Source organism: Eschrichtius robustus, chromosome 14 (genome assembly GCF_028021215.1).
Source record: "Eschrichtius robustus isolate mEscRob2 chromosome 14, mEscRob2.pri, whole genome shotgun sequence".
NCBI classification, from domain to species: domain Eukaryota; kingdom Metazoa; phylum Chordata; class Mammalia; order Artiodactyla; family Eschrichtiidae; genus Eschrichtius; species Eschrichtius robustus.
The window spans coordinates 2,727,968-3,730,671 of record NC_090837.1 but is presented as its reverse complement, the minus strand read 5'-3'; the positions used below and the strand labels follow the sequence as shown (position 1 = coordinate 3,730,671).

The following is a 1,002,704-nucleotide window of genomic DNA, read 5'->3' as shown; positions in this document are numbered from 1 at the left end:
ATAAAAAGACAAGTAATCATCTGTTTATATTTCTAATAAAGGAGCAAAATATATTAAAACTAGGGCCTGCTAAGAGACATTTTCCGTTTTAATTCAATATTCCTTTTCCGAGGACAGCCTTGGACTGTCACCCTGGGCTTGGGGAGGAGACGTTTCTGAATATTGGTTGCCTCTTGGGATAGACCTGAGGATTTTTACATTTCTACTTAATAATCTTTTCTTTTTCCACGTTCTCTTTTTTCCCCTCCTTTGTTTCTTTCTGTGTCTTAGACTTCCATTTGATTTATATTTAATGTTTATTCCTGAGGATCCAATAGTATATTTTCCTAAATTAAACAAATTATATTCCTATACATCAGATGAATGTTTAGAAACGATGTCATTTAATCCACTCTTTAAGTATTACGTTTGATGCTTTTCTGTATCCCTCCAGCCTTGATATTTGCTGGGTTTTCTACAATCAGGGGGAGTTCTCAGAGCCTTTGGGGGGATGGGGGAAGATGCCTTCACCCATCACCACTACACCCACCACAGGGCCAAAGCCAGCGGGTGGGACATTGGCAGAGGCTGGACCAGTGGGACACAGCCAGCAGCACAGAGCCCAGCCTGGTTCCCCTGACCCCTCCAGGACTCCATCACTGGTGTCGTGCGGATGCTTCTCCCAGGGGAAGATGAGGTCAGGTCCACAAGAGAGAAACCAGACCCAAGAGTAATCAGCACCAACCTCACAGGGTAGATCTATCCCGAGACATGCTGATATTGCCAAATGAACAAGGATTAAAAAAAACTGTCTGAGGGTTTTTCAGTTGTTTTCCTTACCTCGTTAGGCAGGGTATACCAGCATAAACGGAAAGCACGAAAATCTACGTTAGATTGTCAATCAACTGTGCTTTTTGGTACCAGCCTAATCGTGTAGCAGCACATTGCAAAATGCACTCATCCAAAGTGAAGTGTACGAGGCAGAGGAGACCACGAGGTAGGGACACAAAGCCCAAGACTCCTTTCTGTCCGCAGCTGCTGGGGACAAAGCCGCCCGGCTGTCAAGTGATGCTCTCAGTGGGGCGGCGCCCGCAGATACCGGGAATGCTTCCAGTTTTTATTTTTTTAATTACTAAAATCGATAGCTAAGAAAGGGTCCTCGAAGCCTCATAACCTTAGCCGGACCTTTTAAAAAGATATTTCTAGCACATATTAGAGACGGGAAAAAGGAGCTATTTATTTATACCTGTGATGCCAATTGTCATTAAAACATTTTCCATGGCTTGACAAGTCAGTATCTTGTGGGCTGTCTCTTATTTCACTTAACTCCTATTACTTCTTCTCCCCGCCAAATGTGCAACTTGTTAAAGATATAAACCGTCTGCTAGTCTAGAAGGAAAACTATACACTGTTGGCTTGTTTTCCTCTTGGTTTCTTGGCTGATCCAGAGTAATTCCTAACAAGGGAAACTTTCAATCACCTGTCAACTGTCATCTACATCAGCAGTTCTCAAACGTGAGCATGCTCAGGGTCACCAGGAGAAAATGTGCATTCCTGACGAGTTCCAGGGTGATGCCAATGCTGTTTGCCCCCCACCCCCACCCCCACCCAGTGAACTTCCAATTCACATCGAAGGAGAAGGAGAGCCTTGACATTGAATGGAAAACTGTGTTGATATCTCTCATCTGGGGAAAAGGTGTACTTTTATTCTGATTATTTTTGCATTTGTTGTTGTTTGAAGTTCCAGTGGGATTGTGGTTCCTTTGGCTAGTTGAGGGAAGAGAATCTTTTGGTTGAAGACAAGAGAGTGATTTTTTAAAATAAGTTTTATGTTTTTAATTTTTTAAAAAATTTATATAATTTTTAACAACTTTATTGGAGTATAATCGCTTTCCATTGTTGTGTTAGTTGCTGCTATATAACAAAGTGAATCAGCTATACATATACATATATCCCCATATCCCCTCCCTCTTGCGTCTCCCTCCCACCCTCCCTATCCCACCCCTCTAGGTGGTCACAAAGCACCGAGCTGATCTCCCTGGGCTATGCGGCTGCTTCCCACTAGCTACCTGTTTTACATTTGGTAGTGTATATATGTCCATGCCACTCTCTCACTTCGTCCCAGCTTGCACTTCCCACTCCCCCTGTCCTCAAGTCCGTTCTCTATGTTTGCGTCTTTATTCCTGTCCTGCCCCTAGGTTGTTCAGAACCTTTCTTTTTTTTTTTTCATTCCATATATATGGGTTAACATACAGTATTTGTTTTTCTCTTTCTAACTTACTTCACTCTGTATGACAGACTCTAGGTCCATCCACCTCACTACAAATAACTCAGTCTTGTTCCTTTTTATGGCTGAGTAATATTCCATTGTATATATGTGCCACATCTTCTTTATCCATTCATCTGTCGATGGACACTTAGGTTGCTTCCATGGCCTGGCTATTGTAAATAGTGCAGCAATGAACATTGTGGTTCATGACTCTATTTGAATTATGGTTTTCTCAGGGTATACGCCCAGTAGTGGGATTGCTGGGTTGTATGGTAGTTCTATTTTTAGTTTTTTGAGAAACTTCCCTACTAATAACAGCCTTATTGAGACATAATTCACGTAACATAAAATGGACCCATTTAGAGTGTACAGTTCAATGGTTTTTAGTATATTCAGAGTGGTACATCAATTTTAGAAAATTTTCATCATCCCAAGAAGAAACTCCATACTCATCAGATTCACTCCCCATTTCCCCACCCCCTCACCAAATTCCCAGCCCCAGGCAACCACGGATCTACTCTCTGTCTGCATGGATTTGCCTGGGGGCGGCGGGGGGCTAGTATCTATATCATTATGGGAGAGTCTGTGAGAAGCCGATGGGATTCATATTATTGTCACTGTTTTTTGTTTTTGGCCACGACACGTGGCCTTGTGGGATCCTAGTTCCCCAACCAGGGATTGAATCCGGGCCGTCAGCAGTGAAAGCACGGAGTCCTAACCACTGGACCGCCAGGGAAGTCCCTGTGAGTGTTTCTTAATCGAGGCACCAGGGGAGCTCTGTTCTCCCACAGCTTGGCTGCACGTGTGCAGTAAAACAGCCTGCAGTACCTCTTCTGGAGAAACCAGGTCCACTCCTAAATCGAACTCCCTACCTAGCCAGCTCATGTATTGCTTTAAAAGAATCAGGCTTCAGGGCTTCCCTGGTGGCGCAGTGGTTGAGAATCCGCCCGCCGACGCAGGGGACACGGGTTCGAGCCCTGGTCTGGGAAGATCCCACATGCCGCGGAGCAACTGGGCCCATGAGCCACAACTACTGAGCCTGCGCGTCTGGAGCCTGTGCCCCGCAACAAGAGAGGCCGCGATAGTGAGAGGCCCGCGCACCACGATGAAGAGTGGCCCCCGCTTGCCACAACTAGAGAAAGCCCGCGCACAGAAACAAAGACCCAACACAGCCAAAAATAAATAAATTAATTAATAAAATAAAGGAATTCCTTTAAAAAAAAAAAAAAAGGAATCAGGCTTCAAATCAAGAGAAAGAGGACTGTGGTTGGATCTAATGCTGGCTGCTTCATTTCTGCCCCAAGTTAAACTCCAAAAAGGCCAGCTGCTGCCCCTTGGGCAGATACCTCCGCGGTCCACTGGGGTCAACTGAGCTACGCCGGTTCTGAGAGCCTGAGACAATGAAGATGTCTGACAACTTCCTCCCTCAAGCAGCACCTGCCATGGTGTCAGTAGAGCTAAGAGGCCGTGTTGGGGGGGACCAACGGGTCCCATTTCCCCTGGGACTGTCCTGGTTTTAAAACTGGAATCCTCTCAGGATAAACAGGATGTTTGGCCACCCTGGTTGACATAAGTGCCTCCAACTATCATTAAAAACTTTCCGTTGGTCATTTCAGGCGATCAGGGTCTCGTGGTGTCAAAATGTCTCTTTTATTGTAAATGTAAGACTCGCATACGACCTCGCCTAGGGAGGGACACAGCTCCAGTATGGCCAGACCCTGAAACAAATTGGGAGGTTCCTCAAGGACGTCTGCTCTCCTTCCTGCACCAGCGCTGCCCTTCCTGCCAAGCCCGCCTACCCTTGGGATGTGAACCTGTGACCCCACTGGATGAGTCTGTAGGTGTCTGACCCCTGACTCCCTAGGATGGGTGTCAGCTCCATGCTGCAAATAAGGTCACAAGGGAGATGAGTGTGCACCATTTTAAATAAGGTGCTGCCTTTTTACAGTGATGTGAGCCTGTCAGACGGGCAGGTGGACAAAACAATAGCAAGGCTTTCCAGGCAGACAGTCTGTAGTTCTTCCTTCCTGCTAAAATGATCAAGTAGAACAAGGGCAGCTTGGCTCTTGGGTGCTGGTCCCATGATTCATGTCACACGCACTTATTGAGCACCTGCTGTGTGCCTGGTTTGGGGAACACACAAAGAATGGAGTAATTAACAAGACCTCAAGGTGCTGCCAGTCAGAGGGTGGAAACAGAGAAGGGGGCAGTTAGTTAAGCACAGAACGGCAGGGGATCAGGGGAGGTGGGCAGTGCCTTCACCCACCGTTGCCCTTATGTTCCCACCAGCTCGTCCACGGTCACCTGTAGACTCCAGCCAGACTGACGGCCTCTCAGAACACAAGGCTCTGAAAAGACAAACTGTCCTTTCTCGTAAGTGAGTAGGTCTTAACTAATATTACAGTTGACCCTGCACAACGCGGGGGTTAGGGCGCCGACCCTCCCTGCAGTGGAAAATCCAACTAGAGCTTATAGTCTACCCTTCTTATCCGTGATTCCCAATCAGTGGATTCAACCAACCCTGGATCTTGCAAGACTATAGTATTTACCTTGGAAAATAATCCGCGTATAAGTGGACCCTTGCAGTGCAAATACATGTTGTTGAAGGGTCAACTGTAATATTTATGAGCATTAATCTTTATTGTGATCAACAATAGTGTATTAACATTATTTTAATAATATTAACAATAACTACAAGAATAATAATAATGAGACTCCATTTAACAAGTCTGGGTCAGACTCAGTATTGAACATCCTTAGTGTGTGCTGTTATTCACTCACAACAACCCTGTGAGGCATGTGTGTTTCCCCCCCATATCAGAGGTGAGGAAACAGGCTCAGCGCATCCTTCTCAAGGTCAAGACTAGGAACTAGCAGAGCCAGACTCAAACCCATGACCGTATCTCCAAAAACTGTGGTCTTGATTATTACACTAATACAAGCTTCACATATATTTTCTTGTGTTAAAAATGTAATCAAACTGACCAGAAAGAAGCAATTCAGGCTCATGACACAAAATCTAGAAAAGTAGAAGAAATAAAGAAAAATAAGGCCTCTGGTTCCTCCTCCCAGAAATAAAAATTAATAACTCATCTTACACACGCTTCAGTGTTTTTTTTCAAATGGTAGACATAATTTTGCACGGTCCTATTCATAGTTTGAAAGTATACTGTTATAAACGTGACTTTTAAATTATTTTTCCACTTTTAAAAGCAGCCCAAGAGCATTGTAAACAATTTATAAAAACGACCGAATTCACCCCCATTGGAGCTTTGGTGATGTCCTTCTAGGTTTTTGCCCTCGGATGTCTTTTTTCTTCCGCGGTTGGGCTCAAAGTGCAAAAATTGCTTTTTAAGTATAATTAACAGGGGAAGTTCTGCAGCCTTCAGTCGGAGGTGATAGGGCTCCCATGGTGCATGGGACAGACGGTGGGCTGCATGAGGGGGCCCCTTGGGGCAGGGGGAAACTGGGGACTAAAATCCAGCCCAATCTTTGCTTGTCGATATACTTGCACCTGGAGGAGAAGCTTACGGCTCTCCTTTGAACAAGAATACCATCTGCCTGCCAAGCGGGCAGCCTGGGCTGCGCTTGCCAAGTGGAGGCTGCAGTTTACACCTTGCCCTCAAGGGCAAACGGAGCCCTGGAGGATGAGGTGAAAGGGATCGAGGTGATGGCCAGCCTGCGTCAGTGAGTAGCCTGCCTTCTGTGGCGGTGATGAAGGAGTCGCTCATACAGACGAACTCTTCCACGGCTAATAATGACACAAGCGGCCTAAAGGCCACAGAACAGCTGTTTCAAGGCACTGGAGTGCAACTGCAGTTGAGACAGGCTGGGACCTGGGAGCCGGGGCCTTTTGCTGCAGGGCTTGCATCTGGACACACGTCTCCTCCAGTAACAGAATACAAAGAAACTATAAGGGACTAAAGATAACTGCGTGCATGAGCAGTTGGGGCAAATTATGGACAACAAGACACAAAAAGACCAAAAAAAAAAAAAAAAAAAAACTCCAACTGCCACTTCTGAAGAGCCTGGAGCAAAAGCTGGGGGTCGGGAACCAACACAGGGCACTGTGCATGCCCCCTGCACCCAACACCACCAAAGGGGTGGGCAGACCACCTAAGCCACACCTCCAGCCAGACCCCTGGACACACCCCTACCCTCACCCCATATAAGGAGCCAGCTCGCTCCGCCTCGGGGAGTGAGCAAGCAGGGGAACCTGTTACTTGTTCTCGCTCCCCCCTGCTGCAGCAGGGGCCCAACAAAGCCTTGCCTGAATTTCTTGTCTGGCCTCTGATCAATTTCTAGTGATTAAGGAAGCCAAGAACCCTGGTTGGTACCACGGTGATGGAGACGGGAGGGCAAAGATCCCAGGGAGCGGGGACGGGCACAGAGGTGAGCCCCACATTGGCCACCAAGCTCTCTCCTTGGGGTGTTGTCCATGCACACGGTATTGCTCAGAGGCTGAACCAAACGTGACAGCCCAGAGCTTGCAATAGGCTCGCCGGGCTGGACAGACAAATACTATGTCCAGGACACTGGAGGCAACAGGGAACTGAGGGTCTGAAATTCCTGAGATAAGAGATTTGCAGGGAAGTGAGTCCAGTGAACAATTTCCTCTTCAGGAAATTGCCAGCTTCTCAACTGGACATGAAGCTAAGAAAACAAGATAGGGAGGTGTTAAAGGCTAAGCTGTTATGTGGGTGATCTCCTAGGACTCTTTTTGGTTTAGGGCTACCCTGGGAGGATGTAAATTCCCAGGCACTCCCTGGCGTCTGTGCAGGTCAGCAAAGTGGGATTTGGTAAGAAAAAGCCTCAGGTGCTGGATCTTGGAAAGGAAAGCAGGTGAAATTGGGCACACGCGGGATGGTACCCAGAGATAGGGATCCAGGCACTCTCCATTATAAGTATTAATCAAATCTTCACACAGAGCTTTGCAAAAGTTTCAACTATGGCAGAAGAGAGGTAGCTGGGGCAGGAACAGCTCTGATGACACACTCAAGGTGGCCAGGGACGTCAGAGAGGGCCACTCTGAGGACATGTGGCCTGGAGCATGGGATTCCTTAGGGGCATTAGGATGTGATCTAGATAAAACACCAGACAGAGGGAAGCACAGGTGCGAAGACCCTGCACAGAGAGGTGAGCGCACGGCAAGGACCAGCCATTGAAAAAACACGTGGCTGGAGAGATTGGTTTCCCAGCAGCACGAAAATGGGTTCACGCATATAAAAATTCACTCTCTCTTCCCTCACGACTGTGGAGGACACAGCTCTACTGGGGACAGAGGCCAGAGGCCCAGATAATATATTGGCTTTTTAAATGCACATGTTTTCCAAGTTCTTTATTCAAACCTTTGGCCAAATAATAATGTTTTGGATTGGTCTCTGCATCTCAAAATTTCCACCTGGAAGAAGCTAAAATTGGGTGGTTTTCCTAAGTAAGTCCTTCTACACACCGAACAGATAAACAAAAAGAAAACCCAAGGGCTGTGACAGTCAACTCCTGCTTTAGGAGTTCTCTGAGGTGGAGATGCTCACTTAAACATTTGGATCTGCAAATGAACTTACTTACAAAACAAACAGACTTACAGACAGAAAACAAACATATGGTTATCAAAGGGGAAAGGGGGGGAGGGATAAATTAGGAGTATGGGTTTAACGGATATACATTACTATATATAAAATAGATAACCGGGATTTCCCTGGTGGTGCAGTGGATAAGACTCTGTGCTCCTAATGCAGGGAGCCCAGGTTTGATCCCTGGTCAGAGAACTAGATCCCACATGCATGCCACAACTAAGAGTTCGCATGCCACATCTAAGGAGCCCGGATGCCACAACTGGCGAGCCGCAAGTAAGGAACCTGCCTGCCTCAACAAAGACCCAGCGCAACCAAATAAATAAATAAATAAATATTTTTTAAAAATAGATAACCAACAAGAATTTACTGTGTAGCACAGGGAACTACATTCAGTATCTTGTAATAACCTATAGTGGAAAATAATCTGAAAAAGAATATATGTGTGTGTGTATATATATATATATATATATATATATATATATATACCTGAATCACTTTGCTGTACACCTGAAACTAACACAATACTGTAAATCAACAATAGCTCAATAAATAAATAAATAAATAAATTTGGATCAAGAAGAGTTTACAAAGTAGAACTAGGAAGAAGAGGGAAGTCAGGTTATCCTGTTACCATTCTCTTTCAGACAGAACATTAGGTAATGTTTCAAAGAATGAAGCAAATTATGACTTTTTTTTCAATTTATATTCTACCGACCAAAATGTTCTGTCCAAAAAGCCTTTTTTTCCTCTGTCAAAGAGGGCATTTGGGTGGAAAGAAATTACCAGACTGTGAAATTTCATTGATTTAAAAACTTGAGGTTAAGTTCGGGGTCCAGATTTACATTTTCTCTCATTTATGTTGTCCTCTAAGTGAAGGGTGGGATTGGAAGAGCCAGGCCATGTTGAACGGTGAGATCTCAGGAAGCGGTGACTTTCAGAGCTTTGCTTCTTCCGTGGAAAGAGAGAGTCATTACATGAAATGACTGGATATAGTCAGGAAAACCGGGGCACAGACAGGATGAAATTCATTCATCTGTTCATTCAATAAATACTGAGAACTTTCTATGAATAAGACACTCGTCCGTGTACTTGGAATAGTAGACAAGAGGGTTTGGGTCTTTATCCACATGGAAAGTATATTCTTATAGGGAAACTAGACAAACATGAGCTAAATTAATGAGATGCTATCAGACTGTGAAAATACAGTGCCACGAAGGAAATAAACAGAGTGGTGAGGAATCATTGGACGCCATGCGTGGAAGGGGACTACTTCCCACAGGGTAGGTGTGAGACAACATTTACGCTGAGAATTTAGGAATAAACCCAGCTATCCCTGGGTAACAGGGTTCCAGACAAAGAGAACGGTAGGTGCAAAAGCCTGAAGCAAGAATGAGCGGATGGCTGTATTTGAGAACTAGAAAAGTGCCAGGGTGGCTGGAAGGCAGAGGTTGCGGGATGAAATGGTGGAGAAGGAGGCCAGCCCAGAATGGCATAGGAAGGGGAGCGGGCAACGTGGAGGCCTCTGGAGGGTTCTCAGCAGGAGAGTGAACGTCCCTGAATCGTGCTGAAAAGATTGGTAGCACCATCGTGAGAGGAGAGCTTTGGGGAGAGCATCCCATCAGGATGGGGCTCATTCCACCCTGTGCTGGCTTCCTTCTTTTTCTCCTCTCACTTCCCCAGGTCCATTTTGGTGCCTCCTCGGAATGAGCTATTGCAAAATTAATCACTCGCTCCCAAATCCTTGTCCCAGATTTTGCATCCGGAGGAACTCAATCTAAGATGTAAGACCAGCAGGATTTGCTAATAGATCACATCTCGGGTTAAGGAAAAGGAAAGATTCTGGGATTTTTAATTGTGCGATTGGCAGATAGTCTATCCATTTACTAAGATGATGGTTGAAAAATTAAAAAAAAAAAAAAAACCTCCAACAAATGACATCTGTAGAAATTCTGTGGAGTTTTGAAGCCCAATCATAGCAGAATGCCGGTTCTATGTGGGATCAGAATCAGAGTATCAGGGCTGTGAAATCAGGGTAAGCAGCCATCATCCCTCTTCAACGTGTCGGTGTTTGTGTTGTGTGTTTTGTCTGGTTTTTGAATGAGTAGTACTCTTCTTTCTCCACATCCCCTTGGATCTTTTTACCTGGTATAAATGAAGTGCCTTACCCTAGTGGAATCCACAGTCAGTTTCACACCCAGGAAAACAAACACAAATTGCTGCAGACCCTGCATTAAATTAATTAATTAACTTTATTAATTACATAAAAATTTTAGGACTAGGACGACTCGGATGCAAAGCAGTGTTTCAACACCTACGAGGCATCTACCAATAAAGGACGATCAGTTACATGAAAAAGAACATTGTAGGGGGACTTCCCTGGTGGTGCAGTGGTTAAGAATCCGCCTGCCAATGCAGGGACACGGGTTCGAGCCCTGGTCCGGGAAGATCCCACATGCCACGGAGCAACTAAGCTTGTGCGCCACAACTACTGAGCCCGTGCTCTACAGCCCATGAGCCACAACTACTGAAGCCCGTGCACCTAGAGCCTGAGCACCACAACTACTGAGCCCATGCGCCACTACTATTGAAGCCCACACACTCTAGGGCCCGTGCTCCGCAACAAGAGAAGCCACCGCAATGAGAAGCCTGCGCACTTCAACGAAGAGTAGCCCCTGCTCACCGCAACTAGAGAAAGCCTATGTGCAGCAACAAAGACCAAACGCAGCCAAAAAAAAAAAGAAAAAGAAACAAACAAAAAGAAAACAAGTAAAAAAAAAAAAAAGTTGTAATCACCCAGAGTCCAAGTTCATAAGTAGCAAATAAGATGATGTTCCTCATTTCTACCCAAAATTACTCTCCCCTGTTTGTATCAAGGACACTCGTGGTCTCAGGGGGACATGGAAAGTTCTAGAATCTTCTACTTCTTAATAACTGATTTAAATAATAAATAAACGACTTTATGTAGTAAAAGCAAATGGGCTTCCAATTTAAACAACCTCAAGATATGAAAACTTATTTCTGGTGGAATGGCTTTTAGGCCACAAACTCAGGTCTGTAAAAAAATATCATTTTCTTGTTTATTTTCTGTAACTGAAATTAATTTTTCTTATGAAGTCTTTTACCTTTAGGGACAAGAGTTTAATTTCGAGCAATTCGGATTCTCCTCCTTGCTCCCCAAGGATACATCTAAGTTCCAATAGGCTTAAGTAGTGCCATGAAATTATCCTGGGAGTGGGGCATGGGGACCATATCTAGTAGGGCCCCCTGTCCATGCAGGGGTCATTCCAACACAACCTTCCTCTAGGTCCAGCTCACATTCAACTTACTCCCACACTGCTCTAGAATTCCCCAGGATCATTCTAGGGCCCCTACTCCTTACCAGGTCTGAGGAAAACCTGGTGGGGCTATGAAGACCACTCCCCACTTCCACACCACTCCTGCATGCATCAAAATCCTTTGCAACAAACCACTCTGGGGGGGGGGTAAGGGAAGTCTTTGATGTAGGTGTTTAGGTATGTCTGCCTTAACAGAAATTAAATGATGGTAGAAAAGCTAAGATGCGTGTCTCACAGACTTGAGTTGAAATATTGAAATCTGTATTTGCTACATTTAATTTTTTAACATGGCATTAATCAGTCTCCTTCCTCAAAGCTTTGCTCTACAAAAAAACGCACCAGAAGAGCCTTTAATGAGGAAACATACGTGCCATGTTTCGATCTTGCCCTACACACAATATTCAGGAACGCCTCAGTATACAGAGCAAAGTACACAGAGTTACAGCAGGCAGGTGGAAGGACAAGGTGGATTCTAGATAGCCAATGCACGTTGGCACGTTTACGCTTAGCTCGACGCTTAACATATGAGATGCCTTGGGAGACCTCACCTGAATGAATGGGCAAAAGGCAAAATGAGCACCAGTCTAGGTAAGCTGTTGGCCCCCGATTAATGTTTTTGTTCAACATTTGTGTGACTCTGATACAATACATCCCTTCTTCTCGCAGATGGTGGTCAAGGCAAAGATTCAAGAATCAGACAGACCTGGTGCAAATCTGATTCTACCACTTGCACGGGTTAGAATGTACAACTCAATCCTGAAAGATATCATTGTTTTGCACAAACTTGTAAATGCCACCATTACGTTTGATTTGTAATTTCAGTTGGGTATGGCCCAAATCAACCTTCCTTGTTATTTTTAAGGAAGACATACTGATGTCTCAGGTATAATGATGATGGTGATGATGATGATGATAATTAATAATAATAATAACGACTTCTGGCTGTCTGAATAACGGCTCCCCAAAGATGTTGACATCCTAATACTTAGAAGCTGTGAAAACTTTAACTTACTTGACAAAACGGACTTTGCAAATGTGATTAAGGATCTTGAGATGGAGTTGAAACAGGAGGGAAGGGGGCAGGGCACAACCTTTAAAAGAATGATATAGCCATAGGACACGGCATAAACTGGTTAGAACCAACTAGGTCCAAGATGGCAGAAGATTCGACTTCCAGTGGACTTTGAGCCTCATTGTAATTCATCAGCATCTATATGACACACCCACCAGCACCAAGACAGTTCTGAGGCCGACCATAAAAGGCCAAAAAGTGGGCAGTGGCCAAATTCTTGGAAATCCCCACCCCTTCCCCCAAAATACTTGGAATAATCCTCCCACTCATTGGCCTATGAAACTACCCAGCCCATGAAAACTAACCACCCCGTATTTTGGAACCTCTCGCCTTCTGAGATGGCCCACACTCTGTGCTTCTCCCGAGGCCATTCTTGCCTTTTGAGACCGACTGCATTCTGTCTATGGAATGTGTACCTCTCTAAATAAATCCACTTCTTACCTAACACTTTGTCTCTCACTGAATTCTTTCTGCGATGAGACTTAAAGAACCTGAGCTTCATTAAGTCCTGAGACCAGGTGTGTGATCTCAATTAAAAGACTGTGGGTTCAAGTCCCAATCTGAGTTTGCGCGGTTTTAGAAAGTACTACCGAGGATTATCCAAGTGGGTTCAATGTCATTGCAAGGGTCCTTCTAAGGGAAAGAGGGAGACGGGAGGGAGACAGAGAAAAGGATGTGACAGGGAAGCAGAGGTCAGAGCAATCCAAACAAAAGGTCATGAGCTAAGGAATGCAAGGCTTCCTCTAGAAGGCAAAAGAAGCAAGAAAACGATTCTCTCCTGCAGTCTCCAGAAGGAACACAGCCCTGCCTACACCTTGACTTGAGGACTTCTGAGCTCCAGAAATATAAAAAACAAAAACAAAACATTTGCATTGTTTTAAGCCACAAAGTGTGTCACTTGTTACAGCAGCAAGAGGAAACTCATACGTTGCTTCATAGGGTTGTTATGAAGATTCGATGCTAAAAGTAGCAAAGAACATTGAAAGAACTATGTATGTACTGGGTCTGTTCCAAGTGCTTTAAAAATATTAACTCATTTATCCCCTACAACAAACCTATGGGGTAATAGCATTATTAGTGCCACCCGTTTGCATATGAGAAAAGTGGATCACCAAGAGGCCTAGCTGTTTAGCGAGAGTCATCTGTCTATTTAGGGGGTAAAGTCAGCACCGGAACTGGGCATCCTGGATCCAGTGCCAAGCACCCCCCCCCAACCACTGCACCGCACTGCCCCTCACATAGAGCAGCATGCAAGCCAACTACTTAGCACCGTGTGCCTGATGAGTGTTAAATAAATGTGAGCTATTCATGAGTTTGATCTGATGTCCCTGAAATACTCTGTAGAAACCAGGCGTGCCACTCGAGCTCCCTGGAAGTCCACCTGGCGACAGCCCCAGCTGCTAGGATCATTGAGCCCATCGTTTGGGAAAGATTTCAATTCTGAAATAAAAGGTCAGAACCAAAGAGTCAGCCACAGAGAGGCTAAACCTGATCCCGGTGTGAATCTCCACGTAATTGCAAACCTGCCCTGTGGGTCCCCTCCCATCTTCCCTCCCTCCCCTAATCTGACACCCTGCGTCATCTTCATGAATCTATTTTCTCTCTTTGGTTAATTGAAGACAAGCAGATTGTAGGAAGAGTCCTGCTTCTTCTTGAGCGACCAATGAGATGACCACCCCTCTTAGCCAACAAACAACCTCTCCTGCCCCCCAGGGCTGCTAAGGACCCCAGGCTGCTCTGGCCAGGTGGGCAGGTACTGGGTCACCAGATGGTGAGGGAGTGAGAAAAGGATTGGAGAAGCTGAGGGTTCTGTTTTCTAGACAGAACCTAGGTTCCCCCTCTGTGTGTGTGTCTGAGACAATTCTGTGTGTCCAGAGCTTGGAAGGCCACATATATGCTACATTGCCAATCATGCCTGCCCTGACACGTGCATGATAATAACACAGATCCACCTGTGCTTGCTTCCTGCTCCAACATGCTAAGGACAGACTATTTGTTGGGAAAGTACAGATGCTGGATTGGAGAAGGTATGACTGTCCCAATGGCACGGAGAAGACGTGGAATTCTAACCATAGATCAAGGAGAGGGTTGTGGTGGGGGGACCCCGTACAGCTCAAAAGTCTGACACTCCTGGATTTAAAGCCTGGATCAGTCATTTCCTAATTCGGGGGACCCTTGGCAAGGGAGACAGAGATTCTGTCCTTATTCCCTCTCGGGTATCCTGTGCTTTGCACATAGCAGTTTCTCAATAAATATGTTGCCTGTATGAATAGATAAGAGACATTTCACAGTGCTCTTAGACCAGCACTGTCTATTAAAAGCAAAACGTAAGTCATATATGTAAGTTAAAATTTTCTAGAAGCCACATTTTGAAAAGTAAAAAAAAAAAAAAAAAAAAAAAAATCAATTTAAATATTTTATTTAAGCCAATTTACCTAAATTACTATCCTTTTGACATGTAATCAAATGAAAATTTGTTAGTGGATATTTTGTACTTTTGCAGCAAATCTTCCAAATCCAGTCAGTCCTGTGTAAATACAGTAAATCCCTAGTAAAATACTGAGAGCACATCTCAGTTTGGACTCGCCGCATGCAATGTGCTCGGTAGTATTTGAAGGGGTTCAGAGTATGCCACTCCAATCATTTTGAGGCGAAGACAATTAAAAAGAAGCAAACACAAGCAAAACTCTCTGCCCTCTCCCTCTCTACCAGGAAGGGCGGGAAGATTCTGAATCACTGGACACAACTCTAGATAGAATCTTATCAGCCCAGAGACAGCACCAGGGAAATCTACATAACAAACCTTACTAACTAGCCCTTTCCTCCCATTAATTTCCTCCTTAAATTCACCTTCGAACAATGTGCCGCCTTTAGAAGCTCAAAGTCCCTTTCCTTTGTCTTGTCACTTCTATGCAAAACGACTGTGCTTTTATTAAGGTGCTTTATAAGCCCAAGTTCTAACCACCCTTTTGAATTACTCATCACTGAGTTCTTCCCTGTGTGTGTGCAACGCGCACATGAATAAACTTCTGTTTGTTTTTCTCTTATTACTCTTTCTTCTCTTGGTCTAGTTTGCAAGGCTCCTGACAAGGAACCGAGGCATCTGCAGTCACGTCCCGTTTGCTCCTGACCCCAATCTGTGCACACAGGTCTGAATTTTTTAAGCGTGCCCACATAATGAGGGCTTTTTGTCTGATTCAACCTGTGCCTGCATTTCTAAAGAGCTGGCTTTATGACTTCCAAAGAGGAGCCTCTGTAGCTTGGTGATTTCTCCTCATTTGGAGCAATTTAATGAAAAAGGTAGAAATTCCTAATGCAACCGCGAGAATAGATCAGAGAAGATAAAGGAGACCGGTAGCCAAAAGGTCTGTTTTCTCATTAGCCAAGCATATTCTGCAGCTTTAGAGAAGGCATTCTCTCCTACTTGGTCTTGACTAGTTTATCTCTCTTCCCAGTTGAATAAAGTAACTCGTCTTACTTACTTAGTATTACTTTTCATTGAGCGGAAGTGAGAAGGGAAAATGCCAGGCCATTCAGACTTGTGGAGAAGAGAAAGGATGGTATTGAATGAGAACTCAGGGATGCCGAAGAATTTCTCTCCCAGCCATCTCTTCCCTGCTTCCTTGCTGTTTTTATTTGTTGACCAGTTACTAACTGGCAAAAGAAGACATATAAAAAATCAATAAACATCTCAGAAATGGTCAAATGATTGCAAACGAAAGCAGTCCATCATCTGTCCTCTTCCAAACTGGCAATGATTAGCGTTGCAATTGTTTTACTGAAGTCACTCCAAATAGAGGGTGGGGGGGTTGTGGAGAGAGAGGAATGTCACCAAACAGGATGGTGGGTGGTTAAATGTTATAAAATATCTGGAGAGCAACTGGCCAATTTTTTAAATGTGGATAAGCTGTTCCCAAACATGGATCGACTGCCAAAGAGAAGCAGACATACAAAGAAAAGCAAAGACTCGGGCCTCCCTGGTGGCGCAGTGGTTAAGAATCCGCCTGCCAATGCAGGGGACACGGGTTCGAGCCCTGGTCCGGGAAGATCCCACATGCCGCGGAGCAACTAAGCCCGTGCGCCACAACTACTGAGCCTGCGCTCTAGAGCCCACGAGCCATAACTACTGAGTCCGCGTGCCGCAATACTGAAGCCCGCACGCCCAGAGCCCGTGCTCCGCAACAAGAGAAGCCACGGTAATGAGAAGCCCGCACCTGCTCACGGCAACTAGAGGAAGCCCACACGCAGCAACTAAGACCCAACGCAGCCAAAAATAAATGAATAAAATAAATAAATTTATAAAAAAACAAAAAAGAAAGAAAGAAAAGCAAAGACTAATAAAAGCAAGCAGATGAATTGACCAGGAAGGAAACCAAGATAATTCAGAGAACAGAAGAGAGCTTAAAAAAATCCTAATTATCATTTTCAAATCAACTACCCGGAAAACAAGAATGTGATAAAGAAGCAATCAGGGAACAACAACCAAAAAAGTGCTCTTGGAAATTTAAAAGAACGTTACTGAAACTAAACTAAAAATTAAGTTGGATGGCTGGAAGAGGAACTGGAGGAATTTTCCCAGAATATACAGCAAGGCAGCAGCTATGAAGAGCTCAAGAGACACTAGACCTAGTGGAAGGGAGAAAAATATCAAAGAAATAATAAAACTTTCCAGAGCAATAGAAAGACATGAATCTTAGAATAAGAGAATTTGTCTCATGGAAACACAACACGTTTTTAAAACACCCACATCTAACACATCCTCGTGAGATTTAAGAACTTTCAAGATAAAGAGAATATACTAAGAGCTCCAAGAGAGAAAGAATTCACCTATAAAGGAATTCAGAATCAAGCTTGCATCAAACTTATCATGAATGGTGCTCAATGCTACACAAATGTGGAATAATTCTTTCAAAGTCTAAGTAACTATATATAAAATAGATAACCAACAAGGACCTCCTGTATAGCACAGGGAACTATACTCAATATCTTGTAATAACCTATCACGGAAAAGAATCTGAAAAAGAATAAATATATATGTATGTATAACTGAATCACTTTGCTGTACACTTGAAACTAACACAGGGAATTCCCTGGTGGTCCAGTGGTTAGGACTCGGCACTGTCACTGCCAGGGGCCTGAGTTTGATCCCTGGTTGGGAAACTAAGATCCCACAAGCCATGCCACATGGCCAAAAAAAAAAAAAAAAAAAGAAACTAACACAACATTGTAAATCAACTATATTTCAATAAAACTTTTTTTTTAAAGTCTAAGTAAAAATCTCTTTGAACCTAGATATTTAAGCCTTGCCAAACTATCGTGTAAAGGTGAGGACAAAGTAAGTTCGTTTTCAGATACAAAAAGACTCCCAAACCGAGCACATTATTGAAGATGTAAGTTGTGGATGAAAATGAGGGTGAAAAACCCAAAGATGTGGGACCCAAGAAATGGGAGAACCAACCAAGGCGTCCACTGCAAAGAAAACTGCAGAATCTCTGCAGTAGCGGGAGGGAGCATTCATTCAAATTAAGCAAGAGGTCAGTGCCTCACTGGGGAATTTCTTCAAGAAGAAAAATGGAGGAATTTATTTCAGGAGATGGAATGAGGGGAAAACTGGAAGATCTTTGCAACATGATGTACATGTACAGCTTTTTACATGTCAATCATAGCTCAATAAAGTAGTGTTTTTTTTTAAAAAAGAAGGAGGACTTCCCTGGTGGCGCGGTGGTTAAGAATCTGCCTGCCAATGCAGGGGACACGGGTTCGAGCCCTGGTCCGGGAAGATCCCACATGCCGCGGAGCAACTAAGCCCATGTGCCACAACTACTGAGCCTGCGCTCTAGAGCCTGCGAGCCACAACTACTGAGCCCACGTGCCACAACTACTGAAGCCCGCGCACCTAGAGCCCACGCTCCGCAACAAGAGAAGCCACCACAATGAGAAGCCCGCGCACCGCAACGAAGAGCACCCCCACTCACCACAACTAGAGAAAGCCCGTGCGCGGCAGCAAAGACCCAACGCAGCCAAAAAAAAAAAAGGAAAACAGGTATTCACACCAAAACTTGTATATGAATGTTCATATCATCACTATTTACAATAGCTAAAAGATACAAGCAACCCAAATGTCCATCAGCAGATCAATAGATGAACAAAATGTCCACACAATGGAATATTAAACAGCCATGAAAAGAAATCCAATTCTGATACATGCTACAACATGGATGAACCTTGAAACTATGCTGCCAATTGAAAGAAGGCAGACTCACAAGGACTTATATTGTATGATTCCATTTATAGGAAGTCAAGAATAAGCAAAACCGTAGAGACAGAAAGTAAGTAGTTGTTGCTTGGGGCTGAGGAGAATGGGGACAAGAAAGCCAAAGGGTATGGGGTTTCTTTGGGGGGGGGGGGGTGATGAAAATGTTCTAAAATTGATTGTGGTGATGGTTGCCCAACTCTGTGGATATAGTGAAAACCACTGAATTGTACACTTTAAAAAAAGAAGAAAAGCTGACTGACTCAGGGCACGTACTAGCTGAGTGGCCGTTAGCAAATTCCTCAATGACTTTTATCCTCAGTTTGCTCAGCTGTAAAATGGGAGGATGCCTGACTTCAGTGTCACTGAGAAGATTTTTCTCATTTCATGCAGGCAAAACACTTAGCCCAGCGCTCAGTTCTTCTAAGTGAGTCAGTGGAGAGTGATGCTGAAACAGAGCAGGACCCTACGATCCTTCCCCCCACCCATGTCCTCCGCCTGCCTTTCGTCTGTGCAAAAACTTCAGCCAAAGAATAAGGTTGATCAGAGAAGTGAGAAAATGCAGAAACAAAGGAAAACAGTCCAACAAGACTAAATTATAATAGTTTAGTCACTAAGCATAGTCAAGGACCTTTAGCTCCTCCTCAAGGGCTATAGATCATATTCTGAGCCGTGTCCTGGGAGCCGTCTTGTAGACACTGAAACCCACACCAGGTGGAAGAAGTTAACTACACGATGACCAGACTGTAGCCATGACATAAGCTGCCACAATTCCAGAACTGGCATCAAAGGAATGGAGACAAACCGACCCTGGAACTGAAGATTAACTGTACCTAAAACAATCAAGATGACACTGGTCAGACCACCGATGACCAGTTTCAAGACGCCTGTCGGAGCTGCCTGTGCTGGTTCTGCACGGAGCCCCCTCCCTCCGTCTATAAAAGCACTTGCCCACCGATTGGGCTGGGGTGGGTCGGCCTTTGGGCAGGCATCCGGCCTTCTCCCCGCCCCCCATCCAAAATAAAGCAAACTTTCCTTTCCACCAACCTGGCCTCTTTATTGGCTTTTGAGCAGCGAGCAGGACCCCACTTTCGGTTACAATGTTATTAGTAAAATTCCTAATTTCAACAAGTAGGAATCACTGGTTTGTTCTTTTTTCTTTATTGTGTTGAGACTCAATCAGAAGATGCAAAGGTGGGTCCCAGGAATATAGGCATGTCTATGGGCTGGGAATTTTCTTTGAGCATCCGTGTTCAGCAAATCCTACCATTTTGTCTTTGTTCTTGGGAAGAAAGATTGAAGGAGAGGTACCTCCTGCGGGACTTGTCAGACGCCGGGGCCCGGCTGGTGCAGGTTGACAAGTTGAAGCACGTGTCTGCTGTACTAGTTTCCACTTTGCTGGGAGCCTGCAAATGGGAATCCGCTGTTTGCTAAGGTTTCAGTTTTCGCAAATGATCAAACTCGGTTCTCCCTCAAGAGCAGAAAAATCAACTTCAGTTCAGCGCACCCTTGGCCCAAATTGTCAACTCTGGATCTTTTGATCCATCAGAAAGAGCTTTTCCATCAGAAACGACAGTTTTCTGCTTCTCCCTTGTGAAGAGACCTATACCCTCTTTGGGAAACTGCTGCTTTTCCCATCAATAGCACAGGCCGATTTTCTCCCCCTTTCTTTAGCTCTGCAGATGATTAATCCGGCAACAGATGCGGTGGTTTTCTATGAGCTGACCACCTTCGATTGGACCGACAGCCCATGAATTTTGGCAAACTGCCACTGCTTCCCAGACATGCTCATCACTGAATGAGTGTGACAGGCAGATACGATCATGTTCTAGGTCAAGGAGGATCTGAGAATAGCATTTAAATGACCCAGCTGTGAGAAGAGGTCTCCAAAACCACCAGGGGACCAGACCATTAGCTTTAGCGGTGAGCAAACAGAAAGCCCAGCTGTACCCTCACACCTAGGCAAGGTAGGCCCCACACTGCACAGGTCGCCGGTCTGGCTCTCCTCCGCCTGTGTAGTTTTACAGACCTGCGTCCCTCCCAGGGAAGGAGGCTATTATGGGATGAATTGTATCCTCCCCCAGATTCATATGTTGAAGCCCTAACTCCCAATCTCTCAGAATGTGTTTGTATTCAAAGATAGGACCTTTAAAGAGAAGATTGAGTTAAATGAGGCTCTTAGGTTGGGCCCTCCTCCAACGTGACTGGTGTCCTTATAGGGAGAGACAATTTGGTCAAAGAGACACCAGGCGTGGGCACACACAGAGGGAAGACCACATGAAGACCGGGCAAGAAAGAGGCTGTCTGCAAACCAAGGAGAGAGGGCTCAGAGGAAACCAAACCTGTCAAGACCTTGATCTTGGACTTCCAGCCTCCAGAACGGTGAAGAGATTAAGTTTTTTGGTTTTTTTTTGCCGCACGACGCGGCATGTGGGATCTTACTTCTCCAACCAGGGATTGAACCCGTGCCCCCTGCAGTGGAAGTGTGGAAAAATCAACCTCAGTTCAGTGCACCGTTGGCCCAAACTGTCAACTCCGGAGATTTTGATCAATCAAAAAGAGCTTTTCTATCAGAAACGACGGTTTTCTGCTTCTCCCTTGTGAAGAGAACTATACCCTCTTTGGGAAACCGCTGCTTTTCCCATCAAAGCAGCGTCCTAACCACTGGACAACCAGGGAACTCCCAAGAAATTAATTTTTGTGGTTTAACCCAGCCAGCCTTTGGTATTTTGTTATGGCAGCCTGAGGAAATTAATGCCAATGGGACATGCCCACTAGGAGTTCTGGGCTCCCCTCTGGACCATATTCCAGGTATGTGGACCACAGGATCCCTTGCACAATGGCCCCAGGCTCACTTCCAGGCCAGCAAGGGCCTCTACTTGAGGCCAACCTCTGAAGGGAAGACCAGAAAGCCTGTGTGCCCAGCCCTGAGCCTGGGGGCCGCTGTCTGCAGAGGGTCTAAGGAAAGGATGCTTCTGCAGGACAGGTGACCATGTGTGTGCAGGTAAGTCTCTGTAAGTTTGGGAGAGGGATGTGTGAAGGAAGAGGTCGGGGAGGACCGTGGGCCAGGTGTCAGGGGCTGAATTTCCCGGTTCAGACATTTTCTGCACGTGACTACGAAGAATCTTAAGCCTATTCAGTCAAGCCTGGCTGTCTGGGTTGTTTTGAAGTGTCAAAGCTGGGGGATGGCACACATTTCATTTGATAATTAGCATGATCAGTAACTTTTAAACATTTATACATGGTATGTGGACCACCATGAACGTCGCTTTGGGGCCCTGCAAATGTTGGGGTCAGGCCGATAGCATCCAACCAACACGGGAGTTGAGCTGGGGACCCCCTGGCCTTGGGCAGCCCCATTCTCATCCTTCTGATACTTAGGGAGGGTCAGTGGCGTGTGGGTTCTCTCAAGCCGCCTTTCCCGTCCTCTTAAACAGAGAGTCAGCCCAACACACCCAACTCTGGGGAGTTACAAGTGATATCTGCTGAAGTCATTTTTGAAAATACGAACCAGGGATGGCCATTCAGGAGCAGGGCACAAAAGCAGGATTTCAGTCAAGGAGGTGGGTCTCGTTGGAAAGAGCTGGCCTCTCATTTGTGATTGTCCGCGGTTTGCGCTCTTAGCCAAGCGGGGTTGCCATGGAAACCCTTTTTCAGGCCCCGTGGCCTGTATTCAGGTCCTTGTCACCCATGATGTCCCAATGTTTATTTGATAAAAATTTTAATGTGTTCTAAGTATTCGGAGGCTGCTGCCTGCATAATTGCTGCCTGTGTAAAAGAGCCCAGCGTTCTCTGTGTTTCCGGTTCAAAGCGTAACTGTGCCTTTCTCAGGAGCAAGTGCAGCAAGTTCAGAGACATGGCCCCGAAACAGACGGTCAAAGCCCTTTTTCCTCTGCTTCTGGGTATTGTTCAGCTGGCCTCTGGAGTGAGGCCCTGGCTTCCGTGGGCTTTATTCAAGGTTTCCTTCTGGGAGAAGGGAGGACAGATTATAAAATGAGGGGTTTTTTTCCCAGCGGAAATATTTACCGCACATATGTCAGGGATCATACTGGAATCTGTTCAGTCCCAAGTGCAGGCTTCAGGATCGTTTTTGTAAGCATCATAGAAACCGAGAGAGGAAATAATGACTCCCCCTTGGAAGCACAAACTTGAGTGTAAATATTAAACTTCTGGTGAACTGGCAAAAATAAAATGAATTCTCAGATTGTACAGGGCCCTTCAGTCCATACCCCTGTGTGTGGGAAACCAGCTCTCAGAGGAGATATATGAGCTTGAAAAAAGAAGCCAAATGTGGCTTTGGACCCGGGACAGCTTTGCCCAAGGTCAAGTCCAGGTATGTCTTCATTTGGATGCTGTTTAATGACACCAGTGCCTGATTCATTCATTATAATCTGAAAGAAACTTGACGATGTTACTAGCAGAGAGCTGGAAAACTGAGTGGAAGAGAACACACCTAAGAACAACAGAATTTCAAAATTTGAGGGTCAAACAAGATAAAAAAGGAGACAAGGAGGGGAACAAAGAATGGGAAGTATGGCATGATTTCTGTGGCAGGAAAGACTCTTTTGGTTTCGAGCAATAGGAAATCCAACACAAAATGGTTTAAGAGAGAAAAGGAGGGGTATGGCTAGATAAAATTAAAAGTCCAGGAAGCTTCAGGTATAGCTGAATCCAGGTACTCCAATTGTTGTCACTCTCTCGGGCTCTCAGTTCTGCCTTTCTCTGTGTGAACTCCATGCCCAGGCAGGCAGAATGATGGCCACCAGGAGCGTCAGACTTGATCTTTAGCCTCTCAGTACCTCCAGTGAAAAGAACCATTCTTTTTGCTAACCATTCAGACAAAATACGCCTAATTGAATCTCTTTAGACCATTGTGTTACATATATATTTATCAAGCTACCACTGTGTCTAAGACTATTCAATGCCCTAGTTGCCTGGGTCAAATGCTTACCTCCAGAGCCAAGGAAAACTCATAGACTAAAAGTGGACTCAGTTCCCCGCACCCCCAGATTATCTGGCTTTGTTAACAGAAGAAGAAGGAATAGATGCAGGGCTGGGAAAAGGCAAGATGAAGACGGCCCAGCTTTACCAAACAACTTAGCGCTCAGAGAATCAGTGCCCTACAGGGGCCACGACCTTGCTTACCCGTGAACCCAGCACTGGTCATAAATGACTCCTGATGTGTTCGCTTCCTCTGCCCGACCAGCACCTGGAGAACGGACACCATTTTGAACAACTGCATCTCATTCACTGCTGGCCCTGTACTCCACACACAGGCATTAAGAAAACGCTTGTGTGTCTGGAGAGAGGATTCAGAAGTTGCTGAACAGAAGCGAACATATATTTTGCCATTTCTTCTTGCCTTAGCTAACATGTTTGTGGTTTTGATATCTTGTCTTTAAGAAAGTGGCAAATCCCTCTTGCCACTTTCCTTCTCTTCACCCCCACCACTCCGCTAGCCAAAGGTGCTAGAAAAAGATAACAAGATCTTGGATATGATATAAATGCACGGGGTTTGGGGTGGACGGCTCTGAGATGTTGTTGGATCCGTCAAGTGGAAGTTCTGCACATCCTTGCTGGGGCAGCACTGAAAAAGCTGATAAAGTTGCGTTCAGCCTTCATTGGAGCAAATAACAACCTCTCCAAACAGAAAGTAAATCAATAGCAGCTGAAGGCTGGGTTTTCCTGGTTCAGAGGCAGAAAATGTGAATCATGTTCTCCTCTCTGCTTCCCTTTTATGTCTCTGCAGACATCGGTGCAGAAGAGCCAGCAAAGGAAACGGTGCATTTGGAGAGCAATCCTCCTGCCCCGTGGAGATGAGTATGTTTAAGGAGATAATGTCACTTACTGAACCAGCAGGACCCTGAGACACATTTTATACCGTGTTTCTGCAGGAATCAAGATGGTATAAAATCGGGCTAACTTCTCAGGGTTTTCCTTTGCTAAATTTACACACACACACACACACACACACACACACCCCAGCTTCCCAGATAGCACAGCCTCTACAGTGCCACACAGTAACAAGTAAGCAAAAGAAGAGACAACAGTCCAGCAGCCAAAAGTAATACTTTAAGAGTAGCTTTCGTTGGGGACTTCCCTGGCCGTCCAGTGGTCGAGACTGTGCTTCCACTGCAGGGGTTCGATCCCTGGTTGGGGAACTAAGATCCCATATTTGGCACAGAGCTGCAAAAAAAAAAAAAAAAAAGAAAAGAAAAAAGAGTAGCTTTCCTTAAGGTCAAGTTCCTTGGTCACAAGTATCAGAAGTTGGCTCCAGCTACTGAGCTCAGAAAGGCATCCTGCAAGGCTGTTGGGGAGCTCACAGAACCCTGGGCAGGCAAGAGAAGCAGCGCGGAAGCTAAGACTCCAAGCACCACGTCCAACATCACACGGCAGACCCAGCCAGACGCAGAAACTGACACTGCTATTGCTGGCCCGCCGAGCCCCAGAGAAGACCCTCAGCTGGTGCAGACCTCCCCCTCCCCTCAGGGATTCCACCTCTGCCCCAGGAACATGTCCCTACATCACTGAGAAAGGACTGGTGCTACTCACACCGCCAACAGCTAAACCTCGCTTCAGGCGAAAGGACCAGCAAGAATGGCAGAGCTAGGCTGAGCTGTGTTCACGATGCCCACACTGGAACTCAAGTTGCATCTGGGTGAATCTCATTGACTCAGCTCAAGTGCATGTCCACATGGGCGGCGCCTGGAGCCCTGGAGCATCTCTGTGTGTCCTTGCTGCAAGGATTACCATTCCCTGATTCTGAGCACTCTCGGTAGCTAGTCACATAGGCAACTGAGAGGGTCAGGGTGCCCATGGAGGGACCAATGGGCAGCTGCTCACGCCCCGTGTATGCTACCGAAGGCACCGTGGGCACCCGGCTGCAGTGTAACCCACTGTGTGTGCAGCTTCCAGCTTTGTGGGATTTGGGCAGTAAACCCGGTACTCTGAGGCAGACACTCCTATTGCTCCCCATGCTGTGATTGGGCAATTCCTTGCCGTCGTCCATTACTCCGGAACCATTAAGTCTTTTTTTCTTCCAGTTTTATTGAGATATAATTGACATACAGCCCCGTGTAAATTTAAGGTGTACAGCAAAATGTTGTTACATCCATCATGAAATGATTATCTCAAGTTCAGTGAACATCCGTTATCTCATATCGATACAAAATTACAGAAACAGAAGAAAATGTTTCCTTAGATGAGAACTCTTAGGGTTTGCTCTCTTAGCAGCTTTCATATGTAACATACAGCCGTGTGCGTTATAATTATCATGTTGCGTATTACATCCCTAGTGCTTATTTCCAACTCCCCCTCCCCCCAACCCCTGCCTCTGGTGACCTGATCTCTTTCTCTGTGAGTTTCTTTGCTTTTGACCATTAAGCCTTGTCGTCTACTTTTGGTGACCTCGGAGTTGTGGGAAACCAACCTGCTTTCCTGCCTCATCATCAGCTTCAGGGTCTTGGTTCTGCTTATTCTCTGTGAGGTTGGGGCTCTTCCCTGACAGTCGGCACCCTGCAACAAGACGGGAGGTGGAGGGCTTCGAGGCTCGGACTCTGACTTCTCAAATGGGAAAATGAGACTCATAATATGAGAATTTCTCTGTGAGAGACAGATTAAAGACATCCCCATCCTAAACCCTGGAACTTGAGAATGTGTTACCTTCATGGCAAAAGGAGCTTTGCAGATGTGATTCAGTTGAGGACCTTGAGATGGGATGAGTATCCTGGATTATCCAGGTGGACCCAGTGTAATCACAGGGGTCCTTAACAGTAGAAGAGGGAGACAGATGTCACTCAGAGGAAGATGTGACTGCTGTCACAAGGCACAGAGAGATGCAACATTGCTGGCTTAGAAGGCGGAGGAGGGGCCAGAAACCAAGGAATGCCTCAGCCTCCCAAAGCTGGAAAAGAAGAAAACGGACCCTGCCCAGAGCTTCCAGAAGGAACAAGCCCGGCTGACACCTTGGTTTCTTAGCTCAGCAAAAGTCATTTCAGACTTCTGACCTACTGAACTGTAAAATAATGAATTTGTGTTTGTTTCAAGCCACTTTCATTTGTGGTAATTTGTTACAGCAGCGATAGGAAACTAATACATTCCCTAAATGTAAAAAGACTGTTCAAAAGATAACGAGCACCAAAAAAAAAAAAAAAAAGACAGGAAAGAGGAGACACAGGACAATGCTGTGCAGGGTCTGAGGTGGACAGGACAGGACAGTGACATTTTGGAAGGTGTCCTTGCCTTGTGTCCACTGAAAACAAATACAAAACGTGAGAGCTGTGAGTTAAGTTTTATTGGGGGCAACATGAGGGTGATAGCCCAGGAGACAGCCTCTCAGGAGCTCTGAGGAACTGCTCCGCAGAGGTTGGGGGCCGGGGGTCAGCATACATGTGACTTTGGTGAAGGGGTGCGTGTAGTCAAGCACACATCTTGGCAGAAGGTGGCCGCTGGTCTCGAGGAGCAGATGTCACCATTCATGACGTTAGTGCTTTTCTAGACATGAGGAAACACTAGAATTGGGCTCTTAACGTCTTCCCCTGAAAATCTCTAAGTATCTGAAGGCCTGTTCTGCCAGTTTTTCCCAGAGCACAGAGGGCCTCCTTCCTGATCTCCACCCAGAACTCCTTTCAGGGGGTGTTGAAGGTCAGCGGCTGCAGTGGCCAGTGACTTCATCCTTGTAGAGCCAGAGGGCGAGTGACCGTTTTCGGTCACTTGCTGCAAAGGGAAATGTAAGCACAGACCCAGGCAATGAGGACTCAGCTCCTCAAAACTCAGTCCGGGCTCTCCTCTCTGCTCCATCTCTGTATCCTTCTCCTTGGTAAAGCTCCTCTACGACCTCACGATGATGTAAATGGTTGTCTCTCTGCCGCAGCCCTCTCCTCTGAGCCCCAGAAACTAAAGTCCCCTCCACCTGGCCCCGTTCCTTTCCAACCATCCTGGGAACTTGGCTGGAAAAAGTAGAACTCTCCTGAAATGGAAGATGATGGGGGTGAAAAACAACAAAAATGCCTTATTCGGAGGTATGGGCGAGAGTTGTTATCTGAAAGCTTTGAAATACATTTTGCCTTTGCTTTATGGAATTGAAAAAAGTGGTAAAAAACAAATTATTACTCTATGGTTATCGGGTTAGTCAGGGTTGTCCAGAGAAACAGAACCAATAGGACCCATAAAGAGAGAGACACTAGGAGATTTGTTACAGGAACTGACTCCGGTGATGACAGAAGCTGAGAAGTCCCACAATCTGCCGTCTGCAGGCTGGAGATCCGGGAAAGCCGGTGGCGAAATTGGGTGCAGATCCAAAGGCCTGAGAATCAGGAGGCGGGTGGTGTTAAGTCCTCAGTCCGGGGGCACAGACCTGAGAACCCGGAGGCCGATGTGTCAGGGCAGGAGAAGATGGATGTCTCAGCCCTGCAGGGAGAGGGAATTTACACTTCCTCTGCCTTTTTGTCCTATTTAAGCCCTCGGCGTATGGGATGGCGCCTCCCCACGTGGTGCGGGCGATCTTAGCCTACAGATTCAGTCGCCCGTCTGCTCCAGCGACGCCCTCACAGACACACCCAGAAGTAATGTTAACCAGCTACCCGGGCATCCCTCAGCTTAGACAGTTAACACATAAAATTAACTATCACGTTGGAATGCCCTGGTGGTCCAGTGGTTAAGACTCCAAGCTTCCACTGCAGGGGGCACAGGTTCGATCCCTGGTTGGGGAACTAAGATCCCGCATGCCGCGCAGCCGAAATAAATTAATTAATTAAATAAAATTAACCATCACAGTTATGAGACCCACACGTCTAAGTAAGATCAAGGTGGAGATACTTGACTGTGTTTTCAGGTATGGATATAATTGCTGAAAAATACGTCTAAAATCTGAGGTGTGATTACAGATATTATACTGTTTCATTATGATTTTTTTCCTGAGAATGGACATTCCCCAGCTCCAAAGTGCACTTATACATAAGTCTGCTGTTTGACAATTTTCAGGAATTGGGCAGGGAAATGAGGGGGGCTGCCTGAGATGGGATGATGGAAAGTTTTGGACTCCAACAGGTCTGTGCTTCCATCTGGCTCCCCACTCTCTAGTTACATTAAGAGAACTTAGAGTTTGGGTTGCAATTAACATGAATTTGAAATATGTGAAAATGAAAAAAAAACAACAACCATGGGGCAACCTTAAAATATCAATAAAATCTCAATTATCAGCAAAATTTAAAACAACATGAATCTCATAAATGTATCAAAAGTCATATAAATGTAAAGCTGTCAGATAAAGTCAGCTGTGACCTGTGTGCTGTTTACTGACACATTTTGTTACCATTTTTTACCAGGTAAACAGAATTAGCCGCCAACATCTGTTAGGAATGTCTTGAACTAAATGTCAAGGTACCCCAGGCCTTCAGAAATGCATGTCTCCCCAAAGAGTAGTTTTCCTAAATTCTAATGCTTGTAAAGTCTCCAATGCAGAAATACCAGTGGCTATTCAACATTTGAAAAGATTCTCAACAGCACTGAAGTTGGGGAAAATATACAAATTAAAACAAAGTATTTTTGGCTTCTCAGATTGTCAAAGATGACAACATGATGATATGGCAGGTATAGCCCCTACACTGTTTGTGCTCATGTAAAAGCACAAGTTTTTGCTTGTCCAAAGGGATCGGACCCACTTGGAGGGCAACTTAGGAACAGCTCCAAGGGTGAAAGGGCAGGGGCTTTCTTTCCGGGGTGTTGAAAATGTGCATTGACTATGGCAATGATTGCACAATTCTGTGAATATACCAAAAACTGTATTGACTCTCAGTTCTACTCTAAAAAGTATAAAAAGGTATTTGAACATGTGTAGCCCTCCTCCACTCTTCTGTACCACAGAACACAGAATATAGTTTGGCTACTTCATCAGTGTTCCCAAGAGTGGGATATACACTAACATCATTTTCAGTGCATGGGAGAAAAGTTGATTTATTACATACAATGGGTGCCTTAGGCCAGGCATAAGGTGTAATTCTCATGGAAACCCTAGTTGAGAAAGTGGTGGGTATCTGAAATGCTGGAAAACTGGAGATGGCCTAAAAGTTTCACCAAAGGGATAATGGTTGAATCAATCCATTTGTCTAATGCACTAGCCTGCAGCTATTAAACAGAATAACATAGATGCAGATACACTGATATACAGATATTTCCATGATCAACAGCTAAATTTAAAAGAAAATTGCACCATAATGTGATACCGCTTCACACCCACTAGAATGACATTTATTTAAAAAGACAGATTAAAACAAGTGTTGGCAAGGAGGTAGAGAGATTGGAACTCATACACTGCTAGTAGGAATGTAAAATCTGACAGCCGCTTTGGAAAACAGTCTGACAGTTCCTCAAAAGCTCAAACGTAGAGCTACCATATGACCCAGAAATTCTACTCCTAGGTATACACCCAACGGAAAGGGAAACATATGTCCTCTTAAAAATGTGTACATGAATGTTCATAGCAAATGTTTTTCATAATAGCCAAATGTGTTTACAAAGTGTAAATAACCCAAGTGTCCATCCACTGATGAAGGAACAACAAGTGGTATAACCATACAATGGAATATTACTCACCCATAAAAAAGGAATGAAGGGCCGAAACCTGCTAGCACACGTGTGAATCTTGAAAACATGGTGCTGAGGAAAAGAAACCAGGAACGGGGACTTCCCTGGATGTCCAGTGGTTAGAACTGTGCACTTCCACTGCAGGGGGCAAGGGTTCGATCCCTGGTCGGGGAACTAAGATCCTTCATGCCACTCAGTGCGGCCAAAAAATTAAAAATAGTAAAAAAAAAAGAAACCAGGTGCAAGAGGTCACACAGGGTGTGATTCCATTTACATGAAATGTCCCGCATAGGCAAATCCATAGAGACAGAGAGTAGGTTAGTAGTCGGCAGGGACTTGGGAGAGGGGCGCAGGGAGTGGCTGTTGATGATTACAAGATGTCTTTCCTGGGTGGTGAAAATGGGCATGGATTACGGTGATGGCTGCACGACTCTGTAAACATACTAAAAGCGTCAAATTGTACTCTTTAAATGGATTCACTGTATGATATATGAAGTATATCTCAATAAAGCAAGCAAGCAAGCAAGAAAATTGCAGGTGAGGGACTTCCCTGGCAGTCCAGTGGTTAGGACTCTGTGCTTCCACCACAGGCAGGGGGCACGGGTTCCATCCCTGGTGGGGAACTAAGGTCTTCCATGCTGTGCGGCCAAAAAAAAAAAAATAGTTGCAGGTGAAATAGATGATGCCCAGGAAATGAAAGCTCAGAGGCAGGGCTGGGGTTTGCTCTGTGCTGAAAAAAACGCTGGAGTTGGGTAAGGAATACGTGAGGGCTCACATGTCTCTCTACCTTGCATATAAAAATGGCCAACATATACCTTTTTTAAGTGAAGTTTGTTAGATCAAACCAGCCTGACAGAGTGCTGGTTCCTGGAAACTGAATGATGAACGTGTGAAAATCACTGTACTCCTCTCTCTACCTTTGGGCAGGTGTAAAAAATTCAGTTATAGAAAGATTTTTTTTTATTGAAGTATAGTTGATTTACAATGTTTCAGGTGTACAGCAAAGTGATTCAGTTATATATATATATAGGTTATTCCCTTATAGGTTATTACAAGATATTGGATATAGTTCCCTCTGTGATACAGTAGGTCCTTGTTGTTTATCTATTTTGTATATAGTGGTGTGTTTCTGCTAATCCCAAACTCCTAATTCATCCCTCCCCGCTTTCCCCTTTGGTAACCATAAGTTTGTTTTCCATGTCTGTGAGTCTGTTTCTGTTTTGTAAATAAGTCCATTTGTATCAGTTTTTAAGATTTCACATATAAGTGATATCATATTTGTCTTTCTCTGTCTGACTTACTTCACTTAGTTTGATAATTTCTAGGTCCATCCATGTTGCTGCAAGTGGCAAAATTTCACTCTTTTTTATGGCTGAGTAGTATTCCATTGTGTGTGTATATACATACACACACACACACACACACACACACACAGACACACACACACCCCACATTTTCTTTATCCATTCATCTGTCGATGGACATTTAGTTTGCTTCCATGTCTTGGTTATGGTAAATAGCACTGCAGTGAACAGTGGGGTGCATGTGTCTTTTCGAATTAGAGTTTAGGTCTTTTCCAGATGTATGCCCAGGAGAGGGATTGCTGGATTATATGGTAGCTCTATTTTTAGATCTTTAAAGGAACCTCCATACTGTTTAAAAAGATTTTTTAAAAGTAAGACAAATAACATCAAGATTATAATTTAATCTTAGCCAAAGGAATCGTAATAATCTGTATATAGCTAAAGCATGCAAAGAAGGTTATAATCTATACTAGTCATTATCTCTTGGTGGGCTAGGGTGAGACATGGCAAGGTACTCTCATTTTCTACTTTATATATTTTTTCATTGTTTGAATTTTTACAGCAAGCAGGTACTGAGAACAAAAAATTGAGATAGGGGATTTTTTTCATTTAATTTTTATTTTATATTGAAGTATAGTTGATTTACAATGTTGCGTTGTTCTAGGTGTCCAGCAAAGTGATTCAGTTATATATATACTTACATCCATTCTTTTTCACATTCTTTTCCCATATAAGCTATTACGGGATACTGAGTAGACTTCCTTGTGCTATACAGTAGGTTCTTGTTTGTTATCTATTTATATATATAGTAGTGTGTATCTGTGTGTATCTGTTAATCCCAAATTCCTAATTTATCCCTCTCACCCACCTTTCCGATAGGGGATGTTTTTAATTGCACAGGTAAAACCAATAGCATGCCAGCTGTTGGTCTTCCTGTGCTCTGTGTCCTCAGCTGGGCCGCACGTGTCCGAAGCACCTTGCAGAGCTCTTGCGAGGTTGAGAGGGACTAACCCACCCAGGCACTCCGCCAAGAGCAGCCCGAACCATCTCCGCACCGCCCCCCCCCAACTTCCTTCACAGTGGCGTCGATCCTGAACAGAATTTTGATTTTGGTGAATCGTCCGCCGTTCGCCCAAATACCGCATCACCGTCTTTCTTCTTTGCGCATCACCGTGTTTCTTCTTTGCAACGTGTCCTTTTTGCCCTAGCCCCTAAAAGTCCTTCTCAGAGGTATGAACCAGGCGCCTCCGTTATAAATTCATCTGGCAAGTCACAGCACAGGTGACCCGTCAGCACCTGAACACCAAATGGCTCTCCAGGGGTCTGAAAATTATGATTCTCTCCACGTGTCCGCCCTTCAACAAACCAGCATCCGTACAGACAGGCTCTGACCTTCACAAGTTTGCTGAATGCCAGGGAGGGTCGGGAGTATTCCTCGGGCTGACACAGAGCCCAGGGCCCCGATGCTGGCTCAGACGTGATTACATCCTGCAACCAGCATCTTATCCAGGTGATTTGCAGCTGGACCTCTTCCTCTTCCCCAACCTGATAGAACGATGACGATAAAGCCTTTTCCAGTCCCACGGAGGAAAACAGATCTCAGCTGGACCCACCACCGACAGCGAGTTTTGAAAATGAAGCACATTTTTTTCCTTTAAATGAAAGACTTTGTCAAGGTTTATGGTGAAGCAGGTCTAAATAACCTTGTAATTCATTCTCATCAGGGCCCTGGAGTTAAAGTCAATGTGTGAGTAGCCAGGGAGGAATGTGGTCTCCATCATTCCCAGGAATGTACATTTAGAAGGAAAGTGGTAGGCGGGCTGGGGAACATTTTGCACCCAAGGCAAAAGTAGTCTCATTACCAGGTAAGGAAATTTCCCTTGTCTTCCACTGTCAATTTTGTCAGTGTTGCCAGAAGCAAGAGAAGAGATTTTTTTTGTGGTTCTTATCCAACCCTAAAAAGCACATTGCTCTGTTGAAGACTGGAACCGAAAGGGATGAGGCTTGAGGGGGAAACAGCTGCCCATTGGGTTTGGTGGGACGGGCAGGGGTGGCCTAATCGGGATCGAGGTCCTTCCTCTGCCACCATGTGACGACGACATCCTGAGATGGGGCCTGGCTCGGACAAGCTTATCACTCAGCGCTCTCCCCAGCCCTTTAAATATTCACTCAACATTTTAAAAACTTCCCTATTAATCCATGCACTCATTTAAGGACCGCTCTGTGGGCGAAGCTCATTTCTAGGCAACGAGGGCGCTACAACTAATAAGACAAGCAAACCCCCTGAAGTCATGCATCTTACATTTTCCTGGAGAAAGACAGCTGATAAAGAAGCAACTAAGTAATACTCTTAATAAAAAGTTATATTGTTAGCTGTGCTAACAATATGCAAGAAGTTTGAAAACATTATGTCAAGTGAAAGAAGCCAGGCACAGAAAGCCATGCACTGAATGACTCCACTTACATGAAATGTCCCAGAAGAGGCAAATCCATAGACACAGAAAGTAAATTGTGCATGCCAGGGGCTGGGGGAGGGGAAATGGGGGGACCGCTAGGGGGTACTGGCTGTCCTTCTTTGATGATGAAAATGCTCTAAAGTTGACGTGGGGATGGATGCACACGTCTGTGAATATACGGAAAACCATTGAGCTGTGTATTTTCAAAAGGTAACGTGGAATATATGTGAATGATGCCTGCTGTATGTTTTTGCTGAGTAAATGCTGCCCCAGGACGATGTGACTTAGTAACTGCTTATTGCTGATCCTGAGTTTATGGGTCAGCTGGGGAGGGGGGGGATTTGGCTGATCTTGGCTGGTTGCTCGTGGGTCTGTGGTCAGCTGGAAAGACGGCTGAGGACTGGTGATGGCCTCACTCACGTGACTGGTCATTGGCTTACTGTCGGCTGGGCAAGGGGACATGAGTGGACCCTGCGTCACCTCCCACCGGACTGGTCTGGGCTTGTGCACATGGTGCCCGCAGGATCCTGAGGAATGGTGTGTGAAGCTTCTGACACAGCCTCACTTCTGCTACATCCTTTGAACCAAGGCAAGTCCCCACAACAGCCCCGAATCAAGAGGCTAGACTCTTTTTTTTAACAGCTCTGGTAAGATATAATTTACACACCAACTAATTCACTCATGTGAAGCGTATATTTCAATGGCTTTTAGTGTATTCACAGTTCCGCATCCATCACCTGATCCCTTTTAGGACATCCTTACTACCCGCAAAAGAAACTCTTCAAGGAACACGGATGCAGGATGGGGGAGAACGGAGCCCATTTTTGCAAATAATCTACCCAGCAGCATAAATCAGTCCACATAATTTGGAGAGTGACTCGGCTGAATCTGTGTGAAGTCCGTGTTCCCTTTGTGGCAGACATGGGTTCCCCTCTCAGCAGGTAGTCCTGCTTTTTGGCTTGCATCGATTTTGTACAAGTGACAATAAGCCCAGTCTCAGGGGATGAATCATGATTGATCCAAGCCAAGCATGGCAATCCCATTCCTTTTGTCAAAAACTAGTCCAAGGTAGACACGTGACACCCTTCTGGCCAATGGCAATTAAGTGGAGTCCGCTGGGGGTCTCAGAGAAAGAGTTTCTTCCCTCATAAAGCAAGAGCTCACCACAAGACCTCTTTGCCTATTTCCCAAAGATTTTTAAGGGTGATTTTGACCCTGTGTGATTTTTGCCCTTTGCACTATCTACAGAACTCTCATCACGTGTACTGGATTGAATATCACGCCTCCCCCCCAATTCATGTCCACCTGGAACCTGAAAATGTGACCTTATTTGGAAATGGGATCTTAGAGATGGAATCACAACAGGATGAGGTCATACTAGATTGGGGTGATCACTAATCCAGTGACTGATGTCCTTATAAGAAGAGGGAAATTCAGACACAGAGGGACACGGGAGAACACCGCGGAATGAGGACATGGAGATTAGAGTGATGTGTCTACACACCAAGGACGGCCAGCATCAGGTTGCTAGGAGCCAACCCTGCCACCACATTGACTCTGGACGTTTAGCCTCCAGACTGAGAGGGAGTGAATTTCTGTTGTTTTAAGCCACTCCGCTGTGATACTTTGTTACGGCAGCCCTACAAAAGTCATGCACCACGAGTTCCAGAATTTTAAAAAAATTGACAAATTCCTTACAGCCAATCACAGGCACAGGAAATGGGAGCCTGTCTGGGGACTAGAGGTGGGGCGGGAGAGGAGATGGCACTCAGGGCTCCGGCGGAGGCTTGCATCACACACTCCCATCCTCACTTTCAGGCCCTCCGCGCCCAGAGCATTCCTTGCTCCCAAGCTCAGCTCACCTGTGACGGGGCAGGGTGTTTCTCTGCCAGCAAACAAGTGACCTTCGTCGTGATGACTAGAGTAAAAGCCTCCGGCATGCTCCACGCCCCTCCTCTTCATCGTAGGAAAGAAAATACACGGTTTCTCATTTTAAAGGATTATGGGCCGTGGATGCCCGCTTTCCATGTGTTAGGAGCACATAAAAATGTTGGAGCAATGAAAGTGAATAACTTGAGGTCTGCATACAATAAAGTAATTTTATTTTCTATTATAAAGCAGTTTGGCTTGAGGTGACAAAAAGATGTTGATATTTGGGAGGGCTGGAGTTTCTCCTTCGGTCAAGGACAAGGGTTGGTCTCTGGGAGGTCATTTAATTACCTACGATTGAGGCTTTGGACTGATTCTTCAAGTAAGAACTTGGACGAGTTTGGACATCCCAGGGAATGGAATCTGTGTGTCATTATTATCACATGATACCCTGAGATTGTGTCTCCAAGGTTGCCACTTAGTTGATCTGTGCACATGTACACGCACACACACACACACCTCACAGACACGCCTCCCCACATGCACATGCATACACACAAACACATGCATGTGAATTCACATGCACACACAGAGACATGCAAAGACACACGTGCACACATACACATAAATACATGTGCACATGCATATATACACAAATACACATGCACACACGCAGAGACACACACACAAACCTGACAGTCATGGTCCTTGCACACACACACATAGATGCACAGACACACATGCACACGTATACACATACACACATGTGAACAGTCATGAACACACTCAGATACACACACTGACACGTATGCATACATACACATAGACACACACAGAGCTCTCCCTACCTGACCACAGTTCCCCCCATCTCAGCCCCAGTAGGCGTGTTCAGTCTGCTGTGCTGTGGCGGTCTCCTTGGGGTCCGATACTGGGGATCCCAGGAAAACGTGGACCTCCTGAGGCCCTGCTGCCTCCCTGCTGACTGTGTGGACCACCTCTCAGGGAAGGATCATGAGACGAAATTCCTAGATCCTGACACATCATGTGGATTCTGCCCCCACCCCTTGCCCTTCTTCCCCGAGCCCTGTCACCCAGGGAACTGCTGCAGGCAGGGACCCTGATTGCGCGGCTGGTACTCTGAAGAACAAAGGAATCACCATGACAGCAGTCACTGCCCAGAGGGGCCCAGAGGTCCGCGGAGAATGTGCTGTGCTGCTTCCCATCAGAGTGGGCCTTGGAGAGGGAGCCCTTCACCTCCCGGGGTAATCAATGCTCTCTTTTCCACTACTGTCTCTTCCTACCACGAGGGGTCCCTCAAAACACTGCCTTCTTCTGTTGAGGTGATGCTCGCATTGTAACATGACAACGCAGTGATGTTCAGTACATTCACATCCTTGGGCCACCATCACCTCCATCAAGTCCAGAGCCATTCCATCCCCTAAAAGAGAAACCCTGTGCCCACCAGCCCTCACTCCCTATTCCTCCCCTCTCAGCCCCTGGCACCCATCAGCCTGCTTTCTGTCTCTATTCCAGACCTTTCACGTAAATGGAGTCTTACAGTTTGTGGCCTTCCGTGTCTGGCTTCTTTCACTTAACATCATATTTTTGAAGTTCATCCATGTCGAAGCTTGTATCCGTACTTCAATCCTTTTTATGGCTGAACACTATTCCAGTGTGTGGATAGATCACATTGTATCCATTCATGCATTGATGGACATTTCGGCTCTTTTCACCTTTTGGCTGTTGTGAATAGAGCTGTCATGAATATCTGTGTCAAAGTTTTTTGTTTGAACACCTGTTTTCCATTCTTTTAGGTAGGAACTCAGGAATGGAATTGGTGGGTCATATGGTCATTCCGTTTAACTGTTTGAGGGCCTGACAAACTGTTTCAGCCTTTTTATTTAGCTTAAACTTTTAAAATAATTAAATCTAATGCAAATGCAGAAAGCTAAAAAGACAGAAAATTTTCAATTTATTATTATTAAATTATATTATATAAGTTATTATATTAATAAGTAATTAATACACAATTATAAGATGAACACCCTGGTAACTAGCACCTATACCATCCAACCCAGAAGCCCCCGTGTATGCCCCCCACAATTATAATTCCATCTGTTCCTTAAGAGTAGCTACTATCTTGACATTTATGCATCATTTTTAAAGTCAGTGAACACTATAGCTTGGTGATCTTTTCAATCACAAACATAAAGTTCATTCCATTGAGCAGCTGCCTAACATTACACTGTGAAGATGAGCTATCGTTTATCTAACCAATCTCTGTCCTTGAACATGGGGACTGTCTCCAGGGCTTTGCTATGACCTTCAGAGGACTCCTCATCCCTCTAAGACCCTTGGCTCCTCTTCTGTGAAATAAGAGATGGGGAAGTGAGGAAAAGCATTTGGCAAAGTGTACAGCACCATGCAAACACAGGACCAGGGCCTATGCTAGACCCTGGTAGCACCCTAGGTGTCCAGGGAATGAACGTAGAGTGGAACACAGTCATTCGGGAGCATCTTGCTAAGTCTGTGCAGCAAAAGCTGAATTTTCCTAAATAACCACACTAGTCTCCCCATCCCACCTGTTCTCAGAATGTGACCGAGGCTCCTTTCCCGGGGAGGCGGTCTAAGTTCCTCCTCTTGTGTCTTGGTGGGACCCAATGGCTGCTCCACCGATAGCATATGGCAGAAGTCATGCTACGTGACTTCCAAATCGAGGTCTTAAAAAGAACACAGTTCCTGCCTGGCTCTCTCTGGGAAATGCTCACTCCAGGGGAAGACAATCGCTTTGCCATGCTGTAAGGAAGCCCAAATTGATGCACGTGGATGGACCCAAGCAAGAGATTTACACGGAGACACCACATAGAAAGACCACACGATACACCCACGTGGAGAGATCCACATGGAGCCTTACTTGACTTCCCTCTCGCTGGAATGGTTTCATATTCTCATTCCCAAACCAACCCTGTAAAGCAAAACGGGATTCTCATGACTGGTTTAGGGAGGCATACAGCTCTGTGGAGGGATGGGCATTAACCCAGCCATGACAGGTTCTTTTTGCAAGAAGGAAGGCAGGTGAATGCTTTAAGGAGGCTCCTTCAGTGTCTGCTGGAGGGGAGCGGAGGGGTGGCCAAGTGCAGGTAGAGCTGAGCTGGTCTTTGAAGGATAAGATGAAAGATGGAGAAAAGAAAACATCCCAGGAGAACTATGTAGTAGTGGGTTCTGCTGAGACTTTTTAAGCCTAAAAACTCCTAAACCTTCCTTCCAGAGTTGTGAGCTTCAATTCTTTTCCCTGACCAGCAGCATTTTAAGATATTTGTCCGTGTTCAGCATTTTGCCACTTGGATCGGAGGTCCGCTGACTTCTCAGCTGTTTAACTTAAGTACCCAAAGAGTGGCACTTTCTTTTTCTTTTTTTAAATTTGATTTTTTTAAAAATTAATTTATTTTTGGCTGTGTTGGGTCTTCGCTGCTGCGCGCGGGCTTTCTCTAGTTGCGGCGAGCGGGGGCTACTCTTCCTTGTGGTGCGCAGGCTTCTCATTGCGGTGGCTTCTCTTGTTGCGGAGCACGGGCTCTAGGCACGCGGGCTTCAGTAGTTGTGGCACACAGGCTCAGTAGTTGTGGCTTGCGGGCTCTAGAGCACAGGCTCAGTAGTTATGGCACACGGGCTTAGTTGCTCCGTGGCATGTGGGATCTTCCCGGACCAGGGCTCGAACCCGTGTCCCCTGCATTGGCAGGAGGATTCTTAACAACTGTGCCGCCAGGGAAGTCCAAGAGTGGCACTTTCTTATCGATTAGCGCTCTCAGCAGGGCTGCGGAATGTGTGAGCCAGATTGAATTTCCCATCAGCCTTAAGCATCCCCTTAGTGGTAACCCGCTCCCAGGGAGAGAAATCGATGGAGAGGTAATTAAGGATCGTGTAGTATCAGGGAAATAATTATGGGGGGGAGGAGGACCCCAGACATTAGTTCTCAGATGTTGTGTCTTGCCAGGTAATTCATTAGCAAACAAAGATGTGAAGATTCCTTTGTGGGAAGAAAGAAAAGTGCTCTCGATATGGCAATCAAAGGAATTAGAGGTGGCAATGGAGGTGTCATTATTCCAGGACAGAAACTGCCCTTCTTCACAGAAGGTGCTCAGGAAACCTCACGGGCTTCACTTGCTGTGAGTGTGGCAGCGTGGGGTGGGATTTAGAAATATCGAACATTGGTAGAAAACAATCTGCTCTGTGTTAAGCACATTTCACATGGAATCCAGGGAGCAGCTGAGCCACCGTCCTCCAGAACGAAGGTTAAATTTGACCCCAATCCTTTTTTATAACCATAAAAGTTTTATCCATCATTTCAGCAAGTTCTTCATCCGTCAGCCCCCAGCATCCCTGACATGCAGCTCTGGCTCTTCCCTCGAGCAGGCCACTCACGATGAACATCCTGGATCCCAGCCATGCCTGAACAATTTACTCTTCTAGTAGCAAATCTCCAGGTCCTGGCGGCTTAGTGCAGCTCAGATTGGTTTCTTACTCACATTGTCATCCAAGGCAGGACGGGAAGCCTCCCGTGGACATACTCTACAGCGCACGTGACCTCCAAGATCATCACGGCAAAAGATGACTGTGGTCACCTGGATAAGGGACCCCCAGGGATGGAGACATCGAATCCCAGAAACCCCTGAATACGTTTCTCTACATGGCAAAAAGGACTCTGCAGATGTGACTGGATTTAGCATCATTCTTGGGGATATTATGCTGGATAATGAGGACAAATCTAACCACCGAGGTCCTTATAAAAGGGAGGCAGAGGAGACGGATGACCTGAGAGGGGTGTCAGAGAGGACGTGGACCACAGAAGCAGAGATTCCAATGAGGTGTCCATGAGCCAAGGAATGCCAGCAGCCTCTGGAGGCAAGGGACAGATTCTCCCCTGGGGCCCCCAGAAGGAACCAGCCCTTGCTGTCACCATGTATCAGTTTGTTATGGCTGCATACGTGTTACCACACACACACAGAGGGAAGACGATGTAAGGACACATGGAGAAGATGCCCGTCTACAAGCCAAGGAGAGAGGCCTGGGCAGACTCTCCCTCACAGCCCTCTGAAGACATCAGCCCTGCCGAGACGTTGATTTTGGACTTTGAGCCGCCAGAATTTCTAGCCCATAAGTTTCTGTAGTTTAAGCCACTCCATTTTTTGCCACTTCTATATTCTCTCATCAAGGAGACTTATTCCGAAACTAACCATTGATATTAGCCTTTAGAAATGTAATCCTTTAACCAAAGGTCTGGTAGTTGAAAAACCTTTAGGATTGTGGCCTCTGAACTGGGAACGGCTAGGCAGGTTTTCAGTCCGGGATCGCCGATCCCCAAAGAGGCCCTGCCAGAGAGAATCAAAATATGGGTTCCACTGACATTCAGTCATATGCGTCTTTCTTCTCTCTTCCCACTCGGGATACCTGGAGACTGTCTCTCCTTCTCCTGAAGGGGAAGAAACATAGAGGGCGCGCCACGCACAGAAATCCCACCAGGAAGGTTCAGACGCAGGGAGGTGTGAGGACTGTGCTGACACCCTGTGCCTCCGTTTCTCCAGCTGAAGATGAGTCTAATAAAAGCATGCACCGCATAGGGTTGCTCTGAGGATTCGCTGAGCTAATGCACGGCCAAGAGTTAACATCTGTGTCTGGCGCTTGGTGGGTATTCAACAGGTGAGAGCTTTGCAAGCAAGATTTGTGGGCATTTGGAGACCAGTCCATCAAAACAATATAGGAAGAAAAAAAAAAGCCGTGCAATTAATTGCAAAGTCGTAACAACATGGGTAAATTCCAGGTTTCTTTCGGAATGTGTACTCTGGACATACTTAAAAACTCTGTAATGAAGTTACCCATCTTTGGTTGATGAAACCAACCACACACACACACACACACACACACAAATAAATGAGAGCTTTGGTCATTTGCACTTAATCCCGCCTCCTTCGAAGCCCCTGCCCGGTGTCTGACGCTGGGCTGGGTGCGGGGGGTGCAGACGTGACTTCAGCCCAGACTCTGACCTCAGGCTGCTCACCACCCAGGTGGGGGGAGAAAGGTATGAGCCATCACCACACGGCCTGACACACACCACACGCACCTGGCTCGAGTACAGGCCAGTGCTTAACACGTGGCAAGTTCTGTAAAAACGAAAACCCTGACCCGGGGGTGTGGGAGGAAGGAATGGGACGATTCCAGGCAAGGCTGGGGTTCTGTTTAAAGCTTAAGCGGCGGCTTCAATCATCTCTCACTTTTACTAAACTCATTTTGCCAGTCCCCGTGTCCACACGCGACCCGAGGAATCTGATTGGAATGGAAACATCTCCATTTCTAGGACGTTTGGGATTCGGTCTCTGAATGCGGCCGAGGCAGTAGCTCCGGAGATGTCTGGGATGCTGTGCTGGGCCGATGCCTGGGTGACAGGTGGGGCTGCCGGGGAGCGAGAAGAGCGGGACTGCAGGGCACAAGCGAGCAGCGGACACACCTGTTCCCCAGCCGCACCGCCGCCCCCTGCAAGCCGGGCGCCCACAGGCCAGCCGCCATTTCCACACCCGGAGACTCAGTTTCCTCCCCTGCAAAAGGTCTCAACTACTAGGACTTACTCCATGTACCTGTTGTAATTCTTACATAAGGTACCAGAGACACGGTCAAATTCGACAGGGTGCTATTATTGTGTGAAATAACACACAGAATCGTGGCAGGAGTTACTCCCGTCATGGGAGTGGAGGCTTGGTGGAGGACCCCAGAAGCAGACCAGAAACAGTGGGACAGTGTGGGGTAAGGCCCAAGTTACACGCTGCCTCGGCACCTGGGACAAACCAGGAGGGCTTCGGATGGCCTCGTCGAAGGCTCCGATGTCTCCATTCTTGGCCTCTGGACATCTGTCTCTAAACGGGAATCACAAAGCTCCCCTCTACCTGCCACGAATCCGTGTACGGTGAGTCCCCTACATACGAACCTTCCAGTTTCAAACTTTCAAAGATGCGAACGTGCGTGCACGTGTCCAGTCAGGTAAGTTAGTTCACGTGCCTGGCGTACATGGTCACATGCGTGCATCCTCTACTAGTGGTTGTGCTTTTGTGTACTTTACTGTTTGTACAGCACAGTTTGTACAAACTAATAGTTTGTACAGCGCAACTGTACAATAGTTTGTACAGCGCAACTAAATAAACAAATAAATAAATAAATAAATGCACTATTGCCTGTAAAAATCTTGCACAAATTAGGCACTTGTGAACACTAGTTCCCCGACACCGGCTGGTCCTTGCTCGGCATCGGGATTTTTGTTGTTGTTTTGTCATTTCTCTGAGAGAAGCCGGTGCCTGCTGCAGCCTTTTCACCTAATTATTTCATCTTCTTCCCAGTTCATTTAAAGCCACCTGAATAGCAAGGGCTGGACTCGTGGGCGGTCTCCCCTCACCAACCCCTCCTGTTTATGGGGAATTCGGCCAGCCTCACTCTCCCAGGCTCCAAATCCACAGAGTAGCCACAAAAGAACCCTTTAGCACATCTCCTGTTTCTGTTTTCACTCTCCACATACTTCAGCAAAATATTTACTCTCTCCTTCCAGGAGTGATTGGAAAAAAAAATTCTGAAGGTTGATCCAGCGCCTGCTGCTTCCAGAGAGTCAATATTTAGATAACACCAAAGCAAAACAAAAATAACCCAACAACAATGCATCCGCTGCCCTGGAGAGAAGACGGAGGGGGCAGTGGGGAACTTCCCTCTGCTGGACTTGAAAACAGCCCGTCGTGAGGAGAGGCAGGCCGCCGGCAGGGCCTTCAAGCTCTGAGGCAGCCCATGCCTTGCAGTCAAGGTTCTCACCTAACGTCGGGTCTTTATAATCTAAAATAGGATCAAGCCGAAGATCTGGTTCCAAAGAAAGACGGTGGAAGGATGCTGATGATGTGGATATTTGTGTCATGCTTTCCTAGAATTCTTTCCCCCCTTTGCCAGGAGAAGGCACTGTTTTTGTCTGTGGACCCACCTCTGCCCTGTGCTTTGCAGGGACCACCTCTACCCTCCTCCTCCCTTCGTGGGGCGCAGCGCGGTGTCCACGCTTAAGGCAGCCAGCACGTGGCCTTGCTCTGGTTTCTGGGCTTGGTTCGAGGGTAAGCCTGCAATCTGAGTGTATCTCATGCCAGTGGATCTCAGAACCCTTGCAGGAGCAGCTGAAAGAAAGACGTTCACTCTCCCTGCTGCCCTTGGGGCTGGGAGGATGTGAAGAGTTGAGTTGCCATCTTGCCAACACTTAGAGCGTGAGAAAGATCACAGAAAACGCCATGTAAACCTCAAACCTTGAGTGGATCCAGGTTTTGTGGGACCTGAATGGAAGGAGCAACAGAGGAAAAATCGAGAAATGAAATGAGAGTTGCCACATCACTCAATGGCAATGCAACCTTATATGGATCTTGACTGAAACAAACTGTAAAAATGAATATGTACATAAAACATGGAGGAGTCCATTGAAAATCTGAGTAGCGACTGGGTCTTTTACGATGTGACAGAGCTACTGTTCCTTTTTTTAGGTATGATCATGGTATTGTGCAGTGTTTAACAGCTCTGATCTTTTAGAGATACATAAGATTTTTATGGACACCACGACATAGTAATGTCTGGGATTTGCTACAAAATAATACATGTATGAAGGAGGCAGGTGAGGTTATAAAATGAAACAAGAGTAACCACAAAATGATTATTGTTGACTCTGGGTGTGGAATACACGGGGTTTTATGCTTGACATTTTCCATACTAAAGAGTTTGAACAATTAGTAGTTCTTTAAATGTTCTCTTCCCAAGGTAGAGCTGCTTCACTGTGAAGTATGCCTTTTCTGTTAGATCAAATAACTGCTCTTCTCCATTTATCTTCTCCCTTAATCCCTTACTTTCCTTCATATGTTCAAACAGTGAACCAAAAGGTATTGGCTCCACTAGCAGAAGATGAAATTCTCAACAGATAAATGATGCTGATTTTATATCAGATGTTTTGAATAAAAATCAGTTGTTACAATAGCAGTTCAAGCTTTTTCATACAGTTCATGAAATCAAAGTGAAGTTTTTGGAAGTTTGTTCAGTTGAAGATGATATATCTGATGTGACTGTGAATGCTATTATAAACTCAGTGTAAAGTTCAACATTGAAGACAAAATAGTTACTTGTTTTCATAGGAATAATATGAGTACAAATTTTAGTGTAGTACAAAATCATGATTAAAAAAAAAAAAAAGCAATAGAAGCAACCTAACTGTCCATCGACAGATGAATGGATAAAGAAGATACGGTACAGGGAATTCCCTGGTGGTCCAGTGGTTAGGACTCAGTGCTTTCACTGGCGGGGCCCAGGTTCGATCCCTGGTCGGGGAACTACGGTCCCGCAAGCCACACAGTGTGACCAAAAAAAAAGATGCGGTATATATATATGGAATATCACTCAGCCATAAAAAAAGAATGGAATATTCCCATTTGCAGCAACATGGATGGACCTACAGATTATCGTAATAAGTGAAGTAAATCAGACAGAGAGAGACAAACATTATATGAGATCACTTATATATAGAATCTAAAAAATGACACTAGTCAACTTATTTACAAAACAAAAATAGACTCACAGACATCGTTATGGTTACCAAAGGGAAAGGGGGGAGATAAATTAGGAGTTTGGGATTAACATACACACACCACTCTATATAAAATAAACAAGGACCTACTGTATAGCACAGGGAACTATATTCAATATCTTGTTCTTTTGGTTTGGTTCTTTTTTTGGGGCGGGGGGGGGGGTGGGCGGGCGGGCATGCACCACGAGTCTTGTGGGATGTTAGTTCCCCGACCAGGGATTGAACCTGCGCCCTTGGCAGTGAGACCACGGAGTCCTAACCACTGGACCACCAGGAAATTCCCTCAATATCTTGTAATAATCTATAAGGGAAAAGAATCTGAAAAAGAATATAGAGATATGTACAACTGAACCACTTCATTGTGCAACTGAAACTAACACAACATTGTAAGTCAACTAGACTTCAATTTTTTTAAAGGGGGGAGAAAAGCAGAAGTGTACGAAATTTTAAAACCTTGGGAAGCAGAACGTGATGTGACGACAGTACATAAACAATCCACAGTTGTGTGCAATCCGGTTGCGATATCTACCAAGACAAGCAAAAGCCGCGGCAGGCGGCCTACTAAGTAGACCCTGACGCCCTCTGTAATTCTCTTCCCTGGGGTGTGGGCTTCATGGAGGGACTTCCACCTAACTGATGGCATGTAGCACAAGTGCCTCTTACAGGAAGAGTCTGGCTTCCATTTCCCACAGTCTGTTTCCCTATCTCTGCTCCATCTCTTTTCTGGGAGAAGCGAGCTGCCAGGTTGGGACACCCTACAGAGAAGCCAGGTGGCGAACGTCCGAAGTCCCGCCAAGAGCCGCGCAAGTGAGCTTAGAATTGGGTCATCCCCCCCCGTCCAACCCTGAGATGACGGTGGTCCCGGCCGACACCTTGATTTCCACCTTACGAGAGGACCCAGCTGAGCTCTGCCTGGATCGAAACTGTCTCGTAACAACGGTGTGTTGTTTTGAATGGTCAGGTTTGGGGGGTACTCTGTGACACAGCCCTAGATGACTACTACAAAGCTCTAGATGTAAACGTTTAGCTGTATTTCTACACATTCAGAGTAAGCGGACCTCAAAGTGTTCCTGTGACGTGAGCTGAGTATGAACAATTCACCGAAGCAGGACACACGGTCTGTTCGGTGCCACTATTTCATCCGATGTTAGGATGTCTTGAGTCTTTGGAGAACTGCTTTATAAATTCACCTGCCTGTCCTACAATGGCCTTGAACTGTTTTGTAAACTTTTGAGATTCTGTTCAAAACCAGACGCAACTCTGTAATCAGAGTACTCAAACAATAGAAGCATCACAAACTCTAGCTTTCAAAGCTTTTGGCAAATTGCAGTCACTGGGGGGGAAAAGCTGGGAAGCAGGAAGACAAAGTTTATCCCTATGGAGGCACGTGATTAGCAGAGCAAATTAAACAATAAGGGTGCAACCCCACAGGCAAGATTTAATTTTGAAACATCAGAGGATTGTGCTTTGAAATATCCTGACCTGGAAGAAGAATCTTGTGATAGAGTTCCTCTATTTAATTAGAGAAATTGATATTCTGTGTCAGAATGGAGTAAAATTGAGAACGCCTGCAATTTTGCAGGATCTAAATGTGGTGAAATATTAAAAGAAACCTTAAGGAGAGGTCATTTATTTGATAGGTTTTGTGCTGTAAAAGTATTTGTCAAAGAAAGGTCTTCTGAAGGAAGGAGAAAAGGACATGGCCTGTGAAAATATTTGGGCTGAATATTTTATTGTTAATTGCAATATTCAACATCTTAGTTTAAAAAAAAAAAAACCTTTATGTAGCAGCTTTGGTTCTGAGCTTAGATTATATTAAGAAAAATTTTTTCTTCTTTAGAAAAATAACTGGGGCATAGTATTAAGGACACACATGACTAAGAAATGAATGAAAGGATGTGAATATGTACTGTGATGGTTAATGTCATGTGTCAACTTGACTGGGATTCCCAGATACCTAGTTAAACACTGTTTCTGGGTGTGTCTGTGAGGGTGTTTCAGGAAGAGATTAACATTTGAATTGGTGAATTGAATAAGGCAGATGGTTCTCTCCAATGTGGGTAGGGATCACCCAATCCACAGAGGGCCTGAATAGAACAAAAATGCAGAAGAAGGGAGAATTCTCTCTCTCTCCCTCTCGCTTCCCCCCCCCCCCCCCTCTCTCCCCCTCCCTCTCTCTGCCTGACTGCTGACCTGGAACATCGATTTTATCCTGCCCTCAGAATGGGACTTACACCATCTGTTCTCCTGGTCCCCAGGCCTTTGAACTTGGACTGAATTACACCACCAGCTGTCCCGGGTCTCCGGCTTACAGATGGCAAATCATGGGACTTCTCAGCTTCCATAATCACATGAGCCAATTCCTCATAATCAATCAATCGTTCGTTCGTTGTTTCTCTGGAGAACCCTCATCAATACAGGCACCAAGAATAATTAGCCTGCTTCTGTTATTTGTAAGTTAATATAAAACATTTATACAAAATGTAGTAATATACATTTTTTAAATTAATGTAAAGAAGTTAACGTTTTTCCTGTCATGTACACAGACATCTGTTGTGTATGTTTTAGGTAGTGTTGTCGTTTTGAAAGTAATTTTTGAATAGATTTTAAAGGCCCATCAATACAATAAAGCCAATTTTTCAGTCCCTAAAAATACTTTTAAAAGTACAGAGTGCTCATTATGTTTTTTGTGTTTGTTTTTTTTGGCTGCGTTGGGTCTTTGTTGCTGCGCGCGGGCTTTCTCTAGTTGCGGCGAGCAGGGGCTACTCATCGTTGTGGTGCACGGGCTTCTCACTGCGGTGGCTTCTCTTGCTGTGGAGCATGGGCTCTAGGCGTGCGGGCTTCAGTAGTTGTGGCCTGCGGGCTCTAGGGCACAGGCTCAGTAGTTGTGGCGCACGGGCTTAGTTGCTCCGTGGCATGTGGGATCTTCCCGGACCAGGGCTCGAACCCGTGTCCCCAGCATTGGCAGGCAGATTCTTAACCACTGCGCCACCAGGGAGGTCCTGTTAATTATGTTTAAAGCCCTCACTCCCAAAGGTGTCTTGGTGTGGATGATACGTTGTTCCGTCACCCTTCCTGGGGAGAGGGATGGAAATTTCCTCTCTAGAAACAGGAGCGATGGGGAATAAGCATCCTTCCTGCTGGGTGGCTTCATTGGCTCATGTAATACTTTATTTCCTAGACCCTTTCCGGCTTCTGAGATTTCGCTGGTGGTGTCGCCTTCATCAGCAATGCGCTATTTCTCCCTTTTCCCATTAAATAGCTGACGACTGAAGTGCTATAAGGCAGGGTCCCCAACCCTGGTGCCAAAACGGTTGGGGACCGCTGCTTTAAGGCCAAAATGTGGGATGTGCAGCACGGAGGGTACTCGGGATGATTTACGGTGTGCGGGGCAGGGCATTAGAGTAACCTCATAAGCATCACGATAGACACGCTCCCGCTTCAATTCTCCTTCATGCTTCCTGGATTCCACCCTTCGCCCTTAGAACTTCTTCTCTATCCAGTGAACAGAGCGATTCTTAGATCTCAGCGATTCACAGACCTCACTGAGATCATATCACTCCCCTGCTGAAAGCTCCCCGATGGCCCGCCGGCTCCCTCAGAGGGACGTTCCAGGTCCTAAATCCCTGCTACATCCAGTCCTGCCCCCAGCTCTCTGCTTCAGCCACACTGGCCCATGGTGGTTCTTTCTGGGCTGCAAATAACTGACAGTTCCAGGAGCTGGCAGTGCCACCATTGGGAGCATAAATGATAAGGTGGTTAGAATGCATGTGTTCTCACCTCTTCCTTCCCCCTTCCCCCTTGCTATGGCTTCCCTGGGGGTGGAGTCTATTTTCTCCACCCCTGACACTGGGCTCAGCCATGGGATGGCTTTTGGCCAACTTGACCATGGGGGGGCTGTTTGTTGCCTGGCATTACCACAGCAGTAGCTAACTAATACAGACAGTACATAAGATATGGACATCACTTGTCCATTCACTGCCCCAATAAGTATGTATTGAGCGCCCACTCTGTGCCCAGGATGCAGCATAGAAGAAAGCAAAATCTCCTGGTGCTTACCTTCCAAGGGTGAAGACAGAAAACACCATGGAAAAGCAAATGCGTCTCAGGTGGTAATAAATGGTGTGATGAAGTGAAGGGAGCTGCAGGGATAGGAATTGATGAGGGTGTCCACAGAACCAGCAGGGAAGCCCACTCTGATGGGGAGACATTTGGTTGAGGACCCGTACATGTGTATCTGGGCAAAGCATTCCCAGAGGGAAGAGCCAGCACAGAGGCTCAGGGACGGGAGTGAGCTTGGAGTGTCCAAGGAGCAGCAGAAGTCCTGACGTGGCTGGAGAGGTGGGCAAGGGGCAGGGGTGGTGGAGGGCAACGAGGCCACAGGTAGATGACGCAGGGCCTTGGCAGGAGGCCAGGTAAAGATGTGGGGTTATGCTGCGAGTGATGAGATTTAACGGAGGTTTTAAAAGAATCACCTTGTGGGGTCCATGGAGAAGGGACTCTGGGCCCCAGGGTGGAGCCAGGAGAGCAGAGTAGGAGCCCGGGGGGGGGGGGGGGGGCTGGAGTGGGGGGCTGGACCAGGACAGCGACTGTGGGAGCGGGCATGGTTGGAGCTGGGGCGTATTTTGCACGTGATGGGATTTGATGATGGAGATCACGTGGGCTGTGGGAGGAATGACAGCGAACGCACAGCACTTGCCGTGTGCCCGATGCTGCTCTGATGCCCTCAATCCCAAGAACCCCAGGAGGTGGGTGCTCTGTCTGTCATCTCAGGCGACTTGCTCAAATGCAGTTTAGCAAGCGGCACCGTGGGACCTGAACTTCAGTGGTCCAGCTCCTAACTTTTAGCCTTTGTGCTATCGTGCTCCTCAAGAAGAAATCTGGGAGGTTCAAGTCCCCCAGGAGAGAAGTGACTGGTCTGCAGGACAAGACAAGAGGGCGACGCCCGGGGCCATGATAAACTGGTCCCTTGAGCTCCATGCCGCTGGCCAGCTGTGGGGCGCGGGGGACGGAGGGAGAGACAGAATCCAAAGGCTTCTCAGAAGAGACAACTGTGGATGGAGTCTTAGAGGTCGATCAGGTGCTCACCAGAGAGAAAAGGGAGGACACCCCGCCCCCGCCAATTCCGCCACCAGAGAGACACATGGGTAGGAGTTCTGTCCCAGCCTGTTCGTAGGCAGCTCCATCCACTCTTGTAAAACACTGGGACAACCCAAATGCCACTAGCCGGAGTCTGGATAAAGAAATCCTGGCAAATTCATATACAAGAATACTAAGTATACTGTAGAGCACAGGGAACTATATTCAATACCTTGTAATAACCTATAATGGAAAAGAATCTGAAAAAGAATATATACATATATGTATAACTGAATCACTTTGCTGCACGCTAGAAACACACACTGTAAATCAACTATACTTCAATTTTTTAAAAAAAAGAGGAAAAAAAGAATACTAAGTAGCGTGAAAATGAATGAACAGCTGCACCAACAGAGCTGGATCTCATGTATGAACTACTGAAGCACGTCGTCAAAGGATACATTCGGTTAAGTCCATTTATGCAAAACTTAAATGCATACGAAACTAAAAAACAATGTCTAGGGACACATACACATGCCGTAAAGCGATGCAGACAAGAGAGAGCGATAAATACAGAATTTACAGAGGAAGAGGACCGGGGAGGGGGGATGTGGGCACGCGGCCGGCTCTGAGGGTTTTGGTAAACTGCTATTTCCTTCACTGGACTGTGGGTACATGGAGGCTTATTTGATTCTTCTTTCTAGGCTAGCTATGTTTTGTATGTTATTTTTTAAGTATAGAATTTTGTATAATTTGTGTAATTAAAAGGGGAGGGGCCTTCCATGTAAAAGGACACGTGCACGCAGAGTTTAGGAACCCAAGGGGCGTGAGTTATTGGAGAACTGGGTAACATCACCTGAGACATGGAACCAGCGCCCAGCCCCACCCAGTCTTCACGCCTTGCCTTCCTTTACTTGCTCTTCTCCAAGCCCTTCCCACCAGATTCAGGAGGCGTGATCTTCATCTGCTCTCCTGCCCCGGCTCCAAGCATGGCTTCTGGAGAAGCTGGTGGGAGGGAGCCAGAGGCTAAAGCTGACCCGGGGTGTGTGTATGTGTGTGTGACTGTCTACGTGTGCATGTGTGTGCATGCATACATGAGTTGGGTGCATGTGTGTGAGCTTGTGTATTTATGTGCATGTATTTATGGCTGCATGCATGCGTGTATTCGTTCATGAACGTGTGCATGTGTGTGCATGCATGCACGAGTATATATGTGCATGTGTGTGAGCATACACGTTCACGTGTGTCGTGTGATTGTGTACGTGTGCATGTGTGTGGATGCACACGAGTATATATATGCACGTGTGTGAGCTTGTATATTTGTGTGCGTGTAGTTATGGCTGCATGCATGTGTATTCGTTCGTGAACGTGTGCATGTGTGTACAGGCGTACACGAGTATATATATGCACGTGTGTGAGCTTGTATATTTGTGTGCGTGTAGTTATGGCTGCATGCATGTGTATTCGTTCGTGAACGTGTGCATGTGTGTACAGGCGTACACGAGTATATATATGCACGTGTGTGAGCATACACGTTCATGTGTGTCGTGTGTGCGTGTATGTGTGAAGAGACAGTCGCTAAACTCTGCCACTGGCACGTCTTCCTCTCGATGCAGAATCTGGAGACAAAGGGGGCCTTTATTTTACAGGCTCCCACAGCTGACACTGCCAGGCCTGCTGTTGGGAGCTGAGGACCAAACACCACCCGCCCCCCAGGGTGAGTGAGGCCGCCCGTTCCCGCAGCAGCTGGACCATCTCCGGGGAGACGGCTGAGCAGGGCCTGGCATGCGGGCTGCTGGCCTGGCTTGGCTGCCACGAGGCTGCCCGGCAGACACCGTTCTCACAAGCCCCGGAATGAAGCGTGTGGAGGAGCCTCCCCGAGAGCCCCCGGCTCGCCACTGCCACAGTCCTGATGGTTGGAAACCGGAGGCTGAAGGAAGCATGAATCCGAGGTCTGGGGCCACGGCTGAGCTTGCAGACTGACGGCGTGAAACGACACTGACCCAGACGCCGAGAAAGGCACTGCCTCCTCAATCCTCCCTGGGCCCCGCAAGCAGCCTCAGCAGGGGCTGGCAGCGTTGACACTGCCCCAGCTTCAGCCCATTGCCCTGTTTTATCGACAGGCAACTGTGTGTAGCTGCGTTCCTGGAATTTGATGGTTCCTTTTCATTGTTGGGGCATGGCCGTGGTTTGCCGTTCCAGGCAATGATATCACTTCCTTTTACAATAAATCCTGTGATGACCACACTCGCCTCCCCTTTTCTGTCCCCTTGGAGTTTGCTCTCCAGCAGTCAAAGAAAGAGCATTTAAACCCGCACGCTACCGTTGCTCTCTGCCTTTGCCAAAAAAAGTGATCAAGGAAAAAACATACATTAAATAGTACCCGGTGTCGTGGGCTGGATTGTGTCCTCCAGAAAGATAAGCCCAAGTCCTCCCCGCTAGGACCTGAGAATGTGACCTTATTTGGAAACAGGGTCTTTGCAGATGCACTCAAGTTCAGATGAGGCCTTACTGGATTAGGGTGGGCAAATGTTTCCTGGGCTGAGCCTCTGTGTTGTGTCGTTTTAATTAAAAGACCTCATTTAGTTCAGATGACAACTTGTGAGATGGATGAGAGGTTCAGTTTGGGGAGATTTTGCTTAGAGAGTAAGATAAAGCAATCCAGGCAAGACTATCCATTAATAAAGTGGGTGAAGTCTTCTGTAGAGTATTGACTGCTGAGGGCCTTGAACTTGGACGAAGGGCTGAAGTCCTGAAAGAGTCCAAACAGGTAGAACGGGTAACAGAATACGTAATACGCATCGGTTAGTCAGCTAAGTTTGTTTCCCCTTCCTGTGGAGGCCGCGTCTCCCAGACTTCCCTTGGGGAGCCACACTCCCCCAGCCTTCATTTGTCTGGTTTGGGGGAGCTGAGTCTGACCCGTCTCCAGGGTGGCATGAAACCCAGTCCTAGGCAATCATAGTATTGCACCATCCTGGCCATGGTGATGGGCATGTGTCTGTAATCCTGCCAGTAGAGCCAATGAGATCAACTCCAAGCTGGTAGAATGAAAGCATATAGCTCCTAGGGATCAGGAGCTCTTGCAGTCTTGTGGGGAAAGACAGAGAGTGAAGCCAACACAGATAAAACCATATCCAAAAGATGGGAAATGCAGGAGTCCTGACAACATAATGTGAGCTGCTGGATCCAGCCATACCTGAAATCCATACCTGGGCTTTTCACTTACTTAAACCAATTAATTCTGTCACTCATAACTTCATGACAGTAACATATTTCTCCAGGACTGAACCTTTGCAGGATAATAGGCAACATGAGTCAGATTACTTCTTACCAAGGACAAAAAAGTAAGACTGCATAGAGTCTGTCTCTTGGATGGACTTTCCCTCTCCAGGAGGTAAGAGCGATCTGGCCTAAGGAGTGTGAGACGCAATGGCTTTACTTCATTAGAATGATATAAATTGCCTGCCCAAAACAGACAAATTCATCCAGGGGTGGTGTTCCAACCTGTGACCCACCGTTATGAAGGTTCTGAAGACAGGGGTGTGAAGAGTCTATTTTTCACGTGGATGAACTGTTCAAGAAAGGCAGTTTTGTTTCATTTTGGCCATAATGAACCATAATAGTCACTCTCTGCTGACTACTGAATACTCTCACATCAAGGGCCAGAAACGTAGAGCTTGCCTGACCCAGGCAGGTGATGTAAATGCGTTCACCAGCTTGGCCGAAAGTGTATGTGTGCCCCCCCCCGCCCCTTGGAGAGGCAGGTACTGTGACAAATCAGAAAGACATCCCTTCCCAAAGACGTGGCTCCAGCTTATGCCCCAGGGACTGGAATCCGTCTTGACCTATTTTCAGAAGTATGGATTTTTTAAAATACAAAATCTCCTCATTTTCCAATGTTGGATGTAGTGGTTTGAAGATCCCCCCAAAATTCACATCTACTTAGAACTACAGAATGTGACCTTATTTGGACATAGGGTCTTTGAAGATGGAAGTAAGGTAAGGATGGAGATGAGATCACACTGAATTGGGGTGACCCTAAATCCAATGAGTGTCTTTGTAAGAGACAGAAAAGGACATACAGAGACACACAAGAGAAGGCCCTTGGAAGATAGAGGCAGAGACTGGAGTGATGCAGCCATGAGCCAAAGAAAGCCAAGAGCCCCCAGGAGCTGGAAGAGGCAGGAAGGGTCCTCCCCTGGAGTCTCCGGAAGAAACGTGGCCCTGTGGACACCTTGATGCCGGGCTGGTAGCTTCCACAACAGTGAGAGCATTAATTCCACTTGATTTAAGCCACAAAGTTTGTAGCAATCTGCTACAGCAGCCCCAGGAAACTGATATACTGGGTGAATTTTTTAAAATACTCAGGACCTGGACCCATTCCAAGCTCCCTCCAGCCCTCAGTGAGGACCACCTCCACAAGGCCGGCAAGCGGATCTGGACACACAGCTCTAGGAACCTGCAGGGGTAAAACACTGGTCCCTCGAGAACCTCTTTCTTTAGGAAGTGTCTTCGCAGCTGGACGAGGAGAGGACACCCACACGGAACACTCCAGGGAAGGCTCCATTCCTTGTCACTGGGCACCTTCCATCCTGGGAAACGTCCAAATGCAGTTAAGAGGGGTTTGTCTGCTCCGGTGCCCGCGAGTGCAGGCTCTCTGCTTCTTCACCTGTGGGAGTCCCCTCGGTCCCCGAGATGTCTTTCTGGAAGACTCCTGGGCTAGCTGGCACCATCTCACAAGTGTCCTGGATGATACTCCCCATTTCAAAACCCTCCCAGCCCCACTGAGCGGGCCAGGGGGCTTCCAGCTTGTTGCCCTGGGTTTTTTCATTCATTCATTCATTCATTTTGGCTGTGCCGGGTCTTAGTTGCGGCATGCAGGATCTTCAGTTGCGGCGCGCTAACTCTGAGTTGCGGCATGCCTGCAGGATCTAGTTCCCCGACCAGGGATCGAACCCAGGCCCCCAGCATTGGGAGCGCGGCGTCTTACCCACTGGACCGCCAGGGGAGTCCCGCCCTGGGGCTTTTCTGTCTCCTCTGGGGCTGGGGGGCTGGGGGACGATGTGCAGCCCCGCTCAGCACTCAGCCTTGGCAGCCCAGAAACGATGAGGGAGCGGGTGCCGCACTGGACAAGGGGGGATGGCCCCCATGTCCGCAGGCAGGCAGCTCTGAGACGCGTCTCAGAAGGACCCACGGAAGCCAGTGCCAGGTACTCCAGTGGCAGCAACCAACTCGGTAACTTCTCTGTTACCTGCTCTCTCTCCTCCCCCGTTTCTCTTCCCCGTCCCCCTTTCCTGCTCTGGGATCCCACTGCAGGCTCTCCCCAGGGAGATGCAGCCTCACAGATGGGGCTGTGCTCTCAGACGGCATGTAAATCCCTCTGAGGCTAGAAATGAGATGTGCTTCATCTCACAGGCAATGAGGAAATGTGTTGGCTCATATTACAAGACAGGATCCCATGTGTGAGAAAGTGAAATAAAGCTAAAGACGGATGCAACCTATTATATTAGCTCTAATGAATTCTAAGTAGGTCTCGATACTACGTTGACCCTAAGAGGTTTTGGGAAAAATGACATTTTTTAAAAAAAAACTATTTAATAGCTTTTATTCTACACATTTATAAAAGTAACAGTTTTGCCAGGGAAATAGTTTTCACCCACCCACCATATACCTGAAAGTACTATGTTGAAGTATAAACTCAAAATGAGGCCAAGTAGGATCAGTAATACTGGGGCTCATAATGTAGGAGCGGAGACTTCCCACGTCCGGAGGAGTTCCATGACCCTAGAAGGGCAGGTTCTGTTTTCACTTGGAGCAAGAATGGTAGACAGAGGTCCTGCATCAGCTACACTTTTTAGTGTTGGTGAAAATGAAAACCGTCCATCTGTTTTGATGCCTGTTCAGTCCCACAAGAGAAAGCCATGAATGGTTCCCCACTTCGCACAGTCTGGTTTGCTTAGGGAGGACGTTTCCCCTGGGCATGTTGGAAAAACGGGGAAAACCATGATTTCATCTGTTACCCCTTTTTTTGCACACACTTTTCAGCCAAAACTGAATTTTGGTGGATTCCAACTGTATTTTTCTTCTCTACACAATTAAAAAAATATATATCCTTTTTAACCAAAATATAATTAACATATGACATTGTGTAAATTTAAAGTGTACATGTTGACTTGATACATTTATATACTGCACTATGATTACCCCAGTAGCGTTAGTTAAGCGTTAGTTACATAATTATCATTCCTTTTTGGTGGTTGGGAGCCATCAAGATCTAGTCTCTTACCAACTTTGAAGCTTATAATGTAGTACTGTTGACTATTATCACTATTCTGTGCATTCGATCTCCAGGACTTAATTTATCTTCTAGTTCCCAGTTTGTACCTTTAAACAAGGTGATTTTTTTTTAATTAATTAATTAATTTATTTATGTCTTCGTTTCTGTGCGAGGGCAAGTGGGGGCCACTCTTCATCGCGGTGCGTGGGCCTCTCACTGTCGCGGCCTCTCTTGTTGCGGAGCACAGGCTCCAGACGCGCAGGCTCAGTAGTTGTGGCTCACGGGCCCAGCTGCTCCGCGGCATGTGGGATCCTCCCAGACCAGGGCTCGAACCCGTGTCCCCTGCATTGGCAGGCGGATTCTCAACCACTGCGCCACCAGGGCAGCCCCAAACAAGGTGATTTTTGTATCAGAGGCATTCAAAAACTTTCTTGGCTCTTTTGGAAAACAGCCTGTAGTTCTAATTTCAGCCACTAGATGGCAGGGCAAACAAGACATGGCAGACAACTCACGGGCTTACTGATTGCTTGACCAGAGCCGGCAGGACGATCACCCTGAGAAGTGGTTTAAGCCCAAGTCTTGCTCTGCATCCAATTGCCTCACCACAGGGGATGATGCTACCCTATCATCTTACACTGTTCTCAGCATAATCCTTATGCTTTCTGCAATGTTATTGCTTGCTTACATGTTTACCGTCCATCTTGCTCATTAAGACGTGAGTTCCAGGAGACCTGAGACTTCACTGCTGCAGCCCCCAAGTTTAAAACAGAGCTAGCACACACTAGGTGGCTAAGGGGTGTTTGCCGAATGAATGAACGATAGGAGTGGAAGAATGAACGCGACCTCTGATCCACACGAACGGGCTGGATCTCCTTCTCTGACTTTGCTGTTTCCGACGGCACCGTGCCTCACTGTGAATGATGACCTGCACTTAACACGGTACCCAGGACGTTAGAAAACCGCTGAATTCCACGGTTTGACTTATGTCTTTGAAATATCTGAGCCCTGAAGAGCAGTAAGCAAGAAGTCCTCTGGGCCTAACTAGCTTGGTTTGGGTTTAAAATTTAAAATGGCAAGCATAAATCCACTCAGGGGCTTCTCCGATCATCCCTGAAGTGGGTCCATCCCCTTTCGGCTTCCCCAGGAACGACAAATGGCTCAGACAGGATGGAAGCTGTAAATTCTGGCACATCGAGGCTGCTTGAGATAAATCACCCATCTGCAATTAGTCAGAGCAGGCAGAGGTTTTGCTGGGAGCGTGAGGACCACCGGGGACGCCCCATCCTAGCAATGAACGAGCCATGGGCTGAGGGATGGAGTGAATTCACATGGCAGGGCCAGGATTAAGGGTGAGGAGAGTGAGGCTGAGTCTTGCAAGAGCAAGGGGCTTGTGGTCCCTCCCTCCATCTTCAAAGCCAGCGACCGGATCACTCGGCTTCCCCCCTTCCATCTTCACTTCTCTTGGCTTTCAATCTCCAGCCTCCTCCTCACTTATAAGGACCCCTGTGATTCCAAAAGCTCCCCCAGATAACCCAGGATACTCTCCATCTCAAGATCCTTAATCACATCCTCATCTTTTGCCACGTGAGAGAATACATCCTAAATTCTAGGGATTTGGATGTGGACATCTTTGGGGGAGGGCAGTACTCAGCCTAACACAATGCTGATCTGAGTTTTAACCTGCAGCTAATAGTGAATGAAGAAAAAGCTCATGGTCTAGGGGCCGCTTCCATGAAATACAGTTAGCTTTGCTGAATAGGCCACCTTGAGTGGAAGACTCCGTGTCCTGTTTCTAAGGGCAGGGTCCAACCTTGACTGCCCTGTTCCAGCCACTGGATGGCCACTCTCTGTGAACTTGTTCATCTCAAATGAGGGGCCCCGTAGGTGACAAATTCTTCCAGACCCAATGCCGATAGCACCCTCCAGGAATCACCGGGGATTGTATACACACAAGAAGGATGATGGGGTGAGCCCGCCTGGCCCAGGAAGGCTGGCCCTGTTTGAGACTGGAGACAAGAGTAGCTCCCAGGGGGTGGTGACTTCGCTTTGGTTTCCAGACACACTGACAATCACACCCGCAAAGAGCACGTGGGGATCAAAGACCTAAGTCCGAGGTGCGGCCCTGACGACTTCGTTATTCCTCAAGGAAGCACGCATGGGGTCTGAAGGTTTGGGGCGGCCTGGGCATGGGGTCTGTCAGGTCCGAGGAGCTCTCCTTTGCAGTCTGGGGCAGGAGAGAGGCTTTATCAACACTCAAGGGTCTAGGCATTCCCTGGCGGTCCAGTGTTTAGGACTCTGTGCTTTCACTGCCGAGGGCCCGGTGGGGTTCGATCCCTAGTTGTGGAACTAAGATTCCACCAGCCTCGTGGTGCAGCCAAAGACAAAAACAAAAACAACAAGAAAAAAAAAAAAAACACTCAAGGGTCTAAATGACAAATAAAATGGTAAGATATCTAGAGTGTACATCATGATGATATGCTATCCCTCAATGAAACTGAACAATCAAAACAGAAAATCAACTCGAGGCCCACCTACTCATCAGGAAAACCCCCTGGCCCCATCCCAGCGTGTCCTGGGCCTGCCCTGGGGCGTGTGGCAGGCAGGGCCCCTGCCTTAAAGCCTTTCACCATCAGCACATTTCTGCCTTGAAAGCATCACCTAGTGACAGCACCGGAGTTCCTCTTTCCTATTCCCTGATGGGTTTTAAATTGCGGCGTGAACGTGAGAAGCGGCTCAGATGTGCGTTCAGTCTGGCGGGGATGGGATTCAGAGCAACGTGGGTAATAAAGGGCTGCTTAATATGCCTTCATACAGAGAGTAAATGTTTAACTTTCTTCTTTTTTTTTTTTTTGCTGCACCGCGAGGCTTGCAGGATCTTAGTTCACCGATCAGGGGGTCGAACCTGGGCCCCCTGCAGTGGAAGCGTGGAGTCCTAACCACTGGACCGGCAGGGAAGTCCCGAACTCTCAATTGATATAAATGGCCTGTTGGAATTTTCTTGACTTCAGGAACATACTACTTTTGTGTTCGTTATGTAGAAAAACTAAAATCCTGGACCAAAAATGAAAAGGAGGGACTTCCCTGGCGGTCCAGTGGCTAGGACTCTGCACTTCCACTGCAGGGGCCCTGGGTTCAATCCCTGGTCGGGGAACTACGATCCCGTAGGTGTCGCCAAAAAAAAAAAAAAAAAAAAAAGAAAGAAAAAAGAAAAGGAAACAAGGTGACATGGCCATGGCCATCCTCATTTTCTGGCCAGCGTGCCCTGCTCGGCGGCGTGGATGGATGACCCAATGGGGGAATGTCCCACTCTTCCGAATTCTGTTTTCTACAACAAATGCTACTTTTGTTCATGTCCACATCTGTACCCATCAAGTGAATTTATGCAGTAATACAAAGTATAAACATTCATGTCTGGATCTGTCCCAAAAAATTCATTTTGTTGGCTATTAGCACTGCCAGGACAAGAGGGTGTGATTTTTAGCATTTTTACCAAGTATGCGTGGAAGGTAATTTTGATTTATGATGAGCTTCTCCTGTGAAAACATGCCAGGCCTCACGCAGTGGCTTCAACATTCTGGAATTTTGACTGATGGGCAGAAGAATGGCCCCCAAAGATGTCCACAGCCAAGCTCTCGGGACCTGTGGCTACGTGATCTCACCTGGCAAAGATAACTGTGTTTGCTTATTAGCCGACTTGAGATCAGCCCGGGTTATCTGCGTGGGCCCAGTATCATCACAAGTATCCTTGAAAGTGGAAAGAGGAGGCCGAGAAGGTCAGAGGGATGTGGGGTGACTCAGCATGCTGTTGCTGGCTTTGCAGAGGGAGGGAGGGGACCCCAGCCAACGGATGCGGGCAGCCTCCTGAGGCTGCAAAAGGCAAGAAAAGTAATCCCTGCAGAATTCCCTTGCAGTCCAGTGGTTACAACTTGGCACTTTCACTGCTGTGGGCCTGGGTTCAATCGCTGGTTGGGGAACTAAGATCCCGCAGGCTGCATGGCTCGGCCAAAAAAAAAAGAGTCATATCTGCAGCCCCCAGAAAGGAAGGCACCCCTGCCAAGACCTTGACTTTGGCCCAGTGAGACCTGCATTACATTCCTAGCCTGCAGAACTCTGGGAGAACACATTTCTATTGTTTTAAGCCCCAGTGCTAACGGCACTTGGTGAAGGCAGCCCTAGGAAACTGCTAATAGAAACGTCTCCCTTCCCACTTCTGGAGGCCAAAGTGTGGGCAGGGCCGTCCCTCTGAAGGGCCTGGGGAGCGGGGGACCCCCCCCTTGGCCTCTTCCAGCCCTGGTGTTCCGCATCCTTCTCGGTGCCCTCGGCCTGCGGAAGCATCACGCCGCTTTACGTCCGCGGTCACGTGGCCGTCTCCCTGGGCGCCCGTGAGTCCAGATTTCCCTCTTCTCGTAAGGACACCAGTCGTCCTGGATCCGTGGCCCAGCTTGATGACCTCATCTCATCTTGATTCCACCTGCAAAGATCCTATTTCCAAGTGAGGTCACACTCACAGGGTCGGGGTGGACACCATTCAACCCAGCACAGCAGCCGGCGTTTCTCTACCAGGACGGCTCCTGGGAAGCAGGTCTGTTACAAGGAGGGTCTGGCCTCTCGCGCCCTCTGGGGTGCTTCGAGTCTGGGCGCCCATGTGCCCACGCTGCAGAGAGTGGTGTTGGGTGCATGGCTTTTTCTGTGCCCTTTTTTTCTCTTTTTGCCCCCGAGTTTGTGGTCCCCTGCGTTTCTCCCTAAGGTTTGGCTAGCGGTGTGAGGACACTGGGAATGGGGTACCCCACACACCGGGGGCCCCTCTTGACAGGCTCGGGCCCCTGTGGGGAAGGGCCTTTGAAGACCTCCGCACCCCGTACCCCCTTTCTTGCTCTCTGGACTCAAGCCCAGCCCCCCACCTCCAGCCCTGGCAGGGAAAATCTCACGTTGGGATTCCACCACTTTCCCACGACCATAACGCTCACTTTATGCAGATGCTGGGATTTCGTAAAGCTGTCTCTTTTCTCCATTCTCAAAACCACAAGAGACTCCAAGACCTCCCCTGCCCCGCGTGGTCTCTGGCTACCACCCCACTTTCTGGTTCCCTTTAGGGCAAGGTTAGAGGGATTTTACGGGTGCCCAGCCCTCCCCTCTCTGTTGTCTGCAGACCCTCCCATCCAGCGCACCAGCCCTCGACGGTGGTCACCAGGGTCCCCATGTCTGACTCATCGCTCAGAAGGAGAGAGACTCGGTCTCCACTTCCTTCTGTAGAGACACCGCCACCCCTCACCCCTTCGACCTCGGAACATGGGAGTGGCCGTGTCACATCCCTTTCCTCTTGTGCCCTCACAAACGCAGGCTTCAAGCATCCTCTACCCAAACCGGAATCTCCTGCCCAAATACTGTAGTCGGTGGAGCAGAAACCCCTTTGGTCAAGATACTGATCTATTTTTAAGAACAACTGCTAATGACAGCAGCTCCAAGCGTCAGGGGAGAGTTGAGGAAGGATACGGAGAATTATGTGCAAGCGAGAGGTCCTGACTGGCCCGTCCACCTTCAACTCTGCCGCTGGAGTCCCAAGGTCAAGGTCAAGGGCTTCATCGTACATTTCTCCGAAGCTCCACATAGCTGGCCGCCTGCTCCTCCACTGCTATCCAACCCGTTTCGCTGGGACCCAGAGCCACTGGAAAATCAGCCTGGCAACTGTCGGGTCTTCACCACCAGGCAGCCAGGCTCCGGTGAAGTCACTTCCGTCTGGGTCCGCTCACCTGCCAGCCCCCTCTCCCCCGAGGCTCTGGTCTGGAGGAGACACCAACACAGGTAAGCCTGCAGGTGCAACTCCCCGGCACCAGCTCGGCTTCCTTTGTGAGGCACGTGCCTTTTAGTCCATGTGGAAGTTAGTAAATGCTGATCTTTCATGGTTACGCAGCCTTGCTGTGCTTTGGTTTTTCCCTTGCATTTTGTACTGTTCACTTATTTAATACGTCTTAGTTCCATAAAGCACTTTAAAATGTTATTTCTTCTAAAAGGCCTGATCTCCAAAAGAGCAAGGTGTTGCAAAGAACATTTAAAAACACCTGCTCAAATGACTTCATTCTACTTGAAAATGCCTGTGAACGATGTGGTTGGTTTTCGTAACAGCAAGTCACCGTGTGCCGTGTGGCGATTTCGGATTGTCACAGTACTCTGCTCTTCTCTAATGCGCTTTGATTTTCAAGCGGTGGGACTGTTTGGCACCAAGTGGAACAGTTTGAAAATACTGAAGACCGTCCATTTTTTATCACCTAGAATTTAGAAGTGATCAGCGTTTTGAAAAGAGGCCCAGTGTAATTTTGAAAGGACTTGCCGTTTTGAAGCTTTGCAGTGTTGTGCTTTCCCCACCTAGCGAGAAGGGGCCACCTCAGCATCCAGCTATAAAGGGGGCGAAGGGCTCCAGCGGCCCCTCGGAGGTGGGACCCCCGCCAGTGAAGCGGGACGTAAGGACGGCAGACAGACCGGAATGTCCCCGACGGCAGCCTGTGAGGTCTCTGTCCGAAACCGGGAGGCTCGTAAGCTCCGTCCTGTAGGAGCTCAGCCTTAAGCCAAACCTTCTCTTTAAAGCCACCCGCGATACCGTGCGGAGACGAGGCGCTCAGGTCCGTCCACCTTCAGGGAAGAGAGAGCAGGGATGAGTGTCTTCCAGTGGATGACATGGACACGTGCCTTCTGAGGCCAATAAAAACCGGCAAAAGACACACGTCCAAGTCTCCAGGGCCTGTACTTTTCTAATAAAATCCCTACAGCAGCATACTGGTTTTGTGTATTTGCTTCTTCAGCTGCTGTTCAGAGCCATGTGGTGACCACAATCGTACACTCTCTAAATTCAGGTGGAAAGTTAGGGGCTGTCAGTTCTGTGCCTGGCTGGCTTTCTGGACAGGCTCCCCTCGACAGCAGAGCGTGTACCTACCTGGCTCTCTCCCTGGGCTGATTCCCAGCCCCCTCCCCGGGGTGTAGGGCGGCGGCCCACGCTGCGCCCCACCTGCTGCCTTCACGCACCCCGGCCACGCGGAGCCCAGGGAAGGGCTGGCTCACCACACCTCCCTTTTCCCTTTCGTGCCTAATTCCCTACAGAGAAAGTGTGTTTTCTGACGGCACAGGTTAATGGTCTTCAGAATGCAATAGATCCTGAAGACAGAAACTGTACCTCTGGGGGATAATGTATTTCCTAGAGCAGTGCTTTCCCACCCTTCTTGTTTATTTTTTTAACCCAAACTCACACCTTCAGCCCCTCTGAGAACTGGTGTTACACTGAGTCATCGGTCCTCAATCTGTCTGAACCCCACCAGTCACGACCTCCTTGTGTTTTTCTGTACTTTGTATTAAAAACAACAACAACAAGATAAACCAAAACGAGCAGGGTGTTTGCGTTTGTTTTTCTGTTTTCCCCAAACATAAAATTATATTTTAATACAGAGCAGGCTCAAGAATCACTCTCCTAGAGAAATCAAAGGTCTGCATCAGGAACAGGTATTTTATTGTGACTTTTTGTCAGTTCCTGACCCAGGACCCTTTACCCTGTGACAGTCCAGGAACGCTCATGACGTCCACACGTAAACGCAAATACACGACGACTGTGGACAGACCACGCAGAGAAGGAGCCAGTGGGTCTCATATTCGAGGTGCTTTTTATAATAAAATTATACCAAAAATACAGCAACAAACAGACAACAGTTTATTAGACAAAATGAGAACCCCCATGTCGCGTACAACACAACCAGAGTCGGTGACTGCGGACAGCTCCGGTTCACAGTGAACACTCCCCACCGTCTCCAATCACACCAGTGCTGTTCAGAAGAGGGGTTTCCTTCCACCCACCGTGGTGGGTCTTTAGTCTCGACGGTACCAGAATGAAACTGTACACAAGGACTGACCAGGCAAGGTTTAAAACATGCGTTAGGCTGCTCTGCAGGTCGAGATGGAACACACGGTCTTAAATAGTTTTTAATGAAACATCATGCTCCTAAGGAGAGAGCAACAAGAAAGCAATGGCGACGGTTTAAGCGCTCAGCGTTACGTGAAGCGGCAGACGGAACACAGCCACCGGCCGCCTGTGCCGAGGACCCGCACGGGCAAGACCTGTGGCTCAGGAGACAAACCATCAACGGGACTCTCCTATAAACCCTCGGCAGCACCTGACCACACTTCTATTTCTTAACAAACCCTCCCCTTCCTCAACACAAACAGATGTTTATTCATCAGAGGAGAAGAAAGCGAGAGCGTGTCCTGTGGGAAGGAGAGGACGAGGTCTGTTTGACACACCGGGAAGCCAACCAGCACGGGCGTCGTCTCCCGAGACTTTAAGCCGCGGCAGCAGGTGTCTGTCAGAGGGCAAACCAGCTGCAGGGTGACCAGGGGCCTTTAGCAGGGCTCAACCACAGGAAGGCACTTACCTAGGCCGCCGGGGGGGAAAAGAAGGAACCAACCCCAGCACCATGCAAGTTTTAGGGAAGTCAGCTGTTTGCTCTCCGAGCCCCCAGAGCACCTTCCCACGGATCTGTCCGTCCATCTGTCCGTCCAACAGACCTGACGGGGGTGCAGGAGCATCAGGTCCTCCTGCTGGCGGGCGTGCCGTTTGCTCTAGACCGCTGCAGGTCGTATTTCACGGAAACAATAAGGAAGAGCAGGAGGGTAGCTCCTTGAATAGCAGCCAGAAGAAAAAAGTAATAGTTCAAATAGCAGCCGTTGATGTTGCCTAGAAAAAAGAAAAGAAAAAGCAGCACGGAAGCTGCACTTAGAGAGAGAGTTTAAAAGATTTTATGTATTTAACTTGGTTCCTACGAAGGTCAGGGTGACTTTTAACTGTGGTCATTAAAAAAGGAAAAAAAAGGCCTTCCCTGGTGGCACAGTGGTTACGAATCCGCCTGCCAACGCAGGGGACACGGGTTCAAGCCCTGGTCCAGGAAGATCCCACATGCCGCGGAGCAACTAAGCCCGTGCGCCACAACTACTGAGCCTGCGCTCTAGAGCCCGCGAGCCACAACTACTGAGCCCGCGTGCCACAACTACTGAAGCCCGCGCACCCTAGAGCCCGGGCTCCACAATAAGAGAAGCCACCGCAATGAGAAGCCTGCGCACCGCAACAAAGAGTAGCCCCTGCTCACCGCAACTAGAGAAAGCCCGCGCGCAGCAATGAAGACCCAACACAGCCAAAAATACAATAAAATAAAATAAAATAAAATAAAAAGAGAAAAAAGAGAGAAAAGAATCCTACCCCTAATTCAAAATACACAAGTGCTTTGTTTCCAAAGCCACTGAGAAGTCAGCTGCGTCTCAACACGGGCTCTGGGCTGGGGCCTCCTGCTCCCCACATGAGGAGGAGCCCCCCACGGTCTCCACGCCAGATCCTGCAGCGGATGGCCCTCCTCGCCTGGTTCTGCAGTCTGCACACGTGCCAAGACCGCGCGCGCATCGGGCCAGGACGCAGCCTGGACGTCACGTCAGGTGTGAGTGCTGGACTCCCGCGTCGTCACCCGACCTCAAACAAAGCACCGTCACAGGCCGGGACAGACGGCTGGACGCGCACTCCACGCGCCAGGGGGACGCACAGCTTGCTTTTCGCATTTCTCCTTAAAAACTTCAGGCTGCAGGCTGAGACACAGGCGCCTGCTTTCACCCTAAGAGCTGACACACCGAACGGCCGACTCTGCCCCGAGCACCACGCGAGGCGCGCTACGTGCGAGGCTCTGCTCGGTGCCCGACCAGTGCCGAGGCGGCGGAGGTTAGGGGCGCGGACCGCGGCGCTCCACCAGGGAGGCTCAGACCCCGGCGTCTGGGTCTCGGGGACCAGGTTCCCCGCCTGTCAAATGTGGAAACGGCACCCGGGCCACGCGGCCGCCTCCCCCTCACAGGCCCCGTTAGGAGCCCCAGTCCACACGTAGGTCCGGGGCCACCAGGGCTGTAAACCTGCCGTCTGTCCCCTGAGAAGCGGCCGCGCGGCGTGGAGACGCAGGGCTGTGTGTAAGGACACCAGAGCCGCACACAGCGTGCCACCCCGGCTCCCAACAGACGGCCGTCGCCACAGCCCTGGAACGGTGGACCGCTGACGCCGCTGGTCGGACACACTGCCGAACAGAGGAGCAGGGAGGGGCGTTTCGTCAGCAGCGCCTCTAGAGGATGCTGGCGTCTTAGGAAGAAAGCGGCTGTGCTCTCTGACCGGCTTCAAAAGCATCTCCCACTGGCTTATTTAAGATGCCAGACTTCCTCTCCTCTGAAGGTCTCTGTCAAGCTGGGTTATTCTGGAGCTTCCTTTTTCTGCCTGAACGTATACTCATTAAAATCAGATGCTTAACACTGCTTGTATTTAACAGAACTAATGAACAGATATAATACACATGTTTGTATAATAAGCACTCGCATGTTTTTAAAGAATTCTCACTCCTTCAGGCTGTAGAAGACAACGATTTCGTAAGTTTACTGCTTTGGGGGGAGATCCAGTAACACGAGAGTTTCTACCTGACCGTGCTGTTTATTCAGCAGGGGTCACAGAGCTGAGACAGCGGTTTGGTCCTCGTTGCGACCGGGCTCCACCCTGGTCACGGAGACCCCGGTCCACCCCGGACCCTGGTTTGCAGACGCCAGCGCTGCAGTGCTGGTTGGTGGCACCGCAGCAAGGCTGTCGTCACAACACCAATCACGCCGTTCTAAGCGCCAGCTCTGAAACATCCATCTTCCCAAACTAAAGAGTCATTTACAACTTGCAAAGCTCAAAGCGGGCAGGCCGAGCAAACCGTACACGGTGTTTTCCCTGCCAGGGCCGGTCGCAGTCTGGTGTTAGGAAGGGTATTCAGAACTGGGTCCACCACCTAGAAGTGATCACCCTGTACTCTCTTGGGCCTCTTCACAGGCAGAAGGTAACTGCATATAAAGACGGTAAATTTTGGGTGTTTCATATTTGATCAGACAGACTCCTGGACCCCAATAAACAAGCTTCATGTGTCCCCCAAACATATGCACAAGAACATTCCCAGCTGCTTTATTTGTGACAGCCTCAAACTGGAGACCCCACGAACACCCACACGCAGAACAGATAAATGAATTCTGACTTATTCGTACGACGGATACTCCGCAGAAATAACAAAGAACCAATCACTGGGATGACCCTGAGAACTCAGTGCTGAGTGAAAGGCCACGGTCACGGCAGAGGACGAGAGAGGCCACAGGACTCAGCAGGGCCGATGTCAGAACAGAGTTCATCTTGTTGGGGGCCGAGGGCTTAACTCAGAAAGGACAGAAGGAACCCTTCCGCGTCCTGCATTCTGATCTGGATGAAATGCACACCAAGCTGTGCACTTGAGACCAGTGCCCTTCACAGTACGGATGTGACCCCCCATCTGAATAATAATAATAATGAGGACAAGCAGGCCTGGGGAGGACAGGGAGAGCGGAAAACAACGAGGTGAGAATCTGGGGACGCTTCCTTCAGATGTGGTCCTGGAACCTGGCAGGAAGTTATCCACGTGTCAGTCAGGAAATGCTGAGCCAGCCCCACTGCCGCCTGAGCCCACCCCACTGCCGCCTGAGCCCTAATGCAGGCAGACCTGCCGAAGGGCAGAGCGGGGAGAGCCCAGGACACAGAGAAGCCGTGAAATCTGGGATCACACCTGCTGCTCCTCCGACAGGAACAAGGACTGGGGGGCAGGGGGAGGAGGTGTCACCTGTCCCAGTCTCTCTCCAAACCACCGCCCATGACAGCCACCTGCCCCTAACGAGCGGGAGCCGACCTGCCACGTCCTCTCACATCACTGGACACGGGGCTCCGGGCAGAAGGGACTGAGGGAAAACAAGGAGAGGCCACCTTGCACTCGTGTACAGGGCAGCCGATCCAGGACACACGACAAGGCGCTTCTCTCTCGTGAAAATAGCACAACAAACAGGATCCAAGTCCAGCATCTGGCCACGTGTGCCACGTGCATCAATACTGGACATAAACCTCACAATGAAAAGTTTTACAATTACCTGTCAGAAGTAAAGGATGAGTGACAGGTAAACTACCAGTTATTAAATTAGTAATGGCTGGAGGGGGGGGGATGGATTAAATCACTGGAAAGCAATGAGAATGACAAAAACCAATCGATCCTTTAAGATACACGTGAGAGTAAAAAAACAGAATCTGTATCTTAAGAACTACCGAGGTGTGGTCCCTATAACAAGTCTTTCTTTGAAGGAGGTCTGTCGCACGTACAAAACAGATTACGTGACAGCAAGAGCGCAGGAGAACTCCCAGAACCCTGTGTACCTGGACTTACCCTCCGAGGGGCAGGAGAAATGGGCACAGCCCCTCCTCAGCACAGCCAGGAAGGCCTGCCCCGCACACCAGTGGCTCTCACAGCCGCACCAGCTGGACACATCACCAATGGAGCCCGGGGGCGGCAGGGGCTCCAGTTCTGGAAGTTGCATCAGGGGTCTCTGGGCCGAAACGCCCCCCTCAAGACGGGAATTTTAACTGAATCATGGGAGGGCTTTTGGAATTCTGCAATTTCTGGAGAACAGCCTCTACGCTTTCGCCAGATTTTCAAGGGGATTTAGAACCTACAAGTGGCTCAGTACCCAGGGGGTACTGAGCACAGAGAAGCCACAGAATCTGGGATCACACCTGCCGCTCCTTCTACAGGGGACGGCAAACGCCACATGCCTATACAAGGAAAAGCAACATGGTGGTTTTTACTGGTAAAACATACAAAGAAGAAACACACCTCCATCTCCTGGGTCTGTTTAAAGGCTATCATAAATACGGAAACAGCAAAGCTTTCATCTCTCGGGAGTGATTTTGCTCAAGATGCCACCTACTGGTATTAGCTGCAAAATCCCATTATGATTGATAATGAGTAATACTTGTTTTTAACAAGGCAACTTATCTCTCTCTTTTTTTTTTTAACAGCAGGAAATTAAAAGGTACCATCAGGAAAAGAAAAAAAATACGAAAATAAGATACTGGGTTGGCCAAAAAGTTCGTTAGGTTAGTGAATACGTTGTTCAATAAAGTTCTTCATGAAAATGAAAAACGTGGCTTTACTTAAAACCGAACAAACTTTCTGGCCAACCCGATAAATGAAGGGAAGTTTGTGATACAGATTTTATTTGCCTCATATTAAAATAAAACTAGTGCTGGACCTGAAGGTGGGAGGGTCAGTCTACTCATCACCGACGCGCCGAGAAAGCACCAGCCACACGGCCGCTGGTGGAGGCCGACCTGGGGCAGGAGAGGCCCACCCGTGCCCAGGAGACCACCAGGGACGTGGGTAAACGAGGGGAGGCGGGCGGTCTGACGGGGCGCAGGGGGCAGGCCGGGGGCGCTGGTCACTGCCTACGATGGGGAGCGGGGCCGCGAGGGGGGCCTCACCGAAGTCCGTGTGGCTGCTCATCCACCCGATGGCCCTGAGGGACACCAGCGCCAACAGTCCCGAGCCCACGAAGGACCCGACGCCAGAGAAGAAGAAGAACAGGCCCATGATGGCGCTCTGCATGGACTTGGGGGCGGCCGAGTACGCGAATTCCAGGCCTGGGGAAGAAAAGGAGGGCGTTTTGGGAGAGGAGCGGGGTGCCCGTGCCGCTGCCCTCGGACCCCCGGGCTGTTGGGCGCGGCTCTGAGACCGCACCGGGCTGGCTGCTCGCCTCCTGCGGTCACAGCCCCTAGAGACTCCGGGAGGTGGCCAGTCACCTCCCGCCCTCACCCCTGAAGGCAGCATTTGACTTGTCAGCTCTTGGAATTTCTCATTCCTCATGGAAAGAGTCTGAAGAAGCAAAATTTGCCTACATTCTCAACTAACGGGAGTTTGCACACAAAGTACTTACACTAAAATGGGGAAATCTACTCAGGAATTCTATCTGAAAGGCAAGGAATCTGAGAACAGTTTCAGCAGGTGCATCTATAAACCGAATCACCGCTGTAATAAGCAGACATGGAGATTTGCACCGTGCTCTAAAGGAAGGGCCACCCCGTGCAACTTATTCCCTCCACAAGTTCATCAGCCAGCCCGCATGAGCTCTGCAGGAGGCAGGAGAGGTGAGAACCGCCGCCCTCCCAACCCCACCGCTCTGGGCGTCACTCATTTTCTCCTTCCCTCGCTCGCAGCAGCTGGGAACAGGCCTGCACAGGATTTACTTGTCCACATGTCACCACGTGATCTCACCAATAGGGAAGAGAGGCCTGTGAGAACAGGTTTTACAAACTAGGTTTGCTTCCTTATAAATCTGAACGAAGACACAGAGAGCCAGGCAGCGAGGGACCCCCGAGGCCCGGCCGTGGCGGCAGGCCTGCAGGGCTGCTCGGTTACTAGCAGGTGCCAGGCAGCCCCTACGGGGGGTCTTCCTTCTTCTAGCCTCTCTCCTGCGGACCCTCTACGGTAGGTGAACTGCACGTTGATGTCTTGGGGATCCTTTTACACCAAGAAAGGAGAGCCTCAGCCGTAGCACTGCTCTTTCCTCACCAATTCACATTCTGCACCACAAGTGCCCGCCAGCACCCACCAAGCACTGTGCTGTTTCTGTCTCGACGCAGCCTAACAAAGAAGGAAACAGCACGGGCTTCATCGTGCTGCGACAGGATTGGACGCGGACGCCCAGACAGGAAGGAAACCTCACCTGCGATGCTCGCAAATATCTCACTGACGCCAATCAGCACGTACTGAGGGACCTGCCACCAGATTGGCAAATCCGCAGCATAGTAAACGACATTTCCAATGGTCTGGTTAATGGTCTTCTCCTTCACGAGGTCCAGCCGTTTGCTTTCCAAAATTCCTACAATTCATAAGTAGGTTATGAGCATTTATTCATTAACATTTGCAATTAAACTCAAAAACTAGATGCTTGGTACAAGATGTCTGTTGATGATTCTGAGAAATACATGAAAGGATAATGCCCAATGACATAGCTTCCCCCAGAACCCCCCGACCTCAGGAATCTCCCTACTTTCAGCTTCCGAGGTAGGTTACTAAAAAACAGAGGTCACATAATCCATACTTCATGGGGACGCTCTGCGGTGCCTTATAAAACCAGTGTTCTACATGGTTAACGCAATCCTCACATCTCTGGATTGCTCACCTAAACACCTTTTATTTCTTTTAAAAGGAGGAGCAGGGGAAACCTAAACAGTCCTGCAATAAAAAGATTAATTGTGCTATTTACTTATCAGAAGGTAATAAATTTGGAGATGTTTTTCCCTTCAAGAGAAGGGACTTAAGCTGATTCACTGGTCGTCATCACTATTACAAACCACCACTACCACTACTAATGCCAGTTTCCTTGTGTAGACGGGCTTACCTTATCAGCAAAGTAGAGTCGTTCCCCCCTTATGCCTGAAACCCAGGACAGTTCCACATCCTACATATACTGTGTTTTTTCCTGCACACACATACCTCTGATAAAGTTTAATCTATAAATCAGGCACAGTAAGAGATTAACAACAGTAACTAATAATAAAATAGAACAATTATAACAATATACAGGAATAAAAGTTATGTGAAGGTGGTCTCCCCTCTCTCTAAATGTCTCATTGTACTGTGGGTATTTTCAGACCACTGTTGACCGTGGGGTCACTGAAACCACGGAAAGCAAAACCAGGGATAAGGGGGAGGACTGTAGCCCGGACTTTTCGAACCACCCTCTGCGCCCTCAGCAGCACCAAGACCTCACTGGATCATCGGTCATCTGTCTCGCGGGGCAGAAAGACGTGGGAAAATAAGCAAGATCAGAAACAGCGACTCTCCACAAAACAAAAGATAAGCAGATCAAAATAACGCTTAAAACAACAACGTGTAGGACCAATTTCTTAAGGTAAAGATGTCGCTAGGTTTTGTTTTTAAAGGGTTCTAATTGCAAATGAAATAACGGGCCATAATATCTAATGTATATGTAAAAATATACGTATTTAAAACCGTATGAGGAAGGACAGGAGTCTGGGTAGAGGACCACGGAGTATATTAAAAATATTCCTTTTAAAACCTGAGCATGGGGGCTTCCCTGGTGGCGCAGTGGTTAGGAATCCGCCTGCCAATGCAGGGGACACGGGTTCGAGCCCTGGTCTGGGAATATCCCACATGCCGCGGAGCAGCTGGGCCCGTGAGCCACAACTACTGAGCCTGCGCGCATGGAGCCCGTGCTCCGCAACAAGAGAGGCCGCGATAGTGAGAGGCCCGCGCACCGCGATGAAGAGTGGCCCCCGCTCGCCGCAACTAGAGAAAGCCCTCGCACAGAAACGAAGACCCAACATACCAATCAATCAATCAATAAAAAAAAAAACAAAAAAAACCCTGAGCATGAGAAAGGACCAGGCTATCACTGACCGGATGAAAGACAAACTTTGGAATCTGCAGCCCACAACACATCTCAAATGAAATGTCCAAACAAAGAGAAAACACATCAAAGGGCCAAGGGAAAGAGAGACCTCCCAGAGGTGAGTTGACCTTCACACCCGTCCTGCGACGGAGAAACACAGAGCGGGCCCAGGCGTGCAGAGCGCTCACGACAGAGCGCTTGCTGCTCCGGAAAGGGGCGCGTGCGGCTCGGCCCGGCGGTTCTCAGGACGCTGGTGGTGGCATCAGGGGCCCTGTCCACAGTGACAGCTCTGCTCCCTGGCAGGGCAGCGGGCAGCACCAAGGGGGCTGTGGCGCCAGCCTGGCTGGAGTGCCTTCAACACACAGGATAAAGCACTGTGGGCTTCCCTGGTGGGCTGAGCTCCAGCCAGCCCGGGGCCGCTGCCCTGAGACCGGAAGATCACTGCACCGTGTTGGCCACTGACCCTCTAGCTGGAAGGGCTCCGTCCAATCCAAGAGCAGAGAGGGAAGCACCCACTCAGCCTGTTTTAGGGGAATAGATACTGAAGCTGGAGAAGACTCTTGTCCTCCACAGGAAAGGCAAGAGAGGCTTAAGACAGTGCGTGTGTGTCTGTGTGCGTGCGTGTCTGTGTGTCTCTGTGTGGGTGCATCTCTGTGTGTGTGTGTGCGCGCGCGTGTGTGCGGCTGTCTCTGTGCGTGTGCATGTCTCTGTGTGTGCATGTCTCTGTGTGTGTGTCTGTGTGTGCACGTGTGTATGTGTGCGTGTCTCTGCATGTGTGTGCCTGTGTCTGTGTGCACGTGTGTCTGTGTGTGTGTCTCTGTCCGTGTGTGTGCGTGTGTTTGTGTGTGTGTGCGCACGTGAGCGTGTTGGGGCAGTACTGGTGGGGACGATACACGGATCTAGCACTTCTGCAAGGCCTGGCAGAGAACGGAAGTAAACTGTCGGACGGGATCTGCTCTGCGCTCTTATTAGTTAGGAAAGCATGACTCCGTGAGGACTGGGGGTGAACGGGTAACGGAAACGAAGGGGCGCTGGCAAGGGGGACACAAATAACGAGGGTCGAGGCCCAAGAGGCAAGGACGTGACAAATCACTGAAGCTCCTCTCTGGTGGGCCGGCCGGCCAGCGCAGAGAACAGAGGCCGAGGGAGAGCGCGAGCCCTCCAGACAACGCAGGGGCCGCGCAGCCGGGAGAGAGGCCGGCAGAGCTCCTGACGGACGGGACCAGGAGCACGGGACGGGGCCAGGAGTACGGGACGGGGCCAGGAGCATGGGACGGGGCCAGGAGCACGGGCACGGCCGACATAAGGGCAGATGCTGGGAGAGCCGGCAGAGCCATCGACGGGCCAAATTCTTCAGTTAAAGACACGGACTCACATCAGGTCAAAACGGAAGAAAACCCAACGCTGCGGGCGAGGCAGGAACTGAAGCGTAAAGCGGCAGAGGTCTGCGTGAGGGAGAGGCCGAGCAGAGCCACTGAGAAGGGAGGCGTGCCAACTGCAGCGCGCGGGCATCAGGAGAACACGCCGAAGGTCAGGCGCACGGCCCTGCACCCGGGCGCCGCCTCGTCCACGCTCGCCGCGAGCCCGGGAGAAGCAAGCCGGAGCCGGCAGCCGGGCAGAGACAGGGGCGCTGGTCTCAGCGACCGTCCGGGTGTGAGCTGGGCTTCCGCCGGGCCTGAGGGTCCCCGGGTGTGCCCCCCACCACAGCGCTACTGCCCGAGGACGGCACGTGCCCTCCCCAGGGACGACACAAGCCACAGACCCTCGTGAGCGAAACGCCGTCATCTGCTAGGAGTGCAGCGAGGCTCCGAGACACACGAGCCCTGCCGGTCCTCACCAGAGCGAGCAGGTGGGAAGACGAGGCTCTGCCGGGCAACTGGCGGCATCGGAGACCCAAGGGCAGACCCAGGTCCCGAACTTTAGGGACACTTAACACCTGTGCCCTCGCGGGGCCCCGTTCCAACCGGCCTGCGCTGCCGCGTTCACCAGACCCCGCCCAGACCACAGCATCCCTGCACACAGGCCGTCGCCGTGATCCCAGGCCCCTGGCAGCACTGGACTTCAGGGCTCCCGCTATAAGGGATCCGACCCACTCAGCGGATGGTAGGACAACCTGCGAGCCAACCTATGCAGCACCCCACGAACGTTTTTAGAAAGTAACACTGGCCAAAACGGAAGCCTTGAAGTCCACGGTACAGAATTATAAAGCCAGGATCTTTCCCAACTCCTCAATTAAAGCTTTTTCATTAACAAATGGATAAACAAAAGCATCAATATTATGAAATGAAAAAACTTCTCTAAAATTACTCTTGGATCAAAAAGAAAATAAAAACCATAGTTTCAATATTCGTAGCAAGAAAAAACACATTACAACAAATCAAAGCGCAAGAGACCTTGGTAAAGCAACAGTAACAGGCCAATTCATGCCATTATGTGGTTTTTACTGTTAAGCAAGAAAGAACAAATAGACGTGAAGAATTTAACTCAAGAAATGAGAAAAAAAAACCCCACAAAACAAACCAAAGGTAATAGAAATTAATATCTTAAATTCTTCACTTAGAAAACATGAAAACAATCAAATGATAAATTCAAGACAGACGTCTAAGGAAAAATTATAAAATACAGTCTTGGCAAGCCTAACAAAAAAAAGAGCACATAAAACAGGGAAACTAGACACGAGGAAGGAAACACAACAGATTTATTTAAAACACTATTTTTATCTCCACTCTAACAATTTTTCTAAAACTCAATAAATGATTTACTAGGGACCTTAAAAAAAATAAAAAGCTTAAGTGATTCAAGAAAAAACAAGATCTGCACAAAACTGAGAAAAAGGTAGAAAAGTTTTATTTCCTTTCAGAGAGGATGTACTCATATGATTTTCTAGGCAAAGACGTGGAACTTCCTGGGAGCAGACAGATAATTCTCATCCTGTTAAAATACTCCCTGCCTTCAGAAATAGGGAGTTTGGACTTCCCTGGTGGCACAGTGGTTAAGAATCCACCTGCCAATGCAGGGGACACAGGTTTCAGCCCTGGTCCGGGAAGATCCCACATGCCACGGAACAACTAAGCCCGTGCACCACAACTACTGAGCCTGCGCTCTAGAGCCCGCGAGCCACAACTACTGAAGCCCATGCACCTAGAGCCCACGAGCCGCACCTAGAGCCCACGAGCCACAACTACTGAGCCCAAGTGCCACAACTACTGAAGCCCGTGCGCCTAGAGCCCGTGCTCCGCAACAAGAGAAGCCACCGCAATGAGAAGCCCGCGCACCGCAATGAAGAGTAGCCCCCGCTCGTTGCAACTACAGAAAGCCCACGCACAGCAACGAAGACCCAACACAGCCAAAAATAAATAAATAAATTTATTCTTTAAAAAAAGAAAAGAAATAGGGAGTTTACCAACACCTTTTATGAAGCTGTATAACCCTGACACCAAACCAGACTGATGTTGGTTAGACAGAGACGCACAGTCGCTCAATAAAAGCAGATTATTGAGCAGATTGGAATTAGCAGATTCCAATCAGACCTTTTAACAAACAGGGTGTATTTTAGAAATTCAGGAACAGTTAAATACCAGATGTTAAAATAAATAAAAAACATGAGCAGCCAAAGGCAGGGAGGTGGGGTGGAGTAAGGAGGGCATGCGATCCTCCTGAAAACCAAACTAAGATATTTGAGAGAAACTCAACATTCATTTCTGCCAAAAACACAAACTTGAAATAAAGCTTAGATATTTAACATCGTCAGGAGTCCGTATGCAGACTAAGAGGCGAGAGTGAACTTTCCACGGTGAGGAGGTGAGGTGCTCTCAGCGAAGTCAGGGACACAGGGGGGGCGCCCATGACCACCAGCAGCCTTAGACAAGGCCGGGCCACCCTGCCAAACAAGGAGAGACACGGGGAGGCGTGGCAGGAAGGCAGGAAAACGGGACTCCCCGGTGGTCCAGGGGTTAGAACTCAGCGCTCTCACTGCCCAGGCCCGGGTTCAATCCCTGGTCGGGGAACTAAGGTCCCACAAGCCGTGCGGTGAGGCCTGAATAAACAAATAAATAAATACCTTCTTTTTATAAAGAAGGCAGGAAAAGAAACTATGTTAATTTCAAGACGAGCGACCGTCTGAAAATAATTCACTGAAACTCAGAATTTTAAAAAATCTCCTAGGTGAGAAACCAAAATACATAAAAGCAGTTAGGAATAAACTTAACATAAGATGTATAGGACCTAAATGAAGAAGCATATAAGACTTCACAAGATGTCATAAACAAAATTAAAGGGAAAATGAAAAAAAATGGGAAAAAAATATTCGTAAAATGAGATAAAATTCTGAGTAGTGACCATCTACACTCTATTACAAGAAAAACCCACTAGAAAACTGTTCACAACACATGAACTGTACACAGAATAGAATGTCTGACACATTTTGGGAAGAAGTCTTAAGATCACTCATAGTACACATTAAAGATATACAATGCTATAACCCTTCAGATAAGAGAAGATGAACAGAACACAATCATCAGTGTGACAAGGGCACGGTGAGATCAGACTCGCATCGGCACGCGGCTCTGGCCCTTTCATGCGACATGGGCACACGTGTGCAGACGTGTCAGGGTGTACACACAGCACTGCTTCAAGTAAGGACAGACTGGAATCAACCATCATGTTTAATAAGAGGACTGGTTTTAAAAACTGATAGTACGGCCCAAAATGGAGTATGATGTCGTTGTCAAAAACCATAATTTAAATTTGTAATTGACTTGGAAAAATGGTATGTATTATATATAGTACACAAAAATAGCTTATAAACTGTGAATAGTTTGTTCCATTTCTGTTGTTTAAAAAAGAACAATTTAGCTGTAATAAAATATTCTAGGAAGATATAAACACAGGTGTAGGTGTCATCACTGGATGGTGGGATCAGGGGTGAATTTAGGTCTCCTTGCACTTTTATCTATGTATTTTTAACGACCGTGGATTGACTCTAGGATAACAGCTTTTAAAAAAGTGCTGTACTGCGCGTCTGGAGCCTGTGCTCCGCAACAAGAGAGGCCGCGACAGTGAGAGGCCCACGCACCGCGATGAAGAGCGGCCCCCACTTGCCACAACTAGAGAAAGCCCTCGCACAGAAATGAAGACCCAACACAGCCATAAATAAAATAAATAAAAAAAAAAAAAAAAAAAAAAAAAGTGCTGTAGACCAGTGGTTCTGAACTCCTTCCTAACGAAAGCTATGACCCAGAAAAAGGCACTCAGATGATTCTGTCTCCATTCCAGGATGCTCTCCATGCCCTGAAGCCCGGGCACGGACTCCTGCCTAAAAACCGCTGTGGTAACAGGGCATCCACGGCACAGCTGAGAGGAAGAGCAGACCGTGAGGCACACAGATGGGTACCGCCAGCCTGGGAAGACGGAAGGTAACTCTGTCATGTACACACATCAAACAAGGATGCAGTGATTACACTTCCAGGGATTCAAGAAGTAAAGCAATTTCACTGCAGTGATTACCTAAACACCCAACAACAAAGGATTGCACGTGAATGTTTGACACGGAAGGATATTTTAGGTTTTTTTTTTTTAAAGCAGGTGACAAAGGAAGTATAAACACACACACATCACATCATACATAATTTTTCCCATGCACTTGCAGAATGGTGGTAGAGGATTTCCTTGGGTGGTGGAATTATGAGTGCTTTAATCTGTGTGTATGTGACAGAGAGAGAGAGGGAGAGAGAGAAGGAAAAGGAGGAGGAGGAGGAGGAGGGAAATGGGGGGAGGTGGCTCATCTGTATTTGGGGGATTTTTCTACCCCCCAATAGTAACAAGCATAGCTTTTATTACACTTTTATGGTTTCCTTACACTTAGTTTTCCTTCATCAGGCTCAAATCTGCTTACACATCAGGATCTCATTTTCGCAAACACAGAAGGTGTGTGTGTATGTATGCAGAGACACACAAACAGGATTAGACAGATACACACCATCCCAGGAATGAGCATCTCTGGGGAAATTACAGTTGATTTTTATTTTCTCCTTTATGTTTCTAAGGTTTCCTTTTCTCCAGTGAGCATCTATGATGTTAGTAAATTAAGAAGACACACAATTTTTAAGGGGAAAGGAAATATGACAAATTAACACACTTCTTTTTTTCTCAAGCAGACTAGAAGAAACCCCTTGGACATGCTTGATTCTCATCTAAGAAAATTTGAAGAAAGAATTATTACCAGCAGGGATGGTACTAAACGGAAGATCCTTATTTATTATGGTTGAATGTAGTAACTTAAAAGGCAAAATAGTCACTTTTCTATTAAAACTTTGGTTTGCTGCAATGATTTCAGGTCTCTATTCAAAGATCATTAATGTTCCAATTAAATAATATTCACTGGAGCTGGAAATGAAACGGCACGTAACACCGGTTACTGCTTACATTAAATTTAATAAATTGTGCTTAAGTCCAGTTGCCAGGTATTTAAACTCTTTAAACCGGTGACCAGGGGGCTTCCCTGGTGGCGCAGTGGTTGGGAGTCTGCCTGCCAATGCAGGGGACACGGGTTCGGGCCCTGGTCTGGGAGGATCCCACATGCCGCGGAGCAACTGGGCCCGTGAGCCACAACTACTGAGCCTGCGCGTCTGGAGCCCGTGCTCCGCAACAAGAGAGGCCGCGACAGTGAGAGGCCCACGCACCGCGATGAAGAGTGGCCCCCGCTCGCCGCAACTGGAGAAAGCCCTCGCACAGAAACGAAGACCCAACACAGCCAAAAATAAATTAAAAAAAAAAAAAAAAAAAGCCATGGAAAAAAAAAAAAACAAAAAAAAACCGGTGACCATTAAGCTCCTTCCCAACATCTAGCCACTCAGCAAAGAGAGCCTCTTTAGGACACCAGCCTCAGCGGTGTTTTCCGCGTGTAAGTGATCAATTCAGATGCTGAAGTTCAGAGCGGTCATGGTCACACGGTGCAGAGCACCTGCCTCTCTGCAGGCGCCCGTGGCCACCTGACGGCAGCCCGACCTGCTGAGCAGAAAGTCAACTGCCGGCACGGCCCGCACTTTTAAGACAGCACTGCCTGCCCCGCTGGACAACAGTCACCCGTCTGCTGTCGCTTCCCACGTAAACAGGCAAAGAAACCACCGGGAAGCCCCCGGGGTTCTCAGGGCAGCCCGGAGAAGCTATCCAGCCATAAATGAAACTGGAAGACGAGACGGTATTAGAGAAACCAAAGCCGGAGTCTGCTAGAAAATGCCTGGGGAACCAGCAACCTCCCCTTTCCCACAGGGAGAGGACAAGGACTCCCTTCCAAGGGGTGTGACTGGCTGGTCGGGGCACAGAGAGGGGGCTCCCCGGCCCAGGAAGAAGCCGGGCCCACGGCAGGCACTCAGGGCACCACCCCGGCACAGCGGCTCTGCCCATCACCGATTCTGCGGCATGAGACCTGCAATCAGAGCCCCGCTGTAATCCAGCTCTCGTTTGCTCTGGCTTTTACTTCCCCATGTGCACAGCACTGGAAGAGAAACGAATCACACAGCAGAAACGTCATTCAGACACGCCCTCCCTTTAACTACCTATTTGATAAAGAAAGAACATAACTGTCCCCTAAGATGTCCCAGTGTCTGCAATATAGAAGTCTTAAGCCTAGGGACTCATTTCTTCAAATCTACTGAGTACTGTATCAGTAGCTACTAGGCCTATACTGAGTGCCACGTTCGCCCTGGCGAGAGTGGATGAGGCCGCTGTGAAGCGCTGTCGGGAAGTATTAAACTCCATCTCAGCCGTGCTCACCATTACATTCCTCACAACAGAGATGATATAAGGGTGACTCAGGAACAGCAGCTTTGCTTGTCTTGTTATGTAACTAAGCTATTTCACGGTTCAATCATTTTCAAATATTAATGAAGGAAGAGCTCCAAAGCAAGGTGAGAAAGTCAGCAATACCTCAGTTTTATCAGCACACGATATGTCAGCTTATACTTCAGAATCTAAGAATTATGCAAACAGAATGGAGCCCCCAAGAGGTGCGAGAATACTCAGGCATTAGTTCTTAACCTCTTTCTTTTTTTCTGGAGGATGGAGGCTGGTTACAAACCTGTATTTGATTTAAAAACAAAACAAAACAAAAAAACCTTTTGCTCCAGGAAGATGTACGTGAAATTTTACATTTAAAAGTGCAAAGCGTTCAGGGCATATGGAGCTGATTAATGGACCTGACGTTAAGAATCATAGCTCTGAGGATTATTTAGCACCTCTAATTTATGACATTTCATCTACCCAGCAGTTAACAGTCGTCTGAAATCTAAGTCACTAGGAGCCAACAAGCCGCCTTCGATTCAACCCACAAGTCACTTTCCAGAGCGTTTCACCGGTTACAGTTCTAAAAACAACAGACAACAGACAAATCCTTAGGAAACAAATCTTACGCTTCACAAATGAAAAACTAGAAAGTGAACACCACGCAGGTTTAGAATAACCTGTATGTGTCCTCTTTTGAAGTACACACACTTCCTGAGTGCCACGCAGCGTGTGGCCACCTTCCGCATCACCCACAACCGGAGCCAGAAACGGCTTCTCACCTGCTGCGAAGGCCGAGCACATCACGAAGAACATGCCCACCGCGATCCTCTTCAAGGACGATGGCAGCAGCCCGTTTCTTCTCAAGATGGGATCCACCAGTTTGTCTTTCAAGGGGATTAACAGGAGGATGAGCACAGCATCGAACATGGTCAGCCAGGCTGCCGGAAACTGCAAGCGGGAGACACAGGAGACACCTGCTTATTTTTTTGCAGTGTCGGCAGTCACTCGTTTGACAACTAACACCTAAATGGGAAAAGCTTATTTCAAGAATAGTTCATTTGTACAAAGTATAACCTCCTAGGAAAATAGCCCGTCTCAAGACACTGGTTCTGAGAAAAGGATTCCATTTCTAAAGGGATTTGCATTTGTTCTTCTGTGCTTTCTCGGGGGAAAGAAGAATCAGGTGAAATATTAACGTCAGGAGTCAACTTAATCTAGCAAAGGACAGAACCGATGGGAAACAGTCTCAGAAATAAGTAAAAATTCCATTTCAATAGGAATGCTTTTGGTTCAAGCTAACTGCTGTCATTACAAAGTATCTACCATTGGTAGAAGAAAGCCATTTGTCACGTAAACCCCCAAAGACAATTTTCAGATCATTTCAACTGTTCTCACCGTATGAGGATTGGTAGTAATACTGGAAATTTCTGGAATCTTCAAATGAAGACTTTGCAAAACATACGTCGTCTGCATCTGGGTGTAAAAAGCAGCTGTCATTACACAAGCACGGCTGTCACTCACTCGCAGCGTGCGCCCTCCCCCACACTACACTGTGCTGAGACTTGCAACGCTCAGGTTTGAAAACACGGGTCAATTACTTGGTCACCATAAAAGTCGTCTGGAGATGAACTTTGAAAAAGAAGTAACCATTATCCCAATGAGAAACCATATTAAAAGGTGGGGTCTGGAAAAACAGAAGCATCCCCATTCTTAGCTTCGTTTTAAGGTTTTCAAAACATTTCAATCAGCAAAAATGAGTCCGTAACTAAAAACAAGATTCCAAGATCCTGAAGACTCATGACAAAGAAAGCCAGGAACCCTGCACCCTTCAGTGACGGCCAAAACGAGTGCCGGGGTAGCGTTCACGGGGAGATAGAGGAAATTAAACCTGAATGTCACCACTCACTTGAAAATACACTGTCCAGTAAGGTATCAAAGCCAAGAAAACGGGGACAATCTTGACAAGAGCTTTCACATCTTCCACTTTATCTTCCGGGAATGGCCCTCCATGAGACATCTTACATGAATCAAACAGACTGTGTTTAGAAGATTGCTGAAAGACTCCAATGCCTTCACTTTGGGAAATAAAATGAAGGAATTAGTTTTCTTCCACCCCCAGAAATCAATTATTTGGTAACAAATTAAGTTTGGAGGTAGGAAACCAGCTTGCTGTGCTGAATTTGCTTAAACTCCATTCTGTTACCTACTAACCGTCCCCACCCAATACAGCTACCTAGATTATTCCTCAACACTGGGACACATGGACACAGCCGGCAGGACTTCCTAGCCAGAGTGAGACTGTGGCCACCATCCTCTTCTTGAGACTAGGAGATACGGTAGGAGCGCCCCTCACCGTCTGACAGGTGGCTGACCTCATCCCCAGCGCTGTCACACTGGCCACCAGCCCCACTGTGTTGGGGAAGGCCCGCAGTTTCATCCGAAGCTGATGACAACTACATCAGCTGCATCGCTGGGTGAGCATTTGAAAAAATTACTGTGCCGGACTGTTTGGATTTTAAATTAGGTCATTTATCAAATGTCAAGACTTGACGACCACACCGACTTTGTTACAAGCCCGAGCTGCTTTACTGTTACACCAGTGTGACCGGGAGGGAGGCTCGCAGGGAAGCCACCAGCTCTTCGGCGACGGAAGAGCCGAGGGGGGAAGGGGCGACGCTCCTGGCGATGACGATAACGTGACGATGTGACCTCCCACGAAAGCGCCCTCATCAGCTAGCTACCGTTAACCGGGCTCTCACTAGCTTACTGAGGCCTCGCACTGACCCTATGAGAGGGGGCCTTTCCCACTGCACGAGAAGGAAAAGACGGCTTTACAAGGTCATTAACCTGCCCAAGGTCATACAGCCCTAACCTGTGCATAAGGAGAGCACAGCTGGAGAAGTCTCTAGACCACCAACTTTTCTGCAAGCTGGTCCTTTTCTAAGACTTCAAAAACCAACCTAAAGGGAAAACAGATTCCTAAGTCCAAATTGACTTCACCACACCATGTGTCCATGAAAACCCAAGTGTCCACAAAGCAATGGTGTTCTCTCGCAGAACTCTCTACCAGGTACCACCCACACAGACGCACTGAAAATTTAACGATATGTTTTGCTAATGGCATTCAATCTGTAGCCTAAACATCCAGGATCTGAAACCCTGCTTCTGCCTAATTAAAATGAGGCCCCGGTAAAGCACTACTGCTTGCTGCTGAGGCAATGAGGCTTCAACTGTTAAAAATTCTTCAGTGTGGTCCCACCAGCTGCAGTTCTGAATTATGAGTCTGAATGCCACACCGACCCACTAGAATTCCAGGGCACTGGGATGGTTAGATGTGCCGGAATTCCGCACGGGGACAGCTGAAGCAGCTAGAGACGTTTAGCCTGGAGCGAAGGGGCAGGGCCACAGAGCTGCTTTGGTACAGCTTCAAATCTACCACGTGGGAGGAACGTCAGACAGCTGTTATGGTTCCAAGGACATAAATTAGACACACGCAGACAAGCCATGAGGAGGCAGACAGATGCGGGGTCGGCCTGCAGAAAGAAGGTTCCTGCAGAATGTCAACCTCTGGCTCAGGGACTGAGCGCCCATCTCGACACCTGCCTTGATCAAAATATTCCGAGAGGCTCAACTCCAAAGGGTCCTGGGGACCTTTCTGGGGGGATGGACATACTCTGTATCCTGACTGCATTCTGGTTACACGATGGAATCTGTCACAATTCCCAGAACTGTATAGGTAAAAGGGACGTATTTTACTCCATGTAACTTATGCATCAAAAAGTAACAACAAAAAAATTCTGAGGTCTCTTTTTGAGCTAAGTTCTGGACTTTTCTTCATTAACCTGCATCTAGGGTGACAGACCTTCCGCCACAGTTTGCCCAGGACTCCCCGAGACCCGGGACTTTGCGCTTTAAGACCTCAGGTCGTGGGCAAACAGCGCTAAACCCGGGAAGTGCCCTGCAAAGGGGATGATGGAGTCACCCTACCTGCATCTCAGTTCTGCTCTCCTGCCCTTCTCAAAGAGCGGCTGCAGTGACCCCTGGGGGACGGGCCACGCTGACCCGCGCCGCAGCTTCCTGCTTAAGGAGCACAGACAGGCAGCGACCAAGTAAGCGACTGCTTGGTTTCTCACTCAAAGGAGTGCACCGAGTAGTACACTGGCTCTTCGATGCCCTCGGCAAGGCTCTGTCTTTATCACCTCACACGACTACGTCGCCGGGAGCCTCCATCTTACATCAGCAGTGAGAGGAAGGTCAACGTGCAGGTTAGAAATGAAAAGCACGAGCCCAGGAGGGAGGCCGCTGGTCTGTCTTTAAGATGGAGACAGAAGTACCTCACACCCGCCTCCTGGAGCTGGTGTGAGACATTTCAACCTCAGCCCCGTGTCCCCCTCCACGGTGAGCACAGGACAGACAAAAGGCAGCACTTTACTTATGACGGTTGGTAAGTCACGCGGAAAACTGAGCCTGTGATGAGAATAAAGTGCTCACCCACTAGGACTGCGTTCCCTGATTCCCTTTTGGGGGCAGCACGAATACACCAGGATCCTGAACACGTCAGTGAAGGCGCTGCCATCGGGCGGCTTGGTGATGAAGAAGGTCTGGCCGCAGAGGAAGACCACGAAAGCCACTCCGATGCAGACAGCGGGGATGATGTAGCCAGTGACAAAGCTCACGTTCTGCTGAATGTAGGCAATGCCCCCCAGAGAAACGATCGCTCCCAGGTTAATGCTCCAATAAAACCAATTAAAAAATCTTCTCGTGGCTTCTGGACCGCGATCTTTAACCTAAAATAACCGGGAGGAAAGAGACTTAAAAACGTGTGATCATCCTCAAGGATGCAAAACATATACGATGTTTTCATATATCACTATATCTTTATATCAATTACTGTTGTCCTCACAGCCTTTAAGAAATGCAGCACATGGGAATTCCCTGGCGGTCCAGTGGTTAGGACTCTGCACTTTCGCTGCCCGGGCCCAGGTTCGACCCCTGTTCGGGGAACTAAGATGCAGCCAAAAAAACCAGAAATGCAGCCAATCAATCAAAATGGTGTTTACAGATACAACTGAGGGTCCCCTGACCAAAAAAATGTATCTTACGCTTTTAATTACTACAGATGCTGGGTAGTGCTTCTCTTAACTCTACTTAAATCCAACAAATCCTAGAGAGTTTCTCCAAGTGTCTCCCGTGGACCACCTGCTTTGGAAACGCCTGGCATGCTCCTTAAAAATACAGACTCACAGGACCCACGTTCCAGGACTACCCACTCACCATCTCTGGGGTTGGGGCCCAGGAATCTGCATTTTAAACAACTTTCCAGAGGACTTCTACTCACAGCCATATAGCTCCACGCCTTGATAAATCTGGAACAAGGGGAAAATTACAGACAAACTAAAACTGCATGCTGTTTTTAGACCAGGAAGCCTCTCACTGGAATCAGGAGACGTTCTGATAAGGACAGAGATCCCTGGAAGGCGCAAAAATCACCGATTTCCTGAACGCAGACAAACACAAGCACCAGGTAACACAAGCAGGTTCTAGGCGTGCACTCTCCCCAAGACCTGCCCAGCCGGAGCCCGTCCTGGCGGGGACAGTCCGTGTGGGGTGGGCACCCCGTGACGTCCCTCCCTGAGGATGGCTTCTCACATCTGCGTGGACACCACGGGAATGTGCTCTGCGCCAGCCGGAGTCATTCCTAGCCAGTTTCACCTCATAAAATGTTTAAACAAACTTTATTAGCTAGAGGCTGACGCTGGATCATGTACAAAGACTGTCAGGTGTTGCTGTCTTGGGAACTTCTGTTGCCTCGTCCTTAAGTTACAGGTTACGAAAAGGCGGGACAATTCCTGGTCCAGTAACAGATCCGAATTCTGATCCACAGAGCAATCTCCTTTCCTAAGTGAGAGAGGAGGTTTTCAGTGGGGGCCTAAACAACCAGTTGTGACGCACAGAAACCACCTTTTCAGCCCTCATATTATGCAACATGACACTTTAACCTCTACTTTTTAAGATCAAACTACAGACGTAAATATACAGTCAAAATCGCTTGTCCCTCCAAAAAAATTTAATCCAAAATGACTAAACATGGATATTGTGATAACAAATAATATACTTGAAGTAATTATCTGGTAACCACCGTCTCAAACTGAAAATCTGAGTTTTAAATAAACCGCAGGAGGAGGAGGAGCTTAAACTTGACTCCCACCCACGTCAGAAGTGAACAGAGGTCCTAGACCAAATGCTGGCATGATTACTGAATAAATGATCTGTACGGAGGATGTCTTACTTTTCTAAGACAGACAGCTCTCCATGAGAACACAACACGTTTATTTTTTTATTGTTTTTGGCTGCGCCATGCAGCTTACAGGATCTCACTACCCCGACGAGGGATCGAACCCGGGCCCCCCGGCAGTGGAAGCGCGGAGTCCTAACCACTGGACCGCCAGGAAGTCCCCACAGTGCGTTTAAATGTCACTAAAATGGACTCAAATATTCATGCTATCCTGGAAACAGACCAGAGGGAAGAAAAAACTGTAAGCAGACACGGTTACAGAGAAAATGTAACTAAAGATATAAAAACAAGTAATTAGAGTGGAGGGCAAGCTTAAAAGGGGGCCAGTAAACATAATATCTAAAGTTAATGCAGGGGCTTCCCTGGTGGCGCAGTGGTTGAGAATCCGCTTGCCAATGCAGGGGACACGGGTTTGATCCCTGGTCCGGGAAGATCCCACATGCCGCGGAGCAACTAAGCCCGTGTGCCACAACTACTGAGCCTGCGCTCTAGAGCCCACAAGCCACAACTACTGAGCCCGTGCGCCACAACTACTGAGCCCGTGCTCCAGAACCTGCGAGCCACAACTACTGAGCCCGTGCGCCTAGAGCCCGTGCTCCACGACAAAAGAAGTCACCGCAATGAGAAGCCCGCGCACCGCAACGAAGAGTAGCCCCGGCTCGCCGCAGCTAGAGGAAGCCTGCGCGCAGCAACGAAGACCCAACGCAGACAAAAATAAATAAATTTTTTAAAAATTAAAAAAAAAAAAAAAAGCAGACAATATACGTATTAACTGAACTACATCTCGGCCCTTCCCAGTATCTACAGTGGCACGGCACACATCCTGGTAAACTTGGCAGTCGACTTATTTGAACTTCCCAGTGTAATTCACTAAAATTACTTCAGGAACCTAAGCCTATCACTAGACCCTAAATAACCACATAGCAGTGATTTTCTTGAACAAATGGGAAGCCGGCTCCTATAAACCGCAGGTCACATGCCTCCGTGCCCTGGACTGACACCCGCACTTCATGTGGGTCACGTTACGTCACCGTCCGTACACCTGCCTCCCGCCCCACACGAGCGACGGTAAACAGCACCATCATATGACCGGTCAAAAGACACCGCTGCAGCCAACTCAGAGAAGTGCAGCTAAAGGAACAGGATCCTGGGGAGTGAGTCAGACAGTCGGCTGATTTGGAAAAATTCCTTTAAACACACAACAGCGCAACTTTTCTTCTCCCTCTAGAAAAAATGTATCTTTGCTCTCTTTGTCTGTAAAAAAGAGTGCTTTCAGTTCACTCTTTCAACTACAGGAGCCATCCATTAAGAATGACTGTGACCTCTGAGGAAGGTTAATCACTCGGGGGAAAAGACAGGGCGGACGTGATTTACGTCAGCATCACCCCTGGACTGTGGTGTACATCTTCCTTCAAAAGTCAGCTAAGGCCTCCTTCTCAGGGCTGCACAGCATGACCCCATTCATCTCTCACTCAGAGGGTTTCCTAGAGGCCCTGTATCGCAGACAAAGGCATCAGTGATAGAGAAGCATAAAGGCACCTTCAAAGTATTACTCAGCCATAAAAAAGAATGAAGTAGTGCCATTTGCAGCAACATGGATGGACCTAGAGATGATCATACTAAGCGAAGTCAGTCAGTCAGAGAAAAACAAATACCATGCTATCACTTATATGTGGACTCTAAAATATGACACAAATGAACTTATTTCCAAAACAGACTCACATAGAAAACAATCTTATGGTTACCAAAGGGGAGAGCTGGGGGAGGGATAAATTGGGAACTTGGGATTAACAGGTAACACACTACTATATATAAAATAACCAACAAGGTCCTACTGTGTAGCACAGGGAACTATATTCAATATCTTGTATAACCTATAAAGGAAGAGAATCTGAAAAAGAATGTATATAAATGTATAACTGAGTCACTTTGCTGTACATATGAAACTAACACAACACTGTAAATCAACTATACTTCAGTTAAAGAAAAGAAATCCTGGGAGTTCCCTGGTAGCCTAGTGGTTAGGATTCCCTGGTGGCCTAGTGGTTAGGATTCGGCGCTTTCACTGTCGTGGCCCGGGTTCAATCCCTGGTCTGGGAACTGAGATGCCGCAAGCTGCGGCACCTCTGGGGGACGCCTCTCAAATCCCCTTCAAAGACCAGCCAGCACCTGGCACAGAGCAAGCACCTTGGCTGAGGGGTACTAACATTTTCCTTTTACATGTTTTTTTTCACTGAGATACAATTCTCATAATAAAAAATTCACCCTGTTGAAATGTACCACTCAGTGGTTTTCAGTCTATTCACAGATGTGCAACCATCACCTCTATCCAATTCCACATTTCTTGTCGCACCAACAAGAAACCTCCTTTTACAGTAGCTTCCCTTTCCCCTCTCCTGACTCCTGGCAACCACGCGCCTCCTCGTCTTTATGGATCTGTCTATTCTGGACGTTTCACATAAATGGAATCATATAACATGCCGTGTTCTGTGCCTGGCATCTTTCAGCGGCATGATGTTTTCAAGGTTCATCCACGTTGAAGCAAGTACTTCACCCCTTTTTACTGCTGAAGGATATTTCACTGTATGGAGAGACCACACGTGCTTTATCCACCCATCAGTTGATGGACATCCCCTTAACTTTTTAGTAAAAATATTTTTAAACATACAGAAAAGTTGAAGGAATAGTAAATCATACACTTCTATAACCTTCATTTACAGCCTTAGTTCTTTTTCTGTATATATATGAAATACTCTTTTGGCTGAACCCTTTAAAAGTAAGTTACGGCATCATCATTTCACTCCAAAGATTTCATCATGAATCTCCTAAAAATAAGGCCATTCTTCTACATAAACACAAACCATTATCACACCTAAGAAAATTAACACCAATGCAACTTTATCTAATATGTGGTCTATAATCAAGTTATCACAATCGTCCCAATAAATGGCTTTTAGAGAAGCTGGGCTCCAATCACGAAGCACATGTTGTGTTTGGCTGTCAAGTCTCTCTGATATACTTAAATATAGAGTGGTTCTCCTTTTTCCATGGCAGTGTCACGTTAGAGAAGATGAGGTCAGTTCTCTGGCAGAAGAGCACGTTTCTTTTTAAGGTCCACATCTAATTACACATCAAAAGAGCGCAAATTCTGTCGTGTCTTCTAGAGAACCTCTACAGAACCACTCATTCTTTTCAGGAATGTTAATCCCTTGTCTATTATCTGCTGGAGAGCAGGAATTTTTAAGTCAGACTTTCCGGGTTTAAACCCAGCTCCTCCACTCACTTGCTGTGGACCTGGGTAGGTCAGACCCCCTAAGCCTCCGTTTACTGTAAAACAGGGACAATTAGGGATATAAATTGTTGCGAGGTGTTAGATAAGATTGCATAGGAAGAGCACTCGGTACAGTAAGGGGCATAACCTGAACACTCAGGGCGCACTTTAGTCCTGTGGCCTGGTCTTTAAAGAAGGGTAACTCCCAGTCCTGTGCCTTCGCGGTTGGCCCGTGAGCTGCCGGCACCCCCAAGGCCAAAGCCACCGTCACAGAATGCCCATCTCAGTTAAAGGACACATTAAGAAATCAGACCTGCACCTAAACCCTGGCCTGACCACTCTCTACCTATAGGACAACAAAAGAAATCAATCTTTTTGCACCTCCATTTCCTCATTTAAAACATGGGTATAAGATTCACATGAGGTTCAAATGAGTTCAAGTATGGAAAGCACATTCCATGGTGCAGAGAAGGAGGTGAAAAATTCAGGACATTAGGCAACTATTATTTCCAACATTATAAGGCGTCGCCTTTCACAGGTGTGATTAAAGTTCAGATTCAGAGGCCAGGCTCTTGCACCCTGGCTCAGTCATGTACTAGCTCTGTATCACTGGGCAAATGATTTAACCTCTCAAGCCCCAGTTTCCTCATCTGTAAAATGGGCACGGTAACAGCAGAGGAGTCCTGTGAACTGACAGAGTACTCGGCACAGGGCCTGCTGCACAGTAAGCCCTCCGTAAATGTTCGCAATCACATGGCTACTCAGCGCAAAACCCCAGGAGTTATCTTCCCTGTTGCTTGCATAAGATCCGCCAGCAATCCCGGCCCCTCTACCTCCATAACTTATCCTGAATCCACCACTTCACTCCATGTCCACTGCCCCGTCCTACTGCAAATCTCTAACCTCTCACCTGGCCAGTGAAACAGACTCCTGCCTGATCTGCCTGCTGTCAGCACTTCCCATACAACCTAGTCTCTACAGCCGACGTCCGCAAACTTCTTCTGTGAAGGGGCAGGGTGTAAATAGTTTAAATTTTAAGTGACGTTCAGTCTGTCACAACTACTTGATTCTGCTACCATATTGTGAAAGCAGCCGCAGCGTATGTGACCAGGAAGGTGCAGGGCTGTGTTCCAATAAAGCTTTACGTGTAGAAGCTGAAATTTGAGTTTCCTATCATTTTCATTTGCCACAAAAATATTCTTTTTACTTTTTTCCTATCGTTCAAAAACCTAAGTACCAGTCTTATTCTTAGCTTGTGGGCCCTCCAAAAACAGGAAATAGACCAGATTTGGCTGGCAGGCCGCAGCTGCCAGGCCCACGCCCTACAGAAACTGAATTTTTTAGAAACAAATCAGATCACATTACCCCCTGCTCAAACCCCAAAAAAGGCTCCCTACTGTATTCAAAACAGACCTCAAACTCTTTACAAAGCTTCACATCACGAAGCACCTGCCTGCCACCCCTGTTCCCACTTCTTCTTTTGTTTGAAACATACTTGTCGCATAACCTTCCGTAAGTTTAAGGCGTACAGTACGTGTAGACTTGGTACACTGATGTGTTCTGTACTGCAACACGACTGCCACGGTAGCTGTAGCGTCCCTCTCTTCTGGCCCCAGGGCCTTTGCACTTGCAGAGGCCCAGTCCGAAAACTCCTCTGCTCTCCCCCAGGTCTCAACTCCTAAAGCTCCCCCCCCCCACTCCTAAAGGTCCCCTCCTAAAGGAAGGAGGCCCCTCGGTCTGCAGCCCCCGCGCGCCAGCGCCCACCCTGCGCGGTCCCCCGCGGTATTTGGGTTTCCCGGTCCGCGGGCGACCCCGCCCCCTCGCCCCGCACCTGCGCGGCCCTCACCTGGTCGGCGCCGAAGGGCGTGATGTTGGCTTTGACGGCGCCCACGCCCAGGCCCACGAGCGCGAGCGCGGACAGCGCTGCGGGCGCGCAGTAGCGGGCGGGCGCGTCGGCACACGGCGTTGCCGAGCAGTTGCGGACGCGCGTGGGGCGGGGGGCCCCGCAGAGCGCCGTGCGCGTGGCGGGCGCGGCCAGCAGCGGGAAGGCCAGCATGCCGAGCAGGTAGAGCGCCAGGCTGAGCAGGATGGCGCGCGCCCGGCCGAGCCGCGCGTCGGCGAGCCAGCCCCCGAACGGCGACACCAGGTAGGTGAGGCCCATGAAGAGCAGCAGCGCCTGGCTGGCCTGCGCGCCCTCCCAGCCGAACGCCGTGCCGTTGAGGAACAGCACCAGGTTGGCCGTGACGCCGTAGAAGGCGGCGCGCTCCAGCAGCTCCGTCAGCAGCACGGCCGCGCACGCCGCGCGCCGGCCCTCGAACGCCGCCCGCCGCGCGCCCAGCAGCGGCGTCCGCTCGTCGCCTGCGCCCGCCATGCGCCCCACCGCACGCCGGCAGCCCGCCCGGCCGGCAGCTCCGCTGCGCAGGGCTCAGCCCGGCTCTCCCGCCGCCGCCGCCGCCGCCGCCCTTCTCGCGAGACTGGCCCCGCCGGCCTTCTCGGCCCGCCCCGCGAGCGGCCCTATTGGGCGAGCCCGCAGCTCCGCCCGCCGGGACTTCCGGTTCCGCCCCGGAAGCCTGCCCGGGCGGGGGACCTGCTTCCGCTAGCGGTGGTTCCGGAGGGCTGGGGTGTGACCCCAGAGAGGGTTTTGAAAGTGAAATCAGAGGCAGGCCCTCCGAGGTTCCGAACCCAGACTTCTTACGGTGGCTTCAGCCTCTGCCTGCCCTCCAGGCTAGTTTGCTCAGGCTGGCCCCTGCTCCCGCGCCCGGCCTCCTGCCTCCCTGCCCTGGGACCAGGTTTCTCTGTGCTCTGTTGACATTGGGAGCAGAGAGTTCTTTGTGACATGCGTTCTGTGCATTGTAGGATGGGTAACGGCATCCCTGGCCTCTCCTGCACTTAGATGCCCGTGCCACCCCGCTCCCCAGTTGTGCCAACCAAATCTGTCTCCGGACGTTCCCAAATGACCCGCGGTGGAGCAAAGTCGCCTGCACTGAGAACCACCGCCTGAGAACAAGCTCAGAGCCTTGTTTCCTTGTCGCATGGCTGGCCTCCTGTTTTCCTTCAGCCCTCAACTGGAGTGGTGACTCCTTGTAAGCATTTCTTGACCAGCCCATCTAAAGTGGATCCCACGCCCATCCCCTTACCCTGTTTTAGTTCCCCCCATGGTAACTGCCACGTTTTTTGTTTATTCCTTTGTCCCCAGCTTGTACGTGGTCCCCACAATGATGAGCTCCATGGTGGCAGGGTTCTTGTGTGTCTTGTTCCTCACCATGCCCTCCGGCACCTACACCAGTGTGGGACATTACACCGGAGTGGAGCGGAAGGGTGTTCTCCAGAAACGGCCTCCAGCATGGCTTCAGAAATTGGGACCCAGGGCTGTCATAATTCAGCTCATGTGAGACCATTTCTTCTTCTTCCTCCACCCTTAACTCCAGCTAAAACCAGGATGGAGCAATTACCTGGGAAGTGGGCTTGCTGGTAGGTCATCTGGGTAAGTAGTCCTTCCTAAAAGGCTTGAAGTAGCATGTATTAACTTTTTTATTTTTCAAAATGTCTGATATCTTGACTGTTGCCTAGCAAGGTGCTGGCACACAGTGGGCAGTAGATACATATTTAATGAGAGAATAATCGGATGCCAAAATAGGACTTGTCCCACCCTATCCATTAGTGCTAATCACCTTCAGCTGTCAGCTCAAATGTCACTTTCCTGATCTTCCCAGATTAGACCAGATCCCCCTTTTATATGTCATTAGAGCACAGTATACGTTTTTCTTACACCGCACCCATTATAATTTATAATTATTTATTTTGTGAAGCTCTTTATTAGCTGTCTTAAAAGCTAGGAGGGATGAGATTTTGTTTGTTTTGTCCGCTACTATATTCCTAGAATCTTAGGACAGCACTCGCCAGTGATAGATATGTGTGGAATTAACTGAATAAGTGAATGACTGAATATTTGTTGAATTGTAAATGGTGCCGGAAGAGTGTCTTATGTTCACCTAATTTTTTTTGAGACTCCCGTGATGTTCCACAGCATGTATTAGTATCCTAATTTCGCTAGTGGAAAAAGCAAGCCCCTCAAGAGTCCGGTCTAGGATCACACATCTCGTAGGCATTAGAACTCAGACTTGAGTAAAAGGCTCAAAACTAATTGCTAGTCCAGTGCTTCTTCTACACCCCAGCTGGTACATAAGTCAAAAACCACGAGTATCTGTTTTAAGACTGACAGCATGATACGCTCAGGCAAAGAGCAGAATAACATTAAACATGGAATGAAAATAAAGCCATTCACCTTGAATCATGTGGTGACTTAGTGGTGAAGCTCTGCCCAAAACAGATGTGCCATTTTGGATGACAGCAAGCTAACCCAGTTGGGTTGTCTTATTTAAGAAGGATAAAGCCAGGTGAAAGGGGGGTGGGAGGTGGCAGTTACAGAGCTTAGGATGTGCACCCAGGATTCGGGAGCACTTGTTGCTGGTCCGCGGGAGGTCTGCTGTGCACCCCAATCTGTGTACCCAGAGGCTGCAAAACAAATCCAGCGGGCAGAAATGTTTTCATGTGGTTGCGATGTTTAAAAGAAGCGAACCAAGACCATATAATTCAAGATTCCATTTCTATGAAATGTCCAGAGTGGGCAACTGTATGGGGACAGAACGCAGACTGGTGTGTGATTGCCAGTGCTGGGGGAAAGGGAAGATTGGGGAGTGACCGCTAAAAGGTGGGGCGTTTCTTTTTGTAGTAATGAAACGTTCTGAAATCGTGGTGATAGTTGCACAACTCTGTGAATATACTAAAACCCACTGAATTGTATACTTTTTTTTTTAAGGAATTCCTTTTATTTTTAATTATTTATTTATTTATTTATTTATTTTTAGCTGTGTTGGGTCTTCGTTTCTGTGCAAGGGCTTTCTCTAGTTGCGGCAAGTGGGGGCCACTCTTCATCATGGCGCGCGGGCCTCTCACTATCGCGGCCTCTCTTGTTGCGGAGCACAGGCTCCAGATGCGCAGGCTCAGTAGTTGTGGCTCACGGGCCTAGTTGCTCCGTGGCATGTGGGATCTTCCCAGACCAGGGCTCGAACCCGCGTCCCCTGCATTGGCAGGCAGACTCCCAACCACTGTGCCACCAGGGAAGCCCCGAATTGTATACTTTAAATGGATGAACTGTGTGGTATGTGAATTACATTTCAATAATGCCGTTACCAAAAAAAAAAAAAAAAGTGAGCCAACAGTTAAAAATTGGGAGGTTTCACATATAAATTTGGATGCCCTGCTGCTCTTGAAAACACAGACGGGAGCCCTGGCAACACTGGGACGTGTGGCTGCCTGTGACACTAGTGACCACCTCCCGCTCCTGCTTGAACCACACCTCTGGTATTTGTGCCTTTGCGCATTCTTTGCAGGTCACAGTGCCAGAGGGCTGAGCCTGTGACCTGCTTTGGTGAAGAGACTGGCAGAAGCGTCCCTGAGCCAGGCCTGAGCGTAAACCTTAAGAATTTCTTTTGTGCCTTGGGAGCCCTGAACCAGCTACCTTGCTGGAGAGACCACGCGTTGGGGGAGATTCTGCAGCTACATGGAGAAGGGGTCCCGGTGCCTCAGCCTCCCAGCTCACCTTCCCGATGAAGGAAGACACACAAGTAACCACCAGCAAGACCAACAGGACAAGCTGCCCAGCTGAGCCTCCACCCAGAAGGCAGAATTAACAGATCGCAGGTGAACAAATTACATATTGTCATGTTAAGCTGCTAAGTTCTGGGGAGGTTAGGCAGCGTCAGGTAATGAAAACACACCTGCCTTCCCCCAGAGCCATGATCTGCTCACACCAGGTAGGCGCCCCTGCCTTTAGACGGGGCACCAGCTGTCTGGCTTACACAGATCCTCCCAACTCTCTGTTGTCTTATTTTTCTCCCAGTAGAGAAATCGTTCCCCACATCTGCACTGTCCACTGTCCAACTTAAATTCGCTCACATTTCATACAGTGAAATATTTTGTTTCTCAGTCATACCAGCCACATTTCAAGTGCTCAGTGGCCCCAGGTGACCAGTGGCTGCCACATTGGACAGCACAGTACTGGTCACTCCACCGTTACAAAAACTTCTGCTGGACAGCCCTGCTCTGTATTAATGTGCGGCGGGCCCAATTGGCTGCTTGTCACCAACATCCACACCCTCTTTCTCCCTGCTCCCCACCAGCTACCCATAGAGCTCAGAAGAAACCAGCTTCATCTTTGTTTCTGGATCTGACTAGTCAACACCAGTGCTAAGTCTCTAATGCGTCTTCACAGTGTTCAGAAACCCGGACTCTAGCCATTCTGGATGTGAATTTCCCCTGGGGCCCAGGAGAAGACAAGTGACACAGATGGGCCCAGTCAGGCTAAAGGAAAGGACTTTTACTCAGTGACTGCAAGAGAGATACACCCTTCCAGACCAGGCGTGAATTAGGACGCCCATAGCCCTAGTTGCCGGGGGGTGGGGGGCAGCTATTTCACAATCATGTGATAAGCCAGTGTAGGATGAAGCCAGCTGTGTGGATAGCACAGTAAAGAATCAGAGAGATGTCACATAACAAAAGATAGTAAACCTGATATTGTTTAAGCCACTGTGTTGGATTTTCTGTTACGTGTAGCCCCAAACCACCTATTGTGATTCGATCAAAAAGTGGGAAAATAAAAAATATAAGGGAGGGCAGCCTGATATTTCTCCCCCCACACACAGCCCAATTCGCTCTTAGAGTTTTCTCTCAGAAAACCGCTCGCGGGCTCTAGAGCGCAGGCTCAGTAGTTGTGGCTCATTGGCTTACTTGCTCCGCGGCATGTGGGATCTTCCCGAACCAGGGCTCGAACCCGCGTCCCCTGCATTGGCAGGCAGGTTCTTAACCACTGCGCCACCAGGGAAGTCCTTAGAGTTTTCTGCCTGGTCCCTGTGATCAGTGAGCTCGCAGCCTGTGTACTAAGCCCCAAAGATTGAATACCTAAAGAACTGATAATTGATGTACGTTGAGTCTCGCCACTTTGTTGGGTATACTTGTGATACACCCCCTGTTCCTGAAAGTAGTCGTATGAGTCTCTCCCATGCACCTAAAATAATCAAATAAATAAAAGACCTAACTCATACAGCAGGCGTCCAGGGATAGGTGACACCGTCTTATCAAGTTTTATGGGCGGCCTCTTTGCCTCCAGGGCCCTCTGGGAAAGAGGACCTTACCGCAAGTATGCTTGTGGTGTGGGCTGGAATTGGAAATGCGCTGTTTGCTCAAAACCCAGGGCCCTCCCTTCTCTGCCGTCACCCTGTCCCCTGTGCCTTTCTCGGAGCAGAACTCAGAGAAGATGCCCTCTGATGGGAGGTATTCAGAAACCACCCAAGGTGGAGGGCATTTCAGGGGCTGCCCAATTTCTCTGACTTCTTTCGTGATATTTCTGCTTCTCACTTCACATCTGCATGGCTCAGCCCTTGCGACCAGACAGTGGCATGTGCTTACGCACAGTTTCAGCTTCCTCAAAACGCTGGCTTACAAGTAGTCATCGTGGACTTTCTCCACCTCCACGCGTCGCTCACTCGGTCAACAAACTGCTGACCACCTTCCCCACGTGTCATGACGGCTCCTTGTCAACACTCACGGCCAGTGCTTCTGCTTTTCTGTTTCCCAGTTCCCTGCAGAGGGACTTAGGCCCAGCTCATCTTTGTGCATCAGGCCATGGCATAGGTCACTAGCTAAAGTCGCAGGCCATGTCATCGGTCTTTCGACTCTCCTCAGGTATGGAAAGTTGTCAGAAATTCTGTTTATTGCAGGGAGTCCCTGTTGCAACAGTTCTATCTGGCTGGGGATAATCTAGGTAGAAGCAGAAAATAGAAGGACTAAAAACAGAGCCAACCAATGGAATGGAATCAAGTCTTGTTTTCTGGAGCCCAAACCAGAGCCATACCAACCCGCCTTTGTGAGAATGAATTCAGCTTTCAGAATGACCTGTGTTTTATTTTTACAGAAGATGTGAGAGCATGTGACCAGGAAGATGGGTTTTGATTTGACTCTTTTGAAGCACTTGCTTTATTTGACCTTTGGAGTAGCAACCTCTGCTTCTTGGGTTCTTTCCCTCCTGGGTTTTAAAGACCCACAAGACATCTGCAAAAGTCGGGCATTCACAGATAGAAAGAGGGAGGTATAAGAGGGAATGAGAGAGTTAAGTGAAAGAAAGTGAACTTCTGTTTCTTCCTATTTGAAGTACAAGATGTGAACAAATGTGGGACCATGCCTAACCATTCTCTTTTAACTACCACTTTAAAAAAATTCCTTATAAATATCTTAATTTATGTTGCAATCATAAAATAGATACTTGGTAGTTATAAGTGTATTTATTTTGAAAATTAGGCCTTACAGGAAAGATCAATGGAGATGAATCCAAAGGATAAAAATTGAAGCACATACATGAAATAATTCATCATGTGATAATTAAAGGCATTTCCAATCCGTGGGGAAAAGAATGGATCATTCAATAAATTCTGTTGGAAGAAAGTAAATGTGGGGAAAATTGGCTTCACATATTGTACTGACATAAATTCCAGATGGATAAAATATTATCATGGACAAATTGAAAAGATAAAAGCGTTAAGAGAAAATTGGGCAAATATAAAATCTCAGGAGGGGAATGGTTTTCTAAGCCTAACACTAAAGCCATAAAGGAAAAGTTAATTGATTTGACTCCATAAAGATATAAAACTTATCTGTAAAAAAGAAAAGAACAATTGCAGTTAACAGCAAACAAACTGAAAAAAAATATTTGAAATACATATGACAAAGTTGCTGTCCTATTTTATAGAGTTCTTTGGAATCTTATGAAATGTATTGGATAAGCATCCAATAAATAAAATTGGCAAAGTGAATGTCCAGGCATCATGGGGAAGAGCTGTCCCGTGGGCCTAGTCAGCACCTATTCCTCCTCTGGTAAGAGAACCTGGATTTTCTAGGGAAATCAGTGCTCCCTGTGGTTCAGGTAGGACTGGCTGGTCCCCTAGGCTAGGAATGGTCATGTGACCTAAGCCCATCCAATCAGCAGTAGTCCATCTATTGCACTACAGCGGCGGGTTCAAAGATGGACATGCGACCCAAATTAGTTTAATCAGAGCTAACCCCATGACTTATTCTGGAGTAACCAGGAAAAAACATTCCTCTTTCTGCTAGATTTGGAATTATAAAGATGTGAGCTTGGAGTTGCTGGGAACCATCTTGTGAAACCCAAGAATTAAGCAACCCAGAAGAAGGTTGAAATGAAGTGAGAACGCCCTTGTTTAAAAATGACATTTTCTAGGTCTTGGTTCTGACCCTGGCTTAAAGTAGCTTCCCCCCCCCCACCCGGACATTTCAACTGTGAGCCCATAAATTCTCATTTTGATTAAGCAAGAGTGACTTTCTGTCATCTGCAATTGAAAAAGCCCCAACTAATACAAGCAATACATACACATGCCTGCACAGAGAGAGAAAAGAAAAAATACAATGCCCTTCAGGAAAAAAAAAAATCAAATTTCACCGATGATTACAAAATGCAAAAAGAGGGATGCTTTGTCACTTGAATGGAGAAATACCCAGTGTTGGCAATGTTTTGGTAGATGAGTGTGCATGTAAATGACCAATGCAGAGTTACATTGTACGACTGTTCTGGAGGACAATTAGTCACTTGTATGAAAACCACATTTGCCTACACTTTGAAAGTGCAATTCCATTTCTGGGAACTTAAGAATGTGTGCAGAGACTTAGCTATAAAATGTTCATTGCAGTGTTGCTTAAAATAGCAAAACGATTAGAAACAGCAAAGATACACGATAAGAAGGCACTGGTTAAATAAATTACAGTGCTTGCATACACTGGAATGTTATGTAGTCACTCGCATGTTACTGTAGAAGTAGGTTCTGAGAAGTATTGCTGATATGTCATTGTATTAGTTTTCTGTGCTGTGTAACAAATGACCCCAACCTTAGCGGCTCAAACAACCGGCACTTATTATCTGGCAGCTCTGCAGGTCGGGAGACTGGGCATGCCTAACTGGGTTCTCAGCTCAGGGTCTCACAAAGCTGACAGCGAGGTGTGGGTGGGGCTGAGATCTCACCTAGAGCTCTTTCCAGCTCCTGTGCTTGTGGCCGAGTGCAGTTCCTTGAGGTGGGGGCGTTAGGGGGGCCCATCTCCTGCTGGCTGGCAGTTGGGGGCTGCTCTCAGCCCCTCGTACCTGCCAGTACTCCTTGTCACACAGCCCCCTTTATCCCCAAAGCCAGCAATAGAGAATCTCCCTGACATCGTATCCTCTCTCATACTTTGCATCTTTCCAACATCAGGAAATGCCCAGTCCCTTTAAAGAAACAGCTGTTGGGTTTGACTCACCCTGCATATGGAGGGCAACTGATTTGGGAACTGAATCACTTCTGCAAATTCTCTTCACAGCACCACCTGGATGGGTGTTTGAACTGGAAGAAGGTGTAAAACAGGAGGTGGGAAATCTTGGGGGCCAAGTTAGAATTTTGCCTATCACAATTGCAAAAAGAGCAGTTACTCCCCCCCACCCCAAAGTGTAGAGTGTTCCTATTTTTTTGTAGCAATCACACACAAAAAACAGGATACAAGTCAACAACTGAGTCCAAAAGAGAGCCAAAGAATCATAGTAAAGAATTCACATTGCCTGTGTTACTTCGGGAGGTCTCCTGCTTTCTGTGTCTCAGTTTCCTCGTCTGCAAAGTGGTGAGAACCATAGTACCTACCGTCTAGGACTGGGGGGAGACTGAGGAGCATGGCAGAGTGCTTAGAACCTTGCCGAGCACAGGTGAGCGCCACTGTTACGATGATTATTTGTGCAGTCTGGAAAAACTTGAAACCAAAGTGTTCATAGCCTTTTTCTCAGATAGTGGGATGCTGTGTGATTTTAAAATTCTGTTTTGTTTATCTGTATGGCTATGTAACAAAACTTGGTTGTGTAATAAAAATAAATTGAAAATTTTAAAGGTTAACTATGGGCCTCTGCAAATAACAGGTTGTTCCTGGAAGCAGTTAGAACATCTTCCCTTTAGTACACCTCCAGTGTGGACAGAATTGGACTGTGTCTCTTCCGTAATTAGAAATAGGAAGCCTTATAGCTGCACCAAATGCTGTCAGACTCACTGTCTCATTCAGCAGTGCTGAGAATCTTTGGGGTGAGCGTCCTCCTGCTGAAAAGTTATGAAATGAGTCTGCCCAGCCATCAAAACAGCAGTGGGAATCATAGGCCTGCTTTCTTGCCCAAAGCTCACAGGGGAAATCACTTACTCCTGGTTGACTTCCATATGTTCATTAAACAACACTAGAAGGAACTAGTTACTTTCAGACCAACAGCTTTTTTTTTTTGCATTTGGTCACTTTCAAGTGCTGTCAGTGAAAGCCAGAAAAAGGAAACATAACCAGTGCACTTAAACCACAGTTCAGTTCTGCATGTATCTTTTTTTTTTTTTTTTTTTAATGAAGATCTCTCTCTCTGTTTCTGTCTCTGTCACACACACACAGCATTTGTAGTTCTCAGTACTATGGAGAGGAATGATGGTGCAAAGATGGAAAACTCTGATGGAAATAAAGAAGCAGAATGCCTCACTTATTAATATGAAGGGAAAAAAAAGAAAAAAAGATGTCAAGTGTTGCTTTTTTTTTTTTTTTTGGCTGCACCACGTGGATTGCAGGATCTTAGTTCCCGGATCAGGGATGGAACCCAGGCCCTCGGCAGTGAGAGCGCAGAATCTTAACCACTGGACCTACAGGGAATTCCCTTGAAGTGTTGATTTTTATTACAGACCCATTTCTAAAGTCAATATGCGCACAGTGCCCTCCCTTGAAAACGCTATCACTTTTATACAGGGTAGATAATTTTCCCTGGTGCTAGGAACTAAAGAGATGGTCTGAGCAAACACTATGATCAAAGAACAAACAAATTTTTCTCTACATATATTTTAAGACCCTTATGTTAGAAGCATCTGGATAAATCTCCTAAGAGATGCCAACAACCTTTTCTGTTCTACGCCCCCCCCCGGAATTATTTCTACATTATTCAATAATAACAGTTGTCTTCGTACTCTTTTATATTACCTACTTGGGAGAATCATAAAAGACTTCATCAAAATGAACTAATTAACTATGATACTGTTTATAGTTCTTATTTTCCAAATGGGTAAATGGAAGCCATGAAAGCGTAAGGTTACGGGCCCCCAAAGATATATCAGAATCTCTTACCTCATGGAACTGGTGTCTTCCAGAAAAATCGAATAAAAGCCAGCTTCAGCCTAGCAAATCCTATTGTGGCAGCACTGACTTTCACTAAAAAAAAATCAGGAATGTACTCTCATGGGAATAAAATCTCACAACAGAGCAAATTCAGTGGTTTTATTTAATCCAACAAACATCTATTGAGGGCCTTCCCAGTGCAGGACTTTGTCCCCAGCAAGCGGAGGTTAGAGTGGTGAGTGAGCTCAGGACCAGGGTGAGGGGTGGGCTGACCACTCCCTGATCATGAAACAGAATGGGGTCAGTACAGAAGGGACAGAGAGCATGGGGGGGGGGGGAGGCCTTCGTACATGCAGCCATCTGTGAAAGGCGCCTCTGAAGTGGATTGAATGGTAGCCCTGAAAAAGATAATGTCCACATCCTAGTACACCATTTTATTCAGGGTGGCAATGTACCCAGCTAACAGACTGTATTTCCCAGCTGCCTTGGGTGGAAGATGTGGTCATGTGCACAGTAAGATAAAGTCACAGACGCGGTGTGTAATTCCAGGAGGGGCCCTTAAAATGAAATGCACCATTTTGCCCTTCCTTCTTGCTGGCCTGTAATGTGAATGTGATGGGTGGAGCTCTGGCAGTCACATTGCACCTAGAGGCCATCTTAAGAATAAAGGCCAAGGACTTCCCTGGTGGCGCAATGGTTAAGAATCCGCCTGCCAATGCAGGGGACATGGGTTCAAGCCCTGGTCTGGGAAGATCCCACATGCCACGGAGCAACTAAGCCCGAGCACCACAACTACTGAGCCTGCACTCTAGAGCCTGTGAACCACAACTACTGAGCCCGTGTGCCACAACTACTGAAGCCTGCGCACCTAGAGCCCGTGCTCCACAACGAGAAGCCACCGCAATGAGAAGCCTGCACACTGCAACAAAGGGTAGCCTCCGCTCGCAGCAACTAGAGAAAGCCTGCGTGCAGCAACGAAGACCCAACGCAGCCAATAAATAAACAAATAAATGAATAAAAATTTTTTAAAAAGAAAGAATAAAGGCCAAACAAGACCATGCTGGAGAAGAAAGAGAGAGGTCTCTGTCCCTGGTGACTATGGAGCCAAGATATAAACTTCAACTTCTAACAACAGGAATACAGATTGAGCTCACAAAGGAACTGAAGTGCACCTACAACCACTGTGGTAAACTGGGGAGCTCAGGTCTCATCTGTTAAACAAGGAGGCCACCTGACTGAGGGGGCTTAAATGCCCAGGTTCTTCCTTAATCAAACCAAAACCTAAGCTGCAAATGCCTCAAGGTTACAGAATCGAAACCTAAAGACAACCAATCATGAAGAGCCAACTAGACTTCCAGCAGTAGCCAATTAATAATTTCCTTACTTCTGCCTTTTAGGTATGAAAGCCTCACCGCAGCTACTGTTTGTGGGCCCTCCTGGCCGCTTCCGGTTCTGTGCTACCCAACTGGAGTAAACTTTTGCTCTAACTAAAATTTTAAATAGCCCTCAGTTTCTCTCTTAACACTTCTGAAGGGGCGCCTGCTTCTTAGCTCTGTTTACTGTGGGAAAGATGGCTACTATTGCCCCATCTCTCATTTTCAAGAGACACCAGAAGTCCCTGGTGGTGGCCCCATGGAAGTGGACACCGCTCACCCTGGTCCCTGTGGGAGGGACTCGGCCATCACCCCTGGTGCCGGCCACCGTGGAAAGGGACCCGCGGACCCCTGGTCCCCATGGCAGCAGCGCGCAGCCAACCTGGTCCCTCTGAGTGTGTGTGTGTGTGTGTGTGTGTGTGTGTGTGTGTGGTGGGGAGCCTGTGGCCAACTCTGGTCCCTGTGGCAGGAGATTGTGGCCACCTACCCCTTATCTCTGTGCGAAGGGACCCGAAATCACCTCTGGTGACAGTCCCCATGGAAGCAGGCCTGCGGCCGCTCCGGGACCCCCGTGGGAGTCTCTTCTGGTTCCCTTGGGGACCCGAGGATCCCCTGCCGCTGGTCCCGTGGGAGGGGCCCCGCGCCCCGTCCCCCACCCCCCGGACACGCCCCCGCCGCTGCCCCGCGCGCCCCTGACCCCCGGCCCCGGAACCGGCGAGCGCGGGCGCGGCCTGGGGAGCGGCGGGCGGGCTGACGGACCCCGGCCGCCCCGGCCCGCGTCCCCGCCCCGCCCCGGGCCCGGCCTTGGCGGGCGGTGGACGGCCGGGCGGCGGCGGCGGCGGCGCCATGCGGCTCCTGTTCCTGGCGGTGCTCCGGCGGCACACGGGCAACGCCATCACGGCCCAGCGCGTCCGGTAGGTGCGGCGGCGGCGCGGGTCCCGGCGGGGGCACCGGCCGGGGGCGCGGGGGTCGGCCCGGCCTCCCCGAACCGCGCGCCCAAACGGACCGGCCGGAGGGCGCGGGGCCCGGGGGAGCGCGGGGCGGCGAGGGGCGCGTGTCCGGCTCCGGCGCGGGGGCCCGGGCCCCGCCCGGCGCTGCGGTCCTAACGCTCCCCCGAGGCCGCTCGGCCGGTGACGCCGCTGGTGCCCGGCGCCGGGGCGGCCCCGCGAGGCAGGCAGCGCGGCGGAGGCTGCTCGGCGTTGTGCGGGCGCATCTCGGCGCGGCCGTCGTCACGGACGCTCCGTATGGATCGTGAGCGCCCTAGGTTTGGGGAGGCGGCGACGGAACGCGAAGTCGGGGCTTCGGGACGCGGCACGTCGGCGGGGACGGGAGAGAAAGAATACAAACACATGGGTATAAATATGCAGTGAGACCTCTAGACCCGTGTACACGCACCCGCGAGGGCCGCTTGTGCGCGTGCGCTGTTTTAGGCGGGATGCTCTGGGGAGACCTCCGTGTTAGAGTGACATTTGCGCAGCATCCTGGGTGCCACGAGGGTCCCCTGAAGCTGGGGCGGCCTGGCGGGGCGGGGGTGGGAGTAGGGGTGGACCAGGATTCCCAGGCAGAAGGAGCAGCAAAAGCGCAAACCAGTGTTACTGGACCTGCCATACAAAGTAGCCTTTCCTTGGACTTCCCTGGTGGTCCAATGGTTAAGACTCTAAGCTTCCACTGCAGGGGGGCACGGGTTCAATCCCTGGTCGGGGAACTAAGATCCAGCGTGCCTGCGAAGTGTGGCGAAAAAACAAAACAAAAAACCCCACAAAGTAGCCTTCCCTCTTCTCCTCTGCCGTTTCCACCTTCCCCGTCTCCTTGCCTGGTTATCTTCTTAACACTTATCTTTTCCTGCAGTTATCTTGTTTTCTAGGTTTATTCCTCCACTTTTTCTCTTCTCCCTGCTGGAAGGTAAGTCCCCAGGGCAGGGAGGTTGCTGATTAGTGCCCGAAGTTTCATAGCAGCTTTTTTTTTTTTTTTTTTTTTAAAGCAAACTGACTTGCTTCATGAAATTTCTCAATTGACTTCCCCTCTGTGGGCCTTCTTCCTCATCATCCAAATGAGTGATTGGGGCTACACCTCCCCTTTCACATCCCTTTCTCCTCAAATATGTTAGTTCTCCTAAAGAGCAGCCGGGGCAGGATACATCAGTCTTCTGAAGTTTAGGGCTAGGTTTTTCCCATGAGGATTTTCACCGCACAGGTTTATCTTAAGTCAGTGGCACCGCCATCACTCATTTGGAAGGCAGCTATGCTCACCACTGTTTATTTATTTATCTTTTGGCCGTGCTGTGCGGCCTGTGGGATCTTAATTCCCCCACCAGGGATCGAACCCGTGCCCCCTGCCGTGGAAGTGCGGAGTCTTAACCACTGGACCGCCAGGGAAGTCCCAGCTGTCACCCATTTGGACATAAGCAGCCAGGAGGCACATGGTGGTCTCTGTCCTCATGGAGCAGAGTCCAGTGGGGGAGAGAGAGATTGCAGGGTTAACCAGAAATGAAGGAGGTGACTGGGGCTGCGGCTTCAGAGGAGGACTCTCTGAGGAGGTGACATTCAGGCCAAGACCCCAGTGACAGAAGGAGGCAGCCACTCAAGGATCTGGAAGGATGGATGGACTTGGGACAGGGTAATAGTACGGACACAGGTCCTGGGGCCAGAGCAAGCTTGACAGGCTTGAGAAGCAGAAAGAATCCATGCTGTCTGGACTAAGGGCAAGGAAAGGAGGTCAGAGAGAGAGAGGGGCCAGCCCAGCAGAGCCTGCACCCATAGTTTATGCTGTGGAAACTAGAGAGAACATCCATTATTTAACACCCCACTCCTCACTCGAGCTGTACACCGGAGCCCAAATCTTTCAAAGGCTTGCAGCCACCAAAGGCCCCTCAGGGGAGCCAGGCGGACACTTCCACGGACATTCAGCAGGGTGCAGGGCCCTTTAGTTACTTTGTTCTGTGTTTTCCTGGCTGTGCATGACGCGGAGTAAAGATTGTTCTTTGTGCTTTGCTCTCTCTTCAGAGCCAGGCTTTGGTCTCCCCTTCACTCAGGAAGGATAGCTGGGGGGTGGGGGGGAAGAAAAAGGGAAAAGCGGAAGTTGCTGGAAGACATCTTCTGTCTTGTGAAAGCCTAGGTTCCTTGAGGAAATGATGCTCGGTGTCCTGAAGGGGAGGGGAGGGAGGTTTCCATGGTGACAGACTTCCCTGGGAGCCAATTACCAGGAAGCAGTGAGAACCAGAGGAGCTCCTCAAACGTTCTCTGGGGAAGACCCCTGAGACCCTCCAGGGACCCTGGGCAGCAGCGGAGGGAACCCCCCCCCCTCCAATGAGTAAGATCAGGGTCCTCATCAGTCTAGCAGGGGAGGGTGTCTGAGTTAATTAAGAAGGGACTTAGAAAAAGAAGGAACGAGTCTATTCTTGCACACTCAAGCTTGTAGTTGTGAGTGAACACCCGATACGTAAATAGCGATGCTGACTTGTGATGGGCACATCCGTACAGGACTGGACGTGTAGGATGCTCTGGGGAACCACCCCAGGCTAGACGTGGGACGGTTCAGGCATCGCAAACTGATAGAAAGACACAAGCTCTGGAGCAGACCTCCTGCCTTCACAAGGCGGCTTCCCTGCTTAAAATCCCTAAGATCTAGGCCAGGTTACATAATGGCAGCTCAGACCTGCCACACAGGCTTGTTATGAGGATCAAATATGAGTTAATACATTTTCAGTGTTTTGAACCAGGCTTGGTGCTTAGTACACACTTAATAAACGTGGGCTATTCGTAAGAATATGAACCTGAGTTGGCGAGGCAGGGAAGGGTCAGTGTTGGGGGGTGTCTCAGGCAGAGGGGCAGCAGGTAGGATGTGGGCAAGAGCGGATCCCTTCCCAAACTGAGTTGTGCAATCTTAGCAGAATAGAATGTTCTAGGTCAGTGATTCTCCATGGGAGCAGAGGCCAAGAGAATGTGCAGAGGAGGAAGGAGTGATTTTGCCCCCAGGGGCATGGAGTAGTACGTGGAGGCATTTTTGTTGTCACAGCTGGGGGTGAGGGGCTCCTGGCATCCAGTGGGTAGAGGCCAGGCGTGCAGCTACACACCCTGCAATGCACGGAACAGCCCTACGACAGAGATTGAACGAGCTCAAAACGTCCGTGGTACCGAGGCTGACAAACCCCGCCCTCGGGGGAGTCTGCAGACGTGGCTGAGAGGCAGGTAGGATGCAGGTCGCACAGGACCTGCAGTTTTGTGCCAGGCACGGGATGCAACCATGAAACGCTATCAGATTTATATGTCGTCGAAGATGGTTTGGGCTGCAGCCTGAAGGGTAGATCAGGATGGTGGCAGAGGAGATGCCATTTGGAAGTGACATATTTGAGAAGTGAAACGCACAGGGCTTGACAATTGAATATGGAGAGTGTCAAACGACAAAACGAATACAAATTTAGTAATGACGCTGATTCCCCTTATTCAAGGGAAAACAGTCTATGGATTTGGGGGCACAATGCCTCCCAAGCAGCCTAGCCCTCTTCTGAGGGATTTTGGCTGAGAGCGAGTTTTATAGAGTCTCAGAAGCAACAACATGGAAACAGGGCATGACTGGCTAGGCCATCGGGGATTTCCTTACAAGGTAGCAGGCCCTATTTCTCTAGGGTCAGGGACCCCGCCAAAGATGAGTCAGAGCATCGTGACTGATGTGTATTGTTTCCTTGACCATGAGGCCTGTCCTATAACACAGACTGACTTACGCTGAGATTTGTGACATCAGCCGGGCCATGGGGTGGCCTCCACTTTGTGGGTCCTGATCTACAAATTAACTTCATCAGGAGTGAGAGGGAAAAAAAAAAAAAATCCACAACTTCCTTCGTTATAGAGGGAAAATACTGAGAGAAAACCAAGAAAAGCTGGGTATATTGGGGTCTTTGTAGTAACCTTGGGCCTCTGCTGTCTAGGAGTTTTTTAGAAGGTGTAGGTGATGGAGAAGGCATGTGGGGGGAATATTTGTCTGCGGATTGATAACTAGAGAGGGACTGTTTTATTGTCTATGTGGCACCTTACATATCCTTCGGTATAATCAGTCTGCCCTGGGTCAGGTAACTTTCCCTTCTAACCTAGGGGCTGTTTGCTAGAATTTTTAAAACCCTAATCAGGGCCTACTCTCTGGGGTTGTCTCCTAAGCACTTATAAATGTTAGAAACCTGCGTCAGAGGTGTTTTTTCACCTCTGAACAAAAAGGAGCTCTGTTTGGGGTATGCGGTTTGCTGGCACTGTTACATGGGCTCTTGTGTGGACGAGAATCAGGGAGCCTGGCCTGCCCAGCAGCGCTGCTGTCTGCGTCTCCATCTGGTCTGTGTCCCCATGGTGTCACCTGACTCAGCTAGAAGCCGGGTGCAGCGAGGGGACCCGCGGGTCCCCGTTCACCCCTAATCCCCTGGGGCTGCCAACAGTTTCCAGAAGAACCAGGCAATCTTGAGGATCCTCTAAATCAGGCGAAGGGGTTCAGATCAGTTGCTAACAGTAAAGGTCGAAGTTTAAATTGCACAAGTCATAGATGTAAAAAAACTAAAAACAAAACAGTCACACCGTTGCTTTAGTGAAGAGGTAGCAGGAGATCAGAGTTTCAAAGTGCGCCTCCTGCTAGGCTAAAATAAATAGCAGAGCTGAGCGGTTGGCCAGAGATCATCCACCTGCAAACCCAGAGGTATTTACTCTCTGACCATTTCCAGGGAAGGTATGCTGACCCCTTGCTCTAAACCGGACTATCAGAGACTTGCTAGACTACTGGGCCTCACACCTAGAGTTTGTCTGCAGCACTGCTGAGGGTTTAGGGAAATGCAGGAAGAGAGATGGAAAAGAAGGGAATTCCCTGCCAGTCCAGTGGTTAGGACTCTGCACTTTCAGTGCCAAGGGCCCAGGTTCAATCCCTGGTTGGGGAACTAAGAGCCCGCAAGCCGCAAGGTATGGCCAAAAAAATTTTAAAATAGAATACATACATACATACATACATACGAAATAAAAAAAGAGAGAGATGGAAAAGAAGAAAAGGTGAAGGATTGAGGCTTGCTAGGTCCAGAGTAGGGAGTCCTAGAAGTCAGTGCTTGGATGAGTGCCCTGGCACCCAAGTGAGTGCAGTGTCCCCGACTGAGAGCAGCACTTGTACAGTGGCTGTGACTTTGTGTTCTTCCTTCTGTGTTTCTTCCTCTGGAAAACGGTGTATAAAAGAGGTTTTATTTGAATGGGAAGCACTTTAGATAACAGAAGCAAACAAGACTTTCTGGAAACTCACTGGAAGGGAAAAAAAAAAAAAGGGAGAAAGGCAAACATCATGGCATCCAATGCAGCCCTGACCCTACTGCCCAGCTGCCTTCTGCTAGTCTAAGTTTGAATTCTGCTGTGAGTGCCGAGCATATGGGAAGGGAAAAAGCCTGAGCCTATTCAAGTTTTCTACTTTTTCTTTAGAAGATGCCAAGGAAATGATGCCGAAAACTTGACCTCTGTGCCCCGATGCCAAATCGAATCTCGGAAGCAGAGTTTTGGGTGAAGTAGAAAACAATAGCTTTATTGCTTTGCCAGGCAAAGGGGGTCACAGTGGGCTAGTGCCCTCAAAAACTGTGTGTCCCGACCTGGGAGGATTTGGTGAGGAGTTGCTTTGGTTTTTGTTTGTTTGGGCCGAGCCACGCGGCATTCGGGATCTTAGTTTCCCAACCAGGGGTTGAACCCATGCCGCTGCGGTGGAAGTGTGGAGTCTTAACCACTGGACCGCCAGGGAAGTCCCTGAGGAGTTTTACAGCAATGGGTCAAGGGCAGGGTTGCTGATAAGGATCAGGGTGTGTGCAGGGCCTACATTCCTTTAATCTGGCCTCAGGTGGTCTCCTGGTGAGCTTCTGTGGTTCTCGAGGTTATCAAACTGTGACCTTCTCTCTGGAATGAAAACTGCTTTATCAAGTAGTGAACATCTTCCATTTGTTGGGGGTTTTAGTTCTTCAGAAGAGCTCAAAGGTATTGTTCTGTGTATCCCTTGAGGTGGAACCAGGACCCTGCCCCAAGGTTTCTTTTTTATAGTTTTATAGTTCTTTTTATAGTTTCTTTTTTTTAATTAATTTTTATTGGAGTATAGTTGCTTTACAATGTTGTGTTAGTTTCTGCTATACAGCCATGTGAATCAGTTATACGTATACATATATCCCCTCTTCGTTAGATTTTCTTCCCATTTAGGTCACCACAGTGCATTGAGTAGAGTTCCCTGTGCTATAGAGTGGGTTCTCATTAGTTATCTATTTTATACATAGTAGTGTCTATATGTCAATCCCTATCTCCTAATTCATCCCATCCCCCTGCTCTGTTGTGTCCTGACTGCTCCTCCCTTGTCTCTGCATCCCCTCCCTCCGCTGATTAGCAACTGTTTGAACCTGCCCTTTGGGACTCAGGGAAGGTCATGGAGGCTGCAGCGTATTTCCTACAAACAAGAAATGGGGGACACAGAGGAGCTTCTGAGCCCAGTAGCCCCACAGGGTCCTGCTCAGTTTCAGAAACTGCAGAGGTACGTTAAGTCAGTGGGAAGAGGCTATTTCCTTTCCTCCCCCTGATGTAATCATTGTCGGTTATTGTTTTCATTTGGCGAATATTTATTATTGAGCATCTCTAGTGGGCACAGCACTGTGAAGACCCTGGGCGTGGAGCCAGGGAAGGACAGGTGAGCCCTGCGGAAGCCAGCAGCCATTCAACCAGAGAATTTTTAGCACATCAGCTCAGTGCTAAGCCCTGTCTTTCGAAAGAAGTTTCCAGCCTTCTAGCACGGACATACGATTACACAGATTATTTAATTACAATATGATCAGTGCTAGGAAGAAGTGCTGGGTGGTTAAGAGTATGTTCAAAGGACAGACCTAGTTCTAGGGGGGGTCTGGGAGGCTCCCCTGAGAAATAGTTTTTTCTTTCTCATACAGTTTTTTTTATTGAGCTATAATTCACATACCATAAAATTCACCCTTTTAAAAGCATCCAATTAATTGGTTTTTAGTATATTCATAAAGTCACACACCATTGCCACTATCTAATTTCAGAACATTTTCAGCCATCTCAAAAGGCACCCCAGACCCATTAGCAGTCACCCCCTTATCCCCCCCGCCCCAGCCCTGGGCAACCTCTAATCTTTCTGTCCCCATGGATTTGCCTATTCTGGACATCTCATATAAATGGAATCATACACTATGTGGTCCTTTCTGAGGACTTTACATAATGCATCAGTACTTAATTCTTTTATAGCTGAATAATACATTCCGTTGACGGACATATCACATTTTGCTTGTCCATACATCAGTTGAAGGACATTTGGGTTGTTTCCACTTACTGGCTACTATGAATAGTGCCGCTGTGAACATTTGCGTATGAGAAATAACTTTCTAAGCTGGGGTTTCAAACCTGTAGGTTAGCTGGGTGAAGAGGGAGAGAGGTTGGGAATAGCATTCCTGGCCAAAGGACCTGTATGTGCGGATGCCCTGAGAAAGGAAGGGGCTTGTGGAGTTGAGAAGCCGAGGCAGCTGAAGAGCCAGCAAGAGAGAGCAGCCGGCCTGGCAGGCGTGAGCCAAATCATTGCCACAGTGAAGGTTCTGGATTGAATGCTAACAGGATTACAGGGCGAGGGACTGAGGTGGCGCCATAGGGAGGGAGAGTATAGATTCGAAAATGATTTGGAAGGACCTGGGATGATGCAGCAGAGGAGAGACAAGATGTCAGAGATGCTCGTGCGGCTCTGGTGTGTGCTGCCGAGTGAGCAGTGGCCACTTCTCACTGTGTTACTCAAGCGAACCTTGGGTCCACTCGCCCGATGCACGGCAAAGCCAATCTACTGACACCAGGTTGTGGTGAAGGAAAGTACAGTGTTTATCGCAGGTGCCAAGTAAGGAGAATGGGTAGCTCGTGCTCCAAAGACCCGAACTCCCCAATGGTTTTCAGGGAAGTGTTTTTAAAGGCAACATTTGGGATGAGGGCTGCGGGGTGCATGCCTTTCTTTTGATTGGTTGGTGGGGAGGTAACGGAGTGATGTTCTGGGAATCTCAATCCTCAGCCTTCTGGTTCCACCCAGTCTGGGGTCCACTTGCTTACGTTCAGTGTGTAGTCACCATCCTCCACCTGGGTGAGGGGGTCTTAGTTCTTGCAGAACAACTCAAAGAGATGCATCAGATTGTTATCTGTATCACTTCAGGAGGATCTAGGACTCTGTTTTATCACTGAACCATTGTTTCTTTTTTTTTCTTCTTCTTTTTTTAAAAATTTTTTCCTTTTTTATTTATTTTTGTTTTTGTTGTTTTGAACTATTGTTTCTTGACTGCTGCTACTCTGTTTCTGTGTCCCCTTCCTTTCCCTAAGTAGTGACTGCTTGAGTCTGCTCTTTGGAATTCAGGGAGGGTCTAGGAGACTAAAGCCTTTTTTTCCAAACAAGAAACGGGAGACAGGGAGGGGCTTTGGGACCCTCTGAGGTCAGAGGACTGTTGCCATGGAAGGGATGGAGGGGCATGGGGGAAAGATAACCCGCTGTGGTCGGAGATTCTGATGGCTTACAAGGAGCTAGATGCAACAAGTGGATTTTATATCAGCGAACAAGAAAGGCTCTAAGCTGCTGGTCTGTGATCCTCGCAGAGATTTTCAGCCTCACGTCACTGAAAACCCAACCCCAATCGGCCTGGGCAAGGACTGGGATTTCACGGCTTATCCTATAAAAAGTCTGGAGGTGGGGCGGGCTTCAGGTGTGATTTTGCAGCTAAGATGACATGGACAGGAGTCAATGGCTCTCTGTGTCTTGGGTCCACTTCCCACTCCTGTCAGGTTTTCTTTTCCTAGCACCTCCCAACCCTACATCCATCCAGTTCAAGCCCAGCCAGAAACAGTGAGTTTGAGTGTCTGAAAGTGCAGCCCCCGGTCCCAGATTGCATACCCAGGGGTGAGAGTGTGCGTAGGTGGGGTGCTGTGGTTGGATCCGGGGGTTGGGTGCTTCCTGTTCAAATGAGTGACGGGGACATGGCAATGGATGCTCTGGAGGCCACACGTTTCAGAGTGAAGGCTTTACTGATTCTTATCCGTAAAGGAAAGGGGAAAAGCAGACCTGTGAACTTTTGAAGACTTAAGGGAATAACAAACATTGCTGGCTTTGAAGGAGCAGGAAATAACTTGCAGGGGAGGTGGTTAAAATTGGGAAGTTTTTCCACAGAAATTCAAATACCTGGCTTCTCTTGGCAAACTGGCAGAACTGGCCACCATGAGACGGTGTCTTCATGGTACCCGCTGTCTAGAGCTGAAGAGGATTTAATCCAGCGTGTTCACACATAAAGGGAGCCGCGTGTGTCATTTAAAACGTTCTAGTAGTCACTTTACACAAAGCAGAAAGAAGCAGATTAAACTAATTTTAATAATACATTCCCATGAACTCAGTGTATCCAAATATCATTGCAGCATGTCATCAGTACAGAAATTACGAATGAGCTGTATGTATATTTTACACTCAGCACCACTCTGTTCAGACTTGCCATGTCCGCAGTGCTCCGTTGGCCCACTTTGCCTTATTAGACAGTGCAGGACTGACCCCTGCAGATGGGACCTTTCTCTCCCGTTTGGGGGAGGGCTCCTCATGCCTTATGGTCCCCACCGCCCCCTGTCTCCCCATTCATTTATTTCAGCAGTCTGAGCTCAGCAGACATTTGGGTTTGAGACCTGATCTAGACGCTTTGCCTGTTTTTTGATTGTATTTTTGCTTCCTTTTAAAAAGAGTGATTTCCTAACAGTTATTCTCTTGAGTACAGGAATCCCAGTAGAATTGCATTAAAAAAGTAGATACACTTTACTGTTTACAAAACACACCCACAAAGATAACACGCATGGTAACACCATGTCCTGCAAATGTGTTATCATCTCACTTCATTTACGGAAAGGCAAGGGGGACAGTGCTCTGTGCAGTTTACCTTTCCGAACTGGGGCTCACGGGTTCATGCGGGCATTGCATCCACACAAAGACCTTCATCTCGCTGAGCTCCACCACGGATTCAAGACCAGCATTGTTTCTTTTAATGTATCAGACAGTCTTGAAGTATCGTCAGAGGGTAACATTTCACAGTTCAACACAGGTGACTTCGCCCCACCAGTGACATGACACTGTTTCCCCCCCAGGTGAGCCTTGGTGGACATCACTGGGCTGCCAGTAGGTGCTGTGTCCTGTGAGAAGCATTGGTCCCAGCCAGCTGTTCACGCTCAGAGGCCCACAGCGTGGGATGGCCTTAAGGAATATTAGACCCCTGTTTCCCATCTCAGGATCATGCAGGGGCTCATGGCTATGGAATGGAATGCAATTCGTGTTGCCTGCCCTATCTTTTTTTTGTTCTCTTGCTATCTTTTTTTTTTTTCTTTAATCAAGACATCATAGTTTATGGAAATTCACATAAGTTAAACACACAAATGATTAAGCTTTTTTGTGTACTCAGTTAAAGGGGATGGCTTTCAGCCAGGTGGAAGCAGGTAGGTTCCCACTGAATCTTTGAATCTTGGGTCAGGGGTGTGCAAGGAGCTTCAGTCAATTCCTGGAACATGCTCGAAGCCTCTTAATTTATTGGAGATGCTTTCATTCTCAAAAAAACAAATAAATAAAAAGCCTTCCTTAAGCCAAATAAGCCAGAACTCCTGGGACATAATAGGTGCTCAGGGAATTTATTAGTTGAATCAAGTTATCACTCACGGAAGTGATGCCAAAAGCTCGGCCTCTGTGCACCAGTGCCGAATCAAATCTCGGAGACAGAGTTTTGGGTGAAGTAGAAAAGAGTAGCTTTATTGCTTTGCCAGGCAAAGGGGGACACAGCGGGTTCCTGCCCTTGAAACTGTGTGTCCCAATCCAAACTTAAAACTGGGAAGTTTTTTCACAGAAACTCAAATACCTGGTGAGGAGTTTTATAGCAGTGGTTCAAGGACGGGGTTGCTGATAAGGATTCGGGTGTGTGCAGGGCCTGCACCCCTTTAATCTGGTCTCCAGATTAAAATCTCCAACCAGGACCCTGCCCCCAGGCTGCACTACTGTGTCTTGACTCCTCCTCCCCTGTCTCTGCATCCCCTCCCTTCCCTGATTAGCGACTGTTTGAACCTGCCCTTTGGAACTCAGGGAAGGTTGTGGAGGCTGAATGAAGCCTATTTCCTGCAAACAAGAAACGGGGGACACAGAAAGGATTTTGTGCCCAGGAGCCCCACAGGGTCCTGCTCAGTTTCAGAAGGAACCAGGACAGAGCAATTTAAAGGTGTTACAAGTCAACTGGAAAGAAGGCTCAAGTATCAGTCCATAGAGAATTAAGATTTAAAAAAAAAACTATTTTGGAATATTAATGAGATCATAAAGCTAGTGTTGGGCTTCCCTGGTGGCACAGTGGTTGAGAGTCTGCCTGCCCATGCAGGGGACACGGGTTCGAACCCTGGTCTGGGAAGATCCCACATGCTGCGGAGCAACTGGGCCCGTGAGCCACAACTACTGAGCCTGCGTGTCTGGAGCCTGTGCCCCGCAACAAGAGAGGCCGCGACGGTGAAAGGCCCGCACACCGCTTGAAGAGTGGCCCCCGCTCACCGCAACTAGAGAAAGCCCTCGCACAGAAACGAAGACCCGACACAGCCATAAAGAAAGAAAGAAAGAAAGAAAGAAAGAAAGAAAGAAAGAAAGAAAGCAAGCAAGCTAGTGTTGAAATGCCATTTGAAAATAGGTTTAATAAATCAAGAATGAGCCGTTATCTGTACCTAACCACCCCCATCCCATATGCCCTACCCTATAGATTCTGCATCAGCCAGAAATCTCTCAGGTATGGATTTCCTAAGTAGAATTCAAATTGTCTCTTTTCCATTTATCAACACCTTTTTATTTTTGGCTTCTCATTTTAAAGTTCTAAGAAGATGGAATAACAATTATTTCACCCATCCTCTGAAGCACGTTGCATCCTTAGTTTCGCACGATGTGTATTTTTAGGCTGAAGCGAGCCGATAGCTAGACTGCCTGCAGGCTTCTGTCCTGGCTCTGCTTAACAGTTGCCATCAGCATTTCCAGACGAGTTCGGGGGGGTGCGTGGGGCGGTGGCAGTGTTTGGATCAGCATTAACAGTGGAAATGATAAGATCAAGATACTCAGCATGCTTCAAGAGCAGAAGCCAACTCAAGTCTCCAGGCCTCTTAGTCTTTCTTTCTCGGCCCAGTGACAGCTGCAGTCTTGTGCATTTAATTTGCAACACAAAAGAGAAAACAGAGAGAGAAAATTTAGCATTCCCGTAGTAGAGTAGGTGATGATTCTCACCATATTCCCCAGAGTGGGTGCGGGCTTGAGGATTTGAATCTAACGTTTCTTCAGAGGTCCTGAGTTCCCCTGAGGCTCCCACAGTATAAGCAGGTTGGTCATTTTATGGTCATTTTGCTTAAAGATTCTAGATCCTTCATTCTTCTATGTTTACTCTTATTATTTGATACACTGTTGCCCCTAAGTGCAAGCCAGCTAATCCATCTGGTGTTCAGCTGAAGAGTAACAATCTTTATTATTGCTGGAGTTAGCGGGGGGAGGGGGGGATGGAATGGCTATATTGGGTTTAAACTTTGTACTATAGTATCTTCTGGATGATTTAAGAGATTTTCAAGGATAATTTTAAGTGTCCTTGATTGCCACCTATGTGCTGATTTTGTGGTTTTTTGTTTGTTTTTTCCAATTTTTTTTTTTTTTGGAGTATAGTTGATTTACAATGTTGCATTAGTTTCAGGTGTACCGTAAAGTGATTCAGTTCTCTACACACACACACACACACACACTCACACACATATTCTTTTTCAGATTCTTTTCCATTATAGGTTATTACAAGATATTGAGTATAGTTCCCAGTGCTATACAGTAGGTCCTTGTAGGTTATTGATTCTGTAATAGAAGCACTAAGTACGGTGTGACTGCCTTGTTCATATAACTGCATCCCAGAGTGATTGTGGTAACAGTGGGCTTGGAGAACAATGGAAACAGTGAGAGAGACGGCTGTGTTAGGAGCAGGAGAACAATGGAAACAGTGAGAGAGACGGCTGTGTTAGGAGCAGGGGCTGTCAGATTTCACCGAAGGGAGCTGGCATTGGGAAACGTTGGGACATGGTCATGGGGCTCAGAAGACATGATGCGTTGGGTGTCCTGCAAGTGGAAGGGCTGGACTGGAGCTAAGGGTGTCAAGAGTGGGATGCGCCTGGCTGTGCAGGGGATGCAAGCTATGAAGGGTGCTGTGTGCTAGGCTAGGGCGTTTGGACTTGATCCCAGAGACACATTCAGCCGTTAGTTTATTCAGTAAGCAAGACAGATCCAGGCCCCATTCTCATGGAGTTGACAGTTGGGCTGACTACCCCAAGCCATTTGAGGCTTTTTGTTTTGTTTTTTAAATTTTTTTTTGTCTGTGCCATGCAGCATGCAGAATCTTAGTTCCCCAACCAGGGATCAAACCCGCGTCCCCTGCAGTGGAAGCACAGAGTCTTAACCACTGGACCGCCAGGGGAGTCCCCATTTGAGGGTTTTAATGAACCTGGTTGGATTGGTTGTATACTCACGTGCACCTCAAACAATTTTAAAAGATAATATATGCACCTGGTCAAAGAATCCAGCCATGCAAAATGGTGTGTGATGAGAAGATAATCTCTCCCCCACCCTGGTCCCTGGTCCTCTTTAGACAGAATCATTATTATCTATTTCTTCTGTATCCTAGAGATGTTCCGTGCACACATACTATATATGCACAAAGTGTTCTTCACATTGTGAAGAACACTTCATTAACAATGTGTCCTCTTTTCATTAACAATGTGTCTTGGAGTTTATTCTAAATGACTTCACAGTGATCTGCACTCTTTTCATGGCATCAGACCTGAGTACCTCATATGCGCCATAATATAACTGGTCCCCTACTGATGCACACTGAGGTCAGTGTTAGCCTATTTGCTACTTCGGATATAGCCTCGGTGCTTATTCTTGGGTGCATGTTTTGTACTGATATCCAAGTGTGTCTTTGGAATCAGTTCTGAGAAGTGGAGTTGTTTGGTCACAGAGTTTGTGCATTTTAAATATATTAGCTGTTTCTACTTTGCCCACAGAAGAGGTTGTACCAGTTTACCCAGTATAGGAATGTTTATTTCATGAAGCCATAGGCAGACTTTTGATCTTTACACATTTTCTACATTAAAAGGATGACTGAAGTTGATCACCATTTCTCATATTTAAAAGCCCAGTTGTAGGGGGTTTTTTGTTTTTGTTTTGTTTTGTTTGGCATGGACTGAAATTTTATGGTGATACCTATTTTTCTATTGGGTTAAGTTTTTTTCTTATTGACTTATGAGAGTTCTTTATATATTAATGAAATTAGCTTCTTTCCTTCTGCAAGTGTTGTAAATAGTTGTTTTTTTCCCCCCGGTTTCTCATTTGCCCTTTGATTTTGCTCATGCTATTTCCGCCATTCAGGAAGTTTCTTTTTGGTTTAACGGATTTGTATTTTAGATTTCTGTTGCAAGGAACTGAACCGGGGTGAGAAGAAAAGAGACATATTTGAAAGATATTTTGGAGGTAGAATGGAAAGGCCACGGAGTATCTCTTGAAGCTAATGATAATGGGTGACTTTTGAATTCTTGATTAAAAACTGAGTCACAGATGCCTGAACACAAACTTTGAGAAACAGGAGAAAAAAGTGAAATCAAAGAATTAAAGAAGGGAGCTTTCTGATACAGCAAATGTTACTGGAAATGGCCGTGGGTGCCTTGTGTCTCAAGGCTGCCAAGCCTTCCTGAGTTAGCCCTTCATCCTGCTGGCCTTGGTCGCAGCCATGGCCCCAATCCCAATCCTGGTATCTGAGACTGGTGGATGAATGTATTTTAGGTGGATTGTCTCTAAAGGACAATTCAGAAAATATGTATTATTAACTTTTGATTTGATTAATCTTTGGATTGGTTTTCAGTTTTAACCACAGCAGCAACTTGTGTCCTTTTAATGTTTTTTTCTCCTGTCTTTTTCTTTCTCTGTGTGTTTTTTGATAAAGGGACCATCTAGAAGCTGCGGGTCACGTGTGTATTCTGAAAGATGCCTTGGACTTTGAAAGCCCATCCGAAATCTCCAACTTCATCAAGGCTGAGAGCTTGGAGGCAGCTATGGCTCTTCATCTATATAGAGGGGGTAGACTTTTGCCAGGTAACCCCCCTTCCCCAGAGGTGGGGCACTAGCAGTCAGGAGACCAGAGCGCCTGCGATTTCAACTTAAACATCCATGAAGCAGCTTATCCCCGCTCAGAAATGGAAGGGATACAATCTTCCTTTTGCTTTGCTCTTCTAAACGGAGTAATTTTCTAAAAACGATGTAACTACACCAATTGAGAATGGGTGCATATACACTGAAGCTGTTTTTACGGCATGAAGAGCCTTTTTTTAACAAGTTTTTTTTTAAAATATTTATTTATTTATTTATTTATTTATTTATTTTTGGCTGCGTAGGGTCTTCATTGCTGCACACGGGCTTCTCATTGCGGTGGCTTCTCTTGTTGCGGAGCACAGGCTCTAGGCACGCAGGGTTCAGTAGTTGTGGCTTGTGAGCTCAGTAGTTGTGGCTCACGGGCTCTAGAACACAGGCTCAGTAGTTGTGGCGCACGGGCTTAGTTGCTCCGCAGCATGTGAGATCTTCCCAGATCAGAGATTGAACCCATGTCCTCTGCACTGGCAGGCGGATTCTTAACCACTGCGCCACCAGGGAAGTCCCTACGGCATGAAGAGTTTTATCCTGAATGTTTTTGATGTGTATTTCTTAACTCAAAGTCTAATTTTCAAAAGTTAAAAATGGGACTCTTTCACCAAATATAGAAGTGAGCACATAGGAGAGAGTTTATTCAACTGATTTATTAATGAAGAAACTACTAAGATGCTAAAGCCAGTTTAAAGAGCATTTAAGGGAGTGAGATTTTTTTTTTTGAATTTTATTATTTTTTTTATACAGCAGGTTCTTATTAGTCATCCATTTTATACATATCAGTGTATACATGTCAATCCCAATCTCCCAATTCATCACACCACCACCCCCACTTTCCCCCCTTGGTGTCCATACGTTTGTTCTGTACATCTGTGTCTCTATTTCTGCCCTGCAAACCAGTTCATCTGTACCATTTTTCTAGGTTCCACATATATGCATTAATATACAATATTTGTTTTTCTCCTTCTGACTTACTTCACTCTGTATGACAGTCTCTAGATCCATCCACGGAGGGACTGAGATTTGAATAGGCTAGGATTAGGTTGGCTGCAGAACTGGTTATGTCCGGCAGGGCAATCAACCCATAAGCTTTGGGGCTTTCTTTTCTTTTTTTTTTTTTTTTTTTTTTGGCCGTGCTGCATGGCATGCGGGATCTTAGTTCCCCAACCAGGGATTGAACCCGTGCCCCCTGCAGTAGAAGCTCAAAGTCTTAACCACTGGACCACCAGGGAAGTCCCAAGGGTTGCGGGAGCTATCTTTTCTACTGGTGTATTAGTCAGGGTTTTCTAGAGAAACAGAGCCAAGAGGAGATATAGATATAGACATAGATACAGATGTAGGTATAGATACACACACACATATATGTACGTGAAAATTTATTATAGGGATCGGCTATGTGATTATAGAGGCTGAGAATTCCCACAGTCTGCCATCTGCAAGCTGGACACCCAGGAAAACCGGTGGTTTCATTCAACCCGAGTCTGAAAGCCTGAGAATTGGGGGGCTGATGGTGTAAGTCCCAGTCTGAGTCTAGAAGCCCAGGAACCAGGAGTGGTGATGTGCGAGGGCAGGAGAAGATGGATGTCCCAGTTTAAGCAGAGAGCATGAATTCACCCTTCCTTCCCCTTTTAGTTCTATTCAAGCCCTCAACGGATTGGGTGAGGCCCACCTGCATTGTTGAGGGAGATCTTCCTTCCTCAGGCTACAGATTCAAATGCTAATCTCTTCCAGAAACATCCTCCCAGACACATCCAGAAATCATGTTTTACCAGCTCTCTGGGCCTCCCTTAGCCCAGACAAATTGACTTCTAACATAAACCATTACAACTGCAGCAAAATGATTTGCATCTCTGCCTGCAAAGTATTGGATGCAACTTCACAGAGCATGAGCTCTTAATTAATAGTAAATACTGAGGTCAAACAACAGTACCTTCTCTTAGAAAACGAATCCACGGGGACCTTTAAACACTGCTTCCAGGCTTCCCTGGTGGCGCAGTGGTTAAGAATCCTCCTGCCAATGCAGGGGACACGGGTTCGAGCCCTGGTCCGGGAAGATCCCACATGCTGCAGAGCAACTAAGCCCGTGCGCCACAACTACTGAGCCTGCACTCTAGAGCCCGCGAGCCACAACTACTGAGTCCATGAGCCACAACTACCGAGCCCGCGAGCCACAACTACTGAAGCCCGCGCACCTAGAGCCCATGCTCCGCAACAAGAGAAGCCACCGCAGTGAGAAGCCCGCGCACCACGACGAAGAGTAGCCCCTGCTCGCCACAGCTAGAGAGAGCCCGCATGCAGCAACGAGGACCCAATGCAGCCAAAAATAAATAAATAAAAATAAAAACAAAAACAAAAAAACACTGCTTCCTTGGACCTCGAAAGGATGTGCATGCAGTCATCCTCTTGGCTTTAGCTACAATTTTTGGATATTTCTTCTTAACCCTCCCAAGGCCAATTTGACTTCACTGAGAGCCCAGCGGCCACTGAGTAGAGGCAGGACAGATAATTTTGTTGTTGAGCCGTGAGTGGCTTTTTCCAAATATGAATTAAATGACATGGCAGTGGCAGCTTTTCAGGAGATAGTATGTCACTTGAGGCCCCAAATTACCTACAGTAATCATCATACGGGGATAACACTTCACTCAGCAAAATGTGTCAGCTTCTGAAATTTTCAGACATTTCATTGCTAAAGGTGACTTCCTGTTTCCCTGCACTGTATCAAACCTTATTTAATCTTCCAGCTCTCTCTCCTGCTTCCCACACCATAGGAAATTGGACCCTCTCTTCATATACAGGCCTTACTTTGTATATTTAAGTGCATAACTTAGCGATCTTTCCGAATCAGTGCTTATGCTGAAAATCGGTCAGTCCCAGTAGTCGGCTGAGAAAAAAATCTCGTGGTTTCCTGAACCTGGCTTCTTAATCAGACACCTGATGCTGCCTGTTCCTTTAGGTTCAAGCCTAAAGCATGTTCTCAACAAGAAACAGAGGAAGAGATGAGTCAAAACCTTAATTTCCCTTTGCTGTGTAACATATTCATAGATTCCAGGAATTACAGGTGGACATCTTTGGAGGCCATTATTCTACCTACCACAGACCTTTCTCTGGTCCCCAAAGATTCAAGTCCATCCCACATGCTAAAATCATTCACCCTATCTCAGCATCCCCCAAAGTCTAAGCCCATGGCAGAAGAGGAATCATCTCTACCACACTCGCCTTTCCGTGTCTGCCTGGCTTTTTTGTATTTTTGGAAAAGGTCACACCGGTCCGTAGTAAGAAATGCAAACAGTATAAAATGTTATAGAGAGAAAAGAAGAAAGTTTCTCTCCTGTTCCAGATCTGTCGTCTTCCGGGTTCCTTCTTTTTTTTTTTTGGCGAGGCCGTGCAGCTTGTGGAATCTTAGTTCCCCAGCCAGGGCTCGAACCTGGCCCCTCAGTGAAAGCATTGAGCCCTAACCACTGGACTGCCAGGGTCCCTTCTATAGAGGCAACAGCAGCTAGGTTTTTTCTTTTTATCCTTTCACAGATGTTCTTCGTACAGAGAAATGTATGTTTATTGTTTTCCTATACATATATTGTGTTAATCAAAATGCACTTGATTTTTTTTTACTTAAAACAATTTTTTTTAAAGTTTTCATTTGAGTTTTTTACTTACAGCCTTTCTGTACCTCTTGTGTGTTATTGGTGTGCTTAGTAGCTAAAGGCTGAATTCTTCGCAGTGAAGTGAGAGGCACTTCACCAGAAAGAAAAAAGATAGAATCTGCTCATTTGCGTGACAAAAACACTTCTAAGGCAGATACAAGGAAAGATCTGTACCTTTTCCACTTACATATTGAATCTCAGTAGAGATGGCTTGTTTGAGAAACCCCAGTATGAACTCAAGTTAGATCTGGTCTGTTTAGTGGTTTGCCTTTGCTCTTTTGAAATTTTTATTGACCTCTGGAAGTCCCTCTGGGGAGCCCTGTTTGATGAGCACAGTTTAACTTGATCTGTGCACGCTTGGTGCCTTGTGAAATGACCAAGCCAGGGAATGTGCCTTCCATCAGCCCAGGGCCCTTCATTCAGAGTAAATACGCCCCCGGGGGGGAGTCCTTTTCCACTTGACACACGCAGCATCTCCAGTATTTTTGGTTCCCATATATTTGTGCCCTCCACGTTTTATCGTTGCTGTTGTACTGTGTGTGCCTGAAGATACAGTCTGTGTCTCTTTCCTCTCCCTCTTGTTTCCTTGCCAGCACGGTGACTGTTACTATGAACAGCAGGTCTAAATTTGAAGCCCTCTTTTTCTGTCATAAACACCAGTAGCTCCAGATTAACCCATTTCCGAACGATACGCTTGGCTTTGATAGATGGAGGCTAACGTTTTTCGTGTGTTAAAACTGAAAGCAAATTGGTTTAAAATCGTCTTGTCTCACATGATTAACCCCATGTCATGTTCATAACAGTGACACCTGTTCTATTCAGAAGAGCTGGGTAAAATTCAACAACCAACCAAATATGCTCCCTACGTTCTGGGAACTTCAGTTTTTGATATCGTTGCTTTGGGATGGTTAGCGAGGGGTGTTTCCAAAGGTGAACTGGGCTTTGTTAATTATCCTATTTTGCAGGTCATGGAATTCCTTTTGGAATCATCTTTGGTGGAACTGATTTAAATGAAGACGTTAAGCATGGAGAAAAAAACAAAGTGATGGGAAAAGTCCTAGAAGAAGCCAGGTAATACTTAAGAGAATTTCACAGGAGTTAAGCATCTAACCCTTTTGGATGAAATTCACTGACACAAAAAGACAGAGGAAACCAGTAGTTTGGGAGGTTTACATCTTACCATGTAGAATCAATTTCTTTCTTTTTGTTCATCTTTCATTTGGTGCCTGTTTATTTTGCCACAAATAGTCATTGTAAACAAGTTATTGCACTTGAATAGTTCTTTGACTACAGTTAATATTGGACTGTAGAATGTTCTTAGAACGTTCTGAGTGGTGGAAGAAACAGAATTCTTGCTAAGAGATGAGATGGATAAACTCAAGCTTTATTAGCACACAAATTGGGGTTGACTTTGCATCAGGTTTGCCCAAGCAGAATTTTTTTTCCAGTTTTCTTGAGATACGATTGACATGCAGCACTGTTTAAGTTTAAGCTGTACAACATAATGATTTGACTTGCGTACTTGAAACGATGATCACAGTAAGTTTACTGCACATTCAGCATCTTGTATGGATACAAATTTAAATAGAAAAAAAACCCCTTTTTTCCTTGTGGTGAGAACTCAGGATTTACTTGCTTAACTTTCACGTGTAACATACGGCAGGGTCAATTATATGTATCACGTTGTACGTGACATCCCTAGGACTTACTTATCTTATACCTGGAAGTTTGTACCTTTGGTTGCCTCCCTCGAATTGCCCCTTCCCCCCTCCCCGCCTCTGGTCACCACGAATTCAATCTCTTTTTCTCTGAGTTTGTTTGTTTGATTGGTTGGTTTTGAAGTATAATTGATCTACAACCCTATGTTAGTTCCTTTTACACAACATAGTGATTCAGTATGTGTCTACATTTGAAGATGATCCCCACGATAAGTCTAGTTTCCATCTGTCACCATACAAAGATGTTACATAGTTACGTACTGTATTTACTGTCTATCCATCTATGCGATTATTTTAACTTGCTGGTCTCTAAGTTCAAGCACATTTTAACAATGCTGCCTTTTTACTTCCCCACCCTGCTCCCCCCAACATTTACTGTTTTTTACGTCGTATTTTACATCTTTTAGTTTTGCATCTCCCTTAACTATGTAGATTGTGGTATACAGGTGATTTTCCTACTCTTTGTCTTTTTTTAAAATTTTATTTATTTATTTATTTTATTTATTTATGGCTGTGTTGGGTCTTCGTTTCTGTGCGAGGGCTTCCTCTAGTTGTGGCAAGTGGGGGCCACTCTTCATCGCGGTGCGCGGGCCTCTCACCATCGCGGCCTCTCCTGTTGCGGAGCACAGGCTCCAGACGCGCAGGCTCAGTAGCTGTGGCTTACGGGCTTAGTTGCTCCGCGGCATGTGGGATCCTCCCAGACCAGGGCTCGAACCCGTGTCCCCTGCATTAGCAGGCAGATTCTCAACCACTGCGCCACCAGGGAAGCCCCCTACTCTTTGTCTTTTAACCTTCCTGCTAGCTTTATACACGGCTGATTTACCACCTTTACTGTATATTTGCCTTCACCAACAAGATTTTTTCTGTGGTAATTTTCATGTTTCTAGTTGTGTCAAGTGGAATCTCTTTGACGTGACTCTTAACCTATACGGATTTCTGGGCTACATATAAACCGTTTGTGAGAGCGACCAGCGAGCGGGTTTCTCAGTGGGGTCAGTGTGGGTATTTTGGGCAGGATAGTTATGCATTGTGGGGCTGCCCCGCGTGTCCCTGACTCTGGACACTGCGTGTCCACAGGACCTGCTGGGTACTGCAGCAGTTAAACACACCTGCTCACATTGCTAGCCCCTGGGATGGGAGTAGTTATCGCTCCTGGCTGAGAACCCAGAGCTGTACTTCCCAACCTTTTTCGTGTCGAGGCATTCTTAGAAAATGATAATATCTGTACAGCATTCTGGAGCGAACTGGGAGGCTTGGTGGGGAAACAAAAACACCCCATTTTCTCTTTATAACAATCACAGTCATAATAACTAACATCATAATAACATACAAATCCTCTCTGTTCATATAAAAATTGTGAAAAAAAGAGCTAATGAAATCGAAAGAAGAAACATACATGCGTACCCAAAGCAAAGCAAAGCGCTCTTCTTGGCAGGCTTTCTGGGGTGATGCCACGGAAGGGTTGGTGTGGGTGGACGTGGTCTCCGCCCCCCCGTGCACCCACTGGCTGCTGATGAATCAGAGTCTCACCTGCCATCGAATCACCCTGAATTCAAAGCTTACCGAAAACCCAACCAGTACTGTTGAAGCATCCTTTCAACTCTAGTAAATTTTTGAATCATTGTGGAAAAAAAAAAAACAAACCAGGTGATGAATTTTTAAAACGTGGACACACTGCTTTATTAATTTTTTAACCACTTTACTGAGGAATGATTGCCATGCAAAAAGCTGTACGTAATCAACGCACACAACTTGATGAGTTTGGAGATCAGTATACACCCGTGAAACTATCATCACAATTTATGCTATAACCACGTCCATCACCTCCAAAAGTTTACTCCCACCTTCTTTATTTTTATTATTTTATTTTAATTTTTATGATAAGAACACTTAACAGAAAATCTACCCACTTAGCAAATTGTTTACATACAGTATTATTACCTGTAGGCTCTCTGCTGTACAGGCGAGCTCTAGGGCATATTCATCTTGTACAACTGAAACTTTGTGACCTTTGACTAATACCTCCCTGTTTTCCCCTCCCTCTGTTTCCCCCTCTCCCAACCCCTCCCATGCTTCCATGAGTTTGACTACTTTAGATTCCACGTGTCAGTGGAATCCTACCGTATTTGTCCTTCCGCATCTGGCTTGTTTCCCTGAGCATCAATGTGTCCCAGGTTCATCCATGTTCTTGCAGATGTCAGGATGTCCTCCTTTTTTAAGGCTGAAAAGTATTCTAGTGTATGTGCATGCCACATTTTCCTTATCCATTCGTCTGTTGATTGACATTGAGGTTGCTTCCATGTCCCCGGTAAGTGGCCAACCATGAATTTTCTTTTTTCTTTCTTTGTTTTTTAATTATTATTATTATTATTTAACATCCTTATTAGAGTATAATTGCTTTACAATGGTGTGTTAGTTTCTGCTGTATAACAAAGCTATACTAACCATGAATTTTCTGTGGCTCGTCTGTAACCCTCGCATGTCTGAGAAGCTGTGGGAATCCAGACTTCTTCAAGGGTATGTAACTGTCCCATTTCTGATCCACACCAAGGACAGAACCCCAGGTTCTATTTCGCAGCCTAATTTTTTGGTGGGGAAAGATAGGTGTCAATCTTGCCCCTTAAAACTAGGGTTACAAATAGATGGCATTGCATTTCAGGACCCTGCTTCTTCCTGAAGACTACCTGGACATAAATGTGGAAATGCAACCTTTTTAAAATAGAGGGTGCGCTCCGTGTATGTGTGTGTGTTTTACAATAAATGAAGGTATTAAAGCAGTGCTGGCTTACCTTGAAAGGTGATCTATCATTATAGGTTTTCTTCTTGTTGTTCTTACACTCTAAAAATTTATTGCCTTTAGATTCCTGCAGTTTGTAATGCACTGTCTCATAGAAGGAAAATCATTCTGCTTGGGAGAAACAACATGGAATGAATTCATCTTATGATATTATCATTAGCATTATTCATTGTGTTGTTATTAAAGCACACATTGATTTTTATTTGGGGATATTGATTGGAGTTAGTGGGCAGGGAAGTTGCATGAATCACAGATTTCTTGTCCGACACAATACAGCATACTTTTCTGTAGAACAAAGCATTGAACCTGTCTAGCTTTATAACAAGTGTTTCATTTAAATAGTTATATTTTCCCGATAAGGTATATTTTTCAGCTTTTTTAGTATTGAAAACTTTTCCTGTATGGTATAGTATGCGAACTTATTTTAGCATCCACTTGTTGGCTTATGAATATTATAATAAGTATTTGGTAGTTATAAACACCAAAATTAAATAAGGAGTATTTGAAATTTGTGGAAATTGTTTACTGAAGGCTTATCTAGGTGCATATTAGAAAAACTTAACATTGCCAAGCAAATGAGCAAAAGAGAGTTTGTATGAAATGAATTGCCACACAAATACCCTCATGATTACGGAATCAATGGCACGTGAAATTACTGTTTTGTAGGTCACAACTGGTTGAGTGTTGGTAATTTCATATGGTTTTTGAGCTACAGTGTTACTAAAGATGTTTTTGACAAACAGAATTCTATGTCAAAGTAAGTACGTTTTGAAATGGCAGTGTTCAAGCACAAGTGCAAAAGTAGTACTTTTATATTTTTCCTAAAAAATGCGTTATTTTATTTTTTATGTTACCTTAAATAGTATTTTATTGAAGTATAGTAGATTTACAGTATTGTGTTACTTTCTGCTGTACAGCAAAGTGATTTAGCTTTACATATATATATATACACTCTTTTTTAAATACTCTTTTCCATTATGGTTTATCACAAGATACTGAGTACAGTTCCCTGTGCTATATAGTAGGACCTTGTTGTTTATCCATTCTGTATATAATAGTTTACATCTGCTGACCCCAAACTCCCACTCCATCCCTCCCCCAACCCCCCTCCCCCTTAGCAACCACCAGTCTTTTCTCTTCGTCCGTGAGTCTGTTTCTGTTTCGTAGATAAGTTCATTTGTGTCCTATTTTAGATTCCACATATAAATGATATCATATGGTATTTGTCTTTCTCTGTCTGACTTACTTCACTTAGTATGATCATGTCTAGGTCCATCCATGTTGCTGCAAATGGCATTATTTCATTCTTTGTTACGGCTGAATAGTATTGCATTGTATATATGTACCACATCTTCTTTGTCCATTCATCTGTCGATGGACACTTAGGTTGTTTCCATGTCTTGGCTATTGCAAATGGTAGAAATGTGTTATTTTAAATATCTTTATCTTCCAAGGATCTTTGGGCTAGAAACTCTCTTAAAAGGTTATCTATTAGGTGGGTGTAAAGCCAGGCCCACTGTTTCTATATGAGGAGCCACAAGAAAGACCGTGTTATCTGTGGCCCTGGAATAAGTGGCATGTCTTTCAAGTTAGCTCCAGTTTTCACCCCTCTGACTCCGAAAACATTTTCACATGCACCTTTGAGGAGAACCTTCCCAAGACTCTCATCCTTCCCTGCCGTCTTAAACCGACGCTGTAGCTCCTACTGATGCCTCATCTCGGGTCCCGAAATGAGCAGGACGTGATGGTGGGGACGGTCACATGGGTGGGGGACAGTCACAGTCAGCCGCTGGGCTACCATGCACACAGAGTCTGCTCCGCACACCTGGGACATTTTCCTGCTCTTTCCTCCCCCTCTCCACCCATCCCTCCCCCTCACCTGCTTCCTGTTGGAATTTAAGGCAGAACTGTTCCTTCTCTTACTTATACACGTATACAGGCAGCAGGTATTTTTGCCCGTCTCCTGGGTGCCAGACACTCCAGGGGCTGGGGAGGCGGCCATGAACAGAGCAGCGTTCCAGCTCATGTGGAGCTGACATTCTCACCGAAAAGTAGAGCATCATGCTTGCCAAATGAGTGGCTTTAACATTCCACAAAACCCACCTTGAGAATTGCACTTGTGCATTTATTCATAAACGCTGTTATGGGGTAAAATGCTTGGTCTTTTGTGTTATTGACCTTATTCTTTGTTCGATGGCTCTTCTTGCTTTTGGGGCCTTTTTTTTTTTTTTTCTGAAAGTTTTAGGCTGTCAAATAATTTGTTCACTGGCCACATGGGGTGCCCTAATGTTTTGCACAAGTCCCAGTAGTGGTGTTAGTACTAGTAGAAAATAATAATAGCAGATGTTTGTCAGATGTTAAATGAATTAGGGACCAGGAACTGTGACAGGCAATTTACATGCATAGTTTGTTCTTTGTTTGATTCTTAAGTTTCTCATTTTTGCAGTTTTCCACAAAGGAAGGTTTCTGCACTCTCCTTGCAGTTGCTATTTAGTTGCTTTTCTCTCCTTTTTATCCCCGTTTCTTGGAGTATAGTTGATGCCCTCAGAATACAGTTTATTTGTGTTTCTTGCCAGTGTTCGGGGGGCATGGAGAGCATCTCGTAAGTGATGCCAGCAGTCCGATCCCTACTGGGCTCAGATGCAAGGTCTGATGTGGTCTGGTCCTGCTTGCTCACGTTTATTCTACCCAAAGGGAAGGATTCCGTATTTCTCCCTTAAGTAAGAGGCATGCAATTGGCTGTGTCTGCGATTGGTGGCTGGTTTTGGGAGAGTGGGGAGGGGGAAGAAGGAAGGCTTGGAGAAGACACAGGCAGGGGGACGTGAGCTCCCCTTTCCAGGTCATGCCAGTGGGGAAGAATCATCTATTAAGGGTTCTGGTTTTTTCTTTCTTTTTTTTTTGGCCACGCCAGGTGCCGCTTGCGGGACCTTAGTTCCCCGACCGGGGATAGAAAACGGGTCCCGGCTGTGAAAGCACTGAATCCTAACCACTCAACCTCCAGGGAATTCCCTATTAATGGTTCTTGGTCGCAACAATTTTTACTGCGCTGTTTGCGCACTGATGACTTTCTATTTCTACCACTCATACATTTGTTAATTGGAATTCTACTATAAGGAAGAGTTGTCTGTTTGACCCCATTTACTTATTCAGTTATTTAGTTACATCAACACGGACCCATGGCTATTTATTTTGTTTGACTCTATGGGTTACCCATCACTCCTATTACTTATTTTGGTGCCCAAATCACCCCAGCCATGGCCATTGGAGATATTTTGTTGACTCCTGCATCCTTTCGACAAGCCCTTGCCATGTTTTGAGCGCTTTCTACTTTCTGGCCCCATAAGATGTTCCTGGTTCATTCCACGTGTACCCAGTCCTGCTTCTGGAAACTGCCATTTCTCGATGAATGGGGACATTAACTTTCCTAACCCATGAACATTCAGTAAATCTTGAACACTTTCGCCTAGTTTTCCTTTGGCGAAGCCAGTGGACTGGATCACCTGCCCCTGAATTTTATCTAAGTTCCTTGCCTCTCTAGTGCATCTTGTTTTCTGTCTTTTTTTATTTTTAATAAATTTATTTATTTTATTTATTTTATTTTTGGCTGCGTTGGGTCTTCATTGCAGCGCGTGGGTTTCTCATTGTGGAGGCTTCTCTCCTTGCAGAACGTGGGCTCTAGGCACACGGGCTTCGGTAGTTGTGGCACATGGGCTCAGTAGTTGTGGCTCATGGGCTCAGTAGTTGTGGCTCACAGGTTCTAGAGCTCAGGCTCAATAGTTGTGGCGCACGGGCTTCTTTGCTCCGCGGCATGTGGGATCTTCCTAGACCAGGGCTGGCACCCGTGTCCCCTGCATTAGCAGGCGGATTCTTAACCACTGCACCACCAAGGAAGTCCCTCTTGTTTTCTGTCTTTATCTCTGCTTCTCTCACCTTCCATGAAGGAACAAGAAACATAGGAAGTTTTGAGCTTCATTTGTTCATTTTCTGCAGACAGAACTTTTTTTTTTGGATGTGAGTGGAGATGAAATCTAACAGCCAATGACCATGACTAATAAAGATTGATCGCCCTGTAAATTCAGCTACTTACCTGTCTCTCACAATTTGTTCCAAAGAGCTGTTTCACAGTTATGTTAATTAGATTCTGCCCTAATCATTTTCATTATTTTTGCTCACTTTCCTAGATTCGCTGTCGCTTTCACGGAGTCAATGAAGGAAACGGCACAAAGGCAGTGGGTACGTGTTCATTCTGCGTTTTGATTTGGGTTATGCTGGTGAAGTTGCAGGATCGGAGAACAGAAAAGCAGTTTTATTAGAGCTGACATGGTTCCCATCGGCACCGCCCATGGTGGCCACAGCAGTGTGTTGTGTTTCCCATATGCTGATGTTTTTTATTTGGGTAGATACTCTTAGACCTTCACTGATTTTTGTTGTTGTTCTTCTTGAAGTGCAAAAATAGCCCAATAGCCAGCTCTTTTCTTTTTTGTTTTTTTGTTTGTTTTTGCAAATCTCTCTCTCTTTTTTAAAATAATTATTTATTTATTTGGTTGCACTGGGTCTCAGTTGCGGCAGGCAGGCTCCTTAGTTGTGGCATGCGAACTCTTAGTTGCAGCGTGCAACTCTTAGTTGCAGCGTGCATCTCTTAGTTGCAGCGTGCAACTCTTAGTTGCAGCGTGCATGTGGGATCTGGTTCCCTGACCAGGGATCGAACCCGGGCCACCTGCATTGGGAACACAGGGTCTTAACCACTGCGCCACCAGGGAAGTCCCCACCGGATCTTTTCATGCTTTGTCTGTTTTCGTTTTATGTGCGCAGATGGGATGATTTATGGACTGTAAATGCTGCAGCACCCTTGTACACTTTGGGAGTAGCAATCCCTTAGGCGGCAGCTGGAGTTTCCTAGGCTGGACTCTTTATTTGAAGGGCTTTAATGAGTAGAGGGCCTTGTACCTCTACAAGTTAGTGCACTTATTGACTTTGAAAATTCACTGTGACTTGGCGGGGTGGGGTGAAATGAGCTGGCGGGAATCTGAATCCTCCGTGGGGAGTTCTGTAGAGGACTGGCGGGGCAGGTGTGTGCAAAACTAAAGAAGAAGCCAGCTGCAAGGTTGCTTTCCTCCGGTGGATCTTAGGCACGATGCTGTTTTCTCAGATGGTGACCCCTGCAGCGCCCTTGGGCCACCAGCGTTGCTGGTCCTTGTGCGTTACCAGCAAACCGTCGTGCACAGCACTTAGGCCCTTGTCATCTGGAGGCATTATTCCTGTTGGTGGCATTTTACAGGCTATGCACATTCTTTATCTATAGGCTTTCACTTTGTAAAATCTAACGCTTGGAAACGGCTGCAATGGGACAAGGGCAAATGCAGTCTTCTGTGGGGCTGGTCGACCTTTGCCAAAGCCCAGAGTACTGTGTGCACGTGAACGTGAAGATTCCCTGCAACCAGAGTGTGCATATTCTTATTTTTCACCTCAAACTCCCCAGGCAGAGAATCGAGGGTGCATTTTTCAGTGCAACGTAATGAATGAAAAACGGCAAGCTTCCTGGCTCCGAGTTTCGTGTTTGTATCAGTTTGACTGTCCATCTGCCTTACGGCAGTGATGTACCAGTGGTTCTCAAAGGGGGGGGGGGGTCCCTGGGACTCTTTCAGGATCTGCACAAAGTCAAACCTATTTTTGTCATAATGCTCAGACATTATTAAAGGCACGATGAAAGGCAAAAGCCTTTTTCACCATGTGAAGAGCAGTGCCGAGGAAAACGGCTGACGCCTTCATCGTCCTAAAAGCAGGGGTACCCATCTGCACCGATGGATTATTCACCACCACCCACTTATAGTTAAAAAAAAAAAAAGAGCCAGTTTTTCACTTAAGAATGTCCTCGATGAAGCATAAAAGTGATAAATTTTTATCAAATTTTAACCTCTGAATACATGTGTTTTTTTTAATGTTCTGTGTGATGAAACAGGAAGTATGTATCAGCTCTTTCTGCTGCCTCTGAATGACTGATGGGGGTTACCTTGAGCAAAGGCCCTGGTGCAACGTTGGGGTTGCAGACTGAACCAGCCATGTCTCAACACAACTTTTTATCTGAAGGAGTGGTAGCCAAACTATGGTTACTCAGACTTGGGCATTTGGCAGTCATTTTCTTAAAAATGACTCGATTGAGTGAGTCACTTCAAGAAAAACAACGGGCAGTATCTATTGCCAACGATATCATTTAAATTTTCAAGCAAAAATTAGAAGCTGGTAAGCCACCAGGAGGCGGACAGCTTCCCCTTACATCCTTCCCTGATGAGATCAGTGGTTGTGTTAACAAATGTGAATTTTTTTTTTTTTTTGGATGCTGTATAATGAAATGGTTCAACATTTGCGAGATCTGCATCACTCAGTGAACCAATAGTTTTCAAATGACTAATACGCGGCATCACAGAATCATGCATAGGTAACAGATCCATCAAAGTGCAAGATAGACCTGTGGATTCGAATATATCAGGGTATGATATAATTTCAGGTTCCATATTGCAACTAACCTTTAAGAAGCTACCGTTTGTTGAGTTTTGGTGTCATGTCCAAGAATAATACCTATAATGATCTGAAAAGGCCCCTTAAAGGCCCATATTAAAATACTCCTCCCCTTTCCAACTACGTATCAGCAAGAGGCAGGATTTTCTTTATACACTTCAGCCAAAGCAACATATGGACACAGATTGAATAGAGCAGCAAATATGAGACTCCAACTGCCCTCTGTTAAGCCAGACATAAAAGAAAGCTTTTCCCTGCTGAAGCAAGTTTATCCTCCATGATTTCCCCCCCCTTTCCCTAACTTCTCGGTTTTAAATGTCACCTTTGTCCGTAAAACCTATGGCCCTCCAAAACTGGTACAGATGTGTTCACTGCTGTATCAGTTATTTTTGCTACATAACAAATCACATCAGACACAGTGCCTTAAGACAGCCATTTATCATTTATTCTTTGTGTTGTCTGGGCGTTTCTGGCCGGGGTCAGCTCAGCGGGTCTGGGTGGTCCAGCGTGGCTTTGCTTACGTGCTGGGGCCTCGGCTGGCATGGCTGGGACAGTTGCTGTCTCTCTCCATGTGGTCTGTCACCCTTTATTAGGCTCAGCGGCAGGAGAGAGCAGGCATCAGTGTATGAACAGGCGGCAGGCTTCTGCCTGTGTGTTGTTTGCTACTGTCCTGTGGGCCAGAGCAAGTCAAGCATGGAGCTGTGGCCTCTACCTCATTATGGGACGATCTTCAAGGTGGCCTTAAAAAGCAGGGATGCAGGGAGGGGGCCGTTTATTAGGTCCATTTTAATAATCCGCCGCACTTAGTGCTTATTCCTCGAGATTGTAACACCTATTGATTGACTGATTGATTGACTGATTGATTTTTGGCTGCGTTGGGTCTTTGCTGCTGCGCACGGGCTTTCTCTAGCTGCCGTGAGCAGGGACTACTCTTCGTTGTGGTGCGCGGGCTTCTCATTGCAGTGGCTTCTCTTGTTGCAGAGCACGGGCTCTAGGCGCGCATGCTCAGTAGTTGTGGCTCACGGGCTTAGTTGCTCCGCAGCATGTGGGATCTTCCCAGGCCAGGGATCAAACCCGTGTCCCCTGCATTGGCAGGCGGATTCTAAACTACCGCGCCACCAGGGAAGTCTGGGATTAACTTTTCGTTGTAATGATGAGAAAACTGCGTTAAATGCATAGACCAGTTACGTTTTGGGCAGGCTTGCTAGCAGTGTCCTGTTGAAAGATCTTTTTTTTTTTTTTTTTTTTTGGCTGCGCCGCGTGGCACGTGGGATTTCAGTTCCGCGACCAGGGATTGAACCCGGGCCCTCAGCAGTGAGAGCGCCGAGTCCTAACCGCTGACTGCCGGGGAACTCCTGGAAGGATCATCTTGCATGTCAAGATTAAGTTGACCATTTGCCTGTCACCCAGGAGGTCAGCCACACCAAATCTACCCTAATCCTAGGTTAGCAGTCTTTGTTTTCAGACAGATGCTTTTCCAAATATAATAACAAGGCATTTGAAGAAAGAAATGGAGAAGTCAGCAAAAATTGTTTTGTCTTGGGTGATGATGTCACAGGCAGCATCAAAAAAGCTCATAAAAGAAAGGATGAATTTGTTTTTATTGTTTAAAGTGGTGGAGGTTAGTTATTAAATTCGAATGTGAACCTGTTTTTTAATACAGCTTTAGTACTTTTTTTTTTGGTGGATGATTTTTCAATAAAGTTCAGCTCAATACCTTTATTTGATTAGTTTTTGCAAATGGAAACTGTGTAGAAATAATATAAAGGTTCATTGTTCAGCCGTATCTATGTAATGCTTTGAGATGGATTTTTGTGGAGAGACTACTTGCAGTTACGTGTTTGGAACAGTGATGCAGTTTTTGAGTAGTTAAGTTTCATGCTGCATTATTGAACTGCCAGCTTTTGTTTTTAATTCTTTCTTCTTTATTTTGGTGAGCAGGCTTGGCTCAGGTACCAACTTAGTTAACCCTACATAATTATTATCAAACCAGAATCAAATTCCAATTATCCCAGATTAGAAAGATTTATGGTCTTTGCTTCTTACTGCTTTTGTGATTTCATGTAGAGTCTGTATAGATAAATATAGTTTTGAGCATAAAATCTGGCCTAAAACTTGTTATTTTCTCAGACTTCATTTTTATAAAAACACATGCTCACTCTTGATACCAATACTGTTAATAGAAATACAAAAATGCAACCTACAAAGGTGAGCCATGGATGTAATTTACAGTTTTCTGCGAGTCACATTTTTAAAAGTAAGTGGAAACAAGGAAAATCAGTTTTAGTAATCTGTTTTACTTAATCCACCTCCTGGAGTTAGCCAGCCTGCAAAGGATAAGGGTAAGGGTACTCTCCCCAAGACTGCCCTCACTTTTGACACCAACGGCAAGTTCAGGGGGTCCCCATAACCACCCTCAAGTTTGAGAAATGGCTTGAAGGACTCAGAACTCACCAAGAGTTACACTCGCTGTTATGGTTTATTACTGGGAAAGGATACAGACTAAAATCAGCCAAAGGAAGAGACGCAAGGGGCTGATCCTCCGTCGCCCTCTCCCTGGTGCAGTCAAGACATTTTACCCTCTGGCTGTTGATCTGTGATCATCTCAACCTCCAGTTATTGATCTGAGACATATGCATGGAGTTTTGCCAACCCGGGAAGCTCACTGAGTTTGGTGTCCAAAGTTTACCCCTGGGGCTTCATTGCATAGACTTGATTGATTGATTGCGCACATGGTTGAATCCAGTCTTCAGGCAGATTGATACCACTTGGCCCAAAGTGCCCAATTTCCATCACATGGGGGGTCTTTCCGGCATGGCCAGCCCCTACCTAAGACTGTTAGCTGTGGCTGTTCTCACCATGCCCCTTAGGAATCACATAGATTATTTCCTAGAAGCCCAGGGCAAAAGCCAGACCACCTCTTGGCCAAGGCCAAGTTCCTAACTGCTCAGCTACTGTATCCAAAATCTTATTATTTCAACACATGAGCAATATAAAAATGCCTAAGGTGCTATTTCACATTTTTTTGGTACTCCATGTTTGAAATTGAGTGTGCATTTTACTTTTCGGAGGCACGTTTCCATCCAGATCAGCTCCGCTTCAAGGACTCAGTAGCCTCACGGGCCCGGGGCTGCAGTATTGGACAGTGCAACATACCACAGACATGCACGTGGGGAGCATCCTGTTTCAAGATTTCCAAAACATATGCTCCGATGTGGTCGTGGGAGACATGTTAACAGGAAGGAGTGAAGGAGTTCAACATATTTTGCAAGCTGTGGGTTAATTTCAGCCCTCTGAGAAAGCTAGGATGCTCCTTTGGAAACATTATTTTGGGACCTACTGTATAGCACAGGGAACTGTCTCAATGTTTTGTAATAACCTAAAAGGGAAAAGAATCTGGGGAAAAAAATAGATACGTCTGTATGTATAACTGAATCACTTTGCTGTACACCTGAAAGTAACACAACGCTGCAAATCAGCTATACTTCAATTTTTTTAAAAAAAGGCAATGAGGGGAAAAAAAAAAAAGAAACATTATTTGGGAGGCTGTGTTGATGATCATCTGTCTCTGGCTGACTTTACACAAATTAGTTTGCTTGGATTTCGATAAAGAGAGCTTTATGTTATCTCTTTTAATTTGAAGTGCCGTTGTTTGGGCCCGTTGTTATTTTTTGTTTAGTGTTGTTTATATCAGCCTTAATTTGACAGCGTGCCTACTCTGTAAGGGGCACTGTCCCAGGGGGCTTTTCACTGGCGTCTGCCTGCTGTGTAGTTAGTACTTAATCATCCAGGTTCAACAACTGGCGTGTTTTGGGATGGTGCTGCTCTGTTGGTTTGTGATATTATAACCTTGATTTGGTGTTTCTAGGAATTTGATTCACCGCACATGTCTAACTGTGATATATGCATTGTGCAAATCTAAAACTAGTCTAAGTAGAGTTTTGATTTCTTGCTACAGTGTGTAATAGACACTCAGAATGCAAATTTGGGCACTTCTAATTCTAGCCCATGTTTAGAATACTTTCTCTAAATTCACCAGACTTTTACCAGAAAATGTAACTATTTCACCAGTATAATTAAAAGCAAATTAGGTATACACATACCTTAATCGAAGGCTTTTCTCTCTGCAGAAACAATGATTGTGGTTTAATTTGTCTCCACTGGGTTCAAAGCCCCACAGGTCTGTGTAAAGTTTAACTGCACTGTTCACATGCTTTTCCTAATAAGTACTCAGCTAAGAGGACTTTCTCTAAATTCAAATATTTATTTATGAACTATTTTAAAAAATCTTGAGCATGAGTAAATACTGTTTGACACAGTTACTGAATTCAGAAAAAGCGCAGTGATAACCAACATGGCACATGGATACACTTTGTTGAGGTTAGTGCTGAGCTAAGCTTCCTGGTATTGTTACTTTTTAGTGATTTTTTTTAATTTGGAAACTTTGAGTCCCTGCCTTCTGGGGCCTAATTTATCTACCCTGCCTTGGCACTCTTTAAAGAAAAATAACTTTCTGGAAGCAGTTAGGCAATACCTAAAGAGATATTTTACTTTCATTGTGTACACATACTCATCACAATTCTTTTGGAAATTGAAATACAGAAAGCAAGACAGATCTCATTGGCTCTCACTTGCCCGTTCATGGCACAGGGGAGCTCAAAAGGCTGATGTAGGTGATAGTTCTTTTCTAATCTGAATGAGCTGCCTCTCGCCTAATTGCTGAATTATGTTGTCCTTTGAATTACTTGTTACTTCTTCTTCTTCCTGCATGGCCCGTGGCTTTGTATTTGATCATCTCCAAAAATCACGTTGACAGGGCAGGAGCTACACAGACCACATCTTTTATTATAGTTTCTATTGTAATGTGAACTTAAAAACGTTCACCCCTCTGTTTCATCTTTGGAAACCCTAGTTTGTATGCTGGCCCTCCCCACAAATATCCTGTAAGGGAAACTCCAGGGATTGGTCATATCCTAGGAAGCTAATCATTTTTAATAACTTCTATTAAGATTGGCTTCCCTCAGAGATTTCTTGATAGAACTGCGAGTGTTTTTTGCATTTTTTTTTCACCATGTGAGATCCCTGGGAATTGAAAAGTTTTAAAGGAACTCAAAGGATGGAGAACTCATCAATTTCAGAGCATAGATTCTGAGTTAAACTTTCCCATGACCTGGGGCACAAACTTTTGGAATGATCAGAAGCATTGCTTTAATTCATCAGATTGCAAAGGCAGAGGACAGTAGGCGAAGCTTTTGAATAAAACCAGCAATGATTCCATGTTATTTACTCCATAGATTTAACTGTATTTTTTTTAAAATTTTATTTATTTATGGCTGTGTTGGGTCTTAGTTCCTGTGCTAGGGCTTTCTCCAGTTGCGGCAAGCGGGGGCCACTCTTCATCGCGGTGCGCGGGCCTCTCACTATTGCGGCCTCTCTTGTTGCGGAGCACAGGCTCCAGACGCGCAGGCTCAGTAGTTGTGGCGCACGGGCCTAGTTGCTCTGCGGCATGTGGGATCTTCCCAGACCAGGGCTCGAACCCGCGTCCCCCGCATTAGCAGGCAGACTCTCAACCACTGCGCCACCAGGGAAGCCCGATTTAACTGTATTTTATTTTTTAATCTTCCTGGGAATTTTCTTGCTGGCATTCCTATTTCTTGAGTTGCTGGGCTAGATTATGTGTTACACATGCATCCTTTGATTTTGCCCAGGGTTGTTTTAGTTGCATCTTTATTCATAGCCTGTTTCAAGTCAGATCCCATAAAACTGGATCCCAATTCAGTTCTCAGACTTCCTCCCCATCTCATTTGTGGATTTTTTCCTTTTCTTTTAAACAGAATTTTTTAAATTAATTAATTTATTTATTTATGGCTGTGTTGGGTTTTCGTTTCTGTGCGAGGGCTTTCTCTAGTTGTGGCAAGCGGGGACCACTCTTCTTTGCGGTGCGCGGGCCTCTCACCATCGTGGCCTCTCTTGTTGCGGAGCACAGGCTCCAGACGCGCAGGCTCAGTAATTGTGGCTCATGGGCCCAGCCGCTCCGCGGCATATGGCATCTTCCCAGACCAGGGCTCGAACCCGTGTCCCCTGCATTGGCAGGCAGACTCTCAACCACTGCGCCACCAGGGAAGCCCGATTTTTTCCTTTTCTTGAAAAATCTTTCCTTGTCTGGTTCAGTTGCAGGAATTTAGTGACAAGGTTGTCCCCCCTCCTTTTTATTTTGAACATTACTATTATTATTATTAATTTGCCACGCCATGTGGCTTGTGGGATCTTGGTTTCCCCGACCAGGGATTGAACCTGGGCCCTGGCAGTGAAAGCACTGAGTCTTAACCACTGGACCGCCAGGGAATTCCCTGAACATTATTTTCTTTCCTTACTTAAAAACAATTTCTAAGGAAAAAGAGAAGGGGGGGAAAAGAAGAGACCCATGTCCCCTGAAAAATGCCCAATTTCTGTGTTTTGTGATGTATTTTGAAAGCTATACACTTACAGGCCATGACTTCTTCTAAGTAATTTGTAGCTATTTTTAAATGACTTTTAACAAAGCCATCATCAGAAGTTGTAAATTAATATTTTTGCCACCTGGAGAGGATGAAATTGTGCATAGATTTTAAAAGTGATATTTATTGTGGTTTCCATTTGGTAGAAAGTTTAATTTCAGAAGGTTATATTAATAAAAGAATGGGAAATCTTTTTGTTGTTGCTGTCTGTCTGGTATTCCATTATAAAAAGGCATAAATGAGCATTTGGGTCTGTTACAATGTCACATGTATTTATAGGTATTTGTAGAGCACTGACTTTTTATATTTAGTAGTGGGTCAAATTAAGTAATGGTTTCTCATAGGCATTAAAAATGGAGAAAAAAATGGAAAATCTTCCCTCTCCACCCTTCCTACATACACACACACATAAACACACACACACACATAAACACATAAACACACACACACACACACACACACACACACACGAGTCTTCTTTTTCATTTTATGCATCAATGAGCTGATCTTCCAAGGGAAATGATATATATAAGGACTTCGACTCATGTTGTTTCAAGGCAAGTGAAACAACAATAAATACTGAGCAAAGAAAGCTAATTTGTATTTAGAGCATTTTAATATAGAAAATGATTTTCAAAATCAATATAAGCCAATTGGCTTTTGCCAGATCGCTTTTCTTACAATGATTAAAAATAACTCAAATGCAGATTTCCTTTATACTGTGCCTCTGTTTTCTAGATTTGCTTGGATAAGATCTTCAAATACCACTCATGACATGTTTTAAAAGTCTATATTGGACTTGATACTTACTTATTTTGGGGGGGAGTTCAGTAGATTTTGGGGACATAATCCTCAGAGATAGGTAAAATCAGCAGGTAAACCCAGACATTTCCATATAGAGTCAACTTATTCTGTTTATAGAGTTGAGATACCCTTTTAATTAATTAATTTTTGTTTGTGCCCAAAGGAACTTTCTTGAGAGGAGCATTTGGGGTTTACATATTTCTAATTGCACGGCACAGTTCTAATGAAAATAGTAGTAAGGCTGTAAGCTCCATTTTGCCTGACAGTCATGAATTGAATTTATATAGAATTATATTGAATCTGTCTTTGTCAAACACTTGTATTACCTTTAAAGTTAAAATGCTATCCGGGTATATTTTTGACAGTGCTTCAGTATCCTTCTTATGGATGTTATCTGAGCCAATGTTGTAGACTTAGGTCTGGTTAAAGAAGAGGAAACTCTTAGCCTGCACTCCATTCCAGTACAATTTTCTTCAGCTTTCTAGTGAAATTATAATTTAACAAAAAGAAATATTTTAGGGCTCTAAGCTAAACTCTGATTTCAAATGGCTGCTATCAGCCATTTTTTTTTTCCATTAAGGTTAATATCTTTTTTAACCAGTAGAGAAGAGATTTTTGAAGCTCTTTTTTTGCAGGCTCGCTATTTTAAGGGCATTTTAAAAGGGGCTGCATCCTGCTATGTGGTGTATTGAGGAGGATACTCGAAGACTTTTAGAGGTCTCAGGTACCTCTGATGGATAGATACAAAATGTAATGCTAAGGTCAAAAGCAAAACCAAACCAAGACTTGTATCTGTACCAACTTCCTTATTTTTTTTTTGGCCGTGCCATGCACGGCGTGTGGGATCTTAGTTCCCCGACCAGGGATTGAACCCGCACCCCCTGCATTGGAAGCCTGGAGTCTTAACCACTGGACCGCCGGGGAAGTCCCTCTGTACCAACTTCCGTTCAGCCGTCCTAGGATGGCCGGATGCTGCCTCTCCCAGAACCTTCCCATCCACCAGGCAGAGGGCAGGGTAACTCCCTCTTCTCCCCATTGATCGTCTCTCCCTTGTCGGGACTGCCTCACCTTTAGTTTGTTTCCCAAAACAGAAAGCTGATTTGAGGATGAAGGTCAAAGTGGGTCAGCAGACCACATGCAATACGCAGGATCCTGGTCACCTTGAGGACCACCCGGAGCCCTTCACACACATTTAGGTAGAGAGAGCACGAAGATGCAACTTCTGTGGTGGCCACTCTTTACCTAGTTTAGTCGTTTCATGCATGGAGCTGATAGTTAGGCCACATGGTAGAAAGATGCACCATTTTAGACTTTATCACCAAAATGACCATATCTTTGATCACTTACGAGAAACAGCCCTCTGTTTCTTGACTTACTTGACCCTGCTGCCCTTCAAAGTGGATTTCTCACTCTGCTCCTGTAACATCCACCTTTGGGTCTAAACCTGATTTTTAAAATATTTATGTCACTGTTTCAAAACGAGCTTGAGAAGTGGATTCTTTTTCTCTCTAGTAGTTTTGTGAAGTTCCGCCAGAAAACACCACCAGGGATAGTAAGTTTATATCTGGGGACATATATCTAGATCAGTCATGCAAGTGTCGTGGTGTCCCTTGATGTCAAAGAGGCTTTTGGGGAGGTCCTTACAGGGTCCTTGAGACCAGTCCATTCACATCCTGAAAGAATCTGCCCCCTGGTGCCTGTTCTCTTGTTTCCCAACATACTGGGTACCCCTCGTCCTCCATCCCCATCTCCTCCTCCATCTCCTCCTCCATCCCCATCTCCTCTTCCATCTTTATCTTCATGTCCTCCTCCATCCCCATCTCCTCCTCCATCCCCATCTTCTTCTCCATCTCTGTCTTCATCTTCTTCTCCTCACTCCCTCCTCCCCCTCCCCCTCCCCCTCCCCTTCCTCCTTTCCTCTCCAAAGGTGGGGAGTGTACTCTCTCTATTCAAGGATTTGTATCCACAAACCACATATCGCAAAACTTCTGTCTTCAACCTCAGCTCCTGATATGCACCTGATGGGCTGTATCCCTGGCATGTTCTCTGTCTGAGCTTCATAACTTTTCTACTAACATAGTAACTATAAATTTGTAATATTGCATTATGCCTGATTTAAGGGATATCTTTGTACTTCTTACCTTAGATAAGCTGTATTTTTAATGGGCTAACCCCCATTAAAAGCAGAGGGAACTCTTTGCTCTGATAAAGTAACTAGTCTGTGAGTGGCTGTGTAGATGATTCTTTGTGATGTTTTCCAAGAGGATATTTTTATGGCCTTCATTTTATTTCTAAACAGCAATGGGAATAGACTAGCAAACTTACTTTTTTTTCTTTCTCCCCTCTTTTCAAAAGCCACATGCTAAGGATAAGATCTATGTCCAGAGTCAAGGTAAGAAATCTTAAATATATATGTATTTGAAAAAAAAATGAGTCTTTTATCTTTTAGAGATACCTACTGAAATGAAATAACATGATGTCTGGGATTTACTTGAAAATAGTAGAATGGGTACACTTTTATTATTTTTAACATTAAGATAAAAATAGGAGTACGTTATAAGAGAATAATTTAAAATGTAGAAGAATGGATAAAGAAGATGTGGCACATATATACAGTGGAATATTACTCAGCCATTAAAAAGAATGAAGTAATGCCATTTGCAGCAACATGGATGGACCTAGAGATTGTCATACTGAGTGAAGTCAGACAGAGAAAGAGAAATATTGTATGATATGTGGAATCTAAAAAGAAATGATACAAATGAACTTATTTACAAAGGAGAAACAGACTCGCCGACTTAGAGAACGAACTTATGGTTACCAGAGGGGAAGGGTGGGAGCAAGGGCTGGTTAGGGAGTTTGGGATTGACATGTACACACTGCTATATTTAAAATAGATAAACAACAAGGACCTACTGTATAGCACAGGGAGCTCTGCTCAATATTATGTAACAACCTAAATGGGAAAAGAATTTGAAAAAGAATAGATACATGTATATGTAAAACTGAATCAGTTTGCTGTACACCTGAAACTATCACTACTTTTTTTTTTTTTAATAAATTTATTTATTTTTGGCTGTGTTAGGTCTTTGTTGCTGTGTGCGGGCTTTCTCTAGTTGCAGCGAACGGGGGCTCCTCTTTGTTGTGGTGTGTGGGCTTTTCATTGTGGTGGCTTCTCTTGTTGTGGAGCATGGACTCTAGGCACGTGAGCTCAGTAGTTGTGGCTAGCGACCTTCAGTAGTTGTGGCTCACGGGCTCTAGAGCGCAGGCTCAGTAGTTGTGGCGTACGGGCTTAGTTGGTCTGCGGCATGTGGGATATTCCTGGACCAGGGCTCGAACCCGTGTCCCCTGCATTGGCAGGTGGATTCTTAACCACCGCACCACCAGGGAAGTCCCTATCACAGCATTGTTAATTGGCTATACTCCAATATAAAATAAAAAGTTAAAAAAATAAAATTAAATTGAATTAAATACAGATCGCAGATCACTTAAAAGAAGTGCAAATACTCTATCAGTGGCTTGTTTACAAAAGGAAAAAGAAGAGCTTGTCCGTTTGAGTTGAGTTGAGTTGGGGCCCCGGAGCCCTCTGCCTCCATCTCCAGCCCTCCCTGCTCTCCCCAAGTCCTGCCCCTGTGGTGGTCTCTGACATCCTTTCCTGAGACCCTCAGTATCTCCTAAACACATCTAGTAAACCACTGACCCGCAAAATAGAGATCAGGGAAACAGTAGCTCCAAAGAACATGTAGCTGATTCTGAGCTTAGGTTTGAACCCGTGCTGAGCCCAGGGTCACGCGTACAAGTCCACCTTATAAACATTACATTATCAAGGCCCTAGTGGTTTCAGGAATACTTTTAGCAGCAGAATCACTCATCAAATGAACTCTTTCTTGGAGCCCCCATTTAAAAAACGATGCACCGACTCAGTGTGCATAAAAGGGATGTGTGAGTGTCAGGGCAGGCCTGGGGTTGGACCTTCCATTCCTCTGCCACGGCCCCTGGTTTATAGCCACGGAAGACGTTGGTGCTGCAGGAAAAACATGGGCTTTGATGCAGCGCGTGGGTTTGGACGCAGCCTCTGACACCTAACATTTTGTATCCCGATTAACCTCGATGAACCTCGGTTTCCAGCGGGATAAACTAGAGGACTCAACCTGCTTAACAGGGCTTAAGGGTTTCCAGGACCGGGTGGAACACGTCCACTCACAGTCTGTGCTGGGGCAGGCGTGGAGTGGACTTTACTACAAACTTTACGAACTGTCATTTGTACTAGTCAGTGTGAACGGCCAGCTTACAAGTGCCTTGGAGAGGCGGTTCGACGACTTAATTTACATTCCATAAAATTTCACATCTTTTCTGCTCTCGAGATAATCTGTTAAATGTTGCCTCTGGATTTTTGAAATCTTAAAATGTTCATTTTTTCAGAGGACTTTAAACTGAAAGCTGTCTGAAAAAGTGACACAGATAGCAGGAAATTATGTATGATTTAGAAGGTTGAGATGAGGAATTTTAAATACAGACATAATTTCTATGTAATTTCTTTTAGAGTTTAGTTGGGAATGTTTTGGATATCTGTCACCTATGTGCATTTTTTAGGAACTTAAGCTTTCTGTGACTTAGAGACAGTTTGGCCCAGGAATGGATGGTGGGGTTGAAAGTGATGGATCTTTTCTCCATGGGAACTGTGGGCGAATTTTATTTTATTTTTTATTTTTGTTTTTGGCCTCACTGCGTGGCACGCGGTATCTTACTTTCCCGACCCGGGATCGAACCCGGGCCCTCGGCAGTGAAAGCACGGAACCCTAACCACTGAACCGCCAGGGAAGTCCCCTGTGGGCTCATTTTAAACCTCACAGGCTTGGAGGGATTCATGGGAATTCAGCCAAGCCCTCAGAACTTTAGTTCTTTATAAGAACCGAGTATGACGGTTATTTGAATGTCAACACAAAATAACTGGTTATGTCTCAACAACATGAACTTTCTTTTGTTCTCTTTCCTTTGACCCAGGAATTGCAACAGTGCCGAACACCACCTTTAACTGGAACACCTTCCTTCAGCGTTCAGGTAAGAGATGAAATCTTCTGGTAGGATTTTGACTCAAGTGCATCTTGCCAACTTGTGTCAGTTCCTTGCTAGGTTCACATGGTTTTGAAGAAGAGGCTGTCAGGGTCAAAGAAATGGACTCTTTGGGTAGAACAAAGGAGGGAGCAAGGCACGATTAGAACAAACTTCGCTTCTCCCCGTTTGCCGAGGTGTCATCAGTGGTCCCATCCCGGTGAGGATGGGCATGCAGCTGAGATGCAGGAGGAAGAGTAATGCCAGCCTCTCTGACGCTGCTCTTCGGACAAACCTCCCAAACACCTAGTATCATGTGACATTTGTCCTTATTAAGGATGCCAACCTCCTGTGTTCATTCGGTGTTACTTTATTAGCTACACACATAAGAAGTGACTCTTGTGGGACTTCCCTGGCGACCCGGTGGTTAGGACTTGGCGCTATCACGGATGGGGCCGGCTTCGATCCCTGGTCGGGGAACTAAGATCTTGCAAGCCGCGTGGCATGGCCAAAAAAAAAAAAAAAAAATATGTGACCATTGTAAGATGGAGATCAGATTAAGAAACTTTTAAACCACTTGAAATCTCAGCACCAAAAAGGAACTGCTTTTGATATATCTTTCTCAACAGTTTTACATATCTATATTAATGCTTTTCATGCATTTATATATAATATTAAATTATAGCTGTATTAACCTATTACATATTTTTGTCTTTTAAAATCATGTAAATATATAAATATGTGATATTTGTATATTTATTGTAAATGCATAATATGTATGATACCTATATTATTTATATTATGTATAGATTATATATAAATTATATATAATTAGGTGTGACTTTATATTTTATGTTTAAATAATACATATGTATAAATAATCATATATATAATGATTTTTAAAAGACAAAAGTAGAGTCAAACTGTACTTACTGCTCTAACCTGCTTTATTTATTCATTATGTTAGTAACAATATGAGCTAACTTATTCATTTTTAAAAATTTCTAAACTAAAGTAAAATTTACGTGGCGTGAAAAACAGACTTCTAGGGTAAGATTAGATGAGTCCTGACAAATGTGTAAATACCCTAATCCAGACAGATCACACTTCCACTGCTCAAGAAAGTCCCCTCTTGTGCTTTTCCATATTTAATTCCCATCCCTCTGTAAGGGACCCCTATTCCAATTTCTGTCATCATCAGTTCGTTTTACCTGTTCTTGAACTTCATCTAAGTGGAATCATACAGTAAGTACTTTTTTGTGTCTGGCATCTTTTTTGCTCAGCATAATGTTTTTGAGATTCATGCATATTGTGTGTATCTGTAGCTCCTCCTTTTTTATTACCGAGTCCTATTCCATTGTATGGATGTGTCACACATTGCTTCTCTGTTCTCCTATTGATGGACTTTTGAATTGTTTTCCATTTTTACGTACTATAAATAAAACTGCTCTCCACATTCTTGTGCAAGGATTCTGGTGAATAGCTTGAGTGTAGGGTGGATACATGCTTAACTTTATAAAAGAAGAGCCAAACAGTTTTCGAAAGTGTTGTACCATTTTACAGTTCCACAGACGTTGATGAGAGACCTAGTTATGGCACATCCTTGCCAACAATTGGTGTGGACAGTCTATTTAATTGTAGTTATCCTAGGGGATCACGAAATGGTATTTGATTGTGGTGTTGGGCATTTATGTATCGGTATCTTCCTTGGTGAGGTGTCTAGCCAGGCCTTTTGCCCAAATGTTTTAGTGTGTTGTCTTTTAATTCTTGGTCTGCAGGAGGGTTTTGTGCTTTTTTTTTTCCCGCTGGGTACAAGCTTTTTGTCAGATACATATATTGTGAATGTTTTCTTCCATTCTCTGGTTTACCTTTTCATGTTCTTAACTATGTCTTTTGAAGAACAGAGGTTTTAAATTTTGTTCAAGTCTAGCTGATCAATTTTTTCTTTAATAGTTAGTCCTTTTGAGTCCTGCCTAAGAAATCTTTGCCTACCCTAAGGTCAAAAAGATATCTTCCTTGTTTTTTCCTCCAGAAGTTTAAGCTTTTCCATTAGGATTGTAATCCATCTGAAATTAAATTTTGTGTGTGATATTAGGAGGTAGGGATCGAAATTCATTTTTTTCTGTAAATTCCAGTATCATTGGAAAATGTTTTTCAATGAATTGCTCTGGTTCCTTTGCTGAGAATCAGTTTACTGTGTGTGTTCCTTTGTGTCTGTATAAATCTACCCTTATGCCAGTATCACGCTGTCTTGTTGTAGATTTATGGTACTTCTAGAAATCAGATAGGGTTAGCCTATGACTTTGTTTCAGAATTGTTTTAGCTCTTGTAGGTTTTTTGCATATCCATATACAAAATTTAGAATCATCTTGTCAATTTCTATACAATCTTGTTGCATTGAATCCACAGATCATTTTAGAGAGAATTGCTTTCTTAACAATAATTTGTCTTAAGATCTCTGAGCATGATGTATCTTTCCATTTGCCTGGGTCTTATTTATCTTCATAATGATTTGTACAGGTCTTTCATGTCTTTTAAAAATATTCTTAAGGATTTTATTATTCTTGATGTGCTATAAAAGTTTTCTTTTTAATTTCAGTTTTGAATTTTAGTTGCTAGTATATAGAGATACACTTGATTTTTGTAATACATTGGCATTATATCTTGAAATATAAATTTATTGGTTCTAATTACATCATGTTTTTAATTCCTTTATTGTATTTAAAATTCTATAAATGTATCCAAACAATCCTTTTGGTTGGGAATTTAGATTTTTTAAACACTTTTTGATATGCAGTGATGAAAGTGCTAGGATTTTAATCTTCATATGTTTGCCCAATTGTTTTCTTAGGAGCAATTCCTAAAAATAGAATTGCTGGATTAGACTATGCATTTAACCAGAGCTTTCATACATCTTACATGATGTGTAAGTGTGTCACCTTGGAAAGGTGACATCAGGGTGCATGTCCATCAGTGAAGCTATGAGGGTACCATTTTCTCTACATGTGGTGCCATTGTGTTTTCTGTGCATGGTATGATCGAAACATAATTACGGTGCTTAAGCAAAATTTTATTGTATTGTACAATATCTTTAAGTGTAAAAAGTTTAGTTGTCCACAAATGAAGCCCATAAGTGTATGCTATTTGGGATTATAACTGCCTTACAGGCTGATCAGCCCTGTAATTCTGGTAAAGGTACTAGAACAGCTAAAATTGTCTCAGCAAATGCAATTTGAGGCCTAAGAAGTCATCTCTTTTAACCTGAAATACTTCTCTCTAAAGACAACAATGCAGGGGTAAGATTAGGGGAGTTGAAGTTGCAGGTCCTGCTGTAAATCTCAGAGAAGAGAGTGAAAATGCAAAATCAGTGCCCTGCCCTCAGCAGACAGGAAGACACCCCAGGCCTGTTTTTACTCCGAAAACTTCAGACAAAACCTCCAACACATATTCCGTGTCAAGTGTTCGCTTCCCTTGAAAAGAAGAAATTTCCAAACATTTGATTAGAAATAATTTTCCAAGTGTTTTACATCAATCTCAGAAGAATGGCAGAACTCTTGTCAGCATTACAAATGAACCCACACCATCCAATTGCTTTATCATGTCAGGAAGTGTAAGCCGTTATTCAGAACCAGGAGGCCCATTTTAAATGGCCTGTTGTAAGGTTATTCCATCTTCTGTATATCAGAGGTCACTGTTGCGGTGTAACTAAGATTCATAATTTCCAAAAGGAGAGTGATTTGTCATCAAGGTCTGTACCCTGATGGTTGCTTGTTTCACCGGTCTTACTGTGGAGTGATTAACGGAACAGCCAGGAGATTTAAAATACTCCGCAGACAACATCCCCTCTTGGGAATGTTGGCTTCAGTTTACTCTTAATGTGTGCGATCAGAAGCTGTAAATGCATTCAGAATATATGGGCTCAGGGAAGCTCCGGCGGGGACTGTGGGAGCTGAATTCAGCGGCGTCTCAGGGTTTTATGATCAGGTGTCTGTTCTCATTTGTACAGTCATTCATCTTTGTCAACTTTCAGACTCCAGAGGTAGACCATCTTTCTCACCCGTCCTCTATCTCACCCTGGCCTCTGGAGCATTCTAAACCCATGATTGTGTTTTGTCACTTCTACTCTGGGCTGAGACAGTGAAAACAGAAGTTACAGTGAATTTGATGCAGACCGTTAGTGATCAAATACTCACCCTCTGGATTCCTATGAATTGTTAACCTTGAAATCAAAGGGAGTGGGTTGGGAAGGGCCTCACTGAACACTGAATATAAATAGGTGGGTAGCGGATTAGTCCCCAGGGTTTATAGTCACCTTCTTAAATACCTGATGTCAATTTCAGGGTTTATTTTCCTTTAAGGTATGTCTCGGGTTAGCTGAGAACGTTCAGTAATATCTCTAAGCCCAAGCTAACAAATTAACTAAGTCTCCTTAGTTTAAAACATGAAATCAGTTTTATGCCAACCAGATTCCATGATCAAACAGGTCAACTAGGAACAAATAAAGAATAAAATAGATTAAAGGCACTAAGTGGCATTGTTATAATTTTTCACGCGATGTTCTCATTAGCACTTCCGATCCGAAGGTATGTGTTTAGACATCAAGATAGTTATCTGGTCTTTGTGTTTTCAGGTACATCTTAAATGTTATGATTCAGTGATCCAGGATTTTTGCTTTTAAATGCCAGTAAGTAATGCATCTAGAGTAATGGTGCCTCTCAGGCCATCAAATCCCAAAACTGTGAAAGCTTAAACTTGACCCGGACACACCTTCTTGGTTTTTATTTTCATTTTATTTGTACTTTCATTGTTTATTTAATTTTCTCTCTCTCTTCCTTAAAACTCTATTTGTATTTCTATATGGAAACTCTCATATGCAAAACTCAGATGGTCATATTTTCCTTCCTCAGGCTATTCCTAGGAAAACTCACTTGTTTTTTCACGTGGAAAATTCATGTCATTAGATCCCTGTATGCGTTCACAACCCCCCAAATGAGATTTTTCAGCTAAAAGTCACTAAATCTAATCAACAGAAGTTCTTGAACTCTTTTCTCCTTATAATCACGCATGAAAAAAAAAAAACCAAAAAAGACAGAGCTGCTGGAATAGAAAACGGCAAAGAAAGTGCAAAAAGAAAGTGCAAAGAGAAAGTGCAAAAAGAAAACGGCAAAGAAAATGGCAAAGAAACGTGGATCGGGTTTCTATTCTAGAACCAGCAGACGGATGAGTCACTTAGAGGATTTGGGAGCGTGGTGCTTAGTCTGTTGGGACCGCTAGGGTGCCAGACCATGAAATCAACACGTTTCGTTGTGGAGATAAAAATACCATTCTCCAGGAAATGGTAATATCGGAAAGACACGTAAATGGTTGCATTTGTAAGGGATGAGTTCCAGCCCTGACTTGTGCGAATCCCGGATGTGAGAGGAAAAGTAAAGAGAAGAAAAATAAGCTTGGGGTTCAAATGAGGAAATGAAATCCACTAAAAGAATTAAGTAGGTACCTGCCTCACCTCCAAACCTCTAGAGGCCAGCACGTTTTAGTTCTTTTTTAAAATCTGAGAATGAACATGGTACATTTCCCTGAAGTTGGCCAAGGCCCTGGGAGAAGCTGAAATGGAATTACTTAGAGTTGATGCATCCATGAGGTCGGGCCTGAGACCTTAGTTGTTTGATCAGGATTTTTGAACTTCATTTCCTGAAAACGATATTGGTGTATGTGAAAAGTGCATGTAAGCTCTCAAACCCAAATGCTGTCTCTGCATTTAATTAAGAAAAAAAAATTTTTTTAATCCTAGAATAAGACAAAGACTTTGGTTCTTTGTTTGATCCTATTCTAATATAGGTTTCTAAATTCCCATGACATTTGATCTCCTGCCCAGGAAGAAGAGGGGGAAAGAGGCAAGAGAATATGGTATTAACTCCTTCTCCCTCTAGGGTCTGGTAGGTCGGGGGGGATCTCAAAATCAGTTCAGTGAACTGGGCAGCAGCACCTTTAAAAATTGAGATGAAATAGAATAGAAGATATCAGAGCGCCTTGTATGCAATAGGTCTAAATGATTCTTTGAAACTCTGCCGTGTCTGTGTGTGTCTGTGTGTCTATATGTATAAACACATATTTCATGTGTACAGGGTTGCAGTATAGTGTGTACATCTTACTGTAAGTCATAGTCAGAACATTCTGAAGATCAGTGTTGTAAATTATGGATTATTCTCTCTTGAGGTCGGCTTTCCTAGGGATCCTGGGGTGGGGTACGTAGAGGGCCACTTTTCTCCAGCTTTACCTCACCAGAAGGCCAGCAGGTCTTCCGAACCTGCTGTTCTGAGTAGCTAGCACGTGTCAAATCGAAGTCAAGGAACAAAGTAGGTTTCCAGCATCTACACTTGTCACAAAGTAAAAATAAAGAATTAGATGCAGCCTTTTTACCGAGACATCACATCGGTTCTTAAAATAGGGCTTTCTTTGGATGCCATCTCTGGATGCCGTCTTTGTGTTTGTTTTGTTTTTGTATTTACTTTTTTCCAATTTGGTAATATAGTTTCTCTGATTTCCCCCTCTTTTTGGTACTTCCGTGGTTCTCCTTCTACCTTCCTTTTTTTCACTCCTTTTATATAGTTGAATGGATATCCCATGTATTTACATGATGATGATGATGTAAGGGATGTTCTATCCTTCTCACTGTATCACACCTGGAGACATGTAACATCACCTTCTTCCATTACTGGCGATTTTTAAAAAAATATATCAACTCTGTGTGTGTGTGTGTGTGGGTGTGTGTAAATAAAGCCACGTGCGCTGGGTTAAGTTTTCCTCCGTTAGTTAAGTGGGTGTCTTTCTCGGTTTCCCCGTGTCCAGGTGTTATATTTCCTTTGTAATCAATACGTTATTTTTGAGGAGGCACTTGTAATTTCTGTCCTCATCAAACTTCCCCTCACCAGTTTTAGCATTCATTGATGGTTCTTGCCTAACTGTGTAGGTTTTGGCTGTTTTTCACACCTGACCTTCCTTTCCTTAATGGTATTCTTCAATTTGTATCATTTTAAAAAATTTATTTATTTTGTATTATTTTTATTTTTATTTTATTTTTTTATGGCCGTACTGCTCAGCACACAGGATCCTAGTTCCCTGACCAGGGATTGAACCTGTGCCCCCTGCAGTGGAAGCGTGGAGTCTTAACCACTGGACTGCCAGGGAAGTCCCCTGCATCATTTACTAAAGAAAAGAGCTTGTCTCCTGACCCCAGATTCAAATGCCTGACCTCAAATTCTTCTGATCTCAAATTCAAATTCTGGACATAGCCTCTAGCTTAAATGTTTGGTCAAAGAAGTATTCACTAAGGTCTGTTTGTCTAAGGTTAGTTTCAATACTGAAAATATAGGAAAAGTATATAACAAAAAAACCTCAAAACTCAACATATCTTAATGAAATTGTCAACAGTTAATTCAGAGACTGTAATAATGGTTTAAGGTTTTTCTAAGAGGACATCTGAATCTTAACATTTCGGTAAAGACTTTCTCCAGTGCTGGTTATGTATTATTATTATCATTAGCTTTTGTGATTGTGTCAGAGTGCTGTCAATATATCTTATTACATTCATTCTAATTATATTACTACTCAAGACTTAAAGCACAGAGGGAATGAAATTATTTGCATTAAGAATTGGATGAATGAAATGAATGAATGAAAACCTTCTCCTTGTGTGATTTTATGTCCAATTACATATGTTTGGAAATGGTGAAGTTGTAGGCTAGCTTGGGTTAATATTAATAATTTCTTTTTCTTTAATGAAATTTTATAAAGAAGGCAGGGTGGCTTCTTTTCTTTTCTTTTCCTTTTGTGGGGATCCATGCCATGTGGCTTGTGGGATCACAGTTCCCCGACCAGGGATTGAACCCAGGCCATGGCAGTGAGATCGCCGAATCTTAACCACTAGACCACCGGGGAACTCCCCGGTATTAATCATTTCTGTTGACTGCATGATCTATGGCTGCCGAACAGACCTCCTCAACACATGGTGACTTAAAACAACCGCCATGGATTTTCTCGTGATTTTGCGGATTGGCGGTTTGGACTTGGGTCACCCCTGCTTCCACTGTGTGTGCTGGGCTCACTTGTAAGTTGGGCTGAGGCCTGACGGGTCCTGCGTGGCTGGTTGGGTCTCTCTTCACCAAGTCTCATTCCTAAGGAGGCAACCAGGCCTGACTGTAAGGCCAGCAGCATCCCAGTGGGTGGGACGTTGGGCACCAGGCTTCCCATGGCCAAGAGTTGGAAGTCACTTCCGCTCTGTTATTGATGCCAGTCACCAGGTCAGCCCAGCATCTAGGGGTGGGGAAATGGGTTCCACCTCTTGCCGGGAGGGACCACAGAGAATGTGGCCACCTGCAACTCGCCATACACGACAACTTTCAATGTAGCAAACCTAAACCTTTTATTTTATGTATCTGTGGGCACGTATACATTACGCGTGTGTCCCTATATATAGACATATACAAACTCAGGAGGACATTCCTATATAAACCATCTTTCTAGTTTCACAAAGAAAAGATTCTTCCTAACTGGAATTGCATGGAAATATTTTCTAGGACCTGTGGCTGACATTTCAGTAATAACTCAGTCAGTTCTTATCACCTCATCCTTCTGCATTGCAGCAAAAGTACCTTTACTTTATTAGGCCAAGTTCAGCTCAGGTTGATTCATCAGGAGGAACAGTTAGTTCATGCAGTGAAATGAAGATAAAACTTAGGCGTGGGAGCAGCTGCCTGAGAGGTCAGAGCCCAGCAGCCTCTGAGCTGTGTCTGCAGGGCCATTGTCACCGGGTCATCGATCCGAGTCCTCTTAGTTGAAAATAGCCTGAACTCTTCTGTTGCAGAGATTAACCAAAGCGCTGACAATCTACACGTGTTTCTCCTCATCTGTGGACTCCGGCAAGTGAAAGACCCTCTCTATTTGGTGGATGCATTCTCGGGTATGTGTTCTCAGGTGATCCTTTGCCTGCGGAATTCCACCGGGGTCCCTGTCTTCACGTGTCTCTCCTTAGGACTTTGAGTTTTCTCATTTTTTTGGCCCATCAGCAGAACTGTTTCTAGATTGTTACTTTGGAAACAACCAGAAAAATAATCTTGCTGTGTAGTCATTTCAGTTGTTTCCTACTTTCCTGTGCCCTCAGCTTCTGAGGAAGTCATAAAACATAGCCAGTAATGATAAGTCTAAAATAATTTTATCTGGCAATATTTTACACATGCCAATTTGTATGATACATCTGGAGTTTTGTTGCATTGCTTAAGTTAATCTATAGACTCTTCAGTATATTCTAAAATCCATATTGAATTGTGATTGCATATCCATCCTAATTACCTAATAAATTAGATATCTGAATAATGTGCAACGTTCTAGAAAAAAATATTTTCCTTAAAACCATAAAATGTCAAATACTTACATTTAAAATAATTATAAGTTGACTAATATGAATGAAAGCAAAATGATATGAAATAATTTATATTGCAGCATAATTAATATTAAACTGATTTATGTTTTCAGCTGTGACTTAAAACCATTTTAAAAGTCTTTCTTTTTTTTTCTTTTTTTCTCCCCAAGAATGGCATCAAGAGGAGCCCAACATTTATATGGTTATCGTCGGTCCTGAAGTAAGTTGATTTGCCATAAGCATTGATCTCATCTCTGTTTCCTCTTTATTCTTCTTATGTATTTTCTAAAATTAGTTTCTGTTACTTTTCTAACCCAAGGTTTATTTCTTTCTTAAGTAAATAAAGTCTGTTTGCCTTTATAACAATGAACACCAGACCAAGGTTAAAGATTATGAGGCTTTATAAGTCTTTACAATTAACTTATTGCTGCAAAGGGTAAGAAATTCTTACGGGAATACAGAGGAGTCATATAAAGACAGTCCATGTAAGTCGGTGTATAAGGCAGACGTTCCATGTGGTCCAGATCGTCTTTGAAACTTCCTGGAAGTGCTCAACTGACAAACACAGAGCTGTTCCTTCACCCGAGCACTGGATTAAGCCATTAACTTGTATTCAAGAGCCGAGTGGGGTGGAAAAGCACAAGAAATACAGTCTGCACTGGGGCATGTCCTTGCCTGTCAGTGGCCATTGTCTGGGGAACAGAGACCAGTGGCAGGGCTTGGAGGTGCTGCTTCTCACTCCCCGGGACTCGGGATGTTCCCTCTCCCCTCCGGCAGATCCGGAGCAAGCATGTGCTCTGTCCCAGAGTCAATTCTAAGCGCTCAGGATGCAGAGAGTCTGGGTGCTGACACACTGGTCATCTCATGAAAGTGAACACTGATTTGCTCCAAGCAGTTTGGAAAATAAGATACGCATCCCGCCAGGTGGGATGTAACACCGCGGTAACAAGGCCTTTTCTTTTTTCGTGGGGCTTCTGTGCCAGGGCTGCACGGTGCCTCCCCTGCGCCCTACGACGGCTCACGCTTCCTTTCCCTTTTGCCCAGCGGGATGGCTGAGTCTTTGCATGTTAAATGCCTGCATGACCTCCCTGTTCTGTTCTGTAATTCCTCCTCTCGTGGTTTCCTAGTTCCCTAGGGACCCACCGAGCATGCAGGGGGTGGCAGGCTTTTCTTTCGAATACTAAAGACCTTTGGAAATACTACATTTACCTCAAAAAAGGCCCCCTAGCCTAAAAACATATCAAGGGCTAGAATCTGTGTAGCCACATTGGTTGTCACACGGAAGAAGAATCACCCCATCATCCATGTTCTTTGTTGGTATAACAGACACTCACACACACAGGCACGCACGTACCCAGGCCTGCACGCGCATACCCGCATCGCTCACGCTCAGGGCCAGCCTTTTGATGGTTAACAAGATAATCCCTAGTGCACTAATGAATGCATGTTGAGCAATGAATGTTAAGTCCCATAGTGGCAAAGTTGTTACTATTATTATTATTTTAATTCTCTTTCCATCCTCCTGTTCGAAGAGCATGATTGACTGAAAAAGTTTTAGTTTGATGCTAAATTCCTTGCTAACCAAGAGAGAAGGCCTGAGGTTAGAGCCATGGCAACAACAGTTATCCTGAAAGAATTTAGTAATGTGGCTTTCTTCTCCATTGTTTTTACTTTTATGGTTCTGTTCTACTTATGGTGTGTGATACTGGCTTTCCAACGCTGAAAATTTCCTTTAAAAATGAATTGATTTCACAAAAAGTAGTAAATAAGCAATAGTACAGCTGGGGCACAGATGTGACAAATTGTGAAAGTACGCAAATAGCCAAAGTTTGGGAAACAGTTTTTATCGAGAATCAATCGGTGTGCCCAGTGGAAGAAACACCGAAAGAACAACGCTTGGTGGAGGAAAATGTTCGCAAACATCGGGCTAATGATGATCTGATTTCTCTGTTTGACTTTTTCTGTCGTGTTTCCTTTTAAGGAAACCTAGAGGGAGGTGGCAAACTTCGAAGCACTAGTTTAGCATAAATATGTGCCAGAAACCCTTTTCCAGAGACATGAAGACCAAGGCAGCATTTGAGCTGATACAGAGGTCAGAGAAGAGGGAGTGACCAGGACACGTGGTGCTTTCCTGCATTTATTAAGCATCTTTATCTTTACCTCAGTTGCCTACAGGTGAAGGATGCCATTTGTTTCATAAAGGCTTTCTAAGTCATAGTCTTTTAGAAGAAACACTGTTGTATTGTTTTTTACATTAAACACTTAGGAAGGCTTTTCCCTTCTCAGGACAAAGATATTTATTCTGCCATTTGTTTTTGGAACATACAACATTCCCTCTAACTTTAGTTTGCCTAATTTTAAAAGAGCAGTGAGTGTAAAAAATGTGTCTCTTTCCTCCTAATTTCACTGCAGGGAAACTTATCCCTCAGGCTCCAGGTTGGGAGACGGTAGGGGAGGGTGGAGACTGTGGCCAACTGTGGAATGAATGGTGGGCAGGGCACGATTCAGCCACAGCAGGGTTTGCATTCAAAGATGCAGGCTCCCTTGTCAGCCTTGCAAGAGAAGCCACAATCCAGAGGCCTTTTTCTTTCTCTCTTTTGAAAAAATGCCTGTGTGTGTGAAATGTCTTATTTTTAACAGCTGGGAACTAATTAGACAAACGTACTTATGCTTGTGCATGCGTGCGCGCGCACACACACACACACACACACACACACACACACACACTCTCTCTCTCTCTCTTTCTCTCTTTCTCTCTGTTTGCCTTGTTGGCCCTACAAAATGCATCTCTGTATTTTCCCTTTTGTAACTTCCAGAGGGAGGCAATCCGAAGTGGTTTTGAGCAAAGGCTGTCATGACTTTGCCTGTTAAGGATCAGGGAGCAGAGGGTGACGTGAGCTGGGCGAGGCAAAGCGGATTTGCAGGGACCGTGGAAAGATGTGTCGTGGGAAGCTTAAGTGCTTCCGCAATTCCAGTGGCCCCTCCTCTCTTTTTCCAAACTAGTCTAATAAATCTCTGATATACCTGAGGACGGGATGCTTACTGGGCAAGTGCGGGTCTGGGACGAGTCTTGTAGAATGCCCCACCCCCAGGGCCCCCGTGGGACCGTTCTGAAGCTGCATCTTCAGCCACCGAGCTGGTTTGCTTGGTGCAACAGGGGAATGAATGAGAGAAAGAGGAGCCATGGAAGGGCACTCTTGAGTGAAGGGTGGCGAAGAGTTATGCCCTGAGAGTTGCTAGTCCTTAAGTTCATTGCCATGAATCAGTAACAGTTCGCAAGCACTTCTTCCACAAGGCACTCCACTATCTATAACTAAAAACCCTCTAGGAAACGGGGAAAGGCATCCTTGGGTTGCAGATTTGCTGCTTAGCGAAACCAGCCGTAAGCACCTGGCACTGGTCAGGCAGTCAGTGCAGAGCTTTACTGAGATTTGCTCACTTCTCCTCCACCGACGGGAGAGACTGGATCTTCCAGATCTAACTCTGCCTGCAGGGATGCAGCTGCCTTCTCAGCCTTGCACTGACCTGAACGCAGAAGCCAAGGCTTTGGACCCGACTAGTGTTGATCTGTCTTGGTCCATCCGGGCGGCTCTAACCAAGGACCGCAGATGGGGTGGTTGACAAACAGCGGCGATTTATTTCTGACGGTTCTGGAGGCTGCGAGTCCAAGACGAAAGTGCCAGCATGGTCATGTTGTCGTGAGGATGCTCTTCCTGTCTTGCTGCGTCCTCGTGGTGGAAGGGGCGACGGAGCTCTCCGGGGTCTTTTGTAAGGACACGAATTCCATTCATGAGGGCTCCAGCATCATGACCTAAGCACTTCCCAAAGACCGCACCCTCCACCCCAATACCATCACCTTGAGGGTTAAGATCTCAACGTATGAATTTTAGGGGGGACACAAGCATTCAGCCCCTAGCGATATCCCTGCCTTGTAAAAGGTCTTCATCAAATCTAAAGAGCCATTACAATAGCCATTACAGCAAACACCTTAGTGTCATCCTAGCAGACAGAATCATTTGAGTTTCTAAATTTCTAAGGCAGCACTTGGAATCCAGTTAGTCACAGACTCCTTCAAACCTCTTGTTTCCTTCTTGAGTCCCTCTTCCCTACAAAAGATTTTTTTTTTTTTTTTTTTTGGCCATGTCACACCGCTAGTGGGATCTTAGTTTCCCGACCAGGGATCGAACCCCGGCCCTCGGCACTGAAAACGCGGAGTCTTAACCACTGGACCGCCAGGGAATTGCCCAAAAGACTTAAAACCAATATATGTAGACACACATTTCAGATCCTCCAGTAATTCAGATAAGGCTAGTGTCTGTTAAGTTTTATGTTTGTTTGCTTTTTCTCCATAACCAGTGGTATGCTGGTCAATGTTTAAAAACAGTTCTGTTGGGGAGAGCGGGGCAGGACGCCCTGTTTTCTAACAACCCTGTTTGCCTATTTCTATAAAAAGCTTTTACCATGGCCAGACATCAAGTAAAGCCAACTCCTGCACATTTTACATAGTGACCCACTACACACACACACACACACACATACACACACACACACACACACACACACACACACACACCCCAGAAACAAGCTTTATTAAACAATACTCTTGCTTCATGTATTTCACACACTCTGATATTTTAAAAAAACCTGTTCCATGTCTCTGTTTTGCTATTCCATGTCATTAAAACAAAGGTTATTTTTATTCCAAAATTGATTTCATGATGTGCTCCCTGATCTGAAGTTTGGACAACACTGACTTGGGCCATGCTTGATGGTGTGTGTGTGTGTGTGTGTTTCTCTCCATCCACTAAACATATTCCCTCTTGAAAGCCAGTGCCTTGGCTGCTTCCTCAGTGGAAGATTCCCTCCCCACATACTGGGCTGGCTCAGATATGCTTCTCCTGACCCCTCAATTTAAACAAGCTCTTCCCCACCATCGTTGTAAGATTTCCAGGCATCTATCAGTTTTCAGCATCAAGAATTCAATTTAACATCACTTTTGAATTCAGAACTAGGAGGAGACTAAAAGGATTTTACACTTGAAATTGAATATCTGTTACAATGTTACGGGTTAATATGCTGATCTTTTGGAAATAGATTTGAGAAGTGGGTCAGAGGTCAAATCTTGGGACACATTAAGATTCATCTTTTAACCATTATCTCTTAGAGTAGCTCAAACACCCCGGGTATTACAATTATCTTTGACATCTACTGTGAGTACACTCTTCTTCCATTCATCTTTTTCTTTGTTAACTGCTAAGCTCAGTGACTGAATAAACTCTTTAAGTCTAAATTACACACTTTTGGAGGACTGTAGCCTTTCCAGGTCATGTGCAGGGTCTCTGAGTACAAAACTGCATTGACTCTGTTAGTTAATTATTATTAACTAACCTACTATTAGGGCCTATTATTAGGGAATAATCGCAGTGCATGCAGCAGTGATTCCCTCTCTCTCTGTCCACGTCTCTGCGCGGAGCCTGGTCAGATCCGAGACCCCAGTGAAGACCTGGCTACGCAGCTCAGCCAGTGCCCCCTTGGATGCCGCATCAGTCCAGCTTCAGCCCGAGGGACTTTATTAGGAGGTGACAAGGGCTACTAAGAGAATTGTTGGGGAGGCTGAAGACCAGGTTTGGCTGCATCCACTTCTTAGTCTCTGGATCATTCCCTTCAAGCTCCACGGTCCAGCGTGGGTTACCTCCGCCAGTTTGTAAGGAGGGGAGCAGGCACCCGATCCCACTTCCACCAGACCACATGCAGTGGGAGGAGGTGAGGAAGACGCCCAGACGAAGCAGCGGAAGAGGTGAAACGGATGCCAAAGAGTCGAAGCAAAAAATCGATGAGCACGGCGTATGCGGATTACCTGTTTGCTTTTATGAGTGATCAAACAAGAACTGAATACTTCCATAGGTCACTTAATGGAAATCAATGTGGCCATTATTTGTTCTTGTTTGTCGTCCTAACCAGACTGCATGCTCCCTGCGGAAAGGGGCCATGTCTATTCTAGTCACTGGGATATGTCCATGTGCCTGCAGCACAGTGGCACTCAGTAAGTATTTCTTGAAGGAACGAACAAGGAGGTAAATAAAATTATATATATATATATAGTGGGAGAGTGAAATTGTCCACCCCAAAATGTCTCTTTGGCGTGCGGATTATTATTTATTATTATTTCTAGCTGTAAACAATCAAGGCCCAAAAGACTCAGGAAGAACCTTTGACCCTCCCCCTAACTGCCCAGAGAATGTCGATGGAGGACCAGGAAGGGAGTGTCACCACAGGTAACCACAGTATCAACTAGGTGTGGAGACAGGGAGGAACCCAGCAAGGTCTGTTTGTTAAATTCCTCTCTGTGGCCCATTGTCTCTGCCTGCCCCAGCAAACATTTGTTCACCAAACATTTGCTTTTCCATCTCCATGTGAATTGCCTTCCTTCACTTTGAGGTCCCAAACCCCTACCCTCCACATCCTCTTCTGTCTTTAGCTGATAACTTAGTTTTCCTGGGTCTCTCCCATGCATACATGTAATTAAACTTGTGTTTGATTTTTCTCCTGTTCATCTGTCTCACGTCAATTTAATTCTTAGACCAGCCAGAAGAACCTCGAAGGGGAGAGGAAAATTTCTTCCTCCCAGACAATATACATACAATTATATGCATATGTGTATATGTATTCATACATATACATATGAAGGTACATATATACAACAATATACATACTGTTCATGTAAATGAACACGGAAGTAAATGAAGATATCCAAGGCTATTGAAGTTTTGCTCACAAACATCAGCATATGGCGTCAAAGGATGACGCAATAAGGGGTAATCGCTACATTGAATAACAGCTGAGCACCATTTTCACTGCCAAGAACACTCTTTCCCTGAGGGAAAATCACTGAGTAAACACCAGGGACCAAACATAATGGCCACATTGATTTCCATTAAGTGACCTATGGAAGTATTCAGTTCTTTGTTTGATCACTCATAAAAGCAAACAGGTAATCCGCATACGCCGTGCTCATCGATTTTTTGCTTCGACTCTTTGGCATCCGTTTCACCTCTTCCGCTGCTTCGTCTGGGCGTCTTCCTCACCTCCTCCCACTGCATGTGGTCTGGTGGAAGTGGGATCGGGTGCCTGCTCCCCTCCTTACAAACTGGCGGAGGTAACCCACGCTGGACCGTGGAGCTTGAAGGGAATGATCCAGAGACTAAGAAGTGGATGCAGCCAAACCTGGTCTTCAGCCTCCCCAACAATTCTCTTAGTAGCCCTTGTCACCTCCTAATAAAGTCCCTCGGGCTGAAGCTGGACTGATGCGGCATCCAAGGGGGCACTGGCTGAGCTGCGTAGCCAGGTCTTCACTGGGGTCTCGGATCTGACCAGGCTCCGCGCAGAGACGTGGACAGAGAGAGAGGGAATCACTGCTGCATGCACTGCGATTATTCCCTAATAATAGGCCCTAATAGTAGGTTAGTTAATAATAATTAACTAACAGAGTCAATGCAGGCTAGAGGTGTGTCTGCCAGGACAGGGGAGCCCAGGGCCTGGACTGCATACAGCATTCACATTGGTTCCTGCCGTGTCCAATGGCCGGGCTCAGAAGGCAATTATCAACTCTTCTTTGGAATAGTATTGCTCTGCTTTTTGAGTGGCATTACCTTTCTGCCAACGATTTATAAAATAGGAGAGTAAATGTTCTTGTGTGTGCTTTGTATTTTAGATGCGATACGTATGTTTCCTTCTGTGGTCATTCTTAGCAAGAACATTTCAAAAAGCGGGATCTCAGTCCCCTGTGAAATCTATCTAATCCTTCATTACTGTTTACTGCTGGCAAGTTAGTTAACACCTTTGGACCAAGATTGCATCATCTGTGTCAGGCAAATTGTAGTCTTGCATGGCTGTGTAGTAGAGTGGTTGTGTGCTAGCTGGGTGCACTTCACTGCTCCAGGCCTCAGTTTTCCCCATCTGTAAAGTGGGTGTGACTAAGAAACCGTAACCTGCCTCATCGTTTCTTAAGAGGCCAAAATGAGTGCATACTTGGCCCAGCGCCTGGTTTGTAGGCGGCATTGTACGGGCATTACATGAAAGAACTTTCTGTGCTGATGTTTCCTTTCTGTGTTGACATGCTAGAATTCTGTTTTAGCTGCAGAATGGTTTAAGGCATTGGTTTTCTCTTAAAGCTTCTTTGATCTCTTGGTCCAACCATCTCGGCAAAGCATGTGGTTTCTGCTCGTGGCGGGGGCGGGGGCCTGGAGTGGGTGCATTTTCTGATACTCTTTGGTAAGCAGTGTGGTAGGAACATTCAGCTCCAGCATGACAGCTTAATGACTTTCCACCATAATTTCGTATATCAAAGATGATTTTCCTTAAGCCTGGGAGTTGAGACAATATACTTTGCTGGAAAGTAAATAAGCTCAGAAGGAGGAAATGAGAATTTTCTTTGCTACTTGCAATGTTTTCACTTTTTAAAATTTCATAACATGTGCTTTCATTAAATAAAGATATCTACCCTTCTTTTTTCCTTGCCTTGTGTTTTGTTCCCCTTGGCTTCACTAAGAGATTTGAAAATGAACTGATGCGGAAGACACACCCAGAAAAGTTTAATGCAGTTTGTACTTTCAACTTGAAACTTGCCGTTGTTATACCTTCAAAATTTTAGTTAAAGGGTTAGGTATTTCAGCTGTCTTGTAAAAAAAATTTTTTTCCCTTCATGAATTCTTTTCCCCTAAATAGTTAATCACGAGAGCAGAAAAGTGTTAAAAAAAATTAAAAACAATGGGGCCTCCCTGGTGGCACAGTGGTTAAGAATCTGCCTGCCAATGCAGGGGACACGGGTTCAAGCCCTGGTCCGGGAAGATCCCACATGCTGCGGAGCAACTAAGCCTGTGAAACACAACTACCAAGCCTGCGAGCCACAACTGCTGAAGCCCGTGTGCCTAGAGCCCGTGCTCCGCGACAAGAGAAGCCACCGCAATGAGAAGTCCACGCGCCACGATGAAGAGCAGCCCCCGCTCACCGCAACTAGAGAAAGCCCGAGCGCAGCAACAAAGACCCAGTGCAGCCAAAAATAAATAAAATAAATTTATTTTAAAAAAATTAAAAATGAAGAATTTCTAACTAAAATTTATCACAAGTAAAACATGCATGTCAGAATTAATGTGTATTGCCAAAAGAAGCCTTTCATTGCACTGTTTATCTTTTCATGACAGGATGTTAGGATTATAATGCAATTCAGTGGTTTAGGATAATTTGAATGAAAAGGATCAGAAGTGGGAAATGGAAAGGTAGAGCCAGTATAGAACTAGCATGACCTTGGGAGGAAAATGAACATGTCTAAGGAGAAGAGATGGACAGGTACCCCAAAAAGTAGGCCCACTTTTGGTGGGAGTTTGGGAGGAGATGTTACTTCTGGTTTGGATAACCGGGCAAAGTTTCTCCGAAAGGTGACATTTTTCTGTGCCTTGGGGGATGAATGGGTTTTAGGGATGGAGGGTGGCATTCCTGGTGGAGAGGAAGACATGCAATTAGGAGAGAGGTGAGAAGTGGAGAGTAAAGGTTATGGAGTCCGTGCTCATACCGCTTGCCGCACGACAGGCCAGTAAATCAAGAAACGAGTAGCTGGGGCAAGGAACAGCAACTTTATTCGGAAAGCCAGCAGACCGAAAAGATGGCCTAGCGTCCCAAAGAACCATCTTACCTGAGTTAGAATTCAGGCTTCTTTTATACTAAAAGTGGAGGGGGTGTGGTTGACTGTCACAAACTTCTTGGAATCCTTTGTTCTTGCAGCTGTCCCTGAAAGTCAGATCAGGCTGTTCCTGTAAACTTCCAACAAGACAAATGTTATTCTCTGTTCTGCAGCTTTTTAGCTCCCTATGAATGGAAAAGTATTATAGCTTTAAGCATGGGCTCTTGTATATTTCAGGCTACAGGCAACATTCTTTTAGCAAAAGCAGTAGAATACAAAAGTTAAAATAAAAGAAACAGATCCAATATGGAGTCAGATTTGTTCTTCCCTGTTACATAAATAAGTAAGTAGGGAGGGGTTCCGTAACCCACATGTGCTTTGTATAAACTATATGATGAAAATCCTTTGAGTAGAAACCAGAGGGGCAGTGGAACTTGGGTAAGAGTGCCATCTCCAGAGTCAGACTGCCTGAGTTTGACTCCTGCCCCAGCACCTTCCTAGCTGTGTGATCCTGGCTAAGTTACACCAGCTCTCTGAGCTCCACTGTCCTCTCTCCTAAAGTGGGGAAAATGACTGCAGGATTGTTGGCAAGAAGTAATGCACACGTAGGACTTGGCGTAGCTTAGGCCCAGAGTAAGCAGCGAGTGAGTACTGACTGTTAACAACAGCAGTAAGCAATAAATCGTGCATGGCTTTGAGTTTATTCTTTAAAGATCTTTCTAGCAATAGCATTGTGTTTGTAGCTCCTTGTGTCCCTCTGTAACCCCACTGTTGCCCCTAGCTTGCAGAGCTCCAGCCAAAGGACAAGGGGGCTGAGTAAGGAGGCCTCTGTACAGTGGCTCCTGCAAAAATGACTGCCTGCAAGTCCACGGAGGGTGAAGCCCCCAGGAAGCAACTGACTACAAAAGCCTCTTGCGAGAGTTCTCCCTGAAGACCTAAAGAGACATTTCTCCGAAGAAGGCATACAGGTGGCCAACAGGTACATGAAAAGATGCTCAACATTGCTAACTATTAGAGAAATGCAAATCAAAACTACAATGAGGTACCACCTCACACTGGTCAGAATGGCCATCATCAAAAAGTCTACAAATCATAATGCTGGAGAAGGTGTGGAGAAAAGGGAGCCCTCCTACACAGTTGGTGGGAATGTAAGCTGGTGCAGCCACTACGGAGAACAGTATGTAGGTTTCTTAAAAAGCTAAAAATAGAGCTACCACATGATCCAGCAATCCCACTCCTGGGCATGTATCTGGAAAAAACTATAATTCAAAAAGGTACATGCACCCTTATGTTCATAGCAGCACTGTTCACAATAGCCAAGACATGGAAACAGCCTAAATGTCCATCGACAGATGAATGGATAAAGAAGATGTGGTACATATATATAATGGAATATTACACAGCCATAAAAAAGAATGAAATAATGCCATTTGCAGCAACATGGCTTATCATACTAAGTGAAGTAAGTCAGACAAAGACAGATAACATATGATATCCCTTATGTGTGAAATTAAAGTATAACACAAATGAACTTATTTTCAAAACAGAAATAAACTCAGACACAGAGAACAGACTTGTGGTTGCCGGGGAGGGCAGGGGCAGGGAGTTGGGGGGTGGAGGAGGGATGGAGTAGGAGGTTGGGATTAGCAGATGCAAACTATTACATATAGAAGGGATAAACAACAAGGTCCTACTGTAGAGCACAGGGAACTGTGTTCAGTATCTTGTGACAAACCATCATGGAAAAGAATATGAAGGTTACATATATATACATATACATATATATATATATATATATATATATAACTGGATCACTTTGCTATACAGCAGAAATTAACACAACATTGTAAATCAACAATACTTCAATAAAATAAAATAAAAAGAGTGCACCCTCTACTGGAGAGGTGAAGAAACTCATCGTTACAGGACTGTAGCAGCTTGCGGAAAAAAGACGTTATCACGTCCACTGAACTTCTGATTGGCAGGCGTTCCTTCCCGTGTCTGGTGCGAGAAATTGCTCAGAACTTCCAAACAGATCTGTACTTTCAGAGTGCAGCTACCCGTGCTTTGTGAGAGGCCAGCAAGGCCCGTCTGGTTGTCATTTTGGAAGACACCAGCCTGTATGCAATCCATGCCCAATGTGTAATAGTTACGCCAAAGGACATCCAGCCAGCATGCTGCTTACACCGAGAACATGCTTAAGACGACTCAGATGGGAAACCTTTCATTGTTTAAAAAAAATTCTCTTCTTGTTTGATAGTTCTGCACGTTAGATTTTTTTCCCCCCAATGGATGCAAAAGGTACCTAAGTGTATGATTGTTGAGTGGAAAAATAGAGGGCAGAAATCAGGGATTGGCAGTTTTTCCATTTTCATTTTGTATGTGAATTTTTTTTAAAAATTATTATTTATTTATTTATTTATGGCTGTGTTGGGTCTTCGTTTCTGTGCGAGGGCTTTCTCCAGTTGCGGCGAGCGGGGGCCACTCTTCATCGCGGTACGCGGGCCTCTCACTATCGCGGCCTCTCTTGTTGCGGAGCACAGGCTCCAGAGGCGCAGGCTCAGTAGTTGTGGCTCACGGGCCCAGCTGCTCCGCGGCATGTGGGATCTTCCCGGACCAGAGCTCGAACTCGCGTCCCCTGCATCGGCAGGCAGATTCTCAACCACTGTGCCACCAGGGAAGTCCTTGTATGTGAATTTTTAATGTAAAAGCAGAGACAGTAATTCAGGTCATAATGTTTCAGCAAACAAGTTTCAGAAGTTGAATTTTATAAAAATTATAAATAAACCTGTTAAAATATTCTGGATAATGCCAGCATTTGGATTTTCTTAAAGCAAGTAAATTTCTGTTTTTAAAAATTTTTATTGAAATATAGTTGATTTGCAATGTTGTGTTAGTTTCAGGTGTACAGCACAGTGGATCAGTTATACATATAAACATGCATGTATCTCTTTTAGATTCTTTCCCATTATAGATTATTACAAGATATTGAGTAGAGTTCCCCGTGCTATAAAGTAGGACCTTGTTGTTTACCTATTTTATATGTAGTAGTGTGTATCTATTAATACCAAACTCCTAATTTATCCCTCCCCTCCTCCCTTTCCCCTTTGGTAACCATAGTTTTGTTTTCTATGTCTGTGAGTCTATTTCTGTTTTGTAAATAAGTTCGTTTGTATCATTTTTTTAGATTCCATATAAAGCGATCTCATATGATATTTAAAACAAGTAAATTTCCAGCTGATGGCAACTAAATGGTCTTTGCAGCATTTTAATCGTATGGTAGATTCCATCCATTCACTACAGTTTTCTGAGTTGCTTTACATACATGTGTTTAGTGGTTTGTGTCTTCTGTACTGTTCCTGCAAGTTTGTTATTAAAATAAATTAAGCTATAAAAAAAGTCTAGGAATAATTTCAATTTCTTTAGGCATCCAGATTTGCTGTGTTCGCCGTCAAAGTGATGTCATGATCTCGGGGATGTAAGTGTGCTTTGCATTTCTGGTTCCTTGGGATACATCTCAGGCGTATGAGTAGTTTGAAGGATTTGGGGTTACACACACACACACAGCATTTCCTTGCCAAATGGAACTTAAATGAAGTTTCTGGAAAACACAAAATTATTCAGTTAGTATGATAAACTCTCTAGGGATATCATATTCATTAAACTGACTTGGTTTGTAATTCCTGGTACCTACTGGTGAAGTGTGAACGAGAATAGAAATTGAATCTGCTTTCACTTCTAAGCTCATCAGCAGTAACAGGACAAGCCGGCAGACACTGCATTCGTAAAATGTGTTTACACCCTCATCTGCCTCTGTCTTTGAAGACACGTTTAGAATTTTGTCTTACACGTGCATAAATTTAAGAATATTTTGTCAGTTATTTTAAAATTGTTTTCATTGTTAATAAAACCAGTGGAGGGGTGGTGCAGGGCAAAACCAGTCTATTGATTGTTTCATTGAAGAGTTTGCAGTTGGATGAACCAGATGTGATAAATATATTCTGCAGCTCCATCCTAACTAGGCTTATAGGAACGCTGTGACAGATGGAACCGTATCCCTTAAGATCCTCTTGGTACCTCAGTAAGTAAATTTACCTGAGAAGAGCTCATTGTGCACAAAGAGTATTATAGTTTGGCTTCTGATGGTTGGGAATAAGGTGTGCTCCTCCGTGGACACGATGCTTACCTTCAGGTGTTCGGGTGTCTTTCTCTTGCTGAGAAGTGTGGCAGTGTCACTGGGAACGTACGCATTTGAGATTAAGTGTATACATATTTTTGTATTAGTGGTGCAATCTGCAGCTTTCATTCTTATTCTTTTTAGAAGGGCTTTGATATTTAACTGTGTTCTTCTACTACTTGTATAGCAGTTACTATGTCTCAGAAATAGTTGTAAGCGCTGAACGTGTTTCTCATTTTACGAGATGAAGAACCCAAGGCCCAGACACGTCCAGTAATGTGTGCACGGCTGCGTGGCTAGTGGCTGGTTTTGGGGGGGACTTCACCCGGGCGATCTGTCTCCAGAGCCCCTCTCAGCCTGTACCGCCTCTCTCTCTGGCCTCTGGATATCTACATACAAGTTTGCTTAAAAACACATGGCGTCAAAAATGTTGGTATAGCGGATCAGCTTGAAAACACTGCTGTTAATTTTTGCATTAATTCAACAAACATATTGACCACCAGGGATGCAATAGGACAAAACACGGTGCCTGTCCCAAAGGACACATTTCCTCCAGATGTGAAATAGGAGTGAAATGCAGACTCAAGCATATTAGATTGTAACTAATTAAAAAGTTGGACTTGGTTTTTTAATTAATTTATTTATTTTTTATTTTTTGGCTGGGTTGTGTCTTCGTTGCCACGCGCGGGCTTTGCTCTAGTTGCGGCGAGCGGGGGCTACTCTTCGTTGCGGTGCGCGGGCTTCTCATTGCGGTGGCCTCTCTTGTTGCAGAGCATAGGTTCTAGGCACGTGGGCTTCAGTAGTTGTGGCTCGTGGGCTCCATAGTTGTGGCTCGCGGGCTCTAGAGCGCAAGCTCAGTAGTTGTGGTGCACGGGCTTAGTTGCTCCGCGGCATGTGGGATCTTCCTGGACCAGGGCTCGAACCCCTGTCCCCTGCATTGGCAGGCGGATTCTTAACCACTGTGCCACCAGGGAAGACCTGGACTTGGCTTTTTAAAACTTGAAATATAATTCATATGCCATAAAATGCGCCATTTTAAAGTATATAATCCATTGGTTTTTAGTATAGTCACAAAGTGTTGCTACCATCACTCCTATCTAATTCTGGAACATTTTCATTACCCCCTCAAAAATTCCACACTCATTAGCAGTCATTCCCCATTCTCCCCACCCCCCCGTCCCTAGCAACTACTACTCTACTTTCTTTCTCTATGGAATTGTCTATTCTGGACATTTCACGTAAAAAGAGCCACAATGTATGGCCTTCTGTGTCTGGCTTCTTTCACTTAGCATCATGTTTTCAAGGTTCATCCACGTTGTAGCATAAATCAGTCCTTCATTCCTTTTTGTGGCTGAATAACATTTCGTTGTATGGACAGACAACATTTTGTTTCCCATGTGTCAGCTCATGGATGTGCCCTTGGTTTAAAATTGTGTGTCTGGGAAGGCTCCCTGTTAGAAATAAAATTTTAATGTGGTCAGATCCTTTGTCTTAGAGGTACCAAGGGTTCCAACTCCTTCTGCCTCAAAGGTTTTATGACAAAATCCACCACTGTAATGAACCCGACAATCCTTTCAGTGAAGTGTTGTGTTGTCAGATTTTCCCTTGACTATAAGTGACTTCTGTTTCAAGACCTTGAGTTGGGTGGACGGCTCTTGCGCTTTTGTACCTGGGGCTTCACCAGGCTCTTATCTTACAGGCCAAACAGGAAACAGGAATACAGTTGGCCCCCTGTATCTGTGGGTTCTGCATTTGCGGATTCAACCAACCATGGATTGAAAATATTCAGAAAAAAAATTCCAGAAAGTTCCAAAAAGCAAAACTTGAATTTGCTGTGCATTGGCAACTATTCCATTGCATTTATATTTATATTCGTATTGTAAGTAATCTAGAGGGATTTAAAGTATACAGGAGGGTGTGCATAGGTTATATGCAAGTACTACACCATCTTATATAAGGGACTTGAGCATCCGCGGATTTTGGTATCTGAGGGGGTCCTGGCACCAACCCCCTGTGGATACTGAGGGACGACTCTATATGTATATTTCTTTAAACTTTCTCTCAAGTCCTTCTCTTTTCCTTATTACTTTGTAGTAGCTGGACTCAGGAGTATTATTTCCTGTTTGATTTGTTTTTTCCCTTTCTGAATTGTTACGTTTGGCTCTGTTGCCATAATCTGCAATTCTCTTGAGACTTAGATTCATTTCTGACTTTTCCTAAAATTCATCTTTGTCCCTTTTCAGGTTGATCCAGTGTTCACAAGGGAAGTAAAAGCCAAAGTAAAGAGGTAAGTGTAGGTGTTTTGCAGGAGAGGAAACCTAGTGACCGATAAATGATCCCAGTTGCCAGCCCTCGCCGTGTCCCAGGCTCTGTTCCCAGCAGTTTACTAATAATTCCTCCTTTAATCGCCTGTGCGATCAGGGTGATCCTGTGCCATCCTAGGCACTGTTATTTTCCCCATTTACAAGCCAGGAAGCTGATACCCTGGAAGCATCAGCAGTTCCCTAAGGGGCGGCAGCACGGACACACGTGTGAAGACGTGCAGCCTCACTAGGTCAGGAAATTCCCAGGAAACCCACTTTGAGGTTACAATTGTCACTGATCACATTGGCCAAAACTGAAAAGACTTAAAACCTCTGCTGGTGAGGGTGAAAATTGCTGCCACCCCTTTAGAGGGCAGTTTGTCAGAGTCTTTGTTATCAATTGCATTTGTCTGCCAGTAGCCCAATAACACTGGCTTACACACCCTGGGGCTTAACTGCTCACATAAAAAAAATCTGAGGTCGTTGGTCCAGGACCAAGTAAGACTTCAGCTCCTGTCTTGCCGTCCTGCAGTCCCTTCCTGTGACTTCCATCCCTAAGGTGACAGTGGCTGTAGAAATCACGTGTCACATTCCGAATTTTAAGTGGGGAGATGAGGAAGGACAAGAGCCAGAAGGGTTACCTCCCATTTGGGTCAGCCCCTTTTTATGTGAACTTACTCACACCCCCAGGATTCCAGCTCCTCTCACTGGCCACACCATCACCCCAGGGGACTGGAAAACTGATTTCATCCCCATATGCAATCAGGTGTCTTTATGTTGCTCATAGATACAGAATGCATGTATGTAAAAGTATAACCAATTATGTGAAAGGATAACCTCAAAATCCTGAGACTGGTGGAGAGGGGTAGGGGATGGGGAAGAATGTCTGTATTTTTGGGTGAAAAAAAAAAGAAAACAAGACAAAACCTATGTGACAAAGTGCTGGGAACCTGGGTATTGGTTGAGTTTCTCTATTTTACTATTTCTCTCTGTTTATGATACATCTATGATTCTCTTTCTGTGTATCTTTAAAAAAAGAATTTGAAGAAAGGTTGCATTATTAGGAAAGGTTTGTTTTCTAAATCATTCAGAGAAAAAATGGCAAGAGCTGTACCTCTGACGTCCAGTATCTGAGAAGCACGTGTCTCCTTGGTCAGAGGACTTCAGAATGACAGCGGGTGTGTTAACAGGTTTCCTCTCTCTCTTATCAGGGATGGATATAGAATAGATTCTCACTCCAGTATGGTTTTCTGTATTGAATCCTTTAGCAGTAATGCTTCCCTGTGGATCTAGGGTATTTCTCCAAAATTGTCGTCTCCCCTTCTCCCAGCCCCTCCCCGTAAGATTCCCAGCCGTAAGCTGTCTCTCTGCTCCATGTTGTTCCAGGACCGCTGGGGTACGATTGATCGGGGAGATGGCTCAGGAAGACCTCCACGCGGTCGTGAAGAATTGCTTCGCAGTGGTGAATAGCTCTGTCTCTGAAGGCATGTCAGCCGCAATCCTGGAGGTAATGATCTAACGGGTACTGAAAGTGGAAATATGAAATTGTCCATCACCCCTTTTCTCAGTTATGGAGGTGATGCCTTTGTCAATAAAGTTGTGCCCTTCTCAAAGCTAACAAAGTGAAACGGCATTTCCTCGGGATTTCTAAAGTCGTTTTTAAGTTCTGTCTGGGACTTAAGAATACTATTTTCTTTCTCCTTGCCATTTTTCCTTGCCAGCTACAAATTGAAATAAAACTAGGATAGTGTTGCCTCTCTGACTTGCCACTTAGCTTCAACAGGAAGGCGGCTGAGGCTATGAAGGGTCGGGACAGGATGTGGGGTGAAGGTGTGTTTTGTAGGGAGCCTCCTTTTGTCTTGATTTCTTCTCCCTCTTTTCAGTGTGTCCTGTGATCCCAGAATTTAGGGGATAAGAAAGGGTTGGGCTTGGATTTCCCTGGCGGTCCAGTGGTTAAGACTCTGTGCTTCCACTGCAGGGGGCACGAGTTCTATCCCTGGTCGGGGAACAAAAATCCTGCAGGCACTGGCACAGCCAAAGAAAAACAGAAAGAAAGGGTTGGGCTTGTGCACATGGCAGGGGGTGGGGCTTCCTACACGAAGGAGAGTAGTTGCAGATGCACAAGGCGGTGGGGATGAGGGTGGACCTCATCTCTCTGTCTGGTGTTCAGCTCTGAAAATCTCTTACGCTACTTGGGCTAAGTGTGCACAGCCCAGCACAGCCCTGCAGTCTGTTGCTGGAGTTATCTGTGTTTTGCAGGGAGAGGCTGAAATAAAAAGCCCCTGCTCTTGATCCTGGCAGCCTCTGGGTTGAGTGTATCAGCTCTTGGGTTAGAGGGACTTAATCCAACCTCACAGCCCTTTGCAATCTCTTCTCCTCACTGAGCGTTTTACGTGATGGGGTGTCTTACCAGGATATCTTAAACTGCTTCGTGCTGATGACCTGAGTAATCCCCAGCGTGCCTCTAATGCAAAAGGATTTTCCTTTCCCTTATTTTGCTGTCGGTTCACAGCACACTGGGTTCCTTTTCAAGAGTGATCTTAGCAAAGAGGAGACTCCGTCCCTCCCGTCATAACCAGCTTTCAGTGCTGGATTTTCTTCATATCATTAAATCACAAGCCATCCCTCGCATGGAATCTCCTTTAGTTCTCACACAATAGATGCCTTGTAAGTCCTCTTGGTTAGCGCATGATAAAACTTGCTGTAGAAACAGAAACGTTTGGCGATTGGTCCTCCAGGTCTTTAAATCGTGTTTCACATCCCCTTTCTCAGGACGCTGGTTTCTTACTTCAGGGTCTACTTAGAGCGCTGCTATTATTTCATCATAAGTATTTGTAACATCCATTTATTCCTTTGGATGCTAGTTGAATTTACCATCCAAAGTTACAATTTGTGAATTTCAGTGTTTCAGAGACCATGGTAAATAATTAAAGCTGGAAAAAAAATCACGCTCCCTAAATTTAAGAAATGACTGATGTCGCATGCCTAATATTTTCTGTGAATGTGGCATCATTTAAAAAAGCAAACAAAGAAAACCAAAAACAAAGTATTGTGGGCAGGGGTAGTATATACGGAACGCCTGTAATTCCAGTGTTCAGAAGCTTTCAAAGCACAGAGCTTGGATTTGTAACGTGTTCATCTTCAGCCAGATGTTGAATACCTCAATACCTCAGTCTAAGCCTAATGATTAGCATTAATCTCCGTTGTGGTTTAGAATCAGCTTTCGACTAGAGTCACTGGAGCGATACATTGTACTCTCCCTGTTAGCTTTAAACATGTACATTCTTACAGTACCACATCCTCAAGCCATTGCTGAATCGCTCCTTTGTATGTAAATACACATTTTTTTTCTCCCCCAACTTCTTAAGAAAAGGTAAAGTGGAATTTGGGAATGATTTTATAACCAGCACACACAGCAGTTCATTGCAGATGAATTGCTGTCAAATTCCATTTACTTCAAAGGAAAGGCAGCTGTTAGCAATTCTGTCTGCCTTCAAATGGCGACACTGTGTTCCTTTTGAAAATTCCAAAATAACCTTTGGGCTGAGGGTTTTGAATGAAACTGATTTTAGAGGAGTCCTGGAGGGTGGATTTCATTAGAATCAATTCAAAGAACCAAAGTGGTTAATCACAGAATAAGTGCGTATCACTTTTGAAGGAAGGGATGCTTTGACCTTTCAGAATTAGCTTTGTTTTGTCATGGAAGCATGTGAAAATCCATTTGCTATGACACACTTCTTTTGCTGATAAACTCCAAAAACCAAGCGTTAGCTGGATGCCCGGGCACTAGAGTAGACACCCCTACAAAGAATCTGTTGTTTCAAGTTTGGGCTTATTATGGAGTTGAACTCTACACAGAATTAGAAGAATACAAAAAATTATTATTATCATTAATTTTTGTTTTGTTTTGGCCATGTGACATGCGGGATCTTAGTTCCCCGACCAGGGATCGAACCTGGGCCCCCTGCAGTGGAAGCGCGGAGTCCTGACCACTGGACTGCCGGGGAAGTCCCAGAAAGTTATTTGCTTATCCCACTCTTCCTCCCTGGGCTCTCCTCCCTGCCCTGGAGCGCACACACACACACCCCTCAACCTCCAGGTCAAAGTTTTCACTGCCCAGAGGAGAGGAAGGCATCTTCTAAAGCAAAGAGCAGTAAGAAGGTAATTCTTGGGCTCTTAGCTTCCAGGCCCAGGACCTAGTGATGAAAGATTCATTTCAGGGCTTTTCAAGGATAACTGTGACCCTGTGTCATTTTGGCTAATTTCAAAAGTGTGTGGGGCAGAGCTGCGCCCTTCCCACTTGGAAAACGGGAGGACTTTTGGAGTTGTCACAACTAGGAGGCTGCTACTGGCATTTAGTTTGGCGGGGAGGGAGTGCAGACAGGCAAAGTAGTTTTCAACGTGCAGGACGGTCTTTGCGTCAAAGGTCTGTCCCCAAGATGCCACTGGCATCCCCGTCGAGAAACGCTCTAAACTCCGTGGTGTCAGATCCAAACGCACTGTGCATGCACATCAATGGAGCCCTCGGACCAGCCGCGTCCCCACGTGACAAGCAGTGATCATGGTGCTGGACATATGCCCAGTTAAGGCCACTGAAATGCACGCAGACCTCTCTGCAAGGAAATCTGGACCCCAGAGGTTTCAACCTCGGGTGTGCATCAGAATTCCCTCTGAAGCTTAAGAAACCATCGGTATGAGTGACGGCGCCCTGCAAAAGCTCTCTTGGCTGTGCTGACGCGGAGCCCTGGCGGCCGTGCTTCCAAAGGCTCTTCTGCGTGTAGACTGGGGGCCGTGTCTCTGGAAACCTCTGTTAGCCCCGCTGAAGACGGTGCACCAGCAACAAAGCTTTTTAAAAAGGTCAAACAGGAAGCTTCCACCTACCTGCTGGAAGGTTGAAGAGCTCATCGGGGGGCAAGAGAAATTCAGTAACTGCAAACTCGACCGGCTGTTAGGTGCCCCTTCAGCTCTGATGTTTCCTCTTTTTTGTCCCAAAACGGGGCCCCAGATTCCAGGTTTGAGCGACTCTCTGCTCCAAGCCCGACCCCCTCCACTGCCCCTTTCCCTCCACTGTCACGACCAGAAGGGGTTCAGAGGGCGAGCTCGCCCATCTCCAAACACCGTCTCGCCCAAGACGTTGCCAGGCCCGGTTCTCATCAGGACCAGCTTCACAGCACTGCTGTATTCTGGGACTTTGCCTTTCTTGCAGACACAGTTTGTTTTTAAAGAGGTGACTTCACACCTGAAGAAAGTGACTTGTGAATCAACCATCTGATTCCTTAATGCCATGTCTTGGCTCTATGAAAATAGCATTTCCATGTGCTTACTTATTCTTAAGATGCCTCCTTTCTTTGTTTTTCTTTTTTCTTTTATTGGAGTATAGTTGATTTACAATATTTTGTTCGTTTTAGGTGTACAGCAAAGTGATTCAGTTATACATATGTCTATCTATGTATCTATATTCTTTTTTTCTGATTCTTTTCTATTATACGTTATTACAAGATATTGAATATAGTTCCCTGTGCTATACGGTAAATCCTTGCTGTTTATCAAGACATCTCCTTTCTTAAAGACAGTTTATTTTTAAGAGGGGACTTTGAAATTAGTTTTCTCTGAATATACTGCTTTCAGAGTACATTTAAGTATCATCTTCCTCCACCCAACTCACAACTTCAAGACTCAGACTGTATTTCTCTCTTTCTTTTTGAGGAATAGTTGATGTACCTTATAAGTTTCAGATGTTCACCATAGTGATTCACAATTTTTAAAGGTTATACTCCATTAAGAGTTATTATAAAATATTGGCTATATGCCCTGTGCTGTACAATATATCCTAGTAGCTTATTTATTTTATATGTAGTAGTTTGTACCTCTTAACCCCCTCCCCCTATCTTTCCCCTCCCCCTTCCCTCTCCCCACTGGTAACCACTAGTTTGTTCTCTGTATCTGTGAGTCTGCTTCTTTTTTGTTTGTTTTTTTTTTTATGGGGGGGATTCCACATGTAAGTGATATCACACAGTATTTGTCTTTCTCTTTCTGACTTATTTTACTTAGCATCATGCCCTCCAAGTCCATCCATGTCATTGCAAATGGCAACATTTCCAGATTGAATTTCATCCTTTCTGCTGAACTGCAGTTTTCCTTGAAGGCAAGGAGCATATCCTCTGCAACCTTGAACCCTCCCCCAAAGTCTAGCTTTGTACCATCAATAATCAATAAATATTCATTGGATTGAGCAAAGCTAAACTACCATACGTTACCACCTCTTTGACTCGCCTTTAATCAACTGGTCTCATCACCCAAACCTCCTGTGTCTTGCCCTTTGCAGGTTGATGATTATTTGTTGAAAGAGGGACAAGGAATGGGTGATCTCACTGGCCCACGGCCTTACTTGTGTGTTGGGTGCTTGGCGTGCACTGGTTGATATACAAGTAAGTCTGTACTACGGGAGGGATGACAGGATCTTTCTTTTGTTTTGCTGAAACAGGGATAGAAACTCTGTCCTCCCTCAGGATCGGCCGGTTCTGAGATTCTCTGATGGCTACTTTTATAGACCTGCATTTACATCTTCATATCTGTATTTATAGAATCTCCTCTCAATCTGTGTGTCTGCCACAGTTTCTCCAGAATACACCGGTGCTTAACGACATCAGTGGATAAATGTACCATTTGGATTGGAAGATGCTTCAGGGCCCACCTGGGACAGAGAACGATGAGAACAGAGCTAGCCGTGTGCCCTGACACGTGTCATCAGCCTCTAGCGCGCCTCCCCTCTAAAATGAGACGGTGGGGTGAGATGAGACGGCCTGGAAGGTCTCATCTACGTGGAAGATTCTGCGGTCCCTTGACAGATGCCTGGAAATGGAATCACAGTGGGTCATGCCAGTTGGATGCGCTGATGACCTGAACAGGGCGACGAGCAGGGAGCGGAGCCATCAGGCATCATGTCGTCTCACTCACCGTGACTATATTACGACCCTGTAACTTACATGGTCAATGTCAGCTTAAGCCGTCAACCACCTAAGTGGTATTTGTGCAGAATGACATCTGAAATTTTCATTTACTCTGGAAAGTTTAGCCTCTCGTTCCCAAATGACAAAACTGGAGCCCAGGAAGAGGTCCGGTACCGGGTGTCGAACTTCGACTCCGTTTCCCCAGAATGACTGATGAGCAATGAATTTGAGACCCGCCGTGTTAGTCGAGGGCAAAGCCTCCACCAGGGCAAGACCAAGGTCTCACAAGTCCTGGCTTGTGCCCTTCTCCAAAATACCAGACTGCACCCACGGTATGTCAGAACCCAAGGTCCAACCAGTGGGTTCATAAAGCACCTGGGACCCTAATGTTGAGATGCGGCCGTTTGGGTCACTTTTTGCCTGTGCTGCTGAGTTTCCTTGTTTGTAGCTTCCTGAATGTAGTGACAGTGGAAGGTCCCAATTTTTACCCTGCACGATAAGAGCGGAATAGCACGACTCGGAGACTTTCTGTGACCATGAAAGGCCGCCAGGAGAGGCTGTTGCGGTGCTGGGGAGGGGGCTGTGCAGTGGGGGACGAGCAGGAGGGCTCCAGTCCGAGCAGCCGGCCAGCTCCACCGCCTTCCCCGATGGTGGGAACAGCATCGTCTCGGGGGGGCAGAAAGGAGGGCTGTCCTCTCTCCTCTGACCTCATCCAGGGCCTGGATCTCAAACCCAACGTATACTGGGAAGATACAGGCGACACAGAACCGGAAGACCAGGTGCGCTCACCAAGAAGGCTGCTGACAAGAAGACGATCATAGTGTGAACCATCGACGTATAATTAATTTACGTTCAGATGCTTCTGGAACATTTGATCCGCAAGCATTGGCTGAGCTCTTAACTATGTGTCACACATGGCTCTGGGCACTTGGGCGTTGGTGGCGTTTGTGCCACGTGAAGTCCTTGGTTTCAGAGCTTCCCATGGTAATATACTAAGCGGCTGAGATTGGGGAACTTTACCTTTCTGAAAACCGAATGTCACCCCTTTGTGACCAAATTGTTTATTACGTGAAATTAGACACCGCCTGCCGAATTGGAGTGCCTAAAACATCCTTGTGTACAGTAAGAGCCAGAATATTGGTTTGCGGATAGCATCCCCTCAGGGCTGCCTCTGGACACCAAGGTGTGAAGGGATGTCCCTCTCACCTGCTGAAAGGCACCGGTCACATGAAAGCTGGGCTGGCCCCTGTGAAAGTCACCATGGGAGAGTCAATGTAGAGAACTGAAATGGAGCTGGGAAGGGCTGGCCTAATCCTGTATGTTTCTAAGTGCCCCCCTACCGGGCAGGTGAGGCCAACACTGCATGCCGCGCTTCTGGGCATCTTTTTGAGGCCTCGATGCCGGGTTGTGCCAGACTATGGGGTGCCCCAGCCTGGCTGATCCCAGCCCTTTGGGACTGGAAAGGCTGCCTAGTGGATAATCGGAATGATAAATCGTGCTTCTCCTCACTGTTGTGCGCGTGCCAAAGGGACGTGTGCGGCCCTGGTGGCATTCGTATGGCTGGCGCTGGAAGAAAATTACTCATCGGGGAAAGTAACGATGGTGGTTAAAAAGGTATACTCCACGCTGCCGCCGAAGAAGTGTCGACTGAACATTTGGAGAGAGAGGGTTTCTTTGTGACATCGCGGTAACGATGTCAGACAGACCATTACAATATGTAGTTTCCCAAGACTCGCAAATACAGTCAGTCATTAAGATTCAGTATGTAGTTGGAAAATCTGGGGTTTGGATTGGGAAATCATTTTCGGCAAGCTTTTGGGGTACTTTTTGTGCGGTGCCAGAGGTCCAGTTAAGCTAAGACGTTATTCTCCCACAGACTGGCTCATCTGGCCACAGAAGCTCTTACATGATCGCCCACCTCTCCTTTGTTCTTTTCGTCCTTTTAGGCGATGGATTTGGAAGTCCCTGTGTTGGCAAGGAACATCCCTGGGAACGCGGCAGTGGTGAAGCACGAAGTTACAGGATTGCTGTTTTCCGACCCTCAGGTGAAGGAGAGCAACTTCCCCATGTTCACCTGGTCTGAGTAGCTTTCGTTTGTGTGCGGTGATCAAGAGTCTGTGATCTGCGTCTTTGTGATTAGCTCTTGGCGTTCCCTCTATAATCAGTAGAAGAGTGTGTGGGGGCAGTGTCACTGTTGTCACATGGGCAGCTGCCTGGACGTGTCCCTAAAAGAAACCTAGGGACTTTCAAGAAACCCGAGACTTGAGTTCTGTTTCTGAGGCCGCTGGTGATGATCACCGTGACCTTGAGCCAGTCCCTTCCCCTCTTACATGCTTGGGTTTCTGGCTTCTTTTTTTTTTTTTTTTTTTTTTTAATTTATTTTATTGAAGTATAGTTAATTTACAGTATTGTGTTAATTTCTGCTACACAGCACAGTGACAGTTATACATTATATACGTACTTTCTCATATTCTTTCCCATGATGGTTTATCACAGCGTACTGAATACAGTAGAACTTGTTTGTTTATCCGTCCTACAGATAGTATTGGGCTGGCCAAAAAGTTTGTTCAGGTTTTTCTGTAAGATGTTACTTTTTGGCCAACCCGATAGTTTGCATGTGCTAACCCCAAACTCCCAAACAGACTTCTGGTTTCTGAAGCAGGCACGCTTCAGATACCATCCAACACTTCCAGGACATCTCCTGGTGTTCGGAAGACTGCCAGATAGCTGATCCCTTGCAATCCTTCAAAGCAGTGTACGGAAGAGGCAGCGTAGTTGTGTTTATACATGTGTGCATCTGATACATGTGTATCTGAAATTAAAACAAAGGTGAATGCAGCTGACAGTGGGCACAGCTGGCGGACCCAATGTCACCTGGGGCACACCTGTGTGCCAGGACCTCCCAGGACATGTGTGAAGGGGTGCCGGTCACAAAGTCTGAGGTTCCAAGGATGTGCCTACACTTGAAGCCCTTTGGACCCTGTGCAGGGCGTGTAGCCTGAGTCTCCAAGCTCCGTCCTGTCCGCCGTACAATTACAAGAGCTAATGATGACTCTTGCTCTTAGAGGTGTGATGTGGGCTGAAGGGGTTGATATACAGGGCTGAGCCATGGGCACGGCACGCGGTCAGGGCTCTGGGTCCCCGTTATGACCAAAAGGAGAGCCCATTGCTGCTGCCTACGGCTCGTGTTCGGTGGCAGCAAAAAAAGAATCTTAGGCCCATCCTTTGCTCTTCAAGTCTTTGGATTTAGAAATTAGGTTCTACTCACTATCATCTTTATGAAGGCACATGTTATATGCAGAAATAAAGGGACTTATACTTAAAAGCTCGGGTCAACTCTGATATTTGAAAATTCCGTTTTTCAGCTTTCCTACCGCAGATATTGAATCCCAGATCGCTCCCCCTTCCCCGTAGTATAATTATGCGTCACCTAGTTTCACTGCCCTCTTATCACAGTCACACGAACAAGATGGAAGCCAGCTTCCCTGGGGGAGGGGCGGGATTGCAGGGAGTCGGGCATCACCAGGTGCTGTGTGGATGCAGCCGCTCACCTGGGAAACAACTGAAAGCGCAAAGGGCAGGCCCGGGGCTTATCAGTGATTATCTAACAAAAGGCACATCTAACACGAATGCCTCTCCTTTGAATAGCGACCCCTAAAAGCTAAAACAATACCAGCACATGAAGAGTGTGTAGCAGTTCCTTGCTGATCCTCCAGACAAAGGCATGTGGCTTTTTACCACGTCCTGCATCTCTCAACGTCGACGCCAGCCAAGCTGGAGGTCGCAGAATATTGTCTCCCCGTGGGCAAAGAGATTTTATTTTCATCTCCCCAAACCCAATGTCTATTTATTATATAGCTCAATTTCAGAGCACTATAATTTTATCAGTGAGTGTCTGAACAGCCATCACTTATAAATGGCTGTATCGGGTCCAGTGCTAGAACGAGAGCAGTTTGGCTATCCTGACTTCATTTCGCGTTCCTTGTAAGGCATTCCTTTCAATATTTGCAAATAACTGTCCTGTCTCTGACACGTCCAAGTTATTTCTGCTGGTTACCGGCTTCCTGTGAGTTATCAGACACAGTTCCGCAGCACTCATACAGTTAAGGCGTGGGCTTATTTTGTTTCCAGCGCTTCAATGTTACTTTTACAAAGGATGTTAAAAAAGAACAGAACGCTCTAGGTTTCATCTGAGGGGAGGCTGCGTTTTTTTAACACATTTTGAAAAGTGTGCTCGACGCGGATGTCACACGTGACTTTGTTTTATAGTCACGATCAGACTCGACCTAGCACGGAGTGGGAGCTGTTGCTTCAGAGCAGACATGCGTTTTCCATAAGTCAGTGGCCTTGGTTACGGTCATCTGGGCTCAGGAGCGCGGACGGAATCAGCCACTGGTTTGTTGCCAGTGTTTGCAAGGTTTATTCCAAGTGTGTATTCAAATAAGTATTCAAAGCTCCATTTCACTTATTAAGAAGGGACTTCCATGCCAGGGTGTCAGCCTCATAAAGTTAATGTAGATAGATGCATAGATAGATAGATACATAGATCCATACATAGATAGATACATAGATACAGACAGACAGACAGACATATCGAATGCAGAAAAATCATACTTTGGAGTTTCAACAAAATGATGATTAAAAGTATTCAGCTGTGGTAGGAACAAAATAATCTCTATTTTTATACACCTCAGCCCCGGAAAACCTTAATTTAAGTGAAGCTTTCCAAACCTACTAAACATTGATTTTTTTTTTTTTTTGGTTACTGCGACAGTCCCATTCTTTTTCTTTTTGAGAAGAAAACTGAGCTATTTTATGGCTACATTTTATAGCTTCGAAATTAAAATCCATTTGACATTTAATAGAAACTGTGAATCCATTTTCTCTCTCAAGGACAGACTTCTGAAGTGTGGCCCAAACTAATTTCGCTGGGAGGTTCTGTTTGTTTTTTAGGCAACTATAAAAAAAATCATAACTTTCGGAATAATGATGATGGTGACAGCTAACATTTATCGCGTGTGTGTTATGTTCCGGTATCTGTTCTTTGCCATCAGCATGGATTTACACTTTTATTAAGACTGTTTCATTTTAAATCTTTGACTTTTTTTTTTTTTTTTTTACTTTATTTAATAACTTCAACCTCAGGAAGCCAGTGTTCTTTTTTTTTTTTTAATTAATTAATTTATTTATTCATTTTATTTTTGTCTGTGTTGGGTCTTCGTTTCTGTGCAAGGGCTTTCTCTAGTTGCAGCAAGAAGGGGCCACTCTTCATCGCGGTGCGCGGGCCTCTCACTGTCGCGGCCTCTCTCGTTGCGGAGCACAGGCCCCAGACGTGCAGGCTCAGTAGTTGTGGCTCACGGGCCTAGTTGCTCCGCGGCATGTGGGATCCTCCCAGACCAGGGCTCGAACCCGTGTCCCCTGCATTGGCAGGCAGACTCTAAACCACTGCGCCACCAGGGAAGCCCTAAATCTTTGACTTTTGATGGTCAATCAACAGTTTTATGTTTGGAAGAAGCAAGGCATGTTGGAGACACATCAGCCTCCAAACTTTTGTTTGGGCAGAGCTGTGCTTGGGTCTTGAGTTTTCCCCCTCGAAGTCTGAGTGATCCTGGACATGTTTCTTCTTCCTGTGCTTGTTCCTTGATCCGTAAGATGCAGGTAACGATGCCCGTCTTTGGGGAATAGCAGAAAGCACGTGGGGTGGAGTCCCGTCCCTGGGCTCAGAGGAAAGCTGCGTGGACGCAGAGTTCATCATATTCACGGTGCACCGCTGGGTGAAGTTGTTGGCTGCCGCTCGGGAGCTGTACAGTCTGCTGAGCTCTTAGGCTTAAGCAGTGGAATTAAGCTCAGTACAGCGAGATGTTCTCCTTGTGAAATCTGGCCAGCATCATGCAAAATATCATTTCTCTCTTTCGTCTTTTTTTTTTTTTTACTTAAAACAACTTTTAACTTTTTAACCAAACATTTAGAGTTCTTAGATGTTAAATACAACTGTGATGTGTAAGCCCCCAACCAGTCCCTCTGAAATGTAAAAGCACAGATGCAGGCTTGTCCAGTGTTTGTTGGATTTCCATTTAAGCCCAAAGGAAACTCTGGGCAAACTCTGCGTGAACTAAAATGGAAGTCAGTCCAGCATTTTTTTTGCATGGATTTGTCCACAGGGTGACCATATTGTTCATTGTGAAAAACCCAGGTACCTTTGAGAGTGAAAGGGGTGTTATTGATAATTATGCTGGGATGACGGCCATGAACCTGAACCAAATGATGCAGGTAAGGACCGTCTGCTTGAAGAGCTGGGATCAGATGCATAGCTGGTATTTGTTAGGGATCAGGGGTGCGTCCAGCCACGTAGGAGAGTCACAGTTTTCTAATAGCCACGTTGAAAGAAAGTAAAAAGAAACAGATGAAATTCATATCAATAATATATTTTATTTAGCTTCATCTATCCAAACTTGCATCATCTCAACATGTAATCGATATAAACAATTCTTTTCCCCATCCCACCTGCCCATAGAACTGACCGTTGGTTTCAGTGCAATATAAACAATTTTTAATGATATCTTTACATTCTTTTTTTTTGGAGGCTCTGAAATCCTGCGTGTAGTTTACCCACCAGCTCATCTCAATCTGGAGATTAAATTTGTATCAAAATACTTGGTTTGCATTGAGACTCCGTACCATTTGCAGCTGAAAAAGTAGATTCACATGTCCAGGTTGTTGCAAGTAGACTTGTAAAGCTTTGTAATACCTGAATCAAGCGCCAGTGTTAAAATTTCAGTTTAAGTCCATTCAGGTGAATAATTAAAAATGCAGTTCCCGGGCACACTGGCCCCACTTCCAGAGCTCAAAGAGTGGGTGCTGGGCGGCACTGCTCCCAGGAGAGGGAGCAATGGGGCAGGTGGTCCCAGCCAGGCCTCCTCTGTGTGCCGGGCACCACGGTAGGGACCTTGCCCGTTTCTCTTACTAATCCTCACGGGAACCCCACGCATGTGTTACCGTGATGATCCCAGAGAGGATGAGGCATTTTACCTTCGAAGCTCAGCGGGAGATGACGGGGCTGGGACTCGAAGTCTCAGCCTGATGGCTGCTCGGCCACCCCTGAGAGCGTTTGCACGATTCCTCGTGTGGCTGTCTCTCCCTCTGTCTCTGTCTTTCCCTCTGTCTCTGTCTTTCCTTCTTTCTCTGTCTCTGTTTTTCCCTCTATCTCTGTATGTCTCTGTCTCTCCCTTTGTCTCTGTCTCTCCCTCTCTGACTCTCCCTCTCTCTGTCTTTGTGTCTCTCTCTCCTTCTTTCTCTGGCTCTGGCTCTGCCTGTGTCTCTGGCTCTCGCCCAGTTTTCTGTGCCTGTCTCTCCTCCTCTCTGTGTCTCTCTCCCATCTCCGTCTTTCCTTCTTTCTTTATCTCCGTCTGTTTCTGTCTTTGCCTTCTATTTCTTTCTCTCGCCCTCTATCTGTGTCTCTCTCTGTGTCTCTGTCTCTGTCTCCCTCACCATCTCTCTCTTTCTCCCTCCCTCCCCTCCTCTGTTGCCTGGGCAGAGAGGGGACACTTTTCCATGGGGCCGTCCTCTAAAAGGATTCTGCTCACCGTTTTGTCCGACTTCCTGGGGAGAACGGACCTCTTTCTAAGGCCCAGTCCTGCTTCGCTTCTCTGCCTGTGGCTGGTCCCTGGGGTCAGAATGACCCAGAGGGCTGGAGGTGGTGGGGGGAGAGGGACGCCTCGGGTGGGCACAGCGCTGAGCGGTGCTGCGCAGAGCCGGGCTTGGCCAGGTGAGGAGGACGGGGATGGAACCACCAGGTGAGGCTCGCCGCTCAGGAAAGGCCAGGCCGGGAGCCAGTGAGGGATGGAGCACAGGGCCCTTCCCGGCTCTGGTCCAGGCTTTTGCACTCCCGGCCGGCAGGCAAAGTCTGACAGTCTCTTAAAATAGGAGGACGAGAGGATAGTTTTTCTTCTGCTTGTGGACTCTCCACCCGCCTTTACGGGGCAGGAGGCTGCATCTCGGACCTGACCTTCCGGCCTGACCTCTGCCGGCCGCCCGTGTCTCACAGGCTACGTGTGCGACTCTCAGACCCGCCGGCTGTGCACACCCACTCTGCGTGTGAACAAGCACCTTGTGGTTTGGGGGCTTTCTTTTTTGAAAGTGAGAATTTTTAGCTACTTTATTAATACATTCAGTTTCAAGGCTCTCACTATCCATAATCGCCATGACGCAAAACATGTGTTCACGTGTAAAAAATACCCCTTCAACACGCTTTAAGAGGAATAACTGTGTGTTGCAATCTATGCGGCATGAAATAGAATTTGATATTTAGAAAACCAGCTAATTGTAGTTTGGGGGCTTGTGATTAGGAGAGCGGCCTGCCTGACGCAGCCTGACCACACCAAAGGGACCCTCGGCCCCAGCGCTGCCGGCCGATGCCCTGCCCATCACCCTGTGAGTTTGTCCCTCTTCCCGGGGGCCTGGTGGACTCTTCTGGTGACGAGATGTCAGGACAGCAAATGCGGTGCCCAGCCCGCTCCAGGAATCAGCCCTGTAGGTGCGTTTGCAGTTGATCCTGAAATTCAGAGTAAGGAGATGATGGTGACTTCTTGGCACTTGCAGAATTCAGGTGAGTGGGCTGTGCAGGATCCTCGGGGGCTGCAGCTGCCAGGGTGACGCTGTCGGAGAAGGCGCGGGACCCCGGCAGCCGGCCCAGGCCCCCTCCCCGCGGCCTCCCGGCCAGTGCGGCGGTGTGCGCACACGAGCAGCCCCGCACCACTGTCCTGGGCTCTGTAGCTACGTGCTGCTTCCATCTGTCTCCGCCTCTCAGGGGCTCTGCCCCCAGAACACTGCTGTATCCAGACCCTTACACCCTCCCCCCATTCCAAGGCACTACTGGGTCTTGTCTGGACGGTTAGAAGAGCTTTCTCTGCTCCATCCCGTGCACTCTCCTCCTAGCAGCCAAAGGGACCTTTATAAAATGCAGATGCCGTCCCATCCATCCCCGGTGCAAAACCCCTCTGTGACTTCCTGTGGCCGCAGAGAAAAGGCACGTCCCGGCTCAGCTTCCGGGGCTCCGCGCCTCTCTTCCTCTGCTCCCTGCCCACCCCTGCTTCTTCCCGCAGCCGGGCCGACAGGAGCCTCCTTCCCCCTCGGCTTCACTGTCTCTTTCTTGAGAGGCTTTGGTGGCCCCCAGTCTCCCTCCCCCATCTTCTCCATCCCCCCCCCACCCCATGCTTTTCCTTCGTAACCCTCTGCGCAGTTCATACACGCGCCCTTGCTTTTATCGTACGTGACCTCCCCGCCCGAATGAATGAATGCCCCCCGGGGTGGTGGTCATGCTGGCTTATTCACGTGGCCCCTCGTGGTGGTCCTGGCGCAAATGGGTGCTCCGTAACTGTCGGAAGAGGTACTTACCCCAGGGCGTTAAAGGGATGATCTTTCTTGGAAAATAACCAAACACCTTTGGTTATTTTACTTCGATGTGAATCTACACCGCATGCCACCCAGGTGTAGTTGAACTGCTTTCTTTTCCTGTTTTCTTTGCAAAGTAGCACATGACAGCCTCGGCCCCTGAACTCTGCCCGGACTCCGAGGTGTCCCTCCCTGGATGGTTCTTTCCACGGCCTCGCTGAAGTCAGCATTCCTTGGGTGACACTGCCAGTTGGTGTCATGTTCATGCCATCTCCCCCAAGTACGACCAGGATGACTTCATTGCATATTACCTCGCACGTTTCTTCTGGGTTTTGCTCTTTCCCTCTGACTTTCTGCCGCTGGCAACGTGCCCACCAGAGCCATCTCCCGGGTCCACCTCTTCTCTTCCAAGCCTTTCCTCACTTCCTTCCCTTTCCTTCCTGACGTCCTCCTCTTCCCTGCCTCCGAACCAGCCAGGGGAGCATGGGCAATTTTCTGCCAGCTCGTGTATTGAAATGACGCTCTGGTCGGAATCTGGGAAGCAAGAGAGTGGGAAACGCAGAGAATATTCACTATCCTTGCTTTTAGTTTAATCAGTAGTTCCCAAATCCCATGGATCTGTGCGGTATGCGGGTTTGCTCCATCCTCCCGTGAAGCAGCCAGGCCTGGTGGAAAAGGACCTCGACTCTGGGCTGCACTGTCTGAGCTTAATTCCCATTTCTGCCACTTACTGCTGTGTTACCTCGGGCAGGTTCCTGGACCTCTCTGTGCCCCCGTTTCTGTCTCTGTGAAAAGAGTCATAGTCATAGCACAGAGTCCTCGTTCCTTTTCTGCAATTCCAAAATCCAGAAAGCACTTGAAAAACAGTTTTATTTTTAGTAAGTTGGGTGCCAAAACTCAGTTGGCAGCAAACTCATATCTGAGCTGATGTGAAGTTATTCGTGGCTTTGTTTATCCTGCTTGGTGGGACGATTCTTAAGTGTGATTTGGAAGTTCCGGTGTGTTGTTTATGGGGCGCTGCGTCAGACCCCTGGAGGGCATATGTTACTAAAAGGGCACGTAGACCATTTTATTAAAAACCCCAAATCCTGGATTCTGAAACATGGCAGGTTGTTACCTGGGTATAAGCTCTTGATAACTGTTGACTGTTGTTATAAGTTCTGACCAGTTCTGGCCCCCGCGGGAGGCTCTTGGCCAGAGACCAGGTGTCACCGTTGAGAAGGTAGAGAACAGGTTGGCACCTCACCGAGGCTTTCTGCTTGACTCAGCCAGGCACAGAAGAGAACTGAAAGGCGGTTCGCTTTCTCACCAAGTGGTCCACGGTCGTTCACTACCGCTGCCTCTCACGGGGCACCCGAGAACAGTGGTCTAGATCACAGGCCAGAGCCTCCAGGGCTCTGCCCCATCACTCCTGGGTATCGCTGGGCTTGGGACCTGGCTGTGAGCTGGCTTGTTAGATGCGAGCTCAGGAATTGTCCTATTAAAGGGCCTGAGCTTGCAGTGTGAGTGAACAGGACGCATAGCCAGACTCTGCAGCCGCCAGTCTTGGAAGGGACGGGTGGGAAAGAGCCAGATCAGACTCCCAGCTGCCGCCATTCAACGGCCACGGTCAGGGGCCTGAGCCCCTGCCACCTTCTCCGGCTCTGCATCGGGCGGGCGGTGTGGATGGGGATGATCTACTGGGAAATTGCTTCTAAGCCTACCCAGGTTGGCTTCTGCTCCAACATCTGCCCAAGATTCTCACAGCTGTTGTTGATATTCGTTTTAAAGTCAGCCCCTCTCTCTAACCATTACGTTGTCATGTGAACAAGCAGCCCTCCCCAAACTCGGTTATCGCTGCTGCAAGTTTAAAACATAGGCTGGCCATGGAAAACAGTATGGAGGTTCCTTGAAAAACTGAAAGTAGAGTTGCCATATGATCCAGCAATCCCACCCCTGGGCAATATATCCAGAGAAAAGGATAATTTGAAAAGACACATGCACCCCAATGTTCATAGCAGCACTATTCACAATAGCCAAGACATGGAAACAGCCTAAATGTCCATCGACAGAGGAATGGATAAAGAAGATATGGTATATATATATATATATATATATATATATATATACACACACACATACACAGACACATACATACATACATATACACACAGTGGAATATTACTCAGCCATAAAAAAGAATGAAATAATGCCATTTGCAGCAACCTGGATGGACCTAGAGATGATCATATTAAGTGAAGTCAGAGAAAGACAAATGTCATATGACGTCACTTATATGTGGCATCTAAAATATGACACAAAGGAACTTACTTACAGAACAGAAACAGACTCACAGACATAGAGGACAAACGTATGGTTACCAGAGGGGAAGGTGGCACATAAATTAGGAGTTTAGGATTAACAGATACACACCACTATATACAAAATAGATAAACAACAAGGTCTTGCTGTATAACACAGGAAACTATATTCAATATCTTGAAATAAACCACAATGGAAAAGAATATGAAAAAGAATATATATATCTGAATCACCTTGCTGTACACCTGAAACTAACACAACATTGTAAATCAACTATACTTCAATTAAAAAAAAAAAAGACTGGGAATTCCCTGACGGTCCAATGGTTAGGACTCCATGCTGTCACTGTCGAGGGCCTGGGTTCGATTCCCCGGTCAGGGAACTAAAATCCCACAAGCCGTGCAGTGAGGTCAAAAAAAAAATAAGCTGAAGGTTTATGCTGAATAATTCCAAGGCTATTTGCACGTTCTTACAAGCGGTCCCCACTTTACCCAACGGCAGGAGTCATCGAGAGAACAGCTAATGGAATTATTATGTGGCCACGTGTACATATACATCATTGTGAACGATGGCATTTGGATGAAGCTTAACACTAGACCAGCGAATGCTGTTTTGTGTAAGAAAAACAAGACAGACACATGCATGTCACTTCTAGATGGATCTTGAAGTGTGATTCTCGCAACTTACAGTTGTCAATAAGATGAATCTGTTCTTTTTTTTTATATTGATTGATTGATTGATTGATTGATTGATTGATGGCTGCGTTGGGTCTTTGTTGCTGCATGCAGGCTTTCTCTAGTTGCGGTGAGCAGGGGCTGCTCTTCGTCACAGTGCCCGGACTTCTCATTGCGGTGGCTTCTGCTGTTGCGGAGCACGGGCTCTAGGCACGCGGGCTCAGTAGTTGTGGCTCGTGGGCTCAGTAGTTGTGGCTCGCGCGCTCTAGAGCGCAGGCTCAGTAGTTGTGGTGCACGGGCTTAGTTGCTCCTCGGCATGTGGGATCTTTCCGGACCAGGGCTTGAACCCGTGTCCCCGGCATTGGCAGGCGGATTCTTAACCACTGCGCCACCAGGGAGGTCCAAGATGAATCTGTTCTGTGGCCAAATAACTTGTGTAAAATAGTGTAGGCACAGTTGTCCGTCCTAGACTAGTGTTCTTCATAGTCTGACTCTCCAGAATCTCCTGGGGGGGGACTATTAGAAAACACGCATGTGTTATGGACGGAACGTTTGTGCCTCCACGCACTCACCCCCAAATTCACATGTTGAAATTCGAACCTCTCCTGTGATGGTATTAGGAAGCGGGGCCTCCGAGAGTCCATTAGGCCATGAAGGTGGAGCCCTCACGAATGGCATTAGAGCCCTAATATAAGGGACCCCACAAAGATCCCTCGTTCCTTCTGCCATGTGGGATTATAGGGAAAAGACGACCATCTCTGAACCAGGAAGCAGGTCCTCACCAGACACCGAATCTTCCAGCGCCTTGATCTTGGACCTCCGACGTCCAGAACTGTCTGCTGTTTATAAACCACCCCCTGTCTGTGGTATTTTGTTATAGCAGCTCACACAGACTAAGACACCATTCCTGGACCTTGCCCCTGACCTACCCAATCAGAATCTTAAAGCGAAGTCTGAGGACCAGAGGCACAGACTAAACCTTAATTAACTCCAGGGTTCCGAGGAAAACCACGATCCACGATCGAAACGACAGCACATCTGTCAGTCTTCAGAAACCTCCTTGTCAACATCTCCCATCAGTGAGCTGTCGTATTCGAAGCATCTGGAGAAGCAGCTTCGGGGTTGTCTAATTGAACATACCTTCCGAGCCTGAAATCCAGAGTTTTTATGCAATTGACTTTCGCTTCTCCTGGAAGAATACGTACGTATCCCTTACAGAAGGTGGTCGGAATGCAATGCTCTTTCAAACCATCCCGTGTTCAGTCTGCCAGCTCCCGTGTTCTCTGTGCATGAGGCGTTTGTTTCTCGTTGAGGGGCTCCCCCCTGCCCCGTGGCTTTCAGCTGACACGGTTATGAGAAGAATCCCAACAGGGGTCTAAATATACATCCTGTAAAACTGACACTGCTTCTCACGCCCTGGATCTGGCTGGTACCTCAGGGCGACAAGGCAGGTCGAAAGGATTTAGTGAGAAAAAAATTTTTAATTGAAATGTAGTTGATTTACAATATTATATTAGTCTCAGGTGTACAGCATAGTGATTCAATATTTTTGTACATTATACTCTATTTAAAATTACTGTAAAATATTGGCTGTATTTCCTGTGCTGTATAATATATCCTTGTAACTTATTTTATACGTAATGGTTGGTACCTGTTTGTACTTATATACCCCTACCGTGCCCCTCCCTCCTCCCCTCTCCCCACTGGTAACCGCTACTTTGGTCTCTGTAGCTGTAAGTCTCTTTGTGTTTTGTTATATTCATTCCTTCATTGTATTTTTTAGATTCCACCTATAAGTGATAACATACGGTATTTGTCTCTCTCTCTCTGCCTGACGTATTTCTCAGTGAGTTTTTTCCACCAGCAGGGACTACTCAGAAAGGAAGAAAACTCTGAAAACAGTCAACTGCTAATTGAATAATTATGAAAACAAACCATGGTGTTTAACGTGATTTTTTTTTTTTTTTTAACTTTAGAAATCTATAACCTAAGCCAGCGTTTGCACACCTGTGGTCCTGGGCTGGGTCTGGTCTGCACACTTGTTTTGTTTAGTTTGCTGTTTACTTAAAATTTTGAATTACTTGTTGGTATTTAGCATGGAGTGCTTTTACATAAATATGCCGAATTTCGACTTCTCTTGAAAAACACAGCAAACGTGGGAACAAGTGGAGGCCCCAACTCACTGAGGCAGCCGGGGTTCGGCACTGCAGGCCTTCCCCGCCGGGAGCCGGCGGGCACTTGAGTTTCCAAGTCTGATCTAGAGCAGTGCCTACGTCTGTCTTTGAACTCTCTTAAGATGTGGAATCCCAATACTTGGTTTCTATTTTCTTTTGTTTTAGTGTGTGTACCCTTTAATGCCTCATAACTTATTATCATGAATAATTTTCAAGAATAGATCATTACATCACATAAATGATGAACTCTCCCCTCCCCCAGTCAAGGCTTGGTGATCGGATACGATGGGTGTTCTGGCGCGTTCTGCAGCTGACAGTTATATAAAATCTTTTGGGCTTTGGCTGGGATGATGATGAATTGGCATTTGTACTTGTTTCCTGGAAGTTTTGCTACAGCTCTTATGACATGGTCCTTTGGTCCATCGGATGAGTGTCTGGTCGCTGGTATGGGTGGTTGCTGGGCATCTCGGTCCAAGTGGTCATTCATCCTCCAGCAGGCTACCTCAGGCTCCTTTATGGGGTGGCCTCAGGCTCCAAGAGGGCGAGAGTGGGAGCTGTTAGACCTTTTGGAGCTTTGCTTGGAAGTCAAACTACATCACTTCTGACCTATTCTGTTGGTCAAAGCAAATTCCAGGGCCAGCCCAGATTCAGGAGATGGGGAAACAGACCTCCTTCCCCCTTTATTGGAGGAGTGGGTGAGCCCTATTTCAAAGAGACGTCATGCAAGGATGGGGGACTGCGGCCACCATCTTGCACACAGCAAATGACAGTCTGTGTCAACGGGCTTTTCTCATTGTCCGCACGCGTGTGTTCAGAGTATTTATTGCCTTAGTATTTAGTTGCCTTAGGAGCTGTTTTAGCCCAGAAGAAAATAATCCCAGGGCCTCAGGGAGTGACTCTTACGATTCAAGAGTGAGATTTTTCTTTCCTTCTCTTTCTTTTCTTTCAGCCGCCCAGCCAGGGTTTTTTTGTGTTTTTTTTTTTGTTTGTTTGTTTTTTTATTTTTCCAGCCAGGGTTTTATGCCAACGGCCAAGATGTTTCCCACTCCTTACCCAACTCTCTCTTGCTTTGTTTAAGTCAGTGTTTTTTGTTCAGTCTTCCATGCAGAGAGGAAAAAAAAAAGCGCGCTTTTTCACATCCTATTCCTAGAAACTCTCATTCAGGATTCTGTTATAAAACGGTCATATATTCTACAGAAATCATAAGCAGGGGGCTGGGTTTTAGCCAAAGTGTCTGCATCAGATAAATCAAAGATATGACCAGCATCATAAAATAATGTACCAAAGCTGTAAGCCTCTCGAATAATTTTAATAAGAATGTTGTTCTCCTATGAGATGGGAATAAATAAGTTACATTTTTATTATGAAAAGAACACCAATTTACCATAAAGTGTATATATACTACATAAAAATATAACTCCACTCTATCGTAAATATTGCTCTTTATATTGCTAGCTATAAAAATCATCCAACTGTTAATTAACAATAATTTTGAGAATACGTGGGCGTTCCTTGTAAACGGCAAAGCACTGTGTATTAATCTTAGGCACTGTTGCCTGATTGGAATTTACACGGGTTGGGGAATCACAATAATAATGATAGCTAAGTCTGGGCTAGGCGCTGCCCTGAGTTCTTTGTATTAACGCATTGAATCCCGTCAACACGCTATAAAGCAGGTACTGTAATTATTCCTAATTTAAAGATGAAGAAACCGAGGCTCAGAGAGGTTACGAAACGCACCCAGCATCACTCCCGTGAAGGGTAGGGTGTGAATTTAAATGCAGGCCTCCTGGCTGGTGAGCCCTGCTTTGACTTATGTGCAAATATAATAAATAATGCGTGTTCCCCTCCCCCCCTCTGAATACTCTTTAGCAATCAAAAGAATTCTAGTTCTTTCCAATTATGAAGGGCTTTGATATTAAAAAGTGGCCATTTTTTAATTGCATCAGCGTCTGCAAGCATCAATAAACATAGAGCACAGCACACTTCCTCCCTCTGAAGCGACAGAAGGAAAGTGTAGAAAATCGAGGCCGGTTAAATCCCCTGTCCCCTCCTTCACCCGTGGAGTCTGGGGCAGGGCAGGGCTTACCCATCCAATGCCCACCGCCCCTTTGGAGATGACCACTGTGGGGCTCAGAGAGGTTAACTAGCTTGCCCAAAGCCACACAGCTAAGTTATGTGTCGAAGAAGGATTTGAACCCAGATCCGAACCAGTGGAAGCCTGGCCCTTTCCACTGCACCAGGTGATGTATCACGGTTTGAAGACACACTCCGTGCCCGGGAGAGATGAAAGGATCAACCCAATGGAGAACAAACGTGGCAGGGGTAGTGTTGTCTAGAATACAGGAGCTCAGATTCTGGAGTAAGACCTGACTTCCTATCTCAGCTGATACAAAGGAGGGAAGAAACTGTGGATCTAAGATTTACTGTCAGGACTCAGTGACTGTGAGAAGCAGCAGCTTTGAGCGATCTAGGGAAGAAAGATGGGGAAGCAAGATCGATGACGACAGTGTTTTTCCACGCTGTTCACCCTCGCACGTGTGTGTGTGTAATTTCTTACTCAGTCCCAATGTGTGTGCTAACTTGCATCCTTCCGAAAGGCCCTTTTCTCCAGAATACGGTTAGGTGGGCAAAGGAGGGACCAGGAGCGAAGGCAGACACGGGCTTTTGGATGAGTTTGCAACCCCCCTTCACCAGTTACTTATCTCTCTTTCTCCTCCACCTCCTTCTTTGCAGGAGTTTGTTCGGCTGGCAAAGAGACTGGGGGGCGATCCGGCGTTAGAAAAACAGATCGTGGCCAACGGAAGGGAGTATGTGAGAATGTATCATTCGTGGCAGGTGGAGAGAAACACCTATGGGCACCTGGTCAGGATGCTGGAGGGAAGCAGTGAGGACTAAGGGCGTGCCTGGTGCCATGAGCTGCTCAGCCCTGGGCAGGTACCCAGGGGCAGGGCTCTGGGCAGAGGGGCCATCCAATCCAAATCAAGCCGGGTTCACTGGAACCGTAGATTTATTTGTCCTAAGACGATTCATCCAGAACCTCTCTGTGCTTCCAGGTAACAGCCCAGATGTGTTTCCTGATCAGTCCTCATGGAGATGCAGTACTAATTGGGGCAGGGTAACTGGTTTTAAGGGGCATCAGGGAGGGAGTTTGATTAGCTGCTTTAGGACTTCTAGGGACAGTAGGGGCTTATTTGTAAGCCGTCACAGGGAAGGGTAGGCCCCTCTCCCCTGTCTTCTGATGACCTGTGACCCATCACTGTCTGTTCAAAGAGCAAAAGCAAAAATCAGACGTGTTGGCTGAGAGGCGTACTGGCAGTGATTATAATGTGGTACAGACCCCGAAGCCAGTCTGGGACCCCGGCAGTTGTGCGGCTGGGCCCCCAGGCTCTGCAGGTTTCCTTCTCTAAACGCTGGAAACAGTGCCGTGCATGAGTTGACCTAATCAGTCATGTAACTGAAAGAGCGGGGAGTGCTCTAAATAAGCAGGCAGACCCCCGCTCCCCCCATAGGCTCCACCCACCTCCTGGTTGAATTTGGGTTGAAAACCAGTTGGAACAAAGCCCATCTTGCCCATGGCCTGGAAAATACTGGAGCCTGGCTCTTTGGGTTCAGCATCAGGGACCCAGCATCAGGGATACAGCATCAGGGACCCAGCATCAGGGACCCAAGGATGAGTGTCGATCTGGTCACCAGCCTCCAGCCCATCGCAGGACCGGCACTCGGGTCCCCTTGACCTTATCCAACACAGGGCGAGCTTAACCAAGTGTCGTCATCACTGGAAGGACGTCCTGGCTGCACCAGTGCTGCATCCCCCAGACCCTGTGCTTGTTTTCCTTGGTGGCGGTATTTGCCTCTGTTGGATCCTGAAATCCCTGCTCTCTCATGGACGTTCCATGACAACAACTGGGGGTGAAATGCTCCGTTTCTCGTGGGAGGTGAGGAAACGACTGGGTCCAGAAGGAGGAGACGAAGCCGGCTCCAAGCCCATCAGAAGAAGTGTTTCCTTAGTGTTTGTTCCAATGCCTGCAGACCCTGGAGTGGGGAGGAGGGAGCCGCGTCATCTTTGCCTCAGACTTCACGACATCTTGGACTCTTTTCTTTCCAACCGTCCTATTTTTGTAAACGACCAAACCTACATCTTGTTTTTAAAAGAGTAAACCTCAGACCGAACATCTTAAACTCTAACGACTTGGGGATAAGAACAGCACGTTTATGGACTCTGTACCGTGTCACTGCCTGTGTCGTTCCGCGCCTCAGTCTCAGAACAGGACCCCTTCCCACAGGCAGTTACCTGGAACCCGAAGATACTCCTCGCAGCCAGGATTAGCTGTCCTGCTAACAATACCCCTCACAACCCCCCCTTTCTCGGCATCTGAGGGTCACTAGGGTCGGGGCTCCCCTGTGGCCATAGCGAAGAGAGGGAGGGAGAAGCAGAGCCCAAACTCCAGGCGGACAGCTCCATGTGAGTCTGGAGTCAGCGATGCCAGCCCAAGAAAAGGCCGCGTGTTGTCCCGGGTACCAACCAGCAATGCTGCTGTTGATAAAATGCTGGTCGTCGGGAAGCTCCGCTCTCGTCCTGGTTGAGTGACACGGTAGGTGCCTCGCTCCAGTGAACCTCAGAATCGTTCATTCGTGTCTTTATGGAAACACTCACACGTGCTGCGTGCCCTTTGGGGAAGGGCGTGTTGTTTTTAAATGAATAAAGTGTCACCATCCGCTCTAGAGAAAGAGCCCCTGTGTGTTTCTTTCGTGAGCCTTGTTCTGCAAGAAACAGACCCTCCACGCCCTGCAGTCCCCGCACGTTAAAGGAAGAATACACTGGGGCATCTCATGAAGAGGGCGTTAAAATGCAGTTGCGATTTTAATACCAAAGTATAGACGTAAAAAAAAAAAAGCTTTTCTATAAATGTTCTAGACGCTCTCAGTTTCATACTCAGTTAACTTTATGTTTAAACATTTTGTGTACAGTTTCCAATTTGCTGATGTACAGGTGTGGAGGACTCAGTCCATTTCCAGATAGAACTAAGATACTATAACCTTCACACGCGGAGGGAAGATGCATTTAATATAGCATGGTGTTACCTAGCAAAGAGGCACTGTTCACCCCTGGCGTACAGCTTCTGCCGGAAGAACCCTCCTCACCCTTCTCCCACACTCTCACAGCGAAGTTAAATACAACAGCATTGTTTTGATCTGAAAGGTTTATCAGGTATCTTCAGGTTTCCAAAAGCAGGCTCTCCGTGCACATGGGAACAGGCGGTCCAGCCTGTTGCCCGGTGCAGCCAGCAGACCTAGAATGTGCTGCTAGCTGGTCTCACCAATCAGTTACGGATGGGATGTGGAAATCGTTTGCACTCTCAGCCGGCATTGTGGCTTCAAGGGTTCATTGCATTTCTGTGCCATCCTCGGTAACAGTAGTTAGCACAGCTGCGTAAACTCTTCCCTTGAAGCTGCCTGGTACTTGACCTTGCATTTCGTTTACTGCAGCCCTCATGAGACGCTGAAAGCTAGCTCTTGTCTTCTTCCTCCTTCCCTCCCTTTTTCGCTTGGCTCTCCCCATGCCCCAGCCTCCCTTCCCCTTTATGACCCAGTCTCCCCTTGGAGAGTCAGGAGACTGATGTGGAATGAGACACAGGAAGTCCTCCCCACCCAGAGGCAACCCTCACCAGGGAGGCCACTTAGTAAAGCAGCAGTTCCCAGCCTCGGCTTTTAAAACTCCCGATGCTCGGGCTGCATCTCAGACCAATTACATCAGAGTCTTGGGGTCGGAGGTACCCAGACCTAAAGCTTCCCTGATCCGACGTACAGCCGCCATACACCGCTACTGGCTGGAAACCCCCCTCTTGAATACGGACCAGAATTTCATAGAAAACAAGGACCATCAAGGAAAAAGTTGGATTGTGACTCTGTATTCAGAAATGAATCCCAGCATTAAGAAAATAGGTTACATTGGTCTCATGTTTACTAAGATTCATTTCTGCAGGTAGAATTGAAACTCAAATCGCAGGGCCAAGAAATACTTTGCACCAACAAGTAAACAAAACCATCCACGGGGATCTCATCAGTATTCCCCAGAGCTGCTCTTCTTCCTTTGATGGTGAAGTTTTCTTTTGCAGCGTCTGCCCTGTCATCACCCTTTCAGTCACTCGTTACCTGGTTCCGTCCTGCCAGAGCCTCATTTGCCTGGGTTTCAAGTAATTCTCCAAAATCCTTTTCATCAATTTCAGGAAAATCCTGCATTTTCTGCAAGGTTTGCGATTTTACTTTTTAGTTGATTTACATTGTGTTGGCATTTAAACACTTTGAACATGGGACAGTCATTAAGAGGGGCCAACGCAACACTGGATGGGAGGGTATTAATTAGGATTAACACTTGGGTACGGCTGACAGAAAATCCAAAAGAACGGTGGCTGAAGCAGAAGATGAACACATCTTCTTCTTCTGTCAAGTAAAGAGATTAAGAAAGCACAGATGGTGTTTCCCGGGGTCAGGGACTCAGACCCCTCCATCCTCAGTATGTGGTCATCTCTACCTCATGGTGTAAGGTGGCTGCCCAAGCTCCACCACCATGCCTGAATTCCAGGCTGAAGGAAGTTGGAAGGCGGGAGCCAAGATTTATTTCCCCCCTTTCAGGACAATTCCTGTTTCTGAGTACATACCATGCCCACACCCAGTTGCAAGGGAAGCTTAGGATTGCAGGCTTTTCTCTCAGCAGCCATGTGCCTAGTTAAAAAACAAGGGTCTATTAACAAAAGAGAAGGGGATGAAAGACCAAAGCAGACCATCCTAGAACTATGGGACAGTTTCAAAAAGTATAGTGTGCATAATGAGAATACCAGAAGGAAAAGAAAGAGAGAAGGAAGCAGAAGAAATATTTGAAACAATAATGACTGAGAGTTCTCAAGATCAATGTCAGACACCAAACCACAGATTCAGGAAACTCAGAGATCACCAAGCAGGGTAAATGCCAGAAAAATATACACCGAGGGTTATCGTATTCAAACTACAGAAGGTCAAAGATAAAGAAAATTCCTGAAAGAAGTCAGAGGGAACAAAACCCACTTCACTTAAAGAGGAAAAAATATAAGGATTATATCTGACTTCTGTTATGGAACCATGCAAACAAGATGAGATTGGAGTGAAATATTTAAAGTATAAAAAAAAAAAAAAAAGAGAGAGAGAGAGAGAAAGGGAGAATGCCTATTTGGAACAGCTTGCAGTGCAGTAGCCACTGTGGAAAACTGGTTTTAGATTCTGTAGTCGTTACAGTCATTCTACGTTTTACTAATCACTGAAGACCTTTTAATGCCAAGAAAAGTGTCTTCCACCAGGTTTTCATTAAGCCTTGAAGGCCATCCCAACACAGCCCACCTTTTTCTCCCCAAGATCCCATTTGTATACAGGCCCTCAGCCAGGGCCATGTATCCATTATTACCTCAGCCCCTGCAGCTCCTCAATTAAAAATTCAAGAGTTAAAGAGTACAGGGGCTCCCATCTAAATCTCCTACAATGTTTCTCTGTGTTAGGTGAAACACATCCCTGGAAGACACAATAAAATGAAGTGTACTGACGCCATCTACGTAATCCTGGTCTCTCCACCGGGTGTTCTTCTGGTTACCCTGAATGAGTAAGCACAGCGCTGCTCATGTCGGAAGGTCTTGGGAAGTATTGTAGAAATCGTTTCTGAAATGATCCATGAGCCAGAGTTTGACTGAAACAAAGCAAGAATTTGCATTGAAAAACAAGATGCTGGGACTTCCCTGGCGGTCCGGTGGTTAGGACTCTGCACTTTCACTGCTGTGGCCCGGGTTCCATCCCTGTCTGGGAACTAAGATCCCGCATGCCGCGCGGTGCAGCCAAAAAAATAAATAAATAAATAAAATTTAATTTATAAAAATAAATAAATGTATATATATTAAAAAAAAACTCACACACACAAGATGTCATGAAGTTCCAACATGCATAGTGTTTCGGTTCAGTGTTTAGAACAAAAATCTTGCGTGGTCAAAATTATCTGCAAAGACTCCCCCCAAGTCTGGCATATTCGGTTGTGTATTTACAGCCCCGCCCATTAAGTCACATGCACAGGCAAGTGTTAGAACCAGGGAGGGAGGTTGAAGAACGTCACCCTCTGAATGTCTGCTTATCAGACGGTTCTCATTTTATATATAGAACTGAATCCCTAGAAGCACTCCCTGTTTCCCAGTGGGGTTGGTTCCATTCCCTTTTCATGTTATGTAACCATTCATCCATTCATTCAGCCAGTATTTCTTTTTTTTCCCCATTGAGGTATAGTTGACGTACAATATTATATAAGTTACAGGTATACAATAGAGTGATTCACAATTTTTAAAGGTTATTCTCCATTTATAGTTATTATAAAATATTGGCTATATTTCCTGTGCTGCACAATATATCCTCGTAGCTTATCTCATACCTAGTAGTTTGGACCTCTTCATCCCCTACCCCTATATTGCCCCTCCCCCCTTCCCTCTCCCCACTGGTACCCACTAGTTTGTTCTCTTTATCTGTGAGTCTGCTTCTTTTTGTTACATGCCCGAGGTTGTTGTATTTTTTAGATTCCACATATAAGTGATATCGTACAGTATTTGTCTTCGTCTGACTTATTTCACTTAGCGTAATGCCCTCCAAGTCCATCCATGTTGCTGCAAATGACAAAATTTCATTCTTTCTTACGGCTGAGTAGTATTCCGTCGTACACATGTACCACATCTTCTTTCTCCATTCATCTGTGGACGGTCACTCAGGTTGCTTCCATAGCTTTCGCCAGTATTTCTTGCAGTAGTTGAGGCAGGCACTGCTCCCTGGTGCAGATACAGCAGTGAACACTCTCTGCCCTCATGGGGGGGTCTCTTCCTAGTGGGCTTAACTCTTCCCACGGACATGGATGGATGCCTGCCACAAGCAGTCAGTGAGCGTGGAGCCAACCCTCAGGAAGGGGTCAGGATCAAAAGTCAGTGAGAACATGACCCACAGGGCAGTTACACCCCAAAAGTTGGAATGAAAACCGCATCCAAGGCGCTACAGCTAATTTCTAAGAGAATTTTATTAGACTCTAAAGGAACTTCTGGTAAAAATGAATACAAAAAAAGGTGTGTGTGTGTGTGGCAGGGGAATTTTAAAAAAAAACTTCATCTTTATCTGTGGCCACAATCTATTTTAAAGAGATTATTTTACAGTATACTTCTTTCTTCAAACTCATTAATAGTCCTTGAAAATCCAGTCTGAGAGAAATATCTTCCCCCAAAATTACACAATTCTGCTAAATTACAAAAGAAAAAAAAACTAACATCATGATACCTTTCTCAGTAGAAGCCCTTGAACTCATTCTACGACCTTCAGAAAGCCTCAGCTATAAGGAGAGTCATGCTTCATTTAAAGTGGATTTTCTTCTTTAGCATCTAATATAAAAATATGCTAAGTATTTCTCCCAAATCAGAAAGGTTAATAACCAGACATTTGCAAGAAGCCAGAGAGTGAGGAGCAAAGTAATAGTAGAAGACTAGCTTTCTGACTTGGTATTTGGTGCAAATTCCTCCATTTTAGAAATAGTTGGGAAGACAGCCCACAGAGTCTAAAGATCTGCTAGATTTCTGCTTGCTAAGAAGGGTTTCCTCTCTGTGTTACCGAGTCTAACCTCATACAGCTCGCTGTACAACGGGTCAATAAAGCAAGAGAGGAGGTGTAGGACAAGGAAAATCAGCTTTATTCGAAAAGCCAGCAGACGGAGAAGACGGTGGACTAGTGTCCCAAAGAACCATCTTCCCTGAGTTAGAATTCAGCCTTCTTTTACACTAAAAGGGGAGGGGTGTGGCTGGTCGTTGCTAACTTCTTGGTGCTGGAATCCTTTGTTCTTGCATCTGTCCTCCTAGGTCAGGTCACCGTGTTCCTATAAACCTCCAACAAGACAAATGTTATTCTTGTTGTGCAACTTTTTATCTCTATATGGGTGGAAAAGTGTTACACCTTTAAAGGTCAGAGCCTTGAGAATGAGCTCTCCTGTATATTTCAGGCTCTAGGCCACATTCTTTTACAGAAAGTGCAGAGCCAGCACGACTCAGCACAGGCAACAGGACACAGGGGTTAAAGCTAAAGGGATAGATCCAACATGAAGTCAGGTTTGCTCTTCTCTGTTACATCCTGTACTTTTCTATCCCGTCTCTCCCAATGTCTAAATGCATTTAGAGGCTCAGTGGGCATATAAACGATGAAAATACACAAAGTGCTTGAAAAAGCAGCAGCGTTTATGACTTAAAATGGTGTCATTACTCCAATTCTATCAGTAATCACAAACATTAATTGGACACTCTCTGTGTCCGGGGCACAGTGCACCACGCTGATGACCTTGAACTTCAGCCTTGAACTTCAGCCGAGCCCTGTGTTCCTGGAAAACAGCAAAAGTTAAGAAATGCTCCCACATGCTTATGTTCAGGGAAATGGTTTACTGCAAAGGACTTCCCTGCCCCACATGACTTAGATGAACTCAGGGATGCGCCCGTGTGTACCTCTCCTTCCCCGGGTTCTGGTCCAGCCTCAGCCTGAGCCAGCAGACAGCCCATCCATCAAAGCCACCAACCGCAATAGGCTGGCCTCAGGACACAGCCTTCTCCCACTCATCCCAGTTCCCCACACCCGGCTCTCTCTAGCCTTGTGTACTCTCCCTAGAAAATAAAAACCCACTTTGCCTAAACCTACGAGATGCTTGCAAATGTTATGGTCAGAGGGTCCTCTCTATTGCGAGAAATCCTCAAGAATCCTTTCCAATAAAATTCCTCTTTACTAAGTCAGGATTTGCTTCTTATTTGACAGTGCCTTATCTGCAATATCTCAATCCTCACACCAGCCCCGTGACTTAACAAGTGAGGAAACCGAGGCTATGAAACTGGTCCTGAGTCACGGGGCTGGAAAGGGATGGAGCCAGGAAGCATACTCAGCTGGGCTGCTTAGAGCATTTTCTCCTCTCTCTCTCTCTCTCTCTCTCCCTCATTCTCCTCTGCCCCCCATTCTCTTTCTCTCTTTCTCATTCTCCCCCCTCTTCTCTCTCTCATTCTCTCTCTCTCTCATTCTCTCTCCCTCTCTCTCTCTTTCTCTCTCTCTCTCCCCCCCCCCTTTCTCTCCTTGTCTCTCTCTCCAACACTACATGTTGGAGATATGGACTATCTCCATATTCCATGCAGTTAGTTGTCAGGTAGACTCTAAGGAATCTAGTTTGCACACGAGTTAGACAAGTGTTCAACCCAAGTCAAAGGGAACTGAAAAGGAGCAGAATATGCGACCCCTAAATGTGCCACTTTGGCATACGGATTATTTTGAGCTAAAGTCAGTACCAAGATGGGCCTGCACAAACAAACGTTACTAAATAACACTTATCTTCTATTCGTTTCCCCATCAATTTACCTTCCCACAATTTATTGCCCCTAGAATCTCAAAACCCTTTTCCTTTGTCTTGTCACTTCTCCACAAATATCTTGCCCTTTGTTGAAAGGGTATATAAGTCTCCAGGTCTGACCACCTCTGTAGGGTTTTCATTTCATTTCTGTGAGCCTCCATATGCATATGAAATAAACCTTTTCCTCCTGTTCATCTGTCTTTTGTCATTCAGATTTGCAGGACCCCAGCCACTGAACCAAAGGGGGAAGAGGAAAAAGGGTGTTTTTCCTCACTTAAGTTTTAATATCAGCGCGTTTATTTTGAATGAATTACATAGAAGAATCGTTCTTTGTTGATAAGTAGCACAGAGGTGGAATCTTGATCAGTAGGTCTTAAAACAAATAAGATGTTGTTGTTTTTAGAGTGTTTTTTCTAGTAGCCTGGAAACAGCTGTTCGCTGGATAACCTCATAAGCTATGATCCTGCCTTTATGCAAACTTTTTTCTATTTTTTGGAGGCAGAATAGTATACCAATATATTAACTAAGTATATATTTTTTGCACGCGCACACACAGATGTGCGTTAATTCTTTATGAAAATTAGACCATTTTGAGCTTATTGCATTTGGGTGTGGAGATGGCCATTGCCTGACCAAAATCAGATGCGAAAGTCAAATTCTTGGTGTTGAGTTGCTAAGAAGCCTTTTGAATTTCAGGAGAGAGAAAACAACCGTCTTGAAAACCAAGGCTTTTGAATTGCAAAGCAGGGGGTTTTGAGAGAGAGAAACGTTCTGCGGGTCAAAAGACAAGGTCTGGACAGTGTATCAGAAGCAAAGTCCCGAAGGACCTGAGGCATAGTGTCTGTGCTTTCATTATCAGATTGGAAAGAAAATAGCGGGGGAGTCAAGTCACCTGGGCCCGGGAGGTTGGCCCAGGCTAGGGCTTTGGGGGTTGCGGGGGAAGTGTTGGGAGGAAAGCCTGGAGCCTGGGTACGGGTGGAACAGGATGCGTCTGCCCTCCTTCCCCTCCTCCGCCCTGCCTGGGGATGAACTAAATGCAGGGACCTGGCAATCAGGGCACAGAAGACCCCTCCCCTCACGGAGCTTTGGCCGGGTGGTGGGCCCCAGAGCTGCATCCTGCCCCCAGTGGTCTCGGAGCTGGAGGGGAAGCCCCCTGTTCTAAAATACAGTGTACTGATGGAAAATTTGAGGTGTAGCAAAGCAACAAATCAGCTGCCATTTCACAGACAGTCTTTTTACTCACAGCTCCCAAGAGGAGGGGCACACTGTATGTTGAGGGCCACACAGGGAAGCACCAGGGTCCATCAGGAGGCAGAGGGAGCCTTTATTGTGGTTTCCACAGGCAGGAACGTGCTAAGCAGGGTGAGTGGCACTGGGGTGGGCTAGTGTGGACACTTTCAGGAGCTCTGGGGCATGGGGACTGCCTCTGGCTCTCAGGGACTTGGCCCTGGGGGATTAGGATGGGGATAGTGGCCCTGAGTGTGAGAACCCCACAGGAGAGGTGATTTGGATGTGGCTCTGGATTGGTTGGTTTGCATTTGAAATCATGCTTCTGGCCGAGGACTCCTCCCAAGGAGTGGGGAGCACGAGGAGGGGGGGGGGGGCAGGAGGTCGAGGCAAGGTGACTCAGGCACATCCCTGGGGTGTCCAGAACAAGGCATGTCCTGCACGTGCATGCAGGGCAGACGTGAAAGCATCACGTTTACAGAAGCAAGTGTAACAGGGAAGAGCTAAATCGGACTCCACGCTGGATCTGTCTCTTTCACTGTATCTTTTCATTGTAACCTTCCGTTGCTTTTACTATTTTAATCGTACATAATGGCCTGCCTCAGGGAACCCTGCCCCTCTGATGTTCAGCTCACGGGGAGACACCCTGACCTGCCCACCTGCGGATGGCTGCAGAAAAGAGAAAGCTAACACATCCCCTCCCAGAGGCTGGCCATTCCAGGAGATGTTTTGCAAGACTGGTGGCCCTTTTACTTTACTTCCTCACCGCCTCTCCCTCTCTGATTCTGTAGAAGAAACCGGCATCCAGACCCAGAGGAGATGGTTTTTCGGAGACACTAGTCTGCCGTCTTCTCGGTCTGCCGGCTTTCCGAATAAAGTCGTGTTCCCTGCCTCAGCACCTCGTCTCCGATTCATCAGCCTGTCGTGCGGTGCGCAGAGCGAGCTTGGACTCGGTAACACTAGAAGTATGGTTAAAATACCATATTTCAGTGTCAGGGCCCTGGGGGAGAAAGGAAGGGGAAAGGGGAACCCTGAAATAGTTGTGTTTAAACCTGATATGCAAGATAATAGTAATATTAATAATACCAAATGCTACGGAGAGCTCACCATGGGTCAGCCATGATTCTGAGTGCTTTCTGTGGACTTAATCTTCACAATAAGCCTAAGAAGCAAGTATATTTATGATTCACATTATACAAATGAGGAAAGAGAGGCATAAAGAGGCAGAGGATATCTTACGGCACCCAGTTTGTGGTGGTTTGTTATAGCAGCCATAGGAAACTAATACATCCATAAAACTCAACCTTAACTTGCCTGTGAACAGTACCCGTAATACTGTTCTAGATGCTGAGGATGAAAGAGAAAACAAACTTTTCTGTAAAGCTTCCCTGCTCCATCCTCCTTTATCAGGTGCAATTCTTATGTCTTCCTCTGTATTATCTCTGGTCCTTGTACTTAAGGACCATCGATCATTCCCTGAGAAGAAGACCAATTTTTCATTCACGTCTCTTTCCCTAGGACATTGCACAGTGTGTGGCTGAAAGCATGTGCTCAGAAACTACTTGGTGAATTAAATAAAATTGCAGATTTTTTTTTTTTCCTCTTTTTGGCCGTGGCACGCCGCACGCGGGATCTTAGTTCCCCCATCAGGGATTGAACCCACGCCGCCTACAGTGGAAGCGTGGAGCCTTAGCCACTGGACCGCCAGGGAAGTCCCTGAATTAGATTAAATTGAATTATAAAGTTTTAATAAAGCCTTTTCAAAAGAAAAAAAAAAAAAAAAGAAGAGGCAGAGGAAATGCTGACATGACAACTTTACCCGGAAGTGAGTGGTCGGGTCTTTCTTGTCCAGCAGAATGAGAGCCTGATGGCGTCTAAGTTAAGTTGCTACAGCAGATGCTGGGATATGTCCTTCATCCTCTCCATCAGGAGGGAGGACTTCTTGCTCTCAGCCCTGTCTGGTGATGGCCCAAGTTAGAGAGCTTCCTTCCTGGAGGGCCCCGAGTCCAGGGATCCGCTGACGTGGGTTGTGGAGGCCCAACCTCCTCGTCCCACCTTGGACGGCCCCGTGGGGATGAGTCCTTCTTTGGGTGAGCATTGCAGCTCTGTGTGTCCAGACGCTTCTTTTCCTTTTCTTCCACAACAGTCTCCATCTCACAGGGTCTGGTTCCTGGGGACCCCAACCTGTGACACTTCCAGAAAGCAGACGTCTGATCTTTCCCACACTTGAATACATGGCTTGAGAAAGTTGCATCGACCACGTACAACTTTCCACATTTAGTACCAACTGTTCTTGCTTGAGAGAATATAAAAGTCAGTATGATAATCTCAGGGTCCATCTATGTTGCTGCAAATGGCATTATTTCATTCTTTTTATGGCTGAGTAGTATTCCATTGCATATATGTACCACATCTTTATCCATTTATCTGTCAATGGACACTTCGGTTGTTTCCATGTCTTGGCTATTGTGAATAGTGCAAGTGACAATTTTTAGTTGTCCGGGTGAGGTCAGATCCCTGCTACTGGCCCACCTCTGCAGGAAATGAGAAAGAATTCCCCAGGTGCCCACCCCATCCTTTAACTCTCTTTGCTGGGGCTTCCTTCCCCACCTTTACTGTTGACAACCCAATACACGCAGGTGAATCTGTATTGAGATGGGTGTTTTGCAGTTACCCCCTCTCCCATTTCCACGACTCTCTAATAATCATACTAGTCTTGCGGCCCCAAATCCACGGGCATGGGTGATATCACGAATAGAATTTTCAAGGTGTTAAAAACATAATTCTACAAATGCGACTATGTCAGGCTTCATGTAACACATTAATGAGGGAATCGGTGGGAAATCAAAGCCAGTTTAAAGGACATGAGGAATTGATGTCTATGTAGTCAGTGAAATTCTAAGAATTGTAAAATAGGATCAGGTAAAACTGTAGTTATTGTGGTTGGCTTCTCTAAATCATTTGCATTGCAGTTTGACAAAAATTATTTTAAATATCTAATTGTTCAGATTTGTAACATGTCTGATTCCTAATCAATTACACACACACACGTACACACACACACACACAATCTCCTCCTCCGAACCCTTAACGCTGGCTACAATTAGTTGGTCCAGGAATGAACATTCAATCCAAGATAGGCAATCAGAATCTCTCCCTGAGAATTTTGAGATGGAAAGAGAGAAAAATGCAAGCAGACTGTGGAATGAGGAGAGAGAGACAGAGCGAGAAAGAGAGTTTCAGGCATTCATTTTCCAGAATCTGGTTGTTCCTGCTGTGTTTCTTGCCTTTGGTTTAAAGTGACACCCCCTATCTTTAAAATAGATTCTCTGTTTTGCTTCTGTCAGTTTGAGTTGGATTGCAGTGACATTCTTATAATTACCTGAGTGCTGCATGGTGAGCAAGGCTGCTTGGAAGTCTGGCGCGTCATTAATACAGGGCACCGAAAGGTCAAGTTTAAAAGCTCTAAGCTTGAGCCCAGCCTTCGTGGCTCCTGACGTTCCTTGGCTTATAGCAGCATCACGCCAATCTCTGCCTCCGTCTACCCAGGGTATTCTCTGTATGTTGAACTGAATTGTATCAAATTCGTATGTTGAAGCCCTGACTCTAAATGTGACTGTATATTGAAGGTAAGGCCTTTAGGGAGATAATCAAGAAAAAATAAAAGCATTAGAATGGGGCCCTGTTCCAATAGGACTGGTGTCCGTATAAGAAAAAGAAGAGCTACCAGAGACTTCTTTTGCTCCCCCCATGCCCAGAGGAAAGTCCACGTGAGGACACAGCAAGAAGGTGGCCGTCTGTAAGCCGGGAAGAGCGGTCTCCCTGGAGACCAACCCTGGTGGCTCCTTCACGTTGGACTCCCAGCCTCCAGAACCAAGAAGATAAAATGTCTGTGGTGTTAGCCACCCCGTCTGGTATTTTATTTTGGCAGCTTGAGCAGACTGATGTACTGTGTCTTCTTTTCTCTCTTCTAAAAGGACACTCGTTGGATTTCGGGCTCACCCTAATCCAGGGTGATCTCATCTTGGGAAGTCACCTTACTTACATTTGCAGAGATGCTTGGTCCAATAGGATCATGTTCCAGGGTTCCAGGTGGACATATCTTTGGGGGCCCAATTCAACCCACTCCACCATCATGCGTAATTTTTAGCCAATTTAAGACCACCCAGGTATAAGCCAATGCAGGGCCTCTGTTTTTATAGAGCGTAATGTGTGTGGCACGCTCCGGAGTTGTGCAGTGTACGTGGTCTCCTGCACAGACACAGGCGACCTTCTGGGAATGTGGGTGGAGGGCGGGGCATTTGACACCAGATCCCACGAGATCATGTGGAATCAGGAGGCTGGTCCCGTGGAAGAAGGGAGAGCATCAAAGCCCCCACTAAAGATGTGAGCACTTTAAAAAATCATCCAACTGTCATGTGCTTATCCTGGGAGTGGAATGGGTGTAAACTCTCTTTAGGACTATTTGGTTTTCTGTATGTGTGTGTATACCTATATATGTAGATAAATGTATACACACAGAGTACACAGAACAGCTTCTCACTGAAATAACACTGTACTGATTCCTTCCTGCAACTAGCACTAAATATATATTTTTTAATATATGTATACTTAAATCCATCCATAAATATATATTTAATGAATTTATTTTGACTTATAAATTAAATATTTTATAAATTTATAACTAGTTCTAAAATTACATGTATTTGTAAATATATAAATAAAATAATAAAAATTAAAATTATCTATAATTAAAAATAAAATTATCCTATTAATTTCATTAATTATAATTTATAATTATCTATAATTAAAGGTAAATTGTATCTATAATTTTTTTTTTTTTTTTTTTTGGCCGTGCCATGCGGCATGTGGGATCTTAGTTCCCCAACCAAGGATCGAACCCGCACCCCCTGCATTGGAAGCATGGAGTCTTAACCACTGGACTGCCAGGGAAGTCCTTGTATATCTAGAATTATTTGTATATAACCAAATACACAAATATAAATTATTATTTATGTATTTTATTAATTGTAATAAAGATTATCTATAGTTAAGAATAAAAACTTATCTACAATTGTACATACCATATATTGTATTTACAAAATACATGATGTTTTATATATATGTATATATAGAACAAAATATATACATATAACCTTTGACCTAGCCATTTCACCTTCAGACATTTATCCCAAAGACACGATCAGGGGTGATTAAAAGCTTGTATGAAAGGTAAATCCATCACGGTGTTAATTATAATGGCCAATGATTTCGAGCAATGCAAATATTCAGAAATAATGGATTGGTTAATTACGTTACTGTATAGTTTTCACGTGGAATAGTGTGCAGCCTTTAGAAATTATAGTACAAATGATATGACTTGACAAGGAAACATAGGCACCCTAGTGTGTGGACTATGATCTCAGTTTTATTAAAACTTACACACACATGTGCATAAACCAGAACCTGTAATGGTTCATGCACGTGTACTTGGGTGAGGGTAGGGTTAACATTTATTTTCTTAGGTGTTTTTCCTGTGGCCTTCAAGTTTCCCAAACTGACCATACGTTATTTTTGTAGGTTAAAAATGATATTTTGTAAATAATTAAAGAGGTGAAGCAGGAAAAGTAATCGCTAAGCCCTGACATCTCCATCCCTCAGTGACTATGTCTCGAGTTCCCATTAGATCCAAACCCTAATATGAGATGGTACCACGTGATTTCTGGAACAAACTAGCTGAGGCCACGACATAAAATGAAGGGCATCCGTTCCCTCTTTTTCTTAGATGTCTCGCTGGAGCCATCTCTTCAAGAAAGAGTCTTACAGATCTTCATCGAGAACAAAAACTGCGTTTCATTTAAGTATTTCATGGGCCTCTGACTTAAGGCTGTATTTCAGTCTTCTTGGAAGTAGTTAATAAAATAGTAGCGAAGGGGGAGTTGGACGCAGACAAGGACACACTTCAAATACGGTGCCCTAGGGCTGAAAGTGGAAATGTTTATTTCATACCCAGACCAGCACCTGACTTTAATCTGAGAAGGTTTTTTTTTTTTCCCTTTTTTTTGGTGGGTTTTTTTTTTTTAACATCTTTATTGGAGTTTAATCGCTTTACAACGGGTGTGCTAGCTTCTGCTCCACAACAAAGCGAATCAGTTATACATATACACATGTTCCCACGTCTCCTCTCTCTTGCATCTCCCTCCCTCCCACCCTCCCTATCCCACCCCTCTAGGTGGTCACAGAGCACCGAGCTGATCTCCCTGTGCTATGCGGCTGCTTCCCACTAGCTATCTATTTTACGTTTGGTAGTGTATATTTGTCCATGCCACTCTCTCACTTTGTCCCAGCTTACCCTTCCCCCTCCCCATATCCTCAAGTCCATTCTCTAGTAGGTCTTTGTCTTTATTCCCATCTTACCACTAGGTTCTTCATGACCTTTTTTTTTTTTTTTATCCTTAGATTCCATATATATGTGTTAGCATGCTGTATTTGTTTTTCTCTTTCTGACTTACTTCACTCTGTATGACAGACTCTAACTCCATCCACCTCACTACAAATAACTCAGTTTCGTTTCTTTTGATGGCTGAGTAATATTCCATTGTATATATGTGCCACATCTTCTTTATCCATTCATCCGATGATGGACACTTAGGTTGCTTCCATGTCCTGGCTATTGTAAATAGAGCTGCAATGAGCATTTTGGTACATGACTCTTTTTGAATTATGGTTTTCTCAGGGTGTATGCCCAGTAGTGGGATTGCTGGGTCGTATGCTAGTTCTATTTTTAGTTTTTTAAGGAACCTCCATACTGTTCTCCATAGTGGCTGTATCAATTTACGTTCTCACCAACAGTGTATGAGGGTTCCCTTTTCTCCACACCCTCTCCAGCATTTATTGTTGGTAGATTTTTTGATGATGGCCATTCTGACCGGTGTGAGATGATATCTCATTGTAGTTTTGATTTGCATTTCTCTAATGATTAATGATGTTGAGCATTCTTTCATGTGTTTGTTGGCAATCTGTATATCTTCTTTGGAGAAATGTCTATTTAGGTCTTCTGCCCGTTTTTGGATTGGGTTGTTTGTTTTTTTGTTATTGAGCTGCATGAGCTGCTTGTAAATTTTAGAGATTAATCCTTTGTCAGTTGCTTCATTTGCAAATATTTTCTCCCATTCTGAGGGTTATCTTTTGGTCTTGTTTATGGTTTCCTTTGCTGTGCAAAAGCTTTTAAGTTTCATTAGGTCCCATCTGTTTATTTTTGTTTTTATTTCCATTTCTCTAGGAGCTGGGTCAAAAAGAATCTTGCTGTGATTTATGTCATAGAGTGTTCTGCCTATGTTTTCCTCTAAGAGTTTGATAGTGTCTGGCCTTATATTTAGGTCTTTAATCCATTCTGAGTTTATTTTTGTGTATGGTGTTAGGGAGGGTTCTAATTTCATACTTTTACATGTAGCTGTCCAGTTTTCCCAGCACCACTTATTGAAGAGGCTGTCTTTTCTCCACTGTATATGCTTGCCTCCTTCATCAAAGATAAGGTGACCATATGTTCGTGGGTTTATCTCTGGGCTTTTTTTTTTTTTTGGCTGTGTTGGGTCTTCGTTGCTGCATGCGGGCTTCCTCTAGTTGCGGCGAGCGGGGGCTACTCTTCGTTGCGCAGGACAGGCTTCTCATTGTCGTGGCCTCTCTTGTTGCGGAGCACGGGCTCTAGGCACACACGCTTCAGTAGTTGTGGCACGTGGGCTCAGTAGTTGTGGCTCGCAGGCTCTAGAACTCAGGCTCAGTAGTTGTGGCGCACAGGCTTAGTTGCTCTGGGGCATGTGGGATCTTCCCAGGCCAGGGCTCGAACCCGTGTCCCTTGCATTGGTGGGCAGATTCTTAACCACTGTGCCACCAGGGAAGCCCCTGAGAAGGTTTAAGGAGGAGAATTGAAGTCAACTTTCCAGTTAATTCTGGGGTGGTGTGTAAAGGACCAGTATGGCCAATGTTGAAATTAACCTAATTGAAATTAACCGTTCTGTGACTGTCAGTTTGTCGGCGTGTCAAGTCCACCTAAGACCCTACCCTGTGAAATCTTGACATTTGGTAGCAAGTGTGCTCAGTGGATTCACTGCAGGCATTCAGGATGCCAGCTTCAATTCAAAGGTAGCCAGAGTCACCTCAAGATTTAATGACCAGCCCAGGAGCGACGAATTAGCCAAACGTGGATGATTTCTGAGCTCGCAGAGCTAATCTCTCATTATTTCATAACCTCAGTTATTAGAATCTGAAAACCTCCAAAGAAGGGGCTTTATTTTTCCTGGTAGAAGGCAGTGGTGGTGAACTACAGTGGAAGAAAGAAACTAGCCCTCTTTCTATATGAGCAGTTTATAGCACGAATTAACTCAGAAACACATAATTAATACGTCATTATCATTAGATGGGAAAGCATCATCCATCTTTGGACTTTCTTGTCCTGCCTCTGGCTGAGTCTTCACTGGTGAGCAGTGCAGCTCAAACAACAAAGCTGCAGTTGGGGAAAATCTTTTTGGTTAATCTCTATTGCCCATAACACTTCAATGAAAACATAAAGAAACAGTTTGTCAAGAGCTTGTCACAAGCCATGGAGGCTTCCATGTGGAAATGAACCATTTAATGCCTCAGTGGGAACCCAGGACTTTTCATTAAGTTGTCCAGTGTAATTTCATCATTCTGGAAAGTATTCCGCTTTCTTCTGTTCTTTTGGGTTGGATAAAAGCTAGTCGCTAGAAAGTCGACAGCTCTATTTAGGTGCCCAGCTGCATGGTCAGGGCAAAATTCTTGACGCACGCGCTTAAGAGCCATTATTTACCACTTCACTCTTAATTGATTTGTGAGTATGTCTTTTCATGATTTGTTCTTTCACGATGGACACTTGGTTATTATCTCCGCGCCTTCAACTACAGTCCATTCTGATCTCATCCAGGTTTGCCTCGGATGGGGTTCATGCATTTATCCATTATCTGTTCACTCAACAAATAACCTTTGACCATTTATTATGGATCAGACACTGTTGTAGACATTGGGGAGTTTGGCCGTGAACCAAGAAGGGCAAGCATCCTACTACCCTCACAGGGGGCTATCTTCTAGAGGGCCACATTCCTCACGTTCCCGGGCATAAGGACCTGTTTCTAGACCTACCAAGCCTTTAGGGAGATGGGAACCAATGTCATTTCTATCCCTTTACATGACACATCTTTGACTTGCGTAATCACCCTTCTAGATAAAGGTTATTTTATCGGTTAAGCTTAATTTAATCAAGCATTAGCTGACATCTGATGGGGTCTGAACCATTTTCAGAGATTACTTGTGCCACAGAAAGGCCCAAATTATTACCGGGGCCCTGGGGAAATAAAATGAGAAGCAGGCACTTTAATCGAACGTTAAGTGATCCATCAAAATTTATGTGTGAAAACATGCCCATACATGCACACACATGCACACGTATCTCTAAGACTTTCACAGAGAAATGTTTCCCATCGGCTTATAGAAGCTATCTTTCTTCCCCTCTCTTTGGATTCAATATGAAATGGAAATATGTTACATGGACAAAGGCTACTATGTCTTTTAAACGGACGTTTTAAAAATAGGTTTGAAGGGGGACTTACCTGGTGGTCCAGTGGTTAAGACTCCACGCTCCCAATGCAGGGGGCTCGGGTTTGATCCCTGGTCAGGGAACTAGATCCCACATGCCGCAACTAAGACCTGGTGCAGCCAAATAAATAAATAAATATTTTAAAATATGTGTTTGAAGTTCCCTAGGAATCAAGGCGTTTTTTTTTTTTTTTTTGGAATTTGTAACACTTTATCGAGGTCACACTGTTTATAACATTATATACGTTTCCCATGTACAACATTATATTTTCACTTCTGTATACACTGCAGAGTACTCACCACCGAAAGTTTAGTTTCCAGAAATTCCCTGGTGGTCCAGTGGTTAGGACTTGGTGCCTTCACTGCAGGGGGCCTGGGTTCAATCCCTGGTCGGGGAAATAAAATCCTGAAAAGAGAGAAACTGGGGAGTTACCCAATAGACCAAAAGTTTCGTTTCCGTCTGTCACCGTACCGTTGACCCCCTTTACCCATTTTGCCCTCCCCTCCCCCGCCCCTTCCCCTCTGATAACTACTACTGTCTTCTCTGTATCTGTGTGTTTGTTTTTGTTTGGTTTGTTTCTTTCCCTTTTCTTGTCTTTTTTCCTTTTCTTTTTTCTTTTCTTTTCTTTTCCTGTTATAGTCCACATATGAGTGAAATCATACGGTATTTTTCTTTCTCCATCTGACTTATTTCACTTAGCATAATGCCCTCAAGGTCCATCCATGTTGTCCCAAATGGTAAGATTTCATCTTTTTATGGTGGAGTAATATTCCATTGTGTGCGTGTGTGTGTGTGTGTGTGTCTCACACCTTCTTTACCTATGCATCTATCGATGGACACTTAGGTTGCTTGCATATCTTGGCTATTGTAAATAAAGCTGCAATAAACATGGGGGTGCATATATCATGGGGGGGGGGCTCATGGCCCCTCCCTCCATCTTCAAAGCCCACAGCATAATATCTTCAAATCTCACCCTCTGCCCTCTGCTTCTGTCCTCACATCTCTCACTATGACTCTTCTGTTTCCCTCTTGTAAGAATTTGTGATGACACTGAACCCACCTGGATGATCCAGGAGCTTCTCCCCATCTCAGGACCCTTAACTGAATCATACCTACAAAGTCTCCTTTGCTATAAAAGGTAACAAATCCACAGGCTTCACGGATTAGGATATGGACTTCTTTTGGTTGGGGGGGGGGTGGGTCATATTCCATTTACTACAACATCTAAATTGAGAGTTGGGGGAGGGGACAGAAACGTAGAGCTAATTTGATTAATCCGCATTCCTGGCTTCTGCAAATCCGTTTATTCCAGGTCCGTCCTATGAATGTGTCATTTTGAGAGTCAGGTGGCAAAGAGATCAGCTAACTACTACTCAGAGAACATTGATTAAATCCTACTGATACTGACCGGGGTTCTGGGCCTTCCCCAATCAATACAAATTGATCAGAGGCCAGAGAAGAAATTCAGGCAAGGCTTTGTTGGGGCCCCTGCTGCAGCAGGGGGGGGAGCGAGAACCAGTAACAGGTTCCTTTGCTGGCTCCCCGAGGCAGGGCGAGCTGGTTCCTTATATGGGGTGAGGGTAGGGGTGTGTCCAGGGGTCGGGCCAGAGGCGTGGCTTAAGTAGTCTGCCCACCCCTTTGTGGTGGTGTGCGCAGGGCGTATGCACAGCGCCCTGCTTTTGCTCCCAGCTCTTCAGAAGCAGCGGCTGGGTTTTTTTTTTTTTTTTTGGTCTTTTTGTATCTTGTTGTCCATAACTCCCACCAACTGTGCATGCACGCAGTTATTTTTAGTCCCTTATAACTTCTTTGTATTTTATTGCTTGAGGAGACATTTGTCTAGGTGCAAGCACTGCAGCAAAGTGTCCCAGCTCCCAGCCTGTCTCACTACAATGCACATTTGTGCCATCTTGCACTAAGTAGGTTCTTAGTGAGATTCTGTGGAATTTATGAGTGATAATAGTGATAGCTTGCACTTACGTAGTTCTTCCTTTGTTTCAGGTCCTGTTTTATTACATTAATATAAATCTACACATTCTAGGCAGAAGGTAGTAAAAGCTTTCTCTGGAGGGTTATGGTGTTAATACATTACTGAACTTTTATTTTAGTTAAACCTATTCAGTTTTTTCATTATTTTCAAGGAGTGCTATCTATAGAATTGACTCCCAATGGTGTTGGGCTTCTAATTTCAGCTTCCTTAGAAGACTGTTTCCCTGGGAATAGGAGCAAAGATTAAAATTGGGCCTGAACAGCTGGAATTTATCAGGTGTCAATAAACCATTTCACTTAATAGCTCTTCTTTTTTTAAATTTTTATTTATTTTTTATTTTTTGGCCGTACCACGCAGCATGCAGGATCTTAGTTCCCCAACCAGGGATTGAAGCCATGCCCCCTGCAGTGGAAGCTCAGAGTCTTAACCACTGGACCTCCAGGGAAGCCCCTTAATAGGCTACTTGTTGTTCTTCCACACTGTCTTTCATTAAAACAATCAGCAATGATTTAGGAGAGGAGCCCAGAAAGAGGAGGTGGGAGGGCTGCAAAGTTGACCCCAGTGTCTTGCCAATACTCATCGAGAGTCTATTTTCCTACTCCTGGGTGGGAGTCAGTCTGGCCTTTTGACTTGCTTTGGCCAATAGAATGCAACAGAACCAGTGTCTTATGAGTCCTGAGTCTGGACCCAAGAAGTGTTGCATGCTTCTGATCGTTTTCTTAGGAACCTGCAGAACCGCTACGTAAATAAGCCCAGGCTAGCCTGCTGGAGGATGAGAGCCTTGGTGGGACAGAGAAGAGCCATTCCAGCTGAGGCCACCCTAGACCATCCAGCCCACAGCTGACCACAGATACATGGGCGAGCCCAGCCACAGTCAGCGAGCGTGGCTTAGATCAGCAGGGCCACAGATTCCTGAGCAACAATTATAATAATTAGCAAATCATTACAATAAATTATAATTCATAAGCTGTATCGTATATTACAATTAATAATAACAATACATAATAGTAAAAAATAAGCCATCCATTTTCATTCCAAGTCACTGACATTTGGTGTGGTTTCTTTATGCAATAATAGATAAACAAAACAGAGTGAACTTGGGTGGGCTCTTCAGGCTGGATCTAAAAGAATCACAAAGATGCTGGCCACGTTAGGGTCAACCTTTTCAAGCATCATATTGTCTTAACTAGTTCTAACTCAGAGGTAGTAACGTGATCTCTACAGTTATTAAAGCCAAACTGAGTCAATACTTTAAGATTGGGAGATTTCATAAAGAAATCCCAATTTTGACCTCTTTCCAGAAAAATGAGACATCTGTTGCTGCTGAATGTGCCTTCCCCAAGGGCAGCAACGTGCTGCGGTGACTCTCGGCTGCTGCTTCTGGGGGATGGATGCACGCTTGCATCCTCGCCGCTTGGTTCTGACTCCTGTCGTCAGTTGCAGTGTTGAAAACCAAACCGGATCACGCTGGAATGTCAGGATTCTAGCTCCTGGCTGACTGCACACGTTTAAGGTCCTCTTTCTGCAGCCAGACTGCTTTGAGCTGAGCCCCGGATGTGCCATTTTCTAGCTGTAATAGCAGGTATACTTCTCAATCTCTTTATGCCTCGGTTTCCTCATCTGTAAAACGGGAATATGAAGGTAACTGACTCTACAGGTTTGTTGTGAGAATCCAGTAACTTATGACATGCAAAGTGATTTGTCCAGTGCTTGGCACCTTGAAAGCACTAGGTGAGTGTTTGCTATCCTTATCATTATGATCTTTATTAATTTCTGTTCCCTGTAGGTATGTGAGTTTTAAAACTTCTGCTCGACTTCCCTTTTACTGCTTTATCTCCCACCCTGTTCCTGTGCTGTGAATTTACACCGGTGAAAAGAAAGGACAGCGGTTTGGAATATAGATTGGGGACATTGTAAGATTCCTAGGATATCGATTTTCAATTCTGTGTGGAGGTTTTCCCTCGACTCCATGGTAGGAAACATCTCTAGGGCTATGTTGCCCTTAAGAAAATCCCACAGGTACAGCCACTTTGGAGTGCAGTTTGGCAGAAAATATTAAAAGTAAAGATGTGATACCTCGTGACTAGGAAATTCCTCTCCTTAAAGGGCACTCTAGCTTCCCTCTCATGGTGCATGGGTAGTCAGGGTAGCGTTTGTGCAAGAGTGATGATGTTGACAATAAATTTCATTCTTAAAAATGGACAAAAATAAAGTTGGCTTCCTTCCGTGTAGAGTTCCATGAATTTTAGCAATGTATGGATTCATGGAATTAGCACCAGGACCAGGATACAGAAAATTCCTTGTGCCTCCCTTTATTTATTTTTTTTTCAAGTCAAATAAATGGTTTTTTAATTTCTAAACCAAATTTCTTTTCTAGATCCTTGTTACCTCTTTTATTTTTCTAAAATTTTAAAAATTGGAGTACAGTTGACTTACAATGTTGTGTTCACTTCTGCTGTCCAGCAAAGTCAGTCATTTACATACATATATCCACTCTTTTTTAGATTCTTTTCCCATCTAGCTCACTACAGAGTATTGAATAGAGTTCCCTGTGCTATTCAGTAGGTTCCTTTTTCTTCTAATTAGTTAATTAATTAATTTATTTATTTATCTGTCTTTGGCTGCGTTGGGTCTTCGTTGCTGTGCGCGGGCTTTCTCTAGTTGTGGCAGGCGGGGGCTGCTCTTCGTTGTGGTGCGCGGACTTCTCATTGAGGTGGCTTCTCTTGTTGCAGAGCACGGGCTCTAGGCGTGTGGGCTTCAGCAGTTGTGGCTCGCAGGCTCAGCAGTAGTGGCTCGCAGGCTCAGCAGTAGTGGCTCGCAGGCTCTAGAGTGCAGGCTCAGTAGTTGTGGCGCATGGGCTTAGTGGCTCTGCGGCATGTGGGATCTTCCCGGAGCAGGGATCGAACCCGTGTTCCCTGCATTGGCAAGCGGATTCCTAACCACTGCGCCACCAGGGAAGCCCTAAGCAGTATTTTTCTGTTTTAAAATCTAACCCCTTAAATTAGCAATACATTTACATGGTATAAAAATAATATCCCTGTTCCCCTTCCTCCTTTCACCCCAAACAGTCATTATTTCATTAATTAATTGTATATTATTACAGAGCATCTTTATGCAAGCAGAAGCAAATACAAAATATATTCATACTTTTCCCGCTTTTTCATAAAAATAGTTGTCTGCTGTACATACTGTTCTATAACTTGCTTTTTTTTCCACTGAAATGTGTCTCTGACTACGTCAGTACACATTTTTCTCTTTCCTTTTTTTTTTTTTCAGATGCACGGTGTTCGATTATATACTTTATTGGATAGTATAATGTAATTTATCCAACCAGTTCCTTGTTGATAGACATATGGGCTGGTTTCAATCTTTTGCTATCACCATTCAGTCTTTTGCAATGCAGCAGTGAATACTCTTGTGTACATGTATTCCTGCATTTGCACATACATGGGTGGGATATATTCACAGCGATAGAGTAGATGGGTCAAAGGTATGTGCATTTGTAATTTTGATGAACATTGCCAAACTAATCCATATGGAGCTTGTATCAGTTTACGCTTTCACCATCTACGTAGGAGCGTCTGCTTTCCCTCAGCCTCACCAACACAGCGTGTTGCCATGCTTTGGGATTTGGGCCAACCTGCTAGGTTAAAACATAATATCTCAATCTGCTTCTAATCTATACTTGTGATACTACGGAGTCAAGTTGAACCTTTTCGCATATGTTTGAGAGTAATTTTTTTTCCCTGTGAACTTTCCGTTCACAAATGGCATTTTCAAGTCTCTAATGAAAGACCTGGTTTTCCCGTACCGGGTCTTTCATTAGAATACCTTTACCTCCCTGCAGTTTGGGGGGTTCCTCAAGACCACCCTCAAGTTCTTGATTCACTAGAAGAACTCCCAGAACTCATCAAAGCTGTTATGCTCATGGTTACAGTTTATTGCAATGAAAGGGTACAGAATAGAATTAGCAGGTGGAAGACGTGTGTAAGGTAGGAGTACATCATGTGTAGCTGGCTTAGCTTAGAGGAGTAGTACTTCAACATGGCCTCTTCAGGGGATTCCTGGATGACCCATTTGGAGACACCTAGAATTTGAGTAGGGGGAAACACTGGGTCAGGGCTCTTGTATTAGTCAGGCTGGGTTAACTGATATCAACAGTGGCTAACACGGTTTGTTTCTTGTTCATGTAATAGTGCGGGGCATGGGTATAGTGGGCATCCTTCCACATGGTGACTCAGGAACCCAGGTTCTTTCCATCTTGTGGCTCTGCCCTCCTGTAGGGCTTCTTCATTAGGCTGGTAGATGGGGAGAGAGCCTATCCAGAGGCTTTCTATGGTCCAGACCTTAATTGGCAGGTATCATTTCCACCCACATTGCATTGACCAAATCTCAGGCATTTGCTTTATTCCACTGCAAGGGACACTGGGAAATTCAGTTTAGCTGTGTTCCCAGGGGGAAAGGAAATTGGGTTTTGGTGAACGCTTAGCAGCATCTGCCACAGTCACTGAACTAAACAGCTTTATCTCCTTGCTTTTTCCTCACTGCTGGGTAGGACTGAGTTCACCTAAGCTCGCTAGCATCAGAAGCAGGGGTGTGAGGTCAAGGAGGGCCATGATACAGGAGGAAGGAAGGCACTTCAAAGGGGGAGACAGCCAAGCAGCCAGGAGGGTTCCCTGATGAATTAGTAAATGCCGGCTCCAGAATCTTTCCTGGATCACCTGTTAGTGCCTTCTTTGCCATGCAAACGTTGCTAAGTACTTTTAGCAAGACCAAAAGTTCCCTTAAGCACCATAATTATCTCCGTTGGAGATATCAGGAGAGTTTACGGTTAAAGCAGGAGTCGGCCTTCCGCCCTCATGATAATAAGGTACACTCTGTGCTGTGTTTATGGCTTTGGGACAGAACATTCCTGCAGCAGCCTTTTCATATGAACTGGGGACTCACTTGTCCTTTGGGGAGCCAAAGAGACATAATTTGTCATCAGTAGAGCAGGGTGAGCTATTCTGACCCACACAGCTCCCACCTCAGGAGGGAAGAAAATCAATCAGCACTCTGTGGAAAAGCTTCCCTTGTTAGACCCAGCTCTGATGAGACCCTGGGGGTCTTGCCGGTCTGAAGGCAGCACACAGGCTGGCTTCCGTGGAAATGAAAAAAAAAAAAAAAAAAAAAAGCTGAGGTCATGCAAGAGAGCTTTCTCAGAAACTGGGGGCTGTCTGAAGAGAAATCGAACCTGGGCATTTGGATCCCCCAGGGGAGAAGTCATCTGTCGGAATAAATGGCCTGAGAGAGAGGAGGTTGATTGTGAGGGTCAAGAGAGTACCGTTGGGGGTCAGATCCCCCAGATTTGAGGTCAGGCACCGCCAACGACCAGCTTTGAGGCTGTGGGCAGGTCCTCTGTTACCTCGTACGTGTGAAGCGGAGCCTGTCAAGTGAGTCCTCGACTGGCCAGCAGAGGCTGATTGTTTTCTAGTCACAAATGACCCTCAGATCTCAGAGACTGGCAACCACTGAGGTTCATTTCAGGCTCACATCGTACGTCTATCGCGATAGAATGGCTCCCAGCTGCGGTGCTGGCACTCTTGTGGCCGAAGAAAAAGAAAAAAGGTGAGGACCATTCAACGACACTTAGAACTTCTTCTGGGAAGTAACGAAGGGCACGTCCGCTCACATCCCATTGGCTAAAGCAAGTCAGTGGTTATGCTTGACGTCATGATTCTCCCACAGAGACTGGTCCTTAACGGAGAAGCAGGAGCGACTATTTTAAACAACTATACAACCTACCCCAGATCCACAGTTCTTCGTCCAGATCCTTCGGTGCTCAGCTGAGCTTCAAGATTTAGAAATTTCCGAGTTTCACACACACACACACACACACACACACACACACTCGGTCTTTATTATCTATCTATCTATCTATCATCTATTCTGTCTACCATCCTTCCATCTATATATCTATAGCCATCCATCTTTACCTGTCTATCTATTTGCCTACCTATCTGTGTATACAGATATACACTATATACACTCTCTAATATATAATATAGATATATAATACATAATATGGAATAATATATTATGTAAAATATTTATATAGAGAGAATATATAAATATAGAGAATATTTATGTTATATATTATGACTATATACATATATACTTATATATTTGTATATTTACTACATACACCCTTTTTCTCTCTCCCCTAATATAAATTAACATGCTCTCTATGTATGGTGTATACATTCCCTCTCTCTCTCTCTTTGTCTTTTTATTTATCGATACATAGAGAGGGAGAGTGTATATATATATATAGAGAGAGAGAGACAGACAGACAGAGGCAGAGAGAATGAGTGTAGTGTATATACAGTTAGATAGGTGTATATGTAGTAACATACTCAGTGTTGCCCACCCCTGGGGGAGCGCCCCATCATAAAATTGTTTAATACTTACGCAGCAAAACGCGTACAAGAGTTATGTAAATGTGCTAAATAAGCACTTTACAGAGGTCCTCATTATTTGACCAGCACAGAGTTTTGCTGCAAACCTATGAAAAACGTTTCTGGATTTTGAGATTTGTTTTTTGGATTTCGGAGTTGTGAGTGTGTGAGGACGAGGAGAACCCTTCGTACTCTCCCTGGCATGGAGAAGGACCTGAGTAAACGTCGACACTGTCCTACGATTTTAGGAACTGTAGGTTGTAGCGCATCCCTTTGGCAAAACCAACCACAGGAGACAGGAGGATTGAGGAGTGCCAGTGACCATTCAGGAGACACTTTATGGGCCGAACCAGGAGGAACTCAACCCAATGGCTCCCCGTCCTTGGAGGAAGCAGGGACCGCAGGTTAAGAAGATGATAAACTCATGTTTGAGTCCCAGCCTCAGCATCTCTTAGTGCCTGACCCGGGAAAGGTTACCTAACCTTTCTGTGCCTCACCGTCCTCATCTGTGCAATGGACATTCTAAATTATTTTGTCTGAGGTTTTTGAGATGATACAAGAGGTCGTTTCCCTCGATGGTAAGTCATTGCTTTCATCAGCAAGGAGTAGGTGGTGGAGAAAAGCTATAACCTTTGGGGGGAAAGCATGATATGCCCAGGAGACAGTTAGGAAAGGAAATCATTGTAGGGAACATTCTTAAGGTTACAATCAAAGAAGGCAAACTCCTCACTTGACTGACAGGCTCAGAGGGGTAAAGTGACTTGCCTGAGGTCACACAGGAAATCCTTCACACAGCCTGCCTTGGGGCTTCTATCTTCTGATATCTATTTTGTTTCTGAAATACAGAATCATATCCCTTTATTTTTCGAATACAGAAGCAAATAGTCCCAAGTTTCTTAGTATCAGCAACCAGTGTTGGTGTGAATTCAGGAAGAATGGAAAGTGATCTAATAAGTACGATAGATTGCGAACGCATTTACAAATCCGTGGTCAAGTGCAAGTCATACCCGTGAGAGCCAGGGCCCTAAAAGTTTCCTGCAAGACAGAAATGGCAAATTCATGTTCTGAAACACAAGCAGATCTGGAGTACTCAGCAAGCGTGCAGTCTCCAAGCCCTGGGTTAAAATTTAGAAAGGACTGTCCCAAAGTATTCTTTCCCTTTGAGATGTCACCACAACCGAAGGCTGCTGAAAACTGTTCAGGAAGAAGTTGTGCCATGTCTGCCTGGGGTGCCATCTGGGTGGGGAAATCTATAGACTGTGACAGATGTCAAGAGACAAGTATATACAGGTATAAACTGTGGCAACTGGATGCACCAAATGAGATCCTTCCAAGGAATATTTTTGGCTGCTCAGTCTTTGGACTTTATTATTCCTCCATTAAAAAAAAAAAAAAAGAAAAGAAAAAGCAGGGACTCCCCTGGTGGCGCAGTGGTTAAGAATGCACCTTCCAATGCAGGGGACACGGGTCCGGGAAGATCCCACATGCCGCAGAGCAACTAAGCCCGTGCGCCACAACTACTGAAGCCCGCGCGCCTAGAGCCCGTGCTCCCCAACAAGAGAAGCCACCACAGTGAGAAGCCCGCGCACCACAACGAAGAGTAGCCCCCGCTCACCGCAACTAGAGAAAGCCTGTGTGCAGCAACGAAGACCCAACGCAGCCAAAAATAAAATTAATTAATTAATTAATAATTTTTTCAAAAAGAAGCCCAAATTAGTTTCTGCTGCTTACACTAAAGAACTCTGAGTGAAAAAAATGGAGTCAAAACCATTCTTTTACAAAATTTTCATCTCATCTCATTCTGTTAACTTTTTAAAAATTGTGATAAAATATGCATAGCATAATATTTATTATTTAACCATTCATAAGTGCTCAACTTCATGCACTCCCTATACCCAAAACGTTTCATCGTTCCCAACAAAAACTCTGAACCCATGAAACAATAACTCTCCACTCCTCCCCCTGCATCCCCAGTAACTTTTATTCTACTTTCTGTCTCTATGAATTTGCCTATTCTAGGTACCTTGCGTAAGTGGAATGATACAATGTTTGTCCTTCTGTATCTGGCTTATTCTACCAAGCATAATGTTTTCAAGGTCCACCTATGTTGTAGCATGATATCAAATTTTCATTCCTTTTTTGTTTTGTTTGTTTGTTTTTGTTTTTTGGCTGTGCCACTTGGCTTGCAGGATCTTAGTTCCCCAGCCAGGGATTGAACCTGGGCCTTCAGCAGTGAAAGTGCCAAGTCCTAACCACTGGACCGCCAGGGAATTCCCCTTCATTCCTTTTGATGGCTGAATAATGTTCTGTTGTAGATACACACCATATTTGTTTATCCACTCATCTCTTGATGGACACTTGGGTTGTTTCTGCCTTTTGAATATTGTGAATAATGCTTCTAGGAATGTGGGTATATGAATAACCGAGTCTCTGCTTTCAGTTCTTCAAGATCATTCTTGCTGATCCCTTACAAAGGCACCATGCTGGAAAACTTCATCTCTCTCTCTCTCTCTCTCTCTCTCTCTCTCTCTCTCCTTCTCCCTCTCCCCTTCCCTCCCCCCTCTCTCTTTCTCTCTCTCTCTGTGGGAAAACCAGCACACACAACTTCTTATTTCTCTTACTGAACAAGTGTTGATGAATCTGAATTTAATTGTCTCTACTTTACTTTGGGGTTCTTCTAAATCATTAGTTTTTCAGCAAAGCTCTTTCATTATTTCCAGAACATTACATGCTCATTTGTAACTAGGGACCTCAGCAAAGCCATTCCCTTCCTGCTTCCTTCCGCATCCCCTGTGAAAACTTACCAGTCCTGTGTGCCACCTCTCCAAGGCTTGCAAAGTAATAACAGCCAATCTTACTGAATCATGTCAAAAATAATGGATTGACATCACTCTTCCCTGGGAACACATTTGCATCTGCTTAGGACCTAAAGCATCTTAACTTAAAGCAATGTCAACTGCAGGGATTTCTGGCATCCAGCTACCTAGATGGTGGGAAGGATAATTTGAGTTTGAGGACTTTTCTAGGTTAGGAAGCCCCCTCATCACAACAGCTGACCATCAATCTGGCTGTCAGCTTTGCACAAAGAAAGATGTGAGTCAGCCCCAAAAGCTGCCCCCGCCCCCAGCCCTGGCTAGCTGCTTGCATCTGCTTTGCCAGGGAACCCTGCCGATCCTGAGAGAGAGGCTATTTTTCACAGCCCATCTCTCCCACTAACAGCCAGAAAATCCACTCAAAGATCATTTTTGTTTTTGAGAGATGTGACATTTTTTCAGTCAATGACAAACTGGGTAATTGAAGTGTGTTGGTCTGTGATGATACTCAGATCAGGGGAAGACATATGGCTCATATTTGAACTTCAGACTTTGGGTGAAAGAGTAGGAATCTGCTTCTGCACACACACACACACACACACACACACACACACACTCTCTCTCTCTCTCTCTCTCTCTCTCCCTCTCCCCAGCTGGTCTCCACAAGTCACAGCTGGTAGCACATGGGTGCCAGCTGGTCCTTTCAGGTGGGTGTTTTGAAGTTTGTTTTAAGTTTTCTTTGTACCTTGTCTGGAGACCAGCACATTCCAGAAGCGCTGCTTGTATTCTTCACCTGTAAGGGGGGTGGAGGGGGGATGGGAAATGCCTCTTTCTCCCAGTGGTTCCGTGCTCGTTCGCCCCTCGCCAGCCCGCGCTGCACACAGCACTCAGAGCCAACTTGCGCACGTTGCAAACAAGATCCTGGCCCACCTAAGAGCTTCTCGTTGCTCTGAGAATCAAAACCTGCTTCCTGTATCACAGCCACCGAGGTCCCCGCCGTATGATCCCGCCCCTGACTCCAGTCTCACCTCCTGGCACTGCGCACTCAGGGTCCTCCCTGCCCTCTCTCCTTAGCCCCTCTGGCCTTCCTCCTGTCCCTCGGGCATGCTCCCCCTGGGCCCCTGTGGTCCCCTCTCCTGCGATAACCAGCCCCCCGCCCCGTGCTCAGAAGGCTGGCTCCAGGGTCACATCCTGTACAGAGACCTCGTGGTCCACCTTCTCCAAAGACCCACCTACTCAGGACTTGACTGTATCACCAGGTTTATCATCTTCACGGCACGGGTCAGTGTCTGAAATGACCCAGTCCATTTACTGCTTTCCTCGCTCACTCTTTGCCCCAATCTCCACCCCTTACAACGAACGAGAGCTCTGTGCGGGATCCCACACCGCTAACGCTGCCCGGCCAGCAGAGGACGCTCGAAGGAGACGTGGAAAATGAATGAATCCTTGTACACCTGTAATTGTATAACATCGTACATCAACTATACTTCAATGTAAAAAAACGTAGTTTATTAGTTGAAACCTCAACATTTAACTGAAAAAAAGATTAAGAATAAATAAAACGGTGAGTACGAATACAAACAAAAGGAATGAATGGATGGATAAGCCCCTTGTGGAGCTGCCAGAAAATTAAGTGACATAAGCTCGTAGCACCGGGGCTGGGCATGCAGTTGGTGCCACATTAATGTTGTCTGTCATTATTACAGTTGAGAAGTTTCATTGGAAGGTACAGCTCACATCCGGGCCACAGTTCAACTTGGTGCGGGTTTCGGAATGTTTTTTAAAACTGAGCCACTCATAAAATGCTGGAGGGTTTACGTTAAATCCTGATTTCTAGATTCTTTGCCACTCCCCCTCATCACCCCCCGCCCACATCAGAAAGTCTGGCGGCGACACCAGCCTCACATTTCTCATGGCAGCAGCTGGCTGAGGTGCTGCGTTTCCCTGGGGGTGTCTGGCCTGCCTCACCGCTGCTGGCACTGTTGGCCCGGCCCCCGGGAGCATCTGAGTTTGCAGGACGAATGGGCGCCTGGTGATCCTAGCAGGAGCCCTGATTCCTCAGGGTCTACCTCTCTGAAGCAACGGCAGGGCTGAGGCAGGGGAACTGCAGTAAATCTACGCTCTCTTTCCTGACACTCCAGAGCCCCAGACGCATCCTCGGGCCCCTCATGGCTGTGTGGTCTGGGCTGCAAAGCTGCGGTGCCTGGGTTTCCCTGAAGCAGACCCGGGTGGGGAGGGGTCCCGGATCTGGCTGACGCGTCTGTGGGTGATAACTTCTCCAGCCCCCAGCTCTGTGCACCCACGTGAGCAAGGGCGGCTTAACATCCCTGCGATAACTCAGCGAGGGGCCCTTCTGACGCAGGAGTGGTCCAGGGAGCGATTAGAATGGAAAAGTGGCCTGGCTGCTCCAGGCTAGGAAGCTTCCCACTCTGTCACCCTGGAAATATATGCCGCTGCGGGATGCTGGGCTCCGGTGGCTGGGGCGAGGGGCGCGCCCTGGGGCTCTTTGAAAGTGGCAGAGGGGACAGGAGAATGGTCCCACGCGTGCGCATTCTTTTCTGAAAGGCTCGTTGTTATAATTCGCCAGCATAACTAGGGTGTGTCTTTTCCAGATGCCTCCGGATAAAGTATTGATTGGTAAGGAGCTTTCTCTGGAGCAGAAAAAACTCTTCCCCAATCCTATTTGGTCTAAGACCACTCTTTTCTGAGGTTCACACTGGTCACAGTAAATATTTTATGTTCAGCAGGCTTTTTATAACATCTTAAGAGTCTCACGGTTACAGAATTTTCTTCCTAGTCGATGCTTCCTGACGACATATCAACAGGCCCTTTAATCTCATCAATAAAAAGCTTGTCTCCAAGCTATATTTTCAGGAAGATTTGCTTCAGGGAAGCATGCCTGCAGACAGCTAATTCCACCTGTGGAGTGTGACTTCTTGTTATAACCTCATGGATCGATTTATATCATCTCTAGAAGATTAGGGGACTCATTTTGGGGGGTTCATTCAGTATTCTTTGGTTGCTAGCGACAGAAATTAATTTTGACTAATTGTTTTCCCCTGGGTCAGCTTTCTTTCTTTTTTTTTTTTTTAATTTTTATTGCAGTATAGTTGATTTACAATGTTGTGTTAGTTTCAGGTGTACAGCAAAGTGATTCAGTCATACACACAAATATATCTCTATCTCTTTTGATTTTGACTAATTTAAAGAGAAACAGCCTTTATGGGGTATCTTACAAAATAAAAACTGGGGGGAGGGATAAATGAGGAGTTTGGGATTAACAGATACACACTACTATACATAAAATAGATAATCAACAAGGACCTACTGTAGAGCACAGGGAACTCTACTCAGTACTCTGTAATAACCTATATGGGGAAAGAATCTAAAGAAGAATGGGTATATGTATATTTATAACTGAAGCACTTTGCTGTACACTTGAAATTAACACAACATTGTAAATCATCTATACCCAGATATAAAATAAAAATTAAATTAAAAAATAATAAAGAAGATAATAATAGATTTTTAAAAAAGGAAATTAGGCTGAAAACTAGACTTTAAATGGACAGGAAAGGACCAAGGAATGAGAACATGCATAGGGTGCAGAAACTGGGGGCACCTGGGTGGACATCCTTTGAGTGGAGGAGATCCAGGCATCTTGACTGACAGCTCCACCAGACTGCATCTGTTAGGGGAAACGTAGCTCCTCCAAAGCAAATTTGCAATGCTGTCACTGGATTAAGGGTGATCCCAAAACAGCAAAACAACACATGACCACCATGCCCTCTTTTATTTTTTTTTTAATTTTTAAATTCTTTGGACATAATCCAATGCCTTTCAAAAGGCAACTTTTCAATACAAACTTTAAAATTAATAATACCAACTTTTTCTCTCTAAAACTTGCTGTAGCAAGTCGAGGCGCTTTATTCTGGCATTCACAATTTAGAAAAACGTTTTTTGCAAGCTTCATAGAAAAACATTGGAGCAAATTAAAAATCACTGCAGCAATGTACAGAGATCTCATATTCCTTTGATTTCGCCCTGCTTTTTTGATTTCTACATCTTTTATATTATGAGAAGACATTACCAAAGAAAAGACGATAAATTACTACAAAAGACAACATTGGTGCTTAGGGAGAAAGGATAGTGAAAATCAGCTCTTTTATGTGACCAAAGAATCTCTTTATTTAATGTCCTTATTAATGTGAACTGAACCTAAAAATGTGAACATCTAGGTATATATATATATATATATATATATATATATTGCTTAATTCCAGTTTCACCTGCATTAGATAAACTGTCTTGTAACTTCCTTCTTAAGGAATAATTGTTATATGTTCATTTCTTTTCCTCAGTTTCTCACTAATCTTCAAATCATTTTGGAGTAAATAGTACAGTAAGGTATTATACAAACATGAAACATGTAAGTACTACAGTAAGGCTTTATACTATATACCCTCATTTTAAATTTAATTTTATTTATTTTTTAATTGAAGTATAGTTGATTTACAGTGTTGTGTTAATTTCTGCTGTACATCAAAGTGACTCAGTTATACACCTATATACATTCTTTTTGTAATATTCTTTTCCATTATGGTTTCTCCCAGGAGATTGGATATAGTTCCTTGTGCCATACAGTAGGACCTTGTTGTTTATCTATTCTAAATGCAGTAGTTTGCATCTACTAACCCCAAACTCCCAGTCCAACCTTCTCCCTCCCCGCCCTCTTGGCAACCACAAGTCTGTTCTCTATGTCTGTGTGTTTGTTTCTGTTTCGGAGATAGGTTCATTTGCGTAGATAGGTTCATATTTTAGATTCCACATATAAGTGATATCATATGGTATTTGTCTTTCTCTTTCTGACTTACTTCACTTAGTACAATAATCTCCAGGTCCATCCGTGTTGCTGCAAATGGCATTATTTCATTCTCTTTTTTATGGCTGAGTAATATTCCACTGTATATATGTACCACCTCTTCTTTATCCATTCATCTGTCGATGGACATTTAGATTGTTTCCATGCTTTGGCTATTGTGAACAGTGATGCTATGAACATAGGCATGCATGTATCTTTTTGAATTATAGTTTTGTTTGAGTATATGCCCAGGAGTGGGATTGCTGGATCCCCTGGTAATTCTATTTTTAGTTTTCTGAGGAACCGCCATACTGTTTTCCATAGTGGCTGCACCAACTTACATTCCCACCAACAGTGTACAAGGGTTCCCTTTTCTCCACACCCTCTCTAACATTTGTAATTTGTAGACTTTTTTTTTTTAAATAGATCTTTATTGGAATATAATTGCTTCATAATACTGTGTTAGTTTCTGTTGCACAACAAAGTGAATCAGCCATATGCATACACATGTCCCCATATTCCCTCCCTCCTGAGCCTCCCTCCCATCCTCCCTACCCACCCCTCTAGGTCATCACAAAGCACCAAGCTGAGCTTCTTGTGCTATGCTGCTGCTTCCCACCAGCCAACTATTTTACATTCAGTAGTGTATATATGTCGATGCTACTCTCACTTCGCCCCAGATTCGCCCTCCCACCCCATGTCATCACGTCCATTCTCTATGTCTACCTCTTTATTCCTGCCCTGCAAATAAGTTCATCAGTACCATTTTTTTTTTTTTAGATTCCATATATATGTGTTGGCATACAATATTTGTTTTTCTCTTTCTGACTTACTTCACTCTGTATGACAGACTCTAGGTCCATCCACCTCACTACAAATAACTCAATTTCATTTCCTTTTATGGCTGAGTAATACTGCATTGTATATATGTGCCACATCTTCTTTATCCATTCATCTGTTGATGGACATTTAGGTTGGTTCCATGTCCTGGCTATTGTAAATAGTGCTGCAATGAACATTGTGGTACATGTCTCTTTTTGAATGATGGTTTTCTCAGGGTATATGCCCAGTAGTGGGATTGCTGGGTCATATGGTACTTCTATTTTTAGTTTTTTAAGGAACCTCCATACTGTTCTCCATAGTGTCTGTATCAATTAACATTCCCACCAACAGTGGAGAAGGGTTCCCTTTTCTCCACATCCTCTCCAGGATTTATTGTTTGTAGATTTTTTGATGATGGCCATTCTGACTGGTGTGAGGTGATACCTCATTGTAGTTTTGATTTGCATTGCTCTAATGATTAGTGATGTTGAGCATCCTTTCATCTGTTTGCTGGCAATCTGTATATCTTCTTTGGAGAAATGTCTATTTAGAGCTTCTGCACATTTTTGGATTGGGTTGTTGTTTTTTTTTTTGATATTGAGCTGCATGAACTGCTTGTATATTTTGGAGATTAATCCTTTGTCAGTTGCTTCATTTGCAAATATTTTCTCCCATTCTAAGGGTTGTCTTTTCATCTTGTTTATGGTTTCCTTTGCTGTGCAAAAGCTTTTGAGTTTCATTAGATCCCATTTGTTTACTTTTGTTCTTATTTCCATTTCTCTAGGAGGTGGGTGAAAAAGGATCTTGCTGTGATTTATGTTATAGAGTTTTCTGCCTATGTTTTCCTCTAGGAGTTTGATAGTGTCTGGCCTTACATTTAGGTCTTTAATCCATTTTGAGTTTATTTTTGTGTATGGTGTTAGGGAGGGTTCTAATTTCATCCTTTTACATGTAGCTGTCCAGTTTTCCCAGCACCACTTATTGAAGAGGCTGTTTTTTCTCCATTGTATATTCTTGCCTCCTTTATCAAAGATAAGGTGACCATGTGTGTGTGGGTTTATCTCTGGGCTTTCTATCCTGTCCCATTGATCTATATTTCTGTTTTTGTGCCAGTACCATACTGTCTTGATTACTGTAGCTTTGTAGTGTAGTCTGAAGTCCGGGAGCCTGATTCCTCCAGCTCCATTTTTCTTTCTCAAGATTGCTTTGGCTATTCGGGGTCTTTTGTGTTTCCATACAAATTGTGAAATTTTGTGTTCTAGCTCTGTGAAAAATGCCAGTGGTAGTTTGATAGGGATTGCACTGAATCTGTAGATTGCTTTGGGTAGTATAGTCATTTTCACAATGTTGATTCTTCCAATCCAAGAACATGGTATATCTCTCCATCTGTTTGTATCATCTTAAATATCTTTCATCAGTGTCTTATAGTTTTCTGCATACAGGTCTTTTGTCTCCTTAGGTAGGTTTATTGCTAGGTATTTTATTCTTTTTGTTGCAGTGGTAAATGGGAGTGTTTCCTTAATTTCTCTTTCAGATTTTTCATCATTAGTGTATAGGAATGCAAGAGATTTCTGTGCATTAATTTTGTATCCTGTTACTTTACAAAATTCATTGATTAGCTCTAGTAGTTTTCTGGTAGCATCTTTAGGATTCTCTATGTACAGTATCATGTCATCTGCAAACAGTGACAGCTTTACTTCTTCTTTTCCGATTTGGATTCCTTTTATTTCTTTTTTGTCTCTGATTGCTGTGGCTAAAACTTCCAAAAGTATGTTGAATAATAGTGGTGAGAGTGGGCAACCTTGTCTTGTTCCTGATCTTAGTGGAAATGGTTTCAGTTTTTCACCATTGAGGACGATGTTGGCTGTGGGATTGTCATATATGGCTTTTATTATGTTGAGGTAAGTTCCCTCTATGCCTACTCTCTGGAGGGTTTTTATCATAAATCAGTGTTGATCATATAGTTTTTCTCCTTCAGTTTGTTAATATGGTTTATCACATTGATTGATTTGCGTATATTGAAGAATCCTTGCATCCCTGGGATAAACCCCACTTGATCATGGTGTATGATCCTTTTAATGTGCTGTTGGATTCTGTTTGCTAGTATTTTGTTGAGGGGTTTTACATCTATGTTCGTCAGTGATATTGGCCTGTAGTTTTCTTTTTTTGTGACATCTTTGTCTGGTTTTGGTATCAGGGTGATGGTGACCTCATAGAATGAGTTTAGGATGTTCATCCCTCTGCTATATTTTGGAAGAGTTTGAGAAAGGTAGGTGTTAGCTCTTCTCTAAATGTTTGATAGAATTCGCCTGTGAAGCCATCTGGTCCTGGGCTTCTGTTTTTTGGAAGATTTTTAATCACAGTTTCAATTTCAGTGCTTGTGATTGGCCTGTTTATATTTTCTATTTCTTCCTGGTTCACTCTCAGAAGGTTGTGCTTTTCTAAGAATTTGTCCATTTCTTCATGCTTGTCCATTTTATTGGCATATAGTTGCTTGTAGTAATCTCTCATGATCCTTTGTCTTTCTGCAGTGTTAGTTGTTACTTCTTTTTCATTTCGAATTCTATTGATTTGAGTCTTCTCCCTTTTTTTCTTCATGAGTCTGGCTAATGGTTTATCAGTTTTGTTTATCTTCTCAAAGAACCAGCTTTTAGTTTTATTGATCTTTGCTATTGTTTCCTTCATTTCTTTTTCATTTATTTCTGATCTGATCTTTATGATTTCTTTCCTTCTGCTAACTTTGGGGTTTTTTTTTTTGTTCTTCTTTCTCTAATTGCAGTAGTTGTAAGGTTAGGTTGTTTATTTGAGATTTTTCTTGCTTCTTGAGGTAGAATTATATTGCTATAAACTTCCCGCTTAGAACCGCTTTCGCTGCATCCTGTAGGTTTTGGGTCATCATGTTTTCATTGTCATTTGTTTCTAGGTATTTGTTGATATCTCTGGGGCTCGTGTAGGTGATGCTCTGAATCCCCTCTCCTCGCACACCCCAAAACAATGGTCTCTTGCCTCTTTGGCAGCTCCAGACTTTTTCCCGGACTCCCTCCCGGCTAGCTGTGGCGCACTAGCCCCCTTCAGGCTGTGTTTATGCAGCCAACCCCAGTCCTCTCCCTGGGATCCGACCTCCAAAGCCCGAGCCTCAGCTCCCAGCCCCCGCCCGCCCCGGCGGGTGAGCAGACAAGCCTGGTGAGTGCTGGTCGGCACCTATCCTCTGTGCAGGAATCTCTCCGCTTTGCCCTCCTCACCCCTGTGGCTGTGCTATCCTCTGTGGCTCCAAAGCTTCCCCCCCGCCACCCCCCATCTCCGCCAGTGAAGGGGCTTCCTAGTGTGTGGAAACTTTTCCTCCTTCACAGCTCCTTCCCCGAGGTGCGGGTCCCATCCCTTTTCTTTTGCCTCTGTTTTTCCTTTTTTCTTTTGCCCTACCCAGGTATGTGGGGGAGTTTCTTGCCTTTTGGGAAGTCTGAGGTCTTCTGCCAGCACTCAGTAGGTGTTCTGTAGGAGTTGTTCCACATGTAGATGTATTTTTGATGTATTTGTGGGGAGGAAGGTGATCTCCATGTCTTTCTCCTCCGCCTTCTTGAAGGTCCTCCCTCAGTTAGTCTGTATCTTTTGGTTGGGGCATTTAATCCATTTACATTCAAGGTCATTATCAATATATATGTTCCTATTACCATTTTCTGAATTGCTTTGGGTTTGTTTTAATGGGTCTTTTTCTTCTCTTGTGTTTCCCACTTAGAGAAGTTCCTTTAGCATTTGTTGTAAAGCTGGTTTGGTGGTGCTGAATTCTCTTAGCTTTTGCTTGTCTGAAAAGCTTTTGACTTCTCCATCAAATCTGAATGAGATCCTTGCTGGGTAGAGTAATTTTGGTTGTAGGTTTTTCTCTTTCATCACTTTAAGTATATCCTGCCACTCACCTGCAGAGTTTCCACTGAAAAACCAGCTGATGTCCTTAAGGGGATTCCTTTGTATGTTATTTTTTGTTCTTCCCTTGCTGCTTTTAATATTGTTTCTTTGAATTTAATTTTTGTTAGTTTGATTAATACGTGTCTTGGTTTGTTTTTCCTAGGGTTTATCCTGTATGAGACTTGATTAACTCTTTCCTTTCCCATATTAGGGAAGTTTTCAAATATAATCTCTTCAAATATTTTCTCAGACCCTTTCTTTTTCTCTTCTTCTTCTGGGACCCCTATAATTCGAATGTTCGTGTGTTTAGTGTTGTCCCAGAGGTCTCTGAGATTGTCTTCAATTCTTTTCACTCTTTTTTCTTTATTCTGCTCCTCGGCAGTTATTTCCACCATTTTGTGTTCCAGCTCCCTTATTCATTCTTCTGCCTCAGTTATTCTGTTATTGATTCCTTCTAGTGTATTTTTCATTTCAGTTACTGTGCTGTTCATCTCTGTTTGTTTGTTCTTTAGTTCTTCGAGATCTTTCTTAAACATTTCTTGTATTTTCTCAATCCGTGCCTCCATTCTATTTCTGAGATTCTGGATCATCTTTACTATCATTACTCTGAATTCTTTTTCAGGTAGATTTCCTATTTCCTCTTCATTTATTTGGTCTTGTAGGTTTTTACCTTGCTCCTTCATCTGTGACACATTTTTTTGCTGTCTCTTTTTTTTTTTTTTTAAATGAGTGGGATTGTGTTCCTGTTTTACTGGTTGTTTGGCCTGAGGCTTCCAACACTGGAGTTTGTAGGCTATTTGGTAGAGCTGGGTCTTGGTGCTGAGATGAGAACCTCTGTGAGACCTCACCCTGATGAATATTCCCTGGGGTCTGAGGTTCTCTGTTAGTCCAGTGGTTTGGACTTGGAGCTCCCACTGCAGGAGCTTCCGCCCAACCCCGGGCTCTCGAACCAAGATCCCACAAAGCCACGTGGGTGGCAAAAAAAAAAAAAAAAAAAAAACCAGAAAAATAACAAAGTAAAAAATAAAATTAGACTAGGAAATTAACAGATATGTTAGAAAGAATGTAAAAATAAAAATATAGAAGAATCAACAACCGGAAGGTACATCGGTAGCACAATAGTAAAAAAGAGGAGGAGGGAAAAAAAAAAAAAAGGCAGAGGAAAAGGCCTTGGCTGTGGAGGGCGGGGCCTAAGCCAGGGTGAGGTTTGGGCGGTGGACAGGGCCAATGCGCAGGACCCACAGGGCTGGAAAAGGCCCTGGGAGCCGTGGGGGGGCGGGGCTTAGGCTCAAGGAACAGAAGGGGCCCAGGCGTACCCCCCACCTCTGGTCTCAGGGCGGGGACCTCACCTGGGAGCCCAGCAGGCTTCCTGGGCTCGAATGGGCGGGGCAAACGCCCTCCTCTCCTCTCCTGCTCCTCCGGTCTGGGAGGGCCTCTCGTGCCTGCCTCTCCTGTTCTCCGCTTGGCCTCCTTCCTGTGCCCCCAGGACCCACGCGGCCTGGAGGGGGCTTTGGAGGGCAGCAGATGGCCTGGGAGCTCAGCAGGCTCCCCGCCCCAGTGGGCCAGGCCATCGCCCTCCGCTCCTGTCCCGCTCCTTCTGGAGAGTCCCTCCCGTCTGCCTCTCCTGATCTCCCCGGCCTCAGGGGCACCGATCCTTTCTGGCCTCCACTTCTCCTCCCCCCTCAGTCCCTCCCCCCCGTCCTACCGGTTCACTCTGGGGTTCCTCCCATTTCCTTGGTGTCAGAATCTCCCACCAGCGGCTGGCAGGCTCCCTAGTTGTGGGGAGACACTAAGTCTGTGTCTTTCCACACCGCCATCTTGACTCTGCCCTCCGGAGACTTTTTAATGACGGCCATTCTGACCGGTGTGAGGCGGTACCTCACTGTAGTTTTGTTTGCATTTCTCTAATAATTAGTGATGTTGAGCATCTTTTCACTATGCCCTCTTTTAACTGATCCTCTCTTGATGGACGCAGTGGTTGTATTCAAAATATTTAATAACTAGTACTAACCCTGACCAATCAGAGTGGACCTGGCTCTGCACACCTGCAGGGGCACAGCAGTGAACATCAGCCCCGCTGCAGGTACACACAATTGCACTCTTACAGAACTTTCTCCCTCTCCTGAAAGCTGGAGAAGTAAAAATAAACACATCCTGGTTTCTTGTTTGCACTGTCTTCCTTCTCTGTAGATTCATCTCTGGATAATTTTGGAGCCCGTATGTCTAACAGGATGAGCATTGGGTTAGGAATTCTGACATTCTGTCATTTCGACTCATCTTCAATCAGGTCCTGTTGTTCTACCTGGGGTCTCAGGGTTCCCACTGTAAAACTGGGGCAAGGGACTTTTTTAAATCCAATTGAACTCAACAAGTTTCTTAAGGTCTGGTTCACCTAGCATCTCTCAGCAACGGGTAACCAAGTCATTAACCGTAAAAAAGCTATATGACCTGAATGAGCCGGCCACTCAGAATCCGGCTGTTTCCTTAGATTGAACAGCAAGATCGCCTAGAAGTTGAAGATTTCGGTCTCTCATGTGGATAAAAGTTAAAAGTACACGCACTAGTGCCTGTTTAGCATCTCTGCTGTCAGAGCTAGCTTTACACAGAGAAACCTTCCCCTCCAAAAAAAAAAAAAAAAAGAAAACAATGCCAAAATGGGGTCTCTTTTCATCTTGAAGAACAACAGCTTAATGTCTCAGCCATTTAGACACCAAATCACTGGTATGTTTACTAATGAAATGTTTCATGCTCTTTGGAACCTTTGAGGGGAGAAAAGACAAACGCTCAGGCCGATCTATAAATCACGTTAAATAATTTCTATTCCTTTCCAAGGAAACTTTTCACCCTCTGTGTGTTATATTATCTGTGTGAAACAGACCCTGGCAGAGGGAAAAATGACAGGACACTTTAAGCAAATTTAATGAAGTAGCTCTAAATATTGTCTCAAAATAAATGAAGTGAATAATGCAAGAGCGTATTCCTGGGTCTCTTTTCACAACAATAACCATTGTGTGAACCACACACCAGAGGCCGTTCAGATGGATAGCTGAGTGTAAAGGTGCCACTGTGATGTATTACATACCAGGAGACAATAGGCAGCTTCAATTGCTGTATTTGATTTCAGTAATTCTTTGCGTCCAGGAACTGAGAAGAAATAGGAGGGGAGGGGAGAATGAGAATTACAGCCCTTTTGAGCCCAAGTTTTTGCTTTAGATTCCATCAAATAGCCCAGACGGGTTCTTGGTTTTTTGTTTTTGGTTTTTTTGGTTTTTTAATTTTATTGAAGTATAGTTGATTACAATGTTGTGTTAATTTCTGCTGTACAGCATAGTGACTCTTATACATATATATTCTTTTTCATATTCTTTTCCTTTATGGTTTATCACAGGGTACTGAATATAGTTCCCTGTGCTATACAGTAGGACCTTGTTGTTTATCCATTCTGTATATACTAGTTTGCATCTGCTAATCCCAAATTCCCAATCCATCCCTCTCCCACCCCACCCCTCCTTGGCAACCACAAGTCTGTTCTCTATGTCTGTGAGTCTGTTTCTGTTTCGTAGATAAGTTCATTTGTGTCGTATTTTAGATTCCACATATGATATCATATGATATTTGTCTTTGTCTGACTTACTTCGCTTAGTATGATAATCTCTAGGTCCACCCATGTTACTGCATGGGTTCTTGGGTTTTAACTCTTCTGGATCTATTGGTGGGACCCCCTCTGTTTTCTGAGGGAACATTACTCAGAAATTAGCGGCTCCCATTGGGGTGGACCTTTGTCATCTTTTGATTGTGCAACACCAGTGATCCCTTTAGGGAAGCCCTCACTGTTCTCTGCTGTAGAAGCTGAAAAAGTAAGATTCTGTCTCTGACAGCGAGGGGTCAGCACATGGCCTGGACTTGGCCAACCTGATTCTTTCTCCAAGATTCTGATTCTTGAGTAACAGGTACAGGGAGGTAGGGGATATAGGAGGTCACACCTGTGGCCGGGACATTAAGTGGCTTTTGTCACCTTTGCCGTGGTTTCCAATATCTGGGTCTCTGTAGTCCCCTTGGTTCCTGCTCATTTCCCAGGTTTTTTATCCCTGTCTGTGGTATCTTTCCAATTATGGGTCAGTTTCCGTTGCTTGCCACCAAGAAAACTGACCATCTTAAATAAGCTTCTTATAAGAAAATGCCATTTTTTTGCCACAGGGAAAGAGAGGTGAGGTATTTTTAAAACATCCTGGGGCTGAAGATAAAAAGAATATGCCAAACACTCATTAAACTCTTGCTGTGTCGGAAATGGTTCTAAGTAGTTTGTATCTATTAACTCAGTGCTCACAATTATATTTTAAGGGAGTTCACTATTATTTCCATTTTACAGATTAGAAAATGAAAGGTGAGAGATGATCAATTAAGTGCATCAAAGTAAAAAGTGGAAGGGCCAGAAATTGAACCCAGGGAGTCTGGGTCTAGTTCTTGCCTTTTAAGGATATTCCATTGCCTCTCTTGAACGGTAAAACTGCCCACACTCAAGATAATGCCAAACAATGAGGCAGGTCGGGAAAGCCTATTACTGTGGTCACAAGAATAGTGACTTATTTGGTGGACAAGGTTTATTTTGATGCTCCTGTGGGTTCTCTCTGCATCCTCTCCAAACAAGGTACCTGAGAGCAATTTCCCATCACTATTGCCAGTTGTATCACATCATTTAGATAGCACAGTAGGCTAGAAATATTATTAATTTGGATATAATGAAGGTGGTATTTGCTGCTTTTGGCAATTATCTGGCAGCCGTGTGCCCTCTGTATAGGTCCTGGCTAAGCTTCCTGTACCTGGTCCCTCTCACACCTTGTAGAATTAAGATTCCTCTATCCAAGGACATCATTATGTAGTCACATCAAGGCCTTGCACACGTTACTTTGTCATTTTCATACCGTCAGTGGACAGACAGCATAGCAAAAATGCCTTGGGTTTCCCTGGTGGCGCAGTGGTTGAGAATCCACCTGCCAATGCAGGGGACACGGGTTCGAGCCCTGGTCTGGGAGGATCCCACATGCCACGGAGCAACTGGGCCCGTGAGCCACCACTACTGAGCCTGCGCATCTGGAGCCTGTGCTCCGCAACAAGAGAGGCCACAACAGTGAGAGGCCCGCGCACCGCGATGAAGAGTGGCCCCCGCTCGCCGCAACTAGAGAAAGCCCTCGCACAGAAACGAAGACCCGACACAGCCAAAAATAAATAAAATAAATAAATTTTTTAAAAAATGCCTAAAGTTTTAATCAAAATGGCATGTGAGAGTTAGGAGCTCTGGTTATTCAGAGTCATCTTTGAAATCAGGAAAGGTGGTTTTGGGGTAATTTCACAGTAGCACAGCTGGGGATGCAAGAGGCTTGGTAAGCTTTCCTTGGGGCTTCCTACAATGCTGACAGACCACTGCCACCATCTCTCTTGGGGAAGGAGGAGCCTTTATTGATTATCACCCAGCCCAGACCTCTGGAATCCGTTAATAAAGATTTATCCTTTGTGTTGACTGCAGAATTCGTAACTTGTGTAAGATTTATGCATCAAATTACTCCTTGCCCCTCCCACCCCAAGCTTCAGCCTCTGTTCTTCATGGGATTACTTAAGCTTTACCTGGCTACCTTTTCTCCAGGTATAGCTTTTCTGGCTTGGCCAACCTCCCTCTAATCTTGCAGATTTGGAAATACAACCCAATTACTCTCAATGTCTCCCAATTACTGTCCAGGTCTTGCATCTAGATGAGCACATATTTTTATTCTTCTTTATTCTCCACTGGGTTGATGAGCGTCACGGACAGGTCTACTTATCATTACCTTGTGGTAACGACCAAGTTGAGTGAGTTCTGGGCTCAGCCTTGGCGTCATAAATGCATGATCGCCAGCGCAGCCCCGTTAACAGATTGAGAAGCTGCAATTAATGTGATAACGTTTCACACAGGACATTTCATCTGCAGATATAAATCACAAGGAACATGCATTGTGTTCAGCTAAGGTGAATTCAGCTGAATCACTGAGAAGTTATGGTCTCACTGGGACAGCTGAATGCCTTGAAAACAAAAGTAAAAAATGAAGGAATTAAAGTGAGTCTTTGTTTTTTTTAACGATTTTTTTTGATGTGGACCATTTTTAAAGTCTTTATTGAATTTCTTGCAGTATTGTTTCTGTTTTATGTTCTTTTGGTTTTTTGGCCGTGAGGCATGTGGGATCTTAGCTCCCCAATCAGGGATCGAACCCGCACCCCCTGCATTGGAAGGTGAAGTCTTAACCACTGGACCGCCAGGGAGGTCCCCTAAAGTGAGTCTTATCTGTAGCAGACATACACAGATGTAAGTTGGGATTGTCACCTTGAGTTGCTGTGTGTATGTGTGTACATACATGCCGCATGTATCTATGGAACAGGGATTAAGAATGCAGGCTCTGGAGGTAGCCTGTCTAATTTCATATCCTGGGTCTGCTACTTATGAGATGTATGATCTTGGGCAAGTACCAGGGAACTCAGAATTTGAGCCCAGGCATTCTGGCCCCAAGTCCAGGCCTTAAGCCACCATGCTGTACTGCTTCTCTAGCATAAATAATAAGTCAAGAAGACAAAACAAATATCCTTCCCGCTCCACCTTTTGTCCTCTGATTCTTTCCAGAGTCAAACAGAGTTACTAGTTTCTTATTTTTTAAGATTTATTATTGTTTTTATTTTTTAATTGAAATATAGTTTCAGGTGTACTGTACAGTGATTTGATATTTGCATAATTATGAAATGATCACCACAATAAGTCTAGTAACCATCTGTCCCCATACAAAGTTATTACAATATTATTGACCGTATTCCTTATGCTGTATATTACATCCCCATGACTTATTTAATATATGAATACAGGTTTGTACCTCTTAATCCCCTTCACCTATTTTGCCCCCCACACTCTCCCCTCTGGCAACCACCTCTTTTTTCTCTGTTTCTACGCATCTGTTTTTTGTTTTGCTTTTTATTTTTTTATTTTTATTTATTTATTTATTTTTAGAGGTGATATTTTAAATTTATTTTATTTATTTTTTGGCTGTGTTGGGTCTTCGTTTCTGTGCGAGGGCTTTCTCTAGTTGTGGCAAGCAGGGGCCACTGTTCATCGCAGTGCGCGGGCCTCTCACTATCGCGGCCTCTCTTGTTGCGGAGCACAGGCTCCAGACGCGCAGGCTCAGCAGTTGTGGCTCACGGGCCCAGTTGCTCCGCGGCATGTGGGATCCTCCCAGACCACGGCTCGAACCTGTGTCCCCTGCATTAGCGGGCAGATTCTCAACCACTGTGCCACCAGGGAAGCCCCTGTTTTGCTTTTTAGATTCCACATATAAGTGAGATTGTGGTATTTGTTTTTCTCTGACTCATTTCACTCAGCATAATACCCTCTAGATTCATCCACGTTTTCACAAATGGCAATATTTCATTCTTTTTTATGGCTGAGTAATATTCCATTGTGTATATATAGTGTTTATTTTTGTATATGGTGTGAGGATGTAGTCCAGTTTGATTCTTTTGCATATAGCTATCCATTTTCCCCAACACCATTTATTAAAGAGGTTGTCCTTTTTCCACTGTATATTCTTGCCTCCTTTGACATAGATTAATTGACCATGTAAGTGTGGGTTTAGTTACTGGTTTCTTATGTATTGCTCCAGTAATAATAGATTTTGATTAAGCGTGACCTAGTCCTAGTCCTTATATCCACATGTTTGACTTAATGATAGAACACAGAGTGTTCCATATTATATAAAGACGTCCTTCATTCCTTTTAGTATGCTTTACATAACCTCCACGGCATAGAGCTGTCCCTGGTGTGAGACACGGTATGGGCACTCCTGCTAGAGTTGACATCATGCTGGTGAACAGGGGGGTGGGCAGCTCAGCCAACACCCAGGTTGACTTTTCCAGAGCCACCCACAGTGACAACACCCCCTTGATGGCTCTGGTGGCACTGTGGCCAACGTCTTCCCCAGAGACACCTATTTTGATGATGATAGAAGGGGGTTCCTGGGATCCTGTGGTGACTTCATATGTCCAGGGAAGACCCCACGGACCCTCTATAACCATGGAAACTATAGAATCCTATGTGGCAACAGGAAGCCACACTGACTCTGGAGACTAAAGAATCATCATGGCCTTACCAACATGTATCAGTTAGCTATCGCTGTGTAACATCCAAGCACAAAAATCCAGTTGCTTAAATTCATAAATATTTCTTTAGTTCCTGAGCCTGTGCATTGGCTGGACATTTCTTCTGATCTTGGTTGGGCTTACTGATGTTCCTATGTCAGTTGGTGAGTTGACTGTTAGATCGATTTTGCTGATTTTGGCTGGACTCTCGGGTGTCTTGGGGCCTTGACAGGATGACTGGATTTCCTTTACTGCTCTACATGACTCATTCTCTGGCAGGCTACCCCAGGCTTGTTGACAGGGAGGCAGCGAGCTCCAAAGAGTGAGGAGGAGCAGGCCTCTTGAGACCTAGGTGTGGAAAAGACACAGTGTCACTTCCACCATACTTTGTGGGCTAAAGCAAGTGACAAGACTAGCTCAAATCCAAAGGGTGGGGAAATACACTCTACCTCTTAATAGGAGGCACTTCAAAGTCATGTTGAAGATGGTGTGAAACACAGGGAAAAGAATTGGAGCCCCTTTTTGCAGTCAATGCATCACACCAGTAGAGTATACTGTCCCAGAAGCTTGGAGACACTTACGGGTTGAGAAGAGGCCTTGGAAGCCTGTACTGACCCCTTGGGGCCTGAGAGCTGGTTATAACTCAGAGACCCAGAGGAGCCCCATGGACTCTGTAGCCAGTTCCCTGTTTATGGACATTTAGATTGTTTCCAGGGTTCTGTCATTACAAAGAGCTCTGCAAGAAATATCCTTAGGCCTACATCTGTCTTTGTGCAAATGTGCAGGTCCAGTTGTGGGATAAATCGCCTAGTGTACTTTGGAGAGAGAATCTTTCTTTTTGGGGGGAGCGCTTGGCGAGGTATCTAAATAACTCCACACAGGCTCCATGCAAGAACGGATCTCCTTGAAGCCTGCTCCTAGAGGCTGATTCATCATCGGAGGCACCAGTGTCTGGGACCAGCGGCCATCCTCTGCACCCAACCTCTACTCATCACCCCTCCCCAGCATTCAGCATTGGTCTTCCCGACAGCATTCTACTGAGTGCTTCTCCTGAGGATCCCTCTGCCGGGCACGCTGAGCCAAGGGCTGCATTAAATCAGATCTCTGTTGAATGGCTCAGTAACGCAGACTATCCTGAATCCAGTGCTGCAAGCCAGGGCTATTGTTTAAGGAGAGCATTCTTTGCCCATCTCTGACCTCAGGAACCCACCCAGCACCTGCAGGTGAAAGCCAAATGCTAAGAGGAATGCTATTGATTAGCACTGGAAGGGAGAAGGACCGCAGAGTCTTAAATGCTTATTAATGGCTAGAAAAAGGACTGATGCTGGGATTTCTGGCATGACGATAAAAGGGCGGAGAGCGAAGTTAAAGAACTGGAATAAAAACTCTCAGCATTGAGCGGGCTGGTTCCCAAGCCTGGCTATACGTCAGAGTCAACTGGGGAAGCTTTTAAAAATACAAACTCCTAGGCCCTGCCCGAGCCCTACCAACTCAAAACTTCTTGGGGCGGGGGTCGGGGGAGGATCTTTCAAGCCATATTTTGTAAAAGCTCTCCAAGTGGATTTTAGGAACTGCTGACCTGGTCCAATGCTGAAATCCACTCCTCATCGCCCGTGAAAGATGAACCCAGTGATATTTACAACCATGATAAGTTCTGTTCATGAGGACTGACTGTAACCAGGCAAAGTGCATTATTTCATCATGTCTCCTCCCAACTCTCTCTAGACGTACAATTATTAGTCCCATTTCCCACGTAAAACAATTGAGGATTAGAGGGATGGACTGAACAAGTAGGCACACAGCTGGGGAGTGGCCGAGCACAGATTCAAATCAGAGACCGTCTGATCCCACAGCCTCTGCTCTCTTTATCCTGAGCCGCTTCTTCTGTAAAACGGGGTTAGCAGGGGCTGCAAGCTCAGACCCTCACCCATGATCCCAAAGCTTTTGCTCTCAACCCATGGACTTCACTGCAGCGCTAAGGAGAAGGCTTTTGCCCACTGAAGATAATGCCCACAGACTTTTCTAGGTCCCCCTGTCTCTGGGGAACATAATAAAAAGAGAATATATATATTATTTATATACATATATATGAAGTGTGTGTATGCGTATACACACAGATGTGTGTACAGGCATGTGTATATAGGTATATGTATGTATGTGCATAAACGTTTATGTATCTATATATGGACATGTCTGCATGTGTATATGTATGTATACATGTGCATAAAGGTATATGTATTTATATACGTATATACGTGCGTATGTGCATGTATGTCTATTTATCATCTCCACACATATGCAGCCAAGGAGACTGGAATCCACGGGCCTTCTTTGCACCACCTCTGGGAGAGCCTGTGAGATGGGCTCTAGGGCCTGTGACACAGCTTACCCATTGTCCCCAGAATCCATTCTTCTTGTCTTCCTTTTAATAAAAGGATTCCCCGCCCTTGGCCCTGGCACAGGGCAGCCCAGGTGGAGACATTTCCCAGCATCCCTTGCAGCTACGGGTAGACCCATGACAAGTTCAGGCTAACCGGATGTGAGTGGAAGACAGATGAGCAAAGTCAGGGTCACGGCCTTCCGAAAGGAGATTGCTCGCTCTCTCCTGCTTTTCTTTCCTTCTTTTTTTAAAATTTATTTATTTATGGCTGTGTTGGGTCTTCGTTTCTGTGCGCAGGCTTTCTGTAGTTGTGGCAAGCGGGGGCCACTCTTCATCGCGGTGCATGGGCCTCTCACTATCGCGGCCTCTCTTGTTGCAGAGCACAGGCTCCAGATGTGCAGGCTCAGTAGTTGTGGCTCACGGGCCCAGTTGCTCCGCGGCATGTGGGATCTTCCCGGGACAGGGCTCGAACCCGTGTCCCCTGCATTGGCAGGCAGATTCTCAGCCATTGCGCCACCAGGGAAGCCCTTCTCCTGCTTTTCATTTCTCCCTTTTCTCCCCGTGGGCTGGAATGAGGACACCGTGGTGGTGACACAGCTCTGAGCGGTTCTCAGCCAGAAGCACTTCTGCCCGCACCCACCATCAGGCACCTGGAAATATTTGGAGATGCTTTCCACTGGCACACGGGGGAGGGGTGCCTCCTGACACCTTGTGGGTAGAGACCAGGGGTGCTGTAAAACATCCTATGATACACAGGATCGCCCCCTCCCCCAAATAAATAATTATCCGGCATCAAAATGTCGATTGCATGGAGGTTGAGGAAGGATGTAATAAATGTCTCTATTTCCTTTTTCCTACAAGCTTAGCTTGTACCACAATAGGAGACTTTATTAAAACATAGGGCACCAGAGATACCCAAATGATTGTGACTTAGATGCCATCCTGGGAGACCAGAAATGCCCTTTTATTATCAGGAAGTATATAATAGAAAGACCAGTTTTTAATGATAAGATGTTTGATGGAAGGCAAGAGACTGACGCTCTCATTAATACAAGCAAAATATAATTTCCAGGAAGGCCACTGGGAGCTTTCAGAATCACGGGGGAGATTGGAAACAGGCAGGGAGCAGGGTAGCTTTGGAGACTGGGAAGCAGAAACTACAAAAATGGTTCCAAGCAGGAACAAACTGGATGAGTAACTCCTGATGGGATGGATGTATTTCATTTGCTTCTTCTGTCCTCGGGTCACTTGTTTGAGAGTTAACGGCCCTCGAGAGCATCTACCTGGTTAGCCAAGCTCAGACTCTGAGCCCACCTGCTGGCTGGGCACCCAGTACAGATCTGAAGGCTGTGATTCAGGGACTCTCCAGGTGACCTCTGACTTTTGTGACAGAAGATCAGCCACCTGCCTGTACTCTCCCACCAAGCATGCACACAACAGAGTAAGGTAATCGCCAAGGAATTTGGAGTGACAATAGGAGATGGGGTTGGATGCTCTTGTAGCCCAAACCAACGACGTATATTGGGAAGTCAGGAGGTGAGATTCAACCTCTGGCTTTGCCACTGTGACACCAAGCAAATTCCTTTGATATTTTGGGGGCCTGATTATCAAGACTAGAATCTCGGATGATCCACATCCTCCAACTCAAAGTTACTCAGATCCACTCAAGCAGGTGTAGAAGATGATTAGTAGCTGCTGGTAATAGATTACCCTCCTTGCCAAGATCTATATATTGACACATACAGCTCAGGCCGTTTTTCTGTCCAATTACACATCCGCCAAAAAAGGGAAAATTTTAATTGCACATGTTGATCTGTCTCAGTGGTTTGAGGGGCATCAAGACTGACTGGGAACTATCTTCAAAGCCTTCATATACTTGAAAGCATCTCAGAAGTTGGGAGGAAACAGAGCACAGTCTGCTGTGCTGTGAATAACCTGTCTAGCCATAGAAAGGCAGTGAGGGAATCTCATCATCCCATTCATCCCACTTGAAATCACCCGAGTTTGAACCACAGGTGCTCTTGTGTCTGGTGAGTGGGGAGCAGGGCCAGGAGTGGGCAGGCTGACCTGCTTAGTTCATCCCCTTCAGGGCCTTACACCTAACCTCAGAGCAGCTAATATTTCGTCTCTGTGGAGGTGCTCTAGGAGTGAATAAGCAGTGGGGACCCTTGGTTGATATTGGTTGATCTTTCCTGCTCTCTGTCCATTCCCCTTTCTTATGGAAATCAGAAAGCTCCCCTACATTTTCCATGAGGACTGTCCTTCCTTCAACCTCAGCCATGTGATTTGAAGGGGGATGATTCTACCCCCCTGCTGAGGAGGTGGGTATAGGATGTATGTCTGCCCCATCAAAGATTTCCATTATCCCCCAGTGATAAGGTGACTGGTTTGAGAATGGGCACCTAACTCAAGTCAGATCAGTGACTCCAGTTCTGGATTTTTCTTGGAGCCATTGGGAAAGATATGATCCCTTTCCTTAGTGGTTGTCTGAGCTGTTGGATATAAGCCAATCAATGTGGGGAAGGCATTTTTGTTGCTACTTGGAGAGAGCCTCCCTGAGAAGATTGGAGTAGCCAGTCTCCAAGATGGCCCCCCTGTGATTCTTAGCTCCTGCTATTAAGGGCCTTGTGTGGTTCCCTCCCAAACTGAACAGGACGAATCTGTGTTACCAACAGAATAGTGGAAATGATGACATGTGACTTCCAGAGTTGGGTCCTAAAGACACTATGGCTTCTTGTTGTCTCTTGGGTCCCTGGTTCTGGAAGCAGCTGCTGCCATGTTGGGAGGTCACTCAAGCAGCCATTAACAGAATTCTGTGTTCAAAGCGTCCTAACAACAAGCACGAACTTTGCAGAAGCATATCACCCAGCCCCAGTCGAACTGTCAGATGCCTGCAGCCCCAGCCGAGAGATCCTGAGCCAGAACCACCAGAAATGCCATTCCCAGACTTCTGACCCTCAGAAAGTGTGATGAGTAAAAAATGTTCATTGTCTTAAGCTGCTAAGTTTTGGGGTAATTCGTTCTGCAGCAATGGATAACGAAGACATATTGTCAGCCTGGGCTGTGTCTAATCTTACAGCCCTGAGAAATGTGGACTTTCTAATGCATCTTGACGACACCATTCTTCCAAATGGGATTGTCCCAAAGATGAACCTTGCGCCATCCGGTTTTCATTAAAACCCTTTCTTCTTGGCACTGTGGTTTGGGTTCTGTCTGGTTCCGTGAAGGAGTCAGTTCTGCAGTCCTGGAAACATCGCTGAGGGATTCTTTAGGCCACAGACTCATTATTTACGCTGTCTCTCTCTCCTCTCTCTCTCTCTCAACCACAGTTATTTTCAAACACCTTAAGGAGAACACTGAGTTTTGCATATTCCTCGAGGCGTTTTAAAACTGGGGCGATTGAGATTTTGTTGATTTATCCATGGAGGAAAATACAGTCAGGGAAGTCTTCTCATTTGTAGGTGCCTGAGCTCTGCTCCAGGGACCCTCCAGTTTCTGTGCCTCTCCTCCCTGCGGTAAATCGTACGTGACAGGCATGTCTGGGAGAATGGCCCTTGGGAACACAGAGATTCACACAGAGAGCAGCGAGAACTGCCTGGTGTGGCATCGGAGGCTCCCACGGCTGCCAGGGTGAGGGATGGCTGGGGAGGGTGACCAGGAAGGTGCCCCCTCAGGACAGAGGGGGGCCTAGGATCATCCTGAATAGTGGAAATGGATGGTTCCCTTTGGGGCAATGAAGATTTTGAAGACTTTGAAATATCAGTGGGATATTAAGTTTAACCTGGTGACTTGACAGATATTCTTGGGTTCACAGTTTCCTAAGATGATGGGAAAAAAGAAGGGGCAAAAGAAAAACAAGGGTCTCATCTTCTAGGACCTCCATCTATCTACTAGGAAATTATAAAACTCCACTTCCCCTGGGGTCTGATTCTCTCCTGGGGCGTAGCACTCCCTCACTGTTCTAAGGCTGAAAAACCCTGATCTGTTTTGGTAGATGGGCACAAGATTCAAATAGGTGGCTGGTTGGAGACAATGACTTTCAGTAACCCCGGCTCTCCATAGATCTAAGGCTAGAGCAGTCAAGGGACAAAAGAGAGGTAGTGACAAGCTCATGGCCAGAGGGTACGCCACCTAGCAGGGTCCCCAAGGATCCTCCATGACCAATTCAAGATGGCCACCTTCACTGAGGGCTGTTGATGGCTTAACGATTCTTTCTGCATCCACACCAAGAAGAGCTTGCTACTTAGTGAAGGTCCCATGGATATCCTTACAAGGTCACTCCAACCATCTTAAACAGGGCAGCTATGGTCTTCTCGTGTGATAACCTTGCTTGCTACGGCAAAGCTTTGCATCATGAAGAGGAAAGCACAGGAGAGGGTGTGGAGAAAAGGGAACCCTCCTACACTGTTGGTGGGAATGTAAATTGGTGCAGCCCCTATGGAGAACAGTATGGAGGTTCCTTAAAAAACTAAAAAGAGCTACCATATGATCCAGCAATCCCATACCTGGGTGTATATCCGGAGAAAACTCTAGTTCGAAAAGATGCCTGCACCTCAAAGTTCATAGCAGCATTATTCACAATAGCCAAGACATGGAAACAACCTAAATATCCATCAACAGATGCATGGATGAAGAAGATGTAGTACATATATACAAAGGAATATTACTCAGCCATTAAAAAGAATGAAATAATGTCACTTGCAGCAACGTGGATGGACCTAGAGATTATCATTCTAAGTGAAGTAAGTCACACAGAGAAAGACATATACCATATGATATCGCTTCTATGTGGAATCTAAAAAAATGATACAAATGAACTTATTTACAAAACAGAAACAGACTCACAGACATAAAAACAAACTTATGGTTACCAAACAGGAAAGGGAAGGGGGAGGGATAAATTAGGAGATTGGGATTAGCAAATACACACCACTATATATAAAATAGATAACCAACAAGGACCTACTGTATAGCACAGGATGCTCAATATCATGTAATAACCTCTAATGGAAAAGAATCTTTAAAAAGTTATATAACTATATCTATATCTGTATCTATCTGTATCTATCAATCTGTCTATATATAACTGAATCACTTTGCATCCATCTGAAACTAACAACATTGTAAATCAGCTAGATTTTAATAAAAATTTTAAAAAATGAAAAAATTAAAAAAAACAAAGCAGAAAGCATAGATGCCAACCAACCTAAGTGGGGCTTAGCTGGCGGCAACGAGCAGGAAGTGGCAGCCAGGGAAGTGAGAGTTTCTGTGGCTCAGTGGTGAAAAGGGTGGTGCCCTCAGAGAGCAGCAGTGGCCACCAAGCAAACCACAGGAGTGGGGTCCGTGGAGGCCCTTCCAGGCAGGGCCACTGCTATATTGTCAAAGATACAGTGGTACAGGTGAAGACATGTCACTCAGCCAGGTGACATTGTCTCCATGTTGCAGGTGATGAAGTTGAGGCTGGCTTGTGTTGGTTCCCCGGCTGCATTACAGAATCCAATCTTAGCACCACGAAACGCTTCAAACACCAACAAGGGAGGAGCTTCAAGGCGGCAGAAGAGTAAGACGCGGAGATCACCTTCCTCCCCACAGATACATCAGAAATACATCTACACATGGAACTGCTCCTACAGAACACCCACTGAACGCTGGCAGAAGACCTCAGACCTCCCAAAAGGCAAGAAACTACCCACGTACCTGGGTAGGGCAAAAGAAAAAAGAAAAAATAGAGACAAAGAATAGGGACGGGACCTGCACCAGTGGGAGGGAGCCGTGAAGGAGGAAAGGTTTCCACACACGAGGAAGCCCCTTCGCGGGCAGAGACTGCGGGTGGCGGAGGGGGGAAGCTTCGGAGCTGCGGAGGAGAGTGCAGCCACAGGGGTGCGGAGGGCAAAGCGGAGAGACTCCCGCACAGAGGATCGGTGCCAAGCAGCACTCACCAGCCCGAGAAGCTTCTCTGCTCACCCGCCGGGGTGGGCGGGGGCTGGGAGCTGAGGCTCGGGCTTCGGAGGTCAGATCCCAGGGAGAGGACTGGGGTTGGCTGCATGAACACAGCCTGAAGGGGGCTAGTGCGCCACAGCTAGCCGGGAGGGAGTCCGGGAAAAGGTCTGGAGCTGACTAAGAGGTAGAAGACCATTGTTTCCTGGTGCACGAGGAGAGGGGATTCAGAGCACCACCTAAACGAGCCCCAGAGATATCAAAAAATACCTAGAAACAAATGACAATGAAAACATGACGACCCAAAACCTACAGGATGCAGCAAAAGCAGTTCTAAGTGGGAAGTTTCTAGCAATATAATCCTACCTCAAGAAGCAAGAAAAATCTCAAATAAACAACCTAACCTTACAACTACTGCAATTAGAGAAAGAAGAACAAACAAACAAAAAAAAAACCCCAAAGTTAGCAGAAGGAAAGAAATCATAAAGATCAGATCAGAAATAAATGAAAAAGAAATGAAGGAAACAATAGCAAAGATCAATAAAACTAAAAGCTGGTTCTTTGAGAAGATAAACAAAATTGATAAACCATTAGCCAGACTCATCAAGAAAAAAAGGGAGAAGACGCAAATCAATAGAATTCGAAATGAAAAAGGAGAAGTAACAACTGACACTGCAGAAAGACAAAGGACCATGAGAGATTACTACAAGCAACTATATGCCAATAAAATGGACAAGCTTGAAGAAATGGACAAATTCTTAGAAATGCACAACCATCCAAGACTGAACCAGGAAGAAATAGAAAATATGAACAGACCAATCACAAGCACTGAAATTGAAACTGTGATTTAAAATCTTCCAACAAACAAAAGTCCAGGACCAGATGGCTTCACAGGCAAGTTCTATCAAACATTTAGAGAAAAGCTAACACCTACCCTTCTCAAACTCTTCCAAAATATAGCAGAGGGAGGAACACTCCCAAACTCATTCTACGAGACCACCATCACCCTGATACCAAACCAGACAAAGATGTCACAAAAAAAGAAAACTACAGACCAATATCACTGACGAACATAGATGCAAAAATCCTCAACAAAATACTAGCAAACAGAATCCAACAGCACATTAAAAGGATCATACACCATGATCAAGTGGGGTTTATCCCAGGAATGCAAGGATTCTTCAGTACATGCAAATAAATCAATGTGATACACCATATTAACAAACTGAAGGAGAAAAACTATATGATCAACACTGATTTATGATAAAAACCCTCCAGAGAGTAGGCATAGAGGGAACTTACCTCAACATAATAAAAGCCATATATGACAATCCCACAGCCAACATCGTCCTCAATGGTGAAAAACTGAAACCATTTCCACTAAGATCAGGAACAAGACAAGGTTGCCCACTCTCACCACTATTATTCAACATACTTTTGGAAGTTTTAGCCACAGCAATCAGAGAAGAAAAAGAAATAAAAGGAATCCAAATCGGAAAAGAAGAAGTAAAGCTGTCACTGTTTGCAGATGACACGATACTATACATAGAGAATCCTAAAGATGCTACCAGAAAACTACTAGAGCTAATCAATGAATTTGGGAAAGTAGGAAGATACAAAATTAATGCACAGAAATCTCTTGCATTCCTATACACTAATGATGAAAAATCTGAAAGTGAAATTAAGAAAACACTCCCATTTACCATTGCAACAAAAAGAATAAAATACCTAGGAATAAACCTACCTAAGGAGACAAAAGACCTGTATGCAGAAAATTATAAGACACTGATGAAAGAAATTAAAGATGATACAAACAGATGGAGAGATATACCATGTTATTGGATTGGAAGGATCAACATTGTGAAAATGACTACACTACCCAAAGCAATCTACAGATTCAGTGCAATCCCTATCAAACTACCAATGGCATTTTTCACAGAACTAGAACAAAAAATTTCACAATTTGTATGGAAACACAAAAGACCCCGAATAGCCAAAGCAATCTTGAGAAAGAAAAACGGAGCTGGAGGAATCGGGCTCCCGGACTTCAGAGTATACTACAAAGCTACAAGAATCAAGACAGTATGGTACTGGCACAAAAACAGAAATATAGATCAATGGAACAGGATAGAAAGCCCAGAGGTAAACCCACACACACATGGTCACCTTATCTTTGATAAAGGAGGCAAAGATATACAATGGAGAAAAACCAGCCTCTTCAATAAGTGGTGCTGGGAAAACTGGACAGCTACATGTACAAGGATGAAATTAGAACACTCCCTGACACCATACACAAAAATAAACTCAAAATGGATTAAAGACCTAAATGTAAGGCCAGACACTATCAAACTCTTAGAGGAAAACATAGGCAGAACACTCTATGACATAAATCACAGCAAGATCCTTTTTCACCCACCTCCTAGAGAAATGGAAATAAAAACAAAAATAAACAAATGGGACCTAATGAAACTTAAAAGCTTTTGCACAACAAAGGAAACCATAAACAAGACGAAAAGACAACCCTCAGAATGGGAGAAAATATTTGCAAATGAAGCAACTGACAAAGGATTAATTTCCAAAATTTACAAGCAGCTCATGCAGCTCAATATCAAATAAACAAACAACCCAATCCAAAGATGGGCAGAAGATCTAAATAGACATTTCTCCAAAGAAGATATACCGATTGCCAACAAACACATGAAAGAATGCTCAACATCATTTATTATTAGAGAAATGCAAATCAAAACTACAATGCGATATCATCTCATACCGGTCAGAATGGCCATCCTCAAAAAACCTACAAACAATAAATGCTGGAGAGGGTGTGGAGAAAAGGGAACCCTCATACACTGTTGGTGAGAATGTAAATTGATACAGTCACTATGGAGAACAGTATGGAGGTTCCTTAAAAAACTAAAAATAGAACTACCATATGACCCAGCAATCCCACTACTGGGCCTATACCCTGAGAAAACCATAATTCAAAAAGAGTCATGTACCAAAATGTTCATTGCAGGTCTATTTACAATAGCCAGGACATGGAAGCAACCTAAGTGTCCATCATCGGATGAATGGATAAAGAAGATGTGGCACATATATACAATGGAATATTACTCAGCCATAAAACGAAATGAAATTGAGTTATTTGTAGTGAGGTGGATGCACCTAGAGTCTGTCATACAGAGTGAAGTAAGTCAGAAAGAGAAAAACAAATACGTATGTTAACACATATATATGGAATCTAAAACAAAAAAAAGATTATGAAGAACCTAGGGCAAGATGGGAATAAAGACGCAGACCTACTGGAGTATGGACTTGAGGACACGGGGAGGGAGAAGGGTAAGCTGGGACAAAGTGAGAGAGTGGCATGGATATATATGCCCTACCAAATGTAAAATAGATAGCTAGTGGGAAGCAGCCGCATAGCACAGGGAGATCAGCTCAGTGCTTTGTGACCAGCTAGAAGGGTGGGATAGGGAGGGTGTGAGGGAGGGAGATGCAAGGGGGAAGAGATATGGGAATACATGCATATGAATAACTGATTCACTTTGTTATAAAGCAGAAACTAACACACCATTGTAAAGCAATTATACTCCAATAAAGATGTTATAAAAAAAAAGATATAAATGGTATCCATATTGGAAGGGAAGATGTAAAACTGTCACTATTTGCAGATGACTTGATAATTTATATAGATAATCCTAAAGTCTCCACCCCAAAACAAAAAGAACCAAAAACCAAAAACCAAAACAAAACAAAAAAACACGAACAAGGGAACACAGAGGACTTCAGGCAAGCTCAGCTTTCTTCCCAGCAGCTGAGGCCACACTGAGGTCCAAGCCCAGATTTCTGCCCACATCTGCCACTCACAGGAGTGGGAGTTGGAACCACGTTCAGTCCTGCTGTTTTCTGACCTTAAGCTGCCTGGTGGGTCAAGGGAGCCGGGACAGGAGCCAGGAAGCATGGCTGAGTGGAACTTGCCTCCTCGGAACTATGGCACCAGCATCTCTATGTGGATACACGTGCTTCAAAGGGTAGATTGGGAGCAGGGCTGCCAGTGGAGCTGGGAGGCCCAGCCAGCACAGAGGCCTTTGGGGAACGTCGGGCTCCTGGGCGACATAGCAAAGAGCAAAGCAGAGACGGTCCGTTCTCGGCTGCCTAATTGGCTCACACCAGCTATGAGGCACTGGCAAGAAAGTCCCCAGTCGTTTTCCTCAAGTTGGTAGTAAGAATCCCAATTAGACCTCAAGAGACCTCTTCCCTCTCAAGATGCTGTGTTTGTTCTGCTCCTTCAGGCCAAGCTGACATTGGCAACCAAGTCATGCAGATCCTTAAAGGGGAAAAAGAACCCAGTTTGGCATGAATCCGGTGCCCCCTCCCTCTGCGTTCCCATCTTTACAGGAAGGTTGGCTCTCAGGAGTCCAGCCACTCAATAAACCAAGCAGCTTCTACTGGACGACTAGTGTATTAATCAGGTGGGAGTAGGTACTGCTGTAAATAAACCAAAATAGCAGTTAATGAAACAGAATAAAGGTCTCTTTCTCGTCAAGAAGGGTCTGGGAGGGTCCGATCCTCTCCAGAGCCACGAGAGTCCTGCAGCCACTTAGGGACCATCCCAGACTCCCTCCAACTGGTGGTACTACATGCCCATGTGTGTCTTCCCCAAATACCATATGATATCACTTATATGTGGAATCTAAAATATGACACAATAAATAATAAAAAAAAATAAAATAAAATATGACAGAAATGAACCTATCTATGAAACAGAAACAGATTCATGGATGTAGAGAACAGACTTGTGGTTGCCAAGGGGGTGGGGTGAGAGAGGGACAGATTGGGAGTTTGGGGTTGGTAGATGCAAACTATTGCATTTAGGATGGATAAACAACAAGGTCCTACTGTAAAGCACACGGAACTATTATATTCAGTATCCTGGGATAAACCATAATGGAAAAGAATATAAAAGACGAATGTATATATGTACGTATAACTGGATCACTTTGCTGTACAGCAGAAATTAACGTTGTAAATCAACTATATTTTAATTAAAAAAAAAAACCCCAAAACAAAAACATACGTCTTCCCGGTCACGCAGGCAGGATAGGAGAGAGCGTGGGGCGCTCACTCACACTTGCTCCTGACCGCCCCTTCTGGGGGTGACCTGTCATCCCGGTTCACTCGCTGCCAGAACTAGTCACGTGGACCCAACTGAACCGCAAGGCCGGCTGGGAAATGTACCGAGAACGACTGTCTCTACCACAACTTCCATGTGTCAAAACACGTCCAAGTATTTGGGGGCTCTAGACAAAGAAGGGAAACCCGTCCCTTCCCTGGGGATCTGAAAAAGCCAGAGAAATGTCTATTTGTCAGTAGACTTTGGAGGTACTGATTGTATGGGGCACAGCTGGCAGGATTCTGACTAAAGTGAAGACGTCCACACAGTGAGGTTGATCGGGGAAGAGGGGGGATATTTAATTCTTACCATGCTTCACTCACAGACAGTAAGCCAGCAAGGTCTGTATAGAAAGAGATGAGAAGAGGTATTATCTTCTACGCCCCTCTTGAGGGCAGGAGTTGCATCGACCTATATTTGTTACCCCTGAAGTGACCAAATCTGAAGACTTGTCTACTGGCCCAGGGGAAGATGCTGGTGTCACATCTATGAGGCAGCATAACTACATTATAGTAGTTTCCTAAATTATTGTTCAGTTTCCTGGTTTCCACTAGGTGGCCAGCTTAATTTATCAGACTATGCCTTCGTCACTCATGCTCTGTAAACCATTCATTGTCTGTCTGCCCATCCATCCACTCACTCAAACATTCATCCATCCATCTATCCATCCAAACATTTGTCCATCCATTCAAGCATCTAATCATCCATCCGTCCATCCATCCATCCAAACATTTGCCCATCCATTCAAGCATCTAATCATCCATCCATCCATCCATCCATCCATCTGTCCATCCATCTAAACAGCCATCCATCCATCCATCCAAACATTTGTTCATCCATTCAGGTATCTATCATCCATTCGTCCATCCATCCATCCATCCATCCCTCCAGACAAATGTTTACTGAGTGCTGACTCTTGCTAGGCATGGCCCTAGTCATGGAGTACACAGCAGAGGGCAGGTAGGACTACATCCTTACTCTTCTGGAACTTACATTCTGCTAGGGAAGACACACAGCAAACAAGAAAGGCAGTACTTGGAAAGGACAATGCCAGAGTTGTCTACGAAGTCTGTAAAATGGGATGATAAGAGAAGGGGGACTTGAACGGGAGGGGGTGTGAGGCTACTCTGAGGTGGGCAGAGAAAGCCTCACTGAGGATGTGACATATGAGCTGAGTAACCTGAATGGTAAGGAGGGGTCAAGCCTGTGACAGTACGGGAGAACAGAGTTCCAGAAAGGAGAGGCAAAAAGGGCAAAAGCTCCGAGGTGGGGATAAGCGTCTTTTGTTAGAAGAATAGACAGAAGGAAACCAGTGGGGCTGGAGTTAGTGAGCAAGAGGGGCTGCAGTGGGAAATGAGGGTGGGGTGATGGGCACCGCTGCATCATGCTGGGCCTGTCGGCCACGATACAAAGTCCAGATTTCACTCTAGGATTTATGGGCATCTATTGGAGGGTTTTAACCTGGGGAGTGACATGATTTGAATTCTGTTTTTAAAAGGTTACCCTGTTAATTTTCATTTAGCAAGCATTGACTGTCTACTTAGTAGATTCATTTAAGAGCCATGAAATGCTCTAGAGGCAGGGGGAGCAAAGGAGAGCAAGACAGAAGCTTTTAAACTTATAAAACAAACGTTGGCCATCATGCTTTGAGTCTATTAGTGTAACTGGCGGATCTGACTAGATTGAACATCAGGGAAAAACCACCGTGAGAAATTCAAAGTCTGGCTGTCCTGGAAAGAGGAGGGGATACAGAGTCTGCTGGCCCATGGGACTCTTTCATGGGGATCCAGCCAGAGAGTGATGGGTGGGTTTCCAGGGTGGACCCACATAGTTTGTTTGTGAAGGGATTTGCTACCTCTTCTTCAGCATGAACCTCAATTTTCTGGGGCACTGTACATGCGGTTCCAGGGTCTTCCCGAACGTCCAGAAAGCAAAGCTCATGGGAATGGAATTGTGGGCAGAAGTGAGGAAGCCAGGAAGAGCCAGTAGGGGATCCATTGCTTTGTGGGACCAACATCCATTTTTACGGCAAAAATATCTTGATTCTCCCTTTGATGTTTGTCCTTTCTCACTCTGAGTCCCTACTTTTTTGTTTTTTACCCGAGATTTAACGTACATTTATTCTTAACGCGTGGACCATAGAGTATAATAATTTCATACTGAATAAAAGATATCCATTAAGTCAAAGAAGGAAAAAAGGAGGAATTTACATCAAGTTTTAGCTACATTGTTTGAAATACAAATATGTAGATTTTATCACTGAAAGAAATCTCAATTGTGTTTCTTCATCAGAAACTTCAGCTGAACCTAGAACTTTTCCACACCTCGATTAGAAAGAAAACAGAACAAAACAAAAACCCAGAAGAAAAATAAACTGTAAGTTGATTGGCTGCTGAGACAGCAAGGCACTAATCTCTCCCCCAGGCTCCAGCTGGAGGGAGATGTCTGTGATGGAGGCCTGAACATTACATTTTGCAGGTGACAGACTTGACTTATATTCAGCTTGTGACTGCAGTCAGCCAATAGGGGTCAATTGAGGGACTTTATCTGAAAGTGTCAGGACACTTACTGTCTTTACTCTGAGTTTCTTTGCTGTGAAACTGCCAAGGATAGGGCTTCCGGAGGCCACTGTATGGAAGAGCTTTCCCTGAGCCTCAAGTCAAACAGGCAAATACTAAGCCCAGAGTAAGAGAGGGAAAGAGATAGAACCCTGGGTCAAACCATTCCTGAAGCCAGCTTCACCTCCGCTTGTTCAGTCCTATGGAGCAATAAATTCTGTCCACCTCCCCTATTATTTTTCCTGAAGTCCAGTTAAAAAACAATTTTTAAAATCACTTGCAATGCAAACATCAGGATAGGACTTTTCCCCTCCTAAGGGGACTACTTCCTCCCTGGAGTGGGTAGAATTGTCTCCCTGAAAAGATGTGTTGAAATCGTAACCCTCAGAACCTGTGACTGTGGCCTTATTTGGAAAGAGGGTCTTTGGAAAGAGACAAAGGATTCCAAAGATTGCCAGCAACCAACAGAAGCCAGGGAAGAAGCATGGGACAGATTCTCTCCTTCACAGCCAAGGGAGGAACCAATTCTATTAACTCCTTGATTTTGGACTTCCGGCCTCCAGAACAGGGAGAGAATACATTCCTGTTGTTTTAAGACCCCTAGTTTGTGATATACCTCCCAAAAGACATGTAGCCTTTTTTTTTTTTTTTTTTAAATCTATTTATTTACTTATTGGCTGCGTTGGGTCTTCGTTGCTGCATGCGGGCTTTCTCTAGTTATGGTGAGCGGGGGCTACTCTTAGTTGCGGTGCGCGGCTTCTCATTGCGGTGGCTTCTCTTGTTGCGGAGCACGGGCTCTAGGCGCGCGGGCTTCCGTAGTTGTGGCTCACAGGCTCAGTAGTTGTGGCTCGCGGGCTCTAGAGCGCAGGCTCAGTAGTTGTGGCGCACGGGCTTAGCTGCGCCGCCGCATGTGGGATCTTCCCGGACCAGGGCTCGAACCCGTGTCCCCTGCATTGGCAGGCGGACTCTCAACCACTGCGCCACCAGGGAAGCCCCGAGACACGTAGCCTTAGCACTCTTCAATCCTCCTATCTACAGGAGGCTAGATTAGCACTCCGCCTGCCCCATCATGTGATACACACGTCAGCTGGGGCCAGATGTAGGCAAAATGTATGGTAGAGAACTTAACGGGAAGGCTTGTGGGGCCAGTCAGGGGTCAAACTTGCATCCGGATCTCTGGCCACAGCATCGTCTCCGCTCTGCCCCTGTCCATCACCCCTCAGGTCATCACTGATCGCTGGGCGGGAGGACCTGAGCCGCCCTGGGGGAGCGTGCCTGCTTCACCCGCATTCCTGCCGGAGCCTCCATGGCTGCAGCCACATTAAAAAGCGAGGGGGCGGGGGCATCCCCGGTGAGGCGCTAACGACTGCATCTTGGAAAATGACACACGGCGTAGTTAACCCGCAGTTCTGAGCTTCCCCAGAGGGAAACAGGCGAACCATTCTCTTGCTCTCCCAGGGTGTCCTCGCACAGCCTCATTTGTAAAGTGGGCGTGAAACCCAGGAGAAGGTGAGGCTTTTCTAGATAAGACACGTTCCTGGAAGCCCAGTGCCCTGGTGGGTCCGCGGAGCAGTCAGCTGCCCTGGGCCTGCACACAAGTTTAGCTGCCCTAGACCTCTGGCCAGAGGCCGGTGTTATGGCTTTAATTGTGTCCCCCAAATTCAGGTTTTGAAGTCCTGACCCCCCCGGTAACTAGATGTGACCTTGTTTGGAAATAGGGTCTTTGTGAATGCAGTTAGTTACGACGAGGTCTTCACGGAGAAGGGTGGGTTCTACTCCAACTTGCCTGGTGTTCATCTAAAAAGGGGAAATCTGGACATGCACACGGGCGCATCCTGTGGAAAACACCACGTGAACACGGAGACAGAGCCGGGGTGAAGCGGCTGCAGGACAAGAGACACCAAGGGTGGCCGGCCACCCCCGGGAGCCGGAGTGGGGCTCGACCAGAGTGTCCCTTAGAGCCTCAGAAGGAACCAGCGCTGTCGACACCTGATCTCAGACTTGTGGCCTCCAGACTGTGGGAGAGCACATTTCTGTCGTTCAAGCCGCCCAGCTTGCGGGACTTCGTCAAGGCAGCTGGTAACGGATTGCTCAAGTCTGGGGCACTAAAAGCCGCAGGAAGCCATGGCTCCCACTGGGGGGCGCTGATGATCCCGGTCTCCGTGGGCTTGGGGGTCTGGTCTTAGCCAACAGGACCTGAACTCACTGTCTCAGGGAGGGGGGCCGGGGGGTGGCGCGGGAGCTGGGAATGAGCAAGCAGGGCAGGCTAGGAGGAACCCAGCAGCATCACTTATTTTATTCACACCCCCAAAGACACCCTGTTGGAAAGTCAGTTCGTTAACGACGTTCATAGCATTTCTTTCTCAGGCTCTGGGCGCACAGAAGGCTGTGTGATCATCATAAGCTGTGTTCTCTAGGCGATGTTCCCTCTCTTCCCAGGAGACACAGGGGTGCGCTCTCTCTTTCATATAACGATACACTTCTCCTGATTCTGTCTGGAGAATACACAGCTCCCTCCCACCTATTTTTGTTTTCTGCACTTGTGGGTTAGAGACATGGCTCGGGAGAAGTATTCCCCTATTAGAAGAGAAACGGTGACATAGACGGCAAATGAAAGTTTGCCCTCTGGGTTGGGGAGAATGGGTGTGGAGAGGCCTGCAGGGACGTCTGTCTGCCAGGAGACGACAGCAGCAAATTCACCATGTCCAATTAGGGCCAAGCTGGATTGTTAAGCCCCATTTTTCCAGAGTGTCTGCATTTTCAAGAGAAGGCAGAGATCCAGATTTTTTAGGTGAAATGGCCAAAGTCTTAAATGTTGACTCCGTCTTCTTCTGTTCTGTAACCTGTTTTATTATCCTTCATACAGTTTATGACCATCTGAAAATTATTTCGTTTGCTGTTAATCCCCCCAGCCCCGGCTAGAGGTAAGGTCTTTGAGCGTCGGCCTGGGTCTGTTATATTTACCGCTCACCTCCTGTGTTTGCGCTAGTTCCTAGCACATAGGAGGTGCTCAATAAATGCCAGGTGAATGAGTGACTGATCCATCACTTGATACTGTTTGCACAAAGACAAGGATTTCACGCAACATCTTTTTCTGGGGAATCATCTCGGGACTGCATTTGATTACTAGAGGAATCTAAAACTCAACCTTTTTAAAAAAAAAAAAAAAAACCCCAGCCCAGTGTCACCACGGGCACATACGTGCCTCAGGAAACTGACCTCTGAATGTACGTGCGAGATCCAAAGACAAGGCAGAGCCCTTTTTGCTCCAGCCCAAAGGGAGGCTGGACTACACGCTTGCCTGCCGTGGTTCTCACTTACTGCCATCAGTCAGTCAGCAGGCTTTTAGCAGAGAATTGCACATGTGATTGATTTGCAAATCCTTTCAGGTCCTGAAGGAGAGATACTTAGTACACAATGTACTTTGTCATCACGTGTCAACATCGCCTCAATGCAGAGAGAGGCATTATGCTATGTAAGACTGTAATTAGATTGTTGCTGGGATCCTTCAATCTGCTTTTTCATTTCCCCAAAGCTCAGCTTTGGAGAGCCATTTGCCATGGATGCCAGCCGCTGGGAGGGGGTCAGTGTGTAGAAAGACAAAGGACAGCCATAAAAGCCGCGGAAGGCAAATTTTATATTTACAGTCGGTAAGTTTATAAATATATATTACATTCTTACTATCTACAATACATTCTGCACGCAGACGGATTCGAGAGGGGGCAGCGGCAGCGTTATGAAACGGAACATCACGCGGGAAAGAACGAAAGAAATAAGAGGGGGTTACTGAAAGCAAAGGATTATCCTTGAAAAGGGGTGACAGTTTAATCACCCAGCCAGACAACGTCAGTAAAGTAGGGGAGAGAAGCAGGTAGCTGATGGCTGCTGGAATCTCAGTCTTAGAGCAAACGGACAGCACCTTAGTTTGGGGGAGAGTGCTGAGGTCGAGAGGGTGAACTGGTGGAATTTACACACTTGATCTCAGGAGAATTCAATTATATGCATAGAGACAGAGAGAGAGAGAGAGAGAGAGAGAGGAAGCAGAGAGACAGGTTCAGAAAGACACAGGGACAGAGAGGCACACAGAGAAAGAGAAACTGACCTTAGAACCCAACGCTCGAATAACCCAGCTCTCTGCCCCATAGGTGGTTACCTCAGGTCCCTCCATCCCTCCAAGGTGGAGAAGAAGCCCCCCCATGCCCCCCCCACCCCGTGTGCGAATGGGCCAGGCTTCCTGCCCAACCCACCTCATCGCACACCCCGGGTCCCAACTCTCCCCGCCCTGTACCCTCCGTGTGGACATCCAGATTTATCTCATCAGCCTTGAGCAGCAGACTGGATGGCACCGTCCACAGACGCATCACAGAAGAGCCCTCCCTCCTCGCTTTCCAGAAAAGCAAGAGGAAGGCGCATCCCCGGGTGCTGAATTCCTTGTGAGCGCTGCCGACCCGCAAAGACCAGCCTCTTCAAAGAAGGACACGTGTGAAGTTCGCCCAGTGGGGCTTCAGTGTAGAATGTCCCCTGGTGGTTGGACACAGAGGCCACAGTGGAAGACAGGGAATGGTGACACTGCCCTCTACTGCCGAGTGACCAATGACTTTTGGAAAGGTGGCGCTGTGGGGCGTGGGGGGAGGAGGAGTACAAACGTGAACATAGTGAATTTGCTAAAAAAAAAAAAAAAAAAAATTTCTGGTTCTTCGAACCCAGTTGAAAGTCTACACCCAGGCTCCCTAGTTTACTAATAAAGGGATGCTCTGAACGGCTCAAGCGTTTTTGTTTGTTTGGGTGGTTGTTCTTGGCATCTAGTTACAAAGGTATTGGTGGCCCATTCACCCTCTTGTTCCCTTTCAATCCTTGTCAGCGATTGCCTTGCTTTGCCCCAGGCTTTGGGAGATAATAACTCGAAACTCGAAACTCTTGCTTCCCAAGAGCTGCCTCTAGATGGCGCTAGACTCCACCTCTGCTTATACTCACAGCCAGATGTGCTGCCCGAGGTCCAGTGACACGCTTCCTCCCACCCATCCCCTTAAGCCCAACCTGAGTCTCATTTTTCTCCTGTGGTCCACAACATTGAATATGTGAGCTGTGTGGCTTTGACAATATCCAAATTGCTTTGATTAAAGAAAGTGAGATGGCAAGAGAGGGATTGTTCTTTCCTGGAGGCTCTCTGAAGTTCAGTGATTCAGAACTCATCTTTCCTCCAATTTAAAAATCTTGCCATGCAGGATAAACCCCTTAACATTGACAGAAACATTGGACCCTGGAATGTGGACCTCAATTCCAAGTCGGGGCCGCCCCAGGGGAGCCAGGGTCATTTTCTGTGGCTCTGTGGATAGCGTCACCCTGATCTTGTCCTGTCTTTTTATCTCCCCACCGGGCACACCGTTGCCCCACATCCCCAAGTTGAAGGCCGAAAGGTGAGTGAGAACCAATGTCTGTGAAGGCCCGGCTTACACATCTTCACGTAATCCTTCCATGTAGCCGCGTGACTCCTGGCATCCCCCAGGGTCCAGATCCTGGCAGACCCAGTTCATGGCATCCTCACTGCTGGTCGCTATGGAGTTCACGGTGGGGCATCTATCATCCGTAGAGACGGTGCTGAAAGTGGTGAACTTCACTCTTTTCCTTTTTGAGGTAGGGGACGTTGGGGGCTCACTCTTCTGATCTGTCCCATCCATGAGTGTGGGTCCTGAAGGTTTGAACAGCTGTCCGTTGACGCTGTTTTGGGAGTTGGTGCTGAGGAGATACTTACTCTCTTCGAAATCCATGCCCCTGTCGATGGCAGTGATCTGCTCATCTTGGGAGGAAGCCAAGTTGATGTGATTCTCCAACAGTTCGGCCCGGTGGCTCAACCCGACCCAGTCATGGTACTGACTCATACCTTCTTGTTCTTCGAAGGGAACCTGTTTGTGCCTGTACTTCAATGCAAAGGTCACACAGTTTATTAGGAAGACCAAAATGGCCAGGCAGAAGACACCCAACAGGGCATACATCCCAATTTCCAAGTCGCTCAGCCCTTTGGAGGCCTGTGTGAGATCATTCTCATCCATTTCCCCATAGCTTCTGGGCAGGTCCACCTGGGCTGGGAAGCTGGTGAGGTCAATGGAGATGGTATGCAAATGGCTGTCATCATCCAAAAGGCTTTCCTGGCCATGGTTCTTCTGGAAGGTGGACCTTTCCGTTGTGGAGCCCCTTCCCTCCATGAGGCCCACGGAAGAACTGCCGTAGTACCGTCCCTCTTGACTCCGCCATTCTTGCGAGGGTTTTTTGGGTCTTCTGTCACTGACATTATTATCCAGGTGACCTCCTGCCCCCATGTGTCTGCTGTCACTGGTGTTGGGATTGGCATCGTTTTGGCCAAATTTAACTTTGATGTTGGCTGTCCCCACAGCCAACACACTCTTCCGCTTGGATTTCTGGCATGATTCACAAATAACCATTTCGACCTTCACCAGGGCACCCTGTCCTTCGGCTTCAGCGGTGATTATAGGCCACTTGAATTTGGGGTCTTGGTGGATAGAGACCACCTTCTCATCCAGTGATGTGGCCATCAGGGAGAAGTCTTTTGCATCGTAAATATCCAAGGGGGTGACAGAGCCATCACTGAATTGGACCCAGCAACTGATGGCCGCTTCCTGTTGAAGAAAATAAGTAAGTTCATCAAAATGGGCCCCAAAGCTCACTGAATACAAAGTCTTAGTAAAAATAGACACTCTGTCGCAAAGATAATACTACAAGAACAAAGGGAAACCTTTTATGCAGTGTAGAAATAAGAGGCAAGAAATACTAAGGGTATGAAAGAAAATGAATTCTTGTAAAGATGTAGAAGCCAAAGAAAACTACAACAGCAAAATGACAATGATGAAACAGGACCAGGAATAACACTCCCTAATAAGATTTGCTTTCTTTCCTCAGGTGTTGAGAGAAAGATGGCTTCTTTCTGCGGTGCAAGATCTACTTCTGCATAGTAATAAACTGCATATCAAAGGAGATTTACCGGTTAGTGGGGTCATTTACAAATGTGACACATTTAAACGAAGAATATTTATTACGTAATTTTTAAGTTGCTTTAATACTGAGTCTCTATGCATTACTCACAACACAGGTTAAAACCCCTAACCTAGACAAGGGTGCCCCAGAGGGGCTGCAGGCTTTGGTTGTGTTGGTCCTGCTACATCAGCATCTAAGCATGGGTTTGTATTGGCTTGTGGACAGTCTTGGCTTGGAGGTGAAGAGTAAAACCAACCAGCCAGAGAGAGGGTTAGGGCTAGGGTTAGGGCTGGGGTTAGGAAGGGTTAGGAAGCTTTCTGTTGGGAGAATCTTTGTCTTCCCATCCACTCTCCAACCCAACCAGTTGGGGGAAATTGGGAGACCCAAAAGTAGCCAGGGTCAAGACTTGTGTCCATCTCAGTCCCTTGTCTTTCTACTTTGTTGCTTTAGACCAGCTTTCCTTGGGACTAGTCTGTCCAGGGAGGTGATAATAGACAAGATAACCTCTAAGCCTTCAGTCTGAGTGAAGATGTCATTGGCCTTGACAGCGAACTGGGAGACCCATTGCTCCCTCCCTCCTCCTAGCTACCGGAGAAGCTGTTCCACCCCAAACCCAGAAGGATGCACAGCCCTAAGAGGCTTGTGTTCCTGCCCACCTGGCCACAGCTTATTGGACCCATAGGACGGCTGCTGTCAGAGCCACTCACCTCTGCAGCTCTGAGCCAGCCGGCATCTCCCCCTCCAATTTGAAATAAGCAAGATGGGAGTGAAGCACTTAGTGGTGGGAAGATGAGTGGGAGCTCATATAAAACTGGAGAATGAAGCTCCACTTTGGAGCAACCCACGATGGATCGGGTGTAGGCAAATGTCTGGGCACAGCATTTATTTAATGAGATAATGGACATGAGACCCCCCCGCCCCCAGTTTCCCCAAGTTCTTATAGCTGGGGTCTAAGAGGGTCCCACTATCCTTGTAATAAATCCTGTGTTATTTAAACTTGCTTGAGGGGATTTCTCTTTCTTGCAACCACAGAGCCACCGACCACGACAGAAGTTAAGTTTTCCTGGTGGAGTCTGGTCTCTGGAACTGAGAAGGGAGCTTCTCACATATGACTGGTGGTCTCTGCTCCTCCTTCAGCACAGCCAGTAAATACTGACCTTGTTAGCCATCGGCTTGGGCTGGCTGCTAAGTGGAAAATGCCTCCAAGACACAGGGCAGAAGCCACTGGATGTGACCTTGGTTTACCTGGGCCTTCTGAATGGCTGTGAAATTGCAGCAGGAAATTCAAATGCACATTGGATTTCTTGAAACTGAAATGTCGGAGCCAAGTTGCAGGCAGGGACTAAGCTCCATCCAAAGCAAGCACGGAGCAGACCTCAGGGTCACGTGCCTAGCTCTGTATGTCGGAAATGGATTAGCTCTGTGGCCTTATTCTGTCTTATCGCTTCCTTAACTCCTAACTGGCAGTCACCTGATTTGATCGCCCCAGGAAGACAGGAAGAAGCCTCGGGTTATTTCTCCTTTGCTATCTGTAACTTGCATCCTGGCTGGCATCATGCCCTGCGAAAAGGGAGGTTTGTCTTTGGCAAGAATTCGTATCCGTTATTGAGACCATCCACTTTCAAGTGCTTTCTAATCCAAACCCCTGCACACAAAGACCCCAGTGAAAGGGCAAGGGATTAGCTAACACCTGGCAGGGGAGCCTTCAGTGATGGGTTCAGGCTGGGAAAATGGTAAGGCTCTGTGTGTCCAGGGGCAGATCCAGCCTAGCCCACCTTCCTGCCCATAGTCACAGCCTCAGCAGGTGCAAGAGGGGGCCCAGATGGTAACGTACCTGCCGAGGGGAGAGCTTCCAGGAAGCGCTCCTGACCAATAAGAAAAGCTGCCCGAAAACCCCCTATGTGGGCTGGAGGCCTTCTGGCATCCCCACAGGAGGACAGTCCTGTCTCATGGGGCGCAGAGAATCAGTAGCCTGAGACCACCGTCCTTGGGCATTAAACAAGGCTCACCAAAGTCTCCATCCAATTTCTTTCTAAGAAATAAAGTTTCTCCATCTCGGATGAGGGAGGAGATCAGATGACATTTCCAAGTGCCCTTCCAACATTCCTCTGTTTGGAAACCATCGTATCAACACACAAACATGCACCACACGATACACACCACAACACGTACACATACACAACACACACTACACACTACACACATACATAACACAAACACACATATGCACAGCACACACACATACACACAACACACACACTCTATTAGCGCACACTGGTTTCCAACAAAGAGAAAGAAGGCCACGACTGATGTCACCACCGGCTTGTTACTTCTGCTTTGAGCTAAACGACAAATGTGGAAGCATCTCCTCCAATCTCCTTCCGACCCCCAGACCCGTTTCCCCATTTTTTTGAGCAGGGACTTAGCAGAAGGCTGTGGACCCCTCCTTGGAGTCTGTTCCCGCCCTCGCTTTCACGCCACTGCTCGGGGAGGTCAGCGGGGTCCAGAGCCAGGACCATCTTGGGGGGGAGAAGCAGCCCGCGTGACGCACGATGGGGCGCGAGGAGACCGCGTCCAGCCTCTCTGCTCCTGGTGCCTGTAATCCTTCACTCCTGGCAACCCTGTTGTCTGGCATCTCCCTCGGGGGGGCTAGGAGGCCTGAGGCTGAGCAGCTGCCCCTTCACAACACCTTTCCAGACTGCGGAGCACCCGATGTGCAAGCCCACTCTTCTGCGGGACCCCTCCACCCCAATTAGTGATTCCACCACACAGGCAACATGATCTACGCGTGACCTCACCCCACTGTGCGACCTCACCTGACGTGTGACCTGCTCAGGGCGGAAGCCCACCCAGTGAACGACCCCACTGACATGTGACCCAACCCACCACGTGACCCCAAGAGACGTGGGATTCCCCCGCTGGTGTGGGCCCCACCTGCTGTGTAACCGCACCTGGTGTGTGACCTCACCTGATGTGTGACCTCACCTGGTGTGTGACCTCACCTGGTGTGTGACCTCACCTGATGTGTGGCCTCACCTGGTGTGTGACCTCACCTGATGTGTGGCCTCACCTGATGTGTGGCCTCACCTGGTGTGTGACCTCACCTGGTGTGTGGCCTCACCTGGTGTGTGACCTCACCTGATGAGTGACCTTACCTGGTGTGTGACCCCCCCCCCCATGTGTAACCCCCCCTGGATATATCACCCCACCTGGTGTGTGACCTCACCTGGTGTGACCCGCCTGCTGTGTGACCCCCCTGACATGTGACCCCTTCCCACGGTGCCCCATCCCCACCCCACACCTGTCTGGGCCTTTGCAGAAGTTCTTGAGCCACCGCAGTGGCGAAGATGGCTCTGTTGCTCCCAGGGCTGAGCTGCAGGGAGAGGGACAGCCCTGCCACCAGCTGCACCCCGAGGTCTGTGATCGTCACCTTCTCATCCAGCACAGTGATGGTCTTCTCGGCCAAGATGGCATCTGACAGAGGCGACAGGATCTGAAAGGCAGAACCGACATAGGAAGGAAAAGCTCTCTGTGGCTCCAGAAATCCCCCCGATGGTGTAAACGATGCACTGCGCAAGGGGTGGATAGAGACAGACAGAGCCAGAGGAGCCGGAAAGAGCAAAAACGGGTCTTTCCCACTCATGCCTTCTTCTAAAAGATACAGCTTGCTTGTGAAAATATAGCGCATTCTTTAAGTAACAGCAAGGTGGTATCAAGGAGTGGATGGGGTAGGGCCTGGCATCCCACCTCCAGCATCAAATAAACTCCATTGCCTACCATGCACTGCCCTCAGACCTTGAGAGGAAGAATTAACATTTTCACTCATTTCAGCACTAACTTTACGATTCTTCTAACAGCATGGATCATTTCTACTATTACTTAGTGCATATTTTGTTTAAAATTATTTTATGTAAATAATTTGTTTAGTGCATACTACTTAGTGCATATCTTGTTTAAATTATTTTATGTAAATAATTTGTTTAAAAAAGCTTCATAGCGTCATAGAAAAACGGTTTCTATATGCTAGCTATATATTTCTATATTTCTCTCTTCTACACATGATCACCAATGACCAGTTACACTCAAAGAAGAGACGGTCGGTCCATGTACCACCTAAAGTATCCTGTGTGTCACCGGGAGCTTGCACTCCACACTTTGGGGAACACTGAGCAGTGACACTCAGTTGCATTTTGGAATATCAGCTTGCGTCCTCCGATAAACTCAGCTGCGAGTCCTACCCTTGACGCCGATGTCCCAAAGTCTCATTTGTCTCTGGACACCTGTGATGCCCTGGGGAATGAAGCTTCCATTCAATTTAGACCCTGAAGAGGAAATCCTGCTTTGGAAGATTGTCTGTGGAAGCACCTCTGCTCTCCCCGTCCCTCATCCAAGTTACAAAGAGCTGATTTAGACTTCCCTCTATGAATCCTTAACCTTCTGGGTGAAACAGGTTTCATTCTCCCTTCCCCAGCTTTTTTTGACGTATTTCTCTTTTCAAGTTGCTGGTGATATTTATGAAGATGTATCTCAAGATAGTTTTCCCTGGATTCATTAAATTCCTTTGTCAAAGCCCCATATTTCTATTCAAATACCTTCTTCAGTTTCTAAATCTGGTTAGGACAACTTGAATGGCGCTGGGTATGAAACATGAGTCCCCAGAAGAAAGTGGCCAAATGAATTTATAACTCAGGAGGACTCAGTGGGCATAAATAAGAGGGAAAAACGAAGGGTCTCAGGAGCAGATGCCCCACTAGGACAATTTTCATGTTTCACGCATGGGAAGCTGGCCCATTCACACTCATTGATTTTCACAGAAACACCTGATTTCTGAACAGTGTTTTATTGCGTCTTTGTATTTAAATGATCATTTTGAGTGGTCAGTGTCAAGTTGTCGTCTTGGTTCCAGTTTCCAGATATCAGCGTCACTTTAGCCCATGGATCAACTTTAATGTAGATCTTTCAAGCAAAAAAGTCAACTGTGAAGATTACAAGTGCTTGTCTATGGGGCAGATATATTTTGTTTGACATAACACTTCAAAATGGGATGAATGGCCATCCTTAAAAAACAGAGGATTTCGTAGGAAAGACAGATTTCTAGCTATTCTGGAAAAGTTGCATCATCTCTCCACACTGGGCTCCCATTTCCTCTTGGCACCTTTTGGAGATGAGTAGCAGCCTCCCTTTGCCACACTCCTCACCACTCCCTATTGTCCTCCTAACACTTAGGGCCCAAATCAGTCATCCTCTTTCACCCGATGCCCTGGCTGATTTCCTCACAGAGGGTACCTTCACAGCTTTTAGAGAGCATTGGAGCATGTGACTCCTGAGTCCCAGTTCAAAGTAATTTACTTTCCCCCTTGAATAAAATGATCTCTTTTACTTTTATTTTTTTCCAGTGGCTAAATTATTTTATTAAGTTAAGTACGTCATTTGCAAATGGTTTCATATGAAAACTTAAAAGCAAAGTTATAAAACATATTTAATAAACAGTACAGAATTAACAGCAAAATTACATTTTCTTGATTGTACAAATAAAAACATTTTGTTTCTGATAGACTGTCTGAAAATTTTATAATGTATTCTCCAACTGACAGCTGCAATATTCTATTTTAATGAGACGTCTCAGGGTTAATTCAATCATTTGATAATAATGGGTTCAAAAATGATCTCTCTTAAATATCAGCCCATTTTCCAGAATGTTTTAAATCTTCTGCAATCTAATATAGTTTCACTTTTAGCTGCTTTAGAAACCTCACTGTTTGGCTAATAGGATGATCACCTCTTCTGTAAATGGGGCAGTCACTGAGGAACAATATTTGCTCTCAGACAGGAGGTAAGTAACTCCCAAGTGACCTCCCAGAACCGTGTCTTGTGAAGGTGTTTGTTTCAAAGCTCCCATGTTGCATACTGGTTCACCCCATCCATTCCTAGCAGTAGCTGCTTACAAGACCAGTGGAATCATAATAACTCTGTTGCTTCCTTCAGTACATTTCTGAAATGCTCCAGGTTTCATCATGTGGCAGGCTGGGACCTGGTGGAGACAGCTGAGCTTCATGGCGGGATGGGAAGCTTTTCGGTGACCATGGTCAGTGAGGTGGAGTGACCAAGTGAGAAGCTGCTGGCCACACCCATGATTCTGATGAGCTCAGCCCACCCCAAGAGCTTTTTAAAAAATATTTTTAAATTACAAAAATTTTATTTTATATTGGGGTATGGTTGATTTACAATGTTGTGTTAGTTTCAGGTGTACAACAATGTGATTCAGCTATACATGTACATGTATCTGTTCTTTTTCAGATTCTTTTCCCATTGAGGTTATTACAGAGTAATGAGTAGAGTTCCCTGTGCTATACAGTAGGTCCTTGTTGGTATATGCTAATTTCAAACTCCTAATTTATCCCTCCCCAGACCTTTCCCCTTTAGCAACCATAAGTTTGTTTTCTATGTCTGTGAGGCTGTTTCTGTTTTTTTTTCTCTTCTGTTTCTGTTTTGTAACAGTTCATTTGTATCATATAAGGTTTATCATATGATATTTGTCTTTCTCTGTCTGGCTTACTTCACTTAGTATGATCATCTCTAGGTCCATCCATGTTGCTGCAAAGTATTTCATTCTTTTTTATGGCTGAGTAGTATTCCATTGTGTATATATACCACATCTTCTTCATCCATTCATCCATCAGTGGACATTCAGGTTGATTCCATGTCTCAGCTGTTGTAAATAGTGCTGCAGTGAACATTGGGGTGCAGGTATCTTTTTGAATTCGAGTTTTTGTCTTTTCCAGATATACGCCCAGGAGTGGGACTGCTGGATCATATAGTACCTTTATTTTTAGAGCTTTTGTCCCAAGATAGTAACATCCACCGTGTCTTAGAGACAAATAATGTCTTGGAGTTTCAAACATGACCCATCCTGAGAAGCCAGTCCATCATTATACCTCTTCTGGTGTTTATTTGACAGCTTCTTTTGGTCTGTTTACTCTGAAAATGGATACTGTGAAATAGAGCTACCGTATGATCCAGGGATACCACTCCTGGGCATACATCTAGACAAAACTCTAATTCAATACATGCACCCCAATGTTCATTGCAGCACTATGTACAACAGCCAAGACACGGAAGCAACCTGAATGTCCATCTACAGATGAATGGATAAAGAGGATGTGGTACAGATATACAATGGAATACTACTCAGCCATAAAAAAAAGAATGAAATAATGTCATTTGCAACAACAGAAATGGACCTAGATATTATCACACTAAGTAAAAAGTAAGCCAGACAGAGAAAGACAAATATCATATGATATCACTTACATGTGGAATCTAAGAAAATGATAAGGTGCACTTATTTACAAAACAGAAATAGACCCACGGACATAGAAAACAAACTTATGGTTACCAAAAGGGAAAGGGGGGGATAAATTAGGCGTTTGGGACTAACATATACACGCTACTATATATAAAATCGATAAACGACAAGGACCTACTGTATAGCACAGGGAACTATATTCAGTATCTTGTAATAACCTATAATGGAAAAGAATATGAAAAAGAAGAGATGTATACATATGTATAGCTGCATCACTTTTCTGTACACCTGAAACTAACACAACATTGTACATCGACTCTACTTCAATAAAAAAATAAATAAATAAAAATGGATATTGCTCTAAGTGACAACAAACAGCCGAGTTCTTGTCTGGGTAGAGACGTGACAGGAATACAGAGAGTCTTTGCCTTGGGGGGTTTCTTACCTGAATGGTGGTCATCCCGAGCTCCTGGCCAATCAGGACTTGTCCCCCTTGCAGCTTGGCAATCCGGGGCTCCTCCACCTGCATGAAGTCCTTTACCAGCTCCGTGATGTCCACCTGCCAATCTGAGCCCAGCAGGTGGGCCAGCTGCCCCCCGGGCTCAGCCACCTCGGCCACAAACTGAGTCAAGACCCGCACCATGGCGTGCTGGTACTGGAGAGCGCAGCCCCGGCCTTTCTTCTCGTCTTCGTCCTCTTCCTCGCTGTCCCGAGCTGGCCTGTCAAGGGGTCAGTTCGATTGAACAGATGCTGATTTGTTGGGTCAACGGTTGGGGGCGGGGGGTGAAGCATGGCAGGGGCTGCAGAGGTGAGTGGGCATGAGCCCTGCCTTCGGGGAGTTCACAGCCCGGGGTGGGGGGGCTCAGACAGATGTGCAGGGGTGTTGCTCAGGAGATCTGAGCACTGCTGTGGCCTGACCAGTACTGACCAGTCAGAATGGGCTGGTGTGGTCAGCAGAGTTCTAAGGTGTCCCCTCTGAGCCCCATATCTCCTGGTATTCACTTTGTGAAATCCCCTTCCCTTTGGGTGTGGGCTGGACCTAGTAAAAGTTTCTTCCAATGAAAGATTACAGCAGGACTTCCCTGGCGGTCCAGTGGTTAAGACTCCGCACTTCCGATGCAGGGGGCACGGGTTCAATCCCTAGTCGGGGAACTAAGATCCCACGTGCCACGCGGTGCGGTGAAAAAAAAAAAAAATTACAGCAAAAGTTATAGGATGTCACCTTCAAGATTAGGTTTTCAGAAACTATGACTTCTGTCTTGTTCAGCCCTCTTTCCTTGGTTCTTCTCTCTTGCCTGCCCTGATGAAGTCAGCTGCCATGCTGTGTGCGGCCCTATGGAGGCGTCTTACAGCTGGAAACAGCATCCTCTGGCCAACAGCCAGTGAGGAGCTAAGACCTCCCAACAACCACATGAGCTTGGACGTAGGTCCTTCCCCACCAGAGCCTTGTGATGAGACTGCAGCCCCAGCTGACAACTGGACTGCAGCTTACGAGAGACCCAGCTAAGCCTTGCCTGGATTCCGGATCCAGAGGAACTGTGAGATAATAGGTTTTTCTTTTAAGCCACCTGGTTTTGGGATAAGCCACTAAATTACGTAGCAATAGATAATTAATACAGTAAGGCCCTGGGTGACCAGTATAGCCCTACAAACCAGTACCCGAGGGAAGTGAGTGTTTAACTCAAGGTAAGGTATTTTGTGATAATAGATGCAGAAAGGACCAGGCAGGAGGCAGATGTTAGCAGATGTCAGCTGCTCCCTCGACATCTGATGCCTTATGTGCCGTCAGTCCTTCCCGGCACCATCACGGTCTCCATCAGAAGAGCCGCTCCCTCCTCGAAGTGGTTCTCTTGCCGTATCTGAGCTGGACAGTTGTGACAGCATCTGGACTGTTCACGATCACACTCGGCCAGTCCTTGGGTGAGTCTTTCCCTGCAACCACTTGCCCTCAGTAGCGTCAGTAATCACGCCGAACTCCATTCTCCCCACTCAACCTCAGAAACCCCCGTGGTTGAGGAAAGGGGCATTGCTGAAACCATCTTCCAACGGCACACAGGACCCAAGCCTTCATTCCTGAAGCCCTGCCCTCTCCCAGGTGCCGTAAGAACTCAAAGGGGTGGACTTCCAAGGGAAGGAATATAAAAGCTGTCCCTCACCTAAGTACCAGTTCACTCCTCCCTGCTGAGCACCCAGACTCCAGGAATATTTCCTTGTCTAATTCCGCACATGCTCACTTTTGACTTTCTACAAGTCCCTTGTATACGATTCCTTAAGCATGGGTTTCTCCAAGGTGACCAAGTCTCTGAACAAAACTCTCTTTGTACCCGATGCCTGTTTATTTGCCTGATGTGGGGGGTGCAGACTTATCAGTCCATCTAACACCATCAGAGTGATGCACCAGGCACACAGGTGACAAGCTTCGGACTTCATCTCCCCAAGGGAAAGTGATCTCAGTGTTTCTGGGCTGGAGGGACAAAGAGACTGCCCAGGTCAGCCAGCATCTGTTCAGACAGCTCTCTAGTGGACCTCTGTTGCTTGGGTCCTCCACGAATGAATTCTTCCCTCCTCCTGGTATTGACCTCTTGGTTCAGGCAGGGTTGACCTCTTTCCCTAGCTCCTCTGGCCCCAGCCAGGGGAATGTGGCTGCAGCCTAGCTGGCCAATCAGTGTATTCTGTCTCCTCCTCCTCCCCCTCCCCTCCCCCTCCCCTCCCCTCCCCCTCCTCCCCCTCCCCTCCCCCTCCCCTCCCCTCCCCCTCCTCCTCCTCCACTCCCCCTCCCCTCCCCTCCCCCTCCTCCCCCTCCCCTCCCCCTCCTCCCCCTCCCCCTCCCCTCCTCCTCCCCCTCCTCCTCCTTCTCCTCCTCGGCTACAGTGATTAGATCAGGAATGGACATATAACCCAAGTGAAGATAACACTGAACTCCAGGATTCTTGCATGAGTTATTGGGCAAGAGAGGATGTACTTTCTGCAGAGTCGCGGAGAAGGCAGAGTGAAAGTCTGGAACCTCATGAGAAAAGCCTGATGGGTGATGAAGCCAACACAAAGCAAGCAGGAGCCAAGAGGTGGAGAGAGAACCAGTCCTTAGGGTACCAAGGAACCCCTGGAACCAGACATGCCTGAAATCAGCTACCCTGTAAATTTCCGTCTTCAGCCTAAGCGCACTTGACTTGGGTTTCTGCTATGGCGCCTGACCTGCACACCCACCTCTTGTTGGAGACAATGGGGACTCTCCAGCCCTTGATCTGGTTGAGCTCGGTGTCCGAGACCTCGATCTGCAGGGGCAGACGGGGCACCCACACCATCATCTCCAGAGGACTGGTCAGGTGCTGGTAGGTGAAGTTCACCACCACATTCACCTTGCCCTTCATTTCCTTCCCGTTGACGAAGACGTAGTCACATCTGTCAGAAACCTGGGAAGAGTGGAGAGAAGGGTGGGGGACGCATGAGTTTTTAATCACATCCCAAAGGAAGAACAAGAGAAAGCGGCGGAGGAAAGCAGTGTCGTGACTCTTTTGGGGTCACAATCATGGGGAGTTAGTCCTAACGTGGACACTGGATTTTGCTTTCCGAGACAGCAGAGGCTGTGATGACAGATGCCACGGGGCCCCATCCGCCTCTCCTGGGAGCTCTTTAACTGGGTGGGTACACTCACCCCTGCCTGCTGCAGGTGCTTTGCTGCACCTCCTCTGACAGACTGCCCTTAGGTGCTGGAGCCGAACCTGCAGAATTACCTGGGTGCTCGGTACCACTCAGCCCACCTTTTTGCCCGATGATGACTTCCTGGTTTGCCTCAAGGAGGGACGAACCGTGTGTGCACAGTTCATGACCCGGAGCTCCCCTGGGGATGGGCCGAGGCTCGATCTCATCTGAAGCCATCCCGGCTCCGCTTCTCCCCTTTCTGCATCCGGCCTCCCTCACTCCCGTACGGACGTCTCCAGAGAACACCCTCGGCAAGTCACGTGCAGACAAGCTCCCATCTTAGCTGTGCGGGCAGATTCCTCGTGGTTCCTGGGAACGTCTCAGTGGGATTCTCCCCACCTGCCCGCCGTGGTAACTAGCTCAGTGATTCACTTCCCGTCGCTTCCATTTAGGTGTCCTGTCCTGCCCCCCACTCCCGCCTCCACGTCCTGGAGTCAGTCCCCAGATACACCCGCCGCCCTCGAGTCCGTGGCTCAGGCTCTGCTTTCCAGAGAATCCAGACACGTTAATCCAGGCCCCTGTTAGCTCATTTCATCCTCAGAACAACCCCAAGACAAGCATTCCCATTAGTCCCATATTCCAGATGAGGAAGCTGAGAGTTAAAGGAGCTTGACTGTGGTCCCACGATTCAGCCCTGGGGTCTGGCTGTGGAATGCACGTTCGCAGCTTGTGCTGGTGTACGAGACTGCTCCCCTCTGCACACGTCTGAGAGCAAAGCCAAGTTCAAAGAAAAGACCTTGTCTCCTTGTCTTTGTCTCCCAGCTCTCCAGGGGAGCTCGTGCTCATCCTAAACAAGACTTGGGGCAAAGCTTTGGGGTCGTGTGGTAGCATGAACGATGGCCCCCAAAGATACCAGGTCCTAATCCTCGGAACCGGTACGTTACCTTATTTGGCAAAAAGGACTTTGTGGGTGTGATTAAGTTAAGGATCTGGAGGTGAACAGATGACCCTAGATTATCCAGGTGGGCCCTAAATGTAATCCGAGTGTCCTTATAGGAGAGGAACAGAGGGACATTCAACCACCGTGACAGAGGAAGGACACGTGTCACCAAAGCCAGATGCTACACGGCCGGCTTTGAGGATGCAGGACAGGGCCAAGGAATCCAAGGAAGGCGTCTCTAGAAGCTGGAAGAGGCTGGGAATCATTCTCTCCTAGGGCCTCTGGGGGGAGTGCGGCCCTGCTGATACCTTGTGAAGCTGATGAAGGACTTCTGGCCTCCAGAACTGTGAGAGAATAAACGTGTGTGGTTCTCAAGTAACTTTTTTTTTTTTTTTGGCCACACTGCACAGCTTGTGGGATCTTAGTTCCCTGACCAGGGATCGAACTCGCGCCCCCTGCGGTGGAAGCGCAGAGTCCTAACCACTGGGCCGCCAGGGAAGTCCCTAAATGTGTGTGGTTTTAAGCCACCGGGCTTGTGGTCATTTGTCCCAGCAGGAGATGGCCACAGAGAGGGAGAGGAGGATGGGCAGAGGCCACGAGGGCTCCTTCCCTGCTCTGGGGCTTGGCTGGTTGAGCTTGGAGGGAGGATGGGCAGGAGCAAGGCCCCCCGTTTATTGAGCACTTAATACGTGCCCGGCCGAGCAGCTGAACACATCCCAGGTGTGGTCCCAGTTAGTGGTCACGAGAACCCAGGACGTGGGTGCCGTTGCTGTCAGTTCACGGGAGGTCAACCTGAGGTCCAAGACATTAGGTACCATTTCCCGAGGACGCACAGCTGGGAAGCGGAAAAGACCAGGCTCAGCCCAAGTCTGCCCCCAGCTGCCCTGCCTCCGGCACGGGCATCACTCTTGCCCGGACGCTCTCTCGCAGTCTGTTGTTTTTTAAAGGATGCAGGCCTTCCCCCCAGCACTTAGAGGGGTGTGAAGGAAAGCAAAGCAGGAATCACTAGGTTGTTCACACATCTTAGAAAGGATTGCTAATGACGGCCCCTTTGATCTTCCTGGTGAGGGAACAAGGGCACAGCACACGCATGGGGGCAGTGGGAGGCTCGGCCTCCAGGGGATGGTCAGTGATTCGGAGGGAAACACGGGCCCGGGTCCACTTATGAGCTGGAGCTGGCGGTCCTCCTATAGCGGAAGTACTTAAATCTGATTGAAAGGCAGAACGGAACCAGCCCAGGTGGCTCTATTGTAACTTGTGTCCTGGCCACGGCCCTTTCTTCTTCAGGGCTGGCGAGTCTTGAATCTTAGGCTTTCTCTTTTTACGCCTTTCAAGTCTGAATCAGGCTGAACTGCCACAGATGAGCCGACAGAGAGAGAGAGAGAGAGAGAGGAAATACTGACAAGACTTGGTTTCAGAAAAAGAAGCTGTTTCATGACCTTAATTTTCTGGGCCCTCTTGCCAAACCAGGGGTTCTAAGAAAAGACACGTGGAGATCATCGTGGGTGAAAGCCCATCCCCTCAATCCCCCTGTGGACGAGAGATGCAGACGCCTGGTGTGCTGGGCATAGTCATGAGCATAAAATTAAGTCTCCACGTGTTTTTGTTTCGATTTTAAAACTCTGTGTTTTTTCCTTGAGGAAATGAGAAAAAGTTGGGGCTAGACACGGGCAAAAAGGATGAAGAAGGTAAGCAGAGGGAAAGCAGGGCTTGACACCTAGGCAGTTACTCTTAGCAGACATGCGTGGAGGCAGCTGATGCCCAGGACTTGGAAGGGCAGTGCTGGGTCGGCGGGGCGGAGCGCTGAGGTAGAGATGGTGTGTGTGTGTGTGTGTGTGTGTGTGTGTGTGTGTGTGTGTGTGTGTGTGTGTGTGTGTGTGTGTGTGTGTGTGTGTGTGTGTGTGTGTGTTTACATCAAGTAATAAGAACAGCACCCACCTTTGATGGGAGGTTTGTAAATCTCTGCCCCCGGCCCCTCTGCTTTTCCGTGCCCGGCCCCTGTCCTTGCTCTGCGCGTGGAAGCATCACTAAAACTGTTTGCCAACCACACCTGGTTCTTCCTTGGTGGCATGGTGGGACTGTGCTTCTGGCTCACCTGTCTCACTCACCCGTCGACGATAAGCTGTGAGTGGAACCGACACGGGTCACCTCCTGCGGGAACATTTTAATTTCCCACGAGGGACCTTCCAGAGGTCCCCGTCCCTCCAGCTTGGGGCCCGGCGGGGGAGGAGGGGGGGACTGCCCCTCCAGCCCGGGCTCCTGAGAGTCTGTGACAGGGACAGCCCCCCACAAAGCCACAAGGGATAGGCGGCATGGGTGGCAGGTAACGCCTCTTGTTTGAAGTCACTGATATTTCAGATTATTTGTTACATCACATTGATGGAGCTTATTCTGACCACTGCAACATGCCTGGGCATAATCTGATTAATAAAAATAATCTATTTTAATAAAAAGAGAACCACAAGTCTGTTCTCTAGGTCCGTGATCCTGTTTCTGTTTCGTAGACAAGTTCATTGGTGCCATATTTTAGGTTCCACCTATAAGTGATATCATGATGTTTGTCTTTCTCTGTCTGACTTACTTAAGTATGAGCATCTCTAAGAAGTCCATCCACGTTGCTGCAAATGGCATTGTTTCATACTTCAATAAAATAAATTAAAAAAAAATAGAACGCACCAAATTAACGGATTGAGTAGGCTAGGGCTGGGTGAGTAAGATCTACGAAGACAGATAAGATAATGAGGTGGCGGCTGAGAGGATCCTAATTCTTGCAAACTCGAAACAAGCCAAGAACGTAATTGGGGTCTGCACCAGGGGCCAGAGGTCTTCGTCTTATACGGGCTACTCACGCCTCGTCCCTGAATGCCAGGGTACGGGACCTCCCCGCCTCAGGCTAATGACTTTCTCGTGGGGGCAAGGCGGGAATAAAGACACAGACCTACTAGAGAATGGACTTGAGGATATGGGGAGGGGGAAGGGTAAGATGTGACAAGGTGAGAGAGTGGCATGGACATATATACACTACCAAACATAAAATAGCTAGCTAGTGGGAAGCAGCCGCATAGCACAGGGAGATGAGCTCGGTGCTTTGTGACCACCTAGAGGGGTGGGATGGGGAGGGTGGGAGGGAGGGAGACGCAAGAGGGAACAGATATGGGAACATATGTATATGTATAACTGATTCACTTTGTTATACAGCAGAAACTAACAAACCATTGTAAAGCAATGCTACTCCAATAAAGGTGTTAAAAAAAAAAACTGCATGCAAACGAAGTAAGTAAAAGTCAGGGAGGAGCCACATGGGGCCTATTCAGGCTGCACCCTGGAGGAGGGTGTGTGTGAAGCTGCAGAAGGATTTGAGTAGACTATAAAGACTGAGGGCTCCTGGGGGAAAGACTTTGCGGGTAAGTGAGTGGGATTTACTCAGCCTGTGTGCTGGGGAGTTTGGGGGCATGACACCTGCCCCGGGGGGACGGATGCTCGTGAAAAAAGCGTGGCCGTGAGTCTGTGGTACCGCTGGGACCTGCTTGTTGTCGTCCTTGCATGGACGGGACTCCAGCCTAGGGGGCGTCAGAGATCTTTCATTTTTGGTAACGCTTGTGACTCAGCCCGGACGCTGCAAGTTATGGCTGTTACTGCCTTGCTGGCTCTCCTGGTCTCTTGCTGCTTCCAAAGATTTTCAAGTCTGTTCAGAGGAAGCAGCAAAGGAAGAGAAGGAGGAGGGGGAGGGGGAGAAGGAGGGAGGGACGGAGAGAGACTTAGAAGGGCTTCCTTTGACGTCCCTGGCCTCACTGGAGATGCCTGGTGGTGGTGAGGTCTTCCCACCCCTGCTCATCCCTGGGGCAGTCTGTGGGCAAACATCGGCCGTATGAGCACATCTTAGGACAACCTCTGCAGCCCCTCTCAAACTCCAGAGCCCGCCTGGGGAAGCAGGGTCTCCTGAACCCCATCTGTGGAAGGCTGGATAACGGCTCCCAAAGATGTCAGGTTCTGATCCCTGGAACCTGTAAATGTCACCTTCTATGGAAAAAGGGTCTTTGTGGATGTGACTAAATTCAAGGTTTTGAGATGAGAGCATCCTGGATTACGGGTCCTGAATGCAGTCCCAGTATCCATATCCAGGAGAGGCAGAGGAGGCTAGACATAGACGAACAGCAGCCCACGCGGAGAGAAGCAGCTGAGGCAGACGCTGGAGTGACGCGGCCACAAGCCAACGAATGCCGGCTGCTACGGGCAGCTGGAGCAGGTCCTCCCCTGGAGCCCCCAGAGGGAGCACGACTTCAGCCTCCTGGCCTCCGGACTGTGAGACAAGGCATTTCTGTGGTTTTAAGACCCCGAGTCTGTGGTCATTTGTGGCAGTGGCCACGGGAATCTAACACACCATCCTGGCCCACCTCTGCCCCTGTCCTGTTCTGCCCCCTCATCCCTCACCCCCTTACTTCCCGGGGGTCTTTCCTCAATGAGTCTCATGCACATGGTGCCTGAGCTCCGGGGAACCTGACCTAAGACTTGTTGACCTTCATTTGGGAAGACACCAGCCTGACGCCCCCAAAGGCAGACCTGGCCCCCGACTGCATCCTTGACGTCTGCCCAGGACAGACCAGCTGAGAAGTGTTCTTGCAAGAGCCGATGGGGCAGAACTGGTCCTTCCAGCCCGACATCCGTCTTTCTCTCCATCTACCTGGACGTTGCATTTGAGTGTTAAACATTACAAACTCCCCCTGGGAGCTGAACCAGAGAAACAGGATGGTCTAGGTGAGCTGACAAGACCTGTTCGTTCCTTCTTGTTTAAATACAAGTGACTGTACATGTCCAATAATTCATGGCAGTTAAGTTAAAATGAGGCCGTTCAGGTGAGAAGAGATTAGGACACACGGAGAGACGTCGGGGTGCTCACATGCTGAGGGAAGACCAGGTGAGGACACAGGGAGAAGGCAGCTGTCTAAATGCCCAGGAGAGAGGCCTCAGGAGAAACCAACCCTGCCAACACCTTGACCTTGGACCTCCAGCCTCCAGGACTGTGACACAATACACTTCTGTTGTTTAAGCTCCCCTGGTCCATGGTATCTTGTTATGGCAGCCTGAGCAGACTAATACAGCCTTCAATCCAATCCCTAGAGATTGTTTTCCTACTTCTGGAGGAAATGGCCAGCCTGAATGTAGGGGAGGCTGGCAGGCAGCTCAGGGGACAGCTGGTTCCTAAGGGGGCTTCATCTATCAGTGATGGTTAAAGCTAGCACTGAGGACTTCTATTACCCGGCACCTTTCCAAGGGCCTCCATGCAGGGACTTGTTTCATTCTGACAGTACCCCAACAAGGCAGGAAGTATTATGATACCCACTGTACAGATGAGCAAACTGAGTCACAATGAGGTTAGGGGAGTTTGCACAGCTAGGAAGTATTGGATCTGGGATTTGAATCCAGGCCATTCTGGCTTCACAGGCAGCCATCCTGTTCCTTAAATGAGACCGTGTGATTGTGGCGCTCTCTGGGAAGCAGATGCTGAGATGAATGGTTTATGAGGCAGTGACATCCGTGAAGGAATAAGGAAGGAATAAGGATGGGTAGGAGAGCTCTCAGATCAGATGCTGATGCTGATCTGACATTTCTTCCAGCTCAAACGAGTAGTTTGGAGCCAGGATTGGATGCCCAGTGGAGGAGCCCTGCTTTGGTGAAAAGGACCAGACCCTTGCACCACCGTCTTAGTGAGAAGCTGGGGCTGCCCCCAAGAAGAGTGTGAGCCAGCTCGAAACTGAGGGTCCCAAGGAGCTCACAGCTGGAGGACGTCAGCTGCCAGGGTTCCTTGAAGCAGAGGAGAGAGTGTAACTGAACCGAACCTGGGTCTGTTCACCCAACGCACAGCAGAGCCAGTCTACCGACACCTGGTTGTAGTGAAGAAAGTACAGCCTTTATTGCAGGGCGCCAAGCAAAGAGAATGGGCAGCTCATGCTCAAAAGACTCAAACTCTCTGATGGCTTTTAGGGAAGGGTTTTTGAAGGCAACAGTGGGGGTGAAGGTTGCAGGGGGTGAACACTGGTTGGTGGTGAGGTAACAGGGTGATGTTTCACGACTCTCCTTTATCAATTTTCTGGCTCCAACAGGTCTGGGCTCTATGTGCTGGTGGTCAGCATGCAGTCAACTTCCTCCACCTGATGGGGGTTTTAGTAAGGATATGACTCAAGGATATATGGCTCAGGATATTATCTACAGCCCCTGAGGAGGAACTAAAGGTCCTTGACTTTGTTTCATGGTTAAACCATTATTATTTTATCCTGCCTTACTACTTTCCTTTGTTTCTACATTTTCTCACTTCTCTGATTAAATTTGCTATTTGCAACTTGGGGAAGGCCTAGGAGGCTAAAGCTTTTCTACAGACAAGAGGCAGGGGACATGGTGGGGTCTGTCCCTGGGAAGGTCCCATAGGGTCCTATTTGGTTTCAAGAGCCGTTTTTGGAAGGAGCATCTGGGGCCCCTTCTGTGTCACCACAATGGGTCTTTTTTTATGACATTGAATAGGGACATTCTGGCATCTTTGGAATCATCTATATTAGGTAGCCTATTTGTTTCCTTCTAAAGCCCTAAATTTAAGTTCCCAAGAAACTCCATTATTTTAAAATCAAAACAGAACATTTTTACACAACCCTACACTCTCACTTTGTCTTTCCTGGGTCAGAAGGAATAACACATTCAGTGAACGTTCTCTTCTCTTTGTTCTCAAAATTATCCACCATGTGGCCTGTGTCACAGGGTCACCATTGTCTTCTCATGGTTGCCAATGAGTGCTCTGATAAAAAAGAATTTTTATTTATTTATTTATTTATTTATTTATTTATTTATTTATTTATGGCTGTGTTGGGTCTTTGTTTCTGTGCGAGGGCTTTCTCTAGTTGCGGCAAGCGGGGGCCACTCTTCATCGCGGTGCGCGGGCCTCTCACTATCGCGGCCTCTCTTGTTGCGGAGCACAGGCTCCAGACGCGCAGGCTCAGCAATTGTGGCTCACGGGCCTAGTCGCTCCGCGGCATGTGGGATCTCCCCAGACCAGGGCTTGAACCCGTGTCCCCTGCATTGGCAGGCAGATTCTCAACCACTGCGCCACCAGGGAAGCCCTAAAAAAGAATTTTAATAACAACCAACCCAAGTAACTCTTGCCCTGTGCCAGTCTCACACTGTCAACATTTGGGGATGGATATTTCTTTGCTACAAAGGGCATTGTAGGAGGTTTAGCAGCACCTCTGGTCTCCACCCACTACATGCCAGCAGCTACCTCCCATCCAGCTGTGACAACAAAAATGTCTCCAGACACTGTTAAACGTCCCCTGGGCTGAAAAGTCACCCTCCGTTGAGAACCATCATTTTGAGCACTTTTTCGGTTTTTTTTTTTTTTTAACATCTTTATTGGAGTATAATTGCTTTACAATGGTGTGTTAGTTTCTGCTGTATAGCAAAGTGAATCAGCTATACGTATACATATATCCCCTTCCTCTTGCGTCTCCCTCCCACCCTCCCTATCCCACCCCTCTAGGTGGTATGACAAATTTTAAGCAAAGAAAAATGGGAATCGTAGAGCAAACGTCCATACACCCACCACCTAGCTTCTGTAATGAATACATTCTGGATGGGCTTTATCACACATCTATCCACTTTTCAGCCCTCTGTCCTCCTTTTATGATTCATTTCAAAAGAAGTAGCGAACATCCATTTTCCCTAAATGCTCCAGCTCTCCCAACTAGAGTTCAAGGATCAATTCCTTTCCACTTAAAAAAAAAAAACTTGTACTATTGTCAGGGATGGAAAACTAATATCATTGTACATAAATACAATTAACTCCTCTTAAATAAGGACAATGAAAACACAGCAGGGTTAGAAGAAACCAGTAGCACTCGTTCAGAACTTTTTCACAGTGGCGGGTCTGTGTAAGTTTTTCCTTCTGGGTAAATCCCAAGGCAGTCTAGTGTCACTAAGCTCTGGATCCAGATGTTCCACGATGTTTTATATTATTCCAGCTCCTTCACTCACTGGCTGTGTGACCTTGGGCAAGTCACTTAACCTCTCTGTGCCTTGGTTTCCTCATCTGTAAAATGGGGGTGGTGATAATAGTTCCAGCTTCATGGGTTGTTTCAAGAGTAAATGAGTTAATACATGTGCAGTTCTGAGGCTTCTGCATGCAAACACTCAGTACAGCTATTGACCGCTCTATACCTTAGGGTCTAGTCTGACGAGGGTGGCAGGATAGATGCACAGCAGCTGTGGGGGGTGCTGCTCAGATCTCCCTTCAGCAGGAGCCCGCCATCAGGAGCGCCATTTGCTGGCATCCGAGCATGGTGATGGCACAGGGTGGCCATTTTGACCCAGTGTGAGCTTTCCAGGCCATCTGCACAACAGCCTGAGAATTCTGAGCTTTGCTGCAGGCAAACTCCTCCTCCTGATCTCTGTCCCCACCAATCTCCTTTCACAGGGATCAGACCCACATCATAGTTTGCTAACTCTCATTCCCTCTCCCCTTTATCCTCCCCTCTGATTAATCTCTTGCACCTGTAGCTCTGCTCGCTCCTGAAGATGTACACTGACCCTGAAGGTGACCCACATGCTGGGATCTGAGACCCAGAGCTGAGGGAGGAAACAGAAAACTCTATCACATCTTCCACCTTTCCACCCTCATTTAGAAAATTCACCATTAGTGATTCATTCCTTTGGCTATGAAGCTTTTTGGTCCCTACTAACCAGAGAGAGAGCCACACTTAAGTCTTTTTAAAAAATTCTACATCATTTTTTGTTTAGTTGTAAATATAACATATATACAGGTGAACATTAAACACATAAATAAGGTTGCATGAATAATTACAATGCAAACTCATATACCGCCAAGCCAAGAAGTAACTGTTTGCTACAGGAGCAACCCCAACACTTTCCCTTTCAGTCTTATCAGAGGTGCCTAAGTAAGAAGAGAAGAAGCAAAGAGATGCTGACAGGGGAATGGGAGGACCAGGGATGTGCTCTGCCTGCTCCCGGACTCTGCTCAGTATCTCACTGCTGGGGGGAGATACTGGGGGCCGCGCTGCCCGAGCCGGCCTGTGACCCTCCATCTGAATCACGCGGGTGCTAGCTGGTCCTGCATCTCGTTGGCTACACACATGACACAGGTATACAAGGGGCAGGCAGGTCCTCTGCTCACTGATGTGGAGGGAGCCAGGATAGACCCCGAAATGAGAAAAGCCAGTGCTGCTACACGTCAAGAGCCCACGCAGAGGCCAGACTGGCTGATAGGTCATCGAAATTCTCCTCGACTGGTTTCCAGAGCATCACTGCCCTCAGTCTCCAGGCAGCCCCCGCCACCCCCGGGACCCCCGGGGTATCTCCGTGGCAGAGCAAGGAAGGGGTTTCTCTGCCTTGGAAGGAGTCCTGAGGACCCAGCATATAGCAGCCCGCAGAGCAGGAGGAAGTAACAGCATCTTCATGTTTGAATAAAAGCTCCAGGAGGATATGTAAGGAAGCAGTGAAACCCACAGAGAGCAGGGGCAGATTAGGAGGCCCGGGCCATGGTCGGGGGTGGGGGGGGCGGCTGGGAGGCCTCGAGGGGCATCGCCCAGACCCTCCTTTCGGAGGGACTGCAGTCAGCACCCAGCCCTCGCTGTCTCCCCTTGGGCTCTGCCTCAGCTGCATAGGTCACCTCCTTGTGGCAGGTCACGCCTGGTGCATGAGACAGGAGGGGGCACCGCCCAGCGGTTCAGCCGGCAGGGGACAGAGCCCCTGCTGTGGCCCGATTTCTCCCTCTGCCTGATGCTCTCCCTCTTTCTCTTCACTGGGCTTGATCCCTAAGAGACATCTTGGGACTTCCCTGGCGTTCCAGTGGTTAAGACTCCACGCTTCCATTTCAGGGGGCACAGGTTCGATCCCTGGTGGGGGAACTATAAGACCTTACATGCTGAGCAGATAGGCCAACAAAGAAAAATAAAAAAAGACCCGAGACATCTTGGCCCCAAATTCCAGCTCAGCATCTGTTTCTGCAGAACTCGCCTGTCTTAGCTCAGGCTGCCATTAAAAAATGACCAGACGGGGTGGCTTATAAACATCAGACGTTTATTTCTGCCATTTCTGGGGGCTGGAAGGACAAGACGATGGCTCCATCAGATCTGGTACCCGCTACCTGCTGCATAGACGGATGTCTTCTCTTTGTCCTCACAGGGTGGAAGGAGTGAGGGAGCTCTCTGGGTCTCTTTTATAAGGGCACTAATCCCAAAGTGAGGGCTGCATCCTCCTCACCTAATCACCTCCCAAAGGACCCACCTCCTGCCACCGTCACATTGGGCACCAGGTTTCAACGTATGGATTCTGGGGGGACACAGACCCCTCAGTCGATAGCACCACCTATGACACGAGCTTCTTAGTATGTCCTTTCCTCAGGCAGCCCTCGATTTGTCTTGTGTTAGTGGAGAATGGTTCATGTCAGCAGGTTCCTCACCTTGAATGGTCATGGACCAAGGTCATGGTTCTGATGGCTGAGTTTCCACTAACAGGGTGCTACGCAAGATGAGGACTGACAACATTTCTCTGTTATTTGAAACCATGTGGAATATTGCCAAAGAAGGATAAAATCTAACAAATGCAGACCTCCGAGATCTTCTGCAGACCTACGATAGTGGATTGAATCCCCCCAGATTCCTGTCTAGCCAGCACCTCAGATGGTGACCTTATTTGGAAATAGGGTCTTTGCACATGGAATTAGTTAAGATGCGGTCAGACTCGATTAGGATGGATTCTAAATCCAATGAGAGTGTCCCTGTAAGAGACAGAAAAGGACACACAGAGACTGAGGGAAGAAGGCCAGTGATGACAGAGGCAGAGGTTGGAAGGATGCGGCCACAGCCAGAAGATGCCTGGAGCCCCCAGTAGCTGGAAGAGGCAGGAAGCCTCCTCCCCTAGAGCCTCCGGAAAGAGCGCGGTCCTGCCCATGCCTTGATTTTGGAATTCAGGCCTCCAGAACTGCGAGAGAATGAATGGAGTGACCCAGTTTGTGGCAATTTGTTACGGCAGCTCCAGAAAACGAGCGGACCTCCTAGGCGAGACCTCCCAATTAAGCCAGTAAATCTCCATTTTGACGGATGCCACGGCTGATTCTCATTTACACTGACAGTTCAGAGCTACTGACGGGGGGGGGGGGGGGGGGGGGGCGTCCCGCGCCCAGAAAAGGGGTAGTTCTATTACCCTCTCATTCCACAAAGAACAGGCTGATCTGAGTAGCTTCTTACAAAGATGAAATCCACCCGTCTGTTCTGAAAGGCTCTGGCTTTGATTTCATCTTCTAAGGTGAATGAGAACGGATGGTGAAGCCCCCTGTCCCTCTCAATCCTTCAACAAAAGCCCAGCTTTCCTGGCTGCTTTGCGCCGTAGGATTCTCTGCTTAATATCCAGCAATGCTGGACAGCAATCCTTACGAGGCCAAAACAAATGCCATCTAAAACACGCATCGCAAATGCAGCCTGATGGTGCCTGTGTCGACTCAGCGTTACCTACTGAACATGTTTATTCACCACCGCCATAAGTGACGTTACTGGTGGTACAGGGGTCCTGGACCAGCAGTTCAGGGGGTGCCCCTGCAGCACCTTTTGTTTGGTGGAGGTGGTGGGGTGGCAGTGCCATGGCTGGAAATGACTGCTACACTTCTGATATCCCTCCCTCCCTCCCTCCCTCCCCCTCCCTCCCTCCATGCATCCATCCCTCCCTCCCTCTCTCCCTCACTCCATCCATCCATCCACCCATCTATCCATCCATCCATCCTTCCTTCTTTCCCTCCCTCCTTCCTTCCTTCCTCCCTTTATTATTTAAATAATCTTATTATGACTTATTTTTCTGTCTAACTTTTTTATTACCTACAGATAGGTGTACACATCATGGCTGTTCTGCTCAGTGACATTTCACAGTGAACGAACTCGTAACCCGAACCCAGTTCAGAGCCAGAGCACTGCGGTTCACACCGGAAGCCCCTCATGCCCTTCCAGCCCTAGCCCCACCCCCGACCTGGGTAAGGGCTAACCTCTTTCCTGATATCTTTGCTTAGTCTTCCCTGTTTTCAGTCTTTGGTATAAATGGGATCACATCCCCTGTACTTGCGTTTGCGAGACTGATCTATGTGGTTCATTCCTTCTCATTGTGTGAATACACCACAGTTGATGTACCCATTCTCCTATCTGTGGACATTTGGGCGTTTCCAGTTTTTGGCTATGACACAAGTGCTGCCACGGACCATCATACACATGACTTTGGATGAACAGACATAGGCTTTTCTGTGGGTACATACGTGGGTCACAGAGTTTACATGCGCCCCACTTTTATTTGTACAAAAAGTGCACAGAGCATTCTTTAAAGATGCAAACTTATCATATTACTACCACATGACTCTCTGGACACTATTCTAAAAACTCATCCAAGGTTCTCCACTGCTTTAGGGTAATACAGTAGATTCTTCACATGAGCCGCCAGGTCTGACATGGTCTGGCTCCTGCTGGCTTCCTTGGTCTCATGCGACACAACACTTCTCCTTGACCCTGCATTTCACTGCCTTTCAGTTCCCTGGAGGTGGAAAGATGGGACAGGCTCCTTAATCGAGACTCCAGGATGTGATGGAATCCATGGACGAGTGGTTGGGTCTTGGACATCTAGAAGGGTGAGGATGGTGAGGAAAATCGGGCTCACCCACACCCGGGCATCATGGAACTCAACAGAACTGGCTGGAAATCACTTACTAAAGAGAGGTGAGGCCAGAACACATTCCTTTTCTATTAATAAGTAACACTCAGACTGTATGAAAGAGAAGACACGTATGCAAGCATAGTAGAGACATAGTTCAGATAATATGGAAGTGGAGAAATGAGTCAGGAATAGTGAGTCTGCTAGATGGACACCAGGAGCCTGCGGGCACCCTGGCCGTCAGGAAGGCTGAGCCCTGCCCCTAGGCTGGTGGAAGCCCGCGCCCAGGAGAGCCACGTCACAAGCACCAAGGTGGCACGTGATGTTACCTGGAGGAGTTCCTGCTACTTCCTGGCAGGACTGGCTGCAGGCTTTGGTGCAGGGGGCCCAGCAGATGGCAGGTGAGGGCAGCCATACCTCCCCTTGGCTGGACACACTCTTTTTGAGGGCATGGAGGAGGGTGTAAGCAAACCATCTTAGGGTCCCCCGTTTCCCTTCCCAAACGGGACAAAAGAAGCAGGGTAGCAACCTTGGGCAGAAACATCCGGCACAGATTTCTTTGGTTTTTGACTGAATTTTGCGGTGAAAATGCTTCTCCAGGCCACCTGCAGAGAAGTTCTCCCTCCCCGCCTCTTGGCAGGCACCACGAGGAACTCCTATCTCCAGCAAGGTCTCCCACAGGGAATCCCTTATCCAGTGAGACCCCAGATCTGTCCTCACCCACAGAGTCTTCCTCTGGTGCACCCCTGGCAGGCGAGTGCAGGAGAGGCTGGGTCAGTTAGGAGATGTGACGGGTCATGCTAAGCCCGAGGGCTTGGCACAGAGATGGAGAAAATATGCTGTCGCTTCTCACTTAAAAAATGACGCAAATGAACTAATTTACAAAACAGAAATAGACGCACAGACATAGAAAACAAACATGGTTACCAAATGGAAACGGGGTGAGAAAGGGATAAATTAGGAGTTTGGGATTAGCAGATACTCACTACTATATATAAAATAGATAACCAACAAGGACCTGCCGTGTAGCACAGGGAACTATACTCAGTACCTTGTAATAACCTGTAATGGAAAAGAATCTGAAAAGGAATATATATATATATATATATATATATATACACACACACACACACACACACACATATATATATACGGCTGAGTCACTTTGCTGTACAACTGAAACAAGCACAACATTGTAAATCAACTACACTTCAATCAAAAATAAAATGATAAAAAATTCTTCTTAGGTAAAGGAGCACCTAACCAACCCTTGTCATTTCTTAGCGAGAAAGGCACAAGAATACTGCAAATCTAAATTTACATGACTGATGGAGAATGACAGTAATAACAGCTAATGTTTAGACAAGCCACAGCCTGGGAGAAAATATCTGCATGCATCTGATAAGGACTGGCAACCAAAATATACAAAGGATTCTTAAAACTTAACAATAAGAAAAAATAAAATAAAATGGGTGAAAGATCTAAACAGATACCTTGCCCAAGAAGGTACAGAGATGGCAAATAAGCACGTGCAAAGATGTTCCACATGCCATCAGGGAACTGCGAATTAAAACAACAATGAGGGCTTCCCTGGTGGCGCAGTGGCTGAGAATCTGCCTGCCAATGCAGGGGACACGGGTTCGAGCCCTGGTCTGGGAGGATCCCACATGCCGCGGAGCAGCTGGGCCCGTGAGCCACAACTACTGAGCCTGCGCGTCTGGAGCCTGTGCTCCGCAGCAAGGGAGGCCGCGATGGTGAGAGGCCCGCGCACCGCGATGAAGAGTGGCCCCCGCTCGCCGCAACTAGAGAAAGCCCTCGCACAGAAACGAAGACCCAACACAGCCAAAAATAAATAAATAAAGTGTAAAATTAAAAAAAAAATGCTTCTATAAAAAAAAACAACAACAATGAGGTACCACCACACACCCACTAGAATGACTAAAATCCAGAACATTAACAACACCAAATGCTGGCGAGGATGCAGAAAAGGGACACTCTCCTTCATTGCTGGTGGGAATACAAAATGGTACACAGCCACCCTGGAAGACCGTTTGGCAGTGTCTTACAAAGCTGAGCATGTTCTCACAATATGATCCGGCAATTGTGCTCCTTGGTATTTACCCAAATGAGCTGAAAAACATATGTCTACATGAAATGTTTTTAGCAGTTTTATTCATAATTGCCAAAACGTGGAAGCAACCAGGATGTCCTTCAGCAGGTGAATGGATGAATAAACTGTGGTCCATCCAGACAAAGGAGTATTCAGTTCTCAAAAGAAATGAGCTATCAAGCCAGGCAAAGACGTGGAGGAACCTTAAACGCATGTTGCCGAGTGAAAGAAGCCGATCTGAAAAGGCTACACACTGTATGATTCCAACTCTATGACACTCTGGGAAAGGCAAAACTCTGGAGACAGGAAAAAGATCAGGGGCTAGGAAGGAGGGAGGGATGGATGAATAGGCAGAGCACAGAGGATTTTTAGGGCAGTGAAGCTATTCTGTATGATACTGCGATGGTGGATACATATCATTATGCTTTGGTCAAAAATCATAGAAGGTACAACATAGAAGTTTCACCCAGAGTGAACTCAAGAAAGTGAAATAATGCCGTTTGCAGTAACATGCATGGACCTAGAGATGATCATACGCAGTGAAGTTAAGTCGGAAAGAGAAAGACAAATATCATATGCTATCACTTATATGTGGAATCTGAAATATGGCACAAATGAACTTAGCGATGAAACAGAAAGAGACTCACAGACATAGAAAACAAATTTATGGTTACCAAAGGGGAAAAGGGATAGGAGAGGAATAAATCAGGAGTTTGGGGTTAACAGATACACACCACTATATATAAAATAGATAAACAATAAGGACCTACTCTGTAGCACAGGAAACTATATTCAATACCCTGTAATAAACCATAATGGAAAAGAATCTGAAAAAATATGTATACGTATGTATAACTGAATCACTTTGCTGTACACCAGAAACTAACAGAACGTTGTAAATCAACTCTACTTCACTAAAAACGAATGGAAACTATGAGCTTTAGTTATTAATAAAATATCAAAACTGGTTCAAAAAGCCCCCTAGTGTTTATTATAGTATTTTCTATACTCCAGAAACTGTTCTAAGTGCTTTTCGTGTTTTATTTAATCTTTATAATAACTCAGTGAGTTAAGTATTGTTATCATGACTATGTTTTTTGAGAGAGGAAACTAAGGCATCAAATGGCCCAGGTCACAGCTGTCAGGAATCTAAGCACCCTGGATCCTGGGGCTGCACTTCCAGGCTCTCTCCTATACTGAGCCTTGGACTTCAACCCAGAACACGCCAGTCAGCTCCGAAATGACAGTCTGATCTCAGACGGCATGGCCATGCAAAGAAATACTGCTGTCAATAAGTCCAGGTTTCCTTTCAATGATTTTTTTAAAATTCGTAAAGCTTTGTCATAGGTTGGAAGCGTTTTAGATTGGCTTTTCAAGTCTGAACACCTCCTTGGAGATTTTCTTTTCAACTGTTAATTATTTTTCGGTATAAGAAATGGAAGTTGATACGGGTTCATGGTTTAAAGTCACACAGAACAGGAAGAAGCACGTGCATTGAAATGTGAGCCCCTCCCCCTCCCAGCCTGAGCTCCCCGGGATCCCCACCCTGAAAGTAACTGTCATCATCAGTCTCTTGTGCCTCCTTCCAGAGGACTCTATGCAGCACAAGCATTTAAGTATATATTTTCTTATTTTTTTAGAAAACATGATGGCCAACATTCTATGTTCTGTGCTTTTTCCTTAAAAAATATAGCTTGTGGGTAGTTCTAAATCCTTCTCAGTCCATTTCAGGTTTCTAATATTCGAGAGTCTAAGAATCAAAGCCATACTTTTGAGTTGCCATATCCCACTCCTGGGCATATATCCAGACAAAACTATAATTCAAGAAGATACCTGCACCCCAATGTTCATTGCAGCACTATTCACAATAGCCAAGACATGGAAGCAACCTAAATGTCCACTGACAGACGAATGGATAAAGAAGATGTGGTGTATATACAAGGGAATAGTACTTAGCTATAAAAATGCACGAAATAATGCCATTTGCAGTTACATGGATGGACCTAGAGATTATCATACTAAGCGAAGTAAGTCAGAAAGAAAAAGACAAATATCATATGATATCACTTATATGGGGAACCTAAAATATGACACAAATGCACTTAGCGATGAAACAGAAACAGACCCACAGACATAGCAAACAAACTTATGTTACCAAAGGGGAAAGGGGGGTGGGGGAGGGATAAATTAGGAGTTTAGGATTAGTAGATACACACTACTGTATATAAAACAGATAAACAACAAGGTCCTGCTGCACAGCCCAGGGAACTATATTCACTATCCTGTGATAAACCATAATGGAGAAGAACCTGAAAAAGAATAGATATATCTGAATCACTTTGCTGTACACCTGAAACTAACACAACACTGTAAATCAACTCTACTTCAATTTTAAAAAAAAAGCAGGGGATGGTAGAGATTGTCTGATTTCAAGAAGCTGATGGTATCGTCGGGGGCAAAGACACACATTCAGATCATGGTGGGACTGAGAAAATGAAACAGAACCACTGCTAGGCTACAGAGGGTTGAGGGAGGGGCATGGAGACAGGGGAAGAAGGCGATATTTTAACTGAGACCTGAATCTTAAGTCATGGGTCAACCATGAGACGACATGAGCTGAGGGTATTTAGGAAGAGGAAAAAGCAAGTGTGAAAGTCAGACAGTAGAAATGACCATGAAATCTTGGAGAAATAAAACAAGTGCAGGACACGATGGCCGAAGCCCAGGGGAGAGAAGCAATGTGGGTGAGTGGAGGTTGGCAGGGCCAGATCATACACGGTTAAGGGGAGGAGGTTAGATTTTAGTAAAAGCACTGCGTAAGGCCATTAGGATGCTTTGTGCGTGGGCCTGGTTTACATGTTTAAGAAGCCACTTTGGCTACTTGGTGAGACGTAGATTGTGGGGAGCAAGGGCTGAAGGCAACGTCCCCAGGCGGGTGCTAATGTCGGTACGCGAATGTCTGAGGAGAAGCAGGATATTTGCACGGCAGCAGGGTACCACCCCGAGATTAACTGCAAAGGGGAAGAAGTAACTTCACAGTGGAGACACCTGGCCGACACCACCTCCGCCACGTCATCAAAGCGAACATCACCGGGGAGGAAACCACATGGATATCCCATCACATCACTTTGGGGCTGTGTTTGTCAGAAAAGCATAACCTCCATCTAATCAGGAGAAAATATCAGACAGACCCAAATCGGGAAACACTCTACAACGTATCTGACCGGGACTCTTCGAGAATGCCAAGGTCATGAAAAATAAGGAAGGACGGAGGGATTGTCCATGGGGCTCACCTGGCCCCAGGAGGACCAGTTGCACCCACGCCCCGGACCTCCAAGTCTCACCTGTAGGCACACGTACTTCTGTTTCTAAAAAATGTTGAGTTATAACTTACTACCCCAATGTGCACGCATCTTAACTGTACAACTCGGTGTCTGCTTGCACGTGTGTACACCTGTACAGCTCTCCCGACTCCAGACCCACCCGCAGCCCTCCCAAAGTATCCCTCATCCTTCTTTCCATCACTCCCCCACCCAATAACCCTTATTTTGGCTTTTCTTCCTATGGATTAGTTTCACGCGTTCTAGAACTTCTAGAAAAGAAATGATATTCCACGTCCTCCCTTCTTTCCGGCTTCCTTAGGTCACCTTTAGGCTTGTGAACTGTATCCACGCTCACTGCTCTTGTTGAGCAGCGTTTCATTTTTTTCTTTTTCTTTTTTTTTGTGAGAGCAGCATTTCATTGTACGAACCCACGACTCTATGTTTATCTATCCTCTTGGCTCATTTCCAGCTTTGGGCAATCACACATGCTGCTGCTGTGAACGTTCTCGTACACAGCTTTTTCTTTTTAATCTTTTCTTCTTAATTAAAAAAATTATTATTGGAGTAGAGTTGATTTACAATGTTGTGTTAGTTTCAGGTGTACAGCATAGTGACTCAGTTATACATATATATAATATATGCGTATATATGCATATATATATATATATATATATTCTTTTTCAGATTCTTTCCTCATATAGGTTATTACAAAATATTAAGTATAGTTCCCTGTGCTATACAGTAGGTCCTTGTCGTTTATCTATTTTGTACAGAGTAGCGTGTCTATGTTTATCCCAACCCCCTAATTTCTCCCTCCCCACGCCCTTTCCCCTCTGGTAACCGTAAGTTTGTTTTCTATGTCTGTGGGACCTGTTTCTGTTTTGTAAAGAAGTTCATTTGTATCATTTTTTTTTAAGATTCCATGGATAAGTGATGTCACATGGTATTTGTCTTTCTCTGACTCAGCCATAAAAAAGATGGAAATAATGCCATTTTCAGCAACATGGATGGACCTAGCCCACACTTCCTCTTCTTTCTTGGCGGATAAAGTCAGTTTCTGCTGAGCTCTTGATGTAATTACATTTCCGCATCCCGTTACAATGTAGTGGCTGCAGCTGTAACTAATCCCAGGAGGAAGACGAGAGGAGAATGGACCGTTTACCTTCGGGATGAAGTACATCCGAACAAGCCTGGGACGGCGGGGGAGATGCCTGAGGGTTATTAATGATGCTTCATGCTTTTCTGTCAGTTCCCACAGAGCCATGATGCGACCCGGATTAGAAATAATGGGACGTCTTCCTGGAAGTGCGCTTGTTGCTAGAGGGATTATGTGTGTTGACATTAGAAAAATCTAGACCCACCAGTAGGCACTCTTCTGGGATACTATCTCCTAACAGAAATTGTATCCGAGAGGTTGAGCGCGACATCCTGGAAACTCATCCCCTCCATCCTTCCAGAATTTAGCAAGAAACTAGCTCAGTGGGTCTGAGTTATGCCAACGTAAAACACAATTCTTCCAGCTCAGGGCTCCTTAATCTCTGTGTGATGGAGTAAACTATTTTTTTTTCCTTTAATTTCCATCTGGCACAGACTAACATTTTTGTAAAATACAATAAAAATGTGTTTGGAGGATGTGTCAACGGTGAGTTGCTATAAGCCTTTCTATCAATAGATGCTCACCCTTGGCTTCCGTACCTGGCTCACTGAGGATGTGTAGCAGAGAATATGTGGGTCTGGGCTCATCCACGGACCACCCTGAGCCCACAGCCATGAGACACGGTCCTCTCCCTGGCCAGAAGCTTCCTCTCGAGACATCATCAACACGGCATTCCTTGCCCCTCCCAATCTCTTGCTAATGTACACAGTGCACAGGGCCAGATCACCTTCTGGAGGAGATGCCCTGCTTGCCCAGCCGTGCCTGACCCAAGCATGCCTCTCTGTGAGGTAAGGGGAGCTCGGAGCATTGTGTGCTTCTTAATAAATTTCCCTTTACTTTTGCTCAATGTGAAGCGAGAAGTACATGGGCTTTAAAATTAGCCCAGGCCAGACATACAGACAGAATGTCGAAATGCACTGATAATAATATCTATAATCACTCTCTATATTTATATCTATGTGTCCATATTCATGTAAATATCTGTGGCATCTATTTCAGTGGCATTCCAGAGCCAATTAAAAATCTTTGCGGGCTTCCCTGGTGGCGCAGTGGTTGAGAGTCTGCCTGTCAATGCGGGGGACACAGGTTCGAGCCCTGGTCTGGGAGGATCCCACATGCCGCGGAGCAACTGGGCCCGTGAGCCACAACTACTGAGCCTCTGCTCCGCAACAAGAGAGGCCGCGATAGTGAGAGGCCCGCGCACCGCGATGAAGAGTGGCCCCCGCTCGCCACAACTAGAGAAAGCCCTCGCACAGAAACGAAGACCCAACACAGCCAAAAAATAAATAAATAAATAAATAAATAAATAAATAAATAAACCCAAAGTTAAAAAAAAAAAAATCTTTGCACTCAGCCATAAAAAAGAATGCAATAATGCCACTTACAGCAACGAGGATGGACCTAGAGATGATCATACCAAGTGAGTAAGTCAGACAAAGACAAATACCATGTGATGTGACTTCTATGTGGAATCTAAAAAAATGATACAAATGAACTTCTTTACAAAATAGAAACAGAGTCACAGACACAGAAAACAAATTTATGGTTATCAAAGGGGAAAGAGGGGGCAGGGATAAATTAAGAGCTTGGGATTAGCAGATACAAACTACTCTATATAAAATAGATAAACAACAAGGACCTACTGTATAGCACAGGGAACTCTATTCAACATCTTGTAATAACCTATAACGGAAAAGAATATGAAAAAGAATAGATTTATACATATGTATAGCTGAATCACTTTTCTGTACACCTGAAACTAACACAACATTGTAAATCAACTATACTTCAATTAAAAAAAAAAATCTTTGGGTGGTTTTGAGACCTGGGGGACATGGCTTTCTCTCTGTTGTCTCCATTTTTTCCTTTTCCAGCAAGATCTTGTTTGCAGTTTCTGGCCCCCAGACCTCTCCTCCAGCAGAGTTTCCGGAGCACTTTAATGTATATAAGGAAGGAACAGATGTCAGAAGCAGCGAGAAATGCTACAGTGGGTTTCTTCTATCTCAGGTTAATTAGCGTAGATAACATCTCGTGTACATGAGCTCACCCAAGGCTGCAAGCGTCCCATTCGTATCTAAGGAATTTGCCTAACTGAAGAACAAAGATATGACAGCACTAGGGGGTGGTGGGTGAATGGTATGGGAATAACTACATGAAAATACGTACACATTTGGCAGGAATTTATATTAGGGATTGAATTAGCATTCCTGGAATTAACACAGGGTTCTAGTTCAATACATTTTTCAAGAGTCTGATAAAATGAACGAGAACAGAGTTTTTTTCTATCTTAGTAGCACTAAAATTTTAAATTTAACAAAGAGCTTTTTTCTCCCTTATTAGCATCAGGCAGTTACAAGAGAGGGCTAAATTCTACATGAAAGGACGTGTCATGAGCGCTAACCGATTGGGACCCTGAGGTGCCAAGAGTCATGAGGAAGATGTCACAGATGCGGTGATTTTGGGTGTGGGATGCCCTGCAGTTGAAGATGACATCGGAGGGATGCAGTCCAAACTAACTCAGTGGTTTCAGGGAAACATTTAGAGGAAAAACATTTGGCGTCAAGGACCGACGGAAATGCCCATCAATCACAGAGGCCGAGAGAGAGGGACTCATAAAATGAATGAACACATTTGCGTCCAGGCTGTCCTATCATACTGAAGGTACCAAAGCACACATTTCCTTGTTTAAGTTTTTTATATTTCTAATCACTCACTTCCAAAGAGTGCTTTTTCTCCTCACCTTACGATCTTTTAAAGAAAAACTAACTCGTGGTGTGGAACAACGCACAGAGAAACCTTTCCTGCCCCCTCATGCCAAATGCCTCACTGGCCCCAAATCCAAACAACCCCGGAGCACCTGAGGCTAATTTCATGACAGCGGCTGAGATTCAACAATCATCAGACGTGGGGAGACTTGCCCAGGGCCTGCGGCTTCCAGGTCCGGAAGGTCTCCCAGGAGCCAAATGTTTGTCCTTACTCCTATACAAATGAAAGCAAATAAGCCAAATGCCCAAGAAAGTCGGCCATTCAAGAATATGTAAACAACCTATGCTCCAGGCCTTTGTTAAATATTGGGGCTTTTGAAAACGCTTCTATTTTACCCTAGAGTTTTGGCCAGGTTGAAAGCAGAAGGCCACAGAGACACTCCCTCAAGCCAAGAAAGAAGCAACTAATTCAACCACAGCAAAACAGATCTTTGCTTAACCGGTGTATCTAATTTTCTGAATGAAGATGTCTGGCTGATCCAGAGGAAGGGTGAAGATGACTGGCGTTTTGTGCCTCCTGTGTCTTGTCTCACACGCGCTCACCTGTGATGGTCCTACTGCAGTCAGCATCTGCAGGCGTAGCCCAGAAGATTGTCTCCGACTGCCACACTGACACCTGGAGGAACTGGTTCATGGGGTGACCAACCATCCCGGGTTGCCCAGGATGAAACAGCATCCTAGGAGGTGGGGCTTTCAGCACTCAGAGTGGGGCAGCCCTGGGCATATCGGGACAGCTGGTCCCCTCCTGTTGGCCGCCGGGATGCACGTGCACACTTGAAGTGCAAGGGCGCTAAGGGTCCTGGTCGCCCCTGGACCAGTGGGGGATGGGAGCTGGTAGGGGATTACTCCCCTTCGTGGTGTCGTGGGCAGATGATTCTCAGGTGCCCTCTGCATGCCTCCTACGAGGGTCCCGAGCAGGACTGAGCCCTGTGGCCCACAGCTCTCTGGTGGCTTTCCTCCTTCCCTGTGTCACTCTCCCCAGTCCTCCAAGGCTGCTCCTTGGGATAACTCTCCAAGATGAAGTACATGCATGCAAGCTCAAAAATCACAGCACTGCCTTTTGGGGGAAAAGCAGAAAGACACACTTTCTGAAATAATTTTGAGCACTGTGGTGCTTGCTGTGATGTGTCCCCCAGGTCCCCGTCTCTAGGAAGGAAGGGTGAGTTCCCCCAGCTGCCAGGAGTGCGGCTGGAAGGTGGTCCTCCGCTGTCAGCCCTCGGCAGATGGCTTCCGCTGAAGAAAGTCACCTCCCCCAAGGAGGCTCTCCTTCCAGGGAGGCCCGCACCTGGTGACTGATCAGTGGTCGGGGGGAGCGTGCAGAGGCCCAGCATCCTCGCACCAACTCCCGGCCCCAGGACCCCCTTGGGGCCTGCTGAGCCCTCCTGGGGGCTGCATTGCACTCAGCCTTTCCTCGCCCCACCGTGCTCTGTCCCCTCCCTTCTACACGTGTGGATCCCCAAGGAATATCCCGCAGGCTAACCTCCATCTCAGGGTCTGCTTCAGGGGAGCCCAGCCTGCTCCAAGCACTTTCTAGAATATGCTAGACACTTGAGATACAACAGTTAAAAAGTCCTGTGTTTGTGGAACTTTAGGAGGGGATTTGGACAATGACCAAGATACAGATTCAGGGCACAATGTCAGGGAGTGAGATGCCCTGTGAAGAGGCATAAGGCGCGATGGGGCACAGAGAGTCAGGGCTCCTCTTCCAGGTAAGGTGGGCAGGCGGCATGTCCTGGGGGAGGACCCATGCTCTAAAGAATCAGCCAGGGCTTCCCTGGTGGCGCGGTGGTTAAGAATCCACCTGCCAATGCAGGGAACACGGGCTCGAGCCCTGGGCTGGGAAGATCCCATATGCCGCGGACCAACTAAGCTCGTGCGCCACAACTACTGAGCCTGCGCTCTAGAGCCCGTGAGCCACGACTACTGAGCCCACGTGCCACAACTACTGAAGCCCGCACGCCTAGAGCCCGTGCTCCGCAACAAGAGAAGCCACTGCAATGAGAAGCCCGCACACCAAAACGAAGAGTAGCCCCCGCTCGCCGCATCTAGAGAAAGCCCGCGCGCAGCAATGAAGATCCAACGCAGCCAAAAATAAATAAATAAAAAAAAAAAAAAAAAAAGAATTAGCCAGTGTAGGGACTTCCCTGGTGGTCCAGTGGTTCAGACTCTGCGCGCCCAGTGCAGGGGGCCCGGGTTTGATCCCTGGTCAGGGAACTAGAGCCCAAGTGCCGTAACTAAGACCTAGCGCGGCCAAATAAATAAATATTAAAAAAAAAAGAAAAAAGCATCAGCCAGTGCTGATGGTCAGTGAACGACGGCACGCTACAGAACATCACACCTGCCGGTTATCCCGGATGTATACTTAGATGCTGCTGACCCACAAGACTGTGGGGCTGAGCCCACCAAGTGTGGTAGAATCATCATGCCCAGAGGCTCTCGTTCAACTGGACAAAGGTGAGGCCCAGGCATCAGCGTTGTAACAGCCCCCGAGGTGTTTTATGTGCAGGTGGGCTGACCCCACTCACCTAAGCACTCATTCAGTTGATGCACGTGGAAGAGCATGACACACGGATAACAAAAAGTACTCATGAGAAACCTAAACACACGTTGTCTTTTACATGCCATTACGTATGTACGTAGTCACATGTAGCATATACATGACTGCATAAGTATGTGTGCACTCACATACAGAGCACACTGGAGAGGTATTCCAGAACCCAGTGCATTTTCCAAAGATGCCCGCTTTGGGGTCCAAAGATGCCCGCTTTGGGAGAAAACTCGCGCCCGCGTACAAGAGATTCTTGCAGGTCACGAGCAGGTATCAGAATCCAGCATACTCCAAATATGTCTAGTGAAAAAATCATGAATAAGGACTTACCTAGCAATACTGACAACTTTATGCTTTAATACCAACCAATTCTATTTTCCTGAATTTTCGTGGAGCCTGTCAGACCCCAATAACCATTCTAATAATTAAATTCCTACTAAGAGCACACAATCTTTGCTCTTGGACCCTTTCAATGAACTAACCAAAATTAAAAGCAAACATTTTCTTAATATTTCCAAACTTTTGCAAGAGGACAGACACTGAACGTTTAGCTAGGCTTCACTTGAATGGTTTCACATTTAGTCATCCCAAATTGTTGAAATCAAGACTGCAGAGATTCATGGGCACAAAGCAATTATCCTCTGTTTACAAAAGAGTTGAATTCTAAGTTTTATCCTACCCTTCACTCTCATTTTTATTTGCAATGAGTAATTCAAAAAACATTTTTAAGGGAAAGAAAAGCTGGTACAATCAATTGCTCTTAAAGAAATGTCTTCCTTTAAATATTTTTGCCAGGAATCTGTTTGTAAAATAGGAGAAAAATATATATACAGGGCTTCCCTGGTGGCGCAGTGGTGGAGAATCTGCCTGCCAATGCAGGGGACACGGGTTCGAGCCCTGGTCTGGGAAGGTCCCACATGCCGCGGAGCAACTGGGCCCGTGAGCCACAATTACTGAGCCTGCGCGTCTGGAGCCTGTGCTCTGCAACAAGAGAGGCCACGATAGTGAGAAGCCCGCGCACCGCGATGAAGAGTGGTCCCCACTTGCCGTAACTAGAGAAAGCCCTCGCACAGAAACGAAGACCCAACACAGCCATAAATAAATAAATTAAAAAAATATATATATACACATATATATGTGACTATATACATGTACATATAAAATATATAATATAACATATACATGTAATATACATGTAATACAAATACATATAAAATACATATAATTAAATATTATAAATTATATATACTGTGTATATAATTATAATAATATATAATATATCCTATATATGATATGTATGTTCTGTATATCTTAAGTTCCTAAATTAAGAGTGTCTTAAGGAAATAGGAATGTAGTCCTCACACTTAGAATTTTTTAATAGTTAAATTATGAGTAATTGTTCCTCTGGTCAATTAAAAGCAACAATTTCCATGTTCAGAGACCTTTAATAAAGACACAAAGAAGAGATTTGCCCCAAGCACCGGTGGAGGTTGCAGGTAAACCAAAAGATCATTGGGAAATTAAGTGGGATGTCACTGATTCTAGGTTAGCTGTCCTAGGCAGCAGGGGCCCTGGAGACTCACACATCAGTTTTCCCGTCAAGAGAGCCAGCTGCAGGGTGAGTAGCTGACTGACAGCCTTCGGTTGCTACAACTTTGGACCTGACGCAGTGTGTTCATCTCTCCCATCTCTTGGCTCTGCTTCCCATATAAGTAACTATTTGTCGACAGTGTAAATGTCACTTCTTAGGTGTAGCTCCCTTGTGCAGTACACAACCTGAACAACCATACAGGGTGAACCTGAGAGCTGCTCAAATTTGGGCAAAGCATCTTACCTCTCTAAGTCTCTATTTCTTCTGTAAAAAGGGAATAATCTGAGAACCTCGGTCAGAGTGTTATCTGAGGATTCAATAAGTAAATGTTGTTGCTGTTACTATTATTTTCCCTCTTCCCCAGCTGCTTCTGGCTGATGGCTGAGCCTGCTGATGCTGCCCGACTGAGCACCCCATAAGGACAGCCTGTGCTCTGGGGACCCCGTGCGCTTGCTGGAACTTCTCAAACTGTGCTGAATTCGGGGCACCTCCTGCCCAGTCCCCCTTGCTTCCCACTCTCCTTTCTCAGGCAGCAGACGTGCATCTTTCTTTTTTTCGTAGTAAGAATGTGTAGCATGAGACTTACTCTCTTAAAAAATGCTCAAGTGCACAAAACTGTCTTGTTAACCGAGGGACAGTGTTTGCAGATCTCTAGAACTTATGCGTCTTGGAACTTTACACCTGCTGAACAACCCCTGCATATCCTCAAATATCCATCAGTTGATAAAGAAAATGTGGCATTTACAAACCATGGAGTATTATTCAGCCTTGAAACAGAGGTCCTGCCACATGCAAGGACAGGGGTGGATGTGGAGGGCACATGCACACGTGCATCTTGATCTGAAGACTTCTCTGTCTTTACCCTGCCCCGTGCCCTTTATCTCCATGGGTGTTTCTCCCAGTAAATCATATCAGTGTCCAATTCTGTCTTGGTGTCGGTTTTTTGTGGGACTTGAACAGACACATAGGCTGAGTCTGGTTATAACGATGCTGGTGGACATCAGGTGCTTTTGTCTCTCCAGCATTTATCCCCACTCTTCTTTTCAGGCCCTCCCCTTTGCCCCACCTAGACAGCGACACTGAAGTGAGGTGGACCCTCCATCTCCACGTGGGCACATGGCTCAGGACTTGCCAAGTAGAGCATCTCATTTCCTTGCAGTCTTCAGTTGGTTGAAGGTGCAATTGGCCGATACAAGTTCTATCCACAGCAGTTGTTGGAGCTATGGGAATATAGGCAGGTATGTATTTCCTCCAGGGTTACTAAGCTGGAAGAAGATAAACTTAAGAGCTGTTGGAAATCGTATTTGCCACCTCATGGAAGAGGCTGCCTGAGAACGAAGCTGGTACTTAGGGAAGTAGAGCCAAGAGATGGAGAGAGACAGGTCCTCGGGACATCTCTTGAGCTGCTGGATCCAGCAGTACCTGAAGCTCATAGGATTTTCAAGTTATAGGAACCAACACGGTATTGTGTATATATGTGTGTGTTTGTGTGTAAACTAGTTTGAGTTGGGTTTTGGTCACTTGCCAGAGAAAGAGTTCTGAAAACCCAAATTACTAACAACAGAGTCACGTATGACACTGCACTTTCTCCAACCAGTCTTGAAATGTTTGTTCTCATCAAGTACACAGAGACAAACAGCATGGAACTCTAGCGGGGGCATGATTTATTGCTCTCCCTCTGCCCACCCTGTGATTCAGGACTGGCTCCGTTTCCTCCTTCTGACAATAGCTTTAGCTCAACGTAATCCTTTTCCCTGATGCAGACAGGGGTTGGAAATGATTTAGAGCCTTTATTCTTTGCCAGACACTGTTCCAAGGACCCTGTGCACATTATCTCATAGAGGCCACATGACCGATGTGTGAGATAATTTGTATTATTATTCCCATTTAATAGTTAGAAAACTGAAAACTCCAAGAGGATAGCTTGTCCAGTGGTATTCAGTAAGTAACTGATGGAGTCCTATTTCAAGCCTAGGCCGCCCACCTCCTAGCTTGGGTTCTTCACTGTTACACGAGATACAGGATTGTGTTCTTGGCCCTTACAAGGCATATTTCCAAGGACTGAGGGAGACTCTGGGCTCAGCAGGTCAGAAAAAGGTTGTCTGTGGTTAATGGTCTGATCTTTGATGGTGGACAGACTAGCCCACTGTAACCACTCGTTATGGGGTGACGTTGGGCACTTAAGCAAAGACCTAAATGATTCCTCTCATGGCCATTCCTTTGATTATCCCACTTCTTCTGGGATAGACCTCATCTCGCAATTGGCACAGGTCTTGGCTGGACCCATCACAGCACCTGGCTACAGTGACTTGCCCAAGGATGTGCCCTCAACCCAAGCTGGACCAATCAGAGTCCTGCCCTGATATTTTGCTTCGAAGGAAAGTCTATGAAGAGACATTCTTTCATCCTCTCTGGTCATGGGTCTCCACGGTGGAAGAAATACATGAATTTCTCGTGACTGTGCTCCCATTGCCATGGGGAAAGCTTGCTGGGGGTAGGAGGAAATTATGTGAACACAGGCAGGAAAGACCAGCCAAGATGGAGAGATGAGAGACTGAGGACAGTTCCTCGGTCTTTTCTGATCACTCATGATCTTGACAGTTCAGGGAGTATCATTCAGTTATTTGGGAAAATGTCCCTTGATTTGGATATGTCTGGTATTTACTCATGATTCAATTGAGGTTATGCATTTTGGGGAACAGTGGTGTGTCTGTCTCAGGGGGACATTAGCACCACTTCAAAACTCTATTCAAATTTGAAAAAGAATAGATACATGTGTATGTATAACTGAATCACTTTGCTGTACACCTGAAACTAACACAACATTGTTAATCAACTCTACTCCAATATAAAATAAAAATTAAAAAAAGAAAGTTCTATAGCTTCCATGTATAAGTTCTAAATGAAAACCAATCATCATCATCATCATCATCATCACCTTTTATGATTGCCAACCCTGTGCCAGGTACTGTGTGAATTACTTCATAGTCACGAACTCATTAACTTTCACGAAAATCTGATATGATAGGTACTATCACTACCTCCATTTACCAAGTTAGAAACTGCGGGTCAGGGAGACTAAGTAACCTGCCCAAGGTCACACTGGTAGTAAGTGGTTAAGTTAGACCTTGAATCCAAGTCTTAGTGACTGTATGTCCCATATTATATTCACCCTTCCTCGAATCTGATATTCACCCCTTTCTGCCCATACAGTGTTCAGTGCTGCAATGTGTCTACTTTTCTAAATTCCCTTGAAGGTGCTTGGCTATGTGATACCTTTTGGACAATGGGAAATAAGCTAATGTGTTCTGGGAATATTTTGCTTTCCTGATATAGTTTGTACTCCTTTAGGTTTCATTCTTTGTCCTGTTTGGAATGTAGACCCATGGCTGGAGGTGAGGCAGCCATCTTGCAACCATGAGGCAACAAACCTGAGCAAGAAAACCAACCTGCTAAAGATGGTGCCGCAAAATGAAAGAAAAAGGCTGGCTCTCTGTTAGCATTGCTGAGCAGCTACAACAGCTCTGGACTCCAACCAGTGGACTCCTTGTCACAAGTCCAATCACAAAAATAGAATTTTGGTTTTGTTTTTGTGTATGTTGCTACTGTCAGATCCTTGTTATTTTTAGCCATGTGTGACCCTGACTGATCCCCAAACACAAATACAGCTTCCTTCTGTTTAAGGCATGCTAGTTTCTAAACATTTTTTGTAAAATTTTTAGTCAAATTTGGGGGTCACCAAAGTCAAATGGCTACAGAGGGTATATACCATAATATAAATAAATGAGTTAAGTGTGAACTAGAAAGCTCCCTCCCAGGCAGAAGAAGAGCAGCTGTTAGATTATCTCGCTGTTGCCTTGTGAAAGAGGGGGTCAGCTACCAGTTATTTCATTTTCTAAGAGAAGCTATAAATCCCATTTTAATGTAACTTCTAATGTAACAATTCCAGATTTTAAAATCTTGGCCACTATTCTAAAACTTTAAGGCCAAACACAATGTGTGTATTGGCTGCACATACCCAAGGACCTCGAACTGGCAACTTCCGACTTAGAATAAAAAGCTGGCATCATGATATTTATTTATTTTAGGGATATGGGAGAAGAAAAGTGCTTCAAGAAAGCAGGATGGAACTTTGTGATCTTTGAACCAGCCATAAAAACAAACAGCAGAAACACGTTGACAAATAGAATCTTCTCACATTGCCACTGTTCATCAACACAGAGGCTGGAAACCATGAAATATTGTGACGGGAAGCCCGTTCTTCCAGTCTCTGCTGTGTCTCTAATTGTAGCACCCACACCAATGACCCCACCTTCATTCTGATGACAAATGGTTGCCCCCAGACTTAGCCTTGGACACTGACTTTTAGAGCTGGAAACAGCAGCCCTGACTATCTTAGTAAGAGCACATTAAAATCCTCCCCTCACCCAAACACTGCCTTTTTTTTTTTTTTTTTTTGCAATATTAGTTGAAGCCTGCAAGGAGCAAGAAAGCTGAGTCCCAGTTTATAGTTAGAAAAACAGAGAGGGAAAAAAATTATCAATTCTCTAAGGTCCAGCAGGAGGAAGTTTGATGTTGCCTGGAGCAAATGACATGACTCTCAAATTTTTTCTCTTTCCAGTAGAGTTTCTGGCTCCAAAGAACGGTGTGTGTGTGTGTGTGTGTGTGTGTGTGTGTGTGTGTGTGTGTGTGTGTGTGTGTGTGTGTGTTGGGAGGTCTGAATGGTTTTTGAATTGCTGTTACTTGCAATGCTTGTTTTCAGAATCTTCGACTTCCATGGCTAGAATGGCCACCTAACCAATCAGATACCAGCTGTAAACTTTCGGTTCAGTCACAGAGTGGAATCCTGCTGAACGCCCACCTTGGTCACAGAGAAGACCCAAAGGGGTAAGGACAGATGGAGAGAAAGGAAGCCTATTTACCCAACTGATTCCACTTGCCACTGGTAAATAACGCCATAAAAACCCATTTGAAATCTTGTCTCTGCCGCAGAACTGTTGCCTGGTCAAATAAACAATTGGTTCTTCCAGAGGCTGTATGCACTTATTTTAGTGTATTTCAAAGTCTGTAGAAATACATGCGTTTTTCAAACCTGCCATGAACTTGTCCCTCTTTTTTGTTTATTAGGATATTATTCACATAACAATAATATTCAACAATATTAAGCATACAGTTTGATGGATTTTAGTATTTGCATACAATCGTCACAATCAAGATACGGAACAATCGTTCACCCTGTGAGTGTCCTCACATCCCTTCTTACGGGATTCCCTTCCCACACTCCTGACCGCAGGCAACTACTCATTTGTTTTCTGTAGTTACAGCTTTTTTTTCCCCCAGTATTTCATACAACTGGAATTCTACAGTATGGAATTTTTTATGTTTACTTCTTTCATGTAGCATCATGTTTTTGAGATTCATTCACTCCTTTTGATGGCTAAGAAGCATGCCCTCGTATGTGTATAACACAATTTGTTTATCCACTCACCACTCACTGGACATCTGGGCTGCTTCCAGGTTTTGGCTTTTATGAATAATATTGCAAGCCCTGAATTTTGCCTTGATTTTTAGCACTGCACATCACACTGATGGTCTTGCAGATCTTACTCAGAAATATGTAAAAATAGAGATGGAAATAACTTGGCTTTAAACAAGTTTGTCACTGGTTTCACTAAAACTATGAAAGCCACAAGAAAGTTGATGCCCTTGGTGTTTATGTTCCTTCTCAGGTTCAATGGCCAACACGATTAGATGGGAAATCATTCATTCAGCCAACAAATGTCAATTGAGCGCTTTTGATGTCAAGCCCTGTTCTAGTATTTGGGGACACAATTGTGAATTAGACGGAAAAGGTCTTGGTGCTTTTGGAGATTACAGTTTAAAATAGGGGTTGGGGCAGGAGGTACACAAAGCGAAAAAATAAATGAACAAGAGCATTTTGGGTATTTAAAGGGCCTGATGGTGAGCCCTTTTTTTGATTGAGTGATCAAGGAAGGCCTCTTTGAGGGGTGTCGATAGGAAAAAAATGTGGTCGTTTAGGGAACTCAATTGACAACTGTCTTCTTTAGGCTTAAGTGAAAGAGACCAGGCATAACCTAGGAAAAATTACTGAAAAATAGGCTTCTTTGGGGCTGCCCTCTGAAGACTCAAAACAAGCACCATTTTCATGGAAATGACAAGATTGTTTAAAGGTCAGACTAGCCGGAAGCAATAAATTGGACATTTTCTCATAAGTGGACAAAATGTACGTATGAGACAAACTGTGTCCCGCTTGCCACAGATTTGTGGTGCACCTTGAAAGGTGACCCCATGTCTCCTGCTCCAGTCCCGAAGGCAGAGACCATCACCTGCACGTACGTCTTCAACCTCAGCAGGTGGTGACCTTGGTCCTCTGCATGAGTGAAGAACATCATATGCCCCCAAAGAAACAATAACATGAATTAGAGATAATGAACACATTTACAACCATGGTATCAGTTTTCATTTATATCCAGTTTCTGTGTGGTTCAGTGGGTTGGTTTTATATTCTTTGTTTACTGTGTGTTCTGCCGAGTTTAAAGCATTTATGAAGATCTGACATATTAAACTTGTGATTTTAATTGAATGCTTGGAATTTTATAATTATGTTTATAATCAATATTTAAATCTCATTTCACCGCATCTGTAAAATTTGTTGAATTCAAAAGTTTTAAACTTGGAAATTGTCCATTTCCAATTGGATGTCCATTTAAAAGTTTTAAACTTTTGAATGGGAGTAATATATGACAACTTAGGGTGAGTTGACTGATTGGTTAAAGATTGATCAATCGGACAGGAGAGACAATACGAGGAGTTGTGAGCACTGTCTTCTGAGAGCAATGGTGCCAGTGGGAAATTCTCTCTCTCCATGGCTTTCCTTTGCGGCCCTCTAGTCATAAGTCTTCTCAGGCAAGCATGCCCCTTTGGGTGTATGACGTCTACTAGCAGTGCCAGGCAATTTTCCAATAATACACGCTAATTTCCAAGACTGACTTTCATTGGACCAAGCTGGGTCCCATGACCATCCCTCAACCAATCACTGCAATCAGAAGGATAAAATTTTCTATTCTGCAAGACTTGAGCCAGAGACGGTTGAGTTGGTCCATTCAAACCACAAGAACACATGGGATACTCCTCCTGCCCCTCCTCAAAAAACCTCAAGGGGAATGGCCAGGCAGAACCAACGTACCCTAGATTGATTAAAAACTGCAGAAATAAGGAGAAATAACAATTCTGAGTTCTTGGCAGCCCATGCAGATGAAAAGCTTTTTACTGAATTCCTGTGCTTCTATACTGTTCTTATTTTCCCCCTGAAAGCCAGTACAGTTTGAGAACTCAAATGATGCCCTTCAGAAGAGAGGTGAGCAGATCTGCTGACCAGCCTGGTGACCCCGCCCACTTTTGCAATCCCAGAGGAAATTCCCTAGATTTAAAAAAAAAAATAAATTTATTTATTTTATTTATTCATTTTTGGCTGTGTCGGGTCTTTGTTGCTGTGCACCGGCTTTCTGTAGTTGCGGCAAGCAGGGGATACTCTCCTTTGTGGTGTGCGGGCTTCTTACTGCGGTGGCTTCTCTTGTTGCGGAGCACGGGCTCCAGGTGCACGGGCTTCAGTAGTTGTGGCACACGGGCTCAGTAATTGTGGCTGGTGGGCTCTACAGCGCAGGCTCAGTAGTTGTGGCGCACAGGCTTAGTTGCTCCACGGCATGTGGGATCTTCCCGGACCAGGACTCGAACCCGTGTCCCCTGCATTGCAGGCAGATTCTTAACCACTGCGCCACCAGGGAAGTCCTGGATGTTTAATTTGGAGCTGTCTTGTGACAGCTGAGCGGCTGCCCTGATTCATTATTTCGCATTTCTCTTGCTGGACCCTTATCTACTCAAAGAGCTGATCAGTGGCCTGAGGGCTAAGATGATATCTTCTTACCTCTCCTGGTATCCTCCCGTACTCCTAGCATTGAGGCTTCCCTGCAAGAATCTCAATTAACGAAGAAGAAACGTGGCGAGAAAGGAAAAGAGGGATAAACCAGGGTGAAGGACTCAAGAACAAGCAGAGCATGGAAAAGACACAGCAGGAATCACGTGCTTGTCACTCTGTAGTAGAGGTTATGCAAATGGCCCCTGATCACTCATGACCCGCCCCCCCCCGACAGTGTCCAGATCCTTGGGGAGTCCCTTCCCACATCGGCTCTGGGCTTCGTGTCAAAATGATAATTTTTCAACTCACTTTGGCTAATGTAACATCAGTGAGCATGACACAAAGGCTTGCTGTGTGCCTACCTGTCCTTTAGGAGCCCAGGAAGCCCCAGCCAGCCAAGTGGAGAAGGCTGGTGCAGGAGAACCGAGGCCACCAGCTGACAGCCTAGCTGACCGCCAGACCCGTGAAAGGGTGTCTGAGATCATCCAGCCCTGGGTGGGCTTCCAGACGACTGTAACTACTTGTGAGGTCACTGCAGAGTAAGTCTAAATTGCAGTCATACATATATTTGCATATAACTGGTCGTTGTTTGAAGCCACTCTGGTTTTTCATGCAGTAATAGATAACTGATACACACTCCATTTGCAATCATCGAAGGCAGTATGTGTGTGTGTGTGTTTAAACACATATATGAATTATTTACATGCATGTATTATTTTATACATGCATAGGCTGAGACACAGTGTTCCTACAGAAGCACATATAACCAAAACGAAAGTTGTAAAAAGCAAGGCTTGCTTTTGCTACATCATGCATGTTATTTCCTTTCTTTTCATTCCATTCTTTCTCTTGTTCCCTCTCTTCTTCTTTCTCTAGTTCTGGTTAACCCACTAAATTGATTTCACAATCCACTAATGGCTCGTTACTCACAGTTTGAGACCCTGACCTAGAGAAGAGGCTTTTAACTTCAACGAGGAGGGAGGGGTTGGGGGGATGAGCTTCCAGTGGTCGTTCCTTAAGTTTATATGAAGATTTCTCAGTGTAAGTGGGCATGTGCGTTTTCCAGGAGAGAACCACAGATTTTGTCAGGTTTAAAGACCCTGCCACTCGTCCTGAGAGTCACCCTGTCTGGGTGACATCATCCACAATCACATGGTCACCAAGGTGACAGTGATACCCTTGAATCTCTGTCTCCAACCCTGAGCTCTGGGCTCACAGCCAACAGCCAATCGGACATTTCCAACTGGATGTCCATTAGTTTCCAAACTGTTTCAATTTTTTTATTGTGTGAAAAAGTTTTAAAATAATTTAATACATTTAATGCCTTTCTTTCAATTTACACTATGATACATTACAAAGTATTGTTCACTTCACAAAACAAAACCATTATTTCCAGATAATTTTTTGACAGTATCCAGAAGTACATAAGCTACAACCAACAAATCTGTGCAGTTGGGAGGAACGATAACAGCAGGGACCCAGCAGAAGCATTTTGACCCCTGTGGGCCAACAAAGTCCATCCACACGGTCCTTGGGATGTTCCAGGATGACAACTGCAAGTCCCCTCTGCCCCAAACCAGCTCCTCCTGCCGTTTTCCAAGCCAGAAGCCTGGGAAGGCATGCTTTTTTTTTTTTTTGATTGAAGCATAGTTGATTTACAATGTTGTGTTAATTTATGCTGTACAGCAAAGTGACTCAGTTTTATACATATATATATCTATATATATGCACATATATATTCTTTTCCATGATGGTTTATCACAGGATATTGAATATAGTTCCGTATGCTATACAGTAGGACCTTGTTGTTTATCCATTCTCTATATAATAGTTTGCACCTACTAACCCCAAACTCCCAATCCACCCCTCCCCCACCCCCTCCCCCTTGGCAACCACAAGTCTGTACTCTATGTCTGTGGGTCTGTTTCTGTTTCTTAGATAAGTTCATTTGTGTCGTATTTGAGATTCCACATATAAGTGGTCTCATATGGTATTTGTCTTTCTAACTTATTTCACTTATGATCATCTCTAGGTCCATCCATGTTGCTGCAAATGGCATTATTTCATTCTTTTCAATGGCTGAGTAGTATTCCATTGTATATATATGTACCACATCTTCTTTATCCATTCCTCTGTCGATGGACACTTTGGTTGTTTCCATGTCTTGGCTACTGTGAATAGTGCTGCTGTGAACATTGGGGTGCATGTATCTTTTTGAATTAGAGCTTCGCCTGAGTATATGCCCACGAGTGGGATTGCTGGATCATATGGCAACTCTATTTTTAGTTTTTTAAGGAACCTCCATACTGTTTTCCATAGCGACTGCACCAACTTACATTCCCCCCAACGGTGTAGGAGGGTTGGGAAGGCATTCTTGGTGTTTGCTCAACACCCACCAAATCAGTCACCCAAACTGTGTTGATTCTACCCATTTTACCTACTAGACACCTTCAAATCCTTTCCTCCCATCTAGACTTTCTGCAGTTTCCCTGGTTCCAATTCTCATTATCTGTTCCCTGGACTGTCACCGTCCCTATCCACTTGCTGGCACGTCGTTTTGATTTGTCAGGTCTAGTTTCTGCCACAGCTACCAGAGTGGTCTTTGAAAATTACCAATGTTATGCCATCACTCACCTGTTTGAATCTACATTAGTCACCCAAACACCATCCACACTACGGAACGACAAATAGTAACACTCCTTTGCAAGGAAGAACCACACGTCACCATCCGGCCCCTGCTCACCTGTCCAACTTATGCGACGTCCCACCTCTCACTATAGTTTTCAGCAACGTTTCCCTCAAATCGACAATGCTCTTACTCTGCATAGCCAGCTGGCAAACTTTTACACATCTTCCAAATCTCAGCTAAATATTGCCTTTTCTAGGAATAATAACAACACAGTAGTTCTGCTGAGCACAGAACCCCCTCTTCCAAGGGCTTCCTGTGAGTTAGTTCATCTGAGCTGCACACAGCCCGACCAGGGAGGTGCTGCTTGTATCCTTATTTTACAGATGGGGAAACAGGCACAGGCTGAAGTTCATAGAGCTAATGAGAGGGCACAGCCAAGACTCAACCCCGGGCAAGTCTGGCTTTGAACTCACACTTTGTTCACTAAAAAATGCTTTTTATTTGGAAATAATTTCAAACTTACGGAAAAGTTGCAAGAATAATACAAAGAGTGCCCTTGACCTACATTCATCTACTGTTAATATTTTACCCATTTGCCGTAGTTTGTTCTAACCATGAGTCTATTATCTATCTATCATCACTCTATCAATTTATCTATCTATCTACGTTTTCTTTTTGAACAATATGAGAGTGAGTTACATACATCGTGGCCATCTGCTCTTAGAGACTCAAGTATGTTATTTCTCGAGAACAAGGATATTCTTCTTGAGAAATACATACTTCAGTCTCTAAGAGCAAATGGCTGTGATTACCATGGTGCAGTTATCAAGTTCAGGAAACAACATTATATTTAAATTCATCTAATCTTCCTTCCATATTCCAATTTCCTCCATTGACCCAGGAATCATTTTTTTCTCTCCAGTACAAGAGCCAGTCTTAGACTGGGCATTGCATTAGGTGTCATGGTTTTCCTTTAATTTGGAACATTACACCATATGATATCGCTTATATGTGGAATCAAAAAAATGATACAAATGAACTTATTTACAAAACAAAAACAGACTCACAGACTTAGAGATCGAATTTATGGTTACGGGGGGTGGGGGGAAGAACAGATTGGGGAACTGGGATTGACATATACACACTACTATATATAAAATAGATAATCAATAAGGACCTATTGTATAGCACAGGGAACGCTGCTGAGTATTCTGTAATAACCCAAATGGGAAAAGAATTTGAAAAAGAATAGATAAAAAAATTTTGGAACATTTCCTTGACCTTTTGTTCTCTTTCACAATATTGACATTTTTGAGGGATATTGCCAACTTTTCAAAATAAGATGTTCTCCATTTGGGGTCAGTCTAACAGTTTCCACATGATTAGATAACTCTATGCCTTCCCAGCTGGGATGCTACCAAGGGGATATTGTATCCTTCTTGGGGGAATCTCATCCATAGGCACTAGATGTCCATCTGCCCCTCATTAGTGATGTTAACTGACGCCCTGGCCAAGGTGTTGTCTGATTTCTCCACCCTAGAGTTACTACTTTTTTCCTCCTCGCAACGAATAAGCTTTCTCTGGGAGACACTTAAGACCATGAGAACATCCTGTTCCATCAAACACCCCCTCCCACCCTAGATTTAGCATGACTGACGATTCTTGTCGGAATCAAATTCAGTATTATTGTTTCAAAATCATGACTTTCCATTTCTAGCACTCCACGTTTCCTGGCCAGCACCTGCGCATATCCTATGATTTCCTTCATTCTTCCAGATTTAGGCATCCCTCATCTATTTCCCCATGCTACTATAATAGTAATGTATTGCTTTGCAATTGTTTTGTTTACCTAGCTTTTTCCTCTATTAAGCCTACAAGCTAATTGAGGGCAAGCACCCCACCTTTTCCACTTTGTATCCACAGTGCTTATGAAGAGCTTGTCCTAAAATAAGCACTCAGTATTTGCTTTTGAATGAGATAAAATCTGTAGCCTAGTGGGGTAGACAAACTAATGGCCCCCCAAAGATGTCCACATCCTAATCCCTGGAATATGCTGCCTTACGTGGTAAAGGGAACTTTGCAGATGTGATTAAATCAAGGCTCTTGAGATGGAGACATTATCTCTTTGGCTACCCCAGACCCCTTCCTGGGACCCTCAAGACATGCCCATTATACAGCAATTAAAAAGGGAAGGGCAGGCTTCTGGCATTGACTCTGTGTCTGCTGCCTGCCTCTGCTCTGGTTTTTCTATGCCTCTGCTACCTTTGTTATATATTTGTATATCACCTGTCCAAAACCCCGCGCCTTTAATATTATTATTTAGTTACTCTGTACCTTTTATAAATTCCAGCTTGCTTGAAGTATAAAATTGTAAGATATTAAAAGTGCACATGGTGAAGATTTGATATATGTATACATTGTGAAAGGATTCTCCCCATTTAGTTAATTAACACATCCATCACCTCAGATATTTATTTTTTGTGTGTGTGAAGATTTAAGTTCTACTCTCTTAGCAAATTTCAATGATACGATACAGTGTTACCACCTATAGTCACCACAGTGTACCTTAAAACCTTACACCTCATTCACAGTATCTACCTTTGAATCAACTCTGTTTTAAAATCAATTCACTTTATGAATTATATGAAACATTTAAATAGCTACATAGTTTTTTTTTTTAAAGTTTTTTAATTTTTAATTTTTTTAGCTGCACCGCAAGGCTTGCAGGATCTTAGTTTCCTGACCAGGGATCGAACCCGTGCCCCCTGCAGTGGAAGTGCAGAGTCTTAACCACTGGACCCCCAGGGAATTTCCTAAATCAATTCACTTTAAAACAAACAAGCAACACATTCTGGCTTTCCGCGGCTGGGCTGGGACATTTTCCCTGTGGTCCTCCAGCCTCTGTTGCTAGGTGATAGGGTGTCGAAATAGAGCATTTTTCTATACTCCTGCCAACTTGAAAATTCCATCAGCCGAGGTCTTAATGCAGAGACTCCAACCCATCTCATCTTCAATCTGCATTTTGATCAGTGTCAGGGGAGGGAAAGCAGGGGCAGTTGGGCTTGTTAACTCTCCAGTCCTCTTAACTTTCTGCTCAGTGAGGCAGGCGCACCACGAATGTGCTTGAAAATCCCCCGGGGCGGGGGGGGGACCTGAGATAGGTCTGAGGTCTGCAGTAAGGAGCAGTTTGCCTTGGGCCGGCCGCCCTTTCAAGAATCTCCAGCCACTGCTGCAAGGGCGTTTTCTCACCCAGACAGAGAAGGATTCTGGAGCGTCCAGGGAGAGAATCAGCCTTCCTGGAGGCCGGCTCTCTCTCTCTTCTGTAACACAGAAGTTACGTCCTGTGTACCTGGCATTTCCTCCTGTAAATTTCACACCCCTCGCCGCACCCCCCACCCCCCCAGCCCCGTCGCCTTCCACTGCTCTGAATCACAGGTCTTTGCAAACCATTCCCAGGCTTCAATGTCAGCTGCCTTCCAGGTAGGTCAGGCCACCTGGAGGTTGGGGTGGGGATGGGTAGGAGTGGGGATGCCGGGGGATGTCCCCACTCTTTCTCTCTTGTGTTTTCCATAGTATCTCTGGTAGGGGCTGGGTCCCTCCGTGGTTCTGGAGAGACCGCCTCCTCCATTCATCCTTCCAGACCTACTGCTAATGGTACGTGCTGTTGCTAATCTCTCGATTCTTCCATGATCTCCCCTTTGCCCTTTCAGCTCCTTGACACCAGTCCCACATCTTAAGTTGCCTCTCTGGAGCTTTCTGACTTGGTTTCCAGTGTCCTGATTGGACTCTGCTTAACGCACTGACTTTGTATCCAGCCTGGCGCCAGGTATGGGGAGAGAAGACGGATTCAGACATGATGATGTATCAGGTGCAGGCCAGAGAGACATGTGTGAGGCACCCTTGGGAGAGTGGGTGCTCACCGATCACAGAGTTTAAATGTGGCATTGCCCACAGCATAGAGTCTGAATATGGTGAAATCAATGGGTTTCTGCCTACATAAATGGAAATAGATGCTCTGTAGCTTTTCTGGCTCTCCCCTGAGGCTGGATCTCAGCGTTCAGGTCCCAGTGAAATGTCACAACCTCCTAGGCTCTGTTGGGGAGACGGGAAGAAGAGCTGTACATATTAATCATTTCTACCTTCGACTTTTCTGTGCTTCCAGCTGACTTGGTGAGGCACTTTCATACTTCTAAACAAATATAATAAATATTCCATCTGACAAGTGAATCAGTGCTTTTCAAAACTGCCAAATCAGAAGGAAGCTGGCTTTTCAAAGAACCCCAGGCTCGGCTGGTTGTGGCCGCCACCAGCAAGACCAGGATTTCCTGGGGACCCCCTCGTTTTAACTGAGAATCAGGACAGAGGCAGAGTTACCAGGTGAAGTTTATTGGGGTGACTCTGGGGGTGGGTGGTGGTGCCCCAGCATCTTTGCCTGTGCACCTGGGATGATGTTGGCTCTGATTTCAGCTGGGAGTCATTTCATGGACCGGAACCTGACACGGGCAATGAATTTTGCAGGAGTGAAGCCCTTTAGAAGTCGGAAGGTGATACATCACAGCTGCCTGTTCCAGGCAAGACCATTCAGAACATTTACTAAGTTTCTGGTTATTCTTTCACTGTGACAATTTTCTTTGAAAATCATAATTCATCTTGTGTTTAAAATGCATGACATTATCACATTTCATCGTCTCTTTTTTGACAACTGAGAACAGCTTGATAGATTGCTGGGTGGTCCGCAGACCACCATTTGAGATGTTCTGGGGAGGCAGTGAGGGGGAGTGAGACAGAGACAGTGCGCTGGTGGGATTATAGTTCAGTAGGGTAGCAGAGACACAGGCAGGGACCAGCATCCAGAGGGACACCTGTATCATTCAGATTTGAGTGCTACCTTCCTGCACATTTTCAGAAACTGTGGAAAATATGCTTAAGTTTCCCCAATTTTGCAATTTATATTAGAGAGCCAGGCTGAGATGACACAGATTTCTTCAATAATTCAACAAATATTGACTCTTTTAGCATCCATGAGGATTCAAGATTTACAGAGTTGTGTAGAAGATGGATCTCGCTTTTGGGTACTGTTTCTTCAACGTTTGGCATCCTCAGATCATTTAATGAGGATTTGGATGCAAAACACAAATTTATAAATAAAAAATAATATCTTAAAATTTAATAACAATGATACTTATATTACTAAGAAGGGTTGCATTTCTGATAATTCCCTGTTACATCTCTGAGTCAATGACAGATAGCTTGCACCCTAAGCTGTTTTTCTCACTCACTTGGTTACTTTTCTCTCCCTTCCTTCCTTCCCTCCTCTCTTTTTCTCTCTTTCTTCCTTTCTCTCTTTCTTTCTTTTCTTTCTTCCTTCCTTTCTCTTTCTTTTTCTTTTCCTTTTCCTTCCTTCCTCCCCCCCTTCCTTTCTTTTGTTCAAGTTTTTTTTTTTTTAATGTGGACAATTTTTAAAGTCTTTATTGAATTTGTTACAATACTGCTTCCATTTTATGTTTTGGTTTTTTGGCTGCAAGGCATGTGGGATCTTGGCTCCCTGACCAGGGATCGAACCCACAGCCCCTGCATTGGAAGGCGAAGTCTTAACCACTGGACTGCCAGGGAAATCCCTCTTTCTTTCTTCCTTCCCTCCTTTTTCTTTCCCTCTTTCCCTCTTTCTTTCCCCCTTCCTTTCTTCCTTCCTTCATCTCTTTCTTTCTTTCTCTCTTTCTCTCCGTTTCATTCTTCCTCCCTTCCTTCCTTCCTTCCTCCCTCCCTCCCTCCCTTCCTTCCTTCCTTTCTCTCTCCCTCTCTCTTTCTTTCTCTCCCTTCCTTCTTTCCATTCTTCCTTTCTCCTAGCTCATCAGAGACAGCAGGTAGAATGCATTGGTTCTAACAGTTCCGTATGTCTGTAATGACCACAGACCCAGAGCTTTCGGTGTGGCTTTTAATTGTCAACTGTTTCCTTAGAATTATGTAATTCCTGCCCCTTTTGCTGCACACCCCCTAAAAGGACATACTCCCAGGACATCTTTGATCACATTTACACCTCTCTGGCATTACAGAGTCAAGATCAAGAAGCATATTGTTGACCACAAAATAATGAACAGGATATGAAGTCATCTAACATTTCTTTCTCACACACACAGGGAACAGCATACACACAGAACTGTTTTGTATGAAACACACGTTATCAGTGATTCCTTACATTTGTAAAATAAAATATTTGTGAGAATACACAAATACGAATGATTGCTTTTCCACATAGAAAGCCACCTGATAAAGGAACTTACCAATACCGTATTGCACTCTCTCTCCAAGCATCTCTCGCATTCAATTTGCACCTGACTTTGCAAGCTTCTTAGAACTAGTGTGTTATGTACTCATTTTATGGTACAAGGAATACATACATCTTTGTTGGTGATTATGTAATTTTGATTTCTTTACCTTTAACCATGATGCTAGTTTGGTACAAAAAGCATTATGTTGCTCTTGTTATAACAGTTGTATTAGAGAGGTACTTCTTTTGAAATGTTGCAAACATTTCCATGGCTTCCTGTCAGTTTAATAAAATCCAATTTTCAGGGAGTCATTATCATTCTTACTAGTTAGTCTTTTCTCTTTCATGAAAGCTCATCATATTTTCAGATTCACCGGCCTCAGTACATTCAGATCTACACTTGGGATTTGTCCACTCTTTATGTTAATATCATCATTCTAGATAAAATACTAATATTACTATTTTAATCACTCAGTTTGACACTTCGTTAGCCTGTGTGGAATCACTGACCTATTTTTATGAATTCGGAATATAACGACAACACGATAGAAGCAATCCACCTTGCATACTTAACAAATGTCAATGAAACCCACAAATTATATAAAAATACATTAGCTGATATTAATTCCACCCTGATCACTGAATGTTCGCTGCAAATAAAACCCCAGACCATCTGGTCTTTGCAGTGCCCACGTAACTTTAAAGTTGTAATGATTATTAAGAACAGAATGCGGTTTCTTTGATAATCATAGCTCGTCTTAGATTTACAATGTATGACATATCTAACTCCATTGCTTTTTCCTCTGCAGCTGTCAAAGCACTCGCTAGATGGCTAGATGTAATCTATTAGGAGAAGGGTGTGGAATTTATAGCACAGTGTGTTGGTGGAAGAGTAGCTCAGTTTGGCTGGAGAAATACATTTTGACAGGTGAGTGGGGGACAAGATGGGACTGGGGAGGAAAGCAGAGGCCAGATCGTGAAGTACCTTGGTACTGATGAGTGATAGGTCAGGTTTATATTTTAGTAGCTTGGAGAGGGTAAACTTGGGGACCCAAGGACGACGTTGGGAGTTGTTGTAGAAATCCGGTTGAGAGGTGATGGTGGCCTGGTTGAGGAAAGTCGTGACAGAGAAGGAGAGAAGAGGACAGCTTGAAAATATATATATTAAGGAAAATAAGTCTCAGATCCTGAGCAGACTGAAGTGGTAGACTCCCAGTTAACAAGCACATGTGTAAGTTGTGCAGGCAGGAGGAGGAAAATGAAGAAGAAGGAGCAATCCGGAATGACTCTCTGCTTCTGAAATAGAAAATACAGGTGGATAAGGAGGTTTCGGAGAAACAAATGCTGCTTCTGATTCTGGACATCTTGCGTTCAAGTGGTCCACGTGACAAGTGAGCTGGCACGTGGCACGGACGCCGGAGCTCAGGACAAGCAACTGAGTTGGAATTCATATTTGAGGATCATCAGTTGGTGTAGATTTGTATCCAGAAGTTAAGTGAAACCATGGAAATGGGTGGAATCCCTCAGAGTCACGAGTGACATCGTGAGCGATGAAGAGGCAGAGGACGGGACATCGGTGTGTAAGTTGCCAACTGAAGAATGTCGCCTGCCATCCAGGTCCACAGGATTGAGGCATTCGCCACTGTGGCCGCTGACCTTCAACGCCCCCTGAAAGGAGTTCAGGCTGGAGATGAGGAATGCGGTGCTCCGTGCTCTGGGAAAACTGGTGGAACAGACTTTCCGATAGATACTTTTGGGAGAAATTTTTTGTGAAGCTGGATTCTTGCATCTTCCCATACTTTGAAAAGCACCAAAACCATTGACTAAGACATCTGCCCCTCCTGACTGGCAGAAACCTTCTACCGAGATGTGTGCTTGGTTGCACGTACCCCCTTCGCCAAAATCACATACATACTAACCTCCCCCCTTATCTCTTCAGAACAGTTTCTCAGAGCCACCTGAGAGGCTGTCTCCCAAGCTATCGTCCTCAGTAAGATGCTGAATAAAGTCGACTCGCAGCTTTTATATTGTTGTTTGTTTTTTTTAAGTCAACAAAGTCTTAGCCAGAAGGATGAGTCATGTGAAGGAACAGGAGAAAAACTGGAAGAGTGTATCGTGGAATTTCAGGGAAGAGGGTTTTTCAAGGAAGAAAGAGTGGTCAATTTTGGCAAATGTTGCTGAGAGTTCAAGGAGGATGAGGATGGAAAAATGTATCTTTTTTTAACAGTGGTTCTGTGTGACCCTGGAAGGAGCATTTTTAACCAAGTGATAGGTAGATGACAGCAGGTTGGGGGTTGAGAGTGAATAGGGGATAGGAGAGGAACTCGTGGGTGCAGTTGATGCTTTCAAGACGTTTAGCTGTGAAAAAGCCCCAATCTGGTCACTAACTGGAGGGACACCTATATAGAAGGTCATTCCCTTTTTTTCCCTTTTATTATGGAAGGAACTTAAACATGTTGACGTCTGGGGAAGACACCTGTCAAGTGAGACACATGGGAAAGACAAATATCATATGACATAGCTTATACACAGGATCTAAAAACAAAATACAAATGAACTTATTTACAAAGCAGAAACAGACTCACAGACATTGAAAACAAACTTATGGTTACCAAAGGGGAAAGGGGGGGGAGGATAAACTAGGAGTTGGGATTAACAGATACATACTATTATATATAAAATAGATAAACAACAAGGACCTACTGTATAGCTCAGGGAACTAAACTCAATATTTTGTAATAACCTATAAGGGAAAAGAATCTGAAAAAGAATATATATATACATATATGTATATATACATATATGTATATATGTGCTGTACACCTGAAACTAACAGAATGTTGTAAATCAACTATACTGCAATAAAAATACATAAATAAAAAAGAGAGATAGATGGGATATGCAGAATAGAAAAGGGAAAATCGAGAAGACAGGGACAGTTGGGATTCAGAGAGAAACAGGTTCAGCTACTATTCTAAGCAGAGGAAGGCCACCTCGTCCCCTGTGACAAGAGGGAAGGAAGTTGGGGTGACTATAGATGCAGGTGAGTATATTGATCTGTTTCTGATTTCTCTGTGAACTAAGAACTGAGCTGTTGCCTGAGAGGAGAGAGGTGGTAGAGTTAAGCTACAAGAGCACGGGACGGGCTTCCCTGGTGGCGCAGTAGTTAAGAATCCACCTGCCAATGCAGCGGACACAGGTTCAAGCCCTGGTCCGGGAAGATCCCACATGCCACGGAGCAACTAAGCCCGTGTGCCACAACTACTGAGCCTGTGCTCTGGAGCCCATGAGCCACAACTACTGAGCCCGCGTGCCTAGAGCCCGTGCTCCGTAACAAGAGAAGCCACCGCAATGAGAAGCCCGTGCACCACAATGAAGAGGGGCCCCCACTCGCCCCAACTAGAGAAAGCCCATGTGCAGCATGAAGACCCAACACAGCCAAAAATAAATAGATAAAATAAATATTTTTTTTTTAAAAAGAAGAAGAGCATGGGGCACGTGTAAAATACCCACCGCTGAACGTGGAGTGAAGCACTTGTGGAGCTGAGATGAGCTCTGATTTGAGGAGTCCAGGACCGTCATCAATTACACAGTGTATCACGGCTGATTGTGTTTCTGAAGGAACCTACGCTTTGCTACAGCATCAATTCCTGGTGAATATTTGCTGGGCGTCTGTTGTTTCGGTCTGCATCACACCCACTGCATCCTCTGTTAGATACAGAATTCCTATTTTCCTTGGGGAAATCACCTCTCTCCCACTCACGGGCCAGGTGGTTCAAACAGCTCACTTCAGAAGTGGCATCACCCAGGTCTAGCCAGTCAATCAATTCCATTCTGCCTGGTCACATGGATTGGTTCAGAGATGGGCAAATAACCCCAAACTAGCAATCAGACTCAGCTCCAGGACACTAGTTTGAATTACTGGAGAAAAGAATGTCCCTTTCTATTGCGTTGCTGACAGCGTGGGTCATGTAACTCAATCTGCTGATGTCCACTTTGCTGAAGAATGAAGCCAACATGCAAGCACCAACATCCCCAACATGCAGGGATGGGTAGAGACTGGTCCTGATGACGGTGTTTGAACCCCTATACCTGAAACCAGAAGCACCCCTGGACTTTTCAGTTACATGGGCTAATAATTCCCTTGGGGATTAAATTTTCTGACCTTCCAAATGAAGGGTCCTGGCTACTACAGAAGGACATGGCCTGATAGATTTGGGCACGGAAAGAAAAGTTCTCAGAGGTAACTAAAAAGAAGAAAGCGACAGGACTTGACGACCGACTGAACATGAGAGATGGCGAGACAGGAGTTTTCCAGTGTGAGTGACTGAAAGGACGGTGGTGCTATTTAGAGCAAATGCAGGTCACGAGTGGAGGGAGGTAACAGATTTGGCTTTAGATGAACTGATCTGAGATGTGGTTGGATCACTGCGGGCAGAAAAATCTATACAAACAAGGCTTTGAGAATTCAGGGGATGTAGCGTTTAATGGAAAAACGTGGTTCATTTCTCTCAGAAATGAGAAGTGTAGCTGCAGGTGTGGATCAGTAACCTGAGGGTGAGAAACAGAGAAGGAATAAGGCTGAAGACAGGACCTTGTGAGATGCCCAATTTGCAGGATGAATGGATGGATGAAGAGAGAAGTCACAGAGGTAAATGGGAAACCAGGAGTCCTAGAAAGCGGGAGGATGTGAATGTAGGCAGATGTTATGAGAAAAATAAACATTTTACCAACAACACTCAGAAAGACGGGAGAAGACAGGTGGTTGGAGTGGTCTGAGGTGGGGACATGGCAAGGAATGGTCATTCAATGGTCAGGAGAGCGAGGGCTGAGGGAAGGGACCAAGCTCAGCTGAAGAGCAGAGGGCATGTGTTACGGGATCGGAGAGGTATGTGCAAGTCATCCTGAAGTTAAGGAGCTGAAAAGGGGTGCAGACTGAACAATAAACTCAACACGTGTACAGGTCATCTGCTGTTTCTTTTATTCCCCCAGCTTCATTGAGATAAAGTTGACTTGCAACATTGTGTAAGTTTAAGATGTACCATGTGATGGTTTGATACATGTTTATATTGCAAAATGATGACCACAGTAAGGTTAGTTAACAGCTCCAGCACCTCACATAGTTATCTTTTTCTTTTGTAATGAAGACTTTTAAGAACTATGTTCTTAGCCACTGACAAGTATATGATACATTATTGGTAACTACAGTCCCCATGCTGGACATTAGATCCCAGAACTTAACCATCCTATAACTAAAAGTTTGTACCCTTGGTCCAACATCTTCCCATGCATCCTCTACCCGACAGCTCCTTGCAACCATCATTCTACTCTTTGTTTCTATTCGTTCATTTTATTATTTTTTGATGTTTTTAAATTGTGGTCAAAGTCACATAATATAAAACATACTATTTTAACCATATTTAACTGTACAGTTCAGTGGCACTAAGTACATTCACATTGTTGTGCAACTCTCACCATCATCCGTCTCCCAGATTTTTCACCTTCCTGAACTGAAACTGTCCCCATTAAACACTAACTCCCCATTCCCCCTCCCCCTCAGCCCCTGCCCCCTGGCATCCACCAGTGTACTTTCTGACTCTATGAATTTGGCTATTCTAGGTACCTCGTATAAGTGGAATCAAACAGTATTAGTCTGCACCTAATGTATATTGGAATGCATTTTTAAGGTTATTAGTTTATTTTTAAAAGATTCTACATCTAAGTGATTTCATGCAGTATTTGTCTTTATCTGATTTATTTCACTTAAGATAATGCCCTCAACATTCATCCATATTGTCCTAAATGGCAGGATTTCCTTCCTTTTTATGACTGAATAATATTCCCTTGGATATATATACACCACATTTCTTTATCTTTTCATCCACCCATGGACACTTAGGTTATTTCCACACCTTAGCTATTGTGAAGAGTGCTGCTATGAACATGGGGGTGCAGATACATCTTCAAGACAGTGCTTTCCTTTCCTGAACACATTGTTAGATGCACGTTTATTCCTTGTGCTTAAAACAATACTGAAAACAACAACCAAAAAATCTGAGCAGAAGCACTTAACTGAACACTGTAGACTTTTAAAACAGGCTTCAACTATAAAAACCCAGAACTTTCTGGTTAGCAAAGCTTTCTGCAGACATTTAGCATGGTAACTGATTTATCTCAAGGAGCTATTTCAGAAAGCTGGGAAACATTTATAATAGATTCCTTCTACGTTAACAAAACAAAGGCAAGTATATACTATCTCACTTCTAAACCAATCCTTTCTGTGTTTCCAGTAATTTTACAATCTCTTATGTAACTGTTAATGTGTAAGAAGTTAGATCATAATCCCACTCTTTTCTTTCAGCTTCCAGTAAAGCATTACTTCCCAGAACTTGCTGGTTTTATGTCAAACTGCTAGGTTCTCCCTACATTTACCTTATCGTTTTGGACAATTCCAATTTTTTTCCTGACTTTTAATTTTTCACAGCCCCAGCAATGCCAAGATTTTTGTTAGGATCTTGTTTAAAAGCTAAAGCTTTGAGCAGATTCCGAGATGAAACTTTCTTCTTCCTCTATGTGCTCAAACCCACTTCTTTTTCACTGTTACCCTAAATCCCTGAGTCATAAATTTCTCTTTGCTTCTCTCTACAACCTGGATTGATTCTCACCTGGTGGGCACATTAACACGCTGGCTGGCTTCTGTTCCAATTATTTGGTACCTTGGCCATCTGGACCGTGAACTGTTTTGAGTACCAGTTCTCCTACGTAGGAAACAGCTAAACAACCCCCTGAATCCTCTGCCCTCTTCTCTCTCCTCAGGGCCTAGAACTTGGAACTTATACTCCCTTCTTGAAAAATAGTTGCAATAGACAGGAAAAACCTAAATGCCCCTCATTAAGAAACAGATTAAATAAATCATGGTACATCCACGCCACAGAATACTACAGAGCAGTTAAAGCAGAATGGTGCAATTCTATGTATGTGTGATATTGTGATTCATAATAAGAAATATATATTTGGTCTTCTCCAGGGTTCCTGGCTCACAGCTCCCCAAACCCTTGGAATTTCCTCAGCTATAAAAACAATGGGAGCATCTTTTGTTGTAATATTTGGTCTCTCATCCTCAGTTCCTGAAAAACTGTTTCAGAGCCATAAAGATGAAATGGGTGTCTTATTACTCATAACAAGCCTCTTTCCACCTCAACAGTGTTCATGCTAATGAGGTGACTTTTGGAAATCCTTTAAAGGTGGGGAAGCTGCCTGCCAGGGGAACTACCCTTGAATAGAGTGCTGGAACGTTCATTCCCACTCCCTGATTTTCTGGAGCAAAAGGGAGAGGGGCTGGAGGTTGAATCAATCACCAATGGCCATTGATTGAGTCAATTTTGCCTATGTAGTGAGGCCTCCATAAAAACCCCAAAAGGATGGGGTTCAGAGACCTTCCAGGTTGGGGTATCAGAACACATCCATGTGCCACTGTCTCAGGGCCCAAACTTCACTAGGACAGAAGCTCCTCTGTTTGGGACCCCACCTTATGCATCTCTCTCTCTGCCTGTTGATTTGTACCCTTTAATATCCTTTATAATAAACCAGTAATCTAGTGAGTAAACTGATTTCCTGAGTTCTGTGAGCCATTCTAGCAAACTAGATGAACCCAAGGAGTAGGTGTGGGAACCTCTGATTTATAGGCAGTTTATCAAAAGCACAGGTGATGACCTGGACTTGCAATTGGTGTCAGAAGTGGGATGGGGGTGTGTGTCTTGTAAGACTGAGCCCTTAACCTGTGGGATCTGATGCTGTCCCCAGGTAGAGAGTGTCAGAATTGAGTTGAATTGTAGGACACCCAGCTGGTGTTGGAGAATTGCTTGCTGGTGGGGAATTCCACCCCTCCCCCCAAACAGACACACATTTGAATTGATTCCTGAACTTTTAGTATGCTAATCTGACATGATCTCCGAGTTTTAGGGTTAAGTGGAAAAAGCAAGGAGCAAGACCCTACATATAGTGTGATACATTTTTGTATCAAAAAGGAGGGGGTTAGAACTGGATGGGCATTCACTGGGCATTTGAACTGGTTGCTAAGTAGAATGGGTAACTCACTTGGACGAGCTGGGCGCTGGGGTTCAGGTGTGCCTTTACATCATTTCACTGTCAAGACAGCATTAAAATTAATATATGAGTCCTATAACCAGACAGCCTGGGTGCCAATCCTGGCTTCTCCACTTACCATGAGTCACCATAGGGAAGTTATTTAACCCCACCGAGCCTCAGTTTTTCCATCTCTATAGTGGGGATAATAATAGTACTTACCTTATATGGTTGTTAGAAAGATTATGTGAATTAATATATGATTATTAATTGGCTCATACTAAGCACTATATGAGTGTTAAATTATTATATAATCCCTGGTTGGAACGCTTTACCATGGACATGTAAAGCCTTTGGTAAATTAGGGGAAAATGTGTGAAAAAAATAGATGAAGGTAAAAGAGTAAAACATTTCACACACAGACCCTGATCTGGACTCAAAAGACCTCTTGTCAAGCCCAGGAAATGAATGATCTTTTCTCTTCACTGCCTGCCACCTCAGCTCCCAGCATCACCAAAGATGAAAGCAGAGAGAAGCAAGGCTGCCTAGAGAAAAAGACAGTACTTTTGAAAAGGACTGAATAACAGTGTCCACATGCAATAAACACCAAAGGACATGGTACCAGAGGTTCTCAAGCTGGGGGGCTCCAGGCATCAACTTGAAAGTTGACTTGAAAATTCAAATGAACACTTGGAGCCTCCATCCCACCTTCTATGGTGAGACCTTTCCTGGCCTGAGAAACTGAAAATATCAAGAGCTTCACACTCTTCCTGTCAGTTCAGTTTAGAGCCCACTTCCTCTTTGCCTCTTGGTCATGACCCTGTGGTTCTCTTTGTACATCCCTGTGACCCCTGCATGGCCAACGCCAAATTCCCTTCCTCCCCCTCCCAGAGGTAGCAAACACACCAGACTTTCACTGATTGTTTCAGAGTAAGAGAGGGGTCTGCTGGGCAGAAGAGGACAGACAACAGTTCCCCCTGCATGCTGGACAGACTGCCAGCAGCACAGAGTTGCACGTCCGACCACTAGGGGGCGTCCCTTGACCATGGAGGTCCATCGTCTCTTCCTGGTCCCTTCTCTTTTCTTCCTTCCAAATGTCAGTCTCCAACTTCTAGGTTGTTTCTTCTGTTCTTGCAGCACTCGCTTCATATTCGTCCCCTCCTTCCAGATGATGCCTCGTCCTTAGGGTTAAAGACGGTGGCGGGGTGGAGACAGTGCCGGGTGGAGGGAGTAGTGGCTTACTTTCTGTCCTGCAACAGCTATCAAGGTGGCTTCCTAAATCTGTCAGCAGTTTCCCGAACCCAGGTTCTCTGATACAGCGTTGCCTCTCTCTCCATCCCTCTGCCAGGCAGAGGCGGGGTTGGAGGACCATTGAAACAGTCATCCAGGTTAGGCCACCTGTCTTATGCCGACAAGCGGTCGCCACAGGCCCCCTTGAGGATGACCTACTTTGCTGTGTCAGAATCTCATCATTCTAAAAATGGAGTGTTAGGAAGCATCTAATGTCCTGGAGAAAGGGGGCAGTAAAAACCTTGGGGGCTTCTAAAGCAGGGCCCTCCTAACACTCCTTTGGTTCTAGGAAGGAGGTAGATTTTTAAAATCATGTGAAGGTACTGAATGACCCCAAGTGGGGAATTCATCAGGAGTAAATGACTAGTCTGCCTTGGTGACTCAGGATTAGGACAAAAGCCTAATGGTTTTTTTTTTTTTTTTTTTTTTTTGCAGAGCATGTGGTTTCACCTTCTGGAGTGTCATGTTTTGGAGAAAAATGGTTTTCAGTTTTAGACTAAACTGTGTGTCTCTCCCCACCTCCAATTCATATGTTGAAGCCCAATACCCCACTCCTCCCCACCACCACCAAATGTCTTTGGAGACGGGTCCCTTAAGGAGGTAATTAGGGTCATAAGGGTGGGGCCCTAATCCAAGAGGACTGGTGTCTTTATAAGAGAAGGAAGAGACATCAGGGTCCTTCCCACTCCCCCGGCCCTCACCCATGCACAGAGGGAAAGCCATGTGGGAACACAGCAAGAAGGAGGCCATCTGCAATCCAGGAAGAGAAATGCTGGAAACCAACACCGATGGCACCTTGATCTTGCACATTCAGCCTTCAGCAGCGAGAAAATAAATTTCTGTGGCTTAAGCTGCCCAGTCTGTGGTACTTTGTAACAACAGCCCGAGTAGGCTAATGCAGTGAACGTGTGAAGTGAGTGTTGATCTTGGCATCTGTGCAGGCCTGTCTCAGACCTGGGTTAGCAAGGTCTCCACCTCCACGTCAATCACGTGGCCCCTGGACTCTGCAAACCCAGGTCTTGACAGTGCCGCCATGTGGCTGCTGGATGCAACAGCGGTTGTGAACCTACCACAGGGCGACCTGTATGGGTGGGAAAATTCCCACCCATGCCCCCTATCCTCCTTGTTCTCTGCAAGCCCCTGTAGTTCTTGGACAATGCACGAGTGGGTGGCCATGGAAAAGAAGATTCTAGACATCCTGATAATAAGGCAGGTGTGTGCTAAAGAAATCAGTTTGCAACAATACAAGAGGTAATTAATTGTATTTGTGTCCAAATTGGTGAAGCGTTTCATGAGATAACAATGCTAAAGCAGCTGCAGCAGTTATTGTTTTAAATAGCATTTTAATTTCTTCCTCCTACAGCCAAGCAACAGCTACTATGAATTCAGTGAGCTTTGGGACTGTACTGTGTGTGTGTGTTTTTTCCTCTTTCTGCTTCTTTGGGTACATTCTCTGCCCTTCCCTGTCCTCCCCCAGGAAGCCGACGTCCATGAATCAGATCAACAGATCTCCTTTTCCCACTTAGATTCTGGGCTGGGTTTGACCAAAGGAAGACATTGACAGGAAATCAGACGAGGAGCAGGGAAAGGCTGGGGTATTTATTTCTCCCTCAGCTCCGTGCAGGGGTGCTGACTGGCCCCTGGTGCCTCTAGTTCCTGTATACACGGGCACAGCTACTCAGGGGCAGTGTCTCTCCTGCTGTGACTTTTCCTGGGGTCCAGCACCAGCTCCTTCTCCCTGCCCCTCCCCACCCCAGGAGTTAATGGTTTCCCACTGTTACTGTTTCCCGGGTTCTCCATATTGTCTGCCCACACCTCTGAAAATGCCCTTCATTCAATTCTCTTCAGTTACCTCTTCCAGTTTCCTGCTCACCCTGAGTGGTATAGGATAACGGACTCCTTAGTCTACTCTCGTTCAATTGTCTTGACTCCTTAATCCACTTCACCCAAAATTACAATCTACTCTGTAGGAAAGAGGAACGTTTAGCTCTATCAGCTGGATGGAAATTGGTGCCTAATGACTGTCTGCTCTTTGTTCAAGTGTGTGATTTCTGTGACGCTGCATGGTCTCCTGTGGGACCGAGGACCCCAATACTGTGACCTTCTCCAGCAACTCAGCGAGTTTCCCCATAGGCAGCTTGATTGATGGATATGCAAAGTCTTCAGGAAAAACCCACAATGCATGCTTGGGCTCTGGAGGCTGGTGGGAGATCATTTCAGCTCCCGGCTTTGTGCCCACCAGGACCACGTTCCCCGGTCAGCTAGTGGCAAGAGCTGGATATGATCCACTGGCTCTGACCCAAGTCAAGCACTGACGTCCCTGGTACCCACAGTTCTACACTGGCCTGGCGGCTCCTTCACCACAATGAGATCTGACTGCGCACCCACTGGAGTGGCTGCAATGAAAAGGGCTAAAGGCATCATTTAAATATTGCTTGAATGCTGGCAAGAACGTGGAGCAACTGGAACTCAGACTTGGTGGGTGGGAAGTCTGGCTGTTTCTAATTATAGGAACTGTATCCCTAGCTTATGACCCAGAAATGTTACTCACGTTTACAGGAAAGCCATGAAAATACATGACCACGTAAAGCCTTATAAATGTTCACACCGGTATTCATATGAGCTAAAAACTGAAAACGTCAACAGGAAAACACACAAACAGTGGTATATTCACACAATGGAAAACTACTCAGCCATTAAAAGGAAAGAATTATCGATTCACGCAATATCATGAATGAGCCTCAGAAATATTGCACTAAATCAAAGAAGTCTCCCACACATACTGAATGATTCCACTTATGTGAGATTTTGAGACAGGCAAACTAATCTATTGAGAAAATCTCAGAAGAGGGCTAGGGTTGACTGGAAAGGGGGAATGAAGGAACTTTCTTGAACAGTGGTAATATTCTAGGTCTTGACAGGTGTTTAGGGTACACAGGTGTATGCTCTTCTCAAAACCCATCACTGGGGCTTCCCTGGTGGTGCAGTGGTTGAGAATCTGCCTGCTAATGCAGGGACACGGGTTCGAGCCCTGGTCTGGGAAGATCCCACATGCCACGGAGCAACTGGGCCCGTGAGCCACAACTACTGAGCCTGCGCGTCTGGAGCCCGTGCTCCGCAACAAGAGAGGCCGCGACAGTGAGAGGCCCGCGCACCGCGATGAAGAGTGCCCCCCGCTTGCCGCAACTAGAGAAAGCCCTCACACAGAAACCAAGACCCAACACAGCCAAAAGTAAATAAATAAATAAATAAAACCCATCACTGGGTACTGTTAAGATTAGTGCATTTCATGCCATGTAAATTTCAGCGAAATAAATGAACTGAAAACAAATATTGCACTCTAGTTAATGATAGGCATACTTAAGTGTTCAGAGGTGAAATGTACTGATGCCTGCAACGAACCTTGAAATATGCAAAGAAATAGATCAGTGGTTGTAGGTATGGATAGACAGAAGTGTAGTAAAGTAAGTACAGCAAAATATTAACTGCAAGAAAACTAGACCCTTCCTGACCTGGTTCCTCCAACACTATTCTCTATATGTATTCCTCCCACCCCCAGAATGGAAAATGACTGCCGTTACAAATGAAGATTTGGCCACGGGCAGGGCAGTGTCACATCTTTCTTCCTTTTTTCCCCTGCAGAAGATAAGCATGTTAAACACAAAGCATTAGAGAAAGTTAAATAGTGACCCCAAGAGTGCCATCCCAGGGAGCCTCGAATTCTTCTGGCTAGATTTTCCCTATGTTGTTGCTTTTGGTGTTAAGTACAGGAAAAACATAAATCAGAAAACCGACACCTGTGTGACCACTGGCAGAGGCAGGCACTGCCCTGGGATGCATAATTTATGATCTGATTCCCTTAGAAGAATCAGCTTACAGGGTCCCGGTGACTTGCCAACAGCTAAGACCAACACCAAAAACCAAACCATGATGTTCTGTATTAGGGATTGAACATCTGCATTCTTCCAAAATGCATATGTTGAAACTCCATTCCTTAATGTGCTGCTATTAGGAGGGGGAGGCTTTAGAAGGTTTACACGAGGTCATCAGCGTTAAGACCCCTGTGATGGCACTGGTGACCTTGTAAGTAAAGGAAGTGATGGGGGCACTCTCCCTCTCTCTCCCCACTGAGTGAGGACACAGAAAGATCGTCTGCTAGCCAGGAAGAGGGCTCTCACCAGGAACTGAGTCTTCCTGTGCTTTGATCTTGGACTTGCCAGCCTCCAGGATGGTGAGAAAGAAATGTCTGTTGTTTAAGCCCCCACCCCCACCCCACCCCCGTGTATAGTATTTTGTTATGGCAGCCAGAGCTGACTAAGACACTCATGACATTATTAATAGTGACCATCCATTTTATAGCTTACTAGGGGCTGGGCACTCATTTATCATATTTACATGTATTACCTTAATGCTCCCAGCCACCATTTGAAAGCGCAGCTATTATCACTATTTTATGGGTGATCAAAACTAGGTCCAGTGAGGTTATGTAAGTAGCCCAGTTACACAGTGAACAATTAGGGGCTGGGACCTGACAACTAGTCTTTAGGATTTTAAATCAGGCGTCAGAAACTCAAATGCCTGCAGGGCTCAGGGAGGAAAAAATAAGCGGTGGGCTCTGTGTAAATGGGAACACCTGACTGGACCGTTCACTCTCATTTGATTCAGTGCTGCGGTTGAATAGGGGCTGATGGAGACTGCAGCAAACTGGAACCCGACCCCCCGGGTCTGCTTAAAGGGCCAGATGGATTTCAGTTCCAGCTGACGTCTGATGGGCATGAACGTGGGCTGGGTGTTGCAAGTTTTTTGATATCTCAAGTGCAGGCCAAATCTAGATTCTGACTTGCAAGAGCTAAATATTTAAATATCAGCAACAGATTCAACATTAAAATGCTGTAATTAGCTAATGCTATGTGACTATTAAAATATAGTATTAGGGGACTTCTCTGGTGGTCCAGTGATTAAGACTCCGAGCTTCCACTGCAGGGGGCACGGGTTCAATCCCTGGTCGGGGAACTAAGATCCCACATGCCTCGCGGTATGGCAAAAAAAAAAAAAAAAGTATTAAAATATAGAAACAAACAATAACAAAAAACTAAAATATTTCTGAACAGAATAGGGAACCTCTGGTGTAAAACTCTGGATGTAACTATTACATAAACTGCCAGGCATTTCTGGTCCTAGGCAAAGGACCATTTTTGGGGGGGCGTGGTCAATGGCAGAGACATAAAAGGCACAGTGCTATTCCCTGGGATTGCTCAGCATCTGAGAAAACACACAGATGCCGAGGTGGGTAGCAAGCGGAATCTTCTTAAAGTGACCTCAGGAACTCTATATGTTCCTTGGTCAGCAGACTTGTTGGGGCCAGTGGCTCTAGCCATCACACAGTGGGAGGGATGCAGTAAACTCAGCATCGTATGAGATCAATGGCTTGCTCTCCCCTGCAGGAGGGGCGGCAAAGTCCCCAGCTACTAAGCAGCTAGCTTCCCTGACAACTCCTATAAACAGCTGGCATCTAACACCAGACTACCGGTGTCTAGGTCGTCTGCTGGTTTACCAGCTGATAGGGTTGCTTCACACCTGCCAGGTAAAAAGCAACAGCAGCAGCAAGGGTCAGGGCCCCTCTGCAGGTACCCTGCAGCCCTTGGTCTCAGCACATCTCTCCATGGGATGATGAAAGATCAGGGGAACTTGCCTTCTCTCACTGCTTCTTGACTCATAATTTTCCCCATGAAAGCCCACCCCTTCACACGTATTGTGTGACATTGTGGACTTTGCCTTAACTCACTTTGCACAAGAGGAGGCATAACGTGGGTCTATAGGATGTGCGTCTCTGGAACATTTAAATAATCTAATTTTAAAAAATATATTATTTATTTATTTAGGCTGCACTGGGTCTTTGTTGTGCCATGTGGGATCTTTAGTTGCGGCACGTGGGCTCATAGTTGTGGCATATGGACTCAGTTGCAGCATGCATGCGGGACCTAGTTCCCCAACCAGGGATTGAACCCAGGCCCCCCGGCACTGGGAGTGCGGAGTCTTACCCACTGGACCACTAGGGAAGTCCCTAAATAATTTAACTTTGAATTCAAAGGGCAGTTTGACAAGTTGGGAGCCAGCCCATGCCCCGCATTCAGAGTTTCTAAGATATGCGAGCTCAGGGAAGTGCAAAGAATTACCTTGACCCAGAATACTACAGAGGCTGCCCTGAGCACAGGGGCTCATGCACTCTGTAGCTGCTCAAGGAATGTGTGAGGAGGGTTGGCGGGAACCCTCCAGAAGAAGAAAGCTGTCGAAAATTAGTCTTATTCCTCTGATCTTCTCGTAGTGGTTTCCAAAACAATCAAGCCGTTTGCAAAAGGTAAAAATGATCGCCATATTCACAGAGATAAGATGACAAATTCAGAGTTAATAGAAGGAAAAGTACCAAGTCATGATGATTCTTGGAAAAATGTATTCTCTTTTGAAAAAAGTTATTAGCAGTGGGAAAATTGCAGCTTTTTCTGTGAGATAGAAGTGTGGTTTCTCAACAGAAAGAAAAGTTCCCACTGCAGGTAATGGTTTCACTAGAGTCTTCTGTTTAGGCTTTTCATTTCATCCCCTCATCCTTTTTCCCCCAATAATATAGTTCGCATACCATAAAAACAACCCTTTTTAAGGGTGCAATTAAGTCGTTTTGAGCATACTCACAGAGTTGTGTAACCATCACCACTTCCAATTTTCATCGCCAAAAACAGAAACCCTAGACCCATTAGTAGCCACTACTCTTTCCCCCTCCTGCCAGACCTGGGCAACCAATAATCTACTTTCTATCTCTATGGATTTGCCTCTTCCAGATATTTCATATAAATGGAGTCCTACAACATGTGGCTTTTTGTCTCTGGCATCCTTCACTTAACAGAATGTTTTCAAGGTTCACCTGTGTCGTTACATCCCTAGAGCCGTCTCGGGGCTCCCCAGCGTTGGCACTATTGACATTTGGGGCGGGATAATTCTTTGTTTTGTGGTGCCGTACTTTGTATTGTAGGCTGTTTAGCATCATTGCTGTGTGCCACCCACTAGATGCTAGTAACATCCCCTCTCATTCTGGTGGCAACCAAAAGCGTCTCCAGATATTGCCAAACGTCCACTGGCGGGGGGGAATCGCCCCCGGTTGAAAACCACCGATCACATCAAACCTCTTCCCAAACCTGTCCCCCAACTCCTATTACCATTTAAATAAATAACATCCGGGAGGTTAATTTACTTCCTGAAATCACACAGTTAGCTAGTGGCCGAGAGAAGGACCAGAACTCTAGCGCTTGATACCTACTTTATGTCTTTTTAGCATCTACCTTTCACATTTAACTTGACTGAAATCAGGCTGCTTTTTACCCAAAGAGCATTTTCCTAAAGCAGTGGCTTTTAAACTTCATCATGCAACTAAATCATCTGAAGGGCTTGTTAAAATATAGATTACTGGTCACCACCCTCAGGGTTTTTGATTTGGTTGTTCTGGGGTGGGGCCCAAGAATTTGCATCTCTATCCAGTTCCCAGGTGATGCAGCTGCTGCTGGTCTGGGGACCACACTTTGAGAACCAGCGGCTGAGAGGAAGCTCGTCCTACCCTTTATTACGGACTAAGACTCTCAAACACAAATATCTGCTGTGGCCAGGCAGGAAACATAACTATGAGACGTGGTGGTGTGAGGATGTTGTAGCTGGAGCTGTGGCAGCCATTCTGTGACAGTGAGTAAAAAGCCAAGAGAATCACTGGAAGCCAGGTTGGAGCCCTGATATCAGGGGCTGCTGACACAGCCACATCGGGAACTGGCAACCTCTGGGCATGTCGTCTTGTAGAATGGATTATAACTCCTATTAACCACTTTTAGTCTGTTGTTCTGTTATTTTTATCTGATAGCATCTTGAAAGATCCATTCCCATCTTAGAATGTAAATACGCTGAGGGAAGTTACTTCATCTGTTTTTAGTTTATCTCTGTATTTCCATTACCTGTTATCGAGGAGCGTCTGACATTCAGAGGGGTTTCAAGATGTACTTATTGAATGAATAAATGAATGAATGAATGAATGTACTGCTGACCCTTGTCAAGCTTCAGTCATCCATATATGCCATTTTCATTATTTTTGCCATGTATCTAAATACCGTTTCTACTATTACTTTTTTAACAAAAATACCCTTAACATTCTTCCAAGCAAAATATTTGCAATCCCAGTTTTGATATGTTACTCGTATTTTTCTAAGAGAGTAAATGAAATACACAAATACTGTGTCTCAAGAACATCCATCTATGTACCACCTAGAATCCTCATGCTTGCTATGAGTTGTAGTCATGTCCACACTTCAGGATGCCCTGCTGGACCACAGCCAGTCCCTAATTGGGTCCAGGGCAGTCTGACTCTTTCGTGAATAATGAGAAAGTCTCCAAATCCCTTTCTCATTTAGAGCCGCTCCTTCTAGGTCAGGGGTGAGGCAATGAGGGGGAAATTGTTCCTGAATGCTCTTATCAGATGCAAACTGTGAATAAATAAAAGATAATGACATCTGAGGCTGGTAGAAAAGATCCTCAAGGCAGTAACTAATTCACCAACAGATCTGGGGTACGGATTATAGTGAAGAGAGCAAGCAAATACGCCCAGTAAGTATTTGTTGCTCTAAAGATTAATATACCTTGTCTCCTCCAAAAGTCTGTAAAATGGACTCTATTTTTAGAAAAACTACTTTTGAGGTGAAGGACATGATGCTTTGTGCTCCTGGACATTTCTCTTACATCGCACCTAAAAACTGTAAAAAGGATGTTCCCTAATGAGACGTTATTTCTCAGGCCAGCTCAAGCAGCCTTTTTCTAGCTGCCTCTTTTTGTCCAAACCCCGATTATTTCTCACCAAAGATTTCCAGCCTGGGGGACTCTTCAGCCCATGAGTGGATGATCTTTTCAACACCGGCAGTTTCTGACTCTCATGTTGCATTAATCCAATCTTCTTTTGTGATATATTTATGCCGATGTTCAATTCTTCCACCTTTTCCTTCCCACAGCCTCAATTTCCTCTCCAATTCTTTTTGTCCTGATAATATCATTTTTGTAGCTAAGTCATGGGCTGTCACTTTACATTTATGAACGGAGCGAGAAATGTGCATGGTTATTTTTACGAATGTCCATAATGACTAATGCATCGATCGAATCTCTAGGAAGGGGTTTTAACTTCTACCTAATGGATTGTCCCCCGCCACTGCCCACCCCAAATGCTCAGCTTTTTAACAATCTGCCTGTGCGGGACTGTGTGATGAAAATCTGTCATTCTTTTTCAGATGTTCTTTTAGATATTGTGAAGAAAGCCAAACCTATCTTCCAATTGCTTGAATTTCAGAATAATTTTAAGTTGTGGTTCAAGACAAGAGGGAAAGGCACATCTATTTTAATAAAAATTGGACGAGAATGAACTTAGCCTGGCTATATAAATACTCCTCCAAAGTCATAATGAGGCCATCTGAAGAAACGATGTTCTGCTTTTGCAAGGGAGATGCAGCGTGGTGGGCTGAGATGACTCCAAGGGGGATATGCAGGGCCAGGTTCTGATGCCACCTCTTACTTGTTCATCTGATATCAAGCATGTCACTTCACATTACGTATTTCAGTTTCCTTATCTGCCTTACAAGTTTTTGTAAATGAGGGGAGTATAAGAAACTATTCAGAAACCTGTAAAGTGCTACATAAATAAAATCACCCTAATAAGGCTAGGCCAGCTTGACAAAATTTATTACTGTCGCAAACGCAATGGTGCTTTGTCTACCTACCTTCCTAGAATTAGTATCCTTAGCCTTCCAGGCTTGTTTTTGTCACACCCAGGGACCGTCTAGTTCTAGCAGAATGGAATCTCCTATAGGGGTTAGGATGTAAGGCAAAATATTTTGGAGAGCCCACACCCCCCTTTCAAACTCCTTAGAGCAGCATGGCGTTGGATCTGGAGACTGTCTCAGTAGTTCCAACACGGTCCCGCCTCCTCCCAGCACTTGACTTGGTCACCGTTTCTTTGGTTGGGCAGTGGATCCAGTGAGGGGCTTGTACCAGGGACCACGCTGTGTGGAACTAGGTATTTTCAAAAGCTAGTGCAGGAAGAAGCTCACATCCGGAGAAGCATCTGGGGAGGAAGATGGTCAGGGGAAGAGGAGATTCTGGCTCCCTTCTTGCCATTGCTCCCAGGGAGCTCCTCTGTGTGTGGAAAGTGGGTGAAATCTCCTTATTATTTGATTAAGACTTCTCTCTCTAAGCTCATGCACGTACTTGACTTTCCATGACCAATTCACACACGATGTGGCCCCACTGGGCTCAGAGGCAGCTGCCATTTATAGCTATGACTCCTGAACTTCAGAAAATCTTCCCACCACATGGCAAAGGCCATGGAGAAAGTGGGTCTCCAAGAGATGTCTGAATATTCAGATGCTTTTGTTCTCTACGCTAGAGAGACGACTCCTGGCCTTCTGGAACTTGCCATCCCCTAGCCGCTTTGCTTGGATGACTCTCTCTACAACCCAGCAGAAAATACACTTCTTTTAATTACATGCATTAAAATCCATTTTGAGGCTTTTGCTGTGGCCTCTGAGACAACGTGAAACATCTCACTGTCAGTAATTAGCTTTGCTGAAGGGCAGCCAATGATGGCAGGTCTGGCACTGCTCGTCACAGCTGTGAGGACCAAGTTCAGAGGTTAGCGTCTAAGAAATAAAACGACTTTCCTCGACACGCGCCGTGGGCACTGCCCAGGGCCAGCTGTGACGAAGCAAAGTGCCACGCGCAGAGGTGTATTCAGCCTGAGAAGAAAAGCTGCCATTTGGGAAACAGTCTGTCAAACACGTTGGAAGGGAAATATGCCAATACAGCCAAGGATCGCCTTCAGTGGTCTGACTCGAACTTCAGCTACTCTTCTCCTTAACATGGCGCATGGCTTGGAGATTCCTTACCAATGAAGGCACCCAGAGTCCTGAAAAGTCTGTTGGTAAAACCACAATGGGTGAGATTTAATTCTCAGGAAATGGGGAGTTGATGGAACTAAAGGAAAAAAGAATGACATGAGATACTTATAGGTGGAATCACAAGGAAGGGTTACACTCACTTGTAAGTTAGGTTCTAAGTCAATGAATTCATTCATTAAAACAAATGTTTATTGAGGGCCTAATGAGTGCCTGGTGAGAAATGTCCCCATATGGGCTCCATCAGTCAATACAACAAACAGAAATCCCTGTTCTTACGGGTCATGTATTCTACTGAGGGTAAAGAGACAATGAACAATCAATATGATAAATAAGTACGTTACATAGTAAGCTGGAAAGCGATACGTGATATGGAAAACTAGATCAGAGTTAAGAAGGATGGAGAGCCCGTGAGATTTTAAATAAGATGAGTAGCCTAGGCTTCCTTGAGGTGATATCTGAGCAGAGACTTAAAGAGGATGAAAAAATAAGAGTAGTCAAAATGATTATCAAAAGCCCTTAAATTGCTTTAAAAAAATTATAGAATACATGATATGGGTGAAAAAAAAAATGGCTGCATGTTCATCCCATGCACGTGCATTTGCTACTGGGCTTTGCTGAGGTCGCTACCATCATGAGATCTATGTCTTCACCCCTTGCACCTGGGTTTGCTCCTGTGGCTGCTTTGACCAACGGAACATTAGCAAACGTGAAACAAGCCGAGGTTTCCAAAGCACGCGTGCAGTGAGCTTCTTCCCTTGCTACCCCTGGAACCCTGGGACCACGGTGAGAATGGCAGGAACTAGCCTGCCCGAAGATAAAAGATGCATCGCAAGTCACACCCGCACCTGAGCGGGATGCCAGACCGTAGACCGTCCTGCCCCAGATGAGCAAGCCAGGTGACTGCAGCCCTGTAGATGTCAACTGAGCTGGCCTGGGGTGAGGGGTGGTTCAGAGAAGAGCTGCCCTTTGCCACACAGGTGGGGAGGGGCAAAATGTGGTCTCTGGAGGAGAATGGAAAAACCATTAGCAGGAGGGGTGGGATGGAAGAGGAACGAGCAAAAGGGGCCACAGTCCATACACAGTCCCAGCAATGACTCCCAGAAAACCCAAGCCCAAGCTGCCGTTTCCCAGTGCCAGGGAGGGGGCCCCTCTGGAGGCGGCTCTTTTGGAGAAGATAAAGGAGCTGGCTTCTCAAGCTGCAGAAGGACAGCTGTATAGAGTTTCCAGGTTCTCTCCAGTTTGGGAGCCAAGACACAGGGGTCGGGGGGGTGGGAATCCCTGGTGTCTTTCTCTGTGGCAGACAAGGAATCTGGTGTGATGTTCCCCAACTGTTTCAGGACCCAGAGGTGTCGGGGGACGTTGGTGCTGCTTCCTTTATTTCCATCCTACCAAGGCCATTGAGCGATCCAGGCTTGGAGAAACCATGCCTTCAGACCCACAACGAATTGTACAGTTTCTCACTGGCTATGCAGTGCTCACATAGGAACCTGCTGAACTGTGGTCTTATGAAACATGAACTTGGGTCTGATGAAGATGGGGCAGCTTTTATGTTGTCACCAGCTTCCAGGAAGTGACACCAGGGAGGTCAGAGCAGTGTCACAAATGGCAGAGTCTACACCTGCCATTCTCTCTGGACCACTGCCCAGTGAGCACCATTCAACAGGTGTGCAATTTATTCTCAAGCAGCACAATCAGGGAGGAGAGGGCAGGCTGTACTTAATTTTCTCCTCCCTCTGTATACGTTCCCCGGGCAATGAATCCATTCACATGGTTTCAACAGCTAACTTACATGAAAGCAACTGCAGCTGGACACAGCTAGCCCACAATTCTTTGATCAGCACCCTGAGTCATGCTGAGTGCCTGTATATGCATTTATCCACTTGTTCACATACTCATTCAGCCATTCATTTATGGATTTATTCAACACTGACATACTGAGCCGCTGTGTGCCCTGCACTATTCTAGGCATTCAGAAGATGCTGAAGCCAAGATAGTCAGGTCTTTGCTTTCATGGATCTTAGAGGGAAACTTTCAGATAGTGTTAAGCTCTGTGAAGGAAATGATGGGAAAGATTAAGTAGAGCAATGGGATGGCTTAAGATGGGGGTGGTCAGGAAAGGTCTTTGAGAAAGTGACATTTGAGGGTCGAGTGATGGGAAGGAGGTGGCCATCCCCGGATCTGGGAAAGAGCGTCACAGACAGGAAACAGAAAGGGCAGAGCCCCTAAGTCCCTTCTTTTGTCTCCTGGCTCATCAAGAATTGGCGTCCAAGAGAAAAGGAAAGAAGACCAGGGTAGTCATAACACGGTGAGTAGGGGTAACGCGGTCAGAGAGAGGGGCAGAGGCCAGAGGACATGAGGCCTTATAAACCACGGAGAAGAGTTTCGATTTTCTTTCCTGGTGGGATGAGAAGATACTGGAGGGCTTCAGCAGCGAGAGGACACGATCTGATGGAGTTTATGGGACCACAGAAGGAAATATGGAGACCCAGAAGAAGGATGGTGCAGTTATCCAGGTAAAGGGTGATGGTCGCTGGACTCAGGTCGTAGTAGTGCGGCTGGGGGGTGTGAGCAGGCAATACATACTCGTTATAAACCAACTGAGTTCAACCATTTTCCTGCACATCTGCATTTTCCTGCACATCTGTTCCTTCTCTTGCTTAAAGGTCAGGTACTGCCCTCCACCCAGAATGCTGGAAGCCCTCTGAAATTCCTCCTCCTCCTTCATTTCTGACACCCAGTCGGTCATCTAAGCCTGCAGACTGCATCGAAAGAGAGCCTCTACAATGCATCCTCTTCTCTTCAGCCCTGTTTTATCATGTCTCGCTCAGACTATTACAGTGACTTCCAAACTGATCTCTCTGCCTCCGATTCCTCACCTTGCTTTGACTGATTCTGCAACATGAGGGAGATTTTTCCGAAATGGAAATCTGAAGATGCCATTCCATTTCTGAAATCCACTCAATGGCTCCCATCCCTATAGGATAAAGCCTCAACCTTGGCAGGGCACACGTACTGCTCCCTAGAAGATGCTTTCCCACCTCTCCTGCCTTATTTCCCAGTGAGGTCCTAGCCCTAAATCTAAGCAAACCTGTCAGGCATAGAATCCAGGCTGTTTTCCCCTCTATGCCTTGTTTAAAGCCATTCCCTTTGCCTAGGATGCATTTCTTCTAAACCACATACTGGATGAGAGTCTGTTTGATCTCAGATGACCCAGCTTCAACGTCATCCTCTGACCATCCTCTTCCGCCGTGTAGCTGTGACTGTTCCCTCCTGTGTGTACCTGCTATACTCAGTTTATTTTTCTATCATCTCCCACGTAATTCTTTATTGCACTATTTCGAAAAACTGTTTTTCCTTTAGTGCAGACAGATTTCTCTGTTTCTTACTGCCACCATGTGTTTTATTCATCTCAGTGTCCCTAGCACCTAGTAGAGCATCTGAGACACATCAAACACAGAATATAGCCGGTGGAAGGCATAAGCGAAGGTAAGAAGGATTTCTCTGCCACCCACATGAATGAAATGTGGAGCAAAAGCAACTGACCTTCCTGTTGACTGGTGCATCCAGCAACCAGAACATAAGCAACACCAAAACCAACCACGCTTGCCTTGGTGGGAAGGTGTACTGGTCAGGGTTCTCTAGAGAAACAGAACCAGTGGGATGTATGAGTGTGTGTGTGGGTGTGTGTGTCTCTGCGTTTGTACACATATATTTATATATACATCTATAGATATCAGTGGATATCTGTATCAGATATCCATACCTGATATAGTGTCTATATCAGATACTTTGCTATATCTATGTATCTATTTATCTATCTACCTTTGTATCTATGTATCTATCTATCATCTATCTATGTATCTATCTTTGTATCTATTATCTATCTCTTTATCTCTCTACAGATCTCTGTTTTTGTACCTATGTATCTGTATGTATATTTGGCAAAGATATAGATATATTATAATATATAGAGAGATATTAGATATATAGATATGGCAAAGTGTCTGATGTAGGAACTATATCAGATGTATATATGATATAGATCTATATTTTTACAACTATGTATCTGTATGTATATTTGGCAAAGATAAAGATATATTATAATACATATAAAGATATCAGATATACAGATATGGCAAAGTGTCTGCTGTGGGAACTATATCAGATGTATATATCTGATATATAGATATAGATATATCAATTGATAGCTATTGATATTGATCTCTGTCTATGTTTCTATCTATCTACCCATGTACTTATGTCTCTGTCTATCTAGAGAGATTTTGAGGAATTGGCTCGTGAAATTGTGGAAGCTGGTAGAACCAGAGTCTGCAGGATAGACCGCCAGGCTGGAGAGCCAGGGGAGAGCTGACGCTGGGGGCTGAGTCCAAAGGCAGCCTGCTGGCAGGGTTCCCCCTTCCTTGGGGAAGGACAGCCTTTTTTCTATGAAGACCTTTACCTGTAGACGAGGCCCACCCACTTTACAAAGGGCAATCTGCTTTACTCAAAGTTTACTGATTTATAGGTTAACCTCACCTAAAAACTAACTTTACTGATGCATCTAGAACAACGTTTGATCAAATACTCAGGTACTGTGGCCTAGCCACTTCGACACCTCGACTTCACCGTCACACAAGGGAATGAGAGCAGCCAGCTGTTTGGCTCTGTGCTGCTGTGGAACAAACACATTGCCCCAAAGCTCAGTGGCTAAAGCAACAACCACCTTATTGTTTCTCGAGATCATGCGGGTTGGCTGGAGCCCATCTGGGTGGTCTCCTGCTGGCCTCCACTGGGATTTCTCATGCTGTTAGAGAGCAGCATGGCTTGGAGGGGATGGCTGGGAGGCTGAGACGCCCCTCTCTCTCCACAGGGCTAAATAAAGCTCCTTTATGACAGCTGGATTTAAGAACAAGTATTCCAGGAGCCAGCCCGTGTGTGCACTTATCAAGCCTCTGGTTGCATCACTCATTGGTTAAAATTGCCACACGGCTAAGGCCAGCATCAGTGTGGGAGAGGACAAGATGAGGGTGCCAACACCAGGGGGCCTGTTAACAGTCAACCACAGCAGTCAATGCCAGGCTGCATGGCAGTCTTTGATGCCAGAGGGCACGTTACAGGCGGAAGTGGTGCCCTTGAGGCTCCCTGAAAGGAGAAATTCCTGTCACTGTCTTCTCACCAGTGAGAAAGTTCTCTGGAGCCAAAGGCCATTTCCTGTCTTTGTTTTCATCACCGTGCATCTGTAAGAACTTACCTTTACCTGTGCCCCAGGTGCATTTCCATTTCCACAGCACCGGAGCTCTTAGATTACAGAACTTCTAGAAGGAACCTTGGTATATTTTAGGCCTGAGGTTACTTCACAATGGCCTTTCAGCCACATTTGGGTCATGGAATTTGTTTGTTTTTTTATTTTTAACATGTATCTGTTGCCACCATTTAAAAAAAAATGAGAGATTTTACTTTCAAATGATGAATATACAAACAAAATGTGGCAGCTCTATAGAACGGAATATTATTTGGTCATAAAAAGGAATGAAGTACTATCCATACATGGATGAACCTTGAAAACATGATGCTGAGTGAAAGAAGTCAGCCACAAAACACCACATATTTAATGATTCCATTTATATGAAATATTCAGAGTAGGCAAATCTATAGAGAAAGAAAGATCAGTGGCTTCTTGATGCTGGGGGGTGGGGATGGAGAAATGGGTAGGATGATAGCTAAAGGACATAGAGTTCTTTTGAGGGCAATGAAAATATTCTAAAATCAGTTGCGGTGATGGTTGCACAACCCTGTGACTCTACTTAAAAAGCTGAATTGGACCCTTTAAACGGGTGAATTGTATGGTATGTGAATTATATCTCAATAAAGCTGTTACCAAAAAAAAAAAAAAAGAGAGAGAGAGAGAATTTACCTAAAAATCTGGGTTTCTAGTTTCTCTTGAAGAGTTACTGGCTCTGGCAGCACTGGGGCTATGTCTGGTCACGGGGACGCTTATTTGGGGCTGACTGGTGGCTGGCCCCTTGAAGTGGGGACCTCCTCCCCAGTTTTACAGAAAGCCCACCACTCCCTGTTTTCCCTCCGAGATTAAGTTACATGCCGGATGCGATTTATCGTTGAGCGAATGTCATTTTTCTTTTCGCGGAGGCACGTTTCCCTGTGACCGTGGTTTTAACCCAAGAGAGACAAGAAAAGCTGGCCTGGGAGACTGATGTGCTCCTCAAACACCCCACCACCACCCACAGGACCCACTCGTGTCACTGCCCTGCTCCCTGCCACCACTGAGTCTACCGTCCTTGGCCAGACAGACTCTAACGGAGTCAGGCAACTGTGCATCCCCGTCAGCAACAGGGCAGGGAAGAGGGAAGGATCCGGACAGCCTCCAGGAGACGCGGGGATGCTCTCCTATCTCACGCCTCTCGCTGTCAGAATTCCTCACGTCCCACAGATGACCAGTACGGGACCCAGAAACTGGTCTCATTTCAGGAGCGCCGGTCTGCCTTTGCATTTCAATAGAGGACCAAGGTTTTCAGAGCTACGCTCCCCTGCGAGCTGTCCTTTGTATGAGCTCTAAGAAAAGCGTACTTGCTGATGGGCTTTTGTGGGGCAAAAATGCTCACAGGAATCGGGGGCTTAAGGGCTGTGTCACTCCTGGGCACATTCACGGCATCCCCATAACCTACAGAAGGGCTACACTGGATTTAGTCTCTTCATGGCTTTTATATGTGAAGTTCAAGACCACCCATCCTCAAGCACAATCCACTCTAAGAAGATGCACTTGTGATCACATCCTCAGGGCGGTTTTGTTTTTCCCCCCAGTGGCCTCTTCTTTTTGACCCTGTATTGTTCAGCGATAGTTCATTTAGCTGAGTCTGACTCAGAGAGGGCTTCGTGCTGCTACCCTTCCCGCACTTCCTCTTTCCTACAAAATCATCTTTGGTTGTTTCATCAGAAATGTGATACATTAAATTCTGGGGAAATCTACCCAAAAAAAGAATTCAGAGTAATGATAGTAAAGATGATCCAAGACCTCAGAAAAAGGATGGAGGCACAGATTGAGAAGATACAAGAAATGTTTAGCAAAGAGCTAGAAGATCTAAAGAACAAACAAACAGAGATGAACAATACAATGGCTGAAATTCTGGTGAAAAACAGGACAGGTGTTCAGGTGAAGGCAGGACATGGGCCTGTGTGTTTCTGCTTCAGGCGACCTGAGCTGACCCAAGCCTGAGCCTCACACGAGAAGAACGGGGACTAATTTGCTAAACAAAGCAAACAGAACCTGGGTAGAAATTATTTCATGGAATCTCAAGGCTAAAACCAATGCACATGAGCTGGGTTGAACCTGGGCTGAAAATGTTTATTTTCTAAAATTACGTAATCATCTTGGAATTGAACTTGAAGCTGATCTTACAGGTTAAAATTCCCACTTCTACCTCCAGGGAGAGAAGATGCAGGAGCTCGTTTACGCCACCCCAAGAAATGGACCAAAGGATACACAGGGCATCAGGAATACGGATGATCACCTACATATGAAAAAACATGTCTAAGGTTTCAAGAAAAGACGATTTCTGTTGTCTGTCAGCACTAGGACGAAGGGTGTGGCAGGACAGAAAAAAAAATCACATTTTCAATTCAAAAGAGCTTTTAAAACAAAACAAAAGAACAAGTTATCACATGGCAAGTTCCTGATTAATTTGTCCACCTAGAAAGTGATTTTTTCCCCCAAATATATCAACAGTTGGTGATTTAGTATGTCCAACATTCTAAGCTTGCTTCTCAAAATCAGTTGGTTTAAGATTTCCCATAGGAATGCTTAAAGTTTCTACCTATCTATCTATTTGCCTTTCCATCTGTCTATCCATCCATCATCTATCTATCACCTATCTATCCATCAATTCATCTATCTCTATCTATCTCTATCTACCATCCATCTATTATCTATGTCTATCTTTCTGTCTGTTTATAAACCTCTAACATAAGCATGAAGCCAGAACCTTTAATTTTTAAAATAGTAGTAACCTCAGCTGTGCAAAGTGGATGCTTCTTCTGTGTACGACTGCATCCTCACCGTTAGAAGTGATGGCTTGTAGCTCTCTGCCTTCTAAGAAGTGATAAATCATTGTGTGACACTGGAGCTTTACTTGTGTCTTTTCCTGTAGAGTCATACTTCTAATGAGTACAAAACAGAGCAATTGGGAATTTCCACAAAGAGGGATACCTGTGCTTATTGGGGTAGGTAACAATCTCTCCACTTTAATGCAGTCATATGTCCAAGCAGCATTGTCTGATCACTTGTGTAAAACCTTCACTGTTTGTCACTCTACGCATGTACCACCTGTCTTATCATTTACTAATATGTTTCTTTACATCTTCTTTATACTAACAACTTTTAAAATTTAGTCTGGTCCCAAGGAAGAATAACCATAAAATCACAGTTGGATGTCCCAGACATGTTATCCTAGTAAACATTAGAATAAATAGAAACTTACTAACATAGAAAAACGTTCTTCTCACCCTCTAGGAAAATGATGTATTCTACCTTAGAAAACACTGCATGAAAGGATCCAGGACATGAATTTTCCTTAAAAGCAAACTGCTCAGTGTGTGAACCCTGGAGGTCTTCCAAAATCACTACTGTGTCCTTTCAAAGTCTTACCTCAGGGGTGACTTTTCCTTTGGAAATGGCATTCAGTTGTAGGTTGTTATTCAGTGAGAGACTGTTTCTCAGTTCTGAACCGTGGAAAACACAACAGTACTCACTGTTCAATTTCTCTGAGCTCATAATTCTCGCCCTAAATATCAGATGCACCCCACCCAGTGAAACACATCCCCTTGGCCCATATTTGGGGTGACCACACATCCTAGTTGGCCCGGGTCAGCTTTATACCTGTCATCATGAATACTGTCTCTTTCCATTTTCAAAAGTGGCCCAGGGTGAGAAATATACTAAATTATATTCTACCCATAAGCTGTCCCGATGACACCATTCCCTCAGCATCTGAAATCTCAAACACAGCGTCTGTAACATTTGAACTTCATTTCTCCTCCCATCCCCCATGAACCTGCTTCTTCAGTATTTTGATGAATGGAACCACTGTCCCCAAATACGCTCAACCCACCCACGGCTGATCAACCAAAGGGGTCGGGATTGCAGGATAAGAGGTTGTTCTATTGGGGGAGGGTAGTGTTCCTGAGAGGAACTCTCTCTGGTCCTCAGTTCCCCATGAGAGAGGAGAGGAAAGTTCTTGAGAGGTTACTGTCCGTCAAATCATCATAAGGAAGCCCCCCCAAAATCACCTATAGCATTTGGAGGTGTCCAGATGATCCCCTCTCACAAAGTCAGAGGCTGATGACCCACGATCTGAAAGTTTGGGAGCCCATGGACCAATAAAATGCCTGATACTGCTTGGAGATAATGAAAGTGAGAATAAAAGGATGGTTTGATGTGAAAACTCTCAAGTTGCCAACTGAGAGAAGGAAGAGGGTTCCTGCTCAGGCTCTGGAATCGGGGCCAAGAGATTAGATAACGGTGGGGGTGAGGCATGCTCGCTGGAGGCAAGAGGGACACGCAGAGGAATGTGGAGCACAGCCCCACCCATTCCTGCAAAGTGCAGCTGGATATGAAGGGCTGTGCTGGCCTGGAGCCAGCAGTCCAGGCATCCCTACTGATGGATAAAACGTGTGATGTTCAATCTGGAAGATGTGCATGGCCGCGGCAAGCCACGGGAGACCACGTATGTGTGTGGCCACGGCAAAGCCACGGGAGACCACATATGTGCACGGCCACGGGAAACCACATATGTACGTGGCCACAGCAAAAGCCACGGGAGACCACGTATGTGCGTGGCCAAGCCACGGGGGAGGCCACCTATGTGTGTGGCCACGACAAAGCCACAGGAGACCATGTTGGGTTTTTCTTTCTCCTGTTGTGTCACCTCCAAGCCAGAGACATTTGTTCAGGAGAAAAGGGTGTCTGTGACACTTCTTCATCTAAATATCAAAAGAGGCACATCCAGTCGCTGAGAAGTTGGCAAGATGGCAGTGGTAAGCAGGGCAATGTGCCTCCAAGGAGGCCGACACCCTGGTTCCTGGAAGCTGTGCATAGGTTGGGTTACATGGCAAAGGGAAATGAGGTTGTAGATGGAATCAAGGCTGTGATCAGCTGACCGTGAGCCACGGAGATAGTCCTGGGTGATTCCAGTGGGCCCAGCGTAGCAGTGGAAAACAGAGGCAGAAAAAGAGAATCAGAGAGAGCTGCGACCTTGGAATAACAGACCAGTCAGAGACGCAAAGCTTTGCAGATGGAGGCAGGGGCCACAGACCAGGGGCTGAGGGGGGCCTTTATTTACTTACTTGCTTTTTAAAAAAATATTTATTTATTTATTTATTTATTTATTTGGCTGCACCAGGTCCTAGTTGCGGCATGCATGCAGGATCTAGTTCCCCGTCCAGGGATCTAACACGCGGCCCCTGCATCGGGAGCGCGGAGTCTTCACCACTGCACCACCAGGGAAGTCCCTATTTACTTTCTTAAAGGCAGATTTTAAATTTTAAGTGGGAACATCTTTGAAGTTTTAGCCAATACACCTCCTGCTTTGTGCATTCAGACAAACTTTCCCTAAGGATATTGAAAAGCAAAAAAATAAATACCTTTTTAAAAGCATTTGCCTAAAGCAGGCTTTACAAGCCTAGGATTCTGTCCCTAAAGGACGACTGAATTTCATCTATCCTAAGACTGCTCTTTTCTCCTTCCCGTTGTATAACATCTCTGAAACCAGGACGCACTTTACAATTAACAGTGTCAGCCTTGGGTCATGTTTTTAGCTGCAGCATTTTTCTTTCTTAGTGGTATTTGAAATCAATGTGAAAATCAATGATGGATTAAATCAGATGAAATATGAAAATTGATTTATTCTTTCATTTTTTATAAGTATTGTATTTTATTATTTTGTTATTATAGCTATTGTAATCCTTTCTGTTTTTACGAGTTTTGCTTTCACTCAGAGACAAAACTGGAATCACCACTGTTTCAATATTAAACCTATTTTTTCCTAGTTTTTTTCCCAGGTTTTTTCCCCCTTGCTTTATTGAGATATACTCGACATACAATATTGTGTAAATTTAAGGCGTACAATGTGATGGTTTGATACAAGTATATATTGTGAAATGATGACCATAATTAGGTTAGTTAACACCTCCACTACCTCACATGATACTGGTGATGATTTCATTTGTAGTGAGAACATTTAAAATCTGCTCTCCTAGCAGCTTTCAAGTATATAATACAGTATTATTATTTTTTTCTACATGATGTACAGCTTTATTTTTTGGGAGGGGGTACATTCTTTTCTAAAATTAAAAAAAATTTTTAAATTGAAGTGTAGTTGATCTACAATGTTTTAGGTGTACAGCAAAGTGATTCAGTTATATATATATATATATATATATACACACACACATTCTTTTTTAGATTCTTTTCCATTGCAGGCTATTACAAGATATTGAATATGGTTCCCTGTGCTATACAGTAGGTCCTGATTGTTCGTCTATTTTATGTATTGTAGTGTAGTATTATTAACTGTAATCACCAGGCTGTACGTTCGATCCCCAGAACTTACTCAACTTAAAACTGAAAGTTTGTATCCTTTGACCAACATCTTTAGAGGATGATGAAGTCAAGGAAAACAGATTTTCCCCTAGAAACATCCCGAAAGGAATGCAGCCCTACTGACCCTCTGATTTCAGCCCATATTGGCCTTCTAATCTACGAAACTGTAAGATAATGTGTGTTACTTTAAGTCAATACATTTGTGTATTTTTTTTACAGCTGCAATGGAAACTCATGCAGACTTCCAGGGGGTTCGAGCAGCCCTGTCACCAGCCATCTATCCTCTAAAGCAGCCGGAGACCTCCCGCCACCTTCAGATGGATGGCGGCCCCGCTCTGGTCCAGGCCTGCGGGTTCCCGGCCCCATCACCGTCAAGGCGCGGTTCTCGTCTCCCCACAAGCCTTCACCGACCTGCCCCTCTCACCGTTGCTCCCAGCTCTTCCCCGACCCTGTCTCTCACTCACTGCTCTCCACTGGTGCTGTTCTGGTTCCTCCCACACACTGAGGGGTTCCCACCTCCGGGCCCATCCTTGCCCGAAACCCTCCCGCCTCTGCTCTCACCAACGCACTCACTCAGCTTCTAGATCTGGACCCAGCGCCACTTTTTCAGGAGGCGTGGACATTTTATATACACATATATATGTGCACACACATACACCTTGCTGAAAAGGCACAGAGGAGGAAGATAGGAGATGTGTATGAAACTATTATATAGGATATAGGACTACACATATATAAAGGATAAATATAGAATATATATATGAAAAGAGGATATCTATATATGTGGAACTATTATATAAGATATAGGACATATACACTACACATGTATAGGATAAATATAGAATATATGTATGAAAATAGGATATTTATGTATGTGAAATTACTATATAGGATATAGGACATATATGCTACACATATATAGGATAAATATAGAATATATATATGAAAAATAGGATATTTATATATGTGAAACTATTATATAGGATATAGGATGTATATACTATACATATGATATATATATGAAAAGACTATGTAGGAAAATACGTATATATAGGACATATAGAAAAGTGAAACTATCTCTTCTTTTCCTCCCCTATAAAGGACACTATATAGATGAAACTTTCGGATATAGATAGATAGATAGATTATATATAATATACATACATATATGTAATATGTATATTAATATGTAAATAAATAATACACAAATAGGATATTTACTTAGATATCCTATTTTTTGCCTCCATGGAAGAAACTATATATGTGAAACTATATATAATATATATGAAAGTATACATATAAGATATATATCTGCCTATATATGAAACTATATATTATAGCTTTATAGGATATAATACATATAAGAAAATATCTCCTACTTTCCTCCTCTGTAAAGTATACATATGAAACAATATTTGTGAAGAAATATATGTAGGATAGGGGAGATATATATACATGAAAATAGGATTTTCTGTTTTCCTCTTCGAATCATGAGGGCAGGACTTTGTTTTGCTCACTGCTGAATCTACAGCACCTGAACCATGCCTTCTGTGCATCGAAAACTCAGTATTCGTTCAGTGGTTTATGTTTATAATTAAGCTTCTTCATTAGACTAGTTATAAGCATTTCAGTGCAATTTTAATTTTGAATACCATATGGGAGCCTCCACAATATTTTCTGAACTTTGGGCCTCTACAGTCTTAATCTGGCTCTGTAAAAAAAAAAGTATTTCCATGTACAGTGGTGGCCCAAATGCTCATCTCTGGTCTTCACCAATACCCGAGCATTACCTGGGCTGGGCCTCTGCTGTTTCTTACGGCCTGACTTGTGTTCAGGCCTGCTGGAGGCCTGGGATTTGGGATGGATCTCTGAACCCTCCATCCAGTTGCTCAGAGATTTGAGGGTCCAAAGAGGACCCTGATTTGCGATTTGAAACCACACTGATTCTCCTCCTTGACTGTGACCATTGCCTCCAAACGGAGAAATCTAACTCACTAGTTTTACTTGGAAGGGCCCTAAGCTGGGTTTTTATCTTGGTCACAAACACTCATTATGCTCCTGGCACTTTCTCTCCCTCTCTTCTTGGATCAAACATCACTCCCTCAGGGGAAAGCCAGCAGAAACTTCTGCAACTCACCCTAAAATTAAAATCAAGACTCTGTGTCAAGCTCTTGTGAGACAGAAACCCTCAGTGCCAGGCCCTGAAGGACAAATAATGAAAAAAAAAAAAAAAACCAACCTTTTGGCCAAGTATAATCTCAAATTTTGGATTCCACATGTACATTTTTGCCATACTTTTTCCCCCATTTAATTTTAACTCTGTAGAAGCAAGAAGATAAGGATGTGCTGCTGGGTTAGTACTAATTATTACTGCTATCTTCATTAATGAGAATTTCTGATGTAAGTTGGGGTTTGAATCACAGCAGGTGTGTTGTACACTCAGATACATTTTAAATGTGATGTGAGAGCTGGTAGCTGTGTGCCTCATTTTACCACCAATGGAAGTTTGACTCCTGAATCATCATGCAAAACACTACCATTCTTTTGTTAGGTTTCAAAAGAACAATGCAATGGCTTTGTGCCAATGACATGCATCCTGTGCATGATACAGTCTTTAAATGCCTGAGCACTGAGTCAGAGGATTTAAAAGGGCTTATGACTCATATCTCATGCCTTAATGCACCTGCTGTCAACATGTTTTCCTTCCTCATATAACAATGTCCTTGTAGTCACAGAATTATAAGTCAAAGAAATAATTTCCATCACAGAAATGGAGGGGAATTAGCTAGGCTCACCATTATAGGTGTGTTAGAATCCTGGAAGGTGCTGTGCCTGCAATTTGGGCTTCTGCCACCAGGAGGTGCCCATCAGGAATCCTTTGGCTGATAACGAGCATCTGGCTCCAGGTGTACAGAGATGATGCTTATTGGCATCTAGCAAACAATACATCCGAAATCCAAATTTCACAAAGTATGTGTGTTAACAAAAAATCAATGTAACGGAAAATACCATGGGAAGGGAATGGAAGATCTGATACTTTGTGCCCCGCTGGATGTTTATTAATGTTCAATACAAATCTGGGTTTATTCTACCATTGATTCATTCCACAAACATTTATTTATTAAGTAACTGCTATGTGCCAGGCCTTCAGTTAAGTCCAAGAACACAGAAATGAGTCTGACAAATACCCAGTCTAGAATGTCTCCGAAACTGGCAGTCGTGTCCACACGTAAATAACTGAGGATAACCACATTCCAAGCACAGTCACATCTTTACCTAAGAGTTAAGGTCTAAAGAAAGGTGCCTTCACCTCTAGTGAAATTACTCTTGAAAAATTTTTTAAATTGGGGCTTTGTGGACCATGAATGTACTGGTTTGACCTCTAAAGGCTGACTTTTGTCATTTTGATCTTTAGCATCTTGGAAGTAACAGTGTACAATCCTCCTGCATAGACTAATCGCCTACCCAGTGTCTGAGAAAGAAACACTCAGCCCCTGGCTTCTCGTTACCATTTAAGCTGCCAAAGAATCCTAATTAGCTGTCACAGTTCTTCCTCAATGTAGGAAACAGAAAATATGGAGGAGCAGCCATGGAGCTGGACCCCTTTCCTCCTGACCTTGCCTTTACGTCCAAGATATTATTACCTCTACAGCCCCCCTCATCAAATCTTTACTCTTTTTTGAACCAGACTAACAGAGCCATTTTAATACAATTCTGAATATTACCCAGCAACTCAATACCCATCATCAGTTGGAACTCCTGCATATTTTCTCTTGGTCGTGGAGGAAGTCCCACCCACCATCCTTGAAATGATCTTGCTTTTTTTTTATGACGGTTCAGGGAAATTCCACTGCACAATGAACATATAGATGTCTCCTCACCCCAAAGAGGAGAATGCTGAGCTGGGTTGTTTATTGACTTTTTTCCTACTGAAGGGAAGTTTCCCTTGAATATCAGCATCTTCCATGTCACAGCCAAGAGATGGAGCTCTTCTCCCTGGTCCACTTTATGACTTCACAGATAAGATCCTTCCTTTCAATAGCCATCGATGGAGTGGCTGCCATTGTTCTAGGCACCGGGAAATCAGCAATGGTCAAACCAACAAGGCCGTGGCCTCATAGGGGTAGACAGTGAACAGATAAACAAGGTCATGGTGATAAGTTCCAAGAAGAAACATAAACCAGGGAAGGGGGATGGGGAGTGACGGAGCTAGAGTGCTGCCATGTGGACTGGGGACTTTGGAGTTAAGACCTGAAGGAAGTGAGGGGGTGAGCTGTGTGTGCATCTGGCAGAAGAGACAGCAGATGTGTGGAGGTCTTGAGGCAGGAGCATGTCTGTGAGGTCCCGTGAATCTCCAGAAGGCAGTGTGGCTGGAGGGAAAGTCAGGAAATGAGGTCAGATGGTGAGGGTGCACAAGGGAGGACGGGGAGACTGGATGGTCTTAGTGGCAACTGTAAGGCATTTAGCTTTTACTCTGGGGGAGAGGAAGACGCCACAGGAAGATCTTGAGTGGAGAAGTGATATGATGTGACCCACATATCTAAAAGAATGCTTTCACTGATGGGTTGAGAATAGTTTTTGGGATGGAAGACAAAGCCAAGAGCAGTAACACCAGTGGGGAAGCTTGGGGAAAGTTCACTTTCTAACCTTGACCCCACTTATTCCGTTCTAAATTAAACTTGGAAAGATTTTGTGCAGATATTCCTGAAGTTAGGGATGTAGCTAAAAGGCAAATTGCTGCTCATAAAACAAGTATACAAGTGATCAAAGTGGCTCTGATCGATTGATTTCCCAACACAATGCAGAACCAAATTTGTCATAAGAATGTTATATCCATCTTACAACTGAAGAAACTGAGGAACAGAGAGTTTAAGTATCCAGGCCCGCTTCTCATTTGTAAACATCAGAGCCAGGATTTAAATCCAGGCAGTTTGGCATGACAGCCCAAACTCTTAAGCCCTGTGTGTGCTCTTTTTGTACAGCAATAGTCACGCAGGATGCGGCATTGGCTGCACCTTTAGGTCGGACGTATGCTGCTCAGTTTGCTGCTGTCCCCACTACTCCATATTTTCTTTACACATTTAAGTTATCATGTGGATCTTGTATTCTAGGGTTATGATCCCTGGCCTTAATGTTCTCCAAGATCCCTTATGTAAATTCTCTATAAGTGAGGTGGTATGGAGAGGTTATGTGGTTTCTTTCTAGGTCAAAGATGCCAAAGAGGTTTCATGTCTTATACCCATGACTGATGGTATTGAGAAGGACTGCCAGGAATGTCTGAGCATAATAGAAAGATGCGTTGTATATTCGACTGGTGATGCTGAGCATTTTGTGTGCGGTATGTTTGCTGACGCTACTCTTGGCTAACCCAGGATGGAAGGCAAGGTTGGCTTGCCCTCTCTGACACACTTTATCCCATTTTCCCAGTTTTCCTCATTTTCCCAGGAGGCAGAATCTCTGCTTGTCCTAATTTTGACTCTCAAAGAGGACACTGATCCAAGCAAGTTCATCCTGACAAAATTTTCAGGAATGGATATATACAGTCTCTCCCATAAGTACGTCCGATTTGACAAAGGAGTGCAGGGAGAATTAATGTTTAGCCCAATGGTATGATGTCTTGTTGGAGGGACTGCTAGCATCCATGCATGGAGGAGGTATTTTTGGCTGGGAGTGTGGGCTCTCCGTGTGCCACGGTAAATAATCACCCATGAAGGAAAGGCCTGCTCAGAGTCCTTGAACAGAGGTGGGCAAACATTTTCTGTAAAGAAATGGATGGTAAGCATTCTTGGCTTTGCTGGCTGTGGAGTCCCTCTCACAGCTACTCAGCTCTGCCACAGCATTGCTAAAGCAGCCATGGACACAGCATAAATAGATGGGTGTTCCTAACTTGTTACCATGGCAGCCGTAGTTTGCCAACCCCTGTCCTGAAGGACGAGTGATAGAAGCGAAAACAAAACAGGCCTTAGAAATGGGTATCATGAATCTTGGTTTCTAACGATGTGTCAAAACTCTGTGAGTTCATAGCAGCATTAGTCACAATAGCCAAAAGGTGGAAGCAACCCAAATGTCCATCGATGGATGAATAGATAAATAAAATGTGGTCTATCCATATAATGGAATATGATTCAGCCTTGAAAAGGAAGGAAATTCTGACCCATGCTCCAGCATGGCTGAACCTTGAGGACGTTACACTCGGTGAAATAAGCCCAACACAAAAGACAAATACTGCATGATCCCACTTATATGTGGTACCTAGAGCGGTCAAATTCATAGAGACAGAAAGTAGGATAGAGGCTACCAGGGGCAGGGAGAGGGGGGAATTAGGGTTTCATGGAGACTTAAGTGTTTAAATGGGTATCGAATTTCAGCTTTGCAGATGAAAGAGTTCTGCAGGTGAATGTTGCTGATGGTTGCACAACAATGTGAATGTACTTAATGCCACTGCCCTGTCCGCTTACAAATGGTTAAGATGGTAATCTTATGTTGTATGTATTTTGCCACACACGCACACACACACACACAAACAAACCTCTCAGTGCCTCAATTTCCTCATTTGAACTATAAGGATAAAAATAATACTATTTCTTGGGGTTGCTGTGAGGATTAAAGAAATGCTCACCTGCTGGGTAATCAGCACCCAACACTTATAGAATCACTGCTATTTCTATTATTATTACTGGTATAGTACTTCTATCTACATTTAACCTGTATCAGGAATCAAGACCTACTAACAATTCTGAAATGATGCTTTATATGTTAGAAACTGACAGGTGGATAGAGAAGAAGAGAATTAGGATCTAAAAGGTGGGTCTATATTTGAGGAAAAGAAATACTGTTTTCTCTAAACTAAAACATTTATTCTTAATCAAGCAACAAAAAATTCTGACACTAGTAAGTCAATTTCAGGGGAGGAACACTATTATTTGGTGTCCAAATAGGATGCTGTGGTAGGAAGAGACAGCACCAGATACATGGACAGAGTTAATGCCGTACAGCCTACAGGCTCTTTTTCTGCTTCTGAAGCTTCATTTGCATCCATTAGGGTCTCTCCACTGATGGTGAGGGGACAAATATGGGTCCAGTCCCTGCCTCCAGCACGTGGCTTCACCCCACTCTGTAGCTACAGATCCTATTCCTATAATGAGAGATTTATTTTAAAATAACCACCCATACAACCTAAATGTCCATCGACAGATGAATGGATAAAGATGTGGTGTGTGTGTGTATATATATATATATATATATATATATATATATATATATATATATATACACACACACACACACAATGGAATATTACTCTGCTGTAAAAAAGAATGAAATGATGCCACTTGTGGCAACATGGATGGACCGAGAGATGATCATACTAAGTGAAGTAAATCAGACAGAGAAAGACAAATATCATATGATATTGCTTATATGTGGAATCTAAAAAAAAAAAAAGATTCAAATGAACTTATATACAAAACCGAAACAGACTCATAGGCATAGAAAACAAACTTATGGTTACCAAAGAGGAAAGTGGGGGGAGAGGGATAAATTAGGAGTTTGGGAGTAGCAGATACAAACTACTATATATAAAATAGATAAACGACAAGGTCCTGATGTAGAGCACAGGGAACTTTGCTCAGTATCTTGTAATAAACTATAATGGGAAAGAATCTGAAAAAGAATATATAGATATATATTTCTGAATCACTTTGCTGAACAGCAGAAACTAGCTCAACACTGTAAATCAACTACACTTCAATTAAGAAAAAACCAACTCAGCAAGCGTTTCAGGAGTGATACGGGAGTCCAAATCCATCTTCTTTGCTGTGTGTGAAGTGCAGTTGGCTTTGCAATAGAGCAGCTGCCCCGCGGGCAGCTTTAGGGGCTCTTAAGTGTCCCTGAGCCCCACAGCTCTGCCAGTCCTAAGGGGCTGTAGGGGGTGTGTTTTGCTTCTGCTGCTGGGAGCCCACCAGCCCACTTGGTGCTAAGAGCACACAGAGCTCCCCTGGGGCACCCCTGCCCCCTTCCCCCCTCCCCCTCCTTTTTTCAGTTCATGTGCTTTGAGGTGAGGTAGGCTTTGGGCAATCAGTGTTAGGGCGCCTGGGCTTCAAGGATAAAGAGGTCCCATCAGAGCATATCCCAGAATTTATACAGGACTGGCCTAGAAGCCATATATTCTTTTCTCTTGGATTTGTGCCAGTCCTGAGGCATCCATTTTGCTCCCACAAGGGGCAGCCTCTGTGAGAATGAAACTCATACAGAAGAAAGTGTGGCTATAGGTGAGGGGGTGGGAGAGGGAGAGACAAGGAGAATATTCTCATGGTATCTCTTGAGGTTCTGAACAAAACCCCCCAAAACTAGCCCTGAATGAACTTTTCAATTACGTCAACCACACTTATTATTATTTTTTTATATAAACTTATGTCAGTGTGGGTGGGATTTCCTGTTATTTCCAACCCCTAAGAATCACAAAGGATAGTCTCATCAATATCTGAAATGCATCCATGAGGGATCCACTGCCTTCTTAAAAACCCAGCATCCTTGGGAGGCATAAGGTATCACGCCTTCACATAATTTACAGTTCAGCGTGAATAAGTCTTCCAGTGATTTCCTGAGAGGAGGTTTTGGTATGGATGGAGGAGAACACAGGAGCTTACTGGGCCTCTGGCTGGGGAAGGAAGAGAAAGCAAATAAAAATAAAAAGATGGGGGGCAGGGGAGATGGGCTTTAAAGACAGACCTGCTGCTCAGAGATTTCCCAGGAGCCGCTGAACAGGTGTTGAGATGCTTCTCCAAGGACCCCTTGGCTTTCTTTCTCAAGGGCCTCTAAATGACACCAAAACATTATCTACACCAAGTGATTCTCTTTCAACACCTGTGATTCACAGAGCAGCATGGTGACAGCAGTGTAGGTTGTGGATTTTGATTTTTAAGTTTTGCATCAGGTGGTGAGCCCTGTGGATGGATGTGAAATTGAATGCAGGGAGCTTCTCTACTTTCCTCGAGTCTCTGCATTTCTGACGGTGATTTCATGACTCCCAAGATGACTCAAGTCATTCGGAACTCCTTAGGGCACAAATATCAATGCAGACTTCTTTGATGACTGGTATGGTAAGACTAACACAAATTGCTTTCCACAAAAGGACTCCATTCGCTCTTATTTAGGAAGTGGTGTGGTGGGATTCACGTGTTTGAGCAGTGTCATAAGGAACTGACTTTTCTGCACAGCGGTTCTGGCTTCCTCTGTTGTTTTTAACTCCCTGGCAGGCTCTTTTCTCAAGATGGACCCTAATAACTCCAGCGTATCCTCTCAGGGATAAGGAATAAGAACAAAAGGAGATAAAATGCTTCTCTTGCAGGAGTTCCAGCCAAAGTCTCAGAACTGCATCTGATTGGCTGGGATTGGATACTGGGTCTCTCCCTTAGCCAATGACAGCGTCCAGAGGGATGCAGTGCTTTGATTGGCCACGACAGGTCACGTGGCCACTGAAAGCTGGGATGGACATACCATTTAAATTGCATGGATTTAAAATAAATGAGGGACTTCCCTGGTGGTGCAATGGTTAAGAATATGCCTGCCAATGTAGGGCACACAGGTTCGATCCCTGGTCCAGGAAGATCCCACATGCTGCGGAGCAACTAAGCCAGTGCGCCACAACTACTGAGCCTGCGCTCTAGAGTCTGTGAGCCACAACTACTGAGCCCGCATGCCACACCTACTGAAGCCTGTGTGCCTAGAGCCCATGCTCCGCAACAAGAGAAGCCACCGCAATGAAAGGCCCGCGCACCACAACAAAGAGTAGCCCCTGCTCGCTGCGACTAGAGAAAGCCCATGGAGCAATGAGGACCCAACACAGCCAAAAATAAAGAAATTAAATAAATAAATTTGTAAAATAAATTAAATGAGCCACAGGTATGAAATACACACTGTGGGAATACAGTCAATAACTATGTATAATATCTTTGTGTGGTGACAGATCATAACTAGACTTATCGTGGTGATCATTTTGAAATGTATAGACATATCAAATCACTAGGCTGTGTACCAGGAACTAACATAGCGTTGTAGGTCAATTATACTCCACAACCAACCAACCAACCAAACAAAAGAGATGAGATTTGTGGTTACCAGAGGCGAGAGATGAGGGGAGGGAAATTGGATGAAGACAACCATAGGTACAAACCCTTAGTTATAAGATAAACAGGTACTAGGGATGTAATAATGTACAACATAATAGACGGGAGTAACCCTGCTGTGTGTTATACATGAAAGTTAAGAGAGTAAATCCTAAGAGCTCTCATCACAAGAAAAAACACTTCTATTTCTTTAATTATGTATCTATAGGAAGTGATGGATGTTCACTAAACTTATTGTGATAATCATTTCGTGATGTATGTAAGTCAAGTCATTATGCTGCACACTTAAACTTACACAGTGCCGTATGTCAATTATATCCTAATAAAACTGGAAGAAAAAAATAAAATAATTAAAAAAAAAATTTTGAAAAAGAAAGAAAAAATTTGCCCAAATTTACTGCAAAGACATGGAGGAATTTTCTAGAGAAAAAAAAAATTTGCCCAAATTTACTGCAAAGACATGGAGGAATTTTCTAGAGAAAACCAGGTTATTGTTATCAGAAAAAGGGTAAATGAAGGCTGGAGAGACAAAGCACACATGTCCATGACAGGAATCAGCAGTGCTTCCTAAAAGCTGTGCAACCAAGAAGAAACGCACAATGGATGATATACCCAATTCATAATAAATAACCAACAAATAGACTTTCTGGAATATAAAATGACATGCAGAGTGTTGCAAACCGGAAGCTGATAAAAGTGTAGGTAATAGACCTCCCCAGGGGTATGTGTGGTTTCTGAGATCTTTCTCTTCCGCAGGTTCACCTTCATAGTTTCCTTAGTGCTTTCCTGGGGCCATGATGGAGAGGGTCCTCAATAAATGATAAACCAGATCGAACGGCATATGGTTTCAATGATAAGAAATAGCAACGTGGAGCAGATTTATCACAGACTTCGTGGAAGAAGCACATCTTCAACAGGACCTTAAAAAGTAGGAACAACTTGGATGGGTCAGAGCAAGCTGGTCAATGGTCTCTTGGTCGAACTTCCCGATCGTGGTTCAATAAATGCTCGTTGGAGGAAATAATAATAAAGTTAAGTAAACCACCCCTCTGCCTAAACTCTTGCAGTGATTATCTGACATCTACAGGACTCAAACCCCAGGACCCGGCTTCCGTGGCTCCCCCGCATCTGAGTTAGACTCTCTCTCCAACTACATGTCTTCACATATCAGCTTGTGATGTTTGACTAGTGAAATGAGACCCAGTTTCCTTATTTTTCAAATGAGGATCTTGCCCGTCTCTAGAAGTGAAGACCATCACAGTGCCTGGCACGTTGTAAACGCTTCAGAGAAGGGAGTTATTTTGATCATTATCATGAACAATCATCCTCCCACATTCAAGCCATGCTGAGCTCCAGTAGTTTTCCAAACATCCCATGATCGCTCACGCCTCTGTCCACTATGTTAGTGTGGAGTCTCCTTTTTAAAAAAAATTATTTAATTAGTCCATTTATTTTTGGCTGCGTTGGGTCTTCGTTGCTGTGCACAGGCTTTCTCTAGTTGCGGCGAGCGGGGGCTACTCTTCGTTGTGGTGCACGGGCTTCTCATTGCGGTGGCTTCTCTTGTTGCGGAGCACGGGCTCTAGGCGCGTGGGCTCAGTAGTTGTGGCACGTGGGCTCAGTAGTTGAGGCTCGCGGGCTCTAGAGCGCAGGCTCAGCAGTTGTGGCGCACGGGCTTAGTTGCTCCGTGGCATGTGGGATCTTCCCGGACCAAGGCTTGAACCTGTGTCCCCTGCATTGGCAGGTGGATTCTTAACCACTGTGCCACCTGGGAAGTCCCAGTTCGGAGTCTCCTGAAAGCAGAGCCTGAGACAAGGATTAGCTGTAGGCAGGAAAGTGGTTCATGGCAGCAGATGTGAGAAAGGTAAGGAAGACAAGAAGAGGAAGGAGGGAATGACAACAAAACATCTGTTTTTGATTTGGTTGCCCCTGGAGCACGTGGGACTCAGCCCTGCTGGGGGCTTCTGAGCAACTGCGTGGAAGGCACAGACGTTCAGAAGGATGGAGACGGCAGCTGCTCTATGGGTGTAGGGCTGCCCCTGGGGACGCTCACTCCCCAGAAGACTGAGAAAGCTCTCCCAGCTTTGGAAATATCCCTGAGACAGATAAGCTGAGAGGCTCACCAGGCTCTAGGGTGGGACACCGTCGGAGCATGTGCAACAACTTTCTACTTCAGTTACAGCTGAAATCACAGGGGGCCAAGGTAATACGGCCACACAGCACCAAGACCACCTCTGACCACCTTCCTTCATGCTGTTTCCTCTGCCTGCCATGTCCTTTCATGTCTTTTACAATCTAGCCAACTGGATGTATATTCATCCTTCAGGTCTTAATTGAAATATTTCCCCTGAGAACGCTTTCATGATTCAGTTATACATTTCCTCTTCAGCGTTCCTTGTTCATTACTGCACTGTTCATTCTTTCATTCCACAAACATCTGCTGAGTACCTACTACAGGCCTGGCATTGTTGTAAGCGACGGGGATACAGCAGCGAATGAAGGGGACCAAGGTAGCACTGCCCTCATGGAGTTTACATCTGGTGAGACAGTGTGACAATAAATAAAATGAAAATTTTGACTATATAATACAGTTGAAGACATATAAATATACGATGTACAATTATATAGACTAGACTATAAATAGATGACATATATGAAAAAATATGATGGATAAAGAGGAAGCAGGGATGGAGAAAGGCAGAGCTGTGTGAAAATTTTACAAACTTTGTTCAGGAAAGGCTTTGGCAGGAAGGTAAAGGAGGGAGCAGGCTGGGCAGCCATCGAGGGGAAGAGAGCGGAGGCGGGAGGAGAAAGGGTTTCTGAACTGTAAGAGGAACAGCAAAGTCTCCAGCATGGCTGGAACAGAGGTGGCGAGAGGGAACTTGGCAAGAGCGAGGTCGGAGTTGAGGCAGGCGTGGCCGGCTGGGCTGCACTTGCCCCGTCCTCGTAAACACTTTGACTTTTCCTTTGAGATGGGAGGAAGCCAGTGGATGGTTCCGAGCTGAGGAATGACATCACCAGGCTTGCACTTGGGTCATACCGGCTGCTGCATGCGGCCAAGGTGGCCCCTGGGAAACCAACCAGGAGGCCACCGCTTTGACCCAGGAGGGTTACGGTGGCTTGGAGTGGGGTGGTGGCGGGACACCACGGGGAAGGGTTGGCTCCTGGCTCCTCGGTGCGTTCAGATAGCACTGCCAGCAGGGTTTGCTGAAGGATTGAATGTGGGAGAGAGAGAGAACGAGAAATCCAGGCTGTGCCCTGCTGCTGCTCTGACCCACTCGAAGGATGGATGTGGCATGCCCTGACGTGAAGGGGCTTCTGGAATAAGTGGGCGGCGGCATGCCATGTAACGTGTCACAGGGCTCCGTCGTCTTCCCCCACCTCTGCCTTCTCTCCAAGCAACTAAGGACAGGTTATGTGCCTCTAACTTGTGGTCCTAACATCTGAAACGGGCCCCAGCGCTTAGCGGCGATTCAAAGCTGCGTTTGTCCACTGCCCTCTCGTGGGTGGAAACGCGCCCTGGGATTCTCGTGGGGGCAGAGAGGTCCTGCGGTCCCTGCGCAGAACAGGCAGGAAGGCCAGTGGGCTCTGCCTAGTCCCGGGACCCCAAGGATGGGAGTCCCCCTCCCCGGACCGCACCCTTCGCCAGCCTGGGGCGTTTGCTGGCATCTCACAGCATCAGAGGAGGTGCCGGGATGCCTTTGTGTCCACAGTGGGTGGTGGCAGCGTGACAAACCCCTCTCCCCTGCCGACTGGCATCGTGCTACAAGCTGCCTGGCAGAGCAAACTGAGTCTCCCGCCTGGCGCATCCCCCCGAGGGCCTTTGTTTTAGATCACTTCTGCGTTCAATTTAAAAGGAGAAAGAAGAAGCAGGAGGAAAGGAAAGAGTCTTCGGCACTTACACGAGGCCCGGCGGGAGCTGGTCACCCCGTCCCTAAGTCAAGGAGAATTCTGCGGGTTGGCCAGGGAAGCGGAGAACGGTTGTGAATCAAAGCTGGGGGTAATTGTATACTTTATACCCACACTGATTTTCCACAAACGCTTTGGGCACTGAAATCACCTCAGAGCGTGTCTGCATACGTGCTCATCTAGCTTCTGACGCCCCCTTCCCTCCCCGTCTCAGCCGGGCGGTCGGGGCACAGTCACCTCTGTTAGGATGGTGGTCCCTCACCCCTCGCGACCCCCCCAGGAGGTGGGGAAGAGGCCACAAGCGCTTGGAAACGCGGAAGGTCAGAGCATCACAGACCTAGACTTCTCCCCAGACCAGTCCTCGCCCTGTTCTATTCCTGGGCAGGGAATGCAAACGGCAGGATAACCAGAGCGGGATGGGGGGGGACCCCGGAGGGCCCCGTGGCCCCAGCGGGTCGACGAACACTTATGCCGACACGACAGCGCGTTTCTGCGGGGGCCGGGAGGCGTCCACTTGCCTTAATGACGTCTTCGTCGGAAGACCGGCACTCCACAGACTTGAGCTCTGTCACGGCGCCGTCCTCCTCCACGGAGACCACCTTCACCGGCACGGCCACCGTCTTCCCAGTGAGGATTGCTGTGTTCAGAATCTCCGCCTCCTGGAAGACCAAACACATCCCGCGGTCACAGCCCTGCACGCACGCGTGCGGCCCGCCTTCCCCAGCGGGAAGCGGGAATTATGGTAACCATAATTTGTTTTCTATGTCTGTGATTCTATTTGTTTGGAAAGAAGTTCATTTGTATCATTTTTTGTATCATTTTTTTAGATTCCACATATAAGTGATATCATATGATTATCTGTCTGCATGAGTCCCTTCTTCTTGGCACTGGGTACACAGGTGACTTTTCCCAGACACTGAGCAATAATCCTTACTCTGCACTTCTCTCCCCAGTGCGCCCATGCCTTCTTCGGCTACTCCTATACTGTTGTGGCTTGTGAACTGGCACAGTCCTGGGAGATCATATGAGCCCATTTCTCAGATGGAGAACACTGAGCCCTAGGAATCTCATTCTTCTCTGCAGGGATTGTCACTTCTAATCACGTGGAAATCAAAGTCCCTGCGTAACCCGAAATCTCTGTATAACAAGACTTCCGAGTTCTAGCCCATGGCATTCTCAGTTCAACCCCCGTTCATCACATGTCCATCGTGTTCTAAGAGGTTCTGTGTCAGCATGCACACCGAGTTTCCTCTGTCAGTCTGAACTTGACTGACCTAGCCTTGGTATAGCAGCAAGAAAACATCTGGACAGGCCCTAGGAGCTGTTTAGGGAGGCTTTTACATCTCTTAGAGACAGGCTTGCAGAGATTCTGGTTCATCTGGTTTTCATGTGAAATCACAAACGCCTGTTTAGCCGCACGCCAGAAGAAGGCGTAGAAGTTTATCATCTTAAAATTACATAACCGTTTTCCTTATGTTAACTTTCCATTTCTTATATAAGATCTTATTTTTCCTTTATAGGACTTGGTTCATTTTATACTTAGCTCATTTGGTTTAGCCTTTGGAAATGATAATATATATATATACACATATATGTATATAAATATATATTTTGTTCCTTTATTTTAATTCTAAAAGACAAGACGACAGTTTGTAATGTTCCTGAATTTCAACGACCATGCCTCAAACTGTCTGAATATGCATAGGCCTCCAAATGCCCCATTGCTTATGCACCTTTTTTTTCCTCCCCTGTGGGTTCCCAGCCAGATTTTGTTTTATTTTGGGTACAAACATAGTAAAAGAATAAAGGAGCCTAGTCAGAATGTGATGCTACTTTCCGTTGCCTCTGCGAAGGAAAAAGGCCGGGCGTATTTTTCTACTCTAAAGGGTAGAGATCCAAAGGAACTATTCTTCCTTTGGGAAGAAGTGGAAAAAAGCATTTTAACTCTCGGGCCCAAACTGGCCCACTTCACAGGGAAAAAACAGACTAGGGGAGCAGCATTAGGAGACCAGTATCAAAGGAAACAATTCTGCACATCAGTGGTGGAAAAGTAAACAGCATGTCTGCTCCAACTCAAAAGGCCTTTAATGCATTTGCAGTCAGGTCAGCATCATGAGAAACGACCCCGGGGTAATCAATGAGCAGCTGTGAGCCCGCACATCTGGGGTGTCTCCTTATCCTCTAAACAGAAAGCATATTCTGCCTGCAGGATCTCGGTGGGGATTAGGGACTGAGATTTCAGGCTTGGTATTCCCCTGCCTTCTCTGTGCAATTCTTTGACGTCGAGAACCTTCTCTTAACTCTGCTCAATATTCGGTAATAACCTAAATGGGAAAAGAATTTGAAAAAGAATAGGATATATATATATATATATATGTATATATATATGTGTACAGAGTATATATGTAACTGAATCACTTTGCTGTACACCTGAAACTAACACAACATTGTTAATCAACTCTACTCCAATATAACATAAAAATTAAAAAAAAAGAAACCTAGATCAAATCCACCCCATAATCCATGGACTTCATGGTTATACAAAGCAATATACTCCCTACTGCTTTTTTTTTTTTAAGTTGTTGCTGTGTTTTGTTTGAGTTAGTTGTTTGTTTCTTTCACTTGCATTAATAAAGTTTTGAGTAGTGCAAAAAATAAAATAAAAAATAAATAAGGTGAAAAGAAAAAAGAACCTTCTCTTGTGCATCACTGGCTTTCTCCAGGACGTGAATGGTGTGTGGATGGCTCACAAAAGTCTCTAGACAAGAGGGTGGTGGTGAAAGTGCCTGCTGAGCCCTGGCTTGGGCTGAGACGTGATCCCATAAAACCCTTGAACTCAGCTGCCGTATTGCCATGAGTTCGCCTTATCAGAGCCCCTGTGCCTAGGAAACAAAGGCAGCATCTCTTGAGAAAGCTCTGTGTCAGTTCTTACTGATAGTTCCATGCTCGCCTTCTGCCACCTGGACATCCTGTTCTTGCCAGTTAAGTCCTTCCTGGGAATCTGACAACACAGCTGCAGAACTTCAGGGTCACCAGAGGATAGGAGGGAGTGTGGGTGGGGAAAGAGAAGCTGACTGTGGCACCAGAAAAAGGGACAACCTCATGAGTGAGGCCACGCATCCTTTTCTTGGAATCTAACTAATTATCAGCTATTGTAAGGAAACAATAACCGTCCTCGTTTTGCTGGAGAAATGATGACTCGCATCTTGGTTTGGAAAGCCCCTAGAATAGATGCTGGGACGAGGACTCAAGGGCCATTTGTTTGGGAGGTTCAGGAAACTTCAGGAAGGGAGTGGGGAAGGGATACAGGGAGGAAGAGGCAGCCAATGAGGGTGTGTGTCCTGCCAGCGACCACAGTGGAGGCTGGAGCTTAGTCCTGCAGGGGTTGATCTCTTTTACGAAATATACCGTGCATTTTATATATTTCAATATGTTGAAATGGAATATGATCTATTTCCCTGCGGGGAAGTTATCTGAAATACACCCCTAAAAATAATTCCACGGAGGGGCAAGGGAGCTGGGGTATTTATACATTCGTCCAGCCTGCTGTGTGTGCAGGCAGACAGGCTTCGACAGTCCCAAGGAAAGGTCCTGGCAGACGGTGACACTGGGAATTGGTCTGGAAGGGTGTAAGGGAAATGCATACTGCATCGACAGTCTGCTGTGACTTAAGTGTGAAGTAATTTGTCATATGGAGGTCTAACGGACTGGAACCAACATTAGAGTGTTTGTTTGTTTTTTAAAAATTTCCTCCTGCTTCTAGGATTCCAATATTCTCTTTGTGTATGAGCACAGTCATTTGTTCATATGCACTCTTGAAAATTAATTTTAAAACAGAGGAGAAGATAATGGGTACAGGAAAACATTACAGGAGATGGGGAACAGTCTAAAACACGTCAAAAACAGAAATAGACTCACAGACATAGAAAACAAACGTATGGTTACCAAAGGGGAAAACAGGACAGAGGGATAAATTAGGAGTTTGGGATTAACAGAGACACACTACTATATATAAAATAGAGAACCAACAAAGACCTACTGCATAGCACAGGGAAAACTACACGCAATATCTTGTAATAACCTATAAGGGGAAAGAATCTAAAAAAGAATATATATGATGACTGAATCACTTTGCTGTACACCTGAAACTAACACAACATTGTAAACCAACTATATTTCAATAAAAAATTTTAAAACATACATCAAGAGATGGATCTGTGTGTTAGAGACAGTTTGTAACTCACCCAGTGTGCATTCTGCCTTCCTGCCTACTTACCAAAATGCCAATTTCGTTTGAGGCTGTAAAATGCCCAGCTAAAATTATTACATTTCTTTGGCTGCACTTAAGTTGTGACACAGTTCTGGTCTGTGACATATAAATGGCAGCCACTGGGTGAACCTTCCATGGAAGTTTTAAAAAAAAACAGATTCTGAAGGTTGTTTCGTGCTACCCCTTTCTTCCTTCCCACTGTGCACAGATGATGCCGGAGTTGGCGCTGTCTCTTGCACCCCCAAAGCTGGAGTTTGCTGTTAAGAGCCACAAGGTTCAGTGTAGTTGGTTAAGAGTGAGGAAGCTCATATGGGACCATTGGGCTCAAATCCCACCTTTGACACGATGCACTGGGTGACCTTGGCCAACTTAACTCTTCTTAAAAAAATTTTTTTTATTAAATATAATTTTTTTTTGACTTTTTGGCTTAGTTCCCCAAACCCGCGCTCCCTACATTGGAAGTGCAGAGTCTTAACCATTGGACTGCCAGGGAATCCAACTTACTTAACTCTTGGTGCCTAAATTTTCTCAACTATAAAATGGGGATAACAGTACCCACCTCTTGCGTTTGCCCTAGGTTTAGGTGAGTTTATAATTGCAGAGTGTTTACAACACTGCCTGGTGCCTAGGAAGTTCTAAGTGTTCGATAAATACAGTAAGTCCCTTACAGACGAACCTTCAAGTTGCGAACCTTCAAAGATGCAAACGTGCGTTCCATCAACGTCAGGCGTGAGTGAAATTGCAGCTCGCCCTCCGTCTCCTATTGCTGACGACCCTTCAGCTCTACCATCTCCCTCCTCCTCTCCCTCCTCCAGTCAGTAACTCTTCTTGCCTGTTCACTCGATGCCAGCCCCTGGATGCCAGCTGTTGTACTGGTACTACTGTACTTTTCAAGGGACTGTATAGTAAGATTAAAAATGTTTTATTTTTTGTGTTTGTTTTTTACGTATTATTTGTGTGAAAAGTATTATAAACCGATTACAGTACAGCACTATATAGCCGATTGTGTTAGCTGGGTACCTAGGCTAACTTGGTTGGACTTGAGAAGAAATTGGACCTACGCACCCGCTCTCAGAATGGACCTCAAAATGGACTTACTGGACCCAAAGGTGCATGATGACTGCAAAGGAGTAGTGTCCCCCAGAATTCCTGTCTGCTTGGAACCTCAGAATATGACCTGATTTGAACAGAGTCATTGCACATATAATTAGTTAAATGAGGTCATGCTGGGTTTGAGTGGGCCCTAATCCAATGACTGGTATTCCCCATAGGAAGAGAAAACACAGTCAGAGGCACAGGGAAGATGGTCCTGTGAAGATGCAGGTGGAGATGGGAGGGATGCAGGCACCAGCCTGTGAGTATCAAAGATGCTGGCCCCCACAGAAGCTGGAAGAGGCGGGAAGTGTCCTTCCCAAGAGCTCTCAGAGGAAGCATGTCCTGTTGACAGCTGGATTTTTGATTTGGAGATTCCTGAACTGTGAGAGAATAAATTTCTGTTTTTTTTTTTTAAATTGAAGCATAGTTGATTTACAATGTTGTGTTAATTTCTGCTGTATAGCAAAGTGATTCCGTTATACATATACATACATTCCTTTTCATCTTCTTTTCCATTGCGGTTTTATCACAGGATATTGAATATAGTTCCCTGTGCTCTACAGTAAGACTTGTTGTTTATCCATCCTATATGGAATATCTTACGTTTGCTAACCCCAGACCCCCAGCCCGTCCCTGTCCCCGCCCCCTTGGCAACCACCAGTCTGTTCTCTATGTCTGTGGGTCTGCTTCTGTTTTGTACATAAGTTCATTTGTATCATATTTTAGATTCCACCTATAAGTGATATCATATATTTATCTTTGTCTGACTTACTTCACTTAGTATGACCATCTCTAGGTCCATCCATGTTGCCGCAAATGGCATTATTTCATTCTTTTTTATGGCTGAGTAGTATTCCATTGTATACACGTACCACATCTTCTTTATCCATTCATCTGTTGGTGGACATTTAGGTTGTTTCCACGTACATTTCTGTAGTTTTAAGCCACCGCATTTGTGGTGCTTTGTTAGGGCAGCCCCGGGAAACTAGTACAATGACTGAGCCCCCAGGAGAAGCAGCCTGGATGCTAGATGCCCCGCAGCACTAAGCTGGGACTGCTTCCTCTGAACACATCTGGAGAGAAGACTAAAATCCTGCTTATTTCATCCTTCTGTGTTTGTGTGTCCTGTTACTCACAGATAATCACAATCCTATCTGACACACCCCGGAAGGAAGAAATCCTCATCAGTTTTCACAGGTCTTAGGCTGCAATAAGCAAGTTAAATTGCCTATTGTCCCGTAATGAGAAGAAAACAATGTTTGGACCTTCAACATTCCTGTGGCTTTTGGAGATCATTTTAACACGTGGTTTTGAAACGATCCCACGGATGTTAAACTGGACGAACACGGTTGGAATAGAATAAATGCGGTGTCAGCCGCATCCACTGCTTCCTCTCTGAACGAAAGCATCATAGATGAAGCTTCGGGCACCCCATTGGAGGAGCGCAGAGAAGGACAATCGTCCCATTAAACAAACAGAACGGAGAACAAATGGAAGCACCGCCTTCGGCTACGATGTGCGAAGCTTGGCTCCACGTCTGCATCTGGGAAAGCTGGAGGCTTATCTGATCAAAGCGGCACGAAGCCCCATCCCTTTACCTCCAAGCGGGGCGTTTCACATCTTTTAACTCAGTGAGAGAGAAATTTGAAAGATGGGCGTTATGAGGAGGTGGCAATAAAAGTTAACTGGCACACTCAGCTTGATTTTACTTAGATTTGCACAAAGATAGCATTTCCTCTGGGGGTTTATAAGGACAGAAGAAGAGGGTGTAAGCTCTCCAACAAACAAGATTTGAGTGAAATATCAAAGTAAATTTCCTTATAATATTTTTAAAGGAAAATAATGAGTTCCTGGGATGGACAGCTTTTGTTTTCACCTGCCCCAAGTCCTTCTGCGTAATAGGACTTCAGTTTTCCTTTGGGGAAACCATCCCTTCTTTTTAGGACTGAAAATCACCATAACCCTGTGTCGCTGGCCACAGAAGTCGGCAGACCTCTCTGAAGCTACGGCAGTCAGGTCCTCCTACCCTGGATTTGAACTTCATTCAAGGAGAGTGAGGGCCAAGGATGTTTCGATTTCGTTTGTCCCGTTGGCGGCACCTGGAAAAGTCTGTCATTTGTCCTCTTATCTGTATTTCCACTAAGGTCCTGGTTCCTGCCTTTTAAACTATTTTATCCACTCTCTGAGAGAGCCTGGATTCATTTGATAAATTCCTTTTTTAGAGGGTAGAACTTATGTTAAGTGTTCTCACCACATACACTAGTAATAATAATAATAAAGGGGAGGGAGGAAACTTTGGGAGGTGGTGGATATGTCCATGGCCTTGGTAGTGGTGCCGGTTTCACAGGTACAGTAAGTCCCCTACATACGAACGAGTTCCATTCTGAGAGCGCGTTCGTAAGCCCATTTTGTTCCTAAGTCCAACAAAGTTAGCTTAGGTACCCACCTAACATAATTGGCTATATAGTACTGTACTGTAATAGATTTATAGTACTTTCCATGCAACTAATACATAAAAAGAAACAACACAAAAAATAAGGAAAACATTTAAAATCTTACAGTACAGTCGCTTGAAAAGTACAGTAGTCCAGTACAACAGCTGGCATCCAGGGGCTGACATCGAGTGAACAGGCAGGAAGAGTTACTGACTGGAGGAGGGAGAGGAGGAGGGAGATGGTAGAGCTGAAGGAATGTCAGCAATAGGAGACGGAGGGCGAGCTGCAATTTCACTCACACCTGACGTTGATGGCGCAGGTGCTGGTTCTTTGCTGGATTCAAGTCTATCCACCCTCTTGAAAAAACGATCCAGTGATGTCTGGGTAGTAGCTCTTTTTTTCTCGTCGTAGATGACACGGTAGCACTGGATTGCATTCTGAATGGCAGCTGCAACCTTCGTGTACCGTTCTACATTCGGGTCCTGTGCCTCCAAAACTAACAGTGCCTCCTGAAGTAAGGAAAATCCCCTTGCCATTTCCTGCGTCGTGAATCTCTTCGGTTCTTCAGTTACTTCTTCTTCCTCTTGTTTCTCACGAAAGCACAACCACCTGTAGAGGATGCACGCACATGACAATGTACGCCAGACACGTGAACTAACTTATGTGATTGGACTTGCAAACGCACGTTCACGTCTTTGAAAGTTCGCAACTTGAAGGCTTGTATGTAGAGGACTTACTGCATATACTTATCCCCAAACTCATCGAGTTGTATACTTTAAATACGTACAGCTTTTTACATGTCAGTCATACCTCAAACGTGGTTAAAACAAACAAAAAACAGAATCATTTTCTTTTGCTTACAAAGAATCCTACTTGATAAAGTCAACCAAGAGACTTTAGATGAAAGCACATTGTTTTATAGGGTTTCCTTCTAATTCTTATTGAGAGGCAGACTTTTTATTCCTTTAACGATTATCTATTTGTTAGCCAATTTGCAAACTGGATACTGCATTAGTTTGAGTTTTCCCCCAAAGCAGAGCCTGAGACAAGGCTCTGGATTGAGTTAACTTATTTGCAGGGGGTGGGAGTGAGGGGCGAGGCATGGGAGCCAGAGAAGGAGGGAAAGCCAACAGTAGGGTGTGCGCAGGCTGGAAGTACTCATCCCCCAGGGTTGTAACCTCCACACTTGGGCACAGGCTCCCAGGATGTAAGAAAAGCCCTGGACCCACCTGTGGGAAGTTGTCTGAACGACTCAAGCTGGGACCAGGTCAGGGAACTGCCCAGAGGAGGGCTGAGGGCACGGGACAGGGTACCAGCGACAGCAGCTCCAGAAATGGCTCCAGGTGTTAGAAAGTTGCTCCCATGTCGGGTAAGAAATTATCCAGGATAAACTCTGGGACAAGTATTTTACTTAATTTTTTTTAAAAAGAAACACACCTGGACATTCCCGTTTGCATGGAAATATGTGGGCAGACATCACACTTATTTAAACAGCAGGTTCCAGAACTCATGCTTCTTTACTTGCCTGCTTATCATGCTTGGAGAGACTAAAATAACTTAGCACTGAATAGGACCATATCAAATGCTCCACTGAAGCAAAGACACAAACATGGTGGCATCCCTACAGGTCATCAGGAGATGAAGAATTCACACACCCTGAATCAAGGGTCTGCATTGAGGGTACCGGCACCATCGGGGGGGCCGACCTGGTGCCTTTGGGAGCACAGTTGAGATCTGCCTGCAATTTGCAACATTCTTATTCTTTTCCTGATACTTCTGCAACTTCCTGTATTGCTAATAGATTTGTTTTTTAAAAAAATAGGTACTCGGGCTTCCCTGGTGGCACAGAGGTTAAGAATCTGCCTGCCAATGCAGGGGATACGGGTTCGGGCCCTGGTCCGGGAAGATCCCACATGCCGCGGAGCAACTAAGCCCATGCGCCACAACTACTGAGCCCGCGTGCCACAACTACTGAAGCCTGCACGCCTAGAGCCCGTGCTCCGCAACAAGAGAAGCCACCGCAATGAGAAGCCCGTGCACCGCAACGAAGAGTAGCCCCCGCTCGCCGCAACTAGAGAAAGTCCGCACGCGGCAACGAAGACCCAACACAGCCATAAATAAATAAATAAAAATTAAAAAAAAACCAGGTACTCGATTTCTTACCATATTTACCCACTCTTCAAAATATCTTGGAACTAATGTGCAGTTTTGAGAAACACTTGTGAGTCAAGGATCTTAGTTGCAGACAACAGAATCCACCGTAGCTCATTTCAGCTGAAAGGGATTTGTCGAGTGTGGGCAGAGCCGTGCACTGCTGATGGACTTGAAGGAACATTCTCCAGCCCACCTCCCAAGATCAAGGCCTGGAGCCACAGAGTGGGCCCACCATGGGCTTGCCGCTTCTGCCACGATGAGGAAGCTGACAAATCAGGCAGTTTGTTCTAGAATCTCATTACCTCTCCCCAAATCTCAAGCAGCCCAATGGATGCCCACATACTTCCTTGCCCCAGCGTTGGAAACAAAGCATCACAGGTGCCTCCAACTGGCAGAAACCAAATCACAAGCCTAAACCCTCATAGACACTTTGCTCTCTCTCAGGAGAGGCTGCATAAAGTAGGCTTTTGGAATTTACCTGGAGAAGATGAGATTTACACTGTGGGGAGTTCTAAGAACGCCAAGACGATACCTCTGGGGCAGCTACAAATGACAGCTTTCCACTAATATATCAACACTACATGCGCTGGTATTTTCCTGATGTTAAAACACAAGAAGGCATATTCTGCTAAGTCTGTTAATTCCCTTAAATTCACATTTTATCATATTGGCATTATTCACCCTCTGATGTTGATGCCAACTCCAATGACACAACAAATAATACCTTATGATTCTTTGTCCACAGCAGACTGCATTCTAGGACCTCAAATGTCAAAGGGATATAAGAAGAAGCGAGAATTTAGGTTTCATACTAAAATAATACACTGCTGAGTTAAAGACGGACGCCCAGATCAGGCATAAAAATGATTTTTCCCCTTCTTGCCAAAATATATCATATTCAAACGTGACATTTAAAATATAGGTGAGGGGAGGGGCTTCCCTGGTGGCGCAGTGGTTGAGAGTTTGCCTGCCAATGCAGGGGACATGGGTTCGAGCCCTGGTCTGGGAAGGTCCCACATGCCACGGAGCAACTGGGCCCGTGAGCCACAATTACTGAGCCTGCGCGTCTGGAGCCTGTGCTCCGCAACAAGAGAGGCCGCGATAGTGAGAGGCCCGCGCACCGCGATGAAGAGTGGCCCCCGCTCGCTGCAACTAGAGAAAGCCCTCGCACAGAAATGAAGACCCAACACAGCCATAAATAAATAAAATTAAGAAAAAAATACCTAGCATATATATTTAAAAAAAATATATATATATATAGGTGAGGGGAAACCCTAAAATACCAGTATGGCGTGGGTACCCATCAATCAGAAGAGATGCCTGGCCAATCAGGCTAGATGTCGGTGGTTATGCCATGCAGTGAATTCCAGCTTACACCAGAGAAAGGAAGGCTCAGCAAATATGCCATTTGCGCCTCTGTATTTTCCACCCTTGCTGTTAGGTAGGGCCATGTAAACACTTATAGTCACTAAAATGTTATTAGGGTCAATGTTGTTTGCTACTTCTGGGTTGAGGCAGTAAAGCTTTCAAGCACAATTATCCATTCTTTCTCATCACCTGCCCTGACCGAAGAGGCTGCACATTCCAGGTGGCTCAGCTCCAAGATGGTAGAGCCTGTTAAACCCAAGTCAGTGTATGGAGAAGAGCTTCCAGCTGCCCCATGTAGGACATGAAGCAGGAGTAATAAAAATGCTTTCCTTGTCTTAAGGCAATGAGACATCAGAGCTACTTGTTACTGTAATATAACCTAATCCACCCTGACTAATACACATTTCCCAACTCCAGTTTCAAGAAGTATATATTCATTGAGTTCTGGACTGTGCCCCCAGCCAAAGTAGATGGCTCAGGTATGAAAACTCAACACTGCTAGGTGACTGGCCCTTCATCTCCTGGTTGACGGGCCTGATTCCTGTTGAAATGAGCTGGGGCAGACCCAGCCTAAGTCAGTGGGGGACCGAACATCTCTGCAGCCATGCTCTTCCTCAATGTGATTCCCTCACTGTGGTTAATTTCTTAAATCTTTTCAATGCACTTCCCAACAAAGATCAATAACCTAATAAATAGAATAGTGACTTATCACCCTGTCTTTGTCTCTTGCTTGTTTGGCCAAGCTCTGTTATTCCAGCGCCCCTGCCTGCACCCCTAATGAATACCAAACATGCCAATTCATACCACATTAAACAGAAGAGCCATTAGATGACCATGGAAATACTCCACCTCATTAGCGATAACGGTGCATCATGATAAATACTCTCTGTGCTTCTTTTAACAAGTGAAAGCATCAGTCAATTTGGCACCTGCATTGCAAACAAATTTATAAACCACTCTGTTTTTTTAAGGTACATCAGCCCTTGGGTTTAATGGCTGTCGTGTGGTATGGAGAATTATTTCAGCAGCCATACGGGGTAAAATAAAATTATTCTCCCTCTCGTGGGGAAGCAGGGAAATGTCATACCGCGGAGCCCAAAGGAGGCTGGCGGTCTGCTCATGCCTTTCACCAGTTAGGCTGTTTTTTGGACGCCACTGAACCACGAACCACAATGCACGGTGCGTTTACTTTTTTATGTGAATTTAAAAATCTTACCAAGGTTACACAACCTCGTTGTTGAAATATTACATTTGTGATAAAAGGTTTATCATAAGATACCAGGAAAAGCCATCCCACCCATTTTTGTTCTCAGGTAACCACTTTCAACTCTCCTACTATGTTATGAACACTTTTTTCCATGTATCTAAATATCTAAATAACATGCTCTGTTACAGTTTCTTGACGTAGTAGGTTCAAGTATTATCTACTGATTTTCTGGGGTGATGGATGAAATCTTCTCTCTCCCTGTGCAGTCTCTTCTGTCCCAGTTCATATGATTAGGTTCCTGTTTTGGTCCCTCTATTAGCTATCTTTTTCATTTTAAGCAAACATACCTCTCATCAAGAGATAATGTGTTGATTCCCGAGTGGCTTAAAAGTCTGTTTGCCCAGTTTTGACACTCTTGCTATGCAGAAGTGGAGTCTAGGGACCCTCCCCTGCAATACAGGCTGGCCTTAGTGACCCATGTCTGAAGCTTAGAATGCAGTGGAAGTGATGCCCTGTTACTTCTGAGGCTCGGTCATCCAAGGCAATACACCTTCCACCCGGTTTTCTCCCTGGGGACCCTTGTTCTTGGAACGCAGCCGCCATGCTGTGAGGAAGCCCAGGCCACTGTCATGTAAATGATCTGGTCCGCAGCTGAAATCGGCACTGACCCACCAGATACATCAGTGAGGAAGGCTTCGAGGGGATTCCCCCAGCTGAGCAAAAGCCAGCTGAGTCCTGTCAACTCCCAGAACCATGCCAGAAAACAATATAAATGACAATCGCCTTGGTTATGCCACAACATGCGCTTTCTTACGCAGCGAAAGGTAACTGAGACCCCACACACTTTATAAGATGAGAATATTAGCACCGCTTAAATGTGCCTTCGGCTCTTAATACCACATTGACCTCCCAACTTTTCTCATTTCTAACTTTTCCTTTTATCCTCTCAAGGTTGATAATATCTACATTGTGTCCTGAAGTATAATGAAGCCTCCGGTGCTTTGTACAAAGGTTGAATCTAAAAGTTGGAAGCCAGTAATGGATCCATTATACTCATACAAATGTCGTTCACTGGGGAGCAGAGGTTCTCCGTCTAGATGCTATTGATGTTTGGGGCCAGAAAACTCTTTGTTCTCGGTCTAGTCTCGGCACTTTACATATTTTGCAGCATCCCTGACTCAGCTCACGAAATGCCAGTATCATCCTCCTGTTGTGACGGCCAGACATGTCTCCAGACTTCACCCAATGCCACCTCAGTTGAGAACCACCGTGGTAGGACTAAATAGGGTACTAGGATCCATTTCTTTCCACTCTAATATTTACGGATGATGGTGTTACTGATCGCCTGTCTCTTCTACCTTCCTCAATTTATCATTTTCATAACCTTCATTGTTGTCAAGCTCTTTACCGACCTCTCCATTCTCCTGGGGGGTCTTCCCAGCAGAACTTTCCGTGCTTCTGTTCCAACAGATACATTCTCCAAGCAAACTGCATAGATGTAATTTGGGGACTTTCCTTTACTAGATTCAGGGTTTAATAAATATATGCACCAAAGGATGGAAAAAAATTTTAAATGCTAAAGCAGGAGGGAGGGAAATCCTTGATTTTCTTCATCAGCAGCAATTACAAACTCTACTGTCTACAGGGTTTTGTGCAAGCAGAACTGGCTGTCTGTAGTAGATGTGCCTTTGAAAACTGAATATAAAGAAATTTTAAAAATCTTTTTTTTTTTTTTTTGTGCCCGTGGAGCTCGCTGTTAAAAATGATCCTAAAATGGTAAGATCAAGGTCCAGCTCAAATGCTACATCCTTCTTAATCTCTCCAGGTAGAAACAATTGTGTAAATTTTATTATAGATATTATAGAAAATAAATTATATATGGAGACAGTAGAGCATAGAGTGAAGAATACTGACTCTGGAATAAGGCAGCCTGGCTTTGAACCCCAGTTTCTATACCTACTAGCTCTGTGACTCAGGCAAACCAGTGCCTGCACTGTGCCTCAGTTTGTCCATCTGTACAATGGGGGTTGTAAACGTTTCCATGTTATTGGGTAGATGTGAGGATTGTATGCATGAAAAGTACTTAGAACTGTGACTGGCTTGTGACAAGCAAAAATACATGCTAGTTATAACTGGACAAAACTAAAATTCAGAAAGATACACACACCCCTATGTTCATAGCAGCACTATTTACAATAGTCAAGACATGGAGACAACCGGGATGTCCATTGAGAGATGAATGGATAAAGCATATGTGATACACACACACACACACACACACACACACACACACCATGGAATATTACTCAGCCATAAAAAAGAATGAAATAATCCCATTTGCAGCAACATGGATGAACCTTGAGATTATCATACTAATTGAAGTCAGACAGAGAAAGACAAATATCACATGGTGTCACTTCTCTATGGAATCTAAGATACGACACAAATGAACTTATTTACGAGACAAAAACAGACTCACAGACGTAGAGAGCAGGCTTTGGGTTGCCAAGGGGGAAGTGGAGTGGAGGAGGGATGGATTGGGAGTTCGGGGTTAGTAGATGCAATCTATTACAAATAGAATGGATAAACAACAAGGTCCTACAGTATAGCACAGGGAAGTATATTCAATATCCTGTGATAAACTATAGCGGAAAAGAATAAAAAAATACATGCTAGCATTGCTATCACCATCCACTCTGCCTGACCTCAAGACCCCTTCCAGCCCTGCCTTGCACCCTGTGGGAGCAGGAGAAAGGGAGCCCAGTCTGAAGGATTTGAGCCCCAGCTTTACACAGCTAGGCGACCTTGGGCACATCGCGTATGCTCTCAGGGGCCAAGTTTTCTCATCTTAAAAAAAGATCTAAATGAGATATGGTAGAAGCCTCCCTCTGTGTTTCCTGCTCAGGCTCTGGACTCAGGCTGCCTGGGTTCAAAGCCCAGCTTTGCTACGTTCTAGTTCTATGACTTTGCAAGTTACTTAAACTCTCTGCCCCTTGTTTTTCTCATCTGGGAACAGAGTTCTAAATAGCATCTATCTCTGAGAGTTCTTTTGAGGAGCAAAGGAGCTAATGCATGGGAAGTGTAAAAACCGCGCGTGGCATTATTAAGTTTTTACTAAGGTTGCTTATCATCAGTAGAATCATGTGGTACACACCATGACGGATACGTATTCAGTATGTTCTTGGCAACTGGCATAGCGAGAGAGGGAAGGAGGGAGAAGTAGGGAGACGAAACCGTCACACCATTCAGTGAAATCCTGCTGTGTGCTGGGGGCAGGCGGGAATTCTCTGTTCCCTCAGTCACTCTCAGCAACAAAGCCCCTCCCACTGGGAGCCCCATACCGCACTGACAATCACTCCTGGATTAAGGATGTATTTTTCACACACAGCCTCCCCACCCAGAAGCCAACGACGTCACCTGGTGCTCAACTAAGGAACGCTAATCTGCTTCAACGCCACCGGAGGAAAAAACTGGAGGTTTTGAGGCTTCTAGACCATATCTTATCAGTGGTTAAAGGAATTTTCAAGGGCAAGGTGGACTGCGTGCTATTTTCACATCACGCATTCGCTTTGGAACCTGAAATCCCATAGAAGATAGGCCTCCACTCCCATGTGCAGTGCCTGGCACACAGCAGGCTTACAGAGACACGTGGTTGAATGAAATCTAAAATCATGAGTCCATGCAGATGGCCAGTAGGCACACAAAAAGATGCTCATCATCGATAATTATTAGGGAAATGCACGTCAAAACTACAAGGAGGTACCACCTCACACTGGTCAGAATGGCCATCACTAAAAAGTCTACAAATAATAAATGCTGGAGAGGGCGTGGAGAGAAGGGAACCCTCCCACACTGTTGGTGGGAATGTAAGTTGGTGCAGCCGCTATGGAGAACAGCATGGAGGTTCCTTAAAAAACTAAAAATAGAGCTACCATATGATCCAGCAATCCCAATCCTGGGCATATACCCTGAGAAACCTACAATTCGAAAAGATACATGCACCGCATTGTTCATAGGCACTATTTACAATAGCCACGACATGGAAACAACCTAAATGTCCATCGACAGATGAATGGATAAAGATGTGGTACATATGTACAATGGAATATTACTCAGCCATAAAAATAGAATGAAATAATGCCATTTGCAGCAACATGGACGGACCTAGAGATTATCATACTAAGTGAAGTGAGTCAGACAAAGAAAGACGAATATCATATGAGATCACTTATATGTGGAACCTAAAATACAACACAAATGAACATATCTATGAAACAGAAACCTACTCACAGACCTAGAAAACAGACTTGTGGTTGCCAAGGGGGAGGGAGAGTGGGGCAGGGAAGGATTGGGAGTCTGGGGTTAGCAGATGCAAACTATTATATCTAGAATGGATAAACAACAAAGTCATATTGTACAGTATAGGGAACTATATTCAATATCCTATGATAAACCGTAATGGAAAAGAATATGAAAAAGAATGTATATATGTGTGCGTGTATAACTGAATCACTTTGCTGTACAGCAGATATTAACACGACACTGTAAATCAAATATACTTCAATAAAATTTGTAAAAAAATTCATGAGTTCTTGGCCACATTCATTCTTCATACAAATCCACATCAGGTTTATCTCTGGAGGAAACATCTGGGCAACTGCAGGATGATGCAGCTCAGACCTGGAGCATTTCTATTCACATCCATGTTTCCTATGGAGGCTTTCAGAGCCTCCAGGTGAGGGCTCACATGGCATCTCAAGGGATGGGGCAATTCTCGTACAGTTTGCTCTTGCCTTGAGTGGCACCGTATCTCTTGGTGCAGACAAATGTGCCCGGACTTGGTGTCTCAGGACGAGGTATCAAAGCTTTGGTTTCAACCAGGGGCCTGGGAGGTGATGATGGTAATCTGGTGAACCTGGGTCTCGCCTCATCAAAAGTGGGCAGTTTTAACTCCAGCTAAGGGATGCCTTGTAGGAACGTGGACCTGGGGTTTGCACATTTCCAGATTTTTTGAGAGAAGCCAAGAATCAATATTTTTATGTAAGGTCTCCTGATTTTTTTTACATTTGGCTCACCTTTGGTGAAAGCCCCTTGGAAGCCCAAACAAAACACACTTACAGGTTGTGTTGGCCTGTGGGCTCCAATCTGTGACTTCTGTCCTAGTAGATAATAATCATCCCTAACAGTAAATAAAGTCCTTTTGGATAAAAACGGGAAGAGTTTGAACTCTACTTGTCTGCACTTCCCAGCTAGGTGAGGATTTTCCCAGGACCCCAATTCATCTCTTTGGGTCACCCCACGACCCCTGCTGGCTGGGAATAAGGTCCCCTTTATTCTGGGCCACCTGAAGAAATCCCCTGGTATCACAAAAGCACTGCTTACTTTTGCATTACTAATTTCAAATCTTATTTAGCATCAAGTTTCAGAATTAAGAAGCTAAGTGACAGCTGTTTAATTAGCTCCTTAAGCTGATTAGACAGCATTATTGAAATCCCCTGAAGGAAGAATGTGTAAGTGTAGGGAGAACCCAGGGCCATGCTTCTGCCACTGTTTAAATTTTGTAAGATGCTAAACCAATCAGCCAAGCAGTCTTGACATCTTCAAGGATGTGGTCAAATACAGATTTTTATTTATTACATTGACTGCTACAGAAGACTCCAAATGATAACAGTAACACGGACTTCTTTAGATCTGCTAAGCAAACGTGTCCTGCATTGAAAAAAAAAAAAAGAAAAGAGAAGAAAAAGGAATTTATTGGGGGTTTCTCAAAAAGCACTTTATGATGTGCAGAAATCCCAAGTGTTTAGTTGTGTTGTATTAGGAAAAGGGTTTGAATTAACCTTTGGTCCTCACATAATGGGCTGTAAATCCTCCTCCTAATTAATAAGACAAAGGCATATTAATGAGTTTAAGACTTTAAGCCAATTTTGTCTTCAACATTTCTGTTTTTAAAGTGGAATTTCTAAGGAAGAGAGGAAGCCACCATTTTTTGCCTGATTTTAAATGTGAGTCCGAGGTTGGCTGGACATCCCAGCACTGGAGAAAGAGTACAAAATGATGGATTTTTTTTTTATTTCCACTTTTTAATCCCTGTCTGGGCAACACTGAGCAGAAGAAGTGAAGAGAATGTCAAAGATCTCGCAGCAGAAAGAGAGGCTAGGAGAGTAAATTCCCATTTGCCTAAATGTTTTAGAAATGGAACATAAGTTTAACTTAAAAATTCTTTAAATTTCGTTTCTAATTGAAGTATAGTTGATTTACAATGTTGTGCTAGTTTCAGGTGTACAGCAAAGTGATTGAGTTATACAAATATATACATTCTTTTTCATACTCTTTTCCGTTATGGTTTATCACAGGATATTGAATATAGTTCCCTGTGCTCTACAGTAGGACCTTGTTGTTTATCCATCCTATAATGGTTTGCATCTGCTATAAGTTTAACTTTTGAATTGAGTTTTAGGGGGATGTTTTCAGGAGGCTGGGGAGGCATGGTGTGACACAGGTTTTGTGGGCTGGTTGTGTGTGCTGAAACTTTCACCTCCTTGCTCAAGGCACAGAGGTTTTTGTTGTTATCTATTTTCTGGACAGCTTATGGAGATGTTAACTCACATATTATACAGGTCACCCATTTAAAGTTTACTGTTTATTAGTTTTTTTAAAAAATAAATTTATTTATTTTATTTATTTATTTTTGGCTGTGTTGGGTCTTTGTTGCTGCGTGCGGGCTTTCTCTAGTTGCGGCGAGCGGGGGCTACTCTTCGTTGTGGTGCGCGGGCTTCTCACTGCAGTGGCCTCTCCTATTGTGGAGCATGGGCTCTAGGCACGCGGGCTTCAGTAGTTGTGGCACGCGGGCTCAGTAGTTGTGGCTCGCGGGCTCTAGAGCGCAGGCTCAGTAGTTGTGGTGCACGGGCTTAGTTGCTCCGTGGCATGTGGGATCTTCCTGGACCAGGGCTCGAACCCGTGTCGCCTGCATTGGCAGGTGGATTCTTAACCACCGCGCCACCAGGGAAGCCCTATTTATTAGTTTTTAATATATTCACAGGTACACGCCACCATCACCACAGTAAAGTTTAGAACATTTTTGTCACCTCAGAAAGAAACCCTGTATCCGTGGCTTTTCTTCCCCTCCAATCGCCACCCCTACTCTGACCCTAAGCGATTACTCATCTATCTCCTGTCCCTAAGGATTTATCTGTTTTGGATATTTGAAAGGAATTGAATTATGCAATATGTGTTTTTTTTTTAACTTCACTTTTTTTTTTTAATTAAAAAAATTGAGGTGTAATTGATGTATAATATTATATGTTACATGTATAAAATATAGTGATTCACAATTTTTAAAGGTTATACTCTATTTCTAGTTATTACAAAATATTGGCTATATTCCCCCATGCTGTACAATATATCCTGGTAGCTTATTTTATAACTAATAGTTTGTACCTCTTAATCTCCTACCCTTCCCTCCTCCGTCTCCCCACTGATAACCACTAGTGTGTGGTATTTTTTAGATTCCACATATAAGTGATATCATACAGTATTTGTCTTTCTCTGTCTGACTTATTTCACTTAGCATAATGCCCTCCAAGTCCATCCATGTTGCTGCAAATGGCAAAATTTCATTCTTTTTCATGATTGTGTAATAGTCCATTGTATATATATATACCACAACTTCTTTATCCATTCATCCATTGATGGATGGACACAGGTTGCTTCCATATTTTGGCAACTGCAAATAATGTTATGAACATTGGAGTGCATGTATCTTTTCAAATTAGTGTTTTTGTTTTTGTTTTTTGGATATATAACCAGGAGTAGAATTGCTGAGTCATAGGATAGTTCTATTTTTAGTTTTTTGAGGCGCCTCTGTACTGTCCTCCATAGGGGCAGCGCCAATTTACATTCCCACCCACAGCGTAGGAGGGTTCCCCTTTCTCCATATCTTTGCCAGCATTTGTTATTTGTGTTTTTTTTGGTGATAGCCATTCTGACTGGCTTCTTTTACAAAGAGTAACGCCGCCAAGGTTCATCTGTGGTGTGGTGTGTGTCAGCGCTTCATTCCTCTCATGGCTGAATAATATTCCTCAAGCCGTGGAGTTTTACTGTCTTCCATTTTGCAAAAGTCAATTCTAATGCTGTTCAAAACAGAGTTTGTAAATTAGGGCTCTGCAGACTGAATCCAGCCCACAGACATGCTTCGCTTGGATTATACAGATTTAATTCTTTTTAATGGGTCACAACATTTAAAAATTGGGACATATGCAAAAATCTGGATTTTTGGTTTGTCTTGAAAAATCAGAGGTGTAGGCGATTCTGGGGCATCATTCAGTGGGCATGGAGTAGTGACCTCTCTCCACTTCACCAAGTTCCACTTCTTTGTACAACATGGCCGGCCACAGGAGGCTTTGACTCTGGGGTCCGTTGTTTAGATCTTTGCAGACTGGCAACACGTGTAGAATTCAGCAATGCCAGGATGCAAACATTGCCCAGTCCCAACACTAAAGCTAAAATGTACAGGAAAGTATGAAAGACACAAGGGTAAGAACTCAACTTCCTTTATGACACTTTTTTTAAAGCAAATTTTAAATCCAGTGATTCACTGCCCTCCCTGATAAGAAAGTCTGACATATGACAAAAATACCATTGAGTGCACTTAACATATATCAATCATTGACAGCTCTGGATGTTGCTGAGGGTTCTTCTAAGAAACTTAAACTTCATTTATGGCCTCCAAAGAGCAATTCCATGAAACTCAGCATGAATAGTTAACTTATGTCTGTTGATAGAATCCTCTTGATATTGTAAAGTATTTGCTCTTTGAAAATGGGGGAGTTTTTGCCTATAGCCTTGAATGAAACCAGCTGTCAGGCCCTTTTCCCTATCACTACAGAAAAATGCACGTCAAATTGTCAAAGGCAACTGAATTTTCCATAGGCTGGGAGAAGTTTATTGGTTTTATGAAACCAAGGAATTAATTCAGTTGAGGTGGAAAGGACATACAAAATTAAGAAACATGAAAGGACTTCATTTAACTGAATGGGTGCACCTAAAAGTGGGTCTTGTTTAGCATCTCAACTCTCCAGGGGGACTGTAAGTGGTTCTCAGTGATTTTCTGACCTGCAAGCCACAGGGATCTCAGCAAGACTTATTGGTGGGGCTTGGAGCCCAGCCTTGATTATCTATGCTAATGAGGATTCAGTGGTACCGCTAATTTGAAATGGTGTAAAGTCCAAAAGTCATTTGCAATTTGGCCCCGGAATACATTATGTGCTTTTTCTTTTTTTCACCAGACAACTTCTTAATTATGTTTTTCTTAGGCTAATGTAAAAATGAATTTGCATGTCTTGAGCCCAAACTAATTAGGAAGAGAGGGGACACAATTAACATTATTCTGGGAGGCAGGGGAAAAGTCCATCTGGGATTTTAAATTGGCCATAGTCACCTGTGCATTGACTTCAGCCTCATAACGTCTCGGCCATGGAAATGCTTTTCAGGGCCCTCCTTCCCTTTCTTGGTGGTGGCAGTGGCCGCTGCTGCATTTCAGAGGGACAAAATCAGTCTTTTCTGCTGCTCCCCCGGCCTGAGCCTTTATGTCACCCAGTCTCTTCTCGGTATGCAAGCCTCTGATTCTGTGATTCCTGGGTGTGGCTTTCCTCAGACCAGAGAGATGCATGAGGATCACGGGGGCTTGAAGCAAATGAAGATGCTTTACGGACCCTATTTCCAAAGGAAGCTCTGCTGACCAAGCTCATGGAATCTGATCTTACTCCCAACCTGTCTGAAACTACAGAGAAACGTGTGCTGCAGCAAAGCAGCTGCATTTTCAGGGTGTTTCTGAGGCCACGTTGCCATGGAAGATGGTACCCTAGGAGGTGATGTCATTCAGTCCTGGGATACTGAAACCAAGCAGGACCCTGTGGGGCTCCTGGGCACAAAAGCCTTTCTGTGTCCCCTTCCCTGAGTTCCAAAGGGCAGGTTCAAGCAGTTGCTCATCAGGGAAGGGAGGGGATGCAGAGACAAGGGGGGGAGTAGTCAAGACACAATAGTGCAAGCTTGGGGCAGGGTCCTGGTTCCGCAGGAAGGGATATATGTAATAATAGCTTTGAGCTCTTTGGCAGAACTAAAACCCCACCAAATGGGGTTAAGATGTTAATTATTTGATGAAGAACTCTTCATTCCAGAGAAGGTCACGGTTCGCCCATCACCCCCTGACGCCAGATGATCTCTGGATTGATCAGCAACCCGCCCCTGGACCGTAAGACTCCTCACAACCAGCCCTCCTCCCCCGGGTCGGGACACACAGTTTTGAGGGCATTATTCCGCTGTGGCCGGCCCCCCTTTGCCTGGCAAAGCAATAAAGCTACTCTTGTCTACTTCGCCCAAAACTCTGTCTCTGAGATTCAATTCGGTACGAGTGTACAGAGGCCGAATTTTCAGCTACAATATTCACATTCTGTTCATTTCCAGAATACGTCTCCAGCTCTGACCTTTCCCATGAGCTCCAGACTAAAGACGCTCCCTACCTACTCGACCTCTCTGCCGGGGTGTCTCAAACTCTCTGGGTCCAAGATAGAACCCGTGAGAACCTCCCTCAAACCAGCTCCTTTTTTTTCAGCGCTCCGTGCCACTGGGCGGCTGGCTGCTGCAGCCAGAGCCTCAGGCACCATCATTCACTATCTTCTTTAGCTCATGCCCCACGTCACATCCATCCACGAGGTCCCGGCCGTGGGAATGGTCCTGTGAGCGTTGTTCCAATACGTTCTGTCAACCCAGCCACCTCCTTCCGCCTCCACTGCCATCACCTGAAATCAAGCCATCACGATGTGTAGAAGTCAGGGTTATGAAAAAGCCTGTGAAGCCACCCATCTTGTTTATTTTACTCCATAGGAGAGTACTTGACACTCTCAGAAATCATTTTTTCCCTCTGAATTTATTGCCTGTTTGACCACATCAGAATATAAGCTCCAGAAGGGCAGGGCTTTTGTGCGGCCCCTCACCAGCCCAGAGCTGACCCCAGGAGGCAAGTGGGACGCGCACGTCAGACTTCAGAGGGTCACGTGCTTAACGCGGGACTCATCAGTACTCCTTGAGTTGGTGTTGAAGTCCTTCCCATAAACGTCCCTCTTCAGCAGACACTCTGCATTATGGCCAGGTTCTCTTTGATATTTTGTTCCACAGTGAAAGCTAAATACATCCTTGGTGGATCCTCGTAGAAGTATCTCTAGCGCTCCACATTTCCTGGCTGGAATTGGGAAATCTTATCACATCCATTACAGCTCGAAGTGAAAAATGAGTCACACGTCTAAAGCGACCAGACTTCATTGGACTTTGTCCAATTCAGAGCAAGAACTTAAGGCAGTGTTGCTTCATTTGCTGGGATCGCCACGCTATGACCACCGTGTGTCACCATTATCGTCATTATTTTTTATTTAGTTCAGCTGGACTTTGGCAGGAGTGTTCCTACTGATGGGCAGCCAAGGCAGCATCTGCCGCTGATGAGTTCGGCTGGTGGCAGCACAGTGTTAATGAGCCCAAGGCCATGGGTCCACCCTACCTGGCTGTAGTTTTGCTCAGAATCAGCTGCTAATTTTTGGAATAAATATTCTAAGCAAAACAGAAAGACAATGACATTGAATATAAATGTATCTCATGCCTTTCAAACCAGATCTTTAACCCGAATTCTGGCCAGCAGCTTAACACGTACAAGAGGAAGCATGGACGTATCAGAGCCAAACCATCTTGTATTCCTAACACTCTGGGGCACTTGAGGTTGAGCCCAGAGCACTGGTTCTCCACCAAGGCTATGGAGGATAATCCCACAGGGAGGGCTGAAAAATACCAATGCCAGCGAACCCACCTCGAACCAGTTATATCAACATCTGCAGAGGGAGAGTCAGATACCAGTCTTTTTTTTATATCGTCACCAGTGATTCTAACCCAATGGTCCTCACACTTTGTTGCACATTAGAACCACCTGGGGAGATTAAACATACTGATGCCGGGTCCTGCACTCATGGAGTCTGATTTAATTGTTATGGGTTCCAGTCCGGATCTTGGGAGGTTTCAAATCTCCCCAAAGTTCTCACGAGAACCACTGAGAATCATCTCTGCCCATAAAGGACGGTCACTTTCCTTAGTGATTCAAAAGCACCCTCCACTCTGTCTGATGTATAAAACACCCGGCCCACGCACCAACATGGCCCAAGACAAATGACTAGACAGAGAGTGCAATCGGCAAAGCCGTGTGAAGCAAGAGATTTACTGCTCCGTGTTGAAGGAATATTAAAAGAGAGTGATGGTGCCGTAAAGGAAAAACAGAAGCAAGGGAAGTCGGCTGAGTGCAGAGCTAAATTCAGGAAGAACCACGTGGGCTCTGACTTGCCTGTTGGACCCGATCTGGTCCAGAGATTTCAAGCTGTAGCCCAGGCGAGGCAACTGCCTCATAGCTCCAGCTCTTCTTTCAGGTTTCCACTCCAATTATCATCGTCTCAGAAGGGCTTCTTCTCAACCTGATTTACTATTGTTTGTCCCAGGCCCCCACCTCACAGCCACCTCCCCACCCCTGCCCCATTACGATGCCTCCTTTTTCATCTTCAGTTGGAAATGATCTTATTTTTATATATATTTAGTTTTAAAATGCAATTTATGAAATATTATTACATGATGTAAACATGAAAATAATTAAAATGATTGAGTAATTAAGATGAATTATTTAAACTTTTAAGATGTCCACCTCCTATGCTAGACGTTAACATGTGTGAGCACGAGAAGGGTGTGTGTTTTGCTCACGACTCTGATCCCATCCCAGGATGTAATGATGCACAGTGCTGGCTTTCAATCATCCTTGAATGAATGGATGGATGAATGTTACCACGGTTTTTAGAAAAAAAGAATTCTTTTCTTTCCCAGACTTATTCTTCTTTTTCATACTCCAACCCCCCAAACGGTAATTTTTCTTTCAAAAATGATGTCCTGCTATAGTGGCTTTGAAAGCTCTTATATCCTAGCTCATTATAGGATATATTTTTGGTAAGAGCAGGATTGATTCTGTGAAATATGCTTCCTAGTATATTGGAGAAACTGAAGCACACAAGGTGATAAATACCAATGCAACTTGGGAGACTAGATTGAAATCACAAACTGATATTAATTTTTTTGTTTTACGTGATTGGGTCTCTATGTAGCCAAGGGTCAACGGATTAAAATAAAAACAGCAAAGTATATATTTTAAAAATCACTACTGGGCTAAATTTTGGAATAAATATTCTAAGCAAAACAGAAAGACAATGACATCGAATATAAATGTATCTCATGACTTTCAAATCACATCTTTAATGAGGGCTGTAAAGACTACTTTGTTTTCCTGAGCCATAAGTCAGATATGCGCATAAATACAGGATTTGAAATGTAAATTCTGCTCAGCCTGTGGCGAAACGTGACTTTAGGAGTTTGGCCATTGAGAAGAATTTGTAAAAGTGATTGTAGAAAAAAATTCAATCTAATCCGTATCTTCTTTATTGCAATGCAGGAAGGATGCTCAGAAATTAAAGAATGGAAATTAAAAAAAGGGAAAAGCAAGAAGATCATGCTGTTGGTCATTTGCAAATCTAGGGAGGTTTGGAAATGGGGAATTGAGAAGCCATTATGAAAAGACATGATTGGTCTTATAATAATATATTCTTAGAAAGTCCTGCAAGTGAAGGCTTCCAAGCCTTTCTCATTGTAGGCTCTGCAGCAACGGTTAAATAGCTAATCTTTTCTGACTGGTTCCAAGAGAATTTATGTTAATGCCCACTCTGTGCTCAAGAAAATAAATCTGAACCTGACTTTGGCTTTCAAAGCCTGTGCCTTGAAAAATCTACATTCCTCCAAAATCTGATTTATAATGACCTGTAGTCTTGTTCTCACCTGCCCCGAACACAAAACCCGTATTTCTTTGCTGCTTTTTTTTACCAGAATGAAGTACATTTCATGAAATTTCCTACTTTATCTAAATCTCTTTAAAATACCATAGGCACACAGACTCACAAATCCATAAAGAGTGCCAATAGTAATGACTTCTTGTGTTAATTGGATAGGTTTTTAATAACTGATACAGAAGTACTATTATTGTGGGTGAATATAATGATTTTTATTCACAAAGGCAATCTATGTGAGTGAAATCCATTATCTTAAAAGTATTTTGATAAGGATAAATCTGTGGAGAAAGGGCTATATATCTCGCCTGCTATTGTTAACTCCATTAAACATGCTGAATAATTAGTTGGCCGAAGACTCTCATAAGATGCACATTAAATGGGTATTTAAGGCATATCTGAGACACTTCATTAAGAGTGACACGGTAAGCTTTACTGCGTACCTTTAATAAACATTCTAGTTAAATTAAAACTTAAATTTATGTTCACTCTTACACTTTCTTTGACAACAGAGTATTGCCTTGAAGTCTATTCTAATTTTTTTCCTCCACAAGGACCAGTCCTGGCCATGTTCCGTATTTCATAACTGCTGTGTTTAGGTATAATTTACATACAATAAATTCAACCACTTTAAAGAATCTGACGTTTTAGTAAATGTATACAATTTTGCAACTACCACCACAATGCAGTTTTATTTAAAAAAAATTTTTTTAACATCTTTTAAAATGTATTTTATTTATGTATTTATTTTTGGCTGCGTTGGGTCTTCGTTGCTGCACATGGGCTTTCTCTAGTTGTGTCGACGGGCTTCTCATTGAGGTGGCTTCTCATGTTGCAGAGCACGGGCTCTAGGTGTACAGGCTCAGCAGTTGTGGCACACGGGCTCAGCAGTTGTGGCGCATGGGCTTAGTTGCTCCGTGGCATGTGCGATCTTCCCGGACCAGGGCTCGAACCGGTGTCCCCTGCATTGGCAGGCGGATTCTTAACCACTCGCCACCAGGGAAGCCCTTTTTTTCACATCTTTATTGGAGTATAATTCCTTGACCATGGTGTGTTAGTTTCTGCTGTATAACCAACACAATGCACTTTTAGAACATTCCATCACCCTTACAAAGTTCCTTCACATCCCTTGGTAGTCAGTCCTGACTCCCAATCCACAGCTGCTTTTTTCACTAGTTTTGTGTTTTCTGGAAATTTCATATATGTGTTGTCATACAATACAGCATCTTTTGTGACTGGTTTCTTTCACTTAGCATGATGTTTTAGAGATGAATCTATGTTGCTGTGTATATTAGTCATTTTCTTTTTCACTACAGAGTAATATTTCATTATGAGGATATAACACAACTTGTTCAGACATTTGCCAGTTAATAAATATTTGGGCTGCCTCATTTGGCTATGATGAATAATGCCTATTTGGATATTCACATACATGTCTCTGTGTGGACATATGTTTTCATTCCTTTTGGAGGGTGGAAACACTGGGTCACATGGAAGTTTATGTAACTTTGAAAATCTGCCAGCTGTTTTCCAACAAGGCTGTACCGTTTACCTTCCTGCCAGAAAAGTATGCAGGTTCCAGTTTCTCCACATCCGTTCCAACACTTGATCTTTCGTATGTTAGCCATTTTAGTGAGTTGTATAGCTGTATCTCATCGTGATTTTACTGCGCATTTACCTAATAACTAGTGCTGCTGAATATATATAGATTTTAGATTTTATTTATTATTTATTTATTTATTTATTTTTGGCTGCGTCGGGTCTTAGTTCTTTTGCGGCACGCAGGATCTTCGTTGAGGCATGGGGGGTCTTTTGTTGAGGCGTGAGGTCTTCTCTCTAGTTGTGGTATGCAGGGGTTCGTTTTTTGCGTTTTTTCTCTTCTCTAGTTGTGATGCGCAGGCTCCAGGGACACGGGCTCTGTACTTTGCTGCACGCAGGCTCTCTAGTTGAGGTGCACGAGCTCAGTAGTTGTGGCATGCGGGTTTAGTTGCCCCACGGCATGTGGGATCTTAGTTCCCCGACCAGGAATCGAACCCGTGTCCCCAGCATCGGAAGGCAGATTCTTTACCACTGGACCACCAGGGAAGACCCTTGAATATATTTTTAACGTGCTTATTTGCCATTTGTATATCTACTTTCATAAAGTGTTTATTCAAATAATTTGGCTACTTTTATAGGACTATGTGCTCTATATCCTGATTTATAGGATTGACATTGAATTATAAGTGTTTTTAATACACACTGGATACAAATCCTTTGGAAAAAAAGATGTTATTTTTTGAGTCCCTTTGGTGTCCTTGAGTGACTATTGTATTGGCATAATCCTGGCCTCATAAAATAAATTGGAAACTTGCTTCTAATTTAAAAGAGATTGTGCAGGTTTGGTATTGTTGAATTTTTAAAATTAAACACCTTTGTTGGTGTATATCTGTCATGCAATCAACCACACATATTTAAAAGTCCACGGCTAAGTGTTTTATGTATACCTGTGAAACCACCTTTACAATCAATACAATAAACATATCCATCAGCCTCAAAATTTCCTTGTGACCCTTGGTCATCCTTACTTACACCCCTGCTACCATCTCTCTTCCCCACCCCATCTCCTGGCAAGTATGCTCTGCTTTCTGTCACTGTAGATTGGTTTGAATTTTCTAGACGTTTATATAAATGGAATCATTAAATAAGTATTATTGTAACATACCACTAAGTTTGAGAAAACCTGTATTGAGGGTTGAACTGAGACCCCCCCAAAAAGATATATTCCAATCCTAATCCTCAGTATCTGTGAACCTTATTTGGAAATGGGGTCTTTGTACATGGGATCAAGGTGAATGAGGGTGGGTCCTAATCCAATGACTCGTATCCTTGTGATAAAAGGGAAATTTGGACACTGACACAGAAAAGGGGGAATGCTATGTGACCGCCATGGCAGAGGTTGGAGTAATGCATCTACAAGCTAAGGAATGCCAAAGATTGCAGCCACCAGGGTTAGGGTTAGGGTTAGGGTTAGAGAGGCAAGGAAGGATTCTCCCCTAGAACCTTCAGGGAGACAGCATGGCCCTGCTGACCCTTTGATTCAGACTTCTACCTCTAGAAGTGTGAGAGAGTAACTTCCTGCTGCTTTAAGCCATCCAAATGTGTGGGAATTTGCTAAGGCAGCCTTACGACACTAATACACTTTGTCTGGAACAATTGTGATTTCAGTCCCCTGGGTCTGGACCCAGATTTCGTGAACGTGCTCCCTCTCAACAGTTTAACAGAACTGGTCTTCTCTTAGCAAGGAAAAGGGAGAAATGGCCGCTAGGTCGGCAATCAATGATGTCCGTCTCCCTGTCCAAAAGGATGGATATCCATTCTTTCGCATTAGAGATAAAAGTGGACTCCGTGTTATCACAGAACATTTGGAAGCTACATCTAAGCATAAAGAAGAAAATAGACCTAAGCAGGAATCCTACCATCCAGACAGAACTACTGTTAAATTGTCATTGCATATCCTCCAGGACTTTTTCCAATATGTATGAATATTTGTTGGTTTTATGTATAAAATGACTGCCTAGTTTGCTTGTGTCATGTGGATGCCTCGCATTTCCTATTATATTGCTAATGTACACTTGTTCGATCCTGGTCCAGTAAACTGGCTGGAATTTCCCCCAAGATAGCAGTAATTATGATGCTCAAGTAGATGTTACATCACAGAGGGGCTGACATAGCAGGGTCATCGTCAATCCTTAGCAAGTTTGTGTTGAATGAATAAGAACTTTAGAATGATCCCAAATGAGCTTGTATCCACCTAGACAATATAATGTCTCTAAACGATAACATCAAGAGGCCGAAGAATGAGGCAAGTAATCAGAATCAGTGTGCAGAATAGCTTCTTGATTTGTGATTTAAAAAAGAAGGCTTTGTGATTTTCAAGTGTTGAATTCACCTCTGTCATCATTATATTTTTATGGATATTTTCTCCCTCAGACTGAACTCTTCAAGGCCGAGGCACTGGGCCTTGTTTATATTTGCACTAATGCCCGATTTCTAAGGTACTTACTTCAAGTTCAATATACGCATACCTAAGCCTATACTTCCCCCACAGACTTGGTTCGCTTCAGTTTTCCTCATCTTAGAGAAGGACATTACCTTCTCTCCAGGTGTTCAGGCTATCAGCCTGGGAAGTTCACAGACATCTCTTCGCTTCCCTGTGCATCACTGTGTTCTGCCTCTATTCAGCCTTCTGAATCTCCCCCTAGCCAATCCCCCTCTCTCCACATCCATCCCAATCCACAAGCACCCATCTCCAAGCCGCCATGCTCTCCTGCCTGTGTTCTGGCAACAGAAAGGACTCACTCATTGGCTCACGCACCTCTAAACATACTCCAGCCAGAAAACGCCTTGTAATCTCCTGGTACCCCATTCCGCTTGCCCTTCCCCACCCCTGGCCCCAAACCAACTTCAATACTTTCCATTGCTCTTGGAATAGCAAACCTTCCTTGACTGGCTCCCAGGCTCGGAGTGATACAAGCCATTTGCTACCTCTTCCTCCACCATTTATGACACTTTCCCTGCTCTCTGTTCTCCAGTCGGATTCCTGCTTCCTGCACCTCTGTGAGATGCGCCCTCCTGCCCCAGATTCTCTGCATGTGCTGTTTCCTCAACCTGGAACACCGTTCCATCCCCTGGGACCCTGGTTCCCTCCCATCCACCCTTTAGATCTCTAAGTATCACTTCCTGGGAGAAAGCTCCTCTGACTTCTCTTAATAAGCCAGTCTCTGTACTGTAGCTCTTCTAGCACGTCCTATCTCTCCTTCATAGTACTTGTCAGAGACAAATTTTTATATTTATTTGTGTAATTATTTGATTAAGATCTATCTTGCTCACCGGATTCTGTGCTCCCCAGGGGCAGAGACTGAACGGAGTGCTGGGAAAAGAGCAGAAGACCAAAGATATTTCCTGAATAGATGATGCAGAGAAGGTGCCAATAATTATGAAGAGGAATGCAAGAAGGGAGAAAACCAAACTTATTTAAGGAGAGAAAAAAATGCATTATTCCCCTCTGATCTCACTATTCTGAAGGAGAGAGAGAGAGACCCTGAAGACTGATCCACTGATCCTGGGTGTTTGGTCAAGGGGTGCTTTGTGACATCCATTCCTAGTGGTCAAATGGGTCTCAACTGGGACACTAGAGTCCATCAATCAAAATGTCATTGCAAAAGTGGCTGTCAGCCCTATTCTTTCCTGTCTCTGGCAAATGGGATTTTACAGCTTCTCCCATTGACTAGTTCTAGAGTTTAATCCTCCTCCATTCAAGAAAGGTTTCCTTATGTCTAAAAAATTCGCTTTTCATCTTAGGGGAGGAGTAAGGTTTCAGAAGCCTCTTATTTTTGGTGAAATATTTATGCATTTAGAAAGGGTATAGAATGTGTGTATATGGGTACACGGATAGATAGATCTATCTACGATAGATAGATAGATAAAGACCATTTTTATGTCCCTTATACTTTTTGCTTTAAAATCTATTTCACTTGATAGTTATATAGCCACAGTAACTTTCCTTTGGTTAGGATTTGTTTAGTATACGATTTTACAACCTTCTACTTTCTTTCTGTGTCCTCATTTTTTAGGGGTGTGTGTGTGTGTGTGTTTAACACAAACATACAACTGGTGTATTATATTTTTTAAGTTTAGTCTGACATTCTTGGTCTTTTAATTGCAGAGTTTAATTCATTTTCATTGGTTATCATTACCTATATGTTTGAATTCATTTCTTTTGTGATTTGTATATTTCGTGCTTCCTATTTGCCTAGGCTTTTAAAATGTGTGTGATTTCTTATTTCTCCTCTTCTTGTCTTTTTTTTTCTGATTTCTTTTTTGGTTTTTTTTTGATTGTTATTTTCTCCTGTCTTTCAATTTTTCTTCCTCTTCTATTTTCTATACCCTCATCTCCCCACTATTTTCAGTAATTACTCCAGAGATTTTATTTTTAATGGTCCATTGATTCATTCTTTAATCATTTAATTGTTACTGAACTGTGACAAAATGCCAGACCGTGGGAATGTGAAAATGAATAAAGCATCCTTGAGGACACTATAGTTCAGTGAGAGAGGCAATAGTTTTAAATTAGGGTCTAGAAGTATGGCCCAAAGCCTGGCTTTCCCATAGCTTGTGTATGGAAAACACTGTTAATGGAATGCAGAATCTGGACTTCGCTTCAAGATTCTGTTCAAAACCAATGGTTGGATTTAGCCCTCCAACACAGCAAGGCAAAGCAAAGCAAGCACACGTATGCATGCACCCACACATTCACACACGTGCTTTTGCCACCTCTGGTCAGAATAGATGAACCATCATACAAATCTCTAAATGCTTTTTTGAATGTAACGTAAGCATATGGAGCCTTATAGTTGCAGTAAAAGCACTTTTACTTGCTCACAGCTTTTCCTCGTGGTAGGTATTTCCTATTCAATTTTACAGATGAGGACTTGTGAGTTTAGTAGTCAGGAGAGTTGAACCCAAGATTTATGAACAAGTCTGGCCCTCTTTCTATTATACTGCAGTTGCTGGATAAGCATAATTTGCATACAGGACATATTTAGGTGATATCTGCCTTGCTGTTGGTAGGCTGTAAAAGTGTATATGGGTTAGAAGCCCTGGGGGCGGGGCATGCAAACCCCAGCTCAACCTAGTTCTACTCTTTGCATACACGTGCAGGTGCTGAAGCAATATAATTTTGCACCCCAGATTAGAACAGCTGCAAAGGGTGTGACCTTTGGCTGATCTCTTTGTCAACACAGGGCTTCATCTCCAGGTATTTTGTCTCATTGTTCTCATCAGGTGAGATGCGATTTCCATTCTTGTATAGGTGAGTTTAATGAACAGTAAATTAGATTCTTTAATGGGATTTCCTTTAGCATGAATGAGAAATATAAAATGTCAATATCAAACAGCAAATTATTCTTGACTAATTTTTTAATGGGTTTAGCTAACAGCCAATTGAATACATCTTAGATAATCACTTCTATGACCCCTGCATCTTGGAATCTTAATGAACTGTTGAAATGCTCTCGTTTTGATGGATTTCATTTTCTTGGGTAAATGAAACAGGTACTTGCCTTAGGTTTACATCTGGAATCTTAACACCCCTCAGGGGAGGAAGTGCTGGGGACTCCAATAGTCAACAGTCACTGTTCCCACAAGGATAGGGGCAGCAGTGAACAGTGAGGGGCGCCACGGACAGTGACTGCCACTGACCACAAAACAAAGGGCAAACATTAACTTGTCTACATGCATGTTGAGTCTACTGTGGAGAAATGAGAAAGGGGTGAGAAATGAAGTGGAAACTAGGAAAAGTGAAGAGGGTGGACTTAGAAAGACTGGTTTATTACACCAGAAAATAAAAATCTAAAGAGCAACTTAACAGCTCTCTCTTAAGCACTGAACAGTATTCCATTGTCTGGATGTGCCTCCGTTGGGTTATTCATCTGTTGAAGAACATCTTGGTTGCTACCAATCAGGGCTCAGTTATGAATAAAACTCCTCTAAACATTTATGTGCAGCTCATTTCTTATTATGTTAGTATATATTTCTGGATAAAGACAGGTTTTGCCCTTGGTCGATTTCTGATGTCAGCTGATAAATTAATAGCTGTCACCGCCCATATTTTTATGGGGTTGTGGTGTGTTTGTAAAGGGCAGTGACAGACAATATAGTAGGAGACAGGGTATTGCTATGGGCTGCAAAGCAAGTAGTGGGCAAAGTGGTAGAGAGAGAGGAAAATTGACACAATATAAAACAGAACGTGAGAACTGGCATCCCAGAAGGCAGACCTGGTCCACAGATGGGTTCTGCTTAGCCTGCCTAGTGTTAAAAAACAAAGACAAAAAACAGAGTTACTTGCCAGCCTTTAAAAATCAGGAAGTTTCACATAAAAATAAAGAATTAGGGATTTTATTGAAAAAACTGGAAAATCTGCCAACTCGAGGTGTTATTCTGGCAGACATCATTTGACTGAGTTGAGAGACAGCTGCTCCCCTTAGGCTAGAATATGAATCGGTTGATTTGTCATCTCTCCTGCCTGGCCCTTTTCATAGCATCCACTGACTTCTACAGGCATTTACGTTTTTCATCTCACAAAGAAGGGTACCATGTTCATAGAGAACTTAAGGCAACTTAAGTTCTTTTAGAGGAAAGATCACTAGAAAAGAAAGGAAGGATGGTGTATCATGGCAAGACGGCACCAAGCAGAAGCATCGAAGCTGCTTTTTCTTTTCAACATACGAACCTAAGGTGGTAGAAGAAGAGAGATGGAAATCAGTGGAAAGAGATGGAATAATAGCTCAACAAGGTCACAGAGGATACTGTACACAATAGGATCAAAAGTTCTCATACCCGAGGGGCTTCCCTGGTGGCACTGTGGTTAAGAATCCGCCTGCCAATGCAGGGGACACGGGTTCGATCTCTGGTCCAGGAAGATCCCACATGCCGCGGAGCTACTGAGCCCGTGCACCACAGCTACTGAGCCTGTGCTCTAGAGCCCATGAGCCACAACTACTGAGCCTGCATGCTGCAACTACTGAAGCCCGTGCACCTAGAGCCCGTGCTCCGCAACAAGAGAAGCCACCGCAATGAGAAGCCGGCGCTCTGCAGTGAAGAGCAGCCCTCGCTCGCAACTAGAGAATGCCCGCGTGCAGCAATGAAGACCCAACACAGCCAAAAAAAAAAAAGTTATACCTGAGACATGCCGAATACATTATTATTATTATTTTTTGTACAGCGGAAACTAACACAACATTGTAAAGCAACTATATCCCAATTAAAAGAAAACAAAAACAAAAACAAAATACATTATTATTTAGCGATAGGCCAGTTTCGTTCATTTACTGGAATGGGAGGGTCTTTTATGGTCCAGAATAAATTATATACTCATACAACCAATTTTTTTCTGCTCATTAAGTTGATAACAAAGGTATGAAAACTGTACACACTATAGTATGGATTTTTTTGTTTATGTCTCTTGTTCCTTAATCGAAAAGGTGTTTCAAAAGCCTTCTGAGTAGCTCATTTTATTTTCTAGAAAAATGTATGTCAGCAAATTGCTAAAGCTAAAAATCTGGAAGTCAAAGTACAGATTTTCTTTGGGAAGTGGACAAATTGTTATCAATTTATATTTCACTAATTCTTCAGATTTGGGCTTAGTCGTAGAGGTTTTTCTACATTTCAGGCCTCAGAACATAAACAGACGGACTTCACATGTGTGGAGGGCAAGGACTGGGATCAACATGTAAAATGATGACATTTACAAGGGATGTCTAGACCAGATTGCCAGTTTCTCCCCCTCTGGCTTTCAGAATTCTCAACACATATTAAGCTATCAGCCTCCTAAAATATTACTAAAATATGTCATGCTCTGGATTTGGCAACTAAATGATTATTTTCTGGTATATAGATGACCACAAAAACCAAATCCTGAACTGCTTTCTCTCCTGTAATATTGTTCTGTGGCTTCTCATTCTTTTTCACAGACAGGAAACAAAATATTAATGTAAATTGTCCTGATAAGATTCACAGGGACGTGGAACAAAGGATAGACACAATACTATCAAAAATAACTAGACACAATACTATCTAGAATAACTGGATATAATACTGTCTAGCATAATGAGGCAGAATACTATCTAAAATAACTGAAATAGTCACTAGCTCTCAGGAAAGTTCCCTCATAATGGGGGGGGGGGAATGTTCTTCCACACCATCTCAAGTCAAGGTGCAGGGTTGGCTAGTGTGGAAACAGAAAATGATTCTGCCTGGCTAGAAAGGTGTCACTGAAATTGGAGGCTTCCAGTCTCAAGGAGCAGTTTTTCATGATAAAACTTGAAAGAATAGGAAACTCTTTGTGTCTTGAAGCAACAAAGTTCCAAGCTAGCAATGACATTTTAATAGATAAATAAGATTGCATTGATTGAATATTTACATACGTATAACACAAAATTTAGGTCAAATCTATAATTATTCTCTATCTTGATATCATGGAGTGGAACATCTGCAAGTCTATTTGCAAAGAAGGGTAAAATGTTTTCATATCAAATTCAAATACCTAATAATTCGAATCACTTTTGACTTGTGATTTTGAGACAAAGGATGATTGTTGAAGAATCTACCCGTGTTGAAATGTTTGCTGAAGGAAACAGCATTTGTTCACTTAATGCTGAAACTGTCATAGATGGTTGATTTCCCCAACAACTTTGTGCTAGAATTCAATATAATCCTCTGATCTCACACTAATTAACTCAGCTATCATGAAAGGATGCTGTAGACACTCTTAATATTATAAAACAGTGAAGATATTCCTCCTCGCAAAATTCATTCTACAAGTAAAATGAAGATAACTCTGATGGATTAATTTTAAAATCGAATTCAGAATCTCATTGTGGTATAGCATAGAAATCACTGAAAGTGCTAAATGAGAACAAAATAAATGGTTATTTACTGCCACACCAAGGACTTAGAAGCTAATGAGAACAGAGGGGTTTTTTTAAATTAAAAATTGTTTTAAATTTTCTTTTCAGACAAGATTGGTTATTATAGAAGCTATCTCATCTCTAAAATCCCACGACACTATAAGACAGCTCATTAAGCATAATAAAATCACCTTACAATCATGTAGGTACTTAGTCATGTTTCAGAACACTGAATTAAATTGAAAAATCATGTTTATAATCAGTGCTTCCTGGGGAAGCCCTAAAATGCTTTCCAAATCTTTGACTACCTGAAGTACCCCGTCACATGCAGGCATCATACAGTTGCTTGAAGAAGGTCTTCTTAGCATTTAGAACTACCTGCAATTACTATGTCCATTTATTAGTTTATTCATTATCTGTCTTGCCCCCCCAGAGGAGGCACCACCAAGAAGGGGTTGGAGCATACACTTGGTTGTGGAGGGAGTGAAGGCAGCTGTTGTCCTCAGGAGGTCACTGTGTGACAGGTGAGTGGCTGTGCTCCTGGCCGCCTAGCCTCTGTCTAGCTGCCTCTGCTGGCCTTCTTCCATGTCTCCTTCCAGATGGAATCTCCCTCCCTTTGCCCCTGCTGGGTGGCCTGGGTGGTGACTGGCATGGAGTCCTTTTGCCCTACTGGCTTCTGGTTTGGTTCCTGGATGGGTTCAGCCAGTGGGAAGCACCACAGAAGTGGGAAGCTCTTGATGGAAGGAAGTTAGCACCTGGTCCTCCTCCTTGCAAGTTGTCCCCTGATGGCTCCATCCCTTTTACTGAAGGTCTCTGTAGCTATAAGTCAGCCTTAGCCACACAACCCTCTCTGTCTCCCACTTCTGATAATTACTTTCTCTTCTCACCCAGTCAGGTCTCAGGGGTCTGCTGTCACTATTCGTATCACATCCTGTGAACATCTCTGCTAAATTCTTTGTTAAAATTGCCTCATATCTCCTAATGTGAGTGAGTCATGTGTTTTCTACTGGGACCCTGAACGATCCACTGTCCATTTTCTAAATGTGGTTCTAGGGTTTCCCCTGTGATTCTTTAAGCCATTCAGTATCTTTTCACATATATTCCTTTTCTGTCTCTATCAGCCAAGGGAAATATCTGTTATTGCAACTGAGAGCCCCAGTGGACACAGCAATTGGTCACTCCACATGGGCAAGACCCTGGTCCAGCCATGGGGACTGGCACATAGTAGGAACTCAGTATATGTTTGTTGAATGACTGAATGAGTGTGGCTAATGAAAGAAGACTGATGATCCAACATATGTCACAATTATATGCAGTGGGGCTTCCCTGGTGGCGCAGTGGTTGAGAATCTGCCTGCCGATGCAGGGGACACGGGTTCGAGCCCTGGTCTGGGAAGATCCCACATGCCGCAGAGCAGCTGGGCCCGTGAGCCACAACTACTGAGCCTGCACGTCTGGAGCCTGTGCTCCGCAACGGGAGAGGCCGCGACAGTGAGAGGCCTGCGCACCGCGATGAAGAGTGGCCCCCGCTTGCCACAACTGGAGAAAGCCCTTGCACAGAAACCAAGACCCAACACAGCCAAAAATAAATAAATAAATAAATAATAATTAAAAAAAAAAAAGTCAAACACGGATGGCTTCTTTAAAAAAAAAAATTATATGCAATGAATTCTGGGACATTCAAAGTTGTTCCCCTGGAAAATCATCTATTTACTTCATTGCTCAAAATATTCTTGGAAAACGATGCGACCGACAAGGGCTTAATTTCCAATATATACGAACAGCTCATACAGCTCACAAACAAAAAACCAAATAACCCAATCAAAAAATGGGGAGAAGACCTAAACAGGTATTTCTCCAAGTAGACATCCAGATGGCCAATAGGCACATGAAAAGATGCTCAACATAACTAATTATCAGAAAAATGCAAATCAAAACTACAATGAGGTATCACCTCACACTGGTCAGAATGGCCATCATCAAAAGTCTACAGATAATAAATGCTGGAGAGGGTGTGGAGAAAAAGGAACCCTGCTATACTGCTGGTGGGAATGTAAATTGGTGCAGCCACTGTGGAAACACTATGGAGGTTCCTCAAAAAAACTAAAAATAGAGCTACCATATGATCCAGCAATCCCACTCCTGGGCATATATCCAGAAAAGATGAAAACTCTAATTCGAAAAGATAATGCACCCCAGTGTTCATAGCAGCACTATTTACAAATAGCCAAGACATGGAAACAACATAAATGTCCATCGACAGATGAATGGATAAAGAAGATGTGGTACATATATACAATGGAATATTACTCGGCCATAAAAAAAATGAAATAATGCCATTTGCAGCAACATGGCTGAACCTAGAGATTACCATACTAAGTGAGGTTAAGCCACACAGAGAAAGACAAATATTATATGATAGCATTTATATGTGGAATCTAAAAAATGATACAAATGAACTTATTTACAAAACAAAAACAAACTCACAGACATAGAAAACGAACTTATGGTTACCAAAGGGGAAAGGGGTAGAGGGAGGGACAAATTAGAAGTTTGGGATTAACAGAGATAAACAACAAAGTCTTATTATATAGGACAGGGAACCATATCAATATCCTGTAATAAACTATAATGGAAAAGAATCTGAAAAAGAATATATATAACACAACATTGTAAATCAACTATACTTCAGTTAAAAAAAATTCTTCAGAACTCTTCTTTTGGAATTACCTTTTTTTTTTAACATCTTTATTGGAGTATAATTGCTTTACAATGGTGTGTTAGTTTCTGCTTTATAACAAAGTGAATCAGTAATACATATACATATGTTCCCATATCTCTTCCCTCTTGCATCTCCCTCCCTCCTGCCCTCCCTATCCCACACCTCTAGGTGGTCACAAAGCACAGAGCTGATCTCCCTGTGCTATGTGGTTGCTTCCCACTAGCTATCTATTTTACGTTTGGTAGTGTATGTGACAGAGAGAGAGAGTGGCATGGACATATATACACTGGAATTACCTTTAGAGTAAAGCAGTTCATTATTTGTGTAAATTGCGTGGAGGCAAGCGCTTATTTCAATTTGCTTAGCAGCACGCATCCTTCTCAAGTCCAATCCTCTTGCACATCTAATGAGGGTCTGGGGCAGACAGAGGCACTTCTGCACAGGGTGAATTAAAAGAAGCCATGAAGGGCTTCCCTGGTGGCGCAGTGGTTAAGAATCCGCCTGCCAATGCAGGGGACACGGGCTCGAGCCCTGGTCAGGGAAGATCCCACATGCTGCGGAGCAACTAAGCCCGTGCGCCACAACTACTGAGCCTGCGTGCCACAACTACTGAAGCCCGTGCGCCTAGAGCCCGTGCTCCGCAACAGGAGAGGCCACCGCAATGAGAGGCCCGCGCACCTCAACGAAGAGTAGCCCCCGCTCGCCGCAGCTAGAGAAAGCCTGCGCGCAGCAACAAAGACCCAACGCAGCCAAAAATAAATAAATAAAATATATTTAAAAAAAAAAAAAAAAAAAAAAAAAAGAAGCCATGAAGTCCCCAGGCTGCTCTTAGTTCAATGGTCCCTCTGAGACCAAATGTCTACTTATGCTTAATACAGTGAGTGATTCATTCATTTTTCTCTATGGGGTGGTTTAAAATGATTTAATGATAGAGCTGCCCATTTTCCCCACGAACATACGGTGCTAGTGGCTGACCCTGGGGAGGATGACCAGATCCTCCAAAGACAAGAATACAAGCCCACCTGGAGTCAGGTTCTGGTCCTTTGGGGGAAGTTCATGTACCCCAGGCTCATGAGATGGGAGGAGAGTGGGAGTTCCTAATTCATACTACTTCTACCCCAGATTTCCTGGTGCAGAGGAGTCGTATTTTACATAAGAGGTAGTTTAGGTCAGCAGGTGCATAAGGTAAAACTCTGTGTCATCAAAAAGAGTTTTGAAAATCGGCTTAATTGCCCATAAATTTCAACTTCCATGGTTTCATGTGTGCGGCCCTGCCCAAACAATTCTCATGCACGATGAAGTTTGGAAGCACTGATCAAGATGAAAGGAAGGGGTGGGAAGGCAGCTCCCATGTGGACCCTAGGCCACTGAAACTCCTCCACCTTGAGGTTAACCATCAAATCCCTTACATGGATGAAGGATGGATAAATAATTCTCAAGCGTTCCTGCTCGTCTGCAGGAAGTCCTTCATTTTACTTGATAGTAAGCCTCTGACTTTCACATGTTCACATTCTCCTTGAAGACTCCATGAGATGGAGAGGCTGCATGCGGTGTTAAAGTGTTAAGGTCAGGGTTTTGGGCACAAACTCGAGCTATCACCTACCTTCACTCTCCCCTTTTTCCAGGACACAAGGCTGGACTACATTTCCCAGCTTCCCTTGCTGCCGGGTGTGGTCACGTGACTCAGAATGTCCAATGAATGGATTGAGATAGAATAACGAATGCTCCTTGGAGCATCTCCTTTAAGAGGGCAAGGGTGCCTGCTGCGTGTTCTTTATCGACTTGCGTGCCCGGACCTCAGATGTCACGCCTCTAGGGAGATGGCAGAGACACAGGATAGAAGGAACCCAGGCCCCTAGATCACTACTTGGATGAGAGCTCCTTGGTAACTGCAAGTGTCACCCTGTAGTTTTATGCGAGTGAGAAATACTTCTATTGTAGCTGGGCCATTGCACTGGGGGGCTTATTTGTTACAGCAGTTTAGTCTCCCTAACTAATAATACAAGGTAGTCAAACCATTCACCTATTTAATAAATATTTATGGATCTACATCCATGTGATGAATAGTATAGAGCCTCCCTGACTTGTATAATTCAAATTTCCAAAACCTGAGAAAATGAGAGGATTGTTTAGAAAATAAAAGGAGGGACATAGGCATAAGATCTCAGCCCAATAAAGAAAGAGAAGAACCAGAATATGGACAGAGTGTTTTGTCTAGAGCAGAGGACTGGTTGTGGGATTTGCTTGTCCCCCTGAGATGGAAGGGCTGTATCCCTGTGTGTGTGTGTGTGTGTGTGTGTGTCTGCAGGGGCAGGGGGCAGGGGGTACCAGGACAGAAGGTGATTTCTGACCTCAGGCTTCTCGCCATCACCGCTGGGGAAGCAGTGGGAACCCACAGAAACGACTGGTGGTGAAGCCAGGCAGAGCAGACCACGGGTTGCCTCCTGGAAAGATTCCAAGTTCCCAAGCCTTGCCTGGAACCCTCAGACACCTCCCAGTTCACGCGGCCAAGATTACCGAGGCAATGGCCCCCCAGCAGTGACCCGACTGGGTGGGCGATCCGAGGACCCGATGGGCCCACCCCACCCAAAGTCCCAGTACGCTGAGCTCATTCACCACACGTTTAAATGACCTCAGAAACAAACAAAATGACACCAGCGTTAATTTTCCAGCCAAACCATAAATAATGGGGTCTGGGAAAAGTAATTAAGTTGAGTGACAGCAAAACAAAGAAATATTTCTTGGTGAACTGAGCCTGTCCACTGAGATCTATATCCACTAGAGTCAGGCTTTGGGTGTTGAGAAAAACGGAGACCTCAGATCTCCTGGCCAGGAGTGGGTTTTCTGTTCCGTGCCTCAGCTGAGCCAAGGGTGGGCGTAGCAAGGCAAGTAGCCTTGGAAGGAAGTGCAGATTTAGCTGGCTCCTTTCTGGTGCCTTTTGGGGGATGCCTCTTTTGTTTTCACTTCACATTGTGGGAGGGAAAGGGACCTACTTTCCCGCAAACTCGAAGACTCCTAGCTGAGCATCTATGCTTCCAGGTGAGCTGGGATCTGGTGATTCTTCCCACGGTAAGAATTAGGAAGAGAAGTAAACGCACAGTTGTGAAAAATTAATCTCCTACCAAAGCCATTTGAATCGAAAAAGCTCTTTGAAAGGAACTGGGAGTGGGCAATAGAAAAACTCAAAACGAAACCCAACCTCGCAGACTCTCCCAGAAGGAATCGGACTTACGGATGCTGGCTTTCTTGGCTGAAGTGGAGGAACTGATGCAGCAATAAGGCCGATTACTGATATTATCCTACTGTGGGAGCGTCTGGTGCCAAAAAGAATTGAAGGCACAAATCCTCCAGCCAGGGCATCCCCATCAAGTGGGGTTTTGTGGGAAATTACCCAAAGGAGAAAACTGCGTGACAAAGCAAGACTCAAAATTGAAGAGGGCTTTGAAAATGGTGCCTGTGCCTCATGGCCTCCCTTTGAAGGGTGGGGAATCTAAGTGTGAGCATGGAGTGTTACGTGGCCTTGGTGCAGTCCCCAGCTCTGCCACTTACTGGATCTGGGACTTTGGCAAATCAATCTTCTCCAGTTAATCTCTCAGATCCTTCAGTAATCAAATGGAACTAAATAAGAGTATCTAAATTGTAGAGGTGCAGGGAGGATTCAATGAGATCGTGTCTGTAAGGAGCTTATGGCAGTGCTTGGAACATTCAAAGGACTCAACGAATGTTATGGAGTTTTGTTTCTCCTAAAAGGGCACGCCTGACAAGGACAAGGCTCTTATGACCACTTCTGGGAGGGGCCCTGCCCAGGGACACGTCTGTGAGTCTTCTCATCTCCCCCATCTCTTGCATCCCCTTAGGGTCTACACATGTCTTTATTTATGTTAAGCAGGTTGCAATCCAGTCTTTCTAGCCTTGAAGTCTCATCTCTCTCTCTACACTGTCCATGGGTAGTGGTCAGGACTCTTTGGTTGCAACCCACAGAGAACCCAACTCAAGCTTAAGCTGAAAGGGAATTTATTGCTTTGTAACGGATGAGTTCAGGCAAGGCTTGATCCAGGGGCTCAAACTGTGTCCCCCTGCAGGGACCTGATTACACCCCATCTCAAAGTGTCAGCTTTGCAAGAGTTAGCAAATAAAAATACTGAATTTCATATAAACAATTTTTCTTTAGTAAAATTATGTTCAAATATTGTATGGGACATACTTATACTAAAAATTATTTGTTGTGTTTTAGCTGGCAATCTTACGGCTTTATAAGTCCTCAGTTTCCACCTCTCTTTCACTGCACCCCCTAAGTGCAACCCATCTCTGTTCTCCAAGATCAGCACTCTTGCGAGTAAAATAGCCACAGTATTGCCAGACTCCAAGTCTTCAAATGATGTCCATAGAGGGAGAGGAAAATAATTTACAAAGGAGGGAGGTCTCTCTTTTTCAGAAGCACTAGCAAATATCTCCTGACTCCTCATTGGCTTTGATCGGGTTTAAGAGCCGTTCAGGAGCCAATCACTACGTCCTGTTGGGTGGAGCACCGTGAGTGGCTCACATCACTCCGGCGCCACCCCTGTAGCTGGGAGTGGAGTTAATCCCACCCAAGCCACGGCTGATAGAGGAAGATGGCACCGTCTGAAGGATTCTCCCATAACGAGGATGGCTAGGTGCTGGGGTCAGATGAAACGTGTCCATTTTCCCAAGTAGCTCTTCTCTGATATGACACATCTTGTTTTTATTGTTTAATCACCAGCAGGAATCCTAGCTTTGAGGCTTCCTGGGATTTTAGGCACCACCCATAGGCAATTATGTGAGCAGATTCTCCAAGAGCCCACTCTGATGTTCTAGGACCAGGTCAGAGATCCACCACGTGATACGCAGCGTCCTAGCTCACCTGGAGAGGCCACGTGTCCACACGTGACATGCCAAAGGGACTTGGGAAAAAAATGAGCTCAAGGAAGAGTGAACTTACCTGTGTTCGACAGGTAAACGGAGCTTGGCAGTAGAGGCAGTTCTAGTGGCACCCCCTTCCCCGTTTTGACCACCACCCGCCTTTCTCCTGCTCAGGCCACCCCATGATGTACTCCCAAGGAACCAAAGCCTCTTCCCATACCAGCCGAGTCCAGGGGTGAACATGTGACTCAGGTCTGGGCAATCAGAGCTTCGCATTCTTTCGGGCACAGCAATGGGTCTACATATGGCTATGTGACTTGTGCAGAGATAAGGCAGCAGAAGAATGTCACTGGGGTTTCTAAGAGATGCCACTGGATTTGAATCTAGGAGGATCGAACTTGAACTCGAACTACTGTGGGCATCCGGACACCACATGGCATTAAGCTGTCTGGGAATGGAGTGGGCTCAAGGGATGGAGAGAAAGCAGATCCCAGTGACCTTGTTTGAGCTCCTGGATCCAGCCACACCTGAAGTCAGTGCCCACTGACTGTCCTATTACCTGTTATTTACACGCGATGTAGAGTTACATGAGCCTTTTCTACCTAAGCCATTTTGGGTTAGGTGATCTATCTCTTGCAACTAATAGAGTCCTAACTGATGCAACAATGAAGAGAGGATGCACAGCCCTCACCCTCCACTGTTTAAATAGGACACACTTTTTTTTCTCCCCATAAAACTAGACACATGTGTCAGAATTCTATTCGAATCCCTTCTGGATGGCTAATCCTGGCCAAGTCATTTAAATTCTCTGAGCTTCAGTCTCCTCATTTATACAGCTGGGCTAGATCCCACCTAATTGACAGGGACTGAGGATTGCTTTTGAGGATTAAATGAAGTCATCTACGTAAATCAGAGAGTACATATATGAGCCAGTCAGAACACTCTATCAAAGGTAATTATTATTATCATCAACATCATGATTAACACTAATTGGAGTATCAAACATGCACGTATATAAAGTGACTCTATTCTGCAAAAACGGAAAAGGTGCATTCCATGCCTATAAATTGCTTATCCTCAAATTAAGGAATAAATCATTCCTAATATATATTGGCTTATAGTCGGCCAATGGGAGAAATCATTTCTGAATGGGAAGTTATGTGACAGTCCTAAATGAATTCCGATTGACATCTGCAAGGGGAAGGATAATGACCCGAGCCATGTGTTCACTTTTTGCCTTGGCGCCAGAAGCCAGTCAATTTGCTAGTCAGTCATGGAAGATAGGCTGCCTGCTTTGCATTCACTCATTTGTTCAATTTTTCATTTTCTTGTGTAATATTTCTAGGCACCCATTATCTGGGCTCGAATGGCACTGGACATGAATCACCTCCTTTCAAAGAACTTACAGTGAGAGAAACAGACAGAAAATAAGCAAACAAATAGATGGACTGGATAAATTTAGAAAACGATAAGTGCTATGAAGTAAATAAATAGGATAATGAGGTAATGTGCGTCCTTGGTCCAGTTTCGGGAAGCAGAGTCCGAGATGGGGTTTTGGGGTGTGTGACTTATTGAGGGAGTGGTCTTTAGGAAACACTATACAGTAATGAGGGAAGCAAGAATATGTCTCAAGCGGAGTCCGGGCTTGGTGGAGCCTCACGGGCTCCTAAGGGTATCAATCATACAGCATGAGTGTCCACAACTTAGATCCATACATCAACCAACCGTTGGCTCCGGGCCACCCTCAGGAGAGGGAAACGGGGGTATTAACATCAGTGGAGATGATGGGGTTAGAGTTTAGATCTGGGGTTCCCAGCTTAGCAGTGAAAGAAGGGTGCTGTGTGTGGAGGCTTGGGTCACTCTCAATTTGGGGAGTTGAGCAGAGCTATCCGAGGAGACCAAGAAGGAGTGGGCCATGAGGTGGAAGGAGAAAAAGCAGGAGAGCCTGAGAGAACAGCAAGTTGTCTGGAGGGAGGGAGGCATGCACTGTCTTAATTCCACCGGGGGTGGTGGTCAGATGAGAAGAGAGGGGCCACCACCTGACTGAGCAGCCTGGACTTCCTTGGTGGCTGTGAGAAGAGTGGTTTCAGCCAAGTGGCTGGGACCACAGCTGCCTCAGACCAGATGGAAAAAAAGTGAGAAGTGAGCCAGGCACTAAGACATGCAACTGAACAATGTTTCCAGGAAAGTGGCTTGTAGCTGGAGGAGGAGGGGAAGGTCTAAGGGAGAGTGTTTTTAAATTGAAGACTAGTTTCTGAACCATACTATATAAGTTACAGGTGTACAAGCTAGTGATTCGCAATTTTTCAAGGTCATACTCTTAAGTTATTACAGAATATTGGCTATGTTCCCCGTGTTGTACAACATATCCCTGTAGCTTATTTCATACCTAGTAGTTTGCACCTCTTAATCCCCTGACCCTATCTTGCCCCTCCCTCTGCCCTCTCCCCCCTGGTAACCACCAGTTTGTTCTTGATATCTGTGAGTCTGCTTCTTTTTTGTTCTATTCACCAGGTGGTTGTATTTTTTAAGATTCCACATATAAGTGATGTCATACACTATTTGTCTTTCTCTGTCTGACATTTCACTTCGCATAATGCCCTCCAAGTCCATCCATGTGGCTGCAAATGGCAAAATTTCATTCTTTTTTTTATGCCTGAGGAGTATTCCATTGTATATATACACCACATCTTCTTTAACATGCATCTGTTGATGGACACTTAGGTTGTTTCCGTATCTTGGCTGTTATAAATAATGCTGCGGTGAACACTGGGGTGCATGTGTCTTTTTGAATTAGTGTTTTCCTTTTCTTCAGATATATATCCAGGAGTGGAATTGCTGGGTCCTATGGTAGCTCTATTTTTAGTTTTTTGAAGACCCTCCATTCTGTTTTCCACAGTGGCTGCACCAATTTATACTCCCACCGACAGTGTAGGATGGTTCAAAGGGAGGGTTTGTATTCGTCTGTATTAGCGAAGCTCAGCCTTCGACAACAGAAATGTAACTTTCTCACAATTCTGGAGGCTAGAAGTCTGTGATCAGGGTGTCAGCGGGGTTGGTTTCTCCTGAGGCCTCTCCCTTTGGCGTGTAGATGGCTGTCTTCTCTCTGTGTCTTCACTTGGTCATCCCTCTATGTGTGTCTGTGTCCGAATCTCCTCTTCTTATAGGGATACCAGTCACTAGGGTCATTAACTTAACTTAATCACCTATTTAAAGACCCTATCTTCAGTTACATAATCTTCTGTGGTGCTGGGGTTAGGATTTCAACATATGAATTTGAGGACATTACATTACAGGATACTACAGCATATTTTCTTGATACAAATGGGAGAAATTGATGATGTAACAGAGAGGAAGAAATCTCAGGTGGCCACGTCCTTAGGTGGGTTAGAAGGGATGGGTCCAGCGGCACCAGCACAGGGACTGGTCTTTTCCCGGAAACCCCTGTAGCTGAAAAATTCCCTCCAGAACCTATACTTGTGTATTACTGCCTGTCACGGCTGCTCATGTACTATTTGTTAAAAGGATGTACCAATAAAGCAGAGTTTCAGCTAATTTCTTATGGTAATATCCTTGATCATGTCAAAAGACCTTAACTGTATAAGCAATTAGCTTTGAAAATATCAGTGCACACAAAGGCATAACAAACGAGTTTTCTAATTATTCTTCCCTGCCAGAAGCATCAGCTGTTTTGGTCTTTGACAGGAACCTTCTAACCCTTGTAGGTATGCCATTAACTTCTAGGTACGTACCGAGTTCTGGGCATGTTAAAGGTATAAGGCGGATGTCCCAAACTGAAGAGTCTGCTGGGTTGGGGAAGTTTATGATGGGTGAATGACTACAGAGGATCAGAGCCATGAGATTCTGGAAAGTACACACTGCATCTAAAGAAATAATTGTGGGAGAACGTGGGTTCAGGGCTGCCTGATGGGTCTTTCACAAAAAAGGCAGCAGGACCCAGGAAAAACTTGAGTGTATCCTCATCGATATGACCCTAGAGGCTCCAGTGTGCCACCTCTGGTCTGGGGTACCACCACCCCTTTCAGAGGTTCATGGTCCATGCGGGGGAAGGTGGGGAGGTTAGCAAAGTCCACGCCTGAGGTGTTCAGAGCACAGCTCAGGACAGCACCAAAAAATAACAATAACTTGTTAATAATTGTGTTCTAGGTACCTCATCCTCCAGAGTAGTCCTACCCTTCCCCACCCTGCTCAGTGACCTGGAGGTTGACCAGCATGGACTATCCATGGCTCCTTGGCCTTGGGTTTCCAGTTGGGTTAGTCCAATGGGGAGCTCCAGCAGCAGACCAGAGAGAAGGGAGAAAGTAAATCTCAGGATTCATTCCCCTGCTTGAGCACCTACTCTTCTCTGCAGGGTCACTGCTTGAGCACCTACTCTTCTCTGCAGGCTCACTGTGGGCTGGCTGTGTCCTCTGACGGAGGCCATTGCTCATGCTCAGCGGTCCTCTCCACCTAGCGTCCCTCTGGATTAGAGTAACTGCACCCTCTACTTGTTTCTTGAGATCTCCGGGTGGAAAAGCTTCCTTGCCGTTACTAATCCTGACACACGACACTGTGCCTTGTTGCTTCCCTGCATCCCTTTATTATACTCCTCTCGAATGCCTCCCATTTCAGTGTCCTTTCTTTTTTCTGATGGGATCTAGAAAACACCAACAATGTTGTTGACAATGTTCTAACTGGTTGGAACTCACTTCATCAAATACTATATTATTCCCATTTTGCAGGCAGTAAGACTGAGGTGTAGACTTGCCCAAGGTCGCACAAATGGTAAGTGGTGGAGCTGGGGTTTGAACCCAGGCAGTCTGTCTCCAGATGCTGTGCTCTTGACTGCCATACAGAGGGAAGCTCTTTACACCAAGGTAGGAGGAGGCCACATTGATCAGGACAGTCTTAAAGATGAGCTATTTTAACCGTGTCCTGAAGGATGGACATATGCAGAGAGGAGAAAAGGAAGAAGGAGGGAAGGACACACCAGATGTACGACTGCTGTGAGTAGAGGAGGGGATTCTGCAGATGTGCTGAGGGGCCGACGAGTCAACTGTTGTCACCCGAGAGTAAAGTACGAGTCCCAGGACAGGGGACAAGGAAGCAGAACGACACGGCAGGCAGGGTTCTTTAGAAGCAATACGGAGGGTCTGAATATAAGACAGGGAGTGTAAATAGTCAGTATGACATCAAACTCAAGTGACAGGAAACTAGTTGAAAATAGACTAAGAGAGAGAAAAAGGAACTTGTGGATTCATGTGAGTGGGAGTCCAGGGGTGGGTGTAGCTTCAGGGGCGCTGGAGTCTGTGACCTGAAGGAGACCATCGGTCCTTGCTCTCTCCATCTCTTGGCTCTGCTTGCCTCCATCATGGTGGTCACTTTTAGGCAGCCCGTCCCCCAAAGTCCAGGCTGCCATCATCCTGAAGGGTCCAGTCTTGGTGGGAAGAGAGCGGTCCTCTCACAATAGTTCCTACAGAATCCAGGACTTCACTCCGAGCTGCCTGGCTGGGGTCTCACGCTCACCCATGGACCAGTCACCAGGGCCAGAGGGATGACGTGCTTTCATTGGTCATTCCAGGACCAAATGACCACCCCTGGAGCTGGGAGGTGGGGGTCGGCCCCATCTGAATCATGAGGACTAAGAGTGGGGCAAGGATGGTTCAACAAAGAAAAACTGGGTTGAGCGTCAGGCCACTAAAAGAATGAACGTCCACTATAACGGTAGATGGCAAGCCACAGGAAGTTCTTGAAAATGAGGCGACACGGAAGATCTGTCTGAGAAATACGCTTTTGCTCGGCACGTGGCGTGTAGAGCTATCTACATGGCCAATAATCTACAGTGTTGTCTAAAACACCTGTACGCCCTTCCTCACCTTACCTGAGCCCCATCTCCCTCGGAGTCACACCCAGTGTTCTTCCTGTGACCTGCGTAGCCGTGCACGAGGGGTCGAGCTACTCGTGCATCCTCACTGCTTCTGTGAAACCATCTCTTCTCTCCTCCCCTTGGTACCTAAACTCCAGCCACCCTGGCCACCTCCGTGGGTCTGCATTACTCTCCCACGGCAGGTTTTTGTACTTGGTACCCTCTCTGCTTGCAGGGCTCTCCCCCAGAAATCCAGGCGCTCCATCGTTGTCTTCCTGCAAATGTCATGTTCTCAGTGGCGTCTTCTCAGACCACCCTAACCAAAATTTCTAACCTCTCCCCTCCCAGACACTGCTGTCGCTCTCACAGGCTTTATTTTATTCTCTTTAGCACCTAACAGAGCATGCATCTTACTTGTCTCAGTTATTATGTCTTCCCAACAGTGATGTAAAACAAAGATTTTTTGTTTGTTCATCGCCCAGCTTGGCACCTAGTAGGTGCCTAACAAATAAACACGTCGAGTTGATTGGATGAATTCCACCTCCGTCTGCTCCACTGGGGGTCTCTGTCTTGGCTACTAAGGTCACTGATGGCCTTTGTGTTGCCCTACTGGACGGACATTCCAACCTTCTTATCTTTGCAGAGGCAACATTAAGCACAGATGTCTTCCTGCCTCCTTGAAACACTTTGTCGTCCCGGCTAATGAGTGTCCAATGACCACCACTCAGTGCTCCCTCTTCAGCCTCCTGGGCTGGCTCCTCCCTCTGTGCTCAGTCTATCAGCAGCCAAGTGCCAACAGACTGGGACTTGACTCCCTCCTCCTTCCGTGTTCACCTCCCTCCATCTCCGCCATGACCACCCCACCTCACCCAGATAGACGAGTGTCCAAATGTTGCTCTATCTTATCTCTCTCTGGACCACCCCGCATCCCCATCCATTCTTTACCCAGCATCAGAATGAGCTTTAAAACAGCTATTCCCTCGCTGGTTTAAAAACCTCCAGTACCTTCTGATCACACCTTGGAGTCAAACCCAACTTCTCACAAGCCCTGAGCTATGGCGCCCCCCAACTCTCTGAGCTCCCCCGTTTCATTCTTTCTTTGGATCATCATATTCTATCCACAAGTGCCTTCTTTCACTCTTCAAACAGGCCTATCTGGTCCCCGTTTGGGTTTCTCCACTAGCTGTTCCCTCTTCTAATCACACTTTTTTCTGATCTTTGCGTAACCAGCCCTTTCATCTTACTCAGCTCTCAGACTTTGTCAGAGGGAAACTCCCAGATACCCCAGCCTAAGGGGGTCCTTCCTCTTGCATTACCTTATGTCCTTTCCTGAACAGTACTTATTCTGATATTTTCTCCCCACTCCTTTTTTTCCCCCTCCCCTCCTTCCTTCTTTTTTTTTTTTTTAAAGAAATTTCAGATTTTATTATCATATGTTGACACACCTAATGGGGAATACAGTATTTCTATCCTCTCTTTTAAGTACCTTAAATATCCTAAGTGAACATAATAAATACATAAATAAATCCTTAAAATGGAAGGAAGGAAGAAAATAGAATTTCCAGATTGAAGAATACTAACAAAGAGGATATCTCAAAGTCTAGAATTACGGTGGGGAACTGCAAAATATAGAAGTGACCTAGAAGTATACTTGCAGTGATCCTATTATTCTGAATTTTTACTTGGAAGCCTAGTTCTAATTTTATCATAGAAGAAATTTTACAGAAATTCCCTTTATAACCAATTCTACTGCAAACTTTAGCCTGGAAGGGACTGAAAATCCTATATGAAGTCTTTCCTTCCTTCCTGATGTCTGTTCCACTAGAATGTTCGTTACACAAAAGCAGGGATTTTGCCAACTTTGTGCTCCGCTACATTTCCCAGGCCTAAAATGGTGCTTCGCATGTAGCAGACGCTCAATAAATATTTGTAGAATGAATGAATGAATTCATTAACTGTTCATGGACAGCATGGCAGACAGAATTGAGAGGTGGGTTATCAGCACAGGATGACTGCAGAGGGGGAGGAGATAAGCCTGGTGACGTCGTACTTAGAATCCTCAGGGACCCTGGTTCTCAGCTCTGCTTCAGCTCCTTCCCCCTCAGTCCCACTGGCAGTCTGGTCCTTTGTGTCTCATTATTGGGTTAGAGTTAGACCCAGCTTCCTCCAAGCAGAGACTACATCTAATTTTCATGCTGTATGCAGAACCCAGCATCTTGTTAGTGAAAGTGCCAGAACAACGGGGCTTCAGCTCCTGCCACTTAGTGATGGATGGAACGTGACCAAGCTCCTCCGAAAGGGAAGGCAGAGGCGTGAATTCAAAGGGGTACCATCTGATGAGTGAGGGACACTGACAGCCGGACCAGAATGGGAAAACCCGGCTGAGGAAGAGAGGAAAGGGTCTCACAGGAATCTGGTACGCTCTGGCTTTTCAGAGCTGCAATTTGTTTTGATTCTGTTCTTGGTGCTGGTGTCCTGTAGGCAGAGGAGGTTATGCTGGTTCTTCCTCTGTTCTTTTCTCATTTTTCTTCCTGCAGTGATGTACCATCAGCACCTCTGCTAGAAAGGTAAGTGTTGTCAATAGCAGGTTCCTGCAACCAAAGCTAAATAGCAGCATCAGGATGAGAAACCCAGCCCCCGCCTGTCTGGCCTGGTTACCACAGAAACCGCCTAGAACACAGGGTACCACCTGAGTTTAAAATTCTCAGACTGAAGAGTCAAGGGTGACTTCTGGAAAATGAAGGTATTTAGACAATCTATTCAAGAACCGTCTGCATCATTAGGCAAGATGGTACTAGCCTGCATGTGGAATCTTGTATTTCTGTGAAAACAAAGCTTCGCGACATACCCTACTTAAATGCCATTAGAATCAAGTCTAGACAAATCTCCATCAAGTGACAGAATACGAAATGCAATCGCATATCTAGAGGGTTTCCCTCTGATCTCTGGAAGTGCCTTACATCCTTCACAGTCAAAATCCCACAGGGTTGGCCTGAGCGTGAGGGTGTGTGTCAAGGGAATGGGTGTGTGATAACAGCTTACGGCTCAAGTCGCAAAAATATGTGCTTTTTGTTTTACTAGGCAAGTGAGATTCTAAAGTGTTCCACCAACAAAAGGCTGAGTGCTTTCAAAGTGGTCCTCATCCTCCAAGTTGGTCACATGTCAAAATATCAGCCTCCCTTTGGAATTCATCACAGATAATTACAGTCATGACAAGGTTTAACTTGCATTTTAAAACTGGTTGTCATTGAGTATCTTCCAGGAGCATCTGTGGGCCTGGTTTTCTGAGACGCAGGGATACTTTTGCCATAGACAGTGGTTCCCCATGACTGTTGCCTCGAAGCCTTCATTGTTGAGAGCAAATAAAGGAATAAGGCTCATATTTTATAATGACACAATGGTTTTGTTGTTGTTTTTTGGTTTTTTTTTTTTTTTGGAGTATATTTTCCTTAAAGCTGTAGCTTTTAAGTCATGTTTGTGAAGCTGATTTGAAAAAAAAAAAAAAAAAAAAAAAAGACCAAGCCATGTTTTACTGAGACTGAGTGATGCCGTCAAGGGAAACAAGACAAAAAAACCACCTCCTAAAAAACCACCACCAACAAAAAAACAAAAATAACAACAACCCCCCCCCAGAAAAAAACCCCAAAAGCAAACAAACAAAAAAAACCCCAGACAATCCACTCTCAGAAAGAAGACTGGGGGCTCCCTTTAGTGGGTATTCAAGAAGACTGTTATTCTCAGCTTTGTAACATCACAGCTAAAAGCAGGGATAGTGAGTTTTCCTGTAATGTTCTGGCTCGAAAAATTATATCTCTTCTGTAGAAGGAGAGATCTCAGGAAGATTTTCCTTCTCCAAAGTTGGGGTGGTTGAATGTCAGGTACTAAAACATCTCAGGGGTGATAGGACCAGAAAGAAAAGGACACCCCAAGCCACATAGCACTTGGCTCTTCCAAAGAAGGTCCCTGGGGCACCAGAGATGACACCGGAGCTTGCTAGCAATGCAGAGTCCCAGGCTCAACTAGACCAACTCAATCAGTCTTCACTGTAACCAGATCGCCAGGGAATCTGTATGCAGAGCTGATCTGGGAGGTACTTTTCTATCAAGTCAGGGGATCAAGTCATCAATAACCCTTGACTGTAATACTGAAGGATCACCTACCAGCTTTTTTTTGTTTTTTAATTTTTATGGGGTATAGTTGATTTACAATGTTGTATTAGTTTCTGCTATACAATGAAGTTAATCAGTTATACATATACATATATCCACTCTTTTTTAGGTTCTTTCCCCACATAGGCCATTACAGAGTATTGAGTAGAGTTCCCTGTTATACAGTAGGTCCTTATTAGTTATCTATCATATATATAGTAGTGTGTATATGTCAATCCCAATCTCCCAATTTATCCCTCCTCCCCCACCATCCCCAGTAACCATAAGTTTATTTTCTACCTCTGTAACTCTATTTCTGTTTTGTAGACAAGTTCATTTGTAGCTGTTTTGTTTTTAGATTCCACATATAAGCGGTATCATATGATATTTGTCTTTCTCTGTCTGACTTACTTCACTCAGTATGATAATCTCTAGGTCCATCCATGTTGCTGCAAATGGCATTATTTCATTCTTTTTATGGCTAAGTAGTATTCCACTGTATATATGTACCACATCTTCTTTATCCATTCCTCTGTCGATGGACATTTAGGTTGCTTCCATGACCTGGCTATTGTAAATAGTGCTGCAGTGAACAATGGGGTGCATATATCTTTTCGAATTATGTGTTTTCTCTGGATATATGCCCAGGAGTGGGATTGCTGGGTCATATGATAATTCTATTTTTAGTTTTTTAAGGAACCTCCACACTGTTCTCCATAGTGGCTGTACCAGTTTACATTCCCACCAACAGTGTAAGAGGGTTCCCTTTTCTCCACACCCTCTCCAGCATGTACTGTTCGTAGATTTTTTGATGAATGGTCATTCTGACCAGTGTAAGGTGACACCTCATTGTAGTTTTGATTTACATTTCTCTAATAATTAGTGATGTTGAGCATTTTTTCATGTGCTTTTTGGCCATCTGTATATCTTCTTTGAAGAAATGTCTATTTAGATCTTCTGCCCATTTTTTGATTGGGTTATTTGATTTTTTTGATATTTTTTTTTTGATATTGAGCTGCATGAGCTGTTTGTATATTTTGGAGATTAATCCCTTGTCGGTTGCTTCATTTGCAAATACTTTCTCCCATTCTGAGGGTTGTCTTTTCGTTTTGTTTATCGTTTCCTTTGCTGATTCATGATTAATTTTGTAATTTGAAATCCCACAGATCTTAACATCTTAACACTTAAACTGATGAGCCTCTTTACAAATTGGATATTTCTTTACTTTTGAAACACAGTCTTGTCCTCAAGTGTGTTTGCACTTGACTTTTAATACAGGACTCACCATGTCTTTATTTTGCCAGTTATGGAGACTGAAAAACACACCTAACTTAGACACGTCCTGTACTTGCCATGGTTAAGAAGATACATTCTCTCTGCTGTGCGTCCCATCGTTGTGCAATAGAGAGGATGAACTTTAAAAGACCAGCTTTCCCCTAAAAATGGGGAGCTGGGCATGAATGTTAGAAAGAATGGTCGCTACTTTGTTCCCCCTGCCTCTCCCCCTACGGGAACACTTTTACTCAAAACTGCAGGTTCTTCAAGCTTATACAAAACAGGACAGAAAACTACAATGAGGTATCACCTCACACCAGTCAGAATGGCCATCACCAAAAAGTCTACAAACAATAAATGCTGGAGAGGGTGTGGAGAAGAGGGAACCCTCCTGCACTGTTGGTGGGAATTGGTACAGCCACTGTGGAGAACAGTAGGTCCTTGTTAGTTATCAATTTTATATACAGTAGCATGTATATGTTAATCCCTATCTCCTAATTTATCACTTCTCCCCACATTTCCCCTTTGGTAACCATAAGTTGGATTTCGAGATCTGTGAGTCTGTTTCTATTTTGTAAAAAAAAGTTCATTTTTATAAGTACAACCACTATGGAGAACAGTATGGAGGTTCCTTAAGAAACTAAAAACAGAGCTACCATAGGATCCAGCAATCCCATTCCTGGGCATATATCCAGAGAAAACCATGGTTTGAAAGGATCCATGCACCCCAATGTTCATTGCAGCACTGTTTACAATGGTCAAGACATGGAAGCATTGTATGCATGGAAGTATCTGTCAATGTCCATCGATGGATGAATGATAAAGGAGATGTGGTACATATATACAATGGAATACTACTCAGCCATAAAAAAGAATGAAATAATGCCATTTGCAGCAACATGGATGGACCTGGAGATTATCATACTAAGTGAAGTAAGTCAGAGAGAGAAAGATAAATATCATATGATATAACATATGCGGAATCTAAAAAAAGATACAAATGAACTTATTTACAAAACAGAAACAGACTCACAGACTTAGAAAACAAACTTATCGTTACTAAAGGGGAAAGGTGGGAGAAAGGGATAAACTGGGAGTCTGGGACTGACATACACACACTACTATATATAAAGTAGAAAAACAACAAGGATCAATGTATAGCACAGGGAACTCTGCTCAATATTCTATAACAACCTAAATGGGAAAAGAATTTGAAAACGAATAGACACATGTATAACTGAATCACTTTGCTGTGCCCCTGAAACTAAGACAACATTATTAATCAACTATACGCCAGTATAAAATACAAATTAAAAAAAAAAAAAAGAAAACAGGACAGAGTCTGCTCCAACAAAAGATGCCCCTGCAGTAGAATACTTGGGTCTGGAACTTCTCAGAGGATGGCACTGGGGGAGGTTTCAGTTAGTGCCTGCATATGGCGTGAAAGCAACACACAGTGAGATGCAGGGTCCCCACTTTATTCCTCCATCAATGGTTCTGAGGACGTTACAGGGTTTGATGCTGATGTGATTTGATCATCCTTCAAACACTGCCAACACCTCCACTTTCTTTTCCTTTTAACAAAGAGCAAGAAGCCTTCTCCTGGCAAGGAGATGCACTGGGATTGTTTGCTTTATAATGCTGTTATTTTTACAGTTACCTTATCGTAAGCAATCACAGCAATAAAGGCGATATAAAGTGTCTTTTAAAACATATTTATTAAAGGAAAAGTTGAGTCTGTTTGAAGAAGAGCATGGAGCTGTTTGCAGAAGTAGGAACACAGAACTGCCACGCAGGTTGTCCTCGCGTGACTAAAATTGGGCCAAGCCTGCTGTGATATAAACAATAACGTGTTTATTCATATTTAGTATCGGTCTATTTCTGTGCCACTTCCCAGCTTTGGAAAGATGCTAAAAACGCAAAACACGTGCTCAGAAAATGCAAACTCCTTGTAGAGTTGAGTTACCAAAACAAATCGTTCAAGAGGGACCCAGGGCAGCTCAAATACCTCACCCCAGGGGATGGGAGGACACAGAGATGAAGGTCAGAGGGATCTGTGTTCCATCTTTTTTCATTCTGCAGTCGTTTTCAGATCGCTTCCAGGTCCCAGGTCCCTTGTGAGTCACTAAAACTATTCTTGAGATCAGGGAACTTTCCTGCCCCCAAAGGAGCAACGTCTACAAGGGTGTGAGACTAACCGGGTCTTTCAGACTCTGTCCGTTTAGGAAAAGAATATCTACGTAACTCCCCGATCATTCTTGCATGCAAACTTTCTCTTTATATTGTTACCCAAAGATAAAATGTTTGCTACCCAAGGCACCATTTCGTTGAATAGCAGCTTTGATGGGAACTGAGTCATTGGCAACTCTGAAAACCATACTGTCGATCTGCGGGGAGCGTGCAAAAAAAAAAATTTTTTTTTTTTTTTTTGAGATAGCTTTCAGGGACACTGATGATAAATCTATGAAAAGAGAGCTACTTACAAGCCAGGGAATTTATGGAATCTGCCAGTTACTTGTGTCTTTGCTTTTGTCAATAGCACTACAATTTGCTGTTGGTGTGGAATTAACCACCGACCTAAATCCTAGCAAGCTATCAAAATCTGTTTCTCAGATAAAGTCGTGCAGGAGTGCAATACATTTATCAGTGCCAGGCACGAGGCCATCCCACAGAGGGGGCTGTTTGCGACTCCTTTCAGCGCCGGACAAAGTGGGGAATCAGAGATGAATCACAACCGACTTACACGGAGAGTTTTCAACCATCACTAAGCGCTCATTGTTTAAAAAGTACAATAACACGATCGCTGTCTCCTGGTTTCCTGCAAACTATTTAAGGATAATGACACCCAATTTGTTTACCTAATGCACAGCCCCAGGAATTACTGACAAGGCCAACATGATTTATTGTTCTTACATTATGCAAAGTGCTCCGGGGAGATCATGGCTCATTATGCAAAATCAAAACCATTGCTGTTCACTTGAATGAGTCCCAATGTGTCATTGCCAGGTACCCTCCTTGACTGACGACAGTGTTTGTTAGCGTGCCGCTGCCGAGGAGTTCAAGGCAAGACCGAAATGCAAGTACGCAGTCTTATGGGGGGAGATGCAAGTTTGGACCAAAGGCTGGGCTTCCATAGCCAGCATGAATAAAGCAGCACAGAAGGTGTTCAGTAATAAAAAGGTGAACTTCAGGGTCTTAAAACACAAATGGGAGAGAAAAAAGGTGGCTGTGTATAAAACAGAAACTTTAGAAACAAGCCTGCCTTTCTTCCTTTATTTTTCTGGCTAGACGGATTTGGACTTGTGTGCCTGTGAGTCTCTTTAAAAAAAGAGATTTATTCTTCTCAATCACCAGACTTAGCGGTATCTCTGTCAGATTAGACCTTCATCATTACTTTGAAATATTTGATATAAAAAAAGTTCATTTGATTAGCGATCTACTCAGATTATCACAAAAAATTTCAACGTTAAGTTTGTCAAGGAAAAATAAAGAGGTAGCTTCAACTGTTGTACATTTTTGAATGCTTGTAAAAAATGATTAAAAAGATTTTTAATCAACTACTCATCAATGCTATCAAGAATTTGAAAGGTTCATTAAAAAAAAGATTTGATGTGGCCATTTCAAGAATAAAACCAGATATTTAAAAGTTATGCTCAGGCATGCCAGGTAAAGTTTCTCATTAAGAAATTTAAAAGGTTGTATTTGGAAGTTATAAACAAATTTAGTATCTAACGTTTTTCTTAATTGCTTGTATTGTGTTTTTCCTATCATAATCATACCCTCATAAGAAATATACAACTTTTTCAGGGACCCCCATAGATGCTCTGAAGACCCTCTCAATCCCCCCAGGGTTGCTCAAGTGTATACAGATGATAAAGCTTGGGACATGCTGATACCGAGTATGATTTCATAGGGGTAAGAACCCCCCTCTCCTCATATCATCTTTGAAGACTCCCATCTCTCTGTAGAGACAAATGTCCAGGCCTTAGTTGAGTATCAGCTTTCTGGTCGACCCTCTGCCTTTTGCAATGAGCGAATCCAAGCCGGGGGAGAGATCAGAGAACTCAGGAACAAGGTGGTGCCAACAACAGGTCCTCCTCAAGACAGACCTGGTCCTAGGCTAGCTTGAGTCTTATTTTTTTTTTTAACTTTATTGAGGTATAGTTGATTTACAATGTTGTGTTAGTGTCAGGTGTACAGCAAAGTGATTCAGTTATACATGTATCCATATTCATTCTTTTTTAGATCCTTTTCTCATATAGGTTACCACAGAATACTGAGTAGAGTTCCCTGTGCTATACAGTAGGTCCTTGTTGGTTATCTATCTTATATATAGTAGCGTGTGAGTGTTCATCCCAAGCTCCTGATTTATTTCTCCCCGCACATTTCCCCTTTGGTAACCTTAAGTTTGTTTTCTATGACTGTAAGTCTGTTTCTGTTTTGTAAATAAGCTCATTTGTATCATTTTAAAAAAAATAGATTCCACATATGAGTGAAATCATATGATATTTGTCTTTCTCTGTCTGACTTGAATGTTAAGTTGGTAAACCATTATGGAGAACAGTATGGAGGTTCCTTAAAAAACTAAAAATAGAACTACCATATGACCCAGCAATCCCACTCCCGGGCATATACCCCGAGAAAACCATAAGTAGAAAAAATACATGCTCCCCAGTGTTCACTGCAGCAATATTCACAACAGCCAAGACATGGAAGCAACCTAAATGTCCATCGAAAGAGGAATGGATAAAGAAGATGTGGTACATATATACAATGGAATACTACTCAGCCATAAAAAAGAACGAAATAAGGCCATTTGCAGCAACAGGGATGGACGAGAGATTGTCACACCGAGTGACAAAAATCAGCTTGAGTCTTAACTGCTCTCTCTTTTACATACCACCCCCAAACCCTGCAAGCCCTCAAGTGCAATGCAAGCTTTCACAGCACATTTCCTTGAGGCCTCTATGAGTTCAGCACAGCAGCAAACTTCATATCACAGTGGTGGACATCAAATGAACGATGAACTCAGAGCTGGGGAAGGGGAATTCAGGGACTGTCATTCCTGGGAATGACCCAATGACAGCAACTGCACACACATGGCCCCGAACGCTCCTGGGTGATGCTATGTTACTGCTGGGTGACTAGAGAAGGTCAATGAAATACCTGGGGAGGAATTATTCAAAGAAGGGTAGGGATTAGTACAGAAGGGAGCAATAATGATTTCATTACAGACCAAACACTCCAAGACTCCATCCTAACCCCAGTCTTTCATCTGGGTCCCAGCCCCTCTTGGCTTTGAGACGAGAGGGCAACACCGTCAACTTTCTAGGGTCAAGTGACCATTTAACTGCATTTGGATTCCTCCTTAGGAAACAGGAGAACTACCGCTGTTTGAAAAAGTCACCTGTGGCACGAAGGGCTTCTGTGGACTTTGGGTCTGGGAGGAATAAAGAGAATTTGGCTTTAGAAAGAATCATGCTTTCCTTCCTTCAAAGAAATCTACTATGTAGTCTTAATAGCCAGCCCTGGATGGTCCAGAGGGTAAAAGCAATGCAGAGAAATGAGCAGAAGACAGGATAAACATCATGGGCGTCAACAACTTGCTCAATCTGGGACAATATTTATTTAGACATCATTTTGTTGTTGTTGCTATTTAGATCAGAGGTCTCCCACAAATGCCTAGATGGGGCCAAAAATGGAGGAGACTGGGTGGGTCCTGAGGTCAACTGGAAAATGCAGTGTCTGAATTGGACAAGCTCAGCTGGCTGTGACCAAGCTGATCTTGTCCAATTCAGACACCTGCAGTTTTTAGTTTTACAAGAGAACTCAGACATCCAGAATTGACATAAAATTTGCCGATGTTCAACTTAGCAGTGAAATTTAATTCCGTTTTCTTTTAGAAAAAAGCTCTGTGAGTAATCAAAATGCCCTTCAATAGGTGAATGGATAAATAAGCTGTGGCTATTGTTTGTAGATTTTTGGATGATGGCCATTCTGACCGGTGTGAGGTGATACCTCACTGTAGTTTTGATTTGCATTTCTCTAATAATTAGTGATGTTGAGCATCTTTTCATGTGCTTTTTGGCCATCTGTATATCTTCTTTGGAGAAATGTCTATTTAGATCTTCCACCCATTTTTTGATTGGGTTGTGGTTAATAATGAAGTATTCTTTAGGGCTAAAAAGAAATGAGTTATCAAGCCATGAAGAGACAAGGAGGAAGCTTAAATGCACATTCTTAAGTGAAAGAAGCCATCTGAAAAGGCTGCCTACTGCCCAATTCCAACTTACGACATGGAAAAGGCAAAACTGTGGAGACAATAGAAAGATCAGTGTTTGTCAGGGGTAGGGTGGGGGGATGAAGAGGGAGCACAGAGGATGCTGAGGGCAGTGGAAATACTCCATATGAGACCATTATAATGGATACATTTCATTACACATTTGTCCAAATCCATAGAAGGCACAACATACAAGTGAACCCTCACGTAAATTATGGACTTCCGGTGATAATGGATGTCAGCGTAGGTTCATCGCCTCTAACAAATGCACCACTTTGGCGGAGAGTGTTGACAAGGGGGTCATGCCTTTGTGGGAGCAGGGGGTGAAAGGGAAATCTCTGTACCTTCCCCTCAATTTTGCTGTGAACCTAGAACTGCTCTAAAAATATAAAGTCATAAAAAAAGGTCCTGAGTAGCCCAAGCCCAGCATATCTGACTCATGGAACACCAGTCTGCAGCTTTTGATTCAAAAGGAGAAGTTACTATCATCTAATTAGTGTGTAAGAAAGACACTTAGGGAAATAGGATTTTCTCTCGCAGGTTAATGGTCGGTACCTAAAACTCGGTGAAGCCAGTAGCACATTAAGTAAGTAACTCTAATGGACCTTGGCAAAATGGCAAAGGATTCTTTTTTCCACTTCCTTTGTTTCTTAAAGAAATTTTAGGAATGAGGACTTTGTACTCATTTAGGAGAGAACTTCCCGAGAGTTCCAGCAACTTGCGAAACATCATTGCTAAAACTGCAAACCTGGAGTAGAAATGGTAACCACACTTCACGCTGTTTGAAAAAACAGTCTGAGAATTCCCTAATGGCTACAATCTTTAATATATGATTTCTTTTTTTTGTTTTTGGTAGAAAAGCCCAAAACCTAGGCAATCTTTTAGCAAGAGATTAAATAATGAATTAGAGCCAATACTTTAAGGGTGTTAAGTCAATGGGAATCCTACCATCTCTAAAGGTGGAGCTTTTGGTCTCATGAGTGAAAACTGAGAAATCGTGCAAAAAATTTTCTGTCCACCCTTCCCCACGGCTCTGTCACACGACTTGGAAAATCGATAGCAGTACAAGTATCCTATGATGATCTCATTTTTTTTTTAAGGAGCTGCGTCCATTCCCTTCTAAATGACAGGACTTCATAAAGGACAGAATCAGATAATTCCATTGTATCTGAAGTCCAGTACGTTAATGTAGCCTGAATTAATTTTCTTGGTGTTAAAGTGCAAACTGGGCTAATAAAAGTGACACACTGACTTTTCTAGAGAATAATGTGTGGCTTATGAGGAACGACAGCAGAAATGAAAATTAGCCTCAAGACAATGTTAATTATCTTCTATCCATTAGCAGGAGGGGAACTGAATTACTCATTTTATAGCAAAGAAAACCCTGCTGGCTTCCCAAAGGGAAACTATAGTATTTAATGTTCTAATTAAGGCTAACAATGTAGCTGTACAGAGAGAAGAGAAAGTGAAACACACATAGTATATTCGAGATAGAAACTGTGAGTGCCATCTTGTTGAGTTCTTTTAACACCCTTATCATCCCTCTAATTTGTAAGGAGGTAAGTCATAAAAGGCATTCAAGACAGGTGCTACAATGGCAGTCATTTCTATGACACACACACTGACCCTGGGAACGCACAAAGCCGGTGTATTATTGCCGATATAATTTAAACCAATATAATTGTGTTTACAGTGGAGTCATAATACAGTGTTTGTTTTTTCCAAAACAAACAACAAAAAGTGAATATCAAATGATTGATTTTTTACAACCAACGGACATTTCCGTAGGTCTTTTACCGAGTCCAACTCCCTACTCCGCTGTGGATCTTCAGAAGCCGGCTGAGATGGGCTCATGCTAAGGCTGCTGGTGGATATGTACGGACTTCCCAGCGGTGTGAGCCTGAAATGTGGATGCAGAGGCATTTGTTTTGCAAAATTTGGAATACTGTGGCTAATCTAGATTGTCAACTCACTGAGAACGGAGAGAAACTCCTTGATGCCCAGTGTCAGAGTGTAGCGCTCAGATGTATCCAATTATCTTGTATGTCTAGATAAATGGGACCATTAAACCCCTATCCCAACTCTGAATCTGCTCTGGTGGTTGGATGCTAACAGTTCACAGCTCAGGAACCCCTGAGAACTGCCTTTGGCCAATGGGACCTGCCTCCCCTGGTATTATCTGGAAGGTTCTGCTCTTCTTGAAAACCACCCCAAACCACTGCCCAAGTCGGACTGATCGGGAAGACAAAAGACCGTCTTCTTGGCTTGAAGGGGGCTCATCTCAGTGATGCATTCACACCCTAGAGCTCTCCATGGGGTGAGGCTGAGGATGGGCTTCCCTGAACATCTGCCTGGCTTCTCACTCAGCTATCTGGTTCCCTTCCTTCTCTCCTTATAGGTTTCTCCTGAGAACGTTCCCTCAATTAATCACTTAGACGAGAAACTTCATCCCACTCCTAGAAAACCCAACCTGAGACAAGAGTCATAGCCGTGATATTCCTAACCCAGAAATAAGAGTGAAGAAAAAGCTAAGGGTTCCTGAGAGGGCAGCTGTAACCTGACTCCATCCTGGGCTGAATTCCAGAAGGAATAACGGCACCTTCAGGTAAGGTTGGGAATATGAGGGCAGAGGGAGCAGAGCCTTCCCCCCAATTCCATCCCAGAGCATAAACTGGGAGCTGACAAGGGGTAGCCCCTGAAGACAGCAGCTGAAGTATAAAAAGAATCTGCATGAACAGACTCACAGACTCAGAAAACAAACTTATGGTCACCAAAGGGGAAAGGCGGTGGAGCGGAGGGATAAATTAGGAGTTTGGGATGAACATATACACACTACTATATATAGAAGAGATAAACAACAAGGACTTACTGTATAGCACAGGGAACTCTACTCAATATTCTGTAATAACCTAAATGGGAAAAGAATTTGAAAAAAAAATAGCTACATGTATATATATAACTGAATCACTTTGCTGTACACCTGAAACTAACAGAACACTGTTAATTAACTCTACTCCAATACAAAATAGAAATTAAAAAAAATAATCTGCATGAAAATAAGGGTTGAGACAGACACGGACCTTGCTTCATCTTCCAGTGGCAGAGGTAGTAGAAAGGGCACAGTCGTGGCTCAGAAAGCTGGCGTGTCTGCAGAGGCCAGTGGTCCCGACGAAGACCAGTATCATCTGGGTTGACCCACAACCCCAGGTGGAAAGAAGGACTGACCCGGAAGTTCAGTGACCTTCTCTTGAACCCAATGCATGATGCGGCAATAAGAAAGTCCATGGAATTTGTACCGGATCCTGGAGAAAGTGTGAGTTCAGACTTTGGATCACCTGAGATATAGGTGGAATGCAGGAGTAAATGAAAATCAAGTTGAGAATTAGAAAATTACATACATTTACATTTCTTGCATGACTAAGTTACTGAGATAATGGTTGTACCCACTGGGCTTCAGAAGCATCTCAGGTCCTGATAATCTGTTGGATTGCTACGGCCCCAAAGCACATGTTATGAAAGGTTAAGTATCTAAACTGAAGCACGGGGCTGGTGGTGCTTTTCTCACTTGTGAGGCCAGATGAAGGCACCTTGGTCAGTCTTGTGGGTATAACATTAGCATTTCTGGGAACCTGTATCTGAATGTGTGAGTTACCTGGGCACAAGAAGAGAAAAAAATCTTTGATTCCCAGGTCTGCTCGGAGGCTCTATTTACACTGAGTAACAAAGGGGACTTGTCAGGCAGGAGCTGACAGACATAGATCTGTCATTCCTTTATTCGTTCACTCAGGTATTCATGAATCACACAACTATTTTCTGAGCGTCTACTATAAATTAGGCATTCTTCTTGGCTTTGGGCATTTAGCAGTGATGGCAGTAGAAAAGGACTCATTCTGATAGGATTACATTCTAGAGGAGAAGAAAGGCAATCCATAAATAAATTATCAATATAATTTTAGACAGTGATAAGCGCTCCAAAATGATAATCTCTTGTTTCCTACATGTCAGACCCTCTCATGAATGCTTCACAGGATTCACTCACTTAATCATGATAAAAACCTCACGAGATGCGTGAAATTGTTGTCCTAATTTGATAGAAGCAGAAACAGAGGGACAGAGGGTGGAGAGATACGCTCAAGGTCATGGCTAGGAAGTGGTGGGACATAGTTTGCAGCCTAGATAGTTCAGTTTCGGTGTCCATATGACTGTGGTTGACTGTCACCAGCCTGGCATTCTACTGCGGCCAAGTTATAGACCCGCCTCGCTGCATTGCTACACTGTTGCACACTCAGCAGGACAGGACAGCCTGGCAGAGGGGACTAAGTGCTGGGGTCAGACCGGGAGGGCTTCTTCAGATAAGATGCTTGGGAACAGCCTCTCCAAGGAGATGACCTGCAATCTGCAATCTAAACAATGGAAAGGAAACTTCTAGATATCAGCTAGATGTCCTCTAGGTGACATCTAGAGGAAAAATATTCCAGGCAGAGGAAATATCAAGTACAAAGCCCCTAATGTGGGAATGAGCTTGGCACCTTAGCAGGATGCAAAAAGAAAGCTTCACACCAATTGGTATCTACATAGGGGAAATTCTCAGCAAGGGACCCCATCCGCCTACAAACTATAGGAATCCCTTACTTTTACCATCTCGGACATGATGGGGGTTTATGTGGTTCGTATGTTTGACCCAAATCATGTACCTCGTGCACTTTAAAATTTTCTTGGTGTGCATTAGAAATCCTTCTAAATTATCCATGTTTTTTTTTCTCTCACTTCTTAAATGGGATTATTATGCTTGCATACATATTAGAATACCTTCGACTAGTTTTTTTCTAAAGTACTGAATGACTGTCAAAATATCTCTTTGAAAATGGAATTTCTCTCCATTCCACATGATGGACAGATAAGGCAAGCGGCCACAGAGGGTTAACTGGCTGGGCTTCGTACTCCAAGACTCTCAGGCCACTTAAGAAGATAAGCGTAGTAGTTCCTCTATGACGGAGACCAACTTGTCCAGACAATTTCTGTTCTCTCATTCAAGGAAATCATGCCTCGGCGGGTAGTGAGCCTGCAAGGGCAGCCCCCAACAATTCCTCATCTCTGTGTGGTGGAGGAGGAGCTAATTCACCCCCTTCTCCTGCCCACCTTGAATATGAACTTGCCCTGGGATGATTCGACCAACAGAACGTGCTGGAATGACATCTGAGGCCATCAGCAGATGGGCAGCTTCTGCTTCCTTATTCTTGAAACACAACCCTAAATGCTCCCACCCAGAACCCAGCCATGAAGCTGTGAGAAGCCCCCGTCGGGGGAGGGGTCACGAAGGAGAACCAAGGCTCTCCAACCCAGCCGTGACCCAGCTCACAGCTGATGGCCACATCTGGGCATGCAAGCGAGGCTGTGAGACCATCTGGGACATTTCAGTCTAATCCAGCACCCACATGACCAAAGTCCCCACCTACATTCCTTGGAGCAGAAAACTGCCCAGTTTGTCCCATAACCACGAGAGATCATAAAACAGCTGTTGTTTTAAGGCATTCAGTCATAGACAGCTAAAACAATCCCTTAATGTCAAATATTGTGCCTGAACAGACTGAAGGCTGAGGGTTCTTTGAGCTTGGAAGCCATGGCTCCCGTCATGCTGACATTCAGGTCAGAAGGGAATGCGACACAGAATTGACCCTGCAATTCCACTGCTATGTGGACACCCCAAAGAACTGAAAACAGGCAAACAAAAAAATATATGCACCTGTTCACGGCAGCATAATTCACAACAGCCAGAAGGCGGAAACTCCCCAAAAGCCCATCAACCGATGAATGGATTAGCAAGATATGGTCCATCCTTACATCGGAATCTGATTCAGCCATAAAAAAGGGATAAAGTGCTGACACATGCTACAAAATGGATGGACCTCAGAAACATTATACCAAGTGAAGGGAGTCGGACACGGAAGGTCACATATTGTATGATTCCATTTATATGAAATGACCAGAACAGACAAATCCATAGAAACAGCAGCATGCAGATCGGTGGTTGTCAGGGGCAGGGGGAAGGGAGCGGGAGGAACTATTTCATGGGTATGGGGTTTCCCTTTGGAATGACAGAAATGTTCTGGAACTCGAAGATGTGGTGGTTGCATAACTTTGTGACTGCAACCGAATTGTTCACTTAAATGGTTAATTTTATGTTATTTGAATTTCACCTCAATGAATTACATTTAAAAGCAATTATATTACCTTCATGCCGCTAAGACAGTATCCTTAAGTGGTGACGTTGTCCTTTGTGCAGGAGGGACCTGTTTAAATCTCAGATCGGGACCATAATGCAAGAACAGGTCAACAGTAAACCAGATAAAAGGTACCATGCTGATTCCAAGAACTGGGAAACCATCCCCAGGTCACTACTATTGATCGATGACATAACTAGAGAAAAATATGTCATCGTAAAAGGGAAGTGATTGAAATTTATTTTCACCTTTATTTTCTCAAGTAAGTTCCTATTTTGACACTTTTATATTTAAATCAAGTTGCCTAAAATATAGATGTGAAAAGTACCTACTTTCTCCTTCCATCATTAGAAAAAATATAATTTCAGTCCACCCCACTCTTCTCTTCCTACACCAGCTATATTCTTCCTTCTGTTTCTGCAGTTTATCTATCAGAATCTGCTTGTCAGAGAGACTGCTAATCTAGATTTTTCTTTAGCCATAGTTTGTGGTAGAAATGATGGAACTTTACTAACCACATCTCACAGTTTCATATTCTATTTATTCAGATCAATGCTTTTTAAAAACATGTTATGGAAGTCTATGATTTTCTTCTTGCTAACAAGAGAGGTTTTTTATTTTTTTAAATGAACAGTTTATAGAAGGCTGTGGCCACCAACCCCTGAGTCCAATTATGGAGAGAAGGTTTCTCTAGTTTTGGGTTCATTAGGGAAAAAAAACCAAACTAAAAATAAGATAACTAGAATCAGAGTTTCAGACATACCAGCTTGCTACAAGCCACTTTAGATCGTTATACAGGGAAACCAGCTGATGACAGACGCAGGAAGAGTGCAGAACCCAAAATATATGTGGGCCATGGTGTTTCACTTGTGGTGGCAACTAAAATTCAGAAAACATCACCATGGCCATATTTGAAGCTGTCCTGATCTTCTTATAGATCAGCTGAGATATATTTTAGTTGCAAGGAACATGGGTAATCTACTGGGAATGTGACCAAGGAGACAGGCTTGAAGGAGTACATCGTGGGGTTATTTTTAAGAGTGAAAAGTTGGAAGAACAGGACATGGGTAAATAAACCACCGAGGGCTCAGCACACTGAGTGCTACTGTAGTGGCAACAATGCTTTGTGCTCATCACGTTGCATCCTCTTCTGGGTACCAGAAACACAAGATTTCTCTGTCTCCCTGATTCTTAGGCTGGGAGCATGTGATGGAGAGCTGGCAACTGGGAATGAGAGCAGGGGACGAGGCATTGTGTCTGTTCAAAAGCGGTGAAGAGCAAGTGTATGCCCCTAGGACCCAGATCTTGGAGCCTAAATAACGTCTCCAATAAAAGGAATCAGGGATCCCTGGAGAAATGGCAGATTCCAGTCTGTGACATGAAAAGTACAAGGTGAGCCTGGGAACTCTTATGATGGCGGGAAATTTAAAAAGTGCTCAAAAAAAGGATGGTGACGTCCCCCAAAGACACAGGACCAACTGGAAGCGTTTTAAATGGACACATCTGGGATCATTTGACCCAGAAACTGTATCATGAGAGTGATGGATTATATGCCACAGAATAAAACAAATATCCATGGGCCCATAGCTGATATAAACACATAATGGAATACATAAATGAACTGCAATTAATAAATATAGAAGGAATGATGGAAATAGAAAATCAGCAGGGGCAAACTCCACAGTGATGATTGTTTCGGAGTAGAATCATCCAAAGATGCTACAATTCGTGGGCAAAGTATGACAATTAATAGGATATTTACATAGTCTCAAAGTATCTCTGCAGTTATTTAATACATAGGGGAAAACAGAAATGTCACAGTTGATAAATCTGGCAGATGCTATCTTAACCAAACGCTCCAAGCTAACCTCACCTGTAACAGGATATAATGACGTTATCCACCTGCCAATACAACACACCAAGAAAGGCACAGCATAATTTCCATGGTATTCAAGCCAAAAAAGGACATCCTGAATTTAATCACAAGGAGACATTAACCAAACCCCAACTGAGGCACATTTTACAAAATAATTGGCCAATATTCATTAAAAACGGCAAGGTCATGAAAAACTAAGACAGTATAAGGAATTACCCCAGAGTAAAAGTGTGTAGCCCTGGACTAGCTCAGTCATGCCAGGAAAGGGCATTAATGGGTGGAATTCAAACAGGTCTGTATTTAGTCACAGAGTTCCATATCAGTGTTTATTTCCTGGTTTTGATCATTGCACTGTGGTTATGTAACACGTTAACATTTAGGGAAGTTCAGTAAAGGGACTATGGGAACTCTTTCCATTATTTTTGCAACATATTTTTAAGCCTAAACCTATTTCAAAATGAAAAGGGAGCAGATACAGTCCATGTGTTTCCTTCACCCCTCTCTTTCCCTTCCATGGTATTCTTGGAAACCATGCATTGAGGTGGGGGCATCACAAAATGGAAAAAGCCTGGATCCCTGAGTCACCAGATGAAAAAGCTCCTTGCCAACCTGACGGTAACTCTACATGAGTGAGAAGTACATTTTTGTTGTGCTAGGACCCTGAGATTTCAAGGAACATTTGTTACTGTATTATAACCTACATTATTCTGGTTAACATAACTATGTGATAGTTAACGGGAATAGCTGGTTCTATGTGTAGAGACGTGGGTTGACCTCTAGAAATATTGCTGGTTAAAGAAAAAGGAAGTTGCAGGACAATAGTTTCAGAATGACACCTTTTATGTTGAAATAAAACTTCAAAAATTCAATATAGGTTTCACCTGTGCAAGAATGTGTACGTGTATGAGATGTGGATGAATGTGTAGGAAATGTGTATTTTTTACATGTGCATGAATGTGTATATAAAAGCCTAGGAAAAGGTCAAGAAGGATACACAATTGAAACAGTGGTCATTCCTGATGAGGCGAGAAGGCATCAGAATGTATATAGGATGGGAATTTTATCTGCATATTTAAAATATGATAATATATTCAGAAATCATTCTTGTAATTAAAATTCAGAATAAAAGCAGGCCGTCTGTTAACTTGTTGACCTCAACGAAGTGATTTGTAAACCCATGGCAAAGATGTATTTTCATAACAGACATCATTAGTCTGGTAGGGCCAGACTCTCTACTTACTGTATAATGAAGTTGCATTTCCCCAGAGGATAAAGTCTCAGAGTCAGAGCAAAAGGCAGAAACAGCAAAAAGTTCATTACTCTTAAAATTTTCCTTAAACTGTCCATAAAGTACAGTGTAGATGGTTTCATGTATCCAACGCAATACAGTGATTTTCATGGACTTGAATGTTAAGGAATCATTAGGCTAAAGAGAGAAGCCAGGCAAAATTCTAGTTGCAGATGTTTGGGCTAACTCCCTCCAACGTTAAGTATACAATCCCTAACAGTCAATGGCTGGAAAAACAGCCCTGCATGATTTCTTCTATTTTATTTTAATACTTTGTGTCTCTAGTATAAGGCATGCTAATAGATGTGTCCATTGTTGGAGAATTAAGTAAAATAATGAAGTTTCATCTTCCTGGGGTTCATTTCCAAAGATAGTTCGTAAGTTAAAGTAATTACAGCCCAACTTCACTTTACGAGGCTTTCTTTTTTCTTTCTTTCTTTTTTTTAAAAATTGGAGTATAGTTGATTTACAATGTTGTGTTAGTTTCAGGTGTACAGCAAAGTGAATCTGTTATACATATACATGTATCTACTCTTTTTTAGATTCTTTTCCCATACAGGGCATTACAAAGTACTGAGTAGAGTTCCCTGTGCTATACAGTAGGTCCTTATTAGTTATCTATTTTATATATAGTAGTGTGTACATGTCAACCTCAGTCTTCCAACTTATCCCTCCCCCATCTCTTACCCCCTGGTAACCACAAGGCTTTCTTAATGGGGACTACATCTTGTCTGTAGTCTTTGCATTTGGCTCTTCCTTACAATGATCTGGAATAATTACAATTCTCTTGCTTTCTTCTTGCTCACCCAGACGTTTTGTCTTGATCTGAGCTACTGAACTGCGACTCAGTCCCCCATCTCTCTCCCCCTACCCGCACCTGGATGGACCAACTTTTGAGACACTTATTCAATACTTTTACAACAGCAGGTAGGCAATGGACGAAGATGCCCAGTAAAAATTGGGGGCACAGGCCATGAAGTTGGAATTTGAGGTCTCTTCAGGGTTAGTTTTGACTTGACTGTTAAGATAGCCCATGGACCGCAGGGTTCCCTCCAGCCACTCCAGGGCTCCCTGGTTCCCTCTGGGGTCCTGTATCACTGGGAGAGGGAGGATGGTGAGGGAGAGAAGATGGTTGGGAGAAGGGCTCGGGAATGATTATAAGGCCGTTGCAGAGCAATGATTCCTGGCCTGAGCAGAGGCTGGGAAGCTGGGGAAAGTCAAAGTAAGCATCACATCCAAGGGAGAAGGCAAAAAGGTTTGCTGCAGGGAATCAGAAAGACAAAGTGAACGGGTTTGAAGAAGCCCACGTGAGAAAACCAGGAGGTTAGGGGAGATAGGGGAGAGAGCGCTTTAATGTGAGTCCACAGCGCAGCCTGTGGTGGGGAGGAAGTACTGCAGGCTGAGATGATTAGAGCATGCCTGTCACGTATGATGGGGTTTATAATCAAAAGAATATACATATATCAATGGAACAGGATAGAAAGCCCAGAGATAAGCCCACACACATATGGTCACCTTATCTTTGGTAAAGGAGGAAAGAATATACAATGGAGAAAAGATAAGTCTCTTCAATAAGTGGTGCTGGGAAAACTGGACAGGTACATGTAAAAGAATGAAATTAGAACACTCCCTAACACCATACACAAAAATAAACTCAAAATGGATTAAAGACCTAAGTGTAAGGCCAGACACTATCAAACTCTTAGAGGAAAACATAGGCAGACACTCTATGACATAAATCACAGCAAGATCCTTTTTGACCCACCTCCTAGAGAAATGGAAATAAAAACAAAAATAGACAAATGGGACCTAATGAAACCCAAAAGCTTTTGCACAGCAAAGGAAACCATAAACAAGACGAAAAGACAACCCTCAGAATGGGAGAAAATATTTGCAAACGAAGCAACTGACAAAGGATTAATCTCCAAAATATACAAGCAGCTCATGCAGCTCAATATCAAAAAAACAACCTAATCCAAAAATGGGCAGAAGACCTAAATAGACGTTTCTCCAAAGAAGATATACAGATTGCCAACAAACACATGAAAGATGCTCAACATCACTAATTATTAGAGAAATGCAAATCAAAACTACAATGAGGCATCACCTCACACCGGTCAGAATGGCCATCATCAAAAAATCTACAAACAATAAATGCTGGAGAGGGTGTGGAGAAAAGGGAACCCTCTTGCACTGTTGGTGGGAATGTAAATTGATACAGCCACTATGGAGAACAGTATGGAGGTTCCTGAAAAAACTAAAAACAGAACTACCATATGACCCAGCAATCCCGCTACTGGGCATATACCCTGAGAAAACCATAATTCAAAAAGAGTCATGTACCACAATGTTCACTGCAGCCCTATTTACAATAGCCAGGACATGGAAGCAACCTAAGTATCCATCGACAGATGAACGGATAAAGAAGATGTGGCACATATATACAATGGAATATTACTCAGCCATAAAAAGAAAGGAAATTGAGTTATTTGTAGTGAGGTGGATGGACCTAGAATCTGTCATACAGAGTGAAGTAAGTCAGAAAGAGAAAAACAAATACTGTAGGCTTACACATATATATGGAATCTTAAAAAAAAAAAAAATGGTTCTGAAGAACCTAGGGGCAGGACAGGAATAAAGACGCAGACATAGAGAATGGACTTGAGGACACAGGGAGGGGGAAGGGGAAGCTGGGACGAAGTGAGAGAGTGGCATGGACATATATACACTACCAAACGTAAAATAGATAGCTAGTGGGAAGCAGCCGCATAGCACAGGGAGATCAGCTCGGTGCTTTGTGACCACCTAGAGGGGTGGGATAGGGAGGGTGGGAGGGAGACGTAAGAGGGAGGAGATATGGGGATATATGTATAGGTATAGCTGATTCACTCTGTTATATAGCAACAACTAACACACCACTGTAAAGCAATTATACTCCAATAAAGATGTTTAAAAAAATCGAATATACATATATATGTATAACTGAGTCACAACATTGTAAATCAATTATACATCAATAAAATTTTAAAAAGAGAGATGGAAGGACATTACTAAAGGACAAACTTACGTCACCTGGTGCTATTCATATTCTTTGTATGATTCATTGAACAAATCCATTCTCATCAGTAAGAAAAGATACTGGTCCCTGTAATGATACTTCCTCTCCCATTTCCCAAACATAGCTCTGATGTGGTCAGTAGAGCAATAACGGACGAAATCTGTCGACTTCCTCCCCATTAGCCTGCCTGAGCGTAGCAAATACTAACACCTGAGCAGCCAAAGATCCTCATAAAAAAGAGGAAGCCACCCACATATGCCTCTTATCGCCAGTCAGATCACACCCACGAGAGCAAATGAGGTTGAGCCATCCTTTAAAGAGAATCCTTTAACTAGAGAAGGGCAGGGTTAATTACCAAAGGAAACAGACTAGCACACTTCAACCTATTCTCGGGCATCTCAATTCCAGCCTCAGATTTATAAACTTTACTTCTGGTTCCTTATATCCTGCCACCAATTGTCCTTGGTATAGAAGGACATGGATAAATGCAAGTAGAACCACCCAGAAAGTCCAGTTGGTATTACTGAGGATTATAAAGACATTATTTTTAATAATATTTGATGATGAATAATACAGACATACACATGATCAGTTATGCCATTGTGTGGGACAAGATGTGCGAATAAAAAAGTAGAGAAGAAAGCAAAAGGAGAGAAAAATATTTTCCTGGCTTTTAATTTCCAAAAGTCTACACTGGAATAGAAAAAAAAAATACAGCCAATGTTAAGATCTGAGGGACTACTCAGTGAGTAATAGCAAGGGTCCTTTAACTTCCTGAACTTGCTTCCTCAAGCTAAAAATAGGGGAAGATAGTCAGTTGGCGGGTTTCACATAGAGTCTTTGACTTCAAGCTAAGGAGAGATGGGATCTGAGGACAGAGAATCTATTCCATTACTTGCTCCCTGTGGCAAGTTCCCAGGTATGTGGAGAGTCTCCGGAGAGAGGAATTGCCTGAGATTTCACTAGGCTGCCAGAGCATCTTGGACATGTACCATGCCCTGGGTTGTAGAGAAGCACACAGTTCTTGTGTGCCCAGGAGTGGCTTGGAAGTAGCCAAGAGAGCTTCTGGACCTGAAAAGGTGCTTTACTATATAGATGAGGGTAAAACGCTTTTCCCAGTGGCTTGTGTGCACGGGAATTTTCATGGACCAATGCGTAAAAGCCAGATGGGAGAGCTGGCATCTCAGAAGATGCTCACACGAACAAATTATATGCACTCAGATGTCCCCGTCTCCATACGCTTTGGAAATACATTCTGGGACTTCCCAGGATGTAAACAACCCAAGAAGAAAAGGGGAGGTGGGGCTTCACAGTGACTGAGATTAGGTTTCTGACAACTAGCCTAGCAGAACTTGGAAACTTGAAACAAATCAAGTTATTGAAAAGTAATAAAAATATTTATCTTGCATCTTGAAGTTTATGGCTCAGGACACTATTCCCATGGATGGATCAAGAACATTTATGTAATCAGAACAGTGAGTGATACGGACCAAAGTTCAATGTTTCTTCCATGACTCAGAACACACTTCAAGATTTTCGGTGCCTCACATGCAAATTATGGGTACCGGGAAAATCACTGGCTGGCAGATCTTTATGTCTGTTTCCTAATCTGCAAAACAAGGTCATTGGCTGAAATATTTTATAAAGTGAAACAATGCAATGAAGCTTATCGTAAAATCATAAAGCTTGTCATAAAATTGCTTGCCCTGTGTTAGTGAATTGGGGCTCAAACAAGGAAGGCATCACGGGGAGGCATCTCACCATGGTGCGTGAAGATGTTTAGCAGAGCCCCCTGTTCAGGACAGAGCCTCTCATCAGGGCCAGAGCCTTTCTCACTAACCCTGTCCAGACAGCCAACCTTCCGTCTCACAGTGGGAGCTTGTTGGACAGGTGACACCAGCTAGGGCTGCAGGAGGGGCTCTGGGAAGGTTAAGTATTTCTTACATAGAGTTTCAGCTTGTCTTCCTGTTTTCAGTACCACTTCACACTGATTTCCAAGATAACTGGAACCTCCAAGTCCTGAGCTTTTTTATTCTCTCTCTCCCACACACACACACACTGCCTCTCTCTCTCTCAATCAATATATCCCCCAGACCTCTCTGCAGGTGCTTAGCTACCTCTGGTCTGCTAATTCAGTGACCACCTGAGAGTCTTCTTTCCACAATTTCAATATTTTGTTGAAATCTCTTATATGACTGTTTACTTTTTTCTTCAGGTTATGGGTGTTTTGAAAAAAAGATTCTTCACTGTTGCGATGGTTAATTTTATGCATCAGCTTGACTGGGCTATGGGGTGCCCAGACAGTTGCTTAAAACATTATCCTAGGTGTTTTTGTAAGGATGTTTTTGAACGAGATTAACATTTAAAGCAGATTGCTCTCCATAATGTGGTGGGCCTCATCCAATCAGTTGAAGGCCCGAGTAGAACAAAAAGAACGGCCCCTGCCAAGCAAGAGAGAATTCTCCTGCACACTGCCTTTTGGACTTCACTGCAACAGTGGCTCTTCCTGGCTCTGTAGAAGACGGCCTTTGGCCTCACACTGGAACATTAGCTGTTTGTGCCCTCAGTCTGCTAGTCTACTCTGCAGACTTCAGACTTGCCAGACTCCATAACTGTTCTTTGTAATAAATCTCTTCATATATATATATATGTATATATATATGTATATGTGTATATATATATATATAAAATTCTGTATATATACATATATAATATATACATACATTATATATACATATATAATGCATATATGTGTATATGTATATATACATACATATATAATGTATATATGTGTGTGTGTATATATATACATATATATGTAAAAGTAAAAAGTATAGATAGCAGACCTCATTTCATTGTGCTTTGCTTTATTGTGCTTTGCAGATACTGTGTTTTTTTTACAAATTGAAGGTTTGTGGCAACCTTGTATCAAGCAAGTCTGTGGATGCCCTTTTTTCCAATAGCATTTGCTCACTTTGTGTCTCTGGGTCCCATTTTGGTCATTCTCTCAATATTTCAAACTTTTTCAGTATTATTACATTTGTTACAGTGATCTGTGGTCAGTGATCTTTGATGTTACAACTATGACTTGCTCAAGGCCCAGATGATGGTTAGTATTTTTAATAATAAAGTATTTTTGAATTAAGGTATGTATAGTGTTATTTTAGACATAATGCTATTGCACACTAAATAGACCACAGTGGGGTGCAAACATAACTTTTATATGTACTGGGGAACCAAAAAATTCACGTGACTCACTTTATTGTGATATTTGTTTATTTGCAGTGGTCTGGAACCAAATCCACAGTATCTCTGAGATCCGCCTGTATATATACTATTGGTTCTGTTTCTCTGGATCACCCTAATACAATCATAAATATAAGTAAACAATCCACCACAGAAATCTAGGTTTGGCAACAATAAAGCCTTTTGATTGTGTTGTATGTATTGGGAGAATTTGAATGCATTATCCCATTTAAACCTCCCAAGGGTGTTGTAGAGAGATGCTTGGATTGAATAACAACTGGACTGTCAAAAGGAAAATGGCAGTACAGGTATTTTTTAATATTAAAAGTGTTTTCAGCTTTATTGAAGCATAATTGACAAATGAAATTATAAAATATATTTAAAGTGCAGAATATGATGATTTAATGTATGTATAATTGTGAAATGATTACCACAATCAAGCTAAATAACACATCTATCACCTCACCGTTACCTTTTTTTTGAAAGAACACTTACATCTACTCTCTTAGTAAATTTCAAGTAAAAAATACAGAATTATTAACTACAGTTACCATGCTGTATACTAGATCCCCAGAACTTATTCACCTTATAACTAGAAGAGTGCACCCTTGGGCCAACATCTCCCCATTTCCCCCACCGCCAGACACTGGTAACCACTATTCTACTCTCTTTCTATGAATTCAACTTTTCTTTATTTAGATTCCACATATAAATGATACCAGAGAGTGTCTGTGTTTCTCTGTCCAGCTTATTTCACAGTCTCATGTCTTGGAAGGAATGTAAGTTGGTGCAGCCATTATGGAAAGCAGAATGGAGGTTCCCCCCCACCACCACCACAATTTAAAATAGACCTACCATTTACTATCCAGTGATCCCATTTCTGGGTATATATCCAAAGGAAATGAAATCAGTATCTGGAAGAGAGATCTGCACCCCTGCGTTGCAATGATTGCAAACTTATTCACAATAGCCAAGATATGGAAACAACCTAAATGTCCACTGATGGATTAAAAAATGCACCATATGTATACAATGGAATATTATACAGCCATAAAAAAGTAGAGAATCCTGCCACTGGTGACAACAGAACAGATATTTTAATCTAACTACACTACACCAGAGTTACCTCTCTAATCACCTCTAAATCACCTTTACGTTCTGTTCTAGAAGCAACAAGATATTCTTTGGGAAGGATGAAAGAATCTCCTGTGTTACGTACTTTGCCTTCATGCTTTTCACAGCCATGCAGCATGATCAGTGGACAAGTGTTAGAAGCTTCCGAACCATGCTCTTGTTTCTATGGCTGAGTACTAAGTAAATCTGGATAAAACTCGTAATTCTGTTTTACTGAAGTCTATCTTCCTCCCCATAGTTCCATAATGTCCTAGGTGTGTGAGGTACTTTAAGGCATCTAAGAAAGAAAAGGCACCCACTTCTTCCAAATAAATCATAAATAGTCACTCAACCTGTGTTGTACAGAAAGCAGAGCCCGAGGCAGAGGTTATGTGCTATGAACGCACGAGGGGCGTGCCAGCCTTGGGGCAGGAGTGCCGGCAAAAAGGAGAGGGGCATGGAAGGAAGGAAACTGATGAACACACATGAAGGAGCTGGCCAGTGTTTGATATCAAGCATGACAAATTGCCCAAATTTGCCAGACTCTTTTCTGGGAGACCATACTAATGGATGCTTCTCAGATCCGTCCACCTGGGGAGGGATTTATCCACTAGTTTCCATCTTTTGTTGGTCAAAGGTGTGCCCTGCAGGATGCTAATTCCTCTTTGCTTCTGGGTAGCATGTGTGTACCTGTCCAGAAAATCTTGCACATTTCAGAGTGAACAAGAGAGCCCTAGGGTGGGACAGCAGAGGCCTAAGGTCAGGCACTGTTTTTTTGTGCCAAAGCAAATTCCCTGGTGTCATTAGGGAGTTTAGTGCTACAGCAGCTGAAAAAAACAGCCCAATGTCCCTGAACCAGGTAGACCTGGCCTTTAGAGAAGGTCTGAAATGGCACAAAGATGTGTAACTGATACAAATTCTTTAGTCCAGCTCTCTTACACTGCCCTCCAAAGGCCATGCTGATTAAATTTCACAGTGGGTACAGGGCAAGTATCTTGATGATAGTGTTTAAGCTCCTGGATCAAGCCATACCTGAACTCTATGTGCAGACTGTTTCTTATGGAAGTCAACCAATATCTCTCTTCTGTTTCACCTAGTTGAATTGGGTTTACAGTCACTTGCAACAAAGGGTTTTAACAGTTCCACATTAGATTGATGTTTCTCAAAAGCACATTTTGGTCCAAAATGATATAAAGAATCATTTACAGAAAGCTAGGGCAGCTCAGAAAATGTTTTATGTGTGACAACTCATGACAATCTCCACCATCCCACCTCTCATCAAACTGGACATTTTTAATGAACAATTGACATTTTTAAAAAACTCTTGGAACCTGCAGACACTATTAATAATCAGATATCATTTTCACATCTTCATTCGCACTAAATTTAATTCACTGCAGAGACAAGAGGGAAGGGTACACTACATCTTTCTCAGATGTCCTTCAGGATGTTCTCATAGTGGTGCTAAAGAAGAGGAAGCTATCACGTCTATGAACCTTTTGTGCTGTAAAGTTAAACCAGTTTCTTCAATGAACCATCCCGGCCTGACTGCTACCCAGTCGCGCTTCATTATTTTCATAGGCAAGCGTCAAACCTCAAGCCCTTTCCCTGTGCTTTCAAAATCTGAAATTAGTCAAACACAAAGATAACTTGAGCGCTTTAAAAGTTGACCAAAAAAGGTGCAAAAATGAAGAAAAAAATAAAACCTCACTTTTTTTTTTTTTTTTTTTTCCTTGCGAGTCTCTGCACATTTGGAGTTTGGGCACAAAGAAGATTCATAGAACAATGACTGTTTTAATGGGCCTTTCAAAATGTACAGGGAAGCCAACTAATCTTAGAGGCAATGGTGAATACTTGAGCAGCTACTTAATAAAGATGCAGGAGTGTGTGGTGTGAATGCAATACTCCCATTGGCCAATCAATGCTCAGAGAAGCTATTAACCCACAGAGCAAAAGGCACCTTGCCAGATAGCTATCCTGTAAAAGGAGAGAATTCCGAGAGTCACAAAAACGGGAATGTCATTGACCCGTTCAAGTAAAAAGACATTCGATGTTGTTTGGTAGCCAGGGCTAGGGATGGAAGAACTGGGTTACAGGTAACCACTGGGCACCTGCCCAACTTAAGAGCTCACACACATACAAGTACCTGTTAAGGACCTTGTGTTAGTTTCCTGTTGCTGCTGTTAACACATGACCACAAGCCTGGTGACTCAGAACAATGCAAATGGATTCTCTTTCACTTCTGCAGGTCAGAAGTATAAAAGCAAGGTGTCCACAGGGCATGTTCCTTCTGGAAGCTTCAGGGGAGAGTCTGTCCCCTTGCCTTTCCAAATATCCAGAGGTTGGGACTTCCCTGGTGGTCCAGTGGTTTAGAACCTGCCTTCCAATACAGGGGACGTGGGTTCAATCCCTGGTTGGGGAACTAAGATCCCACATGCCGCGGGGCAACTAAGCCCGTGCGCCACAACTACTGAGCCCACGCGCTCTGGAACCCGTGAGCCACAACTAGAGGAAAAAAAAAAGCCCTCGTGCCACAACTAGAGAGAAGCCCGCATGCTGCAACAAAAGATCCCACGTGCCACAACTAAGACCCAACACAGCCAAAAATAAATAAATAAATTTAAAAAACATATCCATATCCATACATATCCAGAGGCTGCCAGCATTCCATGGCTTGTGGCCCCTTCCAACATCACTCCAATCTGTTGCTTCCCTCCAGCCTCCTCTGAAAAATCCTCACGTGCGTGTCCTACTGTAGCCAATTCTCTGTTTCTCTCCTTTATCTAAGGACTTTTGTAATCACATCCATATGGATGACGAAGGCAACCTGCTCATGTAACACCCTTAACCACATCTGCAAAGCCCCTTTTGCCATGTAACTTAACATTCCCAGGTTCCAGAATTAAGGATGTGGACATCTTGGGGGGCATTATTTATCCCACACAGTCTTGAAAGCGGATGATTGAAATCAAAGCACAAACTCTCATTCTAGAAAGGACTGTCCCATTGGAGCAAGCCCTGGGTTTGGCTGTGTCACTTATTCAAGCTTCTTGCTAATGCTTGATTTTTTTCCAGAGTCTGGTTTCTCAGGTCCCTGTATTATAAATATCTGGATCCTCTTCTGGGTGTTGGTATAGGGCACATCCCACTACAGAGCTCGGGGCTGGGGTGAGGGCTCACGGCACTGTCCCACTCTCTTTCTCTGTCTCTTAACATTTATTCAGTAAATGTTGAGCAAAGACCTTTTGGGAGATGTTTAAAGGAAAGAGACTCATACAGGAGACTGAAGTGTCCATGGTAATTTACCTCCTCATCAAACTTGCCTCCAAAGCATAGACATTCTTCTTATTTTTCAGATTGGGAACCAAAGCACTTCTGTTGCATTAGGCACTGTTCTAGGACTTTTATGTATTATTTAATCACATCTACCCTCCTCCCCAAGCTGAGTGGGTGGGTATCACTGCCTCATTTAACAAATGAGGAAACTGAGGTTTAGGGAGATTAAATGAAATACCCAACACCAAGAGCAAATAGGTGGCAGATACAGAATTCACTCTCAGCCTTGTCTAATTTCCGGGCTCTGCCTTTTAAGCACCATATTCTATTGTCCCAAATGATGATGTCTCTGGGAGGGAACAGAATATTTTAGGCAGGTGCATTGTTTTTTGTTGTTGTTTGTTTGTTTAATTTTTATTTTATACTGGAGTATAGTAGATTAACAATGCTGTGTTAGTTTCGGGTGTACAGCAAAGTGATTCAGTTATACATATACTTGTACCAATTCTTCTTCAAATTCTTTTCCCATTTAGGTTATTACAGAATATTGAGCAGCGTTCCCTGTGCTATAGAGGAGGTCCTTGTTGGTTGTATATTTTAAACATAGCAGTGTGTATATGTCAATCCCAAACTCCCAGTCTATCCCTCCCCCCGACCCTTCCCCTCTGGTAACCGTAAGTTCGCAGGTGCGTTGTTAAAGACCTTCACAGCACCAAAAGGCCTGGAGAGCTATCAACTCTTTTTTCTCTTTTCTTTTCTTTTTTCTTTTCTTTTCTTATCTTCTATCTACAGCATTTATCTTAAGGACATACACTGTAGCTACTGTGAATCCTAGCAGATTCCCAGGCTCCAAAGACTTTGCTTATGAAGAGTCAGAACAGGGCTTATCCATATTCATAAGGCTTGTCTGCCACACTTCCTACGGCTGGGCTGGTGCCTCCAAAGGGCTCTGCCTCAGTTAGCCAGCGGCGTACCACACGGAGCATTTATTCTCAGCATCCCCGATCCGTGCATCAGCTGGTGATGCTCTGCTTCAGGCTGTGGGTCAGCTGGGCTCAGAAGGTCCACAGAACTTGGCTCCAGGCTCCACATGGGGTTCAGGTCTGCTCCACACGTCTCTCATTCTTCTGGGGCCGCCTGACTACGCGGCGTGTTTTTCTCATAACGATGCCAGAAGTACAAGAGGGCAGACCCGGCCACGTAAGCACATCTGCAGCACCTGCTCTGCTCACATCCACCAACATCACCTTGGCCAAAGCAAGTCGCGTGGCTAAGTTCAAAGTTAATGGGAAAGGAAGTGAACTCCATCCACCAGCAGGCAGGGACACAGCTATAAAATACGGGACGGAGAGATGGGGTCCCAGTGTAATCTACCACAGCCTGTTCATATCTGGTTTGTTTTCCCTCACTGATGGTGATCCCCTCACTTCTACATCTGCTTTGATGGAGGAAGAACCAAAAAGTAAAACCCAATGTATTCTACTCCACTTACAAGTTCTTACTCTTAATTCCATCCCCATATATTGAATCCACCCCCAAGCTCCAAGCATCAATGTTTCCACCTGATTCTTCATCTGCACTGTCTCACTGCAGCCCACCTCCAACATCACTGGATGCTCAGAGCCTCGAAGCAGTGCCCTTGACTCAATACATCCCCTCTGGTTTTCACACACTGGCCGGGGTGATCCTTTAAAGTGTAAACTCCCTACCTTTCAACTCTGCACTTACAATAAAATTCAAATTCCAGATCATGCCCTAAAAGACCCCATCTTCTCCAAGGCCCTGCCAACCTCTCTCATGTCATCTTATAACAGTCCCCAACTCTGACCTCGTGTCCCAAGCATACCTGGGTCTTTTTTTGGTTTTTTTCAGCTCATGAGTAAGTTATTTATTTAAGCCATCTCCTGCCATAAGCAAAGGGATGGAAGATCAGTATAATGGTCATCAAGTATAATGGTCGTCACTGGACACAAGAAGGTGAGCTTAAGGTCCCCTTTAGCAAAGGGACGGAAGATCAGTATAATGGTCATCAAGTTTAATGGTCATCACTAGATACAAGAAGGTGAGCTTAAGGTCCCCTTTAGCAAAGGGACGGAAGATCAGTATAATGGTCATCAAGTATAAGGGATGGAAAATCAGTATAATGGTCATCAAGTATAAGGGATGGAAAATCAGTGTAATGGTCATCAAGTATAATGGTCATCAAGTATAATGGTCATCACTGGACACAAGAAGGTGAGCTTAAGGTCCCCTTAAGCAAAGGGGCGGAAGATCAGTATAATGGTCATCAAGTATAAGGGATGGAAGATCAGTATAATGGTCATCAAGTATAATGGTCATCACTGGATACAAGAAGGTGAGCTTAAGGTCCCCTTTAGCAAAGAGACGGAAGATCAGTATAATGGTCATCAAGTATAAGGGATGGAAAATCAGTATAATGGTCATCAAGTATAATGGTCATCACCGGACACAAGAAGGTGAGCTTAAGGTCCCCTAACTTTTCTGGTCCATGTGTGCAGAGTAATGGCCCAAACTAGTGCTGTGGTCCCCACTGTAGTGGTCCAGGTTCTCTTTATTCATCTTCACAGCCAGTTGGAAGCAGATTCACATGAGGGTTCTGGACAAGGGTATGGTTACCATCTTCCCAGGGAAAGGGCTTGGACCTGATGCGGAGATGGGGGTAGTCGACCGACTCCCGTCTGCCCTCCTCTCCGGGGCGCGACTTCAGGAAGACGTCCAGCATGCTCACTCCCACCCTGGGGAGCGCCACGAGGCAGGTGAGGGCCTTCCACACGCGAGCTGAGCCCTGCTCGCTGTGGGCACCACTCGACATAGGCCGACTCAGCTGCAGCCGGGCACGACCTAGCGGCCCAGAAACCCGGGATCCAGCTGCTGCCACCATTTTCAACCGGGGTCACTGCCTACCTGGGTCTTCTCATTTGTTGTGAGAACTTGCTGTTCTCTTTGTCTGGTGCCCTGGGACCCCAGATCGTCACACTGCTAGCCCTTCTTGATATCCAGGTCTCTTAAAGGCTAACTATGCTTATAAAGAAGCCCGCACCTTCCACACCCACACTACGTGGACCCACCATGATCTAAACTGTTCTAAACTGTTCGTATTTTGGTATCACTTGGGCAGTGCCAGTTTCTTCCTTAGAAAGGAATTTAACTGACAGCAGAGACCTTATCAGCCCGATTCAGCATTGTACCCCAAATAGGAAGCACAGTGCGAGCTTATATTAACAGCTCTCTAAATATTGCACTGAATTCAAAAATGATCAAAGGCATCTGAACAAGAAACTCACACGTGCTCCAGAAAGTTGGAGAAAGCATGGCTTCATAGAGATTACCAGAAACTAAAGCAATATTGCTCTAAGTCCGAGCTGCTCGTCAACGTCAGCTGACGCCTACGCGCATCGCTGGTATTTGGGAAGTGGAAGCTCGATTTGAGTTTCACAGAGTCCAAGTGTCACTGTCTTCCTGAGGCTTGGCCAAGGGCCCCCAAAGAGTAGGACATTGAGTTCTGTGTTAGTTACAAAGTCAAGGTAAAGGGATTGGGCAGGAATGCATGTCTGAGGACAGAGAGTTATGCGATGTATTGCAAAGCTGATGAAAGACAGCATGATAGGAGTGTGAGCTTTGGAGCTACACCGTCTGAGTTAGAATTTGGTCAGTTTCTTAACCTCTCTTAACCTCAGTCTCACCATCATTAAAAGGAGGACAATAATAGCGCCCACCCCCTAGGTTATCATGAAGATTAAATGGGTTAGTTCATGCAAAGCCCTTGTGAGCACTGCTTGCTACATAGTGAGCAATCCATCTGGCTTGGCTATTATTAGTAGAAATAAATATTAATTTGGATCAAATTGTAGATACAAGCAGAGAGAGAGAGGGGAAAAAATAATAATTAGAGCTGTTAAATAACACTTGTTATAATTTTCTGTGGTGCCTTCTCAAAATAAGGTCTTCTGTAAATGCCACTTCAAATCTCAGAATTCAGCAACTCACCCACCAGCCAGCTGTCAGGGAATGGGTTTAACTCGTGGAAGTGGTTCTGTTCAGCCATTTCTTTTTCTCTGACAATGTTATCTCAGGGTTACCCAGTAGAAAAGTTACACTGCTTATTATAACCACAGTACAAACAAGGCCTGGGATTTATATAACACCTTGGATACCAAAAGCTAAAAAGCACATCTAAGTGATGCAGTCCGGCCTCTTTTCACAACATCCACGCAAAATCAAGAGTTTGATAATACTGTCCCCTGAGCAGATAAAGAGATTAAAAAGAAATCAAAGAACTTCTCCAGGGAGACCCAGTAGAGAAGTTCCGTAGCTGGAAAGAGGTCTGAAAACCAATGTCAGCATACCAAGCCTTCCGTAATTTACCCGCCTTTACATTTTCAATTTGTTTACTTATGTTTCATCTCTTTCCAAAGAAGGAATTGGAAATATATTTAATAGGTCAAGTAAGAGATGCCAAACTGCATTCCATGGAACAATTACAGATGATGGTCATTGTGACTTGGGAAAAATCCACTGGCAAATAGGATTCCACGGTGAAGAAAATCTGAATTCCCCTCGTGCAGAAAAGGATCGTTATTCACAGTTCTGGGTGGTCCTACCGTGGAGAATCCTGCTAACTTTGGTTAGCCCAGCATTTCACATCCCTGGCAAAGCACTTTTTAAAATACAAAATCAATACTACTCAGAGCACCAGTGTCCCATGGATCATTTGTTTGGGGCATGCTGACTTGAGGAAATCATGGTGCAGAGAACAATGAGGGTGATAATGAGAAATCCAGGGTCAGGGCAGTGCCTGTCAGTCCAGACCACCACCACCATCTTTGCGTCCAGTTGCTACAGGCGGGATGCAAACGTGGCCATCAGCATCCTACAGGCCAAGGAAAAGGTAGGAATATGAGCAGTCCTAAGGGTCAGCTTACGAACAACAGGTAAATCTGGAAACAGATAGTTTTGGGGGATTTGTTGAGCCTTTAACCCAGGCTTCTTCTTCAAATATTTCAAGATTTGAAATAAAGAAGCAACACAGGACAGCGGGCAAAGACTACCCTGGATGTTTTTCCCTAAGCAAATTTAGCAGTTCCAAATGCAACGCGTGACATTCATAGAGGTACTATTTAAACTTGTTTTAAAATTAGTGCTACTAGTTTGAAAATGGTAGTGTATATTAATGCAGAAAGATTTTAGAGTTTCTAGAAGTAGAGAGAAACTCAAAAACACCATGGAAAGGATATAATTTTTATAAATGACAGCAACTATAATGCACCTATCGTGCACCTAACAGAGTGGGCATTCAGCAAATGACTCCCTTGTTATTATTATTACTGCTATTTTTAAAAAAACCAAAAACCAAAAACACCAGTGGAAATACCACAGCTTAAGCTCCAATGTTGTGCTTAGTTGGTAACTCAAGCCTAGAGATTCTTTTCGGCAGTGAACATCTGATTTATATGAAGGTCATAACCTTAACTCTTCTTCCTATTTCCCAAGCATCCCCAAATTTACATATCGAAAACTAAACTTTTTTTGATTGCTCCTTGAAATCATGCCATCCCCTTCTTCACCTCTCCGGTTCGTAGCAAACACCTCCTTATTTCCATTTATTTGAAATCAGACACAGACTTATCAGGATCCTCTTCTTTCTCTCGATGCCCACATGACCATCCACCAGCAAGGCTCAACAGCTCTTTCTCGTTATTATACAGTTAGTCCCCTACATACGAACGAGTTCCGTTCCGAGATCGCGTTCTTAAGTCCTATTTGTCCATAAGTCCAACAAAGTCAGCTTAGGTGCCCAACTAACACAATCGGCTACACAGTACTGTACTGTAATAGGTTTATAATACATTTCACACAAATGATACATCAAAAACAAGCAAACAAAAAATAAATAAAACATTTTTAATCTTACAGTACAGTACCTTGGAAAGGACAGTAGTACCAGCTACATCACTGCTGCTTTTATGCTTGCTTCCGGACACCCTGGGCTTGAAATAAAGGTACTGTACTACTGTACTCTGTACAGTACCGTACAGTAAAGTACACAAAAGCACAACCACTTGCAGAGGATGAAAGCACATGACAATGTACGCCAGACACGTGAACTAACTTACCTGATTGGACACGCGCACGCACATTCGCATCTTTGAAAGTTCGCAACTTGAAGGTTCGCGTGTAGGGGACTCACTGTAACCTCAGGTATCTTGACTCCGCCCCCTTCTCGCTGCCCCTCCCTCTTCCATCGTTTCCCTGCGGGATGCAGTAAAGTAGTCCGCAAATTCTCCTGCTGCCTGCCTCGCTGCTCTCCTCCAATACAATCTCCACTCACAATGTATTTAAAATCCATAAAATATATATTTTAAAATTTTCTAATTGACACCCCCCCCCCCAAATTCTAACCGTTGCACTTGGAATAAAATCCAGATTCCCGCTTCAAGCTCATCTTGAGACACTTTTCTCTGACTCTTTGCCTTCTGGCCACCCTGGCCACTTTGAGCTGTTTTCTGCCTTAGAACCCACCTGTAGGAGGTTCCTTCTGTCTGCAGCGCCCACATCTCCTGCACTGTGTAGGACTGACATGTCTTTATCCCGCAAGCCTCAGTTTAAACACCACCTCCTTAAGGCTGACCTTCTCTGATTTTCCAAACTAACTGTCCCCCTTCTCCAATCCTTAATTCTCCATCACTATATTCTGTTTGATATTTTATAGCATGTTGTCTGATACGTGCAATGTTCACTTATTTATTTATTTACCTGTTCATTATCTGTTTCCTACATCTTTACCACTAACATCATGGGAGTGGGATTTATGTCTGCTTTATTTACCAAACCTTACACTTTACCTAATACATTCAAGACATGTGCACACACAGAGACATACATACATATTTGTAGAATATATGCATGATTGAACGAATGAGGAAAACTCCACAAAGGATTCTTTATGAAAAAGGAATATAATTTGATTTCATGGTACAGTATGTAAATAATTTGTAAAACATCCGTGAAAGGATGATTCACTAATTAATTCCCTTCCATTTTCTCTCTGTCACAAAACCCACTTTGGCCAACATATCAAAATACAAGCACGGCTTGCTGACTATCATTTCCCTTGAAAATAATCAATGACCCCTTGCCTGTTTAGAAATCATAAATTGATTGCAGCTGCAAAATAAAATAATTCTCCAGAAAGAGCAGAATACCTCTTAGTTAATTCTGAAATGAATAATAAAACACGATAAACAGCCCATGCCACTTAGATGGATTTATTAACTAGAGTTTAGGAAAAGAAAGGGCCGTCATAATTCAGCCATTCCTTCTGGGCCATTCCCAGCTACACGTGCGCAGAGAATATTCGATGGAATGAGAATGTCCTACGTAAGTGGTCTCTACCTGCCAGGACGGGGTCAATAGCAGACTCTAGGTGGATATTGATTAATTCTCCATTTTAGATGTTAATCTAAATGACATTCTTAGAGGTATTATAAGGGACGTAGGTAGTTGCTGGAAAGGAAGTAGGTAACTGTAGCTTTTGGTGAAAGTTTGTAAGGAAAAGTAAGTCAGGGTAAGTAGCTTATGTAAGAGGAGAGCCACAGAGTTAGTCTTTAGGATACGCGGGATGCTCTTCTGAGCCTCAGTTTACTCATTCATTGGAGGGCGGTCGACCCTTCCTCTCTTTATGTCACCTGTGTAACCTCCTGAACAAACACACTCAGAAGCCAGCTATGTAGTATGGCTGTCAAGAGCAAAATCCATCATCATTATCTTCTCTAAAGAGTGAACTCCAGGGCTTCCCTGGTGGCGCAGTGGTTAAGAATCCGCCTGCCAATGCAGGAGGCACAGGTTCGGGCCCTGGTCTGGGAAGATCCCACATGCCGCGGAGCAACTAAGCCCGTGCGCCACAACTACTGAGCCCGAGTGCCACAACTACTGAAGCCTGCGCGCCTAGGGCCCGTGCTCCGCAACAAGAGAAGCCACCGCAATGAGAAGCCCACGCACCGCAACGAAGACCCAACGCAGCCAAAAATAAAAAATAAATTAAAAAAAAAAAAAAAGGAGTGAGCTCCACCTGGGTCCCTACGTTCCCTCTGGTTCTCTGTGAAAGTTGAGTCTTAACGTTCTTTTTGTGGTTGCTGGTGACATGCTGCTGTTGTTAAACACAGAGGTTTAACAGGTGTTGTTAAACTGTCCAGTCACCTATTTAATTACTAGTTCAGCAATTACTTTACCACAATTAGGCACCAAATTATCTCAGTAGGTTTTGTTCCAAGATTTGTCTTTACAGCCCTCTGGGGTTTGTCTCCTTAATATAATTTTGGCTCTATCTCTCTCCACACATGAACGTGGGTGGCGTCCTTAGGGATGAAAGTAGGACTGGGATTGGGGTGTCACGTGGTTAGAGGTGCTCTGTAGGTGATTATCCAACCTGCAGTCTGGTTTCAGAAGGACTCCCCGCCTGACCGTCTAGAGCAGAGCTGGGCTTCGTGCAGGACCCGCGAAATCTGACCTCCATTGTCCCTATTCGCTAACTGGCCCCCGCACATTCGGAGGACTAGGCGTCTTACAGACTGAACCATTAAGATGTGCTCAGTGAAGCTCTTATTGGAAAAAGAAACACAGGGCACTCCAAGCTCACTGGAGGTTAAGAGGCGGTCCAATCACATAAAAGGGAATCCTGGGGAAAAAAAAAGAAAAGCGAAGCTAGAGCTCAGAAAACTCTAAGAAAGCGGCCTATAAAAGCTAGAACTGAGTCACTCTTTATACCTGGAACGTTCCCACGAGACACCTGGCTGAGTTGGAAGTGGTCAGTGGGAAAAGGTCACCTGTCACCAAGCAGGGTCACAGAAGGAAGCCAGATTTCTAACAGTTTTGAGAAAAGAAAAAGAAGTTCTATGGACAGAAAATCTAGATGAGGTCTGACCAAGGGGGAAAACTGAAATTCTGATTTCACAAAGGCAAATGATTGCTAGAGGAAGAAAAGCCAAGAACATCTGAAGGTCTAAGTTTGGCCAGGGAAGGGACAGCTGGGGGGCTTGTGGTGAGAAGTGGGTCTTTTTTTAAATTTAATTTTTACTGGAGTACGGTTGCTTTACAATGCATTAGTTTCTTGCTGTACAGCAAAGTGAATCAGTCATACGTATACATATATCCACTCTTTTTCCTTTTTGTTTAACTTTGTATTTTCTACTGGAGTGTAGCCGATGAACAATGTTGTGATAGTTTCAGGCGCACAGCAAAGCGACTCAGCCATACATGTACATGTATCCATTCTTCCCCAAACTCCCCTCCCATCCAGGCTGCCACATAACATTGAGCAGAGTTCCCTGTGCTCTACAGTAGGTTGTCATTAGTTGACTATTTTATACGTAGTGGTGCATATATGTCAGTCCCAGTCTCCTTGAGGGAGGATTACAGGAGGGCAGGTGCAGGAGTGTTAATTTAGGAAGGTGGCGACATAGAGGGACCACAGAGAAAGCATCAGTAACCTGGAGCCAGCACCTGCCCTGCTGTTGCCGACCCTTGGGGGAGGAGGGATGCCGTTGGGAGCAGCAGTGATGTTTGGCAGAGGGACCCGCCCCGCGCCCCCCGGAAGGCGCAGAGAGACAGCCAGCAGGGAAGAAGCTCCACCTCCCTCCACTCCTGCCCTCTGGGCTCCCGCTGGGGCTTCCAGAGGCTTCTCTCTGGCCAAATCTGGCTGCAATCCAGAGGCTCTTGAAGTCCTTTAAGGCAGAATAGGCAAGAGCATGGCAAAGCAGACGGGTCTGCCCAAGCAAAAAGAAGATTCCAGGCACAAACATCCAGGAAAAGGAAGGCTTTTGGAAAATGATATCAGCAACCAAAACACCTCATTTCCATTTCTGCTTCGATTCCATTGTCAGAAAGTCATCAGAGCAGAAGTGAGAGTGGTTAAGAAGGAATTAGACCCACATCGGGTGAATCATTTGCAAGCCATCACCGAGCCTTTTTAAGCGAGAGCAAGCCTCCAGAATTGGGTGTATCACTCCGAGGGACAGACAGACAGACTTCGTAGTGTTTTTACTGAACCTGTGAGGAACCACATACAGACAGAGAGGCCCCAGAATAATTTCCAATGAACAAAAATGGACAGGACAGAAAGTCGGTTATGAAAACTGCAGATCAGTAAGCCTGAAATCAACATAGACACCGGTGCTGAAAAGGTTGCTAAAAATATCATGAGTACTTTTAACAAAGAGCTACCAATCCCTAGAAGATGCTATGGCTTCATAAGGACATGTCATGCCTGAATAACCTCCGTTATTAATTGGTTGGGTCTTATATGCACCATCGTTTAATCATCCAACAAGTATCTTGAGCCCCTACTATATGTGCCAGTTAATGTTCTAGGTGTGTGGATACTGCATCCATCAAGGTGGACAAGCTCCCTGTGTTCAAGAAGTCTAAAGTCTAGTGGGGAAAAATAATTGCAAGGAAACGTAAAAATAAGGAGGATAAGTTCCGATAATTAAAGGTAAATCAAAGCAGGTGAGCCATGTGATGGAATAAACGTGTCTTGATGGCGGTGGGTACAACCCTGATTTCTTCACTGATTGAAGAAAACTTATACAGAAGGGCAGGACGAGTGACGAGTCAGCTGTGAGACATGCTTGTGGAAGAGACCTCCAGGCAGGGGAACAGCCAGTGCAAACACCCTGCGGCCAGGGCAAGGTTCAGGAACACCAAAGGATGGGAGTGTGAAGCTTACCAGCAAGGGAGTTGGTTTTAGGAAATGAGGTCAAAGAGGTAGGGAGGGACCAGACAATGAAGGGGTCTTTGAGTCTTAGTAAGAACTTTGAATTTTATTGTAAGTGTGGATGGAATTGGATGCAATGATCTTAGGCAGAAAGGATGGGTAGGTGTCTGGTGTTTCGAAAAGATCTCCCAGCTGCTATTGGGGAAAATGGATCAGGTGGGAATGGGGGTGTGGCAAAAGTAAAGGACAGGAGACCACGTCGTTAGGGCAAGAAATTAAAGTGTCTTGAACTTGGGGAATAGCAGAAGAGATCAAACTCAAGGATATACTTTGGAGACAAAACTAACAGGGTTATTGGTTGGCACGTAGGGTACGAAAAGTCAGTACCATGGACAACTCTTAGGTCATTGGTTTGAGAACAGATTTCAGGCTGAAAACATGAGAAGAAAAGGTTTAGGGAAAATTTTTTATTAATTTTTAGAATATGGTAGACATGCTGTATCTGGGATATTGGTCAGACAGTGATAGAATATCTTGCCATGTTATTGTGGGCAGTGAGAAGTGATACGAATCTGAATGAGGGGGCATCTATGATTTATTCATCTGAGACATTTTTGAACACTTACTGTGTACTACGAACTGTTTTAGATACTAAGAATAAACATGTAAGAAAACACACAAAAATTCCTGCCCCCATGGACTTACAGTTTGAGGAACAAAACAATAAACTGAAGATCAAGTGAAATAGATGGCGTGTCCGCTGATGCCTTGTACCGGAGTATTAGCCTGATATATGATCAGGTTCTGGATTTATTGTGAAGGTAGAACTATCAAGATCAACCAAGAGATTGGATGTGAGGTCTGAGAGTGAAGGATTCCACAGTTTGGGTCTGAGCAACTGGAACGATGGAATTACCATTGACTGAAATGGGGACATTTCCAGAAGGAATACGCTTGCAGGGTGAAGATCAGGGGTTTGGTTTAGGACATGCTAGTGTGAAACGCCTACTGAACAGCCAAGAGTAGTTGTGGCAACTGGAGTTCAGGGGAGAATTCCAGGCTAGAGACACACACTGTGGAATTATCAGTGACTAGATGATATTTAACATCACAAGAAGGGATGCAATCACCGAAGGATTAGATTAGGCAGAAAGGAACTCTTAAGGACTTCCCTGGAGCAGAACAGGTGGGTAGATGAGAAGGAATGAGAAAAGGGGTTCAAGAAAGTAGCCCATGAGTTAGGAAGAAAAAGCTGGCACGTGTGTTCATCTCAGAAGCTTTGGAATTCCACAGAAGGTGCTCTCCTCATCCACGTTCTGTTCAGAATTCCTAATGAATTGAATGAGGACACTGAGAGGGTGCTAATTACAGTTATACATGACATCAAGCTGAGATGTGTTATCAAAATGCTCCATCACAGATTCAGGATCCTAAAATATTTCAAGGAGCTGGAATGACGATGGACTGCATCCAACGAGATTATAGCTTCCTGGCCCCAAACCCTCCCTGAACCAGAACAATCATCGATAAGATACAGCTGAGGACCCTCGTGTGAAAAGAGCAGAGATCTATGTAACTGGGAGTCGACAATGCCACACAGCTTCCCAAGAAGGGTTGTGGCAAACTGGCCGGCGTTCAGGGGAATATGTGGCCCCAAATAAGATATTAAAGCCCAGCTCCATTCTCTGCTTTGTCAGTTCATGCCCTGAATACTATTTTCAGTTCCAGGACTACAAATTAAGTTTGGGATCAAAACTGAGACTCACGGACAATTGAATGCTGAAAAGAAGAGAAACTGTCATCTCCAAGGACACTAACAAACCCAAGGGTATTTAGGGAAGAAAGCCTGGCGTAGTTAGACAGTGATAACAGACGAAAGAACTGAGAGATATTTAAACTGGAGAGAAAGACTGGATTTGCCAAGTCCTCAGGCAGGGAAAACTACACTTTTCAGCTCTCTTGTAAAAGACGATGGTGCTAGAAGAGGCCGGAAAGGTAGGCAAGGGGTAGATCACAGACACTAAGTAGGCTTCACGTGCCATGTTAAGCATTCTGGTGTCTCTTCCCAGAGCAATAAGTCATGTCATTCACATGTTTCAAACAGAAGGTAGTGACATCATCAAAGCTGAATTTCTAAAAGATTACTGTCTGCAAAGTAGAGAGCGGAGTGCAGAGGGATTAAGAGTGGGTGAAACATATGTTATGACCGGAAATGAAGATAATTTGAACTACAACAGTGGCAGTGGATATGGAAGAGAAGGATGGGTTTGAGAATTAGGAGGTAAAATCAAAAGTTCTTGGTACTGGGTTGAATATAAGGATACGGGACAGAGGGGTATCAAAGATGACTTGAGTGGGTAGTGAAATGGCAGAGATGCCATCCACTAGATGTTGAACATTACAAATCTCTCTCTCTCTGTCTTTATGTATACGTCACCTATAGCTAAATTATCTCTATCATTCATATTCATATCCATATTTTACCCATATCTTTGCTTTTACCTATTATGTCTATGGTGTCGGTTTCCCTAAGAGGTAGTGCATTATTCTCTATACCCAGAGAAGATCAATAAGAGCCTGTACAGTTCCCTAGTGGGGAGTGCTGTAGAGGGAATTCCATCATAACATGGAAAATTCATAGGCTGTTGTGAAACATATCACCACTGATCTAACAAAATGTCAAGAATTCTATTCAGTGGATGGGCTCAATGCGGCAGTATTTCATAGATAAGAAAAGGGAGACACGAAGACAGAAACTCGCCAAAGTTACTGTGAGAAGAGGTGACAGCGACATGGGTTTTATTTCTTGGGAGTCTCGTTTATTTTCTCCTGTCATTCAGAAAGCTCCTATTACATCATCCATCTACCACTTAGTCATACCATAGCTCTGCTTTTCCGTCTTCCAGTTTGAAGATAAATGTATACAGGACCATTGCATGAAGTACACCTTTACCATCCATTCATGTGTGGGACTGATGTTTTATGTTTGCTCATCTTTAGGCACATAGATGTGCCTTATGTCCTGCATCTCTTCAGAGGGCAAGTGATGCTTCTGCATATTCTTACTGGCATAGTTCCACACTTGAACCCTGCTGGTTAACAAGTACCAGAGTCTTTCTAGCCGTGTGACTTTCAGTAACTTACTGTCTTTCCATGAGTCTCAGTTTTCCCATCTGAAAAATGGTCATGATGCCTCTCATGTTCTTGTGAAGCTTAAATAAGAAGTTCTATAAAGAGCCTACCTGGTGAGTCAGGCAACAAAACACAATAACTCCCTAGATACTCAATAAATGAGACAGTCTCTTTCTTTTGCAGGATTGAGCCCTTTTCTCAGTAATGGAATTGTATGCTTATTATGACTCCCCAACTTCATTACCACAAAGGGCATTTCTTTAAATTAAGGACAGAATTTTCTAGAAAGACATGGGCCCTGGGTTCCATCACTCTACCTGGATTCATAGACTGGGAGGTTAACTTTGCCACCTGTCTTGTATCTGGGAAATGAGTTCAAACTTTTCCTATTTTTTAAAAAGGTGAATCTGCTATACACAGTAAGAGGTAGGTAATACCTAACCTGCTTATATTCGTTAAAAGAATTAACTGGCTAGTCACACATATTTTCAAAATGGAGAAAGGCAAGATTTATGGATAGAACTCTCAGATCTCCGTTAACATGCTTAGCAAAATCCTTTTCTTAATTATTCCATTGCTTTTCCATATGTTATCTTATTATACTTGCATATAACTACAAATTCATAAGGACTGATAGCCTCCATTTCCATTTTAAAATTGTCAGGCAAACAGATCTGCATGAAACACAGCAAGCAGTTTAAATGCTTCCTGCCCCACAGTTTGTTGCTGACAGGTTTAAGAAAAATAAGTTCTGTTAAAAAAATCACTTTGAACTGTAAGTACTACATCCCTCAGGTAGTAATTCTGAGGAATTCTGCTGCAGGGCAGTCATTCTGCTGTTTTACGGTACAGCTGCCTTTTTAGACAAGGCATAAAAAAGTCCCTTCTTCCTGTTACTGTTAATATTTCTCATGTTTTTACAATTAAAAAAGCTTAAAGAGTAACTTCTTCCATCTTTTCTGATCTAGTCATGATATTCTCTGACACATACGATCATTCTATTAGTAGAAAAATGGACACACATGCACTTGCTATGGCCTTGGGGATGAACACCAAGCTTTGTGAACACATTCCAAACAGAGAAATAAACAGACAAACACAATCTAGCCTTAGATGAATTAATCAACCAAAGGCTCACCACCGGCGAGCCACAGAGAAATTAAACTGATTCTGAAGGAGAGTGCTGATTCTTTAGGAAAATGTGATTAGAATTAGTTTGGACTTGAGTTTCAGATTGTCCGATTACTCTGTTTCACGTTTGTTAAAATCCCTTTCGATGGGAAATTCACAGGTTATAAATAAACACATTTCAAGGCTTTAAACCTTGGCTGACGCTCAGTCTTCAGCTTTTAATATCACCAAGCATTTCAGATCAGCTACGGATGATGAGTTATAGCAGGACAAATATGTTTGCTTCAGTAAGGACCACGGTGCCGTTGGTGATTTTCCGAAGGTGGGAAGTAATCTGTTTCCTACTGTACACAGGTGTGTTTTGCTAATGAAGGATGGGTTCTTTCTTCACATGTCTATTATTTTGATTTTTCGATCACCTTTTCTATAGGAAGTTTTTCACTGTTTTTGTTGGAGGTTTCAAGGTTTGTTTTGTACGTGATATGGAAAGGTAATTAACTCCTTTCACCCAAAACCCTATGCAATCATATTTGTCCTGTATTTTCCTGCCAGGAATCTTCTAGGCAACTTTCATGTAATTTCATGCTTCCGTTCTTCCTTCCCTCCTTACTATCAGAAACCTGGTTTTATTCAAATATCCATCCTTACTTACAGCCTGTGGATTCAGAGAAGGCTGACGCTACCCGTCCTCTTAACCGAGCATATCAATACTATTCCCTTGGCTATGATGAGTTTAGGAAGCCAGCCTTAGACTTGTCAGAGTATCCGGTGACTGTTTAGGGGCAGGTGATGGCCTCATCTGGCATGAGCTGACCAAGAGGAAGGACTTCCGTTTGCTAGTTGGAGGACAGCTGTTCTGCTTTCTCTGGCTGAATCCCTTTGCTCCAGTGGTTTGGTGATAAGCATGAAGGGAGCGTGGAGGAGAGGATCAAGCAACAGCCTAGCAGGACTGAAGGAACTACAGTGAAACAGGGCTGGCACCTGCACTGGCCACCCCAGAGGCTGTCCCTCTCAGCTCCTTAGGGTGTGGCAAGAGAAGTTTGCTCGCTGTGTCTGCGTGTTTGAAGTGGGCCCCCTGTCTCTTGCGTTCTGAAAGTGTCTCAACTGATGACACACTGACAGCTGATAAATTCAATAATAAGAGGCTTAGGCATCCCACAATCTGCTGGCCACAAGCTAAAGGCCCAGGAGAGCTGGCAGTGTAAGTCCAGGCTGAGTCTGACGGTCTGAGAAACAGGGGAGCTGGTGGTACAAATCCCAGTCTGAAAGCAGGACAAGATGAGATGAGATGTCCCATCTCCAGGAGGGAGAAAAGGGACAAATTTCTTCCTTTTCTTAGTTTGTAATGTAATATTAATATAGTATAATATAGCATAATATTAAGAAAAGGAGAATAATAGTAGACAATTATATAATATATATCCCCTCTCATCTGTCTGGCTGTCTCTGTCTAGATATATATATAGATATAGAGATATAAATACATAGATATAGAGATAGATATAGCTATGTCCCTATCTATCTATCTATCTAACTCCTATTGATTCTGTTTCTCTGGAGAACCCTAATACAGGAGGAGAGAAATGAATAGGGGAGAGAGAATAGGAGGGGAGAAAAAGAGGAAATGATAGTCTCCTCCACCAAAGTAAGAGTAGGGAATTGATGTCTTCTGCACTTGCATTCATAACCTCCTCTTTGAAGCAAAAGAGAAATTGCATTTAAGGATAAATCAATCACTTTTGCTTAGGCTAAATTTAAGGGATAATTGAGCCACACAACTGAAAAGACTGGTTTATACAAACGGAAAAGGCAGATTTTTTTTTTTTTTTATTTGCCCACATGGTAAAGCTCTAACTCTGCATTTAACACTCGTCACACGAAGATTAATAAAGAACTTGTGGAATTGTTACTTAAAAAGGAGTTTTCTTTAATTCTACACCAACTCAAATTTCAGCATCTATTGAATTTCCACTTTTCTTAGCATCTGTCAAGAAAAGTTTTTTTGTTGATAACTTCCCAGAGTTAAAGAAGACTGGGAAAATATTTCAGTCCCATATGAGACAACGACTACTTTGTGAAAACACATACTTTAATGTGCTATTTGAAAAAATTTTTCAAAAATTTTAATATTTTTTTCTCATTATGACTGCCACATAATTACCAACATGTTTGTATTTAGATTTTTCATGTTTTGTATGAAATGAGATTTCTCTGTTTTCCCATATGCTTTACTGCCAACACTGGCGAATGCTGAATGGCTTCTTATCTAAGACAAACATCGTCTGAAAGAAAGAAAATAAGGTTCCCTGGAAACTCTCTTATTTGGGGCTGTTTTTCACATGCTGTTCTATTACATGACATCTGCATCTGCATTTTTTTTTATTTTTTATTTTTTAAACATCTTTAGTGGAGTATAATTGCTTTACAATGTTGTGTTAGTTTCTGCTGTATAACAAACTGAATCAGCTATACGTATACATATATCCCCATATCCCCTCCCTCTTGCGTCTCCCTCCCACCCTCCTCATCCCACCCCTCTAGGTGGTCACAAAGCACCGAGCTGATCTTCCTGTGCTATATGCAGCTGCTTCCCACTAGCTATCTATTTTACATTTGGTAGTATATATATGTCAATGCCACTCTCACTTCATCCCAGCTTACCCTTCCCTCTCCCCAGGTCCTCAAGTCCATTCTCTACATCTGCATCTTTATCCCTGTCCTGCCCCTAGGTTCTTCAAAAAGAATAAAATACCTAGGAATAAACCTACCTAAGGAGACAAAAGACCTGTATGCAGAAAACTATAAGACACTGATGAAAGAAATTAAAGATGATACAAACAGATGGAGAGATATACCATGCTCTTGGATTGGAAGAATCACCATTGTGAAAATGACTATACTACCCAAAGCAATCTACAGATTCAGTGCAATCCCTATCAAACCAGCAATGGCATTTTTCACAGAACTAGAACAAAAAAGTTCACAATTTGTATGGCAACACAAAAGACCCCGAATAGCCAAAGCAATCTTGAGAAAGAAAAATGGAGCTGTAGGAATCAGACTCCCTGACTTCAGACTATACTACAAAGCTACAGTAATCAAGATAGTATGGTACTGGCACAAAAACAGAAATACAGATCAATGGAACAGGATAGAAAGCCCAGAGATAAACCCATGCACATATGGTCACCTTATCTTTGATAAAGGAGGAAAGAATATACAATGGAGAAGAGACAGCCTCTTCAATAAGAAACTGGACAGCTACATGTAAAAGAACGAAATTAGAACACTTCCTGACACCATACACAAAAATAAACTGACAATGTATTAAAGACCTAAATGTAAGGCCAGACACTATCAAATTCTTAGAGGAAAACATAGGAAGAACATTCTATGGCATAAATCACAGCAAGATCCTTTTTGACCCACCTCCTAGAGTAATGGAAATAAAAACAAAAATAAACAAATGGGACCTAATGAAACTTAAAAGCTTTTGCACAGCAAAGGAAACCATCAAAAAGACAAAAAGACAACCCTCAGAATGGGAGAAAATATTTGCAAATGAAGCAACTGACAAAGGATTAATCTCCAAAATATACAAGCAGCTTATGCAGCTCAATATCAAAAAAACAAACATCCCAATCCAAAAATGGGCAGAAGACCTAAATAGACATTTCTCCAAAGAAGATATACAGACTGCCAACAAACACATGAAAGGATGCTCAACATCACTAATCATTAGAGAAATGCAAATCAAAACTACAATGAGGTATCACCTCACACCAGTCAGAATGGCCATCATCAAAAAAATCTACAAACAATAAATGCTGGAGAGGGTGTGGAGAAAAGGGAACCCTCTTGCACTGTTGGTGGGAATGTAAATTGATACAGCCACTACAGAGAACAGTATGGAGGTTCCTTAAAAAACTAAAAATAGTACTGCATCTGCATTTTAAAGTCTTGAGTTCTTATTAAAAAGACAACAAATGCTTCATTCATGTCTTGACAATACTTTTGGATAGTGAAGTCACCAGGTGTTGTAGAAGCTATGTAGCCAGATATCTGAATTCTCAGTCTTGTCTAATGGGTTTGCAGGCTTTGCAGAGCAAATCTGCAAAATCTATGAAAGTTCACCTCTACTGGGCAACATAAAGAGGCACAGTGGAATCCATTTGTGCCCCTTCCAGCATCCAGTTCTTTCCTCTCCCATTAACAGCCACAGATATTTCTTTGAGGAACCATTTCTCTCCCCCCTGGGTTTGGAAAAACGAAGATGTGCAATCTGTATAGTCTTCAGCATTTTGCTAACAAGAGGGAATCAGCCTGAAGATGAATCTGGCTCCTGGACGAGAATATGGATGAGAGAATTTCTGGGAAGCAGACTCAACTCCTTTGTGATATCATGTAACTTTTTGGAGTAAAATTGGTCAGAAGCCAGCCTTTGTTTGGACTTTGAGGTTATGCGTGTCTGGAAGACTTGGCTGGTTTCTATGGAAGATCTGATCTACCCATTTCCTCAGTACTACAGCCTCAATTTTATTTAGGTTCAGACTTGCCATATCGCACACCCTTGGAGTTGTTCAATGATGCAGGCTTCTTTTGGAGCCTCTACACTTAGCCCAAAGACTTCGTTTCCCACCATTCCCAGGTAGGACCGTGTGGTTACATTCTGACCAAGGAGATGTAAGCAGAAGTGGAGGGGGAGGGCTTCCCTGGTGGCGCAGTGGTTGAGAATCTGCCTGCCAATGCAGGGGACACGGGTTCGAGCCCTGGTCTGGGAAGATCCCACATACCGTGGAGCAACGAAGCCCATGAGCCACAACTACTGAGCCTGCGCGTCTGGAGCCTGTGCTCCGCAACAAGAGAGGCCACGACAGTGAGAGGCCCACACACCGCGATGAAGAGTGGCCCCCGCTTGCCGCAACTAGAGAAAGCCCTCGCACAGAAACGAAGATCCAACACAGCCATAAATAGAAATTAATTAATTAATTTTTTAAAAAATTCTAAAAAAAAAAAAAAAAAAAGAAGTGGAGGGGGAGGCTTCTTATAGGAAGCAGATTCTGGTATTAGGTGACTTTGTTGGTGCCTTTCCTCCTTCCTCTTTAAGTCTGTAACTCAGACTTGATGGCTGCAGATTCATTAGCCATTTTGGATAATAAGGTGATTTGAGAATGGAGTCCCATGGTAGAGAGACACACTCAGGTGGATCCTGGGCCCCTGGTGACCAGGAAGCCACCATATTTGTCTCAAAGTGTCTACCTCTGGACTTCTTTCCAATGCAAAAGAGGAAAAACTTCCACTGTTGTTAAAGCCATTGTATTTTGGGGTCTCTTTCATGTAGCCAAATGAATCCAATTTTACACAGTGAACCAATCAATTCTGATTTCTGCATAAACCAGTTTGGACTGAATTTGAAAATGTCCTAACAAATTCACTACTGTCATTCTGTGTCCACCTAAAAGGTCAGCTAAAGCTCTCCATACGGAACTTAGCCATTATTACTTACTATTTTTTATTCTTTAAATTGAAGTACGTTGATTTACAATGTTGTGTTAGTTTCAGGTGTACAGCAAAGTGATTCAGTTATACATATATACATATAACTTACTATTCAAAATGTCATAAGTTTACTGAGTCATTTCATACCTACAGGACATTCAAAGTTTATTTTTCATTTATTTCTTGGTAAAATTGTAGAAGAAAAATATTGAAAAAAATAATAAGTACTTCAATATTTTGTGCTAATATCCCAAAGCATAGCTTCTTTCTCATTGCTGTTGCTACTAATAGCAGCAAGAGTGTTTATAGTACAGCCACTAAGTGCCAGATCCTGTGCCAGATATTCTGACTCATTAAATTTTACATCACCCAATAAGGTAAAATACCATTATTATCCCCATTTTCCAGATAAGAAGAATGAGGTGAAGACAGGTAATTTAACTTGAACAGGGTCCACGCAGTTATAAACTCTCAAGCCTGGGATATTAATGCAGTTCCATCTGATTCTTTCTACACCACCAACATGTTTATGGAGCTTTTACTGTGGGCTGGACACTGGTCTAAGTGCTACAGATACAGCATGAACCCCACAGGCCATGTCCCAATTCCCCTGGTGTTTGTTAAGCTGAACAAAATCAATCTATGATATGTTAGGTATCAAGAAATACCATGACGAGAAAGAAAATGAAGATAAGGGGGTCAGAGTGATTGAACGTGCTCATTAGACAGGGTGGTCAGGGAAGGCTTTTCTGATGAGGTTGGATTTTACGGACCATGACCTTGACCACATGCTATGTAATGCCAAACTCTGACCCTGGCATATAAGCCAGGTGGAGCTGGATGGTCTCTCAAAATTATGTGGATCCTGAGATCTTCCGAAATTTTGAGTTGGGTTTAGGTGGTCTCTCTTGTGAGAAAGATAAATTTCACAGATAGGAGAGACAGCAGTGGCTTGGAAGTTGGCATAAATGTCTGAAAAGCCTATGGATCAACCATGCAATCCCATTTTCTGAGAGGTGTTTTCACCTTCTGGTAATTGCTGCCAAGATTTCAGAGGTCTTGGAGTGAGCCAGGCTTTGAGAAATAATTCAAGAGGCAAGGAATTGTTGGCTCTGAGATTCAGTGGCAAGTGTGCTCGTAAATCCGTTACCACCTCTCTCCTTCCTGTACCACCTTCAACTCTTTGATAATGAGGTTAATTGAAAGGTTAATGGAAGGTGTACGGCCAACAAATTTTGATATCATCCAGTGGATATCACCAAAGAGGAAGATGATGACGTTAACCAAACAGCATGAGGGATACTGAGGCAGATTTAAGAAGAATAAGGGTGGGGGTGAGTTTAAGTCTGAGGGTGGGGGACCTCCCAGGACTCTGAAAAGATGTGAGACATTCATTTGACTGTAAGTGTCAAGAAGGGTTTGGTCAAGAGGGGAATTAACAAGCATGGGGCTGAGTTGTCAAACCTGAGATGTTGATCAAGGCTCAGACTCTCTGCTCTATCTAGCCTGAATCTTGTGGAAACTCTCCACAGAGTGGAATACGATGGGAAATGCATCCCTCTTTACTGCAGAAAATACACGTTTCTCATGCTAATGTTACTTTTTAAATTTGTTTCTATTCTTAGGGAAGTCTTCAGGCAAGGAGGTCAAGTTTTATAGCACGACTGGACCCCATGGGAGGGATGTTCTCAACCTCCAGAAGGAGGAACTGAGACAAAGATAAGAAGAGGCTATGTCTACATTAGACCAGCGATGGGCAAATTATAGCCTGCGAGCTGTAGTTTTTGTACAGCCTGCAGCTAAGAGTGGTTTTTATATTTGGGAGAAAAAAAATAGTTTTTACATTTGGAAAAAAATCAAGAGAAGCAGACTTTTTTTGGTGACACATGTACATTACATAAAATTCAAATTTCAGCACCCAGAAATAGTTCTATTGGAACTCGGCCACACCCATGTGCTTCCGTGTTATGGCTGCTTTGGAGCTACAAGAGTGGGGTTGCCTTGCTGTAACAGAGACCGTATGGCCTGCAAACCTGAAAATATTTACTACCCGTGCCCTCACGGAAAACACTTGCCAACGCCATTGTTTCCAGCCCTATTTGAGCTATTGCTCCTTTTATATAACAAATGAAGTAGTGCTGACTTTATTATCCCAAAATAAGAACCATAATGATTATAATCTACCAACACACATGCTTAAAAAAATCAATATAATGTCTTAACTGAATTATAAAAGGAGAAATAAAAGCAAATCGTTTATAATAAAATAATATGTGTTTCAATGCATGCATTTGGGGGCAGGAACTATATAATAAGACATAATGGTGCATCAGATACTTTCACCTCATTGTAGAAGAAGTGTGAATAACACAACTATCAGTGCATATGGACACGGATGCTTGTATTTGCAACACAAACCCCACAACTTGTATTGACGCTGTTCCTTATCCAGAATGTTGATTGACAGGAGCTGATGCCATTGACAGAGCAACACAGCCATTGAGAGACTGTGGCCCATCAGGGAAGGAGGTAGGGGAAGCAAAACCCAACCTTTCTCTTCACCCAATATCTGATCTTCTTCCATTGTCTTCCATTGACTGGACCCAACCAGAATCCAGTGGACAAAGCAGCCCACTGGAGGCAATCCATACAGGAAAGACTCCAGGGGCAGAGCTCAGGGTGCAGAAGAGTGGAGTGTGGGTCCACAGACCACGGGGCGAACATGCAGACCACCACCTCAGAAAATAGCATGACAGCCCTCTCAGCTTCCCAAGCCAAAACCTTAGCACTGTACTGTCTAACCTGATAGCCACCAGCTCATATGGCTATATAAATTTTAATTAATTCGATTACATAAAAATTCAGTTCCTCCGAGATATTAGCCGCCCTTCCAGAGCTCAATAACCCCACGTGGCAATGGCCGCCATATTGGAAGGCTCAGATTTTAGAGCATTTGCATCACCTCAGAGAGTCCTATTGGACTGTACCATCTAGTCTAGGCTTTCATCTCTCCCATGCACACACGCTCCTTGTCTATAAGCAGGTTCTGATGGCTATACTTAGAAAGGACATCCCGAGACCTTCCATTTGTCTTCAGTATCACCATCATCCTAGCCTAAGTTCTCATCTCTTTCCACTTGGACCATTAAAGTAGCCTCCAATATGGTCTTTCCATTTCCACTGTTGCCCCCTGCCCCAATTTGTTCTTCCCTTAGTGTTCAGTGTGATATTTTAAAAATAGATCATGAATCAGATGAGATTTAAACACAGTAAATCAGAATCCTACTGCACACAGCATGGCTGATTAGGTACCTAATCCCGTGTCTCCCTGCTCTGACCTCATCTCCCCATCTCACTATTCCCCAGCTGCACTGGACGTTCTCCATTCTGAGGTACATCAAGCTGGCCCTGCTTTGGCATCCACTTCTCCTTCTGTCTGGAAAGCCAGCTCTTCTTGGATCTGCCCATGTTGGATCCTTCTTGGAAGCTCAAATGCCACCTCTGCAGAGATGACCCCATCTCAAAGAGCTCGCCCAGCCATTCCTCCTTCTTCTCAACATCCTGTTCTATCTTCCTCCAAGCATAAATCAGTTCTGAATCCATCTCGCTCAATTATTTTTTACTTATTTTTTAAATTAAACTATACTTGATTTACAAAGTTGTGTTAGTTTCAGGTGCGCAGCAACATGATTCAATTATACACATACATATATTCTTTTTTTTTTTTCATACATATATTCTTTTCCATTATAGGTTCTTACAAGATATGGAATATAGTTCCCTGTGCTATACAGTAGGTGCTGGTTGTTTATCTGTTTTATATGTAGTAGTGTGTATCTGTTAATCCCAAACTCCTAATTTATCCCCCTCCCTTTCCCCTTTGGTAACCATAAGTTTGTTTCCTATGTTTGTGAGTCTATTTCAGTTTTGTAAATAAGCTCATTTGTGTCATTTTTTTAGATTCCACATATCAGTGATATCATATGATATTTGTCTTTCTCTGTCTGACTTACTTCACTTAGTATGATAATCTCTAGGTCCATCCATGTTGCTGCAAATGGCATTATTTCATTCTTTTTATGGCTGAGTAATATTCCGTTGTATATATGTGCCACATCTTCTTTATCCATTCCTCTGTCGATGGACATTTAGGTTGCTTCCATGTCTTGGCTATTGTGAAGAGTGCTGGTATGAACACAGGGGTGCATGTATCTTTTCAAATTAGCGTTTTCTCTGGCTATATGCCCAGGAGTGGGATTGCTGGATCATATGGTACATTTTTACTTATTTACCAGCCACCTCCCCTGAGCGGGATGCGAGCTCTGTTATCCCCTCCACACAAAGGCCACTGCCTTTCTGTAGTGTCTACAAAATGAGTTACATTATAAGTATTTGTTCACTGAGAGCAGTTGGTTGTACAGTCTCTGGGGCTGTAATAACCACGCCACAGACAACAATAGCAGTAAGTGTCCTGATTTGTTTTGTATCATGTACCTTTAAAAGCCCTGAGGTGTAGCCACTACTGTCTCATTATAAATCACCTCTGGAGAGGACAGCTCATTAGGGAGCATCAAAGGCAGCAGAGCGAGCTGAAAAGAAAAGGCTGTGGCTTTATTCATAATAAATAATTCATTTTCAGATGACTTTTCCTATTTCAGTAAGACTTCTCAATTTCGTATTTTTATGAGTGTGCTTTCTTGCGTTCGCATTTTCCAAAGATCTTTTTGCATACTGAACTGATCAACAGCCTTAACTTTGTTTTCACTTAACTTTGTTTTCGCAGTGCAGTGCACAGGGTTGCGAGCACAGACTCTGGAGCTCATCAGTCTAGAATCTACTTCCAGCTCAGCTTCTCAGCTGAATCGCTTGGGGGCCATTCTTCAAACACAGTGTGCTTTCATCCATCTGTGAAATGGGGATAAGAGTAGTACCAGCATCAATGGGTCTCTGTTAGAACTGAATCAGTTAATCCCTATAAGGAGGTACCTAGAGCCATACCTGGTACCTAATAAACAGTAGGTACCTGGTGTCATTATTACTGATGCTGTTTGGAGGGGTCATGGTGACTCAACAGAAACACAAAGCAAGGGTGCGTCTTGGAGCAGAGATTCTTCTCAAGGCCTGCTGCAGCATCTTAATTTGCACTTGGTTGAGAAAGCGTAAAAATGAAAGCAGTGCTGTGCTATTCAGTGTGACTGAATTTTCAAAAAGTCTTGAGGAAAACAACAGAGGGTATCTGGCATATTAATTAAGAGGCTGACACAGGAAAAGGGTATCACGAAAAGTCAAATAAAAAGGAGCCAAGGGGCTTCCCCGGTGGCGCAGTGGTTGAGAGTCTGCCTGCCGATGCAGGGGACACGGGTTCGAGCCCTGGTCTGGGAAGATCCCACATGCCGCGGAGCAACTGGGTCCGTGAGCCACAACTACTGAGCCTGAGCGTCTGGAGCCTGTGCTCCGCGACGGGAGAGGCCGCGATGGTGAGAGGCCTGCGCACCGCGATGAGGAGTGGCCCCCGCTTGCCGCAACTAGAGAGCCCTCGCGCAGAAACGAAGACCCAACAGAGCCAAAAATAAATAAATAAATAAATAAATAAATAAATAAATAAATAAATAAATAAATAAATAAAAAAGGAGCCAAGAATCTGCTTTCATGCCAAAAATGAAAAAAAGAAACTTCATTATTGGAGCCAGAAAAGACAGTTTCCTTCCATAATTTGGGAGCCTTTTCTCAAGTTGTGATCTCAGAATGTGACTGCCATGGCACATGACCTGCGCTAAGTTCACAAGTGATGGGGGATGAAGCAGCCAGCGTGACCCTATTCCACAGACCCGTATATATTCCAGTGGGTGGTAAGACTGTTCTCTGGGCTTCTACTGTGAGTTGTGCCATGCCTTCTGCCAGGTGTACAAACGGGAAGGGGACATAGCTTGATAACAATCACAGAGTTGGCAGGAGATAATTCAGGGAAGGCGGATGTGCCAGAAGATTAAGTCCTGAGGGTTCTAAAGGTTAGGGGAGGGTGCAGTGGATGAAAAGGCAGTTCGTTTTATTTAACAAGAGAAATGTATTCAATTCAGGAAAGCTTATTGAAAATGCATTTATTTCATCAGAAGCTTTACAATAGTAAATTATATGGTTACGAACATGTGGGTGAATTTTGTCTGTGAGGTTTACAGGAATGGAATTTCTACTGAATCCTAGATTTAGGAGGACATGCCCTGATCAGCAAGATTTAAGAAGATGCAAATAAGATGAGAAGGGAAGAGGTTATTTGATGATTACTTTCTTGGAATCCCAAGAATTATAGAAGAAAGAACTCAAGATTCAATCAAGGAAGTGAAGGGTCTGGTGAAGTCTTAACTGCATGGCCCCTACCTGCCATTGCCTGGGTTACAGAGGCCCTTAGTGCAAGCTCATGAGGAGAAGGCATTTGAGTTGGAAATAAATGGAAAGTCAGGAGTGGTGCACTGGAGTCTAGCTGCTTCTACTTTGGAAGACGGACTTGGAGATCAGACGGGTTTAGGTGGGGTTCAAACAATAAGGTGACATAAGGAAGGACTTGGAAGGTCAAATGGACATCCTGAGTTTAGGTCTTCCCAAGCATCTTGGGTATGGCTCTTGCCCCTTTCGGCTTCCAATGGTGTGATCTCAACCAGCAAAAAGAACTCAAGAGTGTCTGAATTCCCCAACTTGACTACTGTCCTCGATGTGAGCAAGGAAATCACGCGGTAGACAGAGCAGAAGAGCCAACGAGAATCACGTCTGGCTGTAAGGATCCAGGAGGACCCCCTGGAGGAGGCGGCATGGGTGGCGGGCTATACAGAGAATTCTGAGTTGTATCTGGGCTCCCATGAGTGTCACGTTTGAGGAAAGGCTTGCAATATATCAAATTGCACCTCACAAAGAGCACATGGCATGTATGACTCTGATTCTGCTTAAAAAGCTCTGCTGGTCTTCTCCAAGCAGCTGCAGGCCTGGGTCTGGGAGACACACCTGTACTCTTATAGCATCTTATGTAGACACCATGAAAGGCTGCCACGGCCAAGTCACTTTAGGGTGAGAGTCCTCCTTTGATTTTTTTCAAGGATAATCTGTCTGTCCAGACTGTATCTCCTGATTATATTTCATCTAAAGTCACAACTCAAGTCTAATCACTAAAATTCAGTGGTCAAGGCTGAGACACAGCGAAATGAGAAACTCATCAGAAACCCAACACGGTAAAAGGGTGTGTCCTTACAATCCAGAGGAGAGCTGAGCCACACACGTCCATCCCACACTTAGAACAGCTACCACAGTTAGGGTACCTGAACAGCCACTGCCCAACAGGAATGAAAATAATGTTTGTTTTATTTTAAAATAAAGAGCACATGTTACTATGTTTGAAAGGATATTCCACTAGCTGGTATGGCATTCAAAGTGATGAATATCAGTATCATCGTGTCTGAATCCTGGCGGAAGCTCAAAACACTTATTTTAGCGGAAACTCAGGAGGCAGATAGGAGAGAAGAATAATGAAGAGCTTGAGAAACTGGGCACCCCCTGCCACCCCAGAAGGATAAGTGTTCCAACTCTTCTAAGAAATGCAAACATTGCTCTCCAGAATCTGACACTGACATGCAGTTAGGGATATGCACTAATTAGATCAATGGTGATGCAAACTTAATGACCTTTTCCTCAGAATTTTCTCCCAAAGGACCAAAAAAAAACCAAAAAAAAAAAAAAAAAACAACAACGAAGATTTACCCACGAGATAGTAAGGCATCATTTCCTGAACAGAAAAAAAGACTAATGTGATAAAAGTCCTAGAAATACATGAACGGATTTTAAGAAAAAAAAAAAAAAAAAGGTTTTAACGCCATAGACATCAGGAAAAAATATGCAAAATATCGAGGAAGAAATAAACATCTTTTGGAAAATGAGCTTTGAATGGAAGGGCTTAACTGCATCTCATCTCAAAGCTTTCCTGGAGATGGAATTATACATCCTACAAAGAATAGTGAGTCATGTGGTCACTCTCGAGTTGATCTCAAATCCTTAATAAGAGTACAAGGAGTCACAGCTGCATTTACTTTTAGCATTTTCTTCTGAAGATTATAGTTCTACCTATTCAAATATGCTGTGTGCGGGTATTTTAATATTTGGAGGTTTTACGAGAACACATGAAACAGGCATGTTTTTTCTTCTTGGTTATAATTAGGGGGAGAGGAAGGATGTCCATTATGGAAAAGATCAGTAGATCTGACTACATAAAAACTAAACGAATACCTCCCCCCCAAACTTCTGCATGCTATTATATATACGATCTGCGACATCAGAAGGCAAACGGTAAATTGGGAAGAATATTTTCAGTATGTCGATCAAAAGGCTGGTATCACTAATACATGGAAACTGAAAATAGAAGGTGGTTTCCAAGGGCTGTTAGTAGGAGGAGGGGGACTCGTGTTGAGTGAATACAGAGTTTCAGGGTTGCCAGATGAAAACATCCTGGAGATCTGTTGCACAACAAGGTGAAAATATTTAACAGTAATACAGTGTACAGTTAAAAGGGATCTAGATGGTAAATTTAATGTTTTGTGTTTTTAAACAACAATGAAAAAGATACTTTTTTTAATGACAAAATAAGAAGAAGTTGAATTTCCAATAGGAAAAGAAAGTTGGCTAAGAACACATGTTTAATAAGGAAACGTTTAAAATGTAAACAAAACAGGGCCAATCAAAGCCACACTGAGACATAAGTTTTGCTTAACAAATTGTCTACTTTATGATTTTAATATTCTGTGTTAGTGAAGTTGCAGGGAAATGGGTATCATTATATACAGCAGGTGGAATAGTAAATTGGTTAAACTTTATAGAAGGTAGTTTGGTGACAGTTATCAAAAAAATATTATAGTATTGCAAATCCTTTGATTCCCATCCTTTGATTCAAATGTATTTCTAAAGGTTTATCTCAGGGAATTAATCAGAGACGTGTACAAAGATTAGAGGGCAAAAATGTAAATCATAGGATATTTTATAATAGAAAATCCTTTAAACATTTTAAGTTTGTGTGTTGGTATCATGGAGATATACAGAACTTTGGGGTTGTGTCTAAAATTAGAACTTTTTTTTGCCAGTGCCAATAATTTTTAATATATTTTAAACAAGCTTAACATAATACATTGAAAAATGCACAGATCATAACTGTACATCTCCACGAATTCTCTCTTCTAAAGGTAGCCACTATCCTTAGCTTTATGGTTTAGTTTTGCCTGATTATTGAACTTTATGTAAATACAACCACACAGCTTCCCCCCGCCCCGCTTCTTTTGCTCCACGCTGTATTTTTTTAAATTGAAGTCTAGTTGATTTACAACGTTGTGTTAATTTCTGCTGTACAGCAAAGTGACTCAGTTATATATATATATACACATTCTTTTTAAAAATATTCTTTTCCATGATGGTTTATCACAGGATATTGAATAGAGTTCCCTGTGCTCTACAGTAGGAGCTTGTTGTTCATCCATCCTATATATACTAGTTTACATCTGCTAATCCCAAATTCACAATCCTTCCCTCCCTCACCCCCCTCCCCCTTGGCAACCACAAGTCTGTTCTCTATGTCTGTGAGTCTGTTTCTGTTTTGTAAATAAGTTCATTTGTGTCATATTTTAGAGTCCACATATAAGTGATATCATATGGTATTTGTCTTTCTCTGTCTGACTGACTTCACTTAGTATGATCATCTCTAGTTGCATCCATGTTGCTGCAAATGGCATTATTTCATTCTTTTTTATGGCTGAGTAATATTCCATTGTGTATATATGTACCACATCTTCTTTATCCATTCCTCTGTCCATGGACATTTAGGTCGTCCCTGTGTCTTGGCTATTGTGAATAGTGCTGCTAGGAACACAGGGGTGCCCTCCCAAATCTGTTCTCCACGTAGTACCCTTCTAAAAAGATAACACCAGTGCAGCAGCTGCTGTGCTGAAAACCTTCCAGTGGCTCCCCATCACATTTAAAGATTCACCTCATTCTAGCTTACAAGCCCCTGTGGGGCCCTGAGCTCAACTCAAAGTATTCTCTCCTCATGGATTTACCGTGGTCCAGGTGAGCTGGCCTTCCCTCTGCCTCTCTAACATTTCAAGAATGTGTAACACAGATGAGTAGATAAATAGATACAATGATATCAGATGTCTTTCAAAATCTCTCAGCGAATGTATAATGAACAAAAACAAAGTGAAGATGAAATGAAATGGCAAAAGCTCTGTTTATGGAAGGTAACCCTCCTAAAAATGGCAAAAGTCCTTTCACCAGTCACGTCAAAGGTGAAATGAAGCAGCTTTCTCTGGAAAAGGGACTCAGAACACTCCAAATACAAAAGACTGGGGGTCGGGACTCTGAAGACTTTACTCTGAGTTCCAGAGGAAGATGCTCAGATAGTATTAGTAAAAACTGATCAGACCAAACGTGTTTTAATGCAATTCGTTCATTTCAGTTCAAGAATCAGTGAGCATCCCCCAATGTTCCCAGCAGCATTATTTACAATAGCCAAGACACAGAAACAACCTAAGTGTTCATCAACAGATAAGTAGATAAAGAAGATGTGGTACATATACACAATGGAATACTACTCAGCCATAAAAAAGAACAAAATTTTGCCATTTGCAGCAACATGAATGGATGTGGAGGGCATCATGCTACATGAAATAAGTCAGACAGAGAAAGACAAATACTGTATGAAATCACTTATACGTGGAATCTAAAAAATACAACAAACTAGTGAATATAACAAAAAAGAAGCAGACGCACAGATATAGAGAACAACCTAGTGCTTGCCAGTGGGGAGAGGTGGGGGACAGGCGATATAGGAGAGGGGCAGTGGGAGGTACAAAATATTGGGTGTCAGACAGGCTCAAGGATGTACTGTACAACACCAGGATATAGCCAATACTTTGTAATAACTGTAAATGAAAAGTAACCTTTTAAAATTGTATAAAAAAATCAGTGAGCGTCTACACAGTTCCTAGCGCTCTTCTTATCTTAGGATCATTCCCCTCCCTGAAAGAATTTACAACATAATTGCCAAGGAATTATTTATCCTTTGCATTCTGTAACTAAGTGATCATAATAAAAGCAAACATTTATTGTATGTTTGACTGTACTCGGCACTCTTCCAAGCCCTCTTGAATTATCATTTTATCCTTACATCAACCTTATGAGTAAGTATTATCTCTCCCCCCTTTACAGATGAGGAAACTGAGCCACAGTGAAATTAAGCACCGTTGCATAGCTAGTAAGAGCAGACTAAGATACAGGTGTCTTATTTTGCTTCCCAGGAGGCTCATAAAGATGAATACAGAATGGAAAACACACAGGTGCCGGGATGAGGGACCTCTCTGAGCCTCAGTTTCCTCATGTGGAAATGGAGGAGGATTGTTTCAAATACTGCTCATCGCCTCAGAATATCTAATCTCCTCTTGTTCCCTTGTAACAAAACCTGAGCAATGTGCCATGCTAAAAAATCAATTTACAAGCCTTCCTTCCAACTAAGTATGTCCATATGACCAAGTTCTGGCTAATTGGATATACCCAGAAATATTATGTTGGATTCTTGTGAAGACTTCTTGCAAGGGAAAAGGAATTGACCCAGTTTGATTTGCATTCTTACTTTTTCTGGTAGGCAGAATATGGATATGCTGGCTGGCATTCCAGCAGCCATTTTGGACCATGAGTTAACCATGAGGATGGAATCTATACCCTTGACTGCTGAAGCAGAAATAAAGATGGAGCCTGAATCTCAGATAGCATGGGGAGCCATACCAGCCCTAGACCACCAACCTTAGGAGTTCTTTTACATGAAAGAAGAAACCTACTTGTATTAAAGCCACTATTGGTCTGGGTAGAGTGGAGTGAGTGGGGTTTGTTAGGGTTATGGTTAGGGCTTGTTCTCGGCCAAATGCAATTCCTCAACTGATAAAAGGGTCAGCTAGGTCTTAGCTGAGATTCTTTCTAGCTCTGCCATTACACACACGCTTCTGTGATTACACGTATCATAGCCAGAAAGGTTGATGTAAGGTGAGAACAGTTTCAGAGACCAGTGGCGGACAGAGAAAGGGGCTCTTGTGAGCATCGGGACTCCTGTGAGTTGTGAAGAACAAGGGGGTTTGGAACAGGTGGACAGTCCAGGTGGGAGAAATGCTGAGCGAGGGAACCAGGCACACCGCCCGATGCAGAGCCAAGCAATGGAAACCTCTCAGAGTATCGCTAAAAGCTCATCAGACCAAAGGTGCTGAAAGGGAGCAAATTCAAATAATTACTTATTTGAGACAAATGGTCTCGCCATCCCCAGTAATAGAACCACTAATAGCCTAAACGAAGGAGTGCTGCTGTCACACGTGAAATAATGTACCAGGGGAGGCTCAGTGCCTTTAAAATAAAAGAAATCGTTAATAAGAGCCCTGATCAACTGAAGGACCTCAACAACTTGCGTTTCCTAATGAACAGCATAATAACTAACTTATTGTCACTAGGCAACTGTCCGCGTCACCTTGTATTGAAAGACTGATTCCTGACGTCCTTTCACAACCACATAATAACACTTGTCAATAGTTCCTAATAGATGGTGAGGGGGAGACAGCAGGCTGTCAACGGATGCGTTGACCGATCCCTCACTTCCGACAGTGAAAAGTACTTTTGTAACAGGAGAAAGCTCAAATTACTGACCGCAGACTCACAATCTCAAGGCATTTGCACTGGGAAAATTCACATTAAGAAAATGTGTTATTCCTTTGCAGAGAGGCCCTGGGGAAAGGCGGGGCTAGAAAGGGCGTTAGTGTGCTTTGTTTAGGTGAACCTGGGTGATTAGTCTTCCCACAGACACTGTATTCCATTGCATAGCAGCCAGGGGGTGGGTCCTTTCAAGGATGAAAGCCCATCTCTGTTCCACAAATCCTAGGAAACACGTGGACAGACCTAGAGTCCTAAATCGTTTAGAGGTAGATGACAAGTTATACATAGATGGCCTGTGAATGAATTATAGTTAACTCTTTCTTAGATAGGCTTGATTAAAAAAAAAAATTAGCTCTAACAGGAACAAATTGGTGTTTTGCATTAAAACTATATTAACGGCTTCTCTTGCAAAGTCAGTAGATATTAAGAATTCAGAATCCGGCTTGGTTTTCCTTCATGGCAAACATGGCAGGGCCTTTTCACTGGGTAGGTGTTTGTCAAGTCACCTGCCACATTTCACTCAGACACTTGATCTGTTTGTTTGGTCTCTGCAGGTGTATGTGTTTGAGATCCTTGAACAGTCTCCAATGTATCATACAAACATCTTGATTAAATCATTAATACTCTTCATATAATGCAAGACCCAAATCTAATTCCTGGATTTTGATTATTTTCTAAAGGATATTCTAAAGATATTATTTAGAAAAACAGTTTTTCAGAATCGGCGATCTGCAGTAACTTCATCATTCAGTTTCCCCTCACCCTGGTTCTGAGCTCACTGGTATGTCCCCACTGTGTTTGGGTCATGGTGTGGTACCTTGCCTTTCCCTGAGGTCTGTATTAACAACCCAGGGCAGGGACATTCTTACCATGGCCAGTGGGATGACGCCAATCAAGTCCTTCTGGCTCACGTAGATCTTGGAGACGCCCAAGTCAGATGTGATGTCTCCTGGATATTCAACCTGCCAGGTAACAAGCTGTGTAGCTGGCAGGTCACTGGGCTCCTGGATTTCTACATCGATCTGCATGACTTCATAGGAGGCGCCATCCGCACTGGAGAGAAGGAGAGAACAACTTTGAGGACTGGGGTGGGCGCCCTCGGCAGGCAATGGACTATTTCAATGTGTGTTCACATCATCCCTGCAAAGAGCTTGTCAGAAATGCGATCCCCAATGCCCACTGACAGATGAATCGATAAAGAAGATGAGGTACATTTATACAATGGAATACTACTCAGCCATAAAATAGAGTGAAATAATGTCATTTGCAGCAACATGGATGGACCTAGAGATTATCATACCAAGCGAAGTAAGCCAGAGAAAGACAAATATCCTGTGATACCACTTATATGTGGAATCTAAAAAAATGATACAAATGAACTTGTTTACAAAAAACAGAAATAGACCCACAGACGTAGAAAACAAACTTATGGTTACCAAAGGGGAAAGCAGGCGTGGGAGTGGAGGAATAAATTAGGAGGTCGGGATTAAAAGACACACACTACTATGTATAAGATAGATAAGCAACATGGATTTACTGTTTAGCGCGGGGAACTATATTCAATATCCTGTAATAACCTATCACGGAAAAGAATCTGGAAAAGAATATATATGAATCACTTTGCTGTACACCTGAAACTAACCCAACATTGTAAGTCAACTATACTTCAATAAAAAAAAGAAAGAAAAAAAAGAAATTCGATCCCCAAAAGAACAAACAACCTTTAAGAAGATTCACAGCCTTGGCCTGGCCTTAGACACCATCACTCAAACTTCCCAACCCTTGTTTTTTGTGAACTTCTCAGAGTCCCCAGGACAGGTGTTTGTGGATAATTACGGGAAATGCTGATTGAATCTCCTAAATGCTTTCTTCCCCGGGGTCCTTCTAGGAGGATGGAGGATAGGATTCTTTCCCTCACTCCCAGAAATCTCTTTGCAGCCTATACTGGATTTTCCAAAGCCACGGTCCATTCAAGTTGGGTGCACAGAATTTTAAAGGACTTTGAGGGTGATGTGGCTTTGTTAGCCAGTGGGGGTGAGAGAGAATTGCAGAGAATCAGAGCTGAGGCATGAACAGGAGAATGGGACCGCAGGACCCACACGGATGAACAAGGAGAAGTAAGCCAGATGTTACCTGGCTATAGCAGTCATTCCGACAATGATTAGTTTTTAGACAGTCTGGGTTTTCTATAAACACGTATCCAGAAATGAATCCAAGTGAGAGTATCAGGATGATTTTTGCAGCTATTTTGGTTAGTTTAATTTACTGGCTACCCCTTCTTCTTTTTCATAGTCTGCTTTTATAAAATGTGTGCTCTTCTAAGTGACAGGTTAAAAAAAAAAGGCAGAGGTGGTGCCAGCCACTCCCTGAGGGAAGAAGTGAAGAAATACAGGTGAGAATTCACCTGGGAGGCAGCAAGGAGAGACACTTTTTAACCCTTCGTGACCAAAGCCACTTCCACCTATCAGATCCTTCTCTAGAGATTTGAATTTCACATAATTGCAAAATGACCACTGACTCTGACATCTAGGAGGACAAGGTTTGGCCTTTTATATATATATGACCAAGCTATTGAGACATCTTTATCACACCATCAAACCCATGCAAATGTTTCAATAAGAAGCTCAGAGATAAATGGTAGTGACTTCGGAGAGCCTCCTTCTTAAAGTCAGGGATGAGGTGGGATACTGGGATGTCAGGGGTGACTAGAATAAGAGGAGAGAGGGAGGGAGGAAGGAAACAAGAAGAGGAGGAGGAGGAACAAGAAGGGGAGGAGGAGGGCAAGAAACAGAGAAAGAATATCAGAAGTACTGCCCAAAGAGACAGCCCCCGTCAGAGAGGTTAAATTCCTGCATGAGCACTGATCTCTCACACAGAACAGGAGTAGCTACAGTTGTTAAGAATCCGCCTCCCAATGCAGGGGACACGGGTTCGAGCCCTGGTCCGGGAAGACCCCACACACCGCAGAGCAACTAAGCCCGTGAGCCACAACTACTGAGCCTGTGCTCTAGAGCCCCTGAGCCACAACTACTGAAGCCCACGAGCCTAGAGCCCATGCTCCGCAATAAGAGAAGCCACCGCAATGAGAAGCCTGCGCACCACAATGAAGAGTAGCCCCCACTCGCCGCAACTAGAGAAAGCATGTGCGCAGCAACGAAGACCCAACACAGGCAAAAATAAATAAATTAATTATTTTAAAAAAGTGATATCTATCTATCTATATATAGATAGATATACAATGGAATACTACTCAGCCATGAAAAAGAATGACACGCCATTGGCAGCAACATGGATTGAACTAGAGATTATCATAATAAGTGAAGTCAGTCAGAAAGAGAAAGACAAATATGATATGATGTCACTTATATGTGGAATCTAAAAAAAGGGTACAAATGAACTTATTTATAAAACAGAAATAGAGAGGCACCTGGTTTTTAAATCCTACAAGACTCACTCTCTCTTGGCTTCTGAAAGAAAGATGTTGAACTCTTTAAGAAACAGTGGTTGTGATAAGAATTAGAAACAAATTTGTGTCAGCCACAGTGGACTGATTCCCTCTCTAGGTTTCTTTTCCTAAGACACATGCCATTGCCTTTTTGGAACTTCAAACGAGGGTTTCCACAAGTACGGGAAACTTGGGATTGTGATGCTAGAATGCATCCTGGTTTTTATATTTGGGATTCGCAAGCTTGTTGGCATTCCTTTCCCGTTCATGAAATGGGACAATCTTTCTTTCGGCTGTTCTGAGCCTTGCCTTCTACGTTTAATCACAAAGACAAGGGAAAGTTGCAGAGCAGAACTGGTAAGAGTTGAATTCAGAAACTCAGCTCCACAACAGAGGTGTAGGGGAATTCCTTCAGAGCAGTAATTCCTCATATGCAGTAACGTGACCCTAGTCCATACTTTACACCGTTCCCTCCTGTTTTTTCCTTCCAGGTGCACTAACCTCAAGCAAACTGAACAATCCTGGCCTCCAGTGGAATATGGGGCTTTCTGTACCCCCATCTCCCCACCTTTTACTCATGGAGTTCACTTTATCAGAAATACCTTTAACAATCTCTCCGTATAGTCAAATTCTTCCCATTCCGCAAGACCCACCTAGAAGAACATCAGCAATAATTTTTAAAGTGCTCTATTTACTTCATCTAATTTTATTCCTTCAGTAACCTTGCATGGTTGTCCTATCAAGTTTGATTTTCTCTTTACCCTTAGATCCCTTGTCTGGCCAAGATGTAAAGGAAACACAGTTTCTTTTGAGCTAACTTTCCTCTATCTGACGTGCTGATGAAAACACCCTAAGTTGGGAATTCTCAACCTGGCGACCACAGCAAACTTTAGGAAGGCTGTGTATCCTGAAATTGTATGTTTTTCTTGAGTGATTCCTTAGCTTGCACGAGCTTCTCAATATTTCTGATGCAGGAGGGTGTGTACCAGGTTCCTGACAAGTTCCTCTGTAAATTCTGCATATGGTGATCTAGCTTTGAAATAGCTCATCATGTGTGTCTCGTCGAGTCAGTGGAAATTTGAATTTTAATAACTTTTTGTAAATATTTAGCACTTGAGAGCTTCCAGAACGCTTGCATATTTGGCAATATTTACCACTTCTTCATGCTTAACTGGAAAGCTAAGGGCTGTACCTTTGCAGTTGGAGTGTGCGTTTTAGCCTGAAGCATCCTGAAAAGAGTATCCACGCTTAGCCTGTGTGGCTAGCACAGAGGATAATGCCGGGTATCTGCTGTGTCACAGGAGATAAATAGAGTAGAATTTTATATAATGTGACTGCATATTTTACATGCGGTGGTTCTCCACGTTACCTAGGCATTAGCGTTGCCTGGGCAGGGGTAACTTTTCTCGTGGTCCAGTGTTTAAGACTCCCCACTTCCACTGCAGGGGGGCATGGTTTGATCCCTGGCCAGGGAACTAAGATCCCACGTGCCACACGGCAAAAAAAAAAAAAAAAAAAAAAAAAAATTGCCCAGGGGAATTTTACAAAGAAACCAATGGCCAGGCACCACTCAGATTTCTGATTGTTCCTGAGTGGCGCCAGGCACCAGTTATGTTTTATTTTCTCTTCTTTTCTTTTTTCTCTTCTCTGCTTTTCTTTTCTTTCTTCCCTTCCATTTTCCTTTCTTTCTTTCTTTCCTTCTTTGCCTCTTTCCCTCTTTCCTTCCTTCCTTCCTTTGTTCTTTTTTCCTTCTTTCCTTCTTCTTTCTCTCTCTCTCCCTTTCTTTTTTCTTTCCTTCTCTCTTTCTCTCTCCCTTTCTTTCTCTCTTTCTTTCTTTCTCTGTCTACTTCTTCTCCTCCTCCTTCTCTCTCTCTCTTCCCTCCCTCCCTTTCTTCCTTCCATCTTTCTGTCTGTTCTTTTATCCAGGTGATTCTATTATGCAACCAGGACCATGAACAACTGCATTAGAGGTTTATAAAGGTTTAATTATGTGGACATCCATGCTCTTGGACGTATTTTGTGTATAATGGTATTAGAAATAGAATGTCCTAAGAGAGTGGATTTGGGAAATATGGTCAGTAAAATCGTGAAGACACAGATGGAACCAAGAAGAAGAAACATTCAGGGTTTCTGATGTCCATGAGTATGAAAGTGAGGAGGGACAAGAACAGAGTTCCAGCCAAGGGGGGCAGGGGGGCTGGATAAGCATAAAGCGTTCAGATGCCACTTCTGGTGGCCCTACACCCAGCCCCACCCTCCCTACCTCCCTGCTGTCCAGCCCCCATGGGCGAGTCAAATAGCAACACGGATGGGCAACGCTCGATGTGTGAGCTCCATCTGGAAGGCGGTACTGCTGTTGAGTGTGGGCAGGGTTTGCTTGGAGAACACTGCAGTCACCCACGGAGAGGCTCAGGGCTGGACCACATATAGGCCTCAGAACACTGTGGGCATGGAGCTGCCTGCAGGTTTGGTTTCTCCCACTGGTGTAGCTGCTACCAGCACAGATAAGCTAAGAAGCCGCCTTCCTGCCCTGCCTTACTTGCAGCTGTCCTTTGTATGGAAGACAAGAGAAGTGGAAGCAAAGGAAGGAACGCGGGCTCTCATGGGCACCTCACATCCCTACTGGCTGGTTCCACATGTGTGAGTTTGGAGGGATCTTTTGGTAGTTTATCCTCTTTCACAGAGAAGATGAATAACATCTCCTCGATTTGAGGAACTCTTCTCATTTTCCAATAACGTTCCCCTACGTGGGCCCCTTGGTACCCTGGGTTCAAAATCTAAGCCTTTTAGATAAGCAACAAGGACTTACTATATAGCACAGGGAATCATGCCCATTATCTTGTAATAACCTACAATGGAATATAATCTACAAAGATACTGAAACACTACGCTGTACACCTGAAACTAACACAATATTGTAAATCAACTATACTTTAATAAAAATCTAAGGTTTTTTCACTAGGAAGGGCTCCCTTTGAATAAAGACACACGGTTGGTGACATAGCCTGAGGTCTCCCCAGGTTTAAGGAAAATAAAATGCCCTTTCAGGGAACAAGACTCTGGGTCAGCTCAGACACAGGCAATGACCACATCCTCCAGGGCCACGGCTCCAAACTCCAAGAAAGAAAACTAAACGTGAGGCTTTGCAGGACCACCTCAGTGCATCCCAAGGCCAAGAAAGGGCATCATTTTCAAACAAGAAGAAAAGCCTTGTTTTGGGATGGTCATGCTTCTTTTTCCAGAGTGATGGAACAACTAACCTTCATTGAGTACTTTTAATGTGATAAGCACTGTTTTAAGGGCTTTTTATGTCTTACGTCACGCAACCCTCAACGTATTCCAATAAATAACTGTTATCTACTCGCAGTCTGTAGACTAGAAACCTAGGCTCAAGAAGGGGAAAGTATTTGTCCAGGGTCACCCAGCTACTGCGTGCAGGAGCCAGGCGATCTGGTCACAGGACGCCCACTCCTGATCACTGGGTTCCAAGCCCCCCACCTCTTTTTCCAGTGCGAGGACAGGCATGCTTATTAGCAATGAGGATCACTAAAGCAACTTCTCACACCCCCAGTAGAAACACAGGTCAGGACATTACACAGGGCTTCTTCGAGATCCCCAAACTGGATGCTCTGAGTGAATTCTGCACAAGCAAAGCTGGGACATTTCTGTGACAAGATGCTTTGAGATGAACATGTCTTGATGGTCTTCTGGCAACTCTTTAAGTTCCGTGAAGTGTCGATAAGTCAAAGCAGAGATGTGGAAACAAGAGCTTTAGATACGGAAGCCTACCATTCATTTGGAGAGCTGAGAAACCGGGCAGACACAGACCTGCTAGCATTAGAACAGTTAAGAGCTAAGTGTTTGAGATGCAAGTCAATGCATCTTGAAGTTACCTGTATTTTTCTCCAGTTTAGAAAACCAACACATTATGGTAGGTCCTTACGAAAGCATACCAATGCAATGATCAGACCGTGTTCTGCCACTGGCTTCCACCGCAAGTGTGAGTGTCGCAGGTAAGCTCCTGGGGTGGGTGGGGGAAGAAGAGAGTGAAATTCCATTTCCAACTTAGGTTTTTCCAGATGGCTCTCTAAAAGATAAATGGGTGAAATTTCTGGAAACAAAAGTAAAGCCGGAGAGAGGGCGAATCTATATCCGAATGACCTTCAGATCACAGCCCTTAGGAAATAGTTGGAGATTTCTTCCCAGAACTTCAGGACACTTTCTAGAGGTCAAATGAATGAGAGCCACTTATGGTTGGGGAGCGATTTACGGTGGACAGTGTCAGGGTTTCCCCCAAATCTCCTCATATCCCTTCATCATTTCCACATGCCTTACCCCTGGCTTCCAAGTGCTTTCTCTTTTTATAATTTTAGGTTTTTTAGTCTTTATACAATTTTTAAAGGTTACTTTCCATTTACAGTTATTACAAAGTATCAGCTATATTCCCCATGTTGTACAATACATCCTTGAGCCAATAGTTTGTACCTCCCTGGCGCCCAGCCCTATATTGCCCCTCCCCCCCTCAGTGGTAACCACTAGTTTCCTCCTCTCTATATCTGTGATTCTGCTTCTTTTTAAAATTATATTCACTAGCTTGCTGTATTTTTTACATTTCACATGTAAGTGATATCATACAGTGTTTGTCTTTCTGTGTCTGACTTACTTCACTTAGTATAATACCTTCTAGGTCCATCCATGCTGCTGCAAATGGCAACATTTCATTCTCTTTTATGACTGAGTACTATTCCATTGTGTGTGTGTGTGTGTGTGTGTGTGTGTGTGTGTGTGCGCGTGTATACACACACATCACATCTTCTTTACCCATTCATTGGCTGATGGACACTAAGGTTGTTTCCATGGTGTAAATAATGTCGCTATGGAACACTGGGGTACACGTATCTTTTCGAATTAGTGTTTTTGCTTTTTTCAAATATATACCCAGGAGTGGGATTGCTGGATCATATGGTAGCTCTATTTTTAGTTTTTTAAGGAACTTCCATATTGTTCTCCACAGTGGCTGCGCTAGTTTACCTTCCCACCAACCGGGTAGGAGGGTTCCCTTTTCTCCACATCTCAGTGCTTTTGTTTTTCATGATATCTACCTGTGACTTTCCTTGGATGGCTCTTCTTGAGTTTCTGGAGCCATCTTGCCCACAAGTGCAAAGAGCTGCACGTGCCTCAGAGTTTCCTGCCCTGGGAGGTGGCCCTTGGCCAGAGTCTGATGATGCAGCAGGCAAGCCCAGCTCCCTGGCCTCCAGCCGGGTCAGTTGGGGGCACTGTGCATGCTCCAGAATCTCCCCATGAGATCAGGCTGAAGCCACCCTGCACGTAACTTCCGAAATGGCACTAGCGCTCGGGTTCTTCTCTTCTTCTTTTACTCTCTCTGCTCTCTTATTGGTTTCTCGGGAACTCTTCCTTCATAAATCACTTGCACACACATTCTTGTCTCAGGGTCTGCTTCTTGAGAAACTGAAGGAATTTTTCAAGTAAGGAGGACACCAAGGGCAACTGACAAATGCTACGTGAAAGATTCTGGCAATGAAAGAGAAACGAGGAATGCATGAAGGGGCGGAGGGGCCATTCTTCAAGGTACTAAGCTGTCCTAGCTCCACTTGGAGAAATCCTCCTGACCAAGCCAATATTTGTCTGCAATGGCATTCTGGAAGTCTGCATCAGACCCAGACACGGGCAACCAGATGTCTCCCAAATGCAGGAGCCGTGGTCCTCGTTTTCCTTCCCTTCACATCTCATTTTCAAGATTAAAATAAGGATATTACTCAAATTGTTTCTTCTAAGACATTATCACAGCATTAAAATTTTCCATTACTGACATCTTTTTTTCTAGCTTTTTCATTAGCATATTCAGAATAAAAACTTTTCATTATGAAGTAAAATATACTCAATCCCTTTAATGCATGTACTTTATAATGAGATTTTTGTCCCCACAAATTTGTCTTCTCACGTCCTCTTGTTTCTGCCTTATAATACTGAGGTCTGGTAACCAGAGTTATTCTAGAGAAGAAAAATGGAAAGGTTGCAGCTTGAAAGAAATCATGCTGCATTTCTTCCTTTTATTCTGTGCTTCATGGATCTCTGTTCCAATATTAACTTCATTCATTCATTCATTCATTCATTCAAATGATATTTCTGTAATTCTTCTTATTTACTGGACACTCTTCTGGGTGGTAGAGATACGGATCCAAAGTTAGCTTGAAAAGATGGAGATCCAGCGGTCGCCCAGACCAAGCTGATTCTCAGCATCTCTTTCCATCTCCACACGCAGTGACATCATTTTGGTAACTTGACATTGACTAGGGGGGCAATATTTTTTCTTTTTTTAAAAAAAATTTTTATTGGAGTAGAATGGATTTACAATGCTGTGTTAGTTTCTGCTGTACAGCAAAGTGAATCACTTATACATATACATCTATCCACTCTTTTTTAGATTCTTTTCCCATATAGGCCATTTCAGAGTACAGAGTAGAGTTCCCTGTGCTATACAGTTGGTCCTTATCAGTTATCTATTTTATATATAGTAGGTGTATATGTCAATCCCAATCTCCCAATTTATCCCTCCCCCCTCACCCCCTGGTAACCATAGGTTTGTTTTCTACATCTGTAACTGTATTTCTATTTTGTAGATAAGTTCATTTGTATCCTTTTTTTAAGATTGCACATATACGCGATATCATATGATATCTGTCTTTCTCTATCTGACTTATTTCACTCAGTATGACAATCTCTAGGTCCATTCATGTCACTGCAAATGGCATTATTTTGTTCTGTTTTATGGCTGAGTAATATTCCATTGTATATATGCACCACTTCTTCTTTATCCATCCCTCTGTTGATGGACATTTAGGTTGCTTCCCTGTCTTGGCTATTGCAAACAATGCTGCAATGAACAGTGGGGTGCACGTATCCTTTCAGACCATGTTTTTCTCCAGATATAGGCCCAGGAGTGGGATTGCTGGGTCATATGGTAGCTCTATTTTCACTTTTTAAAGGAACCTCCATACTGTTCTCCATAGTGGCTGCACCAATTTACATTCCCACCAACAGTGTAGGAGGGTTCTGGGGTGGGGGGGAATATTTACACCATGGAAATTGGCAAATGCCATAACTCAGGGCTCCCTCCAAACCCCCAAATAGCAGATGGCTGAAGACCCTTGCTCTTCTCAAGCATACAGTCTAGTGGGGAAGATGGTCACACAATAAGCTGTCACTTCAAAAAGCGTAAATTGGCCACTGTAAGGAAAGGTGAGAATCAGAGGTAGCTGGCGAGATACAAGCTATGTTAGAGGACCCTGGTGTAGTCAGGGAGACACGGACACGTTCCCTGGGGCAGCAGGGCTTGGGCTGTGATCTCTATACAGGATGGGTTCCAGGCAGAAGGAACTGCACATACAAATGCCCTGTGCTTGGGGGAGCAGGGTGGGTTGAAGAAAACAAACGAAACCGGTGTGGATGGAACACCCAGAGGCCTTGGAATTGAGGCATGAGATGCAGGGTGGGTAGAGGGAGACAGTCCTTGTAGTCACATTCAGAGCATCTTTTTTTTCCAGAGTCAGAAAACTACGGCTGGTCAGTCAATTCCAGCCATAGCTTGTCCATGCACAGATCTTAGGCTAAAAACACCTTTGACATTTTTAAACATTGTCAGAAAAGAAATAAGAATATGCAGGCTAAAATCCCATTGTAGTATTCCCCCACTGAATAAAGTCTTCCTTATTGTTAAAAAAAAAAAAAAAGAATATACAGGCTAGAAAGCATATGGCACACAAAGTGGAAAATATTTACTATCTCACCCCTTACGGGAAAAGTTTGCAAATCTCTGCTCTTTATCATGAGAAATGGGAAATTATTAAAACTTTAAAAAAATAATAAACTAACATTGATTTCAATATGTAAATGCTTGGAAAAAAATCACACTAGAAGAGATTAGGAGATGGGCAAATATTTATTCCCACTGATGAAAACTAAATTTGGGTTTAAGAGTTGATCTGAGACTGTTGTGAGTAAGAAAAATAGGAAATGAAAGAGCACGGGTACAGGCAGAACTCCTGGAATAAAAACTGCAGCTAGGATTAAGAATTCACAGACCAGACTTATTTGTATAAGATAAGAAAAAGTATAGAATGACACAGAGAACTCTACTCAAAATCCTGTGATAAACCATAATGGAAGAGAATATGAAAAAAAAGAACGTATATATATGTATAACTGACTCACTTTGTTGTACAGCAGAAATTAACGCAACATTGTAAATCGACTATACCTCAATTTTTAAAAAAAATTACAGAATGGTCTTAATTGAACTAGGAACAATAGGTCAAGCCAAATTATAGATCATTGTAATGGGAGAAAAAAATGGAAAAAAAAAAGTGACATTCTTTCAGATGAGTTATGAGTCCTACAAAAATGTCTGCAGAACATTAGCATTTGAAACAGAGTAAGGGACATTCTTCATTGTGTGGAACCATCTGTCATCCTGGGCCCTGCCCTACAGGTGCTGAAAGCAAACCCCAATTATTATGACAATTATTATTATGCTGAACCACACCCAACACTCTCTAAAGAGAAGCACAGACCTGCTGCGTGTCTAGGATCTTTAGTCTGATTTATCTGTCCTTAGGGAGTCCTTCTCTGAACGAGGTGGGGTTCAGAAGTGGTCATTTCCTTTCTTTTCTCCCAACTGCATGCCCTGTTTTGAACACCGCGATCTTCCATGTAAAAGTATAAGTGTAGGATCAATGGGGATGAAGGTGGGGGGATGGATAGAACAAGAGGAGGAATTCTTGCTGAGGCCTCTGGATGGGGGGAGAGGAGCAGGCAGTGATTACTTGCTCATTCCACAGCGCGGGGGTGGGTGGGACAGGCTCCCTTGAAACTTGAGACCACAGCTACCCTCCATCTGACCACCCAGTGAAGGTTCCTGACCAGGGCATGCTGGGTGGGTTTGCAGTGGGAATGCGGAAAGAGGGTTTTCCAGATCAGTCCACGGATAGGTGGGGGTCAGGAAAGGCTCCCACAAGGAAGTCAATCCAAGGAGAGGTGAGGTCTCCCCTGGAAACGTGGCCACCACCTTCTGGGCCAAGAAATTCCTGATCCCTCACCTGGATTCCTCCCGCTATGCAGTACGGCTTTTGCCTTCCTCGTTCTGACGACAAAGGTGGCTTGCAGAGTCTGCATTTCAGCCTATGGCTCCTTCCTGGATAGGCCCACTGCTGGGGTCTGATGGAGGGGACACTAGGGGTCAAGCAGTCAAACCACGTATGGGTTTGTCCTTGTCTAGAAACACAAATGAAGTTTAGTAGTCAGGGCATCCTGGGGTACACCAGGACACTGCCACCTGCCAAAGCAGCCCTAGAGCCCCACCGTCTAAATGGGAGTCCATCAAAAGGGAGAACGGTTTGAAAACATCATGATGGCTACAGGGTTGAGAAAGGATCAGAGGAGGACCGGAGAATACCCAGTAGAGATTCAAAAGAAATGAGGTTGTAGGAGAGACACACTTGAGCTTGGGTGGGCGGTAGGAATTTGCAGGACTGATGCTCATGGTGTACGTATATGAGCTTCTGTCTTGATTTTAAATTTTAAGCTCCTGCTGGTAGAGCCACTGTCTTCCTGCCCAATGACTGTCTCCACTGGGTACCACCTTCTACTGCAGATTTGCGAGAAAACAGACACACCACAAAGGTATTCACTGCTCCTGATAACCACAAAGACACTAAAGCATATAGACCAGCCTTCCCTGCAGCAAGGAAGGGTAAATGAAGAAACTGAAAGCAGGGAAGATACTCGAAGAAGTATAGGGGCTCCTTGTATCTGGACAAAGACTCTGTGATGTGCCATTGACAGAAACATAGACTTCATTCAATGATCTCTCCTCACTCAGCATCTGCATCCTAAATGTGCATCATAAACGTCACTGTTATGCAAACTATTATACAGAGAATGGCTAAACAACAAGGTCTTACTGTATAGTACAGGGAACTATATTCAATACCCTGTGGTAAACCCTAAGGGAAAAGAATCTGAAAAAGAATGTATATATATGTATAACTGAATCACTTTGCTGTACAGCAGAAACTAAATCAACTATACTTCCATTACAAAAATAGAAAAAAACAGATTGAAGTTAAAAAAATTAACTAAACGTCATTGTTGATTGTTATTTGTATATAGAAAGTAATCACATGCAAATACCATGCAAAGGGATATTTTTAATCTTTTAAAAGATGTCATATTTAATAAAATCCACCAATGGAATCTTGGATAGAATTGCTTGCATTACTTGATTCACACATGACATGATTGACAAACGGGGACATGGCAGACATGTTAGTGTTTGAGACAGAGAAAATCAACAAGGATGATGACAATTTAAGAACTTCAAAAACTTATGACGTGACTAACAAAAGCACGAGATAAGCCTTTGATAAAAGTTGACGAAGACCTAGATTACTTTTTCAAAATTGATCAAAACTGAAAGGGGGTTTTTTGTTTTTCCTTCTGAAAGATTACCTCTCCCACCCAATCAATACTGGTTTCAGTCTTTACCTGAGAATAAGGCCATAATGCTAATTATAACTTTTGTTTATTTAAGGTGAAATAACCTGATCTTCTCTGTCTTAAGCTTCATTTATAAATGGCAAGTTCCTAATCAAACTCATTTGTAACTACTTTTATTATGACATTTCAACCTCTACTTGACATAGATGGTTTTTTTTTTTAGAGTATAGTTGATTTATTGTTATATTGATACAATTTTGATACAATGTTGTATTAGTTTCAGGTGTACAGCAAAGTGAATCAGTTATACATATACATATATCCATTCTTTTTTAGATTCTTTTCCCATATAGGCTATTACAGAATATTGAGTAGAGTTCCCTATGCTATACACTAGGTCCTTATTAGTTAGGTATTTTATATACAGTAGTATGTATATGACATAGATGGACTTTAAATGATTTTTTTAAAGAGTATGTATTACCCTCAGTGAAAGAGGGTTTCCAACACTCACAGTAAAAGAGACACAGGGATGAAGTGGGAGGGATGGAGAGTCAGAAACCATGAAAGGTCTCCGCTCAGAAACAGGAAAGAAAGGCAAAATCCTATTTAAAAGTGAAATGTTCTTGGAGTGATCCTGGAAGTGCCCCCCCACACCCTCCCATCCCCATCAGGAAGTGTTTTCCACCTGTGAGTTGAAACTTCTGCTGCAGACAAATATAGAAAGAAAAATATAGTAAACTCTTTCCTCTCCATATCATGACATTTTCTTAAACATATTCACTTGGAGATGGAGAGATATTTTATTTTATGCATTTCTTTTCATTGGGAGTTTTTTTTTTTTATTATTTAAAAAATCCGATTTGTATGGCACAGACACATTAGCATCTTGCCAGGGCTGCGGACGGGTAACAGGAATGCCATCAACTCTGCTCAGCATCTCGATGAAACCCTAGATGTGCCTTGGGCAGAACGCACAAAATCAGAATACAGTGGCATTGGCAAGGAAGGGGAGCAACCTAATTATGTGCAATTAGCTCTGAATATCTCAATCTCTCCTCTTTGGGGATCAGCAAGAGGGTCTATCTTTGAAACACCAGCTCTGCGTGCAGGCTCCTTCACCCTTGTAACTCAGATTGACAATTGTACATGGCACGGCGTTTCCCCTTAGTCTTTGCTCTTGATAATTTTTAATGAAAAATATTTCCTCTGCGATTTACTGTATAGTACAGGGAACTATATTCAATACCTTGTAATAACCTATAATGGAAAAGAAAATGAAAAAGAATATGTATATAATACAAATATATATGTATAACTGAATCACTTTGCTGTACACCTGAAACTAACACAATATTGAAAATCAACTACAGTTTAATAAAAAAATTTTAAAAATTAGTATTTCACAACTTCAAAAAATGTTTCCTCTAATCCCTCCACTTTTATGTATTTATATTTTAAGAAGAACACACTAAGAGGAAACTCTATCTCAGCAGGCTATGTCAGCAGACGGGTCAAAGGAAGGCAGTTTGGAATGAAATTCTTTGCGTTTTGACAAGGGTTTTTAGTGCCTCGTCTTAGGGGAAGCGCCATAGCTCACAAGTGATGGCCAAAGACCTGTCTCCATCAGGAAAGCAAGGTAGGATTCCCCAAACGTGCGCCTCTGACAGCTAAATTGAATGTAAAATCTTAAGCACAAAAATCTAACACCGTCAGCTTGATCCTGAAAGAAACGACAAGCAAAGACGAATTTTCTTTACCTAGCTGTGATCACTTTAAGCACGCAGTTGAATTGCTGGAGTGGAAACAAAGGTTCTCCGTTCACGTGAAAATGCAAACAGGATTATAAATTGATAGAGATGATCATCCTAGCTCTCCCAATGGTTTTCTCAACTCCCATCTGATGCGACAAATGAAAGCACTGAGAGGCGCAGTTGTTTTATTCTTTCGCAATAAAAAACCAATTAAAATATGTATCTAGGGGCTTCCCTGGTGGCGCAGTGGTTGAGAATCTTCCTACCAATGCAGAGGACACGGGTTCGAGCCCTGGTCTGGGAAGATCCCACGTGCCGCGGAGCAACTAAGCCCGTGCGCCACAACTACTGAGCCTGCGTGTCTGGAGTCTGTGCTCCGCAACAAGAGAGGCCGCGACAGTGAGAGGCCCGCGCACCGCGATGAAGAGTGGCCCCCGCTCGCCGCAACTAGAGAAAGCCCTTGCACGGAAACGAAGACCCAACACAGCCATAAATAAAATAAATAAATAATTTTAAAAAAAATGTATCTAGTTAACTGCTCCTAGGAAAGCGAGCATTCTGTTTCTTTAGGCTTACCTGGTCCACTCCCACATGAACAAGCCACACCACAGCCCATGATCAATATGTAATTGTGCTTCAGCCCCTCACGTGCTCCAGGTCTGAGGTTGAAGAATTAATTTGCTGGTTGAGTTAATAGAATGTCAATGAATTTCTCGGTATAAATGTCAACACATTCACTTAAGCTTCATGATTTAAATATAATTAAAGATAAACTTTAAGTCAATGTTGACTTTATGGTTTGGAACATGATGGGTGATTTGCTGAAGTCTCACAAAGCTGCTGGGAAGGAGAATTTCATCAAGAAGTTTGTTTTTCTCATAGAAGCAGTTGTGTTTGTTGTCAGTTTCAAGTGAGGAAAGAGAAGTCACTCACATTATCTTATTGAAGGCTTCAAACATCCACCTATTAACCTTCACAGTTCAGGTCACTCCCAGAGAGATTTTACAGCGTGGAAGTTTATTTGGTCTTTGTGAATATTCTCTAAATGAGATAGTAGCTATAGGCAGGGAAATGTAGTGGTTGAGAGAAAGGACTTTGGACCGAATTACACTCAGAAGAGAATCCTATGTTACCAGTTATGTGATCTAATATTTAATCTCCTTCAGCTTCAGGTTTCTCAACTATAATATAGTCAATAATCACAACTACATCAGCACAAATGATCCCATTTAATCATCATCACCAGGGCAAGGACTCCCTCATACATCCGTGCAGGTCGTGCACTGCCCAAGTCAAAGATATACCGCACTGACTGTGTGAATGATGGCCCTAGAATTGTTCAGTGCACCACCCGCACACTGTACTCAGAGGGCTGACCACCACACCAAGAGATAGATGCGACTGTTGATTAATTACCCATTTTCATATCTGTTTCTCTTAGCAGAGAGTAAACATTTTGAGGACAGGAAATATTCCTTCCCTTTCTTCTCATTTCCTTCTTCCCACCTTCCCTCCCTCTGTCCCTCCTTTCTTTCACTTCTTTCCTTTCGACTGTTTCTTTTACTCAGACTTTATAGACCCTATATGTTCTAGGTTCTCAGATTAGTATTCCATAATGGAGTGATTCGATAACTGTGTGACCAATGTTGGATTTACTCAAAACCCATTCTCCCCTCCCTCTTTACCAACAGAGCCTGATTTGTTCAAGTTGAAAATACCTACCCCCCCAACAAAAATATAACTGACTGGGGAACTAGGTTATGTGTATATTTCTGGCCAATAAGATATAAGCAGAAATCTATTTTGTGGAGCTTCCAGGAAACAAGATTTTCCCCTGATAGAGAGGTGGAGTTTCAGAGGGCATATGATGTTCACCCACCCTCCTTTCTCTTTCTTTCCTGAAACACTGATGTGATGCCTGGAGGTGCAGCTGCCATCTTGTGACGGTGAGGTGGCACAGGAGGAAGGTAGAAGAAGGAGACCCCATTGCATCATTTAGCCATCATACCAGCCATGGAGTACCTACCTATATCTTTTTGTTGTTTGGGATACACAAACCCCAATGTTTTAATGGTAATTATGTTTGGGCTTTGGTTACGTGCAGCTGAATGCCATCCTAATAGTACAGAGAAGGTGTATACCTCTTGCTGTGTGTATCTGTGGTGTCTGTGTGAAGGTCTGCTGGGATACAGGAAACAAAGCCAGGAAAGGGAATGTTTGCTTTTCTGGACAGTATGTGACAAACAGAATGCTCATTGCCCATCTCCTTAATCAATAACCCACCTTTAAAAAATCTAACTTTATAAAAATGATCTGTTCCTCATGCTGTTTTTTTGTTTTGTTTTGTTTTTTTAAATTCAGGTATCAGTCTTGCTGTATTAGCAGTTCTATATCTGAGCCTTGTCAGGAGAATTAGGTAAGAAACTGACAGAATTCAGCTGACGGCACACTATACTAATCTGGAGAATACAATCACAAGGTTAACCCATCATGTTTAAATGCTCACAGGTAGCTGGATCTGATCCACAGGAGCCAGCACCCTCTCTGTCATTTATTCTTGAAACGTCCCGCCTCGCTGTTAAGAAGCAACTTGGGGCAGATCTAAATAGTTGGGTCTCTGTCTGCCAGAAAGCTAATTTGCAAAGATCGCTGCATGATGAAAGTGATATGAGACATGACAACTGAATTTTCCAGCAGCAAAGAGAATAGCCGAAGGCATGGACAGTCATCTTAAGCCACAAACAGGGAAAGGGAGGGGGAGAAGTTTCTCTTAAGAAGAGATTAAAGCCAGGTGAGATCAAGTCATTTTAGCGTGCTTGTAAGCTCTCTTTATCTTTGACACGTATAAGGATATAGGACTGGGAAAGAGAACTCCAATTTCAAACACTACAAAGGCCAACAGGTTACACAGTGAGGGGCGCAGCCAGCTGAAGGAAAACAGCAGTGGCAGACACTGTCATCAACTGGAGGAGGTTTCTGGAAAGAAATGCAGTATTGGCAGAACTTCTGATTCTTTTAAAAGGAAAATCCATCAACCCGCTTTTAAAAATTCAAAGCTCCTGATTATTAAACATTGAAAACGAATTCAAAAGTTCTTAAAACCCCATGTAGACCAAACAAATATGTCTTCAGACCAGGTTTGGCACAAATGGTTTGCAATGTCTTCAAGGAAACTTAGAGACTGGATGTTTCATCCTTTGTTGCCACAAAGCTGTGAAAGGGATAAAGGTTTCTGGAGAATCCTCCTAACTTTTGACATCCATGGTTTCCAAGCAGGGCTGGCCCGTACAGTGCTCGTGTGAATTAGTTCACTGCCCTTTCTCTCCATAGTGACAGCTCATGGCAAGAGGCATGAGGTTGGGGTTCAGAGCCTTTTGCCTGCAGAACAACTTGAATAATCAGCCTTGTCCATGAGGGGCCTCTGTTAGGTCTTAATCTCAGTATAGAGGGTATATTCTCTTCCCTCCACATTTGATAAGTCCACTTTTCTTAGTAAAGGTTTTACACAGTAAAGTAACACTAACTATATGATCTATAAAAAAGATGATTTTTATGATGATGACAAAGGTGGTGATGATAATAACGATGATGATGGTGGTGAAGGTGATGGTGATGGTTATGGTGATGATGGTGATTATTATGGTGGTGATGATGATGGTGATGATGATGATGATGGTGGTGATGGCGATGACGATGATGGTGATGGTGGTGGCGATGATGATGATAATGATGGTGATGGTGATGACGGTGGTGGTGATGTTGATGATGATGGATGGTGGTGATAGTGATGATTGTGATGATGGTGATGATGATGATGATGGTGATGGCAATGATGGTGATGGTGATGATGGTGATTATGATGGTGGTGGTGATGATAGTGGTGATGGTGATGATGGTTATAATGGTGATGGTGATGGTGGTGATGATGATGGTGGTGATTATTATGGTGGTGGTGGTGATGATGATGGTGATGATGGTGGTGATGGTGATGATGGTGATGATGGTGGTGATGGTGGTGATGGTGGTGGTGATGATGATGGTGGTGATGGTGAGATGGTGGGGCATTGATTAGACATGGAAAAATACTGAAGTCTATACATATCTATACTTATCTGCTAAACTTAGCTCAGTGTTGTGGGGTTATCAAAAGACACTTAAGAACTCATCTGCCCCACACTGTCTCACCATGCCACGTCATGACCATGAACAGCAGGGCACTTGCTGTTGGGCCAACATATGTTTTGCAGTCCAGATTCTGACTATACCAATATGCTGTTTGTGATGGTACTTAATGTGTGGGCCAGGCCGAGCATGTGATACAATTTATCCCTCAGTTGTTACAAAGAAAGAAGGGGCTGTTGCAGTCAGCCCCAGGCCGGGGAGGTTTGCTGCTGCCGTTGAATAGGTGGGTGTCATACAGCAGAACTGAGGGCTGTGGAGCAGGTAGAAAAAAATATGCATTCCTGCTTTTTTTTTTTTTCCTCTATCACGTCCCCAGTATTTCTTTCAACTAAGAACCAGTGTGGTCAGCTGAATAATGACCCCCAAAGACATCCACATCCTAATCCAAAGAACCTGCAAATGTTTCCTTATATGTCAAAAAAGACTTTGCAGCTGTGACTAAGATAAAGCTCTTGAGATGAAGAGATTATCCTGATTATTCAGCTGGGCCCTAAATGCCATTACAAGTGTCTTCGTAAGAGGGAGATTTGGAGATTTCACCACAGGAGAGGGAGAAGACCATGTGACAGGACACAAACAGAAACTGGAGGGGTGCGTTTTGAAGATGGGAGGAGAGGTTATAACCCAAGGAACACAGGTGGCCTCTAGCAGCTCAGAAAGACAAGGAAACAGATTCTCCAACAGACCCTCCAGAAAGCCCTAGCCCTGCTGACACCCAGTGAAACTGATTTCAGACTTCCAGATCTATGAAAGAATAAACTTACATTGCTTTAAGCTACACGTCTGTGATTATAGAGGTCACAGGAAACAAATACAACCAGGGACTCCCTCCGTGTTAGAAAAACCAACTTACTAGGGCAACGTGCTATTTCAAATATTTAGAAGGTCACATGCCAAGTGCTATAGACTGAATGTCTGCATCCCTCCAAAATTCATATGTTAAAACCTAACCCTGGGGACCTCCCTGGTGGTCCAGGGGTAAAGAATCCGCCTTCCAGTGCAGGGGACGCGTGTCCGATCCCTGGTTGGGGAGCTAAGATCCCACGTGCCACGGGGCAACTAAGCCCGCATGCCACAAACTACAGAGCCCACGCACTCTGGAGCCCACGTGCCACAACTAGAGAGAGAAAACCCGCACACCACAACTAGAGAGAAGCCCATGTGCCGCAAGGAAAGATCCTGCGTGCCGCAACTAAGACCCGATGCAGCCAATAAATAAATAAATAAATAAAATATATTTTTTTAAAAAACCCTATGATATAAAAAAAAAACCTAGCCCTTAATGTGATGGTTTTAGGAGATGGGAACTTTGGGAGGTGCTTAGGTCATGAGGGGGAGCCCCCATGAATGGGATTAATGTCCTTGTAAAAGAGACCCCATGGAGCTCCCTGGCCCCTCCCACTAGGTGAGGACACAGACAGAAGAAGCCATCCATGAACCAGGAAGAGGGTCCTCACCAGACAATGAATATACGGACGCCTTGATCTTAGACATCCCATCTCCAGAACTGTGAGAGATAAATGTTTGTTGTGTAAGCTTAGTCTATGGTATTTAGTTATAGCAGCCTGAGAGGACTAGGACCCCAAGTTTTTTTTACATAGATACATGCATCTGAATGCACTGTGGAAAGTGATTTCATCACTTCGGAAAGTGAAAGCCATCACTTACATGAACAAATCCTTCCAGCCTAATTTATTACCCCTCCACCACCCTATCTTTCAAACCTCATTCCAATAATAACTGTATTTAAGTGATAAAAGTTTGGGCCTCATAAAAATAGAGAAACAGAGCAGGACCTTACACTCAACATCATGATTTGTTAAAAAAAAAATTAGGTAGGAAACTTGTTGGCATGTAAATAAACACTTCCTATTTCCCATTGGTGTCATCTGGGTCACATTTATATTAACTCTAGAAGGCCAAGATCTGGTTAGTCCTTAAAGATTTCAAGATATAAAATTAAGCCAAGTCAACTGAGGATTATGGTAGGGTAATATTTTTGAAAAAAATTAACTGGATATTTTCCTTTTTCTTCCTTTCACCGCGTTCAGGCAGAGAGGATAGTTGGTGCTTAGTGTTTCTGGGAAACAAGAAAAAAATGGAGTTTACTTCCTGGCTGTTAAATTTCAAAAGTTTAGGGTCTTAGGGAAATACAAAAATAATAAATAAATAAAAGAAAGAAATGAAAATCTTGAAGAATGAAAAAGAATGTGTAAGAATGCGTTTCCCCCACTGCCCAGAGAATAGTCCAACATGCTTTCTTCATTGGTCGGGGCTGCTGTAGCAGAATATCACAGACTGGGTGGCCTAAACAATAGAAATTTATTTCTCACAGTTCTGGAGGCTAGAAGTCCCAGATCAGGACCGGTTCTGTTGAGAGCCCACTCCCAGGCTTGCAGACGGTCGCCTTCTTTCTGTGTCCTCACGTGGTGGAGAGAGAGCTCTCTCTTCCTCTTCCTATAAGGACACTAATCCTATCGGATTAGGGCTCCACTCTTATGACCTCATTTAACCTTAACTCCCTCTTAAAAGCCCTGTCTCCAAATACAGTCACTTTGGGGGTGACAGCTTCAACATGAATTTTGGAGAGGGGAGACACTACTTTGTCCATAGCAGATGCCTTGGGCTGTGAGTGGAAGGGGATTCAGAGATGGTAGGAAGAAGAGGTCTCTAGGTGAGACGTGAGGACCCGTGCTGAGGAGAACAGAGTCATGGAACAGACTCACAGCCAAGCCATCATCACCAGGACCCCAAGAGCTGTGCTGGGCATTTTCAGGTTGCCTGTGAGTATTGCCTTTTGGCCACTGCAGCACAAGTCCTGTCCTGAGCGACAGCAAGAAGGACACTCATTTTTGCCCCAAGACTACTTAATATAGTTTGGCTTACTTGATGTAAACAACCCACTGACCCAACAGTATTTCAAGAAGCATCAGAGAAGGAGGAGAGAAGTTGGTAGGGTAGCAGTAGAGTGGTGTATAATGCTTCAAAAACTCTACTTGGATGGGGCTTCAGGTCACCCCTGGGGAACCACCAAAATGTACCCCAGCTCCAGGAAACATCACAACGACCCCTACCTGGCACTCTCCCTACCTGGGCAGAGCAACAGTACTCCAGCCACTTAGAATAGCTATGCCTTTGCATGGTCGACCAGGCGAATTCTCAAAGTGACATAAATGTCAGCCGCAATGCAAAGCACGGGGAGCTTGGGTGCCCTCCAGCTTACTTTCTCTCTCATCATTTCTGCCACAACGAATCCAACGGTCATTTGCCACTTTAAGTAAAGGAGATAATAAACCAACATCAAATATATTATGCTCAACCTTATAATAATTCAATAACTTATTCACTACAGCAGTCAGTAAACACAGAGCAATTTACAAATAGCCCAGTCACAGGAGATTGTGATTCAGGCAAAACAAAACATCTGCAGTTGTGTCTACACTGCAGACTCAAAATCGGTGTCATTTTAGAACAGAGGTTTATGGTGCTGGCTGCATGTTGGGGATCACCTGGGTTGCCAGGTAATACTGATGCTGAGGTTCCGCCTCCCACAGAGTTTGATTTAACTGGTCTGGGGTGTGCTTTGGGCATGCCTTTGGGTTTTAAAAAAGTTGCCTTGCATGATTCAAATATAAAGCCATGATTGAGAACCACCATTTTTGAGTGCAAGGAAACTAAACTGTTTGGGGCAGTAATCCTATCAGATTTGGAGAGGAAGTGTGGAGAAGGGACCATTTAAATCAATGTCCTCACCTGGACAGCATATTAGAATCACCTGGATCAGTTGACGCCGCCGCTGAATTGGAGGTCAGCATCCCCTTCTCCCCATTCCTTCCTCCCCCACTTCCTAATAGTTGTATCTCCCCAAAGCCTCCCCAATAAAACTTCTGCACCCAACTCTTTTCCTTAAAGTCCATTTCCAGGGAACCCTACCTAAGAGAAAAGCTCTGCAGAATACATAACGAAGGGAAGGGATACAGATTCCACTTTTGATATGATAGGCATAGGAGATGTTACGGGCTGAATGATATCCCCCCAACATTCATATATTGAACTCCTATTCACCCCAGTACTTCAAAATGTGACTCTTTGGGGAGAGATGACTCCTTCAAAGAAGTCTTTAAGCTTAAATGAGGTCTATAGGGTGGGTCCTAATCCAAACCAATTGGTGTCCTTATAAAAAGAGAAGATTGGGAAACAGACACACACAGAGGACAGGCCATGTGAAGACGGAGAGAGAACATGGCCAGCTACAAACCAAGGAGAGAGGCCTCAGAAGAAATCAACCCTTGAGCTCAGATTTCTAGCCTCTAGAACTATGAGAAAATAAATTCCTGTTGTTTAAGCCACCCAGTCTGTCGTCCTCTGTTATGGTAGCCCAAGCAAACTAATACAGAAGGCTTCTCTGGGCATTGGGCATTTCAAACAAGTCATAATTCAAGAGCGATATGAACCATGGGGGCATCTTAGAGAACAGCATTCCAGAAAAGAGAAGAGCAAATTCATTAAGCTCTCAACCTACATTGAGAAATGTTGAAAGAAACAGTAGAATAAAAATGAAATATTCTTCCTAATTATTGAGATATTACCAAGGGCGTGGTCTGCCATATTCCATAGTGGCCCTTCTCTGAGGACCAATATAAAACATCTACTCAGGTCTTGTTACCAAGAGAAGTTGTGCATCTACTGAGTAACTAGTTTGGATACATTTTGTGGTCACTTTGAATCTTTTACTTGATTGCATTCTTTGGTCTGTAGATCACTAGGACTTTTAGAAAGAAACATCTGGTCTACCCCCTGCAACTGTGCAGAACCATGCGGTGTATATTTCCATTATGAATTCCCACTAGACTTTTCTGTCTCCATTCAAGTTTTCCTTTCCTTTCCTTTTCCCTAATTATTTATTTTTTAAATCTTTTCTATCATTAACTAGAGTCATCAACCACTTGAAATCATTTGTGGAATGAAGTAGGTATAATTACACCAACTATGAAGTATTCATATCGTCAGTATGTTTGAACTACGGTCACCATCTTCAAAGTCAACACATCACATTATTTTGTAATCTTATCAGTTTCTGCTATTGCTGGACAGTATCCTGAAATATTTGCGCGCATCTCTTTTAATGACATTTAATAATCACTACCGCCTCTTTTCTTTTTCAAGGTCACATCAAAATAATCACTTCCTCAAAGCGAAACGTCAAAATATAGTGGAGAACAATTAGGTGCCCTACACCTCAAAGGGTATTTTAATTAAAAGCTGTGAGGGTATTTTAAGGGTGAGAACACGTACATCATACATCCAGTTCTGTAGAGCCAGGCAAGTCCAGCCTTTGAGGCCGCCTTCCAAGTCTAAAGTGGATATTCCAAAGTTGATCAAAGCAACGTTACTTTCAGTTATCCAGTACTTTGGGGACAGTTCTGCCACTCAGCACTCGTAAAGCTAATTGAAAGCTGTGGTCGGGCTGTGTCCTGAAACACACACACTTTCAAAGTTGTCAATGGCTAGGAGTAGGTTTCTCAGGAGCTAATCAAAGGTTTTGGGGGGAACCTGAGGCAAATAACGTCAAAGCCAGCTGAAAGCTAAAGAGCTTTGGCTGAAACCAAAAATTAAATAATGGGGTCTCTCCATGCTTTGCTAGCTCCCTCTTAGGGCTGTCTGCCCTGAGCAGAACAGGCCAGCTCTAAATGGAAGAATGCTGCCTGGTTTTCCATTCAGCTACTTGCAGGATCCCATATCCTAGCTATCGGGACTCGGTGAACTGTGGCAGAGCTGAGCTATTTTCAAACCTAGCCATCAGCACCATTATTGCTGGCTGTACATTTTTAGCGAGGACTCGGATGCCTCTGGAAGGTTCAGTCAACACAAATGGCAGAGCTGACGGAGTAAATTTTGCAATAAATGTCTTAAGCAGATTCAGAGACAGAAACAAATATAAGCTCTGAGTGGTATTTTCAATCACGACATATGCCTTTGGATGCTGTAGGGAGTTAATTGCCCGGGAATACTGGTGTACTCAATCAGATAGGTCTGTTGAGAATAGGCCTTTAATTCAATCAATGGATTACATTTAATGAACCTGATTATGGGTAATAAACGATGAAAATGTGTTATCCTGGGGAGGGCTTTCATTCTAAGATGTGATTTAATGTTGTGGAAATACTCTTTCAGTTCTGTCTAGATTTGTTCACAGCCCTGCTGTCAATTACACACACACACACACACACACACACACACACACACACACACACACAGAGAGACAAGCATAGGTGGTTAAATTACATGCTTAATAGACTGTACTCAATAAGAATAGAAAGAAGGGAAGACATTCTGCACAGTTTTTAGAGTTGCACCTATTGTCTAGGTGGCAGCAATCACCAAAGGTCTATGAATGAATGCATAAATGAATGAATGAAACTGGGCTGAAGATGTCTCTTTCCACAACAAGACATTTGGATTAGTAAGTGGGAAATACATATAATTTAAAAAGATACATGCACCCCAATGCTCAGTGCAGCACTATTTATAATAGCCAAGAAATGGAAGCAACCTAAATGTTCATTGACAGATGCATGGATAAAGAAGATGTGGTATATATATACAATGGAATATTACTCAGGCATATAAAAGAATGAAATAATGCCATTTGCAGCAACATGGATGGGCCTAGAGATTATCATGCTAAGTGAAGTAAGTCAGACAGAGAAAGACAAATATCATATGATATCACTTATATGTGGAATCTAAAAAATGATACAAATGAGCTTATATATTGTACAAAACAGAAACAGACCTATAGACATAGAAAACAAACTTACAGTTACCAAAGGGGAAAGAGGGGGAGAGGGATAAATTAGGGGTATGGGAATAACATATACACACTACTATATATAAAATAGATAACCAACAAGGACCTACTGTATAGCACAGGGAACTCTACTCAATATTTTGTAATACCCTATAAGGAAAAAGAATCTGAAAAAGAATACACACACACACACACACACACATGCATGCATAACTGAATCACTTTGCTGTACATCAGAAATTAACACAACATTGTAAATCACCTATACTTTAATTAAAAAAAAAAGAAAACAAGTGGGAAATACAACTGTTGAACCTGAGATTTAATCACAAACCTACATTATCAGAAACACCCTTAGTAGTAGGAAAAAATGCCAGTATTCCTCTCCTGGCATAGTTGAGTTTTAATAGGAAAAAATATTCCACAAAAATACGTTTTATGAGAGGTGGCTGACAAGAAGCTTTCACACATAAATTGAGATGTTACAGAAGGAGAAATATGTGCTTACAGACATAGCCCACAGACCTTGCTGAGCTGTATAGTTTATTTTCTTGCAATGCCAGTGACAAACCAAAGTTGGCCTTACATTGCTTTATAATATCTCTCTGGTATTCCCTAGACCCTGAAACTTCTTCATTTCATCAGTTCTAAGATGACTTTTTCCCTTTTACATTTCCACCCCTTTGAAATTGGCATGATGGCGTTGTCTTTTTGCAAATGTGTGAACTTGGTTGTTTCACCGCTGGTGTACCTGAATAAATGCCACCCTTAGGTATTTTTTAGTCAACAATCCACTTCAAGGGACATTTGAGGGAGGAATATGAGTCCTGGCTGTGTTCCAAAAACCTTTCCTTGACATCGTCTGGAATATCAAGAAAGCGTCAAACTCTAGCATTGCTGCTAGAAGGGGTGGCAATGGTTTGGAGGGAATTCTGAAGACAACAGTTGAGAATCCTTTTAAGAGATAGATGCTTTCCTCTTGAAGGTGAGAGGGTATTACTGGGCTGGCCAAAAAGTTCGTTCGGGTTTTCCATACGATGTTACAGAAAAACCCAAACATACTTTTTGGCCAACCCATACATACTCTTCAAAAACAGGGTCACTGATAACTCAGAGCTGACGTGACTCAAAGAAGTTAGACTCGATAGGAGAGGGTTAGAAATGCCATAGCCAATTTATTTTGCTCTATATTCCTTTATGTGATAAAAACCTGAGTCTAAATAAGTGGAAAAGAGATCTTTCATTTAGCATAAACAATTATGAAGAAGAAAGATGGTGTCATAGTTTAAATGGCAGAGCTTTTTCTTATGGCAATCAACATATTGGTACATTTTATAACCTGTGGCACTTTAGCTCCAATAGAATACGGTAGTAACAACATCCACTTACACGAGAAGGCAATTAATAAGGTACGTTTCTAAAAACTCTAGACAAATATGTAATAAACTGCTAATTATCTTGAGGATTCACTTAGTAGGCAAACACATAATGCAGAAAAGAAAACTTTCCATTTCTTTACAGGAAATATTTTTAAATGATCAATACTCAAAGACTGCACATTTATGGTGTTAATTGAGTATTTTTAATTTAAATTTATATTGAGATAATTGTAGTTTCATGTACAGTTATAAGAAATAACAAAGATCTCCTTTACCCAGTTTCTCCCAATGGTAACATCTGTGCAATATCACAGTCAAAATACTGGCATCGATTTAATCCACTGATCTTATTCAATTTCTCTGGTTTTACTTGTACTCATTTGCGTGTGTGTGTGTGTGTATTTAATTCTACACAATCACAAGTATTGGTTTCTGTATCCATCACCACAATCAGAATACCGAAGAGTGCATCATGACAAGGATCTCTCATGTTGCCCTTTTATGGCTGCATCCATATCCCGCCCGTCTCCCTGCCCCCCATCCCTAATCCCTGGCAACCACTGTTCTGTTCCCCATATCTAAAATGTTATCATTTCAAAAATGTTATATAAATGGAATCATAAAATATGTAACCTTTCAGGACTGGATTTTTTTTCCCACCCAGCATAAGTTTCTGAAGATTCTTCCAAGTTATTGCATGTATTAATAATTCATTCCTTTTTATTGCTAAATCAGATGTTTTAAAGAAAGAAAATGGATACTGGATCTTTTTGAGTATTGTTTTGAGTGGGTATTCAGATAAGTGTATGAAGAATGTCATTTGTATGGTCTCCGTAAAGGATAGAGGTGATCCTTCGAGGCCAGTAGTAGCACATTTCATATAAATCTTTTAATCACGCCTGTGAGGTGATAAGAGGGCTGAAAGATACAGCTGAAACTCACCGGTAATTCTAGAAGCTTACTGTATCTGAAATCATCTTTTCAACACCTGTATTTTCTTTTAACAACAAAGTTACTGCTAAGAGCAACTATGCCTTTTGGTATGTGATTTCTTGTTTCTTTCCTCCTACAAACTCATAGATATACAAATAAACAGTGACAAAGTTGCCCAGAAAACCTAGCAAATGAGGAAGATTAGGCTCTGAATGACTCACAAAAGGATCATCTGCCTCTGAGAACACTGGAAATTACTTCTATCCTTTCAAACAATCACCCGACTTGGAATTACAGCTTTTCATTGCAGTTAGGTTTGGAACATTCTTTCTGGGTTTTTTTAGAATTTATTTAACAAATGCTTCTAGAGTGCCCGCTGCCATGTCTGAGGTAGATTTTCTTTTTATGATTTCCATTTTTCACGTGAGGAAATGTAAACCCAGTATGGTTACAAGAGTTTCCCCGGGTTCTGTGGCTCTAAAGGGAAAACCCAGTATTTGATTCCAGGCAGTCTGAGGCTAGTATTGCCTCTACCCCCTTTTCATTGTTTACACTTTTCACTGAAGTATGTGATACCTATGCCACGTGGCATAGGTGCAGACAATTTTTCACAAAATGAATTTGTTGGGTAATCAGCAACTGAATCAAGTAACAGGAAATTAACAAAGTCCCAGAAGTTCCTCTCCAGATACTGCCCTTTTGCCAAACAGTAACCACTTATCTGGCTTCTCAAAGCATAGATTTGTTTTGCCTGTTTTGGTACTTGAAGTAAATGAAATTACAGAGAGTGGACTCTCCTATGTCTGACTCATTTAATAAGACCTCATCCCTATTGCTGAGTACAATCTTAGATCATTTATTCTCAGAGCAATATAGTATTCCACTGTGTGACTGCATTGGAATTTATTTATTCATTCTACTCTTTTTTTTTTTTTTAATTTTTATTTATTTATTTATTTTTTATTTATTTATGGCTGTGTTGGGTCTTCGTTTCTGTGCGAGGGCCCTCTCCAGCCGTGGCAAGTGGGGACCACTCTTCATCGCGGTGCGCGGGCCTCTCACTGTCGCGGCCTCTCTTGTTGGCGGAGCACAGGCTCCAGACGCGCAGGCTCAGTAATTGTGGCTCACGGGCCTAGTTGCTCTGCGGCATGTGGGATCCTCCCAGACCAGGGCTCGAACCCGCGTCCCCTGCATTGGCAGGCAGACTCCCAACCACTGCGCCACCAGGGAAGCCCCATTCTACTCTTGAAGAGCATTTGAATAGTTTGCCATTTGGGGCCATGTTCTATGAATATTCTAGTACATTATCTTCTGGTAACGTACATGCACCCATTTCCTCTGGAGTATAATTCACTCAGGAGTGTAATTGTTGGGTCAGAATCCATAATCTGGGCTTCCCTGGTGGTGCAGTGGTTAAGAATCCACCTGCCAATGAGGGGACACGGGTTCGAGCCCTGGTCCGGGAAGATCCCACATGCCGCGGAGCAGCTAAGCCCGTGCATCACAAGAGAAGCCACCGCAATGAGAAGCCCGCGCACAGCAATGAAGAGTAGCCCCCAGTCGCCGCAACTAGAGAAAGCCCGTGCACAGCAACGAAGACCCAACACAGCCAAATAAATAAATAAATAAATAAATAAATTTATATTAAGAAAAAGAAGGTGCAGACAAAGAGTTGCATTGAAAGTATTTGGGGGGCAGTTGGATTAGCAAAACCTTAAAACCTTATGTATAAAAAAGATGAAAATGCAATATTCAGCTACCTAGTCAACTATGAAAATTTAAAAGAGCTTACTGAAACTTTGAGTGAATTCAACAAAACTGAACAAAGCAAAACAAATAATGAATAATAGTCAAAAGACAGCTGGCAACGAATTGCATCACAATAGGATGGGCTCCACAAAGCTGTCTGGGGGTAAATCTCCAAGAAACTAACATTAGGTAGGACTCCTGGGGATTTAGACCATGCTTTTATCTTTTCTGCAGATGAAAACATCTCAAAACTCAAGGTTATCCCTGGGTTCCTAGAAAACAAATGAAATGACAACACTTTGGTTTCCTGGCTCTATTTATGGAAAGAGGGTCTACACCAGGTTATCGTTCCACTTCTTCCTCAAGGACAAACCCTGGCTATTCAATATGTGCTCCATGGGCCAGCAGTTCTTAGAACTGGTTGAAAAGAACACTGTCACGCCTGCTCCAGACCTCCTGAAGCAGAATCTGCATTTGAACACAATCTCCAGGTGATTCATACGTACATGAATGACAGTTTTAGAAGCACTGGAAAAAAATGCCCTCTATTTCTTCCCATGTTAGGCTACAAGTGTTTTTGCTTCCGTTTTAAAGTATCATGTTCTATTTTAAATTTTTGGAAAATTCAAAAGAGGAAGCCAATCATCCCTCTCTCCCAAGACAGAATGTGTTGATAGACCCCCTCTTTTTTAAAAGTGGTGATGGATTTTATTTTATTTATTTATTTAAAAAAATATTTATTTAATTATTGGCTGCACTGGGTCTTAGTTGCAGCGTGTGGGATCTTTAGCTGCGGCATGTGGGATCTAGTTCCCTGATCAGGGATCAAACCCGGGCCCCCTGCATTGGGAGCACAGAGTCTTAACCACTGGACCACCAGGTAAGTCTGATAGACCCTTATAGAGCAAAACCGTTCCATTTATCTCAAATTGTCTATAATATACATACATCCTAGAAACTACAGTTTTGTCCCTCTCTGCATCCCAATAAGCATTTTAAACGGTTAAAGTACTTCTTAAACTTACTGGATTACAGATTTACTAGGATATTTGCAGAAAAATAGTTTTGTATCTTGGTTATTCCCAGTGACCTGAAAATAAACAAGTTATGCATTCATCTCCCGTCCACCACACTGGCTCAGTAATTGATCTGACTCTCTGGTTGGTTTTTAAGAGAACAAGACTGCAATTTCCCTCTTCTTTAAATATGCAGCAAGAATTAGTCAGAAACACAAATCAAATTTCCTATGCACTGACAGGAGAGTTAGGAGACAAGATTAACTGCTAAAAATGTCTCTCTGTCTTATCTTTAGGTTTAATAATTTAGAGCTTGAATTGTTTGCTCAGAAGGCAAACAATGTCTTCTGTTGCATATTTCATGACTGTGTATTACAGACAGCAGTGGGCGGACCCACTGGTGCCCACTTCACGGATCCCTCGGGGAGAGGAGCTTTATTAGGGAAGAGGAGGAAGAGGACGGGATCAACGCTGGCACGCCAGCGCAGAGGCTCGGAGAGAATCAACGCATCGCAGTGAGTTTAAGAACCTCTTAATTAATTTCCACCGGAGACAGGCCACTCTGTGGTGTATGCAGTTCCCAGGCTGTTTCTGCAACCTCCTGTTCCTGATGTTCTCTCTACACACTGGCCAATTAGGACAACACGTCCCGGATAATTCACTGTGCCTCAGTCCTGTGTAACCAACTGGTTCATGGGACGCACACAGCCCTAATCCCCTGTGACATCAGGCTATCTGATGCTGGGAATGGAACGAGCTCGGCCCAATTATGGAAACAGTAACAACAGCATAGAGTGATTGTCTGTTTCAGAGGGCTGAAGACACTAATACTAACACCAATACCAACACTAATACTAACCCTAATACCAACACTAATACTAACCCTGACCCCAAACCCAGCACTAACACGAATACTAATACTAACCCCGACCCCAAACCCAACACTAATACTAATACTAACCCCGACCCCAAACCCAACACTAACACAAATACTAATACTAACCCTGACCCCAAACCCAACAATAATACTGATACCGATACTAACCCCGACGCCAAACCCAACACTAATACTAATACTAACCCCGGACGCAAACCCAACACTAACATGAATACTAATACTAACCCTGACCCCAAACCCAACACTTATAACAGTAACACTAACACTGTTACAAATACTAACTCTGATACTAACACTTAACACAAGTAGTAACGCTAATAGTAACAGCAACACTAACGCTAACCCTAACCCCAACACTAACACAAATGCTAATACTAACCCTAACACTAATACTAACCCTAACACTAATACTAACCCTAACCCCAACACTAACACAAATGCTAATACTAACCCTAACACTAATACTAACCCTAACACTAACACTAACCCTAACACTAACCCTAACACTAACACTAACCCTAACACTAACCCTAACACTAATACTAACCCTAACACTAATACTAACCCTAACACTAATATTAACCCTAACACTAATACTAACCCTAACACTAATATTAACCCTAACACTAATACCAATACTATCCCTGACTTTAACCCCAACACTAATACTAATGCCAGTGTTGACGCTAATACTGTGTTTTGTTCATACTAATATGAATGCTAATACTGAAACGAATGATATTCTATAAATAAAATAATAAAAGCTAACATAGATTGAGCATTTACTATTTGCTCTAAGCTATTTAAAGTATTGGCTCATTTAATTCCTAAAAACCTCTCTGAAGTAGAGATATTCCCACTTCCAGGAACAGTTGAAGAAACCGAAGCAGAGAGTGGCTAGGTTACTTGCCCAAGGTCAAATGTCTGATGAAGACAGAAGATTTGAAGATGGGCCGTCTGATGACATAGCTGAGGCTTGTAATTCCCCTCCTACCTGGGGAAATTTCAGGTCTGAACCCCACAGATGGGTTTCTAGGACATGCCGTATAGGAACCACTGCTATCAGCCAGCATCGGGACCTCCTCTTTCAGCATCAGGATCCCACGTCGCAGCACCGAGAGCTCACCACCAGCCGGGATGCTGGAGGACCAGCTGGGGAGGAAGATGGTTGTGTGACAGGGATTATCACTGTTGTGGATGTGCGGGTGCTCCTGTACTTTCTAATATCAGTAAACCTTTCTAGAGTATAGTCTACACCAGAGGCTAACAAACTATAGCCTAGGGCAAACCAGGCCTCTCTCTGCTTTTGTACATAAAGTTCTATTGGAACACAGCACACCCACCTGTTTACAGATTATCTGTGGATCTTTAGTGTCACAACGACTGGGAATGAGTACTTGTGCCGTCAAAGCAAAGGTATTTACACCCCGACCATTTTCTGGTCTATAATTACCACCTGGACATCCTTACCCCTTCACCTCCCCCTGCCCCCATGACGATCTGGAGTCCACGCCACTGACCAGAAACAGGTTTCCAGTCCTTCTGAAGTTTCTAGAAAGCTGCAGATAAAAGGCACAGATGAGTCAACTCAAAGTGGTTTCAACCACAAAGAAAGCATTAAGTGCTTTTTGGAACTAAAAAGATCAGATTGACGCTGGCCTTAGATGCGGAAGGAGCCAGAGATTCCCGAGGTCCTCTGGTCTCTACGTGGTTGAGCCATGAGTCAGGGCAATTCTCCAGAGTAGAACCGAGGTGTTCTCACTGGCAGAGTGGGTACAAATGCCGGGAGGCAACTGATACGACTGTCCGTTATCACCTCCCATTTGCTGATTTCAAAGGACTGTTCTTGGCCCTCATGTTTCTTCTTGCTGGTGACCCTGTGATCACCAGTCCTCCTGAGCTTGTCACCTGACACCACCCGGGTCAACACTTTCTATCTCAGGCTATCTTATAGAGAGAGGGCATGGACTCAGGAGCCAGGCTGCGTTCTTAATCCCAGCTCCACACTCTGGGTGGGATGCTGGGAAAGTTACTTAAGTTCTGTTTGTCTTAATTTATTTATTTGTAAAATGTGGGTCTTAATATTACCTATCATAGGATTTGTGTGAATCTTAATTATTTAATACGTGCTAACACACATACATACATATGCACCATATATATATCTAGCACCCTGTAAGTTCTATGTATCTGTTAATTATTATATCTGCTGATTATTAAGATCATTATTCTTTCCATGGCTACCTTTCTCCCCTTAACCTAAGAAAGTCAATCCCAAGTTTCTGCCATTAGCATACTTCTTGTAATTTCACTATTTTCCTTAGGTGAACTCACTTCTACTTGAACGCTGACACAATAATGATGTAATAATAAGATTATTAGCAGATGATATGGTGTGCTTGCAATATGCCTGTTCTAAACATTTTGAATGTATTATTGTATCTGTTGAGAAAGCCCTCCCCTCAAAGGATACCGATAGGTTGTTGGTGCTCTAAATGAGATCCCGAGCCAGCTGCATAAGGATCACCATGAACTTGTTAGAAATACAAGTTCTTGGGCCCCCAACTATGTATACCAAATCAGAAACTCTGGGTGGGGCTCACAACCTTCGATGTAACACCCCCTCGCCCAATTTTCATCTCTTATGTGAATTTGACGCACATAAAATTTGAGGACCATTGTGATGTGATAACCCCATTTGAGAATATCTGCACTACACCAAATGTGACAAAATCAAACGCTTCTAAGGACCAGACAGGTAATTCAAGTGAATAGACTGGGCCAGTAGTAAGAAAAACAATAAGACAAGATGGATGGTAAATGACTCATGACAGTCCCCTTCATGTTGAAATAAGCATCAGAGGGAGGGACTTGGCTACCTGGAGCTGAGTCCCACCTTAAGACTCTACTCATCTCCAATCTATGTTACAGATGTTTTTGATTTTTCACGATGCTAGATGCCCAGATTTTCAGGTGAAAGCCCTTCATCTTTCAAACAAGGCATGCAATTAATTTTAATTTAAACACGATTCAAAACCACATCCCATGGTAGCAACCTAAATGTCCACTGACAGATGAATGAACAAAGAAGATATGGTATATAAATACAGTAGAATATTACTCAGACATAAAAAAGAATGAAATAATGCCATTTGCAGCAACATGCATGGACCTAGAGATGATCATACCAAGTGAAGTAAGTCAGAAAGAGAGAGACAAATACCATATGATATCACTTATATGTGGAATCTGAAACATGATACAAATGAACTTATATACAAAACAGAAACAGACACAGAAAAGAAACTTATGGCTACCAAAGGGGAAAGGAGGTGGGGGAGGGATAAGTTAGGAGTTTGGGATTAGCAGATACAAACTACTGTATATAAAACAGATAAACAACAACGTCCTATTGTATAGCACAAGGAACTATATTCAATATTCTGCGATAAACAATAATGGAAAAGAATATGAAAAAGAATATATTATATATTCTTATATATACATTTATCTTATATATATCTTTTATATATATATATATATACATATATATATATATTTGAATCACTTTGCTGTACACCAGAAACTCACACGACATTGTAAATTAACTATGCTTCAATTAAAAAACAATCCTATGGGACAACAGAAGACGTATCTGTGGAACAGACTGAGCCTGTGGCTCTGAGCTTCTGATTTCTGATCTAGACCGTGAAAGTTCCTGGAAGGAAGGGCTATGCTGGATGGACCATCTTTGCCCAGTGTGTGTGACTGCAGAGGCACAGAATGGTGTTTGCCGAATAAATGAGTGAATGCATGAATAAACCAAAACGGGCACTAGCCAGCTCTTTGTTAAAAACGTCAATCCACCCTGGTGTGCCAATCTGTTTAAATGGTCAAAATTTAGAGTCAGTGGCTTCTGGGGATTTTTCCCTTCTCTTTCCAGGAGAACAGTGGTTGTGTCTGAGGAGTGACTGAGAGTATGTTACGGGGTTTGCTGAAGACATACTTAACCTTCTTCCGTTTGGATGGCGCGGGGCCAGACTGCAGCCTTCATGTTCTCTTTTTGAGGGGAGCAAAGTTCACGTAATTGCCGTCGGCTGCTTCTCAGAAACTTGGCTACATTGAAGACTACTCTTTTTCCCCTATCCTGAACAACGTTTCAAAAGCCCCTCTGGAAAAGTCTTGAGTGGCTGTGCTCTCATGAAGATAAATAGACTCCAGCTGGCTTGAACACAGCCAGCAACTCATGGCAAACTGAAGTGGTTTCCCTCTTGCAGGTAACATCCATCACTCAAAAATGCCCATCACAACCCACAGTGGTGCATGTACACAGAAGGAGAGAAGCAGGGCTCGCCAAGTACCGACCCCGGGAAACATAAATATCACCCCAGAACTCAATCACTGATCTGTCAGCCGCCTCCAAAGACACATCCACCTCGCGACCAAATAGAAATATCTGCTTGACAGGCCCATCATTTAAAATTAATATGGAAATAAGGGACAAAGCTTTTCATCATCACCACTTCCTCGTTAACAAGGCAGAATTACAAATTGAATTAAACGGCCTCCATCTCAAAGCGGTTTTGTGGCATTGCACGTCTTTCGGTAACAAGCCAAGAATGCTAAACCATTGATCAAACTCTGCCATCTCAGAAAGATGGGCGGGGAAAAAATAAAACTGGCTTCTGAGCTGGGAGGTGTAGCTGTTACTGTCAATTACGATTTCTGCTGAGAAACATGAAGAGATTTTATCCTGGCTCGCTGGTGCTTCCTTCAATACGTTTTTGTAAGAACTGGGAATACAAACCCTGAACATGAAAGGAGGTCATTACAATTGCCTGCTAAGCTGAAATACTTACTCGGAAACTCGAGGGCTAGACCCAGTTGGTCGATAAAATTATTGACATCAGTTGGCTTAGAAATGACAGTAAGTGTTTTTCTCACTAATCACTAACTAAGGAAACAGCTAGATCTCTGGGGGCCTGCATTATTTCTTGGAAATTTTGCGGGAGGTTCTAGAAGTGATAAAGGACTCCCAAACCTGGGCCATCCCGGAGTTGGGGGAAGTCGGAAGACGTACCCCAGGGGGAAGGAGTTTAGAAGCAGGGGTACATCAGTGCAGCATCTGATGACATTCTGGGCTTGGTGGCTCTGATATGCTAAACTGTGCCCATAAGATGCCCCCAAACGTACTCAGTGACATGTCCAATCACACCTGCTGAAAACACAACAACATTGAAAAGACCACATATTATATGATTCCATTTATATGAAATGTCCAGAAAAGGCAAATCTCCAGACAGAAAGTAAGTGTGTAGTGGCCTGGGGCTGGTGGCAGGAAGGGAGATTGACTGCAAAGGCTCACGGTGATCTTTTTGGGGTGATGATGGTGTTTTAAAATTGGATCGTGGTGACGGTGACACAACTCTGCAAATATGTCAAAAGCCACTGAATTGCACACACAAAACAGGGGAACTTTATGAAATGTAAATTATACATCTACAGAGTTCTTAATGAAACATGACATTGAGGACTGTCGTCCATCCGTCGTGCTCTACATAAGCACCCCTCCAAGGGTATGAGCGCTCCAAACCATCTACGAGTTTCTACCACCAAGTCGAAGAGGAGACTCAAAATAGAAATTAACTTTTTTTCGATTTGAATTTTATTTAATTTATTTTTTATACAGCAGGTTCTTATTAGTTATCTACTTTATACATATTAGTGTATATATGTCAATCCCAATCTCCCAATTCATCTCCCCCCTGCTTCCCCCCTTGGAGAAATTAACTTTTATTATGAAATATTAGAGGTGCCTTTTTTAACCCATTAGCTGGGTGCCAATTATGATGTCTGACAGTGAGAAGGGGAGCAAGAATGAGGAAGTGGTATTCTAGTGTAAGACTGGTGGGGTGGTGAGTTGCTAAAGCCACTTTGGAGAGGAATTTGGCTGTACTTGGTAAAACAGAGAACATTCATAACCCAGAGTCCAGTAACTCTCTAGTATATACCCAAGAGAAACTCTTTTTTATGTACTCATGGGGATATGCACGAAGATGTTCATTGCAATAATGTTTATCCCGGTGAAAAAGAGACAACAACAAAAATGTCCAAGTCAGCAAATGAGCCAAAAAAGGATGCATTTATAGAGTGAAATACTATTTAATAGTTAAAATAATCTAGAAAAATGGTATAGATGATCTTATCTGCAAAGCAGAAATGGAGACACAGACGTAGAGAACAAATGTATGGATACCAAGGGGAAGAGGGGGTGGGTGGGAGAAATTGGGAGATTGGGATTGACACATATACACTGTTGATACTATGTATAAAATAGACAACTGATGGGAACCTACTGTAGAGCAGAGGGAACTCTACTTAATGCACCGTGGTGACCTAAATGGGAAGGAAATCCAAAAAAGAGGGGATATATGTATACGCATAGCTGATTCATTTTGCTGTACAGTAGAAACACAACATTGTAAAGCAACTATACTCCAATAAAACTAATTTAAAAATAGTTTAAATAACCTGATGCATATATATACTTATATACATGGTACGTTTCTATGTGTATATGTATATATATTCACACATATATGAATATGGGTATGGATTAATCTCAAAAAGCAAATTCAGCGAAAGAAAAAATTGCAAAATGATATGTTCAGTATCATTATTTATGTAAAATGAAAATAAATACACATCTGCATAAAATTTAAAGGTGCACACCAAACCAAGGGCAGAGGTGGGTCACGGGATGGTGGGGAAAGAGATGGGATTGGAGAAGGCAGTTGTGGAAGGAACTGCTGTCTCCAGTATTTCATTTCCCTTCCTCCTGCTAATAATAGGAACCTCTGATTTGTGAATTGAGCATATGGCCCGCTAACCTCATACCATATGCTTAGGTGTAGACATGCGACTAAGCTGTATCCACTGGAAGATGAGAAAAAATCATTTGTGCAACCCCAAGGTCACATCCATAAGTGGGATGTGCTTATCGGCCACCTGCCCTTTCCCTTTCCTACTAACTGAAAGAAGGAATTGATGGTGCTGGGCCATTTGTGTCCAGGTGGACGAGGGCACCATCCTGGAAAACAAGACAATACAAGGAGCCTGGGTCTTACAAGACGGTGTAGAGTGGACCTGCCTTCCTTCTCTGGGTGGCTCGGCAGCTTGGATTTCTGTGGGAGAGATGAACAAATCTTTTATCCTGTTCACATTGCTAGTGATTCTTTCTTAAAGCATCTAAACTCAACACCCTACATAAGGTCATATTTAAAGATGATGTTATATCTGGACATTTTTATTTCTTAACAAATCCAAGAGCAAATATGATAAAACCAAATTGTTTTTCATTTTTATGGAGGTAAGCTATGTCTACATAGTTATTTCTACATCTGTGTTAGTTTTTGTGCTTTCCTGAAACTTTCAAATGTACCCAAGAAAATATAAAGACAGTCACGTCACTTGTGCACCCGAAACTGTGATTTAAGATCTGTTTCCAGGGACTTCCCTGGCAGTCCAGTGGTTAAGAATCCACGCTTCCACTGCAGTGGACCTGGGTTCGATCCCTGGTCAGGGAACTAAGATCTCACGTGCCACGAGGCACAGCCAAAAAAAAAAAAAAAAAATTCTGTTTCCACAAGGGATCTATCCGTTTGTTTGGTTTGTGGGTAATTTGCTTAATGTCTCAGGCATTTATTTAATGCTTCTCCCAAGCCTTCAGCCGAAGAATAACCCAATTCTTAACCTTATAGGAATATTGTCAATATGCTCCCAGGTTTTTAGCGCCAAGGTCTATACAGAACCCATGGTCCATTTTGAGCATCTCACCACACACAGTGTATCTCAGCATAGAAAACACAGTGGATATTTATTAGCCTCTTCAAATAGCCTTTTATAAATTCCTCTTTGCCCTGTGAGCTTTCGGAAGAGTCTTGCTTCTCTGGGAGATGGAGTTTCCCATGCCCATCACTCACCAAGTGTGTGGTTGTCACTTAGGGTCAGAAACTAGACTTAACTGTGTTCTTGATGAACAGGGGTCTTTACAACTCCACCAGTCCTTAACCTTGTTATGCATTTAACCTTTGCAATGAACACCATAAGACTTCATGAAATATAGCCCCAGAAGGCAATCAGAGTGGTATCCATCAAAAACTTGATTGAACACTTTCTCGTTTCTTGATTCCATTAAGCCTATCCTGGGACTGAGGAAACAGAGAAAAGAATCTGGGAGTTGAGAATTCAGGAAAACTTTAGTGACAATATCTTCACTGCCTGGGAACGTGTCTGACATAATCAGTGATCATTATGGGTTGGTTGAATGATTTTCCAATCAACAAATAATTCTATTCTGTCTCTGCCAACATTTTTCTTTTCCAGAATGGTCTAGAATGGAAAGCAAAGCTTGATGGCAGCATCCACTCTTGAGAATTCACATCTGCTTTAGCTACACTACTTTGATTCATCTCAAGTTACAGAGCCAAGAAAGCAAAGGCAACCCGCAGACATGGAGTTGACAGACTTCTGCAACCAAGGCCTCATATTTAGGGCCAATACTTTGGTTCCTACATGGGAATGTACTGGGGAAATAGTGTATGTAGTACCTGAAAGTCACAAGAGATGAGGGGAGAGTGGATTGGGGAAACTTTTAACCCAGGAGTTACAAGGGAGATCCAGAATGCAGACTAGGTGATAAAGGCCAAGTTCAGGGTTGGTGGGAACAAACACATAAGGCCAAATCTCCAAAATTATTATCCAGATGAGGCAGGCTGGGACCTGGGACCTGGGCCCCTTTGCTGCAGGGCCTGCACCTGGACAAATGTCTCCTCCAGCAACAAAATACAAAGAAACTATAAGGGACTAAAAATAACTGCATGTATGCCTAGTTGGGGCAAATTATGGACAACAAGATACAAAAAGACCAAAAACCCAACTGCCACTTCTGAAGAGCTGGGAGCAAAAACAGGGTGTCAGAAGCAAAAGCAGGGCACTGTGCATGCCCCCTGCACACGAAACCACCAAAGGGGGTGGGCAGACCACCTAAGCCACGCCTCCAGCCCGACCCCTGGACACACCCCTACTCTCACCCCGTATAAGGAACCAGCTCGCCCCGCCTCGGGGAGCGATCAAGGGAACCTGTTGTTTGTTCTTGCTCCCCCACTGCTGCGGCAGGAGCCCCAATAAAGCCTTGCCTGAATTTCTTTTCCGGCCTCTTATCAATTTCTATTGATTAAGGAGGGCCAAGAACCCTGGTTGGTATCACAGATGCAGGCACATCAGTCAACAGAGAGTCCTTTCAGTTTGAACTTGTAATAGATGCTGGGAACTCTAGCCCTGCCAATGGGTGAAAATGGCCCACACCCCTCTTTATATGCAGAGCCATTTGGGCTACTCTGGCAGTGAAATTGATTCATTCTGCATCTCCAACATCCAATAAACGAACCTCAGGGTCCCATCCACTCAACACTGATGTTTTCATATCAGTATGATGGAAAGTGAGTTGTATAATTTGCACTTTCTGGAAGAAAAATTCTTGGGGAAAATATATAATGTGGAAGCCAAGTTGCATATATAATATTCTTTGCATTAACTCTCAGTTGTTCCATTTGAGTGGGAAAACTACTATGACCTTTGTGGGAAAACTGTGAGTCATAGCGTGTTGGTCATTTAGAGATTATTCAACAAAGGAAACACACAGCACAACTTATCGTGGTCTGACTTCCCAAACGTGAATAAAGTTCGGCACTCACGTCAAGTCCTCTTAGGACATTTCTCCATCTATAGACCTGGGGTGAAGCATCTCCTACTTCCATTCCACCCCTGCAGTTTTCACTGAACCCCACTGTCAGTTTAATTTTTCTGCACTGAGTTTGGCCATGATGAAACTGCATGATTTGGGGCTGCAGAATGAATGCCTATCATTCTGACCTGTCACTGCTCCACCACCACAGTCTATTTACGAGGAAATGGTGAAAGGGCTCTGGATTCTGCAGAGCCCCTAGAGGGAGTGTACACATAAAGGTGATGGTTATAGGACCACCCAAGGTGCCAGTATTAAAAGATGTGCTTTACACACACTAACCCATTTAACCCTCCTCCTGACCATATGAGGAAGGAATGCTATTCTCCACTTCACGGACGAGCAAGTGAAGGCACAGAGAGGTAGAGCAACCCCTCCTAGGTCACACAGGTGATGAGCAGGGATTGGAGCCCGGGCTTCTGGCTCGAGTCTGCGTGCCCTTCCCTCCACTCCTCTGTTCTCCGGCCTCCTCACCCTCCATGTCCAGCACAGTCTGGCACTCTCTAGACACGTGATCATGTTTAAGGATGTGAACAGACCCAGCAAGGTCAGCCTGCGGAACGACGCACTTCTTGATGCGTCCGCTGGCTCCGTGATGGTGGTGCCCGCGTCGCAGTACCACCAGGGGAAGTGGACAGAGGGGGATGAGTTCACAGGGAAGCCCAGCCACCAAGGCTCCACTTCCATCCATTTCCACAACCCAACGTCTCCAAGGACAGAAAACAACTACCCCAGGCAGTCTGGGGGGTAAATGTGCTTCTTGACTAGTCAGGTCCCATGTCTGCACTTAGCATCTACTTTTGGAATCTGTTGTTGTTGTTGTTTGTCTAGAGAATGGCAGAGAAAGATGGGAAACTCTTAGGGGAGTCTTGATGACCAACTTTTAACAGATTTCCTAGAAGTCTGCCCCTAAGGCTTCATGAAAGAAATCAAACTCATGTGGTATCTAGAATCCTACATTCGTTTGAGCCTGTACAGCTCCGGTCAATGACATTTTCGCTGGGGACCAAAAGGAAGATGGGCTGTAACAGTCCCTCTGAGTCCCTCTGAGAAGATGCCCAGGAGGCAGGGGTCAGTGCGTATCGCGCGGGTCTAGGAGATTTCCTCACTGGGGACTCACCGGGAATGTTAAATCTCAGCTAGTCAACACGCCTCAACCCTTTAGTTCAAGGACGGGACATGGTCCATCCACTTCATTTTTTAACTGATGGGATAGAGAAACTGTTTCTTTTGCATTGGCCACGAGGCTGAGAGGACGGACGGGGAGTCTGGTGGGACAGCTGGTGAAGAGCAGAGACACTAAAGGTCTAGACCTGGGGGTATTTCTCACAGAATCCAGAGTCAGCCTTATTTCTGAACGTCCGCTTACATACACCAACAAATTCTCCTTTGTTTAGTAGTTTGGATTTTGTTTCCAGCCATGGGTTGTCAAACAAGACCCATCCAACAGAATCGTTTACCAGGATTGTGGTAGGCTCTTTAAAAGTCCCAACTCAGGACTTCCCTGGTGGCACAGTGGTTAAGAATCCGCCTGCCAACACAGGGGACACGGGTTCGAACCCTGGTCCGGGAAGAACACACATGCCGCGGAGCAACTAAGCCCGTGTGCCACTACTGAGCCTGCATTCTAGGGCCCGTGAGCCACAACTACTGAGCCCACATGCCACAGCTACTGAAGCCCGCATGCCTAGAGCCCGTGCTCTGCAACAAGAGAAGCCACTGCAATGAGAAGCCCGTGCACCGCAACAAAGTAGCCCCCGCTCGACACAACTAGAGAAAGCCTGCGTGCAGCAACGGAGACCCAACACAGCCAACAATAAATAAATAAATTTATAAAAAAAAAAAAAAAGAAAGTCCAACTCAGTGTTAAATACAACTTATTAAAGGCCTTTAAACAATAGTCTTCATTAGAGGTCCTTCCTAGCCACCTCAATACCCAAAGGATAAAGTTCCCATGGCTTGAGTGATTCTCCTGCTTGTTATCAAAGACTTGTCAGGCAAGGCAACTGCTACAGTGAGCCTCAGAAAGATTAGAAGATTCGATCTAGAATGTTCAAAAGCAGCAAGTGGCTTTAGAAAACGCTCCCAGGCATGTCTCTCTTAGGAGAATCTAGACACATCCTTTAGAATACACACAAATCTCCCTAAAAAAAGACAGTGTAGCCAGGACTAAATTCACAAAACAGATGTTAGGAGTGATGGCAAAGCATTCACCTGAAGTGAGCAATCTCAAATAGAAAACCGCGTTAATCATTTTAAATAGATTTCGACCTGTGAAAATTCAGCTCACACATAACTTTTGAGGAACACATCTGGTGGGGAAAGTGCAATGCACTTGTAATGGGGAAAAAAATCAGACAAAAGCAAGGACCCCTCCTGAACAATGTTCATTTGAACAATGAACAATGTTGAACAATATTTGAACAAGGTTGAACAATGTTCAACAATGTCAATGTTCATTTATGTGTCCGATTACCATCTCTTGGGCATCTACTGTGTGTCAGGCAAGGTTGTAACAACTGCAGATACAGAGGAACATGAGAGGGAAAAAAGGTCCCTGCTATAGGCATTCTGTTAAGTGACACTGGGTTAGTTTTATTTTTTTTTAATTAAAACATTTTCTTTTATTTTAAATTTTAATTTTAAATAAATTTTTAATGTAAATATAATTGATTTACAATGTTGTTTTAGTTTCAGGTGTATAGCAAAGTGATTCAGATTTTTTTTTTACATTCTCTAAAAATCATAAATTCATGACAATGCTGTATAGTGGATGGAGAATAATGAGGACATTAATTAGAAAGGTTGGTCAGGAAAGGCTCTCTGCACAGGTCACGTTCAAGAAAAGAGCTGGATGAAGGGAGAGAGCCAGCCAACAGATATGAAACAGAAGCGTGTTGCAGGCACAGGGCAGGGCACGAGCAAAGGCCCTGAGGTTGGCGTGTGCTGGGTGTGCTCGAGGGATGGCAAGGGTGCAATGAGGTCAGAGAGAAAATGCGCCAGAAACCCTGCGGCCTTTCTCCTTGATAAACACTTTGGATTTTATTCTAAATGACACAGGAAGTCACTTGGAAGTTCTTTAGCAGAGAAGTTGTATTTTTTTGTATGTTAAAAAGAGCACTCATTTTTTTTTAAACATAAAAAATGGATGGACTATAAGAATAAAGGTATAACAATCTAGTCGTGGGACCGTGGTGTGGATGTGAATAAAACAGGACAAGTCTTCTCAATGTATATCCTTCCATATCATTTTGATTTTTGAGAAATTTAAAGGTTAGTTATTGAGAAAAACCATACATATGAGAATCTCCGTGGCTGCCGGGTGAAGGGTAGTCTGCGGGGCTGAGGGAAGAAGCAAGGAGGGATGTGGGAGAGGGGAGCTGGCAAGTGGCCCAATTAGGGTTTCTTTTGGAGAGCAGACCCAGCAGCATTTGCTGATGGATTCAGGGTGGGCCTTGGGTGACATAAGGAAGTCCAGGATGGCTCCTTCGAAGACTGCCATATTTCTTTACAAAGACAAATCCCTCTCTGCCGACCCTACCCTCCCACAGTTCATCACTTGTAGGGATACAGAGTAAGTAGAAGACTTCCTTTGAATCTTAAAAAAGAGGGGAAACAAGAGTTTATGAAAGATACCGGGTTTTTGTTTAGCATTCTTTTTTTTCTTCTGGAGGGGAAATCTTAATCAAGTTCTCTATTTTTAGATAATGGTGCATTAGACAAATTAATTAAAATGCCCAAACGTCCATAAAACTCAATTTGCTAATTCACTCAGAAACCCCATAGAAAGAGAAGTATCCTTCTTCATAAACATGCATACATTTTCATGATGGTTATATAAAAATGAAATTTCAGACTTGTCAAGACTTTAGTTAAGTATTTGTATTTTAGAGTAATTCAGCTTTAGCTTTACAACCTATACTTTTTAAAAACAGTGCCTTTTTATATAATTTAACTGAAAGTGATTTAGGAACAAAGAAAGTATTTTAAGCAGACTTCAATATATAGTTTTACAAAATACATTCACGTATACATATGTATACACCAATATTTATACATATACATACAAACGTATATACGTGCACCTGCATGTATGCACACATAAGCTTTGCATGTGTTAATGCATACATGCATATTTATGTATAAGCACACACATGTGCACACACCATATACACATGGTGCACACTGGGCATGCACATAAACTTTCAGTAATGAGATGACAGAGACCGGGCTGCTTCACAGGTCATGTGTTGTATAATTAGATTCTCGTGTGAATGGCAGCAAGCACCCCATTCACCCCAAACTGTGCAGTATGCCACCTATACTCCCAGGAGTAGCGCTCCCAGATACAGACACAGGAGATGTGAGTTCTGTTTCCAGCCTATTAATTTTTCTCCTTGCCTTGTTTCTCTCTGCCCCCAACACACCTTGCATATTGATGACAGATTAATTTTCTTTTATCAATGTCCCTATTAGATAAAGCAAAGGTCCCCTTGATCCAAGAAAAACTTCTACAAGAAAAGGCAACTCGAAGTGAATCTTCTTAAGCCAGGGTCCAACGTTTCAAAATCAACAATGAAAAAACATGTTAAGGCTTGATTAAGACTTAATTTAGGAAGCTAAAGTTATTAAAATCAGTTTGCTTCATATCACATCAGCAAAATTTAGGTCCTAATTGCAACTATAGACGGATTCTCAGGAAAAACAGAGAATGCAAGCCAAGTCATTCCCTAATTAACACAATTTTTACAGAGGTTAAAAATGTTAATTTGTTAAATATAAACCTTTAAAATGCAACACCACACTTGTAACTCTCTTTGCCATCTCTTCATCGGTAAGAATCACGGAATCCTTACAAATGGGAAGTGGCCCTACCCCTCTACCAGTCTCTAAGAAGTTCAGAGAAAAAGGCCTAAGGCTTTAATAAATTTATTAATAAATGATAAATAATTTAATAAAGTCATGTATTTGTTTTATTGGACACGAATATAAAAATATCTAAACCACCATGGTGGGATGATCTGAAATGTCATCATTAATAGATGCTAAATTATTAAAATACACAAGTTCGTTTCTGGATTTTAAAAGTCTGTGCCATTGACCTATCTTTTCCCGAGAAACCTTCCTTTCCTGGCAATCCAACCGAATATAGCGTCCTCCTGACCCTGGGCCATCATCCCTCACAACACACTGTTTTATTTTTACCATCACTCTTGTCTATAAGCATTTTCTCTTTGTCTCCACATATTACAACATAAGGGATCTTGCTTTCTTGCTTATCTTCAGCACTAGGACAGTGCCTGACATGATACATACTCGCTGAATATGAATTTTTTCCATTTCTGTATCAGCATTACGTAGTTACTAGCACGTAGATTTACAGTTTATTTGTAGGATGTGTCTTCCTTCGTTATGTCCTTTTTTATGAAATCTTTTGGCTCTTTTAAGCATTTGTTCTTCCAGATGAATTTGAGAATTCTTTTGTTATTGTTCTGAATACCCTGTTAGGGTTTCCGTGAGCGTAATATTGCATTTATAAATTAATTTGCTGTGAATCTACCACTTCTTGGTATCAGCTTTTTTTTAAAATCATCTAGGAATATGGAATGCTATTTCAATTACTTAAATCTGTTTCTTACCTCTTAGTTGAGTTTGGGAGTTTTTTCCATGTTGTTCCCAAACAACTGTTCTTGAGTTTATTATTGGATATTTGACATTTTTACACAAGGCCATTTAGTACCATTGAGAGATGTTCAGAGGAAAAATAACAAAGCATGCTCTGGGTCAGTGGCTCCAAACCTTTTTGGGTCATGGATTTCTTTGAGAATATGATGAAGTTTAATGACATTTATGAACCCTCTGTACATATGAAATGTATGTAGGTGTGTGTGTCTGAGTTTCATGGGTTCCACAACCACGGGTTGACCATAAGTTAGGTAAACCTTCTGTAATGACTTTTTAAGTACAGAAACTGACACACAATCAGAGAGAAATCCTCTTTGATTTAAAGAGATCATTATGTCCGCATGTCTGTACTCCAACTTATGTCTTTCTTGGGAAAGAAAAGAGTGAGGAATAGAGGTAAATTAAGGTAGAAGGCCTGTCCATCTGATACTCTTATACATACGCATGCACACGCACATGCACCTGTGTGCTCACAAGTTCAGGAGAGGACAAGCAAAGCAATATGAACATTTTTCTGGATCCTCCTGGAGAAATCATAAAAATTTTCTGTGCCTTTAATCATTTCTGTTCCAGCAACAAAAACACCATGGGAGAAAAATTTTCATCCTGTAGATGCTGAGAACCTGGTGGGTGAATCACTTGTAGGAACTGTAAATGACTGCGGTCAGCAGTTTGGGAGGTTATTTTGTCAGCAGAGTTCTGAAACGCCCCTGTATTGTTCTAACTTCCGTAAAATACACAGAAGCATTTCTTTACATATGGAGTGTGAAGGCACTGGGTATAATATAAATAGTAAATACACATATTTGAACAGTATTTTATTTCATATTTATATGTTACCGAACTCTGACTGTGGAGCTTAATAATGCATATAAGATAGTAAACATCGTTCACTCAATTTGATACACACACAGAAACACAACTCAAATGCCTGAATGGCCCAGAAAGTTGGGCATGTTTATAAACGGATAGACAAAAAACTAGAGGGTTGTAAAATCTGTTAACAGCATTTAATTGGGTAATTGAGCACCGCCCCATCGGTAATGCTCCAGGAAACTGATATGCTTTTAGAATAAATCTTTGTTTTTTTAAACATTTTAAAATACTTCTTTTATAATGACCATTCACATAATAAAAATCGTAATCATCATAAGCAATAAAGCTATTTCCACTCAGAGAGTAAAAGGCATACTATCACAATACAAAAATTCATTTGAATGATGAATCCTAGAAAAAAAATCTGTATCTAATGAGATCACTGGTCAATATTACACGAACAGAGCCCGATAAAACGGCATCACTATTGGTTTCTCAGGATACAGCCCTTAATTTAAGGAGGTTACCCACCACCCACGCAGAAGCCGACTCAGCAGCTGAGTGTACTGTGTATCCGGGTGCTATGAGTTCTTGGGCTCTCACCTTGACAGCTTTCTAGGGCTGTCACCCTGGGAATTGATGGACAACCGTAAAAAGGGCCCAGCAGCCCAAACCCAAGTCCAGTCTGAGTGAAACTGCATTTGGGAAGAACTGATGCTTTCATGGCTGCTTTTAAAATCACCCTTTCATGCACTCAGATACCTCGTTAAAAATACTGGGTCCTCGTAAAAAAGATGTTGGTGCATGTGTTGGGATTAAAGGGAAGATGTCTTGACATTTCCCAAGGACGGACCGTTCCTTTACAGGGATTTTACGTCCTCTAATACTTTCATCACCTGCTTGGATCACCTGGCATGCTTGTTTCCACACAGAGATACTGAGGTGCGGGGAGTCTATGTAACTCACCCCAAATACAAGTTGATTCTCTCATTTTTCCAAAGAGAATATTTCTCCAAGTTTCTTTTCACCCAATTGAATATATCTATATTTATATCTGTATCTCTATGATATACATAAAGCCTTTAGGGATATAAATGAACTCATCAAGTACCCAATTACACAATTTTAATATTTCAAAAATTATGTAATTGTGACATATTGATTTGGAAATATTTTTTTTCCCATGCTGAAATTTTATGATAATTTTGTACAAACTCTCCACATATCTTTTCAACATAACTTCACTTAATTGGATATACACACACACACACTCACACAATATATGTACATATATGATATAGAAGACTTTAGGGATATAAATGAACTCATCAAATACTCAGTTATACAAACGTCTTTAAAATTATACAATGTATACAGTGATATATTGACTTTGAAATGTTTATTTTTCTCATGCCGAAATTTTATAATTTTGTACAAACTTTCCACGTCTCTTCAACATAGCTGTCTTTGTCACAGACATAATTTTTTTAGTGATTCAAGATTTTTATAGATTATACTCCATTTCAAGTTATTATAAAATATTGACTATCTTCCCCGAGCTGTACAATATATCCTTGTAGCTCATTTATTTCATACACAGTAGGCTGGACCTCTTACCCCTATCGTGCTCCTCCCTCCTCCCTCTCCCCACTGGTAACCACTAGTTTTTTCTCTATAAGTATGTTTCTGTTTTGTTATATTCATTCCTTTGTTTCATTTTTTAGATTCCACATATACGTGATAATTTGTCTTTCTCTGTCTGACTTACTTCACTTAGCATAATACCCTCCAGGTCCATCCATATTGTTGCAAATGGCAAAATTTCATTCTTTTTTATGGCTGAGTAATATTCCATTGTGTGTATATATAATGTATATACCATATTATGTATATAATGCATATACCATATACCACCTCTCACAGACACCATTTTTCCATCACAGTTTTTCAGAACACACGGTTGTTACCCCCATAAAGGTTGTTTGAGGACATGTGTAACCACTTATGATATTAACACTGTCAGTTTTACTCCAAGTTGTGAGAACTCCTTCATGTAATATTTGGACAGTCGATTTTCTCATTTATTCTGTAGGTGTGTGCTCATGAGCCTTCAAAACTAACTGCTTACTGTATTGCTTTTTAGACTGAATCTTCTAAATCATGTTTGCAATCATGGTCATTTCCTCGGGAATAATAATTTGTTAAATTTCATCCCTCCCCCGTCCCTCTTATTTTGTTTAAAATCTGTCCTGTTAAGCTCTGTAAACTTCTAAAGCTAGCATTGGTTGAGTGAGGTTCAGCTGATGTGTCTTCCCCAAATGGCTATTACCAAGTAAATAAGATGGTTTCGGATGCTCCCTGCTTTCTAGAAATCTTGCTATGATCACACTAAGCAATGTTTCTTTTGACAATCTTTGTTTTCACCAGCACACAGGGCTACAACGTTTCTCCCATAAGCAATTATATTTAGCACAATGTAATCCTTGATTTTTACCCTTTACTGCTGTCTCAAAGTTATACGCTTTAAAAAATAATCACTTTGGTATGTGTTCAAAATCAAACGTCATCATGTAAGAAACTTCTTAAGAACTTCAATATAAGAATCCTCCCTCTTTTCTGAAGGATGACTTTTTGGGGAAACTCACCTTATATTTGTTCATGTAAATGTCAGACACCTGAATTAACCCTAGAATTTGACTCCAAAACACGTATGCTCTCCTCGTCACACACCCACTAGCCCCATGTGGCTATCCAGCCCTCGAAATGTGGCCAGTGAGACTGAAAGACAGAATTTTAAATTTTATTTCATTTTGATTTAAACAGCCACAGGTGGCCAGTGGTGTCCATACTGGACAGTATATTATGAGTTCACGTCCATGGAATAATAGTGAGAAGCAAGAAAACAAAGACCACATGGATTTAAAAATACCTGGTTTATTTATCCTGGTCCCAACAATGCCGTGGGATGAACAATGCTTGTGCCCAAGGTGCCCTCAAGCAAGCAGGCTCAGATATTCTCTTATTTACCTCCCAAGCCCTTCTTTATATGTTCTTACACTTTCTTTTTGCAAGCTCTCCCAACCCATCTCCTAATTCCTCTTCACAGGTGGTGCTTACAAAACAGGTGTCACTATCGCGAATTATTGTTGATGTCATTTGAATAGGATTCTATTGTTTGTGATGTAATTACAGGAGCAGGGACCAACAATTGAGCACACTGCAGTGGTACCCAAGCAGTTCAAATGTAGGCAGATCTCAGCTCCAGTGGTGAAACCCCACATATTTTTTACTATTACAGCCTTGCAAGAAATAGTCTTGTGCATATCCAGCTTTTCATATACTTGGCAGTGTACACCGGAGAGAGATCTCTTCACATGGAATTGCTGGTCAAAGAGCACATGCCTGTATAATCATTGGGATATTGTCAAATTCTCTTCCTTGCGCCATTTTTTATTCATCAGAAATGTAAGAGGGTCTCACTTCCTCACGGCTATGCCAACAGAGGATGCTGTGAAACTTTCGGTCTTTTATTAATTTGGGGGGTGAGATGTGGTAGCTCAAAATACTTTTCATTTGCATTTCTCTTTTCATGAGCAAGATGAGCATATTTTAATACATCTAAGGACCATGTGCTTTTACCTTCTGCAATCTGTTTGCATTTCTGACCAGTTTTCTATAGGGCCATTGATCTGTTTTCTCCTCTGGTTTTAAAATTTCTTACAGGGATATGGTCAGGTCTGTCTTACTATCTGGAGATATTTTCTAAAGCTTGTTATTTTCACCTTCTTATGAATTTTTCCCATGCATATCTTTGTTTATGTCATCCTATTTATCTTTTTCCTTCTGAATTTTGTGTCCTAGAAGACTTTTTTCTCAGTTTCAGATAATAGAGGAATTCATACATATTATCTACTAATACTTACATTTATTGTTTCAATTTGTTTTGTTTTTACATTTAAATCTCTGATTCATTTGTTATTCATCCTGGTATGATATGTGCAGAGCAGATCCAATTATGTCATTTTCATATGGCGTCTCCAGCTATTCCCATACCTCTTCTTAAAAACTCCATCTTTTCTCCACTGATTTGTGATGCTACTTTCTCTTATAATAAATTTCATTATGATAGAGGTTTTTTTTTTTTTAATTTTCTATGTTCTATAGATTTATCTTGCTACCCATGTAACATACTGCAAGGACCAATACTATAATCCTGCTTTAATTACAGAAGATCTCTGATGTGTTTTAAGATCTGATAGGTATACTGCACCTTATTCTTCTTGTTCAAGCTATTCCTGAATCTTTTTGTTTATTCTTCTAAATGAATTTTTAAAGCAACTTGTGTAGTTCCAGAAAAAAAATATATAATGGTAATTTTACTGGAAATGCATTGAATTTATTTATTACTTTAAGGAAAACTGACATCTTCATGATATAAAGACTTCTTTTTTTTTTTTATTAAAATATTTTTTATTTTTTTTTAACAGATTGATTGATCGATTGATCGATTGCTGTGTTGGGTCTTCGTTTCTGTGCTAGGGCTTTCTGTAGTTGCGGCAAGCGGGGGCCACTCTTCATCGCGGTGCGCGGGCCTCTCACTATCGCAGCCTCTCTTGTTGCGGAGCACAGGCTCCAGACGCGCAGGCTCAGCAGTTGTGGCTCACGGGCCCAGTCGCTCCGCGGCATGTGGGATCTTCCCGGACCGGGGCTCGAACCCGTGTCCCCTGCATTGGCAGGCAGACTCTCAACCACTGCGCCACCAGGGAAGCCCTAAAGACTTCTTATTCAAGGATATGGTATATCTTTCCATTTCAAATGTAGGTTATTTTTTTTTTTCTTTTGAACATTTAAGACAGTTTTATAGTTTCCTACATTTTGGTTTTGAAATTTTTTTTGCTGAGTTTGTGCTTCAGCACTTTAATTATGTATTTTTTTTTTTTTTTTTGCTATAACAAGAGGGATCTTGTTAACTGTTTTGTTGTTGTTGTTTGCATATATAATGGCTATTAATTTTTGTGCTGATTTTTATAAGTCCATTATTTCATTATTTTGTCTTACTCTTTTTCTTAGTTTTCCCATTGATTACTTGGAATTTTCTGGATACATAATTATATCATCTGCAAAGAGAGATGCCTTCACGTCTTCTTTTCCAATTCATATGCCTCTAATTGCTTTCATCTGTCCAATTAATGACCTGATATCACCAATGCAATGTTAAATGGTTGTGAAGAGAACGGACATCTTTATTTTGTTTATGGTTTTAGAGAATTCCTCTCCTTTTGTTAAATGGCTCTAACACTAGCTTTCTGCGAGACTTGAGATTTTCGAGTCCTAAGTTTTCTGAGGTTCCGAGGGGACACGCAGCCCTTCAGCTGTTCATTCCTACGCCCCTCCCCCAGCCCCCTCCGTCCACAGAGACCTCGACATCCCCTCCTCCCAGGTCCCCAGTCCCCGTCTTTCTCTGTTGTGTGTTCATAGCTTTTTCACTTCTTTCCTATATTTTATATGGTACCTTGGCAGGGAAGGATGTAATATGTGTGTATAATCCTCTCCTTAAACTAGATTTATCAAACGAGAAGCTGACTGAAATATAATCGTCTCGTCCACCACCTTTTTCTGTTCATTTGCTTTGAAAATTAGTTTCTTATCAATAATCTGCATTGGAACAATTAGCCAAAATACCAGAAAATCTCATTTCAAAGATAGTACAAATACACAGATATATATATAAAATATCAATATTATTTTAAGTTTATTTATATTTAAAAAAGAAATATATTTAATATACATAGAATATACATATATATGAGACTATCCTATATATAATATACATATCTATGACATATATATATATATTTATGAAAGACATATATAAGTGACAAACACTATGGTAAATGCTATAACAGAGGTTTTAGACGGTGAGTTAAAATGTACAAAAACACTCATTGCTTTTGCAGAGTCTAAATTCCTGTTTGGTTTTTTTCCCCAATTCGCGAATCACTTGGTTTATTCCACACAATTACCACACAGATTAGTCAAGTAGTGAAAATAGAAAAGAGGGGAACGAGCCTCTCCAAGAAGTCTGGGAAGGAGGAAAATTCCTGTTTTTAAGGAAATAAGATATGACTGCGCTCTCTCTCCAAAGCATGAACAGCTTGAATAAATTGACTTGTTTATTCAGGAACCCTGTGTGGACCACATTGCTAGTCATCTATCCAAAATCCAGTTCCCTTTTCTCCATTATTTATAAGAACCCCAATTTTGCTTGGGTTGGCAAAGATCCTAACCTTGATAAACCCAAACAATGACTCCCCTTGCCTATAGGGTGGCCGGGGCACAGTTTTGCCCAGCATTTAGGATGCAAGAGTCTGCTGGGGATTCTCAAAACACCTTGCTTTCCTGCTGCAAGTGTCACCCCTGCCTCGTTCTTTCTTCAGAGGAGGAAAGAGGGGGAGGAGCTTTCTGAAAACCAAGAGGGAGAAAGCCATGCTTTGGGGACAAAATAGTGGAAATGAGCCAATCTCGGACTTTCGATGCATCGAGCCTTGGGCCGCCTTCATCTGGACTAATTTTTTTTTTTTTTTTTGAGAAAAATATAATCCTCTTTTGGGTTAAATAGGTCAAATTACAGTAGTCCAGTTTTGGCCACACAGATTCAAACACTATCTAATCAATGCACATTTCTGGATATTTAATATTATTGGTTTGAGATCAAAAATTCCTATAGAAAGTAAGCTATGCTATTTCCTACAGTTTGGGCATAAAACTCATTTGGGAAGATGGGGTGATTTTTGCACCCTGAGAAATATAGGCTATATTAGAGAACGTTAGATAAATCCCTTTTTCAGCAAGCACTATTCTAGAACCTTTAGCCTTTGGAAGATGGTAATACATCCCCAAGGTTTTATGTTCCACAAATATTTATTACATGCCAGGTACTTCGGCTAAGTGCAACATGAATAGGAAACTCTTACCTTGACCTTGGAGAGATTATACTCTATCTATTCTAGGAGACAATCAAACAATATGCTAAATACTGTAATAGAGGTTTTGGACAGTGATTTATTGAAGTACAAACAAAGGAGTAATTATTCTTTCCATGAAGTCATATGAATTAAGTATTAGGAACATCTTAGCTGGCCATGAATTAACAATGTCTTACACTCAATAAGCACTCACAAGATACTTTGTAAATAAAGATGTTTAAAAAAAAGATACTTTGTAAATGGAATTAAAGCATTTCACCCTCCAGGGAGAACACAACCCACACATACCTTTGAGTGCTCTGGCCCTGTGATGCTTTATTTTAAAGAACCAAAATCAAGTCACTACAACTGAACTTGTGTGCCTAGCTGACTCCTGTTCAGTCTCCTAGATCTCTTCGTGTAAGCCGGGATGCCTTATTACTCTTTCTCCTGACACCAGACACTTTTTCTTCTTAGCGCTTATTACAATTTTAAGTCATGTGTTTGTTTTGTGTTTATTTTTAACGTCCGTTATTCAAACGATATTGGAACCTTTATGAGGGAAGGGAATGGATCTTTGGCTCGTTATTTTTTCCAAAGGTCCAGCACATAGTACACACTCAATAACCACGTTAGCTAAATGAATGAATTTCAGGGTTGCTGTGAATATGTGATAGCCATACTTGAACTTGATATTAATAAGTCATTTCTTCCTTTGCAAGTAGAAGGTCTGGTTTGACATAGAGACCATTTGTGATAGGGAAATGTCAAGACAGAAAGGAAGTTCTAGCTTTATAATTTGAAAAATATCTTATACAAGAAACACAGGTGAGTGGACATAGATAAATAATGTTTTCTGCCCGGGACTAGATTCACTTCCCAATACTGTCTCTGACACAGAGGAGTTGTGACTCAGGAGACATCTGCTGAATTACCTTTAAAATGTAAATGTCATTCAAGGGCAGTGGGGTCCACCTGTGGACCTCGCCTGCAGTCCCCACGTTAGTATCTAGGTGGCGCCATAGGATCCACGTCTTTTGCAATGATGCTCTCCATCCCACATCCTCCAGCAAACTCACAAGCGCATTTGGTTGCACAGAAAGCAAGCAGTGCCTGCCTTTAGGGACCATTCATGTCAGTAAATCTGGTGATCAGACAATAGGTGGAGGCTTTGAGATTTTCACTGAGATCAACGAGAGCCTGATTCTCCTTTGGGGATTTCAGACCTCTGCTATTCTTTGCTAATTTTTGGCCACTCTTGGTTTAGAGGTGGGTTCTGTTTGGCTTAAGAAAGTTAATACTTTCCCTTCTGTACTGGGTTGCATAGTAACCCTCAAATATCCATGTGTACAGACTTTATGATGATGCCAAAGCGATATGCATTCAATAGAAACTGTACTTCGAATTTTGAATTTTGATGTTATCTCAGGCTAGTGATACGCGGCACAATCCTCTCTTGGGATCCCGGGCGGCGGCAGCTGCATCTCCCATCAGCCACGCCATCACCAGGGTAAACAACTGACACACAACCATCCTGGGCCCAGACCACCATTCTGTTTTTCACTTTCACTACAGTATTTAACAAATTACATGAGACATTCAACACTATATTATAAAATAGGTTTTGTGCCAGGTGATTCTGTCCAACTGTAGGCTAATGTAAGTGTTCTGAGCATGTTTAAGGTGGGCCAGGCTAAGCTATGATGTTCAGGAGTTTAGATGTATTAAGTGCATTTTCGACTTATAGTATTTTCAACTTAAGATGGGTATATCGAGACATAAGCCCATGGTAAGTCCGGGAAATTGTGTACTTGGAACCTCAGGATGTGACCTTATTTGGAAGTAGGTTGTTATGGTTGTAATTAGTTAAAATGAGGTCATACTGTATTAGGGTGGAACTTATAAATCCAGCAGCTGGTGTCCCTAAATCCCAATGGCTTGTCACAAAGGCAGATAAGAAGGCCATGTAAAGATGCAGGGGCACAGATGCACGTGGGGAGAAGGCCATGTAATGATGGAGGTGGAAATTAGAGGGATACAGCTACATCCAAGGAACACCTAGGATTTCCGGTAACACCAGAAGTTGGAGGAAAAAAGGAAAAATCCTCCCCTAGAGCCTTCAGAGGGAGCATGGTCCTGCCTACACCTTGATTCCAGACTTCTAGCCCACAGAACTGTGAGAGAATAAATTCCCGTTATTTGAAGCCCCCCAGTTCGTGGTACTTTGTTCCAGCAAATTTGGTGCAGGAAACTAATACACCACCTCTTTTGTATTTTCCTTGGGGAGTCACCATTTCCCCAGTTTAACCCCCAGGTTCAGGTGGGGCTGATGCCATCACCGTGTTCCCATGGTGATCACAGGATCCAGACCTGGTCAATCAGCCTTGGCTGTGACGGGGTCAGGAAGAGGGATACGACCCAGTTTTGGTCAACGAGAGAGGAGTGAATCACAGAAATTCGGTGGAACCTACTGAAGAGTCTCTGTTTCCCCTGGATGCTCTGGGATAAAGATGTGAGTTCAGGCACTACGGCAAGTATTTTGTCACCATGAGGGAGACAGGTGCTGGCAGGAGACGTGTGTGCAGCTTAAAGATGAAGACTTCTACAGAAGACTATGGCAAAGGCTCCTGGTAACATCACTTAGGGTAATCAATGAAGCTTAGCCTGAAACCAGAACTAACACTCTACTTTTCAGTGGCTCGAGCTAATATTACCTTTCATGGGCAATCTACCTCAACTTGTACTTTCTGTTACTTACAACCAAGAAAATCCTAAATGTATATATACTTGAAAAAGTCTATACTATATATATAGTTTTCTTCACTGCATCTATGTTTAACCCTACCCCGCATAAATGTAAATTGCGAAGTCCATGGCCTTTTGTTTCAGAGGTAGCAAGTTATCTTTAGAGGTTATATATAGCCATGTCTTTCTGTAAAATGTAAACTTATCTGGGGGGACTAACATTTCTAGGGGGAGGGTTAATTTTTGGTTTTTCCTAGTTGACTATCCCTCACCATCTAACCAAAATGAACCTAGGATATTAAAACTGTTGTAAGTAAAAATTTAAGACAAGCTGGGCAAATTAGTTTCATCTTGAATGGCCATCCTTAGACCCTGGTAGTCATTTCCGGAGAACAGTGTGAAGCAGGATTCTGAGTTCATGACAGCTCAGGGGAAAAGTGTGCTGTGATCAATGAATGATGCCTGTTAGAGCAAGATGCTGTATATCTTTAACTATCACAAAGAATATTCTGAAGTTCATTTTAAAAGATTACACATTTTGGAGGGATTATCTGGGCCACTGCCATTTGCAAGAATAATTGTCAGTCATCTCCACCTCACACCAGTCAGAATGGCCATCATCAAAAAATCCACAAACAATAAATGCTGGAGAGGGTGTGGAGAAAAGGGAACCCTCTTGCACTGTTGGTGGGAATGTAAGTTGGTACAGCCACTACGGAGAACAGTATGGAGGTTCCTTAAAAAACTAAAAATAGAGCTACCATGTGGTCCTGCAATCCCACTCCTGGGCATATACCCAGGGAAAAACACTCCAAAAGGATACATGCACCCCAATGTTCACTGCAGCACTGTTTACAATAGCCAAGACATGCAAAGAACCTAAATGTCCATCGACAGAGGAATGGATAAAGAAGATGTGGTACATACATACAGTGGAATATTACTCAGCCATAAAAAAGAACGAAATAATGCCATTTGCAGCAACATGGACGGACCTAGAGATTGTCATACTGAGTGAAGTAAGTCAGACAGAGAAAGAGAAATGTCTCGTATGGTATTGCTTATATGTGGAATCTAAAAAGAAATGATACAAATGAACTTATTTACAAAACAGAAAAAGACTCACAGACTTAGAGAAGGAACTTATGGTTACCGGGGTTGAAGGGTCGGGGGGAGGGATGGACTGGGAGTTTGGGATTGACAGGTATACACTGCTGTATTTAAAGTAGATAACCAACAAGGCCTACTAGCACAGGGAACTCTGCTCAATACTCTGTAACAACCTAAATGGGAAAAGAATTTGAAAAAGCATAGCTATGTGTATATGTATAACTGAATCACTTTGCTGTACACTTGAAACTAACACAGCATTGTTAACCAACTATACTCCAATATAAAATAAAAAGTTTTAAAAATTGTCAATCATCTCCACACAAAACTGTCACTGACAGGCTCTGCTAGTTTTTACGTGAGTGCTGTTCCAAATCATGTCTAAAACAGCAGAGTGTAGTTTCCCGCGATCAGCATCATGGCAGACCTGTCCAATAAACGAAGAAAACAGCAGGGGGAAAAATGCAAGCCAACAGGACAGCCAGAACAACCGACAGGAAAGCTATTTTCTACACTTGATCTTAGCCAAAAGGCCGAGAAGCGATGGGAAAGCTATTTTCTTTTGCTGGCTTGTTTGTGTGCTTTGTCACGGAGCTCAGGTCCTGCAGGAAGTCACAAAGGCAGGTAATTATTCCTGCTGCTAAGAATCTGTCAGCCCAACTGACAAAACGGTGAGGGATAAAGCCCCCGGTAGACACCCTCATTTCTGTCTGCCTCTAAAATCTGTCTCCAACTAAACCAATACAAAGTAGGTGCAACCTCCAAATGTTTTTTGAGTACTGACATAGGATACCCAATATTAACCTATTAACTGGCGAAACATTCCAGGAATGTTTATATGTTTCCAGATTTAATCATTCCATATGGTGTCGGAAGTGGGTCTTTGGTAACTAGTCTTCATCCAGTTAAGAAAATGCTCACCAATTCCTACAATTTGAATTTGTGCATCTACTTTAAAAACCAAGAAATGGCATTACATTTTGAGACATTTTATTTAGACGTTTATGAGACATCCATTGAGATGAGCACATATGTGTTTTCGTTTATTCTGCTGATCAATGACATTAATCCAGTGATTCTCATCTAGGGGAGATTTTGCTGCCCAGGGGACACTTGGCAATTTCTGGAGATATTTTTGATGGTCATATCTGATGGTGGAGGGTGCTATGTATGACATCTAGTGGGTAGAGGTCAGAGATGCTACTAAATATCCCACAGTGCCCAGGACAATATCCCCCGACCCCTCGACAAAGAATTATCTACTCCAAAATGCCAACAGTGCTGAGACAAACACACCAGTCTGGAGAGATGGCTAATGCTGATCCCCCTGATGTCCTAATGTTGAATTCCTAATGAGCTACAATCCAACATAATCTCGACTTGGTCATATTTTTAATACATAGTTGGATTTGATTTACTAATATTTTATGTAGGATTTTTGCACCTATGCTCGTTAAGTGGTTGACATTTATTTTTCTTTGTTTTTCAACTCTTGTCAAATTTTGTGATCAGGGTAAAGCTAGACTCATAAAATAGTTGGGAATCTTTTCTCCTGTCAAATTTTATTTATTTATTTATTTATTTATTTATTTAGATTAACGTGTAGTACAATTCCCTCTTAGGGTGTGCATTTCTGTGAGTTTTGACAAGAGCATAGTTATGTGACCACCGCAACAGTAAAGATGCAGAAAAGTCCCATCAGCATTCCCCCCAACCCCAAGATGATTTCCTTGTCCTGCCTCTTCATGGTCAAATCCTCCCTTAACTTCCTTCCTTCCTTCCCTTTTCTCTCTCTCTCTCTCTCCCCTCCTCCTCCTTCTCCTATATTCTTAATTTTAAAATTAATTCATGCTCATTGCCATTAATCAAACCATACAGCAATGTCAAATAATGCTTTTCTATTTTTCTCGTATTCCCACACCTTACTGGCACTAATGTTAGTATTTAAGAGAATATTTACATACTTGGGGATTAGGAAATGTCCTCTACAAGAGACTACAATTCACATCCATATAATTTTAAAACTTTTGTTGGTGAAAGTCACCACCAGCAAAACCAAAAGAGGCATGTGTGGTTGCCATATCACCACACAGAAATGCTGCCTACTCGCCATAGGACGAGAGCGCCTACAGTGGATAAGATAAGACAAACAACGAGAAACAAAAACATTAGCAGAGGGTATCAACAGACAAGTCCCCAAAGAGAAGCTGCTAAAGGCCAGGAAACATCTGGAAAATGCTCTTCCTCATTAGTAGTCAATTCAATGCAAAATAGAACTACAAAGATAACACTTTTCCTTATCAGATTAGCGAGAAATAAGCGAACATCTAAGTCTGGGAAGCTCACTGGTAAATAAGAGCTTTTACAAAGCAATTCAGACAAATGAGTTGCTTCAACATTCTGATAATTAATCTAGCCAATGTCTATTTATCCTAAAAAACTCAACATATTCTTTGACCCATAAATCTCACTTGGGAATCTATCTACAGTAATAAAGCCACCAGTAGGTAAGGATGTGTGCAGAATTATTGATACTGACAAAAATACTGGGAAGAGATTTACCTGTCAGTAGGTGAATGGCTGAATCAATTATGGTTAAACTATTCTTTTGATTATCATGCAGATTTTTAAAAAGAGAAAGAGTTCATTCTATAGGTATTGCTCTGGAAGAACATACAGAACATACGTTTAAGTAAAAATATGTTAATCCCTTATGAAAAACATGCACACACATACAAACACTTATTTAGACAGGTGTGGCCGACAGTTTAAGTCTGAAATGAGATCCTTTCTTTCTTTTTCCTCTCCTGCATGGAAACATGAAGACGTGCTCCGCAGATTGGAATCAAACTAAGGATGGAGATCAGCCACAGTGTACTCACAGGACGGAGTGCATTGCACGTCTCTGCACTGGTGACGGTCCCTGCACCTGCCCTGTCTTGTCACACGAAACACACTCTCTTCTGTGACATTTTGGTGACATTCTCATTAGAGGCCTGATTCTTCCAGAGTTGGGGTGGCGAATGGATTTCAAGAGCCAAATTTGGTTGACTGGTCGTGGCAGCCTGAAGCCGCATCAGGGCTCGATGGGAAAGCATCATGATTGATCACCGATGCCTTCCACACATGGGAGAGGGGACCGGCGAACGAGAGTCTGCATGCTGCCAACCTAGTTCTAGATGCTGCTCAAGACAGGTGTTCTGGGATGGGAAACAGAAATCGCTGTGTCCATCAGTAGAAGACACTAGTACCAGATACCTTCAAAATGTCTCCATACATAAATAGTAACTCCTAATATTATCTATGGTAATATCTGTTGACTTGAAATAGAAAGATGTCACAACTTTGGACAAGGAAAGCCCACTGCATCCTAATTTTTTAAAATATATTGTCCAATCAGAGCCATTTAGGGCATGAAATTCAATTCATTAAAGCCAGACAGATCATAAGTCTGAAAGTCCTTCAATTTTTTTAAAGATTTTTTTTTTGATGTGGACCATTTTTAAAGTCTTTATTGTATTTGTTACAATATTGCTTCTGTTTTATGTTTTGGTTTTTTGGCCCCGAGGCATGTGGGATCTTAGCTCCCCAAGCAGGGATCGAACCCACACCCCCTGCATTGGAAGGTGAAGTCTTAACCACTGGACCACCAGGGAAGTCCATACTTCAATTTATAATAGCCTCCTTTTTTTAAAAACACTTTCTGGCCACATCCCGTGGCATGTGGGATCTTAGTTCCCTGACCAGCCTCATGGGAAAGTCTCCTGGGCAGCTTTGGCTGAGAAAATATTTAACACTTTTAGGAAATTACATAAAAATTTTCCAACATTTTAAAAAAATCACCTTCACAGAGATGTATTATTTTCTATGAGTATTATAACTGTCTGCTACTAATGACAGTTGGATGATGATGGTGATGATGATGATGATGATGGTGATGATGATGATGGTGATGATGGTGATGGTGATAGTGATGGTGATGGTGATGGTGATGGTGATGATGATGATGATGGTGATGATGGTGATGATGGTGATGGTGGTGATGATGGTGATGGTGGTGATGATGGTGGTGATGATGATGGTGATGATGATGATGATGATGATGATGGTGGTGATGATGGTGATGATAATAATGGTGATGATGATGGTGGTGATGATGGTGGTGATGGTGGTGATGATGATGATGATGGTGATGGTGGTGATGATGAAGACAATAATGATCATTGTGATGACGGAGACTGTGAAGAAGGCGATGATGGTGATAGTGATGGTGAGGGTGGCAACAGTGATAATGATGAAAGGACATGAGGATGGGGATGACATGATGATGGTGATGGTGATACTGGTGACGATGGTGATGGTGGTGGTGGTGATGATGATGAAATTTCGAAGCATCTCTGGGCATTCATGATTTACTTTCCAAAAAGCTACTTGTAAGTCTTTTCATTTGTGTCCAAGGGGAGTCTATGACAAAACTTCCATAAACAGGACTTCCACTGTTTTTACCATGAAGTTTCCCAAGAATGTCATACTTTTCTCCTCAATTCATACCAAGAATATAGGTGTTAAATATTGGGGCTGACTCTCCAATAAGACACTCACAGTTTTTTCCATCCCATCATCCTTCCCTTGCCTCGCCCTGATTTTTGGCTTAGCCAAGGCATTCCCACCTTTTATGTGATAATACTCTTTAGCCTTCAGAATTCTTCCTGTTTTCTGATGACTCCTAAACATGAAGAGTTCTTCACTGTGAAATGACTTTGGGGTTTTAAAAAACATGTATTGAAGTACATTTTAAATAGTATTTAATTCAACCATTGCTGGTGTACATTTCAATTATTTTAATTACATTTACCAAGTTGTGTGACCATCACCCTAGATCAATTTGAGGATATTTCCATCATCCTAGCAAGATCCCTCATGCCCATTTGCAGTTAATCTCCATTTCTACCCTAAGCCCCTGGCAACCACTAATCTACCTTCTGTCCCTGTAGATTTGCCTTCCCCGGATATTTCATATAAATGGAATCATGCAGCATGTGGCCTTGTGTCTGCTTTGTTCACTTAGGATCATGGTTTTGAGGTTCAGCCATGTTGCAGTATATATCCATAGACCATTCCTTTTTATTGCACAGTACTCCTTTGTACGACTATAACACATTGTGCTTATCCATTCATCAGCCGACAGGCATTTGCGTTGTTTCCAATTTTTGATTATTATTAATAATGGTGCTAAAATCATTCATGTGCAAGTCTTTGTGTGGATACATAATTTCATTTCTCTTGGGTAGATATCTAGCACTGAAATTGCTGGGTCACATGGTAAATTCATGTTTAACATTTTAAGACAAAGTCTTCCGAAGTTGCTGCACCATCTTCCATTCCCACCAGCAGGATAGGAGGGTTCCTGTTCTCCACATGCTTGTATTGTAGGTTTGTTTTTTAATCCCTATGTTTGTTCCATCGTAATGGAAGCTTTTATATCCCAGTTGACTTTAACCTAATTTACATTATAGGATTAAGATAGACCCAATGTTCACAGCAACACTACTGACAATAGCCAAGATGTGGAAGCAGCCCAAGTGCCCAACAACAGACAACTGAATTAAGAAGATGTGATACATATGCAATGGAACATTACTCAGCTATAAAAAAGAACGAAGCACTGCCATTTGCAGTAATGTGGATGGACCTAGAGAATATTATGCTTCGTGAAATAATTCTGACAGAGAAAGACAAATACCATATAATATCACTTACATGTGGAATCTAAAAAATTATACAAATGAATATATATACAAAACAGAAACAGACTCACAGACATAGAAAACAAACTTGTGCTTACCAAAGTGGAGAAGGAAGAGGGGATGGGTAAAGTAGGGGTATGGGATACAGATACAAACTTCTATACATAAAATAGATAAGCAACAGGGATTTACTGTACAGCACAGGGCATTACACCATTATCCTGTAATAACCTATAATGGAATCTAATCTGCAAAAATACTGAATCACTATGTTGTACACCTGAAACTAACAAAATATTGTAAAGCAACTATACTTCAATAAAAAATATTAATTTCTTTTGAAAAACACTTTGGAAGCACGACGACATGCAGATGACTAATGACCATGGTGGTCAAGAATAAAGTGACCACACACACACCCCCTGATATATTTTAATCCAGCCCTGCCCTCCTTTCTGAAAGTGGAACTTTGCTCCTATTTACATAGTCAACTAGATGTGATTCTGTGATACTGATGTGGCGAGCAGGATATGGTATTTGCAGCTGACATTCACCGAACGCTTTCCAAGAACAAGCATCTATTGAAGTAATTTCCAGCTTTATTGTGTGTAATCTAGAAAGACCCACTAAAGCAGCTTCAGCTGTCTCCACCCACAGGTTCATAGACTGATGTTTGGAAAAGTTCAGTGCATTCCTCAGGGCCACACAGGCCGTAGAGGACTGAGTAGACACATGAAGACCTGCTTGTTCCATCACGAGATCTTTGGGAGGAGAGTCTGACAATTGGTGCATGTTTGAGGAAGAATGGGACATTGCTGTGTGTGGCGCACAGATTTTCAGGGGCCCATGAAACTGGCAGCTGAGAGACAACCATCTCCCCATCTAGATCCACTGAAGGTCACCGTTTGTATTGGCTAGAAATTATGTTCAGGTGCTTGTAAGTGAAACCAGAGGAGCGATTCATTTTTCTCAAATGCCCACAAGTCCAGAAGTAGGCACTCCAGGCTTGCATAACATCTCCTTGTGTCTTCACGACCTAGTGCATGGCCTTCACCCTATGACTGTCTCATGGTCACAAGATGGCTGCACCATCTCAGTCCTTCTGTCAATAATTCAGGAAGGGAGATTATGAAGGAGAAAACAAGGAGAAAGGAGGCTCCCTGAGCAAAAAAGCAAAACCTTTCCAGAAACCTTTTGGGAGCTGTTTCATAGGACCTCGCCTATGAGCAGAGGACACTCAGAAATGTAATCTTATAGCTGAGACAATTAATTCCCCAGTGCAGAGTCAGGATTTTAAAATAAGAAGGAGGATGGGGAAGGCAATGAGCAGTAGTTGCCACCTTAATGTCCAAATGTCTCTCATCACGCTGAGATGCTGAACAATGTCCTCCCTCTTTGATCCTGTCTTAAACTGTTAAACTATTGGAAGAAGCATTTGCTAAGCATGAAGTTCTAAATAATAATAGCAGCAGCTGATACATGGTGCTTACTCTGGACCAGGTACTCTTCTCTAAGCTCTTTGCGTGTATTAATTAAATTTAAATCTCACAAACATCATGTGAGGGAAGCACTATCATCATCACCATTATTCAATGGGGACACGGAAGCACAGAGAGGTTGAGTAATTTGCCTCAAGCCACACAGTCTGGAAGTGGCAGAAGTGGGAGGGGCCACGAGGCAGCGTGGCTCCAACGTACATGTTTCATTCATCTGACTCACTGCCTCTCACAAGCAGAATGTGTGGTCTCGTTCAGAGACCTACAACCTCTTAAAAGATGCATGACCTTGACCAAGTCACTTTCCTCCTGCTGAAGCTTTCTTGCTCGTGTGAAACGGGGGTGATGACACAAACCTCAGGGGAAGTTTGTGAGGAATAAATAGGATCCCACACGTGAGGCACACACACCGAACGATCCTCGTATTATCAGTGCGTTTGCCGAACTGTTTATCATCTACTCGATTTGAATCTCCTTTAGGGTAAGAACAACGACATGTGGATGGTGAGAGGGAGACAGACGATCTAGGAGGTAAACTTGCAAGGTCTGGCCGAGAGATAAAGCTCCTCACTTCTTCTCGTGTTCAGAATACAGAGCCTAACATTACGGAAGCTCCCTCTGCTTTTAGTTCGATCCTGGTCATTTCCACTCCCTTTGCATCCCAGTTTTTGTAAGAAAAATGTAAAATTAAAATGTACTTTTACGAGAATGGGCTTGAGGACACAGGAAGGGGGAAGGGTAAGCTGGGACAAAGTGAGAGAGTGGCACTGACATATATACACTACCAAACGTAAAATAGATAGCTAGTGGGAAGCAGCCGCATAGCACAGGGAGATCAGCTCGGTGCTTTATGACCCTCTAGAGGGGTGGGATAGGGAGGGTGGGAGGGAGGGAGACGCAAGAGGGAGGAGATATGGGGATATATGTATATGTACAGCTGATTCACTTTGTTATACAGCGGAAACTAACACACCATTGTAAAGCAATTATACTCCAATAAAGATGTTAAAAAAAAAAAGAAAAGAAAAAAATGTACTTTTAAAAAACTGCATTTCTGCAAGAAAGTAAATTTTGTAAATTTCCTACAGGAGGAAAATAAAATAGTCGATCTTAGGATACCGCAATGCGATAAGTATTAAGACTTTGATTTTACTTCAAGGGTGATTTTCACTTTAATTGCTGTATTAACAGATTTTCCAGGTACTAAGTCCCACTGAGCTGATCCCAATCACCATTTCCCACCTTATCTCTGCTCTTATTGCTGTGTTTTCAAACCTCTCTAGGATTAATGGAAATTTCTGGATGGGTCATTTAAGCTTCTATAAAAATGTATATATGATAGTAAATGTTTTCACCTACCTGACAAACAAAAACACAAAATCCATGAAGAGTGGATACAGGGACAAAAAACAAAAACAGAAGCACAAAGAAGAGAAAACCAAGAACACGGTAAGTCAAATGTAACAGAACTGGGGGTAAGAAATCCGTTTCTTTTATGTGAATTTATAAATCAATTTGTAATTGGATAATTCAGCATCCAGGTGTACTTTACAAATATGTCACAACACAACAGCATTACGTTAACAGAACATCAAAACACCTTTCCTTTAAAACAAAAACAAAAGAAAAATAAAACCTTCAGGGCCCGAGTGTGAAATTTAAATGATGAAGACCAAAGAGGTGAAGGCTTCGAATTTGCATTTTTCTATTTTGTAACTTTGTGATTAATGCTATCCATGTTCAAGAATTCTTAACAAGTGTTATTACTTGGATGAGGGATTTCATTGCTTTTATTTGACATAGAGGGTTCAAACAGAAACTCTCATTTTTATTTATTTTTTTTAGCCCTAGGACAAAATCTAGCTTTCCTTGGTAGAGAAACAGATTAGCCATGGCCAGTTCTCAATTTTACATATTCATAGAGGCTGACATAAAACACTCTTTGGCAAAAAACACCCAAAACAAAACAAAACCCGGAAAACAATATTTGGCTTCCGGAGGCATTATGCTTTTTATGTAAATGAATGACTCGGACATTTTCTCAAGGGAAAAGCTATTAGGATTCATCACCTGGTCCTCACTCCTTAAGAAAGCACTCGATGAGAACAATGAATTCCTTTCACTACTGAGGGGGTGGGAAGAGAAACATGCCATCAGCGGTGGCTGGATGTTCTCATTTGGACACAGAAGACTCCTTGGGAGCAGCTGAAAAAGTGTGAATTTTGCCCCTTAATTGCATTCAACAGTTCAACATCACTCATCAGAAATGACCAGGTCTTCGGGAATCGCGCCCTAACTCTATGGGAAGATGGATTATATGAGCTGGGTCTGTCAGTCGGGGTTCAGCTGACACTCACAGAAACCCCCCTTGTGGTGGAGGAAGGGGGTTAAAGATGGGATGACTTTACAAAATCATTGTCAGCGCTGGAGAAACTGGCCCCAGGGTGGGATTCAGGAACCCACGGAGGAGGACCACCACAGAGCAGCTGCAGCCTTTACTAATTAGGAATCCAGAATTCAGGAAACATTGCCCCACCAGTGGCTCCTGGGACACACGTCAGTTCTCGTCGGGGAGGTTTTGCCAGAAATGCTGGATCCAGAACAGCGCTGGCCCTGCCAGATCCACACCAGGAAAAGGATGCCTGGCGCCTGCTGCTTTTCTTGTAAGGTAGTTTCACGTTTTGATTGTGTTTGAGAGCATCTGATGGACAGATCCTTAATCTGCAAGATCCTGGCTGCCAGGGAGTCTGGGAAGTAGAGTTTTTAGCTTTTCTGTCTTTAAAGTCTCAGAGGATGTTGACTGGGCCAGCTGACCATTTCTGCCGCATCTGGGTTTAAATCCAGCTCTGCACTTTGCCTGTGGAACAGCCCTAGATGCCACTCTGCCTCATTTTCCTCATCTGTAAACAGTGATAAGCGTCACCTTTCTCATAGGGTTGAATGCGAGAATTAAATAATCTCTATGAAGCCCATGACAATTTGCAAATGCACAAGAAACGCTGGTTACCCGTGACTTCCCTGACCTTTCCCGTGGGTACGATTCCCCAGCTGCCAACAAGAGCAGACTCTGAGATGGAGACTCACAGGAAGGAAAATGTTCTGGCTCCTTAAACTTGGGGAGGGAAGTGGGGAAATTGCTAAGGGGAGTGGAGGAGACCAGCATATTTCTCAGCCAATTTAGATTGAACACCGAGCTCATACTCTGGCTGGGCTTTGCGGATGCATACCTGGTGGAGGGAACCTGGCCTGAGATTAAGTGTTAATGCTGGTCAGCTTAGACCCACTGGGCATAGGTCCCAGGAGCTCAGGTTCATGTTCTTCTGCCTTATTCTGGGGAGCTTCCGAGGATGGGAGCTGGTCCCGCACATCCTTAACATAGTGAGTGGGATGGACGCCTCCCACCTGTATCTCATCAGGTCCTCACAACTTCCCCCCGCGGGGGCTACTGTCCTTAGCCCATATTTGTGACAAAGGACACTGAGTTTCACAGTGATTCAGTGACTCGACAATCCCAGCAGCTGAGTCTAGAGTCTGCGCTTTTCCAGTTCAACATGCTGCTCTCCTGGATTTCCCAAATGATTGTCCCTCTTGGCTACAGATGTTCCAGAAAGCCAACTTCTTTCCTGTTTACCTCTCACAGGATATGAAGGGCAAAGACACATCTGTCATGTCTGGGCTGAGAGCCTGAAAACCCAGCTGCCTGGGGTGTCTCTCATCTTCTCCAAAACGATGCAAAAACGGGATTCCTTTTGGGTACCGGATGCCAACCTGTGGGCCCCACTTTACAAACCAGATCCAGCTTCCAACCACACGTTCCCACCTTTATCACTCCTGCTCTGGTGCAAGCCATCCCGGATGATTACAGTAGCCTCACTGGCCCTCCTGCTCCACCGGGACCCCTACAATTTCTTGTTCACGCAGCAGCCAGAAAGGACTCAGAAGAGGCCCCCCCTCTCCACTGGTTTCCCATCTCACTCTGGACAGAACTCAACTGCTCGCCACCTGCCCAAGTCCCCGTATGATCTGGAACTGGGCTACTTGGTTGACTCACCTCCTATCGTACCCCGCCGCTGCTCTGCTCCGTCCCCACTGGCCTCCTTGCTTTCCTGAAGCACAGCACTCACAGTCCTGCCCCAGAGCCTTTGCACATGCGACTCCCTCTGTCTTTAGTGCCCTCTTCCCGCATACGTACAGGACAGTCAGGTCTCTGCTCAGATGTCACAACATCAGAGAGAACCTGCCCTGCCACTCAATACAAAATTCCACTGAACCCTACTCCATCACCTTGCTTTATCCATCTCCAAACACTTATCATTCCTCACAGGTTACGTACGTATGTGTGTTTGGATTTTACTTCCACCCACTAGAATGTAAGCTTCTTTTAATGCATATATAGGTCAGAAGTTTTTTTTTTACTTTTTTAAAAAAATTTTTATTGAAGTAGAGTTGATTTACAATGCTGTGTTAATTTCTACTGTGAGTAAAGTGATTCAGTTATACATACATATATATATATATATATATATATATATATATATATATATATATATATATATATATATACACATTCTTTTTCATATTCTCTTCCATTGTGGTTTATCACAGGATACTGAACACAGTTCCCTATTGGACCTTGTTATTTATCCATTCTATATATGGATAAATGCAAGTAGACTTTGCATCTACTAATCCCAAATTCCTAATCCATCCCTCCCCCTCCCCCTCGGCCACCACAAGTCTGATCTCTATGTCTGTAAGTCTGTTTCTGCTTTGTAGATAAGTTCATTTGTGGCCTATTTTAGATTCCACATATAAGTGATATCATATGGTATTTGTCTTTCTCTTTCTGACTGACTTCACTTAGTATGATCATCTCTAGGTCCATCCATGTTGCTGCAAATGGCTTTATTTCATTCTTTTTTTACGGCTGAGTAATAGTCCATTGTATATCTGTATCACATCTTCTTTATCCATTCATCTGTTGATGGATATTTAGGTTGTTTCCATGTCTTGGCTATTGTAAATAGTGCTGCTATGAACATAGGGGTGCATATATTTGTCTGAACTATAGTTTTCTCTGGATATATGCCCAGGAGTGGGATTGCAGGATCATATGGCAACTCTACTTCTAGTTTTTGGAGAAAACTCCATGCTGTTCTCCACAGTGGCTGCACCAATTTACATTCCCACCAACGGTGTAGGAGGGTTCCCTTTTCTCCACACTCTCTCCAACATTTGCCATTTGTAGACGTTTTAATGATGGCCATTCTGACCGGTGTGAGGTGGTACCTCATTGTAGTTTTGACTTAAAATGCGTAGGTCAGAATTTTTAAGTACAAGCAACAGAAATCAACACTGATGGACTTAGCCAGAGAAGGAAGATGAGGCAGCCCCAGCATCTCCCAGAGGAGGAAAGCCAGGCTCAGCATTAATCATCTGGAAGCAGAGGTAGACAGGATGCTGCAGACCTGGTAGCACACGGGCATGTGATGCGTCTAACAAGCAGAAAAAGCTGAGCTCACCTGGATGAAAGCTTAATACCTGCCATGGAGGTCGCTGTTGCTGCAGGGGCCACGTGCATCACACCTCACAGCCATCCCCACCTGACCTGCTTCACACCTGTACGTTACTCTCCTGGCCACTGCAGGCAACTGAATTTGATGGTCAAATCAACCCTAAAGTTTGGTTTCTCACCTCCTCGCTTTTCCCACACCACCTCTCTACCTCAAAAGTTCTCCTCTCCATTTTCCTTGGCGAACTCTCGATTCATCTTAGGGCTTAGCTCGCCAAGAGACTCCTGGAACCCCCTGGTTTGAGCACCTTAACTCAATGCTCAGATAAGGCACCTGTGCAGACCTGTATTCCTGCCCTTGCCCCATCACTCATCCCTCCTGCTAGGACCAAGAGCCAACATCTATGGTCTGGCACTGCTCTACGAATATTATATATAACCAGTCATTTATTCTTTACAACGATCCCACAAGGAAGTATGGTTTATACCATCTTCATTTACAGAAGAGGAAACTGAGGCACAGAGGGTTGAACAAGCTTGGCCAAGGATATTCACCCAGCACGTGGCCAAGTCAAGACTTAGTCTCAGGTTACCTGGCTCCAGAGTCCAGGTCTCTATTTACTATATGAGACTATCTCTCCTGTACACTAGAGTTTGTTTATTGAAATGTCTCCTTCATTAGTGAGAAAAGTCCTAGAAGGGAGGGGATTTGTCTCTTCCATCCTCTCCTTCTGTTGCTGCATCTTCTCTTCTGACCTAAGAAGGATATTTTCATTCTATGGTAACTCACATCTACTGTATATGAGACCCTAGAATGTCATTCGGGTCTGTATAACCCTGGAAAGAATACCAGGGATGGTGTTCCAGGTTGCTTCTCCACCAAAATATTCCCCTGGTGACACTTCTCTTGTTCCTTGGTTATTGGGTACAAATCTAGAATCATAAACTTAGGTGTGCAAGAAATATCAATGTCTCTGTTTTCTACAGCTCAACTCACTTTCTGATTCCACACCCAATCCGTCTGCCTGGTGGGACACTTAGCCTTTGTTATGCTCAAGGATTTTCCCCCAATCCTCTTGTTAAAGAGTTTTAAAAGAATGGAAACGTGATCATATTTGTATTTCCAAAAGATCAAAAAATTAAATTAAATTTAAAAAGACCTTTGACGACGTCAAGTGTTGGTGAGGATACGAAGTAACTGGAACGTTCCTACACTGCTGGGGGGAGGGGTGGAACCTGGCATGACCAGTTTGGGAAAGTGTTTGCCGGTGTTCTTGCTCAACATACCTACTCCTTGCAACATAGAAATCCCATTCCTGAGTATACACCCTAGGGGAATGAGTGCTCATGTTCACCAAAATGCACATGCAACGATGTTCAGAGGAGTATTCTTCATAACGGTCCCACACTGGAAACAACGCAATTACCCACCAATCAACAGAATGGATGAATCCTGTGCAGTAGACCCATGCAATGGCGACCACACAACAACAAAAGAAAACACTCGTCCTTACAATAGCATAGATCAATCTTGCTGCTATAATTCTGAGCAAAAGAAGCCAGACACAGAAGAGTGTCTACTCTATGACTTCATTTCTGTGAAGTTCAGTAACAGGGAACACTAGTGTATGGTGAGAGAGGTCCAAGTAACTCCTCTCCTCCAGTGGAGGCGGGTCCTGGCACAGAGAGACGAGAGCATCTGTTGGGATGATGGAAAACTTCTGTATTTAGACCTGGGGGGTGGGGACCTGACTGCATATATGACATTTCATCACGATTGACACTTAAGACTTTGCACATCTACTGTATATATTAGAACTTGATAATTTTAAAAATTATATTGTTCTATCACCAATTAGGAGTTGAACAGAAATAAATTGTAATTAAAGGGTAACTCAGACATAATATCACAGAGCAGTATGTGTTTTGAGAATCAATTTACTTGTCAGCTCCATGTATAGTATGCCATCTGCTTTGAAAGTTTTGTTGTTTTTTTTTTTTATTGCAATTCTCAATGGAATCGCTTTCACAATAGCTTCTTGGCCACTAATTCCTCATTCCAAATCCCCAGGTTTTATCCTGGCACAGGATTAAAAGTAGACCAATAGCTACAGGATTCACAACTCTTTTCCAGGGCTTTCCTCCTACAATCAACACTGCAGGAAGTTAGGGGGAAAGGACACTAAAGCAGGATTTGGGACTTTGGGAATGACTAAATACATGGGAATTAATATTAAATACCCCAAACTGGAAATGCACAAAGTTAATCAGGTTCACCTTTGGGAGCAGATTCATTTCTTTGGGGGCTCTGAAAAGCAGTATGAGAACTTCTGTTTGAAAAAAATATCCTCATCTGGTAACAGAAGAATCCCTGTAAGTATAAGGTCAGTTCAAACGCCTGATGGCCAATGCTCTGCTTGCATTTATGGTGAGACCATGTGGTTTTGTTTTTTTTTTTTTTTTTTTTTCATTTTAAAAATTGCACTACAGTTGATTTACAACGTTGTGTTAATTTCTGCTGTACAGCAAAGTGATTCAGTTATACATATATATACATTCTTTTTTTAATATTCTTTTCCATTATGGTTTATCATAGGATACTGAATACAGCTCCCTGTGCTATACAGTAGGACCTTGTTGTTTATCCATCCTATAAATAACAGTTTGCATCTGCCGACCCCAAACTCCCACTCCACCCCTCCCCCAACCCCCTCCCCCTTGGCAACCACAAATATGTTCTCTATGAGACCATGTTTTTTAACATTAGCTTAGGTCCTTCCCACTCTCTGGCTTTTTTCTCTTTACCCACTTTCTCTCCACCATTCACACATAGGCTTGTCTGTTCTGTTCTTAGTGTTCAGCATAAGGGCAGGCACAGAGTGTCTTCCAGGCACTGACATTTTTGAAAGTGTGGTAGATTATTCTACCGTTTCCAAATACGTGCTGGCGCTCCGTTTGGTAGGATTCTGCTTTCCTGCCTATTGACATCAGGTTTGGGCATTTGACTCGCTTTAACCCACGGAATATAAGCAGAAGTCACGGAGGGCACTTTGGGGCAGATTCCTGAAGATTTATGATGTGGCTCTAAGATCTCAGTTTTCCCCAAAACAAACCCGTCCTGAGAGCAGCAGCTTTACTCTTGTCCCAGAATGGAAAAGAGGAGGCCCATAGCTAAACATCACCAAGCAGAGGCTGGCAGTGAGAGCAAAAAGCAAGCTTCGGTTGGCATGAATGAGCCCCTGAGACTTTGGGTTCATCTGTTACCTAAGCTGACTTCTACAAAATATAGTTCTCCTAGGAAACAGGAAGGATGCAGGTGCATAGAAGAAGTAGTGGATTTTGGAGGATCTGTGATAATTTAAGAGTGAAACTTCCCGTTCTCAAGACAAAATGTCGTTTTTTTTCAAATAACTTTACAAGGTAGATATTTGAAAGGAAAGCAAGGAATGAGCAGAGATCGTGGATGTCTGATGAAAATGGCCAGGTTATCTCCCTAAGTCTCAGGGAGAGAAGGCCGTAGACGATGAAGAGATTTAGAGACTGCAGAGCCATGGAGATTGTGACTCATCTCTTAACTAGAAGCAAGAACCCAGAGAGGAAATGACTGTGGGGTGTGACGAGGCAAAGGACTCAAACAAGAGGGTAGAGTTTCTTCAGATTCAGCGATGTAAGAGCACGATGATAAACATCTCAAGTGTCCCACAGACGCACGGGGGCATCTAAGAGGCATCTCCATGCAAGTGACCTGTAGCAGGACAGATTCACGATGCAGAAACAACCTGGACAGACCCACACCTGAAGTCCAGGTAGACCTCAGACATCTCAGAAGATGTCAGGCGGCTAAACGATGGTCAAATCCGACCTCCCTTCACCTTCCTCTTGAATGCTTGGCAACTGCAGACCACTCAGAACGTAGACACAATTGTCCAAAGAGACTGGGAGCCTGGAGAGGCAGGGTGAGTGTGTGAAAGAACCTGAGTTGATTGAGATTGATGGGCCTTCTTCCAACAGAACGGAAGTTTGAAACAGACACTAAGATCAACTATAGAAAAATCATATTAAGTCTCCCTTATGCGAGTTTTTAGATTGGGATTTGTATCCATCACTATTCTATTTACCAATTATTTTTGAGGTCTTCATTTATCTAAGTTTGATTAGTAATTTTATGGATTTAGAGTCCAGTCAGGAAAACACCGACTTTGTCTGGAGTTTAACAGGGTGACTTTAATCCAGGGGATTAGTTTAGAAGATGCTGGATGTTCACAGAGATGTGAAAAATTACATGAACTTATCTGTATATATAATACATTTCAGCAAAAACTTCAAAAGGTATTGGAAGAACCAAAAACCATACGAGGAAATAGCGAGGCAACCCAGGGATCACTGATGGCAGGAAGCCACTCACCTCTCTAGGGAAGGCGGTAACCAGAAGGAGGTGGTCTTACCAGAGCCAGAAACTGAAGCCACCTGATAGGAGCTGGAGTCACGGCGGAGGATGTTTGGTGTTAGACGGGGCTACAGGGGAGGCATGACTGCTGCCCGAAGCAGAGACAAAGAGACAAAGAGACGTGGGGGTGGGGGGGAGAGGGAGTGGGAGAGAGAAGGGGGAGAGAGAAAGGGAGGGAGAGAGACAGGGAGGGAGAGAGACAGAGAGAGAGAAAGAGACAGAGAGGGGGGAAAGAGAGAAGGGGGGGAGGGAGGGGGAGGGAGGGGAGGGGGAGGGAGAGAGGAAGAGGGGGAATAGAGGGGAGAGAGAGTGGGAGAGAGGGAAGAGAAATCATCCTGAGTTCTCCTGTGTCTCTGCTCTCAAATCTCCTAAACTTGTCTTCCATTGGCCTAACCTTACCAGCATCCAGTGAGCAAGGGAGCCTGAAAAATGGAATTTGGAACAATCAACCCTTTGTGATCGGGAGTAGAGCAAGGAAAGTGTGAAGAAGGGATCTGTGAGCAATCTGCCAGAAATGCCTCGTTCTACATCTGCCCAGATAATTAGTGCAGCCATTCTTGGGAGCGAGCTCCGTGCCTCCGTTTTAAAGTAGAAATGATCCTGGACTTAAAAGTCTCAAGATTCTTCTCTTTCCCCACGTGTAACCCTGGGAAAGTCACTGAACAGCCCCCATGTACTGAGGGATACAAGCCAGGACTCACAAAGTTGTGAGGGGGTGGTGGAGTCTTTGGATTACCCACCCAATTCCCCTTCCATTCTGTCATGGCACCTCTTGAGTGGCACAGACGGAATTGGAACAGTGTGCTGGAAATGACCGGAGTCTCAAAGCACAGCAAAACACTGAACACATATTTATGGTTGATGGTGCTAGAATTCACACCCAACACAGCACAAGCTGCATTTGGATAAGACGGGGGAGGGGGACTTTCCTTCCACGAACACAGTCCAAGTAAGGACAAGGGAAAAGTCACATGCATTTTGTTCGACACCCAAAGTGTTTCTAATTCCTGACCTTTACTCATGTTGGTATATGACAAGGAACAGCCTCACGGATGCCATGGATCCCAGCTTCTGGATGAAGGCAACAATTCCCCAGCTGACTGGAGCACTGGGGGTGGACAACCTCTGGGAATTGCCCCCAGATAAAGAGAAGCACCTCCCCTGGGGTCATGCTCCCTCCCGGATAGAAGCTCCCATCAAAAGACTGGTCAAGGTGAATTGCAAAGACCTGGTACCCTGGCTTCACCCCAGCTCCAGAGCTCCCCTCGGGGTGGGCTGAGACCTTTGTAGAAACCACACTGAATATGCCCAATCCTGCTTTCTCCATAAGCTTTTCCCAAGGACACACTTCCAAACACACCCTGTACACACCAATCTCCATCTCAGAGCCATTTCCTGGGGACCCCGCCAGAGATAAGTGTGCATTTCAGCAATGGGATCCTCAAGGCTATCTGCCTCCTGCACCGTGTCCCACGCCTCAAGGTCCCTATAACTCCGTGGCACTGCAGAACTCTAGCATTTGAACTGTCACATCCCATTCTGATATCATCAAAAACTGCTTTACATGCCCTCTGATGGGAGGACAAATATGGGAAGATAAAAGCGAAGCTTGTTGAGCAATGACTCATCCTAAGATGGATGCCCAGGTGTCCTTGGACACCGTCTCCCATGGTCTCCCCCCACTTCCGCCTCTTCCCTTTCTCCCTATCTCTACACGCCCTCTCTTCCTGCCCCCTCCCCGCTTCCCAACTGCAGTTAACATGTTTAATTTCCACTCTCTTGCTCACAGCTTCTCTCCTTTCCTCTGGGGAGCCACCCTCCTCTGTTACTGGCCCATGTGATCCAGAAGCTGTGTACGCTTTCCTCCTCAGATCCAGAAATAAGCATCTAAACCAGGCCTGGTCGATAAACATATTTCATATTCTTTGTCCAAAGCCATCGCTTTCAGTTTGCCCATTTGATCCGAATGACTACAACGATCTAAATCCAGCATTTATTTTTCTCTGAACTGACAAGGGAAAGAGTTTCTTTCTTTCAGAATCCAGAGTACTAGGATCTAAGCCTTCAGTTTCTGGAGGCCATCTTTTCACTGCCTGAGGTGTCTGCCTGAGACTAAAGCCAACCCAGAGGAAAGAGGAGACAAAGGTGGAAAGAGCTTAAATGATGGCATCATCATATAAACCCCTGGATCCAGCTATACCTGACGCTCCCCCCACCCTGGATTTTTCAGTTTATGAGTCAATCAATTGCCTTCTAGGCTTAAGACGGCATGGGTTGGGTGTCTGTCCCTTGCAACTTAAAAGTCCTAGAGTTCATCCAAATAAATCAATCACAGCAAATCTCACAACACAGCCCTACATGGCACGTTTTTATTCTTAGGCGTTGCAGGTCAGGCTTCCCAGGAAGCTGACTCTGAGGTGGATTTACACGCAGAGAATTTATGGAGGAGTGTTACTGGGACAAACATCTGTAGGGGAAGGAAGGAAGGAAGCAGGAAGGAAGCAGGATAGGGCAGAGGGAAAAATCGAACTGTGATGCAGTCACTGGGAGCCTATCCCCAGGGAGGTATGGAGCTTGGGTGGCCCTTCAGGGCCGGAGGTTTTACACAGCTATGTCCTCCAGTCACTGGACATGGGCTGCCTCCTGGAAAGGAGCCAGACGCTCTGGGTGCTGCTCAGGGTAAATCCAGAAGAGGGGCTACATCGATATGTATTGGCTGTTCCCCTCACTCCCAACCCCAGTAGCCAGGGGGGGGAAGAACCTCAGGGCTGGAGCAGAAGATCTGCGGGGCGGGGGGCAGTGCACCAAGACCCCCACCACTGGGGCAGCGAGTCCTCGAGGGCAGAGAGAATGGGAGACGTTCGAGAGAATATGGTGTGACGTGGTCAGTCCTTCCATCCCTAATACCCAGGGCTGCACGACTGCTGCTTAAACGTGACACAGCCTGACTTCCAGGGGTGTGCAGAGCGCCCTCCAGAGCCGTGCACCTTAGCTGCCCCGCTGGTTCCTATGCAGAAATGACTTATCTATTCATTCGAAGCTACTTGCTGAGAATCCAGTGTGCCAGATGGAGGAGGTACAGCAGGGAATGAAGGGGACAAGATCAGGGCCGCCACACGGAATTAGACATTGAATCAGTACATGGATGAGCCTATGTATTTATTAATTGATGCTGAATGCCCACTTTTGACATGAACATTTCTCAGATCTCTGTCCTTAAAGAGCCCAGCCCTACCCTGCCTTCTGAGCAGTAAATATATCCACTGTTCCACATGCTACGGCCAAGGCAGGTGCATGAAACTCATTAAAGGGAGGGAATTAAAAGCTGCAGTCAACAATATCTTTCAGGCTTCGGTTTTTCTCCTTTTGTTACTTTAAGAAGGAAAAATGCTGTAAGGGGTGAGTTCTTTATCAGAAACAGCAACTGCGCCTGCCCACGTTTAATCAACTCTTCTGGCGTGAGACCAGGCTGGCATTAGCTGTCTTCTGGAAAGAAATGCCTCCGATTTTGAGCATACGATTAGCGTGGGGCAAAGTCCCCAAGTGGACACAGCATTATTTAACTATCATTTCGACTCTAAAATAGGCTAATCTGAGGCAATAAAAACCTACAGCTCTGGAATCCAAGATGCTGAGTTTGTCCTTCACAGACAGAAACTGACAATTTCTCTGTTTCTCTTTGCATCTCCCCTGACGCAGGGAAGTGACTTTTCGGCATAGAAGCCAGTGAACACACGCACAGTTCGCTTTTCCAACTACTATTCAAAGCTGCACTTTCTCCAATTTTATCTTTTCTTTAAAGAGTTATTTTTAGCTCAGTAAATAGCCTGGCTCAGGGATTTTCTACTTCAGTCATTCTGGAATCTGATGTTTGTTCCATATGCATGCAAATGGCATGCTTATGCAAACCTAATATTTTTATTAAATTGACTTGCTTTCTTGACTTAAATACATTCATTTGGAAGGGAAGTTTTATTGCACAACTGTTAAGTGAAAATGGTGTCATTTGCCATAAATAGAAGGCAGTCGTAAACATAGGCAAGGAGCAAATAAACAACATGATTAATTCTAAGTGTATACTGTTGCCTGCCAAAGGCTCTGCCTCTGACTTGTATTTCACTGTGAAAACTGAGGGAAGCGAATACTGGGGTTTAAAGACATCCTGGAATGAATGGATAAAAAAGATGTGGTATATACACATACAATGGAATATTACTCAGTCATAAAAAAGAATGAAACAATGCCATTTGCAGCAACATGGATGGACCTAGACATGATCATACTAAGTGAAGTAAGTCAGACAAAGACAAATATCATATGATATCACTTATATGTGGAATCTAAAAAACGATACAAATGAACTTATTTACAAAAAACAAAAACAGACTCACAGGCATAGAAGACACACTTATGGTTACCAAAGGGAAAGGAGGGGAAAGGGATAAATTAGGAGTTTGGGATTAACAAATACACACTACTATATATAAAACAGATAAACAACTAGGACCTACTGTATAGCACAGGGAACTATATTCAATATCTTGTAATAACCTGTAATGAAAAAGAATCTTAAAAAGAATATATATATGTATATATGTGTGTGTATACGTGTGTGTGTATAACTGAATCATTGTGTTCTACACCTGAAACTACCACAACATTGTACATCAACTACACTTCAATTAAAAAAATAAAAAAGGACACCCTAGTATCAAATAGAGCCTTTCTCTGTAAGGGAATCCGCATGGCTGGAAAAGAAAGGAAAAGAGGTTCACGTTCTTACCCTGTGAACCATCGTTATCTACTGCTGGGTCCACGTACCTGCATTGCAGCAGCTTCAGCTTTCCTAGATATACAATAATGTAAATATTATACACGGTCATTCATTTGGTGATGTGGAAACAACATCAGGATCAGGAGACCTTAGTTCCTTGTCTCTGCCACTAAACTAGCTGTGTGAAACTACCTGATCACTTCGCCCATCTGGGTACCACTCATCTGAGTTGTAATAATCTGTAAGTCTGGCTGCCAGCAAACCACGAGCTCCGGGAAGTCTAAAATTACATCTTATGCATTGCTATCTTCAGGACAGGCACAAAAAGAGATAAGGTCTGTAGAACTTTCAGCATGATGCTCGGTGCGTTGTAGGTCCTCAGTGAATTTATGTGTTGAATGTCTGTGCACCAGGCACTTTACATGTTAATCTCTTTACTCTTGACAATTATACAACACAGTGTTCATTCCGTGTGTTTTACAATTAAGGAAACTGAGGCTTACTTTGGTTAAATAACTTCTTCAAAGGATGTAACAATATATGAAGTGTATATATATATATATATATATATATTTTTAACTTTTTTATTTTGAAACACTTCAAGCCCACAGGGAAAATAGAGGCAAAGACATAATGAAAGCTTGCAAATCCTGCACCTGGATGTAAACGGCTGTCTGTGCTTTGCCATATTTGCTTCATCTCATACTGAAAGGCGGAAATACTTGAACGTAATATAGTAGTTTGTTATTAATTCCTACACTATACTTTCTGCTATAGACTGAATGTTTGTCATCTCCCCCCACCCCAAAATTCATATGTTGAAAGGCGATGGCCAATGTGATGGTGTCAGGAGGTGGGGGCTTTGGAAGGTGATGAGGTCATGAGGGTGGAGCCCCCATGAATGGGATTAGTGCCCTTATAAAAGAGGCTGGAGAGCTTGCTCTCCCCTCCTGCTATGTGAGGACCCAGCAAGAAGTTGGCCATCTGCAACCCTGAAGAGGGCTGTCACCAGAATTCACCCTCACTGCTCCCTGACCTTGGACTTCCAGCCTCTAGAACTGTGAGAACTAAATTTCTGTCCTTTACAAGCCACCCAGTCTGTGGTATTTTGCTATAGCAGCCCGAACAGACTAAGTTCCTATCTGACACAATGCCACTAACATATCACAAATCAAATATTTTCAAATGACCAAAAGTAATAAAAGACATGTTATGTACTCCAAATCTTCTAAAAGAAAGACAAGGTACCCAGGTATTCCACCTAGCTGTTAGTCACCAGTAAAGTGTGGTGAAGATTTTGCAGCTCTCTCTTACCCCCATCTGACTTGCCTGCTTTGTATCTTCTGGTAAGTGAGATTTTTTTTTTTTAATTTATTTATTTATTTTTGGCTGTGTTGGGTCTTCGTTTCTGTGCGAGGGCTTTCTCTAGTTGCGGCGAGTGGGAGCCACTCTTCATCGCTGTGCGCAGACCTCTCACTCTTCATCGCGGTGCGCGGGCCTCTCACTCTTCATCGCGGTGCGCGGGCCTCTCACTATTGTGGCCTCTCTTGTTGCAGAGCACAGGCTCCAGACGCGCAGGCTCAGTAGTTATGGCTCACTCAGTAGTTGTGGCTCACGGGCCTAGTTGCTCCGTGACATGTGGGATCTTCCCAGACCAGGGCTTGAACCCGTGTCCCCTGCATTGACAGGCAGATTCTCAACCACTGCGCCACCAGGGGAGCCCTGGTAAGTGAGATTTCACCATTCACAGTGGGAATAGAGTTTGATTGAGGGGATGGGGAGGGTGCGGGAAAGAGCATGACTATTGGTGTTGGGAGGTCCAAGGTTCAAATCCCAGGTCAGTCACTTCATCAGTCTTGGGCATTCATCTATTAAATAGTGACAACTAAAAAAATATCAACTTCATAAAAATGCTTTGCAAATAAGTTACTTGAGGACAATGTTTAACCCTGCCTAGTGTTCAATTAAGGAGCAGGGAACTGACCAGGTCAAGTTCTAATGAGCCTGCAGTGGGTGGTTAAGACTGCACTATAAGTTTCCACCACACCTACTGTGGCTTCTGAGGCTTAGGAGAAGGCTCTGAGGTGTAACACATCTTTATGTCTTGAGATTTTGTTGGGGAAGCAACCATTATATGACCCTACTCTCCTAATCCACACCCTAAGTGTGGAGCATTCCTGAGATGGAGGCCAGGTGATGAGCACTGTTTGGTCCAGATTCTTCTTCCATATTGGGAGAAACCTTTCCCACAGAATGAACTTCATAGTATTGGCCAAGAATGTGGTCATAAGGCACCTGGCACCAGCCCCACCAGTATATCTGCCCTCCATGGGGTAGAATTGAGTCTTCAGCTACAGCACGAGAGGGGTACCTGCAGCCCATTGTCTGATGTGGGCTTTTGGGAGGCGCCTGTCCCTTCTTCCTGTGAAGAAAGCATGCCAACCTGTGCCTCGTGTGTTGAGCCCTCCTTGGCATCTCCAAGCCTGGGGAAGATGCAATGGCCCTAGGTCTGTGGGCACCTACTTCCGGTGCTTGGCATCATTAGGAGCTTTGCCCTTCACACCATGGAAGGCCTCCCTTGGGGTTGGCAGGTGGATCTTCCTGACTCCCCCGGCCATGCTAGACACCAGCACAAGTCCTGTAGAATCTCAGCATATATGTGGTTGCTTATACAAATGCAGCTTCAAAACGACATTGACAACCAGGTTGGCTGTCCATCCAATTGGTCAGCACCTTGGAGAGGGATGCGATGGGCGACATGAATATGCTGTCTTCTAGAACCTCAGAGTGTGCAAAAAATCTCAGCACACGGAGTATGAGTCCAGGGTTTGAAAATTTACATTTTCCTGCAGTGTGGCCCTCGGTATCAGCCAGCCAGCGACTTCCTTGGGTACTCCAACAAGACAAAGCAAACCTCCTGAGACAGAAACCATGGTCTACTCCGTGCTGGGGGATAAACGGATATGTTTGATTAGTTTAAAGTGAGCGTATTGGTCTTGTGATGAAGGATTTTCAAAAATGATTTTGACTCTAAGTGATTTTCAATGATGCTTTGATTTCAGTCTGATCCTTATGTAAGTTAAGATACCAGGTATGACTTTTAAGTAGAAGTGAAATGCACTCCTATTAGAAAAGAAAAAAGCGAACTCTGCTATGTTTTGCAAAATTATTAACGATAATGTGCTGATAGTAGCATCAGCAGTGAAACTTGCGAATTCCTCTGCTTCTCTGCAACAAGCAGGTATTAGTGCTTATTAAATAAATCACTTGGCATCCAGACACGCATTTCGTCCCTGGGAAGTTTCCATAACTTCTTATCAAGGCTTCCTGGGCTCTCCAGCAAGTGTGTCTGACCTTTGCTTCCTGATGCAGTGAAATTTAAATTATGGTCCACAGATGCTCTGTCCTCTGTGAACGCTCACTTCATGAATTTCCCACAAAGTGACTGAAGCTCCTCAACGTTGTCAAGGAAGATAAAATACACAGATGCTGGCAAGGAGGTCTTCATACATATACATCACCAAAATCTGCTGGAATTTATCCAGCTGGCAACACGGAACTATGATAAACAGGCATTAATCATGCAGAAGCATCGTTAAAACTCAGATCTGCATTACTGCATAGGTGCACCCCTTTTATGCATCTTGTCTCCCTGTGTAAACTTTTTGCTGCGTATCTGGTGCCTGCAGACTGAACACTAGTTATAGCTCCTACGGAACTCACACAGAAGTCTGAGTGGCAATCGCAGGGTAATAAATCATGTAAATTAATGAAACATTCAGAAAGAAGGGAACCAGCATATGGGTAACCAAGCAAAACTATTATGCAAAAATCTGTAAAGCCAAAGAAAGAACTTTAAGAATGAAGCAGAGACAAAGTGAAGTCATTGAACATGTCAAAAATCAGACACCTGACTATAGAGGTTTGTCATTGTCTCAATGCGACCTGCCTAAATTGAGGTTTTTCTTGTGTAACAGGAAAGTCAGATAAAGGATGGCCAGGACTGAGTAGCAGCTTACTAAAGGCAATAGGAACCCAGGCAGGAGGGGAAACTGAAGATGTATGTCACTTAAGTATATTCTCCTAGAAGCTCCACCTGGAAAATTCCACCTGTGCTTATTACAAGAACCGTGTCACGTGCCTTCTTAGTGGCAAAGAAGTCTGGGAGGATGGTTTCACCTAGAACACTGCTCGCTCCCACTGTTAGTGAGGAGGGAGTGCAGAATTGATATTAGGTAGGGAGGGAAGGAAGGAAGGAGGGCAGGAGGGAGGGAGGGAGGGAAAGAAACCTGTTTTTTGCCTCTTTTGTTTTTAGATTCACTCATACCCCTCCATCCCCCATGCTGTGCAACAGTTTAACCAGGATACAGTGTAAAGATTCTTTTGCAACATTTTAGAATTATCTTTGTATTCTAGCTCTTAGCACAAACCCAGGCATATCGCAAATTATCTAAAAAATCTTTGCAGACGAAGTGAGCGTCCACACCTGTTTGTTTCTGCCTCTGGGCTTCTGCGTGTGGCAGTCCTTTGCCTAGAATTCCCTCCCACAATGTCCCATCCTTTCTAAACACCAGTTGTGTTCAAAGAAGGGGTTAAAGCTGCTTCCTCCAACTGGACAGGGCCCTTTCTAATAACAACACATGTTCATCTCGGTTGCAGATAAAAGAAACCTCAAACTAACTGAAGCCAACAATAATAATGTAAAAAAGGACTTATTTCACATGCAATGAAACAGTCTAGCAGTGGCTGGACCCAGGGCTTCAAACCAGGTGCAGGCTTAGCTGCTTCCTCTAGTCGTTTTTTTTTTTTCTTTTCTTGGCTGTTTTCTAGCTTTATTGGGGTGTAACTGACAAATAAAATTGTCATATTTCAAGTGTACAATGTGGTGATTCCTCTTGACTGGGTGATCTTCCCTGTGACTTCACTCCATCCCCTGGACAGGCCCTGAGAGCTCCAGGCTTCCGTGCTCAGTGCCATTAAACCCAGGGGATTGGAACTGTCTATCCTTTGATGTCTACCCAACAGTCCTAGAATTGAGTCCCATCATGTCTTGTTGACTTGGCTAGGGTTCTATACCCACTCTGGGGCTAATCCCTGTCCCTACTGTGTGTGCACGTCTGTGTATCTGTGTTTGTGTGTGTGCATGTGTGTCTGTGTGTATCTGTGTGTGTCTGCGTATATGTGTGTGTATCTGTGTAAGTGTCTGTGTGGGTCTCTCTGTGTATCTGTGTGTGTCTGTTTATATGTGTGTATCTGTGTGGGTATCTCTGTGTGTATCTGTGTGTGTGTATCTGGGTGTAACTTTGTGTGTATCTGGGTGTAACTGTGTGGGTCTGTGTATATGTGTGTATCTGTGTGGATATCTCCGTGTGTGTATCTGGGTGTATCAGTGTGTGTCTGTGTATATGTGTGTATCCCTGTGTGTGTATCTGGGTGTATCTGTGTGTGTCTGTGTATACGTGTGTGTATCTGTGTGTGTGTGTGTGTGTGTGATGCTCTGTTTGCTCTCCTCCTGTTCTCATATCCCCCCTGGAGCCAGTGTCCTGTCATTTACTCGACCACATGACAGGACGGTACAGGAGAGGTGGCTGGAGCTCTATTTCTCAAACAGACACTAAGCAGCAACTATAACCTTCAGTCTCTATCACCACTCATGCTACACCCTGTATTATAAACCTCTGTAGAGTCTGATTACCCCTCAGGCCGGAGCTCCTCGAGGTCACATGCTGTGTCTTTGGGCTCTGTTTCCTGCCAGTGCTAAACAGAGTGCGTGACTATCACGCGTTTCCTTGAATGACAGCTTTGAGCATCACTATTGCCATTGAACAAGGACATTTAACTCTTCCTGAACTGCTGCACGAGAGACACTAAATTACTATTAATATTGAAAATACACTATGGAATTTTGGAAAAGATGAGACTTCAGATGCAGGGCTTTGGGTGTAGGGCCCTCCCCCAGCAGTGATGGAGCGGTGGGTGTGATGCAAGGGACGGACTCAGGAAGCAAAGCCAACAGGGGCAGAAACATCTGGGAAACAACCAAGGCACGTTCTTGTGAAAGATTTTCCTTGTGAGAACATCATACAAGGGGCTGCCACTGACTTTAAGAGGTCTCCCATTTTGCTTCCAGCTGGGGGATGAAGGAGTTCTGAGATGGTTGATTTAAGGCACTCTAGACACAATGATACTTCACTAGCGATTGAAAAATGTCTTTACCAACATGAATAACCAAATGATCCTTCAGTTGGTGTATGAGACAAGCTTACGAAGCCTTGCATTTGCCCTTCAAAATGGAAAGAGCTGTCTCCCTAGAAATCACCTCTTCAGTCGTTGCATTAGCCAAGGATGATATGGTCTAACAAAGAGCTGATTCTCCTGCAAGAGGATGTACTTCTTGTCTCTCTCTGCCTCTCCTCTCCAGTTCACCAACACTTCCTTCTGAGCCATTGTCTATGACTATCATTGCAATCCAAGAACTCCATGTCTGCAAACACTGGGCGTGACCTCCCATCTTTAATGATGACAACCAAAGTTCAGTGCAAGAAATCCAGCTAATTAACTGCCAACCTTTAGAGAGTTTGAAAAGAGTCCAAAAGGCAAACAGCACTCATAATCCAGCTTGAATGCCTGGAACCACGGGCAAGATGTCTAAAGCAGACAGATGTAGGTATGGGAGCCCAAAAGCTCGCAGGGTTCATCAATTAATATAGTCAAGTGTCTGGGCTCTGGATGCTGATCCCAAGAGGGAAACTGAGTTTATCCAATAAACATGTATTTGGGTTCTATTACATTCTAGAATTATAAAAGTGTAAGGTAGTCAAAGACAAGTATAGAAAGCCACGGGGATACGACACACAGAGTGCTGAGGCATGAGTGATTCTAGAGAGTAGTTAAGAATGAGCAAAGCTTGGGGGCAGGGGGTGTTGACATCCTGGGTTCAAACCTGACAGCAGCACTTAAACGCTGTGCATCTTTGGGCAGAGTACTTAACCTTTCTGAGTCTCCATTTCCCCAACTTTAATTGAGAATAATCATACACTTGTCTCACCAGGCTTTTCTTTTTTAGTACTACAGGAGGTAATATGAATGACTTCGTTACTATTTTAAAGATTACAGATTTGAGGTGGAAGCTGACTTCAGCAATGCGATTACAACACACTGTGATGGCAAACACACAGAGTAGAAAGGGGAGAAAAGGAAGACAAACATCTTAGAAGGAGGAGACTGGGAAAGGCTTCCCAAGAGAGCATCATTTCCCTGGGTGCTGAATTATTACTAAGAATTCTCCATGGCAGAGGGGGTGGGGGGAGGAAGAAGGGAACTGCGGGCAGAAATCACAGCACATGCAAAGCCATCCTGTGTTCTGGAAGGGGTCTGATACGTGACCCCTTAAAGCTCTTAAGGGCAGGAAGCAGTGCCTCAGGAGAAGCTGCTGGTGAGATGGGTTTAGACCATCTTGTAAGCACCTTGCCTGATGCGAAAAGGAGATTGAACCTGTCCTCTGGGGAGCCAGAGGCTTTTAGTTCAGGGTGACACAATGGCTGTGTTTTTCCGGAAGGACAACCCTACTTTTCGTGTGTAGAAGGGACTCACAGGGAGGGACAGGGCAGGCAGGGAAACGATTTCAGGGCCCATTGCAATCACCCAGGCAAGACACAACGGTGGGAGGTGAAGGGCTCAAGAGACGCTTAGTAGATGGAACACCCAGAGCCACGTGATTGATTGGATGTGCAGAAGAAAGGATACTGCAGATGTTAAGAGAAAAACCTCCACACTCAAAAAGCACTTGCTTCAGATCTTCATTTTGCCACCTAACCACTCTGTCTGGATATATTATGATGCCTGCGGATACGGTTTCCTCATTTCTAAAGTGGAGATAATTTTAGTGGCTCTTTTTTAGGACCCTCATGAGGATTAAATAAAAGAACATATAAAAAGTTGTTAGCATAGAGCCAGATACATGGAAAGCATCCAGTAAATGTTAGCGGCTGTTATCACTGATTTTATTACTGTTGTCATGATAATGATCGTGGTGACACTGGGGAGAGGGGGTGGGAGGAAACACACCGAGTTCTGTGTTCTCCCCACTCCCGGCGAGCCTGTCTCAGGGGTCCCCTGGCTTAGATGACAACCCCAATATCTTCCCTTCTTTCCAATCACTGACTCCCTAGTGTCTTCAGATTCTCTCTGGAAGAAATGGAGCTGGCCTTCCAGATGGCCCTGCTGCTGCAGATATAACGCAAACAGTCCTTGTGCACAAAATCAAGAGTTTGTGTTTGTCCCTAAAAAATGAAGTGGCAGGGCTACCAACCATTTTCTTTTGAGCTGGAGATAACATAGGCCTCTTCATCTGCTCCCTTTATCAATAAATGATCTTTAGAGCTGGGTTTTCTCTATTTATATCACCCCTCCCACCAACCCATCTGCCACCCCAGATCCACCCCCCTTCCGTCTGCTCTGCCCTGGGACCCCCTATAGGCTGCATCTCCGAGATCCCTTACTTTCTGGCTTCTGGTTGGTTTTGGACAAAGGGCAGAAGAAGAGAGAGGAAGGGGTGTTTATACCCCAATTCTACCCTGATTTGCTGCCCAATTTCTGACAGGAGCTATGTCTCTCCGTGGTGAGAGCTCCTACCTCCCGGGGCCTTCCTCCAGGGGTCCAGCTCAACCTGCACTCTGATGATATCATTTTCTCCCTCTGTCCTGCAGACCCGGGGAAGTAAGAGCTTCCTGCTGCTGTTGGTCACTTACTGGGTCTTTCTTGCTGCCCACACCTCTGAATAATCTCTGCATAACTGTTCCTCTGCATACTCACTGTGGGTCTCTTCTGTTTCTTGGCGAGACCTCGGCTGTAACAACAACAAACGGGGCAAAAACTCAGCCGGGCTGGCTCATTTTTGGTATAAGTCCCCCCTCTCCACTGCAAAGGATATTAAAAAAATTAAAAGTAAAACAACGATATAATAGTGTTGCTATTTCACAAGCTGGTATTTGCCTTACAGCTGAGTAGGAAAGGAAGGGGATTGTGTTTTCCTTTGTTCTCTTTTTTTTTTTTTATTAAGATGGGATTTGAGTCCACTGATAACGGTATCACAAGACACAAGCTAAAATTCATTACAGTTTTCCGCCTTTTCTACTAAAAGATCTTCTGAAGTGGTTTAATCAGACGCATCTGATAAGGTTAATTACACAGTGAGCTTTGGGCATCACACAGAGAAAAAAATGGATTTGGAAGAACTGCTGATGAAACTCGGTCCTAAGGAGATTTGAACACACAGCCTTCCAAGCAGGAAGGAAGAGGTGACAGGCTAAACAACGGAGTTCCAAAGGAACACCGTGCAGGTGCTAAATTATTCCCCAGAGAGGCCCACGGTGGTTATGAAATTCATCAGATATGACCTACAGGAAGACTGGAATTGAACACACACACATAAATTGGCTCTCCACTTCTGACAGTTTCACCCAGCGAAGTGGAGACAGATGACATCCAGCTCCCGGCTGGTAGGTAAGACCCTACCTGGGAGGGTCCATGAGTCATGGACCTGGGAGCTGGAGGGCAGCTCAGAAACTGTGGACTCCACTGTCTCCCTTTAGACAGAAAAAGGAAAAATATTTTTCTCAATTATCAAGAAAGAGCCCAAGGCTAGCGTTTGCTGTCTGAGGCTTGGAACATCACAAGTTTCCTGAACGAGCGCATCAGGGCTCGGGGCTCAGCGGGTTGTAATGATACCAGAAACACCTCCTTGTGTGTTCCCTGAAGATCTCCGTAACTTTCCCGTCACCTTGGCTCCTGGTGACATTCTGCTGGATGGATATCCTGGGCCGCTCAGAGAACCACCCAGAAATGAGGACGGGCTGCAGACCGGCAGTCCTACTGGTGTCCGTGAAAGGATCCCTTCTGCAGTCAAAATCAAGAAAGTAGCCGTTGTGTTCAATGACCAGGATCAGAACACTCTTTCCTCATTTGCAATGCTTTGTTTTTGCACACTCTAAACGACGGGTCTCGCTAACTCAGTCATCGATCCATCAAATGTTTATTGAGCCCCCGTAACTTGCCAGGAGCTGTTCTTGGTGCTGAAGTTACGTGGTGGACAAGTTAGACAAGTTTCCATGATGGTGGGCCCTGCAGACCACGGCAAAATGATTTCCATTTGTCATGGAAGTATGTATTTTAGAAAATGTGAATTGCCTGGCTAGAAGTATTCTAGAACACTGGTTAAAAGCAAGACTGCATCCAGGCTGGTGTTACGAATTCTTGAGCGATATGAATATTTTGGGACTTGCAAAAGAGAAACTGAACGTCCCAGCAATTCTCAGAGGATTTTTGAAATCACAGGTTATTCTTACAATACTTCCAACACTCTTCACATCCTTTACTCATTATTATGGATAAATAAAGTGTGTCTAATAAGTACTACTTTTAGGTGCATTTACAAACAACGAGAGCCCATGGTGAATATTCCAACACTAGAAAACACCAGCGAACATTTTGGGGTAGCCTCTGAATAAATTTACATTAAGATTTCATATCAAGGTTAACAGCAATCACAGATTGGGGTGTTGAAATGGCTGATTTAAGGACTTATTTTGCTTCGAAGATGTGTTATTTCTTGATATGTCATCCCAAGTGTTGACATAAAGTATGCTGCGTATAAAAACATTTTGCCATTTCTTTTATTAGCAATAATGAAACTTACTGCTAGCAGAAGACAGGGCCTCCAGAAAACATCGTGAGGGACACAGTTACAAGCAAGACCCATTAGATCACAAGGGCTTCAGTCCTACGTGCTGTGGCCTCACTGTTCCCAAATGTCCGCCTTATCCCTCAGTGCCTCTCCCGGTGTCCCCTCTCTTGTTTTTCCCTTGACTTTGGTGGATTCTCCTGAAGCAGGACATCTCCGTGTGGTTTGTTAAGCTTTAAATACTTGTGTGAGAACTGTCATACTTTTTCTAGATTTCCCCACTCATTTTTCTCAGGATTCAAGATTTGGAAGAACAGATATGTTTCTTAAGACAGGCTGGGAAGAGATTCCTGCCTGGGAACACTAACTCATGCTGTCTGGGTCTGAGGAGCAGCTGTGCCATTCTCTGGCACAGGCCAGCTTTGTGACTTTGGATGTGTTTGCTAACCTTCTATAGGACTCCATTTCCTACTCTGAAAAGGGCATAAAAATTAGCACCTATGTCATGGAATTGCAGTGAGATTCGATTCCTGAAGGTGTAGAAAGCAGTGAAAACGGCGTTTGGCATGTCATTAGCACTGAATAAATGTTAGCTGTTGTTAAAAAGGTTACAGTGGGGGATTGCTAAAGACCACATACAGATGACGAGGGATTGCTGAACAGACTTACTATGTGTTTGCGTATGTGCGTGTGATCAGTGCCTATAGAATTCAGAGAGCTTGATCAGAAGGAGACACACCAGGAGAGGCACACACACACAGACCTATTAAGGTGATTATAAAGACCTTATTTCCCATTGAGGTGCTGATGACAGACACCCCCATTTCCAGATGCCTGTGGCTATAAAGGCAAACCCAGACTGCTGGAGACAGAGAAATGGAAGTGAAGTTGAGAAGCAGGTGTGTGAAGCATCTCACTGGATATCAAGTGTGCATTAAATGAGCTAAGGTAACGCGGGCTTGTCGGATGTGAACGGAGGTGGTCCTCGAAGAGGTTATGGGGCTCTCTGGCTGCCAAGCTCACCAGTGTGAGTTTAAGTTACGGCAGAGCTGGAAGTTTTAAGGCAACTCTGCTAAGCAAGGCTGAAGGTGATGGGGGTGTCCAGTCAATGTAACTATGAAGAGTAGAGGCTTAGAGGAAATCAGCTGGATGGAGGAGGGAAAGACAAGAAAGCACAGAGGCTTGAAGTTCAGGGTAGTTTTACTGGAAGGTTCCGTTCAGGAAGATGAAGCAAAAGCCAAGAGAAAGACCAAGAACCAGAAAGGGGACTCTGAGAGCAAAGCCACGTGTAACCGGCTAACCTGAGCTTTTCAGTGGATGCAGGGAAAGAGATTTGAACAGAAGCCCTTAGAGGGCAGGAGTAAAGATGTGGACTGAGAAACCAGACCCAAAGGGTCTGTTAGTCCTGAGAGGTGAGAGGGGTGTTTCGTTTGTAGATAGACACAGATGGACTCGTATGAAAAAAGTAAATAAACAAAACAAAACAAAACACCAAAAACCAAAGAGAAACCAGGAAAGTGAGATGAAGTCTTTATCCTTGTGTCTCATGAAAGGATCAATCTAAAATTCCATCTTCCTTCTGACTCATTCATTTGTCTTTTTGGGGGTCTTCACGTCAAACTGGAAAGGCTCGTGGGGGCTGAGCAGACGTGTAAGGTCTTCTGCAGAGACCAAGGAAAGAAGAGGAGAGAACCAAGTGATGGGTGATGGGTACAGATAGGCAGATACATACAAATGAACATGTTCTTCTCAAAGATGGAAGGTTCAGTTCAAGAAGACTAAGCAAGGAGGCATCACAGGATAGACGTTCCAGGAAACTCCAAGACCATATCTCATTGGATTCTCCAAAATTCCAGAAGGTAGGCATTGCTCTCTCGTGCCACAGATAAAACATTTGAGCAGGAAGAGTTAAGCGACTCACTCCAGGCTTCAGAGCCAATAGGTCGTGAGCTGGGAGTTGAGTCAGATCTGAATGACATCAAGACCCAGGGCATTTCTCCTAAGAGGAGTCCTCAGGCAGAAGAGGTAGGAGAGAACAGAAATTCACAAACTGAGGAGAAGTGAATCTTTGGTGTGAGATCACTGTAGGGGCATCTTGTTCTGAAAGTTTAAAGAGAGGGATGAGTGGGAGATGCTGTTTAAAGGCGAGCTTATGAAGTTCATTCCATAGAAGGAGAGAGAAACGGAGACAGAGACCAACAGAAGGTAGCGGAGGCAGAAAAACAGAGAGAGGGGACCATGGAGGAAACCTAAAAGGAAGGAGGGCGGTTAATTTTCATCTTAAGATGGACAAGGAATTTGAAACATTGAAATGGTATCACAGACCAGAAAAAAAAAAGTGTTACAATCTTAGTTGTAATTTTCCCATTTGTACGATGGAAATAAAATGATGCTTAGGGCAGGGTTTTATGGCTGCCTTTGCAAAGGAAATGATTATGAAATCTATGCGGTTAATAAACGCTATTCACATTACCACTCTCTCAGCCCTCTGACTATTGTGGAGGTTGAAGCATAACACACCCAATTAATTTCACAATGGCACTAAATATCCCTCTTTGTTAGACAGAAATTGCCTGCACAAACAAGGCTCCAGCAATTAAATTTTGGCTACCCTTGGGATATGGTAATGAAGAATTCTTTTGTCCAATTAACAATTTCAAATTGATTATAAACGGGACCTGGCGAATGGGAGGTCAAGGCAATAGAGAATTAACCCACTGAATTCCAAGCCTTCCATGGAATGAGACACGTACTCCATACCCTGTCCATCTTGTGTCTTTCACTGTTTTTATGAGAAGGGAGGTCTTGGCAAACAGAGAGGCAGGCTCCGTCGCCTTTGATTCAGGAAACCTAACCCAGGAATTCTCAGAGCCCACAGCAAACCCCAAAGATCTTGAACTGACAAACACCTGAAATTCTTATTTTAAGAATTCTGACCTAAGGGACACACAAAGGGACACTGGGTCCAGCCAACACCACTTGTTCCTCAGATACAGTGGATCAGATTGTTTTGGACAAGAGCTCACAATGGAGACAGTCCTTCCTGGGATCAAATTTTGGTTTTCTCTCCTACTAGCCTTGCACAAGCATATCCCCTTAACATCGAAAGAACTTGGTCAAGATGAACAGCATCCCCTAGCCCCGTTTCTCTCATTAAAGATAGGGATATTCATAGTTTCTGTATCGCTGGATTAACAACAACAGTGATTGACACAATGCAAGTAAATCGCTTAGCACAGAGAAAGCACTCCACAAATAACAAATCATTGCTATTTAAGAATATTTTTGTTGTTGTCATTTGCTACATGCCCAATCCAATTAAATGTCAAAGACTGTCATGTCTGGTCTCCCATTCAAAGTTGGTTTGGCAGGAAGGACTGGTGTGACACTGGTTGGTTGAGTAGACTTTAGGTTTCATATAAAAATTTACTTATCTGAGCCTCAATTAATCACTCCTTCTCATAGTAATAGCTGTTATGAATCTTCTACTACCTATAATAGCACTTGACAATGACATTCACTCATTAACTCACTCATTCAATGAACATTTGTTAAATACACTCCGTGGGGAAAGCACTGTTCTGTAGGTACTTCAGAGATCATTTGGGAACATTGGACAGTCTTCCTGCCACGATGAATTACGTGTATTGCCCCCAAATTCACTACGTGTGCCCTTATTTGTTCTCACACATTACTTCCTTAGCCTGGAATGCTTAGTCCCTGGTGGCCTGTGTAGGAAACTCCTACTCATTCTTCAACATGTAGCTTACATGTCACTACCTCCGGGAAGTCTTCTCAGATATATCCAGGGTTGCATGAACAAGGTAGATTCTCCAAAGTGTCTACTGAGCTACTTTGCAATGCTGTAATTATTTACGTCTCCCCCTTTAGTCATCAGCCCTTAAGAGGTAGAAATCTGACAAACAGGGAATCCGACAGATACTATGTACTTAATAAAGATGTATGTTAACTGAATAATTGAGAATAGAAATTTAAATATGCATTCATGATTATAATCCAGCCAAGAAAATAAGTAGTACTGCTTTTATAAGTACCTGAATGAAAAAGTCAGTAACACAACTCTGGCTTAGACCAAAAAATTAATAATAATTTATTGGATTATATTCCTGGGAAATTCAAATGGTGAGCCTTGATCCAAACCTGGCTGAATTTAGAGTTTAAACTCTTTTGTCTTCAGGACGTGCTTTTAGCCGTGCTTTTCTCTATCTCAATTTTATTCCCAAGCAGACTCTCAAAGATGGCGATTGAGCCCTTCCAAGATTAAGTGATATCAGCTCCATACCACCCGTGCAAAGAGAGCTGTTCTTCTAATAGCTCCAGCCGAAGTCCTGGGATGGGCTCTTATTGTCTACGCTTGAGTCACATGATCACCCCCAGGCACAACGTTGAGCAATTATAATGGGCTAAACATTTGGAAATACAGTTTAGAACCAGCTCAAACCAGAAAGAAGAATTTAGACAGGGAGACGGGACTCATGGGAAGAAGGCACAACGGCGTGATGCGTCCAGTTTTGCGTTTGAGCAACTATAATGGGCTAAACATTTGGAAATACAGTTTAGAACCAGCTCAAACCAGAAAGAAGAATTTAAGACAGGGAGACGGGACTCATGGGAAGAAGGCACAACGGCGTGATGCGTCCAGTTTTGCGTTTGAGCAACTATAATGGGCTAAACATTTGGAAATACAGTTTAGAACCAGCTCAAACCAGAAAGAAGAATTTAGACAGGGAGACGGGACTCATGGGAAGAAGGCACAACGTTGAGCAACTATAATGGGCTAAACATTTGGAAATACAGTTTAGAACCAGCTCAAACCAGAAAGAAGAATTTAGACAGGGAGACGGGACTCATGGGAAGAAGGCACAACGGCGTGATGCGTCCAGTTTTGCGTTTGAGCAATTATAATGGGCTAAACATTTGGAAATACAGTTTAGAACCAGCTCAAACCAGAAAGAAGAATTTAAGACAGGGAGACGGGACTCATGGGAAGAAGGCACAACGGCGTGATGCGTCCAGTTTTGCGTTTGAGCAACTATAATGGGCTAAACATTTGGAAATACAGTTTAGAACCAGCTCCCCAAAGGCCTTGAGTGCTGGGCTGCAGGCGCTGAATTTTATTTGGAAGCCAGTGGAAGACCACTGGAGCTTTTCACTTGGAAGGAAGAAGGCTGGACCCTATTCGTGCTTTAGAAAGATGAATCAGGCAGCTGCGCGTGCTATGCCCCGGGTGGGCGTGGAGAGAGCGTTTCAATCATCCAGGTAACAGATAACGAAGGCCTGGCGTTCTAAGAAAAGCACACGCGACAAGGTGATTGGGGAGCAGCTGGGTGGCGAAAGGTCGCTCCTGAGGTAGTTTTTCCACCCAGGCCAACTCCTCACTTCAGCCATTTGGCGTCTGGGGATGGCATTTATGAGAAAAGCAAAGATGTTTTCAAGCGCTAGCATTACGAGAGGCATCACGCACAGCTGCATTTTTTTTTTTTCTGGCTTCTGCTTCCCAGGGGTTGCTTTTTCTTTCTCTTGCAGAGAGAAGAGGGCGGTAAGCTAGGAAGGTGAGTTCCGTCACTCTCTGGGGCGCTCGGACCCTGAGCAAGGCCACTCGTGGCTGATTCCTCCCAACGGTGATGACCAGAGACACAGGAGGCAGAAAACCACATCCCTGGCTCCCTTCCTGGACACACGCACATCAGCATTTATTATTGCAAAAGACACGTGGATGATGCCGATGAAAATGTCACCCAGGCATCATTCCTGCATCCCCCAGAGGTTGGGGTGGGGGGACAATGAAACAAACAGAGTTCGTCCCCACCCCCGGCATCAGAGAAGCTCCGAGCATCTACCCAGCCTCCGGAGACCTTCCGTCAACAGCTTCTGGTCTTTGTTTTTCTTACCTTTTTGGCTTTCCAAAATGCAAATCATGAAGGCTTCATCAAAAATGCAACTAGATCCATAACTGTTTCCCCAGTTGTATCTTGGTGATTCCACTTCTCTCAAATCCTCCTCAGCAGCTCTCCGTGTCTCTCTTCACACTTCATGAAACAATATTTTCCACAAGATACTTTGCAAACTGCTCTCTCCCCCCGACAGCCGTATATTTCTAATCACGCCAAGCCAAGGGTGCGTGCCGCATGCTGCATTTTATTTCGCTTTATCTTTATGATTAGATAAGCCAGTTTTAATGTCACACCTTTAAAGTCTGGCTTCTTCCAGATGGAAACAGATGTTTTGCTTTCTTGAAGGTGCCTTAATGAGGCGCTCTCTGAAAGAGGCCCAAGTGGTTAAGACAGGCTACTTAAATTGTCCTCTCTTACGCTGTGCTCCAAACCTGCATGTCACCTAACAGGGCGGTCCCCAACCTTTTTGGCACCGGGGACCGGTTTCAGGGAAGACAGTTTTCCCACGGAAGGGGGTGGAGGGGGATGCTTCAGGTGGGACTGCGGGCGATGGGGAGCAAATGGGGAGTAGCAGGTGAAGCTTCGCTCGCTCGCCCGCCACTCACCTCCTCCTGGGCAGACTGGTACTGGCCCGCGGCCTCGGGGTTGGGGACCCCTGACCTAACACATTAAAACAGCAAGAAAACAAAACTTTTCCTCCCTGACTTAATGAAGACAATTGGCCCACAAACAACGGACCTTAAGATCAAAAAGAAAGAGTTTGGTTACATGCTCTAAAGATACAAGAGACTGTATCTTTTTAAAAAAAATTTTTTTAAATAAGGTTTTTTAAAATTATTTTCTTATTTCAAAGTAACATACGGTAATTGTAGAAAATTAGGAAAATGCAAATCAGTAAAAAGAAGGAACAAGAATCAGCCACAAATATACCGCTTGTATATAAGTTTTTTAATATAAAGCAATTTGGGTATTTTCTTTCTTTACTTTAAACTGTGTACCTTTGTAATCTATCTACCTACCTGTCTATCTATCATCTATCTCTTTTCAATGAGGTCAGACTATACATACTTTGGGCGGTTTCCTTTTTTTCCTTCAACAATATGTCATAGATAAGCTTCAACAGAATTACTTTCAAGTAGTTCTTTGCTTTTCCCCCATTCCCTTTCATAGAATGACCTGATAGCTCTTTAATACTGTACATTCATTTATTTTGAATTATTTGACATGGTTTTTTTAAAAGTGTTTTTGTGAACAGCCTCATAGTAAGTTCAACTGGTTTATGAAGAATTTTAACTGAGAAAGGGTCAAGGCAGGCAAAGAAAGCACAAGCAAAATGACCGGAACTAGAGAAGTGTTAACTAGAAACATAATATTCTGATCTTTAAATAAAAACAAACCACTCCAATTCCCAACTTGTCTCAGAGCTCTTGTGACTTATATTTCAATTCAACTTCCATTATTCATAAATTGCTATTGTAATTGTATTCCTATGAGTGACGAAAGGGCCTGTAGTCTCACAGAATGATTGCCTTTTAGACATTTACTGCATGTTTCACCCATGTGAGACCGTATCTTACGCAGTCATTCAGAGAGAGCAAGATTGCTACTTTTTTGTCTTCCGTTAGTACAACAGACATTTATTCATTGCCTCAAATCAAGAGGTTAAAAATGTCTGTCTTGGGCTTCCCTGGTGGGGCAGTGGTTGGGAATCCGCCTGCCAATGCAGGGGACGCAGGTTCGATCCCTGGCCCGGGAAGATCCCACATGACGTGGAGCGGCTAAGCCCGTGCGCCACAACTACTGAAGCCTGCGGGCCTGGAGCCCGTGCTCTGCAGCGGGAGGGGCCGCTGCAGCAAGAAGCCCACGCACCGCAACGAAGAGTGGTCCCCGCTCGCTGCAACTAGAGAAAGCCCGCGCACAGCAACGAAGACCCAAGGCAGCCACAAATAAAAATAAATAAAATAAATAAATTAATTAAAAAAAATAGTATCAGAACTATTGAAAATAAGGGGGAAAAGTCATCAGACAAAAAACGTTTTTCCATCTTTAAAAAAAAAAAATGTCTGTCTTGATGAATAGATAAAGAAGATGTGGTACATATGTACAATGGAATATGACTCAGTCATAAAAAAGAATGAAATAATGCCATTTGCAGCAACATGGATGGACCTAGAGATGATCATACTAAGTGAAGTAAGTTGGACAAAGACAAGTATCATATGATATCGCTTATATGTCAATTTAAAAGAAATGACATACAAATGAACTTATATACAAAACAGAAATAGACCCACAGACATAGAAAACAAACTTATGGTTACCAAAGGAGAAGAGGGGGGAAGGATAAATTAGGAGTTTGAGATTAACAGATACACACTAATATATAAAATAGATAAACAACAAGAACCTACTGTACAGCACAGGGAACTATACTCAATATTTTGTAATAACCTATAAGGGAAAAGAATCTGAAAAAGAATAGATATATATGTATATGTATAACTGAATCACGTTGCTGTACACCTGAAACTAACACAACACTGTAAATCAACTATACTTCAATAAAAAAAGTCTGTCTTTTCTAGTTTCTATGCATGCAAGACATTTTTGCTTTCGAGTCTACAGATGCTTAAAACAATTAACGGGGTGAAACGTGATAGGAGTTCTCAAAGTGTGTCCCCAGCACCAACTAGGACCTTGTTAGAAATGCAAATTCTCCAGACCTACTGAATCAGAAACTCTGCGAGCACCCCCCCAACGATCTGTGTTTCTACAAGCCCTCCAGGCGATTCTGATAAGTGTTAAAATTTGAGAACCACTCCTGTAGGGTAACTGAGAAATTAAAAATTAAAACAGTCTAATAAGAGAACAGAATGTTTATTCCATCCATCACTCAAGCAATCGCTGATCACCTGTTCTGTTCAAGATACCTGATGTTGACCATGCCACCGGGCACAGAGAGTGAGAATAATACTCATTATTGCTGCTGTAGTATAGCTCTTCCTTTCTTACAGAGCCAGACAGAATGACCCTTGTATGCTTCTGAAATTTACGCAACGCCTTCAGATTACAAAGGGCCAAACACTGTGGGTTTCCCGCTGGGGCAAATCTGTGTCAAGGGAAATAAGATTTTCCCCTCAGGAAGCTGAATGGATAAACTTCAGCTTCAGTCTTCACATCACTTCGGTTTTGTCATTTGTTGTCTCTGTTGAAGATCAAAACCCCAGAAGCACCTCTAAAGTGGAATCACAGAAAATGTTTGGCAAGCTGCAGCTAAGAAACTTGAAACTGAAATTCCCCAGCCCCTGTTGGACGCAAAGATAACCTCTATGAATTGCCTCCTCCCCTTCTCACTGGGGTCATATTCCCCTTCAAGCCTTTATAAGACACGCTGAGTGGAAAAGGTACTGACTACGTAATTTTGAAGAGGGATGGAGTGTGGCTGCCGGGTCTGTGTATAGTATGCGAATCAACCTGGAATCTATAGATGAGAAGATATTGGGCTGATCAATCTTTATTCCCATGCAATCAAGCAAAGTAGCGTCTTTGGCTCTCCCCATAGACAGCTCATAAAATGGGGGTATTGATCAAGGGGTCTAAATTTGTCATTTTGACTATAAAAGCAATTTGTTTTGTGGAATTGTCATAAAAGATGAATGCATTTGGGTGACGAACTTCAAAAACAATTCCTCTGGGTAACTTTGCAAGGCTTTGCCGCAGGTTTCTTTATGAAGTTACCAAGCAGTTTTCAAGTATTTTTATGGGTGTGTGCGTGTACATCATTTTAGGCGACTGAAGTGCCTACCAACACATCTGGAAGTGTAATTCATACCTTGCGATCCTCTGAATGACAGGATTAATAAACTAGCATTTATTAAGGACTCCCTATCTTGTGTCAGGTGTTTAATGGGGTTTTACTTATGATTCCTGATTGAATTTATCCTCCTGATAATTCTATGTGTGGGGTATTTACTTTTCGTCTTTATTTTTCGGGTGAGGAAATTATTGCTATAGCAGTGATGTCACGTGCCCAAGGACACATAGCTAGTAAGCCAAGAGTGGACTCAAGGCTGTTTGTCTCTAAATCCCGTATTTCTTAAGGGGGTTACAAATATTGCGGAAATTGTACAAGCCGGGTTCCAGGCCACATGACAACATGCAACGATGTGTACAAATCTAGAAACAGCTTCTTCCCTCAAAAACGGACATTTATGAAACGAGTTGCTCCTTCAAGGGGCTAAAACTAGCCCATACGTTGTCTTAGCACCTTTTGCCCCTAGGAAAGCAGAGGAAGGTTGCCATTTGTGGTGAGAGCCTGCAGGTAACCAGGGCTACATGTAAGTTAGTAAACGATCAGAGAACTAGTCCGCAGGGGAAGAAGAAAAAAGTAGAATGTAATAGAGATGAGGGATCCTGAGGACCCAGAGAGACAGAGAGAGATAAGAAAGTAGGTACCCGAGAATTCTGGGGACCTATGAAAGCTGACCATGTGTCTTCCACTAATCTGTAAGTATTTGGATCTTCAGCATGAATCCTTCATGACATAAGCAAGCATTTGTGACTTTCTCCTTGTGATCAAATATCCTCTTAACTAGGATATAAACTACAGTCTATGAGCTACAAGGAAGCAGATATTCAATCTTTCTTCTTCACTCTTGTTTCCACATGCCTAGCACAATACCGGGTACATCACAGGTACTCCACCAAACATTGACCAATGGGTGAATTAATTCCTTAAATACGTGTGGTTGGAAACCACGTTTCTGTACAAACAACACAAGCCAACTCTGAACCCCTGATCTGTGCCTTCTGGGTGGAACTCTGGAGACTTAAACAACAGGGCTTTCCAAAATGCAGACACTGGCAAAGTGGGTCAGTGCGTCCCCTTTGTTTTCCTTTCAAAGATCTGTCTTCTCCCCTTCTAACAGTTCCGATGCCTGTATTAATTCAGGTCAATGGGTGACAGAGTTATTTCTCAAAGCTAATCCTTCAAAGGCATCTGCATTATAATAGAGGATTCTGGGATACAACAGTCTTCCAAACTGTAGAAATACTATTAATAACTACATGTGTGCATAGATACGTTCTCTTCTAAAACACTACCCATTAATTTGTTGAGTGCTTGCTCTGGTCTAGGTCCAGTGATGCTTTAGGTAATTTATTATGTTTGATTCTCACATCAATCCATCAATCGGGTGAAGCAGGTGTGATTATTCTCTTGCTAGGGCTGTAGAAACTGAAGCTTAGAAGTGAGATCTTTTGTATAAGTTCACAGAAAATAAGTAGAATAATTGGTGCTCAAATGATGTCCATGGCACCAAAGTGTGTAGGGCTGACATCCAGCTCTCTGTCCTTTTGTTCAGACTAAACCAGTGTCTCTACTGACCCACTGTCTGGAGTGGAAGGGATCCAGTGACAGAAGGCTGGACAGATACACTTAACATTGCGCCACACCGGGAGGTGAAAATTTCATCAACTTGCATGGCTCACGTCGACCATCTCTAACCTACAGGCCATGGCAGGGGCAGTTACAGGCAAAGACTAAATCATAGGATATCTCTACCGGCTCAGTCTACTGGTCCATTTGTCCAACTCATGTATCTGACTGTCATGCCAGGAGATATTTCCGGGAATGTGTGACATTGACCTGTAGATGTTGGCACCATATTCTAGCTTCTAAATATCTGAGAGAGACAGAAAAAGAGAGAGGAGAAGACACATGGAAAGCTAAGGTTCTAGGTAGGCTGTGCTGGGGGGGAAGAAGCTTTCCTCTGCCCTTCTAGGTTCTTCTGGCTGGTCTAAGACTTGTGAAGCAGATAAAGAGGAAAAAGTCAAACAAATGTTTAATCCCTTGTATACCTGGAAGAGACCCAAGAAAACTGAATAACTCACCCAAATGGCTGAGACCCTCACCTTAAATACCATCTTCAGCTAAAGACAAAAGAGGATATTGGGGTAGAGGTTTGGGACCTCAAAGGGGAGGAAGGCAATTCACATGGAGATGGAAGAGCAAATGTTTGGTAAATAGATGTTTGCTGGGCCAGGCAGAGACAATGGAACACAGAGAGGAATTTAACAAACAGACCTTGCACATTCCCCCCTGTCTCCACGGCTAGTTCAAACTATGGTACAGGTCCTAGATCTACATTCTTTAGGCAACTAAGGGGAAAGGTAAAAACTTCCTGAGTCCTCTGTTTTTTTTTTTAAAGAATAAACCTAAATGAATCCTCATGCCAAACAGACACATTTTGGGTAGCATATTTTGCTCTCCTACAGTTTTTGGCCATAATCTGCTCGTTCACTGAATATTTCCTCTGTCCCTACTCTGCGCTAATATCACATAGTCACTCCTGAGCATGCAAAGGTGAATAAAAGACTTTAGGAAGCTTGTATGTTGGAAGAGTTAACAGGAAACACACAAGGGGTCAAGACCAATGTGTATAATTATAAACTGGGTCATTGCTATTAGCAGGCTGGGTCTTGAGAGTGCACCAGGGGGACCCATTCACTAGATGAACAAGAAAAGTGACATTAACTGAGACATAAAGAGTAAGCTGGACTCTGCCCCGTAAGTAGTGAGGGGCCAGCACAGATAAACATCCTGGTGTCGAAATAGCTTGGTGTTTCAGGAACCTCAGAGAAGGCCACTGTGGCTGGACTTTCCCAGATGTGGGGAAGGTGGGATGCTGAACTTAGGTAGGCAGCTCCCATCTCCCATTCCTGTGCTACTCATTCTGTGCACGTGACTCTTCATGCAGCCGGACCTGTAGAAACAGGCTTCCCTCCACAAACTGCTTCCTTGATTCAGGGAAGATAGAGGAGAACACACATAAGGCACAGAGAGGGAAAATAATGGGGTCAGACCTTCTTGAAAAGTAGATTTTGTCTTCAATCTGTCCAACACAGTATTTTCAATGCCCCCTCTTTATAACAAATGTTTTGTTTTGTCCTCTTTCATCTCTAAAGTGAAATTCATAGATAAGGGGATTATCTACATCCATAATTCGAAAGAAATATAATGACTTAACCATAAGGTAATGGATCAATGAAAGGAAGGTGATTTCTAATGAAATAATATGCATGTCAATGTGAAGATGTACCACCTGACTACTTTGAAAGGCTTTTGCCATTTGAAGACGTATCATGAATGTGATACCACGTAAAGTGATAGAATTCTCCGGAAAGCTATACAACTTTTGAAAAAGTTCTGAATTCAACGGAATGCAATCTTGTTTTGCCCAGTGATTGCATCCTCAAAATTTGGTGTACATTAAAATGATGCAAAATACATTGTGTTTATATATAAATAGCATCAAGCAGTAAGATCAAACACTTAAGAATAGGCTACCAATCTTTCATCACCATTGTCCTGTAGGGCATTTGAAAATTGTGTGTGCATGCAGGACTCGATTCTCTGTTGGATGGACAGTCCCCCGCACTGCAGGACATTAAACATCCCTGGTTTGTGTCCACTAAACACCAGTGGCACCTCCCAGTAAGTGTGTCAACCAAAAATAATGCCTCCTACACATTAACAAAATGTCCCCTAGGCACGTGTGTATGTGTGTGTGTATCCATGTGTACATGCAGTGGGAGAGATTGTTATGGAAATTTGTGGGGCTGTTGCTTTTGGTTGGGGAATCACCGTTCTGAGAAGTGATGCTGCTTGTGACCAGAATGACAAAGACACCAGGATGACTTCCCAAGTTTTACAAGACCAGGTGACCCACGGCCATATTGAAATATACTTACGTATTAATAAAGGAGAATGAAAGCAACATGATAAATGGAATGTCATATTCCTGAAAAGAAAAATTCATAATTTCAAAGGCGTCTGTCCCCCCGCCAATTAACCTATAAATTTGTTACAATTCCGATCCACATACCAATAGTAGTTATTAGGAGATTTTCCAAGACAATTTTTAAATCCACACGAAGGAGGGATCTGCAAGAATAATCACCACGATTTTGCAAATGGTGAACCATTACGAAGGAAATGTGGTACCCACGATTAAAGGCAGAAGTATAAAGTTCATACTATTAAAACAGTGTTATACGTGTTCAGTGGAGAGGGGAGCAAGGGATGAAACAGAATATTGAGTCCAGAAATAAATGGATTGGATTCACATATAGAGATTTAGTACACACCAAAATTGGGCACTTCAAATCAGCAGGAAAATAAGACTGTATATTTAGTAAATGGTCTCAGAACATTTTGGCTATCCATGGCAGAGTTGGCGGAGGGGAATCTTTAAGGTGCCTGTGAGTTCAAATAGAAAAATGAGAAAATGCAAACTGAAAGAGTACAGAAAAGTGGTTACTGCAAACAAAGTGAATCAGAAATGGTAGAATGTAACAGTAGATTCGATGTAAAGAATGACCCCTACCCCCCAAAATGAGCCAGTGTTGAAATTCAGGATGAAAAGCTGCATGATGGTTAAAGGTCGCAGTGCCCTGACTATTCATTTTTCAAGAAATATTTTAGTTTCTTCTAAAAAATAAAATAACGTAATTAATTAATTAAACTAATTAATTAACCTGTGGATCCCCTGCACAAAAACTAAATTAACTCCCAGAGCCTTGGCTCTCTGACTCTGGGTGTTCCACACTTTGCTTAGGTAACAGAGTTGCTCGGGTGTACAGAACCTGGCCCAGGTTACCCTGACCTTGATCGTCCCATCACCACCTGGGGCCAGTGACTGACACCTGCCACTCAGTTTGATGTGAAAGCTCACTTCTCTAAATTAATTAAGAGCACGTCTCTGAGCTTGCCATGATGGAATACTGTCAGGCACACTTTCTCAACCTGGGCATTTTGAGCCAAATAATTCTTTGTTTTGGGAAGTGACCCTGTGCATTGTAGGATGTTTAACAGCATCCCTGGCCTCTACCTACTAGATGCCTGTAGCAAACCCCTCTCCTGCCAAAAACGTCTCTAGAGTTTGCCAAATCTACCCACACTGAGAACCACTGATATGAGATGTGGTATTTGATTTCTCTTGGTAGTCACATGATAAGAACGTACACAAACTCTTCAGCTGTCTTAAGATTCCTCTGCGCTTTACAGGCTTAACATACTGAGATATTCTAGGCCAACTCTCATATATGCCCCGGGCCCAAATGGAGAGGCCAAGGGAGAGACAAAAAAAAACTAGATAATTTTTTAAAGTCTTGTCTTTTCTTCACCAGATTGTCATCTTCTATTCCAAAAGTATCTCCTCCTCTTAAACCTGGCCTCTTCTTCAAGGTCTAAGTTTGGAGAGAATCAGGTAAAAAATATATTTGACCAAACTGACAAGGCTAGGGTTTGAACGGGCCCTTCATCTGTGGGGCAGTTCAGAACTTGCAGGCCAGTATTTCATTTGGAACTAGACCGAGGCACCCAGCGGTGTCTCTCCAGCCCACACCCCAAACCTCCTTCAGTGTGCTGAGAGAATCTCCTCTTGGCTTCGAAACTGACTATGTATGTAGCTGTGTCCAAAATGTCTTGTATAACTGGCAAATCTCAGAGGCTGGGGAGTGTTCCTGGATCCCCACCCTAAACCCAAGAGCAGGGATGCAGGATGCTGACTTCAAATTTTAGAATCTGAGCTTCATGAAGAAGTTTTCTTTGAATGGGACTGAAGCTACAATAAAATGTGACTACCTGCCTCTTTTTTTTTTTTTTAGGATTTGGTATTATGCCCTCCAACCTCACAAAGACTTAAAATATGTTAGAAATACATTAAAAAAGAAACCTACACACATGGATGAGGACATATTCGCTGAGCACTGCTGGAGCCGAATTCACTGTCCCCTCCTCTCTGCTCCCTGCCTTCTGCGGGATTTCCAGCGCCCGCATCTTTATTTTACACCCAGTTGGTTGGGACCATCTCAAGAACTTGGTGTTGAGATGGAGCTCTTTCAGACCAGGGTGTTCTCTCAATCACCTTTGAATCTTCAGCACCCAACAAAGCACGTGAAATGACTTTGATTTTAGTTTGTTAACAAAGTATGCTGAAAACCAGCCCCTTATTATTAAGGGAAGTAGGAAGGGACTGGACCACATGATTAAGCCCTGGTCAAACAAAGCAAAACAAAACCCCCATTTTGCTGCAAATTTATAGACGCTGTAGCTAAGTCGCGAAGGAAGAGAATGATCTTCTTTACTGGTTGAATGTCTGGATTGGAGATCAACTCTGGAGTTTCTGGGAGGATGGAATCCTGATGGACACGACTGGCCTTCATCACCTCTTAAATATTTATGGAGCTCCCAGGATGTCCCAGGCACTGGGGATACATGAGTAAAATAGTAAAAAATAAAGTAAAATAAGATCCTGTAGCCATCCAGTGGAAGATGGTGCTCTGGGGACCAGCCAAATCCTCGGAGAGCCTCAAGCAGAGCTTTGAGAGGTGTTGCCCAATAGAACTTCCTGCAGCGATGGAAATGTTCTCTAATACACGATCATCTCATCCTGAGTCACATCTCTGAGACCCCACATTCAGACATTTCTTTAGGGTCAGCTGGAGGATTGCGGATTTCCAGGGTCTAGATAAATTTGTTGCCATATTTAGAAAGTAGGACAGTGCTAAGCGTTGGCAAGAACATGGGGAAAAAGGACTCATCCTGCAGGGCAAGCTGGAAGAACTTGCTGAAATGAAGTAGACACGTCCCCTCCTCCCCAGGGATTCCCTTCTGAGACGCACCCAGAACGAGTCTCACATGGGACCGTAAGGCACACGTGTGAGGGTACTGCCGCAGCACCGTCTGTGCAGCAGGGCTCTGGGGCCAACCTGGTGCCCTCGATGGGGATGGGCAAGCACAACGTGGTCCATGAGCTCTAAGGAATATTACACAGCAGTTAGAGGTGGCTCACTAGAGATATACACAGCCACACGGATGGACTGTATAATCACGGGGTCACATGATTAAAGTAGGAATCAGAAGAAGATCTAGGGCATATCAGAAGTCCAGAGATCTAGAACAGGTACACACAGCCACACACATGGACTGTATAATCACGGGGCCACATGATTAAAGTAGGAATCAGAAGAAGATCTATATCAGAAGTCCAGAGATCTAGAACAGGTGGTTCCTATTGAACTAGAACTTAGGGAAGAGATTCCTACACAAAAAGATCCCATAAAACTCTACAAGAGCCACCTTTATGTAAAAGGAGAAAAATATAAAACAATTTACAGAAGGGGAAATTCAGTGGACCAACAAATATATGAAAAGATTCTCAATCTTAGTCATGGCAAAGGAAACAGAAACTAAAAAGGTACCAGCTTTCACCTACAATATTGTCAAATTTAAAAAATTAACCTTTACTATGTGCACTGAGTTAGTAAATGAGCTCTCATATGTTACTCATGATAATGTTAAGGGCCACACCTTTTGGGAAGGTGATTTGGCAGTGTTTACTAAGATTAAAACTGCATATACCCTTTGACCAAGTAAAACTACTCTTGGGACTTCCCTGGCAGTCCAGCAGTTAAGACTCCAAGCTTCCACTGCAGGGGCAGGGGTTCGATCCCCGGTTGGGGAACTAAGATCCAGCAAGCCATGCGGGGCGGCCACAAAAAAAAAAGACTGCTCTTGGGTGGCCCCAGTGAGCCATTTCTCCCAGTATTCACACCATTCTGTACGCACCCACTGCAACACACCCACATAGATATTGGACTTGACCATGAAGTCCCACTTGCATTGGCCAATGGGACTTGAGGAAGTATGAGACATGAAGAGGTTCGGATCACTCCCTCCTGGAAACCTGAGACCACCATGTTGTTAGAAACTCCAGCCATATTGAGAGACCATCTGTTGGAGAAATAAGGGGCCCAGCTGACCAGCCAGAATGAGGTCCCAGACCTACGGCCTTTGCAGAGCTGTTTCAGCCAAACCTAGCCATTCAAGCAATCCCAGCTGAGACCTCAGATGTCACGGAGCAGAGCTGAACCATCTCCACCACGGCTGTACCATTACTCCAGTGAGTGGAGTGGTGAAAACTGGATGCAGCCAGGATGTCCACCAACAGGGGGATGATGGAAGGACTACATCCATCCTATAGACTCATGCGTGAGGACCACAGAAGGAAAAATCTTACACCCGCCCATCCAAACACATACCATCCTATCGTAAGTGAAAAAGCAAACGGCACCATCGTCAATAATCCCGATTTTGTAAAAATACATTCAAATCCTTAAATAAATGCAAAATAAATGTGTGTAGGAGCAGCAGAAAAGTGGAAGACTGCACTGGGTTGTTGACACGAGTTATTTCAGGAGGGTGGGAGGAGGGACATGGTGAGGTGGAGATTACTGACTTTTTAAATGTGTTTTTAAAGTAAGGCACTCATTACACGCACGACTCTGCTAATTAAAGAAAATCTAATGAGAAAAATGGGAGCGCAAAACCGGTTTTTAAAAAAGATCAGCCTCTGAAAAAAATCAACATCAGAAAACTCGGAGAGTAAAGCTGAAGGTGTCTGCAAGAAGTTTCTCTCACGAATTTTAAATGCAGCATTTTTTTTTTTTTTTTTTTTTTTTTTGGCCAGCCTTAAATTCAGATTAATTCTGTGAAAAGTTTCAGTAGCCTTTTTCCACCTGGGTTTTCAAGATTCATTGAATATGATTGTTTGGCACTTTTCCTAGCAAGTTCCACTGGAAAGGGCAAACATCTGGTTTTATCTCTGGGAACATATTTACTGCATGTCTGTGTGTTGCAAGAGGTGTACTAAATGATCAAACCTTCCAGAGCAAAAGGATTTTGATTCCTTTTGCTCAGGAATTCAAATGACCTGAAAGCTTAAAAGAAGATCTTGTTTTCTAAATACCATACTCACGAAACAAATGGCCCCAAAATGCTGCTGTCAGATAGGTCCCCGTCATTGTGTTTCTTTTTTTGTAGGAAACTTCTGCCTGTATAGTAGAATCTGGACAAATTCATGCCAATAAGCTTGACTTTTTCCTTCTTTTGTCTAATATGTTGTTCTCTACTTTGCCTTCCCATTGGACTCTTCCAGAAGGCTCTGGAAAAAATACAGATGCCTGGGACCCACCCAGAGATTTTGATCTAATTTGGATGAAGCCTGGATGTGAGGATTTGGGAAACAAACCTCAAGTGATTTTAATCTGTACCCAACATTAAGAGCCATTGGTGTTATGATGAATATAAGTCATAACTATTCTCAACGAACACTTAACATATTCTTATCTTGTTTTTTTCGAATCCATGACAAATTGAATTATATTTCACATAGTTTTAATATGAACTTCACTTTATGGAAGTTGAGTCGTTTGAAAATTGGTTAAAAGAAGTATCATTTAATTTAAAAATTCTGCTAACCAGGAACATAATTTAGAGTGAACACAAGCCTTGTGTGAATGCTAGAGGTTTTCAGAGGCCGGCATGTGTGTCTCCATGTCAAAATATCAATGCCTCACTTGAAACGGACACAAAATATAGTGTCCAGGACTCGGTGCTGTAATTAGGTGGCATTTCGTAGCTCTTTTGTAATATTTTATCAAGGTTGTAGCATTTCTTTCACAAAATTCCTTCCATAAGGTAACCCCTGGCAAAAAATATCTGCATTTCTCAATGATTTTTCTCTAATTTAGTTTGAACTTGCCAAAACATACGTGGACAAGCTCTCTTTAAAATTGTGAACTTTCCCTGAATTGATCTTTACTCAGTTCTTTATTTTTAAAAGTATGTTTCGAGCACTTGATTTACTGCCTCAAATTCCCCTAAACTCTTCCCCTGGACCATATACTTCTCCAGGGGACAGAAAGTTTGTATTCACAGTGCTAGGCACACGATAGGATAATTAAATGCCTGCTCCCCTGGTTAATATTTTTGCCTGGCAATGTTGTTTGCTATAAAATATCATCCCATGCACTAGAAAGGTCACAAATACTCTGGCTTATTTGAGGAAAGGTCATCAGCTCTCCGGGGACTTGACAAGTAGTGTATTTGCTCTGTGAGTGGTGAGACAGACTTCATCTTGTTGCTTTTCTCAAAAGGTCTGATGTGTTCTCTTGTGACTCCTGTGTCTTCATCAGCCCAGGATACTATAACAAAGTACCACAGACTGGGTGGCTTATAAAAAACAGACATACATTTCTCATAGTTCTGGAAGCTGGAAGTCCAAGATCTGGAAGCCAATGTGGTTGGGATCTGGTAAGAGTCTCCTTCTAGGTTGCAGCCTTCTTGCCTCCTCTTATAAGGGCACTAATACCATTTGTCGGGGCTCCACCCGCATGACCTATTCACCTCCCAAAGGCCCCACCTCCAAATACCATCACACTGGGCATTACCATCACACTGGGCATTATGACAATGACTTCTGGAGGGACACGGACATTCAGCCCATAGCATCTTGATCTGGGGAAAGAGTGGCATCCACTCTCCCCTCTCCTCTCTGTCCCCACTTCCTGGGAAAGTTAGAGGCAAGTTAGCATCCTTAGCTCATTTACCCAGTGCTCTCCACAGAAACTTCAAGGAAGTTTATTAACTGAAATCACCCCTAAACACAGCTTTCTTCCATTTATTAGAAATAGCTGGCACATATCAGAAAGAACGCCACATAAGAAATCCACCACCACAGTGAGAAGCCCGCGCACCGCAACGAAGAGTAGCCCCCGCTCACTGCAACTAGAGAAAGCCCGCGCACAGCAACAAAAGACCCAACACAGCCAAAAATAAATAAATAAATAAATAAATAAATCCAAAGATCTGGGTTTTTAGAATGTGACAATAATTACAATACAAATATCACTGACTGGGCTCTTACTAAGTGGCAGGCGGGGGTACTCCTGGCCCCAGACCCCATTTGTAAGGGACCCTGCTCGGTCACTCCTCCCCACGGGACCAAAGGGGCAGGGTCACCTAAAACTGTGACACGCTTCTAGACCATACTGTGAGGACCCAGGGGAGGTAAGAATGTGAGTGTAAGTGTTTAATTTGGAAGGTGATCTCTAGAGCGGCCACAGAGGAATGTGAACGTTGGGAGGGAAGGGAAGGACGCCAATACATGGTGTGTTACAGGGCATGTGAATCACTGTGGGCAACTGGGTTCAGTGTCTCTGGGGAGCCCCGTAGATCTCGCCCCAGATAACCCAACTGTGCATGGGTGAGGGAGCAGGTTGGGAGCAGCTCTGGGTGGCATGAACCCCTGACACATCCAGCCTGCCCCACAGATGAGCTGAATGCACTCCAGCCATCAAAACAAACAAACAAACAATGACAAAAAACCCAGGAAAGTCACAGGCGACTGCATTTGGCAGCTGTGAGGTGAGCTTTCAGGGCTATGGTGAGGGCAGCGGGGCCAGGAGTCAGGCAGTGTCAGTGTTCAACCTCCAGAGACCCTACAACGTGGTGTCCCAATGGACCAAACCCACTTCCACATCTGCACATCCTCTTCCCTGAAGATCCTCTAAAGGATGGACCCACCCTGCCCATGTGTTTACGGCCAGACCCAAGCGGTGGCCCGGGAGCAGCTCTTTGTAGAGGGCACCAAAAGGACTCTTCAAACGCCTGAATGTGTCCCTCGTGGTTACTGAGGCAGTAAGTGAGGGACGTGGTTGCAGCCTGCTTGTCCCACGGCAGGCAGACTCCAAGGCAGAATCTGAGGACTCACGTCCAAGAATCCTGAACACTAACGTGGCATCCCAGGTAGTTATGAAGGTAGATTTGTCATGGCGGGAGGACAGAGCATCTTTTAGTTATCAGTTTGTTCGCTTGACTTACAACTCTCGAGCATGGAGACCTATGTTGTGTGCAGCAGGTGCTGTGGGTGCCCCTCCTGTGGTCCTGGGCTTCCCCACTCAGGTGCACTCAGCCTGACTTCCAGCTGCCAAGTCGGCATCTCTGTGCCTCGGGGCTTCTGGTTACTGCTGGAGTCTGCTCTGCTGCCAGGACAGCAGGCCAACAGGCAGAGAGGAACGGGGCTCCCGGGAGCCACTTCCAACAAAAGCTTGACGGGCTTTGGGATAGAAGCAGCCCAGGTTCCTCACCCTGGGGTGGACGCTCTCCGAGCTTCCCTGTCAGGGGGAAGCTACAGTCATCCACAGGAGGGACGTGCTTGATGATGCCTTTTATTGGCTCTATTCCCTTCCTGGTGTTTTCCTTCGTGTGCACAAAAAATATCTGCACGTCGATGCTTGTCTCAGCACCTGCTCCGGGGAGAATCCAAACCAAGATGGCGCATGGGCCTCCATTGATGTGCTTGTCCCAGGCCTACAAATGTGAGGTATGGGCCTGGCGTGACCGCTCTGTCTCATGCGCAGTGGTTAAGAATCTCACTCACTACAGCCAAATGAACGAGGTTATGATGATCCCCATTCAAAAAGGCTTTGAGCGTCAAAGTCCTTTGTCCAGGGTCCCAAACTAAGACCTAAGATAATAATAAAAAATGCTTGTGATCTCAGCTCTGTCCCTTATTTGCTGTGCATCCTCATGCAGGTGTCACCTGATGCTCATGATGGGGATGATGGGGAGGTCGTATCCACCTGACCTATTTACTGGGCTGCTGCAAAGGTCCAGGGGGATGATGACACTGAGAGATCAGATACACTATAAACCACAACATGGATATCAGCATTATTATGTCCACGCTGCCCTAACCTCAGGAGCATGGAATTGGGCCCCATCTCTTCTCTACCTGTTTATCGTTTTCTTATTTCATCCTCCTTTTCCTCCCCTTCCTTCCTTCCTTTCTGAGGATTGAACGAAAAGAATGAGGATTTCTTATTCTATGAAAATCACTATTATTTCGAAGGAGGAATTTTTCTTCTAGAATCAAATTTTAAAAAAGATGAAATTTTCTCCTTGAATGTCCCTCTTTCTCAGTGTCACTTCAGCTGAACAAATACTAAGGTCTTTACTCTGGACTCAGTGCTCTGCTAGAACCATGGAAACATCAGACATCGGCATTCCTACTCAAAGAGCCTACCAGCTCTTGGGGATACATGTCATCTTTAATCAATGTTTATTGGGTCTCAAAAAGTGTTTGGGCATCGAAAGAAAACAACAATATACGATACTACCTTATTTATTTAAAATAAAATAAGGGATACTTGTAAATGTATATGTATCACTTGTATATGTTAAGTGACACACATTCACCGGCCCTATGGTGTTGACAACTGCAGCTGTAAATGTTATTTGGCTTTGGCTTTTTAAAGAACACCATTTTTTATGTGTTTTAGTCCTGTGAGATCATTCGAGGGAAATGGGAATCATTAGATTAGAATATAATTATCTCTTTTAAAACTTTTATTATTTTCTAAAACATGCAAGTAGTATTTCTGAACAGTAGACGAGTTCATAATTACAGACATGCAAGTGGATTTTTAAAATGATCATTATAAAATTCCACCATCCAGAGATAATCCCATGAGCATTTTGGTACAGATTTTCTGAAGTCTTTTAAAAAGTATCTATAATACAACAGTTGTCCACACGACTAGTTGACCCATCACTTCAGAACAGAGACTAAGCCCTCCTTCTTACTGGCCATCTGGTCAATGAGAGAAAGAGAGAGAGAGAGAGACAGAGAGAGAGACATAGTGTATCTAGGCAACCAGAGGCCCACAGGAACAGAGACTAAATTCATGTGCCTCCCGAAATTATAGTAAGCATGCTCTTTCTTAAAATGCTTTGGGCTTAACCTATATCAAGGACATCTTTCCAAATCTATGTCATCATATCTAATGGCCGCATGCTATTCTGTTTAAGGTAGCTACTATAATCCACTTGGCCAATTCCAAATGACTGTATTTTTGAGTTTTTCTAGTACTGATCTACTATATACAATACTCAGAAAAAAATAAGCTTCTACACTCATTTCAGTGCACTTGACATACTTTGCCAATCTATTTGCTGTAGGTCTCCAGATACCCACTTGGGTTTCTAAGACACACAAAAAAATCAGTTCCTCCAACTCTCAGCCAGAATTTGGAAACTGATGACCCACAGATGTATTCTGTTTGTCCTAGACAAACAATATTTCCAATATTTGAACATGCCATATGAATGTCTGAACGTCTTCCTCCTCAGAAAGATCTCTGGCCACCCTAGATTCACAGCTGCATCCAGCAACAACAAGCAGGGTCTGAGTTTCAGTGCCCTGTTAGTCTGCACCCCAGTTTCCACAACAACCCCCCTCCCCATACCCCACTCACAGTTTGTATGCTCATTTATATTTTCTGCCTGCCCTCACTCCTGAGTCATTTCAATGTGTGACCCTCTGTTGGCCGCCATGCATTTCTTTGTCATTGAATGGCAACAACCTATGTCATCCTACAAGCACTGTAATCTGGGCCAAAATATGAGGTCCCAGCAACTTCAAACAACTGAGTCTCCTTGAGGCTGAATCTTCCCTCTGACCCTATCACCTCGTTAGCTCGTGACATTTGTGAATATCAAATGTGATAACTCATGTTGAAATCCCTCTGAATACAGCACCATCCCCAACGAACGTGTGGTATAATCATCAGCCAGTGGAGAAAATCTTCCTGGTCTATTAATATGACCACTTTTGACTACTATATAAAAATGAGGGCAAGGGTAGGTCAAGAAGACCAGTTAGGCTACTGCCCCACCCTATAGCATAACAAAACACCAAATTTACAATATTTATGTAACCAATGCTCATTGGCTGTTCACCAAAGACCATTTCTTCTCATTTGTGGCACAGAGCTAGACTACATTTCCCAGGCTCCCTTGTTGCAGAGATGGTCATGTGACTGAGGTCAACAGAACGTGGACGGAAGTGATGTGCAGCCACTCAGAACAATCCCAACCACCTCTCCCATGATCCTCCCTGCTCTTTCCCTCCCTTCATTCCATCCTGATGACTTTGGTAACCTTGGAAACCATGTGCCAAAGACAATGGGACCAAAACTTGAAGGAGCCTGGATTTGTCAATTTTTGCTTAGTGGAGAACTATCTATTAGCAATACCTGTTTGGATTTTATATGCGTTGGAAGTGAACTTCACTTGTGTATGAGCCATTATCAATTTGGGTGTGTTTGTTAAAAGAAAAAAAAAGAACGTTCCTATTAAAGAGTGTCAATGGAAATAATCAATAAACCAATATATAATACGAAGAGAAAAGAATTTTATTCATGCCAAACTAAGGACTATAGACCAGGAGACACAGATTCAAGAAGCACCTGAATTCTGTTCTGTCGAACTACAAAATGGGGGAGGCTTAGAAAGGCAAAAACTGCAAAATTACATAAGTTGTTTGTCAAGAATTAGGACTGGAGCTGGCAAGAAGTAAAGGTGCTTGTTAAGCAAGGATTGGTTGGGGTCTGAGATGGCTGCTTAGTTACAAGGAGAGACCTTAAGACCATAAGGTTGCAGCTGGCAGATGCTAACAGATATTGTTTTGAGAATGGTTGGCGGTATCCTTGAGTCTGATACAGTTCAGAAAAATTCAAGTTCTCAGTAGTACAGGAACGTGTCTAAACCCAAGTCCACAATGGCCACCCAGCTCCATTTTTGATGTTTGAACCACAGTTACTACATTTTGAGTTTTTAAAGGCATTCTTTTATTTAATGGTTAAAGCTTAAGCACAATGCATGTTTAATAGGCCACAAAGAGGTTATTTTGGTTACCCTGAAGTTCAAGTGAGATCACGTAGAAGCCAGAACGACTTCCCCACACCTCAATATGTAAAAGTTTCTTCCATCAGTAGTTTGTAATGTCTGAAAGATTATCAGGTCGAAAAACTTCCCGGATTTAGTTATGAGTTTCTTTTCTTTTTCTGTCTTTTTTTTTTTTTTTTTTTTGAGTTAAAATTAGTAAGAAAAAATAGCAAATGTCAGTTCCAAGCCAATTAAGAATAGTTTTGGTTACAAATGCAGTACTTGGAAACTGACTATGAAATACTTCCTGGGAGACACATCTTCTTGCTCACAGAGTTTGCTGAAAAGCAATTAATTTTTATTTTAAGAAAACATGAGAGAAACAGACATTTCACCAAGGAAGACATACAGATGGCCAAGAGGCACATGAAAAGATGCTCAACATCACTAATTATTAGAGAAATGCAAATCAAAACTACAATGAGGTACCACCTCACAGCGGTCAGAATGGCCATTATCAAAAAATCTACAAACAATAAATGGTGGAAAGGGTGTGGTGAAAAGGGAACCCTCCTGCACTGCAGGTGGGAATGTAAATTGATACAGCCACTATGGAGAACAGTATGGAGGTTCCTTAAAAAACTAAAAATAGAACTACCATACGACCCAGCAATTCTACTACTGGGCAAATACCCTGAGAAAACCGTAATTCAAAAAGAGACATGTACCACAACATTCCTTACAGCACTATTTACAATAGCCAGGACATGGAAGCAACCTACATGTCCACTGACAGATGAATGGATAAAGAAGGTGTGGCACATATATACAATGGAATATTACTCAGCCATAAAATGAAACGAAATTGAGTTATTTGTAGTGAGGTGGATGGACCAAGAGTCTGTCATACAGAGTGAAGCAAGTCAGAAAGAGGAAAACAAATACCATATGCTAACGCATATATATGGAATCTAAAAAAACCTAGTTGCAGGGCAGGAATAAAGAGGTAGACATAGAGAATGGACTTGAGGACATGGGGTGGGAGGGTGAAGCTGGGGCAAACAAAGTGAGAGTAGCATCGACATATATACACTACCGAATGTAAAATAGTTGGCTGGTGGGAAGCAGCAGCATAGCACAGGGAGATCAGCTCGGTGCTTTGCGATGACCTAGGGGGTGGGATAGGGAGGATGGGAGGGAGGCTCAAGAGGCGGGGGATATGGGGACATGTGTGTGCATATGGCTGATTCGCTTTGTTGTGCAACAGAAACTAACACAGTATTGTGAAGTAATTATACTCCAATAAAGATCTTTTTTTAAAAAAAAGAAAACACGAGAGAGCTTTTCAGTACAAAGCAATCAAGAAAGAAATCTGTGTATAAAGTGCTAGAACATAAGTGCACTTAGATGGACAGCAGAGAACATCTAATTATATATCATATTATTAAATACACCATCACAGAATCCCAATTGGTGCACAAAATATAACTATATGCAGCCCCCGTTTTTCTATATCACCTTGCATATTCCACTCATTACCTAATCACATCTTACAATTTTCTTTTTGCCACGTTACTCATTAGAAGGTCTTTTTTCTCCTCAGACGTCCAAAGGAAATGCAGTGTACACACAAGACAAAGTTGACTTTGCCTTTCATGTGATGACAGCACCTTTTTCTTAGCAATGACACCCTAAATTTTGTGTGTAGGGGCATCTATTTCCCATTATTTAGAGTCACAAGAGGCTGCCCTACCCTCAAGTACCTAAGTCTGCCATGAACCAAGCCTGCACAGTGGGGCCTGTCCATACTCTAAGGTTCAGAGGGACACATGGCCCGAGGCAGATCAGAGAGTTACAGACCCGGAACTTTCGTCGGGATCGTTGTGAATTAGCAATCCTCCTTTTTCCTGACATTATTATCTACATGGTGGGCCCAAGCCACCACATGGAGTCTCCTGAGAATAATGAATAATAAAGCTGAGTCCAGCAGTGGAAAAACCATGCCCTCAAGACACCACCATCCGTGTCCACATATCCATCCAGCTGTACCTGAAGCTACGTACGCTGTGTACTTCCAGGTCCTTGAGCCAATACATGTGTGCTCTCTCATTTTTGTTTTTAATTCTGAGTTGGGATTCCATCACTTGCAATCAAAGAGCCCAAATTAATCCAACAGTGAATGGAAAAATATTTTCTCATAGCTACGATGATTAAGCATCTATTCTATGACAGGCATCAAACTTGGTAGTGCAGAAACCCACTCAAATGTCCAAAACAATATCGAAGGTGATGTCAGTTAACATTTATTAGGTGCTCGCTGTAGGCTGGACAGTACTCTTAAGTAATTTTTATGTTGAAACAGTAGTAGATACATATTGTTAAAAAATTCAAACAGTACAATTTAGTGTACAGTTAAAAGTCTCTTCACTTTCCCAGACCTCATTCCCCAGTTCTCTTCCTCAGAGTTAATACTATAGCCAGTTACTCTGTAATCTCTCGGGAATATTCTATGTAAATAAACATGCATAGTAATAATACGCACAGACACATGGAGGTGAGGGTGCGTTCATTTTTAACCCATACAACACCAGCTAACATTAATTGACTGGTTATCATGGCCTAGGTATAATTTTAAACACATTACACTTGTTATTTCATTCTCATGACACTCAGGACGTGAGTCATCTTATGAGGAAGATGAAACACGGATAAATCAGGGAAACCAACCAGGCAGTCGCCTTCCAGGCGTGAATTCTAGAAGCCACCCTGCTCGTGGACATGTTAGGAGATCGATAAATATAACATCCCAGTTATACACCGGAGTTTGCAAGAAATTGAGGGATGAAGTTCAACTCATGCTGTCTTGTGATCAGGGTTAGGTTGTAGGACGCGTCTCAGGAATCCCGTTGGGAGGGTGGAGGATTCTAAAACTTCTCCCTTCCATGTGAGGAAAAGGGAAGCCTCCTACACCGTCCGTGGGGATGTAAATTGGTGCAGCCACTATGGAAAACAGTATGGAGATTCCTTAAAAAACTAAAGATAGAGTTGCCATATGAGAGCTAGCAATCCCACTCCTGGGCATATACCCGGAGGAAACTCTAATTCGAAAAGATACATACACCCCAATGTTCCAAGCAGCATTATTTACAATAGACAAGACATGGAAACAACTCCAGTGCCCATCAACAGACTAATGGATTAAGAAGATGTGGTATGCATATACAATAAAAAAGAATGAAATTCTGCCATTCGCGGCAACATGGATGGACCTAGACAGTACCATGCTTAGTGAAATGTCAGACAGAGAGAGACAAAAATTATGTGATATCACTTATATGTGGATATATTTTTTAAAATTTTAAAAATACTACAAATGGATGTATATATAAAACAGAAAGAGACAGACATAGAAAACAAACTTGTGGTTACCAAAGGGGAGAGGGAAGGAGGGCTGGACGAATTAGGGGTATGGGGTTAACAGATACAAACTACTATGTATAAAATAAGCAACAAGGATTTAGTGTATAGCACAGGGAACTATACCCAGTATCTGGTAATAACCTATAATGGAATCTAATATGCAAAAATACTGAATCACTATGCTGTACACCTGAAGCTAACACAACACTGTAAATCAGCTATATTTCAATAAAATCTTTCCCTCTCTGTCTCACTCCCACCACCAAGTCTAGAGTTTGGGGCAGAAACACTGTTGGAAAGTTAGAATCAACAGATGCAAGCTCATCCAACATTCCTGCCTCACGCTGGTGGGGATGGAGAGGATAATTAAGAGACACAATCCCCATGGTTCAAGCATTTAATAGAAACTTGGATTTAGGTGGAAAATTAGGTGGATGCCACGTACCTAGTAAATAAGAGGCCAGAAATGCTTCTCTAGTGCCTGTATATGGACCCATGAAGAGTAACCTATTCGTGTTTTCTTCAGCATCCTTATTCAGTTTACGGGGAATTAAGGATCAGAGGAGTTAAGGAATATGCCTAAGGTCACACAGCTAAGTATCAGGATTGGAAAATCTCTGTCTCCAAAATGTGCACTCACTGTCATGAGCTGTCTCTCAGAGACATGCTGCATTGAAACACAGGGGCCGCCTACCTGCAGGCACACCTTTTCTTTTTGACATGACTCATGCATCTAATTTTCTTAACACCGTAAGCGTATGCCTGCCATGTGGACAGGATATGCAAATGACTTGTTTGCCTTGGCATATTAAGAAATGAACAAAGCAGTATAAATCAGCTTATATGTAATAGATTATTCAGCTTTAATCACTGGCATTGCCTCCAATTCTATTCCTGTGCCTCTGCTGGTTTTGATAATATTTTATTGTAGAATTATTACCCCTCCCCCTGAAAAGAAAAAACAAAAAACAAAAAACAAAGAAAGTCATATCCCTCCTCTAACCTCACCAGTATCTTCCCATCACTGAATCGAATCAGATGTCCGTATCCTGGCCTCGGTCCTCTCTCTCTTCCTCTCAGCTCTAAGCACCCTGGCCTCTTGTTGATCCCCAAACACTTGAGTGGTCTCCCCTGCCTTCAACAGTGGATGTCCAGTGTCTAGAACAGCGCTTGGCACGTGGTACATGCTTCGTAATTATCAGCTGAATAAATGGGCAAGCATTTCCAGGCAGGGCAATGAGCATATGAGGCCCAGCATTTGAGGCCAGCATGGTGAGTAGGAGGAGAGAGGCTTTGAATGACAGGGTACTGTAGGTCTGGAGAAGGGGAGCGGGCAGAGGCGGGCTTGGTTGTATTTTGAAAAACCTAATTTTCTCAACAAAGGGGTAAGGAATTTAGCCGTAAGATAATATGTGTTTCAACTGTCAAATCAGATTCACACCAACAACAGATCAAAGCCGTCATCAAGCTTTACCAACAGTTTCAAGGATACAAATGTCTGACAGACACAGGCAAAGCGGGAACAGCTTCAGGACAGTAGGCGTGGACATTCAGACTTTTCTCCTCACTTTGCACACAGCTGGCCCAGGTGAACATCTGAGGTCTCCAAGTGGTGCATGTACAGAGTGCATGTCACTTAGAAAAAGCTGGCAGTCATCAAGCATCTCGGTTTTATATGCAGGTGGTCACTAGCTGATGTGATTTTCCTACGAGCCATGACCAATAACTCCATCGATTCCAGTTTTGTTTATGTGGGCAAAGAACGTCTCATGCCCTTTCAGTAAAGAAAGGATGTTGTAGCCATCAAGCCACTGCAGCCGCCCCTGAAGATGCATGCAACCCTGAGGGGATTCAGGATGGAGAAAAGCAGGATAGTGACCCTAGATAGTTAAGGTTCATATCAAAGGAATCATTTCAATAAGCCCAGACTCTTACATCTTCCCATCCATAGAAAAGTGTTAAATTCATTAAATTGATATGTCTGGGTTTTGTGATTAGCAGTAATCTTTTGATGTTCCACTACATGTTTTTTTCCAGCAAAAACTTTTATATATCCTGGCTCCTCCCAGACCTCTTTGGAGTGGTCCCTCAGAGCTCTGGGAGAGGCTGCCATCTATCATAAGCAATCTTAGGCTAAAGTACTACCGAGATAAGGACACTTCTGCCAGCAAGTGCCAGGAGGTCTGTCACATTATGTTACTGAATTGGTCGACTGGACCCGTGCTGGGGTCCTAGCCCCAGCTGAGGCCCCCTGTCCCGGCCAGGGAGGTTCTTTTTCTGCTCGGATGAGCACAGCCAATAAGGAAACCAATGCTGAGACTGGAACAGCACAAGCTTTATTCAATGGCCAAAGAACAGAGAAGTTGGTTCGCAAATCAACTTCTCAAGCCAATTCGGGCAGAGACTCCATATATAAAACAGGGTCAAAGTAAAAGGGAGGGAATTGGAAAGAGTGGGGGGAATATTCATGACGTATCCAAGAACAGGGGGTGTGGTTCGGACCCAGGACTGATGCAACTCTCCTTTTCGGTCCTTGTCTGGTCTTCTCCGGTGGTTGTCATGGCAACTGGCAACTGTCATGGCACCAGGTGTGCATGTCATTTAGCTAATGCATTACAATGAGTGGATAATGAGGCTCAAGGTCCACTGGGAGTCAAGTCTTCTGCCATCTTGGACCTCGGTGGTTCTAACCAGTTCTTGTTTTTCTTTTTGCACCTTCCTCCTGAAACTGACAGTAATTGGCTTCCATTTGAGGGAGGGGCAGAGGGTATGATCCTGGGATGACCGCCTTGGTAACAATTAGTGAGCGGACGGGAGGTGAGACGGAATCACCCGGCTTCCTTCTTTCTGGTGGTGTCCCCACCACTGCCTCCTACACCGAGGGAGAGAATTGTGAGCCTGCTGGTTAATAAGCCCTTCCTTCCAAACCAAACACTCATGGAGAGCTTTGAAGGGTTTTAAAAAGGGAGCAACACATGACACAATTAGACTGTCTTTTTATTAAGGAGTTGCTTCTCATCACCCTCTAACGAGAGGGGCACTGCTTTAACATCCTTGGGGTGAGGACCACGGCTCGGGTTTTTTTTGACTCTCCTTCCACCCTGGGGTAAAAATGCCAACCTCTCAACAAATGTTTTTTGAAGGGATTACAAAATAATTAGGAGTTTCATTTTGACTTTTACAAATTCATTACAAAATAAGATATGATAAATAGAAAACACGGTAGGTAGGGGGTCTAGAAATTCACTATGAACACACAGAGAACAATACACATGCTTTTTCTGGCAAGAGATTTATATGGAAGCTCTATTAGTGGAGAGCTTAAATGTTTTCATTCATCACCGTACCCTTCACATTTAGTACAGTACATCCATACAATTAATATTTTCCTGAATGAATTTATTGAACGAACACCAGCAAAAAGAAATTCTAAGCTATTGAGAAGGAGAACTGCTATATTTAGAAGTGCACATAACGGATGGGGGTGGCCGGGTTGAGATTTAAGGTACACATGCACTCAGAGAAAATTACTAAGCCCTTTAGGAGACAATCTTAAAAATGAGGAGACATGCTCAACTGGTTTTAGCAGCAATGGAAAAAAAAATATCACGAATGATGACAAGGCTGGCTTGTTGAAGAAAGAAAATTGTTTGGCCGTGTCAGTCTGGACCCCCTGATGCTGAAAGAGTAAAGGCTTAAGCAGAGCACAAAGGGGGCAATTACACTAGTTAACGTGGGAAATGATGTTGGCATGGATAAGGGGCAGGGTAAGGATATATTTCGGACACGTTCCAAAGGTCGTAGTAGGCAACTCACCAGCCAGAGATATTCATGTGGGAAGAAAAACAATATGGATCTCAGTAGTAATAATATTATATTTCCCTATTGCAACTTAAGAGTGTGTGTTGGGGGGAGATGGGATGGGGAAGTCGTGAACCACCAGTACAAGGAGAGGAAGAAGAAAATCCCAAAGGTTTCAGTGGCTTTCGCGAAAGTAAACACTATGCATCGACCAAACCCAGAATGCAGAAGACTACTGAAAGTCACGGGGTACCAATTATTTCCTATTTGCCTCCCCTTCGCCCAAGATTCATGTTCCAGCTCCTGTGAACCCAGGGGCTGACTCAGATGGACCACATCCCCCAGGGGTTCAGATCAAGGTCTCCCTTGGCCTTCAGCTTCCAAATGGGTTTGCCAATGGGATTTCTGGCATGAGACTAGAAAAGAGGAGGATAGGTGTGGGTTTTCTTTGCCACTTCTCTGTTTTATTCTGGATTGCATATGGTGGCTGTATTCCTTCAAAACTCTAGCTTGTGACAGGTGGTCCTTCATCTGTGAGCCCACCACTTACTGGGCCCTGTAACTCTGTTCCCTTTCTCCCCTTGTCAAGCGAGAGTCATGGCTTACTACCCTTGGGAGTCTCTGGGGGCACCAGTACAGCCGTTATTTCCATTAATCCCGCTCTGCCCTCACTCTTTACTGAAGTCTCTTCCATTCGAACCATCTGGAGTTTGTTGCTGGAACCCTGGCTCATACGAAGTACTTCAGATTCTTTCACAAGGTATTTGAACACATCTAGAATTCCAGAATGACCTGGGAGTGTCGAGTGGCTAGAGCTGCAAGGCAGAAACCAACTGTCCATTGGCTTCCGGAAAGTATTAGAGAAATCCCATTATTTGAGGCTCTTTTTTTCTTACTTAGCTACAGGATACTGACAAATTTCCCAGGCTTGGTTGTTGTGTTTCCCCTTTGAGCAGTGAAAATTACATAGATAAAAAGAAATCACACTAACACCCTTCCCCCGTGGCTCACCTTTCCACGTGAACCCAGAGAGGAAAAAGGACATAGGAAGCCCAATAATAAAATGTTCCAGTGGTTTCTCAGAGAGTTAAGTATCTCCAGGCACCATTAGAATGAATATCTGCAGGGCTGTAACTTCAAGATGAGACACAGCCTACCAAGATCTTGATGACTAGAAACAATGCTAATTGCAATTTCCCAAATCCTTCTCCTTCTCAGAAATCTACTGGTTGGTTTGGGTCAGAATGCAGAGTTTTGGGTACAAAACAAGTCAAATACACTTTTAGACAAAATAAAATAATCTACTCAGTCTAGAATAATGTCTCTATTGAGCATCTCCTGTTTGCCTTTATCAGCTAAGCTTCTTTGGTGGCAAGAAAGAGAGTTTGATTCAAGGCTGTTTAAGAAGAAAGAAGTCTCATATGGGAATATAGGACCACCTTATGGAATCTAAGGCTGGGGATATACGAGGACTCAGACAAGATCCGAAGTTAGGGGTCCGTACGGTCAGGGCTCTCTCTCTCCTCACCTCTGCTACACCCCAAGCATCACCTCCATTCTTTCTCTATTTCTCTATCATCTTCTATTTCTCTTCCTTTGAAAAATATGCCTGCCAAATACAGTAAAGTGCCAGCTTGCCTCTATTCATTCATTCATTTAAAATATTTATAGATTCCTTATCACATGTACTGTATTATTCTAGGAGTTGGTGAAACCGTAGGGAGAAAAAAAGGAAGGTGACAAAGTTACTGCTCTCATGAAGTTTGCTTTCCAGTGGGAGATACAGGCCATACAAATAAATAAATAAATAAATAAATAAATAAATAAATAAATAAATGGTGTGCTACACGATTTATTTTATATTTTGTCTAATTATTTACTATCATATAACTACATAACATAATAAAATCACATCCTAGAATATGTAAGTTTGACCTTTAGAAGATGGCTTTACATTGTACATTATAAACCCTGGAGAGAGGACCTGGGTGACATTGATCAGAACAGATCACTGCACTAGAGAAGTGAACAGAGTACGGTCAGAAATTAGTGTGTAACATGAAAAGCCATGGATATGAGGTTAAGCATGCTTCAGATATTCTTTGTGTTCCTAGAGTAGAAATGCAATGTTCTACCAGTTGACCTTGGTCCGTGACATCAATGGCGAGGACAGAGGTATCGTAACAAGGATGCAGAGTTTTGACCTTCTTGGACCCACAAGGACACATAAACTGAGCACACCAGTGGAGTCTGGTCCCAATATAAGAATTGTTCCTAATGTTCAGATAAGGGGCTTCTTCTCCATGCTGGTGACATCATGAAGAAAACAAAATGAAGCAAAATGGATAGGAATGAGGCATTATGTGCTACTAGAAACGCAATTTGGGGACCTTCTCTGTAGGGGAATCTTTAGAGTAAGTTTGAGGAGGAATCTGAGTACGATCTCACCAAGAGTGAGATCATACATGGGAAGAGTTGTCTTGGTCATGGTGGTGTCACTTGATGTTTCCCCCATAGTGAGGTCCAAGTGGGGAAGCAACTCACATGACCTCATCTGTCCCCTTGTTTCCAGCGTGGCTTAGAGGAGCTCCCTGCGTGGAGGAAAGAGACCACCCCAGCCTCTCAATGGCTGTCGTGGGATGCCTGGACCACCAGCGGTTGTGAAGTCTGCATCTCTATCCTTGCTGCCGTTAGAAAAGGTAAAACACGCCCAGAGGACATGGGGTGGGGTCTTCCCAGACAGAGTGAGGCATTTAAGTATCTGCTCCAACACTTGATGAACAAAATATGTCATTGCGTGTACATACACTCAACTGCAGCCTCAATGTCCCACTTCCCCTCTCTCCCTGCTCCTGATGGACAAAGAGAAGTTCTGTCACGGGTTCCCAGGAACATGCCTACTGAAAGCAGCTCTTCTGCCTCTTCCCTGTTTGCCCATTTCTGTTCCCCTCTCACCTGAAAAGAACCTAATTATAGGAATGAGACCACTAAGCAATTTAACCGAATTCCTGACTTGTGCTCTCCTGAATGCACACCGTGCCTTGCCTAACCTGTTGATTCTTTCCTAGATTAAAAGAAGTCAGAATGAAGAAAGCAATTAAAGAATGACTAGATCTCTACCCCCAGGGGCCCCCTTAGCAATCCTGCAGGCAGATCACTGAGGCAAGATAACATCTGAAGAGTCAGCCAGTCTGCACACAATGGAGAAGGATGCAGAGACCACACCGCGGGAGGAATTCCCTGGTGGTCCAGTGGTTAGGACTCTGTGCTTTCACTGCTGAGGGCACAGGTTCAATCCCTGGTCGGGGAACTAAGATCCTGCAAACTGCGCAGTGTGGCAAAACCAACCAACCAACCAACCAACCAACCAACGAACAAACAAAAAAATCCAACCTCCTGCCTTGATGATTCACTGAGATTCTTCCCCCTTTTTTCCTTTAAAAACTGTCATGGCTGAGCACGATCTTCGGAGTTGGTCTCTGGACAGGAATCCACCTCCCCAGATTACTGGCTTTTCTGATTAAAACAACTTTCCTTTCTACTGACACTTGCGCCTTGAATTACTGGTTTTTGAGTGGTAAGCACCTGAACCTGAGTTCGGTAACACTACTCGCTCCCGAGCTGGATTCCTCTCTGGCAGGAAACTGGACGTTCAGCTCCTGAATGGCCACCACGACCCAAATGCTTAATTGTATTTGTGTTATTATGCATCTCATTTTCTACACCGATGACCCTGGTCCTTTATGGGCATCTGATTAAACATCACATGGGAGTGATAATAAGTGTTTTATGGCAATTCCAGTGGTTTACAAGAAAACTGGGCAGGTAAAATGAGTTTAGCTTCAAGACATTGTAATTTCAATTATGATAGCGTTTGCTTCTTTTCTGTTTTCTCCCTATAGTTTTCCCTGTAAATGAGGGTACAGTTTGAGCACCTTCTGTCTACCCCAAAGCACAATACCCTACATGAAGAACAGAACCTAGAAATTTCCGCATCAAAGTAAAATTAAATTTCAGGCTATAGAAAGAGGTGCAAAATGAAATAAAGCTTCCAGGATTAAGGGGAAATTCATACTTAAAATGACAACCAAAGTGAAAACCGTTTCACAGAGATTGAAAGACTCAAGATCCATCGCCTCAGATTAGAAAAATGAGGCAGGGGAGGAGAAATGGAGGTTTACTTAGACGATCCTAAAAAACAATCTCACGTCTCATGATTTCTGAGGCTGCTAAGAAAAGTAGCTTGGGGAACCACCCTGCAATTTCTCTCCCCCCCACCCCCACCAAAAAAAATCTGATTACATCAGACAGATGTGCTCATTTCTCATTTAAAAACTTTCTAAAACCTCCAGACTTCCAGAATATCCTCAAAGCAATACATGGAAAAAACTATCAAAAGTTTGCAGCAGATTCTAAATTCAACTAAGGCTAACTCCTAGATGGGAGTTGGTGATAACTGCCTTAAACATCCTGAGACCTGGATTCTAACAGTCCAGGCTCAGAACAATTTCTCCATCTGTGAAATATATGTCTTGGACCAAACAATCCCTACTCATAATTTCTGTGATTTTCTTAATTCAAGTGATGTTGGGGACCACCGGGGAGACAGTATCAAGTATTAGATAATGGCTTCTCAATTTGGCAAAAGATGCGAAATCACAGGATAACAAATGTTAATATATTCCCCACCTGCAGTCATAGATCAAATGGAGAGGCACTCAGAGGACACCCTCCCAAAGACTTAAAAATTTTGATATAAGCAGTACCCATATTTAGAAGCCTAGTGGTCCCAAGCTCTATATCTTTAGTCATTTAAAATAATTGCTTTTGCACACTGGCTGGAACCAGAAGTTCTTCTTCTTGTGCCATTTTTGCAATTCTGTGACATGTACTAGAAAATAAAATTTGACATTTTTATACTAATTAATGGTATATAGTCAGAACTGTAACCTGGTGTATAAGACAGGTCTGCAAAGGGCAGAAACCCAGCTTCAACTGGTTTTAGCAAATAGACATGATTGGCTCATGTTTGTGACAAGCCTAGGGAAAGTATGGACTTCAGGTAGAGCTAGATCTAGGTGTAAAACATGATTCCTATAAGGAATCTGGACCTCACCTTCAATTGGATGCTTTTCTCTGTGCATCTATTCTCAGGAAGAGTTATGCCACATTACTGGCAAATTAATTACCAGCCGCTCTAAGTTTGTATTCTACCATTCCATGTAGAAAGAGCAGAAAGAAAAAACAAAAAGCTTATTTCCTGCAAAAGTCATGGGAATGATACTCATTGAACCCACATACATATCTCTCACTCATCTACCTATACATGTGTCCAGGGGAATTAGCTAGATTTGGACCACGTTGCTGTCTCCCCTAGAGTTGGAGGATGGCGTTAGCTCTACTCCAAGCAAATGAACTGAGAATTGGGGAGGATTGGTCCCACTTTTATTTAGTTATGTGTTAGTCTGTCTTTTGCCCGTAGAATATAAGCTCCATGAGGGCAGGAAAGTTGTCTGTCTTATTTACTACTGTATCCCTAGTACCTATACTACTGAATATCACATAACAGGCACACAACAAATATTTCATGAATGAATGAAAAGAAGAATAAATGATGGTCAGCCAAAAGCAACAGAAGTCCAGTACCCAATTTATTTTGTAACCTTATAATAAGTATGGAGTATCTGGCTGCAGTCCACAAATCTGTAAATCACCAGAAATAGACTTACAGACATCAAAAGCAAACTTATGGTTACCAAAGGGGAAACATTGAGGGGGGGGGGATAAATCAGGAGCTTGGGATGAACACACACACACACTACTATATATAAGATAGATAACCAACAAGGACCTACTGTTATAGCACAGGGAACTCTATTCAATATTCTGTGATAATCTGTATGAGAAAAGAATCTAAAAAAGAATGAATGTATGTATATGGATAACTGAATCACTTTGCTGTACACCTGAAACTAATACAACACTGTAAATCAACTATACTCCAATAAAATTTAAAAAAATTAAAAACCCAAATCTGTAAATTGCCAAGACTTATTTTATATTGTTTAGTACTTTCCAATTGCCTTAATATGTATGTGTCACATGCAGAGTCTACAGAAGATTCCCCATCTGGAGAAGGAGATAAAAATCCCAAACAGTTACATATACACACTACTAAGTATAAAATAGGTAGATAACAAGGACCTGATTCTTTCCTATAATGGAAAGAATCTGAAAAAGAACATATATATAACTGAATCACTTTGCTGTACACCTGAAGCTAACACAACATTGTACATTAACTATACTTCAATTTAAAAAATGGTTTAAAAAATCCAAAACAGCAAATGAATTATGGACAGAGTGTTATGGGAGCAGAGAGAAGAGACAGATCCTTTAATCTTTGTTCAGGGGGCTAGGGATGGGCAATGCCCAGAAATGGGGACATTTAAGCTGAATTAATAAAGCATGCGTATATTTGGATAGGCAGAGAAAGGAGGGAAGGGCATTGCAGGCAACAGAAACAGCGTATGTAGATGCACAGAGAATTTTTTTAAAAAAACAATCTTAAATATTTTATTCGCATACTTTTAATCTACACACTGCAGCTGTTTTATAGATTGCATTTCACCACATCATCACTTAGCTCACACAGGCATTCACCTCCAAGTGGTAACCACCATCATCTGTACCATCAAGCTTTTTTAAACCTACTGAGTCAATCATAACAATAACCACGGAGGGGGTTGAGATGCAGGTAAAGAAGGATGAGAAACAGGCAAAAAGATGGACCCAAGTTTCTGGAATGTTTCTTCTCTCTGAAGTTGCAGCCGAGAGTCTAGTAGGTGTTCCTTCTTTTCCTTCTGTTTTGAAACATAATCGTCCAGATTCTTCCTTCTCCTCCTCCTCTTCTTCCTTCTCTTTCTCCCCCTCCTTCTCCTTCTCTTTTTGTTTTCCTTCCCTTTCTCCTTCTTCATAATCTGAGCCCTCGCTCGACTGTTCTCTTCTCTCTCTGGAACTCCAAAGCTTCCACGCCCCCTGCAAACTCATCTAAAGCCTATTAATTCCGACATCCAACACTTCATCACTGCGGACCTGTTCCTCTATGGCTCTTCCACATATTCTATTTGGTCCACTGCCAGTCAGCATCGTGGCCTTCACGCTGTCCCTCTTCTGTGTACTCTTGAGTATACAGTCCAATCCACCAGCTTCGTGAACGACGATTTTATCCTCTCCTCTGAGAGGATGGAAACAGCTGTGAGCTTCAACTTGAGGACGGCAAGTGGTGCTGGAGGCATCTATGGACCAGACGTGCTGAACAGACAGAGAGATTCTAGAATCTGAAGGGCTCAGGAGCGTGCTACAGAGTTTTGTTTATATTATACAATATTCTTTTCAGTTTTTAAAATGCTATATAATATGTGAAAGGTAGTGCTTTGGAACTCTTTTTTCAGGTGTTGGCATGGAGGGAATATTTGATTTTAAAAAATGAAACTGGGAATATTTGAGGAGAGAATCAATGGCAATGACGACAATTAAGCACTGACTGCATGCTGGTTGAAGCTACGGACAAACCAAGACATGAAAGTATAAAGGAAAAAAAAAGAAAAAAAAGACCCTGTGTCAGCAGTAATAGTAAAACTGACAGCAACCTCTAAAGAGTAGGGCAATAAGTAAAGTTTATAAGGAAAAAAAAAAAAAAAAAAGCAGACAGGAACTACATCTATTCATATGCATATCCCCATGGCTAGTATGACCTGGCTTATAGTTGATCTTCAATAAAGGTTGATTATATAAATAAAAAAAAAAAGAAAGAAAGTATAAAGGAAAAGGACATTAAATAAACCTTTATTTTAAAGTAATTTCTCGGGACTTCCCTGGTGGTGCAGTGGTTAAGAATCCACCTGCCAATGCAGGGGACACGGGTTCTAACCCTGGTCCAGGAAGATCCCGCATGCTGCAGAGCAACTAAGCTCGTGCACCACAACTACTAGAGCCTGCGCTCTAGAGCCCGCGAGCCACAACTACTGAGCCCGCATGCCACAACTACTGAAGCCCTTGCACCTAGAGCTCGTGCTCTGCAACAAGAGAAGCCACCGCAATGAGAAGCCCGTGCAGCGCAACGAAGACCCAATGTAGCCAAAAATTTTTTTAAAAATTAAAAAAAAATAATTTCTCTCCTTCTCCTCCCCAAACATCCTCTTCTTCATCCTCCTTTTCACTAATAGAAGTATTGTGTAAGAGAAAGAGACTGTTTGAATACTAGATCTGAAAATTCCTAGCTATGTGACCACGGGAAGATTACTTCATTTACGGACCTGATGTTTCCTCCAGTGTAAAAAGGAAGAGTATCTATCCTGGAAATTGTTATAGAAATTAAAGGAGATGCCACATGTATCAAAGTGCCTGTAAATGCATACCCCAAACCACGTATACCGGATAAACTAAGAGTTTTAAAAAATACCTTCAGGGAGTAATCAGGTACAGGCAGACCTCAGAGATATTGCAGGTTGCATTCCAAACCACCACAATAAAGCAAATATCACAATAAAGGTAGTCACAAGAATTTTTTGGTTTCCCAGTGCATATAAAAGTTATGTTTACACTATACGGTAGTCTATCAAGTGTGCAACAGCATTATGTCAAAAAAACAAGGTACACACCTTAATTTAAAAATACTTTATTGGGACTTCCCAGGCGGTCCAGTGGTTAAGACTCTGTGCTCCCAATGCAGGGGACGCGGGTTCAAGCCCTGGTCTGAGAACTAAGATCCCACATGCTGCACCGCGCAGCCAAAAAAATAAAAAAATAAAAGACTTTATTGTTAAAAAGTGCTAACCATTGTCTGACCCTTCAGCGAGTCGTAATCTTTTTGCAATCCTAACATCACAGATCACCGTTGCAAATATAATAGTAATGAAAAAGTTTTGAGATATTGTGAGGGTTACGAAAATGTAACATAGAGACACAAAGTGAGCAAATGTTGCAAAAATGGCGCCAATAGACTTGCTCAATGCAGGGTTGCCGCAAACCTTCAATTTGTAAAAAACGCAACATCTGCAAGATGCAAGAAAGTGAAGCACAATACAACGAGGTCTGCCTGGATTAAAAATGAGTGAAGGGTCCTGGTTCTCAGGACTGTGTCCTGATGCAAGCTGGACGGTGATTCCTCCAACAGAGGGTACCCACTCCACTCGCACTGATTGTAGCCACAGTCTGGCAGACCCAGATCTTGTCGATTTGCCTGAGAAGCAAAAGGCTACATTTGGATGTAAAGTTTCCCAAATTCTAAAAGCACAGGAGGAGGGAAATAAAATGTATATGTAGCCCTGATCTGGCCTGCAGTTCACCCTACTGCAACCCGATTATGCACGTAGTTTATTGAAGCTGCCATTTTGAGCAATCAAGCCAATTGCATGATTCAGAACCTCCCTCCCTTCCTGCTGTACGGAATGTCTAAACCTGTGCCAGCTCAATTTCTCTGAGGCCATTTTAGAGGACGCGGTTTCTTTTCCTTATCACCAGAAGGCTGTTTTAAACACTTGGAAGGTCAGATGAGGCCATATTTAAAAGTTAACTTACTTTTCAATGAAATTTATTGAAGTACAGTTTGCATACTATAAAGGCACCCACTTGAAGCATATAGTTGGATGAATTTTGACAAATGTATTCAGTCATGTAACCACAATCAAGTTATAGAACAGATCTATCAATGCAATAAGTCCCTTGTGAATCTGTGTAGTCAATTTCCAGCCTCTCCACTGCCCTAGGTAACCCCTAACATGCTTTCTGTCACTATTGTTTAGATTTGCCATTTATCGAATTTCGTATAAATGGAACAGTACACTATGCACTCATTTGTTTCTGGCTTCTTCTACTCAGCAAAATGTTTTTGGGATTCATCCATGTTGAATGGATGAAAGCATCAGTACTTTACTCCTTTCAATTTTCGAGTTTTATTCCATTTACGAGTATTTGGAAGTGTGTTCATAAATTCACCTGATGGGACACTGGGTTATTGTGAATAAAGCAGCTGTGAATAAATATGTAAGTATAAGTCTATCCATCTTTTTAATAACTAATAGTGTTGAATATTTTTTTCACGTGCTAATTTACCATCTGTATATGTTCTTTTGTGAAACCTCTGTTCAAATGTTTTGTCCATTTTTTAAATTGGGTCACATTTGTCTTTTCTCCTGGATGCCAGTCCTTTGTCAGCAATATGATTTGCAACTATTTTCTCCCAGTCTGTGAACTTGGTTTCAATACCAAAAACAATATTCTGTATTTTACAGAGTTTCCACATCCATCACCTCATTTTATCCTTAGAAAAAACTTGCCAGGGAGGGAGAAGACACGTTGTATGTTAATATTTCAGACGAAGAAAATAAGAGGAGAAAAAATGACTTATTTTATGTTACACAGCTGTTAACCGACAAATATCGGGCCATTAGTTAGATCTGCAGTGTTTTTAACCACCTCAGAATTCATTCACCGAAAGGTAAGCAATATGAAAAGGACATTTTTTTTCTTTCTTTCTTTTTTCTTCTTTTTTGTTCCCTGATGTATCTCCAGGGCTTAGAACTGTGCCTGGAACATAACAGTCGCTGAAATAATTGTTGACTAAATTCCTCTCTCTTTTCATAATAAAACTAAGGTCTGACTGATAGAAAACTGCCTCTAACCGGACCTCTTTCTGTGTTTCACTGACTGTTCCTCTCCATCATGTGACCTAAGTCCCAGCCACAGCGATTGGTCCAGAGAGAGGTGCATGACCAAGGCTGGTCCAATCAGAGTTAAGTCTCAGGATTTCTGGAGGAATTAATTAGAGAGACACTTTATCGTGTCTTTCCTACTGGATTGGAAACTGGGATGATTTGATGCTGGAGCAGCTGTACCCAATTTGCCATGAAGAGAGGTGACCTTTCTGAGAATGTAGTCAGTGCAGAGAAGAGCCAGATGACAGACAGAACTTCAGTAATGACGCCAGCTCCTAAACTACAAATCCAGATTGTGTAACAAAACAACAGTAAATATTTACCATCCTCATGTTCCTTGAGGTCAGAGATTTTGGAGCAGCTTAGTTGGGTTGTTTTGGCCCAGGGTCTCTCAGGAGGCTTCAGGCATCCAAAGGTTTGACTGGGCTGGAGGACGTGCTTCTGAGGAGACTCAGGCACAAGGCTGGTAAGTTGGCACTGGCTGTGGCAGGGATACTTCCGTGCATTCCCACATGGCCTTTCCATGGGCTGCTTGAGTGTCCACATGTCATGGCAGCTGGCTGGCTTGTCCCACAGTGAATGTTTCAACAAAGAGCAAAGCAGAAGTGGTGATGTCACTGACGATCTAGCTTCAAAAGTCACACATCGTCACTCTGCTATGCTTTATTCATTAGAGGCAAGCCACTAAGTCTGACCCACACATAAAGGGAGGGTTATTAGACTCCGCCTTTTGAAGGGAAGAATGTCAAAGAATTCCTAGACATTTAAAAAATTTATTTTATTGAAGTATAGTTGATTTACAATGTTGTGCTACTTTCTGCTGTACAGCAAAGTGTTTCAGTTATACATATATGTGCATCCTTTTTATAATCTCTTCCCTTATGGTTTATCACAGGATATTGAATTCCCTGTGCTATACAGTAGGACCTTGTTGTTTATCCATTCTATATATAAGAGTTTGCATCTGCTAATCCCAAACTCCCAATCCATCCCTCCCCCAACCTCCCTCCCCCTTGGCAACCACCAGGCTGTCTTTAGACATATTTTAAAGCCACCACACCAGCTATACTTGAAGCTCTACTTCAAGAGTTTTTTTGTTTCATGAGCCAATAATTCCACCACTACCACCTCCACCAAATCTCCTAGTTTATTCTTTTTTTGCACCTTGAGTAAACTAGCTGGACCTGGGTTTTCTGCCACTTTCACTAGAAAGAGAGAATCCTAGCTGATATAGAAATCAGAAATATGTCTTCTCATTCTAAATGTAGCATTCCTTCTGATACACCACAGCTGTCAAATTATGGTCTGATTTTCGACACTGAAAGGCTAGATTTTTATGTTGTGTATAGAACACTGGGGCTTCTTTAAAAAATCAGTAGTAATGCACACATCTCTCATCTTGCTTACCTCAGTGAAATGACATAATTTATCTGTGCACATGAGCTGCATGAACATGCAAGGCTGTGTTTTATTCTCTTTGCATCCCCAGTGCCTAGCAAAGTGTCAGTTGTAAATCAGATGTTTAATATACATTTGCTGAACAGGGCAGATTGAATTGCACTGCTTGAGATGAGTGTCAGTGTTTAAGATGGTTAGAATTCTGCTTCTATGATACATTCTTTTAATAGTTATGATTCGTTGGAAGCTGGAGCCCCTCCATCAGGAATGCAACCCTCCAACTGCAGCCCTGTTCTTACGGGAAAATATGGTCCAGTGTGAGACAGATATGCTCTACGATTAGCGATGTTCCAGAATGCCCGGTGATGGAAAACAAGAACTGCTTATAATAGAATTGCTCTTTAGTCATTCAGAGAGACTCATTTAATCAAAGCCTTCCAACACCAACTGCTGCTTTGTACCATGAGAGGCAGTTTTCAAAGAACATTAACTCTTACATCTCCCCAGAACCCCAATTCAGCATGTTTTTTAAAATTTTAAAAATTTATTTATTTATTTATGGCTGCGTTGGGTCTTAGTTGCGGCATGCAGGATGCTTTCGTTGCTTTTCGTTGTGGCTCGCGGGCTTCTCTCTAGTTGTGGCGCGTGGGCTCCAGAGCACGTAGGTTCTGTAGTTTGCAAGCACGAAGGCTCTCTCCTTGAGGCGCGTGGGCTTAGCTGCCCTGTGGCATGTGGGCTCTTAGTTCCCCAACCAGGGATCGAACCCACGGGTCCTGCATTGGAAGGCGGATGCTTTACCACTGGACCACCAGGGAAGTCCCTCAGCATGTCTGGAAATCAGGATTTACCTCCTAAGCACCGTGGATACAATACTACCCACTTTATTTTACTCATCTCTTAATCTAGATGCCTATCAATTTTCCCAGTAGGAAAGCACGCAACCACACACATAACTCTCCCCAAAAGTCAAAACTCTGTGTCTCATTACTATCAGTAAGTTGGTTTTCAGACTCTCCCTGCCTTTTAAACTCATTTCAGGAAAGACTTTTTGTACACACACCTCCCCTCACATACTAGTTATGAATAAAATGAATATGAATAAATGAATGAATGAATAAATAAATGAATGAAGAGCCTGAGAAACAATGAAATTTGACATTTGAAACTTTATTGGCCTTATAAAGTCTTGGAGGGGCACTGACAACGAGGCAAGAATCACGCCAAGTGCTTTTCAAGCATCGACCTCCTCCATCCTTAGGACCCCTGAAGGCATGTGTCACTATTCTGTCCATTTCACACATGTGGAGAGTGAGATTAGGAGGCCATATATCCTGGCCAATGGCACACAGCTGACAGGTGCCAGGGCAGGGACCCTGTGAATCCACATTACCGTTCACTTAACCACTAAGCTTTCATAACTCGGGGGACCTTACTTGAGTCAAACGATCTTTTAGTGCAGCACTGTGGCCGAGAGTTCAAGCTTGGAACCCGTCTCCTTGGGGTTTGAGACCTCGTTCTGCCAATACTGCAGGAGTGAACTAGGGAAGTGTCCTAGATTCCTTTTGCTGCTGCAACAAATTACCACAAACTTAGTGGCCTAAACCACACACATCTGCTCTCTTACAGTTCTGGAGGTCAGAAGTCTGAAATCAAGGGTCAGCTGGGCGGGTTCTTTCTGGAGACCTCAGGGGAGTATCCATTGCCTTGCCTTTTTCAGCTTTTAGAGGCGGCCTGCACTCCTTGGCCCCTTGGCCCTTTTTTGAATCCTTTAAACCTCTGATTCCACTGTAACCTCTCTATTTCTATAATCAAGCCTTCCTCTACTTCCCCCGTATAAGGACCACTGTAATCACATTAGGTCTACCAGGATAACTCACGATAATCTCCCCATCCCAGGATCCCTAATGTAACCACATCTGCAAAGACTTCTACCCGGTGAGGTAACATATTCACAGGTTCCAGGAATTAGAACATAGACAGTTTCTGGGGGGAGGGAAGGAGGCAGGCATTATTCAGCCTACACCAGGGAGTCACTTAGGTTACCTAAATTTTGCTGGATCTCCGTTTCATGATCCATAAAATGAGGATGGTATTTTTGCCTTTAGTGTTGAGAGAATGAATCAAATGAGCTCAGCGTAGAGTAGTTATAGGTAAAACACTCAGAAGATATTGGATCATACTCATCTCTTAATAAGTGGAAGATATTAGCAGTCGATTTACTGTTTGGAGGTGTCCCAAAATAGACATTATACTGTAATGAAAAGGGCTAATCTGAGGTTCTGGGAATATCTAAAGATGGAGGAGATGAGGGAGGGGATTAAAGACAGCAAAGCCATTGGGGCTGGAGGGACCACAACTGCCCACCCAGGGTGGGACAGAGCTGAGCTCCATCTTCAGTGGTGTCAAGCCATCTCATTGCCCTATGTTAAAATAGCCCTCGCCAATAAATACTAAATGAAATTTCCCTTCCATGCAAAATTCAATTCACATCTTCTCATAAACCCTGCCTAAGGCTTCTGCTACAATTTCTTAGGCTATAACCCCATCACAAGGTCACTCTGAAATTAGTTTGGAGGCAGTTTTCTCTGTGGCAGGCACGGGTGAATAAGGAATAAGGGAAAATTGTGCTTTTTTTTATATTTGGGCTTTAAAAATAAAATTCAACTTCTGATACTATCCATTGAATCAGAACTTGTTGATTTCCTTTATTTTATATGATTTTGATATATGTCCTAAGAGTATTATATAATGGATCAATTCCAATGTATCTTATTAAAAGATAAGGTACATTATATCTCATCAGCATTGCAAGTATTTTCATTAATCCAATCCAAAGTGAATTTAGCTATGTGTTCTTAAATGTAAACACACACAAAAATGTACAATGTATGTAATTACTAAGATAATCAGAAGGCAATCATTTTTCAAAGATAATTCTTTTTCCAAGGAGAGTAAACGATTTCATGAATACCTTGACAGCTCCCTTCAAGCCAACCCTGATTTCAGTCCTGAAGAAAATGTGTGTATTTCTCTATGGCAAGTTTAGAATAACAATAAAAGAATTAAACCTTCTGGATATTGTAGGTAATTAATAAAACTAATCTATGCTTATTGTAAAGACTGGCAAATGTCAACAAATGAAGGACAGACTTTAATATCCATGAGAACAGATATTCTGTTTTGTTTAGCATTGAACCCATGTACAATACAGTACCGAGCACATGCTAGGTTCTCAAAAAAAAAAAAAAGGGTGTATGGTCTGAATTGAAGAGAAAAAAAATATCACCCATAATCTCACTGTAATTAAAACTTTGTGATAGAAATTTCATTTCTAGCCTTTGGACTATGTTGTATGTATGTGTATACATATCAGTAAATTAAGAGCATTTTCTTGTACCAATAAATCTTGAAAATAGCATTTTATTGGCCCTGTCACATTCTGCTATGTGAATATGATCAATTTTTTTAATCATTCCCCTATCCTTAATGATTAGTGTATTCTAAAATTTTTACTAGTAATTAAAGTGTGAAGACCATGCTTAATATTTCTGATTAATTATTTAGGATAAGTTCCTAGAATATAGGACCAAAGGGTTAGTCAACATTTTAACAAATCTTGGCACATACAGATATATTGTTTTTCTGTGTGGGAACTTCTATGAAGATTTTCTGTTATTTACAATTATACTGATGTGAAGTTGTACTAAAATATACTTTTCTCAAATGCAGCATAGAGGGGTTTAGGCTTTAACACGTTACGGATATTTTGTCCTTGAAATATGTCTCGCCCCACTTTTTTTTTTTTTTTTTTGTAGATAGTGGCCACTTTAATTCACGCAATGATTGATACAAACCATTTGAAGGCAATAAAGCAGTTTGACACACAGAATTTTTTGGCATGAAAGTGGAGAGGGGGTGAAGAGAAGAGAAAGATACTAACATTTTGCCTCACCCCATTTTAAGACACCTAAACTTTAAGGAAGGGTTATTAATCTGGTGTCCATGGAGATGGAATTCAGGGATCTTGGATGGGAAAAATGCAGCTTTATATATGTATTTATCTATCTAGCCATGAACTGAAATCTGTCTATCTATCTATCTATCATCTATCTACCTATCAATCTATCTATAACTATCTGCCTTTCCATCCGTCTATCCATCCATCATCCATCTATCATCTGTCTATCCATCCATCCATCAACTCATCTATCAACTTTATCTATCAATCTATCTATCTATCTATCAATCTTCTATCTATCTAGCCTTGAACTGAAATTTAGCATATCCTTCAAAAATAAATGCAGTGGTGACGGTGACTTTTCAGCAATAGAAGTCACAGTGATCTTCCGATCACACTGCATTTGTAATAGAGATTTCAAAATATATTCCACCCTTTACGTATATTTAAAAGCGCAGTACTTATCACACGTGCTGCTAGTCTTCGTTCTTAGGGTTTTATTACGGAAGCACATATACCCCATCACAATGGAAAATATTTTGAAAGCTGTAAAAGAAAAATCTATGCACACAACCATGAAGCCGTGTATGCTGACACACATCTTCATTCCAACTTATTACTGGTACTTAACAATCATTCTCTCCACACAGCCCCTTCAGGAATCCATATTGTCTCATTTCTTTGCTAGGGCTTCACACAGGTTTCCTCTGTAAGGATTTGTTATAACAAGCACCTACACACCACACAAAATGCTGTTCTCATCCACGTTCCATTCAGCCTCAGGAGTGTGTAATCAAAACCACATTTAGCAAGTATCTCAGACTTCAAGAGTTTCACGAGGAAAACGGTGAGTGGTTATAGACAAACACAATACCCATGACAAAAAATGATGTCGACTGAACTGAAAGAATACCTTGGTATGTTTAAAGAGTCCCACGTGACTTCTGCACATTGTGAAATTGATCCTAACACAATTACATCCTTCCTCTATAGGTATTCTGTCCACAACTGAAAAAAACAACAACACTTTTTTCTTCTGAAATATTTCAGACTTCAGATTATAGGAAAGGGGTCACTGACCTTGCCATGTGAGTCATCCTAGGCATCTTATTTCTATGGTGTAAAAACTGGATCTACCTTTATGACAAAGATGAAAGAGCTCGAGTCCCCTGCATTTACTGACTGGCATCTTTTGTTTAAAGAAACAAAACCTCTTTAAAATAGTGAGATGAAAGCTTTTACTGCTGCCTGTAATTAGAGTGGCTGGTCAGCAGGTCATTTCTCCTCCTGATGACTACAGAACATTTAAACTGAAGTTAAGTTTTCCTCTGAGAGGAAGTTTTCTAAAACTTATAAAAGAGCAAGTTTATATAAAAAGAAAAGGAAAATAAATTTAGAAAGAATTCAGGTAACCTGGTGCCTGATAACTTAGTGGATCCCAGTGAAAAGCTGAAAATCAAGTAATTTAAAATGAGATCTAGAAATTGTATATACAGCCTCCCCTCAGTATCTTGGGGGATTAGTTCCCACCCTCACCTCCACAAATACCAGAATCTACGGATGCTCAAGTCGCTTATACACAATGGTGTCGTATTCGCGTATAATCTATGCACATCTTCCCATATACTTTAAATCATCTCTAGGTTACTCATAATACCTGATGCCATGTAAATGTTACATAAAGAGTTGTAAATACAATGTAAATGCTATGTAAACAGGTGCTGGTGCGAGCAAATTCAAGTTCTGCTTTTTGGAAAATGCTGAAATTTTTTAAAAAATATTTTTGATCTGCAGTTGGTTGAATCTGCGGATGTGGAACCTGTGGATAAGGAGGGCTTCCTGTACATGGACTCATAGGATATGTCATGTCATGTGACCGGCTCCTACCTCTCAGTATACTTCTGAGATTTATCCAGGTTTTTTTTTTTTTTTGGGGGGGGGGGGCGGTTTGCCATGCTGCACAGCTTGTGGGATTTTAGTTCCCCGACCAGGGATTGAACCTGGGCCCTCGGCAGTGAGAGTACAGAGTCCTAACCACTGGACCACCAGGGAATTCCTTATCCACGTTTTTTCATGCATCAGGAGATAGTTCCTTTTCATTGCCATGTAGTATTCCATTGCTAAAATGTAGCACAGTTTTTAATCCACTCACCAGCTGATACACATTTGGGTTATTTCCAGCTTGGGCTATTGTGGAAAAAGCAAAATTATGGATTCAGAAAAGAGACAAGTGGTTGTCTGGAATTAGGGAAGAAGTGGGGATTCATGGCAAATGGGTAAAAAGGGACTTTTTCCGCTGATGGAAGTGTTCTTAAACTAGATGGTATGATGGCTGGACGAAAAAATAAATTTTCTAAAACTCATTTAACTGCACACTTAAAATGGGTTAATTTTAAGGTATATGATTTATAACAAAATCTGTTTTTTTTAAAAAAAGAGCTCTAGGTAGGAATATAAAGTCCCATGCCCTTATTGCTAATTTTTCTAACTATGTCTCAGTTCAAGTACCATTCCTAAGAAGTGAAAGTCCACCAGGCTAACTGCTGACAAAATCAATCACCAGGGTTAAAAGACTAAAAAGTTACCAAAGAAACTCCTTGAACTGGCACACAGCACGGAAGAATGAGGGCTGTCAGAGAAAGGTGCATTTAGAAATGATAGCAAATCCAAAACATGGACACTTAGAATAAGACATCCCATCCAAGAGAACAATAATCAGAGTAAAATTTTTGGAACATAAGAAACAAGGTGATGCTTTTCACAGTTGGACAGTAAATAAAGCTTCTTTGGATGGATCCCATAATTTTTCTTCTGTTTCTTTTTTTAATGTTCCATGAAATACTATTATCTTTCTAAACTGCTCCCCAGGCCTTCAAGAAATAGATGATCCAATTTACAGCATTTGCTTCAGCAAGCTAAGCACACCAGGGAAACCTGGGGGTTTCGAGATGCTTGGTAGGGTGCTGACAGCAAAGGCCGGTTGTGGAGGGTGAGGGCACACATCAGAGACTGGAGGTCCGCACAGCTACACGATCAAAAAACTGACTCTCCCACAGAACTTGGCCCTCGCTCTCAAAAGTATCTAAGGTACGCGGAAATCTGTGCACCTTTTTTTTGCAGTGGAGACTTACCAAAACAAATATGACTACAAAAGCTCATGAGCCTTTTAAAATTAAAATAATTTTATATTTTGCATTATGCATATATATTATGCATACATATGTAATTATAAATATAGATATGGATAGGTAAGTTGTAGATATGGATATATATGTAAATACAGAGACAGAGATAAAGATACACAGATATACAGATACCGATTTATATAGATATAGACGTGTTTTTTCCTGTAGGACTTTTATTGATAATGTTTTCCATGTTTGGAAGGAAGGACCCTAAGGGCTATGTATCCATGGCTGTAAACACACACATACACACACACCTGTGCACACACACACATTCACTGAAGTTTCAAGTTCAGAAATTTGCATGAAGACAAATATTAGCCCATGGTTTTCTTGATGGGATGTTCACATGTCACATCAGATATTTCTGCTACTGCAGACATTTTTGGTCATTCCAATGAATGAAGATGCTTTGTGAAATCACAAGCCCAGGGCAACTCAACATTAGCCATGATCTGTGACCCTGGAGAGTGTTTATGAAGTATTCTGATGAACACCAGCAAGTGGCATCATACAATTACTGTTGCATAAATAGGTTATTATTTATACTGCATTGGTGTAGCTCTAGCAGAAAAAACAGTCGGTGTTTTTTATTACAGCGCCCTGGAGATCCTATCCAAAGCAAAGGCAATTTCCCCAGTAAAGATGTGCAGCGGTAACTCACTGCTGTTACCCGCTGAAAGTGGGTGTTAAATAATTTAATTCTAAATTTGGTAGTCTACTTGGAAATGGGAGATGTTAAATACCAAATATATGGATGTAATAAAAGTAAAGCAACACAAGGGTAAATTAAGGCAAACCTCACACTTCCCCGTGAGACTGCCTAATGGGATTGTATGCGTGTCAGGAAGTGGAAAATGAGTCAGCCCGAGGTATAATTTCATAGGGAACTAGACTCATAACTCTCCTTCACTGTAATGCCACGTGCTTGAATGATCACCGCCTCCTTTCCGAGTCTATATGTTTCTGATGGGAGTGATACAATGGGACACAACTCGAATGCTATGTCAGGAAGATCTTAAAGTGCTCTCTTCCAGGATGCCTGCCCGACATCCTTGCACACCTTCCTCTGGGTTGTCTTTCAAATGCTGGTCTCTTAAGTAGCAGCCCTGTCTCATCCCGTTTATATCTGTATTACTTCAGCATTTTTCTGTGGGTCTCTTTTTAGAATTACTAGAGTGGTATCATACTGTACATGCTATTATTCAAGTTTCCCACTCCCCTTAACATCACATTTTCAGGTCAAACTGAGACAGGCTGGGACCTGGGACCTGGGACCCTCTGCTGCAGTGCTTGCACCTGGACAAACCGCTCCTTCAGCAACAAAATACAAAGAAACTATAAGGGACTAAAAAGAACCGCTCGCATGAGCAGTTGGGGCAAATTATGGACAAAAAGATACAAAAAGACCAAAAACCCAACTGCCACTTCTGAAGGGCCAGGAGCAAAAACAGGGTGTTGGGAGAAAAACAAAGGTACTGTGCATGCCCCCTGCACTCAACACCACCAAAGCGGGGGGCAGACCACCTAAGCCACGCCTCTGCCCCCACCCCCGGACCTACGCCTACCCTCACCCCAGATAAGGAACCAGCTCGCCCCACCTCAAGGAGCGAACAAGGGAGCCTGTCCCTTGTCCTTGCTCCCCACTGCTGCAGCAGGGGCCCCAATAAAGCCTTTCCTGTATCTCTTATCAATTTCTATTCATTCAGGAAGGCTAAGCACCCTAGTTGGTAACAAAATTAATGTTGATAAACATTACTAACTACATGTAGGCAATTCTTCATAATTGCTGCATAAGTTTCAATTATATGAATGTATCATTTTTAAATCAATTCACCTTTTGATGGATATTCAGGTTGCTTTCAACAGTTAGCTGTTTTTCAAAAATGCAACAATCAACACTCTTGTGCACATCCCTCCATATCCATGGCTAAGCTTTCACCTGGAGGAGCGGTACCTAGACCTGTCATTTTACGGTCACGTGGATGCATGTTTTTTTGGGGTTTTTTTTACATTATTTATTTATTTATTTATTTATTTATTTATTTTTGGCTGTGTTGGGTCTTTGTTTCTGTGTGAGGGCTTTCTCCAGTTGCATCAAGCGGGGGCCACTCTTCATCGCGGTGTGTGGTCCTCTCACCACTGTGGCCTCTCTTGTTGCGGAGCACAGGCTCCAGACGCGCAGGCTCAGTAGTTGTGGCTCACGGGCCTAGTTGCTCCGCGGCATGTGGGATCTTCCCAGACCGGGGCTCGAACCCGTGTCCCCTGCATCGGCAGGCAGACTCTCAACCACTGTGCCACCAGGGAAGCCCCGATGCATGTTTTAAAAGTCAGTAGCCAGTAGGTCCTTGTTGGTTATCTATTTAATATATAGTAATGTGTATATTTTAATCCCAAACTCTTAATTTAACCCTCCCCCTCCCCTTTGGTAACTTTCTGCCAATACGATTAGGAGAAATGATATCTTGTTGTATTAGTAACAATACCTTTGTCTGTTGTATCCCTAATGCAGAAGTTATTAAAACAAACTTGAATGGAAATGCTTCTGACAACTTTCTAAATGTAAAGACAATCTTAAAAAATGACACAAATGAACTTATTTACAAAACAGAAACAGACTCACAGACTTAGAAAACAAAGGGGAAAGGTGGGGGAGGGATGAATTAGGAGTTTGGGACTAACGTATACACACTACTATGTATAAAATACATAACCAACAAGGACCTACTGTATAGCACAGGGAACTCTACTCAATATTCTGTAATGACCTATATGGGAAAACAATCTGAAAAAGAATAGATACATGTATATGTATAACTGAATCACTATGCTGTACACCTGAAACTAACACATTGTAAATCAACTATACTCCAATATAAAATATAAAAAAAAAATAAAGACAGTGGGGAACCTTTGTTCACACTTGATACAGACTCCATGTACAACTAATGTAATTCATCGGGTACTTTGAGAAATTGTCAGTTAGGCTGTGGAAATAAAGTATAATCTTTCATATCTAGGAGGACCTGGGTATGTGTGCTGCATATACTATGTAGTCATTTTAACAATTTAAGGACAATTAATAGATGGGTTTTCTTGAACTGATGTTCTTGATTGATTATTTCAAAGTGTGTCTGTTCACATGTAGGATTATATAAGAGTCTCACAATAGTCCAGCGAAGGCTGACATTGTTAGGGCCGATGGTACAGAACAGGGTGTTTTACCTCTTGTTCCCTCTCTGGTGAAATGTGAGACAGCTAGCATAAAGATGAGAAATGAATATTAGATTTCCTGAATCTTACACCCATTCTCTTCCTACTCTTTGTGAAGGAATTATCTTTCAGACGGTAATATGTATGACTATTATAATCCGTAAGAGCCAATGATAAGGATACTGAAAGCATTTAAGGCATCAAAAAAATCCCACTCACCACAGAAAAGACATAACATTTTGATAACTTTATACCATTGTCTCAGGTTTTGTTGTTATTAAACTCAGGTTCTGGATGTCAGTAGAGCTGAACTGTCTCGCCGAAGACAGATTGCTAGAAAATACCTCTAATCAAATTATTATATTAATAAAAAAACCTCAAGATCTTTTTTTTTCCATCACTTGATCTGTTATCCTGAAACAGTCAAGCAGCAGTAAATTGCAATCATTAAAACTGCTTTCTAAAGCAAAACCGAACATTTTTAAGCAATCTATAATATCTCCATTATGAGTAATTTTTGCCTGGAACCACCACCAAAAAAAGGCCAGATCTTCCTGGCTTCAAATTTGGACAAGTCAGCAGATGAATTAAGCATCCCAAAATTGTCAGTACGCCACTCAGCAATGACAAGGACAGATGTCCAGCCTCTATTAAACAATTTTCCCAGCCACGTTGCATTTTAACTTTATTTTTTGTTTGTTTTCCATATCTTATCTTTTCCTAATTAAAAAAAAAAATCTATGTTCACTATGGGACTTTTCAAAAATACATACTGAGTCAATGAAGGGGACATACTGAGTCAATAAATCACAAGTAATATCGCCATCATAGACAACAGCCTGATTGAATATCTTCTAAATTTTCCCTGTCCTATATTTATTGATAAACAAAATTGGTATTATCTCGTGGGCCCTTTTGTAATCTACTGATTTTCATAACAGATTTATCAAGATATAATTCATATGCTATAAAAGTCACCATTTTAATGTTTACCATCCAGTGGTTTTTAGTTGAACAACCATCAGCACTATTTAATTTTAGAATATTTTGTTACTCCCGAAAGAAACCTCATACCCATGACCAGAATCTCTCCATTTTCCCCTCCCCAGGCAACCACTAAGCTACTGTGTCTAAAAATTTGCCTCTCTGGACATCACGTATAAATGGAATCGTACAATGTATGGTCTTTTTTGTCTGGTTTATTTTACGTAGTACCATGTTTTCAAGGTTCATCTGTGTTGTAGCATCTATCAGCACTTCTCCCTTTTTTAATGCCAAATAATATTCTATTGCATGGATAGATCATGTGTTTGCCCACTCATCTATATATGTATATATATGACAAATGCTGCTGTGAACTTGTGCATTCACATGTGTGGACATTTGCTTTCAGTTCTCTTAGGTGTAGAACTAGTAGTGCCGAATCTTATGGTAACCAGGTAATCTCCAGCTGTTCCTGTGGTCATTCTATGCACTCTTGCTTGATTGGTTTTCAGGTGTTTTTCTTTCTTATTTTCACTTCTTTCTCATTCTCTCTTCTGAAGGTTCTCTTTCTCCTAAAGTTTTCTCTCAAGTTCACTGATTTCATTTTCTACAGTAGCAAATCCAATAGACATTGAGTTTCTCACCCCATCTTTATCTCACATGGCTTCTTCTCCTTGCTGGCTTCCTCTGTCTTTGATGATACCATGCTTATTTTGAATCTGAGACTACTGATCAATGCTTAAAATCATCTCTATTTCAAAATGCTTATGGTGATATTTTCATATGCCTATGGGTATTCTGCCTGTTTGGGTATCTGCTCCAAAGGTGTGCTCCTCACCCAGTAACGGCCTTTTACTGTTACTGGTCCAGAGAGGAAATCTTGCTGGTTTTGACATGTCCATGCTCACCTGTAGCAGCACCTACTGGCGATATTAGGAGATAGGCCTGATTTTTTTTTTTTATGCCTGGGTCTCCTCCTCCACTCACATTCCTGGTCCTTTTCTTTTTAGTGCACAATTAAGATTGGCGATCTTGGGCTTCCCTGGTGGCGCAGTGGTTGAGAGTCTGCCTGCCAATGCAGGGGACACGGGTTCAAGCCCTGGTCTGGGAAGATCCCACATGCCACGGAGCAACTGGGCCCGTGAGCCACAACTACTGAGCCTGCGCGTCTGGAGCCCGTGCTCCGCAACAAGAGAGGCCGCAATAGTGAGAGGCCGCGCACCGCGATGAAGAGTGGCCCCCGCTTGCCGCAACTAGAGAGAGCCCTCGCACAGAAACGAAGACCCAACACAGCCAAAAAAATAAAATATAAAAATAAATAAATAAATAATAAAAAGATTACTATTAAAAAAAAAAAAGACTGGCGATCTTTTCATCCTCCTTCAACCCAGTCCTGCAGTTTTCACAAACACTTCTCTATGTTTCTAACATACACATGATAACTTTTCTTATTTATTTATTTATTTAATGCGAGTATAGTGATTTATAATGGTGTGTTAGTTTCTGGTGTACAGCAAAGTGATTCAGATATATATGAATATGGTTTATTACAGGATATTTAATATATTAAATGTACTTAACAAGCACGGGCAACATCCTGATTGAATATCTTCTAAATTTTCCCTGTCCCATATTTATTGATAAACAAAATTGTTATTATCTCTTTTCCATTATGGTTTATTACAGGATTTAATATATTAATAGTTCCCTGTGCTATACAGTAGGACCTTGCTGTTTATCTATTTTAAATATAATAGTTTGTTTTATATATATTAGTTTGTAATCATAACTTTTCCAGTGCATTGCTAATGTGCATCTTCACACCCTTATTATATTTCACTGGAAATTTCCATGGGAACCTAGTAGAATGAAGGAGATAGTTAGGTACCATGCTCTTTCCATCATCCTATTGGAAATCCCACAACATTTATTCTTTATAGATTTCTGAGATCAAGGTTTCTGGTTCCCCAACCCATCCAGTTTGCTTTTCTCTTTGGAGCAGAAAACTGATTCTGAGTTAAGTATACTGCTGCCTGTAATACATGATGTTTCTCACTTCCCTCTGAAGTCTGGTGTGGCCATGTGATTAAGTCCTGACCAATGAGAGGCAGGAGAGTATTGGGGGTTGGCATGAGTTTCTAGAAAAGTTCCTTAAAAGGAATTGATCCAGTGGCAAAGGCTCTTTTCTGTCAGTTTTCTTTAGCCTGCAATGCAGATGTGATGACTGGCACTCCAGCAGCCATATTAATCTATGAGGATAAAAGCCATGCATTAATATGGTGTTAAGGAAAGACAGGTGCCTGGGACCCTGATAGTACTGAGGAGTTGCCATGCCAGCCATGGCCTGCCTACATCAGGGCTTCTTCTATGTGACAGAGAAATAAACTTTTACTTTGCTTAAGTCACTTTATTTTGTTAAGTCACTCTTATTAAATAATCAAACCTAATCCTCACAAATGTATTACGAGATGCATTTATCACGCCAGCATACATTTTTCTGAACATACATTCATGATTGTAATCTCATCTCTGTATACTTTAAATATCACTTTTTATTTATGGCACCTCATGTTACTACTTAAGCTATATTTGTTTTAAAATGAAACATGTTGTAATGGGGAAAAACAAATCTGAATCCATATTGTAACTCTTTCTTTTACTTTAACCTCTGTATTCTATTGCTTTTGCTACAAGTTAAGAATTTGCCTAGAGCCTGAAATATACAAGACAGCCTATTCTCAAGGCTCTGAGCTTTAAAGATATAACACTTTTCCATTCATATAGAGATAAAAAGTTGCAGAAGAGAGTGTAAGATTTACAGCAGCTGCAAGAACAAAGGATTCCAGCACCAAGAAGTGTGCAGCAACCAGCCACACCCTTCCCCTTTCAGTATAAAAGAAGCCTGAATTCTAACTCGGGTTAAGATGGTTCTTTGGGACACTAGTCCACTGTCTCCTCGGTCTGCTGGCTTTCCAAATAAAGTCACTATCCCTTTCCCCAACAACCCGTCTGTCAATTTACTGGCCTGCCGTGTGGCGAGCGGTCCAAGCTTGAACTCGGTAACAAAATTACCTATGAATAAATGGAAAAGCAGTATAGTGTGAAGGATTATAAACAGATAATTATGAAAAAGGATTAAATCGAACTATGTACTCTTGCTTGTCTACAATCTATTAACAAAAGATAGAGATTTTATAGACATATTAGCCCCTAAAAGAGAAGAATTTCTCTTCCATCAGTAGTCTTGCTGGAGAACTGGAAAGCACATATGTTTCTGTCATTCAAGTTTATTTGACCCCATTTCTTTGTACCACCTAAAGTCATTTAAATAGCAACTGTGGCAAACTCTGGAAAACACTTATCTGTGCAGAGAAGAGCAAAGAAATCAAAAGTATGTGACTTTTGTTACACATTTATCTAAGTTTACATAGTGCTCTAACAGTCAGCAAGACTCAGAAAATGTCAAATGGAATTTGATGGACAGAGCGTACTTAGTTATCCTGCTTCTGTTCCATAGTATTTCCTGGCAATGCTTAGTCAACACAGATCTGGCAGCTGTGGGTAACATTCATATGTTAGTACTGTGATGGTAAGGCTTTCAAAAACCAAAGTTCTTCAAAAAACAAAGGATGCATTTGAACTTAGGTAAGAATCTCCACTCACTCCTGTTGAGTTCATCACTAGCACAAGTGTCTCCTTAATCCATAAAATTACACCTGTCACAGGGACTTAACTTCCTTAAGGCAACTTCACAATCCATGGTGCATTATTAGCAATACACAATCCATGACTCTCAAGCTCATGAAGGCTCCCTTTTTTGCATTCCAATGATCTGATGCTGACTTTAAAGAATAACTGAACGTCAAAGAGAGTGGGAAGAAGGTATAAAGCAAAACAGCTTCTGAAGCAAAACCTACTAATGTGAAAACATCCACTCCGTAATACGTTCTCCGATTATCCTTCAAAGAAAAGAGAAACAGATCTTCTCCTGGTCCGTTCGCTATCCCAGAGAGTGGAGCATGCTTCTTCTGTATTTAATTCCATAAAGACAGAAGTGAAATAAAAAATTTTGAAGTGAGGATAAAAGTTGAACATAGAAATGAATATATCTGGCTTCCCTGGTGGTGCAGTTGTTGAGAATCTCCCTGCCAATGGAGGGGACACAGGTTCGAGCCCTGGTCTGGGAAGATCCCACATGCCGCGGAGCAACTAAGCCCGTGAGCCACAACTACTGAGCCTGCGCGTCTGGAGCCTGTGCTCCGCAACAAGAGAGGCCGCGATAGTGAGAGGCCCGCGCGCCGCGATGAAGAGTGGCCCCCGCTCGCCCCAACTAGAGAAAGCCCTTGCACAGAAACAAAGACCCAACACTGCCAAAAATTAATAAATATAAATAAATTAATTTATTTTTTAAAAAAAGGAAATGAATATATCGTATTCAAAGAGGTCTATTTTAACTGTATACATTATATTAAATGGTAATACATGCACATAGTAAAAAAAAAAAAAAAAAAAAAATCATAGTCCAAATGGCTCACAGTAAAAAGTAATTTACGTTCAGCATTCTCCCCCAACTTGCCAGCTCCTCCCCGTAGAAACCACTGTTAGCCCCTCTGCTCAGAAAGTATTCTTCTCTGGGCTTTCCCCAAATGGGGCATCAATATAGATGTTGTTGTGCACCTCACTTTTTTGAACAGGTGTATCAGAGGCCATTCAATACGTGTACGTACAGATTTGCATCATTATACATAGAGTAACAGAGATATAGTCTAACTCTAGAACATCACTAAACAAGTATTTATGGAGAGCCTCATGTGTCCCAGATGCTGCTGTAGGGACTGGAAACAGCTACCAACCAGACGAACACGGTTCCCCAACTAACAGAGCTTGCATTCCACGGCTTCCTCAGTAAGCAAAGCCTTCCTGGCTTCAGCGTAAGAACTGGATTCCGAAAAAAGAGAATAAACCTCTGTATCATCATAACATATGTGAGTACATAAATCGCATAAAAATGTACATGTGTATATAGGCACATATTTAAACAGCTATATCATATATATGTTCCGTATACACGAACTATGTAAACATATACTATATATATATATACACTATGTATACATATATGACGTATTACAAAGACACATAAAGTACTGTATATGCACATATAGTATTCTCTATATACACGCACACATATATTACATACATAGACATACACATGTGTGTTTGTGTATGTCTGTGTGTGTACATATGCTTCTTCCATCATCTAGACCCATAGCAGGAAAGAGAAAACTGACATCAGAATCTACAAAGGGATAAGGAATATTCTCCATAGTGAATGGCATGCTGATACCAGACCTTTGAAGGACTAGGTTGATAGTCCATTCAGGGAATTTGTTTCTTAAAGAAGATACTGTTACAGATGCAAGGGAAAAAACAATGGCAAGGACCACACCTATGTATGATTCGATATGTTCTAGAGCTGTTGATTTTTTGTTTCATTTAAGGAAGTGTTAAAACCCCTTGGGAGTGCCTGCCTTATGTGATCCATAAAAAGGCAGCTGCCACTTTATACCTTAATGGGGATCAGCCGTCCTGGGAAAGTTTCCTTATTTCTCCATACGCCCAAGACGACCTGAATGAATACTTAGCCAGAAATGTAATAAAACGTTTCAAAACGGTTCAGATCTCTCTGCATTTCATACGTTAACACTACAATCACTACTACTCCCACTAATCCGCAGAGTAAATGGCAAGAAGAAACAAGAGGGAAAATCAGCACATTGGTTGAGACTTCTCCCAAATCCCCCCACTCTTTCTGGTAAAGAATAGTAAAATATCAATCCATCTATCATCTACCTATCTATCAGTCTATATCCATCTCGTCTACCTATCTATCATTATCAATCTACTGAGCTACCTACCTATCTGCCTATCTATTCTCCCTAATTTTTGCCAACTTCGCAACACAAAGGAAACCCTTCATGGAGGTGGCATCTTATTTCCCAAATCATATCACTGGCACAGACACCTTTGGAAGTGAGCTTATTTGTAAGCTCATGAAGGTACTCCGTGTGGCACAGCATTACTATGTAAACATTTGAGGCAGAACTCAGATACAGACTTCTCCTTTTCCCCTCTCATCTGCTCTACAAGCAAATCTTCAAGAAAAAATCTTGAAACACTGGTCACAAAAGGAAAGTAACAGAGCTTGATAGTTGATAACCCGAATCCCAGAGCACCCACATGAAACAGAGGAGCACAGAGGGAAATCTACATCACATCACCCCCAAACTGGCATCCAATGCTCTTTGGAAATAAACACCCAAAAAGCAGAATAGCCGTCAGCTGAGATTCATGACCTCTATATTAGAATAAATAATGGAAAATAAATATTTTCCAAACATTGAGCTATAAAAAGTTCAAAAAGCTGACTCCTGAAATAATGCTACATACCTAGGATTGGTCCATTCATAATTATTTCAATTGCCAGCAACAGAAAGAGCAAAAATCAACCAACCTAAAAGTGGCAAAAACAGGTGACCAGATCAGAAATATCTTGGAGCCACAAACGAGGTTTCGGGAAACAGAAATAAATCAAAAACCAATGAGTTTCCAAGTCTCTGCCCAGCTGTGAATAGACTGTTTCTAACTTGGTGGGTATCCGAGACAGAGTCACAATTCCCTATAATTCCACAGCAGATCATTCACAGGTCCATCAGAAAATCCCAGCACAAAATGCAATCCACGCATTGTATTTAAATTGACACGGCAAATGTGGAAGGCACCTTTGTGTGCCACAAGATCGACAAGCTCTGGGTGTTCTGTTTTGTTTTGTTTTTACAACAAACTCTTGTTTGAAACACTTGCAAAATGGGCCATTTTATCAGAGCTGCCCAGACTTTTCGTTTTACCTAATCATATGGATTAGAAAGAGGCCGTGTTGCAGCGGAACATCATTTTGAGATAAATTCCATTTGCATGGAGTAATCCCTGCAGGTGACCCGGAGCTGTGCTGGGGATTGTAAGTAGGTCCACTGTGAATAATAGCCCACCTTTTTCCAAGTGAAGGATTCTATCCATCTCACCTGGAAGCACTAATAATACAGACGACGCACCCCAAGTGCAAACCGCGGTGAAAGTGGTTGTCAGCAAATTTGGGAAAAAGGAGGCCACCGCTGCAGCGAATCTGAATATATGGCAGGCCGCTGGGACTCACCTGTTTTCCGAGCCAGCCGATTTCTTCTGACAAACGATGACAGCTGGTGTGTACTTCCCAGCGTAATCCGTGCTCTTCTTAACCTCCCACACGGAAGGGCTGCTGGCTCTCACCCCAATGATGTTCATGCCTTTCATCACCTTTACCCTGTTGGAGACAGCAAATGCACAGCTGAGACGGCTCTGGGGCATCCCTGGGTTACCGCTGCTTCCGGGGACACAGTGCACTTAATGGCCCATTGTCGCCTGCCAGGTGTTAAGCTCATGTTTAATAGAATTTAATCACACATTGGCAATCCCCTTCCAATCCATCTGCCCTGATTTCCCCCCCCAGTCATTCCTTCCTTTAACAGAGGAGCTAGGAACAGTACACTGACATACGCAAGCATCAGTCACGTAAAGAAATAGAGCAACGCTGTGCTAGTGGAAGGCTTTACTTTTAAGAAAATTAACTGAATACCCTTAGACTGTTAAAACTAAATAGAAAAAAGAAATTCATTAACACTGCAAAAGTGGGATTAAAAATAACAATGCACATTTCACTGAATGCCTTTTCCATGCCAGGCACTGATGGACCGTTCCTCCGTATTATCTCATCTAATTTCCCAAGCAACGTTCCAAGCTCAAAGGTGGGGAGGGGCTGCAGCTCAGACAGGTTTGGGAATCATGATGGTTCATAGCAAAACACAGGTGCTGAGAGGTGCACAGATGTGCCTGACTTCTATGCTTGTGGTCCTCCCATGACATCACCATCATCACTGTCATCACCAGGACCATCATCCCATCATGATCACTGTCACAACAAACCAGGAGCTCTTCTGAGTTCATGGCAGTTTAATCTCATTTCACTCTCACACACGCCCTGTGAGGTCAGTACCATTTTCATTTTCACTGACCAGCTGAGCAACCGGGGGATCAGGCAGCAGGTGACCCAGGATTTGAAACGGCTCCCAACCACAGCACCGGTCCAACCAGGCTCGGTGCTTTCCGTGGCGTCACATGAAACGTCCTGGTGCCGAAGCCACTTATCTGACCTGCTCAAGTCCTTCGTTACCCAACACTGGCCAGTACCTGTCCTGAGACCTAACATCTGCTCAGACTTTAGAACAAATTTGCTAAAGCAGGTGTGCCCTCCATCACAGACTTGGCTTATTATTTCTTTCCTCCATTCACTTATTCCTTCCTTCCTTCATTCACGGAAAGGGACAGGTGATACGTTTATAGGTTGTTCTCTAGGATATCAGAGAAGCCGGATGAGAGAGGTAGAAGGATGGTTTCCTAGTATGCCCTAATGTTTCTGTAAGAGATTTCAAGTGAAAAAACATATATGGGACCCCCCCCCGCCCCCGCTCCCCGATTACCCAGAAGGAGGAGACAGTTTCTGGAGGTTGAATTAATCACCAATGCCTAAGGATTTAATCAACCATGGCTGTGTAGTGAGGCCACCATTAAAATCCAAAAGGAGGGGTTTCAGAGAGCCGCCAGGGTGGTGAAGAAGAATGCCCCCACGTGCCACCATGCTGGGCTCCAAACTCCAAGAGGACTGACGTTTCTTTGCTCTCGACCTCACCCTATGAATCTCTTCATCTGGCTGTTGGTTCCTGTGCTTTAATATCTTCGGTAATAAACCACTCATCTGCCATGTGGCTGACAGAGTCATGGTGCTCCGGCCTGGTGTCAGGCCTGAGCCTCAGAGGTGGGAGAGCTGAGTTCAGGATGTTGGACTACCAGAGACCTCCTAGCCCCATGGAATATCATTCAGTGAGAGCTCTCCCAGAGATCTCCGTCTCAACGCTAAGACCCAGCTCCATCCAACGATCAGCAAGCTCCAGTGCTGGACGCCCCATGCCAAACAACTAGCAAGACAGGAGCACAACCCCACCCGTTAGCAGAGAGGCTGCCTAAAATCATACTAAGTTCACAGACATCCCAAAACACACCACTGGATGCAGCCCTGCCAACCAGAAAGACATGATCCAGCCCCACCCACCAGAACACAGGCACCAGTCCCCTCCACCAGGAAGCCTACACAAGCCACTGAACCAACCTTATCCACTGGGGGCAGACACCAAAAACAACGGGAACTATGAACCTGCAGCCTGTGAAAAGGAGACCCCAAACAGAAAGTTAAGCAAAACGGAAAGACAGAGAAATACACAGCAGATGAAGGAGCAAGGTAAAAACCCACCAAACCAAACAAATGAAGAGGAAATAGGCAGTCTACCTGAAAAAGAATTCACAGTAATGATAGTAAAGATGATCCAAAATCTTGGAAGTAGAATGGAGAAAATACAAGAAACGTTTAACAAGGACCTAGAAAAACAAAGGAGCAAACAAACAGTGATGAACAACACAATAAATGAAATTTAAAATTCTCTAGAAGGAATCAATAGCAGAATAACTGAGGCAGAAGAATGGATAAGTGACCTGGAAGATAAAATAGTGGAAATAACTACTGCAGAGCAGAATAAAGAAAAAAGAATGAAAAGAATTGAGGACAGCCTCAGAGACCTCTGGGACAACATTAAACACACCACCATTCAAATTATAGGGCTCCCAGGAGAAGAAGAGAAAAAAGAAAGGGACTGAGAAAATACTTGAGAAGATTATAGTTGAAAACTTCCCTAATATGGGAAAGGAAATAGTCAATCAAGTCCAGGAAGTGCAGAGAGTCCCATACAGGATAAATCCAAGGAGAACCATGCCAAGACACATATTAATCAAACGATCAAAAATTAAATACAAAGAAAAAATATTAAAAGCAGCAAGGGAAAAGCAACAATTAACATACAAGGGAATCCCCATGAGGTTAACAGCTGTTTCAGCAGAAACTCTGCACGCCAGAAGGGAGTGGCAGGACATATTTAAAGTGATGAAAGGGAAAAACCTACAATCAAGATTACTCTACCCAGCAAGGATCTCATTTAGATTCGACGGAGAAATTAAAAGCTTTACAGACAAGCAAAAGCTAAGAGAATTCAGCACCACCAAACCAGCTTTACAACAAATGCTAAAGGAACTTCTCTAGGCAGGAAACACAAGAGAAGGAAAAGACATACAAAAACAAACCCAAAACAATTAAGAAAATGGGAATAGGAACATATATATCAATAATTACTTTAAATGTAAATGGATTAAATGCTCCAACCAAAAGACACAGACTGGCTGAATGGATACAAAAACAAGACCCGTAGATATGCTGTCTACAAGAGACCCACTTCAGACCTAGGGACACATACAGACTGAAAGTGAGGAGATGGAAAAAGATATTCCATGCAAATGGAAATCAAAAGAAAGCTGGAGTAGCAATTCTCGTATCAGACAAAATAGACTTCAAAATAAAGACTATTAGAAGAGACAAATAAGGACACCACACAATGACCAAGGGAACAATCCAAGAAGAAGATATAACAATTGTAAATATTTATGCACCCAACATAGGAGCACCTCTATACATAAAGCAAATACTAACAGCCATAAAAGAGGAAATCGACAGTAACACAGCCATAGCAAGGGGCTTTAACACCCCACTTTCACCAATGGACAGATCATCCAAAATGAAAATAAATACGGAAACACAAGTTTTAAATGACACATTAAACAAGATGGACTTAACTGATATTTATAGGACATTCCATCCAAAAACAACAGAATACACTTTCTTCTCAAGTGCTCATGGAACATTCACCAGGATAGATCATATCTTGGGTCACAAATCAAGCCTTGGTAAATTTAAGAAAATTGAAATCATATCAAGTGTCTTTTCCGACCACAGTACTATGAGACTAGATATCAATTACAGGAAAAAAAATGTTAAAAATACAAACATATGGAGGCTAAACAATATGTTACTAAATAACCAAGAGATCACTGAAGAAATCAAAGAGGAAATCAAAAAATACCTAGAAACAAATGACAATGAAAACACGACAACCCAAAGCCTATGGGATGCAGCAGTTCTAAGAGGGAAGTTTATACCAATACAATCCTGCCTCAAGAAACAAGAAAAATCTCAAATAAACAACCTATCCTTACACCTAAAACAATTAGAGAAAGAAGAACAAAAAAACCCCAAAGTTAGCAGAGGGAAAGAAATCATAAAGATCAGATCAGAAATAAATGAAAAAGAAATGAAGAAAACAATAGCAAAGATTAATAAAACTAAAAGCTGGTTCTTTAAGAAGATAAACAAAGTTGATAAACCATTAGCCAGACAAAAAAAGGGAGAAGACTCAAATCAACAGAATTAGAAATGAAAAAGGAAAAGCAACAACTGACCCTGCAGAAATACAAAGAATCTTGAGGGATTACTACAAGCAACTCTATATGCCAATAAAATGGACAACCTAGAAGAAATGGACAAATTCTTAGAAAAGCACAACCTTCCAAGACGGAACGAGGACGAAATAGAAAATATGAACAGATCAATCACAAGCACTGAAATTGAAACTGTGATTAAAAATCTTCCAACAAACATAAGCCCAGGACCAGATGGCTTCACAGGTGAATTCTATCAAACATTTACAGAAAAGCTAACACCTATCCTTCTCAAACTCTTCCAAAATATAGGAGAGGAAGGAACACTCCCAAACTCATTCTATGAGGCCACCATCACTGATACCAAAACCAGACAAAGATGTCACAAAGAAAGAAAACTACAGACCAGCATCACTGATGAACATAGATGCAAAAATCCTCAACAAAATACTAGCAAACAGAATCCAACAACACACTGAAACGATCATACACCCTGATCAAGTGGGGTTTATCCCAGGAATGCAAGGTTTCTTCAGTACACGCAAATCAATCAATGTGATAAACCGTATTAACAAACTGAAGGATAAAAACCATATGATCATCTCAACAGATGCAGAAAAGCTTTCGATAAAATTCAACATCCATTTATGATAACAGTTCTCCAGAAAGTAGACATAGAGGAAACTTACCTCAACATAATAAAGGCCATATATGACAAGCCAACATCGTTCTCAATGGTGAAAAACTGAAACCATTTCCTCTAAAATCAGGAACAAGACAAGGATGCCCACAAAACCACTATTATTCAACAAAGTTTTGGAAGTTTTAGTCACAGCAATCAGAGAAGAAAAAGAAATAAAAGGAATCCAAACCGGAAAAGAAGAAATAAAGCTGTCACTGTTTGCAGATGACATGATACTATACATAGAGAATACTAAAGATGCTACCAGAAAACTACTAGAGCTAGTCAGTGAATTTGGTAAAGTAGCAGGATACAAAATTAATGCACAGAAATCTCTTGCATACCTATACACGAATGATGAAAAAACCTGAAAGAGAAATTAAGGAAACACTCCCATTTACCACTGCAACAAAAAGAATAAAATACCTAGGAATAAACCTACCTAAGGAGACAAAAGACCTGTATGCAGAAAACTATAAGACACTGATGAAAGAAATTAAAGATGATACAAACAGATGGAGAGATATACCATGTTCTTGGATTGGAAGAATCAATATTGTGAAAATGACTATACTACCCAAAGCAATCTACAGATTCAATGCAATCTCTATCAAACTACCAAAGGCATTCTGCACAGAACTAGAACCAAAAATTTCACCATTTGTATGGAAACACAAAAGACCCCGAATAGCCAAAGCAACCTTGAGAAAGAAAAACAGAGCTGGAGGAATCAGGCTCCTGGACTTCAGACTATACTACAGAGTTACAGTAATCAAGAAAGTATGGTACTGGCACAAAAACAGAAATATAGATCAATGGAACAGGATAGAAAGCCCAGAGGTAAACCCACGCACATATGGTCACCTTATCTTTGATAAAGGAGGAAAGAATATACAACGGAGAAGAGACAGCCTCTTCAATAAGTGGTGCTGGGAAAACTGGACAGCTACACGTAAAAGAATGAAATTAGAACACTCCCTAACACCATACACAAAAATAAACTCAAAATGGATTAAAGACCTAAATGTAAGGCCAGACACTATCAAACTCTTAGAGGAATACATAGGAAGAACACTCTTTTACATAAATCACAACAAGATCCTTTTTGACCCACCTCCTAGAGAAATGGAAATAAAAACAAAAATAAACAAATGGGACCTAATGAAACTTAAAAGCTTTTGCACAGCAAAGGAAACCATAAACAAGACGAAAGACAACCCTCAGAATGGGAGAAAATATTTGCAAACGAAGCAACTGACAAAGGATTAATATACAAGCAGCTCATGCAGCTCAATATCAAAAAAACAACCCAATCCAAAAATGGGCAGAAGACCTAAATAGACATTTGTCCAAAGAAGATATACAGATTGCCAACAAACACATGAAAGGATGCTCAACATCACTAATCATTAGAGAAATGCAAATCAAAACTACAATGAGGTATCACCTCACGCAGGTCAAAATGGCCATCTTCAAAAAATCTACAAACAATGCTGGAGAGGGTGTGGAGAAAAGGGAACCCTCTTGCACTGTTGGTGGGAATGTAAATTGACACAGCCACTATAGAGAACAGTATGGAGATTCCTTAAGAAACTAAAAATAGAACTACCATATGACCCAGCAATCCCACTACTGGGCATATACCCTGAGAAAACCATAATTCAAAAAGACTCAGGTATCACAATGTTCACTGCAGCACTATTTACAATAGCCAGGACATGCAAGCAACCTAGGTGTCCATCACAGATGAATGGATAAAGAAGATGTGGCACATATATACAATGGAATATTACCCAGCCATAAAAAGAAACGAAATTGAGTTATTTGTAGTGAGGTGGATGGACCTAGAGTCTGTCATACAGAGTGAAGTAAGTCAGAAAGAGAAAAACAAATACCATATGCTAACACATGTATATGGAATCTACATTAGAAAAAGAAAAAAAGGTTCTGAAGAACCTAGGGGCAGGACAGGAATAAAGTCGTAGACGTAGAGAGTGGACTTGAGGACACGGGGAGGGGGAAGGGTATATGCTGGGACGAAGTGAGAGAGTGGCATGGACATATATACACTCCCAAATGTAAAATAGCTAGTGGGAAGCAGCCGCATAGCACAGGGAGATCAGCTCAGTGCTTTGCGACCACCTAGAGGGGTGGGATAGGGAGGGTGGGAGGGAGATGCAAGAGGGAGGAGATATGGGGATATATGTATACGTATAGCTGATTCGCACTCTTATACAGCAGAAACTAACACAACATTTTAAAGCAACTGTAGTCCAATAAAGATGTTAAAATAAAAACATATATGGAATGGAAGGGATATAGTAGAAGGACAATGCAATACATCGCAAACAGATGTATAAACTGCTGCAAAAAGTCATGTTTCCTGTTGTGTTTTCTTTTCTTAGTCCCTTGAGGAAAATAAAAAGGGTTTTGAAGCAAGAAAGCCAGGGGACAAATGGAGCAGGCTGATGGGTGACTGGGTCGGAGATGCTGCCAGCAGGGGCAGCCCTGGAGGAGGTACACTCCCCAGATTTACAACCGTGGTGCCTGTATGAACACAGAGGCAAGGAGGTGGGTCCTGAGTCCATCTCTTAAAACCTTGCTCTTATCATCAGGGGAGATGACCCAGGCCACCTCCTGTTATTAGGAGCAAAAGGCGGGAGGAAAAGATGATGTGTTTAGGACTGGCGCTTGGCGAGAAAAGGACATGCCTACTAGAACTAAGAACGCTCTCTCCCACAGAAACAACTTGAAGACATATTGTGCAGAAGAGTTAACATTGCAGCTCTGAGACCACCGTCCTAGGAAGGCCTACTGGCAAGGCTGGCCCCTGACTGGCATCTGGAAACTTGGATTTCAGGAGGGGTCCCCCAACTCCTTAATAAGAAGGTAACACTGAGCCTATGTTTTTTGTACAAACAATATAGTTGCTGCTGGACACCCGCTTTCTTTCTGGTGGTCTGGAGGTATGGTGCCTGCCAGGCAATGGTGCCCAGGGGACCCGCCCCCAGTAAAAATTCTTGGCCCCCAGGCTTGGGTGAGCTTTCCAGACAGACAACAGTTTACCCCTGTTGTCACAACTCATTGCTGGAGGGATGAAGGGCATCCTGTATGATTCCTTGGGAGTGGACTTTCCTGAGCTTGTGCCTGGTTCCCCCAGACTCCGCCCCATGTGCCTTTTTCCTTTGCTGAATTTGCTTTGTGTCCTTTTGCTGTAATAAATCTTAGCCATGATTATGACTCTACACTGAGTCCTGTTGAGTTTTCCTAGCAAGCCATCAAACACAGGGGTGGTCTTGGGGACCCCAAAACACATACTGATTTGACTGGTCTACAAAGACAAGAGGAATTGCTTCTCACATGTGGCCCCCAGGGCTAAAGCTAGCATTTTTAGAAGGTGAGTGCCATGTAAAAATGTTTTGTGTTGTAAATAATCCTTGTAGAAGCCAACGTTTTGAACGCAGTCATTTATAAATTGGGAATTGCGTGCACAGGCCAGAAAGCCATCTGACCTTTTGGTGACACATGCTATGATTCCTCATTTAAATTGTAAGCAACCAAGATGGGGTGGTGGAAAAAAGTTCAATTCACTATGGACAGCTGCTATTATATTAAGATGAATTCTAAGGGCTGTCCCAATTACTGTGTACTGGAATTTTACTGAATCAAATTTGCTTTAAATAAATAGGTCATCAACCTGGATTTGGCAATCTTTTTATTATACAGGAGCTATCAGTAGCTAGGCCTTTTCTGATATAGAATGGGCTCTTATTTTTCTTAAATTTTATTCACAGGTAGGTCACTTGGAATTCAGATAATGTTTCTCCAATGAATCATTTTTAAGTTCTTGGGAAAGAAGATGGTTGCATATTTAACCCAGAAGTACCCGATATCTGTTGCTAATAATTCTAGGGCAACCACACAAAGTTGTAATTTATAGCATTATTTCTAAGGGGAGATTCTGAAATTTAGTGAAGGGTAATAGGAAATTGTCTTTTGTAGACACAATGTTTTCATAAGAGAAGACACGTATCTACAGCATATTTCAGATGTTCTGAACTGGATAAGGGGTCCCTGATCAAGAGACATCACTGAATAGAGTATGTACAGCAAGAATGAATGTGTGCAAGAAATCGAGTGGTTATTTCTCAGAGACACATCTATGTTATACACTGAACACGGTTTATGTTGGGTTCATAATTTTGAAACACTTAGAGCTGAAAGTGGCAGCGTTTTGGAACTATTAAGATAATCCTTAGAGCATGCGAAATTCGGCTTCACTGGATCTGAACCAAATGCTAATTACTTCCTTTGTTTATGACAGCTGAGTTACGTTCATCAGTGGAAGTTTTATAACCTACTTGTGGTTCAATAAATACAGGTTACACTGACAGCTTCATTACACAGAGATAAACATAGCACTTGATTTCCAAAGACGTTTGTTATATATTTACACTTAATAATATATCTACTATAGTGATTTGGGGAAAAGCCATAATTTCCCCACCACAGAATGCACATGCACTGTGGACTGGAATAAACACTGCTTGGCTTAAGGGTATATTGTGTTTTTAAAACATAACAGAGCTATTGTGTGTGTGTGTCTGTGTATACATATATACGCAGACACACACACATATATATACACATACACATATACACACACAAATATATCCATACATAGACATATATACAAATGCAAACATAAAAACACACACATATATATGCACATAAATATAAACACAGAGATATACACATATATACACACAGACATACACACACATAGACATACACAGATATATATACACATACATGTATACACACAGACATATATACATGGACATATATACACACATATATACACATACATACATATACACACAAATATACACATACATACACATATACACAAATATACACATACATATACACACATATAGACATACATATATACACACACATAGACACACACACATGCACACACAAACACATACATATACACATACATAGATATATATACACGGACATATATACACACATATAGACACATACATGCATATATACACAAATATACACATATACACACATATATACATACATATATACACGCACATAGACACACACACATGCATACAGTGACATACACAATGCACACACATAAACACATACACACACGGACATATATGTAGGCACAATACATATATATACACATACACACATATATACACACATACATATATACACATATACACAACACATATACACAGAGATATACAGGCACTCACATAAACACACATTACGTATGCATATATACACATATGTATATACAGACACATGCCCATATATACACACACGTACACACACACATATATGTGTGCATGTGTGTGCTCCAAGCACAGTATCCAGCAACAATGGAAACAGCCAGCAGCGTGGGCCCCGAGCTGTGGTGTACACATTTTGTTTCTGCTCCACCACATCCCACCTCTCATGTGCTGGGTAACAGAAGGATGCAACACACTGCCAGGTGTTGTGGGTTTAGTTAGTGGCATCCTTTCCGATTAACTGACGGGAAACCTGTCTTTCCCCACTGGGAAATTATCGACATTTATGCACATATTCAGAGTATTAAAAATTGCTATTGGTAAATTATAAATATTTATACTATAAACCTGAAAATATGCAATAAATATGAATGAGATTTTTTTTTAATTTAAAAAAAAAGCCATTCTAGAGCTAAATGAGTCCTGTACATAATCCTCAGTTTTTCCAAGCATCTGGTTTTCCTCTAACTCTCAGTTCATTCATAAGAAGGTTCCAGGGACCCGTCTTTCCTAAGGGCACAAATTCAGAACAGATGTGGTGAGCAGAAATAGGACAGACGGGGCTGCACACCAAATGGGAAGCACACCCGCAGGATGAATATGGATACCAATGGTTAGAAGCTTTGGAGGATGTGATGGTCCCCCCCTACCAGCACCCCTCCCCCCACCAAAACTTAAGATATAAATGCCTAAAGCAGGTCATGAATATTATGAGTAACACTAGGTGAGTAAACCAAACCTGTCTTTTGTTTGCTTATTTGGTCATTGGTTCATTCAACAAACACTTTCTGAGTCCCACCTGTTTTCCAGGCATCATTCACAGTACTGGAAATTCATTAAGAATAAAACATACATGCTTTCTCTTGACATGGAACTAACATTCTAGTGGGAGAGATAGAACACACACACATGCACTCACACACACATTTATTATGTGGATAAGTTCTATGAAGAAAAGGAAAGTAAGACAGGGAGATGGAGAGCCCAGTATGGGGTGGCTATCTTAGAAGATTGATTTTATTTTATTATCCACATACCTGCAAAATGGTAAAGCCAGCAACCAAACCATGTGGGCAAGTAGAAGGGAAAAGGGTATACTTTGGGGGGAAATTTTGCCACCCCAAAATGTGGCATTCAGATTATTTCAAGCTGAAAACAAACACGACCCAAAAGACTTAGGAACAAACTTTGACCTTCCCCCTAACTGCCTGAAGAATTTTGATAGAGGGCCTGTTACAGGAACTGAGCTGTCACCAGAGATACCTGCAAAGAACATGGACCAGGTGTGGTGAGGGGAACTCATAGAGGTCAGAGACCTCGCTGTGTCCCACTGTCCCTGCCTGGCCCAGCAAACACTTGTTCACCAAACATTTGCTTTTCCATCTCCATGTCAGTTGCCTTCCTCCCCACTAAAGTACTAAAACTCCTACCCCCAACATCCTCTTTTGTCTTTAATCGAGGATGGTATTTAAGGTGATGGCTTTGGCCATACTGGCAACTTACTCAGCTTTTGTGGTCTCTCCCCTGTATACATGTGATTAAACTTTTGTTTGATTTTCTCCTGTTCATCTGTTTCATCTCAATTTAATTCTTAGACCAGCCAGAAGAATCTAGAAGGGGAGAGGAAACTCTCCTCCTCCCCAGCAATACACACTGGATATCTTCTAGATTTCATTTGATCTTTGCCTGGCATGTGAGCGGGGAGTACAATTCTCCTTGTTCCTATTGAAAATAGACCAACACCCAACAGTCAAGGATGCTATTTAAATATTCCACAGCTCATTATGTGAGAGTCCAGTTTACAAATTCCTTGGGAAAACCAAAGCCTTGATATAGACAAGGTCCCTCAACACAGCCTCCCAATAAATGATGGCTGAGTTGGGAGGAGGTGGAAAAGGAATGCAGAAGATGTTGCACGAGCACATCACATTTCTGGAAAGACAGGGCAAGTTATTTGCCTCATTGGTACCACAGCATTAAGTGACCACACTCTCTGAACTTCCCATATGTCCATGATTAGAATAGGGCCACCTCATTCTTTAAATGCTATTGAATCTCCCATCGTGGAGTCATCAAATAAATCAGCATACATGCAAGAAAAAACGTCCTATTCTTTGTCGAACATAATGAACTCTACAAGATACAGTGGGCCAAGTCCATAATGCCCCGTAAAAAATCATTTTTCTCATTATTATTATTATTTCCCTTGTTACACAGAAACCCGGACACCTATTTTGAATCAATTTTCACTCTCCTTCCATCTCATCCATACAAAAGTCACTACCCAAAGCCCCGGTTTTCCTAAAAAAGCAAAACAAAGTGAAAAAAATCCATCCGTGCATTCTCGTGGGAGGTGGAAGATGCAGACTTGAAGTTCACATTGGTCTTAGAAGTTCCATATTTCGCCAAGGCCATAATCTCAGCAGAGGAAGCAGGACGAGTATTTGCAGAAGAGCAAGTCTGGGTGGCCTTCCTCAGTAACTAGTGTTTAGGAACATTAGACCCCCTTCCCTGTTCCCAGGGCACCGAGAGGCGCTGGGGGCTGGGATGTGTCTGGTTCCCGGGTTTGGGCCAAGACCTAATTTTATTGTCTCTTATGAGCCCCAATCCTCTAACTTCACTACAGCACATAACAGAGCTGGACTGCTGTTTTCTCTAGCCTTCAAGGTTACCAGGGTTTTAGAGGGACTGTTTAAATATACTTCTTTAATTAAGGGAAACATTCTAAACTAAAACCAGAACTATGGTTAACTAACATATTTTCAGGGACCTTTTTCTGAGGGATGGTTACTTTTTTTTGTTTTAGAAATATTTTTATTATTTTTAAAAAATGTATTTATTTAATGTTTTTTGGCTGCACTGGGTCTTCGTTGCTGCGCACAGGCTTCAGTAGTTGTGGCACGTGGGCTCAGTAGTGGTGGCTCGCGGGCCCTAGAGCGCAGGCTCAGTAGTTGCGGCGCACAGGCTTAGTTGCTCTGCGGCATGTGGGATCTTCCCAGATCAGGGCTCAAACCCGTGTCCCCTGCATGGGCAGGCGGATTCTTAACCACTGCACCACCAGGGAAGTCCCAAGGGATGGTTACTTTTTAATTAACGTTTTTTTCATTGAAAATAATCATACAGGCATGTTGGTGATGTTCCAATATTACAAAGGGGGAAACACAAAAAGTTTCACTGCAGACTTCTATCCCCCTACTTCTCCCCAGTTTAGTGTCCATTTTCTGGGCGATCAACACATTGAGAAATGTAGATCTTTAAAAAATACCAATGGCAACACACTGTACGCACTTTTACGCATCTTATCTATACATATACTTAAAAATGTATCTTGTAGTACATCTATATCAGCATTTAAAGATCCACTTCCTTCTATGCACTACTCCAGTATGCAGATTTATTTGAACAAAATCTAATTGCCTGGTGTCATCTGATGGACCCATACGTGGCTTCCAATCTTTGCTACTACAATCTGTGCTTCAGAGAATTTCCATACACAACCAGCTTTGCATGCACACACAGCAGGTCTACAGTGTAAATTCCTAAAAAAAGAAACTGCCAAGTCCAAAGAGATGCCCTTGCACAATTTTGATAGAACTTGGTAAATTACCACTCAAAGAGATTCTACCAATTTGCACGTTCACTGAGAGTGTCTTAATGTGTCTTTTTGATCACTACAGATCTAATAAAAACAATATTTCATCAAGTCTGAGGGGCATTGAATATTTTTTCATATCCCTATAACCTTTTTTACTAAATGCCTGTTCACATCCTTTGTCCATTTTTCTATTGTTTTGTTGGTCTCATTTTTAATGTCTATTAGAAAACTGATTAGTAAGGAAATTAGTCCCTTGATCCATCTGGAATTCATTTCAGTGCGAGAAGTGAGTGAAAGAGGGATCCAGCTTTACTTTTTACCCATATAGTTTCTACCAGCACTATTTATTAAATGATTCACCCAGCATCTGTTGATTTAAAATGCCATCTTTAATATGCACTAAATTCGTCTTTTTTAGGCTTATTTTTGGCGTCTCCATTTGCTTTTATCGATCTGCCTTCTCATGCGCCAGTACCCAAATGTTTTACACACAATAGCTTATGACGTTTTAATATCTGGCCGGGCTATTTCCTTCTTATTCTTTCCTTTTCTTCAGGAGTATCTTGATGCATATTTCAATCGGAATCATTTCTGTTGGCACACTTTCAAAGGTGGCCTTTCAGTTTGCAAGAAAAAAGAAAAGAAAAATGTGCTCCTGTAACATCCCTCTCTGAAACTGAAGCTCGTACGTGTCAATCAATTGTGAGGGGTGATGGCCACAGCAGAAGTTATCTCTTCGAAGGGTAACAGGCAAGTGTGCTGCTGTTGGGCGCAGGGTGACTGCTGGATCCGAACACAACACCGGCTGCTTTCACACACAAGGTTCTTTACAACAGTGATAGCCTTCCAGGGATTTGTGGTTTGCCTTGAAAGTATTCCAGTTCTTTGGGGAACAGCCTTGGGTCCATGTGTCTGATGCAGCTACCCTTAGCCAATGAGCACTCTTCTTCCTTCTGGTCCGGTCCAATCAGCACTCTTCTTCCTTCTGGACACGGTGGTCCAGTCCAATCAGACTGATGGGCTCGGGAATTTTCCAGGATCTACAAGAAAAGAACCGCCTCCTGCCCCCCACCGGATTCTCACCCCTGACCTAACCAGAGCCTTGGGAAGGTGTGGAACTTGAGCTACTGTGCTGTGCAGGGACCGAGCTTGAAGTGACTCCAGGAGCCTGGAGGAGAGAGATGGAGTCTGGCTGGTCCTGGAGTCCTGACTCCAACGGTTAGAAAAGAACGGAGACCAGGCCTGAAGATTCCTCAAGCAGACAAAACCATTTACCCACATCAGCAAAACGAAGTGCAGCTTCTTTCATGAACGTAAGCGAAACTGAACTTAGCTTATGTCTTGTAAGTGCCTCTGATACTCACAAAAGAAACTTAAGTCATCTTCCTAAAAATGATGTAAGATCATCACTTTGAACCAATCCCCTGCCATCTGGAAACCCCCGTGGTAGTAACCTATGGTTGTAAAGGTTAAACCATCCTCATGTCCATGTTATAAGCCAACCCGTAACGTCATGCCTCTGAGCTTCACAGCCATTTTGAACTTGAAACCTCCCAGTTGGAGAACTGTTCTTATAAGCACGATAAATTCTTACTAAATACTATTCAATTGATCTGGTGGCCTTAACTTGCTGTTTCTGGATTTCTGACATAACCATGTCTGAAACAAGATCTACGCCTGCCTATTCGTTACCAATTCCCCATTAGCTATCACCCATCCAATTCCCCTCCCACGCCACGTTTTAAATTTTGTTTCAATCATTTTGAGTTTGGGCTTTTTTTTTTTTTTTCATTTTTACCTTTACTTTTTAAAAAAAATGTGATAAGAACACTTAATGTGAGATCTACTCCGTTAACACATTTTTAAGTGCACAACACCGTACTTTATTCATTATATCTGCAAAGACTGTATTTCCAAATACAGTATCTTCACAGGTACCGGGAGTTAGGAATTTAGGGGGACAGAACTCAAGTCACAGAAAGGTCAGTTCAGTGGGTTCTCTGAGAACTCTAGTGGACAGCCTTTTATTAATGCAATTCCACCCAAACGTGATAGACAATTAAAATTGGTTCTACCCGATATTCTCCAACTAAAAACTGACTAGAAAGCGTCCCGTGAATCAATTAGTGAATGTGTCTTTGCTTAAAACTTTAATGTTGGAATAACACTTTGTTTAAATTAATAAACTTTATTTTTTTAATAATATTCTTTTTTTTTTTTTTAAACCCCACATTTGTTTATTTATTTATTTTTGGCTGTGTTGGGTCTTCGTTTCTGTGCGAGGGCTTTCTCTAGCTGCGGCGAGCAGGGGCCACTCTTCATCGCGATGCGCGGGCCTCTCACTATCGCGGCCTCTCTTCTTGCAGAGCACAGGCTCCAGATGCGCAGGCTCAGTAGTGGTGGCTCACGGGCCTAGTTGCTCCGCGGCATGTGGGATCTTCCCAGGCCAGGGCTCGAACCCGTGTCCCCTGCATTGGCAGGCAGATTCTCAACCACTGCACCACCAGGGAAGCCCTAAATTTTATTTTTTAGAGCGTTTTAGGTCTACAGCAAAATTGAGCATAAGGAGAGAGATCCCCTGTGTACCCCGTGTACCCTGTGTACCCCTCTGCATACACACAACCTTCCCCCACCAACACCCCACGGCGCAGTGGGTGGACCTACAATGACACCTCACCATCACATCTTATACTGTGTTTCTGTAGAGGAAAATCAATACACCACATAAAAGAATCTTGTCCAACAAAGAGAAGAGATGTGTGGTTGCCAAGGGGGAGGGGGGTGGGGGAGGGATGCAGGGGGAGTTTGGGGTCAGCAGATGCCAACTGGCATATGGAAAATGGATAAACAGCAAGGTCCTACTGTAGAGCACAGGGAACGCTATTCATTATCCTGTGATAAACCAGAATGGAAAAGAATAGAAAAAAGAATGTATACATGTGTATCATTCAATCACTTTGCTGTACAGCAGAAACTAACACAACATTGTAAATCACGTGTACTTCAATTAAAAAAAAAAAAAAGAATCCTGTCCAGAAAATGGTATAATTTTGCAAGGGCAGTTATGGAGACAAGATGTAGCCTCATTTTACAGATGAAGAAACTGAGGCACAGAGAAGTTAAGCAAGTTGCTTAAAGTCACACAACTAATAAATGGTTAAGAGCCAGTTCCAGGAGCGCTACTCTTACCCACTATGTTCTACTGCGACTTTTCTCTCCCCGTAGGGTATCTTTTAGCCATCTTGACAGTCCGCGCCCTCAGCTATCTTCCCTGTCCCTCTAAGGACACATGGGGACTTGGCCCATGGATACCTCTATACCACACGATTACCATCAGGCTGACACAAATTTAGACCTCGCCTCACCAAACCCTGACGATCAGGTCGTTGAGTAACCAACCCTTCAGGCAATCTCCTCTCAGAACCCAAACGCTGCTTGCTAGCAGAGACCCTTCTGGCCTTGGAGTTCCTGATGACTTTTCTGGCAAATTCCTCTCTTCCTGATCAGGGTTTCTCTGCCCCACTGGTGCCAACAGAGACACACAGCTCACCGTGTTCCCACTACCTCTGGCCCCTTTCTTCTTTCCACAGTCCCTCAGGCCCACATTTATGTCCTCAGAGGTGGGATTTGGTCTTTCCACATCCTCTTCTCCCCCTCCAGGCCCCTGCAGTATAACACAATCTATTGTTTCATCTGTCAGGCCTCCCTCATGGCGTGCGACCAAGGCAGGCAGGGATCAGGAAGATTGCCAAGAGATTCTTCTCTCACTCCATAAACCTGACTTTCCAACGGATGGTCTCTCTGAGGACGAGAATCCCACTTTGGAAATTAGGACCTGAATATTGACCCTTTTTATTTCTCTCTTGGACTTCCAGCTGTACCATTCCCCGCCACGACGCCATGGGGTGGCTTCCACTCTTCAAGCTCCCCCCTGAATTCTACACCTGTCAGTTGCCCTCACACATTATTGGCCAAAGCAAGTCACGTGACTACACCTACCTTTAAGACGGGGGGTGGGAAAGGTGATCCTACCATCGGCCATTCCTAGGCAAGCAGATGCCTTGAACTAAGAAGAAAGTCGTTTACCCGCATGAAAGTATTTCCAAAAAATTATCAACTTTCTCATCTTACAAATGAGAAAATAAAGACTTAAAAGAGATTAGAAAAGACTGGCTGTTTCCTTAGAACACATGAGTGGCCTGTAAGACACACAAAGGAGAGGGGACACTTAGGACATGTACTGTCACTTGCTGAGCATGGCAGTTGGTAGGGCTTTACTCAGCTTTTCTTCCAGGTACGAGGTAGGATTTACTTCTCCACTCCCCTTTGAAGTGAGGTATGGGCTTGTGGTTCTGGCCAATAAAATGTGGGATAGAGGGGCATGCATCACATCTGGTGAGGCTGGAAGAGTTAAAGCATGGCCCCAGTGACTGTGAATGCTCCAGATGGTGGCTTTCCCATCATCTGGGACCCCGACTGAGGATACACCAAAGCAGAGGCACCAGCAGATGTGTAATGTGACAGAGAAATAAAACTGCGGTTTCAAAGCACCGAGGTCTGGGGGTTGTTTGTTACAGCAGCATAACCTAGACTATACTGTCTCTTAGAGAACTCCTTCTCTGACTCCTTTTCCTAGTAGCAGGTAAGCTGAAAGCCTGAGTAAAAATCTGTGAAGGTTTACTCAGGCTGGATTAGGTAAGAGGCAAACTGACCTGGTAGTCATTGGAAAGATTCATTCTTTGGGTAAAACAGAGAGAATTTTCCAGAATCTATGGCACTCACTGGGTGAAAAAGGACACATTCCATTTTTTAAAATGTATTTTATCGAAGTATAGTTGATTTACAGTGTTGTGTTAATTTCCGCAGTACAGCAAAGTTATGCATATATATATATTCTTTTTTGTATCCCAATAGTCCTATAGAATTTGGCAATATCTTTCTTTTGACGCAACTTCTTTTTATAAATTAAAAAAAATTTTTTTAATTTATTTTTTATTGAAGTATAGTTGATTTACAATATTGTGTTAATTTCTGCTGTGCAGCAAAGTATTTCAGTTATATTATACATATATATATTTTTACATTCTCTTTCATTATGGTTTATCACAGGATATTGAATATAGTTCCCTGTGCTATACAGTGGGACCTTGTTGTTTATCCATTTCTATATATAATAGTTTGCATCTGCTAACCCCAAACTCCCAATCCACCCTTCCCCCTTGCCCCCTCCCCCTTGGCAACCACGTCTGTTCTCTATGTCTGTGACTCTGTTTCTGTTTCATAGATAAGTTTATTTGTGTCATATTTTAGATTCCATATATAAGGGATACGTGCCGTTTTTGAAGCTAGTTATTATTCCACCGTGATGTGTTTTCCTGTATCTTTATATTTAAAACAATCCTGATAGAGAAACTTGATGCTGAAACCTTGGGAGCCAAAGATGAGGACTTAATCCCTCTGCTTTCACACCTGGAAAGGGGGGTTTATTCAACAAGGGAAGGCTCAGGATTCGTCCTCTCTGACTGCCCCTCGGAGACTGTTCTTTTGTGCTGTAACTCCTGAGACTCCTGAGCGACACTGAAGCAGAATCCTCAGCGGCACACCTGAACCAGCTCCTCTGCTGACACTGCGTGGAGGCCCTGCACAGCCCACATGCTGCAAGGCTGGTATTTGTCAGCAGCCGGCTGCTTCACTTTCTGCAACACTTAAGGAACAATTTCACAGCCATTACCACCCTGCAATCACGACACTGGCTGGAAGCTAAGTATTTAGCTGGTTGCAAACTACAAAGCAATCCAGGGGAGGTGAAGACAGACACTTTGATAAATAAGGAGGGACAGCTCGTACATTTTAATCAGTTGACTAAAATCTCCATTCAGCTTCACTTTCATCACCTCAGTCCACTTGGTGTCTAGCAGATACGGGAGATTGCCTTTTCCAAAGACGACCCCAAGAGCATCTATCTCTGGTCCTACATGCCCTTCCTACACTGTGAGCTTGTCTCTCCTTCCATGAAGGGGGAAGGCTTGCATGGAGGGTGAAAGAGATGCTATGAGACTGTGAATTAGGTCATAAACGATCCATCAGCTTCCACGGTCTTCCCATGATGCTGAGCACCCCCGAGCAGTCTGAGACTGCCATGCTGTAGGGCAGCCCCACCGCTGACGAGGCCATGTGCCAGGGTCCTGGCTGACAAGCCCAGCTGAGGTCCAGGAAGGAGCAGGCATCCAACATCAGGCATGTTCGCAGTGAGACTTCAGAGGATTCCCGCCATCAGTGGTCTTGTCTTGTCTGACCTCTCTGAAGCCTTCCTGGTTGAAGCCTCAATCATCATGAAGCAGAGACAGTTACTGTGTATGCAGCAGTCCCCAGTGCCTGACACACAGAATCCACGAACATAAGAAAATGATGGCTGTTACAGCATCAGGTTTGGGGTGCTTTGTCATGCAGCACAAGAAAGTACAACAGCGTTCTGATGCAAAACTGGAAAACCTTTGCCCGCCTGTCCTTGGTTTCCGTTGGAGGCTAGGCTCTACCCTGGGAAGGTGGGTCTCTCCCTCGGAAGTCATAAATGGCAGCCCATGGACTGAATTTAGCCTACAAGTCTCTTGTCTGACATCGTTTTATTCCATTTTGAAAATCTGAACCAGTTGTTTTAAAATTAAGACATTTCTGGGACTTCCCTGGGGGTCCAGTGGTAAAGAATCCACCTTCCAACGCAGGGGACGCGGGTTCGATCCCTGGTTGGGGAACTAAGATCCCACAAGCCGCGGGGCAACTAAGCCCATGCGCCACAACTACTGAGCTTGCACGCCTCAACTAGAGAGCCTGTGCCACAACTAAAGAGAGAAAAACCCTCACGCTACAACTAGAGAGAAGTCCACGCGCCTCAAGGAAAGAACCTGCATGCCTCAACGAAGATCCCACGTGCCGCAACTAAGACCTGATGCAGCCAAAAATCAATCAATCAATCAATAAATCTTTTTAAAAATAAATAAATAAAAATAAGACATTTCCTTTAAAAATCCACATCATTGGCTTGTCTTGAAACATAGTATTGATATAATAATACTTGATCTGCTGCCTTAAACACCAATCGGCTGAGACCGCCACCTGTGAACAGTACACGTGTTCTTCAGTTTTCCATGGTCTGCACCATCCCCTAGTGATCTCCAAACACAAACATCTTTCTTACGCCCAACCTGAATTAATTCACTCAATTTTATTACCTGCCCGTCCCCTGAAGGCAACTGAGTTTGGGACCCCTGCTTTTGCCCTTGGAATTAACAAAGGGTCCGATGTTGCTTTTGCATCAGCAACTATAGAGTCTAATGATTTAAGTACAGTCCTGTGACGTTATACAACAAGGGGAACTCAACATCCTCTGATATTTTGGTTGAGGTGATGAATATATTACTGCAAAGACAGAAGTAACATACATGGGCAGAAACAACAGTAAGTCCTCTTCTGACTGGAAAGTCCTTGTACAGAGATGAGTGAGGCTTCTCTCCTGCTCTAAATTCCTTCCTGTAAGATTGGAAAGGAGGATGTCTGTTGAGGCCTGAGAGTCAATGAATAAACTGTGTTCGGAAAGAAACATCACAAAGAAACGAGGAAGGTGAACCCATGTGTTACATGGACAACTTCCAGCCAAACCATTCTCCCCATTCCTGATGGAGCTCCAGTCACTTGAATTATTCTCTCCTCTAGCCCTACTGTGACTTAAAACATCCAGTCTTCCGAAGAGTGTATTCTCTCCAGCTATTTTACTGTCTCTCTGTGTCCTTCCAAGACACCAAATATCCCACAAGTTCTTAGGCTGCCAGTGAAAACAACGCCAATAGGAACTGCACCGTGTCACTAAACCCAACACAATGCCTTCTTGCTCAACTTGGAAAGAGAAGCCGATTATACAGAACTTAAACTCATTGTTTACTGGGGCTCAACAGCCCAGTGGCATTGATGTAGAGCTGGCTGGGTATCAGCCAGATTGAATGCATAAGAAAATATTTAACCTACAATAGAGCATATTTGAATTTGAGGATGCCCTAATGAAAAGGCAGGTTTGTTCCAGGCGTTACCTTTCAAAGAGCAAGCCTGCAGGTGGCATGACCTGGGTCTGCAGCCACAGAATTACCCTGCATTGATCCCCTGGCAAGATGGTAACTTGAGAAGAGTTGGATTGCCTACTGGGTAGAACAAGTGTCAGGCCTTGTGAAATACACTCACAAAAAAGCTAGGGAAACAAGAGACATGTATGGCAAAGGTATTGATCTATAAAAGGACATTAGATTGTCATCAGAAGGAAAAAGATTTTTGGGACTTTTGAAAATGTATTTTGTAGTTCATATTTTATTTCTATTTCAAATTAATTAGCAGAGGAAAGTGGATCTCATGATCTGACAGTGCCCATGACTTTTAAGGTTCTTAAATGTGATTCTGCTAATCTATGTCAAATCTCCCCTAGAATCTGAACAAAGTGAAAACGAAAAGGAAAGATAAAGAAAATAAACTTGCTTATGATATAGATTTAAGTGAATAGATTTTTTTCTGACATTATAGTTTTAATTGTTTATGCTCCTTCCTGTAGATAATATAGATGAAAATAAGAAAGCTGGGCATATATGTCAAAATTGGATAGTTACATCTTAGGCGACTGGGTCACAAGTGACTTACATATTTTGCTTTGTATTTTCTCCATCAAGACACCATTTTCTATCAGGAATATGCATGAATTATGTACGAAGGGAAAGTTTAGAAGATGTCACATGCAGTTTTACATTTCCTTTTTGCCTTCATTGCTTGCATATATAATTGGGCTTAATACAGCCTTGAGGAATGTGCAGGGCAAAGGGAAAAACATTCACTTGTTTTCTGAGCTGTTCATCCTCGAATGTAAACATCTGCAGCCGACCATCCCCCCATCAATTGTCCGCACTTCCATCCCCCCCATCACTTGTCCATGCATCAAAGTGGGAAGCAAAGGTATCTCTGTCTGGGCTACTACTTCTGCCAACACCTAACCACTTGGCATCTCGATCTGCATTGGGCTGAAAGAGGTCCCTGAAACTCTGCTCCATCGGTCCAAGCTCAGGCAAATCCCGACACATCCCTCATTACCACGGGGTGCCTCTCACATCTTCCTCTGGCAATGGACTGGGGCTTTATCTCTCAAAGGTGTTGAAGTGAGAAGTACAGGGTTGTCTCTGTAGTTGGTGAAAATTTGCTGGAAAGATCTCAAATGCTCCTTTCTATAGTAGGTTACCCTTCTTTTAAATCAGTGAATGGAAATAATACCACAATTTTACTTGGACCTTTTTTAACATCAGATGGCCCAGTAACCTAGTCGCCTGGCTTGCACAGATCCTGAAAATGCACTGCCCAAAAAGGTAGCCCCTGGTCATGTGACTCTATTTAAATTTAAAATAGTAAAGATAAAATAAAATAAATTCAGCTCTTCAATGGCATAGCCAGAATTCGAGAACGTGACAGCCACATGCATATAGAGGCTACTCTGTTAGATAGTACAGGTAGAGAACATGGAAAATTTCATGGGACAGCAATGCCCTTGAATAATTTTTACAAAACTAGGCACGCAAAAAAAAAAAAACAAACAACTAGGCACGCCCAGGCACATTTTAAAGTTGACATTTAAAGCTTTCCCCCCTCAGCAACAAAGGTTGAAATTTTCAGTATATTGTAACGATTGACATTTTAAAATTAAACTGTTGTATCATTCTTTTAAAAGTATTCACTGGAATCGAAATATCATGCTGATTTGATATCCACCATTATTTGTTTTTAAAAGGTACACAGACAACCCCTTCTTTACCAGGTTTGAATTTTCTATTTCTTCTCTTTTAGTTTGCATATCCATTTTATTTCTTTCAACAGAATTTTATCTTAATGTATTCTATTTTTGTGGCAAAGTCTTTTATTGATCACTCTGTCATACTTCTCTGCAACAAATATATGTATATAAATTCAAATTTATTTTTCCTGGTGTCCGGAAGTCTCTAAATGTGGTTTTTAAAGTTCTAGATTGAGACGCATTACAATTATGTTCAGCACATGCTTAGGAAAATATATATATATCTATAACTTTGAAAGAATAACTATTCAACATAAGACAGTGAAGGAGTAGTGGAAAGGCATTGATTAATAACAGGAATGGGGTTATATAGTCAGGAGAGTCTATCTTATGCTCAAGTAACAAACAACCCTGACTCTTACTGGTTTAAATTAACAGGTTTATTTTTTGCTCAGATTTGACATTCTATGTGGATAGGCGGGAATTCAGACTGATGGAACTCATACTGTGATGGTGGCATCATTGCACGGTGCTTTAGAATTTGCCAGCCAAAGGAAGAGAGAGCATAAAATATCACCATGTGTTTTATACATGCTTCTGCATGGAAGTGATGTACATTTTGGCCAAAGCAAGTCACATGACCGCAGCTTATTTCACGAGACCAGAGAAATGCAAGGCTCCTGTAGGGTCCCATCCGGATAGAAAAACTGAAGCAAGTCTAGAATGTTCCAAGTGGAAAGTATTTAATACTAGGAAGCAGAAACGATCGGCAAGCTGGAAATGAGGGCTGGGAAGCTCCTTCCAACTATCTCCATCATCTGCTGCATGAAAATGGATGATTTCCAGCACTATCTCCCAGATGCTGGGAATCTCCACCACCTCTGAGAAGCCACAGGAGAACCATGCCTATTCTTTTCTACTTTCCAAATCCTCATGCGTCTCCTTGGCAGACTCACCCAGAATGACGTGGGAAAAGGGCGTCTGGGAAGTGAAGGTGCAGGTTTCTGCTCCAAGATGCAGAGAAGGATATAGAAGGGGTATCAATTATGGTGAGTTGCTAAAAGATGCTCTAGGTTCAGGAACCTTCTTCCCCAGTTAGGACATATCAGTGGATCATAGGGCGCATTTCATGTAATGCAAGAATAAGACGGTCAACTTCTGTTACAGTCCTGCATCTCAGTGTCATAGGTGTGGTCCAACGCACTTTGTTACAGCGACATCACTCAGGGCTCTCAACTCCTTAGAGGAGAAAAACCGCATCGTGATCCATCCTCAAAAGGGATGTTTTAAGGTCTGACAATTCGATCAGGTTCCCCTCTTGCTTTGTTGAAAGCAAAGCATTAGAAATCACGTGGTTTACAAAGGGATGTGTCATCTAGCCATCAGAGTAATCTGCTTTCTCAAAGGCATGCACCGACATCACTAAACTGGCTACCGGTTGTCAGCTCATATGCTTTTACCCCGTAGGGCAATCCATCATAGGGAGATCCTACGTGGGTGAACAGAGCAAATACGAAGCTGACCACCTTGACGGGTACTTTCTTAGCAGATCAACTTTAGGAAAGAAGTAGAGAACTCAGAAAACAGATTCTCTTAAAAAGACCTATGTCTATATACTCCTTGAATGGCTTGGTATAACCCCAGGCATACACATGCCCCAGTTTAAAGACCTTTACAATTTAACAATTTCTTCAAAATTCCCAAAGAGGAATAGAGCTCAGGTAGATGAATAATCACAGCACAACCCGCCAACACCCAACTGAACACACCAGCTATTTTTCTTCCAGCAGCTACAAAGACTCTGAGTTTTCTGCACATGTAATATTTTGTACGTCTTGAGAGGTTACATGAGGTACTACCTGAGAGAATAGAGAGGAAATCTATTTTAATTTCATTCCTCTTCACCTAACATGCAGAGGTTAGGATTTAACCTTGAATGCTTCCTCCTCCCTAAATCAGAAGTGTTTATTGATAGTCTCTCTACCTTGGGCTCAGTGTTGGAAGATACCCCGCAAAAGTCGACTAGACAGATTCTTTGATATTAAACCCACTTTAAAAGACTTCAATATCTCTATAATATTTTTTGACGTAGAAAAGAACAAGCATACGTTGCTTTCTGTCGTGTGAATCTAATCTAAATCCGGAAGATACAAGGGAAGTTTTCATATTGAAAATCTGCTGGTAAAATAAGAAAAGACATGGGCATGGCTTCAAGTAAGAGGAGACGCGCGAAGTGGAATGGGGTGTGGGTGGGAAATGACCACCTGTAGGGGCCAGAGAAAAGTATAAACATTAAAAGAAGGCATATTTTGGTTCAATGTGGAAAGTGCCAGAGCACTCAAAACTAACTGAGGCTTAAGGAGGCAAACTCATGAAGTGCTGCAATCTGTAGATTTCCAAGAATGAGCCCGATTATCCATCGGTGAGATCCAAGGGTTTTACAGTAATTCCCCTACATATGAATGAGTTCCGTTCCGAGAGCGCGTTCGTAAGTCCAATTTGTTCATCAAGTCCAACAAAGTTAGCCTACCTACCCAACTAACACGATCGGCTCTACAGTACTGTACTATAATAGGTTTTTAATACTCTTCACACAAATAATGCATAAAAAACAAACACAAAAAATAAAACATTTTTAATCTTACAGTACGGTATCTTGAAAAGTACAGAAGTACGGTACCACAGCTTGGCATACACGGGCTGGCATCGAGTGAACAAGCAAGAACTAAAGATACTGTACTACTGCACTCTATACAGTACTGTAAAGTACACAAAAGAACAAACACTTGTAGAGGATGCACGCAGGTGACAATGTACACCAGACACGTGAACTAACTTACGTGATTAGACACGCGAACACATGTTCGCATCTTTGAAAGTTCTCAACCTGAAGGTTCACATGTAGGGGACTTGCTGTATTTGATAAATTAAAAACATTTAATATGCATCATCTGCGTACCTGGCACTTGCTAGGGATATAGCAGCACACAAAATAGTCCCAGTTCACACTCTCACGGAGCTTATCACCTAAGTGGAAATGCATCAGTCAGGTTAGGGCATGTGACGCTGCAGTAACAAATAACACCTCCAAAATAAACAACGCAGGTTTATTTCTCATTTGTGCACCTGCTCACCCAGGGTCAATGACTTCCTCCCTCAGGGGGGGGCCAAGAGAGGCTGTACCATCTGGAATGTTGCCAGACCACCACTGGAGAAGAAAAGATGGAAACTTTTTCACACCAGTTTTTACTTGCATCCACCTCAGAGGGACTTGTCACTTTCACTTATTTGTCCTTAGTCTGAGCAAATAATATAGCATGCCTAACTTCACGGTGATGGGGAAATATAACCCACTTCTCTTCCTAGAGAAGATATTAGTGGATGGTAGCAATGGCCAATAAACGGAGACAGATGATAAGTGACTGATGATAGATCATGGTGAGCGTTAATGGAGATGTCGTCTAAGACGCCATGGGAAAGTAAATAGGGGATCTAATTGAGGTTGAGAGATTCAGAGAATGCCTCTCCAAGGGGATGATGCTGAATTTGGGACGGAAAGGAGCTAGTAGGATAAGAACCTAAAAATCCCGTCCCACTTAGAGGGTCAATGACCTTATCATTCTGACTCTAACTAGACTATACCTATGCCTAATGCAGGATAAACACTCTGAATATCTCATCCAACCAGTGTCTGCGCACCTGTTATGTGAAGTTCTTTCCCGATGCCCTTGCATGAAAGCCTGTGTCCCTCTCTGCCTGTGTTGCTATTCACCAAGGACAGAAGGCAAGGCTAGTTTCTCCAGAACTAATCTCATTTATGGAACACTAGGCATGCAGTCAGTGCTGTTCTTCACAGAAAAACGCTCAGAGTTTCTTCATGTCACTCTAAGAGTTTCACTGATTGAAAATCCGCAGCCGACAAGAACCAGGAGTTCCCGAGGTACCGCAGGAGTTAGAATAAATTATGGAGAGCAGTCTAGCACAACATAAGCTATTTAGAGCTGCATAATATACCCGCAAACTCTTATCAAGGGCTGCGGTTTTCAACCCTATGAGACAGAAACTAGTTATCATTATGCATCACCATGAAAGCAGATTAAAATTAAATCAATTTGTTTATCTCTGGGTTCTGTGCCCAAATTAACAGTTCAGAAAGAAGAGCATTCTGTCCAGATAACAGGACAACCCTCATTCAAATCGAGATATTAAAAATATAAATCTCGGGAGGTTTCAGTGCTGAATTTAATTATCAAAAGAGCAGAAGACCAGCTTATGAATGGTTTACACTATGAGTTAGAGCTGGAATCCTTGGACACCATCCACTTGAATTAAAGGTAGGTAAAAATTTTCTGTATATGATAATTCCGATCATAAGTGGATTTCTCTCCAGAAACAGAAATGCCACTTTATTTTGATGGCTTTTGTATGTGTGTGTTGGTATATATACGTACACACATTTCTTTAAAAATGTTTTCCAGTGAAACATCGAAACTTTGGTAGAATACTCTATGTATGTAATACTCTATGTATTTATTTATACTCTACGTATTTATAAATTAATAAAATTTATGGAGGCCTTTGGCTTCAACTAACCAAGGATTTTCTCCAACTCCCAAGTATCTGGCTCAAAGGTACACGCCTCTGAGTGTGGATAATCTATTACAGCTGATTTCCACTGGACGGTCCACGCCCAGGTAATTCTTGGATTCCCAAATCATGTGTTTGACAAGTGACATTGAATTTAGCGATTTTTCCATAGTAGAATGTAACGCATTGGCAGCACAAACTACTCTCAGTCAGGAAGCTAATGTTGCTTCAGGACCAATTAGCCCAGTTTAAAGAGTCATCCTTACTAGCAAGCAACACTACTTTTCATCAAATCAGTTAGGAAATCATTCACAGACAGATAACCAGACAACAGAGAACAGATTAGAATAGAGAGACTGTGAGTAGCCCTGGGTCCCCCAAACCTCCTGGAATCTCAGGGAGTAGTAGAAATAGCCCCATCCTAGCAGAAGGAAGACCAGGAGTCCAGCTCAAGATCGGGCAATCACTAGCTCTTTTTTTCTTAGACAATGAGCCCGAAAATCTCCCTGAACCTCAATTCTCAAGAATCAGCAAAGCCTGTGTGAGTACAAGCCCTTAACCACTGCATCCTCTGCCATTCCCCGAATTATCCCCACGCTCCCATATGGGTGTTTAAGTGCCCATGTTCTTCCTTGGTCTAGGATGTACTATGACCTCTTCCTCACCAGGATGAATCTCATGCTTCCTTTGTGACTCCGTTTATAGAAAGTCCTCTAGTGAAGTCATCCCTGATTTATCCTTCTTTGACCAAGTTAGATAAACTTCCCCTGTTCTCCAGCAGTCCTTCTATTATGGCATCTACCACCTTGCATGTAATCAACATGCAATCAATGTGTAATTTATCATACTAAATAGCAAGCTCCTTTATCTGTGTACTTCTCATCAAGATCACCCTAGCCTCTAGCAGAGCCTTACGCATTATAGGTGCTCAATTAAAAGGGTGACATCACATGGGTTATTTTAGGGGGTGCTTTCATTTACTGCAGATACAAAACTGGGATGCTAAAATTATATAACAGAAGATAACTGCGAGATATAACTCCTCAAAATAACATTTAAACATACAGTATTTCTCTGTCCTCTCCATTCCTCTGTTCATCTCTGTACAACTTCCAAGACCTTGTTCAAGGACCATGGTGACATAAATGTCCACCTTCCGTAGGAAGGTGACATCAACGTCCACTTTTCCAGAATGCACGCAGCTTTGGTTTGCTCTTTTTATGTATTTTTGATCCTCAGTGCTTTGGTTCTGTACACAGGTGCACCATAGTTGCAGATATATACGGATGTTTTTCCCCATCTTTCTTTCTTCTATTCCTCTCTTTACCCTTCTTGAGGGATAGAAGGACCACAAACCAGTTCTTCTACAGAGACCCAGAATTGGTCAGCACAATAGAACAGTTAACCTATGTGAAAGCTTACGAGAGAGATGTTCATTTCTCCGGTAGATACTTAGTTCTCTAAAATCTGAAGGACGTAAAGCCTCCTCCCGCACTGAACATCAAAGATCAAATAAAGCTGTCCTTTCAGGAAGAATTCCTGGGGACCCTGGGGGAAGAACAGCCTGATTGGGAAAAGATATAAGATTGTCAGGGAGGAAAAAGAGAAGGTTGACGGAGAATGAAACCCTTACCTGAATGTCCATCTGAGATGGAGTTTTGTATCCGGGGGTAATAATCAAACGATTTTTAACAACTGGTACCTTACTAAAGCCAGTCAGGACAGCCATGTATTCTTATTTAGCTGCCTCTGATCTGGGACGGCGGGGGCAGGGGGCGCTAAAAGGAAATGGTACCGAAGAAAGCATCAAACCCTTGGCCGAGCTGATAGGAGGTAAGTGCTTATTTCTGAAGACAGAGGCCAGCTACTTTTACACACTGGCAGTATTTCAGGTAGACTGACAGAGTGAACAGACCAAGAGGAACATAATAACAACAGCATAAGGTGTTTCACAGGATTTTCACTTATTTCTCCCATAGAATCTGGTCTATGCAACAAATTTACTGATTATCTTGTCAACCTGCCTGATTTTTCAGATGAGAAGACAGACACAAGAAGTTGAATGACACACCCTTGGGACTTCCCTGGTGGTGCAGTGATTGAGAATCCGCCTGCCAATGCAGGGGACACGGGTTGGAGGCCTGGTCCGGGAGGATCCCACATGCCGCGGAGCAACTGAGCCCACGCGCCACAACTACTGAGCCTGCGTTCTAGAGCCCACGAGCCACAACTACTGAGCCCGCCTGCTGCAACTACTGAGCCCTCACACCGCAACAAGAGAAGCCACTGCAATGAGAAGTCCGCACACCGCGACGAAGAGTAGCCCCCGCTTGCCGCAACTAGAGGAAGCCCGTGCGCAGCAACAAAGACCCAACACAGCCAAAAATAAATAAATAATATAAATAAATTAAAAAAAAAAAAAAAGTTGAATGACACACCCAAAGTACAAATCACTGATCGGTGGCAGCACTGGCCTTAGAATCTGCTTCTCCTTGACTTGTTGAATTTATTGAAATAAAAGCAGGCATTTTTCTGATGGGTCATGTGACACAGTTGCAGTGTGGTCATAGGATCTGACAGGGTTAACAGACTAAAAGGAACTTGAAACAATAGCCTGGTGCCTTCTGGCGAGACAAGGCTTGAATCCTCTGGGCCAAGGTCATCTTCTTTGCTCCTCAATAACTTTGAGGACAAAGGGCCTCACGACCTCCTTGGACAGCTGTCTGGAGCACCTGCTATTTTGTCACTCACCTTTCTTTAACTCTTCTTTAGTTAAAACGGTGCATTTTTGTTTCTCCAGAGAACATTTCCCTCACCCACACCCCCAAGCCGTGCGGCTTGGGTGGAAATGACCCTTCTCTCAGTTGCAAGAGGGTTCTTGACGGCTTCTGTCAGTGATTCTCCAAGGATAGCCTGGGTACCCGCAGGGAATCCCCAAAACACTTTCAGGGGTTCTGCAAAGTCAAAGCTATTTTCATAATGAAACCGAGATGCTACCCACATATTTTACTATGCTGTCATTTGCACTAATAGTGCAAACGCAACCGTGGATAAAACTGTCACCTTAGCACGAATCAAGACAATGAAATCAACCTGCGCTCCTAATAATGATATTATTCATGGTATAACACACTCAAAGTAAAAAAATGCCAATTTTACTAAAGGATGTCCTCGATGGAACAGTAAAAATGATTATTTTTTATTAAGTGTGTCCTTGAATACATGTCTTTTTCATATTCTGTGTGAAAACTTTATGTATACACTTCTACTACATACCGAGTTCTTAGGGTTTTCTTGAGGAAACATATGCATGCTATTCTCTGAGCTGTGAGCTGAGCTAGCTACTTTTATTTTCATGGAACACCATTTTCATTAAAAAAATAACTAACAAACTATGGGTATTCAGTTTGCATATTTGACAAACAATAATGAACAAAGCGAGCCTGCCACTTCAAGAAAAACATCTGACAGTACTTATTACCAATGATCCAAGTACAGCTTTCATGCAAAAGGTGAATTTTGGAAAACTAATATCTGCCACTGTGATTTCTGAAAGATTTTCAATGGGTACAGGCTTCTTCTGATGAGATTGCTACTGATGTTTAAAAGAAGTGAATTTTTGATGCTGTGTAATAAATGGGCCACCATATGAAAGTTGTACTTAACCAGTGAGTCAGTATTTTCCAAATGACCAATGCATGATGTTATAAGTCATGTTTAGTTAAGGGAACCCAGTCAAAAGTTTTAGTATCCACATTGCCACTAACCTTTAAGAAGCTACATGACAAGTTTTGGTGTAGTATTAAAAAAAATACACACACACACAATCATCTCTTTTCCAACTACATCTACAGGTGAGGCCAAACTCAATCTATACATCAATAAAAACAATGTTATCACCACAGATTGAGTGTAGAAGCAGATATGAGAACCCAGCTCTCATCTGTTAAGCCAGACTAAAAACTCTGCAAAAATGATAACGAGTGCTACCTTTCTCATGAATTTTATTTCGGTTTGGAAAATAGAGTTGTATTTCATAAAAATATATCATTACGTTAATGTGCAGTGGCTTTACAGTTGTTTTTTATTTTTATTTATCTGTTTTATTTTTTGGGCTACGCCGTGCAGCTTGCAGGGTCTTAGTTCCCCAAACCAGGGATCGAACCCGCACTCCCTGCAGTGGAAGAGCAAAGTCTTAACCACTGGGCTGCCAGGGGATTCCCAGCTGTTTTTTTTAAAACAAATTCATAAATACACATTTTTTTTCCTTTCTGAGTTTTAATTTCTAATGTGGTAATAAGTATTGATAGGTACAATCTAAATAGACAAACATTTTTTGGAGTCCTCAATAATTTTAAAGAGTGTGAAGAGAGCCAGAGACCAAAAAGTTTGAGAACTTTAAGCCAATCAGTGCATCCCAACGTCTGGCCATCGTAGGTGGTTTCAGGGATGGACCTGTGACCTGAATAGAACAAAACTTAAGAAGATGTTCTCAGACCTCCGGAAGAGGAAAAATTAATTTTATCACCCACTAGGGCTTCCAGGAGGTGTGTGTTATGGGACCTTCAAGGCGAGAGCCGACAGCTGCTTGGGTCCGACAGCTCCACATAGGATATGATGGAACAGCCAAGTCCGAAAGCAAAGGTCTTGGGGATATTGTTTGAAAGGCTGAATTAAACCTCCCTAAAGGCACCTTGTACTTGGCATGTTCAGTTTCACAAGTATATATTCCCTTTGCTGTTAAGTCAGTTTGGGTGTTTTCCGTCACTTGCCACCAGAAACCTAACTTATACAATTGCCCCGGATGATAGCCTATCACCCGATAGTCAATAATTCATGGCACTGACACATCAAAATTCCCTTCCGCTAGAACTTGAGGAGAGTTTTATATCCTGGGAAGCAGACATATCCCCAGAGGACTCATGAATCATTATTTTATGATATAATTCTCCCTAGGACTGTTTCTTAGACATTAACTTTGATCATCTTGACACCATTATAGTTGAATGTATCTGTTGTATTTTAAAATCTCAAATCAAATTGTTCTCCTCCCTGAGAAGTCCCCCTGCACGTGTGCAGAAAGGCCGGTCATTTCCTTAAAAATTTGTTTCTTAAAAAAAAAAACCTTCAAACACGTGAAACGAACATAACATTGTAAATTAACTAGTCTTCAATTTTAAAAACCCCACAGATTAAACTAACAAAAAAGAACAGTGTTTGAAAATATTATGCGACTACCACACAGTAAGGAGAGCATAGAAAGTTTCTATTAAGCAATAAAAACTTCTTATGTTGTTTCATTATTTTATTGTATTTTATGTTATAGTAATAGATTATTATTTTTAATGTTATATTAGTATACCATTATGTTATTTTATTTGCATTTCTAATCCATTATCATATGTTTAAAGAGAATCTGAATGCTTTTTATTGTTCGGTTGATTCAACAGAAATGAAAACAAAGTAGGTACCTGTTTACCTGTGGACTTGTTTTTTTAAAATTTATTTTACTGAAGTATAGTTGATTTACAATGTTTTGTTAATTTCTGCTGTACAGCAAAGTGATTCAGTTATACATATATATATATATATTCTTTTCTTTCTTTTTCATATTCTTTCCATGATGGTTTATCACAGGATATTGAATATAGTTCCCTGGGCTATACAGTAGGACCTTGTTGTTTATCCATTCTCTACACAGTAGGTTGCATCTGCTAACCCCACTCTCGCATTCCTTCCCTCTCCCACCGACCTCCCCCTTGGCAAACCTGTGGACTTCTATAGTAGCTAGTTCCACAGGTCAGGAAGTTAAATATAGTACAAACAGGGACACACTACCCACTCCTAAAGCAGTGATTCTCAAACCCTGGCACACATCAGAATCACACTAAAGGCATCAAATCACAGGCTGCTGGGTCCCACTGCCAGAGTCTCTGACTCAGCAGGGCTGGAGAATTTGCATGTCTCCATTGCCAGGTGACCCTGAAGCTCTTGGGCCAGGGGCACACTTTGAGAACCACTGTCCTAGAGTAACTTAGAGCTACATGCCACAGGTAGTTGTTAGATATTAAAGCTTCAACCAGCTAGATTTGGAAACACTAGAGAAGCAAGAAGATTTGAGGTAGGAGAGCGTCTTCATTCAATAACCAGATCAGTAAGATTTGACATGGATGGTCTTCTCATTATAACACAGTAGAGATCCTCTGACCTTGGTCAATGTACCTATCATGCCAGCAGCATTAAAAGTACAAAAATTACCTACTGCATAGCACAGGGAATTATACTCAATATCTTGTAATCTATAATGGAAAAGAATCTGCAACAAGAATAGATATATATGCATAACTGAATCACTTTGCTGTACACATGAAGCTAACATAACATTGTAAATGAACCATACTTCAATTTTTAAAACCCCACAGATTAAACTAATAAAAAAAGAACAGTGTTTGAAAATACTACGTGACTACCACACAGTAAAAAGAGTATAGAAAATTACACCGGTTGGTAATTTTAATTGTATGATGGCATCTTTTTCTCTACCAAAATATTTTCTTTAATCTTCTTTTCTAAATTTTCATCCCAACTTTTCAGAAGTTTACTAAACTTTATATTGAACAAAGAAAAAAAAAAAAGTCCAAGGAAATCAGAGGTTGAAACAGAACTGGAGGTAAACTTGGACATCTGGGGACAGTTTCAGCACACAGGTACAAAAAATAGATAATGGTTTTTAGATCAGCATTATAGTAAGATGCTTGCCACCGGCCACAGCAATTATGCAAATGTTACCACCTTCTGGATTTGATCAGTGATTTCAATGCCCGCTAATACCCTCCTGTGTGCTCATTACTATAGCAAGTGCGGGGTGACAGAGAGGTGAATGAGAATAAAAGCATTTCTCCTCTGTATGACACTGCAGAGTGAAAATATTTCAGTATTCAAAATTTTAAATACAGGTTTATTTGACTTTTCAAAACTACGTTTGTAAAAGGTGTAAGCGCAAAATGAAAGTACTGCTCAAGGTTATACAACGTGCCAATTTCCAGAACACCCATCCAAGCTGATCCTCCGGGCTTTGCAAAGGAACCCAGAGGAGACAGCAGCTTCGTTTCACCAAGCTCCACTGTGAGGGGGCTGCCTGCTGGAAACGGACACCTGGCACCAAAACTCAGGATGAATTATCACCCAGTTGCTGCTACCATGTTGGGAAGAGGGAGCTTTCTATTTTCACTGCTGGGCTTTTGTGGGAGGTGGATGGAAACGTACTCTGAGCGTTTTTCATTAAAGTGGACATAGCTCATCAGCTCAGAATCCCTGTAAAGCAGCTGGTGTGTGATTCTTCCTGGACGGCAAATAAAGCCAGCTGTTTCTTCAACTCCAAAGAAAGGGGCTCTTAGTTAAAAAGAATGAAATAATGCCATTTGCAGGACCACGGATGGACCTGGAGATTATCAGACTAAGTGAATTAAGTCAGACGGAGAAAGACAAATATCATATGATATCGCTTTATGCGGAATCTTAAAAAAAAATGATACAAACGAACTTGTTTACAAAACAGAAACAGACTCAGAGACTTAGAGAATGAACTTACGGTTACTGGGGGAAAGAGAGGGGGAGGGATAGATTGGGAGTTTGGGATTGACATACACACGCTGCTATATTTAAAATAGATAACCAACTAGGACCTACTGTAGCACAGGGAACTCTGCTTGATACTCTGTTAATAACCTAAACGGGAAAAGAATTTGAAAAAGAATAGATATATGTACACGTATAACTGAATCACTTTGCTGTACACCTGAAACTAACGCAATGTTGTTAATCAACTCTACTCCTATATAAAATAAAAATTTTAAAGAAAAAGTATTAAAATGAAAAAAAAAAATAAAGGAAGGGGCTCTTAGTAGAGGAGCAGGATGACAGAATAAATTTTTAAATATTTCTCTGTTGGCTAAATAAGGCCACCCAGAAATGACTTAGTAGAGACAATGGTGGGATCAAAAGACCAAACAAACAGTGGGACATCAGTTAGGATGCTTTGGCTTAACGTAACAAAACACCATCTATAAGCTGCTTAAATAAATAAGGAGTTTATCATCTTACAAACCATTAAATCCAGAGGCAGAGCAGTATCAGGGTTGGTTAATTTTGCAGCCCATTAAAGACTCTTCTTTGCTGCTATCTAAGCCTGTGGGCTTCCTCTCCTCATGATTCCAAGATGGCTACGGTACTTCCAAGCTTCTCAAGGGGGTGCAACGACATCAGTCTTAATTTAGTTTTATCTAGAATTATACTCTGAGGCAGGACTCAAGTGCAAGGAGTTTATCTGAGAAGCGATTCCAAGAATCACCAGCAAAGACTAGAAGAAGACTTGGAAGGAAAGTCAACAAGTTACAGATTCATTATTAAGCCAGTTGCCACTACAGCTAACTTCTGGTTAATCCTGCTGGAAACTCTGATAGCCAGCGTGCAATACACAGACCAGCGTATACGCAACTGCCCTAGATATTGGAGGAGGGCTGCTCCTGGGGCTGCTAATTCCATGGCAGTTGTCCCCAGAGGGATGGGCAAAGTGAACAACAAAAACAGTCCCCAGAAGAAGAAGTGAGGATCCCGGCTGTTGATGTTGGATGGGAATGTACCAAAGTGATAGGAGCAAGGAGATGTGGTCCAGGCACCAACAGCACCTGTTAAAACATCCATCAAACAAGAAGGGGGTTCCCTCCCATATGCTTTACGGTTGGTGTTATTAGTGATTATAGCAGTGATACTGGGAAAGGGAAGATCGTTTCTCAAAAGTCCCTTGGGTCACATGCCCACAACTGAACCAATCATCGACATGCATAACCAGATCCCTGAGGCTGGCCTGGTAAACCATGACGGACCCTCCGGGGCTGGAAGGGCGTCTTATTCCTCCAGCCCAGGAAACATAGAGGATGAACACAGAAATGACCTGGGCTCTGCAGTCACCAAGGAGAAAGAGCGGAGGGGCTGGTGGAGGAAAGCAGTCCTGTTTGGGGGAATTAGCCTAGGTTAGAGAGAATTCCATTTATTTAAATGTAACTGGAAGAGAGGACCTCTTCTTCCCTGTCCCCAGATGGATACTGCTGAACAGAAATTTAATTCTTACTGCAAGGGGGCTAAAAATCCCTGTGAATGCTACAAGTTATTTGAAGATTACTCTTCACTCTCCATTCAAATATTAATTTAAAATTTAAAATGTGTGCGGGGAGTGGAGGTGGGGGGCACATATAACTTAGCAGTGGTTTGTAGAAGAACTTAGTGGTCATTTTGAAGCATGGGCATTCACAAAGCTTATCTCTGTAAATCTGGGGAGTGACCATTTGAAAGTAAACTGATCCCATTCTTAATCCGATATTCCGGATGGAAAGGGAAGAACGCTACCCACTACCTGAGAGAATGGAGAAAAAGGCAATAAGGAGAAACTTGAGAAAACACGTCATCCTTCATGACAGATTTTAGACAGTGCAAATCAAGAGAATGAATGCCTGCTCTTGGGAGATGAAGATAACAGCCAGTCAAGAAATACAACAGCTAAAAGCAATAAGGGGTCCCTGGGAATTACGCTGATGGGGATTGTTGAAAGGACTTCCCGGCCCAAGAAGGAGCCACTCAGCCCCGGGCGCCACGTCAGCAAACCAAAACTCATGTAACTTTCACGTCCCTATAAATGCTCCGTTTAACCAGAAACACAGTATATCCAGACAGCCAATCCGAAAGCGCCAAGCCAACTCTGGGCCTTCTCACCCCAAACAAGGTTGAGCCTGTGGCCCCAGAAATTGATGTTTTCTATTTTTCTCTGCCTTTCTCTTTAGCCTTTATCCTAGAACAGCTTCCTGCCTTCTGCCCCGTTTTGCAGTCCTCTGAAAGGAGACTGCCAGCTTCATGAAGCGTTAGTTTGCTTTGCATCGCCTTCTTTAATCATTAAACAGGGAATACGAGGAAGAGGTAGAAGAGGGGGCACACCCTAAGACCTGCTCCCTCAGGCTGCACAGAACCTAGAGCACTGAACTCTTGCTCTGCGGGAGATGGTGCTGGCCGTGGACCACAACCGGCTTCACTGCTCCTCCCAGTGAAGCCACACTTACATCCCAGAGTGTCATCCACACTGACTCAGACACGGGGACACACTTACATGGGACATGAACTTGAATTATGTAAATTCAGAACAGTGCAATATAAAACACATTTAAAAAAGCCTTGCTGTATGCACACTATTTGAAATAGCACTGAACTGACTTGACATTACACGTAAGTGATGCGGAGCAGGCAGGAATAAAGACCACTGCCCTGAACAAACAGGTGGAGCGTTGCAGACAGTGTCTGCAGACTAGAACGGGATGGTGGGTAGAATATGGGGAGACAGGTGTGGATTGAGGGCAGAGGGGTCTCCTTATGAACCGGAGGTACACCCACAGCAAGACTTCCTATTCGAAATAATCACTCCTTAGATACCGTTACTTGGATTCTGGGGAAAGCCAGTTCAGTGCGGTTGAAGTCTTTTCTTTCTTTAATTGAAGTATAGATGACTTACAGTGTTGTGTTAAATTTTTTCTGCTGTACAGCAAAGTGATTCACTTATACATATATACATTCATTGTGTGTGAATATACATAAATATATATACACAATCTTTTTTTATATTCTTTTCCATTACGGTTCATCATGGGCTATGAATATAGTTCCCTGTGCTCTACAGTAGGACCTTGTTGTTTATCCGTTCTCTATATAATAGTTTGCAACTGCTAACCCTAACTTTTCTCTTTTAAATTAGTCTGATGGCCACAAAAGAGCAAAGCAGCTTTGTGCGGGGGTCTTGGGACGACTGAATATCCAGGGTGGTAGCCTTGGAGACCCCATGCCTGTAAGGGGTGGCCAGTTCTTATAAGGGGATGACACTTCAGCCAGTGGACAAGATTCATTACCATGAGGAATGGTCCACAGCACGGCTGGAGAGAAAAGGAAAGAGCAGAGGACACTGAGGTGGGCAATTCTACAGAGACCTGAGCCCAAAGCTTCTGCTTTCCCATATGGACCAGAAGAGCCTGATCCGAGAAAAGGGAGGGGGATGATATTTTCACCGCTCCAGAAACATTTATCAAGTACCCAGTAGCTTCAACTTCTGGAGTCTCTGCCATGTGGAATTCAGAAGATGTCAGGTTAAGCAACATTATGTTTAATTTTCACAAGGACTCAGCCTAGTAATTATTACCTCCATCTGTATCTCAGGAAAGTTGGGACATCTGAGGTTCAATGACTAGCCCAGGTTAACTCCGTTAGTAAGTGGAAGAGGTGGCATTTCCCTGTAGGTCTCTCTGACACCCATGTCTAAAGTTGTTCACATTCTCCACCTAGGCTTTAAAAAATAAAACTACGGATCATGACAATTTGGAGGGTTTTCTTTGTTCACATATTCATAGTAGCTTTATTTCTAATAGCCCCAAATGGAAACAGCCCAGGTATTTACCAAGAGGAAAATGGATAAACAGTTGATGGCATTTTCAAACAATGAAAAATTACTTAGCAATGAAAGTACTGATACATACGACTACATGGATGAATCCCAAAATATTACTTTGAGCGAAGGACGCATTCATTACACAAAAGAGTATGTGTTGGGCTTCCCTGGTGGCGCAGTGGTTGAGAATCTGCCTGCCAATGCAGGGGACACGGGTTCGAGCCCTGGTCTGGGAAGATCCCACATGCCGCGGAGCAGCTGGGCGCGTGAGCCACAACTACTGAGCCTGCGCGTCTGGAGCCTGTGCTCCGCAACAAGAGAGGCCACGACAGTGAGAGGCCCGCGCACCGCGATGAAGAGTGGCCCCCCACTCGCCGCAACTGGAGAAAGCCCTCGCGCAGCAACGAAGACCCAACACAGCCGAAAATAAATAAATAAATACAAATTTTAAAAAAGAGTATGTGTTGTATGATTCTATTTATAAGAAGCTCTAGACAAGGCAAATGTGAGCTGTGAGGGAAAACAAAATAGAATAAGGATTGCATCTGGTGGGGGAGAGATGGGACTGACCAGGAAGGGGCATGAGGGAAATCTGTGGGGTGATGGTAATGATCTCTATCTTGAGAGGGTGATACCTTGGTTGGAATTCATCAACGAGTACATTTCAAGGGAATCACTGATTGGAACTCATCAACTACTGCATTTCATTGTATGTCAATTTTATAGTAGGAAGAACGATAAACAAATATTGAACTCTAGTTAATGATATGCATGCTGAAATATTTAGGTGAAGTGTATGGATGCTTGCGAATTATTTTGAAATGCATCAAAAATAAGATGGCTCAATAAATGCAAAGACAGATACATTGATAAATGTATGATAAAGCAGACATGATTAAAATGTTATTTGTAGAATCTAGACGATCGGCATGGGTGTCAAGTGTAAAACTTGATTAACGTGACGGCACGTTTAAAATTTTTTATAATAAAATGTTGGGGAACTATGTATGCCTGAACTCCATCCACTTTGAATCAGAATCTTTGGGGATATTAAAACCCAAAAACTGGGACTTCCCTGGTGGCGCAGTGGTTAAGAACCCGCCTGCCAATGCAGGGGAAATGGGTTCCATCCCTGGTCCGGGAAGATCCCACATGCCGCGGAGCAACTAAGCCCGTGCGCCACAACTACTGAGCCTGCGCTCTAGAGCCCGCGAGCCACAACTACTGAGCCCTCCTGCCACAACTACTGAAGCCCGCACACCTAGAGCCCGTGCTCCGCAACAAGAGAAGCCACCGCAACGAGAAGCCTGCGCACAGCAACGAAGACCCAACGCAGCCAAAACTAAATAAATAAATAAATTTAAAAAAAAAAAACCCAAAAACTTTACAAAAATTTAACACAAGCCCAAGCTGTTACACACACTGGAATTCGTATTTCTCTTTTTCTAGGGAATGGATGACGTTACATGAGCAGGAGAGGCAGTTGTGTGCAGAGCAAAACACATCGCAAAATACGCTGACGCCCGTTCACTTGTCTGCCAGTGCAGGGGTCAGATGTTATGGACGCCCTTTTGAGCAGGGAGGAAGCTGAAGTTCAGAGAAGGAAAGTGATGTGTCCTAGCTTACACAGCAACTCAGCATCCGAGTTATAAGGAACATCTAGGAATTGGGTCCACGGCTCTTCCCCGTACTGGGGAACCTAAGGTTTGCCGTATCCTTCAGGGTTCTCAGATATCAAATGACAGATGATGGCATACGAAATGAAGTAAATGAGAAAGACCTCCAGCTAAGGAAGCAGCAAGGTCAAAAGGATAGAAGCTACGAAGAAGCCTGACACCAGAGAAGAGGAGATGCAGATGCCAACCATTCCACCATGGAGATGGCTCCTCGTAGAGATGGAACCAGAGGAACAGTGCCGCCAGAAGTCTATAGGAGGGCAGATCATTTCCTCATCACGTCTGCTAGGAGGTACGTATCAAGTCTAAAGAGATCTTTCTGCCACCCAGAGTGTGTAAGGAAGTTTTTCAGAAGAACTGGTCATTGAAATGGAAATTCTCAGTTTCCCAGGTTATTTTCATCACATGAGCACGGTTGATGGTCCCTGCATTATTATGGCTTCCCAGCTGCTGTCTGTTGAAATTATTCAATGCTCTTTGCTTGCATGCAGGTGTTAGAAATCTCTCCAAAAATCAGTGAGTAAATAAATCTTTATGGTCAAAAGCGAAATGATTATAGGAGCTGGTTGGTAATATAAATGGGCTGGGTGTCAAACAGGAAATAGGAAGTGATGGCACCTGTCAGAATGGCCACCATCAAAAAGTCTACAAACAATAAATGCTAGAGATGGTGTGGAGAAAAGGGGACCCTCTTGCACTGTTGGTGGGAATGTAAATTGATACAGCCACTATGGAGAACAGTATGGAGGTTCCTTTAAAAACTAAAAATAGAACTACCATACCACCCAGCAATCCCACTACTGGGCATATACCCTGAGAAAACCATCATTCAAAAAGAGACGTGTACCACAACGTTCCTTACAGCACTATTTACAATAGCCAGGACATGGAAGCAACCTAAGTGTCCATCGACAGATGAATGGATAAAGAAGATGTGGCACATATATACAATGGAATACTACTCAGCCATAAAAAGAAACGAAATGAGGTGGATGGAGTTAGAGTCTGTCATACAGAGTGAAGTAAGTCAGAAAGAGAAAAACAAATACCGTATGCTAACACATATATATGGAATCTAAGAAAAAAAAAAAGGGTCATGAAGAACCTAGGGGTAAGACGCGAATAAAGACACAGACCTACTAGAGAATGGACTTGAGGATATGGGGAGGGGAAGGGTAAGCTGTGACAAAGTGAGAGAGTGTCATGGACATATATACACTACCAAACGTAAAATAGATAGCTAGTGGGAAGCAGCCGCATAGCACAGGGAGATGAGCTCGGTGCTTTGTGACCACCTAGAGGGGTGGGATGGGGAGGGTGGGAGGGAGGGAGATGCAAGAGGGAGGGGATACGGAAACATACGTATATGTATAACTGATTCACTTTGTTATAAAGCAGAAACTAACACACCATTGTAAAGCAATTATACTCCAATAAAGATGTTAAAAAAAAAAAAAGAACTCACTCTTTTACTTTTTTTAGACGAGGGGGAGATCCCTGCCAGTTCTTTTTTGTTTTCCTGATAAATTTATTTATTTTTATTTTTTATTTAATTTTTAATTGACGTATAGTTGATTTACAATGTGTGTTAGTTTCTGGTATACAGCAAAGTGATTCAGTTGTGTATATATATACACATATATATATATATATATATCTACACATATTTTTTTCATATTCTTTTCCATTATGGTTTATTACAGGATATTGAATATAGTTCCTGGTGCTATATAGTAAATGCTTGTTGGTTATCTATTTTATATATAGTAGTGTGTATATGTTAATCCCAAACTCCTAATTTATCCCTCCCCCTCCTTTCCCCTTTGGTAACCATAAATTTGTTTTCTACCTCTGTGAGTCTGTTTCTATTTTGTAAATAAGTTCATTTGTATCATTTCTTTAGATTCCACATGTAAGTGATATCATATGATATTTGTCTTTGTCTGACTAACTTCACTTAGTCTGATAATCTCTAGGTCCATCCATGTTGCTGCAAATGGCATTATTTCATTCTTTTTTTATGGCTGAGTAATATTCCATTGTGCATATGTACCACATCTTCTTTTTTTTTTTTTTAAACATCTTTATTGAAGTATAATTGCCTTACAATGGTGTGTTAGCTTCTGCTTTATAACAAAGTGAATCAGTTATACATATACAATATGTTCCCATTTCTCTTCCCTCTTGCATCTCCCTCCCTCCCACCCTCCCCATCCCACCCCTCTAGGTGGTCACAAAGCACCGAGCTCATCTCCCTGTGCTATGCGGCTGCTTCCCACTAGCTATCTATTTTACATTTGGTAGTGTATATATGTCCATGACACTCTCTTACCCTGTCACATCTCACCCCACCCCCTCCCCATATCCTCAAGTCCATTCTCTAGTAGGTCTGTGTCTTTATTCCCGTCTTGCCACTAGGTTCTTCATGGCCTTTTTTTTTTTTTTTCCTTAGATTCCGTATATATGTGTTAGCATACGGTATTTGTTTTTCTCTTTCTGACTTACTTCACTCTGTATGACAGACTCTAACTCCATCCACCTCATTACAAATACCTCCATTTCATTTCTTTTTATGGCTGAGTAATATTCCATTGTATATATGTGCCACATCTTCTTTATCCATTCATCTGTGGATGGACACTTAGGCTGTTTCCATGTCCTGGCTATTGTGAACAGTGCTGCTACGAACCTTGGGGTGCATTTTCATTTTGAATTAGAGTTTTCTCCAGAAGTTCTTTATCTTTGGGGAGGGTTGGGGAGGAATTGGTAACTGGCTACAGATACAAGAACAAGCGCTCCAAATATATAGATAAATATCTATGTCCAGATGACCTTTTTGCTATTTTCAACTCCAAGTCTAGATCCCCACACAGATTTTGACGATAAACTAGCACCGCAGGGGAAGGATACTGAAACAGGTAATACACATTCTTGAGGACAGCCGGTTGATTTTCACTTGGTTCTTCTGGGCCGGTGGAGCAGGTTGATCTTCACGGCTGGTTTAGTAAATTTACTGCCACAGTCCCGCAGTGAGCAGAGAATGACCACATCTCAACATAAAAACATTTATTCCAATCTCCCCAATAGGATTAAGTCCATTAGGCAGTGAATCTTCTGTTGCAAGACTGGTGTGATCAGACGGACTTCATTGCCTGGATTGTTCCCCGGACGTTTAGAGCACATTTCTCTCTTTTCGGAATTTCACCGTTTTTCATCATTTCCTCCTAAGACTACATTAAATGATTCCCTTCTGTCTTTCTGGCTTCAAATCTGTTACATTATGTTCCCTTTTAGTTACCACTAAAGATACATATTTAGTTGGTTTCATCTTCCTTCATAAATCAATTTCTTCAGTATCTTGGTTCACATGTTGTTCTTTTTATTTTTAATTTTTTTCCTCCTACAAACCCCTTCCGATTTGCGTGCATCTCTCTGATAATAAGATGCCTGCAATGAAATGCACTTTTCCAGGTTTCATCTCATTTGTGAGGCTGAGACGAGCAAACCCTTCCCATAGCTCTCTGCCACAGCTCCCGAGACATCAAGAAAAGCCAGATCAGCGTGGTCCCTTTCCTGACACAGTCACCGCTGAAACAGATCTTTTTAGCACACGGCCACCCCAAAGTCTCTCTTAAAACATGTGAGGCCCCAGTTCCCATCAATTACCCGTTTTTCATATCACAAGTTCACTTTAAGGTGCAAATTCTTCCAAATGCCATTTCACTTTTTGCCCCTCTTTCTCATCATGCCCAAAGAAGAGGACAAAGGATTTCACTCCCTTTCCTCTTGGCTGCCTGTGTGAAGGAGACATGAGGGCTGTATCACTTAGGGTAAAGATGCAGCGGCTGTAGCAGAGACCAAAAGTAAAAGCGTCTTCAATAAAATAGCAGTTCATTTTTTATTTTTTCTATTTTTTAATTGAAGCATAGCTGATTGACAATGTTGTGTTAGTTTCAGGTGTACAGCAAAGTGATTCAGTTATATTTTTTTTTAAGATTCTCTTCTCTTATAGATTATTGCAAAATATTGAGTATAGTTCCCTGTGCTATACAGTAGGTCCTTGTTTTTTATCTATTTTATATATAGTGGTGTGTACATGTTACTCCCAAACTCTTAATTTATCCCTCCCCCCCTACCTTGTCCCTTTTGTTTTCTATGGCGGTGAATCAGTTTCTGTTTTGTAAAGAAGTTTGTTTGTATCATTTTTTTTTAGATTCCACATATCAGTGATATCATATGATATTTGTCTTTCTCTTTCTGACTTATTTCACTTAGTATGATCATCTCTAGGCCCATCCATGTAGCTGCAAATAGCATTATTTCATTTTTTTTTATGGCTGAATAGTAATCCATTGTATACATGTACCACTTCTTTATCCACTCATCTGTCGATGGACATTTAAGTTGCTTCCAGGTCTTGGCTAATAGCAGCTTATTTATTATGCTGTGTAAGCAGCCCAGGGCTCATATGGTGGTTCAGTGGTGATGGGGTTGGAGCTCCTTCTGGCTTCTCTCTCCACACTGTCCTGTCCAGGAAGGCTCCCTTCCACATCCTCCTTCTAACCAGCATGGAGGAGGGAGGGAGACTTGAGGGCCTGCCGCCTTTCTATGGCACAAGTTGAAAACTGCACACATGGTCTTCATCACATGGCATATGGCGTAACCCAGCGCAAAGGGAGTTTAAATGTCCCGTCTTTATCATCAAGTGACCAGAAGAAGTTGTGGTTGTGTTATAATGAGGAGGAAAAAGGAGAAAAAAAGAAGAATATTAAGGACAACCAAGAATCCCAAGCATCCACAAGAGGGATGAAGGTAGAATACCGTCAGATCATTGGGAAGGGAGGAAGAGGTAAATAAACTCTGAATAACAGAAGAAAACCCTGGAATGAAGTTGAGGAAAAGAAAAGACATTGTGAAGGTCCGGGCAAAGGAGATTCTCTCCCTGGCTTTCTACAAGTTCCTGATTCACCCGTGAATGACAACATCACCTACCTACTACAGGTGTCTTCCCTCTGAGGATGGCTGTGGGGAGAAAGCCCTACAGCATGCACCCTCCAGGTCATAAAACGTTGTCATGTTTCAGTATCAACTAGAATATCATAATGTTTCAATATCAACTAGAATAGCACACTCTGGAAGAGGCTGAAACAGAAATGAACACATGGAGTGCTTTGTAGTGTTACGACACATGCCACTTTCTCTTATTGGAAACAGCATTCACAACAAATAGAATTAATTCCACCATTCAATCAACATTTAGAATGAGATTGGTTTTTGGTTTTGGTTTTGTGTTTTCAGAACTATGATGGGGCCATAAAGATATTTATCAAGTGTCTGCTATGAGACAGTCCCTGAAGGTAGAGTGCTAGATGATTTTTTTGTAAGTCATGCCCTCAGAGAAACTTTTTTTCAAGGGGCAAGCGTTGTTAGCCAAATAAATTTGTTCAGAATTCATTCCTACAGGAATGAGAAAACAGGAAACATGGAGGGTTTTGAGCTCAAGAGTGAATGATGTGATGCATATTTTGAATGGATCATTTTGATTGCTTAAGAGTTAATTGAAAAGATGAGTGAAAAAAATCATCTTTCCATAAGAAATTCAAGATGGATCCACCCTGACAGTGAAATTCAGCACCAACAACAAAAGTAGTCCTGAGTGAAGTGACCTACAGAATTTGCACTGATCAAGTTGAATATGGATCTAACATTTGAAAAAAAAAAAAACAAAAATGGCTTTCGTTGCTCTAAATCACATTATCTGTTCTAGTTTCCATTGTAAAAAGTAGCATATTTCCCTGACTCTAAGACACCACCTATTTGCAAGACGTGTGAGTGTTCATATATGACTAGGAAGGCAAAAACACTGCTGAATGTAATTGTAGGACACCACCGAGTGTAACACCCATCTGATTTCAGGAGTGAGGGAAGAGAGTGACTTGGAATTGGTAAAGAATGGTGTGATGCCTTGCTTTCCTGCCGCAGATGGTCTTCTATCCCCCGGTTCTACTGATCAGCTTTCTAGATGGAACAGTAGGCGGTGAGAACAACGAAAAGGCAACCCCAAATTACAGACTGTTGAAAGACTACTCTTGCCTCTCCTAAGCACTATGCAATTAGCTTTGCTTTGAAATCTCCCATTTCACAGGATAATCCAATAGTCCCATAGAATTTGGCAATACCTTTCCTTTGGCCCACAGTTTTTTTAAAGTTTATAAAAATTTTTTTAAATTTTATAAAAATTTTTTAAAATTTATTTATTTCCTTTAATTTATTTTATTTTTGGTTGCGTTGGGTCTTCGTTGCTGCGCACGGGCTTTCTCTAGTTGCGGCGAGCGGGGGCTACTCTTCATCGCGGTGCACGGGCTTCTCATTGCGGTGGCTTCTCTTGTTGCGGAGCACAGGCTCTAGGCACATGGGCTCAGTAGTTGTGGCACGTGGGCTCAGTAGTTGTGGCTCGTGGGCTCTAGAGCGCAGGCTCAGTGGTTGTGGCGCATGGGCTTAGTTGCTCCGCGGCATGTGGGATCTTCCCGGACCAGGGCTTGAACCCGTGTGTCCCCTGCATTGGCAGGCGGATTCTTAACCACTGTCCCACCAGGGAAGCCTCTATAAAATTTTTTTTAAATTTATTTTTTAATGAAATATAGTTGACTTACAATGTTGCATTAATTTCTGCCATGCAGCAAAGTGAGTCAGTTATACATATGTACACATTCTTTCTTATATTCTTTTTCATTGTGGTTTACCATAGGATATTGAATATAGTTCCTGGTGCTATACAGTAGGACCTTGTTGTTTATCCATTCTATATGTGACAGTTTGTGCCTACTAACCCCAAACTCCCAGTTCATCCCTCCCCCACCCCCCTCCCCCTTGGTAACCACAAGTTTATTCTCTATGCCTTTGACCCAACTTTTAAGTATTTATTAGGCAGCTATGTTTACAGACATCTGAAAGGATATAGGCGCAAGAATATTCTGCAGCACTACATGAAATGAAGACTGAAGACAAGCTAAATATCCAACAGTCGGTGACGGATGACATAATTCGTGGTACATTTACCCAACACAATACTACCCGCCTGTTAAAAAGAATGCGTTAGCTCTATATGTTCTGATATGGAACTTACGTGGAAATAGCACGTAAGATACATTGTTAGTGGACACAAAGCAAGATGCGGAACTGTGCTTTATTAATATGCGTGAGGACAGAACGCGGATTATACAATACAGTCGACCCTTGAACAATGCAGAGGTTGAGGCAGTGATCCTCTGTGCAGTCAGAAATCTGCAGATAACTCGGTGGGCCTCCGTATCCACGGTTCCTCCACAATCTCAGATCCAGCCAACTGCTGATGTAGTAATCACAGAACTTGTGGCTTAAACACGAACCAGGAAAGCCCAGAAGCAAGCCCCTTGTTGTTGGTAGGGCCTTGGAAAGCTGTCAAAATGGGACCTCTAAGGATTTCTCTTAGTCTGACATCAAATGATACGTAATAGGCGGTGGCTTAAGATCGGGGTGATAGGTGGAGAGGTAGGGGAAAGGAAAAGCGCTGGTGAACAGTAGCTGAAATCATGCAAGCTTTAAAAACCCTAGAAGCTTTAAGGAACTTAATATTTTAGAAAACTCCCTGCCAAGTGGAGGAGTTCCCTATGACATTTGATCACAGCTGCCCTTGCTTCTACCTCCCGAGGATTGAAGGTGAGAAGTATAGCCTTGAAATTCAGCACAATTCTTATTTATTTCAGCCTAAAATAGTGAATACTGAGCAACTAAGGAAAAACCTCTTCCACTCAGAAGTCGGTCTTCATTCTTTGAGAATTGCTGGTTTTCCCCCAAAGCCAAAACCATAATTTGGTAGTGTTTGGCATCAATATTTTTTCTCTTAACTCAGTCTCTACACTTTCCCTGCCTCTTGCTACCCATCCACTTTCCAGTACATTTAAAATCAGTCCAAGCCTTTCCTGGCTTTCAGGTGTCTGAGACCTGATTTATTTCATTGATACATTAAAACACACTTGAGTTCAGCCAATGTATGTGACCAGTTTTACTTGCCTTTCTCCCATGCTGGGTAATGGAATTTTTACGGCATCATAAAATATCTGGGGTCACATGGCGTTTTCATCTTCTGTTTCCTTGAGTTGGTATCGTTTTACCAGCGTGCCATAAAGGAAAGCTTCCTTCACCATCATTGTGCTGTCTGGGACCCTACCAGCTTGTACGTTGCAAGTCAGAACGAGAGACGTTTGAAGCATTTGACTTCCCTGACCCTAAATGTACGCTTGTCTCTCACCAGTTAACCTATTTTCGTAGTGATTGGTCTTACGAAATGTGTATTCTGACTGTTGAAAGAAACTTCACAAGACCCAGACCTCAAAGGGCTCTAGGTACTCCTGGACATGATTTCATGCCAACTGGGGAATGTATTCTGGCTTTCATCTCCCTGCTTCCCTTCCCATTCCTCCTCCTCCTCCTCATCATCATTGAGTAGGCAATATATATATACATGAAAAAATTACAAAGTACAAAGATATATGCTATCAGAATAATCCTCTATCTAACGTCTCCCAGTAATCCAGTTTCTGAGCTGTGTCCTTTTCCTTGGGTCTCTCCTTTCAGACATCTGCTTTTACCTACATATAATTCTTGTTATATATAAGGATTATAGAAGATTTGTAGTCGTATAGACAGTTGACCCTTGACCAGCATGGATTTGAACTGTACGGGTCCACTTATATGTGAACTCTTTTCGATCAGAAAGCTTTAAAGGTTCCATTTTGACAGATTTCCAAGGCCTCCTACCAAAAACAAGGGGCCCACTTCTTTGTTTGGGCTTTCACGGTTCATGTTTTAGTCAGAAGTTCTGTGATTACTACATCAGCAGTTGGCTGAATCTGAGATTGTGGAGGAACCGTGGATATGGAGGCCCACCGAGTTATCTGCAGATTTCTGACTGCACAGAGGATCATTGCCTCAACCTCTGCATTGTTCAAGGGTCGACTGTATTGTATAATCCGCGTTCTGTCCTCACGCATATTAATAAAGCACAGTTCCGCATCTTGCTTTGTGTCCACTAACAATGTATCTTACGTGGTATTTCCATGTAAGTTCCATATCAGAACATATAGAGCAGACTCTTTCTTTTTAACTTGTGGATAGTATTGTGTTGGGTAAATGTACCATGATTTATGTCATCCGTCACCGACTGTTGGATACTTAGCTTGTCTTCAGTCTTCATTTCATGTAGTGCTGCAGGATATTCTTGTGCCTATATCCTTTCAGACGTGCTATAGTTCACATATAGCTGCCTAATAAATACTTAAAGGTTGGGTCAAAGGTGTAGAGAATAAACTTGTGGTTACCAAGGGGGAGGGGGGTGGGGGAGGGATGAACTGGGAGTTTGGGGTTAGTAGATACAAACTATTACATACAGAATGGATAAACAACAAGGTCCTACTGGTATAGCACCGGGAACTATACTCAATATCCTATGATAAACCACAGTGAAAAAGAATATAAAAAAGAATGTGTATATGTGTATAACTAAATCACTTTGCTGCACGGCAGAAATTAATGCAAAATTGTAAATCAACTATACTTAAATACAAAAATAAATTTAAAAAAATTTTTAAAAAAAAAGGTGGGCCAAAGGAAAGATATTGCCAAATTCTATGGGACTACTGGATTATCCTGTGAAATGGGAGATTCCAAAGCAAAGCTAATTGCATAGTGCTTAGGATAGGCAAGAGTGGTCTTTCAACAGTCTGTAATTTGGGGTTGCCTTTTCGTTGTTCTCACCACCTACTGTTCCATCTAGAAAGCTGATCAGTAGAACCAGGGGATAGAAGACCATCTGCGGCAGGAAAGCAAGACATCTCACCATGTTTTACCAATTCCAAGTCACTCTCTTTCCTCACTCCTGAAATCAGATGGGTGTTACACTCGGTGGTGTCCTACAATTATATTCAGCAGTGTTTTTGCCTTCCTAGTCATATATGAACACTCACACATCTTGCAAATAGGTGGTGTCTTAGAGTCAGGGAAATATGCTACTTTTTACAATGGAAACTAGAACAGATCATGTGATTTAGAGCAACGAAAGCCATTTTTGTTTTTTTCAAATGTTAGATCCATATTCAACTTGATCAGTGCAAATTCTCTAGGTTACTCACTCAGGACTACTTTTGTTGTTGGTGCTGAATTTCACTGTCAGGGTGGATCCATCTCGAATTTCTTATGGAAAGATGATTTTTTCATTCACCTTTTCAATTGACTCTTAAGCAATCAAAATGATCCATTCAAAATATGCATCACATCATTCACCCTTGAGCTCAAAACCCTCCAAGTTTCCTGTTTTCTCATTCCTGTAGCATTCTGCACAAATTTATTTGGCTAACAACGCTTGCCCCTTGAAAAAAGTTTCTCTGAGGGCAGGACTTTCAAAATAATCATCTAGCACTCTACCTTCAGGGACTGGCTCATAGCAGACACTTGGTAAATATCTTTATGGCCCCATCATAGTTCTGAAAACACAAAACCAAAACCAAAAACCAATCTCATTCTAAATGTTGATTGAATGGTGGAATTAATTCTCTTTGTTGTGAATGCTGCTTTCAATAAGAGAGAGTGACACGTGTCGTAACACTACAAAGCACCCTATGTGTTCATCTCTGTTTAAGCCTCTTCCAGAGTGTGTTATTCTAGTTGATATTGAAACATTATGATATTCTAGTTGATACTGAAACATGACAGTGTTTTATGACCTGGAGGGTGCATGCTGTAGGGCTTTCTCCCCACAGCCATCCTCAGAGGGAAGACACCTGTAGTAAGTAAGTGATGTTGTCATTCACGGGTGAATCAGGAACTTGTAGAAAGCCAGGGAGAGGTCCTCCTTTGCCCGGACCTTCACAATGTCTCTTCTTTTCCTCAACTTCATTCCAGGGTTTTCTTCTGCTATTCAGAGTTTATTTACCTCTTCCTCCCTTCCCAATGATCTGAAGGTATTCTACCTTCATCCCTCTTGCGGATGCTTGGGATTCTTGGTTGTCCTTTACATTCTTTTTTTTTTTTTTTTCTTCTTCCTCCTCATTCTAACACAATCACAATGTCTTCTGGTCACTTGATGATAATTAACATTTAAACTTCCCTTTGCGCTGGGACATTTAAACTTCCCTTTGCGCTGGGTGACGCCATATGCCATGTGATGAAGACCATGTGTGTAGTTTTCAACTTGTGCCATAGAAAGGCGGCAGGCCCTCAAATCTCCCTCCCTCCTCCATGCTGGTTAGAAGGAGGATGTGGAAGGGAGCCTTCCAGGACAGGACAGTAAGGAGAGCGAAGCCAGAAGGGGCTCCAAGCCCATCACCACTGAACCACCATATGAGCCCTGGGCTGCTTACACAGCGTAATAAATAAGCTGCTATTAGCCAAGACCTGGAAGCAACTTAAATGTCCATCGACAGATGAGTGGATAAATAGGATGTGGTACATATATACAATGGAATACTACTCAGCCATAAAAAAGAATGAAATAATGCCATTTGCAGCAACATGGATGGACCTAGAGTTGATCATAATAATTGAAATAAGTCAGAGAGAGAGACAAGTATCATATGATATCACTTATATGTGGAACCAAAAAAAAAATACAAATAAACTTCTTTACAAAACAGAAACTGACTCACCGACTCACCGATAGAAAACAAAAGGGGAAAGGTGGGGGGCAGGGATAAATGAAGAATTTGGGAGTAACATATACACAGCGCTATATATAAAATAGATTAAAAAACAAGGACCTACTGTACAGCACAGGGGACTATACTCAATATTTTGCAATAACCTATATGAGAAGAGAATCTGAAAAAAATATATAACTGAATCACTCTGACCTGTGGATACACCAAAGAAACAGGAATTGCTTAACGCCAGAAACACAGAGCACTTCCTAGGGCTCCCCCCTCCATATTCAGAAATGGTTTTAAAAGCTTTCCTAAGCTGATGTAGGTTAGTAACCCCATAAGCCACATAGCCGCATTTGAGACAATAATTTGCCTCTGTGTGATTTGCGCATTTAAGATTCGTCAAGAGATTTTATTGACGGTTATCAGGTAGACTGCCAGCTAAGCCAACATTAATGGCCACGTCCAGGGGAAATTAATACGTTGTTTCCCTATCTGTCAGGAGCAGTGGTGGTCAAGAGAGATTCTCAGCGATGTACAGCAAGTTGCCTTCCGTTTTCATTGGAACAAACATAAAAAGGGATAGATTACAACACACTATACATTAAGCTAAACTATAGGGAATATTTGGAAGTATGGCATCCAATCAAAAATGGCTACAATAATTTTCCACTGAGATTAGCCAACGTGTGTGGCCAAAAACAATTTCAGTAATTATATTCACCATTGCACCAATATCTTCAGAGCTTTCCTAAGTCCTGTAGGAATCATCCCTCAGTACTGTACACTCTGCCTTTTCATACTGATGTTTCCCGTTTGCTAATCTTGTAAGTTCCTTGGAGCAAATTCCTTACCATCCAAGTATATCCTGTCTTCCACCTCAGACACGTTATGTGTACTTGGTATGAACATAACTGACACCTGCTGAAAAGCTTTCCATACCTGGGACTGCTGCCTGGATTGTGGACAGCTCACTTCCCATGGCTCTAAGAATGAAAGCAATGTAAATTTACCTTACTTAATAGACTCGGGGTCTATAATCAGAGACGGGGAGAGTGGAAAGCAAAGTACGAAGCCATACAAGTTAATAGCTTCTTTTTACACAGGAAGAAACGGAGGCTGGAGAGAATTAATTTGCTCCTAGACACAGATCATGTTCCAAGTGGACCCTGGGTGGGAAACCCGATCTCCTAATTAATTCTCAGTGAAATCAGATACTATGCACACATGAATGTGAATAGAAGCTGACATTTAAACCTGTCATTAATACAACAACACTATATCAAGTGCCTGCTTTGTACCTATGCTGTTTCAGATCGTGAGGGTAGATTTACGGATCTTATATTCTAGGGAGGTGGGAGGGACACAGGTAGTACATATGTAAACAAGGTAACTTTAGGAAATAAAATGCAGTGACGTAACCGGGTGCCCCTGGTTGAGGACAGAGATCACCTCCCTCCGAGGGGCATCTCCAATGAGTTAATAAGAAGCAGTCAGCCAAAATGGCAATGTGAATTACTGGACCCGATTCTTCACCCCTCCCTGGATTCACACCCTTTGCTATATGACTTCACAGTTCCTCCCATGAAAGGGGCAGGGACATTTCTCCACCCCTGACTCTGAATTCAGCCCATGGGACATGCTTTGGTTAATGGAATGAGGCAGGCAGGCCTTTGAGCCAGTTCTCAAGAAGTCTTGTGTATTTCCATCTGCGCTCCTGCACTTTGTCTGTGGCCATGACAACATCCTTAGGCTGGCCTGCTGAACCCGGGAGTGAGAAGAGAGGCACGTGGAAGACAGCCAGCCCCAGAAGAGCCAACCGGTTGCAGATGTGTGAGAGAGCCCAGTCGAGACCAGCAGAACCACTGAACTGGGCCCAGCCTGCATCAGCTGATCTCTAGCCAACCTCTGACTACCTGGTGACGTAGGACCTATAGAAAGGCTGACTCTTTCATTTCATGCTGCCTGTCTTTGGGGGCTGTCTGCTCTGCAGCCCTGTGCAGCCATAGCTGCATTGTATGTGCACACAGCTGCACTGATACGCGTGGGAAGAATGTTTCCAAAAATGGAACAATAATGTCGAACGTTCCAAGGCAAGTTCAGGTCAGACTTTGAGGAACAGAAAGGAGTCCAGTGTGACTGAGCAGCTCATTAAATGTGTGGAAGCCCATAGAACGTGGTTCCAAACAAGTAGAAAGGGGCTAGATAGAGTGTGGTCCCGTGGGACATGGTGGAGATTTTATCACAGCTACAATGGAAAGATATTGGAAAGTTGTAAGACTAGGAACTGACACGACCTGTTTATCTTGTTGATACATAACTGAATACTCCGCAGAGCATCAGATACAGGCCGGTGAGACGAGAAACAGGTAGATGAAAGCAGGCTATTTCAATAGTTGCCATGAGACAATATACTTCTTCATGTCCCTGAACAAGTGTATTATATACGTGTATGTATGTGTGTGTGTGTGAGAGCACATATATATAATACATATATACATGTATTATATACATACTATATTACATTTAATCAGTTTTACATATACATATATTTTATATATATATACTACATTACATATATAGTATATTATATATATTACATATATGATCAGCCTTATCATAGATGATATATACCGTACCTATATATTATATATCTGTATTTAATAGTGGATAATATTATCAAGATAGTGGGCCATAGTTGTGCTGATATCAACTGGGGGAATATTAAAAAGAATAGTGATATAAACCTGCTCGATTTATTTGCGTAAGTCGGTGACCAGAAAGTCATAAAATATTTTTCAGGTCCTGAAATAGGTACAGTTAGAAATAAGATATACCCCAGTCTTCTGTAATGAACACCCAGTATTTACATAAAACAGAGCTGTAGCATTTCCCAGGGTGATAAGTAAAATGATTTTATAAAGAGAAATGTTCCATCAGAATTCCCCAGAAGCAAATAACACACGCACACAGTCCAAGTAAGAGTGTGCCCTGAGAAAGCAGTATCATCTCTCAACCCATCCTATAAGCAGGTTCCCTCAGGCAGTCCAAGGATGAAAATGTCATTCCCCTTAGAGGACCATGGAAAAATTCTTTGAAAAATAAAAATGTATAGCCTGGAAATCCAAATATCATGTTTAGGTTCTCACCTGCCCTTTAACTATGACATAGCATTTAGAACTTGTAGGTATATTGGCTGAACCATTCTCTGCAGATCACTACATGTCCCAAAGGTGGCTCTGCCATTATCCATAGACCGACCATTTCCCATCTGGCTTGGACCACTGGTGGAGCTCAGACAATCCTAGAATTTCCCACAGAGTTCAAGCTGGGTCCTACATTAGATGCACTTTATTGGGGGGTGATGAGTCCATTCAAACATGTTTTCTAAAATGCCATTTGAGGGACTTCCCTGGTGGCCCAGCAGTTGAGACTCCACGCTCCCAGTGAAGGGGGCCCGGGTTCGATCTCTGGTCAGGAAACTAGATCCCATATGCTGCAACTTAGAGTTCGCATGCTGCAACAAAAGACCCCGCATGCTGCAGCTGAATGATACCGCATGCTGCAACTAAAAGATCCCACACGCTGCAACTAAGACCCGGCGCAGCCAATAAATAAATAAATATTTTATAAATAAATAAATAAAAATTTAAAATGCCATTTGAAAAAGAGCAGTGGCATATCAGAATTCAATCGAAAGTAGTAGGGAATACAAGAATTTCAAAGGTGGGAGCTCAGCCATGACGTTCTTTGCACACACAAAAAAAATCTACAATAAAATTCGAACACAAATATAAATTTTTGAGGGATAGAATCCTGGCACACTGTAAGCAAGATTCCTAGGACAGACTCCTAGGAAACGCAGGAGTGTTTTCACACATTTTATCTTCCATGAGAAAAACGCATCCTACGAAATGCTCTTTTTTTTAAAAATTCTATTTATTTATTTATTTGTTTGTTTGTTTGTTTGTTTATGGCTGTGTTGGGTCTTCGTTGCTGCGCGCGGGCTTTCTCTAGTTGCGGCGAGCAGGGACTACTCCTCGTTGCGGTGCGCGGGCTTCTCATTGCGGTGGCTTCTCTTGTTGTGGAGCACGGGCTCTAGGCGGGTGTGCGGGCTTCAGTAGTTGTGGCTTGTGGGCTCAGTAGTTGTGGCTCGCGGGCTCTAGAGCGCAGGCTCAGTGGTTGTGGCGCACAGGCTTAGTTGCTCCGCGGCATGTGGGATCTTCCCGGACCAGGGTTAGAACCCGTGTCCCCTGCATTGGATTCTCAACCATTGCGCCACCAGGGAAGCCCTGAACTGCTCTTTATTCCTTTCTGGGCTGCTGAGGAACACAGTGCAGCCTGGAATGACTCTCAGGCGTGGCTGCAAGGGGGCTGTAAAGACAGACGTGCTGCAGGTCAAGCCCCCACCCCCCAGCCATCTAAACTCATCAAACGAGACTGACATCTGAGCAAAGCATCCAGACTCTGGAGTTTCAGTGGTCTTTCTTCACCTCAAATACAGCCATCACTCTCCCCCTCTAAGCAGCACGTTCCTATCTCTATTGCAAAATTAAAGGTACATTTTTGTGTGTTTGTATTTTCTATAGTCACTACAGTTCTAGGTTTGTATTGGCCCTAATGGCAGAAAATAAGCAAAAAATGGTACAATCAAGGTAAATATAACTCAAAGGAATACCACCAAGAGAGGAAAAATAAAAGCAACAACAACCAAAAACAATGGACGGAAAAGTCATGTTTTACTGAAAAATTGCTTTGATTTCTATATTATATTGGTCATGGATACTGGATATCGATTTCCCTGCGTTCCAAGAATTTTTTCCCTCTTAATCTGATGCCACAAGCCATTATTTCCACCTCTTCCTCACCCAAAGTCCATGTGGATTGGTGGGTTGATTCTATCCCAAGCTGAGCTGGGCATCTGATCGAGGCCTGGACCATCATACCTTTTCATAGTATTGTATCATATTTGTCTCACAGATGGATATTTGATGTGATTAAACTAGCCACAGAAAATCCCTAGGCTTCTGAGGGATACTGGGGACTACGCTCTTTGCCCTGGGATTGTTCAGGAACAGAATGCACGCTTGAGGTTTCTGGAAGCCATATTTTCATCAAGGAGGGGAACCAATGGAGAGCAGAAAGCAGGGCTGAGAAGCAGAGAAGTACTTATTGCCACTGGCTGTGTTTTAATCCTAGAACCAGCCACACGTGAAAGCAGGGCCACCCTTGGAATTCCCAGTTTTATGAACCAATAAATCCCTCATTCTGCTTAATCTGGTTTCAGTAGCATTTCTGTCCCTTGCAATTCACACATTCACAACTGATATATTTTGGTGCATGTAGTTGTAATTCTTTGTGTATAATCTAAGGCAGAAGTAATAATAAATATGTGACTTGAAATTACAGAAGCTTTAAATACCCATGGTTATATATATAACCTTCATACAAAAAATTCCCTTCCAGTCAAATAAAAAAGAATTTGAAACCAACACACGACTACTCCTATCATATAATTTGTTTCGTCCATTAGAATGTATAATCGGTGCTTCCCTGGTGGCGCAGTGGTTAAGAATCGGCCTGCCAGTGCAGGGGACACGGGTTGGAGCCCTGGTCCGGGAAGATCCCACATGCCGCGGAGCAACTAAGCCCGTGAGCCACAACTACTGAGCCTGCGCTCCAGAGCCCGAGAGCCACAACTACTGAGCCTGCGCTCTAGAGCCCACGGACCACAACTACTCAGCCCACGTGCCTAGAGCCCGTGCTCTGCAACAAGAGAAGCCACCGCAGTGAGAAGCCCGCGCACCGCAACGAAGAGTAGCCCCCACTCGCCGCAACTAGAGATAACCCACGCACAGCAACGAAGACCCAACGCAGACAAAAATAAATAAATAAAATGAATAAATTTATATAAAAAAAAGAATGTATAATTGCTCAGAAGTTGTGACATTTTACATAAACTTAGAACCACAAAAAAGTTCACTGTCGTGAATCAGTAGAACTCATGTATTTTGTAATTCATGCATTTTAAATGTTCCATCCATATCTCATGAATGTTGTCATGATCGCTTGTACTGAATGGATTATGATTATTTATTTCCGTCTCTCTAGTTGGAGTCTATTCACGCTTGTAACTTCAGTACATAGGCAGCGTCTGGCAAAGAATCTGTGCTCCGTCAGAACATCTGTAAGGGCCAACTGATAACATTAAAAGCCATCAGGGGACACGGGGAGGGGGAAGGGTAAGCTGGGACGAAGTGAGAGAGTGGCATGGACACATATACACTACCAAATGTAAAATAGATAGCTAGTGGGAAGCAGCCGCATAGCACAGGGAGATCAGCTCGGTGCTCTGTGACCACCTAGAGGGGTGGGATGGGGAGGGTGGGAGGGAGGGAGATGCAAGAGGGAAAAGATATGGGAACATATGTGTATGTATAGCTGATTCACTTTGTTATAAAGCAGGAACTAACACACCATTGTAAAGCAATTATACTCCAATAAAGATGCTAAAAAAAAAAAAAAAGCCATCAGGGAAAAAGGTTAAAGGTGAAAGCTGGGCAGCCTGTCTCTGTTTATTACAACCACACTGTGAGTTAAGAATGTGCAAACATCTACCCATATCTCAATATCCTATCTTCCCCAAAAAGCGAATACTGATGCCAGGACGTATTAATGTAGCTATCAAGAATCTCTTTAAATTTTGCTTCTAAAAGCAGACAGCAGTAAGGCCTGGATGCAGCTGGCTTATTTAAACGTAGGGAGGAGACAATGACAAAATGAAAAGCACAAGAAAAAATAGTTGAAGAATAGAAAAAAGGAACACAGGAGGGGAGAGGGAAGTTGAGTTAATATTGGAAGTTTATACCAGTCACCTCCAACTCTCATGACGTCAGCTTTCTGGCCTAGTGACTGCATTTCTTTGGGCCCAGTATTGATTTCAGTCACAGGGACGTATGCTATTTTTGATGCAGAGCATCGCAGATATCATCATGTCCAGATCTGACCCAATCGCCTAGTCTCTGGTAACTGTTTTCAGTTGAACGAGGAAAGGAAAGATGCATTCAAATCACTATAATGCAACTAACCAATCGGAAGATGGCATAGATAGGAAAACTCCCTCCCTCATGCCTGAAGCATTATCATACTTAGATGCTGAAGCATGAGATTTAATTATCATTGTCGTTATCTAAGCTTGAGTAGCTGCAAATGAATTTCAAGTTCCAGGTACACATCCAAGGCACAAAATTAAGATGCTGTCAGCAGACTTAATATTAAACAATACAAATGCGTATCTTCCTAAGAAAATAGTTCTAATTAAAACAGCTTTGTGTGTGTGTGTGAAAGGAAAAAGAAAAAGAAAAAGAAAAAAAGGAAAAGAAGAAAAAAAAAGAGAAAAAAAAAAGAAGAAAAAAAAAAGAAGAAAAAAAAAAAGGAAAAAAAAAAAGGAAAAAAAATAAAAAAATAAAACAGCCTTGCCCTTGGGAGAGAGAAGGGGAGTGAACACTTGGAGACGTGAGATATCAGTTTCAGAACAAAGATTTTTCCCACTTGAGTGACCTATCCACATATTAATTTTAGAATTTTCCTCTGCATAGTGTAGATATTAATAAAAATGAATCACTTTTCCTTAAAATTTTCCTTATTTTAAGGAAAATCCAAGACAAACCCAAGATGACCTTGATGGGGCTTACCCTTAAAGGTTCACATCATTGGTCCTCTTTCAGATTTTTTTTCTCACATATTTTGTAGTTTGTGTTCTGTGTCACACACAAAAACACATCAAAACATGATGGGTGTGATTATAAAAGTGACGTACACTTGTGGGGGACATTACTGTGGATCTCCTCTCTTACAGATTCATCCCTAAATGTACATGTACAAAATACAAAGTAGGAGGCAACTGGAAAAGGACACAGATGCCCTCACTTTAAATCCTCAACATTCTATGAAGGTTCTAACCTCTCTCTCACCTCCAGGAAAAAAACGACCTTGTCGCATCTTATATTCTCTTGAACAGTCCTTGATTGACACTTGGATCTCAGGGCTAGAAAATTCTCTACTTTCTTTTGTAATAACTTCATACCTCCTACGCAGCTGTTCAATTATTAATGGGGCAATTAGGGCTCCAAATATAGTATTTGTATTTAGGGAGAAAATGTGCTGATTAGCAAACACTCATTTGGAAGCCTTGAGAGTCACGTTTCCCACTGTAAATTAATAACCAGGCAATGGAGTTTTTCATATATCCCTATTTTTACGGGTTGGAGTTCTCGGTTGCAGTCAACAGCAGCCATATTGAATCCGTGAAGGCCAGATAACCAGGCTTAGTTGCCTGGAAGCCAGAAACAAGGCAGCCAGGAAAAAGGCTCTGCTCTACCCCAGAACTGTTGTAGCAACAATATCACAGCAGATGTTACTCCTTCTGTGTAGCTGTACAGGCTACGGATTAGATGACACACAAACCAACAGAGCCGGCTGGGAAGGACCAGACCCTCAGCCGCCATGCTTCGTAATTTCTCTGCACAGGGTAACCTGAGCTTTTATGGTGCTCACTTCTCCCCCTCGGTCTTGTGAGCAGTGTCTCCTTGGGAGAGCAGGTTATAGACGGAATCCTAGCTACGAAGGCCTTTGGGAAATGTCATATTAGGTTTTTTTTCATCCTTCACAGTATAAAAGGAAAGTTGGAAGGGAGTCAGAGTGGGTATGGATGGAGACAAACTACAGATGCCTCTACAGACTTTCTTGAGTAAAACCTGGGGCAATTGGCAAGGAAGATGTAGAAAGATGAGCCACGTGGGGAAGCTGCTAAAATTCCCCTGTATCCATGAGGTGGTGTAGATTTTCTCAGTTACCAGCTTGCTTAGACAGAAGCCTGCAGAGAAACGGAGCAGGGACATAGCTTTGATGGGCGTGGATGACAGTTGAGGACCAGGCTTAACAAGATGGAACCCGTAAGCACACCAGCAGCGCCCTCCATCACTCCAACCCAAGACAGGTACCACCAAGCTGCCTGAAACTTAGAAGCAGCTTCCTGGAAAAAGGCAAAGAGAACTCCAAAAGAATTGACCAAAAGAACCACACTGAATTACCTACGACCGACTGAGATGACTTTTCTGCCGCTTGGGTAAAAAGAAGGGGGCAAGAAAGAGAAGTTACCTTAAATTTGGAGGAATACAACTGCATCTCTTACATACCTGAGTATATCATCTGATGTAAGCACCCTCTACAGAAATGCTTGGTGTAGAATGTAACTCTCAGAATGAAGCCTTATTCGAAAGCATGCGTTTGTCCATAGAAAGGGCAGTAAATGCAATTGTTCCTTTGCATTTCTAACGAGGCTTTATTATGCTCTTCCGCCGTGGTTGGTTTCCTTGTCTCTCTTGGCAATGAAGAAAGAGACTTTGTTCTCGTCTCTGTATCTCCAGCACTAACATAGTTCCTGGCTTTTTGAGCACAGGTGGTCCCCACGTTTATCCTGAACAAGAATCCACGGGAAGAACTCAGAGAACTCAATAAAGCTGTTACACTCACAGTTACGGTTTATTACAGACTGAAATCAGCAATGGGGAAAGATGCATGAGGGCAGGGTCCAGGAGAGACGAGATGTAGGGCTGCCTGTGGTCCTCTCCAGCAGAGCCATACAGACAGTGTGTATTTCTCCCATCAGTGATGTGTGATAATATGCATGGAATATCGCCAGCCAGGGAAGCCCACCTGAAGCTTGGTGTCCAGAGATTTTACTGGAGTTCGGTTCCATAGGCATGGCTGACCATCTGCATGGCTGACCTTAGTCTCCATGTCTTAGTCTCCATGTCTTAGAAACTTAGTCTCTAAGTCTCTCACCTTAGTCTTAGCTGCTCCAAAGATGGAGGTGATATCGTTCAGATGGATCAAAGGCTCCGCCATAAATCATACTGTTGGCACGGACTACCTGGCATGGCCCAAGGTCCCGAGGTAAACAAAGATTCTTATCAGGCAGCACATTCCAAGGGCTTGAAGGTTGCCCCCCAGGAGCTGGAGACTTAGGACCAAAACTGTCTTCTGACAAGGTTAATCTTTTACTGCACCATTCAGTGTTTGTTGAATAAACAGCATCTCTGACGAATGAATAAATGAATCAATGAATGAATGAATGACCAATTCCAAAGTAAATTAAATAGGGACTTCCCTGGTGGTCCAGTGGTTGGGACTTCGCCTTCCAATGCAGGGGGTGCGGGTTCGATCCCTGGTCGGGGAGCTAAGATCCCACATGCCTTGGGGTCAAAACAACCCCCAAAAAGCATAAAACAGAAGCCATATTGTAACACATTCAATAAAGACTTTAAAAATGGTCCACATCAAAACATCTTTAAAAAATAAAAATAAATTAAATACGTATTTTAAATGCCTCTTTCTGTATCTATGAGCACTTAGATTTCATACAGGCTTTCCTCTACAACTCTCAAAGATCTAGAGGTTGCTTGCTGAGTTGTTCATGGCATGAATTCATCTTTTAATTCCATCAATCAGCTTATAACATACTTTTCGAGATCGGCAACACCACCACCCAAGTGCACTGTACCAGATAATGATCCCGAGCCCCCAGTGGATGCGCTGGCCGGGGCGGAGGAGACTGACAGATGACGAGATGTTTCTTCTAGATTCTGTGAAATATTGATTGCTTTGGGGAAACCAGATAACACACTGCAAAAAGAACAGAATCACCACCCACAAATCCTCGGCTTTGAAGCGAAAATCACTGTGAAGGAACAGTGAAGTGTGTTTTAAGGAGTTTTAATTCAGCCCTCTTGACCCTGCAGCGGCAGAAATAAGAATGCTGATGTTTATTCATTCGAAACGCACCGGCTTTCCACTTAGCAGACTAGAGGAGTCTGCAAAGGCTAACGAAATGCCAACTTTTCCGCAGGGGGTGGGCTGTGATTCCAGCCGGGGAGACTAAAAGCTCTCTTTCAAAACCCATCTTTGTTCTATCCAGATCCAGAGTTGTTCTTCATCCGCAAAGATGAAGCCTATGTCGATGATGGATGCAGGTTCAAATGTCACAAGAAAAGGTAAGAAAGTCGTGAGGCAGGACAGCTCTTAGATAACCACAGCTCACAGCTGACAAATGACGGATACCATTAATAAGAGGCCAGTTCGTTCCCCGAATGGAAATGCAATTGATTATCTTTTTGAAACCTGTCCAGAGTCCCCTTTTTATTCACCTTGTTTCTGGGGAAAAAATGCTGAGTTTACAGATAAAGAACAAAACTATGCGCCCTGTAGAAAACTACGTCACTCCTGTTAACGGGTAAACCCAAAATATCAATTTATTGACCCATCAGCTCCTGTCTTTCTCTCTGTCTCTGCACCATCCTTATTCCTTCCCAGCCCCCAGTTTCCAGACAACTCTCGTCTTATGTTGGCTACAAAGAAACCTATCAGAGAAGGTGGCTCTCAAGGCTCAGGTGTACCCCCAACCGCCTGGTGGGCTTGTGAAAACACAGATGGCTGGACCCCACCCCCAAATCTTCCAGTTGCATCGCTCTGGAAATTTTTACTTCCAGTAAGCTCTCAGGTGATGCTGATGGTGTTGATTGGGGAACTACCCTTTGAGAAGCACTGTCTTAGAGATTCATCAATAATCACTCAAAAGAAAATTACAGGCGTCTTAAGCTAGGATAGGGAGGTTAAGTGGCAAGAGCACAGTGATAAGGGGCAGCAGGAAAGTGGACTTGTCTGACCTCTAAGGTCTTGTCAAAGATTCATGATTCATGCCTCTCTCCTCCCCTGGGCAGGAGTGGTCTCCCAGGAAATATGGTAGCCTCTTGCAAGGTTATAGGAAAACTGACAATGATGTGGGGCTTGAGGTAACTGATCATGGTTATTGACAAGCTTAGATTCTGTCTTCTGATCACACCAGGGAGGGGCTGGTGCTCCCGCAACCCAAATGCTGAGCTGGCAGGCTGGGCTCAAGATTCTGCCATACCATCCTCCTGTTTATGCACTGGTCCCAAATCCCGCTGGAGGGGGAGCCAGGGCTTTCTCCATCGAGCTCAAGAGCTGGGACCCCTCTCCTTTAACACTTTAACCCTGCTAGGTCTCCACGTGCTGCTCTAGACAGCAAGGCTAACAGGGACCCACACACCTGCCACGTCTCCTATTTCTGTGATTTTTTCCCCCCAAAAGCAGTGTTCCACGGTTTGGTGTATATGCCTCTTGCCCATCTGCCATTGTTTTCAAGACAACTAGAAAAAAAATGATGAACTTTTTTGCGGGGAACATGGACGTATGATCCAAAAGCCTTTGTAAGAGGCAGGAGAAAAATTTAACAGGTTTTCCTCCCTGGTCATTTTTTCCATATGCCTATTACTGCAACTGTATGCCTCTCTCCAAACAGATGGATTTTTTTAAGAGTAAAGATTATGTTCTCACTCAACATTTCTCAATGTTGTGGTTAAAGTGGAGATTCTGATTCTGTAGGTCTGGGTTGGGGTCAGAAATTTTGTCTCTAACCTGCTCCCAGGTGATGTGGTCCAAACTTACGTTTCGCATGGTCTTAGCTCACATTTTTCTTTTTTAACCTCATGAGTGTAGAAGAATAATTAGCACATAGTGGGCCCCAAATTTAATAAACACTTCTTTAATAGGAATATATAAGCACTCCACTTCTGAATCAGTCACAATTCTTAGTTGCAAGCAACAGAAACGAGCTCTGGTGAATTTCAGCTTTCTTGTTGAAATGAACAAGAATCAATTGCAAGGACATTGTCCACAGAATTGATGAGAGCTTTGGGGATGGGCAGGAGGTTAAAAACAGGAGTACTGATGGGGGTTTTGGAGCTGGAACAGTCTGGTTAGAACCTTGTCACTCAGAGGGAGAGGACCCTAACCATCACTTCTTTGTGCCTCTGTTTCATATTCACAGTTCGTGGAAGGGATGCCTGGTTGGCTTGGTTTGGGCTATGTGCCTGCTCCACACAGGAGATGAATGAGATCCATCTCTCTAGACTGTATCCAGTTGGTGAAAGTAATGCCACTGAAGGAGTCAGGGCTGCCCTGAGAAAAGGAAACTGTCTGATGGGTGTGGCAGAGGGCACCCATCCTCCTAATTCAAGAGAAGTTAATGGGATCAAGCTGAAGATCATCAGTACATGTCCTGGGTCACTGATTTAAATGAGTCTGTGTTGACCAGCCTTGAACTGCTATTATCATAAGAAGAGTTTGTCACCAGGAGTTTTATAGAAACATAGAAACCAGACCCCTTAAGTCAGAGTTTCGAAATCAACAGGTTTCTGATCTTGAGCAAGTTATTGAGTCTGAATAACTGAGTCTGAATAATAAGGATAATAATACAGGATTTAAATCTTGCTGATCAAGTGCCCATCGATGGATGAATGGATAAGCAAGATGTGGGATTTACAGACAATGGAATATTATTCAGCCTTAAAAAGGAAGGAAATTCTGACACAGGCTACAACACGGATGAATCTTAAAAACAGTATACTAGTGAAAGAAACCAGACACCGAAGGACAATCCTATGGTTCCACTCATGTGAAGTCCCCAGAGCAGTCACATTCATAGGGACAGAAAATAGAATGGTGGTTGCCAGGGGAAAGGGCAAATGAGGATTATTGTTTAATGGGTACGGAGTTTCACTTTTGGACGATGAAAATGTTCCGGAAATGGATAGTAGGGATGACTGCCCAACTATGTCAAAGTACTTAATGCCACTGAACTGTACATTTAAAAACGGTTAAAATGGTGAATTTTATGTAATGTATCTTTTATCACAATTAAAAATCTTGTTGAATTAAATGAGACAGTACGTGTGATGAGAAAACACTCAAAATGTAACAGGTAGCATTTAACGCCTATGTCCACTTATCCAATAGAGAGTTTTCCATGGTCTATATATCCTATGAACTGATCAGCATTAATTCACCCATTTATCCTATGTCTGCCCTGTGCCAGACAATGGATCTGGTAGCAAAAACGCAAACACAAATAAGACACAGTCGTGAGCTCAAGGAACCACTCTCTAGTGGGGCTTTACCCCTCGATTCCTGCCTGAGACAGGCGCTTCCGCTACAGCTCATGAAGACAAAGGCACATTGCTCTCCTTTAGAAACCAGATAAAGAGAGGGAAGGGGGGGGGCAGTACGTTATCACCTTGAACGGACACACGCGCTATACTTTTTTCCATCTTAAAACTGGTAACCCAATCCCTCTAAACAGCTCCAGCAACAATATTCCCTAACATATTAATGGATCCACTCCCTGTTCCAATTACAAAACCTTCACTTCTATTTCTTCCTTGTCACCCACTTCAATAACACATTTAAACAACTCAAAACACCTGAGATTCCTTTTCTAGAAGTCAGGCCATTTCCTGGAGGCTTGGGGATTCTGTTGGAGGTGCTCTGAGAAGCTATCATCCAGCCAAGCAGAAGGAAGAAAAGAGTTCTGATCGCTTCGGGCCCCACGTGCATGTCCAGCATCACTTAAAATTTCAAATGTATGAATTTGGGGGCCGTATTCCTCGGATTATAAGCAGGCAAGGAATGGATGACATTAACAGGAAAAAAAAAAAAACCGATTAGGAGGCAGCTCTGTTCGTCCATAAGTGAATTACAAATGTGTTCGTACGATGTGTTAGCAAGTAAACAGCACATAATCGGAGGGATTTACAGGGCTATTAGGTTAAGTACCGACAAAAGTGCATTAGTCAGACACTGCACTAATGTTCTTATAACAGACCTGAGAAGCACTGGTCCAAATTGCTCCCCAGGGAGAAACTCACATTCACCTAGATCCAGGAAGAAAGCAATGTCATTAATCCCCCCCACCTCAGGATTGCAACACCTCTGAGTTAGATACTATCACTATCTAGATTTCACTTAGGAGGAAACTGAGGCATGGAGAGGTAGAATGACCTGCTCAAGCATCACCATACTGCTGGGGTATTTTTAGGGTAATTAACATCAGCTGCCCTCACACTTTACACCCTGATTGCGCTGCCCTATCCAGGAGGGATTCTCTTGTCTGTAGTTTTGCTTCTGGATTTGCATCTTGGGGGGTTTTCCTCTCCGTTATTCCCCAAGTACATCTGAAATGAACATGGTGGAGGAAGTGGAGGGCTGCACAACTTTCACACCTGTTCCTTCTTCCTGGAAGCTGGGGGACCCAAGGTTTATTTTAAGCCTGACACAACAAAACTTTCATTCTCACTCACACCAGGTCCAATGTGTATTGTCTGGCACTCTCCTCCATCCACTGACTCAAGGAACCAGGCCCCCTCCATCCTGTGATGCCATCCTATCAACACAATACTTACTTCCAAGTTCATCCCATCCCGGGAAGAGAGAAATGGAGAAGGCACACTGATGCTGACTTTCCCTGGACTTGTGCCTGGGTTCTGAGGTGATGTACTAATTCTCTTCACATCCCTATGTGCCAGAACTCAGTCCCACGGTCCCACCTCAGACCACAAAGGTAGCTGGGGATGTAGGAAGGCCAGTGGACTGCAGGTAATCATGGTCATCTCAGCAACAACTGGGGTGCAGAAAAGCCAGCATGGATACCCAGGCAATGTGGCTCCAGAGACAATGCTCTTGGACATTAGTCAGTTAGCGGTGTACTTAGGTACAAATAACAAAAATATAACTAGAGCGGCTTAACCAAAGAGGCATTTATTCTTCTCACATAACAGAATGTCCAGAGGCAAGCTATCTCTATGATAGTTTTAATAGCTCCGTGATGTCAAGATCAGACAGAGTCATCTTAGTTGTAATGAGGCTGGAAAGGTGGGTGAAAGCTTTGTCATGAGTAGCCTGGATTAACCAGAGTTCGGATACAGAGGAAGAAGGTAAGGGGACAGTTGACAGCCAGTCGGGGCAGATCCAATCATTTTGCTCTACTCTCTCTTGGTTGGAATACTTCTATCCCTGGAGCTGAAATTCCAATCACATTCACCTAAAATATCTTGGCTGTTGTGAACTACAGTACTGAATTCTGCTAAAAGAGAGCTGAACTTCATTGAGGAGTTACAAACGGGAAGTGCCCACAGGGGCCAGGGAGATAGAAAAAGTGAGCGAAACAGACTGGGTGGGGACCGTGGAAAAGTGGGATCCACACGCACGCGCCCCAGGGAAACACGGCGGGTGGCAGCTCTCGACGTCAGCAAGTCATGGCCACACAAAGCAAGTCATCCCACGTCTCCTGGGACTGCAAATGATAGTACAAATGTGGATTTTGTGTGACATATCCTGATTCTAAAAGGTTGGCACTTGCTAATTAATTTGTAATTTGCCTTTCCGCCCCCAAACGTAGAATGGTTTCTGCATTCCTGAATCACAGCTGAGATGCTAACAGAATAGATTTGATCAAGCAGGAGCCACTGGGATTCAGAGAAGGATAAAAGTCCAGATGGACATGAATCCCTACCCCCGGTCCCACGATCGAGATCTGGTTAAGGGACGATGGGGACCAAACCTGCTTGATGACAGGGAACAAGGTAAGAACGAACTTGGGACTGGATTGAAACTAGGACCCAGGCTGAAGGACCTCCAGCAAATCTGCTGATGCCGAGTGACAGAGTTTGTGCAAAGAACACACAATACCACCTTGTCTAAGGTCTAAGGAGCGATTGAGCCCTGAGCTCCATGCTTGTGGACAAAGTTTATGTTTGGGAATGTCCCTGCCAACGAAGGACTTATTACCTAATTAAAAATGGAGTCACTTAGCCAATTTCCCCATGTTTAGCTAATGTCCCGAAGTGTTCCTATTCGTAGGTATTCATCTGTCCTGGGTTATCCCATCCTCTCTGCCGCTGTTTGATTTTTTCACTTTAGCCAAATTGCCTTCCTTTAAACTCAATTAACTTTTGCAAGGAAAGGTATCACCATATCCCCATTTGCTGCACTAAATTCTCTTAACGTTCCCATTACCAATTCCTGTTTTCAGTGTTTTAAATAGGAGGATCATCTGTCATTTGCTGTAAAGGTCGCCATCAGTAGTGTTAATGAAAATCGTTAAACTTGCTTTGATTCAAATTGAGCTTCAGTCATCATTTTCTTCTTAAACACCACCAAGAATTTTTTTTAAAGGACATTTCATTTTACCATCGAGTGCACTATCCTAACGGGAGAGGGACATTTAGGACATAAAAACCAAACTTTTCTCTAGAAAGATATCCAGAATTAGCTGTATTTGATTACAGAACCCTAAAATAGCCCAAAGTCACCCAATCCAAGTCAGCAGTATCTCCGTTCTATACATATCCATGTCTGCTTTTGTCTCGAAGCCTGTTCCACCTACGAGAGCCGTCTGCCAAATCTTTGGGGTCATCTTTGACTAGGCTCGCTCTTGCTAGCTCACAAGCAGCCCACCAGCAAATTCTGGCAACTCAACCTTTGAGACTGAGCCAACACCCAGCCACCTGTTACCACCCCCCCTGCCCCCACCAGGGAGAGCCACCATCTCCTCTGGTCCAGACTATCACTGTAACAGCCTCTTCTACTTGTTACCAAAGAAAAGTTTGTGTGCCCGACGCACAGTGAGGCCAAACAAACCCAAACGGCGGAGTCTGGAGCAGAGAAAGGTTAATTGCAGGGCCAAGTAAGGAGAACGGGTGGCTTGCACTCAAAACCCCAGAACTCTCCGATGGTTTTCAGGAAGAAGTTTTTACAGGCACAATTTGGGGTGAGGGCTGCTGGATGCATGACTTTCTTCTGATTGGTTGGTGGTGAGGTAGCAGGCGGTGCTCCAGGAAGCTTGTGCTCAGCCTGAAGTTACCCATCCTCCACCTGGGTTGGGGCCTGAGTTCCTGCAGAAGAACTCAAAGGTATCGTTAAGTATACCCCTCGAGGAGGACCCAGGATCCTGCTTTAATCACTGCACTATTGTCTCCTGACTGCTCCTCCTTTGCTTCTGCATGCCCTTGCTTCTCTGGTTAGCAACTCTCTGAATCTGCTCTTTGGTATTCAGGAAGGTCTAGGAGGCTGAATGAAGCCTATTTTCCACAAACAAGAAATGGGGGACACTTTCTAGGATTTGTACCCCAGAGACCCACAGGGTCCTGCTCAATTTCATATTCTGCACACAGAAGCCAGGGGCATCCTTTGAAAATACACCAGGCCACGTTATGGCCAGATCCAAGCCAACAATGGCCTCCCATATTGCTCAGAGTGAAGTCGAGGTCAAGGTCAAAGTCTCTCCTGCACCTTCACTGGCCCCCATGTTCCTGCCCATCCCCGCCCCTCTGACCACGTTCTTCCCTCTTGTTCTCACTCCAGCCACAACTGCCTCCTTGAGTTCTCCAAGCCAAGACATGCTGGTCTCCAAGCCATTGCCACAGCTGGTCCCTCTGCCCAGAGTGCTGTGACCCCACCTCTGCCAGCTCTGCCCATCAAGGAGGCCTTCCCTGTCCAAACAAGGAGCAGCCACTTCCCTCCCATCACCCCAACCCTCTTCTGCTGCTGTAGTTTTCTCCAGGGCACTTAGTACTGCCTTAACACGGAATGTGTCAGGGAGGAAGAGAGTCTCCCCGCCACTTTTATGTTCTTCTGGCTGGTCAAGTCCAGCAAGAAAATGATCCTTAGAACCAAGGACAGGAATATAAGGGAAAGGTGACATTTCAAAGGAGGATACCCTCATTACACTGAAACCTGAGATGATTGAACATGTCTTAGTACATGTTATCACCCTTCTGCTGATTTCAAGAAGCGCCATGACAGTCCTAGTTGGACCTCATAGGATCAAACACCCTCCTGCCCGACGTGAAGGAAGAGCTAGTGACGTAAGCCTGACGTCGACTCAAAGGAGGAGGAAGAAGGCGGTCTTTCCCCCCCTCCCCACTTTCCTTTGATTCTAACAATGCAGCCTGCTTAATTCTCGGGGCAAAGCCCCCTTGCCTACCCCCTTGTATCCCTCACAAGCATCCTGTATGAATAAATCTACTTCTTGCTTATCACTTTGTCTCTCGCTGAATTCCTTCTGTGCTGAGACACGAAGAACCTGAGCTTCAGTAAGTCCAGTACCAGGTGAGTGATTCTAATTAAGAGACGGTGGGTTCAAGTCCCAATCTGAGGTGCACAGTTTCACCAGGAAAATTGAGTAAGTTGTAATATGGCCAAAGGCGTCACCTTAAATACGATCCTCAGCTAAAGACAAAAGAGCGTGTGGGGATGGTGGTTTAGGATCTCAGAAGGGAGGAAGGCAATTGACACGGAGATGGAAGAGCAAGCATTTGGTGAACGAATGTGCTCTGGGCCAGGAAGAGACCATGGAACACAGAGTGGACCCCATCCCTCCCTCATCACACGAAGCCCGTGTTCTTTGCAGAGATCTGTGGTGGTCGCTCTGTTCCCAGCTACACCTCTCGATCTAAATTCTTTTAGGCACTTAAGCAGGGGGGTGTGGAAGTTTCTTCCTGAGTCTTTTGGGTCTTGATGGTTTTTAGCTGGAAATAATCCGCATGCCAAAGAGGCATTTGGGGCTGCCAAGTGTTGTTCCCCTGCAAATGCATTCACGTCTTTATTTTCTCTCTCTCTCCACTAAAAGGTACATTTCACGAGGCAGGGACTTTGCCTATCTCTTCACTATTGCATCCCCACTGGCCACAACTGCAGGCTTGGCACCGTGTCTGTACTCAACAAATGATGCACATGAACCAGGCCGCTGGTCCCCGGTTTTAGCATCCTATTAAAGTTAGCTGATGCTCGCGGGTACCAGGCACGGTCCCCAGTCTCTCAAACATTCGCACATTAAATCTTCCAACTACGTGAGGTAGGTTCATTATCCCATTTACCAACGAAGCGTCTGAGACCCAGAGAGGCAAGAAAACATGCCAGAGGGCACACAGCTGCTTGACAGAGGCAAGCTGTGAACCCAAGTGGTCTGGGTCCAGGGCGCCTGTGCCTACCTGCTCACAGCCACTCCTGCTGAGTGCTGTGATTTTGTTTATCTATTTATCATATTTGTCTATGCCCAGCACCCACTTGACTTTTTGCAAAAGTGAAGAAGGTTGTACTTTCTCTGACTTAAAACCCTGAAAGGTCATCCATCCTCAGCGAGGGAGGAGACTTCTCCTTTTCTCAGAAAGAGATGCACTGGGTCCATGGAGAATGATCTCGGTTTAGATACACGCGCTGAGCCCAGCGAAGGTGGAAATGTTGGGAAAGGGAGTCTGCTATACCCTGGGGGGACACCTGCCACCAAGGAAGGCAGGCTGTGCTCTCAGAGCTTCAGTCCTGGATGGGAGGCAAGGAACAAAAACCTGCAGATCCATTAAAAATGGCTGCGACCCTGGGAATCTGCAGAGCTGCCAGCACACAGGAGATGCTCTATATGCAAACGTAGGAGAGTCCTTGAAAATCTTAACATATCATGTGGGAAACTGAATGTGAATAAACTGGGGGGAAAGTAAACCTAGGAAAAGGTTCAAAGGTCAGACACTGAAATGGTTCTCTGACGTTCCACATCCTATATCCTGGGGCAGGTCCAGCTTTTCAAAATATAGAAAAAAAAAAACCCCAGCTCATCTCCCACCTCCCTCAGGTGGGAGAGGATGCATAACTGTACCAGCCAATAGCGCTTGCTTTCTTCTCTGCACTCCTCTACTAAATGTTATTATAAATATCATGAGCCACTGCCTATTTCTATAGTGGAGACATGCCTGCTTTATCTCCCCAGCACCCCTGTCTTATCTGTACGGTCCCAGTGGAGCTGTCAATCATGGTACCCTACTCGCTAGTTACAGGCATGACCATGTGACACAGGACGGCCAATTAGAATAACCCATTCTCATTGCCATGGTGCTTGGCTAGGGCATGGACAGATGACCCAGTCTAGGATGGTAAGAGCCCTCCTTCGGACTCTGTTACAGCCAGTGGGGTAAACCTGGCTTTGGGTGGGGGCACCGAGGAATAAAAGTTAAGGCTGGAGTAGGCATCTTTCCAGGATATATGGTGCAATATAAGTTCGTCAGCAATAGAGGAAAACAAAAATAACACACAGAGGAAATCAGAGTTGAAAGGAAGGTAAGAAGGAGAGAGAAAGAGAGAGAGAGAGAGGGAGAGAGAGAGAGAGAGAGAGGGAGAGAGAGAGAGAGAGAGAGAGAGAGAGAGAGAGAGAGAGAGAGAGAGAGAGAGAGGGAGAGGGAATCTAATGGGAGAACTTGACTAAGTGGATCCAGCTGTCCAGGAAGCCAGAAGCATGCTTTTTGCTTAAACCGGTTGGACTTGGGTTTTCTCTCTTATTTAACAACAACCAAAAAAAATCCCTAACTACAAATTTTAAGTAACATTTTCATGTTATTGTGTTGTCTTCCTTGCTGGATTCTCAGCTCCTTACAAAGCAAGAAACTCAAACAGACATTTGTCTATATCTCTCCACCTCAACCCTAGCACACAGCACAATTTCCTGCCTATAGGGTATCGTTAAATAAAATATTTGGTTGAATAATCCAATACATGAATGAGCTCATCCTATCCCCTTGCCTTTGTTTATCTTGCTTTCCTGGAAATCTATGCAGCAGAGAATATATAATCTTTAATTATAAAGCATATCAAAATTTATTTAATCATCGTCTCTTGATGGACATGTAGCTTGTTTATACTTTTTCAATGTTACAATCATGATTATCCTTCTCCATGTCTTTTAGGGGCTGATGCAAACATTTCTCTATAAAAATGAATTCTACGACCATGAGGGCTATAAGCCTTCAACTTTCCTTTAGGGTCCTGGCAGCAAAAAGCTGGAATACCCAAATGGAACATTGAAAAGCGTTTTATGAAGAGCCTATTCACAGAGACGTGGATAAGATTAAAAAAAAGCTATATGGGACAGCGAATCACTCTGGGACGAGGAGCTCTGTAGAGCCCAAAGGGACAAAGGGAGGGCACAATGACCAGGACTCCTCAAGACCAACATGAAATACCCACTGCAAACGCAGAGGCTGCCAGTAAGGAAAGCAACCACGGTCAACTCAGGGCCCATCGGGAGGATGACAAAGGAAAACGCCTTGGGCTCACCTTCTACCTGACCTCAGATCTCCTGCCAACGTACCCAGTGGCGGGCTCCCCAGAAACTAGAGGAAAAGTGAGCCCATTGGTTCACTGCATCCAGACGTCCTCTCCAGGCACAGAGCAGAGAGAAGGGAGGAGAAGGGGTGTGGCGAGGCTGAGGGGGATGCCCTTGCAACACTACTGGGAATCTTGTTATTTTCCCTAGTGACGTGGGGCAGCTCCTACCCTTCCATGCCTCACGGTACTCAGTCCCACTGCTGGTACTGGCAGACGTCTTAGCACTGGCCAACGCGATAGGTAAGGATATTGCCTCATTGGCTATTTCATTTCTCTGTTGACCATCTTTTCATAGTCTCATGAGCTATTCCAATATCCTCTTTGGATTTGCCCATTCATACCCTTTGCCCATGTGTCTTTTGGGTATTCATATATTTTCCATTGACTGTGAGGAGGTCTTTATATTTTCTAGATTCTACTGAGCCAGTCTGTTCAAGATCATCCAGTTCTGGCCCTGGTACCCAACGTTTTTTAACGTTTCAAGAGAAAGATACAGAAATATAATTTTCCCCAATCAAGTGACATTATTCTTTGGACCTGTTTTCACTCTTTACAAATTACTGTTCTACTCCACCCTAGGAACCTACACTCCAAAGGTTTGTTTTTGTCGTGTCGATACCCAGAGAGCTAGTGAAGGGTAAAAACAAAAGCAGAGAGGCCAGTTCTGTCTCTAGGATCAAAATGTTCGCACGACTCTGGTCTCCCCAGTAATGAGCACCTCCTCTGTTTCAGACTGATGTTATTCCTACAGTTTTTGCAGATTGCTTCAGCCTGCAGAACTGCAAAGCAATTACTGTCTCCAGCAGTTACGGTGTGGTTGAGATCCGCCACACTTTAGAAACACTAGTCAAACACGAGCTATTTCAAAGAGAGCCCTGCACAGTAGTTGCATTATGTAAAGACAGGATTTATTACCTACAACACAGTTAGTTACTGTACACCCACAGGAATTTCTAACCCCCTCTACTTGTGCGGTTGCATTTAAACAACACCTACTCAGATGGGGTATGTAAAGTCTCAATTTGGGATGTTTCAAGATGATTGCAAATTACATAAATACCCCTGTCTAACCTTAAACAACTTAACTTGGAGAACTGCTCTTCCTGTCGAAAATGATATAATTCACTGTAGTTGTAAGTGGTCCGTGGCTATTATAAACTTATCAACTTACAGTTGTTTTCCACTTGTGTTTCCTTGGAACACTAGCTTCGAATGGAATTTTAATCAGTATTAGGCTGAAAACAAAAAAGCTCCACGGTCTATTAACTTTGAGAAACACTGAGTTAAATAAAGCTAAACAGGTCTCTCCTCTGTGTGCCTTCTCAGAGGTCCTACTGGTGCAGGGCTTTGAGATGCTCGGGGGGGGTAGATCCAGGATGCAGTGTTCTCCAAACCTATTTCATGATAACCTGGGTTATGGGCTGTATATGTTCCCCTCAGATGATTTTAGAATACCAGCTTCCAGAAGTTTCAGGAATCTCTGGATCAGGAAAGAATTAGCCGTTGCTATTTATATTATGTTTCAAATTTTGCTGAGTTTCTGAAGGACAGGTCCAAGAGAGGGCAAAGTGATTTTGCAGGGGGCAGGAAGGGTGGATAGACAGAAAGTCTGCTCAGGCATGACCCCTGGATGCCACCGGATGTCTTACCAGTGGGTGGAATTGGTTGTATCACAGACAAAGTGGTTGTTAGGCTGAGAGCCTTGGCCAGTCATTCATACATTTTTCCTTCCTTCAAGAAATATATATTGAGCACCTACTACATGCGAGAAACTGTGCTCGGCTTTGGGGATTCAGCAGTAAACAAGAAGGACCTGATCTCCAGCTCTGTGGAACTTACTGTCTAACTGGGGAAGCATACAATAGGCAAGTAGATAAATAAGTGAACAAGGCAATTGCAGAAAGTGATTCGTGTCACTAAGGAAAATGCAGAATGAGGATATTGGGTGTGATCACCCTCTCGCCTCCCCTCTCTCATCTTCTAGTGAAACTTCTTCACTCGCTTCCTACCGTCTTTAGAAAAAAGGCAGAATTCCTTACGGTGGTCAACAGACCGCATGGGGTCTTGCTTCTACCACATGTCTGTTTTTATCAATTCCTCTCTCTCTCTCACACCTTCTCTGTCTCTCCCTCCATCCCTCCCCTTCTGCTCCAGCCAAACCCAAGCCCACCTACAATCCTCTGCTCCCTTCACAGTGCCTTTGCATGTGCTGTGCCCTCCATCCGGCATATTCTTCCCTCCTCTCTCCCCCTAAATAGGCTCCTTATCTTTCAGATCTTGCCTAGAGCATCTCTGCCCCCAGGGCAACTTCTCTTCACACTCCCGTGAACCTTCTCAGAGTATCAGGTAAGGCTCCTTGGTGGCACTTACCAGAATTATAATGGTGATTTCTATTTCCCATGTCCCTCATTCTACCCCTTGCGCCTAGAGCAGCGCACGATATAAAGTTATGCTGGACAAGTTTTTGATGAATGAATCCATCAAAGCTCAGTTCACCTGTCTTCTTCGACCCCCTTCTTCCACCTGGAAGACATCATCCTCAATCCCCTTAATTTATCTCCGCCTCTTCCATCGTATCCATCTGCCACCTTCTTGCCTACAGTTACTGAAGCTCATGTCTTATGTTTCGTATGACTTCACTTGTGCTCTTGTATTTTACTTAGGAGTTCGGTCCTCCAGTGAATGCATAAGAAAGAAAAATTGTACCATCAAAATCATCCTTGAAAATCCCTCCCCCCACAAGGTCAGTATTTATGACTTTGTACACAAACCTGTGACCATATATTGTCTCTCAGTGTGGCCACAGAGACGGGGCAGACTGCTGTATGTTGGTAGAGCACCAGATGGTACAGTGTGGCTCCTGTTGAGACAGTTTGTATAAGAATATGAGCACAAATAGTTGAATGTTTGAAGTTAGTTAACTGTGTATTTGGTAAAAGTGCAATGTATTCAAGGGGGAGGGGCACATGAGGGGTATGGAAATTCAGAGACACGGACTATGTATTTTATTAAACTACATATAAAATAGATAGCAACAAGGATATATCGTGCAGCACAGGGAATTACTGCCATTGTCTTGTAATACTTTTAATGGAATATAATCTATAAAAATACTGAATCACTACGCTTTACACCTGAAACTAATATAATACTGGAAATCAACAGTACTTCAATTTTTTAAAAGTGCACTGTATCCTTGAAGAGCAAGATTTGTTTCTGATTTACCTTTGGATTCAGACAGCAATTGAAAAAGAGCTTTGCACACAGCAGGCAGTTAATGCATATCTGCTGGGTGGCTGGTTAGTGTTTCAAAAGTGGGGTATTTTGATACATACCAAATACACAAAAAGCGTTTGCATGTGAGGTCGGCATGAAGCTTTTCCAGATGTCCCCGTTGGCCTGGGAGCTCAGGTTTATGCTTGTTGTCTAGATATAATAATGGGTACTGTCTATTTTCAATTGAAAAGTGCTCTGGTTTGGAATGTAAATTATATGTGGCATGTGTGTGTTCGAGAAAAACAGACAGATGGAAACAGTGCAGCTCAATGGTTTATGTTTGGAGTTCAGGGCAGTAGACATAGAGAAAGAAAGAAAAGAGGAAAACACACTGCCAAGGTTCAGAAGACATCCAGGAATCAGATGGGGAAACCAGGAATATGAGGACTGCAGAGGCTGTTCATTCTTTGTACAGGGATTGTCTTGGAATAAACAAAAGGGGTCAGAACATTTCCCGTGTCACAGAGTAATGAGGTCTCTTGGAACACTGCTGGAAGGAAGAACCTGAAACATTGAAAGAAAGCAAATAGAGACGGGGCTGTTAGCCAGACCCAGTGATTTCCACCTAATCTGTCGTCTAGTGATCACAGGAGTTCTCGATAAAAACTGACATTTACTGAAAGCTCATGACATGCCAAGCCACATGGTGAATCCACCCCAGGCCTATTCTTTTTTTTTTTTTTTTTTAATAAAGATAATTCCAATATTCCTCTTTTTAAATAAAATTAATTAATTAATTTATGGCTGTGCTGGGTCTTCGTTTTTCTGTGCGAGGGCTTTCTCTAGTTGCGGCAAGCGGGGGCCACCCTTCATCGCGGTGTGCGGGCCTCTCACTATCGCGGCCTCTCTTGTTGCGGAGCACAGGCTCCAGACGCGCAGGCTCAGTAGTTGTGGCGCACGGGCTTAGTTGCTCCGCGGCATGTGGGATCTTCCCAGACCAGGGCTCGAACCCGTGTCCCCTGCATTGGCAGGCAGATTCTCAACCACTGCGCCACCAGGGAAGCCCCCCAGGCCTATTCTTTTACAATGACTATATGGGGTACAGCACTATAGTTATGATTATACCCGTTTTACAGATGAGAACACTGGGGCTCAGAGATGTTCATCAACTTGCCCAAAGCCACCAGAGTAGGAGGTGGAAAAGCCGGGATTCAACCCAGGGCTGTGATGTCAGAACCTGCTTCCTTCAGGGCTCCTGTACACGTGCTCCTGGATAGAGGTTAAAAGCTCTGCACAAAAGCCCTGCACTGTTCAGACATCTCACCCAGTACCATCCCATGAGAAAGAACAGAAAGCAACAAAGTCCAACCTTAAGAGTAGAGGCTTCATCCGACCATCAAAAGGAGCAGAAAGGATTTTCAACATACCTCACAAACCTCCAAACCAACAGAAGCAATGGATTCAGATATGGCTTTTGAAACATGTTACCTATGAACAAACTTCATGTCATAATGACAACGAGTGAGGGAAATTCTGCACATCCAAACTGAGTGTTTAGAAGCACACACTTAGAAAAGCAAACAGGTTCTCGAGGAGTGAAGCAAAGGGGGTGGGGAGGAGATCACAGACCTGATGATCCCTGGTGAGGCATCTGACAAACTCTAGCTGGGAAAAGACCATCTGGAGACAAAATGAGACGTCAGGATTCCGCAAAGTCTTGCCTCCCGGACAGATGAACCTTCGTTAAGAGCTGCATTCAGATAGTTCATATCTTTCTGACTGACAATCAGAAGCAGGCAAACTTGGTGAGCAACGCCATCCTAAGGAAGAATCCCTTGTTAACAGTTGTGTCCGTGACTTGTGGACAAAGAATGTCACAGCCTGCCATTTTGGTAAACAAAACATGTTGTGGCCATAAAGCCAGTAGTCTTAGCAGCAATCCCCCCACCCGCCCCCGCACCATGGTGTGCCCAGAGGGGAATTCAAGATGAAGAAAAACAGGATAATGGCCCTACAGAATTAAGGTGCGTATCAAAGGAACAATTTCGACAAGCCCAGACTCTTGCATCTCCCCATTGTCGATGAAAAATTAATCAGTTGATCCAACGAAGAAACGGAAAATTTTATTCGAGCCAAACTGGAGGATTATAACCTGGGAAGAGCATCTCAGAAAGCTCCCAGAACTGTTCTGCCCAGAGGAAGTCAACGCACAGTTATTTAAGTTTTTTGAGACAGAGGGCTGTGCATTAAATGTTGTATCATTGACAGCTTACACGATCCAGACCTGAGCATCACTGTGACCCCTTGCAAGATGAAGAAGGAATGTCATCTTTTAAGGAGTCGTATTGCTGATGCTGGGAGAATGCTGCTCTCTACGGCCGAGCAGGTATTCGTGCCGATGGCAGAGGTTTGGTGGATGATGATGCAGATACACGATGCCCAGGGCGGGGACAGAGGAGGCCAAAGAACAGAGAAATTTTTCTTTCATTTGAGTTCTTCTTGTCTTGCCGTAAAATATAAATTTTATTTCACAATTTCCCCCTTTTGGTCATTACTTTTTTGGTAGAAAGCATTAGGTGATCAAATATTTAGTCCCTCGAAGCCAGGGTGTTTGCTATCCCAAACGTATCACACAGGAACCTTAGAATTTGACTATTAATTCACATATATGTAAAAACAGAAAGTATTTAAAGGAATTTTAAAAAGCCAAAGGAAACTATATGAAGGCATTGCTACAGCATTATTGACAAGCGGAGAACCAGACAACCATCATCAATGCACCGTGACTAGGAAGAGTCTGAAACCGAGTAGGACCCTGCGGGGGCTCCTGGGCATGGAAGCCTTTCCAGGTCCCCCGTTTCTTATCTGCAGGTCAAGGCATACACATAACAATATCTTTGAGCTCTTCTACAAAACTAAAACCCCCCAAAAATGGAAGATTATAACTATTTGATGAAGCATTTTTCAGAGAAGATCAGGAGACCCCCTGAGGCCAGATTAACGGAGCGCAGGGCTTGCACACACCCTGCTCCTTACCAGCAACCCCGCCCTTGATCCACTGCTGTAAAACTCCTCACCAAATCCTCCCGGGTTGGGACACACAGTCTTCCAGGGCAGGAGCCCGCTGTGTCCGCCTTTGCCTGGCAAAGCAGTAAGGCTCTTCTTTTCTACTTCACCCGAAACTCTGTCTCTGAGATTCGATTGGGCACCGGTGCACAGAGGCTGAGCTTTTGGGCATCAAATTTGCAAGTATTTTACTTCTTACTCGTGAAAGATTATTAAGGATACTGAAAATTATAATTAGGAAGTTAGTTTAGCACACTGGGAAACAGTTACATATAAATGGAAAAAGCTAGACCTGAACTGTGTCTGTATATAATTATGAGGAGGGAAAAATCCTGCCCATGTGGCCAAGGACTGAGTGAGAAAGAGAACACAGAACAAATGCAATGTTTGCTCAGTCTGAGTGGTAGGGATGGAGGTGTTATTTGTTTTGCCTTGATGCTTTTTAGGCAAAAGGGAGAGAGACAGAGACAGAGACAGAGGGAGGGAGGGAGGGAGAAAGGGATGGAGGAAGGAAGGAAAAAGTAGAAATACTATGCTCAGCTCTGATGAGATTAATCCTCAATTCGAAATTCATTTATAATCCTCTGTTTCTCCCCCGTCCTACAGAGTTGGATCCAATCTTGGAAGCCCAACCTTAGAGCCATTATAATAAGGAGCCAATCTCTCTCTCATTTTACCTCCTGTTTCCATCCTGTGTTTTACTTCCCCTGGATCAGCCTCCAGGCCACTAGATAAGGCTTTCGAGTCTGGGCACTTGGCCGGCCCCTCGTGGGAGGTCACCCCATCTGCTTTTTTCTCTATTCTAGCTATGAATCTTATGAAAGCAACCAAAATAATCTTAAGACTCTCTCTTATATGAACTCCTTCTCCTGTTAATCCCATCCTCCCACCTTTAGTTCCTGCCTTTGCAATAGCGAAGGTCACTAGTGATGACCTTAGTCTAGACACTGGGTGCGCTCATTCACACCCCCTGTAGCTTTCCCTGCACTTTGGCCCCCAACCCCTGCCAACACCCCTAAGTAGACTGCAAACCCCATGGTCACTTCTGATTAACTTCAAATCCCATGTGAATGAAAAATGCTGCCTGCCTTTTCAGTAAACAAAGAACGTTACAGCCATCAAGCCATCACATTACAGCCATCAAGCCATCACATTACAGAAGCCCAGACCCTGAGGAAACTCAGGATGGAAACAGGATGCCTGCCATCTAGCAGTCAACTGATGCAGACAGCAGTCCTCCACCGTCCCCCCCAACAATGCACCCTGAGGGGACTCAGGATGGGAAAGAACAGGATACTGGCCCCGGATAGCTGAGGGGCACATCAAAGGAATGGTTTCAGTGAGCCCAGACTCTTGCATCTTCCCAGACATAGAAAAGCACTACATTCCTCAACTTGAGATGCCTGGTTTTCTTTAACTAACAGTAATCTTTCGATGTTCTGACTACCTGGTCCTTTGTGGCAAAAAATCCTATAGATCCTGCCCCCCCCCCCCCGCGTCCTCAGAGCGGCCCCTCAGAGCATCTGAGAGGCTGTGCCCTGGGTGTAAGTCTTCAGTGTTGTCTGCCAAAGAAAACATAACTCTCAACTTTTAGGTTGTGCTTTTTTTTTTTTCCAGTCAACACCCACATAGGGATAAGTGTGGAGCCCGGCTTATAACAGAAGGCAATTCACATGGAGATGGAAAAGCAAATGTTCAATAAAGTTTGCTGGCTCAGGCAGAGACGACGGGACACAGACAGGATCCGATCTCTAGGGCCCGTTCCCTCCCACCACACCCAGCCCATTTTCTTTGCTAATATCTCTGATGATAGCTTTCTGGAAACAAACCCCCCATCTAAGTTTTTTTAGGCAGTTAGAGGGAAGGTCAACTTTTCTTCCGGATTCTTTTGGGGCTTTGCTTGTTGTCACCTTGAAATAATCCGCATGCCAAAGAGACGTTCTGGGGTGGCAAATTCTGCTCCCCTATGTCACCACATTACGAAGGAAGCAAAACCGGGTACCAGCTGAGATGAACATCTTCCCCACAGGCTTTGGCTGACTTGTGCCTTGTATTTTTTCTGAATGCGTCACGACACTTAACGCGTTAGGGGTCAACCATCCAGGGGTATTTTGAAACCAGGCAAATCTGAAGTTTTCAAAAGTCACATAGTTTCCAATTCTTATAAAGAGTTTTTAATCTGTTTAAAATTCAAGATACAATATAAACCCAATGATCTGACTTCAGTCCAAATTAGGGAAGTGCTGGAGGTTGCTGGGGGAATCTGATCTGTAGGACAAATTTCTGGCTAATACCTGGGCAGCAAGAAAACGCATGACATCTTTTGTATTTGTCACCTGAGAACAGAAGCATAAATACCTGAATTCCACAGGAAAGGGCGCCTACTAAGGGTTCACTAAGCACAGACTCTGTGGCTTGTATTCTTCATGGGTGTTAATCCCCTTTGAAGTTCAGGGGACCAGGATTAACGGCCTGAGCCTTCCCCAGTTGGATTCATTTTATCAGCTCTTTGGGAATCTAAATACCTCCGAATGACGTCTCGCGGTCTTGGTGGAAGTGTGATGGATGAGGGCAGAGGCACGGCAAGGAAGCCGCTCACACGCTGTCAGGGTCCATCACATTCAACATCCATCGCCCGTTTACCCCCGGGCCTGACAGCCTTCTTTCAAATTGGTTCATTTTCTTATTGCCACAGAACCACTAATGCGTTCTTCACGGGATACTCGGGAGGGAGAGAAACGTAAACACGACCGCTCTGGAGGTGTCTGCCACGAATCTTAAAAATAATCCGCCAATAACTTCTGAGCTTTGGGTTCCCATCGAAGTTAATAGAACAATATTAAAAAAAAAAAAAAAATCCTTCTCCCCTAAGATCTGTCTCTCTTACAGAGGAAGCAATGAACTCGTGCTGAACCTACTACGATTCTCAGAATATAGTCTATTCTGCCTGTTCTCCCTACAACCGCCCACCTCTCCCCGACCTGAGGTTGTCCAATCCTGGGGGGCCTCCTGGAGGTGCTACCCTTGGGCTCAGTTCAGTGCCTTGAACTGAGTAGGTGCTTATGACATTGTCCAGTGTGGACAATTTTTTAAAATTCTAAGTTTATTCATTCTCCTGTAGAACTTCAATTCTATTAGAATCTTGGGCGCAAACCTGATGCTTTTTACATCTCTTTCTTGGACTTCACTAAAGGGTTCATGGGACCAATCGTTTTGTATCTAAATGAAAATGTCAGACAAGGAAAACGAAATCTGGACGTGTCAGCATTGGAATACCTTATTTTTAAAAATTCATTTAAGGTAATTTGTTTTATAGAAAAAGCTGCATCATTCCTGCCCTCTTAGTATTTTCTGGGCTTGCACATTAAAGTGAAAACAAAGAGGTTTTTCCTTTTTTAAAACGTGCATTAGAGTTTCATTCACACCTAAGAGATTACAAAAATAAATAATTTCAAGCTGCCAATCTTCACTTTGTGATTTATTTATTTTAAAATGTTATGCTGCTTTGGGGAGCAGAAACCGTGTCTGGGTAAGGACTTGTACCTCCTGGGCATCTTGGGCTGCTCCTTTCTTGAAATCTTTGAGTTTCCAAGCCAAGTCTACAACTGTAATAAAAGGTCGCCCCATAATGTAGCTCTCTTGTTGCATTTACATATACATAAAGCAGACTGAATTACGAAAGAGAACATTTCTAAACCTTCTGTCTGATGGCAATCCTCACCTTCCCCCATGGTCCCAGCAACCACGTACCTGACTGTGGCATGGATATTATTTGCCTAAAAATGTTGGTGGTTGAGGTCTTGTGTCATTTCATCTCTGCGATATCTCTATAAGAGGAAGTCCTAAAAAAACCTAAACACATGCAAATGGAAAAGAGATTGCCCCACAGAGAGATGGAGGTGAACAGGGGCGAAGCAGCTTCAGAAAAAGGAGAAGTAATGCAGGTGAGTCACCTGTCTGTCCCCATGACCTGGGTTCCTGGCAAGCACCCTCTATCTCAGTAAATACCTTCCCTTCTCTGCCATCTTCACTCCAAGCAACAGCTAAAATTGAAACCATCGGTCAGAGACAAGTACTTTGTCTTCATTTGATGGCAGAGGGCTCTCATCGCTCGGAATCAAAGCAAGTTTTCATTGATTACGTTAGACAGAGATGACAATTAAATATTTGGAGAAGTAGTTTGTCAACACAGAGCTTTGTCCACATTCCCGATCTGGTTATTCCCTGGCGTTTGCCCAGGGGATGAACAAGTATCTTTGTACAGATGCAGGGTGAGTGTATGTGTGAGAGAGAGACAGAGTGAGACACAGACAGAAAGCAGGAGGAAAGCGCAGGGGGGAGATGGCCTGGATTCAAAAGTCAAACGTGTTAAAAAAGAAAACCACAAGCCCAAGATGGAGTCACATATGTGAGGCCACCAAACTGGGGCTTAATATCTAATTCACCTAATTGAAGCTTCAGCCTCCAAATATGCAGTCTTAACCGGTCGGTCAGGAAATTGCTGGTCAGCACCAGTGAGGTCACCTATCACAAGGGCCCTCTCCATCCCCTGAAGGAAGATAGAGTATCTGACACATAGACCCCTTCCTTCCCTCACAGGTAGGTTACCTAAGCCCCAAATAACCTTTCTTAAGACCTCTTTGTCTTGCCTTTAAAAGCCTCTCCCTTTCTGTAGCCCTCTGGAGATCCCCTCTCCTCGCTAGATGGGAGTCTGCCCCATTCATGAGTCGTTCAATAAAGCCAATTAGATCTTTAAAATGTACTTGGCTGAATTTTGTTTTTTAACAAAAGTGAGCTCTGAATCTCCTTTTCATTCAGGGTGAGCTTTTTCTCCACTTTTTGGCAATCGAAGACCACGTCAAGACTAAGGACAAATCCTCAGGATCAGACAGTTACAACAACACAGCTTTGCATTTATAAAGTACCCAAAATGAGAAGTGACTTAAAGATGCCATAGACATAAAACTGCTGGGTACCAAATCCCCCAACACTGACACACACACAATACTGCCACGTGTATTTCTCAGCACTAAATGGAAAAACACACACGGGTCAAATTTCCAAAGCAAAGATGACTCAGGTGTACATAAGCACTCTAACTGCTTTGTTTGTAAATTCCTCCCCACGTCATCCTACAATAGTTTTTTTTTCTCAAAAAGCTTTTATTTAACTAAAATAGACTTTTTGGTTAAGCTTATTCCTTCCCTACGCAAGTGACTCACCAATTTGTTCAGTTAGTTACACTGTATTCAAATCTAGACTTTTTCTCTAAACTTTACACTGAAAAATGAGTTTGTGAACCTGCTTTTCTCTTGGATTTTCATAAAGGGAATTATTTGAATACCTTGCAAAGATCATTATTAGGAAGTTTCCTAAGTTTTCTTTTTTTCTATAAAGAAACCATGGATTAAACTGATAATCACTCTTCATTTTCCTTTCCACACAGATCTAAAAATTCTAGGATCAGGTTTGCATATTTCGTGGCAGGCGTGGCCCTATGTCCATGACCCAGAGGGCTTCATGCCCGCCTCAGCTTGACTACACCTAAGCCAGGCTTCCCCGGCCTTCAGCCCTCACTGAATCTAGACAGCCTATCCATAGAGGCCCCTCCCTCCCTTTTTTAAAAAGAGCATTTATTCTAGAAACCTTGTCACCAGTAAGTTCTCTCTCTGCCCCTTTGTGGTGTTTTAAAATCTTTTAAAAAGCCTCTTGACAGTTTTGAAACCCAGGGATGTCTTTCTCAAGGAAGGACCTGGGAGCCAGCCCTTTGAAAAGTAACTTCAAGGGAGACAGTGCCCTCGGCCTCCCACTCTTCTAGGAAGGGAAGGAAGGTGGGTGAGAGCCGTGCTCTTAAGTTGTCAACCTCCCTCCGGTCGGGAAGACGTGAGAAAGTCTACTTTCCTTTGGACCAAGTTGATTAGCACACACAGCTGGCCTCAGATCTCACATCCCAGCTCTTGCAAACCCCTCTGCCCTTCTTCAGGGGAGCTGAGCTCAGACTGGGTCCTGGTCCCTCTCCTCTGTTGCAATAGCTTTGAATAAAGTCTTCTTGCTTGTTTAACTCTATCCAGTGCAACATTTTTGCTTTGATACCTGTTTTAATTCATTACTTGCTACAACAGAATTGTGATCTAAGTATTATCGTTTCTCCATTTTACAGGTAAGGGGTCGTGACGGGCCCCTGGTCCCACTGAGTGTAACTGCTGGTAGTCAAACTCAGGCTGAGACTCAAATTCCAGAGCAAACTTCTTACCCCACACAGAGTAAGGAGACATGCTTCCCTGGAAATATTTTACAGGTTACCTTTCTTAATTCTCACACTTAAGCCAACTCCTTCGCTGTGAGTGCTGATGGCCGCTTCTCTTCATTTGCAAAATTCGAGGTGAAAAAAAAAATCAATATGAGCTACGAATCTGCCATGCCTCTATTGAAAAGACCCTGAAACAGTTCTGTTGCTTTCTGGAGACTTTGAGAAAAGGGCTGAGTATGATGCTACTTCTCAAATAACTTCTCTGTACCCAAAATGACACAGGGGTCAGCCCGCCAGCCAGGTACCGGAGGACATTCTCTATGCACCCATAGACATTTCAAAGGGACACAATACACCTAAAAGAAGATGGCAGAATAGCTAGAACCTTGTGTCCTTACTTCTTTTATTAATTTGATCTTACACCATTATCTTGATTTCAGAACAGTGGAGAGCCCTGCATGAAACAGCTCCAGTAAGTGAGATTCAGAGTACAAAGCTACCTGCGTTTCCCAGTCCTCCTGTATCCCTGTTTGTAAATTCCATGAAGTTGTACATTGTTCTAGAGGAAAATGAATCATTTGACTTTGAGGATGATTTCTCCTGTGATAGCAAGGGAGCAAGAGTAAACTCCACGTTGCATGGGAAGCCCGGATTTGCTGCCTAATGGCTGATAAATAACCGCCAACCTTCACCCATAAATACTGGGACACATGCGGGGTAGGAAGGGCATTGTTCTAGGTTCAGCCCAACCACTTGGATGATTCTGTGAAAAAAGGTGATGCAAAGACCACACGTGGAATTTTGAAATTAAATTTCCTTTTTCACTGCCAAAAATTTAACAAAAAATATCGTTCCTGAATCACTGAAGGCATATGGAAAATGGAACTATCAAACCTTTTAACAGTTGTGGATACTATTAGCGCCTCTTTATAGAATGTATTCTCGGCTTTGGCAGGGGAATTTATCAACCACACAGGTGTGATGTTTGTGAGCGTCATTCCCGGGTCAGCATAATGTGACAAAGCGGTCTCTGCAGTTATGTGTCTAAAAGGTAATTAACGCCGAAGGCGTCCACATTGCTTCCTCATTTAGCATGGCAAGGGTGCAGGCACCTTAGATTAAGTGGAGATCCACGGAGCCCTGCGAAAACCAGGCGTTCCCAATGGCAAAAAACAAAACCCAGGGGTGATCTTTGCAAAAGAGGATGCATTTCTAATCATCCAATTCTTGGAGCAAAAAGTCCACCACAAATGGACTTCAATTTGAGTTGGCAGTTTCTAATACTGTATGAAAAGTAATAACTGTGAGAGATACTAGCCATAAGGAAACACTTATTTCTATTGTTTCAATATGTACCTGCACAGACTGTTCTTCTTGTAGTTCCTGCTGGTTTTTCCCACTTCATAGCCCTCTGCCCAGCTCACTGCCCCGGTAGCTTAGACTACTGGCAGAACATCCCACCTGGAGCCCACATTTGCACACCGGCTGCTCTAAAGAACATTTTCTACAGGGCAAGCAGCAAGCAACATCTTAAAAAATGTAAATCACAAAAAACTAAAAGTAGAGTTGCCATATGATCCAGCAATCCCACTCTTGGGAATGTATCTGGACAAAACTATAATTTGAAAAGATACATGCATGCCAATGTTCGCTGCAGCACTATTTACAATAGCCAAGACATGGAAGCAACCTAAACGTCCATCAACAGATGAATGGATAAAGAAGATGTGGTACATGTATACGATGGAATACTACTCAGTCATAAAAAAGAATGAAATAATGCCATTTGCAGCAACATGGATGGACCTAGAGATGATCATACTAAGTGAAGTAAGTCAGACAGAGAAAGACAAATACCATATGATATCACTTATATGTGGAATTTAGAATATGACACAAATGAACTTATCTACAGAACAGAAACAGAATCAAGGACATAGAGAACAGAATTGTGGTTGCCAAAGAGGAGGGGGTTGGGGGAGGGATGGATTGGGAGGCTGGGGTCAGCAGATGTAAGCTTTTATATATGGAATGGATAAACAGCAAGGTCCCACTGTATAGCACAGGGAACTATATTCAATATCCTGTGATAAACCATAATGGAAAAGAATATAAAAAAGTATGTGTATATATATATATATATGTATAACTGAGTCACTTTGCTGTACAGCAGAAATTAACACATTGTAATTCAACTATACTTCAATACAAAAATAAAGTAAAAAAAAAACGAATCCACATCGCCTCCTGCATTTCACGTGATTTCCAATGAAGCCTTCGAGAGCCATCAGGAAACTCTACAAAGCTCCACTGTGTCCTGGCTCAAGTGAGTTTCATCCCAATGAGCCTCATGCGGTCACAGACTCTCAGACCCCTCCCTCCCCTGCACTTGCTCCGCCTGGGCCCCAGTGGCACGGAACACTACAGCACCCCCCTGAGGAGCTATTGGCATAACATCTGGAGCCGAGTTGGGGGCTGTGGCATCTGAGATTCATTCCACTGCCCTTATCTTTCAGGTGAGTTCAAGCAGCTTGGAGTATGCTGTTCCTTGTACAATACCAAGTCCAGCAGCAGTGACTTTTGAGAGCCCATTATTCTACTTTCAGATTTTAACCGTGCAAATGTCTCATTGCAGCTCATTTTGTGGCTTACTGAGCTGCGTTACATCATGAACATTCTCCAAGTACAAACTGAACATGTCTCAGAGAACAATATTACAGCTCCATCCCATCTTAAACCAGGCAGAAAATCCAGTGGTTTAGAGGTGTGGGGATGGCAGGACTGCTAACAGACAGAGGAGATGATGGCCGGGAGGGCTAAGGCTACATGAGCTGAGATTAACTGGGCAGCTCTGAATGGAAGGGGTGTCTGTCGTCAGACAGAGAGAGAGAGAGAGAGAGAGAGAGAGGATGGAAACAGGTGAGATTTCATCATAGACGCTGAACAGTTACAACAGCAAATGCATTAGATCACCTTCTTTAACCAAAGAAAATACTCCCAAGTTCCACTTTCTGTGATTGCGAAAAACAAACCCATCAGATCCCAAGCAAGAGAGGGCAAAAGGCCCTCATACACAGCAAGTGTCGTTATGGATGTCAACCCTAGAAATGACACAGGGGCTGGTTCGTGTCCAGTGAGAAAGAATAGCCCCCGGGAGGAAGTACAGTAAATCAGTGACTGTAGCCAGAGTCACTGCTTTACAGATGCCCAGACCAACCAGATGAACTCTCTCACTCCATCCTTTGACTGTCTCCACTTCTGACCCCTGGGTCCAGCTTATATCCTGTATTCTCTAACCATCCAAACTCAGGCCAAGCTTCCAGGCCCCAGCTCAGCAACCAAAGCTCTCCCCGAGATGGATTTGTCCCCAACAGGCTCCATGGTTTGGGATCGGCTACCTTGCTCTGAGCTTCATTTTCTTCAACTACCAGAAAATGTAGAATTTGGACAAGAAATGTGTCTTTCATACCCCAGGTATTCAGGTAGACCCTTTGTGACTTTTTTTGGAATGCATATACCACCAATCTTGTTATAGACTAAGTACTGTCCTTTTTTTATAAATGTATTTTTTTTTTATTTATTTATTTTTGGCTGCATTGGGTCTTCGTTGCTGCACGCAGGCTTTCTCTAGTTGAGGCGAGAGGGGGCTACTCTTTGTTGCGGTGTGCAGGCTTCTCATTGCGGTGGCTTCTCTTGTTGTGGAGCACGGGCTCTAGGCACACGGGCTTCAGTAGTTGCGGTATGTGGGCTCAGTAGTTGTGGCTCGTGGGCTCTAGAGCGCAGGCTCAGTAGTTGTGGTGCACGGGCTTAGTTGCTCCGTGGCATGTGGGATCTTCCTGGACCAGGGCTCGAACCTGTGTCCCCTGCATTGGCAGGCGGTTTCTTAACCACTGCGCCACCAGGGAAGCCCTAAGTACTGTCCTTTAAATCAATTCACTTAAAAAACACATTTATTTTGAAAAGAAACCTCATGTTATTACTGTAAATTGAACCCCATTAGCACTCTAGAAAAAGTCTTAGTTTGGTAACGGTATGTCTTTGACACCTATCTTTGCTGAAATCAGAAATTTTCAAGAGTTAGAGACATGTTAAACACATTCTGACTACAACTGAGAATTTCTCCTTGACATCACCAAAAGGACTCACAAATAATTTGAAAAGGAATTTCTTTCTCAACTCTGGGCTCACATATAATGTGTGCTGAGTCACTGAACCACCTAAAATCATTTCACACACCCTGATGAAGGGGTTGGCAATCTACAGCCCATCCATCCAATCCTGCCCACCACCTGCTTTTGTAAAGAGTTTTATTGGAACACAGCCCAGGACAGTCATTTATGTATTTTTTGTGGCTGGTTCCTCTACACAGCAGAAACTTGAGTAGTGACAACAGAAACTGTAGGACCCACAAAGCCAAAAATATTGACTATCTGGCTTTTTACAGAATATGTTTGTCCACCCCTGCACTAGTGGATGTATGCAATTCTTAGAACATCACTGTATCTACGAAGTTTCTTCCCTGAGTGCATAAAGCTCCTTCCCTTTACTTCTCAAACACATTTCTGTTACAAACTCATCACTGCCTTAATTGTTTGTCCATGCATCTTGTGGCTTTAATTGACTATCAGCTCCATGAGGCAAGAAGGACTCAGAAAGAACGTTACTTTGGCATCAGAGAGCCTGAAGTTGTGAACACAGACAGGTGATTAACCCTCAGGAGATAAGGTCTGGTTCCTTATCACGAAAGGAGGAATTATAATACCTATTATGACAATTAAAGAATAATAAAGGTTCAGAGAAAACTCTAATTCAAAAAGATACATGCACCCCAATGTTCACTGCAGCACTATTCACATAGCCAAGACATAAAAGCAACTTAAGTGTCCACTGACAGATACTATGGATAAAGAAGGTGTGGTACATATATACAATGGAATACTACTCAGCCATAAAAAAGAATGAAATAATGCCATTTGCAGCAACGTGGATGGACCTAGAGATTACCACACTAAGCGAAGTAAGTCAGACAAAGACAAATATCATATGATATCACTTATAAGTGGAATCTAAAAAGTAATACAAATGAACTTCTTTACAAAACAGAAACAGACTCACAGACACAGAAAACAAACTTACAGTTACCAAAGGGGAAAGGGGGGGCGGGAGGCGGGGTAAATTAGGAGTTTGGGATTAATACACACACACTACTCTATATAAAATAGACAACCAACAAGGACCACTGTATAGAACAGGGAACTCTACGCAATATCTTGTAATAACCTATAGTGGAAAAGAATCTGACAAAGAATATATATAATTTATATATCACTGAATCACTTTGTGGTACACCCGAAACTAGCACAACACTGTAAATTAACTATAATTCGATTAAAACTGGTTTAAGAAAGAATGATATAGGTAAACCACCAAGCACGGCCTATCACACTCAATGCATATTTTGAGACTGAATGAATGAAAAAAAACCATCAATCAATGTATTTTTAACACACTGATTTTTCTCTTCATTCCAAGTTTAAAGCCCTTAGATCTATTAGTAATTATACCCAATCAACGTTAGTCTAGTCGTCTAGGGCTACAATGTCCAATAAGGTAGACGCTACTCAATGAGATACAGGCCTCTTCTTAACTGAGCTGTGCAGTGGGTGTAAAACCTGCACTGGATTTCAAAGCCAAGTACAAAACAGAAGACTGTATCATAAATATTTGTATGCTGACTATATGTGGAAATGACCATAATTTGTATTTCTTGGATTAGATAACCTGTTTTATTAAAATTCATTGATTCTGTTTGTTTTTATTTGTTTTTAGCATGGCTACTAGACATTTTTTTCTATTTATTGATGTATTTATGTATTTAATGGGAGTATATCTGATTTACAACATTGTGTGAGTTCCAGGTGTACAGCAGAGTGATTCAGTGATACATATACATGTATCTATTCTTTTTCAGATTCTTTTCCCATGTAGGTTACTACAGGGTATTGAGTAGCATTCCCTGTGCTGTACAGTAGGAAATTCTAAATTCTATACGTGACGCACACTTGTGGCTCACATTATATTTCTCGCGGCCACCACTCCTCCATAGTTGACAAAGCGCATTTCTCCTTCATTGTTCACCACTACCACTGAGCAGGAATGACCTTGCCCATCTTGCAGAGGAGGAGGCTGGGTGTCCAGGAGACTAAGTATTCTGTCTTGAGGGGGACTTGCTCATAACTGCCGGTGCCTGGACGCCCACTCCTAACCTGCCTACCACATAACCAAGCCTCTCTTGGTCATAATGGTCAGCTAGGGCTTCTGACATCTCTTCATACCCACATAAGGGAGGGGCAAAGGCTTTTGTATCAGGAAATATTTCAGGAACACAAAAGACGTTGCTGCATTAGAGTCAACATCCATGTGGACACCACCCAGTTTAAGAGGTAGACACTCTTCCCAGATCCCACGGGACTCTCTCCTTTCCTCAGAGGAACTACCACCATGAACTTGCATTTATCACCATGAACTTGTGTTCATCTTTCCTAGGTGTGTTTTTATACAAATATATGCATAGAAATATATTTATATTTATAGAAACATGTGCATATACACACATGCATATATGCACACAGATATATATACACATATATTACACGTAATATATATGCATATGTTTTTAATATATGTTTTTAATAAATATGTGTGTGTATTACACACGAGCCAAACAGAGTACTACTTTGCCTGTTTTTCAAATTGCTACAGGATCACATCATGACTCTTCAACAACTTGTTTTATTTGCTGACTGTTTGTTTGCAATTTGGGGGGAATTTGTCCATTTTGATGCATAAGCGCTACTTTTTAAACTCATGTCCATTGCACTATTGTATGCATAAGCTACATGGTTTGTATCCAATTCTTTCCCTGATGGAAGCTCAGATGGTTTCTAATCTTTCTCTATTGCAGTGAGTGGACATCTTTGTAGCTGCCTCGGGTTTCAGATGCAGAGACCTTCAAAGGTGTCTGTCTAGAAGAACTGCCAGGTCACAGAGGAAGACCCTCTACTTGGCTAGATATTGTCAAATTGCTCTCTTGAGTGGACACACCAATTTCCACGCCCACCGCCGGGGAACCAGTGTTCCCATTATCCCACCTCTCATCAGAATTTACCTTTCTGCCAATAGGATAAATGTGAAATGACATCGTATATTTTGCGCTTTCCTGGTTCCTGGAGACACAGAGCGTCTTATTGGCTGGTGACATTCTTTCCTCTGAGAACGGCTTATCCATGCTCCTTACTAGATTTTCTATTGTGTTGTTTAGCTTTTTCTCACTGATTTGCATGAGATCCTTAATTATTCTGATCTTGAGTTACCCTTTGTTGTTTCAGACTCAGCCTGCTTTATGATTCTCTTGTCATATACTTTACATAGTGTGCCAAGCACAGGGCCTTTGCTTGAAAAAAAAAAAAAGGATTAACGATGAATTGTTTTCACCCTTAAGGATGTATCTATTTATGTTCAATTGTGATACAAGTCGATTTTATCTGCAACAAATCCTCAACGCCTGTCTAAACAACTGTATTTTATTAACACAGAATTTGATTTCAATGAATAATGCATCACATAAATGGGAAATTCTGCTCTAAAATTTTCATATGATACACACTTTCACTCAAATAAAATTTATTAGAATAGTGTTATAAATTTGTTGGTATAATTGGTAAACTAAAACCTCAGAATGAATTAACAACAGACTGCCAAGCAAAATGGATGAGTCCTGCCAAACCTAATGGTAAACACACTTCATATGGCCTCACTGGGTATGCTGGGAGGGGAGAGAAAACCATCTACCGTGGGCGGGCATAACTCTGCAGGCCTTAGGTTCATTTTTTCATTTAATCCTCACAATAATCCTGTAAGGTAGTGTTGGAATAATCTGGGGTAGGCCGCCCCCAAATGTGCCTCATGGCATATTATTTTGAATTAAAGTTACTTAAGAAACAGCCAATGCAAGAGAGACACTCTAACCTTCCATTTCTGTCTCCCTGAAGCAGGAAATAAATCTCCCATGAGAGGGGATTTGCATCTGGAGGTAGAAGGACACCCTATCGCCAGAGATTGGGGAATTCAGGCCAAGAAGCCTATATAAACAAACCTTGCTACTGCTTTAACTGACTACCCCAAGCCCCAATTCTGTTTAGATTCTTCACCAACTGAGCACCAAAACCTAAGTTTCTTTGTCCTGTCAGTTCTTCACCAGTTGATCATTCTTTGTCTAAAAAGTATAAAAGCTGCCTGCCTGCTTTGGCCACTTCTTAGGTCGCATTTCTATGAAACTGAAACTGAGCAGGACCCAGTGGGGCTCCTGGGCACGGAAGCCTTTCTGTGTCCCCCATTTCTTGATTACAGGAAATAGGCTTCATTCAGCCTCCATGACCTTCCCTGAGATCCAAAGGACAGGTTCAAACAGTTGTTAATCAGGGAAGGGAGGGGATGCAGAGACAAGGGGGGAGCAGTCAAGACACAATAGTGCAGCCTTGGGGCAGGGTCCTGGTTCCCCCTCAAGGGATACACATAGCAATAAGATATTGAGCTGTTTTGCAGATACTGAAATTCCCACCAGGTGGGAGAAGTTAACTGCATGCTGCCCACAAGCCCTAAACCCCAGACCAATAGGAACCAGAAGGTTGATGATGCCGAATCCCACTTACCTCACCACCAACCAATCAGAAGAAGGTCCATGAGCTGACCACGCCCTCTTTGAGCCATTGCTATAAAAGTCCTCACTACCCACTCCAGGCTGGGGGACACAGTTTTGAGGGCATTAGCCCACTGTGGCCCCCTTTGCCTGGCAAAGCAATAAAGCTCTTCTTTTCTCCTTCACCCAAAACTCTGTCTACAAGATTTAATTCGGTACCGGGGTACAGAGGCCAGATTCGGCTTCAAGACCACCGTGTTGCAGGAGTAAAATTTTCTTCTTTTTCTCCCGTTCAACTGTCTTGCATCAATTTTACTATCACTCCACTCACAGCACTCAAGAGGGGTACAGGGGAAATTTTCCCCTCCCTGACAGTGGATATTATTTTCCCGTGTTTTCAAATGAAGAAACTAAATACTCAGGGAGGATCAGAAACTTCCCTAAAGTCACACCATGAGTGATGGGGTCAGGACTCACACCCACATCTTTTATTTCTTATTCAACAAGAATTTTCTTCTAGTGCACCAGGTACTGAGCTCCAACAAGACAGATAAATGAGGGATCATCACTGAACTGGCTTCCAAATGCTTTCTCTTATGGATCCATCCCCAGATGTTGAGGATGGTAGAGGGTAGCTTGGAGTTGCACTGTCAGCTGTAACACGCCCCCTGCCCGCCCCCTGCCCTCCCCCCAAAGTCATCAATTAGCTAAATACCAACATAAACATAAGAAAGCATTTCAAAAAGTAAGAGAGGGCACAGAATGAGATGGAAACCTTCTTTATCATTTGATTGTGAACTTGTTATCACCCATCACTCTATGATCTTTGCAAAAGAATTATGATGAATACAACTATTCTTCTCTAATCCCTAGAGAAACCTTAACTCTAAAAAATGTGGTTTCAGTTACATTCTTTATTAAATTTGCAAACTATTTCAGATGCACAGTAAGACATAGGTACCTCACACTCAGCTAAAGAAATGAAATATTACAAATCCACCTGAGGTCCCCATGTAACTTCCTTACTGTTTGCTTCACCATGGGCACCCCGTCACCCCTCCACCCAGCCACCAGGTATCTATCTCCTACCTTGTTCTTGGCGTTGCAGTTCGTATGTATATAATTACACTCTCAATACACACATAAATCTACATCTATGTTTATATGCAACTATTTTGCAAGTTTAGAGAAAGTATATCACACTGTCCAAGCCTACCTAGAATTTGATCTTTTTCCCTCACTATTGTGTATGTGACATTGACCCCACTGTACTGCGTTCATTCTCTCTGCTGTAGAATACATGTTGAATAAACATTTCCTAATTTATGTATGCATTACTTTTTGATAAACATGTATGTTGTTTCCTGTGTTTTTCTATTAAAAGCAATGCAGTTTTGAACAGTCTTCTATTTATCCTAGTTGAGATGAGCAAGAGCTTCCACAGAAATAGATAATTTTAAAAAAAGAAAACAAAACAGAATTACTGGGTCATTTGCCAGATCATGCATCTTCAAATCAACTCCACGTGGCCAAATCACTTTTCAAAATAGTTGTAACATTTGATCTCCTCACTGGCAACACGTTGGAATTCCCATTGTTTCATTTCATCCCCAACAGTTGGTCTTGTCACACTTTTTCATTTTTTCACTCTGACGGGTGTAAAACAAGTCCCTTGATGTGGTTTTAATTTTCCATTTCCATGACTTTATTTCATTTCTTTGTGAAATTGAGCATCTTTTCTATGGCCATTGACGATGCAGGTTTCCTCTCTTACGAATCACCTGTTCACGTGTTGTTTTTCCATTTTATTTTGAATATTCTCCATGATAGGGCAGCTGCTAATGACTTTTGCACCTTGAACACTTTATAAATAAGTTACTACTACTTTGTTTGAGCTTGAATATTGGCCGGCTCGTAGGTAAACAGGGAAATCAGAAGTTAGCATATATAAAGCCCCAGGGCGCCCCCAAAGCCACTTTATCTTTCTACTTCACTCGCTACTGAATCCAACCCAGCAAATCCCTACACATGTATCAGCACCTGGCCGTGGTGTTCCTTATGCAGTCCTTAATCCCAGGCAACGAATGAGTTTTTGCCTAGTTACCATATTCCTTTCTGGATGTGCCAGTATGCTTGTGATCATTTTGTTTTTTGTTTTTTTGTGTTCTTTTTTTTAGATTTTTTAAAAGGAAGCTTTATATTGCTGAAAATAACAGGAAACCAATATCAGGGGCTGCCAACAGAAGGTGTCTTCAAAAAGAAACACAATGGAAGGAAAACACCGTCATGAAAAACTGGCCTTGACGGTGTTCCTTGCCTGTTCTTTTTTGCTTGTTTGGTTGGTTTTTGTTTTTGTTTGTTTGCTTTCGGGGTTTTTTGTTTTTGTTTTTTATTTTTATTTTGTATTGGAGTAGAGTCGATTAACAATGTTGTGTTAGTTTCAGGTGCACAGCACAGTGATTCAGTTTTACATGTACGTGTATCTATTCTTTTTCAAATTCTTTTCCCATTTAGGTTATTACAGAGTATTGAGCAGAGTTCCCTGTGCTATACAGTAGGTCCTTGTTGGTTATCCATTTTAAATACAGCAGTGTGGACATGTCAATTCCAAACTCCCAATCTATCCCTCCCCCCACCTTCCCCCCTTGGTAATAAATTCGTTCTCTGAGTCTGTCCCTGCTCTGCAAACAAATTCATCTGTATCATTTTTCTTTAGATTCCACCTATAAGCAACATCCCATGATATTTGTCTTTCTCTGTCCAACCCACCCCACCCAGCATGACCATCTCCAGGTCCATCCATCCCTTATTCCCAGGCAATGAATGAGTTTTTGCCTGGTCACTGTATTCCTTTCTGGACGTGCCAGTATGCTTGTGATCATTTTGAACACTTAACCCTCTCTTCCAGCCAGGAGAGAGCCACTGTGATGCTGAAAACAAGGACTTAATCACTTTGATTTAAAGATGTAATACCCTGTGTTAGCTGAATCTATTCTCTTCCTTTGTGACTGAGCCTCATTAATGCTGTAAGGCAGGGGAGCTGTAGGGGGATAGTGCACACCTGTGGTTCCCAATTTATTTTTAATCTTGGTTCATTTACACAAAACAAAAGATCCATTTCTTAGGCTGTTTCCCCACCATTTCCTATTCCCCAGTGCAGGGGAGGAGGTGGATTGAACTAGCAAAAATAAGCACAGAATTGGGAAATACATACATTTTATATGTTTAATATAATAAATATTATTTATATAACATAAATATATTTAATGTAATATATATTATATACTTAAGATAATAGAATATATCATAAATTTCCCCAATTTGTACTTACTTATTTATATATATTGCACTTATATTTATAGAGATACCTGAAGCAAAGGGGATATGAAAACAGTTATATTTAAACCACAGCCTGTCTTTCAGTGCAGCTGATGGAAACTTCCAGGCTATGAAAGAAGTAGTCTCTTCAGCATCACAATCATTCTGAAGTTAAACAAACAACCCCAAACAAATGAAGTGGATAACGTTGAGGGTAAAATAAGCAGGGTCGTTCGTAACTGAGAAGCAAGAACAGCAACGACTGAAAACTGCAAACAACTCAGGACATCTTCTCACGGCCATTCTCTGGCCACACATGCACACAGTAGGGGCTTTGTATTATTGCAGGGGTTATGGGGCTATAGCCTCTTTAGTATAATAACAAGGTCTTCAGCAAATTGCAGTAAAGTACTGATTTTAGTCTTTGAATTCCAAATTTCTGTAACTTTGATAACTCAGCAGATTCCTAGGAGCAATCTTTAGCCACATGTAAAAATGAAATCTATGGCCTTGCAAACCATTTAAAGAATCACAGCAAGGGTGTGCAGCTTTAGATCAGTTGGCCTATAAGGGGGCTCTGCTTTGAAGCCCAGTTTAGGAATCACCAATGTAACACATTCTTTGAATCAAGGTAACCCATTGGAATCCCTGCCTGGTTCTCTCCGCTGAGAAGAGAATCATCTATTTCTGATAAAGTTCAGCAGGAGACTGCGGGGCCCGCCTCTGTCTAAGAAATTTTGATGGAGAACACTCATCCATTCATTCATTCACTTATTCATTCATTCAACAATTATTAATACATTTTGAGCACTGCTGGTAAGCAGAAAAATAGCCCCCAAAGATATCCATGTCCTGCTCCCAGGAACCTAAGACAATGTTATACTACGACGCAAGGTGGAGTAAGGCTGCAAATGGAATTGGTTGCTAACCAGTTGGCCTTAATGTCAGATGATCTTGGATTATCTGGGCAGCCTGATATAATCAGAAGGGTCCTTTTTATGTAGAAGAGGGAGGCAGAAGGTCAGAGTCGGAGAGAGATTTAAAGATGTTACGCTGCTGGGTTTCAAGATGAAGGAAGGGGCTACAAGCCAAGGAAGGTAGGCGGCCTTTGAGGAGCAAAGAAACAAATTCTTCCCTGGAGCCTCTAGGAAAAAATGCATCCTGGCCCACACCTTGACCTTAGCCCAGGGAGATCCATCCACTTCTGACCTACACAGAATATAAAATTAGTTGTTTCAAGCCACCACGTGTGTGGTCATTTGTTACAGCAGCTACACGACGCTAACACAAGCACCACTGTTTGCCAGGCATGTGCGAGGGGCTGGGTGCAGAGTGATAAGCCCAACAGGTCTGTTCACACATCTCTGCCCATGACCCCACCGTCGGCCCACAGTCCAAGACAGTAATTAAGAAAACAAACCATAATATATTTTAAATTGCCTTAAGTCCTCGAAAGAAGTTAATGTGATGTTAAGGAATAAATTAAGTCGACACATTTTAAGTAAGATGGTAAAGGAAGCTCCCTCAGACAAGGTGGCCTTTAAGGCAGCCAGATGAAGAAAAGAGAGATGAGAGCCCAGTTGGAGGTCATGATGGTTCGACATACAAGAGGAGAAATGGCCGGAATAGGGCTGGAGAGGTAGGCAGGGCCCAGATCATGCCAGGGCTGTTTGGTCTGATTTCAGTCTAATGCAATGAAGCCACTGGGACAACTTAGCCTGACTGCCAGCTTGTAACCGAAAGTGGGGTCCGGCTGCTCGCCCCTCAAAAGCCAATAAAGAGGCCAGGTTGGTGGAAAGGAAAGTTTGCTTTATTTTGGATGCCAGCAACCTGGGGAGGGGGACGCCTGTCCAAAGGCCGACTCCCCCCTACTGACAATCGGGGGCAAGAGCTTTTATAGACGGAGGGAGGGGCCTACATGCAGAACCAGCACATGCAGCTCTGACAGGCATCTTGAACTTGGTCATGCCATGGTCTGATCAGCGTCATCTTGATTGTTCTAAGTACAGTTAATCTTCAGTTCCAGGGTCGGTTTGTTCCCATTTCCTTGAGTCCAGTTCTCGGAATTGTGGCAGCTTATGTCATGGCTACAGCCTGGTCATCATGTAGTTAACTTCTTCCACTTGGTAGGGGTTTCAGTGTCTACAAGACAGCTCCCAGGACACGGCTCAGGATGTGATCTATAGCCCTTGAAGAGGAACTAAAGGGCCCTGACTTCACCTACTGACCAAACTGTTATATTATTATTTAGTCTTGTTGGATGGTTTTCCTTTGTTTCTGCATTTTTCTCACTTCTCTGATTAAACTTATACTTTGGCTAAAGTATTTCCACAGACAAAAGGCAGGCGGAGGACATGGGTGGGGGGAAGGACCATAGGGTCCTGCTCTGGATTTCAAGCTTACGGTGCAAAAACAGGCACGCAAGTGCATCGTGAAAGATAGCTCTCCTTGGAAGAAGCCTCAAGTTACCTTGCATTTCATTCTATTTTGCTACTTTTACTCTAAAACTAACTGAATCAAGGGAGAAAACTGAGAGTAGGTAATCTTGGATAAGATTAATTCGGATCAGAAAAAGCCAGCAGTCACTTCAGGACTGGAATTGAGCCGCCCACCAACTGTAACCCGCTGCATTTCTGGATCAGTGTTTTTCAGCCCTTAATTCTTTCATTATGGCTCCCTAGGGAGACTTTTTTAAAATAAACTTTTAAAAATTTTAGAACCGTTTTAGAAAAATGGCTAAGAGAGTACAGATCTAATCTGTAGAGCTAATCTACCCCACACTCAGCATCTTCTATTCCTATGGTACATTTGCTGCAATTCGTGAACCAATATTGGTACATGATTAACTAAAGTCCATAAGGCATTCAATTTTTTACCTACTGTTTTTTAGGGATTTCCAGGATCCTATCGGGGTATCACGTGACATTTTTTCATCAAATCTCCTTGGGCTCCTCTTGGCTCTGACTGTTCCTCAGACTTTCCCTCTTTTTGATGACCTTGCCAGTCTTGAGAAGTACTCACAGGTATTTTGTAGAATGTTCCTTAATTGAAATTTGATTTTTGTTTCCTGATTAGACTGGGGTGAAGTACCTTTGGGAGGAAGTCAATACATGTAAAATGGCATTTCCCTTATATCACGTCAAAGGTACGTGCCCAGCTGTGGCTATGGGGAGCTTTTTTCAGGTGGCTTCTGTGTCTCTGGCATATTGGGGTGTGTGTGTGTGTGTGTGTGTGCGCGCGTGCGTGTGTGCGCGTGCCGGCACTTCCATTACAAGATGTTCCAGCTCTCAGAAGCTTTGTTACACATATATTTCCTAATCACTTTTCCCTATGAAATTTTAAGACCACAGATGCACTGTATATCTGTTAAGTACTTTAAATATATCTGTATTTTCTACATAATAAGGGAAATATTCTTTTTGTCCCCCACCCCGCCCCCGGCAAAGAACCAATTATATGCCTTTGGGGGGCAGTTCTAACTGCACTGAAAGTGCATGATCTATACCTATATTTACCACTTCAAAAAAAGCCATCACCATGATGGTGCCAGGTCACCATATATAGTTTCCAGCCTGCTCCTTGCTAGAGAGAACAATTGGATAAATGATTGACTCCTGTCTAATTTAGAATTGCTCTTTCTCTTAAGAGCTGCTCAAAGACTCAGGGTGTTTGACATCTGCTGGAGGGGGAAATGCATCTATTTGAGAGAAATGAAAAGGGTATATACCATTGAAACGGAGGGAGAGATTCTAAAAACCAAAGAAACCAACAAACCACAGCCTTTCATACCTAGAACACTTTCCTTCCAATTCTGTCTCCTCTCATTCCCTCGAATTCCTCTCCTACAGTGTTGGATGACTCTGAGTTTTCAAACTTCATGTAAGGACACCGATAGCTGACTTCACAAACCGTGGGCAGCCGTGTTCATCACCCCAGCATGGTCTCAAAGCCCTTCATTTGTGCTGTAATTGGCTAGAGCCGAAAATGAGCTGCCGGTAGCTGAATCAGAAAACAGCAACATCTTAAAAGAGCCATTTCTGGGATGGGGCTGCATTTTGTCTCTCTTTGGATAATGCAATATTATGAAAAGAATGCAAACACACAGAAGCAAATGTGGTGACTTTCTGCGTGCTGAACCGTTTGGATACAGGCGAAAAAGTAGCCATGCAGTTACAGTGTTAAGTGAACAAACTTCTCATTCGGTTTCTCTAGCCTGCAAGCGGGCTCCCGTGAACCCAGGCTCCCAGGATGCCCCAGCGCCAAGCCAGCCCCCGAAAGAGCGGGCTCTGATCCCTTAGGTAACAATGAGGAAGGACAGAGCTGACCCCAATCTTTCCACCATCAGTAGGGATGGTGGAAACAAAGTCTCCAAGCAGCCCTATAACCACCACTCAAATATATTTTTGCAATTAAATTCCGAAGGTCATCATTTCAGAGGGCAGTCTCCCCTTCGAAGCAGCAAGGGCTTGAGGTCTATAAAACTGCGTGGGTAAGTGAATGGCAATGAATGCAATGGGCCATTTGCCTTTCTCTCATGTGCAAAGCACTTGGCATCCAGTCACAGGTGGTGATGGTCTGCAGGAAAACAGCTGTGGTTAAAGGAAGGAAAACCTGAAACTGAGATGCTGAGGGGTGAACACGGGTTGCTGATAACAGACAATTTCCTGAGCTTGCAGACAAATCACATGGGCTTCTGAAAAGGAGGCTTGGTACCTGGCATTTTCCTTTGTGTATTTGACTATTAATTCAGAACACCCTCAGGCCATCGCCACCCCGGACTGAGCACAGAGGTGGGTGGTAGATGTGAACCAACCAACCAATTCTCCTACTGGAACCTGCCCTTCCAGCACCTTGGGACAGTGAACCATTGAAATCAAACAATACAAGGGGACTTCCCTGGTGGTCCAGTGGTTCAGACTCCATGCATCCACTGCAGGGGGCACGGGTTCCATCCCTGGTTGGGGAACCAAGATCCCACATGCCACATAGTGTGGCCAAAAAAAATACATGTAAATAATGCAATTTTAGGTAATGATACGTGCTGGAGAGAATTGCCCTGGAAAGTATCTCTGAGGAGCTGACATTTGGAATAGACCTGCTCCCTGACAAAGCACAAACTATGCAAAGATGACAGGGAGGGACTTCCCTGGTGGCGCAGTGGTTAACAATCCGCCTGCCAATGCAGGGGACACGGGTTCGAGCCCTGGTCTGGGAAGATCCCACATGCCGCGGAGCAACTGGGCCCGTGAGCCACAACTACTGAGCCTGCGCGTCTGGAGCCTGTGCTCCGCAACGAGAGGCCGTGATAGTGAGAGGCCCGTGCACCATGATGAAGAGTGGCCCCCGCTCGCCGCAACTAGAGAAAGCCCTCGCACAGAAACGAAGACCCAACACAGCCAAAAATAAATATAAAAATAAATAAATAAATAAGACCTGGTGCAACCAAATTAAAAAAAAAAAAAAAAAAAGAAACTCCCTGAAGAGCTGATTTTCGCAGATTGCAAAACACATTTCGAAAATGAAGAATAAGGTGGAAAGGTTATTTGGTGCTCTGAAAACACAGCACTCTGGCGATGTGCTAAGCTATTAGTCTCTGAAGCCCCATTAGCCACGAGAGTGGACCTCAGCCTCATACCTCCATAAGGGCCAAACTGTAGTCCACAGCACCACAGCTGAAGGACCATTTGATGAATCTGATATTCACCTCAGGTCGTAGGTGGGAGCACAGTTACATGTGCCTTTAAAACATCCTCTCCAGCTGCGTCTCTCTGTTCCCACCTGTTTTACCTCTGGACGCGGCAGTACTGCTAAATGAGCAAAGGAATCAAAGCAAATGCTTACTTGCATATCTATCGGTATATACACATTCGGTTAGTTGACAGGTGACCGAAGCATTTCACTACGCTTTGGCCAAATACATGCTCCCCTATGAATTACATGCTCCTTGTCATCAGGGGTAAAGAAAAAGAGAAATAAAATAGCAATGCAGCAAAGACGGAGCTGGTATTTTCTCTTTTCTGCTTCATAAGTATGCCCCCATTGAATTCATCAAATGACACAATTTGACAGAGTCCACAAATCAGTACAGGGCTAGATGTGCCCTATGGGATACTCGAGTCATATAAAAAGTCTATGATGGGGGCTTCCCTGGTGGCGCAGTGGTTGAGAATCTGCCTGCCAATGCAGGGTACACAGGTTCGAGCCCTGGTCTGGGAAGATCCCACAGGCCGCGGAGCAACTAGGCCCGTGCGCCACAACTACTGAGCCTGCACTCTAGAGCCTGCTAGCCACAACTACTGAGCCCACGTGCCACAACTACTGAAGCCTGTGCACGTAGAGCCCGTGCTCCACAACAAGAGAAGCCACCGCAATGAGAAGCCTGCTCGCCATAACTAGAGAAAGCCCACTTGCAGCAACAAAGACCCAACACAGCCAAAAATAAAATAAATAAGATAAATAAATTTATTTTTTTAAAAAAACAATTAGGACTACATTGGGCTGCAGGTAATAGATTTAATCACAGCAGTTTAAAAAAAAAAAAAAAAGGGAGATCTTTTTCCCGTGTAAAAGAAATCCAGATGCAGATGAAAGGCAGAGCTGGAGCTGTGAACTGAAGAAGTTATCAAGGACTCAGGCTCCTTCTAGCTTCCTGCTACCATATCTAGATCATGACACTCTGTCTCCTGGTCTCAAGTTTTATCCTCTACACCCATCCTTATGTACCAGGAAGGAAGAAGGGTGAAAGGCAGACAGTGTGCCCTGGTTACCTCTGCCCTCTTTTATCAAGACAAGAATAGTGTCCCAACAAGTCTCTTCCAAAGCTCTCCAGTTAGATCTCACCAGAACATACTGGATCACTCCAGGGTCTCAGAGTGTGTGGGATTTTCTGTGGGCACTTTAAGAGCAGACTCTGCTTCCGACAGCTCTCCAGCTCTCCCGCACGCAAGCTCCCCTGACCTTCAAAGCCAGATGTTCTGGGGCCTTGTCTTCCTGGTTCAGGACCCCTGGGCTGGGGAGCCTGATGTGGGTCTTGGATCCCTCACGCCTTGGGGAAAACCTCTGGGACTGTAATTATCCTCCTGTTTGTGCGTCGCCTACCAGAGGTGAGGGTCTTGACTACACTGCATCCCTGCTCCTCCTACTTATCTCATGTGGTTCCTTCTTTATATCTATAGCTGCGAAAAATCTTTTCTGCTAGTCTTCAGGTCATTCTCTTCAACAGTTGCTCTGTAGAATAGATGTGTAGTTGCCAAGGGGGAGGGGGGTGAGGGAGGGATGGATTAGGAGTTTGGGATTAGCAGATGCAAACTATTATATAGAGAATGGATAAACAAGGTCCTACTGTAGAGCACAGGGAACTATATTCAATAGCCTGTGATAAACCATCATGGGAAAGAATATGAAAAAGAATGCACATATACGTATAACTGAATCACTTTGCTGTACAGCGGGAATTAACACAAGATTGTAAATCAACTAGACTTCAATAAAATTTAAAAATAAATAAATAAAAAATACTTGCTCTGGAAGTTGTTGTAATTTTGGTGTGCCGGGGGGACAGGTGAGCTCGGGGTCTTCCTATTCTGCCATCTTGGCCACACCGGAAACTGAAGATTTTAACTGGACGCTTGGCCCCACCCTGAATTACATGAGTAGTTTATTAGCAAGAAATAAGGGGGAAATGGATGTTGGCTAGGCAACTAGCAGCTTTTGGCAGACTGACCACGAATTAATTCTACATAATTGATACCAAATCAACGTGTAGTCCATCTGTGACCATCCAAGTAAAGGAACAAAAGGAGAAGAGAGACTTTTAATCCATGGCAATGAATATATCCCCCTCCCCAAATATTTATATTTGTATTATGAGATTCCCTTGGGGGAAACTCTCCTCCATGTGATCATGTAGTGCTTTTTACTTTCTGTTCTCATAGGCACAAATCATATGGGATTAAGTGACTTCGAAAATTATTCTCAAATTAGGAAAAATCACTCTTTGGGGGCCTTTTTCAAAAGTCAGCCTACAGTATTTGTCTTTGTCTGACTTACTTCACTTAGCATAATGCCCTCCAAGTCCATCCGTGTTGCTGCAAATGGCAACATTTCGTTCTTTACTATGGCTGAGTAGTAGCCATAAAAATGGCAAATACTCTATGATATCACTTATATGTGGAATCTAAAATACGGCACAAATGAACCCGTCTACAAAACAGAAACAGTCTCACAAACATAGAGAACAGACTTGTGGTTGCCAAGGGGTGGGGGAGGGAGAGGGATGGAGTGGGAGTCAGGGGTTGGCAAATACAGACTATTACATTTAGGATGGATAAACACCAAGGTCCTACTGTAGAGCACAGGGAACAATATCCAATCTCCTGGGATAAACCATCATGGAGAAGAATGTCTATATGTGCGTAACTGAGCCACTCTGCTGTACGGCAGAGATTGGCATGACATTGTAAATCAACTATACTTCGCTAAGAAAAAAAGAAAAGAAATACAGTTAGCACTTGCTACCTGCAAAGACTCCCGCAGCTTCTGTGTAAGAACAGGCACGGGGTAGGTCCCAAACGCTACCCTCTTTCACACTTACCAGTGGTGCCTCCAGCTTGGCTGATGGGCAATCCTAGGCGTGGAGATTTCCTACGACCACACAATAGCAGTGATGACCGAAATCTAACCCAGATGGAAAACTAAGAACCAGAGGGATGTGTAGATCTATCAGCCTTGGGAGATACTTCTGTCTTTCATGGAATGTGCAGTCCTCAGAGTGATGCAAGCAGGGCTCAGTATCTGCCTGATAGATATGAGAGAAAGGCAGGAAACCAGAGCACATGCAAGATGAAACAGGGCAAAAGGCAGCAAAACGTGGTTCTCATGGAAAATTAGAAGCAGAAAGCAGAGGGATTCATAAAGGGACTTGTGTTACATTTTTTGTTTGTTTGTTTTGGTATTTTTAATTTTTATTTTACATTGGAGTATAGGTGATTAACAATATCTTATTAGTTTCAGGTGTACAGCAAAGTGATTCACTTATACATACACATGTACCTATTCTTTTTCAAGTTCTTTTCCCCTTTAGGTTATTACAAAATATTGAGCAGAGTTCCCTGTGCTATACAGTAGGTCCTTGTCGGTTACCTATTAAATACAGCAGTGTGTATATGTCAATCCCAAACTCCTTACGTTTTAATATTCTATTTAAAATATTGACCTCTTTCAGACACAGAATAACTGAACACGTCATCATTTGCCAAGTCATCTGCAAACAGTTTCATGGGGGTTTGTAGACTTTCTAACTAAGATATGAGCATCTCTATGGGTAGAGATTATTTTTATTACCATTTTTTCTGTATAACATGTATATATATATATATATATATATATATATATTAGACCACCTTTTATACCTATAACATGTATTTTTCATGCTGTGATAGGCATATAGGAAACATTCGAATACATTTTGATTTATTGCCTAATAATTAAGAACTTCAAGGCACTAATCTGTTTTAGCACATTTTGAAAAAATCTGCAAAACCCATATTCGATGCCTTTCTTCTGTGTTTGAGAACCACCCAGATTGAACTTGGGAAGTCTTGAGGGGCCTTCAATCACTCTCTCTTTTTATATGAAGTATATTCTATTTTAATTCTTCTTCCAAAGGAAAAAAAAACCCTCATTTCTCTCTTAGGCACACTATGGAAACAATGGCTCAGAAATCCTCCCCGGGGTGCCACCAAAAATCTGAACTGGGGTTTGAGCCGGCGGGGAGCCAAGAGCTCGGGGAATATTGGGAAGACACACGTGTTGACATTTGGCAGGAGTCTGTACAATATTTCTTCCTCATTTGCCAAAGCAAAAGAAACAAAAAATGGAATTTGGAAGCTTTTGTTAAAAAATCTTGGAACTATTTCTGATGTTTCCTTCTCATTGGAGTGAGGAAGTACTAAAAATTTCTTTTGGCAAAAGAGAGAGGAAACGAAAACAAGGAAAACATTGAGATATAAAAACTATTGTTTCAGAATATCCCAAGCAGAGGCAAAAGGAGAGTAAACACTGACAGCCAGAGGAAAGAAGCCACGTGGGTAACACTTTTCATATGCAGGAACTTGTATTACTTTGGGGGGAAGACAAGCAACTTAAGATCACTGGTGGATCTCAATTTGTGCAACAGATGTGCTCCAATCCCTGGTGAAACAGTTGTTTCCAATAGGTTTCCAATGTCAAATCAAGAATGAGTTTCCACTATATTCAATATCCTGTAATAAACCATAATGGAAAAGAAAATTATATATATATATATATATATATGTTTATACTGAATCACTTTGCTGTACACCTGAAACTAACATAACATTGTAAATCAACTACTCTTCAATTTAAAAAAAAGTTTCCATGAAAAAAAATGCACCCCAATAAATTAAGGTGAGTGCATTCTTGGATAAGAAGAGGCAAATATGTCTAGGACCCTGGCCAGGGAAGGCTTTATCATCACTGTCAGAAATCACAAGACCAGCTGTTTAAGTTAATTAAAGAATGTAGCATATTGGTTAAATACCAATGGGAGTGTGAGAAAGTGAGAAAACAGAGCTGGCTGAAGTGGTAAGGGAAGGCTATATGGAAAAGATACGATAGGGGGGCTGAAGTGCTTAAACAATCTGGAGCAAGGCTAGGGAACCAAGCATGATCACAGGAATAACTGGGTAAGGTCACGGGGGAGAGGAAATCCCCAAGGAAACAAAGACACAATTCTTAGTGGAGGTACTGATGGATCAAAAGGGCAGTCCACGGTGTAGGGTACGGGGTTAGGCACCCTTAACTACTGAAACAAATACAAAGAGTTCATTTGTAAATTCAGGAGAGACCGTAGCTCATCTGACCTGGAAGAAAAGAGATGGAAAAGCAAGGTAGCAAAACAACAGCGCTGCATGGCTTGCATTCCTCTCAATCACCAGCCTAAGAGTAGACAACAGAACCAGTGGGGATCAGACCACAGAAGATGAAGGGTTAAAGTAAAAGGAAATGTAAAGCATTTTCAACGTCAGGATGTACTTCCCAACTCCAGGTTGCTCAAGTGATAGAATTCCTACCTCATAGCAATGACATGATAATCGGGGGAAAATGCAAAAGAGGTAGACAGTGATTAAGGGGAAAGTGCTGTGTTATTTACCTTTGAAGACCAAGAATAAAATCATGAGGGATGTGAGAGAGACGGCCATGGACCAAACCAGCATCATCTGAGCACATGGCCAGGTCTCATGTTTTCATGGCCTTTGAGTGATGTTAACCAAGTGACCAGTGGCATCTGGCCAACAGCATCTGGGCAAAATGGCGTCCATTTCCAGGATGGCCCAAACTCCCTACACGACCCTGCACACTCACTTCCTACCTACTGGCTGGAAGTGAAGGACTTCAAGTCCTATAGGATGGCAGAGCCTCAGGGGAGCCTCAGTTCCCCCATCCTCCATGGAAGCTCCCTAATGAACACTGAACTCTGTGTGAGCAAGATACACACATGCATCTGAGATGTAGCGGTTGGCTTGTTACAGCATCTGGAGATACCTACGCTAACTAACACGAAGAGAAAGACCATGATTTAGGTAACCAAAGCTAACCAGAGCCTGTATACTTGAGAAGAAACAAAAAGAGACCATCTGGGTTGAGGCTGACAGCAGCAAGGTTAGTGCTAAATTAACAAGAAATATGGAGTTAAAGACTGATAGTGTTTCATACAATTAAATTCATCCATTTGACATGTTTGTTGAGTTCTGACAATCTGATAGAGCCATGTGATCATGCAATCTACATGCATGTATATCTGTATGTCTGTATATATGTATAAATATTTTGCTGTCTGTTTCTATGAGTTTTCAGACCTGTACTGATTCAGGTAACCACCCACACAATCAAGAAACAGAAGTTTCCTCACCCTCCAAACCTCCCTTGTGTTTCCTTTTGTAGTCAAGACATCTCTCCTCTCAATCCCTAGCAACCACTGACCAATTTTCCATCCCCAAGACATCTCTCCTCTCAAACCCTAGCAACCACTGACCAATTTTCCATCCCCATACTTTGCCTTTTCCAGAATATCACAGCAATGGAAGCGCACAATATGTGGCCTTTTGTGGCTGGCTTCTTTCACTTAGCATACTGTCTTTAAAGCCGATTCTTAAGAAATGTTGGTGAGAGGGAAAAATGACACAAAAGTGGTGAAAGTTGGTCACTGATGGATCTGGGCAACTGGTTCATGGAGGTTCATTATTTCATGCTTTCTACTTTCATACATGTTTGGAAATTTCAATAATAAAACGGTTTTAAATTTTGAAAAAAATAATGTCTGTTTCCTCTGGTCGTATATAAGCACTGCTGCTTAAAAGGACTCTAAAGACGGGACTTCCCTGGCCGTCCAGTGGTCACGACTCCGAGCTTCCACTGCAGGGGGCACAGGTTTGACACCTGGTCGGGGAACTAAGATCCCACAAGCCGTGCAGCGCAGCCACAAAATAAAGAATCAATTAGTATCTCTTTAAAAAAAAATTTTAAAGAAACCAAAGACCCTGGACTGAGAAAAAGCCTGGACTCATTCAGTCCAGGCCACCTGGTATTGGAATTATGCTGGAATCCCTGCAAGAGGCAGGGAGTAAACAACTGACAGTTTCTAAGTCTGCAATTTTAGGATCTGACTGCTTCCAGCATCTAACGAAGCCAAGAGGCAATGTCCTATTGCAAAAACCAATATTAAACCTTTGCTCCAGCAAAAACCAATATTAAACCTTTGCTCTTTTCCAGTCTGAGAATCCCTTAAGTTTCTGATTCAAAGGCTCAATAGAGCAGAAATAGGCCGGTTCCTTCTCTAAGACGAAACTTACCTAAAATGAGGGAACCTACTGTAAACAATGGATTTTGCCCCTTTTCCAAGGTGACACAGGTCTGTAAGGAGAAAAGACCTAATTTTAGGCCTGAGTACCGTCACCCCATCACCCCAGCACAGAGAAAACTCCTGCTGGCAGACTGCGGATGACAGGAGAAGCCTCAAATCTGTGCATCCGAGATCCTCTCCATTTGTACTTGTCTGAAAGATAAGCCCCCCTGAGTTTTCTTTGCTGTTAATATAGTCAAGAGTCTGAGAAGCAGAATTAAAATAAATCTTCCTCAAACCAATGGAAAAGGGCATCAGGTGCTAATTTTGAAGGCATCAAGGAATTGAAATCAGCTTTGGAAAGGGCACATTTTCTGAGCAGCATGTTGGAAATCCTGGCAGCCCTGCCATGTGTTGTCCCTTCTGGCGAAGAAAATGGATAGATCCGCCTTAAGAAAAGGTGGCTTTTCATGCACTTCGATTTTACTTAGGTAGAGAATGTCAGAAACTTTACTTTCTTCTGAGAATGTGTATTCAGTTTCACCAAAGTAACCGATTTTCAGACATCTTTTCCCAACACATCATGTCTGTAGTAGCACAGCGATTCTCTTGTTTGATTAATTCTTGGTTTAAAAGATACTCCCAGACTGAATTCTTAACTCCACATTTATTTTACATTTTAATCCTAAACCCCATCCATTCTGGAGGAATTTTCCACATAGAATGAATGTGGTGCTGGATTTTATGACACCAGAATCAATATTACTCTCTTATATTCTGGTTGCTTTTAACATTTTGGCCCTCAACAAATAGTTTCCTCCGCTTCTTTTGTTTTCTTTCAACAGTATCTAGAAAGTGGTAATATACTCGTCTTCAGAGCCAAATGAGATTGTCTACCAATAAGTAACGAGAAATGCCTAGAAAACACCAGGTGATTATGGCTGAAGAATGTAAATCCTGACGAGTCAAAGAATCAGTGAGAGGATGGCTATAAACTTCTTTGAAGATTATTGTGTAGGTGAGAAAGGCAGTCTGGAATTCAACTGATATGTCATTCCATGATAAACAAGAAGGAAAAGTTTCCTTAGGGTAGTAATAATAGTCTCAGCCAAGGATGATCTGCGCCGTGAGGAGACATTCGGCAAGGGCTGGAGACATCCGTAGATCACAACTGAAGGAGGAGGAGGGCTGCCAGTTGGTAGAGGCCAGGGGTGCTGCTCGAAATCCCTCACTCCCCACTCAGAGACACAGCAAAGAAGTATCCAGTCCAGTCAGTGGCACTGGGGTTGAGAAACCCTGCCTTAGACTAAGAGCTGGTTAAAACTTAACCACAGAGTCTGAGATGCAGGACCAGAGGTAACAGGTCGTCCCGTTTCCACATCAGCAAAGCTGGGCTCTACCAACACACAGAGAATCTTTTAGCGCTTTTAAGTTCATCATGGTCTTTGGCTTTACATGAATCAAAGCGCTCGATCCCCAGAGACATATGGGGATCGACTATGTGTCAGACACTGCACTGGGGTTTTGAGCATGAGCAAGAAAGGAAAGAGGTCTGCTCACGTGGAGCTCAAAGAGGGAGGAGACCAAAACAGTCAAAGCACAATGACCCAAACAGCTGAATTCCAGGCAGTGGTAAGTTCTATTAAAGAACATAGTAAAGCAAGATGATGGCGGGAAGGGAGGGACCCTGCTTGAGATGCAATAGTTAAGGAAGACCTACCAATATCTATGTATCTATGTATCGATAGCCGTCAGTCATCCACCCATCCACCCATCCAGGTAACCACTTATTCATGTATCTTTGTATCTGTGTATCTACCTACCTACCTATCCATCCTTCCATCCATCCATCCATCCATCCATCCTCTGTATCTATTTATCTATCTATCTATCTTCATCATCATCATCATCATCTACCAATCATCTATCTATCTGCCTTTCTATCCATCTACACTATCCCTTCTTTTGCCCTCACTTTTCTCACCTAATGTTTTGGAAAACTTTCATATCACAAAAGCTATATAGTTTCCTGTGAATAGTATTATGCTAATGTAAAATAACCAATATCCCTTTAACGAGCACTTCAGTGATCTGCAGATATTGTTCTATTATCTTCTGCATTGAACGGCGTGGAATGTTACTGCGGAAAAGTCTACAAACAGCCTGAATTTCTTCCCCTGGTAAATGACAAGTGACTCACTTTTTCCTTAAAAGCACTTTGAAATCTGGCATGTATCACTCACATACACACACATGTACGTAAGTATACATAAAGCATTAATTGAAATTAGATGTATGTAGTATAAAGCAAAGAATATATATCACAAATGAACAGTTTAAAAGACAATAGTAAACACTCTTGTACTAGCGCCCAGGTTACGAACTAGAATATACCCAGGGGCTTCCCTGGTGGCGCAGTGGTTGAGAATCTGCCTGCCAATGCAGGGGACACAGGTTCGTGCCCTGGTCTGGGAAGATCCCACATGCCGCGGAGCAACAAAGCCCGTGAGCCACAACTACTGAGCCTGCGCGTCTGGAGCTTGTGCTCCGCAATAAGAGAGGCCGCGATAGTGAGAGGCCCGCGCACCGCGATGAAGAGTGGCCCCTGCTTGCTGCAACTAGAGAAAGCCCTCGCACAGAAACGAAGACCCAACACAGCTAAATATAATAAATAAATAAATAAATAAATAAAAAAAAAAGAATATACCCAGTATCTTTGAAGCCCCCTGCATGTCTCTCTCCATTAATACCCTCATTCTCCCCACTGAGACCTATTATTCTAAATTTTGTGTTCATCTCCTTGTCATTTTTTATAGTTTTACCTAAATGAATGTATATATCCATCATCCATGAATACTTTGTTAATGTATGCCTAATTTTTAATCTCTGCAAAAATGTATTTTTCTGAATCTTTCAATTAAATATTTTATATCAGAGATTACCCATAGGGATGTAACTGAATCATTTTCATGAATGTATAGGAGTCCATTGTAGGAGTATGTCAACATTTATTTATCCAGTATCCTCTCAACGGTCATTTGGGACATTTCCAGTTTTTTGCTATTACAACAGCACTGCTATGAATACCTATGTATGCCTTCTGGTAAACAAACACAAGAGTTTCTCTAGATTCTATACTTTAGAAGTGGAAATTTCGGGTCATAGTGTATGCATATCTTTGACATTGCTGGGTGTATTTCCTAAAAAGGCGGCACCAATTTTGCCCACCAGGAATAAATGAAGGTTTCCTTTGCTCCACATTCTCTACAGCTTGTGGTATTATCAGGCTGCCTGACTTCTGGCAACCTGGTGGATATGAAATTGAAATGTATAGTAGTTTTAATTTGTTCTTCTCTGATTTCTAATGAGATGGAGTATCTTTTCTATTTATTGGCTACTTTGTGTTTTTTCTTCTGTGAAATGTCTGCTCATTATTTTACCCATTTTTCTTTTTGGTTATTTTTCTTAATGAATTATAGGCATTCTTTATATATTCTGCATCCTAATTCTTTGTTGGTCTTGATGTGTTATAAATACCTTCCCCCAAATTATGGTTTTTGATATAAAAAAGTACTTCTTTTAAAATATAGTCAACTGTATTAATTTTTCCTTTGTGGTCAGTGTTTTGGTGTCTTGTTTAAAGAAACCTTTTCCTCCCAGAGCTTGTAAAGATATCTTTTAGTATTTTCTTCCACATTGATTTTTTTTTCCTTTGAATAACAAATTGATCTGAAATTGATGTCTAAGAGATCTGATTCCTTTTTTTTCTCATTTGGATAATCAATGTCTCAGTGTCATTTCTGGAAAATGCATCCCTTCTCACTGATCTGCAATTGTAGTTCCCTTACACAAAATCTCCTTTTTCTGTTCATTATTCTATATACCTATTGTGTTCTGCTATCACACTGTTTGAATATCTATGACTTTCAAATAACCCATCTATATTTTTCTTCTCTTTAGTGAGCCACCTATTCTTGACCGTTTGATCTTCATATAAATTTAAAAATCAACTTGTCAAGAAGTTGATTTGCATTGGATTGGAATTGCAATGACTCTACAGATTAATATGGGGAGAACTGTACACTTATCTATCTCTGAACATGGCATATCCTATTTCTTCAGTTTTTTGTGAATAATTGTTCTACCTGAATGATTAGCTGATTAGCAATATGATTGAAATTTCAAAATTAGGATATGTCTTGGCATTGATTTTCGTTACTCATTTTTTTCTGTAACACAGAATACCTTCAGATCTACAGATTTAACTATTCCTTAATTTTAGGAAAAAATGTATTTGTGAATAAATTTTTTTGGTTCATTTTGTGGAATTCTTAGCTCTAGGACAGTAATCATCCTTATATTGGATTAAGTTTCTTCTTCTCTTCTTCCAAATTCTTTTTTTTATATAAATTTATTTTATTTATTTATTTTTGGTTGTGTTGGGTCTTCGTTGCTGCACGCGGGTTTTCTCTAGTTGTGGCGAGCGGGGGCAACTCTTCGTTGCGGTGCGTGGGCTTCTCATTGTGGTGGCTTCTCTTGCTACAGAGCACGGGCTCTAGGCGCGCGGGCTTCAGTAGTTGTGGCTCGTGGGCTCTAGAGCACAGGCTCAGTAGTTGTGGTGCACGGGCTTAGTTGCTCCGTGGCATGTGGGATCTTCCCAGACCAGGGCTCGAACCTGTGTCCCCTGTGTTGGCACGTGGGTTCTTAACCACTGAACCACCAGGGAAGCCCCCAATTTTTTTTAATCTTTGCATTTCCCAAGCACTCACCAAGATTATCTCCATCTTTTCTATATATGCCAATAATTCCTCTTTAAACTATGTCTATTCTGTTCCTTGTTTTTAATTTCTATTTTGCACAGTTTGGATCTTCAATTCATGTATTAGCTCTTTGATCTACCTTATTATCTTTGTCATTATTTCCTTTTTATATTTTAACTCATTTATTAAGTTCATGTTCTTTTAAAAAAATTTTCTACCCATTTAAAACTCACAGAAAAAAATTACTTTTGGTTTATATTTCTTCCCAAATAAATTCTCCCTCTCTCTTATATCATTGTATTTCCTTCCTTCCTTCCTTCCTCCCTCCCTTCCTTCCTTTTCTTCTTCCTTCCTTCTTCCCTTCCCTTCTGCAATATAGTTACATAGATGGACTGCCATTTCTCTTGTAATCTGATTCATGCCCAACTTGGACGACTCTGGTCCACACCCAGGCCTTCTATTTGTGTGGATAGAACATGGATGAGTTTTACTCAACATGCATTATCTTACAAAATATACACCAACACCTGAGTTTTCAACAGCCTGGGGTCATGGAGAGAGAAGGAGAGTTCAGGCAGGGCTTTGATGGATGGAATTAGGACCTGTTCCCCCTTTATGCAGTTTTTCAGATGCTCCGTGCCTGAGTCCACTCAACGCTTTGTGTGTGTGTGTGTGTGTGTGTGCGTGCGCGCACGTGTGTGCGTGCGTGTGTGTGTGTGTTGAGATGGGAAAACGGAAAGGGAGAGAGGGTCAGTATTGTATTTCTTCCATCTGCTTGCAATAACCTTGGCCTTCAGATTACATCGCCGATTCATCTCTGGGTCTGGGATCCTTGCTTTCGATAAAGACAAGCATCCCTGGATGATCTCTTTTTATCATCAACAATCCTTCCACTGCCCAAAATGAGAACAGAAAAGAAATACGAACACTGATTTTTCACCTTTGCATAAGGAGTTCACAGCCTGAAGAGGAAAAAATATTGTCTTGCCCCTCTGTGTTCTCTTTCTTCTGCCTTTGGCTCTTTCCAAACTTGTTATCATACTTACGATGTTTTCTGTTTGGGTAAATTCATTTCTGCATTGCTTACGACCCTTCTGCCTTTGCTCCCAGTTGGGGTTGATACAACTGACAAACCTTCATGATTGTCTCTGCTTCTGGTACAATATGGAGTTGACCGGAAAAGATATTCTGCTTTCATAAAAATTATCTTTTCAAACAGCTACACCCACAGGGTCAAGTCAGGGAACAGAAACCACAGCAGATAACTGACCGGAAGTACTTTAATACAGAGGACTAGTTACAGAGGGGCTGAAATTGCTGACAGAACAACTAGATGACGGTGATGCAGCCCTGATATAAATAACTGCAGGAAGTCTTTTCTCCTAGGTTCAGAAGGACAAAGCAAGGAGGGGGGACCATAAGAGGTCAACGGCAAAGTCTCCCTGTAGGATTTGGAGCCATGGTACAGGGTGCCTGGCGGGAGCTGGAACCACAGATGGACGAGCTTTCTGGCCTGAACAGGGACCAGGGAGCAAGAGAGAAAACTACCCCAACTTCTCCCATCTTCCCGGCCTCAAGATTCCTGCCATTGGGTCCCATTGGCAGAACCCATCAGAAGCCAGATCTGGGTAGTGTAGGGCATCTGGGAAATGCAGGTTACAGAGGTGGACCTACTGAGAGTCACAGCAGAGCAGGAGAAGGGTGAGCAGTAAACTGCAGAGCAAGCAGCCCCAGTGCATCACCTCTGTCCTCTCGCAAGTAGAGCTTACTGGCGAAATTTTCTATGATTGCTGATTACTTACTACTGCAGCTAACAAGCTACCGTAAAACTTAGTGCTTTAGAACACCACCATTCTGTTATACATCACTTTTTACATACCAGAAATCTAAGCAGGGCTCAGCTGTGAGGTGTGTCTGCCCCACCTGGAATTGGTGCGGTCCCCTGGTGGTACTAAGCTGTCGGCTGGCTGGCCTACGGCAGCCAAGACAGCTTCACGCACGTGTCTGGGGCCTGGGCAGGAACGGCTAGAAGATGGGGATCACCAGGTCCCCCCTCTCTCCATGCAGCGTCAGAGCTTCTCATGGGATCTCCCAGAGACGAGCTGGACTTCTTACAAGCGGCTCTGGGCTCTAAAAGCAAGTGTTCCTGGAAACCCAGGTGGAAAGTCACAGCTTCGTAGAGTGTCAGAAGTTCCAGATCCTCACTTCTGCTATATTCTACTTGGAAAGCAATACACTGAGGCCAGATTCAAGGGGCGAGGGGTAGGGAAGAGCATCTAAGTATATAAGCCATGTTCAGGTGTCATCTCTCTTCAAAGAGGCTTTGAAGGAGGGGAAACTGCACACTTGCGGTCAGATGCACTACGTTCATTTTTGAACCTACATCACTCAGCTGATTTCTGTCTTACTCTTGAGCTGATGCCTTCCCCAGGCCTCTGTGTGTTGATGCCGTAATTTTTTTTGCTGGATTTTTAAAAATCAATTTACTTGCATACCTTCAAAACTGGGAGAGAGAATTCTGACAACTGGGTCCGCTCTCCTGTCTCCTACCAGCAGGTGCTGAGTCAGTCGCTTTCCTAAGAGATCCAAGAAAATGCCTCTTCGGCAGCTTTGAACACGCTCCTTCGTTTGTTTCTTCTTCATCGTTTAAGTCGGAGGTGACCTGCCCCTTGCGTTAACATGGCCCTCTTTCAGAATGAATTGACACTGCTCAGTGTGAAGTGACCTGAAGTCATCTGTTTGCGTTTCAGCTGATACCTGATGCATCCCTTGGTTGACTGGTTATTTCCTAAATGCCTGATCTGGGGCCATGCAATCTGCTCAAGGCTCACCTGTCGCCTTTCGTTTACACCGTCAACACCTGGAAAGGTAAGAGCCCAGAGACTGAGGCTCAGTGACCTTCGATGACCTTCCCAAGGGTGCACAGGCAGTGAGGATGCCAAGATAGGTGCCCGTGGTCCTGGCTCCATGCCCTGTGCTCTTCCTCATGAACCCATGTGGTCTCCAATAGGTCTGCCCCCTGGATCTGAAATTGCCATTCCTCGTGGTAATGATCAGTGTCTGAAGTGCCTGGAAGGGCCCACAATAATCCACCTACCATCCTTTGGAGCTCTTTACTCTGCAGCGACTGGTAAGCCTGACAGATGCTCATGATGGTGGACACACCTTCATCTGTCTATGCTCCAAAGCACTGTCTTAAGTTGGCATCTTATCCTGCCAAACAGACCCCCCATGGTCTCTCTCACAGCACCGACTACTCAGTACAGGGTTGGGTCCGTGTCTCTTATTTGCTGTTACATCCCTGGCACCAAGCTTCACACTCAAGAAACGTCTGCTCAATAAGGGAAATGTTTCAGGTAATTCATTCACTTAAGTGCTTTTAAAAAGAATGAGATTTAGGAGTATCGGTGTCTACCTTCCTGCCTCGCGTTGATGAAGAGCGATTTTCCAAAACATGGGTTCTGGGATATAGATCAGCGAGGGCGAGTTCTCCGGACCTCAAAGGAAATGTGTTATGAGCTCTAGGGCGTCTGTCAAGTTATTCACCTCTTGTGTTTCTGTGTCCAGTTCTGGAAAACACAGGTGATAAAAGCACCTACTCCGTGGGGTTGTTCTGAGGATTAAATGTGTGAAAAATATTTTAAGCACTGAGAAGAGTGTCAGACACAAATACTTAATAACTGCTGGCTATTATTATTACCATTATTATTATATTCAGCTATCTCCCCAAACTTCCTGGACCCAGCACATCATTCCTGTGTTCCCACGAGTAACCCAGAAGAGGTACAGAGAAATCTCATCTGAAGGTGCTGGGAGAAGGATATGAAGACATTCCCTCAACAGCCTCTGTGGCCAGCCGACCAAAGACCACCTTGGAAATGGAATCTCCATGGATACCAAATGAATGAACAGATGACACCGAAGACCAAAACCCATCCCCAACTCCTCGCCACCTGGCGTTGTATAATCCTCTACCATCTCCCCACTCCTTACCACCCCAGAACACAGAAATGTGCTTGGGGGCAGGGAGAGGCCGAAACACTCTGAAATGGCTGAGTGTTCTCACCCAACATGTATCTACTTTTGCTCACCCAGATTTGCAGACCCAAATTCACACCAGCCGTCAGAGCAATCAGCCGGGTACAGCCGTGATACACTAATGAACCCAGCCTTTTCCCTCCAGTGGCTTTCAGCCTGGTTGAAAAGGAGACTGTCAGGTGGGTCTACCATGCAGGGGATGTGATAAGGTCCTTACACGGAGATGAAGGTCAGCTCAAGGTTACAGAGTATAAACAGCAATGACCAGAAGCTGGCACAGCCAAAGAAGATCACAGAGAGCTTTGGTTGCAAGACTTCGATCCCTAGAACCTCTTCATCTTAAAACTGCAAGTTGGTACCCTTGGATCAACATCTTCCCTTTCCCCCCTCCCCCCAAGCCTCTGGCAGCCATCCATCTCTTCTCTGTATCTGCGAGCTTTTGTGAGGTTCCACATATAAGCGATAGTATACAGAATCTGTCTTCTCTGACTTACCTCACGGAACATAATGCCCTTGAGGTTCATCCATGTTGTTGCAGAAAAGATAGAAATCACTATCTCAGAGAGGTATCTGCTCCCTGCTGTTCACTGCAGCGTTATTCGCGATGGTCAAGACATGGAAACAACCTGAGTGTCCACAGTGGATGAATGGATAAAGAAAATGTGATGTATATCCACAATGGAATATTATCCAGCCATCAAAAAGAAGGAAATCCTTCCATGATCTTCTAGAACTCCCAGCCCTGCCAAGTTGGCCAAAGTCAAGTTCTCTTGCTCATGAGATAAGCCTCCCACTAGAACATGGGCAAGAGATTCAGTGAAACCTCAGGCAACTTGCCCAGCACCAATTTGGGAGCACAGCTGGTGCCACCGTTGGTACCTTCCTCCTTTCTTCTCTTCCCCCAAGAGGATCAGAGCCGTCAACCTTGGTCAAAAAAAGTATCGCTAGAAAGGAACCATAGCTGTCAGGTGATGGAGGGATTCTTGAGTTGGAGGCCACTATGGATTAACATCTTGAAATGTGTGAAGCCCGTGAAGTTGTGTGCAGAAAGGCTGTGTGTACTGTTACACAGTGGAGTTTGCACATACATGCATTAAACAATGTGAGCCAATTATACAGGGTGGGGGGCACAGGGGACTGAGAGAGACAGAGAGAGAGAGAGAGAGAGAGAAGGCGGTTTAAATAGTTAAATTACTAACTTGACCATTCTACTCAATAAGCATAGCCCAGGAGAGCAAGAAGGATGACACGAACCCAATGGCTCCCAACTCCAGCTGCACGTCCAAATCTCCTGGACACCTTTTTCAAAAGACTAACACCAGACACAATATTGTAAACCAACTATACATCAATTAAAAGCAACAATAATAAAAGAGATAATGAAAAAGATTGAAGAACCATTTTTTTTTAGTCTGTTCACAGTATAGCTTTAGATTTCCTTTACCTTAAGGTATATGAACTGTAATAATAGACTGATAAATTACTTAAAGAAACCCATGTGCAGGCATTTAGTTTCATGGGTATTTTTGTTACTAAACGAAATACTAACACCAAGGCTTCACCCCAGACCGGTGCTGGGGCCAGAGGATCTTAGGAGCAATCACCACTGGAAGCAGTGGTCTCAGCTCATCTCAGCTCCTGGTCCCTCTTACAGCACAAGGACCCTAATACGGCTGCCCCTGACCCTTGTTATTTTGTATACATGACATGGCTTTGAAATAGACCAACTCTCTCACCTCAAGTCTAACAGAAGAACCTGCTCTCTGGCCCCTCCCTTAACAGAAGGTACATGGAGTTGACTCATGGAACCAGTGACAGCCATTCGATCCCCCAGTAGCTGACGGGTGTCCAGGGCGGGCCAGGTAGCGTATGAGAAAGGAGGAAAGGGCAGAGAGCAGACCGAAGTTTCTGCCCTCCTGCAGCACGCATTCAAGCGGAAGTAAAAACGTGTGGCAGGTACAACTTAAGGGATTTTCCAGAAACGTTGGACTCTACCCAGTGCTACCTTCATTCTAAACTGGGAACCTCCCTCTGCGTAAGAGCTGAGTTTTTTCCCGACAACCACAATCATAGTTTTTCACTTGCAGGGGCGATTTTATCCCCGAGGGGACATTAGGAAAGAGCTGGACCCATCTTGGGGTATCAGAATTCGGGGCTGTGTATACAGTGGGTTGAGGCCAGGGGTGCTGCTGACCGTCCCACAATGTACAGACCGGACTGCCCCTCACAGCAAAATATCATCTGATCCAAACGTCAACAGCCAAAGGCTGAGAAATGTCTACTCCTTTGGATTATAACCCAAACCGTAAAGTAAATATCCAGATGCCCTTACTGAAATAAATGAATGATTGAATAAATAAATACATGAGGGAGAATAAACACATTTCACCTGCAGGATTCCAAAACAATTTACGTAAATATACCACCCACAAGGAGGCAGAGTGGAATTCCGTAATTGTGAGCAGCAGATCATCACTTCCTTCTGGAAAATACAGTATAGGGAGTGCAGAAAAAAGCAACTTTACAGACGAAAAACTCGAGAAATACCACCCCAGCCAGCGACCAAATTTCACAGCAACAGTGATTAAGTCAGGTTGGGAGTACGTGTTCTTGATACAATGCAATGAAAATGGCATTTTCTGTTTGTTTGTTGGTTCTTGAAAATCCCAATTGGCTTTTATTTCAAGATGATAGGGGAATAAAAAAGAGCACAGAGATACACCTGATGTCTTTGTGCCTTTACCTGTGCTGTCCCCTTTGCCTGAAATCCCTTTTTTTGGCCCATAAAACCACTACATAATCAACAAGGACCTACTGTACAGCACAGGGAACTCCACTCAATATTCTGCAACAACGCATATGGGAAAAGAATCCAAGAAAGAACAGACACATGCATATGCACAACTGACCACCCCACTGCACACCCGAAACCAAGACAACACCGCAAGCCAACTACACTCCAATCAATACAAAACAAAAATCAAATTAAAAACAAAAACAAAAAAACCCCCACTACATACTCTCCACTCCCCCAGGGCCAGGTCTCACTCTATCATGCTCCTGTCCCTCAAATAGGACTTATTTCTCCTTTTACTCATCTGTATATTTCCTGACATCCTCAATAAATGCTTCTTCAGCAGGAAGGTGAAAGAGGATAAAGGGGATGATTTTAAGCTCCTGTGGTTTGCAGACGAATACAGAAATAACACTTTATCTCTGTGCTGTTTTACCCCCAAACCCATTACTTCGGTCTAATCACGAGGAAAACATCAGATAATACCAACAGAGGGACATTCTTCAAAAAGTCTGAACCGGAAGTCTCAAAGCTATCAAGATCAACAGAAACAAAGCAAGTCTGAGAAATAGTCACAGTCAAGAGTAGTTAAAGACATGATGACTAAATGTACATGATATCCTGGGTGGGAGCCTGGAACAAAAAAGGGGTCATCAGGCAAAGACTAACGGAATGTGAATGAGTGTGGACTTCAGTGAATAATAATATTGGTGCACTGATTGTGACAAATGAATCACGCTAATGAAAGACGTTAATTACAAGGGGAAACTAGCCATCAGGCACTTGGCATTGTCCTGTACTGATTTCACAACTTTTTTTGTAAATCTAAACATATTGTCAAACAGGAGGTTTATTGAAAAAAGATGGAATGCCCTCCTTTCTCTGTCTGCCTCTCAACTCCACTCTGCTCCAGAAGCAACTCCCTTAATTTCTACCTTAATTAATTCCAACTCCCTTAACTCCCTTAATGACAAACGGAGACGCAGTGCCAGGCACAGATGTCACAGACCTGTGCAGGGTTTCGAGATACCCAACTTCATCCTCTTCTTTTTTTTTATTATCTATCTATCTATCTATCTATCTATCTATCTATCTATCTATCCATCCATGGCTGTGTTGGGTCTTCGTTTCTGTGCGAGGGCTTTCTCTAGTTGCGGCAAGCGGGGGCCAGTCTTCATCGCGGTGCGCGGGCCTCTCACTATCGCAGCCTCTCTTGTTGTGGAGCACAAGCTCCAGACACGCAGGCTCAGTAGTTGTGGCTCACGGGCCCAGTTGCTCCGCGGCATGTGGGATCCTCCCAGACCAGGGCTCGAACCCGTGTCCCCTGCATTGGCAGGCAGATTCTCAACCACTGCGCCACCAGGGAAGCCCATCCTCTTCTTAAAAGCACCCAGTTTTCTCGGAGGGAAATACTGCCTCCCCGGGATATGCTCTTAGTGAAAGATGATTCCAGGAGCCCACCTCTCATTCTGGAAACCACACCAGCTCCCTCTCCTACCCAGGGCACAGACAGCAAGTAGGTATGTGAGCCACTGGGAGCTTCCCAAGAGTCTTTGCACCTTTGGTTACAGTAAGAACAACAGAAGGAACTTTTGAAGGAATTCGTTGTGCTGGGCCGGGGAGGGGTGCTGGGCAAGAAGGCTGTTGCATCTACACCAAGGGTATCCTCTCCCTCCCACCCTGTGCATTGCCAAGGCTAGTGCCCCCGTGCCTTATTAATTCTTGAGATCCAAAATACACATCCAACTAACCTTTCATGTATTTATTTTCTTAAATTAGCAGGCTGGGATTTATGGTCTACAGCTAAGAATATTATTGGCTACACCAGGGCATAGTTTACCTAAAATAGAATAAGGAGAGATCTTTTCTTGGTCCAAGGCAGGTTCAAAAGCTACATCATTCAAGTGAATCAAGTTCAGGGCCAAACCACCTCAAACCACCACATATTATTTCTAACAATTGAGATTCCCAAACCACCAAAGAATATCTTTTGAGGCTTATCAACCCCAGGCCCACTTTGTCCCCTTGTCAAATATTCTTACTTTATTCTTTTTCTCTTTTGTTTACAACTCTTATCTTTGCAAGAATATCTACTTGGTAATAATGCCTTATTCGAAGATGGCCTTAGATCTGACCACAGTCTGGGCACGAGATTCTTAACAAACTCTTGAATATTTAGCATGTAAAACTGTAAAGACTTCAGCAAAGTATATGTATTGGTTAATAATTAACAATATGTCCATTCATTCATTCATTTAACCAATCTAAGCATATCTCTGACTTTGAGAAAAGCACCCAGGCATCTGAGTGCCATGCCTCTGTTCTGGACCTTTCCACCTGCATTTCCTGGAGTATCAGGGAACCAAGCTAATGCTATGCAAATATTTGGCTCCAGGCTCAAATTCAGATCTGACAACCAGACTCCTTTGAAATTGACTTCCTGTGGGAAGAAGCAACCAAAAAATAGGTGGGAAAGATGAGCAAGAAAGAGCTTTTGAGGCCTTTGATTCTCCAGACACATAATCAGGTGATGAGAGACCTAGGATGCTTCTGACAGCAGCTCTCTTTCAAGGAAGGAAAGGAGATGGGGTGGTGAGAACACGCAAGAAAGGGTCCAAGTGTTCTGGGATGCTTCTGTTGTCCACTGGAAGGAAAACATTTACTGAAATTAAAAGGGATCCTTAGACGTCTAAAGAACAAAAGCGTTTTGCTTTTCTTCCTTTGTGGAGGTCTGCTTTGGAAGACTCGAGCTCCAGGAGAGAACAGAACTTCTAAGATGACAAAGAGTCCCATCCCGGTTTTCCTCTGTGCAATGGTTAATGCACACGCGTGCACACTCCCAGCTATTTTTGTAAATTGCCCTTACGGATAATTTGCACGACAAATCTTGTTTCCCAGGATGGAAGCCGAGCCCCTGTGTGTAGCCACAGAGTCACCCAGAGATCACAGGCGCAGAAGTGACAGGAAGGTGGCAGTAGTTGGTCAAACACTGCCTGCAGCATGAGTCCTGTTGGAGGCAGGTACTTTGGTCCCCCCTCCACCCTGGCCATCCTTAAGTGGTGAGGGAAGTCCTGCTGACAGCGGATCTATGAAACATTAGCCCAGCTCTGGACCTCGTTAGCATTGTCACCGCTGAGTCTAGAAACAAGTCACCATTGCTGAGGAAAGCACCCAAGGATACTTGGCTGGATCCTTCAGGGTTATTTACAGCAGATGGCCAGATAGAGCAGGCCCCGTGCTAATTCTAAATATTTGGAAGCTATGCTGAACGAGTGTCAAATTGGCTTCACTAAAAAAGATACACAGTTTCATTATTTTCTAATTAGGAGAATTCCGACTAAAGGCTAAAGACATTACCAGATCCAGGTTTCCCATCAGCTGTTTTCATAAACAGATAAGACTCATTCCTAATTAGAGCATGTTAAGTATTCAACAGGCACATTATTAATGCCAGCCTTTAACAAGACGGAAAGTGTGTCACTTTACCAACTTAAACACACATTCATGAAATATTTACTGATTTACTATTGTCTTAACTGGAAAACTGATTTTTTAAAACGCCTTTCTAATTGATGGCCTCTGAACACATACACTTTGGCTCTACATCCAAAATTTTCCAATCTTTTGACTTGTAAGTGGAGCCACCCAATCTAGATGCTTCAAAGGTGCTTCTTCCTGAATCTGCAAAGACTTGGATCCTTTAGATTATGTAGCCCAGGAGCAAATTTCTCTTGGCCGTGTCACAGCTTGCCGATGACAAGGCAGCCCTCAGGACCCAGAGGAACACCTTAGTGGGCAGTGGATTGTGGTTGGATGCACAGCTTTTTGTGAAATTTAATTCTACATATACAACCGATTCCCAAAAAAACCGATGTGGATATCATCTCCTGGAGAGTTAAAACTTTAAGAGATTCTGGTTCGTAAACCTGGGTCCAGGAAATCAACCATCAGTAGTTGGCAAACAGAAAAAATGTCGGAATATATGAAATCGTGTGATTTCCCCTTATTCAAAACCTTGAGTTTCCATCAGCAAAATATTTCTCTATATAAACAGCCATCTCCACGAAGAATACTGTATAAGAGCACTGAGCCTGGGAAAACCAAGCACAGAGCTAGCACCCCAGCCAGAGGGCCCATGACCAGCTCAATCTAGGTCTGATTTCTGAAGAGCAGAAGGGAGAGATCATGGGGGCTCAGACCCACAGATGTGTTTATGTGCCCTAAATCTCTGTGCTTAATCCCCAGATGCACCTCCAACCCCAGCCAAAGGTTTTACCTTCCAACCATCAGCCAAGTTCAGTCATGAGGTTAATGCTGTCTATTGGTTTCTGGTTCTTCAGTTGAGATTAAAAGGGAATTCCCAGCACTAGGTCACAATCAACAAAACTGAAATGTGCAAAGTATAAGCAAAAGAATGACTCTTTTCTTAAACTCACCCACCCCTTAACAAACACAGAAAGACAGACGTTTTTTAAAAAACAGAAAGAAAGAACGGGAGAGGGAAAAGAGGGCTGATCATTACTGGATGAACTTTAAAAACCAACATATAAATGTGTGCCATGTCCACGAACACTCCTATGTTCAGAGGTCGTAAACAAATCTGATTAGATGGCACTTCAGATCAAGTTTCTGGAGTATGCAGCAATGTCAGGACATATTTAGTGACCTCACAACACTGATACCAAATAGCTGTTACAATCAGACTCATCTGTGTTTAAAACAAACGAACCAAAAAACTGTTACGAAAATCCAGTCAAGCCAAGGCAAGTAGCCTCCCTCCCATACTACATTCCAAAGAGAAAACGCACTCAATTCTTCTTCCCAAAGCTCACAGTACTCATGTTAAATGCCTCGTCTTTGGTATATTCTTATACAAGACACTCGACGGATTCTACGGGACAGCCTTCACACTTTTTGCTCTTTTATATTTTGGACACTAAGCTCTATCTCCAGAGAGAAACAAAATGATTACTTTGAGGTTGGTACCATAGAGCGCACTTAGAACTCACAGGTTCGGAAGAGATTTTGAGTTGGCACAGCTGCATCCCCTATTCTTGCCGACAACTGTTGCCATCCCATTTGCAGGCTCATTTCAACTGTGAGCCATTTATCCTAAAACTTGCTGAGAACCGCCTGAGCCAGGGCAAGGGCAGAACCTCAGCCTCCCGGGCTTTTCTGGGATGGCCCGGAAAACCTATGAATAAGAAGGTCTTCGCCGCCCCGCTGCCAACCCGGAGAGATCCAGCTGGTCTCTCGATCTGACAGTGAACACGGAGTCTGTAAAAACTGCAAGGACGCTTCTACCCCAGACAGCGCTAACACAGCTCTCCGGATCAAACAGACGGGGTTCCCAGAAGCACCCTCTGACCTTGGAGATGCTACAGGGAGATACTCCCAATGAACTCACCTCAGTGTGAAGCGGTCCTCGGTGGAGTTTTTGGAGATGGAGACGGGAAACGTCAGCACATCTCCCTGCCTGACCGTCTTGGGCACGTACTGCACGGCCACGTGGTTGTCCAAACGCAGCTCTCTCAGGGGCGGCCGGCTCAGGGTCTGGTAAAGAAAAACGCTCCCGATCCTCTGCAAGGGAGGCCCCGACTCATCGAGGTCGCTGCGGCCCGTCCGCATCCCTCCGGCTCTCCTGGCACAGTCTCCGCGCTCGTCCCCGGGCTGCAGGGCGTAGTAGAGCTCCACGGGGCTGCCCTCGGGGGGCCCGGGAGACTTCTTCCTCCCGGCCACCACCGTGGGGGGGCCGAACCAGCCGGCCGGGAGCTCCAGCTGCACCACGCACAGCCCCAGGGCCCCCTGCAGCCGGCAGCTGCCCCTCACCTCCCGGGTCTCCCGGAAGGCGAACACGCGCAGGCAGGGCAGCCTCTGCGCGGGGCCGGCGTCGTCCCAGTCCCTGCCCACCACGTGGAACAGCACCTGCACGCGGGGCCGGCTCAGGGAGACCTTGTCCCGCAGGATGTGCGCTTTCAGCTTCCAATTCAGGGAAAACGTGCTGGTGAATCCGAACGGGCTGGAGGGCAGCATCAAGTCCTGGGGTACCACCTGCTCGATGGCGAAAGGCCCATAGCTGGCATTCAGGACGGGGAACCTCTTGGATTTGTAAATCAGAAAGGACTCCACGCGCGACTGCAGACTGGAGTTTCTCATGATGTCCTGGTTGGCTTCCTTCAGGAAGAAGGACACGTCCGCATGGTGGATGTGGTAGGTCACTGGGAGGTAGGTGGGCAGCAAGGAGAACCTCTGGATGCTTTCCAGGATGCCTTGGCTCGCCACCACTGTCGGAAGGAATCGGGGTTCAGGGGTTAGAAACTCCAGGGCAAGGGTACCAATATTTCACACCTCTTCGCACCTCCCCCCCTTTATAAGGACTGCCTTGTCTTTGCACTAATTACGCAATTCTTTATCCAAAAGGTCTTACTTAAATCAACTCATCTTATAGGAAATATATTTCTTTAAAAAAATTGATGCCACTGGAGTAGACAACAGGCATCATTGGCCATGCATAGAAGCTAAGTGTGCACGTAAGTAAATTTCATATCACGCCTTTAATTTTCAGCTAGCGGTCTTGGTGCCTTTAGGAGGCGATGGGTTATGCCTAAGACTTGTTCTCTTTTCATTAAAGGGAGAGATCCTCATGAGAAAGGTCTTAAGAATGTGCTGGCATCCAAGAGAGAAGGGCATTCCCGTTAACTCAACCAGATGGACCAAGATTGGAAACGAGAATGACTTTCTCAGCATGTGGTTTGAGGCTGTGTCCATATCCTACCCAATACTATTTTATGTTCCACCAGATACACATGCTGCAGGTAAGGACACACTGACCATCGGGAAATGATAAAGGACGTTAAGGTGGGCAATCACATATCACTTGGACATCACACACTTTCCTGGGGGTTAAGCTGAGAGATGGAGAGAAAAGACCTCGGAAGGATAATGCTAGGAGGAAACCTCCAGAAACAGATGAGATGGGCTGACCACGTCATGTCGGGTCCACGTGTCCCTAGAACCCAAGAACCAAGGGAAGCCCATCACTCATCCTTCGTGAAAGCTATGTTGACCCCAATGCACAGAAAGCATTCTTTCCCCCCCCCCCTTACTAAGCATATCCCTCCCTCAGGGGGAACATTCCAAAATGTTATTTTTACATTGTGCCTTATATTCTGGAAGAAAAACACAGACACAGAAATTACATAATTCAAGAACCAACTTAACAGGCTTTAGAAATGGAAATTATTGGCTCTGGGATCACTGACTTTCTAGGCAAAGCTCCACAAGTTATCTGAAGCCCTTCTCATTAGTCACCCTGTAATTATCACTGGTTCTTTTGCAGTAGAAGCAACTCAAGCCCTGACATTCATCGGGCCAAACTGTTTCAGAGCACACTTTCCGATGCACGTGAGCACACTTTCCGATGCACGACGCCTACATGAGCCTGGACCCCTCTTGGCTGTTGTCTGTGAACAGAGGAGAAAGCAAAGGACTCAGAGAAAGGGGTCTTGACTGTGGCTTTGCTGCACAGATCTCGAGAGAGAACAGGCAAGTCACTGAGCCTCTCCGCCTCTCCTGGACTGGTCTGAAGTAGGAGGGCACCAACCAAAGTATGGCGGCCCCCATCCAGTTCTAACAGGGCAGGGCACTCAGCTGCGGTCCATCCTGCTTCTGGACAAGAAGCCAGCTTGACATACACTCATCCTGAGTTGATGGACAGCCCCGAGGGAAGGGCTCCCTCAATTCCACGACATCACCCAACTCAGGCCAGGCTGAGCACCCCAGTTCAGCAACCAAGGTGTCTATGGCCCTGAACCATTTGAAACTTCCAGTATCTGAGCAGTTTCGATTCACCCAAGAAGCGATTTCATATGATTCAACCTAATACCTCAGAATTTCTTTTTCAAACATCAGAATATCATAGACCTCACAAGAGACCTCATTCCTTTATCAGGACTACATTTTTCTTAACGTTCTGGAAATCCCTCAGGATTTATATTTTCCATAAACGTGTATTGTCACGTGAGTTTTTCGTGAAAGTGAAGCACAGGCAGTGAGTTTCGTGCTCATGTTCAGGGTTGAAGCTTTCTCCTTCATCCCATCTCTGGGTACCACCTACCCTCCCCCACTTTGCTGGCTACACTCCTGTGACCGCTCAGGCTGTGTCATAAATGTCACTTCTCTGGAATGCCTCCTTTGACTGCATGATTCTGTGTTTATATGCACCATCGATGTCCTTCTGTAGATCTCATACTTCCCTATCATAGGACTTCATGCTGTTCTGTAATTCCCTTCATGCCCCAGTGGGTTATATGCAAGTGAGCTGAGATGACATATGAGCCTTTTCTCTGCTTTATTCATACTCCTTAGAAGAGCACCCGACAAATACTAGCTTCTCAGTAAATATTTGAGAAATGAATGAATCAACAAATGAATTATGCTTCCAATATTACAAAAAGCAGATTATATTTTCACAGCAGGATTTTATATGCTGTCTCCTCCGTTGCCATCACTCTATAATTAGAATCCTCCATCCTTTTATCCCATGAAGAGCTCCACATAATCTTGGTGATAAAAGACCTACATCCATCACACAGTGCCCCCTGATCCTTTTTTTTCTTTTTTAATGTCACTGGAGTAGAGTTGACTTACAGTGTTGGGTTAGGTTCAGGTGTACTGCAAAGTCATTCAGTTATACATATACATGTATCCATCCTTTTTCAGATTCTTTTCCCATTTAGGTTATCACAGAATACTGAGTAGAATTCCCTGTGCTACACAGTAGGTCCTTGTTGGTTATCTGTCTTATATATAGTAGTGTGTAGATGTGCATTCCAAGCTCCCAATTTATCCCTCTCCCCACCCCACGTTTCCCCTTTGGTAACTGTAAGTTTGTTTTCGAGATCTGTAAATCTGTTTCGGTTTTGTATATACCTTTTAAAAAACGATACAAATGAACTTATTTACAAAACAGACACAGACTCACAGACGCCCTGATTCTTATAAATGCATCTTGGCACCACTCGGGTTGTCATCACACCAGCCTGTCATTCACTGTAGACACTGCTGAAGCCAAATAGCCAGGTTATAGATAGTTAAACATTAATACCAGACACCGAGGCTCCGTGAACTTTCCTGTTGAACATCTGACCCCTATTTGAGTACACCAAACTTAACTGTGCAACTAATTACATATTCCAAGGGCAATGGTTGTGGGTCCTCTGACTTTATTTGGGAAAGCAACCAGGGGAACACCATGGGCATCATTCAAAGGGAAGTCATTTCTAAGCTTCATTCCATGAACAGCCTATTTGTCTTTTCGCCTGGTATCTGACCTACATGTTTATTGCTTAACAAGTTGACCTAAAGCTAGTGTTATTTCCTTTTTCTGACTTTTTTTTTAAACAAAATTCAAAAAATAATGTTCCACCATGCACAGAATAGATTAAGAAGTAAAACTCATTATCCTCAAAACCCCACGGGGGTGGCTATTAGAACCTACGAACACCAATTCCACATAAAAAAAAGAGCAAGGTATCAAATAACAAAGAAGTTGCACGTGGTAAATCTCACTTAATAACCCATTAAGAAAAAAAATTACATTTGATTTTGGTGCTGTGACTTTATATGCTTATTTGAAAGAAAGTGACATGTTCCCATCGTTAAGCAACGCAGTGACCTCATAGAGATTTTCTATTAATTTACCATTTTGAAAAAATAATTTCCCCTAAATAAGACTTTTACGAAATCTGAGAAAGACGGTGATTTGAGCACAGACCTTTAAAATTTCCCCTGAGTGGACTCAAAAGCAGTTAACTAAGGGAATATGGTAATAAGTAAAAATCTGCGTCTGTGTTGAATATTCAGTGCAAACTGCACGCCGTGGCCTGGGAGAATTCCTGAGAAATTACATGGGATACCAATGTTTCATGCAGAAAATACAGCATGGTGAGGGTTGCCAGATACAACATACAGGAAACCCAGTTATGTTTCCATTTCTAATTGACAGAAATGTTGCATGGGGCATGCTTATAATTAAACACAAAAACCAAATTTGTTGTTTATCTGAAATCCAAATGTTACTGGGCACCCTGAATTGTTGTTGGCTAAATCTAGCATCTCTAAGCATGACATCATAAAAGAAGACGATAGCCTGGTGGAACTATCCTGATATTTCTAAGAGCAAAGGCCACTGTATCCCAGGGATGCCCTGCACTAGGTAACGTTCCTGACGCTGGCTGCTGACAACATTTGTAATCAGCTGAATTGAAAGACTCAGGAGTGAGTCGGACCACACTGGGCAGAAAACCCCAGAATCAGGGCCTCTTGCTGATTTGGAGCAGGAGGTATGACACGGCCTCACTGTGGACTGAGTCCAAGCCAAAGCAAAACGACTTACAGGAAACTGGTCCCCAGTGTAGCAGCTGTACCAAACTGAGAGAAGGGACATTACAACAATGGTCTGGGAATACCAGGAAAGCCAAAGCATCCCCATGCTACTCAGGCTGCTGCACCACCGATATGGGAACGTAGGGCCAGCACCCTTCCAGGTGGACGTTTCATGTGCAGCTCTAACAAGAGCAAGTGGAAACCAAATGGAAAGAAGCGGAACCCACTCCACTGTGTCAGGGAAATTCCAATGCACTAGAGGCTACCCTCATTCAAGGGCAGCTAGAGAGAAGGCAAATACAGACGAAAAACACAAGGAGAATAAAATGTTTGTTTCATAAATAAAAACTGCAAAATCAAAGAAGGGCATTTGAAAGGGCACTGAAGAGATAGAGGAACAACAAAGCTTTGAAGGGTAGTTACCACAGAATACTGATGTATATTTTACACAGAATAACTTCTACGCTCTCACTAATCAAGAAAATGCAGGACCCCTATTATTTTATAATGAAATAAGACTAAGATGGAAGAAGATATGGCAGTATTAAAAGTAAGGGATTTAAAATGGTTTCAGAAGCAATAAAAAAGATATGAAAAAGCAGAAAATTGAATTTATCCTGTGAAAAAGAGAATTTGTGAAGCTTTCCCTAAAGCTAAATGGAAAAGACAAGAAATGAAAATGAGGATCAGTGGCAGGCTGCAAACATGAGACACATCAGATGTATATACAGATAATAGGGCTTCTAAGAAAAATAGCAGAAAAATGCAAAAGAAGCATCATTAAAAGACAAGAGAGAAAGGAAAACAGTCCTGGGGTTAAAAATAAATAAATATTTCACTGAATTCCAAGGAAAACTGGAAACACCACCTTTTAGGTATTTCCTAAAGCCATTTCTTAATGTCAAGGATAAATAATTCTATAAGTGCTTATTTAAAAATAAAACAAAAAGAAAAAACTCAAACTGGCCTCAGTTGTATCTACTGTACAAAATTAAGTCTTAAAAATGATAAATATTTCCATAAATCTGATGGAGAATGTTCAAATTGAACAATTCTCTAACCTAGAGGTTTTCCTGATAACATGTGAGGACAGTAGAAAGATGCAAGGTTACATCCTATCTATCCCTCCTTAAGAAAAAAACAAAACAAAACACTGAAGCCTATTACTCAGGCAGCCAGGAGGTGGTTAAAGTGTAATATTCAGGAACAGGAAAGTCATGACATAAACATGAAAACATTTAAGCATCGAATAAATTCAAATACAGTTTTAAATGTAGGCAAAACCAACAAGGTCAAAATAGTTATTGATCAAAGAAAAACCATAATCCAAACATTATATTATTTAAAAATCATAAACTTGGTAAAAATGCCAAAAGAAACATGAAAAGAAAAAAAGTAAAAGGGTACTAATTTTGTATATCCATAGAAGTGGCTTTATTTTTGTCAATGATAACCAAATAAATATATATTTAACTATAATTTTTTGTTTGTTTGTTAATTTTTTTTTATGCTGCCAGTTTTTTTTTTAAGAATTTCACTTTATTTATTTTTTTATTTATTTTATTTTGTCTGTGTTGGGTCTTCGTTTCTGTGCGAGGGCTTTCTCCAGTTGCGGTGAGCGGGGGCCGCTCTTCATCGCGGTGCACGGGCCTCTCACTATCGTGGCCTCTCTTGTTGCGGAGCACAGGCTCCAGACGCGCAGGCTCAGTAGTTGTGACACACGGGCTTAGTTGCTCCGTGGCATGTGGGATCTTCCCAGACCAGGGCTCGAACCCGTGTCCCCTGCATTGGCAGGCAGATTCTCAACCACTGCGCCACCAGGGAAACCCCAACTATAATTTTTTACAAGTGTAAAATAAGGCTGTTTGGCTTACAAATTGGGAAGGGAGAGAGAGAAAGAGAGAAAACAGAAACAGCTCATTGAGTGATACATTGAAAACACAGAACATAGATCATCAAGAAAGAAAAATGATAAAAAGCATAAAATGTGATGAAAGGAGTAAGAACAAATTTGTTAATTATGACACTAAATATAAATGAGTTAAACTCTCCTGTGAAAAGACAAACACTGTCAGGATGACTCAAAAATTATAGGACAATGAGTTTAAATTGTCTGCAAGAGAACTCCTAAATACAGTGACTGAGAGATTTAAAAAAATAAAAATCTGAGCATAGACATTCCATAGTGGGTAAAAAAAAAAAAATAGCACAACTTTAGTATCAGAGGATAAAGTAAATTCAAGAGAAAAAATAACTACCTGGGTTAAAGGTCTTAATTTTTATTGAAAGATACAATTCACAATGCATGTATAGTAATAAATATTTTAAGCAAAAATATATCTCCAAAATTAATATAACAAATCTCTTAAAGTTACAATTGAAAAATTGATAGTAACAATTTTTTTGGAAAATATTATATACCTCCTTTCCCAATCTCTGACTTATGAAGTATGGAAAAGTTAAGTAAGGCTAGGAAGTTATAAATTATAATATAAATTATGAGGTTGTAATTTCTACAAAGGATACTCTTATTTATACTGTTCATGGACTCTTGCTAAACCTCATATACAAAGCCACAAGAAAACCTTTAAAAAAAATCACAAAAATAACTTAAATTGTATTCCATGATTCCATGAGCATATGTAATACAAATATATGGCGCAGTGGTTGAGAATCTGCCTGCTAATGCAGGGGACACAGGTTCGAGCCCTGGTCTAGGAAGATCCCACATGCCGCAGAGCAACTAGGCCCGTGAGCCACAACTACTGAGCCTGCGCATCTGGAGCTTGTGCTCCGCAACAAGAGAGGCCACGATAGTGAGAGGCCCACGCACCGCGATGAAGAGTGGCCCCCGCTTGCCGCAACTGGAGAAAGCCCTCGCACAGAAACAAAGACCCAACACAGCCAAAAATAAATAAATAAATTTTAAAAAAAATAAAAAATAAAATTTATATTTGAAATCAACAAAATCTTAACATAAAGAAAAGAAGACTTTCTATCTCCAGTAAAGTAGGAATAAGAATGCAGACCAAAACTCAAAACCGAAACAATATCCAACTTAATATGAATTGGATAGCTTTCCCCAAGAGTGAATGAAGGTCTCTTCATGGACCAGAAGGGTCTAAACATGCTTAGAATGGCAAGACCTAAGGATGTAGCAGACCCCACAATAGCTGTGGTTGATGGGGAAACCTTGGCACTTCCCTGTTTCCTGTGACCTTGCCTGGTCCCAGGTGAATGTGTCAGAGATAAGAAGGAAAGCAGATGGCTTTACTCAGAGCTGGGACACACTAGGTATTCTGTGAGCTTCACTACGTTCCTGAAAGCCCCAGACTGAGATGAGAGGTATGCCTCTAGGAACTTGGATTAGAGGTTGTTCAAGACACAAAGCCAAATCAAAGTTCCTAACTGGCTCAGCTCACCCCCCTTGCTCCTTCTTACTCCTGGGTACCGGGGCTGCCCTATGCAGAGATGAATAATCAACTGTCCCACCCAACACCTAACACATGCTCAGCTGATGCCTTGCACTTTGGAATCCACCAGAAAGGAACTCTCTCATCTTCCCTCCAGCAAATCTGACAGCAACTTAGAATTTGCTACCCATCTTTACCTATGATGAAAAGCATCTCCTTTTCCTTCAAAAATCAGTCTTTAAGGTCCAGCAACTTTTCCCTCTCAAGAGGGAATTCCACATCATCTATTTCTCCCTCTCAACTGGATAGCTCATGGCAGTATAAAAACCTAGTATACTCAAACTTCAGAAACAAACAAAACTGGCCTTTGACTCTGAATCCTTTTTTCTCTACCACCTCATCTCTCTGCTTCTCTGTATACACATAGGTAGGTATAGAGTCACTATTATAAATATGCTTTGTACCTGTTTATATTTATATGATCAATAATCATATAAACAGGTCAATGATTGTAGACAGCTCCGTAAACATGCATGCACACACAGACATACGCACAGACATACACACAGTGTTGTCTACGGTCACTGTCATGGGCCATATAATGCCTCCCGCCAAAGATATCCACAACCTAACCCTCACCTGTGAATACATGACCTTCATGGCCAAAGGGACTTTGCTGGTGTGATTAAGTTAAATGTTTTGAGATGGGACATGATCCTGGTTTATCCAGTAGGACCAATGTCATCACAAAGGTTTTATAACAGAATGTCAGGAGGTCAGAGAGGAAGAAGATGCTTCTTTCTGGCTTTGAAGATGGAGGAAGGAGCCATGAACTAAGGCATGGAGGCAGCCTCTAGAAGCTGGAAAGGCAGGGAAACGATTGTCTTCTGGAACCTCTGGAAGGAATGCTGCCTGGGGAATAATTTTAGACTACTGACCATTGCCTTTCTCTTTTAATGACTGGAAGTGTCATTTACGTTGTTTTATATTATTTTCCCCCTTTTGCAGATAAGGTAATCGAGAGTCAAAGGGACGGACAACTTGACCAAGGTCACACAACTAGTCAGCGCCCAGGGGTACTGGAGAAGGTAGGTCTAGGGCAATGGTGTCTGGACCTGGCAGGCAGGTGCAGACTCGCAAGAGCTGATTCTATGCATCTCCTTCCAGCTCCACATCCAGTAACTTCAGGTGGGTAGATGCCAATCGCCCATGGTGGGAGTGTTTACACTACGGACATTGGCAAACCCTACAGACCAGGTGTCCATCCTCCCTCCCATCAGAGCCAGTGATTAAACACTGATCCTGTTGGTCTGCTGCCTGGGCTTGAATTCGCCACATTCCACTGTGATCCTATCACTTTTTCCGTTATCATTAAAAAGATTTCCTTGGCTCTCCAACGACTCCCATGTGAAATGTACATTCTGTAGCTCAATGTTCAAAATCTCTGGGTGTTCACAGCCATCCTCCCTTCCCAGCTTCGGGATCTTGCTATCTGCCGCATCTAACCTACGATCCGACCAGACTGAGCGGTCATTCATCAAGTGCAACCCTAGGTTCCCTCTTCTGCCGTTCTCACCCTCTGGGTTGCCATGCTCTCTCCCTAAAGCAAACTTCTAACAGGAAAATGGCCATCTGTTCTAGAACACTGCATATGAGGGCCTCCAGATCTAAGAAGCCCTCCCCATACACCCCAGCCAAATGGGGTCTATGTCTATGCAGTATTTTGATTTCTCCTTGGATGTGTAGCAAATTCTGCTTTGTATCACAGTTAAGGGAGCTTGTTTCCCCCACTAAATTATTTATTTAATGATAACACTTACTTCGTTCCGGACATTGTTCTATACCCTCTAGAATGATCAAAGAATGTCATACTCCCAGCACCCCCAGGCGCTAGGTGCTTTTTAGCATTCTCATATCACAGTGAGGAAACTGAGATCCAGAGAGGTCAAGGGACTTGCCTAAAAGTCACACAGCTGGTAAACGGCAGAGACAGAATTTCAACCCAACAGCCTGGCTCCTTTAGCACTAAGCAATATGACCCTCAAGGAGCGATTCAAGGACCCAGCCCTGTTGCGTCCATCTTTCCATATTAAATCATGCTTTTGCCAGAAGGTGGCTTGAGTTTCAATGGCACTATGCTTGATTAATTCCCAGTGGTACACAGAAAAACGTATTTTTAAAAAATTGTAATTAGCCATGCACCTCTCTTAATGAATAGTAGAAAAATATAATTCGTACGTTAAGCCCAAGAGTCATGATTGTTACAGCTGAGGTTGACACAAAAATAGGTACTTTTTGGTGATTGGTCTACAGCGGCTGCTTGAATTTCAGGTCCAGGGCTTTCAGGACCTGCCGTTGCAGCAAAAGCTGGGAGATGACACGTGTGATGCCCCCAGAACCCAGCACAGAGTTGAACACATCTGGGGGGGCTTGTCATGTATTCTTTAAGTGAGAAAATGTTAGATCCGGGGAAAGACACAGGTTGTCCCTTGGGATCTGTGTCAGGAAAGGGACACTTTTTGAAGACCTTGAAAAGAATTGTATCCCTTTTACCCCTTCCCCCCAGAACACTACGGGGGGAGGAGGAAGGGGTAAAAGTACAGGAGAAAGGTCCGTTTACAGAGATGAACACATTTACTTGATACACATGCTTAATTTGCTTCTAAAACATTGAATTCGTTGCTTCCGGTATTTCAGAAGGGAATCTGTCTTCGTTTCTCAAGCACATTTTCATACTTTGAATGATTGAGGAAACTGGTATCTGACTGCAGCTTCCCAAAGGAGCCTGACAGCTAAAGAACGTAGCCAGCGGCAAATGCAGCAGATTTAAGTGTAGATTTAAGTGTGAGAAGCTTAAAGAATAATTTGTTACGAGAAATGTGTTTGGAGGCTGTGGAGTTCTTTTAAAAGCAAGACACGTTTCTGTCTTTATTCGTCCCGTCATTCGTGGCACGAATAATTGTGCCAGGAGCTGTCCGAGGTGCTGGAGAGACGGGATTAAACAGAAGGAATGAGATCCCTATCCTCGCGAGGCTGACATCCTAGTGAAGAGGGCAGATTCAAAAACACAAGTAAAGAAATAAACTCATGTAATGTAATTTCACGTGGCAGGAAGAGCCATGAAGAAAAATAAACGAGGGGGCACAGATGGGAGCATGGCCAGTCAAGTAGGCCTGTAACCTGAAATAGAGAGGCTGTAAGGAGAGTTATACGTTCCCATATATATTAATCATTTTTAGTCCCTGTCACCCTTTACATTTCTCTAGCTAAATGCAAAAGCCTGGAAATCGAATGGAAATTCAGGCAGCCTTAACCAGAGGCTTTCCACCCCAGGACTACTGAGGATTCTTTATTGCAGGAGGTTGTTTTGTGCATCGTTGAATATTTATCAGCACCCTTGACCTCAACTCACTAGATGCCAGTAGAACTCCCCTGCCCCGTTGTGACAACCATAAACGTCTCCAGACATTGCCAAATGCCCCTCAGGGTAAAGTTGCCAGATAAACACACAGGGCATCCATTTATATTTGAATTTCAGAATAATAATGAATACTTTTCTTAGTGTAAGTACCAAATATTGCATGGGACATTCATAGTTTATGTGAAAATCAAATTTAACTGGACATTTTGTATGTTTATTTGCTATATCTGGCAACCCTAATTGGGAAGCAAAACCATTCCTATTAGAGAACCATCACTCCAGTTTTACAATTTAGGAAATTGTACGTATATATGCCACGTACGTATGTAAGCATGCACGCATGTCAGTCATGGATATATATGTTGAAAGGGCACATCAAATGCTCTGACCATCCAAAGTAGCGAAGGCATAACTGCAATGACCTTCCAGACAAAGTGAGTGTAGGAGACCCACTTAGATGAGATTCTATTACCAGAGTCTGAAAATAGAGATAAAATTCATGTCACACTCAACATGATATCTTTTTCCTTACAGACTTGACACAGAGTTTTTAATATCGCAATGAACAAGGCTGCCCAGAGTTCAGTCATAGCTACACTCTCATACAGGGCTCATGCGAAAGCGTAATTAGGGTCATATTTCCAGGAGATGAATACCTGGAAATACCTAATACCTTCTCAATACCTCAGAGAAGCTGGAGTTCCCTTTCTCTCTGCCCCATTCATTGCATGCCTTGGAATCTATTCCTAGACTTAAAAAAAATAAAGAAATGCTCAGAAAAGGTTATATTGTTAGAATGTTCAGCGCAATGTCAGGCTTAAAGTGAAAAATCAGCAACAAACTAAATATCCAGCAAAAAGTCTACATAACCACTACACATCTATTAAAACAGCCAGAATCCAAACACTGACAACACCAAAAGCTGGTGCGTATGTGGAGCAACAGGAACTCTCATTCAGCGCTGGTGGGAATGCAAAATGGTGCAGCCACTTTCAAAGACAGTTTGGCGATTTCTTATAAACCTAAACATACTTTTTCCATACCATCCAGCAATCATACTCCTTCATATTTACCCAGAGGAGTGGAAAATTTATGTCCACACAAAAGCCTGCCCAGGAGCATTTACAGCAGATTTATTCATAATTGCCAACCTTGGAAGCGACCAAGAGGTCCTTCAATAGATTAATGGATAAACAAATGTATCCATTAGTGCATGCAAAAGTGAGGAGGAATCACATGTTAGAAAAGGGACAAGAGAGAAGGGGTCCGATTCCTAGGTGACCCCAGTGCTGCCACATTAGCTCGGATGTTTACGCAGGAGAGAATCGATTTCTAGTTTGTTTCAGCCACTGTTACATTGTAGCGTCTGTTACTCACAGCTGAACCTAATCGTAGCTTTAAGACAGAGTCACATTTTTCTGAACTCTGTGTTGCAGCAATGGGCTCTCCATGTATGGCCCCCACACTGGAAACATCAATATCACCTAAGACTTTGTTAGAGATGCAAATTCTCAGGCGCCACTGCAGACCTACTGATTCAGACACTCTGGTTGGGACTCAGTAATCTTTGCTTGCACAATCCCCCAAGGGATTCTGATACTTGCTACAGTTTGAGAACCACTATTCTAGTCAATTTCCATAAACTGCTTCTGCTATATAATGTGCAAACATGCATGCATGACTGCAAACATACATAAAAATCCATCTGCAGAAGGATTTTTTGTGGTTGTTCAAATGGAGATCCCTCTTATCCCAGAGAATTTTTTTTCCTAATTAAAAATTGCAAGTAAGCAGCATTTTTCTCAGTAAGTTCTACCAGATGAAAGTGAACTAAAGTATCTGGCTCACCCAAAACCTGGTGACTCTCAGAACAGCTATCATCGTAGGGGCAGAGGCAGGGAGAGGTGCTAGAATCAGGGTAGCATTCATCATTCCCATTTCTACCCAGGGAGAAATTGAGCTCTGAGCAAATCAATAAAGTGACGTGTAGCCAGGTGCTGTACGTTCTATAAGCACATGAATCAGTACAATTCTACTTGTAATTTACAAAGATAGCAGTCGTTCTTGGTGATCATTGACCCTAGCTGACTCTCTTGCCAGCAAAAAAAATAAAACTATGACTGAGAGGGAGGTGTGTGAGTTCTGGCCATAATTTTTGAGGTTGCAAAGAATCAAATGCAGAGAAAAAAAAAAAAAAAACCTCCTGCTGTCACTGGGTGCAGGGCTTCTCACCCTCTGGCCGTCATCGGAATCACTCGAAGGGCTTGCCATGCTGGGGCTTCACTGCAGAGCTTCTGATTCAGGAGGTCTGGGGTGGGACCCAAGAATTTGCATTCCAACAAGTGATACTGACGCAGCTGGTCCAGGGGCCACACTTTGAGAACCACATACTTCCTGCATCCTAGGCGTGGAAACTCACCTGAGAACTGTCCATATGGGTGGACAAAAAAGATACCTTGAGATGCCTTGTAAGGCCATGTACAATGTCCTGCTTGACAAGGCTGTGGCCTCTGTCTCCGGCTGTGGCATTCCCCCCCCGGTCCACGTCCCTCCATGCACACTGCCCTTCATGCCCTTTCTCAAATGCACTAAGCTAACTCGTGCCTCAGGGTCTTTGCACTGGCCCCTTCTTCTGCCTGAAAGGCTATTCCTTTTACGTGGCTAACTCTTTCTCCTCGTCCAGGTCTCAGCATTAGAAGCACCTCCAAGTGGCCTAAAGTAGCCCTACCTGGTCACTGCCTCATGCCCTGCTTAGTTTCTTCCCATCTTAAATTGTCTTTCCTATTTGTTTTCTTGATTATACCTGAAGACCCCTCCTTCTTCGTTGGGTCCTTGGAGCAGAGATCTGACTCGACTTGTTCACGGCTATGGGTTCAGGACCCAGAACAATACCAGGGAACAGAAGGACATTAATTAAATGTATGAGTGAAAGAATAAACAAATGGATAAATGAAAGGATACTAGGCAAACAAGTCAAAGCCAATCTCTCTGTCTCAGGGTCAGCAGCTCATTACCCCCAGATCTGCCCTTGAGATGGTCGTCACTGCTGAACCTTCCTGAAAGCCCGATGAGATAAACCCTAGTGAGGAAGATGCCACCTGAATACAGAGCATTGACTTCATTTCTCATATCTGACCTCATGACAACGCCTAAACACCCCCGACAGCCGGATACACACGCTGAGTATGTAGGGAGAGTTCATTAAGTTGCTTATATTAAAACTGGCAGAGTGTCACATCTCATAATTTTTAAAAAGTGTTTTTATATTAACATTTAATTACTTCAGGGATTAAAAGCCCCACAAACAACTTTTTTCTCCCTCTCTGTTTTCTGAGGGCCAAGTCGGTTTGAGCGATTTAATCAATATACCAAATTCTCTGAAAAAGGGTAAGAGATAGAGAGGGAATGAAAAGGCAAGATGGAAGAGAAGGAGGGGGAGGAGGAGACGGGGATGGAGGAGGAGGAGAGAACAACAGGGAAAGAAAAATAATACCAACAGGAAATGGCAACCAACTGCCATCTCCTCCCTGAAGTTCACTGGAGCCCAAAGGCAGATCTACAATCAAAGACAAGTCAAAAATGCCAACAGCAGTACAGGATGCTTGGAGGAGAGTTTATCTAGTAGAAATGGGGGCAGAGAAAAAAAATCTGTGCTTCAGTGGAAACTATGCACACTATTCCAGGTTTTCAGATTCTGATTCTATGGGAGCTATTTTACAAGGCTGTAGAGAACGGATAGTAATTCAAAATAATTCTTGTCTATAGCTATGCAAATCAGCTCTCTCTGGAGGAGGGACCACCCTTCCTCCACTGCTGGAAAAGTCAGGTTTGTGTCTGCACACATGCATTTCGACATTCCTCCTGTGTTTCTTTGCCTTCTCCTTTGGATCGCCTATCACATCTACTGGGTGTCCTCATTTCATTAATGAGTTAAATAAAAATTTAACACATGTTCATTTTATATCTGTAGGAGAGTCATGGCTTTACCTCTTTCTGAAAATTATCTTTTAACAGGGAAGAAGAAAAGAGACTGTAGGCGTCTTCCAGGTCCCATGCCTGTGAGGATATGAAATTTTCAGATTCGCTCCGCTCACTCCTGCCAAACACATCTGCACTCTCCCGAAATTGCTCTCATCGGTACCATCGGGATGTCCCACGAAGACCCAGCACAGCATCAAAGAAAGAAAGAGAATCACAAAGTATACCCCGTGTAGGAAGCCGTCATGATCATCCCAGAAAAAAAGGGAAAGGGCTTCCCTGGTGGCGCAGTGGTTAAGAATCCACCTGCCAATGCAGGGGACATGGGTTCGAGCCCTGGTCCGGGAAGATTCCACATGCCGCGGAGCAGCTAAGCCCGTGCGCCACAACTACTGAGCCCATGTGCCACAACTACTGAGCCCGCGCTCCGCAACAAGAGAAGCCCCCGCTCACCGCAACTAGAGGAAGCCCACGCACGGCAACGAAGACCCAACGCAGCCAAAAATAAATAAATTTAAAAATAATAATAATAAATTTTAAAAAAAAAGAAAGAAAAAAGTGAAAACCTCGTCTGATGAACGGGACTAATACATTTCCAAGCAGAAAATGATCATTATGTCTCACGTTTTAATGTCCAAGTTCCCAGAGGTAAGAGTTCCTAATTCCCAAAGGGGAGATACAGCAAGGTGACCCAGAAAGATTGAACTCGGGTGGCCTCAGCCTGCAGCTGCTTGAAGCAGGGTTTCGGTTCCCGGCCAGTGATTGAAGTCAGGTCGCGGTGGTGACAGCACCGAATCCTGGCCACTAGACCAGTGGCTAGTGACACAGGCCTGGCCCTACGGCTTTGCAGAAAAAGAATTCCCACAAAGACGGAAAGTAGTGAAGTAAGTAAAGTGTTTATTAGGAGAAAAAAAGAGTATAGCACGTGTGGATAGACACACGGGCGGCTCAGAGAAAGAGTCACACACCCTCGTGGTAGTTTCAATCACTTACATGGGGCATTTCTTCTGGGTTTCCTTTGGCCAATCATTTTGATTTGCCTGGTTCAAAGTCCGTATTTGGTCTAGCTCAGGATTTTCCCACGCGTGCGCGCACATCTCTCAGCCAAGATGGATTCCAGCGAAGAGGCCTCTGGGTAAGTGAGCATTAGTCGGCATCACTGCCCCTTCGACCTCCAAGGAGCCTTCCTGTGCCTGTGTAGTCGGGGAGGCCTCCTGACTTCGAGAATGAGGGATATGTGGTCTCTTATCTTCTGTCTGGCAGGACCCAGCCTCCTCTCTCAATTGTCCTGTTATACCCGGCTCGGAGTATCGGCTCGGAGTATCGGTTCACAAGGAACTCAAACCATTTGCCCTGAGGGCCCATCCGTCTCCTGCCTCAAGATGCCATCCCCGGGAAGATTTGGGAATCACTTCTCTATTCTGAGCAGCTTCAGATTGGCAGTCTCAAGTGTGATTTGAATGCAATTGTAAAAAACATGAAATTTGTACAGTCTGAAAATAATGCAGCTAGCAAAAGGGCCATCCCCTGATTCAAAGGGCCACCGGATGATAAATGAGGTCCTCCAAAACAGGTGTTGTGACTCAGTTACCTGGAAAGGTAGATGAGCTCTGATTGGCCAGCTGCATAGAAAAAGCATTTCAGAAGTCAAGTGAGGAAGGGGGTGCTTCCTGTGAGGGTAACGGCGACCCTCCCTGAACAGTGAGTTAACTAACTAGTTAAACAGGAGCATACGTCTGTTTGGAAACAAGGTCCATTGAATTTAGCTCAGAAATTAAAAATCTTAAAACGAGTGGTAACGTAACTGACCAAATTTTCTAAAAAGCGTAGCAGGTAAAAGAATGTCCCCCCAGAGGTGCTCACCTCCTGCCCCAGCACCTGTGAACATGTACCTGACACAGCAGAAGGAACTCTGCAAACGTAATGATGGTAAGTACCAGGAGATGGGAGGTCATCTTGGAACATCTGCGTGGGCTCAATGCCATCACAGGGGTCCTTCGAAGTGCAAGAAGTATGCTCTGTCCATCGATGTAAGAGGGGTATTAAAGTCCCCTACCATTATTGTGTTCCTCCTTTCACGTCCTTTAATATCTGCCTTATATATTTAGGTGATTGCCAAGACACAGAAGCAACCTAACTGTCCATTCGCAGGTGAATAGATAAAGATGTGGTGTATATATACAATGGAATACTACTCAGCCATAAAAAAAAGAATGAAATTTTGCCACTTGCAGCAACATGGATGGACTTTGAGGGCATGATGCTACGTGAAATAAGTCAGAGAGAGAAAGATAAATACTGTGTGATATCACTTGTACGTGGAATCTAAAAACTACAACAAACTAGTGAATAGAGCAAAAAAGAAGCAGACTCACAGATACAGAGAACAACCTAGTGCTTACCAGTGGAGGAGAGGGGCAATAAAGTGGTGGGGGGAAAGAGGTACAAACTATTAGGTATAAAATAAGCTACAAGGATATATTGTACAACATGGGGAATATGGCCAATATTTTATAACTACAGAGTATAACTTTTAAGAATTGTGAATCACTATATGGTACACCTGTACCTTATATTTTATTGTACATCAACTGTACTTCAATTTAAAAAAAGTGGAAGAGTGAGGCAGAAGTGGAGGTCGGAATGATGGGATAGGAAAGACTCAACCCACTGTCACGGATGTTGAAGAAGGCGGCAGTGAGCCAGGAGCCCAGGAATGCAGGCGGCTTCTAGAAGCTGGAAAAATCAAGGAAACAGATTCTCCCTGAAAACTTCCAGAAAGGAATGCAGCCCCAATGACATCTTGCTTTTAGCTCAGTGAGACCCGTGTCAGACATCACAAATTTGTGTTATTTCAAGCCACTAAGTGTGTGGTGATTTGTTACAGAAGCACTAGAAAAGTAACACAGCTGCCAATGATGAATTAACAGGGGTACCAATCCGCATGACCATAGCATCTGTTTTTCAGGGACATTCAGCATCCGGAGCTAGGAATGGAGCAGGTAAACACTTAGGTGGAATTCTGCTAGGCCTGCAACTAACATGCAAGACATCTTTGCGTTAATTAGAAACGTGTCCCTCTTTCCAGGCCAGTGGTCTCATGGCAGCCAGCACAGCTCACAGAGTGCAACACAGACTGGCCTTTAGCTCCACGAGTCCTCTAGCACGGGAGCACTTGTGCAGTGCACAACCTGAACAACCACACATGGCGGCCCGGAGAAGGGATCATGCCGCCCACCTTCATCACAGAAATCTATTTCTCTCCATGCAGATGAAGAAACTTAATCTGCATTCTAGAGAAGAGGGGCACTTGGTTTCTTATGTGCTGTGCAAGGGACACGAGTTCGAGCCCTGCTCCGGGAAGATCTCACATGCCGCGGAGCAACTAAGCCCGTGCACCACAACTACTGAGCCCATGTGCCACAACTACTGAAGCCCATGCACCCAGAGCCCATGCTCCACAATGAGAAGCCACCACAATGAGAAGCCCACGCACCGCAACGAAGAGTAGCCCCCGCTCGCAATAACTAGAGAAAACCTGCGTGCAGCAACAAAGACCCAACGCAGCCAAAATAAATAAATTAAAAAAAAAAAAAAAGTGTCTCTGCACATAAATGGGTCAGGACGCATATGCCCAAGTGTTCGGTAAGTGTTGCTTGCTTGCTTGTCTGTTTTTTTGAAAGCTGTCAGAAAATCCAAATCTAAGCAACTTAAGCAAGTAAGCAATTTCTTTTACCCTAAAATCTAAAGGCCCCAGAGGCATCCGAAGTGAGAGTCCAGGTACACTAGCATCACCATCTCTCGTGTCTGTCTCCTCCAAAATGAATGGACCTATTTTCAGGGTGGCTCACTGACGCCAGCAACCCCTAGCAGCTCCTGGTTTGTCTTCTCCCAGGGTCCAACCCAGTGAAAATAGTAGCTTCTCTTCCTTAAACAGTTTAAAATCCCAGGCCTGATGATCATTGGCCCAAGGTGGGTCATGTGCTCGTGACTCAGCCAAACACAGTGGCCAGGGAAATGGAATATGCTACTTGGCCAGGCCTGGGCCACATTTCTGCCCTGACATGGGTGGAGTCATCCCCACGTGTGTCCCTAGACTGAGGCGCTTGGGCAGGGGTATAGGAGGTTCCCCAGAGGATGTCAAGGAGCTAATAAAAACATTAGTGTCTGCTACATCATGTTGCTGTGAAAGTTTTATTCCCAGTTCAAGTACCTAAAACTGGAACAGGCCTGGTGTCCTTATTTTATCCATTCTGATATTCACACTTTTGCACTTCGGTTTCTCTGAAATCAGTTTACTTATAAAGGTATTTTTTTACAGGAAAAGTAAGGAAGAGAAGGAAAAGAGAGAAAGTAATATCTTTTGTGTGTTTGCGAAGCGTCAGGCACTTTTTATTTCTGATATTGTTCGGCGCTCATGTAGTACGAGAGTAAGGAGTTTATTATCTCCATTGAGCAGTTAGGAAAATTAAGGCTGAGAGAATTGAAGATGTGCAGCCCACTGAGCTTGAAAGTGCCCGAGCCTGGATTTGAAGGAGGCTGTCTGATTCCAGAATGTGAGCTCTTTACCTCTAATATGCCCAGCTTCACAGCAAAATGGGGATTGATTTATTATCGAAGTACTAGTTAGGGTATTAGAAAGAAGTAATTTCCTTTCTACTCATCTCTGAGGATAAATATAAGTTAGAGAAACCACCACACCCCAACACACACAAATTGTTAATTTATTTTCCTCCTAATTTATGTCCTTTTAATAAGACAAGGAATAAACAGCCAATAATTAACTCATTTTCTACCACCATTTTAAGAAAAAAAAAAAATAGAACATGAAAATCAGGCAGTGAAGGGAAAGTTAAGAAAACAGGCTTGGGGCTTCCCTGGTGGCGCAGCGGTTGAGAATCTGCCTGCCAATGCAGGGGACACGGGTTCGAGCCCTGGTCTGGGAAAATCCCACATGCCGCGGAGCAACTAGGCCCGTGAGCCACAACTACTGAGCCTGCGCGTCTGGAGCCTGTGCTCCGCAACAAGAGAGGCCGCGATAGTGAGGCCCACGCACCGCGATGAAGAGTGGCCCCTGCTCACCGCAACTGCAGAAAGCCCTCGCACAGAAACGAAGACCCAACACAGCCATAAATAAATAAATTAAAAAAAAAAAAAAAATAGAAAACAGGCTCTAGGTCAGGCAGCCCGGGCTTCCGCCCAGTATAACCATATGCTAGCTTTCTGTCTTGCTCGCTGTGTAACTTTGGGAAATCATTTAATCATTTAATCATTTAATTAAATTTAATTTAATCATTTAAGAAACTCTTATCCTCAGTTTCTTTATCCCTAAAATGGGGATAATAACAGCATGTGCCTCATACAGTTGTTGAGAAAATTCCATGAGTTATTTCATGTAAGTGCTCAATACACATAAGCTAGTATATTATAAATATGACTGTTTTCAGAAATGGTAATCTGGCCATTCTGTTGAAAAACCCACCAGAAGGTACAGACATATTCAAGACATAGCCTAAAAGAATAAAGAGGTGAAACTTTGTTAGATCCAGCTCAGTTCCATAATAGAAAAATGTATTTCCTAGAATGGAAAAGATGCTCGAGTCTAAAAACAAGACTAGAGGCATACCATGAGTTACAACACAATTACAAAGTATTTTTCAGTAGTTCTCCCTCGAAAGGTCGGAATCCAAATGAATGACAGACACAGGGAAAACCTTAATGGTTTATTTATTTATTTATTCATTTATAAATTCATTTATTTTTGGTTGCGTTGGGTCTTCATTGCTGCGTACGGGCTTTCTCTAGTTGCGGCGAGCAGGGGCTACTCTTCATTGCGGTGTGCAGACTTCTCATTGCGGTGGCTTCTCTTGTTGCGGAGCACGGGCTCTAGGCACGCGGGCTTCAGTAGTTGTGGCGCGCGGGCTTAGTAGTTGTGGCTTGTGGGCTCTAGAGCACAGGCTCAGTAGTTGTGGCGCATGGGCTTAACTGCTCCGCGGCATGTGGGATCTTCCCAGACCAGGGCTGAAACCTGGGGCCCCTGCATTGGCAGGCGGATTCTTAACCACTGCGCCACCAGGGAAGCCCAACGGTTTATTTTTACCATCAGATATTTCTTCATATAGGACACGTTTCTGTGTGCCTCAAGAAACATACAGTGTTCCCCATAAGGGAAAAAGTGCTTTTTAAAGCACCGAGTTCTATAAACATCGGGTAGCTGAGATGCTCTGAAAATGATTCCGTTAAGTTATTTATTCTACCAGAAAGTGCTTATTTGAGAGCCCTGGGTCCTTCTGTGAAGTATTTGCCTAAAACACTACCCACCATCATTTCAAACCTTTGATTAAATGTTATGCCTCTCGGTGACAAGTTTATTTCACGCTGACAGAGGAAATACCTGGTTCTAAACGTACGTCAGTATTTTTTAAACAGGGCTTTGGAGACTGACTTGCTTGTTTACTGCCTTCTTCAAAGCTATTTAATGGCTGGAATTTCCAATCAAATTTTATAACCAGTGGTCTAGACCCATTATTCACCGCCCCACCCCCCGACACACACACACACACACACAAGTTTCAAGTGGTCCATTAAGGATACATAATCAAGAATACAGTAAGTGTTCTAATAGGACTAGATTTTGGAGTCATCCTCAGCGTGGAATGGATCCATGTTAGATGTGTGATACACCATGAGATAAAGACAACGTTTTCGTAAAACGTTGCACACGTGAGTGATGTCAGGCTAATCTCAACAATTTTCTAACTTAAAGTGTTGACATGACTCTGTGATGGTCCTGGTAACTGAGATGTGTAAAGAACAGAACCACACCTAGGACTGTCCTACTCGCTGAAGAATCCAATCACAAGAGGGCTACATCCGCATAGTGCTTTGCGTGGAATTTGATAGGAAACAAAAGGAGGGCAGGATGCCCTGATGCTGTCATGTGACAGGAAAAAACAAATCTCCCTCCATATTGGATCTGTTTCTTTTACTTTAACCTTTGTATACTATTGCTTTTGCTATAAGAATGTTGCTTATAGCCTGAAATATACAGGAGAACCCATTCTCAAGGCTCTGACCTTTAAGAGTATAACAATTTTCCATTCATACAGAGATAAAAAGTTACAGAACAGAGAATAATATTTGCCTTGGAGATTTACCTGAACATGGTGGCCTGACCTACATGCACAGCTGCAAGAACAAAGGATTCCAGCACCAAGAAGTTTGCAACAAACAACCATGCCCCTCCCTCACCTGGCCTTTAAAAATGCTTTGTTGAAACCCTTTAGGGAGTTCAGGGTTTGGGGGCACAAGCCACCCATCTCCTTGCTTGGCCCTGCAATAAACCGTTCTCTGCTCCTAACTCCAACCTTGCTGTTTGTTTGGCTTCACTGTGCGTTGGGTGCACAAACTTGCATTTGCTAACAGTCACCTTCTCTTGGTGCCCAGAAATAATCCATGTCACTGTGTTTCTAAAAACAAGAACCTAATTAGGGTCCTGCCCAGAGAGGAGAGGGCCATTCTAGTGGGTCCTTGAACCTTACTATTGGAATCGAACTGGGAGGGGGCACTCCTTGGCCAGGGGGTACTCTGCTGATGTTCCTAGATGAATCTCCTAATCCCTCCCCAGTTGATCACTGAGAACTGGGTCCCGGGTTTGCCAGCTGGGATGCTTCAGTGACAGATGACTATATAGGATGGGAGTGAGATGTGCAGAACCTCGGACCCATCGTGCATCCTGCATGTATAGACCCTCAGAATAAAGTCCTGATGGTGACACGGATGTGAACAACCATCGTAAATGCATCGCATGAGAGGGTGCATTAGTGAGAACCTCCCACCAGGAGGGTCTTCCCACTGGGCTTTCCAGTGGGCCATGCTTCTTACGCAGAAGGTATAAACTTATGTCACAAACCTGGGTCCCGGGAAATCTAATTTTCTTAATTTGTCTATTAACACAATTTCATTGCTTTTGTAGCTCCTCATTCTACTGCGTGGTGTAAACTGAATTCCAGTCCATCTGTAATTTCCCAATGTTGTGTCCAATTTCCCTTGTGTGTTCAGGTGATAAATCCCCAAGAACCCAGACGACTAATCATCTATTTTGATCCCAGGCTGCTTTTCATATGTTGACGAATCTGATTGATTTCTCCCTCTCCCGTATCAATAAGCCATTAGTTTCCTAATTCCTCCCTTCCAGGGAGAAATGACGGGGTCCCTGAAGAGCAAGCTGCAGCTGAAAACACACAATTGGCTTGAGAATCCATCCAGACCAGGCAGAGAGCACCACTGGCTCATGGCTTAGCATTCGGTGAAAACTGAAATGCCAAATGCTTGTCGTTCTTCCCCCAGCTGGTGCCACACCCACCTGAGACCACCCCCCCAACTACATGCACCTGTCCCATTAGTGACAAACTCCATGTATTAGTTTGTTTCCTGCAAAAGGCTTTTCCATGTCTCCTTCACCACCAGAATATCAGACTGTAAGAAGGTAACATCCTGAATATCTCAGGGGTGATTTAAGAAATGTGTGGTCCTCCATTTCTTAATCTGGATGACCAACACCCCTGACACAGCTTCCCCGAGTAGGGAACATTTAAATAGAGGCCCAAATGAAGGTAGGAAGTGGCCACACAAATGCTGCTGGAGATGCTTTCCAGGCTAGGGAGACAGCAAGTGCAAAGGCCCTGAGGCAGGAGCAGCCCCACCCAGCTCATCAAAGGCACATTAAAAAAGTGAGGGTGTCTGGATGGAGATGCAGGAGGTACAGAGAGAGGAGGATGAGGTCAGACACAGCCATGGGCCAGACCAGGCAAGTACCATGAAGACGCTGAACTTTATTCCATGACTGACTAAAGCCCTTGAAGTATTTGGAGCCAAACTAAAGCGATGGAATTTATGACTGAAAGGGTCTCTTGCTGGGCAGGCAGCTGGGTTAGGAAGCAACAGCAACAACAAATTCCAGGGGTTCAGTGTGGATGGCGGAGGTGATAAGATGTCGTTAAATATGCCTAATTCAGCAAATTCAGGGAGGAGGTCTGGGGATCCTTCCTTAGCTGAATACATTTGCCCAAAGAACGGGAGCTCCATTCCCATCTCCAACCCTCGCTATCAGCATCCCTGACTCTTAACAACAGGGCTGAGTCATAGCAGGATTCTCAATCCTGGCAGCAGGTCTGGCCATTTTAAAGAAATACAAATGAACTTACAAAACAGAAACAGACTCACAGACTGACAGAAAGAACTTATGGGTACCAGGCCAGAAGGGTGCGGGGAAAGGGATAGACTGGGAGTTTGGGATTGACATGGACACACAGCTGTATATAAAATAGGTAACCAACGCGGACCTACTGTATAGCACAGGGAACTCTGCTCAATACTCTGTAATAACCTAAATGGGAAAAGAATTTGAAAAAGAATAGATACATGTATATGTATAACTGGATCACTTTTCTGTACACCTGAAACTAACACAACATTGTTAAGCAACTATGCTCCGATATAAAGTAAAAAGTAAAAAAAATAATAAAACATATGGGAGAAAAAAAAATAGACATACTAATACCCACTCCCACGCCCATACTGATTTCTTTGTATGGATGTAGCCCAAATATAGAATTTTTAAATATTTCCAGTTGATCCTTAAGTGCAGCTGAGATGAGCAGCCCACGACCAGATGGTCTCCAAGGTTCCCTTTTCGATCTCTTAGGACAACAATGTGATTGTCCCCATTTTAGTGACTCAAAGACCAAGACTGAAAACAAAACAAAGCAGAACAAAATAACAGGGATATGTATGTCCAGGTCAGAGAGAGAGTAAGAGGGCTGGCTGCAACCCTGTGGGTCTCTCCACTATCCCTCCACGCCACCCACGGTTTATGTCACTAAGATCTGGTTACTCAGCACAAGCCATTTTTTTTTCTAAAGTGACTTGTTATCAAATTAAGTTAACAACTCAAACGTGGAACGTTAAGTGTGGAAGGATTGATAGGTTATCACTGGAAGAAATTTTGAAACTGCAACCTTAAAAGCCTGACATATTTTTTGAACTGATGGGGGGGAAAAAAAAAGAGCAAGGAGACCCCTATTAGCATTGCAGACAGCTAACCCTGCCCTGGTTTATGCAATCTTCTTACTCTCCCTCACCCATCCTTTTCAATCAGGAAATTATATTCTTTTTTGATCACAGGCTGTATCCAGCTTGTCAGCATTTCTCTACCAGGACCATTATGCTGCCTCTATTTCTGCATCTCTTTTGTAGAGCATGTTAAAAAAGTTTTTTTGAAAGAATGGGTAAGAAACCAAAAGGATGGCAGCCCGTTGAGAGCACTGTCAGGGCTGGGGGCGGGTGGAGAGGGGTCTCCTAAGAGTCCCCCACTTCATTCCATCATAAAAGAAGAATACAGACGCAGAAAGTAAAGAATGCAATATGACATGATGCCTGGGGAATCCATCAGTCCAGAAGCTTTGCTAAAACCAGAACAGAAATAAAATATTCCCTGTTTTCTTGAAAGCGTTATCAAAGACATTCACATCTAAGAGTATTTTTTCTTGTTTCTCAATTCATTTGCCCACAAGTTTTGTTTCTGAGTGAGCACAGCTCAGAGTTTTACTCTTTAATAGGAGTAATTATAATTAATGTGCAGTCCACTCAGTTTTGCCCAGAAATTCTTTCTCTCCAGCAATCAGCTGCTTTCTCTTGGGAGAACTCTGGAACGTGGACAGCACAGAGTGAGTAGTCATGACCTGGGAAAACTTAGCAGGACCAGCATAGCCTGCAAGACTTGGTCCTCGTAAGCATATCAGATGCCTGGGAAGCAATGGCACTTTTGACTTGGGAGTAAATTCTGTTTCCCTGAGTTCAGGTTCTGGCCCCTTGGAAAGGAAAAGAGGCAGTTTCAAATCCCCTTTTTAAAATTCTACTTATTAGAAGTAGAAGAAGACCTAAATAGACATTTCTCCAAAGAAGACATACAGATGGCTAATAGGCACAAGCAAAGATGCTCAACATTGTTAATTATTAGAGAAATGCAAATTAAAAGTACAATGAGGTACCACCTCACACTGGTCAGAATGGACATCATTAAAAAGTCTACAAAATAATGAATGCTGGAGAGGGTGTGGAAAAAAAGGGAACCCTCCTACACTGTTGGTGGGAATGTAAATTGGTGCAGCTACTGTGGAGAACAGAATGAAGGTTTCTCAAAAAAACTAAAAATAGAGTTGCCATATGATCCAGTAATCCCACTTCTGGGCATATATCCAGAGAAAACTCTAATTCAAAAAGATACATGCATGCCTATGTTCATAGCAGCACTATTTATAATAGCTAAGACATGGAAACAATCTAAGTGTCCATCAACAGATGAATGGATAAAAAAGATGTGGTACGTATATACAATGGAATACTACTTAGCCATAAAAAGAAATAATGCCATTTGCAGCAACATGGATAGACCCAGAGATGATCATACTAAGTGAAGTAAATCAGACAGAGAAAGACAAATATCATATGATATTGCTTATATGTGCAATCTTAAAAAATCATCCAAATGAACTTACTTACAAAACAGAAATAGACTCACAGACATAGAAAACAAACTTATGGTTACCAAAGGGGAAACTGGGTAGTGGAGGGATAAATTAGGAGTTTGGGATTAATATATACACACTACTATATATAAAATAGACAACCAACAAGGACCACTGTATAGAACAGGGAACTCTACTCAATATCTTGTAATAACCCATAATGGAAAAGAATCTGAAAAAGAATATATATATATGTATCTCTGAATCATTTCTCTGTACACCTGAAAATAACACAACACTGTAAATCAACTATACTTCAATAAAAAGTTGTTTTGAAAAAATTCTACTTATTAAATTCCAAGGTTGCCTTCACCTGGCAAAGGAGCAGCTGCAGTTGTGAAGAGTTACATAGTGGGCACTGGTTCTACAGTATTCCAAGAGGAAACTGTCATTTCCCCAAACTCATGCATGCTGAGGAGGAAGCCCACGTAGATGGTGGCAGAATGTCACCCTCACAGGTCTTTCTGTTACTTCTTTTTTTAAAACTCTCCCCACTGCCCACAGCAGATGCTGTAACCTGGGCTGAATCTGGCTCCAGAGACTGTTTTACTTGATTCTGCATGGTGTTACTGAAATTCACAATTAGCTCTTAAAGCCAATACTGATAAAACAGAAGATTTCAAATAAAAATTTTGATTTTACATTTTTTCTTTAAAACACTGCATGATGTGAGAAATCTGTGACTCCCTCACCATACTGCAACAAGCCACAGAGCTGTGCCCTTTAGATGGGGCACAAATTCACTACTTGGCCACAGTCCACACCCAGCCCTTATGCCTCATTTATGTCACATACTTACTCCGACGGGCATTTGATTTTTTAATCTCTAGGCTGTAAGATCATTCACAAACCCCCCAGATGTTTAAAATGATCATTCTGGCTACTACAAGGAGACTAGGTAGGGTGGAGGGAGGAAGGATGAAGAAGAAGGACCTGACGGGGGAAGTGGCAGTAATCCAGGTGAGAGAGGATGGTGGCTTGGGCCAGGGTGGCAGCAGTGTTGGTGATGAGAGGTGGCCATGATATGGATATGGTTTAAGGCAGATGTTCTGTTGACGGATTAGACACGGCGAGAAGGACACACAGTGCACTTAGCCCAGCCAATCTTGCCTATTTTACCTCCCATCCCATCCTCCCCAGTTTTCTTCCCCCATCGCAAAGCACAGTGGAAGAATCAGAAGATAGAAATGGAGCAGCTGGCCATCTAATGTCAGAGATGACGACTCCCAACAGCTTGGCACTGAGAACATCAGTCATTCATGACGGAACAAGAACAGTACTGGCCAGCAAGGGGAGACCCAATGCCAGCTCCCCTTGAAGAATAAAAAATCACAATACTTAATTACCCTTAATTAGGTATCATGCTTGTTCTATTCATGCCACCTTTGTATTTGGACCTAATGAAAATGTAAGATGTCATGGATAAAGACAATATATTTACAAAAGCCACAAATGATGTCCAAAAAAACCCTTCACCTATTGTTTTAGGGTGTTTCAGCCACCTGAAATGAGTTTCTGCCCCTTTCACCAAAATTCTCTTCAGAATATAAAGAATCGGGTCATATTCCACCTCTTCAGTGAAGCTTTCTTTCTGATCAACCTCATTTGATCCCATTTCTCTCTGAACTTCTACAGCAATTATTATTTGTTCAGTTCATTGTGCAAGTAGCCGCAGAGTTCCAGGCAACATTCCCTCTATTATTCTGGAACTGCTACTTAGATTATTAATTGTTATAAACAACAGAATACTTTATCAAATCCATAACCCTATAAACTCAATTAAAATGAAGTTTACCCAAAATGAGATCTTATATTCTTTGGGCACACTGATATGACAAAAGAAAAACACTTCCATATTTTAACAAAAAATGGAAATGACTTGTTTAATTTAGAATTTAATTCCCAGCAAATTCTCCGTTCCCATCCACCCGCAGTGTTCTTAGGGCTTTAAAAAAAAAAAAAAAAAAAAAAAAAGGATAAAGTTCTAAAGTGTTGGAGAATTTGGTTTCTCTACTCACAGAAATGTAGCTTCATGTGGAGACATCATAACTAAAATTTCCAAATACATCTAAACAAATATACTAGTTCTCAGTGGTAATATAGTACAGAGACCAGGAGACAATCAAATAGCAAAGAAAGTGCATATACAAAAGACAGGGACTTTAATCCTCATAGATAAAAAATATCATCAATCAATGTTATTTCCACAGTTGCTAAGATATTAGATGCTAGAATAAATCTGAGTCACCCATGTGACAGTATGACAACAAAATATTAAAAGTTAAAGGTTACAAGGATTTGAAAGTGACACATCCCAAATATTATAATTCAGAAAAAAAATACTCAAAATTAGCCACAATTGTTTGCCCACCACCTAATTACATGGCAACAGGAACTGTTTAATGAAACTGTTAGCATTCCCTATCCTAGTTTTTTACCACATTTTGCATTCTTGCTTATTTAATTGTCTGTGAAGGGCAAGAACTTTATCCTGCTCACCATTTATCCCCAGATTGTCACACAATATCTGGCATTTAGAGAGACTTTATCCAGTACGTTAATTGTGGAGTAAAGCACAATGGTTATATAAATTAGGCAGCTGCTCAAATGACACATCGGAATAAAAACATGTAATGGTCTGGGGATATTTTCATCATACATGTATGTACCAACATACATTGATATTACATATTTGGAAACAGAAACGCAGAGCCCGGTATACTTATGCATATAAACAAGGCTGAAAGAACAAAAGAGTAACAAAATAGAAAACCCAATAATAAGTTAGGCAAAAGACTGGAACAGACACAACCACCAACAGAAAACTCATGAACATCATGTAGCGTGTAAGAAGCCATACACAAACAGCTACAGAGTACAGGATGCTATTTGCATAAAATCCAAGAACAGGCGAAACCAAAGTATGTTCAGGATGATGGTTACTTTGAGAAAAGGGTAACGGGAAGTTGTAGGGTCCCAAGGAAGTTCTCTTTTTTCCCTTTTCCAGACTGATGGAGGTATAATCCACAGATAAAATTGTAAGATATTTAAAGGGTACCTCATGATGATTCGATACACTTATACATGGTGAAAGGATTCCTTCCACCTAGCTAACATCCATCACTTCACACACTTATTTATTTACATATAAATAAGAAATGTATGTATATATAAGTAAAAAGAAACGTTTGAACATTTAAATCCTACTCTCAGCAAATTTCAATTACATAATATAATGTTATCATCCTTAGTCACCATTGCATTAGAACCTCCGATTACTGTTTTACATTAGTTCCTCAGACGTTATTCATCTTATAGTTGAAAGTCTGTACCCTTTTCCCAACCTCTTCCTATTTCCCCAGCCCCCAGCGACTACTTCTATCTCTTCAATATGTTAATTATTTATAATGATTCATTTGTTCCATTTTCTTTATAGACGTTATACTTCAATAAACAACATTTATTGTTAAATATTGATACGGCTTCTCACTGGGTATCGAATTGATGATTGATTTGCTGATTTTCTTATTTTTGCTCATCTGTGTTGTTTTCTATTTTCCACAGTGATCAAGTATTACTTTTTCTTCAATCTACTTTTATTTATGGGACATAAATATTCTATATCAGTATATATCAATCACATTTTGCACTATAATGTTCTACTACATTGAACTCACCAACCCTGTATTGGTAGACTTTTGGACTATTTCCAGTTTTTTCTTTATAACATTGTTTGTAACGAACATCCCTATGTAGGTATCTTTGTATACTTGTGTTATTGTTTTCCACAGGAAAGGATTACTTTTAGAATAATACTTCCATAATATCAAGAAGTATTTTTATTTTGGTTAGAACGTTTTGGACTCCTATTAAAGTCCCACAGGTCGTTGTATCAGGGAAGCTGCAGCACACAAGGAATGGAGTTATTGTGGCGCTTTCAATGCAGCAAAACCCACCGGGGGAGTTGCAGTACTCCAGGTCAGCACCAGAGGGAGCCACCACTGCCCCGGCAGAGAGCCCAACTGTGCTGCCTGAAGGAATAAACCTGAGCCTCCTGCAAACCCCAAAGATCGTCCTCCTGGGACACCAGGCTGATGGAGAAGGCAGGAGGGTGAATATGACGCAGCAAACCGAACGTGATCATTCCCACTATGTGGAGTCCCTGCCCTGCTCCATAATCGCATCCTCTCTGGGTCCTCCTAACTCATGAACGGCGGGTGCAACCCCCCATCTCTCCTTCTATCTCTCCTCTCTTTCCTTGGAATGTTATCTCACCCTCCTCTGGATTTCCACTCTTACAAGCACATTGTTCTTTTGCATCCGCTATTTTCTTCCGTTTAGGTAACAGACCACCTTGAAGACAAACTGTATTTATTGCTGTTTCTCTAAAGAAGTTACGTGCCCAGCAGAAGTCACCCTCTTCATAGACTGCTCGTTTATAACAGTGTGACCCTTCTTTTTTAGGGCACATCTAGTTTCCCTAGATGTGGGTTTTGCAGAAGCAGGAATAAATATTCTTTTACTAGCTGTAGCGATACGACTCACTTGGAGAAAAATGTATTTCGTATCTGAAATACTGCTCTCCCCAAGTATTTTCATAAGCACTTTACACATAACATAAAACATCGGGTAATTCTGAAACAAATATACTATATTCCAGGGGTAGCAAAGAGAACGGCAGGAAAAGGGATCAGAGAGGAAGAAGGTTGGCAGCGGTGATGGAGTGACAGGCTTCCTGAGGAACTACTGTTCCAACGGAGAACGATAGTAAGTGTTTATAGTGAAAAAACTTAAATTTGCCACATAGAAACCCCAAGATTAAAAAATGCTCCAAGACAGACGAAAATGGACTTACTTTATATAAAAATGGATTTGTACTTCTTAAAAGAGAAAGAAAGTCTGAGACATAGATATTTTGAGAAACATTGATGGGTTGGGTGGCTTTTGCTCGAAATCAACCTAAGACGTAGTTTCTCAACCCAACGCGACTGACATTTAGGGCTGAATGTTTTTGTCAGGGGCCTGTTCTGTGAAGTGGGATGTTTAACAGCATCTCCGGCTTCCACCCGGGGCCAGCAGCATCTTTTCCAGGTGTGACAACCAAAAACGTCTCCGCACATTACCAAATACCCTTTTCGTATTTTCCAACTAGCTGCCAACGCTGACCACTTGGGCTATTTCAGGAGGAAATCTTAATTTCTTCTATCTCTTATCAGAAGATAAGGAATCTCTGAACTTGGCTTCCACTGTTGGGCTACCTGGTTTGACACAGCTCGCAGCCCCTTTAGAGGGTACCCCAATCTCTCACTTACCCACAGTCCTCACCACTCGCTATAGTTCTCCAGCGACGGTGTCCATTGCCACGTGCCATGTGGTCGACACTATTCTTTCCATCTTACTCTTGTTAGTTTCACTCAGATGGATTTCATCTTTGGCCCCTATGGAATCTGAATTTGCAGCACCTCCTCCAAACACAAAGGATCTAGAAATTTCTGCTATGAACAAAATAACTGATTTTTGGCAGATGAAATACAAATAGCAGTAAAGGGAGTTACCTAAACATCAACCTTAAAAATAGTCACCGTGGTCTCACCGAGACACAGAGCAGCTGCCCATTATCTGATCTGCTGGGGGAAAACTAGCTCTACACTCTTGTTCATCTCTTCAGTTCGTAGCCCTCGCGGCAATGTCACCGAGGCTCATCTGCAACCAAAACTGAAATTTAAAAAAAAAAAAAAAGGTTGCCCCCCGATAATCTACAGGGCCATCCATCATGCGACAGAGTCTGCAGCAACTCTATAGCCAATAATGCACCGTATCGATCGGCCATTACTGAACAAGCAGATTAAATGACTCCTCCGTTCGTTTATCAAAATCTTATTTAAATCGTCTCAGCTATCATATCCTACCAAATACCAAGAAGAGGCAATGAGATTAGAGATCTCGCCGCTAAACCTAAGTAGCCGCATTCGTCCTTGCTGCGTAATGGATAGACTTAAAATAACCATTGTCGGCGGCTACAGTCCCACCAGACACAGGGACAGAATAGATGCTTTTGCAGGAGAAAAGAAGGAAGAACGGAAAGGAGGGGAAGGGGAAGGGATGGAGGGAGGGCGGGAGGCTGTGTGGACACAACAAGTACCAAGCATTTGATATACAGCCTCATACTAAAAACTCCAGAGATAAAGAAGAAAAGAAAAAAATCCCAACACATTACAGCAAGACATGGGAACACCCATGCGGCAGGGTAAGCTATTCACCATCTACTGGGGGACGAGTTCTCCTTGGAGATGGTACCACCCATCCTAAATGATCCAGTCAGACCCACGCTCCCTGATTCTCTGCCTTTTATCACAAAAGCAGACCCACGTCAAAAGCAAATTCTTCTGAGCACAGTCATACCAGGGATTTTAATTCCCAAAAGAATAGGGTCAATGCCATCTGAAGAGTAGAACCCAATTTCCTTCTGCAAGAAAACTCTGTTAGAAGACAGTGAACCCTCATCCCACTGGGTTCTGTTCACCCTATGTGACCCAGGAGGAGGGAAGGGGGGACCCAGAGCTGGTAGGAATGCTAGCTTGTCCTAGTCTTCCCTCAGGTGATGGGGCCAGAGACCACTCCATCCTTCTGCTGGAAGGGGCACCTCATTCCTGCCCAGTCCCAGGAGGTGTGAGGGGATGCGTGGGTCATCCACACACGCACACAAGTCCCAGCCCCGCGCACCTGCCCTGTTCTGCTTCAGAGGCTTACCTGGCCTTTCAGAAAAAGAACGGCTTCAACGACATCTGAATTCCCACTACGGGGGACAGGTGAGGGGGGATGCCCAGGAGGGAAGACCTCCCGCCTCCCAAAGAACTGATGAGCCCCCAGCCAAGATAAGGTGTGTGTGGAGGGGGGGCAGGCACAGGGAACAGCAAGAGGGAAGAGGCACTAGCCCTCCACCCACCCCACGGCCCCCGCTGTGAAAGCCAGAGAAAAAGAAGACATGCCCACAAAGCCAGTCTCCTTGGAGTTCCCTCTAATACAACAGAGGGAGAATAACCCTCTCCTGGGGGCAGAGAGGGGATCTCCCAGGCTGTCTGGGTCACATGCATCATGGCCCACTGAAATCCACATACAGCAAGCTCTACTTAGGATACAGCGTCAGGAAACTACACGGGGTAAACCATCGCAATGAACACCGAGATGGATGCTTTGCTTCCTCGCTCGCATTTGTGCCGCACTTGTCTGCTCTGTGTGGACGGCATCCACTGGGCATCACGTCTGCTTCAGCTGAGTTCAGGCAGCGGAAGGGACCAGCAGGAGATGCGGGGAAGCAAAGGAAGAAGTGGGGAGTCTCCTCCGTGCTCGTTCCCCTCTGTGCCTCAGCTTCGGTGGAATGATCCCTCCTCTCCTGAAGGCACGTCTCTCCGGGTCCCAGTCTCAAATTTCCCTTTCCCCGCCCCCAGGCCAGGCGTCCGTGAGTCCGCCCCACTTGTGCTGCCCCAGGGTTCGGTCCCTTAACTCTGATCACACCTCCGTCACTAACCCCATCAACACACTCTCTGCAAACATCCATCTGGAGTTTGTTGCCCATTTCCTTCTACAATTTTGACTCACGCACTAATGCAGAAGAATTTTGTGCCTTTCAGAGTTTCAGCTTTTAAGATATTCACATATCTTATCAACACTTCTATAATACATTCGGCAAACGTTCACACCTTTAGTGGTTATTATATAGCAGGCATCATTGCTGGGCCTGGGCAATTCAAATGAATAAGGCGGGGTATCTACCCAAAGCCGGTTGTTTTCAATGCTGGAAATCCCTGTCTTTTCTGGTATGTCTATTTCTACCCCAGCAGCTACAGAAGTTTTCATCACTCCAGGTGTCAGCACCCTTGTTACGCTTACACGTACTGATTCTACTGATTGACACCTAATTATTGATGACTGGAAAAAATATTCTAGGGCTCTCGAAGATCTCACATCCCCGACACAACAGAGCATAAATGAAAGCATGGTGGAAAAATACATTATTTTGTGGCTTGTGCTACAAAGTCTTTTTTGTACCCACCGAAAAATCATTTTAAAACCACTCAATTCCTTTAAAAAAATAGTGAGGTGGTTCTATTATAAGATGAATAGACGGTTCACTCTGGAAAAGTAAATTGATGGGATGGGAATATATTTGTACTTTTCTGCCACTTTCTGTTAGCACAATGATTCATTCTATACACCATTCAGGTACCCTCAGATCTTCCGATTTAATTATGACATTAAAGATGGATGCCATTTTCATATTTGCGGGTCCTGACATGTCCAACATACAGCCTTGTTGAAGAGCTTTGGAAAAAGTATGGTTTGTATCAGTGCCATCTCCCAGTGAATTTCTACCCTGGCTTTGATGTAAAGTGTCTCCCAGGTGGAACAGCACAAATTCTTGAAGTACTGATGGATATTACTTCATATTCCACAAACAGAAACATACAGGGCAGGTGTAGCAGGATAATATTTGAAATATGAAGTCGATCTCCCCGCCCAATGCCTGAATACCCTTGGTACAGTCGGCCCCCATTTTCTGACGGGAGATACACCATTTCTTGCTGTTGTCTCAGATGAAGACAGAGCCCAGGAAGTTCTTCCTTGTTTTTTGGGTTCTTTTTTGTTTGTTTTTAATTTTTTGGCCGCGCTGCACGGCATGTGGGATCTTAGTTCCCTGACCAGGGATCAAACCCACGTCCCCTTCATTGGAAGCACAGAGTCTTAACCACTGGACCACCAGGGAAGTCCCTCTTCCTTGTTTTTGATTGTTAAAATGGAAGTCCTATAAAAGACGGGGAAGGATTCATGGTGTAGGCCATAGATGATGAGTTTCAGTGAGGTTCCCGGGGGCAGAGATGGGTAGCAACACAGACATTGACGGAGCCTCTCTGGAAGGGATCTGGCCCCTGCCCCATGGAGTAAGCCAGGCCTGTGCTTTTTTTCTTTTTTCTTTTTACATGTTTTTAATTGAAGTATCGTTGATTTACAATGTTATGTTAATTTCTGCTGTACAGCAAAGTGTCTCAGTTATACATATATATGCATTCCTTTTCATATTCTTTTCCATGATGGTTTATCACAGGATACTGAATATAGTTCCCTGTGCTCTACAGTAGGACCTCGTTGTTTATCCATCCTATGTATAAAAGCTTACGTCTGCTGACCTCAACCTCTTACTCCTTGCCTTCCCCACCCTCCTCCCCCTTGGCAACCCCAGGTCTCTCCTCTATGTCCGTGACTATCTTTCTGTTTCATACACAGGTTCATTTGTATCATATTTTAGATTCCACATATAAGTGATATATGATATTTACCTTTCTCTTTCTGATTTACTTCACTGAGTCTAATAACCTCTAGTTGCATCCATGTTGCTGCAAATGGCATTATTTCATTCTTTTTTATGGCTGAGTAGTATTCCATTGTATATATGTACCACATCATCTTTATCCATTTGTCTGTCGATGGACATTTAGGTTGTTTCCATGTCCTGGCTGTTGTAAATAGTGCTGCAGTGAACATAGGGGTGCATGTTATCTTTTTGAATTAGAGTTTTGTCTGGGCAGGCCTGTGCTTTGAATCAGGGTAGACGCCAGGGAGAGAAGGAGCCAAAGACTCAGAGAGCCAAAGGCAGCCAGTGCTTGGAGAACCTCTTAGAATACCCCGTGCCTAAAGCAAGGATCCGGCTGAGAAAGGCACTAGATCTGAAAGAGCCTCATGCACACGAGGGGAACCTCCACGGATGGATGTGCAAGGATGAGGGAGGATGACGAACATTTCAGAAGATGCAAATGTAGGCAAATGACACGAGGAACCCAGACGGCCACCCCAGACACTCCTGGGCACAATGCATGTTCCCCGGAACTAGGACAAAGCCTTGGCACTGGGCCAGCTGGGGGCCCGCTTCTCCCCCCACCCCCGCCCCCATGCAATGAGTTCAGAACAGAAGCTGACTCAAGTTACAAGGACGGAGTCTCTGGGGCGTTCAGATCCTGACCTCAAATCTTCACATCTCATCTCCATCTTCTGTTCATTCTGTGACTTCAGGGACCTGTCTTGACCTCTCTAAGTAGTTTTCTCCTCTGTCAGCTACGGGGATTAGCAGCAACCATATCCTAGGGTTGATGGATTTAATGTGTTGATCCATGAAAACTAGTGTCCGGCACTTTGTTAGGCCTCAATAAATAGAAGCCATTGTTACAGAACAATAAAGACACATTCCTTTACCAGCTACTCCTCATGTGAGAAAGAATAACCAGGTCTCAAAAGACTCTTTAAGTCACCAATAAGACATTGACAAAGATCAATAAGTAAATGCACGACAGCAGCAAGTGTAGAGAAGATCATTCTTATCTCTCAGGATGGCAGGAAAACTAAGACGAGGAAGCACTTCAGCTGTGACTCAACTTGTAAGTTCTGCAAAATGGCGGCCCTGCTGGAGGACCACTGAGGCCATCAGGATTGGGTCTTTTTGCACAGGCCGCTGAATTAGAAATTAGGCAATATGATTTGAAGTCCTGACTCTGTCACTTTGGATGAGCCATGCAAGGTCCCAGGGACTTCCGTAGCTTACCTACAAAATGAGCACAGTCTTCAAGGTGCTGTTTTAGCTTTGAATGTCTGAGATATTGACACACTGGGCAGCGTCTTGAGGTTTTCATCTTTGAAAGAAAATGGCAAATCACCACAGCTGACCTCAGAGACTTTTAAAGAAAGCCGATTCCAGGCCCGTGACTGGGATCGTTATTTGCTCCTGAACTAATAACATCTGTATCTTTAACGTATCACACGGTATATACAAAGTGAGGAGCTGAGGGTACTAGTCAGGGCTTTTCAGAGAAGAGAACCAACAGGAGATGACAGATAGATAGATAGATAGATAGATAGATAGATAGATAGATAGATAGATAGATAGACAGACAGACAGACAGACAGACAGACAGACAGACAGACAGATGATAGATAGATTGATAAACAATAAATAGATGGATAGATAGAAAAATGATAGATAACAGATGATGGATGGATGGGTGGGTAGATAGATAAATGACAGATGAATAGATAGATAGATGATGGATGGACAGCTAAATGATAAATAGATGGACAGATATGTAGATAAATGATGGATAATAGATGATGGACGGATGGGTGGGTAGACAGATAATTGACAGATGAATAAGATAGATGATGGATGGATAAATGATAAATAGGTGGACAGATAGGTAGATAAATGATAGATAATAGATGATTGATGGATGGACGGATAAATGATAAATATGTCGGTAGATAGATAGATAAACAATAAATAGATGGATAGATAGAAAAATGATAGATAACAGATGATGGATGGATGGGTGGGTAGATAGATAAATGACAGATGAATAGATAGATGATGGATGGACAGCTAAATGATAAACAGATGGACAGATAGGTAGATAAATGATAGATAATAGATGATGGATGAATGGGTGGGTAAATAGACAAATGATTCATGAATAGATAGATGATGGATGGACAGCTAAATGATAAATAGATGGACAGATAGGTAGATAAATGATAGATAATAGATGACTGACGGATGGATGGATAAATGATAAATATGTCGGTAGATACATAGATAGATAGATACAGACATAGATGAGAGAGAGATTGATTATAGGAATTGGCTCATGCTGTTAGAAGTCCCATGAGGGACCTCTGCAAGCTGGAGACCCAGGAAAGCAGGTGGTGTTATTCATTCTGAGTCAGAACCTCTGAGAGCCAGGAGCGCTGATGGTTGAGGGCAGGAGAAGATGGATGTCTCAACTCAACTCGAGGGAGAAAGGGTTTGTTCTTCCTCCGTCTTTTTCTTCCATTCAGGCCATCGAAGGATGGGATGATACCCTCCCGTGTGGGTAAGGGTGATCTTCTTTACTCAGTTCCCCAATTCAAATGTTAGTCTCTTCCAGAAACACCCTCCCAGACACACCCAGGAATCATGTTTTACCAGCTCTTCGGACATCCCTCAGCCCAGACGAGTTGACACCTAAAACTGACCATCACACTGGGTAAAGAATATTAAATGCTTTTGTGGTGGGCTCTCCTGACAAAGGGAAGTGCCTTGTGGCAGGTACATGAGAATGACTTCCAACCAAAAAACGTTTTTAGGTTCAAATACTGAAAAGTTTCAAGGACAGCCTTCTGAGAAAAGGCGGCTATAGAGAAAATACATTCCTTCTGTGTTCTTAAACAATTAAGATTTGCTCCTTGTACAGCTGCAGAAAACACATTCCATTCCAACAAAACCAGCCATGTGTTCCACGAGAAGTCAGTTTCCCTGGGGTGCCTGTGATCTTCCGTCCCTCAGAATCCTTTAAAACAAACTGTCAGGTGGAGGCACGCGTTGGTGCAGCCCCCCGTCCTCCAGCTCTGGTGACTCTGCTTCAGTCTTCATCCCAGAGACTGAAATTGATGAAAGCCCTGTTCTTTGAAGCGCTGGAATGCAAGAATCTCATCAATTTCAACTGCCTTCTGGCTTCCAGAAGAGAAACCTGCTGGGAAGTTAGACCAAGGACTCTGACCCCCGCACAACTGAGAAAATGAACACACCGCCTTCGTTTAAAGTGATTGAGGATCCACCGGGGGAATCACGCTGTGAAAGCATCCCCGAGAAGGCTTTCAGGAAGCTCTGTCCAATCCCGGGGTAAAAATCCAACCTCTTGTCCTGAGTCTTTGATCACAACCACCTCGGCTCACCTTGGTTCAGGCACCTGCTTTCCGTGTCTCTGCACATGGTAAGAAAACCTTCCCACGTCCATGTCACCTCCCTCCTGTGTCAGAAAATTCCTAATCTGTTCTTAGGGTTTATAGTAGACAGAAGAATGCCTTCCCTCCCCTCCACCAAAGAAATCCACATTCGAATCCTCAGAGCTTGTGAATATGTTACCTAACAGGGCAAAAGGGGTTTTATAGATATGATTGGGTCAAAAATCTTGAGATGGGAGATTATTCTGGATTATCAGGGCGGGCTCTACATGATCCCAAGGGTCCTTAAGAGAGGGAGGCAACAGGAGACACAATGGTCATAAGGAGTTGGACCAGGAAGACAGAGAAGGGCCGGGAGCGGGAGGGCAGCCTCTAAAAGCTGGAAAAGGCAAGGAAACTCCCCTGGAGCCTCCAGAAGCACTACAGCCTTGCGGATACCATGATTTTTAGCTCACTGAGACCCATTTCAGACTTCCGACATCCAGAAATGCAAGAGAAAAGAAAAAAGTGTGTGTTTAAAGCCACTAAATCTGTGGAAATTTGTTACTGCCACAATAGGTAATTAATCCAGGTATTTGTCAGGTCGTAAACTGCCTGAGGGCTATGGAGCCAGAATGTGAGGGTAACTAACTTTATCTTTGGTGTATATATATATATATATATATATATATATATATATATGTATTACTCAGTCATAAAAAAACAATGAAATAACGCCATTTGCAGCAACATGGATGGACCTAGAGATTCTCATACCCAGTGAATTAAGTCAGAGAAAGACATCATATGATACCACTTATACATGGAATCTTTAAAAAATGACACAAATGAACTTAGTTACAAAACAGAAATAGACTCACAGACATAGAAAACAAACTTATGGTTACCAAAGGGGAAAGGGTGGGTAAATAAATTAGGAGTTTGGGATTAACAGATACACACTGCTATATATAAAACAGATAAACAACAAGGTCCTACAGTATAGCACAGGGAACTATACTCAGTATCTTGTAATAGTCTGTAATGGAAAAGAATCTGAAAAAGAAAAAAATACATATATATATATATACACACACACACACACGTATAACTGAATCACTGCGCTGTACACCTGAAACTAACATAACGTTGTAAATCAACTACACTTCAATTAAAAAAAAAATTCATCTTCCTCATCTGTGCAATGGGGGTACTAGCTCACAGGTTATTTTAAAGATTATTACTCTTCAAACAATGCCCAGCACATATCAAGCACGAAATCAATGTTGGCTTTCACTATCCTATTGAATGTTAATTTTTAACTGTTTACTATTGCAAATGCTACAAAGTTAAGATAGCTCCCAGGGAGGTACTTTCCTTAAATCTGTGTGGAAAGCATTATTGTTACATTTAAAGATTCTACTCCAGAGTCTCCTGGAAAATTCCTATTTAATTATTAAAAGTAGGTGGGGAAGGAGATTTTTCTTGCCTACAGCAAGAGGAGACAGGCTGAAACGGAGCCCATGACAAATACATATGCCTGTGGGTAAGTGGAAAAAGCAGCGCTAAGTGTAAAGATTATGGATTTTGCAGCCCCGCATATATCCCAGAGTCTTAACGCTCTCCAGGCTTTCAGGGCTGGAGGAGGGTGAGGCAAGGGAGGGGCCCAGAGCTCAAAACACAAGGAGGCGTTCACTCTCCAGCACAATCCCTGGACTGCAGAGCTGGACTGAGTGCCCAGGGCACCCCATCCAACTCACCCCGGTTCCACCCTGAGCAGACCCCAGTGAGGAGGAAATGCTCAAACTGGAGACTCGTAAAGACCTGGGGGAAACATGGAATGGCACTGAGGCAGGGAAGTTGGATTCATCTACACAACATCACCTTCAAAACCAATCAGGAGGATTGGCTGGAAAGGCTGGGTAGGCAAAGTTCTACCCCATAGCATTTGTTCATCTTTAGACCATTTCCTTGCAAGAGTGACGCTTCCAGATGGATGACAGATACATAGATAGACAGATGCATATAGATAGATAGATGATAGATAGATAGATAGATAGATGATAGGTAGATAGATGATGGATGGATGGATGGATAGATGGACAGATGGATGGATGGAAAGGCAGATAGATGATAGATGGATACATGGATGGATAGATAGATGATAGATGGACAGATGGAAGATGATAGGTAGATAGACAGACACAGATAGATAGATAGATGGTGGATGGACTGACAGCTAGATGACAGATAGGTAGATAGAAAGAAAGGTAGATAGATGATGGAGAGATGGAGAGATGGATGGACAGATAGAGTCAACACCCACGAACGCAGACCTAGTCATCGTTCCAAGACCCGAGGTGGTCCTGCTCAGGGACCTGGGAGTGTCTCCTCGGCTGTGTGGCAGTTGCCACCTTCTCACAACCAGCCCACATGGACAGTCGTCTCACTCCACCCACCCCCAGCATCTCCTGGTCCTGCTACTCTAAACTGAGAGCTGGAGCCCCAGACTGCATGGGTCCAAACCCTCCACCTCTCTCACTAATCTCCCCGTTGCTCATTTTCTGCATTTCAAAATGGAAACCGTAACAGTGGCAAGAGGACACCACACAAGTTGATGTCTGTGTCGGGTCTTAAGAGTCGGGTCTGGCACGTAAATGACGGCTGGAAAGTGTCAGCTATTGGCATCATCATAAAGAATAGCATGTGTGCTGCTCCTATCTGTAGGTCCCTCAGGACACAGAACACACAGAACATGGCACACACTCAAGAGGACATTTGTTAAATAAATAAAACAAGAAGCAAATTAATGAGCTTGTGGGGCAACTTCCAAAGATAAGGATGACGTAAATAGTTCTTCTGTGTAGAACAAAGGTCTTTGATTCTACGTTTAGCCCATAAACCGTTCTTCCCCACTTCCAAACAGAACCACCCGGCCCTACTGAGTGAGTATACTGGGGAAGCTCTCAGGTGGGCCAGGTGTGGACACAGCTCTTAGGGGGCGGTGCGTCCGTCAGTCAGGCACCTGCCCCAGAAGAGTGAGCCAGGCCAAGGAACGAGCGTTCCAAGACCGAGAACAACATCTACAGATGAATGACAAAAAGTCAACTGATCAACTTTCCAGCTCGAGGAGTGACACTTACAAGGGCCTTGGGGAAACAAGAGGTTTGAACAATCCGGTCAGAGAAGCCAGGGTGACTGCAGCACAGCAAAAGACAGGCTGGTTCCAGGTCATGCACAACCTTGCAGGTCAAGAACCTGCGTCTTATGTCCACACTGCTATACGTAAAACGGATAACCAGCAAGGACCTACTGTACAGCACGGGGAACTCTGTTCAACGTTATGTGGCAGCCTGGATGGGAGGGGAGTCTGGGGGAGAATGGATACGTGTATACGTATGGCAGAGTCACTTTGCTGTGCACCTGAAACTACCACAACATTGTGAATCGGCTATACCCCAATAGAAAATAAAAAGTTTTTTAAAAAAAGAACCTGCGTCTTCTCTTGACCGCAATGAAGATATCAAACGATTTTAAGCTGGAGAGGGATTTGATTTCATTTGCACTCGGAGGGGGATGGCTTCTAAGGAGCCAGGAGTGGAACTGGGGGAGACCGGTGGAGACATGAACAAGGAAAAGAGATGTCATTGTCCTGGACCAGCATATAGTGAAATAGGAGATGCGGAAACGTCAGGGGACTCAAGATACATTAAGGGGAACTCAGGACTTGAAAAGAACCATAAAGCTTGGGGGTGGGCAGTGGGTTGAGGTGCTCTGTAATATTGAAAAAGAATGTTTTATTTTTTTCTCTCTCAATAAAGAAACACTATTTCTCATATATACACCCAAGCCATCCTTGCTGGGAGGAAAGAGATTTCATCATTTATGTAATCCTTTACTGAGGACCTCCCAAGGCTTCAGTATTTGGTGGCGAGGGTAAAATGCTTTATACCCTAAAGAAGCCCCAGTGCAGTGGGAGAGACACAGGGTTCACGGAATTTCAGAGTACAGCCCTGGTCTCCCCGTTCCAGAACCCGCTTCTCCTGCAGCCTCCCCTTCTCCGTGGACAGAAGCCTAGCCTTCCCTTGCTCAGTACCCTCAAAGCCTCTTCATCTCAGGCTCCACGTAAAATCTATCATCCAACTCTGTTGGCTCCATCTTTAAAAGATGTACCAATGCCACTACTTCTTCCCACCTCCAGGGCTGCCTCTCTTACCTGGTTTCCTAACTGTTCCCACCACCCCCACTCCTGCCCGTTCCTCCCTAGAAATCCGTTCTCCACCCAGCAGCCAGGGAGCCAGCTATGTTGGAATTCAGCTGAGGGAAGCCCAGAGGCCCTCCAATCCCTTCCGAGGAAGTGGCACTGCCTCTACAACAGCCTTCCGGGGCCCAAGCCACTCTCTTTCCGCTCCCTCCATCCAGCCACACTGTCCTCTGCCCACTGACCAGATCTGGCCAGCTGCCCTCCCCACCCGGGCCTTTGCATCTGCCTTTGCTCTGCCTGGAGTGAGCTTTGCCCAGGCATCCGCATGATTCATCCCCTTGCCTCTTCCAAGGCGATACCCAACTGGTACTTTCTCACTTCCACACGTTTTAAAGTCACACAGACACACTTTAACTCACCTCTTTGCTCTACTGTTCTACCTAGCACTATCACCATATATGGAGAGAGATATAGATAAGGATATAGATGATATAGATACAGTAAATATGAGTTTAAACATGGGTTTGAACTGTGAGGGTCCATTAACACCGATTTTTTTCAATACTAGATACTACAAGACTACAAGATCCTTGGTTGGTTGAATCCATGGAGGCAGAACAGCAGATAAAAAGGGCGGCCGACTATAGCTATTTAATTTATATGTGGATTTCCAGCTTCGAGGACGGTGGGCACCCCTGACCCCCTCCACCGCATTGCTCAAGGGTCAGCTATATATGCATGTATGTTATATAGTTATTTATCTGTGTATTGTCTGGTCCCCATGATTAGGATGTAATCTCCACCACCAACCGCAAGAATGTGCTTCCTGTGCAACTAGTACAGGGCTTGGACATGGCACATGCTCGATAAATACTTGTAGAATAAATGGGTCACGATTTAGAACAAAGTAAGCAACAAAACAGAGGGTTGTAAATCAGTATAGGCACAGAGCACAGCAGCTCTCTCTGCCTGTTAAAATGAAACAATGTTGCAAAAGACAATTGAGTCTAAAAGCATCTCACTGTAGTTTTGATTTGCATTTCCCTGATGATTAGTGATGTTGAGCATCTTTTCATGGACCTGTTGGCCATTTGGCTGTCTCCTGGTTAACTTTTAAAAACCAGGAGTTTTTCATTTATAAATTGTGTCGGGGCCATGTTCCCATTCAGCCATGATTGGACACCTGCTACCGTCATGAGATGAAGGGCGTATTCTCCCATCCTTCACCTGTCCCATCACTTCCTGTCTTTCCCAACTTCCCAGCACTCATCAGCTTCCTCATAGCCATGGATTCAGGATCCTGCCTTTAAAATGCTGGCTGAGGGACTTGGCTGGCGGTCCAGTAGTTAAGACTCCGAGGCGGTCCAGTAGTTAAGACTCCAAGTTTCCACTGCAGAGGGCATGGGTTCGATCCCTGGTCCAGGAACTAAGATCCCGCATGCTGCACAGCACAGCCAAAAACATTAAATATTAAAAATAAAAAAATAAAATAAAATGCTAGTTGATACACGAAGGTAACTTTGGAAGTCGTTTGCTTTCGGACCACCTCAGCCAAGGCTACAGACAGCACCATTATCACACTCAATAGGACATCAATAGGACATTATCACTATGATAAACTGCACAGAAAAAACTGCTTGTATTTTGTGCATTACACGTGGATTGTCTGACAAGGCCACATGTGCATCTATCGACAAGGATTTGCAACTTCCCTACTAACATGGTGATGACTTTGTATTCTGTTGAAGAGTTTTCCTTAGAAAGCTTAAAGCCATTTCCAAATGGCTTTGCTGGAAAGGAAGCTGGTTTTAGCATAATTTCACTCTTTCACTTTGGCTGTCCTCACTCTGCTTTGTGATCTTAATTAAAACCAGCCTCATCAGAGACTAAGTCATACATTAATTTTGCATAATGTGTCACCAAACTTCAACTATTATTTGCTTAACAAAATCCTGATTCTTTAAAATGACAAGGAGAGAAACATCAATTTGCAACTGTTCTGCCCCCCTCTCCCCGACACACACTACCGTGAAGATTTTTTTAAGTGAATTATAGTCCCACCTTCTCAGATGTGGGGAAATAAAACGAGACGACTTCAGTATTTTTTGAATGTTAAAAAGGGGTTAAATTTTATTTATTTTAAAGGCTCATGATTACAATTTTACACCCCTACACACACACACACACACACACACAATGTGTATGTTTCATCACTGGAAGACAACACAAATGTAAGAAATGCTAAGGGGGCTTCCCTGGTGGTGCAGTGGTTAAGAATCCGCCTGCCAATGCAGGGGACATGGGTTCGAGCCCTGGTCCGGGAATATCCCACATGCCACAGAGCCACTACGCCCAAGAGCCACAACTACTGAGCCCGCGTGCCTAGAGCCCATGCTCTGCAACAAGAGAAGCCACCGCAATGAGAAGCCCGTGCACCGCAACGAAGACCCAACGCAGCCAAAAATAAATAAAATAAATAAATTTAAAAAAGAAGAAATGCTAAGAATGTGGGACGTAGGTCCAGTAGCACTTGGTATATACTCTTCTCTTACATCCTAAGAAAAGGCTCTGATTCTGTCAAGTATCTTGATAGCAGGAATTTCTGAAAGAAGAGCCAGCAAATCAAACTTTCATGCATCAGAACACTGGGAAAAATAAGCCTTAAATTATTCGTGGCTAGAAACCTCTATCAAATTATCCTTTGACACTATTTGGAAATTTCAAGACCCTAACATTGCATCCAGAGGGTTTTGCCTGCTAATACACAACTCAGGACTCTCGAGCTGCAAGCAGAAGCAGCAGGGTGGCTAAACTGCAACCCAGGGAGACTTAAGAAGGCTCTAGGGGTTGATCACTGCGATACTGCTATTTGTAAGAAGAAATACACATCTGGTCTTTGTCCCCATTTCTGGCATAGAGCTCCCCAAACCCCTGGAATTTCCTGTTAGGAGAGCTGGAAAGGTATCTTTGGTGATGTTAATGAGGTGACTTCTGGACCACATCTAAGGGTGAGGGCTGGCTGGTAGTGGAGCCAACCATCTGATTAGAGGGTTTGGGACTTTGTCACTCCCAATCCCACCCCATCCCCAGCTCCACGCTGACCACAGGGAAGGGGAGACGGGCTGCAGGCTGAATCCATCGTCAGTGGCCAATGATGTAATCAGTCATGCCTCTGTAAAGAAGCCTCCATAAAAACCCAAGGGGACTAGATTGGGAGAACTTCGGGGTTGATGAACGGGTGGAGATTTGGGGAGAGCAGTGCCTGGAGCTCCATAACCTTTCCCCATGCCTTGCCCTGTGCATCTCTTCCATCTGGCTGTTCCCTGAGTTATAGCCTTTTATAATAAACTGGTAATCTAGTGAGTAAAACGTTTCTCTGGATCTGTGAGCCACTCTAGCAAATTAATCGAAGCCAAGGAGGGGGGTCATTGGAACCTACAATCCACAGCCGGTCAGTCAGAGGCACAGGTGACAACCTGCACTTCTGACTGGAGCCTGAAGCTGGGGGCGGTCTTGTGGGACTGAGCCCTTAGCCGGTGGAAGCTGATGCCGTCTCCAGGTAGACAGAGTCAGAGCCGAGTTGAACTGCAGGGCACCCCGCCGGTGTGGGAGCCCTCCTACTCCACCCCCAACACACACTCCTTGGAACTGGTCCCAGAGCAGCAGCCACTGAAACAAAACCCGACCTGGCAAGGACAGAGCCCTGAGCACCTTTGGGGATTCAGGTGTGAGAACCGGAAGAAATCACCTCCAAGATGCCCCAGCTGCGGTAAAATAAATCCCCACCATTTCTGGGTTTTGTGCCACGCCACTGGGAAATAGCATCTGATTGGTCCAGTAGTGGCAGGACCACATGCTCCTGGCCAGGAGCGGGGAGGTGTCTTAACTGATATGTCTACCGAGCCCGCATCCAACGGAGGAAGTATGGTACCCAAAGCAACTTTGGCAGGAGGCTGCTGGAGGAATGGGACATGCATGCTCAACAGGCAAAAGCCACAGATCTCCATCAACCTGTATGTTACATGCAACTTTCAGGACCAAAGGGCATGGCTGCTTGCTCCTGAGGAGGATTTGCTTAGGGCAAGCAGAGTGAAACTTCTCTCTCAAAAAAGCTGGAGATGGTTGTCTAAACACAGGCTTCTCTGTAAACCCAGATTTACTGGAAACATTTCTATCACTGCAGCCACCCTCAGAACTTAAGGATAAGAGTCTTCCAAAATCCCTTTTGATTTGCACCTCGCATTAACAGCAGGACCTCCCAGACTGAACACCCCACGGGCATCCTTTCTTGGCGCTCTTGTCCGGGAAGTGCCAAAAGCGCTGCGATATCGAAAAATTCAAGAAACACAATGTAATGTATAAAGTCCTTTAACGCCAGTAGCTCTTGCATTATTCAGATCTGAAAGAAATCAGAAAGACTCTTTTCCCCTAAACTTCATCCGCTTGATTAAAAAAAAAGAATTATTTCTTTATAGGCCTTCCAAAGGTTCTCCAAATTACAAAGAGATTCCGGTAAAAACACTGCAGACCAAATCCTGGATTTTCACAAATCAGTAAGCACATTTATTTAAACAACTTAGAATAACTTGAAATGCTTTCTTTTCCTGAAAAATAAGGGTAGACTGACAAGTTAATTGAAAAAAGATACGCACACTCATATACAATCACACAATATTCAGCAAGTACTGGAAATGACACGCTTAAGATTCATCAATTTCAACAAAAGGAAATTAAAATAGCACATTTCCTGTGTTGTTTTCTATTATATAAGGCGCATTTGTCCACTTGATGACTATATATGACTCTCTACTGATGAAAGGCACTGTGCTAAGCGTAGTGGGAAAATATCTTTAACTACTACTTGATGTATGCCTCCCTGTAATTCTTTTCTAATCTTCGTCGTAACATTTTCCTTTATTCCTTCTCTTGGTGCCTCCCTCCCCCCACCCCCCCAACATCCCTCCACCAGGCCCTGATACTCCCAGGTTTCAAATTCCCCTTTCTGTTATAGCATAAATGCAAAGAATAAAAGCAAACTCTTTGAGTGTGAATAACCAAGGGCCACCCAGCCCTATACAATAGATTCTGAAGAATAATGTGCTTTATTCAAACTCTTAGAAGATAATTTTCTGGTTTGAGGAAGGGGAACAGATACGAAGAAAAGAAGAAGAAAATAGATGTCGGAAAGAGAGTCTATGAAATGGTACTTTACTCTGCCTGCTCCTCAGAACCGCCTCCAAGGGAAGCTGGGGTGAGGTGAGATAGAACCCCTCCCCTTCCAGATATACTGGGGGGTCCCAGAGCAGAGGCAATCTGTGCCCTCAATTTCCACATAGAATCTTGGGCGGCATCCAGACCTATCAGAGTCCCCTGCTTCCTCCACGGCAAGAAAAACCAGAGAGCTGATATGAATGGCTGTTAAGTCAGGATGCTTGAGAAACTGAGGCAACACCACTAACAGTCTGGTGACCCCAAAGAAGAAGAGGAGATCTATTCTCCCCGGGTCCACGCTCTGTGGAAATCATGGGTCTGGCCCTATGGTAGAACTAGATCTGGACCAGCCAGCCAGGGAGCAGACGAGAAGATGTTCTCAGAAGATGCCAATACAGATGCAAAGGTGGAAAAGGCTGGAATCCGGATGGGATAACGTGCATCTAGCTGAAGCCCCGTGACCTGGGACTCAGATCCCGCCCAAAGGAAAAAAGAGGTGGCCAGAAAATCCTCAAAGATTACATTTAAACCGCGGTGCTTTTCCACTTGATTAAGTAGCCTGAAAAATCACCTCCACTGGGGCAGGGGGTTGTGTAACATAAAGAATAAAGAGACAGCAATTCCGTCTTCAGTAGCGTGTCGTCCGGACAAAGACTTGGCCCTTAAAATCGAGAAACATTCCAACTTACACTTACGTGGGGACTGAAGGCATCTTGTGATGTCTTAAGTAAATCGAGCAGAAATGGGTTTGGGAAATCTGCTGCGTTTTTCATCAGGACAACACAGAGACAGGTGGGCATTTTCCTACGGCAATAACGTTCTGTTGAGAAATACTGTCCAAAACTTGGAAACAAGGCAAGAGTGTGACTTCTGTCCTTCCATTATCATTGGTTAACAGGCTTGACCAAGGGCTGTTTAATTATCTAGAAGGCATCCATGTTCAGCTTGGTTATTTACTACTGGCCTGGGGTCTGTACACAGTGAAGCTATACATTAATTTGGGGTTACGGCTTAATGCCCTGTGGGACATAAACCAGCCTTGCAGCTAACTCGGCAAGCTCAATGTAACATCACTTTATCAAGCTGCCCATAAATACCCAGCTCCTCCAAGGTGCTCAGAGCCAACCGTGCCATCTACCAGGTTTCCTCATTTACAAACTAGGGGTGTCACGCTCATGGTAATGTTGACATGTGTTCATGATATATTTTTATGAGAAGTGTTAGTACATTTTTGACAATTGCATTGAGACACTAAAAACAGGGGATGAAGTACCGTATTAGTCCTAGAACTTGAGCCCCCGGGATCAATCATACTCATTCACATACTGGGATTTTGGAGGTAAACAAAGCAAGTGAGTGTCACCCACACTCATGTTTGCCTCTAGGGATGAGTTATCTGTTTCTGCCTCTTCTGTGTTCTGTCAGGTGAATAAAAAAGGGGAGTTTCTCCGGCACCCTACAGTAGCTAATGACTCTGAATCTGGAAAGAAAGGGAAGAGAATTCAGGGGGAGACTTGAGGGCAGCGTGCTCTTTCTCGGATAAGGTAAGAAGATGACAGAACCCTACTTCCCACCCATACCTGCCACAAGTACAAGGTCAAGCCTACCTTCTATGAACGCCCGTCTCTCCTCCAATAGCCTGGTTTTCTCAGGCCCCAGTTCTGGTCACCCCATGCAGACAACCGTGGGGGAGATTCTCTAGGATAGCTGGGCCACCCAGGTACTTCCCGTAATACCCATGACCTTATTTTTGCCTGGGCCACATGATATACACATCCGAATAAAATCAAGAACACAAGTCCTATCTGTCCTTCTGCAACCAGTTTATTTCACTTAGCATAGTGACAAGGAAAAATACTGTGTGATTCCACTTCTGTGAGGCACCTAAAATAATCAGGCTCATAGAAGCAGAGAAGCAATGATGGTTTCTAGGAGGGGAGGGGAGGGGGGAGGGGGGCATCTAATCAGTGGGTATAAAGTTTCAGCTCTGCAAGATGAACAGGTTCTAGAGGTCTTCTGGAAACAGTGCCCACAGCTAACAATACCACGTTGCACACTTAAAATGTTAAGTGGGTAGATCTCACGTGACATGTCCTTATCACAAGAAAAACCGAAGCAAAACGTGGTATGCACCCACAATGGAATATGATTCTGCCTTCAAGAAAGAAAGAAATTCTGACACGTGTTACAACATGGATGAACCCTGAGGACATCAGATTACATGAAATAAGCCAGACACCAGAAGACACGTACTGTGTGATTCCACTTACGTTAGGCGCTCAGAGTCATCAGATTCACGGGAACAGAAAGTAGATGGTGGGTACCAGGGCCTGGGGGCGGGTGGGATGAGGACTCAGTGTTTAATGGGTGCAGAGACTCACTTTTACAAAATGAAAAGAGTTCTGAAGATGATGGATGGTGGTGATGGTTGTCCAACACTGGGAAGGTACCACTGTTGTGCTCACTTAAAAAGGGTTGAGATGGTATATTTTATGCGACACATATTTTACTACAATTAAAAATAAAATTTTTAGAAGAAAACAGAACCAGAGTTCTAAGGAATGATTTTATTCAGTGCCAGAATAATTCAAATCAAGTTTGTTTATCACTTGCCCAGCGGCCCAGCATGACAGCTTGTCACAAGGCTCCACCCTCAGCAGCTGGCATCCCACCCTGCCTCCTTCAGGGCCTGAAAGGTTGGGAGGGCTCTGACACTTCCTTCCCCAGTGGAAACCATTGTCTCTCACCCTCCCTGGGCATCTCTCCCTCTCTGCCTCTCTCAACCTCTCCCCACCCCTTTTCCAGTGGATGGCTATTCCTTAGAAGACACTAGGTCTTATCATTACAGATATGTGGGTTCAACACACACAAAAATTACTTTTTTTGGCAGATTCCTTTTTTTTAATTTAATATTTATTTTATATTGAAGTATAGTTGATTTACAATGTTGTGTTACTTTCAGATGTACACCTAAGTGATTCAGTTATACATATACATATATCCATTCTTTTTCAGATTCTTTTTCCATTTAGGTTATTACAGAATATTGAGTAGAGTTCCCTGTGCTGTACAGTAGGTCCTTATTGGGTATCTATTCTATATATAGTAGTGTGTATCTGTTCAGCCCAAACTCCTAATTTATCCCTCCTCCCCTTTCCCCTTTGGTCACCATAAATTTGTTTTCCAAGTCTGTTTTGGAAATAAGTTCATTGGTATTTTTTTTAGATTCCACATATAAGTGATATCATATATTTGTCTTTCTCTGACTTACTTCACTTAGTATGATAATCTCCAGTTGTATACATGTTGCTGCAAATGGCATTATTTTGTTCTTTTTTATGACTGAGTAAGATTCCGCTGTATATATATATATATATATATATATATATATATATATATATATATATACGACATCTTCTTTATCCATTCCTCTGTTGATAGACATTTAGGTTACTTACATGTCTTGGCTACTGTAAATACTGCTGCAATGAACATTGGGGTGCAGGCATCTTTTCACAACACACACAAACATTCTGTTGCAATAATTATGAAAATGAAAACAAGCTAAAGTCAGAGCCAAGGGAAAAGGGAGAAGACCACTATCCAATTGTGTAATCTAACTCATCACTCCCCTAAGATGTGCTGAAGAGTTCTAACATCAAAAATGAGATTTAAAAGCAGCCCCCATTTACTAGCAGGCAGACTTTGCCATTATTTAAAAGATTAATAGCACCTGTGGGATGATGGGATCCCGGCATCAAGGAATAATCCAGTATGAGATGTCTTCTTTTTTTCATTTCATGCTTTGTGGCAGAGGGTCACTGCTAAAGGTTGCCAATTTAGTTTGTTCTGACTATGTATCTGTGGTTTCAAATACCACCTATAGGCCGATGACTCAAAAATTCATTTTCTCAGCCAAAATCCTGCCACTGAGCTCCAGACCCCTGTGTCTAGCTGCCTACTCACCAGCTTCATCTGGATGTCTTGCCGGCATCCCGAATGCAACTTGTCCAAAGCCAGCCTCAGGATCACTCCTGCCCCCATGTGCTTCTTGCCCACAGTCTGTTGTCTAAGCAGAGGGTGGGAATCCCGGGGACCCCCTTGTCACTTGCTTTTCCTTCATTCTCAAAGTACTCGTCTGCCAAGTCCTCTTAAATCCACCCACTTTTCCCCACTGCTATCACCCTAACCCGTGTCACCTCCTAAGCCAACCCCGTGGTCCTTCTTGAAACCACTCAATGCAGCGAGAGTCAATTGCTCTTTGTTCCTCTTTAACGCAAACACGATCGTGCCTCAGCTTTGCAGAAAAGCTTCCAAGAGCATCCACAGCTTAGGGAAAATCCAATATGCGTCCACCCAGGACCTTCGTGTGCCTCCCTCTCTTCATCCTCACCACTGGCTCCCCCTGCCCTCACTGTGTTATCCACACGGGGCTTCGTTATTTTATTGTTTTGTTAATGACACTGGCCTCCTTCCTGCCTCAAAGTATTTGCTGATGTTATTACTCCCTCTGCCTCGCGTGACTTCCCTTCCTCCTGTGTGATCCCTACTCCTTCCTTATGATCTGGTCTCCCTGGCATGTACTCGGGAAATCCTCAGGAACAGAGCAAATGCCACTGCTGGAAATTCTTATAACACTTCCGACCTTAATTGTGCTACCACTGAGATTCATTATCTGGAGAAAACCATAATTCGAAAAGAGTCGTGTACCACAATGTTCACTGCAGCACTATTCACAATGGCCAGGACATGGAAGCAACCTAAGTGTCCATCGACAGAGGAATGGATAAAGGAAACATGGTACAGATATACAATGGAATATTCCTCAGCCACAAAAAAGAATGAAATAATGTCATTTGCAGCAACATGGATGGACCTAGAGATTATCATACTAAGTGAAATAAGTCAGAGAAAGACAGATACCATATGATATCACTTACATGTGGAATCTAAAAAAAAATGATACAAATGAACTTATTTACAAAACAGAAATAGACTCATAGACATAGAAAACAAACATGGTTACCAAAGGGGAAAGGGGGGGGGATTAAATTAGGAATTTGAAATTAACATATACACACTACTATATATAAAATAGATAATCAACAAGGACCTACTGTATGGCACAGGGAACTCAACTCATCATTCCATAATAACCTAAATGGGAAAAGAATCTGAAAAAGAATAGGTGTGTGTGTGTGTGTGTGTATATATAAAACCAAAAAAAAGAAATTCATTATGAATGTGACTTGTTTTTACTCGGTGTCTGCTTTCTGCACTAGGATAAGCACTGAGTGAGGGGTTACTCTTATTTAAGTCACCTCTGTATCCCTAGAACATCCAAATGCCTGGCAACAGGCAGCCACAGTATATATATTTTTTGTATGAGTGAGCAAAGGAATGCATGATTATAATGTGTATCCAAGGTGGTGCCAATCCCTCTAATAACAGATATGAAATTTAACTCATTTGGCAGCTTTTGTACTTGTTTCAAAATCCTTCCAACCTAAGTATTTTCTGAAGGACCCAGAATTGGAAATATTGGAACTTTCATGCCTTGGAACTTTCTGTTTCTAATTATTGTTTTGGGAAGACATGTTTGGAACTTCTAAGCATTCCTAGCCTCAAATCTTTTAAGGTTATCTACTAATTTATAGATGTATAAACTAAAGCTCTAGAAGGGCAGTGACGGTTAAGTAAATCTCAGCCTTGCAGCACTTGTTTCATTTCTTATCCACTGAGCTATGTTCCCACACTGAGACTATCCATTTGGACAAAATTTAAAGAAAACATTTGTTGGAATTGCGCCTTCGGTCATTTTCATATGCTGCTGAAAAAGTGTAAATTAATATAATCTTTCTGAAAGAGAAACTGGCTCTTAAGTCCAAAGACCCTTTGAACCAGCACTGAGAGTGGAAGCCTGGCCCTCAGGAGACAAGAGCTCGAAGTCTGCACCACTCATCTGTAAAATGGAGATTATTCTAATGACTTGCTCATTAAATGAGAGAGTATCCAAAACTTACAGTGCCAGACACACCTAAGAATTAAATTTCTGTTATTATTTTATCACTCCTACATGTAGGGATTTATCCAAAAGGAAAAATCAAAGATAAGCAACAGTTGACGCGTATCAACGTCGTTACTGACACACCATTGACAATAGTGAAACATCAGACAAAATGTTGCTTTTAGGTAAATAAACCAGTGAGAGAAGACAGGATAAAACACTAAAATCAAACTCCCCAGAGACCATTAAATGTGACTGTGGACCACGACCTTTCCTCTCTCTGGATACACAGGAAGTCCACCCTGAGATTCAGAGAGGGTCACATGTCTGAGATTTAGCCCATGGAATGGACAGACGTGATTAAGCCAGTTCCAGATCTGGTCCTTAAAATCACGCCCTTTTGTTCCTCAAAAAAAACTAGAGTTACCATAGGATCCAATAATCTCACTCCTGGGCATACATCTGGACAAAACTCTACTTCGAAAAGATACACGCACCCTTATGTTCATAGCAGCACTATTCACAATAGCCAAGACATGGGAGCAACCTAAATGTCCATCAACAGATGAAGATGTGGTATATATATACAATGGAACACTACTCAGCCATAAAAAAGAATGAAACAATGCCATTTGCAGCTACATGGATGGACCTAGAGATTATCATACTAAGTGAAATAAGTCAGAAAGAGAAAGACAAATATCATATGATATCGCTTATATGTGGAATCTAAAATACGATACAAATCAATATATCTATGAAACAGAAACAGACTCACAGACATAGAGAACAGACTTGTGGTTGCCAAGGGGGAGGGAGTGGGGGAGGGATGGATTGGGAGTTTGGGATTAGCAGATGCAAATTATTATATATAGGATGGATAAACAACAAGGTCCTACTGCAGGGAACTATATTCAATATCCTGTGATAAACCACAGTGGAAAAGAATATGAAAATGAAAAATAGTATATGTATAACTGGATCACCTTGCTGTACGCCAGAAGCTAACACAACATGGTAAATCAACTATTCTTCAATAAAATATCAACTAGAAAAAAAATCACGCCTTTTTAGATGTCCAACACTTTCTCTCCTTTTCACATTGATCTTGGAAGCCCTATGTTCCAGAAGAATCACTGTATGATTCAAGCAGCCCAGATACCTGGGTCAGAGCATGGAGGAGTTCCTCAATAGAGAACCTCCAACCAGAAACTTTATATAAAGGAGACTTTTCATGATGAAGAAATATATTTGCTGTATGAAACTACTAATAGTCACGATTTATGTGTTACCACAACCGAAACTTGTCCTATCTTGACTAATAGTTATGCCAAAATACATACATAAAATGGAAAGTAACTGTTTATGATCCCAGATAAATAAAAGTCCATAAATATGCATAGAAAGAAAGGAAGGATATTCACCAAAATGTCAACAGTTGCTCTATCTGAATTTAATACATACTAAGTGACTTTTATTTTCTTTTTTACTTCTATATTATAATACTTGTCCTATGGATACTTTCATAAACCATATTTAGTTTCAAAATAAATTTTAAAATAATAAAAACACATATCATCACACAGCCAAATTCACTCCAGGAGTTAAACTTTCGGCATTGAATTCATCCAGATCATTATGATATTAGAACACGTTGAGAGCAATTATCCTCCAATAAAGATGTTAAAAAAAAAAAAAGAATACTTTGAGAGAAATGATGCTTGTGGCTAGGATTATGTGGTGGGGAGGAATAGGTGCTTTAAATATAGGAATTTAAGTAACAAAATAAGCACACCCAGCCTGAGCCCATTTGTATTATAAGTGTATTTAATAGCACCTGGCATAGTGCATGGCACACTGAAGGCCTTTAGGAAACCCTAATTATCCTACGGTTTATGCATCTGCACTCTTCTGGTCTATTAGGAGATAAATGCCTTAAAAATGGTAAGAACAACTCAGTAAACATGGGTTGAAGGATCCAATTGTAACATCTAAATAATGCTTTATATGTGGTACACATCTGCTGTAACATTAGCAGAAAGAGTGAGCTTTATTCTGGAGCAGACACTCCCACTGTCCAGCACTGGGTTGGTTGCCTCCCATACAAGGCCAAGTTCACGTACCCTCCTCCCCATCCTCAGATTGAATCCACAAGCCTGAACTCTGTGCTCGGCTGCCCCCTCCCATCTCAGGTCCCAGAATGAGCCCCTGGGCTGGACCAACCCCCGTGAACCTAGAGGATACAGTTTCCCCCAGCACCTCGGAACTCACCTGTAGCACCACAATGGATCTGGCTTCCCAGGCGTCTGCCCCGGAAGAGCTGGTAACAGCCTGGAATTGCAGGGGCACTTCATCCAGTGATATTTGGGAGTCACTAAGGAACTGACAGATAGATTCACTTCCATCCACCCTGCTGGACTGCCCCCCCTCTCCCACGCGCACAAAAAAGTGATAGCACGCAAGCTTTGCCTCAGAGTCTGCTTTTTAGGAAAGCTGGGCTGACAACCCCCAGCATCCATGTCTCTCCAGGTCCGCTTTTAACTTCCACCAGCTTCTGTCTGCAGCTACGACAGGTTCCTGGAAGCTGAGTCCACACCCCCTCCCCAGAAACGAACTTGCAGACCTGGGCTAAGTCGTGAGACTATTGCATTTTCCTGCCAACCGTGATGGGTGCACACGTGAGCCCACAGCCAACATGGATCCCAACAGGTGAACATCAAGATACACTATTCAAATGCTGGACTAATATGCTCGCTTCCCCTCTGGACTGGGGTCAACGCAGCGATTTTTCTGCCGTGAGAAACACCAGCCTGAGGATGAAGCTGGTCACCTGGGCCAGGACAGAACTGGGACAATCAGAGAGAAGTGAAGCCAGAGCTTCCTATATACTGTTAAACCCCTGGATCAATCTGCACCTGATGCCAACTATCCCTAAATGTTTCAATTACGTGTGCCAATAAATTCTTCTCATTGTTTAGGCCAGTTTGATTTGTCTTCTCTGTTATTGCAAACTGAACATGCTCAGTGAGGGTAGGGATGGATATTTGATTATCTGAAATAGTTCAAATCTAATCTTCTATTCCCACTGATAACATGAGCTGACAACCTCTGTCTGCTTAAGGTGGGCAGACTTGAGTTTTTTTTTAAAATCACCCAATGCTTCTCCAAAAGGGTTTGTTGTTTTTTTTTTAAATCCCAGAATCAGGCTCTATTACAATAGTCTCATGACTTAGCCCTGGTCTGCAGGTTTATTTCCAGCAAAAGGATGTGGGCTCAGCTTCTATTAGAGACTATTCCGTCAGAATACAGAGAAGTATTCCAACTCTGCCCAAAGTCCCTGTTCTGTGCAGGTATTCGTACTCTGTCTCCTTCCCACCCTCCTGAAGTTGCTGGCAGTTATGCTGATTTTAAGTGCAGCGTTTGCATTCTGCCTTCAGAAGCAAGTAGCTGAGACAGACAATGCTAATGGCTGAAGATGCCTCCTCAAAGCTGCAAACTCCGGGGGCTTCCTGTCACGCCTATTTTCTCCTGACTTAGAGCCTGGCCCAATTCACAAGAGCTAGGCAGTCCCGTTTCTGGAGTCTTTAGCCATTTATCGTGCAAATCAACTGGTTTATCCCAGTTTGGGGAGATGGATTGAAAAGCTATTGTCGTCACTCTCACAGCCCCATGCATCAAGATGCTGAAAAAGCATCCAATGTTTTGTGCCACCCATGCAAATACACGAGGGTGGGCGGAAATACATCTACTGAACTCCTACAGTGGTTGTTTTTCCTACACCTTGCTTGGAAAGTACAAAAGGATCTATTCTGTGCAGATAGAATTAACAGCCCACTAACTCACAACTCCAAGGCGCAGTTTTTAACAATTAAATTTATAAGAAGAAACACGACTCATAGTTACCGCACTAAAGGTTGCAACCAGGGCTAAAGCTGACCTATATGAATGTATTTTTTAAATTGTACTAGAACTCAACTTTTTAAATGAGAAATTCCATGTGAAAAATCTAGATTTCTGGCTTTTTTTCTGAATTATCAAAACATCAGCTGCCCTGGGTGTGGCATCTGGAATGTCAATCATCAGCTTCTCATTGTCTTATACCAGCCTGCTTTACACATATGTGTCACCTAAAACTGTTCCCTCCTGTTATGTGAGTCTTTTAAAGCGTATCCTTAGAGTACAGACTTGTGGTTGCCAAGGAGGAGGGGGGTGAGGGAGGACTGGATTGGGAGTTTGGGATTAGCAGATGCAAACTATTATATATAGAATGGATCAACAACAAGGTCCTACTGTATAGCAGGAACTATATTCAATATCCTGTGATAAACCATCATGGAAAAGAATATGAAAAAGAAACGTATATATATATATATAGATAACCGAATCACTTTGCTGTACAGCAGAAATTAATACATTGTAAATCAACTATACTTCAATACAAAAATTTTTAAATAAAGCATGTCCTGTTTTTGTTATTGTTTTCAGATTGACATCTGACTGCCCATGAAAATCTTCCCAGTAAGACATGACAGTGTTGAGAAAGGCTTTGAATAACAGAAACTCTCTGTGTTTACAGTGTAAACTGTGATTATCTCATCATATTCATTTTTTTTCTTTTTTTTGCCTCCTAAGAATTAGAAGCATGTAATACATATTAATACAACGTTTATGGAAAATCAGGAAAGGAAAATAGGAAACCAAAGTCTCTTCTCTCCTCCTGAATTTCCACCCCAAATCCAAACTCTAATAAAATAGTAGGGTCAACAAAGGTGAAAAAGGAAAATTACTTCCACACAACAGGAAAATAATTTGAAAAAGAACTTCACAAATTATAGGCTTTTCTCACCAGTGGTCTTTTCCCTGGATATAAACAGGTTACAGATGTTCCAGCAACAATCAGATTCTGAGAAATCAGTAGCATATTCCTTGTAGAGAAAATACTAACACACACACACACACATGTATTCACATGTGCGTGTATGTATGTGATGAAGTAACATGGCAGACTTTATTCATTGCCTGCTAATAATCAACCTCCACCAATTCCTTGAAAATAAACTATCTGTTCAGGTAGTAAAGAAATACGGGTTCCTCTCGGGCAGCAAGAGAACCCATTCTTGGCCTGGGACTGGTCTAAAAGCAGGCATATGATCTGGTTCTGGCTATAGGAAAACATGTGTGTGCTTCAGTGCTGAAGTGTGTATTATCTAGATTCTAGAGGGAACCCCTGGGGTCATCTGATTCTAGGGAAGCTACTTTACAACTGTAGGTTTTAAATAACCTATCCTCACTAATATCCACACCCATTCCCCAATAAAATGGCAAAGCCATTTTAGGAGAATGCCCTGTGTGTGTGTGTGTGTGTGTGCTTCTTTATTTCTGTGTTTTGTTTTTATCTTTAACTGTGGTGTAATACACAATACACACACTAGAAAAGTTACCGTCTCCACCATTTTGAACTGTACAATCCAATGGCATGAAGTGCATTCACATTGCTGTGCAACCCTCACCACCATCCCTCTCCAGAAGTCTTTTCATCTTGCAGAACTGAAGCTCTGTTCCCATCAAAGCCTAACTCCCCATGGTCCCTCCCACCCTCAGCCCCCACCACTCTTCTCTGTGTTTCTCTGAACTGGACCACCCCTGAGAACCTCACGCAAGTATCTGTCCTCATGCAGCATCTGTCCTTTGTCTCTGGTTTATTTCTCTTAACATAATGTCCTCAAGGTTCATCTATACTATAGCATGTGTCAGAATTTCCTTCCTTTTTAAGGCTGAATACTACTCCATTGTATGTATATACATTTTTTAATCCATTCGTCTGTCATTGAACACTTGGGTTGCTTCTACATTTTAGCTATTATGAATAGGGTGTTCAGGTATCTCTTTGTGTCCCTGATTTTGATTATTTGGGGTATTTGCCCAGCAGTGGGATTGCTGGTTCTTGTGGTAGTTCCATATCTAGTTCTTTGAGGCACCTCCATACTCTCTTCCGTAGCGGCTGCACCAATTTACATTCCCACCAAGAGTGCACAAGGGCTCTGTTTCCTTCCATCCTCCCAACACCTGCTGTCTCATTTTTTTCAGCAATGCTCATCCTGATGGGTGTGAGGTGGTCTCTCCTTGTCACCAGGTTTTTCTGCCTGGAAGTGCATCAGTCACTTTGCGATCGCCAAGTGACAAGGATGAGGAAGAAGCCAACACAAGGGTAGAGCTTGGGACCTGATGGCCCGTCAGCAGCTACCATGATGCTAGTAATCACCTCCCTCCAGACTTCTGTGAAGATGGAAAAATCTACTTCTGTTTACTTACGACACCCATAAACAGGGCTCTCTGGTTTTCTAGCCAAAAGCATTCATCATGTGATAGCAATCTATTATGGAATTTCAGCAAACTTTTAGGACATGTTGGGGTTACATCTCATGTTGGCAGTTTGGTTCTGAAGTCACCAGCCAAGGAGAAAATCACATTTGTTTCCAATTATCTTTGAATATCTCCTCCACATAAAATACAGTTAACATGGTGGACGTAAGCAAAGCTCTATAGACTTGGCGGTTGCAGAGGAAAAGATTATATACTTGGGGTTTGAAAAAAAGACTATTTCATCTTATGAGAACTGTGCTGATGGGATGGAAGAGGAGATGTTTATCAGCCAGAAGCTGGTGCCCCCGCCCCTGGCTTCCTGACACAGCCCAATTTCAGGCTGCGTGAGGACACAAGACGCCCCCCTCCAAAAACTGCCTTGACTGCAGAGGGAAGCAAGACCTCCTGACACTCAGGTAGAGAAGATGAGGTCTTGGGAAGGACTCCCTTGGAAGTTAACCAATCCTGGGAAGGCCATTACAAAGGGGTGCTGACCACATGCATCTGAAGGAAGGCCGAGTACTCGTCCAAGAGGAGTTTTGGGTTCTATAAAGGGGTATTTATCCAGGGGAGTAAATACTGAAGGTTGTAAAGAATTCATACAGTTGTCCAGGAAAACAAACCATTAAGGATACATTAAGTGAGTTAGGATACACAAAATGGAACTCTACTGGTGATGGGAGGGGCCGATTTCCTTATTTCGGTCACATTTATGTACCATCTTGGAGACAGGAATTCTCTCAGTGACGTGAGAACGTGACATGAGAACATGTCACTGAGAACCAGCTGCGGTAGGTGTCTTATGTTTAACTGAATACTTGCATCTCACTAAGATCTGAGAGGCACACGGCACTGAAGGCCCCTGAGGACTGTAAAGTTTATTGTTTTGGTTTGGTTTGGTTTGGTTTTAATGTTTTGGATTCCAGACACTTGGAATGATTCGATTTTGGAATTCCAAATGATTTAATGCTTTGGATTCCATTACTTGGAACGATTTGGATTTAGAATTCTGGATGATTTAATGATTTGGATTCCATATACTTGGGAATCGCTTGAGCCATTTAATTTGAAAAAAGAGTCAGAGGATCAAAGATGGGGACAAGTTAAGTATTTCAAAGAAAGCAAATGTATCAAATATCTAAATCCTGCCCACCACTTGCAGAAAGGGCTTCACATCAACATAACAGTTGCATCCAATTTCCTGCAGGAAATAAATAAATCCAGAGGCACTGTCTACAATGCACCCTTGAAAACTCAGCTCTCAGGCAGCACACATGTGGATAAATCATGAGTTATTTTCTCTTCCCACTTTTTTTTCATTTGCACGTAAACAGAATCTAGATGTTTCTAAAAGGAACAGGAAGTCCTATCAGAGCCCGAAAGGGACTATTTAAGGTAGCAGAAGCCCAGGACTGTGTAACTGTGTTGCTGAAAATTCCGAGGGCTGGGTGAGCCCAGGCCCCTGGACCTGTAAGAACAGAAGGGCCGTGCTCTTAAGCCAGTTGGAGCTGGGACTTCTCCCCCATCATTTATCTTCCTTAGCATCTTTGAGGAAAGGAGGAGACGTAGATGCTGACAGAGTGCACAAGATTCATTGCTGTGCCACTGAGAAAAAGAAGTAAGAGGAAACAGAACTCTTTTCATCTCTGGGGCAGAACGGCATGGGGGAAGAGGCAGGGGATTGTTCGAGGGAACTGGGAGGGAACACAGGCTGCTTTTTTTGTGCATTGGCCATGCTGGGTGCCTGGAGATTTTGGGCACAAATGTCCTCTGGGCAGAATAATCCCATTCCTGGGGGATTCATTCTGATGAAATAATTGCATAAAAATCCAGAAAGGTATAGTCAAGCAATCACGAGTTCAACGTGGAAAGCCTACTGTGTGTTATGTACTGTACCAGGTGCCAGGGCTGCAAAAGTGAACAGACAGATGTACTGCAGTGGAGGGAGTGAGATGGAAAAGAAGGAGAAAGCAGCAAACAGAGAATGATCAGAGCTAAGAAGACAATAGAAGATGACAGATGTGCAGTAGCAGATAAGGGCATCCAGTTTCGATGAACTCAGGAAAGCCTTGACTGAAGAGGTGGAATTTGAGCGGAGGGCTGGCTATCAAGAAAGAGTTGGGTGAGTGAAGATGTGGAAGTAGCAGAATATTACAGGCAAGGGAACAGCTAGTGCAAAGGCCCTGAGGTGGAGGTAAGTTTGCCTTCTCTCAAGAACAGAAAGAAGGCTTGAGAGACTGAAGGGTGTAGGTTAAAGATATCTTTGTACACCCCAAAGATGTTCAGACTAGGATCATCCAGACTAAGGAAGAATGGAAACAATCTACATGTCTGTGAATGCAAGAAAGTTTAAACAAATAGTAGCACATCACTGGATAAAATATGCCTGTGTTAGCTGGGACGCCAATGTCAGGTGGATGGGGTGGAAATTCCAGCTCTACCACTTGCAATCCATGGAAACTTGGGCAAATTCCTCAACATCTCCATTTTCTCAGCAGTTAAATGGGGATAATAATGTAGCTCTGTGGGTTATCGTGAGTCTTTAATGCTTATAAAGATTGTGCATGGTGCTGGGAACATTGTACACCCTTAGTAAATGTCTGGTATCATTATGAGGTGGAGGTTGGTGATACCATGGTGAACAAAAAGCAGGAGAAGAGTATCAATCAAATAATCACACAAATCAATGGAAAATTGCATCTGTCCTAATCTCTAGGGTTGAGATTTTCTGGGTGCTGTGACAGCATCAAGAGGAGCATTGATCCCATCAGGGAGTGTGAAAGCAAAGTATCCCCAAGGAAGTGACACTTTACCATGCTTTCATGGGGACACATTACATGTGTCCACGGGCTCCATTTCCTGTCATTCATCTCTACTTCTTTGGAACTCATTTCTTTCTTCTTTTCTTCTTTTATAGCCCACGTCCCTCTTCTTCACAGGCCCACCCTATAGCTCTTAAGAAAATCCTCCTTGGGTCCAAACTCACGAACAGTGACTGCCCATGGGTCTAGGTCCCAAGTCTGTGTTTGTCAGGAAGGGATTTTCATGGATGCTTCCTAAATCAGGGGTTATCCCAAGGTGAGGTCCATCTTAGACAAGCAGGTGGGATGTCACTGTATTTGCTGCATTGTGGTTGAAATCACTTTTGGATGGGGTGGAGAATAAGCTGGGATGGAAAACCCAAAACTGGTGGTAAAAGTTAGGGAGTGAAGGGTAACCTGGGCAGACACTCTAAACACATGATCACTGTAGTGACACAGTGATTATAGTAAGAACAGAAATGTAGAGTTTCTGATAACGTGGGAAGGGAAACAAAAGCACAAAGCAAACTCACATACACAAGGGTTGTGGCTACAATAAAATATGCGCTTATGTGGGCAAAGACTGGGACGGAACTGGCAGAAATCAGAGACACGGTATTACACTGAATTTGTTACTGGCTCAGCCTCCAGAATCAACTGGATTCCAACCAGTCCCTGCCATTTCCCGCAGGATGGCCTTGGACAAGCTGAGTGATCCCTGGGCCTCAGTTTCCCCATCTGCGAAAGTGGTGGTAATGACAGCTCGTACTTCACAGAACTCAGAGGATCAAGCTGATGAATAGGATAAATAAGCGACACAATGCCGGCATTCATCTGGAAAGCACTGAGTCAATGTTAGCCATGACTGTCAGAGCCGTGGCATTAATTGGACTGCAGCTTCCTTTCCTTACGTTTTTTTTTTCTTTAAAAACAGAAAAAAAAAACCACTCTCCATAAGTGCTTAACCTTAATCCCCACAGAAGTTAAATCATCCAAAGAGGAAAAGACCTGTATTCTGCAGCTGGTGACTAGTTAGAGAGTTGTTGCTGTAATTCTGATTTATATCCTGTCTTTATTCAAAGCATCCCTCCTTTTCTCACGCACTCTTTCCTACCCCGCACCTCCATCCTTCTGCAACCAGGGCTCTGTATAACCAGCACCCCCCAAAATCAAACATTTGGCCTCAACTTATCTGATGGCACTCCAGCTGCACACTCCACGCGTCAACCTTGCAAAGTATCTTGCTGGAGGGAATGTCCTAATTCGCCAAAGAATCAGGCTTCTGAAACCCAGCTGGGCTGCACAGAGGGATCTCTCTCAGGCTACTGGAGAGAAGTACAAATCGCCTCTGTTCCCAGCTCAGTGCTACTAACGGATTCTCCGGGCTGTCGCGTTTCTGCCGCCGTTAGCATTTCTGGGACAGAAACTGAGGCCAATTAACCAAGTGATGGAAAGCAACCCGTGTCTGTAGAAGAGACGTGGGTAGATAAATACACAAAGTACAAACGCTGGGGAAAATCAAGGAAGTGAGGATAAAGCCACATAGATGACATCAAGTCATATGTGCACTCTGTTAAAAGTGACTTCATTCTCGTCCCCAAGGACACCCCTCCCTTTGCACTCTTGCCATATAGCAGCTACTAGAGGCATTAAATCTGTTGCATAAACACACACACACCAGTCATAATTATGGTAAAAAATATATACACACACAAAAATATATATATATACACATGTATATGCATACATATGTGTATATATATATATATGTGTGTGTCCGTATATATGTGCATATGTATGTGTCTATGTGTATATATATACACACATATATGCATATTTTTTGATACTGAGTATTCTATGCTACCTTGCTTCAACAATAAGAAAAAAAAAATTCTCTTCTGTCTTGGTGAGAAACCAAGATCCAACAACTAATGAGCCTCGAAACGGAGTTGTAATGAATTTTGTATTTGTACTGTGATTTGAAAAAAAATCATTCCAGGAAGGTTGAAAAGAGGGTATATATCTTTAAACCCTTTGCTCCATAAAAGTAAAATCTTGGGAACGAAGAACGAAAAGATGATATTCCTGTGCTGGGATGCTTTGAATCTTGTTCAAGATGCCAAATACTCCAATAATGCCTTGACTTCAATCCCAGGAACCATGAAACACCCAGGAGGGGGCCGCAAACTCTGCCCCCGGGGCACCTGCTGTAACACATCTGATGCTTGAGAGTTCAAAGGGCTACTACCAAAGAGATTTTAGGACTACTGTTTGGGAAGTCTTTTCAGAAGCTGAGATGGAAAAGCTCAGCCCCTTCCAACAATTTTGTTCTTTCGTTATTTTCAAATACTAGTGACCGCCCACCCCCAATGTCCCAGTCTCTCTCTTTTGGTTCTTTCTCAGGGGCCAGTGGTTGACAGTGGAGTGAGCCCAGCCCTACTCGGAACACTTCCTGGCTATTAGCTACTAGTTAAAGAAGCAGGATGTCAACCCGTCATACCTTATACATCACAGAAAAATGGAAGCCTTACCTTGCTGCTTCTGTTTTGTTAGCTGTTTTGTAAAAATTGCTCAATTCATTTTTTCAAGCATACTTGTTGATAAACATATTTCAATTGGATACTTAAGAAGGAAAAGACTGAGTTCCTTCATGATTTATGCAAGTTCTTGCTCCTTAACCAGGAAAAGAAGTAACAAGAATAACTTGCAGGTCTGTAGCTGCATTTTTAGGTAATAGGCTTCAAAAAATTCCCTCTTTCCAGGGAGGAAAAAAAAGACATCCTCTTTAATCATCAAGTCCATTGCTTCTTTAGCTGTTTTTAATCAACCTCTATACACTTGAGTAGGAAAATAAATCTATACCTCTGAATAGTGGCATTTCCAACCACAAAGTCAGACACTGGGATGTCTTTTTTTATTACCAAAGGTGTTTTTAAATTTCTACCATATATATGTTCAATTCTGTCATTTTAGAAAATTCTGGGGAATAGCTGAGTGGGTCTATACATTGTAAGACTCCCCCAGGGCAAAATGTCATTTGTGGTGTTTGTTACTGTTATATCCTGTGCCATTTAGCTAAGCAGGAACGGCAAACCCAAACTCCTAGGGTTTCAGGGTGAGTCTAATATTGTGAAGGTGAAAACTTAGTCAGGTAGGAGCTGCAGGGAATTGGAGCTCATGCCCCATCTCAAGAAGAAGTTAGGACTCTGTTGATGATTATACAGAAGCCAGACACCCTTATTTTTCCCTATGTGACATTGACAGATTTTTTTTTTAATGGCAATTAATCCAAACTTTAAAAAAAGACAACTCTGTGAGGACAAATAAAATACATCTGTGAGTTACAAAATCAACAGCTTCTCCACTGGACCAGAACAGCCACCTAGCCTGTCCCATTCCACCTCTGACTTTCCATCATCAGAACCACCAAAGAGTAACTATTTCACATCCTGTGAATATGGGACCATTTGGGAGACTTTATAAAGCACCTCTCGAGGACTTTCCTCTTCTCTTGTAATATAGCAATTTCTTATCACGCTTTCAGAAAATACAAGGGCATCATCAACTATCGCCAAGTGCACCCCAAATATCAAACAAAAAATCTCAAATGCAAAAAAATTTAAATTTGAAGAACAAAATGAAGAATGACAAGTTAAAATCACTCCACAAAGTATGTATCATTTTTAACAAGCGAAGACAAAGAATCTATAAAAAAGGACAAACCAACAGAAACCCTTTCTCCCTCCTCCCAGTATAAAAGAAAACTATTGTCATAAATTACCCTTTTGAATGAAATAATACCATTTGCATCAACATGGATGGACCTAGAGATGATCATACTAAGTGAAGTCAGTCAGAAAGAGAAAGACAAATACCATTTGATTATCACTTATATGTGAAATCTAAAATATGACACAAATGAACTTCTCTATGAAACAGAAACAGACCCACAGACATAGAGAACAGATTGTGGTTGCCAAGGGGGAGGGGGGAGGGATGGACTGGGAGTTTGGGGTCAACAGATGCAAATTATTATATATTGAATGGGTAAACAACAAGGTCCTATTGTCTAGCACAGGGAACTCTATTCAACATGCTGTGATAAACTATAGTAGAAAAGAGTGTGACAAAGAATATGTATATATATATGGATAACTGAGTCACTTTGCTGTACAGCAGAAATTAACACAACTTTGTAAATCAGCTATACTTCAATAAAAGAAACTTTAAAATAAATAAACAAATAAATTGCCCTCTTTCAATTTTAAAAAGTTTTCCTAATTTGCTCTACAAGCTCAACTACCCAGATTACATAGTTCCCAAGCATGATGCTCAAACAATCCGGGGTAGACTCTGGGTTCAATCCTAAAGTCTTGAGAATCTGCATTGATCTAGAATGAACTCAGTTGCCAACCCACTGGTAAAAAGCATCTGGAGAATTTGTCAGTAGTTATTTCCAGCTGTTTATTATTCCTGGAAGACTCCTTGGAACACTCGGCACCATCAAGTTCGCATTAATATGACTCAGTCACCCCACTGGGTACAGTAATCCTGTGCATCCAAGATGCTTTAGAAAATTGTTTGCAAGTTGCTGTTGCATTGGGATGACTTTTGACAATCTGAGACTTTTACACTAAATAAATGTTTGGAAAGGATGACGGTAAAAGATAGTAGCTTGAACTCTGACCCAGATATGGTTTTATTTTTACTTATTTGGGGATACGATGCTGTGTGGAAGAAGTTGCTATATTCCTAACACTGAGGAGCTTAAATTTTTGTACATTTTTTGTTTTGTTTTGTTTTTAATTTTTAATTTTGGGCTGGGAGTTCTAACATGTCTCTTTCAACCACACCTGGACTGGTCCATCATCATCAGACAGCTCCTCCTGCTGCACATGACAATGGACTCCGCTTGTGAATACAAGGACAATAATAAAGGCCACATGGACAAAAAAAGGACAGTGGTTTCAACAAGTTTATCTGTCATGTAAATGTCCTCTAGTGCTAAGCATTGTAGGACTGGAATTGTGCCTTCATGACCAGAAGGGAACTTGGCTCCTTCCATCTCTTCCCACCGATGTCTTTAAAAATTCTCATGAAACATGGTGGTTGCATCAGTTCCAGCCATCACATCCCAAATCCAGGAAGGACAGAAGATTAGCGAAAAGCCCTTGCATTTTAAGGACACTTCTGGAAGTTTCCATTTGACACTTCTGCTTGCAATCAAATGGATACACCTAGTTACAAGGAAATGCAGTTTTCACTCTAGGTGGCCATGTCCTTTTTTAAATTAGGGTCCTGTTTTTAAGGAAGGAGAACAGATATCGGGAGAGACAATGAGAAGGCTCTGCCTTGGTAAGCGTCCCCGCTATTTTTCAACTACAGCCCCTGTGCTGGCAAGTCTCATATACTTATGGGTCAGTATTATAATTATTATTATTGCTGGTATTATCATTATTATTAATTATTGACTATTGTGGGGCCACATGCATTTACATATAATTCTCATAGCCATCCTCCAAGGTAGCACTCTCAGCCCCGTTTCATCAGGGAGGAATCAGGCCCAGAAGCTAGAGCTGCCCAAGGAGACACAGCAGGTTGTTTGAAGAGCTGAGCATTCCCTCCAAAGTGAGGAACATCCTGCTGCCTCGGAGATGCCCTACAGCACACCACTTCCTGCTGACCTAGTCCCCGCACACCTGGCTTCAAATCGACTGAGGTGCCTCTCGCTCAGCCTGCCCAAGTCTGGGGACTCACTGTTGTTCTGACACTTGGGTATCACATACCCATTCTCACTTGAAGGATGTGATTTGACCCATCAAGTAATTATTCAGCCCTACTCTGTGCAGGTCACTGTGTGAGCTCTGACCTTTCTACCCATTAGGCACCTGCAGGCTAGCAGGTCTTAAAGAGGCAGCCAGGGTTTTAATTTAGCTCACAGGTTTTTTTTTTTTTTGTCGGGGGGGGGAATAAAATGTTTTAAAATCTTTTGTGAAAATTAGTTACTAACCTTTAAAAGTCAGGTTTCCCATCAAAATCTGGATGTCTGTCTTCTCATAAGAAAGAGGACCGGTAACCCTGGGCCCACATTCCCATCAGGATGGAGAAGTGGCTCCCTCCTTTAGCTAGGGTGCATCTCCATGGAGACCACGGTTCCACCCCGCCTGCTTTCACTTCAATTCACTCTACCTGCCTGGCTCTGGGGGCATCTGAGTTTATGACCCATGGGAAGCGGGGAGGGAATTACACAGGTAGGTAAGCTCCAGGCAAAGGCTGTAATAACTGAATTTCAAGCTTCCACAAGCCCTTGTACCTGTTACATAGATAAATAACTAAAAAGGACCTCAGGGCAATTAATCCAGGACCTTTTATCATCATTAAATTGAAGAGAAAATTGAAACAGTGGCTAGAATCTCTCTTTGACCTATAGCAAAGGGATGTTAATAACCACATTTCTGGGGAGAGAGCTGATTAACACGGAATTTAGCGGTGTTCCTGTAACAGCCATTATCAGGAATGTTCCTGATAAATGACTTTCTGACTAGCTCTTGAATATATGAATGAGCGGATTCTTTGGGTTGCTGTGGCCGTTCGTTCTTGGCAAGTGAAAGCATCTTGAGCCTTGGGGGCTCAAAGGAATATTTGAGGGGTGCAACACGAATGGCAAAGGGTTATTTAGTCAAAGGCTCTGTTGCAAAATACATTTTTTTTTAAATCTATAACATCCTAAGATCAGGGTTTGGTTTTAAGTTTCTTAAGCCTCCCAGTAGAAACTAACAATACAGAAATTACCACATTTGTCTTTCTTGGCCCTTTATCTATAAATGTTAAGGTGGTTCATCTGTCTTAGTCCATGCACACCTCATAATATTTCTGACTTGTATGTCACAGAAATAGTTCCAAGCATGAAATGAGACAGACTTTGCAAAGCAGCCTAGGAAAAATTCTACAGATGGCCATATCTGAGGCCGATGTCTGAGTGTATTAGTTGAGGTACTATAAAAAGTGACCCCGAAATGCAGCACTTATACAACACGAGTTTACATTTTTTCTCACATAGGGAGTCTTGGGCTAGTAGGGCAGTTCCAAAGTTTCACCATGTGGCTTCCAACTCTGGGTCCAAAATGGCTGCTTCAGTTCCCACCATCATATCTACATCCCAGCCAGTGGGAAGCAAAGATCCAGGAAGCACTTTAAATCACTTCTCACTTCTCACTGGCAAGAGCTTAATCCCAGGGGCTCACCAAACTACAACAAAGGTCAGGAAATGCAGCCTTGAACTATATCCCAGTGCCCAGCTAAAACTTGGGAGTTACACTATTAAAGGAAGAAGGTGAGAAAGGATCCTGGTAAGCTATCAGCCGTCACACCCACACTAGAGAAGGGAGCTCTTCCTGAATTTAAAACACAAAAAGTCCAAAATATTCATAGCCTTTCTGAACATAGCCTCATATACAATGCAATAATAACTCTTGAAGAAAAAGACAGAGGGACATTCATGAAAAGATTAATGCATCGCATGATCCCCAAGGTAAAAATACGTGGAACCATGTAGCACAGCACTTCAGACCATGCACTCTGCAGTTGGACCCTTTGTATTGGGGTTAGGAGATATTTGGTCCTGTCCAAACGTCCATAAGGCATTTGGTCCATGCCAAAAGGTCCTTGATATATGGTCCTGTCCAAAACCATCTGGCATGAACCAAATATGCTCACGGACATTTTAGATAGGACCAAATTTCAAGGACCTTTTGGTGTGGACCAAACGTCTTATGGACACTTTGGACAGGACCAAATGTTCTGCAAAGTGTATTTGAATGCTGCTTCTAGTCTTTTCTAGCTGTTTGACCTTGGGCAAATGATTCATTCTCTCTGTGCCTTTGTTCTTTACTGGCAAATACTGGATAAATATGGAACCTATCTCAGTGGGATAGTGTGAGAATTAAATGGCATAATGCTTGCCAAGCTATAAAATCATGCCCAGCTTCAATCCCCAAAATCCTGCCTGTGCCCCAGACAGTGGGAACGAAGGGAGATCATGGGAACCCATGCTTATTTCTTACAAATCAACGTCAGTGACGTGGCATGGGTTACTCCTGCTCATATCTTAGTGGCCAGAAATGAGTCACACAGTTTCACCTAGCTGCAAGGGAGGCTGGGACATGGAGTCCTGATGCATTTTGTGCTCTGAAAATTCCAACCAAGAGGCAAGTGCTCCACAATGCAGTTCAATTCCTGTTCACTGGAACCCCCAATCATCTTTCCAGAACCAGGTGCTTTTTTGTTTGTTTCTGTTACCTTGGTCGTGTGGTTGGTAGGTGAAGTCTTTGCTAGTAAGTATCACCCCAAACTTGGAAACCCAGTATCCTTCTGCTTCTCTGAAACGGTCACTCCAGTTTCTTGAAGCTTTGGGGTTTGAAGACTCATGCGAGAGGTTTCTGGAAAGAGCCACCCTATCAGACTCATGGTTTTCGTTCCAAAGCCCTCCAAACAGACAACTCTGACAGCCCAGGGATAGGTCTGATTCAGTGTGAGGTTCACAGTTAACTGAAAACTGGTGAGCTTTGGTCTTGCCTCAGAGGGTCAGTGGGGTTAGAAAAACACTAAACAAGTCCTATGTTCAGAGACGCAAATGGTCAAAAATAGGGTCATAAATATGATCTCAGTCTGCAAAGGATGTTGCTGGTAATAAATTGCTTTCCTCCCCATCATCTGTGTTTTATTCTCAGAACCTTCCATGGATGTGTTACAGTGCTTGGAATCGCCTTTTTCTCATACAAGGCACAGGGCTCATGTGTGGCCAAACCGGAATTATAGCCCAAGTTCAAGTATTTTCATTTGTAGGGCCTGGATGTGCAGGGCAAGTGTTGCAGACAAAAGCAATTGGGAAAACAGGCCTTCTGTCTTCAAGTTCTGACAGTTGTTTGATTTGAACCCCATGTTTGGAATAACTTCAGTTTTGAATATTTTGGTTGGAATCAACAGCACGGTACTTGCGTTTTATGAAAAGTGAAGCCGGTGGATAGCACTAAAGCCAGTGTGTAAACAGTATGACTATTAAAAATATTTAACAACTGGTTGAATGGTGCTTGCTGGTATCCTGTGCCAGACCTATCAGCAAGGATCACTTTTGCCTGTGAAGCAAGAAAGGGTCGTAGATGATCTTTGAAATCCCTCAGCAAGGCACAACATTATAAATGATCAGAACGTCTTTCCGTAATTCCAACAGAGTCAGAATCTTCATGTTTGCTTTTATCTACCTTCTCCCTCTTCCAAGATCGGAGAAGATAACAGTTTCTTTAGAACATCCCCAGGTAAAGTCACTGGCTGGCATTTAGTGCCCATTTTGTAGGAAAAACTCATCTTGGAATCCGAAAATTACACTCTGGGTAGCAGGAAGCTCATTCCAGGAAGAAAACGAAGCACTCCCATCTGTGCGCACGGGGTGTAATTGCCCTCATTGGTGGTTTTTTTTCTTCTTCTTCCTTTTTCAATTCTTAAATTGACTCTTTAAAATCCATTTTCTTTATCATTCACCATTTTCAAAAGTATTTATTCTCCCGGCATCGTATGGCATGATTCTTCATTTTCCTTGGAGCTAAGGTAATATAAACCCACTCCCAGCCCATGTGCCGGCCACGCAATTTCTCCCTTTTTCTCTTTCTCTCATCTTTGTTATGTCTGAAAGCACACTTAAAATCAATGAAGTTGAGAAGTGTATGATTTAATTCCCTCCTATTAGCAAACAACCTCTGGGTGAGTTGAAGGGCAATCCTGTCAGGGTCATTAGGAGGCTCCATCGTTATTTAGGAGGCTTACCCTGCCGCGAACATTCCTCGGGGTCCAGGGCAGAGGGCTTGCATTTTAACCCCATACACCACTGACAGTCAGGAAGTCATCCTGTGCCGAACGTCCCATCGCGTGTGCACACAGCAACTTTCTGAAGGATGCACCACAGCCTTCTAGCTAATCCTCAAAAGCCATCTCTGGTACCAGCCATGTGACACAGGTTCAACACTGGCAGTGTGCATTTTATGACACCCACCACCGTTTCTGCTTGAATAATGGACCATCGGCCCACTTAGTGGCGAGCTGATCTTTGTTGCCACCAACATACTGTGAGCTTTCAGAATCACGAGCTTTCACGTGACAATCCAAAATCCCCTGCATCGGCGGCCTCAGAGCCTTTTTTCAGCTAAGATGCATTGGGTACCCACTGTGTGCCAGGCACTGTGCTAGGTGCCAGGATTACAGTAATGAGCCGAGCAGACGGCATGCAGGCTTCCTGGAGCCCCGAGCCTGGCCGCTGCCCCCCACAGCCGGCCTGATCCACTCATTTACACCACCTTCCTTGTTCTGCTCAGGTCCAACTTTTCCGTAAGTTCTGAGGTCAGCCCTGCCACTCGCTGGGTGGGATGTCCGGGTGCCAAAAACCCTTAGGGGACCAAGTCTTCTCATAAGTAAAATGGTTATAATAGTATCCACCTCCTGTCAGGATTAGGATAACACACAGGACTGCCTGGTACCCAGAAGGTGCTAAATAAATGGTGTTTCTGGACACCAATCACTCCCCAGCCACTCAGTTGCTACATCTTCCAATGAACACTGCATACATGAAGCAGAGTGGCCTTTAGAACCACTGACTCTGCTCAGATTTATAAATCTTCCCATGCAGTGTTGGTGTGCAGCCTTTTAAAATGTGGCCTCTTCCTTCATGGCTGCTGAGGACTGAATCGTGCCCCCCCAGATGCATATATGGAAGCCCTGACACCACCCCCGTGATGGTATTTGTTAGGGGGCCTTTGGGAGAGGACCAGAGATAGATGAGGTCAGGAGGGTGGGGCCCCATGATGGGATCAGTGTCCTTATTAAGAAGAGGAAGAGACACCTGGGCTCTCTCTCCACACCGTGAGAAGGTGGCCGTCTGAAGCCAGGAAGGGAGTCCTCACCAGAACCCACCAGGCTGGCACCCAGGTTTCGGAATTCCAGCCTCCAGAACTGAGAGAGATAAATCTCCGTGGTTTAAGCCACCCAGTCTATGGTACTGTGTTATGGCGGCCCAACTGGACAAATACAGTATCTCATATGGGATAAATGTTGGCTAAAGGATGCACCAAGCTCTTTCCTATTGTAAACATTTAAGTCACCTCTTTAAAATAAGTGTGACTGTCAAATGAACTCTTGTACGAAACAGAAAGAGACTCACAGACACAGAGAACAGACTTGTGGTTGCCAAGGCGGGGGCGGTGGAGGAGGGATGGAGTGGGAGTTTGGGGTCAGCAGATGCAAGCTATTATTTATAGGTTGGATAAACAACAAGGTCCCACTGTACAGCACAGGGAACTAGATTCAATACCCTGTGATAAACCATCATGGAAAAGAGTATGAAAAAGAATATATACGCATGAGTCACTATGCTGTACAGCAGAAGTTAACCCAACATTGTAAGTCAACTGTTCTTCAATTTAAAAAATCTCTAAATAAGCGTGACTGTGAATATCAGATTTTAAAGAATCATCTTATCACTTGGAGTAACAACAGTTCGTGATTGGTATGCAGTTTTTAAAAATCTGAAGCAGCCCTCCACCCTTTCTTTATAGATCAGAATTCCTAAAACATAACTGATCTCTGTGATCCCCAAATTACAGCTCCTCAAATTGCCACGTGCGCGGCACCAGATCCAGCCGATGCGCCTCTAGGTGCCCACCCGGCCCCATCCCCACTCCCAGCCGCATCTTCTCAGCTTCACACTGCCCTCGCTTCCTGCAGGCAGGAAGCAACCGTAAGTGCATCCCACTTCGTCTAAAACAAGGTGGGGACGGTGGGGACATACGCGCCCTCCAGAGGAGTTACCGAACCTTCGTTCTGGCTGGTTATCGTCACGAGGAACCATTTGTTACAGTTGCCTGGTGGCTGGCGAAAAAACAGAAATCCAGATTTTTTGCATGTACTCGCCCAATTTTTAAATTTTGGAAACTAACAAAAATTCTTAACGTTACCATGTGAGCAGATGCTTTGGGAGCTTCAGAAAGCAGGCCCTGCAGGACATCACGGGTAACCTCTGGCATCAAGCCCCATATAGACCTGGATAAGTGACACAAGCTCTCCTGTTCTTGAGGTGAATTCACGGCCATCAGCAGGGGACAGGAGGAAGCTCAGAAGTGATCGTGTTCTACGGCTTCCCTGGTGGCGCAGTGGTTAGGAATCCGCCTGCCAATGCAGGGGACACGGGTTCGAGCCCTGGTCCGGGAAGATCCCACATGCCGCGGAGCAACTAAGCCTATGCACCACAACTACTGAGCCTGCGCTCTAGAGCCCGCCAGCCACAACTACTGAGCCCACGTGCCACAACTACAGAAGCCTGAGCTCTAGAGCCCATGCTCCGCAACGAGAAGCCACCGCAGTGAGAAGCCCCGCGCACCGCAACGAAGAGTAGCCCCCGCTCGCCACAACTAGAGAAAGCGCGTGTGCAGCAACAAAGACCCAATGTGGCCAAAAATAAAAAAATAAAATAAATAAATTAAAAAAAGAAGTGATCGTGTTCTGGAAAGGACCCCCGCCCAGCCTCCAGCCTCTCCTGGCAGGAGTTGCAGGGGGCCCAGTGGCCATGCTCTGGAATAGCTGCGTCCTCTGCCGTCTCTACATCATCGTTGTCAGGTGGAAGGAAAAAGCTCCAGAACCTTATGGGCTGCTGGCAAAAGACCTTTCCCCTCCCCCACCCACCCCTCTCCATCTCTCTGTGCCTCAGAATTAAGCACTAATCAATGAAACAGAAAGAGACTCAGAGAAGGAACTTAACGGTTACGAGGGGAAGGGTGGGGAGAGGGATAGTTAGGGAGTTTGGGATTGACATGTCCACACTGCTATATGTAAAATGGATAACCAACAAGGACCTACTGTAGAGCACAGGGAACTCTGCTAAATATTCTGTAATAACCTAAATGGGAAGAGTTTGAAAAAGAATAGATACATGTATCTGTATAACTGAATCACTTTGCCATACACCTGAAACTAACACAACATTGTTAATCAACTCTACTCCAATATAAAAAAAAAGAAAAAAAGAGAAACAGACTCACATACAGAGAGTAGACTTGTGGTTGCCAAGGAGGGGGGGGAGGTGGGGATGGATTGGAAGTTTGGGATTAGTGAATGCAAAACTATTATATAGAGGAGGGATAAACAACAAGAACCTACTGTAAAGCACTGTATTCAATAGCTTGTGATAAACCACTATGGAAAAGAATATGAAAAAGAATATATACATGTATAACTGAATCACTTTGCTGTACAGCAGAAATTAACACACCATTGTAAATCAACTATACTTCAATAAAATAAATTTTAAAAAAGAACTAATCAGTGTGTGTGCTTTATCCTCATCTATTTCTGACGCTACAGGAAGCCCCAGACTCCCTGATCAGCCCCCACCCTTCAGGCTCTAATCCACGTGCATTAATACAGGTACAAGTGCAAGCACCCCCCGACCCACCCCACTTCCTATCCCCTATCCCGCATTCTGTATATTCTACTTGCTTTTCTGTTCCCCTTCACCAGACTATAAGGATGGAGGCAAAGATTTTTATCTCTTTTGTTCACTGGTGTGTATCCAGGGCCTGGAACAGTGCCTGGCATGCGGTGGGTACCAAAGAATCTGTGGTGAATGGATGCATAAATGAATGACTGAAGGGATAAATGAGTGCAGGAATACATGAATGTAGGACTAAATGAACATGTAAATGAATTAACTCATGAATGAATGCAGGAATAAATGTATGCATGTGCGCAGAGATGCATGAGTGAATGCAGCAATGAATGCATGGATGCATGGGTTCATGAAAAAATGTAGGAATAAATGAATGCATGCATGAATGAATGCATGGCAGAATGCACTGGATGATGCCACGGGTTTAAGCCTGGAGTTGAGTGCCCGCACTTCTGCAGTGGTCCGGTATTTCCTGGCTTTTGTAAACAGGAGGCATCACGTTGAGTGAATGAACATGGCTCCATCACCTGGACCAGAGCACACCCACTTACCTTTCTGTTAAGAGATTGGGTTTAGCATTAAGATTTTAAGCTAAAAACTAAAAGCTGGTGCTTATATTTTAAAAGTATGGACCATCGCTGTCTTAGCTGAGCAAAGCTGGAACGAGAAAAAAATGTTACAAAACAAGGGCATGCACACACAACACGAGCTGGTGAGAAAGGCATAAATTACAAAGCTCCTTTGTGAGCAATAAAATACAAGATGATGGGGCTGATCTATCTGTAAAGCTATGCTCTTTCACCAGTTCCTAAGAGGCGACCAGGGCATTAGAAATATAGAATTTTGACCTGAAGGTGATTTGCGTAACAACAAAACCCCCAGCCCATCTTTCTGTCTGACCAGAACAGCCCACTGCAGGAGCGCAGGCATCTGAATGGCCACAAGATTAAAAGCTTCCGTGTTACTCTGTCTCAGCAAAGCAGAAAGTCCCTAAGGCACAGGAAAACATGCCTCGCTCCACAAACCTTTCAATGTGTACCTGACTTCCCGGTAATCAGAAATGAAGTTAATTTTTATTGAATTTCCTGACAGCTAGCTCCTTCAAGCCTTCTTGTTTTTCAATTTTACTGACTCTATTTATATGTGGGCTGTAAGTTTCACGGCTGATGCCTGTCCATCAGAGCTGCCAAGGTGTGGAAAGGACCCCATATCCCAGAAAGAAACCTACAGGAAGGGACGTGCAATTAATCAGTTCCCTGACAGGAGCAAAGACAAACTTTCACGGGCATGACGTCCTCGTGTCATGTTTCTTCCTTCACTCCAGGGCAATGATTTCATTCGACATTCAACTGGATGGTTTCATGTTGTCACAGAAAATAAAAGAGAGGGAAGGAAAACAGTGAAGGCAGGAGCTCCAAGCGCATTTGCGTGGGATGGGCCAGTGGGGACTCCCACTGAGACAATGGAAGAAGGGACCGGGCAGGACACACAGCAGATGGGGGAATCCTGAACTGTACGTGGCTTTGGACAGCTCTGCCTACCCCAAGTCAGGGGAGGCCAACCCAGGAATCACCACTCCCCTTCACTGCGCAATCTCTACCAAAACCTAAAAAGTTGAAAACTTTAACCACGTTACTCCAAAATGCCTTCATTTTACTAAGGCTTGACCTTAAATTTACAAATATTAACATTTTGGCTACCAGTGACTTGATGGAAGGAAGGAAGGAAGGAAGGGAGGGAGGAAGGAAAGAAGGAAGGAGGGAGGGAGGGAAGGAAGGAAGGAAGGAGGGAGGGAGGGAAGGAGGCAAGGAGGGAGGGAAGGAAGGAAGGAAAGAAGGAAGGAGGGAGGGGGAAAGAGGGAGGGAGGGAAGGAGGGAGGGAGGGAAGGAGGGAAGGAAGGAGGGAAGGGAGGAAGGAGGGAAGGGTGGAAGGAAGTGAGGAAGGAAAGAAGGAAGGAGGGAGGGAGGGAAGGAAGGAGGGAGGGAAGGAAGGAAGGAGGGAGGGAGGGAGGGAATGAGGGAGGGAGGGAATGAGGGAGGGAGGGAATGAGGGAGGGAGGAGGGAAGGAAGGAGGGAGAGAGGGAGGGGGAAAGACCACGGGGAGGAAGGAATGAGGGAAGGAAAAAGAACGTCTTCCACAGAAAGGGCCTTCCTCATTTTACAGACGGTATTAGGATTCTCTCTCTGAATTCTAGCACCAGCTCTGCCAAAGAATAGTTCTGTGACCTTGAGGATATCTTTTCTCTTCTCTGGGCCTCTTTCCTCCCAGTACATGGAAGCATAGCACTAGATGGTCTCCAAAATTTCTGCAGTTCAATCTTACTGCCGAAAAAGGTTAAGTTTTATTTGTCCAAATTGTCCCCAAAGTAGTAACAACATTTAATTGATTTGCCCTAAAATCTCAGTCCTATGCGTTTCAAGAAGGACCACTTTCCTCCCAAGAGGAAACACCATTCCAGATGCTTCTGGTAAAGCGTGGAGTAAACCATAGGTTTACCTCTGCTCCCCCTCACCTGAAACCCTATTAACAAGACCAAATGGAATTTGAGGAGGAAAAGGAAGACGGCCACCAGGACAAAGAGCATGCAGGACACACAGCATCAGATGTGTGGTGACTGCCTGGGGAAGATAAAACGCTGATGAAGCAATTAGGGCAACTGTGTTTCCAGAGCAGAGAAGTCAGCAGCCTAAATGCCCAAAGAGAGGGGCGGTGCTGGAGGAGACAGCAGATGGTCCCTGCTCATCCCAGAAAGACCCAGACCTAGAAACATCAGGCCAGGGGAGGTGGGGGGCAAGGCAGGAGCCTGAGAACAGGAGAAGTGATTCAAGGTTTGTACACCAATCTAGACCCCTAGATCAGCCTCCCCTCCCCAAGCACCCAGGTAACTGCCCTCAGGACACAGGAAATTTACACAAATTTGAGTATAAGAGAAACCAAGGCCTTCAAATAGTGCCTCTTCCGAACTCAATAGCTGGTGAAACAAAGCCATGACAAAGGGTCAGCAGGTTGCCGGAAATGGGTATTTCTTTTCTCTCTTTTACGCCCACAGACATTCAGGAATTAGATTTTCTTTCTTTTTTTAATTTTTATTGGCGTATAGTTGATTAACAATGTTGTGTTAGTTTCAGATGTACAGCAAAGCGAATCAGTTATACATATACATATATCCACTCTTTTCTTTTTGTTGTTAAGATTCTTTTCCCATATAGGCCATTACAGAGTCTTGAGTAGAGTTCCCTGTGCTATACAGCAGGTTCTTACTAGTTATCTATTTTATATATAGTAGTGTGTATATGTCAATCCCAATCTCCCAGTTTATCCTTCACCCCCCTTGTCCCCTGGTAACCATAAGTTTGTTTTCTGCATCCACGACGCTACTTCTGTTTTGTAAATTTGTACCCATTTTTTTTTTTGGTTCCACCTATAAGCAATATCATGTATTTGTCTTTCTGTGTTTGACTCACTTCACTCAGTATGACAATCTCTAGGTCCATCCATGTTGCTGCAAATGGCATTATTTTGTTCTTTTTTATGGCTGAGTAATGTTCCATTGTATATATGTACCACATCTTCTTTATCCAAGGAATTGGATTTTCTCAAAGAGTAGCTAAGAGTAGATCCCTTCTAGAATTCTCGGTTTAAACTATTTCCTGTGTTCTAATGAATGCCCCTGGGATCAATTCCAAACACTAGAATAGAAGCTTTTTGAGAGTGGGAATTTTGTCTTTTGTGTACTAACATCCTCAAAAGCGTGTAGCTTAATAATCCGCATGTAGTTGTATAAAATAGGAAGCATGAATCAAAGCTTGGAAGTTCAAGGATCAAGGATGGGAGATTACTGCCCATCTTAATTTTCAAAAGAAAAAAAATCATTATTTTTCGGCAGTATGGATAGATACACACACACACACACACACACACACACACAGATCGCCATACTCAAAGCAGAAGACTATCTGAGGTCTTCAAGAAAGCTTTCACGCACAAAATATTTAACCAAAATATGATTCAACTCAGGAGGGAGAAATATAACCTAGGACATGGATTGGTTCATCCATCCATAGAACAAATATTTATGGAGCGTGTACTTTGAGCCAGACACTGTGCTATGTTTTGGGGGACTTGTCAGTCACCAACTCAAGGAACTAACGTTTTCTCCAAGGAGTTGGTATGTAATGTAAAAGACAAGGAATCAAGCTATGGAAGGAGTTGGGGAAAGAGCTTTCGAGGTGGATGGAAGAGCAAATCGACAGACAGGAGCTTGGCATCTGTGGGGAACAGAGAGAAGCCAGGGAGGCTGGACCGTCGTGAGTGACGAGCAAATGATCGGAGAAGTTCGGGAGATAAAAAGAGATCAGTTCCTGCGTGAGTCACAGTGAGGAGTTAGAAGTCTGCTCTAAATCTGATTGCAAACCATGGCGGTGGGGGGAGGGAGGGGTGGTTAATCCAGAATCTGCAAAATCTCCTTCAACAGAGACTAATACAACATTGTAAGGCAACTGTACCCCAATTAAATAAATACATAAACAGAATTTAAAAAAAGAATCTGCAATCTCCTACAACAGAGACTAATACAACATTGTAAAGCAACTGTACCCCAATTAAATAAATAAACACATAAACAGAATTTTAAAAAAGAATCTGCAATCTCCTACAACAGAGACTAATACAGCATTGTAAAGCAACTGTACCCCAAGTAAATAAATACATAAATAGAATTTAAAAAAAGAATCTGCAATCTCCTTATGTTTATGTGTTGACACATCTTTTCAACGACTGATTAGAGACAAGTGTGGAAGACAAGGGTGGCAGCAAGGAGCCCCCATAGGAGGCTCAGGCACTAGCCAGCAAGGACACGATGGCTTGGGGATGGATGGGGTCATGGAGACGGGGACAGGTCAATGGACTGGGGATCTATCGAGAAGGATCGTGGATGTCTTCTACATTTTTGCCCTATAACCACAAAATAAGGAGCCTCAAAATCTTATTGTTTTAAATGAAATATAGTTGATTTACAATGCTGTGTTAGTTTCAGGTGTACAGCAAAGTGATTCAGTTCTACATATATATATATATATATATATATATATATATATATATTCTTTTTCAGATTCCTTTCCATTATAGATTATTAGAAAATATTGAGCAGAGTTCCCTGTGCTATACAGTAGGTCCTTGTTGATTATCTATTTTATATAGAGTGGTATGTATGTGTTAATCCCAAACTCCTAATTTATCCATCTCTCAAGATCTTGTAACCATGGAAATTTCTCGATAACCCTTAGAAATCCACTAAGAAGCAGAATGTGTCTTTCACCCTGGGTGGTCTATCAGGACAGCATGTGTCTACACTCCATAAATGAGCACACAGACTCCTTTTTGCTATCATTGTCATAATTCTGTTTTCTCTACAAATAAAACATCTTGTATCCTCCCCAGCAAGCCCAGTATCTGAAAGAAAAAGAATGCTTAATGGTATACTAGTTGAATTGCATCTTAATAACTCTCCAGAGAGTCAGATTATCTTGATTTAGAAGTTTCTGAATTTGTTTTCAAAGGAAAAAAATTGTAAACTGCCAACCATCCAAGGGTCAAATGTACCGGGACCTTTAATCCAGTATTTCCTTTCTGTCATCTATATTCTGGTGACATATCCCCAATTTCAGTCTCCACTGGACGTGTCATAAGTTTAATGTCAACTGCATATGTTTCCTTCATTTCAATAGCTTGCATAAACTGCCTGGCAAGACACAATCAAATTAGCAGTGTCTGGTCAAAGGCAACAGGGCAGAGAAGAGGGTAAAATTAGTGGAAACTGCCTCATTAGAATCACAAAGGTTTACATTTTTATGAGTTGCTTCAGGAAACAAGTTCTGAAATATACTGATCAAAAGCAAAATGGCAATAAAACTCATGGACTCATACCTGCACACTGACATCAAAAGAGAAATTGACCTCTAACAATTAATTATGTGGAACATTTGAACAGTATAGAAAGTTATAAAACCTGTTTCATCTTTTTTCAAATAAACTGTTGCTTCTAGAACAAAGGAGTGAGAGAAATAAAGCTACTAATTCTGTCAAGCAAGAGAGGTGGTGAAAAATGTTTCAAATGGCTTAAAAAACTATCATTGCTTCGAACCCTGACCACTTTAGAATACAAAGGAAAAATATTTTAATTTAGACTCTTTTGCTGGTCCAATCACAAACATCCTCTTCTTTGGGAGGAATAGACTGAATTAACCTCCACGGTAACCAATCTGTGCTTCCCCACACATTTCCAAGAACCAAGGTCATGTTTTCTCAAAATCTAATTACCAAATGAATCTTTCCATTTCTGCCCAGCTTTCAGTTATTTTAGCCACTGATGCCTGGAATCCTGGCTGAAAAAAATCAATTTGAAAAGCAAACATTCTAATAGCCATCAGCAGAGTTAGACAATCTACAGATACGCTTTTTAGAAAGCATGCTCGATACACCCCCTATTTTGCTACACATTAGGGCGAAGACCAAAAGAAGCTATGGGACCTCCTTTTCTCACACTCTCCCTCAGAGAGGAGAGAGATCCCATTTTGAGTTTTCCAGGGTGTTGGAAAACTATTTGTTATTTGTTACAGTGCTAAGCTACAGGGGTAAGTGAACTGATCTCTTAGAGTGCCATTCAGACTCCAAAGTAAATGTTTGAAGTACTCTGGGTAGAAAAGTCCCACATTATTCATCTCTGGATGGACTAAACATCACAGTTAAGAGATGATTCCCCCATGGCAGCCTAGCTTAAGGTACGTGCACTGCTATATGTTTCCTTTTCATTGTGTCAGTTATTGAAGGGCAAAATAGTCAGAAGCCCCAGCGTTGGAGTTCATTTCAAACTATCCCTCTTGCCATCTATGTAATCTTCTTAGGGTCTTTCAACTCAAGGGGCCTCAATTTCCTCACCTGTAAAATGGGAGCAATGTGTACAAGGTCGTTATGGGAATAAATGAGACAGGATATGTTAAATGAATAGCACATGAGAAGCATTCCATAAATGTTAGCCATTTTAATGAGCACTCATTCACTCATTCATTCTTCATCCAGTAAATGTTTACCTACTAGCTGTTAGGTATGGTGCTAAGTACAGTGTATGGCAAACGACCAGACCTAGTCCCCAGCAGCATGGAACACACGGTCTAGTGGAGAGGGACAGGCATTCAACAAATCAGTACACCCATACATACATAAGAAAATCTGTGATAACCACTAGAAAAGAAAGATGGTTCCTTGAGGGACTTACTGCAGACCTCTCACTAGGATTGGCGGTTTCTGAAAAAACGATCTTTAAGAAAGTGACTTTAGGGTGGTCCCTGGTGGTCCAGTGGTTAAGACTCCATGCTTCCACTGCAGGGGGCACAGTTTTGATTCCTGGTTGGGGAACTCAGATCCTAGCATGCTGCCCACGACTTGGCCAAAAGAAAAAAAAAAAAAAAAAAAAGTGACTTTAAGGTGAAGACTAAAGGTTGAACAGACATTATCAGAGGGAAGAGGCAGGGAAGCTCATATGTGGCATTTTTTTTCTGACTAGAATTCATTACATTTTCACTTAGTCTCGAAAATATTAAAAAGTCCAAAGAAAATTAGTATCACCCATAATCCACCACCAAGAGGCAAACTGGTGTACATTCTACCAAATGTTTCTTTCTAGGATATATATATATATTAGGTGACATTATATATACCCACACACATGAATTCTTAGCCCTGTATATGTATGTGTGCATTAGAACCATCATTTTTACTTACTATTATATTTTGAGCCCTTCCCCATGCCCTCAAGAATTCTGTAATAAACAAAAGATGTTGAGAATATATTTGAAAGTGGATGCACATCATCCAATTTTTTTTCCATAGGAAGAATTCTCCAGCTGGGTTGTGGGATGAGGGGGCAGGAATATTTTAATGTCTCTCCTAAGTACTGCCTCTGAAATATTCGTATGATTTTCCAGGCTCCACTCTCACCAGGAGTATGGGAGCGTCTTTTCACTCTACTTCAGGTTAGGTCCCTAAACCTCTGTCAGTATGTTAGGGGAGAACGGTCCCACATCATTCCTATTTCTTCAGTTTAAATAAGGAATGACAATATTTTTCAGATTTTATTTTAGATTATTTTGTGAATTGCCTGTTAATATATGGTCTTATTTTTCTATGTTAGCATTGGTCTACAACTACTTGTTAATAAAACCACACTGTATGTTGTCAGGTATTTTGAAAGTGCTAACACAGGTCAGCAAGACACTTTTAAAATTTTAAATATGGTATTTTAAATATACGTAATTTTTGTCTGTAAGTAATCAAGAGCTATAGACGTTTTTAAAGCTGTTCTTTTATATATACACACACTATGGCCAGGCTGTTTTATTCTATTGAACTTCTTATTCTTAAGCCTGTACTGCAGTATTTTATTTATTTTTAAAGTGTGTTTTAATATCTTACAGTGAAGTGTCTTCAAAATTACTCTTCCTTTAAATATCTGCCTTATTACATACAGTCATTTGTTTTTCTAAATAAACTTCAGAACTATTTTGTCAAGTTACCCTTAAATGAAACACCACTATTTTGATTGGAAAGGTAAAATTATAGATTAATTCCAGAAAATTATACTGTATAATGTTGCCCCTTCCCTAATTTCACATAAGTGGTCTTTTCTGCCTTCATTTACGTTTTATAGATTTTAGTTTTGTGAACCACTTCCTTCAATTTTCTGCATTTTTATTAAGTTCTTCCTAGATCGTTTATATTTTTGTTATTTGTGAGTGGGATCTTTTTTCCACGTTATTTGCAAAGTAATTGTTGCTATTTTGGGGCAACATGACAGATGTCTGAGTTTCTCTAATCCTCTAGAAAGACATCATACCTTCTCTCAATAATTATTTTCCCCTTGAGTAAATAAAAAGAATATACACGCGTATATGCATTTCTGGAAGAAACCTAAAGAATACTATTAAACTTTATTTCATGTGAGCAGGCAGGCTGAAGAAAACTGGCTTTGGTTTCTTATTTAGCACCAGTGTACAAACATTTATTTGAGTAATCTAATCTTGTACGTGTGTTACCCGTTATTATTTTTTAACATGAAGGAGGTTTACGAAAGGGAGGTGAATTATTGACTTGTATTCTTTATACTTCTTCATATTAAAGACATTAATAACAACTTCTAATCCATTCTTAGTCTGTCCAGTGGTGAGTCTGATCCTTTCTTGCCTTATTGCACTGACTGTAATACAGATTCTTGATTGTTTTTAGCCTCAGCCCTGCTAGAGGATGCACACAAGCCCGAAGCATCCCAAGGCACGCACTGTGCACCTGCTGAAATGCAGACGCTCCCGGGTCCAAGTCCCGTCTCACACCTGAGAAAGTGCACAAGACTATGGCCAGGTAAGAAGAACTGGGTCATCCACATCGTACTGTATCCTCTACAGTAAATCACCTATGGACGTTGATAAATACACACAGTAATAAAGAAATAGTTTTGACCAGCCTCACAAGTGATTCTGACAAAATAGTATTTCATGGCACCAAAGCTACTGGCCTCACTTACAAAAGCACTGCTACATCACTGTGTTCACAATGGGCATCCTTCATTGCGTTGTTACTTATATTTTGCCATTACACGTAATGTGGCTACTGGACTCAGACACTGTGTATAACTCTGGGAAAGTGTCACCCTATTCCTATTGTACTGTTTCTATTTCTTTAAATCAGACATGACTACTGGATTTAATCAAAATTGTTGTTGGTATAGATCAGGAAGTCACCTTTACCCTTAAAAAAACTAAAAGTAGAGTTACCATATGATCCAGCAATCTCACTTTTGGGCATATATCCAGAAAAGAGGAACACTCTAATTCAGAAAGATACATGCACCCCAGTGTTCATAGCTGCACTATTTACAAATAGCCAAGACAGGGAAGCAACCTAAGCGTCCATCGACAGATGAATGGATAAAGAAGATGTGGTGTGTGTGTACATATATATACACAATGAAATACTACTCAGCCATAAAAAAGAATAAAATAATGCCATTTGCAGCATCATGGATGGAACTCAAGATTATCAGAGAAAGACAAATATCACTTATACCTGGAATCTAAAAAAATGATACAAATGAACTTACTTACAAAACAGAAACAGATTCACACACATAGAAAACAAACTTATGGTTACCAAAGGGGAAATGGGGGGAGGGAGGGATAAATTAGGAGTTTGGGATTAACAGATACACACTACTATATATAAAATAGATAAGCAACAAGGACCTACTGTATAGCACAGGGAACTATATCCAATATCTTGTAATAACCTGTAATGAAAAAGACTGAAAAAGAATATATATGTGTGTATATATATATATATATATATGTATAGAATCACTTTACTGTACGCCTGAAACTAACTCAACATTGTAAATCAACTATACTTCAATTATAAAGTTACCTGTAATAACACATTTCTTAATATTATAGCATTCTTGCAGATTTTTTAAAGTTTTTGGTTTTATTAATGTATTATATTACTCCACTTGACATGTCAGTATTTTATTGGAGATTTTTACAGTTATTTTTATGGGTGAGATTTTTCTTTAAAATTTCTTTTACTATTTTTTCAATTTTCATTTGAGGATTATGTGGCCTCATAAGATTCACTGAAAGAGCTTTATTTTTGCCTATGTCGTATTTATATTTCCTTTCCATTTATTTCTGTTTATATACGATGGAAATGAACATTTCTTTAAAAATCACAGGAAAACAGTATATAAAACATCTAGGCCCAATCCCTTTTTTTCAGGGTAGGAGGGTTTAAATTAATAATACTTTGGATTTTTTGCTACAGACTCATTTGTCACAATTTGTGTTTCTGTTAAAATAAAAAAAGTTTCCCTACAATAGCATTTACTGCTTCTGTAGTTTTCATTTCTATAAACACTTTTCCTACCAAATCTAGCTCTTTTAATTCTTGCTTTCCCCAATCCCATCCGATTCTGCTACCTTATCTCAACTTCCGGTTCTTACTTTATGAAGTCTGCCTTTCTCAAATGCTAAAGAGATGTCTTCTAACATTTACTTGTCCTGTATATCAACAGTTTCTTTCAAAACAGTACACACCCTCTGCATCCTTAACACCATACTCTTTTATCTATTATGTAGCCAAATCATTTCATTCTGTTACTGTTTCTCTTTCTTCAACTTTGATTAAAATTTCTATCCAGCCAGGTACCATTTGAGGGATGGAGGATCTTTTCTGAAGATATTTTACTTTTCTCCTCTTTGCTTTTTGGATTCCCCCACTTACATCTTTAGCCAAAGGTCTAACCCACTTTAAATATTTATTTATTTACTTATTTACTTATTTATTTTTAATAAATTTATTTATTTATTTTTGGCTGCACTGGATCTTCGTTGCTGCACACGGGCTTTCTCTAGTTGCGGTGAGTGGGGGTCTACTCATTGCGGTGGCTTCTCTTGTTATGGAGCAAAGGCTCTAGGTGCGCGGGCTCCAGTAGTTGTGGCACGTGGGCTCAGTAGTTGTGGCGCATGGGCTTAGTTGCTCCGCGGCATGTGGGATCTTCCCGGAGCAGGGCTCGAACCCATGTCCCCCGCACTGGCAGGCAGATTCTTAACCATTGTGCCACCAGAGAAGTCCCGAACCCACTGTAAATGTTTTCAGTTCCATGTTTTGGGGGCATCTGTTGTCCTCTGGAATAATTCCCTAATAATCCCCTAATCCCATAGTACTTCTTTGAGAAATGTTAATTTCCCAGCAACATGACGTACGACCATCAGCTAATCCCTCCTCAAGGGCACTCAGAGTATCCTGTTCCCATGGACCTGCTGGGTTCACCCGTCACCATGGCTGCCTGAACCCTGGTCTGCCTGCACGGATGCTTCATTACATCACTGACTCTAATCTCAGGTTAATATGATTGGGGGGCTCCTGGGTTGGCGAGGCAAAGGAAGAGAAATGCCTCAGAAGGTTCTAAAACTAACTGCTGTGCACTTATCATTAAAGACCCCCACATGCCTCTAGGACACTTGTTAGACATGATTAATGAGTTATGGAAATGCACAGTCTCCTCCTGTACCATCCGACACCCGGGGGGAAGCCGTTATGGCTGAGGGCTTCACCAAAGCTCTGTCCATGGACACTGCCCTTGAAGGCTGCAGATATTCTGAATTCTGGGTCCCATGCCTATCTTGGTAAAAATATCCAGTTTGCAGTTAGGGTAAAAAAAAAAGATGCTCAATTTCAGAGTTACCACAGGATTCATTTATCCCGTATAGGAAAAACAGAGTAACACATTTTTTTTAAAAAAAATCTCTCCAGCTTGGCAACAAGACATGAACATGATTAAACTGATGTATTATACTTATTAATATAAACATTCTGCAGAGCCAAACAGGTTAAGTGTTTTTAAGTTCCCTAAAGGAATGAAAAGAGCTACGATAATTAGTAGAAACATATCTAAACTCATTGAATTTGTATTAATTTAACTGCATGGAATTAGCCCAATTAGGGCAAGAAAAAACCCCACAGAAGGTTAAGTAGTGCAGGAAGATTCTCAGCCACAGCCCCATCTAACTTGTGCCCTGGAGGAAGCCGGGGATGCGAGACGGGCTCCAATGTGAGCTCAGGGGGCCTTACTGCCCAGGGTCCTCTCTGCCGAGGAGAGCATCTTCGAGAGGGAACGAAGGGTCGGGTGGGGAGGTGAGACTGAGCAGCAAGGCAGGGACCGGCTTTGCAAGGGCTGCCTGGTGCAGAGTTCCTGGTTTCTGGCTTGAGCAGAAGTTGCAGACCGGTGACCCGCAGGCCAAATCCAATGTACCAAATGCTTTTGTGTGGTCTGCACGACATTTTGAAAAATGAGTGGTTAAGAATTGGAAGATTTCAGGGACTTCCCTTGCGGTCCAGTGGTTAAGACTCTGAGCTTCCGCTGCAGGGGGCACATGTTTGATCCCTGGGAGGGGAACCAAGATCCTGCGTGCCGTGCGGTGCAGCCAAAAAAAGAATTGGAAGACTTCACAGAAAAATATAGATTTCAGGTATCCTTCTGATGTGGGAAGTTCTGCTGGGCCGGCATTGCACCGGTCAGCTGTCCCTGGGGAGGGCAGATTCTGCCCCTGGTGGGACACAGTGCCCTCCACCGCCTGGTTCCTCCTCATCAGCCCAGTTCTGAGTCACTGGGTCTCACACTTGCCCACAGCATTCACTCTCGCGATCTGCCTGGTCCTCATGAGCATGCGTGTTTTCCACTCCTGCTGCAGAGGAATCAAGAGGCCCTGATGTTGAGGATTATCGGGGCAATGGGCACGGGGCTGTCAAGAAAGCTGGGGGGGGGAGCCCTCTCTCCCCAGGCTCTGTAAGGCTCACCCAGGGTGGGGTGGCACAGGTCCTCTGCACTCAGCTCTGCAGCCTGGGGGCTCAGACTCTGCCCTTTGTGTGAGGCTTTTCATGTAAGTCCCCATCATATTTCTGTCAAAGCTCATTTTGCCCTGGGATGCTGGCACAACAATACTCTGGTCACAGGACACACTGCCTCAGGCTTACATGTTTATTTGTTACACCAGCTTCAGAATGGAAACTGTCCCTGATGATCATCAAACTCCAAAAAAGCTGTCTATGTGACATGAGGCCCAACCCCCAGTCTCCCTACTGGTGCCTGAACGTTCCCCACAAGAAAGCCCAGCATCATGTACTTGAATATGCGGCTTCAGAGAAACCCCTCCAGAGATGCTAAGATACAGACTTCACGAGGGGATACATCTTGCTATTGATACAAGAAATGTTCCCATATTGAGGTGTGAAGTCATTCTGGCTTATGCATGAGTTCACTTGGATTTGATGTTAACTAAAATAGCCTGTTTGTGTCCTATCAAACAGACACTGTACATTTGTTTTCATTATTAAAGAAAAGGGCACACTGACCAGAAGTAAAGAATGTCCACATTAAAAATAAAGACTGGGACTTCCCTGGCGATCCAGTGGTTAAGACTCCGAGCTTCCACTGCAGGGGGCACAGGTTCGATCCCGGTCGGGGAAACTAAGATCCCACAAGCCATGCAGTGCAGCAAAAAATAAAATATAAAATAATAATAATAATAATTTTGAAATAATAAAATAAAGAAAGATTAAATGCCTCCGTTCCTGGGACACCAATGCTGGTCCTCCTTCAACGATAAGACTCCTTTCCCAGGTGCCAAGGCCATGCTGATTCCCTGTGTAGGTGCTGATCCGGTCTTCTTGAAACCTTTAAGGAATGTATTCCTGACTCGTTTGATGGTCTTTGTTCTGACAAGACATAAAACTGTGCTGAAAACCGTGCTTTTCAGGAGCAGTTCCTCAGAGCTATCTGAGAGGCTGTCTTCCGGGCTGGAGTCCTCAGTTGGGCTCAAATAAAACTCTTTTCTATTCCTATTATAGGCTGTTTACTGATTATTTTCATCGCTATTACTAATCTTTCCAAGATTTTAAAGGGGGATGGAGGGAGCAGTGGGGAGGGAGTTTAAAGGAAGAGGGTGTGTTTAGAACCGAAGCCTATAGTCTAAACCAGGGGTCCGCGACCCCTGGGCCATGGACCCATAGTAGTTTTGGGCCTGTTAGGAACCGGGCCTCACAGCAGGAGGTGAGCGGTGGGCAAGTGAGCAAAAGCTCCATCTGTATTTACAGCCGCTCCCCATCACCCACATTACCCCCTGAGCTCCGTCTCCTGTCAGATCAGCGGCAGCATTAGATTCTCTTAGGAGCGTGAACCCTACTGTGAACTGCACGTGCGAGGGATCTAGGTTACCTGCTCCTTATGAGACTCTAATGCCTGATGATCTGAGGTGGAGCTGAGGCGGTGATGGTAGCGCTGGGGAGCGGCTGCAAAGACAGATTGTCATTAGCAGAGAAGTTTGACTGCACAGAGACCATAAAAAATCAATTGTTTGCAGACTCATATCAAAACCCTATCGCTGAGTGGCAAGTGAAAATAAGCTCAGGGCTCCCACTGATTCTGCATTATGGTGAGTTATATAATTATTTCGTTATATGTTACAATGTAATAATAATAGAAATAAAGTGCATAATAAATGTAATGCACTTGAATCATCCTGAAACCATCCCCCGCAACGGTCCGTGGAAAAATTGTCTTCCACGAAACTGGTCCCTGGTGCCAAAAAGGTTGGAGACCGCTGTGCTGAACTCCTAAATTAAGGGGGAGGGGGTTCAGAACGGATGCCAAGGATGGAGAAAATGGAAGATTAAAGCACCAAAGGAAAAAATGTTCATCTTTCAACGAGTCTACATGGAGATTATTATGTGTCAGGCCCTGTGCTAGACTCTGAGGCGCCCCTGAGCTCCTGGGTCTCTCTCTTCATGAAGTTGCCTGGTTAGGGCTCCAGATATGGAACAATTCTGTCTTGTTCGCGGTACACAGAGGGCAAGGAGTGGTGTGTGGAAGCCTGCAATGGGGCAACCACGTTTAGAGGTTCAAGGAAGGAGTAATGGGTACATACTACCCTCTGAGCAATTTCACAACAGCCAGACACACCTTGGCCTTTAATCAACACAGCTACAGCCTGTGAAGCCTACAGACGTGTCTGAGCATGTAGGATATTGGTTAACAGTGGGGTTTTTTCCCCCTTTTGGTTTAAAATAATTGCCAAATGAAAAATTGAGAGATTTTTACATGAAGATGCAGATTTTCTGAATTCTCTTGGCAACCAAGACTGAAAGACCTAAACACAACTGGATGTCCGTTCGCTGTGACCATCATTACCCGCCTATGGTAGCCCAGGGCCAGCCTGCGCCTAGGAATAGGGGCCCCTCACGCTCCCAGCACATCACTCTGGGCCCTGCTCTGCATTGTTACCTGCCTGGCCAGGAAGGGTTGTGACTTTGGGAGACTGGCCATAAGTGCCTCCCCGCCGAGGTGGCATTCACCAAAGAAGCCGTAATACCCTAATCCTTCCGTTGAAGTTGACAGATGGAAAGACATACTTCTCCATCCCCAAGCCCCACCACATCCAGTCCCTACACTACTTTATAGAAAATTTAAAAATAGAATATTCTTTCTCAATTGGTCATATTCTGCACCGCTTCTCCCTCACAGCCCTCGTGTATAAACTGCTCCTATTCGGCACTGCTGCTGGTGGCTTTTGCAGCTTATTTTTGTAAAGTTAAGAGAGGATTTAATATGGTTGTTCAAATCCGTCTTTGGTTTTTCCTTGTCTTCTACCTGAAGGCAATTCCTGCCTGCGAAAGGCAAGCAGGCTGAACCTATTCTGATTAGGTTGGACCAATGGAGATGAAAATAGCTACATGTGATTGAGGTCCAAGAGTAGCTGAAAAACAACCAAATAGCCATTCACTTACAGCTGCCCTACATTATTCCATTATCACTCTTTTTAAAGCAATCTGTGCTATCTTAGATAGCACTCTGGCTTAATATTCAGAATCATCCGCGGAGGTTGATTTAAGGGTGCTGATTAAGACGGAACAATGAACTCCAGAGCAGCAGGAAGTCTTGGGAATTAGCATGAGAAAAACCTTAAAAATGTAATTAGTTTGGCTAACAAAACTCACACTGTCTTCTGATTTAATACCATGTCATTACAAAATATAGGACTCTATTGAGGAAACAATGATTTCAATTCTCAGCTGAAAGGAACTACGTTCATGTTGAATATGATTGCTAATGATGAAAGAAATTTGTCACACAAATATTGTACGGCACAGCTTAATCACAGACATCGACGCCGTACTCTCCTACCCTTTCTGCCTAATAAACTCTATTCTTAATTCAAGTCATGGGAATAGCAGAATTAGATCTCAAACAGAGATGTGGAATAAAAACAGGGACCCCGAACTGCCATAACTCATCTACTCAAAAAAAACACTATCAAATTGGGTCAGAAAACAAAATCTACCCCTATGCGAAAACTGGAAAGGGTAAAAATAAAGACTGAGCACTGGTCAATCAAGAAAGCAGGGGTTGCAATAGGAATATAAGAAAAAGTTAAGTTGAAGATCAAAAGAACAAAACGAGAGAAAGACAATTTATGGATATGAAGAGTAAAATGTACAATGTAGACACAGTGATTATAAACCCTTAAGGGCTTACTTGCATAGCACTGGAATATTAAAAATAGAATTAAAGATTGAAATATATAAAGCAAAAGTTGAAAAACGGAGAAACTGGGCAGAACACATTAGAAACAAGAAATATTTTACATACTACTGTTACTCCTTACAGATCATGTGCATGAAGAATGGAAGGAAGAAAGCAGCTACAGAGAATGTGAAAAATATAAGTAACACAGTTCACTTAATAGCTTTCTCTACACATGAAACTAAATATTACAAAGACTATACTTTTTCAGATGTGCAAAACCACTTAGGAAAGATGTCCCCAGGAAACGTCAATAAATCCTTGAAGAAGAAATAAGACAGAGTAAACTTTTGGACCACAATCTAGTAATACTGAAAGCAGCTCTTTTGCCCCTGTCCTGTTTTCCCATTTCTGTTCCCCTCTAACCTTAAAAGAACCTAATTACAGGAATGAGATCACTAAGCAATTTAACCGAACTCCTGACTTGTGCTCTCCTGAATGCACACCATGCTTTGCCTAACCTGTTGATTCTTTTCCTAGATTAAAAGAAATAAGCATGAAGAATTAAGTAGTTAAAGAATGACTGGCTCTTCAGCCCCAGCAGTCCCCTTAGCAAACCTGCACGGGATCGCGTGGGCAAGACAACATCAGAAGAGAGAGTCGGCCAGTCTGCACGCAATGGAGAAGGACTCAGAACCCACCCTCCTGCCTCTATGATTCACTGAGATTCTTCCCCCTTGTTTTCCCTTTTAAAACTATCATGGCTAAGCAAAACATTCAAAGTTGGTTTTGGGGACACGAGTCTGCCTTCTCCCCAGATTGCCTGCTTTCTGATGAAAGCAACTTTCCTTTCTACCAACACTTGCCTCTCAAGTATTGGCTTTTGAATGGCAAGCAGCTGAACTTGAGTTGGGTAACAATATTCTGCTATTCTAAAATAGGAAGAAAATAATAGCAACAAGCCAACTACTCAAATATTTATGAACTCTTCAAGCAAACCTTGGGTTAAGTTGAAATCAAAGGCGTTTGCAGAATGGCTGATAAATCATTCCGATGAGAACAGAATGTATGGGATCCTGCAGTAGACATCCTGGGGAGCCCACTCTGTGAGTCACTGAAGGAGGGCCCCCCTGAGTTGGCTGGAAGACAGCCTCTTACAGAGGAGTAGGGCAGAGCTTCTCTGTAACACTGTGTCTAACGAACACATCATCAATATCATCAAGCCCTCTGTTTTTGAAAATCTACTGACCTCAATGTAGCTCAGTTATAAAGTAGATTAGAGGCTCTGGGAAAAATGGCAACCGATGTGCATGGTGTTTTTGGTTTTTGTTTTTTGTTTTAAGAATCCTGTAGAAAGATTAATAATAAAAAATGACAAGCCTCCAGTTAACCTAATCTAGGAAATGTGAGCAGAAAAAATAAATCATGAAAATTAAAAATGAGAGAGGGTAAAGAAACACAGATGCTCTGGAAATTTAAAGGCTTATAATACTGTATAAATTAACCCAATGTTGGGACTTCCCTGGTGGCGCAGTGGTTAAGATTCCACCCTCTCAATGCAGGGGGCCCGGGTCCGATCCCTGCTCAGGGAACGATATCCCACATGCATGCCGCAACTAAGAGTTCACATGCCACAACTAAGGAGCACATGTGCTGCAACTGAGGAGTCTTCCTGTCGCAACTAAGACCTGGCATAACCAAATAAATAAAATAAATTAAAAATAAAATAAATTTTAAAAAAATTAACCCAATGTTAATAAATAATAAAACTTATCAAGGGACTGCTCGTAAGGAAAAGCATTTGTACTTAGGAGGAGAAGAGGAAGAGGAACGTCTATCTAACCGGTAATAGAAGGCAACTTTCCAACCTGGAATCTACCAAAAACCTACAACAAAAAACAAAAATTAATGGTGAAACTATACTGTACCAGCATTTTTATTAGGAAGAAGGCAGAATACTTCTATCACCAGCATTTATCACTAGAGATCTAGTGAAGAGAGGAAACAAAAATAAATAAGCAAGAGATATATTGGATCCAAAAAAAAGAAAAATATTATCCTTTGCAGACAAAATACCCATATATTTTAAAAAATCTAAGATACTCCACAAATCTGAAATAGCCTGGTTTTCCTTATTTTAAAAAAACATTTCCTCATCTGGGATGGTTAATAAATAAGTGACTATTACACTGTTTCTGGTTTTGTGTGTCTGTGTGTGTGTGTATGTATAATATGTGTGTGTATGTATTTGTGTGTTCAACCTTTAGCAAAAAAGGGGCAGCAGGGGATGGAAATCAGACTGCCTTGGTGGCTTGAAATGTAAATTGTTTCAAATAGTCAAGGAAAATATATACACAATCACTGTTTAACCTGTTCCCCAGCACATAGAAAGAAGAGCATTCTAGAAAAATACCAATATAGAAATGTGTCAAAGATAGAACTTAAATAAAATTTTTAAAAATTTAAATCAAATCAATTTTGGCAGGATTATGTCTAAGTGGAATCATTCTAGGAATAAAAAGGGAAACATTAAAACATTTATTAATTTATTATTCAGCACATTAATAGAGTGAAAAAGAAACATACAGAACCATCTTGAACACTTCCCAAAAGATCCATTTAAGGAAAATCAGAATCATCCCTAACTAAAAATTAAGTCCCAAGCAAAATAAAAGAAATGGGTATTCTTAAAGAAAAAAAAAAAAAAGTATTAATATTTACCACTAATGATATTGCATGCCTAGAAAATCCAATCAAACCTACATGAGGAAAAAAAAAAAAAAAAAAACAAAACTACATGAGGGCTTCCCTGGTGGCGCAGTGGTTGAGAATCCACCTGCCAATGCAGGGGACACGGCTTCGAGCCCTGGTCCGGGAAGATCCCACATGCCGCGGAGCAACTAAGCCCGTGTGCCACAACTACTGAGCCTGCGCTCTAGAGCCCGCGAGCCACAACTACTGAGCCCGTGTGCCACAACTTCTGAAGCCCGTGCACCTAGAGCCTGTGCTCCACAACAAGAGAAGCCACCGCAATGAGAAGCCCGAGCACCTCAACGAAGAGGAGCCCCTGCTCGACGCAACTAGAGAAAGTCCCCGTGCAGCAACAAAGACCCAACGCAGCCAAAAATAAAAATAAATAAATACTACATGAAAACATTGTTGCTTATCTTTCAATATCTTGTAATAACCTATAATGGAAAATAATCTGAAAATATATATATATCTAACTGAATCACTTTGCTGTACACTTGAAACTAACACAATATTGTAAATAAACTATATGCCAATAAAAAGAAAACTATAGGAAAACGATGATAAGAGCATTCAAGGAGGAGACAGTCGACATAATTAAAACACAGAATCAAGGACTTCTTTATACGAATCCATAACCAGATATAAATGCAATGATGGGAAGATTCCATTTATAATTTTCAAAGAAAAACACAGTATCAACAAGTAGATTAACAGGAAACTTGTCAGACCTCTTTAAGAAAATGTTTATACTATACTCAGGAACAGAAAACGTTTGGGAAAAAATGACAGCTATCAGTTCCTTTCTAAGCTAATCTGTTGGCTCTGACATTTGTGTACCTTGGGCAGGGATTGGGGTCAGCTTTGCCCTGCGTCCCACCCCCTTCCTCTGAGGCTCACACCAGCTGGTGTTACCCCACCTCCCATTCTGGGCACCCCCCATCCCTGCTTCACCACAACACCTAAAGTCACCCAGATCCTCAGTGCCTGGCAACATTCTCAGTGACCTCAACAGCCACAGAGGTGACCCTCCAACCTCTGGGCTCCCAGTTCCTTCCCTCCACCTTCACCTTCTGAGGTGGGCAGAATTACGGACCCCCTGGAAGATTCCTGCCCTAATCCTGGGGACCAAGAGTACGACAAGATACCACCTTTGAACATGTTACTTTACATGGCAAAATGGACTCTGCAGATGTGATTAAGGTTATAATCGACGGTCCTTAAAGTAGGGTGGCCGCTCTGATCATCGGGGTGATGGGAGCCCTTCAAAGCAGATGCAGGAGAGGAAGCCAGGCTGAAAAGTGAGAAGGGTGCCCTGTGCCACAGCTGGCTTTGAAGATGGGGCCAGGAAGGTGGGAGATCCCAGTGAGCAAACAGGAACCTCAGACCTATGCCTCCCAGAAACCGGATTTTTCCAACCGCCTGAACAAGTCTGGAAGCAGATTGTCCCCCAAAGCCTCTAGCTGAGAGGCCAGCCCTGTGACACCCTGGGCAGAAAACCCAGCTGGGCCCACTGGGACTCCTGATGCAGAGAACTGGGAGTAACACATAAGGAAATCTTATCCACTCTGCCACTCATTCCCACTCTATCTTCAGAAGAAACTGTGCCAGATCCCAAATGCCCACACTCTCACCATCAAGTCCTATCCTAAGCTCTCTCCCTCCTCCAGCCCCCCTCTCTTTTGCTTTCATGGAGCTAATTCTCTCCATCTCCGTGGTGTTTCCACAAAACGCACCTCTGTGGTGTCACTGAGCATAATTCCTGGCTGTGGAATTTCAGCATCTGCCCTGCAGCCCTCCCCAAGTCTCTGTGAACTACAGAAGGTTCTTTGTAAAAACCATTCTTCTGCTTAAAGTTGCCAGGGTGGCTTTTCTCACTGGTATCAAAGAGCCTGACTTGTACAATCATGTCCTACTATTTTGCATCTTCAAAAAAATCCATTTTCCCTTTTACACACGCTCATTATTCAATCCTCTTCTTCGTCAAACCTCTCTAAGAATCGTCTCTGGAAGCTGTCTGTTTCCTCCAATTCAGTCCTCAAGACTTTCCAGTTTGGTCTGTTTCCACCAGGCCACCAAAATGCTACCAGTCATCTCCGCCTTCGAATCAAAGGGTCAGGATCTATCCATCTGGACCTTCAACAGCATTTGATAGTATCAGCACTCTCCCTGCATTGAAGCATTCTTTTCTCTGGGGTACCACCAACTCCTGATGTTCCTTTTACCTCTCTGGCCACTTCTCAATTTCTATTCCTGGATAATCCTTTGCCAGACAACTATTAAATGTTGGAATCACTCAAGAGTTGACCTCTTCTATTTTTTCTCTACTCTCTCTCCCTAGGAGAGCTCATCCGTCTTCCAAATCTAAACACCATCCATAATTTGTCACCTCCTAAACATATATGCCCAGGCCTAACAATGCCACCAAACCCCAGATTGGCATATCCAACGTCTACCTGACAGAGCCACTCAGATTTCTCCCAAGTTTCTCAAATGTCCGAAGCAGACCTTATGCGTTGCTTCCTAACCTTGTTCTCTCCACTTTTCCCATCTCCATCAGGGGCACCTTCTTAGCGATAGTTCCTCAAACCAGAAATAGTTGAGTCATTCCTGATTCCTTCCTTTCCCTCACCCTGCCCACGCAATCCTTCAGTAAATCTTGCTAATCTCACTTGCTAAGTAAGTATCTCCCAAATCTGTCCACTTCTCTCCAGACCCAGTCATCACCCTAACCCTAGTCCTACTCATGACTTTTGTGGACCACGGTGAAGAGGTACCACTGGTTTCTTTCCTTCCTCCCTTCCCTGCAATTCATCCTTCATCACTTGTCAGTGTGAACTGAAAAAACATAAATAAGATCATCTCACTTCCTGTTTAAAACCCTTTACTGGCTTCCTATTTTCCTGTGAATAGAACCTAAAGTCCCTGGTCCAGCGGTCCTAAGTGTATTGAACTCTAGCTTAGCTTCCCAACGGCTTTTCCAAGGTCAAAGTCTTTCCCAGCCATGACCGTCTTTACTAGCTAAGGGCTGACCACGCCGGCCAGCATTCAGTCCCTCCCACAACTTTCTTCCTTTCCCCAGGACCACGGCTGTGCTCTCGTTCTTCGATGCCTTTCTCCTGCTATTCCTTTTACTGACACCTTTGCATCTTCCATGAGTCAGCTTAAACTTAACTGTCACAGAGGCTGTTCCAGACAAGCCTATCTCAAGCTCCTCCATCACCTGTTACTCTCCGTCAAATTACCTTTTCCTTTCTTTCCATTTGGAATCATGTGTTCCCCGTTTGTCCTCAGACTCCCCCACCAGTCTAAGTGCTCCATGAGATTGGAGACTTTTCCTAGAACACCCAAGATGCTTAGTGGCTGTTTATTGTCAAACTATTTCAAGATATAAACAAGGGTGTTAATGATGGTGCAGTAATTCACCTAAGGGCATTTGTTAAATAAAGCTTAGTACATACACACAGTGGATGAATATGCCGCCATTAGGACAGTGATTTAGTTTCTCATTCTGTAAGAACATGTCAGAATCCAGAATATATTGCTGAATAAAAATAGCGGGATGCAAAACAGCGAGTACGATATGATTCTTCCAGGCACTGCTTGGGAGAACTGTTAAGCAACATGATAAATAAGTCCCTGCCACCTCTCCTGGCGGATTGCACATGCACCCAGCAATCGGGACCAATCCACGCCTGCAGCTATTCGGATGGGTGAATGTTCCTGCTCCCACCCTTCCAAGCCCCAGGTGCATCACTCGAAGACCATTTGGCCGATATGCTGTCAAACCACTCCAAGCATTTCTTTTCAATTAGATGCATATGCAATATCTCCCAAGGACTTAATTTTTGTTTCTAAGCATAGGTGGGTCTGTGCTTGGGTGTGTCTGTCTGTCCGTGTGACTGTTGGAAGGTCCCCCAAGCATGAGTGGTATTTTCTACGGGTGGTGGGATTTCAGATACTGTTTATTTTTCTGATCTAGGCTTGTCTGCACTGTCTGAATTTCCTACAATTAGTTTGTATTCGTTTTCCAATTAGAAATCAGAGCTCTTTTCCTTTGGCAACAGAGACAAGTACAATGATTGAGAAGTGGTTTGAATTCAGTGTCAGTTCAGGAAAGCTACTGACCACCGAGAAGCATCGTTGGTCACTGCAAACCAGATGACTCATGGCGTTTCATTTGGTCTGATTTTCTCTCTCCTCCCTCACCAGGCCGCTGGGATACAACGGCCAAGGAAACTGGGTGCAGGATTACCTGCTCTGCCCACGATTACCTCTTGCCTAACATTTACCTTGAACAATAAAACCCGCCAAGCAGGCAACCACAGTCAGACTCTTTAAAAAAAAACTGCCTTATTTCTACCTCAACACTTCAAAATATATTTTCTAGAGCCCTTGCCCTTTTTTTGAGAATGTAAAAAAAAAAAATCTGCCAGAATATAAATATCTGTGCACATGGGACTACAAATAAAAACTTCACCCTTTTACAAATATGATCTGCATTTCTTACCATGCGTTGGAGTATCTGTCATTTGTATGCCCCACATGGAGGCCAGTGGAACACGGGGAGATATTAGCTCCATTTTTCCAGACAGAAAAACTGAGTTACTTACCATGGGGCTAAGTGATTGCAAAAGGCCCATTCGACCTTCCATCCTGCTTGCATCAGAGAAAAACTAAGTATTAATTATATAAAAACAGGTGTAAAATAAAACACACACAAATAGAAAAAGTCCAAATAAAAGAGAAGCAAATTCTATGTTTGAGCCCATAAAAGAATGATACAAATGATGAATACCACAACTAAGATGAAAGGGTAGAGATCTATTTTGTAATCACCAGTCTTCCCAAGTCTAGGGGAAAAGGTTTATTTCCAAGACACATATCAAAGGCTGCCTGTGAGCTCATCCTAAGACTATTTATTGTATAGCTTCTGTGGCCTCTCCAATCTGAGGCCTTTGATTACAGCATTTGCCAAAACGAATGCCTACGATGTTCTCATGCATGAATGAATATTTCTAAAATACTGAGATCGTTCTATCAGAGACAAAAAATCTGGAAAATAATCACCAACAGGAACATAAATAGATACCATATTTTCCTATTCAAATAATGAGTCAGCTTTTATGACAGTCATCCAATTTTATCCAAGAATAGCACTTGGCTAATTAGACAGGAGTCAGTTTAATAACTAGCTGACATTAATAAGAAGAGACATGGATTACATGAAAAATTGTTTACGACTGCAGAAGAATTGTAAAAAACTGGTACAATATTGTATGAAATTGGAGGGATCGTAAGTTCATTCCTTATAAATATGCAAGGGCTACAATTAAAATCCCTCGCAGTAAAAGCTTCACTGCACCTTAATATATTCATGCATTCATTCACTGACGATGTATTTATTGAAGACCTACTAAGTGTCAGACACTGTTACGTTTTTCTGATGTTTTATTTCTGCAAAGGACAAGAAACTGAGTGCTTTAGCAGCCGACGACCACAAGCTTCTTGGTAATCATCCCTCACTGGGAAGACCAGAAGCAGAAAAGTAATCAGAGGCAGAAGTCCACAGATTCAGTCTCTGCCTTGAAGAGACTGGGGAAATCAAGCTGGGCCTTGACAACCAAGCATCTTCTCTCTGTGGAGCCTCAGAATATTCTCGCTCTGTTTTCAGTTTGAGAAGTGAAGGAGGCTTCATTTCAGCCAACAGGAAGAATGGAAGGAATCAAGACAAAAAGTGAAGATAAGAGGAGACGTGCGTGTTTATGTATTTTTCCAAGATGGCGGGTTGGCTTGAACCTGCCTTCTTGGAAATGCAGTCTTCAATACCTGAAGGCTGTATTGACAAATGCATGCACTTGAGTGCTCACGCAGCAGCTGTGTTCACGGGGCACAGGGAATAGCGTGTTGTTGTCATTCCTTAGGAGCTACTGGAATTGACCTAACAGCCCTTTCCCACCCCCTCCGCTGCCAATTACACACATTCCCTACCTTGCTGGAGAAAGCCTTCAAATGGAAAGAAAACACAGGTTCATCCATCGAATACAAGAGCGCTTTCTGGGACTATAAACTGCTTAAAGACAAGGACATTTGTTTTATCCTTCTTCAAACCACCCCACCCTAGAGTGCCAAACACCACACTTCACTCATGGAGGTTGACTTATGGAAAACTCAAGAACAGGAGCCAGAAAGAAGAGTTGGCCTCTAGCTTCATCTTTCATTACAAAATAATCGGGTAGATAAAATATGCTTAAAAATCATAACACCATGTAGACGTTAACTTAGATGCTGGGTGGGGAACCCCTAGCTCTTGAGATCTGGGTAATACTGGTTCTAGTCCCCAACTGCACCATACATAAAGGTACAAATCCATCCTAAGGTGTTGTGTGTGTGTGTGTGCACGTGTGTGTGTGTAATTTAGCACACTGATTAACTCTGTGGACTCTGGCACTTGTGGAATCTGACCTCTGGCATTTTTTTTTAACCTGTCTAAATATCATTTCCTTCACCTGTGAAATGGGAATAAAAACAAGCTTATCAGTGAGAATAAATGTAACATGCTTTGAACAGTGCCTGGCATATACTAAGGGCTAAGTGTCAGTGGTCAGTGATGCCGTTGGTGTTTACCGCTACTACTAGTACAACTACTGCTATGATCATCACTATTGTTTAATTCCATATTTTCCTCTGATTCTGGGCATGTTTTTTTTTAAACAGTCAGTCAACAAGGAACTGCTGCTCACCTAAAGTATTCACAAGTGTGATACACAGTATTTGGGGGCTGAGGCTGGAGGTGGGAAGGAATCCCAAGGCTAACTGGGAGCAAAAGGTCCCAACAGTACCCAGGCCACTCCTGCTCTCAGATTCTTTCTGACCCCACCTAAGGCTTCTCTTAGCCTCCCCCCGCATGAAGAGCAGAGGGTCACTTCCTCTCCTGGCTCCCCTCCCCCTCACCTCTTTCCTCTCCTCTCTCTCCTCATCTCTCCAATCTCTGAGATCTTGGCCATGGCAGGAACCAGCTCTCTCAAGTACCTGAATTCTTTCAAGATATTTTTTTTCCTCTGAAGACTATTCTCCTTCTACCAGGAATTCAAGGACCAGTTGCTGGAAATAATGCATTTCAACCTCATCATAAGTATCAATATTTACAAAGCTCTTTTCCATCCGTTGCTTCATTGGCACCTCCTAACAACCCTGCCAGGTTAGTGGGGATTACGGTTGCCCCTTTGCAGGAAAGGGAGCCAAGAGCAGGGAGTCTACAGGGTTTACTCAGGTGTGGCGAAGCTAGGACACAAACCAAGGGCTCTTCACGCAAATCTGGCATTGGTTTCCACTCTGGAACATGACCCATACCTTATGCAGATCTTGAAGTCAGATTTAGCCACAAGATTCTCTAAGTGGAATCTTAGCATTTCATTGGAGGTAGACCAGATATCCGTTTATATCAAAATATACTTGCTTATGTTTTATGCCCAATACAATACCTTGAACTTCACCTGGAGAGAGCCAACTGTAAATAAAATACGTGTGAGGGCTCCTCCATGAAGGAGTTTACATTTTGGGTCTAAAGATATGACCTATATGCATGCAAAAGCTAGAACAAAAGGTAAAATTCAATTAGGTAACCCCCAATTTTTAATTAATAAATCCGAAAAGAGTCAAGAAAAGCTCTGATCCATCTGACAAGTAGCACAGGTGATGGCAGCCTCTCTGGTCGGCCCCTCCAGTCTTATTCTTCACTTTCCTCCCCTCCTCCCTTCCCCTGTCTCTCCAGCCCTCCTCTGAACCCAAACCCAATCTAAACCTGTTCCAAGAATGGAGCAAAATTAGCCACCCTAAGGTGGCATTTTCTGGTTCTGATTCTAATCTTACACATCCTGTATTAAAAGCAGTCCATGGTCAAAATCATTTGTAAAACACTGGGCTCAAGGAATAGAGACAGGTTTCCTCCCTGTGGGACTTCTTAAGAGTCGTTAACATAACCATGTGTGTAGTAAGCTTTCATTTCTCAAATACATTTAACCAGAGAGGACCTTATTTCACGGAGAAAGTCATGGGGTTGGTTTTCTCAGGAACACACCAGCAAAATGCATACTACGTGGAGAATGACTGAAGGAATTCAAAGGGCTGAACTTCCAAGGGTTTGAATTTTAACAAGTGAAAACGACAAAGCAAACTGGAATCTCCATCATCAAAAAATAGGCCAATGGAGACCTACAAGGCCTTAATTTCCAAAACATACAAACAGCCCACACAACTCAATAACAAAAATAGCAAACAACCTAGCAAAAAATGGACAGACCTAAACAGACGTTTCTCCAAAGACAACATACAGATGGCCAAGAAGCACATGAAAAGATGCTCAACTTTGCTAATTATTACAAAAATGCAAATCAAAACTACAATGAGGTACAACCTCACACCAGTCAGAATGGCCATCATTTAAAAGTCTACGAATAATAAATGCTGGAGAGGGTGTGGAGAAAAGGGAACCCTCTACACTGTTGGTGGAAATGTAAATTGGTGCAGCCACTATGGAACAGTATGGATGTTCCTTAAAAAACTAAAAATAGAGTTGCCATATAATCCAGCAATCCCACTCCTGGGCATATATCCAAAGAAAACTCTTAATTTAAAAAGATACTTGCACCCCAATGTTCATAGCAACAGTATTTACAATAGCCAAGACATGGAAGCAACCTAAGTGTCCATCTACAGGTGAATGGATGAAGAAGATGTGGTGTGTGTGTAGGGGTGTCTGTGTGTGTGTGTGTGTGTGTGTGTGTGTATATATATATATATAACTCAGCCATAAAAAAGAATGAAATAACGCCGTTTGCAGCAATGCGGATGGACCTAGAGATTATCATACTAAGTGAAGTAAGGCAAACAAAGAAAGACAAACATCATATGATATCACTTATGTGTGGAATCTAAAATATGATACAAATGAACTTATTTACAAAACAGAATCAGACTCACAGAGAACAAACTTATGGTTACCAAAGCGGGAAGGGGGGAGGATAAATTAGTAAATTGGGATTAGCAGATACAAACTAATATATATATAATAGATAAACAACAAGGACCTACAATGTAGCGCAGGGAACTATACACAATATTTGTAATAACCTACAAATGAAAAGAATCTGAAAATGAATACATATATATATATATATATATATATATCTGAATCACTTTGCTGTACACATGAAACTAACACGACATTGTAAATCAACTATAATTCAGTAAAAAATAAAAATAAAGAAAATAACATACAAAAGCCAAAAAAAAAAAAAGTAGGTGAGAGCAGGTGCTGTAGGTGAACGACGGAGACCACAGGCTTTCTGTGTTGAGGAGCTATTTTTTGATCGCCTACCCCTATGTCAGGCAGCATGCTTGGTGCTGAAGGCGTCATAGTGAAAAAGACAAGACGTGGGCTTTGGACTCGTGGAGCAAATTCAGTGGAGACAGAAAATTAATATATCAGAGAGAACATCAGAGGCAAGCTAGAGCATCAAAAACATGACAGGACAGAGGGCAGCTGTGGGGTGGTCAGCTCCTACTGTATAGCACAGGGAACTATAGTCAATATCTTGTAATAAACTATAATAGAAAAGAATCAAAAAAAGAATGTATGTATATACAAAAAACTGAATCACTTTGCTGTACACCTGAAACTAACACAACACTGTAAATCAACTCTACTTCAATGGTTTCCAGTGCAAAGATAAAAGAATGGAGTCCTCCTGCTGACCAAGGATGGGCTTGTAGCATGAGTGAGAAAGGAATCTTCTTTGCTGTGAGCCACCCAGGTTTTGTGGCTGTTTGTTGATGTCACGTCACAGAGCCCGCTTCCTCAGGAGGGTGACAGGGAGGGGTGTGTGACCCTCCGGCCCTAAGCTCCCCTCGAAGTTGACCTGTGTCACTCCTGCGTCTCCCCTGACGATTCTACATGGTGAAGGGCACCCAGGGCTCAGCCCTTCTCGCCCCAAGAACACAGTCTTTTATCAGGAGTAAAGACGTCCCCTTTGAACTAGAACCTGGTGAATGCAGCCACTCTGGAATGAACAAAGTGCTGGGACCCTTGCACAAAGTGACAACCACTCGGGGTCAGGAAAGGCCACCCAGGTGCCCCACGTGGTCACATCACACAGTAATTTCAAAAGCCAGAACGTAGGGCTGGGACTTGACCTCACAGCATGAAGCACACTCAGCCTGGTCACAAGGCACAGTGGGGTCTAAAGGCGTCTGAGACAGGGAGCCCCCAGAATGCTGCCGTGAAATACGAAGTGTCAGGGTCCTTTTTAAAATAAAAATTGCCTGTATTTAAGGTGCGCCACGCGATGATTTGCTTTACGCGTACAGAGTGAAATGATCACCGCCGTCAAGCTAGTTAATCTGCCTTCTCACACAGGTTCCATCTTGGGGGAGCTGAGCGCACCTGAAATCTACTCTCGGTTAATTTCCCGTACTCGGTACAGTATTATGATTAGTGTCGCCATGCGGTCCATTCCTGTCTAGACTTGTGCATCCTACACAACACCAACTTTGGGGCCCGCGGCCAGCATCTCCCCAACCCCTACCCCCGGGATCGGTCCGGGACAGGGGAGGGCAGCAGTGATGGAAAGGAGGGGAGAGGTAAAATAAGGCAAATAGAAACCTTGCTATGAACTACATGTGAAAGAAAGAAGAGGCAAAAGCAGTTTGAAGATTTTCTCAGAAGCTGAGTACGTGAATTACACCCGGAACTGAAATGCAAAACCCAAAAAAAAAAAAAAAAAAAAAGCCGGGGAGATGGGGCTCTGCTAAAAGCTTTATTCTAAACATAGAGATTTGATGAAACATGACAATATTTTAATGAATATAATATGATCGTTATTTGGTGGTTCATCAGGCAATGGAATCTCTCACGGCAATAAATACTGATGCCGGCAGGTAACAGTTGAGCCCTTCTCTCCCTTCGCGCTCTTTGCATGCCTGACCTCCTTAAATCTTTCCTACGAACCTATGAAATAAATACTACTACTAGTATCCCCTTTTCCAGGTGAAGAAATTGAAGTTTGAAGAAATTAGGTAACTTGCCCAACGGTACCCAGTTAACAAATAGAGTCTAGAGTCTTGGCTCAAAATTCATGCGTCTGTCCTTAGATGGTCAGGGACCACTGAGAACTCTGGAACACAGGAGAAAAAATATGAACAGTTGTACCGATACTGCCTTACTTCTTTTTACCTGGTTCTCATATAAGCAAAGGGTAGAATTTGCAAAATACTACTTAGTGCAATTTTAGCTTTATGGATTATTAGAGTCCACGGTAATTTCGGTCCTTCCTAATTATTAGTTGTTGGAACCCATGTTCTAAGCAAGGAACCTCCAAGGCAACTTAGCACTTCTTGCTTCCTATTCTGACATTTCACGAAATTAAATTTTATAACATTCCTCACCGTAGACGAAGACATCCTTAACCAATGAATTAGAACGTCTCAAGTGTAAAAAGGTGTCTGAGGAAGTTGCCATTTGTCATGGGAAGAGAAAAGTTCATTTCCAACCGCCCTCACCTCGACTAAGTGCATTCTGAGCTAACAGATGCAAAGTGTTTGGAATTATGTTTTTAATGTGGATATGGAAACTGAGAAAGCACAGCCATTAAAAAATAAGTAGAAGCCGCCTGCTACATTCACTAAGTGATTAAAAACGTAATCTTCCTGAAGAAATGTGCCACATATTTGTTTATATTAATGTTAATAACTTGCTAACTAATGATAAATGTATGATAATTTATTCTAAGTGAAATGAAGTGTACCCTAAAGACAGACTCTGTAAATGAAAGCTTATGCTCACCCGAGTTTTGAACAGGCACATGAATAACTATATTCTTTTACTGCAGTGAAAATGACTATATGCAAATTAGATGCAACGGTACCCACAGTTGCCAAATAATGGCAAAGCAGGGGGAGGGGGGGTGGGTCTCAGAAGCAGAAATTATTGCAAAGCCTCTGTGAAATGATCTTGGGCTCTTTGCAACGGCTCAGAAACTCCTCTCACAGGGCAAGAGAATTTTCAAGAGACTGTTCTCTGGGCATATTTAAGATTCAGGATTCTCAGTCTGGGTTTCTCGCTACATAAATAGCATTAATAAAAGCCTCCTAATGTGATATTGTGTGCATTTAGAAATCATCAAGCCAAACTATTTCTGGGAATTTAGAAATTATATAATTATCCATATAAATAATGTTAACCATTCTAATTTATCCATGCAGATACATCTCAAAATATCTATTAAGCATTCACAATGGTCTTTCTTCCCCTCATAACTATCATCTATGACATTGGTACCATATGACACTCAAATTAAAATCATGGTATTATTTGTGGCAGACGTGGATGGTGAGCAATCTGAAGACCTTTATCCTCCCTCTTTGCTGGAAGGAAGGGAGGGAGGGAGGGAGGGATAGAGGAGGAAGGAAGGAAGGAAGGAAGGAAGGAAGGAAGGAAGGAAGGAAGGAAGGAAGGAAGGAAGGAAGGAAGGAAAGAAGGGTAGCTATCACCAATGTCAGCACTCAGAATGTCACATCAAACCCCGTTCAAAACTCCAGATAAAACCCCAGGCTCTAAGTGTATCTCCTTTTGAGCTATATTTCATTTCTTACTTGTGAAAAAGAATCCAGAGTGCGATCTCACTGAGCTCCATATCTCTCAGGGAGTGGTACAGCGGTCAGGCTACATTATCTGCCAGCACTTTCGACTGTAAACTCGGGATAATAATAGTATCTACTCCATGCAGTTATTGGACGGATTGAGGAAGAGAAAGAGAAGGAGACAGACAGACAGACAGAGAAAGACAGAGACAGAGGGAGGAGAGAGAAAGAGAGAGATGGGTAGATGGATGATATACACATGTCTTCTAGGATGGCACGTGGAATACAGTAAGTATTTTAGTACAGTAGTTATTATTATTACAATGGTTATCACAAAAACTGAAACCTGAGTGTTTTAGTCAGAATATTCAGTAACTGGTGACAGAAAAGTCAACTTAATTGGACATAAGCTGAGAAGTGATTTTTACTGCTACATGCTACTTAAATTTCTAAGTGGCAAAGGGTTCAAGTGTCCAAATGGTCTCAGCGTTTTCTCTCTCCCTCTCCCTCCCTCCCTCATTTTCTCATTCCTCCCAGACTCAGCCTATGAGTCAGCTCCACCCACAAGCAGCCCCTCTGCTACCTTGACCTTGGAAGGGTCAAGGTCAAGGGAAATGTAACAGGGACTACATGTGATTGGCCAAAAAAAAAAAAAAAAAAAATACCATCGAGCCCTTTACAGACAAATTTTGCTGACCCGTGCACTATACCATGGGGCAGCCTGTTTACTTATGACCCGGGGATTACATCTGTCCAATTTTTGTCACAGGACAGTGGGAGGATCACAAGCCTGATATCTACGGAAGCGATGTATGGCTTACCCATCAGAAGACAGGCAACACCAGCATTGTCTCTCCTCCTTCTGGGTCTCTGTTTTTGTCCCCTGCGGGATGGAGGGCTGATTACACAGGTTCAGACGCTGCCAGGATGTGTTCAGCTCTGCCTGTTACCATTGCCCCAAACCTGACCATGATCCCACGGAAGACTTTCTTTATTGAGTTTCACATGTCTGGGTCCGGGGAAGTCCATCCTAGGTGACGCCGCCAATGACCCCACTTCCACCTGTCAGGGAGCTTTTCTCTCTGTGGTTCAGTCCTTCTATTGCACGTCTCTCTCACAAAGAACCAGGAAGATCCTCTGATACTTTCTACTGCTTCGCATCTACCCCAACTCCAGCTGGTCACCAGCAGAGAACTGCCCTTGATATATCGGATTCCTCATGCTGATGTCACTTGCAAATTACAAACAGCTCTTGAAGATTTCCAGGCTTTGTTCTGAAAAATCCTCGTGCCTGAGTTTTAGGTTGCCCTTTGGTTTAGGTGTACGCTGGCCCCTGAAACATTTCTCTAATTAAAGCTGTCCTAGGGTTTATTTATGAAATTTGCAATGGAATTATTTTTAATACAGACCGTAAGTCAAACACCCTCACTCACACACACACCCAAATGCAAACCTATTTCCCTTAACTCACCGTTCAAGAATATTTCCTGTTTGATTCATTTATGTTTTTTTTTTAATGTGAGTTAGTGCTTTTTATGAAGAATAAAATGGGAATTCTGCAGTGGTCAGGACTCTGCACGTTCACTGCTGAGGGCACAGGTTCAATCCTGGCCAGGGAACTAGGATCTCACAAGCCCCGTGGCCAAAAAAAAAAAACAATAAAATTACACCAACGAGAAGTCCACACCCCTGCCCCACAGATACCTTCCTTAAACAAACAGCACTAATTCCCACCCTCTCCCCTAGGGTAACACATCAAATCATTTGGTGTGTGTCTTCCAGAAATAAAAACTTCTCAACCAAATACAAAACCTAGGTCTGTGGATCTCCACTGCTGTCACCAAATGCCCGCATTCCTAAAAATAATGGGAGATTTTTTTTAAAAATTTCTGCGTGCTGCATGGGGCAGGGGGTGCCCAAGATTTTTCACTTTAAAACAAGCTCTCCAAAAGAGTCTGCCCCCCAGCCTTGTTTTGGAATCGCTGGCGTGGGTGTCAGCCCAGTTGCCCTCTCCCCAGAGGGGCTTTGGGAGCCTCGTGAGAGTCTGGAGCTTGTCTGGAGCTTTTCCTGCATTAAAGGCAGTAGATGGAGGGGTCACACGGAGATCTGCAGATGGGACCCAGGCCACAGAGGGGCTGTGGACCAGCTCAGCATCGTAAATAATCTGAATCCAACCATCATAAGTGGAAATTGTATGTTCTACGTTTCCACAAGCTGCATACTAGACCATTTTATTCCTCAGGACCCAGAGCTCTTCCACATTCTACCAGGAGCTGATAAACTCGGCAAATGAATGCAAACTGAACAAAAGTTAGATAAACAACCTGCCTAGATCTTAAAATATACCTGCTGCTGAGTGAAACAGTGAGAAACAGAAGGATGTAACATAACACCCATCAAATGCATTAACGCATACCTACAAACCATGACTATTTATTTTACAAAGATACATGGTATTTGAAGGTCCATATCAAATGCCTTAGGACAGGCACCCCCGGGGAAGAGAAACAGACTAGGGTTAGGAGGTAAGGGAAAAGCAGAAAGTAAAGCAAGAAGGGGTCCTGCTAGGGGAGTTAATGACAGTCTGACCTCAAACTGTTAGGTTAACTCAATTTTCTGTATTTGAGGTTTTCGGTTTGTTTTTATTAAGACTGTTCTTTAGAGCAGTCTTAGGTTCCGAGCAAAATAGAGGGGAGCGTACAAAGATTTCCCTATGCCCACACATGTACAGCTCCGCCACCAGTCACCATCGACCTCCCCCCCGAGATGGTCCATTTGTTACAACTGATCAACCTACATTGACACATCAGCAACACCCAGAGTCCAGAGTTTACAACAGTGTCCACGTGTTTTTTTTTTAAATACATACATACATTTATTTATTTACTTACTTATTTACTTATTCATTCATTCATTCATTCATTCATTCATTCGGCTGCACCGGGTCTTGGTTGCGGCATGCGTGTGGGATCTAGTTCCCTGACCAGGGATCAAACCGGGGCCCCCTGCATTGGGAGAGTGGAATCTTAACCACTGGACCACCAGGGAAGTCCCAAGGGGGTCACTCTTGGTATTCTACATTCTATGAGTTTAGGCAAATGTATAATGACATGTAATCCACCATGAAGGTCTCATATAGAGTATTTTCACTGCACCCAAACCCCTCTGGGTTTTGCCAAATTCGTCCCTCCATCCCCACCCTGCTAGCAACCACTGATCTCGTTCCTGTCTCCATAGTTTTGCCTTTTCCAGAATGTCATAGAGTTAGAAGCATACAGTGCGTAGCCTTTTCAGATTGGCTTCTTTCACTTAGTAATATGCATTTTATATAAAGTTGTAAAAACAAAGCACACAAAAAGATTATTATATGAAAAAAAAAATGTACTGATTGGAAAAGTCAAAAAACCTTGAAATTTATAGTTGTCGAATTGTGTAGCAGGATATTTACTGCAGGCCAAATAGCCACGTACTTTCCCCAATTCTCCCAGCACCTCTGCAGTTGGATGCAGCCCCGTGATCAGAGGTGGCCAAGCACTTCCACAGGTCACAGACACAGCCTGGCTTACAACTCAGCATTCGGAGCTGGTGTGCGACCAGGCGGTCTCTTCTCTGCCACAGGGAGCCTCCAAGCCAGAGGGCATACCTACCAGCTCTCTACTCTTCCACCAGCCTGATCCCTGCACACGGGGACTCTCTCGTCCTGCAGGAAATGCGTGATGAGGGTGAGAAAAAACCCTGTCCAGTCCTGAGATTTCACCATACTCAGCATGTCCCAAGAGTCCCAACTGATTTAACTGTATCCACACATCACTTGCAATCCAACTATTATATTTTTACCTATTAATTGAATTTAATGTGGAGCGAGTGGGTTTCACATGTTTGAGAAGACAGAGGTGGAGCCGATAAGAGTATGGGTGCTACCAGGTCCTTAAAAGTCTCCACTACTATCGTTTCACACGTGGCAGAACGCACCGCCTCCAGCATCTCCCTGATCTCTGCAGGTTGGCGCTTGGATCTCATGATCCTGGGGTCCTCTGGGGACAGGAGAGAGAGTTTTCCATCCACTGGCTGTCAATATCTATACGTTGTTTTGCAATGTCAGAGAACTGTTGTTTGTAAGCTAAAGAGTTCTTAAATTGAGTGGACTGCTTGTGTCTCCAGGGATGGAGACCGAGTGTGTACGTGTGAATACCGATTGGGAGCAGGTAATATTACACAAGTACATTCTGCATTTTCTAAATATGAAGTCGTATACATTATTAGCTCTTTATCAAGCAAAAGTAGTGCTTACCTACCAACATAAGGACACTGTTTTCCTTCTATTCACATAGAAGAAACACTTCCCATGAATCATTAAAGTCAGAAAAAGGGTCCCCTCTCCAACACCGTAAAAAGAGATGAATTACTGCAGTAAAACGACTCCCTAGCTGTCTACTGATGTTTACAAACTCACAGTTAGTAAAATACAGCAGTCTTAGGTAATGATTATTATACTTGTATCTCGACAAACCTAAAGATTTGGGCAGCTTAGAAAAAATTACTTTGTGGCTGTAGGTATTAACAGACTAATTAAGGCAACCATTAACAAATCTATCCCCCTAAATTGATTCCAAATTTTACAAATCAAAGAAGAAAAAGCAAATGAAAGGGGGAAAAAAAAATCTATTCTTTACCCAGAGGGAAAAGGAATTTGATTCAAAGACATTTGCTAGGAAATGAAAGACATGACTTTAGCGTTTCATGTGTGTGACCACCACCATTTAAAGTAATGTCTCCGAGGAGAAATTACGTAATTTATACAGCAACAGATGTGCTGCCGAAATCTAACAATTATTTTTATTTTATTACAGGCGCTGCTTGCTTCATTTGGAATACGTACATTTGTGGCAAATACTTTCTGATAATTTTCTCATTTGACATCTTCCCCAAAAAAGAATTTATTCTCAAGAATATTACTTTTTAATGGGAAATAAATCTGGAAATACCCAAACTAAACTCAAGCCCTGAGTGTTATTCCCAAGGTGGGGAGTTTAGTAGTGAAGATTTGAGTATGAAATTCACACATGCAAATGAATTTACTTAAATTACTAGGTTTACAAACAAAATGTCTTCTAAAGTTTTCTGTAGGATCAAAAATAGCACCTTGATTTTGTCATCCTCAATGAGGCAAGTTCTCTAAATAGAAGCAACTATGCTTTTAATAGAAAAGGAAAGAAAGAAGAAACGTATTCCTACTCCAAACTTGCTCAGACCTTACTGATTTTTCCACCAAACTAAAAGCTTTAGGGGTTTCTGACTTGTTGTTAATATTTTTAACCCAAAACTTAAATGCAGACTATTTATTCCCCCACTACGTGCCCGTGTCTGCTTCAGATTGAATGGGCTGTGACCTCACATTACTTCACGGGCTTTTCTGGCTCTTTGGAGCCCATGAAATATACATGAAATGCTTTTATGCCACCTGCAAATGAAAAAGTTAAGTAAAATTTACAGTATGGAGGCAGAACTCCAAAAGCCCTGGTATGGCTAATTTAATACATCTGTCATATACAGTTACACTCAAAATGTAATCCAAAACATCTATTTTTTTTCCCTCTCTTCAGACAAAAAATAAAGCAATTGCCCAGATTTGGAATTAAACAGCTGTCCCACCAAACAAAGATATGCACTTCTGACTTTTTTATGAACTAATAACATTTGATCATTCAGCGTGCTTTTCGGGGCAGTGGCTCGCTCCATTGCAGAAACTGCTACACCGAATTCCTGGTCTTAAACCGTTTAAAACTGTTTAATATAGATGCGGCTCTGTTAATCATTGCTAAGCTGTATTAAAAAAAAAAAAATCTGTGATATATTTGAGAAAGGTTGTCCTCAATATAAAAGAAGCTCTTAAAAATTAAAAAAAAAAAAAGATGGACACCTCGACGTTCAAAAGTTAACCTAGGACATGAAAACACAAAGTTGATCCTCAAAAGAAAAGAAATAAAGGGGGGAAACCAACAAGATGATTTAACCTACTGGCAATCAAAGATATGCAAGTGAAAAGAATAAAGAGATATCCTTTTCCCTCACGATACCAACTGCAGCCAAGGGGGCAGGGAACTGAGATTCCCAACACCACAAGCCCTGTATTGACTACACCTTTTTGGAGGCAAATGTAGAACAAGATTTTCCAAATTCAAAAATTAAAGATTTTAAAAATATTCTTGGCCTCAGAAATTCCACTTTTAGGAAACTGACTTTTAATAAGATGGGACAAAATGTCATAGAGTATGGCTATAAAGAGAGTTATCACAGCACAACTGCAGAAGCACGAGAAACCCTGCACCAAACTGCAGGAAGTCACGGGGAAGGTCTGAAGAGAGAGAAATGCACACGCCTCCAGGGCCTCCAATAGAGATACACAGTAGGTGCTAGAAAGAGTGTTTATAGCCCAGGGTGCATCTGATTTTAGCAATGAAAAACGTGAGGGCAAACCAAGACAAACTTTTCTGAGCTCTGGATTCACACACCAGGCCAGCAAGGAAGGGTTCAACCCACTGGCTTCTGCACTTTTCACTGTAAAATCAAATGCACCCTGGGCAGTAAATAATATTTTCGGTACCCACTGTGTACGTATGTGTGTGTGTGTGTGTGTGTATATTTGAACTTACATTCATACATAAACATATATATATCACATATATTATACGTAACACATATACAGTGCAAAAGTATATTAGAACAGCAGTAAGTGTATATAATTCACACATAAGCAATATTTATATAATCTTTACATATATATGTATAGACCATATATTGTATACTACATAGGTATATATGCATATAGTACAATATTATATACTTATATATATTTTCCCTTATGTGTGAATTGGGTACACAAAGTACTGTAATAAAATATTATGTTCATTATAAAATGTAATCTCAGAACTCTTTCTATCCTGTGATAAACCATAATGGAAAAGAATATGAAAAAGAATGCACATATATGGATAACTGAGTCACTTTGATGTACAGCATAAATTAACACAACATTGTAAATCAACTCTACTTCAGTAAATTTTTTTAAAAAGCTTTTTTCTAAACATCGTTTTGAATAAAATATAAATTGTATGTAAGGAGAGGCTCCACTATTTTCATCCCACACCCCCCCCAGTGCATCACCCTCTATGGAAACAACTGCTCAGAGAGGCTCATTTTCTCCGCCTTTCAAACGCAGCTGGGGTCAAGGACAAGCAGTGAGGTTGGGAGGGGAAGGGACCTGACCGTCGGGCAGCCCTGGGCAGGGACCCACACCCACCCCGGGCTTCAGTCCCCTCATCCATCAGGCTCCAGCCAGCGCCGCCTCACAGGCCTGGCATGAGGAAGAGTGACATGCGTGTGTCAAGTTCCTGGCACCCAGGGATAGATCCCTTCGTTTGAATGTATGTCCAGTGGTGCTTCGCTGTAAGTTGTCAGTACATAACAAGTAGAAATAAAAAACAAAAACCTTCCAAGTTTAACCCAGGAAGCGAATAGTCCTTAGACAAAAGTAAAAAAAAGAAGGATAATGAAGACCTTCTAAAATGCACAAAGTAAAATAAAATGTCCAGTTCGGTGTACTATACAAATGGCCCACCGGCCTTCCTGAGGCCCCAGCAGGAGGCTCATGAAACAATCCCTTCTCCAGCAACTACAGATGTGGGTCCAGCTGGCCCCTTACTGCCCGGGGACTGAGCAAGTTTCAGATGCTCTCTGAGCTTCTGTCCCTTATCTGTCGGCACAGGCGACAGAGACCAGCCCCCGCAAAGGACTGCTGTGCCAGTTAAATAAGAACACACCCGCAAGACCTACTGTACAGCCCAGGGAACTACACTCAGTATCTCTTAATAACCTATAATGGAAAAGAATCTGAAAAAGAACATATACATATATAACTGAATCACTTTGCTGTACATCTGAAACTAACATGACATTGTAAATCAGCTATACTTCAATAAAAAAATATTATTGGGAAAAAAAAGACAATACCCCACCTACAAGGGCTGACATGCACTAAATGCTTAAACACTTGAAAGTATTACTGTTAATAAAATCACTAAATTTAAGAATAATCATTAACTGAGTTCGCTGTTTGATGATAAAACCGTGGGAGTCTTTAGGAATAGTATAACTTAAGTTTATTCAACTTTATCACAATGCAGAGGTACAAATTTGGGAACAGTAAAAAAAAAAAAAATATATATATATATATATATATAGACACACACACTCAATATATATACACACATATATACATATAAAACACATTATATACGATTGCATAATACATATGTTATATGCACATGCACGCGCACACACACACTTATGTGTGCGTGTATGCATATATAGTGTATGTAAGTCTTTTATATATTATATATTATACAAGTTTTAAAACTCTCAATAATGTAGCCACCAAAAGTTTTCAAGGTGCTAGCAATCATGTGCTTCCTCCTTGGAGAGTATCAAATCTCAACTGGAAGAGAAAAAGATTCTGAAAATCCACTTCTAAGATTAAAAGAAGGAAAAACTCACCATAGGTGGGTGTTGCAAAGCCCCCGTAAGATGGTCTAATTAGACTGACTGATTTTTTGTCTCCCTCATCAGAGCTGAGAGAGGCTGGAAACCCCAGTTTAATCAACCCTAAGCCCCCCTGCACCTCCGAGGAAACCTTTCCTTCAAAGCCACGAACTTCAGCCAAGAGTGTGTTAATTTTACCTTTTGTATTTCCTGCCCTCCTCTATGGTAATAATGAGGTGCGCTGAAATGTTAATGATATTCGGAATTTTTATTTAAACTCCTTCTTATACTTTTGCCCTAAGTTCTCGCCTTTTAATAGGCAAAGTTACGATTCACAGGGAGAGGCAAAGACAGAGAGAAGAAAGTAGGAACAATGAGAGGCTGAAAGATGAATCCAGCAATACTAAAACATTAACTGTATTTCAATGAGAATCCCCCAAAGTACCAAAGCAATCATCTCAGGACTATTCTGTTGGATAAATAGGTCTCTAGTCCCTTTAATAAAAATTAAAGTAAGATAGAGAAGTAATAACAATATTATCATATTACATAAAATTATATGTAATTATATATAATTATCCATTAATATATAATTATATATTAATATACAATTATGTGTTAATTATAATTAATAGTAACGATAACACTAATATTCATTAAGTGCTTACTCAGAGCCAGACCCTGCACCTTTGTGTTTTAATTTCGTTAACTTGAATATCACAACAATCCAGTTTTTCCACCGAGTCCGACAGACACCCACCCCTGAACATCCACTCAAGAGATTTCAGATAGGTCACAAACCAGCATCAAATAGGACAAAGTCCCACCAGGAGGAAGTTATTCTCTTTTCCGTGTCTTTTCCACCCTACTGGTTTACACCAGGAGAACATTCAGTTTCACGCTGCTGTATCTCTGGTCTCTCTCTGGATGGAGCTACAACAGGTCATAGTATCTAGTGAGAGAATCTTCATCCCGTTACTTTTCACTGTGTTTAATTTTTATTTCTATTTTGCATAAATAATTCAGGTTTCCCATTTATATTTATAATATAAATATAAATACATTTTTATTTAAAAGCATCTCTTTCCAAAACAAAGAACATTAAGCAAACAGTAGTACTGCTGGTTCCAGATATAGTAAAAATTGTAAAGGTGAGACACAAGTAACTCAAGTTTGGAAATCTTTGGCCATGCCCATCAATGTGGGTAGTCTTCTTTTTTCCTTTTTTTATAAATTTATTTATTTTATTTATTTATTTTTGGCTGCGTTGGGTCTTCGTTGCTGCGCGCGGTCTTTCTCTAGTTGCGGCGAGCAGGGGCTACTCTTCGTTGCATTGCACAGGTTTCTCACTGCAGTGGTTTCTCTTGTTGCGAAGCAGAGGCTCTAGGCACGTGGGCTTCAGTAGTTGTGGCACATGGGCTCAGTAGTTGTGGCTTGCAGGCTCTAGAAGGCAGGCTCAGTAGTTGTGGCGCACGGACTTAGTTGCTCCGTGGCATGTGGGATCTTCCCAGACCAGGGCTCGAACCCATGTCCCCTGCATTGGCAGGCGGATTCTTAACCACTGCCCCACCAGGGAAGCCCAAATGTGGGTAGTCTTTGAAAAGTACTGTCTTCAACAGACTGCTTAACTCTGACGGTATTTCTTCAATGTATTTGATGGCAGGACCCACCTTCTAAAGCAGAATCTCCAAAGACTGATCTACACAGTGTCCCTAATCAGTCCACATAAGACTTTCATTTCAGAATTTTTTTTTAAGAAGCTAGATTTGCTTGTTTTATTTTATTTCATTTATTTTTTTGGCTGAACCACATGGCTTGCAGGATCTTAGTTCCCAGACCAGGGAATGAACCCAGGACACCGCAGTGAACGTGCCGAATTATAACCACTGGACCACCAGGGAACTCCTATCATTCCAGAATTTTTTGAAACATGAAAAATGACACATTTTAAATTAAAAAGGAATATGACTTAATAATAGATTAAGATTTTTTATAGATTTATTTCTTTTTATTTATTTAGGCTATGTTGGGTCTTCGTTGCTGCACGCGGGCTTTCTCTAGTTGCGGCGAGCGGGGGCTACTCTTCGTTGCAGTGCACGGGCTTCTCATTGCAGTGGCTTCTCTTGTTGCGGAGCACGGGCTCTAGGCGTGCGGGCTTCAGTAGATGTGTGTCTCATGGACTCTAGAGGGCAGGCCCAGTAGTTGTGGCACATGAGCTTAGTTGCTCCACAGCATGTGGGATCTTCCCAGACCAGGGCTCGAACCCGTGTCCCCTGCATTGGCAGGCAGATTCTTAAACCACTGCACCACCAGGGAAGCCCCTAGATTGAGATTTTTAAGAACACATCTAATGAAAATATTAAATTCTAAAATACTGAATTTTTCAAACATTTATCACATTCTTACCATAATGGAATATTTAAAAATTATGACATGGGTCCAGCTCATATGTCATTACAATTTCACAGGAAACACAAGACATAATTCAACTACAGGGAATGGAGAACAACACAAAAAATCATCCAATGAAAATCACCCAATTCTAAAATGAATGATATTGACAACGTACTTTTACAATCAAAAAGGGAAAGGATCAAAATTACCCAAAGAAACAAAAAAAAGAAAAATGAGAGAATCATCTCTGGGGTCTGTGGGCAAGACGCTTGGAAGAGAAAAGGTGACGCTCAAATGTGAGGAGGTCTGCTGCAGCTTTTGTACTTTAAACCTTCTCCATGTTCCATTCTTCTGAAATATTTAGTCAAATCTAGGCTGTGTTTCTGTTAGGAGTGAATACTTTCTGGATAACGTGAAGAGGTGTTGTCCCTTTTCTAAGGGACAGGGGTCTAACAGAGACCACATTCGGGATGAGTCCATGTGACAATTTCTGTGTAATTCAGAATGTTTGTACTGCAAACAGATTGCTTTCGTAATAAGAAAACACCATACCGGGGCTTCCCTGGTGGTGCAGTGCTTGAGAATCTGCCTGCTAATGCAGGGGACACGGGTTCGAGCCCTGGCCTGGGAGGATCCCACATGCCGCGGAGCAACTGGGCCCGTGAGCCACAACTACTGAGCCTGCGCGTCTGGAGCCTGTGCTCCGCAACAAGAGAGGCCGCGACAGTGAGAGGCCCACGCACCGCGATGAAGAGTGGCCCCCGCTTGCCGCAACTGGAGAAAGCCCTCGCACAGAAATGAAGACCCAACACAGCCAAAAATAAATTAATTAATTAATTAATTAATTTTTAAAAAAAAAGAAGACATTAGTGTCCAAGGGGCTGTTAAAAAAAAAAAAAAAGAAAACACCATACCAATCACACAAAAAAAATGACTACTGATAAACTAATAAAATAGATACTGAAAGATACTTTCATGACCAGGTTAACTAACATGTAACCTGGAATCTATCAGAACTTATCCGTCCCACGGAATGGGCATCCTTTTCTATCTTGTCGATATTAAGATGCACATTTTAACATATCTGAAAATGGGATAAACCTTACAAGATGACATCTTATTTCCAATGACATACAGCAACTTAAACCAATTCCATTTTATGTGCTGGTAAAAATTAAGAGGGAGAGGGAGAGAAAGGTAGAATAATTTAAAGGATGCAGGTAAGCCTGGGAATTATCCTTCTACATGAGCATCTGTCCTGGAGGGAGTGTGAGGTGGGGGACACACCCATCTACCCTTTCTTCAGACTGCTGGGTCCCCCTATGCCTCTCATAATGCAAGTATCTTGCTGAGACGAGTGTGAGCCCAACATTTAGGGATATTATTTAATCACTATTCAAAGATCCAACCTTTTCACCTGAGGCTCAGCCGAACAGAGAGGGATCTTTTCCAGCTTTGAAAGAAAACCTTCCTGTACTGGACAAGGCATGTGAGCCCTTCAAGTACCTCTAAAAATGATGTTGCATCTCTGAGCTTTTAGACACATCTAAGTCTAAGCAGCTGCCTTATGCCTACAGTAGTGAAATCACGTTGGCAGTTCCAGAAGAGCCATGCCCTCTCCCTCTTAAAAGTTCCAGAAGTCATCCTTACCTTAGCCAAGGGATTGAATCCCAGCCCTTCACAGACTAATAACAACAGCACATCGAGTTAGAACGCACTTTCCGTTTTAGCTTTAAGCGGTGGAAGTCACACGAGGCGAAGTGCTCTCCATTTTAAAAAGGATGGAGTCACCTAATTCATGAGACAGGAGGGACATTCAGGACATGTGGCCATCGTTATGCTCCATCGTCAGCTAGCACTGACCTCCTTCACCACTGATGTCAGGTCAGTGAGAAGGTTTGGGACTTCCTGAAAAAAACTCCCACGGAATAAACCAGTAAAATAGTTTAAACACTCCTTTTCTCTGTGTTCTCAAAACAAGAAGTTTACCTGTTGGTAGAGGCAGAACTGGTGAGGCCAGCCGCTTTCCTTATTCATTATTTTTCGATATCTAGAATGAAAATATATTCAAACTATCCAAGGGAAATAAACGTGACATTGAACATATATACACATATGTATACATATATGTGTATAAATAGGTATATTCTTCTTAAACATGCATCCAAAGTAAATCTGTTTTGCGGCTAATAGTCCAGCGATGGCTAATAATCAAAACACCACTTTCCTACACGTATGTCTAGATGCAGAATAAATTGCTGAAAAATAGGCAAGTCTAAGAGTAGCTTCTAAAAACCAGAGCGAACTTGGTTTTCCCTCATGTCACTGTTCTAGAGCTATTAAAACTAGCATGTCTGTCCCACATTAATCAGAAATCAATAACAGCAAAACCATTTATAACCGTTTGGGGAAAGCAAAACTTGGAAGGCTAGAAGGATCATGTCTATATAATCACCACAAACTGCCCTCTATCTTACTAGGTTTAAATCTACTAGATTTAAAAAAAAAATATTTTTCCTAGATATATTGTATTCAAATGTTATCCTGCAAAGGCATGCCTCCAAAGTTAGTTACAAATGCATGTTACATTTATCCCAAATTAAAATGATTCTAGAGAGCAAAATCACCATGTCTTAAACAGGTGTTAGTAAAATTCAAGTAAAATGATCCTAACAGGTTTCTCATTATTACTTGGCGTGCTCAGTTGTCACTTAGATTACCCACATATTTACCATCACTCTTCCTGCATCTGTATGCTTTCCCATTGGGGGTCATGTTCCTTCTATTTGAAAAATGCCTTTTAGTATCCCTTTCACTGAAGGTCTGCAGGGACAAATTCTCTTTGTTTCTGTTTGTCAGGAAACATCCTTATTTAGTCTTCATTCTTGAGTCATATATTTTTTATACATAGAATTCTGGGTTTTAACAGTTAATCCTCCTCCTGCGTTTTAAATATGTGGTTCTACTGTCTTCTGAGTTTTATTTCTGTTGAAAGTCAACTGTAAGTCTTACTGTGGCTTCTTTCAATTTAAATGTCATTTTTCTCTTTTTAGCAGTTTTATGATGATATACTTGGATGTGATTTCCTTTGCATGTATGCTGGGGGATGTCATAGCACTTCTTGAATCTGTATCTGCGGCTTCATGTTTTTCACCAATTTTATAAAATTCCCTCTCTCTCTCTCTCTCTCGCTCTCTCCTCTCTTTGCTCTTATTAATATTTTCTATGGACCTGTATTCCAGTTCACCTCTCCTAATTTGCTCTTAAACTAATGTATTATATTCTTAACTTCAGTTACTCTACTATTCGGCCCTTGAACTTTCACTCAATTATTTTGTATATATTTTAATTCCCTGCTAAATCTCTCCATCCATCATGACATCTATTTTCTTGCATACACTTCTTATAGTTATTTGAAAACGCATTATGAAAATTCCAGTATCTGGATCACCCCTGGGTCTGTTTCTGCCCCCTCTGCCAGTGGTCCTGGCCTCTGGTGTGCCTAGCAATTTTTGATTGAATGCCAGACAATGTGTATGAAAAGCTGTAATAAGGACTCTGGATTATGTTAACTCCCCCCAGAGAGGATTTATTTTGCTTCATGTAGGCAACTGGAGTAAGAGAAGATGATTTTAATCCAGCCTGCCACTGAACTATTTCAAGGCTGATTTTGAGTTCTGGGAGGGTTAATCTATTGCTGGTTCATCCTTATTCTTGGCCTCTGGCCCTTTGGGAACCCCAACTAAAAGCCTGTTTATGGGCCCAGGTTCCTTGGCAGATCCTGAACTGCATTTTTGTCTCTCCTCAGTAAATGCATAATGAGACCACCGAGAGCCCCCCGCCTATCAGCTCATCAGCCTCTTAGCTGCCACTTGCTCTGTAATTCCTCAGCCTTTCAACTGCTGCTGTTAGTTGGCAAATACTTCAAGAAAAACAGGAGACAGAGGCAGAATGTTGGGCTCACTTCTAAGCTTTCTCCTCCTCTCTGCCTTCTTAAACTCAGTCCCTGCTGCTTTCATAACCTTGATCTCCAGTTGTGATCCTTCCAAGTCCGACGGACTTCCAACAACTCTGATCTACTTTGTTCCTTCTTAGCTGTGGCTCAAAATTTGGACGTGCCTTGAGTCAAAAAGTGGTTCAGAATATGAGGAACACTCAATGCATGAATGCATGTCTCTTTTGTGGTGGGTTACAGAGATCTGCACATTCTATGACACTCCTCCCATGGAGAGATGAGGTCTGCCCTTGAAGCTGGGCAGGTTCTGTGACTGCTTTGACCTACAGACTATGGCTGAAGTGATGTTCTGCCATGCTCCAGGCGCAGGCCTTAAGAGCCTGGTAGCTTCCCCCTCCTGCCTCTTGGAGTAATTGTTCTGGAAGAAAAGAGGTGCCTTGCCAAAAAAAAAGTCTGACTACTCTAAAACCTCCATGTTATGAGGAAGCCCAAGCTCACCACATGAAGAAGCTACACTGCATCACCCAGCCCAAAAGACAGACATGAGCACGGAGAAGGCTTTGATAACTCCAGCCTCGACTACCAACTGCCTACGATGGTAATGGGGACCCCAAGCAAGAATGACCCAGCTGAACCCATCAAGTCCAAGAACCATGAAGGATAGTAATAAATTATTTTTTAAATTTTTACTGGAGTATATAGTTGGTTTACAATGTTGTGTTAGTTTCAGGTGTATGGCAAAGTGACTCAGTTATACATATACATATATCCACTCTTTTTTAAGATTCTTTTCCCATATAGGACATTACAGAGTACTGATAAATTATCGTTTTAATACCTTAACTCTGTGGGTGGTTCGATTCTCCGTAACAGATAACCACACATCTCCTTTCTTCAAGTTTTGGCGTTTTAGTAGTCTGTCCAGTGTGTGTGTGTGTGTGCATGTGTGGTGTGTGTGTGTGTGAAAAATGTTACTCCATGTCACTGGCTTGACCTCAGTAAAAGATCTAGTCTAATTCGAAACAGCCTATCACACAGATAGAGATAGAAGTCGTGCCCACGACAACCATAAAATCATTCACTAAGCCTTTAATGCAAACAGCAATTACAGCAATTTTGTTGTGTCAGAGTAACAAAGACAGACCCTTGTGGCTGGTCCCCTCACACCATTCGGGCCTCTCATCAAGTTAACTCATCAGAGACACACTTTCCAACCCTCCTCTGCTGAACAATATCCTCTGTCATTTTTAACTCCCCTCACCATCTTTAACTTTTCTTTGTAGTACCCATCACAACATCACACATCTATACTTCTCCTCTCTGCAAAGTCATTTCCGTAAGTGCTGCGTGACAGTCTTTCAGGCTCTTTGCAACGTCTGGGCACATGATAAGGAATTCACTTCCCTACCCAGACAATGCATTCGTGCATGGCTACATGGTTGGCTGTGGCCAATGAAAGGTGAGAAGCTGACATATGTCCCTTCAGCATGAAGAGCCAGAAAACACTTTGCCACCCTCTCTTTCCCTCCACGGTGTGATCAGCCTGGGTCCCAGAGTGAGAAGAGTGCCAGGCAGAACCCACAGCTGAAACTCAATGGATACACAGGGTGAAGAGACATAAATCTCTGTTGTTTTATTTTTTTTACAATTCCATATATAAGTATTTTTCTTTTTTAAATTTATTTTTTATTGAAGTGTGGTTGACTTACAATATCTTGTTAGTTTCAGGTATACAGCACAGTGATTCAGTTATATATATTCTTTTTAAGCTTCTTTTCCCTTTCAGGTTATTACAGAATATTGAGAATAGTTCCCTGTGCCATAGAATCTTTGTTGTTTTCATTTAAACACCAGAAATTCAGGGGACTATGTGTTACTGCAGCATATCACAGCCCATCCTGACTGCATCATGCATTAACTTCCTGTGTTATGATCACGCTAGAGGCCAGTCCCCTTAGTACCTGGTGTTGTACATAAAAGTATCTGAAGATGGTGAACAAATTTAAGGAATTCTCATCCCAATGTATTTAACAAGTAACTAAGTTTTACAGACAACAAATAATTCTCTCCACGATAACACTTCAAGCCTAAGGGCAGAATTTCATAGAAAATCATCTATCCCCAAGTTTGCTATCATTTTACTTGATTTTATTCGTAAGTAAATCATAATCCAAACATAACATTTTCTCCAAAGCAAGTTGTTCACCTTCACTCACCCAAATTATCATGTTTTTAAAGAAGGAAAAAAGAATATTATCTGAAACAGAGGCGTGCTGGCTCCAAATCAGAAGCATTACATGTAATTTGTGGCTTAGCAATGACTTTGCATCATTAGCAGATTATTAACCTACTCAATTAACTTGTAAATAAGTGAAAGTTGCTTGCCCTCTGGACGGACCACGAGCACCACAATTCATTCCAGTAGGATTTCCCCTCTGAGCTGCAGGTATTTTCTTTGTATTTGATATCTGAAATACTCAAAGATAATTTCCTAATGGTCCCTTTGAAAATTATCACAGCAGTTTTGTAAAGACTTCAGGTGCAAACAGTCCCTTAAGGATCTGCCCTTAAAGGAAACGAGGAGGAATCGGGACGCAGAAGTAACAGTTATTGTTCCTTGATACAGAAAAAGAACTGTCACCTAGTACATAAATACTTTAGCTTAGTCTTAAGATAAAAATGGCTTGTTTTGATAAGTTGGTCCTAGCAGCAAGGAAACCTGAAAACCAAAAAATATGCTTTTTCCAATGAGGAAAAAATGAAGAAAAATATCTTAAGAAGGTAAAATAGTCCACACAACTCTCAGCCAGGGCTACTGTATGGGTAGAAGCATGTACTAGGCATCTGCAAATGAAAAGTTTTATTTTTAGGAAAATTTGAGCACTTTGGGTTTTTTCCTTGCGTTTGTCTTTTTGATTAGATACTTCAATTTCTCCCATTTCTCACTTTGAATCATGAAGATTAAAAATCATTCTGAGGGACCATTTGAATCATCACTTTCAAAGACTCAACTGACTCCTTGATTATTCTGAGATGAAACCAACCAGGTTTAAGGTCCTTCGCCCCGCGTGGGTTAGCACATGTCTGATCAAGGAGTCCTCAGTGAAGAAGAAATGGATTCTCACGTTCTCACACATCTTCTTTTTTTGCTTTGCTCAGTTCCATCCATTGACCCTGTTAATACCCCCCTTCTTGTTACACCCCAGCCATCTTTCTTCCCAATCCTCCCTCTTGTCTAATTGGAAAGTTATCATTTTCACACCCCAAACAGGAGTGTGGACTCAGTAATTAAAAGGCTCCAGAGAAAAACATGTTCTATGCAATCACGGACAGGAGGTCGTAATGCTACAGATCAGACCATAAGCATCTCTGGTTTTCCTACTTCCATCTTTACAAAGGGGCATCTCAAAGCCTCTATGGTGGGATGGCCATGTCTGATCTATTCTCATGTTCCAAACCCAAAGTTATTTCATTTTGTTATTTTTCTGAATAAACACACAGCTTTTGAAAACATTATTTTTAAGGATACAAATGAGCTCTTCTAAAATGCGGAACTAAATTTAAAGCAAATACAAACATAAAACCATACTTCTGGCTTTTTTTTGGTTGGGGGTGGGGCACAAATCCTCCCTTAGTTTGAGTTATCAATCTAAAACTAAGATCAAGACCAAAAACCTTGGGATGTAGTTTGCTTTGACTCTACCAAAAACTGTTTTATTTATTCAATAATTAAACTTGAATTTACTAGAGTTGTATGCATATAGCTACCCGTGATGAATACGTATACAATATAATTATTAAATTACAGCACCACTGACCCCCCCAAAATATACACACACACACACACACACACACACACACACACACACACATAGCTTTATCACTGTGGAAAACTATTTGGTCTAGTTGGTCACTTTATGAATGTTACTGATCAGGGAAGCTGGGGACAAAAGAGCAGGAAGGAACTAATCTTTACAGAGGTCAACTCCTTGCCAAGCATTTCCTACATGTTTTCTCATTTGAATCTTGCTACATTCCTATAACTGTGACATCAGAGCAACCTATCATGCAGATAAGAGAACTGCATCAGAGCATGTTCAGGTTAAACAGTTAATAAACAAGCAGAGCTGAATTATTCACAATAGCCAAGACATGGAAACAACCTAAATGTCCATCAACAGATGGATGGATAAAGAAGACGTGGTATATACATAAAACGGAATACTCAGCCATAAAAAAGAAGGAAATAATGCCATTTGCAGCAACATCGATGGACCTAGAGATTATCATACTAAATGAAGTAAGTCAGACAGAGAAAGACCAATACCATATGATGTCACTTGTGTGTGGAATCTAAAATATGACACAAATGAACGTATCTATGACACAGAAACAGACTCACAGACAGAGAGAAGAGACTTGTGGTTGCCAAGGGGGAAGGGGGGTGGGGGAGGGATGGATTGGGACTTTGGGATTAGCAGATGCAAACGATCGTATATAGGATGGATAAACAAGGCCCTACCGTACAGCACAGGAAACTATATTCAATATCCTGTGATAAACCATAATGGAAAAGAATCTGAAAAAGAATGTGTATATATGTAGAACTGAGTCACCCTGCTGTACACCTGAAACTAGCACAACATTGTAAATCAACTCTACTTCAATAAAATAAATTTTAAAAAACTAAGCAGAGCTGAGATTTTCCCTTGTCGCTGAACGACCACCTGAACACACCCGTGGGCTCTCTACCACGTCTCTCCACAGCACACCTCACTGCCTAGCTTGCCCAATAGGGATACTTGGGAATGTTCATTAACAGCCAAGAGAAAAACGCTCACAGACATAACCATGGCCTATCTGTTTGGTAAGAGTTTCCACTGCAATGGAAGCTTCCATATATTAGTAGACTTGAGCTTTGAAAACTCTGGCCCCTGACTTAATTTTTGGAGCTCTTTAACGTGAGAACTGAGGAATGAGTAAACCCAGGTCTGAAACCAGGGGTGACTCTCTCTCCAGTGTGCACTTGACTTTGGCGGGGCCGTGATGGGGAGCGTGACGCCAAGACAGAGGAGGGAGCAAACCAGACGGGTTCCCTCCAGAGTTCTGGGCAGAGAATGCTCCAGAATAACTCAACACTCAACCCACCAATAAATCTGCCTTTAAAAAAAAATTATTTTATTGAAGTATAGTTGATTTACAAAGTTGTGTTAGTTAATTTCTGTTATACAGCAAAGTGATTCAGCCATACTTCTATATATATTCTTTTTCATATTCTTTTCCATGATGGTTTATCACAGGATACTGAATATAGTCCTCTGTGTGCTCTACAGTAGGACCTTGCTGTTTATCCATTCAGTATATAATAGTTTGCATCTGCTAATCCCAAACTCCCAATCCATCCCTCCCCCACCCCCCTCCCCCTTGGCAACCACAAGTCTCTTCTCTGTGTCTGTGAATCTGTTTCTGTTTCATAGGTAAGTTCATTTGTGTCATATTTTAGATTCCACACCTAAGCAGTATCATACAGTATTTGTCTTCCTCTTTCTGACTTACTTCACTTGGCATGATAATCTCTAGGTCTATCCATGTTGCTGCAAATGGCGTTATAATAATTCTGCCTTTTAAATCGGCCAGGCTGGCCCTTCTGAGGACATATACCAGTTGCTTATTTTAAAGCTTATGGATTATATACAGGATGGATAAACAACAAGGTCCTACCGTATAGCACAGGGTACTATATTCAATATCCTGTAATGAACCATAATGGAAAAGAATATGAAAAAGAATGTATATAGAAGTATAACTGAATCACTTTGATGTACACTAGGAACTAACACAACACTGTAAATCAACTATACTTCAATACAATAACTCTTTTCAAAAAAAGCTAATGGGAAAACTTGCCATGCAAATATGAAAGCGGATGTAAGTGGGACAAAAATGTCACTGAAAGGCGACATCGAGTTTTGTGTAAATATGAGATGTACACTATGTAGGGTTTCGGGCGGGTGTTGAGCTATAAATGTTGCTCTGATCTCTCTTTGTTTGTAGGGGGTCTAGGTGTGAAGAGGACATTTTATAAACATGTTCTCTGTAGAAACCAGAATGTTTTCTCAAATATTCCCAGAGTAAGGAGCCTGACGGGTCAGAAATTGGTGTCATTCCATCAGAGGAAACTTTCTGCAAATATATCTGAACCTTTTAGGAAGGGTAGCAAGTCAACAGACCGAGCTGCATATTTGGTACAAATGCTTTAATTACGATCAACTATGAGTTATTAGTATGTACGCTAGGACACACAAACTGAGGACTTTTCCATGGCAAGAAACAAAATAAATGTTTTCTTAATTAGTTTCTTTTAAAAGAAAAGGGCCATCAAGAAATAACACCAGCCACTTTGATCGGTTCTAGCAGATTCAATCCTATGAAAACCAATTTCATAAGCAGTTACTGGTGCGTGTAGATCTCAGCACTGAAATAAGGGTGAGACTGAGGTCGATTATCTACTTTGGAGGGACAACATCTCAATACTCATTCAAATATTGGCTCCGTTTGGAAGATACAGCCTGTAGTCTGAATCCTTTTGTCCAAACATCCAACACAGATGTAGGCAAAGGCAGATGTTGCTATCCATAGGGAAAACCGACTTCTACAGAGTGAATCAGGACCCAATTTGCATACGGAGCTAAGCCCAGCACGTGCAACGCGCTATCTTCTCCATGCTGAATAGCTTCCCAATTATTTGGAAATGAGTTGACTTGCTTTTCACATTCAGAATTTGAAAACCTCCCAACTCATTATAGACTTTTTTTTTCTTTCTTAACCCGTCAGAAGAGATTTTCCTCTCTCAGCCTGCCATCATAAATAGTAAATAGAAAAATTGTTCATTTATCACAAGTTGCCACATTGTGGATGAAATGGCACACACGCCAGCATTTACACTGCTCTCGGCTGGAGATCACTTTAACTTTAGGAACACACAGAAGCCGGTCTGAAAAGACAAGGGTATTGACTACAGCATTATTTACCACCATGAAAAAATTAGAGGCAAGCAAAGTGTCTGCCATGATAAAATAAATGACAGGATGACAACATCGTTTGATGTTGTAAAATCTGTGTGTGCCTGTGTGCGGCTTCCCTACAGCCGTGCATGCTGTGCACCGCACAATTCCAGGGGACATCCATGTCACAGTCTATGTCATGGGCAGCAACTCTGTCTGTAAAGGGCCGGACGGTCAAGATTCTAGGCTTTTCAAGCCGTAGGTCAATGCGACAACTACTCAACTCTGACACTTTAGCAAAAAGCAGCCAAAAACTTCATATATTTGGACAGTGAATTGGAATCTCATCTAATTTTCACATGGCATTAAAAATTATTCTTCTTGGGGCTTCCCTGGTGGCACAGTGGTTGAGAGTCTGCCCACCAATGCAGGGGACACGGGTTCGAGCCCTGGTCTGGGAGGATCCCACATGCCGCGGAGCAACTGGGCCCGTGAGCCACAACTACTGAGCCTGCGCGTCTGGAGCCTGTGCCCCGCAACAAGAGAGGCCGTGACAGTGAGAGGCCCGCGCACCGCGATGAAGAGTGGCCCCCACTCACCGCAGCTGGAGAAAGCCCTCGCGCAGAAACGAAGAAACCAACACGGCCAAAAATTAATTAATTAATTAATTAATTTTAAAAAATAAATAAATAATAAAATAATAGGAAATTGACTCCTTGTTATTTAAAAAAAAAATCATTCTTCTTTTGATTTTTTAAACCATTTTCCAATGTGAAAACTGCTTTTAGCTCAAGGGCCGCACAAAAACAGGTGTCATGCTGGAAATGACCGTCGACCCGAGGGCCACAGAGTTCTGACACCCTGATCTATATGAATGTCACCAAATGAACTTGTGCCCTATACAGTCTGCACTGCCTGACATGAAAACCTCGTGCAAGCGCAAAAACAAAGTCTGAAAATTCTCACACCAAAGTGCGAACAGCTGTTATCTCTAAAACTTTTTGGGGTGGGGCTACTGATGGAGAATTTGCAAGTTTTACCTTATTTGCTGAGTATCTGTATTTCTCTCAATAGAAATGCACAACCAATTCTTTCCAAAGGCTATAAAATGAGATGGAGCTAAAGCTGACTGTGTGGGGTCCACACTTAGGTAAAAGTGACTCCCCTGGAAGTCCGAGCAGCGGTAGCCCCCGGAGACAGACAGGAAGAGCTGTGTTTACAGAGCAGCACACCGGGGGCGACGACAAGGCTTCCTATGCTGTCCTGAAAGGTGGCTCCACAAGGGAGTGCTTTATCACAATTCATTAAACCGTCATTGGTGTTTCATGGACTTTTCAGTGTGTGTTTTTCGGTGGATGATGGAAAGAGTTCCCAAAAAAGAGTCCAGGATAGAGTAATCTTTCTTCTTCTGAATACTCTCCAAACTTCCCTGAAACAATCAGGAGGCTGAGTCTGGTCATTCAAAATTAAAATAAATTGTGCTGTAATTAAACATCACATCTAAATTACCACCCTTTAGGCCACTTCACTGCCGGAAGGCCTCCATTCGGTATGATAGAAGGGAGATGGATGGAAATTTTCTCTGAACTGTGTAGAAAGATCTGAGACCCCATCCCAGCTTAAGAAATACCCGTTGAAAAATCAGTCCATGGGACTTCCCTGGTAGTCCAGTGGTTAAGACTCCGTGCTTCCACTGCAGGGGGCACAGGTTCGATCCCTGGTCGGGAACTAAGATGCCACATGTTGCATGATGCGGCCAAAAAAAACAAAAAACAAAAAATAATCTTTAAAAAAAAGAAAATGATTCCACAAGAGGATTTCTTTGTCCTGTGTCCCACACCTCCATCTATGCCTGCTGGAGTTGGCAGTTACAAAAGGAAAGTTACAAGATACTACTGTGTGTAATCCACTCTGGCATAATTTAACTTTGGAAATCACCATCGTTTTTAAATGAGAGATAAGGGCTTCCTAGACACTTACAAGGATGCTATGGTGTCCTAAACCCCCAAAGAGAAGCACACGGAACAGACCAGGGATAAGGGGGAGATTCAGCTGGCTGGAAGGACAGTGCTAGAGTACCATATGCTAAGGCTCTTCCCCCAAGGTCAACTCCTCACCCAGCCGAGAGCCAGAAGAGGACATACCTCGCAGAAAACCAAAGCAATGACTTCTTCAAGCTTCACTTGGGCTGGTGTCAGGAGCCCAGGACACTCCCCCATTCACTGCAGACTGAGCCTCATTCTTGAAGAGCCTGCTTTGGGGTTGACTGGGAATCTGGACATATAAGAGCCTTTGGGGGCTGGATCCCTTCAGAAGAAGGACCATCAGCATCTGTTAAGGAGGGCAGATGACCAACTGCCGGCCCCCCATGGCTGCCCTCCCTCATCTGGTCCCCTGCCCTGCCCTCAGCCCCTTCAGGATCCAATTATGTATCTCTTCTCCTGTGCTAGTTTTTAAAATCACTCCAGGCACACTGGTACTTTTGTCTTTTCCTGCAATTATTTATGTAATTGACCTCTCTTTCTGAAAATGACTCAAGTGTCCTGCCGCTGGTGGCTGCTTGGTTATCACCTGCTGGGCAGTTCAGGGGAAGGGGTAGGACCAGGATGACCCCAGATAATGCTGTTTTTCTTTCTCTGTGTGTGTGTCTACTTCTCCACATGTTTGATTTCCTCTCTCTTTTCTCTTCCTCTTTCTAATTCTGATGCCGCTTTTTGTGTGTATCTATATGAACGTTTATTTCTCCATGCCTGTGTTTAGGGTTCTTTCTGGGTGAATCAATCCCTCTCCCTCTCCCTCTCCCTCTCCCTCTCTCTCCCTCCCTCCCTCCCTCCTGCTCTTCCCTCTCTCTCCCTTTTGTCTTCCCTCCTCTTCCTCTTTCTGTGTTTCCCATGCCCCACTCAAGATTGCAAACATCTACAGGAGCCACTAAGAAATCAGCTGAATTTCCCAGAGCAGGTGTTTTGTTCTGGGTCTTCAGAATGCGTGTGATGTTTCAACTCAAATAAACAGTGCATGGAATCTAAGTAAGGAGGTTTGGAAGAGGTAGAAGAAATCGTGCACAGCTCTAAAGCAGGACACAGATAGAGGTTCCAGAATATGGCTGGACTACATTTTGCTTTGCAGCTTTAGTCTTTTAAGGATGTTTTCGGGGGCTTCCCTGGTGGCACAGTGGTTAAAAACCCACCTGCCAATGTAGGGGACACGGGTTGGAGCCCTGGTCCGGGAAGATCCCACATGCCGCGGAGCAACTAAGCCCGTGCGCCACAACTACTGAGCCTGCGCTCTACAGCCCGTGAGCCACAACTACTGAAGCCCACATGCCACAACTACCGAAGCCCGCACGCCTAGAGCCCATGCTCCGCAACAAGAGAAGCCACCGCAATGAGAAGCCCACGCACCGCAACGAAGAGTAGCCCCCGCTTGCCACAACTAGAGAAAACCCACGCGCAGCAATGAAGACCCAACACAGCCAAAAATAAATAAATAAAAATATTTATTAAAAAAAAAAGGATGTTTTCTGATTTCCCCTATATGGAGACATCCTGGACTTTAATATTCCTAAAAAAGTTTCCCACTGGATAAAAGAGAATAAATTTCATTTATTTAATAGGACATCTGTGTGTCTAGGGTCGCCAAAGTTTACCACGTGAAATGGGGGAGAGAGAAGACGTGAGGACCTAAGGTAAAAATTGTATGTACTCGAGATCATCTCGGAAAATCCCTTAAGCTTCCAGTAACGCACAGTACGTACTCTACTACCAAACTGTTACGCCTCCTGAAAGGTCAGGACCACACAGCTAGACAAAAGAAAGGTCACACACAGATACCCAGCAACCAACCTCTTGCCCTTAGCTGGCCGTCACTGCCTGGGGGCCATCGCAGGTGACCCAAACCCAAGTCAGCCTGCTTGCCTGGAAGTTTCACGTGTTCTGCTTTAACCCGAAGCTTCTATATAAACGAATGTCATGTTAACAGATTTTTTTTTTTTAATTTTATCAAAGTATAGTTGATTACAATGTTGTGTTAGTTTTTTTTTTTTCGTGATAAAGCTGTTATTCTGTATTTAAATTCAGTTTAATTCAAAGTGATTCTTTTTTTGAATTTCTGAATTTTATTTTATTTTTTATACAGCAGGTTCTTATTAGTTATCTATTTTATACATATTAGTGTATATATGTCAATCCCAATATCCCAGTTCGGTGGTGGGATGAATCGTTGTGTTAATTTCTGCTATACAGCAAAGTGACTCCGTTATAGAGATATATATATATTCTTTTCCATATTCTTTTTTAAAAATATTTATTTATTTATTTGGTTGCGCTGGGTCTTAGTTGCGGCATGTGGGATCTAATTCCCTGACCAGGGATCTAACCTGGGCCCCTGCATTGGGAATGCGGAGTCTTAACCACTGCACCACCAGGGAAGTCCCTCTTTTTCATATTCTTTTCCATGATGGTTTATCACAGGATATTGACTATAGTTCCCTGTGCTCTACAGTAGGACCTTGTTGTTCATCCATCCCATAACAGATCTGTTCTCTTAATGTGAGCCTTAACAGGGAACACAGGCCTGAAAGCACCTATCACGTGTTTTGCACACAGTAGGTACTGGGTTAATTTTGCTGGGTGTGAATTCTGTGGAGGGCCACGTGCAAACTGTTCCGTTCAGTGCAGCATTATGGAGGAGAACCCTTCTGCCCTTGGCACCGGGTCCCTGCTGGGTGCTTGTGCCCCTGATCTCCGGTCTCTGTCTCCCTGGGATCTGCATCTTATTGGGGGTGGGGGTGTGTTCTGGGGGAGGGGACGGTTTTGCTCGGCACCTAAGAGTAAGGAGAGCACACATGGTCACTCGCAACTCCATTCCATCGCTCCAGCTGGAGCCTGACTGCCCACGAGGAATCAAGAAACACCCTGAAGGGTTTCCAGGTAAGAGCGCTCCATCAGGTTGAACAGGCAGGACGGTAGGTCACGAACAAGGAGGAAAGTAATGCAATGAGGCAAAGTAAGGGAGAGTCACCACGGGGGACTGGTCTCAGTTTTCTCACCTGTAAAATGAGGCAGCACACGACTAGCTCTCATTCAAGTCCCCATCACCCTCCCCTCCCGTAACCACCTCGTATCACATACTCTGCCTGAGTGTGCGGTGTGCAAGGCGTGCAGGGAGACCGAGCCAATGAGGCTTCCAGGGCGGGGGGGACCCAGAACAGCCCACATGCATCAGGCTCTTACCACATTCCAGACACTGTTCCATACATCACCTCGGGCACCCCTCATCCGTCCCATGAGGTAAGCGCTACTGTCACCCCACTTTACAGAAGAGAGAATGAGATGGAGCCCCCGGTGACAGGACCAGTGACGGCAGGACCAGGGTTCCACCCGCGCCTGGAGCAGCTGTTCCCGGATCCGTAAGCACAATCATCTCTCCGCACCCTACAGGAAAAGCACCGCGACGGGGTACACGCAAGTGCAAGAAGAACCAACCTCATGGAACAAAAGCAAAATCACGGGGCGTGCTGGCCACCGGGAGAGGGTCTTGAAACCACCTTCTCCACAGCACGTACGAGACAGCATTTATCGGGGGCCAGGCATGCCCCCCACTCACGGACACGATCCTTGCCTTGTAACCGAGCAGGACCCTGTGAGGCCTTCGCAGAACAGACCCTCACCCACGTCCTCTACCTGCCTTTTGTCTGCAGAAAAACTGCAGTCAAAGAATAAATGTAATCAGAGAAGTGAGAAAATGCAGAAAGGAAAACAGTCAAGCAAGACAGAATAATAATACTTGAGCCATTAAACAAAGTCAAGGACCTTTAGTTCTTCCTCAAAGATTATAGATAATATTCTGAGCCAAGTCCTCTGAGCTGTTTTGCAGATACTGAAACCCCTTCGGGTTGGAGGAAGTTAACTGCATGCTGCCCACCAGCACCGAGACCCCAGACCAGTTGGAACCAGAAGGTTGATGCTGCCGACTCCCGATTACCTCACCACCAACCAATCAGAAGAAGGTCCACGAGCTGACCACGCCCCGCTCCTTGAACTACTATAAGACTCTTCACTGCCCCCTCCAGGGCGGGACACAGTCTTATGGGCATTCGCCCACTGTGGCCCCCTTTGCCTGGCAAAGCAATGAAGCTGTTCTTTTCTCCTTCACCCAAAACTCTGTCTCCGACACTGAATTCAGCATCAGTGCACAGAGGCTGGGTTTTGGCAACAGTTTCACCAGGGGATGACGTGGTACTGACACCGCCCACCAGAGCATCTTCCACGGCAGCAAAGCCCAGGGCTAGATGTGGACTGACCCTTCTCCTCCCCAGCGCCTCACTCCCAGCCGCTCTCCCAACTGAGCCAGAGGAGGGGTCTAGTCAATCACCTTTCACAGGCACCACCTGGCAACGTCAGACCTGTTTTGTGTGGCCCATGTTGGGGCCCAGGGCGTGCCACCCCAAAATGTGTCTCAGTGGCATACCGACTATTTTGAACTAAAGTGTCTTAAGAAATGTGTGTTTGCCAAGGGCGAGGAGGGAGGGGAAGGGATGGATTGGGAGTTTGGGGTCAGCAGATGCAAACTATTATATAGAGAATGGATAAACAACAAGGTCCTACTGTAGAGCACAGGGAACTATATTCAATAGCCTGTGATAAACCATCATGGAGAATATGAAAAAGAACACATATGTGCGTAACTGCATCACTTTGCTGTACAGCAGAGATTAACACAACCCTGTAAATCAACGATACTTCAATAAAATTTAAAAAAAGAAAAGAGGGACACCAATGCAAGAGGGACACTCTGATCCTCCTGTCTGTCTCCCTGAAGCAGGAAATAAAGGTGCTCTCCCTGTATCTGGATGTAGAAGGACACCCTTGTCATCAGAGATGGGAGATTCAGGCCAAGAAGCTGGTATAAAAAACTCTGTTACTTCTTTTACTTGGCTAGCCCAAGCCTAACTCTGTTTAGATTCTTGACTAACTGGGCACCCCAAACCTAAGTTTCTTTGTCCTGTCAACTCCTCACCAATGTACTTTTTCTTTGTCTAAGAAGTATAGAAGCTGCCTGCTTTGGCCACTTCTTAGGTCCCATTTCTATGAGACCTCCACACACATGAATTAAAATGTATTTCTTTTCTCCCATTCATCTGTCTTGCGTCCATTTTATTATTAGTCCAGCCACAGCACTCAAGGGGAAATCCTGAGTGAGGGGAAATCTCCCCCTCCCTAACACCCACATACATTATCTTTTCTTTTTAATGAACTAGTTGCCCGCATTTTTTAAATTGGGATGTTTCCCAGAAACACCTGGATTGACGGTTTCTCGTGGACACTTGGGAGTCCCGGCCACCGGGCACTCACCCTGCACCTGGGAGCAAGCCCTTGGCCTTGGGTGGCAGCTGCGCCGAGTCGTGGCCTCCATACCCCAGGTCACCAGCCCCACTCGGCCTGCCGCCCCCTCCCTTTCCATCACCCACCTGCCTTTGAAGAATGCAACCTGTTAAGACAAACTGCACAATTTGGAAATAAGGCAACAAGCTCACACGTGCCCTTTTAAAAATCCTTCGAGAACACTCAACAGCCACACTGAAATGTCACGGCATTCTCTAGGGAAAGGGGACTCCACTGGACTTACTATTTACTATCGATTAGGGCCCAGACTCCATACATGGAGATGTTAAGTTGCAGAATATTGACAAGCTGCAAACGACTTTTGTCCAGGAGAGATGCAAAGCCTTTCTGCCACGTGGAAAAGAAACCTCAGAGGTGACTGTTTTACTGCCCACGGGGTGTCAAACTTTACAATCCTATTCCAGCTTTCTTTTACTTTTCCCACTGAATGTGTGTGTGTGTGTGTGTGTGTGTGTATCAGTTTCTCACAATCCCCTTTTCCCTAGATCTACGATGTCGCCGACTCCAAATCTGGCTTACTTTGTTCCATTAGGTTTTTAACTTAACATTTTGAAAAAAATCACAATTTTTAGAACGTTCTTCTCTGACAAACCTTTGATTTCTCCAGCGGGATGAACCCAGGGATGCTCTGGGTTCCACTGCAGGGGGCGTGGGTTCGATCCCTGGTCCCCAGTCAGGGAACTAAGATCCCACAAGCCGCGCGCTTTCAAACTCATTTTACGAGGCCAGTCTTACCCTCGTAATATAACCGAGCAAGGACACCACACACACAAAAAAAATGAGTGGAATTTATTCCAGGGAAGCATGGACGCTAAATAAATAAATAAATAAAAATAAAATAAAATATAAGACTGACTTGGAAAGCCACAAAATGCAGACGCTCTCACCCCTACATTTCAAGCCCCCAAATGAGGTGGGAATTTCAAGTTCAGTAGCCAACCAGGGAAAATTCATCCTTGCTGAGGACTTGCTGGCTCTCTCCCTGCCTGATGAGACAAGGAGAAACAGACCCACCTTATGGAGCGAAGGAGCCACCAGTGTCGCTGGACGGCTGCACATTTATGATACGTTCAGTGCACAGGCATCTCTCTGCCCACAAAGCGCAAAGCATACCTGCCCTTTCCGTTCACTCTGAGCCACTAGTTCAATCTATTCCATCTGTGCTGTCTGAACTTTTCATTCCCAGTAGATTCAGACTAATTCATCGCAGCCACTGAGGCTGATCATTTGTGCCTTCTTGTCACATCCTGGGGGCTACCAGCTGACATCCTTAAGAAATTTTAGAAGTAAATCTAATAGAGGGCCTTTCACACCCTCTATTAGATTTATCTGTTTATCTGAATTCCATCAAGAGGGAACACAAGTAAAATCAGACCTAGAATGGGTCTGGGATTCAAAAGCTCTTAAGCTAAGCCATTTACCTACATGCTGCCCAGAACCATTCCATTGTAATAAAATAAAAACACCGTTCAAAGTTGACACCACCTAGGCTAAATGCTTGATGCTTTAAGAAGAAGCAAGATGAGCTTAGTTTTTAAATTTTTTTTTAAAAAAGCCACAGCAGCCAAGCTACAGGACAGAAGCACCTGACAACACGCCTTGCACCTTGATGGAAAGAGGATACTGGTGGATGCAGACCCTCCCTCCACAGCAATGGAGGAATTCCAGGGCAGACTGAAATGAGGATTCAAGGCCAATCATCAATTCATTCAGATTACTGAGGCATCGAAAAGGAACGTGGACTTGGAACGGGCAAGAGGCTGGCTGTCAGACAAGTAAGTGCTGTGTCACATAAAAGTCACCACAATTTTTAGCTCGGGCAAGAGTCTGAATTACAGACCTTTGTGTCTGTCTTACAAGCTGGGTTTAAAAGGAGATGGTTCTTCTGTGGGAATGCTGGCGGGGAACATTGGGAACCCTTACCAAACAGTAAGGGGTTGGTTCTGGACCATCGCTAAGGGACCAGCCTAAAGGCACAGAAACCAGCAGGTGTCCAGATGCAAAACCGCAACCTTCTTGCGGGGTTACCCCTGCCGAGACTGGGGTGCAGAGCATGTGACATTTCACGTTAAGATGGGGAGTCTACTATTTTAAGTAACCTGCTGGTCAGTTCTTTTGTAAAATAAGTAGTCTTATTTTGCACAGCCTAATTTTTCCAATTTACAATGATGGATTTTTGTCTTTGTTTTTTGCGTATATCAAGTTGCCTACAGCAGCCCTTACACATTTGCACCCAAGCGAGATGCCCATGAGCCTGGCTAGGACTGCTTCAGGATAACACATGTGTCCTAAGAGCTATCAGGAAATGAGAGCACCGGGAACTATATTTAATATCTTGTAATAATCTACAAGGGAAAAGAATCTGAAAAAGTATATATATATATACACACACACACACACACATATATGTATAACTGAATCACTGTGCTGTACATCTGAAACTAACACAACATTGTAAATCACCTCTACTCCAATTAGCATAAATAAATAAATACATGGAAAAACATATATATATATATTGGGACCGGTGTGAAATCAGTGGCTTTCCCCAGAGAAGAAGAAAGTCTCCTGTAGCCCCAGCACATTTTAGTACATAAAATACTAGTGCGGTGATATCATGGTTTGGGTTTTTTTGAGTGGAGGAGCGTAGCAGAATCTTTCCCGTCCTCTCCTGGTGACAGCACCCCCATGAACTGCTGCAGCCTCACCAATCAGTAGAGTCCATTCTTCCAGCAACTGTGTTTAGTCTAGGGCTGTGGTGGTTTTGAAATATGTCTGCAAATTCTTCTGTCACTCTTCCCCTTAAAGTGGCAGCCTATCGCTGCCAGCCCCACTGCAGGCTGGAACTGCTATTCGCTTCCAAAGAGTAGCACGTGGTGGAGATGATGGTGGGATCACAAAGGGCATGGTGGCACCCAACCTGCCCTCTCCGGGTTGCCCTCTCTGGGGAAGCCAGCGCCACCTTGCAAGGACGCTAACAGCCTTGACAAGTGGCCCAGTTGGGAAGGAACCAAAGCCGACTGGCCAGCCTTGGGAGAGAGCCATTGTGGAATAATTCTCCATCCCGGCCAAGCCTTCAGATGATTCCAGACTTCAGCCTTCGAGCCTCCCAGCTGAGGCCCCGGACATCGGAGGTCGCAAAGCAAAGTGAAGCCACTCCCACAGGGCCCTGCCTGAATTTCTGTCCTAGAACCTGAAATGATAAATGGTTATCTTGCTTTATGTCACTGTCATTATCTGGAGGTTGTTTGTTCCTTTCTGTCATTGTCACCATCCAGAGGTCGGTTATTATAGAGGAATTGATAACTAATACAAGGGCTGAGCACATGCCCACAGGCAGTCCAATAAGAGGAGGGGCCTTCGGTGGTAACCATGGGAAAAGAGGAGGTGTTTTTCCCACTGAACATGAAGCCTGGGGGGATATAAGTCAGGAGCTGCTGGAGGCCACCGTGTGAGCAGACTGCCTGAGAAAAAGCCAATCCGGAGAATAGAAACAAGAGATGGGGAGAGACTGAGTGCTGATGATGTCACTTGAGTTGATGGATCAAGCTATGCCTGAAGGCCACCCTGGAATTTTTAGTTGTTTGAGCCAATACATCTTCCCACTACCTGTGTTTTTACCTTAAGTCAACCTGGGTTGGAGTTCTCTCATTAGGTGTTCAAAGACCCCTGACTTTACACACTCAGTTTTTCCTGGGCTGCCTCTAGCATAGTAGACTAGGTAGTACACTTGATCGGCTATGTCCTTCTGAGGCAAATGGGTAGGTCCAAATGTTTGGAGCAAAAACAATCCTGCTACCTTGGCCACAGCCAATTAGACTAAGGATTAGGGAAAGGCAGTCCAAAAGAGGTGAGGGGTACCCAAACTCCTTGTGATTCATTATGGAGCCTGCTATCATGAACTTCTGCTCCTTACAGGGTCTCTTATGACAGAACCTATTTCCTAGTGGGAGAAGTTGGAAATCCAGAAAATAAACAGGCACACAAATAAATACACAAGATAATTCCAGATGTAAATGAGTGCCGTGAGAGAAACAGGACAGAGTGTGGCCCTGGGGAGCTACGTGCACAGACTGGGCAGGGAAGACCCCTCCCACTGTTTGCCAATCGGGCACCGAATGCCGAATGCGAAGGTGTGAAGCCTGGGGAAAGATTTCCAGGCAGAGGAAACAGCAGGTGCAAACACCGTGAGAAGGAAATGAACTTGAAGGTGGAGTTCCACGAATAGACAAATGTGTCCGGTGTGGCTAGAACACGGGGAGGGGGAGGGGATACCAGGAGATGAGTCCAAGAGAAGCAGGAATGAACACTGTGCAGTGAGCAGTAGGAACTTGGGTTTATTATAGGTGTGATGGTCTGCCTGGCGTTTTCTCCAAGCGTCCTGGCTGCCGCGTGAAGAATGAACTGTCAGGAGTAAGAGCCAGCAGGCTAATCTGTAGGCTGCATGGACTCAGCACACCTGATAGGATTACTGGGGCTGCCTCTGTGCCCTCTCTGCTCTAAGCTCTTTACAGCTATCATCTCACTGAATTCTCACAATCCCATGAAGGAGTCATTTTCTAACTTGCATTTGGGAGTCAAAGGAATGGAGGAACAGCCTTGCCCGTGGTCAGGTGCCTAGCAGGTTGAGGGGTCTGGATTTGAACCCCGGCAGTCTGGCTCCAGAGTCCCATCCCGCTGTGATACTTCCCTTGCTGTGTTCCAGGTCGGAGGTTATCCCACTGTTTCAGACCGTTGTCTGCCAACAACCCAGAGGCCATTGTTAGGAGTTGGTTTGGGTTTTCCTATCACGCTACTGTGGTTCCACTCAACACACCTGGGGGTAAAGATGTATGTTCAAAGCAACACCAAACCTATAGTGATAAGTAGTGGTAGCATGAGGCCAGAGATGCGGTGGGGTTGACTTCAAGTGGGTAGAAGGCACTTCTTGGGATAAGAGAAATCATCTATATCTTGACTGTGATAACGCTGACATGGTGCATACATTTGTCAAAATATCACTAACTATACAACTGAAATGGGTATGCTTGATTGTATGCAAATTACAACTCAATAAAATTAATAGAATTCATTAAGTCTATATTCATTTCTAGTAAATAACTTCTTTGGATTTCAGTGAGTATATCCTATACACACAATGAAAAGCCATATTACAGCTTCCAGCAGAACCTCCTGGAAGATGTATGCATGAGAAAAGGCTCCTTCAGTCAGCCCCTGTGATCCAGGTAAACTCCATCCATGCAGGATTTCATGGAGCAAAAGCATCTGGGCTGATTCAACCCATCCCACCCCTATGCCCTGCACGTCTGTAGGCAGGTGCCAGCCGTATGCACAGCTGATTCAAGCAAAACCTGGCCAGATGCTTCAGAACCCCAAGACCGCACAACTGGCCTCCTACGGCTGAAACAAGCTGATATTCCGGAAGTTCCTTTCTCCAGCAGCTCAGGATATAACAGACTGCCCCCCATGCCCTCTCTGCTCCCCGTCCTGCCCCCAGCACTTTGGCTGTCCTCCAGCAAAAGGAGCAAGTTCAGAGGCACCTGTCTGGCCATGAAAAGGCAGGGAGTGAGGCAGGAGCCCCCACCAACAAAGCGACAGCAGCTTTACATCAAAGATCCAGACTTCCAAGGACCTGGACCCCGCTTCACCTCTGTGGGTTGCAAATTGGCCACTCCTCACCGTACCCAGCCCTTAGAACTATCCTCAACCATCACAGTGTTTCTGTTTTGCTTTGTTTCTTACTTACTTTTGAATGTGAATGTCTTAAGGCAGGACAAGACCCTCCAGCACCCCCTGCACCCCATTATATTTTGTCCTATGCCCAGCCAATTCCCATAATTAAAACACCTCCTGGCATCTAAAGATGTGTCCATCAACTCTGCTTTAGACAAAACACTGCAAGCAGACACCTGCTCAAAGTCAGCACCAAGGCACCGAATGGCCTGTCTTTTTCAGCTTAATTGTATGCACCAAATTAAATATAGTAAACTAGAAAAAGTAATTCTTTTTCAAAGTACGCAAGAAAATCCTTTTTCATCTGAATTAAGAGCAATTATCTTGCTATGCTTCTTGAGCTCTACATTACCCAGTGGAGATTTATGGAAGGAAGGGTTTAATGATTAATTTTTCCACCAATGGGTTTGCAGCGCAAGATGAATACACACATACATGTCTATATCTATATCCGTATATGTCATACCCATACCTATATCCATACCTGATATATTAAAAACTCTACCTGGCCTCTGTCTGGGTCCCTGTCACCAAGCTTCAAAAACCCTTGGAATTTTCCTCAGTGATAAAAGACTTTGTTACTCACAAGTGTATACTAATGAGGTGACTTGTGGGTGGGCCCTTAGAAAATGTCAATGGAGGGGCTGACCACACCAGAAACACCAAGCAGGTAAGCAGAGGGATAGAACTTTCAGCTCACACCCCAATCTCTGGGAGATGAGGAGGCCAATCGTCTAATCAGCCATGCCTTTGTGACGAACTCCATAAAAAAACCACTGACCTCTACACTCAGTGGAGCTACCTGTTGGTGAACACATCCAAAGCTGAGAGGGTCATCTACCCAGATTTCCCAAACAGAGTTCATCAAAGCTCTGCGTCCACTGCCCAGACCTTGTCCTGGGCCTCTCTTCCATTTTTGTCTGTTCCTGACTTGTGTCCTTTATAATAAAACAATCATTGTAAGTACAGTGTCCCTTGAGGTCTGTGAGTTGATCTGAAACCAAGCGGGGCCCTGCTGGGGCTCCTGGGCACGGAAGCTTTTTGTCCCCCTTTTCTTGTAGGCAAGACTCCAGCCTCCATGACCTTCCCTGAGCTGAGTTCCAAAGGGCAGATTCGAACAGTTGCTAATCAAGGAAGGAGCAGTCAGGAAGCCACCTGAGGCGAGATTAAAGGGACCAGAGAAGCTCAACAAGATGAGGAGACGGGACTGCCTGAGACCCTGCACACCCCCTCACCGTGTCAGCAACCCACCCTTGAACTATTGCTGTAAAACTCCTCATCAAATCCTCCAGGGCTGGGACACATAGTTTTTGAGGGCAGGAGCCCGCTGTGGCCCCCTTGGTCTGGCAAAGCAATAAAGCTCTCCTTTTCTACTTCACCCAAAACTCTGTCTCCAAGATTCGATTTGGCACCGGTGCAGAGGCTGAGCTTTCGGCATCAGTTCTAGCAAGTTATGAAACCCCAACAAAGGTCACGGGGACCCCCGAATTTGTAGCCAAGTTGGACAGAAGCACGGGTAGCCTGGGGACCCCCCTTGCAGCTGGTGTCTGAAATGAGGGGGGTCTGGTTGGAATTGAGCCCTTAACCTGTGGGTCTGCACTGACTCTGGGGAGTTAGTCGGGATCGAATTGAATTGTAGGATATCCAGTCCATGTCAGGGAGTTGGTGTCAGAGACATTATCGGTACCTACATCTATAACAAAGAGACAGAAGAGTCCAGTGGCCACTACTAAGGCTGCCGTCCCCAGAATCGGGACCCTGGGACACACACCCACTTCTATTCTGAATGAGCCCGTGACCCAGGAGTAGTGGAAATCTATTGTTCATCCATGTGCAGTTGCAACTTGGGCCTTAGGCCAAAGACAATTCATCATGGAATTAACCATCATGGAACTAACCAATTCACCATGGAACTAACCATGATCCACTGCAAATCCAATGAGAGTCAAGTCGGAAACTCTTGGGAAAGCCTCAGGGCAAAGCAGTGTTCTCTTTCTTTTCTGCTAAAGTTGCCCAGTGGATAGGATGCAAAACTGGAGTTGTTAACAGTCATCCTGGCACCGTGAGGGCAGGTCTGCCCAAGAATGAAACCAACATAAAATAAAACAGAGCCAAGAAACAGAAAGAGGTGGAGTCCTGATGGCGTCTCTACGCCAAAATGCAGAGTACCCCGGCCTTTTAGTTATGAAAGTCACTAAGTCCCTCTTTCTTTGTGAGCCAGTTTGAGTTGGGTGTTCTGTCATTTGCATCCCAATGAGTCGTGAAAATACGCGAGGCTGAAATCCACTTAAACTCTTCTAACAAACAGAGGCAACTTAGGAAGCCTCTAAATATTGGTTCTACTCGGTAGATGCTGGAACCAGCTCACACCAGCTTTCAGGAGCCAAGGGCTAAATCTTCAGGAATTTGGCAAATCACTTGTTGAACTCTTAGTAGCTTGCAATTAGCCACGCATGTGTGAGAACCAATTGCTAAACATTTACCAGCAAAATAATGGTTGTAGTTCTTGAGTCAAAAAAACTATCTTCAGAGGTCAGAGGGTGGTTCAAGGCCAGTCTTTGAACCCCCTCTCAAAATCCCCCCCAAGCCCCTCCAGCTTTGATGTTCCCTTCCCATTTCCAGCCTCCACAGGTCGGGCCCCAGGAACTGGAGGGGTAAGGGATGTGGAGAAAATGCAGCGTCCTATCCACATCTGCCGGGTCTATGTAGACCTCCCTTTTTCACAGTCTAGACTCAGACAAAGATACAGGCTCCTGAAGGCTGTCAGATTCTTCAAAGCTGCCTAGACACACCTTCCAGTAAGTTCCATCCAAGACCAACACAAGACCACTTTCTAATTTAGGGACTTCTCAGCGTTGACAGTGGGCTACACATATAGGACAAAATCCCTCTACTGAATTGTTAAAGAAACAGACAGCAGAGCCTGTTTTAATAATACCCGGTCTCTTTTTCCCGATAGGAGGAACTCTCCCCAAGAAAAAGTAGGAGTTGAAAGGCACAGAATCCCTAATCCGAAGCGGAAACATGGAAGACATTTACAGCATCGAGAATGTGAACTCTGTGATCTTGATCTCCAAACTGAATATCGCAATCCACTGTAATGCAGCCTCTGCTCAGGGCCCCCAACTGCGGTATTACCGCCTCAGCATTAGCTGTTCAAATAAACTTTTTATCTTGACTGCAGGATGACATAAGAATGTACCTTCCTCCCAGTCTAGAAGCTTTAAAGGCCAAGTCTGCTCCCCCCAAGGAAGAAAAATACAAGGAAGTTGTTTAGAGTCATGTTGTTCATGTAATGTGTCCATCTAAGAGCCAAAACTGTGAAATTTTCACAGCAAAAGCCAACGAACAGTTCTGAAACCGAGCAGGACCCTGTGGGGCTCCTGGGCACAAAAGTCTTTCTGTTTCCCTCCCACCCCGCCCACCCCCGTTTTCTTGTTTGTGGGAGGCTTCATTCAGCCTCCAAGACCTTCCCTGACTTCCAAATGGCAGGTTCAAACAGCTGCTAATCAGGGAAGGGAGGGGACGTGGAGATAAGGGAGGAGCAGTCAGGAGACAATAGTGCAGCCTTGGGGCAGGGTCCTGGTTCCCCCTCAAGGGATATACATAACAGTATCTATGAGCCCTTTTGCAGATACTGAGACCCCCATCAGGTGGGAGAAGTTAACTGTCTGCTGCCCACAAGCACGTAGACCCCAGACCAATAGGAACCAGAAGGTTGATGATGCCGATTCCCGACTACCTCACCGCCAACCAATCAGAAGAAGGTCCACGAGCTGACCACGCCCTCTTTGAACCACTGCTATAAGACTCCTCACTACCCTCTCCAGGACAGGATTTTGAGGGCATTAGCCCACTGTGGCCCCCTTTGCCTGGCAAAGCAATAAAGCTATACTTTTCTACTTCATCCAAAACTCTGCTCCGAGATTCAATTCGGTACCAAGGTACAGAGGCCGAATTTCGGCCACAGTTCTCAGTGCACTTTTCAGACACCTCTATGTCTATAGGGTGTAACCCCAAACACAAGTTTCTGGGTTAAATGCCGAAGGGGGATGTCAACTGTCCATGCCTGGATGGGTAAGGTGATTTCTCCCACATCAACAAATCCGTTAATAAAAGGTGTACTTTGCTCGAGATTCAAATAAGTTAGAGCAGAACGTGTCCTTGGAAATCATGTAAATTCATCCTTCACACAATACAGATACAGAGAGACAGACCCGGGTGCCTTTCAATAAACATCAGAAAGCATATTCCACGGAGACAAAGATTTCTTCTTTCAGAACAGACTAGGCAGCTGTCCTGGGAATACCTAAATCTTACTCTTGTCTTGTTGGAAGACCTAAACCAGTCACATTTCTGGCCTGATTGCTCTATTAGAAAAAGAAAGTGAGGGAAACACTTAAAAATTCTTGTACTACGATTGTCGTAGAGGAGACACTGTTTTGATCAAATAGTTCAGACGGTTATTTTTGCTTTAATTCATTGCATCAGACATGCAACAAAGACTATTTATCTTCAAATCTCTTTGTCTCTCCTTCTAAGATCTGATTCGAGAGGGGCCCTCTGAGCAGATGCATTATTCTGATTGTAACAAAATGGAAAGGCACACTGCGTGCCAAGAGGGAAAAAAAGCTGTTGTGATTGTCATTATCACACCATTTCACTGATTTACTGGAACTCAAAGAAGGGCAGAAATGAAGACAATTAAAAGAGAACCAGATTGCTGTCGCCTACATGATTATAAAAACAAACAATAGGAATTTAAGCTGATTTGTCGAAAGCAGCAGGAAGTTCCAGCAACAGAATTTTTAAAAGCCCAGCTCTTTGCTGAACTATTCCAATGGTGAGACACTAAACCAGCGTGAACCCCTTGCACAAAGAAGGACACATCTCCTCGAGGTGCTACTACCTTGTTTCAAATCAGCTCTTTTACAAAGAGACTCAATCAAATCCACCAACAATCAAACTCACAAAGATCTGACTTCACAAAAGCAAAAATATACCCTTTGTTTTCATTTTTGTGGGTAAAAAAAAACAAACAAACAGGTTCTTTTTGAGGATAAATTTCATAGAATTTGTGAGAGAAAAGTATTCCAGGAAGAACTGAGAGTTAAGGAGATGACAAATTTTTTGAATGTAAATTGGATCGTGTCCTTCTGTTTTTTTAAAAACTCCCATCAACTTCTCATCGATTTACCCTGTGAACTGTTTTCTGCCTGCATCTCGGATTCCACTGCCTACTGTTCTCTGTAGTGGCTACATCCCGCCCCCAGGAACCTGCTTACAACAGGGGTCAGAAAACCAGGGATCCTGGATTGAATCCAGATTGCCATCTGTTTCCACACAGCTGCAAAGTGAAAATGGTTTGTACGTTTTTAAATGGCTCCAAAAAAAAAAAAAAAAAAAAATAGAGGAAGAATATTTCATGACATGTGAAAAGCATATGAAATTCTAATGCAAGTGATTATAAATAAAGCTTTATTGGAACAGAGGCAGGGACATTTTGTTTACACAATGTCTGGCTGCTTTCACGTTGCAACGAGAGAGTCGATTGGCTGTGACAGAGATCGTAGGGCCCGCAAAGCCTCAAACACGTGCTAGTTTGCTGAACCTGGCTTAGAACATCAAGCTTACTCACACTTTAGGGCCCTCACGGGGACTCTAGAAAGTTCTGGTCCCAGATATCCTCATCAATGCCTCAGGTCTTGTCTTAACCGGTTCAGCTGCTGTGACAAAGTACCACAGATGGCATGGCTTATAAAGAACGTAAATGCATTCCTTACACTTCTGGAGGCTGAAGTCTAAGAACAGGGCGCCAGTATGGTCGGGTGCTAGTGAAGACCTCCTTCCTTCCGGGTGAGAGGGCCATTTTCTCACTGTAACCGCACATGGCAGAGGGCAGAGGCAGGAAACAAGGGCACTAATCCCATCCATGAGAGTCCCACCCTCATGACCTCACCTAATCCTAATCGCCTCCCAAAGGCTCCACCTCCTAAGACCATCACATTGCGGGTAGGGGTTTAACATTGGAATCTGGGGGAGAAACAAACGTAACAAGGGTCTCTACTTAAATGTCACCTCGGGGCTTCCCTGGTGGTGCAGTGGTTGAGAATCTGCCTGCCAATGCGGGGGACACGGGTTCGAGCCCTGGTCTGGGAGGATCCCACATGCCGCAGAGCAACTAGGCCCGTGAGCCACAATTACTGAGCCTGCGCGTCTGGAGCCTGTGCTCCGCAACGGGAGAGGCCGCGACAGTGAGAGGCCCGCGCACCGCGATGAAGAGTGGCCCCCCCGCTTGCCGCAACTAGAGAAAGCCCTCGCACAGAAACGAAGACCCAACACAGCCAAAAATAAATAAATAAATTTAAATGTCACCTCTACTGGGATGGCTTCCCTGACCACCTCATCCACAGACCAACCCACCTCACTCTTGATTTGCTCCGTACTACTTCCTTCCTGGCACACAGCGTTTCTGAAATTATTCTGTACATCACTTTTTTATTGTCTGCCTCCCCACTAGAATATAAGCTCCATGTGGGCAGACTCTTCTGTCCTATTCACCACAATGCCCTGCACATGCAGGCGCTCACCAAATATTCAACGAATGATGAATGAATGATTGAATTAATGAATGAACTCACAGCAGAGAAAGCACCAGGATGACTGTTTGGCCTGAACTTGCTATGCCCAAAGGACCTCCTTTACAATGCTGTGTTAGCTTCTGCTGTACAGCACACTGAATCAGTTATACATATACATCTATCCACTCTTTTTTAGATTCTATTTCCATATAGGTCGTTACAGAGTATTGAGTAGGGTTCCCTGAGCTATACAGGAGGTCCTTATTAGTTATCTCTTTTATATATAGTAGTGTGTATATGTTGATTTTTTTAAATTAATTTTTATTGGAGTCTAGTTGATTTACAGTGTTGTATTAAGAAGCATTAATTATTAAACGTAAACCTTGAACGCCTCACAGAATTTGGGCATTTCTTCTGCTCTGGTCCTCTTCTATCTTCTGCTTAAATGTAATAATAGACTCAAAAAGTAATGAAACGATGCTGTCCTGACTCACCCTTAGAAAGGCCTTGTAGGTTCAAATTAAGACAGTGTTAAAGGGAAGAGACAGGGACATCCAGCAGGCTCGGCTCAGAAGAGCGACACTGCCATCCTGGCCACTCGATGGCCTGGAGCTGCAGTTCAGGGATGGGACGGGTGACAAAATGAGCGAGGCCGGTTTGGTGCGGGGTCTGAGGCAAACAGCAGCCCTTCACCCCCACTGAGGGACCCCCGCCCAGGCTTCCAACTTTCAAAGGCACCAGAGACCCAAACGCGTGTGAACTCTCCCGGTGTGAAAATGTTGACAATTAAGAAAACAACACCGATTGATCAAACACATGCCTACAGGCAATGTCTGACCTACCAGCTGCCATTCTGTCAACTCTGGCCTGGAGATTTCCAAATAAACCAACATTCCCATATTCACTCATTCATTCATTGTTTACAAGAGCTCTGAACCACTTCTCTGACTGTGTTCTCAGCGTTGGTAAGTGGGCTTCCTCATGCTGTACACGAATTTTCACCACTAAAGGGCGGGAAAGGAGCCCAGAAGTGTTCATTCCATTCCAAATACAACTGTTTGGTGATTTACACTCAGCCCTTAACATCCTCATCAAATCATCATTTCCAACTCAGCAAGAGCTCTCCACTTAGAAGCCTGGGTTGAGATGCAGTGGAAGTAACGGCTGGCACTTCTCCCGGCTGTCTCCACGGCCATGGCTGTACTCCCCCCATGAATATATTTGTCAAGACTCTTTCAGCAACAAATGACACAAACCTAAATCAAATCAGCTTAAAGGAAAAAAAAAAAGAGTGAGAGAGATTTTACTGACTCACGTAACTGAACTGTTCTGGGGTCAACCTGGTGGCTTCAGGCATGGCTGGATCAAGCCTCAGATAACACCGTCACACTTGTCTTCTCTCTGTGTCTTTGTGTTGGCTTCATTCTTGGGCTCTATGAGGTGGCCCCCAGCAACCCCAGCTTGCATCACCCTTACTGCCATACATCCCCACAAAACGTGACCTTATCTCTTCCAAGGTTTCCACCAAAAGCCATGAAACTGTCTCCCGTTTACTGAAACTGGATCAGGTACCAAGCCTCAGCTCAATCACCGTGGCCAGCTGGATGGAATGTGATGGCTGCCTCACTCCGGGTCCACCTACCCACCTCTGGAACCAGCCTCGCTCTAGGGACTGATATGGGGGATGGGGTGACTCCCCCAGGAGGAAACAAGATGAGGCTGTGAGTAGTGGGATGGAGGCTGGGTGTGCAAACACACTTTCCGTTCACTGTGATGGGCGTGAACCTCTCCCCACCTCAGAATGCGGTATATCTTTATGAAGAAACAACCTCCTTCTGACCGCGTGAAGAAAGAACAACAGGAAACTATCACTACTGTCCCGAGACAGAGTGAAACGGCTAAGGTGCAGACACATTCGGACAACCACACACGGGTGAGATGAACTACAGAGAGATGCTCGTGACCTTTCCTTAATCCCAGCCACTTCCTGCCCACGTGTCAGACTCAGGAACCCAGCTGATCGACAGCTGATTCTACCAGGCGCTTGTGAGCCAAGGGAAGCACATGCCCCTATTTGCTCAGCTGAGAAACATCCTTAAACGCTTAGGACAAATAAGGTCAGACAGTGTCATTCATCTGCCTCCCACTGGCAGCCTGCAAATCAACAGGGGCCAAACAGCAGGCATGCTCTTCGAGAACAGCAGCCTAATTCTGATGACCACGCATTCCAGAAAGCTGACTCCTGGGTGTCTCTCCTCCCAGTACACCAGAGAGGTTATTCTAATGTCTTCCTATCAACCACTCACTGTAGCATCCACGCGTGAGGCTGCACGGACTCATCTTCGACCCCCGAGTGATGACTAAAGCCTAGAATCGATCTTACAGACGGGGGTCACTTTCTGTCCCTTCTGCCCTAAGAACTGAGACCCTCTGTATCCCCAAGGCTTAACCAACAAGACGGAAAACTAAGACCATCTACATCGAAACGGCCTTACGATCTGTTGCAGGAAATTCCCGTCCAGGAAGATAAGACTGTGAAATAATACGGAACCCCACCGTTGGCTTCAGGAAATTGCTGAAAACTGTTTTACGGAAACAATCTATTGCTCACCTGGGCAAAGAGGCCCGTTTTCGGAGCAACATATGGCTCACCTGGCCTCAAAGCTCACTTATAAAATAACTGTGGTTCCAGCTTCCCTACAAGCCCCTCACTCTGCTGTCTACCTGATCCCCAAACTGAAAGACTCGCCTTAAGCTAGTGGGTCTCAGACTCCAGAATTCTAAATATCCATCCCTGACCTCCCTTTTCTGGGATACTACTGACAGTCTCAAGAGGTACTTTTTTTTTTTTTTGGCTGTGCCGCGTGACTTGCAGGATCTTAGTTCCCCGACCAGGGATCGAACCCAGGACCCAGCAGTGAAAGCACTGAGTCCTAACCACTGGACTGCCAGGGAATTCCCAAGAGGTGCTTTTTTTTTTTTTTACTGCAGTAAGTAATAAAATGAACTCTGATTAATTAGGCAATTATACTGGATGTCTTTGGGTGACGAATGGCTGCCACCTCGGGGAATTTCCTGGAATGTCCCTGCAGATTTCATTCCCAGGCTCCCATGTCAGCTGGCTGTAGGCAGGGCTGGACCAATGAGAGCTACTAGCAGGAGACTGGAGGGTAAAAGAGAGAGATGCCAGGGCTTCTGTCCCCTCACACTGGGGTGTCTTCCTTACTCTGCAGTCAGCTGCATTGTTTTCTTTTGGCAGTCCAGCAGGTAACGCCTCTCCTGGAAACAGGGCGGTGGGGACCCATCTCCTCCCCTTGTCCCTTCAGTCTGGAGATGCTGGGGGTCCCTGCTCTAGGCAATCTCTGAATTCCCTCAGCTGCCCCCAAAATGAAATAAGATGCTGCTGTGAGAAGTGGGATGGATGCTGAGTGTACAAACATACTTTCTGTCCACTATGGTGGGCGTGACTCTCCTCCCCACCCAAGAATGTGGTATATTTTTATGAAGAAACCACCTCCTTCAACCTTGGAAAGAAAGAACAATAGGAAACTATCACTACTGTCCAGAGTTGAGACTGAGTTTCTTCTACTAAACTGATGTCTTCTCCTAAATTCCCTGTGTGGACAATATTTTGACATGCTTTCTGTTTTCCTGGTTAAACCAAAAGGGACACATAAAATAATTCCACTGGAGAAGTAAATGTCGTGAAATAAAACCCGAACACCACCTCATCCCCGTATCACTGCCCCACAGCACCTGTGCCTCAGAGTCAAAATCACCTGGGAAGCTTTTAGAACTAGACCCTTGTCTGGGTCCCACCACAAATCAAATAAATCAGAATCTCTGGGTCTGTATTTTTAAAAAGTTTTTGCCTAAGATGCAGAGAATGGGAGAAAAGGACTGCTCTCCTCCTAACAATAACAACAGTAACAAAAACGCTGGATACACTACAGACTAATAAGAGTTTCACAAACACATCAAAGAGCTGAGGTTGCACAGAAACCAAATAGCCTGAAATCCAAGAAAAGAGAGGTTCCTTCAAAACGACAAGAGACACTGCCTCACCTGTGCCAGAGCTTGGGCAGAAGAGACTCCAGGTGCCATGCAGGTGGATTCTGGTATTCAAGGTGGACAACCTCATGGCCAGATGGGGGATCTTGGCAAAGAGATGGAAACTTAGAAAATGCCAGATGGGAATGTTAGAAATAACATAATAATGAAAAGCCCGCAGTCAGAGATGAAGAATATCTTCAGTGGGCTTATTCGTAGGCTAAAAACATGGCTAAGGGAAGACTCAATGATAGGAAAACAGGTCAAAAGAAGTTACTGAAACTGCAACACGACGAGAAAAAAAAGAAGAGTGAGAAAACAGAGCATCTAGGACCTGAGGGACAACGTGAAAAAGTCCAGCCTATGTGTAATTAGAATCACAAGAGGGGAGAGAGAGAGAAAAGAAGGAAATACCTGAAAACAGAACAAGTGCTATTCCCCAAAATAATGAAAGCTATCAAACCACAGACCAAGAAGCTCAGAGAATCCCAACCAGGATAAATAAATGCAGAAGAGCACATCTTGACACATCTTATCCAAACTGCTGAAAAAGAAAGATACAGAGAAAGAGAAAACTTTGAGGGCAGCCCAAGAAAAAAGACACATTACAAACAGAAAAACAAAGATAAGGATTTCAGTAGACTTCTTCTCAGAAGCTATAAAAGCCAGGAGACAGCAAAGTAACATCTTTAAGTAAATACTTTCAGAACTAAAAGTAAAGGTTTTTCAGAAAAGTGAAAACCAGGAATGCATCACCATCAGATAGATCTCTGATATGAGGTTCTTCAGGAAGAAGGAATATATTACCAGACAGAAACTTGGATCTACACAAAGAAACGAAGACTTCTGGAAATGGTTAAAATGTAGGTAGATATAAAATCCATTTTTTTCTTATTTACAGTTGTTCTAAAAGATGACTGACTGTATAAGGCAAAAACAATAATAGGAAAAAGCGTAAAAAATGCCTGACCCATGATAGAAACTAAATATTCATTTCCTTCCCCCATTTTGTTTTTTCCAGTAAAGAAAATATGTTAAAAAATTAACAGTAATAACTATATACTGTGGGTTTATAGCATGTGTAAAAATAAAAAAATGACATTAATAAAACAAAGTGGGAGAGAGGAAGTGTAAATATACTATCTGGAGGTTCTTACACTATATGTGAAGTGGTGTAATATTCTTGGGAAATTAGATGGTAGTGAATTAAAAGTCTGTATTCAAAACTCTAGGGCACTTACTGCAGTGATTTTAAAAAGGTGCAAGTGAGAATTCCCTGGTGGTCCAGTGGTTGCGACTCCTCGATCTCACTGCTGAGGGCCCAGGTTCAGTCCCTGGTCGGGGAACTAGGATCCCACAAGCCACACAGTGTGGTCAAAAAAAAAAAAAAAAAGGGTACGAGTAATAGCCCAATAGTAGAGATAAAATATAATTACTATAATGTTCAATTAACTAAAAAATAGTCAAGGGGGTACACAGGGAACAGAAAGAATATCACACAACTAGGAAGATGGTAGATTTTAACCTAATCGGATATGAAATTATATGACATGTAAATTGTCTAAACACACCAATTAAAAAACAGATTGTTGGAGTGGATATAAAACAACACCCAGTTATATGCTATCTAGAAGACACACATTGTAAATCTAAAGACATTAACCGGTTAAAATTTTTTAAATACAGAAAATAGACTATGCAATCACTACCAAAAAAAACTGAAGGAACTATATTAATGTCAGAAAAAATAGACTTCCAAATAAGCAATAATACAAGGGGGAAAAAAAGAGGTATTATATGCTCATAAAGGGATCAATTCATCTGCAATATGTAACAATCCTAAATGTGTTTGCACCTAACAACAGAACTCCAAAATACATGAAGCAGAAACTCACAAAACTAATAGGAGAAACAGAAAAATCCGTAATTATAATTGGAGAGGTCAACACTCACTAATGGAAGGAACATGTAAACAGAAAGTCAGTAAGGATATAGAATATTTGGACAACACTATCAATATAACATTCTCTTCAAGAGCACAAGTAGTTAGCAAGATAGACCATATTGTGAAACATAAAAAATACTCAAAAATATAAATGAATTAACATCCTACAAAGTATATTCTCTGAACAAAATTGGAAATAAACTAGAAATCCATAACAGAAAAGTATCCAGAAAATCCTCAAATATTTTAAAAGTAAACAACAAACTCCTAAATAACATACGGGTCAAACAGGAAGTCACAAGGGAAATTATGAAAAAACTATATAAATTGCATGAAAATAAAAGTATAACATAAAAGTTTGAGAGACAGAGGTAAAACAGTGCCCAGAGGAAAATCTGTAGCATTAGATGCTTGTATGAGAAAAGAAGAAATGTCTGAAAAAATGATCCAAGCTTCAATGTGAAGAGACCAGATAAAGAGGAGAAAATTAAACACCTGAAGCTGCGAAAGGAAATAATAAAGATTAGAGCAGAAATCAATAAACATGAAAAAAGAAAACAATAGAGAAAAATAAAATTGAAAGCTGTTTCTTTGAAAAGACTAGCCAGACTGACCAAGAAAAAAGAGAAAAGAACATGCAACTAATTGCAGGAATGAAATAGGTGTCATCACTACAGATCTCAAGGCATGAAAAGGCTAGTAAAGGAATATTACCAACATTATTTCCATAAATTCAACAATTTAGATAAGCCAGACCAATTCATAAAAAACACAACTACCAAAACTTACTCAATATAATTTGAATAGCCCTAACACTATTAAATTGAATCTGTAATTTAAAAGCTTCTGAAAAAAATATCCAAACAGAGGCAGTTTCATCAGAAAATTTAAACCAAACATTTAAAGAAGTACTAGCACTGCATTTATAGTCTCCTCCAGAAAACAGAATAGGAGGGAACACTCTCTGTTTCCCTTTATGAAACTGGTATTACCCTAATACAGAAACTAGACAAAGATAGTACATAAAAGAAAACTACAGAAAATACCTTAGATACAAAAGCCCCACACAAAATATCAGCAAATCAAATACAGCAATGCATTGAAAATTATACCATGACTAAGTTGGGTTTGTACAAGGAATACAAAGTGAGTCAATACTTGGAAATCAATGTAACCCACAATATCAACAGACCGAGAAAAATCATATGCTTGTGGCAATTGATGCAATAAAAGGATTGGACAAAGTTCAACATCCATTTATGATAAAATCTGCCCATAAATTAGGAACAGAGCAGAACTTCTTCATCTCCATATTTTTATGAAACCTACATATTTCATAAACATATATATGCATCTACAAGAAGCCTACATCATAGTTAATGGTGAAAGACTGAATGTCTTTCTCCTAAGACTGGAAACAAGGCAAGGATGCAAACGCTCCCCACTTTTATTCAACATCATACTGGAATTTCTAGCCAGTGCAAAGGGAACGAGGGGAAAGGCATATAGATTGAAAAGTAGGCAATGAAACTATATTCACAAATGATGATTGTCCATAAAATGTCGCCAAGAGTCCATCCAAAAAAAGCTACTAAAATAAATTAGGATAAAAGGTCAATATATAAAAATTGATTTTATTCTGTATATTTGCAATAAATTCACATTTTAAAAAGAATACTATTCACAAATAGCACCCGAAAACCTGGAACACTTCGGTATAAATCTAAAACGTTTGTGTGGCATCTGTATTCTGCAAACTATAAAACAGTGATGATAAAAATCAAAGAAAGCCTAAATAGTCAGATGTACCATGTTCGTGAATTAGAGAGTTCATTATTATTAAGACAGCAGTTCTCATTATTATGAAGATGTATTTTCTGCACTTTCAGTGCAATCCCAATCAAAATCCCAGCAGAATCTTTTTTTCAGAAATCGAGAAGCCAGTTCCAAAATGTATATTGTAAATCAAAGGCTAGAATAGCCAAAACGTCTTTGAAAAAGAACAAAATTATATGATTCCCACTACCTGATTTCAAGATTTATTTTAAAGAGCAGTAATCAAGACAGAGTGGTATTGGTAAAAGGATAAACACATAAATCAGGGGAACAAGACAGACTCCAGAACATGCCTACCACCATACCCAGTCAAATGATCTTGACAAAAATATGAAGCCAATTTAAGAGAGAAATAACAGTCTATAACGATAAAATATGCTGGAACAATTGAGCAGTCATATGTAAAAATCTAAAACTTGACCCATACATTGCAACGTATACAAAAATTAACCCAAAAGAATCATAGACCTCAGTGTAAAACCTAAAACTATTAAACTTATTAGAAAAAAAAAAACAAGGGAAAAGCTTTGTGACCTTTCTTTTGGCAAAGATTTCTAAGATATGACAAAAGCAATTCCATTAAAAAATAATTAGACTTCATCAAAATAAAAAGGTCTGCTCTGCCAAACATCTGTTAAAAGACATGACATAAACTATAAACTATGGTATAAACTATGAAAAAAAAAATTCAAATCACATATATAATAAGAGACTTGTATACAAGGTATACAAACAATTCTCAAAACTGAATGACCCAAATTAGTTGCCCATTTTAAAATAGAAAGAATTTGATCAGATACTTGACCCAAAAAAAAGATACACAGACAGCAAATAAGCCACTAAAAACTGCTCAACATCATTAGTGATTAGGGAAATGCAAATTAAAATCACCATGAGAAACCATTACATGTGTATTAGGCTAAAATAAAATCGCAACGTGAAAACAAGTGTTGGCAAGGATGCAGAACAGCTGGAACGTTACACAGTGCTGGTTCAAATGGTTCAACCATTTTGCAAAACAGTCTGGCAGTGTCTTATAATGTTAAACATGCAGGTTCCACATTGCCCAGCAATCTCATCCCCAGGCATTTACGCACAAAGAAATGAAAACATAGACTGACACCAAAATGTGTCCACAACCACGTATGGTATAGCTTTATTCATAATAGGCAAAACTATTAGCCACTCTGGCGTCTGTCACCTGGCGACGGATAAACAAACTGTGGTACATCCATACCATGGCATACTACTCAGCAGAAATGAACTCCTGACACATCTGTAACAGATAAGAACAAACCTGGCTCCACATTGGATCTTTTCTAAACTTTGTGCTCTGTTGCCTGTGCTGAGTCACGCTGGCTCTGCACCTTTTGTAAAAGAATGTTGCCTTTAGCCTGAAATATACAAAATAGCCCTTTTTCAAGGCTCTGCCTCCCAGGCTTGACCTTTAAAGGTACAACACTTTATATTCATACAGAGATACAAAGTTGCAAAAAAGAAAACAACAATTGTCAGTGTTGAAGGTTTACATTACAGGAACATAGTGATCAGACCTGCACGGTCAGATGCAAGAACAAACGATTACCACATCCCCTCCAGGTCTGGCCGGCACCAGGAAGTCTGAAACAGCCAGCCACACCTAGTCGCTTTTTAGAGGACAAATGTTGGCCAGGATGTGGAGAAAAGGGAACCCTCCTGCACTGTCGGTGGGAAGATAAATTGGTGCAGGCACTATGGAGAACAGTATGGAGGTTTCTCAAAAAAACTAACAAGGGAACTACCATATGATCCAGCAATTCTACTCCTGGGTATATATCTGAAAACAACAGAAACACTAATTCTAAAAGATACATGTACCCCAATGTTCACAGCAGCACTATTTACAGCAGCCAAAATATAGAAGCAACCTAAATGTCCATCAACAGATGAAAGGATAAAGAAGATGTAGTATATATACACGAATACTACTCAGCCATTAAAAAAAGAATGAAATTTTGCCACTTGCAGCAACGAGGATGGACTTGGCATTATGCTAAGCGAAATCAGTCAGAGAAAGACAAACACCGTATGATGTCACTTATACGTGGAATCTTAAAAACACAGCAAAATAGTGAAAATAACAAAAAAGAAGCAGACTCACAGATACAGGGAACAAACTAGTGGTTACCAGTGGAGAGGCAATATAGGGGTAGGAGAGCAAGAGGTACAAACTATTAGGTATAAAATAAGCTACAAGGATATACTGTACGACATGGGGAATATAGCCAATATTTTACAATAACTATAAATGGAGCATAACCTTCAAAAATCGTGAATCACTATATTGTACACCTATAACTTATATAATATTGTACAGCAACTGTACTTCAATAAAAAAATTAAGTTTATTGAGATTTTATGAAAAAATTTTTAATTTAGATTTTAAAATTTAATTTAAAAAAACATTTTTTAAAAGAGGAAGCCTGATTTCTAACTGGGGTAAGATGGTTCCTTGGGACCCCATCTTCTCTGTCTGCTGGCTTTCTGAATGAAGTCACTATTCTTCACCCCAACACTTCATCTCTCGATTTGTCCCATCGTGTGGGAGCAGTACTAGCCTGGACTCGGTAACATCTCCAACAGCCTGGAAGAATATGAAATGCACTGGGCTAAGTGAAAGTTACATAAGGTATGGTAACCTGTATATAAGATTTGGTACCATGCATATAACATTCTGGAAAAAGCAAAACTTCAGTGACAGGAGACAGATCCATGGTGGCCAGGGGATGAGGGTAGAGGGAGGGACTAGCTCTGGAAGGGTAGGAGAAAACTTTGGGGGGTGATAGAAATGTTCCCTGTCTTGAATGTGGCAGTGGTTACAAGACTATATGCATTTGTCAAAATTCACAGAACTGTACAAAAAGGTGAACTGTACACCAGGCAAATTTACCTCAATTAACCTGACACTCACCCGCCCCACCAAATACCTTCTCAGGAGATTCCAGTGTGCAGCCAGCGTTCAGAATCCCTGCTTTACTTCTCCACATGGACAGATGTTTTCCCTTGACAGCTTTGCTTCATGGTTCTCAGCCTTGATTTCACACCAGAATCAACTGGGGGGGGAATCTCTCAAAACCCCCAACGCCTGGATGTCACCCTAGGATATTCCGATTTCCTTGGGCAACGGAATGTTGGAAAACTTGACAGTTGATTCTAACATGTAACCCAGGCTGAGAACTACCACTCGAAAGGCAATGCTTTTCCAAGAGAATGTTCCTCTCACTCTGGAGAGAAAACTTCTAAAACTACGTACCCACTCGCACATTTAAAGAACCGATATCTAATATTTTTCATCAGAGTTTCAACAGTTGCTAAGGATAAAGTTTCCTGTGTATTGTACACCTTGACATTTAAAATGAAACTGTTACATCACTTTTAAATGCATCCATTGGAATATAAATAACAGAATGACTTGACACCTACCTTCAACCATGTATAAAATCTTTAAAAAATCTTCTTTAACAATGGAAATCTTACATTGTTCCTTTTTCCCCTAAACTCACATTTCCATTCTGGTTCCCATACAGAATTTTATCCTAATGTAATATACCTTTTTTTATTGAAGTATAGTTGATTTACAATGTTGTGTTAGTTTCAGGTGTACAGCAAAATGATTCAGATATATATAGATATATATCGGTATACATATAGATTCTTTTTCAGATTCTTTTCCATTATGGGTTAGTACAAGATATTGAGTATAATTCCCTATGTCCTTGTTGTGTATCTACTTGATACACAGTAGTGTGTACATGTTAATCCCAAACTCCTAATTTATCCCCCCACCCACTTTCCCCTTTGGTAACCATAAGTTTGTTTTCTATGTCTGGGTTTATTTCTGTTTTCCATATAAGCTGTTTAAATGAAGAGACCAACAAGGTATTAATCTCTAAAATATACAAACAGCTCATAGAGCTCAATATCAAAAAAAAAAACAAAAAACCAACCCGATCAAAAAATGATCTAAATAGACATTTCTTCAAAGAAGACATACAGATGGCCAAGAGGCACATGAAAAGCTGTTCAACATTGCTAATTATTAAAGAAATGCAAATCAAAACCACAATGAGGAATCACCTCACACCGGTCAAAATGGCCATCATCAAAAAGTCTACAAATAACAAATGCCCGAGAGGGTGTGGAGAAAATGGAACCCTCCTACACTGTTGGTGGGAAGGTAAGTTGGTGCAGCCACTATGGAGAACAGTATGGAGGTTCCTTAAAGAACTAAAAATAGAGTTGCCATATGATCCTGCAATCCCACTCCTGGGCATATATCCAGAGAAAACCATAATTCGAAAAGATACATGCACGCCAATGTTCATTGCAGCACTACTGACAATAGCCAAGACATGGAAGTATCCTAACGTAATGTACTTTTAATCTTGAAAATAATGTACCCATCATCCTATTACACTTTCCTACAACAAAAATATAGGTGTGTCTATACTGAACTTAAATTTTTTTGTTTCTTCTTACTGTAAGATTCTCAGTATTCAAAAGCTTCATCAAGTTGGCATTGTTACAATTATATTATGACACAGCATAAATACATTACACATTTTGATAAATTTTTTTAAAAAATAAAAAGTACTTCTCTTCTTGTAAATGTACCTTTTAATGAGCTACGGGGTGGAGTGTTATGCTGCTTTGATTAAATCTGTAATTAATAACTGTACCTGGGGGACTGTGGAGGCTTTAACACCTGGGAGAAATGAATCATACAGAGCAAGACGCTAGATGGATGAGAGGTACCTTTCTATTGTAAATTCAAAGAAGAGGTGTGTGTGTGTGTGTGTGACAGAGAGACAGAGAGAGGAAGAGACAGAAGATGCACGGGGTAATTGTAAATTAACTTAGAGGGATCAAGTTTAGGAGCAAATACACACAGAAGCTGAGGATTTGTAAATGCATTTCTTTTCAAATATCTCCACTTACATACCCCTCCGAAAGGCTTTGCATGACCCCTCCATTCAAATATTCCAGTGTCAAGGGCACTCCTCCAAATAAAGAAATCATGTAAAAACAAAGTAGTTAACAAAATCAAGCAATTCCTGGAAATTAAAAGTAAATATTATCCAGCAGAGATTGTCAATTCACACAACCCCAGGGCCCAGCGAAACAACATAAATGAGTGAAGCTCTGCGGATTCCAGAAACACTGGGATTCCACTCCAGAGCTCATTTCCGCACATTTGACAGGCACCCAAACCCAGGGCACCAGTTCTCTAGTGGTCCAAGTCCAGGGATAATGTAACTAGGAAAGAAAAGAAAAGAAGATGGACCCAGTGCAGAGCGTCTGGTGGTGACAGCAGCTCTCCTGCCGGGAACCGTTGTTGACATGCAGAAGTATCAGGGCCGCTCACCATGGAAAAGCAGCAGGAAAATCCAGGCTCTTAGGCAAATCTGCTGATCTCAAAATAATGACAAGACATTCACCGCGAAAGCCACATAGAACATATTTACAGGCCACGTGTACCACCTGACACCATCTGTCAATCAAAAGCCACACCCCTGACATCCAACTACAGGAAGAAATCCGAAGGCTTTTAAAAAAGATATTCAATATCTTTAAGTTAACCTTAAAAATGCATTCGAATACACAGTAGGTGCAGACAAATACTGTTTGATTCCACTTATACGAGGTACCTAGAATAGCCAAACAAGTACATTGGTAGATGCCATAAGGGGGGGGGGGGAGGGGCACGAGGGGTGGGGATGGGGAATAGGGAGTCAGTGTTTAATGGGGACAGAACTTCAGTTTAGGAAGGTGAAAAATTTGGGGACTTCCCTGGTGGTGCAGTGGTTAAGAATCCTCCTGCCAATGCAGGGGACACGGGTTCGAGCCCCGGTCCGGGAAGATCCCACATGCCACGGAGCAACTAAGCCCGTGAGCCACAACTACTGAGCCTCTGCTCTAGAGCCCACGAGCCACAACTGCTGAACCCGTGAGCCACAACTACGAGCCCACACACCTAGAGCCCGTGCTCCGCAAGGAAGAGTAGCCCCTGCTCTCTGCAACTAGAGAAAGCCCACGCACAGCAACGAACACCCAATGCAGACAAAAAAAAAAAAAAAAAAATTCAGGTGGATGACGGTGAGAGTTGCACAACAATGTGAATGTACTTAGTGCCACTGAACTGTACAGTTAAATATGGTTAAAATAGTATGTTTTATATTATGTGACTTTTGACCACAACAAAAAAAGTCTTTTTTAAAAAAGATTCTTGTAATAACGTATAATGGAAGAGAATGTAATAAAATAATATGTATTTATATATTTACATATATATGTATAATTGAATCACTTTGCGGTACACCTGAAACTAACACAACATTGTAAATCAACTATAGTTCAATAAACATTTTTTTAAAGGATTTTTTTCTTCCTTATCAGTTGAAGGCATATGGCACCCTACTGCTTTATTTGCTTTGCATCCTTTAGAATCACGAGGCTTACTTTTAAATTCCAATCATTAAAAAATAGTATAAATGTCCTTTCCCTATCAAAAATCTCTTTACCACATCCAAAATAATTCTGGAGAAATTACTTTAGGATAGTTAAAAGGTGACATTTGGCACAAATGTACACTGCAAGCTTTGGTCCTTCCCAAAATGTAAATATTAGATTATCTATAATACCAGAATATCCTGGAAACTGTTCTTCCACATTGTTTTAAGGTTACATTTATCTGAAGTACAGGCAAAACCCAACTCACTAATGTGTATTGCCTAATTAAGGAATTCAGCAGAACACTCGATTTATGAGGACCAGATATGTAGAAATTAAAGGGAAAAGTCAGAACTCAATGGTAAGCTGCTTTTACACTTCTGTACACCAAAATCACTGTTTTCCCTCCTTTTGTTGACACAGTTCCCTTGAAAATGTAAATAATATTATTTAAGCTGTTCTTTCTCCCTTTCAATAGAATTCTCAGTTGTTTCACTGATCTCACATTTCAAAATATTGAATGCTTGTAAAACAAGCAATTGTGTGTTTTGATGTTTGCTTTTAACAGCCCATAATGCAAATATTTATTCACAACAGTAATTTCCATTGTGCATAGTTTTTACATCTAATTAAGGACTCTGAAAAATTACAATCATTCAAACAAAAGCATACAGTGCATTTAAACAAACATCAAAGGATAATGTAACTTCTCTGAGAGGGGACAATTCTATACTGGGAGTTGTCGTCTGGGCAAGAATACAAAATTCTCTTTAAGGCTACATATGTGAATATTTTCATATTAGGGTGGAAATGAAAATGACACTGAGAGTGGAATATTGCTATTTATATCAAGCCTCCAGCATCCATCTCTCCACTTCTGGTAAAAGTATTCTGAATTATTTTGCATAAACTGCCTCTCATTTTCTTATCGGGTGGTCTAGGTGGGTTCCTACTCCAGGCTCCAAAGGGGAGCTTATTGGCTAAACTTGAGCCAATCAGGCTGCACCTATCCCGTCCTTCTGTGCTCAGTCACAGATTCAGAAGACTCACAGAGCAATGTGGACCTTTAAGAGGCAGGTCCAGAACTCTGATGGAACTGTTGAGAGATACGCTCTATTTACTGAATTTACGGTAAAGAGGTGTAATTCTGAGCTGGGGAAGCATCTTGCTTAAATGAAGGACAGCGTGCATTAGAACAGAACCAATACAGTTAAAGAGAAGCAAAGAGAGTCTAGGTCCCTTTGGCATCACATGAGCACCTGGATCAAGCCTTGCCTGATGTCAATCACCCCCAAGAGACTGTTAATGTTTACCAAGCAAATATTGGGTCAGCCAAAAAGTTACACCCGAATGAACTTTTGGGCCAGCCCAATACATTCTCCTCTACATTTCCCAGTCCTCCCTGCAGTTAGACGGAGGCCCTGTTTCTAATGCTGGTCAATGGGATGTGGGTACAATGAAGCCATTTCCAAATGTGGACTTTAAATGCATCCCACGTAATCCCCTAAGTCCTCTCATCCCCTACTGTCATGTGTTCAAAATGGCATAACTACAAAGTCGAAGAGGGTCAACTAGACTCTAACCAAACAAGAAATAAACCTTTGTCAAATTAAGCCACAGAGACATGGGTTTTTACTCATCTATATATTACATATGTAATATATATATGTGTGTGTAATGTATGTATGTATGTTTTATATATATGTGTGTGTGTGTGTATATATATATTACAACAGAGCTTACCCATCATACTAGCCCATCCTCACTAATGTATCCCTTAGGCAATTTTAGATTTTTGGTTTTGTACCTGCACCCAAAATATGTCTAGTTATTCATCACTAGAAAGTATTTCCTTAAATAAATCCAACTCAGGCAGAATTCTCCCATCCAATCCGTGGCTTCTCGGGGAAGCCATGCACTCTGCTTCCTAGTCCAAAATAGGAGTCTCAGCTGAAGACCTGCTTTGACTTCTTCCTTCACAGCATGTGTTAAAGGCTGACTGAGGAGAGTAATCTAGAGGCCTTTGGGAGGATAAAACGGTACCTCCTCTTGACAGCCTCCAGTTCAAAGAAACCCAAGGAAGACTTTCAAATCCTAGAAGACCGTCTAGAAAAGCCAAAACTGAATCAGCCATTAATTGAGCACATGTTCACCAACGCCATGACCAGCAACATGAGAAACACACAGTAAGGGTCCTTGTTTCCTTCCCACAGTCCTCTTGGGAAGAGAAAAGTTACACAGATGAGATATTTTAACATGACTTTTTGCAAGGTCGCTGAAATCAATTTTAACAAGATGAGAGTTTCTCTGGATACCGAAGACTGGCACATTTCACACCAATTGAGGGTCTCTTCTGGTGTGCCTTCCTGAACTGAAGAGGCTGGTGTCCTGACAGCAAGGTGGGCAGGGATCTCTTGATTCTTGGGTTCCAGATCTGTCTTGGGTGCCACTGAACAGATGCACCCAATCTGAAACCCAGAGAGAGACAATGAGCAAGGAGAGGCAGCAGCTACACGAGATCAGTCCTTCTTGCAGAGGGCAGAAGAGTGCTTGGTTCGGTGGGGACCGCCCTGAGGGAGGGTAGCACTGGATCCTATGGGAGCTGAAAGGAAGGCAACGGTGATAGCGGGATCTGGACCAGAACAGGAGATGTTGTGGTTGGGGGTTTCTGCTGTTCCTCCCCCAGCCTGGGTCCCTGGTGTGCACGGCGGGTCTATACACCCCCTCACACAATTCAGGAAATCCATCTCTGCCAGAGCAGATTCTGTTGTCAGCAACTGAGAACCTTGGCCGACAAAGAAAAAGCAAAGACCCCAGAAAAGATCTCTTAAGGGTTCTAAGGGGAAAATTCCTTCCTCTCTCCGCTTAATCAAACACGTGTCCATACCTGTATTCGTTGGCTTACCCGAGACAGGTATGAGTTCACGTCTCAGTCTCCAGCACTTCGAGGGCAGAGGTGATTTCATATTCATTGACACATCCTCAGAGCCTGTCTCACTGTGTTTGCAACTTGCCCTCAACAAACTAATTGTTGGATAAATAGATCAAAGCCCTTGGTGCTTAGTACGGGTGAAAGTCCCTGTGGCAGACAAAGTATGAGAACTAGGTCAATCTCAGGGCTGAACTTGAAGAATTTTTGCTGTATTTAAGCAGCAGGGGCCCTTTTAGTTCTATCAACGTCACAGAATCAAGGAATTCAGGTTTATTTGTTTTTTAATAAATTTATTTTATTTATTTATTTTTGGCTGTGTTGGGTCTTCGTCACTGTGCATGGGCTTTCTCTAGTTGCAGCAAGGGGTGGGCTACTCTTCACTGCGTTGCGTGGGCTTCTCATCGCGGTGGCTTCTCTTGTTTCGGAGCACGGGCTCTAGGCACACGGGCTTCAGGAGTTGTGGCACGTGGGCTCACTAGTTGTGGCTCGCGGGCTCTAGGGCGCAGGCTCAGTAGTTGTGGCGCACAGGCTTCATTAGTTGTGGCACGCGGGCTCTAGAGCACAGGCTCAGTAGTTGTGGTGCACGGGCTCCAGTAGTTGTGGCACATGGGCTCAGTAGTTGTGGCCCGCAGGCTCTAGAGCGCAGGCTCAGTAGTTGCAGTGCATGGGCTTAGTTGCTCCACAGCATGTGGGATCTTCCCAGACCAGGGCTCAAACCCGTGTCCCCTGCATTGGCAGGCAGATTCTTAACCACTGTGCCACCAGGGAAGTCCCAGAACTCAGGTTTAAATGTCCACCTGTTGTTTTGATTCTGTTCTATAACAGTGTTTCCCAAACAGCATGTCCTGGAGAGATTTCATCTTCCCAGGTAACTAAATCACATCCTTCTCACTGAATTTCTAAATGCATTTTCATTTTCCCTCATAACCTTGAAGCTGCAGGCTCTTTACCTCCACATTATCTGTTGACCGGAGTCCTCTTCACATAGCATCCCCAGGAGCACCCACTGTAAGCAATTCTGCATCTTCCCACTGGCCACAGACTGTATGACCTCACCCGCTCCAACTGCACAGCCTTCAAGAGGCAAAGCATCGCAGGGCCCTGGACCGCACTTGGAGGAAAACAGCTTCGGGGCCTTAGAAGCCACATCCTCGATGTGACTCTCTCCATGACACATTTTGAATACTTTTCGGGGCCACCAAGGCACTCAGCAAAGATAGTGGGGTACAGCAGACACCCACAGTGCCATCGCTAAGGGCATCAAGGTTCAACAAAACAGATGCTTTCACGTATCGCTAACACCTGTACAAAAAGGTAATAAGCCTGTCTGGAAAAGAGCTTGTCAACAAAAGCTCTACCCATACTCTTTGGCCTGCCTGGTAATTAAATAACTGCGACTCTCTTTAAGAAAGTAACTCAAAGCAAAAATTATGCACAAAGATAATTATTTCCTCATAATAGCAGAAAACTATAAATTATATAATTGTGCAACAAGAGCTGAAAATTTTCAGCTATGGCGCAGACATTAAAAATATATCCCTGATACATTTTTAAAACATGAAGAAATGCTTATATAAACATATGAACTCAAAAATGTCAAAAACCAATTATGTGTCCCAGAGACAGTGTGAACACAACTGCTTTAAAAATTCATAGAAAAACAACTAGAATGAAAGACATCCAACTGTTGAGCCAGTCATCTTCGGGTAGTGAGATTATTTTTACCTCTCCCTCATGTCAGGATTACTTTGAAGTAGCTTACAAAAAATAAATGCACTGGGATAGAAGAAGTAAGCAAGGAAGCAGACAAGAGAGACAGAAGAAGGAAAATAAAATAAAGCCAAGGATGAAGCTGAGTCACAAGATGTGTCTCTTAAATTCCTAGACTTATAAATAGCAAAGTTGGCTCAGAGACTCCTAGGAGTTCAAGCAAAGACAGACACTTGGAAATTCACTTAGAAAATTCACGGTGTTCATAGGATAAAGTGTAAACTCTTTCTCAGGATAAACACAGCTTTTTTTTTTTTTTTTTTTTTTTCCTGGTACTAAGGCCTGAGAAGTATTTCTTAGAAAAGGAACTTGGGAAAGAAACAGTTTTTGTTTGTTTGTTTGTTTTTTTAATTATATTTATTTTTTTATACAGCAGGTTCTTATTAGTTATCTAACTTATACGTATTAGTGTATATATGTCAATCAGAATCTCCCAATTCATCTGATAAAGTCCTTAAATATCCCTCCACTCTGTCTCTGCACACGTCCCTCTCAAGCTCCTGGCTGCTGTCCTTCCCCAGCTGGCATTTACGGCCCCAAGTTCAGCGGGCTGCACTATCCACTTATCTCAAGTGTTAGGCTGTTCTAACTTCAGACCTTTCCCAGAGCAATTCTGCCACACAGCATTCCTTGCTCTCTTGTGAACCTGCACCTCTAAGGAAGGAGCATTCCATCTGTTGTCACAGCCAGTCTCTGATACAGACGTCCACCATGGAGGGGCTGGGACGGGGTCCTGGGACGACAGCCTGCAGACCATACTCCAGGTCGACACTGGCCATCAGACACCATCAGGCACCCACGAACCGCCAAGGCTCAGTGCCACCCAGGAGTGTTTGCCCAGGGTGTTGACAAGGGTGCTGGAGTGAATGCAAACTCGGTCCCCAGCTTCAGAGAGCAAGAAACACACGTGTCTTCCTTTTTATGGGATGGAACTTCATTTCTATTTGGATTCCCCATTTCACCCAGTAGCCAAACAATATCCCCCGCCTCCGATTATTACAGAGATCACGTGTAAGTTCTGAAAGATTCAAAGTGCCCGTGACAACCAGGGAGGGTTCACTTCAACGACAGACTTTGTCATTGGTCCAAGTGGCATCCGGTCTCCTGCGGTCAGTCCAGGCAGACCACAGAGATGCCTCCGTGACCTTGACCTCAAGGCCGCCTCAGGCTGATTGGGCTTCCTTCCGCCACGTCTGCTCCAGCTTCCTCGGCTGATCTGGAAAATATGCTGCCACTCTCAGCACCTCGCTGGAGCTCACTGCCCAGTCACTGCACACAAACATGCCTTCTGCTTTTTACAGCAGGTTCTCTTCCTCTATGAATCTCCAAATGTATTTAGAAAACCTAACTTACATTGCTCTAACTCATCCTTGGAGTGAAGTGACACAGAGCATCTCAAAAGCACTCTGGCATCTGAGCTAACCTCTAAATCCTCCTTCCCTCTCCCCCCGGTGAAAAAATATTTACTGAGGTGAAGAAGGAGAGGGTGTGCCAAGAAAACACATGCCCGTGAACATATGTTTTTCCAAATCTTTTGTCTTTTGCTGGAAATCTAAAGTCAGGAACCTGGCTTTTCTGTCCTGGGCTTTCTGCTGTAGCCAAGAGGCAGTGGTTGCCATGTTTCACCTGCTAAAGAGATGAGACTTAGAGGCTGATGAGGATTAAGGGCAGGCAGAGAAATGGCAACATCAACATCGGTTTTGATATCAAAATCTTTTCCTGCCACAATGTCCTAAGAGATTGTGTCCAGAACCTTGAGAACCTCAGCGAGTTAGTTATATTATAACTTAAGCATCTCCCCACCTACCAACATGGCTTTCCCGACCAAACACACAAACAAAAACAACAACAACAAAAGTGAAGTCTGACTGCCACCTTCTTTACTTAGTGAGTCTGCTCAGCGATTCTCCCATAAACATAAAAAGATACTATTTTTCACATGAGAAAAATAACCAATGTCGCTAACGGCTAAAAACTCTTTGTGACTGCCTGTCTTTTCAAATGTATATCGAAATCTCATTCCTAGGCTTTAGTTCAGAGAAAGAGAGAGAGAAAAGTTTTTATTCCCTTTCAACTGTTTCAAATATATTTCTTAACCTTCGTTACTGCTGTCCTGACAATATGTACTTAATCTCTTTTTGAATATATGTCACAAATCTTTTTACTTTAAGTTCAAGGGCCTTCCTCCCCTATAGATTAATTTCTGGAAGCTGATGGGACAGACATCTTGGGTGATAGGTCTGTATAAAAGGGACCCTTTGAACCCTCCTACACTGTTGGTGGGAATGTAAGTTGGTGCAGCCACTATGAAAAACAGTGTGGAGGTTCCTCAGAAAAATAAAAATAAAATTACCATATAACCCAGCAATTCCACTCCTGGGCATATACCTGGACAAAACTATAATTCAAAAAGATACATGCACCCCTGTGTTCACTGTAGCACTATTCACAATAGCCAAGACATGGAAACAACCTAAATGTCCATCGACAGATGAATAAAGAACATGTGGTACATATATATATACAATGGAATATTACTCAGCCATAAAAAAGAATGAAATAATGCCATTTGCAGTAACGTGGATGCAACTAGAGATTATCATACTAAGTGAAGTAAGTCAGAAAAAGAAAGACAAATACCATATGATATCACTTATATGTGGAATCTAAAATATGGCACAAATGAAGCTATCTATGAAACAGAAACAGACTCACAGACACAGAGAACAGAATTGCGGTTGCCAAGGGGGAGGGGGGAGGGATAAATTAGGAACTTGGGGTTAGCAGATACAAACTACTACATATAAAACAGATAAACAACAAGGTCTCACTACTGTATAGCACAGGGAACTATATTCAGTATCCTGTGATAAACCATAATGGAAAAGAATATAAAATAAAGAATGTCTATCTGTGTATAACTGAGTCACTTTGCTGTACAGCAGAGATTGGCATAACATTGTAAACCAACTATACTTCAATTAAAAAAATAATAAATTTTTAAAAAAATCAGTACTCCGACACTTAAAACATTAATAAATAAAATCTAAAAAGAAGCCAAATCTTGAAAAAAAAAATAAATTAAAAAGTTGACCGAAAAAATTAATTAAAAAAATAAATAAAAGGGACTCTTAAAACTGACATTTAAGTGAAGACGACCCTGGCTTCAGGTTGCTGGGTGATCCTCTTAATCCTTCCTAGATTTTTTTTAAAGTAGATTTTAAAAAATAAATGACGAAGTGATACAGGAATATCCTGAGTCTTTGGTCTCATGTCACGACAAATCCACGCTGGATTCCTGTGATCACCACTCACTTCTGCTGGCACCTCCACAACAATCTCCCCGTAATTCATTCAAGCTTGTTGTCTGGCATCAGAAGTCAAACTCACCAATCCATATGTTCACACAACCCAACATTCTCCTTTTGGAAACAGGAAAAATATTTGTCTGCCTTCATGCTACATGCTTCTTCTTCGTTCTTTACAATTTTACTAAAAAGCTACCCAGACTTTCAGTCCCGGTGAAACAGAGGTCACGTCAGTCTCCCCTCCCCCAGGGCCCACGCATGTTAGCGAAGCGGATGAACGATGGGATGCTGGGATTCAGAGACCACAGCCGAAGACTCTTCAGCATTCTGGCCTAGGAGACAACCACACAATTTCACATCATCAGATCACCCCCTCCACCTCTGTAACAGCCTTGGGATTAAAATCCATGTTTTAGTTCCTTTTAGGTATCATTCCCGATTGCTGCTGGGAAAATGAAGGCTGGGAAAATTAAGAAACAGGGCATTCACTTATTCATTCCTTCAACAAACCATGAGCCACATCCAAGGCTCAGAGCTGAAACTCCACGGAAACCCCTCTGCACTCAAACTTCAGCACGTCAGGCCCCACATGTAATTTTTGCCTGACAAATGGACTCATTTTTAGTTATTATATACAATCACGAGCAGAATGTAAAACGGTTAACGGTGTGGGCTGAGGCATCGGAATTCAGACTGTGACACTTCAGTTCTAAGAGCTTGGACAAGTTACTTCTCTGAGTTTCCATTTCTGCATCTATAAAATGGGGTGAATAAAATCTAACCCATTGGGTTTATCTGCAGATTCACAAAAAACACTTCCAGCAATCACTCAGTGCAGTGCCTGGCATACAATTTTAAATTACTTTAAAATTCGCTGTTATTATTATCGACAAAAGTATTTCCTGCAACACTCTGAACTACTGGGGGGGAAAAAAAAAACAGCATCAAACCATTTTACTGCTGTGCAAAGCTTCTTTCAGCAATAGTCTACAGTCTTAAGGATACTTAAAAATTTATTGAGCCCTTGCAGGGTCCAAAAGCACTAAACTCAATACTGAAGAGGAATCAAAGGGAGAAAAATACACAGAGGCCGTCTCTAGAGGTACTTAAAATTTAGGAGAGGAGACAGAAAATGGTTTTAGAATGTGTCACCCCCGTAGAAGGTTGAAAAGTGCCTCCCCACCCTCACCAAAAGATATCTGCGCCCAAATCCCTTGAACCTGTGAATGTCACCTTATCTGGGGGAAGAGAGGGGGAGAGGGGTCTTTACAGGTGTGATTAACGTAAGACGGGAGATGATCCGAATTATTCCGGTGCTCCCTAAATGCAACCACGTGAGTCCTTACATAAGAGGGAGGCGACGGGAGGTTTTAGACACAGAAGAGAAGGAGCCATGAGGACAGACCCAAGAGAGATGGGAAGACACTGCCTTGAAGTGACGTTGCCAGAAGGTAAAGACCGCCGGCAACCATGAGGCGCTGGCACGATTCTCCCCTAGAAGTCTCCTGCCAACACCTTGATTTGGGCCCAGGGACACTGATTTTGGACTACTGGCCTCCAGAAGTACGTGAGAATGAAGTTCTGCTGTTTTAAGTCACCATGTTTGCGGTCATGTGTTAAGGCAGCCACAGGAAATTTACGGACCCTCTGATTAAAATCCATCCGTACCCTCCTTCTACTCCTCAGCAGTGCCTGGGAAGGGGCGACCCCAGAATTCATCCCCCGCCTGGACCATTCTGAGAGTGAAAGAGGCTGCTATTACTAGCCTCACCAGGATGCCATGGGCAACTGGTGCTGGTCCAGGTGAAACAGGACGTGCCACGGATATCCCCACACCCTACCTGACCGCTGCCCATCTCTAGTTCACTTCCCACCCTGTCCTTTCATGCAGTACCACAAGCTCCACGGCTCTCTCTCCCGGCCACGCTGGCCCTCTGGAGTCCCCGTACGTGTCTGCACCCTCCCACTCACATGCCCCCTCCCTGTAAACACCAACCCATCCCTCAGAGGCTCTAAGTCCAATGCCAGCATACCTGCGCTCAAAGATGCTTGCCCTGTCCCTCTAGCACATCGCAGTTGAAAGTCTACATTCCTTTACATAACATTTTTATACAACGTATAATTACATTTTTATGTAATTAACACCTTTCTCTATCTCCTCTATAAACTACCAGTTCTGGCAGAACAGTAACCGTATCTGTGTGGGTTTTTCTCACTACTGTAATCCTATGGCCAGCATGGCGTGGGGTATACAGTTGGTGCTCCAAAAGCAGTTATTACGATAAAATAAGGAAGGAGAGGGGACCAAGAAAACCAGGAGAGGAAAGGAAGAGGGAACTGAACACCGAACTGGTGGGTCTTGAGCCCATGACTTAAAACCGTGGACGGTGTGTGCACTTTACAAGCTAGAGGAATGCCTGGCAGTGAACTATCCTGAATCGAGCGACACTTTAGTACGTTCCTAACCCTGTGTCCTCAGAACACCGGCAAAGAGTTCTTGCAGAATTCCATGCTCACTCAAAGCCTGTGGCCTTTATTATTTGTTGAATCATCAAATTTTATGGATTTATGGATGAAGGAATGGATGGATAGATGGATATACAAATGAAGGGATGGATGGATGGACGCATGGAAGGATACATGGATGGATACATAGATGGATGGCTAAAGACTGGTTGAATAAATGGGTGAATGGATAAATGGATAGATGAATTTAAAATATAGGGTAGTATAAGCTTCTGCAATAGGGTATTTTTGGAGTTTTTGTTTTGTTTTTCATTTTTTCTCGGCTTTCAGAGTTGAACTAAATTAAACAGATCTTAATACTTAGAATTCTAAATTCCTATGCCTTTAACTATTTTTTATAAGATCATATTTAGTACCTAACTTTTTAATTCAAGAGAAATGAAACTTCTTGGTCTCCCCATTTCCTCTCCTTTTAATTTTGAGTGTTTAAATGTAAGCAGTAAAGTTTAGTCTGTCTCTCTCTGTGTCTCTGTCTCTGTCTTACTCTCTCTCCCTATCTCTCTCTCTCTCTCACACACACACTCACACACCCCAACGCGCTCCCTCCTGGATACTTCTTCCTCCCCTGAGAGCCCGGACGAGGCCGTCGCTGTAAACCAAAGCTCCTCCCAGGCCAGAGCCGTGGGGGGATATTTCCCAAATCAGAGGTGATGCTCAGCCACCCAGATGCCTCACTTCTGACCTAAGAGGGACGCTATCAACGTGGAAACACTCTGCGCGAAGGTGCCCTCACGAAGCCACTGCCCAGGAGGCTGGCTGCACTCTGCCACGGGATGCAGGCAGAGCACGTGCCCAACACGGCCCACGGACGGGGGTCCATCACCGCAGCAGCTCCTCTGCCGGGATCCCAGACCTCTGAGTGTCTGCTTCTCAATGGCATTTGCAAGAGAACGTAACTCTGGGGGATGCAGGTCAGGGTCATCACAAGCAGCCTACATGGTGCCACCTTCCTGACTTTGTACTGAAAACCTGCCTGGCTCTTTGCCCATCTCTAGTCTCATTAATTTGTCTTTGGGCCCCTTTACTTTCCATGCCCTGTCCCCCACCCCCATGAAGCGAACAGCAACATGTTAAAACACATCTGCAAGCTGGCACAGCTGTAATCTGCATCAGGTTCCCCAGGAAGACTAGACTCTTAAGCATAAAACACAAACTCTCTGACCACTTAATATAAGGCTGTTCTCCAGGAAAGGCTGGGACTGCACAACAGTGCTGGTAAAAACTTTATGTTTCATAGGAGAGTTCCCAGGTCCCAAGGGATAGAACTGCAAGCGATGAAACTTTATTTGATTTGCAAGAGATCTATGAGGTTGCTCTATGACCAATCACTTCCTGCTCATAAAATTTAAACATATGGGTTCAAAGACGTTAGCCTGGTAATGAAAATGTGCACATCTGTTCCTTCAAGTCTTCATCTTTGGAAAGAACTCAGGCAATGCAGTAAATATAAAAATATGCTGAAACACATCTTTAATATTTGGTAATAATCTCCACCTTTCCATCAGACCCAGACAAATTAGGCACTTTGGATGGTGTGTGTCTATGCATATGTTTCCTTCCAATTAAAATTCTCTTAAATATAGTCCATCTTGGATTTCAAGCTTTTTTAGAACTTTCAGGTGGTCGGAGGATCTGAGAGGGGAAAGTGATGTGAACATATGGGAAAAAGAACTGAATGGTCCATGTATTTAGAATTCATATCTGCACCAGGAAATTTTCTACAACTGGAAGGTTTCAGGGCTGTGAAACTCAAACTATGTCATAGGCTGGGCTCACAGCATCCTTCCACAAGCCGAGACCTCCACATCAGAGTTCCTCATGTTAAGGACATTTTCAGTGTCTCCACTTGAAAAGTTCCGAACTATCAGGGGAAATACGGTTCTCTTCAACCCTGCTCAGTCTACTAAAGGAATCAGTAACAGAACTATGTGTGTACCTAACCGAGGAAACATAATAGTTAGGTCATATTTACAAAGCTATTCTGTACCTTAATAAAACCTTGTTATTGCGGCATAAAAACAGAGAAGTCTATTCCTATTATCAAACCAAGCGACAACCAATAAAAAACATGCCTCGTGGCCACAGGCAAGTCTGCTGGGCTGTTGCTGCTGTGGATCTGGGGTTTTTTAACCTCACGTCTGCCCGGGGTGGAGTCACTGAATTCATCGAGCTTTTCTTCCGTTTCTTGCGCACATCACAAATCCCCGAGGCGCTGGTCCTCAGAATTGTTCTAACTCATAGTTAGGAGACAGGAGCCCATTATGACCGCACTTGAAAAGACAGCCAAGCAGGGTGGGCATAGGTCAACCTCTTCCTACATCACACCAGCACAAAAGCCGGCTATTGTCAGATCTAAAGCAATGTAACCTCAGTGATGCCTGAAGAGCTCAGAGAACAGAAAATTCCTGTAATTAAAAAGGCTCTGTGCATGATAATTGGCTTTGAAGTTTCTGAGAGCCATCTCATCTCAAAAATCTTCTCAGGAAAAAACAACTCTGTTTACAGGGATTTGGGGACACACATGAGAGACTGCTAAAACGCTCCGCTTTGCTCCTGATACATTTCTCTGTAGGAAAGAGGCCCCTGTGGGGCCCACACAAATAAAGAGACCCGATCAGTAAGGAGAAAGAATGGCTGGTCCTTTCTACAACCTCCGGTGTGAATCGAATTACTTCCCTTCAAGGAATTCGTGTCCTGAGCTTCCAAACTTGCTGTGCCAATGACAGACTGGGATGGAGACAGATGAGGAGGCAAGCAGATGCGGAATCCCCGCCTTCCTCACAGCTGCAAGTCAGGGGCTCTGCTGGGATAACGCAGGTGACAAGCAGGGTTTAAACTCCGCGTCCAACCTGCACGGATGCTGCCACCGGACAAACAGCCACAGAAGGCAAAGGGAGAGAGAAGCCTCTCTTAGAGAAACGCAGGGCCACCTCTCCGGAGCTAGCCCCATGCCACAGGCACCGGAGCCCACGACGCACGCGACAGCACTCCCATACAGAGGCGTGCTCCGGCATGATTTCCTCACGGGTCCGTGCCAGTAGGAAAAGTCAAGCCCAAATTCCGGAACCTTTCCAGGAGGTCCCTTCAGTCCCTTCCTCTGACATTCTGCTCAGCCCTCCCAGTGCCCACCTCTCCTTTCAAGATTCTCCACGGCCCCCTCCCAGAATGGAACATGCGGTCGGGCGAACAAGGCTATTTTTCCGGCCCTGGCGGTCTCACTCAGGGCCTCCAACCCCAGTCTTTCCGGGGAGGCACCTGCTACAAAGGGGCAGCGGGCAGGACCTCGGCCGCCGCACGCGCGCGCGTGTACACGCACAAACGCACACCCACACCCACTCTGCCGGCCACCCCCATCCATGCACGCCCTCCCACACACTCACTCCCAGCAAAGTTCGTCCCGGGGCCCCAGGCGGCGGCGGCGTCCCCTTACCTTTGGAGAAGAGGGCGGCCAGGATGACGAGCACGGGGGACCAATGGTGCCACAGCGTTCCCATCGTAGACGCGCACATCCCGGAGACCCGGAGCGCAGACCTGCGGCTCCCCGGCGCCGTCTGGGCGGTGAAGACACAGTCGCCAAGCGCTCGGAGGACCGGAGCGGGCCAGGAGGGCGAGGGAGCGCCGGGCTAGGGGCGCGAGCGGCCGCGGGGCCCTGCGTCCTCCTCGCGCCCGTCCATGGCCTGCGGGAGGCGGCACCGCGCGCCGCTCCGGAGTTGCTCTCCCGAGTCCAGCGCGCGCGCAGGCAAACCCCACCTCCCTTTCACCCCCACCAGGATATTTTTACTTTCATCCACGCGGATTTGTTCCTTTCCGTTTACCCAGCGAGGACTGGCCCCCAAGTGGCCCCCAAAGGGCGCCTCCGGGAGCGCGAGGACGCGGGGCGGGCGGCTCCGGGTGGGCTAGCGGGCGACGGCGGGGCGGCGGGGCGGCGGCGTCCGGGGCGGAGGCGGCGCGGGGACCTCCGGCCGGGTGGCCGGGCGCCCGGAGCGGCGCGGAGCGCCCGGGCGCACAGCCCCCATCCCGCCCGGCCGCGCCACGGGGCGCGCGCCGGCGCCCAAAGTTTGGCGGGGCGCAGCCACTGCCCGCGCCGCCCACTCCGGCCCGGCCCCGGCCCCGACCCCGGCTCTGGCTCGAGGGGCCCTAGGCGCGCGGCGCGCACGGCCGGCTCCGGGGACGCGAGGCTGCCCTCGGCGCCGGAGGGAGGTGCGCCACCCGCGCGCGGAGGAGGACCCGCAGGCCCGGGGACCTCGCCGCCCGCGCGCCGCCCGCACTCCGCCGAGCCCGCCTCCGGCACGGACGCGCGCGCCACGGAGCCCCGTGCGGGCTAGGGGTCTGCCTTAAAAATTAGTCTTTTTTAAAGAAGCCCCACCCTTTCGGAGTGACAGCCGCGAGCCCCAATCCGCACAGCCAATCCCTCCTCCCCGGGTCTGCCCCTCACCCACCCTCCCGGCCACCCCGCCCTGCGCGCGCGAGCGGGAGGGGGGCGCCTGGGAGGCGGGCGAGGACCGGGCGGGTTCCGCCCGCTCGGAGGAGGCGGGAGGGAGCTGCCCGCTCGCCCAACAGGTGTCAGGATGGCCTTCTCTCGCTCTTCAGACCTCAAGCTAAAGGCAAGTCCCACAGCCTGGGGGTTTCTAAGGCTCTCCGCCTGCCAGTGAATACAAAGATGCCTGTAGAGGCCCTCACCCCCGCGCCTCAATCTCTGGGTAGGAGGACCTCTGACTTGCCAGGCGTCCTGAGGGTCATGCTGACCCCACCCCTATCCTGGAATGACCACCAAGTCAGTGATCCTGAAAGAATCCCGTCCTGACTCCCCGCTGGCCCATTTGGAGCCGGGAATGGATCCATTAAGGGCCAACTCGGCCTTGAGAAGATAAGAGAGAAGTTCTTTATTTATCTTTCCTGAATCCCTCATTAAGACACCCCGGAAACCAAGGCCACAAAGCATCAGCGTATGATTTTAGCCCAAGGACTTACCCACGTGAGCCTTTGAATTAACCAGATCAGAAATCAGAGCGAGGGAAAGCGTTTTGGATATTTAAAGAATACTGCAAACCAACAACAACCAAGTCAAATAAGGTGAATTTACCTCAGCAGGTAAAAGTGGGTCATCATTCATCCGGCCAAGGGAGCCACAGAGGTTTTCGTCTAGATGCCGGTGGTTGCAAAATATACCAACACTTTAAGAGTGTTGGACTTCCCTGGTGGCGCAGTGGTTGAGAATCTGCCTGCCAATGCAGGGGACACGGGTTCGGGCCCTGGTCTGGGAGGATCCCACATGCCGAGGAGCAGCTGGGCCCGTGAGCCACAATTACTGAGCCTGCGCGTCTGGAGCCCGTGAGCCACAACTACTGAGCCTGCGCGTCTGGAGCCCGTGCCCCGCAACAAGAGAGGCCGCGATAGTGAAGGGGCCGGCGCACCGCGATGAGCAGTGGCCCCCGCTCGCCGCAGCTGGAGGAGGCCCTCGCACGGAAACGAAGACCCAACACAGCCAAGAATAAAAATATAAAAATAAATTAATTTTTAAAAAAAAAGAGTGTTTAGCTTTCAAAGTTTCAAAAGGTTGTCTGTCTGGGTTTCACTCCTGGTGACAATATGTGCTTCTACTTTATTCTATGTTTAATTTTCTGAGTGTCTGTCCTGTTTTTCTTTCCTTTATTTCTTAAACTTTCTGCCATTTCTCTTTGCATCTCTCTGCTATAAAAATTCTGAAGAATTTATGCAGCAAAGAACGTAAGAGATTATACATTTCAGTGCTTCTGAAACTTGAGTAAGTTTCGACATCACCTGGGACATTGAGAACCGCCCCGCCATTCATCAGGTCCAGGTGGTACTCAAGATTCTGCATTCCTAACAATTGCCAGGTGATGCTGATGATTTCCATCCAAGGACCACTGGTCTCGTCCACTATCCCTTCCACCTCAGTGAAAGGGAAACGGAGGCTTAGTCCCCGACACACCTTCCCCTGGCCTCTTGGTGGCAGAAACAGTAAACTGCACAAAATGCCAACTCTAGCTTGCCAGAGTCAGTTTCAATGTGAAACTGAGTCTATTTTAAAACATTTTTCCACTTTATTGACTAGGAACTAATGATCCCTATTCTTTACTCAAAACAATCATTTTATATATTCTAAATCAAATTGAGATATTCTTTTCCAGAATTGCAATCACTAGATACCTTTTTGGGGGGGGGGGAGGTGGTATGTCATTGCAAAAGATTTTCTCTATCTGCATCCTCAGGACTAAAGGTGGCTGACAGATTCCATGTTAAACCATTTCCCCATTATACACAGTTGGCTTACAAAGTTTTTTCTGCTCTTTGGTGTGGAAGCTTTTGGGGGAAGCCGCAACTCCAGATACCCGATCAGTGGCTAAAATAAGATGTAAGCATGGCTACTCACGCTCCAGAACGCTGTTCTAGCTAATACATCTAATCTTCTTTGGGTAATTAGCACAACTAATCCTGGGAGAAGCAGTGCCTTAGGAAGACTTGGAAAAGAAGGCTGAGGCCTGCCAGCTCTTTAGCTGTGTCCCAGGCCTCTGGGACCACTTCCCATCCGAAGTGCCTGCCTTGTGTCTCTCAAATTAATTGTGAGAAATCTGCTTTCCTCCAAGAATATGTGTTTCCTCTGCAAGGCCATAATCAATTTGTAAGCCTAATTTTGTCAGTAATTAAATAGTACTAATCGTTCGTGCTGTGTGGATTAGGCTATGACAGCAGGCAGTTTGGGTTGTCGTCTTTCCATAAAACAAAACGTTTTTCTGCGGCAGTTTCCAGAAAAATTAGGAGATGGTAAAGGTGGAATTCAAGGACTGAAGGGAACTGTCCCATTGGTGGTTAGAAGAGGGTTTGGGGTACCGCAAGGATGGGGCGTTCTTTAAAACGGAGTCAGTCCTCTTCCAACCCTTCTGATCACATTAAGGAGAAAGGCTCAGGCCTGAGCAACTCTTGGAAGAGAACTTTTCACAATTGCAAAGCCCTTGCTTTTAAAACAAAAGGCAGATCTTTCTGTCCAGAGTGACGATGTCTAGCTAGAATTTGTGAATGTGGTTGATTTTTACTTGAATTATTAATATGTTTGATGTCTCAGTTTCCCTTTAGTGATGTAAGTTGCCTTTTCAATTAAGTTACCTAAGTCTTTGAAGAATGGGCTGATTTCAAGGAGAACATTAAATCACTACTGATAGGACATGTGTCACCTTCCCCCCTTGACAAAAGTCGTGAAGATGGTGAGAAGTGCCTGAAGTCTGAGAATCATTGGGATGAAACGTGAGCTACCAGATCAATCCCTCCTGAGGGTGCAGAGGAACCTTTCTTTTCTTCTCAGTGTCCCGAAATTTGTGGAGTGGCCAGGAAATAGAAAAGGCCAGATCCAACAACTTGTCTCTTCCAAGGGTGGCAACAGCGTTCCGCTGTGGACTGCACTGTTCCCAGCAGGGATGCTTCTCGCCCTTCCTGGTGAGGCTGAGCAAGGTCCTCCCTCCAGACAGAGTCCCCCCTGGAGCCTCCCCATGAAGTGCCTTCGAGGATGATGCAGGATCTGCTATTCTCTGCTACCCACACGTGGATGGCGATACTTCTCAGCCCCCTTGCAGGGGGCCAGTTAAACGTGAGTGGGCGTGATGAGGGCACCACTAAGATGAGGCAGTGACAAGCCCGCCTGTGACTGTCCACAGGGCACCTCCCCACACCCCCACCAGGGGGGTTGAATAGACCACGTGCTTGAGATGGTACAGCTGCTCCGAGACGGTGGGACCCCCATCAGCCAGCCCAGAAGACATAGGGAGGCAAAGCCCCCTGCAACCCACATGAGACGTCTGGCAGGAGAAAGGAATCGTCATTCTGCAGTTCTGGGTTCTTCTGGGTCACCATAGTGAAATCTAGATTCTTCTTCTACTCTCCCCCCCCACTCTGACTCTCCTCCTCCCAGGGGTCCACAAGCAGATGTTAAAAACCCAGCATGTGGGAACTCTCCTAGGTGACCCCCGGCCTCTCCAGGTAACCCCTAGGTGAACCTAAAGGGTTAGGTTCCTTTTGCAAAGATTAAGAGTAGGGTGCTTCTTTTGCCTTATTTTACCGTTTCATGGATTAATACAGAACGCTCAACGGGGCCTTAAACAGCCTTCATTGAAGTTATATGCAGTGCTGCATGGAAGAAATCCTGCATTTCTACCTGTAGCTTGATCTGCCCCTGGGGGCCCCCTGTGTCAGGGGTGAGGCTTCTACCAGAGGTCAAGGAGAACCTGCAAGGCTGCCTCTGGACATAAACCCACCGCTGAAAGACCTCCTGGACTTTTTCATTCATTTGTTCATTCATGGGAGCCCGTGATGGATGCTTAGTGTTCACCAAAACCTCGACCTGTAGCCCAACCACGCACCCTGACCTCCCTAAGGTTAAGGTTAAGTGCGGCTATAGGTTGAGTGGCCAAAAGAATGTGGATGGAAGTGATGCCCGTCTCTTCCAGGAAGAGCCTACCAAGCCTCCCTCTGGCGTGATCCTCCAAACTCTTTTCCCACATCTTCCAGCTGGAGGCCAAAGTCCAGTAGGGAACCCCAAGGCCCCCAGCAAAGACAGAGTGACGAGATGGAGGGAGGCTGGCCCCCCTAAGTGTGGAAGGTCACGTTCTAGCACTGGATTTGGGGCCAGCAAGAAATAAGATTGTATTGTGTTAAGTCACAGGAGTTTGAGAGTTTGTTTGTTACGACAGCTGATGTGAATAATTCTAACCAATACACCTCCTTTGATCTCAGCCTGGCTCCGCAGAAGCAGGAGTGGGGAACAAGCAAAGCATAAAAAATAATCCATCCACGTCCAACTCTACCCACCAAGAAATGGCTTATAGTCCAGTGGAGGGAGAAACATGGGCACCTGGAACCACTGCTAAGCTTTGGACTAATTATGATACATATCAGGAGAGCTCAAAGGAGGGAGGTGTGGCTTTGCACTGAAGTGATGGCTGCACCAACTACACTGCACCAATCAATGGCCATGCAAGATGCTCTGGGTCCTGCACCAGGCACCAGACAGAATGCAGTGTGGAGCTCCATGCTGCCCTTATACTTGATCTTATACTTGATCTCTTGGGATCTTTAGAGTGTATCACAGAGAAGAAGTGCTGGGACTTCCAAGGGAGGGTCCTCATGGGCTGGGGTACTCAGAGGAAAGATATTTAGGTGGATCCCATACTCCATTCAATACATATTTATTACGTGCCTGTTATTGGCCAGGTACTGGAGGTTTAGCAAGTGTACAAGCTGCCACCGAGCTTATAGTCTCCTGAGGACAGGCAGACAACAAACAAGCAAACTGAGAACAAGATACTTTCAGAAAGAGCCTAAGAAGAAACTCAGGACAATGTTTAGTTAACTTCTGAGAGGTTGGGCAAGGCTTCTCTGAGAAGATGGCCTTAGAAAGGGGACCTCACTGGTGAGAAGAACTCTCTGTGTACAGATCAGGGTCCTCACCATGTCTGGTGGAGGAAACAGCAAGTGCAAAGGCCCTGAGGTGTGAAAAAGCTGGGAGGATCGAAAGAAAACAGTGCAGCTGAGGCTGAGAGAAGCCAGGGAGAGCGAGGAAGGAGGTGAGGTCAGGGGACGGATAGGAGATAACGCAGAGCCTTGTCGGGATTTGGGTTGGTGTAAGGGAATTGGGAGGCCAGCGTGTGATGTCAGGTCAGACGAGCCGAGTCACATTTCTAGAAGATCTCCAGGTGTTCCGATAGCAGCACCTAAGAGGCAGGGGCCAAGCGTGAGCTCACCAGCCTCTCTCCCCCTCCTGGAGCCCCTGCCTTCCTGCCTTCACAACACCTGGCCTCTGTGTGGCCACTGGGTGCCGGGGAGGCTGGTGAGCTAAGAATCCCACGCCCAGAGCAGGATGGGCTCTGCCGTAGCCAGGGGGGCTGGCCCCCTGCACGCCGAGTCCTTTCCCACTTTCCTGTCTAATTCCTGTTCCCTGTGTTCTGGCTTGAAAACACTTCTACTCATTCCTCATCTAACAAAATCTCAATTGTGGAGCTCCTCTACGTGCCCCGCACTGGCTGTATTATCCTCCAGGATGGAGAAAACGGGCCAGCAAGGCTGATCAGCATGGAAGTCCAGGCCAGGGCAGGAAATCTGTCTGACAGCGTGTGGCTGGGCTGGCGGCAGCCGCCCACGTTTGGAGCGCCAGCCTCTGCGGTCCTTGGGAGCCGCCACTTCGCAGCCTGGTTGGCCGAGGCTCCTCTGTTGAGGGTGGGCTGTCTGCGCACAATCGGGGGAAAATGGGGGTGTCGGTCCGAAGGTCTTAAGCCAGAGAGCATCCTTCCCAAAGAAAGAGCCAGCCCCCGCCTAATCCTTCAAGAGCACTTGATCACAGACGAAAGAGAACGCTGGCACGGCGACCCGTGTTCTGAGCAGATCCTGAGCCAGGATCCCATGGTGAGCACAACGCATCCCAAGGACCCAGTTTCTCTGCTCAGCTCAGCACCAAGTGGTCTGATTTCTTTAGCCCCTTTGAAATCAGCGTTTCCAGTGGACTTGAAAGGCTGGGTCTTTGGTTCCATACACCTTTGTCAGGGAGTGAATTAACCCCTTTTTGTGGACTTTGAATCAGATGTGCACATCCCGGGGTTGTGATGGATGGAAGGAAATGGCTCCCCATCCCTGGCCAAAAAAAAAAAAAAAAAAAAAAAGCTTATGAAAGTGACACAGAGGGAGTTGATCTTGCCCCGGAGGAACTCAGAGCAGCCACAGAAGGAAACGCTTTATTTGGCAATTTGTGGAGTTTGCCAACATCAAAGGGAAAGTGAGCACTGCAGGTTGTTACAAGCAAACGTTCCACAGCTTCAAAGCTGAAATCTGAGGACATTTTCAAGGGACTAATTTGGAAGTTATTTAAGGATGCTTTGGGGAATAAACAAATGGAAGTAACAGGGCTGGGGAGACTTCTGGCTTAAAAAAACTCTACTTTTTCCTCTCAATAAAAGTCCTCTAAGATCACCCAGTAAATCAGGTGTACGCTCCAATTTCTTCCCCACGGCTAGCTTTTCTCAACAGTATAGAGTTCTCTGCTTGGAATTTCAATAGCTTACTCTCGTCTTTTCTCTCACAGATATGTTGGTCCAAGTCAGGATGTAGGGTCCCCACCTCCAAACAGCCACAAAAGTCTTTAAAAAGATTATTTCTAACAATTCTCAAATACCAGTTTTTCATTTTGTCCAAAGGTCTCTGTCTGTTTGGTGTTTAAATTGATCCACATAGGAGTCATCCAGTGTGATTAAATATGATCAATTATTTGTAAATTGATCTTTGTCTCATCGCATGAGACGTCTCGAGAAAATGACCAGTGACATCAGTGAGCTCTTTGGGCGTAAAAGTAAATGCAGTGACCGATGCTGTCATGCTCCAATGTATCATTGGAGGGATGGTTTAGAAGAGTATTTTCAACTCTAACCCCCAAATAGTAAAATATATGTGATGCTGGATAAATGTTGGTTTTGTGGTTATTTTAATGCATCGGAAAGGCGGCAAAGCAGCACCTAGAAACGAGACCGTCTCAAGATTTCCTTTTGCACAGCCAGCAAGAACAGCGGAGCAGAACTGTGGTCCCCTGGCGCCGGGGCGGCTGGGTGTACCGCCGCCCGGACTCACAGCATCAGTGGACCTGCAGCGACCCCTAGTGCTGAAAGGGTAGCAGCTCATCTTGTTTTCCCATCCAAGAATAAACGAATTGACATCTCCCGCTGCAACCAAAGGTCACAAGCTGTCATGTTTTAATTAGTCAAATTATATTTTTTAAAACTAGAAATGTATCTTATCACATCATTTTAACAAACGAAGAAGGTTTCCAAGTCCTTTGCACGGTGGTGAAGGAAATCCTGAGGCTGGAACCTTGAGCCTTATATGCTCCTAAAAGTGTAAATAAAAACATCGTGGAATTGACTTAAGAATTAAAACATAAGCACTTATACAGCGTGCGCCCTCAGTAATACTTGAGTTGAACTTGGGTTGGTCTTTAAAATCTGTCAAGCAACTGATCATTTTTAAATGGGTATATGCACCCATGTTGATTATTCAAATGAATGTTTCCAAACAATAGGATGCTAGCAGTATCCTCCATTTCCTCAGGATCAAATGGGTCTCTTAAGTAAAGGCCAAATCCCCGGTTCCTTTGGGGGAGTTTAAAGAGTTGCATAAGATATGTTCATAGCAACACTATTTACAATAGCCAAGACATGGAAACAACCTAAATGTCCATCGACAGATGCATGGATAAAGAAGATGTGGTACATATATACAATGAAATAGTACTCAGCTGTTAAAAGAATGAAATAATGCCATTTGCAGCAACATGGATGCAACTAGAGATTATCATACCAAGTGAAGCAAGCCAGAAAGAGAAAGACAAATACCATATGATATCACATATGTGGAATCTAAAATGTGACAGAAATCAACCTATCTACGAAACAAAAACAGACTCACAGACGTAGAAAACAGACTTGTGGTTGCCAAGGGGGCGGGGGTGGAGGAGGGATGGAGTGGGAGTTTGGGGTTAGCAGAGGCAAACTAGTATATACAGAATGGATAACCACAGGGTCCTGCTGTAGAGCACAGGGAACTCTATTCAATATCCTGTGACAAACCATAATGGAAAGGAATATAAAAAAGAATATGTGTGTGTGTGTGTGTGTGTGTGTGTTAAAAAAAAAAAAAAGAGTTGCATAAGAAAAAGAGATCTCAGATAGAGAGAACCCTGGGTCCTGCTCCTGGAAAAGACACTTTACATGTGGTTTAGAGATGAGTGGGTTAGTGAGACGTCCGGAATCATACCAGTGTTATGGACAACAGCAATGACCATTTAAAATAGAGAATCTTAGAGCTGGGGCAGCCTGGCCATCCCCTACTGCAATCCTCCCACGCTGGATGTGAGCAAATAAAAACCAGAAAGAGAATTCATTAATTTAATTATTGCTGCCTTTTAAAAACACTGCTACTAGGATAAAATAATCTAGGAAGTAGAAGTCTGAGCATAAATTGCTCCTGACCATCAAAATTGGCCACTCCTAGTCATCATTTTCAGTGAGATCCGAAAGTAGCTACTAGGGAGTATCTATCTGCAGCTGCTATATGTTTAAAATAACTAAAATACAAGTGGTTGGAGTTTCTTTTCTTTTCCTTTGATTCTGACATTTCTGTACCGGGGCCACTATGGAAATGACTTCTAGAAAATCTATTATGAGAAATGTGTGCTTAAAACATATTTACTTAGCAAACATTTCAAAATTCTTTCCAAAATTAGCCTTCAAGAAGTTACAGTTTGGGGACTTCCCTGGTGGTCCAGTGGCTAAGACTCCACGCTCCCAATGCAGGGGGCCTGGCTTCGATACATGGTGGGGGAACTAGATCCCGCATACATGCCGCAACTGAGAAGTCTGCATGCTGCAACTGAAAGATCCTGCATGCTGCAACTAAGACCTGGAGCAGCCAAAATAAATAAATAAACGAAAATAAAAAATAGGGACCTCCGTGGTGGTCCAGCGGTAAAGAATCCGCTTTCCAATGCAGGGGACGCGGGTTCAATCCCTGGTTGGGGAACTAAGATCCCATATGCTGTGGGGCAACTAAGCTGGCGCACCTCTAGAGCCCTCGAGCCACAACTAGAGAGAAGCCCACGCGCCACAAGGAAGAGCCCGCATGCCTCAACTGAGACTCGATGCAGCCAAAAATAAAAATAAGTGAAAAAATAAAATAAATCTTAAAAAAAAAGGAAAAGAAAAAATAATCTGAACTTCATCAAAATTAAGAAATTTAAAAAATAAAGTTACAGTTTGACTAAAATTTCCATGGTATCAAAACTAGAGTTAAGTGGGAAGCAGCCGCATAGCACAGGGAGATCAGCTCGGTGCTTTGTGACCACCTAGAGGGATGGGATAGGGAGGGTGAGGGAGATGCAAGAGGGAGGAGATATGGGGATATATGTATACATGTAGCTGATTCACTTTGTTATACAGCAGCAACTAACACACCATTGTAAAGCAATTATACTCCAATAAAGATGTTATACAAAAAAAACCCAAAAAAACTAGAGTTAGTTACATGTGCGCCCACTTTGAGTAGATGCTTTTTAATAACTGGCAGGTTCTCAAACCATCTACCTTGTTGCCATATCTAGCACCACTGTGTTTCAGCTACAAGACTGGCCCCCTGGTCACGATGACTGTCTGGAGGTGGCACCTAAGCCCAACTCATCACAGCCCTGCCCCAGGACCTTTGCACCTGAAGTGAGGTGGGGGAAATCCATCTCCCTTTGGATACTTGGAATATATGATGCAAAACTGAGAAGTTGCTGGCCATGTTACCACCTCCGAATGATCTGGAGGAAGCAACACAAGGAGAATAGAGTTTAAGAGACAAATCCTGGCTGCCGCTCCAGTCCCTCATTCTGGTCATTTCTCACGTCCCGTGAAATATCCTAGTTTCCACATAAACTCCGCTTCTTTAAGCTAGTCCAGGTTGAATTGGTTCCTCACTGCCAGAAGATCATCTTTCATCGTTCATCTCTCCTCTAACCTGACCCACTGGTTGAGCTCCTGTTCTACCCGGGTTGAAGAAACACTGGAAAGACTGAGTCGGCTTTTGACACTCCTTAGTCAAACCCTCCCGTGGCTGCCATCTCCGGGAAAAGCTCAAGCCCCCAAGTGCCCTCCAAGGCCGGCTGTGGGCTGCCCCTCGCCCACGCACAGGGGGACCGCTCCTCCTCTCCTGCCTCAGCCAGCCCTGCCACGCCCCCGGCACACAAGCTGTGCCCCTGACGCAGGGCCTCCGCACAGACTGTTCCCTCTGCCTGGAACACGCTTCCATCTGATACCCATATGGCTGGCTCACTCACTTCATTCTGGTCTCTGCTAAGGATTCCTTCGTGTTCCTTGGGCACAATATTTAAGTGGCAACCCCCATCGCTTTCTCTCCTCTTACGCTGTGTTGTGTGTCGTGTCATTTGTCAACACCTGTCTCTCTCCCCCACCTGGACTATAAACTCCCTGAGAACAATAGCTGTGTTTTGCTCACTGCTCTATCCTCACCGGCCAGAACACTGCAGAAAAACGCAGTCCCTCTGTAACATTTTAAAAAGCAAGTAGGGGGCTTCCCTGATGGCGCAGTGGCTAAGAATCTGCCTGTCAATGCAGGGGACACGGGTTCGAGCCCTGGTCCAGGAAGATCCCACATGCCGCGAAACAACTAAGCCCGTGCGCCACAACTACTGAGCCTGTGCTCTAGAGCCCGTGAGCCACAACTACTGAGCTTGTGCTCTAGAGCTCGTGAGCCACAACGACTGAGCCCACGTGCCACAACTACTGAAGCCCGCGAGCCTAGAGCCCGTGCTCCGCAACAAGAGAAGCCACCGCAATGAGAGGCCCACGCACCGCAGTGAAGAGCAGCCCCTGCTCGCTGCAACTAGAGGAAAGCCCGCACACAGCAACAAAGACCCAAAGCAGCCAAAAATAAATAAATAAAATAAATAAATTTATATTTAAAAAAGACCCAACACAGCCAAAAATAAAATAAATAAAATAAATAAAAAATAAAAAGCAAGTAAGTCAAACAGAGAAAGACAAATATCATATGATATCACTTATATGTGGAATCTTTAAAAAATGATACAAATGAACTTATTTACAAAACAGAAACAGACTTACGGATATTGAAAACAAACTTATGCTTACCGAAGGGGAAACCTGTGGGGAGGGATAAAACAGAAGCCTGGGATGAGCACACACGCTATATGTAAGACAGATAACCAACAAGGACCTACTGTAGAGCACAGGGAACTCTGCTCAGTACTCTGTAATAAACTAAATGGAAAAGGAATTTGAAAAAGAATAGATATATGTATATGTATAACTGAATCACTTTGCTGTACAGCTGAAACTAACACAACATTGTAAATCAACTGTACTCCAATATAAAAGAAAGAAGAAAAATCAAGTAATGAATCAGCAACTCCTTCCCCACCCTCCCCCGTCTCCCCCAGCCTGAGGGCAAGTGTGCTCTCCAACCTATTTGAAGAGGACACTGCTTGGGTACTATTTACCTGCTGTCTTTGGGCAGAACAACTGGTCAATTTAATGAATTTAACATTGAACTCCAGCTTGGAGCTCACTTAATTAGACCACTCATTTCACTGATGGGAAAGCGGATACTGAGAGAAGCAATGTGACTTGCCTTGACTGTATTTTCTTTTCCAACAGGGCAGGGGTGTTAATATGAAACTCACCACAACTGATTATTTCCCAGTTCTCCTGTCTACCAGATGACTTTCTGAGGCAGTGCGGTGGGGTGGTTAGAGGGATGCCCTAACCCATGTGTTTGGATTTGAATTAATAGCTGTGTGACTTTGGCCAAGTTACTTAACCCCTCTGAGCCTCAGTTTCCTTAACTTAAAAAAAATCTAGAATATTACTATCACCTAACATGTTGGGCTGTTACAGAATTAATTGAGAAAACCCACATAAAGCATCTACATGGTACTTAACATCCTAGCATATAGTTACCATTATAATAGAGAGCTATTGCTAGTGACTGTTTCCTGCAGGAATAGAAATGCATTTTTCAAAATGTCGTGTTTATCTTTGTCCAGTTCCCTATTTAACTATCTGCACAATTTATTGGGTTTCTGCAGGATCCAGGCCAGGAACAGATTTTCTTAGCATGATGTTGAATCAGCCTGTCTGATCCATGAAGATCAGACTTATAAATGAAAGTCTTGTTTGTATCATGCTCACATTAGATCTCTTAAAAACATCAGTCATTAAGAAGTCAGAGAGACAATGCATGCAAATCAACTTTACTCATCTTGGAGTTTAAGAATCTTCCTCTTTGTTCAGTTAAAGTTTTTCTTTTCTGCACACACACACACACACACACACAATCCAAGGCTTGGAAAACAGCAACAAAACAAGATGCCTTATGTAACTGCAAATTTTCCACGATGGAGAGTCCGCGGGTGTCAGTTCTGTTTGCTGATTTTTCATTTGGTGCACACAGTTAGGAAAAAGTGCTGACTAGGATATAAACCGTGTAACATTTCCAGGTTTTGTTCTTGAGTTGTTGCACCTCCAAGTTCAAGGTGTCAGACTTGCCATTTTAAAAAGGTGTTGCTGGGGTGTTTATATAACTTTTGCAGCGTGGCAGGAAGATGGAGCCCCTCACCTGCGCTGGGGAAGGGCGCCCTGTCCAGAGCTCAATGCCCCCACAGTGAGATAACTCAGTGGAGAAAGGAACAAGTGCTCTGCATCTTCTCCCAAGGTCAGTACAGATGCCCGCTTCCCCCTTCCTCCTCCAAAGCACCCTTGCCCTTGACGCTCTGCCTTCAGGCTGGTTGGGGAAACCAAGACCACTTGAACTAATGCTAATAAATAATAAATTATTCATTGCTAATTCCCATCATTTACTTCATCCAATAACGCCAGTCTCTCCCCACCATGCTCCAAATAAACATCCTTTCCCAAACTGCAGCATCGTATTTTCCAGATATGGCCACAGTGATGTCCCCAACCATCTGATCTTTTCAATGTGATCTTAACACCCTCCCCCATCAGGAGGTGGCATCCCTATCCCCGTACCTCGAATCTACATGGGCTTGTGCCTCACAAGTAACCAACAGAAAAGTGATGCCATGGGACCTCCAACGTAAGTCAGAGAAGGTAGGTAGGTCACCTTGCTCACTGGAGCCCTTGTTTGTGGCGCCTTGCAGTGTCATGAAAGAAGTCTGACTGCCTGTGGGTGAGGCCAGCTGAGTCACATGGAAAGGTCATGTGTCAGTGTTCCAGGGAGGGGTCTTAATCTTCAGGGCCTCTAGCTGAGACCCCAAATAGGCGAGTCCAAGAGACTTCAGATAACACCAGTCCCCGGCCAACTGGTCAACCCCTGCGCAAGGCTTCCAATCGAGGCTCTGGCCAGTGTGGAAGAGAGACCCAACCCTACAGTGTGAATTCCTGACCCACAAAATCTGTGACCATAAAAAAAAATAGTTGTCATTTTATGCCATTGAATTTGGGTGGTTTGGTAAGCAGTATGGGTAACCAGAACACTTGCTAACAGCAAAGTCGTCCTTTGTTAATTTCAGCTCAGCTCAATAACTAATTGGACATCTACATTCTGCCAGGCTCTGGGGATAGAGAAATCATAAATGGTCCCTGTCCTGCGTTCGTTGTGACCCATGAATTTGTAAGTTAAAAAAGCAACCCACAAATTGAAAATTTGAGGGTAGATCCTTCAGGGATGGCTGGATCCAGGTGGTCAAAAGGAATCAGCAGGCCTTAGTCTCTCTCCACCTCTAGGCTTGACTTTCCCCAGTGTTGACATCTCTGTCTAGCAGCCCCTATCCAACCAGTGGCCCCCGCAGCTACTCTCTTACAAATCCACAGCCCCAAATCTAGCGGGGAGGGAACTCCTTTTTCTGATGATTCCAACAATAGTTCTCGGTCTGACTGTTAGCTTCTCAAATAGGACCACAGACCCACTGCTTAATTCCTGTGACTGGAGTCTGGGGATAGTCTGGTTGAATTGGATTTGAGCTGTTAAAGCTACCCAAACCACACGTACTGAGAGTAGGAAGGGCTGTTTCACCGAGGAGAATCCCACTGTGGTTACCCAACCAGAATGATTTGTGAGCATCCAGTAACAACACAAGACCGTACACCCTGCTCCGTTGGAGGGAAGAATGGTTATGAGTGTGCTCAAGAACGTCCAAGAATATGAACACAAAAACTCTGGGGGCCTCCTCCTCCTTTTGCAGATGAAGAAGTCAAGACACAAACACTTTGATGGCAAGTCAAGATTGCACATGGCATCTGTGGACTAGATGCAGGTCTCCTCGTAGCCAGTGCCTGGCTGCTTCTACTGACCTGTCCCAGACCATCAATTCCACATACTTCAGACACACCCTTGATTTCTGTTCTCCAAATGGAAGGGATTTAAGCTCACGATTATTATTTTTTTAAATTAAAGTATAATTGATTTACACTATTCTGTTAGTTTCAAGTATGTAGCAAAGTGATTCAGTTATATATATATATTTTTTTTTTTCAGATTATTTTTCCTTTATAGGTTATTATGAGATATTGAATATAGTTCCCTGTGCTGTACAGTAAGTCCTTGTGTTTTTTAATCTACTTTATGTATAGTAGTTTGCATCTGTTAATCTCATACTCCCAAGTTATCCCTCCCCCTGCTTTCCCCTTTGGTAACCATAAGTTTGTTTTCTGGGTCTGTGAGTCTGTTTTCTGTGTTGTAAATAAATTCACTTGTATTATTTTTTATATTCCATATCTAAGTGATATCATATATTTGTCTTTCTCTGTCTGACTTACTTCACTTAGTATGATAATCTCTGGGTCCATCCATGTTGCTGCAAATGACATTATTTCATTCTTTTTTATGGCTGAGTAATATTCCATTGTATATACACCACATCTTCTTTATCCATTCCTCTGTCGATGGACATTTAGGTTGCTTCCATGTCTTGGCTATTGTGAATAGTGCTGCTTTGAACACCGGGGTGCATGTATCTTTTTGAATTAGAGTTTTTGTCTTTTCCCGATATATGCCCAGGAGTAGAATTGCTGGATCACATAGTAACTCTATTTTTAGTTTTTAAAGGAACTTCCATACTGTCTTCCATAGTGTAAACTCATGACTACTGATTCCAACTTCAGATAAATGGAACAGTAAACCAGAAACAAGTTCTGTTCATTTTTCCTGACTTCCACCTTGTCCAACTCAAATCCTTAAAGCCCCCAAATCTTGCAAAGTGTAGTACGTGCAGGGCAGCATTGTCTGGTTCAGTCCAATGGCTCACAGCTCTGTTCCTCTTAGAGTAGATATGGCCAAGGGTAAGATATTGCCCCATCTAAGCCTCAGTTTCTTTACCTGAAAAACAGGGATTGGGGATGAGAGTAAGGTTCTGAGCCTAAGATGAGATGTGTTTTTGAGTTCATGGGATGGATGAGATACAACATTTGGTTAGCATGGGTTGATTTGCAGGGTATGGCGGGGGGCTGGCCAGGAAGGTTTTCTGAGCAAGCACCTTGTGGTAGAAGTGGGAAGCTGGTTGCAGTCAGAGGTGTGTTTTCCCAGAACCTCTCTGCAAATCCTCCCATAACTCCTTGTCCCAGACACAAGACTGGGCCTGTGGTCTATACTGGACCCACCATACCAGCTCTGCCCTCTTCCCCCAGGCAACAGTGACTGGTCCATGGGATGGATGTGTAACCCAGGAGGGCCAGTAAGAGTCCTTCCCTGAGAATTTTCAAACTGGATCTTGGAGATAGAAGCCCTTATTTCTCCTTGCTGAAAAGCTGAAAAGCTGAAAAGCTGTGAGATCCAGAGCCACCAGTAACTGTGTCCTTCACGAGGTAAAAAGCAGATCTGAGAGAATTAACCCAACGTTTAGTGAGCAAAAGAGAATCCCGAGGGAATCTGAGAGTCTGGTTCCAGATTTTCTTCACACCAGATCTGTGCCTGCACCTTAAACCATTTTATAACGTGAACCAATGAACTACTATTTTGCTCGAGCCCTTTCGAGACGGATTTCTGCTGAGTGATGGCGAACACCATAGCCTCTTCTCCAACTATACCTGAGAGACGACTTCTAAAAGAAGTAGTGACAAGTAAGGGGAGAGCTAAAACAGTGAAATTTGGGCATCAATGTCCATGGCCTCGTTTGTTCTCGGGGACACAGGGACCCTAGAGTTATAAGGATGGAAGAAATAAAACAAGATATGGAAAGTTTCTGGCTCATAAGAGTTACTCAATAAATATTATCTCTCTTTATTATACTTATCACATGTATACATATCTGCAATTTGCATCAGTAACAGACTTTCAAAGGATATTGACATTCCATTGGCCTTAAAAGCTACAGTTGCAACTACAACAAATGTTCAATTTTGATTGTTAATTTTGTCATTATTCTGCAAGTGTGTCTAGCATTAAATCTTCTGAAGAGTAGAACACTCATTCATTAATTGGTCATAGAGTACAAATAACCATTTATCCTTCATTGTTAGAATCTAGGGTTCCTGCTGAAAATGTCTTTTGCCTGCCAATACTAAATAGATTTTTCGTTCTTCAGCCCACTGCCATTTATCTTTTCCCCATCAGTCTGTGGAAACCATTTCCAGTCGTGTCACACGTGACCTACTAATTGCGAATCTCAAGGATGAGTTTAATTTCTCATCTGTCTTATTTCTCTGTAACACCTAACATGACCTACTTCTTTCCTCCTGAGGCTGTGATCCCATGGCTTTGTAAAATTTTTTTGTTGTTTTTTTCTCCTTCTCTGATTCCTCCTTAAGTATTAATCAGTGGGTTTTTTCCCCCTCTACATACCTCTTAAGTATCCTCTGGGAATATATTCTTTCTTCAATTCTGTGTACCCTCCTTGGCATCTTATGGGCATTACAGCCTCCACCAGCAGCCATGAAGAGATGGCCCCATATCTAGCCAAGAAATTGCTCCCAAGATCCAGACTGAATTCCCAAGTGCCTATTGGACACTCTCTATAGGCTATTAACATTTAATTTTTTTTTCTAATGTCACAAAGGGACTTCCCTGGTGGCGCAGTGGTTAAGAATCTGCCTGCCAGTGCAGGGGACATGGGTTCGAGCCCTGGTCCGGGAAGATCCCACATGCCGTGGAGCAGCTAAGCCCGTGGGCCACAATTACTGAGCCTGTGCTCTAGAGCCCGCAAGCCACAACTACTGAGGTCACGAGCCGCAACTACTGAGCCCACATGCCACAACTACTGAAGTCCACGCCCCTAGAGCCCGTGCTCCACAACAAAGAGAAGCCACCCCAATGAGAAGCCCACACACCACAACAAAGAGTAGCCCCTGCTCCCCACAACTAGGGAAAGCCCGTGTGCAACACTGAAGACCCAACACAGCCAAAAATAAACACAAATAAATACGTTAAAAAATAAAAACTAAAAAATATCATTCTTTAAAAAAAAATAGTCACAAAATATATACCTTCTATCCTCTTTTTCTGTCCCTTGTATCTATAAATGGCCTTAAATATTCCCTAGTTGTTCACTGAATTTGAAAGTGTTCTCAAAGACTTACCTCCCCCCCCTTACCCCCTACATAAAATTAATTATCAGTCTCTGCTGACTCTTCGTCCTAAATACATAAGAATTTTCTCTTCCCCTCCTTCCACACTGCCACCGCCCTGGTTCAGGTCTTTTGTTTCTCACGTAGGATGTTGCAGGAATCTCTATGTTATCTTCCCTGCTTACCTCCTTTCACCCCCGCACAATCACAAGAGTGATGGTATTAAAATACAAATCAGATTGTGTTCCCTTCCTGCCTAAGCTTTTTATGACTTTCCAATACCTTCCGGATCATGCCTCAAGCCCTCACAGGAAGCTTGTCCCCTGTCAAGCCTCATCTCCCATCTCTGTTCCACATATTCAGGGGTCCAAACTCTGCAAAAGCAGCCCCTTGGGTTGATGGAGCTCTTTTTCATCTCTATGCCTTTATGGGTGCTCTACCGTTCTCTTGGAAAGGCAGCAGTTTTCCTTTGCTTCCCTGGTGAACTCAAGCTTGAAGACTTAGATGACGTGCCATCTGTCCCAGCAAGCCTTCTCTGACTTCCCCAGGAAGAGTCACACTTGTCAACCCAAAATTCTGACAATCCTGCACTTGAATGATGAAACCTCATTCCCTTCCCATGGAGTGTGGGCTGGACAAAGCAACTCGCCCCTAATGCCTAGAGTGTGGCAGAAACTACGGGGTGTGACTTCCGAGACTAGACCTTCGAAGGCATCCTATCTTCCCCCTTTTGCCCTCACGTCCTTAGAACACGTGATTTGAGAGAAGTCAAGTGCTGGCTCTTGGGCATCCTCAGGCTGCCCCATGGAAAGAACCACGTGGCTAGGATTTGAAGCCTCTGTCGACTGAAAAAACGTACAACCTAAAAGTTGAGAATTATGTTTTATTCGGTGGACAAAACTGAGGACTTAAGCCCAGGACACAGCATCTCAGATCGCTCTGAGGGACCGCTCCAAAGAGGTAAGGGGGGAGCCAGGATATATAAGAGTTTTTGCAACAAAATCCAGGTAGTCAGAACATCAAAATATTACTGTGCATTAAAGAAAAGCAGACATCGCAAGTTAATGAATTTAGAGCTTTTCTACGGATGGAAAGATGCAAGAGTCTGGGCTTATTGAAATCATTCCTTGGATATGCCCCTTAGCTGTCTAGGGCCAGTATCCTGCTTTTCTCCATCCTGAATCTCCTCAGGGTGCACAGCTGGGGGCGGTTGCAGTGGCGGAGGGCTTGATGGCTGCAACATCCTTTGTTTACTGATGCGGCAGGTAGCATTTTCCACCCACCCCTCCTTGCAACAGGAACGCAAGTGAGGCATGTAAAAGGTGCATCCTGCAGCCACAGACAAGCCTTCGATGATGCAGCCCCAGCTGACATCTTGGCGGCAACCACGTGAGAGACTCTGAGTCAGAGCCACCCAGCTGAGCTGACCCACCCAGAATTCCTGACCCACAGAAACAATGAGATAATGAGTTTCTCTCTAAGCCAGTAAATTTAGGGCTTGTTCTATGGCAGTAAGATAACTAATATAACCAAAACCTGCCAACCAGCAAAATAGTTTGATAATTGTCCTGACAGTCTTTTTCTGTGCATATTTATACCCCATTCCCCTCTCCCCTCCCCATGCTAAATATTGTTTCATGGCTGGACACTTTGTGCACATCTGCCATGGTTTTTCACAGTTGTAGAGATCCCAGACGTTATGTTACCTTCCTTTATCAAACCACTCACTCCCTGCCGTTGGAGATTAGGTGATTTACAATTGTTTGCAGTTAAAAACAGGCTTGGAATATTACAATAGATTAAAATTTTAGTGCAAGATATTTCCCTCAGGATAAATACTATGAGTATAAGTGCTACATAAGAGAGGACATACATTCCTAAGTCTTTTAATAAATATTTCCAACTTGTCTTCCAAAAAAAATCTGAGCCAGAAATGTACAAGACTACAGATTTCCTCATATTCTAAACGCGTGGGCAGTTTTGGCCCCAAGGGGATATGGGACATATGTCATATGGGAGACATTTCTCAGGGTCAGTACTAGAGGGAGATGGTGCAAGGGGCATCTAATGGGTAGAAGGTTGGATGCAGAATGACCCTTCCCCGCAAAGAATTATCCAAAAATATTAATAGTGCCAAGGTTGAGAAATGCTGTCTAACCAAAGATACCAGGGTGTAGTCAAAAGTGGTTTGCCATTTGATAGTTGAAAAGCATTAGCTCATTGTTTTAGATTGGTTTTCAAAATAAATTTATTTATTTATTTATTATTTTTTTATTTTTGGCTGTGTTGGGTCTTCGTTGCTGCACGCAGGCTTTCTCTAGTTGCGGCGAGCGGGGGCTACTCCTCGTTGCGGTGCGTGGGCTTCTCATTGCCGTGGCTTCTCTTGTTGCGGAGCACGGGCTCTAGGCACACGGGCTTCAGCAGTTGTGGCTCGCGAGCTCTAGAGCACAGGCTCAGTAGTTGTAGCACACGGGCTTTGTTGCTCTGTGGCATATGGGATCTTTCCAGACCAGAGATTGAACCCGTGTCTCCTGAATTGGCAGGCGGATTCTTAACCACTGTGCCACCAGGGAAGTCCCTAGATTGTTTTTACTTTTATTTTTTGTTTGTTTCACTTCTAAGAAGTATACTTTTTTTTCACATATTTTCAGTCCTGTTTGGTCACTTGCCTACTCACTACTTTCCCCTATTTCTTTAATAATGTGCTAGACTTTTAAGGCGGTTGGTATGAGTCCTTAATAAGATGTTAATGCTTTGTTGTACATAGCAAATATTTTCCTCCAGTGGTTCATTAGCTCTTTAATTTTATTTATGGTCTTTAGGGCATGAAGAAATTTGTTTTTGTTTTTATGTAGTTGAAACCATCAACTTTGAAGTTTCTTCCTTGGCTCTCAAGCTTGGGAGGGCTAACTTCACACTGAGAACTGCTAATTAATCACCCCTGTTTTCTTGGTTTCATTTCCTTAGATTTAATTCTTTCATTTATCTGAAATTCATCACACTCCATGGTGGGAGATGAGCATATAATTCTCTTCTACATCAATAACCAATTGTCCCAATGCCAGCAATTAAGCAGTCTTTGTCTCCCCTCCGAATAGAGATATAAACAGTATGTTTAAACTTCTTAAGAGCCTAAAAACAACATTTGTGAGATCATAGATATTATGAGGCGATAAGTCACAATTTTCCTTATGCATTAACTTGTCTTAGTCACGAAAAAATGTAATTATAGACGTACGCTGAGTGTATTTTACCTGAATTGGTACTTCACATGAATGGTTAGGAGTTTAATATTTGGTAGCCAATCCTAAACCAACCCATTTTGCTTTTCTAGTATAAGGTTACTCATGAAAAGGAATTGCTTTGTTCCAAGTAATGCATTGTTTGCTACCATACAGCGTGAACACATAACAACAGAATTTTTTCATATTTCATGGAGTTTTAATCAAAGCTATTTCATGTACCATGGCAGAAATAAAGCTTTTTCTTCTTGATCCCCATTGCAGAATTTTAATAGCCATATTTAATCTCAGTTGAATAAGAAGGAATCCCCTCCCAAATTTACAAGTGTCCTCAGAAAGCGCTGTGGGATCTTGTTTCATTATTAAGTTTTCTATCGACTGGACACAAGGCTGGTAAATGCTGCAATAAAAAAGCTTTCATTAAAATAAGGAGGTAACTCGCCAGCTAAACTGTGTCTTATTGCCATTTTTATTTTCTTTATTATGGATTTATATTTCCAGTGCATTTATTTATTCCCTGTTCCCTGGCAACTAGGGATGAGGGGATGCTTGCTTCAGAGAAAAGTGGCCTTTGCCCTGGGAGCTCTTAGTGTGTATGGAGAATGACCCTGTGGAAGAGGTGGTTTATGAGAGCCCTGAACATTTACAGCCTGGCCCGAGGAGCCTCATGAGTAATTTGGGCCACATTACACTGTCACTCCCACTGTCTCAGGCTCCCCCGGGACCCACCAGGTCTTCTGCACTGCTCCATCCTCTGAGGACACAGCTCTCCACGGAGTCCCTCAGCCCCAAGCATGCACGATTTCCTTTTCTCACACCGTCTCTCCTCTTCTTTCCTTCTGCCACTTTCCCCCCTCATCTTTGTCTCCTCCCACTCTGAGGAAACATCCTTTGCAACATCAGCATAGGTCCAAAGACCCCTCTAACCTGTCCCCTCATGGTGGCTCCTGGCGACCGTGTTTGCACAGTGAGAGACTTTCTCTGTTGGCCACTGTTGATCAGACCATTGGTAGGTCACTGTCACAAGCCAGGCCCACCAGAGAGCTTCCCCACAGGAGTGTCTAGGACCTGTGGATAGGTGTCTTCCATCTGCCGCAGGAGCTGAGCTGCAAAGGAGGGCACATTACAGACAAAGAAGAACTGAACTCACTAGCACAGAGCAGTGGATAAAATACAGAGCTCTTATAGCTGCATTCCATGGAAAACTCCTGGGTATATATTTTATATTTACTCAAGTTCTCATGAGATTTCTGTTACTTCCATCCACACATCCAAAATTAACCCACAAAAATCTTCCCATGATAACATGACCAACTTAGCTTACTTATGTGTAGGGGTGGTATTAGGATTATTAGAAATAATGATTGAGATTGTCATCAAATCTATATTTTGCATAGATTTTCTTGCTGTGTGAAGAGAACATTCCATCATGGTCTAGATGAGGGTTTACGTATATGTTTATTTGAATTGGATAAACTGGACTCCAGTGACTGACTTAGAGACATGAAGCTAAATAGTGGATAAAAAAATGTAAAGTCTAATAGGTAAAAATAAAATTTAAAAATCACAAGAAATTATCTGTGGGAAAAAGACAGAGGAACCAGATGAGGATGAGGAACCCTCATATATTCATGGCAGGATTTTTAAATGGTGCAGATGCTTCAGCTATTAAAAAAAAAAAAAAAAAAGAAGCACTGACACAGGATACAATATGGACAAACTTTGAAAACATGATGCTGGGTGAAAGAAACCAGATGCAAAAGGCCACATACTGTGCCATTTATATGAAATGTCCAGAGTAGGTAAATCTATAGACACAAAGGTAAATTAGTGGTTGCTGGGAGCTGGGGGTGGAGGAAGTTGAGGGGTGACTGCTAACGGGTATGGGGTTTCTTTTTGGGGTGATGAAAATGTTCTAGAATACATAGTAGTGATGATTGTACAGTCCTCTAAATATGCTAAAAAGCAACAAATTGTACACTTTAACAAGATGAATTTTTTTTTAATTTAGTTTTTTAACATCTTTATTGGAGTATAATTGCTTTACAATGGTGTGTTAGTTTCTGCTGTATAACAAAGTGAATCAGCTATACATATACATACATCTCCATATCTCCTCCCTCTTGCATCACCCTCTCACCCTCCCTATCCCACCCTCCCTATCCCACCCCTCTAGGTGGTCACAAAGCACCGAGCTGATCTCCCTGTGCTATGCGGCTGCTCCCCACTAGCTATCTATTTTACATTTGGTAGTGTATATATGTCCATGCCACTCTCTCACTTCGTCCTAGCTTATACCCTTCCCCCTCCCTGTGTCCTCAAGTCCATTCTCTACGTCTGCGTCTTTATTCCTGTCTTGCCCCTAGGTTCTTCAGAAGCTTTCCTTTTTTTTTTTTTTTTAGATTCCACATATATGTAACACGATGAATTTTATTTTATGTAAATGCCTCTCAATTCTGAAATAGAAAAAGAAAGCAACCAAGAAGGAAGAATAAGTGTTATTTGCTCATTGGACTGAGCCCGCCGAGATTTCTCCCTGCTCTGGACCCTCCTGCCTGCGGTTCTCCACTGGGATGGCCTGTTTCAAAGTCCCTCCTACGAGAGTCTGCTTTTCATGGTAGACTGAGTGTCAGCTCCTTAAGCTCGGAGGCTGTGTCTTGGGTTCGGGATCCACCAGCACCATGCTAGAGCAAGGCAGTTGGTATCTGTTGATTGACTGATTGTTAAATGACTGATTCCATGAGAGCCATAAATGCCCGGCCACTCTGAGGAGGACGGGAATGTTGTTTAGGTGAAATTGGAAGACAAGAGGGCAGATTCAGGCAGAAGGAGTGGGTTTCCTTGGTAATCAGGGGGTGAATCCAAAGAAAAAGACAGGTTCTTTGGGCTGGAATTAGAAGAAATAGGAGACATTGAACGAAACAAACTCCTCCCAGATCCAGACAGACACTGAGCTAGGAAAAAGGCTATACTCTCTTCCTTCCAAGACGAAGGAATCTCTGTTAAAGAATGTCAGTATGCTCTGTACCCACAACTCCTTCTCTCCCCAGAGGGACTCCTCAAGTCTTTAAGTGATAGCTGCAGAAATGACAAGAAAAAAAAAAAAAGATATCTCAAGTCTGGGATTTCATCATAGTTTCCATTCAACCCCCTTAAGAACAGCAGCAGTGGTGAATCATGCACAGAACACACTAAACCCGAAAGAAGTAAGACAATTCTTCGTCCACATCCCCGGCCTCCTACACGGAGCTTGACACAATGGAGATTGCTAGAAGCTTTTGGGAGAGTGACACAAACCCTGAGAGCAGAAGATATAATCAGAAGTGACAAGCATCCTCAACAAGTTTCTCAAAATTCAGCAAGTGAACACGCCTGCATTTTGCCTTCTCTGGACCCATTCTTTGAAGATAACACAGCTCCCCCAGTCAAGCCAAGCAGGTTGGATGGTGCTGACCTCAGCCCTAGTCCTGGGATGGACGTATGGTCCAGGGATGGTCCATCAAGCAGCCCACTCCTCTGCTTCAGTGATTGGCTGAAGGATGGGCACGTGACCTCATCAGAGCCCATCATGCCTCCTCTTAGGTCTTTTGCTGGAGCCACCAGAAGGGCACCAAGAGATTAGGAGGTGGATCTGAGCTGCGCCATTTGCCATCTCAACACCATGAACGGATAATGCTGCCTGGGAGGAAAAACAACCCAGAAGACTGGAGAGCTTAGTGGTGAAAAGAGACCAATCTATTGTTTGAGCACCTGAATCCAGCCATACCTCCATACCTGAAGCTAACACTTCCTATCAACTTTATGGTTTTTTGAACCAAATCCCCCTTTTTGCTTCTGTTAGTTTGAATTGCATTTCTGTCATTTGCAACACAGAGTCCTAACTAATTAACCACCAAATTGCCCACAACATTAAAAGCAAAATGGATTGCAGGATCACCAGGTGACATGGTACCCTTTTTCAGAAGTAGTGAGGCAGCTCTCCACTGCTGTATTTCTTCATTGGTTCACAAGATAAAATTTTACCTGGTACTTATGATTTGTTAGTTGCTATGGTACATTCAGAGGAGATGACTAATGGTTAAAACAACAGGATCTGGAATGGCCAGAGCCAGCTGTGAGCTTGGACCTCTTTCTTAGCCCTAGATCACAATGTTATGGTGGGAATTTAATCAGATCATGTTTGTAATCCACACAGCACAGTAACTTACACATCGTTTACACCCCTTAAATGTTAGCCAGTACTCTTAAAAAGTTCAAAATAGGGTCACTGCTCTCAAGCAGCATGCAATCTAGGAAACTTTTCTGCATGAAACAGTTGCAGTTAATTTCCTTGACTAAAAAAAAGCCATGTAAGGATTTCAAAGCATCTGTACAATCATTTATCTTAACAAAATCTATGACCGCAAGTGAAAAGAAACCTAGAAAAAATAAATAAATATTAAGCCAACTGCTAATGAGATACTGTTGTATTTCTTTTAGGGGTGGCTAATTGGCTTCTGGCAGCCTTAATAAAGGAGGAGAAAATGACACACAGCCTCAACATAATCAAAGGCCCTCAAAATTAAACAATTCCATGAATAATTCACTCTCAAATCTGTTTCATAGGAATAAAAAATGGAAAACAATGGTCTGTTCCCCAACTGACATCAGACAGGCACAGACAACACCCAAGATATCAAATTAAATAAGCACCATTAATAAATAATTTGAATTGCATTGCCTGATGTGTTGAATAAACAGCATCTGCATCCCGAAAGCTCAGGGGCCCTCAGCAAAGACAGAAAAGAAGGAAATTCATATTCCATGGGGGGCTGGTTTATATTTTAATAATGTATGACCATAAACACTGCATTTTCCTTTTCTATTTAATTATTATCTAATAACAAAACGTTGGGGCACTAATGGGATTTTCAAAAGTAATTTTTCTTTAATTGCATCCCTTCCATCTGTGCCTCTTATTTTCAAGCAGAGAACTGAATTCAAGGCTTTCCAGGCACCGGGTGTGGTTTCTCCCCCTTCTCCACCATCGTCAATCCCGCACCACTGACCTTGCTTTCAGATCCATCCTGCCTCCGCCCCTACCCTCTTCTGCATCGTAGAGGCTTGACCCTTAAATTTTATTTTTCCCTGGGATCCCTGGCCACCTGGTTTCTCACTAGGTTGGCCAACAGGGGCTCAGGTGGCAGGAAAGTTGCCCCCATGGCACCAGTTCTCACCAGGGAGCCTCAGAACTGCCACTTCCCTCCGTGTCCTTCTAGCCCTAGGAGTTCTGATTTCCTCACCATCCTCCGTTTGGCTTTTCCTCTCTGCCAACGATTTTGACAAGTGCCCCAGATCATACCCTCCTGTCAAGTAGCTGTTGTGGACTGTATTCCTGACCAGACACTGACTGAAGTACCCAATCCCCATCCTTTTCTGCTCACACTTTTCCCCTTATACCTCCTGATGCCTCTTGACCAGAAGATGCTACTTCTTCTTCCCCTGAGACTTGCATCTCCCCTGAAAACACCACCTCCTGAACAGCCCTCCAGACTGGACCTCTATCCAATGATCCTCAAAGGATGCCTTCCATCTCCTGGTTCATGATGTTCAGACAGAAAACTTCTGCTGAAGCTCACACAAGCATATTCTCTACCCATCCTGGTGTCTCTTCAATTTTGACCTTTAAGACAACCTACCAGTTTTATTGAGAACTGGTCCAAGGCACTTTTCTAGCATTGCTTTCGGGCCACTTCCATCTGGGAGCCTCATGTGATGCTCTGTCCTCTTTTCCCCTTCACATCCTCACATCCTAGAGGTTATGAAGAGGAAACTCATCCCAGCTCTACTGAGTGTGTGATCTTGAGCAAGTAACCTCATATCTCTGAGCCTGGTTTCTTCATTCTTACACCAAATTGTTCCTGAGGTCCTACGATGTACAAGGGAAATAGTAGTAAACAAGATTACATAAACTGTGTCTTATTGCAGTTATATTCTAGCAGAAGAGAGAAGCAGTAATAATTAATTTTCCTTATGTTGCTTCTAAAGATTTAATTATTACTGTGATAATTAATACAAGGGAGGAATATAAGAGCATATCATAAGGGGAGAAAGATATATATATCTTTTTATATATGTAAATATAATGTATATAATATAACAATATATAATATAATATATATAATGTATATTATATATAATATAATGATATAATATAATATAGAGTAATTATGATATATATAATATAACATATCTATATCTATATCTTTATATATATATAAATATATATATTTTTTTTTCCTGAAGCTGCCATCTTCTCCCTTGGTCCTTCCAGCCACAATGCTATGAAATTAGAAATCAACTACAAGAAAAAAAAAAACTGTAAAAAACACAAACACATGAAGGCTAAACCATGTTACTAAACAACCAATGGATCACTGAGGAAATCAAAGAATACCTAGAGACAAATGAAAACAAAAGTACGATGATCCAAATCCTGTGGGATGTGGCAAAAGCAGTTTTACGAAAGAAGTTTATAGCAATACAACCTTACCTCAGGAAACAAGAACAATCTTAAATAAACGACCTGATCTTACACCTAAAGCAACTAGAGAAAGAAGAACAAACAAAACCCAAAGGTAGTAGTAGGAAAGAAATCATAAAGATCAGAGCAGAAATAAATGAAATAGAGATGAAGAGAACAATAGAAAAGATCAATGAAACTAAAAGCTGGTTGTTTGAAAGGAAAGACAAAATTGATAAACCTTTAGCCAGACTCATCAGGAAAAAAAGGGAGAGAGGTCAAATCAATAAAATTGGAAATGAACAAGGAGAAGTTACAACTGACACCACAGAAATACAAAGGATCATAAGAGGCTACTACAAGCAAGTATATGCCAATAAAATGGACAACCTAGAAAAAAATGAACAAATTCTTAGAAAGGTACAACCTTCCAGGACTGAACCAGGAAGAAATAGAAAATATGAACAGACCAATCACAAGTACTGAAAGTGAAACTGTGATTAAAAAACGTCCAACAAACAAAACTTACTGTCACTTATTAGGGTGAAAGCAAGCCAAGTTCTGTGTATCGTTGCCTATGGCTGAATCTTGCAGCTCTGCGCAGATCAATGTCTGCCCTCAGGCACGGTGATATCAACACTTAGATCTCTCAATGAACTCAAAGGACAAGACTGCAAATGTCAGGCTCTCCTAATAATTAACATAAAGGCCATTTAACCAGTAAATGGGCCACCTTTTCTCCTTTGTATCAAGCAAATAATTCAAGCCAACCATCAGTCTTTGGCCGTTTGATGTTTCACTTAGAAATGAGACTTTTACAACCCAACCCAAACTGGCAGGCATAAGGAAAAAGATAATTTATTAAACCATGTAACTGGAAAGGCTCAGATCTGGCTTTTCCCATGGCTTAATCTGAAGTCAAATGATGTCGTGGAAATCTGATTTCTCTCTCTCCCTCTCAGCTGTACTTTGATGCAGACTCCATTCTCCACCAAGCTCTCTCCTCCTGGGGGCACAGTGGTTGCAAGAGTGTCAACCCACAGCCTCCCAAATTCAGGCTAGGTGATCAGGAGTCTTCTGGTGGATCTTACAAAGCCCTGAGCCTCATTCTGATTGGACCTGCTTAGGTCACGTGTCCATGCCTGAGCCAATCATCATGGTTGGAGGATATTGTACTTGGCCCCCTGGACCACTCAAACTAAAACTAGAAGGGAAATTGAGGGCTGTTGCTGACATTTAGGAGTCTAGAAAGCCAAATCAAAATGATCTCCTCGACCTCAAAAAGGCAGAAAAGTGGAAAATTTCACCATCTTTTCTGCAAAGTTCTTAACCTCTATAAAAATAAGAAGTCACAAATTAAGCAGGATATATACATATACATATACACACACACACATATATATATATCATCATCATCATCAATTCTAGCTCTTACATGACAGGATGTCACTCTCACTGAACTTCTGTTTGGAGGACAGGCTGTTTGCACTTCTTCAACTCTGACTTCTTTAACTTCAACTTTAAAAAAGCATCACCTGTTTCTTACTGACCTTTTAACGATGTAAGCAATTAATTCACACAATCTTCTGGACAATTAATCTTACAGACAGGTTCCTGCTTGCTGGAGTTAAAAACAGAACTTCTGAAAAACAAACAAAAATAATCTTTAATATATGTGAAAGTTCCCCAGACTTCTGTAATAAGACACACCTTCTATTCCATGACAGGAATTACAGGGGCTGTATTAGTTTGCTAGGGCTGCCATTACAAAGTAACACAAGAAATTAATTTTCTCACATTTCCAGAGGCTGTAAGTCTGAGATCAGGGTGTCAGCAGAGTTGATTTCTTTTGAGACCTCTCTCCTTAGCTGGCCGTCTTCTCCCTGTGTCCTCACATGGCCTTCCCTCTGTACATGTCTATGTCCTAATTTGCTCTTCTTATAGGACAACAGTCATATTAGATTAGATCACCCATGTGATCTTATTTTACCTTAATTGTCTTTATAAAGACCTTATCTCCAAGTATAGTCACACTCAGTGGTACTGAGGGTTAGGAACTCAACATATGAATTTGGGGCGAGGCACACAATTTAGCCCATACCAGCGGCTTCACACTTTTGCTGATAAGAACAGTACTCTTTCTGTATAAATGAAAATGAGACTCATGATATATAAAAATCCTATACAGTAAGTCCCCTACATATGAACCTTCAAGTTGCGACCTTTCAAAGATGCGAACCTGCATTCTCACGTCCAATCACCTAAGTTAGTTCACGTGTCTGGCGTACATTGTCACGTGCGTGCATCCTCTACAAGTGGTTGGGCTTTTGTGTACTTTACTGTACAGTACTGTTTAGAGTACAGTAGTACAGTACCTTTATTTCAAGCCCAAGATGTCCAGAAACAAGCGCAAAAGCAGCGGTGATGTAGTTGGTACTACTGTACTTTTCAAGGTCCTGTGCTGTAAGGTTAAAAATGTTTTCTTTATATTTTGTGTTTGTTTGTTTTTTATTAATTATTTGTGTGAAGAGTATTATATACCTATTACAGTACAGTACTCTAGAGCCGATTGCGTTAGTTGGGGATCTAGGCTAACTTCGTTGGACTTAACGATCGCACTCTTGGAATGGAACTCGTTCGTATGAAGGGGACTTGCTGTAGTTGCATATTATTGTCTTTGCTATCAAAACGTGAACACATTTTAACCATCCTCTCCGCAAGGGAGATTGCAAGGGACATAAGGAGATTCAGACTCAGAAGTGTGGACCCTTCAGTAGGGTGTGGGACCAGCACGGGAGGGACCTGAGTGCACAGCTGTAGCGTGTGTCTGTCCAGCTTTGCTCCATCTGTTCTGGGAGAAGCACCTGTTTTCCTTGGAAGAACCCCCAGCCCCCAGTTGCACGTGGCCTTGGTAAGCCTGTGACACAGGCTAAATGCATCAGATTGTCTCTTCCAGGAATCTGAATCTTGAGCTCCATGACAACGATGGGAGATGGTGGGGTGGCTCCATGCCCACGTGCCTGAGATCAAGATCACGGCCCTCAGTCCTCTTAAGTCCACCTTCTCTAGCTCTTCTGAGCTGCTTGTAGGACATTATTTGTAACTATGTTGATTCCCAAAGCTGTCACACCACGGTAGCGCACCGTGCACCCAAGCCACCTCTGTGTACTTTACGCTAGGAGACTCAAAGGGCAGGAAGGAACCACTTAAGAGAAAGGCTGGAAAGGACCCGTCTTTTTGTAGGAAAGTATCTCTGCTGTTTATTCCTGAAGAGCAGCATGGAAAAGGGTCTCTGTGGGTCTTCAGAGCATGAGACCTGAGGGGCCCTTGTCCGGCCACAACCCTACGTGTGACCCTTTGGGCCCATCATAGGTCATTGTAAGGCTTTGATTGACAGGCTCATGGGGGCTGCTGCCCTCCCCACACCAGACGTGGTGAACCGCCAGAGTTCTGAGTTTTCTGGAAGGATTGGCGTCAAGGACTCAGGTCCCCTGGGCCGGCCACGCTCATGTGACATCCACCTCCCTAGCCGAGGCGTCTGCACGTGGAGGCCTTTTGATGGGTCCCCCGGCTGAGGCACTTTCCTCCTCTCTGACCCCATACTTTCCCATCCCCAGCCCTTCCTCATCCCCTGGCTCCAAAGATAACCAGTCAGGAGGCTTTGCGGAGGCCTCCCCCACACTGAGCTCATCTACCTGACCCTCGCCCCGTGCCGTTCTGCCGGGAAAAATAGAACATTGGGAGCTGGAACGTTTCCGTGTTTGTGTTTTGTCTCTTGCCTGCATCGTCACAGTACATGAATGAAGGCTTCTTCTTGCTGTCAGTTTGGTTCATTGTCCTCAGTGACCCCCTGGACACCTGCAAGCTTGACAAGAACCCCTCCCTGGCGGTGGGTCTTCTTCTGACTCCTGCTCAGTCAGCACACCTCCGCCCAGCGGCAGTGACCAGGGCTGTGTCGGCCACTGAGCTCTGAGCACAGGCAGTGGGAGTGGCGCTCGGGATCGGCAGGGAGCATGGAGGACACACCTTGCAGAGGTCGCAGTGGAGGTCCCGGCAGCAGAAAGCGTTCGGTTCTATATCCAGGGTCTTTCTGGATGCATGGGCTCAAGCCCCTCTCAGTCTTCTGGTCACAGTGTTCAGGATCTGAATTCCAGGGAAGCAGCTTGAGCCATCCCCCAGTGCCCTTGGAAAGAGCAGTTGTCTGGGTTAGAAATCCGCTGGGCGGCATCCCGTGGGACACTGGTTATTTCCCAATGAGGAAACCAGTGTGCTATTTTCCAAAGAAGGTGAATAGATGCTGGACTGCCAAGAAGGAAATGTCCTGTGCACTGAGACATCTACAAAGGAAAAATCCCAGAGCCTGAGAAGGAATGTTCTGTAATGGGATTCTCACCCAAAGCCTTGTCCCTCTTAAGCCTGGAATAAATCGGTGGGGATCTAGACCTGTGGGTGCAGGGGGAGACTAAGGTAGATGGGAAGAGCATATTAGGACTAAAAACATGTCAGGCCATGGGAGCCTGAAGCCACCACTCACAGTTATCTCATGTCTTCCTGGAAACTGTAAGATGAAGTGTTCTCTGGCCTCAGCGTGAAGCCCAATCCAGCCTCTGTACACTGACACTGAATTAAATCTTGGAGAGAGAGTTTTGGGTGAAGTAGAAAAGAATTGCTTTATTGCTTTGCCAGGCAAAGAGGACCACAGCAGAATAATGCCCTCAAAACTGTGTGTCCCGACCTGGAGTGGGGTAGTGGGGAGTTTTATAGGAATGGTGCAAAGAGGGCGTGGTCAGATCATGGACATTCTTCTGATTGGTTGGTGGTGAGGTAAGTGGGAGTCGGCATCATCAACCTTCTGGTTCCTATTGGTCTGGGGTCTACGTGTTTGTGGGCAGCAGACAGTTAACTTCTCCCACCTGATGGGGGTTTCAGTATCTGCAAAACTGCTCAAAGATGTTGTTCTGTGTATCCCTTGAGGGGGAACCAGGACCCTGCCCCAAGCCTGCACTATTGTGTCTTGACTACTCCCCCCTTGTCTCTGCATCCCCTCCCTTCCCTAATTAGCAACTGTTTGAACCTGTCCTTTGGAACTCAGGGAAGGTCATGGAGGCTGAATGAAGCCTATTTCCTGTAATCAAGAAACGGGGGACACAGAAAGGCTTCCATGCCCAGGAGCCCCACAGGGCCCTGCTTGGCTTCAAGGCTTCATGCTGCCTCCCCTCAGAGACATGGGTTTACTGGCTGGCCCGCGTCCATCTCCATCCTCATCCATCACCTCAGCCTCCCATCACTGGAGACTCTCCTCTTGTCCTCAGGGGCAAGATGGACCCCGAGGCACTCTGTGTGGATACCAAAGTGTCACCCTTTAACTGCAGCCTCCTGGGCCGGCTCCCTGCTTTATTTGGCGCCCATGGCTCCAACTTCTGGAATTCAAGTCACCCTTTAGAGTGTCATGGTGCCTAAGAGCTTAAGCTTCATGGGAGCAGGAACTTGGGTGTGAGTCCTGATTTTACCACTAACTGGCTGTGTGACCCCGAACAAGTTATTTGACATCTCTGAGCTTAGTTTCCTCTTGTACAAAATGGGGATGATAATGAGGCAGGAGATAGATGGACTCCAGGCTAGACATTTACAACTGGCGTCCTGTTCACACTTTATTGTTCACACTTTCTGGGGGGGAGAAGAAGATGGGCTCCAGGCCGGACATTCATTACCAGCACCCTGTTTACATTTCCTGAAGCAAGAGACAAACGGGCTCCAGGACTACATATTTATGGTGGGACTCCTGTCTATATTTTGAGATCTGCACTTCGATATAAGAAACAGCAACAGAAATAGGGTAAATAACCGGACATTGGACATTTTTATGGCAGGGACAGAGTGGGACTAAACCCTGTTAAAAGATCAAGAGGTCATACATTTCCCATCCTTGGGGCAAGGGAGACATTGTACATGCGCAGAAAGCCTCCTTGGGGGGTCAAAAAGGAGGGGGCACCACCCCATAATAGGTGATGCTAAGGCCGTCCCATAGGCCTCTGGGCTGGACTCCATCTTTGAAAGAAGCTGTGCACGCATGTTAGGGAGGGTCCTAGGGCAGGGCAGGTGTGGAGAAAGAAACCAGATAATTGGCCAGAGGTGAACAGAGACCCGGAAGAACTGCCCCATATAAGTGACCTAACCGCCTCTTTCCTGGGGTCCTCCTCGTTAGGGGGGATGCCCACACCCTTCCTCTCCAGGTGTGCATCTCTGCCCTGCTTCTGTCTTAACTAAACAGTTTCTCTGTGTGCTCTCCCACTTGTTGTTGTGCTGTGTCCCTAATAATAAACTTTGCACCTGTTTTTACAGTTTTGCCTCGGTGAGAAATGCGTTTTTCACTGGGGGCAAGAGCCAGGGGGTGTGCTGGCTGGGATTTCTGGTTTTCATCCAGGCTCCCCAGCTTCAACTCCCGGGCAGGAAATTAAGATCTCGCTTCTCGCCACCACTCACTGCAGCCTCTCCGAGATCAATAATAGTACCTTCCTTAAAGGGCTGCATGAGGATTCAATGAGAAACCGTAAGTTAAATACTTAGCACGTAGTGTTCACTAGGGAGCATTAATTGCTAATGATTTATTGTTATTAATATTATCCAGTTTGCCTATATCATAGAGCAGTACAATAAAATAATCCACTGCTCTGGTTCACTTTCTTCCCTGGAGGGATTCAAAGAAGTCATCTGGTTCTCAGCAAGGGCTCGGAGGACTTTGAAGGTAAGCAGGGAACTTCCCAGTGGAACCACAAAAGACTTACAGCCTTTCAAGTCAGCTGTAGACGTGCTATCATATATAAACTATAAGTTACAGTAAAAAAAACCCCAGTAACGCTTCAACAAAGAAACTCGGATTCTAGACCTGGGAATAAAGAGAGAATCCACGTTGCCCGAGTTGGCAATAGATTTACGTTGGAACCAACAAAAATGCCTGAAAAACAAACAGGAGCCCCACGCAGATTTCTGAACTTCATGCAGCAGACTGCAACCGGGAAAGATAATTCATCAGCATAAAAACAAACATCCATTTTACACTCACACGGCAATGAGGATGTTCTTATTTGCATAATGATGGTGATTTGCATATGATAAAAATTCGCCTGAATGAGTGTCGAGCTCGAAATACATTCAAATATGATACCATCGGTACAATTTTCTCAAGGATCCCAATTTAATACTATTTATCTAATGAAAGGAAAAAAATAAATATTGGCTGTAACATCCCATTATGCTCAAGAGTTGGTTTTAAATTACACTTAAGTAAGTGAGTGAGTGGCATTTGCCTTTCTTTACGGGCAAAGCAAAGACTATTATCTATAGGTGAGAATCCTTCCACTTGATATGGAGGCCTTCAGCCACGTACACACAAAATTACCTGCACTAAGCATTTGCTGCATGAACACAATGCCTCCCCTGTAGGTTAGGCACAAGTCAAGAGCAGAAGATGTGCCTTGAAGATGGATGTCCTCAAGGAAAGGAAAGGGAAGGGAAAAGGATGGGAAGAAAAGAAAAAAAGAAAAGAAAAGTAAAGAATAGATATCCTTAAGGTGTGTAAAAAGTGCATTACTTCCAAACCTGCAGCACAGACAGAAACGGAAGTATAGCTGAAGTGTCTCTAGTCTCCATGTCTTAAGCCCGAACGGTACTGGAAACTACCTTCCATCTGGCTCAGCAAAATAGAGAAATGCAGCGTGGGCCTCTTTGGGTCTGATTGCGCCTCGGATGTTTTCCATGTGGCTGTCTAAAAGATGCTGTGTGTCCCTCTTTGCTTCCTTCTGCCTCTGCAAGTGGGTGGACAGAGCCTTCCTTTAATTTCCATTTCCAAGAGAGGGTCTCTGGTGTAATCAGAACCAAAATAGTATTTGTCTAATGCCCACATGCATGCGGCACGAGGCTGGTGAGCGCACGCAACCCGAGTCGCCGTCCTTCCCACTCACACGGAATGTTGCTGACGGCGAGGTTCTCTGTACATATCTGGGGCTGGAGCGGGTGGGGTGGGGGGAAAGGGTGAAGAGTCTCTTCCATATAACATATGCCATTCACACCAGTTTTTGACTGCAACCAAGAGTAAGAAATAGATCTGATATTACCTGAAACATACAGATCTGTGTGCTGCTTGCGCAAGCTCACACATCACAACTGAAACAAAATTTCAGAAAATGATTCTTATTCTACTACCTTTATTGCATAAAGCATCTTGTTATTTTCTATCCCGCCCTGCCCTGTATTCAGTTACTTTACACCCTGCTATGGCATGGCCTCCCCTTCCTTTCTTTCTTTCTTTCTTTCTTTCTTTCTTTCTTTCTTTCTTTCTTTCTTTCTTTCTTTCTTTCTTTCTTTCTTTCTTTCTTTCTTCCTTCTTTCTTTCTAAGTGATGACCTCTACATTAATTTCAACACTCACAAATGGACTAAAACATTCTAAAAGACAGGTAAAAAAATCTTAGGATTTGTGTGTTAAGGACAGACTAATACACCCTATTCCAAATGTTTCAGGTTCGTTTCTGCTTTCTGTTAAACTTCCTTTTTCTCTGCCTTAAACAAAAAGTCAATTCTTCGGACCTATTACCTGTGAATTATTGAACTACTGTACAAATTCTTATGGGAAAACTAAGGTTTACACTTAGAGAAATGAGATGGTCGCTCAACAAAGGTTATAGAAAAATAAATAAAGAGCTTCTCAACCAGAACTGTGGTACAAGGATAAGAACTCGCCTCTGGATTTGGGGGCTAATTTGAGCTTTTATCTTTAAAGGAAGGTGCATTTTGAGCTGATAAATGAGAAATGTTCCCGTCAACTATAGTTTAAATATCTGTATGTAAAGCAAACCTATTGACCTAACCATCTGAAACTACTTAAGGCCATTATTCCGGCCGTGTCAAATTTGTAAGAAGTGTGATGCTATCTCTCACTGATCTACCCACGGCAGACATCAGTAGTAGATCACACTACTCGTGGCCTGTGAACCCAGATTAGACTTCAGAATCTCCCTCCCTGGAAACCTCCACCTGTCAGTCTTAGTTGGAAAGGTCGATGAAATGTACACGAACCTCAAGTCTACACAAAGACAAGTGTGAGGTCTTTCGAGTAAACATCAGATGGTTGACAAGCCTTTACATAGGTGAATATTTCACTTTTCATCCAGGAGATTCTGGTGTTGATTAATCATGGCTAATGTCTGAAATGTTTCTTTTATTGTTTAAGAAAGAAAAAGAAAAAATATTGGATTACTGTAAAAGTTCTGGGTGGTAAAGAAAAGAACTTTCTCAAAAATTACTGGGAGTTGTTCAGAGTTATCTTTAAAATTTCTTGCAGCTCTGGTCTTCAACAATTAAATAATAAATAATAAATCAAAGGCAGTTGATGATTTTAGTTTCACCAAGTCCTAGCATGGAAAAAATACTGCTTAATAAAGAATGAGGATGTTTATTTACTTCTCTGTATGGATTCAACAAGTATGTATTAAGCATCTGCTAGGTTATGTAGGTTAACTGGTTTATATTCATCTTTCTAATGATGGAATGAAGTAGTTAGTTAAAACTTCTATAAAATAATAGGTTTTTAGATCTCTTATAAGAATCTTTGGAGAATGTAATAACAAAATGAGCTGCCACCACAAAGATGAGAAGTCACAGAGGCAGAAAATGCAGCTGTGCCCTGTGCAGTGTTTGTTGATATTTGTATCCCCATACAAACGTATAACCTGGGGAAGGGGACTGAGTTTACCCTGAGATGTCCATTCACAGAACCAACTAGATGCTGCTTTGATTTCTAAGACCAACCACACTGACCAACAACTGACCAAGAGAGTTGTTCAGAGTCCCCCAGGAGGGATTTTTGTCCCAGTGACATTCTGTTTTATCCATCTTAACCATTGACACAACCAGAAATAATGTTTAACTACATATCTGGGCATCTTGTGGCCCAGTCAAGCTTTATATGTATACATATATATAATATATATATGTATCGTGTAGAAAATATATCATATGTAGACAATATATATCATATATAGAATATATCATACACATAGTATATACATCATATATAGAACATATGTACCATATATATTCTATATATGATATATATATTCTATATATGATATATAGAATATATCATACACATAGAATATACATCATATATAGAACATATGTACCATATATATTCTATATATGATATATATATTCTATATATGATATATAGAATATATCATACACATATAGAATATACATCATATATAGAACATATGTACCATATATAGAATATATATCATATGTAGAATATATGTATCATATGTAGAATATATCAAAGAGAATATATATCAGACATAGATTATAATATATATATATATATATATATATATATATATATATATATATATATATATATATATTCTTTGGAGAACCCTGACTCTACACCTCCTCTGCCTACAAGGGCGCAGTGACTTCCATCCCATGCAGCATAAAATCCAAATTCCTTACAGTGGTCCACAGGGCCCTGCATAACCCAACCCCATCATCTTGATGACCCCCTTCCTCACTGTGCTGTACCCACACTGGTCTCCCTGCATTCTGTCCCCTCTCTCTGAAAGTCTTTCCCCCCAGAGGCTTTCTCACTCTCTCCAACTCTTTTCTCAAATGCCACCCTATGTGAAATACCCCCAGGACCTAAGAACAACACCTCACCATGACAGGGGCCTTTCTAATAGGTCCACCACTGCTGTACACCTGAAACTAACACAATACTGTGAATCAGCTATACTCCAATAAAAATTAAATAATAATAATAGGCCTCTTAGGCGATGGCCACTCTTGCATCTTTTGCAGACATCTGGGCAGCCACTGAGTCACACGCGTCTTCCAAGCCGATGTTTGCAAGTCCATCATCACAAAGTTCTCTTTTGTACAAGGAGTTGCCTCCTTCTTTAGTCCTTTATTAAAATGAAAATAGTCTGAGCTAACAAATTATTTACCATGTTATTTCCTTAACACCTCAGTAAGAAAGATTATGTGAGATAAAGTTTTCTTCTAGCCAGAGAAAGGAAGCTTAAGAGGGACGTACAAAAACCATCCTTGTCTCTCCCAAAAAGAAAGTGGTACATTGTTTCTTTTTTTTAAATTTAATTTTATTTAATTTTTTTATACAGCAGGTTCTTATTGGTCATCTATTTTATACATATTAGTGCATATATGTCAATCCCAATCTCCCAATTCATCCCACCACCACACACCCCAATATTAAACTATTATTTATTTATTTATTTGCTGCACTGGGTCTTAGTTGTGGGATGCTGGATCTAGTTCCCTGACCAGGGATCGAACCCGGGCCCCCTGCATTGGGAGCATGGAATCTTAACCACTGGACCACCAGGGAAGTCCCAAGAGAGTGGTACATTGTTTCTATTTTACAGGTTTACATAGAACAGATTCTGAAAAGGGCTCTTAACTTTTCAAGCTCAGCGATTTTAAAATTTGCCAATTTTAGAGTGGATTTTCAGTGCAAATTCTCACTTCAATCATAGCAAAATTTATTGGGTTGGTGTATTTGTTTACTATGGCAGCTGTAACAAATTATCAAAAAGTTGGTGAATCGTCACAGTTCTGGAGGCCAGAAGTTTGAAATCTGTTTCACTGGGTGTCAACAGGTATTGGCAGGGCTGGTTCCTTCTGAAGGTCCTGGTGGAGAATTCGTTCCCAAACTTTAACAGCTTCTGGAGGACGCCTGCATCCCTTGGCTTGTGGTCCCTACCTTGAATTACTCTAATCTCTTGCATCCATGATCACATCCCTATTTCTGTGGTCAGTCTCCCTCTGCCTCCCTCTGCTAAGGGACTTGTGATTACATTTCAGACCCACCCAGATAATTCAGGAAAATCTCTTCAGCCCTAAATCCCTAATTTAATCATCTTTGCAAAGTCCCTTTTCCTTCTAAGATAACATCCACAAGTTCATGGATAACTTTAGGGGTCGTTATTCACCCTACACAGGGGGATTCTCCTGTGTGTGATAAGGTTGATTTTCACTGATGGTATTTTTGACACAGATAAAAGACATTAGCTGAACTCGAAAACTGCCAGGAGAGATTGGGGATATTAATGAAATCCAACATGATTCAGGCAAGTCAGGCAAGGTTTAGGGAGTAACTTTCAAACAGAAAGAATTAAGGTGTAACTTTCAAACGAAGGGTTCAAGGAGTGATTTTTCTTCAGCATCATTCAAAACAAAAGAGTTGCTTCATTTTTATTTTATTTTCAGCATTGGGATATCATTGGAATTGTTAAATAGGCATCCAAGATAGCTGTCCTGAAAGGGACAGCCATTGTTTGGCAATATCGTTTATTTCTGATACATTCATTTAGAAATCAGTCCCCCTATCTTGCAGTCACAGCTTTTATAAATAGAAAAGCCATGAAACTCTTAATGTAGTTTGAGCATTTCTGGGACCCTTCCTCCAGTGGTCATTTATGTTTCAGGAATAGAAATGAGTACACTAAGAGGTTGCAACAAAACATAGGTAAATTTAATATACAGATATTTGATAGGGATGGTCTTTTTCAACAAGAGAGCAAAGACGGAAATCACAAAAGAAAAAATATAGATAGGATAGATTGAATAAAAACTAACTTTTTCTGAATGTCAAGACACACATATGCACACACAAATACACACACACTAATAAGGCAAATGAACACTGGAGTAAATATTTGCATAAGCAAAGGATTAATATTTTAATGTATAAAGAGTGCTTGCAAATCAATAAGTAAGAGGTGATGCCGGTGGTTAGAATTTCGGCAATTTTAGGAGAGAGGGTATTCTTATTAGTAAATCTGCAGTTCTATCCTAAGTTGGCTGTGGTTTTCAATTGCTAATTTTTTTTTGGTAATCTCAAATTAATGTTACTTTGGCTTTATTATTATCCATTTAGTTTCCTATTGAGGTTTTTTTTAAAAATAAATTTATTTATTTATTTATTTTTGGCTGCATTGGGTCTTCATTGCTATGCACGGGCTCTTCTCTAGTTGTGGCGTGCGGGGGCTACTCTTCCTTGAGGTGTGCGGGCTTCTCATTGCGGTGGCTTCTCTTGTTGCGGAGCATGGGCTCTAGGCGCACGGGCTTCAGTAGTTGCAGCACACTGGCTCAGTAGTTGTGGCTCATGGGCTCTAGAGTGCAGGCTCAGTAGTTGTGGTGCACGGGCTTAGTTGCTCTGCGGCATGTGGGATCTTCCCGGGCCAGGGCTCAAACCTGTGTTCCCTGCTTTGGCAGGCGGATTCTTAACCACTGCACCACCAGGGAAGTCCCTCCTATTGAATTTTGATTGACTTCACCATATGTATTAAGGCATACACAGTTGCATATTTTGGCCTATATTTCTAATAACTAATGTTGGAGCTATGCACACATCCATTTATCACTCATTTATGCATCCTTATTGATTAGGCTGATGCATGAATAATTTATACTCTCATCCTATCTCAAAATATACTTGTACAGTGGTATTTTTTTGGTAATATAGTTCAGTATTATTTAAACAACCTATGATATATTATTGTAAGCTAAATTTAATTAGATAAAGGCACAAAGGTTTTTTTTTTTTTTTACAAAGGTGTTTTTTTAAAAATTGTAGTCAGAATAATGTCTAACACTTATACAACACTTACTAAAGTACATCATTTGATTCTTACAACTCTATCAGGTGGATAATGCTAATTTTATTTTTTTTTTCATTTGAACTAAGGAAACTGAAGCACAGAGAGGCTCAATAACTTACCCAGGGTCCCACAGAAAGAAAGTGTCACGATGGAAACCCAAACCAGGCTTTCTAGCTCCAGGGCCTGGACTCTCAACTGTTATGTTATTCTGCCCCTCCTTACAGTTTCGTAATAGATAATCAGGTACCTGAGATCATGATCATCTCACAAACTCAAATAACACATGGGTCAGTAATGTTCCTCTTCAATTTTTTTTTTTTTCTTTCCCCAGCATGTCTACTGGAAAGCAGGCATGAGTGAGGAGGTGGACTTACACATCTTTTGCCTAAATTGGCCCTATGATCATCAGTGAAGTTCCAGCTCTCAGGGTCCCCAGTGCCCTGCTTCTGGGCAGCCCCACTGACTTCCTAGGCTGATGGCCGGATTCCCTCCAGCTCTTCTTTTCTTCTGGAAGGCAGTGGTCCAGTGTCCTCAAGCATTGCTGGGGGAGCCTCAGGGTTCTCAAGAGCTGAGCGGTCTACATCGTGACATCCATCCAGTCATGACCTCCTGGTCCCTGAGGGTCACTGCTTCCTGTCTGTGAACAAGAAGGGTCCTCCCTGAATCACCATCTTGGTGCCCTGTGTGCTGATTATTAATTCAGCGGCCAGAGCATCTGTCACCATGAAGATTCACTGAACCCATCCATGGGGACCTTGCAAGTCCACTAACAGGGCACCATGCGCTCCCCCAGATGTTCACATCCAGGGTTCTGTCGTCAGGCGGGATGACTTCTATGTTTATTAGTATAAAAGAGAGCAATCAGCTGAAACCCTGGCACCATCTGGAGGAAAATCGATGTCTCTATATTTAGACCAAACGGAATGCACATGTCTGTGCAAGTACGTGCCAAAGGCATGCTTGACACCCCACTTCTCACTTCCATTATTTACCAACCTGGAAAAACAATGCCTTAAGCCAGACTCTGGGCAAGGTCCTTGTTTATAAGGAATGTAGAAAGCAACCCATAGAAATAAGAAGAGTGAAAGTAAACAGCACCCACCAGACATCACTGGAAAACACAGCTTTCCTATCCTGCCCCGAGCTCTGTTTTACAGAAGTCCAGCGGCCAGCTTCTACTTCATAAGCAAAGGACATTATGTGCCAGACGTGATGTCCTCCTGGACCTCATGGTCCTTGCTCACGCTTGAGTCATTAGAGCTCTGTGTCGGTTGCATGGCTGCTTAGCTGAATCCCTGGTACTCAGGAGGTGTTTATTAATTTGTCATTCATTCAGTGCAATGGATCTTAACTGTCAACTGTGAGCAAGGCAGCTGGATAAGTGTCTGCAGTGGACAATCGCGTTTTCTTCCAGCTTTATTGAGGTATGAATGATAAATAAAAATTGTCTGCATTTAGGCTGTACAACACGGTGTTCTGGTCTACATCGTGACATGATTACCGCAATCAAGCTATTTGACATATCGATAATTTCACATAGTTACCCTTTTTTGTGCTGAGAATGCTTGAGATCTCTTAGTGGAATTTATTAGGCTTTGGAGTTGCAGCCAACAGAAAGGAAGTCTGGCTAACTGAAGCAGAAAAGAGATTCAGAGAATCTTGGGTAACTCATAGGCGCTCTGGGTGTAAAAGCCACACAGTCAGCAATGCTGCCCAGAGTGGTGTCGGGGTTGAGGTGGGAGAAGACAGGTGTGTCCCAGCTGCTGTGCAGATGCTGTTCTGCCCGTGCAGCTGGTGTGCTGTCTCTGATCCACAGCAGAGCAGAGATCTGCCCATTTTAAACCTCTCTTCCTGGAGCAGCGCAGTGCCTTTGAGAGTGCTAACCTCAGCCTCGGGCAAGCCTTCTCCTGATGGTGGCACCGGCCAGCTCTTGGGTTACCTCTCTTTTGGAGAATGATGGGCACACACATATATTTCCTAACCTCCCCTGCTGCTAGCTATGGCCATATGTTTGAATACTGGCCAAGGAAATGTGGGGAACTGTCATACACACGCCCAGGTGTGCCCTGTAAACACTGCCGTGCTTGGTCATCTTTCTCTGCCTCTGTGCACTGGCTTATATAGAGGATCTAGAGGAGGGCAGAGCCACAAGATGCAAAGGACTTGGGTCATCACCTTCCAGATAAAAGAGTCTCTGCCAACTCGCGTTGGGTTGTGACATGAAGGAGAAATAGACTTACTGTGTTAAGACACTGAGATCCTATAGTTTATCTGCTCAGTCAGCCATAATATTTATCTTAATTAACACAGAGATATCATCAGAAGTAGCCCATTCTATATACCAAAAAGTTCATAGGTTTTGTTCTTTTATTTTTCAACTTACAGGTTACCAATGACCTGTAGGTATTCTCCTCAGAGTTTTCTGTGTTTTCCAGATCCTTTATAAAGGAAATGTTTTCAAATATGGGAAAAATCTTACAAGGTTGGTTATGAAGAATTTGCAATAATGTTCATTTAGCAATTCATTCCTGGTACCATATTACTCTGTAATGGAAAAATAAATAATAACCTTTATAAAAATTTTAAAAGGGATAGAAAGAGACCCCCGTCCTCCCACCAAAAGTAATAATTGGGACACAAGGTACTTGAGCTATCAGGAAATCCATCGAGATTTCAGCAAGAAAATATTAAACTAACATGATGTTGAGACATGGACCAAATAAAAAATGCTATGATTCTATAAAAAAATATATATCCATAAAAATATTATGAATATGTATTAAAATGACTAGTGGCATTTCTGTAATATCCATTGTGAACTGATGGCTTTACTATCATCAATAATCATCAATAATCATTGCGCACCTGAGTACTCTGTATTTATTATTTATTTAACCTTCACAATGCCATTTAGTTAACCCCCAATCCATTTCCAAATTCCCTTTCTGCTGTTGCTTTCCACTAAGGATGGAAAACCAAATATCCCTTTTCCTACAGCAAAGGGAGGCCTTACGACACAGTACAGACCAATAACATGTAAATAGAAGTTTAGAGGGTAGGGTAGGGTAGAGGCAAGTCTGGTAAAGCTTGCTTTCTTATTAAAAATTAACACATTTGGGGGACTTCCCTGGTGGCGCAGTGGTTAAGAATGCAGGGGACATGGGTTCGAGCCCTGGTCTGGGAAGATCCCACATGCCGCGGTGCAACTAATTTCGTGCGCCACAACTACTGAGCCTGTGCTCTAGAGCCGGAGAGTCACAACTACTGAGCCTGAGCGCCACGCCTACTGAAGCGTGCATGCCTAGAGCTCATGCTCTGCAACAAGAGAAGCCACTGCAATGAGAAACCCGCGCACTGCAATGAGTAGCACCCCTCTTGCACCGCAACTAGAGAAAGCCCGCGAGCAGCAACGAAGACCCAACGCAGCCAAAAATAAATAAATAAAATAAATAAATTTATAAAAAATTAACACATCTGGGAGAAAGGGAAAGGAAAGGAACAGCACAGCTACAACCATCCCCAGTTTATTCCTGCCTTGACCACTGATATGATGGCAGGAGCTGCAGCAGCCATGCTCATGAGGTAAAGATTAGGGGAATCCTAGACATAGTCTTTGGACGTGACTAAGCCACTGAAATGATACATCAGGACTTCTTCGTTGTGAGAAAAACAACTCCCTACTTGCAAAAATTACTAGAAATTCATGCGTTTCTAATTGATGTATCTTATCTCCGTATTACAGATGAGGAAATTGAGGCCGAGGGAGATTAAGTGGCTTTCCCAAACTAGTGAGCAACTAAGCCAGTGCCAGATCCAGATCCATCTGAATCCAGAGTCTGTACAATTAATTACAACCCTACACTATAGAAAGAGTAGAATAGGCAGTCAAGAATATGAGCATTTGTTCAGTCCTACTTAGGAGCGAATTATGTTAACTTAGGTGAAAAAAATATTTGATCACTAGAAACACTTCTTGATCATGAAACAGGAGAAATTCATCAGGTATGTTTTCATAGCTTGGATGAAATATCCTTCAGGATAATCTATCCTCCCACCTGTCTCTGGATCCATGTGTACCAGACTTCTCTGCTGATGAATTAGCCTGGGAAGTGGCAGGCAGGATTGTGTGGGGCTCTAGAAAGTTCTAGACCGTCACAAGTGATCTTTTTGGTGTCTTTGGTGCCTGGCTGTGAGGACTTCGTGCATGTCTCCACAGCCAGATGCTCCCCGGGTGAGCTGATTTTTATCAAAGCTGAGAAGCAAAACTTTACGGAGGAAACCGCCCACCAACCCCAGGAAGCAAGGCTGTGAGTCCTCCGGGCTGCCGAGCACAGACGAAATAAGGGCAGGCAACAGTTACTAGAGCAGCGCCCTTCTAGAACATTCTGTCAGAGGGTATCGGACTGTAGACACGGAGCCGGTTTTTTCCTCCTTGAGTGGAATACGTAATCCAATATCATAAAGATGAAGTGATGTGGTGGGTTCGGGAGAGGCACAGTAACCTTGAAGGTGTTAAAGTAGTTCGCTGGCTTCTCTTACATCTTTTCTTGCCAAAAAAGCTAGAATTCTCAAAGGCACCAGAGACTGTTTTGCCTCGGCTCAGATTCCAGAGACAAGGGTGACAGCTGTTGAGCGCAGAGACGGTGGTAGCAGGAGACGTCCTCGTAATCCCTGTCTCCAGGCTCCTCCAACGGAGCTTGCTGGAACCCTTAAATTAGTCAGGACTCTTTTCTGCAAGATGGGGAATGTATTGGCTCCTGGGCTCTGAAGAAGGGGTGGGCAAGTAACAGCAGGAAGGGCATGAACGCCAGGAAAATCCGAAGTGGGATTTGAAAGACACTTGGACCGTTTCTTCCACGTTTTATCCTTCTCTATGCAAATCAGTTTTAGTCTCTCTCTCTCCAGGGACCTGAATTCTTTTTTTTTTTTTTTTAAATATTTATTTATTTATTTGGCTGCGCCGGGTCTTAGCTGTGTCATGCAGGATCTTTAGTTGTGGCACGCGGGATCTAGTTCCCTGACCAGGGATCGAACCCAGGCCCCTGGCATTGGGAGTGCGGAGTCTTAACCACTGGACAGCCAGGGAAGTCCCCAGGGACCTGAATTCTTTGTCCAGTGGGAAATGTGGCCGCCAACATCTCCCAGGTTTTATGGACACTGGTTCCACTACCATCAGGGATCCTTTCCCAGTTCCAGTTCTAAATATCCTTCTCTGATGGGCTTCAGTTTGCTGGCAGCCAAGGGCTCATCCAACATGGTGGCATGGAGGGACGGCCGGGCGAAAACGTGACCCACTCCTCTGGGACCACGTGATTTAGCAGGTCCCAGAAGGAACTTGTTTCTAGAATAAGGGGAGATGCCGACAGCAAAACAATGTGTCTCTTCATCCCCTGAGGCACGTGACAAGCGTGGTGAGAGCCTTTTCCTTCTCCATCTCTGCATCTCATAACTCCTCAGCTCCTATCTGTCTCCGGGCTGCTCTCACAAGGAATGCTGAGCGAATTCAACCCCAGAGCACAAAGTGTACAATCTACAGTGACAACCGTTAGCAGCGTGTGTTGATTGAACAATTTCCAGAAAGCCTTGGCCATCTCTTGTGTTAGGAAAAAGAAGTCTTAATCTCACATAGCAAGTCAGAATGGGAATATGACACCTTCAAGTGGCATTGCCATTTTCTTCCCACCTTCCCACCATACACACACACTTACATTTGGTTTTCTGATGTGTAGCAGCAGTATTCTTAAATTAAATTTTAATTGCACCAGGAATACATGTATATATTCTCCTTGTAAGATGCTGAAATTCAAGGATAACACTGAAGTTCTCATCTACTTCTCCCTCAAACCCAGATCCCTTTCCTTCTTCCCCAGAAAGAATCATTCATTCCTGTTTGTTTTGTATCTTCTTGGACTTTTTTATATGAATTTCTATGCATCTTTTGGAGCTGAAGACTTGAGAGGTGTGTGTTTGTTGTGTGTATCAGTGTAGGTTTATCATGAAAAGTCAATAAACTTAGATAACTTTACAGAACTTTTTTATTCAACAATATATCAAGGAAATATTTATTCATCTTTATGTGTAGGTTTGCCACATTCTTTTAAACTACATTTTTCTTACTAATGGGCATTTTAGGTTGTTTCCAGTTTTCCCCTGTTAACCTATGCTGAAATAAATATCTTTGTGTGTGGAAGGGAGAATTTCCCTAGCGGAAATTTCTAAGATGTGGAATTGGTGCATGCTTTTAAAATACCAATTTATGCTCCTATCAGAGGTATAAAAAGATACCGGTTTCCAACATACTCACCAACACATGATAATAGCAGTCCTTTTAACTTTTTATTATCATTTTCTCAAGTGGCATTTTTTTACTTAAATTATTTTTATTTATTTATTTTTGGCTGCATTGGGTCTTCATTGCTGCGTGCGGGCTTTCTCTAGTTGTGGCGAGCGGCAGCTACTCTTCATTGCGGTGTGCGGGCTTCTCATTGCGGTGGCTTCTCTTGTTGCGGAGCACGGGCTCTAGGCGCGCGGGCTTCCGTAGTTGTGGCTCACAGGCTCAGTAGTTGTGGCTCGCGGGCTCTAGAGCGAAGGCTCAGTAGTTGTGGCGCACGGGCTTAGTTGCTCCGTGGCATGTGGAATCTTCCCGGACCAGGGCTCGAACCCATGTCGCCTGCATTGGCAGGCGGATTCTTAACCACTGCGCCACCAGGGAAGTCCCTCAAGTGGCATTTTTAAAACCTGAAACGTGACCCATGAAAATTGGGTTTGTACATTATAGGCAGCTGATGGGCACTTACAAAACGTGAAGATGATTTGAGGAAAGCATAGCATTTTACTAACAAAAGCTGACTTTTAAAATCAAGTGGCTTAATAGATGCAGGATTTTAGCCATTCACTCACCTTTACAGTTATTAGTAAAATTGACAGTCTCTGTAAGTGATATACACTTAGATTCCAAACAAGGTGCATTAAGGAGCTTCGTTTTACACGCATAATGGAACAGCAGCTGCTTCTTTGCCCACAAAAGAACAATATTTTTTAAAGGGTCTTGAAGTCAGAAAAACATTCACAGACTTGTTTCCGTAATAGATGGCACTCTGGATGCATGTGTTGGGTAGAAAATTGAACTGGAAGAAGTTTAAAGTCCGTTCCAACTTTGGGAGCCGGTGTGTCTGTGATTCATTTGGTGATTCTCAATCACAAGGATGACTCGTTCATTCAACGCATTTTGATTTCTTTCCTGCCATCTGCCAGCACGGCTCTGGATGTCAGGAAAGGAGGCGAGAACAAGATGGTCATGGCACCTGCACTGAGTGCTAGGAGCAAACATGCAGGTTGTCATGATGGAGAGAGACTGGAGGGGGAGTTTAGGGCACACAGGAAAGGAAGGTCACTCAAGCTCAGCTGGTGAGGAGATTACCCATTTAGAAAGATTTAAAGGAACTGAATTCTGGGATGAGGTCCTGAGGGAGGGTCTAGAGCCTGTTGCCTGGCTGTCTTCCAGGGCAGGGAGGACCATCGACTTTATCTAAAGACAGGGGACTGGATGCAGAGACTTTTTAGCATCCCTTCCAGCTTTGGATTTTTCAGCTTTCTAAAATATTAGCAAATGTCGTATAACTGAATATCTTTACTGTACAGCAGAAATTAACACAACATTGTAAATCAACTATACTTCAACAAAAAAAAACTGGAAAAAAAAGTGTAATGAAAGCCCTAAATAAATAGAAACATATACCCCCCCCCCCAAAAAAATTAGCAAATCTTACACCTTAGCTTTTCTCTCTGTGGAGCCAGGAGTCCACAACCTGAATGACATGGTCAGCTCAGTGCAAAAGAAACAGGTTTCTGTATGTTTCATGGGTTTATCCAGTTGGGTTTATCTTTAATTTCCTTCTCTATGAGTGACAGTAAAGTACAGTAAGAGCTGGGAGCCAGACTGCCTGGGTTTGAACCCTGGCTTGGTCATACTAGCCAGATGACCTTGGGAAAGTTCCTTGACCTTTCTGGGCCTCAGTTTCCCCATCTGTAAAGTCCTCATAGATTCAGGGAGAGTAAGCTACTTACCTGTGTAAGGCACTGGATGTCTGACACATGATAAGCACTTAATATAACCTAGCTAGCCTCATCCTGGGGACCCTCCTCCTATGTCCAACATGGCATCAGGGTTCCTTGAGGGGAGTTACACAGGGGGACACAAGGCCCAGGTAGGTTGCCATTTTTCTTGTGCCCACAGAGGTGGCCTCTGAGACGACGGCTGAGGTGGTAAACATTTCCCTCCAGGCCCACCCCTGGCACACAACTGTCTTTCCAGGAGTCTGCCCAGGTCTGCCAGGCACCATCTTCCTAAGCATATCTTGTGCCTTCTTTCTCTGGTGTCTTGACCCCTTCACATCAATGCCTGGAGGTCCATATAGCCCTTGGCCTGTGGAAAAGCCCGTCCATGGTCCTTCCTGCTTCTGAAGTGGATAGTATTGTCCCCAAGTCGTCTCTCCACCCTGGAGTATTAATTTGGGGGCAAACCCAAGAGGTTTCCCAAGCCATTTCTGCACTCTTCTCCATCACGTCCTGAGATATTGAATGCAGAGCTGACTATCTGCTGGGGGAGAGCCAGCAGTGCCTAGCTGGTGCTCCAGAGGGGAGGTTGGGGAGAGGTTGGTAAAGGGACCATTGACAAAGGTGGAGGCAAGATTACAGGAACCAAACAAAATAAGACACCAGCAAGAAAAAAGCCCGAGGCCACCTCAGGTCCTGCAGGGACAGGGAATCTTCCCTACAGGAGTTGAGGGGATCAGTGGAGGGGTGTAGCCCACTGGCAGTGACCCTGCCGGGAAAGAGCCAGGGGAACACTTACCCCTCCCTCTTTCCCTCTGCTCTGTCTTCTGCCAGCGTGTCTCATTAGCCAATTCCAACCCTAAGACAATTAACTTTTGATGCCATTCATGAAATATAGTCCCCTGAGGCATAGAGCAGTGCAGAAGAATCTAGAAGGACAAATGGGAAATGTCTAGTTCAACAAGCTTCTGCTCTGATCTGCAGTGATGAACGCTAGGGTCTTCTCTGCAGGAAAGAATTTTCGTCACACTTGATATAACTTCTACACTCAGGGGAACAGACTGAGGAATTCAATCTCTGCACACCCCTGACTCCCACTAGCTAAAAGTTGACCAATGAACAATATATGTGCAGAAAAAAATACCTATGTGGTGACAGTTAGTGCTGCCCTCCGTGGTGGAAAAGGGGCAGACACCAAATGCCATCAGATAGAGCATGCACAATGTCTGAGGGATGGGCTTCCTATTCACAGGTAGAATCGTATTTAATCATAAGCTGGAGAGAAGAATTTGCTACCTCACATCCGATCCATAAATTATCCCAGTATACTTAAAGAGTCGGGTTCATTGATTTATAATACAGTTCATTTATGAAAACCAAACTTATTTCACAGATGACAGCAGCTGCTTGAAACACTCTTTAAAGTGAAGGTGGCCTACAAATTATCCACTGGTTTCAACTGAAACAAATTATTCATGAGGAGTGCAGAGTCAGCAGGAAAGAGGCTACATATTAATCCCCGACGGGGGGAGACTGTATCGGTTATCTGATAATTATTTCAACACTTCAAGATGGGAAAACAACGATTTGATGGGGAAAGGGAAGTGCCAAGGGACGTGGCAGGTCCACAGTAGCAGAGAAATGTCACGCATAATATATAAAAAAGCGTTTCAGGGCTACTGATTTTCCTCTTTTACAAGAGGTAAAGTGGGTATATCAATAGCTTTGTAACAAGTTAGTAGGAATTTTGCACCGAAGAAGAACACGCTGTTATTATCTCACAGTTGCTGTGAGTGAGGAGTGTAGGTGTAGCTGTGCTGAGTCCCCTGAGAATGTAATCAGGTGTCGTGCGTGTGTGTGTGTGTGTGCGCGTG

At 43.7% G+C, this 1,002,704-nt stretch overlaps 3 protein-coding genes, 1 non-coding gene and 1 pseudogene across 8 annotated transcripts; 1 reads left to right on the top strand and 4 right to left on the bottom strand.

Moving 5' to 3' along the window:
• Nucleotides 1–64,312: 64,312 nt before the first annotated feature.
• SLC15A4 (solute carrier family 15 member 4) lies at nt 64,313–92,762 on the bottom strand. Of its 2 annotated transcripts, XM_068563355.1 has the most exons (8): nt 92,171–92,762; nt 85,250–85,545; nt 82,665–82,833; nt 82,154–82,231; nt 81,538–81,706; nt 71,285–71,440; nt 70,044–70,202; nt 64,313–65,396 (listed from the first exon to the last, which is right to left on the bottom strand). In XM_068563355.1, exons 1-8 carry the CDS (start codon nt 92,693–92,695, stop codon nt 65,248–65,250), a joined length of 1,701 nt encoding a protein of 566 aa, XP_068419456.1. In that variant the 5' UTR covers nt 92,696–92,762; the 3' UTR covers nt 64,313–65,247. The 2 variants fall into 2 exon arrangements, with proteins under 2 accessions (XP_068419456.1, XP_068419457.1); XM_068563356.1 differs by lacking the exon at nt 85,250–85,545 and having other exon boundaries at nt 82,665–82,775.
• Nucleotides 92,763–92,911: 149 nt separating this feature from the next.
• GLT1D1 (glycosyltransferase 1 domain containing 1) lies at nt 92,912–198,947 on the top strand. Of its 4 annotated transcripts, XM_068562888.1 has the most exons (14): nt 92,912–93,407; nt 93,521–93,808; nt 95,842–96,027; nt 119,932–120,080; nt 124,735–124,840; nt 132,466–132,517; nt 144,457–144,493; nt 147,106–147,162; nt 156,017–156,112; nt 156,742–156,791; nt 172,668–172,711; nt 174,114–174,234; nt 181,624–181,722; nt 196,953–198,947. In XM_068562888.1, exons 4-14 carry the CDS (start codon nt 120,041–120,043, stop codon nt 197,112–197,114), a joined length of 864 nt encoding a protein of 287 aa, XP_068418989.1. In that variant the 5' UTR covers nt 92,912–93,407; nt 93,521–93,808; nt 95,842–96,027; nt 119,932–120,040; the 3' UTR covers nt 197,115–198,947. The 4 variants fall into 4 exon arrangements, with proteins under 4 accessions (XP_068418989.1, XP_068418988.1, XP_068418987.1 ...); XM_068562887.1 differs by lacking the exon at nt 95,842–96,027; XM_068562886.1 differs by lacking the exons at nt 92,912–93,407; nt 93,521–93,808; nt 95,842–96,027 and adding an exon at nt 104,718–104,824.
• Nucleotides 198,948–266,935: 67,988 nt separating this feature from the next.
• TMEM132D (transmembrane protein 132D) lies at nt 266,936–950,780 on the bottom strand. The gene is made up of 9 exons (XM_068563370.1): nt 950,702–950,780; nt 770,103–770,979; nt 640,544–640,690; nt 485,570–485,753; nt 369,875–370,015; nt 278,986–279,191; nt 276,227–276,500; nt 271,777–271,968; nt 266,936–268,120 (listed from the first exon to the last, which is right to left on the bottom strand). Exons 1-9 carry the CDS (start codon nt 950,778–950,780, stop codon nt 266,936–266,938), a joined length of 3,285 nt encoding a protein of 1,094 aa, XP_068419471.1.
• On the bottom strand, nt 454,068–454,397 carry LOC137776967 (cytochrome c oxidase subunit 6A1, mitochondrial pseudogene; annotated as a pseudogene).
• On the bottom strand, nt 627,928–628,000 carry TRNAE-CUC (transfer RNA glutamic acid (anticodon CUC)). The gene has a single exon. It is a non-coding gene; the product is annotated as a tRNA-Glu (tRNA).
• Nucleotides 950,781–1,002,704: the final 51,924 nt, after the last annotated feature.

Excerpts from the sequence above, each read along its gene's own strand:
- SLC15A4 (XM_068563355.1), bottom strand. The coding sequence starts at position 92,695 with ATGGCGGGCGCAGGCGACGAGCGGACGCCGCTGCTGGGCGCGCGGCGG. Across the intron at positions 82,232-82,664 it reads ACTGGACAGTGTATTTTCAA|ATGCAGACGACGTATGTTTT; the intron begins GTGAGTGGTGAC and ends TTTTACACCCAG. Across the intron at positions 71,441-81,537 it reads GTGCTCGGCCTTCGCAGCAG|GAATTTTGGAAAGCAAACGG; the intron begins GTGAGAAGCCGT and ends TATGAATTGTAG.
- GLT1D1 (XM_068562886.1), top strand. The coding sequence starts at position 104,757 with ATGCGGCTCCTGTTCCTGGCGGTGCTCCGGCGGCACACGGGCAACGCC. Across the intron at positions 124,841-132,465 it reads AAAGTCCTAGAAGAAGCCAG|ATTCGCTGTCGCTTTCACGG; the intron begins GTAATACTTAAG and ends TCACTTTCCTAG. Across the intron at positions 147,163-156,016 it reads CACCTTCCTTCAGCGTTCAG|AGATTAACCAAAGCGCTGAC; the intron begins GTAAGAGATGAA and ends CTTCTGTTGCAG.
- TMEM132D (XM_068563370.1), bottom strand. The coding sequence starts at position 950,780 with ATGTGCGCGTCTACGATGGGAACGCTGTGGCACCATTGGTCCCCCGTG. Across the intron at positions 770,980-950,701 it reads GGCCGCCCTCTTCTCCAAAG|TGGTGGCGAGCCAAGGCATC; the intron begins GTAAGGGGACGC and ends TCCTTCCGACAG. Across the intron at positions 370,016-485,569 it reads GCGTCATCCCACTGGCCATG|GAGGCGGAGATTCTGAACAC; the intron begins GTAAGAATGTCC and ends TTGGTCTTCCAG.